The 1101646-nt window shown below is 41.0% G+C and overlaps 35 protein-coding genes and 2 long non-coding RNA genes across 76 annotated transcripts; 27 read left to right on the top strand and 10 right to left on the bottom strand.

Annotated features, from left to right (window-relative positions):
* Positions 1-50023: 50023 nt before the first annotated feature.
* LOC146561304 (uncharacterized) lies at positions 50024-90526 on the top strand. Of its 5 annotated transcripts, XR_014894864.1 has the most exons (18): positions 50024-50317; positions 64933-65033; positions 65231-65369; positions 65483-65532; positions 67600-67705; positions 68078-68236; positions 68328-68445; positions 68550-68611; positions 68769-68894; positions 68974-69089; positions 69184-69345; positions 69442-69638; positions 69870-69999; positions 72807-73000; positions 73647-73892; positions 74475-74671; positions 83174-83495; positions 86069-90526. XR_014894864.1 is itself a non-coding variant. In XM_085297284.1 (16 exons), exons 2-15 carry the CDS (start codon positions 65007-65009, stop codon positions 73879-73881), a joined length of 1821 nt encoding a protein of 606 aa, XP_085153410.1. In that variant the 5' UTR covers positions 50024-50317; positions 64933-65006; the 3' UTR covers positions 73882-73892; positions 83174-90526. The 5 variants fall into 5 exon arrangements, 2 of the variants coding, with proteins under 2 accessions (XP_085153410.1, XP_085153411.1); XR_014894863.1 differs by having other exon boundaries at positions 83174-90526; XR_014894865.1 differs by lacking the exon at positions 50024-50317 and adding an exon at positions 61523-63142 and having other exon boundaries at positions 83174-90526.
* Positions 90527-102696: 12170 nt separating this feature from the next.
* Positions 102697-109579, top strand: btbd3b (BTB (POZ) domain containing 3b). The gene is made up of 4 exons (XM_085297282.1): positions 102697-103681; positions 104598-104688; positions 106408-106526; positions 107199-109579. Exons 1-4 carry the CDS (start codon positions 103371-103373, stop codon positions 108229-108231), a joined length of 1554 nt encoding a protein of 517 aa, XP_085153408.1. The 5' UTR covers positions 102697-103370; the 3' UTR covers positions 108232-109579.
* Positions 109580-158545: 48966 nt separating this feature from the next.
* Positions 158546-240852, bottom strand: tasp1 (taspase, threonine aspartase, 1). 4 transcript variants are annotated; one of them, XM_085297281.1, is made up of 14 exons: positions 240667-240852; positions 239961-240165; positions 239700-239767; positions 238340-238408; positions 235996-236116; positions 235167-235251; positions 235011-235090; positions 234746-234852; positions 231341-231460; positions 228639-228717; positions 224240-224350; positions 221484-221591; positions 220134-220207; positions 158546-158844 (listed from the first exon to the last, which is right to left on the bottom strand). In XM_085297281.1, the coding sequence occupies exons 2-14, from the start codon at positions 240121-240123 to the stop codon at positions 158755-158757; spliced, it is 1275 nt and encodes a 424-aa protein (XP_085153407.1). In that variant the 5' UTR covers positions 240124-240165; positions 240667-240852; the 3' UTR covers positions 158546-158754. The 4 variants fall into 4 exon arrangements, with proteins under 4 accessions (XP_085153407.1, XP_085153405.1, XP_085153404.1 ...); XM_085297279.1 differs by lacking the exon at positions 158546-158844 and adding an exon at positions 211700-213192 and having other exon boundaries at positions 240663-240852; XM_085297278.1 differs by lacking the exon at positions 158546-158844 and adding an exon at positions 211700-213192.
* Positions 173135-193861, top strand: sptlc3 (serine palmitoyltransferase, long chain base subunit 3). 2 transcript variants are annotated; one of them, XM_085297275.1, is made up of 12 exons: positions 173135-173383; positions 176660-176851; positions 177581-177735; positions 179041-179189; positions 182532-182656; positions 183882-183975; positions 185874-185979; positions 187265-187484; positions 189757-189883; positions 191667-191802; positions 192862-192991; positions 193077-193861. In XM_085297275.1, the coding sequence occupies exons 1-12, from the start codon at positions 173282-173284 to the stop codon at positions 193188-193190; spliced, it is 1650 nt and encodes a 549-aa protein (XP_085153401.1). In that variant the 5' UTR covers positions 173135-173281; the 3' UTR covers positions 193191-193861. The 2 variants fall into 2 exon arrangements, with proteins under 2 accessions (XP_085153401.1, XP_085153402.1); XM_085297276.1 differs by lacking the exon at positions 173135-173383 and adding an exon at positions 173703-173858.
* On the top strand, positions 197216-207931 carry ism1 (isthmin 1). The gene is made up of 6 exons (XM_085297277.1): positions 197216-198147; positions 203160-203375; positions 204202-204466; positions 205870-206013; positions 206159-206248; positions 206554-207931. The coding sequence occupies exons 1-6, from the start codon at positions 198010-198012 to the stop codon at positions 207069-207071; spliced, it is 1371 nt and encodes a 456-aa protein (XP_085153403.1). The 5' UTR covers positions 197216-198009; the 3' UTR covers positions 207072-207931.
* An 11230-nt stretch (positions 240853-252082) lies between the features above and the next one.
* On the top strand, positions 252083-665479 carry macrod2 (mono-ADP ribosylhydrolase 2). The gene is made up of 18 exons (XM_085297273.1): positions 252083-252315; positions 259310-259411; positions 261210-261323; positions 371089-371118; positions 417276-417392; positions 537922-538043; positions 567101-567131; positions 578048-578121; positions 629827-629905; positions 636390-636428; positions 638069-638128; positions 642456-642494; positions 642922-642960; positions 645086-645328; positions 645874-645936; positions 662129-662164; positions 662582-662644; positions 664141-665479. Exons 1-18 carry the CDS (start codon positions 252279-252281, stop codon positions 664158-664160), a joined length of 1308 nt encoding a protein of 435 aa, XP_085153399.1. The 5' UTR covers positions 252083-252278; the 3' UTR covers positions 664161-665479.
* flrt3 (fibronectin leucine rich transmembrane 3) lies at positions 322862-332103 on the bottom strand. The gene is made up of 3 exons (XM_085297272.1): positions 331816-332103; positions 326110-326830; positions 322862-325132 (listed from the first exon to the last, which is right to left on the bottom strand). Exon 3 carries the CDS (start codon positions 325088-325090, stop codon positions 323138-323140), a length of 1953 nt encoding a protein of 650 aa, XP_085153398.1. The 5' UTR covers positions 325091-325132; positions 326110-326830; positions 331816-332103; the 3' UTR covers positions 322862-323137.
* Positions 665480-684058: 18579 nt separating the features above from the next.
* Positions 684059-688477, top strand: LOC146561297 (uncharacterized). Of its 2 annotated transcripts, none has more exons than XR_014894862.1 (7): positions 684059-684764; positions 686262-686393; positions 686509-686608; positions 686727-686786; positions 686876-686966; positions 687133-687290; positions 687956-688477. It is a non-coding gene; the product is annotated as an uncharacterized LOC146561297 (long non-coding RNA). The 2 variants fall into 2 exon arrangements; XR_014894861.1 differs by having other exon boundaries at positions 684059-684769.
* Positions 688478-695145: 6668 nt separating this feature from the next.
* Positions 695146-724803, bottom strand: kif16bb (kinesin family member 16Bb). The gene is made up of 19 exons (XM_085297270.1): positions 724493-724803; positions 724352-724415; positions 724152-724259; positions 723896-724012; positions 722501-722598; positions 719420-719535; positions 719192-719334; positions 718793-718961; positions 718040-718159; positions 717745-717920; positions 717583-717642; positions 717434-717502; positions 711570-711689; positions 711406-711451; positions 711186-711323; positions 708419-708498; positions 703840-703928; positions 698421-698514; positions 695146-697812 (listed from the first exon to the last, which is right to left on the bottom strand). Exons 1-19 carry the CDS (start codon positions 724537-724539, stop codon positions 695602-695604), a joined length of 4065 nt encoding a protein of 1354 aa, XP_085153396.1. The 5' UTR covers positions 724540-724803; the 3' UTR covers positions 695146-695601.
* A 487-nt stretch (positions 724804-725290) lies between these two features.
* mad2l1bp (MAD2L1 binding protein) lies at positions 725291-727463 on the top strand. Its single transcript, XM_085297265.1, has 3 exons — positions 725291-725669; positions 726456-726736; positions 726841-727463. Exons 1-3 carry the CDS (start codon positions 725321-725323, stop codon positions 727366-727368), a joined length of 1158 nt encoding a protein of 385 aa, XP_085153391.1. The 5' UTR covers positions 725291-725320; the 3' UTR covers positions 727369-727463.
* Positions 727450-730692, bottom strand: ephx5 (epoxide hydrolase 5). The gene is made up of 10 exons (XM_085297264.1): positions 730541-730692; positions 730363-730426; positions 730059-730275; positions 729798-729978; positions 729473-729682; positions 729270-729399; positions 728779-728990; positions 728529-728637; positions 728155-728280; positions 727450-728063 (listed from the first exon to the last, which is right to left on the bottom strand). The coding sequence occupies exons 2-10, from the start codon at positions 730383-730385 to the stop codon at positions 727865-727867; spliced, it is 1407 nt and encodes a 468-aa protein (XP_085153390.1). The 5' UTR covers positions 730386-730426; positions 730541-730692; the 3' UTR covers positions 727450-727864.
* A 27-nt stretch (positions 730693-730719) lies between these two features.
* Positions 730720-732436, top strand: LOC146561293 (cystatin-like). The gene is made up of 3 exons (XM_085297267.1): positions 730720-730994; positions 731598-731708; positions 732011-732436. The coding sequence occupies exons 1-3, from the start codon at positions 730797-730799 to the stop codon at positions 732089-732091; spliced, it is 390 nt and encodes a 129-aa protein (XP_085153393.1). The 5' UTR covers positions 730720-730796; the 3' UTR covers positions 732092-732436.
* A 747-nt stretch (positions 732437-733183) lies between these two features.
* LOC146561292 (cystatin-like) lies at positions 733184-739187 on the top strand. Of its 2 annotated transcripts, XM_085297269.1 has the most exons (5): positions 733184-733434; positions 733509-733830; positions 734079-734190; positions 735849-736060; positions 736669-739187. In XM_085297269.1, exons 3-5 carry the CDS (start codon positions 734184-734186, stop codon positions 736816-736818), a joined length of 369 nt encoding a protein of 122 aa, XP_085153395.1. In that variant the 5' UTR covers positions 733184-733434; positions 733509-733830; positions 734079-734183; the 3' UTR covers positions 736819-739187. The 2 variants fall into 2 exon arrangements, with proteins under 2 accessions (XP_085153395.1, XP_085153394.1); XM_085297268.1 differs by lacking the exon at positions 733509-733830.
* Positions 739188-740061: 874 nt separating this feature from the next.
* LOC146561291 (cystatin-like) lies at positions 740062-746570 on the top strand. Of its 2 annotated transcripts, XM_085297262.1 has the most exons (5): positions 740064-740314; positions 740959-741070; positions 742729-742940; positions 743549-743659; positions 746145-746570. In XM_085297262.1, the coding sequence occupies exons 2-5, from the start codon at positions 741064-741066 to the stop codon at positions 746187-746189; spliced, it is 375 nt and encodes a 124-aa protein (XP_085153388.1). In that variant the 5' UTR covers positions 740064-740314; positions 740959-741063; the 3' UTR covers positions 746190-746570. The 2 variants fall into 2 exon arrangements, with proteins under 2 accessions (XP_085153389.1, XP_085153388.1); XM_085297263.1 differs by having other exon boundaries at positions 740062-740314; positions 743549-746570.
* Positions 746571-747445: 875 nt separating this feature from the next.
* On the top strand, positions 747446-755332 carry LOC146561290 (glycine N-acyltransferase-like protein 3). 5 transcript variants are annotated; one of them, XM_085297261.1, is made up of 9 exons: positions 747446-747695; positions 747770-747877; positions 747974-748094; positions 748340-748472; positions 749695-751412; positions 752478-752562; positions 753295-753452; positions 753872-753929; positions 754864-755332. In XM_085297261.1, the coding sequence occupies exons 1-5, from the start codon at positions 747621-747623 to the stop codon at positions 750098-750100; spliced, it is 843 nt and encodes a 280-aa protein (XP_085153387.1). In that variant the 5' UTR covers positions 747446-747620; the 3' UTR covers positions 750101-751412; positions 752478-752562; positions 753295-753452; positions 753872-753929; positions 754864-755332. The 5 variants fall into 5 exon arrangements, with proteins under 5 accessions (XP_085153387.1, XP_085153385.1, XP_085153383.1 ...); XM_085297259.1 differs by having other exon boundaries at positions 752478-752569; positions 754867-755332; XM_085297257.1 differs by having other exon boundaries at positions 752478-752569.
* Positions 755333-758981: 3649 nt separating this feature from the next.
* Positions 758982-764212, bottom strand: LOC146561289 (uncharacterized). 7 transcript variants are annotated; one of them, XR_014894860.1, is made up of 7 exons: positions 763500-764212; positions 761268-761686; positions 760928-761152; positions 760316-760436; positions 759940-760064; positions 759713-759834; positions 758982-759570 (listed from the first exon to the last, which is right to left on the bottom strand). It is a non-coding gene; the product is annotated as an uncharacterized LOC146561289 (long non-coding RNA). The 7 variants fall into 7 exon arrangements; XR_014894855.1 differs by having other exon boundaries at positions 760928-761428; positions 761506-761686; XR_014894856.1 differs by having other exon boundaries at positions 760316-760441; positions 760928-761686.
* A 448-nt stretch (positions 764213-764660) lies between these two features.
* LOC146561288 (glycine N-acyltransferase-like) lies at positions 764661-767769 on the top strand. Of its 2 annotated transcripts, none has more exons than XM_085297255.1 (5): positions 764661-764960; positions 765045-765158; positions 765246-765351; positions 765772-765898; positions 765979-767769. In XM_085297255.1, the coding sequence occupies exons 1-5, from the start codon at positions 764883-764885 to the stop codon at positions 766388-766390; spliced, it is 837 nt and encodes a 278-aa protein (XP_085153381.1). In that variant the 5' UTR covers positions 764661-764882; the 3' UTR covers positions 766391-767769. The 2 variants fall into 2 exon arrangements, with proteins under 2 accessions (XP_085153381.1, XP_085153380.1); XM_085297254.1 differs by having other exon boundaries at positions 764662-764960; positions 765243-765351.
* A 3143-nt stretch (positions 767770-770912) lies between these two features.
* Positions 770913-773912, top strand: LOC146561287 (glycine N-acyltransferase-like). The gene is made up of 5 exons (XM_085243247.1): positions 770913-771079; positions 771165-771275; positions 771360-771468; positions 771889-772015; positions 772096-773912. The coding sequence occupies exons 1-5, from the start codon at positions 771002-771004 to the stop codon at positions 772505-772507; spliced, it is 837 nt and encodes a 278-aa protein (XP_085099373.1). The 5' UTR covers positions 770913-771001; the 3' UTR covers positions 772508-773912.
* Positions 773913-776640: 2728 nt separating this feature from the next.
* On the top strand, positions 776641-778691 carry LOC146561286 (glycine N-acyltransferase-like). Of its 2 annotated transcripts, none has more exons than XM_085297253.1 (5): positions 776641-776846; positions 776931-777044; positions 777132-777237; positions 777658-777784; positions 777861-778691. In XM_085297253.1, exons 1-5 carry the CDS (start codon positions 776769-776771, stop codon positions 778270-778272), a joined length of 837 nt encoding a protein of 278 aa, XP_085153379.1. In that variant the 5' UTR covers positions 776641-776768; the 3' UTR covers positions 778273-778691. The 2 variants fall into 2 exon arrangements, with proteins under 2 accessions (XP_085153379.1, XP_085153378.1); XM_085297252.1 differs by having other exon boundaries at positions 777129-777237.
* Positions 777552-780327, bottom strand: mgme1 (mitochondrial genome maintenance exonuclease 1). Its single transcript, XM_085297251.1, has 5 exons — positions 779502-780327; positions 779182-779410; positions 778944-779076; positions 778701-778831; positions 777552-778483 (listed from the first exon to the last, which is right to left on the bottom strand). The coding sequence occupies exons 1-5, from the start codon at positions 780013-780015 to the stop codon at positions 778462-778464; spliced, it is 1029 nt and encodes a 342-aa protein (XP_085153377.1). The 5' UTR covers positions 780016-780327; the 3' UTR covers positions 777552-778461.
* Positions 780328-780500: 173 nt separating this feature from the next.
* Positions 780501-787770, top strand: snx5 (sorting nexin 5). Its single transcript, XM_085297250.1, has 13 exons — positions 780501-780754; positions 782270-782374; positions 782518-782628; positions 782855-782976; positions 783131-783254; positions 784267-784362; positions 784470-784575; positions 784668-784743; positions 784836-784875; positions 784956-785042; positions 785916-786075; positions 786178-786263; positions 786465-787770. Exons 1-13 carry the CDS (start codon positions 780722-780724, stop codon positions 786513-786515), a joined length of 1197 nt encoding a protein of 398 aa, XP_085153376.1. The 5' UTR covers positions 780501-780721; the 3' UTR covers positions 786516-787770.
* A 2710-nt stretch (positions 787771-790480) lies between these two features.
* Positions 790481-803222, top strand: rrbp1a (ribosome binding protein 1a). 3 transcript variants are annotated; one of them, XM_085297246.1, is made up of 27 exons: positions 790481-790691; positions 792413-793496; positions 794778-794932; positions 795057-795179; positions 795706-795858; positions 796080-796198; positions 796405-796558; positions 797457-797595; positions 797734-797915; positions 798034-798068; positions 798157-798232; positions 798353-798390; positions 798483-798564; positions 798654-798691; positions 798834-798912; positions 799002-799091; positions 799198-799275; positions 799358-799447; positions 799531-799623; positions 799731-799781; positions 799866-799946; positions 800336-800419; positions 800653-800730; positions 801379-801462; positions 801563-801661; positions 802471-802614; positions 802702-803222. In XM_085297246.1, exons 2-27 carry the CDS (start codon positions 792431-792433, stop codon positions 802738-802740), a joined length of 3450 nt encoding a protein of 1149 aa, XP_085153372.1. In that variant the 5' UTR covers positions 790481-790691; positions 792413-792430; the 3' UTR covers positions 802741-803222. The 3 variants fall into 3 exon arrangements, with proteins under 3 accessions (XP_085153372.1, XP_085153373.1, XP_085153371.1); XM_085297245.1 differs by having other exon boundaries at positions 790482-790691; positions 798651-798691; XM_085297247.1 differs by lacking the exon at positions 800653-800730 and having other exon boundaries at positions 798651-798691.
* Positions 803223-804745: 1523 nt separating this feature from the next.
* Positions 804746-807252, bottom strand: cfl1l (cofilin 1 (non-muscle), like). The gene is made up of 4 exons (XM_085297249.1): positions 807097-807252; positions 805967-806262; positions 805646-805722; positions 804746-805494 (listed from the first exon to the last, which is right to left on the bottom strand). Exons 1-4 carry the CDS (start codon positions 807097-807099, stop codon positions 805385-805387), a joined length of 486 nt encoding a protein of 161 aa, XP_085153375.1. The 5' UTR covers positions 807100-807252; the 3' UTR covers positions 804746-805384.
* Positions 807253-812106: 4854 nt separating this feature from the next.
* On the bottom strand, positions 812107-820894 carry LOC146561281 (calpain-2 catalytic subunit-like). Its single transcript, XM_085297244.1, has 21 exons — positions 819660-820894; positions 819458-819527; positions 819164-819282; positions 817810-817943; positions 817543-817711; positions 817357-817440; positions 817164-817249; positions 816765-816839; positions 816168-816328; positions 815904-816073; positions 815798-815809; positions 815448-815659; positions 815263-815299; positions 815013-815078; positions 814880-814937; positions 814731-814795; positions 814545-814613; positions 814374-814452; positions 812650-812766; positions 812507-812565; positions 812107-812421 (listed from the first exon to the last, which is right to left on the bottom strand). Exons 1-21 carry the CDS (start codon positions 819894-819896, stop codon positions 812398-812400), a joined length of 2103 nt encoding a protein of 700 aa, XP_085153370.1. The 5' UTR covers positions 819897-820894; the 3' UTR covers positions 812107-812397.
* A 1780-nt stretch (positions 820895-822674) lies between these two features.
* capn1a (calpain 1, (mu/I) large subunit a) lies at positions 822675-832780 on the top strand. 2 transcript variants are annotated; one of them, XM_085297242.1, is made up of 23 exons: positions 822675-822831; positions 823896-823913; positions 824589-824835; positions 826525-826594; positions 826692-826810; positions 826893-827026; positions 827133-827301; positions 827399-827482; positions 827583-827668; positions 828595-828669; positions 829163-829323; positions 829444-829613; positions 829712-829723; positions 829876-830087; positions 830179-830218; positions 830324-830389; positions 830574-830631; positions 830792-830856; positions 830966-831034; positions 831111-831189; positions 831540-831653; positions 831757-831815; positions 831898-832780. In XM_085297242.1, exons 3-23 carry the CDS (start codon positions 824590-824592, stop codon positions 831922-831924), a joined length of 2115 nt encoding a protein of 704 aa, XP_085153368.1. In that variant the 5' UTR covers positions 822675-822831; positions 823896-823913; position 824589; the 3' UTR covers positions 831925-832780. The 2 variants fall into 2 exon arrangements, with proteins under 2 accessions (XP_085153368.1, XP_085153367.1); XM_085297241.1 differs by having other exon boundaries at positions 831757-832780.
* Positions 832781-832980: 200 nt separating this feature from the next.
* On the bottom strand, positions 832981-834635 carry mrpl14 (mitochondrial ribosomal protein L14). Its single transcript, XM_085297243.1, has 3 exons — positions 834515-834635; positions 834216-834318; positions 832981-833407 (listed from the first exon to the last, which is right to left on the bottom strand). The coding sequence occupies exons 2-3, from the start codon at positions 834293-834295 to the stop codon at positions 833041-833043; spliced, it is 447 nt and encodes a 148-aa protein (XP_085153369.1). The 5' UTR covers positions 834296-834318; positions 834515-834635; the 3' UTR covers positions 832981-833040.
* Positions 834636-834825: 190 nt separating this feature from the next.
* tmem63ba (transmembrane protein 63Ba) lies at positions 834826-859430 on the top strand. Of its 3 annotated transcripts, none has more exons than XM_085297237.1 (24): positions 834826-835166; positions 841493-841704; positions 841983-842062; positions 848118-848180; positions 848914-849004; positions 849110-849147; positions 849244-849386; positions 849947-849998; positions 850108-850216; positions 850308-850378; positions 850845-850922; positions 851002-851122; positions 851531-851664; positions 851770-851907; positions 852390-852543; positions 852718-852824; positions 852944-853030; positions 853119-853184; positions 853382-853544; positions 853929-854034; positions 854228-854395; positions 854508-854623; positions 854742-854813; positions 855804-859430. In XM_085297237.1, exons 2-24 carry the CDS (start codon positions 841513-841515, stop codon positions 855981-855983), a joined length of 2529 nt encoding a protein of 842 aa, XP_085153363.1. In that variant the 5' UTR covers positions 834826-835166; positions 841493-841512; the 3' UTR covers positions 855984-859430. The 3 variants fall into 3 exon arrangements, with proteins under 3 accessions (XP_085153363.1, XP_085153364.1, XP_085153366.1); XM_085297238.1 differs by lacking the exon at positions 848118-848180 and adding an exon at positions 847762-847806 and having other exon boundaries at positions 834827-835166; XM_085297240.1 differs by lacking the exon at positions 848118-848180 and having other exon boundaries at positions 834827-835166.
* Positions 859431-860041: 611 nt separating this feature from the next.
* Positions 860042-863874, top strand: LOC146561277 (zinc transporter ZIP9). The gene is made up of 7 exons (XM_085297236.1): positions 860042-860317; positions 860492-860597; positions 860820-860978; positions 861074-861142; positions 861472-861557; positions 861641-861775; positions 861890-863874. The coding sequence occupies exons 1-7, from the start codon at positions 860222-860224 to the stop codon at positions 862148-862150; spliced, it is 912 nt and encodes a 303-aa protein (XP_085153362.1). The 5' UTR covers positions 860042-860221; the 3' UTR covers positions 862151-863874.
* Positions 863875-863928: 54 nt separating this feature from the next.
* LOC146561276 (uncharacterized) lies at positions 863929-866709 on the bottom strand. Its single transcript, XM_085297235.1, has one exon. It carries the CDS (start codon positions 866614-866616, stop codon positions 864922-864924), a length of 1695 nt encoding a protein of 564 aa, XP_085153361.1. The 5' UTR covers positions 866617-866709; the 3' UTR covers positions 863929-864921.
* Positions 866710-907883: 41174 nt separating this feature from the next.
* On the top strand, positions 907884-940495 carry LOC146561275 (filamin-A-like). The gene is made up of 29 exons (XM_085243189.1): positions 907884-907985; positions 913129-913266; positions 913370-913472; positions 913555-913602; positions 914029-914144; positions 917696-917833; positions 917937-918039; positions 918122-918169; positions 918596-918711; positions 922260-922401; positions 922499-922531; positions 922618-922731; positions 922936-923051; positions 926620-926757; positions 926859-926961; positions 927044-927091; positions 927296-927411; positions 930974-931115; positions 931213-931245; positions 931332-931445; positions 931650-931765; positions 935323-935464; positions 935562-935594; positions 935681-935794; positions 935999-936114; positions 939683-939824; positions 939922-939954; positions 940041-940154; positions 940359-940495. Exons 1-29 carry the CDS (start codon positions 907884-907886, stop codon positions 940493-940495), a joined length of 2958 nt encoding a protein of 985 aa, XP_085099315.1.
* Positions 940496-952192: 11697 nt separating this feature from the next.
* Positions 952193-959047, top strand: LOC146561274 (filamin-A-like). The gene is made up of 9 exons (XM_085243188.1): positions 952193-952249; positions 953875-954016; positions 954114-954146; positions 954233-954346; positions 954551-954666; positions 958229-958370; positions 958468-958500; positions 958587-958700; positions 958905-959047. The coding sequence occupies exons 1-9, from the start codon at positions 952193-952195 to the stop codon at positions 959045-959047; spliced, it is 894 nt and encodes a 297-aa protein (XP_085099314.1).
* A 2394-nt stretch (positions 959048-961441) lies between these two features.
* Positions 961442-965241, top strand: LOC146561273 (uncharacterized). The gene has a single exon (XM_085297234.1). The coding sequence runs from the start codon at positions 963034-963036 to the stop codon at positions 965239-965241; it is 2208 nt and encodes a 735-aa protein (XP_085153360.1). The 5' UTR covers positions 961442-963033.
* A 19402-nt stretch (positions 965242-984643) lies between these two features.
* LOC146561272 (uncharacterized) lies at positions 984644-994496 on the top strand. Of its 2 annotated transcripts, XR_014894853.1 has the most exons (3): positions 984644-986673; positions 986786-993995; positions 994108-994496. XR_014894853.1 is itself a non-coding variant. In XM_085297233.1 (2 exons), exon 2 carries the CDS (start codon positions 987561-987563, stop codon positions 993414-993416), a length of 5856 nt encoding a protein of 1951 aa, XP_085153359.1. In that variant the 5' UTR covers positions 984644-986673; positions 986786-987560; the 3' UTR covers positions 993417-994496. The 2 variants fall into 2 exon arrangements, 1 of the variants encoding a protein (XP_085153359.1); XM_085297233.1 differs by having other exon boundaries at positions 986786-994496.
* Positions 994223-1022847, top strand: LOC146561271 (filamin-A-like). The gene is made up of 29 exons (XM_085243187.1): positions 994223-994279; positions 995905-996042; positions 996144-996246; positions 996329-996376; positions 996581-996696; positions 1000262-1000399; positions 1000503-1000605; positions 1000688-1000735; positions 1000940-1001055; positions 1004620-1004802; positions 1004859-1004880; positions 1004967-1005080; positions 1005285-1005400; positions 1008975-1009116; positions 1009214-1009246; positions 1009333-1009446; positions 1009651-1009766; positions 1013329-1013470; positions 1013568-1013600; positions 1013687-1013800; positions 1014005-1014120; positions 1017686-1017823; positions 1017925-1018027; positions 1018110-1018157; positions 1018362-1018477; positions 1022029-1022170; positions 1022268-1022300; positions 1022387-1022500; positions 1022705-1022847. Exons 1-29 carry the CDS (start codon positions 994223-994225, stop codon positions 1022845-1022847), a joined length of 2949 nt encoding a protein of 982 aa, XP_085099313.1.
* Positions 1022848-1029595: 6748 nt separating this feature from the next.
* nsmce4a (NSE4A component of SMC5/6 complex) lies at positions 1029596-1035563 on the top strand. 4 transcript variants are annotated; one of them, XM_085297232.1, is made up of 11 exons: positions 1029596-1029615; positions 1030563-1030814; positions 1030919-1030999; positions 1031088-1031218; positions 1032113-1032258; positions 1033633-1033732; positions 1034609-1034699; positions 1034791-1034885; positions 1034971-1035019; positions 1035117-1035202; positions 1035314-1035563. In XM_085297232.1, exons 2-11 carry the CDS (start codon positions 1030610-1030612, stop codon positions 1035377-1035379), a joined length of 1050 nt encoding a protein of 349 aa, XP_085153358.1. In that variant the 5' UTR covers positions 1029596-1029615; positions 1030563-1030609; the 3' UTR covers positions 1035380-1035563. The 4 variants fall into 4 exon arrangements, with proteins under 4 accessions (XP_085153358.1, XP_085153355.1, XP_085153357.1 ...); XM_085297229.1 differs by lacking the exon at positions 1029596-1029615 and adding an exon at positions 1029798-1029947; XM_085297231.1 differs by lacking the exon at positions 1029596-1029615 and adding an exon at positions 1029807-1029947 and having other exon boundaries at positions 1030588-1030814.
* A 1785-nt stretch (positions 1035564-1037348) lies between these two features.
* On the top strand, positions 1037349-1086109 carry tacc2 (transforming, acidic coiled-coil containing protein 2). Of its 8 annotated transcripts, XM_085297220.1 has the most exons (25): positions 1037349-1037742; positions 1046268-1046512; positions 1047835-1047942; positions 1049283-1055369; positions 1056023-1056661; positions 1060262-1060540; positions 1071671-1071777; positions 1072663-1074064; positions 1074242-1074277; positions 1075688-1075745; positions 1075851-1076058; positions 1076419-1076468; positions 1076632-1076741; positions 1077018-1077171; positions 1077590-1077736; positions 1078075-1078167; positions 1078969-1079028; positions 1080629-1080658; positions 1081291-1081431; positions 1081529-1081605; positions 1082558-1082601; positions 1083950-1084110; positions 1084207-1084313; positions 1084998-1085118; positions 1085206-1086109. In XM_085297220.1, exons 1-25 carry the CDS (start codon positions 1037632-1037634, stop codon positions 1085269-1085271), a joined length of 10641 nt encoding a protein of 3546 aa, XP_085153346.1. In that variant the 5' UTR covers positions 1037349-1037631; the 3' UTR covers positions 1085272-1086109. The 8 variants fall into 8 exon arrangements, with proteins under 8 accessions (XP_085153346.1, XP_085153347.1, XP_085153349.1 ...); XM_085297221.1 differs by lacking the exon at positions 1074242-1074277; XM_085297223.1 differs by lacking the exons at positions 1077590-1077736; positions 1078075-1078167.
* Positions 1086110-1089735: 3626 nt separating this feature from the next.
* ly6pge (lymphocyte antigen 6 family member pge) lies at positions 1089736-1093649 on the top strand. Its single transcript, XM_085243246.1, has 3 exons — positions 1089736-1090272; positions 1091685-1091801; positions 1092431-1093649. Exons 1-3 carry the CDS (start codon positions 1090212-1090214, stop codon positions 1092616-1092618), a joined length of 366 nt encoding a protein of 121 aa, XP_085099372.1. The 5' UTR covers positions 1089736-1090211; the 3' UTR covers positions 1092619-1093649.
* Positions 1093650-1101646: the final 7997 nt, after the last annotated feature.

Raw genomic sequence — 1101646 nt, 5'->3', positions numbered from 1 at the left:
TAGTTCAGACATACACCAACAACCCACTCTAAAAGCTGATATAGCGTACACTTTCAATCAACAGTCGCTGCAGTTTTTCCCAAGAGACTGTGAGTAGAAGGCTGGAAAGTCTTGACAATGACAGTAATTTTACGGGGTCAAAGGTGGTTAGGAGTTGCACTTCTCTGAAACGAAACGCTGTTCTCATGAATTCTAATGACGTTCTGAATGTTCTTTCCATGTCGCCTAGAAAACATTTCTAGACTACGACATTTCTTTGCCAAATACTTTTGGGAGGAAATATAATTGCTGCCTCGATTACTTTAACTTCCAGTGTTTCTTTTTCTGAGTTCATGGACTGCGATGCTTTCATACCATCAGATCTATTTGGAAGCGATACAGAGAGACAGGACCACATGGCAACTTCACCTGGCCACAAAAAAGTTCATTTGTAGGCAAATAAGTACTGATTTCTTTATTTACTAGTCATTTATGAACCCGACAAAAAAGGTCCTGCAATGACAGGATGACAGTTCGTCACTGTCGCTGTTATTTTGCGAAAGTCATTTAAAAACAAGTTGAAAGCGGCGACACTTTGCTCCCTCTGAAGATTTAACGCTATAGCTGATGCATTTTTTTGGCCAGTAAAGTATTTGTTTACCCAACAGTTGGATGTATGATTGATGTTTTCAATATTTTGAGGTATAAACCATGTCCTGTGGGTGTGCTTCCTATAGGTGTGGTGACCAGCAGTTCAGCTGGTTGTGGCTATTGAGTGGCCTCAGTGTTGGGAAATCATAAAGCATCAAGAAATGTAGAAAACAGTCCCAAGAAAAAGCAAAGAGTAACAGGACTGCATCTGAGTGTCACGTTGGACCCATGGAAGTTGACTGGTTATCAACAACAGGGATCATGCTGCCTCACAGTGAAAAGTTTGACATGACTTATTCTGAGCAGCCACACACAATCATGTGTTTCTTGATGAAAAATGTTCAACATCTTTATCCCTTTTCACTTGTTATTGTAGCTTTCATAAAAAGTTGTACATATTTGAAGTACTCTGCAAGTCTTGAGCAACCCCTCATTTCTTCATCTTTTGCTTGCCAGACCATCTAGTAATTTTTACGAAGGCCTTTTGAAAGTTTCTTTTTTGTTAGACATTGGCTGCTTTTTCACTCATTTTCATTCCAGTCCAGACCTGATCATTTTTAGAGGAATGTTTTTGTTTTTTCACTTAACACTGACCTATGAATCATTCAAACATAAAAAATGCGCCTAACTCAAGCGCAGAACCAGTGTTGTGTCCACACATATCAGACAATTTGGCAATGAACCCATTTTATCTTTAGCCACTTTTTTTTTAAACTAGCAAAAATAGTTTAGTTAAATCTTCAAAGCTGCCAAAGTCTGGCAGGCATAAAACAGTATTTTTGCAAGGTCATTCATGAAGAGCTTTTAGCTAGAATTTATTTTCTTTAAAACAACTGAGGAAATTGACAAGTGGAAGAAAAAAGAAGAAGTGGGAGGCCTAAAAAAAACTATACAGCAGATTAACAGGATCTGAAAGTAAAGTCATTAATAAAAAGTTGTTTTTTTTAAAAAAATCTGACACTGACCAGACACAGTACATGCAGCTTCCCCTTTGGTTCATCCAGCTAGAATTTGCTGAACTTTTATCATAAATGATCTCATTGGAAGGGTGGCTGTCAAAAAGCCACTCTTAAGTAAAGGAAACAAGGCAAAAGGCTGAGTTCTGTCAGATTACTCAAGAACTGGTCTGAAAATCAAAAGACAACAGGTCTTTTGGAGTGATGGATCCAAATTTGAAAGTTTTGGTTCAGATTGTCATCAGTAGGTACGGGAACAGTCTGGAGAGAGGCACAGCAGTGAGTGACTACAGCCATCTGTAAAACACGGTGGAGGCTCTGCCATGGTTTGGACCTGCACTTTAGTCAATGGTGTTGGAGATTTTGTCAAAATTGATGGACTTATGAACGTAGAAAAAGTGGGGTACAAAATTTTGGTCAACCACTTAGCACCATCTGGAAAGTATCTGCTTGGTAACGGCCTATTTTTCACCACGACAATGATCCTAAATACACTGACAATGCAGTAAAAGCATACCTGGATAAAAAAAACCCCACACACACAATGAAACAGTATCAGTCATGGACTGGCCTCCCCAGAGCCTGGACCGCAACATTATTGAAGCATTTTGGGATCATCTTGATAGAAAACAGAACAAAAGACAGCCAACATCCAACAGCTTTGAATTTTTTTCCTTTAGCCTGAAGGACTACTCCTGAAGACTACCTAAAGAAATAAGAAAACTAAATAAATTAAGGGTAAAGATAGTAATACCAAATATTCACTTTCAAGCCCTTAGAACTGTACAGTACAGCTGTTTTTGCCTTGCATCTTCTATTTAAGTGCAATTTTTCAATAAACTACTGCACTTATTTCTTATTTTTCTAGCAAAATATAAAGATGTATTTATCCACGACACCTTAAAGGCCGGTCCGTGAAAATATTGTCGGGCATAAACCGGTCCCTGGCGCAAAAAAGGTTGGGGACCGCTGTTATAGATGTACCAATGACCCACACTGAATCTTGATCACATCATGGATTTGTAAATTGGCATAACAAATAATAATACTCAGTTGATCTTAACTATAAGTTTTTCTTCTTTTGTTTCATGCAAAGAAAAAAAGAGAATTGGAAACATTTTCATAACAGAATGTTAAACTAATGATACTGGTACCTCTTGTAAGGTGTTTCCCTAAAAGAATTCAAAAAATGAGAATTTTACCTTTTTAGGCCGAAGCTCTTTAACATGGTTGCAGCCAGTTAATAAATCAAAAATGTTCAACATCAAATGCACAAACAAACGTGAATCTCTTTGAGGGTTAAAAAGAAAATAATTCTCCGAGCCTTTCAACTCCACTGCGTGCTTCACATCTTCAGGATGTGTGAAAGACGGAGAGAAAACACTGCATGCTAAAATGTTCCAGCTTCATGGGACGTGTTTAAAACTGCCGTTGCTCAATCAAAGCGCCGATAGCATCTCCTTCTCTTTTTATTACCCTTTGGAAACATGCTCAGAGTATTATGTTATCAAACTGGGAAAAGGGAGGGAGCGCGCAGACAGCTGAACAAAGGCAACGCAAACAGCTGTGCCAGTGCAAACAGCAGACAGATTATTTGTGAGAGAAAAGTTAGGCAGGCCTCACTATCATAACACTGTTCTAAAATCATAGCAGCCATGAAGTGCTCTTCAGCTGTGTTTATTTACACACTTTTTTTTTTGAGCAGTTTCTGGAAATGACAGTTGTGTCGGTAAAAACCAAACTGCAGCCTTTGATGTAAAACTCTAATCCCACTCAGCCTGAATGACAGCGCTTGCCTCTTGTCTGTCAGGACGGTCTCGGACTCGACGGTTTCTGTCTTGAGGTGGCTGGCTGCAGTAGGAGGACCAGTGTTGATACAGCTGATCGCTGTTATTCCAAGTGAAATATATGGTCCTGTTTGTTTTCAGAGATAGACCCAATGCTTTGCTTCAAGTTCATATTCATCTATGGAGGGAAATATCTCAGCACAGATACAGTCTCTTCTCCTCATCGTGCCGCCGAGGAGCATTTCTAGTACATTAAAAGTCTCACCAGGGTGGGATTATAAACCAGATTCTGACCAAGCTCTGACTGACTTCCTGCATTTTTCCTCACAGCAAACTACACCAATTACACGCGATTATGCCCTGTGAACGCCATACGATGAGACGGTGGGTGGATTTTATGAGCCGCGTTCCAAGAGATATGATTGCAGTTAAAAAATAAAAAAAAATTGACACGACAAACATAAGTGCCCTCAAGGTGTTGAAGGAGCGCGAGTAACAGGGGATAGCAGTAATTTTAGAGTTGCGTGCAAGAGACACTACCATGTGGAGCTGCTGCACACCCATGTGATGGATTTCCCCTCAAGAAGGTTTCATTGGTATCTATCAGGGGGGAAACATAAAAAAATGACTAAAAGCATTGTTTGATGCTCTTGGCAGGAGTCGGGGTGATGCGTTCTGCTGCAGGACTCTCACAAGCTCGTGTTACAACCAGAGGAAACTTTGTCACACAGCACTAAAATGTATTCAGCTCCAGCAACAATCCCAGTAATGTTACTGCCTTAATATTTGTCAAGACAAATTGGCCTTTGTATATGCTCTCACTTAATTTGGTCTTGGACTCTTAAGACAATATTGAGGTTAGACTGCAGCATTTGGTTTAAGTAATGATATTACCTCAGTGGTGGATGAGGCAATACAGTATTCCTCTACATCTTTGGAGGGAAGGGGAAGTCCCCGCGTCTGTGTGCTGTTTGACTGAGCCGGTTGAGTAATGCAGCCTGGGATTAGGTGGAGCAGCCTCACAGCAGCAAGCCCTCCCTCACACTGATCTGTCTGGACCCACACATGTGAACAGCTGGATCAGAACCGTAGCTGGCCTGCCTCCTTCCAAGGTGTCAGACCATTTATATATCAGTCCTAATGGAAGAACATTCTTTCTCTTTTAAAGCTGTAAAAGAGCAAATAAACCAAATTTACTGTTTTAACAAACCCTCGCTAAAAAAGCACACGGAGGAATGCATTCCTCCTCTGATTTATGGTCACTCAGTGTTTTTATGAACAAAAGGCATTGTGCTTTTCCTCAAAAGGCCATCGCCAACAAGCAGATGATGAAATTAAGAGTCTGTGCCTCTGTGTAAACTTTTAAGGTTTTTTTTTAAAGCAAAAATAAAGATTTACAAGATAAATCCTGAGTACGCTTTAACTTAAGATTTTGTTTCTGGCAGAAACAAAAAAGAAAAAACTTTCAGGGCAGCACGACCTGCTCTCTCATTCTCTGTGTCACCAGCGGCAATAAATTAGCGGTACACTTCGTCACTTATTGCAAAAGCCGCTGAATGTTTAACATAAATTGATGGATTTTTACGGCCAACGAAATATTTGTTTACCCAACCCAAGGAACATGGACAATACTTCCAATATTTTGAGGCTTCAACAATGTCCTGTTTGTGTGTTGCCTATAGGTGTGGTGACCAGGAGTCAGCTGGGCTGTGGTAACTGAGGCTAGTGGCCACAATGTTGGGAAATCATCGCATAACAACAAATGGAGAAACCAGCAAGAGACATAAGATGTTGCTGGAAGAGAGAGCGTGAGAACTCAGGATAATAATGATGACATTCTTGAGGTCTAAAACAAGTGGAAGTGAAAAAAGTAGCGTTGCCAGTAGTGTGACTTTTGTAGAATGACTTTCCAGACATGCTCCTCAAAAGAATGCTCCCCGCGCCTCACCATATCAAATCTACTACGATGTGGAGCACTAATTTGGTTAAAATGAGTTACGACTGCTTCATTGCATTAGAGCATCAGAATATATTAGCGGCAGAAAAACAACTCACTGTGTAATATGTCGACATTAAATCATTAGGCAGATATTAAGGGTGGCAGCTTAAATGCGCGACTAAAAAAATGATTAATGCCACGACATGACAGAGTGAGAAAGTATAGAACAATCCAATCATATAAGTGGTTGAAGGAACTGCCAAAGATGGAGAACACCCCTAGTTTAGAGACGACAGCAGCAAATATTTGACGCCCCCCCCCACCCTCCTTAGCTTGCGCTGCTGTATTGCAACATATTTATGGAAAATAAATTAAAATGTAATTTACACAAGCACAGTCTCGTATACAAAGAACTGTGTTTGCTTAATTAAAAAAGAAGCAATGATTAGTCTTTGAGAAAAAGTAATGGGAGCACAGCAGATGAAAGGCTTCAATTATCTGATTGTTTATAATGCAGCACCGGGGACCTGGACCCATACTGTTCATTATAAAGGAGTGTGATCCTGAATAAGGCAAGGCCAGCTCTGCACCGATCAGATATATGTAGCAGTGTGGAAATTGGCTGTATATTATGAAAGATTACAATCTAAGCAGTGTGGTGTGTGCATGTAATTCATGCCATATCCTGTGAGGGCCTGGGGTTAAACAGGCAGACTTAGTGACAAGAACGAGATTTCAATCAGCGTGAGGCCCCAGTAGGGTACGGAGAAAAATCCACCGCTGGCAGTCGATTGTGAACGACATTAGCTGGGACGGAAATTGAACAGCGATAGCTGAGAAAATGTGTTAGGTTCGACTTGTGTGGTTTCAAGTTGGAAATGTCTGTAAGGTGGTTTGAGTTACAAATCTCATGTTTATTCTGGATTTTAGCATTGCAATGGAACGAAGCGTGTGCAGATAGAGGAGATGGGTGATATGGTGTGTGTGGGGGGCTCACAGCTGGTTAGTGTGTTTCTTCCGAGGCGGCAGTGGCAGCCTCCGTGGAGTGTCTATATTTAATGTCCTTGGAGAGGCTCAGATGAACTCTCATACACAGGTCCAGGCTTTAGCGAAGCATGCAGCAGTGTGGAGAGACAGATTGAAATGCTGAGGGAAGTATTTAACCCCTACCACCTCTCCAATTAGACAACTTATGTCCCATTTCCTTAAAGATCTTGAGAACATATTTATTGAAAAGGGGCTTTATTTTGGCCACGAAACAATGGCATGTCCTTGTCCGCAGTAGGCTTCAAGTTACCGTTTTTAGCTAGATGCTACTTTTCAACCAACATCTTCTGATTTTAAAAGAAGGAATTGTGAGCCAAGGATTTTTAAGTCACTTTGTCCAATACCATTGCATTTCTGTTTGCTTTTCCTTTCATGATGTGTTGTCTTTACAAACTTTGTTCATTAATCTTAGTGCAGAAATATGCAGCGCCTCCACTCTCCAACCCTAACTCGCTCACTAGGAATAAAACGGACAAACCTCTGATCGCACTGTTCTGTTCTTCTAGGATTACCCATCAGTGATTTTAAATGATGAACAAAAAGCTTAAATGTGTAGAAACAAGCCACGACATGGGAGGAAGTATTGTGCCAGTTAAATGGAATATCCCATTAAATAAAGTGGGAAAGTATACTATCATTAAACTAGTCTCACAGGAAAAATACATCCACCAGCCACTTCATTAAGTACACATGTTCAACTGTTTACTAATGCAAATATCTAATCAGCCAATGACATGGAGTTAACTCAGTGCATTTATTCATGGTCAAGGGAACCTGTTGAATTTCAAACTGATTATCAGAATGGGGATAAAGCTGCTTTGTGGTGCTTTAAATGTGGTATGGTTGTTGGTGCCAGACGAGCTGAGTATTTCAGAAATTGCTGATCTGCTAAGATTTTCCCTCACAACCATATCTGGGCTTTGAGAAATGTTTTCTGCAACTTACTGAATCTGTTTAAGGCATTTCTGAAGGCAAAAGAGAATCCAACCCAGTACTAGCAAGGAGTACCTAATAAAGTGGCTGGTGAGTGCATATATTCCCGATTTGTATCAGAACAAGGGGGAAAGTCTAAACTCCCAAATACGCAATGATGAAAAAATGTACACAGTAAGTACCATGCAGCTTCTTTGTTCCAGGTGTTGTTGAAAGGTAGATAATAAAAGTAGAACGTCATGAATCTGTCATGATTTCAGGGCTGCCACTGAGAACAAAGTGGAGGAAATGAAGTGGTGTCCAGGGATAATGCCTCCTTTCTCCAAACTCTTAAAGGCTCCCAAGCTGCCAGTCAGCACCTGATTAACACCAAAGGTCTCCCGTTTTCCACTCCCCCTTTCATCTCTACCCTTGGAGTGAAATGGAGACCATGGACTTGTCAAAACTGAGTCTGCGGACAGTCTGTATCCCGTTATTCGCACATCAGTGGGTTTTACCGAAGCCAAAAAGGAATACAAATTAGACCTGGTCCGTCATTTAGGTGTTTTTTTCCCCTCTCAAAGCGTAAAGCTTCCGGGAAATTATCATGAGTCCAATCATGCGTCTTTTGAACAATGATCAAATCGGCTATTAAATTTCGTGATTTTTCTCCGACCTGTTTTACAAAGTGATTACTTTGAACTAGAATGTCACAAAAAACAAGAAATTTGATCTGATGGGGGGTTTAAGATCTATACACTCCAAAGTCCTGAGAGACGGACTATCTAATGGTTCGTGTGGTTAACAGATATGAAAGGACACAGATGAGCCACGGCTATATCACCATGTCTCCTAAATGTGCAATAGTAAACATTTACTATTTCAGGGTTTCAGTGACGTTATTGTGCTTTTTTCCCCTGCACTTTCACAAATACTTCTAATGATTCAAATAACCCAAGAATTACAGCCTTGACACAAGTAAGAGTTTCAGGTTAGACCTTAAAATAAAAACAAACTGTGTGCTCTGATAGTTGGGCTGCAAATTTCTATTTTTTTAGCTTAACAAGTGAAATGTAAATAAAAAATAATGGCAATGATAACAGAATTAACATACCAAATGGACTAATACTGACTTCAAGCACAGTTATACTTTGTGTTTTCTACTTTCCGAGATTTCCATACACAACATCTAGTTCTGAAAAACCTCAGCCTTCAAAGCATGCGCGAGGATGTAGTAACAGAGAAAAACACACACAATCTGGGGAAGATTTCTGATGACAAGGCAATTTCTCGGGTTTACCACATTCAGGCCTATTAGAAGCATGTTTATTTGAGTTCATCCCAGCAACACATGCATGTAGTATTTTATTACTAAAGCATCGCCATAGGACTTTCAGGGCAGATTTGGGGTGTGCGTTCAGGAAAACACAACCACTTATTAAAGTCTAGACGCAACATAAAACCATCAGAAGTCCTGAAGTAAGCACTCGCAGGCTCTCGTGGACAGAGCTGTCAGTGTCTGTTTAACCATGCTGGTTTTCTGCTGCTGTCTGCGCAGTGTTAGGAGAGATTTAGTGCAAACTTTGTGGCGGGACAATAAGAGCACAAACTAAATTTCAGTCATTGTCAGTCTTTTGGCCTACAATCGATTTCCCCGGTCACAATCAAAGTCTTTTGCAGCGTAAGAGATTTTTTTATTCTCCAACTTATGCCTTTCTTTGCAGCAGAGGAATTCCACGATATCTAGAGGTTTCCCACCTGCAGTGCATGAAAATATCCAAGTTTGATTTACAAGCTTTCTTTTGGTTGGACCTGCATGCACATGAAGAATAAACCTGCGGGTAACACTCAAAGGAGTGAAAAACATTCGCTTTTAAAACAGTATCCTGTCACATCATCTCCTACAGGTAAACCTGCACAGATCACCTCAGTTTAAGTACAGTGAAGGTGGAAAGCAGGGACATATTTCAGCGAGTTAGTCATGAGTATGTGACCTGCTTATGTAACCCAAACAGTTTCTTTCTTGGTGATCTCTGCAGAATACAAGTATTCAAACAACTTTAAATATTTTAAGGTCATCTGATGAGTCCTGTTATTTTGTAGGGTAAGCTATCACAGTGATAATCATAACTTTGTGAATTTTGACTGAAGGGTGAAGAAAGTCAGACAGCTTGCCTCAGCCTCTGTCAGTATCTTGACATTCAAAGAGAAATTATGAGCACTTTTGGAATGAAAGCATTTCTCTAATCTTTTAGCGAGACATTGAGATAGAGAACATAGCAAGGTGAAAGGAATGGTGCTGCCTATGTCTGTGAACAGGAGCGGGTCTCAGGAGTCCGGAGGTCTGGCCCACTCTTCAAATGGCACAGTGTTTGTTGGGGAATGTGCAATTATGGAGGCCAGGCCTTTGATCCAGGTTTTCCATCAGGGCTAAATTGTCCTCACATTGAGCGCTGCAGTGTATCCTTGGGCACTCCTTTATATTCTGCTGCTCTTTCATGTGCACCCCTCTGGAACTCAAAGCATCCCCTCTTGAAAGTGAGCTTTGGTTTGTCCATGCTCCAGTGCGATAGGGGAAAAAGCTGCCCGAGCTGTCCATGTGCATGTGCATTTGTGTACGTCTGTGCCAATGATCAAACAGAAAGTAGCAAGGAAGAGTTAAGAGTTGTGCAAAGTTGCACAGTAAAGTGGGATATAAAATGCCTTTGTGTATGGTTATAATTGTATGTGGAAGAAGTGTTTGTGACAGGAAGTTTGTGTTCCTGTGCTTGCGTGTGTTCGAGTCTGTGATTGTGATTCTTTCCACATGCTCCCATGTGTTATCTGTCCTCCTCATAATAACTACCACCTATGTCAGATTAACCAGAGGGACTTTCTCCCTTTCTGTTTTCTTCCAGATAGTTTGTGTAACTCCTTTTTCCCCCCAAACATCAAGGCCGAATGCTTATTATGCTTTTTCTCAAAAGGATTTCATTATAGACTCGAGGCACTGTCAGTACAAGTGAGTAATTTCAGGGGCTTATTAATAGTGGCCATTTCAGATCATTAGACTGGCTCCTGAAAAGAAGAAAAGAAAAAAGAAACAACGTATTGTCCAGTCTGTGTGCTCTTAATCATCTGTCGTGACACTATAAGCAAGCCAATATAATCAACCACAAAGTGAGACCACATGTTTTATGACAAATAAAATAACAGTGCCCTTAGTTGTGTGTCGCTGGGATGTTCTGTTTGAATTCTTCACGTGAGTTCTTAGAGAGATGAGTATTGAATGCTTTGACTTCGATCCAAATCATTTGTTATCTAAATTTGCTGTAACTGTGTGTATGTTGGATTACATTACTTTGATGTAAACATGGATCTACTGGGGAATGAAAGCATTGCATGAGTCCACCAAACCATAAATAATTGAAAGATTTATTCAAAGCATTTCTGAGAGAAACGGAGCACTGGTGTGTTTTTCTGCACAAAATTTGATTAATTTTTTATAGATGTGATTTGACCACGTTTAAAAGCTCTCCAGACTGTAAAAGTGGCCTTTCTTCAGACATTGAGCAAGATCAGAGCACAAATATACCAATAAATCAGTTTGTTTTACAGCATATCTACAGAACACTGTTGCTAAACTCTCTTGAGCACTGTATGGCTAATGTTAACATGTGTACCATGTCAAAGCCAAGTTCCTTAAATGCTGTCTTAAAACATAAAGTTCTGCATTTTAATTAACTGGGTTGCCCTAAGTAAAATATAAGGGCCTTATATAAACTCAAATCAGATATTTGCTTTCTAACTTTAATGTCTCATTTAACGTCACCGAGTTGTACCTTGCTAGACAAGCTAGCTAGTGCTAGCATTAGCACGTAACTCTCCTGGACTCTCTTGTAATCCAAATAAGTTCATACCCAGTTTAAAACCAATGAACAAACTAACGAAATATACGCCAAGTTGTTTACCTTGATGCTTCAGAACAGTAGTCCAGAAACAAAGAAATAAGACGTGTCATGTGTAGCCTGTCCACCTTTTATATACAGCCTATGACTAAATTGACAGTAGACATGGTAAGTTATTTTGTTAGTTAAGAACATTGCTGCTAGTATGACTGTACATATTTTTGTGCCAGTCATACAGGCCTAAGGACCACTTGGTCAACTCCTGGCAACCTCTGGTTGCTACCGCTACAAGTTGGCGGGTTGTTATTGGAGGTTGATGATAGTCATGAAATCAGTTGCAAACACAGTGCTGCACCAAACAACAACAACGCCCCCCCCCATAAAACAAACAAACAACCAAGCAAAAAAAGAACAAAAAAAATTCCTTGTCATTTACTTTTTTTACTAGCAGACTACTGTCATCACCCGTAGTTTGCATGGAAGACAACGAGTATTTGGCACACTCTCTAACTACTATCGAAGTGGTAGTAAAACTTAAAACTCAGTTTAAAACCTTTACCTTCAAAATAAAAGTTGTGCTTCACCACAATTCAGCTCAGCCAATGTTTTTCAAATAGCACAACTGTTATTATTGCACTTCTCAGTTTCACTACCCTTTGGAGAGCAGTTTGCAAGTGCTTGCAGACAAGTTGGCATATTTCATGGAAACTACAGGCAGCTGGAACAAAACGGTCACAAGGTTTTTTTTTGTTGTTGTTGTTGCAGCACCCTGTACTTCCTTGGCCCCAATTTCACCTTGTAATTGTCAGCAGCTTCCTACAACCATCTACCAATGTGTCTGGGGATAACATGTTTTCCCTAGTGATTTGTGGTTGCCAAGCAGTCACTGATCAATCTCTATGGCTGTGCGACAGGGTTTTAGTAATTGAGTTCACAACAACTAGTACCAATCTCTCAGCAACCAGTTGGAGAATACACATTTTTTCCTAGTTACCAGAGGTTGCCAGGCTGTTGCCAACTGGCCTCTGGTGTGACTGGAGCCTTACTCTTGTGTGCTTATGATTTTTGTATAAGAAATAACGTACACTGATTTATAATAGGTAGGTATCCAGACATGGCAAGGTCCAACCTGTCCCTGTAATATAGAAGTTCTATTCCACAATCCAAAGCTCTTACCCCTGCTGACATTATGCTCCATGGCTTCTTCGTTTGTGATCAGTTTGTCAGTTTGATCAGTTTGCTTTTTCCCACTGTTGTTGGTTACATTTTTTCCATCTGATAATTACTCTGTGATAAGAGGACAGTGACGACAAGTGCTCCCTGGAAACCTCAAGTTAGGGTTTATCAAAAGCACCTAGGCAGGAACAAATAGCTCAAGAGGCGTTTTAGGGACATTATTAGGTTTCATATTTCAGCGTTTTTCCTGTGGTTAAGGTAATAGCTTAATCCCACAGCCCCCACACTGTTTTCAGCCTTCTGCACTCGACCCCAACCAGTTCAACTGCTCTAAGAGTTTGTAAGACCTCAGCTGTTGAGCTGTGTTGAGCCGTTGCGTTAAATAGCTGCAGGAATGTGTTTTAAGTGGTCTCTGGGATTTGAATGAGGCGAGGGCAGGCTCCGCACTTAAACCCCTCCTCCCTTTCCCTCTCAGCTGGTGAGGTGCCAGGCTCTGCGGCAGGGTGGTGGGTCCCCTCTGAAGGTGATGGTGTGAGAGTGTGTGCGTGTGCATTTCAAGCATGTTGGTAGGGCAAAGTCTTCGTTAGTAGCTGTGGTGAGGAAAGTTCTGACGTGATGTCTCCTGCCTCTCAAATCTGGGCCTTGCATTGGGTTCATTGTCGCTCGCGTCCAAAATAAACATGTATCTTCTACACACCCAGAGACTAAGAGTAACCTGCACCATGTCTCAGAATATCCACTCGGTCTTTTAATACATTCTCACTGTGCTTTATTCACTGCCAGCCACTTATTACACCCTCTAGACAGTTTCTTGCAGCACAAGAAGAGAATATTTTAATATCTCAGGATAATTTTTCTAGTGTTAAGTGACATTTAAGTAAATACCCCTGTTTTCACACAAACTTCCGATGACCCCAAGACAAACCTGTCTTGCTTTAATTCACCAACAAAGCAGCACAAAACAAAGACATGCCTGGTGCCTTTGCTGTTGTACTGAAGGTTTCAGGAAGCACGAATGGAACGAGATCCTTCAATACTATGAGACACATTCCCTTCTGATAAAAAATGTACTACCACAGACAAAGGGGAGTCGCTTGGTAGAATTAGATCAGACTGGGACTGGTGCCGATGAGAGTTTGGCAGGCTGCCTTGAAAAGCCACACATGAGCGTACTTAATTGCCAGACAGACCAGAATAATTCTTCCATAATCTCAATTTATACAGTCACTTGAGTGGGGCCATAACACGCTGACAGTGTGTGTTGGATATCAAGACAGAGTGCCTGCTGCACATCGGCAGAGGCAGATAGAGACTGATAATGTGGGTATTGTCGAGCCAAAGGGCCTCTTCAGTGCACCAGACCAGTAACTGTAACAGTCGTGAACAAGCGCTGCTTCTAAGTATCTGTTGGACACAACTGAGAGATGTAAAAACATCCCTCAGCCCTCGACAACGCATGCCACTCTAGGGGCAGCTTGCAGTCCGACTATCTTTTGAAATGTGGACATGTGAGGGTTTCTCTGTGTGCAGCATTGTCAGCGGTAAAGAGTGAGAGTGGCCTTGGTTCCTCTCGAGAGTCTTCTGAGCACCACATTCATTAGAGACGTCCTGTCATGAAAAGAGGACAGATGTGTGTGTGTCTGTAGGGGGTGGGGTTGGGTTATTTCTTTGTGTATGCTGTGGCGTACATGTATGCGTGTCCGGTTAAGGTGCCAACATCTTCAGCGAATGAAAGACAACTCCAGTAAGGTCAACACCCCTCCCCCAAGCCTCCCTGTGTTTATCCTTGACCCTTCCAAGAGGTCACCTTGCCTTGTTGCATCTGTCCCACTCTAGAGACACTCAAGGAGAGCGGGTGCTTTTTAAAAGGCACGGTGCAAGGCTAGGCTTCGCTTCCAGTTGTAGATCTTTCATGCTTGCCTGGCTCTGGCCTTGAAGAGCCATTATGGATTATTGTGTGTGGTCCGAGCTTTCTCTGATGACACAGCTGTCAATGCAGCATTTCATCTGCGTTTCTTTTTAAGCGCGGTGCAACCAGATTCTTGAGTCAACTTTTCAAGGAAAAAATTTTTTTTTAAATCAATATTAGTTGAAGACATGTGTTCTTTATTTAGATTAAGATGATATTCAGTGAAACAAAAACAAAATCCCACCTGCTGGCACTTCCGAAATCCTGGAAACATTTTTATTTCCTCTTTAGCTTTTCAGTTATTTGCATGAAGGACTGCAGGAGAACATTTATATTTAATAGTGAGCACAATTATTTAATCATCGTAATGAATTTTATTTCTATTAGCGAGCTGAAAGAAAAACATTGTGCATCAAATGCTGCAAAGATTTATGTTGCTCAGCTTAAATGCGGCCATGGACTATTTTCCTATTGCCCTCGGTGGGAGTAAATTTATCATATTACTTGCCATCTTTCAAATACAATTTCACCAAAAGGCGGTCTGATTTTTATAGTGCAACTGAGAGTTTTGAATTTGCGGGTAAATCTTGTCATCTGGAAAGTACATAACAAAGGTCCATCTGCTATCTACATCTACATCCAGCCCAGGCACGACATTAGATATTATCTTCCGGATGAGGTGGATGTGTTTTTGGGCTTGGAAGCAATCTGATGATTTTTTGACTTACTGAATGTGTTCTCTCCTTGACCAGGGGGTATGTTTTCATCCATCCCTCTTTAACATGTGATGAATGGTTCGGTCCCGAGTGAGCAATAAGTAGTTTTTATAGCTGAAGGTGGTGTGCGGTGCTTGCAGCCCAACATTACGTTCAATTGAAGGTGAAGGATAAACAAGCGTGCACATGCCTCCCCCTCATGCATTTTCAGCATCAATCTCTCCCCTGAGCATCAGTCCTAATTAGAGCTCACTACCTCAGCTGGCTCATCAGTAACATAATCCCATCCTGAATCACATCTAATAGGAGGTGGGCGACCAGAGGTGACTCTGGAGCCCGGCTCCTTTTTTTATTTTCAATGGAAATTAATTTAGCAAGAAACACAACCTTGCAAGCTCAATAACAAATTGAACCTCAAGCCTTCTGTCTCCAACCGCCAATGATACAACTCTGGCCCCAGATATTCTTATTATTCTTTTATTGTGGTTAGCCATGAAACTGCACACTGCAGGAGAGAATTTTTTCCAGGGTTGTACAACTACATGATAAATATTGCTCACACATATGATAGCTTGGCTCTTGGAAAATTCCGTGCAACATGGAGTAGAAACTTGAGGCCGCAGTCATGAAGAGGTGGGCTGGATGCTGCAGAGGAACCCCCAACTTGGAAGTAATTTAAGCTGAGGGGATGCACTCTAAATCATCTGTGTGTGGCTTGCAAAAATTCAGTGCGCTGACCCCGTTGTCGCTGCAGAAATGTTACTTGCCATCTTTCTTATGCTAATATTAGTGAATATTAACATAATACTGGTGTATTTTAGCATAATATTAGTGTACTTTGGCTGCATAAGATTCTGTAAAGTCTAAGTGAGTCAGCAGAATTGTTAATACAAAATTCAAAGGCTCTGTTTGATTTGCTGAAAAAGAGAAAAGAGACTAGATCTAACAACACCAGCAGGGAGAAGTAATACATAAAGGATTGTGGAATGTTTTAATTACAGTCATTTGGGTGAGGAATTGCATGTGGCTACTGCACTCTGGGCGAAATGTATTGTATGCACTCCACGGCTAGCCTATCATTAGTGAATGTGTGGGAGGACCTTCAGAGCATGGACCTGACCTCACACTGTAATCAAGTACGGTAGATCTATAGGTTAATAAATATCCAGTGCCTAGAAGCAAAACAAAGGTGGTTTGAAAACTTCTCAATCCCTTCTTTATCATTATGGAAACTGCTCGGTTTTGTCTGCTGTGATAATTTTTGGCTGCAGCCCCGATGCGTTTGTGTGCGACAGTGTCAAAGTTTAAAAACGGACACAGGATGTCAGGCTGTGAGAATTCCGCGACTGAGAGAGTGCACAAAAGCAAACCAGGGTACTGTGGTTCACAAAACTACATATTGTGATAGGGATTGAGAGAATGAGGACACGAGCGAGGAAACATGGGAGAGAGAGAGGAGGGGAGAGTTCAACAGTGAGGGAGTTGGTGGGGAGGGCAGAGGGCGGGGTAAAAGCAGGAGGCCCAGACAGGCTAGAACAAGAAAGCAAAGAAAAATATCTAATTGGAATCAAGTGTCCTGACAGGGTGCGTGGGCGACTGAATTCTGCAAAGCGTGCTGCTTTTCCACTAGCAAAAAAAGAAAAAAGAAAAAGAAGTGCAAGATTGCGAGCGAGACAGAGGTGAAAAAAAATTGAAAATCCCCTTGCATTTGAGTAATTTTTTTTTCTGGGTGGGTTTGGTTAAGACAAATGATAGAGGGGTGTGGAGGCTGACCACAACAGCATTTCCATTTCAAACTCTTTTCTGCTAGCAGGCGTTAGATACCACATTGCCTGCGTGGCTGGCATTCAGAAAGAGGAAATGCGGTCCGATGACAATCTAAAACCACTATTAAATTTCCATTTTCTAAAGCGTCCTAATTGCTAATGAGGTGAAGTATTAGCATGTGTTCCTTTGTGCGTCTAGATGTGTGTTCCTGTGACCCTCGGAGGAAGGGGGCCTCTGACCCCTTCCATTTTCCCATTTCCATTTTTAAGGACCGGTTCCTGCAGCTTTTTTCCCCTCCTGCCTGCCTGCTGCTTACGAGCATAAAAGCTGAAGCAATCATTCTGGATTTAAATAAATACACTTTCTTCTTGTGTGTTTGATAAAAAGATTGTACTACTGTAATGGCTCGGTCACAATAGAGTGGAAAGGGGATGACAACCTCCTTGCAACTTAAAAAAAAAAATCAGTGGTTGAACAGTGACTGATTTTTTTTTTGCTTTTAGGGAGCGATTACAAGTAGTTTCAATGACCGCTTTAAAATCAAATCAAAGTTTATTTATGTAGCACATTTTAAACAGCCTTAGTTGACCAAATTGCTCTGCAAAATATACAGTATAATACGGTAAATTTTACAGGTCATCTGGTGAGAGGCAACCTGTCTCTAAATAATCAGGGACTCCATTTAACTGGTTTTTAATCCACTATAAAAGCACCTATGCAATTTTTCAGTTAAAGTGCTGTCCTACAGCAACTATGTCACATTTTGTTGACGAATGTCTGCTTTAAATCATAAGCTTCTGGCTGGACTCTGAATATAACTAGCTTCTTTTTTTAAAAAAAAGATTTATTTTTGCCTTTTTTCTTCAGCAGGACTGTAGAGCAGATAGGAAAGGAAGGAGAGAGTGCAGGGGAGAGACATGAAGGAAATAGCCTTTCAGCACATGGGTCACCTGCTGAACCCAGTGAGCTACACTGGTGCTGCTGAATGTAAACGGTTAATGTGAATTAGCACAGATAATGTAAATATGTAGCTGCACTGGATTCACAGTTTGTATTATCCTTTTATTATCACAAACAGATTGCATGTAATTGCCAACTTGACCCGATTCAGTGACTTTGTCGTATTGCTTTGTTATCAAACCAAAGTCGCATTCAAGGTGGCAGCTAATTGCAAGCAGTCCAAGACCTGGTCCCCATCTTTAAAGCAATGTTCGTTGCACATGGTTGCAATAATTTTGGTCATGCTGCGGTCTCCCACTAATGTTTTCCCTGGTGTGACTGTAACATAAGTGAAACTGTAAGTTAGGGTCAGCAGTCAGTTACCTTAGCCTATCATACTAACAGCATACATTTACCATTTTACCATATATATATATATATATATATATATATATATATATATATATATATATATATAAAAACACCCAGCACGCCCCTGCGGGCGGTTTATCCTTCAAGCTCGGGTCCTCTACCAGAGGCCTGGGAGCTTGAGGGTCCTGCGCAGTATCTTAGCTGTTCCCAGGACTGCGCTCTTCTGGACAGAGATCTCCGATGTTATTCCCGGGATCTGCTGGAGCCACTCGCCTAGCTTGGGAGTCACCGCACCTAGTGCTCCGATTACCACGGGGACCACCGTTACCTTCACCCTCCACATCCTCTCGAGCTCTTCTCTGAGCCCTTGGTATTTCTCCAGCTTCTCGTGTTCCTTCTTCCTGATATTGCTGTCATTCGGAACCGCTACATCGATCACTACGGCCGTCTTCTTCTGTTTGTCTACCACCACTATGTCCGGTTGGTTAGCCACCACCATTTTGTCCGTCTGTATCTGGAAGTCCCACAGGATCTTAGCTCGGTCATTCTCCACCACCCTTGGGGGCATCTCCCATTTTGACCTCGGGACTTCCAGGTTATACTCGGTACAGATGTTCCTGTACACTATGCCGGCCACTTGGTTATGGCGTTCCATGTATGCCTTGCCTGCTAGCATCTTGCACCCTGCTGTCATGTGCTGGATTGTCTCTGGGGCATCTTTACACAGCCTGCACCTGGGGTCTTGCCTGGTGTGATAGACCCCAGCCTCTATGGATCTTGTGCTCAGAGCTTGTTCTTGTGCTGCCATGATTAGTGCCTCTGTGCTGTCTTTCAGTCCAGCTTTGTCCAGCCACTGGTAGGATTTCTGGATATCAGCCACCTCCTCTATCTGCCGGTGGTACATACCGTGCAGGGGCCTGTCCTTCCATGATGGTTCCTCGTCTCCCTCCTCTTTCTTGGGTTTCTGCTGCCTGAGGTATTCACTGAGCACTCGGTCAGTTGGGGCCATCTTCCCAATGTATTCTTGGATGTTCCTTGTCTCATCCTGGACTGTGGTGCTGACACTCACCAGTCCCCGGCCCCCTTCCTTCCGCTTAGCGTACAGCCTCAGGGTGCTGGACTTGGGGTGAAACCCTCCATGCATGGTAAGGAGCTTTCTCGTCTTTATGTCGGTGGCTTCTATCTCCTCCTTTGGCCAGCCTATTATCCCAGCAGGGTACCTGATCACGGGCAGGGCGTACGTGTTGATGGCCCGGATCTTGTTCTTACCATTCAGCTGACTCCTCAGGACTTGCCTGACCCTCTGCAGGTACTTGGTGGTTGCAGCTTTTCTAGCGGCCTCTTCATGGTTCCCATTCGCCTGCGGGATCCCCAGGTACTTGTAACTGTCCTCTATGTCTGCAATATATATATATATATATATATATATATATATATATATATTAAAATTATAAATATATATTTTAACTCAAAAGTACAGTTTTTAAATTTAACCCTAACCCTTGTGCGTGTTTTTTATTTTGACAGCGAATGCGCACCTGCGGACCACTTATGTGCACCCCTGGTTATTTAGCTCGTCATATTGCAGCCACAGAAATTCTTTTGTCCATGAAACCATAAAGCTGCACTTTCTTTTTGCCTTATAGTCTGATTTGTCATAACTTCTCCGTTTTGTGGTAAGCTTTTCTTTGGCTGTCACTTCTTCACCCCGACCTGTCTTATTTGGCTCAGCAGAACTAAAATATATATCTGTCTGTGAAGGTTCTCAGTCATCCAGGTCATCGTAGTCAAATATATATCCTGCTACTTTTACACACGCACTCACATAAGCTCAGCGATTCTCTGCGCGATCAACCTCTCACATGTTTAAGCTTGCTGCGGGAGATTTAACTTGTCATGTTTGCATAGTAAGCCAACGATTAATAAGACAATGTCAGAGGAATTGGTGCGCAAATTATCATCACTCACAGATCAGTGCTGTCGCTCTCTATACACAGTTCGCGCAATTGCAAAGTGAAAGCAAAAAAACAAGCGCAAATTCAAACGCGATTTCAATATGTCACATATTGACAGTGGCTCACCGATGCCAATGACATAATTACCCAGCTACATTTCTGAAAGAATGCAAAAGCATTGACATATATTTTTCCTTCCTACAATAGCCCGACGGGCAGGGCAGAGATAGATTTTGGTACCCCGACTGAAAAAATCGCTAGCCCCGGGACGTTGGGCTAGCGATTTTGCGAGCCCTGTATCTGATTGAGGAATCACTCATCTTTGGAAAAGAGAGTTTATTACAGAGAAATGTCTCTTTCCAAAATAAAAGCTATACTATCCGCTTCTTCTGGGCTATATTCTCAGCAGCATATTAAACAGCTGTCTAAATGACTCGGCTAAAGTTAGTAGCATGCTTGCTTGTTTTTTTTCTGCTTCCACTTGTCTTTGCACTAGGATGATGTCGGCGTAAATGTGCAGTCATATTCGTTGTGTTCCCACTAGTGCTTTCAGGTTAATCTCGTTGAAATGACCTTAACACCACAACACGGCAAATCTCCGTTAACGAGCTACCGCCGATCGCCCCGTGCATGGGGCTAGACGGCTAACACGTTAACGAGCTAACTGCGCTAACACACTAGTTCCCACCCATGTAATTGAGCATTGCATGGCACATCCAACATACTGTTTTACTTTAGTCCATGACTCGCTTACCTTCAGGGTCATACGTCACATGAAAACCAAAATAATTCCAAACGCCAGATCTGAATGAGGGTGGGGGAGGTCCATGTTGTAAGGAGAGCTTAACTTCTGTCTCGCTAGCTTGCCCTGCACTCTTCCTTCTGACGATGCTGTCTGTGTTGAGCGCTCAGTGAATCTGCGTTCGACTACTCCGCCTAGGCTGCACTGTCGACCCTAGGCGGAGTAGTCGAACACAGATTCACTGAGCGCTCAACACAGACAGCATCGTCAGAAGGAAAGTCGATAAAATAAATTACAAATTTTGTATTGTTCGATACATATGCGTACCGAAAGCACTGTATCGAACGGTTCAATATCGATACGAATATCATTGCACCCCTAATATATATATATATATATATATATATATATATATATATATATTAGGTACGCATATGTATCGAACAATACAATTTTTTTCAATTTTTTTTTTTTCAATTTTTTTTTTCAATTTTTTTTTTTTTTTGTGTCCCGTTTGGATCTATAGCCATCAGAATTGTTGTCTTGAGGCCAAGAAAGATGCCAAGAGGATTTATTTTAAGTGGATCATCATATTGGTCCATTTGATTGACCTTTATTATAATTATGAATTTATTTTATTTTCAGTTGCAAACGGGACAGACATGACTGTGGGATAGGACAGGGGGAAAGAATGAAAGAAAGAGGGGGAGAGAAAGAAAGAAAACCAAAGGGGAGAAAAAAAAAAGAACAATACAAAATTTGTAATTTATTTTATCAACTTTCCTTCTGACGATGCTGTCTGTGTTGAGCGCTCAGTGAATATGCATTTGACTACTCCGCCTAGGCTCGAGAGTGCAGCCTAGGCGGAGTAGTCGAACGCAGATTCACTGAGCACTCAACACAGACAGCATGGTCAGAAGGAAGAGCGCAGGGCAAGCTAGCGAGACAGAAGTGGACCTCCCCACCCTCATTCAGATCTGGCGTTTGGAATTATTTTGGTTTTCATGTGACGTATGACCCTGAAGGTAAGCGAGTCATGGACTAAAGTAAAACAGTATGTTGGATGTGCCATGCAATGCTCAATTACATGGGTGGGAGCTAGTGTGTTAGCGCAGTTAGCTCGTTAACGTGTTGGCCGTCTAGCCCCTCTGTATAGGGTAGCTCGTTAACGGAGATTTGCCGTGTTGTGGCGTTAAGGTTATTTCAACGAGATTAACCTGAAAGCACTAGTGGGAACACAACGAATATGACTGCACATTTACGCCGACATCATCCTAGTGCAAAAACAAAAACAACAAGCATGCATGCTACAAACTTTAGCCGAGTCATTTAGACAGCTGTTAGCACAGGATTCTCCTTATGGAGACCTGATATGTTTAATATGCTGCTGAGAATATAGCCCAGAAGAAGCGGATAGTATAGCTTTTATTTTGGAAAGAGACATTTCTCTGTAATAAACTCTCTTTTCCAAAGATGAGTGATTCCTCAATCAGATACAGGGCTCGCAATATCGCTAGCCCGACGTCCCGGGGCTATCTCTGCCCTGCCTGTCGGGCTATTGTAGGAAGGAAAAATATATGTCAATGCTTTTGCATTCTTTCAGAAATGTAGCTGGGTAATTATGTCATTGGGTGAGCCACTGTCAATATGTGACATATTGAAATCGCGTTTGAATTTGCGCTTGTTTTTTTGCTTTCACTTTGCAATCGCGCGAACTGTGTATAGAGAGCGACAGCACTGATCTGTGAGTGATGATAATTTGTGCACCAATTCCTCTGACATCGTCTTATTAATTGTTAGCTTACTATGCAAACATGACAAGTGAAATCTCCCGCAGCTTAAACATGTGAGAGGTTGATCGCGCAGAGAATCGCTGAGCTTATGTGAGTGCGGCAGGATATATATTTCACTACGATGACCTGGATGATTGAGAACCTTCACAGACAGATATATATTTTAGTTCTGCTGAGCCAAATAAGACAGGTCAGGGCGAAGAAGTGACAGCCAAAGAAAAGCTTACCACAAAACGGAGAAGTTATGACAAATCAGACTATAAGGCAAAAAGAAAGTGCAGCTTTATGGTTTCATGGACAAAAGAATTTCTGTGGCTGCAATATGACGAGCTAAAAAACAACACGCACAAGGGTTAGGGTTAAATTTAAAAACTGTACTTTTGTGTTAAAATATATATTTACAATTTTAATAAATGACAAATTAAAAAGGCATGAACATTTTTTTTTGTATCGAAAAAATATCGAACCGTGACACCAAAGTATCGAACCGAACCGAACCGTGAATTTTGTGTATCGTTGCACCCCTAATATATATATATATATATATATATATATATATATATATATATATATATATATATATAAATGTGCTTTCCTACCCCCTGAAAATTACACATTTTTTGTGGTAAAAAAAATAAACTCTACTTGTGTATGCAGTAGATGCTCCTGTTCCTGCCTTTAAAAGTAGATTCTTTAAGCTGCGGAAATATGATCTCAGTCAGACGGGCAACCTTTCCTCTGTCTGTTGATCTTTCATTGTCCAAGGTAAAGGTTGCTGTTTTCTTCCAAGTCTTGGTGGGGGACCACCGAGCAGAACCACAGGCTATAGTTTCATACATGACATATTGCAAAGGAAGCCAGCCATGTTTAAGCATGATGTGCACGTCAGCATTTTTTTCATTTTTTTTTTCTAGCTGTCTGTTATAACTGATGGAAATCAATCCAAGCATGTTTTCCCATCAGACTGTGCTGTGCTGTAGTTCCTGCTGTGTGGGCTTCCCCTACTTTGCTCCTCTGGAGGAGAACTGTGGTTCTCTGGATCAGGAGAGGAGACACAATGCTCTCACTCTGTCTCGTACTCTTTTCCTTTCTTTTTGTCCTGAACAAAGCTCCTTAAGAGGGGAGCTTGGGCTCTACATTGGTGGCTTGACGCAAACGCCAAATAACACATGTAATGCAGATGAGTGTGGAGAGCGAGAGAGAGAGAGAAAGGTGGGTGGGATTTTACAGTGTTGTGTAGCTCAGGACCCCCCAAAAGCAATTAGGGGCCACCCGTGGAAATGCACAACATGACAAAAACTGCTGTGGAGAATTATGATGGAGATTATTAAAGAAAAATTAACTAATATGGCAGCAAAAATGATGGAAATTTGCAGAACTTTTAAACCTAATTGAAATTGGCAGCAGTACTCATCAGATTATGTTTTTATATCATAATATGTCACATATCTTAAAATGAGAGACAATTGTATTCTTTGGCTTTGCTATGTGATAATTTGCCCAACTTCTAACGATGGGTTTAGCTGCCGTAATTAGTGGGTAAGAGGAGCAGAGACATTATTAGTTTGGAGTAGCACTAGAGCAGAGAGACACACATTTAACCATAAAGCACTCTAAACACATAAGGCTCAGATTTGTTTTTCCCACATATTGCTTAAACATCCCAACACCTGAGCCAAGGGGAGCCACTGTGGACCCTTAGAGTGTAACTGAAAACCTAAAACACTCTCTCTGCGGTAGAGTCTCAGGGCACAGAGGAAAACTTCACTTCAGTTATTGTTGTGCCATAACCATGATCAAGGGAACACCCTTTCTCACTATAAAGTCAAAAATAGTCGTATGAAGTGAGAGTCTTCCACTCTCAAAATGCATTATGTGCAAAATAAAGCTATTTGTGAACCTTGTGATTTGTCTGGAAAAGAAAAGAATGGAAATCTGGTGTGTCAGAGCAGCTCTGTGGGGCCACGTCTGCTCCTGCTCCAGACTAAGAGGACATTTTTCATTAGAGACCGCGCTGTTGCTTCATTGTTCTGCAGCGTATCTACACTTGACATTGAAGTCTAGCCATGAATGCAGGGTGTACCTCTTAAAAAAACCTCTCAGCTGAACGCTCTCATCCTGACACACCCCTTAAAGCATAAACATTCAGAGATTCCAGCCTGATAGCTCGGCAGTCCTTCTCCTTCACAGGTCATTCATCATGTTCAGTCAGAGGTCGAAGTAAAGCCTCTGGAGGCCATTTGTAGGTCATGAAATTTAGACGTTTCATACAAGGTATCATTTAAATCCCTTTCGTAGAGGAGGTCAGTTTTATTTCCTTTTATCTTGTCTTTCACCGTCTTTTTTCTGCACCATTTTAAGAGCATGTTGTAAATTCTGTTTAGTCCAACACCACTTAGTCACATTTGTAGCCACTTTGTTGCATGAAAATAAAATATGTAATATTGACAAAAGATGCCAATTAGCAGTTGTTCTACACACTGGTTCCAATATGTAATCACAGCATCCGTGCGGAAAGTATACAAAGCATTGGCAGACCTGTTGCCCAGCCTAATATACTGTTTTCCTGACCATAAACACGATGATATGGTATGTTCTCACACAATAATCTAACGGGATCTAGCTTTACAGCATTTTTATGAGCACAGAGCGCTGTTTGTAGCTTTTGAAACCATCTTCTCCATTTAATGGAGCTTTGTCCAAGCTTATTAAACAATCACGTATCACCTCTTGAATGCCGTTACCCAAGCTGCGCTCATCGTGCCACAGCACATAAACAAGTATAACATTTTCTTTGTGACCTCCGAGGAGAACTTTTTCGGTGTCTCTTACTGTAACTGGCGAAGAGCTCGCGCTGCCTTACCCCTAACCCCGTCCAGATGGGCTGTCTGAACGCCGGTTTGGAAAAGTTAAAAATAGTCCAAAAAGTAACACTTCATCTATCACTCTCAGCTCTGTGGCAACCAGCTGAAAGAGAACAAAACCACGTCACTTTTTCTCAACACCGAAGGAGATGCTGGAAGAGCTCTGACATATACAGAGATGTTGTTTTCTTTTTTGGTGGAACAAAGAAAAGACATTTTTCAAATGTTTAATTCAGACCATCCTGCTTTTAAAATGTCAAATTTAAGCCTGCACCGCACAGAAGCAATTTCTCTTGCACATTACAGCGGGCTGGTGTTACTCTTGGTTAAGCGTAGCTGCTTATACTTGCAGGAATTTGCCTCATTTTTTGTCCTTAACTTTGCTTGTAATACCGATCAGACACAGTGTTTCACCGAGTCTCTGTTTCAGCTCAGGTATTATGTGCCTCGGGGTGAGAAGTATGAAATTTTAATCATGTGCATGTTGTGACTTATTTTTGGTACAGGCATGGTTGGTGATACATACAAAACAGCTGTTGCAGGTGTGCGCGTGTGTGTGTGTTTGTGGAGGGTGTGTGGGAGAAGGGGAGAAAGAGAAAAGGAAGTGAGAGGAAAAGCGAGAGTCGGCTCGAGCTCAACATGGTTCACCACAGATGGTTATTGTTTAGAATTCCAGGGTCATGATCTCATGCTGTGCTCGCTCTCGCTATCTTCATAGACCCTGTAGGCTATGAATTAATCAAACGAAACACAAGCCTTGATATTGTAAGTACTCTCCTATCAGATTACCGACTGTCAACAGAAATCGGATTACTTCAGCAATAGGCAGAGACACTTGTGATTATAGCTGTAGCCAGCAGCGCTATTGGAGAAGAACTCTGGGCTTGCCAAAGTTCAGGAACTAATCTTTTATACATCGAAAAGCATCTGTGAGTATCTCATCTCGAGTCTCTGTGACAGAGGTAGACTTCCTTTCTCTTTCTGTCTACTGTGTTTACTTTGCTCTTAACCGGGGGGATATCCTGCCGGTGCACTCTCTCTTTCTTCTGCCCTGGTCTCCTCAGCCGGTCACACCTCTCGGCTGCGTTGAGGATGTCTGTGGGAGAAGTCTCTCATAGATAACACTCCAAAAAAGGCTCTTTGTTTGCACAAGACATCCAGCAAAAAGCCTTTGATGGGATGAAGTGTCCCGTCCATCACCCACTGCCACACACCTCCTATTATCTCTGTCTGCTCCTCCTCCTCCTTGTGTATGATCCCCACGTGCAGCCACGTAGGACTGAAGCGTTTAGCCGCCGTCAGTTAGTGAGAACAGGGCTACAGAAGAAGACGTAGAGGAACTGTCTTGGCTGACTGCTGGCAAATGAGCCACAGAGGCCCCATTACTTTCCCTAGTTGTCAGGAAGGAGTTAACCCCGAGGGGGGGGACTAAACATTGGACTCAGTGGTAACTGACTGTGTAATTAATGCCGCAATGCGTCCAGTCCCAGGGACCTTCTCAACCTCAGGACCCTTTCTCAGACTCTGGAAGAGAGAGAGAGGTCAACAGGAGAAGAGGGGGGCATCCGGGGCCCCTTATGCCATTGCATCTGTCCAGAGAGGGGATCTAGTCTCCAACTGGGCCTCAGGCGAATGACCCCTCGTCAACCATGAAGTTATGGGAGACAATAGATCGGTCTCCAATGACGGATGTGTGGAAGGAGAGAGTGTTTCATAGTCTAACGAGTTACGATGACTTCTTACAATAACCACTAATGATTGATGAAATTTAAAACAAAATAACAACAAAAACATCATAGTTTAGCCATATTAACCCAAGTAAATCACTTTGACTGTATTCTTTTTCTTGCGAACAACATTCAAATGTCAGCTGCTGATTCCCCATTGTTTAATGAGTTCAATTAAAAATGCGTTCAATTCTATTAAATTCTATTTTATTTCTACAGGCACTTCATAGTGTAAGGTATTGTAAGACCTTAAAATATAAAATTACAGTTAAAAATATGTAAGTCTCATCCTGAAAATTGCTGATTGTAGCAAATAACTTGGTTTTATATTTATATAAAATATCAGGCAGAAGCTCGCACCAGGTTTCTAAAAACCTTACTGTAAATATATTTAAACACATATTGTTTTTTTCATACTTGGCCTGGTTGATGAAGTAAACACATTTTAGCATGTTAGAATCGCCACAGATGGTTATGCCTGTCAGTGGACAGCAAACTGTGTGTAACATCTATCTAGATGCTTTAACATTCCTAAAAGTTCTTACTTCACACTTTTTGGGAAAAAAAAGTCCCCATTAGGTGAGCCTAACACTGATGTAGTTAGAGACCTTCAGAGTCGCTGGGACTGTGAGAGCATTTCTTAGTTGTATGAATAAATATAGAAAGACATTCATAGAATTACACTTGATCTGGGAAATGTAGCTGTTGGTCATGTCATTCCATGTTTGTTTCAGATCCTGGTAAGTGGTGATTAAGTGCATTTTTGGCTCTGTCAGCCAGTAAACAATAGTGTGATTGGTTGCGTTGAGTATGGAGTAAACAAATAACACGCTTTAGTAAGACTTGAGCCTAAAAGGAAACTGTCATTTGCAACCACGGCCTCAACTCTTGAAGTTAAATGGCCTCCTATGCAGCTCTCCCCACCAGGAATCTTGATGACCAAAAGCCATCCAACTCTCTTGTCAATGGTGGTGAGAGCCGCTCCACCACATGTGAGCATTCCTGGGGCACCACGGCCTCACCACAAGCTCATATTTATCGTGTGTGGTTGAAACGCCACAGAAGAACCCAAAGCCAACACATGGCTCAAGGAACACACACACACACACACACACACACACACACACACACACACACAGTCTGGCCTCGTTCTGCTTTGTCTGTCCAGCTTCTCTCCTCTGTAATATAGAAAGAATCAGCAGTATTGTCAAAGTCAGCAGTTCAACTCCTGTAAAACAAGTTTGGAACGACGTCTGGCAGCTGTGAAGTCACGATATGAGCAGCCGCCCATTAAGATCAGTGTACTGCTAACTTGCTTGAAGGGTGACCTACAAGGCTGGCACAGGGTAATTACTGCTCTTCTGAGTCTTTTGTATTTTAATTAACCCAAAGTTAATGGAGTTTAATCACTAACACAGAAAAAGTTCCTTCTCTTTACAACGCACCAAGTGTGCGTTACAGGAGATATAACGACTGTCAGATAGGTTGTGTCTGATATACTCAGCCCATTAGCAGCCAGTAAGAAGTGTGGGGAGTCCTTCATTTGGGCCCTTTGATTGTGGACTTTCTTAGTAGTTTTAGTGGTGCTCAGCTATTATCATCCTCCAAGGTAACATGCAACAGCGCTTTTATGTCTTCTCTGAACTTTGGACCCAGCTGGATGTGTTTAGAACTGTTATAATGTAAAAGAGGTTCAAAAGATTTCACTACCTTCCATTTAGCTCTCCTGCTGACACTGTTGGGCCACTTTAATATGCTTCCACACAGGGTCTGGATCTCATCAAGGCCATATGAGGCAAGGGGAGAAGGTGGGTGGGTTGACAGAGGGGTTGGCTTTACAGGGGGAATCAATGTGATAAAGTACCATTAGCCGCAGTGGTGGTGAAGCCTGACAGATACAATTGGCTTGTGGGCTGATAAGCGCAAGTCGAGAGCGCGACATTACACGAGGGATATCGTGTTGTGATAACAGCAATCATATGTGATGCGTGCTGTAATTTAGCAGCTTTGTTCTGCTTTTAGGGCGTGATGTTTGACTACAGTAACACTTGGAGTAAGCTGAAAGAAAAGCAATATCGAAAAACCAAACTTTCACAGTTTTCAGATACCTCAAAGCCCCCGACTGCACCAGAGTGTCAGTCCAGGCATGACTACAGAGTATTTTCCTAGGCCATGGCGTCACTTTCCCCTGGCCTCTATGGAGAGTGTGGTGGGACGCTGTAAAACTTTACTGAGGGGAGTAGTGCAACATGGGAGTGTCTCACCTCCATTAAAGTCCTTGCCAGGGTGCTGTGGCATTTAAACACTCATAAATAACGGTGAGATCCACAAACCCCAACAACGGAGTTCCGCACTTTGAGGGGAAACAGCAAAGGGGCACAACAGAAAGTGAAGGGTGAGCGAAGGCATACTGGTCAGATACCAAACTAAATGACTCCCAAAAAAGCTTTACAGTAACCGCTAATACCCTCTGGCCCTCTGTAGTCGCACAGAACTTCAGCCAAGCCTCTGCTCCCTGGGAGAACAAGGCCACCAATATAGCCATCATAACCAGGGTGTTTTTCTTACTCTTGTTTTACAGGCGAGGGGTTAAGTCACCAGCATCTGGAAGCCCATGCTGCAGTTGAGGGAAGGTCAGTGGAGGAGCAGTCTTTTTCAATACTGCGAAATAAATAGCTGAACCAAATGGCCATGATGGAGTGGGCGAGGGCAGCTTACACAATGTAAATTTCAGTCAGGTGTGACATTAATAGGCTATATTCTTGGTCTTGGCAGCCTGAGTTTGTACATGCAGTTGAGAAAGTGATGAGTGTGCGGTGGAGAGCCACGGATTAATCCGCTGGCAGCACTGATACACAGAGTGAAAGGAGGAATTGGGAGAGAGTGGCATAAAGCTGTTAGCAGCAGAGCGGGCTGACATCACCCGAGCTGATACAATCAAAGATCTGGTTTTAAACTAGCCCTCCAGTCCAGAGCGGAGGGGCTGGCCTATGTCTGCCTCCTGAGGTAATTCACACTGCTGTGAGTCCTGCTTGCTCTGCATGAGGAGGATTTGCAGGGATTTCGGGTGGGCCTTTTGTTGTGGCACCCCTCTCGTGTCCATAGTGACAGTGCTGGTGAATTGAGATTGATCTGCGGTTGGAGCCAAGCCCCGTCTGTGTGACAGTGAGCAGAATGAAGACAAAACGAAGGTCCCCGCAGCAGCCAGTGGTCCTCGTTGGTTACGCAGAGAGACAGAGAACGAGCAGGACAAGAGCTAGATCCTAGTGTGTTTATCCAGGTGTGTGTCGTAGCTTGCCAGCTGCTGTAGTACTGGAAGCAGACTGAAAGCTTAGCTGTATGTATAAACTTGTGCAAAAAGAGTGTATCCTTTAAAGAAGTGACTCGATTTCATTATTTTCTCAAAGAGCTGAAGTGCATTTCCACACTCACGTCCTTCTTTATCTCAGTAAGGGGAATTTTCTGCAGTTAGCAGAGATCAGTACTGCAAAAAGAACAAGTCTTATTTAAGTGCACAAAACTGAGAACAGGCTGCTTTCAAAGAATTCACGAGAGAGCCATAACTAAATTTGTAATTTCAATTAATTCAAGCAGTTTGGCAGCTTATTTTAAAAATGCTCCAGCTGTGCTATACTTTTCCACAGAACATGAATTAACACTCAGTGCTGTTCAGTGAGTCTAACGGCACCAGAAAAGCAGAGGTGGTTTTGCAGAGAAGTTTCTGGCCTGCCTGTGTAGCGTATATCTGTAACACTGTGGATTCATATTCCCAACCCCAAATTTTCACTCTGCATGAGAGAAGGATTGCAACAGCCATTGGCAACAGAGATTGGCTACAAGCTCTTTTTTTCACTTCAGTGTATAAAAGTATTAGTGTGGTGGTCATGCCAGGAAAAGTAAATCCTCCAAAGCTCTGTGCATGCACATATAAGTCTATGCATGTATACTGTACATGCACAAGTGTGTACTCAAAGGTGTGTGTGTGTGAGACAAAATCAATCATCAATTCAGCGGGGTATTTCCAGCAAGCACACTGCTTGTAATTACAATAGACCTTGCAGTCATTGTCTATTTTCTCTTTCTTTCATTTGTCTGCCATCAGCTTCATATGGTTGCAGTTTGCATTAATTCATATGTGGTCCACATTTGTGTTTGTAGCCTCAGTAGTTTAATCTCAGCCCAATCACAACAGAAAGGTATGTTCCGGATGCTTCTAAGAGCGATTCCATCTCTGCCCTCCGGATACATCACACACACGCACAGACACACACACACACAAACATGCACGCACACAAACATGCACGCACACACGCACTTGCAAAAGACAACATTGCAACGTAAAATTGTATAGGACAAAAATGAAAACTCGAAACGAGAGCAGTTATGGTTTCCAACGTGAAGCATATCCATATGGCAGAGGGATAGATTCATCATGTTACAGAAAACAATGAACAGAACCGCCAGGGGGTTTCAGTGCAGCACACATGGAAACGTGGAAGGAGGTCATGGTATCTGCATCTGCCAGAGAACTTATAAATTTAAAACAAACAGTACAGAAAGAAAAAAAAAAAACAACAAAAGAAAAAAAATTAAGCGCTCTGTATATGCATACATGATACTCACTTGCGTTTTAGGGACTTTAGATCTTTACATCGTTGTGCATTGTGCAGCACTGCCAAGAACCCATCCGATTTAGTCTCAAATACACTCTGCTGCATGGCAGCGACGCCAAACATACAGCCAGTCATAAAGATCTTAAGTGACAAGAACGGGTTGTGCAACAGATGGTAGGGTCGCCACAGAGCGCCAATCTCAACATCTCTGGGTCAGGCTGGGATTACACCAAATCCTCAGAAGAAGTGCGGAAAGTTCACCACGATGCTCAACAGCAGACCTTTCAAGGAAAAACTGTGTGCAAGTATACCCGGAGCCACTAGCAGTAGAACTATTTTTATTAATTTTTTGGTTACTACTGCCCTTTGGTGTGAAGCTAATCAAAAATTAAAAACCATTGTTCTGGTTTTACTGAATGTCTGTCAGTATGTTCTGTTTCCTGTACATTTATTTGTCTTGGTAATGAACTCTGCTTTGCTTTGCCTTTTGCCATCGTTTTGAGAGTGGAAGTCATTAAAGTGCAAGCCAAAAATGAAATTAATCTTCTGGCTAAAACAGTTGAATTTGACAATGAAAACAAAATGCAATATCTTTATGATTAGTGGGAGTGCAGGCAGTCAGCTCGTTTTATTTCTCTCTAAATGGGGGCCAATCAGGGCAATAACTAAACTTGCCGGAGCTGGTGTGGTGCCACATGCTGAAAATGTGACAAATTGGCTCTCATAGTCAGTGCGGTTTTCCACAGCGATGATCTGACTTGACATTTGAGAGGGTATTCCTCCTTTGGCGGTGACTGTGGAAGATAATGACTGCCATATTACATCAACAGAGTGCCATGCCAACTGCTCAACTGATGACACATCCCATGATGCAAAGCTTTAATACGTTTCCCGTCAATGGTTGTCATACGGCTCTCAATACTAGTTATTTCTCAAGCTGTGTAGCAACAGACAGTTACACAATAACAGTTTTCAAGTACATAGAGGGAGCTCCAAAGGGATTAAAGAGTCATTCATATATTTCATGTGTACTTAACTGATATGTTAAAAAAGTAACAATATCAATATGCATCAGTGTTACAAATGACATGAAGAGTTTGTCCATCCATCCATTTTCTTCTGCTTTTCCCAGTCCAGCTCTCAGAGGGGCAGTAGTCAAAGCAGTAATAGTGTAAGTGTACCCAGGGCAGGAGTCAACCCAGCACAATGTAGCAGTTTTCCAGTTTTTAAAACTTGACGTTGCTACCTTACACTCAAAGCATCTACCAATAATCACCAATCCGAACATACTGCATTTCACCAGCATCTGGCAGAATAATCTCCTACCATCTCCAAATTGCTGCTCTGCTACTTTTTAATGCATCCATGCCCAACTGCGACTAACTGCAGGGCATCTACACACCTTGCTCTGGTAACATTTACTAATTTCTAACCACAGATGCAGTCAGTTCACTTTCACGATGAACCACGCAATCTACCAAGAGCAGAATAGGTCAAACGCAAACACACCTGATATCATAATGCGTAATCTACTAACTAAAATAACACTATATGAGCAGCACGGTAATTCAGATCAATGGGAGACAGTTCACATTATATGAAACTGAAGGGAAATAAATAAAAAAAAGTTAGTTTGTGATGTTGCAGTGCTCCGTGTGTCCCCTGTGTCGATCTTTTGTGCTCATTGTGGACTGTTGTCTGTGTAGAAATGTTAGTTAGAACTCTACACACTGCAAACTTCCCAAATCACTGTAAAAAGTACCTCTGCTCCTTTTTAATGCATCCATGGCTCGTGTCTTCTATTGGACAGCTACTCCGTGTCTTCCTTTTGTTACGCCACATTAATTTCTAAACGAGGACTCAGTGGAGAGCTTTGGGATGACCCCAAAGTTCCTGCACAACTTTGAGCCACCCCAAGTGTCAGTTACATCCAAATATGATTACATTTCCCCCATGGCATTCCAAATAAATGAACACTCCTTGCAGCAATTATAATAGAGACGTCAAGCATAAAATAGGAGATGCCATTTTGTGTAAAATAATTGCTTAATTTCCAGTAAATGGCCTCTGTTTTTAAGAAATAGCTTTTATTGTGTTTCAGTTGACAGGTTGTTAGATTGGTGCCTGTAGTTTTCATTGCCTGTCTCACTCCAGCTCTTATTTTGAAGATTAGCTTTCTCTTGTGCCTTATTTTGCTTTACTTCTTGCTTTTGTTTCTTTCCTTTGGAACTATCTGGCCCACCCTCATTGTCTTTGCCTGTTGTTGATTATTTTCACCTGTGCCTTGTTCACACCTCAGAAGCATTTGGGAGGCATGAAACCTAATTTTGAACACAACTGAAAAACAAATGAGTGAGTATGGCATTGTCAAGCGTGATGATTCCCTGTACTGTAATTAATTAATTTGCCTGTATCTACAACTATGCATGGTCTTGGGTAGATAAACCTTAAAATAAAGGGAAAAAAATCTCTGCTTTAGTTTCCATTTGTTTACTGTACAGTACCTGCCCTGCTGTAACGCTGGTACACAGAATCAGTCTAGAGAAAAGTTTATTTAAGGTCTTCTCCCATCTCAAAGGAACTGCAAGAAGAAGATTATTCTGTTTGCTTTTACCACATTAATCATCACCGTCTTTGTTGGATTCATTTTCCTGGAAACTGTCTTTTGATCGCCATTTTGCTTTCCTCATGAACCAGAACTGCTATATATTGTTAAGTATTATAAGAGCATAAATATACCTCACACCCTGCTGAACTGCTAAACAGCTGACCCGACATTTCAAAAGTGTGTAAATTATTATTATTATTTTTTTAAAACCCTGTTTGATTAATGCCTGCTTTTCCTTTCCTTTCCATTTTTTTATTTTGGATATTACCCCCGGATTGTCAGGTGTGGGTGGGCTTGGCTCTTCTTCAGCCTATTAGCTTCAAGCCACAGACTCCCATCTTGCCAGTTTATAAGTCACAGCAAGCCAAGACAAGGTGGTGGTCTAGATTTCCTGAAATCAAAGCAAATTGTTGTAAATCGTGATCATCACTTCCTTTCTGCATCCAAGGAAAGCATTTTGGAGATGGTAGGCGATTATTCTACCAGACGCTGGTGAAATGCAGTATGTTTGGCTTTACCTATGCATCTGGAACACATTAACCAACACATTGTACACACTGTCATGGCAACATAGGCAACAGGGTCGTCTGACCACAGGTCACATCATTGAACTTGACTCTCAAAGAAAACAACTAATGTCATGGTGTCAAATGAAGACATCAGGTATATTTCAGATTATGCATAAATGATCCTGTCGCTATTGTTGCACTGGATGCAGGAAAGTATTGCACAGTACTGGGGTTTGCAGCGTCTTTAAGCTAAACTACTGCGGTGAGTGGACTCCCTGCTGGGTGCTGTTGGGATGGGGCCACTCTGTGGTTAATTAGCGGGTAGTGATTTGGCCCCAAGAGGGCAAGGCCAGCCCACCAATGAGCTCACTTCCCCTTGTCTTCACACTCGCATGCACGGCCGCTCCCCGGCAATGAGTCAGCCCATGAGAGTGAGAGCACAAGAGGGAGAGCAAGAGACAGGAAGTAATTTTACCCACATTGGGCCCATCTCCAATCTTGTCGCCTGCCAACTCTAAGTAGTGTGATTACAGGCGAAACTGATTAAAACAAAACAACCCTAACCCCCCCTCCTCCCCACATGTACAGTACACATGGACTGTGACCCTCACCATCCCCTATACAGCACACACATACAAACACACACACAGTCAGCAGAAACAGGATGTTAGTAGGATCCTAGATGTGATCTTTTTAGACTCTAATGGCATCCTGATGGAACACAGGTGCCTCCTGAGAGTTGCAGCACTTAACGCTGAATACACATGAGATGACTCAGTGCCTGTTTTCCCGGTTTAATCATTTAATGATTATTATGTCTATAGGTATTTCCTCATGCTTATGCTTTGGTACTGCTTGGGAGCTTCGGTCTGGCCCTCTTTTACAGACAGAGTTAAAAGACTTGATAATAAAGTGATGAGAAAGCAGGTTTCTGTGGCAGCCACATAAACATGCGTCTGACTTTTAAAGGATTTTCCCTGAGACATCGGATGCAGGTGCTCTGCTGAGATCAAAGACTCCAAGTAAAACCTACTTAGTTTGAGAACTCCAAGAGAGCTGATTTATTCAGCCGTCCCACTGTAAAAATGCCCTGTAGTTTGGTTGAGAAGCTCCAGCTAATGATGCTGTATTCCTCCAGTTAAATAGGGTGATGCATTTTCTTTATTGGGGGAAAAAATGTTGGCACGGCTAATCTGCTTATCATCTGTGTGTGCATCAAAGTTGTGGGCATCGAGATGTGACATCTTAATGTCTACATTTTCTTTTTAACAATGTAGTGCATCATAGCACACATGGCTTTAATTGTGGGCTATGTGGTACTTAGGTACTGTAGTATTTTGATGCCTTCTCTATAACTGCCATGTGCTCAAGGCTGGCATGTAAAGTGAAAGAAATGTACTTAATTAACACAACAATGCCACACACTTGTTTTTCAGTGTGCCTCCAGTTACGCTGTCACACCAGCAACAGTTGTTTTTAATATGTAGACCAGAAAACTGGCTCACAAATGGACCAGTTCCAAAACACTGTGAACATTTACTGTTCACTCATCAAATCCACCAAACATGCAAGTCCAACCCAATGCACTGAACCATTGAGGGTGAGCAAGTCAGCCTACAAACAAATAAGGCTTTCACCCCATTGCCATGGAAACTGGGTGTTTTAGTGTGCAAGTCAAACACAATACAGTAAAAACAAGCTAGCTTAATACAAGTGAGTTGCAGCAGAGCAGAGTGTTTAATAACGGGGAGTTAAAAAGGTTCGAGACAATGACATGCGGAGCAGATTCGCTCGAACACAGGGTTCTTAACATGAAAAGCAAAGTCACAGTGAATGAGAAGTCTATCAGCAGCTAATCCCGTCCACATGTGTGGGTGCTCTGTTGAAATTCTGTATTGTGAAACTGTCCCTTTTTAAGAATGGCCAACTACAGCGATGTTGCATGAGAGTGTAACACTAAAAATATTACGTCAACACTGTAATCACGAAGAGCCTAAAGGAAATTATTCACATTATATGATCATAAGTCATTCGGTCCCAACCCTTCGGGTGATGCTGCAATGCCAAAAGTGACTTTCAATTTTGGCAATGACTGCAATTATGCTTGACCTGTCAATACATGCTTGGTTTTCCACTGAAAACCAAGCATGGCATTTACGACCGTAAATGCCATGCTTGGTTTTCAGGTTCTCAGCAAAGCTTGCTCTGCATTTACGACCGTAATGCAGAGCAAGCTTTCAGAAGAGCTTGACGGAAGACACCTGGCTATATGCTTTGTCCATTATTGCACATTTAATTAAACAAACTGTTCATTCACAGAGTTTTTGCTTGAAGCGAACATTTTGACTTCAACTACATATTACAAACTCATTCTCAGCAAAAAGAAAAATTTGCTTTGCGCTACTTTTAGGACTCTCCTCTTGGTTTGTTTTGCCAAGTACTTGAAGTCGGCTTCCGTGTGTACAGTTTCTCAATGATCATCTGTCAAAGTAGCCATAAATAACATTTATCCAGTGCTAAAGTAGCTTTTCCTCCTACGTGGTTTCAGTAGGGGATGTATGCCTTATGTAGACTTGCAACTCTGAACGTCTAGCATGCACAAACACATCTATAAATAAACACACATGCTTTACTTTTACCTGTTTGATGTCCACAAAACACTATGTAGGCAGATTTTGCTAAGAAATATGTACATGCACCTCTCATATCTGTATATTAGCATTAATGAAGCTGGACAGATTCCAGGCACTGCAACAATACTTGACATTGTACTCCACTGTACTATAGAGTGCTTCCGAGGATCACAGACCTCAACACTGCAAACACAGATCAGTCCCTATGGAGGACATGCACCCGGTCATTATGGAGCTTAAGGATCAGAGCACGGGTTTTGTTCCCTTGTCATGGCTGTTTAAGGCTGAAATCCCGTGTTTTCCCATGTGAGGTGCTCCTCACCTAAAACACCATCTAGTCCTATATCATGTCAACATACCACATGTAATGGTCACCTCAGAGATGAGTGGATTTTCTGCATGGTTTGTCCCCAATGCAGCCTCCTGTAACCGCTCGTATCCCTGCTGAGTGAATGTTTCACAGACCTCATCATAGGGAGTTGACGGAGGACAAAATAGAGCTTGTGCTACAACACCAACTACTTTGAAAGCAAGGGCAAACCAGAGGTGAAGCGCAGCTGTAAGCAATATGGGTAAATAGTATAAACAAAGCACTAAGTGCAAGTGCAAGGATTGAGTTTCTTGCTTTAACATGCATGTTACTACCTAGAAAAGAACACTGGAGACGGTGAAGGGTGGAGTGATTAAGCACCTCCATCCAGTGTGTAATCACCTGAGGAAACATGCAAAACCCTCAGCAGAGTATGCAGGGTCCCTGTATTATAATTTATTTTTTTGTTGTGTGTTCATGAACCACACAAAAATGACACGCTGCCTGTAATGATCATCTGCTACACCAAAACTCAGTATGCCAAAGTTTGCCAAACTATTTGTGAAATTTTAGCACAACTTACAGATTTATGCTCAAATTCAACACTCCACACGATGCTTTCCACACTGCCTCGCTCAGGACAATGCTGAGCGAGGCAGTGTGAGGTCAGACACACACAGAAAAGGTTAGTTTTACCATCTTTTTCCTTGTTCTTATTCCCTTTTTGTTTTCTACCGCCGTGCTTCTTTGATTTTTAATAAAAACCCCTTCAACTTATTTATCCTGACATGCATTATGTTGGGAATACGCACTCATATTTTACAAAATTTGGATACCTGTGAGTATGTGTTTCAAATGTTAGTCAAATGCTTTCATTTAATACTTGTACTAGTTGGTTGGACTTTTGTCTGGTATGATTTTGCAACTTAAACTAAAAAATGTGTACACTTTGGCAAGTGAACTACTAATTAACAATGCCCCAATAAACCATAAATAATCTAATAATACTTACCTACAGAAAACAGAAATGTAGTTATTACAGCTATATTACATTGTATAACATGGATCATTTGGGTAAAGGGCCCATTTTTTGTTATCTTTACACACCCATACATGGCTGATAAAAATCCTGCACGCAGTATTTGAATCAAGCATGTATGCACAGTGTCTCACACAGCACAATCTTGTGTACACAAATGTAACTTTCTCCCTCTCTCGAAAAGATTTAGTTTCTTTAAGAAAGCTGGAGCAATTTGATGATATTTAATTGTTATATATGAGATATACATGGGAATCTATGCAAAGCAGAACTTTAGCTCTTCTGCACCACAATAAGATCATCTTTACATGTCATTTTGTGCTGATTTCTATATAAAGCAATTAACTGCTATTATATAACTACTCAAATAGCAGCATTTAGAGTTGTATGTAAAATAAAGTGCAGTGGTGGTCACAACTATACATGCAAAATTTCATTATACATAATATTTAAGTAATTTTTGAGATGCAGTAGTTAGAACTGTTACCTCACAAGAGGAAGGTTTGGACTCCGCCTGCTGGCTGTGTCCTTGCTGTATGGAGTTTGCATGTGTGGATTCAGCTTTCCTGCCACAGTCCAAAGAAATGCATTTCAGGTTAACTGGTGATTCTGAATTGGTCAAAGCAGTGAATGTATGTGTGAATGATTGTCTGTCTCTTGTGACTTGTCCAGGGAGTAGCCCACCTGTTGCCTCATGACAGCTGGGATAGGCACCATCTAAATAAAATAAAAAACAGAGGATACCCTTAGTGATTGTTTAACAATAACTTAACCAAATTGCAGAAGCCATGTGGGAAAAAGTACACCCTTACTGCTTCCATGGTAATTAACAGAGCAAGTAGCAGCCAGGCTAATCAAATGCTAATCAGCAAGTGTGAGCGCCTCAATCAAAAGTTCTGTCAGTTTGTGGGTTTGGAGCATTCAGGTTTGTTGTAATAATGCCAAGATGGAAGTCCATCATTCTACAGTGAGAAGGCATATTCGCAAATTTACCCCAAGGTCAGACTGTGCAACACAAAAGCTAAATCACAAAGACTGAAAAGTATGCTTATTTCTTAAGGTTACCAACAGAAAGCCCCTTCTTTCTAAAATGAACATTGTTTGCACAGTTTGCAATTTGAGAAGTTATATCCGAACAAACCAGAAGACCTCTGGAATAATGTCCTTCGGACGGTGAGAAGTGGAGGTGTTTGGCGGTAATACACAGTGTCACATTTAGTGCAACCTAAACACACCACAAGCACCACATTTCAGATGTCAAGCACAGTGAGGAATGCTGATTTGGGCTTGTTTTGCAGCCACAAGACCTGGACACCTTGCATTTATTCAGTTGACCATAAACTCCTCTGTATACCAAATGTGAACCCATCTGTGTGATAGCTAGAGCTTGGCACAAACTGCAATAGGACAGTGATCCCAAGCAAAGCAGCAAGACTACAACAGAATGACTGAAAAATGTAAAGAATTAAGGTGTTGCAGTGGGCCAGTCAAAATTCAGATCACAACCCGATTGAAATGCTTTCTCGGGACCTTAAAAGTGCTCTGCATAAATGCCTGCAAACCTCAAAAAAGTGAAGCAGCATTATACCACGAGGTATAACAGATTGATACAGTCGATCAGAAAAAGCAATTAAACAATTCAAAGTTATTGCTGCTAAAAGTGGTTCTACAAGCTACTGAATCATGGGGGGCGCTTCACTTGTTTTTCACAAGAATGCATAGTCATGTCGAAACTTTGCGTTTCACATGACTCATCCATGACCAACATAAAATCACCAGTGACTCCAACATGCATGACTTTGGAATATGGGAGTAAACCTCAGCACCTGGTGGAAACCTACTCAGGCACAGAGAAAACATGCAAACTCTGCAAACTTAAAGAGGTTTTGAACCAGGAACCCACATGCTGTGAGTAGACAGTGCTAACCAATGCACCATTGTGCCACCCATACACATTTATGTCTTTGGTGATGACGTTCAATGATACCAACAAGTGACATTACTCTTGGTAAATAAAGGTGAACTTTATTGTGTTTATAACATATGTAGTTGTTTTGTAACTACATTACTGCAGTCCGGTTACACTGGCTTCTCATCTCTGAGAATAAGAAAAAAGGGGGTTTTATTGCCTGAATGACCAGTGGCCTCAAATGGGATGTAATGACAAACATTCAAGCTTATTTCTCAATTGTGAAACATATACTCAGAGTCCAGGCCTAATAGCCTAAAAGACTGGACTTGGCCACAGCCACTAATTTGTAGTATAGTGGCCATTAGTGAGAGACAGCAGCCAGCTGCGGTGAACTGCTGCTTATCTGGAGGTAATGAGAAGTAACATGGGTGTAATGCGGTTCCATGTGCACATATTTGTCTCCACATCCAGAATGTCTCTTGACTCTCCCCCTCTCTCCATTCTCCCTCTGTCAAATAAATCCTCTGTGGCTGTTTTTGAAAAATCCATCCACCTTTTTTTTCTGCCAAGCATTCTTTCTCCCTCTCTCTTTCTCCTATTCCTCATTAAAATGCTGAAAAAAAAAGAAAGCATGTTCGGTGTGAGCTAAGAGGCCCCCTCGCTCAGTTGTGGGAAGCGAACGCTTTATGTAGGGAGGTCTCACCCAGGGAGAGAAGACACCCACATTCAACGCACACATAGATCAGAGACCAACGGTGTTTTTTGTTTTTGTTTTTTCGGGTGATGCTCAAGGTGGCAGATGAACAGAGGAGCAGCGGGACTCCTGATGGGACGCTTGTGATGGAGGGGAGAAGGAGAGAGGAATAGCCCAAGGAGACACGGTGCTTGTCTGGCCTGTTTCCCGGCCTCCCGTGTTGGAGCATGAAAAGGAGCAGGTCGTTTACACCCCAGTGAAAAAGCCACCATAGCCACAGCAACACCTGGATGTTATTTAGGCTAATGGACTTGGGGCTTACTCAATAGTAATCAAGTGGAAGGGGGTGGCGGCACAGGCTTCTGGCTGCGTTTCATGAGTCACCTTTCTCCAGGAAAAACTTTTCGCAGCTATTTTCTCTCCTACCTGCGCTCCCTCCCCGTGTGTCCTTATCGCTCCTCACCCTCTCACCTCATGTGTTTATTTTATTTTGCACAGAGCTGTGTTATGACAAGGCCTTCACTCCCCGGATGTATGCAGTCAGTGCTTGTGTCATGCCCTTATGAGGTATGAGGGCCCTCACAGCTCTACCAGCCCCACCCGGCCTGCCCTTCCCAGGCAGAGAGAGCGGAGAGGAGGGGCTGGAGGAGGTTGGAGGGGGTGACTCCTGCTCATACCCTGTCCCGTTCTGCCTGGTGTTGATGGAAACTTAACACACAACCACACAAATGCTAGATTCAACTGACAAAAGCCATTTTTATAGCTTTTGTTGTCCTCACGGACAGTTGAAAATGCTTATGTGGGACTTCCTGGGTCAGTCTGTTTACCTGTCTGGCTGCCCGTCTTACCTCATTCATCCAGGCTTCAGAAGGTTTGAGGATTGCTTACCATCCATCACAGAATCCCACAAGCCTTTAGCTGAAGTCATGTAAAGCTCAATACAACCATGAAATAGTTTATCACACAGAGACTCATTTATCCTCTGCTGGCTCTTTACATTCAAACCACCAGAGGGTCATTTTTTTGTGCACTCCTCTGCTATGGAGTGTTTTCTATTAGTGAGTTTTATTCACAGTGAAAACTTTGTGTCTCTTTTTATCCTTTCTTTGTTCGCTATGAAATCCGCTTCATTTGTCATACCATGTAAGAATCTCAGGACACAAAGAGCAGATGCAAAGGGGATTTCCTTGCACACAGCATAGTCTGATGAATTTAAATGGAAGTTTTGAGGTGAAATAATCCCCCGGGACTGTGCTGAAAACATCTTTAGTTTTTCAGGTTTTCTTTCAGTTTTTCAGAGAGTTAACCGTTTGATCTCGAAAACAAAGATGCCACCCAAGACATGCCGCCTGGCATTGACTCTGCAAAGAGGAAATAACACGGGGCTGCACATGAAAAATAAACCCAGTACGATAAAACTTGTCAAATGTGTTTCCATCTGTCTCATCTTTTCTCCCTTTTTCTAACAGTTCAAACGTGAAAAAGCCCTAAGCAAAATGTTACATTTCAACATTTTTCCATTCTTTAATTTTCACCACAAAGCCTGACATGTTTTAAGAGGTGCAATCTAATATTGCCTGAACTCCAGGACCTACCACAAAGATCTCTGGGTAAATGGGAGGGAAGGAAGTGCACAGACAGGAGGACGGGTGTGGATGGAAAAGTGCGCAGTAACTTGGCTGCAGCACACCCTTAAGTAACAACACATGGCAGTGGAGGAATTCCACATTCATGGACACTCTACATGAGCGCGGATGCGACGGGCTGACCAGGCTGCTTGCAGCAAGTGGCTGCCGGGTGCCGAATGGGAAGCCGATAAGGCTCTGCCGTACCTAATTCCTTTCCATGTTCTCATCCTTGGTAGGCATCACAATGGGCATGATTCATGGGGGTAATTCCGCCTGCTACTGACTTGGCTCCTGTCTGCATTTGGGAAGAATGTGACCTCACAATATATCTCTTTCAGGCCCATCCCTGTCTGAATTCGACCAGCCTCTCCTTGAAGCCCTCTTCTGTTAGAGACTGCAGAGTGAGGACAAGGGAATGCAGCAGAAAGGCGAGGAAGAGAGGCTAAACTAAGGGGGAAAAAAATTTGCAAACATACTCCTCCTTCCCCACCTTCTCTCTTCCGACATCACTCTCCTTCCCAATGTAATACCTAAATGATGTGCAGCGAGGAGGGTAATTTAAAAGTATGAAAATGAAAGTCAGCCACTGTGACAACCACAGAGACAAGCCCTGATTGCACAGGGGAAGTTGTAGGTGTGATGCCTGTTTCATGTTTCCATATATAAACCCGCAGAAACGACCACACGTCTAGCCCGGGTAATGATCAGAAGTAGAGCATGTGATGCAACAGTGTTTTGTAACATGAGCCCTCTAGTGCTTAAGCAAACTGCAATCATCGCGGGTAATTATTTAGCTGTATTAGGTCATTTGAAGCTCAGTTAATTCCTGGTTACATTCCATCTGTCACAGACACAAAGGCTCTTGTCTTTATCTGCAGTCAGTGCTGAAATATAAATTACACTGCAGAGTGGCTCGGGCAAAAGTAAGCTTACAATGGAAGGAACATAAAAGTGTAGAATCACAGTCGTTGCCAACAGCAAGTTAAAAAACAAACATGTGGTGTGCAAATGCCTTAAAAAAAATCATAAGGATTTAAGAGTATCCTTTAATGTTCCAGCCGAGCGGGTTGTGCATTTCCAACTGGATTAATTGAGCATCCAGCAAACGAGGCACAAGTTTGTCTCCTGACTGACTCAGACAAAAAAAACACTGAAAAAAGCGTGAGCAAGAACATCTTTTAATGAGCAAATTTATCCTCTAAAGTACAATATATGGAATGTGGGAGGCATAATTTTAGTCACCAATTCCTCTGTCTGGTTGTAGCCTGCAGAAATATCAGTTATTCTACCTTTTCTTTAAAAAAAAAAGTTGAATAATGCCTCAGCGGTCCTATAAATCTCCCTTTTCTTCATACAACTTACCTCTACCCTGTTTAACTCCGCTTCAGGGGAAAATGACTTTACAGACCTGCACTGACATCAAACGGCTGTACGGTACAATCTGGCACAAGTAACGGCACGCACACACTGTCGCACGTGTAAAAAGGGCGTTGACACCTACATACACGTTCATAAGCAGAGGTGGTTTTGTCATGTCACCCTCCTTAACATCTTGCTACAGGCTGCCTCATAGGAGGAGAAAATATGGTGTGATGTCACTTCTGGCATGGCCCCGGTGTCTGAAAGCTTTTTATGCGCCGCCCCAGTGAATGAGAGGCAGACATTACTCAGAATAAGAGTGGAGACTATCTGTTCTCCACAGTTAAAGCTGCTATTTGTTAGCGTGGACCTCTGCCAGAGTCGGGCCACTGTCTGTTGACTGCTGATCAACACAATGCAGATCAGATCACCGAGACTCCATAAAACATCTTTAGCATTTAACTCTGCCATACATTCAAACGTCTTCCTTGTCGCTCTCATTGGCAGGGCCGTGCTCGCTCCACCAGCACCACTGGCACTCTCAAAGCAGCCTGGCGGCACCCCCTTAAAGCCACCAAGGGGGTTAGTCATAATAGAGTTTCATCTGGCCATCAATCTTCATTCTCTCTCCCTGTGAGCAGCACAGGACCACGTCTTGTGTTGCAGTTAAAAGCCTTGGAACCGCTGTTCCAGCCCTGCGATAAATTGATTGCTCTATACGGCCTGTGGCGAATGCTAGGAGATCCTGATCCATACTTGCAGTTTGTCACTGTGCATTAGGAACAGGCGAGGGGATTCCCAAAGCCTGACTCATAAGGCAAGCACCTTTCAAATAGAATTTAGCAAAAGACAGTCAAGTGGAAATGTAAATTGCACACTCATTTAAAACGTTTGGGATTTTTGCATTTATGTTTGAGAGGAAAAACAAAAGCCAGAGGCATTTCAAGCAAACAACGTGACAGCAGTTAAAAGAAATAGACTGCTGAAGGACCAGTGAAATAATAGATTTTGGGCAATTCATCAAACGCACGCACTCCCTGCTTTTCATCACTGTGAGCAGCAAAGGGAAACTCTCACCCAATTATACTCCTTTTTCATGTTACTTCCAACTTTTTCCCCCTCAATTATGTTTTTTTTTTTAAATATTCACAAAAATGCACTAAAGTTATTACCCATTACAACTGTCGCAATTATGATTCTTATGCACATAGGACCCTTTTTTTTGTGCTGACATGCACTTTTTCCTTGCTCAAACATTTCACTTTAAATCAGCATTACCTTATCATGCAAAATAGTGCAGCGGCCTTCAACTTTAGACCAGATATCCTTGTTGCATCTCATAGATCCTCAGCATCCCATCCCAATTGCCAGCACTACTGAAGGGCGTGCTTACTTCCACTCATGAGAAAGTGAAGAGAAGCACAGAGTTGACATTCGGCTAAATCCATTCACTGTTTCTATTTCTGTGCAACGTCTAGACATAAAAACATTTTGCTAGGAACCAAAAGCCACAGCTGGGTTATGCAAAGCTGGACTAGACTCAGATCCTTCAAAAACACTGCACTACATGTTAAATTAAAGCAAGTGTCTGTTATTGATTTTCCTGTCAAGCACCTTGCTGGGTGTATATTTTAACTCCCCAGATAAAATGTAGTTGATGAAGTCATGTGTTTACCTCCTATAATGTCTTTGTACTAGGGAAAAAGATTGTCTGCCGTCATAAAATGTTTATATTAGTGTCTTTTATTGGATGTTCCTTGTATACATAATTGTTCGCAGCATCATAAAAAACATGGCCAACAAAGTGCAAATTACAGGGTTTGTGGGGGTACTGACCACCTATTTTCCACACTCCAAGTCACAGCATCTGTAAACAAAGTAAATGTGTTGAGCCATCAACACACACCCAAAAGGGTGACCGCACATGATGTCATTCCAAGGCTAATGAACATTTGGAGCTGAGGGCCAAGCTGTGCATTCAATTAAAAATGAGGTTCTTGTTATTATTTGAATATAAAGCTGTTGTGTTTTTGGCACAATTAACAGAGTGCACGAACACAAAGAATCAAAATTAAGCGAAACAGAGCACAAAATTCCATTTCATGGAAAAAAAAAACATGTTTAATACTTGCCTATCTTTACTAATCTCGTTTGCACCTGCTCAAACCAGCTATTACCATGAAAGGAAAGCTTTCTAGTACGAAAAGCTAATGTCTCAGTCACAATGAAATAATTTGGGTTATTTTTAAAGAAGCCTGTGTGATTCATCAATGTGATGATGCATCACTTCCCTTTGGGGACTTCCTCAGCTTCCTACATCTGCTGAGTGAATCTCAAATGTCAGCATTGTCAACTCTGTGCTTCCCCATGTTTGTGTTCATGTGTAGCACAGTGGGTGCCTGATATATTTCAGGAGAGAAGGACTGTCATTGGACACGTCAGCACCTCAGTATGCTGCAAAAGGAGCGCTTGCGTGATTGACAAACGGCATCTGAAATAATCCTCCCCCGGAGCTTTTGCTGGAATTCAGGGGAGTGTGTCACAGAATGCTGGAAATCAATCGAATAACAGGACTCATACTTTATGGAGAGACTTGCAAGGTGTACCGAGGTGAGAAAAACAGCAGGACTTTAAACAGCTAGCTGTATCGGTTGCGTCAAGTGCAACATTATGAATGCTTTTGCAAGTATAAGTCGTCGAGTGTGGAATATAAAGGATGCTTTCTCCCATGGAAAAGCCATAGCTATCATGATGTCACTCACTGGATTGTGAAGTCCTGATCTGAATATGTTTTTGCTCATAAATGTCGTAACAGTTTATGAAATACTCATACGTGTTTATATGCTTACGTGTTCACAGAAAAAGTATTTCACAATTAGGGCTATGATTCAGCAGCTCCAACATTAAGACACTTAACATCAGATCTTTGAACTTAATTAAGCAGGCAGATGTTCAATAGATATTATTTACCATGGCCCCTGTTATAATGTAGGCCTGACCCGGGAATTTTATGGTGCTGTACAACCTGGGCATTAAAGGCTACTGCTATATTTTTAAACTGTATGTACATACATGTGTGTGAGAGAATGCTGTTTTACTGTAAATGTGTTTTACAGACATTTATGAGAAATGTGAAGTTGCCTGCACTGAACAAAAGAGATGGACATATATTTTGGACATGGCATGGACTTCTAAGTATTTATTGACTGAAGTCCGAGGTAAGACCACGTGCTTAGTTTGTGGAGAGCAGATTGCTGTTTAGAAGGATTACAGTATGAATCGCCATTAGGCATAAAAGATGCAGGGAAATGCAAGAACTTGACTGATGCAGAGCTGGAACGAATATCTGAACCTTTGCAATAAAAGCTTTAAAGCTTGTAAAGCTTTTTTTTTTTTTTTAAATGAAGCTTCACACATCCATGGATCAATCAAGAATAGCTTTATGAATTCCCAAAGAATGCCACCCTGATATATTTCCTTAAAAAAAAAGAAAAAGAAAATGGGCCACTCTCCTAACGAATCATAACAAGACTGATCAATGACACTGCAAATAATCTGACAATAAATTTGAACTTTTTCCTCCTTGGCTCTGGATTACCGCGTTGATGTTCGCGTCTCAGGCCAGTAGCTAATTTTTGAACGTGAGATAGCAAAAGAATTTGAGATTATTGAGGAGCTGGCAGCAATGAAAGGGACTAAGATGGGAAATGACTTGTTCGTGGATGTAAGTGCATACTTTGAGGCAGAAATAGGACTAAACTGGCAGGTGTTACAACTGATGGCTGTCTAAATCTGGCAGGGAAAAATATCTGACTTCTGAAGTGGTTGCAGTACAAAATGACTGAAATGATCCCAGAACTGAAACTGGTATTTTTGTATTGTATTATGCACCAGGTGGTCCTGTGTAAGCTAAATAGCTGCTAAATAGGGATGATGGCAGAGGTTGCTTCCTGTTAAAAGGGAATTGTTAGGGTTTCTAATATTGTAGGGTTTACCTTACAATATAAAGTACCTCGAGGCACAACTGTTGTTATGAATTGGTGCCATATAAACAAAAAGAAACTGAATCTAATTTAATTAAAGCATAATCTACTCTTTGTAGTAGCTTTTTCATGTGGCCCACCACAGCAATCCCAGCTTGTCAATTCTGTGTGCTTTGGATTAATTGCTCGCCCTTGTCTGGAAAGACAATTAGTACAGAAATGCCTAACAAATAATTTTATTATGATGGCATAAAAATAAAGGCCAAAGGATAACAAAAAACATTTAACCACTTAACTAAAAGGTTGGGGACTAGCCAATATGAAACTGCCATTGCTAACAGAAGCTTTCTGTTAAAAATATATTCCAAAATCCTAAAATAAAGAAACGTTTAAAAGGTCTGTCATTGTTTCTGTTCAAAGTCACAACTGAAAAATAAGCAAACAAATCATTTGCAGGTAAACTGCTGTATTTGACATTAAACAGATACTCTATTATGACGAATGTCTTTGCTCCAACAGAGAAAATTCTTTTTCCTCTAAAAAGGAAACATACTGATGCAAACAACCTGTTTCAGCACACCAGTAATGACTGAGAGTTTAGTCTTGATTAAAATAAGTCTAAATTGGTCCAGTCTCTGATACCACAAATGGGAACAAAATACACAAAGCGTAAGCAGGAAGAAAAAGCCTCCATTAGCCTTCGCTGCAGCCACTGATGATTGATATGATAGCAAGCCCATTCAAACTGCAAATTTTACACATGATTGAGGCTCTATTGGATGTAATGAAATGGCCTTCCTGAATATTGCACTTGAGTGACTGTGTTACCACCAGTACAATAGCTGCTATTATAGTTTTGGGTCTTCAACCCATTTTTCATTGTACCAGGTCCAGTGTGTTATTAGCGCAGAACTCAGAGTGAACCCGCGCGGCTTTGGTTTCTTGCTGTTACGGATGTGACCGTTCTCTCCACTGGGAGCAATTCATAGTGTTAATTGACCACCGCAATCACTCAGCAGATTTATGGAAAGTCTGAAGGGTCACAGGAGACTTCCAGGGGAGACTATCCAGGGAGCAGGGCTAGCCTCTGAGCTGCAGCTGGGGGAATTTCTAGGCTTTCTAAGTACATTCATAAACTCCCTGCCTTTCTTCAGTGACCCCGGAGGAAATTTACATTATATAGAAGAACTGTATTTAAACAGGCCATAAAAGAAATGAAATAATCTTGTGGGTGTCCTTGTGTGGGAATGTTGCATTATAGCAACACTTTAATAATGGCGCAGCAGCAGTTATGATGAAGAAATCTGAAAAACAAACACAAAATCTATTATCTTCAAATACAGACATGACCCAGTTTGTTTCTATTTTTCATCCGCTCATCCAGATGTGCATAATTCACTGGGGGGGAGGAGCTGTAACACTGACAGACTGGGTGTGGGCATTGGGGCCCATCTGGCCGACTATAATCAGCTTTAAAACAAAAAAACAAAAAACGGTGCTACAGACAAATGAAGGATACAAGGCGCATGTAGAAAACCAAGGTTTCAAGCTACAGTAGCCAACATCCTCTTGAATCTGGATTCAAGATCCAATGTGCAATGTTGACACGGGGCAGTGAAAGGATGGGCCCTGGTTTTGAGTACTGAAACAATAGAAATGGTTTTGTTCATTGTTTATTCTCCAGTGCAGTGTGTCAGTATGTCAGCGTATTAGTTTGAACAAATGCATCTGGACACTCTTAATACTGTTTAATCCCCTCTGTCAGCCGGCCAGGGTTGTCCTCGTGCAAACACACCATCTCCAGTGTGTCTCTTGTCTTCAAACAGAGAAAGTAAGCATCCAATAACATATTCCTCGTGTTCCACAGCTGAACTTCACACTCGTGGAATAGCTGTTTTTGTTCATATTAAGGTAAGAGTGAACCTTCCGTTTCATTTTAATGCACTCGTCTTTCGTTTCTTGACTCAGGGCTTGTGTAGAGTGTTCAGAAGGAGCGCTTCTCCTTCTAAAAGGCTACTAATGCTGGCTTAATTTTGAATTTACTGGGTTGTTTTTGTGGACTGAATGGTTAGGAAATTGCTCCTACAGTTTAACATGGAGCAGTTAAGATTAATTGCCTTAGGCGTGCCAATAATTTTACAGTTATTATGTGATAAGCTCTATCACTTCTTCTGATGAAATGTGTTACAGCTTTTTTTGGTGAGAGTTGCCCAGCCAGGATGATTTACAAGAGCTAGAAGTCTGTGTTTTGCTGTGTGGAGTCTAAATGCCATGCTCGCTTGCAGAAAAAGTACTAATGGGTTTGTGTTACATTACTAAATCAACTCGAGCTGTGAAGCGGCTCCCAGCAAACCTTTATGATCCATTAACCACCAGGGACGGTTTTGCCAGGGCCTCGGTGCCAGCTGGCAGAAACTGATGGGCCCATATCATAAGCAACCCCTGCCAGCGATAGCTTTACTGAGGTTTGCAGAACTCCCCCCACCGTTCTCTCGAGCTGATTACATACATGTTGTTTTCTCATTAGCCAAGGCTCCACGTGGTCCTGTCTCATGGAAATGTTTGATGGAACGAAGGTAAATGCGCTGTGTACAATGTGTTAGACTTGATGTCTGCAGACAGCTCGGGAAGGGAGACAAGTCTGTGGAGTGGTTTGAGTTTGGGTGGAGACAGCAGCATTTACTGTAGAACTGCAGACAAATATGCATGGACCCCACCCTAGGCTAGTGATCAACTCCTCTGTCATCAGTGTCTTTATCATGCAGACAGAGATTGATATCCAAGGATCAGATTCCCTGGGATTCCTCCTGCAAAAGAAAGTCCCATTTTTCAAACATTTGGAAACATGAAAGGTTTCTGTAGCACCGCTCGACTATTTTATTGTGTTACCCGTGAAAGCTGGCAGCGCTCTGCAATATCTACACACAAATGAACGCCTCGTTTTCCAAGTTGCTTTTTGACATTTATCAGTGCACGGCTCCTTTCTGAATATCCTTAATGAAATCTTTATGACTTTTTTTTTTTTTAAGTTATGAGGCTGTTACAGTTAAATGCTGAAATCTTTTGAATTTGCAAAGCCTTTTCTCCCGAGTACACTTGTATCTTAGGGGTTTGTGGATGACTAATCGTCTAATGTTTCATGGCTCATGTTTTTAATGGGTGAGTAAAGGCAAGAACAAAAGAGAGCAGAACTATGCAAAAAAATAAAATAAATAAACTCGACTAAAGGATGACAAAAGCGTGGGATTTTCTTTACATTGTAAAAGGTAATCATATGGATTGCATGTAATCCCACTGCATGTAATATCTCTATTTTTTTCAAAATCGTACTCTTTGCTCGGAAGTGAATGTGATCTACCTACACGCCCATGGTTTCCAAACTGCATTTGTTTTATGACTCTTCAGTCAGATGGATGCAGGGGAATTCCAGGAAACAGAACTTTTATCAGAGTTTTAAAACATTAGCAAGCCAGAGCGAAGGCTGTTAAACTAACATGCATTCATTGAGTAGACACTGTTATCTAGGTCACAGGTAAATGAGATAGGCAAATCAGAGATCCCCTCCTCCTTTAGAATGAGGCACTTTCACTGGGTTGGCTACCGAGCAAGGAGAGGTGGAGCAGAGGGTCATGGTGGGCATGAGCAATAGAGACTAACAACAATACTTCAAAGCCTCTTTGTATTTTGGTTTGTATTTGATCCATTGTCTCTGATGCTCTTTAGGGACCACCGCTAACAAGGCATCGTCTTACTCGGGTTGACAGAGTTTTGTATAGCTAAGATTCCCTGAGAGATTAGGTTCAGGTGAACCTCGGGGTTAGAACAGAGTGGGCAGAAAAGGGAGTTCATCATTGTTGTAGGCTGTGTCTGCCAGAATAGAGGACAGTTTGATACCAATGTTTAAATGGCAGCTTCAGAGTTTTATACGCATTAGAAGTTGTAATTGATGAACACTTTTGAACACTTTTGTTCAAGTACGAAAAATGTGCAACGCGGAAACCCCCCCCCCCCAATAGATAAGCAAAATGACTGTTTCTTTATCTCGTAGGGATTGTAAATCCCTTTTAGAGGATTATCACAACGGCCCATTTTATTCCTCACCAGATTTTCCCTCCTCCATAATTGCCATTTGCGTCTATCTCTCTTTCTCCCTCTCTCTCTCAGTGGCAAAATTGATGGGTGGAATATCTTGAGAAATATGCGAATAAAAGCCAAAGAAGGAAACATCTCAGAGGCACACCACAATGAATGAGAATTTGAAGGATGCTAATTAAACAATGTCATGATTTATTGTCAGTAACAAAACATTTACTGTTTCAATCCCAAAGGCTTGGCTTCCTGGAAAATGTAGCATTTGGTCACAGCTTTGTTAACTTATTCGCTTCAGTTTGGGTTGCACTGAGGGTTTCGGGAAAAAAAAACCCTCCTGACAGCCAGTATAATATGACCTAGATTATAGCCTCTGTGCCTGCTTTTGCCATTTTTACATCAATAAAGTTTTATTACGCTGTATTTGGATTTATACAAACATTCAAGGTAAGTGATTAATTAGCAACCCCCGAACACCAAACGAGTTTAATCATGCAGCGAGTTTTAGCCATTACAAGCTGTCAGAGTTTTCTTATCTTGACAACAACTCTAAACTGTTTACTGCTTGTAAAACTGTTGTGTAGCCTCACACGTTTTAATTGAAAAGGCTTCCTAGAAAGCCTCCCTACATCGACATGTGCAGCTCCCCGGGTTCAGAGCGCAGGCTTTTGGCTGGCTCGTGAATGGACAGGACAGAGATGTTATCTGGCCTTAGGGAGGATGTTTGCGGAGTGGGAGTGGAAGGGCTGTGGGGCTTCAGTGTGCTAATGCAACTAAGAGCCAGGAAGGCAGAGTGTTGACTCTGCAGATTTCAGCCAGCTACTGATGGCTACGGGGCTAAATACTGACCCCATGGACTAATAAAGAAAATCACCTCGGGCACGAGCCGCAGGGGTCAGAGGTAATGGCGTGGCTGCGAAAAACAGAGGCCGCAGCTTTCGATGACGACTCTGCCTAATTGAAATGACAGTTGAAGACCAGTGGGGGTAACAGTGTTTATTTACGTCTTTGTTACGCGGTGAGCAAGCACAAAGATATGCCGGGCCTGGCCATCGATGACATCGCTCCTGTATGCTGTCTGGCTCCGGGATCTCTGCGCTAGTACAATAAGGACTTCCTGTCTGCCATCAGATTCCCCGGCATTCGACCCAGGCCCCGGAATGAGGCGAGGCGGAGCCGTGGATGTGGTTTTGTGAAAGAATATAAGTCCTAATCAGACTGACACCATGGGCCTGTTCCATTCTTTTGACCTACCAGCTGACCCTCAATCTGATCTGCTGTCTATTTCAGAGCCACAGCGGTCTGCTATTTGCTAAAGTTGTATGGATTTTAGCTTCCTGTGCTCCAACAGCCTTAGGGAGACGTTGAGCCTGGCTGTCAAGACCCTGTTTCACACTGCTGATGTCAGCATTTCTCTTAAAGCTCTACCGCAAGTCTGGTGACAAACTAGTTGCTGTATAGCTAGAAATGTGTTCTGCTTGTCATAGAAAAAAAGGTTGGAGGCAATAAGCGCATGTTCCCAGCAGCAATATTGCTGAAACAACAAACAGTGGAATATAAGAGGCCAGAGGCTTAATCCTTTATTCCATTCAGTAACAACAAGGGGACCTAGAGAGAAAAAGACAGAAAAGGAGCCGCAGAACAACATACACTCGAAAATGTAAAGAATATAGCACGTAAAAAAACCCCCCTGATATTGCTATCTGAAGAAACAGAGGAAGGCAGCATTCATGGTCTCCTGTTTCACTGGGGTCAAGGTGAAAGAGCAACCTTCAGCAACCCGAGTACTAAAACAGCCTGCTGCTGTCTAGCATGACTAGACATTCAGCATTAATGGCCTCCTGAGAGGACCTTCAGCACAGGAGGAAAAGAACACAAATACTCCCCTCTCACACCCGAGGAGCTTATACGAGTGGCAGCGTAGAGCACTGACACCAAATTGATCCAAGTTTCCAGAGCATGCCAGGTGACTGAACAATGGACACGGTAGATGTAGTGGAAATGACAAACGTATGCATCTTGATGATATCTGAGACAAATGATAGTTTTTTTTTCCCCCTCTAAACAGTTTTTTTATAGCAGATAAACCACCACACATGTAATTTTCCAACATGTCATTTCCTGTGCAAGGATGACATAAATAACATTTTTGATAATAGGACGCTGCGAGTTCTGAAGAAAAAAAGCTGCCTTGTGTCATGTAAATTCTGATCGCCGCAACAAGTTGAGTGCGCTTGTGGTCATTTGAAAAGCAGGAAGCAGGAAATGAGCAACTATTGTGCTGCCTCCTCTTTAATTCAGCCGAAGGTTCAGGTTTCTGTCGTCACTTCAGTCCATGAAGACTAAAACGATCACAGCCCTGCTTCCTCAAATGTTGGCAAATGCCTGCCATAGGTGATTTATACGTACACAGTACATTTGATCTCATTGTGTTTCCAGGGTTTTGCTAAAGTCATTAATTCTAATATTGTGCTCTCAAAGGCGGCCTTTGTGGCGCTTTTGTAGCTTTTTTGTTAGACTGACATAGAAAAAAAAGTGTTCAAGTGCCCTTCCCTTTGCTTCCTTAACATCTTGGACAAAGATTTTGTGCAGTCTTTTGTTTGTTTTCCAGTGTTCAGTGGGCTTCTCCTCAGCCTGAGATATATCCAGCTAAATATGCACCCACATGCACACACGCAATAAAAAAACAAGTTAAAAACATGACGAACGGACTACAAGTCCTGAAGGGAAATGTGCCAGAGAAGGGAAAATAACATATCAGATGTAACAGCACATGCTTTATTGATTCTTTGTAACATAGGACATGCTGTACTAATCAGACAGGTTGGCACAGTAAAGTGGATAAACAAGCTCAAAAGTCTTCCATGACAGGCTGCATTTATTTTTAGATTTGCTCCGAGCAAAACATACATATAGAAAAATCCGCCTATAGTTCAATTTTGACCTTAAACTCAAATTACTGTTCTCTTGTACTGATGTGAACCACACCCTCCCAGACACCTATGCAAGATGAAACGGAGCAGAGACTTGCAAGTAATGGAGCTTTTTTCATTAACTGGAACTATCTATGGACATACGGCAAAAAAATGAAAACATGTAGACAATAACAATTATAATAATACACAATAAGAATTACACTGAAAACTGGCTGCTGTTTATATTTCAGCCCTTGTTAAGACAAACCAAAGACAGATATACTTCTACAGTATACAGTACGACTACACACAGTATAATAGTGTGGCGTATACACACTTGTAACGCACTTTACGGCCTTTCACATAACTTGTCTGTTAGAGCTCACTGAATCTTTCTTTACTCTTTGTTAGTCTTTAAAAGTTGCAGGATTTCTCTCTGGTCCCATTTGTTTTATTCACGGCTATTTCCAAAAAGTAAACACATTCCTGTCTCATTCATCCATGACATGAATTTAATTAGAAGTTTCGCCTGTAGCTCTCTCAGAGGGGTCAGTGCCTTTCGAAAAAAAAAGAAAGAAAAAGATCTGATTTATGTGTCCTTAAAAGGAGGAAATTTATCTGTGTGAAAAAAAACTTGATCAGCATTCAAATATCTTTCTTAATCTGCTCCGATAGCTTAAGTCAGCAGACAAATTCAGACTTGCCTTCAAGCCTTTTTGTTCAGAACTTTCTCCCATGAACTATATAAACTAGAAATTTGTCAACTCAGTCAAAACCAATAACAAATCCTTGGCTAACTAGAATTTATATTATTTTCGATGACTCATAGCATTAAGAAGGATAACTTTTCTCACTCGACCACATGCTGACAATTTGTCCCCCCCTCCGAAAAAAAAAAATCAGGCTAACAAAACGCGAACAGACAAAGCCAATCTTTCATAGAAAACGCACACGGTGTCTGAAAGGGTTATTTAAAATTATTCTGAAGCTTCGGACCTCTGTCATATCTATAATGCCATTGACCTGTTGGCAAGCTTCACCTCCTAGTGCTAACACTTCAATGAAAACCTCATGAGGCCACGGTAAATTTGTTGCAAAGAAAAGACGTCCACGAACAGCGCTGATCGGGCTGAGGCCCGTGACTATTGTTGCCATCTGCTCACCATTTCCTCCTGCAAAGAAGATAATTGAATCTGAAATTACTTCTCTCTCTTGGTTTAAGAGCGAGGGTCGTGTCTGTGACTAAAGTCTCCACCACAATAGTTCGGGCTCTTGTTTGTATTCTTTATGAAGCTATTTCACCCCGTGGTCGTCTCTTGCAACATCTGCCCCTCGCCTTCCAGATAAATATGGACCATCTAATCACCTGCCACACTTAATTAAAACCCCCATCAGTGGCTTTACGAGAGCCATCGAAGGGCACGGTGCCCGAAGGGGGTCTTCAGCGTGTGCTTTGCAAGGTCTTTGCACAATAGAGGATGCTAAAAATCTTTAAGCTGGTTTGGTGAAAATAGGTCAACGCTGGCAGCTGTGGGTAACATGTCCCTCGCCTGGCCTGTGGTCCAGCACGCCCCTCGTCGTCTTTAACACCCTTTGTGCCACCATCTCGGCACTAATCTGTCTTTTCACTGAGTGTTAAAATTAATTTGCAGTGATTTCTATGAGGGCAGAGACGTCGTTAGGAAACCTCAAAGGGAGAACAAATGGACAAGTTGCCAATAGTGGGCCTTTGTCCTCAGCCTGCCCCTTTCTAAATACCCATGACAGCAGCTTTGAAATGCCTGCCTGATGAGGCTCAGATGCTCTGGCTGGGGACATCACAGTGACCGTACTTGTCCGGCTGTGAAAAACATCTCATGACAGAGACAAAGTCAGCACAGCATACAATGAAAAGGACCAGATTCCAGAACTGCCAGTCAGAGTCCAGACTGCACTGCCCCGGTGATGTATCTCAATCTAAACTTACAGATAAAGCTTAATTTTATTTCTTGCTTTATTTCCTCCGCGCTATCTCGACAGCGTAGCTCCCGCCGGACCACATCAGTGAAAAGAGATAACTGTATTGCTTCAGAGAGCTTGGCTTCAACACAAAATGGTGTTCCCATGGGAAAATCAGAGACACAACTGTTTAGCTGAGCTTTCCAGTACTGCTCATAATGCCATTAATTGTGTGCAGGGAGAGTTGGAGAAAGAGGTTGGCCGCAGAGAGCTCCAGAGGAAGCCACATTGTGTAAAGCAGGTTTGTGTGAGACCGCTGCAATCTGCTGAGTTACAACCCCGATTCTCCTGCTCACGTCTTCTATCTTTTATCCCTTTTTTTCCTTTCTTATCTTTCCCTATTTAATCTTTCTCTGTTTATATCTCTCATCCACCCCTACTCCTGACACATAAACGCTCTCTCACTGTTTTAGATTAATGACACAAACATTTTTGCAGTTTACAGCCGTGTGAGCCAGTTTTTCTCCTTCAGCCTTACCTTCGCCCTATAAAAATGGATAAACCTATAAATGCACAGGGGAGACACGGCAGGATTAAAGTGAGAAATCGAGAGCAAATGAGTAAAAGTGTGAGGAGGGCAGTTGTGGGTGGGTATGGTGGGAGAGTTCCTCTCATCAAATTAAACTTCAATCACCGTCAAAGACACACTCAGATTCCAGACAGCCAATCAGCCAATCTAAGACAAATGATTTTGTTAAGCTTTCCTGCCACACTGGGCGTGGGAACGGCGCAGATTCTCATAAAAAAAAGGAGCCTGTAAATTATTTCCCTCCTGCTTCAAAGACCTGAACAACTGAAAAGAAAAAGATATGTGTTTACATGTGGTGTTTCTCTGTTGTTGTCTTGGGTCTGTCAGTCTCAGCTGAGTGGATGGGAGTGCAAACAATATCGGGGATCTACAACCGTCTGCTCACGTGCAACTGACTGAGACACGGGACACAAAAGGATGTCATCTTTCATTCTCGTGGATAAATAAAGCTCTTCAAGCATCATTTAAACCAGGGGGTATGCATTACGCTTTATTTGAGGCAGCATTTTGATCAAAGCTGCTCGGAGGAAGTTTTTTCTCTTCCCCCCTCCACCCACCCCCACATGCCACCCTCCCAGCCTCACACATCCCGCAATCCACTCCCCCCACCCCGCCAAACCCCGTCTGCCTTGCTGTTGCTAATCACTGGTGGTCTCCTGACTGCCAACGGTAATTGATTAGAGAGAGGAGCGCTGGTTGGCGAGGAGGGGGGAATGGAGGGGAAAGTTCAGCCCAGAAGTTCTCAAGGTCACTGCCCTTTTCTTCCCCCGTCTGAACTTCTTTTCTCATGCTATTAGGTATCAGCCACAGGGGAAACTGCAAATATTTGGCTCACTCTGTATGACTTCCAAGAGGTTTGGTGGTGGCGAGCACAAACAGGATGGTTTACGTAAGCAAAATGGATGCATCTGCTGAAGAGAAACACGATGGCGAAAAGGCTCAGAGTTTGCAATGTGTTGATTTAGGAACTCAACATCCTTGAATGAATAGGATTATTTTTGTAGACCTCCCCCAACATCGATGGTTCCCGAATGCCGCCACATTGTTTGGCCTCTGTGTGGCCACTCAGCATCCTTCACAATATAAAGACAGCTCAGTGGATGTTATTCTGATGAAATAACTCACTCCGTTCATCCTGATTTTACAGGAAGATGTGACATTCTTTGCCCCTGGAAAGTGACTCACACTGCCGTTTTGTTTAGTAAATGCAATTATGGACCGGTTGAACCGTTCTCCTTTTCTTTGAAAAAGAGTCACGAAAAATACTCTTTCACTTTCCTTTTTTTGTGCGTGTGAGTGCTCTGTATGACCAAACAGGGTCATGTTCACAGTATGGACACAGGGCCTACGTGTATGGAAACATGACTGTCACAGGAAATGTTCAACATGTTTCACAGAAACGCAGCCGAGCAAGAGGTGAGGGCGTTTTAGAGAGGCGCCCTCCCAGTGCTGCGGGCTAGTGTTGATGTTGGCTTCACGGTTGTCTCGGGGATGCCCAGAGTTTACCACTCTCTGGTTGCGAGGCCAGTAAAAAAACACTCAGAGCATGCTCAGATGCTCACAGACCTATGTCTGGACATGTAGGCTAACTCACAGAGAGCGATGAGGACTAAGTGATGTAACTTTATGAATGTAAGGAAAACGTCAAACAAACCCAAGAGGCAAAGTTAAAGACAAATAATTAGAGTAGCTCGGAATTTATATCATCACTCAGGGAGTGCAGACTGTTGGGTTTCCATATTTGTCTCAGTCATCTCTCCCACTTTTTTGCCCCAGGCTGTAGCAGCTGTAAAGCATTCATCTTTGTCTGCTCTGTCACTTACACTGTCTCTCAGCATTCATCATAAGGAACTCATTTTTCATAAATCTGCCAGTAAGGTCGCAGATTTTCAGCTAATTTCAAACACAACCCATATAAAGGAGACGGAACATTAATCCTACATATATCTTTTCGTTCCCCTACTGCTTAGGTATATTCAAACAACATGTAAAAAGGATTATGACAAAACTTGATATTCTTGCAAATACCAGATCAAGATATCATAAAAGCCAGCCGCACTAGGCTGCGAATGAAAAGCACTTGTGTGGTTTAACTTTATCCAGACTTGTGAATGCCAGTGGAGGTCCTTTTTAAGAAGTGGTGGGCTCTGTTTTCTGTCCTGTCAGCGTTGTGCATCTGCTCTCCACTGCCCCCCTTTGTTGGGCTTGAAGTATTGATAGTGATTATGTCAGAGACCCTATTTTCTAGTTCCCCTCATAAAAGCACTGCATATTTCTGATGATGCACACCAACTTGTGCCATTTTATATTGATTTTAGATTATTTTCTCGTAAATCTTTAACCCCCAAAACAGTGGAAAGTATGTCATTTTGTCTAATGTCTATAGAGCCAGTAGCTCTCAGCTTGGTTCTGTGCTGTATAGCTTTGCTGTCATATTCATGTCTGAGGAAAACTAACCATATACGTTCTCATCTGCAGCTAAAAGCAAAAGTCAGGGTGCTTATTTTAGATTACCTTTCTTCCAGTAGAAACTACCATGCAGGTCTTTGAGTGATGCAATATAAAAGCACCAGAAAGCAACAAAGAGTCTTCAACTTGGCGCTAAGCCTATCAATAGTCAACTGGCTTCACACTGAAATCATTTCAAACTTCTGTTATTTATGTTAAAAAAATAATAATTTCTGGAATATTACCAAAAGCAAAAATCCAGTTTTATTGGAGCTTTACTGGGTTGAACCTGTTATTTGAATATGGTCGACACAATTAATTTTATCACAGATAAAAAAAAAAGAATATTAAACTGGGATTTCATTAATTGTAGGTGAATAAACACCTTGAAACTTGAAAGGTGAGACGCAAACAGAAACAGCGTCAAAGAAACAAACAGCAGTGGCTTCCTTTCGCTCCAGGAAAGGTGAGAGGTGGGTACTCAGGGAGGAGTAATTATTCCCATCACTCTACCGTCACTGTATGGGCGTGAGAAAAAAAGCACGCATATCATCTTTTCATACAAGCCTTCGATGTGGGTGGTGTGGTAAAATGGTTTTAAGCTGATGCTGGATGATTTATCAAGTAGCAGAGAACAGGACTGGGCCTGTGGAATGAAGGAAATGTCATCTGATGCCATACGGGTTGTATGAGCCAAGCATCCGCAAGCCCATATTCTCACCTGTGTCCAAACACGCTGACTGATGACCTCCAGAGAAACTGAACACTGCCTCATATTAATATAACAATCTGCACTAGACACACACACACACATATACATATATATATATATACATGCATATATGTACACATACATTTACAACATATTTAAAGACATACTAAACCATTAAAAAAAAGTTATCATCTCATCACCTTGGGTCATGGCCAATGTGGATATTACTTTGATATGTTTCACTAACACCCCTATATACTGCTCTAAACATGACAAAACTGCCCCAAGATCCGATCTGATGTATCAGGTATCAAGATCACGGTGCCAGGCACCACTGGAGGTTACGAGGCTGTGACGAGCACCGCTGTAATACCGAGGTCCTCTGAAACAAGAGTGTATCTGAACTGCTTATCATATCAAAGCATGCTGATTAAGGCAAGCATTCATTTCAAGTGTTCACCTAAGCTGAGGAGCATGAATTGGTGGCTAAGCAACATATGTTGTAGCCGGGTGTTTGTGCTGAGTGCAGGCACTATGGCTTTTATCACACAGCAGCATTTTATGCCAAAGGACGGGACGGTTTCTTGTCTTATTTCAGTCCACAGAAGCTGAGCTGGTTATTGTGAAATAAGTGTGCTTAGTAGTATAATCAGCAGCCAGTCACAGGCATGGCAAAAGCAAATGCAGTAAAACAACGAGCTCGGAGGTGCCCGTGGAGAAAGAGCCCTCAATGTTTTTCGGGCAGGCTGTTCTGTTGCTCGTGTTTGCGTGGTGAAAAGGATCCTCTGAGGAAGCAGGAGAAAAAGATTAATGGGGCCCCTCTGCATGCACACTCGGATCAACGGGGATCAGGTGAGAAGGAGACTATCCAGATTACAGTGGAGGATCTGGGAATAGTTAACACTAACTTCAGCCTGTTTGATGAGGACTCTCTGACCCCGAGGAACAGCATGTCTCGCTCAGCAAGCTCTGTGTATGCCTGCTCAAGAGCTCTGAAAAAGAAAAGGCTGAAGCCTCTGTCTTCACTCTCTGTACAGCCCCAGGCTGAAGCAGCAGTCACTTCTAGCAATGGAGAAGATGATGAGCAAGAGGATGAAGTGTTGTCTGGAAGCAAGTTGGATCCTGAAAACTTTTTGACACCACCTGTCATCAATCTGATTCCACCTACGCCCTCTGACTTTGCAGAGATTGATAAATTCTTTGAAATGAATTCAGAGGAAAGTGTGACACACACAACTGGCATTGACGGAAGCGTTGCTGCTTGTGACCAGGACGAGGATAAAACAAAGAGTGTGGAGACTGAGCAGCCAAAAAAAGTATGTGTACTGGCTGAGAGTACGGCCAATAGTGAAGTCGAACCTGAGAGGGGCCTTAGGGATGAGCTTGGAGAACAAAGAGAGGCTGTGTCAATTAAAAATAAAGAGAAAACTAAGGGTGAGCTCTTCCGAACCACCTTCCAGGTGGCTCCTCTCCCTGAGCTTCAGGAAAAAAGTGAGTCTAACAGTTTTATTTAAATGTACACTACAGTTAGTCCTTTTCTGCCAGGAGCTAGTTGGATGAGAAGATAAATATCAAAGGATTTTTTTTTTTTTTTTGGTTTTCAGTGGTGAGGTAGCACAGCCCAGCCTGGCCAAAACACTGAGACCACCTAGCTTAGCTTTGAATAGTGTCCCTTCAAAAACTCCAAAGCAGTCCTGTTTCCATGTTGCATACTCCAAAGTCAAAATATCTCGTGTTTTTGCATTAAACTCTGTCCAGGTAAGACTTTCAATGCACTGCAGACTGATCTCATAAAACACATTTGATGCATCACAGAAGGAAAGGCACAGATGCAAATAATAACGTAACGAGCTGACACAGCTAAATAGAGCACAGCTAAATATAAAGTTGGCAATGAGGCAAAAGAGAAAGAAAGAACAAAAGAAAAGTATGTGTTTCCTTTATCGTGTTTTATTTCAAGCAGATTTAAGTTGTTGTTTCCTTCTCTATCACAGGGAGCTTCAACACCGGAATAAATCTGTTACCATTTACTGAGCACAACTTGGGTGAGTTTTGATGACATGAACTTGCAAGTGGTTGTGTTTAAACCTTTTTTGTAAGCTTTAGGAAAAAAAACTTAGGTGTGAGGTAAATGACACCAGATGATGATTCTCTTCATCCAACCATTAAAGCTCCTGTGCTGCCTCGTGGTTTTGATCTTAGCTCCCTGTTCACATTAAAATTGCAGGCATTATTTGACACGGTTACAGTACCTCGAAAGCCTCCTTGGGGAGTTGCAGAAGTTCCCCTTTGTTGGAATCTCTTTTTTGCCATTGTGTGTGTATTCCCAGTGTGTAACTGGTCAAGCCGTTCCCAGGTTTTGGGTTCCTGTGACTCAGCATGCTCTCCTCCCTCTCTCAAAGAGATGACTCTCTTTTCAAACCAGAGCTGGACAATAACACTGGAAACGATAAGCATCGCTTTTGCCTATCCATTACATAAATGTGCTGAAAAGTTCTGAATCTCAAGCTTTGCTTTGTCACTGACCCTGTGTGTGTGTTTAAACAGTTGCCAAACTCTGTCACGCACAAACTTGGAGCGTTTAGTGTGTCTGCAGGTGTGGGTGCAAGGATGCAATGTGTTTGTCTGTGCCAACCAGTCAAGGGTAAGACATCTTATTTGCGTTTTGACGTGTCCCGATGGAGCCGACTCAGACTAGGAATGAAGTTCATCGTTCCATTGTTGGAGTTTTCACCCTTTTAAGGCAACATCAGGCCGGGTCCCTCAGCCTGCACCAAATTCCCTGTCCTTTGTTTTGGTTGGCATTGAGGGGTACAGCTACCCTCCATTACCATTCTCAGACACATCTCCATCTTGTGCCCATTCTGCCATTCATGGTGAAAAGAAGTCATGGATTCAGACTGGAAGCGATTTTCTCAGCACTTCAAAGACACACTGTCATGTCTGAGGTCGGCTAGAGGATGGTGCTCCTACATGTCTTCGCATTAAGCCAAGATTCATCACTTTCCTTAGGTGGCTGTTCAAGTCAAGGCGGTTGTGTTTTGCACTGAGTGTTCTGAATCTGCTTTGCAGCAGACTAGACTTTTGATCCTTCCCAGAGTGACTCAAGAGCAGCCAGGTGATGAAGAGAGTGCCAGCTCGCTGCCCCCCCCCTCTATGCACTTCACTGTCTCTCCAGCTCTCAGACAAGATTCCACTGCTGACACGCATAAACCAATTACGCTGTCTTATCTGATTCTGACTCCATCTGAACCCCAATCCATGTCAAAGCAGCCTTTCAGAGACAGGCCCCTGAAATGAAAAACACGCGTTAAAGATTTTTGTGTTGTTGTAATCTATTTGAACAGACTACTGTTTTTGAGTTCTCAGAGGGGTCCTGACACTTTAGTCTCAAAACATATAGTTAAGTCAGAGTAGTCACAATCACATCACTGCCTTGTGCTGCCTGAAAAAGCCAGGCTTTGATGTCATATTCTCAGCCTCATTCATCTTGCTTGTTATGATAGCAGATAATAAACATATCTGCTCGCTGACCAAGTGACATTTGGAAAATAGAAGAATATGCGCTTTCTGTGGGAAAGAACGTGGGCTGTCAGAGAAACATGTCATCAACCAGACAGACTTTACTGTGTTGCCCAGCAACTCCATCTAGCTGCGTCCAGTATCAGCACTGCAAGTAAACCTGGTGACCTGGGCGCCAAAAAAAGGACACACTTGCTTAAAAGGAAGAAAAAGGACTTGATTGAATTGCTTCTTCCTCTTCTTTTTAAAAACAAAACAAAAACACAGCTCTAATAATGAATTTTGCATTTATTGACTGACTTTTTCTTTGCAGATGACCTGACCAACAGAGACTCAAGTTTCTCAGATATTCTCAAGCATGAACTTTGCCCGCTTCCTCACACCACCATGATGGCTACATTTGCTCACCAAAAGGTAAGGCTATCAACCAAAGTTTTTTTTTTCATGATTGCTTCATACTCTGTAGTCTATAGTCTCCATCTTTGCTTAACGAGACTCAGGTAATATACAGAGCATCTACTTTAAGATATCTGACCTTTGCTCAAGAGATGCTCTGTATGAAGTCAAAATTACAGACTGTCTGTAAAGTGAATCTGCTTTTTCCTTGACAGAGGCCGATAACTCGTTCGTGCAGTCTCGAGGACAGGCTGACTAGGAGTGCCACTTTCCACGGTTTAACTCAGACCACAGATCGACGCCATGAAGAGGAGGGGTCGCCAAGACAGCGACGAATAACTGTCGGTGATTCTGGTAATATAATATGGCCAAGCAAGCTTTGTTACTACATAATACTACTATTCCAACTAATTAGAAACACAACCTTACAAGAAGCTCATCTGTTTTTCTTTGTGTATTTTGCACAGCATCCTATATGCCTCATTCTAAGGATCAGAATGGAAACTTTTCCGAGAAGGTACTGTAAATCATCAAAGCCGAGCCTTCAGGGTGGCATCAGCACACAGCCCAGAGCTGCTGCAATTATAGAATATACTCTGTTTATATTTCCCAGCTCCCTTGATCTGTCAAAGCAATGACTCAACAAATAGTCTCAGGATTTTAGTCTTTGTGTCCAGGATTTGCCAAGCAAGATTGCTTGTATCCTTAGCAATCTACGTGTTAGCCGAAACACAAGAGAGCACAATTTTTTTTCAAGGCCAATCACTCACGTCCGGTATTTGCTATCTCCAGGCATTAACAGTCATTTAAGCAATTGTGCAACTTGTATCTTAAGCAGCCACATCTCACGCTGGAGCGCCATAAAAGTGCTGATGCTATGGATTATTTGCATGGTTTAATATGTTGTTTTTGCTGTGTCATGCAACATAATGGGGAAATCCCACAGAAGAGGCAGACTTCATATATTTAATCATAGTTACTCTGTAAAGCTTTCCTTGAAGGGGACATTGTAGGTTTTTCTTCCAGGAATGTCATAAACAAAACAAAAAAAAGACAAAAAATCTGACTAAGGGAACAATTGCACAAAACCCTGTGTTTAGGGTCCCCACTTAACTAAACATTTCATTGTCTTTGACAAAAAACATGTTTACAGTTAAACACACAAATATGTCTTTTTGGTGTAATATGTCCAAACCCTTATATCCAACGTAGTCATACTAATTTCCATTAAAGCTGTGATTCAGATGAATACACGTCTGGAATTTCATTGTTATGTCTTGATGTTTTACCACCTACTGACTTGTTGTTGGGGTTTTTTGTTGTTTTTTTTGCATCCAGATGTTTGAGTCACAATCGTCTTTGTGCGTCATTTCCTGCTCTCAGGATTTTCCAACCGCTACTACTGTTTGGACTGAAAAAAGACCCCCCAAAACCCCCAAAACAGTACAGAACAACTACTCAAACAGTAATCAGATCGTTTTAGGAAGTTAAAATAAAGTGATCTGATCTGTGCAAATAAAAAACAACAACAAGAACAACAACAAACAGATAAGATCGGTACGACTGCAATTCAGTAGAAGTGGTAACTGCACGAACAAGATTACAAAAGAATGTAAAAGTATTGTAGAGTGTTAAGTTTTGGCCTGAGCTGTGCCTGATGCATCATGGCTCCTCATGGCAAAGAACTGACTGAAGCGAAAACGAATGAGCCAAAACACAGCTGCAGCAGCACTTAGATGATATCAGAGGAGTCATACTACCAATAACGCAGCCATCCTTGCAAAATTATTTCACACAGTAATGGCTGTTTATGTGAACTTGCAGCATAGCAAGAAGCCCATATGTGTGGGCAGCGCATGCTTTAGTCAGATAATATCAAAATAAAGCCGAAAGTTATGCTTTCAGTACACACCCAAGTACACACCCCAACAGTCAACATTTTTTGGGAAAAACTATTTTTCCAAAGAAGAAGGTAAAATAATAAAACTCCTACAGCAAGGAGTTGCTAAAGAGAAGTGTGTGAAAATTATTACAAAATTTTTGCAACTTGCTGGAAAGCAGATTTGTGCAAGACTTATATCAGGGAGATTTAATATGAAATAATACAAAAATATGATTTCATTTTGGATAATTCACCATTCTAGTTGAAATACACAGAGATATACACATTTTTTAGTACACAGCTGTATGCCAAAACTCATAACCAATGGTTTATAGATGCTTGTGTGTATGGTGTAATGCTATACACTCAAAAAATATGAATGTCCAAAATGCTGACTTTAAGTAATTTGATTACACGTAAATTTCCCATGGAATTTGTTACATAGGTACAGTGTAAATCGTTAAATGTAATGGAATCAAGCATGGGTTTTTTTTCTTAATATTTAACCATTTGAATAAATAAACCTTTGCTTTGATGTACTTCAGTTGCACTTTACTTAAAATTACTGCTTCCTGTTTATGAGGGCAAAGAGTCATTTTTTTTGAGTGTATATACTTGTGTGGTGTGTTTTCACACACTTGCTCCACGCCTTTGTATAATCTGGTACAAGTTAGCAGCTGTCTAGCCTCTCCTTCTCCCCAGGATGTAGAGAGGCAAGTGGCCAAATCTTTCAGGGATCTGAACACTGAAGAGGTGTGCCAGTGGTTTACCAGTACTGGACTACAAAAGTGTATCCCTCTCATCAAAGGTAAAACACCGTCTACTGACAATGCATATTGGTTTCTTTTTAGTGTAGATGGAATAAACTGTAATTAATGAATGCTATTAAATTGAGATGGAAAAATAGATGAGGATATAAGAGTATTAAACCTCTTAAAACTGAAACATGTCAGTGTCTAATGCATAAAAAGAGGAACGTCTTCAAGAAAGTCCTGTCGATTAAATCAAACAGCCTACTATCCATAGTATCTGCCCTCTAAAATATGATGCATGTGTTTTGATTGCATTTTGAATATTACATGTCTTAACAATACCTGATTTTCAGGTCTTGATTGTTGCCGTTTACAGTTTATTGATGGCTGTTAAAATCAGCTGATACATGAATAAATGCTTGTTGCAGAGACAAATCTGTGTGGTGCAGACATGGCGTCTGTAGATGTGAACACTCTGGACACCCTCCACATTAGCACAGTGGAGGACAGGGAGAAGTTGCTGTCGGCCATTTATAATGAGCTTCACCCTCCCAGCACGGTGACTCAGAGAATCGACTCATTGCTCGGTATAGTTACTATGTCAAACTATGTCAAATAATAATTCATGCAATGAACAATGTAACAATGTAATTTATTGATGTTTTCCTTTTTAAACAGAATCATTGGGGCCTGGTGATGTGGAGACATTCACTGCAACGCTGGTGTCAATGACTAAGTCCAAGTCTTCTCCCCATGTGAGCTGTTTGAATACAAATCGGCGTTCCTTCAAGCTGAGGTGAAGCCACTCATGTAATGTGAATTCCAGAAATTTAAAAAAAGTAGCAAAACAAACACAAAAACAATTCATCGTTTTAACCTGGTAATCTAATTCTGCTACAGAAACAACAGCCTAAACAACGCAGGGCACAGGAGTGCTCAACTAATAGAGATTACTATCAACGGTGAGTACTAAAGCTCAGTTTGCTAAGATCTTCAGTGTCTGCACTCTTTGCAATGAATGGATGTGAATGTTAAATATTCAATTATGTTTGCATAGGCAACAGACACTGAGGATGAAACAGGAGTCATCTTTACCTGTGATTTACTTTTGTGTTTCAGCGTCAGAGCGAATAGTTCATCTCAGAACCCCGAAGGAAACAACAGTGGGAAAGATTATGGACTCGTGCATCAAGATGCTGGGAATGACAGAAGACAAGAGTCTCTTCACACTAAAAGACAAGCAAGGTTCACTGAGCGTTATTCAAAAACACTAAGCCATACTGTTTACGCAGTAAACGTGTTAAATATATGATTTAATTTGAAGGTTCGCCGGAGGAGCTCTCACCAGATCAACAGATTGGGACTCTACTTCCATCATCATCATCATCATCTGCAGCAGCAGCAGCGAGCAGTCAGCTGGAACTGCACTTGGTTAAAAGGGTAGATTAAAAACAATCATAATAAACAGTCCAGCATAAAACTCAAAAACACCAAAACAAAGCTTTCTGTATGATTTTTTTTTTTTCAATTGTAGGATAAACCGACTGCTTCTGCATCCCAAGACAGTCCAGAGGAGAACAGCCCTGATGAAAATCACAACATTAACAATGACATCCGAGGCAAACAGCTGGCTAAAGAAGAGCGGATCAGGGAATTAAACCAACAAGTGGCCTCACTACAAAATGTCATCCGTCAGGTCCATATCTGTGTTTAAAAAATGCGTAACACTAAAATTATTGTACTAAATTAATATTAAACATCGTGATCTGGTTGATCTTTACGTCCCCAAAAGGTCCAAGAGCTCCATCATGGCCTGGTAGCTTTTTGCTCAGAGTTGAAGAGCATGGATGGAGACACGAATGTCGATGCACTTGGCTCTGCTGAGCTGAAGCAGAGACTGGAGCTGGTTAACAGAAGACTGCAAGACAAAAGGCAGAACCTGCAGACCCTCAGAGACAACATTACCGACTTCACAGCTGACAAGCAGAAGTAGGAGGACCATCACCTTTAATTAGCAACTTATTTAACGACACAAATACTTAAAAAAAAGAAGAAGCTTTTTTCACCTTCCAGAGACAAAGTACAATTTAGAAATACAAGCACCTGTTGTAGTAGTTAATGATCTGTTGAGACTGTAGTAAATGACATTTACCTGAACCACATTTGTTTCTGTGTATGTGAGCTTGAACTTCCACGAAATGTGGTTCCTTTGCTTTTCAGGCAGTTGGAGGTTCATCTCTTGGAAAAGATGAAACTGAATTGCCACGTGTTTAAGGAGGAAATCTGCATCGTGCATCTCAATCGACAGGCGGCTCAGCTCCACAGCGCTTTGCAAGAAAGCCACGTTAAGGTACTGCTGATAAAACGAACCTTTCATCGATTTATTTTTAGTGCTGCTGTAGAGTTTAACTGGCACAGCGAAGGCCTGCAGGACTTTAATCAACAGCATGTGAACTGCAGTTACACCAATATGTGGGAAAGCTCTATGGTCTGAGTCAGAGAATGTTTTGACTGCTAAAAATAAACAATGAGAAGCTGATGTTTGCACCAAAACAACTCTAAATATTGAGAAAGGCATGCGTGGTATGGGATAATAAAATGCTACTGGAGAAAAAAAAGGTCAAATTTGGAGCTTTCGGAATTTCATGCCATTGCGCATGCTGTCCCTAACCATATCAGAGCAACTCGTGTTCCTGACCTTTGCCCTAAAAATCGAAGCCAGACTTAGAGGATAAATTTACCTGCAGAACAAGTGACAGTGACGTTCACACATTTGATCCGACTGGTGACTGAATTAGACAACACTGGGAGGGGTGGTCTTGGCCTCTTGAAGTGGAAGGCCAATATCTGAGACTCTTAACTTTGGTCCTCTGAGTGACACACAGTGTCTGCTCTGTTTCATTAAGCTGCGCACTTATCCCCGCTGTGAGAATGAGTACACAATGCAGAGTGAAATCCATTGTACGAACATGCACTTTTTTTTCCCCTGAGAAATGATGTTTAGCGCTGACATTCGAGAGCCTGTGACCATACCAACAATGGAATGCGTGTGACAAAAGCCACTTGGAGAGAGCAGTGGCGAAACGGGCCAGCGTGTGTAAAAGTATCTCCATCTATCCCCCGAGGTGCCCACTTTTTTTTTTTAATGTGGCCCTTTTATCCTGCTGGAGAAGCCCTAACGAGGTGCCATGAAAGGACACGCGCGGCTTCGGCTTTGAAAGGTGCCCCGTGTCACGTTGCCACCCCAAGGCAACGCTTTTTTAGGTGGTGAGTTTGTGGGAAAAGCAGCAGTGCTAATGTTTATCATATGACCTAATCAGAGTTAACACACAGGTCAGAGCTGAGGAGCAGCCTGGGAACTGATAGAGCTGCTGTTCAAATAAGGAACAGACCGCCTTGTGTTTGGTCTTGTAGACTGCCCCACATTACAGACAATAAGGAAATATTTCATCATCGGCAGTCTAATCTCCCGGATCTATTGCAACTGGAGAGCATCAATAAAGCAGCCGAAGGGGAAGGCGAAAGAGAAACAGAGGCGCGGAGCGAAGGGAGGAGGGGAACGACAACAAATGGAGGAAATGACTTTAAATAAGCAGTTTAGCTTGGACGACTCAAAAACTTCAGAGAGATTATTAAAGTGGGGAAGTTGGGAGAATTATGTTTCACCCAGGCTTGAGTCGCGCTTTGAGCGTGGGTCACGTTTTGAGAAGAATCTCCCACCTTTTATTTCTATTTTTTTGCAGTGACATGCACGAGTTTAGGAAACGGAGAGTGTGTTTCCGCTTTTTATGTAGACAAAGTCATCGTACAAGCTGCGGTTTATCAGTGTGGTCACAGTGTCTCCCAATTCTCTATCCCTCATTTTCTTTCCCATAAGACCTCTGCTCTGTGCACAGCCAGGGCATCTGCATTCACAGTGACAGGACTGAATGTAGATCTACTAACACCCATCATTTCAAATGAAATATAATCCATACCACTTAGCGTCTATGTTATTTAGCCTGTCAGAGAATCTTTTCTCACTCTGAAACAAAACTCTTTCACAGATGATGTTTTAAACGGTCGCATTTGTGCAATATACGGCAATATTTCTTGTCGCCGAGCAGACGTGTGAGTGATTCCCACCTGAATGACCTTTGTGATCTTTCTGTTTGTGTTTTAATTGCCTGCTTTTGGTCTGCTCATGTGTCTGGTGGGGGAGGAGATGTGCTCCATGTCTGGCTCAGGTAGGCTGGGATTTGATCAGCTTTTGTAGGTAAACAAGAAGAATATGAAGAGAAAATTCCTCGGGTTCTTGGCGTGCGTCCAAAACGGAGCAAGCCGAGAGGGAAAACGCTGGGCATTAGAGTCTGTTCCTCGAGGGGCTTCGGCTGCGTTTCCGTGGATATATCCTGTCTGGCCCACTTGTCTGAAGAAAAGAGAAGCCTTAGCTTTGACCCCTGACCCCGAAAAAGCGGCATCCATTGCTCCGAGGCATTCACACGCCATGCAGGGGGGGAGGGGAGTATGCCAAGAGGCTGGATAAGTGAACATTGGAATTCAGCGGTCGGACTCACAAGTTATTTCGGATCCCTGCAAGCTACTTGTGGTGCGATCGCTTCCCAAGCTAATCATTACATCTTGGTGGTCTCCTGGCTTTGACGCAGCCTGGGCCTTTATCTCCCGTAGATTTCCACGCATGATATCTGTAATCTTTTTAGTTTGTTTTCTAAGAAACAAAAATAATGAAGTTAAAAGTTTATCTTAAGAAAATGGTAACTGAGTTAGCTTCATGTTTCACTGGCACAGAAGCTGGTTTGGAAGTCAGTCCTTGTATAGCTGGCAACCTACACAGAGGAAGAAGAGGAAACCTGAACCCTATACTGAGAATGGTCTCTCATTATTTTGTAAAAATCTATGATGAAGCCGGAGGCCGTCTGTAAATGAGTATTACTGAGTGGTATTAATCTTCTCCGAACTTTCCTGAAAATCAGCTGTGGCTGAGACTTCACTACTCAGGGTTTGTGTATCTATTTACTGTAAGTGAGACATGGGACGCTGCAGATTTTGCAATAAATTTGTATCACTCCACTGCAAATGCCTTCAAATCTCAACCATCTGTCTCTAAGCTGTCTCTGATTGCTTGCTTTAAGGAATACGCTCTTTTTCTGCTTTCAGGAAAAGGCTCGAAAGAAGACTTCACCCATTGGTAGCTTGAGCCAGCTGGTGTCACCGCAGCGTCCGGCCATGCTGCTGGTCGTACTTGAGAACCAGAACCCTGATGGCCGTTACGGCTTCTCCTGTCGCTATGGGGAAGGCAGCGGACTTGTGGTGGTCGAGGTGGACAACTCACAGCTCCGTGTGGATGACAGGTGACTCAAACAAAAACAAAAAACGTATTCATAAATGCACGCTAGTTAGTGAGAGCGGAGCTCAGCATCTTACTCATTTCACCCATTCTTTCATTCACTCTGTCTCTGCGCGTGGTAGCGATGGCAACCCATCAGAAAACAAGCAACATAACGCAATACTTGGATGCAGAAGAGAGTGAGAGGGAACAGATAAAAGAACTTCATGCAATTAAGAAATTATAGAATTACAGCGAGTACGAACTGTGCTTAGAGACACTGCCCATCATTTAAAACAATACTGCAGGGGAAAAAGAAGTCTGTGTGACAGAATCACAGTAGCTGAAAAGAGTCTTTCAGGCTCGCTGTTTGTGTTCCTTTATCGCAGCATTCGCGCCAATGCTCTTTACACAGCTAATGAAAAAATACAAGGAGCTGCTCTAAGTTTAACCTGGGTGTCTATAAAGAAAAACTAATAGAGGGCTTTTAACGAGCTCTGTGTAAATGTGTAGCTTTTTCAGTTTTAATGCTCTGTGATTTGAAGAGCATTTTTTGTGTGTTACATAAGCCGAGGTCTTACATTTACCTGCAAAGATGTATTTTTTCTCCATACATAACTTGAAATAAAGATCTAACACGTTATCTTTGCATGTGTGTGTTTTGCTATCAGATTGGTGGAGGTGAACGGTGTGTCGGTGGTCAACTCAACACACGGAGAGCTGACCGACCTCCTGCGGCAGGGCCCCAGCATTCAAGTCGTGGTCCTTCGTCAGCCTCCGCCTGCCCTCCCCTCCCCTCCGTCCCTGCAGCACATGGTCAGCTGTGATCTGGAGCAAACATGCTGCCCAGGGGGAGACGTGGGCAGCACAGAAACCCATCCTCAGCGCAGGGTGATAGCCATATGATGTCCAGTAATGTGAGATGCCATGTCGTCTTTTGTTGTTTTTACTGTACTGATGACACTATTCATCATAAGTTGTTGACAGCTGCCTTTTAGTTCAGAATATCAAATAGCAATACGCCTGTTTTTCACCATGTGTGCACCAGCTTGTTTTTGGTATTTATTAGCATGAAATGCATTTCAATGTATGCCTGGAGGAACAGCTATTAAAAAAAAAAGCAAGACAAGAAAAGACTACATTTCCCTGTTTTATATCCTCTTTTGTTTTCAACTAAAACGAAGAAGCACAGAGTCTGACAGTTTCACTCCACTAGATATGTGATAAGCATTTCTTTTAACATCCACCAGAGTAGTTACTGAGGGTGTCACAATGTAAGACTGATTACTGTGCATGCTTCAACTTTTTAAAAACACATGTAAGGCTGGAAATAGTCTTACAAAAGTGATCTAATTTACAGGCACATCCAAAAGCATCCTGCCTGCACAGGTTTGTCTCTTAGATCGTCTGGTCAGCGTTCGGAGCAAAATATTTCTTAAAAAGATGAGTCACACCCCCCATCCCCTTTCTAACTTGTAATGTAATCCACTGTGCTGTAGGAATAAACCCTTGAGCCCGGAAATGCCTCATTTCTCAGCCTCGTTCTCCCTCGTAAAGTGGCAGTGGATCATGCAAGTCTGACAGAAAGACAGCAAAAACACTACCAAACCCTGACCCAGACCCCAAGGGTCCAAAGAGCCTGAGAGGAAGAGTGATGAGACCAGTTTGGCTTGTCAGTTGATGAGAAAGGTCACAGGTCAGTCACCGACACATTTGTGCCTTAATGGTTTTGCAATCAAAGCCAAATGAGCTCCATATAATCCAGATGATGAGAGAGATGGCATTTTCTCGTTGCCAAACAGACCCGCAGCGAGGGAGGAGCGTGATACTGGCAAGCTGGAGATTTGAAATGCTTAGTCACAGGCATGGGAAATTGAAGTCAACCGCGCCACAACATGTTCATCTACCCACTGACACATATGAACCAAAATGACATACTTTGGGAAGGATAACAATACAATGAGAAGTTATCCAAAGCCACAAAACAATGCAATAGCAGGGTGTGGACACTTATAGCTTCATAGCAAGGCTGTGGGAGACTGAAAGAACTGAGAAAGGGAGGAAGAGTGGGAGAGGAATTAAAAATCATGATCACGCTCGCTGTCAAAATAACCATGTAGCAGCAACTGAAGTCAGTCTAGCCTATTCTTCCATTCGGGGTAGAGAGACGAGGAGAGAAATTCATAGCTCAGTAAAGTTAAGCCACACAGAGACAGAAGGCAGAGGAGAGAATGTGTCATGGCTGCCTTCATGGAAATAAATTAACACTGGAGAAAATGAGGCAAAATCCTATAAACACTACTGCTGGAAAGAGAACATGGGATTCCCAGTGACCAACACACCCGAGAACACACACTCGCAGGCTTTGATACCCCGGCTATAAACTACTGCAGGCTGTCAATCTGACAAAAAAAAAAAAAATTAGGAGAAATCCATCTGGGTGAGTAACTGAAGTGACAACATGAGACCTGCTAAAGTCTTCAAAGTCAAAAAGATGAGCTGCGGGAGCTTACATTCTACTGTACACTAGTCGGGAACATCTGCAGTGAGTTTGAAATGTATACTGGCCTCTTCCTATTCTGCTGAGGCGCCTCAGGTTGACCCAGGCTGTACCTGACACATAGTGGCACAGAGCAGCTTACGCTGCATCTGGTTTGCCTTAGCAGCCTCGATAAAGCTACATCCAGCACATGCTGATAAGCTCAGAGAAGAGCCCGCTGTGGCTGGATTTCTCTCTTCCACCCAGCGAGCCCGAGCTTCCCACTCCTCAATCTCCGCTCCCTCCCACCTCCGTCAACTCTCTAACCACCTCATGACATTTAAGGGTGCCTGGCATCCGTTTGAAGTGGGAGAGGGGGCATTAGCTCTGGTTTCCTGCCCAAATCCCACACAACCCAATAAAATGCATGCAGGTCTGAAGCGAACCAAAGGAATTCCTTTTCACTGAAACGTTAAACAAACAAGTTTGGCATTTAGCCTCATATTACACTTTACAGTACAGAGCATTGTTTCCTAACGCAGAAACAACTCGGCCTCCTTGTTTTCTTTGTAATAATAATGCTCTTGTGTGTTGTGTTTGTATCCGCTCCAAAGACTCCAAATTACAGTTCACTGCAAATGTTAATTACAGTACACAATAATTGTTAATTCATGTAAAACAATTCATATTCGGGCGATTATGTAGCTTTGCGGTTAAGGATTATGTGACAATTCAGCTCTGCACCATCCCGTCTCTTATATTTCAGTAATCACTCAAGTGCAGTGGGAGCTAGGAAGGTCAGCCTCAAATCCCAGGGGCTTTTGATTTCATTTTGCTGAGGTGGAAATGGGACCTCTGCCTTTTCCTCCGGCAGATCTCACACTAAGTAGCTCCACTAGGCACTTGAGAAAGTCCCCGGTCTCCTGGTGACCACTATTTTATATTATTTGACCTTTGTCTCTGGTTTATTCTCCCCTGCGTTCATTACCACAAGGAAGATGTGAGGAAATACTGCCATCTACTGGGAATCCCACAAACATCAGTGATGCTCCCACAATTGTCTTGTTGGTGCGCATGAGAAAATGCCTCTTGGGCTTGATTATGAAGTGATTCTGATTAGATCCCATTATTCATACAGAACAGGGAATGTATAACAATTATCCTCCTCGTGTGGATGAATTCTCGAGGTTGGGAAAAACACATTTTGAACAGTAATCAGTAATGTAATCTTCTGATAGATTTATTTGAATAATGCGCAAAATAGATGCACGTCTTCCTTGTCCAGGTGCTGAGCTCAAAACAAATCGACTGCAACTTCTGCACAACGGCTCATAACGCTGATATTACACAGACTTTAATAACTTCAGTGGCCTCATGATTTTTGCATATCTAATATACATATAAAAAACAATTAAGTCAAACATTTATTATCATATTTCTGAATTCTGGCTAATTTCAGCTTCGTCTGAAAAACCCTGCATGCATCGCTTCTTAAAAATATAAATAAACCCCTGTTTACTCCATCAACAATTTCTCACTCATCCAAGAACTCAAACAATCAGCATTTGCAGTGAGATCACTGAATATATTGAAACCCTGCATTTATTCGTTTTCCCCTATGCCTGCAACACGAGCACTGCTATGTAAATGAGAGCTCGTCTCAGCTTATTTACTGTGCAACACAAGCATGATAAAGAACAACATGAGTAATTGATGGCTATACTTTGTGCTTAATGTTGGCTTAACTACCCCAAATGACCGTGTATAGGTTAGATATGACATAAGCTCCCGAGAGACATTTAACACTCACAGTGCAGCTTAATTAAAAGGGTAATGAAAAGGCCATTAGGATTAAGTCTAAGGTGTGTTTTGGATGAGATAAATATGTTGGGGAAATCGCTTTGTGTAGCTTTGCCAGCAGGCAGTGATTGAGAAAGGTCAGCATAAGGTGTTAAGTCATTTTCCCATCTATTCTCTGAAATATAGAGAACATAATGGTCCGTGTCTCCGTCCAGTGAAAGGTTTAATTAAAAGGAGATGAAGCTGGTGATAAGAAAAATCATTGTGGGATGAGTGGCAGGGATATTTTGAATTGTGTAGAAGAATTGTAGCACAGACTATAAAGGGGGGAAGGAAATCATATGAAAAAAACGAGGTGGATAATACATAAAAAGGGTTTTAAGCCTCTGATGATCCGTGGTTTCCTCTCTTCTTTTAGTCGCTGCTGTTGGGTTTACTTGTATAATAAAAAGGAAATATCTTCCCACACTCTGAACAACAAATAGTTCATTTATAAACCTCCGGGCAATTTCTGGCAGTGGGAACCGTTCTGGCATTACTTCTATGCTGTGAGTAGGCTCATCGAGGAAGGAAAGGAGAGGCAGTGAAAGAACAAATCCACAAAAAAACCAAACCAGGAATTGTCATGTGTTTGGCATAAATAATCCTACAATAAAGACAGAGTATCCAGTATTGAAACGATCGACACAGGGAAATGATGGGTGTCCATGTTATGACTTGTGATGTGCATAATTCAAGTAAGAGCTTGATTTCGTGTACTGCATTGCAATTCACTTTGGTGTTGTAAAGATGATTACAAATCCTGTCTAGCCACGCAGCTCAGTCCCTCGTGATCCTCCTCTGATTATACTCTAGGTGGCAGTAGAGGTCTCAAAATCCTCCCTGTTAGCTACAAGAAATGGCAAACACTCTGAAAGTCTCTCAGTGAAACCCAACACTTGCAAACAGGGATGTTTCACAAGCATCCACGTTTGAAAGAGTGCCAGGCAAATCCTTAGCTCGAGCTGATTATTTGCTCCTCTATGGTTTGGAAAGTAGGCCAAGGCACCACTGATTCGGATTTGCAATAAAGGTTTAACACAAGCCAGAATAAAAAAAAATAAAAAAAACACATATCAAGCTGAAGAACCGACATTCTGATATACGAATATCAGGTTAAGGTTCTTCGTCCTCAAGTAACTGATTTTAGAGACATAGTCTTTAAATAGAGTTACTACATGCTGTTTGCATCCTAGTTTCAGAATAAATTCAACTGAACTCAAAAGGCTAAAAACAGTAGATGTGAACTTTCAACAGAAGATGTCTTTGGTGCCATACTTGTTGCTTTTAACACATTATATATGAAATATAACCCCAGCTAGTTCCTTCAAACTGACATCACACACTATCTTCACAAATGCACACTTAGACAGCGTGACGAAGCAAGCTGCATGAAACAGTGTGCTTGACTATATATTATTTAATGTGATTTTATGGGCTGCACACTGAGGCACAAACACACACACACACGAACAAATCAAAGGGTTTACGTGGAGTGGTTGATGGCGAGGGAACAGGCCAGAAGAGATGGAAGAAGCACACCGGGGGGAATGATGAGAGGAAATGATGCGCATGATGAGTGCTGAATGGTTGGCCAGTGGGACAGACCCTGTCAGACTGTCTGCTAAAGGGGTGGAAGACACAGAGAGAGAGGACAAGAAGGAGAGACAGAGAGAGCACAAAACAGCAGGAGCAAAATGATGATCAGTGTCAAAATTCTATTACTCTGTGACAACCAACCAAGGTTTCCCCTGTCTCGTTCACGAGCACAGTGACTGTGCTCCATCTCTGTCGCGCGGCTACAGCAGACCGCCGGGCGATTACTAACTCGGAGGTTTCGCACATAGAAAAGCAGGCCAGTAAGATGTTTTATTTAACTCTTATTACATAAATTCTGCGTCGTAGTTCATATTCCTTTGCGCGGGTATTTCTGTAGCACAGAAATGTCTGCGGCTCCCGGTACTGTATTGAGCGTCATTTGCTGCTCTTGTCTTCAAGCTTTTCATCTGCAGAGCGGGCCCTCACACAGAAACAATGATGACCCAGTTCTGAGTTTGTCTCTGTCTTACAGCCAGTTCTCTTCTGTCCTAATCATAGTCCCTGAGCTCCAAGAGCTGCAGCGCTACCAAAACATGGGAGGGGAGGGGAGGGGAAGGGGGGCAAGGAGAGATAAAAAGAGAGGGAGTGGCAGAAAGAAAGTCAGCATAAGAAGGAGGGAAGAAAAACGTAATCTCCGAGGAGGAAGAAGAGAAAGGTTGACAAAATATAAGGCTGGATGGATAGATATGTTCACGTTTAGAAATAGAACGACAGAGAAGGTTAAACCACTGTACCTTCTCTGATTAGTTCCCTATGGAGAGCACATCTAAAGGCAGGATTGATGCCATGACAGGTTGGAGAAAAAGGCAAAAGGAGGCCTGATGCACCGTGCTCCTTCATCTGCACAGATGTCTCTGGAGATACAGGAAATCAGGTCATTCTGTTCCTCATCAGGTGTGACTATTCATTCGCTAGCAGGGTTGAGGAACCCTGTTGTGCTTATGTAATACATAACACAGGACCGCACTTCTCAGCAATCCACCTGAATGTACAATAAGCGCATCCAGCTATACGCTCAGATCATTTCTTTTCTTTAATAAGTTGATCTTTTGAAAAAGAAAACAAAGATGTTGGAGTGACATAAAAGCTGTAAGGCAGCTGTTTGTAATCAATGGATTTTCTTGGAATCAACAAGCCTGACAAACTGCAGCTTTTTTCACAGTGCCGTGTCCTGAAAATCTGCCTAAACGAGTTACATATACTGCAGTGACTTTTTCTGATGCTTTATTCAGGATGCATGTCTGAAGCACAACATAACCTTCCTGTATAAGTGAGGAGACGCACATATTCAGTTCACAGTTTGGTTCAAAATGTGTCTGCAGTTGCTTTTGAAATTGGTTTTAGATTTTCAGAAATGCTTTAACAGTTTGAGTTTTCACATATTTCCCCTCCTTACCGACAAGATCGATTCGACTCCTATTTCTGTCTTTTCCGCTAATGAGAAGCAACAGCAAGGAGGTAGGAAGCTTGGTCGGGAAACAGCAGGGAAACAGGCAGCTCAGCTCTCTCCAAAGGTTAAAAGCTAAAGCCCACTAATGTACAAGTTGTGTCTCTTTTATTTAACTGTACAATGAACCTGTTGTGTGCTAGCTTTTGGCATGGCTCTGGGATAATCACTGCAGCTTGTAAAGAAATAGTCCACTCTTTGCTCCACACTGTTTGGGTAAAATTCATACTTTAAACTCTGCTCCACTTTTTTGCTGAGAATCAATTTTTCCCCTCATCGTATTTCTCAGAACCGATCTCTTAAGATGCTCGAGGCTGTTTAGGCGTCTAGCTTACATGTGGAGTTGCATGTTGCATCATGGAAGCATCATATGCAGAATCTGGGAGATGATCTCCAAGTACGAGGAAAGCGGCACTACTCTGACAGTAGCTTCGTGTTAATGTCACTCAGATCTACTGTCAGTGATGCAAATGGACGGAAGAGTAAACAGTGGACAAATTGTGCATCCAGCATGAAACTCGCTCCCTCTCCCAGACACCCTTGTCACTGGGGTTAGTGCCAGATGGGGACTGTAGAGAGGGATTTGACCTTGCCCGTCTCCCTGTATCTGGCACAGTACTCAGCACAAGGATGATATTAGTTGACGATAAACATGTGGTTTATTGGGAAAAAAATATAGGCAATTCTATTAGAGAATACAAGGTGACCTCTTGCGTAGCATTTGAATGTAATGTGACCAGACAGGACAGCCAAAGTGGACCGTATGCTGTCTCTTTACATCCTTTGCGAGTGGGGGAGGGGAGGTGTGAATGAAATTGAGTGAGCGGTCAAGAGTGCCAAAGCTGGAGAGGCACAGAGTTGGCATGAAGCTGGCAACGAGCATTTTTTCTTTCTTTTTTTTTTGGGGGGGGGGGGGTCCCTTGCCTGGCAGTGTCTTTCTACTGGAGTAGATGGGCCACATCTCAATGACTCCTAAGCTGTCTGTATTATGCTAAGACATGTATCCTTGAGGGAGCATGGATTGGAGTTGAATGTCACACAAGGACGGAGATTTAGCAGTGCCAATAAAAGGATACCAGCTACAAGTCCTGGATGACGCACAGCCCTGCATTTACATAAATTTGTGTAAAGAGCCACGTTTACATCCGTTGATATTTCTTCAGCACACAATCACCGCTAAAATCTGCCTACTTTTTATAGCGCTGCAGTGAAAAGTTTAAAGTGGAAATTTAGAGCAATAAACATTGAATTGACACTATTTAGACGCATGGCTCCAAAGGCTAATAAATATAGACATCTGTGCTGAGTTTGTGCTGGTGCTATCTGGGAGTTTAACTGTGATATATATATCTCTGACGTGAAGAGATGAATTACACCCTCAGCTCATTTCCTTCTCCTTCCCAACCTTTACACAAGGTGACCTTGCGTGAAACATAATTTATAACTGAATGACATGTTTGCCGTTCAAACGGCTGCCAAGCTGCATCAGCAGCGCTTGTGTTGTGACATGCCGCTTAGCCGATCTGTACAACTAAATTGTACAATTCAACGACGGAGCAATTGCATCCATATGCGAGCCATCTGCTTTGCTTTCGCTGATCCTTTCTTTCCACTATGAGACTGCAAACAGCTATGGCACGTATGGTGGATAAACAAAGCGCAGATGTCATTTCAGTGTGATCAACAACTTCCAGCTTATCTTCCGGTAAATTGGGAGCTAAACTGCTGCAAAAGCAGTGGTGAATGTGGACTGGGTGCTGAACCAGAAATGACTTCATGCTAGCTGGCTTGTGATTTGCCCTACTATATTTACTGCGTGTAGTGCAACTGTAACCAAGATGCAACCACTAACTGGATTCCCTTGACTTCCCTTGCGGTCTAAATCACTGACAGTATTGGGTGCACCTTGTCACCCCTCCTCCGTGCTCCACCAGCCGGTGGCTGATGTTGTGAAATATTGATTTGCATGTCACCACACCTTGGCTTCGCTGTCAGGTTTATTTAGAAGAAGCTTCTTTACTGGCCCTTCGATGCCAGTCTTGTGGCTTAAGCCAGAGCAGAGGTGCAAAAGGCGGGGTGAAAAGTCCCTCGGAGTGAAAGCCAAAATGCACACAAGAAGGCTAAAAAGCACAATGTCGTGCAGGGATTCTCATCATCTAGCAGTGCTCATAAGATCAATACTCTACTGGCTGCCATGGTGTAGGAAGCTTCACATAGGTACTGTATTTAGGGCACAAGCCTGCAGTTATTCATGCAAAGGAAGGAAGTTGCTTGGTGCCTCAAATGAGGTTGTGCACTGTATTTCCCAATTAGTCATTTCAGCATGGATACACTTTTATGCTTCGTGTAAACAGCCCACAGCCTTGCCTAAACCTAGACATACACACACACATTAGTTGATACACACAGGCACAAACTTACTGAGAGGAAGGAGTGCTAGCTTCAGAGTTGCTTCTGAGACAGGATGGCCTTTGCCAAAAACACAAGGTAAAAGGTTATTCACTTGTCACAGAGTCAGTATAACGTCCCCGGTTCAATGGTCTATAGACAGATTTCAGGCTGAACACTAATGTCACATAAGACCATGTGAGAGATAACAAGATGACCTTTTCATCTACAGTACGCAAACGACAAATTGATGTTAATGCCTTGACTCGAAAGCCTTTTAGTCTTCTTCTTAACTGCAAGGCTTTTTTTTGGTTTCGCTTAAGAAGAGAGACACTGCTGCAACCCTGGGCTGGCAGAGAAACCCAGCAGAGAAAGTGTCACGCAGATCTTTTTTCTTTGGCTGATGGTTGATGCATTTGTTTACCACCTTTTTTTTCCCCCTACAGTGAATTTTAGAAGCTGCTTCAGTCACAAGACGACAGCCCATCATGAAGCAAGAAACCAGTGGCCTTTATTTTCCCTGCCATGGTCCTTGACATCGTCTGAATGGCAGTGAAGAAGAAATCTACCGAGACAACAGAGGCAGGCAGACAGGGCGAGGGGAGAGGAGCGAAGAAGAGAGGCAGAAAAAAGAAGACAGACAGACATGATCTGGGGACAGAATAAAGGAGAAAGGCCGCATCACCGTCAATAAGAAAAAGACTCCAACAACCACCTTGTGTCAATGTCAAGTCTGTAAAAAACACACCGCATGAAAGCCAGAGAGAGGTGAGTCACAATATGCACTTGAACCATGAGAGGCCAATTCAAACACTACCACGCTGGGATGGATATTGCAGGGTGCATTGTGGGATAGCCTGATTATGGGGGAAGCAAAAGAGAGGAGGTGAGGGAATGAGTAACACAGGATTGGTCTCCATTATGCTCTCAGTGTGAAATCCAAACTCTTTATTGTTGTCATTAGCTCATCCTGTGTCCCACTTCTGAAGATTTGCATCATCCCCTCTAAACCCTGTTTATTTATTTATTTGCATGGAAAATATAGGTCATGCATTCATACAGGGCCATACATTTTTAATAGTTTTGCAGCTTTAATTCAAATGTCTGCAAGCTTCCCCGTGAGCCAATCTGCCACAGACGAACTGAGCCCAAACAACATCAACAATGCATGGAGGGGCTGGGTGTCTTTGCGAGAACCCGGGGTATTTAGAAACACCCCTGTTAATTTGTCTGTGGTGTGATAATGAATGAATCCTCTTTTCATACTGTGTGCTGTGAAAGCGAAGAACGGACAGAAATCTCTGCTTAATGCTGAAACTAACCCAGCATTGTTGTTAATGAGCATTATTTAACACGGGACCACATCAGGCAAACAGCAATGAAAAAGGTAGATGTGAAATGTCTATGCTGTGATCATCCGAGTAACCCGATCAGTTATATACTTTTGTGAGACAGCCGCAAATAATTTCATCCTTGTTTATGTTGATCAGTCTGGCTCCATTTCTAGGAGGCATGAAGGAGCCCAGAGGCTGTATGTGGCCTTTTCCTCTCCCACAGCATGCTCCATCATTTCCACTCTTATGTCCTTAAAAAGAAAATAGAGAAAGGTCACTGTGTCTGTATCTTCAGCAGCAATCATCACTTCTGTCACTGTATGAGTCTAACATGTGTGCTCGCTCAAATTATCATCCTTAACGTGATAGTTTAAAAAAAACAAAACAGTTTAGAGAAAATGTCCTCTTTCAGTGGGACTGCACTGTTACCAGTGGTTTGTTTACCTAGTGGTTTGGATGTTTCACCAGCACTCAAGTCCTACCGCCAAAGCGACGAGTCTCTGGTATATTGATGAAAAGAAAGAGAAAGATTGATACTGTGGTTCCACTGATTCATTTTACGTCCATTAAATCTGATTAGACCGAGATCTGAAGCCCTCTGCTCGAGAACAAGGGAACGTCGGCGTCACTTTTAAACAGGGTTCCTTCTGGGTAGCAACAAAGCGGTAACTGTCTCTCGGATGACAACAGGAGATAAAATGACAATGAGGGGAAGATGTTAAGGACTATTTGATTCTTCATTTATTACCTTTCTCACATCAGCAGTTTGCCAAGTGACACCGCATTTCAATTACTATCATTTTCCCGCTATGAAAGCCCGCTGCATTAAATGTGTGCCAAATTACTGACTTCTGTTTGTTGCTTTTGATCTCAATAGAGGCGCATCTGTTTGAAACACGTTTAGTTCGGTGTCTGCTGCAATCACTAATGACAACATTTACCTGCAAATAAAGCCACGATTGTATGCGCGCTTTAAAGTGTAATCTATTAAGTAATAGGGCTGCGCACATTAACAAGTCTGCATTTTTTGTGCAGGAAAGACAGAGCCGCTTCTTTTAGACAACCGTCATCCAGCTGCGGCAACAATGATACAAATGACGGTTGTTAGTTATGCTTGATAGAACAAAAGCAGACTGTTCCTCAGCTGAGCGGAGCGGTACTGTTATATCTTGAATGCATTAGATGGAGAGAAAAAAAATCAATAAATGTCTGTTCAGCCTAGCAGAGGAAAACATATTTTTTTATTTTACGCTCTGTCTAAAAATTAATTTGCCAAGAAAACAGAATTTAACCATGGCTAAGTTGAGGCATTTTTGCATTTGTGTGGCCATCCTCCTGGCCACACAAAGCCCTATTCTAATTAATTCTACATACCATCATTGTATCGTGCAATTAAGAATTTATCTAGCTTGTCTACATATTTCTGAAAGAATAACAGTTTAATGATTAAAGTCAGGAAGTCCTCCACGCAATGTCTTAAATAACCTTCATATGAATTAATTTTGTTTGACATGAAGAAATTATATAGTTTGAGTTAGTAACCACACTTGCATTCACATCAGCAATGAAATAAACCACCTGTAGACTAATCTAAGAAGACATAAAGCTGTAACTGCTGCTTTTACAAATCAGTCTAATCAAAATCAGACTGCTGTGACCCTCTGTTCATATCGTACTACTCTTGCTTTACTGGAACACATACATAAAATATTGATTGGAGAAAATGACCATTTTTAAAAACTGTCTTCATTTTAGAATTACATACACAAGATAATAAAGTAGACAAAATCTGCATGAGTGGGAATACTTTGTGAATTCACTGTAACAAGCTAACCTGCTATTCTAAAGTTCAGGTTATGGTAAGAATTAGTTCCTTTAACGCGCTGAAGAAAACAGGGAGTGTTTACAAAAGATGGACATAGTTGCTCTGACACTGGATGCTGCTTTCTGTACTGTCCTTTTGAAGCTTTGATTTTGGCATTTTCTCTGTTGTGCTCTTGGTTTCAGTTCTTAAACCACACGCAGGAGCAAAGGGTGGACCGGACTGAGAATACTGTCACTCTCGAGGTAGCCATGTCCACAAGCACATTCTGTTTGCTGTCTATTTAACTCCAACTCTCTCTCTCTGTTAAACAGAGCCAGAGACCATAAAATCATCAGTTTTTCCCCCTTGGGTCTCAAACAAGTAAGGAGGAAGTTTGTTTTCTCATAGACTTCAGGGGTAGCTGTAGCTCAGGAGGTAGGGCACCAGTCAGAAGGCCTGTGGTCCGAACCTTGGCTCCTCCAGCCTACAAGCTCAGGCGCATCTTTGGGCTAGGATGTTAAACTCAGAGTTTTCCCTGATGCATCCACTGGATTATGAGCGTGAGTGTGTGTGTGAATGTTAGGCAAGGCGCTTAGGCATAGAAAAAAAGCTCTTGTATAAATGTGTGTGATTGGGTGAATGTGACTAACATTAAAAAGCACTTTGAATTCTCAGTTAGAGTACAAAAGTACTATACAAGTACAAGTACATTTGTAGAATCTTTAGACTTCCTTTTGCAACCAGAGGCTGGACCTCCTGACAGCAACCTCAGACAGTGCAGCTTTGTCTGTGTTAACATGAATGCTCACACTAGCACCCTGACAATTAACCAAAACTGTACCCAAACATAGTGGACATAATGACATAAAAACAATTTCAGGACCATAATTTGCACTTTTGAAAGCAGCACGTACAAAACAGGACCGATCTGTTTTGTTTTTTCCAAATAAACGACACTGTTTAATGATTTAACAACATCGTCAATTCTCAAACTCGGCTCAAACGAAGACTTATAGCTGTGCTTGGATGTTTTCTGTTGATTTTTGCGCTTTGCACCAGCAGCGCCCGGTGCATGTAGCATCCCAGCTGTTGTAAAAGCAAAACCAGATATAGCCAGCTGGGTTCGCAATTTATCAGGTTACAGTATAATGTCATTATATCACAAGTTAGTGGGAGCAGCTGGAGAGGCGGCATCAGGAAAAAGGGAAGAGAGAGAGATTGCCTAACGCTGATGCATTGTTGAGTCAGGGCTTTGATTAGGTGTGCTCTCATCCTGGAAGTAGATTGCAGCATCATTTTGTAAAATTCATTCACTTGTTCCAAGTCCCTTGACACAAGCTGCTAGCAACTATCAAGTGTAACCCACAAGAATCAAACTATGCAAGATTAAGATTCATATTAAGAAACAAGTTGTAGAATAATAAAAATAATAATAATAACGACATTATTATTATTTTTATTATTAGATGAAGAAAAATAATAAATAAAAAGACAACAAAAACAAAGCAAAGCTATTCTACAAGTGTCTGTCTGCATGATTGACTCTAGGAAAGTATCCGTGTGTGTCGACTATATATTTTTATCACAGTGAGTGCTGTGGTAATATTGCAGAGCTGCGATGAGCACCATCAGCCCTCTGTGGCACATCGGGGACAGCTGGATGTTGTCAGGCAGCTATAATGCTGATGAAAACGGGCTGATTGCAGCTCGCGGGCTCCTCCCACTTATAAATCAGCTTCACAGCACTCAGGGGTGGAATAGAGCAGCGACAAGCCGTGTCACACCTAGTGTACCGCATAGGTACTCTGCAGCAAACTGTATGTCCATATATCTGTCGTGCTGTGCTAGTGATACAGGAATATTGGCCAAAATGTAACATTTAGAATCATGACCATCACCTGCTTTTCTCACACAGTGTGCATCACTGTCATAATAAAATCAGTCACATGCATGCTTGTTATATTTTTGCTGTTTTGCAACCTTTTAAAAATCAAAAGAATGACAAGTTGATGCTGAAGGCTTTAACGCATTAAGACAAAAACGGTCTTATATCGTGTTACTCAGTGACAACGTTCAGTGATGTTCGGCCTTTTCTCTCGGCGGTGTTGAACGTGAGCTGATAGGGATTTACACCACCCACATGGGCCGCACCACCGTCACACACATTTGAAATTAGAAAGCATAGTTGTGGCATGCAGCTCCAAAAGCAGTATCATTCTAATTAGTGAGCTTTGGCTCCGCTTCAGAAACAAATTGAGATGTAAAAGGTCTCAACATTTTTTTTTCCTCATAATGGCGTTGGACTTGATTGACGTCAGCACCTTTGAGAATGTAAATTCACAAATATGACATTGCTCAGGTGTACGACGCCTGTTATCTAATGTACCTCGAATCATTTTTGCAGTCAGCGGTATAAAAAGATGTTTAAATGTGCATCAGTGAAGTTTTATAAACCCTCAGCGGAATGATACATGCAGCGTGAGCAAATTAACCTGAACTATTTATCATTCACTGGCAGGTAGCACACACAGTAAAAAGGGCTTGTATTCGAATTCATTCGTTATCTCGTTTTCAGCGGTGTTACAGAAAAAAATATAATTAAAAACAACATAATCTTTCATTCACTATTGACCTTTTAACAAAGTCTACTTGAATTAATTGTGCTGAGAAATTACCAGATGCCCAAAGGGCGAGCACACACAACAATGAAAAAAAAATATTGTTTTGAACTGTCAAGTAGAACTGGCACCTTGCCTTGTTTGAGGCCTCAGAGAGGGTATTTTTTTCATTAGCACAGCTGAAACCATAATATGATAGTTATTTTGTGGCCATTATCCAAGCCGAGCTTTGATGACATTCATTTCCACTACAGCCTCGCAGCAGGGCAGATAAGGTTTTTGGTGGCAGAGCACCAAAACAACAGTCTCTTCCTCCTCCTCCTCCTCTAACCCGAGCATCTCTCAAACCCAAGAGAAACTAAAACAACTTGAAAAGTCATTGAGCTCTCACTAGTTTTTTAACATCTACCATTTTTTTGTGGTTTGAACTTTTGTGTCGCTGCTGACTTGCTGAACACTTTAAAAAACCTTCCCACTAGAGATCCAGCGGATTGCTAACTGCTAACAGCTTTTCCCACAGTGACACCGATCCCGGTGTTGTTGGGTCAGATAACAAACAAACGTTGTCCAAATGTCTCAAAACAGTGCACACTAATTGGCCACTTCATTAGGCACACTTGAAAGAGTTGCCAACTGCTCTTTAGGAGAAATATCTAATTAGCCAATCACATGGCAGTAATTCGTGTATTTAAACACATAGACATGGCCAAGAAAACCTGCTGAAGTTCAAAGCGAGCATCACAATGAGGAAGAAAGGTGAATTAAGTGGCAGTAAACCTTGCCGTTGTTGTTAGTGTGAGTGTGTCAGAATCTGCTGCTCTGCTGAGGTTTTCCTACAAAACCATCTCTGGGGTTTATAAAAAACTGTCTGAAAAGAGAAAATATCCAGTGAGCAGCAGTTCTCTGGGTTTGGATGCCTTGTTGATGTCAGACGTCAGAGGAAAGTGGCCATACTGCTTTGGGCTGATAGGAAGGAAACCTGAACACACCACACATGTAACCTTGAAGCAGATGGGCTACAGCAGCAGAACACTTGTGTCAGCAAAGAACAGGAAACCAAGGCTTCAGTTCACAAAACATGAGCACATTACAACTGTGCTCGGCTCTTCATAATGGTTGCCTGTCCATTTCATTGTTGTTCTTGAAGTTTTATTGTTTGCTTTTAAAGACTTGTTTGCTTTTCAACACTTGAGGTCTTCAAATCACATTTAAAAATACACATTTTCTCCATGACAATTAGCTTGTAGTCAGTTTGAGTCAATATTTGGACACTTTTTAATCTTCTACTTTTAATAAAACCTTTTAAAGACTTTTTAATTGTATTTATTTTAAACTTATTGTTACTTTATTGTCTTATTTTTTATGTTTGTTTAATATGTGTTTTTTATTTTAATTCTGTCTTTTAATTGGAATTTGATCAAGTAAGCTGTTTTGTTTTAATTGGTCTATAAATAAAGCTGGATTGGATTGGATTGGATTGGATTGGAAAATTGGACAACAGAAGACTGGAAAAACATTGGCTGGTCTGATAAATCGTGATTTCTTCACATTTGGCATAAACAACATGAAAGCATGGCTCCATCCTGCCTCGTATCAGGCCGCTGCTGGTGGTATAATGACATGGGGGATATTTTCTTGGTACACTTTAGACCCCTTAGTACCAATTGAGCGTTGTTTAAACACCACTGTGTTATCCATCCCTTTATGACCACAGTGTACCCATCCTCTGATGGTTGCTTCCAGCAGGATAATGCACCATGGTACAAAGCTCATGGACGTGCAGCCAACAAATCTCCAGAAACTGTGTGATGCTGTCATGTCAATATGGACTAAAACCTATGAGGAGTGAGGAATGAGCTAATCCAAGATGTCATACAAAATCTCGCAATCAACCGTGTTTTGGAAGTCCTGACAACAGGCACACCGGATCTGAAATTCCATTTGGTTTGGTAATGGTTATATTTTCCTACCATCCATCCTGTTTCAGAAAATATGTCTGAGATTAAAAAAAAAAATATGCAAATCATGTTTTGCAAATAAAAGCCAATCAAATATTTGGTCAGCTTCATTATTACCATCTGATGCTCCAAAATGAAATGGAATGAGATGTTTTTAAAGGTGTCATCACATTATCCTTATTAGTGTCATTTTGTTTATATTGCTGATAATAAAATTAGAAAAGGTCATTTTTCCCCCCCTGCGGGCTGCGTCAAGGCTTTGGAGAAATCATGAGAAATTAGCTGTGAGAAGGTTAAACCATCCACCTCCCTCCCCAGCAGTAGGTAATTAGTATAAATGCATAAATCTAGGTGGTCGCAGCATAGGATAGATTCAAATAGCTGTGGAAAAATTTAAATGTTAATGCAGTGTCGGAGATTAAACTGAGAGAAGGAGAAGGGAGGGGGTCTGGGATAGAAGAGGATTAGGAAGCAGCTTTGAAGGGCTTTTCCCATGTGCTCCATACAACCATATCTCACTTTCTGCTTTTCTCCTGGTTTCTATAGGGACTGTTCTCACTCAGAAAACTCAATCTCCTCTCTGACCTTCTCTTGCCCAGCAATATCTGCTGTCTTCAACTTAAAATTTAATGATTTATGTTACGGGGACTTACTTTATGTCCCAATAACGATGACAAGCCTCCATAATGTGACCGTGTAAACAGATTTAGGTCCCAGTATGATAAGCACCATGTGGACCACAAACATATACACACACATAGAGTTTTATGCTGCAGTATAAAACATCGGGATTACCTGACAGCATCCATATCGCAGGAGGCTAAAATATCTGACCACACGACAACTCGATTACACTATTTTACTGTTAAGTAAATCAATTTAAAGTTTCCTCCAACCTAAAATATATCACACGGTTTAATAATCACATTGAACTGATATTAAAACACATAAATGTCTATTTTCATGTTTAGGATATGTTCACCATCCTCCCTTCGCTCTCATTCTTTTTGTATGAACATGACAGATATGATCTAGACAGCTGAGCACATCATTAATACTGTCCCACTGCTGCCTCCCTCCTGCTTTATTAAGACAGCCAGGAGACGCCCCCTTCTTCCTTAGCAAAAGGATCCTCATTACAAGCCTTCTCTTCGTCTCCTTATTCTTCCCCTCGCGCTCTCTTTGTTTTCTCCATGCCTGTATGTGCCTTGTCAGCACTCAGCTCCTTTGGTGCAGCTTGAATACATATGAAGCCTGTTTACATTAGCAAATGCACATACAGTATTTATCACCGTCTAACACAGTAGAAGTGCTAAAATAATGAGCAGTTCAAATACGTATTAGCAGACGATCCATTACGATCTGCATGATGGCTGGGCATTTTGTGTTAATACTCTGATTCCTGCATCTGCTTGGGTTGCAGACATTCTAAATCACATCACAGGATGAGCCATATGTTCAGCCTTTTCAGCGCTGATGGGACTCCCACCACCATCGTAGCAGCCTCGTCAACACATTGCTTTCCATATTTTTAGGTATCGGAGAGTCTGGTACTGTACTGCAGAAATAAGCATCTGTGTTCCACATGAGTCAGAGAGCATGCAGGCTTTACCTAAAGATCACTAAGCAGCTGATTTTATTTGACAACCACCTCCTGCCTGGTTGACATTATGCTAATCAGTGAAATCATTTGCCGATGTGAGGTTCGCTCGGAACTGCGGCCTGTTTGAGTTAAGCTGTCACTAAGTGAAATCAGAAACTGCGTGATGTGCAGGGGAGTTTGTCCAGGTGAGGTTGTGGATTAGAAATCCAATGCTGACCTACTAGAAGTCTTGGATACCGTAGTTGCCTGATAATGAGCATATGAGGTTACATTGTTTGGTAGCTTAAAATGATGAAATGAAAATACAATACAATACAATACAAATACAATACAATTCTGGGCAGTAACCTGCATGCGCGGCCATATTGGAGGCACTCGGAGGTAAACACTGCAATGGATCAATGCCCGAAACCACAGAAAAGCTCCTCAAAATGCGTTATAGATGCAAAGGCATACAGGGCAGGACTTGTTCCGCAGGAAATGGCACGATATTTGGAAAAGTTAAGGTTTATTGGTGGTGCAGATCCAAACGAGTTGGCTCCTTCATCTTGGATCAATGACGACCCGGAGAGTCTTCCGTCTATTGCGTATTCTGATATCGTCAACGACCTGGTTTTCTCGCCCAGAAGACAGCAGAAGACCTTAAATCTTATAAAGGTTTGGAGGCCTATAACCAGATGGTGTATGGATGGGTGAGGGATATGCAGTATCAAGTCATCAGCGACAGATATGTTGTGAATGCTAAAGTAAGTAATGCAATAACATCTTTAATCAACCAAACCTTAACTGTATGATATCATCCCTTATCAAAAAGTAGTGTAATTCGAGTATATTTTATTAAGTATGCTTAACTATAGAAGAGAAATGAGCAGAACAAATTCGGATGTTGTCCGAATTTTGCCTTGTAGATCCTGGTTTAGCTTCGCCAACCATAACTGCCTCCTTTCCTCTGATAACTTTCGGCATTGTTCTCCCTGATTTGTAATAACTTTTGGCAGTCTATAAAACTGCAAATGTTTTTCACGGTCTGACCGATTGGTACAGCCAAAAACACGGCAATAATTCACCATTTCCTTTTGTTCGACGTTTGGAATCTGTTTGAGTGCGCGCGCTTTGTTTACATCCAGTATCTCCAATATGCTGACTTCCGGTTTGATGACGCACGGTGAAAACCCACTATACAACTGTACTTATATAGCACATTTAAAAAAAACAGCTTTACAGTAGAAACAGGAACATTAAGACATGATTAAAGAAAAGAATATTGACAAAGTAACACATATGTCAACAGCTTGAGGGCACTAATTATACAGGAGTAAAGGGAATATAAGGATAAAGTTACTGAGAACTGATATAACTAAAAGATAAAGTACATAGATAGTTTTTAAACGAGATTTAAAAGATAAAAGGGAGTCTGACCACGGATAGTGATGGGAAGGTTATTCCACAGGTTAGGTGCAACCAGGGCAAAAGCACAGTCACCCCTAGATTTAAGTCTAGATCTAGGCTCAACCAAGAGTAATTGGGCTGAAGACCTGAGGGCTCGCCCAGGGAGATATGGACAGGAGATCAACAAGATAGCTAGGGGCTAAATTATTTATAATTTTAAAGGGGAGCAACAATATTTAAAATTCGATACGATATTTTATGGGTAACCAATGCAAATCAGCAAGAACGGGGGTGACAGAGGCATGCTTTCTAGTACCAGTGAGGAAGTATTTTAACTATTTAAAAATAACAGATATTACACTAAATGAAAGATTCATGATTTGGGAGACACCAGAAAGACAAGCAGAGGTGCGGTGAATAATTTTAATTCACCGAATCAAAAATTACATGAATAATAAACAAACAAATCCACAAACAATCATGATCATCACAGGCCAGGAATAAAATAAAAAAAATCAAAAGTCAACACTGCTTCAAGAACTACTCACAGAGATATTTTCAGAGACTGGAGGCTGCATTGCTGTCTATATAAAACTGAGTGTGGTCTGTTTGCTCTGGGCAATATCCTTCCTCCTGCCGGGTTTACCAAAACCTCTGCAGAGGTGTCCAGTGACATGAGCTGTCACTTCAGTGTTAAATTAATGCTGGGAAAAACTAAAAGTTGTGTGTGACTATCAGTGTTGGGGTAAAGATTAGATTCCTGTTAATATATTATGATTGCATCATGTAACAATTAATCACAATAAATCTTTTAAAGATATTTGCCAAGAGAAAACAGACAGCGCGTTGGGGTCTCTCCCCATCTTTGCATATTTGCGGTCAAACTGAAACAAGGTAGAAAAGGATACTTTCCAAACCGTGGCAGCGCCTGGACTTCAGCCAGTGAAAATCAATCCAAGGACCTGGCAGCTATCACTCTGAGTGTAGAAGACCTGGGTAGCTTCCTGTAGCGGCCTCAGCGCCCACACATCAGAAGCATCTCTTCATGGAGATCTTAAGGAACATCACGCTGAGAGAACATTAAGCATTTCTGCTGCAAAGCTTTCTAACAGCCTCAGTGATCTATGCAAGGCAGATAAGCTGTGTCCGGACTGGATTAGTATTGCAGGACAATCAATGTTGGTTATGTAATTTAGCACATTCCACGTCAGTGGTTTTAATGAATAATATGAGCTCATAAAGTACTGCCTTATGATTCTCATAAATTATCGAGGAAGCATATCCTTTAAGTCAGGCTCCAGAATGCTGCCAAAAGTGTTTGTAATTCAAATATTGATTTTAGGTAAACGATAGTAGAATTAGAAAGTGAATGAAAGAAATCCTGTACTTCCTGTGTGGATGTATGACCAGTGATAATCACAAATAATCTAGATCTTCACAGGACTACACTTGCTGAAAATTACCAGTGAAAGCCTTCACTGCTCCAACTGTCTGCCAGCACTAAATGCAACTGAAAGAGGGTTTTACAGAAGCGCCACACTGCAGCATCACCGACTAGACTGAGATTGCACTTTCAGGTACATTCTGCTTTTTAAAAACTTTTCCCCAGACAAATTTCAGCATGAGTAATATCCTGACTCCCACTACACTTTAACAAAAACACTTTAAGGTTTAGAAATCAGAAACTAAAAATCCTTTTCCATTACCCCCCTGAACTCTTCCTATAATGAGCTGTCACTTGTGGAACAGCCAGTCCTCTGGTTTTTGCAGCCTACCTGCTACTCTGTGTCCAATAGCTGCAAGCTTGCACTGGAAAGCCAGAATACGAGTTCCAGATGAGACATTTTGGTCAGGATGTCCCTAACTGTCGTTGCAGTCTTAAGTTAAATTGAATCGTTAGGTTTTAATTTAACACATTCATTACTATCTGAAACAACTTCTCACTGGGTCGAGTGAGAAGCGGAAAACATACCACTTGACATTCTCAGTTATTTCAGACATATTATTGTAACAAAGATATTTGCAAAGTATGTGTGAAGAGTTTTAAATCGGTGTCTCACTATGCACCTGAGTAGAGTTTTGTAAATATGTGTAAATTTGTGACTGTGTGAAGGAAAGTGCAAATGTGTTCACATTTGCAAGTACAGTGTATTAAAGAAAGTGTGAAACTGTGAAAGGGTATACAAATCTTCTGTCTTCCTGTACAGGAATATACAAATCTCCGTGTGTTGTTTTCGTTGTAGATGCTGTTTTCTTTGTGGACTGCTGACCTGTGCTGCTACTGCTGGAAAAAAATGATGCGCGTTAAGCGTGAGGATCAAACTGGGGGGTGTAATTATTTTCTGATTTATAATGTGTAAATATCTCGATGTCATCAGCTGAAAGGAACACCGGGCTGAAGCAAACAAACTCTATGTATGAATCCAATATGCTTATTAATCCAATATGCTAGATTGTTCTTTAACCTCTGTATTTACAATTATTTACATGCACTCATCACAGGCATAAATTTCATGGTAATTCGGGGCTTTTAATAGTTTCTTTGAACTGTTCTTTCTCTGGGATGGAATTATTGTACAGCATTAATTACTCTAAAAAAACAAGATTTGCACACGTTTGTATTTATTTTGGATTTTCTGTCAACCCCACAGGGTCAAACGTATAGATACGGGTGCAAATATCTACATATCATCTTTTAATAAGTGGAGCTGAAAGTTCCACAATGTATTTTAATTTGACAAGACCAAAGATTATTAACATCATGGTACTTTTTCTTTGAAAAAGATTAGTTTGACAGCACTAATTGGGTAGACTGAACTTAGTGAAGATGCACAAAGGGGAATTGTAGCTTTATATAAGTTGTGAACGTCTTGTGGCGTCATTTCTAAACAATTCTGCATGTGAATACAAGTTCAGACCTGTCACTTATTTGACTTCCATCTGCCACTGAAGGTGCTCAAGAACTTCTACTCCTGCACCATCGAGAGCGTCCTGACGGCAAACATCTGCACCTGGTTTGGGAACAGCACCAAGCAGGACAGACGAGATCTGCAAAGAGTGGTGCGCTCAGCCAAACGCATCATTCAATCAGAGCTCCCTGACCTGCTGTCCATCTACACCAAGCGGTGCAAGTCCAAAGCTAGGAAGATTATGATGGACCTCTCCCATCCCAACAATGGACTCTTCTCACTGTTGAGGTCTGGGAAGCGCTTCTGCTCCCTTAAGGCCAAAACAGAGAGAATGAGGAGGAGCTTCTTCCCCCAGGCTATTCGGGCCCTGAACCAGGTGTAGGACTGGAGTCTCCCACACACGTCACTATAAGACTGGACTCTCACACACATCACCACACGCACCACCACACATTTCCTATAATCCTATAATTTATAATCTTTATAATCTCTTCTGCTATTTGCACATTCTTTACTGTAAATTCCTAAGTTAATTTGTAAATTTTGTAGTAAACTGTAAATTGTAAATATTGTAAAACGTTTTTTCTGTCATTTAATGGTCGGGCATTGTACAGCTACAAGCATTTTACCCCCATGTCATACTGTGTATGGTTGTGTGTGTGTGACAAATAAAATTTGAATTTGAGCTATTTGGTCACATCGAAGCAGTATGTTTGATAAAAGTCAGGCTTTCAAACCGAAGAACACTATATCAGCTGTCAATTATGCGTATATAGCATCATGCACTAGGGCTGTTTAGCTGGAAGTGGTAGGGTACACTGCACAAAGTGGATGGGATAATGAAGAAGGGGGACTACCTTCAAATAATTAAATTTCACATCAGATCAACAGCCAGATAGTTGAAACTTGGACACAACTGGATGTTTGATCCCAAACACACACCAAAACTGGTTTTGGAATAGCTAAAGCAGTCTAATTCTGCAAAGACGCGTAGAAAAATATCCAACCAGAATTGTGCCAGGAGCTTGTTTATGGCTACCAAAAGGGTCCAGTCGATGCACAACTTCCTACCTATTTGACCAAATATTAGTGGGGGTGCATGGATATATTTGATCCTGTATGTATATATATTTTGACTTTGTGTGGGTTGGATAAAATCCAAAAGAGAACCACATTTCTTCATCAAATTGTCATTAAAGACCTATGCTGTACAATCTTTCCACCCTGTTCAAAGAAATAATTAAAAGATTGAAATTACTAGGACATTCATGCCCATGATTAGTTTATCTTAACTTCTGGCCACAACTGAAACTTTAAAAACAAATGTACATGTCTTTTATTATGAGTGAAAACTGAGTCACGAAAAACAGCTAATTCAAATAAACTTCAAGTACAGTAAAACAGTAGAGAAATCAGGTGGATACAACATCAGATAGTAATAAAACCCATCCTGCAGCATAGCTCGCGCACACACCAAACACCATCTATCAAGGTCTTTCAAGGTTTCCCAGTTGCTAACACAAATGTCAAGATCTTTCAGCTTAATTACCAATTTAATACATGCAGCGCCAATAAGCTGGTTTACACACACAAGCCAGTAACAGTTTCCGACAATAAGTTGCAAGGTCAATGGTCTAGACAACAAATAAAAAGTGCCGTGATTGAGCTACACTGCCAAATTACCCGAAGGGCACAATACGTAATACATCTGCGAAGACCATCTCACATCACATGCAAAACATTTAATCACAATGAAAATTATGGCTACTGGGTTTTATGTGACAGCAGCGAGAGGGTTATGAGTGAGCAATGGTGGAAAGTGTGTGGGAGTCAGCGTGTGAGCATGTGGTGGGCCAGGGTTATAAGGTCTTCTCTACACTGTCATTACTGTGTCCACGCACTCAGCAGTAGCAGCGCGTGCACATAAACACGAATAGACATGCACAGACACACAATCGCATAGCTCCGGGACAGATGCATAAGGATAGTGGAAATGTGTGGGGGAATGTATCCATGCTAAAACAGCTGTTCCTGTGCATGTGATCCAAGAGTCTTTTGGCTCCTCCAGCCCACCAACAGTTTCTGTGTATTTCTGTGCTTTCTAGGCGAGTAAAATTACCCCCATACATCTTCTGCCTGTGACATATTGATTGTGAGCCAAAGGAGAGGCTATCATCTCATCTATGGTCTTGTTGTCTTCTCTGGTGTGTTAGGCTATTTGTTAGACAGGACGTTGTTAAAAATTCCCTTTGATAATCAACGTTGATTGGTTTTTCTAAAGAAATCTTTTATGTGCCATTGTTAAAACTAATTCTGACAAGCTGATTATGCAACAGAGGCTAAATCTGGAATGACAGGCAAAATTAATCCTCTGATGCTCGATGTGAAGAAGCAGGGAAAACTGGAGAGTGCAGTATTAGAAAGAGGGTATCGATAAATGACACGTTTTAATTTCATAAACACGCATCACGTTGCGTTTTAACTTGCACGCACACACGCACACAAACTGTGTTGTGTTTGACTGCCTGCTCACTCCTGGACGCCGCCGACTAGCAGCTCTATTTTTCAGGAGCCTTAAGCCCCATCTCTGGGCAGACGCCATCATCCCCCCCCCCAATTCCACCTGTCAGGTGCCCTTGCCTGCTTTAACAGTGGCAGCAGAAGGGGGAAGGCTACTGGGAATGTGGGGGGAGGCACTGGACGAGTTGTTGGATCCTGTCCCTGCATTCGTGTGCCAGGCGTGCATCACAGTTCATTTCGCAGCCTCCTCTTTCCTCCACTGTGCTCAGCCAAGCCTCTCAGCAGGTGTCTCTCTGCAGAAGAGTTTTGCCACTACTCGGAACAGCATCTCTGTGCTCCAGCTCACAAATGGCAAGCAGCCACTTCCGCAACATAATTAATGACCCTAGTACTCAGTGAGTTTTGAAGAAATTATACTTAGATCCTCCCACAAAACTCCATTAATATCACTCATGTTCACTAATATTTTAACACCGAAAACTTACAACTCTGGTCTCTTGCATAAGTGCATGCAGTTGTCTGGCTACATTCTGAAAATGTAGCCCTGCACATCACTTCTCGTTTATTTGTTCTGTATAGGAAACTTTTTGGAAATTTAAATAAGCTAAAGAGCAACTTTCAAATACTTAGGTATCTTCCTAACAACTGCCGTATCCGTTTCTACTTTGTCCAGCTTTTCTGGCTTGTATGCATTGCACACCGGCTGCACCGGTTACTTCTTAGAAGATGAAGGTGTCCTGGTATACCTACTTTGAAGATAAAGGTGTTGCTTTGAGTACGGTCATCAAGAAGCAATCAACAAAGGCACAGCTGGACTTCTGCTGCTTATTAACTTCGCCTTTTGAAGTTGATAAACCCGAGGTTGGAGCAACGCGGGGCCTTGAAAATATGAGGGAAATGTTTAAACCGCATACCTGCATGAAGAAAATAAGACGATTTAATACTTTAAGTGCACTGCTTTCATACTACTACCTCAAAAACACGCAAGAATAACACGTTTGGCACTGGCTCTATCAGTAATTATTTTTAATTATTAAAGATTAAAATATGACTTGTAGTGTCAGCCTATTCTTGAGTAAAATCATCAACATTTAATCATCGGTGATTCAAGAACTGCTATAAATTTTTGTCCACAATGCTGATTGCTGCTCTACGTTAATGTTTTCCTTTTCTGTGAAAAAGGCTGACTGTGTGATTAGAAAGTGTGAGACAAAAAGGTGATGTTGACGCTGTGACAAACACCATCATTATTTCCTCCTCTCACTCCCAGCCTGAATGTGTGAATAACAAGATTACATTTTCTGCTGATGAATGGAGGGAAAATGTAATTAAAGAATGCAGGAAGCCATTTAAGGTGATATATAGTGACACTCTATTTATCGTGTACTGTACGGCTGCTTCACCACGATGCCAGATAAATCACAAAACTGTCAGTTTTAACATGTGTATTCTGTCACCGGTTATCCATATTGCCTCCTAAAAACACTACACAGCTTTAATGTAGCGTTTAGTGGTGACACTGGATTGCTGTGAAATATTTAAATCAAAAGATGCACAGATACATTAGACCTTTTCATTTACTGTCCCTATTGTTGGTCTGCATGTTACATTTCTGTCCTGCTGTTGCTTGTGGAAGTGGTTACCAGGGTAACATCTCTAGTGGCCTGCAATTTGAGAGTATGTTGCCCTGTAATGCTGGCTCCATGTTACCATAGCAAATTTTCTGTGTTCTACAGGGTGCACTGTAGAGGGGACTTAGTGGGCTAATGCTCCTCAGCGCAACAAACACTAAGACAGTTAATTAAGGTTTATGGAAAAATCAATACAGTGACAGTGGTTCAGGGAAGACTTTCTCTATTAAATCTATTCACCTTATCTTGTTCTTTTTGTCAGTTTTATTCTCACTCTTACAAATATAATATGTTATTTTACACCAATGAACAGCATTTAATAGCTGTGATAGCGCTGCCTAAAATAGTACTGTTATAAATGTACGTGTACACAGTAGCAGGAGTGGCAACAGCAACATGCTATGAAATAAAGGAAATTAAACGCCGGATCGCTACACAATATATGTCTGCAAGGCCATTTAAACCACCGGCAAACTACTGAATTGTCCCAGACGTTTAAACAGAATCCCTACTGTGCTCAGGATTAACTAAACAAAACCAAAAAAAGCAGGGAAAAATATGAGTCATGCATTTTAATTCATCTACTGTTTACTATTCTTTGAAGATGGCTTCTTGACAATAATTTCTGATGATGCTCCATTGGATGTCTCATGTCCTGTGTCAGGTCTTTACTGGAAGGACATGATTTTCAGGCTCTATAGATGTTGTTTTTAGGACTACCATTTCTTCTTTTGTTCTCCACTAGTCCAGTTTTGTCAGATTTTCTAAGAACACATTTCACACTGTGCCAAGATATGCCAAGTTTTCTGCTAATAGTTCTCTTTTTTGTTGCAAAAACAATCTTTTATTTCTTTTAAACTGTGTTGTCTTTGGCATTTTTCATGGATTCAACCAAAGAAATGAGAAGAAATTATGTGTTTTTGTGACAGGCTGCTGGAAATAAGTCCCTAAAGGTGCAATTTAGAATAGGATCCTTTCTAAGTTGTCTGTTCTGCTTAGACACAGCACTAGTTCATCATTTGAGTTAGGTGCTTTTTTTATGCTTGAATGATTCATAGGTCAGTATTAAGTGGTTAAACAAACAAAAGAAAGATTTCTTTGAAAATGGTCAAGTACCAGGAGTGGACTGGAAAAAAGTGAACAACCAACCAACATCCAAAGAAAATCATAAGAAAGACATTCGGAAAGCCTGGAGAACTACTGCTCAAAACCACTTAAATATAAGAAAGTCTGGCTCCTTGGAAGCAAAACATGAAGAAATGATGGTTGGCTTAAGACTTTTGTATAATACTGAATGTCAGCAAAATATTTTAAACCACCACCGCCGCCAAGCGGCTAAATCCTCCCTTCAGTTTAAACAGAATCCCCACTGTGCTCAGGTCTAACTAGCGTAAAAGAGCAGAGGGGAAAATATGCATCATGTTGTACACTGTGTAGAGAGTTCAGAGATTCATGTACTCTCCTGAAGAGATGACCTAACAAGGAAGCCTAAGTGCAAGCACATATTTGCCTTTTGAGTACTTCAAAACAAAAAAGGCTCTAAGAAAAGATCTTTGTTCTTACTAAAAAGCAAAGAAAAAAAGCTATTAATTAAAACTGAAATATTAAATGCTTTGGGGATATTTACACATTGTAACATGTTACAAGATCAAATTCTACAAACAAAAATATCCTGAGTATAACTAGGTTTTTGGCATGAATGGGCATGCTGTAAATCTTTTACTGATTGAAGTCTACTAAGGTTTTGCAGAGGTAAGAAGTCTCATCAAAGCAGCCCAGGTGAAAAATGAAGTTCAAATTCAACTGTTTGTGTAAATGTACGGAAACCTCATTTAAATAACGAGTGATTGTCAGACCACTCAAGAATTAGACAAATCCTGCCCTTAAAAAGCCCCTGTAACTTTACATTGTTCTTTTGCATTATAACATAGTCTCCATTTACTGGACTCAATGCTGCTGCTTCATGTAAAGGAACCACAGACAGTAAAGCCGGAGATAAATATATCATTCTTATGGGGCATGGCTGTCACTTTAATTGAGTTTAATTGACATTCACTATTGCATATTCAAGTATGTGCTGCTATAGGCTGCATTAGCCAATCATGAATGCTGTGTGTTGCCATTGGCTGAGCTCCGGAGAGAGCCATGTACTGTGCTGAGAGAGGGTGGGGAGTGGTGGTGGTAGTGGGGGGGTCTCCTCCGCCTCCTCTTCCTCCTCCTCTCTCTCTGCACTCTCTCATTCAACCTCTGTAGTCAGCAGAATGAGAGGCTGAGCAGAGCGGAGCAACACGGCATCCACGGCTACAGCATCCTGCAGAGGACTCTTGCTCCATGGAGGAGAGGAAGGGGAAAGAGGCCGTGTTGGAGAAAAACGAGTAGATCAACACATGAAAAGAGAGCAGAGAGGGGAGGGAAAGCACAGAAGGAGTAAGAGCGCGAAATGAAAGGAACTGATTAAACAGCGTTGTTGAGGACCACTGCAGCTATACTAAATCTGGAGCTGTCAGGCCAACCCTCAGCGAAGCAGTGAGTGAGAGAGGCGAGCAGAGGAGAGAAAAAGAAGTGATTTAGAGAGCTGATCTCATCACTCTGGACTAACAGGGATGGGACCCACAAGAGCCTCTCCGTCAGCAAATCAAACTTCACACAGGAAAAGTGCCTTTCAATCACCAGTGTGAACCTGCCTCTTTAGAGGAGAGAAGGGAGTTATTCTATTAGTTCCCTAAAGGTCATACAAACCTCGCACAGGATCTTTGACTGCTGCGCTGCTGAGTGCAGCTCAAGTCTCCGCTGTCCTCGCTCCCCCATCGCACCTGCCTGCTCCCGGTGAATGTTTTCTCTGCATGCACACTCACTGCTCGGCAGTTGAACACACTCATGGTCGATGCCAAGGGAAGGAACATGAAATGTCTGACTTTCTTCTTAATGCTTCCTGAGTCAGTGAAAAGCAAGTCAAGTAAAAGCTCCAAGAAAGGGAATGCGAGTGGCAGCTCCAAGCTGCCCCCAGTCTGTTATGAGATAATCACACTTAGGAGCAAGAAAAAGAAGAAGATGGCAGCGGATATTTTCCCCACCAAAAAGCCGGCATCCACCACCACAGTGCAACAGTACCAGCAGCAGAACCTCAACAACAACAACACAATTCAGAACTGTAACTGGCAGGGACTCTACTCCACTATAAGAGAGAGGTAAGGAAAATCTGCAAGTTTTATTAACATTTAGATCAAAAAGATGAATTGGACGATTAAATTTGAGAATGTCCCATAAAGTCTAATTGGTTTACTGAATTGCACCCGTCTTACGATTAAAAATGTACAACAAAACACTTCTACTAAAGTAGTAGGCGTGACGGGTGGTGCCTGTGTTTGTGAGTGCATGTAGGTTTGAGCAGGGGTGGGTGATATCTCTGCCCTGCCCTCCATCTGACAGGGGAACTCTGTTTACACCCTCTTTGCCTCCTGCAGACTTTGCCGCTCTGACACAACAGAGGGCGGACAGTCACAGCGAGTGCGTTTTTTTAATGCACAACAGGCAGAGGGCCGATCTGTACTAAAAGCAAAATATTTACCTTGGCCTATCAGTAAAGGATCCCAGCAGTCCAGCGCAAAATGTGTGTTTTCTGACCCGGCTTTGTTGTCTCTCCAGAACATCATGGGGCTGTTTACCCACCCCTGTGACATGTTCCACTGCTCAATAATATATGAACGCAGCTTTATTGTTGGTCCCATTCTTTCACGGTGGGGATTTTCCACTGACTTCATCATCTTCTCCCTCCGTCTTTATGTGGAAAGAATGAATAAAAGAACATAAGGATAAAAATGATGAGCTTTCATTGCTCTGTGCGAGACTTAAATTTTAATTTAAGCACCTGGCACACTTTGCACACTCATAAAACTTGTGTTTAGAGTGTTTAGAATAACAGGAAAGATCAGAGTAAATGTGATGTATGATATTTGGTTTAATTTCTGCTAAAAGCTACAATCCCTATTTGGTAAAAGGTTAAATTAAACAGAAAGAAAATCCTTAATGTGCCTTAAAATCACCTAATTTTCTGTTTGTACCCTCCTCCCGCTCCCTCCTTTTTTTTTTTCTTTCCCTTTGTAGAAATTCTGTGATGTTCAACAATGAGCTGATGGCAGATGTTCACTTTGTTGTGGGTCAGCCTGGAAGGACCCAGCGACTTCCGGGACACAGAGTAAGAATTTTAGCATCAAGTGAAGTTGCACTAAAAGGCTGGAAAATGAACAAACAAGCAGCCACGCAGGCTGGCCCATTGTTGCTCATATCATAGAAGCTTGAAAAAAAACATCTTTCCTCTTTGCCAGCTATAATGAAACTGATTCCTTTTGTGCTCCACCATCACTTCCGCACCATGTGTCTTTTCGAGACAGTCCTCAATTATTTATGTAAATGAGGCTGAAGGATGGAGGCACAGAGTGAGCGAAGGAGGAAGGGCTATCCTCTTCAGCGGTCGTTTCGCGCAGGATGGAGCGTCTTTGTCTCCGCTTTAGCTCAGCTTTTCATGAAAATGCTCTGCAATTACTCAACTTTTAATCAAACACCCCCAACAGCACACCGTAACAATGATCAGACGCAGAGTGAGGCACGTCCATGTGTGCGCCTCGCACCCTGCACAAACTTTTGTCTTTAACCGAGTATCCTTTAGGTTTGACGCGACAATGCAATTTCTAGTGTAAATACAGCTGTTGGACTGTTTAGTCCACCATCTGACCTCATTATTTTTTTATGATTAGCGCATAAATCATTTAAAAGTCATTTCTGCTGTTTGATTGTGATTAGAACAGTCGCATGAATTTGTAAGCGCACAAATTTCCACATCAACAGGCTCCGAATGGCTCTGCACGGGTCATTTTTAATGTTCTTTACATGGGACCAAAATGTGTAATCCATGAATGGTAGCTGCAATGGACTTTGTACACTTTAGAGCGCAGTTATGGAAGGACACTGACTCGACTGTGCTTTATGCTGAGGCATTATGGCAACGAGATATGACACTCAGTGCAACAATCTTTATCGTGTCCAGTAGGCAGGAGATTGAATATGCCTCATGATCTGCTTTTTGTTAACAGCTCTATCATAGTGGGATGGAGGGTGGAAGTAGAAACAGTCATTTATGTCGATATCTTTAAAAAAATAAAGAGCCGCAAGGTGAGAATAATATTATTCCAATATGCAGCGTATGGATTCTTGTCTCTAAACGCACATCAAAGAGCATCTGTCTTTCAGCTGACCTTGCTTAATGAAAATAAGCATGAATTTCAGAGTATGACAACAGCCACAAAAACAACGGCATTGTTTCCAAAAACCCTTAGATTTGCAAGGTTTATTTTCGACTAGTGCGCATGCAGTTCACTTTGGAGAAATTCTGTGTTCTTTATACCACCCACATATCCACCTACACACACTTGTGCCGCGCACACACACACGTATGCACAACACAGGCATGAACACAGAGACCTTAAACTCAGGTTTAATAACAGAATTCATAGCATTGTCTAATAAACTATTAGTCACACAGTCATATTGAGTTGCATGTGATTTCATCATACATTTAGATGACTCATTAGTTTCAGAAATTGAACTTTTGCTGCACTCGGTTCAGTAGTGTCACAAGCAAATACAAGTCTTCTTCATTAGAAAATTGCATCCGTGCCCTGAGGGGACACAGTAATTGTCTAAGCAGCGCTGAGAAAATCAACAGGTGCGATTTTGCCAACGCACAAAGGGATTTGTGTTGTTACGTGAATGCACTGAGATTCCCCACTTCAAATAATCTTCCTCCATTTTCCAGATGTTAGTACATGTCACATGAATTACACTGACGTCACAGATAAACTGTTTTCATTTTGGTTTTTCCCATCCGTCACTCTGTTTTCTTTGCTTCTTTCAACAGTATGTGTTGGCTGTGGGCAGCTCGGTGTTTCATGCCATGTTTTACGGTGAACTTGCTGAGAACAAGGATGAAATCCACATACCAGATGTGGAACCGGCAGCATTTCTGGCAATGCTGAAGTAAGGATTCTCTAAATTCTTCCTTCGACTGGGCCCGTTGACCTCGTAGTGCTTTAGTTGAACAAGAGGTGCATGGGTTAAAAAAAAGAATAATTTGATAAGACTGATCTGTATCTATTTCTCTGGCAAATCTCAGATAAAACTGTTAAGTAAGCCTTGACAGACAAATGAGATGAAGTGTTCTTTATATATCTCAGGGACAGAATCTATATCTGTCTGTTGTACTTGTTCATTTCATTATACTTTCAAATTTTCCTGTTGAATCCCAGGATATTTTTTCTACCTCCTCGTTGCCTTCCTTTCATCACTTTTATTTCTGAGTTTTGTTTCTCTGTCCTTCCAGGCAAACTGTGATAGGTGGTAGACACAGACGTAGGAGGAATACTATTATGTTGGCCAGTTTGATAAGTTTGCGTTGCGATTTTTTTTTATCTGGCGAGAATCTCGTTTCGTTCCTCTCTTAAATATTTTTGAACAGATACAGGAAAGTTTTGCTTACAGCACTTCAATGTCAATCACTTTCAGTCATAAGAAACTAAATATAAACCTCAAATGCATTATTGTTTGAATCATGTCATCTAAATTAACGATCATAGAAAACACATTTACACCGTGCCGTTTTCTTGTCATTTCTCCGGTGTTTGCTGAGAAATTCCTGTTTTATGTCAACAGGTACATTTACTGTGATGAAATTGACCTGAGTGCTGACACAGTGTTGGCCACTCTTTATGCTGCCAAGAAGTACATTGTCCCTCACCTGGCACGTGCCTGTGTCAACTTCCTGGAGACCAGCCTGAGTGCCAAGAACGCCTGCGTGTTGCTCTCTCAGAGCTGCCTGTTCGAGGAGCCAGAGCTGACGCAGCGCTGCTGGGAAGTGATTGATGCCCAGGCCGAGCTGGCGTTACGTTCAGAGGGCTTCTGCGACATTGATGCCCAAACCCTGGAGAGTATCCTACAGCGGGAAACACTCAACGCTAAAGAGATAGTGGTATTTGAGGCTGCACTTAGCTGGGCAGAGGCCGAGTGTCAGAGACAAGAGCTCACCTCATCGACTGACAACAAGCGTAAGGTTTTGGGCAAGGCCATGTACCTGATACGTATCCCTACGATGGCTCTGGATGATTTCGCCAATGGAGCAGCCCAGTCGGGCGTGCTGACGCTTAATGAGACCAATGACATCTTCCTATGGTATACAGCTGCCAAGAAGCCAGAGATGCAGTTTGTCAGTCAGCCTAGGAAGGGCCTCACCCCCCAGCGTTGCCACAGATTCCAGTCCTGTGCCTACCGAAGCAATCAGTGGCGCTATCGGGGCCGCTGTGACAGTATACAGTTTGCAGTGGATAAAAGAGTTTTCATTGCTGGGTTTGGACTGTATGGATCTAGCTGTGGCTCAGCAGAGTACAGCGCCAAGATTGAGCTGAAACGTCAAGGAGTACTGCTTGGACAAAACCTCAGCAAATACTTCTCTGACGGTTCCAGCAACACTTTCCCGGTGTGGTTTGAGTATCCGGTCCAGATTGAGCCAGATACCTTCTACACCGCCAGCGTGGTCCTCGACGGGAATGAGTTGAGCTACTTTGGACAGGAAGGAATGACAGAAGTACAGTGCGGGAAAGTAACATTTCAATTCCAGTGCTCGTCAGACAGCACTAACGGCACTGGGGTGCAAGGAGGGCAGATCCCAGAACTTATCTTCTATGCTTGACGAGACCTGGTTAACCTTCTGGCTGATTCTCAGTGCACTTTTGAAAATGGAAATGTATCACTTTGTGCATAGTGTCACCTTCTGTTATTTATTTTTGTCACTATTGTGCAGGAAAAAAAAATCAGATCTCAGACCTGTGAAAGGGTCTTATGTGTTTTGGAATTTAGCAAGTGGTCCACTTGAGTAGGACCATATATTGTATATGTTTCAAGATGTGGATTTACACAAATACACCAATGAACTGGTCTTAACCTCCCAAAAAACAACAAAAAAGCAGACATCTTGCACTAAATGTGCCTGTAGATAGTAATATATTGTACATTCTGAAATGTATATATAATTCCACAACTGTGGCCAGTGCTGCCCACAAAGAAATCATATATAATGAATACGCCACAGTATGTTTATTATTTCTATGCTTGCATAGAAGGCACATATAGAGCAGCAATACTTCACATTCTACATTGTATGATGAACATTTCATGTCACGACATCATCGGCATCACAAAGGAAGTGAAAGTGGCTGTGTGACATTCAAAACCAACACCAAATTTCAAGTCACGATTCCATCAAAAAAAAAACAACAACAACAAAAAAAAACGCACTACTGATTCCTGTTGTATGTACGAACCATTTGAGAAGTTTCAATCTGACTCTTGATTGATTCTTTGACTGTAGTAACAGGGCACTTAATGAGGGCTTAAGGGGTCTTAGATTAGGGAGCACTAGATATAAGCCACACAACCCCTCTGTAGCATGTTGCTCTACACCTACACCCAATCCACTGAGGTTCCATTATCTTTACAGTTAACATTAGGACTTCTGGCTACTTACTACTACATGGTAGACCAAGGGATTTCTTTGATTTTCTATCTAAACCTGTCTGCACTGGAGTACTTACAGCATGGGCAAAGCGGCTCCATTTCATCTGATGTGTACTACTAATTGTTCTGGCGCCTTGGTTTTGTTTACAGTGAAAAAGATCAACATTGATTCTGTGTTAGAAGCCGTTTATGGACTTTTACTTCCCTTAAAAACCCTGCGCACTCTGAACTGCTGAGCACTCCCTCCCAATGTGATCGTACAGTATCAGTATTTGCAGAAGCATACTGTACATGCTACAGAATTGCACTGATGTTGGTTTGTAAATGAATTTGTTTTGTTTTACTCCAGCGAGGGAGTTTGTTTTGATTTTATTTTCTTATTTGCTGTGCTACTGAATATTCGCCTGCTGATGACAGTGGACGGGTAAACTGGTGTTCATGTCCTGTGTTTACGTGCTACAGTGCTGGGAGACCGACGAATGTGTATGGTTGTTGATGATGGAAATAAACAAAAAGAAGTGGTGCGTGCTGGCTGTGTAGCCCATCTGTAAAAAGTGATAAAGCTACGTACTTTGCCTGAAATTAGGAGGGGCGACAGATGATGCCCATCGGCACTGCAGTGATTTACAATGCCAAGAAGAACTCTGTTGATTGATGATGCCTGTCTTCATCCAACTTTTACATCCTGTCTGTCAAACTAACTCCGTCTCCTGATTAAACACGCAATATTACACCTCACAGCTTAGCCAATATTGTATGCCATCTTGCCTGCCATTATAAAGAATGGCTCCTTAAGGCCATCACATCTCATGATTCAAAAGATAGAAAACAAATCGAAAAACAATCTCAAAGCACCAAAGTTTTTCTTTCACAGCTTGGCTGCTTGACCCAGAGTTGATCTTGAAGCATCTGTCTCCTGAGATGAACCCAAAAATTTAATAGATGATAAAACAATAAAGTAAAGGCAGATTTTTAATTCTCTCCGATTGCCTGATATGCTATAAAACTCCCAAACAAGTGTCATTGGTGGAATATATATAAGCAAATCTTTGTGAGCTGTGCATTCAAAATGATAATCCCTCCTGGGAACTCAGGGCAGGTACTTGATTACAAAGGCACTCGATAATACCGGGACTAGGTTTGACACTGGCAATGAGCATAAGGTTCTTGATGAATTGAGCTAAATCAGTTGGGGTTGCTTGGTGCTTTAGTGCAATTTTTCATGACTGTGGCACTGATGTTGTAAGCAAAATCATTAATTGTATTAAAGGAGGTCGGGGACTAAAATGTGCCAGGACTCCTGGCCTCCATTCGACACACACACACACACACACACACACACACACACACACACACACACACACACACACACACACTTTATAACTGTGACAGATCGGCTGATGAAAAAGACAATTCAAGTACACTTTCGATTTCGCAGAATGTTAATTAACATTTATAACACAAACAACCCCAGTGCAGGGATTACTGAATTCGTGTCACCTTCGATGCAAAAGCAAAACCCCCACATCACTGGAGAGAGCTCTCCTCACTTTGTTCTCCTGGAACAGCAGCTACTGAAGCCCATCAATTTTCTTTTTTTTTTTTTTTCAGAGTTATTCACAGTCAGCTCAGATGGCAGGAGATCTGCCAGAGGCTACCAGCTCACTGCCAGAGCTGCGGTGGGAACACCTCTGCTCTACGTGGCGCACATTACCAAAAACGACTACTGGATCAATAACAAGACTTCAATCAGCAATTGAATCGGGGGTTCTAATTACTCACAATTGCACGCTATATATTTCAAAACCCTCAAAGATATAAATCTATCACGCACTCCTTATGCGCTTAGGCTATGTTTAATAAAAACAATATTTTTATTTTATGGGAGGTGACAATTACTATGGGAACCCATTTTAATTATAAGAATGAAATGCAATTAAATCCTACTTGGCCAAGAATAAAATGCATGGTTAGGCCTCTAATTAGGATGACTTTGTCAATAGAGGGAAACATATCACTGATAAGCAACTCAGTACTTTCATCCAAATAAGCAAACTGCTAAAAAACAATGCTGGATAAGAACTTGCTATATATATATATATATATATATATATATATATATATATATATATATATATATATATATATATATATATATATATATATATATGTGGGGTCTATCACACCAGGCAAGACCCCAGGTGCAGGCTGTGTAAAGATGCCCCAGAGACAATCCAGCACATAACAGCAGGGTGCAAGATGCTAGCAGGCAAGGCATACATGGAACGCCATAACCAAGTGGCCGGCATAGTGTACAGGAACATCTGTGCCGAGTATAACCTGGAAGTCCCGAGGTCAAAATGGGAGATGCCCCCAAGGGTGGTGGAGAATGACCGAGCTAAGATCCTGTGGGACTTCCAGATACAGACGGACAAAATGGTGGTGGCTAACCAACCGGACATAGTGGTGGTAGACAAACAGAAGAAGACGGCCGTAGTGATCGATGTAGTGGTTCCGAATGACAGCAATATCAGGAAGAAGGAACACGGGAAGCTGGAGAAATACCAAGGGCTCAGAGAAGAGCTCGAGAGGATGTGGAGGGTGAAGGTAACGGTGGTCCCCGTGGTAATCGGAGCACTAGGTGCGGTGACTCCCAAGATAGGCGAGTGGCTCCAGCAGATCCCGGGAACAACATCGGAGATCTCTGTCCAGAAGAGTGCAGTCCTGGGAACAGCTAAGATACTGCGCAGGACCCTCAAGCTCCCAGGCCTCTGGTAGAGGACCCGAGCTTGAAGGATAAACCGCCCGCAGGGGCGTGCTGGGTGTTTTATATATATATATATATATATATATATATATATATATATATATATATATATATATATATATATACACACACACACAGTAATATAAATGCAGAACATTGACTGTAATTTTCAAAACAAAAATTTAAAAACACGGTTCAGGGTGGGAAGGCAAAAAGGGAAAACGGGGGTTGGTGGGTATTGACTCAGACTGGGCACATATTGCCCAGGAAAACCTCCCGGGGTTTAATTACTGTTCAGTACAAATTAAGGATGAAAAGATTCGGTCTGACTTGAGGGAGAACTGTGGATTACCATTGATCAACACAGATATGCCTGAGAAACGAACCAAAAGGTCATGCAGCATTTAAGAGGGATGGTGCTGTTTTCTTACTCTTCGCTCGCTTAACATGCCTCACCAAAAAGATCTCCTCATTGACTTTTGTGAACGTTAGTGCAGTTTGTAGTGTGAAACTATATAGGAAAGAAAAGCCTCCCGAACCCACGCCGCTGGGAAAAAAAAGACAAAAATAAAGAAAAACAGCAATTCAAACATACGAGAAGGAAAGAAAATAGCAAGAGAAAGCACATTGAGTTGTGGCACCGCATCAAACATTGCTCTGTTCACTGCAGGCAATCACATATCCAATCCTCGACATCCTGATAATTTCCATCCCAGCAAAATGTCAATGAATTAATAATGGAGGGAAACACAGCTGTGGGTTTAAAGAATTCATCAAAGAAAATGATTTAAAAATATGTTTTTTAATTCAACAAATCTCTCAGGAAATCCTCTTTTCCCCTACGTCCCCTTAAACCATATGTTAGACAATGTTCAAAGAGCAGGTTGTGTTTCACCACATACTGCCTGATTCTAGGTGCAAAAGCTGCCCGCTAAGTGTAATGAGAGCATTTGGCAAAGGTTACAGCGAACTGCTTGTAAACCTGACATAAAATAAGGGTATCTGAGCCCTCGACTACCCTTATTGGTCTAATCTCAAACTACTGGCAGGAAGTCAAACAAGGAGGAATGGAAAGGAGGCAACAGAGGCAAGCAGCAAACGTGGTCTGACTAGTATTCAAGTAATGTGGTCATTCCCTTGGTGATTATCACATAGATTATCAGCAAGCAGCCAAAGTCGTAATTAATCACAAGCCAGAATGGCAAAAAGTCACGAAGTTCAGATGGAGGATGCGGGTCGAGGCAGGCGTTTGACTGATGATAGTTGCTGTCACTTCGTAGCCATTCGCAACCCTGTGGTGCTGAAGACCTGCAGAAGTGTAAGGGATATCTCGCCAAATAATCTCCTGTTTCTTAGCTGTTGCTTCCCGACGCACATGGTTGGGATGCACTGCAGGGCCCCAGTGGGTTTCATTTATCTATTTATTTATTCATTGCCACCAGACAGAGCTAAATCGCTTCAACAGGCCAGGATGTGGAGAGGCCACGTTTTATGTTAGATTAGCCTGTTTATAGGGATGTTGCTCTGCTCCGGATGGATCAATACAGCTTGGATTTCTGGAGGTAAGTGCTATATGTGTATCAAGTTAATTATGATTGCTGAAAAGAGTAGAAATGTGCTTTTAGTGGACAATGGGAGACACAGAGCCTATTCAAAGTAGGCAAAAATAACAGACAACAGCGGCGAGTGTATCAGCGACACGCTGGAAGCAAATTTTATTAGTTTCCAATGGCGCGGAGGTAAATACCTGTTTATGTAATTGTGTTTCTCCTATGAAACAGGATCCCAGAAGGTATGTGAATGCTGCAGTCGGCCAAAAAAGAAAGTAGTTCTTTCACGGGCTCTGAAAGCTAAATTTGTTGGTGATGCATTATGCTAATCAAGCTATTTATTCCCTCAACTGTGGTTTCGTATACCTGTCACCCACAGCCATTACAGTAAGCCTGATCAAAACCTTGAATGTTGGCAGCTTCCCACCGAGAGAGGTGATGTGGGCTGAGCATGCTACTTTTTTGTGTGTACTCTCTAGAGCCTCTATTCACACTGAAGCATGTCCTCTAAGGCAGCTCCGTGGCTTTGATAGTATGGAGTGAGAGGGCCCTCCTCTCCCCAGGGTCTGATATAATGAGAGTAAGCTTACTAAACATGATCTGCAGCTCTCTCAAATAAGCTACTCGAAATGGCTCGAGTCTGAAACAGTACAACAAACAGCGCTGATTCATTTGTACACATGCTCTCGCTCTGTCTCCTGTGCGCCGCATGGGGGGTTGGGGGGGTTGGGGGGGTTGGAGGGCTAATGTGTTTTAATGCGTGGCAGAGAGAGAGCAATGGAGAGATGGAGAAAGAGTGCAGAGTGGCACAGTAGTCTAGCTTCATGTGCATCCATTCAGAAGTCACACAAGAAATCTGGATTTCCAGTTTAATTATTTCCTGCATGCACAAAAAAACAACAAAAAACTCCCCAGAAAATCGTGAAGCGACAGATTTTAAATGATTGCATTCGCGGTTTGCATTTGTACACACATGAATAGAAATATTCTCTGCAGTTATTGTCAGGGTAATAGTTTAACGTTGCCATTTCTCATATTCGGTGATTATCTTGTTCCAGGATCTTATCACCTGGCAGCGGGAAGCCTGGTAATCAACAGAGACATTATACTGGCAACAAGGTATTTCTTTTGTCAAACAAATCAGAACTATCAAACCATCTGGGAGTCAGCACAATTTAACAGTATCGCTCGAATACATTTTGTATCCCTGAATATCCTTTTACAGGAGTGAATTATATCCACTGAATGCCCGTTTTTCTCACTATTCAACCTTTAAGTGACCGAACATTTTCCAACAATGGCAATTTTCATCTGAATTATTGGAAAAAGTACAATAACACCTATAGAGAAGCCTAGCCTTAACAGCCTGCTTTTGTGGCCTAATTTAAGAAGTGGAGCGCTGCTCTATCTCCTGCTCCTCTGCCCTTTCTTTATGTCCTGCTTACTGCAAGAAGCACCAGTGACTGGGACTAAAAATCTGTGCGATTAGCAGTTCAAAAAGGCATAACATAGACAAATATGGTCTAATTTCAAAATCTGGTGTCATACAATCCATTTGAAACTTTGAAGCATCCAATCAAAGAGAGGATTGGGAGCAGTACACCCGCATTCCCAGCTGCTCCACATTTACGTATTGTGTCTACACGAACATCCTCGCAGCTGCACGATTCGAGCCTTATTGTCAAGCCAGTGATGAATCCGACGTTGGCGAAGCAAAGGATTGCTTCTCGTCTTAGCGTTAACGCAGATCATTAGTCGCAGCTGCCTCGATTGTCAGGAAGAAAACCCGTTTCAAAGCTGTCATAAGTTATTTCTTTGTGTCAAGTCAGATGAAAAATGATATCAGCAAGGATTAAACACACAGCGATATTCAATTATTGCACTTCACCAGATGTCTGTCAGAATGGCAGGTAATGGGGAAAATTCAGTGTTATACAACATTCCAGAGATTTAGAGCATCTGCCATCAGCGTACATCTGACCTAACTAAAAGTATTTTTTTTCCCAAGGTTTTTTTTTTTTTTGAGTAAAACTTGAAACTATTCCCGCTCTGCCCTCAATAATGGCCTCAATTTAAGCTTTGCTGTGCCTCACCTTCCTCCTATTTTCACTTCCCTTTGAGATACCAAAGCTTTTCTCTGTGTGAGCTGCTGGAAATAATCACAGGACATGAGATGAATGTGAGTGTTGTTTGTAGAAGTTTTCCTCCTTGACTATGTGTTTTGTATTCTCCTCCTGGCTGTCTACCCTTAGTTTAATGCGTTATTTATGCTTTGTACAAAAGAAAGGCAGGTGACAGCTCTGATAAATGCAGGCCTTCATACTGTAGGACCTACAAAGACAATGCAATTACACAGGAAAGACATATAAAGAGCATCAGACCCTGACTTGAAGTGTTCATCCCATGAATGTGAGTAATGCATGTTTACTGTATGCTGGCAGGCAATCATACATGTGCACAGAACAGATGAACAGATGCTTTTTCACATGGTTGTAAAGGACTGAACATACTATATGTAACTGTCAGATTGTGGGCAGATGTCACTTCAGCTGCATGTCAGCTGAACCCACGATGATGTCATGCTTGTCAAGTAAAAAGTACAAGTTGGACGAAAGAAAATAAAGCAAGGAGTAAAGTGAGATCTAAATTTATGTTATGAACGTTTTTCAAACTCTCAGGTTTACAGTATCATGGTTAAAATTACTGCAAAATGATTGTTATGCCCGTCAAACTGGCATTTATCATAGATTCAACTTGAGAAATGGCAACAAATGATGTGTTTTTGTGACAGGCTGCTAGTACCAAAGTGCCTAAAGACACAATTTAAAATTGGTTCTTTGCTAAGTTGTCTGTCATGCGTAGACAACACTTGCTCATCCCTTGAGTTAGGGGCCTTTTCAGCGATGCTTCAGTGATTCATAGGTCAGTCTTAAGTGGGTTAACAAACATTAATACAAAGCATCTCTCTGAAAATGGTCAGGAATAAGGACCGGATTGAACTTTGAAAGACCTTTAGAAAGCCTTGAGAACTACTCATGACATTTAAAAAATATAAGAAAATCTGGCTGTTTGGAAACAAAATGTAAAGAAATAAGGGTTCAAAGGTTTTTCACAGTACTGTATACAGTATAATTACTACTTGTAGATTTGCTTCTGCTTATGGCTTCAACCTAACAGAATGAATTATTTGGATTCTCAGTATTGAAGAAGATCTTGTCCACCCAAAGGCAAGACAAAGTCAATGCAGTCATGTGTAATATCTACCAAACAGCAATGCATCTTGTTCCACCATAGTATCAATTCTTGTGTTGTCACCCAAGGCAGCACTAAAGCAAGCAGAGCAAGAACAAAACATCTGCCAGCATCTGCTGCTGAAATAGAATTGCCGATTTCAGAATTAGCATTTGTGAATAAAGGTGAAAAAAAATGTGCACAGTCCAGAAATGTGCATCGGTACAAGGAAAATGTGAGCAATTAATACTAATAAAGTACTTTTTTCCCCCTTTTTAAAATATTGGGATCATTGAAAAGGCGCATCCTGGAGTTTCTTCTCTTACACATTTTCTGTATTCTCAGTTTTCCATTACACTAAATGGGTTTTAAAGCAAGGTTGCCAGCTCTGAACATCTCCCCCCCTCAGCATCTTCCCATCTATCCCTCCAGTGCACAGAAAAGCAACATGAAATATCAAAAGGCCAAAGACGTCAGAGCTCAAGAGATTGGAGTGGAGGGGATTTTCCTCCAGTGTGCAGTGCTGCACCTCCAGCAACACCGAGGAGGAGGGGCAGCTGGAATTTCATTTCTCAAAGATGAAATCCTTTTCATCATGCCTCTTTTGCATAACAAAGGTGTATAAAATTCATTATATATAAATGTAACTGTAAACCACCACAAGAAGATTACCCCAGAACACTCGTCTATTTTCGGGAATGGAATCTAACTCTGTTGCCATTGCCTTACTCAGGTTAAAAATATCACCACCCACGACCGCCACCAATGTGCATGAGTCACTAACCACACATTTAACCCTTGTGTGGTGTTCGTATTTTTGTTACTCAGCCAGTGTTCATGGGTCAGGTGGACCCGCTAGAGTTTTGGCTTTCCAAATTAACACTATCAAACAATTTTATGTTAAATTACTCAACAGATGTTTACTTCATCCCAATTACAAGACATATGAACAGCAAACATGGTTAATTTTTTCCCTTTACCTTTGTTAGATCACATTTATGAATTAATGTGCTTCTCGTTTTTCTTTTATATAAAATGTTATAAATAAATCAGTTATAATCAAGTGGAGTGAGTGGAAAGACACAACACATTTACACGTGAAAAAATAATTAACACCATACAAGGGTTAATGTGATTAGAGTGCTCATGTAATTTCAAAAGTAATTCATCCGGTGAATACAATATGTGAGGATGACAGCCTACTATTTCTTGATGTTATTCATACCTATTTGAATACATCCTTTTAACATGCTATATCATTAAAGCCTGATTAACCAGTGACTTGTTTCTTTCTGCCTCACACGGAGTTTAGTCAGGCACAGAGAAGAGGCTGTAGGTTTGCAATATTTCATCAGAGGTATATTAAGTTGATAAAAGGGATGGGATGAAAAGAAGGACCATTACTGCTGAGGATGCATGCCAGGTGTCACTCTAATTTAATCGAGGCACTAAAGACAAAGAGCGAACCTGAGGGAAGCCTCTCAATAACAGGCCTGACTGCAGATGACAAGTGGCGGGCTAACCTGTGATTGAAGGGACAGACAGTAGGATTTGGGAAAGCGTCAACCTGCAAACCATGAGAGGATTTAGGAGCGCGAAGATACGAATGTGTGTGAACAAACAGAAATTTGAAATTAATTTCTATCATTTAAAATGTAGGAAAAGAGAAGCAAGTGGACCAGTGCAGCTTCTAAAAAGAGAAGCGGCAGTTTGTTTTCATGCTAACCATTATGGTTATGAGAGGTAGAGCATATGTGCAGGCTTTGCACAGCTTTTAAGAAATGAGATATTCCAGATTCTCTGTGCCATATTGGGTTTCTTTTTTTCTCTGTTGCAGAACCAACTGTGGTCATAAGCTTTGTATGTGTAGCTGTAGCTGTGTAAAATTACTATTTAGATAAAGGTAATCCAGATAAGGTCTGAACAGTTCAGACGGCCTGGACACAATCGTCTTGACAAGCAGCAAATAAAGTCCAAAGTTTTTGTGCCACAGCCTCATTGAGTACTGCAGCTAAATCTATTCTGATGAGGTAAAGGTTGACTGAACTTGAAAAATCACCGAGAACCAGTTGGAACGAACGCAGAAACAGCAGATGTATTATATAAATTGCGTTTCGGCAATGCTATCCAAGTCACTAAGATATTCAATACACCACTTCAGGTCCTCAAGAAGATTTGCAGGATTAGAGGTTGTAAGCTGGGCCAGGTCAATATATTGATCTCCCTTCACTGAGAGCTGCATTCAATTTCCCAACAATTAGATGCACCTGAAGGTTAATATGGTGCTTTGTTAATCTCTTGCACTGTCTAAAACTAACCCTCTCTGTGGTTTTCACTATTTTTTCTTACTGCATATGCTGGCGCTGCTCTGACATAGTGGCATGTTGGAGGTTACCCACTTCTAAGGACTTAGATTCCATTTTTAATGTAGTTTTACAGTTGAGGAAACTGCTATTTTATATTTTATCACTTGTGAACAGGCAATAACTGTTAACATGTTACCACATTCACCTAAACCTTTTGTTGCTCTAAACCACCAAATATATATGAAATATATACATATGAACCTTTGCAAAGGTCAACGGTTTTGCATTCTGTTCACCTTTGCATTTTATTCTCTCCTATTTCTTAGCAGATCTGCGTAGCAGGAGATATCCAGTCCTGCGTGGAGAGTATCAGCATGCACGAGTAGCTCAGTTAGTGAGACAGTAGAAAGGACAGTCCCTTGGTCAATGAAGTATCAGTCTGCACCTCTTGAGGTGAAAAAAGAAGCCAGCGTGGAAATGCTGAACGCTTGAATGGTCACTTGAGGTTAACTAAAGAAGCAAGTCAATCCTCAAAGACTCCCATGTTAAAATGTCCAAATGTCCATCAGAACAGACTTAAAACCTGCAACAACAAAAAAACCTGTTTTGGTCTCCAGAGAGAATGTTTAATAGCAGAAGGGATTTTGTATTTTTTGTATAACATAACTGTTTAATTTGTATTAAGGCTTAACGTTAAGTCGTTTTAAGAGGATTTATTGACAGGTTGCTAACTGCAGTTAACAATAGTTATAGCTAGGCATCACCTTAGCTAATTCAAGTCCGCTGGTTTGGAGAGTCATACTTTTTCGTTGCAGTTAATCGTTAAGATGACTTGCTGTGCAGTTAACCAAGCTAAACGCTAACTCAAGAAGTCTGGGGTATAGCTCTGGTGAGTGAATTTCTAGTATTTTTGTTAGTGTTTGCATGTGTCTATAAACATGATGACTCAAAAAACGTTCAATGAATATTGATATTGAGCTGTAGAGTGGGGTCATGTTAACAATCCATTAAAATATGTCTTATGTCTAACAAGCTCTTCAAGGTCAACTGAATGATTTATAGGTTGAACTGGCAAAAGTGTGATGTGTATTGTCAACATATAGGAAATGCCGTATGAAGATTATGTCGTATAACATGTCACATTTGACCTCTGACTCCTGTTCAAGGTTAATAGATTGAGCTGAAGGTCAAAGTGATAATAATGCTACAGAGGTATTTAAAACGATGGTTCTTACTACTATTGTTTGAATTGTTAACATTTAGTAAATGATCCTGATATGTGTGAATTCTAAATATCACATCATATTTGCGTACAAATATCATGTCACATTTGACTTCTGATCTCACTTTTACATTTTAGATTTGTCTTTCTTTGATTATTTAAGTACACTTAAAAAGAAAAAGAATGAATATTTTTAAAATACAATACTATTAAAAGTAAACACTGCCCAGAGAGTGAGCTGCCTTGGCAGAGGCTTGCACTCTCGGAGTGCTTGTTTTATTCGTATTTATCCGTGCATGTGAACTGCACCACTTTAGTCTGTGGCTGTACCTTTCTAAATGATTATGTTTTATTTCAGCCCCTAATCTCATATGTGGTCACTTCTGGTTTCAAGAAACCAAGATGATGGTGATCATAAAGCTGAAATGGAAGCTGTGCGACGTATCTGTGACAACTCAAAGGGAAACAACCCAAATGCCTGACACTTGGAACCACAATTAAATAAAATAAATCCAAACCTTTATTTGGAAACAGGCAGAGGTCAAAACCACAAAGCTGCCAGCAAGGCAAACAATTTCAAAAGAGAAGCAGGCAAAGTCAAAGTCTGTAAAACAGTCCAAAAGGTCAAACAGAAACACATCAACAGTAACAGTGGGAACTCTAAAAGGAACTGTTGGGAACACACAGAGCGCTAGAAGGCTTGAAACAATTCAAGTGGACAATCGCCAAAGGACTGAAACTGACAGCAACAGACAAGGACCAAAGATCACAAAATAAAACAGGAAATACCTTCAGCCAGAAGATAACAATCCATAAACCATCACAGAAATCCAAAAAAGAAATGGGTAACATCATGGTGATTATATCTATATTATGAGAAGTGTTATTATTTCACATTTGTAGATAGACATTGTTGTGAAAAACAAACTGAATGTGTGTTGAGCTAGACATTTATTTTTTTAAGCTTTTAATTCTTGTAATGCAACATATTATTTTTAACATAAGAGCACCAAGCATTGCCACACTGTCTGGCTCAATTATTAGGTTCAAATCTGTAAAAGGGCATTATCCATACTGCTACCACAGAGGCCATTTAGCAGTTAGTAATGCCATGATATTCAGGTCTTAGTGGAGATGCTTTCTCTCACACTACTGAAAGGTAGGCACTGTGAGCCTGACCCTGCAGCTCATTCCAAATCAACCTTACTACCCAGAGTAAATGAGTTTTTCCCCACCATGACCTTGTAACCACACTAACTCCTCCCATGACCACAGTATGTTTTTAACAGGACTGCCTTGGATACCCTCCTAGTGGCAATTTTGTTTCCATCCCCGGTGCCTGATTTCATATTCTGAGGACGTTGCACGACTTATGGCTGTGTGAGAATGAGATTGCTCACCTGGGATCTGGGGGATGTTGCTCCAGTGAGGTATACATTGGGCTAGGAGAAGCAGGAATGACAGCAACATTACATGGCTGAAATGAAACTTCTATAATGTTATCCATATAATTAACATTGCCTCTCTTTGGTTTCTGTTTTTGAATGCAGAGTGGCAGAGGGGATATATGTAGCAATTCTCAGGTATAAATCATGGTCAACATGGGGTAAACCGAAATTTTATAAAATGATATGGTATCTGTGGATGTGTAGCAAGCAGAGCTGGTTAGAGGGATCACACTTGTTCATTTTATACTGGAGCCACTGAAAGAGCAGTGAATTCATGCTGTAAATCCTTATCTTTGCTGGAAATGAGCTGCACAGCAAGGAAGTGGGGGATACTGCCCAACGAGGAAGAAGTGCATTAGCTACAGAGGTTATTTTAAGGCACAAACTAAAGGGCCAAACAATGACTCCAGATTTGGAGCAAAAGAACCGGATACATGTACGAATCTGTTACAGGTGAAAATGTAAGATAATGCTTAGTGCCACAAATGCTTTATTATCATTCAGCCTAGTGCACCTCTTCCATCAAAGAACCATTTTCCATCCAAGCTGACACTTTAAACAGCTAGGGCTAATAGAGTGTAATAATTGGCTGTTAAAACAGTTTTTTAATTCCTTTTTTAGGCACATCCAGAATTTCCAGGCTGGACTTAAAGGCTGGGAAATGAGGGAAAGAATTGAAGATGTTGTAAAAAAAAAAAACAAAAAAAACGTTGTATTTTGCTGTCGTGCCTTCATCCTTAATCGTTCTATTTAAAAATGAACAAAACTTCAATTGTTAGCTTTGTTAATTCCTTGATTCATAAAGAAGTGGCAGCACTGCTTAACTAGTAAATGATAAAGATTTTACTCTGAGGCTGACCACTCCAAGCACCTTTTTCTACAATCTTCAGTCACCCAATCACATTCACATTCATACAAGCACTTTTTCTTTACCTTCACACCTTGTCTAACAGTGGCACACACACACACACTCAGGGGCAACTCGAGGTTCAGTATCTCGCCCAAGGATACTTCGACACGTAGACTTTCCCTGATTGGTACACGGCCTCCTACCTTCTGAGCCACTGCTGCTCAAAGCTGGTATTCATGAGGGGTTTTTTTTATTAGCACTTAATCCAGTAAGTGTGAAAACTACACTACACTGTCCAGGACTACATTTTCCTCTACACCATCCTCTTCTCACCACTATGATAATGTCAGCTCTACTACAGCTGATTCTGCAAAATTGAGAAATGAGACACGACGTGAGGGTGGTTCCACCTGTGTGTGTGTGTGTGTGTGTGTGTGTGTGTGTGTGTGTGTGTGTGTGTGTGTGTGTGTGTGTGTGTGTGTGTGTGTGTCTACCTGTGTAGTAATCTACTCCCTAAACATATGGTGGTGAGTGTTTGAAAACTCAAACCTTTCTACTCAGTGAATATAATTGAACTTACTGCTTTGCCATTTAATGACTGTTGTCCACACCGATAACCAATCATTTATTAGATAGTCAATGAGTGCTACATACAAATGAATTACCTGCATAAATGTATATCTACATTTACACAACACTACGCAACACTTAGCTGCACTTAAAGTGCAGTGCATTCAAGACGTTTCCCAGACAGCATCAAGCCATCAATGATAAAATATCTTCAAACTCTGTTACTAACTCTGCAAGTTGTATATAATAGATATCCTTCTCCTGCAGGTTTACTTTATCCTATAGAATTGCTAATTTCATCCATTAAATTGAACTCACACTGTTCCCAGAAACCCATCGTTTTCTCATCTCGTCACACACCCTTCTACTTTCCACCCTGGTGGCGGATGGAGAAATGGTTGGGGGTACTGCCTCAGTAATTGGAGAAGCCTTCTGAAAAATGCAGATGAAGCAGGGTGAGAAGAAGAGGAGTGAAAGTGGAAAAGGAATACGAACCAAATTCCTAATTATCCGCCCATTTCCTCCTATTCCCTTTTCTTGCTCTGACAGGGTTACAGTCATATGGTGAAGGCTCTGCTTCTGCTTCACATGCTGACCTCTGCAATAATTAGGCACAATGTACATGGTTGAACAGGGATTGATGCTCACATAAAGGCCCGACTGAGGAGGAGGGGAAGAGGTTCAGGGGAAAGATGGGGTTTGATGAGATAGTTAAGAGCACCGTCAGCACTCTCACAGTTACATATGTTATAAAGAATCACAAGGTCAGCTGCAATTAAAACCTGCATACTAATCATATAGACAGACCACTTAATATGGACTGGGACAGCACATGCATTGTTGCATTAAGATATCTCAAAGTGATCAATGTCTACTGCATTTGGTGCATTTTCAAAATGAAGGGAACAGAGGGTAGTCCAAGATAGCATATAGGCATCTCAAATAAGGGCGCTAGTTTCAGTTAGTGACATTAATTTCCTAGTGGTTGGTGATAGGAAGGTGAGATAAGCAGTCTGCTTTTTTTTAATACATCTATAGCACTGTCCCCTGTAGCACATGAGGAGGTGCAGTCCACTGTATCTTTCAGGGCTTTGACAGAAATTGATGACATTTGCACAGACGTGGTCACACGCTTTGTCTTTGCTCGACCTTTTGTCTTTGTCTCACAAATTTGCTCAAAAAATATATATAAGTTGATGTTAAATACTGTTTTTTTTTTTTAATTCTAAAATTATTTAGAAATATTTTTTAAAAAGTGAACGGATGCAACATTTAAAACAAGGAAGAAAATATTCTGCACTATTTTTGGAGCAGCAATCAAAAGCAGGCTTCTTATGGATTTCCTTCTTTTCTGTTACCATGGTAAATGTTCATGACCAAAGTTTCACATAATGAAGTCACTGCATGTAAAAAGACTCTCTGTAAGCAGTAGCTGGCATAATGTTATAGCTTATAAATAGATGTTGTTGTTGTCTAGCTGGCCCAGAGATGGCACGGTCGTTTGTCTAATCTGGTGACTGTAACAATATCGAGACTAAATAAGCAGGTTTACAGACATCATCGGTTCAGGAGATGAGGCTTGAGGCGGCGTTTTTACTTCTTTGGTTGGTTTTCTCAGGCACAAGGTTCTGGCTATGTACACAGCAGCCCCACCCAACCTTTTGTTTGCAAGTGACCCCTTATCAGAAGAAACCTGGCTTAAAGCCAGAAAAGACATTTAATGGCTTGTTCCCCCCCCCAAAAAAAATTGCTAAACTGCAGGGCTGTATAAAGGTCCATTATAAGATTATTTTTACCTGTGAGTCGCACAAAGCCACCCTAACAAAGTAGCAAGTGGTATGCATCCACGAGAAGAAGGACTAGAAGAGGTTAATGACCCCAAACACAATTCAAGGCACTGGAAGAACTAAGTGTCACTGGCTTTCCAGCGCACTCACCTGACCTAAAAATCATGGACTATTTATGGATACAGTAACGACCCCCAAAACCTAAGTACTCCCAAGATGTTAAGTAGCTCTTTATGAACTGTCAAATCACTCTAGGATAAAACTACTGTCAGCTTCTCCCTTTTTCACAAGTGGTTGCCACAGTTTTAAACAAAGGGATTTGTGTCTTCTCCTGGGATCAAATCGGGAATCTTTCACATTTTAGGCAAAAGAGGAAACTACTACACTTAAAATCATTCTAGGATATCATGGGTTATTAGGCTTTAACTTCTTATCCAGTCCAGCGAAAAGGAGAAAATAAGTACTATGTTCCCTTGAATCTGATGTATTTTTCATATGAAAAGTGGTCACATCATTTGCAATGAAAAATGAACTGTATTTCATTCTCTTGGATTTTTGTGCTCCACTGTATTCCTCAACCACAATGTTGCTCTATTTTTTGCAAACTGAAAAGCAATTCCACCAACATTGCTGATTCCCATCCTATTTTTATCTTTATGCTACAGATGTTTTGACAGCCGTATTCTAGTTAATTTTTCTCCATGCGGTTTCATATTTAACAAACATACGGACATCTTTGAAAAAGCTAATTCCCACTGAAAGCTCTGACGAGCATTCTTCTCATGGTTAAGCCACCTACCGCAGCTAAAGGAGGCTCAGCACTGCCACTCTTGCAGTGCACCGGGCCGTTCTTATCGCCCCACCACGAGGCCGCAGAGGGGTAATAGGATTGTGACTCACAGAGAAAGTGCCATGCTTACCATGCAGGGAAGGGCTGAGGCACAAGTGTGAACGCCTCTGCGGCTGTCCAGCATCATGAAAGCAGACAGGGGCAGGAGGGAAGGATGTGTTCTCCTCGCTCCATAAATAACTGTGCTAAATTGCAGGCTTTGGAGGGTCAGTGGGACACTGGTCTGCCAGTGTATATCTGAAGGCCTGGATATAACCTGTAATCCTGCAGCCCTGAAAACGAACAGCACAGCAGTTACAGCAAAATGTATTTTCTGTAAAATGGAAGCCTGAGCATTTATGAGCTTGGGGAAAGAGAGACAGGGAGAGGAAGAAGAGCGAGACAGAGATGAGGCGGGCGGAGTTGGTGGGGGGGTTGTAGTGTCTGCGTGGTAGAGTCCTTCCTTGGCTGGCTGGATCCCAGCAGCAGCACAGCATTCACTTTGTACTAGGAGGAAGAAGATGAAAGCAGCACTGGGTCAAATAGGGATGGAAGGGGAGAAAGAGGAAAGGGGGGAGGGTTGAGACCCAGAACCCTTTGGTTTCAGATTCTGGCTGGGTGTGACTCTCACCATTCAGCATGAACTCTTGTGGTTAAGCTTCAAAAGGTTCACTGATTCTCTGGGATGACTTGAAATCAGAATTATGGGGCAACAAAGTAAAATTGCACTTTTCAGTTCAACACATTACCGGAATACAGTGTCACCAGTTCCAGCGGTCTGTCATTACGGCAGTGGGTGTGTACGTCAGTTCATGAATGCCACAGTCCTCATGGGAAGGGCAGTGGAAAGCACAGCAGGTGGCGAAAGACCAAACAGGCCCATTTCGACTGTGTACTCTAAATATGCACGTTTTACTTTTTAATGCAGTTAAATGCTTGTGTTCGTGTGACACAGTCGGCGCAGCACTTTGGTTGGTGAATGCTGTGTTTTATAAATAAATTTAACTTACTTACTTTCATATTTGAAAATATAAATGCCTGAGGCAGTGAGAGCTGAATGGAGGGCTGTAGTGAAGATATAAGGTTTTGACTGAATGGCAGACACACAGGTATAGATTTTATATCAAATGTGTGAGACAGGAGACTTCCACTACAGGATTGATTGCACGGAGTTACAATCACTTTGCTGCACCAGATAAGCATGACAAGACTGAAATAATAGGCAAGGCAAGGCAAGGCAACTTTATTTGTATAGCACAATTCAACAACAAGGTGATTCAAAGTGCTTTACAGAGACATTAGAAACAAAAACAAATAAAAAGCATGATTTAAAATTGATTAAAACAAGCAAACAAACAAACTAACTAAACACACACATTTCACACCTGTTCGCGCGATCTGAACCCTTATCGTAAGGGGAGCTACCAGTCCTTCTGTGGACGAGCTACTTTCTATTTTAAATTCCCTGAATTTAAAATAGTTCAGTTACAGAGTTTATTATTGTGCGTGTGGGTTGCCAGGTTTACTGAGATCTTCAGTGCTATGAAGAGTCTGCACATTCACCTTCTGGTCTGGGGTTTCTGCTGAACCTTGTCTCCAAACATCATCTGACCCAACTAGCAGGTGTATGCTGCAAGTTTGAGCTAAATGCCTTTCCTGTCTTTCTGCACCCAGGTATGCTTTGCATTCTGGGATGGTACCATAGGTGTACAGAGTACACAAATGGTCAGTAGGACGCAGACTGTCTGATCAGAAAGACACTGAAACACTGTTCTGTATCATTTTAGCTACACACAAAAAAGGACATTTTCATGATCTTACTTAATGTCCTCTTATCTACATGCTGTTGCTAAGAAAGCTAAAATCCATGAGTGGATATTTCGGTTCCCAGACTTATTTGTTTAGCTGGACTGAATAAAACACATTTCCCTCACAGGCTGGTCAAATAAACAACATTTGGAAATGAATAGAAGGAGAAGAAATTATTATTGTGAGTGTGGGTGACCAGGTTTACAAAGCTACAGGAACAGCTGGAAGCCAGAGTGCTGTAAGGAATCTCTACATTCACCTTCTGGTTTGAGGTTTCTTATGAATTTGCCTCCAGATGAAAATATGTTTAATAAATTAATATTCACATCATGATGGTTGTCGTGACTAAATTTAAAAGCAGGTCTGCTTAGAGATCACCCAGCCTTCTAAGTCTCCAACCAAATATAGTGGAAATATAAGACATGCAGAGTCTAGGCCGTGTACACAGTTTACATAGTTAAACAATTTATATCTGCAGTAGACAGAAAAAAGTGTTCATTCAATTCATTTACACATGTGCGTACACATGTGCGAAGTGCAAAAAATGTAGACAGTTGTAAGACCATAGTTAAACTGTTAGGGTTAATTAGCTTAACATGAAAACAGATATTTATTAATTTTTTTCTATAATTCTCTGTTTAATGACGCAAATCTGCTAAAGAACGTCTCGGAATAAATTTGTTGAAATTCCAGTTTAGTGATGTTGAAGTAAAAGACAGCTGGTGCTTCTGTCTATTTACTTTGAACAGCATTAGTGCTAATATAGCTAGCCAGCAATTGTAAAAGTAGTAACGGTGTACATTTTTATACTTCTCCTTTTATGCATTTGTTAAAAAAAGACTAGATGGTAATTGTTCAGCACTATTTCTGAATGTTTTTGAGAAACATGAATATCTCTAATTCCTCATAGAAAGGCTCAAGTAAGTTAGCAAGTTGCTGAAAAAGCCAGGTAGATTTCTTTAAAGTCTTTTTTTTTTCTTTGAAATACTTTTCTTTTGCCTTATTCTGTTGCAATAAGCTGTAATGATGCTCATTACAACCCAGTGAAGCCGGAGGGCAGGAAAAATACCCATACCTGATTACTCTAACGGTGCCTAATGGGCAAAAATGAGTGAACATCACACTTGATTTGCTAAATGTACGTCTCGTTAACCAGCCACACCGCTACCTGCCAAGCTCTGTTCTTCCCGTTGGTCACATTATTTCATACTATACTTTGTGAGGAATTGGAGACATAACAATAATATGTTATTTTGAAACATCTACTGTCATAGAAGTGTATTTCTTCCTATTTATTTATTAACTTTATCTGCAAGCAGTTCAAGGTGACTTTCATAACAAGGATGTAAGTTTTTTCCCATGAAATCCGCGTCCATGTATGAAAAGTGAAATTACTCACTAGATCACATCAACATAATGGAATATCATTTTTGAATAGGCAGCACCATCTCAATATCACATCCAAAGTGTGCATCCGGCTGTCAACAATCTTAAAATGCACATGCATAAAATTATTGACTTATAGCAAAACAAGACGGTCAGCCAATAACACGCGTGTCACCGAGGACACGGCTTCTGTTTCCCCCGCATTTGGTGTGTTCCCATTTATTCCTTGTCAAGCTTGATGATGATAAAGTGACACGTGGTAAAAGGAGGTTGTCAGGAGAAGACATGTTCTTTCTTCTCTGTACCTTCTGGTGGCTATCAGGGGTTCGGATCTGGCTGAGAGCAATGCTTGTCACACTGAAAGGTTCAATAGCCCTCAAACTGCAACAAAACCGGTTTTTGTTCGGTGACTGACACTGAGTCACCACATATATAGTTCCTGCTGAGTATCAATGTCTTAATGGGAAATAGGATTTGAGGATTCTTGATAGGAAAAAAACCTTTAAGGTGAAAATTGAAAATGTATTAAATATTGGATAATCTGAAAGAAACTAATCAATGTGACAGTGGTAGAAAACATTATCGTAGCACCTTAGAGCTTTCGCTCTTATCTATTAACAAACATGTATCTGGATGACAGGACCTCAATACAGCGCTAGAGAGCAGAAAACCAGCCTTTATATAATTGTACCACTATTGGTGGAATTTACTGATTCATGCAGTCTCAAGTAAACCTGCAAAAGCAAAGTGTGTGTGTGTGTGTGTGTGTGTGTGTGTGTGTGTGTGTGTGTGTATTTTGCATATTCTTATGATAAATAAGCTGTCAAGTGGTATCTACTACTGTATCACAATGTGTACCATCAAAGTTTGGGTGGTAAAAAGATTTCCATTTGTACATTTTTTTCCATCTTGCAGCTGTTGACGGTCACTTGACAACCTGAGATAGTTTTTTGCCATCAAAGAATTCAACTTTGAAATGTTTTCTCTTTTCTAAAAATATGTAAGGATTTTTTTTCATTCATGTCTTTAAGCTTGTCACATGAAAGGCCATTATTTCTTCCTCTTTTGAGTTTTCTGGTGTCTATCTGAATGATCTGCTGGTCAGATCTGTGGGCTAAATGTGTCTCTTTGATATCCCTTGTATAATCCGATATTTTAATGTTATAGTAAGGGTTCTCTTAATATATGGGAGTTTATATTTATTCTCCTTCTCCCCTTCTGGTTTTTGTTTTAGCTCTCTCTCTCTCGCTCTCTCTTTCATGTGAAGAAGTAGACACACTGTACTTTGTCACTGGGTGAGCTTCTGCTTCAAAACACACAATCCTGTTAGAAATTGGCACAGCCTCGTCCATTTGATGCCAGTCAAAATATTACAGTCTGTTCACTGATATATTAAACAATGGATATTATGCTGTCCATAATGAGATTTGTTTATATGTTTGCCTGGTGGAGTATGAGTTGGAATAGTGCCACGTGGATTAAGCACCTGAATCTGTTTACCTTGTTTTACAGGTTTAAGAGTGTGTGTGTGTGTGTGCGTGTGTGTCTGTTTGCAGTTGTTGCTGTTTGAACCTCAGCAGCAAGACGCGGATGCTATCGTGACAAAGCGATAGGCTTTACTAATATGAGCCAAATGTCTGATCAGGATTCAGCAGGTGTTCTGCGTGAAGGAGACTGACGTTTGCTCGGGACCATCCATCAGAGCTAAATGGCAGATGGTCTTCTCTGTGGCCAGGGAGGAAGTGCACTAACACAATTGCTAGAGAAACACAGGGAGCACTCTACCTGCTGATAATCCACTTACGCACAGACAAAGCTGCTTTAATCTGCCCGCTCCTTCCCTGCAGCCCCCCCACCCCTCCCCAACCTCCACATGACAAGACCAGGCTCCGTGCTGGTGGAGAATCAGCATTGATCCACTGCACGTATGTACACAGGCTGAGCACTGACAGACCATGTTTTAATAAATCCCTAATCGGTCTCGTATGTGGCAGGAGGATCACAGACATTTAATACAAAGATCTAGAAATAATTATAACATTGCTACTTTACTTTTGCTTAATGAATGTTAAATACTGTCCTAGCATCTGGTTAAAGTGAAGCAAACACTTAAAGGTGACAAATTACATTAGTGCTGACTTCACCGTGACCTAAAAAACAGAATTAATTATCCACCTGCATTACTACCAAGGTTGTGTAATGGTGCAGAAAACTAGTCTTAAAAAGGCACCTGAACAATTTTAAGTGATTTGTTTTAAGTATTTGGAGTATATGGATAACTGTCTCACATGTTTGCTTGTTCAACAATTTTAACAGGATTTAGCTCTTGTTGTTCATTTGACTTCAGTAACAATTTTCAACTGCCATTCAAATGTTTACCTAAAAACTAAACAAAGCATACTTTGCGTGTGATTTTTGTCTGATTTAGTGCAGTTTAATGAGCACAAATTAGCGGTTCACATTTGAGTCAAGCCCTTCCTCATTAGAAAAGACAGATTTGGAGCTAGACCCATCAGGTGCATCAGGCCAGGACCTGGAAGTCCCACAGGGAGTCATTATGTAAGAAGATGAGGTTTGATTAAGATATTTTCCAGGTTTTTCCCGCTGATTGGGCTTCATTAAACAACACTGACTTATTGAGAAATCTTATGCTCATCACTCAGGCATCAGAAAGGACTGCTGCACTGAACTGCTGCCCAGATCAAAGCGGATTTATAGCAGGTTTATTTTTCTGCGTGCTAGTGTGCTGAGCTGTTTTGCCTATGAACTATTTAACAGTTTGAATAACGAGTTGTCCTCTTTTCATAAGGCGTGAGCAGTGGAGCTCTACAGGGAGGAGGTGTCAGAGCGGAATAAGTAGGAGAGAAGGAATGAACAATTAGTGTAGAGTGGTGGAACAGTTCCATGACAAGCAGAGGCGAGGGGGTAGGGAGCCCTGAAAGAGGCCAGGTGCAATATCACATCCTTCCTGTCAGTGTGCTTAAAAGGAGAGCAGAGGAAGAGCTTTTAGCTCCAAGGGACGCATGTGGAATGCTGACCATAGGCTGGAAGAATCGACTATTCAGTGTGCGTCTCATCCATGTGCCCTACTGGGTCGGGGAGGTATCTACCAAGTAAAAAGTGCTGCCAGCATCTTCTGAGGTGCTTGGAATACCGACAAGAAAAGTCAGGTCTGGAGGATGAGTACTGACCTTGATCACTGCAACTGTTATAGTCATGCATACGAGTTAAAAGAAAGAAACAACATATATTGTTCACGTTTTTTCAAATAACATTCTGAGAATGTTTACAGGGAGCATTTGTTACCTTTAGCTGTAAGAGGGGCAAAAAGAGAGTAAACTTTGTGATTTTGTAGGAATGAATTGGCATTATTTATGTCAAAATGTATTTATTCTGTCGCTTTAATCTATTCTGCTTTAATTTCATCATGCTGTGCTTAAGCCTTAAAGTCACTTACCTTCATAGCGTATCAGGAGATGCTATTTTTTGTCATGCTTTGGAGTTCTGAGGGATTTTTGAGCACGTCTTTTGTTCCCATGCATGTCTTTGCTTTAATTCATCAGCTTCTCTGAGGGAACTTTGTTCTCCTATTTTACAGATTACATAAAATGCAAATGCCAAAAAAAATGCTTTAAAAAAAGCTATAGATAACATTTAAAGTTAGAGCACATTGAGCTCAAAATGAAGGATTTAAAGAGAAATAAAATAAAATAAGAAATCATAGACAGGAGATTGTATTTTTTTTCCTGCTGTCCACATTTGTCAGGCCTGGTATTTTTGGTTGGTAATGATCAACTTTAAATTGTATCTTTAGACACTTGGGCACCAGCATCCTGTTGCAAAAAAACAAACAAAACAAAACAAAACAATCTGTTACCAAACAGTAGTTTTTCTCCAACTAAGCGATTCCCAAAGAACTATTAGTCAAAAACGGATATATCTCAGAGTAGGATGCAATGTGTCCTGAAAAACTTGTCCTGAAGCACATGAACAGTATCTGGTAGTCATGTCTATATAAAAAATTAAAAAAAAAAAACAAAGTCAAGTAATGAATCCAAATTCTAAAGTTTTCATTTAAATCATTCTCAACATGTGCAGAGAGGACCAGGAGTGCGGAGTTGCAGAGCCCGGATCTCAACATTGTTGAAGCAGTGTGGGATAATCTCTACAAGAACAGAACAAAAGGCAGTAAAGATCCAAAGAAGAGCTTCCGATGTCCTTCATGAAGCCTTAATAACTATTTCTAAAGACTACTTTCAAGAATTACAAGCTTGTCTAAGAGAGTTCATGCTGTGTTTAAGAATAAAAGTAGGTATCAAATATTCACGTTCAGGTTTCTCCGAATTTTAAAAACTCTGTTTTTGTCCTCTATGGAGGACATAAATGTTCACTCAATGTCACTAAAACACAGCGTACCCATTTTTCCCCTGTAAAGAAATGCAGGGTGGCTTTTGCACAGTACTGTATGCTTTTACTACATAGATTAAAAAGTAGATAGCGAAAAAGAAGATAAAACAGAAGAAAAAATATCCATCTTTATATAAAACTATATTCCACTGGTCAAAATTACATTTTTCTCTGATCTACTCTGTAGCAGACCGTCAGTCCATCTAAAGGCTAACATTTAATGGTTTTTTCAACTTCCAACTCCCTGTCTCTTTGATTGAGTTTAAGTGCTACCCAATCACCATTTACTGGTGATTGCTATAAAATCTTGTCAAACTAGTTAATTGGTTCTATTAGTAGAGCGTTTTTGGAAAGGGCTTCCCATTTCTCCCGAGGGTAGCAGGTGTTGAAAGAACAACAGCGCAGGCTCTTGATGCCAGGAGAACTGCTCCAAATTACATTCATTAGGGCCATTCAAATATAAGGACACTTATATAATTATGTGCTATTAAAGAATTCAAACAAGTTTGGGAATGGTTTAAAAATCAAGTCAAATTAACCATACCCCTAGAGTTTTAATTGTATTCTCGGTGTGGAGAATGATTTTAAACTGTGTTTTGAAAGGTGTCTTTTGTTTCTGTTCAGAGGGACATCACAAGATGTCTTTGCTTGGTCAAAGCCCCTGCTGGGAATTGCTGGTTTTTGTCCATCATTGATTAGGAGTGTCTGTTAACAGCATGCACTAACATCTCAATTCTCTTGTGATGAAAGTGCCAGGTTCAATAACCACCCTCTGCTCTCATGGCTAGAGTGTCTTTTTGCATGTCGCAAGCATGCAAAGCTCCTTCTTTTCATCTTGATTGACATTCTTCTTCTAAAAGTCAATATCAGCCACTTTTTCAGAGTAGACCAGAGGATAAAAAAGTAAGGCCACAGTGTTCTTTAAAAGTTTTGACTTTCAAAGCAAAAAAATAAAAGCTTTTCTTCTTCATGGGGGCTTAGAATGAAAATCAGAATCAATTTTTATTTCATGACATTAGGACATATCACAACAGACCAAAGGATTAGCAAGAAAGTATACCTACTCACACAGCTGCTCACAGAAACACAGCGAGAAAATTCTATTGATTAGTTTGCCGGCCTTTACCAGTTCACAAATGGGAGCTGACAAGGTAGAGGACTTTTTGTAAAGACACTAAGGTTGCCTGGATCTAATCCTAAAGTAGTCATTAGCCCACTATCTTGGACAAAAAATATACTGTCTGTGAAGCCTCCGGGTGCTCCTGTTTTGTCCTTGCAGGACTTTGTGCCTGCACTGTTTTGAGAGCACAACACACTGAAAACTGAATTGAGCAGGTGGGGGGAATAATAGAATAAGCAAGCCATATGAAGTGATAACAGCACTACCACAATAACAACAACAGGATAAAATCCAAAATTTCTTTTTGTTTTTCAGGTGGCGGTAATACATGATTTGGACATGATGAAAAGTAAAACACAGGAATGTATCACAATATGAAAGTCTGGCACTGATATTGATGCACACAGACAATGTTGACAACGATGTTTTTCACGTCTGCATGTGTCTGTCTTTGTATGTTTGATTGTTCCTATTTTGAAGAAGGAAAACAATGAAACCTTGATTATAAAAGTAAATTATGTTTCAAAGGCTTTCAGCCTCCTCATGCTTTTATCTTCCCACCATGAAACTTTGTTTCACCTGTTCAAAGAACGATGTTTCAGAGACAGTCTCGCTTTTTGGTTTCTTAGATGCTTTCCTGGCAGAATCTAATCCATCCTCTCTGTTCTGCATACTGGTGAATTGTTTACACCTTGTGGTCTGTTTTGGTTTGTTTGGTGTTTTTCTTTTCTCTTTTTGCTCTCATCAAGTTTTCTCTGTATGGTAAACTTTGAAAATGTTGCCTTGCTATGCAGTCTTCTTCATTCAACTGGATGTCCTGAAGCTTTGTTTGTGTTGCTCTACCATAGAAAGGATTCTGTGATCATCCACCATTGCTGTCGTTTATAGGTGCCCAGCAGTTTTACTTGCAAATGTAGCTTATGCACAAAAGAGCACTTGAAAGAGGCTTACACCACTTTGTTATGCAAAAGTTGAAAGTTTATGATAGCGATCACTACACAACTTTGCAACTGAAGAACCATTCATCACCAGCCTCACAAATCAACAAATTCTAAAGTGTAGAGGGCAGGATATAAGGCTCATTCATGTGTGCACATTTATAAATTGAACACTGCGTGCAGGTGTGTACATTCTGTGCACTCTTTTGTAGACCCCAGGCATTTTTATGATGCCAAATCTTTCTTCTTTTCCTCATAATGCACAAAACTGCACATTTGGACACTTTAACTGTTCCTGCTATTTCTCTAATTGTTTTTTTTTTGTGGGTTCTTTTTTTTTTTTGCAGGCTTTGACCTTTTCTCTAACAAATTGGCACACTTTGAATCATCCCCAGACCTTTCACAACCGTCATTTATGAAGAACAAATGAAGAGCACACCTGTCTATGAAATAGCTATTGGAGTGAGTGAATTGTGTGTGCATTACATTTGAGCCCCTGAAAATATTGGACTGGCTGCAACTCCCTGAGTGATTAAGAAAATGTTTTTGTTCAACCCATTGAATTAAAGTTTAAAGTCTGTCCTTTAAGCCCATATATATATATCACTGTATAACTTTAACCTTAATATATTTGGGAGCAGAGCTAAAATATTAAACATTGTGTAAGTGTCCAAGTATATTTGGACCTAGCTGTGTGCACGATTCACCAGCAACACGGCAGCATTCATGTACAGTACTGTTCTACTATTAAAGGTAAGTTATAAAAAGCCAGTGCTTGTCTATGCAATAGTTTCTATGTGAATTTCAAATGCATGACGTAACTTAAATACCATGTGGCAGTGGATTTAATGAGGGGCAAAACATAAGAGCCGCTTTTTCAACAACAGCAATTGAGGTGTTTTCTGGGTATTCTTTGGGGCCCTCTAATGAATAAATGGCCAAGCAAATGCCGCCCGACTTAAGAACATGCTGCTACCCAGCTCCAGAGCTAAAAGCCTAAAGTGAGATTAATCACTGCTGCTGAAGGGGATGATGTTCTTTGTATCTGGTAATTTATGGTCTCTTTACCACTGAGACCCTGAACCAACATCACGCCTCTCACATACTGTACATACTCTGCCACTAATCATGCGCGGCTCCTTAGGCGCCTCTTTAGCAAATGTTCTCAGCAACAAGAAGATGGGCTGGACATAAATAAGGCATAAGGGCTAATATAGTTGCTTTCATGACAGCAAAGCTTCTTACTGCTTTACAACACCCTACAATATCCAGGAATGTTCCAACACAGCCACAAGTCACTGCTGAAGTAAGATATAAGTATGATGCCTTCATAGCATCACAGAAAGGAAGCGATGTTTAAGGAAATAGCTTAGCATGGGAAGAGACAGCTTGTAGTCTGGAGGCCTTGCAAAGGATCAAAGTGAACAGTGACTTCTCTTAGCCAGGTCTGATGTGGGAACAGGATAGTAAGCAGAGTTCTCCCTGCGGTCAGAACCTGACTCATGGTATAGTGAATATTTCATGTCAAACGTCACAGAACTGACAGCGGTGCTGGCCACAGGGCAGCTCTGATAGACAGAAGAAAGCATGTGTAGAGTGGGGTGATAGAGTGGTGGGGGGGATTAGTATTCATACAGTAGTATGGGCAGTTTATAAACAGGCATGTGCACACCATATGAAGAGTAATAAACTATCTAATGCAGAAACAAAGTCTCTGAAAAATTGTTTGGCTTCATAAGGCGGTTTGAATGTTGACCCGTCACGTCCATTTATACAAAAAGTCCCCTGCAAAGCTTCTCTCTAAAATAGTCCTCCTTATGAAGACCGAGCATACTGCTTACTGTGACTGGATCCTGTTAAATCATTTTAAAAATACAAATATTTCTCAGTTTAATAACATTGCTTGTCACCCACACATTATATAATATTAAGCCAAGCCTTTAAAGCGCTGTTGCCCCCTAACACTTTTAGGAGGCTGCATTCAGCTTCAAAAGCTCTGATGGGCCCTCTGGAGAGGCCAAATCATGTAGTCTTATTATAGAGGAGACAAATCAAGTGTACCAAAACCCTCCCCTTCAGCCCTACTTTCTCAAGGTTATTTTCAAAGATAGCTCATGTCTTAGTACAGTATGTGGGTTGGGCTTTAAGTCAGACCTGCCACTAGAGATGCAGTGTTACCCTATGCAGTAAAAAATAAAGAGTTTCAGAGGCCAGGGGTGTAACTAATTTAAACCCTTGGGAGACTTGGCTGGGCACTGGGTTTTGTCCCAGCAGAACAAAGTCAGGCCACTTCGGTTCTGGGTGTGTTTGGCTTCACACACAGCAGAGACTGTGTCAACTTATGTCTCAGTATTACAGCACTCAAAGGTAATGAGATTTAGGCTTTCTGCATCATAAAGTATGGACACCCTTGAGGCAGTGGCGCCCTTGTTCAGCCTAGGAGCACAAATCAGGCTTACATAATATCAGAATCACCACATATTACACTGAGAAATGATTATGGACTCCAGAGAGGCATGTTCCTTCTGTCAGTGATATTTTGGCTGTCACATAGGATATCTCTCAATAGCGCACTCACTAGCTCCACTTTCCCGTGCAGGACAAAATACCACATTTGCTGCAATAATAGCTCACTGAATTCAAACAGATGAATCTCAGCAAACATCCCTTCCACGCTGATAAGCACACTGTAATTTTCTCAAGCCATATAACTTAAATTTACCTGTACCAAGTGTCACATTTTCCATTTTTTAAACGCACTGCACTGTGAACATGAAAGTGAGAGGACTGCTGCAGCATTGTATTACTCTTTGGTGGGAATCCAGGCATCACTAACATTGATTTCTTATATTTTATACTGCGGTATAATGAACTCCCTTCAGTCAAGACCCGTCACCATGCATTACTGCCTGACCACACGAAATGAAAGCTATGCTGCCTTTCAGGCACTTTAAATGAAATACAACTAGATAACTGCATGCAGGCAGCCAGGAAAACAAGAAAAATTGTGCAACAGAATTGCATATGAACATCTCCGCATTTATGTGCATGTATAAGGAACTCATTTAGAGAGGAGAATGGAGAAGAGAAAAGGAATACCAGGTGCTATGCATATAACTGTTCCATTTTTTTGAGATTGTATACAGGACTGAGTTGATTTCAGTTGTCTTGCAGCTTTATCTGAGCATAATGTCTCACCCTGAAAGAGCATCGAATGTTAAAACTTAAATTTATTAACTATTTAAGTCATTTTTAATTTGGATGCATTAATTTTTAAAGATGATCTTCTTTTTATTTGGCAAGTGAACTAATAAATCAAACCTTTGAATGGAAAAATTGCATAGATTTTCCAAGCAAAAAGTACTGCTAAATGTAAAAAACGGTGTATGTATTTGCATGTCATTAAGCTTTTTAGGAGGATGAAACATTCAAGATGTGGTTCCAAAAGTGGAATCAAGAGGACCTTGAGTAAAGGTCTTATATAACTTTTACAAACCAGAACAAAACCAAGCTAGATGGTATCTATGGCTGAGCCGCCCTTCATATCGGCAAATCTTGCCTGATCAGGACCCGCCCAGCACATTTTTCTCTATTTTGTCTTCTTCTCCATGTTTGGCTCGTCACTACTCTTCACACCAACAGAACTATACCAGTAACAATGACAGAATGCTTATGTGCAACGTACCTAATAGCAGATCTGTGGTTGTTACCAGTGCTCGTGGTACACTGCTGCTGGAGTCACACAACAGATGCGCTGGCCTCTTCACGTGCACTAAGCAGGAGTACAGAATTGTCATCCAGGCAGGTAATTGGCTGATGTTTACACCGCCCTTGGCATGCCCCTCCTCCCCCGCTTGACACATCTGTAGTGTTCATTAGAGCCGAGGAGCCCTGTGCTATCCTGTGTTAACAAATCTGACTTCCCAGGCTGCTCAGTATGCAAAGCAAGTTTCCAGAGCTCAGTGCTTAGATTCATGTTGGGACAAATCAAAAATTGAACTTGAATAGCCTTTAGACTAATTTTAGAAGAGAAAATGTAATGTAAATGCATTAAGATCCAGTTTACGCTTTGCTGAATCCTTTCATAAATAACTACTGATGTTCCCTGGAGAGCTCATGCTATTTTCTATAAATAAGTCATGCTTTCTCATTATATTAATATCATGGTTAAAACACACACAATAGGGTTAAGAACTACCAGAGAGTGCATAGGAACCAAATGAAAAAAACAAAAACAAAAACAGAGGAAGCGATAAGAAATATAAAGCATATAAAAACTGGTATCGGGGAAAAAAGCAGCGGAAGGCTTACCCCAGGTGCTCAAACGCCAGATGGAGAAACAGCTGAATCAAGTCCAGCAAAATAGACTCGTCATCAGCTCCAGCCTCAAAATCTTCATTAAACCCAAACTAAAGAGAGACAGACGAAGTAAGCGAGAAGGGGAGATGTAAACGCTAACAACAGCTTGTGTAAGGACAAATTAAAATTTAAAGTGGTTTCACGGCACAGCGATTTAACTCTGAAATCCAAGGCTTAATAGATTAAATCACAGAACTATGTGCATGCCAAACTTTCTATTAATTAATGATTTAAGAACACAGTAATTACACAACCACAGTCTATGACTAGTGATTTCAAGAGAAAGGAGCGAGTGCTCTTCTATCATGTTCATTATGTAAGTCGGGATGTTATTCACCAAATGCATCCTTCATTGAATTACTGGATGTATTTCATAAAATTAGAATCATCTGTCACACCATATTCCCTCGTCTCTTTGAGAATGGCGCTACTTGACGACACGAACTGAACATAACTGTGAGTTATGTTTTAATCGCATTAATTTGCACACTTTGGAATCCTGACTGTTTATCGTGGGTATGAGAGTCTGACTCATCACATCGCTTCCTAACACCATTTGAAATATGAAAAACAATTTCCTAAAAAGCCTTTCATACTTACAGACTGAAATCAGATTCTCAGAGTGCTCGCTGTAATTATGATTAACACAGAAGTGGTGCAAGTTACGTAAAGCAGTAAAGCATAACAGGGTTCGTATAGAGTTACGTACTGTGTGACTAAAAGAGTAGGACATGAGATGAGATGTAAAAAGTTAACTGTGCCTATAATAAGGTCTGGATGGTTAACACCGTTTGGCTTATTCTTAATAATATGCTTGGATATATTTTGTTTATATATGTTACATTACTGTGAAACTCAAAAGACTTGATAAAAGAATATTTGCATAACAAACTGGTATAGTGTCACGGCTGGCGCGGCAGGCCGTGTGGAGATAAAGTGAGGATCCAAGTGCAGGCAGAGGTTAACTAAAATAACTAAACTGGGAAAACCTAAATACATGAAGCCAAAACTCACATAGTGGCATGCAAAGGAACACAGGAAGGAACACAGGAAGGAACACAGGAAGGAACACAGGAAGGAACACAGGAAGGAACACAGGAAGGAACACAGGAAGGAACACAGGAAGGAACACAGGGAGACTCGGGGAAGATATCACAGACAAACCAGCAACCAGCAGGAGAAAACGCAGGGCTTATATATTCACAGAGGCAATCAGGGAACGGGAAACAGGAGGGAAACACAGCTGGGAGAAATCAGAACTGACGAGACAAGGAAGCGAAGCAGAATACACTAACACGAGACACAGACCTTCAAGGTAAAACAGGAAGTACACAGAGACAGCCTGGAGGGAGAAAGAGAACATGGAGGAGCACATGACGGGATGAGGAAACACAGAACACAAGTAGTGGGAACACGGCACCAGAACTAACACCACAGAGGTCAACTATACGAGAGGAAATTACTAAATACACAGAGAACTAAACAGAATACAGGAAACCTAAACTAGAACACTGGACACTATAAAATAAACTAAGATACAAAGAGAACCTTAAACATCAAACATAATATAAAAGACGCAAGGAACTCAAACGCTGCGTCGAGAGACCCAGGATCCTGACATACAGTCACTCTTTTCTAAAACATGATCCAGTGATTTCAACTACTTTATTTCATTTCCTTCTTCTACATATCAACCTACTACCAGCCTCCTGGAGGATCACAAAGAGGTTTTATTTCCTGCTCAAGGACACTTCAGCATGTGCAGGTGCTGAAAATCAAACAGTCAGTCTCATGGTTGCTGTAAAACTTGCTTTTCTTCTTACGTAAGCTGGGAGTTTTGCATATGAAGTTACTGATGAATCTTCAATTCAGTTACAACAATTTTTGTTTCTCATCTATTAAACTTCATTTATTATTATCATACACTGTTTTAAAGGTGCACCGTGTAGCTTTTATAACCAGTGTGAATATTAAGTCGGTGGACTAGAGGTATATAAAGACAATAATGGTTTGAATTTGCCTCATAAAGCACTTTCCCATATCTTTCAAGTCTTTTTGTGCCTTTCTCCATTTTAAGCGAAATTATAGGCAATTGGCCTCTGGGAAATCATTTCACTTGTGGTGGAGGGAACACAACAATGGACTGTAATAACACATGACCTTCAAGGTGTGAGGTGACAGCAAAACTCCTCTCCAAGATGGCCAGCCACAGCCAAATTAGTAGGTACAATGTGTCTTTGTGTGTGCCTCTGTGTGTGTGTGGGTGCGCGTGCATGTGTGTGTGCGCATTTGTGTTTGTGAGAGGGAGAAAGAGAGAGAGAGGAGCCTCAAGGCATTACCTGAAAGAGCTATATGTGAGAACAAAAATGTCTGACACAGTTGGATTGGAAATTAAGCATCATGTGTCCTGCCTCCTTCACGCTCTATCTAGGCAGCTCCCTCAATTAATTTCCAGAGGTGAGAGTGCTCCTGAAGCGTCTATCTCCTGTGTGCTGCATATAAAAGGGGAAACTTCAAACAATCTTTCAAGCTAAACGTTTTGTTTACATGAAAATACACCAGGCTGGCATAAAGCTTGCTACCCCGGTGTGTGATTTTAATTAAGATGCTGGCACTGTGGAATCAGAAGGGCATGATGCCCAACAAAAAGTAGTTCTTTCGCTTTATCCGCTGCTACCTTAAAAGGCACTCCAGCGAGTCTCCCTTCCGTTAAATGTCCATACCTTTATGAAGAACCACAAGCCGAAATAACACAGCAAAACTCACAAACTGAACAGATTGTGTGAAGAAGGGGCATGAAAGAGAAAAACGAGTAAATTTCACATTGTGTACTTAAACATGCGGAAAGCATTCCCACCCTCATAAAGGAGTCTTTGTTTTTTAACAGTTTTAAATTATGTATTGTTCATGCTGGCTTGTTGTCTTATTTTTTTGTTTTTTTTACTGGCGTATTGGCACTTTGCCGTGCATTATTGCCACCGTTAACACCCTGTGCAGCTGGAGGAAATTAGAGTCACATTGTCTAGTGATCACGGCCTGCGTGTGCATGTTTGCAAACACACTGATAGAAGACATGGCACCAACAATAGTCTGCCGCTCTCCATCCTCAGCAGTGGCAGAATTCAAATGCGGTGAGGTCAGAGTAGCTCCTGGCAGGCTAATGAAGCTGAACCATACATACACATGCACATTAAAGACTTTCAAAAAAGGAAAAAGTAAGCTATTTCAATACACACACACGCAATCACTGATAGCGCAAGCTTTCATTAAATGGTTTGATGAGAATGTAAATTACACAGGACTCTCTCTCAACATCATCACAATCAAGAAAATTTGCAGCATCTATGCCAAAGAGCACTGAAGCTGCTCTGCCAGCATGCAGCTTACCAGACTTTGTGTGTTTTTCCTCTAATGTGTTTTGGTGTAGCTGTAGTTGTTGCCTATCCAAGCCGGTCCAAATGATTTTAAATTAACCCTCGTAGTGTCTCCACAAAGACATTTCATCTGCATATTTCAAATGCAACTACGTGACTCTGAACAAACTTTAAATCTTGCGGCATTAAAATATTGTCCCTGAAAGTCAGTCCCAGTCTGACTTCATCATTACTGTGTCTGACTCGTTCTACTGCCTTTCTGATTGCCGTGGGAGATTAGCTGACCTCAGGACCTGAAAGGAGCTGGTATTACTTACCTTGACCATGCTCTATGTGTTTGAGGGTTTTCAATCAGAGCTGGCACCAAGCTTCTTTTCCTCAGCAACAACACTTGGAGGTCAGTGTTCTCTATAAAATATGCTTGTGACAAATAGCTTTTAGAGGTAGATGGGTCTGCATAAAGGAGACAGGGAGGTAAAGAATGGCACAGAGCAATCTTAGGACACTTTCAAGTTTTGTAATTTTTTTATGTTTCAGACTCATTTTAAATGGATTTAATTCAGGTTTGTTTTTATCCACAACCCACAACAGTCTACAACAATAAAGAGTTTTGTATTCAAGCCATTTACTTGAATACAAAGTACCTTTGACAGGAATGAGACTCTTAAATGTTCTTGGAAATGATCCTACAAGCTTGACAAACATTATGCTCACCAGAATCACTCCAATAGGTTGATCTGAAGCACCGGGTCATGGCCATTTTTATGTCTCAGAGATGTTGTCTGAGAGATGTTCTCTTAGGTTTTGTCTCTCACAGGGCTTCTCCAACATTTTTTTTTAGCTCAAATACCAGTTATAAAATGTTCTTCACACGTGGCTGCTGTACTGCTCAAGACTGAAAGAAGCATCAAGTTTTGATTTTGCTGGTGTGACTGTTAAATGGTGAGATGGTTTTTAAAAAAATTAAACATTGAAATGAAAGGGTGTAATGGGTGTAATGGGTGTAATGCATATAGGTCTATTTCGGTGGTCGATTTCTCCCCTATAATTTAGTATCATCTGAGGATATTTAATAGTTTCAGCAAAAGAAACAAAAGTTTCATATCAATTTTAAGCTTTGCTTTGAACCCACCTTTCATTTCATCACTTTTAAGCTCAAAGAAGCATTTCCACACCAGTGGTCTCAGAACACAAAAAACAACACCTCATATTAAATGTCCTGTATATGCATAAAAACTTATATTACAGTGTTGGAATATAAAACAAGCGGCACAGTGGTCGGCGCTGTTGCCTCACAGCAAGAAGACCTTGGGTTTAAATCTAACATCAGGCTCAGGCCTCTCTGTGTGGAATAATCATGTTTGCTCCATACCAGAGTTCTCCACAGAGTACTCTGGGTACAGTCCACCAAATACATGCAGTTAGTGGTGTTAGGTTCATTCTCTCTGTGTCATCCCTGCAAAACACTGGTGATCTTTCCAGAGTGTAACCCACCTCTCACCCTATGGCAGTTGGGAGAGGCTCCAGCCCTTCTGAAAAAATGGATGGCTGGGTGATCTTTAAAATCTATTTAAAACAGAAACTTGGATTGTCCCCTTATGTCCTTTTAATCTAATTTTTACCTTAATGAGACATTTGTAAATTTTGACTGCTAAAACACATGAATCTCATCTTATCCCTTTTTAGGCCTAGATGACATTCAAGTGTATTTTGACTTATCTTATTTGTATTATCTCTCCAGTATTCCAAATAGGTTTAATATGGGCCAGCAGTCTCAGCAACGATGAACAGAGAGGACTCTTTTCTCAGCTGAGCTCTTTGGGTTTGGAAAATTCTGGGACTAGATTTATGCTGATTTGACTATTTCAGAGCTCTGTTGTGAATGTTAATTATCAGTGGGTATGTGCCTACTTTATTATGTATCCATTTGTTAGCAGTTTTCTTTCTTTCAACCAAATGAAGCAGAGGGTGGGGTGATGATCAAATATTTTGAGAAATGTTCCTTATTATTACACCGTGTACTTACACCAGCTTCCTATTTGCTTTTTGTCCCCAACCGTACATGATACATTTGGAACAAGTAAAGTTGTTCTCACTGAGCACAGTTTTCGAAACTATGATAAGATAAGATAAGATAAGAGCATTACACAAAGGGTCATTTAACACTGTAATAAGTTGCTTTGTATTTTTTGTTTAATTTAACGTGTGAGAAAATGGATTAAAGAGCCAACATTGCAAGGCTGCACCTAATACAAGGATGTTAATGTTAATATTTAATGTTAAACATAGTCAGTGTACCAGGATGTAATTTGGATGAGCTGATGATCATTGCTGTAAGCAGCAATCCGCCTCTTAAGTCTAACATCATTAGCCATTACTGGGTCCAAACTCAATCAAACACTGAGAGTTAAAAACACTCCAAATGCTTTCACTTCCAAGTTAGCTGGCTATTTTCCATCTAAACGTGATATACTATGAAATTGTATGGCAGGGAAAAGAAGCTGACAAGGGACCAAACTCAGAAGAACACCTGTGATGATCCATCCACAACATGAGGTTAGTCATTAATATACTGGTTTGGAGTATTCCTGATGGATTACTCCTAATTCTTAGCTTCATGTACCCATTCAAATTTTTGTTAGCATCAGCCTGTGAACCAGCGGTCTGTAGTTACGTTGCAAGGTTTTAATTGTTTAGATTGAGCTTAAAGATGGCATGCACATGAGTATTGCTAATAAAAAGCTAGAGAGGCCTACAATGATCACAAATTATTTTTAGGAGCTTCTTTATATTAAATATAACAAGATGCACAGCAAGACATTAAAAAGACAGCAGCCTTAATGAAAGAAGCAGGAGCTTGGACAGAGCAACAGGGTTGGTATGTCATTACTTAACAAGCAGATACCAAAAGCCAAGCACGTCCCCAAAAGGCATTTTTTTATAGGTACTCTTCTAGATTTTAATACACCCGTTTTAAGAAAAATATATATTAACCTTCCTGCCTTCTTGGGACCTTTTTGTGCCACTGCTATGTGTTAAATGGCTGCCATTTCCACTGTGTTCAGTGGAATATAACCAAACTTGCCACAGGATAGTTTTTACCTGTCAATGTTAATATTCCAGTGTGAATTCCTTAAATCAGCCTAAAATGGCTGAGCAGCAGAAATCCCCACACCCATCACCCTGGGGACCATTTTCTGCCCATTGACTTCCATTATAAACGCTATTTTTCATCCCCAAATTATCATTATATGATTTTATTTTTTCTTCTTTTCTTGGATGTCAATGAAGACTCAGGGCCTTGAAGTTTTAATTTTTAAATTGCAAAAAAAATGCAAAAAAATAATGGCAGGTCAAAATGTATGTTGGTGCCAATCTTTGGTCCATCTAAAGGCCTACTTATGATGACAATCACATATTACTTCAACTGGTTTTTTGTGGAAATATTTAGTTTCGTTTTTTGTTTTTTGGGGCTTATAACACAGGGCACTCATGTAATAACACTGGGATTTGAAGGGTTAAAACAACGAAAATATAATTAAAACTTTACATGAATATTTCAGGGAGAAGTAGTTTTACAAGGTTGGCTAATTTAAAGTGGAATAAAATATGGATATATGGTCTTTTTATGGCGTGGCTGAGAATGGTCCCTAGGGTAATGGGTGTGAGTTTTTTAAAGGATGGCAGGAGGGTTAAATCCAATTGAAGTGAATTCTGAAATCTTGCAAATTGTGGAACACTTCAAAAGGTTTGCCAAATGCACTGTATAGATTAGAAGACACCTATTGGGTGGAAAGTCCCCAAGCAGGCAGGCAGAATGATTCTCCAAGCAGCTCATGTGCAAAGTGCTAAAACAGAGGATACACTGTCATAACTGCAGAGTAACACACTAAGCAGTGCTTAGGAGAGAAAAGCAAAACACAGGATGATAATAAAATTGTACTTTTTCCTCAATTGCTACAAGCATCAATAATTAATTTCATATTTGGGGAAAAACAACTGTAAGTTTTTATTCCTAGCTATTCTAAACAGGCCTATAATTTTAAAAACATCAACAAGCATTTTAATATCCTGAATCGCTTTGATCCTGCATGCATTACGATCTCACTCTTGAGAATTTCTGGTATAATCCTTTTTGATTAGCATCTCTTAGCTTGTCCTACCTTTTTGTTCACCTCAAAACTTAAACACACACACACACACGAGAGAGAGAGAGAGAGGAAGAGAGAAGGAGCGATCAAGTCCAAAGATGTTTTAAACATGAGGGGGTTTTGTTGCCTGTGTTTTGCTCTCAGCCATAATTAAATTCTTAATTAGCGAGCCCTCTGGAAGAAATACATCAAGATAGAATTCAATTTAGAGCCCTTACTCATTTGGCCAACAGTAAAAGAAGAGAGGGGGGAAGAGACAGCGCAGAGGTAAGGAGGCAAACCTAGCAGCAATAAACGAGCACGCTGTTTTAACTTTGACTTGCTCCGTGGTAATGCTGCTCCAGCAAATATAACTGTTTCTGCTGCATCTATAAGAAAAACTCAGTGAGACACTCTTTGCTACATTTTGTCCATCAACTGTGACGTACTGAGGGGATGTCATTATTAGTTTCTTTTGTTTCTCCAGCCCTTTTATTGTAAGAACTGAGAATATGACAGTCATTTCTATGTCTACTGGATGGACTACTTACCGTGTACCAGTATGCCCTGCTGCTGCATAGACACTCCTTAGACACGGTTGAGTTTTTTTGGAAAAGTAACTTGAAGCTAAAAGAAAAAGTATTGTATGTGCAAAAAGTAACGTAACCCTGTTGTACACATTTTATGATCCTGATCATCCTTCTCCTTATCCCTCAGAGTTAACCACGCCACAGTGAACCAGGAAACCTCTACCCACAGGCTGGCCTGACAACTTCAACTCATCGAAGTGGGAAATAGAGAATCCATTTTTTAATATGCCTGCTAAGGTCTTTAGTCATGCCTGGCCTCTCCCTGCGTCTGTCTGGCCTATCCAAGAACGGCTGCGACATAGCTCTGAGGTTCCGAGGAGGAGTGTGGATTTGCTGCAGCCCTTTGATGTGTCAGCAGTGCGTTGGCGGCACACCTCTGTGAAATATTGAAATGTGATGCAATGACGATAGGTAAGGGTGAAGAACTGCCAGGGGCTAACTGAATGTGCTCTTCCCTGCATGGCATTCCTTGGCTCTAGGTCCTCAATTCCTTCCTTGAAATTGGCAGATGTGTTGTGTGGTTGTGTGTGTGTGTCAGTGTGCGTGAGTTTGTGTGGAAATGCGTGACTGCATTACAAATAAGCGTGTGTCAACACAAGCACCTGTCGAAGTGTTCGGTAAGCTGGGGTGCAATGAGGAAAACAAAAAGCCCAAGTGTTCTCCGGTATTGGTTTTGTCTAAAAATAAAGTGATATACAAAAATAGACTGATTTGGGAGAAGAACGCTCAGCTCAGCTACACAAACTTGTGGTGTGCTACAGTGTCAGCTCCCAGAGGGTCCCAGTGTACACGGAGGCAAGATAATAAATTTACTCATAGTCCGACCTTCGCTTGCACTGCAGAACCCTACGGATTTGGAGTCTGACCGCAAGCGCTCTGCATCCTGGGAGAACGGAGGCCTCACTGCCGGTAGCTGTGAAGCTCAGGTAGTGGAGCTGGGAGTGAGGAAGATGATTGTGCAGTCAGATCGGCTCTGCGGAGGCGAGGGTTTAGAGGCTTTAACATGTACGCAGCACATGTAATCCCCAAGCTCCAGGATAGGACTGCGTGCCAGTAGGATTCTCAATATAACTTCCATTCTGATGGAGGACTGAAAAAAGATATTTTATTGTAACAACATTCACTTAGCACTTGCTGCAGCATAACAGATTTTTCATACGTGCCACAAAGTCCAACAGACTCAGGGTTCTGTGTTTATGTTTTAGCTACATAATTAAATAACTCTGGAGGCTTAGTTTGGTTGCTTGCATCTCAGCCTACAAGTGAGTTTGCCTTGATTCATCAAATAAAATCAGCAGGTTTAGTGAGTGCGTGGAGATCCTGGTATAACCTTAGTGTGCAGCTCTGCATGCTAAACCCCTTCATCTAATCAATGAAATAGAGATACTACTTAGAGCATGAGGGATAATGCTTCATTTCCCCTAAAAAGAACTGGAAATTCTCTGAACTAGAAGATGAGGGCACAGCGGTTATCAAAGTTTTCTGCCTGTGTGTTTTCCCCCTCCTCTTTCCCCTATCGTACCTTTCCCTTCCCTTGGTTCACACCTCCCAGAGGGAGGGTGAGGAAACAACACATCAGCACTGCTGCACTGTGCAGGAGAACAAAAGCAGGAATACAGCACTCTTCCAGAAGCACAAGTATAGCTAGAGTTAGTCACTAATTTATGCATTAACTGGGACTAAAAAGGCAAATCTTTTAATACCTTTGTCAACTTAAGAAATTCCACCAGTGGATGAATTTATGACACAGATGCCTATATCACAGATAAAAGTAATTAATTATTGCTATATGTTAAATTCCATACATATACGCTCATGCACAATAGCATTGGTCTGGGAACATATTTTTCTCACTGTAATAGCAAAACCTAGCAAATACAGCTTCACAGAAAACAGATAATAAAAGTCTTCTTATTGTAAATCTTTTAGATGTGCAGACGTCTGGGGACCTTTTCATTTGCTTGACACCTGCTGCTTTTAAAGCATCAGAACTTCCCTAACTTGGTATGTCTTGCTGGACAGGTCAGTACCTTTCATTACAATTTGCCACCTGATGACATTTACAGAGCTTTTTAATTCCTCGGACAATGTCTCTACCTCGGGCCCTTCACACATGGGTGGCTGCCACTCAATACAATCCCTGAAACCTTCTGACAAAGCAGCGAAGTTGCTGCTTCAGTTCTGCTAATGTGCTGCCCACATTATACCTTCTCTGTGAACACAGCTCTTCAAACCTTGCAGTAACACTTAGAAATTCTGGGCTCCTCAGACCTACTGACTCAGGACCTGCAGAGCATGGCTATAAAAACATATCAAAGGACTTCAAGTTGGCAGTTTCCAGTGACTGTAATGTCATTAAGAAATGGAAGTAAACAGGAAGTGGAGAATTCAAGATAAGATCAGGAAGACCAAGAAAATTTCCAATAAAACTGCGTGTTAGTTCAACACAGACAAAGGTTTAGCTGGCCAAGAATTGGGATACTCTTAATACAAAGATGGGGTCTACAAAAAATTGAATCAGTAAAGCTAATGCCTAAAATATACTAAATGGAAAACAGTACTGTTCCAGCTACACAGTACACTTTACAGGAGCTGCTGGGCCATGAAAACCCATGCCATGAAATGTGGAAGAATGCTATTTTTGTGCATTTGTTGATGCCAGAGGAGGTTTGGGATTTTAGAACTTACTGAGTCAGCAGAGCGTTGGTGACTTTCACGCACTCTGCGCCTCAGCGACCCCAATCTGTAACTTTACAGTACTTGGTCTGCCACTTGATGGTTGAGTTGCCACAGTTCCTGAAAGCTTCCACTTTACAATAAAAGAAATTGCAGTTCATCATGGAATATTTAGACTGTTGCAACAGTGGCATCCTATCCGGTCTTTAAGTCTGACATCATTAGCCGTTTCCAGGTCCAAACTCTGCTTCAGGTCCCAAAATCAAATGAACACTGCGGCATCACTGAGAGTTACAAACTGTCTGAATTCTTTCATCTTTAATAAAATGATAGGTGTGGCTGCTCTACCAGGTGTAACAATTAAGTATAAAATCCAGGCATCCATGAAAACAGGATTTGTGAAATTTAACGGAGTTAGAAGTTAGCTCGCTAGTTTCCACCATGTTCTGACTGTGAGATTTCTGAAAAAATTAAAACGCACAGCTCTGCTATCACTTCCAACATAAATGAAGACAAAAAAACTAAACAGTAATGACGTTTGTAGGGTTACTAAAGTTGGGCTAGCTGGTATATAATGATGTGTTACATGGTGGCTAGCTACTCAGCTATGGTTAGCATAATATAAACACATTAGCACAATGAAGCAGGAGGATGAATGCTAACTTTTTTCCATTCGATAAAAGTAAATGTGAGGGTTCCTGATGGTTAGTGACAAATGCAAGCGCATGGCAGGATGCTGTAAACGGACCAACCTTAAGTCAGGAGAACAACTGAGATAATCCATCCACAATACGAGGTTAGTCATTCATATACTGCTGCATGGGCTGGGCTGTAGTTACATGTAAGGTTTTAAAAACTGAGCTTTAAAATGAATAGTGGTAATAAAAACCGAGAGAGACCGACTGTGATCACTGACTATTTTTAGGGACTTGTTCAGATTAAATAGAACAAGATACAAAGCACTAAAACACGTTAAAAACACAACAGCCTTAATAAAGGAAGAGTAGTTTGGACCCAGAACCAGGGTTCATACGTCATCATTTAAAGACTGGATTGCAGAACTCAGTGAGCTCTTTAGAAAAACCTTGAATTCAAAGATTACGGGGTGTGGCCTGATACTTTCCTACATATAGTGTATATTAAATCACAGAATTCACAGTCATTTTGGAAGCAAGTTTGATAGATCAATGAATTTCAACTTGAGCTCTTTTGTTAGTCGAGCACAATCAGCAGCATTTAGTGAGTAACTTACCTACTTTTAGGGATTCACAAGTGAACAGAGGCTGGCAGGGCAATGATCTGAAACGCACCTCATAATCCAAACGAACTGCTAAAATTAAGATGACAGTTTTTGAACAGCATTTACTGTCACATAACTTCAACACCATTCAAATAAATCTTTGGATAGACCTTAAACATGCTGTGCATGCAAGACATCCTAAAAATATCTCAATGATTAGAGTGAGCTGCAGGGAAGAGTGGGTAACATTTTCTACACTGACTCTTCAAAAAAAAATTTGTCCTTTTTTTATAGGTCTGCAGAGCTCATATTGTCAGTGTGGTCAGTAAATAACTGATCCATTACCTTGATGCCATCTGTTATGAAGAGATGGCCACAATCTAGTTATTAAGTTGCTGTGCCTTATTACCCAATGTTCACAACTAATGACATAATGCCCCGCATTACCAACTGGTGTCATGCAATATCTCCCGCCATTCAATACCGTGTTTTTCAAATTACTAACAGGATCTACTTTAAGATATACTATGAGAATGTGAGCAAAAATTGATCTATTTCCTAATTTACAGAATTAGATCAATGTATAAAGAAATCAATTTCATGACAATGTGAACACTAAAATGATCTGATTGGGTTATGCCAGCTATTATCACCATCTATAATACAGTCCTGCCATTTTGAAAAAAAAATTCTTTAAACACATTTATATGCATGAACAAATGATGTTATATTATTAGGTTAAAGTGGATTGTGTGCTCATTCAGCCTAAATAATGTGGTACAAGTGGCTATCTGAGCGAGAATAAATTAGATTTTATTCCCTCAAGTGACTGCGTGTCATACTACTACAGAAGCAAGTCTTGGTTCAGGGCATCCTCCCTTTATTTTCTCTAGTCAGTAAGTGATAAAATCCCATGTTTCATTTGAAATACCTGTCAGCCGGGAGACTGCCTTTAGACAAGCTTATTCATTCCATCACATGTTTTCTCTGAGCACTTGCCCCGTGTGCTGCCATGCTGCGGGGAGTCCATAATATCACCCTCTATTAGGAACTTGACTTTAACATAGGGAGCAGCCCCATAATGACAAGCAAAGCAGATTGATGCTGGTTTGAGGGGGTTAATTATATCTAGGTCACTGTTTTTTTATGAGTTCTAAGTATGAGTAAAACACTGACACAACTGAGAAAAAAAGCTACATAGGAAGAATGCAAACACAAAGGAGAATTTGCATGTTTGTGTGCCTGTGCAGACAAGAGATATACACATGTGCACATATACACACTGCATAGTAAATCCAAAAATACTACATTTAGAAGCCTCAAGAGCAACTAAGCCACTGGATGGATGCATGCCTGGAAACTGGGTCATCTAAAGCCTTAAATGCAGACTTTTTTCAGATTCCAAGTAATTCTTTTAATCTTCAACATCTTGCATTTGCATTTGCACTACATGCTGTAGAATATGGAGAGCAATGTGACAAGCAAAGGCTGTATAAGATTACAGTCTGAGCAAAACTGGTAACCATGGCCCACAACAGCTTCTTGAGAAATGGTACTTGTGAATGGAGCAGTGTACAATCCCAGTGCATGGCGAAGGTAAGTATACATCATCCTTCAATTACTGCAAAACAAGGCAAAAACATTAAAGGGAAAAACTGTTTTTATATGTTCTTTATGCTATTAAGATATTTCTAAACACCCCTAAATGGCTCAAACAGCTCTTCTCACTTGCATACACAAGGCAAACCTGAGGTGACATTAATAGCATGACATCTCATGCTGTGGCCTAACATTTCACCCCCTCCTTGGTCAGCTAATTGGGTCATTCTCACTTGGATTTGTTAATGTAACCCTTGATGCTCTCATATGCTGTGTATTTCATATTTCCTCATTTCTGCTTGATCTGATATATCCTCTTTGGTATTCATAAGGAGCACTACGTTGCCATGAACTCTAAAACAGATTGCTAAATACATTTACATTTATACATTTGCATATCACAGCTCAGTGACCAAAAAGGCATCTAAAGACGGCCTCTGTGTTTAGGTGCTCCGCTGCTTTTCATTTTCACACTTGAGGCTTTGAGTTTGAAGATGTTAGTGTTTGCAGATTCCAATATAGTTTGATCTAATAATCATTTCATAACAGGAAGCACATCCACTGATAGCTTAAATGGGTCCAGCATCTGCCAGTAGCCACAGCTGAGACTATGGCTACATGAGGGCTGTTAATGCTACCTCTCAAAAGTTCATGCAGGGATCATGTAATTGTGGGTTAAAATAAGCGGTTTAAAGTTATCTAATATTCTGCAAATCATAGCCCGTTATCTTTATAAAGCTATTATAGTGGACAAAAGCCTTGAATAGTTTGTTGGTTCAGGCCAAAAGACTTGTCCACCACTCCAAAGGAATGAAATAGATTTTATATGACATGGTATTTCATACGAGAGATTGCCAAACAAAATGAAAAACTGAAGATTTTATGCAATACAATGTACTAGTGCCTTCGTACAAGAGTGCAAACTTGCTCTAATCAGAATAGGAAGTCAAGTGTGAGGTCCAATCACGCAACTGAGCAAGGAGCTATGGACATCAGTCGCTAGTATGAAAAACATACTTCTCACAGGTCTTGAACAGACAGCTTCATTAAATGATAGCACCAAGACACTCGTCTCAACTTCAACAATAACGAGGTGAACACAAGGATGTTGGCCTTTTGAGCAGAGTTGCAAAGAAAGCACCACTTCAGCCACTCTTCAGTGAGATTTTTTTTTCTTCCATCTTTTAACCTTTTTGTTTTATTGGTCAGTCTCAGACACTTTTCAACTGCAGCTAGAAGCCAAGCATCACGATCTTTTAATACAAAACAAGTTCAACATAGCCAGGCTTTCTATGCCTGTTACATCCTGGGTTAATAAAGCCGATGTGCACTTACATGAAAGGGACATTTGATGCATCATTTAAATCTTCTTCTGCAAAAGTGTACCCAATGTGCCAGCTAACTGAGATGGACAGGTTATGGAGCGATATGGACAACGTAGTAGAGCAAGATCCAACACTGCAAACAACAGAGCAATGCTGCAGAAAATTTTAACTCTTCTGTTGTTTAAAAAAAAAAAAGATCAGATGGAGATTTGTTAGATGTCCACTCCAAACAAACCAAACTCTTCTTGCCTGGCAACTAAAAGAAGCTTGAAAACATTGCATGGGAGACTTTGTTTAGCCTGCTGTTGGATCAGTGGAGTTTGTTAAAAGTACAGATAAAAACTAAAAAACTTTCAGAGCAAGTGAAAATGTTATGTTATGGCTTTTCTTAGACAATATACAACAATACTACAAGAGGGATTTTGAAGCACTCTGTTAATAAGCACTCACCATTTACTTTCTTAGGTACACCTGTCAGCTGCTAATTAACACAAATATCTGATCTCAGGAAGGTACACAAGTCACTATGTTTAGTAAGCGTGTAGACCTGGTGAAGACAACCTGCTTCAAATCAAGCATCAGGACGGCAAAGATAAGGAGATTTAAGTGACTTTGAATGTGGCATGATTGCTGGTCTGAGCATTTCAGAAACTGCCAACAGGGATTTTCCCACTTAGCCAACTGTGGGGTTTACAGAGAATGTTTAGAAAAAGAGAAAATATTCAATGCACTTTAGTTATCTGGATTGAAAAGTCTTGTTGATACTAGAGATCACAGGAGAATGAACAGAATGCTTTGAGCTGATAGGAAGGAAACTCAAAGTAACTTAAATTACTATTACTAGACGGGCATCTATGCACACAGAGCATGTCTAACCTTGATGCAGCTGGGCTATGGCAGCAGAAGACCATAAAGGATGCCATTCCTGTCAGCTAAGTAAAATGGTAAATGGCCTATATTTGTATAGCGCTTTACTAGTCCCTAAGGACCCCAAAGCGCTTTACACATCCACCCATTCACACACTGGTGATGGCAAGCTACATTGTGGCCACAGCCACCCTGGGGCGCACTGACAGAGGCGAGGCTGCCGGACACTGGCGCCACCGGGCCCTCTGACCACCACCAGTAGGCAATGGGTGAAGTGTCTTGCCCAAGGACACAATGACCAAGACTGTCCAAGCCGGGGCTCGAACCAGCAACCTTCCAATTACAAGGCGAACTCCCAACTCTTGGGCCACGATCGCCCCGCGATCAGGAAAGTACAGGAAACTGAGGTTAGAATTCACAATTTACATGGGCTCACCAATAATGGACAATAGAAGATTGTAAAAACTTGTCAGGTCTCATCAGTTTGAATTGCCACGATGACATTCAGAATGCAGAGTCAGAATCAAAGGTTTGCGTAAAAGGTTTGGGGTGGTGGCGGTATAATGCTGTGGGGAATATTTTCCTGGCACACTTTCACCCCTCAGTGCCGACTGAGCATAGTTTAAATGTCTCTTTCCTTACTATTGCAGCTGATCATATCCATTCCCTTATAACCACAGTGTACCCATCTTCTGATGGCCGCTATACATTTTGGTATACTACGCCTGCTATCACAGTGTACCAAAAAGCATTGGCATGAAAGCCGTCCATCCATCCATCCATTCACTTCTGCTTATCCTTTTCAAGGTCGCAGGGGGCGCTGGAGCCTATCCCAGCTGTCATAGGGCGAGAGGCGGGGTACACCCTGGACAGGTCGCCATTCTAACACACAGGGACAAACAACCGTTCGCACTCACATTCACTCGCACATTCACACCTAGTGACAATTTGGGTTATCCAATTAACCTATCCCCACAAGCTGCATGTCTTTGGACGGTGGGAGGAAGCCGGAGTACCCGGAGGGAACCCACGCAAACACGGGGAGAACATGCAAACTCCACACAGAAAGACCCCGGCCTGGTGTTGGAATCGAACTCAGGACCTTCTTGCTGAGCGGCAACAATGCTAACCACCATGCCACCGTGCCCTTCTCCGGGCATGAAAGCCGGAGATGGTAAAATGTTTGTGCATATGAATTATTTTATCCTCTCCACTCACACTTCTAAAAGTGAGAAACTAATGATAACCATGATCCAGACATTAGAGAGCTACAGCTGTAAACTCAGTCTTTTCTCTAAGAAATATCTCAGCGTATAACTTCAAAGTGGCGGTGGCCATTTTCCAAATAATCATCCAGAACTTCAACTAGAACACCATTATGCGGCTACTGTTCAAAAATTCCTATCTGCAATTTTAGCGTGCACCCCCGGAGTGCATTATTAGCTTACCGCTCTGATTTATTCTTACAGACAATGTATATCAATCTAAACGATGTCTTTCATATCTTGGTCTGTTTGGGATGATACATGTAAGCGCTGTTTAATTGAGCTGTTCAGCTCCTCCCCAGCGTCCCTTAGTGACATTTACTGGCAGTTCCGATGAAAAAGAGAATTTGCATTTCAAACACTGGTTAAACTATTCCCAAGGGAAATGCAATTTTTTATGCATATAACATTGATCTTTTCACTGTTGTTTATTATTTTTGCACCATGATTATTTGATTATTTCAAAATGAATGTGTCAGGATTGTTTACTGCACAAGGTAAGTGACACGATCTGAGTGTTGCTCTTTTGAAGTTCAGTAGACAGCGTGGAACACACGCTGGGAAAATGTCCCTACTTTAATTCTATGTTAGAGGTAGACCTAAAAAAATACATTACATAGTAGATTACTTTTCTACATTACTACATTTCACAACATATTAAAGCCTGATGTTTTAACAGCCTGATCTTATTTGGATATCACTAGAAAGAAGTGCATGTTAGATACAGCTTTACTGGACATTGACCAGTTTTCAAGTCCATGCATTTCCAGAAGTACGAATATGCCTGAAGGGCATTGCTATAGAGCAAGTTTGGAAAATATCCCAACCTAAATTCTCCTCAAATTGCTGAAATTATGTCCAGTGGGATAAAAATGACAGCTAAAGAAGTCATTCTTTTCTCTTATAGTAAAAATGCCCCATCACATGTGGCAACATCCGCCTCTCTCCTCTCATCACCACCTCCAGCCCTCATAAATAATTAAAGATTTAATCTGTGATATTTTCAAAGGTCAGATGCACAACAAAGAGAGAGAAATGCCAGTCCTTCCTCTGCAGGAGCGCGCTTGGTAATTACTCCATACTGGGTTTATGTTTTCACCTTGAAAGCTCTATCAAGTGGGCCAACAGATACGATGCATGCGGAGAGGGGAGGGAGGCATGCTATGATGAAAAGGTGGCGAGGCCAACATTACCAAACAATACTGAATCTGCCATTGTCAAAAAAATACACCTCATGAATGTTTTATTCTTTTGTTTGGAGCTGGGCGGGACCGCCATGACCATGGGGGGGAGCCGCCACGGCCATGAGAAGTGGGCAGCTGTACTCGGTGACAACCAGAGAGGACAGTCCCACTTAACCTGGCCCCTGGTTCACAGAAAGAGGCCACGGACACTTTCATGCATAAATGTCTGCTTCATACATTTAATGGATGTGGTCCTGATGGATTTTTTTCTCCTGATGCATTATCAATGAGAGCTGCTCTCCGCATCACGGCTCCAGCACCGCCAGACGGGGCTCTATCATCTATTTCCTTCTTCAGTGCTTCTCTCAACCAATGGAAATTTAAAAATACACCTTCAGGTGAAGTTTGAATCTTTAAGTAGCAGGCTGTCTTTGAGGTAGCATGGGCACTTGTATGTCTTTTATGTTGCCAGGTAAAAACATGAGCTTATTACAATATTGGCATATTATCATTGTTATTATTATTACATGCAAAATACATCCATGAAAAATACAAAAGTAGAAGTATAAAAAATCTGATTAAAAAAACATACGTTTCCATCTGACCTTTTCAAATCCCATTCTCTTTTTATGTTTCCCTTTCTTTAATAATTCTGCTAAAGCTGTCAGGCTGAATGACCACTCACTGAATATGTAGGAGTTCTAAAGTGGGGTTTTTATTGAAATCATATTCAAACGCTCTTCCACTCTGTTAGCGTAGCTGACTCATCTGCTTGTTCTCTCCCTCAGATTTCAGCTCAGAGTGGAAGGGTTATTTCGCATCGTGCCACCCTGGTAGTAAAATGTAGGAATATATGAAGCAAGTTTGCCTTCACTTGGAGGTAGCCTTAGTCTTGCTCTTTCCCTCTCTCTGGGTGACACACTTCACTAGTGCTCCCTTTGTGCTGTCTTGTCTGTAAAGCTGAAAAAGAAAGATGCTGTCAGACAGATGTGAAAAGTTGATTGTGTTTATCTTGCAAACAGAGAGTACAGGACTTTGATTTGATGTTTTTTTTGTTCCCCTACAGTCAAACACGACATCAACAAAGAATTGTAGGTTTTGTTGGGTTTTTTTTTATTTGTTTGCTTTTAAATTCACTCACTGTCATATGCGTTACTGTCCACCGCCCGTACCAGTGTCTCTCCTCCACGAATTTCATTCACTCTCGAACCTAATTATTTTTCTCATCTTTTTTCAGTATTATCATCCCTTCACGCAAATTGCTTCTTGGTATTCTTATTTTTCTTGTAGTAAATCTTTTCAGTGCTTGAGAGTATGTAGAGATATGCAGGAAATAAACCTGGAAACCCAGAAACAGGAAAAGATGGCCATGAGCTATACTGTAAAGTAGAAATCCGCACAAAAGTATTTTCACTACATCCTATTTTTTCAATTGAATGAATTCCATTTTATTTATGTATATACACACACACACACACATATATATATAAATACACACACACACATATATATATATATATATATATATATATATATATATACACATATATATATACACAAATATATAAATACATATATATATTGCACATTTTATATATACAATTTGATTAATCACGATTAAATATCATTCATTTTTAATATATGTTAATCCCATTTCATTTTGCATGAGCAAACAAAATCAAGAAAAAAGGGAAAATATACGCAATTAACTTGTTTACTGAACATCTTGAACATTCATGTTAACAAAAACATTCTGTAAACATTTATCCACTCTCTCTCTCTGTCACTCTTTGGGAGGCACTTCAAGTCCTTGAGACGAGGAACCAAAGCTATGTAAAGCGCGTGTTCTCAACGATATTAACAGGTCTGCAATGTGTCCGAGGTAGACTTACTGAGTCCCTGATGCTCCGTAAGTGATTTTTCACAAGCTGGGTGACGCATTAGCCAAAGTGCTAGCAGCATACGTATGCTTCACTTCAATGTAATATTTTAAGCCGGAAGTGCTACAGTGAAAAGAAAATTCCTCCTTGCACAAAGTGCATAAAACTTTATGTCGGTCGACTGTTCCGTCTTGTTATTTTTTTAATACTCAAATTTCCCATCGAGAGGGCCAAAGTGCTTTTATCATCATTTAGTTGATTGGCTCAGCTGCCCGTCGCTACCAGACCAATTGCCCATTTGCGTCTGCGCGAAGGTAACTCTACTTGGACAAACTGCCCAAAATGCGTTGACAGAAACATTTCAGGGATTTTAAGTCATTCTGCACTCCAGATGCGTTAATAGCGTAATTTCTTTTTTTTATGGCGTTAATCGTGATGACGGCTTAATCTGCGTTAAAGCGTTAATTTTGACAATTAATTGACAATTAATCTCGTTAAAATGACGTTAACGCCATAACACGGCAAATCTCCGTTAGTGAGTTAGCGCGGATCGCCCCATGCGTGGGTCTTCACGGCGTCAACACGTTAGCACGGTTAGCTAATTTACGCGTTTCCTACTGTTCTTAAGTAGAATTTTCAGGTATCTGTACTTTACTTGAGTCTTTATTTATCTGTAACGCCCTACATTTTTACACAAATATGTCTGCTTTCTACTCAAAATGCTCAATAATTTAGGTTTAAGACAGGACTTAGTATTTCCCATCACTACATGTCTTGAAAACATAAAACGTTTGCTAGCCAAAGGTACAGCTGCTGTATGTTCAAGGGAAAGACAACAATAAGAAATAACTTCAGTCAAAGATGGAGAAAGATGTAAGAAAGAGAGGAGAAGAAGAAGAGAGGTTAGATTATAGGGACTGCTCAGTGACATTTGATAAACTGGAAATTTTAACCCTACATGTAATGTTGTAACTGTTTTCTCACAATGTGAAATGTCCAGCAAAACAAATTAAAGTATACTAACTAACTCTGTGTTATTCAAGCGCTGCATGATCATACTGTGAAGGCTAAACTCTTTACTTTACAGTATTGTGGTCACAGTTGCAGTAATGCACTGGAGCAGAGTAGCTGCGGTGGTCATGGTCAGTGTAAGTTTAAGTTAAAACTAAATTTAAGGTGGTGCTGATTAGACTGGCTCACAGAATCCCACATTTATACAAGCTTTATAGTGCATAGGGGTTGGAAATCAGGCCTCAAAAAGCAGGACCAGCGACTGATCACGGTCTGTAGGTAGTATCTACTGGAGCTCGCAGCAGAAATGTGTTTTGTTGATCTATCTCTAATTGATTCTTTTCCCCCCACTGCATCATTACAGCTGATCTTGGGGTTCCCACATCTGTTGGATCCCACTTTAACCCCATTTTACACTCACTTTCCTGTTTTGGATATGGAGGCAAAGTCACCCATCTTCAATATAAGCAACAGCAACCAGAGTTAGTTTTTTATTAATGCTCTTTGTTTTTCTCTACTTGTGTTCCACTTAGCAGATGTTCAAGCTGAGCATCTTCATTACAGTTTGAATTTAAGTTGAAATAAAGTTTATATTCACTTCTGTTAATATTATTTTATTATGATGTTAACATCACAAGAGGTTCAGTAGCTCCAGTAGCTACTTTTTACTCATATATGTTGAGTACATTTCAGAGCCTGTACTGTTTCACTTTTGCTTGTGTAAAGAAGATAAATAAGTACTTAAGCTTTTATCGGGGCACTTTCTAACACAGGGATCTGTACCTAAATGATTGCATGTACCTTTGCCACCTCTGCCTAATGCACATCAAGGCTTTTTCACACCACTTGAGATTGTTAGATGGCTATCTATTTATCAATCTAGCCTTTCTGAGTAATCTCTAAGGATGTTAATTAATATGGAATGCCAGTCCCTGTAATCAAATGTGTGTCAAACTGTGTGCGTCTACGAGCAAAAAAGGGAGAACGGGAATATGTGTGTGAGTGTGTGTATTGGTGCATGTCTTTCTCATCCCAGACACAGCTGATTCATATGAGTCTAAGGGGTGTTTATTTGTCAGAAGTTGTGTCTGGCACCCTGCGTTTGTAGCACCCACTGTTTTTAACCTCCGCTCTGCCTTTGAGTTAGAATGTTTCTGTCAAGCAGCAAACCCAGCTTGGCAGGCCCAAAACAGCCTGCCTTTCCATTTTAAACATTCATGAACCGCAGTGCAGTGGCACCAATGCAGAAAGGTCACTCGAGAATGATCGGTTTAGTCGTATACAGCACCCTGCAACAACATGCCTACTTTTAATAAATAAATGCATTCATCACAGACCTGCACCTGGTACCCTGTTTGTTTTGTAACAGAAACAGAAGATGGTATTGCTGCACGTCTTCTTTACTGAATATTGCATTGAAGAAAATAATTTGAAACCATCCCTCACTCACTCAAATCTCACCCGTGACACTAATTGCACCGTTAAAGGGGCAGTTCACCCTAAACATAGCGGAACTTTCTCCTAAAGAATGAAGACTGCAGTCTACAACTCAGGTAGTTTCAGAGTAACTAGCTGAAGTTTTGGGGATGATAGTAGTAGTTCAAAAATGTGCATTTGTAAATATCAGTGTCAGCATGCCTTGTCAGGATAAAATGACAACAGTTATCCTCAGTAAAATACCCGACATTCAAAATGAGTAGAAAGTTACTGCTAAAGTTTCCTTGTTGAACAGCTGGCAGATGTGAATTCTCTCGGGCTTTGAGCACCAAAAAAGGCACATTAGTATAAAGTACAGTACTTCTATTAATGGGCTCTTTTGAAGTGCATAATTATGTTCAGCAAATGATGTCCAACAATGGCTTCAGGCATTTAATGAAGCAAGAGCGAGGTCTTTTATATTGTATAGAGCGCTTCCTCCAAGTATAACTTTTTGCTGTCAAGCTCCTTTTCTCGCACAAATGTACTTGCAACACCGAGCAACTTATTGGTCACATTGTTATGTAAGCACACAAATATGCATGAGCACCAGTTGCAAATGTTATCATCACCCTTTTGGTTGTTGTGTTTAAGGACAGTTCTCTTAAGTACAAACTGCAATGGTACTATAAAGATGCTGTGTAAATGGTCATAAAATGCGCACATTGTCATTTTATCTTTAGCAGTCGTGGGTTGTTTAAAGCACACAGACGTAACTGAGGCCATTAGAGAGTAATCACTGGGGATCTGATTCAATGTACTGGGAAGGGCTGCTGGAAGGGGCAGCAAAACAAATCACATTACACCTCAATTAACACCAGGGAGGCCTCTGGAGTCCAGTTTCATTCGTGGCAATAAAACTCTCTGTCTCTCACTAGCACACTTTCTGCATGCAAATGAAACACACACTGCACATCTGATGCAATAAACGCAAGCACGAAAAAGAAAAGAAGAGAGACACATTTACTGTATGTGTGTATAATTGCAATTTCAGCAGAGCTAGTTACAGTAGTGAACTGCCGCCCCTCCCTCTGACCCTTCCCGTCTCACTTGGTTAATTATGAAATGCTGCATCTGGCTCAGAGGGCGTTGAGCGGATAAGACCACCCTGTGGAGTGGCTGGTGTCACCATCAAGAGACAAGGACAGTTCCACAGTGCAGCTCAGGGCCAATTACCCACCTGCTGCATGACTGCAGTTCAGGGGTGTCATTTCATCCTAATACCAGTGCTATAATTGCTGTTGTTTTCCCAGTTAGAGGGTTATGGAAATGAGATCTTAAGTGCCACTCAAATTAGACCATGCTTTATAACTGGTCAGCTTTGTTTGAACTGTTAGATTCAAGAGCAGGAATTGCTCCGTGCCAACTATGATATTAGTATTAAATGTTCATTTAAATGAATTAGGGAATCTCGGTAACATATTAATCTAATTACACGCTCAATTAAGCTTAATTGTACCTGTTGAAACATTCTTATAGCCTATAGTGTTGCAGCTTTTTAATACATCATTTTATTTGTGGAAAAGAATTAATTAAAAAACATTTAAAATGTAACTTGAACGTGTTCTCATTAAACAAACCCTTTCCATGCTACTGCAATTGCTGAAGCAGCATCATTGTTATTCAGCTGTATTCTGGCAAGATTGAGAAACTGGAGCACATGGTAAACAAAACAGTAGCACGAGGACTTATCGCTGTCACTATCTGTTTTTCACACTGGCATTCTGGAATAACGTGTCTCCTGTTAATTTCACAGTCAATTCCAGAGGCTGAATGGCACTCTTCTTCTCTTGCCATTATTTCCCTCAGGGCACCACACGAGGGCTTCTAAAAGCAGGGGACAAATCAAGGTCAATGAAAAATTATAGACACTGAAAGGCTAAGACCTGTACTCTATTATGGCCTCTATGACAATCATTGCTGATATTAAGTTGGATGGGTTTGTTAAAACAAAAAACGGAGGGAAAAAAAGAGACAAGGCTTGGTCTCACAGGGATGCACTCTAAAATTGCCTTTCAAATTAAGTGTACAAACGTTCAGTAACTAAAGTAGAGAGCTTTCTATTCAGCGAACAGTGTAGTACAGATCTTAGCTGTATTAAATGTCCAGATAAGATGTTTTGAGTGGTAATGCAATCCTTCCCTTAGCTGCCCCTCACTCCGTAGTGACTAACCATTCAGTTCTATGCTTCAGCTGACTTTAGCCTCCAAACATATTAGTGAAGATGATGATGAGTGACAGGGACTTTTACATCTCGCCCTAATTAACCAGACACTCTTGTCCCCCCTTAACATTTACTATCGGAGAAGGGTTGACACATGCCCGTCAGTCAATCACCTCTCCTTCTGCCCCTCTTCCGAATGCACACAACCCTCCCCCATCGCCTTCACACTCGCAGGCCTGTTGCCACCAGTGTCACAGCCAGCTGGCATCAGTCTCGACGTCTCTTTTTCCCTTCTTCCAAATGCAAACTGAGAAACGGCACAGCAAAATAAAGAATATGAAAATCTCCATATGCCAGAATCAAATATGTACTTTTCAGTGCTAGTAAATCTATTTACCAGTCGGTCCAATATCGCTGGAGGAAAGCGGCTCTGAAGAGGCGCTTGTTTTTTATTTTGTCTGGCTCTTTCTAAAATGAAATTGCAAAGGTAGCCTGAAAATAGCTAGTATCTTTATATCAGCATACGATAATGATATTCATGTGACGCCTGAGCTACAACGAATGCAGTCTGGTGGCACATAGGTGGAGCACAGCGGTGCAATTTCTCCAACTCAACTCAGAGCGTTACTGACTACTACTAATACTGCAGCTTTTAGTATCAAATAAAGAGGCACGATTTTAAAAAAGCATCACCTACTGATGTAAGTTTGTTCACAGAATCTGTGACCACTGTAAAACAAGACAGAGTAGTACTGTGACATCTTTTCCCTTGGTGTAGTTGACCGAGTAGTAGATTTACTTTATGCACTAACAGTAACAGGAGCTTAGCTAGAGGACGTGCTAGACGCTTGAGAAAAACTGTGCTAAATGCATCCATTTGTTTGCATTGATCTTTATTTCATGGTGTGAAGGTGAACCATTAACGTCTTTCTTTGCTTTAGGAGTTTCCTGTATTGACTTTGGGATTCTTCCAAAGTGTGACCAGCCACTCAAATGTCCACAAACGACAAGAAGCACTGAACAACATAGAGACTGAGAATTTCATGTGTTTTTTAAGTCAACTGGCTCTTTCCTCAAGCTTCCCAGAACGCCAACCGCTGGCACATTCCTCTTCTTTCCCACAATCTAAATATTTGCATTGGTAATTGCATTTGCGCCCAGTTTTAGGTAAATGAGGGACACGAACGTCAAGCTTTCAGGGTTGCGTCACACAACCCAGGAAAGTGCAAAGCCCCACATAGCTTATAAGGCTTACTAACAGTAATTTCCAGCTGTAGTTGGAATAATAACAAACAGTGAATATAAAATGCAGTACTTTAGTTTTCCATTGAGGCAAAGTGTTGAAAATGAGTGGAACTGCAGTGTGTCATAATGTGGATTGATGCTCTCATAATAATCATGCTCCACTGTAAAAAAAAACCAAAAAAAAAAAACCTTCAGCTATCTGTCTTTCCTGCTCTTTTTATTTCTCTTTCATTTCGACTGCATGGCAACTCCAACCACAACTGGTCTCACTTATCTTGTAGCCTGACGTGATGTGCACAGCCGTGAGTGATTGCATATAATGAAATATTGCCGTTTAATATATCTGCATAGTGTGTACAGTGTCACTTTAGTGTCTTGTTTTAATCAACTTTTGTTACACACACACAATGGCGGTGTGGTTGGAACAGAGCGCTGGTTTAGTTTCACAGAGAAAGTCTGAATATTTGTCCTTTTATCTTTTCTTTGCAAAAGCCACACACTGATTTGATTTGAAAGTTGTTTAATTTACTTTTGAACAACAACATAAAAACAAATCAATATTTCAAACTGGAGAGACTGAGGCAATCAGCCCATCTCAGTCTGCAACAAAGCTCCATGAAATGTTTTACATCTTAGTCTAATTCATGCTCCTGTAAACAGACATTTTTTTAACATAAAGGAAGCAGGAAGCTTAGAAAACAACAATTGTGCTCTCAGTCAGAAAGCCATCTATATAAATACGTGCTAGTTCAAATACGTGAAAATGCAAATCGATCGTGGAGACAGTTTTCACGCTAAACTCTCTATAGGCTAGTTTGGAGTGGAAACAATGGTTACATCGCACGAGTTGTACATTCGATCAGGAGAAAAGCAGCAGAAACAAAAGTCCTGCTGGATTTCAGAACAAAATACTGTCGTCGAAGGCAAAAACACAGTTGACTGTAAATCGTTGGATGGACTAAATGAAATAATTCAGAACTAGAGTTCACTTCTTATCAGGCTACATTTCGAGGTTTTGCTCAATATGACACACAGTAAAAACAAAGTTAACAATCTAATTACCAAGCATACATTTGCAGCTGCAAAGGTGGCACTTCCAGCTGACATTGGACACAATGTGAGCAACAGTTTATACCACTCTATATAATTTATGCAAGCTTTTGGTGAATTAATAGAGCATATGGTGATATTACGTCTACAATATAAAATTTCCTTTAAACTGTGACTGAATATAGATCTACCTAACAACATAGAATCGTTGTTTGTAACAAGTTAACAGAGGACTTAATTGGAGGCACTCGTGGAGCCACAAATTTCAGACTTTGTTCATTTATTTAAGGTTAATTCAGTGTGTGGAAGCTCCATCGGTACGTAGTTTGAATTGTTCATAACAGCCAAACGTTAAAAAGGTCTACTCTCCTCTGTTCATTTCTATTGTTTTGAAATTGCTTCATTAATTTTTATTTCTAAAACAGCATGTCCTGAGTGTTGTGCTGCTGATTCAATCAGCTTTTTTTCTTGCAAAAGAATAACTGATTAAACTGTTATATAGTTGCTCTGTTTGGACACTAAAACCACAAACAGAAGTATAATGACTAACATCTGAGGCTGAGCTACCACTTCCCTCCACATATCCTCATTTACTCCTTTTTCTTGACAGCCCAGCTCCTATAAACTCCTTCCTTTTTACAGCGGGAAAATGGCTATCTGTGCCACTGTGTGTCTCATCACAGGAGACAACATTTTTTCGACGTTATCCTGAACGCAGCAAACTCCCATCTATCCTCCCGGACACGTTTTGCCGAGTTCGACAATGACTTCAGAACGGCCTAGTGTGTGAGGAGAAATCATCTGTTATTCGGCCCACGACGGTCCATACATCAGCTGCCCTGGAGTGGAGCTCGCTTCCAGGAGGCCCTCCCTTTTTTGTGCCTATCCAGCTACCTATCTGGACGGCCAACTGACAACATCAAGGAGATTTAGAGCAGAGTCTCAGTGGGCTTGGTCTGAACAATCCCAGTAGATGGGAAACCGTAATTACAGCTAGAAGGCTCACTGAGAGTCTGGAGCCTTGCAGAGATTCAGTGTCATAAGGCCAATAGATTCCTGGGTACCTGGTTGCTTCAGCTGTCAGAGCAGAAAAAGAGCTACAGATTTGAGCAAATTTGACTTCAGAGGAGGTGATTTAGTGGTTTAGCTGTCTACTTAGTCCCATAATTCTACCCAGATGGGAACATTAAGACTTTACGTTGACATTATTACTTGTGTATGAGTTATTTAAGATTAATAACACTTCAGAAGAGCCAATTTAACTTCACAAAATGCTTAGCTACCTATATTATTCTTAAAGGATATTTTAAATTCTCTCATGGTGTTAATAATCTGTGTTTAAGATCACTGCAATAAACTCGTGTGGTGTAGACCAAGATGAGACAATAGGGAAACAATAGGCACATAAATACATGACATACCCTGAGAAGATAGTTTCTCAAGCCCTTTAGTGACTCATTCGCAATATCTGCAGGATTTAATTAGGGTCAACATAGACAATAAAGTGCCACCCTGACCTACAGAGGCCCAGAAATTTACAGCAGGGTCCACACAGCCTCTGGTGGTGTCTGCAGCATTATCTATTTCTAAATCTTCCTGCTTCATATTCTCCACCATCTCCCTGTTTCACTCGACAACTCTGTCATTCTCCCTCTCTGTCATTCCGCCGCTCTCTTTTACTCTAACCTTTCAAGCCACAATCTCACTTTCTCCCACTCTCTCTATAAATATCTGTCTCTGAGACAGTCTTTTTCCCCACTTCTCCCGCTTGCTTCTGAAGAGAACAGGGGAATCTTCTATCCCCTGTGGATCTGAACACCCACTCAAGGTTAGGAGTACTACAGATGCAGGAGCTAACAGATCAGGCTTTTAACCATCACATAGAACTTAAGACATTTGTACAGGCCATTGCATTAATAGCCCTCACTGCCAAGTACTAAGTCACTTATCTACCAAAAAAACAAAAAGCCAAAAAAAACTATAGCTGGATTAAATTCTTTAATTTTTCATTCTGTTCCCGCTTTCTCCAAAATAATACAGCAGAAACACAATTAAACTTGTACATCCCATTTTGCTGAGTGAAAGCACAGTTTGTATTCTTACCCCTGCAAAGCAAAAGCAACAACATCTTCCTTTTATGCATCAAAGTTTTGTCATTTTCTCATTTCTCTTGGTGGTTTAAAAGGATTGATTTCTTTTGATCTGATGATCTGTACCTCCTAGCAAACTCAAAGAAAAACACAAAAACACTTAAGACTTATAAGGAGTCACCCTGAGAAAAGAGTGATTGCATTGTTTTCTCTAATGAATCATTCAAACTATGTAATATTCTTAATTATATTTGAAGCCATCCATCAATGCAAACTGTCACTGGGCCAGAGGAGGTACACCCTGGACAGGTCACCAGTCTGTCACAGGGATAATTTATGTGATAATTATGTAATATTTAAAACAGAGAGCATTATTTGTTTATGTCTGGTCCATATCTATAAACTACTCCAGGTTAGTTTATTCGAAGGTTCTATGTGTGAGTTTCTACTTAACTGTTGGCATCATCTAACAACGCACACTTGAAAAAGCAGCTCATTTGCACTTTTTTGATTTATATTGGGATTGTTACTAAGAGTGGTAGGATATGGCAACGCCCCAACTGGAAAAACCAGCCAAGACTGATCACACCTCTCCTACCATTCCAACATCCACATCTAAGGAATTGGAGCTTATTCTGTTTGTTAGTCTCACACGATGTGAATGTCTACAGTAGTGCATAAATTTAAAATGTAGCATAGCACATAGATACAATTTCAATATTCAACAAATAATGATTTTTCTTTCTTAATTCTCTCTGATGTGGGTAATGGGGTCAGCCAGGCCTGACGAAGAAATTACATGATTTAATGGCACCCCAGGGGAAGTTTAAATATAGCTCTGCATTCCAACTAGCCTCCGACGGCACAGCAGGACATCAGTTCATCCATAAACAAGTGTCCAAAGCCTGGATGGGCTTGGCTTTAAGTATTACTGTGAGCAAATATTGCATGATAGGGATGACGTGCTCATCTGCTATTGTAAACACATTTGCTCATTCATTTCATTATAGGGAAAACATGGGTGTGGGTGAAGGAAAGTGAAGGCTCTGTGTGTGGCTGTACATGTTATGGTGCTGTTACTGCACTGCCACAAGGTGGCAGGACAACACACATCTGCTCCACATGAAAAATCTTTATTAGTGTGTTCATCCTTGCTCCTCTTTCACAAGAGTCACACAGAAATAAATGAGAAAAAATGTAATTAGTTAAGCTAGTAACCCAGTGAATGAAGGTTTATTGAAAAACATGCAAGCAGAATAAATATGGATTAGCATTCATCATGTTATTTTGTTTTTTTAAGAAAAACCCGTCTTATTTTACATTCATATGAAATCAGTGTGTTCAAAAACCCACCAGGCAGCTTATTCCCTGTATAGTGCCTCACCAATCATCTGTATTCATGTTAGGAAAACTCATGTGCTGAGCCTCAAAAATGGTTTAACCACCAAATCTTAATTAACAAAACACCAGTAATGCAATAATGTGGAATTGAGAGAAGAGACGTCAAGGTGATGAATACAAGAAGACATGCTGTAAAAGACCTAAAACATCAATAGGGTATTTAACAGGACAGGTTTCAAGTGACGAATTTAAGTCCAATCCTCAGTCACACCGCATAGCACGAAAAATGCTCAGTGAAGTGTAACATTCAGTTCTCCCTGTGGAAATTAGTCTAATTCTGTGATCCTCCTTAAAGACTGATCACCTTTAGTTAAACTCAGAGCGACAGCACGCTCAAGTGCAAGCTGAAATATATCTAAAGGTTCAGTGCTGGAAACTTCAAACTGTAAATTGTGTTTGCCTAAAAGTGCGAACTGATTGAAAAATTAATAAATAATAATATTTGTAAACCCAAAAGGAACAGTACTTTCCAGATTGACGTAGCTAATGAAGCCTGACAGATGTAGGTTACATCTGGTCCCACTGGTAAAAAGCAATCCTCCATTTAAGACTCCAAGCTAAGCTAAGAGGAGGTGAGAGCTGCGGATACCTTTAATTTACTCAGCCTGCTGAATGCTACCCTCCATTCAATCATTCTCTCCGTAACGATTGGATGCAAGGCTGACTGGTCTGGATTCATCACGTCCTTTTCTCTACGCTTCACTCAAACTGCAATACCCACCGTCTCCCAGCACTCTTCTGTCAGCTTTCCTAGTTTACCCTCATGCAAGTGTCAGCCAAACCTCATCAGTTAGTGTCATGAAAAGGCAGCTCTGAGATGATGGTGGATGACACATGTCATCCCAAAGGGCTTTAGTGTTTTCAGCCAAAACATCACACAATGCATTCAAAGAAGATCTGATTCTAGCAGCTTTGCAATTTAAATGAAGACTTTAAGAAATCTAGACACACGTCAAACAGACAGCACAATTTCCGATTGCCCTGGGTTGGGAAAGGAAGAAATTATGTCTGTCAAATGAATGTGAAAGCTATAGTGTCATATCTATAGTTATAAGTGATTGGTGTTTAAATGACATGAAAATGAAAAGTATCAGATGGTGCAAAATGCCCCATATTGCAGTTCAAACACTGCCAGCAGAAGAGCCAGAAAGAAAGAAAGAAAGAAGCTAGTATACAAAACACTTCCTAGCATAATGTTCAGACACGCACTTGCATTCCAAACTACAAGTTCCTCTTAACACTATCACTGTTCTGGTTCACATGTTCAGCTTGTGAACACCCACTGAGACAAACTCTCCTAAAGAACACGCCAAGGAAAAAAACCCTCATTATATCTCTCATCACATTTACTGCCACAGCACCTCCGATATTCTGATTTACAATGCACAGAAAACTTAAGTCCGCCACAAGACCACTGTGTAGGTGCTGACCTTTCACCAACAAACAATCGCTTTGTGTTTGCCCAAAGGGGAAAATCTCAAAAATGCAGGCAGACACCAAACTGTCAGCAGCCCGCATGCAGCAGTACGTTTACGAGGCTGTTTTGATTTGGCTTATGTCAGAAACAGTGTGTCTGATTTATGACGCTTTGGTAGATCATCAACTACCAAGGCTAACTGCGGTGACCGATAATTGTCGCGCACTTTTCGGCTCTCTGTGCTCTGCAAACTTAATACTTGCTTAGTGACAGTCCAACAAGTTCAAGCTCGGGTATGAGGAAGAATGGCGCCTCGATGATCCTTGAGTCAGATTGAGACAGTTTATCAGCTAGAGATGAACCTGAACAGGTCTTCTAACCCGTGAATGCGCTGAGAAAAAAACCCATGTTGACTATCATATATTCTTTTTTGAGCTGTTTTATGTCAAAATAATACAGTTTGGTACTGAATTGTGCAATGTTGATAGAAAGCCTAAACGTAATAAGTAATGTGTTTAGCATGATTGTGAATTTTATTACTACTATTACACTGTGATCAGATTAATGTGGGCAATAAAGCTGCTAATGATAAAAGTTGTTAAGCAATGCTAGTACACCACACACTCAAATGTAAGATAAAGCTAGAGGAAATGACGTCTGCAAACTAGACACAAGATATAAAAATTGCTTTGCTACACTCTAATCATGTGTTATTTCATTGTCTGGTGTAGCTGAATGACTACCACCGTAAACCTCTATTAATATTTACTCTTACACAACTATCTCAGTGTCAAAATGCTATATTGCAGTAAAAGGACTGTTTTTAAAAGCTTGTTAATCTAAAAGTCTGATTAAAATTAGCAAAATATGAGTTAAGCATCAAAAGCAAAGGACAAGTACTTGATATGAATGTCAACACTGATAGCTATGCTGTATTATCAGTTATATTTCTGGATTTCATTGATGATGATGCTGCATTAAGGTGTCATAAGTAGGTGGAGTTCATTTCAAGTAGGTTATATTGTTGTAAAACAATGTTAGACAACTACTGAACAGGTTACCATATGTAGACTATTCATCTGCTAGGTAACAAATAACTAATAATGTAGTAAATGAAGAGTGCAAATATGAGAGTATATATTAAGTTGCACCTATCCATAAGAATTTATCTAACTGAGAATGGCAGTGGGTGCTGGAGCTTGTCCCAGATTACCAGTACACGTTACCAGTCCACCACAATGCTTAGCTAGTATTCTATTATTAGGCTCCATTAAATGTAAGTACTCAAATTACTAGAACTCTAATCACTAACGCAGCCTGAGTAAATGTGTTTTACTTTCCAATTATTTTTTAATAAAAATAATATTTTAAGAATTAAAGCAGTTGTATAGCGTTCATTTTGTAATGCAGCATTTTGTAATAAGCGGAAGTTTGGGGGGGGGGGGGGGTTTCAAAATAAGGGAGAAGTCGTCCTATTTAAACAAAATCGAAACAGTAAGAATCGGAAGCGTGACTTTGTTTTGGAGAAGCCGTCAGTAAAAGCTGAAGCGTTTCAAAAGAGGCTTAACCAGCGTAAGAGAGAAGGAGGAAGTCACCTTTGGAAGTTGAGCACAGCACACCGGTTATACCTGTCAGTCAGAGCTGAGCCCGTGCTTTCAAGAACATGGCAACAACTGCTGCTGACGGAAACTTAAAACCATACTTGAGAAAGAATGGAGTGAAACGCGAACATATCGGGAAAAACGGCTATCATAACCACAAGGAGGTATGTCTGTCTGCCTGTCAGCGCAGTGTATTTATGAAGATAATTTGTTTTATTTCGTGCGCTCTATGCGTGACTGCCGGCTTTACAGCAGTGGCAAGAATTTTAACACAATAAAAATAACACAGGAAGTTTGCTTTTATTTTGAGCTCTTCTTCGCTAAACAAGACAAATATGACGTCGGCATGTTTTGTAAGTGTTCACCTACTTTAAAAAAAAAGTATCACACCACTACGAAAGTTAGGCAACACCCACAACTGCAACAGCATAACTGTGTCGTTACAACTGTAATATGCCATACGAGTTTTATAATGTGCCAGTGCTTAGTTTACAATCGATTTAAACTGTAAAATATCGACAGCAGGATGATGAGTGCTGTTTAGTTCCCCTGCATATAAAAATGGACAATGTAAAGAGCAATAATAATGCAATACCCCGCCCTGAAACCTTGTGTAGGATGCTGGTTGGTGAGTCGCTGGTGAGTGAGATGTAGCTGATTTATCTGAGCCAACTACATGAAGGTTCAAGCAATGTCCATATTGTTTAATAGTTGAATAATTGAAAACGTGGACAGTCTTAACTGCCTTACAAGTTAAGTTTGTATAACCCTACATACAAACAATCTATGTCGTAGCATAGTTTGCTAAATTGACAGTATACAGTATACAAGCTATGGCTTAGCATCATTTTTGTGGTTGCTAGTTTTTTTGTAGCTATTTCCAGTACTACCTACTGTTGAGTCACTGTCTTAAGGGTTCTTCGCACTCCTGAAAATGTTTCTGTTAAAATGTCATAAAAGAATTTAAAAAATGTCTTTAGCTTGACATAACCTGCCTGAAGATAAATATCTGTGCTGGCTTGTGGTGTAGTGGGTTAGCTGTCGGCCATATTGCTTCAACAAGGCCTCCATGCTGGTTTTACAACGTAAAACAAGACTTTCTGGTTGCCTTGTGCCCTTCAAAAACCCCAATGACACACATGCAACCACTATGCTTGTTCTAGTTTGTTATTAAGAATGCTAGTTTATGCATTTAATACTTCTAGGCTGGATGACTCTAGGCTATGTTCACACTGCAGGCGAAAGCGCGTCAAATCCGATTTTTTTTTTTGACCCTATGTGACCCACATCCGATCGTGGTATGACAGTGTGAATGGTACAAATTTTCAAATCCGATCTGGGTCACTTTCGTATGTGGTACTGAATCCGATACATATCCGATGTTTTAGAAAGCGACTGCTGTTTGAACGGTCATGTCGCCTTAAATCCGTCTTTTACGTCACTGACACGAGACAGACGCCAATTATAATGTTATTTACATTATTATGTAAATAGTCTTTATATTAAGGGCCGTCAGTCAAACAATATTGTTTGCTCTGGGTCTAAACAGAGCGCGTGAGTGACGTCTTCTTTTGCGCATGCGGGCCGCTTTGAGCGTTCACACTAGCGCGCGTTTGCTGTCATATTTTGTTTGTAGTGTGAACAAGCAGACAAGAAAATCGGATTTGATCAAAAAAATCGGAATTGACCATTGAGACCTGCAGTGTGAACGTAGCCTAATTCGTTATTATGTACAGCAGGATGTCCAAAAAGCAAGATTACTGTCAGGAACTACAAAGAGAGAGCATACTTCACCTATACTGGCTTATCTTTGTTGGCTTCCTGTTAAATCCAGAATCCTTCTCATCACGTACATACATCTTGATTAATCACGTGCCATCTTATCTTAATGACCTTATTGTGTCAACCCAACAGAGCACTTAGTTCTCAGACTGCAGGTTTATTTGTGGTTCCTAGAGTATTTATTTAAAACTAGAATGGGAGGAGCAGCCTTTAGATTTCAGGCCCCTCTTCTGTGGAACCCGAGACAGGAGACAGACGACATCTCTACTTTTAAGATTAGGCTTAAAACTTTCCTTTTTGGTAAAGCTTATAGAGCTGGATCAGTTGAACCTGACTTCCCATGTAGTTACACTGCAATAGGTCTAGGATGATGGAGGATTCTCATCATGCACTGATGTGCACAGTGTTTCTTTTTCATTCACCTTTTATACCCATGCATGCATTTATTATTATTATTCTCTGGCTCTCTTCCACAGCGTGTCTTTTTCCTGTCTTCTTCCCCTCACCCTCAACTCCCCTGACCAGTTGGGGATGCGGGACAACTGGTGTTGTGAATTGGCACTATATAAATAAAATTGAATTGAATTAAATACAAACACAAAGTGAAGGAGAAGTAATCCTTCTTCTTCCAGCTGCTCCCTTTAGGGGTCTCATCAGGCCTCAGCCCTCCTCCTTCACTACATCTATAAACCTCCTTTGTGGTCTTCCTCCTTTCCTCCTGCCTGCAGCTCCATATTCAATGTGGAGCTGCCAATTCCATATTATTTGTCCAGTGTTTCTACTGTCGCTAATCTGCACAAGTCCAAACCATCTCAACCTTGCCTCTCATGTCCAAACTGCTCAGCCTGAGCTGCCTCCCGGATATACTCACTTCTAATATTGTCCATTAAAAATCAATGAAAATCCCAACATCTTCAGCGCTGCCACCTCCAGCTCGGTGTCCTGTCTTTTTGTTAATGCAACCATCTCCAAACCATACATCACAGGAGTTTTCACTACTATCTTGTAAACCTTTCCTTTAACTCATGCTGCTGTCTTCCTGCACAAAGGCAGCACAAGTACTTCAATATGCACATATCTCACTAATATGCAAATATATGTAATGAGGCATAATCAAATTTTCTACTAAATACCTCTGGTATGACGTATGTATGGCATTGCTTTCTTCTTTCACGATTTTGCTGACAAACATGTCCACAGAGTAAAGCAGCATTAAATTGGTAAACAGTACTTAGACCAAAGTTATTAAACCAAAATGTATAAACTGAATATTATCTATTTAAAATGTATTCTTCATAACAAAACATTTACAATATTTATCCTTGTGATTCCAGTTTTAGGCATAGATTCGACAGTCAGTTGCCAGAACTCTTTTTGTGAAGGAAAAACCTATTACATGTAGTATATAATATTATAACAAATTCAACATTTCCAGAAAAATGTATTTTTGTCCAGTTATCATTTCTGTGGATGATCTTGTAGGGGTTTCTTTTGTAATAATAGGCCTAGTCTACATGTTACTGAAGACTAGGCCACAGTCTCTCTATTTTTCAGGTTAATTGGCACGTTAACTACAAACCCTTTATTTGAACTCAAAGTGTGTGTCTGTGTTCTTGTGTAGAATGTAAGACAGCTTATGTGGGCTTTTTGTTGTATAGAAAAACGGCCAGGGGACCGACGTTGCCTCCAGATGCCACAAGCATGAGCCTTTTGAGCAGGCTCCCATGTATGTTGCCGTGCTAACATACCTGGGCTTTGGCATTGTCACCCTGTTTGGCTACCTCAGAGACTTCCTCAGAGCTGTGGGTTTGGAGAAGTGCAACATTGCCCAGGAAAGAGAGAAACAGAAGGTAGGTTACACATGCAAATAGTACAAACAGGCATATTGTAGGGTCTCACACAAAATGCAGACACAAATACCCATGCAGACAGTTGGAGTAGAGTAACATGCATGTGGTGTCAGTACGTTTTGTTTTCCTCTAATTATGTCAATTTTTTCCTTAAGCTCTCCCTCTGTTTTCATCCTCTGTGTTCCTCTACACTATAACGTTGCCATGAGTGAGGCAGGACACCACAGAGAATATCTGTTGAAGATCTAATTAAATCTCAGAGGATTCAAGCGCCTTCTTTGTTACTGTGCTTCAGATTTTAGATAAGGCCTTGGCATTGCCATAGTAGCCTTTGTGTTGCCACAGATTTGATTTTCCAAATCCAGAAATTAGAGTTAGGATGTTTGTTGTTGTCAGATTTGTTTTTGTCTAGGCCTTATTAAAAAGGTAAAAGCCTTTAAGAAAAATCTGAAGCAGTACCCTGTCCTTATTTCTGTGACTATTTCTTTAGTCAGAAACCTAAAAAGAAATAACCAGTGAGTTCTGCCCTGTTTTTGGACAGGAGTCACTTTATGATATGGCATATGGGCATACCGTAAAGACTAAGTCTCACATAATCTTGAAAATACTCAAACATTGGATATTGGATCAATGAAGATTTCTTGGACTAGAATGAAAACATAAAAACACAAAAATGCTAGATCTAGTACCAGTTATTAAATGAATCCTGCTTATGCTTTTCCTCCTTAGGATTTTGTCCCACTTTATCAAGATTTTGAGAACTTTTACACTCGAAACCTGTACATGAGGGTACGAGACAACTGGAACCGCCCCATATGCAGCCTACCAGGACCTGTCTTTGACCTGATGGAAAGGGTATCTGATGACTACAACTGGACATTCAGGTACTGCAATCGATTGATCTATGATAGACATACTGTAAATAGCATAAACAGTATCATGGAGGAGGTGAGTCATTACGATCACTCACAGATAAGGTGAAAAACATTGTGTCCTGTTAAAAGCACATGTCGAGGTCTGAGATACATGGACAGGTGTGAAGAACTGAGTTAGTCTAGTAAGGGCCAAATTGTTATGGCCAGTCGACTGGGTTGGAGCACCTCCAAAACGACAAGGCTTGTGAGCTGACCCCACTGGGTTTTGGGTAATTTGCTGGAAAAAATCTGAAAGGATGTGGTGCATCCTAGCTCCAGATACCACAGGGCATCCGCCAAGGTCTCGTAGAGTCCATAGCTCAGTGGGGTGGACCTTTTTTGGGCAGCACACAAAAGGCTAATAGCATGCTGGCTTAAAGTGTTTTGGCTTATCAGTGTATACCGCTCACCTTAAAAATGCTTAAAACTCACCAGACAGTCTTTTTGCACAAAATCATCTCTCTTCTGAGGATAAAGAGTGGACATCCCAGATTTAACTAGCTTGGTAACCTCTATAAGCTGTTTGCAAAGGTGGAAACATGGTTATTTGTCATCAGTAAAGATATGCCACTCCAAAGAATCTGGGTCATAGTTGATATTCCTCTTTGCTACAGAACAGGGTTGGAGAAATATAGTATGGAAAAGAGTATGAAGGGAGCCACAGGGTAGAAATATGACATTATGAGTGTGACGTAAATGTGGATTACATATTTAAACATGTTTAATGTGACTGGAAAAAGTAGAGACGTGGTACTGTGGTGCATAGTTTTGATTGGTTTCGTAGCGGTATAAAGGGGTACGTGAAGTTTGAGAAGAAGTAGGTCAGATGACAAAAAGGAAAAATTCTTTTTAGATAGTTTTAGATTCAGATTACCTCTGATAGGGATGCGCACTCTTGAACTCGTGTGATGTTTACCTGAACTTGCTTTAGTGCCTGAAATGATTACAACAGTTCCCAGTGTACACACACAATCCTACATTTTATAGTGAAGCATAATCTCTTAATTAACACTAAAATGTTCTTTGTACAATACATAACTACTACTGCTTGTGGATCCAGTCAGTGCCACTGTTGTCTTCAAAACATGTTTTATAATTCTATTTCCCATTAGCAGACTCCTATCAATAGAATAAGTGGAGTTTTTGATTAGCAAATAACATATTTAATTGAATATGCTATTTAAAAATTTGATATATAATGAATTCACTGGGCATGTGTATGAATCAGGGAAAAACAGACAAACTAATTGAGTCCTGATGTTTGTGTAATTGCAGGTTTACCGGGAAGACAATACACAATGTTATCAATATGGGCTCGTACAACTACCTTGGCTTTGCTGAGAACAATGCTGATTTCCTGAAAACTGTGGCAGACAAAGTGCGCCAGTATGGGGTTGGGGTTTGCAGCACAAGACAGGAAATAGGTGAGTTTGTGGTTAAGATTCTGTTGTAAAGATGAAAAAAAAAAAACTATTGCCACTTTGCTTTGTGTCACTTCTCTCTGTGAGCTGGTTTGTGGCAGTTGATTTGATTTAGGGAGGAAAAAAGTCCACCATACAACAAAAACATAACAGCTATATGGTAGTGTTTATTATCCTTATATATCTTATATGTGCCTCTATTTAAAAAAGCTATCTGTCAGGCCTTGTTGACGCTGAATGGTCAGAGTATCAAACTGAAAATGAAACTTGTCACCGTCATTTTTTAGGTTTCCTGCATACGGCGTGCACATTTAAATATCTGCCAGTGGCTTCAGTGTTGTATGAATTATTCACCTTTTGCTAAATTATATAGCATTTGGGCATATGTTGAGATCATTATATATCGGTCCAAAGTGAGAAGCTGGGGGGCTACAGTCTTGTGGAACCTAACATTGTAAAGCACTCTTGACATTAAAAACCTATATGTACATGCATGCAAAGGAACTGTTATAACAGCAAGGATCAGAAAGTAAATGGAATCTGTGGCTTCTGATGAAAGTCCTTTGAACTTCATTCTGGATTTGATGGTATTTAAGTGTCTATGTGGATGTAACATTCTAGAATTGCAATGGTGCGGCGAGGAAATCGAATGATTGGCCATCAATTGGGTGTTTCTTCACCAAAGCCCCGCTGATACACTTTACAGAGCTTGAGGAACAGGCGACGCAGAAAAGTGTTTCTCTCTCTCACAAAGCAAACCTCTCAGCGAGGTTTGCGTTGTGACACTTCAGAGACCAATGTGCTATTTCTGCAGAGAGCAGGCTAGCAGTAGGTTAGCTGACATGCAAGTTCAGATCAAGCGGAGTCACTGAGCGTTGCAGGATACCAGCTATTTGACAAGAGGAGAGAAAATCAGAGGAACTTAAGGACATGTGATTGTTAGTTATGCGTATGTTTGGCAGAGCAAGTATGACTACAAGCTGAAGCCCCCCCCCCCCCACACACACACACACACACACACACACATGGATGGTGTGGAGTGTGCACATGCACACTTCACACCATCTATTATTCATCTATGTGATTTATTTATATGTTTATTTCCCTTTCAAAATTCAACTGTTTTAGCCTGGGTTTCTAATGCGTGTTTTAGCTGGCTCACCGGGAAGCTTAAGAAATAACAAGCGTTCTTCCCATGAGACATTATTGTGCATAAATTATTAAAGATCCCAGCGTCTCTGTTGCACTAGTGATGCACACACAGCAGTTTTTACTGTTGACATGTGGAAAATCTTCAAAGTCAAATTGTCAGCATTGCTTTTGACTGAATTGTCAGCAATTTAGAAAAAATACAAAAAATGTAATTAAAAAAACATTTAGACATGTAATTCTTTTTTTTTCTATTTCACTCTTGTCAGTCATTGACATCATTAATTTAATTTCATCTCATCTCGCCTCTCACCTTTTCCAATATTAAATCATCTTAGAAAATGCAGTTAAACACTTAGGTCAACTTCCAGTTCCGAACATCTAAATAAAAATGACTCACAATATGGTTCGAGCCCACACAGGGAGTGTTTTTCTTTTTTTTATTATCAATAAGGCATTTTGAACTACACACAAAGTGCACTGAAAGCACACCCTGTGAATAAACACCCATGTCAAACATTCATAGAGTTACCTTAATGGGTAGCTTATTGGCACTGCTTTTCCTGTAATCATTAATAGATAATAATGTCAAACATTCAGATGCATAAAAATATACTGGGTACAGCTATCAAACACAAGGTAGTAAAATTCTGGTATTAGTATACTAGTGCAATAGGGCTGTTGTGCCTTTTTATATATTAAAACATGCTACACTAACTTTATAATGGTTCGCTGACTCAAGGTTTGTGTCAGAAATGATTAACCTTTGTTATTCTGTCTCTTTTCTTGTCCTTAAAAATTCCTCGGTCATATAGTTCCCAATAAAAGGAACAGATTTAACTATGAGAACTATCAGATTTGCATGCACAGTCTTCACTGTGGCTGCCCTTCTCATCAACCAGCCTTGATAGCACAAAGGTGACCATGGTAACTCAGAGGAACAGTGACCAATTTTTAAAAGGTGTGTAGGTTTTATTTTAAGCAAAGTGATCAGGCTCCGTCCTGACTGTCTTATCTGTAGAGTATCGGGACCTAGAGTGGCCTTCTGAGGTTAACATATCAATAAGAAGGCATGGCACGCTTAAAAAGCCACAGCTCAGTAAAATGTTGTATTAAGAGAGCAAATGTCAATGCAGCCTGATTTAAAAAAAAAAAAGAAGAAGAAGAAGACGCTGCACATGCCGGCAGGGCCTGTGAGCCTGAGCGGTCGAGGAAATGTATGAATCGATTTTGGCGTAAGGCCTGATGGAAAGCAGTGAATGGGAATCGCCATAAAGACAGAACTGCTTCTCTGCGTTATGTTTTTTTTATACACATAACTCAATAACCATTTCTCCAGTCCTTCCTGAACCATCCTGGCTGTTTGAAGCTCGCTCTCTGTGGTTACTGACTGTTATTGATTAGTGTCCCACGTGTGTGCAATTAATGCCCCGTTTTTTAAATGTTAATGCAGTAGTGATATATTGTATTATATAAGCACTCATTAGAAAGTTGCTTTACAAAGTAGCTTTAATTCAGTGTGCAATACCTGGTAACTACAATGTAGTATTACAGTAAACACAGATGCACTGAAATGTTGTAATGTTTTTGTGCCGTACAGAATACAACATCATCCCTGCAGAGATAAAATACAGTGTACGTGCACCTTTTATTGCCCACTTCTCCCCCCATAGCTCACAATTATAACAGCAATTCTTCTGTTTATCAGATAAGCACAAGGGCAGGTACCTGAAAATCCCACTTTATTGTACAAAATTGAAAAAATGCCACACCAGGTGACAGATTGCAATCTGATCAATTTTCCAAATGAATTCTGGTCTCCACCTGTCACATAGGGTTATCACCACCTGAGCTGGCTCAGTCCTAAAATGTACAACAGAACCATTTCAGTCCTCGCTAGACCTCCCTTAATATTACTGGGATGAAATACGGCAGTTGAACTAAATTACAAATTTACCCCATCTTGGATCTTTATAAATCTCCTCAGATCCCCAGACAGCAAGAGCCGCTGATGCTGATCCAGGCGTTTGCTTCTGGGTCTCTTACTTTTTTATCAGGAGACATTCATCTCTGACAAACCTTGTGATTGGGTGACAAAGACCGGCAAAGCCTAGAGACTAAAGGATTACCAGATGTGCCAACAGGTACAGTGATGTTGTCGGGGTGAGTCATCTTTTTCTGATTTCTATCATATAGGCAACCTGAGCATCCATGAAGAGCTAGAACAACTTGTGGCCAATTTCCTTGGAGTCGAGTCCGCTATGACTTATGGGATGGGTTTCGCCACCAACTCAATGAATATTCCAGCACTTGTGGGCAGGGTATGTGAGATTTTATACACTCAGCATTATACAGAACATCTTTGCAAGTGTAATTTTCACAATGCAGCAGATATCAGTCTGGATTTTTTCTCTTCTGTGGTATTGTCTCAATTAATGAACAGTCAAATAAACTTAACTGCAAACAGTCTGACCCACAGCTGCTAATTAAAATCATAATTACACAAAACAGTAGCCAGAAGGATGAGGATCTGGGCATGCATAGCTGCTTTCAGTCAGATATACAAGGAAGGGCAGTTTTTGTTAAGAGCACTCCTCAAGGGTGGGATTACCCATCCTCTGGCCTCTCGGTGCACCAGAGTGGCTGATGCAGAGGCCTGTGGGTTACCAGGGGCAACACACAGCATGAATATCTGTGATTGGACTGGACAGGAGGAAGAGGAGGTTGACTGTTTAAGTGATGAGAACAGGGTCGTTTATGCAGCTCAAGAGGTGTAGCAGCCCCTTAGGCTGCAGCCCCCCGCAGTAACCCTGCAGAGGCTGGAGGTCAACCCTCACTGCCAGCTCTATCCTACAGGGACAGGCTGTGCCAGGACAGGCCTTGCTGTGCAGGCAGAACAACATTAGAGTGACAGCTGCTGGTAGACCAGGGAGCAGGCTGGCTGGACCCGAGGCCAAACCAAGCAGATCTGTCACTGAGACAGTGTCAACATAGCCTCTACAAGACTCATTCAGACTAATGAAGTCAAATGCTTAGAGCTTGTGCCGTATATATATGCTAATGCACCAGAGAGGTTTTCAGTGGAACAACTGAATTAATTTGCATACTGATTTTTTTAAGGAACATGGAGTACTGTGCTGTCGGTTATGAAAATTGCAATGCGTCTGTGGGTCAGAACTTCAGACATCAAAGAAGTAAAAAACTGCTAACATGCAGTACATACAACTTATTTTGCACAGAGAACCAGACCTGATTATGATTGAGGCCTGGATTAAGGGGCAGGTGAAGAGGTGTGAACTACCTTTATTTAGCCACACATTCTTCAGTTAGAAAGAAAAGATCAACAGATCAAGTTTTACCTTTTTATCTGTAATGAAAAATGTATGTCATATACCCCATTTAATGTGTTTGCAAAGGCATTTTGAGCATTAGATTAGAAATTTTTGATTCAGCATTGCAGTAGCAAAACAATTGACTATTACCCCAAAAGCACAAAGCATACCTTGTGAAATTTAAATAAAGTCTTTTCTCTTTGCTGTTCTCCAGGGTTGTTTGATACTAAGCGATGAGCTCAATCACACTTCTCTCATCTTGGGAGCCAGACTGTCAGGAGCAACCATCCGAGTGTTCAAACATAACAGTGAGTCCAATCACCTAGTACATAAATAGTCCATGCATCATAGTACAAAACAACACCTTTTTTTATTATTATTATTCTTACGTTTAACCTTTTTGTGCCTTTTTGTCATCAAACTGACTCTTGAGAAAGTTTCAGTTACTGTTTGCAGCCACTTCTGCTCACAGTATCGGGTGTTTTCTTCACCTAATTGTATACTGGTGCTGCTGTGAGAAGCAAGTTCCTGTTCTTTTGTGTGGTACAGGATTTACCTTAGGAAAGACCTACATTCTGTGTTTAATGCAATAGGTTTGGTTTGAAATCATGCTTATGTTTTATTCAGCAGCAGCAGCAGCAGCCGTGAAGCAATAGTGAAGTTGGTTGGGGGGGGTTGAGGTTTTTTTTTTAAACAAAACATCATCTTTACTTAAACTTTTTGTTCTCTGGTATATTGTCAAGAGGAAAAATATCAAGCGTGGATGGTACAACATCCATTGCTCGCATTAGATACATCCCTGTCCTTTCAGCAGACAGCACAAATGAGCCAGTCCTCTGGCAGCAAATTTTTCCTGACAGGTACAAGCAGAGTCAGTTATGGGTCCTCAAAGCAGATCCCAGAGGCCTGTCTAAAGGCAAAGAGCCCTCAGGCACCTGAGCTGCTGACCCCTCCTTGCCACTAATCCTCCTGCGCTAGGCACTCAGAAACTCTTTTATTTCTAATATTTGCATAGAGGGTTATGCCACAACAAAAGATTTATGAACAACTCCAATGCTTGTATTTTTTTGTAGTGATACTTATTGGTGCAAGCACTCTCTAAAATCTCTCAAGGATTATTTTTAGCAGAGATGGAACTCATACTATGGAGCAGACAAACTGGTTTGTCCAGCAGATTTGTCATACATGTGCGTGAGAATTACCACGTTGTTTAGTTATAATGCACAGACAGTAGTCCTACTCTTTCGAATAATCAAATGTATTTATGTTTTATTTATTAAGCCAGTAGCGTGGTGTGTACCCCGAAGGTGAGAGCACAGATAAGATATCGTGGAATCATTTTATGGATCGAAGCGGAAGATAACCATCCTCAGTCATACAGTATCTCATATCACGCTGTGGCTTATCTTATATCAGTGTTTCACTGTGAAATAATCTTTTGCTCACTCTTGACTGTGCAGACAGAAAGCCACAGTGAATTCCTTTTTTTCATTTCTGCTTTCCTCAGCCGAGACATTGTTCTGCTAAGCCTCGGGAAGGAATTTTAGCAGCGGAGCATCTGTTGCCTCTTAAGTGAACCTGTTTTTGTTTTGAAGTAGGAGCATCAATCATCTATGACAGATTATTAGCCACGACAGCTTTCCTCACTCCTCAGCAGGAAATGGTTGGATTGCAGTCATACTTTGAATAACACACTTTCATAACAACTGGAGCTGTTTAATACTGCCATCTGCTGGTATGCACTAAAGGATCATTAGTATTGTCATAACTGAGTTTTAGTCACCGGGAAATGTTTTTGCCATGTAAATTTTTTGTAACAAAAACAATGCAGATATGCAGATCGCACAGGCTTAGCCACATTTTTAACCTAGTTAGATATCTCAGGTGTTTGTAAGCGTCACAGTGCAAGGGTATTTCCGGTGTGTTGTTTGTGAAAGGTGTCTTTGGCAAATAAAGTAGTGTCTTGTGAAATCCGTGAACTATCTGCCCCAGTGGAAATGATTTCTTCCCACTCTCGGGTTTGCGTTGATGTTTGGTGTTCCGCACAAGCTATAGCACTGGAGTGCTATCCTGTATGCTGTGTCATAACACATATCCAAACTAGGATTGCCGGCATACTTTTTTTTATTGTTAGGGTCTGTCTTCTTTTGCTGTGTCTCTTCCTCTTATTCTCCCTTATGTGATGTTTTGTGTGCACCTATGTCAGACATGCAGAGTCTGGAGAAGATGCTAAAAGAAGCAGTTTGCTCAGGACAGCCTCGGACCCACAGGCCCTGGAAAAAGATTCTCATCGTGGTGGAAGGCATCTACAGGTCAGCCATCATTACACCCCACACACATTATAACATAGCTACTTTCACAGACACATGTCTTGGGTCTCTTGTATCAGTCTTTCTAACTATGAGCTTCCGGGTGGTCTATCGGAGGGTTTTGCACAGCCCGATTTGAGTAGAAATTGTAATTTATAACCTGAGGTGATCCTGTGCTTAGCCGTCCCTGTTATGGTCTCTTTTTCAATCGCTTCCTTTTCTGCGCTCTTGAATAATAGATTGTCTGTGTGTATGCAAGCGTATGGCAGTGCATGGGTGTGTGTGTGTGCATGTGCATGTGGTCGGGTACCATTTGATTACCGTAGAAAGGAGAAAGGTATTGTCTGCCTCTCCTGCCAGTGAGCTATCCTGAGTCTTAGTGACCCTCTCCATCTGCTCATTAGCTCCAAATCAAGGCCAAATGGAGCCATAGAGATTGACTTGGCTACACCCCCAGCTCCAACTGTTTATCATGGCCATTTTCTGTTCTCCTTTCTTCCCTCTTTTTGCTCTCAGCTGCACTTGCATTTTAGTCCTCCTAAAGTAAAATATGATGCTGTGAAAATTACTTGTTTTATGTCAATTTTTTTTCATCAAAAAAAGAAGAAAGCCATAAACGTGGCCATCAGCTGGTCTTAATATAATGTAATTAGTCCCACAACAATCCTGGTACTTTGAAAGACAACCTAATTGCACATCCTCAGACTGTCTTTGTCAGACAGTAATGTCTAAGACATGAGAATGAAATGGCGCCTTTCAGCAAAGCACAGAAAGAACTAATGCTCCGTCTATCACCTCCCAGCAACATCAAAAGGCTTGGATAAAGAGTACGCATGCTTTAGCTATAGCCCGAGTCTGCCTTTGATGTCCACATCGGTCCTGGTGAAACCCTGTCTTATGTCATTTGGGCTGCAGACGTTCTCAGCCATAGCAACCAGAGCAGGTCTGGGATTGCTCCAGTCCCCAGCCGTATAATCACTCATGCTGTCTATTTGTAGCCTTAAAAGGTTTGCATCTGAGGGGAGGAAGAAAAGGAAGAAAGGTGGGAGTAAAGTGAAAGAGGCCAGCAGGAAAGATTCTTGGAAGACTGTGGCGTGTGAGATTATATAATATGCATTTGTAGAAGCAGAGATGCTCTGCTGTGGATATGGTTAGTTCAGGGTCAGACTCTTTCCTTTTAAAGTTAATCACTTTAACAATTTGATTTGTAATTTCTTAAAAGTGTGTGTCCATGTTGATCCCTTTTTACACGTATGCTTTGTGTGTGTGTGCGATTCTCTGCCAATAGCATGGAGGGTTCAGTGGTGCTACTGCCTGAAGTCATCGCTCTGAAGAAGAAATATAAAGCGTACCTGTACCTGGATGAAGCCCACAGCATCGGAGCAGTGGGCCAAACAGGGAGGGGTGTGACCGAGCTGTTTAATGTGAACCCGGCTGATGTGGACGTGATGATGGGGACTTTTACAAAGAGCTTCGGGGCGTCTGGAGGCTATATCGCAGGGAAAAAGGTTACTGCAAGTTTACTCTCATTTGATCAGTGCTTCTCAGTATTCGTGTATTTATGTTACATACAAGGGACCAAGTAAGCAGTCATGGTCCTCAGTGCTGCTTCCCAATGCATATAAGCTTTCCAGGACACTCCAGACTTGACACTTTTCTGACCTTTTTAGGGGTACTGGACAGATAAGACTCTATCGTCAACACGGCAGTGATGTTGTTACATTTATCAGCTTCCCCGGCTTTCTCAAAAGAATACGATCCATCATCGCTGTTTTCATTTCCCTCCACATCGCCAGTTCATAGCAATCTTGTGAAAGGGAAGAACTGCTGCAGAACTGTTGCTTTACAGAAGAATTAAAAATGGAAAGAACACTCCTTGGACAAAATAGGGTCGTGACAGAATGTTTTAAGAAAATAAGCTGATTGAATTAATCGCACTGAAACAATCCCAACAGCCTTGGGTGAATTAGCATCACAGAAAATCAAATTAATGAGCCGGCTTTTTAAATCCTGACATGGTTTAAATAACCTGACAAGCACTGTGTAACACAATTAACCCTTCTGGCTCCGGAGCAGGTTTAAACATCACACAAGAGTATTTTCAAATATTTAGATTTTGAAATGTAAATTTTTATGATGCATGTTATATTCTGCGCCACGGCTGTTTATTAAAAATGTATGGAAGTCAATTATACGCACTCCCTCTCGCTTAGCCCTCACATGTCCCACAAATGTTCCCCAGGCTGCGTCTCTGGGCACTTTTTTTTCCTTTTCTTTTTTTTTACTCCATTAAATAGTACACTTTGGTACATAACCACACCAGTTTTGTGGCAGTTGATTAGAAAGCAACAACAGAAACGACCATGTTGTTTGAATTAGGTATTCAGAGAGGGACCCTTCCTTCTTTCCCCTTCAGTTTCCCCCAGCCCTGCTCTGCCATAATAAGAAGGTAAAGCTGGCAGAGGGCCAGCCCCTTCTTGTGGCAGGCATCAGAACTGCGCTCCAGATTTAACAGGATGACTTTTAACAAGCATGATAATGTTTGAAGTATGAACACTCTTCCTGGTGTGACAGCTGGCTGCAGTAAAGTCCTAAAGGAAAAAAGGCAGGAAAAGAGAGAGAACCTTTAGATTTGACGTATTTGTTGTTGTGGTGAAATACCCCAAGTCCTACATTAACTGGATTTGGGTTGACCAACAAAAGACTGTGCAGATGTGCTCTGGAAAACAGTCATGTTATAGCTATTTTATGAGGGTACCAAAAATAAATACCCCAATAAATACACCCAGAGTTATTTCTATGTCACTGCAAACTTATATTTAGGAGTCTTTATTCATTAGGCCATCTCTGAAAATGTGGATGAGATTGAAATTAGGTTATTAAATAAATCTGTTGAAGTTCAAGTGGGCTTGCTGTTCTGGAAGCGCCTCTACTCCAGGGCTTTGTGAACACGTATTCCCACATCGGTGCTGTGGCCACCGTGCGGCTGAGGAAACCCTCTGAGCTGTCAGTCTGTGCCCCAAGCATGAGATGAATTTTGAACGTGTCCTCTTAAACGGTTTATCTTGGTTGCACCGTAATCCTGCAGGACCACAAAGCTGTGAAAATCTCCCGCCTTAAACGAAAACAGATGTCAGGTTGTTTCAGGGTTCTTATCCTACATTCAAGCACTTCCCCTGAAATCCTTTCCCCCTCGTGCGCTTGAGGAAGCCGCAGCCACCGCCCAGCAGGGACAGATGGTGGTGAGTGGAAGCGGTGGCCAGACAGCATCTCCGGCTTACGTGTCATCACCCCGCAACCCCGGCTTGCCACCGAGCAGCAGCCCGTCACAGCTCCCCAACCTCAGGCCGCTTACACACATACGCTCTAGGGACCCGTGACCAAATCGGTTTCCTGAAATCCTCCTCTTCTCTTGTCAGCCACTAGCAGAATTAATCTCCTGCTGACATTTAGGAATAATGAGCACGACAGACCTCATTCTGGCTCATTTTGACTTTGGTTCTTTCTCATATTCATGTGTTGGCTTCCCCCACCCCAGAGTGGAGAGCAGGAAAGGATCCAGGACTATTTTACAGTCAGTGCCAAGACAGTCACAGTGACAGAGAAACGACTTGAAGTATTTTAATTGCTTCTCAGGTGTTGATTATACATGAGCTCTCCCTAGTGGTGTTTGAATATACTGCAGGGTCACACAAGAGGTTCAGAACTGTTGCTTTGTTTTCTGTGAATAGTAGTGCAGTTGTGCTTTTTCAGCGTTTGACTCTGTATCCCATGTTGCAGGAACTGGTGGACTACCTGCGGACACATTCTCACAGTGCAGTATACGCCACGGCCATGTCCCCTCCTGCGACTGAGCAGATAATACGTGCAATGAAGTGCATCATGGGAAAAGATGGAAGCACAGAGGGTAAGTATAGCAGCCGTCACACGTTCTTTGCATGTCTGGTTTAAAAAAATTTCTACACCTTTATATAATTTTTATGGAAACAACAGCAAACGGAATCCAGAGGACACCACCGATGTTAACATTAGCAGTGAGACCTGCAGGGAAATGCAAACAGCTGGTCAGAAAATGTGGAAGCAATTACAGGGGTCTGCAGCGGTAAGGAGCAGGGAGACGTGCAGTCCCTGAGCACACGTGACCCTATCGTGGAGGAAATCATTTTCATGTGTGTGTTGTAGAGAACGCTGCTGCTCTGAAAAGTTGCTGCTCTAATGGCATCAGACACGAGGGCAGGGGAAGCGGTCGTTACCAGACCAGACGCGATACCACCGGGGCAATTCTCTCTTGAGTTATTGTAGCTGTGCTCCTGGTAATGGAAGGAGTGCTAACGGGAGTAGCATTAGTGCATCTAGTGCCTATTAAGTAATGACAGATTACACATTAGAGTTATACCAAATTTACAGTATTTACAGCATGCGCCATGAGGCAAAGCTAGGCAGCCGTGACAAACAAAATGAAACGCTTCTGTCATCACTTCAAGGACTAGACCCTGCTGTGTTGCGGTCGAGGTAGATGCTGCAGTTTCTTGCTGAGATGAGTAACTTTTTCATCTGACTCTGAAGCAGACATGCTTTGTATCTGACGTAGTCCAGTGAAATATCTGTTGTGGAAAAAAATTGCCTTGACCTGTCTTATAGATGAGAGGGAAGGCAGTTTTTCGAAACATCAGTCCCAGTGTCCATAGAAAAAAAAGAAACAACAACTTTAAAATCTCACTGTGACAAGAAACCTAACAGAGCCCTTGAATATCTGTGTCATAAGTCTTTATTCCTCTTCCTCCAAGTCCTCCTCTGTCTTCTTCATCTTTTCTCTTTGATGTTGAATTTCACACAAGTCCGACAGACAGCAACGTCCACACGTTCTCGCCCGCTCGTACGATTCCTGTGTCTGGCAGCAGGTTTTTGACCTTCGTGACCTCTATCTTAGCAGAGAGAAACAATTTACAAAATGGGGCCTGGGCTTTTTTGGCAGATGTCCGAATGTTATGCCCCCCCCCCCCCCCCCCCCTTTTCTCTCCCTCTCTCTCCTTCTCCCTCTTCTGAGATAAGGGGATTTAAAGTGCTCTCTTACGTCCCTTTGAAAGAACTGCCAATCTGTTCCCAGGTAATCAGAGGGAAACAGAGCTGTGTTCCAAGGCCGGCCATGCCAAACTCTGCAGCAGCTACAGAGCAAGCGGGCTCCCCAGTGATTCGCATTGTTCGGGAACACAGAGGGTCAGCAGAACAAGCCGCCTTTGCTGCCTGTGATTTATCTTCTAGTGCAGTGAATTTATAGGAAATGCGTGTGATGCTTAAGCATTATTCGTGTTCACTATATGTCACGGCTACATTCACGTGGCAGCCCACAGTCACTAATTCCACGCAAAATCCATCATATCCAATTTGCGAGACCCCCACTCTGGCAACATGCAAGCGCATATACCATGCTGTCAGGCGGACAAAACTGAACCATCTGCTGCTGCAGCTGAGCTGTAATCATGAACAACTTCATAGAGGAGGCTGGAATGGCCCAGATGGAGGTGCAGGACTCAAAATGAGATGGCACTGCACAGGACTCACAGTACATTAGCTACTACTGACAGTTAATGTCCTTCCCTACAGGGCGCGGTACAAATATAGAGGGGAAATTCAGTGAAAAAAGGTGCTTTACTCATGTACATCTGCTGGTGTCCTTGTTTTATATGGAGGATTGAGACGGATTCGCCAACTGGCAGAGAACACCAAATACTTCAGATCCAGACTGAAGGAGATGGGCTTCATCATCTACGGCAATAATGACTCACCTGTGGTTCCAGTGCTGCTCTACATGCCAGCCAAAGTGGTGTAAGCACACAGAAACACTCATGAAAACACTTTTACAGAGCCAGATGATCACGATGTTCCTTGTTCTTAGCTTCAGTATAGCATCACGTGCGTCTTCTGATCAGCTGTGTCTCCAGAGTTTCCATCAATCATTTGTGCAGTGTTATGATGTCTTTAACCTCTTAAGAGGCAACATCGGGTACTGATTTGGTATAACCCTAGACTCCCACGCTGGTATGTAATCAAGTGTCCTTGATTATATGACAGTCAACATTAATATCTGCACAAATACAAATTCTGCTCAGTTATTGCCTTAATCAGATGGCATCATCATATAGCCTGTGATTTTAGATCGCTCTGCTATCGTGAGTATCAGTGTTTATTGTAATAAAGTTGAAATTTCACAGGTCCCCAAACCTTGTTTCAAAAAAAATAATGATTTTTTTTCCAGAGCCATAATATTTATTCCTATAACAACACTGAAGTCCGTTTATTAGCATTGAACATATTTCTGTAGATACTCATCACCATGTTTATATAAAATATACCGGGTCAGATTCATCAAACCACTTTCAGAACTCGTTTGAAGGTTTTTACCTCTTCAAACTGTCCACGGTAAAGTGCGCCAGAGCAGGTTGGCTTTGTTAAAATGAACAGACTTGCTCTGAGGTCGTCAAAACAATTACTGCACCCTTTTTAATTTATGGTACTTTGCAGAAATTATCACAAGCCTCGCAAACCACACGTCCCGATTGCATATTTAAACATTTGGAAAGGCTAGAAGGAACAGCGTTCCTATGGATTTTACATTTGATGAGGCATAGCACCAAAACATTTCCCATCGTAATGTGACTTGCATGCTCATTTCGGTGAACTCAGAACTCGTAAATATGAGTTACACTGCTGTGTTATGTAGGTGCTGTAACAAATATAATGTGACAACATTATAACTGACTGCATTCAGTCGGAAAAGGAGGACTCAAAAAAAGAAGAAGTAGAAGTAGAAAAAAAGCCCTCCTGTTGCTAAAGTCATTTGTGTGCTTCGTGTTTAACCCGTTTCTCTTTTTTTATGCTGATCAGGGCGTTTGCGCGAGAAATGCTGGCGAGAAAAATCGGCGTAGTTGTGGTCGGCTTTCCAGCAACGCCGATCACAGAGGCCCGAGCTCGCTTCTGTGTATCTGCTGCACACACCCGGGATATGCTGAACCAGGTACAAACACACACGAGCGTTTCCCACTTTGATACTTTGGATATATATGAAACATACATGCTCTGAGACTTTCCATTGTCCTCAGGTGCTCGATTGTATGAATGAGGTGGGAGATCTTCTCTGCCTGAAGTTCTCGCGGCGGAAATATTCCCCTCAGCCCGACCTGTGCGATGAGACAGACTTCGAGCTGGACAGCTGATATGATCTTTGACCCTTTGACTTCACAGTGTCTAAACTGAGCAATCATAAGCACACAGTGAATTCATCAGACAGCAGGAGAAGAGCCAAATATTTGGCAGCTGTTTGGTTTTTTTTTTTGGTTTTTATGTGTGTTAAATCATAATGTTGGACTGTGTATTCGTTCTTTTTTAAAAGACAAATGTTTTGAACTCTTGAAATGCCGTTTCTTTATGAATATATGTATATGTGAAATGAATGCACGAGCATCTTTTGGATTGGTGTAAATCTCAAGATTCTTGAGTTATTTATTCGTGGAAGAAAATCATATGTTGTTTTATTCATTTTCGATGTTAACCTCCTCTGCACTGACATCTGAGGGCATTTTTAAAGATTAAAAGAGGGCTCACTTTTTTGCAGATTTTTTCTAATTACTTATGTCTATATTTAGACGTTGACGGGTTTTTATGGAAGCACTTTTTTGCTTCTCTTAAATTAATATTTGAAGTTTTTTAGAGATGCCAATGGCAGTAATAGTTAGATAGTAATACACAATCCTATTTACTTATACTTTAAGAAACTGACAAATCTCCAAACTGCTGTTTCAGTAAATTTTGAGGATTTTTATACCCATTGTTCCCAAATGCTGTGCACGAATGCCTTTCAAATAATAAATTCACCTTCCAGATGGCATGTTTTCTTTTGTTTTTTTCCCAAAGAGTCTTCCCTTTGTAACTTATATCCTGATGCATGAATGTTTACACTACTTGTGGCTGAACAGATCAAGCAAAAGGAAGATTTTGTGTTCCACGGTGAACTGTTTTTATAAAAACGTCCCCAGTGAAACACCACTTTCATCTCCACAGTAAATGATAGCCTTTCTGTAAATAATAGATCATGCAGCAATTACTTCTTTGACATGCAGTTAAATCTCAACAGCCCGCGTGCAGAATAAAAAAGGTGTTATGGCTTGTTTTGTGGCGAGACTGCTCTTATTCACCACGTCTTAACAGCTTAATTGTTGATGTTTTAAAGACCTGCTGTTCCCTTTCACGCACAACACTGCGTTACAGTCGTGAAGGTAAGCATGCCGAGCATGCGGCACCTGAGCCAACAGAAACCTTACCCAGCAATTAGCTCTGAACTCTAAATTCTCGTGGTATGTGGTAATCATTTGATTAACACAGGAAGGATTATAGATAGATGATGAATGTGTGTTCACAGTGTGTCGGATTTGGTCTTGTCTGCACTTGTTTTTCCTCGGGATGTTTCTATGTTTGTGTTTACCTCGCCATAAACAGCATAGTGATAACATTTAACAAGAGGAGATTAAAAAAAACAATATGCAGTTCTTGGGAAACATAATGAAGTACAAACATAGATAAAAGTTTCCAAAAAAAAACAGCTAACTCTTGAAATCTGTTCTCTGTACTTGATCGCTTTGTGCTGTAAGTGAATATCTCACATCTGGCTCCTATAGCCAGCAACAATGGAAAACAGTTTCTTTAATCCGCAAATCTGTGATGTCATACCAATGTGCTGTTTCATAAAGATCTGGAGGAGATGGGGAAAGGTGGCCTCACCCCAGCGGGGTGCTCTAACGTCTAACGGATGCCTGTTATTCATTTTTGTTTGCATTCACCTTAACTCTAAACGTGAGCAGTGTTAAAAATTCAGCGTGGGTTTGCAGCAGGAGGGAGACGTGTGGAGATAGAAGCTGAAAAGCTTGAATTCATCCTCTGCCCTAACGCGGTGCGTCACAGACATGGAGTCTTCAAATACTAAGCTCCAGTGTTATTATGCAGAAAGGCAAACTCTAACGTGCCGAGACTTACCGGCAATATTTTTGCATAGCTGCACAGCTGGAGAAAGGTTTACTCCAAAAATCTGATATTTGACGATGACTTTTGAGCTTAAAATTAAGCTGGGAGAGGACAGCCTATCTGTGGCTTTTTTTTCCATCTTTTTGTTGCATTATTCATTATGCAACACTAACATGTTAAGAAACTGAATGACAGTGACTGCTGCAGGATACATTTCAACGGACTCATGGCCCTAAAACATGAAAAAAGAAAAGTTCTACTTTACTTGAAGCAGATTGCATTATTTATTTTATTTATTTATTTATTTTTGTAAAATCCTACAGCTATGAGCAACAAAACTGTCATTTTTAGTTAAATGTGTCCTAATCTTTAAAAGACTGTTTAGATAAAAAAGCAATCATGCTGGCAATCGACCTACTTTTAAAGCTACAGCTGTCACTGACATATGGACTTTAAAAAAAAAAATCTACTCCAAAAAATGTCAAGTTCAAACAGGCTCCTGAGGCAAACTGACAAGAGTTCAGTAATACACACTGACTGCCAGGCAAGGTGGGGAGCGCGAGTCTTTCCGAGCTTCTTTCCAGTCACTTGTAACTGCCTTCAGCTTCAGCAAAAGTGGCAAATGGTCTGCGCTGGCATTCAAAACATCTGTGCAGCCAGACTACTGGTGGCAAGGCCCCAGAGACCTGCCTGCCTGCCTGCACCAGCCTCTTTTGAACTGCAGATCCAAATACACTGCACTTATTGGAATGGCATGTAGCTGCTATTCTGAAGAGGGATCCTCTGCTACGCCTTTGATGTCCACCACTGTGTCCAAAGCAGGCAAGCCATTCTTACCGCTCTCTGTTTTCCATTTAGACAGAGATTTTTCTAGTCTAAAAAAGAGAGCGAGAGATCTGAAGTGAAACAGGACAGAACTTGCACGCTTTGGACAGCTATGCTTCTCCTGGGCTAAGAAAGACTGAAGCCTGGAATAGAGCTGGGCTGGAAACTACTGATATAAGGGAAAATAATGAAAAAGGTCAAGGTTGGGGCAATAATGCAGAAGACAGCTGAAAGCATTTATTGTGTGTTTTAAACCCAACTCAGCCTCATCAGATATTCATGGGGTTCTATACATGATGTCAGGGGTACTCTATTAAATATTTAAGTTGTTGAACTCTTCAAGCACCTGCTCTTTATTCCCTAACGTTGGTCATTAGATTTCTTTGGAATGACCATGATGCGTTCTGGTGCAAACGGGCATCAGGAGACTCTGCAGCTACACCAGTAGAGGTAAACTCAAGGCTTCAGTTCACCAGACCTGTGGATTTTTCTAACTCATCGCTATCCTACACCAAGATCCCAGATTACGCATGCACAGAAATAAAGCGTCTTTCTCCTGCGGGTTGAATTGTGCCACGAAAACCAATGTCAGGATGATTCTTATTTTAGCTGTTACGGCGCTTACAAATCATTTATGACCGCTAGGTAATAGGATCTTGTTAGTCGTCGTCAGGTGATAGATGACACGGAAAGCGTGGTCTTTTCCGGGCCAAGTGGATCAAGCAGAGCTGTCACCCACGTTAAAGCAGCGAGCGGCCCTGCTTGGTGCATAATTTGACACAGCGGCCTGTCCTTTGAAGCGGACAATAAATAGTCTCACAACAGCTAATCACATTATGTACCATTTGTCCTGCTTAAGTGAGATGTTACAACACCTTCTCCACAATCTGAGATGTGGCTGCTGCTGCTGTTGCTGCACACACGCCAACATGTGCAGACCTCCTGCAGAGCCGCTTTGGGTGTCTACCTCTGCGCTGCGAGGCGCTTGCGTATACCACAGAGCCTCCCAGGACCACCGTGGATACTTAAAGTCTCCATTGTCCAAACATAGTGGGGGGTTTCCTGCTTGTCTGATTTGATAAGAAATTATGTCATATTAATTAATCTCACATATCAAACATGCTCCTTTAAGAAAATGTAACTTATAAAATTTACTTCTGTTTTAAATATTTTGATCAGGTGACCAGAGCGCACTTTTGGAAATCGCCTGCAGCGGAAAGCAGAGGGTACCAATATACTTTCTGGGTGTTTCAGTTTTCACCTTTCTCAGGAATGCTGTGGACGTGAAAAGCTCCACCGGATTTCAGTTTTGCGAGGACTGGTTCAGAGGGACGAAAGAGTTAACCGGGGGGAGGGCGCCTGCACGGGGGCGTTTGGTATAAAACCACCTCAAGAGCGCACAACAAGTACAGCGTGTGTCGGTAGTGTGATTCGGTTTCTCTCCACCAGCGGCCTACGACTCGTTAAGACGCACGCGAGCCTGAGTCTTCCGTTTCTGCGGGGCCCGCGGGATGGATGCGCGCTGTTTATGAAGCAGACACAACTCCGTTGAGAAGTTTGAACAGTGAAGAGCTACTTTTTAAACTACCTGCACTTTGCTTTATTCCCTCCAAAGTTAGGGCTCACCGGAGAATGCGCCGGTTAACGCGGAGCGCGCACATGACGAGAAATGCGTAAAGCGGCTGAGGTGGAAGTTGGGGAAACTGAAGCATGAGGCTCAGCGTGTGGGGGAGACACGGGGCTGCAAGTTTCCCGAGCTCGGAGAAAGGAAAGCGTTAATGCTGCACGCTGGATCGGCCCTGCAGGATTCGCTGCACCGCACTGATTGGCACATCAGCGTTGGCTCACCGCGTTTGTCTTCAGATCAAACTTTGTGAACCTTCAGTGAGAGGGACAACCTTCACGCAGGACAATACAAACATCTGCAGAGAAAAAACACTGGATCCAAACTAAAAACTCTTTCTCTCTCTCTCTCTACTATTTTTGCTGCCCCACCTCCGCTCCGTTTCCCTTCATTCTTTGTTATTTTTTTATTTTTATTTTTTTGCAATTGTGATTCCCGAAGTGGCTTCGAAGTGGTGTTGCGGCTCCTCGTCCCCGGCGGATCCGGAGATTGGAGTCTCTGCACCGGGAGGAGGCGGAGTCGGAGCTCCGACCACACCGCGGGCTCCAAAGAGCGGTCGCGTCAAGAGGATGGTGCGACTGGCGGCGGAACTGCTCTTGCTCCTGGGACTTCTTCTCCTTACCTTGCACATCACGGTGCTGCGGAGCAATCCGCTTCCCCAAGGGAATGTAACTGTGAGCCTGGATCAGAGCACAGCGCTTACAGAGGTGAGTGGGGGAAATCTGTGAGTAGCCTCGTTGCTGTTTTTTTGTTTTGTTTAGTTTAGTTTTTCCATAAGGAGACATCTTCAGGGAAATTTGACACTAAATTTGGGAAATCTGAGGGGTGTCCACTCGCAGATGGTTCTGATCAAATGTTCATATGATTATGCAGCCCAGGTAAAACAAACCTTCATTACCTGGGGGGGTTGTCCTGTGAGTGAATGGAGATTGACATACGCACGGGATGTCCCCCGGGGATCTGTGGTGAGCCAGCCGAGGGGTAGAAGATGAGGCAGGGTCAGAGATCAGTGCCCCACACCAGACACACCTCCCTGTTGTCGGGGATTTAAATGCTAGCTGCAGGCACTCCTCTGTCATCACAGGCTCATCACTGTCATCCAGGCCAACACTTGATAAGGCAGAGGGGTCAGAGCTGAAGCCCTAAAGGTGCCCACTTCCTGCCCAGGGTGTGTTTGCAGGACAAGTCATGACATTTACCCGCTTCAGGTCAAACCTTAAACTTCACTTTTTAAATCTGGTGTAATCTAGTGTAAGCAAGACTGTAAAGTTTGGAAATCTCAAGACACTATGGTCAAAAGACAGTTTTGCTAAAAGCTTATGGTCCACTTTAGAAGGCGTCCCAACAAAAGTTCACTGGAGGAGACATTTGTCAACACGACAGCACTTAAGGCAGGTTTAATGGTTTTAACTGCCCATTTTAACATAAAGCATAAAGCGCACAGTCTCCAGCAGAGCCCCAAATCCTGACCTGCGGGTTAAGACGGGTCTGGGATCAACAGGCTTTTTTAGAGAGTGTTAAGCATCCTTCAGCTGCTTTTTGATGTATATTTAGCATGCTACTGAAATACTTTGTTCTTCTCCTGGTGATAAATGGGTATTTATGCCTACTGGAATGGTATCCCTGTGTAAATGCTTTAATGGGGCTTAGGGGAAATGAATGGAAAGAATTTTTACTTCACCAGATCACTGCCATCGTTGTGACACCTGCGTATATGCCAAACAAGCCCGTGTTGTGTGGGATATAAGGCCATGCAAAGCTGAGGAAATATTCCAGGAATTTATTGAATATTTGTCACATGGCCAAATGCTGGATCGGATGAGGAGTAGCAGGGAGTTTCTCCAGCTGAATCGCAGTAAAAATAAATAAATAAACTTCATTCATGCCAACTTATATCCCAGCTTCAGGATCCCGTTTGACATTCGTCCAGATTTACAAGGGAGAAGAAGCCAGACGAGCCTTGAGGTTTCTTTTTTGTAAATTTTCTTTGCTCACGAACGCTGCGACTAACTGCAGATACGCTTCACTGACCCTCCACTGAAGACCGTGATGTCATCTTTCAGCCGTGCTTGTCACAGCCCAAGGGGTGTATTGTCATCCCGAGGTGTCATATTTAAAGTGCCATTCACAGAAGAACAATTGTCAGGATGCAGCTCCATGCACCTGAAGTGGAAAGAGAAAACTCTTTTGTCTGAGGCTTATTATCATCGCTGGAGCAGGAAGGCCTCTGTGGCTGCGGGAAATCAGTTAAATTTAAAAATGAAAATGCATGCAGTCAGATTTTATGAAATTGTGCTTTTCTTTTCAAGAGGTCCTCCATGGCTTGTATCTTCACCGTTTCTTCATGTAAGCAAACATTTGGGTACGCCATGTGACTAGGGAAAGGATGATTTTCTCTTCCACCTACAGAAGCGTAGTGTTGAAAAGCATCTGGCACAATGTGGACGGCCTTCATTTCCTGCCAGCTTCCCAGGGGGAAGGACCCCTGAGTTGCTCCCAATTGAAAATAGAGTCATGCCCCTTTAAGCAGCCCTCACAAAGTGAAAAAGGGGGAAGCGGGACAAGAAGAAGAGATACTGTGAGGATGTAAAGGGGGTGGCTTGTGTGTGCAAGTGTTCATTAATGGCTTTTTTTGGGGTGGGGTGGTGGTGGGGGCATCCTGGGAGGCCCCCCAGACGAACCAAAGACTTGTGTGTGACTTTTGATCTTCAAATTAAAGCATTTTACTTTGTCGAGGCGGATCTCAGATGAGTGATCGGGAACACTGCTGATTTTTTTAACATTCAAATGAGTTTTTTCTGTGTACTGTTACTGTATGAGAGCAAAGTTAGACGTAGAAAAAAAGCACATTCTTGGAGTGGCAAGTAGGGAAAAAAAACATAAAATCAATAATTTGGGGGTGTAACATTTCATGACTTGTCCTTCAACACTGCCGAGCTCATAACACGGAAATCTAGAGCGACAAAAAGCAGCTTATATTGGTGACCGATGATGTCAGAATGCTGTTCAATGCTCAATGGCAGTCAGAAAACCATCATCTCTGCTCGTGGAACCAAGGAAAGCGAGAAGCCGGCTGTTCAAAGGCAAAAGGAAAGCATGAAACAACATGAATTATTAAGTCAAGCTGACGGTTGCAACTTTGTGAGGACGGCCAGAAAAAGTAAATGTTTCTTTGGTCTTTGGTGGCAGAGAGAGAAACGATAAGACCAAGTGATTTGTAAATAACAGAGATGTTGAAGTGAAGTATCTACAGGCTGGGAATTCCACGTTTTTAACTTCTGTATGTGATCCTAGCTCAGTTTTTAATCTACTGCAGGTCTACCACATGTACAGAGACACAATTTGCCATCACAGCAAAGCAAAAGCTCTCCTTCCATTTTCTGTGACATTTGAGCAACAATCTTTAAATGATCTAGTCTGGAAACTATCTTTAAGATGGCTCTTACTGCAAATGGATACAGTGGAAAATTTACTGAATACAATTTGATAGTAAATGACTGCTTTTATTTTTAGTGCAGCACAATAGTTCACATTTATTTCAGTTTGAAATGGAAAAAAATGGAAAAAAGTTCTGTAATATAGTGCTCCCCCCCCCCGTTTGCAATATAATTAATGTTTAAGCCATAGATTAGGTGGAATTAGTGCTGATAAACTACCAATATTTGCCTATTAGCTGCCAAACTCTGTGTTTACAATCGAGTTGCAGCTCAGCAAGCTTCAACACTGAGCAGCAGTGACTCCAGCATAATGGAGAACATGTTAAAGCTTGACTGTAAAGTATTCATATTTGTGTCAAGACTAAATAATAAGTCTGTAGATACCCATAATATGAAACAACAGAAGATTCTGATATGACTAGATGGCATAATTGAGGAATAATCTCTTTGTAAACACTGCGACTGGGTTTTCATGGTTAAAAAAAAAGATTTCTACCTCCATGCTTTCTTTTGCAAGACAAACACGTGGGGAAAAGTCATTTTTGTGCTTTGATTAATCGTCTTAGAGTCTTTGGATAAGTTTCCATAAACGATGAGTTGTAGGGAAACAGCAAAAAAGTAACTTTTCATAGCATTTGTATAAAAAAAGAGGTGGCCTCCCAGATAAGATCAACCACACCTGTTTAATTTGTTTACAGATGTGTGCTTGCATTTACACAGTGGACTGAAGCTGTGAGTGTTGCATTCAGGGCTGCCCCCCCTCGTCCCCTCCTCCTCCTCCTCCCTCAGCGGGGCTCAATTACAGCCACTGAAATCTGAAGACTGGGAACTTGAAAGGCAGGGTTATCACATGGGCATCTCAAAGTCCAAGTACTTGTGATACATCCAAAGAGAGCCCTGTGATGTTCGCATAAAGGGTCGATAGCCGACGCTGCTGGAATGATGTTTTCCAGTACTGAGCTCTCTGCCGTAATTGGCTGGTTGTGAAGACGTCTGTGGTTTTTAGCTGGAATCTCCTTTTTCAGAATGTCAAATTTTACAATTATGGACATAAATTGTCATTAAAACCTTGTCGTCATATGTAAGTTATAACCTTTTTTGTGTGTGTGTGGTTCAAAGCAACAATTTAGATGCATCTGCTCTTCTTTCTCAAAGTTATGGCCAGCGGTATAATCGTTGTAATTAAAGCAATCGCTCAAATTAAGAGATGGGATTTGAACGTTTTAAAATTCTTTGAAATCCATTATCACATTATCTCCATCTGGTTTTGAACTAAGGAACGCAGTGCTCAGTGGATGTGGAAGTCTTTCTGTGCAGCCGCCTCGCTTGAATACAAGTTACATTTATAATCCTTCCTCCCTTGCTGTGCCGTTCCATTTACAGCGCCTATATTGCCCCGGAGTGCACCTTGGCTGGACACAAACAGCTCCACTGGGGGCTTTTATACCCACCACAATGTGGCTGAACTGACACTTTGTCTGTGACTGGCCACCGCAACCGTACAGCGCCGCTGCCATATTCTCAGGCTTCAGCCTGGCCACAAAAACACTAGGCAGGAAGAAACGGGACGTGAAAAAAGAAAACAAGGAGCGTGATTGATGGCTTTTTTTGATCTTATTTTCTGCCACCCCACAACGGGGATGATTGCCGACTGCTTACGGCTGTCCAATTGCTCCTTCTGTGCATACCTGATAGGGGACAAACGCCTCAAGTGTCCTTCTGGGATGAATTTACAACACTCCTGTCAGTGCACCAAATGTTTTTCTGCCTACAAGATGGCAGATGTAATTATTTTTGCAATGTTTGCTTAGGTTTCTCTGTGTAGCCCCAAAGCAGGAAAACCATAGGTCCTACATGGCTCTTTTCTCCCAGCCACCATCAGCACATGCTATATATGTCTACGTTATATTTCTATGGTAAAGCAGAAGTATACTCTGTCAGTTAAAAATGGAAAAATATACAGTCTAGCTGTGACATTGGCTCTGAATGCAAGTTCTTGACAGATTATATTTTGGTTTAAGCAGGCAGACACACAGAATGTTTATCCCAGTGGCTCCTTCTTTCTGGGCTCCCAGTAGTCCACTGTCTGCAGGATTTATGACAGAGGTCATGGTTGAGTGAACCTCTGTCAACACGAGAGATCAATCTTAATGTTGCTGAGTGTGCAAACCCTGGATTTCTTACATATAGGGCTACTTAGTTTTTACAGCCAAACCAAACCAATTCGATTTTTTAAAGAAGTGATGACAAATTAACATTGCCCTCCTTTCTGTCTTCAACAGAACAACATAAATGCAAAAAGCAGCTCCTCAGCCCAGCTGGCCCCTCAAGACCGACGGTCTGGTCCAGAACACCGACTGGCCCATCGGCCTGCAACCCTCCCCTGGGCACAGGGCGGCAGCGTACACAAGGACGGCCCCGGCGCTTTCCTCCTAGATCTGCACAACTTCCCCGACCTCTCCAAAGCTGACATCAACGGACAGAATCCCAACATTCAGGTAAACGCACGTGTTTCCCCATCTGCCAGCATGCTTTGCCGCTTTTTGCCGCTTAAGACAAGACTACTCAAGCACACAGGACAGGAAGATCAAACAGGAAGAAGGAGGATAGTTTGGCGCACGTCGTTAACCCCCTTCTGTCGCCTTTCCTCCTTCCTTTTGCCCCCCTTGTCCCTTTTCACACTTCCTGGCTCGCAGCAAAGCTGAAGAGACACGGTGAAGTCTCACGTCGATCATAATGACAGCTGAAAAGCAGATGCTAACCGGCAATGCTTCACTGCTAACCCGTGTGATGGGAGACAGACAGCAGCTTATGTAAATGTGCGGCAGACCCTTGCCCATAAGTCCCTCAGTGATGCAGATGGTCGAGTAACCGCTGCCATGTTTAAATCATTCTCCTGTCTAATCTAGCAAGGGGGTCTTTCCATTTCTGAGGGCATCGCTGCCAGATCTGAGCACGAACAAAGTGTATTAACATCTCAAGATGTGGGAAGAGAGCAGAGCAACCAATTGAGCAAGGGCGTGAGCTATGGGAGAAGGGGGGGTCGGGTGGGGGGGTGTCTTTGATCCTGAGATTCATCTGGCTTTCATGGTCTGGAGGAGGCTGAATCGCCCTTTGAACTTTGTGTTTAGGTGGAGAGAGCCCGAGAGGTGGGAGGGTGACTGCGGGGCAGGGGTAGAGTTCCCCCCTCATCTGGGAGGCACATGTGTGAGGACAGAAAACAGGGAGTGGGTAACTCTGTGTGTCGGGGTACCAGGAAGTGCCACCATCGATAGTTCAATTCTTCAATTCTTACTGACTTTGAGTCGACTTCTCTTAATGCAGGTGACCATTGAAGTGGTGGATGGACTAGAGGGCCATGAACCAGAGAAAGGCCTCCGAAAGGAAACCAAGCCCAACTGGGCTTCGCCAAACTGGAGGAACTGGTGGCCTCACACTTCGTCGTCGTCCTCTTCCTCCTCCTCGTCTTCTTCCACTCATCAAACAGAGGAGAATGAGCGCTCTTATGGGAGCAACACAGAGGACAGCAACTTCCTCAGGCCACCGGCAGATTGGGACAGGAGGGGAAGCAAAGCTCAAACGGAATATGGTGAGGATTACAGTGTGTGTGTGTTTACAGGGAAATTTACGCACGCTGCACAATATTTGGCCGCGTCTTATTCGAGCACCAGTCCTCGGCGTTTCAACACATGGCTGTCGTCTGACGTGGAATCTGTAATTTGCAGATTTGCTGATTTAAGCTGTCACCATAATAAGTGCAGTCATCCCAGGCGAGCCTTTGGGAGCCCTTGATTGAAGCCTTTAACACTCTTTTATGAGATGGATTCCTCTGTGTTGTGGAGCTCGCTATGTGACACGGTTTGAACGCCTCGCTACATCAAAGTTCGGGAGCAGGAGCCGGGCCAGAGGCGCCGTTAAAGTCGCCACACCGTCCTCGCAAGACTCTCCCAAAGTAACCCCACAGATAAATCTGCCGGTGAAGGATTTACGCTCGCTGTCAGGCAGTATGCGTCCGGCCCGTGTTGTAGCATGCCCAAACCAACGTGGTTGAACAGGAATGCGTGTGCTGTGGAAAATCTCATTTTATTCACTTGCACTACAGTGATTAGGCTGCCAGAGATATAATGTTTTTTGTTTTTTTGTAAAACCAAAGCCCGCGATTAATCTTTCTGGCTTATCGCTGTGGTCAGATCTCATTCGTCGGTCATTTCATACCACACAAATGGACGAGGGAATATTTTATCATCATTACTGTCTCGGCTTTAAACTTTATAAGCATAATTGTGGACAGGCAGTGAGGATCATCCACTCAATCGTCTCATCTGTGGTCTCAGCACAGGTTATTATCTATTTTTTTCCTTGATTTCTGGTTAGTGTTGGCACCCAGCTCTGTAATATGCTTTAAAAGGGGAGAAAGGGCAGCAGTAGAAGAAGCCTATCTGGCCTGTATTCATACAAAAAAAGCTCATAATGAGGGGCAGATGGCAGCGGGGGGCCTATAGGAAGGTTGGAACCAAGCCAGAAATACTTCCACCTCAAAATGCCCACATTATGTGCATAACGGTGATGGGCTCAATGATAATTGAACTTAAACAATAATTTCTTCCCATTTCACTTCCCATTTTCAAACTAATATATCACAGACAGAGCAGCTCAGTGGCATCCGGTGCTTTTGTGCCTGGGATGCTTAGGTAGCAAAGAAAACGTTGATTTTTAAATTGTCTCCTGGATGCACAGAAGCTTTTTATGGAATTTCCAAAATGCTTTAACTGGCTCACTGAAATTGCACATTGACACAATAATTTTGCATCAGCACAGAGAGCACGTGCATGTGGATAGATGAGCGTATGTTGTATGTGCTTTGAGGAGCACACTATAGAGCGAACCCCCTCACTTGCCCGTATCCAAAACTGTCCAGGCTAGACTGATGTAAGTTCAGCATATGGCCTGCAACAGGGCTGAGGATGTTTCTTTCTTTCTCTCTGATCCAAGACTACATGGATGGAGAGGGGGACTGGAGTAGCTGGTCAGCGTGCAGTGTCACTTGTGGAAACGGAAACCAGAAGAGAACGAGGTCATGCGGTTATGCCTGCACAGCCACCGAGTCCAGAACTTGCGACATGCCTAACTGCCCAGGTAAAATCTTATCAATAGCAGACAAAAACCCACATCACTAAATACATTATTCATAGTAAGGACACATGGTATGTATGTCCATGTGTTGATTTAGTGGTCTTTCATCTTTTGATCCAGCTTTCACTGTACTTTCATCTCTCTGAAGGTATTGAAGATGCCTTCAGGACGGCAGCTACTGAAGTGAGCCTGTTAGCTGGAACAGATGAGTTCAATGCCACAGAGCTCTTTGGAGTTGGTAAGATTTTTGCCTCCTCATGTGTTACTCCACACTATCCTTCATTCAGATGTTCTTACTCTATCAAAGGTATTTTCTTCCATCTGGCAGCAGTGCTCCTGCACACTCTCAGCATTCCTCATGCTCATGCTGTGCTCCATTACTGTGCAACAGGACAGGAAGAGCACAGCATGCAGCTGCCCACTCCCTCTTTGCTTTCTGTTCTTACTAAACTCAGCGAGCACACCTTGATTTTAAACATCTCACTTCTGGTTTCATCCTCTGCAGTTGGAAAGTGTTAGAAATTGTGTCCTGATTTCTTCCAGACACAGACAGTTGTGAGCGCTGGATGAACTGCAAGAGTGATTTCTTGAAGAAATACATGACCAAGGTGGCAAACGACCTTCCCAGCTGCCCTTGCTCTTACCCGACCGAGGTGGCTTACAGCACGGCGGACGTATACGACGCCCCCACGCGCAGAAATTTCCGCTGGAAAGACGCCAGCGGTCCCAAAGAGAAGCTGGAGATCTACAAGCCGACGGCTCGTTACTGCATCCGCTCCATGCTGACCCTTGAATCCACCACGCTGGCTGCGCAGCACTGCTGCTACGACGACAACATGAAGCTCATCACCCGCGGCAAAGGAGCCGGCACACCCAATCTAATCAGCACCGAGTTCTCTGCCGACCTTCACTACAAGGTGGACATCCTGCCTTGGATCATCTGCAAAGGTGACTGGAGCCGCTACAACCAGGCAAGGCCACCAAACAATGGGCAGACGTGTCCAGAAAACCCTCAGGATGAGGACTATTACAAACAGTTTGAAGAGGCAAGGGAATTCTAGCCCGCAAAAACACTGCCCATATATCCAGCTAAACCTCAGAAATGGCGCTGAAACCCTTTTTAATTCTGTTTTAGGTCAATTAACACATGAACTTTTAGGCTCTGAGGACAGACATACTGCTCTTATTGAACCACAAAGAATTCTAACAGAGTCAGAACCTGTTTTTTCTCACAAGGAACTTCTCTCAACATCATCACAACCAGGCGTGAAAGTCTTTTTTATCTGATTATTTTTTTATTTGGTTTTTACACTTTTAATAAATGAAAATGAAATTTTGTCAGTAATTATGTTGCCAATTGTAACGCGAGATTTGGTTACTAAAGGGAGGACTGACTTCATATTCTTAAAAGGGAAAACTGTCATTGTAGAACTGTTATTGTTATCGTGCCCGTGTCGATTGTGTGCGTGTGTGGCTCGTTCGGATCGGAGAGACCTGTGGTAATAGAATAACGACACCTCCCTCAGGAATGTGTTACCCAGTTTCCCTTAACTTTGTCATTCACAGTTATCCAGGTTTTTTTGTACGCTTGATTGTTTATTTAGCATGCACACGTTTTCATTTTCATTCATTTACCCCCCCGTAATTTAACTGTGTGTCTCTGAGGCAGATCTTCATTGTAAAAAAAAAAAAGCCTGCATTATTTTTGTAAAGTATTTATTAAGTCGTAGCTGAGTTTAAGTCGAGCGTCTGTGGCCAAAGTTGAGATTCCTCTCTGGCTCATGCTTCGCCATCAGGGTGCGTATCCATGTCTCAAGTTAGGGTTAAATAGAGCAGAAAGAATGTGTGAACTGTACGCGACAATGTTTCTTTTTTTGTTATTTTGAGATATAAATCTATAAATAAATTTTTTTAAAGCCAGTGAATGTGTAAGATGATAGAAAATTGAAATTTCAAGCCATATCACACAGTCCTAACAGTTCTCCCTTGGCATCAGCGGGAAAAGAAAAAGCATCTTTAGCCGATCACAAGACTTTAATTAGTTCTATCCAGTGTGGCTGTCGGGACAGGCTTTTTGATGGGATTGTGATATTTCTTCAGAGGGCGAGGAGAATGCAAATTCTTTGTCTTTGGCATGTATCCTCACATTCCTGGGTAATTTCTCAGTGTACACACGCACACAGACACACACACTCGGTGCTGCATCTCTGCAGCTGAGACCCCTGACCGTTGCCTTTCCACTGAATGCTGCAGTCATTGTCACACAGTGAAAGCCATTCATGGTGCCCTCATTCCTGCAGTTTTGTGTGCAGCACAGCTGGCTGGGTGTAGGGCTTGTCTTTATAATGCAGCAGGCCCCAGCACGTTCCACACCCCTCAGGCACAACTCGCAAACGCCTAGTTTTTTTTCTTCTCCCACTATTCGTAGAAATTTTCTCCGCACGCCTTTTTCGTCTTGTTTTTCCTCAAACACGATGCTTTATCAGCAGCCCACCTTCGAATACTCGCTGCAAATTACATTCCATTAAAATGTAGATATTCTTCCCCTGTTCTCCTGTCCTCCTCCTGAGCGGTTTAAGGCTAAGATTACAGTAACCTGCATGGATCGTTATCTTTAGCAGCAGGTCTAGTGAACAGGCCACGAAGATCAAAGCGGGGTGTTCGTCTTTATTTTGAACCATTAGTGCCAAGCTCAAATTGATGACATACCTCCAACCCCACCTTAACCCAGTATCTCTTCTCCAGACAGGCTCCACGTGTCTCCAGAGCAGGCGATTACTCGTACACCCGACTCATTTTTCATCTCTCGTTTTGTCTCCCCTCCCCCGCGAACACAAGGCACAATTTTGGCCCGCGTAGCAGATTGAGTGTTGTGAGAGTAACTGGCATGAAAATGTATAAACTGTGCTGACCGTAGGGTGTCAGCGAGGCCTCGCTTTTGTGTTACTATTTCCACGAGTCTACTCTGGTATGTTTCAAAGGACGCAAAGCACCATATTAGTGGTATATTGTCAAGGATCCGAAAGGGCTCATTAAGCATCACCAAGATATGATTGTTGGGATTTTGTCTCTATTTTTGTTATGAGAAGGAAATCACGTCCAATGTACTTAAACAATTTTAGACCAAGTTTGACAGGGTCGGCTCTGGGAGTTCTCAGCGAACTGCGGGAGTAAAAAACAAAACGAAAAAGAAAGAAAGAAGAAAGCAGTGGAAACTTGGATGTGTTCACGTAGTACATCAAGATAAGCTTTAGGTGTTCTGCTGTGGGTTTTTTCCTAGAAATGGTTCACATTAAGACAAGTTCAGGTGGTTTGTTTGCCATGCTTTGGGAGTTAAAGAGCCCGGTTATATGGTGGCAATTGGGCATCTCTTTGTTTTGTGGTGTGGTGCAGATGTGGTGGGGCCATTTTTAGCCTCTCTCTTTCTCTCTCTCACTTTCCTTCACTCGCCGCCTTAGCTCTGCTACTTTATGGGTGGTGTAGCACAATGCAGGAAGTGTCTGGGCCACAATACCGCAGGGCTCTAATTGCACGGCAAACTTAATTAAAAGGTTAGTCTTTCGTCTTCTAATCTGGAATAGCTGACCTGGATCAGGCGTTTGCTTATCTAGCAGCCACCTTCCCTCCACCTCCCAACCCCAACCTTCGCCAGCAATGCTCCGCTTGTAACACAGGACGGGCCGTTGGCACTCTGCCCGTCACAGGCTCTCATCTGTGGCACAGCGACACAGGAGGGAGTGGGTCATGGGGGCATAGGGGCGTAAGTGCCTGCTCGTACAGCTGAACAAACAGGTCGAGCAGATATGGAACTTCTGAGAACGGTGCCTTGCTCAACCCCTGCTGCGATGACATTGCTGAGAGGGCATGATCCTCGGCTATAGCATCTGAGGCAGAACGATGACAGAGCAACTTCATGAACACACATTTTGTGACACCTGCTCTTGTCTCATTCCCTCTATAGGTCAAAAGTAAATCCACATGCACGTGTCCATCCCACAGACACCTTCTACAAAACATACATGGAGTACGGTCTTCCAGTTACAGAGATGACACTGGAAGTGCCTTAAAGACATACAAGCTCTGTACTGGCAAAGTCTGGTCCACTTGAAGATCTGCTGGTTTTAACTGTGCACTGATCACAACTTTGCAGAACTGATTTTTTAAGAGATGCACAATTTAAACAAACAAAAAAAATGATATGAGACAATAAATACATTTAAAAAAAAAAACAGCAAACGTAGAGTATTTGAAAAGACAGTTCATTTTAAATCAATCGGATCTTAACAAAGAAATAATAATAATGCAAGTACCACACACAACATCTTTGAAATCAATATAGGAAACAAGGGAAATAAAAGCTGTGAGGTCTCAGTGAGTAAAACTATTGCAGAACTATTGAAACCGTGGCTCGTTTCTAAGGGAGCCACGTGCACTGCCTGGTTTCAACCCCCTCTGTGAATACGTGTTGATGTTAGACACTGGCACAAAGTAGCAAAAGCGGTGTCGACGGGATGGTGTCCCTGAGGTGGTGAAGGAGGGGAGTCAGCATGAGCACGGAAGCTGCAAGGCCATGACTCACTGTGACAGCACCGCTTGGCATGTGAGGACAGCAAGCCAGACAGGCAAGGCTGCTGCCTTTGATCTTTATTTGCTCCACCGTCTGTTTTGCATTTAAGAGCCTTGCTGAGCGCGAGGCACTGGATACACCTTGAATGGCTCAGGATCACGGTCCACTTTTTAAAGACCCAGGATCCTTTTTCAAAGCTAAGGGGATTCAGGACGAAGAGGGATGATGTTTGAAGGCGAAGGTTTGGAGCTGAATGGGGCAGAGGGTCTCCCGGCAACACAGATTAGCTTTGATGAAAAGGGGGGCGCTCTGTAATAACACATGATCGAGCTGACGGACAATGTTGGGAGGGTGGGTGAGGGGAAAGGTAACACGTGTCCATTTGGATGGACTCTCGAGATGAAACCCAGGGTGAGGCAAGTGTGGAATAAAAACAAACACGCACAGCACCTCCCAAAGCAACCTCGCCATCCAACTCCTGCATATTATTCCACTTCACCAACATCTAATGACTGTAACCTGTTCCATGTGATTGGAAAACTGGCTGGGAAGCATTCCACAAGCAGGCACGGTGCACTGACAGGGAGGCATTTCAGCCTTCAAAAAACAAATATATATTTATCTTCTTGAGCAGCTCTATTGCACATTCCTCCTAGACACTACAGTGACCACAATCCAGAGCGAGGGCTAGCACTTTGACGAACCCTGCCCCGGAGCCTGATACAAATCGCATAAATAGCTTCTCTCTCCAATCAGAGGCTCGAAATGTTTATTTATGAGGGATCAAAACAATACAACTTAAGAAGAAAACACATTTTGAGAAACATTTAAAATGGAAAATTTCAATGCCTTCACCAACACAGATTTCTTTTCTTCTTCTACTTTTTCTTTCCTCCTCCTGCAGATTTTCTGTTCCCATTTCAGTTACTTTCCAGCATGTAATTTATTCTCAGACTATACATTTTTGGGAGTCCACACTTTAGATTATATTTATTCTGTCTGCGAGGGCTTACACAAACTGCTCTCCAAATAGCAGTGAGCGTCTTATTTCGGAAAAAAGGTACGGCTGGGAGAATACGCCTCATGCCATGGAGTTTAAAAGGACTCAAAGACAGACGCGGATACGTAGCAACATACATTTTATTTTACCTTCTGAGCACTTTAGAAAGCGGTGCACGTATGATTTACATAGCTTATACCATTTTATATTAGTTGCATTTTTTCAAGTAAACAATAAACAAGCTATACCGTGGTTTCGCTGGGACTGAAAGTCTGAGCAAAGAAAAAAAGAAAAGAAGCAAAACCAGAGAAACCAAATATCCCAACAAAAGTTTCAATTCAGACAATTATTCTTTTCAAGTACAATTCTCGACAGCACCATTTCATGGGCTTGATGCATACATTAGTTTTTAACTGTACTTTGTTTTAGCAAGAAAATACACGTCTCTGTCACTGGGACTGTACAAATATAAACTGCGATTTCTATATGATGACTAACAGTCCTGTTTGGCGCTTGGGTCAAATGTTGCTGCCTGAGCACTATATATAGATATATATGTATATATAAGCATCACTCTGGAAGTGCATAGCTTCCTGCTTCTTGAGCATTTCTGCACATCAGAGAAAAGAAAGTGGCTTATTGTGGATTTTGCACATGCAGTATCTAAGTATTCACATTTAAAAAACAAAAATAAAGCAAAGCAAAGTCTATGGCTGAAACGGTTAGAAAGTTCATCAAAGATGCACATGATGCTACATTAAACAATACGCTGGAGGATTAATAAGAGCATGTGTGTACGAGTATGTGTGGAAGTTGTACGTGGAAAACTAAGTAGGCTTTGTGTCACCGTCCAACCCTTGCAGCTTTAATTCTTAATTCCTGATAACCTCGAGTCGCAGGCATTCCACTCGGTGCAATCTGACATCTTTTTAACATTGAAAAGTATTTGAAAAACGCAACAAGGTTTTGCATTTGAAATTCCTAAAAGTTTGAAAATAGTCACATCTGTTCAGTAATATAAAATAATATGAATATCCACCCTGTTTTGCCAAAAAAAACAAAATTATAGCTTATATACAAAAGGAAAGAAGCCACTTTTAGTTGAAAAACAGTAACGAAGAAAAGAACATAAAACGGCGCATCAAGGCAATGGTGCATCAAGTCTAGTCCAGGTGACACTGGAGAGCTCGGGGATAAATTGGCATAGAGTACATGCTGGAGGCAGACAGTGGCAAAGGGAAGTCCTGTAAGTGCACTAAGTAGAAGCCAACACTCCTCCCTCCTTCCTGGACACCTGTTTAAACAGCGAAACCTTATTACTTCTGGCATCACAAAGGCCATGGGGAGGTGAGGGTGGTGTGTGTGTGTGTGTGTGTGTGTGTGTGTGTGTGTGTGTGTGTGTGTGTGTGTGTGTGTGTGTGTGTGTGTGTGTGTGTGTGTGTGTGTGTGTGTATTTGAGGGTGGATGGAAGAGTTTATATTGGAGTATTGCTGAAGAAGCCCAGAAGGAAGGAAAACACGCTTCACTCCACTACACCCGTCAGCCGACACACCCCTCCCTCGATGGCCAAAGACTGTCCAGGAACTGTCCCAGGTGGCAATCTGGATATGTGTGTCTGCAGGCAGCAAAAGAAAACATTCACACAATGAGAAAAAGAAAAAGGCAGATCTATATGGAGAAAAAGAAATGCTGATAGGATTTTGATTTCTTAGATTCCTGTACAATCATCAAAGTTCAGTTCAATTGGCACCAAAGAACAACATAAGCTTTATCAGGGCACTTTACAAACTAAGGTCTTCTAATACCGATTTCAGAGAAAAGCCCAACAATTTCCTCTGAGCCAGTATTTGGTGAGAGTGGCTTAGCACCGAGCTTAACTACTGCATCCCACTCAGTGAACTCCAAATCCAACACCAGCACCCAAACCCATTACGCCTGATGCTGCACAGCTCCCAGAGATTAGCGGCACAACCAAACCACACAACCACAATGAAGTTTTAACTGCTTGGTGGGTAAACAGAAATGTTGAGAAAGTATCTACGTAAGAAGCTACTTTTGGATCATTCAAGGGGTCCCTACAGCAGATAGCTCTGCGTGTTTGATGTGACCGATCTTTACGCTGGATGCCCTTCCTGACACAATCCCACAAGGAATTCGTGTCTCCTCCTGGGATCAAACCAAGGATCTTTCCCTTTTTAGGCAAATGTGTAAACCGCTACATGAAAGGACACATCTAAGTAGAAGCTAGAAAAAATAAATACAATGCAATCAGAGGGAGCAAAAACACACACTACTACTGTGCCATCATGCATTTTTACCTTTGAAGTCCAAAGGTGCCAAGTCGGTGTTTGCAGAGACACAGAGTAAACGGAGAAAGAGAACAAACTGCTGGTGTTTTCTTTTTTGAGTTTCTTTTCTTTCGTTTGAGCAAACACTGAAAAGGAGTAAGAAGAGGAGGGAAGGGGCAAACACAGCTGTGAAGACGGGAGTGATACTTCCACTGGGGGATCAAAGGTGACCGACACTCCCTGCGCCAATAATGGCTGTCATGCTCCTTCCTCTCTTCCCACAGAGGGTAACGCTGGCTCTAGCCTTAGGGGAATAATACAGCCACTTATTTACCGGGGCACTGAACTGGCCTGACATCTCTCTTTCAGTTCCAGGACTCTACTGGTCTTTTTCTGTGTAGCCAGCGACTATGGCCCAGAGCACCCTGAGGGCAACTGTCACTTCAATGGGACAACAGCCAGACAAGGCCACGCACACATGGTAACACTCTGAGGGGCCCATTCTGCCTCCAGTACACGTTTCTGGACTCATCTTCTTCCCTTCATTTTCTGAGGACAAGGTTAAGGAAAGCCCTAATTTAAATGGTTTTGAGTGAAGGTCTGTAGTGAGTTATAATAAACTAATGTTGACAAGCTAAATGTTTTCCTTCAGATGTTTGCATGCCAAGGAGAAAAAAACACGTCTTTACCTCACTGACTATACAGCTCAAACTGTGTGCAGTTACCTGCTAGCTTTCTCAATGCATATATCCGTGCTTGTGTCTGACAATGATCTTGTGCCCTGCTCCCACTCCGATTCAAATTCGTGCCACATGTTAAGATCTTAATTTTGCTTTTAGCTGACAGAAAGGACAGCGCGACTTAGTCAGCAGGAAGAGTCAAAGGCTCAGTAAACCAAACAAGTGAGTAATGACAGCACTGCAGGGCCAAGAGCACTGCATGTGTTTTACATGAACTGGGACAAAGTAGCGAGGATGCTTCAGGCTCAGAAATCACACAACAGATGTCCCGACACTTTGGTGGCACAAGTCGGACAAATAACGCTGCAGCCTTATGTGCAAACAATAAAAAGCTCACTCATATTTAAAAGGTCTCTCTCTATCTGGAGGAATAATCAAAAACTAAAAAGGTATAAATATTCGTTTTTAAAAAGGGAGGTATGAATGAAAAAAAATACACTACAACCTGTGAAGTGTGGAGAAACAACTGCAAACAGAAATACTGTAAATAAACAACCGTTCCACCTCGATGTTTGGTTAAATGCTTAACGGTTTATGGGCTGGTACTTCAATTGCTCATTAATGCAAATACCTAATCAGCCAATCACATGGCATGCAGACATGGTCAAGGCGACCTGCCAAAATTCAAATTGAGCAGCAGAATGTTGACGAATGCAGAATGCAACGTGGTTTAAGTGACTTTGAATGTGCCATGTTTGCTGGTGCCAGACAGCCTGGCCTGCATTTCAGAAACTGCTGATGTGCTTGGATTTTCCCACATAGTTATCTCTAGGGTTGTCAGAGAATGGTCTGAAAAAGAGAAAACATCGTGTGAGCAGCAGTTCTTTGGGTAAAAAGGTCTCGTCGATGTCAGAAGCGAATAGTCAAACTGCTTCAAGCTGACCTAAGGCAACTGTAACTCAAATAACCACAACCAATGTATGCAGAAGAGCATCTTTGACTGCTGAACCTTGAAGCAGATGGGCTATAACAGCACAAGACCACACTCGATGTCAATGCAATTAGCTAGGAACAGGAAACCAGGGCTAGAGATCACATGGGCTCACAAAAATGGAACAATAGAAGACTGAAAAAATGCTCTCTGATGAAAAATGTCCGGCATCTCGTTGAATCTACGCCACGAGGCCCTTTTGCCTTCAGACTTTTCATTGGCAAAAGTAGCCAATGAAGTGGACGGTGAGTGTATACAGGCCTTTTCCAAACTTAGTGACTACCATCAGTTGAAAAAATACTCCTTATCACCTTGATAATAACTTATTTTAGTCTGCAGCAGTAATTTGACTCACAAGAACAAAAACAATACATTCTTTTAGCTATTATGCTCATTAATACAAATGCTAAGACTCAAACCTTGTCGCTGTGCTAGTCAATATCAGTGACCAATTCACTTCACAGCAACCGGTGATAACCAGTTTAATTAAAAACAGGAGCTTGTAACCGTGATTGTAACACCATCTGTTGGCGATCCCCAACATAACTTGTCTTCCAGTTTAGTTTGCAATGATTCCTTGATGCAAAACCCAGGCTTGCAAAAAGCAGCACAAGCTAAATATAAAAGCCAGACAGGTTAAAAGTAAAGCAATGAGATGTAGAATTATGTGACAGCGGGGCAGGACAGACAGAAAGAAAATGACAGCATGCAAACCTACAGTGAGCCTCTTGTCAGTTCGTTACCCTGTGACTAAAGTGACCACATGACAGGACTACGACTGAGTTAAAATATCACATGAAAAACACATTTCCATTGTATCTGTCAGAGAAAAACAACATTCTTTGGAGATATGAATGTGTTTAGGAGTGAGGAGAAGCCACTCATTAACACCACAGCATAGACCAAAGGGTAAATTTAGCTCTATGACTACGCTGTTGTTTTTCTCTTGTGGTTTCCACATTCTTTGAAAATATAAAAATAAATAACAAAAACAATCATATGCTATTTATTCTCCCTGCAAAATGGATAATAAAAGCAGCATGTAACATAAGAAAAGACGTCTGTCGTGTAATACACAAAGCAGACAATAACCATAAGGCCTGAGTTGCACGCCATTTGATTGTGTCTGGCCTTAAAAATCTTTATAGTGGTAATGATGTCCACAAGGAGGAAACCGAGCCATATTCGCTGTGTTGTGGATCCTTTACTTCTCTTTCATCTGTCCAATCATGACAATCATCATATAACAATGGTCCGTTTCAGAAGTACCGCCACTGGCTTGTCCGTGCAGTTTTGTGTGTTTCTGTAAAACACAGCTTGATGTTCTGATGTCTATCCAATGCAAACAAAGGTGAGTGTTTGAATAAAACCAGATGCTCTCACTCTTCTGCACCGCTGCCATTTCACAGTCTAACGTCTAAAAGATTAGGACGCAGACTCGACTTTCCTTAGAAACAACATCTGACTGAGAAGAAAGAAAAACCGGAGCAGAGTTTCCAGCAGTGTCAAACAATCTGGCCTGAGATTTTTTTTGACTGGCCTGCAGCAATTCAATCTAGATATTGATCGGTCATAAAAAATACATGCATGTAAATCTCACTAAAACACTGTAAAAGAATAGAAATCCAACCTGACCTCTGGCCTAAATACTCCTGCTCAGCTCTTTCATGTTCTTATCATGGAAAAGCAGCGGTAGATGGACTCTGGGTGGTTTGAAATGCCCAGCGAATAGGAATGGGAGGAATGTCTGCTGAACAGCAGCTGAGCCAGTGTATGGCTGTGACTCTTTATGCTTAGAAAACAGGCAACCAAATGCACAGAAAATTGGCTTAAACTCAGAAATGTTAGGCCAGCCGACTAAAATCAAATCAAAATATGACTCCATACAACTGATTTTCTTTATAACAGATTTACAGCAACACAGTCAGCCAAATCTTCACTAGAGGCACTCATTCCCTGTTACTTGCTCTGCTCCTGGTGCTAAAGAGCAAGATTTAGACTCTAAGACTAAGGCTTTGCATTATACTTGCTTCCCCTAGCCAATTTTATTTGAAAATGCCATTACTATGCAGATAACACCCTACTGTATTTATCTATGAAGTCAAATGCTACAAATACATTAGTTAAAGTACGGGCAACTCTTAAAGGCATAAAGACCTGAATGATGTTTAATTTTCTGCTTTCAAATTCAGACAAAAGTTATCAGACTTGGCCTTCTAACCTGGTTCTTAATTCTTGATAGCTTGACCTTAGCCTTCCATATTAGTGTGAGGCGCTTTGGAGCATTTTTGATGAGGATATATCCTATAACAGTCCCATTAAACAAATACACTGGACTGCCTTCCTCCATCTGCTCTCTACTGCTAAAATTAGAAACATCCTGTTCGGTCCGAAGGTTTAAAATTCTAAACTGGACTACTGTAATGCATTATTAAGCAAAAGTACTCAGCAGGACGTGAAAAGGAAATCATATTTCTCCCATATTAGCTTCTCTCAATTGGCTCCTTGATAAATCCAAAATACTATTAAAATTAAAAATTTTCTTCTTACAAAGTAAGACCTAAACTGAACTGAATACTCCCTCTCAAGATGACTTATGTCCCCCAAACTCATAGCCTATTCTCTTCTGCTTCCTGCCTGTTAGCCAGAATCATCACAGGTCTGCCGTAAAGACACGCAGGTGGCACTTCCTGTGCCTCCATACTCTAGAGACCACAGGAGACACGACTGGAGCCCGGCAGCATTAAAGTGCTCCTCTTTGGCTCTGTTCTCAGTAGGCATAAAGGACAGGATTGCCACATTGCTCTGGTATGCAGATGGTCAGGCACAGAGACACATCATAACTTCAGTTTCACAACAACAAGCTACTCAGTCTCTGTTAGAGCCGTGTGAGATTTGGTGGAGCAGCTGTCTTCTTGGCTGCACTCTCCAATATCACTGTATCACCAATCGCCCCACAAGAGGAAGTGGATACCCTCCCCCAAGAGACCCAGAAACCACTACTGACAGATGATATTTCTGGATCTCCACCCACTGAGCACAAGCACTTTACAAAGAACATTTTTGCATGCATATCTCAATGGAGTGATGCTTGGTGACTTCACCACAGTAGATTTTAAAGCTACTTGAGTGCTTCTTTGGGACCCAGACCCTAGACGTTTCTGCTGTTTAGATTAAAGGGTAGCCTACAAATGCTCTTCCCGAGCACACTGCACTACTTCGAACTCTGTCAACACAGCAGCTTGAGCCAAAGGGGCAAAAAGAAAATGTGTGGAACAGTAAAAGACCACCACATTTGAATCCTGCTTTCATGACGCTAGCTGTCTTGGGAATCAAATTCTTCTCTATTATCTGGTTAATATCAAAACATATTGTGCTTCAGTAGTCACGTGATGATTTAATGCCTCCTACCTGTCACTGACATTAAAAAAATAGCAGCAGATGGATTTTGATGTTGTACTTTATTTATGGCTGAATCATTCACAAATGATTATGGAACTGACATTTTGCTGTAGCAGCAGTAAACCCACCCCACATGTTAACTTTATGTGAGTGTGTGGGGCGGAGGGAGAGCGGGTGGAGGACTGCAAATTGAACATAACAAAGCAAACAAAACAGAGTTACAAACAGGGACTTTATGTTCACTGTCCTCTGCTTACCTCTCTCTATTGGCACTGCCATGACAGGACAGCGTGCAAGCTCACATTCCATCCCAGAGCCCCATGCACAGAGCACATCTGACAAATATGCAGATTGATACTGATATCCCCAGTGGCGCATGACTTTCTGTAAACTTTATGGTACTTTAAGACCAGGTAGTGGCCACAGAGAGAGGGTGATGAGAGAGGCAGACCACGAGAGAGAGAAATAAAGGGAAAGAAAGAGAGAGAGAGAGAGAGGGTGGAAAAGACGGGTGAGTGAGGTGGAGCCAGGGGACACAGGACAAACACTTTGAAATCTGAACCAGACTTCAACAACAGTGCCCTCTCTTCATACAGAGTGACAAAGATACATTAGCCAAACAAATCAGTGCGAGCTGAGACTCCACTTAGAGCCAGGAGACCAGGCCACTGGCCCCTACTGCTTAAGAAACCACAGCATTTATGTAAAACAATATCTTAAAAAGGCTCAGAGATGCCTTTTTTAAATATCATTCTATGACAGCAGACATAAAAGTGACATTTATTACCCAGTATACCATACCAATACACAATGCACCCCACCGCAAAAAAAAGAAAAGAAAAAGTTTTTTGTTTTTCATAAGAAATTAAATAAAAAGTGCTCGGCTAAAATACAAAAATATGCTTCATTTCATTCACTCAACTCATAAAGCACTGGACCCTCTTGAGGGAGGAGGGTGGACCCATGTGGCTCCTGTTTGGTGAACGTGGGCAAAAGTTCCCGTCACAATGCACAGGACCGAAGCATATTCCACAAACTACCAAAAAATCTTTGAACTGAAAGCTAAAAAAGGAGACAAGCTATTTAAAGCCAGCCTTTGGCATTGGTCAAAGATGCAACCATTGTAAGCTCACTTTAAGACTGTATTTAATTATAATATGTTTCAGTTTAGTTGGTTGGCTAATTCAAATCTCACCTTTGCTTTGCTATCTTGAGCAGACATGTAGCCAACACACATGCTTTCTGTGGTGTGACTCCACAGGAACTCCACTGTAAATAAAGACAGATACAGGTTACAAACACCAAGTCTTCATACACAAATATCCATACACAGATTTAGCAGCCGGAGCAAAGGTTTGATAGAAACAGGAAACCATACAGAACGAAAGGTTCGATTTCCTAAAGCGAACAGAAATGAGTAATCCTGCCGAAGAAGAACATCAGGCGGGTGAGCCGGTGGACTTAGCACCGAACATGCCCATTACAATGAAAATATATGACTGGCAGTTGTGACATAATTGCATAGAATAGCAGAACTTGAGAGGTGAAATGTAAACTCAATTACTGCACCAAAAGGATGTGGTCGACATGATGTTTATTCATGTAAATCAACAGCAATCTGTGGTAGGTGACACAGCACAAAAGCTGTGCTACGTACACAACATCAAAACGGGGTCTGCACATCATTCAGTGTCAACTGAAAATATTTTATTATCCATGCAGACTTAATGTTTTATGTTGCACTCCATGATTTGGAGTTAAAACAAAAGATTTATGAAAACATAAAGAGCCCAAACTTTGAACTGGACACAATGAGCACTGAGGTCAACTCCATAATAGTAGAAATCCAGAAAGTAGGATCATTCTCCTAAGCTCTGGGCAGAGAAACCAAATCTATCAATACAATCAGTTGGCAGTATTCAGAAGGCCTCCACTTCTCTGAAGATTAGTGGTTGATTCCATAGTGGGAGGTCTCTGCTTAAATCTGAGATGAAGGGTGTGAAACCAAAGCCTGATTGTGCAAGTTAAAACACAGACCACCTGCCAGGAAAGCCACAGTGCCTTCTCTTCTGTCTTAACATCTCACTAATAAATCAAGGAGTCACCCTATGTCTGTGCTTTCTTCACACTTCTCAACAACACTTCATCCTAACCACTTCACTCTTGGTGGGTGCACTACAAGGAACCCAAAGAATTGCAGTGTCGAGTTTGAAGTCTGGATCAAAGTTGTCTTTTTCTTGTTTTTGTACTTTCATAACTACTGCAGTCATGTGCGGCATTTAGGGAACAGCTGTAAATTAAATTCCAGCTGCCAATCAAAAAAATGTAACGTAAATTTCTGTAATGATGCCGTCGCAGGCACGGAGGAGATGGACTGGACACCAGTGTTACTACCGTCTGCTTGGATTTAAAGTTTTTATATATGGCTCACGAACCATCTGATGCTGGCAGCTGCCACGAAAAGAGACGACTTTTGTCTGTTTATCCATTTTATTACCAACCTGTCAATTTAACCAGCCAAGTCTTGAAATTATTAACATCTTACCCAGTATACCCTGAAAATTTTGAGACGGCTGAGCCTCCACACATCTGCAACATCGCAAGACAATTACTCCCCCCAAAACACGATCTTCACTGGCCAGAATGGGTGAACCTGGACACAGAGGAAAAACAATACATTTAAGATGATTGAAAATGGCATATGTGTTTAAAAAAAGGAAAAGAAAGGTTCTCGTTAATCAATAATGTCTCATACTTTTTTCGTTTTCCAACCCTAAAACATAAAACCAAGCATAGCATGACATAATTAGGCAATACACAACCTTTGATGTACGAGCAACAAAACTTTCCAATCCAATTCTCTCCCTTTATATCCAAATTATACAAATTGAAATAATTACATCAGTTTTATCAGGATTTAACCCAGAAATAGTGAATAACAGGTAGTGTCATTTTAACTCTACATACTGTATGTACTGTTATAACACAAGGCTTCATTTTAAGATCTAAATAATGCTCAAATATGTTTCAGCTGACTTTAATAACACATAAAGAAAGGGCCGTTCTTGCTCCCTGACTAAATTCCAGGAGAGACAAACTTCAATGAGGTGTTGTATATACAGAAAAACTTGGACGCGGCCATTAGCCTAGCGCAATAAAAGAAGAAAGGGCTCGGTTTGGAAAAAAACAATCTATAAACAGCTATAGCATGACTTGAAATGTCTCAACACAGCAATGAGCAAAGGAAAACAGGACTATTTGGTGCAACTGATATAAATATTGTTGTGTCTGCATACCATTGTTCTTTTGTTGCATTTCACTCAGATTTTGGTTCCATGTCGTAATGTTCCCTTCACTCTATAAAACACTGTGTGTGTGTGTGTGTGTGTGTCTGTGTTTGTGTAGCTTGGACAGCGTTCACACACAAGAACAGATATTTGTTCTACATTTTCAAAAAGGCAAAATATTCCATCAAAAACTCCATTATTTAGCCTGCAGCAAGAATTTAACAATAAATAAACAGAAATGAACATTTTTGAAATATCACCCCATTCGATATGTGCTTGGCAGGTGTGTCTATGGCACTACAATCTTTTATTAGCATTAAACAAAAATATTTTTTTGAAGTGTTTAAAAGTGTTTTATTCTGTAGACCAGCGGACCGGTACCGGTCCAGGGCCTGGGGGTTGGGGACCGCTGCTATAGACTGAATCACCTGACATTGCCGTGTTCTATCTACGGTTTTGTGTAAAGGTTTTGAGCCACCATCATGTTTTAAATATGGCTGTAAAACACAAAACTCACTCTCCCTTTTCTGACACTTCATACACTGAACCAGAAATGTAACATTTCATAAGACCTGTTATCACTGATTTTCAGTCCACTTCTTGCAGATTTTCAGTTTTTCTCCCCGTTTCCCTTCATTAAGAATGGCTTCTTGACAACCACCCTTCCACTGAGACGATTTCTGATGAGGCTTTGGTGAACAGTAGATGGATCAGCTGTTAGTCAGATGTATCCCTCAGGTCCTGTGTCAGGTCTGTGTTGGATTTTTTCCTGTTTCTTACTTTCAGATGCTGTTCATTTGCTATAGATACTGTTTTTTTAGACCTGCCACTTCTTTTGTCTTTCTTTTCACTTTTCTTTTGTAACCCACTTGACGAGTTTCATCAAAAATTTTAACGGCACACTGCACACAACGCTGAGATATGCCAAGGTTTGGGTATATAACTCTTTGGAAATTACCTTTTTGGTACAAAAAAAAAAAACTTTTTTATGCCTGTTAAACTATGTTAGATTTGGGATTTTGCATCTATTCAACTAAAGAAATGGGAACAAATGATGTGTTTTTGCCCAAAAATACTATTTAAAATTGCTCATCCCTTAAGAACTTCCATGGCTTAACAAACAAACAAAACATTCCTCTGAAAATGGTCACATACAAGAACAAAGAGAGTGAAAAATCAGGATCTTAACCTTAACCAGGCAACATTTAAAAACTGCAAAAAAATGCAAATCAAAATCAAACCGCAGTGTCCAGGGCGAAAGTCCTGTTTGATCCATTTATCCAACAGGAACATGCTGAGTTTGTCATTGTCCCACTGCTGCATAAATCACATTTTTGTATTTGACACAAACCTATGACATCTTAACAATGCAACGGGTAAATTGCCATGACTGTACAGAAGCAACATTAATATGATGTTGTGGCAATATTAATAACATAACAACATTCCTGTCTCATTCCTACTGTTAACATGCGTTCTGCAAAGACAGGATTTGCGCAGCTTTGTTTGAATAAATTGAGACGGACGAAGCCAAATCGAGACGGACTTCTAAAGAAGGCCGGAACAAGGCAGAAACCACCACATGTTTCCATATGTCCTTTTTCCCTCTGCTCTGAACTATCCCAGTGGTCATTCACAGGCACAGCAAACACGGTTAACAAGGCTTTCAAAAACTGACCACTTCTGAGAATAAGTCAAAAAACTAAAAAAAAGCTCTTCATATAAACCTATAAACTTTCAACAAAACAAGCATGTCTTCCAAAATTATCTGTGGCTGTCAGCTATGATGTGTGCACCATTTGAAGGCCCTTTTTAAACAGTGAAAAGGAACCATAAATCAAAAGCTGTCTCTGATTCTATAATTTCCAACGTTTCCAGTTGTTCTCTCATTTCTTATGTTATGCAACATCTGTTTGTATAATTCTCTCCACGTGTTTCTCACAAACACGTTCTTGGCTGACAAATCTGTGTGTATGGAAAAGAGCGGTAATCAGGCTACATGTGTGTGACTCACTGATGAACTTGTTTTGCATAGCCTCCAGCAGGGCTTGGTGGGCATCTTCAGACTGCATGGCAGCAGAGCATTCCCGTGCCAGCATGGTGCGAATCAGATGCTCCCCGCAGCCTGGCAAAAGACACAAAATGACACACATAATAAACAGAGTTAACTTTTAGAGACTTTTGGCACATCTAGACTAAACAACTTCCTTTCAAATCCAAAGCACGTGAAAGTCTTAAAAAAGTCTTTTAAAACTTGTAAAAAAAAAAATCTTTATTTATTATTAGATTATATTATTTATCTGGTTATTAGGTATATAATGGAAGCTATTCTAAATATCAAAGGGTTAAGTTTTGTTTATTGAGTTCAAATAAAAATAAAAATGATAATGCAATCCTTTGGCATATTCTCACAAGTGTAATTAGGCAGTTTTTATTTCAGGTAATACTGAAATCACTTCTAAAGTACAGCTGCCTTGCTCATGGGTACACTGACAGTGATTACAAAGAGAGGGTTTTTGTTTCAGTTTTCCCTGCCTTGATCCCAGCTAGTTTTGGAGCTTTAAAACTGCCAAACACCCAGTATTAATTCCCCCTCTGTAAATCCTGTGCTGTAGCTGGCTCCCGGCACAACTGCAGGGTGTGCAGAGAGCCATACTTACTTCTATCGTCATGACACATTCACGCATCATTTTTATTTAAACAGGTTTAGAATTTCTATGTTACTGTAATATGCATTTTTAGAAACAAGATTTTACAAGTTTGTCTAAGGAAAAGAAACTATTTTTGATCAGATCACTGTTTAATATTTATAAAAGCAGTGTAGTGACTGCATGTACAACTAAATAGAAATAATAATAATAATAATTTTAGAGTACACAGAAATAAAACTGCAGTATAGAGGTTGTTTGCTATAAGAAAAACCTAACCCCGCTAACCCTGCTAGCTCCAATTGATTGTGGTAGCCACCTGAATCTGTCTGATGTGCTTCCTTCATGGTGCATGCGGTAAATACTCCAAGGAGAGAAACAAAGCATTTTGTTAAGAATTCAGGGAAACCAGGAACCATAAAAGCATGGGCAGCCTGCTCAGTCTCTCACATTACCTTCAACCACTTCCAAGTCAAAACATAGCAGGTGTGCCTTTTTATATCAGAGATAATATGCTACTTATTCCTTAAAGAGCAAACATTAAATCCAACATATTGCTGTTTTTAAGGAAAAGACAGTTGCTGAATGCAAACTGCATGCTTACAATAAAGCCTTTCTCACATGTAAAGTTTGCACGTACCGGAGAACAAGACAAAAAAATCTTAAATTGTAAACAAAACACATCTGGCAAAGGCTCCTGTGAAAACCCATAAAGACTGAAGAATATGGCCTCATTGTTTCTGTAAACACAAATGAAGGCCCCATAAAAAACAGGTAACTACAACAGAACTGAATGCAGGTCAGTAACTGTGGAGAACAAACGCCCGGAGCAATTTGAAGTCCTTTTTTTAAGGCAAGTAGAAAACTGTATTGGCAATGTACTGTGCCTTTTGTGCTGTGTTTACCATAAACCCCCACGAGTCTAAAGGGAACTGGATATTATGGCAGCGCAAACACAGTTGAATTAGGACGGCAGAAAGAAACCTAAAGCAGCAACTCACCAGGAAAAGAAACACCAAAAAGACCGACAAATGTGGACACAGTATGTGACAGCCGACAGCGGCACGAGTAAACAGTAAACTTTGTGAGTTGTTGTCTCGCTGGCCGCAGCAAAGTAAAGGCCAGATGAAGCAATAAAACAAAGACACACATGAGCCGCATATTACAAAACTGACTACAGTGGAAGAGGTGGGAAGGAGAGAGGGCGGGTGCATGGACGGGCAATGTGTTGGTGTGGTGGAGGGAAGAAAGGGACATTCGGGGTGAGGATCACACTCCTTGTGTCAGAATGGAAATGATTCTTTCTGCTTCTTTTTGATGGAAACATCTTTCATGTTAGGAAATGAAAGACAGGTGTTGTACTGGAACACACGTTATGCTCTCTGAACCCATACGGCTCGCTCCTTTTTTTCACTCACTTCAAAGACAAAGCCACAATATAGGAAGACAGGGTGAGAATGCACACAGCGCAAATATCAAACATGCAGCCTACACTTGATCTTCTTGGATAATTAATGAACAACAGACCACTACCACAACAGTTGTCATATACTGCTTGTTTAATGTAAGAAATGCTGAACAGAGCTGCTGAAATGTATCCGGCCTATCACCTTTAACCTACAGACGGCAAGCAAATGACAGATCCTCACCAAACCAGACTGGATGAAAAAGCATAAAGTCCTTAGCATGTCTTAAAATTAGTTAAATACACTTTCAGATGAACAACAACACATGAAACTTGTCAAATGTCTTTATTCATTTAACAAAAATGACGCCAAAAGCATTTGTGAAAAACTAAGTAAATTGTTACTGCTTCTATAGGAATTAAGGTAGTGTGACACCTCTATAAAAGCAAAAGTTTTGGTAATTTGCTGGTCTGGAGCATTCAGGTGCATGTTAGCTCAATGCCAAGGAGGAAAGACATCAGCCATTATCTTAGAGAAGCAGCTGTTGCTCCCTATCAATCTGGGAAGGGTTATAAGGCCATTTCCAAACAATTTAAAGTCCATCAATTCTACAGTGAGAAAGTTTATTTACAAGTGGAAAACATTTGTGCCGATCTTCCCAGCAAATTTACCCCAAGGTCAAACCAAACTGCAAAAGCCCCAATGAAGCTACATCTCGGACTCTAGAGGCCTCGGTTAGTATGTTAAATGTTAAAGTTCATAGCAATAAAATTAGGAAAAAAATTGAATAAGTGTGGCTTTGCAGAAGAAAGTCTCTTCTCTCTAAAAACACTGTGGCAACACAGTTTAGATCTGAACAAAGACTTTTGGAATGATGTTCTTTGGACAGAACGAGACCAAGACGTCTGGACTTAATGCACAGCACCACATTTAGCAATAACCAAACGACGGTTATGATTCTGGCTATTTGCAGTCTTTGAGTCAACCATGAACTCTTCTATATATCAAAGTATCTGGAGTCAAAGTGAGGCCATCTGTCCAACAGCTAAAACTTAACCCAAATTGGATATTGTGAGAAAACAGTGATTCCAAACACAGCAGCAAATCTACAACAGAACGGCTGAAAAAGAAAAGAATCAAGATGTTGCAATGGACCAGTCAAAGTCTGAACCTCAACCTGAATTAAATACTGTGCAAGGACCTTAAAAAAACAGTGGGAATGTCTGAAAAGCGTAAAAAGTGGCCAAAATGATCTCTACAACGATAAGAGACACTGATAAAAACAAACAGAAAATGATTACTTATAAGTTACTAAGTTATTGCTGCTAAAGGTGGTTCTACAAGATACCAAATCATTTTGTGTGCGTGTGTTTTTCACACACTGCTTCTGCATTTTGGCTTCATTTTTGTTAAATAAAAAATGACCCTGTGTGTGTATGTCATGGTTTGCAATTTATTTGATGTTGTATTTAAATAATTTTAGACCTGATAACCTGATAAGGACCAAATGATTTTTTTAAATTATATGCTGATAGAGAAAACCTCGAAAAAGCATTCATTTTCACATGACTGTTTGCTCCAATAAAAACCACCAGACAGCTAATAATTTAAGTGATTTACTCTGATTTTTGTTATGGTGAAATGTTCTAGATAAATGCAGAACTAACCACCCAAATCTTAAATTCTAGGGCTTTTGGACAGCAGAAAGCATATTAGGCCATCCTGAACTACAATAATGATGTCAAGTAAAAGTCCTGTGGAGTGCTGCTCGACCACATAGTTTTTTGTTTGTTTGTTTGTTTTTGGGGGGGGGGGGGGGGGGGGGGCATTTGTTTTTAGTTTTATTTAGATTTTTATATTATACATGTACTGTAAGTAAAAGCTCGCAGTACATGAAATGCAAAAGTTGATACTTGATTTAACCTGCCAACTATTATACCAGTCAAGTTATGATCCAAATCTGGACAAGTACACTTTACAAATTCACCATTTTAACACTGCAATGCCCTTCCAGCAGCTCTCCTTCAATCATATCTACAACAGGTGTCCCATGTCACAAGTCACTGAAAATCCAAAGAGCTCTGCAATGCACCTGGCGTGCAGCTGACTAACACAGAGTAGAGAAAGATGACTCAATCAGTTGAGGAAGTGACTGATGAGAAATCACTCAGCGGGAACAGTTGAAGGTCATCGGAAAGTATTATCAGGCTTTTTGAAGCCTGACTCGCTCGGACTGATTCATATCATCCTCAACAACAAAAGAGAGGCTAATAGTGAACCCAGAGTGAACAGAGTGGAAACAAACACACACAAACACACACAACTGTAAAAGTGGATTACAGAGAATGTGCTGGTTTACCTGAGGTACTCACTGCTGTAGAGTAAGAGTTCATATGACAGGCATTTTCAGCCCAGCAGCCACATCCATAGTGAGCAGCCTGAGAAATGGAAAACAAAAAAGACATCTTAGATGAAAAGGATTATTGCTTTTGCCTTGAAATAAGCAGAATAATTTCTTAAAGAGTAACTTTGGTTACTGGTTGGTTATAGCAGACTTATTTATATTTGCACATCTTTAACTAAAGCAGCATGCCAGGCTTTCTAGCTCTATTGCTCTGAGCTTCAGGTTTTCCTAACACTACAAGTGATAATTAGGTTGAGGCAGTAAATCCCACTGATTCATTCATTCTGTTCAGCCTCAACTGTTACATGGCTGTTTTTTCCCGTAAAGCTGCTTTTAATAGAAAATGACAACTTCCTTTGTTTCCTAGAAGTAAAAGTTCTTCTTCAAAGAAAAGTTTTGAATTAACATTAAGTAGAGCCCAGACCACTAGTTGTTATTTTTGACTATCTCCATTAAAAAGTAAAATTTCAGCTCTGTTAATTACAGGCAGCAATGGGAGAAATAAAAGAAAGGGAACCAAACTCTGGGGGTCTTTACTGGCAACCGCTGCTTCCTGAAAAAGTCCAATCTGCTGCCCTTAACCCTTCATAAGGTGCACTGATCAGTTAGACTTATGGCCACTAGAGGGGATCAAAACTCACGTAACACACAACCCTGGCACACTGTTTTCCTCCTATGATTTTAGTGGATAGTGAGTTAACAAAGAACATACTGCAGACGCGCCACCTCTCTACTGATAACACATTTCTGGTCAAGTCTAAAAAGCCCAGGGTGATTTTTTGCACTCCAACTCTATCCTTTTTGACTTTCCTCCAAAAGCAGGTTACATTTAAAGAGCATGTCCTTAATGGTTGCTGAGCTTTCAGTTTCATTATACCCAGATTCCCCACCAACTATGGGATTGGAATCTAATGCAAAAGCTAATATACAACTCTTTTTTAGCTCTGCTTTGGTCCCCACCAAAGTCGCCCAAAAATATCTGCGTTTAACGGTTGGAATTTTTTTAACAGCTTGCAGCAAATTTGAAGCAAAAATGACACTTTTTTTCAAGCAACACTGTTCTTCAGACAAAAAAAAAAAACACATAAGCATGGAAAATTGACTGATTACAAAAAAATTAAACAAAAGCTGCAGAAACACACTGATGTCAAAAAGAGGAAAAAGTGTCTATATGTTCACTGGCAAAACTATAGTACTGCTCTGTTGTTGTTTTTGGACAACTAAGAACAGACCACTGGGAATAACGTGACCTAGGTAGAGAAAAACAAAGAGTGAGTTTTTTTTGGCCACAGTGAGAGGAGACATGTTCGGCACAGAGCAAAGACAGACTTTCAAAAAGAAGAACTACATGCCAGCTGTAAAACATCGTGGTGTGAATGTGCTTTGATGCCCTTGGGACTGGACAGCTTGCAGGCATCGGTTTTACTATAAACCAGCATCGTATCAAAGAGTGCTTGAAGATAATGTGAGACCATCTGTTCAAAAGTTGAAGTTAAAGCAAAGCTGGCTCTTCTAACAGAATAATGATCATAAGGGGTCTAACAGATTCACTGAGAAATGGGTCAAAAAGAAGAAATAGAAGGTTATGCAAACACCATCAAAGTCCAGATTTGAATCCCAATGAATTGGATGATTTTAAACAGGCACTACTTGCAAAAAAAATATTAAAAAAACAAACAAACAATAAAAACAAAATCTTTTCCAACTAAATGTTGAAAAAAAAATTGGTGGTAAAATTACTTACAACAATATCAATGACCAGTGGACATTTATGGAGAATTGAAGGAGGCACACTAGCTTTGAGACCAAGATTTACCCCTCCACGGAAGAATGTTACATTACAGCTTTTCAGCCTTTTTTTATATTAGTATATCACCTTTATTTGAAGAAAAGAAGTCTGTATTAAAGAAGAGGAAAATGTTTGCCTGTTAAAGTCAAACAGGCATACGTCCATCCATTCTCTCCTGCTTAGCCTTGTCAGGGGCGCAATGGGGGGGATGGAGCCCATCCCAGCTACCATACGGTGAGAGGCAGGTTACACCCTGCACAGGTTGCCAGTCTGTCGCAGGGCTAACACAAGAGACAGACAACCATTCACACTCACATTCACACCTATGGACAATTTAGAAATACCAATTAACCTAACCCCACTAACTACATGTCTTTGGGAGGAAGCCCGAGTGCCTGGAGAGAATCCACGCAAACACGGGGAGAACATGCAAACTAAAAACAAACATTTCCAATGGATTTACTGACTTGCCACACATGAAACTGAAATTATCCCCAAGCCAGAGGCCCATAATTTGGAGCAAAAAAAAAAAAAAATTCTCCCTCTTTTAGACGGCAATAATTTGGATACGGACAGACATCTTTTGAGCTTCAATTACAGGCAGCAGCATAACATTAGCATTAAACGCAAACAGTATGTAGGTGCACAGTGCACTTATTTTGTTCTCTAAATAGAGCCCTGTATGCACGACATAGAAACGATATCTCACAATGTTGAAATATTTCACTACAGAAGAAATGATGTCTATAGTAATAACTGCATCAAATATAATTTTAGTTATCATTTAATTGAGTTACATTAAACATTTATTTAAAGACATTATCTGGACAAAGATATTGTAATAAAAAGAAGGAAAGGGCTTCATTACCTGGCCAACCCTGCCGGGATGTTTCATAGCCAAGCCTCCACTGGACACTGCTGCAGCTACATTCCCCTCCAGGTCCACAACAACAGCTCCAACTGTGTCGAGGCACCCTGAGCCATTTCCCTATATGACAGTAAAGGAAAAGAGTCACATGAACTGCAAAAAAGGAGCTAAGAAATTCAAAAGGACATCTTCAAATGACAATTTTAAGTAACTATAACTATAAGAGGTGGCAAAATGAAAAAACAAAAAAACATCACCTTCTGAACTTGAGATGTTAACTTTTGACTAACAATCACACTAGTAGGTGAAGGAACCTCTGTATGCATCTGTTTGCTTGTACCGTCTTCACAACTATTCATTAATTCGCACCTCTTAAGTCCAGTCCTGAAGAAGTGACAGTGTCAATGAGCTGTTCTCCTATTTTTTGTTAAAAACTGTTTTCTATTAGGCTTTTTTAACCACCATTTCAGTAAATATTAGCACCTTGCAATAATGTGTTTTTAGGGCACGGCATAAAATGACCTAGGCTACACTTCCCTGCACATGTTGTGTTATCCACCAACACTCGTAAACTAACAAGCGTTTAGAAAACACATCAACAAATTTTAGCACCGCAGTAAAAGAATTTATAGGAAAAAAAATGAAAATGGAATATCACTACACTGTGCATGCTGGCAATAGTGCTAAACTCAAGTAAATGCTATCATTAGTGGGTAACAGCTGCCTACTTGTCTATTTTAAAAGGGAACTGACTCCAAAATTAAGACAGCACTGCATGAAAATATGAACCACTCTTTCTTCACATTTCATAAAGATGTGCTGCTGGAATTCCAGTCCTCTGTTTTCTTCCTTGATTGCAGTTTGCTTTGGAAGTGACTTCCTTGTGAACCATCATGAGTCAGACTGCATGACAAATGAACTTCTACAGGGCAAATGTGCAAACTGGCATTATTACACATGATCACAACCCAGCTTCTACCAGAAACTGAAGATTACACCTTGGACTAAAAAGACAACAGTTAAAAAAAAACAACAATGGATCAGCTTGTCTCCTCTGCTTTCAGCTCTCCTAAATCACCCCTGGGACCTGAGCTCCAGAGGCCAAAAAGATCCAAGGCCAGCTATTTTCAAATGCTACAGACACCATCCTGTCATACATGATCAGTGTATTTGAACCCCACAGTAAATGACAACCGTAACACTTGTGAACATCTTTGGAAAAATAACACTTAATCTCGCCATGAGGACGCAGGTACCAACCCTGGAAAGATTTTACTGGCTGGCAAAAAGACAGAGCCATAAAGAAAAGGCCTTGCATGTAAATTAAAACCAGGCTGCAATAACATTCTTTTCTGAGATCCCTCTCTCATAAGTCATTCTTGATACATAATGTTATTTCCTATTAGCTGATTTTACATGTCAGTGGCAGAGGAAACATTAAAGATGAGGTAAAGTATATTAAAATTCTCAACATGGACCGTCCCCATCAGAGTACAAGCTATTTCCAGATCAGCTTTAACTGCACCAAATGGCCACTTATTAATCTTAAGTGTTTGTCATATGTAAGTTTTAAATAAACATAGCAGACAGATGAAAACTGGGTGACTCAATCTTTTAACTCTAATTAAGCAAACTAGCTATTTGACATAAAAATCAATCACCGAATCAAACCCCATTTGATCACGGCTAAGTCAACAAACAGCTGGTCCTAGATGTTAGTCTTTCATTTAATGGATATATCATTAATAAAGACGATTGATGTAACTGAACTAAATAAACCACAATAGAATTCAAAAACAGATCCAATGAAGCAAATCAGGCTGTGTCTGTTTACACGTTTTACTCCATTTAACACAAATCACATCTGAACCAAGATAAACTTTCCCACCCTCTTCTGTGCTGCTTCCTCTGCTCGTGAGTTTGGAGCAGAGGGAGTTAGCGTTTCAGCTCATCATGAGGCCACCCTTCAGCTGTGCTCCTAGGAGCCCTGAAAGTCAGCACTAACTCTCAACAATCTTTCCTGGAAATGTCCACACAGCTGTCTCGTAATGCAATTGTCTTTGATGCCCCGGGAAGAACATGAGAACTGAGAAATGTATCTTTGTGTCAGGCATGAACAGCCCTTTTCAAAAACCGCCACAAATTCCCTATCAGACTGAAATCTGAGCTTTGACTCGGACGCCCCGCAACATTCACTTTGTCTTTAAACCACTTCCATGTAGCTTTCGCAGTGTGCTTCAAGAGACTGACTTGGTGAGAAACAGATCTTCTGCAAAGTAGCAGTTCTCTTGCAGACTGAGTCTGAATGTCCTCCAGGATTTCCCTTTTATTCTCTACCTTTAGAAGCCTTCCAGGGCCTGCTGCTGAGAAGCATCCCCACATCATGATGCTTCACAATGGGGTGGCGTGTTTGCAGACGTGTTTGGTGTTTGGTGTTTGGTGTCAGCATTGAGTCTGATGCCCGCAAAACTCTTTCTTAGACAACCCCTTCTGTTCTTCCACTTGACTTTTGAGTCTCCCACATGCCTCTGGGTAAACTTTAATTCAGACTGGCTTTGTTTGTGCTGCTGTCCCATTAGAACCTGGGCAACAGGTTCAGAGCAGTCACAGGTGTCTTAGTGGCATCTCACATTTGTCTCCTCCTTGTTAATCAGTTTATGACGACACATGCCATATATCCTCCGCTTCTTAAAGAACTCCTTCTTTAACTGCATTTTCTCAGAGCTGCTTGGAGTGTTTTATTTTCATGGTGTTATTGTAGCCAGGAATGCCAATTAACCTATGCCTGGACAGTCCAGATACAGATGTCTATATTCTACAATCACATGAGACACATTCAGTGTACTCAGGTTACCTCCATTTAACTAATTGTGAGACTGCTAGCACCAACTGGCTGGATCTCAGTTGAAATAGGTCAGTCACTTTAAAGGGGGTGAAAATTGATTAGATGTTGCCTTTATAAGTTTATTTAACAGTTCTAGCTGCTACATTTTTCAAATGTCTTATAAAATTCAGAATTATTCAGAAGGAATTTTGTGGATATGTGGCTGTTATCCCACTTTTGAAAGCTTTTATTTTGTTAAACTGCTACTTTTCTCTTACTTTTCCATCTGTCTTATTTTTTAAAGTCCCTGTTCCTTCCTGCCATCACTTTAAAACTGCTAGTGCTAAAGTCTGTATAACCTTGTTATTATAATGAATGCTACTTGTTCAGAGCATTTTGTTTGACATAAATGGTAAAACAGTCAAATCTGTGGAATGAAGAAAAGACAATTTGATTGCTGAGAGGAAAAACTACCTGAATAAAAGCAAACTATCCATGCTGACTGTTAGAATGGATATAACACAGCTGAGAAAGAATATACTTACTACTGTTAAAATTTTAACTGACAACATATCACTCACGTTTTCACTTGATTGTCGTCTTTTCTTTGTCTGATTATGTCCTGTGTCCATTTTCTCTGCCAGCTCCATCTTTCGCTTGTTCCTCTTGTATGCAGATAAACTGAACTCTGGGTGTGACAAAATAGTTTTTTTTCCTGCATCCACAGAAATTCAACCATGTTTTTCTAGATATTTTTAAATGCAAGTATTTTGGGGTCACTTTATAACTGCGGTTAATTCGCGTCTTGGATAATTTATGTTTGCGAATCAGTGCAAAAGTACTTACTGGTGGCCATTTTATCTGAAGGGCATGGCGGTATTCCATGGCTGACAGCCCAATCATGTGCTCCCCGCCCCACTAAAAAGCTGAGAAAACAACAATTAAATTAGGGGTGGACACCATCACATTAACGCAAAGTTATTCATTAACCGCAATAATCACCAGGGTGGTATTCTGCCAGCTGAAAGTTTCCCTTTCTGTGCTTCACTCAGCAGACGGTTTGCAACCATTACTGGGTTCCTTATACCTGAAAGAAGAAGAATTTTTACAGGGCTTGCAGTTCACAGTAAGTGATGGTATTACTGTGTGAATAAATCAAGACACCAAAACTATTTTTTTTTAAACATCATATATCATTGTGACCCTTGAGGCAAATCAATAAAAAGACTAAACAGATTAGAAGATGAATATATACATTTTTACTTTGTAACATATTTTTGTTTTTGCTAGTAATCGTCACACATGTAGAGCTATGAATTCTGAATCTCTTTCAGCCCATTTAAACTCATTTTTTCAGAATTCCGAGACTTTATAAAAAGCACATGTTGGCTAGCTAAGCCAAATGCTTAACATGATGCAGACCTGGCTAAAAAAAACAAAACAATCTGTTGTATTTTGGACTGCATGGTAAGTGTCAGTTTTCACACCTTATCTGTTGTTTGGAGTTCTTGCAAAAGCAGAAAAAAAGGAAGGAAAAAAAAAAGCATTTGCTGAAAGCCTTAAAGAAAAACACAGAATACAGTGATTGTATTAACATTAACATATTAAAAACACTTCCTGGTTGCCCTTCATCTAAAAAAAAATAAAAAAAGAGGTGATCCCACACTGGAATGATTAATGGTGCCAGCGGTTTTTAAATAGTAGAAAAGTCTGTCAGGAAAATATGACCTAGATTCTTGTCTTACTGTCAATATGTCCAGGTGACTGAAGTGCATGTAGCACAATAATGTATGAGTATTATGCAAGTATCACCACACATGTAGTAACTCACCACTAAGAGCTCCTACGGCGCCAAAATGCAGAGACTTTCCATCCATGATACTTGCATCACACTCAATTTCCCCTGACAAATTAAGGTTGGAGCCCATGCCAGCATTTGTGAAAGGAGAGTCCTAAGGACAATTAAAAGAACAGAGTCCAGAATAAGACAGTGCCTGTCATGAACCGTTTTGTCAGTGTGAATATGATGAAGAAAAATTTTTCTTTTTTTTTTTTAAATTTTAACCACAAAAGAAAGCTTCATTCTTTGTTTTTTTATGATCTTCAGTTGGTCATTGTAAGTCTATGTCACTTTGTCAAATCGTTCAGATTTAGCATGTTTACCACAGAGAAGGTTAGGCAACAACACTTACAAACACACGGATACTTTCAAAACAGATCTGCTAAAGGAAAACTGCTACAATGATCAACCAAAAACCAACAATCAAAGAAAGATAATTAGCACCACTTTAAGTGTTATGAACCAAAAACCACTGTTGTGAAACTTCTTTCTGTGACACAATAGCAATCAGACCCTGGGACACGCACACTGTTATTACTCTGCTGACTGTACATTTTGTGAGATTCTGGGGAAATGAGAATGATAAAGCAGACGCCTGTGTTTTTTCATACCATCCAATTATGATTTGTTTTTGAGGCCAATTCAGTGATTTCATTCTAGATTTACTTCTTAATTGCCTGCTTTCTAAGGAATTTCTTATGTATTCAGTTTCGCAAAGACAAAAAGGGTACGTCTATCTCAGCTAGCATGGAAAGCTTACAAAAAATAATTTTTTAAATCAGAAAATAACAAGTATGTAATATGAAATATGGACACATCAAGAGGAAAGTGTTTCATTAAGAGTCAGCTCATTTGGCCAAAGGACTGATGAGCTTATGCTGTGGCAAGACGGCCATTATCAATCATTCCATTCACAATTCACAAGAATCGCTACTCCTTTTACAGTATTGGTCAGAACTTGCACACAGTGGGTCTTCATCCAAACTGTACTCGAGGTTAAGTCCAGCAATTTGTAACTGCTGTTTCTGTCTTATGATGCACAGAAACTCTTCAAATAAACCATTCCTTTGCAAATGATCAGTTTGCAAAGGAAACAACTGCTCTTTCAAGATTTCTTTTAAATAAAAGGAAGGTTAGAAAGCAGCCTATAATTTGCTAAGAGAGCTAAAGTAATAACTTCAACTATTGTTGCCTTAAAAGCCTATAGTTCAGTTCATAAATACATTTATTCCAGACAGGCTGTGCTCAATTTTTAGAGGAAGTTTAACAAATAAATAATGCAAAATAAAAATACAGTTTTTAATATTTTGCCAGTTATTCAAAAACAGTCAGTACAGTTTGTGTAGCCACACTTCATTTATATAGAATAGCTGCTCTGAGCCTTAAAAGCACTCACGCTGTAAGACTGTCTTTCACTGAAGCTCCAATCAAAGGCTTTCAAATGGATTTGAGAACAGCCCAAAAGACCATTATTTGAATGCATATAATGTATATTTATTAAGCTATATATACATTCTGCTTATTTTAGCTTTTTGTTTTACTACTTTAAAAAAAGCTTTTCTTAAAGTATATCTTAACTTCATCTTAATGGAGGATTGCCACAGCCAGCAAAGATTATGGTTATCTTGAATAATGCAAACTTGTATTACTGTTTAAAGAAAGTATTATCCAGACACTGTCAGTAAGACTGGGGGTTTATTTTAGTCGCTATTCAACACAAAAAGGTCCAGTTAGCTCATCCTCAATGGTAGCACTTCATACCATCACACTTTACGCTTTAAAGTGCTGCCCTGCGGATATTAGTGATCCAAACTGGAGCCCATCCGTCTGGTCCATCAAGACTCACTTTCTTGCCATCTGACCATAAAATCTTTTAAAAGAAAATCTGTCGCTGGGTATTTCTTGGCCAGGTCTTACTAGTGTACTTCAAGTTACAAATTTTATTTAGTGGCAGTTGTGTTTCACCCTTCTTTCATTGGCCACATCTCCAAACACTTGAGACTTTGTACTTTCTCAACACTCCAGGGAGGGTATATTTCAAGAGTATGGTGGCAGTCAAATAGGTTCCCAGTGGACTTATTTAAAATTTGTCTTCTCCTGCCATTTTCTTGACACTGTTGTTAGTCTCAATAAGCATTTATTTGTGCAGTGGTCACCCCTCAATAGTCTGACTATTTCAAGAACCTGAAAGGCAAACCATTCCAGTGATCTGGGATTTCAAAGTTAACTTGTTTTTAAGGTGTATCTGGGACATAACATACTTGTAGATCTCGTGTAACTGAAAACTGTGTCAATATAAGTTAATTTTCTATCATCTGGATCGGAACCAACCAACCTCAAGTTCAACTAGTGCTGCAGCCACTGCCTCCACGGCAAGTGCCCCAGCTTTGAGCTGGTCAACAGCCTGCAAAAGAAACAAAACAGGTTTATAGTGAAAAACAGTAAATATATAACTAAACTCAGTTCATATGAACAATAATGTCAGTTATTTATATGAGCAAGACATTTTTTAATATCCCTGAAGCACCCAACTTAAAGCAATTATCAAATACACTTTGAATATAACCTAAAGAGATACAAAAAAACTCTCTACATTAACAGGTTTAGGTAAAAAGAGGCATAAAGGATGTAAACATTAGATTAAAAAGACTCACAACTTGTCTAAAAGTCACATTGCTTCAAAACTGGCAAAACTATGTTTTCACAATTCATGTTTTACTACTTAAAGAAACTATTAGGAATTTCATAATGGAACATTATAACACATCACTCTTTCTAATCTAAGTGTGTGTGACAATATCTCTGTCACATGACACATCATTTTCGTTTGATGAAGAATGCGTTTGATTAGATAAATGCTGTTTTTCACTTTGCCCCCGTAAAATCAGTCAAAAGATACACGTCTGTCTGTGTATGAGAGGAAAAGAACACAGACAGACTGCTAAAATCTTTTAACAAGGAAAGAAATTATCATTGGCATACAAGCAAAAGACTCATTTTCAAAGGGAACTGTTTCTGCATCGTGTTGAAACAAGCTTCTTATGCATCTACCGCTTTATTGTATTGCTTTGTTGTAACAGTGCTGGAAATAACCTGGGGCTCAATATTAAGGATGGAAGCACAATAAATAAAACTCAACATAAGTAAAAGAGGGTGCTTTAGAATGCAAAACAACAAAGGCTTTCCCACTGTAAAATGAAATTAACACAGGCAAATAAAAACTGGAATGATTCTGTATGAGTACTACAGTCAAAACACAGAAAAATATGCGGAGACAGGTGCTCTGAGAGACTCCCCATCTGACCAGAGAGAAACTGAGCAAACAAAAAATCCCAATAAATTGATTTTTAGGATGAAATGCTAAAAGTTTGGTAAACAATCTCAAACAGAAAACAACTAAGTCTATCTCTACATAAAGTAAATCAAGAGTAGAAAACCAGTAGTAAAAAAAATTGACTCTAAGGTGTCAACAAAATATGACTACCAACATATTTATTTACAGTTTAAAGTAAATGTACATGCAAATTAGGTCATTCAAATTATGGTCCATGTTGAGGTTATCTGTAATCAGCTAGTATTTTGCAGAATAGTGCCAAGTTATTTAGACAGAAGAAATACATTTACTAACATTGAACTGATTATGGGTAGCATAGCAAGTTTGCAGTTTGCTATAGCAGGCATAAAGGTAAACTTACTCGCTGGCAGGCTCTTTTGCATACATGCTTGTACTCCTTGGCCTTAGATTCTGAATGGTATCCTGCACCTAAAAGTAAATCGTTAAAGAAAAAGAACAAAAGAGGCTTTAAAAATACCATAGACGACCCCCTAAAACCAGGAAATACTTTTGAGAAAAGAGAAAATGTGAGCAGGTGTTTTGTGAATATCATACAACAAAAATATACTTGCATTTATATTTGTGCTTGATTCTGCCTACTAATTATGGTATATATAGTTACCTGCATGCACTAAAACAAAGCCACCAACGCCATTTGGCTTTTGACTCTTGCTTGATTCCTGTTTTTTGGCCCATGAGTTGGTCAGTGGAGAGGAGGGCTGCTTCTCTTCAGCAGAATTCATTAGACTTTCCATAACCCCCGCATAATTTGTCAAGCCTATCATTGCCTATCACACAGTGGTAAGAAAATCATTTTCATCGCATACCTGGAAGAGGAAAGGACATTGTCATTTCTGTCTAATACGACACTATGGAAAAGAGCCTCTTGTATACCAGCAAAGTAGCTCTAAACTACACAGATTTCCCATTGACTTAAAACTATAATTTCACGTGCACTGTATTCTTTTTAATGTTACTGTTTGCACATTTACAAAAAACAATAAACTTCGGGGATCATCCTGAATTGTCAGGGGCCAGAGGTGGATAAAAAAAAACACATTTCATGTACCCATTCTCACCCATGACATCACTCATCTCGTTAACGTTCACGTTATCAATAACTTTCAAAACAGTCGTTTCACTTAATGCAAAGCATGCCACTTTATGATTTACGTTGTTTTATAATAAAGAGGCGTTATTCCGTTTGTGTTACGTGCACGGTTGATAAGAAGGACACTGCAGACAAATAAGTTACTTCGAGTCAAGCTAGCAGTCTTGTGTTTTGCTTGTTAGCTCGCTAACACACCAATAAAACAATCCTTACTTACAACGTGCCCTTCTTTCCTGTAAGCGACACGACTGTCTGCTAATCACGACATTCACCTGGCATATGTCTTACAGGCAAAAACGTAGCATGAATCAAACTGAAACAAACTTTACTGTCAGACAGTTTCACTCTGTGCTATCCACGGCTAGCTAGTTAGCTAAAGGATACACAAGTGCTTCCTGGTTCAGATACACGTTGCTAAGGAAGTACGTTCAGCGCAAACATTGGTACACGTGGATGAGACTCACTTTTAGAGGAATAAAGAGTAAACGCTGGTACTGATGTTGGCAACTTTGTGACAGCTTTAAAATAAAGGTAAATAAAGTCATTGCTGAATGCTTTTTTTTTAATTAATTTGACGTCAGTATTTTTTATCATTTGAAAAGCAAGAGCAATTTCAGTTCATTTAGTCTCTCATCCAATTCAGAAACTTCTGTTAAAACTAATTATTCTAATTCTCGCATGCGTTAACGTCCGCAACCTATGGTTAAGTGCCATTCACTCAACTGATTAGTTTTTGTGTATTATTATATTGTTTTTGTTGTTATTTGCCCATGTTATGTGCTTTTTCAGAATCTACCACTTCAGCAATACATAGATGAAGGAACTCTGTTATATCTTTGAGGTACTTACTTGAAAAATCATCGGATTTCCTTTAGTTGCAGAGCGTCTGGTTAAGGAAGAAGTTCATAACAATGTTGCTGTTGTTCCCCTATGAACTGATGTCCTTATAGTTTCTGCTGATGTATAATACAGGGAGTGCAGAATTATTAGGCAAGTTGTATTTTTGAGGAATAATTTTATTATTGAACAACAACTATGTTTTCAATGAACCCAAAAAACTCATTAATATCAAAGCTGAATGTTTTTGGAAGTAGTTTTTAGTTTGTTTTTAGTTTTAGCTATTTTAGGGGGATATCTGTGTGTGCAGGTGACTATTACTGTGCATAATTATTAGGCAACTTAACAAAAAACAAATATATACCCATTTCAATTATTCATTTTTACCAGTGAAACCAATATAACATCTCCACATTCACAAATATACATTTCTGACATTCAAAAACAAAACAAAAACAAATCAGCGACCAATATAGCCACCTTTCTTTGCAAGGACACTCAAAAGCCTGCCATCCATGGATTCTGTCAGTGTTTTGATCTGCTCACCATCAACATTGCGTGCAGCAGCAACCACAGCCTCCCAGACACTGTTCAGAGAGGTGTACTGTTTTCCCTCCTTGTAAATCTCACATTTCATGATGGACCACAGGTTCTCAATGGGGTTCAGATCAGGTGAACAAGGAGGCCATGTCATTAGTTTTTCTTCTTTTATACCCTTTCTTGCCAGCCACGCTGTGGAGTACTTGGACGCGTGTGATGGAGCATTGTGCTGCATGAAAATCATGTTTTTCTTGAAGGATGCAGACTTCTTCCTGTACCACTGCTTGAAGAAGGTGTCTTCCAGAAACTGGCAGTAGGACTGGGAGTTGAGCTTGACTCCATCCTCAACCCGAAAAGGCCCCACAAGCTCATCTTTGATGATACCAGCCCAAACCAGTACTGCACCTCCACCTTGCTGGCGTCTGAGTCGGACTGGAGCTCTCTGCCCTTTACCAATCCAGCCACGGGCCCATCCATCTGGCCCATCAAGACTCACTCTCATTTCATCAGTCCATAAAACCTTAGAAAAATCAGTCTTGAGATATTTCTTGGCCCAGTCTTGACGTTTCAGCTTGTGTGTCTTGTTCAGTGGTGGTCGTCTTTCAGCCTTTCTTACCTTGGCCATGTCTCTGAGTATTGCACACCTTGTGCTTTTGGGCACTCCAGTGATGTTGCAGCTCTGAAATATGGCCAAACTGGTGGCAAGTGGCATCTTGGCAGCTGCACGCTTGACTTTTCTCAGTTCATGGGCAGTTATTTTGCACCTTGGTTTTTCCACACGCTTCTTGCGACCCTGTTGACTATTTTGAATGAAATGCTTGATTGTTCGATGATCACGCTTCAGAAGCTTCGCAATTTTGAGACTGCTGCATCCCTCTGCAAGATATCTCACTATTTTTGACTATTACTTCTACATACTTTTTAGTTTGTAAACTGAGAGAATAGGACAAACAGTTTTTTTTGACTGAGTAATAACAGCTCGGCAGTCTTGTTAATGTGTTCGTGTCACTAGCTCAGCATTTACATGTCCCTGTGGTCATCGTAATAATAATACCTTTAGACCAAGTTGTAAAGACAGTTGCCTACAAACATTAAGGAAATGAGAGTCTTACATGTTCTTCTACAATAGATTTCTCCCTTTATGGGTTAAACTCTGTGTGAAAAAATCTGAGAACATGAACAGAACTAAGCACTTTGTCTTGGATTATAATGTGGTTACACAAAAACTGCAAAATGGAATTCTTTTAAAAATAAAAAGGCACACAATTATATAACTGTGACAGGCCTTGTCTAAATGTGGTTATGGAGCATTGCTGTATGGAATCCTCTCTTTCTTTTCTTTCACTTAGCATCAAATGTCCAAGAACAGAAGGCAGATTGTAAAGCTCCATGGGACAAATTCATAATTTGTGCCATTTTGTAAAATGAAAAATGACTTGATGTGACCCGATTTCACCTCTCTTGCTGTGTTTCCTGGCCTTCAAAAGTACCAGAATTGTTACTGGCATTGTTGAGGTTCTTCAGTCTTCTTATATAACTTGAGTGTTTTGCAAGACACCAGACTGTTGAAAACTTTTAATCAACAACCCTTTTCTGCTCAAGGTTTTTACTGCAACGTTTAGTCCCACAGCATCCAAAGCCAGTTACACATGTTTTTCTAAAGAGCATTACTGGGGAGTTTCCTGGGGAGGTTGAGGAAAGAATGGGATGTCCATCTTGAACATTTTCTGCTGAGCCTGTCAGGCAGCTGATAATTAAACCACTGAGAGAAGCATTCAGTTCTTGCCTCACTGTGAAGAATGACTCAGTGTTGCTGTAGACACAGACAATTACAGCATCCGTGACTACAATTAGCTCTTTAAATTTCCAGGCCAGGAACTCTCCAGTCATTTTCCTCTTCCCTCTTTCTTCTTGGTCGACACAAGAACTGCAATGTAAATAAAATATGCTCCATGCACATGTTGAACGTTTGCAAAGATTGTTGCTGAGACAAAACTAATACTGTCTGAAGAAACGAAAAATCGTTAAAAAAATTCACCATAAATGTAGCAAAACTATTTTTATTTAAATCAAATTAGTTACACTTATTCTGTGCTTTGCCATAAGACCCATTCATTACTAACACAGACTTTTATATTTACGGCGCAGCAGAAGTTCTAGAGTTGGACCAAAATGAAGCACATTCTCTAATCATAATGTGAACTGTAATGTTATTTGCTTTGGATCACGTTAACAGAGATGAAAGAGTGCTGCTGACCAATTAATGGAAAGAGGGCTGGGGCCAGGGTGCACAGTGCCAAAGAGGGGCCATTCAGGCTTTAGAGGGTTGCTTTAGTATTGCATACCATCAAATCTCTGTGGAAACTTCTGCTAGCTGTTGTTAATGGTGTGCAGAGGGAAAATGCCAGTAAATTTCATTTTAATAGACATGATATCTGCCATGACCACACAGACTGGAGATAAGATTCATCTGATGCCTTCTCCACTTCGTTATCTTGACCCAGGTCACAAAGAACAGACTTTGTTAGTCTTTGAATCGCGTTGTACTAGGTTTATCCAGAAGAGCAAAAATGGAACAGAAAGATAGTGAATTTGAGTTGTATAAAAACAGCCCCGATGCAACAGTTCGATGAGACTTACATCATGTTTTGTATTCATTAAAGAAAAACACAAAGAAGCAAAAGTTTGAAATGCTTTGGCGCTATTGTACTGAAAGAAAAAAAGAAAATGGGGAGAAATAACTCAACTCTCTGTGACCAGCATTCTCCTGGAAAGAAAAGCTTTGATACAAAGAAGTTTGGAAGCATCTTGTGTCCTTTTTTTAAAAAAACATCTGAGCATCTCTCCACGCTAAATCTAATCAGCATGAGTTCAGCCAGCGATCAAGATGAAATCCCTGCTGCTCTGAGTAGGCAGAAAGCAGGCGGGTTCTGGTATGAAGAGACATGCTGGATATGGGTTTTATTAAATAAAGTAAAATAAACAGTCATAGTCATTGCAACATATTTTTCTAAAGTTACAACCCACAAGAATTCTGCATGAAAAGAACACTTGCAGTGTGATGCTTATTTAATCCAACCTCGAAACCACGCAAGGGATGAGGGCTGTGCACATTACCAATCAGCAAACAGCTCACATAATCATTCTAGTTACATTTTTAATCAGGACTAACTCAGGAGCAAAAGCAAGTGGGAAAAAAAAGTTAATTAGGTGATTCAAATTTATAATTCTGAGATACTTTGAGATATATTATATGTATAAAAGCTAGTGTATTGCTGCAAACGGGATAGTTTTATAAATGGGGCTTAATAAGCGATCTGCATGTTCTACATTAGGGAGAGGCAATGAGTAATAATGAAAATCTTGGCAACATTTTACAATTTTTCTATTCCTTTAATCAGCTCTCTGGAAAGTTACAAGAAAAGAATCTACAGCTACTTGAATTACTGACGTGAAATGTATGCCAGCTAGTCAAGTTGAGGTTTACATCCATGTTTGCCCAAATCTGTGTAATACACTGTATGACATGGAAGAAATTAAATAGGCAGCCTTTAAAAATTACTGTCACCTACTTAGTTTCTGAACAAATCTGATATTTAATCAGTCTCTTGCTCTGTTCCTGAGCACACTGTCCTGGTATTGAACACTGGCTAGAAAAGTGGGGCTTTTATCTTGTTCTGGGTTTTGTTTTGTTTTTTGTTGGTCTTTTTTTTTTCTTTGTATGTTTCTTTTGCATAATGATGTAATGCAAACTTTTGACATTTGGATGTGAAATGTCATTACTTTTTCATTTATTCTTTTAGACATTTATGTGGAATGTTTTCATAATTTAGTCCACAAAAACTGGATTTTATTGCCAAAAATTTGCTTTGTGAGGTCACAGCAACCTTTGGCAACCAAAATCTAATCGTATGCCACGGAGCTGAAGTTAAAGTTCGTGGAAAATTTGAAGAAACTCCCTCTGAGCAAGTGTTTTGGTGAAACCTCTAAATATTTAATGAATTACATTGAGTCAAATAATAGTCTGCATCAACTACAGTTTGATTTTCAGCCTCATTATTCCACAGAGACTGCACATGCTTTTTTACTAAACAACTTAACTCATCAGTATAAAAAGGTGATGTAGGTGCTGTCTGTCTGGACATTAAAAAGGCAACTGATACATTAAATCAGCACATTCTTATCTTCAGACTTTCTAAGGTTACATAACTTGACAAAACCTTAGAACTGCTTAAATCTTATCTTTCTTATTGGGAAATATGTGTTATTAATGAAAAATTAATCTTTTCTAATCTCTAAGGCAGGTGTTCCACAAGGACCTGTTCTCGGCACACTTCTTTTTTATACTAATCAGGCATAACATTAGAACTACTTGACTAATATTGTGTTGGTCCCCCTTTTAATGCCAAAACAGTCCCAAATGGTTGTGGGACTGACACCACTAGATCCCCAAAGTTGTGCTATAGTATCTGGAATCAAAATGTCCTTTAAGTTGTGAAGTGGGGCCTCAATGGATCAAACTTGTTTGTCCAGTGCATTCCAGAGATGCTTGGTTAAATTGAGATCTGGGGGATTTGGGGGCCAAGTCAACATCTCAAATTTATTGTGCTCTTCAAACCATTTCTGAACTACTGGACTGTTTTTACTTTGTGGCAGGGTGCATAATACTTCTAAAAGAGGCTACCGTCATCAGGAAATACCATTTCCATGAAAGGGTTCATGTGGTCTGCGACATTGCTTAGGTAGGTGATGTGTGCCAAAGTAACAGGACCCAATGTTTCCCAGCAGAACATTACCCAAAGCATCACATTGCTCCGCTACCTTGTCTTCTTCCTGTGGAGCATCCTAGTGTCAGATGTTCCCCAGTGAAGTGACGCACACACACCTGGCCCTCCATGTAGTGTAAAATAAAATGGGATTCATCAGATCATACCTCGGTAGTCCAGTTCTGATGGACAGGGTCACCCTGGGCACCCTGACTGGTCAATGTCTGTGCAGCATCATATGCCACAAAGAGCAATAGCTGTTCTGGGTCAGTTTTTATAGATACTGACCACTGCGGACAGGGAATACCCCCACAAGAGCTGCTCTCATCCAGTCATCTAGCCATCACAATTTGGTCCTTGCCAAGCTCACTCCAGTGTCACGGCTGCCTGGGCAGACGTGTGGAGTGTAGAGAAATTGTACCCAAGTGCGGACACTGTGAATGAGCTTTTATTTGCAGTGGGGACAGAAAACAAACAAAAGCGGAACATGACAAAAACTACACTAAACAAAGACCTAAACGAGGAGGCAGCTACAAAAGTAATGTAAAGGAATCGGAAACCTGAGAGAAGACGTAGAACACGGCACATGAATGGCTTGGATGAAGAACATGGAGAAAGGACATGGATGATATGCAAACAATCTGACAACAAACAGAGGAAGACAAAGGGCCTAAATACACAGGGGAATAATGAGGGAATGGGAAACAGGATGGAAACACACCTGGGAGAAATCAAACATGACTAGACAAAGGTGGAAGCAAAACTAAAAACATTAACAAAGGACACAGGACTATCAAAGTAAAGCAGGAAACATAACAAAGGCACAGAGACACGGACTTTACTCTGACACAAGGAGACAGAGGGAACATGGATCACAGGTAAAGCACAGAAATCAAGAGACTAGAAATTCTACATAATAATGAAAGCAAATCCTATTAATAATTCAAAACACAAAACACTGGGTCACTGACCCACGACCATGAGATCCAGTCTTTATGATTGCCTATTTTTCCATAATGTTATGCCTCTCGGTGTATATGAATGATTTTCCACTGTCGTGCTTTAGTAGGTTTTCAAATATATGCTGATGATAAAGTGATATATCAGGAAAAAAATGCCTTGTCTGTCTTCTTGCAACTGTTTTATCATTTGCATTGCTTGGTAGCATAGCTTGAAAAGTGTTGTCTTACACTGAACATCAAGGAAAGTGTGTCAGTTTGCTTTCCCTCCAGGGCTCACTGCTTAAAAGAGGTCTATGAGCCTACTAGCACATTGAGGCAACTGATGTGATTTGGATTCAAATAAAAAATCTTGATCTCATTTTAGAATTCAAAATTGGAAAAACATATTGAAAAGGTGACCAAAGTAGCAAAAACAAACATACATTTAAAACTTTTAGAGACAGTTTATCGTTTCATTACTCTTAAGTCTCAGCTGATGAAATATAATCCAATAAATAAAATTTTGGATAAAAAAATCTATAAGGGTGCACCATTGCAATGTGCTTAAGAAACTAAAAATGTGAAGTTTTGACAGTTTATCACATTTACTAGTCTAAAGTTAATATATAAATATTTATATAATATTTGTCACTGATTCTGTTCATAATTTGTATGAACAAAATTTCTAGCCAAGTGGTGGAAGGCTCAGAATCTTGTCTCTGCTTTTTGTAGATAATGTCGTTCTGCTGGCTTCATCAGGTAGTGGACTCCAGTTTGCAATGTTGCAGTTCCCAGCTGAGTGTAAAGTGGTGCGAATGAGAATCAGCACCTCCAAATCTGAGGCCATGGTCCTCGCAAAAGGAAAAGTCCGGAAAAGGATGGAGTACCCAATACAGGTTAGGGACGAATTGATCCCCAAGGTGGAGGAGTTTAAGTATCTCGGGGTCTTATTTACGAGTGACGGGAGAAGGGAGCGGGAGATCACGAGACAGATTGATACTGCAGCTGCAGTGATGTGGATGCTGTACTGGTCTATCATGCTGAACAGAGTGCTGAGTGTAAAAGTGAAGCTCTCAATTTACTGGTCAATCTACGTCATTCCCCTTCCCAATGGTTACGAGCTCTGGGTAGTGACTGAAAAGAACAAGATCACAGATACTAGCGCCGGTAATGATCTTTCTCTGAAGGGTCTCTTCCTTAGAGATAGGGTAACAAATTTGGCCATCCAGGAGGGCCTCAAAGTAAGGAGCCAGTTGAGATTGTTCGGGCATCTGACAGGGATCCCTCCTAGGCGCCTCCTGAGTGGGGTGTTCTGGGCACGTGCCTGGGATGAGACCCCAGGGCAGACCCAGGACATGATGGAGAGACTAAATCTCTCTGCTGAACTGGGAACGCCTTGGTGTTCCCCCAGACAAGCTAGAGGAAGTAGCTGGGGAGATGGAGGTCTGAGCTTCTCTGCTAGGCTGTTGCCCCCGCGAACCAGCCCTTGATAAGCAGGAGAAAATGGATAGATGGTTCCATAAGTGTTCAGGGACCATATGGCTCCTCTTAAAGTTCTGGGTTCAGCAACATGCAGAACAGATCTTAGATTAAGACTAAACAATCAAGGTCCTACATAAATATATACCTACAGTACATAGAGGTTTTTTGTTTCAGATGAGCAGAGACTATCATAACACATAATAGTTAATATGGTCAGACAAATGCTTGATTGATCAGGTAGGATGGAGAAGGAAAAAAAGCCAATACATGCATTATTTATGTAGTCTAGGGACACATTAAGACATTATCTAAGGCTTTCAGAGCTGTGTCCTGTAACCCTGTTAAAGTCCCTTGCAAGATATGGAAATTTATGGAAAAACACCAGATAAGGGAAGGCATCTAGAAAAAGCTTCAGTGGGCCAGCTGCACAGAGGCTTAAACCTTGTTTTCTGCCGGAGATCCCACTGAAGTTGAAATATTTTGTCTACACTGACTGATTGATCTGTGACAGTGAAAACACTAATTATTGTATTAAGTAATTATGTGTTTTATTATTAGGCATTGACTGAGAACAGATATGATTACATGATCCCTTCAGATAAAACAAATTAAAAAGTCACAAAAAACCTTCAAAGGGTATGTGGACATTGACATAAGAACACATTTAAACAATAATTACATAGTTGCATACTTATAATTACTATAGCCTTTAGGCTCACTTTAAGTCAGGTATAATTTTGTGCATTTCTCTGTAGATAATTGCATTATTTTACTGTTGTCATAAGTGGGATATGACATATATAGCCAAAAACAGATCAGACGATGCAATGTTCTTGCCAGTGACTTGTAGGTACAGCCTCCGGCTTAATCTTCTTGTGCTGTAACCATGACAATAACAATAGCCTACGCAAACTTACAAATATAGATCCTCCTCTTTTGGGAGTATACAGATTGCCCTAAAGAATCAACTCTTCACTGTGGCCAGCAAGCCAAGACTTATCTTGTTGCTCTTTGCAGAATCATGTCCTCGCTGTAGCCAAGACAGTCAACATTTATCTTTCTGCTGCTCACCAGACATGCAGACAGGTTGTCTGAATTACTGCTCCCTATTACGCAAACTATAACACATTAGTTAAGTAATACATACAGTATGTAACTAATTTAAATCGATTCCAGTTTTTAAAAAAAAGTCCAGACAATGGTATTTTTGTTGATTTCTAATTCATCACCCTATTAGAAAAAGAGAAGACATTACCATCATCGCAATCAAACTCAGAAAGCCATGCAAACAACATTAAATAACACTTTCATCTACTTTGGCTGATTAAATATCTACTTAGGCCAGAGCTCTGTTTTGAAAAATATGCTGTCACAAATTTTCAAAGGAAACAAACAACGTTAGTTATTCCAACATGACAGACACAACAATTGTAAGAGTGAAATGAAGACCAGTGAACAATAAAATAAGATCCAAACAGATAACATAAGAAGAAAATGCGGATATAGGTACTTGAATGTGAATACTAGACCTATGTTATAGTTGGTTATATTTTAGTATAATAGATATATTATATTGGGTATCGTGTAAACAGACGCTATGTTTTAAAGAGTGTATAAGAGCTTTTGAACCTGAATATTTACTCTAAAGTCCAAAATCAGTCCCGCTGGCTAAAATGTAGCAAGGTTGACACCCAGTGGTTTGATCCGAACATTACAGCTGTAAACCCGCAATCTCCGCCTTATTCAAATACAATATTTGTTCAAATACAGGTCAGAGGCAAACACTTAAGTTTGCTATTCCCAGTGTGGATGGTGTTCAACAGTTGGGTAAATCCGTAATAGGCAGTGAGATTGGAAACTAATTAAAAAATTATGAGGAAATTACGAGTTTCTGTGCCAGATGTGAGAGCTGATTACTTTGTCTTAATTTCCTAAAAGGTGCACCAGCTCAGTGTGATAAAGATCATTAATTTGACTGCATTAAGAGGCGGCTGGCGAGCACGTTTAAAATAGACTATGAGCAAATTGTAAACCGCGATGGCGTCCATTTATGCTGCCCCTTTCTTTTATATTTTTCCCTCAGTTGAAATGACTGAACTGCATTTAATCTGGATGCATTTCATCAAAAATGATGCTCAAAATGTTTGTTTGTTTTAAATATGGATAGGGATTATAGTTCAGATTGGATGAAAGAAATTTTCCACTATCGCATAATGTCAGTGGTTTTAGGAGCAGATGGGTCTGGACCAGACCATGGCTAATACAACAGATGACAGACGGTGGTCTCTGGAACCAGTCTCTCACATATGACAGCCTCACTTACTGGTTTGATCTGGTCTTTCCAGTCCTCTTCCATCTCTGTCCATTTGTATAAATATCATTTTTATCAGCCACAACTACAGCCAAATTATCACAAAAATCACCCAATGCTGTTAAGAATTACAAATAGATTGCACAATTGCATTGAGGCAACATTACTTCCTCACACACTGCAAATAGTTGCTCCATCATGGATAATGACATGTCATAAGAATACTAGCAAAGGGAAGTTTAGTTAACATGATTAGAAAGGTCAAAAAGTCAAAAAGGCTGCTACTCATAAGCAACAACCCTTTACATTACTCTCAAAGTAATAACTACAGTGTTCCTTGGTTTTTAACAAGCTGTTTACATATAAAAGACAGGAGGTTATATCAGCCTACAGCCCATATTCATTGATTATTATGTTTTAATTATACTGGCTACTCCGTTTGTTTCCGGAGTGTGTTCAGAAATTAATTTCGAACTACCGTAATTATTATTAATAATAATAAAAACAAATGCATATTTCAGGTACAAAGTTGCAGGACTGTTTGCTTGCAGTAACTGAAAGTAAACTGCACTCTTTGCAGTGTGGCTGTAACTAGACTACCGCCTCACACGCCAGGAGGGTGAACCGCCGGAAACAACCTACCCTGCCTTCTCCGTGCGTGAACCTTACGTGATTGACGGATCAGCCGGACCAATCGCACGCCTACTTCCCCTTTCCCGCGCTCCAATCACTTGCCCAGGACGAGTACACAGAAAATTTTACGGCGCAGTCACGGTAGGTTGAGCCGACTGAGGTCCATAGAAATTTGACAGCTTCACAGGTGAGACAACCGTCCAGAGGCTGTTTCACTTTAGCTTCCAGGTTTTTTTTTTCTCTCGGAACTCTATTCACTGTGAGCCTGGGGTTGCCACAGTCAAAAAACAACCATTCGAAGTCTAATCATTCCGGCAGCATGAGCAAAAAGAAAAAGGACTGGAAGACTGAAAAAGGTAAGGCTTGTTTTGGAAAGGGGGGGAGGTGGAATGAGGCTATCATCATCTCCATGGCAGACGGCGTGAATCTTTACCACGCCAGAAGACTGACAGACACTCTTTCCGTCTTGTCCGTGTGCTGCAGTAGTAGCCTACTTGTTTCCTAGACTGCTTGATAATCCCACAGGGCGGACTGTACAGATGTTGTAATGATGTTCCGCCTCCTGTTTGTGCCGCCGTAATGTGTGTTTGACATTCGCAACAACGCTGCCGACACAGTGCTTGCTTATTAGCTTACATCTAAGGTGCTCACAGATCTTTCTCGAGTCTTCACGTACCTGTCAGAGTACCCCACCACCCCCAACTAACAGTTCCCGTCTCCCACCTGTATGATGCAGCAGCAGCAGCAGTTCGCTGAGTTGCAAACAGCATTCTCTGCAACTGAATGCCCTTGTAGGTATACAGCTCTCTTAGGAATTAGCGTGCATTAATATAAACCGTGCACTTATTCTTAAAGCCGACCACAGTTTGAAGCATACAACGATAGCAGGTTATTGTGAAACTTTTCTCTTTGACATACAGGACAGACCTGTTGTCTGACAGAGGCAGAGGCAGTAAGGGAGACTTCAGCACTTTGTGAAGTTTACTTGTGAGTTGTAGCTTTGTAACTCACAGCAGAGCTTTTTCGGGGTAAACTTCTTTCTTTTGGCTTAGCAGCTGTGGTTAGTGTGGCAGTCACTGGTTGCATTGCGTTTCTGCCACCTTAAAAACGAGCAAACAGCAACTAGACTGCAGCCACAATTATGCATGTCGATTGCACATGTATTTTCCCTGCTATGACATGCTTATAGAGAGAAGCAGTGCTACATAATGTCACATTGGGGGCAAATTTCCTTATCTGATCTAGCTCATTCAGTAAATGAAACGATGTTTTTGTTTTTTGTTTTGCATTATTTTGGTTGTCAATTTGAATTATGCATTTGTTTTATGGTTCAGTCTGTGTCTAAAGGATGTTTCTATAAATGCTTCCAGTTTGAGCAGGAAGCACCACAGAATGAATATCAATGTAAGTACTATTGTTAATCTACGTCAAATCCCTTTAATAGGAGATCATGGTAAGTCAAAACATGAAAGAAAGAAAAACCCTTTAAACTTAAGGATATTAACATTCTTATTTCTTAAAATGCTCCTTGACTTGGGCGAGTCTCTAGGCTTTGGGAAATCCCGCTATGTAATAACACCAAAGATGAAATAATTTCCCTCATTTTGACACTTTTAGTTTCTCTGGAAAGATCAGCCTTATTTCTGAAGCTGTTGAAAATCTGATTTGCCACATTTACCAGAATTCTGACTGTAGTAAAACTAGGAAGATTTATGAAAAAGAATGAACAACATATAGAAACATAACCGAGAATATTCATGAATAAAAAGACAGCATATGCTGTTCAGGCTGCAGGTACTTGGATAATGCCAGTTTTTGTAGTTTTGCCTCTGTACGCCACGACACTGGAATTTAAATCAAACAGTCAATATGAATTTAAAATTCACACTTTGAACTTTAATTCAAGGGGCTTTGCATAATTTTTTGCATTAACTATTGAGGAAATACTGTTTCCAATGGCTCAAAAGTAATTGGACAACTGGCTGACAAAATGTTTCATGGTTAGATGAAGTCAGTTTGCTTATTATTCCAGATAAAAGATCTGGAGATTATTCCAAATGCTGAACTTGAATATGGTAACTTTTCACTGGAACTCTAAATGTGATGTCCAAAGTGATGTCAGCGGGAGTGAGGGAGGCCATCATTAGGCTGAAAACCCAAAAAATAAACCTATCAGAGAGACAGTAAAAACTTTTTGAGTGGCCAGATCAATCAAAAAGAATGAAAACACTAGCTCAGCCATACCAAAAGGTCTGCGAGACCACAGAAGACTAAGTAGATGAATTCTTCTCTTAGTTAAGAAAAACGCTTCACAGCATCTAGCAAAAACACTTTCAAGGAGGTTGGTGTATCATTACCATTGGTTACACTCATGAAGAGTTTGGCAGCAAATATCTAAAAGAGCCTGCACAGCTCTGATTGATTGGAAGAGAAAAGTCTGGAGAATGAAAGGATCTGCTCCAAATGCATAACCCTAACCCTGATCCAAAGCATAAAACATTATCCATTGAACATAAACGAGGCAATGTTATGTCACGGGCATGTGTGGTTGCCATTTGCCTAATGGGCCTAGTGTTGATGATGTGACGGCTGATAGAAACAGAGGGATGAATTCTGAAGCGTAGTGGGCTATACTCTCCGCTTAGGTTCAGCTAAATGCCGCAGGGCTGATCGGACAGCACTTCAGTGTGCAAAATGAACCAAAGCATACTGAAAAAGCCATGGAAGAGCTTTTCAAGGCAAATATTCTACAACTGCCAAGCCAGTCACCTGGTCTCAACTCAGTAGAGCAAGCTTTTCAGTTAGTGAAGCGCAAGGAAGGAAACACAGTATCTAGTTATGGTGATTGTCTTGAAGTATTTAAACCAGTCATTATATTTCAAATTATGTCAGTTTGTCCCATCAGTTTTGAACCTCTGAAAATGAGGCCATATGCATAAAAATGAAATATGTTAAAGGTTTTTTGTTAAACACCTTCAACAAAGTTGAAAGTTTTCAATCACACCTTTTAAAACCACTGGAGGCAAAATTAGAGAAATTGCCCAAAACTCATTGATCTACCGTACTTCCCGGACTACAAAGCGCACCTGAATATTAGCCGCACAAGCTAAAATCAGGGGAAAATCCTGTTTTGTACATACATTAGCTGCACCTGACTAAAAGCCGCAGGTGTTTCAATGTTGACTTATCATATGTAAGAGAATATGCACAAAGCGAATTGTCAGGAAAGAGATGGCTGTTTGGAGACACAGCCCTTTTATTAATATTTTGAAAAACAAGTTAAGGGTACATATTACGAAACATGTGCTGTGCTTCATAAATGAGTAACAAATGTAGTACATAACAATAACCTACAGCACACCAGAAAAATAGATTCGGCTCAGGTGCAGTGACATGGCTTTAACAAGAAGAAAAGTCAGTCATTCACCACCATCTTCCTGCGCACTAAAACCACCAAAGTCCTCTTCTCCAGTGTCGGATACGAACAGGCTCAGGATGGCTTCGTCATCCACTCTCAGCTCCTTTCCTTCGTTGTCACTTTCAAAACCAAAGAAATCCTCGTTGTCAGTGTCAGAGTCGAACACCCTCAGAAGGGCCGTGGCGGTGTCCTCCTCTCCATCATGCAGCAGTCCAGCCCTTCGAAATCCGTTGGTGATCATAGATGTTTTCACACTTTTCCACGCTGTCAGATTCCACCGGTGGAGTTGAGCATAACTTGCTTTTTGCAAGTTTATCGCCGCTCGTCATCCACGCCTCCCGCTGAACGCGTAGCGCTACTTTGAAGTTTGTTTTTCACGCTACTTGTGTGGCACTATGTTGCCTGGCGGATGGATATGTGACCACCACTCTTGAACCCCGATACTGTGTGTCTGATCACATGCCCTTCTGCCAGGCAACGTAGTGCCGTACAACAGCAGAACAAACAAAACAAATCGTCTTACGATATGACAAAAATCATGGACAATCCATAGAAAAGCCGCACCTGACTAAAAGCTGCAGGGTTCAAAGCTTGTGCAAAAAGTAGCGGCTTATAGCCCGACAATTACGGTACTTGTGATATATGTTATATGTGTGCAGCACAGGTGACTTGCCCTTTCAGCCAGGAGTTTAGAAAACTATTCAGGCCGTTTGATTGATATGATACTATGTGAAATAATCTCATGACCTCTAACCCAATCTTTGGGATTCTGCAAAGGACAGCAACAAAGTGCTTCACTGTAGTCCAGAGAGCCTTTCTGTGTTCAACTCCAGAACTGCCTTTTTATTCATCCATGTAGAATAATAGCTATTTTAGGAGTAACAGCAGTGGGCAAGAGGGAGAGAGAATACATCAGGGATACAACAGATATCCCCTATTGCTGCAAGGCCTTCAATGTAAGCCTGACCTCCTGTGATATTCTGTGTAACGATGATCCAAAGAAGCTTACATTTCTGACCAGAACATAGTCATCTCTTTTTCCCTGAATATGTAGGCTTTTATTTGTGCAACAGTCTCATAACCCATAGTGCCATTTAAAAAGAAACAATACAAGGTTGATATGACATGCATTTTATTTGATCTGTTACAGAGGTGATTTCAAAGTACACAGTGTAAACTAGGCTACTTATCTGGCAATGATTTCACAGTAGCACATAATTAGGATGATTTGCTTTTGCTTTTGCACAACAGCTCAATGCTGTCAACCAGTAGCAAGCAAAGGCTCTGTTGCAGTCAGAGCAGAAAAGCAGCAGAAGTTATTTGATATTAGACAATTATAATGTAGGTTGTTTTAAAAACAAACACATAAGCAGCACAAAGCACTGAGATTTCCTGTACAATGATTAGATAGCGCCTAGTATGAGTTTAAATGTAGTGAGATTTTAAGAAGTAAGTTCTTTGAAATAGTTTCTTGACAGACAAAGGGCAGGACAGTGTAGATATAGTTAGTATTTATTGATGGGTTCTGTATTTCACTCACTGGCTGCAAAGGATTTTCATTCAGGTATTAAAAACAATCCTTCTGCTTAAAATGGTGTTAGTTGGTCCAGTTAATTTTGAGTCTCTAAAAATGGGGGGATTGTGTAAAAAAACTGTTGTATTTCCTAAAGATTTAATGCAAAAAAATTGTGTTAAACCCTTCATATTAAAGCTGAAATCTGAACTTTGATCACATTTTGCTTGCCTGATTTAAAACGTATAATTTAATTTAAACTTTATAGATAACTGGAAAACTTCTGGTCTTATTAGAAGAGATGACTTCATCTCACTTTGGATGGAGCAGGTTGCAATTCTAGAAATCTAAATTGTATAAATTTCCTGTGAGACCAACAAAGAACAAACCAAAAATCAGCAAAAAATAATGTAAATATAAAAATTCACAAAAAAAATCATTAATATAACTCTCTCGACCACATCAAGGAGTAAATTAATTAAATGTAGACTGTTGAACATTAAGCTTTTCTCTTCTAAATCTCTGTTAGTAAATGATTTATTAATTAATTGATCGATATTATTGATTTATTTCCCCTACAGAAGCCCGGATGCAGCAGGATAAATATGTTAGTTTAAATTAATCAGCACCCTTAAGTCATACTAACTGTCAGAAGCACAGGAGGAGGAGCAATCTTTCATGCTAGCTTAGTTTAATCAAGCAGCTGATAAGCCAAAGTGCAAAGATCTAGAAAAGTTCTAATTCATTTGAAAGTGAAAAACACAAAAAAAACTGTTTTCCTTTTTGTTTCTTGCTCTTTTTCAGAGTTTCTATTGATTTCATTAATGTATTTTCTTTACAAAGAAAATGATAACCATTACAGGAAAAAGATATTCCGAGTTGACCCACAGAGCTAACATTGAAGAAAAGCAACTTTAATAAATGCTGATATATATTTAGGCTCTTTCTCTCATATTGATCTTTAAAGTTTAACTTCATGTGTTTACTAGCTCCAAACCATCAACAGTCTTGCAGGAATAGGGTCGATTAGACTCAGTTCCTACAAGACTATTGATGGGTCTAATGTACCCCATTCCAACAACACTGTTCAAAGAAGTTTAACCATTGTTTTTTTAATACGATCAGTTTATCTTTATTAACAGGCTACATATCACAGGCTTTTAAGGTGGTTGTAATTAAACCACATGAGTTGCTACTTGGCTCAGGCAGGATTTATACCTTTCATTTTATTTTGAAAAATTCTTGAATGAGTAGTTGTAAAACAGGTTGTTGATCCCCTGCAGAGGAATGGTTTGTTTGAACTTGCAGCCACTGTTGGTATAAAGAAAATGAGTTGCAGTTGTTTGAGTCGTATCTATCTGACAGATTCCATATTGTTTATGTAAATCATTTTGCTTTGTAGATGATCTCCAGCTTTATTTATCAATATAGCCAGATGAGATTTATTACTATGAGACTGATCTGTTGTACTTGATTATTATCAGGTCACTCTAAAAACACTCTGAAAAGTTGCTCCAGAACACTGCATTAGAGTACTAACAGGGGCGATAAAGAGACACCGTATTTCTCCCTCTTGCACTGAACATTTTTTCCATTTTTAGTTCCTTTTACTTTCACTTTCTTTTCTCCCTCTACTCCTTGCTTCCTCCCCTCACCGCTAACGGGTCACAGCAGAAGGCTAGCCCTCTTTGAGCCTGCTTCTGCCAGAGGTTTCTTCCTTACCACTATCACTATGAAGTGCTTGCTCACAGAGGACTGTCTGATTTTTCGGGTTTTCTCTAGAAGATCATCGGGTTCTGGGGCAATATATTAAGTTCAGTTCAATTGAAAGTTCACTGTGGTTGAGTACAGAGGCAAAATTACAAAAATTGTTTAACTTTTCAAATATTTATACACCTTGACTGTATTTTCAATGACCTGTAAGTCGTATAGGAGTTTGTGCAGAGAAAAAGCAACACAGAGCTTTGAACAGGGAGGACTAAAAGCTTGGATTCATGCACGAAGCCTGCACTAAAATAATGCTTGTCTGACAGGCGTGTGGTGTCCACAGCTGCCAGTTTAAAGCCATAAGCGATGGCTAAACAACCTCCATCACAATGCTACTGATGAAGGGTCTGTCTCATGACAGGTCCAACTAACTTGTGGAGGGGAAGTTCCACATTCGCATCAAGGCCTGAAACTATTACTGATATGGGTGGGGGCCTTCAGTAAAGCAAGAGCACTTTTCTATGACTTTGGTTAAGAGAAGAAAAAAAACTATATTAAGTTAAAGTGAAGGAAGGATGTTTGTGATTTTTAACATAAATCAGTACAGCACCTATTTGTGCAAGGACTACATTTTTGGCCTGTTTTTATCAGTTATTTTTTTTAGTAAAACTGTTTTTATTTTCTGTCACGTGTATGCAACTTGTCTTCACAGAGAGACTGCTCCATCTAAGTTTGGATGACAGGCGCAAGGAGTATCGTCGTCAAGATTTAATTTCTCTGGACAAGATACTAACCTGGAGAGAGAAAAACAGATGTAAGTGAGGGAGTGTGCCATTTGGGATGCTGAAGTGTTTGAAGTGTTTCTAAGTGTGTGGTCGTACACATTGTGGTAATTCTTACAGGTCAATCAGAAACCAGGAGTGCTGTTTGTCAGAAAAGCTGCGCCAGCATAAGTACAATTAATTTAAGCTAAAAATTTAAGCTGAACAGATGTATTTTCATAATTTCACTTATCTAAAATATATGTATTATCTATCTTTTTTATTTGTTGCCCATTTCAAAACCTAAATGAGAAACTGGTGTTGGATTATATAGCTGTAACAAAATTAACCCTAGACAATGGCTGTGGTACATGAACATTAATCAATTGAAAGAGACATTTGTAAACAACAGTATGTTACTTAGTCTTTTATCTCAAACTGTGGACTACTGCTCTTTATTGATAGCTGAAACTTTGGTGCTCTGTCACTTGCTGAACAGAGCAGAGGCAGAAAGACAACGTTGTGCAAGAACTTGTTGCAAAATAGCGATGTCACAGACCCCTTTCCTTTAAAAAAAAATTGTTGCTAAAAGGGTGTGAATGGTTTCTTAATCTGGCCAAAAAGGTAAAGTGAAATAGTGGGGTTACAGCTGTGAGTAAGAAGGATGCCAAAATGGAAATGCATTGTAGCACACCTTTATTGCTTCCATAGCAATTGAGAGAGTAAGGATCAGCCAGCGACTGCTAATCAAATGCAGTTTAGTGGGTGATCATCACATGTTTAGACAGCTCTATAAAAACAGAAGTTTTGGCTTAATTCCCTGTTCTTAGCTGACAGAAGTGGCAACCGGTGTGGTCTTCTGCTGCTGCTTAAAAATTTAAAGTGTTGCGTTGTCAAAGATACCTATCTGCATACCTTAATTACTACAATTGGTCATTTAAGGTCATTTACCTTCTGGACTGATTTTCTTTGTAAGATTCTGTTCAGAGTCTTTCCCATCCTGATGCTCAGTTTTAACTTTAGCAGGTTGTCTCAACCATCTCTACATGCAGAATTCTATCTAGTTTCTGAGTGGCTAATAAGATAGTTACATTAACAAACAGTTAAACAGGTATACCTAAAAAATTGTCCAGTGAAGTGTATTTTCCTATATTCAGTTACTTGGACAGGAATTGTATTGATTTAAAGTTGGAATTAGTGTATTTAATTAACATTACAATTCACAAAGCATATCAAAATATGATGTAAAATAGAGATGCAAGTGAAAGATTATGAGAAATATTTTTTTAATTGTGAAACAGCGTGATTACCCTGTAATAGTGTCAGAAATAATAAGCAGAACTCATTTAGATTCAGAAAGCTGAATTATATTTTCTTAATGTATGAAGCTACCTTTAAATGGCACATTTAAAAAAATAAGCCATTTGTTATGTAAAAAAAAAGTCATTTTAAAGTTGAAGATAAGAGTTAATGGAAGGCTTAATATGTTAATATTATAAATCGACCTGTCATTCAGTATGTGACTGTGTATGCTGTATGTGAAGCAAGAAGCAAAACTCATTGCTAATAAAAACCAACACAGGCTTTTAAATTGATTATGACAAAAAACTCTGCATCAAAGAAAGCTGTTGATTTTTACTATTAATAGACACTGTGGAATGGTTATAAGTGAACTTGTCTTGCTTGTCCACTGTACTTAACTGGTTCACAACAAAAATCAATACTACACACTGCATCACACAAGTATTTTTAGACAGCTTCTACAAATAGAATAAAAATGTGAGTATTGATGTATAGGACACTGGAATCATTGACAAAGTGATCCTTACAGTCTTTGTTTTCTTATTTCAGGTGATGACCAAGAAGATGGGAAGGAGGTGACAGGCGGAGGAGGGCTGAGTGATAAAGTATCTCTTTACAAAGGAGATATTACTGTCTTGGAGGTGGATGCCATAGTCAATGCTGGTAGGCACTCTGTTCTCTGACCTTTTAGAACAGGTGGATGGTGTTTGATGCCTGAAGGCTGTTAAGTTGTCCTTGGCTGCCCTCTGCTGTTAAGACTTGGGAAATACTGGTTGTTATGGCATTACACAGTGGTCAGCATGACTGAGACAAATGTTAAAGTACACATCTGCTCTCGCTGATCTGACTGTCCGAAAGTTAAAATACAGTGCTGTTTAGACTATAATTGCAGCTCATGGCCTTTCTCGTGAAAGTGACAGACAAGGGTTCACGACCAGCTGCTTTTGGTGAGGTTTATCTGGTTTGTCAGTGATGCGACACAGATCTGTCAGTGATTATTCAGTGCTGCTGTTGGGGGAAACAACATAAACATCTTTCAAAGTGAGTGAAAAACCAGGATGAAGAAAGGTTAGCAGAAGTGTGTGTTTTTTCTCATTATTGCATCACTGTTATATAATATTCTGCATTCTGTTCACAACCTACACACAGAGTTATAAGTGTGGAAGAATTGCTTTACCTGTTGCTACAGCTGATCCAGAGGAGAATGTTTCAGCTTAAAGTTGTGGTACCTCAATAACTGTGCAGGAGCAGAATATTAATATAGTATATATTGGATTTCTGTTGTTTCACAACTTTTCTTTTCTCACAAAGTGTTTGCAAATACATTCATATTCTCATTAGAGTCTACTAGGCAGTGTTCACCTTGTGTGAAATTAGTGCCCTATAATTTATGCAAGATTAATAGATGTGAAAAACAGACTGCTCCATCGGATGAGGCTAATGAACTTAATGTATTATGTAAAAAGCCATGCTGATGAGGTTGGCATGGTGTCAGCATTATGTAAAAAGAGTACAACTGACATGAACCTTAATCTCATGGCTGTTGTGTCTGTTCATCAGCATGTTGACCTACAATGTATCACATGCATTATTATAGAGGTCAAATAGATTCTTCCACTAGTTTTATTGTTGCATGTTATTTACTTTGGTGTTGTGACAGAATCAACTAATTTTGATACAATATATGAAAAATATTAATATTCAACACTATGTTTGATACTATTGTGAGGAAAATGACCACAACATTAAAGTTTGTTACTTTGAACTTTTACTAAAAGATAAAAACAATGATTATTCTTTTACATTAATGAAAGCTTATTGAGGTACTTATCTGTACAACTAGTATCTCTGTTCTGTATACATACTTTGATATAGATAATCAATTGTTGCACTCAAAAATGATTCCTTGTCCTCATGAACATGCCACAATAACGTTGCATAAAATGCCGCCAAAATATTAAAAAAATAAAGGTGCGTTTGTTTAAATTATTAATCATTAAGGAAAACGTGCCTGCTGTAAAGTGAAAGTATGTTTCATTTGAACAGATGCCATTAAATTTAACATGTAAAACAAAAAACATGTAAAATTGACATGTAAACAAATTATTTAAAATCTGCATTTTTGCATACATATTTTTTGAGTATAATGCTATAAACATACTGTATATCACATACTCGTATGAAAGTCAGGAAACTTCTCTTTGCAATTTTACCTAATTTTACTGTTTAAATTTGTTACATGTAAGTCTGTGGCCTCAAAATGAAGTATTTAGGTTATGGATAAAATGAGCAGTGCTTTGTGGCTGGATGCTTAGGGCACACGAGAAGAGAAAATAAGGTTCAGGATGCAACGTTGCAGGTTTTTGTTTTACACTGTTTAATGCTATTGCAGCAGAGGAAGGTTGTTTACTTCATCAGCTAATGCAGCCAGACATCCAGGCTGTGATTGAGCAACATGCTGGCTAGGAGGCAATTGATTCTGGTTAGCAGGCTGTCAGAGGTGCTCGAAAGGTCAAATGAATTGCTGAAGCCTTTTATAATTTTTTAGGTCTCAGCATTTGGCCCTCTGTACCTCCATTCATACTGTCAAGCCACTCGTCTTTGTACAGGTGGTAGCACTGATAAGAACACAGTGATGGACTTTACTGTCCAGTTTTGTTTATAGTGTGGGGCAGTTTTGCACAGTAGTTTGTTATGAATGGGAATTTTAATGTAAATGGAAAGTTCCAGTGCCAATGTTTTTGTCACTGGTAACAAAACATTTTACAGGATGACATTGTGCTATATAAATATTGCTGGCAAACGATTTAGTTGATTAGGCTGCACATGCTCTTGGTCGTGTGGATCTTGCCCAAATTTTTTGTGACTAACACAGTTCTGAGCAGGCATTGTGGATGTTGAGCAACATGCACTGATAAGATCTTTTGGATAGCTTGTTCAACTTCTTGCCTTTCATCTATTCAATGGTTCCAATCTCTGGCCTGCAGTACTTCCATTTTCTCATGCTGTTTTTCACTTGGGCTTGGCACCAGCAGACTGCTGTGTGTGAATTGTGGGAGTTTTTGAAAGTATTACTCACAAGCTTAATAAACAGTCCGAATGACTTTTTCTCACTACGGTCCAACGTGATTTATAAATTGAGATATTACGAGTGCAAATTGTAGGTATATGTGGAGGTTGGTGTGAAGGAATACATCTTTGTGACCCCATATTTATTTAGGCTACTAATTATGTCCTTTGGTTCATTTATTTGGCAGTTTAATATCCTGTTGTGCTGGGCTGTGATGTGATATGGAAGACACAGCTCATTATTTATTATGGCATACCTTAACTATTACTTTAAAACTGCATTAGCAATGTGTTCTCCAGGTTTGGCTCATTGGAATCACCAGTGGCAAAATTCTTGCGGTTCATTGCAGCGATCAGCTTGTTAAAGCTGACACATTTGTTTTAATTATGTTCCATTTTCATCCATTTCTTAGGGAAAAGACTTTACAACAAGATTTTGTCTCGACAGCAGCAGTATGCGGCTTATAAAATAAGAAATGTCCAGCTTGCCGTTACCTGTTATGGCTTCTGCCTATAGCTTTAAGAGGGTGTCAAGTTGCTTTATGTGCTCCATTAAAATTTAATTATTGGGCTCATTGAGTTTTTAATTCTTCTCTAATTCTGTTTAGCTGGAGGTTGCACAGGAGGCGCTTAAACTGTCACCCGTGTGCGAACCTGTGGGAGGTGGTGTCAGTTAAGTGCAGGGTTAGAGGGCAGAGCGGCTATAACATGACACGGTGAGTCAGGCTGCAGCATCTTGTCCCAGCAGATGTTGAGACTTAGCCCAGAGTATAGAATGACCCTGCTGTAAAAGTGATGTTAGACCACACTCATGCTTCTTGCAGTCCTCTCGGAAAACATAATGAAAATGATAGGAATGGGTACAGATGCAGACATACCAGTTAAAAATAAAAATCACACAGTTTTCTAAAATAAAGTGAAACAGATGAAAGTGTTTAGAGTCAGGCATCCTCTATTTAACTGAGGAAGACCTTTACTCTGTTTCTCCCTATATATTGAAATGATCACAAGTATCAAATGTTTTGATATAATTTGATCGTTCCCATAGATCTCAATCAAGGCTGAAGGTTTAGTCACTGTTCCTAATGAGCCATTTAAGCAGTCTCTGTGACGGGAAGCACCTTGTGCTTTCGAACATCGGTCGTTTTTTATTGCCTTTTAAATAAAAAGTTAGATCAATTGGGCATGCTCAGTAGTGCCACAAAGCATGATTGGATATAATTATGTCACTGTACCATGCAGTCCTCCTGTCTGGATGATATCATCGATGTTGCTTCACTTTCTGTTAGAGTTTTTCATGTTCTTATCCCAGGATGCTTTGTTAGTCCTCTAGTTTTATGCTGCCCTGATTCAAAGCACTTTGTGCCTGACTCTGGAAACCAACTGCATCACATAACTGGGCCTCCTCCGTGTATTTCATTGGGATTTTTTTGTTCATAATGTTTCTCTTTCTTCTTGTGTGAACATTTCTTTCATCTGCCCACAGCTGTCCAAAGAACATATTTCCTAAGAAGTGTTGTGGCTTGACAACATGCATTTTAGCAAACCCTAGTCTGGTTTTATCTCTCTCTCTCTCTCGATATATATATATATATATATATATATATATATATATATATATATATATATATATATATATAAAATACAATTTATTTGTATTTTTTTGCAAAGCAAAATGTGGTGTGACTGGAAGCCATACAATTTTTTTGTTGTCATCTTGTTTATGTGTGTTTTCAAGATTTATAACTAACAACTAGCAAGGCTCTTTAGACTTATTTTTGAATATGCTTGTATTTTCTTTCTTCCCAATCTCCTCAGACAACTCTTTAATCTTCTTTCTCTTGTTCATGTTGTTGTTGGTGCATGCAGTGAAACTAAGAGCACAGTGATTACTTTTCTCCTTTCAAAGAGGCTGAATGACTAATTATAAGATTGAAGACTCCTGTCAAAATAATTGAAGACAATAGCCCGCTATGTCACTACAATGCAATTGCTTATCACTACGTCTAATGGTGATAAATAAGGTTTTTCCAATAATAGCATTCAGGCTATGTTTGAAGATCTTTTAAGACTAAAAATGAATTAAGTTCTTTCACTTGTTTTATTCTCTGACAAACTGAAGGTTTGGAGGTAAACATGACAAAAGGGCGAGGGTGAGGATGGGGAGTTATGTCAGACGTGAACGGCACATTTGCTCGTGTATGACTGAGAGACACACATCCTACAATCTGGATTTGCTCAGATTTGGGCCCTGTACATTTCTAATCCTGTGTATTCCATTAGTATAAAGATTTGCTACCCAAATTTTTGTACTTAGTGCATTTTTCTTTTTTTTTTGTATAATAACTGTAGAATGATCTTTTGTTTTTTTTTAAAACATACCCAGCAATTTCTCTGATTGCTAATTCACTGACTACAGTAGACTGTGTAGACCATGGTTAAATTGATAGCAGGATGATCAATGGAAAGAGACAACTATCACAGTTAATCAAGCCTTGCTTCATAGAAAATTACAGGGTTCACTAAAAGTGGGTGTTAAATTTTATGTATATAATTTATTTTGGTTTTAAATGGCAAACACAAGAAAATATCGGCCTTCTTTTTTTTCCGCTCTTGTCTTTCTGGATGGAGTTCACACGAGTGTCACCGCCCTCTCAGTTCAGAATGAGATAGCGAAGATAGCAGTGCAAAGTAAAAAGGACCATTCTTATCATGATGACTGTGGTAATTATGCATATGGGGTTGACTCCTAATCCATTACCTGCTGTAAACCTTCCCATCTTTCTGTATTGGATCATTTTTTTACAGGAGCCAATTTAATGTGCATAGAAAATCGAGTTATGAATGCCATAAAAAACCTGAATGGTTTGAAATGAGTTCAAGAAATTCAATTGGCATTCAGTTGTATGGGGCCACTTGTACTGCAGTCATCACAGGTTTGATGAGAGCAGTGACCCTCGGAGGGCAGAATAGCATGATCCAGTAGAGATTGACTTTTATATATCTTTTTGATATGCCACCGCTTCAAACAGTGTTCGCCTATGGGATTTGCTTAGCACAAAGGCAGCGTTGTTTACTTTCACGGTCATTCATTCATAATCTGTGGTACAGAATCCTGCATGTCCTGGTGTGGTCAATAGTGAATAGAATACAATGTTGTTCTGTGGTGAGAGCAAAGTAATGTCTAGAGGTACAACACTTTCTTGTATAATGTTTTTTGAGCATATTGTGTGTGTGTGTGTGTGTGTGTGTGTGTGTGTGTGTGTGTGTGTTTTTCTTTTTTATCCTATATTTGAATTAAAATTTGGATAATCAGCAAATAAATGCATGAAAATGACAAATAGTAACATTTGCAAAATTTGAATCATCTGACATTATTGTCATGATAGGAAATTCAGCTGCCGCAGGCGAGGATATGTACGTTTGTATTTTAAAGAGTAAAGACAGTCGTGGTTCAGGCTTGTCCTTCCCCCATTTATTGAAAACCTCAGTAGCTGCAGCAGCACTGCAACAATGCGCAATAATGGTGTGTAATGTCCAGAGAATATTATGTCCTTCTCTGGGGCAGAAGCTTTAATGGAGACCACAGCCTTATTTATTGGGGAATGACTCTGAATGCTCTGATAATATTTTAGCCAACAAAGAAAGCGACTTTCCAGAATAAAATGGTGGCCTCTTTATTCTCTTGCTGAATTCTCAGTCTGTAGATAGACGATAAAATGACAGACATTTCATTGTTGCTCTTCCCAGCTAGGGTGCCTTTAAAGATCTGGTTGTAATATATGTCTACATATTCTTCTTTTCCGCTTCATGAACTCCTTCTTTTACTGCAACTAATATATTGCGGAGACTCAACATCACTTTTATCAAAGGGAGGATTTTTTCCCCTCTTATATCGAATAGTTTGTCCCAGCTTATAAACCAGTATGGATACCTGACTGTGGCATAACATGCCAAACACTGGTGTGAAATGTACTATTCACCTTTTACTTTAGCATTTTTCTGTGACTGATAAAGCCTGAGGTATCTGGTTTTGTTTCCTGCTGTTGATGGATCTTGTCAGCGTAGACTCTTCATTAGATTTGGTGTCAGGCCATGGATGTGCTGCACAGCACACTCAGCCCCTGGAGAGTCTTGCTCAATAGGCCTATCTGTCTCTCTGCAGATTCACACCCTGTGCCATAACCTCCCTGAGTGATGCAGCCATGCTCACAGCAATATGACTGCAATTGGAGGTCTCTCATTCTCTGTTTGTTGACGCACGCACATGCTTGTGCACACTCACAACCAAACACACATTTGCAGCCTGTCTTTAAGGCACTTCAGAGGCTTTTTGGCCTACATCTGTTTCCTAGGCACAAATCATAATGATAACTACTACTTGCCTGATTGAACCTCAACTTTATCTTGATGTAAATGTAATGATTTATGTTTAAGGACTAGATTTTAGACCCCAGAATGGAAGACATTCTCCACCATATGATTCTATAATGGTGCAAGTGCACACACACACATGCACAGTACATAGGAAACCATGGCAGAAGGGTGGTAACTTCTTGAACAAACTTGTGATTGTTGTGCTATCACACCAAGAATGAAAATCAATGCCTCTGGCTGAGAGAACTTGCTGCTCTGATGAACAGTGAAATGACTCTGGTGAGTGGGTTGCATCGGGCCCTGCACTAAAAGGTCCAGGTAATCGTATCACCTCTGAGTGAGGTACGGCACAAGGACAGGGTTTTCCCTCACGTCATAAATGTAAACGTAATGTCGTAAATGTGAACTGAGGCGACAAACCAGCTGACGAGCTTCCCCTTCTCCCGATTTCAGCTCGATTTCTCCCCTGCTAGCATCCAGCGATGATCCGTGCATCCCTTCTGTAGCAGTGTTTGCTCATCATCGCTGTTCACCTGATCTCTGTGTGCCAACCTGGCCAAATAGAAATCATTTTTCATGAGGTGTTGCTAATGGAAAGTAATCATGGGAATCTGTGCTGTCAGTGTGTGTCCATCTCCCACTTAGAGAAATGTCTGCAATTGCTTGGACCGCTAATGGTCTATGACCGTATTGAGCATTTGGGAGAATGAGCCTACCCTTTGTTCCCAGTCATACATTTTGTGACCCATCCACACTTGAAAACATAAAAGCCGCACATATCCGCACAAAGCGAAGACCGTGAAAGTGTGGATGGGATTTTTTGGAGACAGTTGCCAGTGCTCATGAGGAGACCTGTCATTCAGGTCAGGCCTACACTCATCTCCCCAGTGGAGAGGAAACTTCACTGAAAGTCATTGTAGGTCAGAAATGTTGCTTGCTTGTTGTTTGCTTTCTCGCCTTTCTTCCTAATCTGTCGTCTCTGTTCCTGGCTCTCATGAAACAAACCTCTCACAGTACCTTATGCCTTTTGCTGCACACATGCCAGATTTTGCCCACCAGGCCTAGGATTAATCGACAGGGGCTGATAGGACCATGAAAATTGAAGATCTTTGAAAAATAGTAATAACAGTAGAGGTCACTTACTGAGTACAGCAAGGCACTTATCTAGTAAAAAAAATAATTAATTGCCATTTTTATTTTTTGTTAAAAATAAAAAAGTACTTTAAGTGTTTTCATAAAAAACCAAATGCTGTGCTTTTTAAGTGGCTAGGTAGAACACGATGGTTACAAATGACTCATATCCTATCCTCAAGCATACACTGTGAGAAAGACTGCCTGCCTGCGTGTGTGTGTGTTTATGTGGGGTAAGGATATGAGCCTCTCAAGTGGATGAACTGACTCATTTTTAGCAGCACAAAGTTCAGTGTAACCGGTAACATTGAAACAGACCACCAGAAGAATGGATAGAGTACTCATGGAGCTTATCTGTCTATCGACCTGTAGGGGGCACTGTGGATCCATTCAAGTATCACTCACATCTTTTGATAGCAGAGTTAGTTTGAGAAGTGGGATGACTGAGCTGGTTCTGCATTTCACATAGATAAACCCCCCTTTTTTGCCTTGCTTTCACAGATGTTTCTTTAGAAATGTCTGCGGTGACAACTGGAAATTCCATCCTACACATTTTCGGCATCTGCAGCAGGAGAGAAATATGCCCATAATCGTGCTGTTTTTGGAAACAGAAGCACTATTTTAGAACAAAATAAAACCCTTTACAAAACAGATGTGGATTTTGGTGCTCGGTACAAGGTTTCAGCTGTTGGACTACGTTAACACCGAAGAAGCGAGAGTGTGTCTGTGCACGTCCGTGTGGAAGCGGTGGAGATGTGAAAAAAGCAGCATGTGTGTAGCTGAATGCACGGGAGAGAGAGTGAGTTCTTGTATCTATAAGATAATGTGGAGAGATGCTGGGTGAGACTAGCTCTTTACTGGTAGAGTGGAGCAAGGGTGAAAGGAGAGGGTTGGAGAAATCATCCTCTGATTGCTGGCTGTTTCCCTGCACAATCCCAAGGCAGTGTGCTCTGCTTTGTCATTAGCAGGCGATTCACTGGTATTCTCGCTACCTGTCTTTGAACATCAAATCATTCTCTCTTTGTTTTTATATTTTTTGTAGTTTCCTCATTTTCTTTGTTTCATTTTGTCTCAGTTAATATGTACGCCTGAAAATGCTGGAAACCTTTGCAGAAACAAACAAATGCACAGCATGTACACAGCCAGCCCAGAAAAGTGTGCACCTTAGCAGAAATACTGATGAGCTACTTGGTTACAGGCCGGCAGTGGCACGGTTTTTCTATAATGGCTTTCTATGTATAATGGCTAGGTAATGGTAATGGTCCAGGTAATGAGCAACATAATGTTACAAGTAAGTAAAGGAATATAAAGTTCCTCCAGACACTCCGTTTTATAATTTTATGCTTGGGCTTCACAGTCTCAGTTTCTTCAGAGGGGAAGCAATAAGAAAGAATCATGCTATACAGCATAATAAAATACCACAAATAAAACAATCACATGCAGCGTTACTGAGTGACTAAATCACTCTTTAGACTCCAGGAAATCACAACTTCATGTATTCGTGAAATTATATCCTCTTCACCATTTTTCTGTTTACTAAACAGAAAAAAAGGCTGGTATAGAGGACCTCTAAGCAAGTCAAATGAAAGACTGATGCTTTCCGAGCAGCTTTAAATGAGAATGCAATTCATAACCGAGGGCAGTTCATTCAATATTTGTGAGTGTTTGTGAGTTTGCATGTTTTCTCTGAGGAATCGGGGAGGGGGGCCGCATTCATAAAAGTAGCTCTCAGCTGGCCATTTTGAATGCGTTTCAAAATAACTGTTGTTTTACTCTGCCTTTAAAAAGTTTTACTTGAGAGATATCTCTCAGAGGAATATGATGCTGTTACATTTCCAGAAGCGCATTAGTAAGTTCTTCTTGCCGCTAACTAAACTGTTACAGATGGGAGTAAACACTTCCAGTTCACGGAAAAGTATATTTAAAAAAAAAAGAAGCATAATTTCTTGCACTGTAGCAATGTATGTAATAACAGTGATAATTCTCAGAATAAGCCTCTGGGTTTCTAATTCTGATGTTCACATTACTTTCTTTCGTGTTACAGGTAGTTTTTGCTCAGCTGTAACCTGCAGTTTGTTTTGTCTCATTTCCTATACGAGCAGCAGCAGCAATGGTAGTAGTAGTAGTAGTAATAGTAAACATTATTGGTTTAGCAGATTGCATTGCGACATAAGATGTCAGCCAGCCATCATCAGTCTGTTTAAATGAGAGGCCCTATTATGTTGGAGATTTTTATAGCGTGTTCTTTTTCTTTTTTTTCCCTCTTCACCAAATTATGTTTTATAGCAGCACTAATACCACTGAACCAGAAAATACTCACATTATCGTAAAAAATCACCCAAGTTATGAGAGAGACTCTTTCGATCTCCCATAATGAACCTGGTTCATAAAAACAACAGCTGAGATTGAAACAAATAAAGCATGCGCTCAGAACAACATAACTTTTATGCGCTTTGAAGCTGAAGAAGAAGAAGAATCATAAGAATAATGATAATAAGAGGAGGAAGAAGAAGAAGAACACATTAACGTCACAGCATTATGTTGTGGTTTTGGAAAGCACTTCTGATTAAATTTGTCATTGTAACGAACTGACCTGTGATGATGTTTTAATTGAGTTCGCTTCATCTTTTTGCCATTTATAATGAAACGCACTCTTTGGAAGTGCAGCGATCGGCAGACGATCAGCAGATGCTCTCAGGGGCTACACGGCTGTACGGATGTTGCCCTTGCGTATGATAATGAAGCACTGACTGGACATCCTGATGAAATGGATTTCCTCTCTGTTGACACGAGTGATTGTATGGTTACTGTAGGGCTTAGAGAATGTGGACTCATTATATACAAAGACCTTTCTTCAGTGGACTGGTACTAGACGCGAGGCGATGTTCTGTTGGTTATGATGAACGGTAAGCTTTATGTGAAATGTCCCGGAGATATGATTTTATTAGGCGTGATTGAGTTATTATTTTGAAAGGCCTTACAGCTTACAAGTCAGTGTTTGATGTAAGTAGGCTGCAAACAATAAGAACTAATGAACTGCATCAGTTTTCCCAAACTGGAACCCATTTGGGCTCACTTATGACAGAATGATCACAACCCTATTCATTCCATGCTGTTTTAGGAGGTACTCCATACTGCAAGGATTTATTTCTTCAGTTGGCCATTTAAGACAGCAGTTATTGTAACAAGCCCATGGATATTGAAATTTTTCAGTCAGATGCCTGACATGTCATGCCGTCTTACAAACTCCCCGGAGGAACAAAGTGATTTTAGATTGACCGGGTAGGCCATGAGATTGGATATTATACTCATAAAAGTGTGATGCATGAGAAAGAATTTTTGAAAAGAGGAGAAAAAGAGAGACTGGAACGAGAATACTTGTTCCTTAAGTGCCAGTAAGTGGAAAGGGGGTTAATGGAGCTGGGTTCACAGGGTTGCATATATAAAGTAGTTATAGGCAAGCTGATGATTTGTTGTGATGTACCTGGGGGAGCGGCGAGACCTGACTTGGAGGTAGTGTGACCTCAGACAAACTGCATTTGTTTAACCTCACTCAGCTGTGCAGCTATAATGGGATGATAGCTTCTGTCATTAGAATGATGAAATGGACAAATAAGTGGCTTTAGTGAAACCCACTCAAGTAAGGGGCTTCAATTTGGTTGGCCTTTGAAGCTATAGAAATAATTTTATCTCTTTTAATAGAAACTTAGTTCTCCCCCCACCCCCCCCAACCATGCACAAACAAAGCAGATTAAGGTTTCCAAAAGGCAAAGGCTATGCTGTGTGCAGCTGAATTCACAATACTGCAGATGGCACTGGGTTTTGTTTTCCACTGCATAACCCGCCAGGTCAAAAAACAGCATCTTATATAAGTTACAGACGAGTAGATGCATGTATGGAAATAAGAGACGGCATAAAACATAAAAAGATATTTTACCTTGTCTGCATAGCAGCAAGATCTCAGCTCAGTTACAGCATTATTGTGTTGTGCTACAGCTAATTATATCTCAAGTTGGTGAAACTCGGACTGTTATAAATGGTCAGCTTATAAGCAGTTTGCACATAATTCTGTGTTTGATATGACCAATAAGGAAGTGATCCTTCTTTATCTTTTCTTGCCTCCTTTTCTGCCACGAGCAGGTGTTGATTAATCTGCAAGCAGGAAATTTGATGAGGATGAATGTGGGAGATATAAAAAAATCTAGTGTTTGTCATAGTCATGAGTTTTTTTGGTTTTTTTGGTGTGTGTTTTTTTTTCATAGCTTTTCTCACTAAGACAAATGTTAAGCCGCTGTGTACTCGTAGGTATAATGAAAAGCTGAAGGCAGAGAACTGGAAATAATACATATAAGAAGAAATGAGAGGAGACCGAGAGGAGACTTTTGTCTACTCTCAGCAGATTTAATTTTTCATGCATTCTGGATAATCAGGTACCACATGGCCATCCTCCTGCCACTGCATTCCCCAAGGGGCTGCACCATGTAACAGATGAAACATGCCATGTCAATAGGGGAAACAAGTTGGATTCAAATTGTCTGACCAAAGGGCTGGAAGAAGTTTGGCTAATAGACTTGATTACTGTTTCAATTGCGCAACATCTCTTTAGAATAGAAATCCAGATGGCCTGTATGCAGCAAAACCACAGAAATCAAGCTTTTACATAAACACTGTACTTTTTGAGACGTGACTCTGATCACTCCACGTGTGGAAAATATTTCTAGCCTTACAATTTGGTATGTGGCTGCCAACAAAGATATATAAATAAGTGTCAGTGAGGGATCGCATTCAGTTACGTCTCAACAAACGTTACTGTCAAGCCTAAAAAGAAAATAACAAAACAGTGTTTCTATTTAAGCATTTAAGATCACGGTAAAGATTACTGCTTCCTCAGTAAAACATTTTTGCTGGAGCTCTGCTGTAATGAGCTTGCTTGTTTGCATCTGTTGTTTGTGACTTTGTTCCTGTCGGTTACAGAGAAATGCAGCTCTAAAGAGTTGCAGGGTTGGGAAGGTGATGCATACACTGGTGTATGAAAAAACTAAAAAATTGTTAGTTTGAATACAGTTGACATACATTTATACAAGAGTCAGCGCAGTTTTGCATGACAGGCTTCAGTGTTAGTATAATTATAATACATTTAGACAAGGACAAACATCACTACTTAGCTCTTTACACATTTATGGATAAAGCTGGGGCATTTAATTTGTAATTAAACAGCCGCTGCATAATGCATTTCTACTTTTACTGTTGTATGCCAGTTTATGTTTAGGAGAGTACTGAATGTGATAATGCTACATAATGCTGTTTTCTCACTTTCTCTCATCTCACTGGCCCTCTCTGAATAAGTGAGAAATTGCACATTTGGGGATAACAACTGAAACAATGCAAACACGGGGAAGAACATTTACCTTTCTTGTGCTTTTGGGAGCTAAATCTTTAGAGTTCGCCATCTGATGCAAGGTGGTGTAAATGGTTGCATAGCAGGTAAACATATTTAGGAAGATATTAAAGATGACTACCCTTTGAGCTCGAATGTGAAATCTGAAATCTTTCTTGTCTTTTTTTATTTTTCTTGATGTGTTTCCTACTTACTAAAAGAGAAAGTGTGTGTGTGTGTGTGTCGGTGGTAAAATGAAAGTGTCATGAATCCTTATAGCATCATTATATTTCGAGAGCTCATTTTGCTTCTCGCTGTACGCGTAGCGTCCACTCGTGTAGCACAATGTTAAAACAATAGGTGTCCGGTTGTTTGCAGATTTAAATTTGCAGATATCCAAAAGGATATCACTGCAGTGCTACTAATTTACTATTGTTTTCCATTATTTGATTGTATGTAAATGAATGTGAACACAATACAACAAACATTTCTCAGTATATCTGAATCCGATAAAACAGCACAATGGAAAAATCCTCCATTTGAATCAGCACCTCTCTGATCTCTGAAACTCACACCGTCAAATAAACCGACAATTAAAAGTCTCAGCGAGATGTTTTTCCACTGTTCTTGTATTCCACTGCAGTAGATTAGATCTGCCTATTAAAGTACTGAAATAACTCAGTGCATATACTGTACCTCAGTAATTCTAAACCTTATCTAAAACATAAATCAACCTGTATTCGGTTTCACTGTAAAACTGTATAATATTGTGAATGTGGTAATGTAAGATAAGTGCTTTGGAAAATGTGTTTCACATTACACATTAGTATGTCAACGCAATAAAGCACTGAAACGAGGTGTGCGTTAGATTTTCATTTAGAAGACACCCCAGATAACTGCTGTCCAATTAATGCTGCCTCTGTTGTTGAAATCAATGAAGAGGCATGCCAGTGCAGCATGTGTGAGGAAAGGGAAGCTCAGCTACGGAAAATGTTGCGTTCAAGAAGCTGAGGTCACAATGTCTCTGATTAAAAAAAAAAAAGTAATCCCAGCTTTGTAACAAGTGGAACTAAGTATTAAGATTTGTGCTCCTGCACATGTCATGAAAAACAAGCGTGCGTTCCACTGTAAGCAGAAATAAATGGTATACTTAAAAAATACAGCTTATAGACAGCTTAAAGCTGTGAGAAATCAGGGGTGGGGGGATTTGTAAATTGACTTCCATTCTCCTCCCTTCTTCCTATTATGTTAAAAAAATCCACTCTAAGACCTTTGGACTACTACTAGTATTACTATCACTTCCGCTTTACTCTTTTTTTGGCCAGTAATAAAAAAAAAAACCAATATTTAGCTTCAAGGTAAAGAGATTTGTAAATAATAACCATTTATTAATTTAACCTGAAAGTTATTTCAATGAGAAAACATGGTAACAGACAGACTTTCTGACTCTTCTGTGAGATGCCTTTGTGGCATTTTACAGTGTGAAAAACCAGAGATAGAGGATGGATTTTGTGTCATTGACCATAATTGTATGTATGGTGGCTTTTTAGCCTTTATTAGGACAGTGGAGAGAAAACAGGAAAGCTAGGGAGAAGGGAAGGCATGCGGTAAATTGCCTTTGGGCAGATTTGAAACCGGGTCTCTTCATTTGCCTTTCAGCAAATGGGTCACCTGTTCAACCAGTTCAGCTAAACCAGTCGATTAAATGTAACTCAAAGGCATTTTGCTATTCTTGGAAAAATAATTTGCTGTAAGAAGCTAGGTTTGACTGATTGCTAATCTATCGTCCAACTAAGGTTTGGCCTGGAATCACCTAAATCCTGTCTGCGATTAAGCTGATCTCAAATCGCCAAAACACAATTGTTGCAATTAAGAGGTTGGTTGAGTGCGTCAGCTGGCGGAAGAGTGATGTTAGTCACAGGGAGGCAGAGCTACGGGGTAATTATCCAGGGCAGGAAGGCACCACCATAATGCTTACTGTTAGCAGTAATAAGCATATTTCAATTGATTTTTATTTTAAATTCTAACATTCTTGGAACAGACTTTTTATTTTCTAGAAAAAAGCCAGCTGTCAACAAACAAGTAAAGCATGTCCAACTGAGAAAGGGCAAATTATGTTTACCCATCCTTCGACAAGTTGGCACCCCAAAATGAAGATCGTTTGTGTTGTTTTTTTTTAGACACATGCAAATTGGCTTCAACTGTTCAGTCATTTGTTTAGCGGAGCTCTTTTCAAGCTGTGCAAACACACCCAGCAACACTTTGTTGTAGCGACGATGAGGGAGATATTGTATTTGTCCCAATCTATGTGTGTACTTTTCAGGTTTGAACGCGTTAAGAAGCCAAGTAAAGCAAAATGGCGCGGGGAGTGCACTGCTTCCCTCTGAGAGCTTCATTATGGTAAACTAGATTTAGGCTTTCGCTCTAAACACCAGCTGGTGTCTCAATCACAACCGTCTGCTGCGGTATGTCAACATATTTAAATGTTAACGCTTTTTTTCCTCTTACGAGTGTTTCTTTCCATTTCTGTTGCAAAAAAAGAAAGAAATGCCTGGTTTATTGTTTTAAATGTAATCATCCTAAAAAATGGACATTGAATTTTTGGAGATGACAGTTTTGCGTACTTGCTTGATTTTAGGTTGTTGCGTTTGCCTAGAATCATTTGGGGGAAGTTTCAAAAGCCTACAGAATGTGGACACTTTGGTTATTTCTCTCCACCTTTGACTCGTGAATTAAAATTTAATTTCCTTGTATCTGCAGATAGCACGTTTGACAATATCGATAATAATATCTCCCCAATCTGCTCAATTACTCTGCACTGTGGAGGTAATTATATTGCGTGCCATCAAAAACAAGCTGTAGCACAGTCCAATATCAGTTCATATCCCTCATTCATCTATGTTTTGGTGGGTTTTTTTGTCAGTAAAGGACAGACAGACCTCTGTTTGTGCCATTCCCGCTGCAACACACTCTAGTATTAGCCTGTTCCTTTTCATTTGACCCAGAGCTGTGGAGCTGCAGGCAATCATAGTATGATTTATGGTGAAAGATGGTGGTTATTCTGCTGAGTACAATAGGCTGTTGCTGGATTCAAAACCTTCAAAACCCAACATATCACATCCTGTTTTTTTTAAAGACTCTTATCAAGCTGTGTACAATCTTGCACAATGTTGTAGTTGCTTACATCTGTGATAGTCTTAAGGTATATTATAATTAACAATCAGAGTTTCTTGTCGAGATTCTCTTTATCCGCTCTTTGTTTCCTAAAGGAAGCAGTATGGTTTCAGAGGTAAAGCAGGGTTTTATATATAGCCAGCATTGAAGTAATTGTTTCACTTGCTCTCTTTTGCTCCTCTGCTCTGTGAAGGATGAACTTAAGAGCCTTGTCCCCTGTGAGACACGCTGTTCCCTCATAGTAGGGTGTTAAGAATGAGGAGGGTACATCTGTACTCTTTGTTTTTTAGGCTTGCTGTTGGGTTCCTTCACCCAGAGAGTTGATGGAGAGGTCTTGAAAACCTGTGCGCTTGCAGATTAATCATCATAAAACACAGCGGGGTTGCGCTTTATACTGCCAAATGGTGCATGGTGGAACACACCATTCTTGCCAGCACTCTCTGGCTGCATGTGTTCATTCACTTTCTTTCCTCTCTCTTGCTAAAGCAATCAAAAATGCAGCTTTATGAGCAAAAAGTTACGTTGATAATGAAAACAAAGGGACACATTGACGTCCTACGCCAACGACCACAAAGGCCCAGGAAGTTCGGGTTCACACATGCCCGTACAGGCTTCCAAGGGGAGGCAAACATTAGGTCAAGCCTGGCCTTCATTAAGGAAATGCACTCAATTGCAATTAGTGGTAGACATATTCTTCCGCTCACTCACCGTTTGATTGCATTGTTATTGCACAAAGGCAAGATGGATAGCTGTATATTTGACGCTCTGTACTTTTTCAATTAGCTAACTTCTCTGGATCTGTGGCTATGTGTCCCAGGGGCACACAATGAGAGGCAGACAACCTGAAGAGAACAAAGTTAGGCTTGAATTCATTAACAGTTAGCTTAGCTAAGAACACATTGGATGTTACAAATGAAGATTGGATGGTACAAATGAAGATTGGATGGTACAAATGGAGGACGTTGTGGTTTCTCATCCTTTTTAGTACCGAATTCACCAATTTGCTCTGAAGTCTAAATTATTTATTATGCTTTTCTTTTTTTTCCTGAGATTTCTCAACATTACAAAACCTGAACTTAAACAAAGGTTTAAATAATGATATCAGCTTTAAACACACAGGTTGGGATGTTTTTTATATTCTAGGCTCTGGATGATGTCAGTTAGAGCAGCACAGAAATCTCCCATGCTTGTTGTTTAAATCGTTTGCTTGTGAGGTGCACCAAATTAGAGCAAAGCTGACTTAAAGACAGGAGAAATGGAGCAAAATAGCCTTGTTTCAGACAGCAGTTCAACTGAGGGGCTGCCTAGTGGAGAGTAAATAAGGATTATTTTGATCTGTGAATCTCTAGTAAAACTAATAAAAACGTGGAGCTGGAACTAAGCATAATAGGTTCCATTTTAATATACAGTGTGTTCTTGGAGCCGACTGTAGTAAAGTGGCAAAACGGGGAGTTTTTTGACAAATGTGACATGATTATGTAATCTTTCAGGGCACGGGAAGCAAAAATAATTCCCTATAAAGCATATTCGGTGGTGACAGTGCTGATAAAGCCATTTACTGGGGTAGTGGTTGGTATGACAGAGATTTTAGCCATTCATTTGTGCATTTATGACTGTGAGGCAGTGTCCTCCCAGTCAGGGCCACAGCGGAAGGAGGCGGAAGATGAATACCTGATAGCTACACTCCCCAGACATTACTAAATGAGCAAACTGGCAGTTTACAGCTGCCTCTCAACGTAACCTGCATGTTTTATAGATGAGAAGAATCTCACTAACTGTCAGAGAATGAAAGCACCTCTCAGGATGGTACCATAATGGCCTCTCAGTAAAATGAGACAGGGTTTTATGGGTGTTTATCATTGCACATTTCACCAACTTTCTTTTACAGCCCAAAAGGAGATGGCAACAAAGCTTGGGAGAATGTTGAAGCTTTTATTTCATTAGCCAATATGTCAGTTTGATCAGAGAGGACAAGAAATGTTCCGGTGCTTTATTATTCAGGCAGCAATTAAAGTGAGAGCACTACTGTAAAAAAAAAAAAACCTACTGGTGTCTGCTAACTGCTTCATTCTCCACAGGACTTTTAATGTCGTGCTATTTAGGTGCTCTTGATGAGGAGCCTTGGTGCCTTTCTGTTAATATTATGTTTATCAACCCTGTCACCCCTGGCTTGATTTTACTTCACATTTAACAATGGTGAGGCACGATACTGTGCAAGCAGCATAGATTTTAAAAGGGAGACACTTAAAGATGCACATGTTTTCAGTGGGTAATTGAAATCTTTAATTTGACTATTTGCATGTGAAATATGCAGATTTTGTCCCTGAGAAATTTTCTTGTCAGAGTGGAAAAATAGAAACTGCACTCCACCTTGGAAAAAGCTCTGAAAAGCTCTGCCATCCAAATTAGTGAAAGTCTGCTGTGGCTAGTTGCTTCTTAAGGCTTGATCTTTCCCAAAGAAGACAGCCTGCTCTTTGCACAAACATTATAAACTAATAAAAAACTGAAAAAGAGACGTCAGACAACTCCTACTTTATTTAGGCTTTGGCATAGGAAACATAATTTACAAAAATTCAACCTCATAACTGCACAGACCTAGCTTATAAAATATGCAGGAAGTCCCCCAAACTTTACAAAGCCACAAGGATACATGACCACGAGTTTCTAGCCAAGTCGCAAGGTTGTACTCTATTTTTCTCCTTACCACTGGGAGGTCATCAGGAGCTCATATGCCCGAGAACTGCTGAATTAGCTTTAAGTGGACAAAGATGGAGACTTGTAAGGAATTAGCAAGCAGGTAGAACAAAAGGGCTTACTTGGAGGCTAACAGAACTCATCAGTTTTCTCAATTAGGTGGCTGCTAGGAGACAGCGACTGAAGCGACTTTGGCAAAGACAGTTTATTACAGTAGCTTGGAATGGATGGCCATGAAGGTGGAGTCTTTATAATTCCTAAATTATCAGATTTTGGTCCAAGAAAAGTGTAATTGGAATTCAGTCTCATGATATTTGATCCAATCCAGCATGTATAGCAATCATTATGCCATTACTGGATGCATGAATTTGTAGTTTCCTGTTAGCATTTAGCTTTTTCCATATTTCACCTTTATAAAGACATTAAGCCAACCTTGTGTACCTAGGGTAGTTTTGCATGTGTAGAGTTTGATTAGCATCAGCCCTTAGCTGCTGTCCTACTTCAGGTCTAAGAGAGCATATATCACACACTTGTGATACACACCAGACACTGGAGGAAAAAAGACAAGAGCTGCTGGCCCTATTATTGTCTTATAAGTGCCTCAAGCCATCAAGCTAACTTGCACCCCACCTTGCTCCCCATATGAGTAACTTGGTAGCTCTCTCCACACCACCCTTTAATGTCTCAACACCTTTCCGAGGTTGAAAAATGCCTCGCACCAGTTAGCGCCCCAGGATGTTGACCTGGCAGTCCAGGTCATCACTTTGAGACAAAGAGATGCATATCAGCCCAGTTGCCCTCTCCTCGCCCACCTCCATTCTCTGCCCCTCACGCGGTGAGCAATGGCTTCTGTGAAACTTAATATCAGTGATATCATCAAGGTGCTTCTTTACCCCTCCCTTAGGATTCAAAGGGGTGTTGTGAAAAAATGCCATCAGGCGCTTGGCTGACAGAGGACGCCTCCAGGGAGCGTTGGTCAGTTTAGTGCCATTAAGTGGTGTGTAATACAAGACTGAGAGAGAGAGACATGTATCCAAAGAGAGAGGGAGAGAGGGATAATTGTGAATGAAGAGGTTAATGCTCCGTAACTCATTTTCCTCTCTTCTCCACCCTATAATTCAACAGCAGGGAGAAATTACAAACTGCCCTCCTGCACAATCCATTATGTTTCTCCTTTAAGCTGTTTTGCACTTTCAGTATTATGCTTAGCAGCCTCAATTTCCTTTTAAAGCAAAAACTAACTGGATTTGTTTCATATGGAGATTCCCAAAAATAAATTGTTGAATCCCTGTATAAAAACAGTGTTTTTGTGCTCGATATTGGGTTAACCAGTAAGGAATCCTCTGAAACATGCAGTACTTGTTTAAAGGAAATAACAAAGCGCTATCAGACTATTACCATGGAATATTACTGCACAAATCACATTGTGCTGGTCTTAAAACACAACAGTAATTGGACTAAAGTGTTTACACGCCTCAGCATACCAGATAATAACCCAGCTCGTATATTCGGGCTTCTAGCAACTGGGATATGATCTTAACTGGGTTATTATAAACAGGACATGATGGCTGGAATACATGAGCATCCTAAATATTGAGGAAACCCTGCCTTGCATGTAAATGAGGCTACCAAGGCTTCAATTAAATTGCATATTTACAAAGATTTTTTCCCCTGTGGTGCCACTCAGAAGAAACTGCTTCAGTTGGATTATTATTGCACATGACTAAGAAGAACGTCTACGAATATGTGAAATTTTTTGATGATGATGATGACGATGATAAAGTGATAAATAGATGGAGAAGTAGTGAGGACTTTGCACAAAGTTTTGCACACTTTGCTGTTATTTTAATAAAGACAATGTGGACATTTTTTGTCCATGCTTCACTGCTAAACTAGCTGTTTTCTTCTTGTTGAACCCATTAAAAAGTAGTTATGCACGCGTTATAATCACAATAAAAGCAGCTTAATATACAAAATATAAAGCCAACATTGCCTAATAATATTTCTTCTCAGATGAACGTCGGCTTTCACTGTGCACTAGCTCTACAGAACGTGCGCATTTATATTCAGTCCCTCAGAGTGTATTCATAAAGTTTTCATGAGGAATGAATTAATTTGATCCCTGAATGCTTAGCTATTACAACTCATATTGTGGCTGTCAACATGCATCGAAAGCTTGGACAGAGGAGAAGCCCAAGACTCAGGCAACCTCATTACAAACCTCTTTGAGCTTCTTTCAGCGCTGCCTTTGTTAGTCTCAGTGTGAGATTTTCTCCTCTTTTTTCCACGTAATGCACAAAAACAGAATTATTTGAAAATATTGTCAGATGGTGTCTCAGCTTACAAACAGAAAGGTTCTTTTTTCTATCACTGTCCACAGCGTCTAATCTAATGAATCCACTGTCCTTTAGTCAATCGGTCAGGCTTAGAGATTATGTCCAGTATCCACTCTGTTTATCAGCTTATCACCAAAGAAGGCTATAATCAATCAATAAGCCATTTGACCAGAGTCAATATCCCACCTTCCAGAGCTGCCAATTTAGCTTTCCATTTATCAGTCTGGTCTAGCACTTTGGTCAATGCAACATCCTTTTATACTATCTGGCCTAATTACATAATTACCTTAGTTTAATCAAGCTATATCTGCTAAGAGGCAGCTGTCATCATGTGACCATTTTGTTATCAAGAGAAATTAGAACATGGACAGTATGATTAAAAAAACTTTTTTTTTAGTCATTTTAGCGTTTATCCCTGATGATTAGCACTATTTATGTTAGGTGAGAGTCAGAATGAGCACCTACCTGCGTAATGCATAGTTTGCAAGCATTTGGAGGACAGGCCTATAAGAAAGCAATGGTTAAAAACACAGCCCATAAACTAGATCTAACAAATGTGTCAGTAATGCAATATTCATGCAATAGCACAGGAGGAATAAATAAGAGCCAGTCTGAAAGGTGATGTTATTTCTCTTCTTTTATCTGTAAAAGTGGCACAGTACATCAAACACATGGCTATTATGTCCCCGAGGCTCCAGACAGTTCTGAAATTGAGGAAAAAATAGCCGCCACCCCATCTTTGAGAACTAGTCTCAGCTGTCTTTTCGCATGGCAGGTCTTGACATTGGGGTGCTTAAATTCGCTTATAATGAACACGGCTGTCTCCTTTGGTCATGGGCCAGAGGTGGTGTGGCGTGGACAGGGAGCTGGTTTCATTAGCAGGGGTGAATAGCCAAATTTCAGGTCTCTGATGGACTGTGACATGGTAGGGCAAGTTTTCCTTTTGGGCAGCACAGGGTCTGAACTCTGTGGAACTAAGCCGCTGTCAGTCCAGATGGGGTCTGGCCACAACAGATTACTACTCCTTCACTCGACAGCTATTGGCTCCGAAGAATTATTCAGAGAGTAATACAGTGTAATCCTTCACTTTACCGTGACATTTGCCATTCATGGCACACAATCCCTCTGACACCTGTCAACAGTCCCTCCATACATCTCAGCAGTATACAAAATGCAGCTGTGAAGACGGATGTGTTCTGCCTGCTGTGTGGATGTTGGTAGATGATGTCAGAATAGGCAGAAAACACAAATCGCTAATTCCATTTTCATATTTTGTGACATGGAGCTATTTTTGCCAGTAGAAATTAATGCAAAGTGTGAGACTAGAAGAATTACTCTTCTTTGTTCCCTCTGTTCACCATTCTAGGATAATAATAATAATAATAATAATAATAATAATAATAATGATAATATTACTATAAAAACACACTGCTGGATTTATGAACCAGATAGGCCTCTTAATAGAAATGGCTTAAAACAGCAAGTTTAAGTTTGGACCTTATCTACTTTTTGACCTTCATGTCTGCCGTTTTTTTGATTCAAAGGCAGAGTGTACTGAACTGAAATCAGAAGCATCAGATTCAATAAATAACCCAAAGCACACACATGTGGAGCTAGCTTAGGCAGTCTAATGCTGGGTTCAAAAACCATCTTTCCAAGTGTTGCCTTTCTTTTCTAGGCTCACTGAGAGCCTACGTACACGTTCACTATCTCACCCGGGGAATTCCCACTGCTGCAGATGGCCTGAGCACCTCTATTCACTGCAAAGTGAAACAGGAATTTAGAGACATATGGCTCATGTCTCCTGAATGCTCTAAGCAAAGACTGAAGCAATAGCTGGACATGCGTCAATGTTCGCCGAGTGAGCCTGTTTGTTTGGTTTTCTTCTCACCGAATACATCGAGACAGTGAAGGACAGTCTGAGGTTAAGCCCTTCAAAACAGATGGCTAAAATCTGCTCAAATCTCTGGGTTAAATACCCTCTTTATTTCTTCAGGTATCCTAAGTGTTATATGGGTTTTACACAAAGCTAGTGACATTAGGGTCAAACTGTTGATCAGTTTGCTGTTTTTAAATGCTCTTTTTGGCTTTGAGTTAATCTTGGCATTTACTTCCACAGCTCTTTGTTCCTGCAGCCATATGGTCAGATTCCAGCATCTGAGGTAAATCCACAAAAATAGCTGTTTGGATGACATCAAGTACCACCCATAGGTTTTTGGAAATAAGAAGCACTGACCATATTTATAGCAAAGCATATTTCTTTTAAAGAAGAGGGGCGCACAGAGGATGTGAGCAGACCATGAATGAGAACTAGTTTAGGTGCACAGTGGACAGGGAGGAGGGAAGTCATAGAGGGCATGGACTTTCACACTGCCTGGCCTTAAAGAAAGGAGCCTGGAGGATTTTGAGAAAGCTCCTCCACATTCAGTGGTTCAGTGCCTCTCGCTGCATCTCCTTGTCATTTACACAGCTGAGAAACTCAATAGACAGCTGGGTTAAGCTCAACCAGTAGATGGGAAAGCGATGGACTGAGTCTGAGTCATGCTGCTGCACAGGGAAGAAAGCGAAGATGAGTAGAACAATCAGAGGATTTGTCAGAGTGGCTATAAAGCTTTATTGAACCTTTAGGTTGCCAGTAACCACGATTATTGCCTGGACGCTCAAACATTTGGAGTGATGTGGTTGTGGCCTGGTCATAGTCAAGAAAATGTGCAGCAGTGCACTTTCAGACTTCCTGCAGTAGTGGATAACGAAATATCTCGAGGTGTTATATGAAATATTAATTTTCTGCTGTGTGAACAATCTATATCACTAATTATTTAGCTTTCTCTGGTATTGACCTAAGCTAGTCTGGCCAGTGAACAACAACTAATGACCCTTGCCCACATTTATCCTTTCAGTCAAATAAAACTTACCTCTTGGCCATAAGGCTTCTTCTTTAACCAGGCCAGTGTTGATGTGTGCATTCTGATTTCAGCTGCAAATTTGACTTACGTCAGAATCAGATTGGTGCGAATAAATTCCCTGCGATTTGAGTCGGTGTGTTTGCAGGGATACCTTCGTTCGCTGGTCTCTTCATTTGTGTCTGCGGCACTCCTCTGTCACAATTCGTCCAGCACTTACGTCAGTAGCGTTCAGTGGGAAGTGTGTGTAACGTGGGTGATACTAATGCTTATTCCCCCGATCCAAGCATACCCAAGAGAGAGACGCGAACGATGCCAGAGAGTAATCTGTCATGGAACATACATCATTGTCCAACGTGGTCCTGACGAATGTCAGATTGGCAGAGCGGGAAGTGGAAGAAGTAAGAGGTTGTCAGGGAAGGTCTCTGCCCGATGAATTAAATAAATGTTTCATGAATTTTAAACAGCTTGCTGTTTGTCCGCCTGCAGTTTTAAAAGACCAAAGGTTTCCCAAAAAAAAAAAAAAAAAGCAGAGTACAGGCTGATAGAAGGAATCTGCATATATTTGCATTCATTTTGCAACACGTTAATTTGCCTCCTTCTCTTAGAAGTGTATTTACAGCGCCCGAGTCTCTTGTGCTTCTTTCTCCACGGTGCCTCTGTATTGGAACAAAATTCCTTCTCTTTGCCATTTTCCTCCTTTAATCTCAGATCTTTCAGTATGTTTAGAAAAAGAAATGTCTCTGCTCTTTCTTTTATTCAGCTGGTTTTTTTGAAAGTGCAGGGTTTCTTTCTTCTTTTTTCCTCTTTTCTTTTTAACTAAAGGTAAAATCCCAGTTTGGTCATGGAAGAGTTATGCAGTTCTAGTGCTAATTCATTTTCATTTTCTCTGGTTTCACTCTTGATAATTGCTTCATTTGTCAAGTATGTAATACCAGTTTCAGCTCTTATAAGAAATTTACTGCAATTGGTTCGAGCTGAATGCTTGTTTTCCTTCTTCTTTTTGGTCGAATCTTAATGGAGACACTGATATAATTGTTAAAGTCACAAACATTTTGTGACAGGTAGTATGCAGACTATCATAATGAGAGGTTAGACAGAGAAACAGATGTGTCTGAACTTTAAATTTGCTCCTCACCCTTCCATCTTGCTTATTTCAGCTGTTTTTTTTTATTGCATGTTGCTTTCAAGGCGCTTGCCGTCTTTTCCTGTACTGAGGAATTCGAGCTCTCTGACCCATTTACGTTTGAAACATTGCCTGTCAGTAGAAAGTTATTTCCCCTTTAATTCTGAGGCTCTATTCTTAGATACTTATTTTAGCCAGTCTTAATGGTGGGAGCTAATTAGATATTTTTTCATAGTCTTTGTAAAAAATATTGAATGATTGTGTGGGGAGTATGGAGTCCAGATTTGCTGGTGTTTGCATTAGAAATGTGATATTCTGTGCTGCAACTTTTTTAAAATTCAATTTTATTTTTGTTATTTTCTCCCATTTTTATGTTGGGGAAACAAAGAAACTTTCATTATGAATAAACATCTTTTAAAGTCTTCCAGCCCTTCATTACAGTATATGTATGAACACTCGATTCCAAATATAGGGACCACAAAATTTATGATACCCTACAGATAAAGATAGGCTTACGGTGCTCAGGAACGTGCATATTTTCTGATACAGATTTTGTCTGATGAACCGGTGCGTCCACAGTTTGCATTACTCAACTGTCCCTAAATAAGAGCTACAATGTTTGTAGAGCCATTACATCACCTGACCTTTCACTTTGGATTGGACAATCAAAAGCTGAATAAACAGTAACTGCTAGTCAGTCAATACTATAAAATTATATAATGACAGTTATATTTAATGAGAGTGTGTCTCCAAAAGTTGATTCTGTTCATCTGGACGTAGCGTTTTGTGGGAGAAACGTTTCGTCACTCATCCAAGTGGATGAGACACACTCTCATTAAAGATTTACTTTCCTGGATGATTGAGAATGCATCAAGACATAATGAGAGTGTGCTTTGGTGACACCATTGCCAGCATCTCTAAGCATCCTTTACGTGCCCTCTTGTTATTAAAATGAATGGGTATGACCAAGTGACAGCAGGGTAGGCGAGGTCAGTGAGGTTCAGATGATTGCCCCCTGATTACAAGATCTACAGCAGGTGGAGATGAGAGTGCTCATTTTCTGCTTACTTGGGTCTCCCCAGAAACTCTTTTAATCCTTAATAGCTATATTTACATGCTCAGAGGATTCTGGCCATTTATCTGTTACTTCGCTGACAGACTTTTTTTTTTTAAACATGTGTAAATGTTTCGACATGATTTAAGTCAAGAGGGAACGCTTTGTTCCCACGTAGAATAACTTTATGCTGTTAGAGTGAACAAGAGAAGAATTAAAGCTTATGTAAGGCAGGGGCAGAACATGAACCATCCCCGTAACTGCTTTGTTGTTTGCTTTGATAGTGGAAATGTTTCACAGGCGTCGAGGACATTTTGGCTACACCACTGCTGTTACTGAAGCATTTAAGATTATTGCCTTAGATTATTTTTCCCGAACATCCTGTAAAAATGACAAAGCCTGCCTTTCTTCTTCGATACATTTTCTCTGACTTTTAAACATTTTACTGCTTTGCTACTGAGATTCACAAGGGACAGTGGTGATACGGCAAAATGTAATCGTGGCATGGACATCGTTTAATGCAAGGGGAGTTTAATATTTTTAATAGTGTTAGATAATAAAACATTTTCTAGAGTAGGTTTCAGGTACAGCGTTTTTATGTTCTCAGTCACGGTCGTAATCCTTCTGAAAAATTCATTGTTCATTCTTTGGCCTCCCATTGCAAAGTTAATTCATCGGATAAAAAAGAACAGTCATTCATCTTTCAGTTGCAAAACATTTTAAGTGCCCTCACATGAGCTAATAGGCGGGTTTTTATACAGAATTTAATCTCTAATTCTTATCCAGGTCTTCCCCACTGCCCTAAGCACAAAGGATAATTCTGAGCTGGCCACACTGAACCCTGACACATCTTACTCTTATTGGGTAATGGCTCGAGACAGGCCATATTGACTCGCCTGACTGATGCAGCCCCACAAGGTTTTCATTACAAACCATCCAGCTTACTAAAAGGTCTTTTATATTAGCTGGGGCTCTATCTCTATTTGAGAGGCATTTTTGTAATAACTATTTGAGGGGAAGTAACATTGCTTTATTGAACCACGGGTTAATTCAATAGCAAAGTGCTGCTGCTGATGACCTGACACCGCAAGTATTGATATCGCAGCAGCACGGGAGGTCGACGTCATTTTTGTTACCCGTGTAGCCGTCAATGTCACAGGCATGTTGGAGTGAGCAAAGGGTCATGTTGTATCTGAACAAGTGATGTCACAAGGATAGTTGTGACATCATCTGAGAGGCCTGCTTTTTACCAAAAAATAAGATTACTGCTCATCCAAAAATCTTTACATCCAACGTCCTAGAGTCCCAAGAAATACACCCACCAAGCTGGAAGTCGATTGCATGAATGATGGACGGACATTACACGTTATTAGATTGGCTCGGTTTGTGTCTCGAGACGTATTCTCTAATAGATACCTTGAAAGGTAAACTCAATAAGATTCAATTCAGCTATTGCTCAGAGAGATGTTATGAAATATAATGCGATATATTACAGCATGATTTAATTAAAGGTGTCCCAGGCACCGCTCACAACCTGTGTGCTGTTTTTCAAGTAGTTCCAGTATCAAATTGGCTCGCTCATGTGTCAGTGCATTCGCACAGTCATCACGAAAAATAAATAAAAAGTGGTCCGTCGACCAGCAGAGTTCACTTCACCTTGCCATGTGTATGCAGCAGTGGAAATCGTACATTTCTTGGATTCTACCATACATGTTGTTTTGATTTGGACCAGCATTTTAGAATTCCTTCGTCAAAGGAACATCGCTCAATAAAATGATTGATTATGATTATGATAAGTCATGTTCTTGAAGACGAATTGTCGGTTTAGCGCTGACTTTTAATTTTCTGTGCATTGTCTCTGGTGTTGTGTTTTTGCTGTTGAACCTACACTTGAATGGTTTTGTTTTGACCTATAGAGTAAATTTAAAAAAGGAAAATATGTTCCATTGCAAAGGAGTAGGCAGTTTTTTTTAGTTCAAGTAGACATCAAAGATCAAAGTAAAATTACTTCTGGGGTTTGTAGCATAGTAGCAGAGGGAAACACGGAGACAGACCGAGATGAAGTGAAATGACGATTGCAACCAAATGCACAGTTCAGTAATGTATGTTGTACAGTTTTTAATATTTAAGTTATTAGTCATGCAATTTTTTTTAATCAACAGATAAATTGCATAATCTGCATGCAAAGAGTACAGTTTAGAAAATAGCCCGTGCGGTCGTATTATTAGTATAAGCTTTAGCTTTGTGAAACACTGTCTTTCAAGTGAGGTGTGATTATATTTGAAAGTTTTTATTTATTTATTTTTTTAGAGCAGCTCTCATCTTATTTGAGTCTCAATCTTCAGCACAGCATGAAAAGATTGGAAGTGCGGCCACAAATGTTTTTTCTTTCCTTTTTTAAATCTGAAAGAAACAGCTATGACATTTTAAAGCACGCCTGGTAATAAAGGTTATAGACTGAAAGTGTTAATGAGACAGAAATGTGTCTTGTCTCTATTCTCCCTCTCAGCACCCTAATTGTAGGAGGCCTTTTTTGTAGACAGTCCCTGGAGGAAAATTGTAGGCGCACTCTAACTCCGGGGCAGTCTGATCCTATTACCTGTCTCCATGCTAACATCAACTTCAATCAGCAGGTAGAGCACTACCACATATTCCCCTCATTCTGCTGCTCTTCTGTCTAAAAGGGCTGACATTCGGTGCAGAGAAGGTGGGATGGCTTTCGGTTAAAATAAAACCTAAAAACCCAGTAGCTTCTAGTTTTACGCCATCAGTCATTATTAGTTTCTTTCTTTTACGTTAAAGGCAACTGTAAAGTTAGTCCTCGGGGTAATAATGAATTCAACTTGGCTATTCCATTATACTGACATAAATGGCAAAAAATGTAGTAATTCTTGTAGTTGGTGCTAAGCGTGTGGGTGGGATGTATTTTAAATTACAGATTGCGCCTTTGTTTATGATGTTTTTCTAGTTTATGGCTTTTTGTGTGCCTCATATTTCCTGGATATGAAAGAAAACTTTCTCTCTTGCAGGACAAGAATAATTGTGAGTTAGATAAGAGTTTTTTTAGTGACCTGCCACCCTGAATTTGTCAGAAAGCCCATGAAAGAAAGTCTCAAAACACTCTTTTGCTCATGTTACGTAAAACCTAAATAATACAGAGTTGGAAGAGGCTTGTCTGAGGAGGTGACTCTGCTATGGTCTACAATTTATATTTCCCTCTTCATGATTTCTTCAAATCCCTCCATTAATCAGCAGCTCCCTTCCATAAAATATTAAATCTAGATATAGTTGTGGGCGCTGGAGCAGAACTACTCAGCTTTCCCTCAGTCCCTCTCCTTTGTTATCTGGTGCTTACTTGGCATAGCCATCCTGGATAGTTCAAGACAAATGGACCAAGTGGCAGGCCAAGTAATCAGCTTTGAATTTCAGGTTTGAAAGGGTGAGCTTTAATTAAATTGACTTGGTCTGATAAGAAGTTTAAGTCCAAGGTTAGCTTGAAGAATGAATGAGTAAAAATAATTTTTCCCCAAAGGCAAATTGGACTACAACTGGTGGGGGTACGAAAGAGGATTTTTCTTCTCCGCCTATTGAATATTTTTACAATGGTAATGGCAGTAATGAACCAAACTGATATTTTATGTCACAGATTGAGTATCGCACCTGAGCACGTCTCCTTTTAAGCAGATTTTTAATAAGGTTGCTTTTTTGTCGCCCGTGTGTATGCATGCGTAAACCTAGCCGGCCACGAAACAAATAACTCGGTCGCAGTTATTAGCTTGACAGTGTGCTGCATTTCATGAGAAAATGCATTTCTCAGATGGGTTGTCTTGAAAATGTATGGCTTCTTTCTCTCCGTGCAGCGATGAGTCAGTTAGAACCATAATGAAGTTATTTTTCCTCAGAGTGAGAAATGGGAGAAAGAAAGGGAAATCAATAGTGATATCTTGAAGCTAGAGTCTGCCATCTAATCTCTCAGTGGTACTGGAAGTGCTTCATTTGGCCTTTTTGATGCTTCCCCACCCACACTCTGCTCACAAAAACACCTACTCCCCAGTGTTTCTTAGAAGTAAACATGCATAAATGGACCTCATACATGCTCAAAATATCAGCTTACTCATGCAGTTGAAATTTAGAGAAGTTTCAAATGAAAGTTCAGCACAGACTGCGTGCTAAAATGTGATTTTTCTTCCCCATTAACCATATTTTGTTTAGTTACCATATCTTCACTTTATTCATATCGGTGCCCAGCTGCAAAATTGTCTATCAAAGTATCTTTTACACAGCTGTAGAGTAGTGTGTTTGTGGGGGCAAATGACCCTGCACAAACACGTAGATCCCGTTGGCTTTTATTGATTAACCCCGTCCCACACGTATCGGCTGCTGGTGATAAACAGGCATCCGTGTAGTCCCAGTTACAACTCTGTGTTAGCTAAGAAATGTAAATCAGGAGTAATGGATGAAGGCCCATAAAAGCACCTGCACATGTGATGCTAATGCTCTGTTTCACATGATCCAACATCTGAAAGGGTGAATCTAAAGGCCATGAATAAATCACACGCTTTCAGGCAGAAAGATCTTTGGCTTTTCATGTTTTGCTGGCCTTTATTTCAGCGCAAGAATGGGCAGCGTTCTCTTGGTTCTCTACTAACCATAAAGTGGAACCACGGTCTTGGTGCGCACGTCTGAGGAGCGTCTGCAGTGAGCCGAGGCTGGCAACCGGTTCCGATGTAGGCTCTAAGCAGCGTGACACAAAATACTTGCAGATTCTCTCTTAATCTTTGTGCCAGGAGTAGCTGTGCTTTTGAAAGACGGCGACGACAACGTGATAAGAAAACTTTCAGGCAGGCTGAGAAATATGGATGCAAGAGTCTGTTTTTTTCACCCAGACACTTCTACCTTTGAATTTAACTTTTAGGATGAAGACACTGCAACATTGTAGTCAAGCAGTGCATCGCTTGACACCCAGAGGATCAGTAGCAGCCATAGTGGTGTACCTATATAAAGCATGCTGAAAACTAACTTTTGACTGCCCCTTAGGATTTAAATCTTTAAATCTGGGTTGGGAAAAATTTCTTGGCCTTGTTACTGGCTGTTCTGCAAATGCAAGTCTGTTCAGATGGTGGAAAGCCTTATTGAATGGCTCGAAATCCTACAGGATTGCTATTCCAGTATTGGCAGCGACTATCTACACTGCAAAGCAACCCAAAAAAATTGAAGATGGACTGGAAGAGTCTGAAAAGAAACACAATTGTGTCTGTATTGGCAAAGGCTTACAGACATTGCATAATGAACACGTCAAGCTTCCAATATAAGACTATGGTGACTGATTCTGCTGTGTGACAGCCAGATAGCTCAGTACATTAGAGTACAGTCTTACAGTTATACGGGTTGCAGGGGTCCTTGCTTGTGTTTATATCTGGCTGTGAAAACTAAAATTATCATGCTATTGTTAAGATCTGAAAAAGGACAGATGATATCATTGCACCTACTGTTAGGTTCTCTGTGTTTTTTTTGCCTTTTCGTCCTAGTGCAGTTTTAAGTAATTTGATTAGTAACTCGATTTCTAACCCAAAGAGCTATCCTTTATGTTCCCTTTATGTGGAAACTAAATCTTATCAGCTAATGTTTGTGTTTATATTATCTTTATAATGGTTGGAGTCTGGGTTGTGGTGATATGGGTCTACATCAGGGTTTCTTTAAAATACTGATAGCTAATACTGATACTGATCCAAGGCAGCGGGAGAAGACTAACTGCCAGGAGAAGTGAAGTTATGGCAAAGTGTAGGACATCAGAAACCAAGTTTCAAAATATTCCGTCTTTCAGATACGCAGTGGTGAGGACTAGCCACCTGTTCCAATATGTGCTTTGCTGATAAATGGTTTGTGGACTAAAAGGAATAAAAGCAGTTGGATATCTGACAGGTTGTAAGTTCAATTTTTACCATCGTTCTTTCTCCGCAGCACAAAGAGAAGTGACAGAGCAGTACACAAAGATACCCTAATGTAAGCTGTTGAACATGTTTCATACAATGACCACTCTTAATCATGCTGCTGCGACTTCTGTGTAAATTAGCTGAGGAATGTTACAGTTGTTTGCCCTGTTTCAGCGTCCCACCTGTTTTTAGCAGTCACAATACATCCTGAACTCAAACCCTCTATTGCCGCAAGAGTTTTTGGAGGTACATTCCTCTCTCTGCAGGGGATGCAGGAAATGCTTCTCTTTGCAGAAATTAGAAAATGCAAACAGGAAGCACAACAGAAAAAGTTCCTTTTTGTTTGTGCAAAGTCAAGGTAAGATCATACAGCATTCATGTGAAAGCACCTTCTTTATCCACTGCATACACAGGTGTGAACACTAAACAAAAAGTGGAAACTTTGGTGCTAAGATCAAACATTTACTCCATCATTCAGTGCGATGTGCTTTCAATCATTCAGTTATTATATAAATGACATGTTCCTTCAGGTAGTTTCCTCAAATATTATCCTACATGTGTTATTTACATGACCCCCTTTTTTTTAGTTGCCCACCTCATGCATGAACGGTTAACCTAACAAGCAGAAGTCGCCTTAAGGCCACCTGGTAGTTGTCCGCGGACAAAGAAAGTTTTCTTGTATGTTGAATTGTGCGAAGAACTGTGTGACTAATTGCTTGACAAATAATTTACATTCAGACAGTGACAGCTGGTGTCCACACATTCATCAGAAGCAGAGTGACACAAATGAATGATATCAACCAAGGCAGGATTACTCAGCTCAGAAGGAGTGCTCTCCAATCAGAATAGGCAGCCTCCTCGTTACTGATTATGTCCACAAGCTGTCGGCTACATGTTGTTTTTGGGCCAGGTAATGTTCACGTCAGAGGAAGACTAATAGATTCGCTATTAAGCCCGGTGACAGTTTAATTTCTTAACTACCTTTAATGGAAATATTGCTCATTAAATTGATTATTTAGTGCAAAGTGCTATTGTTATCAAAACACAGCCAAATATATTTGTGTTGCAGGGTATTTCTGTTAAAATTACTGAAATGAAAATAGACGTGAATGAGGTAGGTGAAGCAATCAGCTTGAAGGCTTTACTCTAGCAGCCACTGCTCATATTAACTTATTTCAAGGTGGAAAGGCTGTCAGATTTTTCTGCACCTGTCCCATAAACCTGTCATATCTCTCAAGCCTTGTTTTTCAAGTCTTGATGACGTATCAGTGGCCAGGAAGCTCATACCTGCTCTGGATGTCAGGGTGATGTAGTAATGAATCAAGCAGAGGAAATGAAATGAATGAGTGTAGGGCTGAATACTGCACTTTACTGTGTGCCAGTCCTCAGTTAAAACTCCATGCCCAAGGGGAGATTTCAGACACTCAGTGAAGTTCTCTTCTCAACCTCCCTCCTCTCCCTCCCTGACTCTCTATCCTCTTCACTTTTCACCCACTCCACCTCTTCTGCTTCTGTGGATGCTTGCTCTCACAAAGTTTCTCAGATTCAGGTCAGAGGGAGCTGAAAGTCTGCCTTTGGCAGCTATTAAAGTAAGGTTCAGTGGATAAAGGCCTCCAAGGACAGGCATCCATCAGGGAGGAAAAAGTGGGAACAGCCTGTTGTGGGCTCTCATTAGAAAGGTGACGATCACCAAAAGTAGAATTGCTAAGTCTAAATGCTTTGACCCGCAGAGTTTCAATATTTTAAGCCTTAGATCTTTCATTTCTCCTCCTGCTTCCAACCCAGTGGACTATACATTTGAATGTCATTATGGTCCAATCCACTGAGTTCCACATCCCTGTCTCCTAAGAGCTATATGCCTTAACTGGGGTTCTTGAGGACTTTGCTTCTCTACCCGTGGGAAGGAGGTGACTCCTCCTTCTTTTCCCTCAGGCCACATGTTAACTCAGCTTCTCGACCTGACTAAACTCAATTTCTTCCTCCACTGCCTCGAACTGCCGCATCAGAATAAGGTGCGATAGAGCCAGAGCGTATTCCCAGTGGCCAGATTTGCATACTGTACAAAAATCCACCGCTCTTAGTCGTTTCAGAGGTCTGTACCTCTGCTTCTTTCATTGCTCTAAACGGTCTTTTTCTGCCTTTTTTCTCCCTTCACTTGTGTATAGATCTGTCTTTTTGAACAGCAGACTGTATGTATTACGTTTAGTATGCGAAGACAATCCATGACTGTATACCAGTCTTGCCACCCGAACAGGAAGGAGGCTGGCGGGCAAACAGCAAAACAGGATGTAAGCCAAAATGTGTAAACTGTTTTTGCAGGTGCTACATTGGACTGAAAATGTCTCCTGGCCACTTGCCTGGGAAAACCCCAATTAACAGCTATGCTTTGTGTCTGTCTCAAAATGGCTAAAGTCAACAGGCATTTTGTGTAGCAAGAGATGGCTAGGCCACAACAAAAAGCAGCCGTGCAGTTTACCTGATTCCCCCAGCCATACAGTGCTTGTAAGTCCAGTCTGCACGCAGCGTGGAGGTGATCAGACAGCCCGAGCCATAGAACTCAACTTAATCTTGATGGATAATTACAGTAAACTCTGTTTTAATACAATTTTAATGGACATGGGATTACTTTTTGTGTTATGTTTTCTGTTGCCTGTGCTTTGTAAAGGCATTTGTATTTGATCGATGTTTTGATGTTCTCGCCTTTTATTGTATGTGTCTAATACAATTTCAGAAGGAAGTTACCTTTCATGGAGGCAAGAGAGGCATCCTTTGAGGCAAAATAAACTTGATAGAGCAAAAAGGCTAATGTGATTTCAGCTGCGGAGCTATCAATTTTGTCAATCTGTTTTGGTTCCTGTGAAAGAAAAACACTCGCGTTTTATTTGTGGCCGAGCAAACGCTCAACAAAGAGCAGCAGAGCAGCCAAGACTGCAAGGGAGGTAACAGTTAACTTATAATAAGTATAATAGTAGTAAGTAGAAATAAAAGTAGTGTTCGAATTAAGTACTTGAAAAATTGACTACCAAATGACTTTATATTTTGTTTTTGGTGAATAAAATATACAGGCACAGCTGTTCTGCTTCCTGCTTCATTTATTTGATATGATTTTGATTGACATACTGTCATCCACAGGTAAAAAAAAAAGTGAAGATATACCTGTACTTATGCAAATTCTGTGATGAAATATCACATCATCTCTTGATTAGATAATCTGCCATGTGTAAACCAAGACAATATTGCTAGTTTTTATCTCTCGCTGAGAATCCCATGTGAAAATTACATTCATATTATACTCTATTAATGTTAATTACACTTAATTTTCATTACTTTCCTTGTTGTCTTCACTACTGTATTACATTACGATCTGGGAATAAATGACCAAAACGGATAAGCAGGGCATGTCTATTAAATCAGGAGTGTCGACTTGTTATTACAGTGTCTTTAAACACTGACAAAATTGGACAATAATAAGATTACAGAAGTGCCCAAATCATTCTAATTCTTCTGAAGATAAACCGCCATCCACATCCTTCATCAGCGTAAGGAATAGCAAACAGTCTACAAGGAGCCATATCTCTTGGCCTGCCTGATTCCTTACAGTGATCGTGCTGTGTGGATATTATTTTTACACACTCCAAACTGGAAAACAGCTTAAAAACAATAACAAAGAGATCAAGCTTTTGGTGCTGCACCCACGGGTTAACCGGTCTGATCGCGGATCTGTGCATCGTGCCAGACCAAGCTTGATCAACAAAGAGTCCACTCTGCAACCTCATACCCGAAGGATCTGCGGCTGACATCCTGTCACTAGACACCAGGGAACACCCAGATTCCATACTGTGTTGGGTCAGAGCTGTTCAAGTAGCACAATGTAGGCCTGCGCAATAACAGGCCGTTATTTTAGTGTTGTGACGTCTTCCTGAAGGCTATGCATTATAAGAATATAACGAGTCATAAACTGTGTGTAAAATAATACAAGTTTGTTTGCGTATTTGTACCGACAGAGGCTTCAAACACAATCAGACATGCTCATGGAAAATAAAAGAAGTTGCGTCGATAATTTGTGTTCTGCTTTTCCCACTGCCTTCGTCTGGCTACACGAACGATCACGGTTACTACAGTTGCCAAGATACACATTTTCAACTTTTCTCACAACACTGTGCATTGTTTTGAAGCACAACATACTGTGTGTGCATATATATATAGTCGCTTATTAGCGATAACACAGCAGACGCACTTCCTGCTCTCTGCCGGTTCAGCGTCCGTGAGTTTCTCTGATGTTGTGACCTCAGACCAGTGTTCACAGCCGGAGTTCACTGTGTTCTGTGCCGGGGTCTGTTTGAAAGCCAGACTCCAACACTGGAGAAGGGAAACAGAGATTCTTGAGTACACTCGTCTAAATCTCCCACTCTCGTTTCAGCAATTATTCTGCTGTAGCTGAGGCATAATGGAGCATGGCTGCGACTGGATAACAGTGCCATCAGACCTTGAATCAACAGACCAGTCTCAACAATGGAATGTGCATGACAGCATACAGATATATATAGACTCAAAGTAACCTGGTGCCTGAAAAGTTACCTAAGTAAAGGAGCATATGTGATATAGTGCTGCTGAACTCTGATTGTCAGTGGGAAGCTCCGAGTATCCGGATGAGCATGAATGATGACTGCAGTCTTTAGAGTTAGACCTCACAGAGTGTGTTTATATTTATATGTAGAAGAGGAGGGGGGTAGTGACACGATATGGAAATGGTAGCAACAGGAGTCTCCCAAACAGTCGCTCACAGCATGGGTGGCAGGCCCTGGCGCACTCATATTTTTACAGCTGGACTCTGGATCCCATGGCGTCCACAGATGCTTCGTAGCACCATTCGAAGCTGCCAGTTGCACGTTTCACCTAAGGATATCTTTTGCTCAAGACACAAAAATTGCCTCTGAAAGTGCAATAAAGTTACTGCAGGTTGCTGAATAATAATTCGGTCTGTTGAGTGATTCGACTTGCTCATCACTCACAAAAGTGAAACAAGCTCAAAGTGCTAGCCATAGGCCTTTTTAAAAATTAAGTTACAGTTGAAATTGCTTTGTAATGCAATTCAAAAGGACACGTTTGAGCTCGGATTTGCTCATTGATCCCCCTGAGAAATGATGCTGCATCACCTTCTTGATATCTTAGTGTGGGCGTCTATCTGGGTGCACACTTCTGTATATAACAACCTCTCATGCTGTCGCTTTCAATAAGATTTTATCGCAAGCGAGGCAGACTGAGATGAGCTCGTAAGAGATTAAAGTTTAGTATATGTGATTGTTTCTCCTCAGTGGTGGGACTTTTAAAATGGGTCTGACCAGATGAGTTCAGTCGGAATTAGCCTTAGCGGGAGGGAGAGAAGGGGCGCTGAGAGGTTCTGCAGCTAATCCCAGGATATTGAGCGGGATTCCTAGGATGAGGCTTTGCTCCTTTGCTTTCCCAAGTGTGACGGTGGGGTGTGTGTACGGGGGATGAGGGGAACAGTTTGGATTTTGGATCTCTTTCTCTTCACAGTCCCCATTGTGAGTAGAGTTTTCACAGTTTAGGGGCACAGTGTCTGGGATTCTCTGTCCACTGAAGTGAGTCTTTTTGGGGGGGAGACGGCCAGGCAGTGCTAGCCTCTGAGGATTAGACCCACTGGGATAATCAGGATCAATTCACAGTGTCCTCGAAGGGGGTCTTAGTCTATGTCCAACCGAGTAGGAGAGAGGACGCCACTGTCCCGTGTAGTCTCTGGCTCTGCCCACATCCCCCTCATATCCTAATAGCATTAGCGTCCCTCTTCTTCACTGTGTATAACCCCTCGACTATGACACCTTTTCAGATCCTGCATTAAATTATCTTGCTTGGGTTAATATAAGACTGGTTCCCTGGTGAAAAAGATAAAATTCAGCAATACAAACATGGACTACTGGGCATATTTGCTACATTTTCCCCTTGTTTAGAAAGAACATGTAGCTGTAAGTGTGCATTTAGATGGTGAGAACCTGCTACCTGTTAGTTCTCTCACGAAGGTTTTGTGTTCTGGTTGACTGGACTTAAAAAGGAAAAAAGAAAACACAAAGGATGCCATTTTGTTGGCAGCCACATCTGCTTTTCATCTTATAATTCATACCTTTTTATATCTTCTGTGACAAACTCCGCTGAAACAAAAGCTGAGGAAATGGGTGGAACTGAATGAGACAGTCTAAAAGCATGCGCGCTAAAGGTTACACTGACGCTCGTGCATTTCCAGGTGGCGTAGCTATTCTCCCTTTCTCAAAGACGCTTTGAGAAATAAAGCAGGATGTGTTCGGTTTTTGTTAGCACAATTGATTTTGCTTCCCAGTCTGAAACACACCCTTGGCACCAAAGTTGGCAAAAAATGTATTGACAATTTCATTTTCTCACAGACAGGCAGCAAGCTCTTTTCTCTCACTCAGTTTTCTATCATATCTACAGTAAGACCCTCAACCAGTGCTGCTTTCCTTGTGCTGTTACTAAGATACAAGCGCTAACAACCATAAGTATGCGGGCAAGCTGGTGTGTAACTCCAGCACGCGCGCAGACAGAGCAGTTCACTGCACAAAGGCCAACAAATAAGCGCTTTCATATCTACCCTCCCCCTTCTTTGGGACAGTTGAGGAGTTGAATGGAAAGCAGGGTTTTGGGGGGCGGGGGGGTCACAGGGTAGTATAGGGGAGCCAGTGTTAGGAACATTGTGTTGCAGAATTTCATGGCTCTGTGTTCTTGTTGTTTTCTTGGCGTGTTGTGATGAAATCAGGATGGCTTTGAAATCTTGTTTGTTCTTTCAATATCTTTGTCACTGCTTATTTGTCACAATATTCAGTGATTATCATGGTTTCCAGACCCAAAAGAGTTTACAATGCTCAAACATGTTGCTCTTTTGCGAGGGTGACGCCACTCGTGACATGTGGCATTTACTGGCTCACGTAATCACTGGTGACCCGTAATTATGGTTTCACTATATTAAAACAAAAATGATCAAAAAACTCTAAAAAGTGCAATATACTCGTAGGGATCTCTTTAACTGTGTATTTTTTATTATATATGTCATTATCTATCTATCTATCTATCTATCTATCTATCTATCTATCTATCTATCTATCTATCTATCTATCTATCTATCTATCTATCTAGCTATCTATCTGTCTGTCTGTCTGTCTGTCTGTCTGTCTGTCTGTCTGTCTGATTTTGTGATACTGATATAATCTGTGGTATTTAGTGCCTCAGCAGTTATTTAAATGTTATTTATAGTGACCAACAAAATCTCAAATTCATCAAATACATCATAAAAATTTCAGGCGTTCTGTTTGTAAGGTACCTACATCTACTACTGATGTTCCAGCTGTAGATCAACATGGGGCAGTACTTGTTGCTATCAGTTTGTGCTTCATATGGTACCAGCACGTCGCAACAGCACTTCTTGTGGTGTAATTTCGTAGCATTATAACTGCATCCTTCGGGGCAAGTGCAACAATATGAGAAGAAATGGCAGCACGCTGTTAGTCTTATGCTCTTCTGGCAGGCACTCTGTCTCAATAGAGTTCATCGCAGTCAGACGGTGCCTGTGCAGCACTGCAAAAAGGGTTGGTGCTCCCCTAACACACAACATCTTCTCTATTCCCTCAGCGCACAAGACCAGACCCACTTACTGGATGCCGTCAGCCTCCTGACGAGCACTGCAAGCATTTAAATGCCGCCCTTTTTAATACTTTTGTATAATTTTGCAATAAAGAACTCTTCCAAGGTTGTTAAGGTAAAACATTACATGTATAATATATTACTTCTCGTAATCCCGAACAGTAATAAATTTATTAACATTAACAGCTGCTCTTGGGGGAAAGTATGCTCACTCGTGTCTTTTCTAGGGCGTAAGGAAAAGTACTTATAATGCTGTTCTTCCTGCTTGTTGCAAAATCAGAATAAAGGTACAAACCTGCATCCTTCGGTTGTTATTACCACTTCGTCTTAGTCATTTCTTGTCTGCCGGGGCTCCTATGCATCCTTACACTTCGTCCTATTGTTTGTGCATGCCTGAACAGGAACACGGTGAATCAGTCGGTCTGGTTAAATAATGTATTTTTTTCAGTAAACGATTGAAACCAATAATATAGCATTTGATGGGGCCATGGTGTGAATTTTTTTTCTGTTATGCTGCTACATGCACTGACAATAGCTCACAGAAGGACTTTTTTTTTACACTCTTACAGGACTTATTCCCCACATAATAAACTTTCAATTAATCTTTAATCTCTAGCACTGTACTGCTAAGGAATGTATAGCGATGCTATATTTCACCTTGTAAAAATATTGGGTTTGCCATTCCCATCCTTTCTCCCACAGCGGAAATAACAGCGAGGGTCAGTTTCAGTGTTGGCCAGTCTGTGATGCACAGCTGCTGTACTGGCGCTTTATTAATGGGATTCAGGAGCTCATCTGAGCGTTCTGATAATGGAACAATGGAAGACCCTGCTCTGACAATCCTTCATCTCAGCGATGCTACAATTGATCACCAATTCAATTGCTAACTGCAGAAAATTGAATTTCTAGCCCTAACATTGTTCGTTAACCACGGTGCCGATGAGATGGCCATCCAGATTAATGATAATGGGAGCCTGAGATGGCTTCTGAGACGGCTTGTGAATTTGATTAGCTGTAGACGGCTGTAGAGACAAAGAGTAGCTAGTCAGACTCTTATGTGGAAGTACTTAATGAAAACCCTGCATGGACGGTAATTGGGGAAATGTTTGTCTGGCTCCACGCTTCTCAGCTTACTGTATGAAGTCTTTAAACTTGTCTCGCTTGCATTTAAACACACATGTGTGCAATATATGCAACAATTCATTTTATTTACTCTAATAACATTACCTTGTTTATTGCTTCCTCTCACTGTGTAAAGGGTGCAAAGAAATAGCTCCATAAGCAGAAAATATATATATATTCATACATGTTAGACTCACTCCATCCATACTCATGTGTTTTGGTAGTGACTGCGCTAGTGCTAGTCAAACACTGCCAATTAAGAAATGGCTTTAAAACAAGACTGACTCATTTTAGGCTATCGAATAGAAATATAGTGTTTAATATGTAAATTTTCCCACTGTGTTTGACAGGATAGCACATATATCCCCTGTGTTATGATGTAATTTTAGTTGAAGGTTATATCATAATTGTATTTGGGTGAAGCGGCAATGAACTGCTTCCCTTTTCACATAATACAAAGTATATTACATATGCAGTATATGACAGCTATGTACAATTATGCCATGCCCAGTGAAGAGTAATGACACTGAACGTACAGCAAGATAAATAAGCAAGTTTCTAACTATGGCTGTAACACGCTTCTTTGGCCCTTGATTAGAAAAGAATGGGCGCTTCAGTGGAATGGAGGGTTCATTGTCTTGTTTAATTACAACTGGTGGGATGAAGTAAAAAGTCCTCCGTTCCTCAGCCTGTTTAATATACGCGCCCTGAAATTCAAAGCACATATTTTCAAGGATACCGTCCTCCTAAATCTGTACCTACGGACACGAGAGGTCTGCATGACTGTGTTAATTTTATTGTTCTGGAGCAGCAAACGGGTGCTGCAGTGAGAGATGAAGGCGGTCGAGGAGAGATGAGCCGTTCGAGGGGAACTCCCACTGGTGATAAATATCTGTAAATAAATTGGCTTTCTCCATTGACAGAGATTCACTCAGTGCAGAAATCCCTTAAGATTTTCCAAACTGTACGTTCTCGCTGTTATCTTTATTACATCTGTGTTCGGTTTCTGTGATACAGACTACATCCCAGCTGAGGTTTGACTGTTGTGTCATTTGACACCAGTGGATCCACATATCCACGGCTTCTGACAAAAGCGTCTTGTGGTAGGAAATGTATATTTGGCTATTTCGTTATCAGCGCGCGCCTCATGTTGAGCATCGTTCTTCTCCCAGCTTAAGGACGTGTTCAGGAGCCAGCATTGATTAGAAACCTGTTACATTTTGGATGCAAAAAGGCAGCCAAGGTTAATTTACTGGATGAGGAGGCCGTTATAACTCTCCCTTTAGCGAGTCTCTCCATTGGCCTATTTTAAATCCCCCCCTGAAAACAGGAGTTAATTAGGAACACCAACAGAAGAGAAATCCAAGGCAAGACGCAGCTTTTACACTGAAAAAGCACAAAATGTGTTTGCATCCACACTCAATTACTTGCCAATGCATTTTTTCAAGTGTCTTCCTTGGACACCATTTTTTTTCCCTTTTCTTTTTTCCCCTGTTATAATTCATTTACATGGGGGCAATATTATTAAAAAGTAAACACAATAGAAGCTTTTTGTGAGGTTGAACCTGCTTCTAATTAACAAAGAGCGAATTTGAAACGGGAATTAGTCTATGAAAAGGAGCTTATTAATGAAGTGTGTGAATGGAATGAAAGAAGAAAGCACGTGGCAGTCCCTGCTGGAGAAAGGTTAATGACTGTATGGAGCAGACCAGGAGTGTCTTCTCGCTGTGCTCCGGGTCCTGATCCTCAGGGCATCGCTTCTTGTTGGTCTCCGCATGAAGCGCAGTCCTTTTTAATCACCCCAGTACTACTGAGCTATCTGTTTTTAAAGCATTTCAGTGGCTGGTGAAGCTACAAATATTACTGATATTCTTTTATGCTCACATTTTCTAGTTTTTGCAGTTAACATGCAAAAGGATGTGCATATCTCTGTTTTGATATGTTTGAAAGCTCCCTAAAAGCAAATGCCACATGCTAATCTATAAAATGAAGGATTAATAGTAATGACATTCATTAATCTTTCATTTTTTGTGTTGAACTGTAAAAAAAAAAAAAAAAATTCAAAGAAAATACATGCAAATTAACCCCACTGTGTTGCTGCACTGGGACACCTGTGATTGGCTCAGATTTTCTGCATATTGTTTGGATATAAAAAAAATTTAAATTGCTAGAAACCTCTACCTGACTCATTAAAATTCAAATAGCAGTTAGCTCTTGACATGCTCCCTTGCTTAGCATCAAATAAGCCATGCTTCATGTACTCATATTCATCTTTTGATGCCAGAATGATATGACGCAACCTCAAAGCTATCATGTTTATTAGCTCAAATAATATATCAACAGCTATACATTGGATTTACTCAAATATGTGTGCTGGTACAGTGGTTAACACTGCAAGACGGCTCCAGGTTGGTGTTGGCTGTAAGGTAGATAATGTGATTTAAGTTTGTGTGTGGTTAAAACAATAAGTATACCCTAAAGTGCTTTAAATGGTCATTTAGAGTAGAAAAGCACCATATAAATATACTACATTTATCAAAATATGAATTACTTTATTATTAGGGTCTGCTCATTACTACTGGCATCATAAATTAATTAATATTCCTTGTAGATATAAACATGCCATGTCTGTCATGATATAAAAATGTATTTCTCAAACTAGTACTGTTGCACAGTTGCTCCCCAGATGTTCCCCTTTAGTACTTTGGCTGCCTACATGAGATTGTTAATGGCAAAAAGCTCTTGAAGGAAAACAAAACCAAATCATTACAGCTAAGAATTTAAGAAGTGGAACCACAGAAATTATTGCCTTTTAAATTATGCTGATTTATTATGCCGACTTAGTGACTCAAAGGGGAAAGATGGAGCATTTTAGTGATATTTATGTTTTTTTGATGCCGTGATAGGTGCAGCAGCTTCCATGTTCTGTATATAACCTACATTAATTGTGCTGCAGTCATTATTTTTAATGAAGGCTCACTGTCTAAACTGCTCATTTGACTGCACCACACTGTCTGAAGTCATGCCAAATCATTGTAATTGTCCCAGACTTGGAGATGAAACAGAACAAAGACAGTTTTCAGTGTTCAATTTGAGCAACCACTCTGCTTTTATATTTATTAGGAGGTTGATTGATTTGAAGAGCCCATGTTATTATCATTAACACGTTTATACTTTATATTGGTTTAATATTTAGGTTTTTGTGCTTTAATGCCTAAAAAACCTAAAGCAAGTATAATTATTGTACATAGTGGCAGGACCTCTTTTCCCTCGCTGTCTTAAACACTCCACTTTAGCTCATGTCTTTTTAAGGGCCTTTGTCCAGCCTTCCCTGATTAGCCAGAAGCAAGATAAAATGTTATTACTTACTTATGGTAAGTCAGATTTAAGTATAGGTATTGGTCTCTGATAGCTGCCAGCTGGTAGCAAAAGTTGAACCACATATATATTAACTTGGGTCACAGCCTGAACATGAAAAAACTCTAGCTAGCTGTAGCTAGCATTAGCCTAGCAACATGGCTAGACACAGCTTTTCTGCTGCACTGGGGGCATAGCCATTACAAATTAAAGTAATCCTCTGGGAATGGTTGTAACAACTGGTTGTTAAAAACCAGACTGGTTTTTAACAACCAGTTGTTAAAACCATGACACACCTGATTGTGTCAAAGCAAAAGAAAAAGCTTGCTTTCATTGATATTGGAATAAGAACATCAATAAAGCTGTACAGTTAGTACAAGAACATGCTGATTGCCAAGCAGTTCAACTTGACAACAAAAGAAAAAAAGGAATTGACCTTATCTATCTATCTATCTATCTATCTATCTATCTATCTATCTATCTATCTATCTATCTATCTATCTATCTATCTATCTATCTATCTATCTATCTATCTATCTATCTGTCTGTCTGTCTGTCTGTCTGTCTGTCTGTCTGTGTTTGACCTGGGCTTTCAGAAAAAGTGGAAAAACCGTCTGAATGATCTAAAAACAAAAAAGAAAAAAAAATCATTGAACTGGAGGGGTTCTTCCCCCAAAACACATCATTATACTTCTATACATTTGCTCAATATTTGCTTTTTTTTGGTTTGGTCATTTGAATAGCAGCAGTGCCGACCAACCGATGGGTTGTAATCTGATGCAATCTGCATGTCTGGCAACAGCTTTTCAGTGAGTCGAAATAGATGTCTTGCACAGAATAGAACCCTTTCATGGCTGTTTGCTTCTGTCCCTTGATGTCAAAAAGTCTGCATGTTGTAAAGTTGAGATATGGCTTACGACACTGCTACATTAATGCAGACTGTAGAGAAACTAAGTTAGATTTTGGCTTCATGCCGGCTCCTGACTAGTCATAAGAGTTGTAGCGAGAAGAAGGCTTACAGCTAGATGATGCAACTGGCTTGACTCTAATGTCAGACTTCCCAAGAAAGCCCTCGCTTGAAGCCAACCGCCAGGTCTTTAGTTCTTCAGATGCTGGGAATGCATGTAAACTTTTACGCTCACTCTCGCAGCCAACAAAACATTTGGTATGCTTTTGTGAGCAGTGAGGTGTTTCGGGGGGTTTAAGAGCTGCTTTCTGTGGGAGAGAATAACTCCCTCTGACATAAACTTTCTGCATGCACACAAAGCTGCATAACAATTGAAAGGATAGGGGCATGCCCCCCTTTTTTGGTACATTTTTGCTTTTTTTATGTAGCTTGACACATAATGGTTTCTCAAAAAGAAAAAATCCCAAAACTTCAACTTGTTTCTCCGTTTTGTAATGCAAGGAAATGTCCATTTGCAAGAATCCCCAAATATTTAAATTTAGCTGAATGTTTGTGCTCATTCACATACTCCACTGATGGTTACAGTCACATTATTATTTTTTAGTTTTTTTGTGTTACACTTTACTGACAAAGAATTTTTTTTTTATACAAACAAAAACTTTTTGTTGAACTTGTATGTGTGAACTTGATTTACCATTATGGATATTGTATCAGAACAGTAAAACACACTTAATTAGAAGAGATGATGTATGGGATTTTTAAGCTAATCAAAGAGCACTTTAAAGACAAGGTGTACGTGCCAGAGATTTCATCTTGAGGAGCTGCTGCCATCTCGTCTTTTTTTTCTTTTTGTGAGAACAGCTTTAGCAAGGAGGTATCAACCGTCGCCAAAAATACAGGATTCATGCGTTTCCCGTACACTCACATAAGAAGACACAGTGTTAGAACAAACACCTGTAAAGCTTCCCTCTGATCCTTTTTTTCCTCCTCCCGCCAGCTGGCCTCGATACTCTCGCTGAGGCCAGGCGCACTCTCACCCTGGCTTTTCCATGTTGGCAGGGAGTTATTTGCCTCTTTCAGGAGAGCGTGCTCACAAACATCACTGACTTCTGGGGTACTGAAGCTTTTGCGGTTTCACTTGCATTTTGGCCCACCTCCTCATCAACCCTTATGCAAACCAAAATTGACTCTATAATTTATCCCAGGCAATCCAACAAGAATGTAAATAAAGAACAAAAGTTGCCTGTTCTACGCATTATCAGAGGGCCTCTTCGGGAACAGAGCTTTCGTAAAACTGATCCTGCAGCAGGCCTGACCCCGACCGTTTCTCTCCACTCCATTTTCTAAAGCAACAGTACGAGGCAGCGCGCCATAGTATGTGCACTATGCTTATCTCACATTGGCAGACACAGGGTCTCCCCATAGTCTGGATTTCCGTCTGAGCCAGAGCTCCCGTGGCTTGACTGTTTCTCTCATCTGCACTGCCATCTCCTCCTTAAGCCTTGCGCAGACTAATTGACTTTAAATTGTCTTTTTTGACCTCTTACAGTGAAGTGTACCTTTTTGAATTTGTCCGTCGTACCAAGCGTCTATTAAAAAAACATCAGCCAATAAAATGTATGAACAACTGATGTTAATTAATATCAGAGGTTTATTGTGTGTGGTACAGGTCCCGGCAAGGCTCTTAGCACTTGATAACCATTTAGCCATGCAGTTTGAGTGCCAGTTTAGAGGCTGAGACTAATGAAGCTCATCGGCTAAAAATGAAGCCAGTCCGTGAAATAGCCTCATCAAGTACATTATCTCAACACAATCGCCGCATTAACGCTTGCATTTGGACATCGCACTCGGGTTTTTTGAAGACCATCAAATAATAATAGGACAAAAATTAATTATGAAAATATAAAGAACTGCTCATAAAATCTGCATAAAACATCAGCAAACATGTAATGTGGGCTGCCTACTGAATGCACTGATTTCTTTGTGAATATAATCATTACTCCTTTGTTATTTTCTGTTTACATAACATCCTAATGGTCAGATTTCAGAAAAGCTAGACACCTCATGTATTATTTACTGGTATAAAACACAAATGTTTTTCAGCATGCACCCAAAAGTAGAAGAAAAAAACATCCAAAAAACCCCAAACCTTAATATCAACGTGCACACTGATGCCTATTACTTCAGTTTCATTATTAATGCAACATTTCATGGACACAACAATTGGGGACACTAAATGCTGCTATAAAAATAGATTTTAGAATTACTGCAGACAGTGAACGTACTCTAATATGCAACGGCCTGGTGGATAATTCATTTAGTGATTTCAACCTGCTGCATTTACTGACTAATGCAATGTTTACTCTTTGGCCTTTTCACAGTTTTATGTGATGTATTTACATGATCAGTTTAACCAAGGTGCAATACAACTGTTTCCATTTTGCAGTTTGCTTGGAGTTGCAGGTTTTGGATTAATAGTTTATATGGGTTGATGGTTTTCATTGTTATTTTCCACCAGTATCAAGCAGACACAAAATCAATCTTCCTCATAAAGTCAGTGTTTTGCTTTTTTTTTAAAAAAAAAAGAATCTGTTACATCAAGTTTTAAAACTGCATTGTTTTGAAATGCAAAAGCATTTTGACACGGGAGTTAACCTCTACTCTACCCATTTCACCAACCGGGGTTTTCCTGCATAGAAGAATTTTTGGTGCACTACTAAGCGGTTTTAACCACAAGTGGAAGAATATCACTATCATGTGAACAGCCTTTGTTTAACGGTGTTGTGAATTTGGTTAAGCATAACAGATGTTTTTGTTTAACACATGGTTTGAACAGTCCCTAGAATTACGTCAGAGTAGGTAACACAAGCTAACTGCCTTTTATGCCTTAATGCTACTGTGCTATTGTGGGTAGCCACCCCCCACCAAATGTCCGTTTTCGGCCAAGAACACACCGAGACTAACAGCTATCTGGTAACATCTGGCCACTGCGTAGTGCAGATTAGCTGATGGGATCTCATTTGTGTCACTATAAAAATTTCCAAACACCATAGTATTAACTTAATGGTCAATACTGCAACAGTAGGTTTCGATTCATTTTATTAAAATTAAATTGAGCTGTGAATTAGTCACTGAGGGCCTAATGAGTAACACCGTTCACAAAGCACAATGTCATGCTTAGACGCAAGGTCACCTGTCTCTCTGAGCTTATTCTTTGTTCATTCGTGGATGAAGTTTGAGTTTTAGCAGCTTCTTGAATAGGTCACAACATACAGTAGAAGATTAAAAGAGGTATAAAACATGAAACTCGTGGTAAGAACCTCTGTGGAGTGTAATGTATTTCCAGCTTAACATTTAGAAATGTACATGCCTGGGGGATAAGGCCAGAATGACCATCATTGGGGACATTTGGTCTGTTACCATTCATTCCTTTTCTCAATATATCACAGTTTACTTCATGCTTTCTAGGTGTGCGTTTTAAAGGTTTATGTCAAAAAGAAACCTTCATTAGTAACAATACCCACATAGTATTCTTTGTCTAAGCTTTCGGACTGCTGGCTTGACTTATGGTTCCAAGGTTTTTTAAAAGTAGACTGGGAGGGAGAGCCTTCAGATTTCAGGCCCCTCTTCTGTGGAATCAGCTCCCAGTTGGGTTGAGGAGACAGACATCCTCTTTGCTTTTACGATCAGGCTTAAAACTTTCCGGTTTTATAAAGCCCATAGGTGACCCTTGCTTAGTTATGGTGCAGTAAGGCTGCTGGAGGTTTCTTCTTCACTCACCTCTTTCCACTCTCTATGTTTAGCTTTGCATTTAATAATTATGTTATTATTAATCCCTGGCTCTTTTCCACAGTGTCTTTTTTTCCTGTCTACTTTCAGATGGCTGCCACTCCTGGTGCCTGGTTCTCCTGAATGTGTTTTCCTCTTAAAAGGGAATTTTTCTCCCCACTGTCACCAAGGACTTGCTAGTAGGGGGTCATCCGATTGTTGGGGCTTTCTCTTGATTGTTGTAAGGTCTTTGACACCTTACCTTACAAGGCAGTTGGATTTGTGCCACATTTGGGGGATATCTGTAACAGAATACTTGCCAGGCTTTATGTGTTTAACGACTAACTGAACAGCGGGTAGTTGAGACCAATCAGGGTCCCATAGGCACCTACCAGCCAATAAGGTTGGAACTGCTGATGTGTTTTGGTAGGAAGATAGACAGATGGTCTTTTCAATCACCTGCTAAGTAATTTCTTTGAAAAGGACTGCCTGCAAGTGCCTTTTATCTGCAAAATATTTCTTGCAATGATGATGACTCATCTTTAACTATCCACACTGATTGCTTGCTAGCTTTCAAAGCTCCTGAGGAGGCAGCGTCTTTTTCCTTTTCTGGCTTCTTCACGTCCCCTTCTTTTATTCTTAAGGAATATTTGAAAAGCCCTTGCTTTTTTACAGTTTTCAGACAGTTTAAGTGATACTAAGAAAATTAGTGATGCAATTGTTCAGTTAATATGTAAAAATGGTTTAACTATGGTAAAAATGGTGAGTTCACCTGTTTCTTACACTCACAAAACCTCGTAAAATCAGTCTTTTGGTGTTTAGCATACCTTGTGGGTAATACATGGTACAAATGACTCATAACTCAATTCATTATTGAGTCAAAAGTCACAAATATAGGTATGTCAACAACAGCAGGACAACTGCATTTGGGATTTTCCACCAAACGTTTTGATCTTCAACAATCGACACAGAGTAACTAAGTTGATTTTACACAGCCTCCTTTTTTGGTTGATGCTCTGTTAATTAGTTGTTTTCTTTTATCATCTTATCTCTGATTTCTTTTTTTCTCTATCCTTGTAATGGTTTTAATACCACCTTGACTGTATGTTGGTAGTATAAAAGGAGCACTCCAACTCTATTAACTACTCAAACACCAGCGCCTAGGAACAAAAGACGTCTTCGCCACAGACATTCCCTCATGTTTCTCTCACTTCACAATGGTTAAGTGAGCAACTTTGCTCTTTTTCAGCAGCCTCTGCGATCTGCTAAAAAAGCCCTGCTAATTGCTGTCTTTTAAATGACAGGCATCCAATGAGGCCCATTGTCTTGGTTGAGTGTCTGTCAATATTTCATCAGTTTGTTCTTCTGCTTGCCACGCTCTTACAGTGTTGCCCTGAGACCTCTAATAATGATGTGTCTTTCTGTTATTGCACGGGACCCACTTATATTTCAATGCAAGATTGAAAGACCAAGGCGAACTGCCGCTCGGAGGATGGAGGGATACTTGAGAATTGGATGCTCAGTGTATTTAAGCTTTCATTAAGCATTCAATCAATTTTAAATATTCTTCTGATGGACATGGAAAGCATAAAGTAGTATTGCTTTTATGTATGTCGTGGTCTTTAGCACAGCTGGTTGAATTTATATTGACCTTGCACCGTATGTGCCTGTATGTACCTTCAAACTGTGCAGTTTAATTTTCCCAACACCTTTTGCGTTTATTGCAGTGATTGATTAAGGCGATTCTCATTTGACTCTGAAATACAAATTTCTCATGAGGATACGCTCCTGCTGTTCACCTTCACCGTATTTAGTATTCTCACTCCACACCGGACAAGGTGGCCATATTGAATTTCACTACCAATGCATGCAGTCACCCACTCTGGCCCACTCCAAGGCATGAAACAATGGCAGTCACACTAAGAGTTTCAATTAATCATCTTTGGACCAGATTTGCATTTCTCAAGGATTTCTTTAGATGTGGTGAATGTATGATCGAATTTATATTCAAATCACATTTTGTGTGAAACGTGATCTCTAATGGTCATTGAAATGACAAATTTCACAATGCAAAGAACCCAATGGTGATAGTACATCTTCTACGCTCTATGAAATTCACATTAAAGATGCTTAAATTAACTGCACCTCAAGACCAGACCTGGAGTCAGGGGAAATGAGCAGACAATATATCTGCAAGTTCCCACTCGGTATATCTTAGCCTGTAAGGGAGGAGACTCAATCACAGGTAAATATTGTATTATTATTGCATTCATTAAATATTCTTAACATTTACCAAAGTCATCTGAGGCCATGTGTTTCTCTGTTTCTGCCCATACGGGTCAGATTTGTGGTGACAGACGGTGGCTTTGTGTGGTTAGGGAGTTGGCGAGTGACCCCAGAAGGAGCACCTGTCCAAGAGCGGACCTGCTGCTTTCTATGTTTTGCCTTTGGGTGGGTTTGGCATTAACCCCACTGTCATGTTTCTCTCTCCTCGCTACCCTCTCACCCGAGCCTCAAGACATACATAACCTGCCAGACCCGCTCTGTCATCGCAGGATTAATTAAAATGCTACAGAGCAAAGGAACCGGATTCCTTTGGGATTGTGCCGCGTGTGTGAACGGCACGCACATGTATGAGTGTGTGTGCCCACACACGCAGTCCTGTCTGACATATTGCCAAGTTGTTGTACCTTAGGAGACATATAACAAATGACCTCTGTTGATTGATGGACAGATTTCACCTCAGCAATCCCTTCTCGCATGTGTTGTCCTAAAATACAGCGGGTATGTTTATAATGTGAGACATTACTTATGTCTAAGTGAATTTGCCCCCAAACTATGACCATCTGGCTCATGTTGTTCACTTGCATTTGCATAGTTTCTTTCCTTTTTTTGATCAGATGACAACTATGTATGTCAGAACTTCCAAATTGCCTCCTCTCATTGTTGTGTTTAATTCATGCTTCTCTCGCAAGGCACACAATTCATCTGAAAGGATTCAAATAAATTGAGTTGAAAAGGGGAGGTGGTGCGGGGGGTTATTTATTTATCCCATACCCTGGTGATGTGCTGGCAGAGAGACAATAGAGGTGATGAAACTAAATGAATTCTGTTGTCCTCTGTGCTTTTCTTGCCTATCACAATAATTTGATTAGTGACCTGGTAACTATGAATATATGGGACCTCTTCATTCAAGTCCACTGGGGCTCCTGGGGCAAGAGCCATGTTACAGGGCCCAGCCCCCTTCCATTTGTAACCTTGCCCTCATGTCATGTATGCACAACCGGGCGACTGAGTGATTAATGACCGAGCTCGTGGTACCATTGAAATCTTCTGGTGACTCCAAACAAAAGCCATCACCGTTGTCATTAGCACCAGTCTGGGAACATTTGGCTGTTGGCCTGTATCACGGCCAATATGTTGTAGACAAATGTATGTGTACCGAGTATGTCCGCCTCAAATTAAACATAGTCATATTGGAAAGTAGTTTTTCATTATTTCAGTATTTCTTCTGTTTTCCAGCAAAGCTTAAAGCTGTTTGTTGGCCTCTGTGTCATATACAGTACAGTATCCCTTTATAATAACGTTATTTGCCCGGCGTGCATTTCCTGGCATCTTCTGATTTCATTAGTGCTTCGTTTCCATCAGTGTATGTCTTCTTTGTCAGTTGTGTCTCCAGCTAATAATAATCCAGCATAATTAGAAAATGAAGAATGGCGCTGCCAGCATTCCCAGCAGTGTTTTCTCACAGTGGAAACTTTCCTTCTTCTGCTTCAGTTTTTTTGTTTAAATGAAATATCTGCAAGGAGATGAATAATTTGTAGCCCTAAAGCTTCAGGTTACATAAAATTTTTATCTGACTCCTGAAGAGCCTTTAATTTGTGAGCTGCTCACCATCTTTAGTTTATTAGTTGGTAAAGGAAACGGTCCCACAAGTGAAAGGAAAGTGCGTATGATTTAGGCAGCGTGATTATTTTTCGCAGATAATGCAGCTGCCCAAAACTGAGATCGCGTCCATAATAAATAGGCTATTTTTTTCCTGTCAGACTTCCACTTTACATATCTGTTTGCCTTCAACAGAAACACTGAAATGTGAATTAATAAGCCCCACTGCTGCCTTCTTCATCTAGTGGATCCTGTTTTCACCGTAGCTATCACCTGTAATAAGAATATTTGTTAATGACATCTGTGGCTATGGTGTAACCTTTAGCACTTCAACCCGACTGCTGTACGTCGCTTTCTCACAGCTTAGGTGGGATGTCTTTCAAAATTTCCCAAGATATTTTTATTTTACTTTTCAACTTTGCTGCTAATTAAGTCACTGAATCTGCAATTAAGATCCTCCGAAAGTGCAGGCAGAAGTGCTGAAACAGATGTCAGCTGCCTGCTCACTCCACATGTGTTTTCTTTCTTTCCTTCCTTCTTTTTTCTTTCAGTACTGTAAACATTACCAAACAAACAAGCTTCAGTTGTATGACGATCTTGTGCTCGTATAGCTTTCTACACATTTAAGGTTTTATCGTGCATTTTTAGATTTCCTTACGTGTTCTCGTCTAAGCCACACTCGACAATTTGACAGCTAGCACAGCAGAAGCTGAAAATCCCTTTCAGTCCGTTTACATATGCTAACAGCAACCAGATGTCGCTGAGAAATCAGAGGACGGCTCGACGAAGCAAGTTTGACATAGCCCAGCTTTCTTTGTGTTTGCTGACTCGACAAAACCTAAATCCCCGTTTAGAGTTGATGGGTATCTGAACGTTGGTTACGAGTTATCTTTGCTCACCCAGGCTTTCTGCTTTAAGGCTCCGCCCACACTCACGCAAAGTTATTCTCCCGACAGAGTGCTGATGACTCCAGTGAAGAGCCACAGATCACGGAGAACGAATAAAAAGACTATTATGGCAAAAAGAAACATTATTGCTGAAAATGTATATCCATATACATTTTCTGTTCTCTTCTAATGTGACAACTGCATATTAGAGGTGGGAAAGACCTCCACTGTTGTAAAGTTTGTCAGATCATCTCATCAGAGAAAAGCCTCCACTCTGTTCAAGTACAAGTTCACTCATAGATTTGTAATGGCTTTACAGAGGAAAGTGTCTTTTCACTCATGAGCAATCTTTTAGCCGGCCACTGGGAAAGAGTGCATTAACCAACAGAGGAGAGTTTCAGTGTAGCTGTAAAGACATTAACATTAACTGGCTACAGCTGATATGCACTGCTCTCTTTGATGCTGGAAAGTAGCACAGTCTATGGAGAGCCTATAAAGGAGAGGGCGTGCTTTTGGTATTAGTCTTAAATAGTTATGATTAGAGGTTTAAAAAAAAAAAGAAGAAATATATAATTATATATGATAGTATAGTATAATTAAATGTAATTAATAATTGTTATCATTAAACATCAGATGCCAGTGATTGCATTGCTGTCTAAGGCAATTTAAATGTTCAAGAACATAGAAACAATAACTTTTAATAAACTTTTAATAAATTGTTTCCAAAACCAAAGCTATAACTTTTTTAGTGTTAGAAGGGCGGAAAACGTGTCACATGTTCAAAAAAAGTGTCTAATCGCTGCAGCACACGATTATGAGCTGTGTTAAATTGCTATGGAATTATTGTATCTTTTGATTTGATAATTGTGTCGGCATATTAGATGCGACAAAAGGATTACCGAGCATGCAGAGAAAGTCCAAAGTTGGATAAAGTACGCTTGCCAGATGTTAGTTTAAGCTGCGTGAGTGTCACAGTGTCTATAGACACACACACCACCCTGTTAACTCGAGCAGGTTTTAAGCAGTGCAAGCTTGGGATTATAGTGGCTTACATCCTTTGACCTCCCCTCCCTTCAAGCTGGGTGTATCACTTGATTGAAATAGATTCGGCAGACTTTTTATTTAAGATAAGAATTTCACTTCATTCTTCCTCTCTCTCACCCCTCGCCACCTTTCCCTTTCTCCTCAACTTTTTTGTGATGGGGGGGGCGTTGGATTTTTAAATTCTTCCAAATAAAAAACGATTCCTCCTTTGTGTTTAGTACAACAGACGGTCCCATTTTTGGCCCCTCCTTCTTCCCTCCTCAATAGGGAGGAAATGAGTTGTGGGAGCAGATTCCTCGCACACAGAGATCTCAGTAATCGCGTGGCTGCGTGTCACCAGCGCACCACAGTTACAGCAGCTTTTAATTAATCCCACCACCCTCCCTTGTCCGTTTGTGCCATTCTCCCCCAAACTTTTCACGACTTAACTTTTTTCCTCTGTGTTCGACGGTGTGAGTGTGTGTGTGAGTGTGTGTGTGTGTGTGTGTGTGTTTGGGTGTTGCGGTGGGGGGCATTTCTCTAACTTCAGTCTGTCAGCCCACTGCAGCGTTCTGTGCACAACTCGTGTAGTTACAGAATGACAGCGCTGTCACTTTTCCACACTTCTGAAAGTAGAAGATAGCCTGCTAGCTGCATTCATGCTTAAACCCTTCAGTGTCAACTCCACCGATTCTGCCTCTGAAAGTTTGTACACTTTCTGAACCCTAGGAGACCAAGTCCACATGTAAAGTTAATAACCCTTTATGGTGTTTGGCCTACACGAGGTCAGGGATGTTGGCCCTCTGCTGCGCCGCAGTGAGTCATGCTGTTCTGCTCGAGGACTGTAAAGAAATGATACCTTGAAGTGTCTGTGTTGTCTTCCTGGTCCCCCTATGAATTGTGACAAGTTGTATTTACAATCCTAAAAGGTGCTGACACTGCTGAATTCCCCGCCTCTTGGAGAAATACCAAAACACTGGTACCCTTTAGCAAATTTGTGCGCGCTGGCTGTCATTGAGGTGTGAAGGGGCTGCTGTCTCGGTGAATGCGGGGCAAGCTAGACCTCTCTGGAGAGATGGACTGAGTTCTCGCCTGAAGGTCATCTTAATAGAACAAATTCGGGCACACGTGTGGGAGAACTGAAGCCTGCAAGCATGAGATAGATATGTGTCGGCCTTCTTGTTACATCCATGTTAAATAGATGTGGTGGAGGCAGCGCTGTTTGATGGTCAGCATTGAAATGTTTCCTGTCACTGCGGATGAGCTCATTATTTTTGTTCGCTGCCTTTCTTGCGTTCCCCTTCCTGAAAGCCAAAGTGAATAAGACAGCTGCAGACGAACACTGCAGATGCAAACTTGGCCCTGCTATTCAGTATGACTTGGCTGTAGCGAGCATTAGGTTCGTAAAGTGGGCTAAACTTGCATGCGATTAGGCTGTCAACATCTGAAAATAATGAGCTGCAGACAGAGCCACATTGGCATGCAAATACTGTACTGACATTCAAAGCTGGCTTAACATGAATGAGAGACGGGAATGAATCGAAGAGGAACTTTTGCCTCCCACTGCAGAGCTGCAGACCTGCTGGGTGAAATGGACAAGCTGGACTCTCAGAACCTTTCAGAATGAAATAATTATTCCCCTGCATCAGACTTTGTGGACAAATGAGACCGAGGGTCGATTAAGTTCTAAGGGAGACGTGGTGTTGATCTCATAAAGGGCAGCAGGAGATGTATGGCTACTTACAAGATCATTTAAACCACTTAATGGAGGACAGGAATTAATGGCTGCCATAGAGCCGAGTCAATTATATGGATATTTTCATAACATATTGTGTATAATTTATAGTGTAATGGCATCAACACCAATCAGCCCCTCTGCTTTTGTTTTGGTTATAGCCTGTTTTAAATGAGTTTATTGACTTTGTATTTTTGGCCGTACAATAAGTTGCCGTCTTCAAACAGTGATATAAAAGCAGTGTCATTGTCTGCTATTGTGGGGTGGCGCAATCTTGATGGCAGTGCTTCTTGTTAATTTGTATTAATGTCAGATAATTTAGAGTTACGATGGATATATGTGCACGCCTTGTGCTCTCAGGCAAAAAATTGGATTCATTAAGAAGACGGAGGAGCTGGTTAAGTTTTTTGGCCTTGTGGTTTCAGGTCACTGAGTAATGTGAAGAGATGGAGAGGGTCCCGGCCTGAAGGCTGGGGGAAGCTGGTCAGAGACAGAGGGGAGAGGACAACACCCCCGCATAGGACCGCATCACTCACACTGACACATCTCACACCACAGACACTTTTACTGCTGGACCAGATTGTGTGTCTGTGCGCGTGCGTGTGTGTTACTGAGAAGGGTGCTGATGACTTTAGGTTAGCTTTGCCTGCATGTTAGTCTGTTTTAATTACATGTGTGAACAGTGCGCACTGGTTCACATGAGCGCACAAGCAACGCTACAGAAACTACTAAAATATTCATAATAACATATATAGACAAGAGCGTGCTCACACATGCAAGCCTTCACGTGAGCCTCTCGCTTACAAATGCAATCATGAATGAGCGATGAAGATGGCTCAAAAAAGTAAAAAAACATACTGAACCCTTTTAAGACTCTGGTCTTGTTTTGTTCATTGGAGAGTGCACAGGAATCCTCAAATGATGGAAAAAAGTTTTACAATTGCTGGGAAAAGGGGAACATTTGAACGATGTAAGAAAAGCGCTAAATTTCGACCTGATTTATGCGTATGAATCGTACACGTGGATAAAATTTAAAAAGCAAGTCCTTGATATTCCCTTTTTCCATGTTCTTCTAATCCACATACCAAATGAGCAAACATAGCACATGCAAATTTTACACACTGGCACAAGTTCAAATTTATGGGGAGACCCTGAGGCCTTGGTTTGGTTTCAGCATAGCTCGCTATTAGGAAACCATTAAATTATGGATCTGTATGATGTGCAAAGTGTATCGAACAGGAAGCAAGGGACGGGGTACCACAAGCTCCCCTTTTTATTTTTCACAAGTTTTACTTTTTCGGTGGTTTACATGCAAAAGGGTTTTTAGTCCTGGGCTGAATATTAATTTTTTATCATTTCATTACATTCAGGTTTCTGTTGGTTTATGTTGCCTGTAGTCAATCAATTACTCCCATTTTGTAGTTAATTAAGGTGCCCCAGCCTAGCATGCCTTATCAAGATGATAAAGCATCTCAGAAAAAAAACTTTTTTTAAGCCATTAGATAAAGATCTGATCTATTTCCTTAGTATATTTTTCCATAATTTCTAGGATCCCTGCTAAAAACGTCCTGTAATCAGTTCCAGAGTGTCTTTCCTGAGCAGGATGTCTGTGGACAGGTTGCCTGTCGCACTTCCTTGTGATTGGCTGTGTTTTGCGGACACTGACACATATTGGATTTTTCATCTCTCGAGATCTTTGAACTGTGCCTGACCTGACCTCACTGACCTCTAATCAGTCATAAGGTTACACGGCCTGTACTTTTTTTGATCCTAATAATGGCGACGATGGAGAAAAAACAGCTACAGGCAACGGTGAGGTCATCCAGGGGTGGTTTGATGGGAGCATCTATAGGAATGCAAATGTGACCGGCTGCCTGACCAGTACATTACAATAGGAATAACAGCAGCCTAGGGCAGACAGTGCAGCTGCCCCCATTAGTTTTAATCGCTGGGTTACATAAAAGACAAACATAATTAAGCTTTGGGTGTGTCACACAGGAGACAAATGTATGGGGCACCTTGTGTTGTTTAGCAGAGAGTTCTCTGACCTCAGCGAGCACTTGAGTGTGATTAAGGAATTGTTTAAAGGCAGAGATCAGTCAGGGGTCATGAGTGATAAGTGAGGTCACACGAGGTTGTCAGCAGTCTGGTTCATCAATTTTGTCTCATACTTGGATCAGCCGAAATGCACAAAGCAGCTCTGTTATGTATTATTTGCAGTGAAAGCCACAACAATAGCCTGAAACCCCCCCCAATCCCCCTTTTAGATAAACTGTAATTTATCACATAGCTGCGTGAATTTGTGAGAGTGGCCTGCAGCTTCAAAGCGATCATCTCACTTCAGTCACTACAAACTAATTTAATTTATTTAATCCAAGAGCTAAGATTGCTGCATCAGTTAAGGATTTGCACTGCGCTCATAGTCTTAGCGGCTCAAAAATAACACCTGAAGTGTTTTGAGAGGTTCTTGCAAGTGCTCCACATTTGGACACTCTGCTCAAGCACGAGTGATTTTCCATTTCTCAAAAAGTTTTTGAGCCACCCAAGTTATCAGTGAGAAGCTGATGGCTGTGAAGCTAGTCGAGATCCTTGCTTAAATATTTTGAGTCGTGCTCGATAAGAGAAATAAGAAAACGTATTCTTGGTTGCTTTAAAGGCAGATGGAGGCACATTATTTTTAATGTTTTAGCTGTCTTACCCTCAAATTCCTAATTCAAATGTGACAAAACTGCGACTGATCAAAGAACAAAAAAAACTATAGACGGCAGACGCATGACAGCTGTGACTATTCAGTGTACTAAAATTGAACCGTGTTTATTTTAATTTGCAGTTAATGTCATATTTTTAGCATACGGGGCAGGCTTACCGTATACTTAAGGTTTAGATCACTTCTGCAGCTTTTAGTGGCTTCCTTAGCTGTAATTAAAGCTTTCACAGTGTTAAGAGCTTGTGGGTGTGTACATTTTTTTTATTTGAACTGAATACTTTAAAACTAGTATAATCTAGATAATATGTTGTATTTTAATAGTGGGCTTACGTGTGATTTTATTGCTTTTGCATGCATAGTTTTTCATGGGAGGAGCTGCAGCCATGTCAGTAATTGTGCTGAGCACCCGAGCTGTGTATATATATTTCTGCTGTGTCCTCTGCAGAAACAGGTCTGCTTGTACCACCCTCCATATGGTGGCTTGTTATTAGTTTTCAGTTGCCCTGGTGCCAGGGAGGTTCATCTAACCCTAGAGTCCAGCGTCTGCATAGCCCAATTTCTACTCCACTGCGATATTTCTCTTTCTGGCCAATCGAATAAGTCACACATGACTTAACTGCACGAAAGAACAACAGCAGCCTCAAGCAGATGTTGCTCTGTACACTGCCCGTGGAGTGGAAAAGTGATTTCAAGAATACTATCCGAGTTTCTGTTTAAGGGCTCAGCATGTCTCTGAAGGGGAGATGCGGCTGTGAGCGAGAGCCTCAGAGTAGTGATCTTGATGAAGGATAAAAAATACAGCATGTTTTTCATCCATAAAGCATTTTTCAGATTTTGTGCCTACTCTGTAATTTGAGACATAAATCAATAAAACAGGTCCCGTGTAGCCTTCTTTGTTACCTAACTGCACTTAGATTGAGCTCTCTTGAGTGCAAAAGATAAATCAGAAATTTAATCAACGCCTTGTGCGATGGTAATAATTAAACAGAATAAAAGAAATATTATTCTTAAATGGTGTTTGTTGTACTTAAGAAGTAGGTAAGGAGGAGCAATGATATTTTTTTCACTTTTATTCTGTAATATGACCAATATTTTTCATATTCAAGTGTGTATGAAAAAAAGTCACTGGTTTCTTAAAAAGCTAAATACAATAAGCATTGGATCAAGGCACATACAAGACTGGCCAAAGGGCATACAATGCACTTTGGTTTTCAATTGTAAATAACAGTTGACTTCAAATTGTGGCAACATAAATGTGTTCATTTGAAAGAAAAAAATACTACAAAATAATACTCATAACAAGAAAGAGCTGCTGACACGGTGTAATTCTAATAAAAGCCAGCATGTTTTGTGTTTTTGGCCTGGTGACTACAATGACGTATGGTACACGGTACTGAAGAATGCCGCCATTGTCATTTAGCCATTGTTGGCTTGTACAAATAGAGATAGTGGGGGTCCTCTGTGTCAGCCTGTCCTGTCTACTTGTTTCGAGGAGCAGAGGGCTCCTTTAGGTCAGTGTGCTTTATCTGCCCTGTGCTGTGGCCTACAATCCTATCAGAGACATTTTAACCCTGCTTGGGTTGCTTTGCTGTATTTCTTCTTCCTGCAAACAGAACAAAATAACACACCGAACAAAGAGAAAAAAAAAGCATGACACCTCATCTTTAGTTTCCGTACTCCACACCTGGTGAATACTGGAGTAAGATTCTTGGTCCATAATAAATGGAGACAGCTACTGACTGCTCATTGTTTTAGATGGCAACATGCCTGCTTTGTATATTAGTTGATCAGCTGTGCCTTAGTTTACGTCATGTCATTTTTTTGCCTTTTTGTTTTTCTGACAGCCACAAAGTTAAAAGAATGACCTGTGCTTATACTACAAGGTTTTCTAAAGTCTGATTGTTCAACACAGCAATGAAAACCCACTTTCACAGTTGACAAGTCATCATATCTTAGTAGAACACAGAGTTTCTTTTGTTGGTCGATAACCTTAAGCAAAGGAAATACAGTACAAATTACTACAAATCCCTAAAATATAGAATTGCAGTTGGTTACCATACCCACTGATGGTTCAGTGATGGCCCGCAACTGGAACGTTCTCCATCTCCATAAAATGTCCTTAAATATAAATTATATGGCAAATGTACAGAACATTGCTTCCTTAGTCTTATAGATCCAGTGTTTTGTAAAAGTCTTGCCACTCTGTTTGAGTCAAGCACACCTCATGAATGTCCGTATGCAATATCATGAATGGGAATGGTCTGAATCTGGTATTCCACTGTCTCTGTAGCTCCTGTTGTTAATACTGTTGTCATTATGTGGACTTTTGTATAAACTCAGGCCATTAGGTGGGAAAATTGTGTGTATCACAAATTCCTCCTTGGACACAGGCAGGTGATTTATAGGTATCATCTGAAAAGAAGTTTCTCGTATTTCTAGGATGGAGTTGTCCTTTTTAGTGCCAGCCTCAGCATAGTCATCCTTTCTCCGACGGCCTTTGTTATAGGTGCAGTTCCTGGAAAAAAGTGAACCATTCCTATGGACGTACCAACACACCAGCGCCAACATGATTATTGCCAAAAGAGCCACAGCCCCTCCAATGATAGCAGCCAAAGGCAGACTGGAATTTTTGTAAGGCTCCTTCTCCTGTTCTCTGTTTAAAGTTGTAGTCGGGTGGTATGACTTGTGAGAGCCAGTCTCTGTCTCGATGCAAACGGGGGTCTCGTCAGACAGGTAACTGTTGCTGGTCTCCATGGGAACCATGCATATTCTATAGGAAGACTCTGGCTCCAGCGCCGTGAGCAGATACTCTGTTCTCTCCCCCTGCACGATGGTTTCAGTAATAGAGCCAAAGGCAGGGCTGTGCCCCAGCTTTAGCCAGCTGAGCCGCAGGGCAGTCATGGGTTGCGACACCCTCCATGATATGTGTATGGTATCTGCACCACTTGACTTCACACTGATGGTGATGATCTTTCTGCCTGAAGAGGTGGTAGTGCTGTGGTAATTTTTACTGATGTCAGGCCCTTTTATTATAGGCCTCCTAGTCACAAACACGGGCCACTGGGGCTGTGATGGGCGTAGAGTGTTGGAGACTGTGCTCGTCTCGTATGTGGAGAAGAGCTCTGAATCTGTGCAGTCAAACATATCTGTAGTTAGGTCTTTAATTGCCATCCCTTTGACCTTATCAGGACCCTGGCACATGAAACCCCGTACGTTCACCTTAGATGGCAATGACCGCAACCAGTCACGCACCCATTTCATCTTGCAGGTGCATTGCCAGGGGTTGTTGCGCAGCAGGAGCTGTGTGAGATTGTCCAGATCTTCAAATACGCCCTGTGGGAGGCTGCTCAGGTTGTTAAGAGAAAGGTCCAGGCGATACAGCTGTCTAAGGAAGGCAAAAGCCCCAGGTGGAACCCGATTAATATGATTTTCTTGTAGCTGCAGCTTCTCCAAACAAGTGCCTGGCAGATTGGCTGGCGGCATAGTGAGGGAATTCCTCACCAGCGAAAGCTCAGTCAAGTTGATCAAGTTGATGAAAGCCATCTCACCAATCCCACGGTTGTTGAGCAGGTTACCATCCAGGATTAGTCGCTTCAGGTTGATGAGATCTTGCAGCGATTGCTCTGAGATGGTGGAGATGCGGTTGTCGTCAAAGCGTAGCTCCTCAATGCTCATAGGCAGGCCTGAAGGGATGGTGCTAAGGTGGTTTCTGGAAAGAAAAAGCAGCCGGAGATGATTACTGTCCCTGAAGGCCCCCTCCTCTATGCTGACTGCTGATACAGAGTTATCATCCAGGTGCAGTTCTTCGATGTAGGGAATTTGAGCTAAAGAGGCATGGGTAATCATCCGAATGTTGTTCTCCTGAAGGTGGAGCTCTTTTAGCCCAAGGGGAAGGTTAGTAGGAAACTCATCCAGATTATTGCCGTACAGGTAGATCTTCTCCACCTTTATGAGCCTTCGAAGCTCTGAGGGAATGCCCGAACTCTTAATGCGATTGTTTTGCAGAAACAGCACTGTAGCGTCCTGGGGTATACCAGTAGGGATGGAAGTCAGGCCACGGTCATTACAGTAGATAAAGGTCCCATCGCAGCGGCAACTTGAGGGACATGAGGCAGAGGTCACCAAGGGGTTAGCAAGACCCAGCAGCAGCCCGATCCTGATGAGGAAGAGGATGAAGGACTTGCACTGACGCACCATCTTGAGGGTGTGTTGCCTGGCAGTCTAATCACTCAAGAGCCCCTGGGGAGAATACACAAGTGTACATTTAATGCACAATGCCTTGAAAGCGCAGCCAAATTCCTGTTTTCAGAATTGCTGGGTGTTTGAAAAGCTGCCTGCAGCACTGGCTCAATTAAATATGTGCTGAAAGAATCATTTGAATCCCTAATATTTAATTTATATGATTTGTTTATCAGGATTATCACACAGTGAAAATGTATCTTTTGTTTCACAATATACTCATTACATAAATATTCTAATCTTTGTGTAACTTTACATCTTTACTACCCTGCATTCCAAATAGTTAAATGATGCTTTGTCTTAAATAAAAAATGTTGCACCTTTGCACCTCTGTGAATTAAAACTGAGTGCATCGACTTTTTCCCCACGACTTCTGAAATGTAATGCATTCCCAAGCTTTACACATTTCTCAATCTGAAGCCTCTCTCTCATTGCCACAGATCACAGGGGTGAAAAAAGTCAGGCTGTCTCAATGAACTGTCGTGAACCTGGCATACCTTAAATGCTGACAGATTAATACCAATGTCCTTAGTCTCTTGAATAAGGCTTGATTGTAAATGTTTAACATATTAAATTTTTAGATTTAAGAAGTTATTTTTCAAATAAGGTTTTCTAAAGTCACAAGAATTTTGCACAGCAGTGTGTTAATGATTTTTGCTGTAAGTGTGTATGGCATGTTAAAAATGCTAAAAAAAAGAAGACAGCGACTGTTACATTATTATAGTAAATATATATATTATATTTAAGGGTTGTGGACTTCAAACAGACAGCCTTGACATCAACAAAATGGCAAAAGCAGAAAGCATCTGTCTCTTTTTTCGTCAGCTATGTGTACGTTGCCCTTTACTTTAGGTACTACTGAATTATTTCTTTCATTATGCATTCCTGCCATGACCTCTCTTCCTGTACATCTAATTAGAAAATGCTGATCTGGTGAGTGAAGTGGAAAGAAGCAAAGCCTTCTGTATTTGTCATACCTGATTTATACGATGTGGTAAATCCTTTCCAGCCACCTAAAAATCCAATCAAGATTTCCTCTTGAATTTGCTCTTATCCTTTCTCAAAGGAAAAAGTTTGTCCAAGGGGTTTCTTGTGATATCCTGACCTGGTCAGTGTTTGCTGAGCTGATCCTTGTTTGGACGATGACCTCCTCTGTGTGGGCAGAGGCTCATGCCTTCAATGAATTTACCATGGCAGATAAGCCTGTACAAAAAGCATCCCCTGCCACTGACAAAGCATGTACTCTCAGGTAATATTGAAAATCCTAACGATTGCTGCAGCTGTCAAGCTTAACAGCCATAACCGCAAATTAGATTTTTGGGGTGTTGTATTGTTATCCGTTTGTTGTACGTGGCGGACTTTTGCAAAGGCTCCTGTCTGCAATCACGGCCGGCAGGCATGATGAGTTCACACAAAGCTGGTCTGAGCCATGCCAATCCCCTCTGCCACAGGCTCAATCCAGGCCTGTTCACTTGTGTACTCCAAGTCTTCAGGTAACCCAGAATCCTCTGCTCCCTTGTTGAGCCTGTATACACATTAATCCAGGGCTCTGGTCCTTTTTCCTGAAGCAGATAACCAGTGTTCTCCTCTCCACTAAGGAGAGAAACAAGGCAAGTTGCTTATCCTTCTGGGCACAGCCTCTCTCACGTATCTGCAGCTTGAGTCATGCTGTGCACTCCTCACACCTGGGATGATGCTCTGAAAAATAACCAAAGAGCAATGCATTCAGTTTTTAAATGATCAGGTTTCATTGACTTCACCTTGTAAAATTGCAAAAAAATGTAATTGCATTTAGAGATGTTTGATCATGGCTTCTGCCCGGCCTTATATTGTGACTTTGTATTTAGAAGAACCCTCTAATGCAATACTAAAAATACGCCTGTTGACCTTTTACAGTGAGCCACTCCAACAGACCACATTTCTTTTCTATCCCGCTACAAGAACGTCCGTGGATAAAACGCCAGCACTGATTCAAACCCCACAGCTCAACAATGGCTACGGGTGGAGCTCCTTCCTTACTTCAGTACGTGTTTTAAAAAATAGAGCAGATCCTGTGATTTAAAAAAAACTAAACTAAAAAAAACGGTTTAGAAAGTCCAGATATTAGAGGTGGAAGAAGAAACGATCCAGTCGGCGCCTGCTGAATTACTCACATTGTTAAAAAGCTTTCATGACAAATGAAGGCTGTTCGAATTTCCTAAGAAGAGGATGTCTGGTGCGTCCATCCCTGTCAATCCCAGCACCTCTCTGTGACCTCTTACCTCCACCCCATCCTCTCTTTACATTCTGTGAACGCTCCTTCTGTTTGTAAAAATAGAATTTCCTTTGCCAAGGAAAATGTTATGGTTCCCTTTTACAACACAATAGCTTTGTGTCCTAAGCATCCATGTGACCTGTTTGCTGCCTCTATGCTGTAAAACATGTAAAGGTAAATTAGGAACAAGAGGCCCAGCCATTTAACAGTTGTAACCCATGACAAGGAGAAGATTAGGGAATTGAGAGGCTTGTAACTCGATTACAACTCCTGAGATGCTGTCTCATAATAACGCCCCCCTTCCTTCTGTTCCATCTAAACACGGGTGCTCGGTCCAGTATTACATTAGTAGTAGATTAGAGTCTGGGGAAGAGAAAAAAAAGCACCAGATGTGACCTCTACTAACTTGTAGACTAAAGGAGTCTGATGAGGGGGAAAAAAAGATTACATTTAGTAATGGAGTTCTTTAGAAAATGGTGGGATGATAGAGGAATATGTGCTGTCTGTCTGGTGGAATGAACTTTATGTGCAGCACTTAGTCAGGCTATTTCAATTTTAAATAGCCTCTTTCACCTAAAAGTTCTTCTTTCCCTAAATGTGTGCCGTCTTGATTTGAATACTGGAAATGTTGGCATTAGGTAAAAGAAAAAAACGTGCCTCTACGTTTCTGCCGAAGGAAGAGCTGTACTCCAAAATAATAGACTTTTGGGGTTTGAGAAAGGGTGATTGTCACAAAAATGATATGGCACAACATTTCCTTTCTTTAGCCAGAAAAACCCTAGCATAATAGAATGTAGCTCAGTGTCCAGTATAGGAGATGATGAGATGTGGGTATTCATTAAGAACATGTGGTAGAATAATCTGTCGGCCTCGGTGTGCTCTGTTATATCATGTGTGTGATTTATCAGAAGTGTGCTTTGAACATAGCACATCATGCTTATTTTACAAGAAAAACAGTCAGGCCTAGACGCTTGATGGTCTCCCCCACCACCCCCACCCAACCCCAATTTTTTTCCATGCTCTTCGGATTTCAGGAGAGTGGCCCCCTCTCCATTGTTCGCTACAAGGCAAGCATGTGGACCGTGTAGCCTCACAAAGGGGGGGGGGGGTCTAAGGTTTTTGGAACTTTTATTCAGACAATTTACGAAATGCCTTAACTTAAAACAGTGCATTATGCAAACCTCCTGTGTTCCCATTTACAAATGCACGCCCAGCCAAATGTATGCAGTTGCGCGCACGCAGTGCTTTGTTTCCCGTGCACACAATCATTTTGAGAGCAATAAACGGTGGGTTCAACGTTTTTAGTGATGGATGTCTTTCTCCATCGTTCTAATAAGCTCCGCTGGCAGGACAAGGGATTTCTCCAGCAGTCAGAGTGGATTCTGCTTCATTTAATCCGAACTGGCAAAGTTAAATTGAGCATCCTAGTAAAATTGCATGTTGGTGTACAGCAAGTTACCTTTCAGTGAAGAGCGTGGGAGGCTCGCACAAAGCTGGACACCGATAGCCATTGTGAGCTGAACACGCATAAATGCACATTAAGCTGCAATAACAGAGCCCAAGACTCTGTGCCCTGTAGGCATACACTGCACAAGAAAGGCTTTGGTAGAAAAAAATTCATATAGGAACAATTTCATGCCTGTCAAAAGTATTGCAGATTATAATGACTTTTAGTTCAGTAAAATACAGAATAATATTACATGGGCTGCATTGGTGGGGGTGAAGCTCAAGAAGTAGTAATGGCTGGCTGCTAAATTATTCATAAGCCCTGAAATTAATTTTGAAACCACGGTAGAGCCTTCCATTGGGAAATCATTGTTGTTTGTATCTGCTGTTGATCTTTCATTCTAATTCATAATTTAGAATTATGATAGATTGCACAGTACAGTCATTGTGGGCTATGTTTTGCTCAGATTCGCTCTCTAAGCTGTGTGCCTGCAACATCAGCTGGCACAGCGATAGCACTTAAGGAAACAGTCAAGGTGGACAAAGATTGTTTGGGGCTGTATCAAAATAAACGGACCCCTTTAAGCTGATTTTAAAGCAAAATGAATAGTTTTCCCTGCTTTTAACAGAGGTGAGATTTTGTCAGTGGGAACGCTTGCACGAAGCATTGATTAACAATTTAGGAGATTGTATGTCAAGACACCTGGCAGCGGCCTACTGTGTGCCGCTGAGACACAACAGAACATTCATGGTCACATCTGAATGCACAGGGACACAGAACACGTTTCAGCCAAATAGAAAATGGGTAGAAATCTCTTCGTTTAACGGATTTGGTATGTGGCCTCCTGGTGTTGTCTTTAGATGGGCTGAACAGATGATACTTTTGCTGGACCATTAAGAGCATATATAGGCCCGGGACAGACGGGGGTCCCTCTTTTGTAATAGCCTGAAAGGAAAGATCTGTAGCAGCGGCAATTGTTTTTCTCCACATGGGGGTGGTAGGCACTGCAAGATAAAAATGTGTGCGAATCTGTGTGTGTGTGTGTCTGTATGCGACAAGCAAACGCAGAATATTCATGTTAAGCTCCAGGAGCCTATCTCGGCACAGGCCAGACAACCACCCAAAATAGGGGGGATTTGTTCAGCCTCCCTACTGGCCCTACTACAGCTTGTTCTGAGTCATATGGCTAAGTTTCCCCCCCCCCCCCCCCTGCAGCATTTAGGCCTTGAAGCCCTGTTTACGCTTTTACTTTCAGTAACCAGTATGAAATGATGTGTCTCTTGCAGTTTAGGATTGATCATAAAAGATGCTGCCGAGTGGATAGATAAATTATGAAAAGAAGTGGATTAGGCCTCCTCAGAGCACGGTGGTGAATCAGAAATATGCCTTGGTGGTAAAGAAAGACACCCCCCTCCCCCTTTCCCCACCCCCAAACCAATTTCACTTTTTTTTAATGCTTTGATTTTTTTCAATCATGGTGACCTGGTTAGTTGTCGAATTCCCTCTCACAACAACTGACTGGGGACTTTTGCCTCGGGCAGCTATCAGTGAAGACAATTGGCTCTGTTCTCACAAGTCTGCCACGTTTTAAAAGGCTATTTATTTTTACTGTCTGTCAAACACACCGAAAAACAATGAGCTACTATTTGCATTGCATGACAAGTCGGGTCAAGTTTGGATCCACTGCCGGTGATGTGCGGAAATTAGGCTCCAGCCTACACACACATACACGTATACACATATGTTGTTCAAAGCCTGGATGAACTTATCGTCTCACGAAGATAAAAAGCTGTGTTAAATTGGATTAACCACTGTCCTTGTCCTGGTGCTGCTGCTAAGAAGGCGTCCACTTTTATTGTATTGCTGGGATGGTGATCAGTTTGCATGCACAGAGACGAACACGGCGTTTCGTTAACGTGACAGACTGATCGAGTGAAGCTATCGCTGACTGTAAAGGCGCTTTTATTTCTTGATGCTTTAATAACACGGCTGTCACGGAGTCGCAGAGAGCTGCAGCTGCAGCGAAATGCCACACGTTTCTTTTAAATACTCGTTAATGTAACATAATGTGCTTTGAGTGAGCTGCTGATTATAAGCGAATTGATGAAACTTAAGTGGATTTAACTTTGTGCATTTGAAGGGCTTCTACTTTTTTTTGACTACGCCCGTGCAGCAGGGAAAAGCTCTCACTGCCTATGATTATTATTGTTATTATTTTAGTAGCAGAGGAGGGTGGCGATGGGGCGTCCAAACCTGGGGTTGAGTTTACAGTTGCACAGCAGCCTAAAAATTTCACTCCCTAGTAGGTTGCATCAATAGTAGCGGGTCCGATCCAAGTCGTCTAGACTGTGATTGTGCAGACGCTTTCAGTGGAGTTGTTTTTTTTTTTCAGCTGCCTCTCCGTGTCTAAATCCGCGGGATCTGCGCTGCAATTCCAGCAGCACGCCGGGGTGTCTTCTCGCGCTGCGACACTGAGGCAGAAACAGACAGGAGAAGCAGACCGGGTGTTTGCTCTCAGAGACACACGCTGGAAAAAATAGAGGGACGCAGTACCCGATAGCAGCAAGTTGTTGGCACCAAGAGGGGGGGTTGAGACGAAGAGAAGAATGATTTCTGTCTGATTTCTATCTGCCAACCTGGGAAGAGTGTCTACGCTCAGTGTGTGCGTGCGCGCGCGTATGAGTGCCTAATTTGGATATTTTAGAAGAAAAGAAAGTGCACTTGAGATTTTTTTAAATAAAGATCGCCCTGAGACAATCACCTCTAAGAAACGCAGTATCTCTCGCCTGAGCCGAGTGTTAGAAATAAGGAGGGAAAGAGGGCAACTAATTAGATACAAGCAACTCCTGAGGATTCCGCATTACTTTCAATTCCTTCTGCCAGAAAGAAGATCCAAAAAAGATGAAAAGGATGCATTCCCAACAGGACTGTACCATCAAAAAATAAAAACCCAAAACAAAAAAAAAGCAACTCCGCACTTACCTCAACTTAATCAACCAAAAATGGAAAGTAACAGGTATCCTCTTATATTTAGCTTCACAGCGTGAAAAATAATAATCCAATCCACGCTTAAATTCAGATCCCGAAAAATACAAATAAAAAAAAATATAATTAAAAAAAGTCCACACTCCCTCACAAGGCTAGAGCTATTCGGAGTTTATCAGAAGCGCCACTGCTATGTTTACTGGTGACCCCATCACACGCATACACAATCTGCTGGCTGTGCGAGGACATAGGTGCACGGATAGATCTCAATACAAATGTGGAGTTGTGTTTGCCTCTAGCTTTGCTTCAATAGAGCACTGATGTCATATGGAGGCGGGGTCTCTCTCTCCCCCTCTCTCTCTCCCTCTCTCTCTCTCTTTTGGAGATGCACGATGCAGTGTTGTTTGGATACACTAGAGGGAGTGGAGGAAAGGGGAAAGCCACTCACATCCTTGTTAGATGTGTGCACTTAAGATGAGCGAGTAGTCACTGGTTGGAAAGCGATGCTGGCTGGCATCAAAAGACAAAGAGGTGGGAAAAAAACTGGAGATGTACAGTATGTGTGTGCATGCTGGTGGAAATGAGATACGCCCTAAGCACTTTGGCGGCAGTGGTTTGCTTAAGGAAGAGATATCGGCAGCTGTTATTATCATTGGGTGTTCGTTTCAGATGTGCCAGGATAGTTGATGATCAGTTTGGGTCGGATGTCAGATGTCATCATTTTTCAGTTTCTTTTTCTTCTTTTCTAAAGTAAAGAAATCCAGCATTTCAAATGCATGACCTGCTTCATGCAACAAGAGTAGGATTATATCTTTAAAACAAAAGTTGACAGGTAATGAATATTGGATGATGTTGTCGCAGTGAGCCAGAATAATTCATCACAAGAATTTAGGGCCGTGTTGCTAATTCCTAATATGTGGTTGACTCTGTTTGTGTGGCTAAGCACTAATAGAGGATCTGTAAGAGTGTGTCTGTGTGTTTATACATGAATGAGGTGTCGGTTGCTCAGAGATACCTGAACTGTTTCTTGCCGCTCGTGCCTTCTCTTTAACCCTGTTCGGTTTCATAGTTAAACGAGGCCAAACAGTTGGTTTGCTTCCTTCTGGGTCCCGAGCATCAGTGACTCATCCTGTTAGTCAAAGGACTGTACAGAAGAGTTGACCCAACCAACACTCTGTCCTGCCCTGCGTCATCTCCAGTGTTTCCCCCTCTGGCGAACTGACATGGCAGACACCACAGCCGGGCGCATTGAGCTGTAGTGGAGCAGCTCTGTTCATCTGCTGCTGAATATCAGCTTCCTGTCAGTGGCATTGGGTCAATAATCAGATCTGCGTGATGTATGCAGCTGTCGGTGCAATGTGGAGACTCCTCTCTTGCGTGTCATTCACTCTTGCCAATACCACTTTTTGTTAATTATCTCAAGCCTATTATACTATTCAGCTCTGAGTGCCTGGATGGTCTGCATCCATTTTCAGTAAACAAACAGGTTTGTTAGAGAGGTGTTATTCGCTTGTTCTAAGGAGACTAAAATATCAAGCATAAAATTTATCATGCATTCTGTTTGTCATAAGAGAGAGCAGTTGCCCTGTAATAATTAATGACAGTTTAAAGAAAAGGCAAAGAGAAAGAAAAGCAGTAAAGTAGCGTAGAGGCTCAATAATAGCACGCTCTTACAACAGCTGAAAGGAATTAAACTGACACTGTACAGACTGAGGCCGGTTGCAGAAAATTACAAAGTATGCATGCCTAGAAAAATGCTGTTAATGGATTTAGATTCCTAGCATACAATCAAGAGCAAAAGTCAATTATTATACCGTTTAAAACGCCATCTCTGCTTTTGTTATTTGGTCTCCCATCGTCTATTCATGAGCCAATGAGGACCTCTACTCCTAGTAATTGTTACGGCCTCGTTAGGATAGGGAGTGCTACAACCACAATGACTAAGTGTCTGACCACTGCTGACATTTCATGCCCAGTTATTTTGCCAGGATAGAACATGATCCAACTCCAGCCTCAACACATCAGCACACAGTTAAACCATGATTGCCATCTTAACTGGAGTGGCTGATTGAACAGACACTTAAGCCTGGAGCATCTGCCAAAACTACTTAGACCTCCAGTGGTGTTTTTCAGATTTGTTTGCTTTCCAGCTGGAGTGGCTCTCACTTTTGTTTGAAACACAAAGGGATCTCTAGACAAGTATAAACTGTCTGTCTGTATATTGTTCACTTGGAGGCAAATCTGTATGAAATACAATTTCTGTTGTGTAAAGAAGGTCCTACTGAGGCTCTCTTTTTTTTGGCTGCTTTATTAACAAAAGTAGCTATCTTTTATTAGTTCAGGTGTGGTGACGAGGACTGCGAGGTGAGAAAAGGTCAGTCTCGGACATCACGGGCTGATCCGTGTCTTCCTCCTTGATGGGCAGAGCCGCAAAACCCGAGCCTGACCTCAGTGTGGCTTCCTCTCCTAAACTGACTGCAGACACATCTGTCAGCAGCTGTTGATAGACCTTCTCTTAGATGTACAAAGAGTCCCACTGGAGGGTGATGGTGTTGGGTTTCAGTTATCTCAGAACCAGGGGAAAAATCTGTTGCCTTGTTCATCTTTTTGTTCAAGAGGATATGTGCTGTGGTTTCCCAAGGACGTGCTTCAGTCTGTCTGGCTAGTTTCACTCTGTTTAGACAACACACTTTGTTTTGCCTCTTAATTTTTGGGAATGCTAGCTAAAGTGCCTTTTGGGGTCTGATAGCAACTAACAGGTGATAAAGTGCACTTGGTCTTGTTCTTTTATTTGACTGTCCTGAGAACAGTTTTTGTCGCTCACGACAGGCGTTCGACCAGGTAATTGATTTACTTTTGTGCTCATGCTGTGGTCAATGGATTGGGTTTGCAGTTGGCAAGCTTAGGTGTCCTATTTTTCTGACTGTCTTCCAGAACACATGGACCCAGTCTGATTGGTGCTATGTAAGCTCAGTGCTATAGATATCATTATTATGTTGTTGTTTTAACTCCCTCAACTTTCCATTTATTTGTCACTTAAGCTTAGCATTCACAGAAAAGCTTATGTGTACAATAGTCCTCGAAACTGCTCAGGGGCTCGCAGGGGAAAAGGAAGACTGATTTTTATTTATTTGGGTTTTTTCCCTGTGCTCTGACCCGAATTCAGTATCGATAGACTTTGTGTTCTTAAATGATGCCAAATTAAGGGGAACACGTAAAAAGGTGCTGCCAAAACCCCCACTTTGTTTTTCATTTACCGCTTGCTTTATTTGCATATTCATCCTCTACAGGCAATCTGCAGCGATCTTTGCTGTGGGTTTTTTTATCTGCACTTTGTCATTCTGACAGGCAGCCTTTCACAGTATCACAACGGCTTACCTACGATTTGTGGATGAGAGGCGCTATTGGTTCGGTTAGAGTATGTCATTTGTGACAGACATAAAAAAGAGACTTTGTGGGTTAAAATATAATATCATTGAATGGGTTAGAGCAGACATATGTTAGGCTTCATTAGTGCTGGTTTGTATACATGTAATTGTAAAGATTATTAGCATTGCCCAAAACGGTTATGAAGAGGAAGCTTTGACTGATGGAGCTTGTGGGATCTGTATGCATATGCAGATTCCAGTGAGATGAAACGTCGCTTTGCAACAGGCATGTTTTGCTACCGTACAGTAAGATGCTGGTCTTTTCTGATGCAGATCCCACATGTCAAAGGTTAGCCTAACCCCTTAATCTCTTGGTACTGGGATGAAGGTCAGAGGGGTGGAAAAAAGAGCCAACAGCAGCTAGACTAAAGAGACTGACATCCTGCTGCTCATGCAAAGCCAGTGGCCTCGGTCAGTAGTCATCTGGGCCTTGTGTTTGTGAAAGAATGACAAGGCATGCAAATAGCCCCATCGGCTGTTTTTCCTCTCGTCTTTTGTTTTCTTTGGCTGTTTTTGTGGTTGCTGTTGTGTTTTCTGCAGACACAGAGGAACTCGGGGATGAACGAGTTCCACGAAGAAGGTAAAAGGGGGGAGGGCTAGGAGGTGACTTGTCAACCATAGGACCTCCCATAGGTTAATGACCCCAAACACAATGCTCTGTGATCAGATTAGATAGAGCACTCTCCCCCCACCGCACTAATCAGCACAATAAAGGAGATAAAAGGTAGAATTACCATACAGTGTTTTCGCAGCTCAGCGTACATCTCCAGTGCAGCTAATTGAAACCTTTTTCTTTTGCTTTGTAACTGTTTTCCTTTTTCTGCCATAAACGTGTCATTACCCCTACTCGGCATCTTTGTTTGTGGAGGCACAGACAGGGCCTCAAAGACAAACATGCAGTTTCCCAATGCTTTAACAGAGCAATGCAATTTTTCAGTATATGGGTGAATTTAGTACCTTGGACTTTGGATGGCTTATGAAAGGGTCACTCGGGGTTTAAAGCTATAAGAAGAAGAAGAGGAACTGTGAGTTAATGTTATCTAGAGAAACAAACTGAGTCTTTTCTGTTCTAGATAAGATAAGATAGATTATACAGCACCTCACAGTCTGTAATGGCCCTGTTGATTGGATCACAAACAGGAAGTGTGGCTCTATGGGAACAGCATTTTGGGTAAAGTGTGAGTGGGGGGTGGGAGGGGTGTAAGAATACAGAGGGGAACTCTTGTCACACAGAGCTGCCACCATTGAGATCAAACTCTTCACTTATCTATGCCAAACACTGGCTTAGTTTGCTTAGTGTGTGATCTGGATCACTCTGTTTACTCTCTGGAGTCATATCAAAAATTACCTTTTTTAAAAAAAATAAATCATTTCTATTTGGGTTTTTCCACTGCTGAGCACAATAGTGCTCTCAGATGGGATATGATACTTTTAAGTCATCTACTCAAAACACATTTACATTATCTACTTCACTGATTCTGCATGATTGTCTACAATGAAATAATTCAGCACTGATGAGGTTTTCTGTCAAAGCTGGGTAGATTTATGTTGACATTTTCTACAAAGGGTTTTCACTTTACTTCACTCCACTTTACTGGGGCTGCTTGACTGACATTAAACGCCACTTGAAGGTGTTTTTGGGTAACACCTCCAACCACTCCAACAAAAAGGTCGCGTCTATGCCTCAGCGTCTGACACCAGTGCTACAGCTCTCGTCTCGAGTGGCTTGCATATCAGGTATCTTATTCCTCTACAGCCAGGAGCCACATCAAAGGAAGCTCCATAGAAAGCAGTGATGAGGGGAAGAAAAGGAATGGTTGAGAAGAGGGGACATTTCTGACTTTCCTGAAAGAAATAGACGTCGAGTAGCCACCTACCTATTAGCGCAAGAGTGTAAGGTGCTTGTGGTGGAGTTGTGAATGACACGTTATATTTAAACCGGGAGTAACTGGAGTAGACCCTTTTTATGCTTTTCTGTTGCTGGGGTGTTCCTGAGGTTAACCTTCACCAAAAAGAAGTGTATATTAGCTGTGTATTGTATTAGTGGTGACGGGGATGAAGTGTTGGTGGATTTCTCTGTGGGGGGAATGAGAACCTTGATCTTGCATGGTAATATGCTTCTCGTGTACATGTGCATTAAGTTAAAGTTCAGGGTGAACTTACAGCGAGGTATGCATTTTCTTTCAATATTAAATACAGTCGGTAAGTTAATCTAGTTAATTAAAAATCAGAAAGTTTTAAAGAGAAAAGTATACCAGGAGGGTTTGCCTCCCATTTAATTGGAAAGTGTTGCACAGCACAACATAAAGTACTGACTCACTGATGTAGAAACTATGAATGTATAGATTTCTGTGCTTCTGGGTGTCATTTAGTAAAAACTTGACTGTTTGTGTTCTTTAGACTTAGAAGTGTGCACTAACAGAGACAAAAGTAAACAAAGATTTGCTGTATATGCTGCGGTAAAGGCATTGTGCACAGAAACTGTGCTTTTCCTCTTGTAATATAACCCTCTGCGTTCCAGTCTCACAAACGAACAGTAAAGACAAAGCTGTGACATTTCTCAGGCAGGTAAGAACTCCTTACAGCTGACCCATCAAAGACAACCAGTAAAAGTCAGAGGAAGTCAACCAAGCAAATCGTGGATAGAAGAGATGGGTAGGTGTGTTGGGTAAATAGAAGCGGTGTCATTATACCCAACATCAATCACACAGGCAATAACAGAGACGTGAATTTATACACAGCCATAGGAATAAACACTGGGGGCAGGAGCTGCCAGACTTTGGCAGGCGCTGATGCTGTCTCAGTGTTGGTGTGAGAATGGCTGCGATTTGAAATGGAAATGGTCCCTTTCTCTAGTGGGTGTTATTGGCGAACAGTCTTTCTCTTGATTGAATCGTAGCTGACTGCATTACGTTTCTGCATAACATTGCAAGAGGCTCTCAAAAACACACTCTTTTCTTTGTAAAGGTCACTGTTGAATATTGAAAATGCTAGCGTTTCCTATTTAGGCATCCATCGCTCTCTGGGTGTAATTTGTAGTTTATGATCCTTTTTGCTATGATCATCTAAACTTATGTTTTTTTTTTCATCTCTAGTCTTCCATATTATTTCGTATACTGTAATAATATTTAAAAAAATGCAACCAACAAAGGTATTTGTTATATTCTCTCTGTTGCAGCTTCTGATGTGCAACACAGATTCTGCATTTTTTCTCTCCTCCAGCGCTTCAGCTATGCTCTCATAATGTAGCCCAGTTGAATTATTTTGCATTGAATCTTCTTTACTTTTTATGTTTTTAACTACAACTTTCCTTTCTGCTTCACCAGTGACCCATTTTTTCCCGCCTTTGATCATTAAAATTTCATTACCATGATAAGCGGCATTCCTCTAACTCTTGCTTGTCACCTGAGTATCTGCCTTGGGAAGCCTTGAATATAAGCGGATACAAATCCAACATGAATTGTTTTACGCGCTGTTTCAGTGTCGCACTAATAACTGTAATTCTTTTGCACAGTTCGTAAAAGTTAAGCCAAATTTCTGCCAAAATCCATTAAAGTTCAGTGTGCATCACAGCAGCAGCCGCCCCCGGCTCTCCCAGGAAAGGGCAATCCCAGAGGAGGTTCCATTTAACCCCTTAGGATTAGTGCTCATGCCTACTTTAGCAATGGTAAAAGGGAAAACGTCTCAGCACATTGAGTCAATAGGGACTCAGGCTTGCTCCGCTAGCTTCCCACACAAAAATGGACCAAGGGGAAAAAAAGTGAAGCTTTAGCTCTGACTTGAATAGGACTAGATGTTTGCCCAGCCTGCTTTACCGTTTGCCCTTCCCGGCCTTCACAGTACATTACCAGACCAAAAATACGAGGCTGTAATCTCAACAATATATTTAAAGCAAGTATGTGGAGCTTGCCTTGAATATTTTGTCTGCATCAGTTAGTCCACTTAAAGTGGAAGGGAGATTATCACTTTTTTTTTTCACACCAGCAAAGCACGGATTGTAGAAAGGGATATGTTTTATTTGATTTAGCCTCAACATCCTGCCACCCTTGTCGTATTTCTTCATGGGTTTCTTTTCATCTCTGTCACTCTCTAAATCACGATTCACACTCTTTTTACATGTCTATATTTTATCAGACAGCATAGTTGTTCCTCTGTTAAGTATCTCTGTCTTGTCTTGCTTGGAGATGCTGTGGGAGAGGAGAGGCATAGAGACAGTTTGGACGTGGCCCCTCTCACAAGGGTCCCTGGTAAAGTCTGTGTGTTGACTTTAGCTGTCCACTGACATTCCCTCGTGTTTGTCAGGCTTTCATCAGGGCGCTGTTCAAACAAACGCTGGCAACTGAAAACACATTCTCTCAGTAACTCGCAGAGAAGCGCACACACACACACACACACACACACACACACACACACACACACACATGTATGGACAGACTTCAATTTGACTTCATAGCAACAGGTGACACCCCATATAGAGCCATAACTCTAGCAGCCATATTTAGTGTTTTTAGAACAGTTATCATAAAAAATATACCAGACATTTATATTTGAGTGTATTTACAGCTGTGCATAATGTGGAGATATCCGGCAATGACTAAAAAAATGTAGTTTGATGTTTCTTCTAATTTATTTGATTCTGTAGAGTAAAATGCAAGAAAACAAGTAAAGTCTTTATTTCCTTTCAAAAAGGAAACAAAAAGACACCTGTGCTTTTACATTTGGTCTCACTCTGCCTTGGACATTTTTTTCTGTCGGAGCTGACGGGTTGGAGCCGGCCAGCGGGAATGCATCTGCCAGTCAAGCAGGAGGAGCGTCTCCTCCCGGTTTAGATTGCCTGTCTGTGTGGACAGCTTTCCAGCCTGACAAATTTCGCGCCTGCATCAGGCGCGACTGAGGTGCTGTATGAGGAACAGAGGAATGTAGGGTGTTGGGTCGTTAGCAGTGGGGGTGTTGGGTTGGGAGTGACATCACAACTGCAGAAAGGGACAGTGGTAACATCCCAGTGCGGCTGCAACAGGGATAAGCGAGAGTTTTGGAAACCAGGTGCACCCCACACCTGCATGTGTTCCTTCCACCTTGCTTAATTAGAGTTCGGTGTCCTCCTAATGAATATTCTCGCTCTTGTCTGTTCTCCAGTTGCGTGTATGTAGTTGTGTGTGGGAGCCAATGGGATCAATTGGGAATTATCTTGCCCTCCCAGGAGGATGCCTCCTTTTTCTCCTGTCTGTTTATCCACAAGAGCATACTCATGTCAGTGTTAGCTGTAAAGACTCATTTCTGATCGGCCTGATCGATTGTTATGATTTCTTGTGTGTGAGTATTAGCGCATTTTTTCTTTTACGTTTATCTAAGAACACTGGTGCTGCCTGAAAGAAATATTGAGAATATTAGTAATTAGAGTCTGGACTAAGTGAGTTACAGTTGCATCAGGTGGCTTTTACTCTTGTTTGGCAAGCAGGAGGTTCTTATTCTCATGCAGTGTGGAGAGACCCAGTTCTTTTCTGTCACCAGATCTTTGAGTGGGATGGCAGGGAGCAGTCACATCATTCATGTCATCTGAAGCTGAGTGTGTCAGAAGTAATAGAGGAGTACTCAGTCCCCGTCTTACTGTAGCGTAACAGGTTTCTGTATGTTACACAGTCATCTGCTGGGTTATAATTGGGGCTAAGGCTGCTGAACCCCTGCCTGGTTCTTCTGAAGGCAGTGACACAGAATCCTCCATAGAGACTTGCTGTGTGATTTTTCTCAAAGTCTGACAGGCGTCTGAAGCTTCTCACGTATCCAGCCGTCAGTTTACCTGAGCCATTCTTCATGTCTGTTTTTGTCAGTGGGAGACTTGTGTATGACTGTGGGGATACAAGTGTCAAGCATCGGTTTACACCACATAAGGTCTGCTCGGTGCGCCGCTCACGATGGCAGTAAACTGCAACAAAAGGAAAGTTTTCTCACTGTTACTCCTCAGCGCAAATTCAGTCACAGCAACAGAAGGTTTTCTAAGTCAAAGAAGTTCTGTTGTTAGTTTCATGCAACAAGTTTGCCCCTGCACCCTCTGCATGTGATTGCTGCTGCTTCCACCCACATCACATGGCCAGCTGACCTTGCGCCCCCCGCACCCCCCCATGTTTAACAAACTGTCTTCCTTTGTTTACGAAGCCATGTTTCCATGGCAATAGAGCTGAATCAACCCAAACGGCATGGGTTTGCAGCCTCAGTAGGCCAAGCTAGCCTAGCAAAAGTCCACAACAGTTTCACAATAACCCTGGAACACAGTATTAGTGTTCTTAGGATGAGACACAATGAAGAAACACAGTCTGATCTCTTATATTTTTGATTCCTGTCTGGACACCAGTATGATGATCAAAGTGAGTCATGTTTCTACAATTTAATCTAGTAAGCAACAGCTTAGAAATACATCTCCCTCTTTATTAGCGTGTGTTTCTTTGATTATTTAAATGGTCACACACTGATGCTAGAGCGCCACTGGCTCATCTATTTACAGAAGGCTATTTTTGTCATACTGGAAGACAAAGTGGTCCTAGTTTTTCCTGAGCTCCTACTACCTAATGAGCTGAGACCTGAGACCTGTCACGAGAGCTCTGTCGCTTTCAAGTATTCAATAGCTTGAAGCGGACAGTGGCCATGCACTCGTTACTGTGCATGCCTGCTAGGGAAGTCTGCAGAAGCAGATGTGTTAACGCACACAGAGTCAAAAAGCAAAATGTGCAGTCACCGCTGCCCTGATCCCTACACAGGCACAGAAAATACTCTATGAGCTTAAATCCCTTTTAAATCTGCAGGTGGTTGTAGTGTACAAAGCTACATTAGGTTTCATGCACAAACCTTTCCACTTTAACACTGCTCATGTATGAATTACAGCATGTACAAAGAGACATAACAGAGAAAAATCTTAAAGAGGGGAAAAGTACTGCCATACTATAAAAGTTGGCAGTTTGTTTTCTTTTTCCCTCTCTTTAACCAACTCACTAACGACAGATAGGATTTTATGTAAGGCTCTACATGTGGTGGCCATGAATATAAATTAGGTAATTAATGAATAAAGCCAAGGGCACATTTTTATATTATATAAATATTAAGAAAATGATATGATATGTATCGTGTTACTAAAAGGAAGCTGGCTCAGCTTATTTATCTTCAGAAAAATAAATAAAAGTAGACCCAGATACGTGAAATCACTGAACAATTGAACACTGGTCTACTGCTTTTTGCGTATATGTCCACACATGTTGCATGTTGTGTCTAAGATATACAATTCACCTGAATTTCTCTTAAACCGTACACCTTTGATTGCACTGCTTGTCATGGAAATTGCAGAAGAGAGTTTTTCTTATTAGCCCGTCAGTGTTGTTGCGCTCCCGCAGGTGTGCGTTTCGCTTTGCTGTGTCCACGGTGAGATTGGCTGTGTGGCTGCAATTACTTATTTAGCTTAAGTGTGGGGAAAACAAACAAAGCAGGAAAAGCTGGAATGATCAGACAGTGGCTTTTTCCCAGCCTCGTCTAATTCTAATCTGCACAGGTAATTCTTCTCAAACCCACCGAGTCCATACGAGCGATTGGATTTCAATGCATCTCTGATGAGATGTGGGGTTGGGGGAGGGGGTGGGGCTCTACCTTTGCACTCAGCTGGATTGGCGAGCAGATGCTCGGTCAAAGTGACAGGTGATAAGTGCTTTGGCAAGGTGTAAGTGAAATCTTTATGCATGTCTTGCTTGTATGTAGCTGTGCTGTCACTGTCCATCCTTCGTATGGTCGCTCTTATTTGCTGTGCCTCTCAGAGCATTTTCTTAGCTATAGAGCCACAGCTCTAACAGTCTGCTAAGCACCTGTGACCTTTTAGATGGAGTGTTCTGTTTATTTCAGTGACTAGCGCACAACCGTCTGCTTCGCAAGGTGGTGTGCAAAAAAGAAATGAGAAACTCCAACAAGTTCTGGTGTTTCATTAGCCTAGACCTTACTGGCCTCGTATGGTAATTTGTTGTTGAAATGGATTTTAATTTGTGCTTGCAGAGATAATTTCACTCAAAGCCTGCTGGATGCAGTTGTTGTAAGATGAAATGTGAAAAGTAAAGCACACTTGGACTCATAGATAAGTGGTGTCAAAGATAAATACTAGCAAAAATTTCACAATGAGGTCTCACCAACTGGAATGGCTGTCAGCATGCTGAGATTCCAACCCATGAGTGCTTTACTACATTACTGCAAGAGTGCTCAGAATTAATGGGTCGGATCGCACCCGGCTTTGAAATTAGCCTTCACTTTGAGTCAGACACTTGTAGTGGTTTGTGAGTGAGTGACAGATATGGTGAAAGCAATACCAGCAATTAATACCATTCATCTAATAATGTAGTAATCCAAAAGCTTTGTGTTTTAACTTTTTAATGCACTTAATAAGTCACTTACCAACAGGCTTAAGTTATGGGCGCAACTGCCTCTGTTTATTAGAAGAGGTAAGTATTATTGAACTAATAGATTAACAGTTATGAACTATAGAAATGTCTGTTTTTTACAAGGTGTCCACTGTAAAATAAGATAAATAAAACCGGAAAATTTCTGTGAATTCATAAGAATTTTCTGCTTTAAGGTTACAGCACAGTTGGGGCAATGAGCTACCAGAACTTTTTCTGTAATTTTACATATTTATTTCTTGGAATTTAAACCCAAATAGTCATGCTGAGAGATTTCTTTCATTTATCACAGCAGCATTTCTTTATCATGTGGAAAAACAGAGATGTACTGTCACGGTCCTGGGTCGGTGACCCAGTGTTTTGAGTTTCTTGTGTCTGAGTTTTTGTATTATGATCTTAGTTCTCTTTGTTGCCCCAGTTTATTCTTTAGTCTAGTGTCTTAGTTTGGCTTTCTTGTATTCTCTTTAGTTTTCTGAGTATTTAGTTAGCCGCCCTCTGTGTCTCCCTGTTATTGTTCTGTGTTTCTTAGTCGCTCTGTCTCCCCTAGTCAAGTCTGCGTCTATGTTACATTTCCTGTTTTACTTTGAAGGTCTGTGTCCTACGTGAATGTATTGAGTTTCGCTTCCCTTGGGTCTCGTTATGTCCGATTTCTCCCAGCTGTGCTCTCCTTCTGTGCCTCGTTCCCCTCGTTATTTCACAGTGTATTTAAGCCCTGTGTTTCTCTGTGTCAGTGTCGTGATTTCACTCATGCTGTGTGTGATGCTCCCTGTGTTTCCTGGTGAGCTTTATATTTAGTTTTTCCCGGTGTAGTTTTCTATAACTTGTGATCTGTTTTTCCAGCAATAAAGCTGTGCTTTTTGAGTTTATCCCCCGTGTCCCCGTGAGTTTGCGTTTGGGTCCAATTCCTGCCTGCCACACAGCCGAATCATGACATGTACTGTTGAAATTGCACTTCTTTTTCTTACTTTGAGATCTCAAGGATTGAATGTGCAGTTAAACTACGTAAGAATGACAGAAAGGGGATTTTCGCTGATTTGACCCACTTAAGATCAAAGTGACTGTATGTGGCCCGTGATGTAAACTGAGTTTGACATCCCTGCTTCTACAGTGTGTTTCTGTTTGAGCGTTATGTGTGCAATAGGCTCTTATGGGACAGTGCGTGACAGTGAGCGCTTTCTCTGGAAAGTAAAACAAACAACCAAAAAGTTTCCTCATCATCTTTGACAGTTACTTAGTATCTGGATTTTCTCTGGTTGTGGGAATAGTGAAGGATTTTTAAATAACAACACTTTCAGAGGGTCCATTTTAGGTCAGCTTTGCTGCTATCACTCTGGGTTTGTCCCCTTTTTGAGGCATCTCCAGGCCCGATCATCCTTTCTCCCATAGCGCGCTATGAAACACAATCGTTTTGGAGAATGCCCTAAATAGAAATAACAATGTACATGACTGCATTGTCTCTCACCCCGTCGTTTTTTTATTTGTCTAACTCTGAATTGCATTTTTGTCAGTCTGAATCCAGAAGACGTTCTTGTCCCTCTCTGAGCCAGTGAGCATTACTCATCGCCACATCCTGCAGAACACACAGAGACCCTGCTCTTAGCGACAGTGCAGGCGAGATCTTAAAGTTTAGAAGTGTGGTTACACTTCACTGGAGTCAATGCTGACAGTGCTCGTTGCCACATGTGCAATGAGTCTTTTTGCACATATGGCAGAAATCGCGTGTGCACCGCAGCTCTCTCCATCACTGTTGTGGATGTGACTGAATGAATGAGGAACGATGACACAAAGCCGTCACTTCAGCCAGCAGTGCTATGCATCCCATTGAAAAGCGAGGATTTGTCATGGCACCAGCAGGCTATGCAGTACATGCGGAGCAGCTTAAGGTGATTTGGCCCATATTTTTCCCATTGTTTATAGTAATGTGAATCCCCATTTAATTAGTCCAGGGAAGAATCTCTGGGAGCGCTCTCGACATATTGCACCCCCTCCCGTTGTCTCGAGGTCAGAGGGTAACTCTGAGATTTACTTAAAGTTCTGCGGCAGAGCATTTCATTTAGAGCAGCAGTCAAAGCTTCACAAAGTGTTCTCAGACACCTTCATTCACCGTGTGCATTTATCATCTGTCTAAATCAAGAGCAGGTTCTGCTTTTAGCCGAGAACAGCGCGCCAATCACATCATGCCAAAATCACTACAATATGGGCAACTCGAGATGCAATCTTTACATATGAAATTGAAGGCAATCAGTAAATTGCTGCCTTAAGTGCAATAGCAATGCATCGGTAATGGGTGGCGAACATAACCAAAGAGCTTCAGATCAGGGAGGCTAAGCCTATTGTCTCTAAGAACAAAGCAGTGTTGGAGCAGGCATGGGTGACTATTCTAACTCCTTTTGCTTCGGGCCACAAAGTTGAATTTTCCCTGATGCAAAGGTCTAATCCCCCTTTTCTCAGTCTAGCTCTCGCTCAGTCAGCCATTAGGTCTTCTCTCACGCTTGCATCATTAGTTGAGGGTCAGTTGTATCCTGTCTTTAGCCCCCCTGTGAAGTCCCTGTTGCTCTTTTTAAGAATTGTCACAATTTCCAAAAGCATTAACTCTTTGGCTGTTGAACTGTAAAACTCTAATACCCGCATCTTAAGGAGTTTTTAATCCTCTTGAGCAAAGACCCTTAAAACATAGTGATAAAACAGCTCATGCATGAATCTACACAACTGCCAAATCTATTACTGTAGCAGCACTGTCGTTGAGAAATAATTTCAACTTTTATATTTGCAGCAAATACATTTCTTCTTATTTACTGACTCTTTTCTTCACGTTATGTTACAAAAAGGTCAAAACTATTAAGAAGCAACATAACAGTTAAATAGCCATAAAAACACAAGAAGGAACTGTCATTTTCTGTTGTGGCAAAACAAAAGGTTTTTTTACAAGTCTTCATTCACACAGTTATTTGTGGGTTTTTTGCGGTTTATTTGCTTTTATTACAACAAAATTAGAACTGATGAAAAATTTCTGATTTTGTGTTTTGCACAGAATAAACATAATGTCTTGCTCTTGGCCGTTTCTGTGGTTATAATGTTCTTTGCAGCAGAAATACAGGAGCTCTCAAAGGACATTCATGCTAAATAGAAATTGGATTTAACAGCAACACATAGACCTTCTTTCAGGACGATTAGAGCTGCAGCCAGGCATGGTGTCCTTCTACATTTGCCTGTTTAGTGCTGGATTAAGCCAGTCGGAACCTGCGCGTTCACGTTCCCTTCCTCTAACTAAGTGTTTTTGAAATATCTCCTCTTCCTCTCGGGAGTTTGCAAAGCAATACTCCTAAAAGTTCAGGTGAGGGGATTCATCACATTTCCTAAACAAAAGTAGCCACTCATCTGCTAATGGCTGCTATTATCTCTCTGGCTCTTTGAGATTTGTTTTTCTTTTCTTTTGCATTATTTACTGAGTGTTTTTCTTTTAAAATCCGTGTCACATTTGCAGCAGTTCAACAGTTTTCGAGATTTCACTCCCTCCTGTAGTTCTCATGAGGGCGAAGACTCACCATGCACTCGTAAAATTTCCAAATCTGATAAGAACTTAAACAGCAAGTGTGATGCTTTCTGCAGTGAGCTGAGCTGTAAATAGCCTGCCTCGTATTGGAGGTGGAACAAATGTCCTATTGTACTAATTTGCAATCTGGCCTAAAGCATTATTTATGTAATGCAATCATTTGGGAAACAAGAACATGGAGCTTGGGGGGGGGGGCATGACTGCAGAACTATTAGCCACACAAATAATTATATAGTAAATGTTATGTAGTCATGAGCTGATAATTATGAAATAAAATTGGCATATTTTGCAGTGCGCTTGAGATGTGGTAAGTGGATTCTCAGTAGAGAGGAAATTGGCCATTATAAAGCCTAATTAAGAAAAATGAAGGCTTTCTTTAATCATGAGAGGAATCAAAGTGATATCCGAGGTATTATCATAGCATAAGCAGGCTGAGCTGTTCTTGTTGTCCCTATAATTCCTGCCTGTCTACGCAGCACTGTCCATGTTGTCTTATCTTAAACTCTGTGCTCCCCTTCCAAACCAACCTTGATTAAAAATATATGTATTTTAAAAAAGGAGCCCTATGTAACCAGACAAGGGAAACAAAGAGAGAAAAAATAACTCTAATGTCAACCCACTTTGTCAAAATTCTGTCATGATTGTAGGAGGCAATTAATCTCACAGGAAATAATTGAGCTTGTCCTGCCAAAAATACTCCTGCACAACTTCTTGAAAGATGACACAGAGCAGGGGTAAACACGGACACTAGTGGCTTGTATAGTCATTAATTAGGCACGGCATTGTTATTTCTCAAAAGTAGAGGCCAGCTCTCTATTATTATTTAAATTTAAACCAACTGAGTGACCTGGTGTTTTGATTTTGGTGTTCAGCAGTGACCATCTCATAAATATAAGAACAGTAAGCAAAAGAATCCCTATGTTAAGGGACCCTGTTTCTTTTTGCTTGGACGTAATGATGACATGACTAACTCTTCGTTTCCAAAAGCTAGAGTGCTGTAGGCGGCAGAGGGTCCTAACTTTGCACTAAAACCATCTTTTTAGGAGCTCTCTAACTGTAATTGTGACCTTATGCTGAGACCTTATGCAAGAACTGCTAGCACAAACTGTTTGTTTGTTGGGAAATGAATGCAACTGTTAGCCTATGCCCTGCTGTATACAAGAGAGTCATTATTAGGGGCTGGAAAACGCTTTTGCAGAAATGTGATCTTAATATGTTGCACATATAGCTTTGATTCTTGATTTTCTGCCAGATGTGTTGGGGTCACATTCTAAACATTTAAGCTTTAAACTTGGCTAGTGAGAGTATGTCCTTGGTTCAGTTGTTCTATAATTACCTTTGCTACTGAGTTGGTTTCAGCTAGATTTGATAGAAAGCTATTTTCTTCTTCTCTGCAATTACAGAAATGCATAATATGTGTACATTTTCATTATTATCAAATTCACAAGACCCTAAAAAATAAATTTCAGTTGCAGCATGTTTAGAAAGTTGTTGCCATAATTCTGATCCTAGAGATGCTAAGTAGTATTTTTACAATGACTCTTTTCTAGCAGACTAAATTTGATTTTTTTATTGCATAAGTGACATGGTGCTAGTGTTGGATTTGACCCCTGCCGCCTTGATACTTCGTGGCACAGATTCAAGCTGGAGACGTTCCTATGAGATTTTATTCCATAGTGCAGTGGTTTACACATTCACCTCACAGGCAAAGGATCCCCAGGTTGATCCCAGGAGGAGACACAAATCCCTTTGGGTTTGCATCAGGAAGGGTACGGCATATAAATCTGCCACATCAAACATGTGGAGCTACCCGCTATGGTAACCTGTTGTGAATAAGGGAGAAGCCGATAGTAGCTTGACATGACAACAGCACACAGCTTCTGCAGATCTGTTGGATACACATTTATGATGGGACTCCAAAGGTGAATCTCCAAAGTCTAGTTTGAAATCTGATGACTGTGGAGGCCGTTTGAGTACAGTGAACTCACTGTGATGTTCAAGACACCAGTTTGAGATGATTTGAGCTTTGTGACATGGTTTATTATCCTGCTGAAAGCAGCCATCAAAAGATGGACACACTGTAGTCATAAAGAGATGGACGTGGTGAGCAACAATACCCAACTAGGGACAGATTTAGATTTGACATAATCGGTGTTCTCATTGTGACAGGAGTGACGAACATGCTCTGGCATACTTCCCAGTGAAAGTCCATGAACTATTGAATGATCTTTTTTTTTTTCTACTGGACCTCTTGTTTGTTTCTTGGCAGCTGATATCAAGACTCATCAGACCAGACGGCATGTTTCCAATCTTCTATTGTCCGATGTTGATGAGCCTGTGTAAACTGTGGCTCCAGTTTCCTGTTCTTAGCTGACAGGAGTGACACGTGTGGTTCTCTGCTGCTGTAGCCCATCTGCTTAAAGGGTCACTTGTTGTGCATTCAGAGATGCTCTTCTACATACCTTGGTTGAAACGAGTGGTTATTTGGGTTACTGTTTCCTTCTTATCAGCTTAAAGCAGTCTGGCCATTCCCCTTTGACCTCTGGCAGCCATAATGCTTTCCTTTTTTTTGGACGAATCCTTGTAAACTCTTGAGATGTCTACATGGGAAAATCCCATTAGATTAGCAGTTCGTCAGACCACTCCTTCTGTGTAAGCAACTGTGTCACATTTAAAGTCACAGCTTGAACTTCAGCAGGTCATCTTGATGTCTCAGTTGAGTTTTGTATTGAGTTGCTGCCACTTTAATGTTTTATTAGTTAGACGTGAGGTTAAGTAACCTGTTAAACTGTGTGTAGCTACTGCGTTTTCTTTTGATTAAGTGTTTGTATGTAGAAGTCATGGATATGGACATCTGTAAATTACAGGCTTGAGTATACAATAAAGTTGATTACCAATACTTCTTCCTTAAGCTGGGATACCAGAAAGCTGCTGAGAATGCATACTGACCAGCTGCTCTGTGCTATTGTTTTCTGATGAGTCAGAGCATCTGTACAGAGTGATAAATCAGGTACACACATTTGATTATTGGCTTTATTCACTTTTTTTTTAAAAATACAGACACCTAAGAGGGGAGCTATGTTGCTATGTTGCTATGTTGCTGGCTGCATGCATACTTGAATGACTATTTTGAGTGTTTTCATAATGCACTTACATCTTTGCTAATGAAACGTGTGTAAACAAAACACACTTAGTCAATGTGTAGTTAGTGAGCTGATGAAGGACGGATTTCTTTTAAATTTGCTTGAAATAGATTCATTTCATTTAGAGAGCTGTTCCATCTATTCAGTTTGGAGATGATATGAAAACACTTAAGCCCAGAACCACTTGTAAAAGTGCAACTAATCCCTTGGAAGAGTGCAGGTTAGGGCACTCTGGGACAATACAACTGTTTTGGTTGCTTCTTTTTGGTGCCACATGTAAAAATTAGGCTTTACACTATTATGGCTTTAAGACATACATATAGGCACAAGTGTAGAGGTTAGCAATCGGGAGTCTTTCGGCGAATGCAGACAGCACACTGCAAATTTCTAAAGCAGTAATACTTCTCGTTTCCCTTTTCTTGGCTTGAATACTCATTATGTGTTCTCAGTTGAGTTGAAACATGTGTTGGGACGCCAGGCATGAACTGTTGTTTCCACACTCCTTCAAAGTGTAGCTTGTGGGAGTGGTTGTGGAAAGCCGTTTTGGGGGAGGAAGGTGGGGAATTGGGAGTGTCTTGCAAGTGCAGATTGTAGGCAGTTTCTGTTCCCAAATAGAGAAATTTTGAAAAGTCAATAGCCTTTGCTGCTGGCAGACTTTTAATTTGGCGGTGATATTATCAGATACACAGTGTGCTAGGTTTTTTCTTTTCTTTAAAAAAAAAAAAAAAGTCTTTACCCTTTGAAAGCGTACTAGGAGTAACCCTTGAAGCTCTTTTCTGAGGGATTTCTGTGATATTTCAGGCCTGCTTATTGCACAAAATGATTGGGTTTTCATTAGAAGTTAGTGGGAAAACATTGAAACTGTTATTATGGTCGTCAAACCACGTCTTCATTGATATAGACGGAGGTGTTAGAATTCCTCATTAAGGGTAATGGGGAGGTAGTCAGTGTTTTTATGGAGGAAAGAGTTAAAATCATCTACACACAGTGCACATATGAAGCTTTAGATTGCAGCATAAGTGAAGATGTGAGGCAGCATTGCTAGATACTTGATTTGGAAAGGACCAGACTCAGATTTGACATAATCAGTGTTCTCGTTTTGACAGGAGTGATGAACATGCTCTGGCATACTTCCCATTGAAAGCCGCTGAACTATGGAATTATCTGATCAAATTTGCTGAAGTGAACATCCTGCCGCTGTCTTCCTAAACAAATAACTTTCATTTCATTTTTTTTTTTTCTGGACCTCCTGTTCCTCTTTCTTGGCAGCCCATTTCCTGGCTGCATGCACTGTTGTTTCCTGTTCCCCGAATCAGTGGAGTGTGGACTGACAATAGAGCGATCTGAGGGGATCTACAGGCTAGTTCGGAGAAATCAAACAAGGAGAATCAAATCATAGCCGAGTGCATTTTAATAACTTTGAGAATCAGACGCTCACGCACACTTAATTTGCGCTTTCTGTTTGGTCATTTCTGCACATATCAATTTGTGTAAAATTGCATACCGAGGTGACTTCGGGGTTTTTACAAACCCAGAGTTGTTTACCCGTGGAAATCAATTAATTATATACACCGCACTGTATGCTATTACTGAACAAAGCTCTGAAAAACACTGTAATCATCTAATTCAGTCAGCCTTCACTGTGATTTGAACAATGAAATGTTTCAAGCTAGACGTGTTTATTATTGCTCTTGAGCAGTACTTTGTTTTAATGTGCCAAGAACAGTGGCAGCTTCTTTTCTTTTTTTCTTTTTCACTTATTGATGTTTCCTGAGCCTTTCGCACCTCCCGCGGCTTTAGAGCTGAATGTCTTCAATTTCAGTATTCTTCTTAATATATCACATACATTTCAAGGGGGGAAACTTTTAACAGTGAGATCAATAAGATGTAACCTGTTAAATAGCCCAGTTGACCTTAAACCCTTTGGTAAACATTCGAAGGAGAGCGCCCCTAACTGCCTAAATAAAACAAGTGTCAGTAGCCTGTGTTAGTCGGGGACAGAGTGTTGCTACAATGCTCCAGATGGGCAGGGCTGTATGTGCAGTTAGCGGGCTCAGAGGCATGAGGCCTGCGTGGAGCCTAAACAGATGCTGCTCTTTAAATGAGACTTCTGACATTAACAGCGGTTAGTGCGCGCCTGTGAGGCCTCCCTTTACAGCTGTTCTGAGGCCATTTCGTCTTTTAATTGGGATGGGAGAGATCATAGATTACATTAGTCGAACAGAAGACTCTGTGGGCCAATGGGCTCCCACAGTGGGACCCCTCCCTTTTTTTTAACATCCTCTGGGCTGCTAGCTTCAACTTAGCCTCCTGCTTAATCACCCTCCCATATGGAGCACCGGCCCTCGCGGACCAACCTAACTATTATCGTGCGAGAGACAACTGTATGAGCAGGTTTTGCTGGGAGAGCCTATTATTTATGGCTCTTAGTTTTAAGTTTCTGTGTGTGTGTGCATGCTGGCAAGAGGAGAACATGTGTTTGTTTCAAAAAAACGTATTGGAATCAAATCTTTACCTCTCTCCATATTTGGGTTGCAAAATGTTAGCCCGAAAGAGAAAATACATAAATACATATCATTTTTCTCAAAGCTAGTATGCCGCCAGTCTAGACTGGTTGGCTGTAACCAATACCTGCTGTCTGGGAAGCAGTGACATATTATATATTTGCAGGAGACAATCCCTGTATTTATGTATGAGTTAAATATGCCCAGGAGACACTGCTGGAGATTACATATCTGCAACTGGAGTGCTAGAAAAGATTGACATACGACTGTTAACTCAATTCAAACTTGATTACCCCAAATTGAAAAATGAATGCTGCCTCTCTTTGAGGAAGAAGGGGGAGGAAAAGCAAAGAGAGGTATTGACAGAGAGGGTATCAGTGCTCCCCGAGCAGGCCACAGAGCTCAAAGATGATTCTTTTTATACATCAAAGCCTTCTGGGAAAGAGGTCAGCGTTTGTAACGATAATATAAAGTGTATGCACCGAGGTTGTAGATTGAATGTTTGCACACCCTGTTAGATGGATGAAAAAAAATAATGTCCAATAAATCTAGTGTGTCTTTCATGGTCCTGTTTCACATGTCACAAGAGAGAAGTATACGCACATGCTTTCCCTCCTAACGGACACGCTAACATGACAGGGAATGCCGGCCAGAGGGCAATGAATTTGGGCCGATCCATTTCATTTAAGCAGACGGTGCGTGGAGAGGTTAATCCTGCACTACTAGCATAGCTCTTGAATTTCCACCTCTCATGTCTGTGGGCTGTTTTTACTTAAGTTACTACTCTCTCACAGAGCTTTGCGCGGCGAGGCTGAGGCAGCTAACCACAAAAACGTATTTACTACAGTACTAATGGGTTTCTATATATCAGCTTATCTCACAGTGTCTCTTCCATTTCTATGTGCAGCTTTAGCGTTGTTTTAGCAGCATCCACAGGATCCTGCCTCATCCTGCACCAGATCTCATTAAAGATGGAAGCGAAGATTAAACCACATCCTCTTTAGCACTCTGCGGCACTGGTCAGGAGGCATTCTCTTCTCTTGTGTTACTCATAAATAAGATTGAACAGGCAGTTCCTGCAGTGGCAAAAATAATGCTTATTTGCCACACCGGTGATGGGTTTATTTAATCAGACAAGCTGACAGATGCTCTGGACACTATTATCAGGACTTGGATGTAGCAGGGCCTGAAGTGTGCAGTGGGTATTTGCAGAAAGACTAGTATAAACCATAGTGTGATAAAAGCTTGTGGTGGGAGTCATGAAGAATGCATTTAAGAGCTTTTCTGGATGCATCATCATGCATCACCATTCTAAATCATTCTGGTCTGTACTGAATTATTTTCTCTTTTTGCGGCTGTCTGCCACCTCATATTTTTATGGATTATTTATATAAGATAGCCTTGTTGATTAGTACAGTACGTGACTTGGCTTTGTGACACTGACTTGATTAGGGCTGTTAGATGGTGCTTCTCCAAATGTGACTGAAGCTGTGTTTCCTTTGTGCTTTGTATAGCGGAAAGAGAGATAAGCCAATTAAACGCTTTGGAGGTTTGAAACTGTAGCCCGGCTTCATAAATGATGAACGTGGCAAGAGCCAGCAGTAGCCCTTTACTGGTGGCTCCTCAGTAATTAGAACTTCCATTAATGATCACAAATTCCCTGTTCTTTGAAGTAGCTCCTTAATCCAGACAGTGTCACATTCTTTCAGTGTATTCAGGGAGAAAACTCAAAGACACTAATCTGATGCCAAATCTGAATTTAGCAGTGTAGCAGTTATTATGCTGTAAAGGGATGCCTCTGTCGATTAATTAACAAGACAGAAACTTGTCTTCTATAAAAAAAATTAGATCATTAAAATTTTGTGGTTTCACTTTGTGATCAAATTCTTCATGTGTGAAATCTGCGCACAATAATCTTTGGTTTGATCATCTGCTTGACTTTTCTTTTTCCACATTTTTAACTGATGGCAAATGGGAGGCAGATTAAAAGCCACTATTCTACACTCGTTTAGTCAGAGTCAGTCTACCTGTGAAGCTGCCGACTCCATTTAGGTCATTCATCCATCTCGCCCTCCGAACTGAACTGCATTTTGATCATGAATGCTTTAAACAATCCGTAGCTTCAGTTTTCTCTTTTCTCCTCAATGCACTCAAATTTGGAGACACAGGAGCCCTTTTGCAACACAGACTGCCCTGACTCACGACTGAGGTAACCTTGGAATACAGATAGATCTGTGCCTCTAATAGAGGTCACAGAGACATTTCCATCCTTCATGTTTCTAAAAACGCTTTTCCAAACAAATGTTTTACAATTAGATTATATTTGTCAGACATGTGTTGTGCTGACCTGTTAAATCTATCGCACAATTTGTCATATTTACCTCTTGCCCTAGGAAGTTGTAAAGATACAAAATGCACAACAAGGAGTGCTCCGTGTTTGCGTGTCAGGACTTGGGACCTGTCCCCGCTCATACTCCCTGATTGGTTGGTGACAGGAAAGACTAGCTAAGGTTAATTCTGGAAAAAAGGATATATCAGAGCACTGTGGCACCCAATGCATTTCAAATGATGTGTCCTTGGGATGCAAGGTTACTGCTGAGTCCTCACCCTAGAAACAGCCTTTGTAACTTTTTTGTGTTATTGAAAGGCCTATCTATGAAAAAGCTCTGTTGATTTGTGCAGAGTGTGTGGTTACATGAAAGGTTTGTCTGCCCTCTGACATTATATTTTTTGATGAATTCTCCAAAGCTTATTTCTTTGTTGGGATCCAATGTATTCAGTGTGCCACTGCAACAGCCTCTGTATTTCTGCAAGTTGTCTAAGGGACAGCAGGTTGATATAGTCGCCAACTCCGTCTTCGGTCATATTAGATATTGGGGAATAGTAGCGCTGTGCAGTAATTACTAGTGTGATTGAATTTGCATACCATTATGGTGTGTTGACATGCACTACTGTGCAAAAGTCTTGAGCCACCGCTCTATTCTCTATCCTTTTCCTCTGAAAATGGGAAATATGTGCAGCAATTTATTGAATTATGAAGAAATCTAAAATCTGAGTTTTTGTCATTCTAATGATCTATATTTCTAATACATAACTTACTTAGCAAAGCTTGGTTGAGTAGCCATCTTTCAGTAGTGCTTAGGAATAGTTCTCCTGGATTCTTGAAGGACATTCAAAGCTCTCTTTTGTTCCTGTCTTTGTCAAATGATCCCACATTGCTTCAATAATGTCAAAGTCCATTCTGTGTTTTTCTGTCCAGGTATAATTTTACTGCATTGGCATTGTGTTTGGGATCATGGCCATTATGAAAAACGAAATCATTGCCAATCTGATGCTTTCCAGATTGCATGGTGCATGATGGATCATAGTCTTCTGTGTTCGTTATTATACCAACATCAACAGCACTCACCCTGTTCTTGCCTGTCTAGTTCTTGCTTAAAAACCTCAGGCTTTTCTCTGTGCCTCTGTGTTCTTCTTTAAGAATGGCTTCTTGACAGCTGTTCGTCCACTAGACCATTTCTGATGAGGCTTCAGAGAACCGTAGATGGATCAACTGAAGGCCCAAATGCATCTCTCATTTCCTAAGAATTTATAAATCTTGTTCATCCAGTTGTGGCGGATTTTCATCTAATCGTTTTTGGGGAATCTCCCTGTTAGTGCAAAAATGCTGTTTTTGTTAAACTGTGTTGTCATTGGCATTTTACATGGATTCAAGTAAAGAAGTGGGAACAAATGATGGGTTTTGTGGCAGTATACGAGTAATACCTGCTGTCTGGGAAGCACTTTAGTGCCTAAAGATACCATTTAAAATTGGTCGCTTACTAAGTTTTCAGTTATGTGTAGACATAACACTGCTTCATCCCTTGAGTAAGGTGCATTTCATATTCTTGAATGATTCATAGCTTTGTGTTTAGTGGCTTAACAAACAATAAAACATTCCTTGAAAATGGTCAGGTACAAGAGCTGGGCTGAGAATGCGTGAAAAAGCAGCAACTGTCTAAAGAACACTTTGAAAGTCCTTTAGAAAGCCTGGAGAAATGTTGCTAGAAACCAGTTTAAAAGCTCACAACTCAACAAAAAAAAAGTTTTTTCCTAAATGACAAGATCTTATTGTTCATTGTCTTTCATTATTCTCCAGCTGAGTTAAAGCTTTACCTGCTCACAGTTTCCACCTTTTTCCAGTAATAAAATGAGTTTGGTGTGTTCTGTTGAATAGCAAAATTACGTGTCATAAGTTGTGGTGTTTTTTTCAACTTGTAATGCATGTGAGAAAAAGACTTGGCACAGTCTGTTTTTATTTCTCACTAGTTCTATTCAACAAAAGAGGAGAATTAATCATCTGCCTCTTTCAGTTTCTCGCCTTCAGTTTTTGGCCTCACAATCTGAATTCCAAAAAAAAATAAAATGCTGAACACCTTTCCCAGGTTTTATTTTATCACAACCTGTTTGATTCTTATGCAGAATGCTGTTACCAGCAATCTGGCGATATCACCAGCACCAAACAGCCCCCACTAATTTTCCCATTTATTAGCTGTATTTTCTTCTTCTTGAACATTCTCTTCTATAGTCATCATCTGTGAAAGAATCGCTAATCGTCTCTGTTCTGTTACAATGTAACCAGTGTGATAGTTTTATTCTGTTTACTGCCCCGCCTCCTTTTGCACTCTTAACACAGGAACACAAAAGCTAACAGACTTATGTAAAACTAGTGCGGTCTATTAGCTACATTCTTCTTTACCTGCTGACACTAAAAATCTACTCTTTAGCACCTATAGCACCTAACCCTGGCTGCAGTGGCTATGTGTTTGGGTTCAACAATGAAGTAAAGAGCTTGGAGGCAAGCCAATTAATTGCTGCAATTAAACAGTACTGCAAAGTTCAGCAGGAGGACGGCAGTATCGTTTAGAGAGATAGAACCATTGTCAATCTATTCTGCTAGTTAAGCATCCCCAAGATAACTGCTTCAGTCTCTCAGACGACAACATGTCTGTCAATTATTTAGTTTGATGTGGCTGATTATGCGTTCCCTGTCTTCTGAGTATGTTAGAGGAAGACTTTTGGATAGCAAAACGGATGCAAACATTATGCTCTGAAGTGAAGTGCAATGTGTATACAACAGGGCTGTAATAAGCTAACTTGCGTTATCAATCAAAATGATGGCTAATTAGTGAGTTCCTTGCCATGCCTTATTTATCAAACACAGAGGATTGAGTGTTCTGATGACTCCTTATGGTGGATAATAGTTTTTGTCTCTGTAGCTAATTTCCCGTGAGCCTGAAACATGATTGCAAATTTGCCAACATGGCTTGCGATGACCACAGCGCAACTTCACAGTAGATGTTTTGTTCTTGATGAAGAAGTTTTTAGGCAAGAGTACTTGATTTGAGCTGACTGATGGATTGTATCAATTCGTTTAAGAAACACAAATGAGTCTCAGCAGAAGCACACTGTTGAAAAGTGAGGTTGGTGGAAACACTCGCACAGGTTTTTTTCTGCTCTTCATGTCGCCACTTGTGTTTCTTATTCAGGCTTAGATTTATTTAGTGACCTTGCCGAGACAAAATGCTGCCTGTCTGATTGTATAATTCTTAGTCTTAGCCATGTGTTTTTACTACTTCAGAGAGTGCACTTGAATAGGCAATTGAAACCGGTTGTCTTTTTTTTTTTCTTCTGTTTTCACAAAAGGCTACTAATGGCAGAGAGAAGGAAATTAGCCACTGGGATTCTGTTTGAACGAGAAAAGAAAAACAGTCCGTATATGACTCAAAGGAAACACGCACAGAAAAATATTATATTAATGGTGTGTCTGAACATGATGTTCTCACTGTTCTTCAAAAATGTGCAGTCTGGGAGATATATACAGTTGTGTTCACAAGTTTGGGCACGCCTGGTAAAATTACATATTAGTTTTCAAGCAAAAGCCATACGAGGACATTGGCAGGTAAGAGGCGGTTACAGTGTATTTCACAAACTAGTTAGAAGCTTGCTTAAGCACAGTGCTTGACTGCACACTGCTTTCTGCCCAGCTGTAGTATGCACTGTTACATGTGCTGCAGGCAGTGCTGAGAGTGAGTAAGCAATGAGGTCAGAGCTGCTCTGCTGGACAAACTATTTGTAATGACACCAGTTCTGACATATTGGTGCATATTAGAAAACATATTCAATTCAGTTTTATATCTATATAGCACCAAATCACAACAGTCACCCCAAAGTGCTTTAAATTCTAGGGTAAGGACCCAGGCAGGCACCGACGCACTTGCCGGCTGATGGTTCGATATAATTTTTTTCCCTTGCTAATATAATTTTACAGGCCACGGGCCGGCTTAAAGTTGCTCTGCACCGGCCCTACAAGCGCTGACAGCAGCCTGTTCATTCATTTTCATTACTGACACTGGATTGCTCAATCAAATCTCTTAACGCAACAGCCCACACCCCTACCTTCCCTGTGCACTTATGTACCTTGTAGACCACAGTATAGTGTGGAAGAAGTGGTTGATACAGATGGACACACAAAAGTGAAAAAGTGGATGTGAAAAGCTAAGTAAGAGAGGAAAAGAAACTGCAAATAGATGGGAGCGATATGTGTCAAATTAACTGACATGTTAGCAGCTATACCGTCAATAGTAGTACCTGCAATAAGTAATAACAAGTCCTCGCAGTCATAGCAGGCTACTGTTACTAGCACTGGGAGTGGAGGAGTGCAGGGCGGTGGACACCAGTCCCAACAACAGATTGAGGAAGCAATGGAGGAAGGTGTAGTTAACATGGTAAGAAAATAAACGGAGGGACATTATTAAGAAGGCGGAGATTCAAAGATTCAAGTGAAATGAATGGCTACTTTGACCAATTTATTCTATTTACTCAGCTTTACCATTGCTTTGAGGAATTGCACAAATACATGCAAATATTTAACTGGGCCATCTGCAACATTTTGATCGCTCAGGGTGGGCTACTTGGGCCAAAAATACAAAGGCTGATTTTTTTTTGTCCCAGTCCAGTCCTGGTAAACAGCAACAGTCACCACTTGGTGACAGTGGGAAGAAAAACTACCTTTTAACAGGAAGAAGTCTCCAGCAGAACCAGGCTCAGGCATCTGCTGAGATGTGTGAAATGAGGAAGACAGGATAAAAGACAAGCCGTGGAAAAGAACCAGAGATTAATAATAACTAATGATTAAACCAAGAATCTTACTAGTCATAGATTAAGAAGTTACACCGAGTCTGAAACAGCAGCGAATGTGAAGTTTTTGAGGTGTCAAACGAATTATATTGACAAAATATTCTCAAAGTATTAGCTCTGTCAAAATAAATACACCCCATTATAGTCAAATCACTACAACTGCTGCTATTAATGTTAATGCAGGTTTGATTTTTATGAGATTATTTCTCATCAGAATGGGATGGCCTAGCTTTATAAGTCTTCATGATGCACTACAGCAGACTAACATGTCTTTGTTAGGTATCTGCTCAGTTCAGTTTAACTCTGTTGCTCTTTATTTCAGAGCACTAGATCCTGTATTTCGTATATTTATGCAAAAAAGACTCCTAACCTTACTGTTTGCTGTTGTGCAAAACTAAAACAGTGATGCATTACCAGCGCTCTACTCCACGGCATGAAACGTACATTCGAACTGTAAAAGGATTAAGAGCATTTTGATAAAGTGCCTTTAATTAAAGCACAATCCATTTTAGCCTTCATGCTCAATAAGCAGAAAAGAAGATGCTTCACTCTGATTGCAGTTGGCGCTCCGGGGAGATTAGTTTCTGTGACATAAACGGTGTGCCTCTGCATCCGGGGCTCGCTTCACACATCACCTCAACACTTAGATCATTGTGATCAAATAGACGCTGGTGGGAATGGATTCTCTTGAGTGCCCGTTAAGTGCATTTTGCTAAGGAAGTAAGAGAAGTTAAAATACATTTAGCTTTAAAAAAGACAATGCACTCTTCCTTAATGCAATGTTCTGCACTTAAGCTATATGGACTCTAATACTGAGTGTATATACCCTGCCCAGGCTATCGAGGTCGAGACCCTTATTTCCAGACTTCTGTTTTCCACAAAGAGAATGCAGCGATATGTAAAAAGGAAGTCGATTCTGAAACCACACTTCAGTAGCTGAGGATCTCCAATTTAATGCTGTCCTGGCTTCTGCATCTGGAGAAATCCCAGCCGTGTTTTTTTGGATATAGTAAGGGGAACTGTCTGGCTGTCTGGTGGGTTATGCACTGGGGTTAGTGGACTGTGAAGACCCAGAGGAGCCCGTGAGTCTTTACCATACCAGCAGGCCTGATCATCAGTAAAGAAGGGTCTGTATTAACATGAGGCTGATAAATCCAGAAATGTGCAGCTGCTGGCTCAAATCCTCCAGGAGCTCTCTAGTGACACTAGGTCCTGTGAAGTTTGCAGATAACCCGTTTAATCTAAACCGCAGTATAAGGGTCAACTCTTTAAACACTTGCACAGGGTGAATTGGAATATCATGCTCTCTCGTAACATTATGTCAAATGAAGAAAGTTTAATGTTGAATACCTATCCTGACTGAATTTCTTTATAGATTTCTTTCCCCGTTATGCATTAGACTTCTACTCTTGCAATATATACTAGCGTTCCCTTATGAAAGGTCTGTGAGATTTGCGGTTTCCTTAGATGCCATTAAAAAGATTTAAGTCTTTGCCTCTCTGGATGGTTAAACGTGTCAGTAAATGCACTTTAATTTGAGTATTTATGTTGGTATTTGTGGAAATTATTGCTATTGGTTTGTATCAACATTACATGAAAGCTGAATTTCAGAACACTTCATGAAGACATAGATGAATGAATAAGCCATTAAATGTCGGTGTGGATCTGAATAGCTTAAAGTAAAATTGCCAGTTAGGTCATTGGGCTTTGCAGAGGATGCACGCACCAATTGCACTTGAAGTGTACCATTAAGCTTTAAGTTGTTCATTTTTTCATTGCAGGACTCTTGACAGTCCTTCCGCATTTATATCATGTGGAAGTTTCACCTTTTTAATATTCAGCAAACTCTATCGCACCAATGCAAAAAATGGCTGGAATAATAGAACAAATGAATTCGTGAGTGTGCCACTTTTCTGAAACTGTTTGTGGTTTGTTACAAACCAAAGAGATTTTTTTGTCACTGTTGTGACTACCACTGTGCGTTTGAGATTAAAATTGTGGAAGCAGATTGAAACGACTCATCTAATGAACCCTACTCTTACGATGCCCCCCTGCATTGTGCCTTCAGAGCCCATGCAGCGAGTCTTTCTCATTCATGTTAATAGGCTGCGTCTTTAATGTTGAAAACGATTATTAACTAACACGTCAATCGTCGGGAAGTTGTTGCGCGCGTCTAACTTTGGTGGCATTGACTTTTCCCTTGGTGTCAACTTCAGAAGAAATACAAATGCGCGCTTTGCACGGCCCACCTACATCTTCATTTTCTTGTAATTTCTTCAAGCTTCCTTTTTAGGACTGGGGGTTGAGCAGATGCAGGTGGATGTATATTTATGAGGGGGATGTGTATTTCAGGGAGAAGCGGTGTTGTGAAAGGTGACCTTGTTAGATAAAAGGAGGGCTCGGAAGCCAAATGATGAAAGAGAATGGGATCATCCTGGGCTCATTAATGTGGATTTGAAGGTCAGGTAATTATAACAATAGACGTGTGGGCTGGCTTTGGCATCTGGTATTGTTGCTTTGTTATGATGGTGACAAGCCTGCGGAGGAAAGGGATTAATCACTGTGACACAAGCCTGTTGTCACATTGATACATTCAGACATCATAACACTGGTGCTGAGAGAAGCTGTAAAAACAACATAATTTCGACTATCAGCACTATATGACATGTACAATTGAGACTATGAATAGGTTTAAGAAGCGACTAACAGGGCGCTCTCATATTGTAATTTGTACTTCAAAGTCAAATACATCTTAAAGAAGGGTTCACATTAAGCTATCAGTGATTCTGAGCAGTTAAGCCTCGTTTCTTTTCATAAGCAAATTATCTTTCAAATCTGGGGATACAAGTTAAAAAGTTCTTCACATGACATCCTCGCCGCACAGCTGAGGTAGGTAGTAACATTTTAACCCATATGGGGGAAGCAAAGGGTACCACATGCGTTTTTAAGCTAGAAGAACTTTAAATTATGTGAACCAAAACCATTGTTTTACTCTTCTCAGTGGTGTGTGCACACTCACAGCTGGAGACACCACTGATGAGTAGTTGTTTTGATGTTTTTCCCTAATGTGCTCGGGGTTCACTTAGACAACGCTTGGGTAGTGGTGCTCTACAAGTGTAGCGTCTGCACAGATGAGTCAAAACAAAGAAGTTGTTCACCCTCTGACATAATTTACATCACTCGGATCTAAGTGTATATTTGCTGGTTAGTGGAGTGTCCACAGCAGTAAGTCATTTCCTTTTGGCCTGATTGGTCATACTGGCCTCCTGTGAACTTGAGTTGCCATATTAAAAAGCAGGAATGAGATGATGAAACTCTGTCACCCTTACCTATAGGTGAGGTACCTCTGATCTCAAGTCAGTCAAAAACACAAGCAAAATCAGAAATGCTAAGCGTGTTTGCGTTTTAGCTTTCAGCGAATGTGTGTATGTGTCGTTTTTTGGTACTTGATATGGAGTTGAAAGTCATTTGAAAGTATCTAATTCTCTGTTTTTAAAAGGCTATGCTAACCCTTTTATATATAAAAATCTGGCTTTAGAGTTTTATGCTTTTATATTTGTGCTATGATTGCTGTATTTTGTGGAGTTTTTGGAGATGTGCCCTTGAAAACTCAGTGTTCAGAATGGCCTCTTTGTTAGTCCTAGTATTTGGGATGCTGAACATATTTGATTCTTAGGGGTTTCACAGTATACCTGCTTGTATTGAAAATAACTACAATATTTAAGAGTTACGTACTGTATATTGTTAATAACGCATATAATATCTTAACCAGTCATTTCTTCTTGTACAGCGTTTGGGGATTTATGGATACACTCTCTTTCCGCCTCCCTTGTCTCTTATTTCTTGTGTAAAAAGACGAAACGCACAGCTGTCAGAGAGAACAGTTGCTCTTTTTTGCAGTTCTCTATTCTAGGCATCCTCCTATATTGTTAACAGTATTTTGCCACAGTAGAGAAAATGTGATATCATGACAGCCCTAAATAACAGGGTAAGGCTTTATGTGAATAGAGTGGACCTGAAATGGAGTCAAATTCTCAGTCTGAATTATTGTTTTAAATCCACCCCTGATACTCATGTAGATAGCAAATGTGTTTTTATGAGATTGAATTTGCTATAGCGAAATACTGAAACTCTAGGAGTGCTCCTTGATTTTAAATGTGGATATTCTCACAGCGTAGGCCACGGTTTTGAAACCACACTCCTGTTTTCAGATTTTTTTCATAACTAAACAAAAAACTGACGATCCAAATCAATCACGTCAGTTAACAAGGCTGTGAATATTGAACTGCCAGAAACTTCGCACTATAGATGTTAAAGCCAAATACAGCACTCAGGGCTGGGCCACTTTTCTTGTGCATCTGGCACAGTCACACAAATGCCAGAATCCTTTGAATTCATTGTGCATCGTGCTTTAATTGATGCACACACTCCATATCAATGTCCCTGTTGTCGTTCCTGGTGCTCCTTTCATCTTCATCAACGTGCCAGTGACTCGCAATTAAAATTTCAGTAAATAGTTTGACATATTGACGTCGAGATAACGATAGAGCTTTTTTTAATTTTATCCACATTTCACGCACACCTTGTTACAACCATGACTTATTTGTTTGAGACAGTCTTTTTTTCCCCACATGAAGCCATTTTGTGTGTGAACGGACTTCTGGGATTGTGCCACCTCGGCTATGAGTTTGCCTGCCTCAGTCAGGCTCCTTAGGGACCTCTGTAAGATATAAAGAACAAAAGTGCCAACCAGTATTATCAGGCGAGGCAGCATGTGTGGTGCCACATGCATTTTTAATGTGCCACAAATAAGAAATACCACTGTGTCCTCTCTCTCATTTCACAACTGGTGGCTCATTTAAATTTTATTTCTATTTGTGTGAATTTCAGCAGCTACTAAAAGCGAACAGCCTCCATCATTGACGCTTAGAGTAGTCTCGATTTAACACGGAGCTGCACAGACATGAGATGGGTTGCTCTAGATATCAAATTTGGAATGCTTCCATGTACACGCACGTATGCATTTGATGCGCACGCATGCTATCACACAGTATCAGTGCTTGTTAGGAAGGCCGGTGGCGTGGAAAAGTCGGCTGTGTATGGAGCAAACATTATTCCACTCTAAAAGAAAGTCCTTCACTCCGCTGAGTCTTTGAAGATCGACTTTCAGAGCTGACATGTTAAACATCAGAACACCAAAAAGAGGAACAGCTAATGACCGTCTAAGTGTCAGTCAAGCCTTCAAATGATTAGCTTTTATTTCCTCCAACTTTTTCATTTTTTTTCATTATTCAAGGACTTCTTTTTTTTTGCACTTCATTGTGCACAAGATGCTTATCATCTGCCTGTCAGACTAGCTGTAAGTAAGATTTCTAATTAAAGCCGAATAATAGATAATATGGCTCCTGGTAACAAAGAGCAGCTCTGTTGACCTAGTTAGTGCTTTTATTTGGGACAGTTTTTCTGTGTAACGTCACATTTGATAAAATCAGAACTCCTTCCTTGTGGACAGGTAAGGCACGCTTCAGAAGCAGCAGTGAGTGATGTGGAACAAAGCAAAGAGCGCGCTTATGACAGTTCATTTGTTCTCGGATGTATTTACTAAAAAAAACAACAACAAAAAAATCTAAGAAAATGCTGGTAAGATTTGTAGACCCAGATAGGCCCAGCAGCGTTTTATTGCTGTGGTGGCTCTGGTTGCTGTGAAAAATTGCACAAGGATTTCTTTTGACTCAGCAACAGAGCAGGCAACCTGACCCATAAAGATTTTTTATTAGTTTCTGTAGCCCACCTTTTATCCCAAAGTCACAACGGAGCACACTATTAACGTCTGAGCTTGCTGAGAAGCGTGTGCGAGGCTGCTAAGGATAAGGTGAATGTGCATTTGATGGAACATATTTAAAAGGTTCAGTTAAGGTGGCAGAGAGCAGAAGGTAGACAGTGGATCTGTTTACTGCCTTGAGGTTTTGTGGTTACGGTCTAGCACTTCCTATTTAACTGCATGATCTAGGGCTCTGCTGACGACACCAAACATGCAACCCAGATCCATGCCTCGGTGCCCTCTGCACACAAACACACACATATACACACACAGGACTCATACACTGAAGTGCACAAAAGCCATTTTTATGAATGCTCTGCAAATATCTTGACACACTGAGATGAGACAGTGGTTTTAATAGTCTTTTTTTCATTGTGTGTGTGTGTGTGCGTGTGTGCTGGCTTTTTGATACTATGCCTGTCACACTCTTTGGTGGAGATTCTGTTATCAATATTTTCTTGCCCTAAAAATACACAGCAGTGGCACCACTTTGTTTTCATTGGGTGAGGGGTATATGAGGTTGCAGTTGGGGTTAAGGGTTCAAAGGGCAGAAAGGAAGTAGGTGTTCCCACAGTGACAGTCCAGACACATGTTTGATGAGCCAGCCTAACAGCATGGACCGGCACTTCCAAATGACCTACCATCTGCAGGCAATCTGGGGAGCCTTTTCACTGAGATTTATCTCCCATGTTATGGCTACTCCTGGAATGACACACTAGCACTCCTGAAAAACTCCTAGTTGTAAGAGCTTCTGCTTCTGCTTTTTCTTCTTTCTTGTCACTGCCAACAGTCAAGGCTTACCTTCACTACAACCAGGCTGAAAACTCAAGCTGGCACTTATATTCTGCCTGCTGTGATGGGATCCTTTCCCCTGTTTAAAAGGTGAAGAAATATTCAGTTCTGCCCGCTAAAGAGAGGATCTCAAAAAAGGAAATGCATAAACATGCTTTAAAGAGACAACTCAACATGTAGGCAAAAGGTAGAAAACAAACAAAACAGATAATATGAATTGATATGTGTTGGTCCAAAAGATTGCCAGACTGAGCCGAGAGCAGGGAAAACTGCAAGGAGGTCTAGTTTATAATTAATACGCACACTGTAAAATATGCATTATGGGATGGATGTGGCCAAATATGGATTTCTGTTTTGATTTTCACTCAGAATAATTGACGCACTTCTTAGGCAAGTCATACTGAATAAAGCACCAGCTCATAGCCTTTGTTGCTAGGAGCGTTGGCTTCTCTGCCAGCTGCCTCTTATTTGTCTTATGTCGAAGACCTGTTATTAAACCAAGTCCCCGTTCATTTTCACTTTTACGTGTTTCTGTTGATATGCATGTGGGCTGAGCTTGTTGAATCTGCGTGTTACCGATACAGTATTTTGTGTAAAGAAAGACATTGTAATTATTCAATGAGAGAAAACAGGAAACGGTGATGGGGGTGGGTGGATTGGGGGCTCATAAAAGCACATAGCAACATTTTTACCTTTCCCCGCAAGCACACATTCATCGAACTGACTGCAAAGATGAGAACACGCCTCATCTCCCAGTGGGCTATTCCCATAAACACATTAAAAAAGTATCTCGCATCTCAACCCCTGGCCTACCCTGTTCACTACTACCACTGCTCTGCCTCACACACACATACACATGCAGGAGAGTTGTGTCAGACTGATTAGCAACCACATCTCCAATCTCTGATTAGGTGTGGAGTAAATGAAGCGCCCCCCTCAGGCATGCATTTCCATAATGTCAGGTAATTAAACCCCAGTGTTTTAATAGCTCAGGAATAGGAAGACTCCCCAGGAGACTAGACAATGATGATAGACTTTGCTGAAAACTAGCATAGTATTAGCTTTCTTTAAACTGGCACTGAAACTACCACTTACACTGTGCTTTTATACACGAATAACTTCAAACTTTGAAAATTTATATCATGCAGAAAGATATACACTGATGAAAATTCCTTTAGTTTAGTGTTTTTTGGCTTCTGAGCTTCTTCTGTGATCTTCAAACATGAACAGAAAAATGTCCCAACCTGGTTACGAGAGGCTGTTGTAGAAACGACGCACATTCGAGTTGCGTGCTTTCTGTTGATGGCTGTCAGATTCCTGAGCTAAACAAAGGCTGGGAGAGCACGAGTGTCTTTTTCATCACAGAAAAACCTGGAGAGGTGCTATTGTAAACATGACAGTGCATTGTCAGTACATCCCTGTTTGAGTTGCTGTTTTTTTTGTTTGTGTATGTTGGTGCTCATATTGTATGTGCACACACATACACACAACAAAGGGCCTTTGATGAAACACATTCTGCAGTGGGAGAGGTTGTGTTTTTTTTTTTTTAACAACTGAAGTTATGCCCACTCATGTTGGGTGCCCAAGTGAGAACAAAACAGTAATGCTTCCACAGAAACATCCAGAAACTGAGTGAACTCCAGAAATCACTTATACATGTAATCAGACCAACAACAACAAAAAAAAAATCATAAAAGCCACAGGACTTTGCTGTGATTGGATTACTCTCCCTGATAGCACACGTTCATTATCTATTACTTCAGCACAGAGCGTTTCTGAGAAATAATAAGCTTTTATTAGGGAAGCATTGACTGCCAATGATACCCGATGCATAGCTGGATCTGAGGATCATTAAAGGCATGGCACGGTGCATGGTTCCTCCAATATCCGCTGTATGAACATAGTCTACCTTCTTCCAGAAACTTTCAAATTAACAGATGTACTTTAAATCCCCTCTAATCTTCCTTCTCGCATGTATAAAGAATGTATCTTACGGGGCAAGAATGAAAACAGGTTCATTTTAATGATACTCTCTCAGCTGGTATATCACAGTGACAGTTAACTACCAGTAAACTACAGTAAATGGAGGGGACTCGGCCATTCGTGAACAGCACAGGTCATCGTATGAGTGGTGATGAACTAAATGGTCTGAAAGCGAACAACAGACATCAGTGAGCTACGCTTTACCTCAGGGGTCTTCTACGTATCTACAGTATGTCAGAAGCCTCGTGCTAAAGCCTTCCTCTCAGCTAATGTGCTGGAACAAATTGCTTTAGAAATGCAGCAAACCTGAGACAGGGAGTGTTGACAGCAAGCTACTGTACACTTTTATGGTACATAACACATTTTCTTTTTTGGCAAGTGCATATTGTGACGATCATGTCAGTTATTTGGTGTTTAAACTTGCTGTGGATATGTGATGGTAGTGTCCAGTATTTATGTGACCAAGAAAGGCATAACAATACGATCGCTGCTGCCAATATTCTCATCCAGCCAGAATTCACGCCAGCAGGCTGCTCTTTGTCAGTTTTTCTTTTCTAGTCTACATAACGTCAGGGAGAGAAGGTGAGAGGACAGCCCCACTCACCCACTGAGGGACTGAAGTGCACAGTGAAAAACAAGGGGATTATTTTTTAATTATTTCAAATTTGTTAATCATGAAAAGCTACAAAGTCCAGAAATAAAAATGTAAAGTTGGAAATGAACATATTAGGTTTTCTTTTAGCAATGCATTCGTGGAAAAACTGAAGCTAAAGCATAGAGTTCCACCAGCTGCAGTTTTATTGGCTGATTTTCATTCAGATTTAGGAGCTATAACTGACAGAAACAAACAAAAAGCACTTTTCCATCAATACAATTTTTTTCTTGGTCCTTCACCCTGTCAGCAGTCAGACTGTTTAATACCCACGCAGGATAAATACTGTCTAAAAAATACATGTGTATCATTATTGCTCCTACTACATTGTAGTGAATTTAACCAATGTGGAATTAAATGAAGTCTATGTCTAAGTTATTTTCATATTACACTGCAATAAATTACAGGATCTTTTTTTTTAAATACATTTATGTTATTTAATTTCTTTTTTTTAATTTAAACAACTGAAAATAGGTGCTCTGCAATTGCAAGTAGATAAAAAATAATTACATGTAAATGAGTTGCTGTACACACAACTTAACCTGACATATTTAATCATGTCAAATTAAAGTAGGTACAACAGATTTGTGTAACAAAACAAATGTCAGTTACTTACCATAATTTCCCTTGTAACTGCTTTAATCCTTTGCTCATACAGAGGCTGCTAGCTCGTGGCCGGCTCTGACCTGATGATTGGTTATCTTCGACTTTAACCACTTTCCACTCGTCAGCTTCTTTAAAATGTCCATGTTCAACTACCTTAGTGTGTTTGATTAGGGTTGTTGTTATGTTGTTGGTTCCCCTGTGGTTTACTTTGGGGAACTTCAATTGCAGTGAAAGGCTTCCACACTGATGACATGTTAGCACATAGCTGTGAGTGTACGTGACTATTTGCCTGTGCTGCTGCGTGCTTTTTTCACATGCATGAAAGGGATGGACTCGTATTTCAACTTATGGCAGGTCGGTCACTGGTCCGGTCAAAGAATGCTGGAAATGAGCTCAACCTGGTTATTGTCCGGTTGATTGTTGCATCACTATTAAAACTGATACCTTGTCCTAGTGATAGAAATTTATTTTTGTTTATTATTTTTGCAATAGTGTGAAACTCTAGGCCAAGGTTATATTTCATATACTGCACAGTTACCTACAGCATACTGTTAGTGTTGATTACAGTGGACACACATAGTAGAAACAGTTTATTGCTTGCAAATATATCTTCCAGTAGTACCATAATTTCTTACCGTGTCTCCATCAATTTGTGTGACATGTTCCCCAGAGAGATGAACAGACCCTGCAAAGCCATGACAATATCTGGATTTCACTGTTGCACAGTAGTATACAACTGTCTCAGACTGCACACTACTCTTAATTGCTTTTAATGAATCGCATGTCTTATTGAGCACAACCGCTGTGATTTTGCCAAAGAAAATCCGCCGACGAGTGTATATTGAGTAGCTGCTGACTGAATCACACATTTGTTGCCAAGTTGCTAATTTGATATTTAAAGAAAAAAAAAACTGCCTCACACATTGATCATTTTTGTCAACTGGAGATTTGATAAACAAACTGTTGGATGACATTCATGTTATATTTGCTAGACGGAGCTATTGAAATGTGTCATTATAGGCTTTTCCTTTCAAAGCCATACAAAAATCTGTAAAATAACTGTTATTATTCGAGCCAGTTTCAGGCTCGTCACGCTGTGATCTCCTGTGCTGTTGAATTATCCATATTTATGTATGTTTTTTACATTTATTTTTACTAAATGCACTTTTTTTCCTTCTCTTTTCAGCAAACTCCAGTCTTCTGGGAGGAGGCGGAGGTGAGTGAACGCTTTTGTTTTTCACTATCGCGTCCCATTGATTGCTCCTATGGTAAAGCAATTAAAGTTGCACTTATCAGATCAGGCATTCAGCCCATCTGTTTCATTGAGTTCATGGCAGATTTCAGTGTCTACTTCAAGTGTCTGTGTTAAATGCGGCTGAATGTAAGGCCAAAATATTAGAGCGTGGTACAGAGCAACCTTGCGCTGTACCACACTGAGAGATGGTCATTACTTTAGCAGCCTGCCGAAGGACATTATCATCAAGGCAATGCTGGAAATCTGAGGCAGCCGATTGTGGTGTGGGAACAATGGTTAGGGAGTGGAATGCTACCGCCCAATCACACGGTTCTTCCTTTGTAAAATTTGACTTATGCAGTGACATGATTGAAATAATCATTCTTTACTGCAGTGAGATGAGGTTTTGGGTAAAATGCACCAAGTTACACTGTTAATTTTTAGTCCCCAGGGAAATTTTTCATATGTAGGGATGGTATGACAATGAAATAAGGTCACTGCTTCAGACTTATATGTTTATCCAGCCACATTAACAGCCTTCAGTTGTATAGTCGGATCACGACTATGACAGTCTGCCTTAGCAGAACTATCTGTCTGATATAACTAATCAAAATACGTATTATAGATAAATTCTTCCCTGTGTTGTGTTTTATGAAGGTCTCTATCACAGCAAACATTTTATTTCTTACGCCACATTTTAATGCAACCATCAAACAGCATCTTCACTGTATCGTATATTGCCATTTTTCCCAATGTGTAGGTTTTTATAGCCTGTATCATTTCATTCCTGTGTTTTCTTTAGTGAGAAAAATGCAGTATTGTGGATGGTTGGTTCATCTGCTTTCTTTCTGGGCAAAACTATATAGGTTTTATAATTTTGTGTACCAAAAAGAAAGGCACATGCTGCACCTTGTGATTACGATGCTTCTGCATTTATTCAGTCATTAGGGTTTACCACCTGGCAAAGATGGCTCATCAGAAGCAAAGGACGGGCAAAAAGGAAGATCAAAGCCACTCAACGGTTATATGCTCTGTGCACATGGTGTCCATTAGAGTGTACATTGAGCTGTTGAAATCTTATTCGCATTTAATCATGCAGCTTGGAGTGGCCCTTATCTCGTCTGATACATTTTTAAGACTGCAAACTTGCCGTGTAGAATCTCAATCCATCAGCAGCATGAAGAGGCCCTCAGCGCACAGCCATCTTAGGAATTTCTGTGATTGAGATCAGAGGGTCACAAACATGCTTCTCCATAACCAAGCCAGACCCTGTAAAGCAGGTATACTGTCCGCCTGAATGGTGTCTGTCTCCGCTGCGACTCGCGCTATCGATTTGCCGTGTCCAAAGAAACACAAGAAGCAATTCTCTTTGCTATTACATTTTCATTATTGTTATTTTGTGCCAGATTACCTTTTTACAGTTCTTTAAATCCCGGCCTTGGTGATTGATCCAGTTTCTATTTCAACTAATAATAGCTCTGAGGATATTACAGATTGCTCTGTTTCATAACAGCAGCAGCGAAAAACGGAGGCGAATTGGAGGCTGTCAACATGAGAACGTGAGATCTTATGTGTCAGTTAATGTTGTACTTTGCAAGAAAACATTTTAGCTGATTGTAACCTGCAGCTGCGCTTATTAACTCCAGAGGAATTTCTAATTGTAGCAAGTGCCATTTTTTTGAGAGCAAAGCCTCTTTTCATTCCTAATTGACTTCCAGCGATGCTATTCCTAAGTTACTGGCACAGGATACGAGGTCGGTTAACTCAAAAATGACCATGAGGTGAACAACATGTATGTCATACGTCCTTTATGTGTATTTTTAAGAAGAGTAAAGGAAGAAGCCAATTTCCACTTTGCCACAATTTGCCACAGCGGGTAGTCTTTCTGTTCTTCTTTTTTTTTGGCCGTGGTAAACAACGATGACTATAACTAGAGAAAGATTACTATTATCTACCAGGGAGCTGAAATTGTTATTTTGCCCCTAAAACAAAGCACTACACCGTTTGTCTTTTATCTGCATGAGGCCAAGAGGGGTTTTATCTTCCAGTGTCTTTATCACTCGAAGGTGTCTGCTAAACCTGCAAAACTGTTCTCTCTGTTGTCACCCTGCTCTCCCTCTCCACCTCTATCTGCGGTTTGGCATGTGAAGACTTCCTGCCTGGTGGCGGCGAGGATCGATGTGGAGAGGAGATGTGCTCTCATATAGGGTCCTCCTTATCTCCCAGCTGTCTTCTCGGGGCTCTGCAGAGGGGTAGCTTCACAACAGGATGATCCATCATGCTGGCCTCACACACCTGAGCCATGTGTAACTCTTAACAGTTCGGGAAGTAGGACTCTGAACAGCTCAGGAAAACTGGACATAGGCTTTACTTTATTTAAGTTAGTTTACCACCTAGGTGTACTTTGAGCACCCCTGGCTTTGCATGGTCTCTGTTATTTGGTCTCGTTTAGACGTCTTTTCACAGAAAAAGGTTTTACTTCTCTAGAATGCATCAGTTATTCAAGCGTGGCATGTGGTCACAGCAAAACAGAAACAGAGTTTTGCTGGTGATTGTTTTGTCGCAGTCAGAGTAATGTGAAAAGATGGAAATAAATGACAACAAAGCTCTTTCTGAGCCTTTTTCAATGCACAGGAACGCTGCATTATATTTCTTGCAATAGTTATACAGAGAAACGATTCATAAGAAAAGATTCTTACGCCCTGATGCTCTATTAAATCCTTAGAAATCACTGATGGGAATTTTCTCTGGGTTATGCCTCTTCAGTATTATGTACGCAATGGGGTTAACCAAAATAGCACTGTTATCTGCTTTAGACATGTTGGTCTCACTGGGATTTCAAACATACATAGAGGGAAATAACAATGATCTCTGATAATAGCATCCCAAATAGGGCCTCTGTGAATAGAGGGTAATTATGAATGGTACCAGGTTGCTCTTGTGATGTGTGTCACAGCATGGCTGGATGCTGGATGCTGTCCCAAAAGAATAGACCTAATGTAAACATCACATTGCCTATTTTGCCTTCCCCGTCCCTTTGTCTTTTTTTTATCCACACACACACAAACACAAGCATTCAAGTGCAAACAGGGCTATGCAATGATACCATGAAGCCCTGTGTAGCTGGAGCGGGGGAGCTTCACTTGCCTTTGATGTCTCCATCCAGGAGGGGAATTTGCTCATTAGCATTCTAACCAGAACCATTGCCCTTTTAGCACTAGGCTTTAACTAGACCACCCAAACAAATCGTTCTTCTCAGGTTGGACCTCCTTTCTGTGCTCCAGTCAAGCAGTGGGTCACTGGCATGGCTTGTGTGTGTCTTGGCTTGGGCTAATTCAGCCACGACTGTGGTCACTCTCTCAACCCGTCCAGAATGACACAAAGATTCTTTAAAACAGGGCTAATAACATTAAAAAAGTCTGCATTTTAAGTGAGCCCTAAAACAAATATATATCAATGTCGACGTGGTTATCGACGATGCCTGCGCTACTCGTTACGCAAGAGCCGCGGGCCTTTAGCACTCTTCCTATCCTAAACGCTGGCATGAGTCATGGCAGGTATTAACACATTATAATAGATGAGAATAATTATGTTTGCTGTTGTGGTGGTGCTTACGTCCTTTGTCCTCTTCTGCAACTAAACATGTCATGGGATGCAGGCTCCCGAAGATATGACAAGGCAATCGCTTCTGCCTCTCCTCAGATGTGAAATGATGTGAAAACGCCTGCATGACGACCGCGCTTTACAAACACAGTTAACAGACGCAAAACAAAATGTTCCGAGCTCTGGCCTTTAAGTGAAATATGAGAAAAGATTGCTCATGGTGAAATTATCCGATCAGAAGCGCAGAGCATCATCATCAATACGGATGCACCAGCACTATGCTGTAAATGCAAGGCTGGCCATTATCGCAACACAACGGTTAAAAAAGACAAAACACGTGTTCAGTTTTAAGACATGTTTGAATAATCCTTTGCTGAGATTCCTAAGTGCTCCACTGTGCTTATCTTTATCTCCATTCTTTATGCAAAGAGCTCTGTTTTCTTTTCCTGTCACCTCCAGGTGAACCATTATCCTCTGTCTGGCTCTTACCCGGGGCTTGTTTATTGAGTCGATTGGAGGGGACCATGTAGGGCGCTGTGCGGTTGCAGGGGGAGGGGTATAGGTCGAGATATAGGGTGGTGTTGGGTGACGGTTTGGGCGAGATGACTTTCTGTCCCTTACACAGCTCCCTGGAAGCCCCCAGACTAATCGCTCAAAGATGACGTATTATTCTCATAACTCAAAGATTACACACTATGCTTGACTGATGGTCCTCAGTTCACAGATGGTAGTAACAGCCATTAGCATAACTTATGAGAGAGATAGCGTATTTCCCCATGGAGTAACCTAAATAATGTAAAATGATAAATTGAATGCAAAGATTCCTCAGTCAGTGGGGCACCCTTGGGATTTACTTATCTCCTCATATTTAGAGAAGAGTTAGTTACACTCTGATCTAGGCCTGCCCTGTATTCGTGCTGCAATATTCCATGTTCTTTTTTAAGCGTGTTCAAAACAGCAGTGATGTACTGTAACTGTATACTGTAGCACTCAGCAATTCTCTCTCTTTATCCGTGTAATTCAGTGACAGCAGCTCAGTAGGCTTGGGTCAGGACATGTGCATGCAAGTATGGGAGTGCCCTCTCACACTGGTTTTAGCCAGTCAGGCTGATTTGAATAATTGAATTAAAAAATATATTTGAATTGGCCCCATTCTTGCATAAGCAAGGAAAGTCATTTTGTAAATTGCACTTACTTAGTGAAATTATAAAGCAACTTAACTCTACAAATCTCAAGTGTAGTGAACTTTTAAGTGAGTGTATGCATTAAAACTGCACTGTGTGCTACCATTGAAGTGTTTCCTTGCCTTTATTAAATGTGTAGCACAGTGTAATGCAGGGGTTATATGCTATAAAGCCAGAACAATCTCCTCGTCTTACTGGAATCTAGATCCGTTTCCTTTTTTTTAAAATCAAAAGTGCTTTTAGTGTCTTGCAGCAAGATGATGAATTATTTGTGTTGTTTGCAACTGCATCTTCACCTAAAGCGTCTCAGCGCGTCAGTCATCATATTGAGTAATTATTGCGTGAGAAGCGTCCTCATGCCGCCAGATCATTTATGACAGAGGTGCTGTGATTTAGAGGGCGTTCCAGTGAAAGTAACAGGACAAGGTTATCTGCTGGACTGCAGTTTGCGATACCCAAATAGTGGTGAAGATAACATTGCCTTGTGAAAGCTTTCGCGTGCCATTTCTGTCTTCCCATGCCACCGCAGAGAACAGCCACGATGAACAACCCCCTCTCTTGCTCCTCATCCTCCAATCAGCAATGATGGATGGACTAATTGATGCAGAGTGATTGGGCCATTTATTTTATCCTACAACAGTGGGTTCCATATTTAGGATTAGCGCTGCATTATAATGGGAAGGGAAGAAGAAATGGCCGGCGAGCGAATGAATCCGAGGGGGGTAAAGAGGGACACTCTGAGGAACAGTTATAAAAAATGTAGAGACAAAAAGAGGAAGAGAGAAAACACTCATGCAGCTGTTACGAGCAGCGTTAACAGGACTGGTTAGTTGTGTAATGCTAAGCTTATGAGGCATAAGGGAGTGCTCCAGAGAGTTTATGGTGTGGTCAGTATCCACGAATAAGAGCGGGTGAGAGGGGCATATAGTTTCCACGTGTCCCGGTATCCCTCGCTCAGCCTATGAATCATTCATCTCTGTCCCCATGTATAAATCAAGCTGCCCGCTGTTGCCTGCGGCAGTCATGTCATTAGCTCGTTGATGGCATCGCTTGATCTCTGGCACTGCAGTGCAGGTGAGGGAAGGGGTCTAACTTTAAACAGCACACATAGCAGAAACATATCAAACTTTGTAGAGCTTTTGCTGGTGGCTGTGGTATAGTGAGCTTTATGGAGCTGTAAAGAAGCATGTTTCCTATGCATGTTTTCTTGAAACTGCTCTCACATCTGCCATCGGGGTGTAAAAATGATCTTTCAACACTGTAATTTGAATGTGCTTTTTGAGAGCACAAGGTTACTACAAGTCTGACTTTGCTGGCCTTTGAGAGTAAAGCAGAGAGAAAATTAGGTGTCTATGATGGAGACTTACACCAGAGGTTCTCTAAAACATGATCACCTATTTTCTATGTCATTTTCAGGCTGATCCAGAGTCTTACGTGGCCTTTTGCCACTAAAGAGTCATTTGAGGTGAAGAGCTTTACTTCTCTAGAATCTCGTCCATCGCCTATTGAGCGAGAAGACTGAGAAACCCCGGAGCCTTATCGGTTTTAAATGCTAGCTCTGCCAGCCACAGAGTGCTGTTACACTTTGACTTACAATCATGGCAAAGTACAAAGTGCATAAAATGCATATAAGCAGTCCTCGCTTTTTTGAACAGTTGTGGTACATACCTTTTGGCGTCCACCTTTCTTTGCTATTGCACACATTTGAATGCTCCTACCTCTGAATCATTTTGTTGCAAATAAATATATGTGATATTACAGTCAGGGCCTCTGCTTCCCTCAGGGTTGCTGTTCTAAACATATTGGAACTGCTTGTTTTACTTCATGTTTCACCCTTGCAGCGTCTCTCTCTGCGTTTTGTGCTCTCTTGCTGTCTCTGAAAGGAGAGATATTTTGCACTCCCACAACATGTAGATTTCAGCTTCTCGGTAATTCACTTGCTTTTGTACAATAATGGATATTCAACCTCGTTTAAGAATCGTCCACCTTATTCTGTCGCCCCTCATTGAACACAACGTGAGAATATCTCCACAGGGCTCAAGGAGCAGGCAAGAAAGTGTCAATTTAGTTCTCTTCCACACTGCATCACACATGACCTCCCCACGTACCCCAAACGTCCCTTTTGTTCACCAGCATTTCTGGGTCACTTGTTAAGATTTTAGACAACTCAGTGCATTGCCAACCACAGTGTCAGAGCACATTTGTATCGTGCACGGGCTTTATAGTGGCCGTTTTGGGGGTGGATCCTGCACAAAATTAAAGGTGCTGTCTGTTTTTGCATACATGTGTCTGTGTGTATTACATATATGCCTCCTATTAACTGTGCACTGTCATGACAGTGGCTGTGAGTCTAAGTGGTACTATGGAAGCATTTGCTTGCATGATGGTATGTCTGTGTGCCTGCCTGAATTTAAACGCCAGTGTGCTTGTGTGTGTGTGTGTGTGTGTGTTGTGTGTGTGTGATCCTTACTCTGGCATAACTGGATGCTGAGTTGTCTTGTCAGTTGACTCAGTGGTCAGTTTTGGTCCTGCTGCCCCCAGCAACGCACTGTGGAGTGATGAGATCTGACAGACGGGAACAGTTCTTAGCAGGGCACTACCCCATCCCATAGTCCCGCCAATCATGGCAAGGCTATTACAAGGACATCAAGAGCTTAGACACACGCTCACAAGTGATTCAGCACTGGCTGACATGCCAATATACCAATCATATGAAACCCTGTCATTTTTGAAAACATTTACCCAGGATTGCATCCTGAGAAATATTTTGTTCCAATAACACAGAAGGGACAAAAGGGAAATAGATAGTCTGAAATATACGTTCAGGTATTTAAAAAAATCAGCCAAACACTGAGGCTCACTATAATATTAAAAAAGGTAAAAAATGAATTTGTGATGACTTTCTTTTAAAGTTTAACAATTAATGTTCTTAACATGGTGGTTCAATTTATTTCCTGTACCCTTTATACTCTTTATATTGTATTTTTACTCTGCCTTTAAGCAGAGCCATTAGCTAACTCTCGAATAAGCTCACTCCTTGAGCCAGCCACAGTGAGCAGAATGATCTGTTTTAACTAAATGCTTAATTTAGCACATACTACACAGATTATTTAATAAAGTCAGCATGCTACCGGTGTGGCCCTGAAGTGGTCTGTGGTATAATTCTCCTTCAGCTTCCAGTTGCTGTTATTAACATGAGACCACACAATACTGATGGGAGGGAACCAAATAGGTGTGGTAGCTGGTACAATTACTAATCTGCATTCTGTGATGTTAATGTGCCATGTACTATTCTGCTATGTTAACTGTTGTTAGCTGCTGGACCAATTCCGTATGGGCTGATTTAGCAAAACGCACACGTGCAAACTGCACGTAGCCAAGGTTTGCATTTTGCCCCACAAATAAACATCCAAAGGCCTGACTGCTCCTGACTATAAAAGTGTACAGTTAGATTAAGGTGGTATATAGATATAAATCCATACACTGCACTGATAAAAATCGCAGCGGGAGTATTTAGGTGAGAATATCTAAATTCTGGCTGGTGGCTGATTAGTGGCACTGTTTTTTTTACGCTATCTGTGCAGAAATTGACCCGCTACAGCCTCATGCCAACTAGTAACAAACTGTCAAGCTTTCTGCATCTCTCATGGGGCAGCCTAGTTAGCTGTGTCTGACAGGCCTCTTGCCTACAAGAAAGGTTTGAGTCCAGGGAGGGCAGAGCAAGCTCCAGAGGAAAACTGTCATCTTTTTTTTCAGACCACAGGGAAGAAGAGGAGTTTCTCTCTCCCTTCTTCTCTCTGTCTCTCTCTTTTTCACCCTCCCATCCTTCCCTCTGTATCAGCCTGTTCCCCTGGTGAAGATCTTCACTTTCCCACTGCCTGTTATGCTCCTCTTAGCCTGACTGTGCAGAATAAACAGATGGGTGTCAGAGGATGAAACACCAAGCTTCCCCGAGGAGCAGGGCCCACCGTTTTTTTAACCCACTCGCAGTTTTCTCCTGCAGGGCCGCAGCAGCCATCCCAGTATGCTAGCTGAGAGTGACACCAGGACAGGCAGTTAGACTGAGGTGAAAGACGCTCCATGTGTCCTTCTTAAGGGAAAGATGAGCGTTTATACCACGGGGATGATGCCCGCCACTCCACCTAATCCTCTTTTCCCAGACACTTCATTATCACCTGCATTCTGCAGCCACAGTATGTGTGTGCTGGCAGATCTCTGAGGAAAGCTACAGAAGCTCGCGTAAAAGTGCAGTGTGAGGAAGGAGCACTGAAAAAGCGAGAGAAAGATGAGGAGGATGGCGGTATGAAGAATGACAGTGGATACGCAGAGTAAAAGGTGTGGTGGAGGTGGAGAACAGATGTCAGACATAGTGGGTGGTAGTGAGAGGTAAACAGTCGGCTTAATGTCTTCTCATTTTCTCTCCACATATATCCATATATATATGTATATGTATATATTTTTTCCCCCTCATTTCAGAAGCCGGCAGGATGCCAAACTGTCACCCCATCAAACACATCACTTTATCAATTAAAGTGAATAAACCATTAGTGGATTTAGCTAAACAGCTAATTAATAAGCATTTTTGTAGGGTTTAAAATTGACAAATTACATAAAAGTAACAAATTGAACTAAACGATCACATGTATTCTAGGAGAAGATGTTAGATAGGACTTGATTTTTCAATGTATACAGACCAATTAATACCAGTATATTTGTTGTTTTCTGTGTCGGGCATGAGCAGAGACGTCTGCTGGGAAGAAGATTAATTTCTGAGTGGGAGAGTGCAGCAAAGCTATTTGAGCCCACTGAAACATGTTGGCTCTCTACTGTGAGACTCGCATTAGCACATGCCATAATTGATGGAGGAGCATACTTAGCAGTAATAATGGGCATGGGCTTTATAGGGGGTGGTATCAAGACATTATTTTCAGAAAGCTCTAATTAAGCTTTTTTGCTGTGGCTTTGGTGCAGCAGCGACTGTCCAATGTCATCGGGAATGCTTTCTCTGATAAACACGCCGCTTGCCAATCGGTTTGTTCTGGGCCTCCAATGTGCAGGGAAAATAAACAAGTTCATCAAACAGTGCGAGACAGCGCTCCTCTCCACTGACTCTAGTCCTGGCCCTGATGAAACGGCAATCAGCTCAGTGCCATTGGGAGCCATTGTGTTTACAGTCAGTGGGTGGATAGACTGCTGCTAGCTGGGGGAGATTAGACCTTTGAGACCAGCTGGGACATTCCCACCACCGTGCAACTCCACCTGTGAAATTGCAAACGAGACCACGTCCCTCCCCTCGACCTCCGTGGCTGGTTGAGTGATCAGCACGACACTGACACTTTGCGAGGTTGGTCACTCAAATTAAAGTGAGACCCGGTGTACACGAGAGCGTGTGACTGTTTTGATGGTGGTGGCGCATGAAAGCAGACACAGCTGTAGGTCAAGATGTGGGTGGGAAGCGACACAGTTGACTTTGATGTCACTTCTCCAACCACTCACCTCCCTGGAACGTTTCTTCCCGACTCAGATTGAAGATTCACTCTTCAAAATTTCCTGCCGCCGTCTTTAAAATAATGAGCGAAAGTTATCACGGTGTCGCCGTTTTTTCGCAGGCCGCGTTCTACATAAACAGGGTAAACCTGAAGGAAATCCAGCAGGATAGAGGGTAGATGTGAGCCTCAGCTGACAGCCCCTGGAACGTGTTTCTCCCCCTTGGTGGGGCAGCGTAGAAAACCTCACCAAGCGTGACAATAACAGAATGCCAAAACACGGATTGGGCCAAATGAGCTGTGAATGCAAACAAAGTAGCGAATTTGTTCTGTGGCATTTGGGGTGGACACGTGTCCCCTCAGCATGTTAAATACTGCACCCAGTCTAACTGACAGACAGGAAGGCGGTGAAAAATGAAGAATAATTAAGGAAAGATGGAGGAAGAGACAGAAAATGAAGAAAGGCAAACAAAGCAGCAGTGATAAAGCCATGTCTCACACGGTTATTGATGTATATATATATACGTTCTTATTCTAGGATTGCTGCGTTTCTGCAGCTATGCTGTTTCTTTGGATCCCACCAGAGATTTGTCATGCCTTATGGTAAATTTACTGAAGCATAAGCTGAAGCGCTGGAGTACTTGTTCTGTTTTGTTATCCACTGAGAATTTCTTGGTCTGTATATGACTTCATATTACCTGTAATTTGTGTCTGGCTTACGTTCGGATGCTTCTTTGTGCTTTATGTGTAAAAAATACGCACACACACACACTGACTCTATAATCCTGAGTCTGGCTCAGCTGTTAAATGTTTTATTTACTGAGCCTTGATGAGATAAGAGCCGGGTGTTTTGGAATGTCTGTCTGAGGACATCTCTGTGTGTGTACGCTTCTTTTAAGTGCTGATTGGTCATTTGGCATCCGTCCCTCAACACCAAAATGGACTCTTGGAGCAACTCATGAAGGCTATAAACATAAGCAGCTGATAGCGGGGCTATCTGAAAGAGGGGGGAGAAAAATAATAATCTTGATAATACACATTTATTTTGAATCGTTCTGCGGGGATATTCAACAAATGCATTTTAGACTTTTAAGGGTGTTGCTGATTAGCGAGGAGCTTAACGGTTTGTGGGGAGAGATTGTTGCATATATTTCAGTTTTTCAATCGCTCTCTCTTTCTACATGTAATACTGAGGCAGGCCAGTTAAGGAATCAAAAGAGCCTAACTGCACGGAAAATGGATCTGTGCTGGGTGGCTTGTTAATTCCCTGGTGTGCCTCCTGAGGTGAATCGCTGTCGATGCGGACGTTGTCTTTGATCATTCACAAAGCATGTCGTAGCAAGGTCTGCACAGGCACCCAACAGATGGTCATTAAATCGTGCGTTATATTTTACTGGAGCTTTTTTTACATTCCTGCAAGATCTCTGGGCTTTTATTGCTGCTGTTTAAGATGGCCAGCATGCTGATTGTAAACAAGCTGAGACTTTTTTTTTGCGAATATGCCAATAGAGCCAACAACAATGTGCATGCAGACCTTGCATAATTCTCACTCAGAACGTCCACTGCTTACAGAGACATAACCATTAGACAGGATTAGCCTTTAAATTTTTATTGATTATAGGATGTACTTTTAAAAAAAGTGTTTAAGGTGTAAATAGTGTAAAATGGTATGCGGCCTGCTCTGAAGAAGCTCACTGTTTTTAGATGCCAACAAACCCTAACAGAACCTTGCTCACCAGCTGAGCAATAATGATGACCTCTGAACTCCAGTCAGCTGTGCTTCAGCAGCTCGCCTAAGTGTCAGTAAGCATCACGGAGACAGTAATCCCTAATTACCTCTGTATGATTGGCTACTGACCAGAAATGGAAATCCACCTTAATGATGTATGTCATCTAGCTGGCATTTAAATTGCTGACTTCCACCAGCTACCGCAGTAAAGCGAGAAACAAATGTTCAAATCTCTTCAAGGTGACTCTGGTCTGGACCTGTGCATACAGAAGCAGAAAGCTTGAGAACGAAACTGCGAAACTATAGGAGGTAATGGAAAAAGAAAATGTTGATGAAGTTGTATGTAATGCAACTTAATCTGCAAACCTAGCCAGCGGTTTTGTGGTTTAGCAAGGCTTCACCGGTTACTGGATCCAACTTGGTGCTGCCTTTGTTTTTCATCGCGTTTCTTTAACACACGATATGCTGTATGTCTCAGCATGCACTATAAGAATGTTATGCAAAAGCAGATATTAGAATTAAATAATTCGGTGTTTAAAGTATCTGTTTTTGGCTTGCTGTAACTGTGGTTTATGCCCATCTGTTTATATTTTTGCACATCCACATTCAGATCCAAGTGCAACACCCTCCTTTAACCTGCTTGAGCTTGAATATATATTCATTTGCATTAAATGCAATTCTATTTCAGTTCAAACTGTTGCAAATGAACTCTTTTGAACACCCATGCAAACTCCTACATAAGCCCACGTTCTTTATTCATTATTTTGTCATGTGAATTTTGCTGCACCATATAGCCTTTCCAGATCTTTTCATATTAGCAGGCAAAATGAGGGACAAAGGCTATGTGTTATGTTAGTATGGAGGCCAAAGTTCCTGACAGGGCAATTTGCTGTCTTTTCTTTTTGGTGAGGGGAGACAATAGACAGCTGTAGGCTCATTCGGGTTCCCTGTGTGCTGCAGTGTGAAAGCAGCTTGGCTTTTTGCCCCTAGGGTCAGTGCAGGGATCTCAAACACCACGACTGATGAGCACTAATCGGGCCTCCTCGGCAAACACAAGCCTTTCTCTGTAACCTTCAAGCCGTGAAACACAATTTCCAGAGGCAGCGGGGAGTCCGGGGGACCACGAAGTCAACAAGCAAATTGGGGGAGTGGTTGCAGAGCACACACAACACACAGTCAGTACATCTGTTTTCAATATAGCAGCCTGATAAGACCCTGCTTTCAGAAGTAATCCGAATTAAAAATGTAACAACATTTATTTGCCTATATTTCACATTTTAATATAGAAGATGTTTGTGAAAACAACCTTGTTGTAAATAACTTTTTATGTTGTTTGACAATACTGATGTAACATTTATTGATCGTACCAATTAGCAGTTTATAAAAGTGGTTGCTACATAGGATGAACGGTCTCATGAGATCCGGTGCACCAGACCTATAATGAATTATAAATCTAATTTTAGTTCCCCAATGTTTTTATATTTATAATTCATCCCTCCGGTAATGTTGAAGCTGTGCTTGTGTTCGAGCTTTATTGCGATACTTTATCTTATACATTGACACATCTGCTGGTTGTCTATGTAAATAAGAGCAGACAGACTTAAGAAACTAATAAAAAAGTCTTGTAAATAACATAAACTAAAACACCCAAAAGGATCATTACATTGTAATTTGAAAACATGCAATAATACTTGCATATTTATTGACCTTCCTTTGAAGAAGCATTAATTTGAAGTGTTTCATCTTTTACATATGAACTGTTTTGATGACAGCGTAGCGTTGACCTCCTTATTTGACAGATGTAACCACCCATACACGAGCAGCATTCCTTTCATTGCAGCAACGACTGGAGCTGATTAAAGAATTGAAATGGTCCATTTAACCCCTAACACAGGCAAGACCTACCTGTGTGATGGTACCATTACTTTGCAGTAATTCCTGCAGGCGGCAGCTTGAATTGATCCCCCCTCAGCCATCAGGAAGTTTTAGTGCTGCTATGTGTGTGCTCAAAGCCCAGTTTAATAAAGCTAGCTGGTCATGAGCAGTTAAACCAGAGGAGAACAATAAATAAACAGACTCGCTCTGTCCTCATCTACTCTACCACCACTTTCTTCTGCACCACTTCAGCCACATGGCGTAAGTGCTGCATGCAGAGAGGTCAGCATGTGGGCATGGCTGGCTTCTATCTGGGTCCGGCACTGACCCTCTTAGTGCCATTATTAGACCAGCACATCTGGGTGAGGGTTTTATTATATATTTATAATATATAATATAATATATTATGTATATATAATATAATATGTATATATATATATATGTATGTATGTATGTATATATATATGTGCGTGTATGTATGTATGTATGTGTATATATATATATATATATATATATAGTAAACTCTAAATAGTGTACTTTATGGGAAATCAGTGTTTTTATTATGTATAAACATGGTGATAGGAATGTGTTATGAGACTGCTGCCACAACACAGGCCATCGGTGGGGCAGATTGATGTTGAGGGGCCTGGCCGATGGAGATAGAGTTTATCTGCTGCAGTCTGGGATATGAAATCTAATCACATGAGTGCCAGGTGAGGAAGAGCAGCCGCAGATGAGCCACTAACGCACACCATCACACTTGTATTCAACAAATGGCAAGGAATTTCTCTCTGCTGGGTTGAGACAGGCGATAAGCTTCAGACAAGAACGCTCTCGCTCCACAGATCTGTCTCTCAGAGGAAGAGGAAGTGAATGAAAGAGGATGGCATTAGAGAGAGAAGAGGGAAAAAAGGTTAGCTATGGAAAACGTAAAAAAAAATCCCGAAAAAACTCTCAAAATACCCGGCAGCCAAAAATAACATACCACCTTGGCATATTTTTTGTTAATTGTACTCTTCACAATATGATCTGGTTTTTCTATTTTTGTTTGAGTGTAGTCAATAAAGGGCTTAAAATCAACAAGTTTACATTAATAATGGATTGTTGTTTCTCTCAATACATCCTCCAAACCCATATAAAGCCCTTTATACAAAAGCATTAAACCAAGCTTTACTCACAGCCCCAGGCTTCTGCGCCTAGGTGGTTTGTGTTGCACTCTTTACCTGCACTTCAGCTGTATTGATGCCACAGGTATGATTTCAGTGCTGTTTGAAGCTGCATCCACACAGAGAACGATTTGTTGTTCGTGCATTGCATTGAAGCTGAATCTGAGTGCCTAGGTATCCCTACAGTATATTTACTACCCTGTGACACACAGGCTTCTCGCATGACATCACGTTGCTCGAGAGTTGTCCACCATGTTGGATGTGACACAACCATTGATTCCCAGGGAAAAAGGTACATCCCCTGATTGGCTGATGAGTGGTTCCTGCAGGCTGTTGGCTATTGCTAGAGCCTGCAGCGCCAGAAACCTCTTTGGGCTTGCTTTGCTTGCTAGCAGATTGCTGTGATTGGCTGTAGTTTGCATGGAACATGCCAGCTTGTCTGCTAACAAGCAGGTTAGTGATTAGTAAAACTTGAGAAAGTGTGATACAAACCACAAACGGACAGTGTTCGCCTTCAAAGTAAAAGTTGCCTCAGCGCTGCATTTTAAAAGGTATCTTTGGTCACACTTTTTACAGTTTCATGGCCACTTGGAGAGCAGTTGGTAAGTGTTTGCAGACAAGTTGGCAATTTGCTGTTGACCAAAGCAGCTGTTTGGGGAATTTACCTTTTTATTTGTAATGATTGGTGTTTCTCAGGGGCTTACTGATTGATCTCAATGTCTGTGTGACTTGAGCTTTAGTCACCAGCAGTCCTGCACTGGGACCTACCTACTTCATGTTAACAGTGTTGATGAAGTTGATGAATGTTATTGACTTTTGATGTTGTTTGCTTGCCATGTTGCTGCTGATCTCTTCTGTTTGGATGCAGAGTAAGCTCTCCATAGTTTGAGCCACTTTTATATCATTTTTAAAAAATAGGACCCCTATTTCAACCTGTGTGTATGTTTTTTTTGTCTTGTTTTTTTTTTTTTATCTCCTGCATTCTTTCCTACATCTTTATATCAGGGCTCTTTGGTATCTTAACTTAGACACTCTTAAGTTACTGACTATAGCCCAAAGTCCCACATAAGACATAAAATATGCTTCTGTCTAAATGAATTGCTTGGATTTATGACATAAGGTGATATGAGTACCGTACATATACAAGTTTATGTTCTTCCATGAATATGCTTTCCCGTGTGTCTGCGTTTTTATGTATCCATCCATCCATTTATTTTCTACCACTTATCCAATTCATGGTTGCATTGGAGATGGAGGCTCTCCCAAGACATCACAGGGCAAGAGGTGGGGTACAGCCTGGACAGTTTGCCAGTCAACACATAGAGACAGATGACCATTTACGGTCACATTCACGCCCAAATTAGAATCACTGGTTATCTAACAAGCATTTCTTCACACTGTGGGAGGAACACAGAATAGCCTCAGCCGGTTGGTGGATTCGAACCCAGGACCTACCATTTGTTAAATTTGATAAAATGCCGTTTTCCTTTGAAGACTTCAATTCTTATTGCTACTAACTGCTATGTTGTGCAGGTAACAGACCAACACATGTCTCGAGTGGTACACATGGAGCTACCTGCTGCTCTAGTGAAGCTTCACCAGCATGTACTCAGTTTTAAACTTTGGTCTTTGTTTGGATTCTTAAATCTTTGAAACTTGGTTTATTTTTGAACATATAGTGTACCTGCACTTACAAGTTTGATAGTGAGCCCTGAAAGGAATCAGCAACTTGGTACTTTCTGTGTTTTACTTGGTGTAACAGGCAGGAAGTAAAATGCTTTTGAGTGAGGATCACACAGTGTGCTACACATGGCTATGGCACACTGCGCTGAGATTTTTACTGACTTTTATGTACCACATAATAAATACATTTTTTTTTAAATAAGACATATGTGGATATATGTGGTAAATGAAATAAACTCAATGTCAAGATCAGGAGAATCATGAGGGAAGGATTATTTTTCCATGTTATCTTTTCTCACATGTAGCACAGGGGGTGCAGATGCACTCTTCCTTGGTATTAGGAATGTATGTGAATAGTCAGCTAGATGATTAAACTCAGTGCCCTTGCTAGTCCACCTGAAACGCTCATAGGCGTAGGTTAAACAAATTATTCATATTTTAATAATGTACAACTCAAAGGATGTTATGTAGCCACCTGCCCTTGGTTGGGGCAGCAGCTCAGGCAGACGGCGGCACACACTATCTCTATCTATCTCTACGTCTCAGCAATTCTAGCCTGAAAAACAGTTTTATGCATGTTGTGTCACAGTGAATTGACATAGAAGCACTTGAACAAGGCCGTACTTAACTATATGCTATGCATTCATTCAGCTTCAGGTTAATCTGCAGGGAACCTGGTGATAGCACTGCTAACATTAGCCATTCTCTTTAGATAAATATGACGCATTTCAGCTGTATTTGAAATACGATTTGATTATTTAAAATGTGGTTCATTGTTTTCAATGGCTCCTAAATACAAATACGCTGTTTAACCTCATCCATCGGCTTGAGCTCAGTCGGGAGTCTTTTTCCCCTCCTTAATTGACTAATAAATGATGCTAGCATCAGTAATTGCTATAGTTACAAAGGGCTGAACCAAGAGAGATGATGCATTCATTGTAAATGCCGCCATCATCATTATTAATACTATGGATGTTTACACGTGGGGGAAACAGGTTTAAAAAAATGTTCAACACCAGAAACTCCACTTTGCCGTGTGGCTATTAGGGCCCCAAAAATGTTATGAAACAAACTCCTATTACTCATTGAGCGGCAGGATAATCATTTTGACAGGACTTTTAGATGGAACGGGCAAAGAGAGAAAATTACAAATCTGAGGGAGAGAATCAGCAAATGGGAGATGTCCTCTTTGCCTTTAAGTTCTCCCTCAGTCTGAGACGGGTAATGGGTGCGCAGTGTTTATCCTTTATGAAATACATGTCACAGATGTCACAAAAAGAAAAATATTTAATATTTAGATTTTTTTTAAATGCAATCTCAAGCTAAAATGGGAGTTTCACTCTCTGAGTTGCGATGTATTATCCTTTATATGCAGTCTTCTGCCCAGTTTCTCATCTCCTGGTCAGAAGAATCTTATAACGCTATTGTAAATCTCTAGAGACCAAAAGGTTCAACACTCCAAAAGTAATGAATTTGTCAGAACACGTTCAGTATGCTGTGCTGTATATTAGCCGTTAAATCCCACTTGCCCTAAGTTCATATATATAGTTTCTGCGAAATGAGTGTTGGAGGGTGTGATGGTGATGATGACCTCTTCACCCGGTCACTGATAAAGCCATCAGATGTCTTTATGAAAGGGCAGCTGGATACTTCTCTTATTTCCTTTACTCGCCCAGCATACCTACCCATCAACAACCACGTGCTCATCCTTCACGCTTCTCTCGAACTGGCGACCCCAGACTAGGATGCAGTACCATCCGTTTGCCAACACGGAGATTGTTTTTCAGCCATTGAAATTTTACCCTGCAAGATCAATGTTGCAGCTGGCCTGAGAGATCCCAGAGAGGACTAGAAGGGGGGTGAGGTCAGGGTTTTCTCCCAGACTCCCTGTGGTGTGTTTAGGGTAAGATCGGGCACTCTGAAATCAGTCTTTTTACTGACAGCTGAGGTTTAGTCTTCAACCGGGGCCTGACAAGACCAGCTGGCCTGGCTGATATTCTTAATATCATTTTACCTGCTGGCTCTCAGCTACTGATGAAACTTTCAACAACTCAGATAACATCTAACTTTGATAAGTTATTTAAAACATGTTTTTCTTTTTCACTCGGGCCGGGTAATTCCTAAACTGCAACATTTCCGTGTTCCCCTTCATATCTCATTAACTAATCTGTTTATTCAGAGGAGATGAAATTGGAGATGAAGCTGCTTTTTCTGCTCTGCGTTACAGGCCCGACCCACCCCATTGTTCTTTTATTCTCTCATTTTTTTTAATTTTTTTATTTTGCTTGTTCAAAATTAGATGGATGCAGAGTGATTTTATGCTTTCAGCTTAGTAATGGTATTATGCAAAATACCATTACCCTCAAAAGGACACTCCAAAGTGTGGAAGTGGGTCAAGCGCTTATTTTAAAAAGGGGTTATCTGTGGAGTTGTGGAAAAAAAAACAACACAAACACCCATGTCTTCCTTACTCTTAGCTTCGAGAGCCATTCAGCAGAGAGGGAGACATTTTAGCTGGAATGATGGTGAGCAAAGGTTTCCTGTAACTAATGGTCATTGTTAGTTTGGTTTAAGAAGCACACTAGACTGAGACATCCAGAGCTCCCATACAATATTTTTCTTTCTTTTTTTCTTTCACTCCCTTCCTTTTCTCAGTCTCGCACTCTCAGCTTGTAAAGGTGCTGTTGAGATTCTGGTGAATATGCCATAATGGAAGCTCTTTGTTTGCTCAGGTGCCGATCCTTCACAATGGGCGGACAATGGAAGAACACTTTAGAGACAGATGTTCCCTCTTCATCACACTCATCAGTGTGACCCTCTTTGAAAGGAAAGGGAGGGAACCGAAAGAGAAAAATCATATTAGACAGATATGCCGTCCTCTATCCTTTTGCAGTAATTTTAGCTGTTTACATGTTCAAAGCTTAATCCAACATTGCTGTTCGCATGTTCTAAAGTACCAGAGGACCTCTGTAAGACAAGCGTGCCTGCTAATCATGTTGACCCCCAATAATTTGCTTAATTCAGTTTAGCTGTGGAGCTACAAATGAAAGGTGTCCCGTCAGCTCAGTGAGCGTTCATTAAAACAAGCATAAACAGAGCAAAACAGAAAAAGCAAACAGAGGCATATTTCGGGTTGCCGCATGGCACACTTTTCCAGAGTGTTTATTAGTTATGGGTCACCTTGAAGGTTGAGGAGTGGATGGAGGGCAATCAATAGCAAAGCCAATAAGGAAGCAAGAGGCTAAGGTTAAGAGAGTAATCCTTGATGGTAAAGCAGGAAATCTATAAAAAGAATGATTTCTCCACTCCTGCAGGGTAGAAGATGCTGTTTATTAGAACAAGGTTGAGGCCAGAAACACGGGGTAACACCAAGTGGAAAAACATTGACCTACTCTATATCTATATTAGAGATGGACCGATCCGATATTACGTATCGGTATTGGTCCGATACTGACCTAAATTACTGGATCGGATATCGGAGAAAAATAAAAAATGTAATCCAATCCATTAAATATCACGAAAGCACCTCACAAAACTTGCAACACGCCGTAACTCACCTCAGAACGTTAGCACGTCGGAGCAGTATGCATCACGTGATAGAGCGGCTGTGGCATGCGGGACCTGTCGGTGGTCTGGATAGCATTTGGAGCTTCGCTAGCAACCCGGCATTTCATCTCCGACAAAGTTATCCCCGAGAGAAGTAAAGCAAGTGTGTAAGTCCATCTCTGAATGTTTGTAAAGCATTCCTGCGTTAAGCTTAACAAGCGACTGCCTCTCCGGCTGCTACTTCAATCATGAAACTGCTTAACGATCAGCTGATCGGCTTTTCTGTCGCGAGTCCGTGTCTCTAGTTTGCTTTTGGCCCACTTTGCACCAGAAAGAGGAAACCAGTGGCTGAACAACAGCAGCACGTTTAAGCTTGATCAGCTATTGTTAGAATTTATTTAATATTACTTTCTACTCCAGGATCTTTTTCTACGTAGCTGACGCTGGTAACTGTGCAGGGGCGGATCTAGCAAAGTTTAGCCAGGGGGGCCGATAGGGCATTAACAGGGAAAAGGGGGCACAAAGACATACTTTTCTTTCTTATTCTCATTTAAAATGTCTAGCTTTTAATAAATAATTATCTGACACCCAAAGTTTTAATTTGATGTAAAATGAATAGAAGTCAATTACTGTATATAGTAACTATTAAGTCTAATATATATACCCTAGTAAGCTATAGTACTTTTTCCTTTGGGAAGGTACCATCTGTGCAGTCTGCAATTTTGTTGAAGAAAGATGTTGAATCTATTTAATATTTCTTGAAAAATAATTGATTTCTGTGCATTTTTTTTCACACTGCATCAAATTAAGGTTGATTACGTCGATTAAGCATCATGAGGTGGAGCGTGAGGGGTGGTTCCCTATTTTTTATTTACTTATTTTTGTTGTTGCTGGGAGTTGGAACCCTATTAGTTAGGTTGCTTAATATTTATGCTAAGTACTCTTTAAAATACCAGAATAGGGAGGATGGTGTAGGTTTAAGTTTATTAGATTGATCAGTATTGCTGAACTATGAAATATTTTTTTTTGCATACAGGTATAACAGAATAGCTTTAGTGTAGTTGTTGTTTTAAACTTGAGTATGAACTTATACAAAATGCAGCAAGATATTTAAAAAACAGTTTTGTTGATTAAAAAACACTATATCGGATTCATATCGGTATCGGCAGATATCCAAATTTATGATATCGGTATCGGTATCGAACATAAAAAAGTGGTATCGTGCCATCTCTAATCTATATATGTATAACTCTCCATCCATCCTAATCTAATCTAATCTAATCTAATCTAATCTACAAAAACCTTTTCATCACTGACGAATGCTACTTTTAGAATTAAAGTCTTCTGTTTTTTTTCTGTTTAATCGTATTGAGATTTGTGTCTGTATATTAAATTTGAAGTAGTCTGGCCCAGTCTCCAATTATACAACTTTTCTTGCTTTCACAGAACTTCACTAAATCCAGAGTAATATATTGTGATTACAGACTTGAGGATACTGCCAGAAAAGTTGTTAGAGCTGGCAGCTGTGACCGTTTTAAGATAACTTTGCTACAATAGGTAAATAGCATAATTTGTGCTTTCATCTTACACATGAACCTATAATAATAAATGGCAGCAAACAAGTACGGGCTTTCACCAATCATTACTTAATCCCTCACATAGTTTCAGTCATAATTAAGCAAATCTGGAGAGAACAAAATGATGTCGCTTGTGTCTTTACATCAGTCAGACATGCTGACTACTCAGTTTTTCTTCCTCCCAGGGACAATGCACGGTGATCAGCAGCACTTAAGTAAAACTTAAACATCAGCTTGTGGTGCTTAGGCTACCATTTCTTTTTAAAAACTAAAAGCGGATCTGGATTCTGCTCACGGCTTGGTATTTGTTGACGTGTCTCTTGATGCAGCACTTCTCTGACACATGTCATCTTACCTGCTTTTTACCAAGTATCCCCAATTCTTTCTATTTTACAGACAAAACTAAGGCTTTCTTTGTCTCACAGCAGTAATCTATAATCAGCTACTGTGGTTTTTTAACAAATTAATAAATGATGTTAACTAATGAGTCTAGAGCTTTTTTATTAGCATTATAGTATAAATATTTCTACAAATACTTTATTTATCTAACTCTTTCCAACTGAGAATAGATAAATGATTGCTGTAAAATAATTTTTTTTCATTAATGATTCAGTTTTTGACTCACAGTTATGTTTTCATGGCAAATTTTTTTTGCAGCACTCAGCTATTGCTTATTTTTGCTGCTATTTTTCCAGCTAGTGTAACCGCTCAGACACAATGCAGCTTGTCTTACCTTGCGACATCTGCCTCCTATGCTAGAAAATGCGTACTCTACAAGTTTTAAGCCTCTAATAAATCTTGGACGCTTGAGTTTATGGGCTTGCTGTTTCGCGACAGCATAAGTACATGTTTTATTGAAATATAGCAGCTTTTGGCTTTACCTTTGTAGCTAAGTGGTGATGTGTCATACAAAAAACAACTCTGAAGTGTCTTTTCCAAAAGCAAGGTGTATTCTTTATTTATAGCAGGGTTGTTATTATACTCGGTTTAATTGAGCAGCAAGAGTGAGATGCTAATGTTTTTTTCAGCAGCATATGTTAAGTGTCTCAGTATTTGAAGCCTGACCTGTCAGTGAAAGCAACAGGGCAACATTTTCCTTGGTAAATAATTAACATTGCAATTCTGCCTTCCACTGTACTCGATGCATATTGATACAGGCAATTTGTTCCCTCATCTAAGCACCCAGGTTCCTTCTGTTGGAGAAACACATGGCATCCTCTATATTCATAATGGCCACAGCAACAGCTTGTTAGGGTAATCGCTGAGCCAGTTTTTCTTCTGTTATTATACAATATGTGCAGACTATCTGTGACAAGCACTTCCTGCAGATCTCATTATTTTAAAATATTTTTCACTGTATATTTGCTGGGCACTATTGATGTGGAAGGGCCAAAGGATGCCAACACATTCACACTAGGCGCAGGGTAGAGGTCTTCCTGTCAAAGGTGACAGGTTTCCTTTGATAGGGATGTTCACATATTTTCTTTTTTTGCTACAGTGGGACTCTGAGAATTAGCTGTGACATTGACATATTGCGTAACTGAAAGAAATCATAAGATAAAGCAAGTGTGTCGGCATCGATTTCACTTCTTAGAATGGTAATTAACAACTTTGAAATCAACTGCAGCGCAAAAGAAATTCTTTTGTCATTGTCAAAGGAGGCTGACATTTTCCAGACAAGCTTTGTCTCTCTGTCAGAAAAAAAAAAATCTGTTTTTCTCGCCAGTTGTATGTGTTTTCCATTTTACTCCCAGCGTAGTGTTTTGTTCAGTGAGTTGAGTGGCTAGCCTGTAGCCGACTGTCAGCTCGTGTCAGTCGCAGCATCAGTAAAAGGCTGGGTGTCTTTTCGTGCTCCAGTCAGCTCACTGTCTGTGATGGTTGCTTCCACTCCACAAAACCTAAGCTCTCAAACATCCCATTAGCACCTGCTAAGTCAAGCTGAAACTTTTTAAAGGCAGTCTGACTTTGTGCATGTAATTACTCTCTCACCCAAAGACCTCTCATTCCCCGTAAAGGCAATTGGCTGGGTCATAGAAGATTACTGATTTAAGTTTAACTCTCTCTTATTAGAAAAGTCATTTTGATGAAATAAGAAACCCTAAAAGACAAGATATTTTAATCATAAACTGTATGTAAAAGATGGCAAAACAGCTATAATGACAACCACTGTTTTTCAACTCAGTATGAGTGTTTTTTGGGCACTACCATGTTAGTTTTTGTAGTGAAAAATTACTGTATTTATTTGTGATGGTGAAGCTGTCAACTAATTCTGAGTTATCAGCTAATGCTTGCAACTTGGCTAACAAGATGGATCCATAAACAACTCTGTTGCAATGCACAGATACTCATATCTGCTGATTATGGTCAGATAATTCCAATAGCATGCAGCACAAACACAGTGGAAAAGTCCAAGTTAGTCACTACAAGTTAGTGGAGGCAAAAATCAGACGTCACCAGTTGGCCACAACTGCCTTTCTTGGGACTCATGGCAATCCAAGTGGCCAAAGCATGGATGCAGCAAACGTGATTACTTATTAGGCTGACTTTTTTTGAAACTGGACGTGATGAGCGAGGGATGGATCTAATTGTGAAACCACGGAAACCACAGCTGATTGACTAACATTTTGTGATTCGCTAGTTGTAAGCCAATTAGCATATCCAAAAAAGAATACTCTTTTCCGACTGTAATAAAGACCAGAACATAAAGAACAAACTTCATGTTTTATTCAATATAATTTGAAAATAGCAATTGAGCCCATGAAGTCATTAGAAAAGCATTTACTGAGCTCCCAAGTGTCATTTACCTCTATGCTTCTATACAACTGGAAGTCTTTTCGCGACTATGGAGCCTATGTCCATCTTGGAGACAGCCTCAAGTAGCCATAAGAGGAAATGCAATTTGCTATTCTGCACTGATTTTATTTTCCATGAGTTGGCACTTGCTTTTACTATTTTATCATCAGCCTGCATAGCCCATTTCAACCTGACTAGTGAGCGACGCTATTTGAGCACTTGTTCAAACTGTGCGTGCTCGTCATTGGTCAACTGGAGGAATAAGAGACGTTAGCAATTAGCATAGCAGTTTTAAATAAGGCATATGGTCATCTGAAGAACTTTGTATTAAGCACTAAGTGATAAAATCTTATTTGATGACAGGCCAGGGTGATGTTCTCTCATTATATAATAAAAAAGCAGTTAACTATTTCCGTGCTGCATTGTTAATATTCACCCTGGTTTTTCATTTGTTTATGTGAATGAAGAATTTAGTTTGTGTGAACCTGAACATTTTGCATTTAGACTACAAGCCTCTGAGTTTGTCAGGATGCCCACGAGTCTTGTTTCAATTGTTGCAGCTCATTTTTGAATCCTATTGAAAAAAAAAATGCTTGCCAGATGCTAGCGGTCTTTTGACACATGATTTCAAGTGATGTTAAATGGGCTCATAAGGATGATGTGTCCAGGGGTCAAGCAGGGTTGTCCTCATCAACCTTTGACACCAGGGTTTCTTATGAGGTTGTGCTCCAGGCACAGCTCTATTGGTAAGGGTCATTGAAAGGGTCGTCCTCGCCCTCTTTAGTTCTATCCAATTAAAGCATCAGCAGCTGAATCGGTGCCTGGTGTTCATTGGAACATTAATTGTGCTCATTGATTGGCACGTAGTTCAACTAAGTGTCCTCTGAGCGCCACACAATGACACGGTTGTTTCTCATCTCCACCGACAGTCGTTTTGTTGTTTGCAGTCACGTAAAGACTTGTAACATGGGTACTTGGAAGAAAAGCTGCACACTAAATCAGGTGGGTGTCTAAACGTATGAGAACACACTCAGCTTCACCGTGTGCCTTTACCTTACTGTTGGATCCTTTACTCTAGCTGTGATACTTTCCTCATTGCAGGTGAGGGTTGTCTGACATTACTCTGGAGTGATTGCCAATCATCCACTCAATTTACAGGCTATGTGGAAGGCACAACCTGTTATTTGTACCTTACAATGGAGACACTGTTATTTATTTATTTATTTTTACCCCAACTGGAAACAATCAGTATTTCTGTGTGTGTGATCGATCTTTGTTTTTTTTCCTTGTGAAAAATAAAAAACGCTGACTGACTGACTTCCATTTTTTTAACATACAATCATTTATCAAAAAATGGTCTATAATAATTGACTTAAACAGTTAATTAATTATTCGTAGCATGGCTGGACTAACTGGACCTTACCCAGTATGTCATAAACACTATGACGTGAGTATCTCTTGTCAGGGAGATGGGTTCCAGCTTGTTTTGATTTACACTTCTGAAGCTCATGAAAATGCACAATTATGTGTTTTAGAGTAGCCTGTGCACTCGTGCTTTTAAATGCAGAGACTTCACAGAGACTGTTCTGTCTCAGAACTGGGACAACACTCCCACCCGTTTGAAAATCTAATTAAACAAAACTAGTTTTTATCTGTTCTAAATGACTTCAGAGAACCCATTCATTATGCCTGCCCTCCAGTCGTGTCACAAATACACTCTAATATTGCAGTTATTTAATAAATAGGTTACTAAATGTCCCCTCCCCCCCTCCCTTTTTTTTCTTTGTTGTTGTCTTGCACTCAGTGAGGTGTTTCAGCCTTTAAAATCTCACAGGGAGTGAAGACCTTTCCCCCTTGGTATCACCATTTTTATTGAACTTTTTGATGTAGCTCATTGTAATGCTGCCAATCCAATAACACACTTCACCTTAACCACCAGATATAATGAAAGTATAACCAAGTGATCAATGAAGGGATTTAGACTTTGCCTTCTTTCCCCCCCAACTGCAATGCAACCATGGCAACAAGGCAAGGATAAATCTTCTATTTAGTGAAATGACACAAGAATCACCCTCAGATTTGATCATCTGCTTTGCGCCATTCCTCCATTTCCCCCTCTACCAATTTTCAGCAGAAATGATCTGAGAGAAATGAATTGCTTGCCTCATACCTGGTTTTACTAAAGCAATGTGAGTGGAAATGGAAATGATTACCATTTAGCCTGTAACCAGGATGCCTGGCTCGTCTTTGGCTCTGCTGAGATGAGGACAGATATGCTCACAATTTGCCAGGATGAAAATGCTACAGTGTAGTGTAGTGTTTTTACGTCGTTAAGATGCTTTGCATATTATTTAAGTGGCAGACGTGCAAATTGGCCAATAGTGGAATGAATGGCATGTCGAGGAGAGCTACATGGTGTAGATATCTTCTTATTTTTTTAATCTCTCTTAGCAGTCAAAATGTCCACATTTAGTCTTGAGGAGTCAAAGCTGGAGAGGTGCTTTTGGTGTTCTGGATGTAACCTGTCTGAGAGTGATTGCAGTCAGTCTGAGTTAGACCATGATTGTTGCCTCCCACCAAGCAACCTGTGCAATCTCATTGGGAAGTTTTCATCTAGAGGTTTAAGGCGTTGCATGGTCAATGACTGAGTGACCAGTTGCTCACCACAGCTACATCTAATCAGTCACCAAAACTAGATTTTTCCTAGTCATGAGAAGGTTGGGACACATAACATATGTACATGTGTACCCTTGTGAAACCTTACCTTCCACCTCATTAGAAATGTATTAAGTAATCAAAGTAAAATCTAGATAAGTGACACAAGAGTACACGAAAAATAATTCAGCTTAATATCAGTCAGTTCTGTATGCAGATGTCACACGGTCGTATAAGAAAGTGAGACTGTGAAGAAGTATACAATGGTCCAGATAATACCCCAAAATCTACCATGAGCCCTTTGAAAAGGTGCAAGCTGTAGCCTTTGGATTGACCCTCAGTATCATTAAAATCTGTGGGTAGTTTTTGGCATGTGTACACAATACAGTCATAAAGTATATATTAGATTATGCACTGATTAAAAGCACAGTGTCTTAAAATCCTAATTTAGATAATATCTACACAAATATCCAAGTCTGCAAACTCTCAAATATTTAGCTTATAGTGCAGGAAAAGAGAAACCCCTGTCCTGATTGAGATGAGTTGGTATATTGGTGTTTCTGTCCTTGATCATGCTGCCTGCTCCAGGGATTCCCATCTAATTAGAGTGACGGCGATGAGATGGCCACGGCGCCTGACAGGGACTGATGGCTACTCAGGAAAAAAGATGATTTCTAACAATGACTTCTAACAGTCAGGTTGTGCTGCAGTGCTGCTGCACAGGCCACACACTGTTGATTGATTTGCATTGCAGATTGGAGAGACTTGGAGAGGACTTGGCTAGCTTTCCACGCTGTCGCTGTCTTAAACCCAGCATAATCCCTGGCTAGCGGCCCAGTATGCTTCTCACCCTTTCATTAATATGGGAGTGCCAGTACACCTGGCCACTAGACAAACATTTGAGGCAGCCTTAAATGAAATACATCAGTCATGCCGGCTCACTGGTAAATAGACTGCTGACCACAAAGTAAAAATCATTCTGTTTTGCTTGGCTTTTAGCTTCCACAATAATCATATTACGTTGTAACTTGCACAGAGTTCTTCTTGTAAATGCATGTAATATTATTAATGCTGTTGCTGTCTTTATATAATTCTACAAAACATATACGTTTATCTAGAAACCCTTAACAAATCCCTCAAAGTTTTAGGCATAAATATTTAATAGCTCAGAGTTTGTTTATAACTAATTTCACAGACTAAAGACAACCATAGTGTGTTGCTTTTATTTTCTCTTGCTTGATCAAAGTTTTCTGGTGCTGCCACTACAACCTATTATTCACACAGACTAATTACACTTATAGCTGACTGCACATTATGTGTGGTCCAAGGTTTATTTATTCTCTGCCTAACCAGGAATCATAACTGATGTTTGAGCACAAGATGTCTTGCAGCAAGTGATTATTTTGTAGACAGTAGCTAAAAACCAAGGGTTTACAGTATTATCTTTAAGTAGCCTAATGTAGTATTTTACAGCATAGCGGGTTCAAAGTGTCTGTAGTTTGGTTATTAGCTGAATCAATAATTCAAAAGTGTAAAGAACTGTAATACATCTTTTACTTAAAATGAGATGGAGAAAAAAAAGAGCCACAGCTGTTGGTCTCTGTGTGTGTGTCAGCTCCACTGGCACTGCCAGTTTGATGGTGTTTACTAAGGCTGTGCCACATCTGTGCTCTCAACAGGCTTTTGTTTGTCCCCTTCTTGTTGACCAGATCTGCAGTTTTAATGGTGCATCAACTGACATCGCACACTGGAAAGGTTCATTTTCTTTGCAACTATATATTTATATAGTTAGAGTATATTTACAGGTGCAGAGCACATTGCATCGTTTACAGTTGCAAATGGAGAAAGAAAACAGTTTTTCACTGTTGTTCAGCATTACATATGACATACATGCGTCGGCATAAATTCAATAGGTCAAAATACACTGACTCATTGCAGTGTCCACTCAGCCATTATAGGAGTTGATCAATTCTACCCCCAGACAGTAGATAAGCTGTGTCTTCCTGCTCAGTTATTTTGCCTGAAAAGATACAGTAACAACATTAGTATCTCTTTTCAATATAAATATAATTTATTATTATTATGTACCCCGGGACCCTGAAAAGGATAAGCGGAAGCGAATGGATGGATGGATGGATATTATTATGTATATCTCAGATCATTTTGATTAATTTTGTGTACAAAAGCTCATTCTTATTCAAGGGCTGTATAGATTCATCAGAAATGAAGGTTTAAAAAAATAAACAATAAGAAGAACAGTAAGTAACTTACTTAAGGACTTTTATAAGAATGTAATATTTAGCACAGGGCTATAGACTCAGTCCTTAACAGACTGCATGTTATGCTTATCAGTCTTTATGCCGTGCTACTTGCGATGCACCTGTTTTTAAACAAGGCCAACATATGGATGTTAGCAGAGCTGTGAAGTGCAGCTTTAAACAAACTGCAACTGTGAACGTGTTCTTTTAAACTTCCGTGCACAAATCATTCTTTGATTAAAAGAAAAAAAAATGTGTTAGCCTTGAGAAACACCTTATCTTTGCGTCATCTAGTTTCCTGTTGCAGTGTGTATAGAGTCCAGCACAGAAGCATCATGATCAGAAGTGATACAAAAATGAGTTTTTCTTTTTCTCCTCCTCTGTCTATCTTTACTCTTCTTCAATTTTAGTGACAGAGCCTCTCCCAAATGCTAACAGTGTTACAGATATCTGGATGCCCCTCAAGCGTGTAATTTTGCAAATGCCTATCTATTAGTTTAGAAATAGTTTCAGTTTAATATATTATTGTGTGATATAATATCCTGGTGACGACAGGTAGTTGTGAAATTTTATGCTTCATACACACTGAGGAACATAGTGGTTAGAGACCAGAGCGCAGCCAAAATTATCACAACTGTGTGCAATGAACTAGCAATCTCATTGCTTCTGTAAGGGTTACTCCTGATGGTGATGGTGAGTAAATATGACGAGTGGAATGTGAAAACCTGTTACCATCTATATACACTGAATTTTACAATAATTTCTTGTCATGAACCGCTGTGTGTCTGGTGTGTGAGGTTACGGATCCAAATGCAGAGCAAGCAAGCAAGCCGAACACACAGCAACATGGAAAACTTGACAAGAGGTAATGGGAAATCTTGACCCTAAGGAAAGCAAACAGGAACAGAGCTAACATTAATCAGGAACAACAAGAAAAGTGAAGTAAAACTAAATAAAAAGCATCAGAGATACTTGACTTCAGATAACAGGAAGCAACTACTGAAACACACGCAAAGAAGTAAATCAAACTAATACACAAAATGTAAACAGAAACCAGAGAACAATAGTAACGAGAGCTTAAAACCTGAAGATCCAAAAATCAAGCATGCAAAAACTCAGAACACTGACTGACATTACTGGCATAAATTAATCCACAAATAGTGACATATTTGCAGCAGGACATTGATTTGACTGCAAAGTATCCCAGGTGCTCAGTAACCTTACTTTTATGTACAAATATAACCAGAACACAACCAGCTGATTGAAATCGCTATCGCAAAGAGACACTTTGTAGACGAGTTGCTCTAATGGTGTGTTTACCAGTAGAGGACTGTTTCAAAAAGTCATGTAATTTGCAAAATAACAACCCTTATACTCGGTACAGCTGCTATTCGGCCCATCACTTGGTTGTCTCTGTGTTTTAGTTAAACATTAGCAATTCAATTCCAATGAGCATTTCCAGATTTAAACTATTAGACTGGTAATGCACAGTGATTGGGAGTTGATAACTGTCCAAACAGTGCATTTGGATAAAGATTTTATATCAGTGCCAGATCTGAATAGCGCTAAACCAATCTTTCAAGTCCCTTAACTAGACATGCACAGAGTAAAATCATTGTGAGTGTTAAAGTGTAACCAAAAAACGGTTCACTCTTGGCAGTTTTCCTACCAAACATTATGACGTAAAAACCATGCAACGTGACTGTACGTCTACCCGCACTGAGATTAAGCAGCTCATCAGTAATTCTTGTTTCCAATTTGTGCGGTCTTTATTATAAAAATAATCAGATTTTAAAATATATATCTTAAGCTCTTCTTTAATGGCATCAGCAATTATGCCATAAATGGATTTAGTATATCCCATCTTTGTATAAGACATGAAAAATGGATCATAACCTGCTTAAGAGCTATAAAGAAACGATCAGATTGGCTCCAAAACAAAGAATGTGGCTCGCTGTTCTGTCTACATTCATCACTGCTGCTTCACCGCCCTGATGACATATATGCTGACCTGAGAGATTTAGAGTCAGAATTGATAACTAATATCCTCAGAGGTGACAAAGCGCACTTCATTGTAAGTCCACATATCATTTCTGGAAGGTCAATGGCTTCCATCATAGCCTTAATAACTGATATCCTGCCAGTTTGTGATACAGAAAGTGGTGTGCGACGGCATTAGTGTGTAATGTGTAAACACAGATATTACTCTTCTGCAATCCCCAAAGCATAAAATCTTGACACTAAATGTAATGTATAACGCTGGCTTTTCTCTAAAGAGAGAAAGCTCAGTGGAAAAATTGAACACTTTCTGACTTATGATGCTCAGCTTCTTTTTTTTTTTTATGCCAAATGTTTTACCAGAAAAGTATATTTTCCCCCCCAAATGACCATATTCACTACTGTTTCAGTCCCTCCTGGGGTACATCATAAAACAGTTTGGTTTCCTTTTGTGGGGGGTTTTAAAATTAATGGGCAGTGAGCCAAGCTGTGGACAAGCATCTATCTGAATGCTGTCACTGTAGAGGCCATTATATTGTTCCATTTGAATTATAAAACCTTGCTCGAGCAAGGCTGGTGCTGCATGGGTGCATGACTGCTCACCGGATGGCAGAGATAGGTCTCTTCAGTGAAATGGTTGAATGAAAGGGTGACCAGGCATCTCTCTCATTATTAGACTTGTCACTGTCACTCACAAAGGCATGAGTGACAGAAGACCCTATTACCCTCCCAAGAATCATCTCCACCCTTCAGAGATAGGGCAGCTTTTATAGTTGTCACTGAGGTGGGTGGGTGGGACGCCAGGACAACGCTTGAGCAGTCTCATTATCATTCACCCCCCCCCCCCCCCCCCCCCCCTGATTTATTTCTATCAAATGCAGTCCTGCGATAGCCCCGCATGTGATATTGTTTAGGTTTTCATGACAAAATAATAGTTTTGATTCATCAGATTTTTGCCACAGCTCTGAGAAGAGGCCACTGTCGAAATAGCCTGTAAGTATGTTAAAGCTGGTCATCCCCAGAGAGAAATTATCTACTTAATTAAAAAGACCAGCAGGAAAGGCCTGGAATCATGACAGTATAATTATAAAAGCCCAATTTCGGTTAATCCTTGGCTCTGCAGTGAGGAGCCTCACATGATGAAGCCAGGCCATGGCTGCTGGTTAAGCACTGAGACCACACAGGTCTTTTACAAGAGGCAGTTTTAGGATGACAGGCCTTAACTGAAGATCTACGGAGCTGAGCAGGCCCAGTAGTCTGCCCAAGGCTTTTCTTTTTCTTTTTTTTTTACTACACTGGAGCCTGGGGAAAAAATGACAGTGAGATCATTTATGAAGGACAGGGAGTCAAGAGGCAAAACATGTTTAAAGTTAGCTCAGTGACTAGTGTGGCAACCACTAGTCACACTTGGCGTTATATCACCTTGAATTGATCTGAATTATTGTTTAAAAATGCAACTTTTAACTGTCCCCACCAAAGCGTGTCACTGGAGATGTTTACTAAACTATAAATCGCAGCAGGACATTACTGCTGATCTTTGTGTTTGCGTTGCATGGAGGTGGGCTCCGTCTTTTGTCTGTTCGTCTCGGTGGCAAGGCCTTTGATTTGTGTCTCACAGCTGGGCCTGGGGAAGACTTTTCAGTGGGCAGCTGTGGATGCTTAATCTCCCCTGTGCTGACACAGGCTCAATTAATAGATGGCGCACTTTGGAATTCTGCAAGAAAGTTGTCAGGGCCCCGTCAGATAAATCACAGGAGAGGAATCCACTCTGGCTATCTCAAGCTTCAGCCCCAGTGGCCTTTTTCCTCTTTGTTTGCTTACTCAGAGTTACACAAGGGTAATGATTTTTATAGCATCGAGGCACACCGGGGGTCTGCTTGACAAGTGCTGTGATTGCCCTGAATTATAGGCTACAGTTAAAGGAATATCCATAATTATAATTTTGTTTTTAATGGAAAAGCAATCAGTATAATTGTTGACTAACACTTGAGAACTTTAATACAGTCATTTTAGACTTTTATACCTCTCAAGCAAACATATAATTCTGTGAAGATCTATCAAGTCTATTTGTTCTTAGAAAAACCATATCTCAGGATCATAAAATTCAAATAACAATATCTGCCAGGAGTTTTCCCTGATTTAATTCAGTTTTTGCTCTTTTTAATCATTTTGTTTCAGTTCCTTCGTGGTGATGGAAAAAAGACATTATTTTCAGTACCTGTTTTAAAAGAAAAGAACACACTTAGGTATGATTGTATTGATTTCAGCACTTTAACTTTAAGTCTGTAGCTTTTTCCTTTTCTGGCAGATATCACAAAAATGTTTATAATGAAAGAAGAAACACATTAATATAACTGCTGTACATCTTCATATCCAGCCTCTTTCCCCACTGGCCGCACATCTAAAATATATTTGAGGCTAATGTTAAGACTAAATAGATACGATGGGAACCTACATAATCCTTTCTACCACTGTTATCACCGTCTAATCTAATTTCGTACTTTTTACCATTATTTTAGTTTTTATGTGTTTTAAATTCTTAATTTTGATATTTCTGAGGTATTTGAAGCTATGCAGGAGCAGGAATCAAATTAAGTCAACTCTATACCTTAGGGTATATCACCCTACCTTTGCTGTTATCTACACAATATAATGTGTTCATTATTGTAACACAGCAGTAAGCGTTAATAGAAGAAAATGACTTACCCCCTGGCGTTATTGACATTAGTTTACATTTAGTTTTTAATGTATTTTATATTAAATATATCAGTCTCAACTTTTTTTGCAGTATTTAAAGATTTATTTTGTGTGGCCCCCTGTCGGCCCCCGTTGTTTTTACGTCATTTTCTTCTCAGTGTGATACACAGTGTACTGTATGTCTGTGGCTTGAATATTTTATTCAACAAGAGCTGATGCAGTTTAAGTGTTCCTTTGATTTTTTTTTAAGCAGTAATTTTATTTTTTCTAGTTCTTATGGAAATAAATAAGGATTCAGTTAACAGCACATGCAATGTAAACTATACTATATAAACTACATGCCACTATGGCCGCCCCTCCATGATCCTGATTCTGCTGCAGGTTTCTTCCTGCAGTTTTTCCTTTCCACTGTCGCTAAAGCGCTTGCTCATATGGGGTCATGTGATTGCTGGTGTTTTCTTTGTTTTCTTTGTATTATTGTAGGGTCGTTACCTTACAATATAAATTGCCTTGAGGCAACTGTTGTTGCGATTTGGCACTATATAAAGAAAATTGAAATGAATTAAATGCTACTATATAAACTACTGAGCTGTGGCGATTTGTGGATGGCATGGCTCTCACCATGAAAGCTGGAATAGAACTCCTCCATAGTAATATTTAGTGTTGAAAAATAAAAACTATTAATATTAGATTGACGGAAAAAATAAATATCGAATCCCAGTTCCTAGTAATATACCGAAACCATGAGCGATTATGGTGTTTTTTGACTTTTAATTAGCCGAAGCAAAGAAGAGATTCAAGCAGTGTATTTTTTGCAGGTTACAGAGCGAGGCTAAAATAAAGGAATTCAAAACTATGATGATATTTTAATTGTGTAGCTTTCTCTGGCTTTGCAAGCTTCTCATACTTGTACAAATGTAAATGTATCGTACATAGCTGTAGGCTTTGCTGAAGATGCGCTTTGCACCAGTAAACTCAAAGAACCATGCATAATAGCAACAGCTGTTCATGCATTTTAATTGAAAGCAGTGGCCTTTCATTGAACGGCTCCATCTTTCTTCATTTCCGCAATTACGAACTTGCCACAGAGTTTTGGCCTCGAGATCCAAGAGTGTGAAGCAGCAGCCATGCTTGTTTTCTCTCCTCATGAGCCGTAAAGCTTACTATTCGGATTGTCCAATAATTACATGCATTTGTCTTGTCCTGTCCTGATTGTTCTCAGAGCCCGTTTGCATTGAACAAAGCGCTTCTGTTCCAACTCTCACCTCTAGTCAGGTTGTTCCTAGAAAAGTCATCCTTTACCTTCCTACAGCCGGCTCTCTTGGGAAAATCAAAAGATGAACTTTGTGCAGGGAAGTAATTTATGATGTAATTGGCCAGGATCTGCTCGGGGGGAATTGTGTTTTCCAGCCATGTTTTCTCAACATTAGCGTGTCCCCCATTAGCCGAACTTTTCAAAGAGAGCAATTTCTCCAGGAGGCGGCATTTAATTATGTTTGGAGTGTGAATAGGTGTGTTCTATCGATTCCAGATAGTTCTTTATCCAAGGAGGGCTTGTCATGTGTTAAGCAACTGATAGAGCTTCCTATACTTAATTTATTACTAAAAAACATGAAAGGCTGATGATGTGTTAGTGGTGGAAGTGATAGATCTGCATTAATATTAAGTGAGAATAAGATGTACCTAATCAATAATTCAAATCTGGTTTTGACTCTTGATGTAGTCCATAGGGAGTCCTTAATGGTCAGTGGTGGAATTGAAATCAGGAAAAAGAATATTTTATGTTATCTTCTCTGGCAGCTGATTTGCTCTCGACCCATTGAGATACGTGGCGAGCTTATTGATAGGAGATGCTTTCGTCCTCATTGAACGACTGGCGACCTGTAGCCCTGACCCCCATCGTAAGCAAATGCTTCGAGAAGCTGGTCAGGGACTTCATCTGCTCTGCACTACCCGACTCACTGGACCCTCTACAGTTTGCATACCGCCACAACAGGTCCACTGATGATGCCATAGCCCTGACACTACACACTGCCCTGTCACACCTGGAGAAGAGAGACACGTATGTGAGGATGCTGTTTGTAGATTACAGCTCAGCATTCAATACCATCGTTCCCTCGAAGCTGGACAGGAAACTGCAGGATCTAGGACTGAGCAGCTCCCTCTGCAGCTGGATCCTTAGCTTCCTGTCTGACAGACGCCAGGTGGTCAGACTGGGCAGCATCACCTCATCCCCCATCACACTGAACACTGGTGCTCCACAGGGGTGTGTACTGAGCCCTCTCCTGTACTCACTCTACACCTACGACTGCACAGCCACTAACAGCTCCAACATCATTGTGAAGTTTGCGGACGACACTACAGTGGTGGGTCTTATCACCAACGGTGATGAGACGGCTTACAGGGAGGAGGTCAGCGCCCTGACCCACTGGTGTCAAGACAACCATCTCACCCTCAACGTCGCAAAGACAAAGGAGTTGATAGTGGACTTCCGGAGGTGCAGAGAAGTACACACCCCCATCACCATCAACGGCGCTGCTGTGGAGAGAGTGAGCAGCTTCCGGTTCCTTGGCGTACACCTGGCTGAGGATCTTACGTGGTCAGTACACACAAACAAAACAGTGAAGAAGGCGCAGCAGCGCCTCTTCTTTCTCAGGAGACTGAAAAGATTCGGCATGAGCCCCCGCATCCTCAGGACCTTCTATCACTGTGCCATTGAGAGCATCCTCACTGGATGCATCACCACCTGGTATGGCAACAGCACCGCCTACAACTGCAAAGCTCTCCAGCGAGTAGTGCGGTGCTCTGAACGGATAATTGGAGGTGAGCTTCCCTCCCTCCAAGACATCTACAGGAAGCGCTGCCTGAGGAAAGCGGGGAGGATCATCAAGGACTCCAGTCACCCCAGCCATAAACTGTTCAGACTGCTTCCATCAGGAAGGAGGTTCTGCAGCATCCGGTCCCGTACCAGCAGACTGAGAGACAGCTTTTTCCATCAGGCCATCAGACTGCTGAACACGTCATAGACACCTCAGCTTCACTACTGGAACTTCAACATTATGCACTCCACACTGTATATAAATGCCACTTGTTTTGCACATATTCAACTCTGTATATTTTATATATTTTATTATTATTATTATTATTATTTTATTTTATTTTTTTACTATTTAATTTGTAAAAATGTGTATACACACACACACACACACACACACACACACGTAGGAAAATATTTAGTATACACATCCAGAAATGCATACACTATTATATATTGTACATATATTTATTAGTTTCAGGTTGGCCATTCTTGTATTTTGCTCGTTTGTGTTGTTGTGTTTGCACATCTCTGTTGCTTGTGGGGCTCGCACACAAGAATTTCACTCGCATGTGCTGTGCCAGTGTGCCTACACATGTGATGTGACAATAAAAAGTGATTTGATTTGATTTGCTTCCTGGTGTTGGCTTAACTACCTTTATACCACAGATGTACACGTCCGAAAGCTCTTTGATGTCAGAATTACCTGTCATGTCATATTATTCTTGTTTATAATGTCTCAGATTGATCAGAAATGGGTTGATTCCTCCTGGGAGCACAAAGGAAGCATTGATAAAGTGTTTAATTTTCGAAACATCTAACATATGTGCACAGGCATGGAAGCCATGATGATTTTTTTTTTTTCATTTTAGTATGATATGATGCCACATTTATGGGAATTAATGTTACTTTGCCCACAAGAGACACCGCATGTACTTGGTTGCACAATCATACATGCACAATACACTGGCCTCCCATATGATTCAGTCTGTGGAAACTCTCTTTCCTCTCTCTAACGTTACAGTGATAGTAAAGCTTCAGGTTCCAAAGGTAATCTAACCTAGGAGAAGGGGTGATAATAGCCACACTGGCAGAGTGCTTGTTTGTAATAAGAGAGTGGGTGAGGAGTCAAAGGTGAAAAATGAGTGCGATATTGAAGGAGGGAGGAAGCTGTAAAAGGACGCTTGTGTTTATCTGTGATTATTAACGCACCTCACACCCTGAGATGAAAGAGGCTTTTCAGACCCAGGAAGTCTAATAGAACAGACACATTTTGGATTTCCTTCCGGACGGATGCCATTCTGTAAGCACAATGTGATGTGACATGCCAAGTGTGATTATAAATGACACAATCGTATCCTGAGAGATGGTGCCTTGATGATAGGCTGGCACACTTTTTGCACTTCACCTCTGCGTCCATAACTATTGAGACAGGCATTTCACTATAGGATTATATGATGTAAGAGACATCATGCATTCATGTCTGTTTGGGTGTGTATAGTCTACCTGTGCTGCGAGGGAATGCAAATCATTATAACTTTGGTATGGAAACTACAAAAGAACTCCAGAAACCACACTGGGCAGCTTGTCACAACTAATTTGAATAATCGTTTGTTGATACTCTGTGTTCTGTCCACTCCGTGCAGTTTGAGACTAAAATCCCAGCCGAGCTTTAAGTGATTCTCATTATTATGTCTGTATGTTTTCACCGTGAGCTGCTCGTTTTGGGGGTTGGATTTAGGATGCTAAAGGGATTCGCTTCATTAAATAGACTCATTGTATTAGATTCTCCAAAATAAAGTATTGCCAACCTGGCTGAAGTTAAGAAGAATCACCCCGTCATATGAAGAATGCAAATCATACATTTCACTGTGACAGAGTGACTCCACTGCTTCAGACAAGGAATGCCTCAGCATGATGGCACAACAGTTAAAACAACATCTTTATATGAGCGCCGGGGCCGTCGCAACTGTCTCGGAAAGTTCAGCACGGCTGGGGTTTGGCACCGAGTCGTCCGCAGCTGTCAGACTCTACATTTGCGACGACGACACTGTCGCATGGCCTTTGGTAACCTAACCTGGCATTCCTTTGCTGACCTCGAACAACAACATGAAGATTCTGTTCTCCTAATAAGTCAAGCTTAAGCTCTGCAAATGCACACTTAGGCTTCAGTGCAGGTTTGAGAAGTATGACTAGAGATATCAAAGAAACTACTTAAGTAACGTTATGTTCCATTATTCTCATGAATGGTTGCATCAAGTATTTTAAACCAACAAGTAGATCTATGTTATGATCCTTAGATATAAAGAGGTTTCTTAATCAATTGCAATGAACACTTACACTAAAGGAAAATCATCAGGAATGCAATTTTAAAAAAAAAACTTTGCAAAAAGAGTTATAGATGTATATCTTTTTTTTTTTTTAAGTTGGAGTTTATTTGCTTAAACCTTAAAATACAGTGACTTTTAAGGTAACAAAGGTCACATAGACAAGGAGTTATGCTTACTTGCACAGTCACCACCTAAAATCTTGTTTTGATCCATGAAAATAACTAACAACAAAAAGCAGGTTTTGGTGGAACTAGACATGTACTACACTTACATAAAGCATTACCTTTATGTACAGAGAAGACAGTATGTTCCTGTATGTAAGGGATAATGACACCTGGAGGAATATACTCATTTACAGTGATAGGCATATGCTACAGTCCTGGACTGATCGCTGTTTTGCTGCTAGCTGCTTCACTGAATCACCGATTAAACACATCATTTCCAGCCATGAGACGGAGCTTGTATCATCTGTAGGGTTTTTTTCATTAGGCACTAATAATTTATTAAGCTGTTCCTGGTGACTAATTACTTGTTGATTACGTGGAAATTAAAATTTTGGACTTATAATTAAGTCTCAGAGTAAGAAAAGAGTGTAGCTAACATTAGCAGCTATCACTGACAACCTTCTACATTTGCAGGTGTGTTTGAACACTCCTGCGCTCAGTCTGGTGACACACTGCTCTAGTTGAGTGGTTATGTATATGTCAGTTACACGGCACTTTACACACAGCTGTGTTTTAGTTTTCTAAGTCAAACTGTTGTGGTTTTACAATTTCCATCTGTCTCATTTTTACTTTTTAAATCATCCAGACAGTACTACAGGGAGAGGGGGAGTAACACTACAGAGATTCACCACCCAAGCGGCACTGTGCAAAAAAAGAGAACAAACTGATAATCAAAGTCTTAGTATTTTCCATTCTGATTACTGAGGGTAGCAACATTTGATTGTTTAATAACCCACTGACATGCTTCTCAGGTTTAGATACCAAATTACTTTGTTAGCTTCAGGAAAAAGTACATGGTTTAAATTAGAATACACTTGTGCATAATGTTAACCAGATGTTAGAAGCTTCTCCCTCATTTTCTGGTCACGAGAGAGATTAAGCCCACCCTAATTGAGTGGGGTAGGATTAAAAGGAGTGACAGTGAAGTCACCATGCCCTCTAAGGGTTGCAAATAAAGCTGCGATCCATTTTGTCCTTTTTAAGGCTAGCAGTTATACAATTGTAGTTACAGCATACTGCGTTCAGTCAGCTATTTTATAGAAAACACTTCCAGTCTTTGCAGAGATTTTCTTCAGTAAGAGTATTAACTTACAGGAACCTTCGATTGTAGCGTCACTCGTTCTGCTTCCTGCTTACATCGCAGTGCCAGTGTCAAGTAAGCCTGTGGTATTTTATATCACTTTGGAGAGTAACATCGGTGACTATATGCCTGGCACGCTATTAGCCCAAATCCCTTGTTTACCTGAGTATTACAGGTAAAATGGAGATTATTATCCCTTTCCTGGGAACTTGGTTACAGTGCAGAGTGAGATCAGGCTCCTGTTGCATCCAAAATTGCTGTGATTAGGACACATAATCCAGTATCACAAGGGAGTAACCACAATGGCTTGAATATATTCCACCTGACATTTAGTTCAGCCAGATCTCTGATTGGCACTTGATTAGCAACTAATCCATGTCATTATCTCCTTCAGTGAAATTAGTTGAGTAGAAAATGGTGTCGTAAATCACAGAGGTAGGACTAAGGAGGGGCTTTGATCAGTGTACAGCTCTAAAAGAGCTAGGAGGAGAGTTGAAATATGTTGTTGCCATGGATACTACAAAAAAATAGGTGAGAGGCAATATATGGCTCAGTGGTTTCAGGAATATGCTTGGTTTTGTGTGGAAACAGCAACTCTCGGTGTGGGAAAAAGTATTGACAAAAGTTTCGGTTCTTATCTCCTGATCTGCCCTCGCATAGAGTTGGCAGAGGCTGAAGTTTAGATCCACCTTGATATAAGTGACTATTTATCTCCGTTAGATTATGAACTGATATGCAGACCTCTCCGTTTCCTGCCAGGTAAAATACAGAAACCCTCCCCCCGTTTCCTGCCCACCCTGGCCTGCCTTCTTTGGCTCCAGTCCTGAACCTAACCCTCAGAGGAGTGGAAAATAATTAGGAGAGAAAATTGCTGCTGACACTATTTCTGAAAAGCAGGGTATTGTAATGAGAGCAGAGCAGGTATTCATTGTGTCTGAGGGAGCGATTGAAAGCCCTTGGTTTTCGGGCTGCCTGGGAGAAGCCCAGGGAGAGTAAGCAGAGCTTTGCTGAGTCCCTTAATGCATGTGGGAACGGAGCCTTGAGAGGACGAGGTAGAGGTGTCTTCAACAATGGCAGGAGCCAAGGTTACAGCTGAGTAACTAATTCAAACTGCTCTAGACTGACACACACACTCATACGCACACACTCTTGTCTCCTTTGTCTCTCTCAATATGTCTCTCCCTCTGTCTCTTGCTCTCTCCTAGTTCCCATTATGTGTTCAGAGAGATGCCGTCCAGCCACTGCTCAAAGTTATCTTCATTAGCTGTGTGGACTTGCTGGAGTGGCTGCTCTGGGAAGCTTTTTTCTGAGCAAGGCACTCAGAGAAGATGAATAAATGTTTTGTCCCACATAGGCCCAGCCTAAAGCAGTGGCAGGCTGCGAGGAGATAGATAGATGAGGTATTAACTGTTATATTTTTCAGCGGGGACTGAGGAAGCCCAGTGGTGGGGTTGATAGAAGCAGATGCTGCCGCCTGAATATTAAACCAGTTAAATGAAATGTCCTCTATAAAGAAGTCTTAATAGGAGTTAAAATATAGCACTGTGCTCCACTGGTTGTGCATAACGGAGCTGAGCACATGCTCATCTCAGGGCTGCTACTTGACATGTGATTCAGCCTAAAAGCTGGGATAAAAAGAGGTCACTTTGATCGTCTCTTAGTGCCGTGATGCAGGTGCAGCATCAGGATGATGATTTAGCATTTGAATGATTACTGCATCTAAGGATAATGAAAACAGGGACACAGAAATAATGGCGCGCACGAGTCTTTTGAGACTGCTGAAACATGTGGCTGATGACAAAACTTCATTAGACCTATAGAATTGAAATCCACTGAGCTTAGATGGCGCAGCTGCAAAATATGACAACAAATGATGTTTTACTGATGCTTAAATACGTCGATAATCAAAATAAAAAGTGATTCATTGTTTTTTCTTGTTGCTTTGATGTTTTATTGTGACGGAGAGTGAACAGACTTGTCCTTTCTCTCCAACGAATGTTAATGCCATTCTTAGTTAATGAAAATCTGAGACCGCCTTTGTAATGTTGCAGGCATCCATAATAGAAATCTGCAGGGAATAATGGTGAGATCCCACTTAAATGAGAAAATAAATTGATGGCCAAATTGCATGTGGGTCATATCTCCACTTATGGGAACTCAGATCTGCTTTTAGTTGCCTAAATAATGGACAGAGAAAACTGTACTCACATTCAGGTTTAGATTGCCTCCACTCTGCAATTTAATTTCAAATTACAAAGTACATCTGAAACCTCTCTCTGTTTCTGTGCTTCTCTGCTCCTCTCTATAGCTCTTTCTCAGACACAGAAATAAACACGCATATTACCCACAATGCATCTGCTGTATTCCATCCATTTCTGTGAAGTGGTTAAAGTAAAGCAGGTAAATTAAATCTGTGGCTTTGCCATTCGAGATTCTGGCAATCACCCAGATCAGTTTAGCATCTCCTTCTGTATTTCCAGGCACTGTGAAGAAATTTCCAGGCTTTTAGGGGCGCACGATGCACAGCGACACATTCAGTAACATCAGAAAAAGTAGCTAATGCAACTATGAACAGGGGGTGCGGTGAAATAAAATCAGAAACTATTATCTGCAATCTGACTTTTCAGGTACTGAGATAAAACACAGAATCCCATGTGCATTTGTTCACCGTGTTCCTGAGGTGCTCGTAGGTAAAAAGATCGGTTATGCTCAGTAGTGATGAGTGTAGTCAGAGTGTCTGTGGAGGGCGGACTCCCACGGGAACTCTGCACAACAGAGAAGGGCAGTATAATATTTTCCAAACCTGGATGTCTTCTTATGACCATTAGAAGATGGTAGTTTGCTTTTCACCTGTGCAAGGGAAGCATTGATATTGATATTTGCTAAACTGTGTCTCCTTCCCTATTTCAGGCTGCAAGTTTTTTTTTATTAAAGGGATAATTTGCCTTCAGAACTGCCTTAATTCTTTGTGCCACAGATTCTTTAGAGATTTTGCTCCATACCCTTACACATTTGCTGTAGATTTGTCAGCTGCACATCCATGATGTGAATCTCCCGCTCCATCACATCCATCTGTTGGACTGAGTTCACAATGTTCACTATCACTATTTGAGTACACTATGTTCAAGAAATCGGTTAGAGATTGTTTGAGCTTTGTGACACTTTGCTTTAGCCTGTTGGACGCAGCCATCAGAAGATGGGTACACTGTGAGCGTAAATAGATGGACATAGTTTGCAACAATATTCCGGTAGGCTGTGGTGTTTAAATGATGCTCGGTTGATACTAAAGGACCCAAAGTGTACAAAGAAGATATGTCCCACACCATTACACCACCAGCAGCCTGAACTAGGTGATATAAGGTAGGATAGATGGATGCAATCCTGGTCCTATCATCTGAATTTCACCACAGAAACTGAGACGCATCAGATCAGGCAACATTTTTCCAATCTTCTACTGTCCAGTTTTGGTGAAACTGTGTGAATTATAGCTTAGTTTCCTGTTCTTAGCTGACAGGAGTGGTGAGTGACGGCTGTAAGCCATCTGCTTCAAGGTGCAGAGTATTGCACGTTCTTCTTCTGCATAGCTTGGCTATTTGCGTCACTGATGTCTTTCCATCAGCCCGAAGCAGTCTGTCCATTTTCCTCTGACCTCTGACTTCAACGAGGCATTTTCACCCAGTGAACTGCTACTTACTGGATATTTTCTCTTTTTTTGGGATCATTTTCTGTAAACCCTAGAGATGACTGTGTGGGAAAAGCCCAGCAGATCAGCAGTTTCTGAAAAACTCTGGCCTATCTGGCATCAACAACCACGCCACGTTCAAAGTCGCTTTCTTCCCCATTCTGATGCTTGGTTTGAACTTCAGCAGATCAATTCGACCAGGTCTACATGCCTAAATTGCCTAAATCCATTGAGTTGCTGCCACATGATTGGCTAATTGGATATTATGCACATTAACACACCGCACATTTAAATAGGTGTACCAATTTGAATTGAACAATTCATGTTTGCAAAGATGCAACTAGACATTTGTGATCAATCTTGTTCGCACAGTGGATATTATAAAAATGCCAAGCCCACAGCCAGCGCTACATCTGCTCTTGTTGTGTTAAGTAGCTTTCATTGGCACCACAGCGATCCCTCCTCATATCCACATCACTGTCAAACTCTTGTTACTTTTTTGAAAAGCCATCAGGATTTGTCTCTGTCAAGTGCCTGTCCTTCAGTCCATTAAAGATGATTGATAGAGCTAGAAAATCTTCCACCCAGCTGTTGTTGTTGACTCATCTCTGAGAGATTGAAAGGAGCGGAGAAAAAGACCATCCCTCATCAAAAGACCTTTTGTCTGTGTTGACGATGTGAAGCAAAATAGATTTTAGAAGATAGGTTATAACTAATCTCCAGCCTTTTTTTTAAGATGTTTTTTCTAGCTTTGTATAGGAATAATTATTAGATTATAGATGAAGATGGTGATTAGTCACATTTTTCTTTAATCTGAATATTACAAAAATGTTTAATGTTATCCTGCAGGCTCTTAATTGTCTGATCTCAACTCTTTTAGTTTTGATAGATAAAGTTAGTCTGGGAGGCTTTTGCCCTCCATTGATCTCGTCTTAACGAAGAGCAACCAAAAAAATGGGTACGTGTGGTTGTCCACCTGCCACTGTTTCCTCCTACCTCTGTTTTCCTCTAATGGCCTGTGAGGATTTTTACAGGACAACTTGAAGAGGATTTTATCATGTTTCAGTGTGATTGATAACATGCTCTTGGGGGGATGTCAGGCTTTCAGAGACAGATAATGCGGATTTCTATCTCTCTGCCTTCTCCTGTAAGACGTGCCATCAATCAGATGTATCCTGGCCTTAACCTGGTAAAATTAAAACCTTAGATAGGTGGGGGGATGGGCAGGGGTCTCCGTAGAACCAGGACACACACATCAACCGGGAGCATGACAGAATCAGAACACAGATCCACATCGTGGCAGGCTCACCGCAGAGAAGACGGTGGATTCCACAACGGGCCAGAAAATACAGTTAATGATCGGACTGCATATCGCTGTTGACAGAGGAGAGAGATTACAGGAAGAACAGTCTCATTTTCACTGTGTGCGGAGGCGTTATTAGATCCTAGCCCAGCTAATTTCATTCCTAAGCTTGTCAATATTTACCAGCAATAGGCACAGCACTCTATGGCAGACGCAGCCTCCCTATAGAGAGGAGATAGAGCACCAGGGAGCTGATTTGAAAACGTAGACATTCACTAACCGGAATCAAACTCATAAACATAATTTTCAGCTTGTTGCTGGTTGTTTGTTTTCTCATGATAAAGCACGCAAAGTCCTAATTAGCCCAGCTGGCTTGGGATATGTCGAGTGCCTGGTTTTACATGCTTCTCCTCAGGTAGTCCCTTACCTCTCTTTGTATGTCTGTTTGTTTCAGTTGATGGCTGCATACACAAAGCGGCTGGGTCCTGTCTGTATGACGAGTGTCACTCGCTAAATGGCTGTGAAACCGGCAAAGCCAAGATCACCTGCGGCTATGATCTCCCTGCAAGATGTGAGTATCAGTAATTATTAGCTTTTTCTGTTTGTTTTTGTAATGTGCGCCGAGGTGCCTTCCAGGATAATTCTCTAATTAAAACTGTTGCCATTGAGAGCTACATCACCTGACAGTGAACATTAAGAATTAGCGTTAAGTGCACTTTCCAGCATTAATCTGTAAAGTTTTTAATAAAACAGCTCATTTCTTTTCCAACACAAGGCTTCTGAACCAGCTGGCAGATTGCTCTTACTTTGCAATATTGCCAAAAAAATCATTTGTAGGGATAAAAAAAAAATACTTTTTTGTCTTTTGATTGCTTTTAGACTTAAATAATTTTGTCATTTACATGTATATGTGTATTATATTTCAACCTGAGGCCATTGCTCCTGTCATTTTTGGATAAAGATGATCGCTTTTGCAAACTAAACACAAGCACACATGGCCCCACATGTCTTATATACACGCTTGTATGCTCTCATATAATGACTGAGGTCATTAGTGCCAAAAACAGAGTGGGACGCATTTGATGTTGAACAGAAGAACCTGTGAATCCAAATTACTTAGTTTTTAGAGCTCATTTGTAATAAACAGGGAATTGTTATTTGGAAGATAATTAATATGATTGGTGCTTGCTGTACTGCTGGATGAGAGTGTCGTCTGCACACAAACAAAGACATTAACGAAGCTATTAGTTGCTTAATTTGATTGATTTTTCATCCCTGATTTATTCCGTTAACAGATCACATAAATCTTGCTATCATGAAGATGAACGAATAAACGATTAGAATTTGGACTGCACAGTTTTCCTTTTCCCTCTGTAACGGACATAATGTTTTTTAATCAAGTTAAGAAAGCCAACGTGTGTTTGTCGTAGATATTTCCAAACGAAATTCTTTTCCTAATCGTCCTTAATACACGTGTCTCTTTTCAAACTTTGTCACAAGCTCCTTTCCTTGCAAACTTGAAATGGAAAACATGACAGGAGTGAAGAAATGTCACTTGGTGTAATTCGGTCGAGACAAACGTCCCAGCAGTCCTAACCTAACCCTGAAGGATTTCCGTGAGACAGCCAAGAGAAGACATTGAGGCTCAGATGAAATTAGGTTGTGTTAATACGGTATGTCGTAAAGATGTCAAACAAATGGAGCAGATAAACTGCGAGTCTATCTTGTGGGCAGCAAGTTTAAGTGTCTGCAGATCCAAAGCAGGGTGCACCGTGACAATTTAATAACCTGCAATGTCACCTGGGAGCAATCACGCTGCCATTGGGTACTGTTATTGTAATTATCTCGGGGCAAAACACCTTCTCTACGCTGATAACTCGTTATAGATTGTGTAGTTCTTTACCAGGAACAGCCGGTTCGTTTTTGAATGTGATGTTATTTTATATTAAAGCATCTTTACTCCGAGCCGGTATCATCTTCTAGCTCTGATCACTGTCATAATAGCGTCGTCTCTCGTCTGCTCTCGGGGACTGACAGTTGCTTTACTCTTCTTTGTGAGCTCAGCTTTGACAAGTCTAAAGTCTATCCACACTTTGGATTTTATTCTTTTTTTTTTTTTTTGCATTAATTTCTGTCTCTGACTTATTTGTTCCACCTCCACACACATTATGAAGCTGCCGTGACTGCAAACAACATCTTTTCACTGTACAAAATCTCAAATAATAGTCTGTCCACCCACTCACCACAGAACAAAGTAAACAAACACGACAGCAGACAATTTTCTCATTTTTGAATTTCCCTAAATTCAGGGATGTCACATGTAGGCGTATCAATAAAAGGGCAAAAGCTTGCAGTGAAATAGCAGAATATATTTTTCATTAATTGAAAGTTAATATGATGTTAATGGCCCTCTGCTGTGGCTAAAGCTGAATACATAAACTGGATAAAATGAGTTTTTAAATGTGTATAATGAACTGAACGTAGCAGATGGATCATCACCATTGATGAGAGAAGTGTCTGTTGACGATGCAAAAGTAGCCCTGTGGTCAGTCTCATGCTTAGAAGCAACTCCCCCCCCAGAGAACATCTAAGCATAGGCTGCTTCTTTTTATTTTCATTTATACTAATTATAACATATGGTAAAATCAAACTGAGGAACATGATCCCTGGATTTTAAATAACATAAGGTTGTTTGATACAGATGCCAAAGGAAGAGCAAGCACATACATGAGTGAAAATTCAAGAAATGCATTATAGACGTGTGACAAATGAAGGGAAATCCCAATGTGATGGTCCACCGTGTCTCTCCATTGATCCTACTGAGTCAGCCTATCACATTACTGCACATTACTACCCTAATGCAAGCACAGAGGCTACTTTCAAAAACACAAGGTCAGTTTTTATCAACCAAAGCTGAATAAAATAAATAACTCCATGAAAGTTCATGAAAACAAACAAGAACAGCAGCAGCAAAGGTGCAGAAAATAAAACTTTAGGAACACACAGATAGGAACACAAAAAAACACACACGCAAAACTAGGCACAGATCTGGGCCTCGTGCCAAAATCCAGGTTCAGTAAAACTCACTAGAAATACATTTAACAAAACTCTGATTCAGATTAAGGATACACACATTTAAATCCACTCCATGATTCCTACATTTGAAGCAGGTAACTAACGCACTTATATGGATGTCAACACACGTAGCGAAGCACCTTAATTTGGGTGTGCCTAATATCAAGTAAACGGTGTCTTATCTGTTTCTCCATATTTTTATCTTCAGTTCCTGCCACGTTTCGCCCCTATCACGTTACACCTGAGTAATTAGATTTAAAAATCCAATCTCTGGCCCTATGATAGATTGAGGGGCTGTCCAGGGTGTATGCCGTCTCTTGCCCTGTGACGGCCGCGGTAGTCGCCAGCCTCCCTGCCCATCCTGTTCTTTAAGATAAATTTCATGGCTCACACATGTTCATAATTTTCAGTCCTCTGGATTAAAATGGAGGCTCTGCTCTTTATTTACCCATTGATATAGTGAATCCTGGTTTTGGAGCTCCGCTGATGATGGCTTTCTTTAATTACTGATACACTTTCTTGATCCAGAGTAAAATACTCTGATTTGATCAACTCAAAAACCCAGACTCGAAGGTTTTGGTTGGACTCACACTTTTTTCCTGGAACAGTGCAGAAGTGTGCATTAGAGGCAAAGGTGTGGGAGCTGAGTTAGGGTTCATATCTCATTGTGTTGCCTCTCAAAACCAAACCAACCAAAATTGTTGTTATGTTCACAGCACATGTTGTTTGCCACATATTGATTTCTGTAGCTGCAAAGACATTTAAGCTGTCAAACAACACTGCGGTGTCTGGATTTAATTTGTGAGACAGATATCATATGAACCAACCTGTTATTGAACTAACAAGTGAACACATATTTTATTTTACATTGTTAGCATTTTCACTATGTAGTAACTCCATACTGTATCAACAAGCGAAAGATCCCCAGTTCAATCCCCGGAGGAGACATAAATCCTTTGAGGTTGCGACCCGAAGGGCATCCGGCCTACAAGCTCTGCCAAATCAAACATGCTGTGCTGCGGTGACCCCTTGTGAATGAGCGAGCAGCCAAAAGCAGCTTTAGTAATTTCAGCATAAATTAAACTTTTTCATTTTTAAATTGTCAACAACAAAATATAATTTTTGTGTTTCACTGCATGCAAAACCGCTTCTGCTGACGCATATCTGCAGATGGTGGCTCCACGGCTCTTCCAAAGTGAGAAGAACACAGACAGATGGATTATTTAGCGTTTACATCTTGGCAAAGCACAATATTTCCAGCGTGGGCATTCTCTTTCTAGTTTTTCCTGAACATTAGTCGGCTTCTCACAATTTTCTATAAACATATAAATCTCTTAGAGGATTGCAGCCTTCTTTGGGGACTCCCCTCTCTGGAATCTATTCCACTGGATGTAATTAGACAGTCTAAACATACAATGCGAAGAACCAACTGTATATTTCTTTGCTTTTAATTAGGTTTGCAGGGATTTAGGCTTGGGTTGGCATTCTGTGTCCAGAAGTCGTTTAATGACTTTGCCAACAATGCATAGAAAGCCATTCATCACGCCATGTGCTCGGCTGTTTCTCTTGAAATTATAGCATTTGCGGAGTCTTAAGTGTTATTTAAAAATATCAGCCAAGGTGTATCATTTTTCATGAGAAAAAGAAAAGAAGATTAGACTGGTCAATTTTGTTGTTTTTGTAAGAAATTGAGAAATGACAATTTAAACCTAACACTCGAAGTCACTGGTAAAGCAATAAAATGCTTCCTTGTGTCCCGGAAAACTACTTAGTGCCCATGGGGAGAAAAGAAGTAGATCTGAAATCAGAGTTGTCCTTGTTTGGAGATTTGATGTGCCGAGGCAATGGAAAATGACCGGGCTAACCTATCCCATATCAGCCTTCCCCCCCCCCCCCCCCCCCCCCCCCCCCCCAAGACAAGAAAATTGCTCTCCATTACATCCTTCTAAGCAGTTCAGACTGTGAATCCCAGTGGCAAATGAGCCTTTCCTTTAAGAAGGCCAAGCACATGTGGGACTGATTATTATGGGGCTGGCTCAAGATTATTTATCAATGACAGTAATTACCCACCTACCATAGCGGAAAGACTCCAACAAAAGAAAACTGTCTATTACATCAATCTGACAAGGAAATTGTCTGTTTGACCTCATGTTAGACAAGTTACTCATCCGTCCGCAGATTAATGATCAAACGAAAATACAATGTCAAGTGTAACCAGCTATGTCTCATATTTACGACTTTCCTACTGGAAGCTGAGTTTCAACACTGTGCAGTTATTCCATTAGTTAGCATTTACGTTAAAATGTGCACCATGCACCACTTCAGTTGCTCTTCTCTGCCCGGTTAAAGTTGTACTCGACGTACCTATCTTAAGATTTTATAGCTTCGTTTGAAATATATCCATATGCAAAGCATTTTTTTAATGTCACTGTTACAACTTTGTCTCATATCAAGATCAACTTTATTGCTAAAACTTAAACACATTTATTAGCTTTTCTTTAAATCCTTCAAGTTCTACAAATGGTCCAAGTAGTCTGGAACAACACTGTTAAATAAAGCCTTTATTGGCCTTCTACAGCCATGTGAACATGAACGTTTACACAGGACTCTGTGTAGGCTGCTGAAAATTAAGCACTCTTATTGCCTCCATAGGAATTAAGAGGTGCATCCAGGTGCTGCTTATCAAATGCAGTTGATTAAGTGATCAACAGTAAGTGGGAGCACCTCTATAAAATAGAAACTTGGGCTGTTTGTTGGTGTGGAGCATTCAGGTGTTTGTTAACACGAATGCCACAATCATCTCAGGAGTCTACACCCCAGCAAACTATGCAATGCAAAAAACAGGAGCTGCATCTCAGGCTCCTCAGGCCTCGTTTAGCATGTTCAATGCTGACATGCTAGTACAGTTAGAAAAAGACTGAACAAGTTTGGCTTTTTTGCCAGAGCACAGTCTCTTCACTCTGAAAATAACTGTCTTTGGTTTGCAAAGTTTTGAATCAGCATCCGAACAAAACACAAGATTTTTGGAACAATGTGCTTTGGACAGAATGGAGACGTCGGACCGTAATGCACTGCATCGCATTTGGTGAAAACAAGCCCAGCATAACAGCACAAACAACCTCACAGCACAAACAAACTCATAGCAACTGTCAGTACAGTGGTGGAGGGGTGATGATTTGGACATGTTTTATAGTTCCAGGACCTGGGCACATTGCAGTCACTGCGTCAACCAACAAAATAAACACCTAAATATGTAATAATAAGTAATAGCTAGCACCTAAAGTGTGCAACAGGACAATGATCCCAACATACCAGCAAATCTTTAACTGAATGGCTGAAAAGGAGAAGAGTCAAGGTCAAATGCTGAGGTGAGACCACAAAAATAGCTGTGCATGAAGAATCCCTGCAAACCCCAATGAACTGAAGTTATTTCTGCTAAAGGTGGTGCAAAACTAAGCTATTGAATCATGGCATGTACTTAATTTTTACAGGACTGCACAGAGACCTGTGAAACCTTTTTTACATGACTGTATATGTTACAAACTTAGTGTTTTACCCTTTAATGAAAAATCATCATCATTATTATAAAAAAACATAAATATAGCGCACTTATTCCAAATTACTACGACTCACAGAGCAGGCAAACGTCTGAAAAGCCAAATTGGAATAATCCTTTAAATAAAATATAACTCGCTTAATGGTAATAATCTGCATTTATCTGGTGCTGTTACGGTAATTTAAATGTGTGACAGTTTGTAGGATGATATGCAGCGGCTGAACTCGACAATGGAGATGTCTGAATCTTATCATTATTATGCTGGTCCACTAGTCCACTCTAATAACGTTTAGCAAAGACCTCGTGGGTTAATCAGCACTTGCACATTTCAGCCCTAGCTGTCACAGTAGACCTAGAAAGTATTTAGGGTTCAAACTAGAGGTCTGCTTGAGAAAGTTAATGTCCCAGAGGAACTTTTAGATAGAGGTTGGATGTTTTCATTCTCCAGTTTCATCTGAAATCTTTTACCCAGTTTTGTTTTTCTCCCTAGGGCTACTTTAGATTGACAGTTCAAAACATTTGCACTGTTTATTGTTTTGCCTCCCCCCCCCCACCCCCCGAATCCATTATTCCTTGAGCTCTAAGTATATGCTTTAAATAATAAATCATATTTGGATCCAAGAAAGATGGGCCAAGATTTAGTTTTATCGTCTTTCTGTCATAACAGTGGCCTCTTTCGACTTTAATCTTTAATTATTTGTGAACATGTTTTTATTGAGCTTCTTTGTTACATGAATGCAACAGTGCTGTATTCATTTATTTGTATATCTAAAACGTCTGTAGTCTCATTGAGCAAAGAACATGTTCAGTCCGCTATTTCACAAACTCTTTAAAAGAAACGGTGATCATTGAGATTCATATGACGTTTGTATTCACTCTACATTATCAGTGGTAAGGTTTTAGATTTCAGCCTTTGGAGTATTGCCTCTAGCCATCCCGCTCTGATAGTGTGGAGACACAACCTTATCCATGCAGCACTGAGATCCTGGCAAACCTTTGATTACCCTCTTATCTAAAACTAGATGCTAACTGTTCTTGACACACTCAGCTGACGCTCCGTGTCGGCAATGACTTTGCAGTTCTCCAGTTCGCACTCAGGCTTTGCTTGAACAACATCACTTCATTCATGTATTTTTTTTTTCATACTGCTACCACATGAGCCTCCTGGCATCCTGTGTCCACTGAAACCATACTGTGGTTTTAGCTTCTCAGTGTGTGTTACTAAGATCTAAGAGCTTTAAAAATATCAGAGCTCTCTACCCTTCTGTTTTCACATGACATTGTAGTTTGGCAGCATCTGGCAGACAGAGCGACTAGATCTAAAGGATGTTATTTCTGTATCTGTCTCACTTACCACCATGACTTAACCGCTAAGTAGAAAATCATTATATTTATAAAATAAGTGTCCATACAATCATGTATATTTTATGTGTCTACAAATTGATCATTTATATATTATTATTATGTTATTATTTTGTAGCCTTCTGAACTGTAACAGTAGCTGAAAAAGGTGGAAGGTTATCAGTGTAATCACTCTAGGTCCAGTGCGACCTGGAAATCTGAAGGAGGGCATAAATTTTGGACTTTTAACTGTATTTTTATACGTTTTACAGCTTTTCCTACTGATAAAGTCCTCGCCCATGGCTGTTCCTCCTGCAAAGTAATAAATAAACATTTAAATGACCAAAATCTCTTTCACTATCTACTAAAAAAAATTTCTGTGAATTAACAAAGAATTTGTTGTATTATTACAAAACATTTTCTGTAATTTTACACATCTCTTTTTTATAATTTAACTCCAAAGAGTCGCTCACCACATCAGCATTTCTCTATCGTCTAGAAAAAGAGACGTACTGTTGGAATTCTTTTTTTCATATATAAAGATATCTGAGTATTTTAATGTGTAGTTAAACTTATTTACACTGACAGAAAGGGGAGTTTCACTGATCGGGCCTACTTAAGGTCAAAGTGGGCTGAATGTTGCCCAGATGTAAAATGAGTTTGACATCCCTGCTCTCGGTAATTCTCGTCTACAACAAATCTCATAGCAAGTGATGTATTAAAGATTGAATATTTGCCATGTTGCTCTGGTTTATTTTCGTAAAATATTTAAATGCCAAGAACTGATTCTAGTTTCCAGTTAAAACTCTTTAGACGTAATACCTATTGAACTAAACCATCAAAGTCTTTTTTTTTGATAATCCCGTTTCTTTCCCGTTCTGTGGAAAAATCGGTCTAATGACAAAAACTGCTCACTTTAATTGGACGACAACACAAAACATGGACAAAATGACCAAACGCTGTGATGGTGGGTTCAAAAGTTTGTTTCAGCGTCAGTGTGTGGAAACGGCGCTATTGCTGCGAGCTCTGGTGGAACTTACAGGACCGCAGTTAGACGAAGCACCTTTGGGAGATGCACCCTAGTTCGTTTCACCTCCTTCTTTATCTTCTGCTCTCTCTCAGTACAAAATGGGAGTCTCTGGTGTTTACTGTAACTGCACCTGTGCTAACAATACTAATCACACGCCTGTGATAAATTTTTCTCCGTAATAGCATGAGGAATCTTTCCCATGCCCTATTTAATCTGGGAGACCAGGCCGTCTGTTTCGTCTCTTTCCACTCAGCAAACACAGATAAATCACAACAAAGTACTCGCTATTAGTAAGTGGCATATATAGCTCATTTTGACACATTCGGAGGACCATTGGACAGCCCATAATTTGCTAATCTGGATGCAACCTGTTTACAAGAAAGATTTCATCATATATAGTAGCTCTGTCGGCCAAGGTTTCGCTTCAGGTGTGATCAGCAGTGATTGAAAGGTTAAATCAACTATGTAGGAAGAGGTTGTTGTCGTTTTTTCTTGCTTGATTATTTTAGGAATGTTAAAAACATGTTAGGTTGATTGGATTTTTAACAATAACATATTATTTAGGCATTCAGTGTCCGCCCACTCTTTTGAAGCCAAAGTATAAATATAACAGATAGAGACATTTTATTGCAAAAGCAGTTAGTAAGCAATTTCCTGGCCTCCCTTTTCACAAATGAAATGGCTAATGGCTTTATCTCTTCATAATGCATCAAACAGAAGTGGTGAGACTGCTACAAGGTGTTTCTTTTTCTCATTTTGAATTCAAGTGTGGAGTTAAAGAAATCCTTTGTTGCAGCAGATAAATTAGCGGGGGTTAAATCAACCCCGGTGGCCATCGCAGTCCCAGCCACACGCACACAGTGCTAAGTCAACGTCTTCTCTGCTGCGCACTGTTAGCGCTCACATCATAAATGTCACTTCATCTCTTCACCCACACTCCATTTACCAGGCGGGGTCTGCCACGGACTTTCTCAGACAGTCTTGATTGTTTTAATGTTTTTGTCTGGTAGCTCGGTCGCTCGGCCTGCCGGTCGTTGTTTAGTTTTAAATATAAAAGCTGAACTTTTTGTTGTAATAGTGGCTGAAGTGATTACAATCTTTAGTCTGAATAAAGGAAGGCATTAAATCAAGGAAAGGTGAGAAACTCTTAAAAAAAAGTAATAAACCTTTGTAAAAGAAAGAAGAAAAGAAAAGAAAAAATGGCCAGACCTTGCTGCTGGGATGAAATTTTAAGCTGTTTGTGATTATACACTCTAGATTTCCAAGATGAATTAATGATAGAATTAACTGAGTATGAAAAGGAAAATAGTATATCAAGGAGAGGCCTTTTTTGTATTATTTATGAGACAAAAACTGCTTCTCCACACTAATCATCTCACTCTTTAGCTCAAAGAACAGAATAAAACTAAATTCACTCTATCTGTGAAGTCTCACATACTCTTCTGTGTCGCTCTCCTTTCAGATATTTGGGTTTCCTTTGTTGGCTGGCCTGTCAGTCTTCCAGGCCTCTTGAGAACCGGAGTAATTTGGTAATTTTGCCTAAACGGCGATACTGTAATTATGTGGCATCAGCTGCCTAGCTGTCAGTGAGACGGCCAACGGTCATTCATCACCGGGAAACTAGAAGTGTGTGTGTGTGTCTCTTTGTGTGTTTGGTTGGTGGTGGGCTGGTCGTGACTGATCGGGTAAACACGAGCAGTCAGAAAGTGCGGTGGTCTCTCACAAAAATGGCTGAAAATAGGAGGTGAGAGGCCTTTGGAGTAATGGGGTGCAGGAGTAGCTGCAGCCTGTGTGGTAGACTGGTTGTTTGACTGATGGGGTGGGGGTGGGAGGTGGTAGTGGCAGCGGTTGTTTTCTGGAGGAGGGGGTGAAATCAAGGCGTGCCCGAGCCCCAGGATGACAGTGATGCGTCAGGAGGGGGTGGGTTGGTGGCGGCGGGAGGGGGCTTGTGGGTGGCAGATGAAGTGGGACCAGTGGAGGGTCAGGTTTGAAGTGGAATGTGGCAGCAGTTCTAATGCAGTACTGCCGTCCTATCACACACAGCTCCCATCTGTCCGTGAGTGAGCCAGGCTTAATGAAGGCTGTCGTTACAAAGGGCTCATCACCCAGCGGTGGCACATTTACACATACAGAGAAAACCATCACTGGTGAAGTGTTGCAGCTGCCAAAATCTGTTGTATTTTTTAGCATTTTGTTTTAATGTAGAGTCTATTTTTTTCATACCACAGTAGCAGGGATGGTTCTAGCTAATACTATTTCTTTAGCAATGATAATATTAGAATTCCTATACAGGGCCGATCACATGTGTAGCACCGCCTCATATCATTCCTTATATGTTGGTAATTTAAGCAGTGGCAGTAAAAACATTGTTTTCAATAGCTCTATAGAGCATTATTAAGAATTTGGCTTTGAAGGAAAAGTCAAAGGTCAAATATCACCTATTTTAAATCTTAATACAATACTTTCAATATGTTGACAATACACACCACAGTTGTAAGAATCATAGTTTCTAAGTTTTTTGTCAATTTTCAATAAATCACAATAAATTGTTGAGCTCACCTTGAAGATCTTGGATGAAGTGAGTCAGATTTGAATGGATTGTTAACATGACCCCACTCAGAATTCATTCAAAAGTTTTCGAGCTACAGTTTTTACAGAATGACACGCAGTCATGTAAATGCTAGCAGCAACACAACCTCCCTGGTGGAGGTAATAAAAGTAATAAATGAATAAATAAAAACACATTTAGAAAGTTTTTCTTGTTTTAAACTCTACCTTTAGTCTCTCTTCTTTGAAGACTTACTTTTGGCATGGGAATGCATGAAACGGGTCTTTCTTGTTACTTCCCATACTTGCATCATCGAATAGGGGATTTTGTAGATTACTGCCGCTCCAAATAAAGCGCTCCTTTAAAATCTAAAATAATGACCAATCTGTGTACATATATTGTCAATTTATTGCAATCAGGTAGGGATGATATAAAAAAAATATTTCACCCTAAGTCAAATGACTCTTTTGTGATAAAATAGCTGAGATGTGCGTTTGGGAACTGAAAGAAACAAATGTGGTGCGTGTTTATTTCCCAGCCTGAATAAATGTGGAATACTTGCAAAATGACACATGGTGTCTGGAGTTAGTCTATTCCAGGCTGTCTTTAATAAGTCAAATGTGACAGAAGAAAAAGAGACTGCGCAATTTGACTTTCAAATATATATTTTTACGAAATTTATCAGCCTTTTTATACTCTCAAAAGACTTCCAGGTCTTTCACAAAAAGCTGCCGGAGCATGATGCGATGATACACCCGAAGTTAATATTTTTAAACACTGAAACCCCTCCGCTCCACTAGCTAGCTTGTTTTTATTCAATTTTATTTATATGCTCAGTTCTGAAGATTGACTGTCGTGCTACAACAACAGCATTGTAGTGTTAAGCGGGGCTTCGGGCTTCCTTATGCCACCACCAAGACCAATACAGAGCACTGCCAGTCATTCCTGGGGGACAACAGTGCACAGTTTCGGGTAAAACTCTGCATGTCTCCACCGTTGACAGCGTCGTTGTCACGAGAAGAAAGCAAAGTTTTAATCTGATGGCTTTGTTTACTTCTCATCCAAGACTAAGGATAAAAACTAATTAAGAACAGGGAGTAGCAGACTCCTGTAGTGCCATTTTCACAGCTAATTATGCATGAATACAGCCTGCCTAAATAGTTGCTCCCTAGTCTTTGATGTTCTTTTCACTAAATTGCTATGGTTACTTCCGCTCATTAGGCTTTTAAGATTGTAAATGTTGACAGGTTTTGCCTTCCTTTCTTCATTGTGCATCCCAGTATCTCTCTGCTCAAGATACACAGGCATGGTGACATTGGTATATGCTAAATTTCATTCCTAAATATAATCACGTGTCCTGTATGTATATCCCTGGTTGGCATTCGTGAGTTTAATGCTGTGGATCCAGAACTGCGCTGTGGCCCTTTAAAAACCATTAACCTACCCATAAAAGTACATATGGGTCTCTATAAACTCTAATGGGGACCAATACACTGGAGCCAGTGTGTTCCTTCAGGGGCACCGCTTTGAGAAATACGGAAATGAGACTCCATAAAAAAGGAAAATAAAACTTCCTTTTTGATAACATTATGGGCTGGATTCCTACCTTGGTTTAAGTGCTTTCCCAATCAATATGTTCCCAGGATAGTCAAGTTTGTATACTTGTGTGTAGATTTTATGGCCCAAGGCTGTTTGAATATCAAACTTTTTATACATACATTGTGCTAAAAGATTTTTGGGGGGCATAATTAAGAAATACTCTAATTATTTGGCCTCAGCACTGAAAAATAATCACTTATGCTGCAAGTTCACAATTGAATAAATTAATAAATGTGAGCTATCCCCAATTCCACGTTAAGCTGTTGTTTCTTTTTTAAATATTGCTTATAATAAAGTTTTTTTTAAAAAGCTCATGAGAAGAAATTATACACATAAAGATTAACAGCATTCCAGGGAAAACTCTGAATTTAGTCAAAACAGTTTCTATGTCTGCATCAATTAAGTAAGAAACCAAATACATCAAAGATTTCTTTTGTAACCATTTTAAAATGATCACAGTAGACTTTAAGTTTTTATGACACATATTGGCTCAAGGAAGTGTCGCTGTTGCATCACACTGCTTCCGTTTCCTGGGTTGTTTTAAGGGGCAACGTGAGAAATGGCTCTGTGGCAAGCAGTTTTATGGTGATCACCTTGAGCCAGTCGCTCTGGCCAGGAGACCAGTGAGTGCAATGGATCAGTTGGGAGCCCTCAGTGTGGATTTATGAAAGCGCAGAGCTGGGTAAAAGGATCGCTCACCTGCCTCTGTTTTCTGCACACCAAAAGATGTCAGTGAATAACGTCAGAGAGCTAATCCAAGGTGGCAGCGCTCTGACAGCAGTTCGCAGATGCTTTCTGCCGGTTGCTACTGATCCACAAAAGTTCACTTATCCCGGCACTTCTAGAAACTTTAACATTCCAAACACAACACGTTCAATTTTTTAATTGGGAACAAGCCACTGTCTGGGAAGTGATCTCGCCCAGAAAGTTTGCCATATCCTTTCCAAATAGTTGCACGCACACTGCCTTGCACACATACACACCCGATTCAGCATGTCGCCCAGCACGTGGCAGGGCACCGAAGGGGACCAGGACGTGCCTGTAAAGGTCCCCTCTGTGCACGTGGTGGTTAGGTTGGCAGGGCAAAGCAGGGGAGCGTCCGGATCAAGTTTCCCCCTCCTGCTGTCTAATTATTGACCCATCTGGTATTGTCTTTTCAATTGTTTCAATTATGATGGCACTGGTGTTGCTCGGCATCCTGGCGTCAAGGCATGCATAATTCATGTGTAACACCCTGGACTCCACTCAGAGCTGTGGGTTTGAGCTGAATGTCAATACCTCCTCATGCCCCCAGTGGAGCAGAGGGTTGTCTGTATTGACAGCAAGGCCGATAAGGAAAGCCAAAGCAAGTGCTGTGAAAGACACTGGATAGTGATGCTATCACAGAGCATGTAGGTGAAAAGATTTCTTCTGTGTCAGCGAGAGGTAAAGCTGTCTTCACAGCTCGTGTTTACTGTCGCCTAATATGTGGCCTCATTATTGTCACCCCCAGACCTTAGAATCAATAGTGTTCAATTACTCATGAACCAGAGGCCCGGCGTTGTTTACTGGGGAATCAGAGCCGACCAAGGGTTAACTCTCTCATCGGGGATTTGACCAATGCTTCCATCGAGGAAGGGTCCAGAGGCAGGGAAAAAGGTAAAACTCAATCAGGAGGAAAAGGTTCAGGGAGTGTGAGTGTTCATTAAGAGGTGTGAAGATGAAAGAGAGAAGGGGTCACATTTTTTGACACCCCGCTGTAATGGAGGTGCTTCTCGGAGGGCAGTATATGATATCTATAAAATGTGTCATTACTAGATGCCGGTGGCAATTGTTTGCCCACAGATTGGAACTCAGCAGATGATCAAAAGAATCTCATATTGCTCCCAGTAACAGGCTTATACACCACTGCGTTTTGACAGTACATTCTGTCGTGACACACGAGACGTAGGAAAAATTCATGTTTATGCAGTCTGCATGAGCGCTCAAGAGTACCATCACCATCTGCACTGCTTTTAAAACATTATTTAACAGCTGAGGATTTTAAGGTTATTTTTTTTTCTCCCCCGGTTGAATTGCAGGTTACTTTGCATATCCGTTTGTTATTCCCATCATCATGGTCACGGAAGACTCATTGATTCAGTACTTGTGGACCCATGCGGCTGATTCAGTATTCATACGGTGACCCCTCACAACAACACACCGTCAATTGCAGAGGTGCTCTCATGGACACTGGCCTACTGGTCTTCGGGTCCCTCTCTAGTACCCTTGCAGTCACATCGATGCGTGCGAAATAAGCTGTCAGAGCTGTAACTGGATGGAGATTTAATTCTGCATTTCTAAGGACCCGAACCTGCAAAAACTGAATGATGCCGCTGCCTGTAGGGGAAAACTCCACACTGGGAATTTTAACCTCCCGCACTTCACCAAAGGTTGTTATTTTAAGTGACAAATTAGGAAAAGATTATGCAGTGCCCTGGCTTTAACAGGCACCGGTAGCAGTGAAAATGAAAATGTGTATTTCGTCCTGCGGTTTTTGTTTTTTGTTAAAAGATGCCGCGACTGTCAAAGAAAGAAGAAAAAACTGTTTTTATGTTCATAAAAGGAGTCGACACTAATAATATGGTTATTATGGCTGTGGAATTGCACGTTATTGTGCTCTTTGTCTCAATATCCACAACAAGCAGTTTGACTGTTGAGCCTTTGTGGTTGTCGTTCTACAGTCACGTCAGGGATGAAGAATTAAACCTTTTGCGGCAGCTGTTGGATTGTTGAGGCAGCTTACAGCTCATGAGGCTCAACTTTCAGCAAAATGTTTTACAACATTATATTTCATAGTCCACAAAACACATTTGCTCAATAGATGAGAGGGCCCAGATTGAAACAGCGAAGCGATGAGATGGGTTAGGAACGTGCTTCATCCTTCTATTTTTTTTAATAACTAAAAATTCTTTGTAGGCAGGACTTCTGACTTCTTTGTAATTATTAAAAAAATGTTACAAAAGAACGGTCATCTTTGATTTGTGTTCATCATGGTTCGTTAGTCTCAAAAAGCCTTGAAAAATGATTTTTAATCATTGTAATTTTCCACATTCCCTCCCTAAAAAAGAACCTCTTTCTTTTCTTTCTATTGTTTTGTGGGAAGTTGAGATCAGAGCTTTCTTTTGGTTCAAACTCGCTTATGTGCGGAAGTTTTGATGTGAGCAAACGCTGATAGGTGTGAATTTTTCAAAATTAAACCCGGCCTGTTTATTCTCTGTCTCAAAAGGTTTGTCGTGTGTGAATTTGAGGCAGCGTGTTGAATTATTTTTTCATTTCCTTGTCTCTGAAAAATTCTGATATTCGGTCTCCAGGCAGGTATTTCGTAGGCACATCATTTCCTCTGCTGTGTGAGCCCTGAGCACATGGAAGAAATGACAGCAAAGCATGATGACGCCTCTTATGAGCAGATCTACCAGTCAAGACTCTAATAAGCTTTACCTCACTAGTTACTCATGGCAAGCCTCCGACACGCCACAGGAAAGCAGAAATAGATAAAACATCGGCACAAGACATCCATTCCTCAACCCGTTGTGCTCGCTCTAGTGGAAACATTATTTTTCTGTTGATGTAGGACACAAAGCCAGGCTGTTGTCACCCTCTCCTGGCATAGCGACACACGCACAGCTGCACACCCCACCCATCTGCTCATCTACCTCCTGCTCCGGGGGCCATCGATCGGATGCTGTCACGCTCCAGGGTGTGGGGGGGCGGGTTGGAGGGGCAGTGTGGGCTTCTTCCTTGGCACAGCATTGCCCTTCCCAGGGAGAGTCGCGGCGCAGCAGGGGGGCTAGGGGAATGGAGGTTGCAGTGGGAAGGGGAGCGTGGTGGCGGGTTGTGTGGCGAGCAGCTGCTTTCCTATGGATCACTTCATTAATATCCCAGGGCAGAAATTTGAGGGGCTGCTGCAGACTAATTAGCCTTGTCTGACCCTCACATTTCAGAGAGGTCGCTCCTTTCCAGTTTTGTGCAGAAGCAATCCACAGCCAAGTAACACCCCCACCCCACCACCCCTGCTGTCTACCCAACACCCATTCACCGTCACTGTCGGTTTTATTTTACAAATACAGAGCAGAAGTAGAGAAGTCTTGTCTGCCTTACAAGTCTTGCAACTTGTTGGAATTAAAAAAGGGATTTTTTTTTAAGCCTCCCGTCTCATGATGAATCGTCACCCAATCTTATCATGCTGTTAATCTGCCCCATGTTATTTCTTACCTGTCTTTGTCCATCACTGGGAGTATGTTTGCGTAATGAGCAGTGTCTGTGACTCCCAGTGGGCCCAGGGACAGTGTAGCACAATGGGGGCAGTGTGTGCCTTTGGTACCCTGAGACAAGAAGCCATCCCTCATTAGTATCATCTGTTTTCCCAGATGGCAGGGTCAGGGTAATAGTGAAGCCTGATGAAAGGACTCGTCCTGCAAGGGTGACACTCATTCTGCTGCACAACACTCACTGTGGTTCCCAAAGTTGCCCGCTCTCACAGGTGATGCCGGGGATTTAGTGGGATTCACAGTCAGAGAGAGCTGAAGTTCATGTTTTCAGTCTCGCTATACAAGCTTGTACCCGTGCTGCAACCTGATGAGTTTAACAAAGAGATACAAAGAAGAGGAGACATGTTATCTCAAGAAGGTGGAATTTCAACTTGTTGCTCAAAGAATGAACAACAAAAGAATGTGAAAATGGGAAAGTAATTACTTTGACACTTGCGAATCTCGAACACAACTTTACGTCTCACCTAAAATATTTCCATGTGGCGGGTTTTAATGATTTTTCAGCGACTCATTAGAGTAGAGCCCGAGTCCGAGAGAAACGCCGTAAGCCTTATGTCACGGCTCAAACACTGCGAGGGGATCGCTGCCATGGCTTGCGAGGCAGCGTCAGCTTTCGCGAGAAGGAAAAGATAATGAGTGCTTTTACTTTTACCTTGAAAACTCACCAAACGGCGCTTATACCAATTAAGAGCATGGTTTTCACTGGAGTGGCCATTATCAAATCTGACCTTCCAATTATTTTTCTCATTTTTCTCCTGATTCTGTCACCCTAGTGTGTCTGGTCAGCCCTCAGAGCCCCAGAGGATAGACAAGGAATAGATAATGGTTCTCTGAGCTCAAATCCAAAAACTTGAGATGCAGAGACACTGCTGCTAAAGTGCTACTATCCCTCTGTTTCATCTTTATTTTCTACTATTTGTAACATGTACTTTGCCCATCTTTTGGCACAGTTTGTTCTTGAATATGTTGATGTGCCTTTTTTGTCCCTTTCTATTATTTTTTTCTTGTATGTTCAACTCGAGAATTACTTTAATTAAGCTGAATTTATATGGAATAAAATATACAGCCCTACATTATATTATAAACTGATATTTATGTTCAAGGATGTAAAGAGTTTAATCTGTTTTGGACTGAAGTAGGATGTGTTGGTGGAATCAGGTGCAGATGGTTAATAGCCATGTTGTGATGTTTGCCAGTGTAGCTCTTTGTTCCCTCTTCACATTATTGTTTCATGATTGGTGGCAGTCTCCTCTTTACTACCAATTTTTTGCTTTTTGGCAATCATAGCTACTGGCCCAAGTGTTACTTTTTACTAGGACACTGGAGAATCTGTGGGAGATGATGTCTTTTTATTATATTTTCTTGATTTGCTTGGATTTATTAATTTGTTCCTCTCACTCTGGCACAGGATGTCCAGAAGAGTTTCTTTTGATATTTTGGTTTTTGTAGAGAAGGTAGACCGGAGACCGTCACAGAGTTTTACCTCCCTGTTTTCTATCTGTTGGGTTTTGATTTGTGATTGGCTGGAATCAAGATGTGCTTTGAGATCTTTCTAAATAATTGCAGGATTATTTATTTCACCAAAAACATGCTTGCACACAGTTCTCCAACAGGCTGGCGGCATGTAGATCACATGCTGATTAGCTGAGAGTTTAGGTTGAATAGAAGAAGAAACTACCACAGTAGATTTTAGCACAAAGAAGTGCAAAACAGCTAAAGGGCCAGCAACTGCATAAACATGAAAAAAAAAAGTGCCCTACTTTTTCATTTCACATATTTTTGTCCACGCAAGTAACAGGATGCAGCTATAACATGTAGACACGGGCCTGCAAAGCCATGTGTAGCATCAACACAGTAACATGCTGGAGCCTTTAGTGCGCTTATCTGATCGTGTGATGGGGACGGTTGCAGAACAGCTGTAGCACAGTCAGTAATGTGTCACTGGATACTCCTTCTGAGCCCCCTTTTCTCACCACAGAAACACACACACACTCACACACACACACGAACACAGATGGAATAATGAACATGGCTTCGGTTGCTTGTAAAGAAGATAAAGCTGTTTTGTAGTAGGCAGGTTAGGCAGGAAACAGTGTTTCTGTTACTTCCCATTATTTCTTCTGTTACTTTGTAATATGCATTTTAATTAAAGCACTGATTGTAGCAGGATGCCTGTTAAAGCACGTATTATTTTCTCCTTATCAAATCTGCCAGTCATCTAATAACGTCCACTTATTTATTCATTTATACTTTTCATTTTCAGAGATTTAATATTAATTTATTACGAAACTGTAGAATTATGTTAACGTCCGGTCTTTTTGACCAGATTGTAAAATCAGCCACTCAGATGATTACTCATTTTATAAGGCCAGGGATGGAATAGAAGCAATGCACCTTGCTTTTAATCTGTGGATGTGTGGGTTGATATATAATAACATTAATTTAGAATGAGAGGAATTAATGATTGGTGCTATGGCAGACTGACATTACATTAGAATAAATGTTATTCAGAGCACATTTCAATGCAAAAGTCTACGTGATTATATATCAAAAATGGCCGGGTTGTCGTTCAAGGGCTTCAATTAAAACCAATCACAAAGACTTTACAAGAATCTACGCGAACCACCCTGACTGAATCACAAAACTTTTTAACAGGTTTCTCACTCAGCTTCGTGAAATAAATGGTTAATTTGAACCTGGAAGAAGACGTGACCTCTGGCTGTATTTCTTTGCTTCGGAGGTCTTCTCAAATCCCGCTACAAGAGAAGACATTGTTCCATTCATCATCCCTGGAGCATTGTTTCTGTCGGACGGCAAGTAATGACTTGATTAGCATTTTCATCAGACTGGTGGAGACAACCTGGAATCAGATGCATAAAACTGAGATTATGTGAAACAATACACAGTAATTAGGAAGATGGGAAGAATGAAACAAAAACAGCTCTTGAATGGGGTTTGGAAAAAATTAAAATGTAGCTATCACTTGCAACATTGTAGACAGACAGTATGAGTAAAGCTTCTCTGAATAAATCTTCATCATGGCTTAATGTCACTGAGCATTTATAAGATCTGCAAAACAAAATGGTAAATATATGTTGCACTGTTTGATTTCTAAACTTTGAAATCGTCTGTAGTCTCACTTAAACCGTATAAAAGCAGCAAATATTGCTCAGAGTGGCTTTTTCACACGCTCTTAAAACCTATGCTTGTGTCAGTCATAATCCTTCTTTAGATATCGCCTCATATTCAGAGTGTTCTTACTCGACATAATTTATTATTATCTTTTTGAGCAATACTAGTGGTCTGTGACAGGAAACCTGAACAGAGTCGGGGATCCAGTCAATATATGTCAATACTCTCGAATAAGAAGATACTACAGCAATTACAGCACAATGGCTAAGTTCGCTGAAAAGGAATAAGGCAGCAGCTGGTGCGCCCGCGGTTCTCGTTGTGGTGTGTGGGATGAGGAGGAGATCAAATGAAAAGATCTGAGGGTGTTTCCAGACGTGTTTGCATGAAAAAGTTCCTAAAGGTATTTGTATTGATTTCCTTCAAAGTAAACAGTGGTCTCATTGTGTGTGGCTACACAGTGATTAAGGGAGAGCAGAGAAATTTAGGATGTGCTGTTTGGGTTCTTTTTTTTAATATCTGGGTATCTGATTATAGTGTCTCGTCTGCCACTTGCACTGCCATTGGACTTCACTGTTTCCTCAGCATATCTCCACTAGAACATGTAGCACACTTGTTTGTATTAAATATACCGCTTAGTGGTAAAGATCTGTTAGCAAACAAAAAAGTTGCAATGCTGTGTAAAATTGCACTCATTGAAATACATGAAAATTCAAACTTTCAGTCCTGGACTGTAGAGGTGAGAATCACCATACATCCTACGATACGATATTATCACAATACTTAACGCACGATACGATATTATTGCAATTTTTTAAAAATATTTTGCGATATTCAGATTCTGTACATAAAGGTAAACTTTATCAATATTCATTTTATCTAATATCAAAGTCTCACACTCAGTCTTTCTCTCATTTCAGTCAGTTTTATTGTTGACAAACTGAACGGTTTGTATTACAGTCTAGTCCAACTTAACTGAATGCAACCATCTGGTACAATTATTAACTATTAACTATATATAACTATATTAACTATTCTAAACTATGCAATTTGTGAAAACTATGCAGCCCCTTCAGCAACTGAAGAAAGTAAATTAAAACAAAATATAATTTTACATTAAATAAAAACGTTTTAAACTTAATTAAAATAAAACATGTCTTAAATTAAAATAAGTAAACTGTCATGTTTATTGCTGCCATAAAAAAAGTTAAACACATTTGGACAGTGAAGGAATGTCAGGATTCTTGCTCAGAAAAAGGATCAACATGCTCTGAAGTCAGAGGAAAACTTTTCCACAAAAACTTTTTTGTAACAAAATATCGATTTCTGCTGTCCCCGTATCGATGCATTATTAGCAAACAAAATATCACGATACTACACAGTATCGATTTTTTCCCCCACCCCTACTGGACTGTGACTTTGAGACGTTTTTTTAACTTGTGTGACTTTTTTCAAAATGTTTCCTTTTTGTACTGCAAATTGAAGTCAGTGAAGTTACAGTATACGCTTCATTGACCATTTAAGGTATACATGTTTCCTTAAAAATGTGTATATGCTAACCATAAGGAAAACACATGAATTTAAAGGATGGTTTATTCAGAAACATTTTTCTTGATTCACACTGTCAGTTTTCGTAAGTGTCATGACTAGCCCTGTCTAGTCAAGATGTCAAATACGGGTTATTCTGTTCTATGGCATGGCACTTGATGGGCTGGCTTTCATAAAAGAGCTGAGTAGACAGCTGCAAAAGAAAAGTGAGTACATTTTTTTAGTCAATATTGAGCCAAATGTGAAGGAAAACAGTAACAGTGAAGTGCAGATCTGCTAAAAATAAAATATATACTGAAAGACAAACTGTAAATATGTAACAAGAAGTGAAAAAACATCAATATAACTACTGGTGGTAAGGCAAGGCAAGTTTATTTGTATAGCACAATTCAACAACAAGGTGATTCAAAGTGCTTTACAGAGACATTAGAAACAAGAACAAATAAAAAGCATGATTTAAAATTGAATAAAACAAGCAAATAAACTAACTAACTAATTAACAAACAAACAAACAAACAAACAAACAACAGTATATAAAATCAAAACAGATAAAATCAGAACAGTAGATAAAATCAGTAGTTAAATGTAAGTTTTGAAATTTAAGCTTAAAGTGTGGATTTGGTGCTTTATTCAAATGCAGCTGAGAACAGGTGAGTCTTCAACCTGTAGCCTTTATTTTATTTTTTATCAAAACTAAATAAATTAAAAATATTGAATTATTAAATTCATTTTAGCAGTAACATATTTCACTATTTCTAGCCTGAAAATGGGTTACTCACTGAATCACTATATATACAACTATACGCTACTATCCAGTATACTATTTACTACTGTCCTACATTTATCACAGGTTTTTTTTTTCAGAAATAACACAAATATGGCCTATTAGATACATATGATCCATGTCTAAAATGGACTTACCATCACTTACACTAGTTTTAAGTGAATATTGTACATGATCAAATGTTTCTCACATGACCTGATCGTTGCTGTTTATCTGGAAGAGAGCCATGCAGTTCTACAGCCTCACAGTGAGTCATGGGGAGGCCAATTTAAATGTCCATTTAAGTGACTAAATATGGTTTCTTGTACAATTATATTATTCATAATTATTAATTTTTGTTCCATCGATCCAATTTTAGCTATGCACTGTAAGCTCATATTCAGCGTATACACGTAACTAATCTAACAGCTTCAATAAGAACAATGACACATATGAATCTAAATCTATGTTCATTTTGAATTTGAAGTCAACACCAGAGGTACAAAAGTCGTCTGGTGTTGCTTAAACACATTCATCTCTACCACATCCCATCGTTTATTTTTTTTTCTAAGCGGTTTGTTTGTAGCTGAACACACACATAATGCTAGAAAAGACAAATAATTTGCATCAGCTGGATGAATGACAACAGCTGAGATTGTCATCTTTAACAGGAAGCTTCTCTCCGTAAACCATCACATGTGAACCATCTGCTGTAGAATGTACCACACAATAAAGAGGCATTGACTGAACATTTGTTACAAAGATGACAGAATGATTACCCCAGTATCATACACATCACACTCAAGATTTTTCTTTCATTTTTTTTCTCTCCACTGGACAAAACATCATTATTTTTGTCATTCTTGAAATATTTAAGTCAGAGTGCCCGGATTCGGGCCGCTTTATAATTCTTTTGCATATGCAACAGGATTCGAATTCGGTGGAGTACATTATGAAACAGATGGTCCCTTAGCAACCAGACACTTTGATGTTAGATGATGTCTGGTCTCTGACTAGCTATGTCAGTTCAATGACTCTACTGATGTAAAATGCACCAGAGCCCTTTTTGCACCAAGTACCTCATTCAAACCTTCTTTTTGGCTGAGAGGAGAAACTCAGAAAGAGAATAGTTCTTCTGACTACATCTAACTGTGTGTATTTACAGTCCGAATTGCTATTTTTCAGATACCTCAATATGAAATTAACATCAATTCAATCATAAATCAGGTCATGGAGAGTTGTAGTTCTGCTGTTATCGCGACTTACTAATACATTATAATGATGCCAGTTTTTACTAAAAAGTAATTAATACTACAAAGAGAGCAGCAAACACTGCAGCAGTCTTTGCTGCTTAAGTATAGAAAAAAACATGATGTATGACATATGAAACAAATCAGTTACTGTAATGCATGAATGTTACTGTAAGGATTCATTTTTGGATTACGGTGCTGTGCAGAAGTGTTGAGCCAGCCGTCAGTAGAAATTAGGTGCAGTGATTGATTAACCCTCTGAAGGCAGGCGTTGCCGATTTGCAACAGTTAAAAACTAACAACCTGATTACCCCACGTACATATTTTATGAGGTTTTTTTTACTCAGAAGTACCACTGCAGGACTTGGTTGTGCATTAGCAACAAAAAGTTTAATTTGAGCCTGAGAGGTTTAAAACATGCGCAAGCATGAATGGAATATATGGAGGATATAAGGCAAAAATCAGAGTTTGCACAATCCCAACAAGCTTCAAAGGCAATAATTGGTTTGGCCACCTTTATTCTTCAACACAAGCTGAAGTCGCTGAGGCAAACTCTCTTTTAAGTTATTCTTCTAGTTTGAAGAACATTCAAAGCTCTTTGTTGGATGTTGGTTGTCTCTTTCTTACTTATTGGTGACAATTTCAACCAACAACTTCAAATTTGGGTTTATCACTCTATTGCCACTGGTTTTAGGTCCAGTTCTAGTAATAATTAGGAATACTTGAACCTTTTCCCCCAGTTTCCCTCCCTTGAGAATGGCTATTTGACAGTTACCCTTCCACTGAGACCATTTCTGATGAGTCTTTGGTGAACATTAGAGCTATCAAATGAACTTTAAAACGTTCAAACTTTCATCTGCTGCAGTTCTTTTGGCCCAGAGATGTCTTCTTTTGTCCTCTACTTGTCCTCAAATTTCTAAGGACAACACTGCACACAATGCGAAGATATGCCAAAAAATTTATCTATTAGCTCTTAAGGATTCACATTGTTGGTGCAAAAATCCATTTGCAGATCCAGTTAAACTCGGCTATCTTTGGAAAAATTTTGTAGATTAAACTAAAGAAAAATAAAGAGCAAAGTAAACACTAACTGACTGGCTAGTAACAGAGTGCCTAAAGATACAATTTAAAAGTGGTTCTTTGCTAAGTTGCCTGTCCACTGTGTGTGTAGAAACAACACGGGTCCATGCCTTGAAACTCCTTCAGAAAGCCTCAAGCCCAAGGCCACTTTAAAGAACTACAAAAATGAGGGTTTTTAAGATCTTTTGCAGAGTACTGTATGTTTTCAGTGTGAAACATATTTAGAGTGTCTTATCTAAAACAGGTTCAAATTCATTCTCAGCATAAATCTTTGGGGAAAGAAACCAAAAAAACAAACATTTAATTTGTGTGGTGTTTCTGGCCAGCAGCCACTGTAGAATTATCTCCAAGGTGAAATGCTCCTGGAGGCCCACAGCTTGTCACGTATTTAACACGTCTTCTTTGCCTTCTTTAGTAAACCTGGTGGATGGAGATCTGCGTTATTGCTGGTCAAAGCACTTCTCCAGAACTTTTATTTCATTTCCTCTCACTTTTATTGTGTTATTGATAGAATTATATGAAAGCAATATCTCTGTCAGACTCCTTGGGCGGTCTTTGGGAAAGATGAGATTCTGGCATTAAACCCACCTGTTTCGCCTCAAATCAGCATGTGTGCGGTGGGTGTGTGTGCGCTTTCTCCACAGAGTGCACACACATGCGTGGGGGCATATTTGTATGTGTTAGTAGACATTAGAGCAGGCACGAGTGTGAAATTGACCTCAGCCATAGTATTAACTGCCCCCAGAGTGATGGAGTGGCCACCCACATATCACACAATATCAATCCCTGCTTTTGGATATCTGTTATAAAAGTAATGCATTTGTTTAAACTTTTACTTTTCTTTTCTGTGTTTTGGGGTTGTGTGTTAATCACTGATGAGCTGGTTTTTAATTTATCGCTAATAGTGAGACAATTGTAAGCTTTAAAATTTCATCAAAAGAGCATAATTAGACTTTGAAGTCTGAATACTAATTAACTAACTAAAAATGCTTGAAGAAAAAAGATCACTGAGGCAAAATGTCAGTTATACCGTATCAAAACAAACAAAAACAGATAGGCTTATTGACCCTTCGCTATTTGCCTTCATTGGCTCATTACTTCGTCACACTGGCTCACAGCAGAGCTGCTTTTCTGTGTCGCAAACAAAAATAACATCAAGTAGATTCCTTTCATGGATTAGCAAGTAGCCTTGGACTTGATTGGCAGACGGTGGGTGGTTAAAGTGCACATTGGAAGCACGTTCTTCGTAAAGTTAGAGGAAATGCTACGTCATCCAAAACTTCTCCTTCCTGGTTAAAGGCCTTAGAAATCTCGCTGCACTGAGGTCTAATAGTCCTGTTCACTTGTGTTGCTTTTCTTCATGCCAGTTTTCCTTTTAAAGATATTAGCAGCTTGTTAAATTAAGGTAGCATTGTATCAAGGTACTCCAGAAAAGCACGGCTAATGTGTGAATTAATGTGAAAATTGTGCAGTGACGTCAGTGTGTTCATTCACAGGAAAACACTGGAGGTGTTTTCATCTGTGTTGATTGCGTTTGATATTTATCAACTGTTAATGAGATGGTGTTGACCTTTCATTAATCCCTGAAATTAAATATTTTACCTCAAGTGGTTGGTATGGCCTTAACAAAATCATTGTGGTTTAAATGTTAATTTTAAAATTCTAAGTGGAGCTTGTGTTTTAGAACAGATATGCTGTCTTTGGCACACACTCACACCTTCACCAAGTTTCACCCACACTTCTGTAAAGTTCTTCAATAATTCATCATCTGGAGTGTGCCAGTAGCAGGGTTATTATTAGTGAGATTTATTTGTGAGTTTCTGCACTCCCAAATGTGCATGCGCTCGTATATTACTCGTGTACTGGCTCGTGCGATTATAAAGAAAATTCCATTACATTATTGCGAGATTCCAATTTATGTATCTACGCATGGTTCTTGCATTTTTTATCTCTCACGTCCATGTTGCACATTTTCCAACCAGTTCAATTTGGTTGCTCGTAGCTCAGTCACACTAGAGGCTAGGAAAAATCAGTGGCTGCCCAGTGGTTGCATTGAATTTTTTTCCACTTTTGGTGTCCAATTGCAAGTAGTTGCAGCAACCAATTGAGGGTGTTGAATGCTCAGTGGTTGAGCATTCAACACCATCAACGTCTGGGTTACCACGTTTAATTTCAAGTCACAAGTCACCTTGTAGGAAGCAACCTTTCTCCAAACAATCACTCTTGAAAATAGCCACCTAATTTATAAGCGCAGACAGATCATCTGACTCAATAGTGGGCTCAACTTTAATGTTTGCCAACTGGTTAGCCAGTGTCATATGAGTGCCAATGACATTTTTCAACTATGTCAGTATGTAGAGGAATTTTTGGATTTTATTGTTTCAAATCTATGAGGTCTGGCTGGACTAGATTTTTACTTTAATTGCTGTGTTTGCATGTTATTGCCAACTTGACCCCATTTAATTGCAAACTAATAACAGACTGACTCCACCTTTTTTCATGTTTTTGTTATCTTGATACACCAAAGTTGCTTTCCAAATTTGGATTTGCTGTCTCTAAAAGAAAACTCGCAATTCCCAACTCAAGAGATATCTTCCCAGAAGAGAAAGGTATTCAGCGGGCTTTTTCTGGGGGTAGATTGCCATGAAGATTATATATTTTCATCGAAAGCTTTCACAGAGCATATTAAGGCAGCATCCCACAGGGATAGAATCGCTTATTTCTCTGATGCTATTTTGAACACAGTAGGACCGGACACGTGGCATCTTGCTGGTTAAAGTGGCGGATTACCCACGGAGGTATTTCTATGTTGATTTCTCCTCCATGAGAAGCCATTAGCCTCCGGGGGCAGTGACGAGGTCTGCCCATTATTCAGGGACAAGGTGGTGGAAATGGAGAAGGATAAGACACAATGTGCTCAGGGCCAAGCTGCTCACTCCCCTGACCTGCTTCTCAAATGGCTTTTCCACACTCTCATAAAAGCCATTGCGCTGCATTTTAAAGAATAATAGAATCGCTGCCTCCTCCCTGAGAAACTATTTTAGCTTTGTAATTCCCTGGCACTAGGGCATTTCTTTGAAGGTGACTTCACAGCAAGTTTTCTTTTAACACCTCACAAATGCCTATAAGAAAAATCAAAAGCTCCCTTAAACAAGGGCAACGTGACCAGTGCCGCTTTTGTCGCTACATCAAGTTACGAGAATGATGGCTGCGGAGAAAACAAATTGCCTCCACGTCTTCGAAACACGCAGGTCCGTGAGGGGCATGTAGAGGAGTTGTGCATCTGTGGTGCCTCCATCAATGTTACACTTGATCTTTGCCTCTCAATATACTGTGTGGCTCTGCATGTTTGATTCATGCTATTCTAACCAACTCTATGTGCAGGAAACGCCGAATTTAAATACATTTGCTAAATCTGCTGTTTTTCTAAAAGTTCGTGTTTTTCTGTACGCTCTTGGTCGGTTTAAATGAGATTAAAATTTGACATTAAATAAGGTCATATTTCTTTTGAAGCTTAAAATCTACTGCCAACTGCTGATCTGAGCCATCCCGCTCATCTAAATGTCGGCTCCTTCACTCCAGGAGTCTTTTTTTTTTATTGTCACCACAAGACTATTTGAGGGCGACGGTGTTAAAAAGCACCGACCACGCTGACCGCCAATGATTACAGGTCTGTCTGCGCAGTATAGTAGGTACAGCTATGTTGTTGAGACCTGTTACACACACACACACACAGACACAGAAAATCTGCGTATTCCAGTGTGGACATAGTCAGTAAACATGGACAAAATACCCTCAGAATATGACGACATTGTTATACTCAGGGACCGTGAAGCATCCTGCACCTGAGTGAGTGATCGCATACTCGGTTAAATTTATTGGTGCAGGTTGAACTTTAGCAGTTCTTGACCACTGCGAGTTGTTTTCATTTTTATAGAGAATTACTGTGCAAACCTTGCCCTCTTAAGCCGCAGTCACTTGGATAAGAAGCTTAGACAAATACAGTATCACCTGCTGCGTCCCCTCCTTCCCCCCCCCTACTTTAAGTAGCACACTCACTTTATGTTTATAACACAAAACACACCACTCTCCCCACCTCTTCTTCTAATGCCAGGGGACCCTGAAATTGCTCTTATTAATCAGAGCAGTGATAATGAGCAGTGAATAATAACCATGGGTGGAGGCCTACTGAATGCAATGAGATGAGGGGAAAGTACCCCTCTCCCCTAGAGAGGTGTTTATTTGAGATTTTAAGATTTGAATGTTTCTCTGGTTGTCCCCTGAGACTCAGTGTGAGTATTTCTGCTGACCTTATCTCTTACATGTAGTAGTACCAGCTGCTGTCCCCCTCTATATTTAAAACTGGATGATACTGAAGCAGAGGCTTTCCCAATGAGCCTATTATAGAAACCCTAAAGGAGCTTTTTAGTTTGTCAGAGAACTAGATTAGTTATTGTTGCCAGTATTTGACCCTCACTGTCAATAACAATGTCTCCTTATGGGATATCAGTGTAGAGCTTACTCGGCGTCAGAGTTGTTGGTTGTAGAACAGAATAAAGATGTTATGGATTTTGTTTGTTTTTTAGCTGCACTGGTTTCAAAGCAAAAACGCATTATCCTCTCTCTCTGTCGCCTTTCGCCCAGTATGAGTGGGTGAGTTGACATTTTAATTCCCTTTTTACCGTTGTCTGTTTTTGTTTTTGTTTTGTTTTTTCAATTTGTATTGTAGCATAAATCAAAATAGAGAAATGCTTGCCAAAATATGTTTTCACATGTTGGAAATAAGAGAGACAAAAATAGTTTTTCATGCACAACTCTGGTTTTCAACCATCATTCCAGACCTTTGCTCGGCTTGGCTCCAACCTACTTCAGCTTTAGCGATAATTCTTATAATAGCCACTGTTTTTCCATGTTTCCGCCCAAACCACCTGAAACTTTTGCCGCAGGTATTGTTGTGTATGACTATACAGCAAGCTGCTCCACTCTACTCCAGTATGTGGCAGTAATTTAGAAGATAATACACCAAGAGTGCAATTATACAGCGTGAATGATAACAGTGCAAAAACAGTAAGCATGGCATGATGCTATCGTTTAGGATGTCCTGCTTTGCGTATGAGTCAACACTGGAAAAAAACCTGAAGATCACAAAGTGGGATCAAGCTCTCCAAAATGTTAGATGTAAGTGGTTTTCACTCATGCATTATAGCTCTGAACTTTTCTAGACATCACCAAGCAGAGGTTAACCAGAGAACCCAAACACCTGATGCAGCTGGCGGGGAAAAAGCAGCAACAGGGGTTACTTGCACATACAAAATCAGGAAAAGCACAATAGGTCTGCTTTAATTGCCCACTAGTACCTTTAGAGTTCAGCTGCAGGAATAACGCTGCAGAATGTGGCAGAATATGTGTACATATTTGTTAAAATCAGTGGAATAATATAGAATATATATCCTACCCTGATTTCTACAGCAGGTTTAAGCATTTCAGTACATTATTTATTATGTTTTAAATATTTTTTATATATTTTATTAATTTATTTTGGCTTTATTTTGATGGAAAATGGGGAAGACGTGCAGCAAAGTATCTCGTCCTCTGCTGTTTGTTTCTTTCGTTCTCTGTATTCATTTCGGCGCTCTTAGCTCGTACTTTTAATATGGGTCAGTTTATTTTTGTTTGATTATTTTGGAATGAGCTTCTTCTTCTTCTTTTTCCCCCCCCCACCTGCACCGTATTGTGCTGCAGCACATTTTATCAGTGCGAATGCTTCTTATTGCCTTTTTTCAGCACTTTATCACTGCACAAAAAGAAAACATGAACTAAAAGGTTATATCGACATAGAAATATGTGCTTCAGGTGCTCGTTTCTTTTACAGTCGCTTTATCCAGTCTTTTGCTTTATTATCTGCTATCACCTGAACAGCTCCGCGTCAGTGATGAGGTTTGGTAAACTGTAGTTGTTCTGAGGAGCTCTGTCTTTATCCACACGACCTGTTTGTTTTTGATAGCACATGATTAAATTTAGCTCAGATTTGCTGCCTCCTTCCACCTTTCTAACCGAGCGCGTGAGGCTTTTTTAGATGCAGCTTGTGATTGATGAGCTTTTGATTGGAATTGCGAATGAGACACTTTCATTACTGTCTGTCGAAGTGCATCCTGTTAGGGGGCAGTAAAGTCTGCGGCTGTCTGCGAGTGTGTGTGCGCGTGGGTGTGCATGCTGTTTGTGTGTGTTCACATCCTCGTGCCAGCGTTAGCGTGAGAGAATGGCATGACTTGTTGATGAGACCCGCTTAATAACATTTCACAATTGGTTTCTTCCAACGCCGTGACTGCTCACAGCTCGAGAATGAAGGCCCAGTTCACTTCCATAAACAAGCCGCCTAACGACTGAGCTCTGATTGGCTTTTCCTCGTACTTATAGAAAAATCGGACCAATAATCTCCTCTTCACTCCCACCGAATAAAACCATTAGTCAAATTTGTATGCACAGCAGGTGAATAGGTGGGGAGCTTGCCGGGAGCCGGCTGTGCTGGAAAACAGAAAAGAAGATTGCCTGGAAAGTAGTAGAAAGCTGCAAAAAAGCTGCCGTTCCACGTTGCTGCCGTTAATGTGTTGCCATGTCTGTTTTACACTTTAAAGTAAACTCTTTGTGAAGATAAGGTGCCCACAGGAACACTTTAAGAAGTGTGTCTTCATTAAAAAACTTGGCTCGCTTAAAGTAAGAACATAGACATTGTAATAAGACGGGTTACTTTTTCAGGTCTAATTTGATTATGCTTTGTAATTAAATTAAGCTATAATACAAAGGTCCCATGATATACGTCTCAGTTTGTACAAAGCATTTATTATACCCCCCGCTGTGATCAATTAGGCTGTCAAGACAAGTTTTATGAGATGCGCTCACCTCATAATCACCACTACGGGAAACAGTTTACATCTGCTCGCTCATCTATTCAGCGACCAGCTCCTAGTTAGCAGTGACACAAATGCATTGTGGGAAAGCTATTGATTGTTTTCCACCTTTTTAATAGTAGTGGTGCCAGATTTATTTGGAAAATAGTTCTCATCATTTCCTCATATTGGGGAAGCGTGACAGGCCATTTTGCTCCTGGCAGTGTCCCTATTTCATGTCACATTATTTCGTGTTTTGTTCAGGTCACCTTGGCACTAAACAGGGAAGCAGTGCCTGCAGCAGCTGTGATTAGAACAATGTTTATCAGCAAATGATGTTTCCTCAACGGAAACAAACGGCACATCATGATTACTGCTCAATTAGTGGGAGCCAACTCATTTATTTTCAGGTTTAGCCCGAGGTTCTCTTCTTTGTCTAAGTTGCTTATTAAAAAAAAGGGAACAAAAGGTTACAATTCTTGCTCAAGAAGACAATAGGTGGGTCCTAACTCCTTGTTATAAACTAATACCATAAAGTACATTATTCTTTACTAGCACTGCGGTGCTTGTTGGCACATTTGCACATTTATCTTGTTATTCTCAGCGTCTCTATATTAAAACGGTTGTTTGTGACAACTTAATAACAGAATAATAAATGTATATGTTTATTTACTCTTCTTCCAAGCGCCATAATTATTGTACAAAGCAAACTAATCAAATATAGACGGTATTTGCATCACAACCGCTTCCACTGGCAGTTGTTTATTAGAATGTATTTATAAGCAACACAAACGCCATTCTGTCAGAATATCACATAGAAATGCCGATAAATATTTAATCTTTTTTATGTAGACACTTTTTTTTGGTAGGTACCCAGACAAATATAAGTAACTGTCATGTGTCGCGAAACGAGAGAGATTTGTTGGTTTTTGCACGTCTGTGGAATTATTACATTTGCAGCGAAGCACCCGACACTGCCAGGTTTCATTATCACCTTGACACAGGCGGTTGGGTTTTTACCCACAATCTGGATTTTATTCTACATTTTTGAAAACATATTTAATTACTAACAAATTCAAACCATTAGAAATGAAACAGGAAGGAGGAACTTGTAAGAAAAGGCAGAATGTCAACGGCCCCTTTCTGATCATATTACTGTCAGCTATTTACTTCTTCTTATCAATTATTCTTCTGTTATTTGTAGATGTTGATCTAACTATAAACATTAAGCCTAAATAGCTTAATTACTACTTTATTACTACTAAATAGGCTTTTGAGCAGAAACTACATGTTTACTAAAAGAGCAAAGGTCAGAAACTTTAACCCTCAGACTCACATGTTTTAACTGCGAATATAGAAATTAAGACACAAATGACTGAAAAGGCAAGGCAATACCTCAAAGGAACGACTACCTTTATTTGGCAGCCTTTTATTTGGATCATGGTTCTTTGGACATATTCCCAGAAAGATTCCCCTCTCTCTGCTATCTTGACTGTCTTTCACCCTCACTTAATGGTGCAGAGCGGTAAAGGCTCGCCAGATAGGAAAATGAAAACTTGCGAATTCTTAAAACTTAAACCCTCTGGTGACAGTTAAAACGTATGTATAATTCATATGAATATGCAGACGTTACATTTGATTTACCCTTGTGAAAACATGTCGATTTACCAGCCGGCCTCTATCACGCAGTTTCTGTATATAAACACACAGAAAAGAAACTGTACTTTGAAGTCAATATCTATATCAGTCACCATAAAGATCTTAAAAATCTTGGTGATTTGGAAGTTTATAGACACCCTAACCCAGACACATGATAATCTTCTGTTAAAGGAAAAACCCAGAATAGGTTTCTCTCTTGTAACCATTTGTGTTTTTAACTAATCGAAATCATCATTTTATTACCTTCTCTTACTTTTTAAAAATATCTTGCAGTATGATACAGCGTCTATAAACACTTTAGTGAAGAATAATCTGCCAGTTTAAATAGAAACTTTGACATTTTAGCATTTTCTGCTAACATGGAATGTAGTTTAAACCCTTTGCTACAAGTTCATTGTAGCTGCCGCTCACTGTGATGTGTTAAAATGTCTTAAAATGAAGACAACGAGTATTTTTCTCAACAGTTTCATGAGAAGCGATTAATACAGTGTCTCTTCCTTCACCGTGACTCAGTTAATAGCTGTAAGAAGGCAACTACGCTTTTCTTTTGCCTTCAGAAGTCTAAAAAACAGTCCCTGAGCGGCCGTGCCTTTTTAGGTTGAAGCTTTGTTAGGGAATGTTTGAAGATTATTTGGAAAACCGGCAACGTGGTTTTTGTAGTCGAGTCATCAGGATATTGAACATTTGAATTTTAGCAATACCTGTAGCTTGACTGGAACTGCCGATTTAGATTAGACCACTACTGTGAGTCACATTACACTGGTATAAGACAACCTCCCCCCCTAAAAAAACAAACAAACACATATGCACCCAGCTCCAGTGAGTGCCAGTTTGAGTCTGTGTGAAAATAAAACAGGACATCATGACTGATATTTTCCTGTCGACTTTTCCTCACACCGCTCTCGCCCTGTTTTGTTGTGAAGCTTCCTTTTCTTTCTGTATTTTCTACTTTGGTTCAGTGCACTTTGTATGTGCTGTGCCGTGTGCGCGCATGTGTGTGTTTGTGAGAAACAGCATGCATTGTTTACACAGAATTTGTGAACCTGAAATCAAGCCATGTTTTTCTGTGTGGGAAACAGGTGTGTTTGGGGGGGGGGTTGTGATTCGTTTTGTCAATGGGTGCGGTATCCAACCTGTATCTGTGTCTGCAAAACACAATCAGCATCGCGGTGGTTTTTCTAATCCTTGCTTGCTCTCTACGCTGCAAAATGAAAGCACATCTCATCTGCTATCGCTCCAAAATGACAGAGCACAAGGTAATCCCTGTTCTCGAATGCCATCCCCTTGCGTCAACTGCATAAAGATGATTTCTACCTTTATTCCTCTCCTTTTCTCCTCTGATGAGTTGTATGGCTGCAGGCTTCTATATCCGCCTCTTGTCATGTTGCAGTGATGCAATTAGGTTTGTATCCTCTGTGGTTTCTGTTCTTTTGCAGAAAAAGGATTGCTTATAAAATACCTGTCTGTGCAAGCAGCTCGTGCCGTAATGAGTCAGACTCCAGCGTTGGGCTCACATAGGTGACATTTTTAGCAAAGCAGCCATCTCAGCAACAGATCATTTGTGTCTCTATATCTGGAAGTATCGTGGCAGAAGGCTTCGTTTGAGTTTTCATGGATGAGAGATGCTAACAAGAACCAAAATACTTTATGCAGTTGCTTCTTTAAAACTCACATCCGCTACAGTGACTTTTACCGTTCCTGCTCTCTGCCTTAACAGTGTGTGGAGTTCTAACTAGTGTTATCAAAAGCTCTCTACCAGAGGAGGTTAGGGCCGAGGGCTGGAGTGCCAGAGGTTAACTAGCTCATGTCCTAATGGATCTTCTCTGCATATTGACCTGAGAGTCTTGGTGTGTTTAGCATTCCCTGCATGTAAGCTAACATATTCACCTCCACAGCCAAAAAGACTGCTCAGCTAACAAGGTTCCTACGCAGTATGGAAGAGTGTGCAGTTTGACTTTAGTAATTCCCAGGTTTGGATTACTGTAGGAATAAAGTGCTAGCCTGGAATAGTCTCTGCTGTTAGCTTTATTTTTGATTAATTCAGAATTTCTAAAAATAAATTCATCGAGTAAGCACCACTGAAACCACTATTAATCACATTACTAGACAATCAAACAATAATCTTATTATAATCACTGTAGCATATATAAATATGTTTGTAAGGACTCTGTCCCCTTCTTACCAGGTGGGCCAAGTAAAGCTATGCACACTTCGTCACGCATACTGCAGTTATTAACATCTACATGATAAATGTTTATTACAAATCCCAGTTCTTTTGGGTTTTTTTCTATAAATTATGTTCATACGTTAGTTAACGGTCATCCAAATCTGTGTTGCAAAGGAATTTTGTTTGAACTTCTGTTGAACTGAATACAGAATGAAGAATTTAAAAAGGCGTTAAATACTGCTGAATTGTGTATAATGTTGCAAAAACACATATAACAATGGATCAGTTTGCAGAATTTGGCTATCCTTAGCAGCGCAATCAGCAGTAGCCTTGCATTCTTCCAGGCTATTGTCCCCACCCCCCCTGCAGAACGTCACCATATTCATTATAGTCTCGTTTATTCTTATACAGCAAACATACAGTCGCTCTTTTTTTCTTTTTAAACATTAAAGTGCTGCAGAAACACTGGTACGCCGTCATCTATTTACTTCCCTCGTTTACAACTTTACTTCATACAGACAGAGAGAGAGAGATGCAGCCGTTTGTCAGGGCTGCAGCAACAGTCATTGAGTGGTGGTGTAGTAGCATCTTTAAACTGTTGCACATTAATAAAATAAGAGCCACAAAATTAGCTGTGGTTATTTGGTTGTGGATTAACATTTAGATGGTTAAGTTAGCAACTAGCACCTAGTCATTGTCCAGTATGCTTTTTTATGCATTGAATGACCTGTTCTGCCAAAAACGGGGCCTTCACTGTGTTCTGGGACCCCTGATTTTTTTCTTTCTGCTTAATAAAACACATACTTCAGCAATATGACAATACAGTTCTCCCTCTGTGGAAGCATAGACCTGTTTGCATATTCATTGACCTGTGCATACTAAATGTGACAGATGTATATAGTTACATTTTGGTTAGTTTAAGGCATGAAGTAATTCTAAAAACCTCTTATTAAAATGACATGTTGATGAACAGATATGCGTTTTCAGAGTCTTAAGCAAAAGCAGGAGAATGACTTCTAGCTTTTTTGAGTTATGAACAGGTCTTTTCATATATTTTCAAATCTTTTCTATGTGAAGAAACTTAAATTTCAATTTTTTCACCTCATTTTCTGGACTTTTATGATCACAGTGTTCTTGAAATTATTTGGCAACATTACAGTATTCATACTGAGTCATGTCATTTTGAAATAAAATGACGACATGTTAAACAGTGTTGCGGAAACACTGTTTCTCTTCTGATCTCAACAAACTTTTTCTATTTACCAAGGTAATGTGTCATAGAATGAGATCAGCACTTGTGCCCCTGCTGATATCCCCTGTGACTCACATTTTTCTGATCTACAGGAGGTTGACACCCACTGTGAACTCTCTTGCAGTATTCCTGTGGATCTCCTGTGGATCTCATATATTTCCTCTACTTCCCTTTCTCAAATTACTTTAGTCTCTCCATTTCTCTAGATTGAATTTTTTCCCCCTTAACCCTTACTAGCCCCACTACATTTGTCTAAAAAGTTTCATTTTCTCTGTAAATTACAATTAAAACGTGACCCTCATCTTCCAGCTGGCAGCACACGATCGCTTCCCAAAACTATTTAACAGAGATGATTCCCCTAACTGCTCTAAACATCCTTGCTGCCCCCTTTGCTGCCTTTTTCTTACGGTCAGCACATTGCTCTTTGCACAGAGTGGAAGAAGCCATTCTGCTTGCTGTCACCACGCAGACAGATTCTGGGCTGCTGTTGTCTAAATGATGGATCTGGAGTAGTCAAAGACTGCTGACTCCTTACTGACCACCTCTCTCTCACCACCACACGTCGGCTCCTTAGCCCACCAGCAAGGGCCGCCATGATGGATAGGGCATCCATCGCTCAGCCCAGCCCAGCCCACATCTCCCCTCCACCCTGCAGGGCCTTTGTCAGTCAAGCCTCTGGTGGTAGAGCACTGATTGACACAGCAGAAAAAAAGACAAGCAGGTAAACATAAAAGCCATATTGTTTTCTGCCGATCTGTGGGAGTGTTTTGAGGTCACTTACAGTTCATCAGCGGGCCCAGAGAGAGAACTGAAATGCCTGGTCGTGGACGCAGTTTTCCCTATTCTGTTAATGATTTCATTCGCTTTCTTAAATGAGTTGTATAACATGACTCTGTGTACTGTCACATTTACTGTAGATGCAGAATACTTATAGCATTTTAGGTTTTGTATCCCAAACTACTGAGCTAATCCCTTAAAGACACTAAACACCCAACAGCACATCCTGCAGCTTATTTTGTCAACTAACTGACTGGAGTTGTTTCACTTCCCACTAGAAAAGTTGATATTAACAGAGAGGCTTAAGTGCTATTGGTGCCCTGATACCATATTGAAGGGAGTGGTTCCCACTGGACTTGAAAAGACCAGCAGCAAAGACCAAGTAGATTCTTTGCACATTTTCTTTTAAATGCTGACCTTTCATTCATTCGATCTTTTTTGGCCTGTCAGTTTAATTTATGTGATCACTTATCCGCATGAGGGCATTATTTATTATTCATATTATATTAAATTAATCTCACTGATGTTTTGAGGTGTGCTGACTTTGCTGATTTTTTTTGTCTCCATTCCCTGTTTTCCTTCCAAGTAATACATGGATATTTATTAGTATCAGATATTAAGTATACACCACCATATTATTATCATTTGTAACCACACATGATGCACTATGTGTTATTTTAAGCCTCTTCCAGTTATTCTTGGCTGTGCGTTTATGTTGCAAGAAGTTAGTGCTGCAAAAATGACTTTACACCAGCATTGTCTTCCCATGGCTGAATGTAAACCTACCAGCATTTTAAAGAAACCTGAAATATACAGTAATATGCACTAGTCAAGTTAATAGATGCTGTATTGAATTGGTTCAGTACACAGAGTAAACAGTTTCAAAGCATTACGGCAGTGTGCGTGCAAACTATTACCCAAAATAAATATAATATATGAGTGTCTGTTTATGTGGAGATATCCTTTCGTTTCCTTTTCTTTGTATGAGCTTGGAAATGAATGAGTTTAGCTAATCTTTGCATGTTTTTGATGCATGTGCTAAACTACATTTAGAGGAATAATATCAGTCTTTTTCCAGATTAGACATTTTTGACTCTTACTGCACCGTATTTGCACTTATGTCCCATTTTAGTGATAAGATGATAACTAAAAGCAGAATACCCCCTTCGGTTTAGCTGGAGTACCCCAGGGTGTCTCACCGGGAGATGTTTTTCAGCTAAGGCGAGGTAATTTTCACTTCCAGTCTCTTGGTTTAATAGGCACAGCGTGTCACATTGGCTGTGTTCCCTCTCCAAAAGAAACAAAGAATGTAGAAGTCAAAGTGACACATAATTGCTCTGTTACCAGTTTAGTTTTTCTTTTTAAATTCAACATAAAAATTTAAAATCTTACCGGGTATTTTTATTTCTTAAATTTACATGGAACAAAATCTCAGTTCAACTGATGCCCGAGTATAAAATGTGCACTACGTTACTGCACAGCTTAGCAGCTAGAATGTTTGTTGATTGTTGTTTGGTTATCGAGTGAACTCGTCATTGTAGATCAGATAAAAAAGTATTTTAATAATCAGATTTTCCAAGTGGACTTAGAATTTTTTTTTTTTTTTTTGCACTGTTGGGTTTTACTGTATTATCAGTGTTTTGGGGATTATTGTCATGCTAAAAATTGAAGCCATTCAGATGCTTTCCAGGTGGTATTAGAAGGTGGATCAAAATATATATTTTTTCTGTGTTCTCAATTCCACCAATTTTGACAAGATCTCCAACACCACTGGCTGACGTGTAGCCCCGATCCATGGCAGAGCTCTCACTCTGTCCATACTGACAACAATTTGAACCAAAATGTTCAGATTTGGAGTCATCACTCCATAAGAGTCCAGTTCTTGTGTAATTTGGCATACCTCAGCCTTTTCTTCCCATTTCCCTTCCCTCCTTGACAGCCACCTTTCCACTGAGACCATTTCTGATGAGGCTTCGGTGAACAGTAGATGGATCACCAGAAGCGCCAGGTGCATCGCTCAGGTCCTGTGTCAGGGCTCAGGTCTAAAAGGCTGATGGGGTATTTTTGTCACCCCACCAGGCGGCATAGTCACCTCGGATTATCAAATTGAACCATAGTTGTATCTACTAGGAGGGTGAGGGGTACTGACAGGGCTGGTACTGACAGAAACCAGTATATTCGAGGACTAAGCACCGTCACTTCTTATTTCGTCCTCCCCTTGCCCATTTCCTCAGTTTTTTTTAAGGACTCACTGCACACCATGAGTTATGTCAAGTTTTTGGTTGATAGCTCTTATGGCTCAGATTTCACTGTTGAGTGGCTTATCAAACAACACATTTCTCTGAAAATGGGACTGTACAAGGATGGGACTGAAAATGGGTGAAAAATGTATCCAGTGTCCAAAATGAAACTTTGACAAACCTTCAGAAAGCCTCCAGTTCTATTGATTGAAAAATGCATGATGTCATTGGCTCTTTAAAAGCAAAATATGAAGAAATGAGGGCTGGTTCAGGACCTTTGCACAGTACCGCATCACATAATCGTAATAAACATGTTGTCAAGTTTTAATAATTTCACTGACACATGGATTGCTCAAATTATATTTTATAATTCAAAATAATCAATTTCCTTTTTGTAATAAAGGGACATTACATCCAATCCTGTTATATTTGATCTGTTATATTTGATCTTTCTTTTCTGGGTCACCAGGCAATAGCAATTCAAGCCTGAGCCCACAGTACACGAGGAGGAGGATATTGCATTCAAAGCAGTTTACAAGCTCATTACTGCCCTTTTAAATATCTACTTAACTGGTGTATATTTGATGAAATACCAATCCAAGCAGAAATCACCATGCTGCTTTTTGTAAGGCTGAAAATACAAAGCTTTCTCTCACCATTGGTCCAATTGCCCATTAGACTTGAGTTGAGTCTGATGAAAAGAGAAAAAGAATCTGTTTACCCTCTAAATAAAATCTTTTTCACCTCGTTCATTCATTGCATTGAGTAAATTAGTCCCCTTTTAAATTAGACAATTCCACCCACTGTTTTTAGTAGAAAAGGCAACCAACTTAACAGCAGAAAAAGCGAGCCCTTCAAACTGATTGTGTATGCAACGCAACCCTGTGAAAATAAAGCAGAGCTGTTTTTCATAGGGCCAGGGAAAGGTGGGAGTGATGAAGGCTCTGTTTTTTTCCAGGCTTACTGTAGACAGAACTAAGCTATAAAAAATTATCAAAGAAAACTGATGAAAAAATGATCGATGAAAGCATTCCCAACCAAACGGTAATGCACGGCAAAAAAGTAAAATCAAAAAGTGATGATTTTATATTCTTCAAGAGCAGTGTTTCGACGTTGTTTTGAGCGTGCTTTCCAATCAGAGGAGGTAACATTGGAAGTTGAAAAAGTCTGTGAAGTGTGTAATGAGGTGACACCTGATATTCTCTTGGGTCTGTGTTGCATCGGGCTGTAAGGCCTCCATCTGTCAGGGGCCACCAGTGGCTAATCTCCCCCTGCATACTAGGAACTGATCCCACTCACCTCCAACCTGAAGTATTCATTATTCACACACAGACTTTAGCCCACACTGAGCTCTATTTAGTCAGAGGAAAATGTCCTGCTCTGCAAGATAAACAGGGAGCCTTACCTAAGCGTGAGGTAGCAGTTTTGGCTGTCCCTGTCTCACTGCACTTCTTTACTTCTCTCTGATAATTCACACCTTCTGCTGCTCCTTTGTGCTGCTCAGATGACTAAGTGGGGAAATGGGCTGTGGAAAATGATCATCAATGCAGCTGGCCTGCTGACAAGAAAGGAGCATTTTCTCTTCTGTTGTCAAGAAAAGGAACATCCATTTATGCCCTGCACGATTCACAGCGCTCTTTTTTTTTTTTTATTACATGCGATTGTTTAGATTTCTAAAGATTGGATGTTTTTTATCTACATGTTGGTCAGCTTATACATGTTCTTTTTATTAGCTGGCAAGGTTTGAAAAAGTATTATGGTTCACATGTTATTCTGATAAGTGTACAAAGCATAAATAATACCACGAATCACAGCGGAAATACTAATTGTTTAGCTACTCCGTCGTATAAATCGTGGATTTTCTTTGCTCTGCTGGATTTTCCTTACAGCTCCTTAATGAGACATTTCACATGAATATACATCCCTCCATCATATTTAAAGATCGTGTATTTGGTGATTGGACGGCGAGGGTGTTACAGAACCACAGTTTGCTTTAAAGCGACGCCGTTCGTTACCAGAAACAAAAGGAGCAATTTGAAATCATAATGAAGCGTTTATTGTCTTATGGGGATGGGAAATGTGGCGTGTGGCACGCTCTGCCTCGTAAATCTCTGGATGTCACCCACGGCATGTAGATGGATCTCCTCTCCTGCGGATGTCTCCGGCCCCATAGAGCGCAGCTTCGGCAGACTAATGAACACAGAGAGCCTTGAGAATGGTAAACAAGTGCCTGATTAATTGGTCCTCTGTTTCCATTATTTTAGCGGTGGAATACAAGATGCCCTACAATGGAATATTTTTGATCAGTTTTCCTTTTTTTGTATCTTACTTCACTAGAAATGCGGGTGGCTTCTCTGTGAAGGATAGTGTGTGCCAGTACTGTCCTGCTTAAAAGAATGGAAAATACTCTCAAACTATTGCAGCTCAATTAGATTACAAGAAGAGCCTTGGCACTTGGAACTGTATGTAACTGACCCCGTTTAGAAAAACAGGCAATCTCATAAGAGAGTTAGTTGATTATGGTGCATCTATCAGGAGTCCTTTAATCAGTGCCAGTCTTTTTTGTTGTTGTTGTTGTTTTTCAAAGGCACTATTTGGCACTAAATTAAGCAATGCAAAAAAACAATATTTGAACCTTGAAAATGTCCACTGCAGTCATTTAGTATATCACTCACGCACAGCAACTTTGAAAGAGTTGACAGGATGATCAAAAGACGAACCACATTGGATGTCTCTGGCTGTCAGAAAGCACTGTGGATCATGATTTATTAAATTATCTTTTGATTTTCGTCTTATGAAATATATTATGTAACCATCTTTGTGCCAAAAACTTTCCCTTGTACTGCGTACATGCCTGATACTATGCACGCAGACAGGCTCAGCGGTTGGTAAACTCAAAGATTCCAGGCAGAGGTCCGTGTCTCGCGCACTTATGGGTAAGTTGAGTGACTCTGGAAACTGCGGCTCTTTTGGAGCGATCGGCTTGACGAGGTGAATTGTGATTGCGAGTGTCTGCAAAGGCCCTGCTGCTCCAAATCCTGCTTTAGTTTACTGAAATTTTTAAAAGGCCCAAAGAACTTGAGCTCTTGGCTGCCTCTCACCACACTGCTCTCTGAATCATTGAAGGGCCATTGGATTATCAATGCATGAGAAAGTCCTCAGTACTAGCACTTTAGAAAAAGCCTTTAAAAAAAAAAGGCATCCAAACAAGTGCGACTCATCTGAACGTGTCTCCAAAAAATACGAGTGTGCTTCTGTGAGATTTAAGTGTGCTCCTTTGTCACAGTGATCTGACAGCTCCTGTCACTGTGGAGCCTACAGCGCTCATATTATTTGACTGCTTGCAAGCAAATCTTTATTACATTGTTCCGTAAGTATTCTTTTTAGCGCCACATCCCAGTTTGTTTATTGTCACTGATTATGATGTTAACGCTTTTGCTGATAGATGACTTGAATTACCATGAACAGTCATTAGCTGCTTGCCTAGCTGTGACAGGTGGTCAGAGTTGACCTCTCCGCACTACCTTAAGCATGTTATGTCTTCATCTCTGATTGCGTGCCTCTCCAGACAGATCATTTTTCAGCTTCATAGCTGGATACACTTTCATACGGACATAACATTGCAAGTCTGTTTTCCCCTTTCAACAAGGCAGATGCACCATTGTAAATACGTACTTATCTGTGCTACAAAAGGACTGATGTTGGAAAAAGTATCAAAAAGCGAGCCTGCATATTAATGTTTGCATATTTTGGCACAGATGAGTCATTATGCTTTGAATGTGCCGCACCCCCTTAGCGAACACGCTGTTGCAAAAATCCACACAGTGTTATAAAAAACATTGATTGCACTGCTACTCTAATTTTCCATGCGTTTTGGTCCATCATTTATCTGAGCAGGCAATTGGGCTGCAAATGTCATCCTGCATGACCTCCTTTTCCCCCTCGATTAGACATGTTATAATTTGTTTGCATGCAATCAAATGCCATTGTTTTGTCCTTTTCTACTTTTTGGTTTATTTTTGCCATCTTAATCATGAGTTTGCAGCGATCAAAAGTTAGTAAAAAGAGCCCATGTGCATAAATTTGTTTCCAGGAGCTTTGATTGTCAGGCGTCTATTCGGAGGATCAGAGAATGAACGTGTGAATGTTTTCATCACAGATCTAGTGGAGCATCTCATATGATTCTCACAGCAAGAACTCTGCCACATCACAGTAGACGTGCTATATCAAATGTATCCAGTATAACCGTAATGATAAAATCGTAAACCTCCTCGGGCTTGTAGATAGCCTAGTTAGGCAGCTTGAGCTTGAGACTTCTTATACTGTAGATACCGAACAAGGATTTTTTTTTTATATGTATGGTTGCTCTGTTGGGATTGCTCTGTTCTTTGTAACTCTACAAGTTTTCCCGATGAGAACCAGCATTTAAGTGTGTGACTGAATGGAGCTGTTGCGTTTTACTGTAATGCAATGTTTTTGTGGCAGGTATCTTGCATTGCAGTACTGGGGCGGGTGCACTGCTTGAGACTGCTGAACATTTCTGATAGATGTAGAACTGAATGCTGAGTTTTTCTCATGCTTCCACTCTCTTTTTCCGAGAGTTCTGGGTAAAATGTTTGTAATGCAAATAAGGGCACTTCAAAGAACGTCTTATTAGCATTTTCAATAGGAGAAATGTTCCATTGTGTGGAAAATTCGATTATTTGAAATTTTTTTCCCTCCTTTTGTATGTTAGAACGAACTAAATGAAGCTTGTGTTATCGTTTTTCTTAAAGTTTCCAACTTTGCTAAATGTTAAATACGTGACCTTGTTGGCTCTTATCTCATTCTTTGGCTCATGTGCAAGAATTAGTCCGGCCGGGATAGTCGGACACATCTGATTTTGGAAGCACAGAGATTGATTGGGTGCTGTGTTTTTATTCAGTGTTTCGCCACCTCGGGCGATGTTTCTCCCTTTGTGCTGTGGGATTCAGCAGCCCAGGCTTAGTGTCATTGTTGAGTTCTATATTAAGACTATTGATTACACTGTAAGTGTGGCAGTGGGGCTGAAGTAAGTAACACACCGGTCCTATCACTGTTTTGGTGTTTCTGAACAGGCACACTTGTCTGGCAGGTGAGCAGATAAATAACCCTTAGTGTCATTTTTTCTTTTAAACGAATATTTGTATTTTATAATGTCAGTCAGCTGTCTGCAGCCTTTCCCTCTTAAATGCCCCTGAATGAGCCAAATAGCTTAAGCATTCAATTTAATTGGTTGAACCTGTGTGGAATTTTCTCCATTCATGGCAACGCCTTGTGCTCCTGCGCCGAACAGATGCCGATGTTCCCTGCAGCATCGTTGATTATGACTGGTATCGTAGTAATTGAGTTGCTGTCACACTGTTGCGCCTGTCCTGACTGGAGCCTGCTTCTGTCAGAGAGCCTTGGGCAGGCGGGTGGCAGTTGATGGAAAAAGACCGAGCAACCACAGCAGCCCATCAAAGAGCACCAATTACACCCTTTTGAATCATTTATGATCTCCATTGTTTTCACAAAAAAAAAAAAACTGCACAGAAACACTTCATATCCTCTCGGCTGTACTCTTTTTTAAACTTCTTCTCCAAGCTGAACCTGGTCTTTCCTGCTGCTTCCAGGAAAGACCTGGACAAAGATGTCATCCTCGGCATTTGTGCGCCTCTCTCTCTCGTGTCCCTCGAACAGGTGCCTGTGAATGAGTCACCCCTCTTGTGTGCTAGAACAAATTTTGAGGGGAAGTAATGACTGTTAAGAGCTTCACAAACATATGCAATGCAATTATGCTTAATTATGGGTGATCAACATTTGCATAATCTTTATCCCAGCTACTCCTCAAGAACCAATCAGATGTTGTTTTTTTTCCAGCACGAAAGTCACATGAATAATTTATATCAGTAAAATATATCTATTCTGTGTCTCAGTGATCTCAGTGGCTATTCAGCCTCCTCAGTCATCTATCATTTATGATGGAGAGAGTTAGGAAGGCTCCCTGATTGAGCTAATGAATGCAAATGCACTGTGCAACTAGCAGGGGTCAGTAGCTTCACTCCCCCTCCCTATACCTGTTTTCTTCACTATCAATTCGCTCCAAGCCCATAAACAAATGTGGCATGTCATTTACTATGGCTGTGAAACGATTAATTTTCATAAAGAAGGAAAGAAATGGCCATCTCTTTGGTACTTGGGGCACCTGCATGTGTTTTGACAGTGACGATAAGCATACATGGCAGCTCAATTACGTTCTCAGCCCTCGTTTTCTGTTTTATTTAGGTGATGGGAATCCTCTCTGTGAGCAACCCTTATGGTTAAATACATGGAAAGTTGCATTTATGGTACCACCTGCACTATTGCTTTTTCATTTGGCACCCCGGTGCGTCGCATGATACTCTGGTGCTCGCCCTCATGTAAAAAGAACATTTTTAATAAATGGGAGGCACATGCGTATACTCCACAGCGGGCTGCCTCATGCATAAATGCTGCGCTTTGCCTGTTTCTGTAGTCGCTGTGGTCCACAAGAGGCTCGTGAAAAAGCATTGTATTGTATCGTACAACAGCTGCGTGCCAAGTTATGCTGTTATGTGCGTCGTATATATATATTTCAATCTTTTCTGATGTATGCTGTGCATCGCACTCGCAGTTTCTGGCACGAGTTAAATGCATTTAAAGAAACCTCATAATCGATGCGAGACATCTTTACTTTGAAGTATCGTTTGGCGTCATGTATTAACAGCTTCTTTTAACTGTGAACCTTAGTTGATCTGACTTTAAGTAGTTTTTTTATAGAGCAGCTACACTGAAAGCAATAAACGATGCTCCTCTCCTTTGTTTCACACTATCCCAGTAGATTTAACCTTTGATTATTAACTATTATGTCTGTTCAGTTTAGTGGATCTTTAGCTTCTCTATTTACCGAGTCACTGATGGATGAGCGTTTTTCCTGAAATCCACCCGCTTCGGGCTTTCCGTGTCATTTTTTAACCGCCTCAATTTGGTAGCGCACAGACTGTGTCCAATTGAAATTAAATTCATAAATTGTCTCACTAGCAGATGGTTTTGACATACAAGACTTTTAAAATCCATTTTATGTATTTGGCATTTTGTTTGTTAGTTAACAGGCCTATTAAGTCAAAGAAAGACTAATGATTGGAATTGCGGATTAATCAGGCCTTAAAGTGAAATTGTTCGATGCAGGATTCAAAACTAAGTGAGACAAGCCTCTATCCTCACTATTATCTTTCCTTACAGTAATGTGGCTAACATCTCTTTAGATGTTCAGGTTTTGTATGCTGTCTGTTTAGAGTTTTTCGACCCAAAATGTAAGTTTTATTTAATAAACACATATCTAATGCACAGTGGGTTTTCACTGACACGAGTGGCTGATTTTTACAGAAAGGACACATAATGGACAGGCACTGACTCGCCGTATTCTTTCACTGCAGCACTTTTATTCACTATATTCATATATTTTAGTCAGAACTGAAACACCCGTAAATACAAAGACTGAGTGACATTATCTGCTGGCAGTACTTATATGCTGTTCTTTTTCCTCTATCCCTGGCTTCCACAGTTTTGACAGCACAAAGCACTCCTCCCTCCACACAAAAGGACACACACACACAAACAGTGTTTCCTTTTCCACATGTCCAAATGTGAAGCTCTACCAGGGTTGTCTACCATTGCCAGTGTGACCTTACTTTTTTTCCCCCTCTGTAGGCAGGCCGAGTCTGTTCTGACAGCTCTGCTTTTGATATTTATATTTCTACAGAATTTTAATTACTTTGTGCTTCATCTTTCATGCCTCTCCATTGTAAGCATGCCCATAACCACACGCAGTTGTGTTGTTTTACACCCTGGCTCCCAGATATTGACTTTTCCATTCACAAACACATGTGTCCCTCTCTGTTTTCCCCAGGGCATTAGCATGCTGTGTTCACCTGCCTAACAGGACGAAGCACGCTGTACCGTAGACATAACACACACAAAACTTCTCTTTGACGTTTTCTGTTTTTACTCACATGTAGGTAAAGCTCAGACTTTGTTGCTATTTATTTCTCTTTTCTTTTTTTTTATATCGTTGATTGTGAGCCAGGCTACGATGTACAATGCTGGTTCTGCATTGCTGGCTAAAGAAAGAAGAATAAATGCAACAAGATCCATTTAATGCACAATACAGCATTATTTAATCCGTAAACACATGCCTTGGAATGGATTATCCTGCTTACGCTCTGGTCATTCAGACAAAACCCTAGAACAGCTTCACTTCTCTACAAATCAGCTCTAAATGCTTTTTTTCATAATTATATTTTTTGCTTGCATCATAGCAATTGATGCAGCGCTATTACAGTATTGATAAAAAAGTAATAAGACGTTACAGATTTGCAGTGGTTGCACACAAAAGTTGGATATATTACACATCATCCGGTAGTATTAATGAAGATAATTTATTAATACGTAATTGGCATGTCAGCTACAGTATATCAGAGGTGGGACCAAGTCATTGTTTTGCAAGTCTCAAGTCAAGTCTCAAGTAATGTCAGGCAAGTCAGAGTCGAGTCTCAAGTCACTGGTGTAAAAGTCCGAGTCAAGTCACAAGTCTGAAACTTTGAATTTCAAGTCCTTTCGAGTCTTTTAAAAAAAAAAACGAAAAAATAATGTTGCAGTTATGCTAAATGTAAATATTAGACCATGTAATTTTAAAATCTGTGTTTTTCTCAACACATGACAAAATAGTGAACTTAGAAAATATACACAAATTGTGAAATTGCACCTCTATAAAATGCAGCTCAATTAAACCTAGCTCCAAGAATAATTTTCACCGACAGTTCTGAGATACGCTGCATGTTATTCTTGGATGCGGTTGTAGGACCAGCTTTAAAATCGCATGACAAAAATATCATACATATTAAAAAAAACTGTATCACCAACGTAGCCTGGACAACATTTGCTAGTTAGATGAAGTCAGCTATCTCATCTTAGCATATTTATATGCATATTTATAATCATACGGTTCTTGGAGTGAGCGCATACACTCATGAAGTTTAGTAACTTCAGGTCACTGCAACAAGCCCAGGTACAGTTTACCGACGGATGGGTACAGGACCTTGAAATGCACCGTGTAGAACGAAAGACCATCGTACGTATCATAAGTTTACCAGTCTCACAAATTGTCGTCATAAATACACATTCGTTAACCGTTTATTAATATAACCTTTGAGCTCAACGGTAATTAATTAGTAGTGGAAATAATTTCTGGTAGCATCACAGAAATGTAGCAGTGACAATAATATTGTATGCTGTAATCGTACTGGACAATTAGTGATACAAAAAACCTGTTTTATCCTGTGAATAAAAGTATATGTTTTTGTCAGTGTACCATAATAACAGAAGCGAAACGCAATATTGTGTCAGGACAATTCACTATTTATGCACAATAAACAAAGGAGCATAGCGCGACAATTTCTGTTCTTGCTTGTAACCTATATCACCAATTATGTTAAGAAAAATGACGCATTAACTACAACAGCAGACTGACCTTCGTGTAAATGCTTGGAGCAGACTAACCTGTGAGCTGGAGTGTTCTGGGACGTTATATTTGGTCTTTGAATGGCTGCAATCCAGTCGCGTCTTTGTTACTTCGGAAACATGGCTCGAACAATTTCTCTTCAACGACGTAATCCGATAACAACCGATTTCTTTACCCGTCGGCTTCCCGTGGCTGTCATGCGACCGGCTATTGCAGTTAATAATACAACAGCTTCTTGACATTTTTGTGTTTCTTTTTATCGCTGTATAACTGATTTTAATTGAAAGCCTGCGTGCGCTAGTACCGCTTGCCACGAGTTCCCAGAATCCTTTGCGGTTCTACCCGTGAATGACGTCACATTTTCAATCTCTATATAATATGCATGTTAAATTTTATATTTGGGGTAAAATATCAAGTCTTTTCAAGTAAACCGGTTCAAGTCCAATTCAAGTCCCAAGTCATTGGTGTAAAAGTCCAAGTCAAGTCACAAGTCTTAGAACATTTTTTCAAGTCAAGTCTAAAGTCATAAAATTAATGACTCGAGTCTGACTCGAGTCCAAGTCATGTGACTCGAGTCCACACCTCTGCAGTATATATTTGAGTTGACTGAAATGCCAACAGTTTTAAAAGTTTTAACAGCAAGTGAAATAATTAAATGAACATCTATTGTTTGCAAACAACACTTTAATCAAAAAACAAGTAAATTGTAACCCTTTAGCAAAATAACTCTGACAAACTGCCAGCGAGATATGAAAACGAGTCTCTAATTTCAGGTGGATTTTGATTCGTTAAATTCAGCTCCCGTGTTTTCAATAATTGCAGCAAACAGTAATCACAACATGACAATTTCAGGTTTTTGTCAGCAGCCTCTGTGCTGATGCGATCAATCTTTATACTTTACTAATGAGTGTAAAACAAATACCTCAACCAACGCGTTAATCCCAGCTATAAAGGACAATCTAAACCATGCCTCCAGTTAATCAGAAGAGATTTGCTTTTCCACACTCTCACCTTTCTTTTATCCTTTTTGAATTTGTTCAACTTTACTTTGCGTCTATCGTGGCTAGATTCATACCTGCTATCATTTATACTGCCTGCTAAGAATTAGGGGGGAATAAATAGCGTTATAGCCCTACTGATGCTATCAGTTTAACATAAAGAGGCTCTTTCCAGATAGAGAGCCTAACAGGCTGCCTTTCTGCATGCCAGATATTCTGTATGAGATGAAACGGGGCAGCAATAAGTAATTGTGAGTGACATTTTTCACTTGAGCACATTTACTTGCTTTTCAAAATGTCCATTATATGCAAAACAGAAGAATGTGTTTTGTCTCTGCTGGATTCATGCATGTGGTTCAAGCGGCATGAAGCCCTTTAAAGGGTGTTTATCTAATCATATGCATAGTTTAGAAATGCGATAGGTTTGTCAGCCGGTGATGATGTGACGGTTTGTTTTTAGATACTAAATTTCCCGACAGCCCAGTGTTTGTGTGGATGTAAAGGGGGACCCAGGTTAGGTGAGCATAGCATCCGTTCTGTCATGTCAAAGTACATTGTTTGTGGCAGCTCGGAGACAGAGTCTCACTCCACTTCCCCTCATGGCCGAACTTAATCTTTCCCTCGGCCCCCATTGAAGCGTTCCTCCTGCAGACCCTGCTCCCGTGAGGAAAATATCATGAGAACGTTCAGGTTTTTCTTTTGAGCTGCATTTTTCTTGAAAGCAGGCAATCTGTAGTCTAGATAGTGTTACAGCTTACTCCTACCTCCTTGTTTATCTTGCCTGTGACCTGTGAAATCATGTAAATGCTAATGGAGCTTATGCCAAGAAACTAGTTTCTTATTTTGATTTATTTAACTTAGAGCTATTTAAACTGGAATTCTATCCAGCGAACTTTCATTTTCTTCACAGCCCTGTCATCAGGTAATTATTAATAAGGACATGAGCAGCAGGAGACACCAGTTCAGCCAGAAGGCATATTCATTATGTGTTCTCTGTGTCTGCAGTGGTTTTAGGCTAGTCTGCGGTTGGTAGCTTGAGAGCTCAGAGTGAAGAGAACAAGATGGCTACCTTGGGCACCATTTCTGGCACCGTTGTTGGAGAGAAGCAGTCTGTATTACTGCTTTAGCATCATGAGTACGAGTGAAGCCATTTTCTTTTTCTCTGACAACTAAGCAGAAACATTAAAGATTCATTAACTGCTGTCAGCTCGAAGCTTATTTCAGAGTGGCACTCTGATGGCTCTCAACATAGGCTCGTCCTGAAACTAAATCTTCTTTGTACTTCACTATATCGCTCTCTCTGTATATATATGGATCACAGGAAAAGAATCCACTTTGTGGTGTGATTAAAAAGTGCAAAGTCAGTCAGCCAGATCTTTTGTGTCCATCAAGTCCATTTGCACTGTGCATGCAGATGGTGTGCACTTCAGATTCCCGTGTAAATGATAGAATCAACAATTATTCCGTTCATTTTTGCATTGATCCCTGTGATAGTTTAAATTTAATGGCTTTGTGCATTAGAGCAGTCAAACACCGGTGCGTTTCGATAAGAGGATCTGCTTGATAGGAGCTGCATCCTGAAACACTTTGTTGCATCTCCATAATCTCATGTCCTTCGAAAGATATTTAGAAATCTGAAGCATGCATAATATCCTCCTCTTAATCGCAAATGGAAATTTTGCTCTGTGATTCATGCAACAGCTACAGTCAGGATCTTGTCATTATTCAGACAAATGAGGATTTGGATTCAGAGAGCTGCTTTTTAATTTTACTGGCAGTGTTACCAATCTCCAGCCTGTTTACCTCCTGCTTTGATAAAGCTTTTTAATCCTCGTTTTCAAAGCCCTAACTTGTTTTCCCTTATGTTTTCCTCTCTCACGTGGATAATAAACAAAACTTTTTCAAATAGTTGTGTTCTAAACGAGAATCTAATTTGCTGTGTCAATTAATTAAAAATATTTGAAATACTGTGTGCGCATTTCTGATAACAATTTCTTTTCTTGTGAAGAGGTTTTACTTTTTTCCTATCCAGAGAAGGAAGAAAGGCTTTTCATTCAGTATAAAAAATACAAAACCGATGGCTGTTAGTTGCGCGTGCTGACTGCTGGCTATATAGTTAATAGCTGTGTCTTCTCAGCCGGTCTATATCTGTGGAAAGCGCAGACCAACTGAGGCCGCTAAGACACAATGTGGAAAAAGGAAACATGGAAAGACTTTTGTGGGATGGCATCTCATCAGCTGTTCCCTGTCATCCAATTCATTTTGCATCTGGAGCCTCTTGGGTCTGCAGGAGAACACACTTTGCATTATTTAGATGGGCAATCACTCAGAGATCCCTCTGTTTGGCCCTGCAGAGGAGCAGGGGTCTAAAAATATCACCTCAGCAATGTGTGATTTTCTGTGTCATATCAATGGGACCTCCAGGTATGTGCATTTGTCTCCAAAACCATATTTCAATGTGAAAGTGGCAAAGGGATGAATGCTTGTGTGCACAGGAGAGGATTCACACAGTGGGTTTCATAAATAGGTGTCCTAGATTCCTCACTCTACTGCAGCCATTTGTTTGATGGACACAAAGACAATTATGTATGAAGGAATTGTCAAAAATTGCTGACGCTGATGGACGCAATCATTTGTGCCAGGTCGGCATTATCGTACGATCGTCGTCGTCATTCATCGTCAGTCTTTTGTGCAGAACAATGAAACTGGGTGGGGGGAAAAAAACAATATCCTAAATATGTAAGCTCAAGATAATTTTGCACCGCTGCTAAATGTCAGGGCTTGCATATTCACTCGAGAATTTATTATCCTCATCAGCATCATCATCACCAAACCATTTTCCTAGCATATTTGAATACACTTGTGTGGCAAGTTTGCATAACTTGGCAGTGGTAGTCGCTCAGACTTTAAAATGTTTACCAGCGTCGTTGTCATTTGTTTCCACAGATTCATCGTACTGCAGACCTCTGTGGGATTAAAGCAGTTTGAAATAAATAGTTGCTACGATCTTACAGCAGCAGCAGCAAAATTCAAAAAATTCATGTCGTTTCATTAAAAAAGTGCTTCCATTTCAACAAAGTGATTAATTAGGTGTTTTAAGACTTAAAGAGTAGTTCGTTTCCTTTATGCTGTAGGAAAGTTTAGAAAGGCGCTACAAAAAAAGATGAATTAATGAATGGCAACTTTATCTTAATGTGAATGCATTCCCATTTTTCCAGTATAAGTGACAATAAAAGATGAAGAGAGCCCATTCAGGCAGAAGTGTGTGGGTTAAGAAAAAAGACACGTGGCCCCATCCGAGTTGTGCTTTTTTTTTTTTTCCATGGATAACAAGCTCCCTAGCCATGAGGACCACATCTCCAGACACTATGGAGGCTTTTCAAAGAGCAGCCATCTCCTTTCTCTCCCCCCCGGAGCCCAATCTGGCCTTAGTCGTTAAGGCATGTTTCAGCGGCGTACCCTCTGGCATATCCCCTGCTGCTTCAGCCCCCCTGCTATCCTGACGGAGCCGCCGCCGCCGTCTTCCACTTGAATTTTTGAAATTAAAAAAGGGGAAGAATGTAAAGGGAATGACTGTGCATACATGAAAGGCTGGGAAAGAAACATAAATGAGCAACAGGCAGAGAAAGAATTTGAAGTAAACAACATCATTATGACTCCCTCAGCTATGGCCTTGTGAACTGGTCCAAAGTGTTTGTGCAGATGGTTGTTATGGTTGTTACTGTAGTGTTTAGACAAGGTAATTATTGCACACAGCTACCAACTTAGTTGAGCAGTCTCCCACTTAGTGAGTGGCCTTGATGAAGGCAGAAGGATAAAGAGATGTTGGCATTCCCTTTCTGGTGTACAATGACCTTTAATGCCCAAGCAAAGGAAATTATTATATTTCACTTCACAGTTCCGGTCTGCATTGTTGCTGATAGCTCGGGCCGAACGAGATCCCTGACATCGACACCAAGCTGTCTGTTCGGTGTTACATGAAAAACATCATTTAACTTACTCAATTATTATAAACGATCGTACTTTCACTTTTTCTGTGCTGTACCCAAACACAGACCTGCAGAGGCCTAGCAGGATGGCCCTGCACAGCTTTCAGTTGAGCGCATATACATGCTTTAAAATTTCCTCCGACAGAAGTGGGACACAAAGAAAATGCTAACTTCACACAAAAAATGACAACAGCCTTCAGAGAGGTTAGAGTGCAGAGACAGTGACTAGCAATGTTGTCAGAGCAGGAGAGGTTATGGTATTTTTTTGTTTGTTTTTATTTTAATTTTTTCGCAGGACAGTGATACGTGACACTTTAACCGAAATGCAAACAGTATTGGTTTCGTTTCTTTATGTATTTTTACATCTGGGATAAATGAAACATACCCGACGGTTCCCCAGCATCTCACCTTTGTTCTTCGTCTAGCCCCATGGCGTGGGTGGGCCGTGTTAATAAGACTTCTTAATTAACCCCCACATTTCATGGCTCTGATTAACATTTGGGGTGCGCTGTTCGGGGTGCATCTTGTTGCCTCTTTCTTAGCCCTTGCCCACCAGGCAGATGGTCAGTTATTAACAGTAATTAAAACTCCCATCATTGATCACGGTTCGTAATTGTATTTAATTTGAAAAGTATTAATGATTAAAAGCCGCAGCTGCGTGGTTTGAATGTTAATTGGGACGGGGACCAACAGAGGGACACAGAGTGCCAGTGGAAACATCTCACAGGGCTCACCCTCGCTGTTGCTAGCAGACTATTCCAATTACACGTGCAGGTAATCCCGATCACGGCATTACTGCCGCTTCTGAGACGGCGATAATCATTAGCTGAAGCTTATTTCATCGCAAGCCATTTGTTTATTCCTGTAACTGATTTGGCGGTAAACACACTGTAAACAATGCTAATATCATTTGCAGGCGAACTCTATGCAATGACATTTTCTGGATTTTAATGAAGACAAAATGGTGTCTTTGTTGTGGAGGGGATCTTGAGGGAGCTGCAAGACCTTACAGAGAATAAAGTAGGTCAGCTGGCTGACATAGGGCGCCTGTGGACATGTTCTTTATGCTGTTACTGCTTTGCACACAGCAGCCTTGCACAGAAAGGAAGAAGCCATAGTTAACATTAGTAACAGCTTGTCATTAGAGGAAACTAGCCTGAAGGTATTTATTTGATCATCTGAGTGGTTCTTGTCCATCACGTTGTGGAGTTCGACAGATACTCAGACAATGCGCTGAATGCCTGAAACTGTAGTGTGTCATTTGGTACCATTGTCTGTGTGCTGGTGTGCTTCTCACCAAAAGACAGCACTATGCATAAAATGCTCATAATTTCAGTCTCATTTTTTCATCATATGCTATTATTTCATTCATCATTCTTAAGTCTGCAGAACATTAATTTTCTGCCTTTTTATTTTTTATAAAAATCGATCCATCAATAAATTCATCACGACTGGGTCTACACACTTAGAAGATTTTTAGCTTTTTTTAGGCTCATGATGGCTATATATATATATAACAGCCAAATGACAGTACAATGTAATGGAATAAATGATTAATAGAAACAACTGCTATAAGTAGATGCTAGATGTTTATTATTATATGCTGCGTGTCGAGTAAGTTAAAAGACACCTAATTCTACTATGAAATTGTCACCTGTGAGTGGAAAAAATGACGAAGACGGCTGATTCTGAAACGAGATGGATTGACAGCGAGATTTAATGACAGGAAGTCTTGCCTACCGCTCAAGCTTCGTCTTTATTGATTTGTTGTCAAGGATATTATAAAAGAATCTGCAAAATCCAAGTGTTACTGCTGACTGCAGCCCATGAGTGACAGACAATTAAAACAGGAATGGGATCCTTGGAGTGACACCAGATGAAGGCTCTGTGTGCCAGGGAAAGCAGTCTCTGGAGTTAATAACAGCCTCTATCGGAGACTGTTAAAAGAAACAGGCAAATTTTTCAGCTGCTGAAATGTGAGGATTTTTTATATTTGGTGGTTTTTCTTTCTTTCTGTCTTTTTTGGTTACACTAATGCCTTTGCCTAGACTAATTTTCCACTAGAGAGTTGATGATAGAACACTTATTTCATGATAATCTAATATTTTTGTGTCCTAATTAGTCAACGCTGTGCCAAAGCTGAGGTTTCGATTAAGATAAGACAACCAGTAGATTATTGTCTGTGTACTAAAGATTGTGCCGTCCTCAAATTGGGGTTAATTATCTCACGGCAGAAGTTTTGCTGTAGTTTTAATGTATTTAGGGCCGGTTTTCTGTTCGCTAACATCAGCTGTAGAGTTTGGCGAAGGAGGGAAAGTATCCTTTCACCCTTGTGGATTTCTGAAAAGAGGGAAGGCAAACGTAATGCAAGCCATTTCTCGTCTTCTGATATCTCCAACAGCCACATGTTTATATTGAAAATTATTTGGAGTTTTTTTTTTCTTTCTTTTCCCCTCCTTTCTCTTGAAACACTTGCTTCTGAAAGCAGCAATCCCCTTTACAGCCTAGTTCTCCACAGTGCAGCACAAGTGCTTTTGTGCGTCGATAAGAGTTTGTGAGAGCATGCGTCTTTGATCTGCCCTACCAGAGAAGATGTTGACGGTTTAGCGGGGAGATGCCGGTGTTTACTGTTGAGCTTAGATATCGCCCCCACCGAAACCCACCCCCGCCACCCCCGCCCGCGTACTTTACACGAATCGCCTGTGTGCCGCCGTACTGCGGTTAGCTCCTCTCAAGCGTGTCTCAAAAATTCTGTCGACTAGCTTGTTCCCTCTAAAGAAAAGGATTTACACAGAAGGCAGGCATATCACAAGAATGAAATGATTCAACGCAAAGTAATACCCCTTGTAATTGAAAAGCGATGAGCCCTCACAGCAGGAATGCTGGTCAGTGAACATTAAAACCATACACATGTACATAGAAATCCTCAGCTCCTAAAGTGAAATTGATATTTATTAATGCGCTTTTTGTAATAATTTACAAAAGACATGCATTTCTTGCTTTAGTCATCTTCACATTGTAGATGCAAAGTAATTGAAAAACAAATGTGAAATGAAGAATAAATGAGGAGCCTAAACGCACCAAAATCCCTCTTAGTGGAGAAACAGACGCATTGACAAGAACAATAACAGCTTTCCAAATAGCCAATATTCAGGGCAACGATTCAAACGACTGTTTGATCTAATTGCTGTCGAGTCCTTCGCGAATATGACAACCAGCATCTGGGATTTCATTGTTTCCTCTGCTTTGCACCAGGTGACCTTTGGACGACTCGTGCGCACACAAAGAGCACGTCACAGCAAATGAGATATAGATTCTTTGCAAATGTGCACAGCATCGCATGGATTATTGTAGCTTTCTAATCATGTCCGATATTGTGGGAAAACGACTCAACAGCGGAGAATGTCACCTTTACAGACATTACAGAATGAGGATATCAGTGCAGCTTGATGAAGTTGGTTAGCCTACGATAGGTTTCCCAAGCTTTACAAAGTGCTTCACATGAGCCGATCGGGAAAGCGAGTAAAATAAATCACGATTACTCGAGCTTTGTGTCAACGGCGAGAGATGTGAGGTCTGAAAAGCCACAGTCATATCAAGGTGCCTTTGAAAATATTAGCTAGTACATAATGGTTGATGTGATGGAGCCTCTATTTTTCACTGCGGCCCTTTAAATCCTGTCATCAGTTAATGATGGCGCTGCCAGCGTCCTCTGAACTCTGCTTCCCAACTGTTTGGATTTGTACGGACAAATGGAGTGAGAGGATGCAGCGAACTGCCTTTGCGTTCGTTTTTGCTGTGCCCATGATAATCATTGCAAAGAAGCCTCAGTAGTTAAAAAGTGTGCCCATCTGGTGAGGAAACTGGGACAAAGTGTACTTTAGAGGGAACAGTGGATAACTCTCCTGGCCTTTAGGGCTGGAGCTGGGGAGAGCCAAGCGCTCTGAAATAGTTAGGTAAAGATGCTTATTTTTTCATTCTTTATTTTTAGATATTCCTCAGGGAAGTTGCATTTGTGTGGTTGCAAAGGTCATCAATTTAAGTTCCCCTTTCATTTGTTAATGAATGCTTGTGCTGTGAGGAGAGCTTTACATATCACTGGTCAAGATGCAGAGGCCCTCATTGAGAGGCTATATAGGGTCTCGGCGGATGCCAATAGCATTCAATAGTAATGACATCCCGGCGTCAGGAGAAGAGTCCACAAATTGACTTTTCAGCTCCCAGCTAAGTCCTGAACTCACCCCCTTGCAGTGCTTTTCCTGCCCTTTAGGATTTGGGCCATACCAGCTCAAGCGTTCCAAGCATCATTATTCTCGCATCTCTTATCTGTTGACGGGATCAATAAATCTATGAATCCTGCCCTGACTGGACTCTGGTGTCCACCAGCCTCCTATTTTTTCTCTTGTCAATCCACTAGAACACTTAACTGCAGGAACACAGAGATGCATTGTGCAGTGCCTTGGTGAATGTTCATTAAGTTGTTTTTTGATGAGAAGTGGAGATCAATAGCAGACTAAGGTGATTCATGTATCTGCGCTGATCGCTCCTGTAGATTAGCATGCCAGCATGTTATTTAGACAACAGCTGAATCCGATTTTTAGAATTTTTTTCTAATTGCAATTTGAAGGATTCTCATTCAAAGGTTTTAAAAGTGCAAGTATGAATAATATATTTTCATGTTTTATGAATAGGCTAAGCTTAATCTCTTCTTGGTGTAAACTCAGAAACAATCTTCGAGTTTTTGCTGCCATCAAATGTCTACGAAGAAAAATAGTGGAAGGCTAATTTAGAGTGTTGGCAGGCTTAACAGGATTTCCTTGTTTTATGTTCCAAACACAACACAGACCCATGGGGGTTTAACCTAAATACACACATCCTGCTTTTCTCCTTTTTTTTTTTTTTTTTTTTATATTTCAGAATTACATTTGAAGCGAAGTGGACCGATCGATACTTTGACAACTCTCAAAACTAAGTTCTGTTTTGTAAAGATCCACAGTACCATCCGTGTCTGTTATTGTATCAAATAATAGCGCGCAGCCTCTCCTACTCACTCACCTGTATCTTGCATACATTGGCAGTAAGGAAAAAGTACAGTCCAGCGAAAGCCCGACTACACGAGTTTCAGCTGCACCTCGTTTAACCCGCCTCTCCACCCTCTGCAAACATAAAAAAAAAAGCATCCAGATGGAATGACTTGTTTTTCCAAACACATTTTGCAAATGTGCCATTGATGGACACGTGTGGCATTTTGAGTTTGGTTTAGTTCATAAAGTTTACAACACTCACAATTTAAATTTGCATCCCAAATAAATGGATTTTGCAGCGAGCCGGTTACATTCTTTTTCCTATTTATGTGCTTAATTGTGCTTGTAGCAGAAAATGAGCAGTTAAGTATCTAGGACTACATTGTGAATCTGCTTAATTGCTGCATTTAGGAGAAATCAGAACAATTTTTTTTCTGCACTAATAAGCCCTGATTTTATATCACTTGTGTTGTTTGCTTGTTTTATTGTTGCTGCGTCACTGTTGGGAAGAAACAAGGCAGACGTCACCTTTTTCATGCTGGGATTTGAGAGGAAATATGTTACAGTTCTTGGAAATAAAACAGTAACGTGGGCCTATTTCCAGAGTTGTCTGACATTGGCTGACGTAATTTATTATTCGGCGTATGCATGCGCGCGGTGTACACGTTTAGAAATTCCCTCATCATGGAGCAGGGTTAGGTGCACTGTGTGTGTTCTTCAGACGATGGTTTACTCCATCTGTCAAATGTTGTGAACCTGGGATGCACTGCTTGCCTCACAGCCTGAGGTGCTGTGAGGGTGAGAGTGTGAATCAGGCCATGAACCTTTGCCATCCTGGTCCCAGCGCTCTCTTTTTCTATATTTCCTGTTCCTCTCTGCTTATGTAGTAGCCAAGGCAAATTGCTGTAAGAATAATCTTCTAAAAATGTAACAAGTCTTATTGAGAATTTCTGCTTAACTTGATGCACGTACAGTTTCTTGCATTATCATTAATTTCTATATATAGAAAGGTAATGATGCTAAACTGTCGTAATTCTTTTTGATCCTACAGTGTCTTTCTTACTGTAACCATTATTTGTTTGCACTTTTATATTATGTACAATGCACATATTTTTAAAAAATCCACCTATAATAATTCAAATTTAATGACTGTACATTTGATGAATCTTATGTTGAATGTTTATTAGGCTGTAAGCTGCACATGCATCTCAGCGTGTACTGTAAACTGCTGCAACTGAGATGTGGAGGAAGACAAAGCTTTTGTTATATAAACATTTCCTTAATGGCTGCATGCCCTTATTTCTGCCAGAGAAGTTTAGTTTCATTGGCCAGAGGCATGTTTTTCTCTTGCTCCCTACTTAACCTTGGCGCTAATCTCAGTGTGATGGGCCTGGAAAGCGTTAATGTATGGCACTAGTGGAACAGATGGGCGTTCAGTACAACGTAGTGGACCACTGCAATAAAGAACCACAGATTGCTCTTTCTTGCTACATCGGCGTGGAACTTCCTAATCTAGTGCAACTGATGACAGGACATCTTCCTCAGCTGCTCTCTCCCAGGGGCTTATCAGTCTCTCCATCCTTGTATCAATCACCTGTGAGTCAAGCCGTTCCGTCATGCTACATATCCTCAGCCGTACCTCCCACGGTGTTTCCAACTGTACTCTGTTACACTGCATGTGGCCTCCTACATATTGTCCCACCTCCAGTTTAGATCTATGTGGGTTCCCAGTGAATAGGACATATGTTCGAATGACAAAACGGGAAGTAAGGGAATAACAGCTGGAAGTAAAGAAAGTTCACACTTAATATTAGTTTCACTTGTATCCTGCTAAACAATGAAGATGAGGGGTAACCTATTGTCTGATCAGCTCTGCTGTGGTCGTGTTTTCTATTCATTCACTAATTTGTACATCCCACACACCTCTAGCTCAGTTTAGCGGGAGCAGGAAATGATCGACCTCCCGTGGCTAACCCTGTGGGACCCCGCTGACCACAGCACTCAGCGCTAAACCAGCATTACAAAGACGTCATTACAAATAACATATGTGTGACTGATGGAGACCAACTGCCTTTTAGTCAAAAGAAACATCAACATGGACAACAAAGAGCATCTTTGGAGGAACATTGCATTCATGTGACGGTTGCAGAGGCCCTTTGGGACAGGCTGAAAAAGCTCTTAAATGAATGGGATGAATGGGAGTGATCGACTGCTGTCAGACAAAGGAGGATAGACTGGCCGTGTCATCCAGTGCTGTGTCAATTTATGGATTTGCTGTTAATTGAAAAGCTTGGATTTACGTCAGATTTACGAAATGCTGCTTTGAACTGTATTAATATTTACATCGCTGACATTTTTATGTATTGCAGAGCAAATGTAGAATTTCTGAGAAACTGCAATATGGAGTCTAGACTTGCAATGACAGCATTTTTTTTTTAAGAGGGTGCTCTTTAAGATTTAGGAGGCCTCTCACAAATCTTTTTCATCAGGAGTAGATATTCACTATTGCAGTGCCAGCAGAGCGAGTAGGGATTTCGAACGGGCTTTTATTTTGTTGCTAATGTTTATTAGCTGGTATTTGATGAAATATATTATTTGGCCAATTTCCATTAAAAGGAAATAGCAGAATTAGCTGTATTATCTTCCTACTATGAAATAAAACTGTTTACATGATCATATATTGATGAATTGAAACAATAGGTTTAACTTATTCACATGCGAGCTTTTTGGTTGAACCCACCAAATACACAATGCTATTATAAAAATGTATATTTTGTTTCAGCGCAGTGTCCTGGCCTCAATCAATGCGGTTCTTTTTTTTTCTGGAATCACTCAGCGTATTGGAAATGTCAAATCCATCTTAGTGGCCTCTATAATGAGTAGAGGGGCGCTGGCTTAAAGTCATTCATTTTTTTTATTGACCATTGGATTCCATAAGGAAAATCACACAGCGAGGCCTCAGTCACATGTTAATGAAAACACGGTGGACCTTGAATATATTGCTAGAGGACCTTCCAGAGTCGCAGCCATAGAGCATATTTGGACATGGCTGAGCTAAATCAAATCAACAGCGATGTCATACACCAGCCGTGAAAGTTGGTTTTGCACAGAAATAATTTGAATGTGTCCCCATGGTGATTTTCCTCTTGGATTCCTGCTCTGGCGTAACCATTTTGCTCTTGCTGGACATCTTCTGGGAGCTAAAACTCCATTCCTTCATGTATGCGTCAGCCAGCTAAAATGTTAAATATGAGAAAATTGAGTACAGTTGAGTTCTACTGCAAAATCTGTGTTATCTTTTCTTGGGAATCTGTGTGGAAATTGAAATAAGTTCTTATTACCTGGTGAAAACAGGTTAATTTTACATCTATACCTTGAAGTGTGGATATGAGTGCAGCTTGTATGATGGCCCCAGTGTTGTTAAGGGGTACCAGACTGAAGCACATATCAGCATTTCACATGTGGGATTTCTCTCCAAATAGACATGGTTAAAGGTAAATGCTGTATACTTAAGCGCCCTTGGGCCAAGGACTCCTCTGGACCAAGGGGGACACTTTGTAAAGCTCACTGTTGGACCAGCATATGGCTTAGGCATGTAGAGAAAAGAAAGGCTGTGCACACGGTGAAAGAGCTGTGTAATTACATTTCCAATTGGACACATCGCAACAAGATACAAGGAAAAGTAAGGGATTGAGTGTGTATTCAGGAATAATTCTGGGGAGAGGACGGGCACGAAGGCTCAAGCTTTGCAATTACCAGAAGAAAGAAACAACACGGGACTGCTATTTCCTAATTTCCTAATTTAGCAAAGAAACCAAGTTCAGTGCCCTGAAAGAGGCCTTTCCTTCTCGGTGGGTCATTGCTCTGTCGACTTGTCACTCTGTTGAGTTTCCTGCTGAATTTTCATCTTGTTGGCTGAGTGCGAAATGTTGTCCAAATAAGGTATACATCTGTGTTTCCATTTCAGTGACCCGTTTTCTGTATCCTGAGGTACAACCCAGGCTGTCCCTTAGATTTAAATTTGCACAAAGGAGTCCAGTCAGGGACTTGGGGCCCAAAGGCGAAGCAGGCAGCGAGCCCTAATGATGAGAGGAGGGGATTTGCGGCCAACAGTATCAACCGTACTCTGGAAGACACATGTACACAAATCTCTGTGTAGCAGCACGGTGACAGTGGAAAGGCCCTGGAGTGTCAACCCAGTTGTCTCTGAAGTCTGTCCACAGAGTCTTAGGTACCGTATACAGGTCAACATGGCGGCCACAGCCTTATGACACATGCTCTTCATCATGGAAAGGGAAATCTACGTACATGACTAATGACAATATAAGATGAAAGCTGCAGTCGAAAGCTCTCATAATTAACTAGTAGTAGCAGTGGTAGATATCTGCTTTTTAACTGTTGTGAAAATAATTAAAAAAAACATACTATTAGAGATAATTTAACACTGAAAATATGATGGCAGATATTATTAATGTAATTTACTGAGCAAGGTTACAGTGCTCTTTTTAGTGCTAATTTGTTATTTATACAACACAGTCAATCAAAAGGAGATTGATCACAGTGCAGAAATCTCAAGCTGTCCTGTTTATCATTCCAAGCAGGACATTTTATACTAAATGCTGTAAAATACAGCATAACACAGTGTTTTGTCTCATCTTGTAGAAAGAGTGAATTTAATGATTTTGTCTTCACATATCTTTTGATCAAGCAATTCAATTCAGTTTTGTTTATGTAGCACCAAATCAAAACAACAGACGCCTCAGGGCACTTTATATTGTAGGTTAAAGACCCTACAATAAGACAGAGAAAACCCCAACAATCAGGTGACCCCCTATAAACAAGCACTTCGCGACAGTGGGAAGGAAAAACCCGCGTTTTACAGGAGGAAACGTCCAGGCTCAGCGAGGGGCAGCCAAAAGACGCATCCAGTTTAATCTGATGAAATTAAATCTATATTAATAAAGAACATAGTGATTATCAGATTCTCTTCTTTTGGAACATTTTATACAGTATTTACCTGTCCCCATCTGTATATACTCTTGGCATGTGCAAGTTTATCTTTTTAGCTTAGATCTTGTGTGCTAAAATTAGAATGGCACCATGCACGTTACCTCGACACCTTAAACGAAATACTTGAGTGTATCGCAGTGTAATTATATCGATAATAATCAAATGTTTGAATAATGCACTACTGTCCTGTGCAGTGGGTTTGTACTAGTTAACAGGCAGGACCAGGTGAGAATTCTTCGTTTCACATCACTGTCACTCTCTCTCAGCAAGCAGCTTGACAGTATCTTAGTGTCAGGATTTGGAGAGTCCCTGGCTTTTAACCATCTTAGTTGACAATACCTCCATTTCTTGACAGCTAAAATTCACCCACTCTGTTGCTATGTGACAACATGAATTTCTCCTGCCTAACCCTTCCCTTGTCACTTTTCTTCCCTTTTCTTCTCTCGCCTGGTGATGCCTCTCTGTATTCAACAATCCATTATATTTAATGGCATTTCCTGGCCGAGATGAGTAAAGTCAGAAAACGTTATTTTTCCTAATTCTCACTGCAAACTGGAATGAGTTCAAGCTTTTTCTCTGAGCTAAAAGGGACAAGACGTGATTCGGAGGACGGCAGGTGTAGGAGCATAATTATGATTAGAGCTTTGCAGAAGTGTCCTGCCTGGCTTTTGGACTAGAGGCTGGATGACACTAAAGTGTTTGCACAAAATAACTTCCTTGGCAACAAAAATAAATGGCCACTGTGGGTCAAAAGCGATGGTGAGAAAATAATCTGCTGCTCCCACTTTTCACCTCAGCTGAATTCAGCCAATGACACTTTTCTGCCCTTCATTAAAAGCCTAGCTCTGCAGGTGTATAATATTCATCGGAGGTACAGGAATACTATTTTGAATATAGTCTGCAAAATGGAATGCCATGCGGTGTCAATATTGCTTTTGTGGTGCAAAGGAGAGTGTGCAAGCTTCCCCGCAGATCCGCAGCTAATTGGCTCACTCCGTAGTTTGCCAGGTCCTGTCCTATGGCTGTTCCTCAGTGCCCATTCACACCTTTCACCAACATCCCCGCAGGTGGAGTGTGAAATCCATTTGTTTCAAGGCAGGAACCAAAGCGATCTCCACCCTGCGACAGACCATTTTGTCTGCAGCTCCAGACAGTTCCTATTGAGCTAAACAGCTATAACTCAACGGTATAAGTCAGGCGGCTAATAGTGAATCCTTACCAAAGCGAGGTGTTTCGTGCTTGATGTGATGGCCACCCATTGTTCCCACATTTTTCCAGTGATAAGCAGACAATTAGTGGTTCGGCTCAACATCAGCGGGGGTCATGAATCATGTACTCGCATCATGTCGGCCTGATTCAGCTTGCTCAGTGCAAATTTAACCCCCGAAGATTGTGCTTTAAAAAGCGTCCTGGCGTTGTACACCTTACACTTTCCTCCCTGAAAGTGACATAAATGGGTCGTTACCCAACAGTGAAGAAGGGGCAGTTACGCAGTGTTCTGTTCTCATGGCATGGTTAATGACTGACCTTTTGAAAATGTGTACAGGAGTAGCCCTGAGAAATGAGTCTGCCATTGAGAACCACTGATGACCTGCAAGCTGACCTTGACTGGAGGTAAACACCACATTTGTTTGTGACCCTTTGTAGTAACTACAACCATTAGTGTGCTCCGAAGGCACTTGGGACCTGCCATTCCTCTGAGACTCTGTGGAAAGATTTAGAGACTAGTGTCACAAAGTTTGCTTCCTGACTGAGGAATAGTGCAGGCCTAATGAGAATGAGGAATTCAAAATGCTAAATTACCACAGTTAGGGCACCACCTGTCTCTGGTGTGCCCTGGTAATTATCTTGCATCACTACTTTCTCATTTCTGCCCACCGAGATGACATTAGCATAGAACAGGAAGGGCTCTGCATACACTAGATGAGGCACTTGGCTGATTGCATGCCTGTCCTGACCCCTATGTCCAACACACAGCTAGCGGAAGCTCTCCAGATCATAATGAACCCATAGGATGTTTTCTGACTCCTCACAAATAAACAAAGGGCTCAAATGTTAGACTTTGTATAAATTAGCATTAATGACTTCATTATGTTTCTGGACACTGTTCTGTTCTCACGAACAGTACTTCATTAAGTGGTGTTGGGCATTTAATTGAAGTTCCTGTTCTGTTTAAAAGGTAGTTTGACAAGTTGCACAAGTGAACACCTGGCCCCATTTAGAGCAAACATAACAGATGTATGTTTATGAGCACCATGTGTCAGTTTAATGTGCTCAAACCAAGGGAAGGTGTTTTGGTTGAAATTTAAAACACATTTTGTGATTTTTCTAATATATCTTTGATGTTGACGGCAGTCTTAAAATGTGTGTGTGTGTTTGTATTGGCCTGTGCATTCACTTGATCTTGAGTATTCTTAAATTAGCCTAAGGCACAACGAGTTGCCCGAGGACTTGCTTTAATATGTCTTCAAATATGTGTATTTAAAGTTATTTCTTTATCTGTTTGAGTTCGTGTGAAACTAATTTGCACCTTGTATTTACATTATAAAATAGTGTGATGTATGTCTAAACATTATGTATGGTAGTGATGTGTTGCTTTGACATTCCGAATGCCTTCTCCCAGCCTTAGGCTAGGAAAAAAAAAGATGAATAAAGTCCACAAAACAGATAATCTTAGTGATTGTCACTGAAGATATTTGAGTGCTGATTGCCTTATTTCCAATGCTGACAACAAGACAGCATTACAGAGTTGTCTATCGCAAACCGCAGCTAAACAAATCACCTGGTGATGACACATGGAAGAATGCAGTGCAGATGAGACAACTGATTATAGGAACACCTGTGATCAGAATACATTATTTAAAAGGATTTATAAGTAGTAGTGTTATCACAGAGTTCTGTGCCTGGAATGGAGTGAACTGAAAGGGAAAATGCATGTTGTGTTTACAAGGGAAGAAAATTAGTACATGCTGTTACCCTGTCAGACCAGGGGTGTCGCTAATGAGGCTGGGTAAGAGAAAGAGGAGAAGAAGAAAGTAGAGAGCGAGAACAAGATGGAGCTCCGCTGTAAAGCCTAAAATAAAATGTTGAACCCAGATGTCGCCTCCGCTGCCTGATTACACACCCAACAAATTGGCGACGAAGATGAGCGCTTCAGTGCCGAGCCCACCGCCCTTTTTGCAACATGCGGGTGAGCCGCCAATACCGTTTATGACGTGGCGCAAATTCTTTGAGAACTACATGCTAGTGATAAATGCTACGGGAGATGCATGGCCGGAGGCGAGACGACGAGCCGTCTTATTACATTGCTTGGGACCAGAGGGACAACGACTGTTCTACACACTGCCGAATCAAGGTACAACGTTTGCTGAAGCCATGACTGCGCTTGAAAACCACTTTGTCCCTAAAGTGAATGTAGTGGCATGCAGGCACACATTCAGACAGCGAGTTCAGCGGGCTGATGAAACGGTGACCCAGTATGTTGCCGCCCTCAGAGCATTAGCTGTGCCATGTGGTTTTGGAATAATGGAGGGTGAAATGATTCGGGATCAACTTGTTGCTAATGCTAATCTCAGTGTTGTTAAAGAAAAATTGCTGCTGGAGGAGGACCTTACATTGGACAAGGCAGTTACTATTGCATGTCAGGTGGAGGCTGCGGTCAAGAATGCTACACTCCTCTCTGCTGCGCCCACGGCCCAGACTGCGGCAGTACAAGCTGTGGAGGTGAAGGACGCACGTCTTCGGGGAAAAAGAGGAGCGCGACCGGCTCAAGCTCGGGGACCTACATCTAAAGAATGGCACAAAAAGGCAAGTGATAAAGAGCAACAGCGTCATTGTTTCAGATGTGGATCCGAGAAACACCTGGCTAATGATAAAAACTGTCCAGCAGCAACAGTAAAATGTGATAAATGCAACAAAAAAGGGCACTTCGCCAGAGTTTGTAAATCAGCTGTAGCAGTGGTCAGGGAAGTAGTTGTTCCTGAGTTTACAGTTTTATGTGTCGATGATCACAAACTGATGACTGCAGCATGTGATAAGATTACATGCAAAATGAACATTGAAACACCACAGGGAAACTCTCAGGTTCTGGAGTTAATTGTGGATACAGGAGCTTCAGTATCTATCCTCCCAGAAGCCATCTACAAAGAACATTTTGCACCCTGCGCTTTGACTGAACCGAAAGTTAAGCTTGTCACTTATGCAAAAGGTGACTTGCCTGTCATTGGCTGCCTACAGGCTTCAGTGAGGGTTGCAAACAATGACAGAAAAGTGCCAGGATCATTCTTCATAGTTAAAGATGGATCACCGTTGCTGGGGTTGGACTTAATTAAAGCACTTAACATTGATATCATTGCTGGAAAAGTCATCAACAAAGGAGAGGATCCTGCAAGAGGAGCACCAGCCAGTAAACAAACATGCATGGTGAATAACATTGATTCCTCTTCTTCCCATCATCTCGGAGCTGTTAAAGGGTTTATCCACAAAGTTCGAGTGAACAAGACAGTACAGCCGGTTCGCCAAAAACTGCGGCGTCTACCACTCAGCATACGTGAGGAGGTGTCAGCTGAATTGAAACGTCTACTCCAAGCAGGCATCATCGAACCAGTGGATGCAGCTGAATGGGTGAGTCCTCTGGTGGTTGGAAGAAAAAGTAAGGGAGACTTAAGACTTTGTGTGGATCTGCGTGAACCTAACAAGAGTGTGATCATGGACTGTTACCCTCTTCCTCACATGGAGGATTTGTTCGCACAGCTGGCTGAGGCTACACATTTTAGCCAGATTGATTTAAGTTCAGCTTATCACCAACTGCCTCTTCACCCTGATAGCCGAAGCCTCACAGCATTCATAACCCATGAAGGACTCTTCCGGTTTACCCGAGTTCCATTTGGACTTGCTTCAGCCCCTTCTGCCTTCCAAAAGATGATGCAAACAGTCCTAAAAGACCAGACAGGAGTACAGAACTACTTGGATGACATAATAGTGTATGGACATTCCAGAGAAGAGCATGATGAACGGTTACAGGCTGTCCTCCAACGCCTGAAGGATGTCGGTCTGCAGATCAACTTCAACAAAAGTTCATTTGGACAGACATCTATTCCGTTCTTGGGACACGTCATTTCCACCTGACTGCCATTGCCAAAGCCCCTGCACCACAGGACATGGCTGCTCTTCGTTCCTTCTTAGGCTTGACTTCGTGGTTCAGCAAATTCCTAGCAAACTATGCAACTGTGGTTGAACCACTCCGTGAGTTACTTCGGACAAGCCAGACGGCTGAACTTCAATGGACTGATACAGCAAATGAAAGCTTCAACAAACTGAAGGAAATGCTACTAAAAAGCCCAGCACTGGCAATCTTCAACCCAAATCTGCCAACGTTCATCACCACTGATGCGTCAGATTATGGTCTTGGAGCTGTTCTGACCCAGATCAACTCAAACAATGAGGAACGTGCTGTTGCTTTTGGTTCCCGCACCCTGTCCCCAGCCGGGAGGAAATATTCAACAATTGAAAAAGAAGCCCTCGCCTGCGTATGGGCCGTTGAAAGATGGAGGACGTACATATGGGGACGCAGATTTACTCTGAGAACTGATCACCAGGCCCTCACCACCCTGTTAAGTACTAAGGGGATGAACAGAGCTGGCATGAGGATAGCACGTTGGTCAGCCAGACTGATGTGTTTCCAGTATGACTTAGAGTACCGTCCAGGAAGCCAAAATGTTATAGCTGACTGTATGTCCCGTGTTCCCCTGCATACCACAAACACAAGTGAAGACTCTGAACAGGACTTAATTACAGAGATTGCTGAAATTTCTCCTCAGCTAACAGCGCTTCCACTGGCTGACTTCAAAGCAGAATGTGAAGACTGTCCTGAATTAACAAAACTAAGACAGATCGTTCTTTCGGGCTGGCCGAAAGTAAGAAAATCCTTACCAGATGATGTCAAACCCTACTTCCTGGTCCGACATGAACTGGCAGCAGAGTCACCGCTGATATTTAGAGGAACACGGCTGATTGTTCCTAAATCTCTGCGAGGAAAAGTAGTGCACCTAGCCCATGAAGGACATCAAGGCATGGTCCGAACCAAACAACGCCTGAGAGATCTATATTGGTGGCCAAACATGGATGAACTGGTCCACGAAATATTGTCCACATGCACAACCTGCCAATCGTGTGACAAGACTGCAGCTGTTTCACCTGCACCGTTACAACCCATCAAATTCCCAGAGGGTCCGTTTCAACATGTTGCTGTCGACATTGTTGGTCCGTTTGAACAAGGAACCTATGACTGCAGGTTTGCCATCACACTAGTTGACTATTTCAGTAAGTGGCCTGAAGTCGCATTCACACCAAACGCCTCAACTGCGACAGTGATTGCATTCCTGACTTCCATTTTCGCCCGTGAAGGAAACCCTTATGAAATTACAACTGATAATGGTCCACAGTTCACCTCAGCTGCCTTTGCTGAGTTTCTCGCTGAAAGGGGCATAAAACACATCAGGACAAGCGTCTATCATCCTCAAGCAAATGGATGTGTGGAGCGCTTTAATAGAGTACTGAAGGACTCCATACAGACAGCACAAGCTACTCAGCGACCATGGAAAACTGTGGTTACAGAACTGCTTCAAAGTTATCGAGCGACTCCCCACGCGACAACCGGTGAGTCCCCTTTCCAGCTCCTCAGAGGAAGAGCCATGCGGACTAAACTCAACATTCTGCCACCACCAAAGGATGCTGGACAATATGACCACATCAGATCCAAAGTGACATTGACACAGAAAAGAAGTGCACTTTATACAGACAGAAAGAGAGGTGCTAAACCTACTAAAGTGACTGTGGGTGCGTCAGTGAGAGTACGAAAGCCATTCCATGTGGGAAAAGGAGAGCCACAATACACCAAGCCGCTGGAGGTACAGCAGCAGACGGGTGAGAGTTCTTTCATCCTCAGCGATGGGAGAAGATGGAATGCAGCACGTCTCTCACTTGTCCCAGAGAACTCAAAACACACACAAAGAGCTGATACAGAGACAGAAAACATCAGCTCAGCACAGACTGCTACACGTCCCACACTGCAGAGGGACAGACAACCACCAAGATGGACAAAAGACTTTGTTATGAAATAGTTCAGAGGTAAAAAGAAAGAAATATGCAGATGTGAGAAATGACTGTGAAGGGAAAGTGCATTTGAGTTTCATTAGTTATCTTTAATTCCAGCTGTGACTTCTGATAAGCTGAGAAGAGGGCACATGGTTGTTCCTTTTGATTCAGGGTTGATCCGGGGCACGTTTACTTTGCCATTACAGTTCTTTTATCAGGATATATATATATAATACTATTCTGAAGTTACTAATTCCCTCAAAAGTAAAAGGCTGTCGAATGTTTCAGGTTGTGCTACAAGGGAAAGAGTATTATTTGAGAAAAGGGGGAGATGTTGTGTTTACAAGGTTCTATAATAAGGGAAGAAAATTAGTACATGCTGTTACCCTGTCAGACCAGGGGTGTCGCTAATGAGGCTGGGTAAGAGAAAGAGGAGAAGAAGAAAGTAGAGAGCGAGAACAAGATGGAGCTCCGCTGTAAAGCCTAAAATAAAATGTTGAACCCAGACGTCGCCTCCGCTGCCTGATTACACACCCAACAATGCACACATTTCTTACAAATATAAACAGTGAAGTGGGGAAAAGAAATTGTTCGCCTGAGTCTGTGCGTTCCTGTAAAAAAAAACAACAACGAGTGGCTGCAATAGTTTTCTGTATGACTGTATCAGTCTCTCACATGGTTGCGGAGGTGTTTTGGCCCACTCCTGGTTTAGTTCACTGACCTTTGCAGGAATTCATTTATGCACAGCTCTCTTAAGAGCATTAAACAATGCTAAGTCTTTGCACATTTCTATTGCACTGTTGTGCCTGCAATGTCTTGTATCTGTATCGTTCTGTTCTGTCTGGTGTTCCACTGTCTTTGTTTTGTTTTTTTGCAATTTTTGCACATTGCACTTTATGCAGTCCTCCGTTGATTGTCTATTATATGTCATATATAGCAGCATGGTCTGGGAGGAACGTTGTCTCGTAAAGCCACTTGACCTGACTCAACTTGACTAAGGTCTCGCCACAGCATTTCAGTCCGATTCAGGTCTGGGCTTTGACTCGGGCATTGCGACTCTGGACTCTTTTCCTGTTCTGTCATTTTCTTGTAGGTTTGCTGCTGTTTTTGGGATTTGTTGCATGACCCAATTTGAGCCCAGCTTTAGCTCTCAGACAGATGGCCTCACATTTAACACTAGAAGACTCTGGTATACAGAGGAGTTGCTTATCTTAACGACTTCAAAGTGCACATGTCCTGACTGCAAAACAAGCCCAAAGTCATCACCCCTCCACCACTGTGCTTAACACACTCTTTAGTCACTCCCCTTATTCGTATAGAAACAATAGGAGTCTACTAGCTCTGTGCACTATTTTATTCTATATACAAAAACAAAAAACTAACAGTACCAAAATGTTAGCTGTCAACATCACTGTGTAGAACAGTATTAAGACACTGTTACTAAGAAATAGGTAACCCTGTCTCCGTAACACTATGATTAACATATGTCTGTTATTTATTGTTCCATGTTCAATTAGTCTGAATAAATTATCTGGACATTTTTTGGCCTCTTTAGTCTTTCCTGGGCTTGAGTTCTGCCAGATGTGCCTTAGGGACTTGAACCTAATAGCCTTTATCGATTCAGGCAATAGCCGTATGAAAACCTGCTTTTCCCAGGTCTAATTTTAATGTGGCTTTTGCACCTATGCCCAAAGAGCTGTCAATTGGTTTTCTGCCTCTTTATGGACCTGTAGGGGTGAGTTAGTTAATGATATCACCACAGTGTGAAGATTAGAACTCAATTATCTGCCTATGCCACAGACCTTGGTCCTGGCCCAACATATTAATCATGTTTCTTGATAGAGCTGAGCTAACGTGGGGGAAGAAGCTCATAGCCATATGGAAACTGTGCAGGGAAGAATATATAGTAGGTAAATAAAACAACGTAACAATTGTTTTCTTATACTTTCGTTTTCTACAGTACTGTATTGTAAATGTTTTCCTTATTTTAAATGCAAATCTTTCTCAGTACACTGCATACTTCCATTCACGAGTTTTCGGTTTAGGCTCCAGGATCAAAAGCTTTCAATTATTGTAAGTATTCTGAGAAATCCATGTGAACTAATTGAGCCCTGTAGTCCACATTTAAAGTTCCGTTTTAGTATTCAAATCACTTAACTGTCCCAAGGCTTCCTATATTTTCCATTCATGTTAAAGATGTGTTTTGAAAAGAGTCTGAAAATAGAAATTCTCACTGCTTTTCAACTCAAGCTTCAAAAGCACTTGGCGAGACAAACTAAATGGCAACATTAGAGCTGTACTGAATACTAGGAGATGCAGCCAGTTTGTGGATTATAATCTTCTGCTTAATTGTAATGCGTTGTCAAACCAAAAGAGAAGGCCCTCAGTAATTCTGCGATATATATTGTTTTAGATATTGTTGTAGCATATTTTATGACCCTATTTAATTTCTGCACAGTGAAATGCACCTTTTATTCTTCGGTAAACAGGTGCGTTGCATGCATCAATTTTCCCAGTATAACTCAGGATATCTTATCTTGATCCACTGCTATTTTTCCCTACAGGTGCATTTGCATTCACCTTGCTTTTTTTCTTTAATCATGAAGGATCATGGAGGAAAAAAAAAACCTTTTTATCTTCTGAAGGTCAGTTTCAATGCTAGGCTCTAGTCAGACTCTGCCTAATAGAGGTGTGTTTCATCAGAGGACTCCTGTGCTTCCTGCAAGGCATATACAAGATGCATTTTTGATGTGGTTTTCTTCTTAGAAAAATAGAAACCCTGTGATAGTAATGACTAGAGCAGGGCGATATGGCCAAAAATATTTATCACGATATATATTTGAAAATTTGCGATAACGATATAACCGACGATATAATTGATGCGAGACAAAATACAACTCCACAACATTACTAGCGCAAAAAGACAACCTTCCATTTATTTTCACTTAAACAAGAAGCTGGTTTTTATGTACATTAAAGCTTTATAAAAATATAACAGTGCAAATGCAAATTCCTTGCTGACAGTTTAACCAAAAGGCATTTCCAGTAGAAATGGGCTGACATATCCTGAGCATAACCATGTATAATATCCACTGAAGTTAAAAAGAGGTGCTTTGCAACATTAAACTGCAGTGTGCAGTACGCATTTTTCGGACCATAAGGTGCACGGGATTATAAGGCACATTAAGCGAAACAAAGCAGTCAGATAAATCAAACTTTATTAAACTCATTCTTCTTGCTTCCTCCACTTCTGTACCATTGATTCATTAATGTTGAATTCTCTGGCAGCTGCTCTATTCCCATGTTGCTGCAGTATATTAATGACTAACCTCGTATTGTGGATGGATTATCTCAGTTGTTCTCCTGACTGAAGTTTGGTCCGTTTACAGCATCCTGCCATGCGATTGCATTTGTCTCTAACCATGAAGAACCTTCACGTTAACTTTTATAAGTGGAAAAGTGTTAGTGTTCGTCCTCCAGCTTCACTGTTTATGTTATGCTAACATAGCTGTGTCGCTAGCGATCACGTAGCACATCATTATATACCAGCTAGCCCAACTTCAGTAACCCTACAAACGTCACTGCTGTTTAGTTTACCGTCTTCATTTATGTTGGAAGTGATAGCAGAGCTGTACGTTTGATTTTTTTCAGAAATCTCTCAGTCAGAACATGCAATATCATGCTTAGGTAACTAGCGAAACTAGCGAGCTAACTTCCGCTAGCTTCCTGCTAACTTCTAACTCCGTTAAATGTAATAACTTTTGTTTTCATGGATGCCTGGAAGTTAAACTTCATAGTTACACCTGGTAAAGCAGCAATGCTGATCGTTTTATTAAAGATGAAAGAATTTAGACAGTTTTTAACTCTAAGTGATGCTGCAGTGTTGTTTGACCTGAAGAATTCAGAGTTTAGGACCCAGATTACTCCCAGATTTAAGAGCATCTTAGTCCGACAAATATGACAATAACAACGGCCGCTTGCATGTTCTGCAAAAAATGTGCTTTGTTGTGTATCTGATGGACAAACACCAAACCAGTTCCACATCACGGAAGTTGCACCATTTTTACAAACCAATTCTGGTTCATCTGTTTCACTCAACAATCGGCCATGTGCGTATGAAAACAAAGGCACTGCGCACGCGCGTTTTACTCCCATTCTATCGCGATATTTCATTTTCCTATCGTTGCCTAACATTATACCGGTATTACCGTGAACGGTATAATATGGCCCAGCCCTAGTAATGACATCACCCGCAGACTGCTACAGAAACTGATTGAAGAGTCTATTTTGGCTACAGGAGTTCTGTCAGTGGGATGCTCGCTCCTGGAGCAGGTCACTGTGATCTTTCTGGCACCCACTGGAGCTCACAAAACAGGCCCCCCTCCCAATGCTTCACCACATGTCCTGGTGGAAGGATGCGAGTCCCCAAGGGAGGCTGCATCTCAGCCAGATGCCAGCCGACGCTACCTCCAACTGCTGTAGCGCTTCCATTAACATGCTGAGAGACACGACATGCATAACAGCGCTTTATAAAGCAATCCTCCGCTCTAAACACTCACAGAATAGCTTCTGTTGAACCTCAACATTCCCAGGATTAAATTACTTTTATTTCTGATATTTTGCTTCTTATGTCTCTCCGCTTACCTCCCTTTGTTTTTGACTGTGATGAGATGAGACAGGAAAATCCATAAAGAAAACATTGTGGTTTGACAGTGACATGAAACACCCAAACTCATGCTTGTCTGTAAAAGTGCGAGTTGTCAGAAGAGTTTTGGTTGATATAGTAGCTTTGTTGACTTTTTTTGGTTTGTTTATTTGCTTGTTTTGCTTTTCAGAGGAATAAGTCCCATTTTGTTTGTTCGGCCAGACACAGCCGCTGGATCAGTCACAGATCATCAGTGACGGTTGTGTCAAATAGGGATTGATTATATTTCAGATATAATAAAAGAAATACAGTGGTGCAAGAACACTACAGCGCCGTAAGTATGATGCCTGACAAAAACAACAACACTTTGGAAGTTTCACTTTCCGGGGCGTGTTGTATCGTTCGTATAATTTTGCTTGTTATGCTTATTTACTGGTAACCGTGCTCCTGCCAGTTAAATTACCTATGACAAACTAAAATGATCTAACTCATTAGCATTATTGTCTTGTTCTAACAGGTATGCAGTGTGCTGCAGTGTTACTGACAAAGAAAGTAAAAGCTTCCCACCCACACAACAGGGTGACTTTCACCCTCTCGTTGCTTTGAAGTCGGATTCAAAGCATAAACCACAGAGGTTGGGAAAAGATAAGGGAGTGATTTTCCCCTATTTTTTCCCCCTACCATCCTTTATCTTTCTTGAGCGAGTGCAAGTTCACTGTCTTTGTGGTCAGCCCAAGTTTACGTTTCATCACAAAGCCAGTCTTGCCTCTCTCATCTGCTTGGGAAATAAAATTGTGGATTTGGACAAGCTCAATTGTTCGAGTTTTGATTTAAAATTTAGTTGCAGTTATAATAAAATGATGCTTATTTGAATAGAACTTGGCAGATGGCTTTTTGCTGGTTTATATTCAGCAGAGTGACAGCACACCTTTGTGGCAGGAGGTGAGGACAGTAAAAGGTTTGTCATGGGGCAAGCAAGCGTAAATAATTTAAGGAGTCGGGGAGTGAAGGGTCACGGTTCCTGCATACCCTGAAACATTGTGAAGGCAGCTTTGGGGCTGCAGGCAGGCTGCACACTTCGATACTTGTCTGAGATATTGTAGCCTGGTTTCAAACGATTTCTCACAGGAGCAAACTCCCTCACAGACTGACTGAAGTAAGATTTCAAACGTATACTTTTGTATTCTCATCGAAAACAGATATGCCATAACGAAAGAAAAGCTCATAGAAACTAAATGGTTTTCAGCATTTTGTATGCGGCATCAAGTTTCCTAATGATGCAAAAACACCAGTGTCTCCATTATCTGAGTAATTACTTTAGATGTTTAGATTTAATAAACACACTGCTGGTTTGTTAGAGTGTTGCAGAAAGCCTCTTGAAGGCTATTATTAGACAGCTATAGTCTACATTAGTGGCATCTGCTATTCCCATGCTCTCCTGCCACTATCTGTGCAGGCTAATAAATCACATACTGTAGCAGTCTACAGCATTGTGCTACAGGCAGGGGTATAACAACAGCAGTGTTGATACAGGAGCACCTATGTAGCAGGCTCCAGCCCCCTATGATCTCTTTCATTTCACTCCAACCCTCTACCCTGCAGCACTCAGGCTTACACAGAGGACACTATCAAAGCATCAGCCACAAAAAAGGAGACGAGCGCAAACATATATTTAGGAAATGCTGCAGTGTTCAGAGCTGTGGCAAATTGGTATTGTTACAGTTCCTCATTTTAGGCTGCTCTGCTTCACTGTGCCATTGCACTAGCCTGGTAGACTTTGATGGTGGAAAAAGAAAGGATGAGGCTAGGATTAGTTTAATGCTACTAATTAACAAAAGACAGAGGAGAGAAACATGCTATCTGGTTCTGGATGTCATGCGGCCCTTTACCACATCTTCTGCTGTTAATTACCTCTGGCGTTTCGCTATCTCTCCCAGGAATGGACAGGGCACGCATCTCTTGAGCTGCTCCATGCATGGTCATTAGAAGAAACAGATTTATCCCAATCAACTGGCAGCACTCGGCTGTCATTAAGTGACAGCACAATGGCAACCTATTTTAAAACATGTTTCCAACTATAACAAATGCATATTTTTGTGACTTGTGTTGGGATTGTGTTTTTTTTTAATCATGCTAATAGTATGCATAATGTTTCTATGTTTCCTAACATTACTATTTGAGTACCAGGCGTTATAATAGGTTCAACTCTTATCACATCCCTCACATTTATTAAATAGATGATCTATCAAGAGCTTGATATCCAATTAAGATAGCAATTGAGTATGGGATTTGCCAGATGGATAATGTGAAAGTGAGCTTTCCCACTGTAGAGTAAGTGGAAACAGCAGCAGCAGATCTCTGTATTGTCCTGCAAAGCCACGTGAAGTCCTGCCATACAGATGTTTTATGTTGTATAGTCTTGATAAGCGAAGAACAATAGGCTATTGCCTATTTCCCCATTTTTAGCAAAGCTTGTGCAGCTCGTTTATTTGGCTAATGATGTGGCAGCTATGGAGTGCATAATCATAAAGGTAGGGGTTAGGAGTTACAGTCAGTGTTTACATCAACATGTGAAAAAAGGGGGGTAATTAGATTGGACCGAGACATAATAGGTGGTGCCACACAAGCTGGTTTGAGTCTTTTTGAAACTGTGTATCATGTGAGGATTTTTATGCACATCAAGCTCTGAGCTTTATACAGAATAGTGCAAAAACAAAAGCAGTAACAGGCAGTTCTATGGACAGCATCACTGATGAGAGAGGTCAGAGGAGACTTGCCAGACTGGTTGGAGCTGACAGAGAGGCAACTTTAACTCAGATGACCACTCTCTATAGCTGTGGTGAGCAAACTCTGAATGCACAACATGTCCAAACCTGAGGTGGATGGACTACAACAGAAGACCATGTCAGCCAAAAACAGAAAATCTGTGACTGGTGGGCACATACTCACCAAAATTGGACAGCTGAAGACCTAAAATCACATGGTCTTAATGAATCTCGCTTCCTGCTGATGCACATTGATGGTGAAGTCAGAATTTGGCATCGCCTGTATGAATCCACGACTCCAACCTGCCTTGAATCAACAGTCCAAGCTGCTGTGTTGGTGTGATAGGGATAAAGTCAGTCAGTGAGCACTTGGAAGCTACAGCCTGAGTATTGTGGCTCACCATGTGCATCCAATACATGGTCACAGATTACCCATCTTTTGCTGGCCACTTCTAGCATGATAGTTCATGTTAAAATGAGTTCAGTGTACTTTAATGGCATCCACAGCTGCAGATGTGAATTCAATAGAACACCTCTGAGATGTGATAAAATGAACAATTCACACCATTAATATGCAAACCTGCAGAAATGCAACAATACTGTTCACACAGACATAGGAAGGATAAGGAAGCATAGGGAAACTGAATCTTTTTCAGCATAATAATTAATGTTACAAATATGTTTCAGTTTTCGTGTGTTGTTGTCAACTGGATGTAAATTACCAGTAGCTGTTAATAGCCACCACATTGTTCAACAAAGTCGAGACTTTAAAATAGAGTGCCTGTGTTAATTGGTTGTTGAGCCATTTGCATTTGTTTCCAAGCCACATCTGCTGAGAGCAGGATCATCTGATTTTAAATAACTGGTGCAAAACTTTATAATCACCACCTTCAGAAGTTTTCTATAAAGGTGTAAAACATCCTTAGCAGTGCAAGTGTTTCACAGTCTTGATTCATATTTCTGTGGCAATGAATTCACTGCATGCTGACCTCTAGAGAATACCTCATGGCCAGAAGGCGTAATCCAGTTACAATGTGTGCACCAACCATACTTTATCACTGGCAACTGTATCTACCTTTCCTCAGGCTGTGGGACCACACTCTGGAGAAAAGATGCCTCAAAGCTCTACTGTAGACTTGGATCACGTTGTCCTAATCCATTCCAAAGCATAACAACTACATCCTAGGAAAACAAAACTTGCCCTTGGCTAGAGCTTAGGGGTAGCTCACACCTGTCTGCTTGGTATAGTCTCTGTTCTTGTGTGTTTCCAGAAGGGAAAACTGAATAAACAAGACACGCCATTTGCCCTGTCTTCATGGAGAATTAATTAAATGCTAGATTTGTATGTGCTTCTTATGATCTATAAGTGGACTGAAAAACCAGTGACTTACCTCTAAATATTAAAGGTGCAGTTAGTACATTTTTGAGTTTATTTAATACAAAACAAGCATACTTGTTACATAGATTAATTATTTCAGTTTGAGAAAGTCACCATGTTGTCCCTCAATCTTGAATACATGAGATGGCTGCGTTGGACATTGCAGTTCTACCTATTTTGGTAGAACTGCAATGTTGGCTAGAGATCGACCACATAGAGTACACCAAAGATGGAGAAGAGACCTCATAGGCGCTTGCATGTGGTGGAGGCAAGTTGTAACTTGTGCCTGCATCTTCAGCCTCAAGATATGAAGAGTCATACCCATATTTTATCTTATGAGAAGGGTTCCCCCTCACCAAAGAAGCAAAAATGCAAAAGCAAAGACAGGTTTACCAATGCTGGCTAACAGCAGCTAATAGAGGCTAACAGTGGCAAAACCAGAATTGTTTATCAACAGAAAGGTTCACCATATTCTCAAAGACTCACCTCACTTTTGCTGTTATTTCACAAGAGTGAGTGTCACTGGCTCATTGACTGTCACTGGACTCTTTTTACAAAGTTTTACAGCCTCTGACAGAATAAATAGTTGTGGACATGTCTCATCTGAGATTAACAGGTGAGGTAAACAATGGCCAACACCCAGAAGTCAAAAAACTCACTTTGATATATGGGTACAGTCACTACAGATCAACCTTGTTCAAAGTTTTTGAGGTGACTTGGGGTGAAAACTTAAAATACTACAAAATATTTAATTGACACATATGTGGGGTTTTTTTTGTTTGTTTGTTTGTTTGTTTGTTTCCTGATTACTTGAAGTTGATATTATTCAAATATGCTAAAATATGGTGTGTACAAAAATGTGTCTCTTACACAAACAGCAGCAGAAAGAGACTACCGTTACAGTCTACAGTTAATATGTTGATCTCGCTTGGCTAACTAAAACATGTTTGTCCTGCAGTGGCCACCGTAGCTTGAATTGGTAGGTGGTAAGAAAACAGAACTCAGTTGACTGCGGTCTGCACTCTACTGACATCTAATGGTGATATTTTACTCAGTGTACCTTTAATGTGTACAAGTAAATATAGAAGGTTTTCTTATTAATCTGCTTCTGCTGTGAGATATCTGCTTAGTCTTCCGACCCCTGTAACTTTTAAGTATACTTTTAATTTGACTTTTTCTTAAATAAAATCTCACACAAAAGAAAGGGAGCCACATTATCCGGCAGATGCTTTGGTTGGGTAAATATACAGCACTTACTATTCTTTGTAATGCGATTGGTTCTCTGTCTCTGAACATTTTCACTCGCTTAAGCATCTATTTAAAACCAAGTCTATTTTCAGGTAACATAAAACTCTTGGAGACAAATGGCTAAACATCTGAGTACGCCTCCATCTTTGTTGAATTTAATCCTTATGGTAGAGAGCAGATGACAAACGGTGGAGTAGAGCGTACTTTACCAGCTAATTTTGGGATTTGTGTTTTCTGGCTTGCACATCTGATGCCAGTTTTCGTAGGGGTTGGACCAGATTGTGTCTGGAAGTTGGATCATAATTCAGAAGGCTTATCAATCTGGTCATGTACAGTAAATATTGATATGTTTAAATCCTTAGTTTGTTTAATATATTCATATAGTGCAGTAGCCATCATTCAACAGGCCATTCTTCAGTCTCCCTAATATGTGCCGTTTTCCTTCATTTTTCAATGTCATTCATTTGAACCCCTCAACTCTTTCTTGTATAACACTGTGCAGGTAAGTAATAGCTGCACTGTTTATTACTGTACTTTTTTTTTTAATTTCACATGAAAATGATGTGGACAACTCATATCCTCTAGCTGTCTAGTTGGTTGAAGCAATCACTTCTGTTGCCTCCTCGTGGCTCCTTTTTATTGATTGTCTGTATTACTCCCTGCTATGCACTCAAAATTACCTGCGCTAGATGATACAGATAAATTAAAGGCCAGGCATTTTAACGTAATGCAATTGCAGGGGGTTTGGAGGTGGAGGGTTATGCTGCTCTGAATCTCCTTTCCTCACTTCTCTTTTCTGCTCCAGTGAAGTTTTGTAATTAGATTGTCATAGCACAGACTGCTCTCGGGCCTGCTACTGTTTTATATGCAGATGGCTCAAATGATTTGTCTCATGATTTCATTGTCACTGTTTACTTGACTTTGTGTTGCAGTGACAGTTCTGTTGCTCTGGAGGTAAGAATGGCTTAGGGGAAAGCACAAATCAGAGAGAAATAAACAGTGTTTACATGAGAGTGCTCATAATTAGTCCTTTTTGTGTTCTTGGAAGATAATCCAATTAGAGTGTCCAATAATGATTAACTCACTGTATATTAATCACTTTCTAACACAATAGTGCACTAGTTGTTAGGAAGATTGCCAGTGGGACTAATGACATATCACAGTGATATGAAGGATTGTGCAACAGCTTAAACTCAAGTCCTTTTGAGAAATATTAGTCAACTTTTTTTCCATGCCCTTACTTGTAAATATGTGCTAATGCCTGTATATAAACAGGATGCGCAGTTCTCTGGAGACATGTCAAAAATACTTTATGAGTTGAGCTGTGGGGAATGACCTTTACTCAGTGTTTTAACAATCCCACTGTTCAAAGATCAGAATTCCAATTCAATTCCCATATTTAATTGTTGCCTACCGTACTTACAGAAAAGTCATGTGTAAAGTGGTTTGGCTGCTGTACAAGCATGTTTGCTAAAGCCCGGCCAGATCTGTGTTGTGCTCCAGAGGAGCGGGCCAAAACCAACAGATGGGTAGAGCAGAGGAAATGCTGCTGCAGTGTTTGTCCCAAACACCATGCCGCGCGGGTGTCCCTCCTCAGAGACTGACCACTTGGCCTTACATCCACTGTGCTGATGCCAAGAGAGAAGGAGAAAGCGGGAGGGAGAGGAATTGTGCAGCAGACAACAAGAGGAATGCCATGGGAGGGGAAACCAGAAGTCAGCTAAGCTAGATGATCTCCTTTAACCGTGCAAACCTGCAGAAATATACGGATGCTATGCACAGACACATTAAGTCGAACAACCTTCAGATTTAGCCTAGCAGGATTTGCTCACTGATGTCATGATGCAGATGCCTTCCACATGTTAGCTAGAGTGCAGGTCAGCCAGGTGCCTGCTATTCTGTGTGTGTGTGGGTGGAAGTAGTGCAAGGGGAGCACTAATGCTTAATATGAGCTGCTTCCCTTCTCCCTCCAAATAGGATATAATATCTGCTCTTCATTAATGATGCAGGGCCCAGCCCCGTGCAGCAGAATGCATTAGAGCTTTAATCAGCAGATATGATTGCTTTGTACTTCGTCTGACTGCACTAGGGGGCTTAATGGGGGTTTGGTGGCGGTTCATGACAAGGCTGATGACAGGAGAAAAGTGAAATGAAAAGAAATAAAACATTTTAATGATATTCAATCTGACAGCATCTTAGAATGATTTTAAAAGGACGTAGTCAATATAGTCGGTTTTTTTGGCTCTCAGTAGCTTTTGCATTTGGAAGCATGAGTGTAAAAAAACCCTTAGTCATAACCAGCATCTGAGTTCTTTTCAGTGGTAATTTGGCCATAGAAACCAGGATTCTTTCCAAAGGGAATAAAGAACATGGCAGAGTGAGATGATCCTTAGTGGTGACTTCAAAAACTGCCCAAGTGCCTTTCAAGCCACATCTAATCTTTCTTCTTTTTCCTTTTTCTGCCATTAATTTTCATCCCAAAATAATGAAATGCAAATATTTCTCATCAGTTCTCAGGGAAAAGACTTGTGACTAATTAGAGATCTACAATGTAAAGAATGCAACAAGGGACAGGACTTTATCCCTTTGGGACTCCTCTGGTTCCCACTGTTATTCTTGTACAGCATGCATACTGGAGGATGACTTTGATGGGGTTTTTTGTGTTTTTTTCTGGCCAAAATGTACCCCAGCTCTCTTTCCTGCATACATTAGACACTGTATCTATCCTATGTTCTCTCCAGCTTTTTGAAGCATTACTATTTCATATCATGGTACCGCTTTCTAGTTGATGGTATTACAGTCATAATTGTCTTAAGAGCTTGTGCACCCCATGATTTAATAGCTTGTAGAAGCACCCTTAGCAGCAATATCTTGAAATAATGACTTTTTTGGTAATAATGTGAGAGACTTCATCAGTCATTCACATCTTTTTGACCTACTCTTCTTTACAGCGTTTCTTCAGTGCATTGAGGTTCATTTATGTACATCTCTATTAAGGTCTTTGGAGCAGCCTTTCAGTCAGGTTTAGGTCTGGATGTTGACGCCTTGATTCTTTTTTTAATTCAGTCATTCAGTTGTAGATTGACTGCTGTGCTTGGGATCATTGTACAGGTACTGTCTTTGAAATTTAAGAAATGTAACATTTAGCATGGTAATTGAGACCTGTAGTCCTAAATGTAGCTCTTTGGTGCTCTTGTAATATCTCTGAGCAGTGCATGTTCTGACATTTAGGTACATTTACTATGGTGTCCAGTCCTGGGTAGGTTGGCAGCTGTCTAGAATTTTTGTCCCAGATTGATGGTCAACAACAACTGGTTCTTTAAGATCATCGCGGATGTCTTTCCACCTTGGCATTGTGTTAGCATGCACCTGAATGCTCCATTGTCAAAACTTCAGCTTTTCGCGAGGTTGTCACACATGCTGATGATCTGTTAGTTGAGTGTATTTGATTATCACCACCTGGCTGCTATTTACCCTCTTAATTCCTATGGCAACCGTAAAAGCGTACTTAGTTTTTCACACGTTGCTTCAGCATTTTGGCTCAGCTGTTGTTAAATGAATAATAGCACGGCGTAATATGTCATGTGTTTTTCAGCTGAGGTTGTATTGAACCAAATTTACCACCTGTTCAGGAAGAGAGGATTTTTTGATAAAGTCCGGATGTGTAAAACCTTAGAATTGAAAAAGGGTGCGCTTTCTTTATACCATGACTATGTGAAGATTCAACTATGTTAAAAAAAGAAGAAAAACAATGTGTCTTTCAAACCTAGGCCCATCCAGCACCTTGTCACATACTGTCTTTAACTTTAAACTTAAGATTTAGGTTAAGCAGATCTATTTTGAACTGAAATGTATCCTGGTTTTTGAAAGAAGTCAGAAAGTTTCCAAATAAACTATTCTCTTGAAGAAAAGTGTGTGTACAAATGTTATCTCCATTATACTTGCCAAACTGTTGTTTATAATACCTTCTTTGTCTCACAGTGGAATTTTTGGGTTGTGTGAATGAATCTGCCATCTGCTGAATGGGTTGAGATACTTTCATCAGCATCATCCTTGAATCCCACTCAAAGGACTGGTTATTCATGCATTTGGCACACACTTGTATCCTGGAATGAAAAATCCCTGAAACACTGAACTGAGTCAGGATTTATCTGACCATACTGGGGTCTGAAGCTTTGGTCCAAGGTGAAGAATCAAAGCTGCCAAGAGCTTGTGCAGCTCGTGTCTGCCAGTGCTGCCAGTACCCCTTCCCTTTTTTACACTGTTGTTACATTATGTTCTTCTTTTAAATGCGTTAATATAATATTCTTACCAATTCAAAAGAATTTGTACATTCGTGAAACAAAAATGCAAGTACTTTAAATGAATGCATCAGTGCATCTTTGTGCAGACCTGCAGTTTCGAGTAAAGCAAAGGTTTCAATTTTTAAGTGCAAAGGCAAATCATTCAGGGAGAGTCAATACTACAATATCTAAAAATATATACCAGCCTGGCAATGCTTGAAACATTTGGGATAATGAGTCTTTTCCTTGATCTCTTTTAAGATAAATTATCCAGCGTGTCTGTTTTGATTCACTGCAAAGGTTTTATTGCATTTCAAGAAGCTGTATAGGTCAAGACACTGATATAACTTTTCCTGCAGTGTAGGATATGCTTCATATTAAGATATTGCCAAAGAGGTAATACCCCCCTCAAGGTTCTCTTCCTAAACTTACCTGTTTTTCATTGGAGTCATTATTCTGCACTGACCTCACTGGGCGATAATTTTTAGGTGGGCATTTTAGATACAAGTTGCAGGGTGAAATTTAAGTACGTTAATGACTCCTGCTGTACCCGCCAAGGCAGAATTAATTTTACTCATACACTTAGTGACTCTGCTCAGAGATGTCACTTAGCCCTTAACAGAGGTGGCAATTTGCCTGGCAACATAAAACTGTGTTTGTTTAAGAGCTCATCAGGGATTATTGGCTGTTATTATGTCAGTGGAAATCAACAGCCTGCTGTGGAAATTGCCTAAATGGATTTTGTGCATCAGCCATCATGAGGGATTTATGTAGTAGATATTTGATAGGTATGGTCAACATAATTTTAACATTAACATGGAAATCCCTCACTTGTCCATGCCCTCGCCTGCCTGTCAGCATCGTTTCCTTTTTGCAAACAGAGTCAGGCTGCTACTGTTTGTTGTCATGAAAGAATCTTATTTGTTGTGACAGCTTGGGTCTGTCTCTGTATGTGATGGGGATTTGGCCTGGGGAGGTTATAGTGTCTGCTGACTACCCATGCCTTTCTTTATTCTAGCACCACTGGCCCTTTGTCAGATGTTCGTTCACCCTGAATGTGATGTGACACTTGCTTTCTAGTGAACAGTTTTGCATGACGGCATATTCCTGCTCTCATGTTGGAAAAACTAATAGATGAGCCATATATACTCAGATAATAATGCTCGCCACCCACACATTCTCCACAGTGGTGTTCGTCTGCAGGTTGAGCCCCATTGTTAAAGGTTATAATGCTGAAAATAGGACATGATCTGATGTATGTATACATGCAAATATATTCCTAATTGATTTTTGGTGTTTCATATGCACAGATCTGTAACAAGATGCTTTAATGAGTTGTGATCTACATCCTAGCAGCGCCTTGCCCTTCCTGTAATTCACCTGCAGAGTCCCAGTGGGGAACTGATTCTTCATCTATAACGTCACAACTTTGACTGACAGGGAGGTGTACTCCTTGTGGAGAGTACACAGAAGCCACTCACTGATTATCTATCCTGTCCTTGGGACATGGCTTTTTTCCACATGTAGACAAATGAATATCAGTCACGCAATTTAAAATCCTCAGTGTGTTTTTTTTAAAGACCTTTGGAAGCCCCCCCCCCCTTCTTTTTTGTGCACAGAAAAGCTATCTCTCTCTTTCTTTTAAGCACAACAAAGTATCGTACAGTGCAGGATTTTATTTATTTATGTTTACAAGACTCCTCTGTCTTCCTGAATGCTAAATGTAGATAAGCTAATTTTCCTGAGCCGATTATCAGCTTCAGAAACAAGTGGGCAGGCCACAGAGCACATTCAAACATAAATTGAAAGAGCAGCAGAGAGAGGAAGAAAACTGTTTAGTTCCCCTCCTACGTAGCTGGAAATGGATCTCAGCAGTGGCATTTCTCCTCGGCTCAGTCCTGAGATTTCCCCCCTAGCTTTAAGAGACGCTGCTGCTTGCCACACTAAATGCCCAGTAATTTATTTGTCCTGTAACTCAATAGGAGTGCAACTGATATGATGGAGTTTCACTATAAACAAAAGGAAAGACTTCTCTCTGTAATGATTTGGTGGTAACCTCATAAGATCCTCATTTGGTTCTTCTGCTCTCTGTATAAATTAGTATATTTAAATAAACTTTTACTTTATATATGGAAGTAGTAGTATTTTATATATAGGACTATATAAACCATTTGACTTTTGTTGTTGTGAAGTTAATTTTTTTTTTAATAATTTGTAAACAGTACAACTTCCAGTCTATGGAATTTGAAACCAATAAAGAAACACAAGAATATTTCCCCTGACTCAGCTTATTAGATTAGGCGTGAATGAAATATTAGACTTTGCACTGAGGGTTTCCATATTTTATAAAGAGACTTCAATAATCCTGAGCTTGGGCCGACTTCTCTGCAATTAAGCCTGTGCTTGCATGGACTTCGTTAACTTTGTGATGGAAGCGAGCACTGTAGCATGCACTGCCTTGAGGTCACCCTGACCTTCAGCTACTTTTGTGAGACTATTCAAATCTATGCAGCATGGACACAAATATGACTCAAAACGCCTGCGCTTGCCTGTTTTCCTGTCACAGCAAGGGTATGCCTGAGAATGACTTCATCCGGGGGACATTTACATTAGTAAATAGCACAAAACTGACAGGCTCTTCTATAAATGAGCGAGTATGCTGTCCTATCAAAAGGCGAGATGGCTGCTGGTGGGGAAATGGGACGTGTTAGGGGCATATGAACTGTATATGCCTGGTGACAATGATGAATGTTGGCTCCAAAATACAGTATAAGTGATTTTCTGTGCTTTATTTATTTATATACTCCATGAAATTGGGGCCATTTTGACCAATCTGATTAGGATGCTACTGTATGAGAAAGGAGGGGAGAAAGCTGCCGCAAAGGACACTCGCCAAATGGCCAAATGGATATTGGTCTCTGTCAGAGTGCCTCTAACAGCACTGGTAAAGGGTAAACAGTGACCCCCTGCACCTCCCGACATGCTCTCTAAATGCACTGTGTGGAGACAGTGTATTAAACTCCTTCAGCTCACAGTAAACAGAATCAGTGCACCGGTAACAATAAAGATTTTAGTTTGTGTTGAGATGTCCGGTCCCTTTCGTCATAAGCATCCCCATTCTCCTCCACGGACAGCAAGTGATTGAAACCTGTCTTGTGCTCGCTCTCGTTTTTCTTTCACTTCTCGGGCAAGCACCAGCGCTAGGAGTCACATTCTTTTAGGAGCCGTGGTACAAAAGCCGTAAAGTTGCCTCTTTACTTCATAAAACTGTTTTATAGGCCCTGATGTTTTAATGGTGTTTACAAGGTTTGGATGAACGCAAGCGTTCTGTCTGAGACTCGTGATCAGTGCTGCTCAGCTGTTGCAGTCTGGCACTCAGCTCTCTTCAAACCTGTTTTATGCCTTGAGAAAACATCACAATTATTCAGTTTGTACACAAGTCGGTAAGGAAGCACTGAGGAAGTTGCAGTACACTACAGCGGGAGTGTGGTGAATTCAGATACCTTTCCTACAGTCCATGCTCATGGAAGAAATGGAAAGCAAACTCTGAGCTACAGTTAATGCTACCTAGTGACACCGATCTATGCCAATAGTCTGTATACATGAGATATTATTGAATCCACCATAGTCACTCTTTATTTGTAGCTCCAAATGTATAGAATATTTGAAGCACCCCCAAATTTGTCGAGCTCTGTCAATCACAGCATAAACAAAATGTTTAAGAAATATAAGATGATTGCTCCTAATTGGACTAATCCTCTTTCAAATCGGTCTAGCACATATTTTCTATAGTCAGGGTTTGTTTCCCTTTAAGAACAGCTACAGATAGGGCTTGCAGTATCAACACACTACTGAATGACCAGTGTGTCATACTACTCAGTTCCAATGCCCTTTACACTTCTGGGGCTTTTCCTTCTTTGCATTTTCCCTCTGATTTATTTCAGCCCCGGGGGGGTGGTTAGGCAGGTTAGCAAGGTTGAAGCATCAATACATACCCTCTGTGTTTGAACAATCTAAATCATATTAATATTTATCAAGCACGGGCCACCTTCTTGCTTTTTAACTAAGTTTGAAATGTTGCACCATTGCCGTTGTCACAGTTGCTGTCTGCTTTTGGGAACAAAACAGTGTAAATGTGCATGCTGTTTGTAACCTTTCTCACCTGTCTTGATCTCTGCTCTCCCGCTGCGCTTTTTAAAAGTGTCTGTTTGTGAAGTGCGTCACCAGTGGCCTATTCATTCTTCAACAGTGGCTGACATTAGGCTCTGTGTTTACATAGATCCGTAATGCACTCAGTCAATGAGATGATGTCTTATGCTCTGTTGAAATGCTGCCATGGAACATATCCATCTCAGGTATGGGGCTGCATACCTGAGATGGATATGGTCCAAAGGCCCAGTCCATTAACACATCCACTTCTGATCCATAAATCACTGTCCAAGGCCTCCTCAGACAACACCGCCCTTTTGGAAGACTCTGGTCTCCTCCGCTATTCACATATGAGCCACCTCAGATAAATCAGATCATTCTCTTCTAGCACTTTCATTCTTCTTTCATTTCTGCTGTTTATCTTCTCTCCACATCTCTTTGGACAGATTTTTATTATCCTATGGTTTAGTATTAGCACTGAGGTTTAGTATTTATTTTTTCCTTTGCACACAGTTTAGCTAGAGGGTAATAACATACCTGAGATATTGTGCAGTGAAAGTCAACCACAGTGGTCTTTTGCAGAGACTTCTTCATTAAAACTGCTCTTATTATGGACTTATAACCTTTAATCGAGTAGTTCTAGATTTGATTAGACCTGATCTGTGATTGGCACAGATTCATTAAGGTCACAAAGGAGAAAATGTGTGACCTGGCACCTTTTCTCGATGCAAAGAGAAAGCAGGAAGCTGTAGATGCTGCACTGTGTTTACAGTCCTGTGTCTTAAAGTGCTCCACATGCAGTTCTTTGAACCCTCTTGCACTCGTGAAGTGGCATTTCTCTCCCTGTCAAAGAAATGGAGTCAATGTGGTCTGTGTGATGAAGCTTTATGCTGGACCCCTGACAAATTAACTCATTAATGATAGATTTAAATTGAACATGTATGAAGAAACCATTCATCTATTCATGGAATGCCATTTGTCCTGTTTTATGGAGTGGTGCTTTTGACAGGAAGTAACAAAATGGAAAAACCTAATCGTCCAAGAAAGATGGGCTTTTTTTTTTTTTTTTATGAAGGCCTTTCTCTCCATCTGCTTTACAATTCCCCAACACAAAGAATTAATTTGAGTTTTTCTTTTTTTCATGGTACAAAAATGATGACGGGTCCTGATTAGAACTTATTATTGTACTTAAATTGAAATGCAAGATATGCCCGTTTTTATGATTATCTGCAAATTTCTAAAGCTTTTATTCACCTCATTGTAAGGCCTGCATTTTTTTTTCTTCTTCTTCTCCTCTTGCATACCTCACACCCTTGGCATGGAATATGGGACAGTGAATCTGAGCACAAAGAATATGAAGTACTATGGCAGAAAATATTTCTTGTAGCAAAGGATGGCGGTGTTCCTCAATCCCTTCTGGGGTATTATGAATGCCAACAGGAAGAAGATTGGATGAAGAAGAAAAAGAGGAAAAGAAAAAGTGAGTGCAAGAATGAAGGAAAACCAAAGTGAAGAGGAGGGGGGGTAAACTGGAAGAAGAGATGCCAGCTCATTAAACATGTACAGTTAAGAGCCATGAAGCAAAAAAAAAAAAAGGGGGGGGGGTGAAAAGGTTTTTCTCCTGGGCTTAGAAGCAGACAAGCTGGGTATGGCCATGCTCAGTGGGCCTCATGCAGAGCAGCAACCCCCTATTCTGTCAACACACATACGCAGCATGTCATCACTGATAAACCCTCTGTGAAAATGAATACAGTCTAGTTCACAAGAAAAACAGATAATGTGGCGGAGGCAAGATCAAAAAAGAAAAGGCTCAGATTCGGAGCGATTTCATACAGTGGCACTGATTACTTTTCTCCTCTCATGTGTTTCTAAAACATACATTAACAAGAAATGCTGTAGCATGTGGATATGGTCTTTAATGGAGAGGACCCCATTATTTCTCGCTACTGAGATAATATCAGCTATTACATTTTCTCAGAAGTCATAGAGGCCTCTGCACAAAGAAAAGTGCCTCCTTTTTTGCTGGCTGAGTACGTCTGTAAGGGTGTTATTGTACAGTCTCGGTAGTAGTAATAGCTGATGGGAAAGTTTCATAAAAAGATTTGGGTTTTGCGGAAGGAATGAGATTTAAAATACTTGAGTAATTCTTTTTAGTTTGTTAGCAGTCATTTTCCAAGTCTTTCATTTAACTTCCTTCACTCTAAATGTATCAGCATAGTATTAGTGTTCTCTGGTAGTTTGCAAGGACAAGTTAATCATTATAATTTTAAGGATTTAAGCTGGATAGGTCTGACAGCCCGAAGCTTGTTTAATGACTTATTCAAATAATAGAACAGGATTTTATTTTATTTATTTTTTTGGAAGCAAAATGTGTTCTCATAAGTCTCTCAAATAACTGCCATGATCGGGCTGTCATTATATTACAGAGCCATTATCAGTTGGCGCTTTTCCTGAGCAACAGTCCAATGATGCAATACGCTGTGTTGCCCTGTATTCCACCAAGCATGACACTGTGTGGCAAACATTACATTATTGAATAAGTGGAGCCTCCTTGGCAGGCCAGATCCACCAGTTATTCTTATGAGGATCTGATGTCATTAATTATCTTTTAAGCACTTTTCTCTTTGCAGTAACAAGATTAGTGAGTTCCTCTGCATATTGGAATTAGCTATACCATGTGCAAAAACAAGAACTTGTCTGAAGTTTGTTAAACTTTGTGTGTGTGTTGGTAATTACAGCTCCAAAGCACAGGGTTTAGACCTTTTTAGTTTTTGGACCTGACATTATGCTATGGAGCTTTGTGCGTTTGTTGCATAATCCAAAAACATTTGGGTCATGTGAACTGAACCCACAACTGTGTAAAGTAGATTTGAGTAAATCATTTATGTGCCTTTTTCCGGTGAGCCTACAGCCATATGATGGACAGGGACGTTTTCTTCCCGTTCGCCTAATTCATGTTGAGGTAGGTTTCACTCTTGCTGTGACCTGTGATGAGCAATGATCTGTCATGCTGTCTATCTGCTATCATCTATATCTGCATTTCTGGCACCGCTGTCTCCCTCCTCCGGCGCCGTTTCTGTGGATATCATAATGAAGGAATGAGGAGAAGATAGGATTCCTTGTATCCTTGTTTAAGTGTGATATGCAGCACTATGGGCTGAGGAATGTGTGTTCGAATGAGTTTTGACATTCACTTTGCTGCATGTCCAAACTGGTAGCACAGTGCATTATTCACTCATAATGCACTCTTTGTGTAATGCTAATGCTTTCTCCCTGTTCCAAATGCCAATTACATTTTAGCAAACTTGTCACTGCATAACCCAATTTAATGCCAATCCACTTGCCCAATTCCAAATGGCAGTCAAAAAGTTGCCGTCTAGAAAGATAGAGATTGCCACTCATAATATTAATGTCTCTGAACAGTCTTTGTGGACACGAAAGACAAAAAAACATGAACGACTTTTGATTAAATGTTCGTTCATAGCTCTAGAAGAGTAACCCCCACCACCCCATAATCCACTATCTTCATATGAATTTCTGTGGCTCCTCTTGAGAGTCGTCCAGTATAACTTATTTTTATGTCAGAGCACTTCAGTGCTTTTCCATTTGCAGTTTTGCAGGTAAGAAATGTTAAGCGTGGGACATAAAGTTTCACTCCCGACTGATCACTAGGTCAGTGGCGATGATGCGGGGAGCAGAAAGCAGATGTTCGGGCTGGAACAAAAGTAGCCAAGGGTTTAGTGGGCAGAAAGTGCTAGGATCTCACGTTGTGAGAAAAAGACTCGCTCTCACATTATCAGCATTCACATTACAAGCTCATTAACAAGAATAATGGAGCTCAATAAAAGCAATCAGGCTCTGAAATAAACTACAATTAAACAACCTTATTTTTCCCCATTAGAGGAGAGGCACCCCTCTGGGCTAGAGCAGAGGGACATTGCTTCAGTCTTTCCCCATCTGCCACAGACAGACATTTTTACTTTGCAGTCATGACAGCCACATACTGTAAACATCAGAGGGAAGGCAAACAGGACAAAGCGGATTTTTGAGTGTTCCTGTGTTTTGAAGCCTCCAAATGCGTCTGTCATGCTAAACAAGCACATCCCAAAGCTTTTAATGTCTAGTTACATTGCACAAACACATTGTTTACTGTTGTCTTTCTGCAGAGCATCATTCCCTACATAAATCCACCCAAAGCTTGAAGTGCGGACTGTAGTGCTCGAGCACGTCACAGGGCTTCGGTTTTGGAGCTGCCGCACCAGGAGATGCCTGTCTGCTTAGGAGCTGTAATTTAATTGAGGGATTAGTATGACTGTGCAGGGTGTAATATACTACTTTCAACACCTGCCTTTTAACCTTGCTGGTGGTGAGCAGGACTTTCAGGAACAGAGAGAGGGGTTACCTTTAATCGTCAACATGCTGGAGCCCTGAATGGTGGCTGGGGGTTTTCAAGCCCCCTTATTGATTCCAACAGATGGCAGAACCAGAGAGAGTTTTTTTCCGCTGACTCCATGCCCAGACGAACAGCAGTGGAGAGCCTGCCATGGCTTCATTAAATATTCACTCACAGCAACAACACACACACAAAGACACGACACAAAAGAAGCACAATACAACTTCCAGTGTGCAGATATTTAGGCAGACCATCGAGCTATATCGAAAGAAAACAACATTCACCTCATTTCCAACTTTTTCAAAAATTGAACAGTCTGCTCCAGTGCCTTTAAAACCCCAGTGAGCCTAAAAATGCAAAGTTTGAATCATGTTAATTATTAATTCTGAGCTTTCCTCCTTCTATTATCAATCTTAGTTGGAAAAAGATTATCCATTTATAATCATATCTAACAATTATCGTGTTCTTTCGGAGAAGCCGTAATTTAGCATTTCATAAAGCACTAATGGAACAAGTTGGGATGTGTCGCAGGAGAATTTGACAGCCTGTGCTATCAGGCTGCTGTTATGCATGCGAAACACTCCCAAAGATCTTGGACCACCTGAGGATTTGTTTATGTTAGAAATTAACTGCAAGAAAGATGATTGCTGGGCAGGTCAGGAAAATAATTACAGGGCTCCGGCGATGTCAGGCATTACATTAGGCCGCATCAAGACCTGTCTCTGTTGTCCAGAATTAAATATGAAAAGATGCAAATGAGACTTCAGCGCTTTGCGAGGATGCGCTTCCTGTAGCCCTATAACAAGCTCATTGAGATGCGGCGCCACTGGTATGAGATAGCTGCTATTTATTCTTGCAAAATGCCTATTTTAATACGGGCTTCTAGACTTGCTTATGCTGAGGCGGTAAAACGATGTTACGGCATAAAAAGGTTTAAATTGCAGCAATTATTTGAAATCTTATGGGGATTCTTAGAGTTCAAAGAAAGAGAGTATTTAATTGCAAGTTTACTGCGGTTGGAGTGGCAGCATGTTTCATGTATGCTGCAGCTGAACGGGACTTACCAGTCGGATTCCTGCTGGGCCCATTCAGTTTAAGCATTTACGCACTTATACATAGTGAACTAAAGCACATACGCTAACGGCATCCACCAAACGGCCGCTGAAATTGTATGAGTATTCACTTACCGAGGATGAATACCTACCATTAAAAATATTCTTCATCTTAATGAACAGCATGTCCTTTAAGTTATGTTTATATCCAGTGATCTTACGGGGACAGGAAGACAGGAAGGTATTTCTTATAATGTTCCTTAATGGTATATGCGGTTAAACAGTCCTTGGAACTAATTCAATTGCGCATATTTGTTCATGCTCGAGTTTCAGTGTGTGTTTGAGAGAAGGAAAGAAGGAGCAGGAGAGCGAGCTGTAGGAGATGCGAGCTTTGTAAACACACACAGCTGTATCCTCTTAAAGCAGACCCCGTGGCTGTCCCCTCTTATTCTCTGTTTGTAAGCTATCATACTCTTCTGTCACGATAAGAGCCGATGAAACTCAAGGCTCAAATGACAATTATAAATTACGTTCTGCGGTTCCTTTTCTTTGTTGCTCATTCCTTGTGTCTATCTTGTCAACTGTTCCTATGGCTTAGAGGGGGCATCTTGCGTACTGTTTTGGTGTTGGTTTCCCTTAAATTCATTGTGCTGCAGGAGCAAAGAAAAGATCAAACCCCCTCGCCCAAAATCACTTTTACGGGGAAAAAAGTGTTTTTGTTTGAAGCTTGTTATTTTGACTTGTCTCTGTGTTTATTCAAAGCCATGACTTAGCCATGCTGTACTGGATTCTGTACAAGCAGTTTCAGTGTGGTGCTCCTCTCTATCTGCTTTTCTCTGTTTGGATGTCACCCTCTCCAGGATCGCCAGACTGTGCAGCATAAATCTGATTGGCAATGCATCACTGCAGCAATGTGTTTTTCTTTCACGCACACATACGATGTGTAAACTGCTAACAGAGACGCACTGAAATGGCAAACACGGGGAGGATATTGAAAAAGATGTTCGAATTTTGTGGGGATATTTGTTTGAAACAGTTACTCCTTGTTTTCAGTTGTCAGGTGTTTGATGCTAACCTTTCCCTTAAACTCTCTTTTATAGCCATTTTAAAATTTTAACCTAGGAAATGGTATATTTTACTATATAGTAACTTCATTAAGTTTTCTTGGCTAACGAGTTAAAGCAGAGGGCAGCTTCTTTTTTCTCATGGCGATACATGTAACTTTCTGCACAGGTATATTTAAAGAATCTGTTAGTAGATAATGCTTTAATCCAGATAATGCTTATGGGGATTTGCTCACAATATAAATTTAAGGATCACTATTAGACATAAGAAGATAAAGCTCTAATAATCCCTACAACATATTATACTCTGTATGCTACAGGAAACCATGCAGAGAGGTTCTCTGGAACTGCTACTCTACTGGAGATATTCTGCAGAGCAATTAGACTCATCAAAGCTATACTTTTTTCTATGGGACACCATTGTCTAACACTTCTTTTTGAAATATCCTTGCTTAAATTGCGAGCTAGTGTCCTCTTTTTCAACGCTTCATTTGTCCTAATGCTCTTTTAAATGGGCTCCAGGTGTAGAGATGGACAAGTATTCTTGTGCAACTGCAATGTGCGATAAGTAGCCTCTCATTTGACCGCCCTTGCAGGCCAATTATAAATCTGTAATAGGGCAACACCTCCTCAGTCTTTCTGTTATTGAACCTCACTGGTCCCCCCCTCACGTTCCCTTTTTGTCTTTGTCATTTTGCCACGTTTCCTTTCTCTCCCCGTCTTCCTTTCTCTCCCCCTGCGGAAAAAGGGTAGAGAGGGCAGGCGTGGTGATGGCCAGCCCTAGTGTCCTTTAGTGTCCGATAACAGAGCCTTCCCATCAGCTGCCTGCCTCAGCCAAGCAAGGCCTGGCTAATGGATTTGGCTGGCAGGCATACATCCCTTCTTCCCAATTGAGCCACCCTGCTCTCTCACACACCTCTCAATTATTCAGTCTGCACTTCTATGCAAATGCTTTTCTATTGAAGAAAAAAAAAATCTGCCGTTATTTTCATCCGGTTGTTATGTGTGCTGATGCGTGCGGCTCTTGAGACTTGTCGGGTGTGACATATGGTAAAGCTAGTGAGATGGAGGATGCTGCCTACTTGCCAATCCCTCATCTCCTTTTAGACGAAGCTCCATCAGACCTGAACCATTAGAGGCTGATCTATCGAAGTGCCGTTCACAAGTGGTAACACTCTCTAGCAGTTCCCTAGCAACCGCCGCAAGCGCTGGTCTCTTTCACTGTAATGCTCAGTTGCTTAGCTACAGACACTGACAAAACTACACACGGCTTATCTCCCCATGGAGTTAAGGACCAAAAACCGGTAGTGTCATTCCAAAACTGATAACTGAATGGGAGCACGTTATAATAGATGACACAACACAGCGTTCTCTTAGCTGTGAAACCTCAGTATGAATATTGCAACAACATTGCATTGTTTACATACTCAGTAGTTGCCACCGGTTGTCTCATATCTCCAAGATAGAGGCGTGTATCGGCTCCGAAACCAAGATCAATACCGGTCATGACCTTCCCCTGCACCATTGTCCGTGCAAACTGCTCTGGAACGTTTGTGATATAAGGAATAGAGGCGTAGACTGGACAAAGACATGTTGTAAAAGTTAGGCGAATTAATGTAAACACAGACAAACCAGGAGGAGGGTGACAGAGAATCTGAGGGATCTGTAGGCAACTGCAGGGACAGTACTGAAAAATGTTGGCCAAGCTTGCGGTGAATTGAGTTTAATTATTTCTTAGTAACAGCATGTTCGCTGTTTGCATAGCAGCATGTGCGTAAATATAGGATGAATAATGGCAGATGAGAGCTGCTAATGCCTGCCTAAAGCAGCAGTCATGATAAGGTCATTATATCTGTGTTCGTGCGTTGCTCTTTGGTGTCATAGGGTGGATGAAGGGCAGTAGGGTGCAGGGAAGATAGGATAGGGGTGATGGTTTTGGAGGACTGGGTAATTAAGGCACATAAAAACAGCTAGCCTCTCCGGTGGCAGGAAGGTATGCTGCTGATTTAGCTCTCCACCCTGCATGCTGGCCACCTGTTAAAGGATTTATTTCCCAGGCCAGTGGTGGTGCTTGACATCATCAGGCAACCTGCTTCTTCTCTTAGCACAGCGGAGGACAGTCGAAGAGAAGAGGTTACTTACTGTTTAGCAGAAGAAAAATAACCCAGAGATTTTGTTTTCGCCTTTTCTCATTTCAGGCTGTCAGTTCCCATTAGAACGGATTTAAAAACCAAAAAGTTTTGGTCTTCAGGTACATTTTCACAGGTGTCAAGAGTGTTGGGAAACATATTGTTTCCTGCTGCTCTTTTCCAAGTGTGTGGAGAGCAAGGTGCAAGGAAGAGAAACTTCCCTTCTTAAGTCACCTGGGAGACATCGTGCCCTTCCAGTAGCCTACCTCAGCAATGTCACATCCCACCTTAGCAGATGCTTAAAGAAAACACCAGCAAGTGCATTTACCCCCATTTCACACTCTCATATTTCATTTTCGTGTCCACTGAGGTTACTTTTCCATTTTCTTCTCCACTGCAGATACTGCAAGGTGAAAATTGTTTGTTGCCTGTTTATTTATGAGAACTGCAGTAAGGGGCAATGTGTTTACCTTAGCCACAAATCCGTGTGTATTTTGAAGAAGTCTCAGAGGTAATTTCATGAATCTGTAGTTAGGTTTATGCTAACAAGGCCAGAGTAGACACGCCCCCAGATGGCAGCATCTCTCTGCCCCCATGAGATGCAGGCACCGCTGGGCACCACCGGGCTGTGGAAGGACCTGCTACTGCCAAAAATAATTAAGCATGCTGTCACAGACTTTTTGCTGTATTAACACAAAATGTTCATCCAAGTCTCAACATGGGAGAAGGCCCCTGCCTCCAGTCTTTTCTTTTCCAGATATGCACACACACATACACACACAGTCGCACACAACCACTGCAGCGCTCACTGTTTACACACGATGTCACTGCCAGTGCAGAAGTAAGTTGTCTTTGATCAAGTGTCTCAAAGGAGCAGTGCTTTGTAAACAGCCAATAAGATTAGGCCCTCACAGGGCCGCAGTTCCTCATTTGTTATTGCGTACTTTACAGATGCTGTATAATATTACAAAATATACCTGTAATTGTTTTCCTGCATGCAGTACAAGTCATATCAGTGTGCAGCATACGTGATTATGGATATACAGTTGGATTGTTGCAGAGATGCGAAGTGCTAAATGAAAAATTAAGCTGAGTTTGTGTACAAACCTAAACAAGGTGTGAATCTCATTTCTAGCTATATGTTGGTACACTGTGATTTTACTGGCCGCTGTTTCTATGACAACATGGTAATCAGTGCGACACTGATCTCGCAAGTTATTGCTGCGCAGTTATACGGTGCCATGTTGTTGTGTTTACATACACTGCTAAGATGGTGAAGGGTTGCTTACAAGGGGGACTGAATATGAACATATACTCAGTTACCAGTAGGGGGCTCTGTGACTAAGGATGATGGAAGGAGAGAAGAAGTGAAGTGTATGGTGAGATGTAAAATGGCGAACTACTGCTGAATATATACGTTCCATTACAAACCAAGCCGTCTCCGTTCTTCTGTCGAAACACCACAAATTGGCGACGAGGATGAGTGCATCAGTTCCGAGTCCACCATCTTTTCTTCCACATGTGGGTGAGCCGCCGATTCCATTTACTACATGGCGGAAAATATTCGACAATTACATGCTAGTAATCAATGCCACGGGAGACGCATGGCCGGATGCTAGGAAACGCGCTGTTTTGCTACACTGCTTGGGCCCGGAGGGACAGCGGTTATTCTACACATTACCGGAGCAAGGTGATACATATGCTGACGCCATGAGCGCACTGGAGAAGCACTTTGTGCCGAAAGTGAATGTCGTGGCGTGCCGTCATACATTCAGACAGCGTATGCAATGAGCGGATGAGACTGTTTCTCAGTATGTGGTGGCTCTGAGAGCGTTAGCTTCATCTTGTAACTTTGGACAAATGGAAAGTGAAATGATAAGAGATCAGTTGATCTCCAATGCTCATCTCAGCGCTGTGAAAGACAAACTGTTACTGGAGGATGAACTCACACTGGATAAGGCTCTAACTATTGCGAGCCAGGTAGAAGCAGCAGTCAAAAACGCTACTCTACTCTCCACACCCGGCTCGTGTCCGACCGCGCCTGTTCAGACAGTCGACGCGGCAAATTCCCACTCTCACCAGAGGAGAGGACCTCGCCCCGCTAAAGGCTGCACTCCAGACCAACGCAAACGGGGAGGTTCAAAGCAGCAGCAGCGGAAGTGCTTCAGGTGTGGTTCTCACAAGCACTTAGCTAATGATAAAAACTGCCCGGCTGCTTCTTCAAAATGCAATAACTGCGGGAAAAAGGGACATTTTGCCAAGGTATGTAAGTCGTCAGTCAGTGAAGTGAGAGAAGTAGTGGTTCCAGAATTGGCAGTACTGTGCGTGCAAGATGCTAAAATGATGGCAGCTATTCAAGATAAGCTTACCTGCACTGTCGACATTGAAACTGTACAAGGTGGCTCTAAGACAGTAGAGCTGATAGTAGACACTGGAGCTTCTGTGTCTATTCTGCCAGAAACTATCTACAGACAGTATTTTGCAGACTGTTCACTGGTGCGACCTAAAGTCAAACTAGTTACTTATGCTAAAGATGAGTTGGCTGTGATGGGTTGTCTGCCTGCATCAGTTGCACTGCATGCACAGAATGAAAAAGTTCCTGCTTCCTTCTACATTGTCAAAGCTGGTTCCCCGCTATTAGGCCTCGACCTCATTAGAGCACTGAACGTCTGCATCGTCGGAGGCAAAGTGGACCGTATTCAGGATGAAACTGCAGATGAGCCGGATTCGTCTAACCAGAAGTCTGCTGTGTACAATGTTGATCCTATTCCACCAGCTCAACTTGGATGTGTTAAAGGGTTCATCCATAAAGTACAGGTAAACAACAATGTGCGGCCTGTACGCCAAAAGCTGAGACGCCTGCCATTAAGTGTACGTACAGAGGTGTCAGCAGAACTCTCTCGCTTACTCAAAGCTGGCATAATTGAAAGGATCGATGCAGCTGAGTGGGTGAGTCCTTTGGTCGTGGCCAGAAAGCGAAAAAAGGAGTTGAGACTGTGTGTTGACCTTCGTGAACCCAATAAGAGCATTATTGCTGACTGCCATCCTCTTCCTCATATGGAGGATCTGTTTTCTGACTTGGCAGGTGCCACTCACTACAGCCAGATTGACCTCAGCTCAGCATACCACCAATTACCTTTGCATCCGGAGAGCCGCAAGCTGACTGCTTTCATCACTCATGAGGGACTGTTCCAGTTCACACGTGTCCCATTTGGCCTAGCATCAGCACCTTCGGCGTTCCAGAAAATGATGCAAACGGTCCTGAAAGATCTGCCTGGTGTTCGCAACTACTTGGATGACATCATCGTCTACGGAACATCAAAGGAGGTGCATGATACACGCCTGCAAGCTGTTCTCCAACGTCTCAGAGATGTCGGCCTGCAGATTAATGCTGGGAAAAGTTCCTTCTGCCAGTCACACATCACATTCCTGGGCCATGTAATCTCAAAGGAAGGCCTACGTCCAAGCCAACATCACCTTACTGCTATTGCCGAGGCTCCTGCTCCAAAGGATATGGCTGCATTGCGCTCGTTCCTGGGTTTGTCATCCTGGTTCAGTAAATTTATTCCAGATTATGCTACACTGGTGGAACCACTGCGACAGTTGCTGAAAACAGACATGAAAGTCGAACTCCAGTGGAACGAGGCAGCACATGAGAGCTTCAGTAACCTGAAAAAACTCCTTCTGGAAAGTCCCGCACTTGCCGTCTATGACCCTGACTTACCTGCTTTTATCACCACAGACGCATCAGACTATGGGCTAGGCGCTGTGTTGACACAGTTACATCCAGATCAAGTGGAGCGGGTTGTGGCGTTCGCCTCCCGAACACTGTCTCCTGCTGAAAGAAAGTACTCCACCACAGAAAAGGAGGCGTTAGCCTGTGTCTGGGCGGTGGAAAGATGGCGTACATATGTATGGGGCCGCAGATTCACACTTCGTACTGACCACCAAGCTCTTACTACCCTTATCAGCACCAAAGGTATGAACAGAGCGGGCATGAGAATCGCACGATGGTCTGCAAGGCTGATGTGTTTTCAGTATGATGTGCAGTACCGTCCTGGTGTTCAGAATGTCATCGCAGACTGCCTCTCACGGGTTCCCCTGATGTACTCCAGCACTGACATTGATGCTGAAAAAGACCTTCTCTTGGAGATAGCTGAAGTTTCTCCTCTCTTGACAGCGACACCGTTGACGGATTTTAAAGCTGAATGTGAGGACTGCCCTGACCTTTCTCTGCTGCGACAGGTTATCCGCTCAGGCTGGCCTAAGGTGAAAAGGTCTCTCCCACCTGAGATACAGCCGTATTTCCTGGTGCGACATGAACTTGCTGTGGAATCACCGTTGGTTTTCCGGGGGACACGTCTGGTGGTCCCAAGGTCCCTGCGGGAAAAGGTGATATGCCTCGCACACGAAGGTCACCAGGGCATAGTTCGCACAAAGCAGCGGCTCAGAGAGCTTTACTGGTGGCCATGCATGGATACTCAAGTCCATGCGATTCTGTCATCGTGCTCAGTCTGTCAATTGTGTGACAAAACGGCCAAAACTGCTCCTACTCCCTTACAGCCGGTTCAGTTTCCAGATGGTCCCTTTCAGCATGTGGCCGTTGACATTGTTGGACCTTTTGACCGCGGGTCGCAGGACTGCAGGTTTGCCATCACACTGGTCGATTACTTCAGCAAATGGCCAGAAGTAGCCTTTACTTCATCAGCTACTACAGACACTGTGATTAGGTTCTTGTCTTCAGTTTTTGCACGGGAGGGAAACCCTTGTGAGCTTACCACAGATAATGGACCACAATTCACTTCATCTGCCTTTGCTGATTTCCTGAAGGAAAGGGGCATCAAGCACATCAGAACAAGTGTGTATCACCCTCAAGCGAACGGGTGTGTTGAAAGATTCAACAGAGTGCTGAAGGACTGTGTTCAGGCTGCACAGGTGTCCCAGAAGCCGTGGAAGCCCGCCGTGACAGAGATGCTACAGAATTACCGTGCTACAGCTCATGCAACGACTGGAGCAGCTCCGTTCCAGCTTCTCAGAGGGAGACCCATGAGAACAAAGCTAAATGTCCTGCCGTTTCCCAAAGACACAGGACAGTATGACCAATGCAGGGCCAGAGTCTCTCACCAGCAACGTAAGAGTAAACGCTACACTGATGCAAAGAGGGGGGCAAAACCTCCCCAGCTTGTGGTCGGTGACAGGGTGCGGATACGTAAACCTTTTCGAGTGGGGAAGGGAGAGAGACAGTTCACTGATCCACTGTCAGTGCAGCAACAGACTGGACTGAGCACCTTCATCTTGAGTGATGGAAAGAGATGGAATGCAGCCCGTCTCTCACTCTGCTGCGCAGAGAATGCTGAGCCGTTGCAGGCTGGTGACGAGGTTGAAAATAACACAAGAGAAACTCCTAAAAGACCTTCTGTTCCTAACAGACCGAGACAGTTACCAGCTTGGACCAAGGATTATGTTATGAAATGAGTTTTAAAAAAAAAAAAAAAAAAATGAAAAGAAAAGAAAAAAAAGTGAAAAAAACACGCTTGAGCTGTTGGGTGCTAATGTTAAGTTCCATACTGCTAGTTCTGAGGTCCAAGTATAATAGAGGATTGATTTACTGTGATTTATTTGTGAGTTTTGTGACTTAAGGTTGTTAAGTTACTACAGTAACCTTAACGGTACAAGTATTCATTATAAAGGACGATTTAGGCACCATAACAAGATTGGATGTTAAGATCACGGGTATAGTTCAAACACCCAGTAATGTTATAAGTGAAATAGGTATTGAAAATGCTGTCTGGTTGCAAAGTTTACTACTGATAATGTTCTGTGCAAATAGTAATGTTGCCATACTAAGTAAGTAATACTGAGGTAGTAGAATTCTGTGAGAATGAGGAGAGATGTTGTGTTTACATACACTGCTAAGATGGTGAAGGGTTGCTTACAAGGGGGACTGAATATGAACATATACTCAGTTACCAGTAGGGGGCTCTGTGACTAAGGATGATGGAAGGAGAGAAGAAGTGAAGTGTATGGTGAGATGTAAAATGGCGAACTACTGCTGAATCTATACGTTCCATTACAAACCAAGCCGTCTCCGTTCTTCTGTCGAAACACCACACATGTGTTTGTTTTTTATGTTGATTGACGTATTTGCATTATTAATTGGGATTGTAGCAGAAGTAAAAGAAACAGGGATATGTGCCGCATTCACAGCCGCTTTAGTGCTGAACTGTAACGGCTCTCTGAGGTCTTCATAATTTTTGTTATTATTCATTTTTTTATTCGTCACACATTTTTTGTTTGTCATTCAAAGTGCCTTAGGCAGTCCTCCACAGTGTTTCAGGTAGGGTCTTTTTAACAGCACGAGGCAAGGCATTAAAAAGCCAAACACTGAGCTAGCCTTTTTTATGATAGCTCCAATGCATCATCCTTCATGAAAACAAAAGTGTTTCATTTGTGTTGTTATAAAGAAATCAAACATGGTAAAGCAAAGGCTGTCAGTGAAATATATATATGTGGTTAACCATAGAAACCCAAAGTATACCCCTGTCTGCAGACAGATGTTTGGACAGCTGGTGCTTTGGGAGAAGCTTCACATATCCCACAGACAATTTTAACTGCGCGTAACTCGTAGTTTTAAGATGTTAAAAATGTCAACTTATCTTAATACTCGCATCTTTTTTATCTCACCTTACCGAGTTATATAATTGTCAGCTGTGAGGCTTTGGAGTGTAAAACTCATCTGTTTCCATCATTTATCCTGAAGTGCGCAGGCACACCGACAGCAACCTCGAATTGCTGTCCATCCTTTAGATTCTCACTGTCTCTTCACTCAGGTGTGGAGAACTATTTTCAGCTCTGCCAGAGCGGCAGCACTGATGTGTGCAATATTTTTCACCTGCTCTTCATCATTTCATTTCATATCCTGAAAGTGTTTACTTTGAAGAAGTGCTATCTGGCTGATGTGTCTGTGTTGTTTTTTTGGCTGCTTTGGGCTGGATTTAAGAGGTTGTTTTCCTTTTTTTTTGACTCTACTGAAAAAGAAAAAAATCCTTGGCTTTTACAAGCCTTCTGATCCCCACAGTCTAACTGCCCCGACGTAGCTAAATGAAAAACTGCATTTGTTTGACTTTTCTCTGATACCTGAACAAAGGTTTTCATAAGCTGGTGCTATTTGGAAGGAAACGCTTTGTTTAACATGAATGTGAATTCTTGTTTCTTTGTGGGGTTTTATTCACTACTTAGTGTTTAACTATATAACCAGCAGTGTTTGGGCGTATTCCCGTGCCTCTCTATTTTATTTATTTATTTATTTTGGTTTCCTACAGTGGGCTTAAATCTAAAATCAGATGGTGAGGCATATTTTAAAGGTCACTGTGGTAGTAGTAGACATCTGTTGGATCTGGCAGAAAGGGAGACCTGCTTGTGTGCTTAAAGGCTCTGGGCTAAATGATTTCTCTTAGTAGGGATGAAACTGATTGCTCTAATCACCGTATAAATTTTGTAAGTAAAAACAATTTTTTGTTAAAAATTTCTTTAATCCTATTGCATCTTGCATCCAGCACTAAAGTTCCATTGCAATTTCCCTCTCTCCTTCTCTCTCCCATGTATGCATCACCTAAAATAGCCAGCTTGTTCCCTTTATTGAGCGAAACTACCAAGTTCTCATAGCCCTGACCTCATCTCTGCTTTGTAGAGACCACACATCGGAACGTCTCTGCCCTGCCAATCTAGCATAGTAGCCCAAATTATTTCATTAAGCCCACATTTTTGTGAAAGTAAGATAAATGTCCATGCAGCATGTGGCTCTGATTGCCAAACTGCTCTGAAGAACAAGAGACTGTTGTGCAAAAGTCCAGGCTGCTGTGAATTATAGGGACTGGGGGGTGGAGGCGGGGATGGACCAGGGATGGTCTCCCGTCCATCAGGCTGCTGCACTCAGCACTCTGGGTACACAGTCTGTGACTCAGCCATACGGGGCCTCCCATGTTTGTTGAACATATGGAAACATCAACCGGCTGCCTGTGTCATCAAAGCTAACCCTAAAGTGCACCGTGCATTAGTAACATTAACGCAGGCCTGCTGAGAGATTGAGCTTCACTCTGTTATCTGCTGTTTGTGTTTCTTATCTAACAGCGATACATCAGCGCACACGGAAGGCCGACAGGTTGCTGCGCCAATTCTTTCAACTTTTAAACTGCATCAGCAAGTCTTTCCCCTTTTTTTAAAAAAGAAAAAAATCAGTTGCATTTATAAAGCATCAAACCACAACAGTAGTGGTGACAAAACCTCCTGCAGGAGCGAGACATCTGAGGAGGATGAGGAGACAGAAAAGAGGGGAAAGAAGAGCATAAGGAGACTGCAAATAGGACAAAGCACAAACTACAAGAAAGCAAAGACAAAATACTTGTCAACCCAACTCCATATGCTCCATATGATGACACGACCACATATCTAAGTCACTCCTACAAATGCGATAAAGACCATTAATTATCCATTGTTTAAAACAGTCACTTCAGCATTTCCGAAAGGCCTGCGCAGAGCGGCGGCAAGGTCAAACTCTGAGTTTAGTGCAGCACTCAGAAAAAGGCCCCATAAATGTATGCATTTCAGCATTTCCCATGCTACTAAAAGGCGAGAGTTTATATGTGCTCTACTAAAGGCTTCTCCCCGGTGAGACATTTCTGTTGGGGGTAACAAAGTGAGCGTATGCACAGCGTGGCACAGCCCTCGGTGCAGAAATGGCTGCATCTGTGATAAATACACACGGCAAACAGATTGCAGTAAAAGCAGGTGGGGAGCTGACTGATGCTACGCGTGACCTTGTGTTTTCCAGACATAAACCTTTCTGCAGTTCAACGTATTTCATTTACAACGCTGCTGAGAGACAGACAGAGCCATTCAGGAGGAATTGGGGGGGGGGGGGAGAAAGAGAGATTGATTTGAAGCAAGAGAAAAACGAGAAGGAAGGAGAATTGAAAAAGAGACAGAGCTTGGCCTGCTTCCAAACTGGCACCTGATGAGATTTTATTCTGCCATCTATCCAGGGTGTACTTCCAGTGGGTTTACGTCAACCGTACCCAGCGAGTCTGATCCGCATTCGAACGTGGCCGTATGTTATCCGATGAGTAATGTATTCCCATAAGAGCATGTTTCTTATAGCTTTTGGTTGCATTGCACGGGAAGTCACCGAGCACAGAGTGTATGTGTGTTCCCTGTCTTTTGATATATTATGTGGCAGGTGTACCACTGCTAGCTAGCTGCTCCCTGGAGGAGTTTGGTCACAGTTCTGCTTCTTCCACATGGGACTCTGAAACTGTCTACGTGGGTGTTTGGAAGCACAGGTGAAGCAGGGCTGAGAGAAGAGACGAGTCTGAGAGTGACCTCTATTTATTTTGATGGGGACCTCTGACAGAAATCACTGCAGAGACACACCGTCGGGCAAGTTTTGATGCTGCTGTAGATAATCCGCATGTGTGCGAGTGCATGGAAGATCCTACCTTTTGGGACCCGGGTACTGTGAGATCTCACTGGCTGGATGGGTCCTTGTTACAGCTTCTTCAGTGAAGGTACCTGAAAAAGGCACAGATAAGAGCGTGCTCTCACAGATGGAGTCGTAATGGGGCCATATTCACTCCACTGACTCACGTGTCTTGGAAAAATAGGACCGCCGTAGTCATTCTTCTGTCATTTCTACAAGGTCATACTCTGAACAAGCAAGCAATTGTACTATTGATATTGTGGTGGGTGGACATGGTGATTTAGCGGTTAGCTGCATTCTCTCCTTGTGGAAAGACACATCTTAACCACCAATTTTTGTCTTTTTGTTTTTGTAAATGATGTTGCCTGTGCTGCACTGGCTTCTTCAGACTGTTGTCATTTCTTGAGAAAAATAGTAAGGCATTGAAAATTGCTACGAAATCAGCAGCGACTGCTGCAGATTCTCTCTCTCCTACTATACGGAGAAAATGCATGAAGTGTTTCCCCTTTCTTGTGTTACGGCGTTGTTAATCAAAATTAGATAATTCGCAGAATCGAACGCTACGTAGCTGTAGTAGTAATCTCGAAGAAAAACGCGTTGTACGTTGAACTGATTAGCCGCATTCAATCCCTCAGGCCCACATTACTCAAGCAGCTGGTACACTAGTGAAGGAGATAGTTTGTTGTGATTAGTCTCGTAATTAAACCGCAAAGGCTATGAATACATGAGTAATGAGTGGCACCCTGTATGTGAAAGGAGTTGATAAGTAGGCTGTCTCTGTAGTGGAGCTTTTGACAGAGAGGAAGCTAAACCGGGAAATAAGAAAAGTGCTGACTGCTCTATTATGACTCAAAGGTAGCTCCCAAAGGTCACTGCCCACCAGTTTCCTTTTTGTTCAAGCTTACCTGTGTTGTTTTCTTGCCTTTTCCCTTCTTTTTTTCCTTTTAATGTTACTGTGGAAAGGACAGGCTTCATAAAAAAGCATGTTCTTGTGTTAGTATTTGTTTTGTAGCCTTCTTCTCCAGCTGTTTTAACTCATACGTAATAAGTGAAATGAATCTTTCAGAACCTGGAGAAATTTTAAAACACCTCTTCACATGTTCATGAAGACAGGCCTGAGTAAAGCCCCGGGGACAGAGCAGCCTTGTGAGTGTCAGCATGTTAGCCATGTCTGGCACTTTTTTTTTGATATGTAAGAACAGGATTTTCAAAGGGCTTGTGGCATTATCATATTACTTTGAACTAAAAAAATAAGAAAGAGGAAGAGGGAAAAAAATAAAAGGTGGGGGGGGGTCATACTTAGGTCTGCATTTGTCAAGTTCATCATTCATTTGAAAAAAGAAAAAAGGCAAAAGGCTCTGATTAGCAAAAATATTTATTTGCTTGAGGCTGAGATATGCAAAACAAACAACAACTCAGTTTTAAGAAGTTTTTAGAAGCAAAAACTGACAAAGTCAAAAGCACATTAAAGACCGCAGAAACTATTGGATCGTTTCAGCTCCATTTACTTTACTTTTTTTTTTTTATATCTATGAGCAAGACAAATCTGCCGGCTCATCTTAGTTGTTTCACACTGCTTAGATACACACTCTAGCCTGGCTAAATAGTACTTTTTTAAAGGTTTGTGACACTAAATGTGTGCGAATGATTCCAATTCTTGCACAGAGATTTAATAATATTTATTTATTTTAATTAGATTTGTTTTTCATTTGCATTTCTACTGAATTTTAACCATTTAAAAGTTGTGTTGCTTTCCAGCTCTTGGGCATTTGTTTGAGTTATTGCTCTGCACTTTACGCTGATAGCTGTGGGGAAAGGAGACATCAGGCAAAACCTCTTAATGACTAAAATAAAAATAGTGTGATTGTTCATCGTCTCTATCTCTATTGGTGAAATACAGCGAAGCCATTCACAATAATATTTATACCCATTTCCTAAGCCTTACTTACTAAACATAAATTTGAATATGCCTTTGTAATTACTGTCATTAGGATAATTTGGAAAGCGTGTGGCACATGTTGCTGGAACGAGAGCACGCGTAATCTCTCCACCCGCTGTTTTTTTCTCCGTCAAATCCACGTTGAGTGAACATATCTTAATTAAAATCGTCGGTAATAGCATTTTTGAAGGCCACATCACTTTCACTCTTCCTGCAGCTGTGCTTCCACAAATACATGTGTGTATGTGGAAATCTACTGCCATTTAAAGATTCATGAAGCCCAACTCAAGGACCTGTTGGTACAGACCCCCAGCAGAATTACGATGCACCGCCCGAGCGATTGGGTTGCCCTAATCAAAGTAGAAATGGGATATCGCCGAATTCAGGTAACAAGATCACAGTGTAATGTTGCAGTGCGGAGATGAAAGGCTGCACTGTGGCTGTGTGCGCTTTGTTTTTGTACATTTAATTCAAAACAAACAAAGAAGCTTTACAAGCAGGTTGCCTTTAAAGCTCTGTCTTCGCAGGGCACCTTGCTGCAAGAAAAAGCACCAAGAGAGTAATAAATATTGTAGATCCCTGCTGCATGGGTCTGTACAGATGACATCTTTTTCTCTGGAATTCAAATATCTGCAGTCTACCCGTAGTTTACCGGCCCCGTCAGATTCATCAACCGCATCCCTCAAAGGTGTGTCTGAGGGGCTCCGCGTCGTAGCGGAAAATCAAAAAATATGTGGTTGATGTGACCCGGCAGGGCTGCTTCTTACAAACTGCATTATCACTTCATGTTGGATCGAGGCTTCATCAGCCCCTTTACACAAACCGAGGCCTGTAAAAGCAGAGATGATGTATCTGATGCTGAATTTTCTCAACCAAAGCTCCAGTTATACTCTTATTCTCACACATGCAGGCATGTAGGCAACATATATGCGCTGTTGCTTTAAATATTCTTAATGAAACATCCAGATTCCCTCCTTACGGTGCAGTGAAATCAAAGTTGTTGTGATGTCATAAATGGCTGTCATGTAATGAGGATTGTAGTTTCTGTATCAGTCATTAAGGTGGCAAACATAAGTAAACAGTGCGCTTTGTGTGTTGTGATTTTGTTATGTTGTTTTACACAGGGGCGTAATTTACAGGGGGGTTAGGGGGGTTATGACCCCCCCCCCAATCAGACCCAGCCAATATTATCTTGCATAAATAGGCTGTTGGTTTTCTTTGCTCATTTCAGTTATTACCAGCAAAATAGTTGCATGTTTAATAATCTGGGAATTTACCCAGATTTATTTATTTACTTAGACAGAGAGATCTTGACCCCCCCCCCCCCCCCCCCCCCCCCCCCCCAATGTTCAGCACAAAGTTACGCCCATGGTTTTACAGAAATGTGTTCACACTGTATACATGAAGTTTTTTTGTTTGAGCTTGTGAATTGTGGCCGTACTGTTTGTTTTTTCAGCCAGTCTTGCCTCACACGTGGCAAAAATACACTCTTTTTCACATTTTATTCAAAAATGTTTTGCAAAGGGGGAAAAGGAGCGTGCAACAAGCTGTCGAGAGCAGTGTCACCTGGTAGCTCATTCAGGCTTAGGGGAATATTATAGTAAGCCCAAAGCAATGAAACTGCTCGGTGACTTTCTCCCTCCGTTTTTACTCTGGGCCCATCGTCCCTGTAGACACTACCAGGGCCATTCTTACAGCATGTGTAGAGCAAAACAATCATTGCACTCCCACTGTCCTTCAGTGTGGAGCCAGTGCATACTCACTCAGTCATGCACACACACACAGACACACACACCTCACCTTCTTTTCAGTACAGTAAAGCAGTAAAAAAAAAAGTGTGCCAGCGGGCTGAGAGTTGGCTTTCAATTAGAGTGGTCTTTGCTTTTACTCAGAGAGCTTCTTGACATTTGAAAGCAGCGCGGACTGAATTGTACTGTACTTTATGCTGGCGTGGATGTGTGTCGGTGCCGCATGTGCGTGACTCCAGAAGGATGACACATTTCTTTGTGAATTGTTATGATTGACAAGCGCTGATCGGTGCATCATAAAAATGCCACCTAAAATGTGGAAAAAGTAGAGATGGAGCCTCAGTGTCTCACGCAGACAAACCTAAAGACACACAAGATAATGAAATGAATGTATAGCTCACTTTATGCATAAAATATATCAGTAAAATGTTAGCTTAGCGTGTTTAATACTTTTTGTCACAATCATTGGAAAACATTGGTGTGATATTGCATGTGTGTATGATGGTCTGTCATCATCCTTTTGTAACTGCTCCCCCTCTTGCTCTTTACCCCCTTAGCCTATTTAAGTGTGACAGAACCTCAGTGACACTCACAATGGGAAAGCTCTTTGAAAGCCAAGTGTATGAATAATCACTAAGACACCCCTAATCCATTTTTAAAGAAGGGAATATTAATGCACTAACAACTGTATCTGCTCAGTATGCGTCAGATGATTCCAGGTCTGCAAAAAGCCCCCTCTTTCATACTGGAGCTTCAGCAAGCATTAGGGGATCGCTCTGCACTCTGTCACCATGACAACACCAGTTCCATGTCCGAGTGGGTGTACACACTTCATTTAGTAATCCTTAGCGAGCAACGTGGGACAGCTGTGTGCATGCTGAGAGGGTTTAGGCTAGCAATCATGCCAAAATACACTTAATTTCTGGAAATGTGGTCACTCTTGTGGGTATTATGGAATTAGAGTTTGAGTGGCAATGCCTGGCAACTACTGTATACATTACAGTTTTACTGGAAGGAAATTCGATCTTTATCTGAACAGGTACTCTCTTACTGCCATGGCTATTTGCCTCAGCGCTACAGTATGTTAAGAGGAGAAATACAAATACAATCACTTGATTAATGTTGAATTCTATTAACATTGAGCCGTCACAGAGGCACACTCGCCGGTCTTACTGTAAGTGGCAAGAGCTCCGTTGTGTGTTTCTACCTCAACACATGTGCACTGTGTGTACACACAGAGTGCTAGAGTTTATGTCTAAATTCAAACAAAAAAACACGTCGTTCACTCTGTTTTTTAAAGCTATGTAGTGGGTGGAGCTTCGCCTGCAAAACCCCCATGGTACACTCACACAGTGGATTAGGCTGGCTTGCTGACAGCGAGTTACTTTGAGAGACTGTGGAATAGGAAGTGTGAGATGCTACCTGCTTTTTTTTTTTTTTTTCATGGGACATTGAGCACATTGAAAAGAGCCTCATGACTGACAAAAGATGGATGAATCCTCTCTGCTCACAGTGACTGGCACGTACTTGCTATCATGTGGAAGCAGTGTTTAATTAATACAAGCATGAAAGAGCTGGAAAGAAAGTTGGAGTATCATTGCTTCGTTCTGATTGGTTTGCCAAGACCATGAAATTATAGAGCATTTGTGTAGTGTATGTTATCACAATATTACTGGGATTATTAGTATTATCTCCTATTAATGTTACAATTACTAATAAGTCATGTAATCAACAATTAAAGTAAGTGGGCTTTTTAAATGGCAAGTTTATTCAGAACAAATAAATAGAATAAAGCACATAAACAAGATACCTAGCTCCTTATATAAGAATAAAGAAAAAAGCTAAACATTATGAACAGATATGTCCACACTGATGTGACTTCTTGTGTTTTTTCATCAACCAGTAAAAAGGAAATGACCCGCTTTGATAGATTTGTCAAAGAGCGACAGATGCTAACAGATTTCTACCCCATGAAATCACTGCTGAACCTCCCTTTCAACAACTTCCTTGCTCTGTTTAGGTTTTTTGGTGGGAAATTTAAAAAAGAGAAAAATCAATGTTAATGGCAGACAGACGACATATTGCAGTTGACTGTTTCTTTACTTTATTGATCATTTTTTCTTCAATTCACCCTGAAGTATTTCTGTAAAGTTTTCACTGTCTTATAAAAGGAGACTTCCAGTTGACGCACAATACAGCTTTATTTGTGATAAATGTTGTCATAATAATAATAGATTGCATTTATATAGCGCTTTTCGGGACCCCTCAAAGCACTTTATAATTCCACTATTCATTCACTCTCACATTTACACACTGGTGAAGGCAGCTACAGTTGTAGCCACAGCTGCCCTGGGGCAGGCTGACAGAGGCAAGGTTGCCATATTGCGCCATCGGCCCCTCTGGCCATCACCAGTAGGTGGTAGGTGAAGTGTCTTGCCCAAGGACACAACGACCGACACTGTCCGAGCCGGGGCTCGAACCGGCAACCTTCCAATTACAAGGCGAACTCCCAACTCTTGAGCCACGATCGCCCGACATATTTGTAAGAAATATATAAATCAATACATTTAAATGACATAGCAATGATACTGTTATCTGCCCTAATGGAGAACAGTTAGTGAGTGAGCTACCTCTGACTTGAATTGAAGACAGCTTAGCCAGTGCAGTGAAATCATGAGTACCACACATAAAACACAGTCACTAGTTTTAGGCATCAGTCATAAACTTTATAGAGACACTTAATTCTATTAGCAAGGATCATACAAACTAATAAGACTACAATTCACTCTCCATATAACATATGACTTAGCACATAAAAATAGCGACTGCAGTTTTGGCTGAATTTCCTAATGGACTGTAAGTCATTATGTGCTTTGTTGATTCTTAAGTGTGGAAGATAATTGCCAACAGGCAACACAAAGTGGTTTGATTACTGTCTTTTGCTTGTGGATCATAATAGAGCTGCACCCCTGTTTAAAGACTTCAGGAAGCTGCAACATGTAAACAAAATGCATCGATTTGCAAGTGATTAAACCCCGTGTTTAACTACGAAATGAACAAAGACAACACAATCCCAGTGTTTACAGGGGTTTTATGTTCTTTGTGGAAAAATATGCTCGTTTTGTATTTGACTCCAGCAACATGCGTCAACAAAGCCGGGACAGTTTAGGCACGTTTACCACTGTGTTGCATCACGCTTTCTTTTAACAGCATCCTGTAATTGTCTGGGAATTTAGGGGGCAAACTGCACTCATTTTTTAATGTGATTTTTTTCAATAGCCTTGCATGATTCAGCATTTCAGCTGCTCAACAGTTCACATCCTCCTTTGTCATATGTGCCGTTTCTCGGTACACCGAGTGTTTTCAGCAGGTGACAAGTCTGGACTACAAGCTCTTACTACTAGTGAGCCATGCTGTTTCTGCTGTGTAACTGTCTTGCTGAAACATGTAACTGATCCCTGAAATCTCAAACAGCATGGCCGTTCAGTAGTAGTTGTCAACCCCACACTTGCATACATAGATTTTCTTGAATTCCTCTATTGTGGGCACATATGATGATCCCCAACTTCATACAATTTTATGTTGAAGAAAAATGATCCTGAAAATGTTAACTGTGTCTTTCAGAGCAGCAAAGCTCTGCATATCTTTAGTTCTCTATTACTCAGCATCTCTTTGATGCTCATTTTATACCCAATCCTGTTTAACCTAGTGGTGGGATTTTCTACCAGCAGTTTATCCTGCTCATTCTAAAACAGCAAACAATAACTTATTAGTCATAAGTTTTCATCTTTTCTTTGTACAATTTTAATAAAATATAAAGTGTAAATGATCTTTTGGAAATAATGGGCTATATATAAGACTGCTATGTCCTTGTGCAGTGTCAGGATGACGCACGCAGGTTTGCATCTCCCGTTCTGTTGCCAAGAATCAGATTACTCAGAAGAAGAAGAAGCCATGCTACAGTAAATGTGTTCAAATATTTTTTAGCCTTTTGGAACAGTTATTATCTGGGATGGTACGTGGCATATAAAAATGAAAGATTGATTAGGCTGTGGAGTGCTGGTCGCTCTCTGAAATAACATGGTACTTCACTTCTAAATGAAGTCTAGATTTTTCAAAAGATTTTGTAGTTGCTAAGAAAGTGGCGTCTTTGAAGTGAGCATGTCCCCTTGGTAGTTATTCCTGAGCTCTGGGAGAGCCGAGGAGCGCTTTAGTGGGCTTGTCTAACATGTTCTTACACATTCGCTACATTTGGTGTGTTCGGGGGTCATTTTGTGTCCAGTCGTTCTCCGATAACAGAAATATCTCGCCACAAGGGATGTCTTCATCTCAGGATTTATTTTTTTTTAATTCTTTTATGTTTTTGCCCCTGATCTGAGGATCTCAAATAGCTGAATTCTATGAACACTATCAATAATGCCAATACTGAGTCGACGTTTCGAGTTGCCATGTGTAACGCAGACGCACTATGCACAGAGTGCATTTCACCGGAATATGTGAAAGTACATCTGACATTTGAAGGTCTGCATGAACTAAATATAGACTGCATTACATTTACCTTCTTATGGTTTCCTATAGATTTGTGTAGTGCACTATTATCTATAATACATGATGGCCTAGAAGAGGAGAGAACAGAATGTGGACGCAGCGAGCTTTTATATGGACAGGTAACAAATTACAGAGGGGAAAGACAAAAAAGCAACAACATTGTCTTAACTGGGACATCACATGGTACAAGAACAGTAGCGTGTCTCTGCGAGTGCGCTTTGGGGGCAGAAACACCTTTCTTCTAATTCTTGGTCTTTTAAGGATGATAGTGGAGAGCGCTGTCTGACCAAATCCTCCCTTGGGTGTTCAACTGGACTGAGAGATGGCAACTGTGACGGCTGTTTTGTGATATAAAATACTTCACATCAGTTTCTTATCAAACCATTCAGTGACTCCCCCCACACCTTATAGATAAGGGCACTGTCATCCTGCCAACAGCACAGTCATTTTCTAAATTCATGATCATTTTGGTTGAAACGAGGATCATTTTCAGTCTGTCGGATGGCTAGTTTGTGTCTAGTGCATAAACATTTAACAGCATCTTCACCTTTATACTTGCTGCGATGTTCCCTGGAGTCTTTTGCTGTTGAATGAACATACGCATCTCCCTTGCAAAGGAAAATGGGAATCACAGGACAATTTCTCAGGTTATTCAGGCAGAAATTATTATTATTTTATCCAATAATGCATTTTTGTTGTAATTTTCAGTGTCGATTGGGCTTTAACGACAACAAAAAGACCAGCAGCAACTTTTTATTTTTTCTTAAGTAGAACTTTTCTTTTTCTACTCTATTGGCTTGCTGTGCGTTTTCCCATTTCACTTCTGTTTTTTATTGACTGCTAAGAACTGACTGGGGGGAAATGTATGATAATTGTGCCACATCTGCAGTACAACAAGCAACATAATGTGACATGTTTCCTTAATTTATAGTGGAGGACTTACCAGTTTCAGCAATCAAGACACCCACTTAGAATTAATGGTTAGGCATTTTGGAGTAAACCTGCCCACACTGAGTAATCATAATAGACAAGATAAACATCAAGTAAATTGTTTATGCTTGAGGAAAAACAACAAAAAATAATATAACCCAGTATTATCATCACAGAACAACAGATCAGATCTTGAGGTCCGGTTGTGGTATTTAATGCTGTCCAGCGACCGCAGGTTTAACGCATAAATATTCTTTGAGTCTCACGGGAAAAGGAACAAACCTTGGGATTGCTTTTGTTTTTCTTTGAGGAGTCTTTAGTCTCATGGGGAGAGAGTACGAAGTTTGAATGGCAGTCATCAATCTTTGCTGGTGCAATCATGTCACTGACATTATAGCCCCGAGCAACCATCAAGACCAAGATGAACAAATCCAGTCGATCAAAAATTTGCCAAAAAGAAAAAAAATAATCTTTGCTGAAAATGGAAGCTGAAGGCAAAAGCGTGTGCATGGGTTTTGTTGTTGTATGAGTGAGAAAGCTAAAGAAGACATCTGTGAAATTTCTAAAGACTTTCTGTATGCTCATAGATTAAACTCTGCTGGCTTGTCTAGTATAAAGAAAGCAACCTTTAAATGTGCTTCATGAAAACATTTAACTCTGTTTTCCATGCTTGTTATGGTAAAATGGCCTGTATTTGTATATCTCCACAATTAAGCCCAACCGGCGCAAGACAATCACCAGAAATCTTTTCAGACCTGTAAAGATAGAAATTTATTTGCCTCTTGAAGAAAGGCAGCACTGAGAGAATGGTCTACATGTGTCAGTATTCTTACAAAGGGGAAAAAGGAAAAACACTGATGCGTTTGTAAGCTAATGGGTGCAGTTGATGATAAAAGCTGAGGGTTTTACCAGGAGAGAAAAGGCAAAATGATGAAGAATGTTAATAATGACCCGTCAGAGCTTTTCAAGCTCTTATTGCGAAGAGCATCTGTGTGCAATTTAGGTTGTTGGAAAAACATCATTCAAAAGCATTAGAAAAATAACTTTTTATGCTAAGAGAGACTTCTGTCTTTTAAGCAAGGTTAAGCTGTCCATAGCTAAAACACCATACTAACAAGGTTATATTTGTTTTTGTTGTTGACATAGTTCTTTTGTACGTCAGCGAGTCTGTGCAGAAGGATTGACTTCACACCCCCACTGTGCACTCAAAAGCCTTTAAAAAAGTATGATGTTGAGTCACGAGCCTATATTTTTAGTGATATTAGCTTGACGGAGTTTATCACCTTGTTGCAAATACTTGGATTTAATTCTTGGATTTCCTTGAATTTAAAGAAATACTGGGTTTTCCTTTGAATGGAGCATTCCGGTCGTTATAAATCGGGGGTAGAAAGGTCATTTGTGTTGAAGTTTACTGAGACGGTGAAGTAGCTGCCAGAGTCTCTCTGAGCTCTACCGTAACAAACTGTCCTTCCTGTAATAACCCTCCTTAGTCACAAAGGGAAACATGTCTTTCACCTTACAGAAACACAGTTGTATAAATATTTATTTGATGTGGAAGAGTTGAGGATACAAGTGGAGGCATCCATACTGATGAAATAAGAACTGCTTAAATTTTCATGAATTCACCAGTAGTCTGGTTTTTGGCGCTTGCCCACACTATAATTGGCATGTGGCCGTTCTTGTAGTGAACTTCATGAATTATGCACGAAAAACAACTTACCACGTGTCCCATTATAACCACATTGTGCTATGCAATTTTCAGTCTGCAATTCTGGAAAAAGGGAATAGTTCAGACAGTTCTATTCTCATTACAACACAACCTCGGTTTAGCATTGGGATCAACCTGGCCCCTTGTTTCGGACCTCTCCCAAAAACTAAATATTACCCCTTAAGCAACATTAGAAAACTCTTCTTGATGATAAAGGTCCCTGCTTTTTATTATCATGAAGTATTAATGATTGTCACACTAAAATGTGTAATAGCTACTCTTTGCTTTCATCTCAACAAATTGTGACTTGAAAGTCGTGTTGTGGGCGGTGTGACTGATATGCTGCACTTTCCGTCTGGGGTTCATATCCTTTCTGGTATTTTCTGACATATTCTACTCGTTAGCCGCTGTTTACTTTCTTTTAGTTCAGTCTTTTTTCTTCAGTATTTAGTAAAAAAATAGGAGTTTGGGTTACAGTAAACCAGTGGTTCTCAAACTTGTGTGGTGTAGGCTGTGAACTTTTTCCCTGGCTTCTGCAGTGGCCCGTGCCAGAAAAATGTCTGAGAACCACTGCTGTAGATCTTTTCACAACCATAACCACACCTTTAGGGGGGAAAACCAAAACGTTTTCCTTTATGCTAACTTGCCAGGGTGATGACTCCCATCCCATGAATATGCCCCATAAATATATGCATGTCATAACTTTACAACCTTCTGTTGTAAAAATGCTCCTTTATGAGCTGTGGTTTAACAATGTGCTTTGAGAGTGAACCAAGAATCAAATTTTATCCAAAAATTATTTATGGCAGAGTAGATTAGGAATGTAGCTGATATTTATTCAGCAGGAAAATGAGGCTGAGTGTTTCATATCAAATAATTGAGGTCGCATGTAAGAAAACATAAGAAAACGCTGGCTGCACTGCGATTTATTTGCAAGTTCTTACATGAACCAGCTCTGGGTCTAAGTCCTTCGAGAGGGTTTAATATTTTAGTAATGAGAATTTGCTGCATTAAATTACAAATCCAAGGGTCAGAAATGATCTATATTTAATTTGCTTAAAAATGAAGATTTACTGGCCCGCACTGCTGGATATAGTGAAATATTAGTACTGTCTGGGTTTGAATAAACAGAAGAATGGCATCATGACTTTTGGTGAGTCATCATGTATATAATCATTTTTGTTGCAGACTTTTGTTTTTTGCATAAATTATTTTTCTTCGTAGTTAGTCTTTGTGATCTACCCGGTATGCTATGTGGGCGTTGCAGAGTAACATCCTGTATATTGATGCTGACCTGGCCTGTCCAACATTGAGAAGGCCAAGGGTAGCCACGCAGAATGCAGAAGATTATGTTTCTGTCAAGTCACCGAGTCGATTCTTTTCTGCTTTCCTGTCATCGCGCCTATGATTCATTTAAGAAGTTGCATTCTTCGGTCTGGCCAGGCCAGACAAGGAGACCAGTGATTGACAGGTAAAGACATTACTATGCGAAGGGAAAGAGAGTACAGGGAGAGATATGAATATTTGAGTGGATAGCATAAAAGAATCTTGTAATTGATTTTCTATCTAAGCTGCTGCTTCATTTACTAAATAAATGCACTCACTTAGGTAGCAGGTTCATCTTGCCTTCTTCATTGTCTCATTGTGAAGACAAACTTTCCCACGTTGTGTATTTTGCTGATGATTTTGCAGATTGTTTTTATAGCCTTCCACTTACCACCACAGAGCTTCAAACATTTATCCTTGCTAAAAGTAGGCCGTGCTTACTTACAAACGAGCTTGTGTTTGTCCTGTTCCGACAGATGTGATCCACACCGTGGGGCCGGTGGCCAGAGGTCATGTGGGCCCTACAGAGACTAATGACCTCACCTCCTGCTACCAGAACTCCCTCGACCTGATGAAGGAGCATGACTTGAAGACTGTGGTGAGTACAGTGCACTGCCAGGCTGAGGAAAAACTGGACTCTGTTCAGAGCAGTTTAAAACACACAAATTATATGCTTTTGGTGTTTTTGTTTAACAGCGAGTAAGCCTTCAGTGAGAAAAGCTGTGTTTGAAAATTTTGGAAATTTGGAAAAGGTACGGGAACAAAAGGATTTAGCATCTTTCATTTTAGATACAGTTCTGAAAAGCCTTAATCTTCTTTATTTAAACAAAAGCAACAGAGAACACAACAAAATGGTAATGTTTCATGTTTGTCAAATGAAGGCTTTTCATGTAGACTACTTTGGGTTGTGATTAAATGAAAGGCAGGCCTTTGTACCCACCTCTCTATTTTACGACTGTGAATAACCACGCTGTTATTTTTCTTTTTTTTTGTTTGGCAACCCACTTTAAGGTTAAAAAACTCTGCCCTTTCTCAAATTCCACAAAGGCTTTGGTGTAGATTTGTGATGTGTCATTTTTGTTTTCAAGAAATTAAGTCTCCCGCACCAAGAAGTAATTTGTGATGTTTCTTGGACACATCTGTGCCACCTCTTCAAGCTGAATTTTCTTCTTTAAAACAGCAGAAGAACAATGGGTACGGTGCATGCGACTGAATCATAAGGGCTTTAGATGAGACAATGCCCACACAATCCACAGCTGGCAGATGATCATTCACACACTATCTAAGCTTCTAGCCATGCGCGGACTGTATGTTTCAGGCTGGGCTGTGTGATATATGGATTTGCCCTGCCCACAGAGGGTAAACAAAACAGTGTCACACCAAATATCCACAAATCCCACTTTCTGTGTCAGTGTACTATCCTGCAGCCTCATCAGAAGTCAATCGATGGAAGAAAAATGAGACATACATGAGTGCCGGTTTCATTAAAGACGATGTTGACAAATTCCTGCTCTATAGATGACTTATTGTGAGTGCAACAGACACCTCTATGTTGCAATTAAATGGATTGTGAAGCCAAATGTCTGAAGTAGTTGGGTTTTGCTGCTTCGAGGTTGTATGAGAATGAGCGGCAAGTATTCTGCAACTTCTCAAATAGTTACATCCACTAAAGATGAGTCACAAGCGTGACATTGCATTAGCATATTACGCAATTACACTGTGTTCTGCTCAAGAACTCACTGGCAAAGGGAGCACCTCGGCAAAATCACTTGGCATCTCGGGCCTCTTCACGGGAACCCACCACCTTGCTTACGTGCTTTCATCCACAAACCACAAAATCCTTGTTTTTTTGCACATTCCAAAGATTTATTTAGATTAGGTCTATCTCTTGATTTATTTATACAATAATCCATATATTTATAAGAAACAGAGTTTCTGTTTTTACTAGGAGCAGGCAGGATTCTGTCTAATATATTTACACAGCTGTTGTGAGTTGAGCAGGCCTTCAGTGAAAACAGTGGTTTTCTGTGATTGGCTGGCCTTGTAGGATGAACATTACATTATCTTAGCCACAGTCCATTTGGTCTCTCCTTGCTGCAAGGACAATAGACAGCCTTTTTTACCAAACCGAAAAGGAAATAGCTGTTTCTTTCTTCAAGCAAGGCTGTGGCCCTGATTTAGTTTTAGTCCAGCTTGCCTTGATATGCAAGACACACTTGAAGAGAGGCTGAAAGGGTTCTCTGCTAATTCTTTGTTAACCGACTATCTCACAGGCTCTTGGTGCATAACACAATGTGTCTAAGTTTCTGGTTAGCTGTTCAGCTCTAAGCTCATTTCAGCCTCTCTGAAAGGGTCTCACTATGAGGTTTGCTGTTTGAGAGATCCCACTGACGACAGGCCCGCTGCCAAGTGGGTCTGTAAAGTGGGCAAAGGAAGGCAGGACAACAGGGAATCGTAGATGGCTGCCTCCCTAAAGGGGATTCCAGGGCATTACACAGGAATAGGAGTCAAAACAAAGCTTAACACAAGATAAACTTGAGCATGAAAGGAGAACCGATTGGTTGCTAATCCCCATTTCTTTGAGCTCAAAGCCACCCTTCGGGCTCCACAACGGTATGGCTACCACAGTCATCATATCAGAAACTTCTTGTGCATGTAGCATGTCAAGATGGGGAGTTTACAGAGAGTACCACTAAATTTCAGGACTGAAAATGCACTTCCTTTACCTTAGGGCAGCTCAGTGCGTGAGTGCGTGCTTACTAGTATTCCAGTGGTTAGAAATTAGATAGAAGAGCATTCCTTCTCCTACACTGTGCTGGGCTGATTTGCAGCTCTGCTGGAATGGAAGTGAGGAAGATCAAGGTATGACTTTTAGAAAACCTCAGGCAGTTCCTGGATGGGTTGCAGAAATGTTTCTGATTTTTTGGGGGTAAATTTTCAGCGTAATATTTGTATGGGTTAAATGTCCTGCAACACTTGTAGGATATACAGTAGAATACTTTTACCGCTTGACCGATTTTGCATTTTGTCTTGTTCTCTGGATAAATAGCAGACTGGACGATGTGCCGTTGAAGCGTGTTTTTCCAAATCATTTGACTGCAGTGCACGCAGGATAGTGATAGCATGTGTTTGTGCACACATAAACTTTGCCTTTTACGTGCGTCATCCTCAGGCATATGTGAGTGTGCCTGTGTTACTGCAGCATCTTTGCTCATTTCTTCTCTGCCTAGAGGACTCTTATGCTTCAGTGCTTTTTTTTTTTTTTTTTTGCTTTTTTTTCTGCGGCTGAAAGAGCAGCAGGCTGTCACAGCTCCCTGGGCTCTGACTGACCATAGCCCACAGCCAGGATGCCAGCGTTCCAGCAACACACAGGGGAGCTATGGGAGCTTTGCAGGAAAGTTGCAGCTCTGGACTATTGAGCAGCATGTTGTCAAACAGCCCCCTCCTCTGCTCATTGCTTGTTACACTACACTATGTTGTTGTTTCCAAAGGAGACTCAGGTGAAGACCCAAAGAGGAAATATTGGACTTGTTTAAAGATTGATTGTAGTTATGTAGTAATAAGTGATAATAACACTAACTGCCCTTTTACAGCAAGAATATTCTAGATGGCTCTGATAAAGGTTTCTGTGATATATGAAAAGGTTTTTCCTAAAGGAAATCAGACAAATAAAGATTTCCTGTAATGTGTCTGTGTGCAGAGGTCCTAACAAATCATAGGACATGCAGTTCTTTTGCAGCCAAGAAACTTGCTAATGAAGTTCATAACTCAAAGGGTATTTCTTCAAGTTAAGGTTTTCATTACTTGATAAAAGTAAAGTCATTCACCTGTGTACATGTATATTTTATTAATACACTTGGGAGTGTGTGTGCTTTACATGCATATGGGGGCTTGTCTCCAAAGAGCTGAAAAGCCTGAACTGAGGAGACGGTAATACAGGTCCCCCATTATAGTTAGTCATGGACAGCTGCTCAGATTCTTCCCTGGAAGCAAGTATAGCGTCTATCAGGCAGAAAGAGATATGGAGGGAGACGCCACCATCTGGAAGTCATTCAGATTCAAGCTCAGAAACTATATTAACCACTTATACTACAGTATGACTTTTAACATAAAAAATACCCAAGTCTTTATTTGTATTATCCTTTCGGAGAGTATCTTGTCAAGATATTAGAACTAAGATTTTATGTCATGGTACATGAGATAGAGGGAGCGTTTTACTTGTTGACTAGTGATTTTGTGGCTATTGCGTGCCTCTTTTTTGTTCACAATTTGACTTTGACGGGCCACAGTTTGATGGCTTGTGAAACTGTTTGTCATTAAGCTATTTCTGGCAGCATATTGTGGGTTGGCAGCTGCCAGTGCGGACAGTGACAGGGTCGCAGACTGTATTTAGTGGCCTCCTCTCTGACTCCCATGCGGCCTGGAAGTGTTTAGCAGTCATAACACACAGGCTTCGAGGAGATCCAGCAGGGAAGCCACAAATTGCCCGTTGAGGAAAATGCTGAAAGCCAAGTGGATTGCAGATGAATGGTGTAGAATGATAGGATTAGCTCCCCCCCTTTCTCTGTGGGCTTTTTCCAAGGCTGCTAGGAGCATTAGCTTTCATTCATTTTGCCCGAGAGCGTTCCCAAAATGCATTCCCACAAACAATATCTTATAAACATGCACACTCGGCTAGAAGATGACAGCTGATAGCTCCTACTGGATAATGTGTTTGACATGACAGTGACAAAACAAACCCTTGTATTATAGTGAACTTGCCCCCAAGGTGGCGTCAAGATAGAGACACTCTGGGATTTGTGTGAGAAGTTGAATTTAACCTTGACTTATGTTCTGTTTTGGTCTTCGAGTTTTAACAGCATCCTATCGGCTCTCAAGAATGATATAAAATATGCAGTAAATAACATTTACTGTTCCATCTTTCTTAATGTGGGTCACCCGTGATATTGAAAATGTGTTTTTTACTACTGCGTTTAAGTGCACTAGAGGGTCTTTGTTCTTATTTATGTGTCTAAATATTGCCATATCAAACTTAACGACTTTGTACTTCATCCTTTTCCATTTTGGTGTACCCACTTCCCAAGTGATTAATTAATTTTCATTTATGTACTGAGCAGGTCACGCACAAACCATTCCTCTGTGTACTTCTCTCCTCTTTCTGTTTTTTAAGATGTTTCCTGCTTATCTGCTTGCAAAATATAGTTGTTTTTGTACCTTCATCACCTGGTATTGCATTTAGTTAATGTTATTGTAGTTATAAATATAAACCCCCATATATTTCATAGAGATACATAGTAACTGTGTGACTAACAAACGGTACCTTTTTTGTTGTACAACTTTATTACTTTACTTTGCAGTAAAAATCTACTGCACTTAAATGTATTGCAGACCAGTCCACTCATATGTGTAATTGGTGGATATGTATACTGGATGTATATGATTGGTTCATATAATTTATTAGGTGTAATAAAAAGTTTGCCCTTCAAGATTATCTCCTCGCGCATTTTTAGCATTACAGATATTTTTAGATTGCTAGCCTTTCTGCAGTTTCACTATGAATGTAAAATGTGCACAACTCAAACAAAAATCTCCTTTTCAGATTGACTTTTGTATGCAGGATAATGTCTGATGATGAGACCGTGACCTCATCAGGACTCTATTGTTTTTAAATTATTAGTGCAGTCAAAGTTGCCACCAGGAGCTAGCTTGTCTTTTTTTTTTGCTTTGCTTTGTGCCGTTCCTCTGGGTGAGAGCATCCAAATGTTCATCCATGTTCCCAAAGTTAAAATTGCCACGAAGGGTTACTGTTTTGATACCATGGAAAAGATCCTTAGCACACTGCAGCAGCACAAGCGCAAAGGGCCAGATTAAGACTTCAGTGGAGTGATCCAAAAATAGCAGTCGTGCTGAAGTCCAGAGGTACATGAGAAGTGGGCCCTAAAAGGGACATTGACCAAATTGAAATAAGATGTTTTTTAATGATTTTTATGGAACAAGTCCCAGACGTTTTTAATCACATCTTGAAATAATTTTTTAATGACATGTAAATATTTTTTGGTCCACAGCGAGACATATTTGCAGTCCATTTTCATTTTCTCGATGTCAGCAGAAATTTATTTTTGTAAATTTAGCTTTCCAGTTGTGATTATTATACTCATCTGTGCAGACACTGTGCTTTATTTTTCAGCTAGGCTTTGGTTTGTTTTGTTAATATGTGAGCAATATAGCTTTTTAAAATCCGTATTAGTGCAATGAAAAATCTAGAATAAATCGAGACACCAAGGCTTTATGGAGAAACTGTAGTGCACTGAATTTATAGGGTGTTGTTCTTAAATTAGACACAGTATGTGATTATAACACAGGCCCCTTCTGTAACCAATCATTGCTAGGAGCACACTTCCACATACACTACATTACCTGCTTGCATCGACAAAAGTTAATTAGTCTGAAGCTTTCAAAAGGTCACACCGACATTTAAATTAGTCATTTCTATTTGTCTGATCCAAATCATTGGCAACACTGGGCCAATTAGATCCAATTATAGTGATAGTGGTTGCCGTGGTATGCCACCTAGTCGGAGTTAATGACCACTGGAACCCCAATTACCTGAGCAACCTAATACAGAAGGAGTCAACCACAGGGGGAAGGAGGAGCTTCAGGTGCAAGGAGAAGTCAAAGCCCCGCCGTATCACCTTCCCGTGACAGCCCTTCACTCGGGGAAAACTTCAGAACTTTATGTGAGGTGAAATGTTAGGATATGTAAAATGTGACATTTCTGCACACCTTGAGAGGGGCAATCACAGCTGATGGGTATAGAAGAGGTAATCTCCAGAGTGTCTATGTGCAGAGGGCTGATACGAACATGCTAGTGTCTTGATTACAAGCAGAGTGAGCCCACATCAATCACACTAAGCTCTGTCTTCCACTAAAGGCTACTCCATCTAGTTGTTCTATGAGGAAAATGGCAGCAATTGCATGATATGTTAATATTCCCTGACAATAATAAAAGTGCTTCCCATAATTTAAGTACTAAAGCATAGTCAAGTAGTATAAGACCCACTCAGCTCTCAGGCTAGTTTTACTTCATCTTTTTCTCTTCTGCTATACCTGACTGTGAGGAGTCTCCTGAATTTCTATGAAGCTCACATCTCTCTGTGGTACCATCTGAGAATAGAAGCGACAGCTCGCTCCCAACTGAGGGACTGTCAGAGGAAGTTGTTGATTGAACAGATGTCGTTCCCACCAGACGCCATGAGAACGAACACCACAATAAGCATGCATTAATTAAACATACCTGAAGAATGTGGGCAATGCAGGGGAACAAAAGGCATTTCTGTCTACCTTTGTCGCCGCTTCACAACAGGAATGAGAAAGTGAGTCGCTCCTTACCTGTGCTTTGACTTTCAGAGAATGCAGAGAGTTTAAACAGGCTACGAGCTTAGAGATCAACCCAACAGAATAATAGCGATAATTAGGTCTGATTAGCAGTGTCTCGTTCAGCTAAAGCGCAGTTTTGGAACGGGCCATTTGGAACAATGCTGATTTTCAAAGAAACTCACAAGTCATTTGCCTGAAGGAGGCTTCGTTTGAATCACATTGTTTGTGACAAAAGAAAAACTCTCGAACAGACGATACGTGGACGGTGGCATTTGTTTGCTTTGAAATCTCCTCAGCCTGAACCAGTACAGACAAAAATGTTCTGGTCCTTGCTCAAAGCTTGTTTTTCCACCAGTAGGCTCCCATCTGTTTCGAGTCGTGCTCGAGTCTGAAATACCTGTGTCATCAAACATTTCCGCCACCATCTGATAAATGCTTCTTCTTTGATCAAAGGAACTGAGCATGGAGGAGGGATGTGAGATACATTATTGTACATACGAAGGCTTTTCTCATAGCCTGACAGTTACGCTTCAACTGAGTAAATCCCAGCAGTCTCATGGATACTGCAACAGATTGGTGTTCATCGGCAGCAAACTGAGTGGAATGACTTCTTGTTTACATCATTATAGATAATTACCATGCCGAATCAGTCCAGCCAGCAACGCCTGTGCCGTGTGTGTGTGTGAAAACAGAGACGCCTCTAACACTCCTGGTCATCTTGTTACAGATGCAAAAGTGTCCCCTGGGTTTATTCAGTCATGGCTCGGGTGGTAGAGCGGGTACTCCACAAGTTGTGTGGCCGACAGTTTGATCCCATGGCAATTGATTGCCAGCAAATAGATAAATGAGAAATACTCAATACAATTTATGATTTCAATTTGAGACGATGCCTGTGGGCGAGTCTGTTCAAACAGAGTACACAAAGGAAGAATCACAGAAAACCTTTTGTATCATGTGCAAATCAGCAGCTAATCTTTTACCACCAATCCAGACATCCAGATGGTGCATCTGTGATCGTGATATGCATAGGAACAGTTTCAATTTAGCACTCGCAGATGGATGCACTTAAACCTAAAAGCCAAGACTTTTAACACGAGTCTGTATCAGAAAATACATTTCATGTTTTTTTTGTTTGCTTTTTCCATGTAGGGCACTGAGAATATCTAATCTTTTAAAGCACAGCATTTAAAATGCTTTTTTTTTAATTAAAAAAACACAAGATCATTGTGAACATGTGATCTATTAGCAATGTTAGTAGCTTTAGCACGGGTGTGAAAGCCAGCTTTACTCTAGTGTTGAATCTAGTTAGCCTCAAAACGCTCCCTCGAGGTGTTTTCATTTGGGGCGTTTATGAAGCCAGGTGTCGAACCCAGTTGTGACCTTGCCAGAGCCGTGTCCATGAAACTGGAATTTCCTGGTCTATCACAGGGTTCCATTTCAACAAGCTTGCACCCAATTATCCTTCAATCATAGTCTCTGGACTTACAGACGTGTTTGGTTGGACTACAAGGTCTCTCTAGCCCTGGATCGGCACATTGGGGACATTTATTTCACTACACATGGCATCTTTTCAAGGCAAAAAAAAACAGATAGCATATCAGGTTAATATGGATGTTGCAAAAGTTTATTGTTCTGTGAGTTTCTTTTATACTGGATCAGTATCTCAAGACACAGCATTATGCACTGTATGAACATCACGTTAGTAGTCTGATGAAGGGTTTTCCTGATTATTCCACCCTTCATTGTATGGTGTGCAACTGGGAAGTCCATAGCTCAAAGTTGGTTTTGCATTTTAGAAGTACTGTAAAAATATATATCACAGGAACACAGAAATTGAAATGACAAGCAGACTGTGTAGTAATTGGTTTATTAATGAGAGTAATTGGTTTGTTTAAAAATGAGAGAGAGGAGGAAGAAGAAGAAAACAAAGCCACCCCTTTGATCCTCTTAAATCCCCTTTGGAAAAAGAGATAGTGCCTTTCAATCCTCTTAAACTTCATCTTGTCGTTGATATTTCCTCCTTTCTGACTTAATTAGGCTCTGATATTTTATTTTACTTACTTTTTAGTGAGTCATGTCTTGTTGAGCACATACAGCGACTTAAATCTTAATATCATACTGCTGGCTCCTTTTCAATACATGCATTTCCCCCTCCCATAAAACATGCTTAAAATTTAGAAGCTAAAATATACTAAGCACCACTCTTTGTTTATGCATCGGTTCCCATGTGTTTTATCAAAGAGAATGCTTAACATAGAGAGCTGACAGGTACTGGAAGCCTTGGGAGTCTCTGTAGTGTTTTGTGCATTTTAGATATGAATAACTACATATCTTCATCCTGGCTATACAGTCAGAAATTTAGATTATACTGCCTATCAGCTGCGTACATATTGTGCTCATTGATGTTCGATTTGGCGAAAGCAAACTTGGAACAAAACATGATTAGATGACCATTTGTCCAGACCATATTTATTCTAGCTTATGAGAATATCAGGACGCTCTATGCAAAATCGTTGATTTATCCACAAACATACACAGGGACAAAGTCTTGCCCACTCATCATTTTGTTATCAGATCCGCAGCCTTCCACCTGCAGGCTTGAGCAGGGGAATAATTGTGCGCATAGGCAGACAAGCCAGTGTTTATGTTCTCCTGCATATTTTGTTAATTACAGTGCTATTACCCCACACATATATACCCGGTTTAGTGCCATGATTATCTCCCAAGGTCATCGCTAACGAGGGCTGATGCGCTGTGCCTGGCCTGAGCTGATTGACTCACGATGTTAAACTGGCTCAGATTGATCCTACTCAGCAATTCAGGAGGCAATGCAGCACCTTTCACAGGTTTATGAGAGAAATATATTGGGTCTCACGCTGCAGAATTGTATTGCTTTGATGCTGAAGATTTCAACGGAGATGTAAAATACCTGTTTCTGCCCCAGCAAATGTTTTCTGTTGTTGTTTTTTTAACTTCCTGTCTACTATCAGTGACATTTATGTTTGGACAGAGAATTCAGCTTTACTTCCACAAAATTATCTTACCGTTTAGTAATATTTGAAAAAAAGATAAAGGAAAATATAAGCATGGCCTTGTTGCTTGACTCCTAACATTTACCTGAATTATCTGCACTCTGCTGGAAACAGGCTATTTCTCTGTGGACAAGTGTTTTCTGATTATTTTGGTGATTCAATTTTCGATAGCGAAGGCATTTAGCAGCTGAATATTTGACACCTGATTTTCAACGTGCAGCTAGTCCGTCCACGTTCTTGCTCCAAGTTAATTAAGAATTATACAGGATGTTAGCATTAAATCATTATGAAGTAGGCCTACTGTAGTAATAATTTAAATGGGGTCATTTAAAAGATTCCTTTTATTGTCATCCAGCGACCTTAACATCATAAATGTCACAGTAGCCTTTTATGAATGATGCCACAAGTGTCTTTACCATAGGACAGTTTTAAATTTAAAACAGCCATTAGTGCACCTATACACTGATTTTCCATATAGATGTAGTTAGCTCAAAGATTTAGTCGCCGTGCCATCTCCTGAATGAATTATCTGCCAGAAAGAACACATGGGCGAATCGTGTTTCATGGTTTGACTTCTTACTCACAGCTTGGAACGCCAGATAACCTCCAAATCTTACTCGGCTTAATGTCAAATGTCACATTCATAAACCCCCGGTAACGACGACATGCAAGGAATAAAATGTTATGTGCTCTTTCTGTAGGATCTGAGCCCCGTCGTAGGAGAACAAAAACCGTAACGAGTTGAACATGGAATGACATATTAAAAATCTTTTTTAAATATGCCAGAAATTGTCGCAGAAGATTAATCAGGTGTAATAGAGCGCAGTGTTTGCGTAGCGTGACTTTGAACAACTGTCTTATTCTTGCGACAGAGTTGGATATGTGTATCCGTGCGTGTGTGCGTGCAGTATTTGTTGCACAGAGGAGGACGGCGCTTTTTGATCTGCAGAGCACTGAGCACAAAGGACACCGATCAATTGGGATATTGAGAAAGCACTTCATCTGATAATTTCCCTTACAGGAACTCTTCCCTTTATCTGGACTCAGCACAGCAAAGTCACTGAGCAATTAAAAGAATGAGCACGCTACAGTATACTAACCACACACTGATGCAGTAAAAAGGCCCTATTATGAAATTGGAAAAGAAGTGAGTTGAGATAAGGATACGCAACATATTGTTTGGGATTAATTAAGACGATCACGGCTTTAAATTCCTACTGTAAATGAGTCCAGTCTTGCAGGACGAGGTTAAGTCATGAGGAAGTACATAATAGTCTCTTATCCATGTTATGATTCACACTAAATACTAATCAGTGAGCTGTGGGGTTTTTTGTGCTTGCATCCAGTTACTGATTAAGAGAAATTATTTGAAAATAGATGCACTCTTTTAGTTTTTCAAAGAAATGATATTTCCCAAGTGGCAGGATTGTTTGGTCAAATTATTTCTTGTAGCCGAATGTGAGACTTCCTTTAGAGGGATCCAGTGCAGTTTTGCTCCAAAAACATGTGATGTATTTGGTGTGGAGAAAATGGTTTTCCACTTTTAGCAACTAATTAATTCTTTATCAATATTCATGATGAACTCCACATTTAGAAAACTGTAATTAGCTTTATTATCCTCTGGCCATTTGTGGGGGGGAAAGTTATCCATATAGTTCGAATCAAACCAGAGACACAAATCTAGTTTCTCACCAAATTGTACACGGCGTCATTAGACGTTACCTTGCATGGAAATCAGATCAGATCAGTCCAGATGCAAACTGCATGTGACAAGATCACTTCACACCAGCATTGTGTGCTATGAAGGCAGGCAGAGTTGGGAGGATAGTGTAATAATTCACACGAGCCACCTGGTGATTCCTTCAGTCACCTTCCGGTTTCCTCTCAGCCAGCTGCTCCCTGTACTCCTAATCAATCCGCAGTGCCAATGCTTCTGCAATTCACCGTGACCTTGAGTAACATGTCCCCTCTCTTTCGTTTTGGACGTTATTCCTACTCATTTTGAGGATGCACCTGTGCTCAGACCGAGACAGCAACTCTTTGTGATGCAGCTCTGAGATTTTACTGTGATCAACAAGAATCTTCATCTACATACATTAGACAGCAGGTCCTCTACTGCTCTTAATGTTAGTGTGGCAGGTTTTACCACCATTTTTAGCGTTTTGCTCTATATCTGGGGCATCAAACATAAGGCTCAGGGGCCAGAATTAGCCCTGTCAAAGACTATAATCTAGCCCACTGGATGGCTTTGGATAATATGTTTTACAGCTTTTCCTACTGATCAAGATGTCCTGCATGGCCATTTATACCACACATAAGTAATTTAGTAATAAATAAACAGTAAAATGAGAGAGTTTCCTGCCTTTTCATTATCTACTGTAAAAAGTGTTTACAATGTGTTCACGGTAAACTAAATATAAAAAGGGTAATTTTCTTCAAACAAACATTTCTATTATCAAAAGCCTTCTGTTTCATAATTACTGCGGAAAGAGCTACCACAACTTATTCTGTAGCGCATTTTCTTTCTTACAATTTAAGCCCAAAGAGTCGTTCTGGCAGATGCCTTTCATTTACTACAGCAACATTTCTTTAGCATGTAGAAAAACTGGGTTATACTATTTGAAATTCCTGTCGCTAACAAGATATCTGAGGGATTCAATGTGCAGCTAAACTTCTTTACACTGACAGAAATAAGAGTGTCTTTGACCCAGCGACCTTAAAATGAGCTCCATGCTCCACCTCTGCATAATTAAACAAGAAGATATTACCACAGTTTGGCAATTTTAGTCACTATTTGTACTAATTGTACTTCTAGTGAATAGTTACCTAGTTATCTAAAATCTATTGAGGTAAGAATTGTAGATTATAATCCATTTAGGAGACTATTTTAAGCAATATTGTTGCACATATCTGGTATAAATAATTACACGGTAAGCTTGTGCAGCAGCTGGAAGTACATTTCTGTCCAGGGCCTAAATTCTCTGCAGGTCTGTTTCTTTTTGGTTGGAATCTGAAAGAGGCGGGGGACTTGTTGTTCTGCTTGGCTGACCGTATACATGTATTGTCTGAGCCAGGCCACAGTGGCAGAGTGGCTCTCTTCACGACCCCAGTGTGACAGAGCTGTCTCTACATGAAGGTGACCCTCTCTCTGGAACCTCCACTCTGCCCAGCTTGCCTGTCAGGTCCTACAGGCGTCATGGTCTATTAAGCACTTTAATGATGACCACCGCCTCATGCAGTCACACAATAGCCCCTCACTCCTTCATATCCCTCCATAATTTGCGGTGCCGAATGTGTATATTAGTGTATATTTTCTCTGAGTCACCATGCTTGTAGAAAGCTATCTAACTTGTAACCAGCTTGTCTGTGGGCAGATTTTGATTAGGCCAGAATCCTTGGTGAAATAAATCTCCTCTGGGATTTAAAGGTAGATACTTTGAACAGGCAATCCTTCAAAAGGCTTTTACACTCAATAAATCCACTAACGCCCCAATGTTTCAAAACACTGCTTTTATAGCCTCATACTTTATATCCATATCCTGCACTGTAGTGTAAAAGTGACAGGACTACTTGAAGATGGCAACAAGCCTTCGGGAGCACTCCTACCGATTCTTTCACATCTGTTGATCCCCAATATCCCTGTACCCGTCATGAATAAAGGAAGTTTGCTACGTGACAAGTTTATTATCTTCTCCCCTCGAGGTTGGCAAGAAGACACCTCAGATGTCAGATAGGTTCAGTGTCTGTGCAGTTTTAGATGAGTAAAAATGTGGGGACAATGGATGAGACAAGGTCTGAAGGGTATCCTCAGTGCAGTTCATTCCACCGCAATCACTTTACATCTAAAACACCCGGTGTCTATCCTGCAAAGTTCTCAAAAAGCACGAGTCAGGGAGAAGGCGAGAGCAGGACGAGTCCCCCACCTAAATTGTAGTCCCACTGAAAATACTTTTCTTTTCAATATTACAATGAAATGGTAGTCATAAAACTCTCTTTACTGTGGCTTTAACAACACACAGTGATATCAGGTGGGACTTTGTGTATAATCTCACATAGAAGCTCCAAGGAAAGCTAATATTATTTAGCATTATTGGATTTTTTTATTTTGGCAGCTGGCATCAAATAAAGGAGAGCGACATTTCTTGATGCATAATGCAATATGACGCCTGCTATGCTACAATATTAATGTGATCACTTTATACTCAAACTGTGGCTTATATCTTAAAGTGTCATCAACTAAAAATGAAGAAAGGAAATTTGCAATAAATGTTATTTTAGTTTCATGTTTAACTATGAATTTGGCCTCGCACATATCACCACTGCTGACACTGTAAAAAGAAACAAAAGAAAAATGGAAAAAAAACACGTATATGAACTTGCTGTTTGTAGATCTTGTGTAAGCTCTGTGAGTTAGTGAACTGTCATTCAGCCAGTAATAACAGTAATTTCTGAGAAAGCTGTGCTTTTATGTAGCTCCATGTTCCCAGACAAGCAGAGGTGCTATAGGCTCATCAAAGAGACGCATAAAATGAAACGTGTATTATTGTTGTCACCTTTCAAGACGTATTTCATACAGAGACAATGAGATACAAGGCCCTTTGTTTTTGCCGTAGGTACGAATATCATTAGATCTACCATGAGTGCAATAAGTGTGAGTAGGTGCAGTAGCCTTTGCTCACGAGACAATAAAACACATATGGAAATGAGCCGACAGCATGACTAATAGTTTGCAGTTTCCACCACGCGCCCATCTTAGCAAAAAGCCTGTTCTCTCAAAGTGAGCCATTATACAGTTATCAATGAGCCTGCCTCGCCTTTGATCTCTCTTTTAAGGGGTTGAGGATTTGATAGCTAAAAAAAGAAACACCTCAGAGAAGCTATCGGTATGCATGCTGTCTGACGTTATGCCCAAAATAAGGGATAAAATGAATACAAAGCAAGCTGTCACTCTCCATGTCCCTCCTGTCCCTAATCCTTCTACTCCTGAGTCTGTGCCTGCCACAGCATCATCAGAGCCCAGATCAAAGTGTGAGAGAATGGCCCACAGGTCTGCACAGAGGGAGAGCTGACCTCCTCAGAGCTTACTGTGTCCTTGGACCAAAGTCCTTTTAAGGGCTAGACATATTCATTGAAAACCGATTCTGAGCTGTGTGCCTAAATTGAGCGTTAGTTTGTATCAGCAATCTGGCTTTATGGACATTCCCCGAGGTGGCTCTTGTATCTAAGGTGTCATTTCTATAAGGACAATTTAGCCACCTCATTTGAAAGCACTTATGTTCATACTGCTGGAATTAATTTACTTTAGAGACATGCACCCTTTAGTATACAGTAAAGCAAATACATTAGTGCTCATGCCCACACTACCGCAAGCTTTATTACTTAAAGCGTACCAGGCCAGCGCATATACTATAAATTGAAAAATAATGTTTTCTCACGCTAAAACGACATAGGCCTTGACCTCTCATACCGCTGCTGTTAATTAGTGTTGGTTGCTCTTACCTCTGGGCAAGCTCAGATTTATGGCTTAATGTTGTGGGAGCTTAAAACGAACGTGCGCTGCTGGGGCCTAGTCTGCCCATGAACTACATGGATAAACAGGTTTTCATACTCAAACCACAGCACTGATATGCTTCTTGTGGATTCCCTGACTGCATGTGTGATATTGAAATCTTAGATTTTAGCAAATGGATCTCAAATGAGCAAATTAATTTTGAGATTAACTGTTTAATCAAGCACAGGCTTTATACGTTTCATTTTCTGCCAATTTCATAGCTTAGTCTCTGCATACATTAAAGGAAACTTTAACATGTTGAGATTATTATTCTTATTGTTTTTTGTGGGATTTATTTGCGGATTTATCAAGCACCATGTAGGAGATCGATATCAATTTCATCCCTGCACATTCAGTGGGGAGATAGATCAGTCGCATGTTTAGCCTACCCAAGCACAATCCGTGGCAGCAGAGGGAAACGGCTAGAAAAGGAACAAAAAATCTTTCCAGTTATCCTGGGTACTGGTTATCTGTCTGCCGCTGTGCATCTTTTTCTAATGCCTATTCATCTCGCTCCGGTCTACCTTGGCTCACAAACATGCTGCCGCCTGTCTTTTATTCCTTCACAATATTGCATCACCGGAGTTCACACAGGCTATGTATCACTGGAGCAAATGAGACGAGATATCAAGTGTTGCAGAGCTGTGCACGATGAAGGCAATCACAGAGCACCCTGAGCTTCTGTTAACAAAGGGAGTTCATTAAGTCCATTAAAATCCCAGCTGAAAAAAAACAAAAAAACGCTGCTTGCTTTGAGTCTTTGAGTAATTATTCCTAAAGCACAAGGCCAAAGAAGAAATCGGAAGAAACAGACTTAACCTCGTCTTACGTCAAATGCATTGCCGTAAAGTACGCAGGAAAAAAGACAAACATTCACTCTTGTAATTGGGAAACGTGTCCCTGTGATTCAATAATAATTATGTATTTACTGTGCATCCGAGGGGTCAGTGCTACACCAGGGCGGAGTGTGCAATTCGATTTGCAGTTAATGAGGTTGGGTCTTTTAATGAATGTTAGTTTTTATTCTGTATATAGTGCTGTGGGGAATGTGGTTATGGCCTCTTTTATCATATGTTATGATTCTTTGCTTGATTCATCTGGGTAATATTTCACTGAGCTTTACTATTTTATACATTTAGAAACTTAATAGAGTAATCCAACAAAAATGAATCACAGAGCTCCTTAATTAAGCATAGAAACCTTAAATAATTCCCAAAGGTGATTTTATATAAACAAACTTATCTCATTATCTTAAGGAAAATAGATATAGAAGTGAAACCACTCTCTTTGATGCTTCTAATACGGTTGCCTTGCTGGGAAAATACTACTTAGTCATATTTTAACTGTGGGAATGGCCTAAATGCTATATTCAGTTATTATCTGGTGTAGTCACTCGTGATGTCAGCTCCTTCAGTGACAGTCCCTCCTTGATTCTGGGTGACTGCTGGTGCACAGCTATGCCTAATCTCTATTTTCACATCAACCACATTTTGCCACCCCGCTGACCACACGCTATTGTTCGTTCTGCGTGTTATCTTGTAACACTGACTCCCTTAAAAACCAGTGTACAGTTCAGCCGTAGGTGACCCTTTACTACTGTAAATAATGCAGGGCAACAAAAGGGGTTGATTTCAACCGAGCAATCATTCCTGTGTTGACGGTGGCACTTGAAAGCACTTGGGTGGGTTTGGGGCTCTTGTAACTGGACACAGCCTGAGTGTGACCGGGCCATTAGTATGCATGCTGCAGCTGACGTGATTTTAGTTTCACATCGGTCCTGCCACAAAGACAGGGGGCATACAGTCTTCATATTCGTGCCGTTCTGTCAACTCAAAATTCAGAGTGGGATTTTGACTTTGAAGCCACTTTGATATGGTGCTTTTGAAATGTTGAAGGGCGGCTTGAAAGGAAAAATGTTTAATTAGTAGCCTTACATTGGAAGGGTACCATAGGCTGGCTTTCACTCGCCATGACCAGCACCCTTCCTCCCCTTCCTTTCCCTGATTAAATGTGCTATTGAAGTTGATTTGTGAATGGAAATTAGTGTCTCTTGAAAAATGCTCGCTGATTGTTTTACTATTCGTTTAGATCAGCCACTTGGGAATCATCTGTTCTTACGGTACAAATCACGAGCTATATTTTAGGATTACTGATAATACTAACCTTCTAGCTCCATATGCTGCTAATCTCGACTGAGACAGTTTGACACGGGGTATGGATATTTGAAAATCCATGTATGCTCCCTTTTTACCTTTCATAGGATATATGGCTTGGCTTGTTCCTTTAACGCCGTTTTATCTTCAGTATTTCAGAGGCTCTCTCTCTTTGAGATACCCCATGAAACAGCAGCTTGATAGATTCAGACAGAATCCTCCTATTCATGTCTTTGATCACTTTCTTTATGACCACCTGTAATTTAACCCACCAAAATGCAAATGACTCCTAATGCTAAACACCACGCACGCATGCTCTACATATCTTAAGCTCTCGCTGAAATATTCACAGGCTTTAGAGGCCCCGAGGCATTTTGAATGATGTCTTATACTCTGCTCGGCGCTGAGGCTCAAATATTCAAATCAAACATGATGCTCAAAATTACCACAAATACATTTTCCTCTATTTATCACTTTCTTTCCTCCAATCTCAGGATTCAATCAAAATGCCTCTTTGGTTTATAATGTCATGCCTCTTGTGCTAAATACAATAAAAATTTCATAAGATCATCATAATTATGTCAGGCTAAGGATTGTAATCAAAGCAAAGTTCAAGGCTTTAAAGGAAGCGGATGTTAGATACTATAAATTGTCAAATAAAAACCTGCATTCAAACAGAAGCTGCATGTTAAAATGAAAGATTTTTGATACCCTAGTGGCCCACAGTGTAAATTTGGGGCAGTATTTGCTTTTGCACCATTATTTCTAGTAGGAGAACTAAACTGGTGTATGTTAATTTCCACTATTTATGCAGTGTTTGATTGATTGTTCGTACAGGACAACCAGACAGATACAAATGGTAAATGGCCTGCATTTGTATAGCGCTTTTCTAGTCCCTAAGGACCCCAAAGCGCTTCACACTACATTCAGTCATTCACCCATTCACACACACATTCACACACTGGCAATGGCAAGCTACATTGTAGCCACAGCTGCCCTGGGGCGCACTGACAGAGGCGAGGCTGCCGGACACTGGCGCCACCGGGCCCTCTGACCACCACCAGTAGGCAAACATGGGGTTAGTATCTTGCCCAAGGATATTTGGCATGCAGCTAGGAGGCAGCCTGGGATCGAACCACCGACTTTCTGATTAGTGGCTGACCTGCTCTGCCACCTGAGCTACAGCCATGCTTTAAAATGTGCTCTGCTCTGCCTCTAACAACAGTCTAAGTGTTAGCTTTCCAGTAAATAACATTGGTTAACAGTTTTTCAGATGTTATCTGCTTTGAAGTTAAAATATTTATGAGCTGATTCCAAGTATGATAATTAAAATAGCTTATTGGGCATTTTAAGATATTTAACTTTTTACATTTTATGGACGCTGTTTCAGTTTGTTTTAATCCTAAATTGTAACCTTCTCATCTGTTTCTGATCGCTTCATGCAGTGATTTTTTTAGCTTTCTTCATTGTGTAACATCATAAAAATCTGAAATAGTCTATTTAGCTAGAGAATACGTATTCTGAAATATTAGAAAGCATAGTAAGGTTATTCCAGCACAAACATTGCACAGATTTTATTTAGAGGCCAGACTGCCAGGTCAGATCAAGATGTTGTGTTAGGTAGGATGTCAAGAAAGTAGATCTGTTTGTGTCATCACTTGAGGTGGCTGCAAGATCAGGAAGAGCAGGTAGCGCAGGTCTTCTATTAATCAGAAGTTTGGTGGTTCAATCGCTGGCTCCTCCAGTCTGCATGGGGTACCCATAGAGTAAGTGTGAACAGTTCAGGCATTTACTTGTGCAAGTTCTGCTGAATGTGATTGACGGTACATTCAGCAGCACGTTCTTCTTTCGGCTGCTCTCTTTAGGGGGTCGCCACAGCGGATTATCTACTTCCATCTCATCCCATCCCTAAGACCCTCTTTTGTCACACCAACTCTCTGCATGTCTTCCTTCTCTACATCCATCCAAGTAAAAGAAGAAATTTGACAACCGCTTTTTACACAAGCTGCTTTTTCGATGATGCAATCAAAATTGGATGAATAGTTTAGGAAGAGTGGCGCTTCGAAAATTAGCACCTGCCCCCATTCGGGCTTTTCTTGCCAATATTCTGGGCTCAAAATGTGTTTTAGTCATTTGTAGTGTCAATGAAGAACGTTTGGCATCAGGACTGACCTAGCAGCATAACATACAAACTACAGCCAACCATCAATTTCAGTTCAGTAACCCAAAATTAGTCTTGATGTGACGAGTGGGTGAGGACTTTCATACTCACTGCTCGCTTTGTGCATGTTAATTTTACACATCACAGCATATTGCTTTTTGCACACATGCTCTGATTTGCCATTGCTAAGGTAACACCACTTCACTTACCATCCCCGGTTTGTTTGTGTTAGCATTTTGTTGCATGAAAGCAGTTTAGCAGGTTAAAACAAATGTGCAGCCATATGTTGTCAACATTTCTTTTATTATGCTTTAAACTTAAATACTGTTTGTTCCTTTGTTCTTACTTTCTGTTACTCATACTCAGGTCAAAGGTTAGGAAAGGAGCCTACCTGCCATTTCCTGACTTCTGTGGACTTGGTGATGTCATGCTTGAGGTCACTGGGCTAAACCAAGCGGAGGCGTTTTCCTTTTGTAGGACTTTTTGTTTACTTTATGGCTTGCGGAACAATTTGTTCCGAGTATTTGTCTTCGTAGGCAGTCATTAAGCTGTGTAAATGAGCAATTGATGGATCAGTGAGTGTTCTCAGATGCTCATGTTGGTTTCTGTGTTTACTGGCTTGAGCGACTGGTACTGGCTAGACTAACTGGGTGTGAATGGGCATCCTTTACAGTCAGTCAAAAATTGCTTGAGATTAGTCTGCCTGCCAACCCCTTTCTTAACGTTCAAGCCAGATTATTGTATGCTTGATATACAGTCATTTCAAATGCATTTTGACTGTAAACTAGTGTAATACCACAAGCTGCTATTTATGAATTTACTGCTCTATGAAGAACGAAGCCACAGCTCTATTCTCCGGCTGTCAATCCGAATCCGAGTCTGTCTTTCTCAGCTTTTCACAGCAGTCTTGATTTCACCCACCACAAGCATGCTAATTTAATCAATATCATATGACTTTAAAAAACTGAATATATCCAAGAAGAAGTCTGCCTGCAGCTGTACAGAGGAGGTACAGTGGAGCAGCAGGAATGCATTTTGCTTTTGAGTTTACTTGACATGGTTCTCACCTACACTCATTTGAATTCTGTCAGCCGTGTGCGGGTCATGTACAGGTCAGTTTTTCTCACAGATGTGACTTTCTTCCCTTTGTCTTTGCCTCTCTGTTGCTCAGTGGCCAGTGATATAATTTCAGCTAATCCTGAACAGGAGGCCTCATACATAAATATAAGCCGACGTCTGATTGCATGCACCTTCAGCTCAGATTCACATCATGTTCCCACTTGACACTGACGGGATCATTGTCATGAGTTGACAATTTTTTCTGTGAAAACTCACTATGAAACGAGAAATAAAAGAGAACGGTTTCCTGCTGTATTTTCGCTGCACTGGTTCAGAATACAATATGTATATTTTTAATCTTTGAAGCGTGTCAACTTATAGAGTGTAGCTGTAAATGTTTTAAAGTTGTTTTATAGTTATTAGTGCATGATCAGATTGTATTAAAAAACACTTTCTTTGTGTACCTTTGCACTGTAGGCTTCAGGGTAAACTGTGCTCGATCAACCATACAAGCTGGTCATGGATCAATGAATCAAGAAGCCATCAGTTCGGCATCTCTGTGTATTTGCCTCACCTCTCTGCACCGTCCAAAGGCTGAAGCATTTACACCTTTTTTCTGCCCAGCCATCTCAGCACTGTCATTGTTTGGCTGACAGACACGCTGCAGCCTGCCTTTCTTCCCCTGTAACACTGCATCCTTTGCACGTGCAGATGGGATCAGTGCTGTGGAAGTGAGCGCAGTGAAGGTAATCATAGAGCAGCCTGAGCTCCATTATATCCAAAGAAAGTTAATTATGTCCAGCTACTATCTACCATTGATCCAATCCCAAAGTGTGCCGTTGTTTACTTCCGAATCTGTGTTTAGTTAAGTCAATAGTAAAATGCAAATATTCAGGGTACTGAAGTATATCTGAAGTAAACTTTAAAATGATAGCCGCTGTCAGTGATTCCACTTTTTGATTATTTGCTCCTTTGGACTCACATTTGCACAAAAAAATAGATGGATCTGGATTTGAAGAAAAAACATTGTGATAACTACTCTTCTAAAGGTCTATATTTTCATTTCTGTTTTTGTTAAATGTTACCTACTATTTCTTAAGGATAGAAAATGCTTTGTGGCAGCATAATTTTGTATTTATTGCTGGCAGGACCTTCAAGGAGGAAAGAGATGTTCTGTTCTGTTTGTAACAATACGAATGCTCTACCTGAAGGCTGATTCATGGCATTTCTTCGCAGACACCGTAACAATTTGTGATCACGCAAACACGTCAAATGTCCACACAGCAGGAACATAAAACGGTCATTTTATGTTCCGAGTTTCATTATCTCCACCCTTACAGCTGCTCATCAGAGGAGCTGGAATTGCCATAGTCACTCCTGGATTTTGCACACGTGCTTTCCATCAGTGGCACCTAAAAGTGAGCGTGCCGTTCCTGAAACTCTGTGCACTTTCTGTGCACTCTACCTGGGAAGTGAAATAATCCCTTGAGTAGCAAAGATCCATCCTGGCTCGCGAGTAATTCCCTACACAGCCAATGATGCTGAGACCTTAATGGACAGATGTAATTGTGATAATAGTTGTATTTGATCTTGGCACATATGAAAACTGAGGTGGGACTCGGGCCATTAGGTGCCAGGTTTCCTAGCCTCTGCATTTCTCCATCCTCCATTTAGCATAATGACACAGAGTATTGACTGTGGTATTATGCAGAATAAAAGGGTGTTAATGTGTCATATTTAAATATCCTGATCTGTAACTGTGGCATGTTCCTTTCTGCAGTAGCAGGTAGCCAATTTGTGAAACTGAAAAACCAGGCATGACCTACATGCTTAAAGAATTACAGCAGTCAACAAAGAGGATTCTGTTGGATTCCTGTTTTTGATGCCCTGATGTAAGCCCACACTGTGGCATCACTGGTGAATAATAACATACTTGTGGTCACATTTGCGCAAGATCTCCCCATGCTGCTGTGATTTATAAGCATACCTTCCATCTGCAAACAGGCTAGGAGGCTCCTACCTACTGGGGCACCACCCCGGGTCCAGTGCTATTTACTCAGCCAGCCGAGACGAGGTGCTCCCCGGCAGGATCCTGCGGTCACTGTGCCCATGCATGCTTTTCTCTCCATTAACCTGTCTGCTCGTGGCTACTGTGAAGTGCCTGCAGCAGGTACAGTAACGCAACAGCATTTTGCCACAGGTTGAACTATCTTTATTGTGCCATTTCCTGCTGTTTAACAAATGATAAAAAGCTGCAGGCCATCAAACTTAGCGGTAACAGTGACTAAGTTTTATGAGCTCTATATTTGGTAAACTCTAGTCACAATATGCACTCAATAAATCATGCATTAATAAGCTTTGTTGTGTCAGTTTTAAAATGAAAATGCAGTCTCTGTAAAGATGCAGATATTTGTCAGTGCGTTTGAGTTATACGTAACACCAAAGGTCCAAATAAATAATTTTTTTTCTTGAAAACATTGCACACTTTATTCATTCTGTGCTGTATCTAATGCATTTTGAACCAAATAAGTGTGTAGAAATACTGAGAGGAAAGGTGCTCCACTTTAAAGTGATGTGATAGATTAGGGAGGAGCCCTGGCAACAGAGTAATTTCCCTGGTGACCAATTTCTGAACACTCTGAGCAAAGAAAATCAGCAACAAGCCTACATGTCAGCTATAGCCCCATACCAGGGTGCAGGCGTACACGCTGACTCATTTCTAATGAGCAGCCAGAGATAGAAATAATAACCTAAACAACAAATCATAGGTCATGACTGCAAATATAGTGCTGACGGCCTTAATTAACATTAGACCTTATTCAGTGTAAGCAGATATAAAAGTATGTATGCAAAAATGTCGTCAATGGTGGCCCAGGGTTGATGGGGAAAGAAGATGAGAAGTGGGTTATGCTTTACTATTCTTACATTGCTGCACTCTCTGGTTTGCCTCCGAAAACTACTGTAGCAACTTTGTTGCATTTAGTGTGATTTTGGCTTAAATTCCGCTCGTCATTTCTTTTCTGTCTTTAAAAGCACTACTGCTATATGTGATACTATAGAGTATTATGTGCAGAAGCATTTTGAGGTTGTTCTTAAAGAGTTTATATAAAATCTATGAAATATCTTTGGTTAGTGAAAAATAAAAGTAAACTGGTTTTAAATATTACACTGCACGCTTACTGCCTGATAGATCCATATAAAGTAGATTGAGCTTCAGCATGATTTTTGCTGACAAAGTCTTATAATGTGCATTAACAATGACATCATCACAGTATCGACCTTTCTCTTTATGTAACTCGGTTCCCGCTGTTGCACCTTCATATGGACGCTTAGTGTTTCCTGCTGCTCAGCGTGCTCTTCCTTATCTCTTCTACCGTTCTCCGAAATATTTTCAATCCAAAACTGCATAGGCATGGTAAAGCTACCATTATCATCTGTCTCACTGCAAAAATTGCACTACAGTAGCAAAGAGCGATCAATTTAGTGTAACTAGATGAATTTTTATGGATGTGATGCTGATGGCTATTTAAGGTATTTTGCTTGATCGCCAGGTTGTCCTGTGCTCTCTAAATTTGAGTGTTTATGGTAAAGCACTCTTTAACATTGTAACATGTTCAAAATGACTAATTCACAGAATGAGTAGAATACAGATATAATGAAATCTGTTTTGTCATTGATTTAAATGTTCAGGTTTTTGTTTGTTTGTTTGTTTGTTTGTGTTGACAAATGACAGATTTGCATTTAATTCATTTGACAGAAAATGGTTGCTTGAAATTTAAGTACTTCAACTGCTGGTCACTCCTCTTAGCATCCTCTGTCACCTGGTTTTGAAATGCATTGCCTTCTTAAATTAATGTATATTACGATCTAAAAACATTAATTAAATTATCACCTGGCTTGTATCAACTGCATCTGGTGGTTGAAAATTGATCACAACCTAAATTAAGTTTGATCAAGAACATGAGCAGCAGCTCATGTCAGGAGCTCTTCGTGTCATTGCCAATGTAATGCAGTTGTAAAAAGACAAGCCCTTCATTTTGCAGAACCATTTCTCTGTGTCCTTCAGAGGGGTGCTTAAAAATGAAACCTAACTGAAGTTTGAATGTTGTAACATTCAAACTAGAAGTCACTTTTTCGAGAATGCCAATGTTCACATTTTGAACAGAGAGGACAGATGGTTTGAAAGAGGGGTGAAAGAAGCCATCTATGTTCACTGTGAATGACCATCTTTGAACAGGGATGGTGGCTTACGACACCAAGTGTCTGCCATCTATAATCCAGTTTTGAGATCCCTTCTCAAATGCCTTAACACCCACTCACATCCTGGGCCATTTGACCTCAGTAAATCACATGATAGGGTGGGGCTAGGTTTCACAGTGAGCTGAAACTTTGGCTGATTGTGACCCACACTCGTTTTCACACCTTGGCTTGTGTGATTAAGTAGAGGATCAATAGGGGGTCCATGACCCTCTTGGGGACACTCCCATAGTGCTTAAAATCTGGGACTCTCCACCAGTTGCTCTTAGAACTGAAGAAGCTTCTCAGGTGAGAAGTGAAACGTCTTCAAGAAACCTAAAGAAGTCCAGACGCTGCTTAGACTACGATGACCTGGATGACTGAGAACGTTCACAGACATGTTGTAGCATTTCATTTTCATCTAAGGTTCTCGCCATAATCATCACTCTGCATTAATTTGACTGAATATGTTACTAAAGCAGATTAAATCTGTATACTAGTTCTTCCATTGTTTCCCTATATATTAGGTTAAAAATTGAGCCCATTTTATGATAAATAGGTTGTGTCATTGTTTTGCAAAGGGTCTTTTCTGGGCACTGGCTGCAGTGTTTCGAGGTACAATATTTGGCAGATATTTTGAATGTTTATCTCTCCATGTCATCCTCGAGATCCTTGAGAATCTGAGAAAACACTCCGGCTGCATGCTTGGGGTCATTGTCGAGCTACTGATTGATTTTTGGACCGATTAGGCAACTCCCTGACGTTGCTGAGTGATGAATATGAATCTAACCCTCGTAAAGTGCTTAAAATCTTTCCACATTACTGTGTACTACTTTTCCCTCTTGCAATCAAATGCCCTTCAAACAAATAAATGAATGTGTCACAGTGGTGTCACATTTTGACAGCATCCCATTAAGTGATTACCTGGTGCAATTTCACACCAGCGTGATCAATAGTCCTTTAATGGATCAGCCAAGGAACTAATAAAAAGGATTTTAATTGATTACGCTGATAGGCCGTCACTCCCACAGCCTGTTATATGTTAAAGGTGCAATCAGAGCAGAAGTTCAACGTCAGGTGACTGACACTTTGGCCTTTAAGCTGAGAGAGGATAACGAGGCTTCTGGCTCAGGATCACCTTGGCTGACTGACAGGAAGTAACTTTCCTTATTATGATAGTCCTTCATATCGTTTTCTTCTGCTGGGGTAATTTAGATTCCAGCTTCAATAGACTATTGCCTATATGTAAAAGTGTCATCAATTTTTATAATTGAGATACTCTGATTTTCCGTGCCTCTAATGAGTCAGTCTATTATAAGTAATCCTATTTGCACGCAGTAATTCTTTGAAATATTGTTTGTTGTGTTAGGATATACGTGACAGTTTTGCACTTTTAATCTCAGTGTGCCTCTGCGCGTGCCACGGTCTGAGCCTGGCACAGGGCTAAAAACGGCCATGCTTTTCCACGCTTCATCATCTGTGGTTTGTGTCAGACCCAGACAGTCATCTGGAAAGGTCAAAGCATCAGTAAAAGATTTAAATCAGCCCACAGAAGAAAGATTTACCTTGACAGGCGGAACCTGAAAACTGGTAAATAAGAATGCAAACAGAGTCTTTCCTCTTAAACCAAACCAAGGAAAAACAGACCATTGCATTTCAAAGCTAGAGTCACAGGTTGTGATGCTTTGAAGTAACAAAAAAAATTTTTGAATATCTTTTTTGTCCTTGTAATTAACTATTTGCTTTCTTAATGCTATACGTTGAAACGGCTCGAAGATGAATGCGTTGATTAAGGCATTTGTATAATCACTCTATGAGGAGACATGTATGGTTCGTTCTCTTTCAGATCTATTAATCGTGTTTTCATTTCTAAAACGAAGCGATCTTGGCACAGCTAATAGAAACAGCCTGTTTCTAAATGCAACTTGACAGGGTCAGTGTGAGAAAAGCAAACTGTTGGGCTTAGTTTTGGCACTGAGAGAACTTGACGTACGGGTGTTATTCTTTGATTAATCTCTGTGCTGTTCTGTTGTTCTATATTCATCCAGCTTTATAAGCTGCTAGAGGAAACATTTTCCTTTTTTTTCTTCATTTGTCATCTTATTATATTAATGTTGTAGCCACGCCTTTTGATGAATGCAAGAACTAAAGCACGTATTCAGCTTGTTTTGAGGACAAATGGGACCTTTGAAAAAAATTCTTTCTCTTTAGTGTTTATTAATATGCTTAAAAAGATGAATGTGAAATAGGGGAGCTTATAGCAAGGCCTATGTATCATAATATATTAGCTCACAGAAGTAAAGAGTAATGAAACTATTTTCAGCTATAAAGCCATGCTTGAATAATATGTCTGCTGCAAAGTGCTGCAAAGCCAGAACTATTACAAGGTGGTTACTTTTTATAATCTTTTTGGAAAAGACGTCCATAAATAAATGTGTGTTAGTTTTGGCTCTTTGGGTCATGAAGATAATTCTATTTATCCTTCTTCTCATTCTCCACATGTCTCTTTTGTTTGGTGTATGTGCTTTCCTGCAGTTTGGTGGCTGCTATATTATTGATTTGTACTATTGATCCAAATGTGGCAGCGATTACTGGGATTTTGTGTTTAGCTTTATCATCATGCACTAAAAAAACCTCCTGCTGGGATGCCCTTGTTGCTACTTTAACACAACTGAGTCACTGCTGGCAGTTTGTATTTTTACTCACAATAAAGTTTGTTTGTCTGCGAGTCACAGACTGTGTATTGACATCAAAGACACTTAAACCTTAGACACTAAAAGTAAGTGACAGACAAGGTCGATCTCATTTGGATAGTCATGATTAATAAGATGTGAAATCCACTATTCCATAATGAGCTATACTGGCCATCAAGTATACATATAATACATGCATTATAATGCAGTGATTGGTATAACAGTCAAAGATGGAACTTAAAAAACATAAAATATGTGTGTAAAGAGGGATGTTTGATAAGCTTTTATTTGGATGCTAACAAAAAGTATACTGTGTATCTATGCAGTTCTGTGGAAAATTAAGTATATCCTTAATCTTCTGTAGGAATAAAGTGGGTAAATAGCAGCAATGTGCTTTGGTAGTTTGCTGGTCTGGAGCATTCAGGTGTCTGTTAACACAATCTTCCCAGGACTGGTCGTCCTAGCAGATTCATCCCAAGGTCAGGCTGTGCAGTGCATCTAAGACTCTACAGTCCCCAGATAGCATGTTAAATATTAAAGTTCATGACAGAACAATTACAAAAAAGCTGAAGAAGTATGGTTTGTTTGGCAGGGTTGTCAGGAGGAGGGTTGTCTTTTCTCTAAAAAGAGCATTGCAGTATGATGAGGAAAATGTGGAGCTGTTGGTCATAATGCACAACATCATTTCTGGCCCAACATATCAGCACAAACACATCATACCAACGGTCAAGCACAATGATGGAGGGGTGATGATTTGGGCTTATTCTGCAGCCACAGGATTTTGGACTCTTGTGGTCTTTGAGTCAGCCATGAACTCTGGACACCAACGTTTTCACACGTGAGGATAATTATCCAACAGTTAAAGCTTGGCCAGTATTCAAAGTGTCATCCAAAGCCCAGCAACAACAGAATGGCTGATAAAGAAAAGAATCAGGGTATTGTAATGGGCCAGTCAATGCCCAAACAAATTATTGAATCTTGTTTTGTACTGTAGTTTTTCCCAGGACTTCACAGAGTCCTGTGAAAATGTTCTTTTTCACTTCAGTATTTGTATTTATGCATCTTGCATTGAAGCTGGAATATGGTTTACGACACACTTCTGCATCGTCACTGCAGGGAATTCGTCAAATGTTAGTGGAAATTGCTGCTCCTGGGAATAAACAAGTGAAGCAGTCGCGGTAAATGGCAATCATACAAGTGTACAGTAGATGCCTGACAATAGTTACAGTTTAACGCAGATGGGTGCAGTCGTGCAACATTTTATTTCAGTAGATGACGTTTGAATTCCTCTGCTACAAAATTAAACGTTTGGCTTCAAAGAGGAATTACTTTTGTCTTAATTTGTGTGATCATGCTGATTGTTTTCTCCATCTCTCTCTCTCTCTTTGCGCAGGCCTTCCCATGTATATCCACAGGCATCTACGGTAAGCTCAGTCTCCCTTCTTTTATTTCTGTTTTTATCCATTTGCTTTGTTCTTTCAGTGCAACTCAATGATAACAAGCTGCTCATATTCCCCAGTTTGTGGCTGAATATTTTAAAATGATGCACATAGGGCGGAGGTTACTTAGATATAAATACTAAATATACCAACAAGTTCACCTTAAACCATGTTGCACAAAGGCAGGACGTAGAAGAATACTGAATACTGCTTATGCACCCTCATGAGATCAAGCCAAATAAGCTGCAAGGCATTGCTGGCAGAGAGCTGATGTGCTCATTACACTTAAAGTCACACTGAAAAGAAACCAGACTTGTTGATATGAACAGAATTTTTGAGTTTTGAAGATAAAAAAAAGTTAAATGCAAGAAAACATGTTGATTCTTTGACTCTTTTGATCATTTAAATTGCCTGTTTTTACCCCACACCGTACACTGTACAGTTTATGAATTTGCATACAGCTCCAATACTTGCAGTAGGTGCCAAATGTGTAAGGATTAATTAACATGCTAATTTCTGTTGTTTGCAACTGACTATTAGCAGCAATGTAGTTCCACATAAGCAGCCACAACTGCTCTGTAAAGTTATGCGTAATTGCAGATACCTACAGTATTCTGCCAATTTAAAAAAATGCCAGTGCGAGGCAACAACTGATAAATGATTCTGGGTCTATACTTCTTTAGGCAGGGATCTCATGAGAGTCGATAAGTGCCTCTGATCATTTCACAAGACGAGGTGCTGCCAATTTTACAAACACTGTTTCCTCAAGATATGTGCATGCACTGTTCGCGCTCTCAATAGGCATACAACACAACATTTATTATGTCCACGTGCCGAGTGTAATGCGAATTCAAAAGTGACATATTGAACTCAGAAAGCAAAACTAACAAAAGTTTCAAAAGCCCTCGAAACCTTCTTCTGAAAACAGCAAAGAAAACCAGATAATTAAAATGTATGACACCAAAGGGTGGATAGTTCCTTTCACATTCCTCGGTAATTCAGATCATTTTAGATGATACTTGTTTTTTGTCCATTTTACGTCGGGGAGTTATATTTCCGGTGCTTTCTGTACTATTCTTCATGTGGTTGACCTCGCTCAGATTTATTATATACACCTATGCAGCTGTTGTTGTTCTAATAAAGCTACATAAAAGCTACCTAATTTACTAAACCTACTGCAGCTTACTTCCACAGCTGTTTCACTGTGTGAATTTAATTTAAAAGGATTTTTTAAACAACATCATTGGTGTAGATAAGCACAGACACATCTGAGCTATTTGAGTGTGCTATTAAGACCTGATGCTGGTTTTTTATTTAAAATGCAGACATTTGAAGCCGTATCTCAAACTGTAAGCGAAGCATCAACAGCCACTGACTGGATTTAATTAAAAGCTAGGGACTGGACTGTAGTGCACATGTGAGTCGGTGCAACTATCCGGTCACAGCTCATAAAGAAAATGATGAAATGTTGATAATCAGTGACAGTTGAGCACCTTATTTGTGATTTGCTGTGCATTTCAGCGGCACATGTCTCTACAGTGCTAGAGTATTTGCCATAACTTGCAAACAGAGTGCATTCAGCTGGTAAAACACACCCTGAAAATCATCTGTGCAGACGCTTGAGAGGTGCATTCAGCTGTGATTATACTCAGGCGGTTTCCAGTTGACATGCCAGAGATTTGTGCTGCCGTTTCATGTCCTGAACAAACATGTCACATGTGATGTGAAGACACAGATCAAACCGGATGAGCTAATTTTCACGACTATGGTTGGAAACTGTTTCTGTATGAAAAATGACAGTTTGGTTATTGATTAAACCTGTTAGTTATTGATGCAGTCCTAGTCCGTTAGTGAAAGCACAGAAGCCTCTACCTTTCCATATTTCTTTGGGTTTTTTTAAACGTCTAATGAAAAACAAAGTAATTAAGTTTTAGTCTGAGTTTTGTGTTTTGATTTCCAACTGTAGACAGTATGCAAAAATAAAATGATTCATCTACAGCCCCTGGGGAACATTAAAAAAAAGCCTCTGCCCACATGCTGGGTACCTTACATCTGTTTGTTTTTCTCTCCAACCAAAGCCATTACTCCTCTGCCTTTATCAAACCTGGACTATAACTAACTGCCAGCTGTTGCACTCTGAAATACTACACGCAAAGTACTGATTATAGAGCCTGATAAACTTTGGCAGTGCTCATTAAACTAGCTGAAACTGCCCGGCATAGATAAAAGATAGTCCGAGTGGCGAGCTATCCTGACACGCGCTATTGCATATGTGTGTTAATAAAGACCAGTCTTTAGTAAAGCGTGCTCATAAATCACAAGACGTTTAATTATGCTCTTGATAGAACACTTCCCATTTGGGATTTTGAATAAATTCCCCCTGTCACTTTTTTGCAGTTCACACACACACACATCTTTTCTGCGATGTTATGTTTCGTTCCACCTGCCGATGCACACATCTCACAGGGGCTTCTTCTTTTTTTAGTCCACTCTCCTTCCTCTTCCTGCAAAATATATGTTATCCGCTTAAACACGTGTTACTCCCCTCGAGTCATAATAAAGCTCAACTTGTTCCTTGTGTTTTAACTGACATTTATTTCGGACAGGAGGATTCTTCGACATGCCTTAACCTGTAATGATGTCCAACCACAGCCGATACAATGCCGTCAGAACTAAAAAGAAATACAAACTTAAATGAATATTCTTAATAAAGCCCCTAAGCATTATATATGGCGAAACATTCCAACAAAACAATCAATAAAATACACATTACACCTCACACTGCGGTAATTGCACTAGAATATCACGCAACACTAGCATATTTACATACAACGAAAATAAACAAAAGAAAACATTTACCTCATTGGCCTCACTCAAAGGGAATAAAACTTTAATCCTTACATCGTGGGGAGGTCCAAAAAAGGCACTCTTTTATTTATCTTACTATTTACTATCTTACTGTGGACGTGCAAACCTCGTGGCTCGTCTCAATTAGCTTGCTGAGTGTGCCAGCCAAAAATACCCTCTTAGCAACAACAGACGGCACTATAGAAAAGGTTCCTATCTAATTGCACAATTAGTAAAAATAACACATTTAAACATATAAATCCAATGAACAAAACATGAATTACTATTGATTTATTTCTTAATATTTCAACTACTAATTGTTTCAACCTTACATATCTAATAAAATGAACTTAAATGCGAGAGTTGCCTATGACGGCAGCTACAACACGAGTGTCTGACTTCTCGTGACGTAACAAATTACATAACAAGCTGAATTCAAGAAGTATAGTGAAGTGCATCAGCTAATGGTTATATACAGTGTTTTGTGTTATAAGCAAAAATATGGAGTAGAGTAGCTGTAGTGGCACAAAGGTAGTGCAAATACATGCAGGGGAGAGAGTGGAGTGGGGGTCATTGTTTGTACTGCGCGCCGCTGACGAGGGCACCACTTATTGCCATTCACTGTGCTACTGTGTGCTGCACTGCCAGTGGGAGCCTGTCATACCACACCACCAGGAGCCCCCTCGCATCAAAAGGATGGTCTGTGCAGAGCCAAGCATGCAGTGGAGTGGGAGGGGGGGATTAAACAGCCTGTTTAATAAATAAACAGCTTAGCGCATCCATAACTAGATCTCCACAGAACAACAGCTGATTAAGACTAAAGATCTTCACACAGCAGAGGGCAAATAGAGGAGGGACTTTCAAAGGAAGTACAGTATAGATAGCACAGAGCTGTGTTGTTGTTCTCCGAGTCCTCTGCGTGCCCCCTGAGTACTGCCATATTCTGAAAGGGCCTCTGCTCTCTTGTCAGGAGTTCTGACATTTTCTGTGCATTTTAGATAACCTTTAAGGTCAGCTTCCATTTTAGCAATATAAACAAAAGCTCTTTAGCGTGGAAGTCACATCTCCCCGATCCCGATGTTTGCCTGTGATTTTTTTCTAAAAAAAGAAATCTCTTTCTGTCTCTGTTGAATGTGCATCATTTTGAGTATGCGTTCACGGTCATGCAGGTACTATGCTTATGTACACGTGCTTGACCTATTTCTGCACTTGAACTGGAGCAAGAAAACAAATTCTGTGCCCCAAACATCGTGACACAGAGGAATCAGGAACAAGTTATCCAAGGCCATTGTGGTGAGACAAACAGATTTGTCAGGGAAAGTTAATGCTAATTGACACCCTCTCTCACGCCTCCATATTCCCGAAGACTCAGTCACCACTGACAGATGATGGCAGAACAGGGAGGTTGGGTGTAGTAGAGGTGTGCAGGGGGTACCTCAGACGCTTGGAAAGAAAAATGAGAGATCACACTGCGCTGACAGTCCAATCCCTCAGTCCGGCCCATTAGCCACAACAGAATTTCTGCACCGATAGTGTGTCGGAGGTACCACCCATAAACAAACTGGTGCCCACCGTGGGCCACGAGGTCACCCAGCATGATAGAGGTTATTAAGTGCTGCTTCTGTTTGCACATCAATCACAGCCGTGCGACCTGGGTTTAAATGGATTATTCCTTCCACGGAGGAGACACCTCTCAACGTCTCACAGGATCAGTGCCAAGAGTCCAACTACCTCGACTTAGAGAGGTCATTTTCTCTTTTGCAATCCTTTTGTTTTCTGTCCTTCCTCCTATGCATCCTCTTGTCTCTAGTTCTCCCTGACAAGTCTGTCTTATTAGCCATACAAGGAAAATCATATGAAAAAACAACTATTTTCAGATGCATTTTAGACTTTTGCACCTTGTGCAGATCAGGTCTTAGGCAGTGCTGAAAAAGCACTTTTCAACAACCCCATAATGAGGCATGCAGTTTATAAGCAAGGACACGTATATTACTTCTGCTGTTTGCTGGATAAGAAGCCATTGCACGCATGTATTTATAACGCTATCAAAAGAATCAGAGGCGCTTGATGTGGCAAAGCTGCTTCTCTTCTTTGGACAAATATCTTCCTGTTTACTGCTAACCCCTCACCTCTGGCTCATCTGTCTCTGTAACTGATCCGAGATTTGTTGACAAAGGACTTTTAGCACTGACTGGTGGCTGTGGGAGATATGTGGATGTAATCCACCAAAGCTCTACTGGTATGTCCACACTGCCATCCCGCTGTACCGTCCAGATCAAAGGTGTCAAGCAGCTAAGATTTTTTTTTCTCTAACCAGCATCATGGTCTGGCTCTCTTTATCCCTGTCTAGGATTAGGAGGGCTGGAGACATTCATGCACCTTATCTTTAAACAGTGATTGCTTGCTGCTAGCTTGCCAGAAATGGCCCAGGCAGGTTCCCCCTTCTCTCAAAATACATGAAGCCTAATCTAGCTGGGTTTTTGGTATTTCAAGGCACATACAGTAGGAGCAATATGTTGTATCAGTGGGCAGCAGAGTGTGTGCTCAAAGAAAGCAAGTTCTCCGTGGCCCAATGTGCATTTGTTCTCAGCACTTTTCACAGATGATAAGCCAAATGTAAAAACACCTCCCACCCACAGGACAATAGATTTAAGGGTTTGTGAAACTTGTTCGAGCATTAAACTTTTTCATTCCACAAACTTCTCAGAATGTTTTTACAAAGTAAAACGTCGGGTGTTAATTTTAGCATGTAGGACAAAGCATGCTATCACCTACATGGATTATTTCCAAGGAAGGTCATCAGCTGTTGTGCTCTGCCCTCTTTCTTCTCACCTCTTTCCCCCCCTCCCCTGCCTCTCTTCCTCACATTACACCCTCCCATCCCTCTTTGTCTCTGTCTCCTTCTGTGGGCTGCAAAGTCGGTCATGGTCACAGCCCTGCTGTCGTGTCCCAGTGTTAGTGTAGGAGCAGCTCCGGGCCATTTGACACCCACGCAATGGCGTCTAGAGTCCTGGGGCGCTACTCTGTCCTCCACCCCGGGTCAACTCACCTCTCCACTGGGCCCTGATGGGGTGACTACCCTGTTCCCCCGCTCACTTTTCAGATGAACGCACAGCATTGATGCCTCCAACTAGAGCAGAGCTCAGCTGTGCTACGCTTAATGATTTTCTACTGTTCAAACCACATCCACCTAATCTACATTGTTTTATACTGAGCTTAAATGATTCCAGCCTGCCTGTCTCTTATTACAGCTATCTTTAATAATAGCACTAAAGCTATCAACATTTTATTGAAAACAACAGCAATAAAAAGTCCTTTTTTTAATAAAAAATACTATTAAGATATTTCAAGGAAAGCTGTGAGGCGTTATCTTGCCAAAGACCTTTAAAACAAGTACAGATCACTGTTCCAAACATAATATAATAATAAGAAGAATCAGGAAAAAAAACTGTATTGATCCCTGCAGGGAAATTGCTTTATTACTGTTGTTAAAAATACAGCTATGAAAGGAGCAATTACATGTTACAAAAAGAGAAAAATGGAGCTGAGAAGTAATAACACTAATTAAAAAAAATACACAATACTTAACTAGAAATGTATACCTGGTGATTCAGAATATTACGCATGGTCAAACATTCGCATGTTTGTTTTGTGCTTGGTTTTTTTGCGCTATGGTAGTTTACTGTCATTCCAACACCTGTGGTGAGTTTGCCAGCCCCAGCTAACTCAGCCTCGGGCTATATACAGCTTTAAGGTAGACAGCTCATCAAAATGAATGACGAGTGTTGAGACATGAACTTGACCAGCTACAGCTGTGGAGAAGGAGAGTGGAACCAACAATACGGTTTCTGCCTCAAGGGGAGAAAACCTGCACTTTCTGTATTTCTGAGGAATTCAAACATCATACAGCCTCAGTTTATCAGACTTCACCATTTCTGTTATCTGTTGGCACCATATCCTTGCAAATAAAAATAAAAAAATCAGAAGACTAGGTGCTAAAAAGAGAGAGAGAGAGAGAGAAAGAAACACTAGAAATAATGAAGCCCTAAAATAACAGCAGGCTGTGGTATTCTCTGCACAATATAAGCCCACTCAGGAAAAGCAAAAGTGGTGTGATCTGCAGTGTGCGCCTACAAGGCTACCCATGCATTTGCAAATAAAAAATGGGAATGTAACATAGCCCGGACATGTATTCAACTTGTTGACTTTCTACTGCTCACTTTATCAGGTGATGCATCCACTTCTCACCACAGGAAAAAACACCTTAGCTGTACAAGTTTGTTGCAAAAGTTAACTCTGAAAGTTGAGTTAAAGTCAATTTAGGATGTGAAAGAGCTGCCATGCTGGCAACAGTCAGAGCAATGGGCCTGCTTGTTCTTAAAGCCAAAATTTCCCCTAAGGCAGAGTACACATTTATATATATTTTTTCCTCCCATGTTACAGTTGAGTGGATATTTTTGACCACGAACTTCTATTTTCCAACTGTTACAGAGTTGACTGCGATTGAGATGGGAGCTTTTGTTTAGCATTCTGAACAGAATATCTGAATTTTTAGCTTTAACATCAAACTCAAGGGACTTTCTTTGGTTTTTATTCATGTAAAATACACAACCTACTATATGCCTGAAAAATGACATAGGGACTTATGCAAGAAGTGCTTTTTGCATATGACCAGTGTCTCCACCCTTTCTTTGCAAAGAAAGGGTGGAGATCCTGTCGATTGGCTACATCAAAGCAAGTGTGCATACGTGCAAGATGGATGTAACTTGCTAGATGGGGATAAAAATAAAGCTTTAACTAAAAGGAAATTAAAAGGAAATTAAGCAGTCCTTCTCGAACAGTTCAATGATGCTGCTTTAAGTCAAAGGCATGAAATTACTGGATGAACACTTGGCTTGTAGCTGCTATAGTGTCAAAATTGTTGACTGCATATCCCAATGTTACGCAATAGTGTTGTTGTGTCCTTTTATTTACACGGTACATGCAAGTTTCTCTCCCCTCTCCTCTCCTCGCCCTGTGCTGGTGATGAAGTAGAGGAGCCTTCAGCAGAAATAACACTGCGCCACCTGAGCCCTCATCAGCGGCGCTGTGCTGCACATATCCCATTAGTGCACCTCACTAAGACAAATCTCCCAAAGCCGAGCATATTCCCAGCATAGGTGAGAGCCGAGCCAAGTAGAGCAGGGACCCTGGAGGGCCCACCATCACTGCGCCCGACGCCAGCTGCCCGCCACCTGACAGATTGGTTTTTCCCGAACTCTCAACACAGCAAATGGCAAAAAAAATGAGAAGGAGGTGTTGAAAGGAGAAGATGGAGAAGTAAAACACTGAACTCTGTCATTTTGTGCGTACTTGAGCATATAAAAGAGTCAGAGCTGAACATCATTCAGGAAGCGGGGTTGTCACTCCTGCTGTGACTCGCAGGTCTGAGAGAGACTCTTTTGGACGTGTGGACCGAGAGTTTTTCTGTCTCGCCGTTTCAACGTACGTGGCCAGGCTGAAATGGACAAAGAGAGGAGAGGTGGTGAAAGTTAAAAGTTGCAGAAGGAGACAAATGATGAGAGAGCTCTCGAAATGCTGCCATTGACCTTGATGTTGCAGTTGAGCAGGATCGTTCTGCCAGGCTGCCCTCAGCTGCTCTGACACCTTTTACAGGCTTTCCATCTAAATCTCTGTCCAACATAGACTACCAAGTCTATCATTTCACCTTCCTGTTACTGTTTTCATTATTTCTCCAGCTAACTGCTCTCTCTGCCCCTCTTTTCTTCTCCGCTATGATTAATAGGTATAGCTCTCGAATCAATAAAGCATTTGTAGAAACTCCACATAGAATAGATTAAATGTACTCAGTGCCATCCACACTTCTGGTGACCAGCATGTACTATTATCGAGATTTAGACCTGTTTTTAGCTCCAAATATAATGTGTGCCTGTTTATCTCTCTCTTAAGATGAATAGAGCTAGAGCACAAAGGCAGTTATTTACAATTTTAACAATTTACTTATTTGTTTCATTTGTTTGTGTTCTACTTCTCCGACACCTCTCTTTTTTCTCCTGCGGTTTCCTAAACAGCTGGTGTTTTCTTTGTGGATCTATTTTTTTAAGCTTTCTTGTCATCTACACATCTGTTGGCTTGTGTTACTTGATCTGTTGTTACTCCTTCATAGGTGTGGTAGCACTTTTCCAAAAGGTAACATTTAAACAAAAAAGAAATTATATCACTGGAAAGGTTAAGTGTGCTTGGGAGACAGGGAGAGCCAGGTGACCTGCAGACCAATTTGGCATTCTGGATTAGGTTCTGAGCACACAGCTCTCGGGGCATCTTTTGAAGGACAGGAGCTGTGAACGGGGCTGTGCACTGTCTGCAGACACTGTCTAACAGAGCCATAGAAGCAGACTGGCTGTCACTGCTGGCCGGTATGCAGCTCACATCTTGCTTCACCCAGAGCTTGAACAGGAGCTCAGCAAGGGCTCGGCAGCGAGTCAACCCCTCTTCTCTCCTCGGTGTAATTCGGCCACTCCTGTCAAGCTGTGGAAGGGGAGGGAAAGAGAAGCAGTAAGGAAAAGAGACATCAGCAGCAGTCAGATGGGTGAAGGTGGTAGGGTTAAAGCACTGCACACTATATCTTGACTGTCAAGGCAGTTGATGTGAAGCATTTAGAGAATAGTTATTGAGAAACTGTGACAGCAGGTGGTCTGAGAGAGTGCGATGAAAGAGTAGAGGAAATGTAAGGTTAGCGATTTCTGGCTTTTAATTTTTCTTTACATCTGACTTAAATGATTAAAGGTTAATAATAATAATAATAATAATAATAATAATAATAATAATAATAATAAATAAAGGTTGTTGCAGTGCTTATAAGGCTGTTTCATAGGTCATAGCGCACTACAGTCATGGCAATGACCCAGGACAGGAACAGTGTTTGAAAATGTGGCATGTTCAATACCCGGCAGGCTACAAGAATGGCTTGGCCCTTGTATCAGTTTATGTGGGTTGAAATTGAATTCCTGACCTCTTTCGTTAGACTATGACACCGTCTCCCATAACCTGTTGTGCCTTACAGAGGTCAGGGATTGTACAATAGATGAGCGACTAGTTTTTAATCTTGAAGAGGGTCACTGTGACTGAAAAAATTAAGCTGTGTTTATCTGTTAGCTTGCGGTCTTTGAATTAGACATACTGAACTGTAAAGGTTGTACTCACAGAGCAGCAAACTAACTTGTGCATTTGTGCAGAGGATCTAAAATCAATGTGCCTGAGTCAAGCAGTGTGAACGACACAGACAAACAAACTCAACTATTATTACTTTGAAATGAAGAGAGCTGAAACACTGCTCTATAGCAGATTGTCAGCTCTTTTGGTAATGGCATATACTGTCTACTCTTTAGCTCTTAGCAAGGCTGGCCCGAAGGGTTTTATAGTCAATAGCTCATTCTAATTGTTTGCACTTGGGAAGTTGTCTACAGTGGAAGCAAATGATCCTGAGATCAGCATCTAGCAAAGCCTTCCCTTATTAAAAATTAATAAAGTTACAATCTTTTTTTTCCATCGATACAATCACAACAGCTCGCACAGTTGTTGTTAATACAACCACATTGCTTGTTAGGCACGCTGCCTTTATGGTTACTCTGGCATGCGGGTAAAATAAAATCGCTTAAAAGTTCATACGTCTAAGTGTAATTGTCCCCATCAAGACAAAATCTTAATCAGTTCTGCTTGAAGTGAGGGCTTGAATAGGGCTTTATACTTCCAGATGCTTGCAGATGTGTCTTTACATGTAGCTTGTATTTGCTCTCCTCACCCTCCAAAAATAGCACTTCTTTTCACCCTGCATCTGGCAACAAACTTCTACAGCAGTTGAACGGTCAGCTGTGCTCATCTGCCAGTGCCGAGCAGATTGTGCTGCTTTCTATTGATTTAAGGAGAAATGCCATTACCTTTGGAGATATCCGTTTCTGTTTGTTTGCCTGTCTGTTTTTGTCTCCCTCTGGTATCTGCATGTTGTATACAACAGGTATTGACACTTTTTTTTTGTTTTCCTTTTTTATGTCTAGGCTTTCCCAATGAGCCTGCAGCTGACATTGCTTTGAAAACAGTAAAACGCTGGATCGAAGACAATCCTGATAAGGTAGGACACGCCTGCATGATTCATGTTGTCGATCTGAGGTCACTTCCTCATTTGTGAAGTAACCGCCTATTTCTCACGTTCGCCGATTTGCTGTGACCTGAGATGATTGGACCACAGCAGAAACACTGAACTCCAATTGTCATGCGTCTCTGTTTCAGACAGACATCTTATCCACCTGCCTTGCTTGGTCTGCATGCATATCAAATTAAAAGCCAGTCTGTGTCTAATCGGGTCTTAAATGGTCTGTTGACTGTTTAATTGGTCAGTGCTGGGACGAGCTGTCAAACCCAGAAGAACATAAACACATCAGATGGAATAATCTCAAATTGTTATTTGTTTTAGATAAATTATAATCACGCCTTCCAAGAACTGAAGGCTCAGATGCAGATCTGCTGCACTACCACATTTCTCTGGTCAAAAACACAAATTCACACGTTTATCTTAAACGAACGGTAAAATCTTGAAAGCAGACAATCATCTTCAATTTTTATCTGTTGCGTCTCTTGTCATTTGCAATGACCGTAATGCATCCATTTGCATTGTGCAGAGCTAAAATGTATGCCACATTTGCAAGAAAAATCTTTACCGCCAAGGTTATTTTACTCGCTGAGAAAAACACTGATATGCTCGCTGACAGAGCTCCTGCTTCACGCTTTCAACACACTGTGGACTTGATGTCAGATAGGAACCGATTATCAAGTTGTAATCTTGTTTTGTGAAATTTTAAGTTCTTCACCCAGGGTGCTATCGCCTTTATAAAGTACTTTATTAATTGCTAATGTGTTAGTACTAATTAACAGGGTCAAAATCCATGAGACTGTTGTAAAATAATAACTCAGGAGATAGCTGCATGTGGCTTTTATGGCGGTGGTTTACATGCATCGTGACTTTCAAGTGATATTTAACAGATTAATATATATTTAGTCCACGATGATAAAAAAATTTGTAGTTGTCAGGAGACTGTTTAAGACTTTGCAGAACATTTGCCAGCTTGTGAGTCAGTGAGTGATGCTAACCTTTGGGGGTCGTCTCTGTTTACTGTGGTACTGTTTATATCTGTCACTTTGGATTGAGGTGTTTTATAGAACTCACAGCTTGATGTGCTGCAGCATCCTTCAGCTGGTATTATGGATGTTCTCAACAAGCAGCCAAACGATACGGACTTGCTTGATTATTTTTGCCGTTGTTGTGCACTTGCGCGCTGCCTGATGATTCCTGTAGCATGTAGTTGGGGAATCCATCAAGCCTCTGGCAGAAAGAAGATTTCCACCAGGTTATTGCTGACTGTAAATAACAAGCTAATGTTCAAAGCTGACTTTCGTAGTCGTGATGTTCCACATACAAGTTTGAAATGTTTTACAAGTGATGGAGGGGGCGTGAGAGACATCTGCGGAGGCTTCCCTTAGCAGTATTTGGCAAAACTGTGAGCACAGTCTGTAGATCTTCAACTCTAACTAAACCAAAAGTGATCTTTTAATAAGATCTGGGAGAATATAGCGATATATTTTACCCAGAAGCACAGCATAACATGGACGTGCACAGGAGGGCTTCCTTGCAGATTCAGATTCATTCACGGTTGCCTGGCGTTTTGTTAATCTTCGTGTACCACAAAGAAGGATGCATGATGTGATTATGTTTTTTTTATTTTGTTTGTTTGAAGAGCTCAGGAAGAATCCAAATACATGTCTAATAGAATTCTCAATGCTCAAAGGAAAAGCATGTGAGCGTTTTGAAGTGCAGTAAATCTTAAGATGAATACCTCTTTCTATGTTTAGAAAAGCAATTTATCACTGTAACATTTACTCAATAGACACACCCAGTGTTGGCATGATTGATAATTGACATGATTCAGTTTTTAGGTGCTGTCAACTCGAAAATTGTGAATGGGCAGTTGTTTACCATGCGTAAAGACATTTTCAATCAAAGTCTTGAAAGTACAGTATTCTACAAGTTTCGCTTTCTCAGTTTCGCTTCAAAGGCAATCCAGAGGTTGTGTGCAAAGTTGCATGCGATGCCGGCTCATCTCCAGCTCTGTACGCTCAGTCTGTGTTGTAGGCGTCTACAGAATCAAGTCATCTCGGGGCCATGTTTTGTAGAAGATACCGTGTGGCTGAATTTTAGCACAGTGGGTTGGCTGAGCGTCTAACGTGGCCAGGGTAAAAGTGTAGACAGCAACCAGTTTATAGGCATTCGAATCTGGCAGGTTTTAGTCACAAGCAGCTATTGATCTGTAATTGTCCACATAGAAGTCTGAGAAGACAGTAACGTCAGGTGGCAGAAGACTTTGTGTGTGTACGGTGTGTGTGCATGTTTGGGTGTGTGCAGGGCTTGATGGGAAGATAGAATGAAAAGAAAACAAAGAACGGGACACTGTGTGATTGATTAACAGAAAGTTTATCTACCGGGCCAGCAAAGTGTAGCCCTAATGCACTCAGCCACACACAAAGGCCCCAATTCGAGATTGAAACTCACTCTTGAAAGCACCTAGACTTCCATTGTGGAGGAATAAACAGCCTCAATGTGGTCAGGGAGAACAGATCCTTTAATCTAGAGATACTTGAGTGCTGAACTGATTCTTTAGATCATAACAGATGAAAGAATAAGGGGCTCAGTCCCTGCTTCCCCGTATATTCCATGTGAATTAATGAAACAGAATTTGTATTTGTAAACAACAGACCATAAAGCTCTAATGACTTCAAAAAGTACATAAGGGGCCAAGGCAGTGACATCCTAGAGACCCACTCCTCCATATGGCCTTTGAGCGGTTTCCCCCCGGCTCACAGCAGACATGCCTCTCCACTCATCTGGCTTTGGTTTATTTCTCATTTTCAGATCTAATTTGGTTTAATTCAGGCTTACATAGGTTTAATCTGCAGATGAAAAATGCGGTCTGACACTTTATTTGGCTGCCACGGATGTGCTCTGGATAGCCAAGCTTTTTAATGAAGCGTTTCGAGGGCCCCGCAGCCCAGCATTACTGACATAGTCTGAACACTTGAGACAGATTGAGAGTCTGTAATAAGCTCTGCTGCACTGTGCTGCTCAGGACAGAATTGATGTGTAGAGATTTCACCTTTCAACATTACTCTGGTTTGGGCTTTAGTATTAAGCACTCCACTGTGCCAATGATGCTCCCAAAACAGGTGTTTACATCCTATTTCCTGTTCTGTCAATGATCTGTTTACCTTAGTAGCATTTGTCATTTAAGACACCTGATAATAAATTCCATCTCAAGCTAAGGCTGTAGACTCTGTGACAAATGTCAAGTGTCTGTTACGAATAAATGCAATATTTTGTATGCTTTGTATGGTTGTGGTTTTCTGCGTGAATGCGTATCAGCTTAGGAGCCTGTCTGGGTTTTGGCAGATGGAGCTGCAACATGTCAACTTTGAGGCTTTCATTGTCATTCGGTTGAATAAGATGGATGGTTGCTGTTACGATGGCTATATTGTGTGGTTCGTATTTAGAAAATCTAAACGTTGCGACCATTTTTATCTGGCATGCTGGGTAAGCAGACAGTATATTAAATATATGGTGCTTGCTTGTTGTCTCCTATACGTGACAGTTATGACGGTAATGAATTCCCCAAAAGAGAGACCAAAAAAATCGAGACAGAGTTTTCGTTCCATTAGCCTCATCCAGTCAGCTTTTTTTTTTTAAATATCAGAGAAGATCAATTTTATTCGACTTTCTAAAAGGCTGAAACAGGGGAACAGATTTAAAATAAATGATCGCTTTATCGGTTGTGAGAAATTTGAGCTTTTTTATAATAAGATAATACCAACTTCTTTATCAAAATCACCGATATCAATAAGCTTTCATTCAGTGTGTGAAAGACAGGCTGAATAATGATGTTAGTGTTGTTTGTGTCTACATGTATGTGTATATATTAGTCTTGTTTACATATCATATAATGAAGGAAAAAATAGGCACATTATGGGCCTCGATATCCATTTGAATAAGAGCCAAAGAAAATACAGCAGAAACAGTCATTTCAGCTTCAAGTTATGAACAAAGCCCTTTATGAGAAAATACTTTGAGACCCAAGAGCAATTGAAGCAAAAGCTGCTACTAAGTGGGGTGGTACTTGAGCTCTATGTTGCTGCATTGCCTCTTCATGGTGTTTTTTTATTGTCTGGTATCCAGTGAAAACTCTTTGCCAAATGATGCATCTGTAGTCGATGGTGATTTGCTCAAATTTGCTCCCTGCATGCCTTGAGGATGCTGATGTGCCACTAATGGGCTGTGCAACTGGCATAGTGTTCAAAGCCAGCGTGGTCTTTTGAAGTCAGCGTCTAGCCCCTTTGAATTGTTTGCTGTGACTGGGAGCATCAGGGAGACACGGCCTGATCAGAAGAACATGCCTAACCACTCAATTCTGCATCCACATGATATACTGTCTCGTGTGGATGGAGGAGCTCAGCTTGACCTCCGAGAAAAGCATTCCTCCTCTATGCGTGTCTGTCAAACACCTGCAGATTTTCCCGGGAAAATGCTTTAGAGTGAGTATATGAATGCCTTAATAGTTTTCTCTCTGAGAGAATTACTTTACTGGCACCAGTGCTAATGCATACCATGTAGTCTAATACATTAGTGGCAGCTATTTGGACCACGGCAGTAGAATGGATCTTTTATGGCTTTTATGATCTGACAATTTTATTATCTCACTCACTCTGGATAATATGGCGTGTGCCCTTTGATTCCCTTGACCTCAGGTTGGTGAAGTTATATACTCCTAGTTTCAGTGTTTAAATAGATTTAAGATGATACATTCAGTTTGTAAACCGACACTCTTCAAAGTTAATTTTTACATCTTTTGCTTTTAGCTCTGTTATCTGCAGAGCGAGCCGCAGCTTTGATAAAGTCCTCTCGCTGTCAGGGATTTTTAAAAAAAAGTTTATTATGAAGATCAAATGTTACTGTATTTTCAGTGTTTATCTAAACGGTTGCATGAAGCTCTTACCATCAGAGAGAAATCCTTTTTCTGCACGAATGAGGATTAAGCCTATCATCTTTATCTCTGCCCAAAGACCAAGGTGTTGCTTTACTCCTGGTAATTGCAGAATGATCACCTTAGTATCTGATGCAAGATGACTGAGAGTTTTCTGTACTGAGGGAGATTAATATTGAATTCTCCATTAATGTTCTGTCCCCACTTAGAGTCAAACGAATAATAAAAGAATAAATATAGCTCTACTCTACTCACAGAATTGATTGCATCTCACTCAGAAAGTAATGGATAAGCTGTTTGTGACGACTTAAGTACTTAAATCGCCGTGGCCGTTAATGCAGATTACAGAACTTATTAACAAGTAGCACCTTCTGCAATAATGCACACTTGTCTTTATGGGCTCTACCTATTTCTGAGGCTTAAAACAATGTTAACTCTTTATGCACGACTAGAAAGCCCTCAATGTTTTTGAAGTTGGAAACTGACGTCTTCCATAACCAGGTGCTCTTTTACACATGCACCGAGCCCACCAATAAACACAGCCCACTGCACTCTGACACATGGACAGTAAGATATGATGCCCTCTGAATTCAGCTCTTTCTGGTCCTGTAGATACTGTAGTGCCACTCCATGCTTACTGTGCTGGAACAAGCTATCTTAATGACATGCTAATTGATTTAGTGTAGCGCAGATAGCGGTAGGCTGGCACACCGTGATAAAGCAAGAGTGGGTCGAGCTATTGGTTCAGAGGAGGACAGGAGACTCATCAAAGTCCAAGTAGTTCATTCGCTCTATTTGAAGACAATTTTACACCACGGCGCCCCATGCTGAAGCATGGAGACCTTTACCGTGGAGGTGCTTTGTCTGTGTATGTGTGTTTGCAGTGTTAGGAGTAAGCCGGGTCGTGTACTGCAAATTCAGACGACAACAAAAACAACAACAACAAAATCGTCGGCTGTGTTGTCACAAGAATGCTCATTACAGACGATAATTACGTAGTCTATCTGTGACCTGCAGAAAAGGATGGGAAACACTGTGACTACTCCACTGTCCTCTCACTCACTAGTGCTGATACTGAGCCATGAAGTCTGGAACACACAAATAACCTTGCTTAGCATTGCTTCTGTAACGAAGTGTGCGCCGATACTGCAAAAGAAACTTGTAAACACTTGGTTATGAAGTGGATGTGGACAGTAAAGCATCCAACTTGTAAAACAGTTGCATGCATTTGCATTGTATATAGCAAGTCTGAATTCTTAAAATCAGATGTTAATGGAATACATATTATTTAAGCAGTTCATTATCTCCTGCAACTCAGTGTAAGTATATACAGTACGTTCACTATATTTGGGGGGCATCTATATATATGGAGGTGGTGCGGGCCGTCTGCCAGTTGGAAGGTTGTTGGCTTGATGTCTAACTATCCTTGGGCAAGACAAAGGACCAGTTGTCCAAAATACATTCATCACAGCATGAGTGTGGCTTGTAATTAAAAGGGCTTTGAGTGTTGGTTTAGTGTAGAAAAGCACAATTTAAATACCAGTTCATCTACCAATTATATTTGGAGGAGGAGCATGCAAATTTTAAAAGTTCTGAGATGTAGCAAGGCATAATAGTCCATAATTAAATATAGCAAACACACCTTGCTTTGATACAGTAAGCAACATCATTACCCAACTACCAGAAGAAGAGAAAGATGGCTGATTTGTACTCAGTAAGCTAATCAATTTCAGCAGCTTAACTGTTTGTAGTTATCAGGTTGGTATGCTTTCTTTTTTTCGTATTAGCATACTTATGTATTATGTTCTATAAACAAAAGCATTGTCTTAAAAACTATCATGAAAGAAATAAAAGACGCTGGACATTGGTTGCTTGCACCATGTGGCAACATGTGAGTTAATGTACTGCAGCATTTAGTCGAGGGTTCAGACGCTGAAAGGCAAGAGCTAAGCACCTAACAATGTTCAACCTTCTTGTTCAAATATTTGTAGCTGCATGAGTTCACTGCTCTTTCGCCATTCACAGCTAGTCATTATCCACCATCCCATCAACAAACACGCTCTCACTGTGAGTATTGGGGTCCAGTTCTACAGGCAGCTGTGTGTCCGTTTCTGTATGAGCATCACATAAGCAGGCCTTCCCAGTGCTACCGATGTTGTAGGATTGGGGCTCGGTTCAGGGAGGAGGGTGGAGACCACCACAGTGATTACTTTAGCTGTTGCTGTGTGATTGCACAGTCTCTGGCATGTGATTAGGGGGAATGGGCCATATCTCTCACCATCTCAAAGGGGGATCAAATCAGCCTCAAAGCCTGGCTTCAGGCGGTGGTGCATTTGAAAGTCAATGTTTTATTTCTAAGCATAAATTACTTGATCAGGGCACTTTTTAGCCCAAGGTTGTATTCTGAAATAAGGTTTGCCACATTTAGAGAGATGGCAGAAGATCTAATGATTGCATATGTCATGTCACACGCGTCCCCATCGAGTCTATAGGTACAACAGAATTTCAAACTGAATCAACTGGCCTCACAAATAGTTTGCCTGTGTCTCAGTCGCTTGTCTTTTCTGTGGATTCTGTTAAATAAACCTACATTTAAATCTTTTGCAAAGCAGGAGTATACACAAGGATATTCAAGATAAGACTAACAAGGTCATTTTTTTCAGCAATGGCCAATTGATTCGGTTAAGCGGAAAAGGGTGTCGGTGCTCTTCAAAGTTGTGTTAAAGGTTGACAGCGTGATTTAGTTCGAGTCATGCTGAGTTCGGTGGAGCTAATCCCTACAGTAAGCTTTCTTTGGGCAGCAGAAAGAAGGAAAGATGGAGAAAGCTATGGGTAGATCATGATGCGATGATGTCGTGCCTTTGAATATTGAAATTATCCAGGTGTGTGACTGTTGTTGAACATCTCCATAGTGGGGATGGACAGAGAAATCTGTTTCTGTGGGTCCTCAACCAGCAAAGCAAGAGGAGTGGTGCATGCTGTAACTCGACAGGGCTACAGAAATCAGTCTCAGCAACATGGTACAGAATGGTAAAATAGGTGATAGATAGAGCGGGAAGCTGCGTGAAGGCTCTGGGACCACAATTTGGATGGTGGAAGATTTTATGTGCTCACTGTTCTTGTCAACAAAAAAAAAAAATCCTAGATCTCAACATCCCATCTCACAGTTACCTGTTACGAAAAGTTTTACAACATTTTCTGTGAAATTTGTGATTTGTTTTGTGAATTGTGTGACTGCAGAGAAGTAAAAACAAAGGTTGATGAAGCTCCGTCACAGTGTGTTTATACAACATAAATATGCAAATGAGCAAATAATTAAGCAAAGCTGCCTATTTTTTTTATGTTTATAACAGCTTTGCATGTTAACAGTGCGACCCAAGCTTGAACCTTCTTCAGAGCTGTCTCCTCTTTGCCTTGTGCAACGTTCCTGGACCGGACACTATCCGCTGGCCTCCTGTATCCTCAGGCTGTCTAAAGTAATCAAAGGAGGGCAGCATTAATTGCTTGACCCTGGCAAGAAGCCAGGTGGTATGGGATGGGTCATCACCTGCCTAGGGAAAGGTTGCCCCTCATTTTTTTCATCGCCCATTCTTCCCCTCTTTCTTTCACTTCACCACCTGCCACAAGCAAACACCAGGAAGGTCTGGCTAGTTCTCTGTGGGGTACTGCAAAGTCACCCCAGCTAAACGCCCATCCTGTCTACCAAGCAACAGCCAACTATAAAAAGTAATAACCTTCCATCCAAAATAATAGTTAAAATTGGAATTGGGCATGCCCACTTTCCATGAACCTATTTCAGACAATGGCTCCAGTCCTATTACACAATGTCTGCCTCTGTACCCTGGCATAAACATCTTAGAGGGTGCTGTTCCAGGAAGGGTTGGGGTTTGTCTGACTTATGGCTGATGCATTCATCAAGCTCGTGCCAAGCCAATATCACACTGTCAGAAGGGAGCATGTGGCATTCTATCACCATGAGAGGCTGTGACAGAACAAGTCCTTTTCCATTACGCTCTCTCAGGGCAATCTCTGATATTGCCTTTCTGCTGCTCCATAATGCTGTTTATTTCAGTTGTTTGCACTGGTAGAATCCACTCGGCTTCTTTTCCCTTGCTCGGGCCTAATCAGTGTGAACCTCGTCGAATTTCGCTCTTGAAGAGTATAGAGCTCTCAAAATTGTTCTGTTGTGCCAACATTTTAATGTGGATTCTGAACTATATATCAGTTTTAAATAAGTAAAAAAGACTAAATTTGATCTGCAACGCCCATCTGTGCAGTTCAAGGCTGAGTATTCATTACTGTTTTTAACTGTCTAAACTCCTCTTTCTCATTTACTCGGCTGACAAAGGATCTTTTCCTTCCTCGTCACAGATGTAATAGAGAGCATTTGATGTGCCCAACCTTTTCCCATCACTGTATTCTCTATGTTTCCTATTTTTCATTCAGTGGAGGCTGTTAAGAAGCTGTCGTCCTGTAGAGTGGTCCCCAGTACACTCCTGTGTTCTCCTCGCCTGAAGCACTGAATTACTATTTATGTGCTGAACTTTGACAGTACACCAGAGTCTGTCCCTGCTCAACCAGCATAACTAAAGCGGCGTAGCTATGAGGTTTTTTTTTTTTACTTGTCTTCTGCTTTCATGACTTCCTCTTCGCTGAATAAAAGGTGGGCTGGAGTGGTTGTGGGGGGGTAGTGTGTGAAAGCATCCCATTGGACTCCTTAACAACGGATTTGGCTTGCACATGCTGCACAATCAAGACAGAAATCTCTGCTTTGATTCACCTTCAGCTTTCTCCTAATGCATTATTTATTACCGATGTCCAACACGAGCATGTTTCTGCAACAAATAAATTAGGTTTGCAGCTACTTTTTTAATCACTCCTAACAGTCTCTCCTGACTGCTGAAATGAAAATGTACCTCTTCGTGAAGTCATCGGATTAGATTTGTTCACAGTTAGGGGATGAAAAGCACACTCACTTGGTAATGTGAACACCACAGACAGAGTTTTTCATAAAAGCTTTGATGGACCTCAAATCTAATCTGGAGGATACAGAGCCAAAGTATTCTAGCAAATCTGGTACAATTTTCTGCTTTTGATGCGCAGTAATTCTACTTTCTCATCCGAAGAGGGCAAACCTCAAACTGAGCAGACGAGATTTTCTCAGAGAATGAGGTTATGCTGCAGACATTCATTCTCCAATGGGAACTCCATTGATTATCTTGCATATCTGTCTGGCTATGAGATTTCTCAGCACTTTCATGCCAGAGTTTTCTGTCAGATATCTGTCCTTCCTCGTAGAAAATTCAGTGTTATAAAAGCGTTGTAAGTTAAATGTCGAATCTCTTTTCTTCGGTGCTGAGACAGACTGCTGCTACATTGCACGGTCACTTTTTAGCTAGCTGCTGTAAAAATTGTTTGAAATGTTACAAAAATAAAAAGCCGATGATGGGTTTTTTTACACTGCAGCATTAAAGGCAGTAAAAGAATCACTGAGAAATCCAAATAGCGTATATGTGTTACATTACATCAAAGGGGCGAACCTTTAAATTATGTTTGACAATGAATTCCTTTACATACACCCAGCAGATTTTGTAAAAATGCTTCTTTTTTAACTTTTAAAGAGGTTTTTTTGTTGTTGTTTTTTTACTTTTTAAGAATGTAAGTAACATTTTGGTCCGTTGGGAAATGCTACAGGCAGTAACAAGCTTTAGATGAAACGGATTCATGGTGACAAACAATATATATATAATCTACTGAGTAACATGTAATAATGAGGTCTCTGAGTATGCTGATAATGATATCAATTATACTGAGAACTGAAATTGTTAATAATTAGAAGTGTCTGTAGTACTCATAGTCAGCCGGTAAAAAAGCCTGTTATCAAGCTGATATGTTGATACCTACATTATATTGTGACAAATATCAGTGTGGGGTGTTAAGTGTTATCAGCCGGGTGCCCGTGTCTAATATTGTTGCTTAAGTGCAGCGAAGATTCTTATCAGCACCTGTGCTGTTGTTTGGGAACTGAGGTTATATCAGAGATAGTCAGGCAAAAGGTCTGAATGGTGTAGTTCAAAGCATTACAGGCATTAAATGTGCTGTCACATTCACAGCCAAGCTCTTATACTGAGACGCTGTCCTCTCTTCCTGTATATCATTAAACAAGACTGGGCGTAATGAAGATAGGCAGACTGTCTGAGGCATGACCTTCAGAACACACAGAGCGCACTCGAACCTGCTCCGCTCTCCAAACACGCTGTTTTAGAAGTGTTCTGCTCTCCGTCTCTCACACATCCTCTTTGCATCTAATATCCTCTGATGTTTTCATAGCACACTGTTTATATAACACTGGCTCCAGACTGTAGAAAACAATTTACACAAGCCTCGTTTTAAAAAAAGAAAAACTACAAACTGCAAAATAATTACCCACTTTGTGTTTGCCGCTGTTGAGGCAAACTGAATGACATTAAAGTACGAGCACCGGGTAGCTTTAGCACAGCCACTTTTCATCCTCTTCTGACAGAGAGACTGAGGGGGATCTCTAGAAGGCTTTGAGGTTTTTTTGTGCTGTTTGAGTCCTTTCAACATGACCTGATCAGACCCCATTCATGCTCTCTCCCTTCATCAGCCAGAGGTTGGACCGTACCCAGATTGAGCCTGTCTCATAATCACAGAGACTTCAGGGATACTATTGTCTAAACATGCTGCCAACAGAGGGCTCATTGGCTGCTCGTGATTTGGTTTTAGCAGCGAGAAGTTTTTTTCTTTCTCTTTTAATGGCGCTAACAAAGACGTCATTCAGGATTAGGTGTAAGTATAGCCTTTACCTGAATGTACAGTATGTTCGTGCACATATGCATAATTATATACAATCCAGCCAGCTGTATTGCATTATACGACATTCATCGACATCGTACTGCAATACGAGCCGATTCTAAAATGGTCCAAGCATAGTGCAGCATCAATTTGAGTCATACCAACAAATCGTTTTTTGTTGTTGTGTTTTTTTCTCTTTTTTCGGGGTGATACTGAGCCTGTGCATCGTAGGCCTGCGAGGGCTGCAGCTGACAGCTTTGTGGTTTCTTCTGACAAAGGAGACTTATTTATGTCTCTCATCCTCTGTGCAGCCTCTCTGAAGGCCCATGCTACAAACCACAGAGGCTGCACAGCTCTTGACAGAGTATCTCACTACAAAGCCCTCACACTCATTTTTGACTGGCAGCAGCCAACCTTCAATTTCCCTGTCTCTATTGCCATGAAATCTGGCTCTTAGCAGGTTCTTGACATGTTTGATGTCTGGATTTTATGGTTGTGTTATGACTCTGCAACTAATCGGTGCCCTTGGATTTAGTAACGGCTCTCTGGATCATCGGGAGGGGGGGTTTCCTTTAATTTGACATTATATATTTTTCTTTATTTTTGTTCACTTCAAAGGTTTGACTTTAAAGCAAGGGCACCGCATGATTTTACTTTTGTAGAGTCAGTAAGTATTGCCAGGTTTATTCTAATATTTGATAAATTATTTCATATTCCAGTAATAAATGAGTCAAAAAGGCTCCTAGACGACACACTGAATGACTTAAGTGTAATAAAATTTGTCTCACCACCATACCTCAGTCTACCATTCATCTTGGGGTTGCAATTCCAGGAGGAGTTTTGAGAAGAAAATTAAAAAGAAAATTAAAAGAATTTCAATTAAGTGATTTGCTGAATTGGAGGGAAAACGTCAGTGATGTGGAAAAGGCTTTTAATCTTGGTGAGCCACCTCTTGTTCCATTAAGCTCATATCCCCTGCTTATCTCACTAATCATTCTTTCCAATGCCAGCAGTCTTGGCGATTTTTAATGAACCCATTATGTCCTGATTCAGTCCACCAGGACTGGCAGGCACACCGCACGCTCATGAAGTGGGCTGGAAACAATCAAAGTACAATCAGGCTCTTGGAATGATGCTATGGCCCTGTTAGAGATGGATCAACAGTAGAGCAGAGCGAGGCAGATATATCATTTGGCCTGTCACAGACATATATCAGTATCGGTGAAGTTTTATGTGCCTATAAGAGTTTGTGTTTTTTCTGCCTGCTGGAGGAAGAATGGCCTCAGAGTCGAACTGTTTACATCATTACAACGTTGCTACTTGACGACTGACACTTCCAGAGAGGCTGCGGTGAATCATCTCTGTGAGAGAAACTCCTACCACCCTTAACTATATAACAACAGTTTAATGTGTCATAGATATGAGCAGGAGATATGAGGAGTCCCGTACTGTAGATGATGATGATGATGAATAAATGGTATAAATGGACAGCCTTTGTCCAGCGTTACTGCTCTTTTTGAATTATTTTTCAATTCCAGGACTCTTTTCAGACTTTACTGTTCACAATTCTGTTTATTTATCTCGTACTGGCCTCAGTCTAAAACTAGCAGTTTTGGCCTATCTCTCTTAAAGGCCAGCAGCCAGCTTTCTTCTGCCTAACCCGCAAACAGAAGATTTGAACAGGAGGTGAGTGGGACTGCTGTGCTCACAGCCAGAGCTGTTTTCCCCGAACATATTGAGAACATTCCCTTTCTTTGACACCATTCAGATCCAAGAGTGGAAATAACTAAATAAATAATAAATCTGAGTATTTAGAGCGGGGCTTACTTAGGGATTATTTGTACATAAGCTAACCTTGTTATTTGAAACTTTGACTATGTATAGTATGAAAATCCATTATTGCAACAGTATATATCCATCCTCTCATGCAAGAGGTGGGGTATACTCTCTACAGTTTGACAATCTGTGCAGGGGACACGCAAAGAAACAAACAACCATTCACACCTTTGGCCAGTTTTAACTGGTTAATCTATCACGCATGTCTCTGGACTCTTGGAGGGAACCCATGCAGGCAGAAAGGCACCAACACACCACTCTACTTCCCTAGTAATACAGATAAGAAAGAAAATATTGAGAAACATCATATGACTACTTTAATAATGCCCTTTTCTGTGCAGTCTAAACTACTGATTTTATCTTGTGTTGTGTGCTCCCGTGTGGGACACACAATGCTTCAGCCATCCATCTGCATTACAACATCTAAAGATACATTGTGTTTAGATTTTCCAAGTCTTGTCTCACCGGACAGCTCGTGTGGTAAATGTCCTTTTTCTTTATGTTGTTTGGATGCGGATTTGACATGTTTGCTCTGATTTGTATATGTCAAACTTAAAAGGCTTTGGATGACACACACGCAGGGCCACTCAGCTGTTTGCTGTGTGTGTTGGCTTAAATCTCAATAAATATTTTCACGTTTTATTAAAATACGGTTTTATTCAGGTTTTCCAGGGGTTGGCTTACAGGAAGTCTCGTCACTTCTCACTCCTCGTTTCTCCAGAAGCTATTTTAATCACAGAGTCTGTATATAACTGCATGCATAATGTGTAGATACAGGTTTCTGACACATCTTGAACAATACCTTTATGTTGTTGCTTATGAAACAGAGTAGTCTGGGCCTTGTTTCATATTATGTAAGCTGTAAAATATTTAACCATAATTTGAAAGGCCATAAAATCTTTGCTTAAATATTAACAAGCATTGTCAATACTGTTAGAATTTTAATTCCATGAGTTTCATGCTTAATAAATAGTCAGATTTTAAGTAACAAAAAAACATCTATAGCTACACCCAAATTTGTTATTTTGCTAGTAAAGTCATGAATCAAATTGCAATTAAAAGTGTGGCGTCTGTTGTGTGCCAATAGAAAAAGTACCAAAAGTTTGGTCAAATTTTTAGGTTCCATTACTAATTGGGAAAAGCCAGACATTTGTAAAATATATATCATCATCAAGTGTCCTTCAATGTAAAATAAATGGAAATGTTAGGCTTCAGAATATATATTTTACCCTTTAGGTTTGGAGAAGTGATGCTAATTTACGGCTCCTGTTCGACACAAACACCCTCTTTTCCTTTTCGAATCAAAGGGCTCGAGACCATATTACACTGGATAATTTATTTGTTGATGCAAAAATTAGGTCTGATAAAGCCTCTAATTGCTACAAATGTTTAAAAGTAATTGCGTGTACAGTGGTGCACTGAAATCGTTATTTGCTGTACCACCGATATGGTTTCCAAGTTGATAGAGTGTGTTGCTGTGCCCTTTGTCATTATGCACGCTACCCAATCGATTCTCCACTATCCCATCCAATCGGGTAACTTGACTTTTATTCATAATTAAAGCTATCTAGATGCAAATCAGGGAAAGTCAGAGGGCATCTTGTGCTATATGCATATCAAGCCTTACTATCCAAAGATACTTGGACAATTTATTATTTTTATTTATTTATCTAAAGTAATGAAATATGCACATTTCCATGTGCATTAAAGCTCATTTACCTCATTGTTGAGAGATCAATCAATTATAAGTCATTAAGACTGACTGTAAATCGTAAATGTTAATGTGATTACTTGTTTGTGTTAATGTTATGGTTTTCCTCCCCATTTCCATATTAACTTCTGTTCTTTGTCCGTGACTTTCTCTGTGCTAATAGCGCTGTCCCCATTAATCAACCCACGGATAAATATTATAGGTGTTAACTATGTTTTGACCCCTCTCTTGTGTCTCAGAATGACAATTTACCCCATCAGCCCTACATCACTTAATATGCAGGAAAAACTTTTGAATTGGAGACAAAATATTGTTGCATTTTCCTGTGCCAACCTTAATTACGTGTGATGTGTCTGAAAAAAGGAATATACCAATACATCTCAGTAGAGGCTCCCAAAGTTTTCATTTCCCCCATGCAAGGGAAGCTGTAATATCAGCTTTAGCCATCTTTCAAAGGCTGACATATTTGAGCTCAAATAGAACAGGTCTATCGGTGAACAGATAGGTAATGTTAACATGATATGAATATGATGACATTTTTAAAAAGATACATAATGCATTTTTGCTCGCAGCAGAGCTCACATCATTCGTTTAGAGATGAAAGATTGTGCAGCGCACTGGGGGGAAAAAAAGGGAAGAAAACCCACCAAGCAGCCTAGTGTGATTGGCAAGTAATAACCCCACATGTCAAATCACACAGTTGTGTCAATCCCAAATGTGACTGATTATTTTGACGCGTGCATCTTTTTTTTTTCCCCCTCACTGTTTCAGGCTGAGAATTTTCTGCCTGTCTAATGGGTAATAAGGCATGCTATACGTTCCAGCTTTTCAAATGCCAGCTCATTTCAGTGTATTTTTCTCACATAAAATCACATGCCTTTTCGGTTACGGTACTTGACACCATGTGAAGCGACAGCCTCATTTTCAGCTTCCACGTGTGAAAATCGATGTACGCTTAACAAACATGTCGAAGACAGACAGTTTACAGCAAAGCTACACCGGTCGCATATCAGAATATCAGTTAGGAGGCTCACTTACCATATTTTTAAACTTTAATTTGATACTTTAATATTTTTATTTGAAAGTTAATCTGGTAATGAGGAGAAAATAATTGATTTTCTTGCGCAGGATCTAATAATGCTGTCAGGGGAACAGAAACCTGGAACCTTGGAAACCTTTCCACTATTCAGAGTTTATTGTGAGATCTCTATCTTGTGCCTGCGCGCGTGTGTTTTTATGCTCGTGCTTGACTTATCAAGTGTTTATTATCTGTGGTATCCATATTAATTTTCGCTAGCTGTTATTGCAGCTCATTTGAGATTGATTTTGTGGCAGGAGAGAAGGTGCAGGAGGCAGTTCGTGCACGTGTGTGTGTTTGGAAGTGTAACTAACAGCAAATTCTGTCTGCTCACAACACACACATCATTAGAAGCATCCAAACAGCGCAACACGAGCGCAATAAAGATAGTCATTAAGAGTGAGACTTGAATGGATTAATGAAGCGTTTTCGTTGCCGTTGAGGTATTCTAATTATTGTGTCGCTTTGAAACCTGTCCTCGCTCAAAACTTTTTTCACGTGCATGAGCGTGTGCACTAAACCACAGTTGACAAGGTAACAAGGAAATATGCTCAAGGAGGCAAAGAATGCAGCTCTCCTCTTTTAGTCATTTTAAAAAACAGTGTGTGCTTCTCACAAGTTGATTTCTGTCGGCGCACATCGATGTTTTCACCGCCCTGCAAAGCTAGGGTGAAGGAATGTTTTAAGAGGTCTGTGACCTGAGATGAATTGCTATGAGGGCTTGAATTAACAAGGCAAAGGTTAATGTTATTGTAATTATCAGTGTGGAGTCTTACGGGAGATGATTTCCTCATCACTGAAGAGCCCGTGTGATCACATCTAATGCATTAGACTAATAATTAGATTCGAACACCGCCTTTTTCATACTTTATTAATACCAGAGCCGCCCAGTTTGTCATTGCTATGCCTATTTCAGGGGTTAAAGATGTCAGCGACCAGCTAAATGAGAATTGAGTAATGACAGACACGTCAACACAGTTACATCAACCAATGCGTTTGGAAGCACACTGCTTACTTAACAGTGTCCCCGCAGCTTGTTGAGTCACATGCAATTATCATGCATGGTTTCTCTCATCAGGCCAAGGTGTCGAGGTGTAAAAATGGCCTTGGATGAGTCACAGCAGTGCACTGGAGCCTTTCATTTACCCCAAAGGGAGATGAGGAGGAATTAGAATGACTGTCCAACATAATACATAATCTTGCCCTTCCAGTGTGTATAGTTTAGGGACAAACCTGACTCACATTGAGGAATATATTTGGTGGTATTCAACACTGCAGAGAATGTATGGCAGAGATGTTATTTGAGAGTTAGCGGCTCTTTTGTCAGGCAGAAACTCTACTGGCACAGTTATATCAGTCTCAGGATAAGAGTGCAACTGGTCACTCAGGCACTACTCTGTCTGCTGATGACTACTCCCAGATGTGCATTATGTGTTCGACAGAGTTGCGCTGTCAGGGAGAGAAACCCCAACTGGATGGCTTGCAGTGTGTTGCAGCAGATGCCCAGACTGGTGCGTCCATCATTGCCTCTTCCCCCCATAGGCAATTTAAAATACAGAGTCTGCAGAAAAAAGAAAAAAAAAACAGCCGTGCTGTGATTCAGACAGAAACTGTGATGAATGAGGGCTGGGGGCTAAGACCTCAATAGTGACCAAGACCAGAGACATTGCTCTGGACCTGCTGCTGGGATTCAGGGAACTGTCTAAAAAATGCACGAAATGTATGCACGCACATGTGGTCCAGTGCACGCGTGTGTTCTTGTATCTGTGCTTGTAAACTCTAATCAGGATGTCATTTACATGTGATGGAGTGTCAGAAACGTGTCGTAATGTTTGCTATTAACAAGCCTATTAACAGACGTCTGCAGTGAATATATCAGTGCAGTAGCTCGGAGCAGTTTCTGTTAGGCGGAATTTATTGGTTCATGAATCAGTGGAGGTGGTACACTATAGTGAAAATAATCTCATACACTGTTTTAATTTGCATCATGCTGGGATTTGTCACTGTTACAGATGATGCCATGTGAAACCACCAGAGCCTTGTTAGGTGGAGCTGTGTGAGAGCTGACACAATTTGCATTATGCAGAGCATGCTCCATAAGTGTTTGTTAGCTCTTGTCACTCCACGAGGGTCCGAGGTGTTCTCCCACAGTGCACACAGTGTTCCCCATGAGGAGCCTCCACCAAGGCCTGCTGTGGTCTGGTAGAGGAAATAATCAAGTCCCTTACTTTTTCTGCTCCTCTACAACATCACTAAAATGCCCAACATGGTTACGCATTGGTGCCAGTCGGATATTTGGAGACTATATTGTATGTGCCGTAGCCAATCACAAGGAAGCATTGTCAGAAATCTGTGTAGAAACTGCTACTGCTAGCATCTTTATTTCAACACTTAGTCTCAGTTCACTGCAAAGATGCTGTCATCTGCAGCCATTGTCTTTGCTTGTGTTTGCTTATGTGTGCATTTCTCACTTTTGATGTTTTTTTTCCTACTTTTTTCTTGTCGGGGTGAAATGTGTTGTTGTTTGTTTCAACCAGTCTGTATTCTATAGTACTGTGCAAAATGTATTTGTATGGAAGACATGGAAAATGTGTAGTAGGTGCAGCAATTTATGGAACATACAGTATATGAGGCACAAAACCCCATTCTGATTAGTTTAGGCAAGCTTTTAGCTGCACATAAAGTCATCGTGTTTGGGTTTGGCACTGCATTTAAGTATCTCTTTGTTGCTCACCAAGGTGGGACTATAAATTCTGGTGGATGTGGACAAGTGCTCATGGGTGAATCCTGTAGTTATACTTCCCTGCTCATAAGAAGTCATTTTCACTTTCTCATTACAAGAAAACTGAAGCGAATTGCAAAAGGTAATTGTTTTTGGTCTTTTTATCGTTCTTCCTGAATGGAAAGAAAAAATGAAAAGGAAAGGCACTGCATTAACCAATCACTATTTTCTACTTGAGTCCCTGCAATAGCATGAAATTACCAGCCTTCGGTGTTCAACAGTCCTCAGCAGTGCTCAAAGACAAAGCAGTGATGGAAGATAGAGCCGATGGAGCTCAATCTGTCAGTGAAAGCTGTGTGATTAACCAATCCCTGCTTCTCATTAACATGACCCTTGAAGTCAGCAGTGGCCATGGGGCTCATTAGACCTAAGTTATTCTCAAGACTGTGACAGAAGGCGCTGCCTCTATCATGCTATGTATCTAGCCATTCACACCATCTTCTGCTCCACCTGTTCACACGGTTGCCCATAGCAGGAACATATGTCGAATCACATCCCTGCAAATTTGGTGAGAAACTGAACCAATCAGGAGGTGTGTGTGTGCGTGTGCGTGTGTGTGTGTGTGTACATCTTAGGTTGGTCCTTTTTTGTACCATGACGCTTTCCCACTCAGTTGGACTAAATTAAAACTGGGGCCAAGCTGGTGTGCCCTCCTTGTAGTGACTCACAATTGATAGTCATAATTACAACGACTAGAAATCAATTAGGGCAAGTGAAAGTGATTTGTTGCTACCTTTGCCTGGCTAATTGCATTGTTAAAAGGCAAAGATCCAGCCAATATAAGCATTAACCCGCCTTTGAGGAGAATCTATACTACTGTCAGAGGAAATAAGTTAAAGCAAACATGTTTTTCATCAGTAGCGTTGAATCAGCCTTGTGAGGACTCTCAGAGGAGTTAGGAACATCATTACTACTCATTTATTATTCGTATAACCTCGTGCTTATTGTGAAAATAATAATAATAATAATTGGTATTATTATTATTATAACATTTAGACAGCTGTTAGGACATCATTAGGATCATTCAATATTTCCACATAAGTCCAGAGATTTGTTGAAGGCCTGTACAATTTTGATGCGCTTGAAAGACGATATTTGAGACGACTACTTTTATTCTTCAACATTGCCTGAACTCTCTTAGATAAGCTTTGCTGTCATTTCTTTAAGTAGTCTTTAGGAATCATTTTCCAGGCTTCTTGAAGGAGATTCAAAGCTCTTCTTTGGAGCCCGGCTTCCTTTTGTTCTGTTCTCTGTCAAGATGATCCCACATTGTTTCAGTCATGTTGAGGTCCAGGCTCTGGGGAGGCCAGTCCATGGCTGATAGTGTTTGGCTCTGAGCTTTTCTATCCAGGCATGCTTTTGCTGCACTGGCAGTGTGTTTAGGATCATTGTAAATCTGTTACCAATCAGATACTTTGCAGATTATTAGAGAGTGGATCAAAATCCACTGATACTTTTCTGCCCTCATAACTATTAACAATGGGTTCCTCACAGCCACCCTTTAACTGAGACGTTTTCTGATGAAACATTAACAAACTGTGGATAAATACAGCTTTTGTGTTTTTACAAATGCAGTGCAAGTCTGACTCAAGTAGTGGAGATTCTCAATGACTATCCTTACGACACTTCTATTCAGTTTTTCAATTACATAAAGCAGAATAATCCTGCATGCACTTGAGCTGGCATGGTGTTTCTCATGTTTGTGTAAAACCTGTTACCCCAGAGTGTCTTGTGATGTCAGGAATGCTTAATTTTCTCAGGCATTCTCCATCTTTAAGTGGTCTATAAATTTTCACTTGTGTAGAGGTCAGGTGAGTGTGGAGGAAAGTCAGTAACAGCTAACGCTTCTTTGCTCTTAAGTAGTTCCTGCAAAGCTTGGGGGTGTATTTCGAGTTATTATCCTGCTGCTGTCTGAATCCTTCTCCACAAAGATGTCCAACTATTCCCACCACCGTGTTTCACAGTGGGTGTGATAGACCGCAGTATCATTCTTTCTTAAATGCACGTTTCTGTTACTGCAGGAAATGGGCCTTTTTTCTCATCCACTGAGAAGCAATTTTTTATCCCTCTCCAGAAATTAGGGGTTGTTTCACCTCGTGAGAAGTGGTTTTGAGACTAGTATTCATCCTGTTGAGAAGACAACCAGACAGCTTTTTATTGACCCCACTTTTTCTAATTGGGTATTGCTTTCTTCATTGAGCAAATTCTGTGTTTCTGATGAAGTTGTTTATCTATCACTCAGAGAGAAAAGCTTGATGTATCGATCTTCTGATAATGTGACCACTTTTGGTCTGCCTGATCAGGCTTTCGATATAAATTACCCAGTTTCTGTAAAGAGTTTAAGAGTGCCGTGCACTTCCCTCCTCGAAACCTTCAGTCTAGCTAAGATTTGATGCCGAATAAGCCCCTCTTTGCCTTGAATAATAATATGTCTTCTGACTCTCTAAGTTTTCACTCTCAGTTCTGAAGTCATGTCTCCTGGTATTGCAGTGCTAGTAAAGACAGCGATGTTCTCCTCTGAACCTCACACACAGCTGCAATTATAACATTTTAAAAAGGGTTTGCAAAATGTGATAAAAAACCCATCTGTCTCTTTAAAGAATCAGACCTTTTATATAAAGAACATCCCGCATTAAAGTGGCCAGTATAACAAAGATGTTCAGCTGCTGATCGGAAATTCCAAATACCTCCAGGTTCAGATTAAAATGTGATCCCACTGTATGTTCTTCCTGCTGAATTACGTCATCAACCAGCCTTGGCCTTTTTCACTAGTCTTGAACATCCTCTGTCTGCATCTTGCAGGGGAAAAAAGAAGCCTTGAAGCAATGCTGTTTCTAATTGGGCAACTAATCAAATGTCACTGTGGAAATTCACAAAGAGCTGGATTGATTAAACTGTCCGGGACACAGGTGAGACTGAGATAAAGGGAGGATGGCTAGCTTGACAGCAAAAGCTGCAGGCCTGCTCTTGTCATGTCCTTTACTGTTACTTTAACTTTCTCCAGGGCAGAATGCAGAAAAATAGTACTCAAGTGGTGAAGCCAAAACTCTCACCAAACCAGCCCTTGACATTTTTTTTTCTTGCACACCACTCAGTGGGCATTCGCGCCCACTCTATTTGCTATGTTTGCTTACTACAACGCTGTTTCCCAAAAAGTTGGGACACTGTGTCAGTTGTAAATAACAACAGACTGCAAAGATTTGCAGACCGTTTTAACCTCATGTTTAATTGTAAATAATTCAGTGGTAATGTACTGTTATTATGCTGTGATAAGAGCAACTAAAGACTGAGAAAGTGGAGCATCCTACAACTAATTAGGTTCATCACTGCTTTTCAAAAGAGACCCTCTGTGTGGTTTAGTTAGTGTACTTGGTATCGACAACTTGCGCATCTGACAAGAAACCACTAGTGCTGAAGGACAAAGATTTTGGAGCAACATATTTTTCCATCCAGGCAGCCAGCAAACACTTAGGAAACATCCAACAGCATGGCTCTACATTAGCTAAAAAATGACTTTCTGCCTTTATTAATACTGCATAATAAGCGTCTTTTCATTAGCTCCCTGTTATATTTATATTCAAATTTAAAATCCTTCTCTGCACATACAAGTTCTTAGATAATCTTGGCCCCATCTTATCTTAAAGACCTTACAGTACCATATGGCCCCAATAGAGCACCTCGCTCTCAGACTGCAGGCTTACTTGTGGTTCCTAGGATATTTAAAATCAAATGGGAGGCAGAGCCTTCAGCTTTCAGGCCTCACGTCTGTGGACCCAGCTCCCAGCTTGGATTTGGGACACAGACACTTTCTCTACTTTTAGGATTAGGCTTAAAAGTTTCCTTTTAGATAAAGCATATAGTTAGGGCTGGATCCTTCTGTTTCCAATGACAATTGAATTGAATTGATGCTAAACTGACATGAATCTAGTCCAGGCTGTAATGCACTAAATAAATTTGGTGCACTGTAGCATAAAGAAATGTGAACTGTTGAGCAGCTGAACTCTTATATCAAGAAAGAACGTAGTAACACTGGAACTACCAGACTGCAGCAGCTGGTTCCCTCAGGTCCCAAACACTTGAGTGGACGTGTTGCTGGCATTAAATATAAAATGAACAAATATTTTCCAAAAGAAACGCTGTCAACATCTGATATGTAGTATTTTCAGTACAAATATAGTTTTGAATGATCTGCAAATCAGCAGTTCTGTTTTTATTCACATATTACACAGCAGCCAAACTTTTCTGGGAACAGGCTCGTATTTGAACATCACTATCATTTTGAGGTGAGTGTGACACACAGCTAGCCATGGGTTTCTGCCAAGGGTTGATATGCTACATTATATCTTTACTCTGGTTTATCAGTTACTTCTCTTTAAAAGTGCACAGGACATCCTTGTATGCATCTATTTTTAATAGCATTTTTATACAACTGCTTTGACAAATAGTATAAGCTTGATATTTATGCCACCTTCACTGTGTATAATGAAGTGAGAAACTGGGCGAAATGGAATGCATATAAAAGTCAGTCGCTGAGTTGAATGTCAAGAGTGACAAATGTGATTTGAAATATCATTCCCTGCCTTCATCACAGTAAACGCTTTTTCCCGTGAATGTCATTTTATTCCCCAAGTCTGCCTTTCACTCAGTGTGACTTGACCACAGCGATTAATTTTGCACTGTTGTTGTTTTCCTGTTTGTTGCTCTCTGCGCCTTGGCACAGGGTGTTAATGTAATGTCAGTTCAAGTGCCTTGGGAGCCGAGCCACTCCATCAGCCGGCACTCTCATCCCTGAGCTGGAGTGTCTCTTCAGTCAGCTTCCAGCATTACTGCTGATAACTGTATCAGAGCCTCAAGAACTGCTTAATCACAGCAATATCACAGATAGAGTGACAGACAACATCTTTCACTGCCCCCCCTTCTTCATAGCGGCACAACGTCTGGTATAGACTAGACAAGTCTCATCTGCACTAGGCTGATGGAAAACCATAACTGCCAAAAAACATGCGCTAATACACAAGGCCTACGATGACATTTTAGAGGAAGGCTGCGCAGCCCTCAAAGATGCATTTCTCTGCTTTAGATGGTGACAGCAAAATGATGTTTGAGCTCACCTTGACCAGAAAATGAAATTGAGAGAGGCATTGGCAGGAAAATGACTAGTTTTTTCATAGATCTTTAAAATTTGGTAAACCCCCCCCCCCAAAAAAAAAATGTTTTATTATGTTAGAGACAATGGAAAGGGATCACATGAGTCGACAAATATGAAATCGGTTATACTTCACTACTAAATCTAGTGGAAAATGTGGCTAGTTTGAGTGGACACAATAGTATAGTGAGTTCATTCTGGTTATATAAATGATAAAAAAGAAATATCAGAAATGGTGAGAAGACTAATCTGTTTGTAACTCTAACAGTATTGCACTGTCACCCAGGGCACCCGGGGCAGTAATTCTCCTACCCTCTGCAGCTACAAGATATTTACAAGGAAACAATGTCACCAGTTCAAACCTAATACTGTAGCAAGAGCACAGAGCAAAGATGTGTGCATGTTAGGTGCTGTCTGCTTCTCTGAGCGTTTGTTTTGCTGGTCTTCAGTCCGAAGGGTCTTTGAAAATATTCATATTGTTAAATTACAGTACCATTCATCATATAAGCGACACTGTATATCAGTAATAATACGTGCTGACTCAGGTAACCTATAATGTAATAAAGTTATATGCATGAGCCCCAGCACAGATGTATAAATATTAATTTCTTTATACTGGCTAATGTCAAAGTTAATGCTATTTTTTCTGGCCTGCTTCAATGTTAGCAGTTAGGCATGAATAGTCTCTTTGGCCCCTGCATAGTTACAGATGAGTTTCTACCACAGTGATCAAGAGAACTGCCGCCGTGCTCAAGGCAACATGGCGATGATTACACCCCCTTCAGCAGCGGCAGCCCAGCTGGGAAGTACTCTGCTCGCCATTCCCTGGACAACTCGCACTAGCATTGCCCTCGCCCGCAGAAGGGAAGGAGAGAAGAGAAACAGGCTCCTCGGGCACAGAAAACTGTGGAGCATGTGATAGAAAGTGGGGCAACTTGGTCACATCTGCAAGAGTCACTCTGCCTGCTAATGTCTTATGTTTATTCTGTCCTGCGACAGTATCGGGACAATGACTCAGGCCAGATGAGTTAAATGGCACGTTTTAAATAGGAACATCGTTCTGATTTATTTTGCTTTGTGAAAATGATAATGCTCTTAACTCTGCTTCGCCGAATCAAAGGTGAGGAGGAACAGGTAGGGGTGATTTATCCCTACTGTGCTGTGTAGTTGCCGTCCTCTGGTGGGCAGTGCTGTCAGACAGTTGTAAATCGGTGACAGCGTGGAAGGTTATTTGTTTGGATTTTGTTCAGGCTGGCCAGCCAGGCCTGTGGACTGTCCTTGGGTGTTGATGTGTTCCTGAATGGTGGAAGCTGTACTGACAAAGTGCTGTGACCAGGGCAAAAAGGAGTAAATCAGGAGGAGGTCTCACACACATACACAAACACAGTGAGAAGCCAATAGACACTCTCCGCCTAGGAGAAGAAGCAAATCATGAGCAGCATTTTTTAGGGCATGTTTAATTCAACAATTTTTGTAACGTTGTCTGTTTATTTATGGTGGCAATTGTGTTTGACCTCTTCAAAGTGGAGTGAAGATAACAGCCAGCAGACAAATAGAAAATCCCAAAATCTACAATGAAACATATTATTGTGAAGTGTATACACTCAGAGCTTCACAAGAGCGTTTTGATCCTCTGTGTGGCTCTCGCACACACAGGCAAATATGTACACGCGAATGCAATCGTACAGAAACACACACACATAAAAACGCAGCCAAGCTACAGAGGGAATTGCTCGCTCTCGCAGCCACATTCCCATGAAGGTCAGGGAAAATGGCACAGATGGCCTTTTGCACTAAATCAGCAGCTTTTCCAAAGTGTGGTCAAACACACATGGAGTTGGTTCACACGCTGTTCCTCATGTAACGTACAGTCATCCACACGCATTCACTCACCATCTTAGTCAAGCTTTCCTTTATTGCTCATCATTTCAAAAGAAAAAATGTGAATTAACTGTGGCGTTACCAGCATAAAATAATGATAGTAAAAATACTACAATTCTTTCCAGCTATTCATAGTTCAGTATTTATAGTAAGGTTATGTTTTATAGGAACACCCCCCTCTTACCTGCTACTGCCAGTGACTTTTAGCTGAGCTAACATGCTGTAAAAGCTGTGGGGAACTCCTTTCTTTTCTAAAGCAACAAAGATTGTAGTTGGTGGGTCTTTAATTAATTAATAATGAAATGATATAGTCATCCACAATATTAGCACCTGTCCACTGTTTCTGCAGAACACTGACTATAGTTACCCTGAAACTAACAGCTAGTCAATAGATAGATAGCTAACTAGCATTAGCCTTTGCTTTGACAAAGATTTTTTTCACCTCAAAAACTGGAGAGAAAAAAACACAACTCTGTAGACTTTTGTTAAAAAGACGTTTTAGGGCAAAATGGGGGAATTGGAGGTAATGAAATAGGAAAGAGAACAAGGGTAAAAATTTGGTGGTCTTTCTACTTAGGTTGGCAGAAACAAAGAGGGAGCTAACAAGAAAATACAAGAAGAGAGTCCAAAAAATAGTGGACAAAAAATGACATCAAAAGACAAAAGGATATTAAAAATATGACAAATAAATTAGTTGCCAGACCAAGAGCAAGAAAAATACAACTTTCTGGCAGGTCAATACAAAAGGGGGGGGGGGGGGGGGGGGGGTTAAAGCCATTGATGTGCAACAGTTTCTGAAGCTATGAAGGGAAAGAATAAACTGTTCCCCATTTTCTGGAGCTACACCAGCACTAGTTGTCTTTCTTCATGGGCGTCTAAGCTAGCACAAACACTGTGGATACGCCATTATCATTTAGGCTCACTCAATCCTCTCTGGTCCTTTGCTACACCACCGGCATCATCAGCACCCTGCAAGGCAGTGCAGACAACTGACAGTAACCAGTCCTACACAGCAGTCTTTCATTTCCCTTGATTTTAGTCTTTCATTATTATTCAGCATTCATTGTCATTTTCAGTTTTACACCCAGTTTTCTGTCACATTTAGCCTTAAGGTTTGGCTTTCTGTTGGAATTTACCCTCTGAGTATTCCGCTTTTGCGTGATTGTCAAAGTAGTGTTTCTTGATGTTATATTTAAAAAAGTAATAATAAAGTTTATCATAACATAAAACCTGTCTATGTATCAGGAACTCAAAGCTCGTACTGCTGGACAAAATTCACCCGCTGTCGCCAAACTCTTTGACTTTTAGTTGTCTCTCTGGCTCTCCTTGCCTGTAGCACACCACAGCTGCACATTTCTTGGTGTTTTGCTCTCGACCCCACGCTGCTGGAACTGTTTCCATTGTTGCTGAATACTTAACCCCCTCAAAAATGAAAAAAACCACAAAAAAATTCATGGCTTCCAAATCAAAATTTTCATCCCCTTGGAAAGGAAAAAATGAACATAAAAAATACAAATAAGATGCTTCCACCAGGTGGAAGACTGCTTTCTTTCCTGGCTGCAGTATATGTGGACTGAATCTAAATTTTTGTGGCCTAAAACAGATGGAAACTTGACAGGCCTGTGCTGCATTTCTATAATGTCCAGAGTTGGCTGGTATAACTGTTCAGTCTAAATGAATGGCTGCACATATCTCATCTGACATTTTGGCTGAAGGATTCAAGTTAAACTAATAATAGAACAACTTAAACACGGTTTATGCAATTCTCTCTACTTATACACACAGTTGCAGGTTACATACTATATTGCGACAGTGAGAATATAATCACATGCCATGATAGCTTTAAAGACTCAAACTTCACAATGCCTCTTTAATCGTTTTTCCAGAATGTTCCGTGAAATGCAGAGGCGGTGTTTAGTGACAACAAACAGAATAAATGTACAAAGAAACTCTTCTAACAGAATGAAATATCAAAATTAAAGAAGTCAATGCAGATATACATATTTGTCTGTTTTTTTTTTTAGCTATATACTGTGGCAATGTGCCGCATGTGCATGATATTATGCAAGCAGTATCTCCACAATCATGTGTGGGGAGGGGGAAATAGATAAAATAATCCCCCTTTGATTTTGCTGTTATTGTGCCGCGTGTCATCCTTCACCCATCTGGCACACAATTAGGATTAAACAAACCAAGAAATTAGGAGCGCTAGTTTAGCCGAGCCTGACCACCAGAACCGGTTGAGCGCCAGTGTCAGAGGAGAAAGCACCGTAGCATCATGGCGGTGAAGTGAGGTGAAGAAATGGTGTGTGACTGGGCGGATATGACAGAAAGTCTAACTGTCACCTGGGGTCCCCGAGGCCCAGCTGCTCCACAGCCAGAGTTTAGAAGAGAGAAACAGTCATTAACCCTGTCACATTGATTCAGCGCTGTTAGCTTGCTTCTTGTGACCCATACTGTGAAATAAAGCTGCTGAAGGGCTGTAATGATATCCCTTTTTGCCGTTGTCGCAGTCTTTACACTCTTATTTGCTCAGTGCGCTTGTTTATTGTGTCGTCAAAAGCCCAATGTGTAGTGTTTTCTTATTTCTGTGACATATTTGATTTTCTCCTCCCTGCATGGCTGCTCAACTGCCTTTTGATTTTCTGACACCTGGGATTGTTAGGAAATGCTGATAGAACCCAATGCCGTGTGATAATGAACGAATCTGCTGTCAGTCAGTGTTAGATCTTTCCACTTTTGTTGTGTTGTCAGTCAGGAAGTGCAAACGCACACACAGAGAAACATCCATTTACTTTTCCTCTCTGACTAATGCTTTTCTTCTATAGCGAGGAAGCTCTCACTTCTTTCTGCCGCTCCGTCTCTGTCCGCATGCTGTTTGTTCATCAGACGAACCATCTGCTAAAGTTGTGTGTTTTTCTCCGCACGCCGTCCCCTCGGCACACAGCTTCACGTGGCGATGCTCTGCCAATTATCTGATGCACGCGGGGTGCCCAGCCACGAAAGCCTGTGTGTTCACACCAGGTAGCCTCTCTGCGTGCCACCGGATAATAGGGCGAGCAAGTGGGAGACCTCTCTTCAGCTCTCCTCATCATTCACTTGGCAAACTGATTAACTCCTCTCCGCGACCAACGATAATCTACAGTATTTCATGGCCCATATCAGAATTAGTACGTCTTCATTTGCTTAAGCCAGTCTTTACTTGCAGCTGTGTTTGTGCCACGCAGCGACTGTCGCCCCTTGTTTTTGTGCAGTGTACCATGTAAAACAATAAGGCTGGCGTTAGCGCTTGTAATCACACTCATTCATCGTTGTTTTAATGCGCGACACGGGTAGTTTCAGAAATATTATACAAGGAGAAATGCGGCTGAATTTGATGGGAAGTAAATTAACAGGTCACAACGTGACAAATGTGGCAGCGCTCTGATTTATAGTGAATAAAAATAGAAAAGTATAGAAATGAATGTGTGCCAGTCTAGCACCAGCCACATCCCATAGAACAATTAATTTATTCATAAATATTTCACATACGGCGTTTAGGATCTTGTGTCAGTGTGACAGGGAATCACGTGCCACAGCAGACTTTCATAGCTGCCTTTGTGCGAGAAGATGAAAAACGTCTCTCCCACATCATCTCCTGCAATACTTTCTTATGCCCTCTGTATATCAGTCACCTCTCCCCCCCTTCAACTCAATCCATATCAATACTTCATCTAAATTGATTTGGATTTTTCTTTAAAGTTGTGAGAGTGTGCCGTGTAAAGCCTGTCGTACAGCATGTCAGTATTACTCTCTGGATTGATCTTTTATTTCATAGTAATTGGGAAAATTGAACGGGGAGATAAGCAAGGCAGTGTTGTTCAGAAGCTTTATCTGTTGTGCAGTATGGCTTCAGTCAGGTCACATGTGGTAAGAGTTAAAGGAGGGGGACCCATGCAGCCTGCTGAACACTGACTGAAATGTACAAGTGTTCCTGCAGGGGATGGGGGGGTGGCTGAAATTTAGAAATGTGATATGGGGAGGGGGGCTCAGTGGAAGAAAAACAAAGTTATTTAAGCCGCAAGCCTTTCCTTTTATTAAAATTGTATGACGCTCTTATTGAATTAAACATGTTTAAGGTGAGGGCAACAAAAATGACCTGTGTGGATTCAGCTCTTTCTCTGAGATAGTCATCTTTTTTTCACATTTTCGCTCAAAACATGACCTAACCTGTGTGGGTGTGCATTTGTGACTTTCCCCTTGTCGAAATGTCTTGTTTTTTCCCCCCCTCATACAAAAGGCTTTCCGCTGCAGCTTTCCTGTTATTTGCTGGCATTTTTGAAGGTGTTATCAGCGAGCTCTTTCTTCAGCACTCCATTACATTCTCACTCTGTATCTAATAATCTTGTCATTTTCCACCACATTTCCTCTACTAAGCAGTCAATTAGTGATGCAATACTTAGCTGCCTCCAAAATCCTCTGAAAATTTGTGTCTAAAAGGTTAATGTAATTTCAAAAGCATAAAGTGGATGGAATAGCCTGGATGTAAGTGTGTCTTACTCATTAGAGTTCATCTCCACGCCCACTATCCCAGCCTGGAATGTGATGGAAAACAGGCATTTAAGCAGTCAAATTACTATGAACTAGATGACATTCACTCTATGCATAATTTATAGAGGAACAGAGATGCTGTAATTTAAAATACATCTATATGTATTTAAGGGGTGATTGTAAAATGCTTGTCGCAATATTTCATCTAACTTCCTCTGACGCGTTCTCGTTTTGTCTGGGTTTACCGTTGTTTCCGCAGAGTCAAAAGCATCTGCAGCCATTGTGTTCTTTGCAGTTTGTGACATTTATCAACATCACATCTGACAATAAAGGCGCGATGTTATGAAGATATATAATTGAAGGGTTATGAAGTAACACACTTGAGAAACCAAGCCTCATATCTGATTTGAAAGTATCCATCAGCGGTGTGATATCCCTGCTATAGCTGTTAGAGTTCTGGGTAAAAGCTTTGGGTCCCTGTAGGCAGCGTGTCTGTATTTGTTATTTTTAAAAATGGCACAGTTGCTCTAACCTGGAGAGACCGTGGATTCAGCTTCCATGAACAGAGGCATTTATTCTTTTCTGTTGCAGCACCCTTTTTGTAATGTTGGCAGATTAGGTGTGATGTCAAGATGTCTGTCAGCCTCGGTGTATTCTAGATTTGCAGATGCTAAAAGGACTTGATGCTACCTTCAGAAACCAAATATAAATTGTAATTATTCAGATGCGCCACTTACAGCGCTTCTTTAAACGTTTGATCAGATGTTGAATGCACTTTTCGAGAGGTTAATTTTCAAACGGAGGTAAAAAACAAACCCAAAGCTGTATGGTAAAGCTATTTAAATCCACGCTGTACTTCTCCACTTCTCGTCTTGCAAGTCGAGTTCAGTGAACAAAACCACATGAGCTGGCAGCTGCACTTACTTACATCAGGTTTCTTCACAATCCACTTCTAAGGACTGTGCTCGCGGCCGTTTCTCAAGACGCTGGTTTGTGATTTGTGGCATGCAGGACGGATCTGAAGGACAACCTTTCAGTTACAGACGGAGAACAGAGGCAGAGCCTGAATCTCCCCTTAATCTTTTGAAGTAACTGCTTTATGTCTGAATGTGACAGGTCACAAAGCCCGGACCCATGCTGATTCACCGGGTCCAGCTCATATTATCTTCAGTACTGATTCTTCACCAATGTGCTCTTTTGTTCTCCTCTCGCAAACCCATTGGTTCAAGGGTACAACCCATTATCCACTGCTAGCAAGAGAGTAAATATTTTCATCCTCCGGGCTCACGTTCACATTCAAACAGCAGAGATAAAGGCACAACATCTGCGATAGGTTTATAAAGCTTCAGACAAAAACTGAACAACAGAAAATTGTCTTTGGCACATTTTAAATGCATCTTGAACCTTTGACTCATTGTCACCCTTTTTATCCTGCCTCCCTCACTAGAGGATAGCGATAAGATGTCTCATATCCGTTTACTTTTCAACATTATTCATGCTCCTGGAGGTGTTTTGTAGTTTTGTTCCCAATGCAAGCTCAGTGTGCCTGCGCCAAAGGCTTTGGAGAAACACGAACTGATCCGAAAAACAACCATTTCTTTGTGAATAATGTATTTTTGATGTTGTTTTATGAATTATACAAAAGGTTAAGTCATTCGAAGAACAGGACATTACAAAAAGAAAGAGCTTTGTCAACTCATTACTTTAGATGTCGCTGCATCACACATGTGAGGTGAGAGTGTCACTAATACCAATTAACCCACTAACCTGAGTTGTTGGGCAGGGCGTGGATGGTGCTGGAGGGATAGGTATCATACAGAGACAGATGTTTTCTGAGGTTCTGTTGAGTTTTTGGAGTGAAAGACCGGCTTTCTAATGAGTTCCCTGATGTGCGAGCAGATGAAAGCGGTTGTCCTGCAGTAGCACGAAGCCAGATTTCAACTGTTACTCGCGGTTTTCTCTAAGTGCCTGTGTATATAATAAGGATTTCATCTTACTAGTATTTTCGTCAGACTGTAGCGAGCCTATTTTGATCTCGTGCCGTTGAAGCAGACACACAGGAGTTGCTCTCTCCTCAACAGAGCAATAAAGACCTGTGCAACATCCATGAGGCTGGAGCCATCCCAGATAAATTAGTTACCGAATTAGCTCCTGTAGAATTCACAGTGGATGTGTGATTGATGTGATCCCGGGTCTGACCTCTGCCCCTTTAAGCCCAAGGCTGTTGTGGGGACCGGCGCAGTAGTTATGATGTGTACCTCTCATCAGCCGGCAGCCAATCAGAGGGAGCCCCAGCCTAGCTCACCTCATGCTGAAACAGCATGATGGTGTTTTTATTAGCTTTAAAAGGATTATAATTGTGTGCTAAGTACTCGCTTGTCCGTCACACAGATGGAAGTTGAACCTTAATCCTCATTCTGGAAGATTTCCTGCAGTTTTAGGTGGAGAGGTTTTCATGCCTGTTTTTTGTCTTTTTTGTGAAACTTCAAAATCCTCTTTTCTCTCACAAACCCTCTGGGAGTCTAGTAAATGTCCCCTGGCACCTGGATAGCTGGGCATTCTTATAACACACCATAACCTGGGATGTTTAAATGACACCGTCTAAAGCACATCAACTATCAACTTTCTAAATGTGTTACAGATGTTTGGGGGGTTTTTTCCTCGACAATGTTGGCAAGCCAATCCTCTAAAGCACTAAAACCGAACAAGTCTGAAGTGTAAAACATGTGAGACGATTTATTATTCCTGCAAAACATACACAGTCCCACATATCGGCTTTAGCCTTGCGCCGATGGGACATCCACAGCTCTTTCTGCTTAATCTGAGCCGCTCGTATAAACCAGCTAATTAGAATTAGTTTGACTACACTTAAGCTCATGAAAAGCGTATCATGGACGTTTATCCAATGCTTAATTGACACCGTAAAGGAATACATATTCATAAACACACACACCGCCTGCTCAAAGCTGCCAAAAACTGAATGTCAAATTTAATTGGGGTGTGCTGAAAGATAGATGTGCCTGCTGATGTAAAATATAGTATATGTATATATATGGTAGTTTTGTTTCATTCATATTCATGCAGTTGCCACAATTACAAAAGTATGCCAATTATAACACACCACGATGAATTTCAATAGGTTAAAAAAATGTAAATTTGGGTTATCACTCTATGTTGTGACAGTTTATACTGCCTCCGTATACATTTTCTTTCTGCCTCAGTGTTCAGATTATACGGTGAACATCGTGCGTAGTACGTGGCATTATCAGTTTTTTCCTTGGGCTTCATGAAAAACCATCTCACCCGTTCATTTCCCAGCTTTGTGTTATTTATTTTGGCTGTTTTACTTGTTCTTTGTAGAGCGAATTTTTTGAATCAAGCAGCACAGATGAAGAATAAGACATTGTGATTGTAGCTGAAAGATCAATGAGCAAATAAATTCCTCTCTGAAGTCTGCACTCCTTTTTCATAAAAACCCGGCGTCGTTTTTCAATAGACTCGTGCTACAAAAACAGAAGGGCTTCACTATGTCGTGCTGAATCGTAATTTAAAAAAAAAAATCGAAAAACACAGGGATGTTATCCCCAGAAACCTATTAAAACTCAATCAAATGAAATAAGAAAGGTGCAGAAATGAAAGCACTGTCAGACTCGGCGGCTTATCTAAGTGAATGCAGGAGAGATATACCTCTCAGGTCTGCATTTCCCTTGAGCTGCTGTGATCTCTTCTCAGCTTCTTTCTCAATATGTCATAGTGATAAAAGAGTTGACCGGCTGTGTAGAGAAACACAGAGAAAAGCTGTCTGCTGACCCCGCCGACCTGCAGAAACCGCAAAGCAGGAAGTGAAGTTTGCCTTTCGGATTCTTACATCTTACCATCTGCCTCGGTTTTTAAATGTACCCAACCCTACCGAGTTCAAATCAACATTTTGGCTGTCAGCCAAAATAAAATGAGGACCCAAACGTCGAGCGCACACTTGAATTAAAGGTTTTTGTTTCAGCGCACAGCGCAAAGGATGCACAACGGACAGCGTGTTACCGCTGCGTGATCGCTATTGTCAACATGCCTCTCTGTATGTTTAAGTCGCAAAGACAGTAGGACACTGATGCACTCTGTGTCAGTACCGAGCCACAGCCATATCCCCGCGGAGAGAGACATATCAGAGCATACCACTGTCACTCTGAGCTATAAATATCTGACAAAGGACCATACTGCAATATGTACTTGTTGAAGTTCCGCCATTTATTTAACCCACTTACATTTTCTAGAAAATTCTATTTTTTAATCCTACAAATCTCCGTCTTGCAAGAATTAACAAAAAGATTGAAGTGGAGATGAACAGATGAGATAGGCCAAGCAAAACAAAACCATTCCAGGAGAGAACGGATATCAAACTGAAGATGCATTTGTGGAAATAATTCTATTTTCCCAGCGCACAAAGATAAAGCGAGCGAGTGCTTCGGAGTGCAGACGTGTCATAGTCCTCTCATTAGCTTGCCATGGTTCCAGTTAGTATCTTAATTAGATTATTGGAGGAATTATGGGGAACTGGGAGCTCTGTTTGCCTTGGGCGCCTTTACGTTTGGTTACAGACTGTTTCCAACTAAATGTTTTGTTTTGTTGCTAAATCAGAGCCGCCTGATTTAATATGACCTCTTCTGTGGTCAACTGCGGCTTCAGAACAATTTTCCTTCTCTTCTGTTTGATTTATTTATACAAATGTGTTGTTTCTGTCTGGGAGGAAGACAGATAGAGAATGTTCTGTTGCAATCAAACCAAAACTTGCAAACACATTTCACAGTACATCAGGAAATTGGCTCGGGGGTTAGAGTAGAGGTGAGATCATTCCAGCCTGCTTTGTTACCTATTCTCTCTTTGTTGTTTTGGATTTCCATCCTTTTTTTTTTTTTGAGCTCTTCATCTGTTGCAATCTTCTCAGCTTCAGTTGTCTGAAAACATAAAAGCTTTAGCCGAAAGGTCATGTTCCTAACTTGCACATGCAGGTTAATAATCCTTTATATTCAGCCAGAGTGGGAAATACAGCCTCAAAATTACATTGTGATGTTTCCAGAGAATTTGTGATAGTGATAATTATGATGCTATAGCTAAAAAATACAGAAAGACTTGCAGCAAGAAGTTTTTATTAGTGCAAACAAAATGAATGTTTGCTTGCCTAGAAAGCAAAAGTACAAAATATCTGCTTAACACTTTAGTTTAAAAGTAACTAAAGTAACAAACTAAACAATACCTAAAGTACCTTCATCTCGTAACTCTTCACATGATAAAACTGAAACTGGGATGTCGTATCTTGGATCGAGCCTTTTAACCAGATACATAAGGCCCTCCTTTACCACCATAAATCGCATCAGTCATGCTCTTACTGTGACATGGATGCAGCTAGCGAGTGCTCCAGCAATGCTAAGTCGTCATCAGAGCCTTGGGTGCTCCGGTTTCCTCCCATAGCCAAAAGACATCCATGGGATTAGGTTAACTGGGGATTTTAAATTGGCCGTAGGTTCAAATGTGAGTAAAGAACATCTTTGAAATTTGGGATTTCAACAATAAAATAGTAATATTGAGAATGAAGTGGTGTCTTAATTCTTGATATTCCAACTTTGTTCTTGAGACTTGGACTTTTTCTAAAAACGCAGAAAACAAAATAAGAAAAAGATGTTTTTGCCCTGATGGTTTCCATTTCACTGAATCTGGGTCTATGAAGATTCGAGATGAATATTAATGCATGTGTAAAGAACACTGAAAGTTCAAAGGACCTGACACAGTTCTGTTGTAATAAGCGATCAGTGTTGGCCTATACTTGCTCAGCCTTGTGTTTCATATGTCCAAGCACAGACATATCACAGACAGATTAAATTTTCAGTGGCTCCTCAATGCCATTTTCACCTCTCAGTGCAGCCAAGCGATGGGCTTCCTTTCAGAGATCCCTCTAACCAATCATGCCTAAAAAGCTTTCCAAAGTGCTGAGTGGCGGAGCACTTGAGTTTGAGGAAGGGTTATGTTCTCTGAGCAGCAGGTAGAACAGAGTGGTGTGGAGCGCGGTGATAAATATGGTTCTTTTAATACAATAGCTTTGTAGGTCAGTCAGCCAGCTTCCCCTGCAGAGCCTGCGCGGCACACAGACACAGGAGCACGCAACCTTTAAAGAGGGATTTGAAAAGGTCAAAGCACAGGCATGCAGAATGGTAATATAGAAGTACGCTTCCAGAGGTCAAGGGTCAATATGGGCTTTATTCCTCCGTGCTACTCCGACCCTACATATGGCTGTATGGAGTATGTTAGGGGTTCTTTTTAATAGTATTTTCCAATGATTTTGCACTCCGTGAAACGTAACAGCAACTTTGTAAATTGCTTTAAACTATTTATCTCAAGAGTTTATTTTCCATGTGTGGTGTTGGGTTGACCCATTTCTGAGAATGAGGTAGAAGTAAGAAAATTAGTGTCCGCCCGGACCGGGTTAGAGGTGCGGTTAAGACAGGCTTTCACACCACATTTCTTCACTCCCTCGTAGAGCCTGTCCCTGTTCATCTTTACAGCTCAGATGTTGTTTAAAGTTGCAATTATCCACGCGTTATGCATTATTTTTCCCTCCTGGTTCATGCACTGGTTGTTATTTTTCGATCTCGAGATTTATATTGGTCCATGTTTTCCTCTTGATAAAGCATGCAGGATTTCCTTAAGACTGAACCAGCTGGGTCTCTGCCACATGACAGAATGCTCTCCCTCTTTACTCCACAGTCCCATGTGATAGCACTGCATGCTTAGTGACTCTTATTCCATTGATCTAATTAGTCCCTAGACACTTCTTTAACGTTCTGTATTTATCAGAAACAGTAATTAGTAGCTCACCTAGACTGGATATATTACTTTGAGGGCTGTGGATGTCCTTGTTTATTAAAGTATTACCAATAGTGAGGTGGGGGGGGGGGGGCTCGTTCTCATCCCCTGGCATTAGCCACTTGGTGAGTCTGCTCATTCATCATATACCCTTTCTGCAGTATGCTTTCTTCTCCTACTTATCCTTGTTTGTCTTTTTCTAAGTGCACATATAAAGCAATGTTGGATTAGCATAATTAATTACAGCAGCTCACAGAGCCCATGTTACACAGTTGTCGCCAAGTGTCACCCATCTCCTGTGGGTAGTTACTGAAGTATTAGGCTGGAAGACAACTGGCTCTTGCTTTGGTTCTAGTCAAGTTTAAGGAAGATTACAGGAGACAGTGTGGAAAACAGTTTGCTGGGCAACGGGAGGTCATTGATTTTCTAAGCGACAGCTTGACCAAAAAGGACACACTATTGATTAGAGTTTTCCTTGGGATATTTGTAGAAAGCTGGAAGAGACTCAGAAAGCTTTAAAGCACAAGTCTGTATATGTGCTGTATGACTGTCCACACAGACTACCACAACATCTCGCACTAATTTGGTTGCTGTAGAGATTCCCCTTCTACTCTACAGCTCTTTTTCTTCTAATACAAACACCTCTTTTTATTTATACCCCTGAACCTGCCACCTTCAGACGCTGTCTTACAAACACATTTTTTTCCTCTCCTTCTCTTTTTTGCTTCTATTATTTAGCCATAGCATCACATAGCAGCAGGCTCCATGCTGTCTGAACTGAGCGAGGGTCTGTGTGCACAGGTGGCACAGCCTCAGTAAGTAATTATTTACATCTTCTGGCGTGCCATTGCGATCTTACCTAGCCTTATTAACCTAAACACTCTTCTGCACAGCAAACAGTGGATGTACTGCACACATTTGCAGTTGTTGCAGTGAAGGCACTGCGAGTGAAGCAGTCATCATTGCAAACTGTTATAATATATTTAGATATAATATATATAAAATACAAATCTTAATAAGCATCTCTGCCATTGCATTGTTTACAGGTATAGGCCTGTTTTGGGGTATTTAGGTATATCATCATTTTTCTTCTTCAGTTTTTTTTAAAAATATGTTTCTTCATCAAAATCTGAAAAGTTTGTGGTTGTTTCAAAAGTTAATATTGTTTCATTTCTAAAACAAACTTGACAAAGATTGGCTTCTCACAGCTGCTGTCTAGCTTTTTAGACAGATTTTATTTGAGATATCTTACTCTAGAATTTCACTGTTTTTGTTTAAGAAATTTTTAATTTAGTGCCTTTGTTTCCATGAACTATCACATTTGATCCTTGAGCCTCAAACTGACAGGACAAAGGCTGCTCCTCGTGGTAAAATCCAGTTTAACCCCCTGCGAAGTCATCATGTCTCTAGAGGTACGACCCTCTAAAGTTACCAATGAAAAAAAAACAAGAACATAACAGCACTGTCTGATATCCCTCTGTCTCGCCCTAATGTGCGTTAGCTTTTTGCTTATTTACCAGTAAACTAATCATTGGATGCCACTGCATTTTTTATGTTTTGTTTTGATCTGGCACCAAGTGACAGGTTGGATTCACATTCAGGAGTTGAGCACAGAGCTTGATTTTTCTCCTCTCCACACTAATTCGACCCACTTTATCAATTTATTATTACTTTTGAAAGTTGTTTTTGTTGTTTGGTGTGTGAAAGGCACAGCCCCGCCTATTTCAGTAACCCTCCATGAACTCTTTGATCAGTCAGGCTTCCAACTTTCTCTGTTGTCTTTTAAACTGTTATTTGCATCCACATTAGTACGTGTTTCTGCACGCTGCATGTACATTATCTGATATGTAAAAGTAAAATTTCTATTATATTTCTAAAACTATTATAATTTTTTTTACTTTTTTATTCTGAAGCACTTTGTGATATTTATCTTAAAAGTTGCTATATGTAGATAAGAGATTACCTACTTACTAACTTTAAGAAAAAAATAAACTAAATCTGCAACCAGTAAACACGTTGTCATACAGTGGTGCAGAAAAGGCTCCTTATTTTTCTTGGGTGTGAGTTTAAGTGTGTTTCTGTTCCCTGAAGTGCACAGGATGCAAATACACATAAGAAAACTGACAGTAATATGGATATATTACTGTCTGAGAGAAATCATGCAAATCACTGAGAGTAAAGAGTATTACCTCCTCCTCATGATTGTGCTAGTCTATATGCTAGCCTATATATGATGACAAAGATTACTTTTAAGAGACTTTCCTCACTCTGCATTTTGCAGGAGTGTATTCTAAATTTAAGGTCATGAAGAGTTGAACGCGATGTGCTCTCAGTGTTATCGGTGGCTTTTTGAGGTCTTTGGTTTTCTTTTATCTGTAGCTAAGTTGGATTTTAGCTTGACGGCACTCACAGCTGGATGCTTATTACGTTAACACTCAGCCATAAACGCCAGTAAAATCCCAGCCGGATGCAAACTCATTAATTCTTTCACATGTAAGCTGCAGATACTCACATCCAGAGTAAACACAAGCAGGACATAAAGTCAAAAACTAAGAAAAAGCACGTTCAGTGTTTTAGTTATTTGGCTCTCCATCTGCATTTTCAATATATTCAGTCATACGATAGAACTGAGATGTAATCTGCCTTCAGGAATTTATACCAAGACATATTAAATTTCACTGTTAATGCTTAGATAATTTTTTTTTAAATCTCAGATGCTAATGAAATCCAGATATCCAGATGTGCGTGTTGGGGCCAGCTGTAAAGGTAACCACTTTGTCATAATATAACAGCACGTAGCTGAGCCTTTGAGTGACGAGATCTTCTATTACACAGATGTTTGTCATCAAAAAGAAATATTTCAGTGGGTGACACTTATTTACACAAATCTGCATGGCTTACCTCTGCTTTGGTTGATTAACCCGCTATAAACCTCGTGAGCCACTTACATCTACAATATCTAATCAGGCTTCCATCTGTAGAGCAAACACCTTCAGGCACCTCCTATCAGTCTCCTGCTGTCAGTTACAACACAGAAAGAAGCAAAACTACAAAACTGTATTTTAATCGCTGACTGTGTTTTGTGCTTTCTGTAAAACTCATTTATCTCACGAACAGATGGATCTCCTATCATTGTTGTACTGTTCAACTAAGCTGTGTTAACTACCTTTTAGCATATTATAGTCTGCAGTCAATATTCTCCTACATTTCTTTTATTTATTCACGATTTATGCGTCTTATAATGTTTAACTATAATCTCTATTTTGGTGATTGTCCTAATCTACAAGGCTGCCGCTTTAAATAAACACACTCTCTACCGTTTGCATTAAACGGGACGTTTTAAATTTGCTTAATGCGTCCCCATTTCAGATCTTCATTCCACTTTATAAGTTATGTCAAACACCACCTCTGGTTTCAGGCTTGCTTTCATGTTTGATGTCGCCCACGCAACCATATGGTATTGCTCTCAGGATTTTTTCCCCTTTTTTGTGTTACATTTCTTGCCATTACTCACATCCTGTGTTTTCTTCATCAGTGTGTAAATCTGTCAGATCCTCTCAGTGGCTATCGCGGTATTTTAACGTGAAAACGGCCCCTTTTAACACAATTCTTTTAAATACTCAGGGTCCCCTTTTTTTGTAATGAAAATCTCTGATAACTATTCCTATGACATCACAGGATGGTTTTTAGAAATATGATGAGAATATTTAAATTCCGAGTTTGTCTCTAAATGGCAGATAGAAGAAAAATAACAGATTTTGAATTTGACATTAAATAATGAAGTATTGAGGATTACTCAGACTGTCTCGCTGTTAAGAACTGGAAGGGGGGAAAAGGGAAAAAAGGGCTTTAATGAATCTTTTCTGTGAGGTTTCAGCCAATTCTAATGCAGAGACTGGATGAAGTAACAAAAGGGAAAAAATATTCATATTTCCGCCTGAAATTGTGGCTTATTATAAACGTAACACAGGGGTAATAGCTTCACTTAGAAGAACGTGTGTGCGAAGCAGCGTACTTTTTAATGCCTGCGCCTCCTGACCTTATGGCATTAAGCGAAGGAAAAAGAAAAAACAGGTGGGTAACACCTCAGAGAAAATTATTAGCATTCCCGTGTAGCAAGAGATAGGAGAGCCCACACGCTGTCTCACTCATCGTCATGCTCAAGTATTGGCTAGTTATATACGAGTAATGCACAGGATGAATGTACAGTCTTCTAGTAGTTGTAGCACAACTCTCTTTCCCTGAAGAAGCATGGATATGTTATTTTCTTTTTCTTTTTTTTAAAGATAAATTTTAGATCACCAGTGTCCTCTGTGCCTCTCCACGGCCTGTTTGTCCTCCATTTACAGTTCATGGCAGCCGGTGTGTAGTTCAGGGAATTCTGCTTTGGGGATCTGTGATTGGATTTCCATTCATCTGGCAGCTTTTGTGTAATACTCGAAGTGGAGAGGACCTGGCTGGATCACACCACATATTTCCTCCAAGGAGAGCCCCTTCAGAACCAGTCAGGCACAGGCAATGCAAACATGCAGCTGAAAAGGAGAAGCCAGACATGCCAAAAAATCATTCAGAGACTCACACTGACTGCTGCAAAATCCTGCGCACTGCAGAGGGATAACATCCAAAGTGATTTATCTGGGAAACAGAGAGATTTTTGTTTTCAGCGGTAAACATCATTGGGTTTAGATTACACCGCAGTTTTCATAAATTTGCCGCTGCGGGACCCAAAAGTATTCACTCTTGTGTGAAACTAGTATCTGACAATAAAGAATAAATAAATAAATAAACCACTGTGTTATGACTACATCAGCCAGCAAGGTCTTATAGGTTCAGGATGTCTATACTCCACTTTCCCTCACAGGCAGCTGAGTTTACACTTATTATTTTTGGTTCTTTTTTTTTTCTACTAGCATTGAGTGTATTTATTGTTACCACTAGAGTATGGGCCTCAAAATGTGGTCATAAATATTTTGTACTTGTAAAAAAGATTTGTATGTGTAAAAAAGATTTGTGTGTGCGTAAAAAAGATTTGTATGTGTAAAAAAGATTTGTATGTGTAAAAAGAATTTGTGTGTGCGTAAAAAAGATTTGTATGTGTAAAAAAGATTTGTGTGTGCGTAAAAAAGATTTGTATGTGTAAAAAAGATTTGTGTGTGCGTAAAAAAGATTTGTATGTGTAAAAAAGATTTGTGTGTGCGTAAAAAAGATTTGTGTGTGCGTAAAAAAGATTTGTATGTGTAAAAAAGATTTGTGTGTGGACTTAGAAAAAAAACCCCTGCAAGTTACAAGTACGGATTTTTGACCCTATTTTTCTACCCTTCATCTGATTGGTCAATGTCATGTCAATCACACATGTAACAATCCAATCAGAGAACAGATGGGTTAGGCTGTCAGAGGGGCGCTTTTTTGAACTGCAGGTCCTTGAAGGGTGATACCGTTTGAAGCTGGAGGATCGCTATATAAATATCCGATAGCAGCTAGGTCCCCTAACTTTCAGTAGCTGTTGAAAGGAAAAAGTTGTGGTATATCAGTGGTTAGAAATAACATTATTACTTTAGGATTAGTTTAACACAAAGTCAGGGCTGACCCAGGACCATTGCTGTGAGTCACAGTGCGCAGCATAAAAGTCCTTTCACATCGGATGCAGGATACGCTGCTAATGCTAACTGCTAACTAAAAGCAAAGGATCCAGAATTTGTTATGCTGGCTGCTGGGCTCTGTGGGTTTTTGCAGCAGCTCTACCTGTACTAGATGCACCTGCTCCTTGTCTTTTCTATCTCTGACTTTATGTCCTCTACAAGAGTTTGTTTTTTTTGCTAGTTCTTCAAATGTTCAATAAAAACATGTATGCTAATTCATAACGAAGACTGTAATGAAGACTGTCATTTCCAAAACACTGCCCGCCCCCACCCCGCGGTCCGCAGCGCTGTTGAAAAGGCTGTGGAAGTCCCTGTATTAAACACGTAGACCTGTGACATAAAAATCACCAAACTCGGACAACCACAGACTGTTTTCCTTCGTGGTGATGAAGGAAAACGCTGGGTTGGCATGTAAAAGGGCATTTATTCCCTTCAAAGACCTGCAGTTAAAAAAAAGCGTCCCTCGACAGCCAAACCCATCTGTTCTCTGATTGGATTGTTACATTTGTGATTGACATGACATTGACCAATCAGATGAAGGGAAGAAAAATAGGGTCAAAAATCCATACTTGTAACTTGCAGGGTTTTTTTTTCTAAGTCCACACACAAATCTTTTTTACACACACACAAATCTTTTTTACACATACAAATCTTTTTTACACATACAAATCTTTTTTACGCACACGCAAATTCTTTTTACACATACAAATCTTTTTTACGCACACACAAATCTTTTTTACACATACAAATCTTTTTTACAAGTACAAAATATTTATGACCCCATTTTGAGCCCATACTAGAGGCAATGTGGGGCATTTTTGGGGGAGTAGTTTCCCAGGCTTACAACCAGTTTTATCAGCAAGTGCAATTGTGGGCATGTGGAAGCATGTTTTCATATAACAGATAATGCATATCAACAACTGATGGGCGATAAAAGCTAGCAACGATAGGGTAGGAAAACAGAAAATGAGCAGAGCGTCAGAAAATTCAAGGTTTCGTGAGGTAGGAAATGCATATGTTTCATCCAGTTGTGGAGACAAACTGTATTTTTGTAAAGAAAAGCTGGTATCATCCCTTCACACAATTTAAAGATGCGTAGAAGAAGACAGCAGCATAAATCAGGTAGTAGATATCTAGTAGTAACATCTCTTAATGAAGCCATGCCTTTTTCAATAAACTGTCTTTGGACTTTTCATAGAATATGTGTTTTTGCTCTACAGACAGCCATTAGTTGCAATGTTGAAAGATGTTACAATAGGAAAGATATTTGAAGTAAAACGCTCAAGAAGCCAAAATAAAGAAGTTAACCACATTACCTTGACTCAAAACAAAAAGAGAAATATTGTGTTTCCTTTTTAGCTACATAAAAAGGTCTGACTTTATGCATCCGTGAGCGTTTGAAGAAGTTATCACAGTACACCTCCTTCCACCTTAACACAGACACACACACCTCATCAGTATAGGTTGTTATAGGCCAGCGGCAGTCCAGAGGTCAGATCATTACCGATGCAGTCATGGATCATAGATACACCTCTTATATTCGTCCTTCCTTTATCATTCCCTCGTGACCTCATCTGCTGTTGCACTTCTCATCTTTAGGATTAGAAAACGAGCCGATCTTTCTCCTTCACACTTATGCTATTCCCTATAGAATCGACACAGGTATTCCATCATTATAATTATTTGACCATTCATATTAACTGGCAAATTTATCAGCGGTGGCTATTGCACCATTAGTCACATTCTTCTTCATTTTGCAGAAGTAAAGCAGCCACTACAGAATATTACAGCTGTTGTGTTGGATGTTCTTAACATACTGAGGAGTCCATAAAGAAGTAAAATGCACCAGATGAACTGTGACTTTTCCCTGACGAAGTCATGTCTTTTTTTTTTTTTAAATCAGATAGCACAGAGCTTGTGCTGCTGGCAGTGGGAGCTGGCAGGAACGGCTCAAAGCCTGTGAAAGTCAAATGCTGTCTCTTTCAGTCTGAGAGAACAATTTTTGAAAATGTGAGCTACAGTAAAATGCACGATGCCTGAAGCATGCTGTACTTCCAATTTTCGTCTACAGTGCCATGCAGCAATGAAGCCTGAATAATACGGTGGGAACTATTTGTTCAGCTCTAATGTGTAAAATATGTGAGGCACATGCAGCATTTGTTGAATTAACATACAAATTGCTGATATATTATCTTATGGAATTTTCCAAATCTAGCAAGGCAGCGTTTTCTTGTCAAAACGTTTTATATTCTGCACTGCGTACAGCCTTAGAAGCGGCGCAGTGATGTTTTACACTGATGAAATAACCAGGCAGCTTACCAGAATGTTATCACTTCTATTTAGTCACACTGTGCTGAGCACTCATGCATAATTGTGTACATAAGCGTCTATCAAAATCGGAGGTCTGTTTTACAATATTAAGCCAACTCCATTGACGATCCCCTTGCCCTTATCATGATACAGTGGGCATTTAACGCCGACTGGCTTTTGGAAGTAAGAATTTGAGCTCAGCACTTTCTTCCAGGCTTTGGTCGTAACCGTGCCTTCTCAAAGCCCACTGTCAAGCTCGTCCTTTGATGTATGGATGGAGGCATTTTGTTCAAAGGGATAACCTTTTCTGGGCACTTCTTTGAAATGATAATTCACCAGTCTGCTGCAGGTGAAGCCGGAGCTCTCTCGGCAGAGAGGGCAATCAAAGTCAAATGGAGGAGCCACTCACGGCTTTGCCTGCGTAACCAGTGCCAGCGTCTGGCATCTACTGTCAGTCCTGCTCCCAGCTTAATCTCTGCTTTAGATAAACGGAGCAGGCACGGGGGATGTCACAGCGACAAGGAGACTTGAAGTAGCAAAACGTGCAACGGCCCGTTGCGCCATTGTGGTCGCGAAAGACCTAGATGTTTCGGCGTGGTTGTGTGTTTACATAGACGATACATAAACGCCATATGCAAGCTGAGTTTTTCCTTCGCTGCAGGCTCCGCGCATCAGTGGTGAGGGGGACACAGCTGTGTGTAATTACGTCAGTAATAAACCTGGATATGGTCCACCTGCCTCAGAGTGAACCCTCTATCCAATCCAGCACGTTCGACAACAAAGGAGACGAGTGCGCACTGATTATGGCTTTGATGATGCAGCTAGACGGCAGCGTTTTATGGAGATATTTCTGTCTCACGAATAATTCCCTGAAATTATTCAATCAGTATCAAACAATGACATGTGCTAGTAGTGTATGATAACTGACGTAAAAGACCCATATGTCACATATCGTCACATATGTTACATATGTAACGTCAGAGATGAATAAAACCCAAAAAAAAACGAACACAATACAGTACGTATGGTATATACAGTAATATGCTCCTCTGCGCTAATGGATTGGTGACCTGCCAAGGTGTACTTCTACCCAGGGTCCATTCAGTAACAACCCTGAACATGTTTTGAATAAAGGGAATTAATTATTTCTGCTACAAATACTGTATATCAGTCTCTTGTTGCTGTCCATCTGGATGTAAGCTTTCAGGATTCTACATCCGCCAGCGCGCCTGTAACGAGGCGGCATAGGATACACAGACACGGCTCTCCCTTGGGTTCAGGCTCCAGCTGGCGGAGACATGCTAGGGCAACCTGTCCCTATTATTGTTTGTGACAGAACCAAGAAGGAAATGCAAGTAGCAAAAGTGCGTACGTGGATCCTGCATGTCAGATTCTGCTGGCAGTGCCTCCAATGTAATTATGGGCATGGGTGGCCAGCTATGACAGCTTATCTGTTAGCCAGCCAGTAGGTGTCTGCTGCACCTGGTGAGCTGCATGCCACAATGATGAACCACCGATACACAAATTAAAAATCACGTACAGATTTTCATGAAAACACGAGACGTTTGCTAATGGCAATTTCATATCGTCTCATGCTGCTCATGAACACAGCAGCACACGCGTCTGGCACCATGTCACAGAGCTAGCCACTCCCAAATCTTGTTTCTCAGCATTTCATGTGCCACGCTAATGAGTTAGAAATGCATGGGGTGAACTCATGGCATTATCATTTTAATTAGTCTCATACATAGACAGTTTGGCTGAGAACTGTTTGTTCACAATTATAATAGCGAGTTATAGGTTTTGAGTTGATTAGGCTAGATGAACAAAGTGTTTTAGAGAGCATTTTAATGAAACAACAGAAAATAGGCATACTTCGTTGTAAAAATCACAACAAATTAATACTAATTCATCAGGAATGAAATACTGAACAACCTTTGTCTCCTTTAAAGTTGAGATTTTGTGAGAAATGTAACTAAAAAGAGACCCAACTAATTTGAAAATACTTTAAACCCGATACTAAATTGAACGTAGTTCAAAGGCATCATGTCAAATTCTAAAATATTAAGATATTATTGGAAAGTGTTAATTAGTGAGAGAATCTATCAAAAGTAAAGGCAGGGAGAGGCCTCGGCAGATAATGGGAAATAGTGGAACAGTTTATAGTTTACAGTAATGTTTTCCCACTTGGGGATTTCATCATATACATAATATTTAAAGATTCTGAGAATCTGGAGAAATATCAGCAATCGCATTTGCAAAGTGAAAGGCCAAAAACAGAATCTCTATGACTGTGTTGAAAACCAATATGCAGGAAATCAATGCCTTGGCAACGCTAAATCCACAAATCATAATTAAAACTTGGCCACGCAGAGAGAGAGAGGGAGAAAAAAACAAGTTCCCGAAATATCGCCACCTGCTCTGAGCCCAAGCTTGCTTATTTAAAATGGGCAGAGGTGGAGTCCAACTTTGGGCTCAAGAGTAGAAGAACCATCCAACTTTTAGTTCACAATTCATAAGCCAGGATTTGTAATGCAATTGGGGGGTGCCTAAGAGACTTTGCCAGTCTGTGAATATACGGGTTTTAGAACCATAATAAGTCATAATAAGTCAAAGGAAGTAAACAACATAATTTCAATGATTCAAATATTTTGATTTCTATCCTTTAAATCACTCACTCTCACACTTGGTGATTTTCATCTGTGGGAAGTTTGCTAAAATAAGCATTGTGCACTATTTTTAATTAGCCCTGTTTTAAAAGTGTTGTGATTAGGATCTCAACACCTTTAAAACAGTGCTGGAATACATTAAAAGATATCTTAAATTTCACTTTAACTGCTTTTAAATTAAAGAAGGGCCTGTTTTGTTTTAATAAAGCATCCACAAGCTTACTCATGCCTAAGCAAAGACAGAAAACACATCGTTTCTCTCAATAACCTTTGCAGCATTTCTGTTAATATGACCGTCCGCACTGTGTACAGCCAGGGGACCTGGTCCTTTTGTGCTCACCCTAACAAAAATCCCTCCAATCAGCGATGAGTAATGAGTGGGCAGGTTATCATGCAGTGATCCCAGCTTTCTAATTAGTCTTCCATTAACTTTTCCAACCTTGGTAACCACAGGGTGCACACTTTACACACACACACATGCACGATTCACATCCTCAAACTGAAATATGGGATCTCCACTCCAAAGTCAAAAATCTAAAATTAAGTATTTAATAACAGTTTATTTACTCTGCAGTGTTCATTTAATCCTCACGTTCACCCTGGTTGGCCAGAAATGGCTTTTTTGTAGAACCAATTTTCACCATGTCGTCCTTCCAGAATAACAGCAGTCACATTATGTGTATCATCCCATAAAATGATTTGTGTGTTGTTCCCTGTCCATGTAAAATAATGATTAAAACATCAGGTGCACAGGAGTCTGACTGTTATTCAGGGAAACTGTTAGATGGATCATTTTCCGATGACTATGCTACAATACCTGTGCACGCAGGTGACACGCTGCCTCTGTTTTTTTAAGGTACAAACTAGTGAAATGTACTTTTTTTTTTTAAAGAAAGAGTCACAGATCAGACCTTCTCTGGCTCTTATGAATTCTTTGCAACACTTTGTTTAGATACAGGCTGAATGTCAATGTTCAGCACCGGCATTTTTGGTTTCATTTGGCATCCTGGTCTAGCTGATGTCTGTCAAAGACCATACAATGTATTTCTGATCTGCAGAATAAAAGACGCTGCCTGAGCCTTGTGCAGAATGTGGACGCGGAGCAACAGAAACTAGACAAAAAGATTGACAAGGGAGAGAGAAACAGAGAGCGTATACATGACATGGATACAAAGATTTTCTGTTTTGTTTTTTTGACTTTAGCTCATATTCCCTCAGAGCAGTATTTCCCATTTTATCGCATCTAATAGTGCATACGCAAAATGTAATCAGCACCCCTGGTATGTGTGTGTCCAAATGCACGCGCACACCAGCCTCTTTGTGCGATGCAAAGCATGAATCCATGATTCATCCTGTTTCACAGTGGGCAGTCGGTTTTAGAATGGAGCGGCACAAAAGAGTGATGGAAATTCCTGGGGAGCTGCTGTCCTGTGGCCTTCCAGCACCCAGTGGTATGCACTATCTTGCCGTATTATTGCTTTTTCTGTTTGTCAGCGAGCCCACGACTTCAAAGGAGGCTTAAAACATTCTTTCATTTTCTGTCAGGGTTGAAGGGTTGAGAGAGTGAGTCTACATTTTATGAACAAAGCCCCCCCAAGACATCTAGCAAAATAAAATGTTACCATCCAAGATGCAGCTCCTAACATTTACTCCAAAGCACTGATCATAAACTATTAATAGATGTATGTCTGTATGAGCACCAGAAGGGTGTCTCTTTGAATTGGATCCTTGTGCTGGGTTAGGTCAGGAATGGGGGTAAAGCTGGTGGGCCCCCTTTATTCCACTGGAACATAAAATCCTGCACGGAGGAGGATGGCGAGCAGATAGCTAGCATTACGGCTGTTGTGTAAAATTGCCATTATTCAGTCAAGCGATTATCTGCTGCCGTGGTGTGTAATGCGTCTCTGTGACCGTGACTGATGCCTGCACATCTAAGACTCTGCTGGAGAAGGGTGAGACTGAAAGAGGTGACCTCTTTCTTCTGAGTTCTATGAATCGTTTTTAGATACACTGTCAAAGTGTGGAAAACACAGTGCCAGTGGATCTGTCTTAAACCCAAAGCAGGCCTCTTCTTTTAGAAGGTGAAAAATTAAACTTATGTAGAGGTAAATAAAACAAAAGTTTATCTTTCTGATGCATTTATACAGATTTATTCAGATTACATGATTATTTGCTAATATTATTAAGTCTTCCAGGCAACCAGACTTCTGTGTAACCTAACATCTATCCATCCTCTCTGTGCTTTAAGGTTGAAACCATTCAGTATTCAGTGTGCTTAGAGTTCCTAAGTGAAAAACATAACAATTATGAATTTAGACTGGGCCAAAAAAACAGCAGAGGAAATAGCAGGTTAATTAATATTTAATATTTGCAACTATAACTTCTTGCCAAGTGAAGTGTAGGAGTCAGTGAGCTCATTCCGCCATTTATCTGCTGTTTGTTTAGTTTATAAAATAGAAAGGAGCCTTCATAACCCCCTGTGCTGAATTTTGTAGACCTTTTTTTCCCACTGGCATACAGTAGAATACATTTGTTTACTTTATCTTAGCAGCAAGTAGAAACCCATGGCAATAACAGAAGACAGTAGGCTGTGGCATCATCAGTCAAGTCACTTTATAGCTCTGGCTTGTTTTAGGCTCTTATGCATCACACAGTTTCAGAGGGTCTGATTGGGGCCAAATTTATTAGCATGGCAAGCATAAAGCCAGATGCATAAAGAACTAACTTCAGTGACAAAAACAACAAGGAAACTTGAAACAGATGGTATCCCCCCCTCCACCCCTGTGGAGCTCTGCTTCCACGTAGAGACAGAAGCACCTGAGACAGAACTGTGGCAAGATGCTTGGAACAACCTACTAAATAACAGTGCACTGACACAGTGCAGAAGACCTGCCTGTTTTAAAGGGAAATGGTAGCGGCTCCAGATATTTCAGGGTCTGACTGAAGTTTAATAGCTAATGAAACGATCCTTGTTGTTAGTTTGGGAAGCATTCTCAGAATACTGTTTTTTATGACATCGAAACAGGAAATAATAAGTCAAAATCTTGTTTTATATTAAGCGCTTTTGATTTCACAAAATATGTATCTGTGGCATTTAAATGAGGTTTCAGTACAAAATGTAATTACTCCGTGTTTTTCTTTTCAGCATTTTTAATTATGGCTTTATAATTAATTTGCTACTCCTCTTGTAATTTTCAAGTTTATTCCTTAACTTTTAATGTTGATTTAATGTCCGTTCCCATACAGAGGCTTATGCCCTTATCACACGCCCCATTAAATAATGCCTATTCTGATGTAATGTGCCGTACTATGTGCCAAAAGTTGTCCCAGCTTGTATTGTTTAGATGGTCTTTGGGGTAACTAATTAGATTACCGCATGGCGACCACTATTGTCAGATCTAAATTTGTCCGGTTAGTTTTTCTTCATCAGATTCACAGAGAGCCCTTTCAGCAATGAACATGCTCGTTAATTACTCTTCCGTATCTTTTCTTCTTCCCGTGCAGATCAAACGGGTCATTTTCTGCGTCTTCCTCGAGACTGATTTTGCCATCTACAAGAAGAAAATGTCTGTCATGTTTCAAGGTACGTGTAATCACTCGCATCCTTGCTGGATCATTACATTTCTTCTGCTACCTGACACTTTGTTGTTGAATTGATTAACACGCTGACTTTCTTCAAGTTTTCCAAGTTTTGGACAACCTGTGATGTCACCGCCTAAGTAACTGAACATATGCATACATGTGTTCAGTTAGTTAGGAAGTGACCTTGTGTATCCTTGGAAACATCTGCAGCGAGAATTATCCTGTTCCTGGAAGCAGTAGTGTAAGGACCTGTCAGGTTTGGGTGACACCTTCAAATGCAAACATATTCAGCGCAACCAACCGCGCAGCCTTTGGGGAGATTAGCGGTGAGAATTTATGCCGACAAGGTTGATAAAATAAGTGTCAGGTTCTCTACATATTGCCTCACGATCTACCTGACCTATAATAGCTGTCTAATGGTTCGTGTGCTTGCCGTGAATGAGCGAGCTGATATTTCACGTGATCACTGATAGTTTGATGAGAATTTAATGCCAGATTTGATTGACTGTAATAATAGTACACAACAGCAATTGTCTCCTGAAAAAAGCTAAAATATTCCGGGATGCATAGCAACCGTGACCATCCTCTTGGTTACTGCTCTCCAATTGTGTGTGTGTGTGTGAAATAAACAAACATCCATTATCTTCTACTCCCACTCTCCTTTCTGTCCCTTGCTCAATTCCCTCCCCCCTTTCATGCCATCATCTTTTTTTCCGGGGACCAGGAGCAGTCACCAGCTCTGATGGGGGTTCCACAGAGGATTGAGTTGAATAGCTGGGGAGCTGAAAGAGGCTGGCTGGCTTCACCAGCCTAGCATTACCTTCCATTTACCTCACTTTTCGCTCCTCACCTCCCCAACGGAATACCGGCTCTCAGGCCTTCATCTCGCTGCTCCCAGATGGAGAGTGTTTTGTTCTCCCTGCACTCCCGTCATCTCTCCCGCTCCCCGCCCAGACTCTTCCCTAAAAGATTACATTCCGAAGAGAGACCTTAATTATACTGCCTGCCCCCATGCACCCAGCACCCGTCTCATCATATTAGTGCTTTGAGATGAGAATCTGGAGCTGTTGTTCTCCAGTTATCACTCTCACCATTTAAAAAGTGCTGTGAGTGGATAAATGGCCTGTATCTCCCTGTGATTGGGAACAGGGAAGAAGCAAAATGACAGCTTGTGTGTATGCGTGTGCGCGCCACGTAGGGCATTCAGAAAAGTTTTGAGACTCACATTACTCTGAGCAAAATCTTTAAAAACTATTGTGTACCAAAATGTAATGAGTTGCTAATAAGGGAGGCCGAGGTCAGTCTTTGATTAAATTTGGGGTCATTTCAAAAGGTTACTACAGCACACACCGTGATGCAAGTGCTTTTGACATCAGTGTCTTACCTGTCACGTGTCCTTTGACCCCTGAGGTCAGGGCCACCTTTGCCCATCTTTCCTCTTTGTGGGCAGGAGAGGATAATTGGCTTAATAAGCATGACATTCCCACTCAGGGTCACTGTCTTAGTTAGCCAGACACCTTCACGCCGCCCTCACCCACACCTCTTTTCATCTTTCACCTCATCTGTAAGTTGAAAGAATTTAATTCTCTGTCAAAACAAAACTTCTTTCAAGTTTTACCTTAAGGAAGAAAAGAATACTAAAATAATTACTTATGCTGTGAATGTAGACACTCACAGAAGCGACAGGATTCGTGTGTTTTATCCAGCCACGCTGCACTACGTAGATGGCTTCCAACAGTAGTTGAAAGGTGTTCTTTGAAGAAAGAAGTGCTGATTGGTATGATTGCATCATGGTAGGTAATGCATAACCCCATAGTGTGAAAAGACTTGCATTTAGCCTGCGCAGAATGGCAGTAGTGAATCAGAGGCTGTGAATTAGCTCTGCAGGTGTGCTCGAGCACTTTCAGCACGTCTCATCATCCTCTCTGCTAGTGATAGACAGTCAGGTAGATCTTACGGCAACGCTGAATGCATCACACAGAGACTTGAGACCATTCTGTCTCCTGCAGCATCCTCTCGCTTTCAATAACCCTCTGTCACGTCTGCACTTCCTGTTCTCCTTACTTATTCTCACACACGTCTCCCTTTATTCCTGTGCTACATGCCCATTTCCTTAACCCTTCACACCCTTCATTCTTCCCCATTACATTGAGGAGAAGCTTCTCCATCACCTCCTTTATTTGCATACTGTTATAGAGCTCTTGTGAATGGTGGCCTTGATCTTTCTGTAATTTGTATGTGTGTGTGTGGTTATGCGAAACTCGGGATCTTCCCCGTGACATCAGTTTCAAGGATGTCTACAGTGGCAAGTACACATACAATGGATTTTTTTTTTTTTTATTGAAGTCTTACTATTCTCATTTTTCACAGTATAGCCGCTTTCCTCATATTCAAGCAATCTGTCAAGTGACAATGACTGGAGCAGGAATGTGTAAACAGGACATTTGCATACAGGAAATTGCTTTATTACAATGTGCATTTCCACAAGCTGTCAGTGTGCGAGAGCCAAAATACGGTTACTCCTTTGCAAAGGGAGGAAACTGAAAAATAGCCTGTGCTGACATGAATACTCAGACACACCTGCATGCAGGCACATAAACTGTGGCACACGTTCACAAAACAGGAAGTGGATTTTTTTAATTTGTTTTTTTAAAGATTAGAACTGCCTGGTATTTGAGCAATGGAGCAGCTGTTTGATGAGTAACGACGGAGTCCTCACAGTCACACAGAGTATTTTATGTAGCTCGTGAAGATCGGCATGCTTTTGGATCTTTTGGAGTCATGAGTTTTCCCCTCTAACATCAACAGTGAATCATGCAAATACACGAACAAGCTAAAGCACACAGCAGCACAAGCTGTTTGTTGTTGGGGGTTTTTTAGAAGGCGAAACTATCAAGTATGAACATTAATTGATTAAGTAGCAGAGCTCAATCAATGCAATTAATCATAAAACACGATTCTATTATGTATTCTGATTGGCGTGATTGACCACACGCTTCCCGTGCCACATATTATTTGCGCGTATGGAAGCAGTCAGGCATCTGTAGTTGTAGAGAGTGAAAGCATGTTGAAATTGATTCTGGGTACACTCCTCCACTAATATGATCCGGGTGGCTGCCCACAAGCTGGGCTCCATCTCGTCTTCTCCTCAATCAGCCACACTGCTGACAATATTAACACAGACCACAGGACTGCAGAGGCTGCTGCATTCTCTCCAACTGTTTCACCCACTTTCCAGTTGACATTTATTTACATAGCTTTTTAATACACACTGTATGTTCCTCGCCTCTTAACCCCTAACCCACACACACATGCACACACCCACCCGGCCATCAAATGTCCATAGTAAAAGAACCCCCTCAAACCACACCACTGCTGTTACAGCAGTAAAGCTGTGGTATGCACAGGCTTTTATCACACACATGTAATTTGTTGACGGAGCATATGAAGGGCTACAGGATCCCTGTGAGGGGTGAAAATGAAGTCTGTGTTGGTTTCACGAGGCTATCCCTCAGGGCAGGGAAATGAGGAGACCACGGTGTGTTAGTGATGTTATTGTCAGGGAGCACACTGAGTCTCTCAGTCAGCTTCGGCAGATACGAGGTTCCTGCTTTAGCCCTTCATATTTGAAAAATGTTGGGAAGCCTGTGAATAAATCAGACATGAAAATGGACAAATGTTATGAGCTGCTTATCTGTGTTTTTGGTGTTGGCTGGTCATGGTCACTCGCTGATAATTTAAACGTTCAGAATTGCTCGGTTTAGGGACACTATTTAAATTTAAATATGGCCATATCGTTTCTCACAAGGTATTCCTATTTGTGCGTGAATATGTAACCCTAAAGGAATAGTTCATTCATCATCTATTAGGAATTTAATGATAGGGTCAATACTTCTTTCCAAGAGTCAGATGAGAGGATCAATAATACTCTCATATCTATTTGTTAAAAAGCTGGAGACAGCTAAGCTTAGCATAGCATAAAACACTGGAAAAGAGCTGAGCTCCATCAAAAGTGGAGAAAAAATACTGAGGACCGTGCAAAAGCCTTGCAGCAATTCTTATTTCTTGTTTATTTTGCTTCCAAATAGCCAGACTGTCTTGTCATTTTTTAAAGTGGTCTTGCACAGTAGTTCTGATAGTCTGTGCATGTTTATCTTTTTCACTCATTTGTACACCACCATTTTCAAAGGAGTGGTTTTTAGTTTGTTAAGCCACTGGACACTGAACCATGAATCATTCAAACATAAAACAGGCACCTAACTTGAGGGATGACTCAGTGTTGTGTCTACAGACAGCTTAACAAAAAAAAACAGTTTTAAATTGTATCTTTGGGCATTTTGTTACTAGAAGCTTCTCACAAAAACGCATCATTTGTTCCAATTTCTTTGGTTGAAGCTATGAAAAATGCCAAAGATAACACAGCCCGACAGACATAAAATATTATTTTTGCACCAACAGGGTGATGCCCGAAGAGCTGTTGACCAAAACACTTGACAGATCTTGATATGGTGTCCAGTGTGTTCTTAAAAAAATCTCAGGTAACTGGACAAAACAAGTATCTGAAAATCACGACCATGGTCGTTCAGCTGATCCATCTACTGTTCACTGAAACCTCATCAGATGTGCTGTTATTGGAAGCGTGGCTTTCAAAAAGCCATTCATAAGAAGGGGAAACATGCAGAAAGGGCTAAGGTATGCTAAATTAAACAAGAACTGGACTCATAATCAGTGGCAACATGTCCGATCCACTGTGCTGACCCCTTTGGATATAAGGGGGGAGTTGCACATTAGATTGTACAGTAAAAACTGTACAATCAGTTTTCCCTATTTTTACCTTATATACTCAATTTCTATATATGTTTGCACGCTTCGATAAATCTCTGCACCGACTTCTAGTTTTCCTAGAAAATATAAAGAAATGAGTGGTAGCTCAAAACTTTTGCACAGAACTGTACCTATACATTATTATTGGTCCAGTTCGGGAACATTCCTGGAGTTTCACTGTCACTCCGATTGGATAATTATTTAATTTTGCTACGTGGTTGTAGATTTCTCTTCCCCTGCTTAGAAAGTTTATGCTAAGCTAACCATGTACCAGCTATTGTTTCGCATTTAGCATGCAGACATGAGAGCAGAATCAATCTTGTCATCTATTTCTTAGAGCGTGAATAAGCCTGTGTACTGTCAAACAGCTGATCCTTTCTCATCAGTTATCATATCACGCCATCCTGTTTAAATGTGTATGCGTTTGCGATTTCTTTGGTTTTATGGCCTAGAAAGAAAGCAAGAACCAAAAAAAGGTGTCACACGGGTCGTTCTGGACTAAAACATACTGCACCTTCCCTGTATTGAGCCGTGATCATAGCAGAATCATGTGTGGCCTGATGTTTCCATTCTTGCGCTGTTGTAGTACTGTATCAGTGGACCTTCCTTTGTTTCCCCAAGCAGGGTTAGATTAATGCACTGTACCCTTTTATTCAGTGTTATACAAAAGAAAAGCCTGTCGCTGGATCCACTGGGAGCTCTGATGGTTACACTTCTACAGAACAGATGACAACAGCCTTTCATCAAAGCTAACGCTTGCTTTTGCTTGTTAACCACAGTGCAATCATTTCACAGACTCCTGCACAGCCACACACACACACATAAAAATACACGTGCCCTCACAAATAATGTAATCCATTCATATGAACTGTGCACATGAAAAAGGCAAGTACACATGTACTGTGTATATAGTGGCCTGACACAAGGCATCTAGAGGCATGCTGAGCTGTGCAAGATCTGAGTGTCTATGAGTGCGTATCGTGTGTAGGAGCCGTGAGCAGGCATCCACAGTTCCTCTCTCGCCTCATCTCTCACTCTGCAGTTCCTCCTGAAGCATAAACATCCAAAGCATCCGTCTCATCTCGCACTGTGCAACTCAACTCATCCACCCAGAACACCTCTAGTACACTCAGTCTGTCTCACACAATAGACTTACAGACAAAAGAAGAGAAAATCAAAGGGGTTTTTTTTTGTTTTTTTTTAAAGACGCAGTTGTCCACGCCAGCCTGGAGTCCTTGTATTTTCAGGAAATGGGAGGCTTTATGTCATTTATGCTGAGCCTACCAGCATAGATATAATTGGAAAAGAATGTTTCACGAATGTGACCCCCTCTCCCCAAACATATACCCACATACTCAGTCATTTGGTGTAATAACTCTCGATATCCGAGGCCATCTGGTGGGAAATTGAAGGAGGTTGTTGAGTGTGATGAGGAACAGGAGGTGAAAGAGTTTCAGCGAAAAGCTTTTGGAACACACAAATGTGATCGTATTTCCCCGATTTACAGGGGTGGGTGCAGGTTCGAGTTTCATTGTTTGGTTTCAGCAGTCGGCATCATAACACTGTGATATTCTAATATTATAATCATGTTGCCATGAGTCGGCTCGTGCATTATAAAAGAGCCTGGTTTGACACGCTGTCGTTTTCTCCCCCTCTGCCAGACAATGACATGGAGGTTACAGAGGAGCCGCCGAAGGAAGGTGAGTGACAGAATATTTCATGGTTGCCTTTTCACCTTAACACCTCCATTAAAGCACACAGAGGGTGAGTGAGTGGTGTAGCTTCAGCTTATGACAGTGATTTGCTGGGTTTCGCGAAGCAGACGAAATTGAATGTTTATGCATTTAGCGACAAGTTGAATCCCAGGCCTGACTCATCGCTGTTAAAAATACTTCATGTCAGGTGCATTACATTACAAGAGCTTATATCAAAGCCAATTCCCAACACCATTCTCTTCATCCGGCTTACGGGCACAATGCCTTCAGACCACCTAAAGCGAGCGACAAAGAAGCAGCAGAGCTACATCCCTCCACAGCGTGCACCGGGTGATAGCACAAACACAAACTGTCAGCGCATAATGCTTTTATCAACACACCATCTTGGAACGAAGCCTGAAGGTACCAGATACTGCTTATCAGGATAAACTACTGACATTTGTCTGTGCGCTGATGTCCTGAATAAGCAATGACACAAACTGATGGCCACATAGAAGCGCGTGTGTGCGTTTGAATAGCAGAAACAATAGCCATAATAACATAATAACAATAACAGCAGTTTGGTTGTTACTTGCAGACGTACAGTATAAAATTCAGTTTTATGAGCTGTTTGATAAATGTTTGATACCGCCTGTAGCAATTCTCTCCAAGGTAGAGTGTTGCAAAGCAGTACATGAAGAGCTTTTATTTTATTTTTTTTAATTGTGATCACAGTGGGATTAGCAGTGAGGTTTTCCCACATCTAACTGCTCAAACCTCATAGTACATGTGCAGCCATCTGAGCGAAAAGCAATGTTAGTTTTACAGTCTGCAGAAGAAAGTCTTCAGATTACTGTAGATGTAGAAACGAGGGTGCTATCAAAATGTTTTCCTCCAAAAGTCACCCCCATGATCTACCAATTACACGCATGTGTGTTTTCACTTTGGGTGAACATAAAAGGGCTGTTTTATAAGCGCACTGTAAAATGTGATATTCCAAAGTGAAACAATGTGGCTGAATCGTAAAGGCTTGGTCGAGAGGAACTGTTTTCTTGTCTTGACCAAGTGTGCTGGGTTTTTATTATTGTATTCCTCACCAGCTATTTTATGCTGCATACAGTACCACACTATACTGAAACAACCCCTGATAATTCCTGGCTCTGTTGTATCATCATACTAGCCCTTTCCTGGTCCAGTTTGGCCTTGTTTGATGGGCTTCTGCACTGGTGCCAAAGACTGGCCTTTTATTCTGCTCCATCAGCCAGAGTTTGAATCAGTCAGCCTGGAAGCTATTCAAAGGCTCAAATGACTGCAATTCTCACACGGAATGACGCTTTTGTCCCAGACTGTGGTCTGGAGTTGGTGTCAAAGCCTCACATTCTTCCCCTTTTCTCCCACCAGCGTCATTTTTATCAGGCAGGTATAAAACAAAACACAAGAGCCATCATGCTCTCCCACGGGCTTTTGTCGCGTGGTCCACAGAGACAGAACGGCCAAGAATAATCACTGCTTCAAAGAGTCAGCTTTACTCACACCATCTCACTCACCTTGATGCCAGAACGACATGCTCCTTGCTTCCTGGTAGCGTTTTGGGATAAGGATGTGTCTGCTCAACTGAATCACCATTTATTTTTGTTGATTTATAGATAACACAAAACCACCTACCAAAGCAGCAACCGAGGAAGAGAGTGAGGACAACACCAGAGGTAGAGTGCGCTCGTTCTGACTGTGCACGTTTGTTCCGGCTCCTTTTTCTTAACGCGCCAGGGAAACTTTACTGGCAGAGGAAACACTGATATGTGTTTACTTTAAAAACAATTGTTGTGTGTGTATAAAGTAAAGGAGTGTTCTCTTGGTCAGTAATCTCTTGTTCTTCTGATGCCAAGTTCCTCTTTGGGGAAATGAATACAAGATGAAGCTCGGTCTTTTTAAAAGAATGTTTTCTTAGAGGCAAACTTGTTTAAGAAGCCATTATCTGGCTATTCTGCAGTTTCAGCCCCTTTGGATGTGTAATATTGAAACAATTATAGGCTTCTCCGATACGATGGACCAAAGATAATTAGATTCTTACACTGGAGGGTGTTAGTAGGCAATTAAAATCGTACACCATCCATTTGTCTTCAAGCCTTAAGGTTGCAAGGAATTTTTTGAAGATAGCAGTCATGGCTGTTGTCTTTGGGGAAACCGTTCCTCTCACTGATTGTGAGAGGCTGGTCTAGATAGTGCAGTCACTTCAAGGGCGCCACAGCATTCTGTGTTCCTCAACAAAGCACAATAAGTCTTTCTCCCTGCCTCTTCAACATACCTTTGCCATAATCCACAGTAATTCAGTATGATTCACAAATTCAATCATCAGCATTAGAAGGGCATAAGTATTTTGTAATAATCTTTATAAATCCTAATTTATCAGGCCCCGCAGCTTAATAGTAACTAATCCATTCACAAAAGGCCTTGGCACAGCTTTCTAGCATGGGAACAGTCAGTCCTTGACACAACCTCTCTCACAGGGAGGCAATGAAATGATTTTGTGCTGCCTGCACTGTAAAGGTTAGGTCTGGTTCGATGTAGCACATAGGTGGGATTAATCATCGAAAACACTCAAGATTGCACAAAGCAAAGGAAACGCTAAGTGCAAAAACAACCTGTCAGTTACATAAAACAGACATTATAAGGTGCTTGAGAGCCTCGTGCTACTTGTGTGTACCAGAGCAAGCTCTTCTAGCAACTAAAATATGTATTTCACTCTTTCATGCACTATAGTCATTGGTGTAGTGAAGGACCTTTTTGTAAAAAAAAGCATCAACTCTGCATTTACAGCTCTTTTGTCACCTCACAAGCAAAAGGCCTCTTCCGTCTCAGTGGACTCAAGGAAGGAGACAGTTAAAAGCACACAATTAACACATACACCCAGGCCAAACATAAAAGAGCAAGTAACCTGTGGTAGAACTCACCATTCAAACAACACAGCAGCTTCTGTTTTTGAACACTAGACAGCATCAAAATACAGCTTATTTTAATGCATATATTTCATTTAATTTTCAAAAAGGATATTCCACTACACAGCATAGCATACATGATGCACGATTAAGTCATATTAAAAGAACAACGCAGGTGGCTTTCAAGTTTGATCAACAGCATTTTATCTCTTCTTCAAATGAAGCTAACATGATCCAACGTCATCGGCAAACATCCCTGGGGAGTATTTGAAAGGTGGGGGTCACAGACTGACTCTGTGTGTGTGTGATGAGCTGTGCTGTGATGTAATCCACATGAAACAGAAGCACAGCATGCAGACGCCACAAGCTATAGAAAGAAAAACCAAGAGAGGTAAAAAGGTGGCTGAGACACGGAGGTGAAAGCTGGCACGGAGTTCCAAGCTGGACTCGAACCTCTTTAGAGCACACCTGAGTTGGCAAGCAGCACTACAGTGCCCATTATTTGATATCAGATTGGTATTAGTGAGATTAGTGTGTTACAGGACACAGTAAAATATGGACATTAAGCCAGAAATCAATGCCTGTTTGCCTGGAATGCTTGAGAGTAGTGGGAAAGACCGGGGATAGAGAGGGGGGGATGGTGAGAGATGGCACAAAGTGGACATGCAGATTAATAACGCTACGTGTGGACAGACAGTGAGCCTCTCTGTGGGATGCCATCTAGCTCCGTGGTACCCTATAAAGCATCTCTCACAAACGTGCTTACTCTTTACTCTGTGCACACATACCTCACGTGCAAAAGGTCTTTGAACGATTGCTATTGCTCATGTTTTTCCTTTTTCCTTTACAAATGTCTCATGAATTTTTCACATTCCCTCATTTTTTATCTTTTTTTCCTGTCCTTTGCTCCACTTTGCTTTAATAAAAGGAATAGTAGAAAGGCCTGGGGGAGGGGGAGGGGGGATTGGAGCCGAGCTAATGGTTGGATGTGAGTGTGTGTGAGTGTGCACGCATTCCAGCTAACTTGTTCCCATTTCCATTTATTCCCGTGTGAGATATTGCTTTTATTTACTAGTAAACATCAACTACAGGTGATGTTTACTTAACAGGCGTGCAAGTAGGGTACAAAAGGAAGGTTGAATATCAGCCTATAAATTGTTTATGTCCTTGTAATACTGTAGCCCTGAATGTGATGTAGACATTAATAAATCATTTAAGTGTGTGTGAGACGAACATTTTATTCGGAAAAACATTGCGCTTTTGCTCAGTCAACAGAAGTGCAGGCGAGTACCTAAAATTGCCTTTTTGTCACCATGTTTCTTGAAGTGGAATTCATCAGAATATTGACAGTAAAAGTCTCGAGGTGTTGCCCGAACCCTTCTGTGTGAAGTATGTCAGACCCTTATTTACAGTGATGACAGTATTGTATAGCGAGCACTGGGGAGGAAAGCTATGGCAATGCTGCCACCTGGTGTTTCGTATTCATGGATGAGCGATATCCTAAAGGTGTTATTTGGGTTTTTACCTTTTAAAGAGACAGCATTTAAATTGATCTTACCTCAGAGCCTTTAGAAGTCACATCTGCACAATACATTTATTTGTTTTTCCTTCATTTTTGCATGTGGTCTTTTGGTGTGTGTGTGTGTGTGTGCATTTCATCCACAATCTGTCCCACGTTTTCCTTTATCACAAATTGAATGCAGTTTCATTCAATAAGCCAAATACAAATGATCAAATAACAAAGAGGAAATTACAGTCTGCCTTTTGTCATATCTGATAAATTGTTGTTTGGGACAGATAGATACTTTGGACAGATACAAGGCCCTCGCATAATTTTAAACAAAAAAGGTGACCTCAAGGCTAGCGGAGGATTCATCTTAAGTTGTTTTTCCCCCAATGAAGTATTCTTTTCAGCCCCCTGTCTGTGGCTCTATCTCAAATGCCAGTCATGATTAATAGAAAGGCTCGCCATCTACTGTGTGTCACCAGCATTCTGCATGATGGACAGAGATACTTGAGACAAACATGCAGCACTGGTAGAACTGGCCTTTTTCCCATTTAATGGAGGCTGGCATTTTTATTGTTCTGAGTGCAGGGCAAAATTGCATAGATATGAAAAATGGTTTCTCTCTGCAGCTTGTTAAAAAAGCAATTATAGAAGCTGCACAATAGCCATTGTAAAGCATGTTCTCTTATTGGTGTCATGGCTTTCATTTACTCAATTTGTCCCAAATGTCATTGGTTTATGTGCCTGTCTGTGTGTAAGAGTGCAAGAGTGCAAGAAAGCGGTGAGGAGGGTGGGAGTAGTAACAGATAGGATTTTTATTCATATCAAATTCTGCCTTTTGTGCATCCGGTGGACATTTCTATGGAGTTCAGTTTATAGGAGGATGTAACAGGATAAAGGCTGTAATGACTTGAAATTATAGTTTGGTGATGGCAGCACCTGTGTGTAATGTACGAGTAACGTTCTTCAAATATATGTGTAGCATATATATGCTTTTATATAAAAAGCTGTAAGATGATTCATTTTTATTTGTTTATAACCAAAACTGCAAAAATATTTTTATTCAGTCTAGCTGACCAGGGTGAGTTTGGGCAACACTACAACATCGGCATGTTACCTTATGCATAAAGTAACATGCCCTGCAAATTTTCAAAGCACTACTGTGGCTTATTACTTCCCCAATGCTACAAATTTAAGAGCCTCTTTCTTATAACAAAGACCCAAAACTGCTGTCTTAAAGCTAGATATGTTAAAGACCTCCTGTGTTAGTCCCCTGTTGTGTTTATTCAAAATATAGAGTAATTAAAATGTTATTAGAAACATCAGTAGCAAGTATCTGTAAACTCAAACATGGACAGAAAATCCCAACAGTATAATGCTGTTTCAGTAATGAAAAATAACTTAGGTTGGACGTTGCTGCTTTAAAATGCGGCGTCAACACCCTCAAAATAAATCCTTTGCATTAGGAAGATAAAGAGCTAACAGTGATCATTATTATGACTGTTTCCTTTGCTTTTTAAAACGAATGACTGGTATTATTCATACCGATGCCTCTGTTTGGCTGATGATTTTTTTTCTCTCCCTTTTCAGGTACAGAGGGAGGAGGTGATGAAGATAACGGTGACAATGGTAATGTAGCTCTACGGACCATTAGCGCATGTTCTGAGCCTCTCGGCTCTACCGATGCTTCTTGATGTCATTTGTCATCAAAAATTGAATTTTTTTTCTTTGTTTCAGTACAGTCTTTCCATCCCGTGTGTCACCACTCTAACAAAAAAAAGTTCTCTTATCACAGAAGCGTGGAACAAAGAAATCCCTCAATTATGTATGGCTTTAGAAGTGACATTCTTTTTCCCTTCGTTTTTGTCACTTAATTTATGCATGTCTTTGTGGATCCATTGCTCTCATACTGTAGAACAAAGGCAAAGCTACAGAAAGAGATGGAATGAAAAGGCTGTTTGAGGTGATATCGAAAGCCAAGTCTATTCAACTCCAGACGCTGGCGCTAAACCCGTATGTTTTCTCTTTTGAATTTCTCTTGTCTTTCTAAATACAGATGAACCTCAAGATGTGGAGATGGAGAGTCAGAGTCAAGGTAAAGTACAGTTACAAATCAAGGGTCCAACGGTGGAATTACGTGTTGTCTGGGTGCAGACTTAAGCTACGTCCGGTATTTTTGAAAATGGAGATTTTCCGTTTTCGTTTTTTTTTTTTTTAAATCCCGTCCACACGTAAACGCAAAAACAAAGGAAACCGCTGCTAGGAACATGCCAAAGCAACAGGTGACGATATTCCTAACCGTGTAGAAATGTTGGCCAATCAGAAGTCTAGAAGCCTGGGTGGGAAAGAGTAAACAAAGATGGCGCATTGAAGCGGAACAGTCTGGAAGGACAGAAACTGTGTCTATATATAAGCATTTAAACACTGCAGAGAGTAGAATTAACAGTAATGGCATTTTGTCTAAGACCGCCATTGCAGAAATCCATTTCACCGAAACAATAACGTGACTCACATTGTGACGTCAAAAAAGGCGCACACCTTTGACGCTGGTTTTCTCGTCCACACGGAAATGCAAAAACGGAGTTTTCGAAAATTTCCACGCTGGCAGGAGTTATTAAAAATCCCCGTTTTCAGTGACCGAAAACGCCGTTTACGTGTGGATGAAAGGTGCAAATAGAAAAATCTGCTTTTCAAAAATATCCCGTACGTGTGGACGTAGCCACACGTACGTAGATTACTGTACCCAGCACTCACTCAAATAGAATTTTAATCATTACTTATTATTAATCTCTGGGTCTCCTCCACAGTGTGTTATTTGTTTTTTGTCCTGTCTTCCTCCCATAACCCCCAACTGGTCGCGGCAGATGGCTGCGACCAGCTTAGTTCTGCTGATGGTTTCTTCCTGTTAAAATAGGAATTTTTCCTTCCCACTGTCACCAAGCGCTTGCTAAAAGGGGGTCATTTGATTGTTGGGGTTTTCTCTGTATTATTGCAGGGTCTTTACCTTACAATATATACACCACATTGTTGATGTGATTTGGCAATATGTAAGTGAAATTGAATCGAATTGAATTTGATTGAAGCGCACAATGAGAGTTGACCAACATCCAGCTTCTCAGTCGCTCGATCTTTTTAGAGTATTTCTTCCTTTTTAAATCCAACCTGAGCCATCTTGTCAGCAGAGCAGAAATAAGTAGTACACACTGTTTTAAATGTGTATGTATAACACATCCAGAGGCTCTGATGTGTTGTATTGTGCTGACAGCAAGAGCCTCAAATGAACTGTGTGTGTGTGTGAATGTGTTTTAAAGGAGCAACTATTAACTTTGAGCCAGAACCATTTCTCTTTTCTGAATATCCTCTGTGCTGCTGGTATATAATTAAGATTCTGCATTTGCATACTGGCAGCGCCTCGTCTCTCCTCTGTTTTTGTTTTATTCAAATCCAATCCCATTGACAGCGATTTGACAGATAGAGCTTCTCTGAACATGAATTTTGTAGATATTCCATGAGCAAGTTATAGCAAATGCTACCCTGGGATGGTATCCAAGAGCTGAGATATGTAATTACTTTCTCATGAGACATAAACAGAGAGTTAGGAGCTTGGAAGAGCAAAAATATACAATTTAAAACAACACCTGCAAGATAATTCTGCAAAAAAAAAAAAAAATGCTGCTGTTACATCATTCTCAAGTGTGTGTGTACTGCAGGTGAAATCCAGCCACCACAAATCAATATGATGTTCAATCTGTGGTCTTGGTTACTTAGTAAAAAATGTAGTCTTTGTGCAAAAACCAATATTAGCCAATTTATCTACATCAGATACTGTTTTCATCCACATTTAGCTTTGTGTTATTTTTTACACTCATATTTTGTTCTTTGACTACTAATACTGTACATATTTTTGAATATAGATGACTTTTCTTTAAAAAGTTAAAAACTCTTTTTGGCTGCACGCCCCCAAAAGACACCCTTAAAACCTCCACCATTCCAACTATTTTGACGATGTTTCCTTCTTTTCTGTTACTTCCATTTAAACTGACAAAGAGCTACCTGTTGGTGTGAATATGTTTGACAGATTTCTGTCAGCAGTAATGAAGCACAGGTTGGTTTTGTGCCACATGTAGCTAGATTTAATAGTAAGAGTTTTGACTCCCAGTGTCTGAATTAATCCTTCAAAATGCACTGCCTTTTATTTATTTATTTATTTGTGCCTTTAGATGGTGATCCAGCAAACGCAGAGCAAAACCCAGAACAGTGCGACAGTAAGAATGAAGTTCAAAAGAAAGATGGCGATAAAGACACCGATGGGGATAAAGACACCGATGGGGATAAAGACACCGATGGCGATAAAGAGACCGATGGCGATGAAGAGACTGGAAATATCAATGAAGGTAGCCCCGCCCACGATGAAAACAAAGGTCAAGAAACTGGTACCAACGACAATACAGAGGGGAAGAAAGGTATGTACAAGAGAGCAGTTTGGCTGTGTGTTTTATCCATTCGCATCAAAACCTCTGAGATACTCAGTGTTGATGATAAAAATGATTTCTGATGATGATGATTTCCTTGTTTTTCTGTTGTTTCTTAAATTACAGTTTAATATCCGCAGGGTATTAGGCAGGAAGATATGAATAAATCAGTTCAGTTCATGAAACGTAGTATAGTAAAATAACTAAAAACTAAAATAACTAAATGGAAAAACAGATTTTAAGATTTTTTTTCTTTTTATCAGTAATGTAATGTTACAGTACAGAGCTGGTAATAAATGCACAAACGTCTCAGCTGTACAGACAGAAGAAACAGACCCAAGTGAGGAGGTCTTGGATCTAAACTGTATGCAGACCGAGCCTCACGGTCCACAGCACATGCATGTTTTAAGGCATATTAACAGAGCTGCTCTGACTGAAGACTAGACAGGCTGAGCTGGGTTTTTTTGCAGGCCAATGAAGACTCTTGTGTCATGTTAGAGTAGTGTAGTGTAACATCTGCTTCTTTTCCTTAACAGAGGAAGTGCAGGCTCCTCAAATGGAAGTAAATGTTGTGGAAAATCCTGACGACAATATGGAAGGTAAGATCTGATTTGTTGGATTTGATTTGTATAAATGTGCTTTTCTGGTCCAGTGTGATGCACTTGTATACTTGCATACTGAATTTGTATTTTTGTTGGTCTGTTAGTAGCACTAGTTTATACTTGGAATCAGTTTCTGCCCACCTGAAACATCAATCAGTATAGAAAGTTACGACTGCAGGGAACCACAAGTGGCCAAACACATCTCCAGCAGCCATGATGGTGATGCTGAGAACAGCCAGCATCACATTACAGCATATTCTAAAGTTATCAGTGACTATTATGACTGTGTGGAATCGGCATTGTTCTTTACTTGGCAGATTTTCCCTGAACTGATCATTTCAGTCATAAAAATGACTGTATTTAGCTGTCAGCTTGGTGAAGACGGCGACAAACCGTCTATTTCTCACTTTGATTAGCTGGTATCGCTTTGAGTAACTGCAGCCACTCCAATAATCAGGCTTGCTCTGCAGACTAATGGTATCAGCATATTTATCCCCATACCTTGCATAGCAATGATGCTGTGTATCATAATTGTAGCATGCTAAATCACAGCCTTTGGTTTTTACTACTACTAAAAACGTACTATTTAACTCGTAATGCAATAGTGCTCTTATTTTCTCCTAGCAGAGTCTGGTATGGAGTAACATTTTAAAGCTTCTGATTTGTGTAATAGATAGCTTAACGTAGCAAGAAGCTAGGATTAGAAGAGACTTTGCAGGAGAGTCTTGTGTCAACAAATCCTTTGAAAAGTGTTGAGTCTATATCCAGGGCCTTGCATGTCTTATTGCTTTGTCCTATAAACCAACACTGATGTCCCAAACAACTGAAAAACAGATCAATGGGCTAAACCATTGGGTTATTTGTACTTCATCAGTGTGAGCATGGGCACTCTAGTTTATTTGTGGTCATCCATATACCCTCCTGCTGCTAGGATGGCTAGGCTCAGGTAGAGCAGGTCATCTACTGATCAGAAGGTTGGTGCTTCAATCCCTGGCTTCTCCAGTGTGCATGCCAAAGCACCTTTGGGCTCATTAATTAAAGTGTGAATGACACAAATAAAGCATGTGTAGGAAAAAAAGTACTTGTTATAGAAAAGCGCACCATCTAACCAGACTATCTAAGAGTAAGGAGTATATACTAATCCACAGATGGAACTTTTTAAGAAAACAAATGTATATTTTATAGTACTTTAAGCTCTATATATGTGTACTTATTTAAAATATTTTCATGTGCAGTAAGAAAGTGTATTAAGGCTAGATGTAAAATAAAGGATTGTTATGTCAAGTATTCAGACATTGTTGTTGTTAACCAGAATGAAACCACTAAGTATGCTTTACTATAGAAGAAAACAATCTCTTAAAGTAATCTGCTGAAATTGTACTTTATAGTTACTTTGTTGCCATCTCTTTTTTAGCAAAGTTTCCATATATGTAGCCGTTATTTATTAAACTTCTTGAAGCCATTCACTTACGGGCTTCTCTCAGCATAGGCAGTTTGTTTCTGCACAAATAGATTATCTGTCTTTGTTACCACATTTTTCTCTGGCTTCTCACTGAGTAATTATTTTAAGAAGTTATGGCTAAAGTTTGGAACCCCAGCCACCCCACTTCTACTAACACAAAGGTCTCAGTCACTCTCTTGCCTCTATTTCACTTTCTCCTTGACTGACATTCAATTAATTTAGGGTGAGAGTGAACATTCCTGATAGATCTGTCTCAGATAGCCTTCTCCGTTCTCCCTGAAAGCCAGTGAAATATAGCCTTCAAACTCTACAGGATTTTCTTCAGTGGAAAGCTTCACTCCACCCTGTTGACTGCCTCTTGCCTGAGCCCGCTACTGTCTGTCACCGTCTAGGCTTCCATAGGCTACATACTGCGTGGTGGCACAGTCGGGCGGTAAACAGTGGTGCCACTCCTGATTGCAGGCAGATTGCATTTGGTATAGATGAGCAGCAGCCTTGGACGGAGTGCAAACCCAAATAGTCTGAGATATTGAATATCATGCAGACCAACACAGCTTGGCTTAGCCATGCGTAACCAGCTATTCACAAGACAAGACCAAATGATTCCAGAGCAAATAACCTTTTATTAAACATAAGTGTAATCAGGCTGCCTGCTCATGGCTGTAAAGGTTAAATCTGCTTCACTGAAAGAGGTAATATAATAGTTCATAATGATGGGACGAATGCATGAGAAATCAAACAATTTGAGGATATAATATGAGGTTGCTGCACATATACACACATATGTCTGTATGTGAAGCCTGTGTGTGTGCATACAGGGATCTTCTGAGCTTCCATGTGTGACCTTCTGCTGGATTTTCAACACTGACATGACATTATATATCCACTCTGTACATTAGGTTCCTCTTCATGTTACTTATTGATTGCTTCTGTCAAAACATCAGGCAGTAACTGAAAGCACAACGTACCTCGGTTAAGTTTTGTAACAGATTTGTGCATTTCTAGAGTACATAAATACCTTTGAAGATTATCTTGCCATTCAGTCAAACAGACGTTACATCTATCATATCTTATATTTGCCTCATTTCCCCAAGAAAGGATTTATGTGTCTTATTTAACTTTTAATCTTTGATAAGCTGAATTATTTTTCCTTACTTTTCAAACTGCCTATAACTAGTTAATAACTTATGCTGGTTGCCTGGCTTTCCAGTGCAGCCTTTCTTTGCAGGACTACATCTCCCAAATTATTCACAGACAACTTTTATTTTCGTATCCCTCCTTCCCTCAATGGGTTGTTGTCCTCCATAGTGTTCGTCCAGTAGCAGCATGGATTCTGGTCCGCGCCACTCTGTCGCTCTGAGTTTGACATTGTTGTGTGTTGCATTGCAAGTGCAACAAAAAGCCCTTCTAAATCTTTGAGTGGCCAGAGCGTATGGGCTGAAACTGATTGGAAATCGCTCCCAAATGTATCTTGGATCCAAACTGCAAGAATGTTGTCTGTTGTCCAGACTTTCTAAATCCATTCTGGATAAAGTCTGAACGTGCCATAAAATGGATTTGGGCTGGCAGTCTGTGCAATCCTGGGTAACTTGGCTGCATGCACTAATCTCAAATGTGTATCCGTAGGATCAAAATCATTGGAATATGGTTAATTATATATATATACATATGTTTTTTACCAGTGATCTTGCCTTGCCATTTCCCATTATGTGCCCTCTTAGTGTGAGCTAACATTACTAATTCAATCATCTCCAAAAGTCTGTTTTTACAAGAATTTGCCATATCTGACTTACCTCGCCGCCTGCCAGGAAGACAAAATACACCAAAGGCACTTGTAAACAAGCATCTGGCTTTGGGCTCGGTGCGTGTGTGTATGTGCGTTTGAGTTTGTGATTGAAAAACAAAAAGAAACAGAGAGGTAATTACCACGAATCCCATAAAAATGCATGAAAACTGATGGCCACGGAGCTACATTGTTTAATATTTCTTCCCCAAATGTATTACAAAATCTTTTTTTAAACAATTCTTAGCTCCATGTATCTGGTTGTTAATTGCGTGAATTTTTTAAACACTTTCTAACCTGCGTAGTAACCCTATAATTTCAAAACATTGACTGGATTCGTACGCCATGTTGAGCTTAACTAGTGCTTTAAAGCATTGCAAATTAAAACTCTAAACTTCAGTCTGAACATTAACGAGTTAAGATGAAACCATGGTTGCCAATTTGCTATCAGTATCCAAGATTAAAGATAACTCGGATGCCCCTAATCACAAAATCAAGGGAAAAAATCAGTTGAGAAAGGAAGACTCGTTGGCTCTTGTTGAGTAAAGCTTTCTAATTTGTTGCTGGGATAATTGTTCCGTTGTGTACATCATTTTATTGACCACAGAGCAGGATTTGCAGTAACTGTAGCAGACATCAAAGAGCTACACTGTTCCTGAGGTTGTGGATGCATCCTTATTTAAAAATTACCCACTTGGTATTTTCTAGTCTTTTAAACATTCATACCAGGAGGCCACGCTGATTAACCTCATAATGAGCAGGTTACAATATTCATATTATTATTCACATTGAAGGATTCATTACAGACAGACTGTGTATGTCTCTACAATTTTCTTAAAAGGCCATCCTGTTTTCCACTTGCACATTTATATCTGTGGTCTCCCAGTTGCCAACAACGTTGGTTGACACCCCGTAGCTCTCACGTAGCTCAATATTACACATATGGAAGTGTGTATCACAGCTAAGCATGTCAGTCCCAGAAGAATCACACTAAATATCGCAAAGCTGAATAAAACAGTTTTGTGTTGTTCGTTTTCACTGTCGTCATCTTTGTAACTTGTTAATGTAATAATTTATTCAGTGAGTCAGGTTTTATCACTTCGTATTACCAACTACGTCCATCTCGTGTTTATCTTTCTCGCCTGTTTGTATACTGTAAATATGTTGCTCGGTTCAAGTATTTAGTCCTCCTGTTCTTAACTATATATCTATATCTGTCTGACCTCAATGCAACTTTATAAGCATCTAAAAGCAATAACTGAAGTGAAGATTATATTATGGGTTTTGATCTTGAGTATCTGTGCGAGGAAGAGATATATATGGAGGAAGGCACAGTAATATATATGTATATCTACACACACACATCATCTTGCACGAGAAATACGATTCTTTGCCTGATAGGAGAAATGCTATAAAGGCTCCACATACTGAATCAAAGCCTAAGCAGCCTATATTTATGAATATTCATAACACACTTTAGAATGAAAATCGCGGGGCTAGATTGTTATTGTGTTTGGAGGATCTGTTCAGCAAGCCTTGTTCTGGTGACTTGTGAGAGTGGGCACCCGCTTCAGTGAGCTCCTGGAACACTCATAAATTAAAATAAGACTCTTTGCCTAAAGCTAGGAATAAATAAATCTGAATTGTGAGCAGAGATTGTTTTTCCTTCATGCAGCATGATTTTCCTACAGTAGTCGATAGCTATTGTCTTAGCTCCAAAGGTAAGATTTAATGGCTGCAAAGGTTCAATGTCACTGAATAAACAGCAGCTCGTCCATAATTTCTTATCAGGTTTTTAGCTGGCTTTACCTACGAGGAGCTTTTGCATGTAATAGATTGCAAATGTTTTATTTATTTTTGTGCTCTCTGATGATATTTATTGTTACGTGCTTGTCAATTTAGTATGTGAGCATTAGACTTGCTCAATATATTCCTTGAAAACAATGCTCAGGAAACCTTGCAATTAAGGAAGCCAGAATCTTCTATATGTAAGTGATCCTAAAATTTTCCTACCTTTGATTAAGCTGGCCTCTGGCAGAGGCTGAACAGGGTTGAAAGGAGCTCCTTGACTATGGAAGGAGGCTACTTTAGCGGGGTGGCTGGGTGCAGACCAGACGGACAAATAAGGGACAGACTGTAATGGGATACTAAAGCCAAGCAGAAGGAAGCTTGCAGGGGAGACAGAGAGACATACCCAGCAGGTTATCACAAACAGTTTAGCCTCAACACAGCAGAGACAAGGCCCCATTACAAAAATACAGAGCTTACATCCCCCCTGCTCCTGTCCCTTTTTTCTTTGATTCCTTTTCACTGCTCAGACTTGTTCTGTTGTTTAAAGCATCACAACAACTAAAGAAAACGCAACTTCATCATAATTATCCAAGTTTTCACTTGTTATTTGAATGCCTTCATGTCACAAACTGCAAGCACCAAATGTGTATTTTTTTTCCCGCTGCCCTGGTGGCCGGGATGTTTTGAACATGCCGTATTGATGGCCGTGACTGCTTTATTTAGCACTGTGGCTTCGCCACAACCACTCACAGCTTACTGTATGCGATGTTATGATCAAAAAGCCCAGCTGCATCCATGAGTACCATATGGTGCCCAAGAACATGCACACAATCCAGCTCTCGCCACTTCACAAACAATAACAAAAAAAGTTTCAAATAGAGGCTCAAAAAAATCCCCTTCTAACAACCGTCTGGAGAATTGGTTGCATTTTCTTGTTAGGAAGGTTTATTTGGGGGGATATTGATTTCTATGTATTTTACTTCCTTATTGTAGCAGCTTGAGTGGTAGAGACCAACAACAAGCCTAAATGGCTCTTCTGAGTCCAACGCACTCGGAGACTCGAAGTTCCAGTGAATTTATCCCACAGTTACTAGTATACTCCACTTAGAGTTTGATGTCGCTTTGCATTTATGGTCCTTTGTCTACAAAAGCAAAAAAGCTTTACTTAATTGGTTGTATTGCACCCCTTTGTCTTGGTCTTTTGTGAACAGTGGGATACTGGTGATGTAAACCTAATTTTGGAGAGCAGCGCAGCCTTTCCTGTGGCTAAGGGTTGTCAGCACACAATTAACTTTTGGCATAACATTGTATACTGTAACACTGTGTGGCTCCTAGGGGAGCAGGCTGCCACTAAATGAAGATACTAGGCTAAACTTATATTTTATAGCCTTTTATACCGACTGTGAAAGTTCAGTGTGAGCAGCTTTACCAGTCACATGCTGTGGCATTGTTTCTGAGTACCGAGTGGTCACATTAATTCAGCTTTTCTCCTTATTATTAAAATCAGTTTGACTCCTGCTTTTGATGTACTTTGGCAATTTTGGGTTACTCTGTATCAAATAAACATAACAGAGATAAAAACACAAACGTTTCTGAAGCTTCATCGTGAAATCCCCACTGAAAAAGTGTAGCATGTTCATATCCAGTTCATTTAGACCGATAATGGAACCAGCAGTTAACTTCGTCTTTAAGCTGCTCACACACAGTTCGCATCGCCAAAAATATTTATCACGATATATATTTGAAAATTTGCGATAACGATATAACTGACGATATAATTGATGCGAGACAAAATACAACTCCACAACATTACTAGCGCAAAAAGACAACCTTCCATTTATTTTCACTTAAACAAGAAGCTGGTTTTTATGTACATTAAAGCTTTATAAAAATGTAACAGTGCAAATGCAAATTCCTTGCTGAAAGTTTAACCAAAAGGCATTTCCACTAGAAATGGGCTGACATGTCCTGAGCATAACCATGTATAATATCCACTGAAGTTAAAAAGAGGTGCTTTGCAACATTAAACTGCAGTGTGCAGTACGCATTTTTCAGACCATAAGGTGCACGGGATTATAAGACACATTAAGCGAAACAAAGCAGTCAGATAAATCAAACTTTATTAAACTCATTCTTCTTGCTTCCTCCACTTCTGTACCATTGATTTATTAATGAATGAATTCTGCTCTATTCCCATGTTGTTGCAGTATATTAATGACTAACCTCGTATTGTGGAAGGATTATCTCAGTTGTTCTCCTGACTGAAGTTTGGTCCGTTTACAGCATCCTGCCATGTGATTGCATTTGTCTCTAATTATCAGGAACTTTAACGTTAACTTTTATAAGTGGAAAAGTGTTAGTGTTCGTCCTCCAGCTTCACTGTTTATGTTATGCTAACATAGCTGTGTCGCTAGCGATCAGGTAGCACATCATTATATACCAGCTAGCCCAACTTCAGTAACCCTACAAACGCTGCTGTTTAGTTTCCTGTCTTCATTTATGTTGGAAGTGATAGCAGAGCTGTACGTTTGAATTTTTTCAGAAATCTCTCAGTCAGAACATGCATTATCATGCTTAGGTAACTAGCGAAACTAGCGAGCTAACTTCCGCTAGCTTCCTGCTAACTTCTAACTCTGTTAAATGTAATAAATTTTATTTTCATGGATGCCTGGAAGTTAAACTTCATAGTTTCACCTGGTTAAGCAGCAATGCTGATCGTTTTATTAAAGATGAAAGAATTGAGACAGTTTTTAACTCTAAGTGATGCTGCAGTGTTCGTTTGGCCTGAAGATACGGAGTTTAGGACCCAGATTACTCCCAGATTTAAGAGCATCTTAGTCCGACAAATACGACAATAACAACGGCCGCTTGCATGTTCTGCAAAAAATGTGCTTTGTCGTGTATCTGACGGACAAACACCAAACCAGTTCCACATCACTGAAGTTGCACCATTTTTACAAACCAATTCTGGTTCATCTGTTTCACTCAACAATCGGCCATGTGCGTATGAAAACAAAGGCACTGCGCATGCGCGTTTTACTCATATTCTATCGCGATATATCATTTTCCTATCGTTGCCTAACATTATACCGGTATTACCGTGAACGGTATAATATGGCCCAGCCCTACGAGTTACCATGGCGATTTAGCCAGGTTAAAGAGAGCTACTGTGGCGCTTCTGACTTGAAGCTCGCTCCACGTAGCTTGTTAACTCTTTCGCGTCGTTTCATAGCACAACCCTCTAGTCAGAATCGTAATGCCAACACAGAAGCATCTTGAACCTTCTTTCTAATGACCGATAGGCAGTGACTCCTCTGGCTGCAAAAAAAAAAGTATACATATACAGGAAAACATCCCTCCTGCTCCTTTTATCCGTGACCTCAGTAAACACTTTCCTGTCAAGGCTGAGGATACAGCCGTCTTACAGTGGCACTGAGAGCTTTGAATGCACTGCAACTCCACAAACACAGAGAAATAAACGAACCATCTTCACTAATGTGACAGCCCATTGCGCATCATTTATGCTGCAAAGTGTGAAAAGCGAACCACATACTGGAACGTGCTGCAAATATACAGAAAAACTGTTAGTAGCAACCAAAAAAAGCACTGTTGTCGAGGGGCACTAAAAACTGATGAACATGGCTAGGTACAGGCTTGATGTTGCCATGGTGACACATGAAACAACTGACTCTACTACCTAGCAGTGTGCAGCTAAATATTCTGTATTTGAACACCTAAACAGTTCATATATTTCCCACATAGCAGCCTGGATCATTTTGCATTGTGGAGAAACACAGAACGCTGGTCATTTAGTTGGAGATGGAGAGCAGCACACACTGTCTACAGTGTCCATTACGTTGGCCACCTTTGGCCCAGAAGCTGGCTTCAAAGAGAGGGGGCCTCATCCAACAGGCTACACTTTTTCTCTTCTTCTTTGAAGCTCCTCTTTTGATCAGTTCTCTTATCCCGTCCCCACCCACTGTTTGGTTCACAAAAACGGCAAATGAATCAACTCTCAGCAGAGAGAGAATTTGTCAGCCAGAAGAGAGGCAACAAATGTGTTTTTGAAATGTCTGGAACATATTTTAGTCACAGTCACCGAGGCACACGTATTATAAAATACACACAGACACAAAAGACGCTGTTTGAGTGATGATGAGTGATCTCTGTATGGGTTCCCTGTCTCCTGGAGGGGGAGAGGAAGACTTGATGGGAGACTTGATGTCTACAGTTTTTATAGAATATAATGAACTGATTTACTGAAAATTTAAATATTCATTAGCTGCAGTCCAACATTATACTATATATAACATCAGCCCAATATTGTCTTCTATTGTCAAGCTCAGTTCTGATGCTCATGTGCCAATTTTTGGCGCTTTAGTTGGGCGGGCAGGGTCCACATGGGCACCCTGACTGTTCTACGGCTATGCAGTCTAACACACAACCAGCTGTGATGCACTTTATTTTTAAACTTTTCATCAGTTTGAACTACAGTAGCTCGTCTGTTTGGACCACATGGCCATTTCTGACCAATGACCATGTCGGTGGTTCACCACTGTAATTTCTTTGGACCAGTTTTGATAGATACTGATTACTGCAGTTTAGGAGACGCTCTGACCCAGTCGTCTGGCCATCACAGTCTGGCTCTAGTCAGACTCACTCATACCCTAACGCTCACCCATTTTTCCTGCTTCTACCACATCAACTCTGAGAACAAAATGTTCGCTTGCTTCATTAGTTTCAACTTCAGTACCATACAGTTTTTTGCCGTCATGCTATGTCATTAAAATGTATCACTGAAAATATATCTGCAGAGAAAGAGGGTGAACAGCTTCATCCTTTATCATGATGTCTCCGTTACGTCCACGTCCACTGCTGAAATATACGTGGTGCTTTTAATGAGGTTCGCCAATCAAGCTGCTCCTTTTCTGACCTTTCGGTGATAAACAGCTGCTCTGCCCGGGCTTCTGTTTTCTCTGCAGTCTAGACAAGCACTTTGATTATATTGACCAGTCCAATCCATAAGGAAAACCTTGAGCTGCCCAGAAGAGGCATCACTTCATAACTGCAAGTCAATGCATAACTGCAAAGACGGCAACACACACACACACCCGGGCCATCCTCTGCAAACATGCCTCTTCCACACCTCGCTCAGACGTGACGTGTCCCATTTTAATGTATCACAGGGGTTAGCCGGATCACCTAGCGCCGGATTCATCTCTCCCCCTGCAAGACCGTCTGTGTCTTGATATAGTAAACCACAATAGGTATTGAAAACAGCAGCGGGCATCTACCTGCAGCAGGCCCTTTAGCAGCACAGGGAGAGTCTAAAGATTATGTAAAGTAATTCAGTGAGTGATGAGAGAGGAGCAGGCCACCACTGACAGCAGGTTTAGCAGGTATGTAGGTCACACAGGGGGAGGCCTTTTTTGCATTTTTCCCTTCCGTGTCTATTTTTGTGTTGTCTCCCTCTCTTACTTCTTTACTTAATCAGTTATTCACTTATTCCTTTCATCTCTTTGCATCACAGTGTTCTGGCTCTTTTAAAAAAAAATCCACTCTGTTGTCTTCTGACAGACGGTGGTGACTTTCTCACACTACCTTGGACGAAATGGGTAATAGAAAAAGACTAAAAAGAGAGATTAAGGAGAGACTTTGCCAATGGAGACAACATTTTTACTGGCTTTCGTGTTTCTTTCAAACCCTTTGCATTATCAAAGGATTGCCACTGGTCATTTTTGTAGCATATCTGAACCCCCTTCTTCTCTTGCCATTGCTGGCTGCCTTTTAATCATCTTCACTTCTCCCCGAGTAGTAGCTTAACCCCAAAGCAGATGGTGTCCTGTTCTCTTTTCACTCATTCGGAGTACTTTGTGTTTTCTCATCTTGTCAAGCATGGCCCAGGCCTCTGTAATGAGTTTGGGCCTTTTCAGTCTGTTTAGAGGACCCTGACACAACTCTGAGCCGCCCCACCGCAGCCACCACTACAAGGTTACCCAAACCCGCAGGGGAGCACAATGCTACTTAGTGTCCACAACCCCTTGGCCTTTTCTTGGGGAGAAGAAAGGCAGAATATTAATGAAGACTCTTGGCTTTTCAGGAGGATAGCAGTAGAGAGGGGCGGTCAGTGTTTACTGAACAGGCTTGTTTTCATCTCCCTAGCCCGCAGGTCACAGCTCAATGCTCTTTAATTGGCTCAGATTGTCAGACAGTGTTCCATCTCGTAGAAGAGAAAACTCTAGCTATCAAATGCTGCCTCCAGCACCACCACCACCCCCTACTGCCTCCCTTTACAAAATCCCCTCCTCTTTTTACTGCTTTGAGAGTGGCAGCTCATGCAGCTAAGCTATTTCCACAAGCATGTACTACAAACTTAAAATTAACATATGAAAATGGGTTGCTTTCCACATTTACCAGCTCATTAGTTCTTTTGGTTGGGCACTTGTTGAGCTCCACCCATTCTTGTTTTGCCTGAGCAGGGATGTCTTTAATTATCTTTGCAGTAGGCATATCAGACCCAAAGCTATTAGCCCATGCAAAGTTCAATGAGGGACTCTTTGATACTTGTTAAATATACATAACCCAGGACAGACCAGTCCCGAGTCCCCCATAGACCACCCAGTTTAAATAATTTTCCTCTCATCCCCCTGAAAAGAATAGAGCACCGACAGATACTGGCATCGACCTTGACATTTTCCTTCTTTTTTCTCTCAAGATAACGTGCCATTGAACAAGCCGTGGCCCTCCAACTGCATCACAAAAGCTCCAAACAACAGACTGAACTCAGGCAAAATAGAAGTACTTAATGCACTCGGTGCAAGACGTCGCGCATTCTCTAGTGAACCGTTCATGTGCTGATGGCTTTCAGTTGTTCCTAGACTGATATCGCCATGGCTCATGTTCATTGTTAGAGTGGAAGCAGGCAGCTGGACACCTGTGTGATCTGCTTGGGATCAAAGCTCCGAGATGTTTTCAGACACAACAGACCAGCCTGCCATGCCATGCTTTAAGGATCAAATGAACAGAAGAAATTCTCCTAAGGGAACTGACACTGTAGAGCGCAGACACTTCTACACCTCGATCGATTTCTTTTCTTTTCTCTTTCATTTTTTTTTTTAACTGCTCAAGATGACGAGATTAAAAAAGACTGTGAGATGTCCTGTGGCTAAAGGACAAAGGGAACCTCCTGTTCTGCTCACGGCTCCTGTCTGGAACATTAAACAGAGACGGTTCCCATGCTGCTATGTGGGTGACCCATGGGGACTGCCTCCCTTGCGAGCCGGCTGAGTTGGAATGACAAGACCATTAAAAGTTGCGTAAAAGCAGAAATGCTGGTGGTCATGACAAACACCATTTAACAATGATGAGTACACTTATCACACAAAAGCTACAGCTAATCAAAAATCCGTCTCCTATTCAAACATTGTTTTCACATTTTAACTCGTCGCTGCTGCAGTTCAAACACACTTGCTGTCGTCACTGAATATTGTGCTGCGGTATACTAATGCTGACCAACAAAACGCTAACTACCGCTTGTCTAATAAATGAATGGAAGGTGGGGGGATGTAATTTTCTGCTTGTCTGCATGCGAGGGTGACTTATGCCCAACTCTCTTCCTTCCTCTCCCTTCTCTCATGTGTGGAAATGTGAGCGCATGCAGTTTTCCTCCTTCTTGATGGTTTTCTCTCCAGGATGTTTTTAACTGAACTTCTAAAAGGCTGAAATGACAGAAAAAAATGTTAAAGAACTTAAAAGTTAGTTAACGTTTGAAATGTTTCTGATATTCCGGGTGACCTCTGCCCATCTCTAAATTAGTCCGGCTTGATCTCCGTCTCCTTCGTCTTCACCAAAACACGATGATATCATGACCGATAATAACTGATTACAGTTCAAATATGTGGAATCAGATCAAAAACCCTTTTGGAAAATCTCATTACCAGTCACCTCATCCAAGTTTGCCGGTCTCAGTGAAGTCGAGTCTCTCTTTTGCACGCCCTCACTCATAAATTTGGGGTCGCTCATCTGTTGGGATGGCAGATTTTGCCACCTAATGTAAAGTCTTTCATGCATAATTGATCAGTAATTCCAGTTATGACAGCACATCTGAAAACTGCTGTGCTGATTAAAGAAGCAGTGCATTTGTCTAGTTCGGTGTCTGGGATTAGAGAAAAAACACAAGAGATGTCAGTGTGTTGTAATAAAAACATCATAAAACATAAAACATACTAAAATTATGGATTTCATTATCTTTACCCGTAAGATTGGAGCATAACTGGCAGAAATCTTTGGCTTCTATAAGTTGTGAAATCTTTACATTTTAAGATTTGTTCATGCGTTGTTGCAAAAATTAACTAAATTTGCTAACAAGCTGACAGACAGACAGTAAATAAGGTTATAGAAGTATTTGAATTATTCCTATGATAATGTTATCGTGAATGAGCCTCGTGGCCGTGATCGTTCGAAAGTAAAAATCTGATCTCTCGCAGCCCTGAAGTGTTCTGCTTTCTTCACAAAACAACACAAAGTGGCTTTTAGTAGAGCTGAAAGAGAATTAAGAGACCTTGTTGCGCAAGTGTACGAGAGGACAAGTACATTAGAATCTCTGTTTTACGAAACAGGTCCTCAACTGGCAATTTTAATAAATGGCAGCAGCAAAACACCAGTCTCGGTGTCAAAATTGAAAAGGTGACTCCTGCGTCCTGGCCTTCAAACCAGCGTACAAAGAAAAAGACCAATTTCCTCCTACAACAAGACAACGACCCAAAGCGCAGCTCCAAGCTATGCACGAAGAATTTCGAGTGGAAGAAGTCAGCTGATAAGCAGCAGAGAGGCCAGCACAGTCACCAGCTCTCAATTATTTTGCCCTCTTTCTGTAGACTCACATTAACCCATGTACATACAAATTCTGTAACCAGGGCTGAATGCTCATAATTTACATACCAGCATGGAGGCTAGGGGTCACCATCAAGGACCCCTCAAGTCCTTGGTATTAAAAAACATTGCTGTAAGCTGTCCACTTTCCCCGCTGAGGGAGTAGTCAATTCACTCTGTTTTTCTTCTATTTTTCTTATCTGCCCTCTGTGGACTGTGCTTCTCCTTCACCAGAGGCCCATTTTTCTTCTCCCCCCCCCAAAAAAATATCTTGTTTATGTGTTTACCACAGCACCCTCTGATGCTCCTCTAAATGATAGCCCTTTCACTGTCAGCACAAATTAGAGAACGAGAGAAACCAATGCTGCTGTTCCCTCCAAGCTTCAGTCAGAAAGAAGCTGAAGCCACAATCATCTGAAAATCTGAACTTTTTTTTCCTTCGTTTTGATCAGTGTTGGGTATCGAAAGGGGAGGAGGATGCTACCCAAGCTCCAAGACCGTGTTGTCATTACCTAGGAGAGAACAAAAAAGGAGCATCTGGAATGAGGCCGCTGCTTCAGTGAGCTCCTGCTGCTACGCGTAGACATGCTAAGCTAGTTCATACGACGGAGGCTGTATTCCAGTGTCGGGCACATTTCCCATGTCTCGCCATCAGCTTTAATGCACATAGAGATTATGTGGAAAAGCGTTAATGAACGGCATATCATTTGATGCGTATGCATAATTAATTACTTCACTATTGATGCCATACGGGTAACACATCCAAAACACATCTGGCACAATGTGCGTGTCATGCTTCCTGTCAGTTTAGTCTATTACAGCAGGAAAATCTGCTTCTTTGATTAATTTATAATAAGCCAGAAGACATTAAAGGGAAATTCTGGGTTATTTAGAGCTGCTTTCCTTTTCTGGTTATTTTTCATCTGGATGAGTCATTTTGGTTGGTTCTGATAGCGTTTTACTTAAAGTCACGTCTGGGATCTGGGGACAGGCTGGCAAAAAATTCAAATTAAGTTTTAAATAAGTTCATTTAAGCCAGATAATTTAAACCAATTACTACTTGGAGGAGACAAAAAACAGTTTGAAGCGCACTTGTCGCACTGCTGGCAAGCACAAACGAATCAAGATTTGTAGTCTACATATGGTGCGTGCGTTACTATTTTCCCACATCAATTATGCTCCTAAGTATAATTACGTTATTACTGATAGAAATCACAGGCATTGTGCCAAAGCAATAAAAAATAACATCCAAGTTATAAATAACCAGAAGATAAAAAGGACATAATATAATTCCAAGGCCGTTTCCATGCCACAGATCAAACGGTAAAAGAAAGCAGGGGGATATTGTTGTTGCTTCATCCTTCCTGCTTTTCTGCAGTCCTTGAGTCCCGGTGGTGTCTTGGAGAGGAGAAATTTATCCCAATATGTTGCAACAGATTAAATCAGTTTTATACTGAAGAAGCAGTATAATGGATTTTCTACACAGCTGACAGAGTCCTAGTGAGACAGCCAGCGAGGGAAAGCTATTGTGCAATGCACAAACTTTCATCTCGCTTTGAGGACCTTAGATACCTGCAATTACAACCGTGAGTGTATAATGACCTCAACCGCAGCCTTGTTCCTCTGAACATACAGAACACCGGAGCAGCCTTAGACTCCATGGTTGCTTCTATCATCCCGAAGCAGTTGTATTTGTTTACATCATCACCAGACTGCCTGGGGAGTGTGGTTATTTTTATGGTCTGCTTTGTTTGGTTGATTGCTGTTGCGAAAGGGGGGAGCGCGAAGGTTTGCTCTGGGAGTGACTACGAAGGAGTTGTGCGACTACAGAGGTAACGGGGAGGATAGACGGGGAGAGGGAAGCGTGTAGAGGAGGGTTGGGGGCGTCTGTGTGTGTGTGGTGGGTGGATGTTGGGGGGGTCTCAAGCTGCCTTATGGGAATGGTGGTTTGTAATTAATTTTGAATGCATCTCTCTCCCTTCTCAGATTTTGTTTTGTTCCGTTTTGAAGTGTTGCACTTCAGGAGGGCGCTGAAATTCCAGGCTTGAGAGTTGAAGCATCAGGATAAATGGAAATGTTTGCTCATGAAATCCTGGACTAGTTCCAGGATGATCGACTCTGTTGGTCATAAAGCATTTTGACAAAAGCACAAAGAGTCGCTGAATAATCCTGAATAATGGCTGCGTTTACCCAAATTTGAGTCTGTTTAACCGTATCCGCGTGCACGAATCGACTTTTAGAATAGCTAACATGTGCGTATTTGTGTGTTCTCCATGTTACAGATTCTCAGACGAACGACACTGGCACCAGCAGTGGAGGTGAGCCGAGATTATGCGTTTTCAGAGTAGAGACTCCCTAACAGCCTGACAGCCACATCCCTTCCTCAATTTCTTCCCTTTTTTCACAACACAGTACATATTAGCCTTTGATTATATAAAAGATGCATTTAAATTTTAGAGCTGGGAAGCTGCAGACAGCATCAGAAGTCGGTTTTTTAATGAATTCACATATAAAAAAATCATTATGAGATGTTCGCATAATCTTCAGTCCTGATCTGAAGCCGTCTCTCTTAGCTCCACTGTAACTACAAACCGAACTCAGGCTCACAAGCTTGGCGAGGCAGCGCTTGTTTAGGTATATTGATGCTTCTTGGCACACAAAAGTGGGAAGGGCTGCCTGATTTTCATGGCCTCTTGTAATATTTCCCCGCTCTCCTTTCTTTTACTCCCTTCTAGGAGAGACGAACGATCCTGTCGAGGACTCGGAACAAGCTGATTCAACTCTAACTCAGTCCAAAGGTAAAAGCTTGAAAGAAGCACTCACACCCGCTTACTGGCTCACACTGATGTCACACACATCTCTATAAGTGGATTCTTATTAGTGGCCACAGCTGCTGAATTAAAATTCACTTCTTTTCGAGAATCCTCCGCTGCGCACAGCCAAGTGTTACCCAGCTTCACCCTACTTGTCTCCATTCCCCCTCCCCGTCTGTCTCCATCTCCTTGTCTCTGTAGGGGCAGGCAGCCGGCAGTACGTGTTCCTTCAGGGCCAAATGCATTTGTAAATCCTCTGTACCCATTTCAGGTCTGCAACTATAACCCTGATATTTTAGTATATGCGCGTCGGCACGTCTTTGGAGATTGAGTATGATGAATTACCTGCACCCTCAACTATTGGACATTTAATAAATCAAGTGCGCAAAGCATATTGTTTTAACATGCAGCCAAAACAGACTGTAGGGGTAATAATAATGCCAATAAATCATATCTGATAAGGATACTACACTGGTCTTATCCTCAGGTCTTCGTTGAGATTTAGGCTAATAAGACAGCATATAATTTGAATGTAGTCATCTATGGAGGATGCTATTAATTTCTGTGAACACGCTTGTTCTCTGTGTGGGTCCAAAGAAGCGATGAGCCAAAAAAGAAAAAAATGGCTTTCGGATTTGGGCATCGTATAGTTTCCAGGTAGAAAAAATTCATTTAAGCAACTGCTACGAACAGATTGTTGGGGTTGAATAAATAGGACAGGGAAGCAGCATATGAAATAACTTGGCAGAGGTAGGTGGGTTGGTGTAGAAAGGAGAGAGCTTAAACAATGCCAGACAAAGCAGCCAGGAAAAGGGGAAAAAAAGCCTGTTGCTGGACAACCGAGTGCATCAGGGTGGGACTGTGTGCGAGGGAGATGGTTAGTTCATAGTGTGCCGTTAAAATTAGCCAGAGTACAACATCAAAACTTACTGTATGACATTTTTAGAGCAAAGTTGATGTGTTGTTTTATCTTCAAACACAAAAATCACGTCATTTGCGGTGAAATGGGAACAGAGGAAACGGATCTGCCTCGATGTCTCTGTCTGCCGCACACAATTTTTCGAGCATCACTGAGCTGGATTTTGACGAAGCTTTGAGTTGTTATAAAGTACGTGTCATCCCTGTTTACTGGCATTTACAGATTAGTGCTTTTGTTTCATTTGACTTGTATTTATGTACTCCTTTACAGTCTAATGCAATCCACAGCCAGAAATCTTGAACTCTTTTCACAATAAAGACAACATTTGACGACCTCCCCTTTACCCTTAATGATGATCAGTATATATCAATAAAGACGTGGTTTGATGACCAACAGTTTTTGGGTTTTTCCCACTAACCTCTGATGATGCTGATGCTGATTCTGATTACGCCAAAAAAAACCCAAAAAAACGTTCAGTTTAGAAAAGAGCTTCAAGGGTTGCTCCTAGTACGCCTCCAAGACAGAGTGTTGAGGAAATGTCTTGTCATTTGTTTCCATCCAGGCACTGAGAAGAAAGACTGACCAGCTGAAGGGAAGACAATCAGCCTCATCTGACAGCCAGCAAACTGTGCGAAGGCCACACTGGTGTCAGCCTGGCCCATGTCAGTATGGGCTCTGACACTGGCCCAGGAAAACCAGTTACTCACAAGATGCTCACATTCCCAACTTTACTTACCCTCCCCTCTCTTGGTTAAACTATTCATCCCTGAAATATGTATGTACTATATGTATATGTATGTACAAAACCTTACTTATAGGACTTGAACATATCAACCAGAAAAGATGAGCCATACCTCACTGTGTGTTAGAGTCATACATCATTCTGCCCGAAGGGTGCAATGAGATAAACCAGGTTCAAGTCTTGCTATTTGATAAACCCACTGTGAGAGCATGGCGAAGCTGTCATTGGACAACAGCCACAGCTCCTACATGTTGACACTCCCGGCTGGGTGATGCTAAACATCAACCATCCTTTTTAGTTTTTACTGACGCCACCAGTACAGTCACGATGGCGCTCGGTAGTGGGACGACAGCCTGCATTTGTAATCTGCTTTGGAGTGCGACACACTGACACCTGCCACGTCTCCTCACACACCGCCGCAGCTTCGATTTCCATTCTTTAGTCAGATCGGCCAATGCCCCGATTCGCGTTGGGGTCTGTGAGGCGACGTGCCGCTTGCCAGGCCTTTCATCTGAACATCACTAATCAAGTCTCATCTCCGCTGCTGCCGTGACTGCAGCTTTACTCATTTTAACCAGGAAACTGTTCATTAACGCCCGTGCAGATAAACGAGGATGTGAGTGTCTTTTCAACAAATCGATTTGAGTCTTCTTTTTAATTTCCCCTCCCTCCCCTTTCCTTTTTCTTTGCCATTTCCAGTGCATGCCAGGAAATTGCTTTGAACTTCACCTACATAAACAAGAATTGCAGTCTTCTTCGCTTTCGCTTGTCTTCTTACCAGATTGTCTATAATTGTATCGAATGAATCTGCCTTATTTCATATCAAATTACAAAAAAACCATCACAATCACAGACCTGAGGAGGAGATGTATGAGTTCTTGGTTGTGTATTGCTTGCAGATGATTTGTATTTTTAAGTACATGTAATGGCTAACACCTGTTTTTTTTTCCTTTCTTTAATTTTTAAAAAAGGGGTTTTGGTTTGTTTCAAATGTTGGTATGAGTCATTAATTATTTTCAGTGGTGCCATACTAAAGATCAGAGAAATTACAGTTCTTAGAAATGATGCCTTCATACTTTGATGTTTGCTTTGCTAAATTATAACACAAAAAACAACTAATAAAATTTAAGGTGGAAGCAATGGGTCAGCTTTTAATGTACCTTGTTTTGTGTCTTGATTCGTTGCCATCGTCATGACAGCAGCGTATGTTTTATTTTATTCTAATAGCGACCAGCACAGTCGGTTTCCTCTCAGCTGTGTGTGAAATTCAACAACTGTAACAGAGCAATCAGTCGTGTGTCTCTGGGCAGTCAGAAACAATTAGTCTGTCCTTTGATCTCCTGCATGCTCACTCCCTGGCCCTCAGGCTCTCCCTTGTATCAAACGAGACAAGATATCTGGCAGAACCTCTAACCCCAGAGCCCTCCCACCCTCTGAGAAACGCCTGAGACCTCACAAAAAGCTTGTTACCACAGTCTCAGTCTCAAGTTATCAAAGAAGCTCTTATCTGCAACAAAACCAGCACGTATATAAACAATTAGTCGCTGTGGCCACAATTCAAAACCTGAAAGTGGCTACACAGATGCATCTATCTGATCCTGTCTTTGGTGGATTTCTCCTGGATTTCTCCTGATTTCTTAAGGATGCGATTTTTGGATGCTGTTCATCAGCTATAGATACATTTTTAAAGGCTGTTGCTTCTTTTGTCCTCCACTTGTCCAGTTTCCTTATTTTTTATTTAGTATGCTTAGATCTGCCAGGTTTTCAGCTAATAGCGCCTTGGGAATCACCTTGCGTTACAAAAATACTATGTTATGCTTGTCAAACTGTGTTATGTTTGGCATTTTTCATGGATTCAACTAAGAAATGAGAACTAATTCATTTCTTGACAGGCTGGTGTTAAAGTGCCTAAAGATACAATTGCAAATTGGTTCTTTGCTAAGTTGTCTATTATATGTGGACACAGCACAGGTTCAGCACTTGAGTTAGGAGCCTTTTTATTCTTGAATGATTCATTTGTTAGTGTTAAGTGGATTTAAAATAAAAAAATATAAACAATTCCTGGGAAAATCGTCTGGTACAAGGACTGGAATGGAAGTGAGTGGCAAAAGCAGCCAAAAGAAAGCCTGGAGAACTATCTCTCAATACCACTTTAAACATTACAAGAAGGTCCGGCTACTTGGAAGAAGAATACAAAGCAATGAGGGGTGGCTGAAGACTTTTGCACAGTACTTTTTGTCCAATTTGAATCAAATTTGCTGACTTAATGACACCCCACATATTAAAAATTAATGTGTGACATCACCTACTGGTGTGTGTGGACCTGCATGTTGAAGCTTTTTGGACCCAGAAGTGAACACATTTAGAAGAGAAGAGGAAACTCAAAGTACTTACCTTACACTAGGTCAGGAAAGTGCACAGCACAGACATAGGTGCCTGCTAATCCGTGCTAATTAACACACTAATAAATCAGTCAACAAAATTAGAGCATAGACAAGCTATACCAAATAGTGACACAGTAAGCAATATTTTTGTTCACATTCTTTAGAAAAACACCACACTACAAACAGTCGATACAGTTCATTAACTTGTATTAGCTGAGGTGAAGTCTCAAGTCAACGCCAAATAAAACGGTCACGCCACTTACTAATGCAAAACCTTTTGCCTTAATGAAATCTAAAGGAGTGAATCATGAAAAATCTTACTCCACCTCCCTAGACACCCGTCTGATTCACCAACGCCAGGTTTCCATATAAATTCACAAGCAAGAGTACCAGTATGGCAGCTTTGTGTGGTTCAGTGTAAATAAGCAAAGGTGTTGTCTGAATACCATTAAGGCAGTGTTATAGATACATAAAAGGAGAAAATACCCAGCCACACTCAAAACCTCTAAAAACTGAACAAACCACTGTTTTGTTTTGATTACTCTTGGTACTCAGAAAGGGGGACATCTACTGTTACTACTGTGACAACAAGCATGTGAGGTATAATTACAACTACTTTGCTAGGCGGCCACCAACTCCCCAAAAGGAAACAAATTCTTGCATGTTTCATTACCCAACAGAAATGGGCATTCATCAAGATCTGTTGGCTTTGCTGATTTACGCCGTAATCCAAGCACGAAACAGAATAATAATTAGACAAGAAACAAAATTTGGAGGAGACAACACAGGCTGCTGCTGCAAAGAGCTTTAGGTGGGGAAACTTTATGAGTGCAAAGCGAAAAACTGTACTTTATAAACATAGCTGCTCTCCTGATTGCAGTATTTGCCATTAGCTCAACCCTGGTTGCAGGTTATGTATACATATCATTTCTGTACATGTGACCTCAATGCTCTTTAGTTCAGAGAACACCGAGCTCAGATGAGAATGTGACTCCAGAGAGAGGTAAGGTAAGACGACTGTGTGCTGCAGACGCCTACTGCACTAAACGTCCACCATGGCTGGCCCGGATGGCTGTCAACAGGTTTTGTTGTGTCATAATTGTGCAACAGCCACTCAAAATGATGGATACGTGTGCAGATGAGTGTTGTTAGACCACTGGGTTGCATACTCTTGTATTAGTGTAATCACTACATTACAAGTGCATGCTGGCATGGTTGGGCAGTTGAGATCCCAACTTCTTGAAATACAACACATGTTTTTAGAAAGCTGAGCTAAGTTTCACTAACTAGCTAACACAGCATTTTATATAAAGAACATCATTAAGTCAAACATGGTAGTGGTAGTATGACGATGTGGGACTGCTTCGCTGCTTCACGGCAAAACCTGTAAAAGACGCACCAGCCCACCATGTCCATTTCACATGTATGCAGAAGCAGACATACAGTAGCAGCAAAGGGAGATAATATATTTAAAGCCACTACAACTTTTGGATGTGTACACTTCCCATTTTGGAGCGGCACATTGTGAGATGGACATCCTCAGTTCACGCCCAGGAGCTTAGGATCACCTGGGTTATGCAGCAGCACAGTGATCCAGAATACACCAACAAATCCACCTCTGAAAGGTTAAAAAAACAAAACAAAAAAGATTTTGAGTGGCCTAGTCAATGTCCGGACTTAAATCTGATTAAGCTTGTTTGGTATGGCCTTAAAAAGTTTGTTCATACTTGAAAGCCCTCTAATGTGTGTTGTGGAAGTTTTCCATTTAAATAAAGCCTGCAGATGAGCGGTGAGCGGTAGCTAACATTCTTTAATCCAAACACACAAAGAACATACAACCAAGCTTGATGGAGAGCCTACATGACCACGGGGCAGGGTCAGCAGAGTCTCTCTCTGAGCCTAGCATGGCTCTCAGTTAAATACCTTCTCCAGGAACAAAAGGCAGTACACAGTTGTTTCACACCTTAAGGTTCACACTCCCTTGCTACTTCCCAGAGTCCTCGAAGAGACAAAAGACTGGTCCTGTGGAGTTCCTGTTTCCCCCAACATCCTTACTACATCCACTACCATTTGTCTTAAGTATGAGTGTCAGACATGTTAATACAATAAAATAATGTGATTAATACCCAAGTAAAAGAAATTCTATACATGTGGTTGGATTAAAACATTTCTGCAAAGAAGAGTGGGTCAAAATGTATCCACAGCTACTGTATCTGATAGGCTCATTGCCAGTTATTGCAAACACTTGATTGCAGTTCTTGCTGCCAAGGGGGGCATAACCAGTAGTATGGATGATTTTCCCTTAATAAATGAAAACATCATTTAAAAAAATGTATTTTGTATTTATTCAGGTCATCTTTCTCTAATATTAAAATTTGTTTGATGATCTGAAAACATGTAGGTGTGACAAACATGCACAACCTAAACTATAAGACTAGGAGGACACCGTCAGACTGCTAATCAACATACAAACAAAAAGTTTGTCCTAACAGTGGGAAAAAAACTCCAAAACACACATATTGTGCTGTTTCCACCAGAGAAGCATCTATCAAATATGGAAACATGATGTTTTAAATATTGTGTTGTGATCATTTATATTTGATAACTCAATCAAAAGCAAGCTTTAAGAAACAGGTTTCCCATCTGCTGGGAAAGGCAAATTTAAAACCAGAAAGTTTCACATGGTGTTAGCAGCCACCGTGTTTGTATTCCTTAACTTGTCGCATGCCAAGCAGATGTCAGCAGTGATTGTCCCCGGAATGGAGACTGTTTAAATTTTAATGTCTTCATTTAAATGTTGCATGTCGGAGCAGAGGGTTCCCTGAACCTGAGCAGTAGGTAGTGTCGGGGGAAACGGCTTCAGCACAGACTCGCTGCTGCGCGCTCGCTCCTTTGCATACAAAATATGTCAACGCTAAAATAACAAACTAGTTAGAAAAAAAACCCCCACTTCTGTCCTACTTTATAACAAACAGTGATGGATTTTCTTGCTTACATACGATTTTTGATGTTAAGCAGCTCTGCAACAACAGGTAAAGCTACTACACCTGCTTCACACTCCAATAAATCATGAACACACACGATAGGGTGGTTTGTGTGTGTTATAGTTGTGCTGATTGACATGTGTAGGAGTTAGCGTCTCGTTAAGCTGCTGTGGGCTGATGTGATTCGCTCCATTCATTCCATTTTACAAATGAAAGCTCTGAGGACCTCTTCTTATATAACCATGAATTACCATGTTCTCTCGCCTTCTTTAAGCTCTCTCCACTTCTCTTATAACTCCACCCACCTTCTCCCAACTCTCTCGCTACACTACAGCAACCCAGTGCCACAATAGCTGTTAACACACCGCAAACAAATTGGAGAGAAAAAAAAGTGTTAAAAAAACAGCTTTAAAGCTTTAAATCCCAGCGCTAGATAAGCTGTTTTTATCTGAAGTGCAGAGTTTGTCCTTCATGAAAATTCATCGTTCTCACAAGAGGCAAAGGCAACACCATAGGTGAACTAAGCCGAGATAAACACTCTAATTGGGATGAAAATTGACGCCGTTCATTATGGATGCCTGTCTTCAAAGGCGGCGAGAGCCACTGAAATGTTGAAAGGAAATTGACTTGCAGTGTTGCTAGTTTGCTTTGAACATGTGAGAATATGTCGATTAAACTCCACCAGCACAAGACGGTTATGCAGATTCCGTTTGCTGTCGGACCAAAAAAAAAAAGCATGTTTGTCTCGTGGTGATGGCCCCTCGTGACGAAAAGAACAAAACAGAAAGACGAATAATGATTTCAATCTCTTTATCTGGCTTTCTGTTGGTGCTCTAATTATCAACTTGATAATATGCTTCTTCAGGTGATGTAGCAAATTCTCAACGATACTTAAGTTATAGTAGAGAGAAGACTGAGCAGCTCATTGATTAAAGTATAGAGGTGGGTGGATAATCCTAATATCGATATCATGTTAGGTGTGGCTGTGTGCAGACAGGAATAGGACCCAAGGTGCAGACTCCGGAGACAGTCGTGAACTCAAAATGGCTTTAATGTGATACTCAGAATATAACATAACTGAAAAAACTCAAAATAAACTTAAACTGGAGGAATGACAGAACACACAGTAAGGTAAACAGTAGATCGCGACATGGACACAGAGAAACACAGGGCTTAAATACACAGAAGGAGCAATCAGGGAATGAGTAAAAGGAGGGAAACACAGCTGGGACAAATCAGGCCTAACGAGACCAGGGGAAGCAAAACCAGACACATTAACATCAGACATGGACTTCCAAAGTAAAACAGGAAACATAACACAGACTCACAGGCAGGCACTATAACAAAGGGAACAGAGACGTGGAACCAGGGCAGACACAGACACTGACTGGATGTGGGGATACAGCAGACAGGGGAGACAGCAACATGGAACACAGACAGAAAACCAGAACACTAAAACTCTAACCAAACCCCACCCAGAGAACCTAAACTAAGAATGATCCTAAAACCCATAAAGCAAAGCTAGAAAATAATGAAATAACAAAATCAAAGAACCAAAAACACAAAACACTGGGTCAACGAGCCAGGGACCCTAACATATCAACGCTGATATTGGTGTCGATCGATACTAGCATGATAGTGATTTAGTGGTCATTAAAACTGATGATGATGACTCACTACCGAAATTTGCAGAAATCACAACGCACAATTTAACCACCTCTAAGCATGATGACAATGCGCGAAGACAGCTGTTCATCCGACCTGCTGCACACACACGGGATGTCCGGCTGGGAACCGAAGAAAGCACACAGTCAGGTCTGAAGTTGTTGGTATGAGCGTCACTCATGTTTTAGCCAAAGGTTGTTTTATGTTCCACGTTAATCGCATGGGAAGCGACACCCATTAGTACCGGGTATTCAATTAAATTTCAGCAAGAAGCAGCAGGACTGGCGGGTGCAGTCCTGAGAGACTTGCAGCTCGTGAGCACACATCGAGAACACGCCCACCTCCAAGTTGAAGAATATTAAAATTTTGAGGTGGCAGCAGGGGATTTATCTTGTTTAAGCAATAAAAAATTTATACTCTCCTTCAAAGTGACAAGATAGAGGGGAAAAAAATAATTTAGGCAGTGGCGAACAACCCCGGGTACAACTCCAATGTGCAAATTAAAATTTTTGAAAAGTGTCTGAAGTGGCCTTCAAAAAAAAAACACGAGTGCTCCGAGGGGGGGAAGCAGTTGCATGTGGAACGAGATCATTGAATCCACCGTGAATGCTTTTCGCAGGAGGGTTGCCTTGTCCATTCAGCTCCACAGCAAAGCGTTGGAGGCTGCTGGTGATGGTCACGGTGCTTCAACCTGCAGCTCCAACCTTCAAATGGTAGTAACACATATCTCATGCATTTGTTTTTCTCAATACCATTCATCTCGCTTTAGCACGCGTTTGATCAGCTCTGTAAATATGGGTCAAATCAATCATCTTTTAAACACAGCCGTTCCTGTTACTATGGTGCTGCTAATTGTTGAAGAGGAGCAGGACCGGCTTGGCTTGGAAGCTGTCACTATTTAAAAAAAACAGAAGCATATGTTGCTTTTATGTAAACTTGGAAAGTAATCAGGTTAAATCATATTTCTTATGATCGGTTTATGAAAAGTTTAAATCATCGCTCGGAAACTGAATTTCTCTTGATGGAGTATTTCTGTTGTGTTTGGGCTTTTAAAATGATTATATTTGTAATATTAGATGTAAATGCGTCCAGCGAGGCGAGCATAAACCTAGTCCCTATAGGGGAGACTGCAGCTCATGCAGCAGTCTCCTATAGGAGACTGCTGCATGAGCTGGCATCTTCTGAAAAAAAGTTGCCTTGGGAAAAAGGATAAAAGCTAGGCTATTGTCTACCATTATTATTATTATTATTATTACCATAGGGATTGTGGAAAACCCATGTAACCTACCCCTGTGGATTCCGGTGAGGTTACACATAGTTATATAGATGTGCACAGCTTTTTGTGGTCAGAAATGGCTGCCACCACGGTACTCATGCTAATAACCAGTGTAGGTTTGTGTACTTGCTCATAGTTTCTATTAAACTTACAATTAGTGCTAACTTGAACTTACAGTTTAAAGTACTTTAATTTGAATGTGCTTCGTAAAAGTGAAATGAATTAAAATTCAGAGTTTAATGGATCCACTTCAGCCCCTCAGCACAAAATACTATAAAGTGTCTGCTCATCGCTGCAGCTTCTTTGTAAGACTTTCTAACCAAGCACAGAACTGGCAGGCAGTCTGAGGAGTGAGGCGCGGACTGCAGAGGGCCAGAGGGAGGCCGCTGGCGTCATCACCTTCTTATCACTTTTTGGCTGCACGATCGTGCAAGAAGGATGGGAGAACTCAGGTTGCACAGGTACAACATATACTGCAGAGGGAAAGTGAGAACCAGGACCTTCAACAGGGGTGCCAAACATACGGCCCGGGGGCCAGAATGAGCCCAGCAAAGACTCCAGTTCAGCCCACAGGATGGCATTGGCAAATGTGAAAGAAGGCATAAATTTCAACTTTAAAATATATTTTAAAAAGTTTTACAGCTTTTTCATGCTGAAAAAGACCGTGCATAGGAGATAAGATAGATAAGATACCATCAAAGTAATTAAGCAATAGATAAACATGTAAATTAAAGAAAAGTTAGTTTTTTTTAAAAAAAAAAGAGCCACCAGAATAATTTACACATTTTTCTTTAGTTTAAGCCCAAAGATTCGTGCTGACATACAAACCTTTCATGTAGAAACCTAAGAAATATTTTTTGTCATATTTAAACAGGGATTAAAGGTGTAGTCAAACTGTTTTCACTGACAGAAAAGGCAGTTTCATCCCTGACCTACAAGAAAGCCCAACAGTAACATTTCACTGCTGTGAAGCAACGGAAACACAGCAGTGAAATTTGGGCACAATAATAAAAAGATTCACTTACTTTTTTTTTTTTATTGTATTGCCATTTCCTTTGCTAAACTGTAGAAGTCTTTAGTAACTTTCACATGTCTCATTATCTGCTTTTTGTCACTATAGTGATTTTGTTATGTCACAGCACTCATCGGGCACATTTTAGAGTGAAACTGTACAAGTCTCTCTCTGTTTTCCCTGCTCCTCACTGAGCAGTAAATTAGGGCTGGGCAGAGCATGTCTCTAATGGTTTTCCCATCATCTTTATAATTCACAGGGGTGGTGTTCACACCTCACTTCATTCCACTGCCGTTTTCAAAACATTGCTTGGTTCAGTGTAAAATAAGTAATTTCACTGGGCTGTGAAACGAATGCGTGTGGCGCGGCTGTGCAGCAGTTAACTTGTTTTGCTGCTTTATGGCTCGAGCTGTTTACAGGCGAGATCAGAAAAAAGCCGTCAGGACTAATGTACAGCCTCGTGTTTAACTGGACACCCATCAGCAACGTCTGCTGATGAGCGTTAGTTAAATTGGCATCATTAGCTGCACGTTGTCGTCATTATCCTATAGGTCAAAGCTTTTATGTTGAGAACCAACCCTCTATTTGGAACACGTGAATAAATGCATGTAGCTTGTTTGAGTGCAGTATGCCCTTTGCGAGGGAGTTACACTGAAACAAGAAATTTAAATGATAATATTTCTTTATGCAGCACTAATAAACTAAGTGCTATTAGGAAAGGAATGACAAAAATGTTTCTCCCCTTTTTACAATTTCAGAAGTAATTATATTTTTTTTCCATGTTGATTTTTTTTTAAACCAGAGAATAACACCCTGAAAGCCTAATGAAAGAAAATGAAAAGCAGCAGCTCTAAAAATCCTCAGTAATTACACTGGACATTAATAAATGCATTAGCTTTATTATGCTCTAACTTTTTGAGCTGTTTGGTTATGCTGATGTTCAAATTCATTATGGCAAAAAAACCAAAAAAAAAAAACCTGCCACCTGTAACTTGAAGTTACCACGAAGTGTGGGAATGAATCATCAATGCACGGAAAGATCGAGAACTTGCAAGCCAAGCAGAGGGGAGACCGGGGTTTTCACCTTGGCCATCTAATATGAATGGACTCAAGTATACAGAGACTGAAAAGGATACATTAAGAAAACATTAGGCAAGTTGGGGTTCAATTTAAATCTCTACTTTTCATTTGCCAGTTTTTACAAAGTCAGGTGTCATTTACATGTGCAAACACTTAAACAGATAATAATATATACATTTGTGTGATGGGTTAATCTGCATGTCCCTGTCAGGTGGAAACGGTGCCAATCCTGAGACAAACAATACTGTTTTAACAGGATCCAGGTTATTTCTCAAACTTAGATTTCAAGTCTAAAATGTGGGCGTTTCCACTGGTTTTCTTATTTATTAAATATAAAAACAAAAAAATAACTAACTGCCTCTATTTGCCCTCCTGTGCTGAACCACATTATCAGGTTAATAGCTGATCTCACTACTTACCTCTGCCTACTATACTCTGATGTGTGCATGTTTATGTCAGTCAAAGCGTGGCAGAAACCCCACTTCTCATATTCAGTCAGGCACCAGCAGCTGTAGTGACACAATAGAGCAGTTTGAGGACTGGTAAAAACCTTTATTTATCCAAAAAGTGAAAATCTTCAGATTCAGGAAGTCTTTTGCAAGAGTCTCCTGGGCCACAAATGGCAACTAACATGTTTTCGTCCCATGGCAGAAGAAACCAGCTAAAAACATGCAGAAACTTGAACCATCAGCCCTCTTGCTGTGACATAACTGAGCTCTGACAGAGACACTCAGATCAGTTGCAGATGTTACAGTATTAGAACTATGAGTCCTTCTAACCCAACGCACCACCTTGTTGGTCTGGACACTTATGTCTGCATTTTGGTCTCTCGTTTGCAGAGTCAGATCAGTTGACATAAAAGTTGCTGTTTGCTCTATGAACACTCTACGAGTGAAGCAAACAGCTGGTGCCACATTCAAAATTTAAATCAGGTAAGGTCTGTTTGTTTGGGTTTATTTTTTGTGAGCAAAGTTATGACTGCACCTCCGAATTCAGGCTTTGGTCCATGCTTTTATTACTTCACGGCTAGACTACTGCAATTCCCTCTATGCTGGCCTAGATCGTTCCTGTCTACATCGCCTTCAACTGGTGCAGAACGCTGCCGCTCGCCTGTTGACCGGTTCAAAAAAAAGAGAACACATCACTCCGGTTCTCTGCTCTCTCCACTGGCTCCCAGTTGCCTTTAGGATTGATTTTAAAATCTTATTGCTGGCTTTTAAGGTTTTAAATGGCACTGCACCTTCTTACCTGTCAGAACTCCTTAGTACTTATCGCCCCAGGAGATCTTTGAGGTCAGCCGACCTGATGCTTTTAGATGTTCCCAGGTATAAATTAAAGACAAAGGGAGAGAGGGCGTTTGCTGTGGCTGCACCCAGACTGTGGAACAGTTTACCTCCTCACGTCAGACTCTCCAAAAGCCTAGAAACTTTTAAAACCGCTCTTAAAACTCACCTCTTTTCATTGGCTTTTAGAAAGGTTTAATTTATTTGTTTTATATATTTTTATTTTATTTTTATCAGCGAGGTGTTATTACGAAATTGTGTTCTATTGTATTTTTATCTGTATTTACTGTACAGCACTTTGGTCAGCCTTGGTTGTTTTTAAATGTGCTCTATAAATAAACTTGACTTGACTTGACTTGACTTTGCTCTTTCATCGGCTTCTGTGTACTTAGAGGCTGAATTTCACCGACTTTAATGTGACACCAAACAGCTCGAGCAGTGATGGTGCATTTACTATCAGTATTATCTGCTATCAGGGCATCACAGTATAAAGCAGTGGTTTCTGATATCTCTGGCCATTAAACTGTGCTGCTCATGCTAACGTTTTCAAATCTAAACCCGAGGAGGAGTCGGAGCTTCCTTCCTGAGAAATGAACAGAAATGTGCTGTAGGCATTTTATCTGAATAAATAAAAATACTGCTGCTGTAGTGACTAAATCCATTGTGGTAATTCAACACCAGGCTTTATTAGGAATACTAAATCTGTACTACAGACAAGGCCTCAATCAAACCAAGTAACATTATAGCCCACTCTGTATGAAAATGAATCTTGATTATTTTTTGTGTTTATTTGCATGGATCTGTTTTAATAATTCTCCTGAAAACCCCGAAACAAACAGTTCTCAGAGGAGTGATTCTGCTGAATTAGTTTGTCTAAAATATGGTAACTAGCGCTGCCAGTTTAACTACAAGTGTGTTAATATTACATAGTTTTTTGTTGCAAATGGGCAAATTCACAACACTAATCAACAAAACGAGTCACCATCTTAAGAGCTATTCGAATGCTGGCAGAGTCCTGTGCCTGTGTGATTAACCTAACCACTCCAGGCAGCATGTTGGCCATTGTCAGCACTCTCGGTTGCCAAAAAAGTTGCCACAAACTTGCACTGACAAATGAGTCTAAAATGTAACACCGATTCCAGCCTCTTTTTTTTTGCGTGCTTTTTCTCCTGTTGTCACAGCTGATTGTTGACAGTGCTGCGAAGAATTGCGCCTACTTAATTATTGTTTCCAACAAATTTGAGATTACATCTCGTTGAGAAGCAGATAAGCTTGATTGCTCGAGCATTTCAGCATCTCGCATCTCGCCTGTCACCGCTGATGGAACCTTCGGGGTTCTCTGGTGCCTCCGAGAACTGTTGCCGTAGCAACATGCTGTAGTCGTAGCAACAGGCTGTAGTATGCATCCAGAATCAGGTTGGTAACTTCAGGTGAATGAAGAGAGGAAAAGTGAATGGGACGCTCCAGTCATCCTGTCCAATTTTCCGCGGCACCGTATGCGGAGAAAATGCGCAAAAGGGTCAAGTTATGATAGGCTGATGTAATAATAAACTGCATGTGATGATGAAATAAATAAATGCACGGCTGGAATAGTGCACTACAACCATTTCACACTTCACAGGTGAGTAGCAGTGTGGTTATGACACCTCCAACTGATCGTGGTAACAGTACACTACTGCTGGATTTAACTTTTGACTAGGAGCTGCTTTGCTGTGAAAGGCAAATTAGATACATCAGACCATTAGGTGGTGGAGGTGACATGCTCCTCTCTGAACCCACCACCTGTAAGCCACCTTTCCCTATTACAGGGCCGCCATTGCATTCATTTCTCTCTGTGGAAAGTTAACAGTGAGAAACAGCTATCTGCTGTGGTAAGTATGTGTACGTGGTGTGACCCTTAGGTGCACACTGTATGGGTGTTTATTAATTCACAGATAAGGGTGGAGGCCGCTGTTCCTTCCCACTAGGATTCATTATTTTCTGTTCCCAACTCCTGCTGGTTATGTTAATGTATCATGAATTTCCATAACAAAATAGGCATCAAGGTAGGCAGAAAAATCACTCCAGCACAGCATGCAATTTAAATGTGCCATTTCGCAACGAGTCATTCAGCAGTGAAGTGTGGATGGTTACAGACGCGCTAGCAGTCATCATCCCGAGCTACCGCAGGGGAGGGTGGAGGGTAAAGCACAGCAAGTAAGGACATTTGTCAGTGTCCCCTTTGCTTTTTTAAGCACCGTCGTCTTTTGTCCTCTTTAACGCTTCGCTCTCGTTTATCGAATAACTCAAAATATATTCTTCACATTTCATTAAAAGTGAGACTTTTCATTTGTTTACTACGACAGTAATGGGAAAACAATTCAGGGAGCTTAACACTGCTGTTGATTTATTTTGATGATGCATAGCATTAAACTCGATTAATAAATATGATTCATTTAGCATCATTGTCAAATTGTCGAGCCTCCTGGAGAGGTGCTAACAATTCAAGCGAGCTGACTAAAATGACACCAAATGCCTCCTTTCAGGCTTTTCTGTCACAGAACGCCACAGCTTCTCTGCTAGATGCGACTCAAGAAACACCTCAGACTGCAAAATACAGGGAGATTTTCTCATTCGGTGTTAATTGGCTCATTTATTATTTAGAAATGAAAGAACGGGGATTAGAGCAACTTGCCTAACAAAGTTTGGGTCTGTCGGTGCGGAGATGTGACAATGACATTAATGGAGGGAGGCTGGAGTGTCTGCAGACAGTCCATGCAACCCATCTCTCTCTTGTCAGCAGGCTAAACGCCTCCTGCCACAGCTGACAACTTTTGCAATTGATTAAGTCAGTCTTGTTGACAGGACGACACAAGGTCACAATTATGATGAATGCTCTGCTGATTCTTTTAGTATTATGGAAACTCGGGGAAACAGTTGAATCTGCTTTTGTTGAGCGTATGATTATTAGATTGGACAGTCAACATGCGTTAATTCTGCCTGTTCATGCCAGATTTATGAAAATGAAAAAGATTTCAGAGTTTACTTGGATGAATCTTAAACACGTCCCAATGTTGCACATTTCCACACACATACACGCACAGAGGCTGAAGCAGAAGGAATGAAAATTAAATTTCTGGAGCTGAATCGGTTTATTCATCGTACCATTTCATTGTGCATGTATCAGTTCACCGATCTATTAATGTAGTCTGTCAGATAGAAGCTTGGGCCTCTTTCACCTTCAGCATCTGCGCACCTAAATATCTCCCATCGCTCCAGCTCTTCACGGCTCAATACTCTCTGCTCTAATATATATGACCGATCCTTTCAGAAGCCAATTCAGAAGCTAACCACCACATTCCGGGACTTCTATCAGGTCCTGATAACGTGAGGTTTGACCATCTGTCAGCGCTGTGACTGCTGGCTATAAACTTCACGCTCTGTCTTTTTATTCATCTGTTTCTCAGAGGAGAGATGCAGCCGGCGCCCGAGAGCCACAGGCGGAATCAGAGACGAGAGAGAAATCAATTACTGCCTTTGCCTCCGCCTAAAACAAGCCGTGTCGGAGACCATCTACAAAAGGAGGACAAAAGGGGCCAGTGGCCCCTCAAACTCTCAAACCTCAGGAGACGGGGCGGAGAGCATCCTGTCACGAGCTCTGACACACAGCCATCACTGCCACCGGTGCAAAATAGGCCCCTGTCACACCTCAAAATGGGATCCAGCCACTTCATGTGCAATCAGGCCTGTATCAGTGATTGATGACCACAAAGAAATAGGAGAGAAAACTGAAACAATTTTGAAAAGTACTCTTTACAAAATAAGAATACTACTAGCTACTACTTTTCTAGAGTTATGAAAAGAATGCGCTGCCATTAAAGAAATGAATAGCCGTGTGTCTGTTTGTGTCGTTTGTTTGACCTTTCGTTCTGACATTACCGGTTATATATTTGATAATTTAGTATACAATGGATTTACCTTCAGAATGACTATCTGCCACAGCCAAAGCCTATTTATCTGTCTGACAGCCAGAAAATAGCTCAGTTTTGAGACAGCGGTAATAATATAGTCAAAACATCCAGAGCAGGGTTTGACATTAAATTTGTCAGCATGAAAGCTCTTTTTCATGTGTTAATGTTTCTCTGTTTTGCATAAAATAAGTCCCTGAACTGCATGTAAGGAAGCTGAAATTAACTGAGAGCCATTAGAGAAAGGAAACGTCTTCAAATATCTTTTTTTTTCTTGCTGAAAGAAGCTCTCGTATTCAGAATGACCGCAGAATCTGCAATCATAAATGCTAAGTGAATGAATACAAGTCCAGAATGCAGAACTCTTTAAATAAAACAGGAAATCTGTACTGAAAAAGTGAAAGCCTTTATTCCACAGTTACTACTGAGCCCTGATTGCTCCAAACACTGAAACCTAATTCTTCCAGCACCCTTGTCCGGGAGCCAGAGAGTTAAGCAGCGTGATCCTCACTAAAGTCGAGCCACAGAGATATGGACTCGATACCATTCCTTTATTTTCTACACCCACATGTTCCAAACAGCTGGTAAGGCCAGAGACAAAACGCAGCATCTGGCAGGGGAGACTGTGGACCCCTTGCCACGGCGTGCATTTGTGTCTGTCTGTCTTGGTATGTGCAAACGGAATGGGTGTGTGCACGGCGTCCACAGAGAGGAGATGTGTCACAAATCGCTGCTTCCATCCACGCGCCAGGGACAGCGTGCCCATCAGCTTAGCATGATTACGGGCATGAGAGAGGCTCTGATTGTGGGATGCTGGAGCGTGAAGGCACTGGAGAGGAACAGAGAGGGACGTGGCAGGGCCAGAGAGGAGGGCTGGAAGAATGGAGGGGAAGCCCAGCTGGCGGCTGCTTCTAATTGGGCTGAGCAGGTTTCCATGGCTGACCAGACCCATATGCAGTGCGGATCTAAAGAGAGAGAGGCCCGCAAACAAAGTAGCAGGGCAGGCCAGGCCGTTGGGGTGGTGGAGAGGGGGGGGGGGGCGTAAAGCGGGCAGGGGGGCGAGAGGCTGGTCACACTCCAGTCGTCACAGCCTCTTTGTGACGGGGGCAGAAAGAGCCAGCTGTCACCCCCTGACAGGAGTGCACACACACACACACACACACCCTCCTCGATGTGAACTGATAACACAGGCTCAGTGAACACACAAAACAGAACAAAACAGAACACAACAAAAACAACACACTTATGAAACAACTACTTTAATCAAGGCATCCGGCACTTACCGAGGGAGTAAATGAATAGGACGAATAGGACACACACACACACAAAAACATGAAAGAAAAGGACCTGATGAGAAGAACCAGGGGGTATGAATGTTTCGCATTCTTCCTGCCGGATATTTACTGCATGCCATTGGAAACAATTAGAAGTGATTAAAACGGAGGTGAACTGACAGGGATGGTGTCGATTCCCCTGCCTCCACCAAGCTACTACCCACCATGGCTGGTAGATGAGGGTACTAGTGCATGTCCTGCTGAGGGGAGGGGGGCGAATCGATTCCCTTCACACTCTCAGCAGCATTAATTAATGATCTGTTCTCTGTATTGTACAGTGACTGGCTGTCATGCTATACCTTCTCTCCTAGCTTCGCTCCACTCTTCCTCTCCTGAGTCCTCTTCCTTCCTCGCAGGCTACGTCCTCCTTTCATTTTACAAAGACATAACACAACGCAGATGCACTTAAACACAAACGCTGACACAAACAATAAATGTTCCAATAAGGATTAAAATATTGAAACTGAATATATGTTTGCATGGAACATAAATTCTTGGAGCGTCATTCACAGGCCTTTGTTTTTATTTATTTGTTCCTTTTACAACCAAGCAGATGTCTGGAGGGCAGACCACAATCATGTTTATGAGAAGGGAGAGGGAGAAGAGGCAGCAAGTCAAGTCTAGAGACCTGCGCGGCTCACTGGTGCCCCCTACTGTATTAATAAGGGTACTTGGCACACAGTGCACTACATGCTCAGCTTTAATGGGGACCCAAAAAAAAGGGGGGGGGGGGGAACAAAAAACGCATTCTTGATATTTTCTTATAGCCTCAAGTCTGCAGATTGATTTCTCTGTTCACAAACGTGTCAGCACTTTCTGTGTGGATACAAAAAACACACATTCAGAGAATATGCATAACAAAAGTAGGCAGACATGTTTGGTGTTCTATCAACATCCTGCAGCCCTTTGACACTGGAGTCGGGTGTTTTAAGAATCCAATAAATCTGAAAGTTTTCAACTATGACTCAAGAAGCTTAATTATATGTGAAGCACCTTTATTGCATTTTATTCATACCCACTCCTACTGACGCGAGTGGTTAGGCGAGGAGCTAGAGGAATAAGAAGAAGTGACTGCAGGAGTCTCCAGGGGGCTGAGAGAGACGGTAAACTAAGCCATGAAAAAAAATCAGATCACCTTGAATTTGCATAAACAGTCTTCAAACGGCTGCACGGAGGGTATAAGTGTTAGCCATCCAAGCCTGAATAACTCCCAGTCGTGGATTAGTATTGGGTTCACCCAGGTCATTTAACACTTAAGACAGTCTCCGGGGAGCCTATTCATGTTGGACAAATTGTTTTGCCTTTACTGCAGCTCTGCGATGTACACGGGTGTTCGGAGGAGTAATTTGCCTCCTGTATTGAGGGACACTTTGCACCCTGTTCCTTCCACTGAGACAGCAGCGCCGTATCAAAAAAAAAATTAAACGGAGGCACAAGCAACACCAGCACCAATTACACAGAAATAGTAACTGCATGGGTTAAGGACACGGAGAATAACGAGTGAATGTGTTGGCTTTCCTTCTTTCGGCTTTAAGACAAGCACACGTCAGATGAAACATGGAACACAGACCTTAATGAACCTAGTGAGGACTTGGAGGTGGACATAGCTTGTCAAGTTAAAGGAGGAATGAGAAGGTTATCAAGAAACTGTGCGCGTGTGACCTGCAGAAAATTGCTTTTGTTGGCTAAGAGTCAGTTTAGTTTGGCTTTATGACACTGTAGAGAACAGGAACATACATCCCTTTAGCATCCTGCCAAGTGGGATTTACTGGGTGTAAACACACTTCCTGTTTGGCACAGTGCAATCATTTGAAAACACGAAGGACCTCCAAGATATGCTGAATGGTCAAGCATGTTATTTTGCTCCCTTTTTCTTTGGTCTCATTTGCATCAGGTGAGCCAGCAATACTTCTGCTATCCAGTAGCAATCATTATCCCTGCAGAAAAACATTTGCAACAAAATGCATCCCCAACTGAATACAGTAGGAATGTAAAATAGATTTGTTGCAAACTAATTATGCATTTCCCATGCAATTTATAACACAGCAATGCCTGCAGTAACACTTAACTTCTGGAGTATGATTAATAGCACCACGCTGGAAGCTGGAAGACTGGAAATAGTAGGTGTGGAGAAGGAGCTCACATCGCCAGCATCAGCAGTCTAGACCCACTCCTTCTGTCACCACTCTCACCCCGCTTCCCATAAAAGTAAAATGCAGCAGGTTTGGAAAACAGCCTTGTCCTGTTTGTCAGAGGGCTTGTCGTAAATATCGTGTTTGTCAGGGCCCCACAGCAGAAAGCTTTGGTGATAGCAGTCATCACCACCATGCCACTTCATCTGCTACACTGTAAAAAAAGTCAGTAAAATATACAGCAAAACACCGTCAAATTCCAACGGTAATGGAGCGTAAAACCAAAAACTTCCTTTTACTGTATTAAATAGATTGAATAACCGTTAATTGTGAGACTGGATAAAACTTTGTTTTTTACTGTAATAAAATGTTGAAATTATAAATATTTTCTGTGAAAACAAATAAATATGCATACATTTTACAATTACATATTGTAATGTTGAAAATGTCTGAAAAACTTAGATTTTACGGTATTATTTGAGTAAAACTACATCTTTTGGGGTTGTGCACATTGGAATTCACAGTATAAAGCTGTAGATTTTTAAGCAAACAAAAACATTCATTTTTACAGAAACAAGATGTTAAAAAATAGGGTCCACCATAATAATACAACCAGTACATACCATTAAAAAAAAAGCAAATATCAGCAGTGAAAGACAATAAAACTGATAGTATTTTTTTATTTTAAAATTCAGATACTGATATACAGATTAAAAGTTAGGCCTGCAGTATATCATTGTTAACCTTCTGATAAAAAAATCAACAGCAAAAGAAGATGTTAAAAATAAAGTTTATGGTTGTGAATAAAATTGATTTCAATAATCTTTTTTAATTATTATTTTAAAACAACTTTATGTTGTTGTGTTTCACGCCATATTATCAGACCACCTTAAGTGGGTCGGCCTTAAATTTTGAATTTGTGTGATCGCTGTTGATTGGTAGCTAAACTGCTGGTAAACTGTGTACAGACGTTTTACGTTCGAATTGCAGAGAAAAAAAATCTGGTAGCAACATTGTGCAGTATGAGCGAACCATTTCACCAAAAAAAGGGGAAGCAAGGTAAGACGTGGCTGCAGCGGTCTGCAGACGTGACTTCTGATCAAATTCGAACCTCCTAAAGAAACAAAGAGCGACGTTACATTGCGGGATGACGTCACCTGAAAATGACCAATAGCGCGGCGCGCTGCTGAGCTGTGTGCCAACCGCTCTTTTTTTCATGCAGGAGACTCAAGTTGGCTTCGCTAACGGACACAGTTTTGAACTCGTATATTAGCGCCATTTATTGCTGCTTGGACCACAGCATCTTCGGAATTTGTAGACATCCTGGCAGCTTACAATTAGTTCGAGGTGAGGTGAGTACATGCAACTTCAAGTTATCTCTGTTATAAAAATCCACCAGCCCAGCGTTTATAGATAATTTTAGCAGTTCGTTTTTTATGAGTGAGGTTGTGAATTTAGTTAGCATTTGTGAGTTGAGTTAGCATTACTGTTGCGAGGGAAGCATTGCTCTGGATTAGTTTCTGTATATGGCGTGCTTAATTCGCTAGGGAGGAATTACCAAAGTACATGGAGTTATGTTAACGTGTAAATTCTGTGGTAAGGTAGTTCAGTCATCAAGGGGCTACGTGCTTCATTGTAAACTGCATCGGAATGAGCCACGTTGTTTCTTTCGGTGTATTGAAGCAGGCTGCAAGCAGACATACACCAGGTATGGCGCGTTTAAGGCTCATTTTTACCGAAGACACTGCCCCCACCCATGTCACTGGTGTGGTGGTGGTTTCTTCGTTTACATGTGCAATGGCGATGTGTGAACGTCAGTGTCAGAACTCTAAAGAGTTAATAGCTCATCTGAAGAGCCATATTGTGGAAGGACACGTGGTCACTTGTCCAGTAAGAGGATGCACAAATACCTTTAGAGTTAAATCATCTTTTACTGCTCACATGTCACGTAAACACAGAGTTTTCAGACAGCAGCATTGGTGATTTATATAGAGAGTCTGCATGTCAATCATCATCTGTTCCAACCACATCAGATGACTTTGTACCCTTGATTTCCGAGCCTGCTGCACAGTCTATTACACATGAAGATAACATGGAAATGCCCCCTGAATTCTGTGATCTTTTTCTGAGAAACGTTTCACTATTCTACTTAAAATTGCAGGGTCAGTTTCTACTGCCTGCTTCAACCATACAGAACATTGTAGAGGAAATGCAGAACATGCATGAGTTGGGACAGACATACAGTTTGGGTAAACTTGCATCACTGTTAAAAGATGACACATCATTATCAGAGGAGGACATCAACAAAGTCTGTGAGTCTGTCAAAAGCTATGATCTTTTTTCTGCATGTCATACCGGGCCATTGAGGACAGTGCACTCCAGAGCTCAGATCTTTAAAAAAGCCTTCAACTATGCGGAACCAAAGAAAATATTTTTAGGGAGAGATGAAAACAGAAAAGATAGGTTTGCCTATTATGTGCCTTTAAGAGAGACTTTGAGATGTCTGCTAGAGTCTGATCTGTGGCAGAAATCAGAAGAGCCCTCTACTGAGCCTCCTGCTGATGTTCTGTGTGACATAAGTGATAGTAAGCTGTTTTAAATAAAATGATTTTTTTGGTCAAAACCCATTGACTTAATTGATTTCTATCCATTAACATCTTACATGAAGTATGGGTACCAAATGGTTCCACTGAAACACAGTGTGCTGTCACAATAATGGTGCTGTTAGTTTGGTACTTACGAAACACTGTATAAAAGTGTAGTATCAAGCAAGATCAGCTTCATATTTTAAGACCAAAGGTACCACTTGGTGTAAATTGACCTTTATTCACATTCTTTTATCAGACATCTTGGAAATGGGGGGCAGCATAAGGAGTTCCATTACTAAGGTGCTGCCGGACCTGTCTGCCTCAATCCTTGAAATTGTACTGGAGGCACTACAATCATTAGGAGTGGAGACATCTGAGAAACAAACCAGTAAGTTATGATTTCATTGCACAATAGCCATGAAGGGCTTTCTGTTTTTTCTATTATGCTTTGGCCAAGGTCCAAAAAGTACAATTAATCTATTGTTTGTGATATTGTTTTACAGCACCAAATATGGAAATTTCAAGCCAGGCCAGCATATCATCTCCATCTGTTTTAAGGTTTAAGGGTGGTGGCACAGCTAAGACCCAAGAGTCTCTTTCAAGGTTAGTAAAGTAAACAGATTCAAGAAGATATTTTACACATTTCTTTGTCGTCTGTCTCTAAATCTTATTTTGTCTTTATTATGATTAAAAAGGTTTGTTTTGTTCCTGCCCTTTTCAGACACTGAATTTGAGCAGAAACCATAAGGATACTCAAAGGACCTGTGACTCTCAGGAAATGGTGAGATTTCAGGTCATAATCTTTTTTTTTCCATTAAATTAATTTTCCTTTTTCCCTTTACAATATTGCTGTTTTGTTTTTGTAAACAGCATCAAATGAGAGAGACAGATGAAACAGTTTCAAGACAATGGCAGGAAAAAAATGCTGAAGATTGAAACAAACCTTGGCTGGAAATATTTGGTATGTGTTTTACCGTAAATCAAATTGTTGAAAAACATTCAGCTACACTGTAACACAGGGAAACTTGATTTGCACTTATTTTGTTACTTTAATTTCTTGTCTCATTATTTTTGTCAGTTATTATTGTTTATGGTGTATGCCCTTCTTGTTTTCCTTCTGAATGCAGAAGGTATCTAGCCAGTCCACAATGAAAGCTTCGTTGCACCCAATGAGTCTTCTGGCAGAAATGATGGCGGCTGTATTCTTTGGTTTCCCTAAACATCACACCCTGCCTGTTTATACGAGGCTCTTCAATTAAGTCTGCACCCAAAGATTCAATAAGAGGTAAGCAGTGGTATTATTCAAGTTTTGCTAAAGAAAGATGGACAGGAGACACTAATCTTAATCAGCCGAGCTCAGGTTCATGTCCAGGTGAGCAGTTTCATACGCTATAAAATGTAGATTGAATGATAGGTCTCATCACCATGCATTCAGCCATTAACTTCAAGTTCTATGATAAATCAATACGAAACTTAAATACGTTTTCCAACAAATTATGATTGTGATTAGGGCTGCGTTGTCTATGTATAACTTTTACATAAGTAGATTTAAAGTATAACTATTGCCAAAACGCAACCTGGGCTGTTTTTTTTTTTTTTGTTTTTTTTTACTGTATCGATTTTGATGTGCTCAAATTTATGCCCCGGCCCCCTAGTATTCCCATTCACTGGCTATTGACCACAAAACAAAATCACGGTCAATCTCAAAAACGGCTTGTTTGTCGTAATTATGCTTTTAGATATATGTTTGTCTCGTTTACAGTAAAAAAAAAAAAAAAACTGAAAAAAACAGCCCAGGTTGCATTTTGACAATAGCTATCCTTTAAGAACTGTATATTTTACACTTAAGAAATCATTTATCATTAGATCTGGTTTTGGCAGCACGTTTTGTTCATTTCTGTGCATTTTGCTCAAGCACTGATCAAACTTTGTCCATTTTTTTTGCTGCAGAGGGGATCCTGCCAGTCCAAAGTGAACTCCTGATGGACATTGAAATACTCCTGCAGAGCTTGTATCTTCAATACCATGCGCATTAGAAACTCCACCGAGTCCTTTCCTTCACCAAGGCAGGACCCAGTGACTCATTACTGTTGATAGGTCAGGGGCAGGTAATATTTTGTTTCATGTTTATTCATTCCTCCATGGATTACCAGCCATATATATGGACACATGCTGTATTCTCAAGATCTATGCTGTTTTGTAGGAATAGAGAAAATAATATGTTTAGTCTGTTTTCAAATGGTATGTCAAATTTTCTCATTGTTTATCAGTAATATTCTCTACCTTGGTTGTATATGAGCATCTTTAGATTTTTCTATATTTAGCGGTTGCAAATGTAAAATGTACGGTAAACCATTTATGTTCCTCATATTGTACTGTATTTTTAGCGGTAAAATACCGGCAGCTGTGGTTGCCAGGAATTTACCGTAAAATGTATCTGGTCAAAATAAAATGCTGTAATTTGTTATACAATTTCACTGTGTTTTTTACTGTCAAAGGTTTTAATAAGGTTTAACATATTTCTGTTATTTTTACAGTTATTTACAATAATAGGGTCTATCCTATTACTGTTAAATTAACAACAAATTACTGTAAATATTATTATATTATTACTTTTTTTTTTTACTGCAAATATCCGTAAAAAGCTATGGAAAGTTGCATTTTTTACATTAAATTGCTGTATAATTGACAAATATATTTGGTTTTTTCTATCATGATTTTGGTAAAATAATACGTTGTCTACCTTAAAAATTAGGGTTACAAAACCAGTATACCGTATTGTCTTTTACAGATTCCACATTTTTTACACGGTATATTCCTGGCAACCACAGCTGCCGGTATTTTACCGTAAATTTGACAGATTTTTTTTTACAGTGTAGTGCCAGCCTCACTTAGTGCGAACGATTGTTTCAGATAGTGCTAATTTGTGGCACTGCAAGGTGATAATCCTTTACTTACAGCCTCAATGATTTTTTTTCTCTTCCAACTCGCAGTGTGTAAATGACAACAGAGCTTTGATAAGGTTTTTGATCAATACCATTATGAACGTTTTTTTCCCCCCTTCAGTGTGTACTTACATTAAAAAAAAATCTAATTCACCTGCTCAGCAGCGGAGGACAGTTACGGTTTAATAGAAAAAAAAGCAATCATAATTTTGTCAAGCTAAATTATAAAGCACTACTATCAGCATCTCTTGCATTGGTAATGAATTAACTCAATTTCTTTTGGAAATAATTAAGTAGATCACTCATCTCTTTTGTTAATATGTGGCTTTATTATTTGTTTCAATTACCGCCCCGTAGGAGCCATGACACAGATTTATCAGTGTTGTTGCAGTTGGCTGCTTGGTGGCTCATTATTTGATGACCTGTGTTTTTCCCAGCTATACTTTAGTCATGTATATTGTTGGACCATGAAACTGAGCTATACGCCCGATTTAAAATCACGTCATTGAACAACAGTCCTCGCCACTGGCGTACGCGTGACGATAGTATTTATCACATCGTTCAGTGTCTTCCTTAATTCACATTTGTAGCTGAACCAGCTGATGTTAAGATCTTTGCGAGGCCAGGTTTGCACTCGTCAGCCACCAAGGCAGTAAGCTTTATTGCATCTTTGTACCTGGGAGAAAGAAGATGAATACAGTTATTGACCAGAACTACGATCATGCAGTACTGAAGACTGTGTTCCTAAGGGGCAGTACAGCATTTATAGTTTTACACTAGTCTACTCTATTTCCAGCAGGATAAACACAAATCTTTCGCCTTCATTTATTCTGAAATGAACAGCGAGATCCTGTCCCATCTCCACAGACACAAATGAGACTCCCGAGCAGAGACCTCAAGGTCAGGTCACCATGCTCCAGAAAGGCTCCACTGAGCACAGCATTTCAGACTTCACTAATAGAAAAATCCATAACAAACACGAATAGCAAAAAAGCGCATTCTTTATTCTTGGGTGGTTTACATGAAGCCACCGCAGAATTGCCTGGACACGCAAACAGGGCTGTTTCAACTTCGTGCTACTTCAATCAGATGCAGCGCGACACAAACAAAAATCCTGTTAAAAGGACAGGCCTGCCTCTTCTTATGGACATTATGCTAACCCACCAGTGCTCCACTGACTTCAGCCCAGATTGAATCACCATTATAATGGCAACGACACTGACGTTTGCCCGCTAATGAATCTAGAAGTCGAAATAGAAGTGTCATCTTTCCAAATGAAATATGCTGACATGACACACACATACAGACAGCTGCACCATGTGACCGTCAGCCATTCTTCTCATCATTCACTAATCCCTCAGCTTATTTACAACGAGCTGACTTTTTGACTGGAGACTCATAAACCGCAGGGATGCGATCGAGCTTTATTGAAGGGCACGCGTGTGAAATATCATTTTCCACGCACCAAACACAACAGGAAACTCCTAATAAGAGACACACATTAACACTTCAAATGTCTGTGATCATTGCAAGCCCATATAATTTACCCTCTAAAACGGTCTTTTTCATTGCCTTATATTCATTTATTTTGTCTTATATGTGCAAAGCTCTTCAGTTAACCATTACTCATGAATATCTGAAAATCTCTCTTTTTCCAACTTTTATGAGAGTCTTCAGAAACTCCTCTAAAAGTGCAGCCACTCAGAGCAGCTCCTCTTCTCTGTGACCCGCTGCACAGCACCTCCATCTCCTTTTATTAGAACATGATCAGAAACTTTCAAGGTCTCAAAAGACTTCACTGCCAGCAGCAGAAAAATATGATCTGGGCCGCCGTTTTAATATGTCAGCTTGTACACGGCACATTTAGGGGGGGAAGAGTTGCACAAAAGGTGGCCATACAAGAAAATCGTTAAGTTGAAGCTAATTAGCAGTGAGAGTAATCTTTTTATTTGTGTATTGAAAACTAAATGAGCTTACTGTATAACAAAAATGGTCCCTGGAGCAATTAAAAACACAGATGAACATCTTAAATACTCACTTGAGGAATATTTTGGCAATAAGTGTTTAATCGGTTCTTCTTGAGCTCGTATATTAACATCTACGGTGTTTGTTTTGTTATGCCATCGCAAGCACTGATAAGCTCTAAAGTCTCTCTCCTGTTACCTGTGCCAGTCATTTTGATCAGCAGGGGCTAAGCTTGGTTATTTATGTGGCCAACAGTTTAACTACACACCATAAAGTTCAACTGTACTGCCGTGATACAGAAATCAAGACTAAATTAAACGTTTTCGCTCCACTGCCAGTTAGCCTTAAATATTATCAGAGTGAGCAGTGACTGAAATGCTAGCTTTTACAAGTCAAATTTAAATGTCACATTTCATCGCAAACTTTAAAATTAACTTTGACATCTAATAAATTAAGAATGCATGTTTTATAAGCTCAATGAAAAGCTGATTTTTTTTTTTTTTAAAAAAAACCCAAAATTCATGCTTTTGCCTGGAGGTCTGGTTAAATCAAACTTTAAGTGTTTTTCCACTTCTTGTGTATAGACCAGAACTGTCACTGGACTATTAGCCATGGCGGTAAGGAAGCCTCTTATGGAAGTGCCGGGTACAGTCACAATCAACAGATGGCGAGCACTGTCTCTTCCCTCCCCCTGGGGCAACAGTAAAATTGAGCTTGTGAAATCTGTCACAATCCATGGTGGTAAATGTCTCGCAGTTCCTGCAAATGCTAATGAAGCTCATGTGAGGTCCAAAACCGAGCAGGGGTGGGCAGGGAGAAATGGAGCCCAATTTAAAAATGACACTGTGTGACAAACTCATTCTTCTAGAGGGCAGAGAGTTTTCTATGGCCCGCGGACACACAGGCACAAATGAGCGCAGTCGAAAGTTGCCAGTGACATTCAGGTCACCATTGTGTCCGTTTCCTTTGAGATCCACCCCCCTCCCAACATGTTCCATCAAAAGCCTGGATAAAACCTGCCATTACAGGCAAACACTAGACTTCATTAGATGGCAGGATGGTGACAGAGTTAAGTACATTGCCCTCCTATTGAGTGACATGAATTTAAACAAGCATGGATGCACATACTGGACACAGACCATCACTCAGCTGGATTGAACTTGAAAAACAAAATGTCACCCTTCAAAAATGGCACTGAAAGGACTTTTTGTTTTTAAATATACTAAACATATCCAGATTTCCCACTGCTTCACATGCCCACACTGAGTTAATTATAAAAAGTTCAGTGTTTTAAGCTACTTTTTCAAAGTATCAGATCAATGAGAAGTCCTCCAAGGATAAATAACATGAAAAAATGGTGAGCACTGAGGTGCAGATGAGTGATTGGGTAAATATGTTAATGTACATTATAAATGGAGCATCTTTTATTGAAAAAAAAAAAAGTTAAACAAATTTAATGATTTTCACTGAACTAAAGTCTCAAGATTTTTCTCTTAAGGGAACTTAAGCTAAGGATAAGAAACTTTACTTAAGCAGGTTCCATGAATCGCATTTTGTTACTTGTGCCCATTTAATGGATACATGTGATCTCAAAATCCGCCCACACCTGCTTCACCTTCCCTTTGATATAAAACCCAGCATAATAAAAAGCTCGAGTCCAGAACAGTCAAAGACTTAAAGTGAAAACATAACTTTTTGGAAGACTTGACAGATGATCAGAGTCAGACATTTATTATTTAGCCATTTAATAGTGAGCGTGTGCAGCACAAATTTAAATACTCCTAAGATATATACCTCATACCCATCATTAAATCATCAGCATGATAGCATGAAGGTGTATTAACAACCAAAAGACAACCAGCCCTGATATTACAAACATCATTGTGTCATTACAACTTTTGCACTGAGGTAGCTAGCAGCTAGCAGTTCAGAGTAATATCACCAGCCACAACCAATTTAAGTCAGTCAGTGCCCAGTAAGAAAGTCCCAGACTTACATACCGGAAGGTGTATAGTTAAAGTTAGAAACGTGATAGTGAAACATGGATGTGTTTTTTCTTCTTAGTTTAAGAAAATGCTTAAGTAGCCAAACAAGCAGCTTTAAAAATCACCAGAGTACACGGGTAAAGAAATGTCTGGCCTTCAAGCACCGCATGCTTGCAGTAGCACTCCTACTAGAGCCAAGGAAAGGCAAATCAAATCCTGTACTCGCCTAATTTTATGCATGTCTGCATCACTGGGTAGACATGAATACAGTTTTGATCCTCTGTGTTTAAGGTTATTGTAAATTACCTTCTTTTTTTTAAAAGCACTTTGGAAAATAACAGTTGGCACTGTATTTATTTCAAGGTTTTACAGGTTGGTTTGCAATAAAAAAAACCCCAAAAAAACCCAAAAAACACCAACTTTATCAGTATTCGATGCTGATCTGTTAGCCTGTTTTCCAAAGGCACGCTGTTAATACCAGGTTAAATCTGCAAACCAGCTTCTCCAACAGATTGTTTATTGGCTTAACAAGATGTTTTCTTATTCAAGAGTATCCTAATTTGTAAGTGGGAAACAGACTCTCCAGGCAACAGAAACTAAAGGAGATGGGGGTAGTTTGTCAGAGAGAAACAAATTTAATTATTAAAAAAATTATATAAACATCCTCAGGACCAATTTAGCACCATGCAGTAGGGTAAAAACGAGTCTCCAAAATCTGAAAAACAAAACAACTCAATCGAACTACTGGGGCTACTGTGGGGCTGGAAAGATCAAAATAGCCTTAAAGATTTAGCCCGTTACAGCTAAGCAGTGTCCAAACTGCCTATAGGTCACGTTCTCATGATTCTAAAGGAGGTGGTAAACAAATTACACTGTTATGTGCCGTCAATCGTGGTGCGTTTTAAGGCTGGAGAACCCAGTAGGACATCACACTATAATCACTAGACATTCAAAGCCTGTCAGTGGGAAAGTATCAGCTGTCAGAGTGAGTGCTTCCTTTAACCAGGCTGTGCACAACAAGCGCTCCTGTCCATTGATAGACAAACACGCAGCGATAGTAGATTAGCCGTGTTTCATGATTAACAGAAAAATACGTGATTAAAAAAAGAAAATTTATCCAGATGCAACTTGCCTCTCAACTGTCAATCCTGAAGAATTACATGAAAACCAAAAGAGGCATCCTGCACAATACAGATGCAAGGTTATTCAGATGTCAGCCAAATGCTGCGAGGAGGAAACCAGCCCACATTAAACATGGAAAAGCACAATAATGAGTACAGTTCCCCAAATTTTAATAATAAGTGTTATGTGATACTGGATGGAGAATTTATTTTAAAGCCATTATCAGATTTTGGCAGAATTTATTAACCAATCTGCAAGAGGAAAGTCTCAATTTGCAGTTTAATGTAAACTAGTCATAACCTGTGACAATATTTGCAATAAATTAGCCTTGATCTAATGTGAAAATGTGTAAATGAAAATCCTCAACACTAATCTTTGTGTGGCATGTAAGAAACAAGCCTCATTTTCAATACATGAGATTATGATCAGTCTGCCTTTTGCGTTTTATTCGCAAGAAAGTTTGATATACACTAGATCGTTTGAATGCTAATTAACTGTCAAGCAAAAAGGGAGAAAATCTTTTACATCCCCGAGCTTTCATTCTGGTCCAATCCGCTTTGCTACAAGGTGTGAGGAGTTTGAGTCGAGCCCAAATCTCCATCATTCATGCTGGAGCAGACAAGGGGATTGATTGCACTATATTGCCCCTGCAATTTTCCTTCTTGGATGGGGTCACTCAGTCAAGAAAAGGAGCACAATCTTTGGTTTTAACCCTTGAAATGTGATTTAAACTCGAGTTCTTTCCCGGAGAAACAGCATGAGCAACCCATCTGTAATTTTAGTTCTTCTAAGGCTTGTCATCAAGTGCACAGTGTTGACTGGCAGAAGTAAAACCATTGACCAATTGTACAGGTAGTACAAATACAACTTGACCTCAGAAACCGATTGCTCAGTTGCAGTGGAGACTCTTACATCCAGTGGGGGCACAGGTTTATGCAAAGTAAAGAGACTGGGCCAAAAGTGAAAATGAGTCAAAAAGAGCCAAAAAGAGATGATAGGAAGACAAAATGACAGACTTTAAAGGAAGCAATAAAATGCATCAAGCTATTTTTGCTGTCTGCATTTCAAGTCTCAACCATCAGAGCTCATCTGCATTTTAAGTGGTAAAAAAAACAAACTCCGATTTTACTTTAACATATGCAGGGATTTATTGAAAAATTTAAAATATTAGAATTTTGAAAATGAATAATAAATACACAAACAATGCAAGTCATCTTAAGAATTTGGTCACATGAGACATTTAAAAGGCTTCAAAAACATTACAATGTCTATTAAAACAAATGAAACTGCTAAGCACACTTCTTTGATCTTCAGTGCTAGACCTTCAAACTATTTTCTAAAGACATCAATGCAAGAACAAAGAAATTCAAGCGTTTTAAAGATAAAATCTTCCAAGTGCCAAAGTCACGCAACATTAATATCACAAAATTTAAAAAAGCAAACTTCAAACTTCACATTTTCATTATAATTTCATAGCGGAAAAAAATGATTCTTTGCACTATCTGCTTGGGATGCACTTTTGCTCCCTGTGAGTGAGTTTTCAAGCTGGGCTGTTCATTACTGGCCGTTCAGTCCTTGATCAGACATTTGACAAGTGATTAATCAGGCGGGCGGCCTCAGCGGAGCAACTGAAAGTTAATTTCCACACTTCTGCATGCGGAGATGAATTTAAAGCATGTGCACTCAGGGTAGCTGCCTTAGTCACGCTTTCAGGGTGACCCCTGCCCTGTGCTTTTGCAAAGATTACATCCAGCCTGACAGGCCGGTTCTCGTTTTCGTCGTGCACCAGTATGCAGCGAACATCCGAGCACCACCGAAGAGTTAAGCCGTGGAAGTGGGGACGGCAGGGAGCTGTGGTGACAGAGTGTGAAAGTGAGTGACAGACAGCATCCTCTCGTACCAGACCGAGGTGTGTATCTGTAAGTAAAAACTGAGCCACGTGCTTACTGTGGGTACTAGGACTGATATGCACTGCTACACTTGTGTAAAGTTTCAGCTGCACCTCTCCCAGAGTGGTTTCGTGATTCATATTACAATGAAGAAGGTATATCAGATCGGCAAGACTCTTCTGAAATTGACAGCAAACCCTTAAACCAGCATCCAGCAGCAGCTCAGGTACACTGACCCACCAGCCTAAAGACATCTCTGCTAAGTTTCCATGCAGCAGTGGGTGCCGAGGTACCCTGCAGTCCCCAGGGCAGATGATATTAAGTATGGCCCTACACAACAACTGAGTATGCTTTTGACTGTAGGTATAGACAACAAGGACGCTTTCTTCTGTAGCACTTATCAAACGCAGACTTTGGCCTGCTAGGCCTATCTGAATGTCCTTCAACTGACACAAAGGGAGGTGATGGAACAAAACTAAGAGACCAGATTCAGAGGTTAGTGTGTAAAGCGCAGATTCCATCAGGATCAAGAGAGCAGACTGCGGCTCTGGTTTGTTGCATTTAGCTACGTTCAGCCAGTAGAGAGTAAGAATCTTCTGAGTTGGGAGGCCTGAAGTGGAGATGACAGACTGTAGATGGTCCATCATGCTTTGGGGTGGCAGATTTTGCAGGTTTGCAAGGGAATCAGGAAATTTTATCAACATTTGAATGAAAATTTGAACTGTTTTTGAGTTTTTAAGTTCACAGGTAACCTCTTTCACACTGCTGTGCTTCAGTTGCAACCGCTTTGTAATAAGTTCATCTCCTTGTTTCACATTACCATCAACCATGTTTCGTGTTGACTCCATATCCCACATACTTTCATTCCTTTTCAAGATATCCCCTGAGACAAGCTGTACATCATTTGGCAATTCATCAGCCTTACTCAGGGTTTGTGTTGGTGTCGGGACAGGGAGTTGTGCGTTTTCAGGATTAATGCAGCCTTGAATCATCTGAGCAGCCTCCTCAGACTGAAGGAGTTGAATTATATCCATCTGGACCTGCTGTATGAGAGGCAGCTCTTTCACCAATGAAAAAATGTGACTGTCCTTTAATAGAGAGAAGATAAAGCTGCTTCTAAATGTGGAGAAGACATGGCTGTCCCTTAAAATAGACAGAACACTGCTTTCTCTTACCAGAGAGATAAAATTGTTTGACCAACGAGCCCCAACAGGTTGAAATCTGAATTCTGTGACTTGCTGCAATACAGTGGAAGAGCTCCAAAGCAGACGTCCTGCATCCTGGACAATCCAAAAAACTCTGCTGAACAAAGAGCTCAGCTTCAGATTCTGAACTGCAGCTGCTGCAGCCTTTGTCGCACACACTCCAGGGATCTTCTCTAAATTTTCAGATTCATCCATCTCTCCACAGCTACACTCCTTCGTGATGGTGGTTTCTTTGGGTGGACAAAAGCCTGTGTGACTGTCAAGAGGCTTTGTGTCAAGCTGAGAATGAGTGTTGCTCTGTGGGAGGATAGACATGGAGCTGGTTCCTCTGCTGCTCTGCAGGTGGGACATGCCACTTAATGAGCTCCCACCAGAGCGAGGTCTCCCCTTGTAGCAGTCAGTGCCATCATCTTGGATCTCATTAGCATTTCCCTCTGGCTTTGTGCCACATCCATCACCCAGGCCCAGGACACTTGTCTGCTGGAGGTTGGCATCCCCTGACCAGCCCTCTTCTCCCTTACAGCTTGCAACTTCAGTCCCACTTTGAGCTTTCCTCTCAGACCTGAGCCCAGGCCCTGATTTATGACACAAGTCCCGCTCCTGGCCATCCCTGGCGCTTACTCCATTCTGCAGGTTCTCTCCATCCGATTCAAAACTACCATGTGAGATGAAACGTCTTCTAGGTAGCCCAGTGTCCTAGTTTACATTGAGTATGTGGAAAACAAAAGGACATTTTTAAAAATGACTTTCAATAAACTCTCCTTAAAACATGTGTATTCATTTATATCTGAATCGAGACATGCATAGGAAAACAAACTGAAGAACACCGCATTAAGAAGCAAATATAGAACAAGTGTACTCTCATTGCAAAATGCTTTCACGAAATGAGTGTCATTTTCTTTGAAACCTCTAAAGGAAAGTTTAATAGGCATTAAATATGTGCATAATAAAAAAGCAAGAGAAAGTATTTCATGGCTCATAAAAACCTATATTAAGCCTGGCTGGAGAGGGGGTGGATATTGACATTTGCTCTGACACTAAAAAGGGACTAGAACTTCAGTTGTACAGCGACGATATAGCACTGCATTAAACAAAAACTGCAAATCCAAGTCTCACTATTGGCACACTGTGTTTTAGCTTTAATACATTTCCTTAAACAAACAACAAAACAACTAAGTCATATCTAATTCCATGCAGAAATCAGCAGCGGCTTTATGACTAAATCCCTCCATTATCTTAAGTTTGATTTTCTTTTTGGCAACTGCACAAAAAAAATAAATAAATATAGAAATATGCATACATACTGTAGTCTCAAACGTTCTTGCTGGGGTAGGGGCAAGACAGACGCTTGAGGCTTTGGACATTACTTCTGCATTTTTAGCCGGATGGATGTGTTGGCTGAAGAGACAGCAAGCATAAACAATATTCAAAAACTGTGTCAATGGGAGGATGTGGGAGCACAATACAGCTGCAGTTATATGCTTATATGTGTTGCTAGGGTCTTTGTTTTCAAGAAGCAATTTAATTATTTGCTGTAGTGTCACACTGGAGACATCAGCTTGCATAGAAAAGACAAGGCTGCAATACCCTCCCGACCCTATCCTCACAAAACTCATCCATTAGATTTGAAAAGCAAACAGCCCAAATGGCTGGATGAGATTAGAGCCACTCGACTAGCTGTGAAATTAAATAGAATCTGTGCATGTTGATTTGAGGATTTACATACAATACTCAGCACTCCAGAGGGAGGAGCAGAAACCAAATATACAGCTGAGAAAGACTTCTGACAGTAAACATTGGCTTTGGCTGAGATTTGTATATAAGCAGCAGGTTGATGAAGGGTGCAAGCGGGAGCAGTAAAGCATTGACAGCATCAACAAGAGGGACACAGTGCAGGTCCTGCTGATGATTAAAGGATTTTTGCAGATCCTGAGGATCAGTAGAGAGGATGTCCTGTACTCTGCGATGTTTGCTCACCAAAGGAAAGAAAAAAAGAGAAAACAGGTACTGGGATTCCCAAGCTGACCACATTTTTGCAATCAGTGTTTCCTGCTGTTCACAAATTGTAGCTCACATGCAGAGGCTCAGAGTTCTGTGACATGGCTTCATAAAATCGGTACACAGAAACTGATTCAATAACACCCCCACAAAGTACAGTTTGCCTCCCTGTTGTTTCCCTCTGTTCCTCCATGGCCTCCTAATCCTTGTGTTGATTGCGTTCCCCACTGTTTTCCTGGACCTGCTGCTATCCAACCCACAGGCTAAGCTCTGTTTCCACCCACGTAGTCATACAGACACCACCACAGATTTTATGAATTGTGATATACGAAGTCCTAGGTCAGTTGACGTGCACCCTGCATCAGATCTCATAGTATAATCTAGGTAAAAATACATTGTGCGGCCATTTTTAAAAGATGTTCATTGTTGACTTAATGACTTAAAGTGAACAGAAGAACAAAAAATAAAAAGACTGACATTCAGAGCTAGACAAGTGTTAAGTTACACAGGAGCTCCCAAAGTGAGGAACTTTAACCAGTGAAATTATACCATTTCAGGTGATGTAAGCTCGTAATAGCAGCTTGTCAGCGGTCAAAAATGGAAGAGAGAAAAACGCTGGCACTTGGCCTTCTGACCAGAGATGGAGGATACTGAGAGGGTTGTCAGATAAGGGACTTTCAGAGCATAGGGGGCCATTAAATGTTGTTTCGGGTCAAACACCAGTTGGCTGGTTCCATCGCTGGAAGCGCTCACAGTCCAGACTTTCTGGGTTTGAAATGGCTGCATTTCAACTTGGACTTCAAAATTGTGGCTCTGCTACGCAGTCCATTTAATAAAGTATGAATCAAACACAGTGGGGTCCCTTTTACAAGGGAAGAAGTGAGTCTTATGGGCATAGATTTATACACAATATGAAAGCATATGACCTGGCCTCTACAGGCAACATGGCCCTTTTCCTGCCTCTCCTAGGAATATCCATCTTATGTCTACATACTGAAAGCTCAAGTCATGACATTTATAGTGCATTTGGAAAGTTCTCAGACGCTTTGAATTTTTCTACATCTTCACATGGATACAGTCCATTTTTCTTCAATAATCCACACACAAAGCTATGAGCGTTATGCATACTGACACACCTTTAGTTTGAAAGACTCGTTCATCTCTCCCGAATCTTTCAAGTTCAGTGTGACTGGATGAGAATCACCAGTTCAGAAGCCTGTACTACAAAGGATTTGGGGTTTAGCAAGGGGGGGGGGGGGGGGGGGGGGGGGAATAAAAAATAAAATAAATAAAATAAAATAAATCACAACCACAGGTTTTCGGTACACTAAGTTACCATTGTGCTAACAGGGGTACAGCAGGGTAACTTATGCTGCAGGCCTTATCTGCTTCAGAACAAATTGGTTTTGAGAAGAGACAAACAAGAACGATATCACATATGGACCAAACTCATAACATCACCATTCCTAGTGAAACAGCTTAGCCTGCTTACAGTTATAAATTCTATTTTTGTTTTTCTCTTTAATTGCTCTTGATACTTAATACTGCCACAACTGCAGATGAAAGAATAAGGCTAAAATGGTTTTACACCCAGTCATTTAACAGAATAAGCAACCATAATTACTCCCTTCACCTCAGGTCTTAATGACATCTTAATAAGTCTATTATAGTCAGCATTTATATAGCACTTTCCCAGTCTTAGCTGACCACAATGTTAAAGTGCACACATAATCATAAAGTGCCTTAATATTCTACAGCTGTACAGACCTACCACTGATAACCATCTTTGTGTGACTACCGTATTATATCCTTCCTTTGTTGTGTGGGCTACTAGACTCCACTGACACTTGGTTTTTCTCGGCTGTATTTTGCCATTTTGTTAGATTATAAACAGTTGGCCCCATAATAGATGGTGAGTAAGGACTTTGGTTCTCGTGGCATTCGGCTGTATTTTACCTCACAACAGGCTGTTACGTTCCTTTCAGTTAGGACCAAGTTCTCCATCTCTACCATAAAGGACTGATTGGTGAAGTGATGCAATGACAGTTGTCTCCATACAAACTCTGAAACATTCACTGTGACCACCGTCTTCCTGGCTGCTTGTCTAACCAAGCACCTTTGTCCCACATTACCCCACTTGCCTGGTTGGCCAAGACAAACTAGTGGTTTTAAACTTCTTCCACTGGAGAATAATAAATACTACAGCTTGTTATAGCCTGTTCTGTGCCTTTACACAAGATTTAGGTGTATACTTTGACCTTGTATCCCAGTTTGCCCTAAAACTTAAGACCTAAACCATCAAATGTGAGATCTTTCATAAAAACCTTTCATGTCCGATGAATACAATCAGGCACAAATGGACTCTAAATTGTAAAAGCATCTCAAGGACTGCTGGTAGGAGGATGAATCAAAGCCCAAAGGATCTGAATAACCCTGTAAATTAAATATTTTCAGTATTTCTTAAATTATAAAAACACATGAACAGTTCTTGCTTTGACATTGTGCAGAATCATGTGTAGATTGATTAACAGGGAAAATTAAATTAGACCGTTTTTAAAGACAAATCTGAAATCGGAAAGAGTGTACATGCCTTCCAAATGCACATTTCATATTGTCCTCTAATATTTATTCCAAATCCCTGAAAAGGCTAGTGAAGAGAGATTTTGCATTTTTGCTGTTTTTTAAAAACCCGCGAGTAATTTTAGTCTTCAAACATCTGAACTGGCTACAAAGTCATCTAATTTTGTATCATATTCAATTAGGAATTCGATATCAATGAAAGGACTGAGTTTGAAATGTTATTATGCAGATTTGTCACAACATCTGGAGAGGTGATTTTACCTTATTCTTGGAGGCAAAGCCAGGTGAGGAAAACAAAACGATTTGTGGTGATGCATTAAGCCTCTTCCTGCCCAAATTATTAGCGCTCTCAAAAGTGTGCAACCCCACTGAACAGGCAGGTTGCTTTTGGTGCAACAGAGCACCTCCCCTAGTAGCTGCGAGTCCTTTCACTGATGGCTTTTGTCATTCCCAGACCCCAACAGATCTCCAAAGCCAGCATTTGAATTTAAATGATTTGCTCTTATTTATTGTTCAGGATCATTTCCAAAATGACTCAGTAAAGTGAGATCCATTCTGTCCTTGCTGCGAGGGAGATTCTGCTATGCAAATAAGTAGAAAAAAAGATTGAACACATATCTGAATACAAAGCGAAAAAGTCTTTCACTGAACCATTATGCTCAAACAGTGCATATGGGCACTTTGCCAGGTGAGAGGAGGCGATGTTAAATACAATGAATACATCATTTAATATTTTATGATGTGTGTTAATTGACACCCAGAGCAGAACCCAATAACCAAAGTTTATTTTGCAATGTGCCTCATATGCATTGCATGAGTTTTTCCTTCTGTCGACAGTCTCTCTCTGATCTGCTATGAACACTGACAATCTATCTCCACCACTCACCACGACTGACTTCCTTTCTCCCTTTAGCAACAGACCAAGTTTCTGATGTAGGATAATGAAGACACTATTCCGCCAACATAAGCCGTGTAGTAACCCATATACATGTGTATTCACCCTTTCATATCTAAATCAAACATCACCAGACCAGTGGATCGGGAAGCAGGTGTCAGACTGAAAGCAGTATTAATCACATGAGTAGGATGGGGATACTGCGGTGTGAAGGAAATTATGTGTCAGACAGCTCCACATGCTGTAAAACATCAGGGTTAGCAGATCATGAGACCAGGGATGTCTCTCAAAACGCTCAGAGTGTTAGTAGGTGGTGAATAAGATTTTGGACATTAATTCACTGAACACTGAGACACTGGCATCAATCAACACTCACAATTTCAAAGGAGTGGCAGGGCATGAAGATTTCACCTTACCAAACGCTGATAAACATCATGGTACGCTATTGTTTAAAAAAAATAAAATAAAAAATTTTTAAAAAGGGGGGGGGGGGGGGCTGCAGTGCAAGTACCTTATTTTTGTTGGCATATAGTCAAACCTCAAACCTGGTTAGCTATTCAAAATTAGAAAAGAGGCTGCTATTTTGCATCACTGCTGCTCATTAAAACAGTCTTTACTCTACCAAATTCACAAATCAAATACCAATAAATGCCAAAAATGTGATAGAAGACAGAACGGTTTGAAGCAAGTGAACTGTACTTTAAAAATAGATAAATCAAACACCCCTTGGATCATTCATTACTGATGATACAGAGAGGAAAGTGGGGGGGGCCTAAAAAGAGAAGAATCTGCTGCAGATGGAGTAAAACAAGGGAAACTGCATAACTACTAATGAACATTAGTAAACCCCCCCCCCACTTTTTTTATTTTTTTTATTTTTTTTAACTGTATTGTGGGAATTTTCAGGGGAGCTGAACTTTAAGTGTGTTGCAGTAATTTTGAAAATGGGACACTGGGCAGGTCACTACCTAGTGAACAAGGTGCCATTCTCGGACATGCCCTTGGTTGTAGGAGAGCTGCCTGCTCCGATTTCCATGGGCTCAGCAATAAGCACTACAGAATGGCTTTTTGTATGTTCCCACCTCTCCTCACAGAAATGGTGCCATGATTTATGGCTTTGATTTGGTCTGTGTGCCCAACGAATGCTGCTCAATAAGCAGGCACGTTGCGGAGATTGAGGTGGAATGAATGCAGATATGCTGGGCTCACAAAGTGCAGAGAGCCATTACACATCTCTGCATATGTCTTACCATCGATTTTGCACCATCGCCTTGGACAAATTCTCAGTAGAGTTGGACGAGTCGGTCACAGATGGGCTGAACACAGATGGCAATCCACTCTGCAGACAACAGAATGACACAGCACTGAAATCTGCCTCGGTATAAGAAACAAGTGACAGCTGCCTATGTTACATTTCCATTTGACCAGAGGTTTAGTTGATGCGTCTTCATTTTTAGTGTTTGCAGAAATGTCTAAACAGGTAATAGAAAAATACCGTATGAATCCATCGCACATGGCTAAAATAAAGTGGTAGTACGTAAAGTATTTCATTCTTCAATACAATTTCCATATTTAGTAAAACTGTATTAATATTCAGACAGAACACTTTAAAATATATATATATTTTTACACAACAGATACAGGCTACAGTCTAGATGTGCTAGCACATATTCAGACTAAGCGAAAGTGAAACTCTTGAGACCATCTCATTTAGAAGCGATGTTAAAAATGAATGTTAAAGAGTCTCCTTGGAACCACAGTGGGGCCTGGATGCCGGTGCTTTACTTGGCTGTAATAGCGTGCCGCTTTCAATAATGCAAAGAGCAGAGAGCTGTCAAAAGCCAGAAGTACAACTGTGTCTAAAATGGTGTGTGAATCAATTTTACAACATGAAATGCTATAAAGCACAGGGTGCTCAAAGTTGCAGGCTTGACAGTCCATTCACTGACAAAGTTCTTTTTTTTCCATCTCGTAACTTTACTGAGCACTGATACTTTAATAAAAGTTCCAATTTCTTAGTGTGATCATTTTAGCAACATTAACATTGTACTACTCATTTCATTCGAAGTGCAAAGCACCAGGGTTGATAATCAATCACGCTTATAAAATTATTCATCCCCCAGTTTATTTGGCTGAAAACACCAAGCTACAAATATAGTTTTCAATGTTAAAGAGGCTCAGTGTATGGTGCCTTAAGTGCTCCATGGACAGCCTGAGAAACTCAGCCCTCGTCCACCTTTCCACTACATTAAGGTGGACCGCATCTGACATTTCTTTAACTGTCCAAAACCAAAAATGTGACATTTAAACACAAACGTTGAGAGAGAAGTTGTGGAATACATGTATGCTTTAGTTACATTTTCAACACTTGTGTGTAGCCAAGTGCAACATTATGATCTTCTTGGAGACTAGGTCTGAAAATGTCCACTCAGTGTCATGACATGATTTCACTGTGCTATAAAGCTTTGAGTAGTGAGCAGCCAAGCAACATTACAGTCTCTCAGCGTCATCTAATGGTTTCAGAGCTCCTTTTGTTAACATGCTCCCCTAGTGTTTCTCATATAGAGGCTCACAGAGAATAGTCTTTATTTTACATAGAGAAGGTAAAACACTGTATTCGCATTTTTAAATAACTAACCTTACTTTTCCTTTTTGAGGTGGTTTGAGTAAATCTGCGACAAAGACGTTTTGTCATATCTTGAATAGATGAACCTTGGAAACCTACTCAGCAGCAGCTGCACCATACAGGATTTTAACAAGAATCTGTAACACACCGGGACTCACTCCACATTCAACTTCTAGCTACAAATGGCCACATGAGTGAAATAACTCAAGCATAATGATTCAGATTTTCAGATGTTTTTTCTGTTGATCAGCGTAAAATAAATCCCAATGCCTGCTACCATGTAAAAGACAAAAATGTCAAAAGGACTCAATGCTAATTGTACACTGTTCATTTCACAGCATAGCTCTAAATATTAGGGGTGCAACGATATTCGTATCGATATTGAACCGTTCGATACAGTGCTTTCGGTTCGGTACGCATATGTATCGAACAATACAACATTTGTAATTTATTTTATCAACTTTCCTTCTGACGATGCTGTCTGTGTTGAGCGCTCAGTGAATCTGCGTTCGACTACTCCGCCTAGGCTGCACTGTCGAGCGCAGATCCACTGAGCGCTCAACACAGACAGCATAGTCAGAAGGAAGAGCGCAGGGCACCTCCCCCACCCTCATTCAGATCTGGCGTTTGGAATTATTTTGGTTTTCATGTGACGTATGACCCCGAAGGTAAGCGAGTCATGGACTCAAGTAAAACAGTATGTTGGATGTGCCGTGCAATGCTCAATTACATGGGTGGGAACTAGTGTGTTAGCGCAGTTAGCTCGTTAACGTGTTGGCCGTCTAGCCCCATGCACGGGGCAATCGGCGGTAGCTCGTTAACGGAGATTTGCCGTGTTGTGGCGTTAAGATCATTTCAACGAGATTAACCTGAAAGCACTAGTGGGAACACAACGAATATGACTGCACATTTACGCCGACATCATCCTAGTGCAAAGACAAAAACAACAAGCATGCTACTAACTTTAGCCAAGTCATTTAGACAGCTGTTAGCACGTGATTCTCCTTATGCTGCTGAGAATATAGCCCAGAAGAAGCGGATAGTATAGCTTTTATTTTGGAAAGAGACATTTCTCTGTAATAAACTCTCTTTTCCAAAGATGAGTGATTCCTCAATCAGATACAGGGCTTGCAATATCGCTAGCCCGACATCCTGGGGCTAGCGATTTTTTTCAGTCGGGCTACCAAAATCTATCTCTGCCCTGCCCGTCGGGCTATTGTAGGAAGGAAAAATATATGTCAATGCTTTTGCATTCTTTCAGAAATGTAGCTGGGTAATTATGTCATTGGCATCGGTGAGCCACTGTCAATATGTGACATATTGAAATCGCGTTTGAATTTGCGCTTGTTTTTTTGCTTTCACTTTGCAAGCGTGCGAACTGTGTATAGAGAGCGACAGCACTGATCTGTGAGTGATGACAATTTGTGCACCAATTCCTCTGACATCGTCTTATTAATCGTTAGCTTACTATGCAAACATGACAAGTGAAATCTCCCGCAGCAAGCTTAAACATGTGAGAGGTTGATCGCGCAGAGAATCGCTGAGCTTATGTGAGTCCGTGTGTAAAAGCAGCAGGATTTATATTTGACTACGATGACCTGGATGACTGAGAACCTTCACAGACATATATATTTTAGTTCTGCTGAGCCAAATAAGACAGGTCAGGGTGAAGAAGTGACAGCCAAAGAAAAGCTTACCACAAAACGGAGAAGTTATGACAAATCAGACTATAAGGCAAAAAGAAAGTGCAGCTTTATGGTTTCATGGACAAAATAATTTCTGTGGCTGCAATATGACGAGCTAAATAACCAGGGCTGCACATAAGTGGTCCGCAGGCGCGCATTCGCTGTCAAAATAAAAAACACACACAAGGGTTAGGGTTAAATTTAAAAACTGTACTTTTGAGTTAAAATATATATTTATAATTTTAATAAATGACAAATTAAAAAGGCATGAACATGTTTTTTGTATCGAAAAAATATCGAACCGTGACACCAAAGTATCGAACCGAACCGTGAATTTTGTGTATCGTTGCACCCCTACTAAATATATATGGAAAATAAAAAGTAAATGAGAGATTGCTCTGTCATTTTAAAAGACAATTTATTTGTTGCCACAGTGTTGATGTTAGAGTTGTTTTTAATTTACTGGTATTTATTTTTCATTCAGTTTAAACTAATTTAGCATCAGTATTTGCTGACTGTAGCTATATGCAGTTTAAAAATGTTCAGAACAGTGAGGATAAGAGCTGAGCACTTGCATATTCTGCATGTTGCATTTACATTACAACATTTGGATAAATGAGACTTAAAGCCATATTGTTAAAATGTTTAGGTTTTATTTCATTAACTGAGATGTTTTTCACACCCAGTTTCAGTTTTTAGTTACAGTTGAATTAACCGTAATAAATTTGAACAGTAACAAATGCTGTGGCAGACTTGCAGTTGTCGAGTAAATCCTCGTTAACTTTTTAATTGATTAATAGCGTCAACTTTTTCTACTTTAATACTGGATGAAATGTATCCAAGTCTTCTTACATTTATTTTATCACCAACTAAAAATATGCCTTCAATAGATTTTAAATCAGGAATGCTTTACATTGATATATTACTGCAGAGAAAACAGTGCCTGCAGTATCCAAGAGTGTGAGGGAGTTTGTGCTTTCACACAATGCTTCTTTAAAAATACTAAAAGCCAAGAGGAAGCTGTTGCAAAAAGGACGAATAGCAGCCAGCTTTGAAAGGCACTGCACCTGGCCTCCTTTCAGGAACAGCAGGCGGCTTTTCTAGCGTGAGAAAGTTCTAAAGTTGGGAACATATTGTCCATGATATGAGCCAATTATTCAAAAACAAAAAGAGTTTTATATAAACAAGCAAAAACCTGCACCAACTGAAAAGCTCATAGTTAATATTCTGATCAAAACAAAGCCATATGGATCCCACTGGTGATGTGGTGGAACTTTCTCATGTAGATTTTGAACATGATATCAATATGAGTAATATTTGTCAAAGGTAGCAGGCATTACAGCAGGTAGTTATGGCAACAAAGAGCATGATGTTTACTTGCTTTTACAACATTACCAGCAGAAAATGCAGCTGAGGCACTCCCCCCCCCCCCCAGAGACACTACACTTTAGAAAAAGTCTAGTAGTAGAAGACTCGGGATCTTTTCTGCATGCGGTGGTTTTTAGTATTTTACCATACCTGGTATTTCAGTCTAAGTTGGGAAGCAGTCGGTTGGTTAAACCAGAGTGTGGCTCCTTTTCCCAACTGTATGATGGCACCTAAAAGGAGCCCAAAGAGATAATACATGAAAAGAAAATGGGAAAATACCAATTAACTAGTCATTATGAACTTCATTACTATTTGGTGTCCAAAATAAAGAAAGAAAGAAAAATAATATGATGTGATTCATAGGGAAAACTGGTACAGTCAATGACAGATGCCGGTGACAAATCTGCCAGGAAACCTTTGGAGGTGTGGCACAGTCTGCATAATTTTTCTGTTGCCATGAGAATCTTCCCTTTGTTGTGGGATAGCAGTGACCCATATCTACACTGAACACTGGAGAAACTCGACTGAAAGCACAAAAATCCCCCACACAGTTTCGTCTGGTGAGTTAATGAATTGCCATCAGGAACACAATCCCCAACATGATTGGCAGTGGACAAGACCAGGGCGATAATTTACCAGAGAAAATGGTCCAAGGAAACTTGAGAAGTCTTGTAAAGCTATAGAATTGAAGTGATATTGGGGTTTATATATATCAGACTCACGTTCATGTGGCCATATCCACAGATTTTCACGAGGTCTCTCCCGCTTTTCCTTCTCCTCTCTCAGCAGAGCGACTACTAATCTTGCTTCTACTAATGACTTCTGACGAGTGACAAAGTACCTGAGAGAGCGGCCTGTGATGGAATCCAGCTGCTGTTGGGCTGAAAATTACTATCATTTGTTCAAGAAAATAGGTTCAGATGCAGCCATTTCTGAAGGGGATATTGGATAAATTGAAATGCTTATGAAAGAGACTAGCATAGCCAGGCCCTGTGCTGCCTGGCTCTGTTTAAAGTTTTTATCTCTCAAAAGCCAAGCAACGGGGATGTGGAAGCAGGAAACAGTGAAAGCTCCCAGCCCTGGCAAGAAGTGCCGGCTCAGGGGGGCCAGAGTTCCAGCCCGGCTTGCCTCTGTCCTTTGAAAGGTTAATGTTCTGGCCCACTTCAAACCTGTCGGCCCTATCAACTCCATCTGCCAATTAAATGGAGGGCCTGGGGCTTTGTCTGGAGCTTTGTCCGGGGCCTCTCGCCCTTCAAAATGTTTAGTAAAAGAAATGGCATCTGCCCTATGGAGAGCTGTGTTCAGAATCCGCTCATGCCCCGAGTGCACGGCAGTAGGAGAACCGGGGAGATAAAGTGGATTTCATTTGAAGATGTGATGCAGCGATCATATATAACTGCATTCAAAATGGATGAAAGTCGTATTGGCTCCCACAAGCCAAAGGATTATGTATGAATGAGAGAGAGAGAAATCTTTTTTCTTATAGATTTCCAGCACCAGTGTTCATTAAAGAATGTCAAGAGTACATTAAATTAGAGATGGACCGATCCGATATTACGTATCGGTATCGGTCCGATACTGACCTAAATTACTGGATCGGATATCGGAGAAAAATAAAAAATAAAAATAAAAAAATAAAAATAAAAAATGTAATCCGATTAGCACGTCGGAGCAGTATGCATCACGTGATAGAGCGGCTGTGGCATGCGGGACCTGTCGGTGGTCTGGATAGCATTTGGAGCTTCGCTAGCAACCTGGCATTTCATCTCCGACAAAGTTATCCCGAGAGAAGTAAAGCAAGTGTGTAAGTCCATCTCTGAATGTTTGTAAAGCATTCCTGCGTTAAGCTTAACAAACGATATATGGAGCGACTGCCTCTTCTGGCTGCTACTTCAATCATGAAACTGCTTAACGATCAGCTGATCGGCTTTTCTGTTGCGAGTCCCTCTCTGTTGTTTGTTTTTGGCCCACTTTGCACCAGACAGAGGAAACCAGCGGCTGAACAACAGCAGCACGTTTAAGCTTGATCAGCTGTTGTTAGAATTTATTTATTATTACTTTCTACTCCAGGATCTTTTTCTACATAGCTGACGCTGGTAACTGTGCAGGGGTGGATCTAGCAAAGTTTAGCCAGGGGGGCTGATAGGGCATTAACAGGGAAAAGGGGGCACAAAGACATACTTTTCTTTCTTATTCTCATTTAAAATGTCTAGCTTTTAATAAATAATTATCTGACACCCAAAGTTTTAATTTGATGCAAAATAAATAGAAGTCCATTACTGTATATAGTAACTATTAAGTCTAATATATATATACCCTAGTAAGCTATAGTACTTTTTCCTTTGGGAAGGTACCATCTGTGCAGTCTGCAATTTTGTTGAAGAAAGATGTTGAATCTATTTAATATTTCTTGAAAAATAATTGATTTCTGTGCATTTTTTTTTTTTTCACACTGCATCAAATTAAGGTTGGTTACGTCGATTAAGCATCATGAGGTGGAGCGTGAGGGGTGGTTCCCTATTTTTTATTTGTTTATTTTTGTTGTTGCTGGGAGTTGGAACCCTATTAGTTAGGTTGCTTAATATTTATGCTAAGTACTCTTTAAAATACCAGAATAGGGAGGATGGTGTAGGTTTAAGTTTATTAGATTGATCAGTATTGCTGAACTATGAAATATTTTTTTTTGCATACAGGTATAACAGAATAGCTTTAGTGTAGTTGTTGTTTTAAACTTGAGTATGAACTTATACAAAATGCAGCAAGATATTTAAAAAAAACAGTTTTGTTGATTAAAAAACACTATATCGGATTCATATCGGTATCGGCAGATAGCCAAATTTATGATATCGGTATCGGTATCGGACATAAAAAAGTGGTATCGTGCCATCTCTACATTAAATATTACAGAACTGCTTACCCTGAGTCAGCTGGCAAGGATCGGTGACCACAGAGCCATTGACTAAGCACAGTGCACCATCCTGAGGGAACAGGGTTACAGTCCCAGCAATGTTCTCAAGCACACAATGCACACTGAGGAGCCCAGGCCCATGGAGCACTACAGTACAATTGTGAAAGTCAGTATAAGAAAGCAGCTGCCAATCTGAAGTAAGAAGCATGTCGTTAAAACCCCAACTCACCAATATCTTGGGTGCATGATGCTTTGCCAATTATGGTTCTGCCTTCCTATAGATTAGAAGATCATAAAAATACACAAAAAGTTATTGTGTGACAAAATAATTGAGACACTTTCCGATTAAATCAAGAGTAGTGCATAAATATGAAGCTCAAATAAACTATTCACTTTCAAGTAATAGAGGGCGATTCCAGTGCTTTGCAGATCTTCACCAACACCGATAAGGTGAGGCAAACAGCAATCCAACACCACTCCACTCCCCTCCTTCCTCAGAGTCACCGTCTCCTCCTACAGAGAACAAGAGAACATACCACAAGACAAAAAGCTTATTTAATAGCCTGTAGCTGGAGTGGCATACAATATAAAATAAAAATGCTGACAGACATTTAATGGCAACCAGCAGAAAGCTGAATTCTTTATGACTGCTCTTCCTTGCCTGAAGGCCAAGCAGAATTGCAGCATTCCAACCATGTGTCACCATGAAACAGCAGATTGGCTACCGGCAAGAGAGACACTATAAATCATTTAGATTATCATGGCGAGAGTCAAACTGTACATCGTGATCAGTGAGTGCGACAGACGCAATACGGCTCACCCAACACACACACACACACACACACACACACACACTATAACATGTGCTGTTGCCTTTAGTGGTACATGGCAATCAAAATACTATAGAGCTTGTAAAGTATGTTGCCGTTACTTGAAGATGGCAAACCTCCACTGCTTTCATTTCAATTTACAGTGTTGCCCAAAGCAGTGTTGTATGGAAGGTCGCACTAAAGTGAATGCCTGTGCTTATTTTAGATTTTTTTCCACCATAAAACATTGCATGAGTCAGCACAAATGTAAAATAAATAAATAAAAAATAAATAAAATCACAAATCAATTAGTGAACAGCATTAAAGAAATCACATTTAACTTATGGATCATTACTGCTCTGTAGTTGTAGATAAATCAGAAGTTAAATCAGAAGTCAAAAAATAAGAATTTACTTTACTGTAAAATCTGTTAAGGATACCTCTGCTAAATAATAATTTGATAGTGTTCTCTATGGAAATCCGATAGGTAGAAATATCGATTTAATCCTCAAAAGCCATTTCTAAAGCTCAGGAAAGCTACACTTAAAAGTCTGATCTGCTTCATATTCCGCTTCACTGCCTCCAGCAATTGTTGCAGCATTAGTCAGACAGCTATACTGCATACATGTCTGTATTTTACTTTGTATAATTCCATTCTTTACTTGACTAAAAAGGTATGGTTCAGTTAAAGAAAAGACCTGACAAGCTGCTGACTGAGTAAATACACAGAGCAGTTCATTTGCAAATTATAAAACAAGAAATTTAACACTTTGCTTCGGATGAACTGTAGGTTTAAATGACACAGAACTGAGCAATAAAGAGAGAAACTCAGCTCTCTAAGCGTTTAACCTTTTCCTTGCAGTGTAATGGCTGTTGCTCTTGAATAACCCAGAGTCTACCCATGTATGAGTGCCCTATGACAAGTATCCTCCTGTTAAACTGGTGGACCATTGCCTCACATTGCCACGGATTAGGAAAAGTAACTTTCAACCTCATCCTGCTGCTCTATCGAATAGATTGGACCGTGAAGCGAGAGACGCATCCACCACCAGCACCACCTCTCTCATCGGCAGTTGCGAGATGGAAGAAATCCTTTTTTTCTAATGAAGAAGGAGAGGCATCGACCACAGCCCCTGTACTTAATTAAAAGGGATTTTTCACAGACTTCATTAGGAGGTGAGGAGCAGCCTGGCAGATTAATGCACTGTGTCCACTTTCCTCAGACACCAGGAACAGATGAGATCCTCTTATTTTCCCCTCACATTCACACACTTGCTCCTCACCACACCCAGTCACTCTGTGTGTAACGCAAGGACACACTCTGTGTTCAGACTCAGGCAGCTGGTGAACATACTGTAATTAACCGTGGCCTGGACCAGCAGCCAGTCTTGGGCAGCATTTAGGATTCCATTAAAAGCCATCATTTGTGGTTGGGTAGAATTTTAATGGACTTTACAGCACTTTGACAGGTCAGGTTCCCGACTTCTTTGTCAAGTGGAGCAACTTGCCAAAACAGTCTATGAAAAAATGACATGTAAAAGAAAGGCACGTTTTCAAATGGCATAAAGCCTTTTGTTTGCAATGAATGCTAGTTAAGAATTGAATAAGAATCAAAGAGACCTGGCACCTCATTAAAAGTGATTTATTTTTAATATGCTTTGTTATCTGGGAGCATACTACATGTGAGAGCTGAATTTCAACCAACTGGTTATCAACTGTTGTTTTATTAGCCTGATATGTCTTCTAGCCATCAGCATGTGGTCATGCATTCATGCATGCAGTCAATAGCTGTCACATGCAATGCTTTACATAACATGCTGAACTTTCACCGATTCAAGGAGACTGCAGCGACATTAACTGTTATCTTGCCAATATGTCAAGTTTAACTGATTTTAGGGACAGAGCAAGAAGAGTGTAGAGGTGAAGTCAGGACCGCTGTAATAAAAACAGATTGTTATTTCCATCTGCATAATTTATATTTGGCAGTATGGCCCTCTCCTCCTTCCACGTGCATAAATGGAAAGCAAAAGGTGGGGAGAGCAGCAGCAAGACCTGGCACAGAACGGAGCAAGCAAGTGTCAGAGACAATCCTGCAGTACCTGGAGTTGAGGTAGGTTGCAAAGTGGCTTGCGTGTTCTCCAATAACTTCAAAATAAAGATAACTAAATAAAACCTAATCCTTAAGAGACAAAAACTATTATGAAGTCATCGACAGCAAAAATGAAATTAAAATATTCTGGAGAAATGAGATCCAATCAGAACTAATTAAGTTGTGTTAGAAAGGCAGGCCGGGTTAGTTCCCCCAGGCGCTATTTGTAAACTGTACAACTAACTCCCATGCTCAAAGTTTCTCACAAAAACAACAAAATATTAACACTGGGGAGGAAGAGAAGTCATATGGACACTTTGCGTTTGATGTCAAGGAAAATAAGTCTTCCTGTAAACCCTGTGGAACAACACTCACAGGTCAAAGCAGAACAAATTTAAACACTTTATATTTTAAATCAACTGAATCAACTTCATAATCAATGATCTCATGATCTCTGGTAAACTAAAAGAATTCAGATGCCTCAAGTACGACTAAAAAGGCGTTTTAACAAAAGGCTATGATCGAAACTGAATCAAAATTTGCTGACAAAATTAACACTGGTGGATTGCAGGTGTACATTAATGCAATGAGCTAGCACTGTCATCAGCTGATTTGTCAGGAGTCAGTTAAGAACACCTTTGTTTGTTTTAACTATGCTCAGTATGAAAAAGGAAAATCAGTTCAGTTTTGTGCCAAGATTTGCCCACATGTGAAGAAAGGCTTATACAGCTTGTGAAATGCTATAATAATTACATTTTGTTAACTGCTGACACTACAAATAAAATTCACATTAAACATAGCGAGGCTCAGAGCGGGGTTTAAGTTGTGCTGTTGTGCTGATTGTAGCATGTCTGGGAAATGCAGAGACTACGACGATCAAAGAAAAGCCGTGGTTCATTTTATCTTACTGAAATAGAAGTCCCTCCCACAACACTGTGTTACAAGGGGACCCAAAAGGTTGGCTGGGGGAGCAGGGTGCAATTCTGCTCATGAAGTAGGAACTACTTACAAATATCTGTGCGTGTGTGTGTATATTATAATTTTGTTTAAGGTTCCCCCCACCCCCACCAGCCTCCTTGCAGTAAAACATTTAACTTTACCCTCTTCCTGCCTTTTTTGTTCTCTCAATCTCTTGCCGCCTCCGTCTGGTAAGAGGCTGCTCCGGAATCCATCTCATATTAATTACTTTCTCTTTCCCACATGCCCTGTAACCAATCTGGGAAGCTGACGATGAATAACTTTGCATTCTAAATCTGCTTTGAATACAGAATTCAAAATTCTGTTTACACCGCTCTTGGTCAACTTGTCTCCTTAAGGCCTGAGCAGAAATTCTCATCAAGCTTTCAGCAACAGGAGGACCTGAATTAAACACAAAATATATGAAACTTGGAGATGTGGAGAAGATGGTTCTTAAATTAAAAACCCTATGCTAGATATAGAGAACAGGTAATGTACATAAAACCCATTTCCAACCCTTTTTCCTCATATGAAACGTGTTGATGCCATACTGCATCTGCATTCAACCTTATAGCTAAAGCTTTTCCCCCCTTAGGTGCTTTTGCTGAATTTTAAAATGACCATCTTCCATTTGCACTTGAGGTGCATCTCTGTACTGATCCTAGTACAGACTCCACCTCTAATATCTGCAGCATTCCATGCAGGAATCCCACTTATCATTTTGCACCCAGGCAGAATGCAAATGCACAAGAAGACAAATGTCAAATCCATAAAGTCAATCATCAAACACTTAGAGTTTCACCAACACAAATGTGCCTACCGGTCACCAGTGCACTGGCCTTTTCACCTAGGTGTCACATTGTATCATGCATTTTAAACAATGTGTCTACATGAATGAGCACAGCTGTTTAAAAAAAAGAAAAAAAGAAAAAAAATAAGATGGGTGATGTTGCCTTTGAGCATAAAGTTATCACTGCTCGAATATGGAAACAGATTTATACCATAGTAACTCTAATTAACATGCTGGACAGACAGAAATGAAAGTACCATATGTCAATAATCAAGACCTCTTAATTAGGATCCGTGACAGAAGCTAATGAGTTCCGATACATGCCCGGGAATAAAAGGGCTGTCAAACCACTAAATGTCACCTACTAACCACCATCTGAATAGAATGTTAATTATTCACCGTACACATATAGCTGACATTCATGTGTATGGTATTTAAATTCTTACACAATGTCCTCATAAAAGCAAAGTAAACCTCTTACTTTGCTGCTGCATTACTAATGGCTGACACACACACATATTCAGACATCATTCAAAATCTGAAACAACAACAAAATAGCTTAACGCCATGAAAAACCACTAAAAGGAATGCATTAATAGCATGTATAATGACAGAGACAAGAGGTCACGCCATACTTCTCATGACTGGCACGCTTCACGGTTGAATGCATAATGCAAGACGCTTCTTGGCTGAACACAAGGAGACCCAAACAAATGATATTTGGTGTTTTTTGGGAGGTCGGGCATAAACTCAGCAGAGGAACAGAGTTAAGTTTCACTTTCGGCTGGCATTGCTGCCATTTTTTGTTTCACCTTGGAGTCTTTCGAAGCTGCTGCCACCCCATTTTTGCCTCAGAAAAGTCATATTTGTTGAGGGAGAAGACATATCTGTTCTGTTTCTCTTTGTAAGGCTCCCCAAACACTGTTGCAACTTTACAACCATTATACGAGCTCCCCTTTTGGATGCCACTTGCATCCAAATAGATGTAAAAATTTTATTTAAATGCTAGACTGAGTCTACTCCCTGTGAAGCAGTTATTCACAAGACTTGCAGTGACACCAGCTGGCAGGATCTCCTCACTGCAAGCAGTAAAACCTACTAAGACTGCTTTGGGGAGCTTGCTGCTTTGCTGATTAATAGTGTTAAAAACCTTTTCTATACTCTGTGCCCTCCTGTTCTAATCACATATCTTTCTGCTCCAAACTTTAAGTGGAATCATTTTTATATCTTTCTTAACATAATTTATTATAACACAAATAATTCCAAAGAGGGACATAGAAAATTAGGCAAGCAGCAAGGGCGCTTAACATTACTCTTAAACTGCTTCACATTTTATTCTAAAGTGTTTATCCCAACTCTGTGCAAAAGAAAAGCAGGTACAGGGGTTTGGGCTGTCTGTACATCTGATTAAATGGAAGAACTACAACAAACCTATTCAATGGAACAATGCAGGGCAACAAGTACTTCTCTCCGGTCTTATCCTCTAGCTCATATCCAAGAATCAAATATAACCCGCTGGCATTTGTGAGTCAAACACACCAATGGTAAATTGGCCCCGAGGATTCTCAAGCAGACGTTCATATTTAAATGCATGAATGAATCATTTTTGTACCTGCAGAATATTCAGTGTCTCCCTCCACGTGCTGCTTCTGTTCTTGGTCAATGCTACTGCCTGGAGGGACTGCAGAAATAACAGGTTTATTATTTACAAAAGGGAACTTCAAAATGCCTTTCATTTCTATTCTGCAGAGGATGACTCACCTTTGTCTCATTCAGCTCCTCCTTTACATCCACAGAGGATAATGGCACCTCATGCCCAACCTAAAGTAACAGCAAGAAAACAATACAACCTACAAAATAAGCTTTGAACAAGAAACACTATAAGATGTTTATGCCTCCTGTGAATGTGAGCATATGCAGGACCTGAGTGGCTTCTTTTAGTAGTTGATTGAGTTTGGTAACCTCTGACTGCAGTTCCCTCATCACCTTCATACTGCCATTATCGTTCACTGTGGGAGAGTTCACTATGTTTTTAGTTTGACTGGCAAAACGCAAAGTGTTCAGGGTCTCCATGTAGTTCACATCAGCAGGAGAAATGGCTGCCGGGGGGGGGGACATGTTCATGAGGAGTGTGAAAACAGAAGATGGAAAATAAAAGAATTATGTGGTTAATAATGCTTCCAATATCAAAAACAGGTAAGAATTAAGTAATACATACTTGCTATCATAGTAGTCTTAGAGTTTCCACCCAGGCTGTCTTTTAGCAGCCATGTCAGCACAGAGTCTCTGTAAGGAATGAAGATCTGTTTTGTTGTTGACACTCCTACACCAAGGTCAGCTGAGAGTATCAAAAACAAAAGTACTCAGTCAAATACTAGAAAGGTAAAATGTTTCATCCACAAGTTGTATATAAATTCTGAGAACTAAATGCTCACTACTAAATATGTATTCTTCAGAAAAAGGCATCTAATTATCAATGGAATATGCATTTCAACCATAATTTCAAGGGTCGTTTATTTTGTGTTGTTTGTGTTTTAAATTACTTGACTACTTAAAAGATAAATTCAGCCAATGTGATATCCCTCACTGGTCAGTGAAGTTATGTCTAAGCATATCTTGCTTAATATCCTTTTTTTTAATCCTGTAATTGACTGTCATTTGCAAAACAAATATTAGTATTAATATTAGAAAGTAAAGACTGAGACATAAACCCATCTAAAGTCTTTACAAGGAAGCATCCCACAAACATCTCAACAATAAACCTCATTTTAAAAAAAATAAGCAGAGTCGCCCTCTGCTGGCCATTGTAAAAAGTATAGGTCTAAGAGCCCTTCTGCTGCACAGCTACATCCATCTTTCATATAGATTTCTATGTAAAGAGTTTGATTTGACAGCTAAGAAAAAAAAAAAAATAGGGTTGTAAATAGGTCCCAAACAGTAATTCCACAGCAAAATGACTGACTGCCTTTACCTAGAGCTGAGATCACATGTCCCAATGTGACCAGAGATTTGTTTATGTCGGCACTTTCCTTCAACCTGCCTCCTACTGTGCGTGTGGGATCAACTTTCTCGCTGCCTGCCAGGTCTACCAGGTGGATCTTACTCACCGTCTCGTATAACGGTTCTGCATCACACCACACCTGTCCCAGGAAACAAAAAAGGCAATATCACAGAAGAATATACTTCCGTATACAAGTGATATCACAAACAGAGAAAATGAAAGCTTGTGAAAAATAACACCACAACAGATCAGGTCTCATTATCTCATAAAAGTCTCAGCGGTTTTGGGGGACGGCTTTTGTTAACACCCACAGATCTCTAGCAAACATTTTACTTTGGCCAAATTCAAACATCAAGCACTGTGTTTCACCTGGGTGAACATTATGGTGAAGATGGCATGAGAGCGCTTGCTGAAGTCATTCACTCCCCTGCTGGCTGTGGTGCGCTTGGCATTGCCGAGAATGATCAGGCCCTCCACTTCACTGTAGCTTTGTACTAAATGCTTGGACAGATCTATGAGTTATATATATTTTTTGCATCAGATTTTATGCAAACACAGCTAGGATGGACATAGAATACAGGATAAAAACAGTCTTACTCTCTACATAGGGACCATGCCTAGGATGCTCCCTCACGCTCAAGCCCCCATCATCTGTAGGTGATGCTCTCTTTTTGAGAAGATCCTGCATCCGCTCATTGCAGATCTCAAGATAGCTGGTACAAAGATAAAAATACAATGTAGAACCATGATTTATTTTTAAAAAAGGTGACAAAGATGCAATGGAATATCTGTTTTCATTGTTAATCTGCATGCCAAATACCAATAAAGTTACTATTAACTCTCTAAGAAAAGAGATGCACAGTGAGGCCAAATGGTTCTTCTTATGGCGTTCTGCATGTACTGGCAAAAGAAATAATGAAAAATATGGAAAGCAGGTTTGACAGAGTGCTTTAACCTCCTAAGACCTGAACTCTTCCACGGCATGCATTTTTAATTTCTTTGATATTTGGGCTGATTGGGACCTGATAAATATCAAAACAAAGAATTACCAAATGTTTTGTTTTTTTTACCCAATTTGTTTCTGAGAAAAATGAGAGCCACGTATGAGGATATTCATTTGAAATTTTGATAGAACAGTAGCAGTATAATGTCCTCGTAAGTGGATATCAGGCCCCTGTAGAGCAAAACTGAGTATTTTGGTCTAAATAACCCAAAATGTGATGTCCACATATGTGGACGGCAGGTCCTATGAGGTTAATCAAAGTTATGGTGCATCTGTGCAAGACGCAATGGGACTAGTGTCTGATTCAAAAACAAACAATGTGGGGCATAAAGTAATTAGGCTTTAGAGAAGCATGCATGGCAGTAATAAAATGGGAGGAACCATGCCCTGCTCATGTAGCCGTGTATGTTTTTTCCCAGCACAGGGCTGAGAACTCAGACAGCAAACTTAGCATTTTGTTGTTGATGTTGTTTTATTTTGATGTATTCTGAGGGAAAAAAAAAAAAAAAAACACAAAGTCAAGCTCTGCAGCTTCTTTCGCTTATAAAAAAAAAAAAAAAAAAAAAGAAGAAGAACAAGTACAGATGTGTTAATTGTCAAATGTTGTACCTGAGTCTTTTTAAGATATTCTATAAAAATAAAAATAAAAAACACAGACATGCAAACACGATCAAATAAAATCCAATTATAGAGTTAATTTAAATGCAAATAATGTGCCAGCAGTGCACATGCAAACAGATGGCAAAACAATGATTTCAAAGTAGTTTGACTTAAAAGCAGCAATCTAATCTCCTAACATAATAATTTAGGGGGAACAGCTGGGACATAAAACACACTGTGATGAGACTAGATTTCATCTGGGATTTTGAACATTACAGGGTTATAGCAATAAAACGTTGTGCCTTTTTCTGGTTTCATTACATTTAGGCCTTTCAATTTTTCTAAATGATGTGACTGTTCCAGCAAAGTGAGAATAATGATGAACAGGAATGGGTTTTTTACCCTTTATTACTGCTGGCTCATGTATATTCTACAATCAAGAACAACTCAATAAGAATCATCACGGATACATCACTCTGACTTCTGAGTTGAGTTACCATCGGCTAAAAACAGTAGACCTTTGCACAAAGTACATAGTTTCATATAAACAACAGGAAAAAGTCTGTATCCAGATGCTCTCCAGCAACACCAGTAGTTTTATAAAACTGTTTAATGCCCAAAGTCTTTTTAATTCACTGGCCTCCATGTCTCTTGTGAAACAACAGCATTGCACACGTTTTTGCTTCATATCCTTCGTTCTCCACATTCTGCATGATAATTAACCTGCCCAGCAAAGCAGAACCACCTCTTTAAATTTGTTTCCCTTCAAACTGGATGACAATTCTCTCTGAGATTAATGCTTATATAAAGTTTCATTTCAATTCAACTCAAGCTGAATTATATAGCACCAATTGACAAGAGCCATCTCAAGGTGCTTTAAACCGTAAAGATCCTACAGTATTCTGAATAAAACCACGGCAATCAGACGACTCTTTATGAGCAGCAATTTGTGACAGTGGGAAGGAAAAAGTCCTTTTTAACAATTAAAGTTTTAAACCTAATCTTAAAAGTAGAGAGGGTGACTGTCTCCGGAACCAAACTGGGATCTGGCTCCGCAGGAGAGGGGCCTGAAAGCTAAGGTGCTACCTCCTCCCATTCCAGTTTAAGAAACTTAACAACAGCAAGTGAGCCAGTTTGAGAGCAGAATGCTCTATTGGGATAATATGATGGTGTGAAGTCTTTAAGATACGATGGGGCCTCATTATTTCAGACTTTATATGTCAGGGGAAGGATATTAAATTCACTTCTGAAGAGAACTTAATATAGAGGAAATGTGCTTTCTAGTCCCTGCCAGTAGTCTTACTGCAGCATTTTGAATTAACTGAAGTTTTTGGTGGAAATTTTTGGAACAACTTAATAATGAATTACAGCAGTACAGCCTAGAAGTAATAAATGCATGAACTAGTTTTTTTTAAGCATCACTCTGAGGCAGGATCTTTCTAATCTTAGAGATATTACACAAATGTCAGAAAGCAGTCCAACATATTTAATTTTTGCAGTGAAGGACTACAAGATTCCTTTTTAGGGCCAAATATTGCAACACTGGGTTTGTCTGAATTTAGAAGAAATTTAAATGTAACCCAGGTCTTGATGTCATTAAGCTAACCCTAATAACTGATTTTTGTTATCTGGTCTCATGGGTAAAGAAAGCTGGGTACCATCTGCATGGCAATGAAAACCTATGCTATGCCTTCTAATGATACTGCTGAAGCAATTTAATGACGCACATATAATGTAAATATAAATGGTCCCAGCACAGAACCCTGTGGAACAATGACCAAGCTACATGTGTTAAAGACTCCCAATTTACATGCACAAATTACAATCTGACAGATTTAAACCACTGGAGCACATTGTCTTTATTATCAATGCTGTGTTTTAATCTCTAATAACATTTTGTGGTCAGCGGTATCCAATGCCACACTGAAGTCTGTCAGGACAACCTGAAACAAGTCCACTGTCAGAGGCTATAAAAATAATAAGGAAAAAAAAAAACTTGAAGGTCCATCACTGACAAAAAATAAGTTTCTCTCTACTGAAATATGATTTCTGAGTTAAGTGTGATGGTTCTTTACCTGACCTCTGTGTGGAACATCACGGCATCGCTCTTGCTCCTGTGAGATATCTCCCAGAACAAGCCTTCACAGATCCGTGGGATTAAACCTTTATCGTGCTGACACATTAGAAAGGAAACAAAATGATACAGACACTTTAAAATGACAATTATGCTCCTGCTATGCTCTTTTAATTTGGGTGTCGTACTATGTAATGCTGTGCCATGACCACAACTCAGTATATGCAAAGTCTGCTGAATAACACAAACAGCTCATCCTGATATAGAATTACTGAAGCATAAAAGCAATTCCAGTCTGAGCTACATGCCCCCTTGTTTTAATTACAAAGTAACAGATAGTAAGCATTAAAAGCCATATATAATTATCTGGGATGTTGACAGCAGCTCTGGTGATGACCTTGCAAAAGTCTCCTGGTAGACAAGCTGAAACCTCACTGATAATGTGAAATTCCCATTGCTGCGCAAGGTGAGGGAAAAAAAAAAAAAAAAAAAAAAAAAAAAAAAAAAGCGGTGGGCTGCTGGCCTCATCAAATTTTCTGATTAGTAAGGAGAAACAAACACACCTGATGAGGCCGCTATCAGCCAGCCTCTAATGCGACGAGAAGTCAGTGCTGTGTGCACAGTGGGGTTAGCACTACTGCAGTGTTATCTGTAAAGAGCTGTGACATCCCATAATTCCCTGATTATGGTCGGGTTTATTTACAGGTCACATTCGGCATGCATTTTGAAACGAGGCATGAAAAATAGGCCCTGTACCTCGAATAAAAACAAAACTAAAAAGAATGAAATGCAATTTTTCACCACAAATTATTCACATTATTCTGGTAAAAAAGGACAAAAAAAAAAAACTGAATGAAAGGCATGCACCTTCAAAAAGGGCTTATCACAATTATTGATGGCATGTCAAAGAACAGACTTGAACCATTGACTCCTACAGTGAAGGGATTCAGTCCCTATCCACAGGGCACGATGACTCACAGAAACAGTGTGAAAATGAATGTGAATAGTACCGTACGCCGTGACCTTTACAGTCACCAGCTCTCAAACTAATTCTATGTGAAAGTTTGGACTGATGTGTGTGACAGAGCTCTCCATCCCTGTCATCATAATGAAAGCACCAAATAAGCATCTTTGAGATCCATGGTTTCCCTCAATTCAACTTTGAGAGACTTGAAACAATATTAAGGTACCGGGACACCACAAAGGCACTTAAGGTTGTTTTTTTTTAATTTGTCACCTGCCAGTAGATTGGAAGCTAAAAATAAATAAATAAATAAATAAATAAAAATAATAATAATAATAATACATTTTAATGAAAAAAAACCCCACACAAATCATCAATAAATTCCATTTAAACTTTTGTTACAATGTTTGCCAAGTTAATAGAAGACCTTACTGAAGGACCCATCATAGTGTAGGACTTCCCTGAGCCTGTTTGCCCATAAGCAATCACGCAGGCATTGTAACCCTCAAATGCAGCTTTCAGGACTTCAAACCCCAAGTCTCGGAAGATCTGAGGCAGCAGAGAAAAGATTATTTAAAAATGAGGAAAACAGTTCTTTCACACTAAAGTCGTGGTCGTTAACCCCCACTAAAAATTCACAAGGAATATAAAATCTCTAAACAGGTGAGATATTGAACAATCCAGATACCTTCTCCTGGGATGCAAACGTGGGACTTCTTCTGTCAAATGAGTCATATGAAAAATCATATGAAAAGGTTTTCCCTGCGCCCTTGAGCTCGTCCCCTCGAACTGTGGGCTAAAATTATAAACGCAGGTACCGCTGACTTTCAGTAATAACTTCATTTACTGCAGTATAGTGCGTTTCATTTTGTGATAATAGACCTATACCTTTTGAATGGTTGCTGTCTTCTCCTTCATATGAATTATCACCTTCGAGGATAACTGCTTTTCTCTGTGAAAAGTGTATGGGGGTGACAGACAGCCCATTTTGAAAGCTTGGTGGATAATAAAAGAAGTCATTCTCCCTACCTTTTGTTCAATGGACGGACTCGGACTGCTACTCGCACTGAAGTCATTATTAATATTTTAAAAAGAAATCTGGCAAAACAATGTCCAGCCGCTTCCCCCACCTTTCTTTGTGCTTCTTTAAAAGAAACGTTTGGATATCTGTAGAAGTTTTCACTGCTAATTATCACACCTGAGATTTGCCCTTGTTTTCTCCATGTACTGCACAAACTAACCGCTAGGGTGCACCCCAACTAAATTATTTTATTTTTGCTCACCTTTACAAATAACGTGACTGTCTGATGTTCTTTAATGAGGATCAGTCAATATTTATGCATTTAAATGAGACTTTAACTGAGTTTCAAGTAGTTTAAATATCTAATAAATAAAACAGTAAATAAATTCAATGTAAAAACACGCAGGATTTATTTGATAAAACCCAATACTTTCTAAATGGCTAGAGGTGAACCTAAGGTGATTTGAATGAGGCAGTTGTAATTGCTCCAAATGAGACTCAGGAGTTCAGTTTATTTTAGCCAATAAAATGTTTATTTAAATGGTCAGGGGAAAAAATACGTTGAGTTACTTTAACCACTTAAGGAGCTGTTACACGCTAGCACAGTTAAAGGAGTTTAATAGACGCCTTATTTGAAATTATAATCAGTAAGAATAAACGCATTTAAGGGTGTTTTGTTTGAGGAACCAATAAGAAGGCCGTCGGTAGTTTAAAGTCATCGTTTGTTTTTCTATTTTTTTATATGTGACGTGAATGTGGCTTTTTTTCCCTTTGACGAGCATTTCCCATGATGCACCGGGAAAAAAAGACGTAACCCGGCGCGGATATTCAAAACTATGGCAGAAGACTCGAGCATATTAAAAATAATATCAAACTCCGAGGACACGGAAAATGTGTCCACTGATAAAAGCAGAGACCTCGGGATAAAGAGACGCCTTTCCTTCTCCTCGGAAAAGGATATTAGCATAGCGGAGGCACCGAAGACACCGCCTGAGGTCCAAGCTGTATCCGAAGACCCAAACTCAAGCCGAGTTTCCCCGGAAATCAGCAAACAACGTTCCCCAAGTCCCGTAAACACACATTTAAAGGGTAAAAATGCTGTAAAGTTAAAAGACGACTCTTCTAGACAGCACTGCGTGAACGACACTGACGATAAGGAAAACACCGCTATACCCGCCGATCAAAGTAGGTGACATAACCGGTGTGAGTGCATGTGTTCCCCAACGAGGGAGGGGGTGATCACAGTAGACCCACTGCTGTGATCACGTTTCTTAAACTATATTAAGGTTTTGGTCTAAGGATATTAGTACTTTGTGGTTATTTTCTTGATGTAAATTTGATTTCAAGGGAGAAAACAGCTAGAGCTACTTCTGTTGTTCTACACTGTACATTTTGGTATCGACTCGGTACCGAGTAAATACAGAGTCAGTTTTGCAAATACTTTTAACCTATAGAGGCAACTTTTGTAGGGAGAGCAGTGTGTCATGATTTATCAGATGAATTATCGTCAATATGCAAATGAACACATTTAACGACCATTAAATCACTGATTTTTGTTTCTAACTTTCTGCTATAATTATTTAATACACCAAAAACACAACTTTCTGTTTTTGGTGTATTTTGAAATTGAAGCAAATAGTTTGTTATTTAAATGTGCTGTAGGTCATAAATAAAACAGACGTGACAGTCAACTCAAAGACGTTCAGGCATTTTTCATGGTGCATGTTTGAGGGTTTAAAAAATTATTTAATATAATTCAGTTTTACACACTGAACTGACGGAACTCTCACACTAGTAGTGATCCGATACTATGGATATTGGGATTGTTTAGCCCAGCTCTATCAGCTACATCAGAAATGCTGCAGACCAACACATCCTACAAGTCTACAAATATATAATCTAGTAGTATAGTAGATGGGCTTTTCAGATAAATGTTAAGCTGATTTTTTGTTTGTTTGTTGTTTTTTCCAGATAACACAGAGGAGGATAACGCTTCTTGTCAGGGAGGTTTTAAACATATTAAAGTGACTGCCAGTATACAAAGTGATGCAGAGGACAGAGATGCCGAGGTGGTGAGGAGGGCACAGGAGGAAGGCTGCGTGAACGTGGTCTTCCCGGGGACTGTAACTCAGGAAGGCTGCTGTCGTTTCGTCAGCGAGATCCTCAAGTGCATCCTCTATCAAAGACAGCAGCTGCCCATGACGTATGACCAGTTGGTATACTCCCAGAGGAAGCAGCAAGCGTCGGTGCAGGTGAACAGGAAAAGTTTATGGTAGATGCCTCCAGCTGTTCAGTTGACGAAATGTTGGTGATGTGAGATTAACACGACATGTTTGGTGTCTCTTTTGCTTTTCAGGATAAAGACGTAGTGAATCGAAGACCGGTGCATTCAGCAGACATGGACTGGCGCAAGTGTCAGCAGACCCTTCAGGAGCTGGAGGAAGTGCTGCAGCATCTGGAGGTGCTGTTCTCCCTCAGCAGGGTGCCCCGTGTGCTCCTGTTAATGGGTGGCTCGCTTGTCCTCCCCAAAGAGCTGTACGAGATAAACATGGAGTCCCTGGCATCATCCGGTGGGAATCTGTGTCTACGGGTGTCATCGTGCTTGAGGCAGATCTTCCGCACACTGTTTGTGGCTGACCTTTTGTCTGACACCAGACCTGTTCGCTTAATGCCCACCACAGTCTTGGTGCTGGCTCACAGGGACTGTGGTGTAGGCTGGTTTCGACCCAAACTCCAATTTAAAGTCCCAACTCGTGTAAAAAAACAAATCATCGTTCTGTCTAGCGATCCAAACGTCTGCAAGGAACCAAGGGCGGAAGGGTCAGACTGGGAGGATTATGTGTGGTTTCAGGCACCTGTGACTATTAAGGGCTTCAGTAACTGACCCTAAAAGTTGGACAGTAAGTCTTTAGAGTGTAGCACTTTCTTTCTGGTGCTTGTGTACTACAGTAAATGTTAACAGCAATCCAAGGGAACTTTAAACATTTGTGTTTTTTATTAAAATGTACATATTTTAATCAATTTCGACGTATTCTTTTGTTTCAGAGTATGTTCATTCAAACAATAGTGAAATAAACAGTATGGTGTGCTACCCTTTTCTTTTACAAATGATCGTTTAAAAGAATGTTTGTCCTCATTTAACACAGAGCAATACACACACTATTAGTGCAATACATTTTTAATGACCAAGACTTCTTTATGCCAGTGTCATCTGAGCATGTTTACATATATCAAAAGCTTGCAAATGATTTGAGTGTCACGAATCAAGTGATAAGATGCTGCGTGGTGTAAAAATGTTCAACTTAAGGATTTGTATGTCTCCTGCTTGAAATAATAAAGGACAGATGTGCTATAACTGGTCTGCGAGTTCACTGAGGGCTTCAGGACTTCTCCACCTTGACAAAATTGAACAGGTCGTCAGCAAGCAGCTGGGGCTCTTCAAAGGCTGCAAAGTGGCCACCCCTGGGCATGAAAGTGTAGGACTGGATGTTTCGGTACCTAATTTGTGCCCATGACTTGGGGCAGTGCATGAGCTCATTAGGAAAGGCTGCAAAGCCAGTGGGCACAAAAATCTCTGTCCTAAAACAAAAAATATATAATGTATAATTAGAGGCATCACATGACATGGTAAAACACTCATGTGTAGTGTGGAGAGTACACAGTGACGTACTTAAAATCCACTCTGTTGTTAAGATTACTCCCCAAATTCTCTTTGTAGAAGCGCATGGACGAGGTGATGGAGCCTGTGGTCCAGTAGATCATGACATTTGTCAAGAGGTCATCCAGGCTGAATTTTCTGCACAGATGACACAATTTCTTATCAGTCACAAACCAGCAGCTATCACAAATCTTGCTGAATGAAAAACAATAATCCGTAATTGTTAGAGCTGCACCGATCTAGGTCGATCCTTGCCCTGTTGACTAGTGTCGGGAAAAGGGACACCTACCAATATTTTTAAAAAACTAAAATATTTGCATAAAATCAATTATTGATCAAATTGTTAATTTAAATATCTCCACAGTCCTAGAATTTAGAAACTGTACCTCTCCAGCCCACCGTCCTCCAGATCTCTGTTCTTCAGATCAGCCCAGGAGGAGAACTTCTCCAAAATCCAGGCTGCCAAGCCTACAGGAGAGTCATTCACCCCACAGCCTGCAACGACAAAGCGGTATCAAGAGCTGAAATCACTAAATTTAAGGTCGATTCTCTTACATTAGCTTCTGTTTGACCTTTTAATCCAGTCACTGTGACTATCAGAAACACTGAGCTTACTAAACTGTGTTATGGTCACACCTGCAGTATCTGGTTTAGTGGCCTGAATGTGAAAGTAGCCCGATTCTCTCAGCATCTCAAAGACGTTCTTCTCAAAGAAAGGGAACAACCGGCGAACATCTTCCCGACTCAAACCAACCAGGAAGGGCAGATACGGGCCAATCAACAAGGACAACAGGACTTTGAAACCCCTATTTGACATACACATGTTTAGGTGGAGACCCTTCACGCACCTGCAAAAGAGAAATGGTGGGGGGAAAAAAAGACGAGAGAAAAAAACGTTACCACGGTCACAGCGAGTTAGTTAGTGCCAGTTTTCACATTAAATCAGCTTCACTCTTCAGGAATTTGCACAGCCATTTGTTTTTTTGTAAATCTGTCCGCACAGTGCAAACAATGCTTCACAGTTCCAGTAAGAACTGTCACAATGTTTCCATTAACACAAAGCGAGCGAGGGACTTTCTGTTCCAGCGAGTAACCTGTGGCATGTTTTCTGTTTTTGTTGCACTCACTGAGGCTTCATCTGTGCCATGTTGGTGGTGATGAGCGAGCCCCAGTCCCCTCCCTGCAGATAGAACTGAGAGAAGCCCAAACGCTCCATCAGCTTCAGGAAAATCCGGGCGGCGGCGAGGCTGTTGAACCCTGGAGCGGCAGTGGAGACACATTTGTGAATATCTTCCGCCAGATTTATTTAGAATTAGTAGACGTATTCTACCTTGTTTATGAGAGGCTTCTGAGAAACCGTAGCCAGGGATAGACGGGCATATGACCTCAAACACAACACCGTCGTGGCTTTGCGTGAGAAGCGGCAGAATCTTGTAGAACTCGTAGAAGGAGCCGGGCCAGCCGTGAACGATCATGATAGGCAGAACCTTCTGATTCTCGCGGTGTGGTGGACGCACATGGATAAAGTGCACGTCCAGTCCTGACACATGAAAAGCAAAACAACAACTTTAATAATAACTGCTGATTGATTATTGCGCAAATATCTGTGTGGGTTGACGTACATCCAGTATACTCACTGCTGAGCTGTTATGTACCTTCTATTTTGGTTTTGAAGTGTGGATACTTGTTGAGCACTGCCACCTGCTTTTTCCAGTCAAACTCGTGTCTCCAATAGGAAACAACTTTCTTCAGATAAGTGGAATTGAAGCCATAGTGGAACTTGCCATCTTCTAAAGGATCTGCGTAGCGTGTCCTGTCGATGCGCTCATAGAGATCCTGTTGATCAAGAAGATTGCTTTGCATAACTGTGCCCAAATATTGTTCATTCAGAAGTTGGATTACCAGCTCAAACCTACCTCGATCTCTTTGTCTGAGGTCTCCACTTGAAAAGGGTAGATTTTCTGATCTTCTGATAGTGTCTTCTCCCCCACTCCCCACCATCCGTCCCCTAAAGGAATGGTTCTTGGTTTTTTTCTTTTGTACACTATGTAGGCCATTATTCCACCTGCTGCCACGGCTGAGCCGATCAGTAGCTGCTGCTGCTGAGCAGCACTCAAGCCAAAGAAAGTGTCCCTGCAAAGTGTGGGGAAATATTAGGGGAAACTTAAAGAACAATCTATTTATTTGTCCGTATAATTGTAAAGTTAAGTGCCGCCCTACTTCAAAACCTGCAGTCTCTGCATCGTGCTGTTCCAGGAGTGGGCATCCACAGGTGACTTTAGACCTGGACAATGGGACATAGGTCAAGAAGGCTTTTTTTTTGTTCCCCTTTTTGTCACGCAGCAAAGCGCTTCAAAAGTCGCGTGTGGAAATTAAATCCGAGCGAGATTAAACATACCTTGTTTTCGATATGAGTAGTTTGATTTCTGCAGATAACCGCGGGAACCTGGGTGTTAGTCGTGCAGACGCAAAGAGTGCGAGCGAGTTCGCAACAACAGCCTGGATCAGACCCGATCTCTGATGCGAGGATTGCCGATTCGCTGCGAGATATGCCACTCCTCGCGCGCGGTGACGTCGATGTTTATATAACTGGGAGGGCACGGTGGGCGAGTGTTTCACTTCGTTTCCTGTGTTTGTTAGGCAAAAGATAGAAAATGTGGAAAGTCGCTTTGACTGTTCTTGCGGCCGCTTTGGCCGTTGGGTATGGGGCCATGGTCGGGGGCTTGACAGACGCCGATATCAACGATGAAAATGTGCAAAACGCTCTCCACTTCGCCGTCGTCCAACACAACAGAGGCAGCAACGATTTGTACCTCAGTCAAGTGGCAGAAGTGATCAAGGTTCAGTCACAGGTGAGTAACGGTCAGATTCGTGAATAACTGAATTGTTCTTTAGGGGAAAGCCATCCAGTAAACCATCGTAGTGATGTGAGCCCTTAAGAAAAGGCCTGCGAAGCGCCCTTTAAAGGTTTCACTTTTAACCACTAAACTAAAGTCCTAGTGGCCGTCCGATGGTCGTTACATACAATTTATTTGCTATATGCCTTCTTAATGGCGTTGGTACTCCCCAAAACATGGCTGGCCTCTTTAATCTTCCCTAATCCTCTCAACCTAGCTTGAGCAGTAGGTCTGCAATGTTCTGTGTACCTGTGTGGAGGCAGCCATTGACCCGCCCGAACAAAAGAGCAGTGTGGGTTTAGGAAAAAAAGGAACCCGACAAAAGCACATCTTTGCTAAAGATTGGTTAATATGCTGACGAGTCATGTATTTATTAATTTTTTTAAGTTTATTTGGCTCTCCTCTTGAACTCTGAGACAAGGCTAGCGTAGCAGCGTGTTGATGTTTGTGTTTTTTCTAGTCATTGGTGAGCTTCTTTGCTCACGGGTGGTTTAAAGAGGAAGAGGAGGAGGAGTTCATTTGCTGTAAATCTTGTATTCAATTTCTTTCCCATTACAGGTGGTCGCTGGCATCAAGTACGTCATAACTGTGAAGATGGCAAAGACCCCCTGCAGAAAGGATGGTGTAGAGGAAGTGTGTGCAATCCACACAGATCAGGCAAAGGCTAAGGTACTGATGGCATCTTCTCAAAAGAAGCAAGATATTTGATCTGTTCTTAAACATCATGCAGCAGCCTTGTAATTAAAGCTGCATTCACACTGGAAGTGATTTGCTCGATGCACATCTCTTTGCAGCTGACGACAGGTGTCCTGTTGAAAAGTGATCATGTGAAACAAATTGATTTCTGATGTTTCTATGTTTTGTTTATTTCATAATAAATCAAAAAAAAATTTTTTTGCGTACTTGACATGATTTGACAACACCACCTGAAAGATCCTAATGTTAAATGTATTGTCTGTTTTTCCTTTCAGCCCTACCAGTGCACATTCGAAGTGTGGAGCCGCCCATGGCTTAATTCCATTGAGTTACTGAAGAATGAATGCCAACACTGAGATCTACGTGGGACGCTAGAACGAGAACGCTTGGGAAATCTTACCTTTGTGTCAGAATAATCTTCTCTTAGACTGCAATGCACTTTCCTGTAGGTGGAATAAATATATTAATATTAGTATTTGCTGCCTTTACTACTGCACTGCTTAACTAATCAAACTTGTTTTAAATTTCCAAAATTAACTAACCAGTGTTACAAACTAGGTCTCCCCGATTTTTAAAGAAGCAACTTTGCCTCATCAGTAAACCAAGCAAATAACAAACTGTTGTGTAGTCAAACTGATCATGAGCTGCTTTTTTTTTTCCAGATAATTCAGTTTTGAAATAAAGTCAAACTTGCACACAAACTTTAACGTGTCCGTGTGGTAAATGCACACAAGGATGACGTTTTAGCTCAATAGAGCTTCTTTGTTGTTGTTGATGGTGATGAGTTCTCTGGATACCTACCCACTGACTAAGAGGAAGGAGAATGTGAACAAATCTGGGACAGACATGACTGACAACAGAAAATGCCATTCACATTATTTTCAACATCTATAAGGAGCTTTGTTTAACCACTCTCCCACTGCTCTCAGTCTACCTAAACGTTGGTGGATAGAGCAGTTGAAGTCAACGCAGAAGCTTGATGTCAGATCATGGGTCAAGTGCAGGTTTGGCGCCCTGTACTCAAAATTAAAAGTGACCAATAAAAGACAAACTATGCAGATTAGTGCAGAATATGATGGAACTACAGCAAATAAAGACTGCTGGTAAGAGATGGAAGTCAGTGTAGGCTAATTCAACTACAGAGGAAGAGGGAGATGTGCATTTGTCCTTCACGCACTCAACTCCAAACACACCACTTCCCAGCAGTCATCTACGTGTCCCAGATAAGCACAGTCTTTGTCCCACTTTTTAAAGTTGTTGCGATACAAGAAGTGGAAAAAATATTTCTATATTTTATATTTATTTTTCCTGAACACTCCATGAACACGCTAGCAGATTTCATTATATCTTTTCCTACGCAATAGAAAACAAACACGCATTTTTTATTTTATTTTTGAAAAAACTTCTGGCGGTGAATTAACGACGTTATTTTTTATGACAGGAAGTGGCCTGCTACGTTTATTTCACAAGTTCACAACCGGAGCAATGCGGTCATATCGTAACCCTACGGACTTTGCCTAAACTGTTAATAATTTATAAAGGTTTCTCCATTTTGGTGGATTGGGATGTTTTAAAACAGCAGGTTGTTTAAAGTACATTAGTAAGAAAACTCCGGTATCCAAACATGAAGGTCCTGAACAGAGACGAGCTGCAGGTCGCTGAAGGAGTTCTGCTCAAACACTTACCGAAGAGTTATAAGGTATCTGCGACATAAACCGCGTGTCTTTGTGCTTTACAGCCTCAGCAGCGCTTAAAGGTGTTTCGTGCTTTCAGGTGTACGGTTTCCTGTACGGAATCAACAGGAACAAACCGACTACACTAGAAGTTGTGGTCGATACGTGGCCTGATTTCAAAGTTATCTGCAGACCGGACCCCGGGGTGTGTTTAAATCCCGTCGGAAAACTGTGAATAGATTTTCTCGACGGAAATCTTTCGCTTGTCACGTGATTGTGACAGCTTTTGTTTATTTCACGGAACAAGCGTGACCTGAATTTCATGAAAAATATGGCATACTACAGCACGGATGAACAGAGTTTGAGGAAAATGCTGACAGACGAGAATGCAGTTGATTGGAGCACTTATTTCATGATAGGAGGTGAGCTCAGATCACTGCAGAAAATAAGCACGAAATAAATATGGTGGCTTTTACGTCACTACATTTGACAGCTGTTACTATTTACACAGTTTTATAGACAGAGCACACACTTTGTACAATATTCTAATAAAAAGTTTAATAATCATATGGACATGTTTCCTGCATTAAATACAAACTGCTTGGATAACCTAAATAAACCTAATAAAAAGGAGAGAAAGAAATTAATGTGAATACTTTCCATTTGACAGGGTTTGATGTTTTCCAAGGGTCTTCTGGCAGAAGAGTGAACCACAAAGTCTATACTTCGGTGCATCTGTATTTGCCAGACACCAACCATCTCCACATGTCAACGTATGACAGGTATAATCTGATCATTAAGATTCGCTTTAAGTTATATCTGTGTATAAGTCATGATTTAAAAATAAACCCAAAAAGATAGTACACCCTGTGTCTGTCATGAAACGTCTGTGTGCGGCAAGCAGGAAAGGACCCAAATTTAAGAGTCAAGATTCTTTATTTGTCACATGCCTAGTTATACGAGTACAACAAGCAGTGAAATGTGTCCTGAAACGCTCCTCGACTGTGCAAAAAATAGAACATTATATACAGTAAGTAAATTATATACAAAAAGAGGACATTATGTACAGTAAGTAAGTGAATTTTATAACAATCTGGAAATTTTCAATTGAAAATCTGAAAGTGTACATCGTGCGAGTGGGATGTTAAAGTGTCTTGTGCCTAGTGAGGGTTAGGGTTCAATTCCGACTCGTCTAAAGTGTAGAGTTAAGTGCGTCCCTACTCCAAAATCTGCAGTTTTTGCATCATGCTGTTCCAAGAGTGGGCGTCCACAGGTGACTATGGACTTGGACAATGGGACAGAGGTCAAGAATGCTTTTTTTCCCCATTTTTTTTGTTAACGCTGCCCAGCGCTTCAAAAGTTGCATGTGCAGAAATCAAATCAAATAAGTTGTTTGATTTCCGCAGCTAACCGTGGGCAGTTGAGTGCTGTTTGTGCAGACGCAAAGAGCCTGAACGAGTTCACAGCAACAGCCTGGATCATACGTGATCTCTGCTGCTGGACTTTTCCTATTATTCTCCTTCTAAATGTTATTGGCGGTTGGCAAACAACAGATGGGGCATTACTGCCATCAACTGGTCTGGAGTATGAACTGGACAAAAAAACAAACAAACTCAAATCCTCCCAAACAATTTACCCTCTTTTACACACTGGAATAATTCCTGATAACTTTCACTTCTTAAGTCCTTTTACAGTAAATCAATGAGATCTAGTTTTGTTTTTATATTACTGAGGTTTGGGGACAGTTGTCTTCTCGCCACCTGATTTTTCTGGAGTTGGAATTACAAGGACCTCGATGTGAACACAGCCATCTGTCTTCACACGAAGGATAACCCTGATCGGGTCGTACAGTTTTTGTAACCCAACAATAACAAATAATTATTATGTCTGTCTTCTTCTTCTGTTTACATCCGGTCATCCCAATCCCGTTGTTTGCTCTTTTTTCGAGGAATGGCAGAGACAGACACGAAAACACCTCCCTGCCTAGCCTTGATTATTTTATTATTATCCTACTACTGATTCTATATATCCAGTTCAGGACATTCTGTTCAAACTCCCTTTGGCGAGAGAATATCCTTCTAAACATTATCTAGTGTGACGTGTAAGCATGTAGCAAAAACCCTCAAGCGCTCTATGTTCATTCTCAATATTTCAGCCCAGACATACAACTGGACAAGTCGTTTTAACCCTCAAAACCCAGAGCGCCAATTCGTTTATGAGCACATTGCATTGTGTATATAAAAATAATAAAAACAGCTTTATTTAATCATTTTCAACCCTAACATTCCATAGTAGTCACATTTCTCTGCTGTGGGGATTGCCGATTGGCTGCAAGATCTCTGCCAGATGTGCCACTCCTCTGGCACAGTGATGTTCATGTTTATATAACTGGGAGGGCACGGTGGGGAGTGTTTCACTTCGTCTCCTGTGTGTTTGTTAGGCAACAGAAACAAGATGTGGAAGGTCGCTTTGACTGTCCTTGCGGCCGCTTTGGCCGTTGGGTATGGGACCCCGGTCGGGGGCTTGACAGACGCTGATATCAACAATGAAGACGTGCAAAACGCTCTCCACTTCGCCGTCATCCAACACAACAGAGACAGCAACGACTTGTACATCAGGCAAGTGGTAGAAGTGATCAAGGTTCAGTCACAGGTGAGTAACGGTCAGATTCGTGAATAACTGAATTGTTCTTTAGGGGAAAGCAATCCAGTAAACCATCGTAGTGATGTGAGCCCTTAAGAAAAGGCCTGCGAAGCGCCCTTCAAAGGTTTCACTTTTAACTACTAAACTAAAGTCCTAGAGGCCGTTACATACAATTTACTTGCTATATGCCTTCTTAATGGCGTTGGTACTCCCCCAAATATGGCTGGCTTCGTAATTTGTCACGTTAATATCCTCTCATCCTCTCATCCTAGCTTTAACAGTAGGTCGGAAATGTTTTTTATGCTTGTGTTGAGGCAGCCATTGGCCCACCCGAACAAAAGAGCAGTGTGGGTTTAAAAAAAAAAGGAACCCGACAAAAGCACATCTTTGCTAAAGATTGGTTAATATGCTGATGAGTCATGTTTTTTTAAAAGTTTATTTGGCTCTCCTCTTGAAACCTGAGGCAAGGCTACCGTAGCAATGTGTTGATGTTTGTGTTTTCTCTAGTCATTGGTGAGCTTCTTGGCTCACAGGGGACAGTAGGGGTGTTTAAAGAGGAGAAGGAGGAGGGGTTCATTTGCTGTAAGTCTTGTATTTAATTTTCTTTCCCATTACAGGTGGTCGCTGGCATGAAGTACGTCATAACTGTGAAGATGGCAAAGACCCCTTGCAGAAAGTATGGCGTCGATCAAGTGTGTGCAATCCACACAGATCAGGCAAAGTTTCAGGTACTGATGGCATCTTCTCAAAAGAAGCAAGATATTTGATCTGTTCTTAAACATCATGCAGCAGCCTTGTAACTAAAGCTGCATTCACAGTGGAAGTGATTTGCTCAACGCAGATCTTTTTACAGCTGAAGGCCGGTGTCCTGTTGAAAAGTGATCGTCTGAAACAAATTGATTTCTGATGTTTCTATGTTTTGTTTTTTATTTCATAATAATAAATCACAGTTTTTCTGCATACTTGACATAGTTTTATAGAACTTTTCTGCTGCCCTCTTGTCGCGATGTTGCTGTGAATCCCTTTGAGTGTGTAATGCAGAGGTGGGACCAAGTCATTGTTTTGCAAGTCTCAAGTAAGTCTCAAGTCTTTATCCTCAAGTCTCAAGTCAAGTCTCAAGTAATGTCAGGCAAGTCAGAGTCGAGTCTCAAGTCACTGGTGTAAAAGTCCGAGTCAAGTCACAAGTCTGAAATTTTGAATTTCAAGTCCTTTCGAGTCTTAAAAAAAAAAAACGAAAAAAATAATGTTGCAGTTATGCTAAATGTAAATATTAGACCATGTAATTTTTAAATCTGTGTTTTTCTCAACACATGACAAAATAGTGAACTTAGAAAATATACACAAATTGTGAAATTGCACCTCTTTAAAATGCAGCTCAATTAAACCTAGCTCCAAGAATAATTTTCACCGACAGTTCTGAGATAAGCTGCATGTTATTCTTGGATGCGGTTGTAGGACTGGCTTTAAAATCGCATGACAAAAATATCATACATAAATAAATGATATTTTTTTTAAAATATCATTAAAAAAAAAACTGCATCACCAACGTAGCCTGGAAAACATTTGCTAGTTAGATGAAGTCAGCTATGTATCATAAGTTTACCAGTCTCACAAATCGTCTTCATAAATACACATTCGTTAACCGTTTATTAATATAACCTTTGAGCTCAATGGTAATTAATTAGTAGTGGAAATAATTTCTGGTAGCATCACAGAAATGTAGCAGTGACAATAATATTGTATGCTGTAATCGTACTGGACAATTAGTGATACAAAACAACTGTTTTATCCTGTGAATAAAAGTATATGTTTTTGTCAATGTACCATAATAACAGAAGCGAAACGCAATATTGTGTCAGGACAATTCACTATTTATGCACAATAAATAAAGGAGCATAGCGCGACCATTTCTGTTCAGCGCCAGACTTGCTTGTAACCTATATCACCAATTATGTTAAGAAAAATGACGCATTAACTACAACAGCAGACTGACCTTTGTGTAAATGCTTGGAGCAGACTAACCTGTGAGCTGGAGTGTTCTGGGACGTTATATTTGGTCTTTGAATGGCTGCAATCCAGTCGCCTCTTTGTTACTTTGGAAACATGGCTCGAACAATTTCTCTTCAACAACGTAATCCGATAACAACCGATCTCTTTACCCGTCGGCTTCCCGTGGCTGTCATGCGACCGGCTATTGCAGTTAATAATACAACAGCTTCTTGACATTTTTGTGTTTCTTTTTATCGCTGTATAACTGATTTTAATTGAAAGCCTGCGTGCGCTAGTACCGCTTGCCATGGGTTCCCAGAATCCTTTGCGGTTCTACCCGTGAATGACGTCACATTTTCAATCTCTATATAATATGCATGTTAGATTTTATATTTGGGGTAAAATATCAAGTCTTTTCAAGTAAACCGGTTCAAGTCCAATTCAAGTCCCAAGTCATTGGTGTAAAAGTCCAAGTCAAGTCACAAGTCTTAGAACATTTTTTCAAGTCAAGTCTAAAGTCATAAAATTAATGACTCGAGTCCAAGTCATGTGACTCGAGTCCACACCTCTGGTGTAATGCATATTAATCTGATCGTTAAATACTCATGTTCTTAATAGACATTATGCTATTGGATAAAAAAAAAACCTAAAGCATTTATATGTGTAAATAACACCACCTGAAAGATCCTAATGTTAAATGTATTGTCTGTTTTTCCTTTCAGCCCTACCAGTGCACATTCGAAGTGTGGAGCCGCCCATGGCTTAATTCCATTGAGTTACTGAAGAATGAATGCCAACACTGAGATCTACGTGGGACGCTAGAACGAGAACGCTTGGGAAATCTTACCTTTGTGTCAGAATAATCTTCTCTTAGACTGCAATGCACTTTCCTGTAGGTGGAATAAATATATTAATATTAGTATTTGCTGCCTTTACTACTGCACTGCTTAACTAATCAAACTTGTTTTAAATTTCCAAAATCCACTATCCAGTGTTACAAACTAGGTCTCCCCGATTTTTAAAGAAGCAACTTTGCCTCATCAGTAAACCAAGCAAATAACAAACTGTTGTGTAGTCAAAGTGATCATGAGCTGCTTTTTTCCCCCAGATAATTCAGTTTTGAAATAAAGTCAAACTTGCACACAAACTTTAATGTGTCCGTGTGGTAAATGCACACAAGGATGACGTTTTAGCTCAATAGAGCTTCTTTGTTGTTGTTGATGGTGATGAGTTCTCTGGATACCTACCCACTGACTAAGAGGAAGGAGAATGTGAACAAATCTGGGACAGACATGACTGACAACAGAAAATGCCATTCACATTATTTTCAACATCTATAAGGAGTTGGTGGATAGAGCAGTTACACTTTTAATCACTTTGGAAAAGAGGGGAGTTTTTGTCTAACACTATAAAACATATTGGACTTTGGGTGACCAGGGTTCCCACTTTATGTAGGACTACACTGCATGTTTAACCCTTTTCCCACCTGCCCTGCATTCTGAGACACTATCTTACATTTTGATTAATCTCAGTTAAAGTCAATCCAGAAGCCTGTTGAAAGTCTCTTTAATCTGAGGGTTCAGATCACAGGTCAAGTGCAGGTCAAAATTAAACCATTAAAAGTGACCAATAAGATAAGCTGTGCAGAATATGATGGAACTACAACAAATAAAGACTGCTTGTAAGTGGTTGAACTCAGTGAAGAAAAGAAAACTCACTTTAGGCTTATTCAACTACAGAGGGAGAGCTGAGATGTGCATTTGTATTTCGAGTGCTAAACTCCAAACACAAAATTCACACCACCTGTCAGCACTCATCTACGTCACATTGTCCCACGCAATCACAGTCTTTGTCCCACTTTTAAGTTGTTGAGCTGGAAAAATATATTTTAGATTTCATATTTTTCCTGAACACTCCATAAACACGCTAACAGATAAAACAAACATTTTTTTTAAAAAAAAAACTTCTGGCGGTGAATTAACGTTAGAGTTCAAGTTAAAGTTATTTTTTATGACAGGAAGTGGCCTGCTACGTTTATTTCACAAGTTCAAACCGGAGCAATGCGGTCATATCGTAACCCTACGGACTTTGCCTAAACTGTTAATAATTTATAAAGGTTTCTCCATTTTGGTGGATTGGGATGTTTTAAAACAGCAGGTTGTTTAAAGTACATTAGTAAGAAAACTCCGGTATCCAAACATGAAGGTCCTGAACAGAGACGAGCTGCAGGTCGCTGAAGGAGTTCTGCTCAAACACTTACCGAAGAGTTATAAGGTATCTGCGACATAAACCGCGTGTCTTTGTGCTTTACAGCCTCAGCAGCGCTTAAAAGTGTTTCGTGCTTTCAGGTGTACGGTTTCCTGTACGGAATCAACAGGAACAAACCGACTACACTAGAAGTTGTGGTCGATACGTGGCCTGATTTCAAAGTTATCTGCAGACCGGACCCCGGGGTGTGTTTAAATCCCGTCGGAAAACTGTGAATAGATTTTCTCGACGGAAATCTTTCGCTTGTCACGTGATTGTGACAGCTTTTGTTTATTTCACGGAACAAGCGTGACCTGAATTTCATGAAAAATATGGCATACTACAGCACGGATGAACAGAGTTTGAGGAAAATGCTGACAGACGAGAATGCAGTTGATTGGAGCACTTATTTCATGATAGGAGGTGAGCTCAGATCACTGCAGAAAATAAGCACGAAATAAATATGGTGGCTTTTACGTCACTACATTTGACAGCTGTTACTATTTACACAGTTTTATAGACAGAGCACACACTTTGTACAATATTCTAATAAAAAGTTTAATAATCATATGGACATGTTTCCTGCATTAAATACAAACTGCTTGGATAACCTAAATAAACCTAATAAAAAGGAGAGAAAGAAATTAATGTGAATACTTTCCATTTGACAGGGTTTGATGTTTTCCAAGGGTCTTCTGGCAGAAGAGTGAACCACAAAGTCTATACTTCGGTGCATCTGTATTTGCCAGACACCAACCATCTCCACATGTCAACGTATGACAGGTATAATCTGATCATTAAGATTCGCTTTAAGTTATATCTGTGTATAAGTCATGATTTAAAAATAAACCCAAAAAGATAGTACACCCTGTGTCTGTCATGAAACGTCTGTGTGCGGCAAGCAGGAAAGGACCCAAATTTAAGAGTCAAGATTCTTTATTTGTCACATGCCTAGTTATACGAGTACAACAAGCAGTGAAATGTGTCCTGAAACGCTCCTCGACTGTGCAAAAAATAGAACATTATATACAGTAAGTAAATTATATACAAAAAGAGGACATTATGTACAGTAAGTAAGTGAATTTTATAACAATCTGGAAATTTTCAATTGAAAATCTGAAAGTGTACATCGTGCGAGTGGGATGTTAAAGTGTCTTGTGCCTAGTGAGGGTTAGGGTTCAATTCCGACTCGTCTAAAGTGTAGAGTTAAGTGCGTCCCTACTCCAAAATCTGCAGTTTTTGCATCATGCTGTTCCAAGAGTGGGCGTCCACAGGTGACTATGGACTTGGACAATGGGACAGAGGTCAAGAATGCTTTTTTTCCCCATTTTTTTTGTTAACGCTGCCCAGCGCTTCAAAAGTTGCATGTGCAGAAATCAAATCAAATAAGTTGTTTGATTTCCGCAGCTAACCGTGGGCAGTTGAGTGCTGTTTGTGCAGACGCAAAGAGCCTGAACGAGTTCACAGCAACAGCCTGGATCATACGTGATCTCTGCTGCTGGACTTTTCCTATTATTCTCCTTCTAAATGTTATTGGCGGTTGGCAAACAACAGATGGGGCATTACTGCCATCAACTGGTCTGGAGTATGAACTGGACAAAAAAACAAACAAACTCAAATCCTCCCAAACAATTTACCCTCTTTTACACACTGGAATAATTCCTGATAACTTTCACTTCTTAAGTCCTTTTACAGTAAATCAATGAGATCTAGTTTTGTTTTTATATTACTGAGGTTTGGGGACAGTTGTCTTCTCGCCACCTGATTTTTCTGGAGTTGGAATTACAAGGACCTCGATGTGAACACAGCCATCTGTCTTCACACGAAGGATAACCCTGATCGGGTCGTACAGTTTTTGTAACCCAACAATAACAAATAATTATTATGTCTGTCTTCTTCTTCTGTTTACATCCGGTCATCCCAATCCCGTTGTTTGCTCTTTTTTCGAGGAATGGCAGAGACAGACACGAGAACACCTCCCTGCCTAGCCTTGATTATTTTATTATTATCCTACTACTGATTCTATATATCCAGTTCAGGACATTCTGTTCAAACTCCCTTTGGCGAGAGAATATCCTTCTAAACATTATCTAGTGTGACGTGTAAGCATGTAGCAAAAACCCTCAAGCGCTCTATGTTCATTCTCAATATTTCAGCCCAGACATACAACTGGACAAGTCGTTTTAACCCTCAAAACCCAGAGCGCCAATTCGTTTATGAGCACATTGCGTTGTGTATATAAAAATAATAAAAACAGCTTTATTTAATCATTTTCAACCCTAACATTCCATAGTAGTCACATTTCTCTGCTGTGGGGATTGCCGATTGGCTGCAAGATCTCTGCCAGATGTGCCACTCCTCCGGCACAGTGATGTTCATGTTGATATAACTGGGAGGGCACGGTGAGGAGTGTTTCACTTCGTCTCCTGTGTGTTTGTTAGGCAACAGAAACAAGATGTGGAAGGTCGCTTTGACTGTCCTTGCGGCCGCTTTGGCCGTTGGGTATGGGACCCCGGTCGGGGGCTTGACAGACGCTGATATCAACAATGAAGACGTGCAAAACGCTCTCCACTTCGCCGTCATCCAACACAACAGAGACAGCAACGACTTGTACATCAGGCAAGTGGTAGAAGTGATCAAGGTTCAGTCACAGGTGAGTAACGGTCAGATTCGTGAATAACTGAATTGTTCTTTAGGGGAAAGCAATCCAGTAAACCATCGTAGTGATGTGAGCCCTTAAGAAAAGGCCTGCGAAGCGCCCTTCAAAGGTTTCACTTTTAACTACTAAACTAAAATCCTAGAGGCCGTTACATACAATTTACTTGCTATATGCCTTCTTAATGGCGTTGGTACTCCCCCAAATATGGCTGGCTTCGTAATTTGTCACGTTAATATCCTCTCATCCTCTCATCCTAGCTTTAACAGTAGGTCGGAAATGTTTTTTATGCTTGTGTTGAGGCAGCCATTGGCCCGCCCGAACAAAAGAGCAGTGTGGGTTTAAAAAAAAAAGGAACCCGACAAAAGCACATCTTTGCTAAAGATTGGTTAATATGCTGATGAGTCATGTTTTTTTAAAAGTTTATTTGGCTCTCCTCTTGAAACCTGAGGCAAGGCTACCGTAGCAATGTGTTGATGTTTGTGTTTTCTCTAGTCATTGGTGAGCTTCTTGGCTCACAGGGGACAGTAGGGGTGTTTAAAGAGGAGAAGGAGGAGGGGTTCATTTGCTGTAAGTCTTGTATTCAATTTTCTTTCCCATTACAGGTGGTCGCTGGCATGAAGTACGTCATAACTGTGAAGATGGTAAAGACCCCTTGCAGAAAGTATGGCGTCGATCAAGTGTGTGCAATCCACACAGATCAGGCAAAGTTTCAGGTACTGATGGCATCTTCTCAAAAGAAGCAAGATATTTGATCTGTTCTTAAACATCATGCAGCAGCCTTGTAACTAAAGCTGCATTCACAGTGGAAGTGATTTGCTCAACGCAGATCTTTTTACAGCTGAAGGCCGGTGTCCTGTTGAAAAGTGATCGTCTGAAACAAATTGATTTCTGATGTTTCTATGTTTTGTTTTTTATTTCATAATAATAAATCACAGTTTTTCTGCATACTTGACATAGTTTTATAGAACTTTTCTGCTGCCCTCTTGTCGCGATGTTGCTGTGAATCCCTTTGAGTGTGTAATGCAGAGGTGGGACCAAGTCATTGTTTTGCAAGTCTCAAGTAAGTCTCAAGTCTTTATCCTCAAGTCTCAAGTCAAGTCTCAAGTAATGTCAGGCAAGTCAGAGTCGAGTCTCAAGTCACTGGTGTAAAAGTCCGAGTCAAGTCACAAGTCTGAAATTTTGAATTTCAAGTCCTTTCGAGTCTTAAAAAAAAAAAACGAAAAAAATAATGTTGCAGTTATATGCTAAATGTAAATATTAGACCATGTAATTTTTAAATCTGTGTTTTTCTCAACACATGACAAAATAGTGAACTTAGAAAATATACACAAATTGTGAAATTGCACCTCTTTAAAATGCAGCTCAATTAAACCTAGCTCCAAGAATAATTTTCACCGACAGTTCTGAGATAAGCTGCATGTTATTCTTGGATGCGGTTGTAGGACTGGCTTTAAAATCGCATGACAAAAATATCATACATAAATAAATGATATTTTTTTTAAAATATCATTAAAAAAAAACTGCATCACCAACGTAGCCTGGAAAACATTTGCTAGTTAGATGAAGTCAGCTATGTATCATAAGTTTACCAGTCTCACAAATCGTCTTCATAAATACACATTCGTTAACCGTTTATTAATATAACCTTTGAGCTCAATGGTAATTAATTAGCAGTGGAAATAATTTCTGGTAGCATCACAGAAATGTAGCAGTGACAATAATATTGTATGCTGTAATCGTACTGGACAATTAGTGATACAAAACAACTGTTTTATCCTGTGAATAAAAGTATATGTTTTTGTCAATGTACCATAATAACAGAAGCGAAACGCAATATTGTGTCAGGACAATTCACTATTTATGCACAATAAATAAAGGAGCATAGCGCGACCATTTCTGTTCAGCGCCAGACTTGCTTGTAACCTATATCACCAATTATGTTAAGAAAAATGACGTATTAACTACAACAGCAGACTGACCTTTGTGTAAATGCTTGGAGCAGACTAACCTGTGAGCTGGAGTGTTCTAGGACGTTATATTTGGTCTTTGAATGGCTGCAATCCAGTCGCCTCTTTGTTACTTCGGAAACATGGCTCGAACAATTTCTCTTCAACGACGTAATCCGATAACAACCGATCTCTTTACCCGTCGGCTTCCCGTGGCTGTCATGCGACCGGCTATTGTAGTTAATAATACAACAGCTTCTTGACATTTTTGTGTTTCTTTTTATCGCTGTATAACTGATTTTAATTGAAAGCCTGCGTGCGCTAGTACCGCTTGCCATGGGTTCCCAGAATCCTTTGCGGTTCTACCCGTGAATGACGTCACATTTTCAATCTCTATATAATATGCATGTTAAATTTTATATTTGGGGTAAAATATCAAGTCTTTTCAAGTAAACCGGTTCAAGTCCAATTCAAGTCCCAAGTCATTGGTGTAAAAGTCCAAGTCAAGTCACAAGTCTTAGAACATTTTTTCAAGTCAAGTCAAAGTCAAAGTCAAAGTCAACTTTATTTGTCGATTCTGCCACATGTACAGGACATACGGAGAATAGAAATTGCGTTACTCTTCAATCCCTAGATAAATAGCAAATGAACATTTAAATATATTTAAATATAAAAGTGATTAAAAAATGCAAGTAAAATAATTAAAAAGTAAAAATTTAAATAAATACAATTTTACATATAACAAGAAAGCTATATAATATACAATATAATGGGTAAGTGACATTGAGTGTAAACCAGGCAGAGTAGTGCAAATAGGCAAATAGTGCAAATGGAGATTTAGTAGTGTACGGTAAGAGAAAGTGTAACAACAAAGTCTTATGAGGTAATGGCAGTCCAATGCTCCACAGAGTGACTGGTAACTGGTGCAGGCCAGTGAGTGAGTCAGAGAGTGTGCGTGTTTGTGTGTGTGTGACAGAGTTCAGTGAGACCGTGGAGGAGAGAGGGGAGAGGGGGCAGAATCGGGAGGGAGTCTAAAGTCATAAAATTAATGACTCGAGTCTGACTCGAGTCCAAGTCATGTGACTCGAGTCCACACCTCTGGTGTAATGCATATTAATCTGATCGTTAAATACTCATGTTCTTAATAGACATTATGCTATTGGATAAAAAAAAAACCTAAAGCATTTATATGTGTAAATAACACCACCTGAAAGATCCTAATGTTAAATGTATTGTCTGTTTTTCCTTTCAGCCCTACCAGTGCACATTCGAAGTATTGGAGCCGCCCATGGCTTAATTCCATTGAGTTACTGAAGAATGAATGCCAACACTGAGATCTACGTGGGACGCTAGAACGAGAACGCTTGGGAAATCTTACCTTTGTGTCAGAATAATCTTCTCTTAGACTGCAATGCACTTTCCTGTAGGTGGAATAAATATATTAATATTAGTATTTGCTGCCTTTACTACTGCACTGCTTAACTAATCAAACTTGTTTTAAATTTCCAAAATCCACTATCCAGTGTTACAAACTAGGTCTCCCCGATTTTTAAAGAAGCAACTTTGCCTCATCAGTAAACCAAGCAAATAACAAACTGTTGTGTAGTCAAACTGATCATGAGCTGCTTTTTTCCCCCAGATAATTCAGTTTTGAAATAAAGTCAAACTTGCACACAAACTTTAATGTGTCCGTGTGGTAAATGCACACAAGGATGACGTTTTAGCTCAATAGAGCTTCTTTGTTGTTGTTGATGGTGATGAGTTCTCTGGATACCTACCCACTGACTAAGAGGAAGGAGAATGTGAACAAATCTGGGACAGACATGACTGACAACAGAAAATGCCATTCACATTATTTTCAACATCTATAAGGAGTTGGTGGATAGAGCAGTTACACTTTTAATCACTTTGGAAAAGAGGGGAGTTTTTGTCTAACACTATAAAACATATTGGACTTTGGGTGACCAGGGTTCCCACTTTATGTAGGACTACACTGCATGTTTAACCCTTTTCCCACCTGCCCTGCATTCTGAGACACTATCTTACATTTTGATTAATCTCAGTTAAAGTCAATCCAGAAGCCTGTTGAAAGTCTCTTTAATCTGAGGGTTCAGATCACAGGTCAAGTGCAGGTCAAAATTAAACCATTAAAAGTGACCAATAAGATAAGCTGTGCAGAATATGATGGAACTACAACAAATAAAGACTGCTTGTAAGTGGTTGAACTCAGTGAAGAAAAGAAAACTCACTTTAGGCTTATTCAACTACAGAGGGAGAGCTGAGATGTGCATTTGTATTTCGAGTGCTAAACTCCAAACACAAAATTCACACCACCTGTCAGCACTCATCTACGTCACATTGTCCCACGCAAGCACAGTCTTTGTCCCACTTTTAAGTTGTTGAGCTGGAAAAATATATTTTAGATTTCATATTTTTCCTGAACACTCCATAAACACGCTAACAGATAAAACAAACATTTTTTTTAAAAAAAACTTCTGGCGGTGAATTAACGTTAGAGTTCAAGTTAAAGTTATTTTTTATGACAGGAAGTGGCCTGCTACGTTTATTTCACAAGTTCAAACCGGAGCAATGCGGTCATATCGTAACCCTACGGACTTTGCCTAAACTGTTAATAATTTATAAAGGTTTCTCCATTTTGGTGGATTGGGATGTTTTAAAACAGCAGGTTGTTTAAAGTACATTAGTAAGAAAACTCCGGTATCCAAACATGAAGGTCCTGAACAGAGACGAGCTGCAGGTCGCTGAAGGAGTTCTGCTCAAACACTTACCGAAGAGTTATAAGGTATCTGCGACATAAACCGCGTGTCTTTGTGCTTTACAGCCTCAGCAGCGCTTAAAAGTGTTTCGTGCTTTCAGGTGTACGGTTTCCTGTACGGAATCAACAGGAACAAACCGACTACACTAGAAGTTGTGGTCGATGCGTGGCCTGATTTTAAAGTTATCATCTGCAGACCGGACCCCGAGGTGTGTTTAAATCCCGTCAGAAAACTGTGGATAGCTTTTCAAGACGGAAATCTTTCGCTTGTCACGTGATTGTGACAGCTTTTGTTTATTTCACAGAACAAGCGTGACCTGAATTTCATGAAAAATATGGCATACTACAGCACGGATGAACAGAGTTTGAGGAAAATGCTGACAGACGAGAATGCAGTTGATTGGAGCACTTATTTCATGATAGGAGGTGAGCTCAGATCACTGCAGAAAATAAGCACGAAATAAATATGGTGGCTTTTACGTCACTACATTTGACAGCTGTTACTATTTACACAGTTTTATAGACAGAGCACACACTTTGTACAATATTCTAATAAAAAGTTTAATATTTATGTGGACATTTTTCCTGAATTAAATACAAAACTGCTTGGATAACCTCTTGCGAGGAAAAAGAAGAGAAAGAAATTCATGTGAATACTTTCCATTCGACAGGGCTTGATGTTTCCCATGCACCAATGCTTAAACAAGTGTCTTCTGACAGAAGAGTGAACCACAAAGTCTATACTTTGGTGCATCTTCTGTATTTGCCAGACGCCAACCATCTCCACATGCCAGTGGTTGACAGGTATAATTTGATAATTAAGATGCACTTTAAGTTATATCTGTGTATAAGTTATGATTTTAAAAACACGTTAAAAAAGACCATCCTGTGTCAGTTGTAAGGTTATACATATCGGCATTTTTTTTAATGGCTGTCTTTAGCAAGTCTTAAAATTAGGTCACACAACATATTACACTGTCATGACCTAACAGAAACTAAGCCATAAAACAGAAGCTGTGTAATAAGGTTCTGCCACAGCATTTCAGTCAGGTTGAGGTCTGGACTTTGTTCCATCTGTTCTTTTCAGTCATTCTGTGGTAGATTTATTGCTGTGCTTGGGATCATTATCATGTTGGATGACCCATTTTAGGCCAGTCTTTAGCTGTCAGCCAGATGTCGCCACATGTAACACTACAATGCTTTAATATACAGAGGAATATACAGTGGTCTACTCAAAGACTGCAAGGTGCCCCAGTCCTTTGGCTTCCCAGACTAATGGGTTTTAATAATTGCCTCTTTAATATTATTCCTACTTGGCACCTTACCAGCAAACTGCTCAAGCTTCTGCTTTTATAGAGGTTTACACACTTTCTTCTGATACTTTGATTATCAACATCTGACTGCTGCTTACCTTCCTCATTCAGTGGAAATAGTAAAACCCAGTATGAAGGCAAAAACACGCCAGTCCACTGTGGTCATTTCACACTTAGCCCTTCCAAAATTTGAAATGTATTAAGTACATTCCAGGGTCATTAATCGTCAGAAACTATTAAGGTAGTCGGCTAGTATGTATTTACATGATGTAAATGTGTTAGTACTCTCTTTTTAAACACTTACTGCAGATTACTGCAACTTACTGTAACTTCTACATACATGTACATTTCATGGCTTGGAGAGGCAAAGCGACAAATGGACACGGTGGACCGGCATGTTTATTACATGTTTTGCAGCGAGATCAGGTTCAATAGTAATAGTATAGTTAGTTTTTCACATACTGCTTCTGCATTTTGGCTCGGTATTTGTTCAATAAACAACGACACAGTGTATTATCTTATGTTTTGTTGATCTGTGGTTGTATTTACCTTATTTTAAGCTCTAATCAAGACCAAATGATGTTTATTATGTAGTTATATATAAAATATTAGACTTTAAGGAGACTGTACATTTTTTCACTATGACTGTAAATATGCTTCAGAGCAATGTAAATTATATTGCTTCTCAACAACTTTGGTTTTTCGTTCTACAGTGAGCTTGAGTCGAGGATTTCGTCTCTTAATCTTTCCCACGTTGACTTGGTGAATAAAACCTGGAAGTTCGGAGGAGACGAGAAGGGTTACAGGAAGATTGAAAACCTAATCAGTAACTTCCCATCATGCTGCATCACAGACAGCCAGGGTCAGCCCGTGTCCTGGATACTTGTGTATGATTACTGTGCTCTGGGAATGTTGTATACGCTGCCAGAGCACAGAGGGAAAGGATACGCCAAAATCGTGATCAGCACTTTGGCCAAGAAACTCCATGCTGAGGGTTACCCGGTGTTCTGCTACATAGAAGAGGACAATGTGCTGTCCTACAAGCTCTTTAAAAACATGGGCTTCATTGAGGATCCTTCTTACAGGGCTGCATGGTTGGAGTTCAGTTTTTCAGATTAGAGTCAACATCTTTTATATGTACGTCCAACATTTGTATCACGTTGCGCCTTCTTCATTTATAAAAAATAGTATTCAAATGAATGCAACCCTCTTATTTATAAAAGTGTGATCACTTCTGGTCTGTTTCTTGGAGAAGACACTGTTTCCTTGGGGCTTGCTTTTGGTTCAAGCCAACTTCTCTGAATTTCATTTTGATATATTTGTCAAAATATGGTGTGAAATGTCCACTTTTCCCCTATTTCAGAATAGTAAAGAACCTTTCCACAACTTCCTGGATCAACTCCAAAAGTAATCTTATCTAAATAGGCTCAATCCCCACTTTTGATAACTTTTTGCCTAGAAACAATCAAATCAATCACATTACCTGCACAACAGAGACAATGATGTAAACTTTTGATAACATTAAAGCATTTAAAGGAGAAGTTTAAATAAAACAGAGCTGCACTGATTTGTACTCAGTAGCTTCGTATTGTTCATTAAGGTGCTTTCTTTAAGGGGGTCACCACACCGGATCATTAACCTCAATCCGAGTTTTGGCCACTCTGTTGTGGAATTATCCCGATCTGCATAAAGACTTTCTTCCTGGGTTCCTGACACAACCCTTTGCATTTATCTGGCTAAATCAGCTGTGAATCATAAAAAACAACTAACATTATAATTAAGTACAAACATTTCAAACTGAAGCTAATATGCTTCTAAAAATGGGGACAGTTTAGTACTTCATTAAAAACTGAGGGGAGCAAATAAAGCTAACTTGTCTGTGTAACCATGAGGTAGGCAAGAATGGACAACACGTTCTCACTCCCAACTCGTCAAACGTGTGACGCATGGTCAGGCTCCCTCTGCTGCACTTATGGACGCGCAGGGTACCCCTCTCGCGTCGGGAATTGACGTGAAGGGTCCTCCGATTGAAGAGATTGCCGGGAAGTGCCTGTTGTCGGTATATTTAGACATTTTCCAAATCACATTGTAGTGACGTATACAGAACACAATAAATTATATAATGTAAACAACTACCTGAAAAACAGGTAGAACGATACTTTTGTATCGTTTATTGCATTTACGGAGGGAGTGATGTATGCTGGGTAATGGCACAGCTAGCGACTGGGTGACTTTATTCACCCGCTTCGGCTGTTATCAGTCCATACATTAGCGTTATTAGCACAAACCAGTCCCATAGATATGGGCCATCTCCTGCTAGATTGTTCAGAAGGTTGTTCTCATCCATCCAGATGGAGGATCACTAACAGGAGCGTGGGAAGACTCCAGAATCCACTCTGGCTGGAATCCGGTGGATATGCAGTGTGTACAGGTAAGACCATTTAAACGGACAGCATTTATAGAATGACTATTAAAAGTCAGCGAGTGTCAGTAATGTTAATGTGGTTATGTTAGTAATACACCGAGTGCTACTATAACAGCTTTAAGATGCATTTGTAGATATTATTACGTGTTTTACCGTCTTTATGGTGCTAGCTTAAAGTTACGGTGTAAACGTTAGCTTATATTGGAGGAAAGCTGTTACTGGTTAAACGATGTTAGCACAGAAATATTAGCTTCTGTCATGACTGATGAAGTTACTAGTTAATAAAGTTTTCAGTAAAGTGTTTAATCGCAGCCACAGATTGACAGCAAATATCTCGGTTAGCTTCAGTGCATCTATAATAAATATGTGCAAGTTTCAGTGCTTCGTTTAAACTGTATGATACTTGTACTGACCCAGGGTCAGTGTAAAATACAATCCTAGCTGTGTGAACAAAGCCTGGCTCCTTTAATCCTGCATGACAAACCTCAGGATGCAGGTTATTATTACTCTTTCCTGCTGGCACACCTGTCACACCTGAGAGTCAGCTAGAAACTTACAGTGACGTGGACATCATGCAAAGACTGCCAGACTCTGTAATACTGCAAATGATCAGTGAACACTAAACTTTAAACGGCACCTCTGTGTCTCTGTGTGCTGAACATTTAGGATTGAGTCAGGCTGCATTGACTGTGGGACTTTAATGTGTTAAAAGCAGGTTGAAGACGGCTCAGAAACATTTGAAGATTAAAATTTAGCATTATGGCTGCTGGTGGTTTGTAAAGCCTCTACTCAGCTGTATTTTTGTTACTAATTTATGTTTGTTGTTGTTTAACACAGATTTCAGAAGAGCAAATATGCTTAATAGTTTAACTAGATTTCATTTGTCAGTGTGGGACTGCTGAGTCACCTGAAGAACTCATTTCATTCATTCTCCACATGATGTTCATTTACAGAAATGTTTCACAGGAACTGATTCCTCCCAAAGGTTGAACTAGTGTGTTTCCATAGATTACCTCTGTATGAATGTACTTCTTAAATGAAGGCAAGTGTTTGTCCTGTTTTGTTCCTCAGGTACAGTACGTGATATCAAGGGCAGGCGGTCAACACTGGGGGAAGACAAGAAGCAGACGTACTTCCAAGAGGGAGCTGCAGTGAGGTCAGAGGTCAGAATCTGAAACAGCTCAGGTTTATATTTTAGAGGTTATAAAAAATCAAAATGTATTTATAAAGAAACCTTTAAATAATAGTCATAATTATGATTATTATAAGAAATATCAAACATTTAAGTGGATTTTCTGTTACACATATCGTGTTAGCCCTGCAATAAACTGGCAGCCTGTCTTTGTCCTGTATCAGCTGGGATAGGCTTCATCCTCCCGCAACCCTGAATTGGATACATTGTATTCCAATTATGTAATCTGATCATTTACAAACTCAAGGTTTATAATCAAAATGTAAGTAATAATTATAAAATGGGAAAGCAGAAATAAGTGTGACATGAATGTAAATGTGTGAGCTGACATAGAGGACAGCTACATGTAGTCTGAAAAACCTTTGTTGTCAAGTTTGCTGGTATATCAGCACGAGATCTTCTTACATAGAAGAGACATTAAAGTCTCTAACTCAGTGAAGCATTATTGGTCCCGTCTGTTTGGATAAATATAGTAAGTTGATGTATGTCCATTTATTGACACATTTCCTTAAGTGCTTATCCAGCTCAGGATCACAGTGGAGCTGCAGCTGGATATGTTCACTAAATAAACCTTACAAAAGTCAACAATAAACCTGCATCCATGTACGTTGTTGTCCACAGGATGAGAAAATCAAACTGGAAGACTGTGGAACATGTTAATAAATGTTTGTGTGTTTATGCCTGTGTCTTTCACAGGAGGCGCTGGAAGGTTTCCCTAATAGTTCCTGGTGAATCAAAGCAGAACCATAAAGGTTGCTGGATTGCATGATGGCCTTACCCCTGAGCAGTCATCCTGTTACAGGAGGAACCAGTTAGAAGCTGTTTTCAAAGTAGCTGAGCAGATTTCATCTCAAGTAAGCAATTAAGTGTTTGTTTGTTTGTTCTGCCACTTAAAGAGCATTTAAGGACGTCTTTCGAGTGTCCAGTTGAATTAATTCTACTGGCTCTCATGGTCATTTGTGATTATAGACATATTTTTCATGTTCATCCAGCTATTTAGTAAATTCTATCTATTTAGTAATATCCGTCAGCTATAAAATGTAATATAAATATAAAAATATCTAAATATCTCCTGTCCTTTATGTTTTAATGATGTAAGTCTGTTTACATTAGCATTCCTCACATATCAATGAGATGCTGTACAGTACAATCCTGCTGACACAGCAGAGGGATAACGACGGCTATTCAACATCGTTACACGACACATTCGAGCTGCATGATGCAGACAAAGTGACTAAATCATCTTTTTTGTGGTTTATTGTCTTCAAAGCAGCAGACAAAGCCGATTGCAGAAGATGTCGGAGAAGAACTTCAGGCCGTGGACTGAAAAGGTATTTTTTTCTTGTTATCAAAAGACATTTGGAGTGGCAGCTTCTACAACTGGTTGTGCTGAAGTAAAGCTTACAGTCTAAGAAATCACAGTGTTGATATTCAGCACAAAGAGAAAAGCTCACTTGTTTGAATTAATTTACAATCATAGTTTTATAAATTCTGATTGTAAACAGCTTTTACAGCTTTGATATTGTTTGACAATCGATATCAGGTGATAGGGTTTAATTTAAAGGTTTCTGTGTCCCAATGAGCTATTCACACTGATCAGTGTCAGTTTAACTGTAACACATTCATTATTTAGATTCAACAAAGAAATAACTGAATGTAAAAAATGGCAGCCCTCAGGCAGGTTTATAGAGATATATGCATGCATTATGAAATTTATGTATCCCAGATAATTGTTATACATCTAGTCATGGCAGACCCACCTCTTCCTCCCAAGTTAACTGCAACCCAAAAGAACTAGTGGGGCTATTTACACACTCACAACCAGTGTGGGGTAAAAAGAGCCACCAAAAAGCTGTCAGCCACAGATGTGCTAGAAGAGTTAGAAACTCTACTTATGGAGAAACTTTCTAAGTCTAACAGGGGACAGGTACTCCTGCCCAAATAACATGATATAACCCCACATACAGCCCAGCCATAAAATGAACCAAGTCATTTAGTTAAAGACAGCATGGGACCAAATGCATGTAACCAGCCTGCACCCACCTGACATTTCTTCCTCCTGAATTAAATGAATGAATGGATGAAAGTTAAATGACTACAAACCTAAAGCCACTAGTTCCCACACTGGAGCTCCCTGACACTGTGTGTTAACCGTATTTAGCTTGTATCAACAGTTGTAACAGGCTAAGCCACCTGAGACACTGCATTGAATGATTGTTCCTGTCTTAATGGTTTCAGCTCAGATGTTCTGCTTTTTCCTTTCAGTAGATCAAAGCAGCTCGTGCTCCTTCTGCTTCCAATTTAGAAGAAGAAGAAGGCGAAGGCTTCAGCGAAGTGGCGTTCATGGTCTCAGTGAACAGTCATGGTCACACACTGCATGTGGTTTTAAAAGCAACATGTCTGTTCACCACAACAATGGAGATGTGTAATATTAGTGCAGCTACGGTTTGTTCTTGAACATCAGTTCTGTTTTCTACTTTGATCACTTAGACCAAAAAAGTGTTGTTTTCAGATTCTTTCTTTTAAATCTATAAACCACCTGCTCATTTTTTATTACAATTAGTTTCACATGAATGTTAGTGTTTCCTTTATGATCTTTTAATGCTTACACCACACTGTACATGTCTACATTAGAGACATTTCTGTTACCTGTGTCTGTTGACTCGGAGCTGTGAAATGTTCTTTTATTTGATACACAATATGAAGCTCATAATTTTCTTACAAATAAAACTCTAATGACAAACATGAACAGCTGTGCTTATTTCTGAGACATGAGTTTTTGAATGTGTTCATATTTAGACAGTGTGCATCTGTCTGCTGAAACTGTAATGGTGAACCTGAGGTGATGGTCAACAGAAGGCAAATATATACAGTGGGGCAAAAAAGTATTTAGTCAGCCACCGATTGTGCAAGTTCCCCCACCTAAAATGATGACAGAGGTCAGTAATTTGCACCAGAGGTACACTTCAACTGTGAGAGACAGAATGTGAAAAAAAAAAAATCCATGAATCCACATGGTAGGATTTGTAAAGAATTTATTCGTAAATCAGGGTGGAAAATAAGTATTTGGTCAATAACAAAAATACAACTCAATACTTTGTAACATAACCTTTGTTGGCAATAACAGAGGTCAAACGTTTACTATAGGTCTTTACCAGGTTTGCACACACAGTAGCTGGTATTTTGGCCCATTCCTCCATGCAGATCTTCTCGAGAGCAGTGATGTTTTGGGGCTGTCGCCGAGCAACACGGACTTTCAACTCCCGCCACAGATTTTCTATGGGGTTGAGGTCTGGAGACTGGCTAGGCCACTCCAGGACTTTCAAATGCTTCTTACGGAGCCACTCCTTTGTTGCCCGGGCGGTGTGTTTTGGATCATTGTCATGTTGGAAGACCCAGCCTCGTTTCATCTTCAAAGTTCTCACTGATGGAAGGAGGTTTTGGCTCAAAATCTCACGATACATGGCCCCATTCATTCTGTCCTTAACACGGATCAGTCGTCCTGTCCCCTTGGCAGAAAAACAGCCCCATAGCATGATGTTTCCACCCCCATGCTTCACAATAGGTATGGTGTTCTTGGGATGCAACTCAGTATTCTTCTTCCTCCAAACACGACGAGTTGAGTTTATACCAAAAAGTTCTACTTTGGTTTCATCTGACCACATGACATTCTCCCAATCCTCTGCTGTATCATCCATGTGCTCTCTGGCAAACTTCAGACGGGCCTGGACATGCACTGGCTTCAGCAGCGGAACACGTCTGGCACTGCGGGATTTGATTCCCTGCCGTTGTAGTGTGTTACTGATGGTGACCTTTGTTACTTTGGTCCCAGCTCTCTGCAGGTCATTCACCAGGTCCCCCCGTGTGGTCCTGGGATCTTTGCTCACCGTTCTCATGATCATTTTGACCCCACGGGATGAGATCTTGCGTGGAGCCCCAGATCGAGGGAGATTATCAGTGGTCTTGTATGTCTTCCATTTTCTGATGATTGCTCCCACAGTTGATTTTTTCACACTAAGTTGCTTGCCTATTGTAGATTCACTCTTCCCAGTCTGGTGCAGGTCTACAATACTTTTCCTGGTGTCCTTCGAAAGCTCTTTGGTCTTGGCCATGGCGGAGTTTGGAGTCTGACTGTTTGAGGCTGTGGACAGGTGTCTTTTATACAGATGATGAGTTCAAACAGGTGCCATTCATACAGGTAACGAGTGGGGGACAGAAAAGCTTCTTACAGAAGACGTTACAGGTCTGTGAGAGCCAGAGATTTTCCTTGTTTGAGGTGACCAAATACTTATTTTCCACCCTAATTTACGAATAAATTCTTTACAAATCCTACCATGTGAATTCATGGATTTTTTTTTTCACATTCTGTCTCTCACAGTTGAAGTGTACCTCTGGTGCAAATTACTGACCTCTGTCATCATTTTAAGTGGGGGAACTTGCACAATCGGTGGCTGACTAAATACTTTTTTGCCCCACTGTATCAATATAAAACAATATTGAAGTAATGTCTTTACCCTGTGCAGCGTGTGGACGCTGTGCACGCAATCACCTTATTCACTTTAGTAAACATGCCCCGCTACCTCACGTGACTGTCTCCATGGTTACATCGTATATTATTAGCTATGTAAACAGCTTCCAAAGATACCGCCATAGCTCTCTGCAGCTGTAACACTTAAACACTTTTCAAATCGTTTCATGTTTTTGATAGTTATGAAGACAGAATATGTTTCTAAGGTCATGCTAGGTGGTTGCTATGGTGGTTGCTGTGGACTTGGCTGGACCGCGTCCGATTCCTGTTATTAGCTGTCCGCCGCAGGAAGGCTGCGTTCCATTTACAAGTAGTGACAGTCTGCCGCAACTCGAACTCAAACCCCGCTTTGTTCTTTAATTATAGGCCTTTTATAGCCGTTCATGACACGCACACACACACATAAAGCACTTTGCCTCACCATGAGAATGCAAGTTTACCTAACCTAACCTTAAAGTATCTGATATAGGATAGAAAAATGAAGCAACCAGAGATTTAATGATGAAGACTCTGGGTTCTGTAGTTCACGTTTTACAGTCCTGAATGACTCTTTGCATATGATTCATTGAAGAGGAGTTTAGAATGCACTTTACATTTAGACTGTTGCTGTTTCATTTTTTACATTGTTGCCGTGTTATGTCATGAATAAGGTTCACCTGCTGGGGGTTTGATGGATCAGCTGGACAATACAGTCAAAGACAGACTTCATTCATCATATGCAAGAATCCTAGTTGGATTTTTGTTGTCACTCATGTTTTTGAACCAAATATTGAAAACAATTCTGACAGACTGGATACCTGGTCAGGGTGTACGTTACCTTGTACTCAAGCATCCCAGAACAGAGCCCTGCCCCACCATGAGCCTGGGTGGATACGTGGTTATAATATAAAAGGACCGATACTGAATATGAATATTTCATGAAAATTGAATTATAATACAAATTAGTAATAAGGGTTTCTCTGCGCCCTTATCTACCCCATACTCAAAGAGCTGCGGGCAGAGAGGGTGACAGGCGAGGATGGCACTGAAGAGAAGATGCTGGGTTTCTGGAGTCTCCTGGTCCTGTCAGTATTAGTAGGATGCATCTGCTGTCTTCTCGTGGATGCTCAACTACCTTGACTCGTTCCAGCGTGGTATGGATTTCCCAACACTGCGGACAGTGGCCCACGTCAGAGACGTTTAATATTGATTACATATGTCTGAATTGCTAACCCTAACCCTAGCTCAACAGACCACAATGCCCTGGACTGTCAGTATTATTACATGCTGTGAACATAAGTACCTTTGATCACAGTTTATGTTGTAAAAGAGAAGGAATATTGGAAAGAAAGATCAACATTGTGATATTATTTCTTCCAAACTGACCAGAAACATGCTTGTCAGACTCTCACAGCAAAGGATCAGACTCACTGTGCATGACAGCTCGGGCCAATGATGTCTGTCAGTTGTTTAGTGCTTCTGTACAGTTAGGGTCACCGTCTCTATTTCAGAATAATTAATATGCAGAAAACACTAAAAGTTGATTGTCTTCCAATATTCTAGCATAATTAAAAAACTTTGACTTTGTGAGTACATATTATTAGTCCTAATGCCAGTATGAGTCTTCATAACTCCTGCTTTGAAATACTGAACTTTAAAATTGACCTGATGAAAGATCATTTACAGTGGCACTCTGTCAGGATCATTCTGACTGTAAGATCACTGTATTAATCTGAATCCTTCTGAAATGTGCTGTGAATGAATGCTGATGCAACTCACTGTGGGAAAGCTGTTAATAAAAGGAATCTGTGACACATGCAACACATTCACAGAGGAAGAGGACACAAAGGGAGGACACGCAGAGGCTGTGTTAAAGTCAGAAATCCAAATCTTTATTAAAAAACAGGCGGCGGTTACAAACAGGAAGACAAGCAGTCCATCAAACAGTCTACAGGGTCAAACATACAGAGAATTCAAACAGCAGTAAAAAATAACTGGACACTGAAAAACATAAAGCAATGTGTGACGCAATAGAAGGAAGCAGCGCAGTATATTCACTGAATTATCATCAATTACAAAAGAGAAAAAGGACAATTTCTAAGGATCATTTTCTTAAATGCAGTTAGAGTGTGGCTGGTAAAGATGGAAACATACAGAATGTAAACTGTGTGAGTTTGGTGAACTTTGTTAGTAACAAATGAGGTAAAAAAAACAAAACAGACAAAACACAGAAAGAGGCTCTCAGTATTCATTAATAATTAGAAAGAAAAATTCTGGTCGTGGATTTTTACAGTCTTAGTTCCGCTCGCTGTCATCATTATAATCATCATGATCAATGGCGAGGTCCTGAGGTGGGTGGGGCTGTCTCTGGTGATGTCACCATGAAGGAACAGCATCTGGCACGTGTTGGTGAAACATCCCAGTACACTGGTGTAGTTTCCTCTCCAGCTGTTTGACATGTGACACTTGAACATTAAGGGGAAGAAGAAGAAACAGTGTTAGGTCAGGTGACCACTTGGTTTCTAAAGTAACTGACAGGAAGTAACCAGGCCGTTAGAGATGGATGGCATGTGTTTAGAGTTACTGTAGTTGGGTAACTCTACTTACCAAAAGCAGCAGCACACAGATGAAGGATCAGATGCTGAATGTTGCAGGAACATGCTCATGTGTGGTGGTCATTCAGTGCTGCTCCGGCAGGTTAGACAGTCCAAGACTGATATGCTGCCCATCTGAGAGTTTGAAAACACACATGCAAAGATTTATTTTGTATTACAGTCAAAGTTGGATGTTCATTTTTGTCCTTTAAAAATGTTTGTGTATTTGAAAGCACTAACATTTAAGGATGACTCTAATCGTCTCTCTCTAAGAGTGTCTCCTTTAAAGGGGAGACAAGTGTATCCACTGATCCACGTCACTTTACCTGGATGATGACTCCTCTCTCCCTCACTCAGAAACACTCCTAATATAACCAAGCAAATAAATAATATTGAAGATTTACTTACATCATTACAAAAACAGCAAAAACATCTCCCTTTGATTCCATTTCTCCATTCCTGCTGAACATCAGGCAACAAATATCTCAATAAATCACAGTAAAATGTAAAGCACATGTTTTCTCTGCTTTGTCTAACCTCTGCAGAGCCTCTGTCAAGAAAAACATAACTGTAAGCATAAAACAAATATACATTCATAACACGTCACTGGACAAACCTCGGTCAGTTGATTTCCTCTGTGCAGTGCAGACGAGCATCAGTCAGTGAGTGACTCTGCTGGTTCTTCTGAGGAAACACCACCGTCTCTCCACACCGTCACCATCTGTGAGCACAAACTGCTGCTCTGCCAGCATGTAGGAATCACATATCACACACACAAGGGTGAAGAAACATCAGAGCTCAACTTTGGATACTTTAGATCTAAACAGATCAAAGCAACTCTTAGTTTCAACAATCAGTGAACAGACAAACAATGATACCAAACTGATTCTGTATGAATACAATATGGTATTTTCAATACAGCTGTCAAATTAATTTATTAAAACTAATACAGATATATGTATATTTCTTTTGATAAATTAGTTTGCTAAATTATAAGAATATATTTTTATTTTTTTTTCATTTAACAATTGCAACTGAAAGAAATTAAATATTGAACAAAAATATATTGTCACATTCTGAGCATGCTCAGCACGCTGACAGACTTGAAGTTGCTACAGATTTTAAGAAGTGATAATTATAGGGAAGAAACTTCTCTTTTTCATCCGTTTAATCAAACATTTGATGCCTCAGCTGTCTCAGTCTATAGCGTTCTGCAACTACAACTAACCTGAAGCTTGGATTTGGCTGCAGGTGCCCCTGTACATCCTTCTCAGCAGCACACATGTGGGTACCATTTAATCACACTTCTTCCTGAGCTTTGCTTCATCACAAGACCAAAGGTGGCATCCTGTGTCACAGTCTTATCATCATCCAGAAGAAACATTTGAAGAAACATCATGGAAAAGAAACATTTACGCGCCTCCTGGTTTTGTTTTCTGATCCTGCAAAAAGACTGAGGACAACAAAGCCCAGAGAACACGAGATACACAACATCCAACATTCAGACTCAACAGCCTCCATAAATGAAGAGCACCAGGTTGGTTCAGTTATAGTAGATATGAGCATACTTCACATTACTGGGTATGATTAATAATGAGGAGGCAAACTTTGAAGATGCAGAGCATGATGTCCCATCATCAGACTGTAAACAAACATCCACCAGGCTTCTTTGTTGGCAAAATTGATGATTCTCCGATCAGGGATCAGTAGAGTGTAGAAGCAGCAGTCACTGAAATATTACCGTTTCAGATAAGAAATCTAGCACATAAAAGCCAGGGTGGGAGGGATCTCTGCAAACTGACTTACCTCTGCAAGTGTGAAGCTCAACAAAAATCTGACTCTCCAGTCACAGACAAACAAAAAACTCCAGCTGGGAGATAGAAAACGCTGTCTGGGTCTTGCTGGATGTTGCTGGTCAGAGTCCCACATTAGCAGAGTGCTTCTTGGTCCCACTGACCCATGTGGACAGCGACTGTGGAGAACTGTTCTGGAAAACAGAGAAGAGAATTAAAATGACAAAAAGCCAAACAGGATTTCCACAAAGACTATCTTGGAATCAGCAATCAAAAAAATCACTGGTTCATATTTCAATTAAATATGAACAGGTTCCTCAAATGTACGCAGTTCAGATCTGATTTAAGTTAATTTCCTTCACACAGCACATTCGTCCAGGCTGACAGGTAAACATAGAATTAATCTCAGGTAACATGACTCATAGTAGAGATTCAGTAAGAAAGATTGCAGGCTCTAATATTATTACCACACAATCCAAGGACACACCAACAGCTCAGATTTGTAGAACTATTTAAACAAATGTCTTCTGAATATTCAATTCAGGTTCACAGTGGGAGGGGGGGGGGGGGTCGTGGAATTTTTGAAATAAAGTCTGCAACACAGAAAGAGCTGTGATCAAGCTATTTATTACTGCGCCAACACACATCAAACATCACAGTTCAGTCATGTCAGCGCTGCCACAGAAGTTGTGCTCCTGCTCCTTTATGCATTCCAAGGAAGAGGGAGGAAGTTACAAACTGATCCTACCACACTTCAACGGATCAATGGTTAAGCTGTTTTGTGCCCTTGGCCTTATCAGCACCTGTAAAGGGAGTTGTTTTCTCAAACTGCTGACGCTGAAGTAATTTCATCTAGTTTTAGAAACTTTCACTGAACAGTCTATAACAGTGTCACAACTAAGCATATGCATAAGCACTTAAATACTTAAAATGAGAATAACAGAACATTTCTATTACAGAGGCCTGTCCCAGTAGTCACAGGTAGAGCACACCTGGACAGGTCACCAGTCTGTCAGAGGACTAACACAGAGACAGACATCAGAGTAACAAATCTATTTAAAATTAATGTAAGTTTGCTGCAGCTGTATGTATGAACATGTGTTTCTGTGCTCACAGTCCACCTCTCAGGAACCTGCAGTTCACTTTTAGTCTACTTTAAACAGACCTCACAAAAGGCTGATGTGGCTGGATCAGTAGTCTGATTTAAGTACGATACCTTTGGCCAGGGATTACTCTGGTGCATCGCTTCACTGCAGTCTTACGTATTTTCCCCACACCTGAATAAAAAATACTGATATATACAAATAACAGCTTCAGCTGATGCAGCCTGACTCAATCCTAGATGTTCAGCACACAGAGACACAGAGGTGCCGTTTAAAGTTTAGTGTTAACTTGAGTCACTGATCATTTGCAGTATTACAGAGTCTGGCAGTCTTTGCATGATGTCCACGTCACTGTAAGTTTCTAGCTGACTCTCAGGTGTGACAGGTGTGCCAGCAGGAAAGAGTAATAATAACCTGCATCCTGAGGTTTGTCATGCAGGATTAAAGGAGCCAGGCTTTGTTCACACAGCTAGGATTGTATTTTACACTGACCCTGGGTCAGTATAAGTATCATACAGTTTAAACGAAGCACTGAAACTTGCACATATTTATTATAGATGCACTGAAGCTAACCGAGATATTTGCTGTCAATCTGTGGCTGCGATTAAACACTTTACTGAAAACTTTATTAACTAGTAACTTCATCAGTCATGACAGAAGCTAATATTTCTGTGCTAACATCGTTTAACCAGTAACAGCTTTCCTCCAATATAAGCTAACGTTTACACCGTAACTTTAAGCTAGCACCATAAAGACGGTAAAACACGTAATAATATCTACAAATGCATCTTAAAGCTGTTATAGTAGCACTCGGTGTATTACTAACATAACCACATTAACATTACTGACACTCGCTGACTTTTAATAGTCATTCTATAAATGCTGTCCGTTTAAATGGTCTTACCTGTAAACACTGCATATCCACCGGATTCCAGCCAGAGTGGATTCTGGAGTCTTCCCACGCTCCTGTTAGTGATCCTCCATCTGGATGGATGAGAACAACCTTCTGAACAATCTAGCAGGAGATGGCCCATATCTATGGGACTGGTTTGTGCTAATAACGCTAATGTATGGACTGATAACAGCCGAAGCGGGTGAATAAAGTCACCCAGTCGCTAGCTGTGCCATTACCCAGCATACATCACTCCCTCCGTAAATGCAATAAACGATACAAAAGTATGGTTCTACCTGTTTTTCAGGTAGTTGTTTACATTATATAATTTATTGTGTTCTGTATACGTCACTACAATGTGATTTGGAAAATGTCTAAATATACCGACAACAGGCACTTCCCGGCAATCTCTTCAATCGGAGGACCCTTCACGTCAATTCCCGACGCGAGAGGGGTACCCTGCGCGTCCATAAGTGCAGCAGAGGGAGCCTGACCATGCGTCACACGTTTGACGAGTTGGGAGTGAGAACGTGTTGGCTCACTGGATGTTTTCTTTTTTCGAGCACATGAAGACCAAAAAAAAAAAATGTTTTAACATGTTTATCAACCAAATGATCAAAATTACAAAAAAAATATCAGTTTATACTTTTTGTACCATGTCATCAGAGGGGCTCCGTAGTTTTTATACGGTAAATATGGGTAACAGTGTGGACATGTTTCCTTTAATGCATTTGTGAAATATTGTAAAACATGAAATTTTTGTTTTGATGAAACAACGACACACAAGTTTGTTCTGGTAGATGATTTTTATCTCCAAAAAACAAAAAAACTCGCTGTAAGTTGTATGACTAGATGACCAACGAGGGGAACAAATCGAAAGGAATTAGGAGGGGGGGCTCAGGCAATTCAGCAACACGACAGATTTAAAATACTTTTAAACATTTAAAAATTGTATAGAATATTATATTTATTTATTTTATTTATCCATATATTAATTTTAATATATAACTTATATTGGTAACTCAAGAAAAAACTAGATAGCTATGGACATGGCATTTTAGGCTACATTTGCTTTAAAAAAGTTTTTAAAATCTGTAATTATTATTGTCAAATTGAAAAAACAAATGATGGACAGTTTCTGTCATGGGGACTTACATGGTGGCACCAAATCTCTAAATTTCACAAATCTGAAAGTTAATCAACATCATTTACTATGTGAGCTATTCGTGGGGGCGGTGTTTTTGTGCCTCCTCTTCAACTTTAAGCCTCGAAAGTGTGAATCACAACCTCAGCGTTTAGAAACAATCCCAGCTAACGTTTCCGTCGTCGTGTAGACCCCCGACTTCCGATCACTTACCGAACTGTACGCTTCATTTTTTTCCTGAGTGGAGAAAAATGGCTTTTGAGTTGTCCGAAGATCAGTTAAAAACAGCGGAAAACGAGCTGAAGAAATATTTACCCATGTCGCAGCAGGTATGCTCGGTTAAATCTGTTATATTTTTATTTCTACAAGGAACTGAATGTACTGCAAATAACCAACTACTGAATTAATTTAAGGTTTACGGTTTCCTGGTGATCAGAAACAGAGTCAGATCCGACCCTGTACGCCGGGTTTTAGTGGACAGGTGGCCACAGTTCCGCGTCATTATGTGCAAACCACACGGTGAACAGGTACTGTCTGTGCAGGGGGGGCTTGCGTGCACACAATACATTGTTTAAATGCCAATACAGATCACGTGTCTATTTTTCTTCCAGAAGAGTGACCTCTTCAAAGATACACTGCTTTTTGCAACTGATGCTGCTGTTCTAGAAGAAATCCTCAGCAAGTCATCTGTTATTGACTGGAGCAAGTACTTTTGTGTTGGTAATGGCAACAAGCTCTCTTATTGTTTGCATTGTTACTGAATCAGTTCAAACTGTTTATTCGCTGGCTCCCACACTGCAGCCCTGCATATGGTCACTGAAGTCTATTACTGCAAGTGATTTTCAATGAAATAATTAGACCAGCCAATGAAAAGTCATCCTAATGCCTGGTGTTTATGTACTTCTACCTTCAAAGTGGAATTATATCTTTCAAAATGGTATTGTCTTTCATTGTGTTCAAAGTGTTATGGTATGTCATTTAGTGATAGAAAGATATGGCACTGCAAAACAAAAAAAGTTGGGACACATCTATGGTTAAACTTTGCACTTCCCATGTTGGGAGCAAGTTAATCTTTAATAAATCATTTTTAAAGACAAAAACAGGTTCACACATTTAAGGTTTTGATTACTTGTGTTAAAGGAACCAGTGTTTCCCACACTGAGATATTCAAAGCAGTGGCATCAGCAAAGGGTGTACCCTGTAAAAGAGTGGCAAAATGTTACTTGATGACATTGGAAGATGTGAGCAGGCTTCCTCCTGTTGACAGGTATTATTTACACATACAAATATTTAATCATAACTTTTACGTCCTGATAATAATACAAGCTTTGCTCTGTTCCATGTCAGTTCAGGGATCTCAGTCAGCTCTCTTGATGAATCGCACATTGGCTTGGTGAACCAAACTTGGAAGTTTGGAAAGGTCGATGTGGCCGTTGGGCTGATCCGCAACATGATTGCAAACTTCCCCTCCTGCTGCGTGCTGGATGCTGAAGGAAAGCCTGTATCCTGGATTCTGACCTATGCATCAGGCGCTATAGGAATGCTTTACACGCTGCCAGAGCACAGAGGGAAAGGCTATGCCAAAATCCTGGTCAGCAGCTTGGCCAAGAGGAATCATGCACTGGGCTACCCAGTTTACAGCTTCATAGAAGAGGAGAACGCTGTGTCCTACAGGCTCTTTACAAACCTGGGCTTCACTGAAGATCCCTCTTACAGGGAAGCCTGGTTTGTAGTCAATGAATTTCAAATATTTCCATGAAGCACAGAATAAAAGTTAAAAAAAAAAATGCTACAGCTTTTTCTGTTCATAAGTTAAAGTCACAAGGTGAACTCAGTCTTTTAGAAAATAGTTGGAATAAAGACGATAGCCAGAATTTTGGGTTAATAGCTCTTTATTTGGCCCTCTTATTGCCCAGGAACATTTCTCTCGTTTATAAAAGGTGTGATCACTTTCACTTCTGGTCTGTCATCTATTTTGACTGTATGGGCTCTAAGTGTACAGTAAATCTCCTGGAAAAATTGCATTAAACCTGGACTGTAAAAATCAAAGAGTAAGTGAAGTAGGCGTTGATTGACAAAAATAATACAAACGTAGCAGTCCCAGACTGCGTACCACAGATAAAGATGATAATTACATGCATGTTCTGAGTGTTTGGATCCAGTAGGATCCACATCTGGATCTGAGTGAGTATGTGATTTCTTGGAGAAGACACTAATTCCTTGGGGCTTGCTTTGGGGTCAGAAAGGGCACCTGTAAGTAGCATTATTTTCAAGCTAACTTCTCCAAATTTCATTTTGATATATTTGTCATAATATGGTGTGAAATGTCCAATTTTCCCCTATTTCAGAATAGTAAAGAACCTTTCCACAACTTCCTGGATCAACTCCAAAAATAATCTTCTCTAAGTAGAATCAGTCCCCACCATTGATAACGTTTTGCTAAGAAACAATCAAATCAATCACATTACCTGCACAACAGTTTAAGGGGTTCACTACACCGGATCATTAACCTCAATCCGAGTTTTGGCCACTCTGTTGTGGAATTATCCCGATCTGCATAAAGACTTTCTTCCTGGGTTCCTGACACAACCCTTTGCATTTATCTAGCTAAATCAGCTGTGAATCATAAAAAACAACTAACAGTATAATTAAGTACAAACATTTCAAACTGAAGCTAATATGCTTCTAAAAATGGGGACAGTTTAGTACTTCATTAAAAACTGAGGGGAGCAAATAAAGCTAACTTGTCTGTGTAACCATGAGGTAGGCAAGACTGGAAGGTTCTCTCCTGTCTGTTGACCAAGGCTTGAGGAACCAGTTAATGTTCCCATCTGAGTAAATATGAGACAGTTATGTGATCTGCTGGTGAGGACAGCTGAGCGGGGTTAATTATGTTATAAGCGGAGTAATGAGGTGGAAGAAATTTATTTTATTTGGCAGCTTTATAAGCCAAAGCAGGGTCACCAAATTCAGTAAGGTGACCCAATAAAATGATTCCCCAGGCAATGAGGCTTACAATCAAACAACACAGGAGCCATAAGATTTAACAAAAAGAACAATGAAAGTCGCTCTTGATGTTTGCTCTCTTGTATAACAATGATTAGCAAAAGTGTATCCTTCACAACTTCTCCTTTTCTTCTGCTGTTCAATAAAGAAGTGGTCTGTTGTTGGATGTCTTTCCCACGTATGATGCGCATTAATTTGCAAGTAATACTATCCATGGTTCTCCAAAGTAAAAGACATTTAATTGTTATCTTGGTGTCATTTATTACTGCTTCACGCACAAACACAAACACGCACACGCTGTACTTGCGTGTTCTCATTTATTTTCACCTGGTTAATCTAGGTTTAGGTACAGCACTTTTTAAAGTCCACTTTCTTTTTTTATCATTAAAATAAAGGGTTCAGATTCCTGAGAGAGGGTTTAGGGTCTCAGTGTTTTGGTGAAGTATTAGAGGCTACACCTGGATTTACCCGTGGTCTCCAGGAAAAACCAAACAAACTGTGACTGTATTTAAAACTTTACAAATATAAAATTAATGAGCAACAGGGACGTTGAGCGTTGGTGGTGGTGGTGACAATGATTATCGTACGTTCTCTTCAATTATACGTCTTGAAAGTGCGAATCACGACAACCTCAGCCTGGAGGAAAAGTCCAGTTAGCGTTTACGTCCACTTCACATCACTTCCGCGATTTCCAGAGTTTCACACACTGATTTGATTTACATGAGCGCACAAATGTCTTTGGAACTGTCAAAAGATCATATTTGATCATATCATATCTGAAACTGAGCAGAAGAGATATTTATCTCGGTCACAGCAGAGTCCACAGGGAGTTTCATGTGCTTTAAATAACTATTTACATTGATTCCCCACTAACAGCCTGCTATGTCTCAGTATGAACAAGAACCACAATAGATTTCAGCTTACTCAGCCTGCAGTCACGAATGTCATGCCACTGTTGCCTTCAATGTGTCTTTTGTGTCCCTTTTCTCACACATACACTCCCGGAGATGTGTCAGCAACTTCCCCTACTCCTCTGCTGTGCAAGAAGTCGTCCATTGTTTTGTTTTTTCTGTAATCTTTTTTTTCTTTTTAGGTATGCCTTGCCAGTAAAATGCTGGAATATTGAAAGGATAGCATCAAATCAGTTTCCTGTTCTCAGCTGACAGGAGTGACACCTGGTGTGGTCTTGTGCCGCACAAGCCCATCTGCTTCAAGGTTTGCGGTGCAGGATGCTTGGATGTAATGAGTAGTTATTGAGTTACCTTTCTATCAGCTTGAAGAAGTCTGGGCATTCTCATCAGTCTCATTTATTTTTAAAAAGCCTCTATTTTTTGGAAAGCATCCATTACAGCTGCAGGTTATATGGTGCAGGGCATTCTGTGTGATTGTGCAGAGAGGAGATCAGCAGGAGTCTGATCTCCTCACCTCCTCAGGATAGGAGACCAGCCTCCATTTTTATGCATCTTTTTACACTAATGACCTAATGATGGCTTAGGTCACTACTGTATATAGTAATAAGTGTTGTGTGTGTTTTCTAATGTACTAATATGAAACCTGCGTGTCGAGCTTCTGTGGTGACCTGCTGGGGTGTGTGACATAATCAGAGATCAATTAAATCCATCTAAGCCAAACTGACATAACATGTCTGGTAAATTCTGAATAACTGATAGAGGTCAGGCTTAAATGTTTAATTTTATTTTTGCTTACAATATTGTTCAAATATTTTAGAATTCAGCAGAGAAATTAGATCCAATCTCACATCACTGCTGAAAATATGATCAGCCTTTGATGGAAGGAAGCCAAAACACACTCAGAGAACAGTGAGTTACTATCGCACATACAGCACAGACCACCTAACACACACCTCAATGTCTGTTTGCAATGAGGTGTAAAGGGAGGAAAGAGTGTGTAATGAGGAAGAAGCTAAAACGCTTCTTAAACTGGTCAAACTGGAGAGCTGACACAACCTGTAGAAAGCTGTAAAGAAAAAAAAAGGTTTTAAAATCCCTGTTTGCATAAAACCTTTCAACAACACTGAATTTTATGTGTTTTTTGTTCAGCTGTGTGTAGCAAACATCAGCCAACAACATGAAAGACACGGTGTTTGAAGCCCAGATGTTCCTCCAGTTTCGTGAGGCCGTGCTGTCTAAATTTCACGGAGTTCCATTTGACGTGTAATTATCAACAGTTAAATGACAGTGTTGCAATATTTCTGTGATCCATTGAACATGTTTAAAAATTAATCCTTCTATAGTTAATCTACAGACAAGCTCAACTCCTCAGCATAGTCAAAAAGTACACTGTGGGTGTTTCCACTGTGACCTCCAGACTGCTCAGTGGACAGGCTTAGTTCCTGTTCTGAGCTGTCACATGTGGCAGCCGGTGGGGTCTTTTTGCCCATCTACTTCAAGGTTTGATGTGTTGCATGTTGCATACTGTGACTGTAATGAGTTATTTGAATCATTTTGTCTTCCAATCAAATTAAAGCATTCTGGACATTCCCCTTTAACCTTGGGCATCAACAAGAGAGCTGCTGCTCACTGGATGTTTTCTTTTTTCGAGCACATGAAGACCAAAAAAAAAAAAAAAGTTTTAACATGTTTATCAACCAAATGATCAAAATTACAAAAAAAATATCAGTTTATACTGTTTTTATACGGTAAATATGGGTAACAGTGTGGACATGTTTCCTTTAATGCATTTGTGAAATATTGTAAAACATGAAATTTTTGTTTTGATGAAACAACGACACACAAGTTTGTTCTGGTAGATGATTTTTATCTCCAAAAAAGAAAAAAACTCGCTGTAAGTTGTATGACTAGATGACCAACGAGGGGAACAAATCGAAAGGAATTAGGAGGGGGGGCTCAGGCAATTCAGCAACACGACAGATTTAAAATACTTTTAAACATTTAAAAATTGTATAGAATATTATATTTATTTATTTTATTTATCCATATATTAATTTTAATATATAACTTATATTGGTAACTCAAGAAAAAACTAGATAGCTATGGACATGGCATTTTAGGCTACATTTGCTTTAAAAAAGTTTTTAAAATCTGTAATTATTATTGTCAAATTGAAAAAACAAATGATGGACAGTTTCTGTCATGGGGACTTACATGGTGGCACCAAATCTCTAAATTTCACAAATCTGAAAGTTAATCAACATCATTTACTATGTGAGCTATTCGTGGGGGCGGTGTTTTTGTGCCTCCTCTTCAACTTTAAGCCTCGAAAGTGTGAATCACAACCTCAGCGTTTAGAAACAATCCCAGCTAACGTTTCCGTCGTCGTGTAGACCCCCGACTTCCGATCACTTACCGAACTGTACGCTTCATTTTTTCCTGAGTGGAGAAAAATGGCTTTTGAGTTGTCCGAAGATCAGTTAAAAACAGCGGAAAACGAGCTGAAGAAATATTTACCCATGTCGCAGCAGGTATGCTCGGTTAAATCTGTTATATTTTTTATTTCTACAAGGAGCTGAATGTACTGCAAATAACCAACTACTGAATTAATTTAAGGTTTACGGTTTCCTGGTGATCAGAAACAGAGTCAGATCCGACCCTGTACGGGTTTTAGTGGACAGGTGGCCACAGTTCCGCGTCATTATGTGCAAACCACACGGTGAACAGGTACTGTCTGTGCAGGGGGGGCTTGCGTGCACACAATACATTGTTTAAATGCCAATACAGATCACGTGTCTATTTTTCTTCCAGAAGAGTGACCTCTTCAAAGATGCACTGCTTTTTGCAACTGATGCTGCTGTTCTAGAAGAAATCCTCAGCAAGTCATCTGTTTTTGACTGGAGCAAGTACTTTTGTGTTGGTAATGGCAACAAGCTCTCTTATTGTTTGCATTGTTACTGAATCAGTTCAAACTGTTTATTCGCTGGCTCCCACACTGCAGCCCTGCATATGGCCACTGAAGTCTATTACTGCAAGTGATTTTCAATGATATAATTAGACCAGCCAATGAAAAGTCATCCTAATGCCTGGTGTTTATGTACTTCTACCTTCAAAGTGGAATTATATCTTTCAAAATGGTATTGTCTTTCATTGTGTTCAAAGTGTTATGGTATGTCATTTAGTGATAGAAAGATATGGCACTGCAAAACAAAAAAAGTTGGGACACATCTATGGTTAAACTTTGCACTTCCCATGTTGGGAGCAAGTTAATCTTTAATAAATCATGTTTTAAGACAAAAACAGGTTCACACATTTAAGGTTTTGATTACTTGTGTTAAAGGAACCAGTGTTTCCCACACTGAGATATTCAAAGCAGTGGCATCAGCAAAGGGTGTACCCTGTAAAAGAGTGGCAAAATGTTACTTGATGACATTGGAAGATGTCAGCAGGCTTCCTCCTGTTGACAGGTATTATTTACACATACAAATATTTAATCATAACTTTTACATCCTGATAATAATACAAGCTTTGCTCTGTTCCATGTCAGTTCAGGGATCTCAGTCAGCTCTCTTGATGAATCGCACATTGGCTTGGTGAGCCAAACGTGGAAGTTTGGAAAGGTCGATGTGGCCGTTGGGCTGATCCGCAACATGATTGCAAACTTCCCCTCCTGCTGCGTGCTGGATGCTGAAGGAAAGCCTGTATCCTGGATTCTGACCTATGCATCAGGCGCTATAGGAATGCTTTACACGCTGCCAGAGCACAGAGGGAAAGGCTATGCCAAAATCCTGGTCAGCAGCTTGGCCAAGAGGAATCATGCACTGGGCTACCCAGTTTACAGCTTCATAGAAGAGGAGAACGCTGTGTCCTACAGGCTCTTTACAAACCTGGGCTTCACTGAAGATCCCTCTTACAGGGAAGCCTGGTTTGTAGTCAATGAATTTCAAATATTTCCATGAAGCACAGAATAAAAGTAAAAAAAAAAAAATGCTACAGCTTTTTCTGTTCATAAGTTAAAGTCACAAGGTGAACTCAGTCTTTTAGAAAATAGTTGGAATAAAGACGATAGCCAGAATTTTGGGTTAATAGCTCTTTATTTGGCCCTCTTATTGCCCAGGAACATTTCTCTCGTTTATAAAAGGTGTGATCACTTTCACTTCTGGTCTGTCATCTATTTTGACTGTATGGGCTCTAAGTGTACAGTAAATCTCCTGGAAAAATTGCATTAAACCTGGACTGTAAAAATCAAAGAGTAAGTGAAGTAGGCGTTGATTGACAAAAATAATACAAACGTAGCAGTCCCAGACTGCGTACCACAGATAAAGATGATAATTACATGCATGTTCTGAGTGTTTGGATCCAGTAGGATCCACATCTGGATCTGAGTGAGTATGTGATTTCTTGGAGAAGACACTAATTCCTTGGGGCTTGCTTTGGGGTCAGAAAGGGCACCTGTAAGTAGCATTATTTTCAAGCTAACTTCTCCAAATTTCATTTTGATATATTTGTCATAATATGGTGTGAAATATCCAATTTTCCCCTATTTCAGAATAGTAAAGAACCTTTCCACAACTTCCTGGATCAACTCCAAAAATAATCTTCTCTAAGTAGAATCAGTCCCCACCATTGATAACGTTTTGCTAAGAAACAATCAAATCAATCACATTACCTGCACAACAGTTTAAGGGGTTCACTACACCGGATCATTAACCTCAATCCGAGTTTTGGCCACTCTGTTGTGGAATTATCCCGATCTGCATAAAGACTTTCTTCCTGGGTTCCTGACACAACCCTTGCATTTATCTAGCTAAATCAGCTGTGAATCATAAAAAACAACTAACAGTATAATTAAGTACAAACATTTCAAACTGAAGCTAATATGCTTCTAAAAATGGGGACAGTTTAGTACTTCATTAAAAACTGAGGGGAGCAAATAAAGCTAACTTGTCTGTGTAACCATGAGGTAGGCAAGACTGGAAGGTTCTCTCCTGTCTGTTGACCAAGGCTTGAGGAACCAGTTAATGTTCCCATCTGAGTAAATATGAGACAGTTATGTGATCTGCTGGTGAGGACAGCTGAGCGGGGTTAATTATGTTATAAGCGGAGTAATGAGGTGGAAGAAATTTATTTTATTTGGCAGCTTTATAAGCCAAAGCAGGGTCACCAAATTCAGTAAGGTGACCCAATAAAATGATTCCCCAGGCAATGAGGCTTACAATCAAACAACACAGGAGCCATAAGATTTAACAAAAAGAACAATGAAAGTCGCTCTTGATGTTTGCTGGCTTGTATAACAATGATTAGCAAAAGTGTATCCTTCACAACTTCTCCTTTTCTTCTGCTGTTCAATAAAGAAGTGGTCTGTTGTTGGATGTCTTTCCCACGTATGATGCGCATTAATTTGCAAGTAATACTATCCATGGTTCTCCAAAGTAAAAGACATTTAATTGTTATCTTGGTGTCATTTATTACTGCTTCACGCACAAACACAAACACGCACACGCTGTACTTGCGTGTTCTCATTTATTTTCACCTGGTTAATCTAGGTTTAGGTACAGCACTTTTTAAAGTCCACTTTCTTTTTTTATCATTAAAATAAAGGGTTCAGATTCCTGAGAGAGGGTTTAGGGTCTCAGTGTTTTGGTGAAGTATTAGAGGCTACACCTGGATTTACCCGTGGTCTCCAGGAAAAACCAAACAAACTGTGACTGTATTTAAAACTTTACAAATATAAAATTAATGAGCAACAGGGATGTTGAGCGTTGGTGGTGGTGGTGACAATGATTATCGTACGTTCTCTTCAATTATACGTCTTGAAAGTGCGAATCACGACAACCTCAGCCTGGAGGAAAAGTCCAGTTAGCGTTTACGTCCACTTCACATCACTTCCGCGATTTCCAGAGTTTCACACACTGATTTGATTTACATGAGCGCACAAATGTCTTTGGAACTGTCAAAAGATCATATTTGATCATATCATATCTGAAACTGAGCAGAAGAGATATTTATCTCGGTCACAGCAGAGTCCACAGAGAGTTTCATGTGCTTTAAATAACTATTTACATTGATTCCCCACTAACAGCCTGCTATGTCTCAGTATGAACAAGAACCACAATAGATTTCAGCTTACTCAGCCTGCAGTCACGAATGTCATGCCACTGTTGCCTTCAATGTGTCTTTTGTGTCCCTTTTCTCACACATACACTCCCGGAGATGTGTCAGCAACTTCCCCTACTCCTCTGCTGTGCAAGAAGTCGTCCATTGTTTTGTTTTTTCTGTAATCTTTTTTTTCTTTTTAGGTATGCCTTGCCAGTAAAATGCTGGAATATTGAAAGGATAGCATCAAATCAGTTTCCTGTTCTCAGCTGACAGGAGTGACACCTGGTGTGGTCTTGTGCCGCACAAGCCCATCTGCTTCAAGGTTTGCGGTGCAGGATGCTTGGATGTAATGAGTAGTTATTGAGTTACCTTTCTATCAGCTTGAAGAAGTCTGGGCATTCTCATCAGTCTCATTTATTTTTAAAAAGCCTCTATTTTTTGGAAAGCATCCATTACAGCTGCAGGTTATATGGTGCAGGGCATTCTGTGTGATTGTGCAGAGAGGAGATCAGCAGGAGTCTGATCTCCTCACCTCCTCAGGATAGGAGACCAGCCTCCATTTTTATGCATCTTTTTACACTAATGACCTAATGATGGCTTAGGTCACTACTGTATATAGTAATAAGTGTTGTGTGTGTTTTCTAATGTACTAATATGAAACCTGCGTGTCGAGCTTCTGTGGTGACCTGCTGGGGTGTGTGACATAATCAGAGATCAATTAAATCCATCTAAGCCAAACTGACATAACATGTCTGGTAAATTCTGAATAACTGATAGAGGTCAGGCTTAAATGTTTAATTTTATTTTTGCTTACAATATTGTTCAAATATTTTAGAATTCAGCAGAGAAATTAGATCCAATCTCACATCACTGCTGAAAATATGATCAGCCTTTGATGGAAGGAAGCCAAAACACACTCAGAGAACAGTGAGTTACTATCGCACATACAGCACAGACCACCTAACACACACCTCAATGTCTGTTTGCAATGAGGTGTAAAGGGAGGAAAGAGTGTGTAATGAGGAAGAAGCTAAAACGCTTCTTAAACTGGTCAAACTGGAGAGCTGACACAACCTGTAGAAAGCTGTAAAGAAAAAAAAAGGTTTTAAAATCCCTGTTTGCATAAAACCTTTCAACAACACTGAATTTTATGTGTTTTTTGTTCAGCTGTGTGTAGTAAACATCAGCCAACAACATGAAAGACACGGTGTTTGAAGCCCAGATGTTCCTCCAGTTTCGTGAGGCCGTGCTGTCTAAATTTCACGGAGTTCCATTTGACGTGTAATTGTTAACAGTTAAATGACAGTGTTGCAATATTTCTGTGATCCATTGAACATGTTTAAAAATTAATCCTTGTATAGTTAATCTACAGACAAGCTCAACTCCTCAGCATAGTCAAAAAGTACACTGTGGGTGTTTCCACTGTGACCTCCAGACTGCTCAGTGGACAGGCTTAGTTCCTGTTCTGAGCTGTCACATGTGGCAGCCGGTGGGGTCTTTTTGCCCATCTACTTCAAGGTTTGATGTGTTGCATGTTGCATACTGTGACTGTAATGAGTTATTTGAATCATTTCTTTCATCCAATCAAATCAAAGCAGGCTGGATATATCCCTTTAACCTCGGGCATCAACAAGATAGCTGCTGCTCACTAGATGTTGGTGGTGTAGAATATTATATTTTTTTATTTGTTTATTTTTATATATAACTTATATTGGTAATTGAAGTTAAACATAGACGGCTAGGGACATGGCATTTTAGGCTACATGTGCTTGAAAAAAAAAGTTTAAAAATCTGTGAATATTGTAAAAAATTAAATAATGGCCAGTTTCTGTCATGGTGGAACATCATGACAGAAACATCACTCGTGTACCTAATAAAGCGGTCGTGTACATTCAAAATATCTTTAAACGTCACAAATCTGAAAGTTAATCAACAAGTTTTTATGTGGGGGCGGGTTTTTTGTGCCTCCTCTTCAACTTTAAGCCTCGAAAGTGCGAATCACAACCTCAGCCTTTAGAAACAATCCCAGCTAACGTTTCCGTCGTCGTGTAGACCCCCGACTTCCGATCACTTCCGCGATTTACCGAACTGTACGCTTCATTTTTTCCTGAGTGGAGAAAAATGGCTTTTGAGTTGTCCGAAGATCAGTTAAAAACAGCGGAAAACGAGCTGAAGAAATATTTACCCATGTCGCAGCAAGTATGCTCGGTTAAATCTGTTATATGTTTATTTCTACAAGGAGCTGAATGTACTGCAAATAACCAACTACTGAATTAATTTAAGGTTTACGGTTTCCTGGTGATCAGAAACAGAGTCAGATCCGACCCTGTACGCCGGGTTTTAGTGGACAAGTGGCCACAGTTCCGCGTCATTATGTGCAAACCACAGGTTGAACAGGTACTGTCTGTGCAGGGGGGGCTTGCGTGCACACAATACATTGTTTAAATGCCAATACAGATCACGTGTCTATTTTTCTTCCAGAAGAGTGACCTCTTCAAAGATGCACTGCTTTTTGCAACTGATGCTGCTGTTCTAGAAGAAATCCTCAGCAAGTCATCTGTTATTGACTGGAGCAAGTACTTTTGTGTTGGTAATGGCAACAAGCTCTCTTATTGTTTGCATTGTTACTGAATCAGTTCAAACTGTTTATTCGCTGGCTCCCACACTGCAGCCCTGCATATGGTCACTGAAGTCTATTACTGCAAGTGATTTTCAATGATATAATTAGACCAGCCAATGAAAAGTCGTCCTAATGCCTGGTGTTTATGTACTTCTACCTTCAAAGTGGAATTATATCTTTCAAAATGGTATTGTCTTTCATTGTGTTCAAAGTGTTATGGTATGTCATTTAGTGATAGAAAGATATGGCACTGCAAAACAAAAAAAGTTGGGACACATCTATGGTTAAACTTTGCACTTCCCATGTTGGGAGCAAGTTAATCTTTAATAAATCATGTTTTAAGACAAAAACAGGTTCACATGTATAAGGTTTTGATTACTTGTGTTAAAGGAACCAGTGTTTCCCACACTGAGATATTCAAAGCAGTGGCATCAGCAAAGGGTGTACCCTGTAAAAGAGTGGCAAAATGTTACTTGATGACATTGGAAGATGTGAGCAGGCTTCCTCCTGTTGACAGGTATTATTTACACATACGCATAATTATAACTTTTACGTCCTGATAATAATACAAGCTTTGCTCTGTTCCATGTCAGTTCAGGGATCTCAGTCAGCTCTCTTGATGAATCGCACATTGGCTTGGTGAGCCAAACGTGGAAGTTTGGAAAGGACGATGTGGCCGTTGGTCTGATCCGCAACATGATTGCAAACTTCCCCTCCTGCTGCGTGCTGGATGCTGAAGGAAAGCCTGTATCCTGGATTCTGACCTATGCATCAGGCGCTATAGGAATGCTTTACACGCTGCCAGAGCACAGAGGGAAAGGCTATGCCAAAATCCTGGTCAGCAGCTTGGCCAAGAGGAATCATGCACTGGGCTACCCAGTTTACAGCTTCATAGAAGAGGAGAACGCTGTGTCCTACAGGCTCTTTGCAAACCTGGGCTTCACTGAAGATCCCTCTTACAGGGAAGCCTGGTTTAGAGTAAATGAATTTCAAATATTTCAATGAGGGACAGAGTAGAAGTAAAACAAAATTATGCTACACCTTTTTCTGTTAATAAGTTACAGTCACAACGTGAGCAAATTCTGTTAGAAAATAGTTGGAATAAATATAGTAGCTAGATTTATGGGTTAATAGCTCTTTTTTTTGGCCCTCTTATTGCTCTGGAATATGCTTGATTTTTTTTGTCTCTACAGCTTATCTCTTTTCTGCACTGGATCTGAAATGAAGAAGGAAAAAACATGAAATTATTTGCACTACAAATGAGCATAAGAATGTAATTCAGTGCTTAACGTCCAGCATCCAGACACAAACTCAATCTTTTGGTGGCATTTGTGATTTTTGTAACTGTAATTACTTCATATACATATATTGTAAAATTTATATACAATGTGACAAAATGTAGTAAAATGAGAAACTGCTCTTGACTGCTTTACCTTTGTTCTGTGAATTCTTCGAGTCGTAGCAGCCATGTTTTCCAGTACTCCAACATCAGCTCTGAGTTGAGCTGGTGAGCATGGGCAGGAGAGCCATCCTTGTATGCCACAACAATGAGTCCATTTTCAACCTGCAGCAGGAACATATCAGCAGCACACAGTAATCACAAAGATATATTTTGAACAGTGCAACCTTTGTAAAAAAAATACAAGCTAATCACATCATTTATCTTAGTAGATCACCTGGTACTTGTAGTTGGCATCACTGTTCAAAGCCCCAGCATAGGCCGCCACTTGAAGAGGGTTATCGTACGTGTTGCTTAGGAACGGTTTGGGTTTATCAGAAGTTTTCCAGTCAATAACACATAGTACACCCCTGCAGGAAAAAGTTTGAATGAGTCAAGTTAAGGAAATTAGTTTAAAAAAAGATAAATAACTCAAGCCTGGTGTGGAAAAGAGGTCTGGAAATCAGTTTTTTCACCTGTAGCGAGCAACGCAATCCACAACTCCCAGGTAGTTCAGTGTTTCATGCTGTACGGTGCTTTCTATAGCTCTCACCGCTCGGATGTCCTCCAGGATGTCAGAGACACTCTGCATGTATCCCTGTACCTCAGGTGGATACTCTGAAGGACTTCTATCCTTCCATGTTGCATGTGAAGTAAGAACATCCTCCAAGGCTGAATGGAAAAGCTTCCCTTGCCTAAATAAATCTGTTTTTAAGTACAACAAAAAGACAGAGTCACTTTTTCATTTGATCTCACCACATTCACACTAAGATAACTCAAGTCTTTCATATCTTACTTTGGCTGTATGCTTTGAAGCCTTCCTCTCCAAGCTCCGCAATCATTTTCTTCCTCCACCTCTCCAGGTAGAAGATCTGGTCTGGGGAGAGGGTCTGCTGAAGGATGCGGGTCACGCTTGGTACCAGAGACCTGCCTTGCCCTCTGTTTAACAAAATCCGAGCTGGAGGTCCTGACTCTGGCTCTTCTGTTTCTATAGGTTCTTGACAGTCTAAGAATGGATGAAGGACTTTAGGTACCCTCGTCTTTGCGATTGTAGGAGTCTGGGCTTTGACAACAGGTCCATACATTTGGTCATCTTCCGCTTGGAGGGTCTCCGGAGTTTGAGAACTGACCCTGGTCGACATGACGGACTTCACGAGAGAAGAGTAGCGCTCTGTGTCCACTGAACTGTACGGACTGCGTCTTTTTGACGATCGTAAACAATGATAAGCAGAAAAGTGGCTCACGGGGAGGGAGGTGCTTTGAGGTACAATGATGCCTCTGACGCATAAAACTCGTTTAAAAGTGAACATTCTGGAGACTTTCACACAATTGGCCAACAAGGCGATATCTTATTGGCTAAATTACTACAGGCAACTACAGCGGGCCTGAAGCTTCAAAGTATATTTAAGGATTTTGTATTTATTTTCACCACCGGTGGTACTTGCCCCAACATGTTCTCATGTGACTCCAAACAAATCGGACAGTTTCTGAACGACGCGCCTTTTCGTTACACAATATCCTGTAGCTGGGAAATGGAGTTCCGAGCGGTGCTTTCAACGAATAAACTCACGACCTTATAAACTACGTTACCCATAATGTGCGGTGTAACATCAAAATACATCCGTCGAATTATTTACTCTGCCGCACAGTTGACTGAGCTGTCCTTTTACTTTTTTTGTTCGTTAGTACGCAACTGTCCGTTACTTAAAAAGGTGTGACACTGCTGTTTATAAAAAAAATAAGTTATCACAATGCCCGTGCTTTATGAAAACTTTTTACAGGAGTGTGATGCGATTGAGTAAGCGAAGAGCCAATCGTAGCGTTTGTAAATTCCTACACTGTCCAGTCATATTCATGTGAGGCGGGATTGAATTTGTCGTCACTGGGATGTGGGCGAAAAAACGTTTTGACAGTTCGTTTTGGTAGCTAACTAGCCACCAGAGAGTTCGCTTCCTGCAAATAGTTGTGTTATTCTAGTGATCGTCTTCCTGGCATTCTTTCGATTTGAGTGCCATTATGACATCAATAGATGAAAACAGTAAAGAAAAGGTAGGTTAAACCTTTCGTAGCAATAAAAATTGCATTACTAGTCAGCACCAAGATAGCTAACGTTAACGATTGCTTTCTGGCTAAGTTATTGAGTTCTTTTCGTTCTACATAACGATAGCCTCCGGCTAACGCTAGCCAACAGTTTATTGACGAGACTGTCAGGAACGGTATTTTAAAACTCCTGGTTGGGGTGGGGATTTTGTTTTCTAATAAAATTTGTTGCAGCGAACGCGTCTAAACATGCAACACATTGCGACAGAAAAGTCGCTTAGCCGGTGCTAAATTCTGACTCCCCCACCTCCTCCGCGTAATTCAACGCTTATAATAAAAAGACGGTAATTTTCGGCTAGGCACCAATGTCATGAATGTGGCGCTTCTGCTGTTTTTTGTGTCCAACAAACTGGTGTATTCAGCTGCTGTGCAGCACAAAGCTCACTGGCATCGCAGTGTGGTCTGTATGTGAAGTTTTTTTTTCTGCTGTTTTGACAGATGCTAATTAAACCTCACAGTAACTTTGACAGATGTAGCTTGTGGTGCTGCTGAATCATACCATTTATGTCAGTCGAGTTAGACTGCTAAAAAATAAATAAAAATAAAAAATACCAAAGTAGCATTAAAACCTCATCACAAGTTGCAACAAAACCTGAGGAAATGCAGGAATTTTAGATGGCTATATCTTATAAACTGTCAGTAAAGTGTAACACGTCGCTTCGTCCAGCAAGACTGTAAATGATGAGATATGTTTACTCTTTATTTACCAAGGGTGTGGGCCTAGTTTTTAAGCTCAAGCAGGACTAGCGCATCTGGAGGCACAGTTCTGTACACTTGTCTTGAATCCCTGTGCATTTTAGATAAAATGTTTAGTTCTTTTTTAAAATTGATAATGTCTATAGATTGAGCTCAGTAGATTTCATAGTTGCTTTCATTCGGTTTGTATCTTAATTCCATGTTGGGTGTTGAATCAGGATGAATGCTTTGGGCTCAGCACTGTATCTGCTTACAATATGCCTCAGAGATGTTTGTATATTGTGAAGTTGCAGCCACTGAGGATTTGTAGAAGTGCTTTAGTGGCAAGTTTTTACTGGTACTGTTGCAGTTGGGAAATATGAAACATGAGCAAATGAGATTGTTTGTGCCCGTTGCATAAAATATTTATATCCAATACAAAGAAATAGTCAGCGAAGTGACCCTAGAGTTATTGAGGTCTGTTGATTACCAAATCGAGCTGAAAGAATGTGTATTGGTAGACACATACGATTCTCTGTGGACACTTCTCGTTTTCCAAATGCAAAATCTCAGTCTTTTGATGAGTATTATTAAGCCATCTTTTAAAAATACAGGATTCAATAAGCTCTGCCTGTCTTATTGTCGAGCTACACAAACCAAACATCAGGGGTAATAAGTCAAAAATGGCAAGAACTGTTGAATATGTCCTAAAAGCAATGTTTAAAAACCAAATGACTTCACACACAAAAGCAATGTGTTTATGTTTTTTGGTCTGTTATTTCTCCTCAGTTGCGCTCTGTGTCTGTGGACCTAAACCATGATGCCTCTCTTCTTATTGACATTCCCGATGCACTCTGTGAAAGAGACAAAGTCAAGTTTACAGTTCATACAAAGGTAAAAAGGAAAAGAATGTTTGTGTCTCAACAGTGAGAAAGAACAACGTTTAAACTTAATCCTAGCCTTTAATCCCTTCTATAATAGTGTTTGCTGATATGTTGTCAGTAATATTTACAAAGTGCTATTAACTGTTTTCCCAGACCACACTGAGCTCTTTCCAGAAGCCGGATTTCTCTGTTCCCAGGCAGCATGAAGATTTCATCTGGTTACATGACACTCTGGTGGAGACGGAGGATTATGCTGGCCTAATAGTGCGTAGAACTATTTACAGAGATGGCTCACACCCAGAGACAGAAGCTGTTGATTTCACAGTTCAACTTAACTTTTAAATCGTTTGCACTCAGAAACCAACAGAAACCATAAACGCAAACTTAAATTCCAAAAGTATAAAATAGACTTTTTTTCTCTTTTTTTGAAGCCTCACAACCATTTAACTATCAGTGAAAATTTATTTGTTTCCTGATTCATTATTCACAGATTCCACCAGCACCCCCGAAGCCTGACTTTGACAGCCCAAGAGACAAGATGCACAAGCTGGGGGAAGGTGAAGCCACTATGACCAAAGAGGAGTACACTAAAATGAAACAGGAGCTGGAGGCGTGAGTGCGACACTCAAATCAAAAAACTGGATTTTTCTTTGTATCCTTTTATCTTCATGGCATGCTAGATTTCTATTAGCAAGCTACGTATGTAAAATATTGTCCACTTCACCAAAAATGTCCATGTAATATATTCTGTTTTGTATTTTTTTAGTGAATACCTGGCCGTCTTTAAGAAAACTGTCCAAGTGCATGAAATCTTCCTGCAGAGACTGTCTTCTCACCCTGTTTTAAGCAAAGACAGAAACTTCCAGATTTTCTTGGAGTATGACCAGGATGTGAGTTCCTCTTAGTGCTGACTTCCTTTCACGGGTTATTCGTTGGAAAGAGAGGAAGTAGAGTTTATGACACATGGTTTGCATCCTGCTGTGATCAGCACACTTATCTGTGTGGTCTGTCAGTAGCAGCAGCCATAGAGTTCAGATAAGTGTTAAATATTCTGTATACAATTTTTAGAAATGTCTATGCAAAGTAATGAAATGTTGGTAGATTCACAAATAATACTAAAGTCTTGGGCTTGAACTATTGATTATTTAAGTAAACATGTAGTTTGTCCCATCAATTAATTGGATAAAAATACTTCTGTCATTATTAATGAGGAATAACAAATAATCAAAAAAGAAATATCACAATATCACTGCTCATTGGTTTTTATTTTAGAAATTGTAATTTTAATAGCACTTAATACAATTGAATTCATAAATAATTTTTTATATTTATGGTAATCTAAGTCTGTAGAATAATGTCATTTAAGCCCTGAAACAAATATTGTCTAGTACACCCCATGCTCCCCCTTAGACACACCCCTGCTTGCTGCAGGTATCGCTGTGATAGAAAGTAGGACAGCTGCCATCAGCCTTCAGCAGCTGCATAATTTAAACATCATGTCACACTAAGCTAACGGTTCACCTGCACACATACACTTTTATTTTAACTTCTGTAGCTTTACTGTAAATAAATCCTGTGTAAAACAAATGGCGGTGAATGGGGGCAGCTACAGAGTTCTCTTTTCTTTACACTGGAGCTTTGTTGAACAAGCAGTTTGATGAGGGACTCCCGCCAGCTTTTTCCTAATAAAGGTTTTAATGGGGAGTGCAGTGGTCGCTAACGATAACAGCTCCGCTTCTGTTCTTCAACGTGTGTAGACGCTCCATGTCAAACTACTTACATGGTACTCAATGAATCATTGCAGCCTTATTTCAGTCCTTATTTTTCAAAGCATCATATATAAAGTTCTCATTAATAAATTACAGAATTATTGATTACTGTGTTCAAATTCTGTCATTTTAGCTCAGTGTGAGGCGAAAAAATGCAAAGGAAATGTTTGGAGGATTCTTTAAAAACATGGTAAAGTCAGCTGATGAAGTCCTTATCTCAGGAGTAAAGGTGAGACTTATGCACAGTCTGCTTGCAGTTAATGTTGGATAGTGTCCCACGTGAAGCATTATAGCCACTTCTTTAATGACTTTTGTGTCTTTCTGTTTCGCCTGCAGGAAGTTGATGACTTTTTTGAGCAGGAAAAAACCTTCTTGCTTGACTATTACAGCAAGATCAAAGATTCCACTGCCAAAGCAGAGAAAATGACCCGTGCACACAAAAGTATGTCATGTTTATCTTAGAGCATTTACTCGGTTTGGATGATTTAATTTATGTGTGCAATTTTCTACATTTTGATATTTCTCTTGTTACAGATATTGCAGATGATTATATTCACATTTCTGCCACTCTGAACAGTCTCGCAGCTGATGATATGACAGCAAATAAGAAGTGAGTGCAACACGTGAAATATGTGTTATTACACAGATGTAGAGCATGGCTCTGTGTGACATTGTAGTGATTTCTTTTCTTTTTTCCTGCAGAAATCTTGAGAAGCTGTCAGACTTGTTTGAGAAGTTTAGAGTAAGTAGAGCTTTAACTAATAACAAGCAGTGACACTTACTCTGCTCTGGTTTAGTTTGAACATAATATTGTCTCTGCAGAAAGTGGAGGGAAGAGTGGCGTCTGACCAGGACCTAAAACTCACAGAGCTGCTGAGATACTACATGAGAGACATCCAAGCTGCTAAGGTGAGACATGTTCATCTTCTGTCTTCACACAGCTTGGACAGATTTATAACCATTGTGCCCAGTCGCTGTATCTCTCACTCTATATACATTTAATGGCCACTTTATAAGGTGCAGCTGTTCAACTGCTCATTAATATTAACAAATAACCATCTTGGCATTTACCGAAAACTGTGCTAAAAAGAGAAAATATCCCACAAGTGGGAATTCCCCCGGTGAATATGGCTTGGTAACCCAGAGAGTTACTCAAACAGTCACTCCTTACAATTAAGATGCGCAGAAGAGCATCTCTGAATGCACAGCACATCAAACCTTAAAGCAAATGGGCAACAGCAGCAGAAAGCTCCAGTGGGTGCCACTCATGTCACCTCAGAACAGGAAATTGAGGCTGCAGTTCACACAGGCTCACCGAATTGGTCAATAGATGACTGGAAAGTAGGCTGGTCTGATGAGTCACAATTTCTGCCGCGACCATCAGATGGTAGGGTCAGAATTTGGTGTAAACTACATAAAGGCAAGGATCCGTCCTGCCTTGAATCAGCGGTTCAGGCTGTTGGTGGTGTAATGGTGCGAGGGATATTTTCTTGGTACTCTTTGGGAACCCATCCTCTGATGGCCACTTTCAGCAGGAGAGCACACCATGTCACTAAGCACAAGTAATCGCAAACTACTTTCCTCAGTATGTGAAAGAGTTGAAAGAAACTATAGATGAGGAATGCACTTCCTGCTTTCTGTGAATTAAACTCAATATTGTCCATGCCTTTTTATAACAGTAACAATTTGAATATTGTAAAATGTTGCATGTTGAAGGGCTTCTTTAGGTCTACTGCCAAACTTTTATTCATCTCGTAAAACTATTTCTAACATGGTTTTTAGGACCTTCTGTACAGACGAGCCCGGGCGTTGGCTGACTACGAGAACTCTAACAAAGCTTTGGATAAGGCCCGACTGAAGAGCAAGGATATTCCCCAGGCGGAGGAACACCAGCGGCAGTGCCTGCAGAAATTTGACAAGCTCTCAGAATCTGGGAAGAAAGGTGTGTGTGTTCATGCGTAACCGATGCAGACTGCCTCTGTACTCGTTTCTTTGTGTCTAAAGTGACATTTTCTTTTTAAACTCCGCAATCTTATCCTGACAGAACTCACCAGTTTCAAGGGCAGACGAGTCGTGGCCTTCAGAAAGAACTTCATAGAGATGGCTGAGCTTGAGATAAAGCACGCCAAGGTGAGCAGCAAAGTAAAGGAAGATGCATATGTACTATCATCTTTTCCCTTCAATGCTCCAAGAGACAAATGGCAAAATTTTAATAAAGACAAATATTTAAGTAAAAAAAAAAAGTTATAAATAGCTTACATGTCATTACAAGCATGTGATACAAAGCTTTGCTCAAGCCCAATGAATGTTCTGTTGCTTTTGTGTCCACAGAACAGCGTGGCTCTATTGCAGGGTTGCATCGAGCTGCTCAAGAGCAACTGATGCGCTGAAGTATTCCTGTGCTGCCATCACAAAGTGACCAGTCAAAGAACGGAAACTGGGCGTCCCCGGGGGAGGGGGCCTTGCATGGACATGAATCTCAGCTCTGTGCCCGCTCTCGCCTGGATCTGATGCCACTTTTAAACCCTGCACAAGATTAAGTGTCTTGTATGCACAGTGTCTTCATGTTTACAGAGTCCCTGTCCTCTGGTCTGTGGTCCAACCTTTTCCATTAATTTAAGGAAGTCTAGCTCAATGTGAATGGCTCCAGAAGAGAATGTGGCGGCCCAACATCAAGGTCTTCCATATTTTTTTGCAGCATCAAATCATTTTGGGGGTTTTTTGTTTTGATTTTTTACCTTAAACACATATTATATTTCTTGCCTTTCGATCATGTTTCTGCCTTCATTTCCTCCACTCTAACCTCTTTCTTTATATATACTTTTACACAACTTTAAAATACTTAGATAATCATTTCCACATAATTGATTGATTTATGATTTATGTGTTTTCTCTTTTGGGGCTTTTATTTTTTGTTAATTAAACAGTTTTACAGAAACAAAACCGATGCCTGGAAAAAAACATCCTCATGCTCTGCATTCCTGGGCTCTGAGATTAGTGAACAGCCAAACCAACCCTCTAGTAAGAAAACTCATGACTCACATAGAAGATAAGACAGAAAATCGTAGTGTACGAAAATAGCTGAACTTCTCCTCAGGAATTGGATTGGTTTCCCGCATTCTGGTTTGTAAGACGTGGCCTGAAATCTCACAGTTATCAAAGATGTGGGATGGAGTCAAATAGTAGGCTGTTTGAGCATAGAGCATAGAAAAGTATACATTTATAGTTTTGGTTTCATTTAAAGACACTCATTGTCGCTGCACCTGCCTGTTTACTCCCGCTGTGTCCATTGCTTATTCCTTTTCAGTTTGCGGTTATTTTATCTTTATTTACTTTTTCCGATTTGTTACTGATAGTTTCACGGAGACCTCCTATATTTTCCTGATCCCCTCAACAGTTTGTTTGGAAAAAAATAAAATGGAATAATAATGAAAGATGCACTAAGCTGAAAACTACTTTACAATCACGACCAGGCTTGGTGAAGTGTTAAAAATGCATTATAGTTTTTTAAGAAATTGAATGTATTTCTAATGGATTCCAGCTGTGTGAATTCCTTCACATGATGTTTTTTCATACAGAACATTAGCATTTTATAAAATTCTTATTAAGGCTGTTTAATAAACCCTACTTTCCCAAATTTCATCTTGGTTTTTTGTTTTTATGCCACACATGCAGTCTCTTACTTCGATCCTTACTATTCTCCACTCACGTACCAAGAGCCTGAAGCTCTTCCACTACTACCTCTAGGTGGCACTGTCAGCATTTCTACGGTGTCCTTGAAGTTACACACAGCTGTATGCACGTTTGTGTTAAATCCATCGACCACAGTGGATCCTGCAATTGGACGGTATCGTGTATTAGGTAACCTTTGAGGAAATGCCAGGGGGCTTATGGGAATTACCATGACCAACGTGCTCACTGTGTGACCTACTTTAGCAGTTGCACAAAGCAACGTACAGCTCAGGTAGAACTACCAATATTTTGTGTAACAGGTCAAGGACTTATTGCTAGTATGCAATGCACTCAGTAAATATTTATTATTATTTTTTAAACCCAAAAAATTTAAAGCCATTATTATGATGAACATCCTAATGGATAATACAGATTCTTTAACGAAGCTTTTGCTGTTGGAGTTGTAGAAAAGCAGAATTGCAATGATAATGCACGTAGAGTCTACTCATACATCCGTGGGGGATCTGTCAATATTAGACAGCCCCAGTCTTTCAGTCACAGTGACCTGTAAGGTTCGCGCTAGTCACTGATTGGTTAAAACAGCTGACTGTAGCCAATGACATTATAACAAATAATCAGTACAAACAAAGGAGCCTGCCAGCTGTGGTAAGAGCAAACAGGATTTAGAAGTGCAGCATCAAAGAGTTAAAGCAAGACCTGCCTTTGGAACAAGATGAGATTAAAAAAAAAAAAAAAAAAAAGGCATAGATGTTAACCGTAGACGTGTGTTTAAGGTTGCCAAAGAAGAGACATTTGCTTATGTGGGGTTAAAGTCCCTTCACCACAGCTACAGAGCTACATGAAACAGAAAAGTATCAGTCCTAAATTTAGTCTATTCATGTTCTCTTTGTGCAGCTCCACTGATCTGATAAGTCACCTCAGAAACAAAACCGTTGGAGAAAAGGACGCACTGTGTGAAATTTGGCTGCGTAAACCGGTGTAAAAAAGATAAATGGTGTTTGCTTCAAAGATAGACTGTAGTTAGATGATTTTGTGAATTTCTGTATCTCCTCCTAGGCAAACTTAGATCATTTACAGGCTGTGATAAGAAATGGGTTTTGTGCATTCTTAGAACTTCTGGATAGATTGTTAGTGATTTGCCAGTAATAATTTATTCAGTACCATCTTTATATTCCACTTTTAATCCTCAGTGGCATGCAAAGCACTATTACATAATCAGGCCCAGGATTTTTTAAGAAAGCACAATAGAGCGCGAGAAAAAAGGGACACTGCTTCAGGTGTACGTTTGTCTGCTGTGTCATATAGTCTTTTTTCACTTTGGTTTTGTTCATGGTTGAGTGAGCCTGTGAAAGCACCTGCCTCATGGCTCAGAGCTCAGCAGTGGTCACCAGAAAATCATCATAAATGCTGATATAAGCCTTACAGTAGGACTCAGAGCCATGACGCATGAAAACCTCCCCATAAAGAGAATGTACTCTCTGAATGTTTTTTTTTTTAACCGCACCTGCAGGGCTTATTGACGTAACTGGTTCATCTGTGCTTCCTTATTGAAACGGGTTAGGATGCTTCTTCCTGGTCCTGCAAAGATTTCCGAAATTCTTCTCAGCTTCTGAGAGTAAGAAGAGAAAGCAGCACTTCGATTTTGGCCCTCAGCAATATAAATATCTAACATTGCCTCCTTGCCTGCCCCCTGACACAGAAGCACAGGGGACTGGCACATCTTGGGTGTGAAAGTGTGAAGGAATGTCTGGAGGACAGTGCATGTTCGTCCTTCAGTAATGGAATTCCATCATTAACAAAACATCAAAAGGACTCAAAGCAAGGTGCGTGTTATGACCAAACCTTTTCTGGGTTCATCCACCCTGCCCTGCTCAGGGAATCGTTTGCTTTTATGCTCGCATTAGTAACACACCGTCATCTCAAAGTCAAAACAATTGCTGAAGAATGACAAGGACAATCTGCGAGCTTACCTGAACAAACAAGTGCCACCACTTCTCAAACTGCTTTTTAAAGGACTTTGAGAAGTGGTTGTGTCAAGGATTTCGGAAAGGCTTATTATGGGATGTGAAAAGACCCTGATGTGCACTTGTGTATCTGTGTATTGGAAAAATCTGAAACTCTCTTGACACAAAATTGTGAAAGTGTAGAAAAATATAAATGGAAGTGGTGAAAAGCAGAAGTCCTGCTCACAGCAAAAATACTTTGACAAAAGAAGAGGTCAGTAGGTTACACTGTACTTTGCATTAAAGAAAAGATACCTCCCATAGACCTACTCCTTTCAAAGTTGCTGTGGCCTTACAAATAAGAGCACTTTGTTTAAATATGTGGATATTTTGAATACTTCCTTTTGCCAGAACAGGGCAGTCCTCAAAAACGAAAAAAGGCGCTTTTAAGTGTAAAAAAGTGTTTCTTCTCAACTTTACAAAGCATACCCTCCTCCAGAGTGAGCGCAGTTAAAAGACATAGTAACAGGAAACTTACTTACTTACTCTCCGTTTCAAACAAATCGCTTTTGTTTGACTGAAAAACCATCTCACTGTGCGAACTTTTTCCATGACCGCAGTAAACTACAACTCCCAGCAGCCTCATTTCCGTCTTGAGAACATTCCAGCCAATCAGAAACCTTGTGGATTTATGGTAGCTATCTGGGGCATGGGGCCAGCGCGTCTAGCCAGCTCAAAGTGCCACGACTTCACAGCAGACCGAGGATTCTCCAGCGGAGTCAGGAGGAGAGCACTGGAAAAAAAGACAAGTTAGCCAGATAGCTGGAAATATAGGTAGCTTTGCTCAAAAGCCACTTCATCTATAACTCGACCTCAGTATATTCCCTTTGAAGCGAGCAGACGTAGCGTTATCAGCGCCGGGGTAAGCGTGGGATTCTTGGAATTTTTTTATTCATTGAACCATCTTTAGCTAGCTTGGAAAGCTGTTAACTGTTAGCCCCTAAGAAAACTACTGCCATAGAAACAGACCAGACGGAAGTTATTTAAAATGATTTTAGACCTTTTTCTCGCTAACTGTTTAGTCTGCATTTTTATTACAGCTTGTGTTGTCCATTTTTGTTGCGTAAGCGACGCTTATTGTGCAGGACGTTAGCCAATTTCATTGATTCATAGTGTTAGCTGCAGTGCTAGCTGGTAAGTATTGATTAAAACCATATAAAATTTAAAATAAATAAATAAATGAAATACTTGGAGCATTTGCACATCACTGTGCTTTAATGCGCGGCACGAGAAATAGGGTGCTCATAACGGTTTGTAAACTTTGAATAATCCCTTTCACTTGTGGTTTTGGGATAATTTTAGGATTAGCTTGAATAAACTATCTTTGAAGTTATTGAAGTCGATGTGTGTGTATTAGATTATGGGGAACAAGTAAGCTGTTATTATATACATCTTTTTAAAACCTTCACGACTTATTCAATTTCACGCCTTTTATCTGAAGACAGTTTAAATATCTTCAGTACACCCTCTATGAGAACCACTATAGCCATGAATTAAAGTCAGATATCTTAGGCTCTGTCTGAGGGATGTGTTTTTCGTAACAAAGGTGCACTTCTATATAACAGTTGGGGTCGAGTTAGCTTTCTTTCAGTCCTCTTCTTCAGTTCAGCCTGAGTAAAGATGCGCTGGTGTGTGACATCACAGATAGGAGGCAGGGCCGTACCTTCCCCTTTGAGTCTAGCTTATAGACCCTGCAATGAACAGGGACTCTGGACTCTTATTCTGCACTTTTCCTTTCCGTGTCACGTTGCTTTGTTTTAAAACAATAAACCTCTACATGTGTTGGCTTCTTGTGTTTATGCATTTTCTGTTAAGATAACATATCTGTTCCAGATATAAATGATAATTCTGCTAGAATAAATCAAGGTGTTTTAGTGACCCGCAAAAAACAGTCAGCCAACATTTCACCCTGCAGGTGAAATGTTCTGGTCTGTGAGAAGAACTTTTAAGAGCCTTGAAGAAAAAGCTGAATACTCTTGAAGGCATTTACTTTAACCACAAGTCAGCTTATGGAAATCTCTGCATTTTCTGTGTGTATTACATTGGTTTGTAACCATTTTTGATATGATCGATCAATTTTTTGAGCATCTGTTTCAAAAAAGTTTTTGATTTTGCTTCAGAAGATATCGTGCCCAAAAGTATGGACCTGTTCTGTTATAAAAATGCAGTAATCAAAATGATAATTCTAATGTTAAAAAAGTGAATGGCTTTAAATGACACTTTGTCTGAGGTTATCGCTCTTGCATTCAGTGTTAAACTGACTGTATGAGATGCAAATAAATGTGAGAAAAACGCATTCAACCCGAAAGTAAGCAACTATTTGGTTTCAGAGTTCAAGATTTATTGTTCTGCTTTCTGTGGCCACAAGTTATTGGACTTGACAGTGACACCTTGAGGCCGTTTGATGTAAAAGCTAGGATTGTTTCTCCTAAGAGCATTAATGGTAATTCTGTCTGATCAGTTGCTTTGCTAAAGCAGCTAATGTTACTTACATTTTTTTCTTTGGTAATATTACAATTTTGTCTGAGTATGAATGACAAAGTGAATCCCCCCCCCCCCCCCCCTTTTATTTTTATTTTCCAGGTTTACTAAAATTTAGCCATGGATATCTATGACCCCCAGACCCTTGGGATTATGGTTTTTGGTGGATTCATGGTGATCTCTGCTGTTGGGATTGCCCTCGTCTCCACCTTCTCCATGAAGGAGACCTCTTATGAGGAGGCCCTGGCTAAACAGCGCAGAGAACTGGGTAAGACACAGTCTGTTCGCACTGAGAAAAAGAAAAAGGACAAAGTGTCTGAGAAGAAGAACCGTGGAAAGAAGAAAGATGAAAAGCCCAATGGGAAGATCCCAGAGCAGGAGAAAGCTGAAGACGTTTCTGAAGGCGATGCCGACACTGACGCTGACATAGTCAGTGAGGGTGTAACTGCGCCAACTGTAGCTCCTTCTGTTTCTGTGCCTGTCTCCACTTTTGAAGTTGCAGCAGAGATGCAGCCCAAGTCTGCTGCTGAACCAAACCCAGCTCCTGAGCCCTCACCTGCACCTTCACCTAAAGAGAAGAAGAAGAAGCAGAAAGTGGCAAAGGTTGAGCCAGCTTCAACCCAGTCATCTGTAGTTGTGTCTGAACCGATCAAGTCCTCTGCAGCTTCTGCCGTAACCCAGGCTCCAGTCTCTGCCCCAACGAAGGTAACTGCTCCATCCTCTGCACCTGCTTCAGCCAAGGCCGCTCCTCCACCTGCTTCAGCCAAGGCCGCTCCTCCACCTGCTTCAGCCAAGTGTACTCCTCCACCTGCTTCAGCCAAGGCCGCTCCTCCACCTGCTTCTGCCAAGGCCGCTCCTTCACCTGCTTCAGCCAAGGCCGCTCCTCCACCTGCTTCAACGAAGTCTGCTCCTGCTCCAACTTCTACAACAGCCAAGTCCTCTTCAACCAAATCTTCCACTTCTGCTGCTCCTGCATCAGCTAAGCCTGCCCCTGTCACATCCAAATCTGCTCCAGCACCAACCAAGTCTGTACCAGCTCCATCTAAAACTGCTCCGGTGCTGGAGGCTGTCACTAAAGATGTCCCAGTGATGGCTGTGCCCCCGGTGGGATCCCAGCAGGCTCCCTCTGTTGCAGCAAAAGCACAAGAACCCAAGAAAAAGGCATCAAAGAAGAAGACTGAGCCTGGTAAGCATTTATATTTTAGAGATCTCTGATTACTGTGTACTAGATGTTGCAAAATGTAGTATTATTAATCTTATTTTAATATTTATATAGTTTAATTTTAAAGTTATTAAAGAAAGAGGAATGGCTCCGAAACAGGCAGTCTACACACGGTAGATGACAATGCACATAGCTCTACAGAAACCGCAGCTTTAGTTTCAGATATGACCACAGTGCTGCACTGGCTGCTTTTTATTATGCTAATATGTCCCTTCATTTCCCTCACATATGTCTTTCTGGCATCTTTTACCTCTTCCAAAGAGATGTGAGGGAGAGATGAATGGGAATCCTTGGTTCCAGTGCTGGTGATTTTCTGTGTGTGCATACAGAATACTTTTTAGGATGCACGTGTTTCCTTGCTCTAAGCTCCTCTCGAAGCCTCCTCCCTGCTCTTTTTGAGGCACATTTAAGGGACTGGTCCATCTCCAGTGGTGGAGGAGGAATGAGTTCACATCAGTGTAAAACAGAAGATCTAATGTTGTACATGTTCCAAAATGAGAAGTACTCACTGTCTTTACTTCCTTGGTAACCCTTCATATGTTTTAGATATCGACATTTTTTTCTGGGAAGCTGGTTGTTTGCTCTTTGATTAACTCTACAAGCAGCTATTCTTTAATGTAAACAAGACATTGTTTGCTCAACGCAAAGGCCTGCTATTATGCTATGCAGCTATCTGCTGTTACTGTTACAGTTTCTATAATAGACCTTCTCATTTAAATCAATGGAAATGGCAGGAACTACATTAGCCATAACACTGGTTGTTGTAGTGAGAGTTTAATGTTTAAGAGTTGGCTTGCATACACATACTTACAATCTAAGTCAGGAATAACTTGTCAGTACTGATGAACTTGAGCTGTGGACTTGTGGAAATAGTGCCAATGGCAGTGGTGGGTAACGTCTGGCACTCAGCTCTGGAGGACAGAGAGCACACCAGCTTGTCCAAACACTGTTGCTCTGTTTTGTTAACTTACAAAGCCTCTCAGTGCTGCTGACAATGAGAAGAGAGGTGGGGTCGGCTTTCTCACTTGCCTGAGGCTTGTCTCCGCCTGGTGCCACAATGCCCCATTATTTTGCCATCTGAAAATGCCCAGGGCCCCAGACCCAAAGGACATGTTGTAGCATTGTCCTTTTCCTAAGGCGGTGTGAGAGAATTCAGTCACCTTTGTCTAGACCACCTTATTTTAGATATTAATTAATTCTGAGTTTATTTAATTCTTCTGCATTATTCTGTGTTTGCCTTTGCAGTTGCAGCAGTGGATTCTGCCGATGCTCCGCTGTACCTGCCTTATAAGGCCCTGGTATCAACCATCAGCAGCATGGTGTTCAGTGAGGGAGAGGCACACAGGCTCATCGAGATTCTGTCTGAGAAAGTTGGCATCATCCAGGACACCTGGCACAAGGTATGGAACAGCAGAGTCAGTGAAGGAAAAGCCTCACAAAAGAACATAGTTCACTGAATACATTTGAGAGTTGAAGAAAGATTCATTCTTTTGCATCTCTCTGTGTGTTTGTTTGTGTGTTTAGGCCACTCAGAAAGGAGACCCAGTGGCCATGCTGAAGAAGCAGCTGGACGAGCGAGAGAAACAGCTGGCAGCAGAGCAAGAGGATGCTTCTGCAGTAAAGAATCGTCTTCGAGAGCTCACCAAGGTCAGACATAGAAGAGTCTCAAAAACAGCAGGTCTGCCCAGTGAGACTATTATTACTCATAATATGGACGAGAATCATAGCTGCATTTAAATCCTTATTATAACTAAGCCTGAAAGTGTGGTTTGGCATTATGGCAGCAGATAAACTAAATTAAAAGGACTAATATCCTGTTGCCATGACTGTGCACTGACAGCTGCACTATTCTTCTTTTGTCCTGAGGGTGGCACTATTGGGAAGCTAACTTTATCAGGTTACAATAGAGAAAAAAATCTTTAAGATGCAGGGGCAGTAGTTTCACTTTGATTTGGTAGCCACTGCTCTGTTTTACACCGTATTATGATATATTTTTTAAAAACCTGATTGGTAGGTGCTAAGTGAGAGGTAAAGCCAATAATATGTTCCAAAATTTATAATCCTCTCCTCTCTCGTGAGATTGATGGACAGTTGGTGAGATTTCATTCTTAAGTGACTTGTTGTAACACAATGAACGTGAATCCTTTCTCTGATTGTGCCGTCCATTTATCAGGAGTTGTCTGCTGAGAAGGCCAAGGTGGCCAGCGTAGAGACGAGGCTGAGTTCTCAGCTGAGTAAGAGAGAGCAAGAAATGGTTGCTCTGCAGGCTCGCATGCAGGCCAGCTACCAGGACCACGTAGCCCAAACGCAGAGACTCAATGCAAAGGTCAGTTTAATACACATTACATTGAATTTAAAAATCAAACGGGTATATTTGTGTTTGCGTTGTATTATTTTATGGTTCTCTGAGTAATCTGACTCCTGTTAGAAAGGAAGATTTAGTTTACTCTTGAAACACATTAAACATTACTCTTGTGAAAGAGCAGTAGCACCAGGCTTAATGGTTTCTTTAGCAACATTAAAAAAAAATCTTAAAAATGACTGCAGATCCTAAGCCTTCAGGACCAGCTGGAAAAAGGCCCCAATGCCCAACTTGCTCGCCTACAGCAGGAGAACTCCATCCTGCGTGATGCGCTCAACCAGGCTACGAGTCAAGCCGAGAGCAAGTGAGTTTTTACCAAACGCTGACACGGTAACTGACTAGTATGGGGCATTAAGAGATTTTTACCTCTTTATAAATACATTAAGTTTTAACTTCAGTACAGTGTGTACTGATTCAGATTCTTTTTATAACAGGTCTGAAGGTTGACTCAGGCTTGAAAGGCATGTGTCTTTACTCTTGAGCTGATGTCTGTCTCCCCTCTGCCCTCAGACAAAATGCAGAGCTGGCCAAGCTGCGACAGGAATGTGCAAAGTTAACCAAGGAACTCGGAGAGAAGACGGAGAGTGTGCTTGCAGATGAGAACATAAGGAAAGGGCTGGAGGCCAAGGTCTCTGCTGCTGAGAAGGAGCTCTCACAGTTTCAGGTTGGCTGCATTATCTTTATTATCACTACATAAGACCTGATTTTTTTTTTTTTTTCCCTGTCTGTTTTGCTATGGGACCACATTTATTCTAGCTTTTTTTATATAATCTTGTTTCTGCAGCGAGTTGGTGTCTGAGCATCTACAAAATGCAAGCCTAGGCCTTTCCCCACCAATCTCTAGACTCTCTAATGTTAAGGGACGTCTAATTGCCTTGTAATCATAGAGCCTAGGGCCGAGAATGGAATGCAGCTGTAACAATGACGGGGGCTGTAGGTGCCAGCTGGAATGCGTTCATGTCCGAGCATCGCTCCTCCCCAGCCTGTTGTAATCGGCCATAAAAACGTGACACCATTTCCAGTTTTCAGGCAGGAAGTACAACAGTGTGTTTTGGTCTGTTAATTTCCTTGTTTTATGCACTATCAGCCCACACAGTCCCACTCATGGAATGCTGCTGCTCTGAGCTATTACTGGTAATGTGGAACAAGTGAGTCAGCACTTCTCACAAGTCAAGTGTGCCTTTTGTTTAATCATTTACTTACTGCCCTCCCAGCAGTCTAAAGTCTTTGTACATATTATGCAACAAATCACGCTCACATGATGAAAGAGTTATATTTTTTTGGACTGTGACTATCAACAACATGGAGACAAAGGAAATTCTGTCATTTCCAAATCAAATCTCCTCCTGTGATGCTCGTAGAAAGAACTGCTTAGCTTAGAAATAAGATGTCTGTTTAATGTAACTGTTAATATTTTTTTCTTTTTGTGACATTTTCTGTTGGCTCTTTCCTTTTGTGGAACTTTTAAGGATGCATATGACTCAATGCTGTCAGTTACAAGAAAAGTTTTAGTGATACTTTGCTGCCCTCTGCTGTTTGTAACAACTTAATTTCTTCTTCAGACCAGCCACGCAGAGAAAGAACAGGCATTGCAGAGGAAATTGGAGGAGGTGTGTGAGGAACTCAGAACAACACAGAGTAGAAATGGCAGCCTGCAGGCAACTTTGGACAAGGCCCAACAGGACAGTGGCACACTCTCAGGTCAGTGAGCAAAGGCTATCATATTTAAGTGTTGGCATTTTTTTATGTCAGTAGTTTAAATAGAAAAATTAATCTTAGACAAGTCTTAGTCAAAGTATTTAAAGCTAAAGATTAACTTGCAAGTTTTTATTTCTACAGAGTTTCAAGTACGTGTTAAGAAGTTGGAGGCTGAGCTCAAGGAGCGTTCTGCTCAGGTGGATGCCTTCACTGTCCAGCTGGAGGAGACAAAGAAAGAGAAAAGACAGCTTGAACAGCAGGTGGCGTCAATCAACTCCCTGTTGGAGGCCAGTCAGAATAAAAAGGAGGAGGATAACAAACAGGTAAAAGTATTTTAAGTTTGACCTCTATGAAAGAGATGACTAATACGTAACCACACCTAAAATTGCTGACTAGTATGTAGTCACACCTAAAGATGTTTGTTATTTTTACATTTTCCAGGTGAACTCTGAAGATGTGGAACGTCTAAAGATCAGGTAGGTGTTTACTCTTCCTCTCTCATAAATCAATATCACATCCAATGCTGGTTTATTCACTTTCTAAATATCACGCCCTTATGTACAGCTTGCAAGAGAGAGAGAGCCAGTTAAATGTGCTTCACGAGGAACTGAAGCAACTGCAGATAAAGAAGGAAGCTGCTGTAAGCACTGCATGCATTTGACATTTAATTTGTTACCAAAAAGTATCACTTCTCAGTTTCTCAGGATAAATATAGATCGCAAAAAATGGGCTAATGGCAAATAATGTTCCCTTTCAATAGGAGAACACTATTGCTGAGCTTGAGCAAAGAAATAAGAGGTAAGGTGCTTTATAATTATCTTGGGCTAATAGAAAGTGCAGGTTGGTTTTGTTATGATTTATACCTCTGTGTAAATTGTGTAACCTTTTAGTGAAGATGCCAGTCAGGTCACAGCACTTCAGGATGAACTCAAAAACCTCAAAGAAGAAATGGTGACACTGAAGAACACACAAGTAAGCGTTCCTGTCGATGTGCATGATTCTGCTTTTAGAGCTGCCCAGAAAGAAAAAAATTGATTTGCATGTTGTTCCTGTTTCAGCAGTCAGATGGCTCTGCAGAGCTTGCACTACTACAGAACAGGTAATGCACTTAAATGTTGCTGTTCTGCCTTAACAGGCAAATCGTACACACAGGTTAATAAGTCTGCCACATGTAAAGATCAGCCTCGCATAAAATTAGGTCAGTTATTTACATCTGTTTTGTCTTTTGTTTGCTTTAATAGTTTGACTGAAAAGGATGCTCTGGTCACGTCATTACAAGATGAACTGAGGGTAGCAAAAGAGAAGGTTGCCACTCACGCGGTAAGTCTTTTCACCTGCTGGTGGCTTATCAGCGGAAACCAGTTTGCTGCCAGTCACCTTACTGATAATGTCGTTCACTGCTTAAACAGAACACTGCGGCAGAACTGGCAGCTTTTCAAAATGAAACCAAAGAAGCTCTCCAGACACTTTTCCCACAGATACCTGTAGAGACAGAGCAGGTAAGAAAGGGGGATTTCACTGGGAGAGTTGCTGAATGAGCTTTTTATTCCAAAACAGGTGATAATGTGCCTGTGACTCATTTATGCCTACTTTTTCTCCTCTTAGTTAAACTGGTTAAAAGTGTTTACACAGAACGCTCAGGGAGCTCTGAGCCAGGAGTCTCAGTCAAACACAGCACATTCAGTAAGCCACTTTACACTGTTTCCACATACTGGTTTAAAGTAACCTGGCAGAAGAGGTTGTGAATGTTTGTGGTTTGTTATAGGAGTTGCTTGAGAAACTGAAGGAGGGGGAGGAAAGCCATGGTTCCCTGCAGGCTGAATGTGAACAGTACAGGACAGTACTGGCTGAAACTGTACGTTTCTAAAATCCAGTGGTGAATTACGGATTACAAAGTTGATATGGTCCATCTATAGATCTCTCCATTTTCTCCTTTAGGAAGGAATGCTGAAACATCTTCAGAAGAGTGTGGAGGAGGAAGAGCTCGTATGGAAATCCAAGATGGCTAACTCAGAGGAACAGCTGAAAGAGGTGACTAATAATACCTACTAAAAATTTTATCTTTATCTTGACTTTAAAAACAATGTCACTTTCAGGGGTTTTCAAAACTAATTTACGGTATCTTGTTACATTGCCAGGCTTTGCAGAAAGTCAGTAAGCTGGAAGCAGAAAACCAAAGTATAGAACAGGTGAGGATTTCTCCACTCTATTTAAATCACCTCCTGGGGGTAAGTTGGCATGTTTTAAGTTGTCTTTTTTTTTTTTCTCTACAGTTGAAGGAGCAGATGATGCTTCTGGAAGCCCAGCTGGAAAAGCAGACAGACAGTCATCTAATCTCAGAGGAGATGGAGCAGGTACACAAGCAGCTAAGATCTTTAGCAGGCTTACTAGAATTGTATTATATTTATATTAAATGACAGAAACTTGTATATTACTGGCATAGTTTCACCTTTATTCTTGCATTCAGGCTATACACCTGGTTTCTTGACTAGTTAAAAAACAACTTCCATGCATTTATTAAAGTGCAAATGTAACACACTGATGTAGAAGTCTCAAAAACGTACAAAAGCTTCCTTTATCAAATATGATACACAAGAGTTAAGGGGTTAAGCTGGAGAATATCTAATAATAAATTTGCTGAGTTATGTTAATATTTAAAATGATGTGTTCATTTACATATTTTGTTCCACTTAAAACAACAACACTAACATTGGCTCCTGCCTGTGCTCTGCTCTGCGTTCAGCTGAAGCTGCAGCTGTCGGAGTGTCAGAGCCAGCTGGATTTGGCCCGGAAGGAGGCCAAGGCACACAAGGAGGAGCTCGCACAGGTGACTACACCGCCGTGACTCACTTTCCCATCGTCTAGCCAATAATATGTAAAGCATTCTTATGAAAGTGTACTTGAGTTGAGAGGAGGGAATTTTCGTTAAGGAATCCATGCGACTCATGACTTCACATGCAGAACCAGCTCAGTAAGCTGTCACTGACTTATGAGTGCCAAGCGAGAGATTCATGGATGGAGGTTACGTAAACAGTGACGAGCGGCGGCTTCCTTTTTCAGGTCAGAGAGCAGCTGAGCGAGATCACGCTGCGGGCCCAGCAAGAACAGAATGGCCCGGCTGAGGCTCAACCCACTCAGGTCAGGGTGCAAATGTCACCCTTCACTTCCTGTTAGAGAGTACTGGACAGTGACATGAACGGCTTAAATAAATCTCCTTTGTTTTTTGTTTTTTTTAACATTTCCTTCACAATTGGGTTTGGTTCCATTTAATAGGACATCGAATTAAATTTGCAAGGATCCAGATGTGTGTTGTCATGTGAATTAGAAACACATTTGGTCATTTCCTTCTCCTAAATGACGGATCTTCCATGAAAAAAAAAAAAAGTCCTGATGACTCCGATATAGTAGGGCTGTAATTCCGGTCCGTCCAGTACTCCTCCAGCAGGGCAGCTGTTTATGCTAACCACTGCTTGCACTAACAGAGTGAGCCTAACTCTTAACTGCTGCTGATTCTCCACTTGCATGCTCACCTCTGTTTTGTTTCCTGATATTTGTTTATATGTTTAAAAGCCCAGAAACCTCGTGTTTGATTTTAGTCTTTCACCTAGAAACAGCGAGAGAAAGTACTAACTCGGTCCACAGGTTGAGCAGCTTTTGATTTATGTATGTTGGTGTGTGCACAGTGCTGGCAATTTAACAAAAGAATGTTTGTTTACGCATCACTGTGCTGCTTATTAGTGTGTGTGTGTATGTGTGTATTTATAGTGTGCCTCTGTCTGCCGCCAGGTCCAGAACGAGTTGAGCCAGACGGCAGAGAAGCTGCACGGGGAGGCGACCCACAGGCAGCAGCTCTCAGAAGAGTATGAGAAGGTATCAGCTACAGTCTGTGCAGTATTTATGTTCTTCTTACACCTTTACGTTTCTCTTAAGTTCGCAGTGGATAACAGAGATGTGTGCTGTCAACTTTCAGGCCCAAAAAACTGTAGCAGAACTTCAGGCTCAACTGGATCTTTTAAAGGATTCCTCAGAGTCGCCACAATCCGACACTGAAGACGTAGCTCAGCTGAAGGTGCGCAATGGCTACAATAGCGTTTTGTTAGAAAATAGCAACCACTGTTTGTTTGTTTTGTTTAAATTAAACAAAAAGTGCGACCGTGGTTCAAGGCATTGGGAAGCTCATCCTGTAACCGGAAGATTGCCGGTTCGATCTCCAGCTCTGTCTGTCTTGGTCTACCGCCTACTGGTGATGGTGCGATATAGCAGCCTCGCTTCTGTCAGTCTGCCCCAGGGCAGCTGTGGCTACAACTGTAGCTTGCCTCCACCAGTGTGTGAATGTGAGAGTGAATGAATAGTGGAATCGTAAAGTGCTTTTATTATTATTATTATTATAAAAACTACTGATATGGTTGAAACTGTGCATAAACATACAGATATAGCGAGCATAGTGTGAGCATATTACATGAATAGGGTTGTAGTATTTCATAGGTGAGTGTGTGGCAGGGTTACAGTATAGGATGGATGAGTGCTGGTCTATTATAAATCTTTAACCCTGCAAAGTATGTCAGGATGACAGTGGCCCTGCTTCTAACAAAAGAAACTTGATTGTCATGCAGTCTACACACCAAACAGTGCAGAATGAAAATACATCACCTGGCTCAGAATAGTGCAGCAAAAGAGAGTATAAAGAGGTCATGAGTCAAGTCACTTGACTTGATATAGAACATGGAATGAATAAGCAAGAACAAGATGTGCAAATATGTATAATATATAATAAAAAAAGAATACATCTGTTTATAAAAACATGTAAAGCTCTTTCAAAGTGTTTTTTTTTTTACCTTAGTTCATTGGTGTCACGTTTGCTCCTGGTTGTTTGAACAGGAGCGCTTGGCGAAGGAGAAGAAACTGTCCAAAGACCTGGGCCAGGCAGCCACTAAGCTCCAGCAGCTTCTTAAAGCTACTCGGGAGCAGCTGACCAAAGAGCGGGAGACGGTGAGAACACTACAGGAGCACCTGGAGAACAAGGTGAGTAAATGCACTCCCAGTGTGTACGCTCATAACCTTTTGTTCTTACATATCTTCATGCTACCATTTCTCATATTTCTTTTCAAGGGAGAATACGTGGAACTGAAGGAAGGAACGTCTGTGTGAGAGGAAGTTCACTGCAGACACTACAAAACTGCCAAATATGCCTTATAATTACCATAGTTATGCATTCCAAAAATTTCTTTTCTTGTACTGTAGTTGATTGCATTTATTGCAGCTGTAGGAATCAAGTATTTGATATTTTTAAAAACATTTCAAACTAAGATTAGAGGAGATAATCCTGCTGCAATCTTTATTAAAACCCACATTCCCTCAACAACTCTGGCTATGTCAGAAGTTATTTATCCCCCTGCCTTCTATTTCTGACATTCCCCCATAGTTCAGTGTTAAAAGGGAAACCGAATGTACGTCAAACGTGCATCAACCTGTGCAATTACTTTGTATGTCTTTTCTATGTGGTTGAATGATGGGAACATAATGTGGTTCATCAGTGCAGGGCCTGCTTTTCCTCTGTAGCTGGTTGCCATTAACACACATTGAATCTGAATTTGTATGAATGAATAAACTACAGTGTTGGCACTCTGTAATGGTGTTCAGTGCGTGTGTGTTGTTGCTGCAATGCAGTCAATGTTGGCAGGAAGCGAAGCATAATGGCACATTTTTAGTTCCGGTGTGATTAAAAACCACACATCTTCAGTCATGTGTCCTGCACAGTACATTTACCTTAAGGCATTCAATAGAGTTTTTATTTATGTTGCACCGATTCTCACAACAGTAGTCCCTGGCATTGCACTACTGTAAAGGACCTTATGGTTTTATAGAGGAAAACTCCAATTCTTTGTTTTTCCTCTAATTATCTTTAAGGAAAGATTGGTAAGAAAGAAGAATGTGATAAGTTTTGACATTTGGCTTAGGACCACTACACTCTAAATCATTGTGTCAGGCTTAAAAGCTGTTTGCCAAACCATTGCTATGTGGAGAAAGACTACTGCTATCTACCAGGAAGTCCTGTTAGACAGCAACATGCTCCGTGTACATTTGTCATACAACTGAATGCAGATGTGAAATCCAGCCATAGTGCTCAGACTAAAGACACCTTTAAGGGGGGAAAAAGGTGCCACTGTATTTTCTTAAAGCTTTAATTTCAATAAAACTGTTAGAATTCCCCCAAGAGTGTTTGGCTGTTTCCTTTATGACCACTTCAAGGACTTTACGGAGAGTAGAGTCTCTGAAAAAGAGACTAATTTCATTTTTAGTTCAAGTAAAGTGAGAAAGCTCAAAGTGCGACTTCTTTATAAATAAAAAAGAAAAATATAAATCTAAATGTAGTCAAAGCCTCACTAATTGCGCTTTCAATAAGAGATGTCAAAGTTCCGAGGACTGTTAAACTACTCAACTGCCGTAAATCACTTAGAGGGAAAAAAAAAAAAAGGCGTCGCTGCCGCGCGACTTTTTCTAAATCGCCGTGCGTCATTAGTTCCCTGAAAGCAAAACAGCCAATCACGAACCGACCAGAGCGCCCCTCTTGTTCATCCAGTGTCGTATCAAACCCCGCCAAATTCTAGTGCGATGGTTTCTTTTAGCCCCAATACTCGAAGAGCCACCTGCCTGTGTTTCAGGTCCACTGTGGTGCATGCATTTTTTGGTAAGTAGACAGGGAGGGGGGCAGGCGGTGCTCCCACACGGCTTTAAAAACTGCTTCCTGTTTTCACAAATCAAGTGCCGGAACTGGATTATATTTTGTAATCGAGATCCCCGAAAGTCTCATGACGTTCAGAAACATTCACATGTTGTTTCTGTGGGAAATCTCGACAATTTAAAGTCGAAGACGACTCATTTTTGAATTACGAGGACGTGACATAATATGCAAGGAGCAGTTCTTAGGGATGTGATGCTACAACTAGTAATCAGCAAATAATATCGCTCGGTTTGCTATACATCCAGGCTCCAGCTCTCTTGATTATACATTAAGTTACTCCCACCTCTTAAAAGCACCCACTTTTCTACCTGTAATATTTATAAGTCATATCCTGAACACTGAAATATGATAGTTGATACCAAATCATAATTGCACCGGTAAATCAAAACAAGAGGCAAAGAAGATCACACAAACATTGCATTGAGTTTATTTGACAACACATCAACAGTGCAGCAATTCCAGTGATTTGTTTTTCCCTGTACTATAACTCTAGGTGTCCGTCAAAGAAACACCCCTAGGAATATTTCTGTCAAACTTAAATCCCAGCCATTTTGGCACTACAATAGGTTGTTAATGTTGTTTTACAGCACACGTTTGCTTTCTTGTTGTGGAGAAATATTAAAAAAGGAAGACAAGTGGCATATACTGACAAATGCAGGGATTCATGAAGTTTGTATTTACACAGGGGGAAAAAGGAGAAATTTCAAGGTACCAAGAGTCAAAAAAAAAAAAAAAAAAAAAAAAAAAAAAAAAACCCTACAAAACCAAAAATGAGTAAAATACCATCTGAACAAGGTTGATTTCACAGTCCGACTGTGTGCCCAGATCGTTTTGTGTCCCTGTGTTAACACTATTAAAATCCCATTCAGAGCCCAAGCCTCCCCCCTACTTTAAGCTTTGTCAACCATCTCCCAACCCCACCCCCAAAAATCACCTTTGACGTACCATTTCAAATCTGTTTAATTGACCTCATTTTGAAACAAGGAAACAAAGCAAAAAATATATATTTTTCATTCATTTATTTATTCCTTATTGCTTAATTCAGTGATCTCACACAGCGTGGCCCTCAAGCTTGACTACACCTTTTCCCATTCTTTCTGCAAAACTTTCCCTGGTTCCATAATCTGAAAGGTCATTCATCTCCAGCATGTGTTTGACTCCTGTTAGAAAAGATAAATAAAACAAAAAGGGAAAGACCAGCTTGTGTTAACAATATCATAGAATTTCAAAGTAAATACACGTAAATAAGAACGTGGCATGTTAAAACATTTTCTAAAAAATTAAAACAAAACACAAAAAACCAACACAAACCTGTTTGGATCTTCTTCAGGGAATCTTTGGAGCTAGCGTATTTCATTTTTTCTTTGATTGGTGCCGTATCAGGAGCCCTAATGAAGAGAAGCCATTATCCGTGTGTCCAAAACAGACTGCTTAAACATTTTTCCTATTCGTGCAAACGTCTCCTTGGAACGACAGACTCTCAAAAGCATCAGAATCCAGACATCATGCTTAGTTCTTTTATTACTTCCTGCAGATCAGTTGGGTGCAGGCAAAAAAAATAAAATAAAAATAAAAAGAAATAAATAACATGTAAAAGTGGAGGGAACACTCAGCAGAAATTTGAGGACTTACCACATCACAGCGACCAGTTCTTCTTTTCTACTTGATTCCTTTGTTTCAAAGTGGCAGTCATACATCAAGTAGCGACAGACTTTAGAATCCAGGAGGCTGATGAAGAACTTGAAGACATCATCCTTGTCTGCCAGGTCTTTCTGACGGTAGATTTTATCGACGACGATGGCGCCCTCACTGTCATCGATTTTGAATATCACCAATCTTACGCGTTCATTCTGGTCAGCATCATTTTTCACTACTTTCATTTCATTGATGAGGTCCTTAACGGCGTCAGTGACTTTAACTCCAGATGCCTGGTAAAAAGACAAGATATTATAAAAAGGAAAAAACACCTCCCCCACACACACACACACACACACACACCTGCTCCTACTACAGACATGTAGATTTGTGACACGCCTCTCATTTAAACAATGGGATTTATAAAGTTAAGCATTGGGAGTAATTGTATTAAATACCAAGATGCAAAATGAGCACTTTAAAATAAATTGGGCTTTGGGTCGTACATCTGCAGATATTCTCAACTTCGACAGTTTGTTCCGAGAGAAAAAGCAGAAATGAAAGATGAAGAAACAGGAAGCTCTTCAAAAAGAGTTCAGCTTTGGTGAGACGTGCTGTTCAGGCAATTAAAATGTGCAAACATTTAACCAACTTTCTTTAAGCAGCAATGTGCCAAAGGGTGTTGCTATTCTTTCCCCAGTTTAAGGCCTTGAATCTGTCACATTCCAGTCATTGTGGAACAAGTTAGCACAAGAAACACCGCCCCAAGGGATTCTCTCTCAACAAGTTTGAAGCACGAACGGAGCTTCCTCCATTTTGGAGGCAAAGCCACACCATGAATGAACAAACCTTCTGCACCAAGAGCAAGCCATCTTCTTATTTCCTTCCACTCCACAGTAATCACATGTAAGCCTTACACCGTTGCTCTACCGACAACCAATTTCACACAGTTTTCACTTTTTTCCTCCTTTTTCCCTCCAAATTTGGTTTTAAAAGGAGGCTTAAAGCTGTCATCACTTCTAAGGCTGCATTGTTTAGCAGAGCGCACAAATCACACAAGAGTGGCAGCTCAAGCAAAAAAAAAAAAAAAAAAAATCCTAGCATAATTCTTTGTGAGAGGTACTCACCATTTTGCTTCTGATGTGTGACGGAAACAGGCAGCAGAGAAAAATGGCAGCAGCAGTTAAAAAGCTGAGGGGTCATAAGGAAGGAGAGCAGGTTGACTCATAGAGGAGGAGCCCTGTTGAATTGAGCACACCTCCAGAAGGCGGCCCAGCCCTCCGTTCCCAGGTGTGACACAGTTTCATCTGCAACCTCAGCATTTGCATTTAATCACAATTATAATTTGAAGCTTAAATCACAAAAAAGGTGTGCGTGTGCTTAAGTGCCTCACACAACGTGAGTGTTTTTTGTTTTCTTTGTTACTTTTACTTCTATGCGCTTTAGTCTTGTTAAGCTTGATATCTTTTATCTTTCTCAGGTGAGGCTCCCAGGTGTTATAGACGGGAGCGGCACATGACGTCCATATATGGAGAACAACCGCGTCTACACTTTTTAAGCCATCTGCAGCTCAGATGGATTTCTATGGCCTTATATGGTAATAGGTAGGATGAGCAAAGAGATGTGTCAAAAGAACTTATTTAGCTACCTGTGGAAACCAGACTGTTTCTGCACAGTGAGCTGTGAGATACACAAATGACTGTTTCAGGCCAAAACCACACTTATATCTGCATGCATATTTGCAACTCGTGAGGGCCGGTTTAGAAGAGCATGTTAGTGTAAATGTTGAGTTGCCGGCTTCGTTTCTTAAAGGTTTTTTTTTTGTGTGTGACTCGGTGATGACTCAGTTTTGTTTTTATAGCTCAGAAAAGTTGCACCGCTGCTCTTAAAGTCATAGCACCACAAGCCCTGTGTTTCTCTCTGTCGCATTGACGTACATGTAAAAGAAGTGTAATCATATGCACATGACATACAAGTGTAAAAGGAAGGAGGGGCCTGACTGGCCCCTACGAGGCCTGCGCCATGACTCTTTGAGCAAGTAATGTGCTAAAACGACAGGTCCAGGCTACAGGGTGTACTTCACTGAGTATCTCTCTACTTTTCTTTGCCCTACTGCCTTACATGCCCACTGCAATTCAGAGACAAATGTAATGTTCACATTTATTTTTTATTTTTTATACTTTTTTTTTTTTTTTAGATTAGGATAAGTAGTATTCTTGATCTAGATAGGACAATTGATTCCAGGGGGAAGTTCAAGTACACAAGCTCCTCTCCAGAGCCAGGTATTTAAGATTAATTTAGATTACAATGAATAAATTCATCCCAGTAGTGTTTAATCACAAATAACAGGACAAAATCCAAATGAGATTCATGCAAATTTGAAAAGGCTTCCAGTCCTGTCAGAATAACTTTACTGAAAGTTTTTGTTTTTGTGTACTTTAAAATCATACCCGTGCCAGAAGAAAACTGAGTCTCCAATCAATACATTCAGTAACTCATGTAGTAAATCATACTTTCTCTGTCAGCATCTTATCGTATCAGTAGATAACTTTTTCATTCTTTTCTTTTCTAATCCTTTTTAGATAAAGGGCACGGTGCTTTTGTCAGGCCTGTCCTTTTAATGGCACCTCAGACACTATTTTTAAATGCAGATACTCTGCTTCAGCAGCACAGTGGCCTCTCTTCCTCTCTGTGGATTCGTGGTTTACAGAGTCAAGAGTCCCGCCCCACATCCGGACTAACGTCTGTTCCAAAAAGCCAGGGTGTGCAATAAGTACAACGCCTAACATCAGAATTTGTGTCTCGAACAAGACTTATATTTATCCCACAGTTGGGAAGCTGTTTAGCAAAAGGTGTGATCGAACTGAGCACAGAAAACTCTTTCATCAGTGTTCCTGAGATTTTTCTTTTGGTTTTAATTTTTTTGCAAGGCCTGTCTGCCAGAGCTGAAGGCAGCCAGCAGCAGCCACTCTCAAAGTTTTAAAAGAGGAAATACAACCCTGAACCACACAGGGCAGGAAATGGCTGCTGCATAGCTCTCTGTGAGTTGAATATTTCATGCTGCTGCAAGCATATTTGGAGTTTTGCCACAACCCACGTCAGAACAGCCGGTAACCAAATCTGTGAGAACTGTGACATCTGCTGGTAAATCATGGGTACTAACATGGTTGACACTGCTGGGCTTTTCTGTTGTATGTATGGCATTTGTCAGTATCCTCTTCTTCTTTCGGCCGTTCCCTTTAGGGGTCACCACACTCGATCATCTGCCTGTTTTTCACTCTATCCTTAGCATTACATTTTATCACACCAACCTTCTGCATGTCCTCCTTCACTATATCTATGAATCTTCTCTGTGTTCTTCATCTTGTTCCTTCGGCCTGGCAGCTCCATCCTCAACCTCCACGGTCCAAATGTAGTCGAGTGGTTAAAATGTAATTTAATAATTGAGATATATAGGTTTTCTCTTGGGATGTTAGAGTGCCCGTAAACATTTTCTCTCATCATGTTCTTTTGAATCTGTTTTTGGTTTTTAAAAATGGTTTTAATTTGGGGTTTGTTAGGTACATTTACTTGATGTTACAAACCTCCGCCATGAGGTGGCAGAATTGCCAAGAACAGTAGTTTCTACGAGGGTTGGGTTTCAATAATCGATTTTCCAATTCAAATCGATTTTACAACCACCAAACAGCTAAAACAGCAAATCAGAGCAGGTAAACTGATTCCACACAAAGACGTGAACACAAAGCGCGGACCCAATGCATCAGAATCTGCGAGATGTCGGCTTTCTCTCCCAACGACACGGACAGAGTTCCTAGTAAATGTGCTTGGAATGTGTTGAGACTTTGTTGTGTCAATAAAAAAAGTTATAAAGCAACATTTTAATGAGATGGTTTATATGTTTGTAGTTGTTATTAGTGATCGGCACCTGCAGGTGCTAGAGACCGCCATGTCCTTACATGTGTAGAAAGACATAGTCTGCAATCTCCAGTGTGTCGCGTGATCGCGTGGTTTTGGTTTGGCATTAGTTTGATTATGTGTGTAGCCACAGGCATATTTTTTCATTGGATGTTTTGTGTTTTTTGTTTTCGTATCTTATCTGTATGCCATTAAATCACTTCAAGAACTCCTGCTATTGTGTCCTGTGTGGCAACTAGTTTCCCAGGCTACACACGCTATACTCTCCACGGCACATGTCCAAAACATCTCAGCCTTTCTCTCCAAACCGCTCAACTGAAGCTGTCCTTGAGATATACTCAGTTCCAGTCTTGTCCATCCTGATCGCTAGCTCTGCCACCTCTGGCTAGGCCTCTGGTCTTTTTGTCACTGCCACGGTCTCCAAACCATACTTGTAACCCAGAGATTTATTTTGTGTGCACTGACCTCGTAATTTGTGATTTTGCTCAAGTTTAATTCTAGCACCCATGGTTGTAACGGTGCTGAAAGTAAGCAAAAGTGTAACAGGTCCACTTTATATGAAAATCTATAAGTGTTATTATTTACAACATATTGAAGAACATATGATATATACAGTGACTATACAGCTCTAAAGCTGCAGTCGCAGTTGTCTGGGCCTTATTTGATGCATGTATGCAGGCCCACTGCACGGTGCGGTTTAGAATTACATTTCCAAATTTTTACATTTGTTTTTCAGGAGAGTTTGTTTTCATCTGGGTGGATTTGTTTTGATCTCTAAACAGTAATTCCACACTTGCATGGTCAAAAACCATTGTTCTTCTGACCTTGGTTTAAGTTTCTAGTCTATTCAAGTGTGCTGTACTGTTGCTGTCGGGTGTGGTCAGCACTTTTCCAAGGTGAATCCAATTTCTTTTTTTTGCAGATGAGAATGGCTTTACTTTGCGTAACGACTTTGTGAATGCTGAAAAGGAATTGGCATCAAAACCAAACTGTCAAAGTAAACGGAAAGAATGTCATATAGACCTGAGACATAATTTCCAGGCAAAAGTAACAGTGAAAGAATGATTTACATCAAAAATGAATTTGCCTAATTCTGATCAACAAAAAGCAAAAGTGTGAAATTGAAAAGTTATTTCAAGCATATTCCTCGAAACATCACATTTATTTCATGCTAGTTTTTAAAGGACAAAAAGTGGAAAAAGAAACAACTGACTGTTGTTGTTGTTTTTACCCGAATAAAGATTCTTTGAGCAAATGCACTGTGCTATGTTTGCAGATTTAAAATCTTCAGATTCTCACACAAAGTTTCCATCAACTAATTGAGTTGCATGAAACACAAACAAACAAATGTGTAGATATATATATATGACTTTTTAGCACAAGCTTGAATTCTTCAGCTGAGGTCCTCTACAACATTTATGCACTGTGGATTAAAAAACAAAAACAGGCACAAGTTACTATCTATCCATCCATTCACTTCAGTTCAGTTGAGTTTAATTCAGTTTTATTTATATGGCATCAAATTACAACGATGGTTGGTATTTTATTTTGCAGTGTAGAGACTCATGATTAAATCTGTAGCAGATGAGTTCTTACTTCTGAAAAATTCACCTCTATTTGACCTGTCCCATCCTTGTCCAAAGTTTTAAAGGAGTCTGTTGAAGTTAAGTGAACATTGAAATATTTTGTCTCATGTCAGTGAGACAAAAATATGATCATGAGGACAGAAACTCCCTGAAGAGAGACTCCAAGCGAACCAGGCAGCACAGGAAGTTGTCAAAGTCAATGGTGGGATTTGCTTCAGTGTAGTGGCCACAATTATGTAATTCAGAGGTTTTTTGATTGTGAAACCTGAGGAAAAAAACAAAGGCAAAACATACCTGACTGCTTCAGTCTTTACTCTTTCAGACCTTTCCAATCTCTGAAAGCCTCTTAAATGTTAGGGCAACGGTAGAGAAACAAAAAGGGTGAAATCTTGCACTTCTCGACAGCATTTCGCATCTCAGAGGAGCTCGTGCAGCCACTTTGTTCTGCATCTCTCTTGTTGTGAGAGAGTGTCATATGTGCAGTTCACCTGTCACCACACCCTTTATTTTGCATGCCAGAAAACTTGTTCCAGCTCAGCAGTTTCAGTCACAGACCACCTTCTGAATTTTGCTGAGTAATTTAAACATTTGACTTGTAACAAAAAAGAGTGCAGATGCCATAGTTTCTTAGTTTGTTTTATTTTTTATTTTTAACATGTTTTTATAGCTTGACAGAAGTTGTAAGAAATGAAAAGCAAAATACCCACCAAGACTACCAAGTTTTTCCCTACTGAACAGAAATATTTGCAGAAAAACCAACTAACATGGCATGTTATACATGTCAGTCATAGTATAGCCCAAAGGGACTTTAGCATTTGGAATATACTGTGTGAAAAGTAAATCAGAAATAAAGGAACTCTCTGTTGATCAGCTGATCTTTCTCTGTGCTCACATCTGAAAGGGGTCCTTGTTGTGTCGCTGTCAGGGCTAGTAGATTGCCAGGCACAGCCACTGCAATAAAAAACAACATTATGCAGCTAGCGGCCCGAATGAGAAGTGCTGAAAAACCAGCAGCCTTTGTTATATTCCTACACACCTGCTGCATGTTCAGCTCAATCTTGCCCGAGTCATCCCTTTCCAGGGTCTTAAACACTTCTGGTAAAGCAGCAAAGACAAAAATAAATTTCAGACAGCGATAAAACATGTAGAAGTGATGTTGCTGTGTTTAGTGACACTTACTAAAGAGCATTTCCAGTTTAAAGAGACAGCCTACAAAGCTGTCAAAGTGTATGGCATACTGAGCATCAGCGTAACGATTCACAACAGCTCTCAGCACAGCACTGTTGATCTGGAACCCTGGGAAACAAAAACATTTCCATCTTATCTACGGTGACCATATTTTGATTTCCAAAAAAGAGGACACTTGGCCCAGTCATGAAGAACTTTAATGATACTGTTTGCTTAAAGAAAAATTTTAAAAACATATTTAAACGATGCCTTCTGTGTGCTGTTAATGAATGGTGAAATAAAAAATGTCATATAGGCATTTACAAGTCAACAAGTGCAAAAAAATAACTTAAAAACCTCTGGAATTAAATAATGGTACAGAAATAAGGCCTTATCTGTATAAGAAAAATTACCAGTATTGGGTCGGGACAAGGGAAATTTCTTTTGCAGTTCGTCTGAAAAGCTGCACTTGCGCTTTGGCATCTTTTAAACTTTTAAAGAGGCGCGCTCTGTCCCGTCTGTGAGGCAGAACAACCACTCACAAAGCAGCAGCTCGTCGATGACGTCACACATATGGGTCCTCTGTAGGCCCATAGAAAAACCGGGACATTTTCATTAATCTCAAAAATCCACCCGGATGCCCCGGACAGAACTTTAAAAGTGGACATATCCAGGGAACCGTAATCTTATCTCCATATATTTGAGGAAGATCTGATGCTGGGGAAGTACAGTGTTGAAAAGATTTCATATATACGTAAACTCTACAATAGCTTAGGAGTCGTGTTACACAGCCTCAGCCATGCATGTTTAGTTCCTGTGGAACAGTACACCTGAATAGTACATACAAGGCGGCAGTCCCCTAACTGGCTAATATAGTTCTATCACTTCTTTTCCATGTCACACAAATTAAAACACAGATAAACATTAATATGCACACACATGCTTTTGTCTGTTTGTGTAAGTCTCAGTAGTCAAATACAATATAATCCCAGAAAAATCAACTTTTGAAATGTGAATTTCTTGGTTTTTCACAAGCGTATCAGACCTGGCAGTTTCTAATATGTATATCATCCTATAGCCACAATGCCACAAGGAGTGACAGTGTAGTCACACCCTAAAGCATTCTCTTTATGCTCTTTTTGACTGTTGGGACCATTAAATAAGACGAATCCACAAACTTCTGTAAGGTCAGACTTAATGCAGTCAAAAGGTGATGCACCTGTTGGCCACTAAAATGAATCTATGTTCATAAGTGTTAATTATTAATTATTAAACATCATGCCATTGTCAAAAGAAACCCAAGAACAGATGAGAAACAAAGTAATTGACATCTATCAGTCTGGAAAGGGTGTCAAAGCCACTGCTAAGGCTTTGGGACTCCAGTGAACCACAGTGAGAGCCATTATTCACAAATGAAGAAGACTTGGAACAGCGGTGACATTTCCCAGGAGTGACCACGGACTCATCCAGGAGGTCACAAAAGCACCCAGAACAACAAAACTACAGGTGTGACTTGTCTCAGTTAAGGTCAGCCTTCATGATCCAACAATAAGAAAGAGACTGTGCAAAAATAGCATCGATGAGAGAGTACCAAGGAGAAAACCACTGCCGACCAAAAAGAGCACAAAGGCTCGTTTCACTTTTGCCAAAAACATCTTGATGATCCCCGAGACTTTAGGAAAACATTCTGTGGACTGACGGGACAAAAGCGGGACTTTTTGGATGGTTAAAGTTACCTGCTTTACTGGCAGCATCTCTCATCTCATGGGAGCTCATGGTACCAGATTTGTCTGTGTCATGACTCTTGAAGATCTCCTGTATGAGCCAAGAAGCCATGCCTTGCGTTAACATATACACAGATGTGTTCAAGGATAAGCAGCATGGATTTGAAACTATTTAAATCTCACCAAGTATTTTTGGATTTTCTTCCAAATCAACTGGAATTCCATCAGTCCCAACTTCCCACTTTCATCTTTCTGGACAATGTCAAGGTTACTATGAAGCTCACCATCAGTTATTTATGTACTTTAACTTCCAGATTATACGATTACTTAAACCTAAAAAAAATTGCAGTCGACTCCTTAATAGGATACATCCAGCAGACTGACCATAAGGCGACCTGTCTCAAGGCTGAATCCATCAGTTTTAATGTCAGACCCTGCAGGAAAATGACAACATATTTCTCACTCCAACTATTAATTCATTAAAAAAAAAGAGTGCTTTAAACTTTTGTTGTACTCACGCTGAGAAACTGCATTGTTTAAAATTTTGATCAGTTCAAAGGCGGACACCTCCGTGTTCTGTTTGAAAAGTGGCAGTCATTAACTTCAGAGCCAAATAACAGTAATAAAAGGTTCTTATGTCCCTCAACATACATTTCCAGCCAGCTGCTTGAAGAGTTGCTTCAATTGAGGATCTACATCCTTTTCAGATACCTTGTCCTGTGAGAGAAAAACAGAGAAGATAAAAACAACGAACTGATCAATTTGGACCATGAATGTTAAGCATTTAAGTTTCAGGATGGCATATATGCTTCAGTTTCAGATGTAACGAAGAAAGAAAAGTAAGTCTCAAAAAAGCAGTTTTATTTTATGCACGAACAGCTGTCAGGTGTCACATTATTACCTCCTTTATCTTAGCATCAATTTTCTGCTCCAGTCGTCTGAGGAAAGAGAAACACACCTTTAGCACAGTCTTTCTGATTAAAAAGCTTACTTTTTTAGCTTTAGCTTTGCTTTTCAACTTCAGTGGCAGTAGAAAGTAAAGTGCTGAAATCTGAGGAATTATTCTGCTTGTCACATTACAGATACCTGGTTGCAGCCTCTTTTTCTGTGAACACCCTGAGAATGAAGCTGCCGTTCTTGTGGGGATGGAAGGTTGAGGGAATTATGGCATATTCTCCCGGTGGGAGATTGAATCGGCCACACACTTCCCGTGTGTTGATGAAATTGGGGCTCATGGCTACATGTTTCTGACGCAGCAGGACGTCAGGCCCAAGGCGGACATTTTTGCAACCTTTGTACTGAACAGATACAGAAAGTCAGGCTCCTCTCAATGCAATCAGTCGAGCTATGTTTGTGATTCTTGTGATTTCCACTTTCTTTTTCAAATTTCAGCTTAAAAGAGAAGGAAAGAGTTAAAGGAAAGTAGACATACAAACCTCATCTGGAACCTGCAAGAAAGGAAACAAATATATCTTAGAAAATTTGTCAGCTGTCAAAAAAAGTATGTGATTTTATGAGCAATATGAAATGAAGCTAAGGTACCTTATAAATGGCAAAACCGATTGTCTCGAGGTTGGGGTCAACTTTCATCAGCCGTCGTCCATCCTTTTGCATCAACCCCACCAGAAAGGTGCATCCGTGCTTCCCATCCAAAGGATTATCATCCACATCCTCTAGACGCAACAGGAACTGAGGATTGGATGGGAATGTGGCTGGACAGCAAGTCAAAATAATAATAATTTTTATAATCTGGACCATGAAAGGAGTTCTTATTCAGACATACAAGGTTTTTGATTTCATTCTAACCTGTGTGATTCCGGCAGCCGCCAGCAGTGGAGCCGACCCTCCACATCCCTTCAAACTGGCAGTAGTTCCAGTGACCCACATCATCACTAGTGAGTGTATCTGGGGTCAAATTACAGATCTCCAGCTTGGAGAAATTCCTGATGAAGTCTGAGTAGGACATCCTGAGAAGAACAATTTCTCCTTAAGATAATATTCGGATCATTTTTTAAAGCATGTGTCTTAATGTTAAAGGTACTTTTTGTCCAAAACCTCTGCACGATTTAAGGAAACCACAAGGTGGCAGCATTTTATCGGAAAGTAGTTGACCAGCTTGAACAGGATTACAGTTTTAAAATATTTTTCTTTCTATGTTGTTGTTCAAAGTGGTATTACATACAGTCCAGCTTTAACTCAACTTGAGATGATGTCTTTTGCAACATAATACCTGGATGGTTTGTCATTCTTTTGATCGTTTTGGCTTGTTTTAGAAACTTTTACACGATTCTTCAATGAAGGCTTTTTTAAAGCAGTTTTGATCATAAAGAGCTTTTTGATATTATTCTATTATCATAAAATTGTAATTTTCAGTCAGTATAATGTAGAAGCATGTAGAATTACCAGAACTCTCCATCTTCAGCCACATTGTTTAACTTCAACTTCTCATCTTCAGTGACATGGCTCCATTCACTGGATCTAATTTTGATATTAGGAAGAATCCTAGTATTAATAAATAGTAGCTAATGATCCATCCATCCATCCAACCAAGCATCCATCCATGCCACTTATCCAGCTCTAACTTATTCCTGGTGCACAGAGGTGTTCCCAGGCCAACTGAGAGATATAATATCTCAAGGTTGCCTTGTGTCTGCCAGAAACATCTCACCTAAGAAGCATCTAGGTGGGATCCAAATCACATGTCCCGAACCACCGCCACTGACTTCCATCAATGTAGAGAACCAGTGGCTATATTCTGAGCTCCTCACACAACCTTTATATGTACAAAATATAAATATTCACCCATCACTCCAAGGGCCTGTCCATTCCACCTCACCCCACGGGTTCCTGATGCGAACCAACTGCACTTGTTGCCCTTTAAAATTAGCCTTGACGAATAAAGCACATTTAATAGGAATCCAATGTAGTGCACGCTTTTTTTTTTGTTTTCTTTTTTAATTTGAATACCAGTTCACAGTCTATATAATCCGCGTACCTCCTCTGCACCGGTGAGAGAGTATGCATGTCCTTTTACAAGCTTTAGAGATGTAACTGCCTCTGACTCATAGGCACTGGTGATCTGAAAACAGCGAAATTTAAATCCAGTGTGATAATGTCTATCAGACTGATGTCATGCTTATGTGCAAACTGTAATGCAAATCATGATGCAAATAAGACTTACATCAATAGAGCAACCCATCAGTGAACCCAGGCTCAGGGCCCTCTGAATAATGTGAAAGAGATTTGCTGGAGCCTCTTTTAGGTTGTATGTTTCTGCAATTCCTCCGGTGAAATCCTCAAAACCCTCAATAGTGTTTCCTCCTGTCAAAGCCTCGTAGCTGCCATACACCCTGTCAGGCACAAAGGAATATGGGTAGTGTAAATGTATATGTGTACACATACACACCATTATGATGAAGCAAAAAAATATATGAAGAGCTATCCATACTTAGCGTAGGCCTTCTCCAGCAGTGCGCTCCAAAACTCTGAGCCCTCCGCTGAGTGAACAAACAGCAGCTTTCCATCTTTGGTGGGCAAACGATCATCAACCACCACATCCACCCACTCACCAAACTGCCAGAACTGATAGAAAACATTGATAAGTGTGAGTGCTTTTTTATTAATGAACAAGATTTTGAGATCAAGTTTGTTGAACTGTTAACTTAGCACTGTTACCCGAGCTTCTGGTCGGTTCTTAGTGACAGGTTATACATGATCTGGTGAACGGACAGGTTCTTAAAACACTTTCCTAGTCTGTTTGCACACCCAAAGCACCCTAAACCTCTGAAAACATTAAATACACACTCGTCTTGTAAAAGTGCAAGGAGACTTTTTTTCTCGGGGGTGATTATTCTATCATCTAACTAGGCAGATAATAAGTAACTTCTCTAAATGCTTTCTCATACATTTTTACTGTATATGTGTGTATGTGTGTGTGTGTGTGGGGGGGGTGTTAGCAAGCGCATCACCTGGACATGCCCTCAGGTTGTCAACACTGTCAACATTGTGACACGTAGTAAGCGCTGGGGCCTGTTAAAACTTATCCAAACACTAGTGCTGTGTGATATTGCAAAATTTGGTGCCGATCTGATAGCAAGTAAATACGGAGCCAGTATTTTTGATACTTTCAAATTAAAAAGGGAACTGTAGTGGTGATCTGCGTGCTGAGAGTTATGAGATGAATCATCATTAGTTTTCAAATTCTGAAGACATTTTAAGGACCACTAAATCTTTGTGATTTATACTAGTTAATTTTACAAATAGTAATCCACAAAACACAAACAATTTTTTTAGACACTGAATGTAAATGTGCTTGTTTCACAAGGTCTTTGGCTCAACCTCTGTTGTTTAAATAGGCTATAAATAACATATACAGTCAGCACAAAAAGGTTCAGACATGTTTAATAGTGTATGTCTAAGGTATATTTTTTTCATAGCCAAAAGTAAATCATAATTTATTTGACACCATACAGTTGGCTATAAACTGAACTAAGAGGATATAAACAGTATTGATCCTAGTATCAATCTGATACCAATACCAGCATTTGTATCGATGCAGTCACATCTGGACTGATCTTCCCTTCAGTAGTTGGCAGAGGTGGGAATAAGCACTTTGGTCAAAAAAGTTAACTGAAGTGCTTTGAATGACAGTACAAATCTGTTTGAACTGCCACAAGGTACCGCAGAGTGTAATCTAATTAGTATTATATGTATGTCACTTCTTACCAAAAGTGTAATTTTATTTAGAATTTATTAACAAAACCAGATAAGAAAATTAGCAAGTGGAGCAAAAGTTTCCTGACCTGAAAGTGAAATATCCCAGCATAACCTTCAGTAAAGCTTTGGTCAGGAGGCACCACACGAGCCAGAATGTCCTGGTTCAAAGTCAGAGAAGCTATGGCAGCTAAGAGCCAGCAGTCACCTGCACGGTAAGGACAGATATATGACTACATGCCCTGAGGTCATGGGCAGCATGTACTGGTCTCAACAGCGTAGCAGCTTTGCAACCAACAAACAACCATTGCAGAATATGTGGGTGCTACTCACAAATGTCTAAAAAACACAGCTCACCTCATTATTGAGCTGTCATCACTCACCCAGAGTTCCCTGCCGAATGTCCGTCCTTGTAGCGCCGTCATCAATGAACTGAGGGTTGGAACAAAGCTCCTGCAATGAAAGCAAAACATCCTTCAGTAATGGGAAGTACAGTATAATTAGATTAATGAATAAAATAATGAAAATCTTGTAAATATGATATGTTTGTGTTAAAAATGATTGTTTGCTTTGTTGGCCTCTTACCGTTGGCCTCTTCCAAACGATGCCCTTAGTCTTTGATGAGTATGGTCCCAGCTGGTTGTAGCCCAGTGATTTAGGCTCAGGAGGAAAGCGATCGTCCTGAAACAGGTGGCCGGTCTCCAGACACTGCTGCCGCAGAGCCTCATAATCTTGCTTGTAGAATTTCACTGCCTGTGCGTTGGTGCCAATGCCCAATTCCCTGTCTTGCTGACGGGCCAGTCGACTTGCTGTAGATGTCATCGTCACAAGAATCCGGTCGCAGTAAATGTCCTTCTTTGTCCTTTCTTTCAGGCTTCACTGATGAACAAATCTTTCGCCAGGTGAACACAATCCGAAGTACCTTTGTGTCAGCCTTCTTTATAGCTCTCTCAGGTTCTTGGAACACGGGGTCAGGTGACAAATAGGGTGGGGCTGCTAGGACAGGTGAGGCAAACAGCAGCCAACAGCAGCTCTAAGCAAATCTGCACTAATATGGCAGTGACCACAACTGAAAGACAAATACGGACTACACCCAAGGGACATTCTTATCCTACATTTTAATCTCATCTGTATGTATGGTGGAGATAGGTATGCCTCCCACTTTAAATTTGGACTTTTACACATTCTGTAATAATCTATAGAAGTACCATAACCCAAAAAATAGAGATGTTTTCTCTCCAAGCGTGATTACATGTGGTAACTATAGTTAAGAGTTGTGAAAGGGACTCTTAAAAACATATAGAATGAAGCAACCATCAAACTGAGCTTGAAAACAACTGGGATCTAAATGACACTGCAACACTAAGCCTGGTTGATGCACAGATCCAATTGCGTGTAAACATATACTCTTATTCATCACATCCTCCATGCAGAGCACAGCAAAGTTAAGCTTTAGTCAAACACTTCCTGAAGTCAGTTTGATCAGGAGTTACACTGACTGCAAGCTGTTGGCACGAGTTGTTGTTGTTGTTGTTTTTTTCTCTTTTAACAGAACACGATTCATGTGCGAAAGGCAGGAAAACAGACACCTGAATACATACGACTTCTTTTAAGAGACGATTTCCATCTTAAATCTTATCCAACACTGGAGCAAAAGCAGCTCATGAACGTTGCATCATAAACCCCTAACCGCTGTGTTTACACTGTCTTGTTTATAAACATAACATGGAAAATGAGCGTCAAAAACAAGCATAGCCTTCAGACATAATAATTCATTATTATTTACCACAGGGTGGGACTGCACTGAGCTCCCTGTTGCAGCTACTTTGAACCAAAAGTTTTGCATGAGAGACAAAAACAGGAAGAAGGCACAATACAGATTTCCAGGGGCGGACTCAAAAACAGGACATTAATCACATGATGTCTGTTACCTTTGACAAACAGACTTCACCTGCTGTCTTTGTGTCAGCAAAATGTAATGTTGATCTTACTGCAACATTGCTTTACCAGAACACAACAAACCAACACTCTTACAGCTAAATAAATCGAATCCATCTATAAGTACAACAGTTCTTGTGTGTTTATGACATGTTGTTTTAGTTCTCTGCAAAGGCCTCGGCCGATTCACAGACTTGAACTGCAATATTAGCTTTTTTGGCCACTTGGAGGCACTGTGATAGTCGCGTATTTTTAACTTCCGTTAAAAACAGGCCAGTTCAAATACCTGAACCTGAACAAAGGATGAGATCATATTTACACCAGCTATATTTGTACCTTAATCTTTGTAGTCATTTATAACACTTTATCTCCCTGGTAATAATTATTTGGTGTTATCAAGCTTATGATTAACCTTTATAGCGATGATATTAAACTCTCACAAATGTAGTTTTGCTTTCGGTCCTATAAACACCTTTTGAATATAAACACGAGAACTGAAGACAGAATCATTTATGATTGCATTTACACATTGTTTGTATTTCGGTGTTTCTTTAGCTCGCACTTAAAGAGTGCGGTTCAGCTATTATTGGGTATTTAATATTTGGTTACTATTTGGTTAATATTTGGTTACCTTTTTCAGAAAAGCATGATTGTTAGTGTTTTATTCATCTACTCTTAACCCAAGATAAGCACTGATGTAATGATCAAAATAAACTCTTCATTGTTAGAAAGACAACCTGAAGTCAGTGCAGGGCAGAGGGTTATGTACTGTAAGCATATGAGACAATGTGCCCTAAAAAATGACAACTACAGAAACTGACTAAAGAGACTTGAGAGCTCTGACTTGACTGCAGTTCATTTATCATGCTTCTCCTGCGCTGGCACTGCGTTTAGGATAATTGCCATACGAAGTCACTGTTAATCAGATGCTTTCCAGATGGTATTCCATGGTGGATCAAAATCTGATGGCACTTTTTGTGTTCATAATCTCCAACATTACTAGCAGAAAAATATCCGAAAACAATGACAGAGCCGCAGATGGCTGCAGAGGCTCTCTGTTGCAACCTCTCCTGAACCTTGTCTGTACATGTCAATCAAAAGTTGAACCAGAAACTCCAAATTTTGGATTCATCACTCCATTCTTAATGGTTTTTAGTCCGGTTCTTGTGTAATTTGTCATATCTCAGCCTCTGTCTCCGTTTCCTTTCTTTTTTCTTGACAGGAAAAACTTAATTTTCTGATAAAACTTCAACTGAAGGGCCAGATGAATCCTGCCTCAGGTCTTTGATTAACCTTTTCCTATTTCTTAAAGAGATGACTTTCAGATACTGTTCTTCTCCCAAGGATAGTTTTTAGGCCTGCCACTTCTACTTTTGCCCTCAGGTTGTCAGGACCCACCTCACACTGTGCCAATATACCAGGTTTTAGGCTAATAGCTCAAAATAGTCAGGTACAATAATCAAGAAGATTTCTATTTAGGCCTAAATTTGACGGTGTTATACAGTATTACAGAATAATGTTGCAGTCAGTTGTAATTTCAGCCTTTCATATTTTCATAGCGTGATATTGACCAATGTAAGTGTTTTGTTCATGGTTAACTGCCATCTTTAGCGCCTCCAGCGGCAGTGTGTGGTGGGTGTGAGCGGTGGCCCCTCCTCCTGTAGGGGCGTGGGCGGTGCAGCAGTGTGGACGGTGCAGAGGGGTTGGACCTTGGCCTGGACCTGCGATCCAACGGAACCAGTGTCTCCACCAGATTTATACAGTTTACTACTGTATCCAGTTCATTTGCAAGGAGCTGGAAATTAGCGTGAAAGCGGCGGTGAGTGTCGTTTTGTGCGTTTTATTTCTTTGTTATTTGGAGAGCTTGAAGTTAACGGTGCCTTGTGAAGTGCAGGCCACAGTGCGGTTTGTTTGATTTGATATAATGCATGCTTTATCTCTCGCAAGAGTCAAGACAAATAACAGCCGTCTAATTCTGAGATCACAGATTTAATTCAGCTGCGTTATCCAGGGTTAAATGAGAGTGTGAATGTGCTCTGCTGTTACCAGAAATCTTTAAAGCGGGTGCGCGTAAAGACAGGCCTGCAGCACACTTCTGAACAGGTGCTCTAAACCATTTGTGTAATGACATAATGTCACTTTTAAGTCTGGGGCCTGTGAAATCACAAATGAACTGAAGGAGCAAACGTGCATTACTCAGACACTAATACTGCTCCTCTGTTTTTTGTTTTTATTTTTTTATTGACAGACTGTTGTTTTTTGTTAGGGTGCTGCTGAAGTCCTATTGATTACTTTATTTGGAGGAAATAAAAAGATCCTTGTGATCAGCAGTCTTTGAAAGAGCAGAGAGGAATTCCCGCAGCTCAATGGGGAGTGGGGCCTCAGAGCGGGGGCACGATGGCCCTTTAAACAATGTTCCTGTCTGCGGGTTGTTTTTACCAAAAGCATAGCCTGTTTTTGCACACCAGCTCATTCTCCAACCTAACCATTTTTCTCACGAATGTCCTGGCCCCCTCACCACTGCAGCTCCAGCCCAGTTTACCCTTCCAACTTTCAGCGCCCAGATTATTTACCTAACTTGGCTCATTTGGATTCCTTTTGAGGCAAGTAGAGAGCCAAAGGATCTAGTCAGCACTGATTCATGAGGTACCAAATTCAAGTCTAAGGGAAGTTTACGTCTTTTGAACTCATGATTTCCTTGCATAGGTTTTTTTCTTTTCCTTGAAGATTTGAATATAGCCTGGAAAATAAGACACCCCCTCCCCCCCAATCAGTTTTAAACTCTGCATTTACCTTGTATTGTGTATCTGATTTAAGAAGAAAAAAAAAAGCAGCTTATGTGAATAACCTTTCTCTCTGTTTTTGTCTGATTCCCCCTCTCAGCTTGCAAATACAGACAAGGTATCACATTTCTTCTTTTGCTGCTCTGGGTTCAGGGTGGTGATTCTTATAACACAGTTACCCATAGTCACTATTCTTTGTTAATGCCATCACTTATCATTTGGTTTTCATGATAATACAAAATGAACTTGGAGCTAAACTAAGAATGAAAAAACTGAGTTATGACAGGTTTTACCAGGGAAACTCGCAGGATTTGCTTTCTGTGGGGCCGTAACCTGGAATGAGGAAATACTGAGGTCATAAATCTGGTCACTTTGCACCTCACTACACTCAGAAAAACAATTCTTAAACATTTTGAAAAATTTTGAAAAAATGCATTTTATTAAGTGAAGGAATTGTTATTTTTTTGCATATGAAATGTAAAAAAAAATCTGAAATGCCTATTTTTTTAAGTTGTTTACATTACCTATAAGGGACAATAATAATAATAATAATAAATGACTTGACAGACCTCAGTGTTCTCAGAGCCTACAGCCTTCACTTTTATGCTAGATGCAAGCTAACATCATAATGCTGAATTTCTGCGTCACAAAGGGTTCCCAGCTAGCTGAATGCAGGTTTTGATTGCTGTATTATAACTCTTAGACATGAGTGTGTCACAGATTAGCTTGCTGCTATTTATAGATGACACCGTGCATACCCAACCACCAACTCTGTATTTTTATCTTGCACCAGCATGTATTCAGTTGGAGGGATATCTGCAAGCATATATGCCAACAGGCTCCGGGCGGAAGGGATGGGTTCCAAGGACCAAGCTGTGCACTTTGCGGGCCAGGATTACGAGGCACTGAAGCAGGAATGTCTGGAGTCAGGCTGCCTGTTTGAAGACCCCTATTTCCCTGCCGAGCCTCCATCTCTGGGCTTTAAGGAACTTGCCCCCTATTCCTCTAAAACAAAGGATGTGGAGTGGATGAGGCCCACGGTGAGCTAACCGAGAGGATGCACAGGCACCGTAGTCTGTAGTCTTATATGAGAGTCTGAAATTAAAAAATAACATTTATTTTGCAGACATTTATATAAAGACAATTAAAAGTTTATTGCTTTTGGCCCATCTCATATGATATTTCACAACTTGTGTGCTGTTTTGTCTGTCGCTGGACATGACTGGACCTGCCAGCAAACATATCGATGGCAGTTTCTCATTTCATGTCTGCCAGCTCAGACAGAATAAGACAAGTAGAGACAGGGACTTCTCTGACCACAGCAGCTGTTGGCATGTAACACATTCTCTGACCGCTCCCTCCCCGGGACATTTGTTTACAGTGCAGGAAGTTGGCACATAAATGATATGATGCGTCAAACATTATAGTCATGATAACGAGAAAACACACCCTCTTTTCTAAGGTTTTACATATCAGGACATAAACATTATCTAGTCCTCTCCAGTTCTTGGAATTAAATAAATACATCCTCACATGAACAGCAACACGCAATGCGTTACACAATGTTATTCTTCAGTAAAGATGACGCCGTTACGGAGAAACAGTGTTTGAAAAACTAAGCACTGCCCATGATTCATTAGCTTGTAGTGCCACCTTTAGGAGCAATAACATTTTGCTTTCTTTATGACTTTATTAGTTTCATATCACTGAGGAGGAATTTTGTCCCACTTTCCTTTATGGCAGTGCTTCAGTTCATTGCTGGTATTTGTTTATGCACAGCTTTTTAAGGACCGACCACAGCATTTTAGTCAGGTTGAGGTCTGGACGTTTGCTGCTGTGCTTGGGATCATTGTCCTGTTGCTGGATCGAGTTTGGGCCAGGCATTAACAGTCAGACAGATAGCTTCATGTCCCGCAGCTGCAAAACAAACCCAAATCATCACTCCTCCACCACCGTGCTTGACAGTTGCTACAAAGTGTTTGTGCCGATATGCTGTGTTTGGGTTTGTGCATCAAGACCAAACATCTCCCCTTTGGTCTCATCTGTCCAAAGAATATTGTTTCAAAGTTTTGTGATTTGTTCAAATGCAACTTTGCAATTTTAAGCCATGCTGACACGTCCTTTGTTTTGTTTTTTCGGAGAAGAGACTTTCCTCTGGCCACCCTTCCAAATAAGCCACACTTTTTCAGTCTTTTGCCAATTGTGCTGTTATGAACGTTAACATTTTACATGCTAACTGAGGTCAGTAGAGTTTGTAGCTCTTGGGGTTTTTTGTTTTTGCAGTTTAACTTGCATGATTTGACATTGGGGTGAATTTGGCGAGATTTCCTCTCCTGGGAAGATTGGTGACTGCCTTGAATGTTTGCCACTTGAGAGTAATATTTCTCACTGTTGAATGATGCCCTACATTTCATTTGGAAATGGCCTTCTAACACTTCCCAGATTGACAAACAGCACCTGTATCTTTCTTGCTTAGCATTATCTTTAACACACTTGCTTCAGTGAAGCAGTAAGGGTTTTCCACAGTCAACTTCTGTGTTGTTCTCAGACATGCTAAAGGCTGTATTGTTTTTATTATGTCCCAATACATAAAAACCTCAGAATTTAAAGAGGGTGTGCTTTCTTTATACAATGACTGTAGATTAAAAAATGTTCAAATCTTTGACTGTTTGATTTTTGATTTCCAAAAATATTTCTCAGAACAACTTATTTTCTTTTTTTCTCCATAGGAACTAACACAAGACCCTCAGTTCATCGTTGGTGGTGCAACCAGAACAGACATCTGTCAGGGAGCACTGGGTGAGTCATTAATGCTGAATCTGCCATGAAAACCAGGACGCCACAGATGGATGGAGGTTCCTAAAGCTTTTTTTTTTTTTTTTTTTTTAAATTGCAGGTGACTGCTGGCTCTTAGCAGCCATTGCTTCTCTCACGCTGAATGAGAAGCTTCTTCATCGGGTTGTCCCACACGGTCAGTCCTTCCAAGACGACTATGCAGGAATCTTCCACTTTCAGGTAATTTCACATCATCTTCTACAAACTCTCTTTGCAAGCACTTCATTTGGATGGAGTTCTTGATTATTGCTCTGTGTTGCAGTTCTGGCAGTTTGGCGAATGGGTAGATGTCGTGATTGATGACAGGTTGCCAGTAAAGGATGGGGAGCTAATGTTTGTCCATTCAGCTGAGGGTAATGAATTCTGGAGTGCACTCCTGGAGAAAGCTTATGCTAAGTAGGTGTCTGCCCGCTACATCGCTTAGCATTTAACAGCAAGCCATAATCTGAAGAGCTGTTGTGTACGGCAATCAATGTGAAGTGTGTTCTTGATGTGCTATCAGGCTGAATGGCTCCTATGAGGCTTTGTCTGGAGGGAGCACCACTGAAGGGTTTGAGGACTTCACTGGTGGTGTGTCTGAGATGTATGAGCTCCGCCGAGCTCCAAGAGATCTCTACAGGATAATTGGCAAAGCGCTGGAGAGAGGCTCCCTGCTGGGCTGCTCCATCGATGTAAGTGCTGAACACATTTTATTAAAAGCACCCCTGTTTCTTTCCATGCTAAAAGGCTCATACTGAGATGCACTAATCATGTTTTATATAAATACAGATCACCAGTGCCTTTGACATGGAGGCTGTTACATTCAAGAAGCTTGTGAAAGGCCACGCCTACTCAGTCACTGGGCTGAAGGAGGTCTGTTTGCTGTTGTTTGCTGGATTGGGCATCGTTTTTAGTCTCTGCCTGACCGTGAAAGTTGTGGTTTTAATTTTTCTGTCATTCTGCTGTTATGTAGGTTAATTTCCATGGCAACACCGAACGCCTCATCCGAATACGTAACCCTTGGGGCCAGGTGGAGTGGACTGGTGCATGGAGTGACAAGTGAGTGTGTTCAAATATGAGTAATATTAATAATGATAATAATCTTGATTTCTTAGTTCTTTGTATATTTATTACACTTACATGTTTTGGATCAAACACTTTGTTGTATTAGACAAAGATAATCTGAGAAAATACAAAATCCAGTTTTAAATTATGATTTCATTTATGGAAACTGAAACTTTGTCATTCAAACTTACCTGACCTTGTGTAAAAAGGTAATTGCCCCTTAAACTGTAACTGGTTGTGCTGACCTTGGCAGCAATAATTACAATCAGGCCTTTGGGATAACTGGCAATGAGTCTTTCACATTACCGCGAAGGATTTTGGCCCACTCTACTTTGCATGACTGCTTTAATTCAGGCACGTTGGAGTGTTTTTGAGCATAAACAGCCTGTTTAAGGTCATGCCAAAGCATCTCACTCTGATTCAAAGTCCAGACATTGAATAGGCCACTCCACTTTGTTTTCTGTTAGCCATTCAGAGGTGTTTCAGATTGCTGTCCTGGTGCATAATCCAAGTATGCTTGATTTTTAGAGCATGAACTGATGGCCACACATTCTCAGTTAGAGCAGAATTCATGGTTCTATCATTTACAGCGAGTCTATTTGGTCTCTCGATTCAGCAGGTTTGGCAGCAAACAGGCCGGTGTGTGGCTAATGAAATTGAACTCAGCTTTCCAAAAAAAGTGGATAATCACAATTAATTCACGATTTAACAAGGAGGGCAATTTTTCACAAAGGACCAGGCAGCATTTTTTCTTTTAATGGACGAAATCATGATTTGAAAATGGCATTTTGTTTTAACTTAGTTTGATCTGAAACATGTAAGCATGACAGATATTTAAAAGAAATAACAAATCAGGAAGGGTCAAATACAGTGCACCATCTTCACTAATTGTTCTCGCCTGCTTTTCTTGTCATTTGTAGTTCTCCTGAATGGGATCAGATCGACCCTTCTGAACGAGAAGACTTGCATCTGCAGATGGAAGATGGCGAGTTTTGGTACTAGATGATTTTAAAGAAACAGACAGATATTTTTGCCTGGATGAGAATATTGTGTCTTTGTCTTAACAATAAGCTACAACAAGGCTTTTAGCAAAAACTCAGCATAAACAATCAAAGTTTAAGAGTAAACACTAAACTGACTCTGACCATAGATAGAAAATCTTTGCCTTTAAATCCATTTTGTAAAGATATAAATGTGATTTTATTCCATCCAAAAACAACTTAAAAGCAGTGACTTGCTGCTGGAGTGTTATCTTGTAAAAAAAACCCAGCTGGTTTGTTTGTACAGCTGTAATTACGAGTATAATGTGCTGTTAATTATTTCCTTCTGATCTATTATAGTGCTAGGCTTACTGTTTCCCAGCTTCAGGTTTATCATTAACACACAGATATGAGAGTGCTGCAAATTTGATCATCAAACTCTTATAGTGAGTGAAAAAGCACAGTGTTGAACTAGCTGTTTAAGGAAAGCTACAACTACATCTTCCAGGATGTCCTTCAGTGATTTCATCAGGCAGTTTTCTCGACTAGAGATCTGCAACTTGACTCCAGATGCTCTGAGTGACGACAGCCTGAGCCACTGGAACACCATCAAGTTCTACGGCACGTGGAGGAGAGGGAGCACCGCCGGGGGCTGCAGGAACCATCCCAGTGAGTCCTAACTGTGTATACCCCACAAACATGACTTTTACAATCAAGTGTACACAGTTTCCGCAGGTGAGTGACTGTTGGACCATGAAGCAGGCTAACATAAATGTCCCGTCTGTGCAGACACGTTTTGGATCAACCCTCAGTATAAGATCACGCTGCTGGAGGAGGACGACGACCCAGAGGACGATGAGGTGGCGTGCAGTTTTTTAGTAGCCCTCATGCAGAAAGACCGGCGCAGATATCGACGTCAAGGTCAAGACATGCACACCATTGGCTTTGCTCTGTATGAGGTGCGAACAGAGAAAATCTGTATTGTCCCTTTGCCTTGTTTGTATGTTTAAAAGGATCCTCATGCTCATTCCTTAAACTCTTTCCCCTGTTTTTGCAGATTCCAGAAGAGGTAAGCAGAGCATCACTTTACTACTTTTTAAAAAAAATTCATTACCATTACTCTTAGTGTAATGTGAACCATGTGTGTCTGTGATTACAGTAAATGGAGCTAAAAGCCTGCATATGTATTTGAACCAGTGTTCTGCTTGCTGCTGCCTTTAGTACAGAGGCTGCCAAAATGTCCATTTGAAGAAGAATTTCTTTTTGAGCCATTCCTCCTGTGCTCGCTCGGAAACCTTCATCAACCTCCGGGAGGTGAGCACACGGCTCCGTCTGCCTCCAGGAGAGTACCTCATCGTTCCCTCCACCTTTGAGGCCGGTAAAGAGGCCGACTTTGTCCTAAGGGTGTTCACTGAGAAGCAGTCAGAGACCGAGTATGTTTACGCTTGTATTTTGTTATTTATTTTCACCCATTACAATGTGTGGAAAAGGAGGCCTTGTACCAATAGAGTTTGTCTGTTGCAGAGAGCTGGATGATGAAGTCTCTGCCGATTTGGGAGAGGATGTACGTATACATCAGTTGGAAATTTTAAATTATTACACGTATTGCAAGAATGCTAAGGCTTTTTGATTTTACACCCTGTACCTACCATGGTTTGCTTTCCTACAGGAAGAAATAACTGAAGATGACATTGATGACTCTTTTAAGGCCATGTTTGCTCAACTTGCAGGAGAGGTAGGTTTTGAAAAGATCTCTCTTACTGCTTAGCATCTTTTCACCTACATACTACTTTTATATAATTATCTGATAAAACACCATATGTAGTGGTAATAGTTGCGTTTGCAGTATTCATGATAGGAACAAAGCCAGTAAAGTTGCTCTTAGTTGCAAAGTTTAGTTGTCCTTCATTGTTTTGCAGGACATGGAGATTTCTATTCATGAGCTGAGGACTATTCTAAACAGAGTCGTCGCCCGGCGTGAGTGTTCTCTTTATTTTGGGTGCAATTCACATATTACTAATACATCTCCCATTACTGTATTAGATTCCACTGTAGTGCCCATTCCCTTTAACTGTGTGTCTTTTTTTAGCCAGATGGTTTGAAGAAGGTCTTTTTTTTTTTTTTTTTGTCATTTCAGACAAAGACCTGAAGACCGATGGCTTCAGTATGGAGTCTTGTAGGACCATGGTGAACCTGATGGATGTATCCTCTGGTGTTATCACACCTAAATCTTACAAAACTGACTATTTTAGGCATTAAATTGTGCCTTTAGCATGTGATTTGTTTGGCCCCTTGACAAAATGTTTCCTAGAAAGATGGTAGTGCTCGTTTAGGACTTGTGGAGTTTCAGATCCTCTGGAACAAGATCCGAAAGTGGCTGGTAAGAGCGATTAAAACAGGAACGTTATACTTAGATTGTCTGTATTTCTATTTATGTTACCGTCTCCTTCTCTCAGGTCGTTTTCAGACAATTCGACCTCGACAAGTCAGGGGCCATGAGCTCATATGAGATGCGAATTGCTGTGGAAGCAGCAGGTATAATTTTTCATATCAAAGCATCATATTGACACAGCTACACACTGGCTTGCCTGCTTGTTAAACCAAGTATAGGTTAACAGCCAATCACATGGCGTCTCTGAGGTTTACAGAGAATGGTCAGAAACAGAAAAAAATATCCAGTGAGCAGAAGTTCTTTGACCAAAATCTCTGATGAATTGTTTCAAGCATTTTGACTCTGTGCTATTAAGAACTAAAGCAACTCTGAAGGCAAAAGCAGATCCAACCTGGCAGTAGCAAGGCATACCTAATTATGCTATAAAGTAGTCTGCAGAGGGATGTAACACTGACCACTAAGTGAATACTAACCCGTTTTAAACTCTATGTAGGTTTCAAGCTGAATAATCGACTCCACCAGATTCTGGTGGCCCGGTATGCAGAGAATGAGATGATTGACTTTGACAGCTTCATATGCTGCTTGGTTAAGCTTGAAGCCATGTTTAGTAAGTAATGTTGACAGACACATTAGAAATAAAAGCAGCATAGTGGCACCATATTTCATTATTAATGCAGTGGCAATAAATGATGAAAACTTTGAATTAATAGGGTCTTTCCGAAAATTTGACGAGGCAGGATCAGGAGAGGCAGAGATGACCCTGACAGAGGTGAGTGCTGTTTTAAAAAGAAAATGTATCCAGTATCCTTTTGTCAAACTTTTCTGTTTGTCTAACTTTGTTACCTTGCTAGTGGCTTTATCTGACCATGTGTGGTTGAAGAGAACCTTCTGTTAAGGTGTATCGAGTAAGGGCACAGTGCCTGCAGACTGCCGTGAAGCTGGAGCTATGAAGACCCTTTCGCCCTAGAAACCTTCAGATCCTTTTACACATCCCACCTCAGCTTAAATAAAAGTTGCAAAATAGCTGTGTAACAGAAAACCAAAGTCCAGCAAAGCCAACGTGGTGCATCCTGGACATATTTTAGGATCTATGCAAAGCTACAGCATGTAGCTGTCACCATATGATATAAATGTGTCATCTTTATTTACAGAGCATGGCCATGTGCATGTAGAAAATCACTAGCTGCAATGTTTACTGCGAGTTGGTTTTACATGTTTTAATTTTGATGTCACTCTCTGCTGACAATTTCACTCTTTGAAGTCTGTCTGAGAATCTGTTTCTGTGCTATTTCTAAAAGTGCTTTAGTTTCTCAGTAATTGTGCATTCATTTGTTTAAATCTTGTTTTAGTTTTAGTGTTGAGTCAGCAGTTTCACTCTTACACCTGTAGGTGTCACTACGGAGCCAATCTGATGTCAGTGACAAACTTGAAACATTTAATATGTACTGAGTTGAACCTGTTTAACATGACGTTGATGAATTGAAGCCACTCACCTCTTAGGTTTTTTGTTTTTTTTTACTAAATTGCACTTGCATTATAGTTGAAGCTGCTTGAGAAGTTGCCTCACATTAATAATGTATCCGTTCACTTTTAGTGACCTTTACAGGAATCACATGATACTGATGATTGCCTTATACACACAGAAAAAAAAAAATCATGGTACGAACAACCAGTAAAATGTGCCAGTCATGTGTTACGAATGTATTTCGTGCCGTCAATAAATATTCAAAGGCTCATGATATTTTTCCATTGTTTCCACAACACAAGTTTGCCCCACATTCTCTTTGGCTACTGGACAAGAAGTGTCTATGCTTTAAAGGTAAAGCCTGTATTTATTGTAAGCTTTGGGATGCTTCTGTAAAAAAGACATGTTTATAAAGATTTGACCTAATTGCAGTACCAAGTTAAAAACCAAAAACAATTGCAATAACATCTGTTCGTTTAAAGTTTATTGAAGACAACTTGAGCACAAAATGTTCACATATTTGACACAGTTAGACAAATGAATTAGCAATTGCCAATACTTTAGAGTAATCTCCCTCTAGTTTACGTAGATGTGTGGGTACAGGGACTTTAATCCTTGTTCCTGTGGGGTTCCCATTGTCCTCAATGAGTACAACATTGTTAGAATCAAAGCGTGGAGCCATCCGCTCTCCAGGCATTTTGTGTCCAACGATAAGCGCCTTCTTCTTTTGTCCTTTAATGGCAAGTAACACTCTGTCACCAACTTTTCCTACGCCGTTCTTGGTGTAGACATGGATCACTCTCGGAGGACGGTGATATGGAGTATTTCCAAGAGAACTGTTGTCCACTACACGTACTCTTGTCATTTTTTGAATGGCTGCAGCAACAGCAGATACACTGACAAGACAAAGAGTATATTAGTCCTGTCCAACTTAAGGAGTTAAGTTCATTACTCATTACCAAGCATCACTGACCATGACAGTCACTTAGATCTCTCAGTCAGCAGGTATGCAAGTAATCCACTTTTCTACTAAAATATAAAGCTAAATATCATGTGATATTGTAAATTGAACAAGTTGCCTCTTATACTGCTCCATAAGCACTTAATAAAGAAATGATTCAGGGCTGGCTCATGGGGGTAATTTAGGACACAAACTGCACCGGATAACTGAATTAGAAAATTCAATTGTATAATAGGACATTGAGGCTGAGGGGCACGCCACTGCTGTAAAATGAAAGTGTTCAGCCTGTCCTATGAGACCAGCTCTTGCATATATTTCAGGAAAACTGTTTACATGTGACTTTAGAAGAATAGGGAAAAATACTCACACATGGAAGGACCTTCCCTTCAAATAATAAAAAACAAAAAACAAACAAACCTCACATCCTTTTTTCCCGCATGTCTGAAAATAATCAGCTCATAAAACCCAGCACTACAGCTTGACTACTAATGACTTTGGACATTCACTATTCAAAAGTTTATTCGGGTTTCCATCCACGTCTTAAACTTAGATTTACAGTAAATGCAGTTTAAATATATAAGAGTTTAAAAACAGCACTGCGGTGTCACATACGCACATTACGCAATATATTTAAAGCTGCAATAAAAATGCTACGTTTTCTGGTCAACTGGATTATTTTTGCTGAATTGGTTTCTTTAGATGGTCTAACAATGGACACAATACAACATTTCTAAGAATTTTACCTGAAATTCCTCTGACAATTTAGGGACGCCGTCTCCATGAGTAGCCCAGAAAGGGATCTTGAGAGCCAGGGAAGAGCCATAATTACAGCAAATACTATGTCCGCTGAAAAGAGAAATAGTGTGTAGTTAGCAGCTAGTAAGCTAAAGGCATTAGCTAACAATCACATGGAAGCCAGACTAAAGCTTATAACAGAGCCGAACACTTCTTGCTTTATAGTCTTTGCAACAAATACTATATCACATATAATAATTATAGAAAGAAGCTTTAAGTTTAAAACAAATGTCTCGCTAATCGTTACCTATATTTTAATTACGCCCCATGCCAATGTCAAAAGTATGGCGTCATCAGCAGGCGACCACCAACCGACCTAGCAGATATATGCGTTATCATGTTGTTGTTAAATAATTCTTATTGCACTTAAGAAAATATGTTTTTATTTATTTAGTTTTATACGTATTACTGCGAACCATTTCATTTCCGTACAGACAGTCCTCACAAAAAGGAAAAGGTTAAACACAAAAACGGAGCTTGTTTGTCATTTGATTTACGTCATAGAGAGGCGCCAGCGGAATTGTAGAAATAAAACAGAATAGAAGCTACACGGTGAAGCGCTCCCTTATGGAGACTATGCCTATGTGATCTACTTCTGCATAAGACACGCTCCAACCCGGGCTGCCTCCAGTGTAACTGGTTGGGTTAGCGATAGTTGTTTAACCGGCTCACAGACGGTGATAGTAACTTTTGTCTTAGTACTGACACTTCGACAAACTACTTCCAGCTGGCTGTTGGTGGGCACACAGTCACTGGGTCGAAATCAGTCGACGGTCTTTAAATGCTGGACACTCTCCACCTGTTATTTGCTACGTTACGGGGCTACGTTAGCTGAATTGATTGCTAGCTCACCTTAGCAATTTGTTAAAGTTTCTGTCCCTTCTGCGTAGCATATCAAGGTAAGTTGATTTTCTTATCAGTAAACTTATACCAGCAGTTCGCAGAAATAAAAAATAAAAATATTACTTTGTCGTTTACAGTATCGAAAGCCCATCGTAAGCTCCTGTCAAACAATAAGAGGGTAAACATGCAGTTACTATTAGCGTCAGGCTAACTAGCCTCAGCTGTATTGAGAGCTGGTTGTTTACACAGTTCATGGAAGTTATGAAACAAAAATTAACCTCGTTGATAGTTATTATTTTGTTAAAAAATGTGCTTTAAGGTTGGTTTTATTTCAGTTGCCCTTCTCGCACTACACGCCCAAGACCAAGCCAGTTTCTTAATGATCTTTTTTTCTTTTTTTCCACGATCTGGTGGATCAATGGAGACATGCCAGAGTGTTCGTCATAAAAGCTTTTAAGAATATTTGGAGTTCCTTATAATTTCATGGCTACGCAGAGACTGCTTGTGCTTGGAGGCGTTGGACAATGAAGCTTTAATTTGCAGTCGTGACATTAAGCTGCGTGTTCAAAGGCAGTAGTTTGACAAGGGTTTAGCTAATCAATAGAAGATCAATAATTCCGAACATTACTCGGATGTCCATCAAGGTGGTTTTAATCGCTTTGTCTTGGGATTTGCATCATAGTAAAAAGCTAAAATCTACTGGCTCTTCTGACTTTGGCTTCTTCACGAACTGATGGCTGGTGGTAGCTTGGATATAAAACTAAATGCTATACTTGTGCGTAGCCTATACAGGGAAAGCACAGGCTGCTACCAGGCGTATTGTTTGCTCATAATGTGGTGCAATAGCATGAATAAGCATAAATGGGGAAAACCTTTGAAAAAGTATACCTCTGACATGTTGCCACTGATACCGTTTTCATATAAGCTGCAAAACAAAGGGCCCTTCCATTTTTCTTCTCCTTCTTAAATGCCTTATTTTAACTGCTTTGTGAAATACAAGCCTTTCTTTGGCCAGGCCTTGCTTCCATAAATATGAAAAATATACGTAAAAGCACCTTTCAGTCTGAATGCAAATGGATGCCTTAAATTTCATCCAGCTGCCCAGTCTTGAATTAATAATGACACTGAAATGGATAACCTTCCCTTTGCATTAAACCTCATTACAACCACTACAACTTTAAAAACAGATTTTCTGTCCTATCAGTGAATTCAGTAGATTGGAACATGTGCCTCCTTTCATTTTTATTTAAATTGGAATTAAATTACAGTAGCTGGATTACTTTTACAGGCATAATGCATTTCATTGGATTTATGTAACTCTTAAGGCTCGGTTGTACTGTGTAGTAGTCTTCTATAATATAGCATCAGCTGCAATTTGTTGTCTAGTTTTATTAGGATAGCAAATTATCTTTGTTATTGAATTTATGCATTTTCACTGTAACTTAATGCTTGAAGACATTATGAAATCAGCCTGACATTGTCAAAATCTGTGATAATCAAAGCTGAGCCTTTGTGTGTTTGTCAATGATTTACTGGCTAACAATTCAAATAGATGCAATTCTGCATTATCAGCCATCAACGTTATTGGAAAGCTCTTGTGAAGTCTGATAATTGTCTTAATGCAGAGCACAAATTCATTAAAATGTAAAGGAGGTTTTTTGATCACAAAGAGGAAAAAGTATCAGTGGATTCAAAAGTAGAGTTTGAATAAATGAGCAGTTGTGGAAATGCTGTCTCTGCCAGGTTCCCTTGGCAGTTTTCTTACAGGGTGTGCACGGATTCTTTGTTTTTCCAGTTTCACATTGCTGATAAGTTTATCACGCAGTGTTTGAAAGCTGATGGCAGAAAGTCAGTTGGAATGACATGCATAAGAAGTACTTGTTCACTGGTTGTATACATTGAGTGCTGCTGTTATGAGCGCCAGGAAATAATTTACAAGGTGACTGCTTTGAACCAACACTCGTAAAAAAATACAAATGAAATAACAGTTTTTGTTTTTTCAAGTCACATGTCATAGCAACTTATTGTGAGTTGACCAAAACCAGTTCAGCTTCCTGCAAGCGCCTCATGTGTGTCCACCATGTGTTATATTTCACTATATTTAGCTGGCAAAGTAAGCCAGTGTTACTTGACAGCTGCAAATCTGCGACCTAACCCAGTGTTTTAAAGCACAGGTAGGGAAAAAAAAGCCTGTTCAAATATTTGACTTAGGATGGTTAAAGAAGAAATGACTTGCATGCGGTAATGGCATAAATATGTGTGCTGTTGCTAATTATACATGTAAAATATGAGAGTTTTGCAACATTGTGCATTAAGATGAATGTGGCCTTTAAAAAAAAAAAAAGGGTGTGCGTATGTGTCTGTATTAAGGCATCAAATTGAATTAGGAAGTCTGTTTGTCTGTTTTCATTTCATTTGTTGCAGTAGAGATTTTCCTGTGATTATTGCTGACTAATTAAATGGCTATAGTATCTGAGAAATTGAAACAAAGAATTTTTTTCTTTCTTTTAAGCTGCGACAAATGGTCTAGAGTGAATTTTCATCGAGCTTCAGATGGAAAAGCTTTGACTATCCTCCCATTACATTCACCCTCCTCATATTTGTAGTTGGAGGAAGCAAGCCAGACTGATGGTACCATGACAACTAGCGTCAGGTGGAAAGGTTGTACAATATTTATGCAACGCTGAGTCATGCTATGATCACACAGTGATGGCGCTGTTCAAATTTTAAGTAATTCAAATGCTCTTTGGATTTGATGTTAGTTGCAATCCAAAAGCAAGAAAAATCAGCCCTTGATGAAAATTTCATTGGTTTATTGGTTAAGGAAATATTGCAAATTAAAGTTCCTTATTGTGTATTCCAAGTATAATTCGTTTTTAGTTTTTTTTACTAACAAAAATTAAACAAACCTCCAGGTTTTGGATTAAGTTTGAGGTTGTATATCATCTTCATTATAGTTTATTTATCTGTCATTCTTTCAGTCAATGTCTTCTGCTTAAATTATATCAATGTTAAATGTTTGGCTTGGAAGGACCATGTAGTGGTAACACATTGTTTGCTTATTTGACTGAAATCTATACATTATATTAATAAAACTGGTTAAAACATTATTACAATGGAGCTGATTTGCTTTGGGTCTAACAAATTGTGCCAAAAATGACTCCATGCAGGAAAAACGGAACTCTTATTATTGATTGGTGTTGCAAGTTTTGGTCTAAAAAGGCAATTTTAGGCTTCTGTTTTCTTTGAATCATTCATATGAGTAACAAATTTGAAGGAAATGTCTGCAGTAGAGCTGTCAAACAAAATATCCCTGTGAGGCAGAGCAAAAAAACCGCATATGTCTGTAAACAACACAGGATGGTCTGGAAAGAGTGCTCTATACAGATAAGTTAAAATGCTGCCCTTTGGCCACAGTTGCCAAAGGTATATTTAGAGAGAATAGGAAGCAGTACTGTACTTGTTAATCATAGGGATGGAAATTTTCTGTTTTTGCAGATGAAAATACTGTGTCATTAGGGAAGATACTGACATTAAAAGGAAGGCTGCACTCTAAAATGTATTAGTAGTTCACCCATGAACCATCAAACATAAACTGGGCCCTCACAGTGCCCAATATTTGAACTTCACTTCATGGGATATCTGAGCATAGATCCTAAACAGAATAGATGGGCTAGGTTATGACTTGAAGTGATTTGCAAGGATGAGTAAGTGCACATTCCTAATGCAGATTGTAAAATGGCTTGGGTTACTAAGTAACATGTTGGGTTTGAAACAATTGCGCCAGTTATAGTTTTGTTTTTGTTTGGGGTTTTTTGGATTTCATGAAATAAAAAGTAACCTTGCATTATCATTGTAAGAAATGTACACACTGTATGTTCTCTACAGAACACAAGCACTTTATTACTGATGCTACTGATCCTTTGAACTTTCAACCACAAGTTTCACTGTGCTAATGTGAAGAAGCTGCTGGTCGATGTACACAGACTCTATTCCTAAGCTGGTGTTAGCTAATGTTACACACTGTTTACAGTAAAGGGAAGGTGGAAAATAAAGATTAAGACGATGACCTCATGGAATACATGTGAGCGCCACATCCTTTCTCCATATCAATCACAACTGTTATAGCCAAAAATCTGTTACAATGCGTTCAGACATTAAAATCCATTTAAAAGCAATTAATACACATAAAATGCTTGATGTTTGATGATCATTTGTCGATAAGTTAATATTTCTTTTTACTTTTGACGTCTCTAGAGGCAATGTAGAAATGCACTTCAAATATGTATATCGGCGTAATCATCAGTCTTTTTTTGCTTGATAAGAAACGTAATGCAATGAAATTCCAGTGTGTAGTCAATGCATTTTTAACAAGAAATACTAAATGGAAGGGAAGTTATGTTTACAGACACCTCAGTGTGATGTGAATGCAGATAATTGGGTAAGAAAGCAGGTTTAAGGAGACAAGATGACGGTAGCGACCAAAATATTGTGTGTGTGTGTGGGGGGGGAGGCAGGCAGGCGTGAACCCCTAGTAACACCATTAAAACATTTTTTTTTTTAACCCCAAAATACCTTTTTAGTATAGTATAATCAAAAATAAGCATAAAAAGAAAATTCTTTATTGCAGTTTTACTGTATTGTTAAAAAACAACAACTTTCTACTTCAAAGCTTTTTTTAAAAACTGTCAACTTTTTGCATTTTCCAACAATATTTGATTCAACCCACAACTGGATGAGTTCAGATTATTTTAAACTACATTACATAACAAAATACATTCGGTAATTGGTTAAACTGTCAGATGTGTAAATCTATACAGTTGTGGGATTTGTATATTATGGTGGATGACATCACTCTAGAATCCAATTAATACTTGATTTGTTAGGCTTACTATCACAAATAATATATAATATAATGTGTGCATCAGGTCTTACAGTATGTTCTTCTTGATATACTTAAGTTGCTGGTGTCTGCTTTTGCAGTGGTTCAGTGTTGCTGAATGTACCGTGGGCATGTGCGTTGTGTCCTCATTGGGTTGAGACCGGTCCAGTTGAACTCTGTGGTCTCTATCGGCGTATTGTTCAGCTCCGGCTACGTCCCTCTTGAGTGAAGTCACAGCATTCCAGGGAGCGGATAAATGACTTAGTGTTATGGCAGATGAGCAGCATTGTGGTTGCTGCTGATAATAGTGGGTAGAAGGGCACAAGTATAGCAGTCCAACTATGAAAACGCCCTCTCCAGCTCTTCTCAGAACAGCTTTTTGGTTAGTATGTGTGAAATAACCAGTCTTCTAAATGTGTTGCCCTGTTTAATTAGGTTTTAAAATGATGTTTTGTGTCCTCCCTGCCAGCCAGAATGCTGTAATACTTTTACATTTATATGACGACTCTGTAGCATGGTGGGTCCAGAGCTTCTATATGTTAAAGTCTCAGAGGGTAAAAGCACTGAATGGATGGCTAGTGTTTTATTAGGATGGCCCTAATATTTGATACAGTAGTAGTAATTTACTTTTATTTCCAGACAAATGTTATCCTTTTTCTGGGTCAGCAAATATTTACCTTAAGTAGTCTGAAGTAATCCATCATTTTTCTGTGTGCTAGAGAGGAAAATTAAGCTAAACTTAAACTCACTTTGAAATGTTTGTAGTAAAATCCTTTTTGGGATTTGAAATACTTCTCCCATAATTCATTATAACGCTCAGACTTTTAAACATGTCAGTATCTTTTCATCATTATCCTTTAAATAGATTTTTAAGTCAGCTGTTTGTTTCCTTCTGAAATGGATTAGAGAAATTTTGCTACTGGTAGGCTTATCCCAGTAGGCCAGATCTTTTAAGCCTGACTGGACTCATGTTAATGACGTAAACGCTGACTTTGATGTTGTCTAGAAACAATTCTCTCGTGCGATTACAGTGTTGGTCTCTTTACTGTTGCTGGAATGAAAAGGAAATGTCTGCTAGCTGACTGCCAAGATGCGCAGAGTATAATTTGTGCTTACCACAGTTGTTTCCCATGAATTCAGTACAAAGTTAAATATGTGTCATTAACACCAAAAGTGTCTGTAAAGAGGGAACAGAAAGTGTACTATGTTTTAAAAGCAGGATTTCAGTTGTTGTGCGGTCAGAAGTTGCCTCTCCAACATGTGATTATTGACATGACGGAAACACCAGCTGGTCATTAAAATGGGAAATAAAATGACATTATCTTGTGTGACAGGGCCTTTCTGGTTGTCCCCCTTCCATTTCTGATCATTTACTGGGTATGCAGACACTGATGTCGTCTTCTGAAAGTAGCTGACATAGACGGACGGCGTGACCGATGATTTCAGTGTATGTAGTTGTGTAAAAAATAAATAAATTAAAATTAATCTTTCTTTTTACAGGTTCTTGTCATGCTGCAGTGATGTACAAGGTACTGATTTTAATACTAACCTTCTGGGGGGTGACAGTGAACTGCATTGGAACATCGCCGGCACCATCCCGCAATAAATCTACGGAAATGTGTTACTCTGCTCGAATTAGGAGTACTGTACTCCAGGGTTTGCCCTTTGGTGGGGTGCCTACTGTCCTTGCCCTTGACTTTATGTGCTTCTTGGTGAGTACTTCTGTCACTCATATGGACCATAACATTACTATTTATGAGCACCTTTTTACGTAAGGCATAATGCTATCCTCATCATCACATGTGGGCTCTTTAATATTGTGTATTGTGTTGTCATTACAATTCTAAGAACTGAAATAAAAATAGTTCCAGGAAAGTGTTTTTAAACTATAAATAGCCCGAAGCACTTATGCAACTTTAGTTCAGTAGGTCCCTGTAATGTAAATAAAGGTACTGAAGGTGTTGACCTGCTCTTTCTCTTGTGCTTTTAGGGTCTGCTGTTTGTGTTCTCTATCTTGAGAAAAGTGGCATGGGACTATGGGCGCCTCGCTCTAGTGACTGATGCCGAAAGGTAATAAGAACACACTGGTCTGCTAGACTGGACCAGTCTAGCAACAAAGCTGTTAACCTCATTTTATCGTACATTTAATGGATTAACATGATTGGTAATGGTTATTCATATCTCTGGATGACGTAACCAGGTATTACGATGGTCTTCTAAAAATATGTATTTAATAGGGGTGCAACGATATTCGTATTGATATTGAACCGTTCGATACAGTGCTTTCGGTTCGGTACGCATATGTATCGAACAATACAACATTTGTAATTTATTTTATCAATTTTCCTTCTGACGATGCTGTCTGTGTTGAGCGCTCAGTGAATCTGTGTTCGACTACTCCGCCTAGGCTGCACTGTCCAGCGCAGATCCACTGAGCGCTCAACACAGACAGCATAGTCAGAAGGAAGAGCGCAGGGCAAGCTAGCAAGACAGAAGTTAAGCTCTCCTTGCAACAGGCAAATTGAACCTCATTCAGATCTGGCGTTTGGAATTATTTTGGTTTTCATGTGAGTATGACCCTGAAGGTAAGCGAGTCATGGACTAAAGTAAAACAGTATGTTGGATGTGCCATGCAATGCTCAATTACATGGGTGGGAACTAGTGTGTTAGCGCAGTTAGCTCGTGAACGTGTTGGCCGTCTAGCCCCATGCACGGAGCGATCGGCGGTAGCTCGTTAACGGAGATTTGCCGTGTTGTGGCGTTAAGGTTATTTCAACGAGATTAACCTGAAAGCACTAGTGGGAACACAACGAATATGACTGCACATTTACGCCGACATCATCCTAGTGCAAAGACAAAAACAACAAGCATGCTACTAACTTTAGCCGAGTCATTTAGACAGCATGATTCTCCTTATGCTGCTGAGAATATAGCCCAGAAGAAGCGGATAGTATAGCTTTTATTTTGGAAAGAGACATTTCTCTGTAATAAACTCTCTTTTCCAAAGATGAGTGATTCCTCAATCAGATACAGGGCTCGCAATATCGCTAGCCCGACGTCCCGGGGCTATCTCTGCCCTGCCTGTCGGGCTATTGTAGGAAGGAAAAATATATGTCAATGCTTTTGCATTCTTTCAGAAATGTAGCTGGGTAATTATGTCATTGGCATCGGTGAGCCACTGTCAATATGTGACATATTGAAGTCGCGTTTGAATTTGCGCTTGTTTTTTTGCTTTCACTTTGCAATCGTGCGAACTGTGTATAGAGAGCGACAGCACTGATCTGTGAGTGATGATAATTTGTGCACCAATTCCTCTGACATGGTCTTATTAATCGTTAGCTTACTATGCAAACATGACAAGTGAAATCTCCCGCAGCTTAAACATGTGAGAGGTTGATCGCGCAGAGAATCGCTGAGCTTATGTGAGTGCATGTGTAAAAGCATTTCAGTTCTGCTGAGCCAAATAAGACAGGTCAGGGCGAAGAAGTGACAGCCAAAGAAAAGCTTACCACAAAACGGAGAAGTTATGACAAATCAGACTATAAGGCAAAAAGAAAGTGCAGCTTTATGGTTTCATGGACAAAAGAATTTCTGTGGCTGCAATATGATGAGCTAAATAACCAGGGCTGCACATAAGTGGTCCGCAGGTGCGCATTCGCTGTCAAAATAAAAAACACACACAAGGGTTAGGGTTAAATTTAAAAACTGTACTTTTGAGTTAAAATATATATTTATAATTTTAATAAATGACAAATTAAAAATGCATGAACATTTTTTTTGTATCGAAAAAATATCGAACCGTGACACCAAAGTATCGAACCGAACCGAACCGTGAATTTTGTGTATCGTTGCACCCCTAGTATTTAATGTAGTTGATAATGGAAAACATTCATGTATTCACATTCATGTTTTTCAGAGCTGAAAAACATATTCATTACCTTTTGGTGGATAAAACAGACTGAAAACATTGTTCACAGGGTTGAACTTTGAGTTGTTACCACGTTCTCTAAACTACAGATTTTTAAATTATTAACCTACTCATTGTGTTACACTTATTTAACTACAAAATTTTTTATACTGGTATGGTTATGCTATATTTTATGCACCAAATATTTATACTAAATTAGGTGTAACTTTACAAATGGCAAACAGCAAGCCTGATTTTTCTGCTGGGGTTTGGACCAAAGTTTCATGCAAGGCTTGTTTGTTAGCGTAGGTGTGAGCAGCTTAGGACTTTGCCAGACTTTGGTTATCCGTGTACACAGTTAGATTGTAATGTTGCCTTTTTTTAAATGGTGAAATCATGACTATGTGTGTTTGTGGGCACGGATTAACTGGATAATTTGCAAGAGATTTGACTCTGCTGTGTATCCAGCTTTCTTTATCTGCGGTTTATTTACCTTTAGACATTTGGCCCAGCTCCGAGTGTAATACTGTGTCTGGCTCACTCTATCAGTGTAAAGATATTTAACTACACATTCAATTCATGAAATGTGGTTCTATAAGGAAAAAATAGTAAAATTTCAACAGCATGTCTGTTTAAAAAAGATTTATATAGACAGAAACTTTATTGTCACATAATTGTGTATCTTAATCCCTTTGGTTTATCGTGAATAAAGGGAGGTCTCTATCAATAGGAAAAGCTGCAAAACCTTTGAAAATGGAGATAAAAGTCCAAAACCTTTTGCCATCTTTCACATTTCCAGCCTTCCATTGGGCCGTGTCAATTCTAGCACCTGGATCTTATGTTTGACACACCTGCTCCGCAGGATTGCTGATTTGATTTTTACATTTTACAACTTTTCAAACTAGTTTTCAAGCTTTTTTTTTTTTTTTTTTTTTTTTTAAACTAATTTTAATCATAATAAAATAACCTAATAGATTAGGCCTGAAAACAGAGAATTGATTTGTTTGTAAAAATATTAATTATATCATTTAGCCCTACAAGGGTCGTAATTTAAGTCCTGCCATCGTTTCCTTTTGGATGTTTTTTGACCCCGAAGAGGAGGCTAATTCCTCTGACAGAAGCAGACATCGTGAAGATTTTAGCCCAGACAGGAAGTCAGTTTCAGCACTTTTTCCTTGAAAAGCACCCTTTCAGTCTGCCATGTGATGGTTTGTACTTCAATACATAGTTTATCCACTTTGACATTATAAGGAAAAAGCCTGAAATTGACAAAGAAGCAAAAAATAATTAAACTATTGGTACTTTATGTACCCCTAGTTCATCAACATTAATGTCCACATCTAAGCCCGGAAGACTGTAGTTCATGCTATTGTATGATGATGTATTATTGCCAGATAAATTAGGATGCTTAACTAGAAAAGTTTTGGAAGCAGCCAAATAGATGCCTATTAACAAAGAATGATTTTAGGGCTACACCATAAAATTAAATGGATCGGATTAAGAGACTGAATTCAGACCTCTTTGACTGTGAACTCTGGGAACTACATGACACAGTGCTCCATTACCCATGTCCCCCCTGCTGTGTTTGTGTGATGTTGCAGCTAGACTATTTTTGCAGCTGCATGTGAGCAGAGGATGAGGTTGCAGCATGGTGGGAGGATGGGAGGGGGGTGGCAGCATGGAACACTTTTGTAACAGACAGGAAATGTAGTTTGTTGTCCCACGACACTGTGCTGACTTCAGATCATTGTCTTTTTTTCATGTTTTGAAAAGAGGCTGTTACCTCTCCAGGAAAGTTGGACAATCAAAAACGGGGATTACATATGATGAATGTTTTGTTACAGCTGCAAAAACAAAGTGGTTACTACATCCCAGGGCCCTATTTCAGGAAGCCGGTTTAGTGCAAACTCTGAGTAAGTATACCCTGAGTTAACGAAAACTCTGGGTTTTCGGTTTCACAAAGCGAGTTTAGATTAATTCTGAGTGAGTTACTATGACGACACTCCGTGAAGCTAACCTGCCCCCTAGCAGGTTTACTTCAACTAACCCTGACTTTCTCCGCCTCTTTGTCAGAAACCTGACTGTAGGAAGTGTCAGACATGGCGTGCCCCTTCCTTGAAGAGCCCGTAGATGTTGAAGCCCAAATTCTCCGCAGAGCTCTCCGGAGAGTGATTAGAGCGCATTCGGACATTTTATCATTTCCTGATGATTTTCTGTGTGAACGTTACAGTTTTTCAGCACAATCTATAAGTTATTTGAATAACATCCTCAGGCCTAATATTGCTCATGTGACACATCGCGGACATGCTCTCAGTTCATTACATATTATTTGTATCGCACTTCGGTTTTTTGCAAACGGGAGCTTTCTGTATAATATTGGTGACGCTGAGCACGTTTCCAAGGCTACCGTCTGTCGGGCAGTCAGGAATGTTACAGTTGCACTGAAACGTCTCCTGTACTCGTTTGTGGTGTTCCCCGGTCATAGACCCACAAGATTTATCAACGAGGGATTCCACAAAATTGCAGGTATCAGGATGAACAAAACTTAATTCATGATGTGGTGATACTTGAACTACTACTTAAATTTTACATTTATTTTCACGGTTCCCAGGCGTGATTGGCTGTATAGATGGCACTCACATTCCAATCATTGCTCCTTCAGTAAATGAAGGAGACTATGTGAACAGGAAGTCTTTCCACAGCATTAATGTACAGGTACATAGTTCCCTGTAGCATTTCAAACTAACAAATTATTTCATTATAGTAATGGATGCTAATTTGTGTTCTCTGCACTGTGAAGATCATATGTGATGCTGCCTACATTATCACAAATATGGAAGCCAACTCCTCAGCCTCTGTGAGTGGTGGTGGTGGAGGACCTCCACCTGTTTTTCGGGCCTCCGCTTTTTTTCTGTTGGCTATAACGGGTCACATTTGAGCATACAGAGTAAGCAAATATGTAATTGTAATGTGCTCAGATAATTTCAATAAGTGCTTACAGAAAGAAAATTAATGTAGCCTCTAACTGCAATTGATTTACATCGGACAAACAGACCAAGCACTATGGCTCATAATACAATTACACCTCACCTGTTTGGACTATATTTTTATATTTCATTTTTACTTGCTGCCAGGAACGTTTGGGGCCTGTTGGGTTGCACCTGCGCTCACATCACATCACAAAATAAAATGTATAAAATAACAAATAAAATAACATATGATAAAATAACGTGTTAAATGGGTGGAAATCCCTAGATCAATGTTTAAATTAACACTCACGCATTGACTCTGTCGGCTATGTTTTGCCATGCATGCTCCCTTTCTTTTGCAGCTGAGGCTGTGTTACTTTTTTTCCGCAAAATTTGCATGTTATCGGCATATGCTGCCATCAGAATTTCGGCCTCAAGCGCTGTAAAATACATTGACCGCGCCTTCTTTCCCTCCGTCTCCATGGTGACTCGCTTAATCTGTGCTCCACTAATCAGGGCTTTATGTATCCTCGTGCGCGCGTTTAACTTGGGGTTAAAGCAACTCCGCGTTGATTGAACTACTTGTTATCAGCCTTTCTGAAACCGAATATTCCGAGTTGGACAGTTCGGGGTTACTCAACCCTGAGTATCGTTTTTCACTCTGAGTTTTCTAAACCGGCTTCCTGAAACAGGGCCCAGGTCCTGAACACGTGTGTATGGCTGGATAATGTATCCTAGTGTGAACAGAAACCTTCATTGGTATGTTTGTGGTGTAATATGCCTACCCAGATTTTCTCTAAACCAGTTCCCTTGTTTTTTCCCCCAACAGAGTGATTTCCTCTTAACTAAACTGAATGGCTTTGATTTACTTTTTTTTTTCTTTTTTATTATAGAAGAAAAAGGGATACATTTTACAGTCGTCTGGAAGAACAGGAATTGTATGTTATCTCTCATTATCATTGAGTTTTTCTTCTTTCCTTTTGACATTCTGTAGACCGTCTTACTCATAATTACTCTCTGCTCAGGGTACACTGGTTTCTTCGTGTTTTTCCTCTTTCTTTTTTTTTTTTTTTTTTAAAACTCTTGATGGTTTGGCATTTTCCTTCTTCAGGCATTTCCTAGCACCAGGCTCCGACTCATTCTCCTCTCTTTGTCGCTCTCATGCTTTTGCCGTTGGGTGTCCCTGTCCTCTCTCACTGTCCTAATCGGATCTTTGTCTGCTAATCTGTGTATTGACCTCTTTATGAAGCACGGGCTTCTTCTGTGTGAGCACACCGCATGAGCAAGACACACAGGATGCTTGCGGGGAAAGGTAATACTTCCCTGATCTGTGGTTATTCATAGACAGGCCCTAACATGGAGCACCTACAGTGTAACCTGTGTACTAGACCTGGCATGTGCAAGAGGACTGATTTTTCCAGCGTCAGGCTCCTTACTCATTCCATCAGATTTCTTAGAATCCCGGGTGACGTCATCTTTTACAGTAGTATTGAACTCTAAGTAAAATAATAATTCCAGCAGAGTCTGAGTTCTCTTCATAATGATATATGTAAAATCAATTGCCATTTCCTCTCAGGGGCATGCATTAAATTCGTATAAAGTAAATAGATTTAGCAAGGACAACCTATGGCTCTGCTGGAAGAACTCCCCAAGTCTGTCTCTGGATTGTTGCTTTGTTTCTGTTTCTTCCTCTGTGAATGGTTTCTGCCGTGTCATTTTTATTGCACCATTTATTCTGACAGCAACGGTGCAAATAACCTGTAGCGCTTAGCTCCTAACACTGCATGAGATGTGGCTGCAGAGATTGTTTCTGAGGTTTACTGGTTTACCACCTTAAATCTGCTGTGAACCACACACAGCATTACCTTGGGTCAATCTCTTCAGATCATTTCACAGCGTGTTTGCTTTGTGTCATTACCTTTGCCATACTGAAGGTTTATCCTTTGTCCTGAAAGCTAGAGCTAATATCCTTGTATGGTATATGGTGATGTTGGGTAGTTGTGTAATGTCATGCAAATGCTGTGTGTTGTGTCTTTTTCATATAGCATGGTTTCTCCTACTACATCTGACATGCATGAACGCTATGAGCGCCTCACATCAGTCTCTAGCTCGGTGGATTTTGATCATAGAGACACAGTAAGTGTGCTATTGCTGCTGCATAATCTTGATGATAATAATAGTAACAATAATAAAACAGGAAAACTGGTACAACATTGTGAAATATGTGCTGTTCTTCTTTAGGGGTTCTGCGATTGGTTAACTTCTATATTCCGGATCAAGTGAGTCAGCCTGTTTTAAAGTCTATTTTATATAAAAGGTTGCAATTTTCTTTGTTCTGAATAATGATCAAGGTGTCCCCTGTTTTCTTTCTAAAGGGAAGACGAGATAAGGGAAAAGTGCGGTGACGATGCAGTGTATTACTTGTCCTTTCAGCGCCACATCATTGGCTTGTTAGTAGTGGTGGGCGTGCTCTCTGTTGGCATCATCTTGCCAGTGAACTTTTCTGGAAATCTGCTAGGTGAATAAGAGTAACATTTAAGAGGCTACATTTTATTTTAAATATTTACGATAGTTTTTCTCTAAATGTTTGACCAGTTTGCTGCTTTTGTTTATTTTATTTCTTTTCCTTTGGTTTTTGGTATTTTATCTTTATTCTGATTTGGGGTTCTTGTTGGGGTTTTTTTTTTGTTGGGGGGCGGGGTTGACCTTTTGACAACCTTCTCTGCTGCATAGATCTGCGCAGTTCTGTGACTGTTTTAGAAAACCTATAATGCACAGAACCAATGCAGTTGTTGGTGTTATATGTTACTGCAGACCAATGTTGTGTGTTACCAGTTATGTTCTTTCACTTGTGCGAGGATAGTCATTTGCTAAACTAACAGGTAATTGGTTACTAGGGTATAAGCACTTTTTAGATTTTTGGAAGGTCAGTAGTCAAACGATTCTTTTTCCTACAAAAAAAATGATCCTTTTACTTTTCTCCCAATTAAAACCACTTTCCACATTTCCTTGCTGTGTTCTGTGCAGAGGTTGCTTTTCAATCAAGTGATTCTCTTGCTTCGCTTTTTCTTTCCACAGAAAACAATGCCTATAGTTTTGGGCGAACCACTATAGGAAATCTCGGAGCAGAGTGAGTAACGGAGCGTCCCTTTTATACAGCATAAAATGCTATTAAAGAAGTTAATTGGGTCTTCCCTTTGTGCCACTAATCAAATCCTTTTTACATTCTGTTTTTCAAGTAACGCACTACTGTGGCTGCACACCATCTTTGCATTTCTTTACTTGTTACTCACGGTGTACAGCATGAGACGGCACACATCCAAAATGCAATACAAGGAGGATGACCTGGTGGGTGGCACGGTTTCAGAAAACCATGTTTGGATACACGTCAGTCTGTGTGGTGTTAGTGATTGTCGCTTTTTTTTTCATCTCCATGTAGGTTAAACGCACTTTATTCATAAATGGGATCTCCAAATATGCAGAAGAAAAGGAGATAAACCAGCACTTTGAGTAAGGATTTTGCCCCCAGCTCCACGGTTAATTTTAACTATAATGAGACTTTATCTGTGTATATAAATGGTACAGTACTTTGGTGTCATGGCTGCTTTGCAGTAACTCTATTAAGTTAGATGAGAACCATTCCTTTTTCTGTTAAGAGTTGCATCGTCATGGCTTTTAAGGTTAGGATCAGACAATGGCAGGACTGTATGTGTAATTCTCCGTAATAGAAGGCAGATGAGCAGAATTAAGTAAGACACGTGCCACAGTGGTTTAAGATTGAGATTGGGGTGGTTTGGCTCAGATCCTACCTGACCAAACAGTATTAACTGCAATTGTATATGTGTCCCCGGTATTTTGACTTGCAGATGCTATTGTAATATTGGAAAAGTCCCTGTGCTGATATAAGGAATGTGTTATGAATCGTTGTACTTTAAAATGGACTCATTTTGTCTCCTTCTCTGCCCTTGGTTCACAGGAAGGCATATAATTGTCGTGTACTGGAAACTCGTCTCTGTTACGATGTAGCCAATTTGATGTATCTTAGCACTGAAAGGTAACAATGTTTTAACCAAATATGTGTTTGCGTGTTTGAAGATCTTCAGTAATCCTAATTGCTGATGCGTTAATTTCAGGAAAAAGACAGAACGCAGTAAGAAATTCTTTATTGACCTGAAGACACAGGGGAAGATTACCATGGTCAACCCAAAGCCCTGTGGACACCTGTGCTGTTGTATCGTTAAAGGGTGTGAACAGGTGAGTATAACTTTACCTTAAAACAGTGCATTCTAATACTGGTGTAGCTTATGTCGAAACATAATGTATGAAGTGTGGACTCTGTAGTGAGATCAGTTGAATAGGTATGGGTATGAACTGAATCTTTTTGATCAGGTTAAAAGTTCATGGTTTTTCCACTGCTCCTTCATGAAGCTATGGGACTGTGTAACCCCTTAACACACTAAATGGCTTTTACTGGTTAAATGCAACAGTTTCACATTGGTAAATGGTAAATGGCCTGTATTTGTATAGCGCTTTACTAGTCCCTAAGGACCCCAAAGCGCTTGACACATTCAGTCATCCACCCATTCACACAGTAATCCCAGTGTATCCCAGTAAACCATTAAAAAATATCATCACTTTTTTTTTTTTTTTTGTCTTTCATAGGAAGAGGCAGTGAGCTTCTATACCCGTTTGGAGGCAAGCTTAAAAGAACAATGCAGGAAGGAGAGGGAGAAGATCAACTCGAAACCTTTAGGAATGGCTTTTGTCACCTTCGAGGATGAAGGCACAGCTGCAATGTACGTACGCTTACCCTCATGGGAAAATAAATGTATATGTGTCTGCTGCATTGTTTTTGAACTGACAAGCTCTTTGGCTCATTACCCAACGATCTCTGTTCCCAGAATTTTAAAGGACTTCAATGCCTGCAAGTGTCATGGCTGTCAGTGCCGTCGTGAGCCCAGAAGCTCTATATTCAGCGGCAAACTGCATACACAAAAATGGACCGTCGCCTATGCCCCTGATCCACAAAATGTTTACTGGTAAGAACACATTTAAGTAACAAGTGCTGCTGCTGTTCGTAACTGTTTATTCATAACGCTCTTAACTGATTAATTTGATTCAGTACCATTACTTACCCATATAAGGCGACGGGATGTGGGGAAGTAATAATAAGGTTTCTGGGTGAAATAGAAGTCACAAAGACAGGGTGGGTGGAAGGGAACTAAAACTGAGGTTTTATTTTATCAGCCGTTCTACTCTAAGAAAATCAGCCAAGGCACATCTGCTACTAAGCAACTGTGGCTTGCTTAGTGGGGTGAGATCTACACAACACCCCCACACAGCAAAACCACAGTAGGGCTGCTTGGGATGTAATGAGTCCATTTTTCAAAAAAAATACTACCTCACTCCAGATGAGCTATTGTTTTTTAAGCTGCAGTATCAGTTTACCAGCCAGCTGTGTCCGTAACTGCAGGTCATCAGACTGTGTCAGTCTAACCGCTGTATAACCTTTATCCCACAGGGATCATCTGTCACTGGGAGGATTGAAGTGGTGGCTCCGCTGCTTGTTAATCAACAGTATCCTCTTCATCCTCCTCTTCTTTCTCACCACTCCTGCCATTATCATCTCTACCATGGACAAGTTCAATGTTACCAAACCAGTGGAGTACTTAAATGTGAGCGTCCCAAAATTTGAATGCTTGATTAAATTTTAAGTTATAAGCATATTCATGTTTTTCTCTTAGCATTTGAGTTCAAGGCATAACAAGTCTGCATCCTAATACAGAAGCACATGAATTCACCTGTTTAGTTACATAAACATATCCTCGTCTGTCTGATCTGTTCCTCAGAATCCAATCATCACCCAGTTCTTCCCCACCCTCCTCCTGTGGTCTTTCTCTGCCTTACTTCCTACTGTCGTCTACTACTCTGCCTTCTTCGAAAGGCACTGGACCCGGTACGGTTTAAATTCTCTGCGGTCAACAGTATTTGAGTTATGTAGTCTTTATTTTAAGTTTAAAGTGATTTGGTGTATTGCATAAATTAATGTGTTCACCTTTTTATTTGGTTGTATAGGTCAGGAGAAAACAGGACTACGATGCATAAATGCTACACTTTCTTGATCTTTATGGTCCTGTTGTTGCCCTCTCTTGGACTCACCAGGTAAAGTATGTTTTTATTTTGCGCTGCCCAGCAGTACAAGCATCTGAAATATTTCAGATAATTAATTTCATTTCCTGTTTCTTTGCAGTTTGGATGTTTTCTTCCGGTGGCTTTTTGACAAAAGTTTCTTGCAGGAAGCTAAAATAAGATTTGAGTGAGTAGTGTACGGCACAGTGCTATGCTATTATATATAGAGCAGTATGTGATTTGAATGTATTTAATATTTATATCAGTCCTTTAGCAATACCAAAAACATCTTGAATTAATCTGTAATGAAACTGAATCCTGCAATAATTTTCAAAGCTCATTTTAGTATTTTTGATGATTGCTTCTTTTTTCTTTGCTTTTTAGGTGTGTTTTCCTTCCTGACAATGGAGCCTTCTTTGTAAACTATGTCATAGCATCTGCATTCATCGGTAATGCCATGGACTTGCTGAGGATTCCTGGTTTACTGATGTACATGATCCGCCTCTGTCTGGCTCGCTCTGCAGCTGACAGAAAGAATGTCAAAAGGGTTAGTGAGACCATATGATGGGAATAAGGGCACAGAAGGGTAGATGCACTATGTGCAGTGCTCTTAATGTGAAAAGATATTTACATAAATGTCTTGGGCTTTTGGAGTATTGCTGACATGAGATACTTGACTAGTTAGAAAAATTTTCTCTGACAATTTTCATATTGGATCAAATGTTTGAGTAATATTTTAAATCGCCTGGTGTGATTGCGGTTGTTTCACTGCCACTTTTATGTTTGTACTGTGTGCTGAAATACAATGGTGAAAACTATGTAATCCAACCTTTTTATAACAACTGTCGATTATTACTCAAAGAAAAAAAAAAAAAAGCCACATTTGGTAGTTAAAATGTTTGTTTTAAGTTGGCTTGTTGTCTCTTTATAGCACCAGGCTTATGAGTTCCAGTTTGGGGCAGCTTATGCCTGGATGATGTGTGTCTTCACTGTGGTTATGACCTACAGCATAACCTGCCCAATCATAGTCCCTTTCGGTGAGTTCTGCTGTTTAATAGCCCCGCTAGCTTGCTCCTGTTTCACTTTAACATGGTTTGCTGATTAAATTACAGCAGGATAAACATGTAGAGGACAGACAGCATGCAGTGATTCAGTTCTTTATACAGTGGCTTATCGGCAGGCCTAATTGGATTAGCTTTACTGATTGGCTTGCCTCTGTTCCCTGTGCAGGGCTGATGTACATGCTGCTAAAACACCTAGCAGACAGATACAACATGTATTATGCATATCTGCCATCTAAATTGGACAAGAAGATCCATTCTGGAGCTGTAAACCAAGTGGTGGCTGCTCCTATCCTCTGCCTGTTTTGGCTTCTCTTCTTCTCCACTGTTCGCTCGGGTAGGAAGACGACTCCACCTAGAGGCCACTCTGGTCCTTAACACATGCCTGGTGTTATTTATGAAAGACAGATCCCAGTGCAATAAATGTCTCTCCCGGTTCTTTCCTCCAGGGTTTTCAGCCGCAACATCCATGTTTACATTTGTGGTTTTGATCATCACAATCATCATTTGCCTCTGTCACGTCATCTTTGGGTATTTTAAATATTTCAGCGCTCACAACTACAAGGTTGGTAGATGGTCACTTTTTATAGCGTATTGCTGTTTAGAATCATGCTGATTAGCCATTCTAGTGTTTTACTCTAGTCTCATGCTCAACTACTTTCAATGTGTGTTTTCTCTGTCAGATTGAAACAGAGGCTGTGGACGGATCGGAAAATGGAGACTCAGCGTGTCCTTCTGCTGCCAACAAGGCAGCGGTATGTATTCAGTGGTTTATCAATGTCAACATGAACCTCAGAGCATCCTGTTAAAAAGCAGGATGCTCTGCCAAAGCCTTTAGTAGCTGAAGTCAAAAACAAAGGACAAAGATGGGTAACATATAGTTTTAATGCACAATTGTGCTTTTTCAGTGCATGTGGAGCAATGTTAGTTTACAGATGAATTATGGATGGGGTGAGATTGTGAAGAACTTCACTACAGCAGGCTGTACAACCAAAATTATCTAACTTGCTTGATTTTGAAATTGATACTGTAGCTATATCTGTTAGGAGGCTGAAGGGTGGCAGTGGCAGGTGCTAGTATTTTTAATGATGGCAAAACACATCCATATATGAAGACAAGATGCATGCATCAAACAGAATCTGTTAAGAAACCTACCTATCCAAGACCACGATTGCCAAAGAGATATACTCCCGTTGTCCCCTGCATGTCCAAAGACATGCAGTTAGTGGGGTACAGTTAATCAGTAGGCCAGCGTGTTAGCATGGTGGTTAGCACTGTTGCCTCACAGCAAGAAGGCCCTGAGTTCAATTCCACCATCAGGCAAGGGTCTTTTTTTGTTTGCGTGGGTTCTCTCTGGGTACTCTGGCTTCTTCCCACAGTCCAAAGACATGCAGTTAGTGGAGATGGGTTCATTGGAAACACTAAATTGCCAATAGTTGTCTGTGTTAGCCCTGCGACAGACTGACATCCTGTCCAGGGTGTACCCTGCCTCTCACCCTATAGTAGCTGGGATGGGCTCCAGCCCCGCCCACAACCCTGACAAGGTTAAACGGAAGAGACAAAGGGAGTATAATCAGCATGCTTCTTGTTTAACAATACATTTCAGTTAAGGATAAATTAGGAAAAACACACACATATGGTAGAACCTGTAGAACCAAGCCTTAAAAAAACAAAAAACCTTGTAGAGAAACATAAAGATGAGTACCAAACTGTAATACTCTTTTATTTCTGACTGTCCCCTACAGCAAATGTACATTGCTGAGGTACTACAAGAGCCAAATTCAGATGAGACTGGTTCTGGCAGCGGTGAGGACGACGGCCAGGGGTCCTCACAAGACGAGGAAATAATCAGTGTTGACAATGGCTTAAATGAAGCCTTTCAGTCTGGTGAGGACAGCCTAATTGATAATGAAGTGCGGCAATGATTGCACCTGGGAATAGAAAGCCAAGTCACTTTAGGAGCCCACTGAATGAGTGAATTAAATGAGGAACTGAACCAACGGTTCTCCGAAACATCTCATCCTCCTTGGGGGACCTTCCACTAACATAAGCACCCTGCCCTGTCTACTAAGAATTAAACGGACTGTCGCACAAAGACTCTCACATTTCCTTTACTGGGCCTCGCCAGGCCGCATCCTATGTGTACCTACTGGAGAAGGAATCTACTCTGGCATCGAAAGGGTAGCAACATCTTCGTGCTCCTGACGCAACTGAGGCACACCCCAGTCGCTTTCTCTGGACCAATGGAAAGAAGACATTAATGCATAAGGAAATCATTGCCTTGTCTTGTAAGGGGAGTTACCTTGGTATTGCACCCGAATGACAGGACCAGTACGCTCCACTTTCACTAAGGTACTGCAGTATGGCATGCAGCTTCAAAAACGTGGAGAGATTTCTCCCATAATTGCTAACTGCACTAGATGTTTTCAGAAAATAAGAAGATTAGGAGAGATGAGCGCATGAGATGATGGGAGCAGCCTTTATGCCAGATAGTGCTATCAGTCCAGATGAGATGGTCTCACATGATTCTTCCAGTTCCATAGAAGCCTTGAAAAACTGGGGAAAAAAATGCTACTTAACACTCCAGGAAGCTTTGACACTGTACAGCTATTAAAAAAAAAATCTCTGGATTTGTAAAATAGCCTTTTTTTCGACATGTATTTATTGGTAGGCATGGAGTTTTTAACGCTGTCATGCTTTACACACCCTTTAAGCTGTGGAAGAAGATAATTCATGTCTCAGCACACTACACTGATAATGATCTTAGTTTCTGGGTCTGAACCTTTTGTTGGGACTGCAGTTGGAATGCTGCTACTAATGCTGCCTCCAAATAAAAAGGGGGGAAACCTTTGCACGGTTGCTGCAGAAGGACCAGAGCTGAGAGCCTGTGGAAGGTCTAGCTATGAGGAAGGAGAGAAAGGCCTTTTTGGTTCCCCCTTCCCCGGGTCAGTTTTAGATGATGCTGACTGTGCTTCTGTACGCGTTGTTCTCGTTTCCTTTTTGTTTACGTTTTCCTGTAAGTTGCTTGAAATTAAGATTTAGTTCAGGTGGCTGCCATTTTTCTTCTTTTGTCCTGTCAGGCCCTCTTTAATGTCAATGTTTATGTAGACACTTTATCATGCCGATAGCTTATTTTAAGTTTCTGTAGTCAATGAGGAGAGATTAGGGGTGTAGACTGTTCTTTTTTTTTTTTTTTTTTTTTCTTCGATAACACTAAATAATGGGCAAGATTTAATTATAACAGTTACAGATTTTTTTTTTTTTGTGTCGTACTTGTCTTTAATAGGAAAGAGGGGATTGTGAAGGAATCGAGTTTGACCCAGAAGTGTCTGTGAGCATATAGACATGCTCTAAAAGACCACATTTGATCAAGAAACGCAGCAACTCTAATCAGAATACTTTAACAACATTGCAACACTACGAGCTACCCTATGAAATATTAAAAAAATGAAGAACATTTATGATAAAAGGCAAAGCACAACTGCTGTCTGTTGACTTAATGATATGGGATCATATTAAAACACGTTTTGTACCAGCTTTTGGAACCATAGACAAAATAAATGTGCGCTAACTGATCTTCCACTTGTATGACTGATGGAGAAGGGCACATCTTGGTGTATTTGTACCACGTATAGGTTCATCATCATGGTACTAACAAGACAATTGTATGACACCGCTGATTCCTGTGCTCTTTGCATCACGATTAGGTGATTTCGTTTGGTTTTTGTTTGTTTGTTTTTTAAATATACCTCTGAGCTGGCTTGAACTGTCTGAATGTGTCAGCACAGGTAACACATCTTTTCCAGTAACTCTAATCTCAGTTCAACTAACATTTCCATGTCTCCACTAAGCACTGGATGTAGTTAAATATATCGTATTTGGTGAGATAAAGGTAGGATACGAGTGGTTCTGTATTTAAGCAACTTTAATGGGACGGTTCTCTCACTAAGCCAGATGTTTTATACTGTATTCAACCTTACTGCTGTCCAGCCCAGTGCTCTTGTATTTAATTTGCTTATAGATCTACGTTTGTTAGTCTCATGGTTTCAGTGATTTCTGTAATGATGGATTTTTCTTTTGTACTATCTTTGTAAGATCTGTATAAACTTAATGCAAATAATGGGGTTGTAATTTTTTTTTAAACAGCAGGTCTCTAACGGAGGTTGTGGGCTTGTTTGTCTCTGCATCTCAAAAAGTGCACAGTCACAATGTTTTGTTTGTTCTGTTTGTGCTTTGCCTTTTTTAGGTTTAGATCATTCTAGATATTGAGAGTAACAATGGCATATCTCAACATTCGACTTACTCGTTTATCATTCTTTCCATTGGTCTGTCTGTACAGACATATTCTGTACTTCCCCTGAGTTCATTCAACAATAAATGTGTTTAATCAGCTTAGTTGATGATAAGAGTTTCTGTTCAATCGTCCAGTGGTAGAGGAATTTAAAGTAATATCTTTCTGATATTATAATTTTATTTTATTCAGTTGCACATGAAAGCTGAATTTGTGTTCAGTTCTATACAATCGGGGTTTTGCTGTTGCAGGTTTATTTGGTCAATTAGCAGCAGCTTCATTAGTTATACCTCACTGGTACTGGGTTGGACCCCCTTTTGCCTTCAGAATTGCTTTAATTCTTCGTAGCACAGATTCGGCAAGGTGCTGGAAACATTACTCAAAGGTTTTGGTCCGTGTTGACGTGATAGTGCTGTTTAAATGGATTAGTTGGTACCAGAGTGTGCCCAAAAAAATACACCACCACCACCTCTGAGCCTTTGATATGAGACTGGATGGGTCCATGCATTCACGTTGTTTATGCCAAATTCTAACTCTACCATCCAAATGTTTCAGCAGAAATCAAGACTCGCCAGCGGGCAACTTTTTTTTTTTCCTCCTTTTATTGTCCAATTTTGGTGAGTCTGTGCAAACTGTAGCCTCAGTTTCCTGTTCTTAGCCGACAGAAGTGACGCCCACTTTGGTCTTGTGCTTGCTGTAACGTGTGGTTATTTTAGCTGCTACTGCTTTCCTGTCAGCTCGAAGCAGCCTGGTCATTCTCCTTTTGAGCTCAGACATCAACAAAACATTTTCATTTAGAGAACTGCTGCTCACTTCTTGTTTTCTGACCATTTTCTGTAAACCCCAGAGATGGTTATTCAGCCATTTCTGAAACACTCAAACTAAAGCACCTTTCTGTCTCAATCTGTTTCTCATTTTTGAACTGTATGGCAGGCCAATACAGAAAATAACATATTAATTAAATGTGTAGTGAATTAATTTAAATTGAAAATGAATAAATATTTAAATAATTAAACATCTGTTCATTTCATTTATAAGAATTATTTCCAATTTCAATGAATAAATGAAATTTAATTCTTTAATTTGTGTGTAATTTAATTTATTTTGGCACTTGTGGCCCTCTATACATTTTTCTTGTGTTTTACTCTCTCTTTTGATAGCGTGTTTTAATTGTTGCACAGTGCTTTATTTTAATAGCAATTGACATAAAACTTACAAACTTTACTTACGTACTAAACTATATTAGTGGTATGCAAAAAGGAGTGTATCGACTTCTTATGTAACCTGTCCTGCCAGTGACCTACACTCCCTCTTCTTCCATCAGGAGCCTCGCGTTGTGAAGGAATTCGTCTTTAACACACTCACTGTGCTCTTTATAGTGTCCACTTAGTGTGGTCTGGGAGTACTTTGTTGAGATTGAGATTTTACTCCAAACTGAAAACGGGTGGTGAACAATTGCGCAATCGAAGCCCTAAAAGATGCAATTAACGCCTTTGTTGTCCTACAGTGTAGGATGGGCGCGTAAAACCTCTCCAGAAAATACCTTTTAACCCACCCTGTCAAAACCGGCCTGGGTTATGTTTAACTGGGGCACAGAGGAATGGAGTTTTGCTTCCACTCAGGTTGCAGTTCTCGCTGTCGGACACTTGGTGCTGCTGCTTGGGAAGCAGCTGTGTAGCAAACGAGGGGGGCGGCCACGGCGGTGCGACGTGGAAAGGCAGAACAGCATTCTGGTGTTGTCTGATGGTAGAGATTAAACTCCAGCGACCCAATGAGAACGCACACCGTCCCGGATCTCAGTAGGAGCTAACGCTGAAATGAAAGCAAAGGGGCGAACCGGGTAAATACTTGTGTTAGGAAGAAGTCGTCGCCATGGACGGAGGGCTGATTATTACATTTATATCTGTGGCGATGTTTGTAGGCTCCTTTCTCCTCGGATTCATCCCACTGTTGTTCAGACTGTCTGAGGTAAGTGATTTCCCACAGTCTTTGTTTATAGCGGACTGTCTGGATCTACTTCATCTTGTCTTATTTGTCGTGCCTTCATAATGTGCAAGGCTGTTGTTTTGGAAACTTGCTGAACAACTAGAACTTGTGAGGGGAATCTCAGTCATCTGCTGAAATCACGTGTCTTAACCCTAGAAAAGCCTGCAGTTCGTTTCCATCCTGGGGGCAGGTCTGCTGTGTGGGACAGCGCTGGCCATCACCATCCCAGAGGGAGTGGGTTTGCTGGAAGACTCGTGGAAAGGTGAGCAGGAAAGCTCAAACATGCACATGACAACGAAGCAGAATGGTTGCTGTGCAAGCTTTGTGTTTATGTGGGTGTGCTAACCCACCAAATTTGCATGTGTTTGATTGTAGCCTCCAGATGATTGATGAGGCAGGTGGCAGATGAAAAAGCTGCTCTCTGTAAAAACAACAAAAACAAGCTCATCAAAAGCTCTTTCTGTTCTTCATCTTCCGTCTCCAGCGTCATCCTCTGATGTGTCATCCGGTCTAAATTCCAGTAAAGAAAATGGGACCGTGGCAGAGAGAGGCCCACCTCGGTTCCTCATTGGGGTGGCTTTGACGCTCGGGTTCACCTTCATGTTTGTCGTCGATCAGATAGGAAGCTACCTTTCCACACGCGGCAAGTTATCAGAACTCTCACGCCAGCTTTACATTGCAGAGTGTTGCCTCCACAGATTTGTTAACCACCTCAGCGTGTGCGATGTCTAATTTCAGACCAGACGACTTGTTTGTCCAACAGCGTCCACTTCACAGCCACGTTGGGCCTGGTTATTCACGCTGCAGGTACGTGACACAGCCAAACCTCTCCTCTGCATATTTATTCTCTTGCTTTTGCTTGAGACGCACTGTTTCACTGGCTTCGAGGTCACAGGGGTGGAAAGTTTATAAGGAAACGTTCCTTATGCCCCCGTGTGACTCAGCATGTGATTCTGCAGCACAGCCTGCAGGATCTAACTTTACAGTTATTTAAACGGGGACAACCAAGCTTGACAGCAGTCACAAATCAAACAACAATCATCCATGATGCAGATCTTAAAGACCGGAGACCTATACAAATCCACATAAAAGAAGTAGCTGTACCATAGAGTAATAATCTCTTTGTTTGCTTTTAGCTGATGGATTTGCTCTGGGTGCTGCTGTGGCTACAGGTCAAGTGACAGTACAAGTTGTAGTGTTTTTTGCTGTGATTCTGCACAAGGTGAGAGAACGGCTCATTGAAATGAACAGATGTCTGGGTGACGAGCACGATGCCATTGATCGTCTTTCCCGTCTCCTGTTTAGGCGCCCGCCGCTTTTGGCTTGGTCTCCTTTCTGATGCACGGAGGCCTCGAGAAGAAGTTCATTCAGGGACACTTACTGGCCTTTTCAGCTGCAGCGCCTATAGTTGCTATTGCCACTTACTTCATATTATATGCAGTAAGAAAGCACAATCTGACTGTCGTGTCTGCTTGAAAGGAGATGCATTAAATCCCAGTGACTAGACGGTTGCTGGGTCTGAGTTATTTAACTTGATGTGTGCTGTGTCTGCAGTCTGGAAGCTCATCTGAGAATCAGCTCAGTGCAACGGGAGTGGGAATGCTCTTCTCAGCGGGGACGTTTCTCTATGTGGCCACGGTGCATGTTCTCCCTGAGATCAGCAGCAGCAGGACTGATGAGCTGCCCTTGGACTCCGAGCAGCAGTCTGGAGCCGAAGCCCACCAGCAGAGACACTTGGGGCTCCTGGAGAGCCTCACCCTCATCATCGGTGTGGGGCTTCCGATGTTGCTGGCCCTCGGACTGCACGATGACTAAAAGAAAACATGAGGGCAATTTATTTTAAAAGGGGGTGAAAGGAAAACTCTGAGCACCTGTACTGTATGCCACAATGATCAGAGGACAAAATAGGCTTTGACAGAGTCTACCTTGGTCCTCTTATTTCAGTGTAACTTGGATTTGTGTCAGGCTATTGTTTGGGTGTCAAAAAGCTTTCCGGGAGGTGATAAAGAATCGGGTAACTAATATAGTTTCATAGCTGAATTGAGTTTCCATTCAGAGGAAGCAGAAACAGTTCTCATTTGTTGCCACGGTCCGCTGAAGGTATGTTGAGGTATTAAATATCCTGAAAGGTGAATAGATTTACAGGAACAACCAAATAATTCGATACTCTCTCACCTAGAAAATAAGGTCTCTAGGGCGTACACTTTATATTATTATATTTTACGGCTAAGAGTTTGAAAATATGGCCGGATTTTCCGATTATAAATGTGCAATAATACAAACTACAAAGTTTTTTTTATAATGTTGTTTGTCTGAGTTGGTTTATGGTGGGGATCGTGTTGAGTGAGAGGCAGCCTGGACAGGTTACCGTCTGTCTGCTATCACAGAGGCGCGGGCCAACTGTTCGCACTCACAGCTGCAGCTAACGCTAATTTAGAATCATCTCTCTGACTGAGCATTCATGCTTGTGCAGTGTGGAATAAGGCTGGGACAAAACCAGGGACACGCGGAGAACATCCAAACACAGAAAAGGGGCAAAGGGTTGAACCTCTCAATGTGAAGTGATAATAACTGCAGCCAAATGAGAAGACCAACCGGTAAACTGGTCCAGCAACTCTCATGTTAGGTGATACGTTAGACGGAGACGGGTTCCTGGCAGCAGGTGAGGTACGTATCAAGAACTATCAAGCAGATTCTGGAGGTTACAGATGTTTTATTGACTCACTGCCAGTTAGAGCAATTTTTACCTTTACTTTCCTTCTTTCAGCTCCTTTAGTGTGTGCAACATGTGAAATATTGAAACACGTGAAATGTCTTCTGGTTTTATAATGGCTTATTTATTTACTTTATACTTGATTCTTTTTTGTTTTCGTCACACAACGCTGTACATTGCTACATCGACTGACCTAAAGCTTGTTTACTTATGTTTAACGTGTGGAGCAGAATTCCCCTTTTAACAGCTACACTAAATATCTTGAGATTGAATTTTAATTTCATAGTTTTTGTATTGTAAACCAAAGTTAAGATATTTTACACTTAAATTTGTCCTTTATTCATTAAGCTCTAAACACAGTTCATGTATGAACCCATATGAAAACACATGCACAGGTTAGAGACCAATTAGGTTTGCATAAATGTAACCCATCTGCTCTACAAACCTTTGGAAGTGACCACAGAAGACATGACAAAGGAGTATTAGCCAAAAGGAAGGTTTTTGGGTTTATAAATGACAGGCCACCAAATACCCTGATTCAACCGAGGACTTGGATTTTAACTACTTTAAAAAAAACTTTGTCTTCAAGAATGCCTTAAATCACTGTCTGTGGTTGATGCTGTCTAGTGTTGCTTATTAAATTTTTGTTTGTCTGATAAATATTGATGACTCCTGTTTCCTCCTACTGGTGGAAAATTCCACTCTGACCCTCGGTGGAAGCTTGCCATTGGTGGAACACCACTAGAATAAAATCCAGTGTTTTTATGAACTCCCTGATCAGGGCTCATTTGCTGGAGTTTTTTTTTTTTTTTAAGTTGAACACCATGCCATGAGAATAAAGATTTCTTTACTATTGTCTGAAAAGAGAGTTCCTTGGAGTTCTTTGATGATTTGTCCTACATGTGACCCCAATTTGAATACAGGAAGTGCTCCCGTTTACAGTTCATGTAATTATTAAAAATGTGCCACACATGATCACGCTGCTAATGGTGAAATCAAACATCTGTTATGGCCTAGCATTAAAGTGATACAGCGTTGTTCTGTTTGAATCTTGCACGTAATAAAAATCTTCAAGTGGTATAAAGATTTTATAACACACAGTAGTCAGACTAACAGGAAAACAGGCAACACCGTGGTCTAGCAAACATTAACTCTTGCCTCGTGTCCTCATAGCTCATTCAGAGCATTGCAGTAGGACTGCACTTTGATTCCTTTCCAACCTCTGCAGACTATCCCCTCCCCTCTTATTTGCAGTCTACTAACAGCTAAACGCTCTAGCCATCAATCTTTAAGTGCCGGATGGTTATATTTGTTGTCACTAGTTGAATGTGGGTTGCATATAATGTGTTGCTACACAATCAATCTCATCTCAGGCTTAAGAACTAGCCAGGGGTCAAATATAAATGAATACACTGCTGTGAAGTACTGAACACAAATGGTTGAGGAAACAATGGTGCCTGTAAAGTTTACCCTGACAGGAGGTCACTCAGAGGTCTTGCTGATCTAAGCAGTTAACCTCAACTAAATAAAATGAAATGAAACCGTTTGGAAGTCTTTGAAACTGTATCCCAGCTACTGCACTCTATCAAATAAAAAGTTGACTTTTTGGATTATTAAAATCACCAAATGTTCATGTGTCTGTCATTACAATGGCCAAAAATGATTTTTAAGAACAGCTCTGATATGATGTTCAAGGGCCCTTGCATCTCGGGGACCATTTATAATGAATTTAAATTCATTTACATTCAAAGTGCAGAGAACAGTGATGTGTCTCAGTATTTCTGCAAGTCTCTGGAGCTATTATTTGACTGCAGATCCTTTTCTAAGCAGCTCTGGGTGAGTGTACAGGTGCAAAACAGAGTCTGAATAGAGTTCACAGATTCATGCGGTTTAAAGACGCAGTCAGCTGAGCCTCAAGCGCCATCTGATCAAAGGTCCGGCTGTGCGTCTGCTGCCTCACTCTCTCCCTCATGTGAAAGGAGGCCCGAGCCAGCCTCTGTGCCTCCTCCTGTATCTGCTCTCGCTGCCTTCTCAGCTGCTCCCTCTTCTGCTCCTTTGTGGAAATGCGGCTCTCTCTGACTCTCCTCGCCGCCTCCTCCTCTCTCTGTAGTTCCTCTCTGAGCCTCTGGTGGCAGAGCTGCCTGTGTTTGTTGTTCTGCCGGGTTTTCTGAGCTCTGCGTCTGTGCTGCGCTGAGGCGTGCAGGGCGGCTCTCTCCATGCGTCTCTGGCTCAGCTGGACCAGGATCTGCTTGTGTGTGAGCTGCTGGACGCTCTGCAGCTCGGCCCTCAGCTGCACTCTTTGACTCATCTCCTCCTCCCGGGCAGCCCGCTCCCGAAGCTCTTCGAGTCGTGCCTCTACAGACTTGGCACGCCTTTGGCAGGAGCGCTGCAACTTCTTCTCCAGTGTGCTCCTCCTCTGCGCCTCCTCTTCCTCCCCCTGCAGCTCAACCTGGTGTTTCAGCAAGATGTGTCTCAGCAGCTCTTTATGGTTTTCCTCCTGCAGCCTCTTCCGCTCCTCCTTCTCCTTCAGCATCTTGCTCCTCAGGACCTTCTCCTCCTTCTCCGCTGCCACCTGTCTCTCCCTCTCTCGCTCCCTCTTCCCCGCCTCCTCCTTCTCGGTCAGCAGCTTCTCCTGGTAGCGTTTGCGCTCTTCCGCCTCCTCCTGTGTACCTTCCATCTTTGCCCTGCGGTACACTTCCACCTCCTCTTTTAGCCTTCTCCATCGGTCTTCTTGCAGCAGCACCTCCTGCTTAAGCTGTTCTGCTTTCTCTTTTTCTCGATGCTCCCTCAGCCTCCTGCGGGCCTCCAGCTCCTCGTTCCAGCGTTTCATACTCCGTTTCAGCTTCTTCCTCCTCTTTTTTTCTGCCTGAACTTGCTGGGCCTCCTCCTGCCTGCGGGCCTCCTGTCGCTCCCATTCCTCCTGCTGGCTGAGCTTCAAACGAGCCTGTTCCTCCTCATGCTTCACCAGCATCAGAGCAGCTATCTTCTGGTCTCTCTCCGATACTGTGACACACATCTTCTTTTGGATGCTCTTGGTGAGCCTCTTCAGCTTCTTCTCGGTAGCTGGGGAGTGTATGAGGTCTCCCAGGTTGAAGCTGCACAATGTGCTCCTCTCTGGATCCCTTTTACTAGGAGCAGAGCAGGAGGACCTGCTAACAGCCTTCTCTTCAGAGCAGAGATCTGCATAGGGCATTTCTGTTGAGCGCTCTTCCAGTCTGGTGTCAGGCAACACCTCCAAGCCCGAGGCTTTACTGCTGCATGGCCGCCTGTCCCCGGCCGCCTGGATAATCCTCCGCCGTTCCTGGCCGCACTTTTGTAAAGTCTTCAGCCTCTCCTTTTCATAAGATTCATGCATGACTCTCATTGTCTCAAACGGCGTGTCCTGTTGCTCAGCAGTGAAGTCGTTTAGAGATTTAATTAAAAGCTGAACCGGTTTTACACCCAGCCGAGCGCAAGACTCAAGCGAGCGAGAGTTCGTTAAGACGTGTCGGTTGCTCTCTGCTCCGGGAGAGTCGAAGTTGTTCAGGTCCAACTTAAGCACAGGGGAGCTGCACCTCAGCTCCTCCATCCTAAAACTAAAAAGCTAAATTAATGGATGCCAGATACGGAGGTCCTGAGGCTCACAGGTGCTACACCGAGCAGCGCTTCCGCACGGTCTGCAGCACAGAGAGGTCAGCAGGGGATTAGCTACTTCCTCGCGGACAAATAACAGTCGGTATTTCATTAACCGTCTTTACCTCAACTGTGAGCAATGACAGGCCGAATAATAAACAAAAAAAACCAACTTTATTTAAGCAGACGGGAACGTGTTAAATAAACGCTTGCAGTCAAGCATGGATTTAAAAAAGGGTCAGTCTGTTGAGGTTTACAGGGATTTATTTATGCACAGCTCACTTAGGATCCCACCAGAGCGTTTCATTCAGGTTTACTTTCCCTGGATCACTGCAACGTCTTGATTTTTTTTTTTCTTTTCCAGTCTCACTGTCTGCTTCAGCCAAGCTTTAGCTGCTGCCACAAACTAAAATCACCACCATGTTTATCAAAAGAGAAAGCTTTTAAAATGCTAAACTATATATAACTGGGACTCGGATGCGTGGCTCATGGGCTTTTGAATTTGCTGTTGCTGTTTGCTTTTGATGAGTTTAAATGATTATATATCCCTGCGTCGCTGTATGTATGACAATGCAGTTTATCTGCAAAATAACAAGTAAGGAAAGCTCAAATAATTAGTATGGAGTGAAAAGAACAATTTTTTCAACAAAATACAGCCAAAACTGAAAATAGCATGACCTAGACCTACTTAGATCAAGTAGAAATACATTAGAGCTATTAAAGTTACATGCCTGCTGTTCATGCGCTCATCCAGCAGTGCTGGGTTGGGTAAGATTCGATTTTGAACTTTTTATTGTCTTTATACATGTTGACTTATTTAGTTTTTAATTTTTTATTTGTGAGTTGTAACCTGGACTTTTTGATTTTGAAGAATATAGGAGATTTTTATATTCTGTGGTAAATACACCACAGTTTGAATAAACATCCCAGAAGGCATTTTGGATTGGGTGCTGTCATAAAATACTAATTTCCCCCTGAGCAAAAGGTTATCCTTAACAAGACTCATTCTTTCTAGTTTGCCAGGTAGGTGCCACTTCCTCTTTGTTCTGCGTTCACATACCAAGCTATAAATGTGTGCGCCTGTCTTATTTTATTGAATCTCTAGCAGACTACCCATTGTTATATTATTCACCTGCATTTTGGTTTTTAATAATGACATGTAATGCTGCATTAGCTAAAAGCATTTCATGGACTCTTGTGCATTAAAAAAAAAAAAAAGTAAAAACATCCCAATAATTAATTAATTACATATCTTTAAAAAAAAAACACATTTGTATGGGGTAGACTGGGGTTGGTTGTCACACTTTTTACCGTTACATGAAGTTGCAGAAGTTCCCAGGATCTTTTAAAAGACAACCAGTCTATTAGCAGATTTTCCCAACAGATAACCTGAGCAATAGTAAGCAGGTCAGTGTAAATATGTAAGAGAAAACCAAATGATGAACTCCATTTTTAAAACATAAAAAGTCCACTTAAAAACCAGAGAATCTGCAAGGACCTACCCAATCTGCAATCAATACAAGAGAGACTGATGCTTTTCCTTGAAAATTTATTCAAAAAGCAAACAACACAGGCTGGTCGGTATAAAGCGCTAATGCTACCGAGTCATGTGCAAAGTGTTAAGTCCAATCATTGAGACACATATTTTACTACAAGAGCAGTAAATGTAGGTCAGAGTAAAGAGAAACATCACAATCTTAACCATCTCCATTTTTTTAATTTTTAACTCACTTTTTATATAAATAAAATACATTTATTTAAACATGTATCTGTGCAAACTTGTAAGTAATTTCAAACAGAATTTCTATTATTACGTGACCCCACCCAGGGGGCTACAGCCGACACTTTGGGTACTTCAGCTACAATAAAAAAAAGACACAAAGCTGGAGTTATTCTGTGTCTTTGCTGCACAGCTGCCTCTTCTTCTCTCGTTCTCCCTCTCCTGCTGCTACTTCAATCATGAAACTGATCAATGATCAGCTGATCGGCGTTTCTGCCACAAGTCCCGTCTCTCTTGCTTGTTTATCTCCCGCTTTGCGCCAGAAAGAGGAAACTAGCAGAGGTCGTGTTAAACAGCAGAAGCGCCTTTAAACTTGATAAGCTGTTGTTAGAATTTATTTAATATCACTTTCTAGTATCAGCTGATGTTTGTTGGAGCCACAGCTGTAAAAGCTGCTGGTCATGATATCGGTTTGGTTATCTGGTGAGAGGGAAACATGAAGATGAAACCAGGAGATGTCCTTACTGAATCATCAGCGCTGAACAGATTATTCTCATTTAAAATTTCTAGCTTTCAACAAATAATTATTTGAATCTTACAACCAAAGTTTTCATCCGATGTCAAATTTATAGAAATCCATTATTGTACATAGTAAGTTTTTTTCAGGGTCCCAACATAATTTCTTCAGAAGAAAGTACTGTACATGATGCCAGTATTTTCCCACATTTTCTAGATACTGTACTAGTACTTTGTGTAAAATGCCATCGAAAAGTCAGTTAAGTTTTATTCTTTCTCACCTGTCTTTCTGTGTCCTTTCACTTTTAAAAGGTTGCCATGTTAGAAAAAATATTTTGCCCTGCCATGCTGTTTATTGATGTGGTAAATAAATAGTTTATGAAAATATCACTAAATCTGTCATTTATTATTTTTAATATTCAGTAATGGTCATGTCTCACCTCTAGTCTTCTCTGTCTTAATTTCAGGTTTCCACCATATGTTGTAGATAGTTCAGGAAGTTAACTCAACCAAGCAGTCTTTGGGTTTCGGCTAAGTACTGTTTAGAATACCAGAATAGGGAGGATGGTGTAGGTTTAAGTTTATTAGATTGATACATATGTACCAACAAGACAGTGTACATCACTGTCACAACGACGTTTGTTTTCATTCAAAGGCTTTATGGTTTTTCCTATAATACCTGGTGGGCCGGTCTCTAGTCAAAATGCCCGGGCTGATTTTTTGTCCCAGTCCAGCCCTGCCCATCAGTATTCTTCATTCTGCTGTGCCACATTTTACACACTGACCAAGAAAGGACGTAAGCTCTTCATGGTGACCCCAGAAATTTTAATGTATCACTTTCTAGCATACGGCTGACACTGCTCGACATCTTGCAGTGCAGTATAAGAGTCCCGCCACAAGGAGACACTAAAGGCTTTCAAACCAACAGTTTCTGCTTCCAAAGCGGCGCCAACCGTTAATAGTCGACATTGGTTGCACACAGATGTTTTGCTTTGGCACGAGCTGGAACAATTGAGTTGAATTACACGAGTTATTCATATTCAATAAACCTGTGAAATTTGTGTTGATAAAATATGATTGAAACATGTTTTGGTGAAGTAATTTGAGCTCTTGGAATATTTTAATCCTTCACAATTTTCACACTTTATTCCAACACTATTCAGTGACAAACAAACAAAACACTACATTTTCTGAAATATTTGTGGGGTTTTTCTTGTTTGTTTTTATACTACTTGAAAACTAAAGTGACCCTCCAATGTGATGACAGTGCCAGCAGTGGCCCACAGCTCATTTAACGCTTTCTCCTAATTGACTCATAACAGTCTCTCATATGTATGAACTATGTAGGCTATCTCTATTTTGAAACAATGAGTGGGCAATGACAGCATCTCCTCATTGTGTACTTTACTGACAACAGGACAACAGGGAATACAGAGAAACTGACTGAGGACTTTTTCCAACTGGTGCCAGCAGAACCACTTCCAGATCAACACTCCGAAAACCAAGGAGCAGGTAGTGGACTCCACCTACACCAGTGAACATCCAGAGAATGGGCATTAAGATAGCTGACTCATATAAGTGATCTGACCAATAAACTGATCTGGAGTAACAACAGAGAGTCCATGTACACAAAAGGATAGAGACGAGACGGTTGTATTTGCAACAGAGAAGTCTTTTGGAAGGGAGCAGGGAGAGCTCCTGAAGACCTTCTAGGACTCTTTGGTGGTATTGTCCATGTTTTATAGTGTGGTCTGCTGGGGACAGGAAGAAACTGAAAAGGTTGATCAAGAAAACTAGCTCTGTTCTGGGATGCCCTCTTGACCCAGTGGAGGTAGTTATCTCTGTCAGATAACAGCTCCCACCCCATACAGGTCACTCTGACAACACTAAGCAGTCCCTTCAGTGACAGGCTGCTGCACCCACGGTGTGCAAAGGGGACATTTTGGAGGCCTTTCCCTCTAGCTGTTGTCAAATTGTACACTGCACAACAGCAGTGAATGTACACCACATATGCACACACACTGGGCTCTTTACATATATCAGTGTGCAATACTAAATACCTGCTACTATTAACACCCAAACACTGCACTATGAAATGTTTCATTCTTCTTCTAATAGTAATCTGTATTATTGCATCATATATATGTACATGTATGTATACAGATCAATGATACAGATATATATAGATAGATGGATATAGATATATAGACTTAAATATATAAGTACATATCTATTTCTTAGTCTATATTTCTTCTATTTTTGCATAGCATTATTGATGTCAGGTATGCTGCATGTGTTCATTTGTTCCTGCCTTGTGTACTCTGCTGCAGTAATAATTTGAATTTCCCCAACTCTGGGACTAACAAAGGTTATCTTATCTGAAATGTATCTAAACCCAGCTGATATCTGGCTACATTTTCTGGTGAGCATCCAAATCACACTGGATTGAGGTTTACACACTGTATAATGCCTGATTTCTTGTAAATATTTAACGATGGCCTTGTGAAATATATATTGATAAAATGTTTACCAGGCCACAGTGAACAATGAAAAATAAAATTAAAACAATTGAAAACACTGAAAAACACTCACAAATATATTTTGTAGAGATGACGCATTTGTCTTAACCTGGTTATGCTGTACCATCCAGATGAAGACGTGAGCCAAAGAGCCTTTAAGTTTCATTTAATGAACTTACCTTTTCCTACATATGAGAAATGAGCTGGTGTGAAGTAAATTGGGTTTTGTATATCTGTAGCCTCAGATGAGCATGAAATTTCATTTCTGACTTGACCTGCTTAACAGCAGTCTCAAATATTAAAGTCTTGGTGTTAGGATGTGGAGGATGTGCCAGAAATGTTTGTTAAAACAAATAACTGGACCTTACTTGTTAAGCTCAATGTTCTCACTGTCACATGGAAAAATCTATGTTTTTTTCCCTAATAAATATACATTAATTTTAGGCAGGGCTGGACTGGGACAAAAAATCAGCCCGGGCATTTTGACTAGAGACCGGCCCACCAGGTATTATAGGAAAAACCATAAAGCCTTTGAATGAAAACAAACGTCGTTGTGACAGTGATGTACACTGTCTTGTTGGTACATATGTATCAATCTAATAAACTTAAACCTACACCATCCTCCCTATTCTGGTATTCTAAACAGTACTTAGCCGAAACCCAAAGACTGCTTGGTTGAGTTAACTTCCTGAACTATCTACAACATATGGTGGAAACCTGAAATTAAGACAGAGAAGACTAGAGGTGAGACATGACCATTACTGAATATTAAAAATAATAAATGACAGATTTAGTGATATTTTCATAAACTATTTATTTACCACATCAATAAACAGCATGGCAGGGCAAAATATTTTTTCTAACATGGCAACCTTTTAAAAGTGAAAGGAGACAGAAAGACAGGTGAGAAAGAATAAAACTTAACTGACTTTTCGATGGCATTTTACACAAAGTACTAGTACAGTATCTAGAAAATGTGGGAAAATACTGGCATCATGTACAGTACTTTCTTCTGAAGAAATTATGTTGGGACCCTGAAAAAAACTTACTATGTACAATAATGGATTTCTATAAATTTGAAATTAGATGAAAACTTTGGTTGTAAGATTCAAATAATTATTTGTTGAAAGCTAGAAATTTTAAATGAGAATAAGAAAGAAAAGTATTTCTTTGTGCCCCCTTTCCCTGTTAATGCTCTACCTGGCCGCATGGCAAATCTTTGCTAGACCTGCCCCTGCACAGTTACCAGCTGTCAGCTACATAGAAAAGGTGTAAGTTGTCTCTCAGAAACAGTTCATGGCTTTCCTTCAACCCATTCATGTCACCTAAAAGGTAAACCTGTTTCTCCATCACCTGTTCAGCGCTGATGATTCAGTAAGGACATCTCCTGGTTTCATCTTCATGTTTCCCTCTCACCAGATAACCAAACCGATATCATGGCCAGCAGCTTTTACAGCTGTGGCTCCAACAAACATCAGCTGTTACTAGAAAGTAATATTAAATAAATTCTAACAACAGCTTATCAGGTTTAAAGGCGCTTCTGCTGTTTAACACAACCTCTGCTAGTTTCCTCTTTCTGGCGCAAAGCGGGAGATAAACAAGCAAGAGAGACGGGACTTGTGGCAGAAACGCCGATCAGCTGATCATTGATCAGTTTCATGATTGAAGTAGCAGCAGGAGAGGGAGAACGAGAGAAGAAGAGGCAGCTGTGCAGCAAAGACACAGAATAACTCCAGCTTTTTGTCTTTTTTATATTGTAGCTGAAGTACGGGACAAATCGCTTTTATTTTCAGCTCAATACAAAACGCATAATATTAACTCTGAATACCAGAGGATTCCGTTTTTTATGGCACGGTTGGCTCTACTAACTAACCATATGAATAAAATAAAGTTCACCAGTAACATCATAGCACCCACCCAACTGTACAGAAACTCCATCATGCTAGCTAGTACACAGTACTAGCTAATGGAAAAGGCTGATCGCACGATGTGCGCGTAGTGCTCTTTAAATAGAACAATTTGCCCCATTCTCTTCGCCCGTCATGTGGCCACATGTGGCGGGCTAGCAGGCTAGCAACATACAGGCCCGGGTTCGAGCCCTCGGCTCACTTCCCTCTGTATGTTCACCTGCTAGGGGGAGGTCCAGGCGGGCGATCTTGGAGTGAAAATTCCAAGGGATGACCCCTCGTAGCCTGGGCTTCCCCTGACTTTTTTTCTTTGCTTTGCTTTTTTTCATTTACCTGCCAGCAACAAACACACCTCCTTGTTGTCATGGCTACCAACGACCACTCTTCTTGTGCCAACAAGTCATTGCCTGACAAAACATTATTTCCTATGTTTCCCTGGCTTTTTTGCCTTTTTTATTTCTTGTGTTTTAGACAAAAACAAAAGAAAAAGATCTACAGATTCAGGCTTTTCTTTACCTGTGGTAGTCGGGTAGAATGACGTCACTGACACTGCTTTAATATGAAAACAAACTTTCTCAAACAAAAAACAAAAACAAAAAAGGAGTGGGTCGGTGTGTCATCTTTACCGAGCACCATACATGTTTTGCTTCACATTCAAATTATTATTTTTCCTTTTCAAAAATAATTCAGAGAGAAAAAAAACAGAGAAGTCAAATATATCAAATTTGCACGAATCTTCTAGTGAAGGTGCCTCCTCCTTCTGACCTTAGGGTAACTAATTTCTCAGACAGTGACATGACAGTGCGCTGGGAAGCTGCAGCTGATGATGATGTTTCTTACCTCACTAAGTGGAGGCGACCTGAGACAGGTGGGGAAGAACTATTGGATTGTTGGGGTACATTATATGAAGTAAAAAAAATACAATATCTCAATAAACTGTTGTCCTGTGTCTTAAGGAGTATGAGATATCACTGTCTGCACTCTATGGAGATGGAGCTCAGAGTGAAGCTGTGGCCATACGCTACAGCACCTGTGAGTCACACATTTTCTGATCCTGAACGTTTGTCAAACTCAGGAGGGGAGAGCCTGAAACCATTTACCTAAGTCACATTAGCAGCAGTGTTCAGCCTAAAAAATAGACAAGTTAAAAGTCATGCATCCATATTATTTGTTTATTTATTAAATTATTTTCGAGACACTGTTAGTTGTTAGAAGCCAGTGTTTTAATGACAGGACATATATGACAGTAATGAGACAACCTAAGATATCCAAGATTAGCACAAAAACACAAATAGAATCACAGAAAGCGTGTTTCTCTCCCGTTAGTCTTTAGGCCCAGTTACCTTTTACTTTTCTGTGGTCAGTAGCCCTTCATGTCATATTCTGTCTCTATGTACAATATAGCATTACTAATACAATAACCTATATGTAAATGAACTTCATTGTGTAATTGATGGCAGTTCTCAAAGTACTAGTCACTTAAAGGTTAAATTTCACATCGAAATTCTCATATTATATTCTATTTGAATGTTTAAAAAGAAAAATATCACAGTATTTATGCTTTCACTGAGCATATACCTGCATCAATGATGAACTCTCAAGGCTGAAAAGTCCTGGCTTTGGTCAGCCACGGTCCACGCACACGCACACGTCACCAATCCCTGACTGCTTGATCATAACAGCAATTGGGCTGCTGGGAACATGACGGGCGTTCTTCTTGATGTTAACAAGGTGCTCACCAATCTCCCTGGGAACAAACGAGATTCCTAAGACAGACCGACAAAACAGATGTTAACAACGCTTATTCTTGTGTGTGCATGCAGCCCGTTTCAGTTGCTCCTGCTTCTTTCTCCACGCTTTAACTTTTATTACTTTCCCCCTCTGTCTTTTACTTAAGGGTTAATAAAGTATTTGGATTCTGATGAGTCTCATTGTTTAGCAAACTTCTCACTTATCAGATGGACACTCACCAATGTGAGCGTTACGCAGCATCTTCAGCAGGCAGGGCTCCTCTGGGCCTGAGGGTGTTGTAAGAGGGGCTGTCAGCTGGCTGAGGTCAAGCTCGCCTATGTCCAGTGGAATATCTGCAGCAGAGCCCGCCTTCAGTGAAGTATGTTGGCTGGAAGGCTTTCAGGCCCGTCTTTGCCACTCCAGGGTCAGAGACCTTCACCTTGTTTGGATGACAGCCTGCTCCGACATTCATCTGTGGGCACAAACACCAAAACTCAAGAGACTTTTCAGTGAGAAGAAAAGGCAAACCTTGCATGCCAGAGTGAAAGTGAGAGAGTGTGTGAGTGCATACTCCCCCTGAATGGACTCTCAGGGATGTTAGCGTCTCCCCAGGAGACCATCACAGTGTGCTTCACAGGCTTACGTGGGGTGCAGGTGTATGTGCTGCTGCTATTATCCTTAACCTGGACATCCACAGAATTGACTTCACCATCCTGTGCAGAAGACAAGGGATTATAGTTCAATCAGATTTAACACACTGTATTTTTCGGACCATAAGGCGCACTGTCGATGAACAGGTCTGGTTTCATACATGAGGCGCACTGGACTATAAAACGCATTAAGCGAAACAAAACAGCCAGATAAGTCAAACTTTACTCAACTCTTTCTTCTTGCTTCCTCCACTTCCGTACCATTGATTCATTCATGTTGAAATCTCTCGCAGCTGCTCTATTCTCATGTTCTACTGCGTGACTGACAGCCTTGAGTTTGAAATCCGCTTCGTCAGCATGTCTCTTAACAGGTGGCATTTTGGGGTCATGATCCACACACAATACAGTAATATTATGTTGCAGCACAGTACGTATCACTCCGCCAGGCTCCTGACTACGTAGCCGTAATGCTCCGACAATCCATCAAGCGGTGCGACTTCATAGCTTACCAAAGTCGTACTAAAACATTTTTTGACAGATTTTTAAGCGCCGTGTATTACATAAAATCGGTTCAAGGTCAATAAGCACAACCAGAATTCATACATAAGGCGCACTGTCGATTTTTGAGAGATAATTAAAGGATTTTAAGTGCGACTCATAGTCCGAAAAATACGGTACATACAATATATTTAACATATTTGTGATCATATACAAAGCCAGATATACCTGGGCTATAATTTTCAGAGGAGCTTTTCCTCCTTGCTTGGCATCAACTGTGAGTTCACTGGGTTTTCCAACAGCCAGACCACTGCTCTGTAGGCCTGGACCGTGCGCCTTAACCTAGAGAAAACTATTTTAAACAAACAATTAAAAAAGGAACAAGTCAAAGATCTACTATAGCCAAAAGATCATTTACAGACTATAGCGCTGTGAAAAAATATTTGCCTCCTTTCTCATTTCGTATCTTATTCCATATTTGTCACACTTACACGTTTCAGATCAATAAATGTTAATATTAGACAAGAATGTCTAATATTAAACGGCAGTTTTCAAGGGGAAAAAGCTATCCAAACATACTTGGTCCTATATGAAAAAGTAATTGCACCGAATTAAATAAATTCTAACAACAGCTTATCAAGTTTAAAGGCGCTTCTGCTGTTTAACACGACCTCTGCTAGTTTCCTCTTTCTGGCGCAAAGCGGGAGATAAACAAGCAAGAGAGACGGGACTTGTGGCAGAAACGCCGATCAGCTGATCATTGATCAGTTTCATGATTGAAGTAGCAGCAGGAGAGGGAGAACGAGAGAAGAAGAGGCAGCTGTGCAGCAAAGACACAGAATAACTCCAGCTTTTTGTCTTTTTTTTATTGTAGCTGAAGTACGGGACAAATCGCTTTTATTTTCAGCTCAATACAAAACGCATAATATTAACTCTGAATACCAGAGGATTCCGTTTTTTATGGCACGGTTGGCTCTACTAACTAACCATATGAATAAAATAAAGTTCACCAGTAACATCATAGCACCCACCCAACTGTACAGAAACTCCATCATGCTAGCTAGTACACAGTACGAGTTATTGTAACTGACTGTAAAAAGTTAGCACAAGGAAAATAAACTCCACCTAAACTTGGTTTGACCCAGATAGACTGCAGGTCATAACTTCTTACCTGAAGCTCATTTCACCTGACAGTCGGACTGGCGGCCGCCTTGCGTCTCTCCACCTCCAGTCCTTTCCCCCATCCACCTGCTGGCCTCCACCACTTGCTAATTTGACTGAATGTGTGAAAGCTCCACCATAGCCACTACCAAACAACTGAGTTCTTTTTACACGTCTGCCAGCATCTGTCCAATCCGCCACCTTTCACTGTTTACACAGTTAGGAAAAAAAGACAACAACAACAACAACAACAACAAAACATTGGGCCATTTAAAAGGCAAAATGAGCATCGGCCCACCGGGCAAATGGCCGGTATACCCGATGCCCCACAGACAGACTGAGGCCCCGCCGCTATTTTTGAGTGCAAAAATGTGTGGTCTCCAGCTAATGGAAAAGGCTGATCGCGTAGTGCTCTTTAAATAGAACAATTTGCCCCATTCTCTTCGCCCGTCATGTGGCCACATGTGGCGGGCTAGCAGGCTAGCAACATACAGGCCCGGGTTCGAGCCCTCGGCCCACTTCCCTCTGTATGTTCACCTGCTAGGGGGAGGTCCAGGCGGGCGATCTTGGAGTGAAAATTCCAAGGGATGACCCCTCGTAGCCTGGGCTTCCCCTGACTTTTTTTCTTTGCTTTGCTTTTTTTCATTTACCTGCCAGCAACAAACACACCTCCTTGTTGTCATGGCTACCAACGACCACTCTTCTTGTGCCAACAAGTCATTGCCTGACAAAACATTATTTCCTATGTTTCCCTGGCTTTTTTGCCTTTTTTATTTCTTGTGTTTTAGACAAAAACAAAAGAAAAAGATCTACAGATTCAGGCTTTTCTTTACCTGTGGTAGTCGGGTAGAATGACGTCACTGACACTGCTTTAATATGAAAACAAACTTTCTCAAACAAAAAACAAAAACAAAAAAGGAGTGGGTCGGTGTGTCATCTTTACCGAGCACCATACATGTTTTGCTTCACATTCAAATTATTATTTTTCCTTTTCAAAAATAATTCAGAGAGAAAAAAAACAGAGAAGTCAAATATATCAAATTTGCACGAATCTTCTAGTGAAGGTGCCTCCTCCTTCTGACCTTAGGGTAACTAATTTCTCAGACAGTGGCATGACAGTGCGCTGGGAAGCTGCAGCTGATGATGATGTTTCTTACCTCACTAAGTGGAGGCGACCTGAGACAGGTGGGGAAGAACTATTGGATTGTTGGGGTACATATTATGAAGTAAAAAAAATACAATATCTCAATAAACTGTTGTCCTGTGTCTTAAGGAGTATGAGATATCACTGTCTGCACTCTATGGAGATGGAGCTCAGAGTGAAGCTGTGGCCATACGCTACAGCACCTGTGAGTCACACATTTTCTGATCCTGAACGTTTGTCAAACTCAGGAGGGGAGAGCCTGAAACCATTTACCTAAGTCACATTAGCAGCAGTGTTCAGCCTAAAAAATAGACAAGTTAAAAGTCATGCATCCATATTATTTGTTTATTTATTAAATTATTTTCGAGACACTGTTAGTTGTTAGAAGCCAGTGTTTTAATGACAGGACATATATGACAGTAATGAGACAACCTAAGATATCCAAGATTAGCACAAAAACACAAATAGAATCACAGAAAGCGTGTTTCTCTCCCGTTAGTCTTTAGGCCCAGTTACCTTTTACTTTTCTGTGGTCAGTAGCCCTTCATGTCATATTCTGTCTCTATGTACAATATAGCATTACTAATACAATAACCTATATGTAAATGAACTTCATTGTGTAATTGATGGCAGTTCTCAAAGTACTAGTCACTTAAAGGTTAAATTTCACATCGAAATTCTCATATTATATTCTATTTGAATGTTTAAAAAGAAAAATATCACAGTATTTATGCTTTCACTGAGCATATACCTGCATCAATGATAAACTCTCAAGGCTGAAAAGTCCTGGCTTTGGTCAGCCACGGTCCACGCACACGCACACGTCACCAATCCCTGACTGCTTGATCATAACAGCAATTGGGCTGCTGGGAACATGACGGGCGTTCTTCTTGATGTTAACAAGGTGCTCACCAATCTCCCTGGGAACAAACGAGATTCCTAAGACAGACCGACAAAACAGATGTTAACAACGCTTATTCTTGTGTGTGCATGCAGCCCGTTTCAGTTGCTCCTGCTTCTTTCTCCACGCTTTAACTTTTATTACTTTCCCCCTCTGTCTTTTACTTAAGGGTTAATAAAGTATTTGGATTCTGATGAGTCTCATTGTTTAGCAAACTTCTCACTTATCAGACGGACACTCACCAATGTGAGCGTTACGCAGCATCTTCAGCAGGCAGGGCTCCTCTGGGCCTGAGGGTGTTGTAAGAGGGGCTGTCAGCTGGCTGAGGTCAAGCTCGCCTATGTCCAGTGGAATATCTGCAGCAGAGCCCGCCTTCAGTGAAGTATGTTGGCTGGAAGGCTTTCAGGCCCGTCTTTGCCACTCCAGGGTCAGAGACCTTCACCTTGTTTGGATGACAGCCTGCTCTGATATTCATCTGTGGGCACAAACACCAAAACTCAAGAGACTTTTCAGTGAGAAGAAAAGGCAAACCTTGCATGCCAGAGTGAAAGTGAGAGTGTGTGAGTGCATACTCACCCTGAATGGACTCTCAGGGATGTTAGCGTCTCCCCAGGAGACCATCACAGTGTGCTTCACAGGCTTACGTGGGGTGCAGGTGTATGTGCTGTTGCTATTATCCTTAACCTGGACATCCACAGAATTGACTTCACCATCCTGTGCAGAAGACAAGGGATTATAGTTCAATCAGATTTAACACACTGTATTTTTCGGACCATAAGGCGCACTGTCGATGAACAGGTCTGGTTTCATACATGAGGCGCACTGGACTATAAAACGCATTAAGCGAAACAAAACAGCCAGATAAGTCAAACTTTACTCAACTCTTTCTTCTTGCTTCCTCCACTTCCGTACCATTGATTCATTCATGTTGAAATCTCTCGCAGCTGCTCTATTCTCATGTTCTACTGCGTGACTGACAGCCTTGAGTTTGAAATCCGCTTCGTCAGCATGTCTCTTAACAGGTGGCATTTTGGGGTCATGATCCACACACAATACAGTAATATTATGTTGCAGCACAGTACGTATCACTCCGCCAGGCTCCTGACTACGTAGCCGTAATGCTCCGACAATCCATCAAGCGGTGCGACTTCATAGCTTACCAAAGTCGTACTAAAACATTTTTTGACAGATTTTTAAGCGCCGTGTATTACATAAAATCGGTTCAAGGTCAATAAGCACAACCAGAATTCATACATAAGGCGCACTGTCGATTTTTGAGATAATTAAAGGATTTTAAGTGCGACTCATAGTCCGAAAAATACGGTACATACAATATATTTAACATATTTGTGATCATATACAAAGCCAGATATACCTGGGCTATAATTTTCAGAGGAGCTTTTCCTCCTTGCTTGGCATCAACTGTGAGTTCACTGGGTTTTCCAACAGCCAGACCACTGCTCTGTAGGCCTGGACCGTACGCCTTAACCTAGAGAAAACTATTTTAAACAAACAATTAAAAAAGGAACAAGTCAAAGATCTACTATAGCCAAAAGATCATTTACAGACTATAGCGCTGTGAAAAAATATTTGCCTCCTTTCTCATTTCGTATCTTGTTCCATATTTGTCACACTTACACGTTTCAGATCAATAAATGTTAATATTAGACAAGAATGTCTAATATTAAACGGCAGTTTTCAAGGGGAAAAAGCTATCCAAACATACTTGGTCCTATATGAAAAAGTAATTGCACCGAATTAAATAAATTCTAACAACAGCTTATCAAGTTTAAAGGCGCTTCTGCTGTTTAACACGACCTCTGCTAGTTTCCTCTTTCTGGCGCAAAGCGGGAGATAAACAAGCAAGAGAGACGGGACTTGTGGCAGAAACGCCGATCAGCTGATCATTGATCAGTTTCATGATTGAAGTAGCAGCAGGAGAGGGAGAACGAGAGAAGAAGAGGCAGCTGTGCAGCAAAGACACAGAATAACTCCAGCTTTTTGTCTTTTTTTATTGTAGCTGAAGTACGGGACAAATCGCGTTTATTTTCAGCTCAATACAAAACGCATAATATTAACTCTGAATACCAGAGGATTCCGTTTTTTATGGCACGGTTGGCTCTACTAACTAACCATATGAATAAAATAAAGTTCACCAGTAACATCATAGCACCCACCCAACTGTACAGAAACTCCATCATGCTAGCTAGTACACAGTACGAGTTATTGTAACTGACTGTAAAAAGTTAGCACAAGGAAAATAAACTCCACCTAAACTTGGTTTGACCCAGATAGACTGCAGGTCATAACTTCTTACCTGAAGCTCATTTCACCTGACAGTCGGACTGGCGGCCGCCTTGCGTCTCTCCACCTCCAGTCCTTTCCCCCATCCACCTGCTGGCCTCCACCACTTGCTAATTTGACTGAATGTGTGAAAGCTCCACCATAGCCACTACCAAACAACTGAGTTCTTTTTACACGTCTGCCAGCATCTGTCCAATCCGCCACCTTTCACTGTTTACACAGTTAGGAAAAAAAGACAACAACAACAACAAAACATTGGGCCATTTAAAAGGCAAAATGAGCATCGGCCCACCGGGCAAATGGCCGGTATACCCGATGCCCCACAGACAGACTGAGGCCCCGCCGCTATTTTTGAGTGCAAAAATGTGTGGTCTCCAGCTAATGGAAAAGGCTGATCGCACGATGTGCGCGTAGTGCTCTTTAAATAGAACAATTTGCCCCATTCTCTTCGCCCGTCATGTGGCCACATGTGGCGGGCTAGCAGGCTAGCAACATACAGGCCCGGGTTCGAGCCCTCGGCTCACTTCCCTCTGTATGTTCACCTGCTAGGGGGAGGTCCAGGCGGGCGATCTTGGAGTGAAAATTCCAAGGGATGACCCCTCGTAGCCTGGGCTTCCCCTGACTTTTTTTCTTTGCTTTGCTTTTTTTCATTTACCTGCCAGCAACAAACACACCTCCTTGTTGTCATGGCTACCAACGACCACTCTTCTTGTGCCAACAAGTCATTGCCTGACAAAACATTATTTCCTATGTTTCCCTGGCTTTTTTGCCTTTTTTATTTCTTGTGTTTTAGACAAAAACAAAAGAAAAAGATCTACAGATTCAGGCTTTTCTTTACCTGTGGTAGTCGGGTAGAATGACGTCACTGACACTGCTTTAATATGAAAACAAACTTTCTCAAACAAAAAACAAAAACAAAAAAGGAGTGGGTCGGTGTGTCATCTTTACCGAGCACCATACATGTTTTGCTTCACATTCAAATTATTATTTTTCCTTTTCAAAAATAATTCAGAGAGAAAAAAAACAGAGAAGTCAAATATATCAAATTTGCACGAATCTTCTAGTGAAGGTGCCTCCTCCTTCTGACCTTAGGGTAACTAATTTCTCAGACAGTGACATGACAGTGCGCTGGGAAGCTGCAGCTGATGATGATGTTTCTTACCTCACTAAGTGGAGGCGACCTGAGACAGGTGGGGAAGAACTATTGGATTGTTGGGGTACATATTATGAAGTAAAAAAAATACAATATCTCAATAAACTGTTGTCCTGTGTCTTAAGGAGTATGAGATATCACTGTCTGCACTCTATGGAGATGGAGCTCAGAGTGAAGCTGTGGCCATACGCTACAGCACCTGTGAGTCACACATTTTCTGATCCTGAACGTTTGTCAAACTCAGGAGGGGAGAGCCTGAAACCATTTACCTAAGTCACATTAGCAGCAGTGTTCAGCCTAAAAAATAGACAAGTTAAAAGTCATGCATCCATATTATTTGTTTATTTATTAAATTATTTTCGAGACACTGTTAGTTGTTAGAAGCCAGTGTTTTAATGACAGGACATATATGACAGTAATGAGACAACCTAAGATATCCAAGATTAGCACAAAAACACAAATAGAATCACAGAAAGCGTGTTTCTCTCCCGTTAGTCTTTAGGCCCAGTTACCTTTTACTTTTCTGTGGTCAGTAGCCCTTCATGTCATATTCTGTCTCTATGTACAATATAGCATTACTAATACAATAACCTATATGTAAATGAACTTCATTGTGTAATTGATGGCAGTTCTCAAAGTACTAGTCACTTAAAGGTTAAATTTCACATCGAAATTCTCATATTATATTCTATTTGAATGTTTAAAAAGAAAAATATCACAGTATTTATGCTTTCACTGAGCATATACCTGCATCAATGATAAACTCTCAAGGCTGAAAAGTCCTGGCTTTGGTCAGCCACGGTCCACGCACACGTCACCAATCCCTGACTGCTTGATCATAACAGCAATTGGGCTGCTGGGAACATGACGGGCGTTCTTCTTGATGTTAACAAGGTGCTCACCAATCTCCCTGGGAACAAACGAGATTCCTAAGACAGACCGACAAAACAGATGTTAACAACGCTTATTCTTGTGTGTGCATGCAGCCCGTTTCAGTTGCTCCTGCTTCTTTCTCCACGCTTTAACTTTTATTACTTTCCCCCTCTGTCTTTTACTTAAGGGTTAATAAAGTATTTGGATTCTGATGAGTCTCATTGTTTAGCAAACTTCTCACTTATCAGACGGACACTCACCAATGTGAGCGTTACGCAGCATCTTCAGCAGGCAGGGCTCCTCTGGGCCTGAGGGTGTTGTAAGAGGGGCTGTCAGCTGGCTGAGGTCAAGCTCGCCTATGTCCAGTGGAATATCTGCAGCAGAGCCCGCCTTCAGTGAAGTATGTTGGCTGGAAGGCTTTCAGGCCCGTCTTTGCCACTCCAGGGTCAGAGACCTTCACCTTGTTTGGATGACAGCCTGCTCTGAGGGCACAAACACCAAAACTCAAGAGACTTTTCAGTGAGAAGAAAAGGCAAACCTTGCATGCCAGAGTGAAAGTGAGAGTGTGTGAGTGCATACTCCCCCTGAATGGACTCTCAGGGATGTTAGCGTCTCCCCAGGAGACCATCACAGTGTGCTTCACAGGCTTACGTGGGGTGCAGGTGTATGTGCTGTTGCTATTATCCTTAACCTGGACATCCACAGAATTGACTTCACCATCCTGTGCAGAAGACAAGGGATTATAGTTCAATCAGATTTAACACACTGTATTTTTCGGACCATAAGGCGCACTGTCGATGAACAGGTCTGGTTTCATACATGAGGCGCACTGGACTATAAAACGCATTAAGCGAAACAAAACAGCCAGATAAGTCAAACTTTACTCAACTCTTTCTTCTTGCTTCCTCCACTTCCGTACCATTGATTCATTCATGTTGAAATCTCTCGCAGCTGCTCTATTCTCATGTTCTACTGCGTGACTGACAGCCTTGAGTTTGAAATCCGCTTCGTCAGCATGTCTCTTAACAGGTGGCATTTTGGGGTCATGATCCACACACAATACAGTAATATTATGTTGCAGCACAGTACGTATCACTCCGCCAGGCTCCTGACTACGTAGCCGTAATGCTCCGACAATCCATCAAGCGGTGCGACTTCGTAGCTTACCAAAGTCGTACAAAAACATTTTTTGACAGATTTTTAAGCGCCGTGTATTACATAAAATCGGTTCAAGGTCAGTAAGCACAACCACAATTCATACATAAGGCGCACTGTCGATTTTTGAGAGATAATTAAAGGATTTTAAGTGCGACTCATAGTCCGAAAAATACGGTACATACAATATATTTAACATATTTGTGATCATATACAAAGCCAGATATACCTGGGCTATAATTTTCAGAGGAGCTTTTCCTCCTTGCTTGGCATCAACTGTGAGTTCACTGGGTTTTCCAACAGCCAGACCACTGCTCTGTAGGCCTGGACCGTACCCCTTAACCTAGAGAAAACTATTTTAAACAAACAATTAAAAAAGGAACAAGTCAAAGATCTACTATAGCCAAAAGATCATTTACAGACTATAGCGCTGTGAAAAAATATTTGCCTCCTTTCTCATTTCGTATCTTATTCCATATTTGTCACACTTACACGTTTCAGATCAATAAATGTTAATATTAGACAAGAATGTCTAATATTAAACGGCAGTTTTCAAGGGGAAAAAGCTATCCAAACATACTTGGTCCTATATGAAAAAGTAATTGCACCGAATTAAATAAATTCTAACAACAGCTTATCAAGTTTAAAGGCGCTTCTGCTGTTTAACACGACCTCTGCTAGTTTCCTCTTTCTGGCGCAAAGCGGGAGATAAACAAGCAAGAGAGACGGGACTTGTGGCAGAAACGCCGATCAGCTGATCATTGATCAGTTTCATGATTGAAGTAGCAGCAGGAGAGGGAGAACGAGAGAAGAAGAGGCAGCTGTGCAGCAAAGACACAGAATAACTCCAGCTTTTTGTCTTTTTTTTATTGTAGCTGAAGTATGGGACAAATCGCTTTTATTTTCAGCTCAATACAAAACGCATAATATTAACTGTGAATACCAGAGGATTCCGTTTTTTATGGCACGGTTGGCAACTCTACTAACTAACCATATGAATAAAATAAAGTTCACCAGTAACATCATAGCACCCACCCAACTGTACAGAAACTCCATCATGCTAGCTAGTACACAGTACGAGTTATTGTAACTGACTGTAAAAAGTTAGCACAAGGAAAATAAACTCCACCTAAACTTGGTTTGACCCAGATAGACTGCAGGTCATAACTTCTTACCTGAAGCTCATTTCACCTGACAGTCGGACTGGCGGCCGCCTTGCGTCTCTCCACCTCCAGTCCTTTCCCCCATCCACCTGCTGGCCTCCACCACTTGCTAATTTGACTGAATGTGTGAAAGCTCCACCATAGCCACTACCAAACAACTGAGTTATTTTTACACGTCTGCCAGCATCTGTCCAATCCGCCACCTTTCACTGTTTACACAGTTAGGAAAAAAAGACAACAACAACAACAAAACATTGGGCCATTTAAAAGGCAAAATGAGCATCGGCCCACCGGGCAAATGGCCGGTATACCCGATGCCCCACAGACAGACTGAGGCCCCGCCGCTATTTTTGAGTGCAAAAATGTGTGGTCTCCAGCTAATGGAAAAGGCTGATCGCGTAGTGCTCTTTAAATAGAACAATTTGCCCCATTCTCTTCGCCCGTCATGTGGCCACATGTGGCGGGCTAGCAGGCTAGCAACATACAGGCCCGGGTTCGAGCCCTCGGCTCACTTCCCTCTGTATGTTCACCTGCTAGGGGGAGGTCCAGGCGGGCGATCTTGGAGTGAAAATTCCAAGGGATGACCCCTCGTAGCCTGGGCTTCCCCTGGCTTTTTTTCTTTGCTTTGCTTTTTTTCATTTACCTGCCAGCAACAAACACACCTCCTTGTTGTCATGGCTACCAACGACCACTCTTCTTGTGCCAACAAGTCATTGCCTGACAAAACATTATTTCCTATGTTTCCCTGGCTTTTTTGCCTTTTTTATTTCTTGTGTTTTAGACAAAAACAAAAGAAAAAGATCTACAGATTCAGGCTTTTCTTTACCTGTGGTAGTCGGGTAGAATGACGTCACTGACACTGCTTTAATATGAAAACAAACTTTCTCAAACAAAAAACAAAAACAAAAAAGGAGTGGGTCGGTGTGTCATCTTTACCGAGCACCATACATGTTTTGCTTCACATTCAAATTATTATTTTTCCTTTTCAAAAATAATTCAGAGAGAAAAAAAACAGAGAAGTCAAATATATCAAATTTGCACGAATCTTCTAGTGAAGGTGCCTCCTCCTTCTGACCTTAGGGTAACTAATTTCTCAGACAGTGACATGACAGTGCGCTGGGAAGCTGCAGCTGATGATGATGTTTCTTACCTCACTAAGTGGAGGCGACCTGAGACAGGTGGGGAAGAACTATTGGATTGTTGGGGTACATATTATGAAGTAAAAAAAATACAATATCTCAATAAACTGTTGTCCTGTGTCTTAAGGAGTATGAGATATCACTGTCTGCACTCTATGGAGATGGAGCTCAGAGTGAAGCTGTGGCCATACGCTACAGCACCTGTGAGTCACACATTTTCTGATCCTGAACGTTTGTCAAACTCAGGAGGGGAGAGCCTGAAACCATTTACCTAAGTCACATTAGCAGCAGTGTTCAGCCTAAAAAATAGACAAGTTAAAAGTCATGCATCCATATTATTTGTTTATTTATTAAATTATTTTCGAGACACTGTTAGTTGTTAGAAGCCAGTGTTTTAATGACAGGACATATATGACAGTAATGAGACAACCTAAGATATCCAAGATTAGCACAAAAACACAAATAGAATCACAGAAAGCGTGTTTCTCTCCCGTTAGTCTTTAGGCCCAGTTACCTTTTACTTTTCTGTGGTCAGTAGCCCTTCATGTCATATTCTGTCTCTATGTACAATATAGCATTACTAATACAATAACCTATATGTAAATGAACTTCATTGTGTAATTGATGGCAGTTCTCAAAGTACTAGTCACTTAAAGGTTAAATTTCACATCGAAATTCTCATATTATATTCTATTTGAATGTTTAAAAAGAAAAATATCACAGTATTTATGCTTTCACTGAGCATATACCTGCATCAATGATAAACTCTCAAGGCTGAAAAGTCCTGGCTTTGGTCAGCCACGGTCCACGCACACGTCACCAATCCCTGACTGCTTGATCATAACAGCAATTGGGCTGCTGGGAACATGACGGGCGTTCTTCTTGATGTTAACAAGGTGCTCACCAATCTCCCTGGGAACAAACGAGATTCCTAAGACAGACCGACAAAACAGATGTTAACAACGCTTATTCTTGTGTGTGCATGCAGCCCGTTTCAGTTGCTCCTGCTTCTTTCTCCACGCTTTAACTTTTATTACTTTCCCCCTCTGTCTTTTACTTAAGGGTTAATAAAGTATTTGGATTCTGATGAGTCTCATTGTTTAGCAAACTTCTCACTTATCAGACGGACACTCACCAATGTGAGCGTTACGCAGCATCTTCAGCAGGCAGGGCTCCTCTGGGCCTGAGGGTGTTGTAAGAGGGGCTGTCAGCTGGCTGAGGTCAAGCTCGCCTATGTCCAGTGGAATATCTGCAGCAGAGCCCGCCTTCAGTGAAGTATGTTGGCTGGAAGGCTTTCAGGCCCGTCTTTGCCACTCCAGGGTCAGAGACCTTCACCTTGTTTGGATGACAGCCTGCTCTGAGGGCACAAACACCAAAACTCAAGAGACTTTTCAGTGAGAAGAAAAGGCAAACCTTGCATGCCAGAGTGAAAGTGAGAGTGTGTGAGTGCATACTCCCCCTGAATGGACTCTCAGGGATGTTAGCGTCTCCCCAGGAGACCATCACAGTGTGCTTCACAGGCTTACGTGGGGTGCAGGTGTATGTGCTGTTGCTATTATCCTTAACCTGGACATCCACAGAATTGACTTCACCATCCTGTGCAGAAGACAAGGGATTATAGTTCAATCAGATTTAACACACTGTATTTTTCGGACCATAAGGCGCACTGTCGATGAACAGGTCTGGTTTCATACATGAGGCGCACTGGACTATAAAACGCATTAAGCGAAACAAAACAGCCAGATAAGTCAAACTTTACTCAACTCTTTCTTCTTGCTTCCTCCACTTCCGTACCATTGATTCATTCATGTTGAAATCTCTCGCAGCTGCTCTATTCTCATGTTCTACTGCGTGACTGACAGCCTTGAGTTTGAAATCCGCTTCGTCAGCATGTCTCTTAACAGGTGGCATTTTGGGGTCATGATCCACACACAATACAGTAATATTATGTTGCAGCACAGTACGTATCACTCCGCCAGGCTCCTGACTACGTAGCCGTAATGCTCCGACAATCCATCAAGCGGTGCGACTTCGTAGCTTACCAAAGTCGTACAAAAACATTTTTTGACAGATTTTTAAGCGCCGTGTATTACATAAAATCGGTTCAAGGTCAGTAAGCACAACCACAATTCATACATAAGGCGCACTGTCGATTTTTGAGAGATAATTAAAGGATTTTAAGTGCGACTCATAGTCCGAAAAATACGGTACATACAATATATTTAACATATTTGTGATCATATACAAAGCCAGATATACCTGGGCTATAATTTTCAGAGGAGCTTTTCCTCCTTGCTTGGCATCAACTGTGAGTTCACTGGGTTTTCCAACAGCCAGACCACTGCTCTGTAGGCCTGGACCGTACGCCTTAACCTAGAGAAAACTATTTTAAACAAACAATTAAAAAAGGAACAAGTCAAAGATCTACTATAGCCAAAAGATCATTTACAGACTATAGCGCTGTGAAAAAATATTTGCCTCCTTTCTCATTTCGTATCTTATTCCATATTTGTCACACTTACACGTTTCAGATCAATAAATGTTAATATTAGACAAGAATGTCTAATATTAAACGGCAGTTTTCAAGGGGAAAAAGCTATCCAAACATACTTGGTCCTATATGAAAAAGTAATTGCACCGAATTAAATAAATTCTAACAACAGCTTATCAAGTTTAAAGGCGCTTCTGCTGTTTAACACGACCTCTGCTAGTTTCCTCTTTCTGGCGCAAAGCGGGAGATAAACAAGCAAGAGAGACGGGACTTGTGGCAGAAACGCCGATCAGCTGATCATTGATCAGTTTCATGATTGAAGTAGCAGCAGGAGAGGGAGAACGAGAGAAGAAGAGGCAGCTGTGCAGCAAAGACACAGAATAACTCCAGCTTTTTGTCTTTTTTTTATTGTAGCTGAAGTATGGGACAAATCGCTTTTATTTTCAGCTCAATACAAAACGCATAATATTAACTCTGAATACCAGAGGATTCCGTTTTTTATGGCACGGTTGGCAACTCTACTAACTAACCATATGAATAAAATAAAGTTCACCAGTAACATCATAGCACCCACCCAACTGTACAGAAACTCCATCATGCTAGCTAGTACACAGTACGAGTTATTGTAACTGACTGTAAAAAGTTAGCACAAGGAAAATAAACTCCACCTAAACTTGGTTTGACCCAGATAGACTGCAGGTCATAACTTCTTACCTGAAGCTCATTTCACCTGACAGTCGGACTGGCGGCCGCCTTGCGTCTCTCCACCTCCAGTCCTTTCCCCCATCCACCTGCTGGCCTCCACCACTTGCTAATTTGACTGAATGTGTGAAAGCTCCACCATAGCCACTACCAAACAACTGAGTTATTTTTACACGTCTGCCAGCATCTGTCCAATCCGCCACCTTTCACTGTTTACACAGTTAGGAAAAAAAGACAACAACAACAACAAAACATTGGGCCATTTAAAAGGCAAAATGAGCATCGGCCCACCGGGCAAATGGCCGGTATACCCGATGCCCCACAGACAGACTGAGGCCCCGCCGCTATTTTTGAGTGCAAAAATGTGTGGTCTCCAGCTAATGGAAAAGGCTGATCGCGTAGTGCTCTTTAAATAGAACAATTTGCCCCATTCTCTTCGCCCGTCATGTGGCCACATGTGGCGGGCTAGCAGGCTAGCAACATACAGGCCCGGGTTCGAGCCCTCGGCTCACTTCCCTCTGTATGTTCACCTGCTAGGGGGAGGTCCAGGCGGGCGATCTTGGAGTGAAAATTCCAAGGGATGACCCCTCGTAGCCTGGGCTTCCCCTGACTTTTTTTCTTTGCTTTGCTTTTTTTCATTTACCTGCCAGCAACAAACACACCTCCTTGTTGTCATGGCTACCAACGACCACTCTTCTTGTGCCAACAAGTCATTGCCTGACAAAACATTATTTCCTATGTTTCCCTGGCTTTTTTGCCTTTTTTATTTCTTGTGTTTTAGACAAAAACAAAAGAAAAAGATCTACAGATTCAGGCTTTTCTTTACCTGTGGTAGTCGGGTAGAATGACGTCACTGACACTGCTTTAATATGAAAACAAACTTTCTCAAACAAAAAACAAAAACAAAAAAGGAGTGGGTCGGTGTGTCATCTTTACCGAGCACCATACATGTTTTGCTTCACATTCAAATTATTATTTTTCCTTTTCAAAAATAATTCAGAGAGAAAAAAAACAGAGAAGTCAAATATATCAAATTTGCACGAATCTTCTAGTGAAGGTGCCTCCTCCTTCTGACCTTAGGGTAACTAATTTCTCAGACAGTGACATGACAGTGCGCTGGGAAGCTGCAGCTGATGATGATGTTTCTTACCTCACTAAGTGGAGGCGACCTGAGACAGGTGGGGAAGAACTATTGGATTGTTGGGGTACATATTATGAAGTAAAAAAAAATACAATATCTCAATAAACTGTTGTCCTGTGTCTTAAGGAGTATGAGATATCACTGTCTGCACTCTATGGAGATGGAGCTCAGAGTGAAGCTGTGGCCATACGCTACAGCACCTGTGAGTCACACATTTTCTGATCCTGAACGTTTGTCAAACTCAGGAGGGGAGAGCCTGAAACCATTTACCTAAGTCACATTAGCAGCAGTGTTCAGCCTAAAAAATAGACAAGTTAAAAGTCATGCATCCATATTATTTGTTTATTTATTAAATTATTTTCGAGACACTGTTAGTTGTTAGAAGCCAGTGTTTTAATGACAGGACATATATGACAGTAATGAGACAACCTAAGATATCCAAGATTAGCACAAAAACACAAATAGAATCACAGAAAGCGTGTTTCTCTCCCGTTAGTCTTTAGGCCCAGTTACCTTTTACTTTTCTGTGGTCAGTAGCCCTTCATGTCATATTCTGTCTCTATGTACAATATAGCATTACTAATACAATAACCTATATGTAAATGAACTTCATTGTGTAATTGATGGCAGTTCTCAAAGTACTAGTCACTTAAAGGTTAAATTTCACATCGAAATTCTCATATTATATTCTATTTGAATGTTTAAAAAGAAAAATATCACAGTATTTATGCTTTCACTGAGCATATACCTGCATCAATGATAAACTCTCAAGGCTGAAAAGTCCTGGCTTTGGTCAGCCACGGTCCACGCACACGTCACCAATCCCTGACTGCTTGATCATAACAGCAATTGGGCTGCTGGGAACATGACGGGCGTTCTTCTTGATGTTAACAAGGTGCTCACCAATCTCCCTGGGAACAAACGAGATTCCTAAGACAGACCGACAAAACAGATGTTAACAACGCTTATTCTTGTGTGTGCATGCAGCCCGTTTCAGTTGCTCCTGCTTCTTTCTCCACGCTTTAACTTTTATTACTTTCCCCCTCTGTCTTTTACTTAAGGGTTAATAAAGTATTTGGATTCTGATGAGTCTCATTGTTTAGCAAACTTCTCACTTATCAGACGGACACTCACCAATGTGAGCGTTACGCAGCATCTTCAGCAGGCAGGGCTCCTCTGGGCCTGAGGGTGTTGTAAGAGGGGCTGTCAGCTGGCTGAGGTCAAGCTCGCCTATGTCCAGTGGAATATCTGCAGCAGAGCCCGCCTTCAGTGAAGTATGTTGGCTGGAAGGCTTTCAGGCCCGTCTTTGCCACTCCAGGGTCAGAGACCTTCACCTTGTTTGGATGACAGCCTGCTCTGATATTCATCTGTGGGCACAAACACCAAAACTCAAGAGACTTTTCAGTGAGAAGAAAAGGCAAACCTTGCATGCCAGAGTGAAAGTGAGAGAGTGTGTGAGTGCATACTCCCCCTGAATGGACTCTCAGGGATGTTAGCGTCTCCCCAGGAGACCATCACAGTGTGCTTCACAGGCTTACGTGGGGTGCAGGTGTATGTGCTGTTGCTATTATCCTTAACCTGGACATCCACAGAATTGACTTCACCATCCTGTGCAGAAGACAAGGGATTATAGTTCAATCAGATTTAACACACTGTATTTTTCGGACCATAAGGCGCACTGTCGATGAACAGGTCTGGTTTCATACATGAGGCGCACTGGACTATAAAACGCATTAAGCGAAACAAAACAGCCAGATAAGTCAAACTTTACTCAACTCTTTCTTCTTGCTTCCTCCACTTCCGTACCATTGATTCATTCATGTTGAAATCTCTCGCAGCTGCTCTATTCTCATGTTCTACTGCGTGACTGACAGCCTTGAGTTTGAAATCCGCTTCGTCAGCATGTCTCTTAACAGGTGGCATTTTGGGGTCATGATCCACACACAATACAGTAATATTATGTTGCAGCACAGTACGTATCACTCCGCCAGGCTCCTGACTACGTAGCCGTAATGCTCCGACAATCCATCAAGCGGTGCGACTTCATAGCTTACCAAAGTCCTACTAAAACATTTTTTGACAGATTTTTAAGCGCCGTGTATTACATAAAATCGGTTCAAGGTCAATAAGCACAACCAGAATTCATACATAAGGCGCACTGTCGATTTTTGAGATAATTAAAGGATTTTAAGTGCGACTCATAGTCCGAAAAATACGGTACATACAATATATTTAACATATTTGTGATCATATACAAAGCCAGATATACCTGGGCTATAATTTTCAGAGGAGCTTTTCCTCCTTGCTTGGCATCAACTGTGAGTTCACTGGGTTTTCCAACAGCCAGACCACTGCTCTGTAGGCCTGGACCGTACGCCTTAACCTAGAGAAAACTATTTTAAACAAACAATTAAAAAAGGAACAAGTCAAAGATCTACTATAGCCAAAAGATCATTTACAGACTATAGCGCTGTGAAAAAATATTTGCCTCCTTTCTCATTTCGTATCTTATTCCATATTTGTCACACTTACACGTTTCAGATCAATAAATGTTAATATTAGACAAGAATGTCTAATATTAAACGGCAGTTTTCAAGGGGAAAAAGCTATCCAAACATACTTGGTCCTATATGAAAAAGTAATTGCACCGAATTAAATAAATTCTAACAACAGCTTATCAAGTTTAAAGGCGCTTCTGCTGTTTAACACGACCTCTGCTAGTTTCCTCTTTCTGGCGCAAAGCGGGAGATAAACAAGCAAGAGAGACGGGACTTGTGGCAGAAACGCCGATCAGCTGATCATTGATCAGTTTCATGATTGAAGTAGCAGCAGGAGAGGGAGAACGAGAGAAGAAGAGGCAGCTGTGCAGCAAAGACACAGAATAACTCCAGCTTTTTGTCTTTTTTTTATTGTAGCTGAAGTACAGGACAAATCGCTTTTATTTTCAGCTCAATACAAAACGCATAATATTAACTCTGAATACCAGAGGATTCCGTTTTTTATGGCACGGTTGGCTCTACTAACTAACCATATGAATAAAATAAAGTTCACCAGTAACATCATAGCACCCACCCAACTGTACAGAAACTCCATCATGCTAGCTAGTACACAGTACGAGTTATTGTAACTGACTGTAAAAAGTTAGCACAAGGAAAATAAACTCCACCTAAACTTGGTTTGACCCAGATAGACTGCAGGTCATAACTTCTTACCTGAAGCTCATTTCACCTGACAGTCGGACTGGCGGCCGCCTTGCGTCTCTCCACCTCCAGTCCTTTCCCCCATCCACCTGCTGGCCTCCACCACTTGCTAATTTGACTGAATGTGTGAAAGCTCCACCATAGCCACTACCAAACAACTGAGTTCTTTTTACACGTCTGCCAGCATCTGTCCAATCCGCCACCTTTCACTGTTTACACAGTTAGGAAAAAAAGACAACAACAAATACAACAACAAAACATTGGGCCATTTAAAAGGCAAAATGAGCATCGGCCCACCGGGCAAATGGCCGGTATACCCGATGCCCCACAGACAGACTGAGGCCCCGCCGCTATTTTTGAGTGCAAAAATGTGTGGTCTCCAGCTAATGGAAAAGGCTGATCGCACGATGTGCGCGTAGTGCTCTTTAAATAGAACAATTTGCCCCATTCTCTTCGCCCGTCATGTGGCCACATGTGGCGGGCTAGCAGGCTAGCAACATACAGGCCCGGGTTCGAGCCCTCGGCTCACTTCCCTCTGTATGTTCACCTGCTAGGGGGAGGTCCAGGCGGGCGATCTTGGAGTGAAAATTCCAAGGGATGACCCCTCGTAGCCTGGGCTTCCCCTGACTTTTTTTCTTTGCTTTGCTTTTTTTCATTTACCTGCCAGCAACAAACACACCTCCTTGTTGTCATGGCTACCAACGACCACTCTTCTTGTGCCAACAAGTCATTGCCTGACAAAACATTATTTCCTATGTTTCCCTGGCTTTTTTGCCTTTTTTATTTCTTGTGTTTTAGACAAAAACAAAAGAAAAAGATCTACAGATTCAGGCTTTTCTTTACCTGTGGTAGTCGGGTAGAATGACGTCACTGACACTGCTTTAATATGAAAACAAACTTTCTCAAACAAAAAACAAAAACAAAAAAGGAGTGGGTCGGTGTGTCATCTTTACCGAGCACCATACATGTTTTGCTTCACATTCAAATTATTATTTTTCCTTTTCAAAAATAATTCAGAGAGAAAAAAAACAGAGAAGTCAAATATATCAAATTTGCACGAATCTTCTAGTGAAGGTGCCTCCTCCTTCTGACCTTAGGGTAACTAATTTCTCAGACAGTGACATGACAGTGCGCTGGGAAGCTGCAGCTGATGATGATGTTTCTTACCTCACTAAGTGGAGGCGACCTGAGACAGGTGGGGAAGAACTATTGGATTGTTGGGGTACATATTATGAAGTAAAAAAAATACAATATCTCAATAAACTGTTGTCCTGTGTCTTAAGGAGTATGAGATATCACTGTCTGCACTCTATGGAGATGGAGCTCAGAGTGAAGCTGTGGCCATACGCTACAGCACCTGTGAGTCACACATTTTCTGATCCTGAACGTTTGTCAAACTCAGGAGGGGAGAGCCTGAAACCATTTACCTAAGTCACATTAGCAGCAGTGTTCAGCCTAAAAAATAGACAAGTTAAAAGTCATGCATCCATATTATTTGTTTATTTATTAAATTATTTTCGAGACACTGTTAGTTGTTAGAAGCCAGTGTTTTAATGACAGGACATATATGACAGTAATGAGACAACCTAAGATATCCAAGATTAGCACAAAAACACAAATAGAATCACAGAAAGCGTGTTTCTCTCCCGTTAGTCTTTAGGCCCAGTTACCTTTTACTTTTCTGTGGTCAGTAGCCCTTCATGTCATATTCTGTCTCTATGTACAATATAGCATTACTAATACAATAACCTGTATGTAAATGAACTTCATTGTGTAATTGATGGCAGTTCTCAAAGTACTAGTCACTTAAAGGTTAAATTTCACATCGAAATTCTCATATTATATTCTATTTGAATGTTTAAAAAGAAAAATATCACAGTATTTATGCTTTCACTGAGCATATACCTGCATCAATGATGAACTCTCAAGGCTGAAAAGTCCTGGCTTTGGTCAGCCACGGTCCACGCACACGCACACGTCACCAATCCCTGACTGCTTGATCATAACAGCAATTGGGCTGCTGGGAACATGACGGGCGTTCTTCTTGATGTTAACAAGGTGCTCACCAATCTCCCTGGGAACAAACGAGATTCCTAAGACAGACCGACAAAACAGATGTTAACAACGCTTATTCTTGTGTGTGCATGCAGCCCGTTTCAGTTGCTCCTGCTTCTTTCTCCACGCTTTAACTTTTATTACTTTCCCCCTCTGTCTTTTACTTAAGGGTTAATAAAGTATTTGGATTCTGATGAGTCTCATTGTTTAGCAAACTTCTCACTTATCAGACGGACACTCACCAATGTGAGCGTTACGCAGCATCTTCAGCAGGCAGGGCTCCTCTGGGCCTGAGGGTGTTGTAAGAGGGGCTGTCAGCTGGCTGAGGTCAAGCTCGCCTATGTCCAGTGGAATATCTGCAGCAGAGCCCGCCTTCAGTGAAGTATGTTGGCTGGAAGGCTTTCAGGCCCGTCTTTGCCACTCCAGGGTCAGAGACCTTCACCTTGTTTGGATGACAGCCTGCTCTGATATTCATCTGTGGGCACAAACACCAAAACTCAAGAGACTTTTCAGTGAGAAGAAAAGGCAAACCTTGCATGCCAGAGTGAAAGTGAGAGTGTGTGAGTGCATACTCACCCTGAATGGACTCTCAGGGATGTTAGCGTCTCCCCAGGAGACCATCACAGTGTGCTTCACAGGCTTACGTGGGGTGCAGGTGTATGTGCTGTTGCTATTATCCTTAACCTGGACATCCACAGAATTGACTTCACCATCCTGTGCAGAAGACAAGGGATTATAGTTCAATCAGATTTAACACACTGTATTTTTCGGACCATAAGGCGCACTGTCGATGAACAGGTCTGGTTTCATACATGAGGCGCACTGGACTATAAAACGCATTAAGCGAAACAAAACAGCCAGATAAGTCAAACTTTACTCAACTCTTTCTTCTTGCTTCCTCCACTTCCGTACCATTGATTCATTCATGTTGAAATCTCTCGCAGCTGCTCTATTCTCATGTTCTACTGCGTGACTGACAGCCTTGAGTTTGAAATCCGCTTCGTCAGCATGTCTCTTAACAGGTGGCATTTTGGGGTCATGATCCACACACAATACAGTAATATTATGTTGCAGCACAGTACGTATCACTCCGCCAGGCTCCTGACTACGTAGCCGTAATGCTCCGACAATCCATCAAGCGGTGCGACTTCATAGCTTACCAAAGTCGTACTAAAACATTTTTTGACAGATTTTTAAGCGCCGTGTATTACATAAAATCGGTTCAAGGTCAGTAAGCACAACCACAATTCATACATAAGGCGCACTGTCGATTTTTGAGAGATAATTAAAGGATTTTAAGTGCGACTCATAGTCCGAAAAATACGGTACATACAATATATTTAACATATTTGTGATCATATACAAAGCCAGATATACCTGGGCTATAATTTTCAGAGGAGCTTTTCCTCCTTGCTTGGCATCAACTGTGAGTTCACTGGGTTTTCCAACAGCCAGACCACTGCTCTGTAGGCCTGGACCGTACGCCTTAACCTAGAGAAAACTATTTTAAACAAACAATTAAAAAAGGAACAAGTCAAAGATCTACTATAGCCAAAAGATCATTTACAGACTATAGCGCTGTGAAAAAATATTTGCCTCCTTTCTCATTTCGTATCTTATTCCATATTTGTCACACTTACACGTTTCAGATCAATAAATGTTAATATTAGACAAGAATGTCTAATATTAAACGGCAGTTTTCAAGGGGAAAAAGCTATCCAAACATACTTGGTCCTATATGAAAAAGTAATTGCACCGAATTAAATAAATTCTAACAACAGCTTATCAAGTTTAAAGGCGCTTCTGCTGTTTAACACGACCTCTGCTAGTTTCCTCTTTCTGGCGCAAAGCGGGAGATAAACAAGCAAGAGAGACGGGACTTGTGGCAGAAACGCCGATCAGCTGATCATTGATCAGTTTCATGATTGAAGTAGCAGCAGGAGAGGGAGAACGAGAGAAGAAGAGGCAGCTGTGCAGCAAAGACACAGAATAACTCCAGCTTTTTGTCTTTTTTTTATTGTAGCTGAAGTATGGGACAAATCGCTTTTATTTTCAGCTCAATACAAAACGCATAATATTAACTCTGAATACCAGAGGATTCCGTTTTTTATGGCACGGTTGGCTCTACTAACTAACCATATGAATAAAATAAAGTTCACCAGTAACATCATAGCACCCACCCAACTGTACAGAAACTCCATCATGCTAGCTAGTACACAGTACGAGTTATTGTAACTGACTGTAAAAAGTTAGCACAAGGAAAATAAACTCCACCTAAACTTGGTTTGACCCAGATAGACTGCAGGTCATAACTTCTTACCTGAAGCTCATTTCACCTGACAGTCGGACTGGCGGCCGCCTTGCGTCTCTCCACCTCCAGTCCTTTCCCCCATCCACCTGCTGGCCTCCACCACTTGCTAATTTGACTGAATGTGTGAAAGCTCCACCATAGCCACTACCAAACAACTGAGTTATTTTTACACGTCTGCCAGCATCTGTCCAATCCGCCACCTTTCACTGTTTACACAGTTAGGAAAAAAAGACAACAACAACAACAAAACATTGGGCCATTTAAAAGGCAAAATGAGCATCGGCCCACCGGGCAAATGGCCGGTATACCCGATGCCCCACAGACAGACTGAGGCCCCGCCGCTATTTTTGAGTGCAAAAATGTGTGGTCTCCAGCTAATGGAAAAGGCTGATCGCACGATGTGCGCGTAGTGCTCTTTAAATAGAACAATTTGCCCCATTCTCTTCGCCCGTCATGTGGCCACATGTGGCGGGCTAGCAGGCTAGCAACATACAGGCCCGGGTTCGAGCCCTCGGCTCACTTCCCTCTGTATGTTCACCTGCTAGGGGGAGGTCCAGGCGGGCGATCTTGGAGTGAAAATTCCAAGGGATGACCCCTCGTAGCCTGGGCTTCCCCTGACTTTTTTTGCTTTGCTTTGCTTTTTTTCATTTACCTGCCAGCAACAAACACACCTCCTTGTTGTCATGGCTACCAACGACCACTCTTCTTGTGCCAACAAGTCATTGCCTGACAAAACATTATTTCCTATGTTTCCCTGGCTTTTTTGCCTTTTTTATTTCTTGTGTTTTAGACAAAAACAAAAGAAAAAGATCTACAGATTCAGGCTTTTCTTTACCTGTGGTAGTCGGGTAGAATGACGTCACTGACACTGCTTTAATATGAAAACAAACTTTCTCAAACAAAAAACAAAAACAAAAAAGGAGTGGGTCGGTGTGTCATCTTTACCGAGCACCATACATGTTTTGCTTCACATTCAAATTATTATTTTTCCTTTTCAAAAATAATTCAGAGAGAAAAAAAACAGAGAAGTCAAATATATCAAATTTGCACGAATCTTCTAGTGAAGGTGCCTCCTCCTTCTGACCTTAGGGTAACTAATTTCTCAGACAGTGACATGACAGTGCGCTGGGAAGCTGCAGCTGATGATGATGTTTCTTACCTCACTAAGTGGAGGCGACCTGAGACAGGTGGGGAAGAACTATTGGATTGTTGGGGTACATATTATGAAGTAAAAAAAATACAATATCTCAATAAACTGTTGTCCTGTGTCTTAAGGAGTATGAGATATCACTGTCTGCACTCTATGGAGATGGAGCTCAGAGTGAAGCTGTGGCCATACGCTACAGCACCTGTGAGTCACACATTTTCTGATCCTGAACGTTTGTCAAACTCAGGAGGGGAGAGCCTGAAACCATTTACCTAAGTCACATTAGCAGCAGTGTTCAGCCTAAAAAATAGACAAGTTAAAAGTCATGCATCCATATTATTTGTTTATTTATTAAATTATTTTCGAGACACTGTTAGTTGTTAGAAGCCAGTGTTTTAATGACAGGACATATATGACAGTAATGAGACAACCTAAGATATCCAAGATTAGCACAAAAACACAAATAGAATCACAGAAAGCGTGTTTCTCTCCCGTTAGTCTTTAGGCCCAGTTACCTTTTACTTTTCTGTGGTCAGTAGCCCTTCATGTCATATTCTGTCTCTATGTACAATATAGCATTACTAATACAATAACCTATATGTAAATGAACTTCATTGTGTAATTGATGGCAGTTCTCAAAGTACTAGTCACTTAAAGGTTAAATTTCACATCGAAATTCTCATATTATATTCTATTTGAATGTTTAAAAAGAAAAATATCACAGTATTTATGCTTTCACTGAGCATATACCTGCATCAATGATAAACTCTCAAGGCTGAAAAGTCCTGGCTTTGGTCAGCCACGGTCCACGCACACGCACACGTCACCAATCCCTGACTGCTTGATCATAACAGCAATTGGGCTGCTGGGAACATGACGGGCGTTCTTCTTGATGTTAACAAGGTGCTCACCAATCTCCCTGGGAACAAACGAGATTCCTAAGACAGACCGACAAAACAGCAGTGCGAGTGTGGTCAGGTCAGACCACTCCAGTATCTGTGTGTCATGGAGACCAGTATCTGCCGTTGATGGATATCCTATTGTAATCCAGGATGTAAAAGGTATTCTGTAATCACGTCTACAGTGATGTGAAAAGGTGTTTGCCCCCTTCCTAATTTCCTAGTGTTTTGCATATTTATCACACTTACATGTTTCAGATCATCAAACTAATTTTAATATTAGACACAGATAAGACAAGTTAATACAAAATGCAGTTTTTAAAATGATGATTTCATAGATTAGGGAGAAAGATTATCCAAACCTCCCTGGTCCTGTGTAAAAACAAATTGCCCCTCTTGTTAAATCAAGGGTTAACTGTGATTAACCAATTTTGGAAACCTCAGTTCAGTGTTACTAAACACACTCAGGCCTGATTAATTGCAGACTTGTGAATCAAGAAATCCGTTAAATAGAACCTGTGTGACAAAGTGAAACAGGCTAAAAGACCTCAAAAAGCAACACATCGTGCCATCCTCCTGGTCCTCAGTGTTAATGCCCACTTAACTGGGCCCTTCAGTGGAAAGGCTCAAGCAGATGAAGGCTAATATAACAAGATGAGACTGACAAATATTCTATTTGAATGTTTAAAAAGAAAAATATCACAGTATTTATGCTTTCACTGAGCATATACCTGCATCAATGATGAACTCTCAAGGCTGAAAAGTCCTGGCTTTGGTCAGCCACGGTCCACGCACACGCACACGTCACCAATCCCTGACTGCTTGATCATAACAGCAATTGGGCTGCTGGGAACATGACGGGCGTTCTTCTTGATGTTAACAAGGTGCTCACCAATCTCCCTGGGAACAAACGAGATTCCTAAGACAGACCGACAAAACAGATGTTAACAACGCTTATTCTTGTGTGTGCATGCAGCCCGTTTCAGTTGCTCCTGCTTCTTTCTCCACGCTTTAACTTTTATTACTTTCCCCCTCTGTCTTTTACTTAAGGGTTAATAAAGTATTTGGATTCTGATGAGTCTCATTGTTTAGCAAACTTCTCACTTATCAGACGGACACTCACCAATGTGAGCGTTACGCAGCATCTTCAGCAGGCAGGGCTCCTCTGGGCCTGAGGGTGTTGTAAGAGGGGCTGTCAGCTGGCTGAGGTCAAGCTCGCCTATGTCCAGTGGAATATCTGCAGCAGAGCCCGCCTTCAGTGAAGTATGTTGGCTGGAAGGCTTTCAGGCCCGTCTTTGCCACTCCAGGGTCAGAGACCTTCACCTTGTTTGGATGACAGCCTGCTCTGATATTCATCTGTGGGCACAAACACCAAAACTCAAGAGACTTTTCAGTGAGAAGAAAAGGCAAACCTTGCATGCCAGAGTGAAAGTGAGAGTGTGTGAGTGCATACTCACCCTGAATGGACTCTCAGGGATGTTAGCGTCTCCCCAGGAGACCATCACAGTGTGCTTCACAGGCTTACGTGGGGTGCAGGTGTATGTGCTGTTGCTATTATCCTTAACCTGGACATCCACAGAATTGACTTCACCATCCTGTGCAGAAGACAAGGGATTATAGTTCAATCAGATTTAACACACTGTATTTTTCGGACCATAAGGCGCACTGTCGATGAACAGGTCTGGTTTCATACATGAGGCGCACTGGACTATAAAACGCATTAAGCGAAACAAAACAGCCAGATAAGTCAAACTTTACTCAACTCTTTCTTCTTGCTTCCTCCACTTCCGTACCATTGATTCATTCATGTTGAAATCTCTCGCAGCTGCTCTATTCTCATGTTCTACTGCGTGACTGACAGCCTTGAGTTTGAAATCCGCTTCGTCAGCATGTCTCTTAACAGGTGGCATTTTGGGGTCATGATCCACACACAATACAGTAATATTATGTTGCAGCACAGTACGTATCACTCCGCCAGGCTCCTGACTACGTAGCCGTAATGCTCCGACAATCCATCAAGCGGTGCGACTTCGTAGCTTACCAAAGTCGTACTAAAACATTTTTTGACAGATTTTTAAGCGCCGTGTATTACATAAAATCGGTTCAAGGTCAGTAAGCACAACCACAATTCATACATAAGGCGCACTGTCGATTTTTGAGAGATAATTAAAGGATTTTAAGTGCGACTCATAGTCCGAAAAATACGGTACATACAATATATTTAACATATTTGTGATCATATACAAAGCCAGATATACCTGGGCTATAATTTTCAGAGGAGCTTTTCCTCCTTGCTTGGCATCAACTGTGAGTTCACTGGGTTTTCCAACAGCCAGACCACTGCTCTGTAGGCCTGGACCGTACGCCTTAACCTAGAGAAAACTATTTTAAACAAACAATTAAAAAAGGAACAAGTCAAAGATCTACTATAGCCAAAAGATCATTTACAGACTATAGCGCTGTGAAAAAATATTTGCCTCCTTTCTGATTTCGTATCTTATTCCATATTTGTCACACTTACACGTTTCAGATCAATAAATGTTAATATTAGACAAGAATGTCTAATATTAAACGGCAGTTTTCAAGGGGAAAAAGCTATCCAAACATACTTGGTCCTATATGAAAAAGTAATTGCACCGAATTAAATAAATTCTAACAACAGCTTATCAAGTTTAAAGGCGCTTCTGCTGTTTAACACGACCTCTGCTAGTTTCCTCTTTCTGGCGCAAAGCGGGAGATAAACAAGCAAGAGAGACGGGACTTGTGGCAGAAACGCCGATCAGCTGATCATTGATCAGTTTCATGATTGAAGTAGCAGCAGGAGAGGGAGAACGAGAGAAGAAGAGGCAGCTGTGCAGCAAAGACACAGAATAACTCCAGCTTTTTGTCTTTTTTTTATTGTAGCTGAAGTATGGGACAAATCGCTTTTATTTTCAGCGCAATACAAAACGCATAATATTAACTCTGAATACCAGAGGATTCCGTTTTTTATGGCACGGTTGGCTCTACTAACTAACCATATGAATAAAATAAAGTTCACCAGTAACATCATAGCACCCACCCAACTGTACAGAAACTCCATCATGCTAGCTAGTACACAGTACGAGTTACTGTAACTGACTGTAAAAAGTTAGCACAAGGAAAATAAACTCCACCTAAACTTGGTTTGACCCAGATAGACTGCAGGTCATAACTTCTTACCTGAAGCTCATTTCACCTGACAGTCGGACTGGCGGCCGCCTTGCGTCTCTCCACCTCCAGTCCTTTCCCCCATCCACCTGCTGGCCTCCACCACTTGCTAATTTGACTGAATGTGTGAAAGCTCCACCATAGCCACTACCAAACAACTGAGTTATTTTTACACGTCTGCCAGCATCTGTCCAATCCGCCACCTTTCACTGTTTACACAGTTAGGAAAAAAAGACAACAACAAATACAACAACAAAACATTGTGAAGGAAATTGCCTTCCCGGGTTTCCTCCGTGGCGTGAGCGATAAGCAGAGTTCTGTCCTTTCCTTCTAAGATTCCTAATTATTTAAAGTAACACTCAGGTATGCCATTCAGCTGGGTTAGTTACGACGTCGGGAGCAGCTTGGGAGAACAAGGAAACACAGACTGCTTCAGGTTGTCTTCCCAAATCGACTCAAAGGTTTATTTGATACACAGCAGTTTATATAGATGAAAAAAAAGGTTCGTGTGTCAGCTTTCCCAGTTCAAACCGGTACAGACCAAATAAGGAAACGTCTTCCTGCCTTGTGAACAAAGAAGTATCCTGTGTGTAGTTTATCAGCTCAGCTACAATTTATGATCATCCCAGCAAAATACACTCCTAGACATAAAATACAGAGTTCTTTCATTAGTGAATTCTGAAACAAACCACCTAGCCTTTAACGAGCCTTTTCCAGGAGATAAAGAAAAAGGGAGGATGGGAGTAAGGAAGTGGTCTCATCTCTGTGGTGTTTTCGACCTTGGGGTACCAGCTTGTGAGTCCTACACATTAATTCTTGGGTCACAGAGAAAGAGAAAAACAACTAGTAGTTGGGCCTTATTGAGTAACAGTTTTCCTGTATAAAACAATATCCTGTAAATGCTACTATGGTATCAAAATACCTAACAGTTCCCCTCTTTTATTATTTTTAAAAATAATAACTCAAATAGAAAGGAAAAATCACAAATGTAATAACATAATATAAAAAGCAAATCATAAAATGTAATAGTTCACAACCTAATGTTCAATATACACATCAGGAACATCATTGATGACATCTGACACATAATCTGGGTCAATTTGTGCCAATTGCAAATACATTGAAGTAGCTGTACTAGTAGCTATACGGGTTATCATTGAACGTACACAGGGTACCACACAACAGACAATAATCATCAAAAACATGCTGCAACGGTTACAAAGGCTACAATTAGTTCCTTCCATCTTCCAAACGTGTCCTGTAGCCACTTATGTAGCCACTGACCGTGACTTGTATTGGCAATTAGTTCTATCTGCAATGCTTCAAGTTTATTCATAGCTTGTGTGAATGAACCGTTAGGAGCGGTATTATTGGGAATGAAAGTACAGCATACATCAACGGTTACTAGACCACAGGTACCGGTCCAATTAACAGGTAAAGCTAATCTAAGGGTATTATTGCACAACCAATAAGCATGTGGGATTGGTCTGGTCAGGCGCGTGACCATGTGTGATTTAACTAACTCCCCCCAGTCAGTGTCATTTAATACACCGTCTGGGGGAACAATGATCGATTCTCTGCTCGAACTTGAACTGTGTGTGTGTTCCTCCAGATATGATACAACTTCAGCCACAGAGACAGCTAGCCATGTCTCATTACAGCGTGCACCTGGGGAGTCAGAGAAGAATGTATAGTTATCCTTTGTATAATCTATGTGTGTGTCTGGGCCAGTTAACTTTAGTCTGCGCAGACATATCATACTAGTATTAAAATGGAGAGGGATCTGTCCTAAGGGCAGTGAGGGCTTTAACCTATTCTTAGGGCGTTTCATTGGGGCGCAGGTCCCTGCGGTGTCATTAGATAACTTCAATAATTCGCCTAATGGAGTCTCAGGGTTAGTTGGTGTGTGTGTGTGTCTAAGTAGGCAGTCGAGAGGGCTCAGAGTCAACTGTAAAGCGTCTTTAAAGAGAGCATTATTTCTGCTGATTTTCTCTAGTCCCTCAGTGAGGGGGAAACCGGATATGGGGTATCCTACTATTACCTGTTCTGGATTAGCCTTTGAACAGACATAACAGTTACTGTTTCCTAAATCACGAGCGGCTGTTCTGGCATTTTCATACCAGGCGTTAGCTCCTGTTCTAGAGGGTGCATAAAATGGTTTATTAGTGGCGTCTATGTTGCTATTTACTGATTTTAGGGAACGTGAGGAGTGCATTAAGTAGGTGTCTTGCAAAATGGAGCATGAGGTATAGTCAGCAAAATATGACCTGCAGAAATGTGAACATGGTTGCAGTTTACAATACAAAATAGCAAAGAGAAATCCTAAGGTTAATGCGATAGATATGATAAATAACCTAAATATATAAGAAAGTATATAAGAAAAACAGTTCTTCAGTCGTCTCCTGGCCTGGTCCCAGGTTCGAGAGACATTGAATAAGCGTCGTATGATGACAATGGGCATTTCATTTTCTCCATTATCAGGATGGAATGAGTCTGGCTTTATCAGGTTAGACATCATGTGGTACTTTTGGCTTTCTGTTCCTGCTGGATGTTTGAGTACCTTGTCGTTGTTCTTTCAGACGTTGTGTGTTAATCAGTGATTGCGTGTGTGCACTGGATCCGGGCGCTGGCTCGCCGGAGATGTCATCTACCCGTGTGTGTTTATTTGCTCTAGTTCCGGGCGCTGGCTCGCCGGAGATGTCGTCTGCTTGATCCGACGCCTGAGATGGTCCGATTGGGCTGGTCTTAACCCTGCTGGCATGAATCCACTGAGGTTGTCCGTCTGTGAGGATGCTGGTTCTTCGTCACTGCCAGTACAGTCTGGGGCTGGAACACGCGCGGCCTCCCAGAGAGTCCTTGGTTTTAGTGGCTTCTCCAACATGCATCTCCTTGTCTCCACTGGTGGAACTGTGGAGGGGAAAGGCTGAGAGAGACAAACTTTCTGATAGTTATTATTCAGTTTTTCTATCAGGTTGTGAACATCAGTGGACAATGCAATATACATCACCTTCTACTAGCGGTGCCCCTCTGGAAGCTGACCATGGTCTTGGAAATAGTCTTATTTCAAATGGAAATAATTTGGTTACTTCAGATTGAGTCATTCTAATCTCACACAGGACTTGAGTAAGTAATTTGACCCAGGTCATTAAAGTTTTAGCACATTTTTTAATTACTTCTCATGTGAATGAAGGTCCTCTATCACTGTTAATTTGGTGAGGTATTCCGAATCTGGGTATTATTTCATTGCTCAACTTTTGACAGACTACTTCTACAGTTTCTTTTGAGGTTGGATAAGCTTCTACCCATTTACTAAATTGATCCACTATTACCAGTAAGTACTTGATGCTTCCTTGTGCTGGCATATGTGTAAAATCAATTTGTAATGTATGAAATGGAAAATCTGGTTGTGGTAAATGCTGATGTTTTGCTTTTGAGCTACCTACATTAGTTCGTGCACATGTTAGACAGGTTGCTAATATGCGTTTTACTGCGTGTGATGTTTTCTCAATTACAAATCTTGATTTTATTGCCCCTATTACCCCTCTTTGTCCGACATGACTCACACAGTGAAAATGTCGGGCAAGGACTGGCATCAGGGAATATGGGAGGGCAATCAAACCCTTAAGATTTTGTATAAGCCATCTCTGTCATCTAAGGTACAGTCATTATTCTCCCAATAGGTGTAATCACATGCAGAGGCTTGCTCTTGTATGAATTTTAAATCAACATTTGTGTCTAAATAGTCTGGGAGTGTAACAAGTGGCAGCTGTAGGGGCACAGATAATACTTCCTGCGGAGGTGGGAGCTGTGATGCAGCTGCAGCCTTGGCTGTCACGTCTGCTAAGGCATTACCTGTTGCTTCGTCTGTGTCAGCTGTACTGTGTCCTTTCGTTTTTTACAACTGCAACGGCCGATGGCAGCTGTATAGCCTGAAAAAGTCTTTGAACAAAATCACAATTTAGCAATTTATTTTCCATCAGCAGATCTAAATCCTCTCTGTCTCCACAATGTGCCAAAGTCATGCACAACGCCAAATGCATAGCGGCTGTCTGTGTAAATCGTCACATGCTTATCCAAATGTAGCTCACAGGCGCGTATTAAAGCCATGAGCTCTGCTTTTTGTGCTGAGTGAAATGGTAATGAGTGAGCCTCTAGTATGATGTCAGGCAATGTCACCACTGAATAGCCACAAAGAAATGAGTTGTCATTCGGCCTTGAACAGGACCCGTCCACATAAACCGTGGCTGAGTCTGAGATAGGTGTTTGCTCTAAATCTGGACGTGGTGCTGTGGATTCCTGTATACGTGTCATGCAGTCATGAACGTCAAGCCTGTCTGAGCCATCCTGTCGGTCAGAAGAACACAGCATAGGATCAATAAATGTGCTGGCGAATTGGGTGTGCTGCTCGCTTTTATGGTGAGATTTGCATGTGTTGTGTAGTTATGTTTGCTAGAATGGTCGTGACCTGGTGATTGGTGTGTAGAATAGTGTCATGTGAGAGTGTGAGCTTCTCGCAGTCCCTTATCATGATAGAGCAAGCTACTACTGCCCTCAGGCAGGCCGGCATTCCTGAACAATTCAGGCAGCACCTTTGAGTGGCGGAGGTCAGCACTCCCTTTAATGCATTGAAAGAGACAGTCATTTCTGTGGATCACAGTATTCGAGGAGGCTTGTCTTTTTTACAACAGTCACGCAGAATGTGGTCATGAAAAGAACAGTCTGGTATCCACTGTCTGCAATAGTTCACCATGCCTAGGAAGGACAACATTTCCTTCTGTGTAGTGGGACGAGGGACAGAGGTCACAGCTTTGACCCTGTCTGCAGTCATGGAACGTTTTCCGTGAGACAGTGTGAATCCCAAATATTGAACAGAAGTCTGACAGTACTGCATTTTCTTTGCAGATGCTTTGTGGCCAGTCTTTTGGAGGTGCTGGAGAAGCATGTGTGTAGCAGTTTGACACAGTTTTTCACTTTCAGCACAGAGGAGGAGGTCATCCACATGTGGATCAGGGTGCAGCCCTGGAGGAGTGGAGCACCATTGAGAAAGCAGCAGAGCTGTCTATCATGCCTTGGGGCAAACGAGTCCAAGTGTACTGCTTATTTCTATGTGTGAATGCAAATAACGGCTGTGTGTCACAGGTACTGAGAAAAAGGAGCGGAGCATAAATCCACCACGGTAAAATGTGTATGCAATGCATGTCAATATGCTGTGAACATCTGAAACGAGAGGTGGCAGAGGCATGTTGACTGCATTAATTTGCCTCAAGTCTTGTATGAAACGCCATACGCCAGGTTTGTTAGGCTTTGGCACAGGATTGACAGGAGTGTGGGCTTTATTGCTCCTGTAGTCAATAAATCTCCTATCATGACATCTAGGGCTGCGGCTTTTTCCGTGGAAATGGGATGCTGCTTGACATATACTGCTTGTTGTGTTTTAATAGGTGTACGTGATAAAGTGTACAGTCAATAAATCCTATATCATTCTCACTTTTTGACCATAATGTCATATTCTGGTATTCAGCTGGCAACATAAGTGCAGAAATAGTACAGTCGATAGGGTAGGTTAGATCTATGTGACGACATGGTGTAGTTATATCATAACCTATGTCTGAGTTATGTGACAAAATCACTGTTTGACCTTAGAGAAACAAAAGTGTGGCTCCCAGTCATGGGATTACCTGTTAGTGGCGTCTGTACACGTTTTTTTTTGGCACAGTGTGTGACATAGAGTACCGGACAAAAAGGATGTTGAGTTCATTCTCTGCTGAGGGTCCAGCTGACACAGAGGATGTTCCTTCTCCATCATGTCGGTACATAGGGCAGAGAAAACATAAGCTGTTATCAGTGTCAGCAAACATTTCACCCTTTATGTTAAATGAAATACACAAATTCATTTTTGCTCTGGGTGTCTGCGGCTGCTGGAAAACTGAGCTAAATTTGCACCTCTAGCTTGTCCAACAGTGCATAAAGCGTTTTATGAATACTAGGATGGATTCATCAGGCTTCTGTTTACACATAGTTACTGCATTTAAGTCAATTTTGTCTCTGGACATTGTTAGCAGGAATTTCTTTAGATTCTTAAAGAAATCGGCGACTTTGTCATTATTTACCCTCCTTTTGTCCATAGCGGTAACATTTGATGCATCACGTCGCAGCATTCTATCATATATTTTCTACAGGACTTTTTAAGCAGACTACTTTTCTTATCACAAATGATATTCAACATTTCTACTGACCTGTTTTCTGGCGATAATCGTTCGGGATAAGGCTCCGAAAATAAATTAGAATGCATTGAACTTCTTAAGTTGTAAACAAAGTCAGTCACATAAGCACTCCCGCATGTTCTGGATACGTGATCATGGACGTCTTCACCGATTCGCGGACGTAGGTTACACGTAACCGGAAATGGGAGTTATACTGAGCCGTTATTTGAGACTTTATTTTGTATTTTATTAATTTTTGGTTTTACAGGTACTTTAGATTTTTTATCGGACCTGTCTGTGGTCTTTGAATAATTCTGACCCATGTTCAGTGATTTCCAGAGGGGTTTACACGCTAGGAGGATTTATGTTAGTATTTTCGCTGCGGCACAGCTGAGGTCACTTTAAATTTATTGCTAGCAATTTTTTGTTTGTGTGAGCAACTCTCACTTAGCGAGCAACTTCTCGCTTAACGAGCAACTTCTCGTAAAACAACAGGCAACTTCCTGTGTCTTTCTGCTTTTAATTTACTGCTTTTAACCCTTGTATGGTAATCGGGTCTGTGAGACCCGTTCAACTTCTCCCTGTGTCACTCTTTGGTGAGCAACTTCTCACTTAACGAGAAGTATTTAAGACAACAGGCAACTTCCTGTGTCACTCTTTCTGAGTGAGCAACTTAAACAAAATTAAAATATTCAAGACAACAGGCAACTTCCTGTGTCCACCAACACCACACAAGGGTTAATTTACTTTATTCGGGGACTGAGGAAGTCAGTCAGTGTATCTCTCTGGATCACTAAGTGAAACTTCGTCAGCATATCCCGTTTTTTTATGGATCGATCACTGAGAGAGGTATAATAGGTCTTTATATAAATATGAAAGACGCATATTTACCTTCTGTCAGTAATCCCACTTCTGACACCAAAATTGAAGGAAATTGCCATCCCGGGTTTCCTCCGTGGCGTGAGCGATAAGCAGAGTTTTGTCCTTTCCTTCTAAGATTCCTAATTATTTAAAGTAACACTCAGGTGTGCCATTCAGCGTGTTAGTACGAGCTCGGGAGCAGCTTGGGAGAACAAGAAAACAGAGACTGCTTTAGGTTGCCTTCCCAATCGACTCAAAGGTTTATTTGATACACAGCAGTTTATATAGAGGAAAAAAGGTTCGTGTGTCAGCTTTCCCAGTTCAAACCGGTACAGACTAAATAAGGAAACGTCTTCCTGCCTTGTGAGCAAAGAAGTATCCTGTGTGTAGTTTATCAGCTCAGCTACAATTTATGATCATCCCAGCAAAATACACTCCTAGACATAAAATACAGAGTTCTTTCATTAGTGAATTCTGAAACAAACCACCTAGCCTTTAACGAGCCTTTTCCAGGAGATAAAGAAAGAGGGAGGATGGGAGTAAGGAAGTGGTCTCATCTCTGTGGTGTTTTCGACCTTGGGGTACCAGCTTGTGAGTCCTACACATTAATTCTTGGGTCAGGGAGAAAGAGAAAAACAACTAGTAGATGGGCCATATTGAGTAACAGTTTTCCTGTATAAAACAATATCCTGTAAATGCTACTATGGTATCAAAATATCATAACAGTTTGGATAGCTTTTTCCCCTTGAAAACTGCCGTTTAATATTAGACATTCTTGTCTAATATTAACATTTATTGATCTGAAACGTGTAAGTGTGACAAATATGGAATAAGATACGAAATGAGAAAGGAGGCAAATATTTTTTCACAGCGCTATAGTCTGTAAATGATCTTTTGGCTATAGTAGATCTTTGACTTGTTCCTTTTTTAATTGTTTGTTTAAAATAGTTTTCTCTAGGTTAAGGCGTACGGTCCAGGCCTACAGAGCAGTGGTCTGGCTGTTGGAAAACCCAGTGAACTCACAGTTGATGCCAAGCAAGGAGGAAAAGCTCCTCTGAAAATTATAGCCCAGGTATATCTGGCTTTGTATATGATCACAAATATGTTAAATATATTGTATGTACCGTATTTTTCGGACTATGAGTCGCACTTAAAATCCTTTAATTATCTCTCAAAAATCGACAGTGCGCCTTATGTATGAATTGTGGTTGTGCTTACTGACCTTGAACCGATTTTATGTAATACACGGCGCTTAAAAATCTGTCAAAAAATGTTTTAGTAGGACTTTGGTAAGCTACGAAGTCGCACCGCTTGATGGATTGTCGGAGCATTACGGCTACGTAGTCAGGAGCCTGGCGGAGTGATACGTACTGTGCTGCAACATAATATTACTGTATTGTGTGTGGATCATGACCCCAAAATGCCACCTGTTAAGAGACATGCTGACGAAGCGGATTTCAAACTCAAGGCTGTCAGTCACGCAGTAGAACATGAGAATAGAGCAGCTGCGAGAGATTTCAACATGAATGAATCAATGGTACGGAAGTGGAGGAAGCAAGAAGAAAGAGTTGAGTAAAGTTTGACTTATCTGGCTGTTTTGTTTCGCTTAATGCGTTTTATAGTCCAGTGCGCCTCATGTATGAAACCAGACCTGTTCATCGACAGTGCGCCTTATGGTCCGAAAAATACAGTGTGTTAAATCTGATTGAACTATAATCCCTTGTCTTCTGCACAGGATGGTGAAGTCAATTCTGTGGATGTCCAGGTTAAGGATAATAGCAACAGCACATACACCTGCACCCCACGTAAGCCTGTGAAGCACACTGTGATGGTCTCCTGGGGAGACGCTAACATCCCTGAGAGTCCATTCAGGGTGAGTATGCACTCACACACTCTCTCACTTTCACTCTGGCATGCAAGGTTTGCCTTTTCTTCTCACTGAAAAGTCTCTTGAGTTTTGGTGTTTGTGCCCACAGATGAATATCAGAGCAGGCTGTCATCCAAACAAGGTGAAGGTCTCTGACCCTGGAGTGGCAAAGACGGGCCTGAAAGCCTTCCAGCCAACATACTTCACTGAAGGCGGGCTCTGCTGCAGATATTCCACTGGACATAGGCGAGCTTGACCTCAGCCAGCTGACAGCCCCTCTTACAACACCCTCAGGCCCAGAGGAGCCCTGCCTGCTGAAGATGCTGCGTAACGCTCACATTGGTGAGTGTCCGTCTGATAAGTGAGAAGTTTGCTAAACAATGAGACTCATCAGAATCCAAATACTTTATTAACCCTTAAGTAAAAGACAGAGGGGGAAAGTAATAAAAGTTAAAGCGTGGAGAAAGAAGCAGGAGCAACTGAAACGGGCTGCATGCACACACAAGAATAAGCGTTGTTAACATCTGTTTTGTCGGTCAGTTTGATGATCTGAAACATGTAAGTGTGATAAATATGCAAAACACTAGGAAATTAGGAAGGGGGCAAACACCTTTTCACATCACTGTAGACGTGATTACAGAATACCTTTTACATCCTGGATTACAATAGGATATCCATCAACGGCAGATACTGGTCTCCATGACACACAGATACTGGAGTGGTCTGACCTGACCACACTCGCACTGCTGTTTTGTCGGTCTGTCTTAGGAATCTCGTTTGTTCCCAGGGAGATTGGTGAGCACCTTGTTAACATCAAGAAGAACGCCCGTCATGTTCCCAGCAGCCCAATTGCTGTTATGATCAAGCAGTCAGGGATTGGTGACGTGTGCGTGTGCGTGGACCGTGGCTGACCAAAGCCAGGACTTTTCAGCCTTGAGAGTTTATCATTGATGCAGGTATATGCTCAGTGAAAGCATAAATACTGTGATATTTTTCTTTTTAAACATTCAAATAGAATATAATATGAGAATTTCGATGTGAAATTTAACCTTTAAGTGACTAGTACTTTGAGAACTGCCATCAATTACACAATGAAGTTCATTTACATATAGGTTATTGTATTAGTAATGCTATATTGTACATAGAGACAGAATATGACATGAAGGGCTACTGACCACAGAAAAGTAAAAGGTAACTGGGCCTAAAGACTAACGGGAGAGAAACACGCTTTCTGTGATTCTATTTGTGTTTTTGTGCTAATCTTGGATATCTTAGGTTGTCTCATTACTGTCATATATGTCCTGTCATTAAAACACTGGCTTCTAACAACTAACAGTGTCTCGAAAATAATTTAATAAATAAACAAATAATATGGATGCATGACTTTTAACTTGTCTATTTTTTAGGCTGAACACTGCTGCTAATGTGACTTAGGTAAATGGTTTCAGGCTCTCCCCTCCTGAGTTTGACAAACGTTCAGGATCAGAAAATGTGTGACTCACAGGTGCTGTAGCGTATGGCCACAGCTTCACTCTGAGCTCCATCTCCATAGAGTGCAGACAGTGATATCTCATACTCCTTAAGACACAGGACAACAGTTTATTGAGATATTGTATTTTTTTTACTTCATAATATGTACCCCAACAATCCAATAGTTCTTCCCCACCTGTCTCAGGTCGCCTCCACTTAGTGAGGTAAGAAACATCATCATCAGCTGCAGCTTCCCAGCGCACTGTCATGTCACTGTCTGAGAAATTAGTTACCCTAAGGTCAGAAGGAGGAGGCACCTTCACTAGAAGATTCGTGCAAATTTGATATATTTGACTTCTCTGTTTTTTTTCTCTCTGAATTATTTTTGAAAAGGAAAAATAATAATTTGAATGTGAAGCAAAACATGTATGGTGCTCGGTAAAGATGACACACCGACCCACTCCTTTTTTGTTTTTGTTTTTTGTTTGAGAAAGTTTGTTTTCATATTAAATAGTGTCAGTGACGTCATTCTACCCGACTACCACAGGTAAAGAAAAGCCTGAATCTGTAGATCTTTTTCTTTTGTTTTTGTCTAAAACACAAGAAATAAAAAAGGCAAAAAAGCCAGGGAAACATAGGAAATAATGTTTTGTCAGGCAATGACTTGTTGGCACAAGAAGAGTGGTCGTTGGTAGCCATGACAACAAGGAGGTGTGTTTGTTGCTGGCAGGTAAATGAAAAAAAGCAAAGCAAAAAAGTCAGGGGAAGCCCGGGCTACGAGGGGTCATCCCTTGGAATTTTCACTCCAAGATCGCCCGCCTGGACCTCCCCCTAGCAGGTGAACATACAGAGGGAAGTGAGCCGAGGGCTCGAACCCGGGCCTGTATGTTGCTAGCCTGCTAGCCCGCCACATGTGGCCACATGACGGGCGAAGAGAATGGGGCAAATTGTTCTATTTAAAGAGCACTACGCGATCAGCCTTTTCCATTAGCTGGAGACCACACATTTTTGCACTCAAAAATAGCGGCGGGGCCTCAGTCTGTCTGTGGGGCATCGGGTATACCGGCCATTTGCCCGGTGGGCCGATGCTAATTTTGCCTTTTAAATGGCCCAATGTTTTGTTGTTGTTGTTGTCTTTTTTTCCTAACTGTGTAAACAGTGAAAGGTGGCGGATTGGACAGATGCTGGCAGACGTGTAAAAAGAACTCAGTTGTTTGGTAGTGGCTATGGTGGAGCTTTCACACATTCAGTCAAATTAGCAAGTGGTGGAGGCCAGCAGGTGGATGGGGGAAAGGACTGGAGGTGGAGAGACGCAAGGCGGCCGCCAGTCCGACTGTCAGGTGAAATGAGCTTCAGGTAAGAAGTTATGACCTGCAGTCTATCTGGGTCAAACCAAGTTTAGGTGGAGTTTATTTTCCTTGTGCTAACTTTTTACAGTCAGTTACAATAACTCGTACTGTGTACTAGCTAGCATGATGGAGTTTCTGTACAGTTGGGTGGGTGCTATGATGTTACTGGTGAACTTTATTTTATTCATATGGTTAGTTAGTAGAGTTGCCAACCGTGCCATAAAAAACGGAATCCTCTGGTATTCAGAGTTAATATTATGCGTTTTGTATTGAGCTGAAAATAAAAGCGATTTGTCCCATACTTCAGCTACAATAAAAAAAAGACAAAAAGCTGGAGTTATTCTGTGTCTTTGCTGCACAGCTGCCTCTTCTTCTCTCGTTCTCCCTCTCCTGCTGCTACTTCAATCATGAAACTGATCAATGATCAGCTGATCGGCGTTTCTGCCACAAGTCCCGTCTCTCTTGCTTGTTTATCTCCCGCTTTGCGCCAGAAAGAGGAAACTAGCAGAGGTCGTGTTAAACAGCAGAAGCGCCTTTAAACTTGATAAGCTGTTGTTAGAATTTATTTAATTCGGTGCAATTACTTTTTCATATAGGACCAAGTATGTTTGGATAGCTTTTTCCCCTTGAAAACTGCCGTTTAATATTAGACATTCTTGTCTAATATTAACATTTATTGATCTGAAACGTGTAAGTGTGACAAATATGGAATAAGATACGAAATCAGAAAGGAGGCAAATATTTTTTCACAGCGCTATAGTCTGTAAATGATCTTTTGGCTATAGTAGATCTTTGACTTGTTCCTTTTTTAATTGTTTGTTTAAAATAGTTTTCTCTAGGTTAAGGCGTACGGTCCAGGCCTACAGAGCAGTGGTCTGGCTGTTGGAAAACCCAGTGAACTCACAGTTGATGCCAAGCAAGGAGGAAAAGCTCCTCTGAAAATTATAGCCCAGGTATATCTGGCTTTGTATATGATCACAAATATGTTAAATATATTGTATGTACCGTATTTTTCGGACTATGAGTCGCACTTAAAATCCTTTAATTATCTCTCAAAAATCGACAGTGCGCCTTATGTATGAATTGTGGTTGTGCTTACTGACCTTGAACCGATTTTATGTAATACACGGCGCTTAAAAATCTGTCAAAAAATGTTTTAGTACGACTTTGGTAAGCTACGAAGTCGCACCGCTTGATGGATTGTCGGAGCATTACGGCTACGTAGTCAGGAGCCTGGCGGAGTGATACGTACTGTGCTGCAACATAATATTACTGTATTGTGTGTGGATCATGACCCCAAAATGCCACCTGTTAAGAGACATGCTGACGAAGCGGATTTCAAACTCAAGGCTGTCAGTCACGCAGTAGAACATGAGAATAGAGCAGCTGCGAGAGATTTCAACATGAATGAATCAATGGTACGGAAGTGGAAGAAGCAAGAAGAAAGAGTTGAGTAAAGTTTGACTTATCTGGCTGTTTTGTTTCGCTTAATGCGTTTTATAGTCCAGTGCGCCTCATGTATGAAACCAGACCTGTTCATCGACAGTGCGCCTTATGGTCCGAAAAATACAGTGTGTTAAATCTGATTGAACTATAATCCCTTGTCTTCTGCACAGGATGGTGAAGTCAATTCTGTGGATGTCCAGGTTAAGGATAATAGCAACAGCACATACACCTGCACCCCACGTAAGCCTGTGAAGCACACTGTGATGGTCTCCTGGGGAGACGCTAACATCCCTGAGAGTCCATTCAGGGTGAGTATGCACTCACACACTCTCTCACTTTCACTCTGGCATGCAAGGTTTGCCTTTTCTTCTCACTGAAAAGTCTCTTGAGTTTTGGTGTTTGTGCCCACAGATGAATATCAGAGCAGGCTGTCATCCAAACAAGGTGAAGGTCTCTGACCCTGGAGTGGCAAAGACGGGCCTGAAAGCCTTCCAGCCAACATACTTCACTGAAGGCGGGCTCTGCTGCAGATATTCCACTGGACATAGGCGAGCTTGACCTCAGCCAGCTGACAGCCCCTCTTACAACACCCTCAGGCCCAGAGGAGCCCTGCCTGCTGAAGATGCTGCGTAACGCTCACATTGGTGAGTGTCCGTCTGATAAGTGAGAAGTTTGCTAAACAATGAGACTCATCAGAATCCAAATACTTTATTAACCCTTAAGTAAAAGACAGAGGGGGAAAGTAATAAAAGTTAAAGCGTGGAGAAAGAAGCAGGAGCAACTGAAACGGGCTGCATGCACACACAAGAATAAGCGTTGTTAACATCTGTTTTGTCGGTCAGTTTGATGATCTGAAACATGTAAGTGTGATAAATATGCAAAACACTAGGAAATTAGGAAGGGGGCAAACACCTTTTCACATCACTGTAGACGTGATTACAGAATACCTTTTACATCCTGGATTACAATAGGATATCCATCAACGGCAGATACTGGTCTCCATGACACACAGATACTGGAGTGGTCTGACCTGACCACACTCGCACTGCTGTTTTGTCGGTCTGTCTTAGGAATCTCGTTTGTTCCCAGGGAGATTGGTGAGCACCTTGTTAACATCAAGAAGAACGCCCGTCATGTTCCCAGCAGCCCAATTGCTGTTATGATCAAGCAGTCAGGGATTGGTGACGTGTGCGTGTGCGTGGACCGTGGCTGACCAAAGCCAGGACTTTTCAGCCTTGAGAGTTTATCATTGATGCAGGTATATGCTCAGTGAAAGCATAAATACTGTGATATTTTTCTTTTTAAACATTCAAATAGAATATAATATGAGAATTTCGATGTGAAATTTAACCTTTAAGTGACTAGTACTTTGAGAACTGCCATCAATTACACAATGAAGTTCATTTACATATAGGTTATTGTATTAGTAATGCTATATTGTACATAGAGACAGAATATGACATGAAGGGCTACTGACCACAGAAAAGTAAAAGGTAACTGGGCCTAAAGACTAACGGGAGAGAAACACGCTTTCTGTGATTCTATTTGTGTTTTTGTGCTAATCTTGGATATCTTAGGTTGTCTCATTACTGTCATATATGTCCTGTCATTAAAACACTGGCTTCTAACAACTAACAGTGTCTCGAAAATAATTTAATAAATAAACAAATAATATGGATGCATGACTTTTAACTTGTCTATTTTTTAGGCTGAACACTGCTGCTAATGTGACTTAGGTAAATGGTTTCAGGCTCTCCCCTCCTGAGTTTGACAAACGTTCAGGATCAGAAAATGTGTGACTCACAGGTGCTGTAGCGTATGGCCACAGCTTCACTCTGAGCTCCATCTCCATAGAGTGCAGACAGTGATATCTCATACTCCTTAAGACACAGGACAACAGTTTATTGAGATATTGTATTTTTTTTACTTCATAATATGTACCCCAACAATCCAATAGTTCTTCCCCACCTGTCTCAGGTCGCCTCCACTTAGTGAGGTAAGAAACATCATCATCAGCTGCAGCTTCCCAGCGCACTGTCATGTCACTGTCTGAGAAATTAGTTACCCTAAGGTCAGAAGGAGGAGGCACCTTCACTAGAAGATTCGTGCAAATTTGATATATTTGACTTCTCTGTTTTTTTTCTCTCTGAATTATTTTTGAAAAGGAAAAATAATAATTTGAATGTGAAGCAAAACATGTATGGTGCTCGGTAAAGATGACACACCGACCCACTCCTTTTTTGTTTTTGTTTTTTGTTTGAGAAAGTTTGTTTTCATATTAAATAGTGTCAGTGACGTCATTCTACCCGACTACCACAGGTAAAGAAAAGCCTGAATCTGTAGATCTTTTTCTTTTGTTTTTGTCTAAAACACAAGAAATAAAAAAGGCAAAAAAGCCAGGGAAACATAGGAAATAATGTTTTGTCAGGCAATGACTTGTTGGCACAAGAAGAGTGGTCGTTGGTAGCCATGACAACAAGGAGGTGTGTTTGTTGCTGGCAGGTAAATGAAAAAAAGCAAAGCAAAAAAGTCAGGGGAAGCCCGGGCTACGAGGGGTCATCCCTTGGAATTTTCACTCCAAGATCGCCCGCCTGGACCTCCCCCTAGCAGGTGAACATACAGAGGGAAGTGAGCCGAGGGCTCGAACCCGGGCCTGTATGTTGCTAGCCTGCTAGCCCGCCACATGTGGCCACATGACGGGCGAAGAGAATGGGGCAAATTGTTCTATTTAAAGAGCACTACGCGATCAGCCTTTTCCATTAGCTGGAGACCACACATTTTTGCACTCAAAAATAGCGGCGGGGCCTCAGTCTGTCTGTGGGGCATCGGGTATACCGGCCATTTGCCCGGTGGGCCGATGCTAATTTTGCCTTTTAAATGGCCCAATGTTTTGTTGTTGTTGTTGTCTTTTTTTCCTAACTGTGTAAACAGTGAAAGGTGGCGGATTGGACAGATGCTGGCAGACGTGTAAAAAGAACTCAGTTGTTTGGTAGTGGCTATGGTGGAGCTTTCACACATTCAGTCAAATTAGCAAGTGGTGGAGGCCAGCAGGTGGATGGGGGAAAGGACTGGAGGTGGAGAGACGCAAGGCGGCCGCCAGTCCGACTGTCAGGTGAAATGAGCTTCAGGTAAGAAGTTATGACCTGCAGTCTATCTGGGTCAAACCAAGTTTAGGTGGAGTTTATTTTCCTTGTGCTAACTTTTTACAGTCAGTTACAATAACTCGTACTGTGTACTAGCTAGCATGATGGAGTTTCTGTACAGTTGGGTGGGTGCTATGATGTTACTGGTGAACTTTATTTTATTCATATGGTTAGTTAGTAGAGCCAACCGTGCCATAAAAAACGGAATCCTCTGGTATTCAGAGTTAATATTATGCGTTTTGTATTGAGCTGAAAATAAAAGCGATTTGTCCCATACTTCAGCTACAATAAAAAAAAGACAAAAAGCTGGAGTTATTCTGTGTCTTTGCTGCACAGCTGCCTCTTCTTCTCTCGTTCTCCCTCTCCTGCTGCTACTTCAATCATGAAACTGATCAATGATCAGCTGATCGGCGTTTCTGCCACAAGTCCCGTCTCTCTTGCTTGTTTATCTCCCGCTTTGCGCCAGAAAGAGGAAACTAGCAGAGGTCGTGTTAAACAGCAGAAGCGCCTTTAAACTTGATAAGCTGTTGTTAGAATTTATTTAATTCGGTGCAATTACTTTTTCATATAGGACCAAGTATGTTTGGATAGCTTTTTCCCCTTGAAAACTGCCGTTTAATATTAGACATTCTTGTCTAATATTAACATTTATTGATCTGAAACGTGTAAGTGTGACAAATATGGAATAAGATACGAAATCAGAAAGGAGGCAAATATTTTTTCACAGCGCTATAGTCTGTAAATGATCTTTTGGCTATAGTAGATCTTTGACTTGTTCCTTTTTTAATTGTTTGTTTAAAATAGTTTTCTCTAGGTTAAGGCGTACGGTCCAGGCCTACAGAGCAGTGGTCTGGCTGTTGGAAAACCCAGTGAACTCACAGTTGATGCCAAGCAAGGAGGAAAAGCTCCTCTGAAAATTATAGCCCAGGTATATCTGGCTTTGTATATGATCACAAATATGTTAAATATATTGTATGTACCGTATTTTTCGGACTATGAGTCGCACTTAAAATCCTTTAATTATCTCTCAAAAATCGACAGTGCGCCTTATGTATGAATTGTGGTTGTGCTTACTGACCTTGAACCGATTTTATGTAATACACGGCGCTTAAAAATCTGTCAAAAAATGTTTTAGTACGACTTTGGTAAGCTACGAAGTCGCACCGCTTGATGGATTGTCGGAGCATTACGGCTACGTAGTCAGGAGCCTGGCGGAGTGATACGTACTGTGCTGCAACATAATATTACTGTATTGTGTGTGGATCATGACCCCAAAATGCCACCTGTTAAGAGACATGCTGACGAAGCGGATTTCAAACTCAAGGCTGTCAGTCACGCAGTAGAACATGAGAATAGAGCAGCTGCGAGAGATTTCAACATGAATGAATCAATGGTACGGAAGTGGAAGAAGCAAGAAGAAAGAGTTGAGTAAAGTTTGACTTATCTGGCTGTTTTGTTTCGCTTAATGCGTTTTATAGTCCAGTGCGCCTCATGTATGAAACCAGACCTGTTCATCGACAGTGCGCCTTATGGTCCGAAAAATACAGTGTGTTAAATCTGATTGAACTATAATCCCTTGTCTTCTGCACAGGATGGTGAAGTCAATTCTGTGGATGTCCAGGTTAAGGATAATAGCAACAGCACATACACCTGCACCCCACGTAAGCCTGTGAAGCACACTGTGATGGTCTCCTGGGGAGACGCTAACATCCCTGAGAGTCCATTCAGGGGGAGTATGCACTCACACACTCTCACTTTCACTCTGGCATGCAAGGTTTGCCTTTTCTTCTCACTGAAAAGTCTCTTGAGTTTTGGTGTTTGTGCCCACAGATGAATATCAGAGCAGGCTGTCATCCAAACAAGGTGAAGGTCTCTGACCCTGGAGTGGCAAAGACGGGCCTGAAAGCCTTCCAGCCAACATACTTCACTGAAGGCGGGCTCTGCTGCAGATATTCCACTGGACATAGGCGAGCTTGACCTCAGCCAGCTGACAGCCCCTCTTACAACACCCTCAGGCCCAGAGGAGCCCTGCCTGCTGAAGATGCTGCGTAACGCTCACATTGGTGAGTGTCCGTCTGATAAGTGAGAAGTTTGCTAAACAATGAGACTCATCAGAATCCAAATACTTTATTAACCCTTAAGTAAAAGACAGAGGGGGAAAGTAATAAAAGTTAAAGCGTGGAGAAAGAAGCAGGAGCAACTGAAACGGGCTGCATGCACACACAAGAATAAGCGTTGTTAACATCTGTTTTGTCGGTCTGTCTTAGGAATCTCGTTTGTTCCCAGGGAGATTGGTGAGCACCTTGTTAACATCAAGAAGAACGCCCGTCATGTTCCCAGCAGCCCAATTGCTGTTATGATCAAGCAGTCAGGGATTGGTGACGTGTGCGTGTGCGTGGACCGTGGCTGACCAAAGCCAGGACTTTTCAGCCTTGAGAGTTTATCATTGATGCAGGTATATGCTCAGTGAAAGCATAAATACTGTGATATTTTTCTTTTTAAACATTCAAATAGAATATAATATGAGAATTTCGATGTGAAATTTAACCTTTAAGTGACTAGTACTTTGAGAACTGCCATCAATTACACAATGAAGTTCATTTACATATAGGTTATTGTATTAGTAATGCTATATTGTACATAGAGACAGAATATGACATGAAGGGCTACTGACCACAGAAAAGTAAAAGGTAACTGGGCCTAAAGACTAACGGGAGAGAAACACGCTTTCTGTGATTCTATTTGTGTTTTTGTGCTAATCTTGGATATCTTAGGTTGTCTCATTACTGTCATATATGTCCTGTCATTAAAACACTGGCTTCTAACAACTAACAGTGTCTCGAAAATAATTTAATAAATAAACAAATAATATGGATGCATGACTTTTAACTTGTCTATTTTTTAGGCTGAACACTGCTGCTAATGTGACTTAGGTAAATGGTTTCAGGCTCTCCCCTCCTGAGTTTGACAAACGTTCAGGATCAGAAAATGTGTGACTCACAGGTGCTGTAGCGTATGGCCACAGCTTCACTCTGAGCTCCATCTCCATAGAGTGCAGACAGTGATATCTCATACTCCTTAAGACACAGGACAACAGTTTATTGAGATATTGTATTTTTTTTACTTCATAATATGTACCCCAACAATCCAATAGTTCTTCCCCACCTGTCTCAGGTCGCCTCCACTTAGTGAGGTAAGAAACATCATCATCAGCTGCAGCTTCCCAGCGCACTGTCATGTCACTGTCTGAGAAATTAGTTACCCTAAGGTCAGAAGGAGGAGGCACCTTCACTAGAAGATTCGTGCAAATTTGATATATTTGACTTCTCTGTTTTTTTTCTCTCTGAATTATTTTTGAAAAGGAAAAATAATAATTTGAATGTGAAGCAAAACATGTATGGTGCTCGGTAAAGATGACACACCGACCCACTCCTTTTTTGTTTTTGTTTTTTGTTTGAGAAAGTTTGTTTTCATATTAAAGCAGTGTCAGTGACGTCATTCTACCCGACTACCACAGGTAAAGAAAAGCCTGAATCTGTAGATCTTTTTCTTTTGTTTTTGTCTAAAACACAAGAAATAAAAAAGGCAAAAAAGCCAGGGAAACATAGGAAATAATGTTTTGTCAGGCAATGACTTGTTGGCACAAGAAGAGTGGTCGTTGGTAGCCATGACAACAAGGAGGTGTGTTTGTTGCTGGCAGGTAAATGAAAAAAAGCAAAGCAAAGAAAAAAAGTCAGGGGAAGCCCAGGCTACGAGGGGTCATCCCTTGGAATTTTCACTCCAAGATCGCCCGCCTGGACCTCCCCCTAGCAGGTGAACATACAGAGGGAAGTGAGCCGAGGGCTCGAACCCGGGCCTGTATGTTGCTAGCCTGCTAGCCCGCCACATGTGGCCACATGACGGGCGAAGAGAATGGGGCAAATTGTTCTATTTAAAGAGCACTACGCGCACATCGTGCGATCAGCCTTTTCCATTAGCTGGAGACCACACATTTTTGCACTCAAAAATAGCGGCGGGGCCTCAGTCTGTCTGTGGGGCATCGGGTATACCGGCCATTTGCCCGGTGGGCCGATGCTAATTTTGCCTTTTAAATGGCCCAATGTTTTGTTGTTGTTGTTGTCTTTTTTTCCTAACTGTGTAAACAGTGAAAGGTGGCGGATTGGACAGATGCTGGCAGACGTGTAAAAAGAACTCAGTTGTTTGGTAGTGGCTATGGTGGAGCTTTCACACATTCAGTCAAATTAGCAAGTGGTGGAGGCCAGCAGGTGGATGGGGGAAAGGACTGGAGGTGGAGAGACGCAAGGCGGCCGCCAGTCCGACTGTCAGGTGAAATGAGCTTCAGGTAAGAAGTTATGACCTGCAGTCTATCTGGGTCAAACCAAGTTTAGGTGGAGTTTATTTTCCTTGTGCTAACTTTTTACAGTCAGTTACAATAACTCGTACTGTGTACTAGCTAGCATGATGGAGTTTCTGTACAGTTGGGTGGGTGCTATGATGTTACTGGTGAACTTTATTTTATTCATATGGTTAGTTAGTAGAGTTGCCAACCGTGCCATAAAAAACGGAATCCTCTGGTATTCAGAGTTAATATTATGCGTTTTGTATTGAGCTGAAAATAAAAGCGATTTGTCCCATACTTCAGCTACAATAAAAAAAAGACAAAAAGCTGGAGTTATTCTGTGTCTTTGCTGCACAGCTGCCTCTTCTTCTCTCGTTCTCCCTCTCCTGCTGCTACTTCAATCATGAAACTGATCAATGATCAGCTGATCGGCGTTTCTGCCACAAGTCCCGTCTCTCTTGCTTGTTTATCTCCCGCTTTGCGCCAGAAAGAGGAAACTAGCAGAGGTCGTGTTAAACAGCAGAAGCGCCTTTAAACTTGATAAGCTGTTGTTAGAATTTATTTAATTCGGTGCAATTACTTTTTCATATAGGACCAAGTATGTTTGGATAGCTTTTTCCCCTTGAAAACTGCCGTTTAATATTAGACATTCTTGTCTAATATTAACATTTATTGATCTGAAACGTGTAAGTGTGACAAATATGGAATAAGATACGAAATGAGAAAGGAGGCAAATATTTTTTCACAGCGCTATAGTCTGTAAATGATCTTTTGGCTATAGTAGATCTTTGACTTGTTCCTTTTTTAATTGTTTGTTTAAAATAGTTTTCTCTAGGTTAAGGCGTACGGTCCAGGCCTACAGAGCAGTGGTCTGGCTGTTGGAAAACCCAGTGAACTCACAGTTGATGCCAAGCAAGGAGGAAAAGCTCCTCTGAAAATTATAGCCCAGGTATATCTGGCTTTGTATATGATCACAAATATGTTAAATATATTGTATGTACCGTATTTTTCGGACTATGAGTCGCACTTAAAATCCTTTAATTATCTCTCAAAAATCGACAGTGCGCCTTATGTATGAATTGTGGTTGTGCTTACTGACCTTGAACCGATTTTATGTAATACACGGCGCTTAAAAATCTGTCAAAAAATGTTTTAGTACGACTTTGGTAAGCTACGAAGTCGCACCGCTTGATGGATTGTCGGAGCATTACGGCTACGTAGTCAGGAGCCTGGCGGAGTGATACGTACTGTGCTGCAACATAATATTACTGTATTGTGTGTGGATCATGACCCCAAAATGCCACCTGTTAAGAGATATGCTGACGAAGCGGATTTCAAACTCAAGGCTGTCAGTCACGCAGTAGAACATGAGAATAGAGCAGCTGCGAGAGATTTCAACATGAATGAATCAATGGTACGGAAGTGGAAGAAGCAAGAAGAAAGAGTTGAGTAAAGTTTGACTTATCTGGCTGTTTTGTTTCGCTTAATGCGTTTTATAGTCCAGTGCGCCTCATGTATGAAACCAGACCTGTTCATCGACAGTGCGCCTTATGGTCCGAAAAATACAGTGTGTTAAATCTGATTGAACTATAATCCCTTGTCTTCTGCACAGGATGGTGAAGTCAATTCTGTGGATGTCCAGGTTAAGGATAATAGCAACAGCACATACACCTGCACCCCACGTAAGCCTGTGAAGCACACTGTGATGGTCTCCTGGGGAGACGCTAACATCCCTGAGAGTCCATTCAGGGTGAGTATGCACTCACACACTCTCACTTTCACTCTGGCATGCAAGGTTTGCCTTTTCTTCTCACTGAAAAGTCTCTTGAGTTTTGGTGTTTGTGCCCACAGATGAATATCAGAGCAGGCTGTCATCCAAACAAGGTGAAGGTCTCTGACCCTGGAGTGGCAAAGACGGGCCTGAAAGCCTTCCAGCCAACATACTTCACTGAAGGCGGGCTCTGCTGCAGATATTCCACTGGACATAGGCGAGCTTGACCTCAGCCAGCTGACAGCCCCTCTTACAACACCCTCAGGCCCAGAGGAGCCCTGCCTGCTGAAGATGCTGCGTAACGCTCACATTGGTGAGTGTCCGTCTGATAAGTGAGAAGTTTGCTAAACAATGAGACTCATCAGAATCCAAATACTTTATTAACCCTTAAGTAAAAGACAGAGGGGGAAAGTAATAAAAGTTAAAGCGTGGAGAAAGAAGCAGGAGCAACTGAAACGGGCTGCATGCACACACAAGAATAAGCGTTGTTAACATCTGTTTTGTCGGTCTGTCTTAGGAATCTCGTTTGTTCCCAGGGAGATTGGTGAGCACCTTGTTAACATCAAGAAGAACGCCCGTCATGTTCCCAGCAGCCCAATTGCTGTTATGATCAAGCAGTCAGGGATTGGTGACGTGTGCGTGTGCGTGGACCGTGGCTGACCAAAGCCAGGACTTTTCAGCCTTGAGAGTTCATCATTGATGCAGGTATATGCTCAGTGAAAGCATAAATACTGTGACATTTTTCTTTTTAAACATTCAAATAGAATAAAATATGAGAATTTCGATGTGAAATTTAACCTTTAAGTGACTAGTACTTTGAGAACTGCCATCAATTACACAATGAAGTTCATTTACATATAGGTTATTGTATTAGTAATGCTATATTGTACATAGAGACAGAATATGACATGAAGGGCTACTGACCACAGAAAAGTAAAAGGTAACTGGGCCTAAAGACTAACGGGAGAGAAACACGCTTTCTGTGATTCTATTTGTGTTTTTGTGCTAATCTTGGATATCTTAGGTTGTCTCATTACTGTCATATATGTCCTGTCATTAAAACACTGGCTTCTAACAACTAACAGTGTCTCGAAAATAATTTAATAAATAAACAAATAATATGGATGCATGACTTTTAACTTGTCTATTTTTTAGGCTGAACACTGCTGCTAATGTGACTTAGGTAAATGGTTTCAGGCTCTCCCCTCCTGAGTTTGACAAACGTTCAGGATCAGAAAATGTGTGACTCACAGGTGCTGTAGCGTATGGCCACAGCTTCACTCTGAGCTCCATCTCCATAGAGTGCAGACAGTGATATCTCATACTCCTTAAGACACAGGACAACAGTTTATTGAGATATTGTATTTTTTTTACTTCATAATATGTACCCCAACAATCCAATAGTTCTTCCCCACCTGTCTCAGGTCGCCTCCACTTAGTGAGGTAAGAAACATCATCATCAGCTGCAGCTTCCCAGCGCACTGTCATGTCACTGTCTGAGAAATTAGTTACCCTAAGGTCAGAAGGAGGAGGCACCTTCACTAGAAGATTCGTGCAAATTTGATATATTTGACTTCTCTGTTTTTTTTCTCTCTGAATTATTTTTGAAAAGGAAAAATAATAATTTGAATGTGAAGCAAAACATGTATGGTGCTCGGTAAAGATGACACACCGACCCACTCCTTTTTTGTTTTTGTTTTTTGTTTGAGAAAGTTTGTTTTCATATTAAAGCAGTGTCAGTGACGTCATTCTACCCGACTACCACAGGTAAAGAAAAGCCTGAATCTGTAGATCTTTTTCTTTTGTTTTTGTCTAAAACACAAGAAATAAAAAAGGCAAAAAAGCCAGGGAAACATAGGAAATAATGTTTTGTCAGGCAATGACTTGTTGGCACAAGAAGAGTGGTCGTTGGTAGCCATGACAACAAGGAGGTGTGTTTGTTGCTGGCAGGTAAATGAAAAAAAGCAAAGCAAAGAAAAAAAGTGAGGGGAAGCCCAGGCTACGAGGGGTCATCCCTTGGAATTTTCACTCCAAGATCGCCCGCCTGGACCTCCCCCTAGCAGGTGAACATACAGAGGGAAGTGAGCCGAGGGCTCGAACCCGGGCCTGTATGTTGCTAGCCTGCTAGCCCGCCACATGTGGCCACATGACGGGCGAAGAGAATGGGGCAAATTGTTCTATTTAAAGAGCACTACGCGCACATCGTGCGATCAGCCTTTTCCATTAGCTGGAGACCACACATTTTTGCACTCAAAAATAGCGGCGGGGCCTCAGTCTGTCTGTGGGGCATCGGGTATACCGGCCATTTGCCCGGTGGGCCGATGCTCATTTTGCCTTTTAAATGGCCCAATGTTTTGTTGTTGTTGTTGTCTTTTTTTCCTAACTGTGTAAACAGTGAAAGGTGGCGGATTGGACAGATGCTGGCAGACGTGTAAAAAGAACTCAGTTGTTTGGTAGTGGCTATGGTGGAGCTTTCACACATTCAGTCAAATTAGCAAGTGGTGGAGGCCAGCAGGTGGATGGGGGAAAGGACTGGAGGTGGAGAGACGCAAGGCGGCCGCCAGTCCGACTGTCAGGTGAAATGAGCTTCAGGTAAGAAGTTATGACCTGCAGTCTATCTGGGTCAAACCAAGTTTAGGTGGAGTTTATTTTCCTTGTGCTAACTTTTTACAGTCAGTTACAATAACTCGTACTGTGTACTAGCTAGCATGATGGAGTTTCTGTACAGTTGGGTGGGTGCTATGATGTTACTGGTGAACTTTATTTTATTCATATGGTTAGTTAGTAGAGCCAACCGTGCCATAAAAAACGGAATCCTCTGGTATTCAGAGTTAATATTATGCGTTTTGTATTGAGCTGAAAATAAACGCGATTTGTCCCGTACTTCAGCTACAATAAAAAAAGACAAAAAGCTGGAGTTATTCTGTGTCTTTGCTGCACAGCTGCCTCTTCTTCTCTCGTTCTCCCTCTCCTGCTGCTACTTCAATCATGAAACTGATCAATGATCAGCTGATCGGCGTTTCTGCCACAAGTCCCGTCTCTCTTGCTTGTTTATCTCCCGCTTTGCGCCAGAAAGAGGAAACTAGCAGAGGTCGTGTTAAACAGCAGAAGCGCCTTTAAACTTGATAAGCTGTTGTTAGAATTTATTTAATTCGGTGCAATTACTTTTTCATATAGGACCAAGTATGTTTGGATAGCTTTTTCCCCTTGAAAACTGCCGTTTAATATTAGACATTCTTGTCTAATATTAACATTTATTGATCTGAAACGTGTAAGTGTGACAAATATGGAACAAGATACGAAATGAGAAAGGAGGCAAATATTTTTTCACAGCGCTATAGTCTGTAAATGATCTTTTGGCTATAGTAGATCTTTGACTTGTTCCTTTTTTAATTGTTTGTTTAAAATAGTTTTCTCTAGGTTAAGGCGTACGGTCCAGGCCTACAGAGCAGTGGTCTGGCTGTTGGAAAACCCAGTGAACTCACAGTTGATGCCAAGCAAGGAGGAAAAGCTCCTCTGAAAATTATAGCCCAGGTATATCTGGCTTTGTATATGATCACAAATATGTTAAATATATTGTATGTACCGTATTTTTCGGACTATGAGTCGCACTTAAAATCCTTTAATTATCTCAAAAATCGACAGTGCGCCTTATGTATGAATTCTGGTTGTGCTTATTGACCTTGAACCGATTTTATGTAATACACGGCGCTTAAAAATCTGTCAAAAAATGTTTTAGTACGACTTTGGTAAGCTATGAAGTCGCACCGCTTGATGGATTGTCGGAGCATTACGGCTACGTAGTCAGGAGCCTGGCGGAGTGATACGTACTGTGCTGCAACATAATATTACTGTATTGTGTGTGGATCATGACCCCAAAATGCCACCTGTTAAGAGACATGCTGACGAAGCGGATTTCAAACTCAAGGCTGTCAGTCACGCAGTAGAACATGAGAATAGAGCAGCTGCGAGAGATTTCAACATGAATGAATCAATGGTACGGAAGTGGAAGAAGCAAGAAGAAAGAGTTGAGTAAAGTTTGACTTATCTGGCTGTTTTGTTTCGCTTAATGCGTTTTATAGTCCAGTGCGCCTCATGTATGAAACCAGACCTGTTCATCGACAGTGCGCCTTATGGTCCGAAAAATACAGTGTGTTAAATCTGATTGAACTATAATCCCTTGTCTTCTGCACAGGATGGTGAAGTCAATTCTGTGGATGTCCAGGTTAAGGATAATAGCAACAGCACATACACCTGCACCCCACGTAAGCCTGTGAAGCACACTGTGATGGTCTCCTGGGGAGACGCTAACATCCCTGAGAGTCCATTCAGGGGGAGTATGCACTCACACACTCTCACTTTCACTCTGGCATGCAAGGTTTGCCTTTTCTTCTCACTGAAAAGTCTCTTGAGTTTTGGTGTTTGTGCCCACAGATGAATATCAGAGCAGGCTGTCATCCAAACAAGGTGAAGGTCTCTGACCCTGGAGTGGCAAAGACGGGCCTGAAAGCCTTCCAGCCAACATACTTCACTGAAGGCGGGCTCTGCTGCAGATATTCCACTGGACATAGGCGAGCTTGACCTCAGCCAGCTGACAGCCCCTCTTACAACACCCTCAGGCCCAGAGGAGCCCTGCCTGCTGAAGATGCTGCGTAACGCTCACATTGGTGAGTGTCCGTCTGATAAGTGAGAAGTTTGCTAAACAATGAGACTCATCAGAATCCAAATACTTTATTAACCCTTAAGTAAAAGACAGAGGGGGAAAGTAATAAAAGTTAAAGCGTGGAGAAAGAAGCAGGAGCAACTGAAACGGGCTGCATGCACACACAAGAATAAGCGTTGTTAACATCTGTTTTGTCGGTCTGTCTTAGGAATCTCGTTTGTTCCCAGGGAGATTGGTGAGCACCTTGTTAACATCAAGAAGAACGCCCGTCATGTTCCCAGCAGCCCAATTGCTGTTATGATCAAGCAGTCAGGGATTGGTGACGTGTGCGTGTGCGTGGACCGTGGCTGACCAAAGCCAGGACTTTTCAGCCTTGAGAGTTTATCATTGATGCAGGTATATGCTCAGTGAAAGCATAAATACTGTGATATTTTTCTTTTTAAACATTCAAATAGAATATAATATGAGAATTTCGATGTGAAATTTAACCTTTAAGTGACTAGTACTTTGAGAACTGCCATCAATTACACAATGAAGTTCATTTACATATAGGTTATTGTATTAGTAATGCTATATTGTACATAGAGACAGAATATGACATGAAGGGCTACTGACCACAGAAAAGTAAAAGGTAACTGGGCCTAAAGACTAACGGGAGAGAAACACGCTTTCTGTGATTCTATTTGTGTTTTTGTGCTAATCTTGGATATCTTAGGTTGTCTCATTACTGTCATATATGTCCTGTCATTAAAACACTGGCTTCTAACAACTAACAGTGTCTCGAAAATAATTTAATAAATAAACAAATAATATGGATGCATGACTTTTAACTTGTCTATTTTTTAGGCTGAACACTGCTGCTAATGTGACTTAGGTAAATGGTTTCAGGCTCTCCCCTCCTGAGTTTGACAAACGTTCAGGATCAGAAAATGTGTGACTCACAGGTGCTGTAGCGTATGGCCACAGCTTCACTCTGAGCTCCATCTCCATAGAGTGCAGACAGTGATATCTCATACTCCTTAAGACACAGGACAACAGTTTATTGAGATATTGTATTTTTTTTACTTCATAATATGTACCCCAACAATCCAATAGTTCTTCCCCACCTGTCTCAGGTCGCCTCCACTTAGTGAGGTAAGAAACATCATCATCAGCTGCAGCTTCCCAGCGCACTGTCATGTCACTGTCTGAGAAATTAGTTACCCTAAGGTCAGAAGGAGGAGGCACCTTCACTAGAAGATTCGTGCAAATTTGATATATTTGACTTCTCTGTTTTTTTTCTCTCTGAATTATTTTTGAAAAGGAAAAATAATAATTTGAATGTGAAGCAAAACATGTATGGTGCTCGGTAAAGATGACACACCGACCCACTCCTTTTTTGTTTTTGTTTTTTGTTTGAGAAAGTTTGTTTTCATATTAAAGCAGTGTCAGTGACGTCATTCTACCCGACTACCACAGGTAAAGAAAAGCCTGAATCTGTAGATCTTTTTCTTTTGTTTTTGTCTAAAACACAAGAAATAAAAAAGGCAAAAAAGGCAGGGAAACATAGGAAATAATGTTTTGTCAGGCAATGACTTGTTGGCACAAGAAGAGTGGTCGTTGGTAGCCATGACAACAAGGAGGTGTGTTTGTTGCTGGCAGGTAAATGAAAAAAAGCAAAGCAAAGAAAAAAAGTCAGGGGAAGCCCAGGCTACGAGGGGTCATCCCTTGGAATTTTCACTCCAAGATCGCCCGCCTGGACCTCCCCCTAGCAGGTGAACATACAGAGGGAAGTGAGCCGAGGGCTCGAACCCGGGCCTGTATGTTGCTAGCCTGCTAGCCCGCCACATGTGGCCACATGACGGGCGAAGAGAATGGGGCAAATTGTTCTATTTAAAGAGCACTACGCGATCAGCCTTTTCCATTAGCTGGAGACCACACATTTTTGCACTCAAAAATAGCGGCGGGGCCTCAGTCTGTCTGTGGGGCATCGGGTATACCGGCCATTTGCCCGGTGGGCCGATGCTAATTTTGCCTTTTAAATGGCCCAATGTTTTGTTGTTGTTGTTGTCTTTTTTTCCTAACTGTGTAAACAGTGAAAGGTGGCGGATTGGACAGATGCTGGCAGACGTGTAAAAATAACTCAGTTGTTTGGTAGTGGCTATGGTGGAGCTTTCACACATTCAGTCAAATTAGCAAGTGGTGGAGGCCAGCAGGTGGATGGGGGAAAGGACTGGAGGTGGAGAGACGCAAGGCGGCCGCCAGTCCGACTGTCAGGTGAAATGAGCTTCAGGTAAGAAGTTATGACCTGCAGTCTATCTGGGTCAAACCAAGTTTAGGTGGAGTTTATTTTCCTTGTGCTAACTTTTTACAGTCAGTTACAATAACTCGTACTGTGTACTAGCTAGCATGATGGAGTTTCTGTACAGTTGGGTGGGTGCTATGATGTTACTGGTGAACTTTATTTTATTCATATGGTTAGTTAGTAGAGTTGCCAACCGTGCCATAAAAAACGGAATCCTCTGGTATTCACAGTTAATATTATGCGTTTTGTATTGAGCTGAAAATAAAAGCGATTTGTCCCGTACTTCAGCTACAATAAAAAAAAGACAAAAAGCTGGAGTTATTCTGTGTCTTTGCTGCACAGCTGCCTCTTCTTCTCTCGTTCTCCCTCTCCTGCTGCTACTTCAATCATGAAACTGATCAATGATCAGCTGATCGGCGTTTCTGCCACAAGTCCCGTCTCTCTTGCTTGTTTATCTCCCGCTTTGCGCCAGAAAGAGGAAACTAGCAGAGGTCGTGTTAAACAGCAGAAGCGCCTTTAAACTTGATAAGCTGTTGTTAGAATTTATTTAATTCGGTGCAATTACTTTTTCATATAGGACCAAGTATGTTTGGATAGCTTTTTCCCCTTGAAAACTGCCGTTTAATATTAGACATTCTTGTCTAATATTAACATTTATTGATCTGAAACGTGTAAGTGTGACAAATATGGAATAAGATACGAAATGAGAAAGGAGGCAAATATTTTTTCACAGCGCTATAGTCTGTAAATGATCTTTTGGCTATAGTAGATCTTTGACTTGTTCCTTTTTTAATTGTTTGTTTAAAATAGTTTTCTCTAGGTTAAGGCGTACGGTCCAGGCCTACAGAGCAGTGGTCTGGCTGTTGGAAAACCCAGTGAACTCACAGTTGATGCCAAGCAAGGAGGAAAAGCTCCTCTGAAAATTATAGCCCAGGTATATCTGGCTTTGTATATGATCACAAATATGTTAAATATATTGTATGTACCGTATTTTTCGGACTATGAGTCGCACTTAAAATCCTTTAATTATCTCTCAAAAATCGACAGTGCGCCTTATGTATGAATTGTGGTTGTGCTTACTGACCTTGAACCGATTTTATGTAATACACGGCGCTTAAAAATCTGTCAAAAAATGTTTTAGTACGACTTTGGTAAGCTACGAAGTCGCACCGCTTGATGGATTGTCGGAGCATTACGGCTACGTAGTCAGGAGCCTGGCGGAGTGATACGTACTGTGCTGCAACATAATATTACTGTATTGTGTGTGGATCATGACCCCAAAATGCCACCTGTTAAGAGACATGCTGACGAAGCGGATTTCAAACTCAAGGCTGTCAGTCACGCAGTAGAACATGAGAATAGAGCAGCTGCGAGAGATTTCAACATGAATGAATCAATGGTACGGAAGTGGAGGAAGCAAGAAGAAAGAGTTGAGTAAAGTTTGACTTATCTGGCTGTTTTGTTTCGCTTAATGCGTTTTATAGTCCAGTGCGCCTCATGTATGAAACCAGACCTGTTCATCGACAGTGCGCCTTATGGTCCGAAAAATACAGTGTGTTAAATCTGATTGAACTATAATCCCTTGTCTTCTGCACAGGATGGTGAAGTCAATTCTGTGGATGTCCAGGTTAAGGATAATAGCAACAGCACATACACCTGCACCCCACGTAAGCCTGTGAAGCACACTGTGATGGTCTCCTGGGGAGACGCTAACATCCCTGAGAGTCCATTCAGGGGGAGTATGCACTCACACACTCTCACTTTCACTCTGGCATGCAAGGTTTGCCTTTTCTTCTCACTGAAAAGTCTCTTGAGTTTTGGTGTTTGTGCCCACAGATGAATATCAGAGCAGGCTGTCATCCAAACAAGGTGAAGGTCTCTGACCCTGGAGTGGCAAAGACGGGCCTGAAAGCCTTCCAGCCAACATACTTCACTGAAGGCGGGCTCTGCTGCAGATATTCCACTGGACATAGGCGAGCTTGACCTCAGCCAGCTGACAGCCCCTCTTACAACACCCTCAGGCCCAGAGGAGCCCTGCCTGCTGAAGATGCTGCGTAACGCTCACATTGGTGAGTGTCCGTCTGATAAGTGAGAAGTTTGCTAAACAATGAGACTCATCAGAATCCAAATACTTTATTAACCCTTAAGTAAAAGACAGAGGGGGAAAGTAATAAAAGTTAAAGCGTGGAGAAAGAAGCAGGAGCAACTGAAACGGGCTGCATGCACACACAAGAATAAGCGTTGTTAACATCTGTTTTGTCGGTCTGTCTTAGGAATCTCGTTTGTTCCCAGGGAGATTGGTGAGCACCTTGTTAACATCAAGAAGAACGCCCGTCATGTTCCCAGCAGCCCAATTGCTGTTATGATCAAGCAGTCAGGGATTGGTGACGTGTGCGTGTGCGTGGACCGTGGCTGACCAAAGCCAGGACTTTTCAGCCTTGAGAGTTTATCATTGATGCAGGTATATGCTCAGTGAAAGCATAAATACTGTGATATTTTTCTTTTTAAACATTCAAATAGAATATAATATGAGAATTTCGATGTGAAATTTAACCTTTAAGTGACTAGTACTTTGAGAACTGCCATCAATTACACAATGAAGTTCATTTACATATAGGTTATTGTATTAGTAATGCTATATTGTACATAGAGACAGAATATGACATGAAGGGCTACTGACCACAGAAAAGTAAAAGGTAACTGGGCCTAAAGACTAACGGGAGAGAAACACGCTTTCTGTGATTCTATTTGTGTTTTTGTGCTAATCTTGGATATCTTAGGTTGTCTCATTACTGTCATATATGTCCTGTCATTAAAACACTGGCTTCTAACAACTAACAGTGTCTCGAAAATAATTTAATAAATAAACAAATAATATGGATGCATGACTTTTAACTTGTCTATTTTTTAGGCTGAACACTGCTGCTAATGTGACTTAGGTAAATGGTTTCAGGCTCTCCCCTCCTGAGTTTGACAAACGTTCAGGATCAGAAAATGTGTGACTCACAGGTGCTGTAGCGTATGGCCACAGCTTCACTCTGAGCTCCATCTCCATAGAGTGCAGACAGTGATATCTCATACTCCTTAAGACACAGGACAACAGTTTATTGAGATATTGTATTTTTTTTACTTCATAATATGTACCCCAACAATCCAATAGTTCTTCCCCACCTGTCTCAGGTCGCCTCCACTTAGTGAGGTAAGAAACATCATCATCAGCTGCAGCTTCCCAGCGCACTGTCATGTCACTGTCTGAGAAATTAGTTACCCTAAGGTCAGAAGGAGGAGGCACCTTCACTAGAAGATTCGTGCAAATTTGATATATTTGACTTCTCTGTTTTTTTTCTCTCTGAATTATTTTTGAAAAGGAAAAATAATAATTTGAATGTGAAGCAAAACATGTATGGTGCTCGGTAAAGATGACACACCGACCCACTCCTTTTTTGTTTTTGTTTTTTGTTTGAGAAAGTTTGTTTTCATATTAAAGCAGTGTCAGTGACGTCATTCTACCCGACTACCACAGGTAAAGAAAAGCCTGAATCTGTAGATCTTTTTCTTTTCTTTTTGTCTAAAACACAAGAAATAAAAAAGGCAAAAAAGCCAGGGAAACATAGGAAATAATGTTTTGTCAGGCAATGACTTGTTGGCACAAGAAGAGTGGTCGTTGGTAGCCATGACAACAAGGAGGTGTGTTTGTTGCTGGCAGGTAAATGAAAAAAAGCAAAGCAAAGAAAAAAAGTCAGGGGAAGCCCAGGCTACGAGGGGTCATCCCTTGGAATTTTCACTCCAAGATCGCCCGCCTGGACCTCCCCCTAGCAGGTGAACATACAGAGGGAAGTGAGCCGAGGGCTCGAACCCGGGCCTGTATGTTGCTAGCCTGCTAGCCCGCCACATGTGGCCACATGACGGGCGAAGAGAATGGGGCAAATTGTTCTATTTAAAGAGCACTACGCGCACATCGTGCGATCAGCCTTTTCCATTAGCTGGAGACCACACATTTTTGCACTCAAAAATAGCGGCGGGGCCTCAGTCTGTCTGTGGGGCATCGGGTATACCGGCCATTTGCCCGGTGGGCCGATGCTAATTTTGCCTTTTAAATGGCCCAATGTTTTGTTGTTGTTGTTGTCTTTTTTTCCTAACTGTGTAAACAGTGAAAGGTGGCGGATTGGACAGATGCTGGCAGACGTGTAAAAAGAACTCAGTTGTTTGGTAGTGGCTATGGTGGAGCTTTCACACATTCAGTCAAATTAGCAAGTGGTGGAGGCCAGCAGGTGGATGGGGGAAAGGACTGGAGGTGGAGAGACGCAAGGCGGCCGCCAGTCCGACTGTCAGGTGAAATGAGCTTCAGGTAAGAAGTTATGACCTGCAGTCTATCTGGGTCAAACCAAGTTTAGGTGGAGTTTATTTTCCTTGTGCTAACTTTTTACAGTCAGTTACAATAACTCGTACTGTGTACTAGCTAGCATGATGGAGTTTCTGTACAGTTGGGTGGGTGCTATGATGTTACTGGTGAACTTTATTTTATTCATATGGTTAGTTAGTAGAGTTGCCAACCGTGCCATAAAAAACGGAATCCTCTGGTATTCAGAGTTAATATTATGCGTTTTGTATTGAGCTGAAAATAAAAGCGATTTGTCCCATACTTCAGCTACAATAAAAAAAAGACAAAAAGCTGGAGTTATTCTGTGTCTTTGCTGCACAGCTGCCTCTTCTTCTCTCGTTCTCCCTCTCCTGCTGCTACTTCAATCATGAAACTGATCAATGATCAGCTGATCGGCGTTTCTGCCACAAGTCCCGTCTCTCTTGCTTGTTTATCTCCCGCTTTGCGCCAGAAAGAGGAAACTAGCAGAGGTCGTGTTAAACAGCAGAAGCGCCTTTAAACTTGATAAGCTGTTGTTAGAATTTATTTAATTCGGTGCAATTACTTTTTCATATAGGACCAAGTATGTTTGGATAGCTTTTTCCCCTTGAAAACTGCCGTTTAATATTAGACATTCTTGTCTAATATTAACATTTATTGATCTGAAACGTGTAAGTGTGACAAATATGGAATAAGATACGAAATGAGAAAGGAGGCAAATATTTTTTCACAGCGCTATAGTCTGTAAATGATCTTTTGGCTATAGTAGATCTTTGACTTGTTCCTTTTTTAATTGTTTGTTTAAAATAGTTTTCTCTAGGTTAAGGCGTACGGTCCAGGCCTACAGAGCAGTGGTCTGGCTGTTGGAAAACCCAGTGAACTCACAGTTGATGCCAAGCAAGGAGGAAAAGCTCCTCTGAAAATTATAGCCCAGGTATATCTGGCTTTGTATATGATCACAAATATGTTAAATATATTGTATGTACCGTATTTTTCGGACTATGAGTCGCACTTAAAATCCTTTAATTATCTCTCAAAAATCGACAGTGCGCCTTATGTATGAATTGTGGTTGTGCTTACTGACCTTGAACCGATTTTATGTAATACACGGCGCTTAAAAATCTGTCAAAAAATGTTTTAGTAGGACTTTGGTAAGCTACGAAGTCGCACCGCTTGATGGATTGTCGGAGCATTACGGCTACGTAGTCAGGAGCCTGGCGGAGTGATACGTACTGTGCTGCAACATAATATTACTGTATTGTGTGTGGATCATGACCCCAAAATGCCACCTGTTAAGAGACATGCTGACGAAGCGGATTTCAAACTCAAGGCTGTCAGTCACGCAGTAGAACATGAGAATAGAGCAGCTGCGAGAGATTTCAACATGAATGAATCAATGGTACGGAAGTGGAAGAAGCAAGAAGAAAGAGTTGAGTAAAGTTTGACTTATCTGGCTGTTTTGTTTCGCTTAATGCGTTTTATAGTCCAGTGCGCCTCATGTATGAAACCAGACCTGTTCATCGACAGTGCGCCTTATGGTCCGAAAAATACAGTGTGTTAAATCTGATTGAACTATAATCCCTTGTCTTCTGCACAGGATGGTGAAGTCAATTCTGTGGATGTCCAGGTTAAGGATAATAGCAACAGCACATACACCTGCACCCCATGTAAGCCTGTGAAGCACACTGTGATGGTCTCCTGGGGAGACGCTAACATCCCTGAGAGTCCATTCAGGGGGAGTATGCACTCACACACTCTCACTTTCACTCTGGCATGCAAGGTTTGCCTTTTCTTCTCACTGAAAAGTCTCTTGAGTTTTGGTGTTTGTGCCCACAGATGAATATCAGAGCAGGCTGTCATCCAAACAAGGTGAAGGTCTCTGACCCTGGAGTGGCAAAGACGGGCCTGAAAGCCTTCCAGCCAACATACTTCACTGAAGGCGGGCTCTGCTGCAGATATTCCACTGGACATAGGCGAGCTTGACCTCAGCCAGCTGACAGCCCCTCTTACAACACCCTCAGGCCCAGAGGAGCCCTGCCTGCTGAAGATGCTGCGTAACGCTCACATTGGTGAGTGTCCGTCTGATAAGTGAGAAGTTTGCTAAACAATGAGACTCATCAGAATCCAAATACTTTATTAACCCTTAAGTAAAAGACAGAGGGGGAAAGTAATAAAAGTTAAAGCGTGGAGAAAGAAGCAGGAGCAACTGAAACGGGCTGCATGCACACACAAGAATAAGCGTTGTTAACATCTGTTTTGTCGGTCTGTCTTAGGAATCTCGTTTGTTCCCAGGGAGATTGGTGAGCACCTTGTTAACATCAAGAAGAACGCCCGTCATGTTCCCAGCAGCCCAATTGCTGTTATGATCAAGCAGTCAGGGATTGGTGACGTGTGCGTGGACCGTGGCTGACCAAAGCCAGGACTTTTCAGCCTTGAGAGTTTATCATTGATGCAGGTATATGCTCAGTGAAAGCATAAATACTGTGATATTTTTCTTTTTAAACATTCAAATAGAATATAATATGAGAATTTCGATGTGAAATTTAACCTTTAAGTGACTAGTACTTTGAGAACTGCCATCAATTACACAATGAAGTTCATTTACATATAGGTTATTGTATTAGTAATGCTATATTGTACATAGAGACAGAATATGACATGAAGGGCTACTGACCACAGAAAAGTAAAAGGTAACTGGGCCTAAAGACTAACGGGAGAGAAACACGCTTTCTGTGATTCTATTTGTGTTTTTGTGCTAATCTTGGATATCTTAGGTTGTCTCATTACTGTCATATATGTCCTGTCATTAAAACACTGGCTTCTAACAACTAACAGTGTCTCGAAAATAATTTAATAAATAAACAAATAATATGGATGCATGACTTTTAACTTGTCTATTTTTTAGGCTGAACACTGCTGCTAATGTGACTTAGGTAAATGGTTTCAGGCTCTCCCCTCCTGAGTTTGACAAACGTTCAGGATCAGAAAATGTGTGACTCACAGGTGCTGTAGCGTATGGCCACAGCTTCACTCTGAGCTCCATCTCCATAGAGTGCAGACAGTGATATCTCATACTCCTTAAGACACAGGACAACAGTTTATTGAGATATTGTATTTTTTTTACTTCATAATATGTACCCCAACAATCCAATAGTTCTTCCCCACCTGTCTCAGGTCGCCTCCACTTAGTGAGGTAAGAAACATCATCATCAGCTGCAGCTTCCCAGCGCACTGTCATGTCACTGTCTGAGAAATTAGTTACCCTAAGGTCAGAAGGAGGAGGCACCTTCACTAGAAGATTCGTGCAAATTTGATATATTTGACTTCTCTGTTTTTTTTCTCTCTGAATTATTTTTGAAAAGGAAAAATAATAATTTGAATGTGAAGCAAAACATGTATGGTGCTCGGTAAAGATGACACACCGACCCACTCCTTTTTTGTTTTTGTTTTTTGTTTGAGAAAGTTTGTTTTCATATTAAAGCAGTGTCAGTGACGTCATTCTACCCGACTACCACAGGTAAAGAAAAGCCTGAATCTGTAGATCTTTTTCTTTTGTTTTTGTCTAAAACACAAGAAATAAAAAAGGCAAAAAAGCCAGGGAAACATAGGAAATAATGTTTTGTCAGGCAATGACTTGTTGGCACAAGAAGAGTGGTCGTTGGTAGCCATGACAACAAGGAGGTGTGTTTGTTGCTGGCAGGTAAATGAAAAAAAGCAAAGCAAAGAAAAAAAGTCAGGGGAAGCCCAGGCTACGAGGGGTCATCCCTTGGAATTTTCACTCCAAGATCGCCCGCCTGGACCTCCCCCTAGCAGGTGAACATACAGAGGGAAGTGAGCCGAGGGCTCGAACCCGGGCCTGTATGTTGCTAGCCTGCTAGCCCGCCACATGTGGCCACATGACGGGCGAAGAGAATGGGGCAAATTGTTCTATTTAACACTAGGAAGGCCCAGGCTTCTACCTTTCTACCTTTAAAACCCGGAGAGCAGCCAAATGGCTGGTAGGCTTTTAGCTAAGCTTTAGCTTCAGGCAAGTGGAAGCTAAATTGGCTAGTCATTCATATGTAAATTGGGTTGTTACCTGGGAATTCTGGAGGGAGGGGAGTGGGGGTGTGTGGATGAGGGGGTGGGGGAGCTGCTAAAAGCGGTGAGCTTCCTTTTGTTTCATCTTGATGCATTCTCAATCATCCAGGGAAACAAATCTCCAAAAGTCACCAACTTGGAGTGTTTCAGTTTGCCATCTTAGGGAGAAATCAACACACATGGGTGTATGTCCTTTGTTGCTGAGATTTATTGATAAAAACAGTACAAAAAATCAACCATTTGTACACATTTTTACAAATAATTATAAAAAGTGAGTGAGTACATTTCGACATTTTCAGCAATCACTCACAATCCTGGCACTGCCATGGTATCTGTAGTCTGCATTTACCACATGTGTATCTGTTGCAGTGAACACATCGCACAGTGGCATGATTGTTCTTGCAATTGTGTTTGACCTGACACATGGCTCTTTTTCCAGGGCTAGGTGTGGAGGGTTGTGTCAAAGGCAACTGTTCTTTTCTTGCCTTCTTCGCAGCTACATGAGAGTGAGCTAACTCCCTTGCAAGCTCCACCAGGAAGTCCACCCGTCTTTCCTTCGTCCCGGAGCATGCTTGATACAGCACATGTGCATTCAGTGCTGCCATGTCAATCATGTTATAAAACACGGCAACTGGCCAGCGCCGTGTTCCTCTGCGGACAGTGTACTCCCGAACCATCTGGTCCATCACATCCACGCCACACTTTGTTTTGTTGTAAAGGGTGACAGTGTTTGGCTTCCTTTTGGTAGTGTTATCAGTCTGAACCACGCCGTGCATGCTGCTAAGAATATAGACTGTCTTCTTCCGTTTGGCCGCATACGCCGTCAGCGTGGCAGCAGATGTTGAAAACACCTAAGAAATAAGATAAATTGTTATTTCCATAGCACTTTTACACACAATGAAACACATAAACATAGAACCAGAAAAGACCTGCAACATACCTGAGTGGTGAATTCATTGCGATCTGTCTGTCTAGTGGATTGAGGAATTTCCCTGCGAATCTTGTTGACTGTGCCGAGGATGGTGGTTTTCCGTCTAAGAAGTTTTTGCGCAAGTGAAAGCGATGTGAAAAAATTGTCCGTGGTAACATTTCTGCCCTTGTCTAGGAATGGTTCCATCAGCCTCATTACTACATTTTCAGAAAGTCTCTCCCCAGTGGGACGACTGGGGTCCTTGCCAAGATATGGGAAGACATTGCAAATGTACTTGGATTTTAGGTCGCAAGCCACCCAAAACTTGATCCCAAACTTGTCCGGCTTACTTGCAATATACTGCAGGAAACTGCACCGAGTCTTTGATGGGAAAAGCTGTTCATCAACGGTGATATGTAGACCAGGGTTGTAGCACGTGATGCAGTTGGTGACAAATGATCCCCACAAACTGGAAATTGCAGCGAACTTATCAGTCTTTGCTCGATCACTGCGGGTGGACTTGTCATCAAAGCGTAGGTGTTGCATGATTTCTTTGAAGCGGTTTCGTGCCATAGTTCCAATTATCTGTGGGTTTCCCAGGTTTGCTGACCAGCAGTCATTTAGAGATGGAACCCTGGTAACCCCCCGCAAGATGACAATTGCAATAAATGCCATTAGTTCAGGGAGGTCCATGAACCAATGAACATGCTCCGTTTGCTGTGCATGTTGAACAGTCCATTCTTGAATGCTACGAAGCATGTCAAGAGTGACAAAACACAGGAAGCTCTGAAGGCGACTCGTGATATTTCTCCTGGCCTTAGCCGTTGGCTCTCCATCTGCAGCGTACGCTTCTATTGGGGTGAAAGGGAGACAGGTCCCCACCTGTTCTTCACGCCACACTGTGCCATCTTTCGCTGTCTCAGTCCCCAAACAAGCTCTCTTTTTAGGTGCAGAAGCAGTCTCCTCATCTGCAGTGTGAACAAATTCAAATTGTGAGCAATGGGAAGGTCCAGTATCTCCTCCTCTGTATCAGAATAATGTCTGAAATATCTTACTTACAAACTACATCCACTTACTTATTTGAAATGAAATAGGAAATAACATGAAATGCAACTAACCGGAAGACTGATCAGACAGCTCTGAGTCCGAATCCGGCTGAACTTGTAGGTCTTCTCCATCCGAGTCACAAGGGTCGACTTCCCTCAGGATCATTTCCAAGGCCTGCTGAGTGGTGAGTCTTCTCTGCATTTTCTTTCCTTGGAGAGGAGGTCCGTACACCACAGAATTCTTCAGGGCAATGAAGGATTAGGCTAAGTGTAGTGAGATTGTATCATATATATAGGGCTTGGCTTCCTGATCAATGCTCCACTACCAAAAGGAAGCCAAGCCCTGCCACCCTTTACAACAAAACAAGGTGTGATCACATTGATGCCACAATGGACGACTGATCAATGCTCCACTACCAAAAGGAAGCCAAGCCCTGCCACCCTTTACAACAAAACAAGGTGTGATCACAGGGCTTGGCTTCCTTTTGGTAGTGGAGCATTGATCAGTCGTCCATTGTGGCATCAATGTGATCACACCTTGTTTTGTTGTAAATGCCACAATGGACGACTGATCAATGCTCCACTACCAAAAGGAAGCCAAGCCCTGTGATCACACCTTGTTTTGTTGTAAAGGGTGGCAGGGCTTGGCTTCCTTTTGGTAGTGGAGCATTGATCAGTCGTCCATTGTGGCATCAATGTGATCACACCTTGTTTTGTTGTAAATGCCACAATGGACGACTGATCAATGCTCCACTACCTTTTTTTTTTTTTTTTTACTTTGATTTTTATTAGGTTATTTTATCATTGTGGACATACAGTAAAGAAAATAACAAACAGACATACATATAAACAAACAGAGTCTGGAGTTTACATATCTTTCTCCATTTATCACATTGCAGAAAAAAAAAGAAAACCTATTATGTTATTTCATTTGTGTCACTTCTGAATGTTTTCCACTTCCTCCATAGTCTGTCGTATTTACCTCCCATCAGTCTAATGTTGAGTGTTATTTTTTCCATCTCTGAGATATCCTCTACAATACTGATCCAATCCCGCTGGGTGGGAGGATCTGGATGTAACCACTTCTTTGTAATTGCTTTTTTTGTTGCGGCCAGAATTATTTTGACTAAATACACGTCCTCTTTTTGTATGTATTCTTTTATGTTTCCTAGATACATCACTTGGCAAGTATTTGGGAATGTATAACTCAAAATATTATCCATATTCATTTTTAAGTCTTCCCAATACTTTTTAATTTTAATGCATTTCCAGAATACATGAGAATGATCCGCTTCCATTTCTCCACACAATCTCCAACAATTTTGTAAACTTGAGGTCAGTTTGCTTTTTATTTTGGGTGTAATGAAAAAACGTGTCAAATTTTTCCAACAAAATTCCCTCCACAACGGCGAATTAGTTGTACTGTGTTGCAATTCACACATATTGAGCCATTCTTTCTCTGTTATTTTTATGGTCAGTTCAACTTCCCATTTCTTTTTAATATAGAGTGTTGAATCTTGTCTATTTTCTTCTAATGACCTATAGAAGGTGGAAATAGTTTTAAATTGTTTATGTTCATAGCAATCTTTTACTTTTCCGACAACCCCCAGTGGTTTCCCAAGCCAGTCAGATTTTATTTGTTTTGCGTAGTAGTCCCTAACTTGCAAATATCTAAAGAAATCTCTATTTTCCAATTTGTATTTGTTTTTTAGTTGTTGGAAACTCATTAGTCCTCCGTTTTTCATAAGGGTACAAACTGCTGTAATCCCTTTTAGTTCCCACTGTTTGAATGTTTGGTCCAATTGTCCTGCCTTGAAATTTTTATCATGTCTAAACCATCTGAGTATAAATAATTGTTCTTTTAACTGACATTTTTCTATTACTGTGTGCCATATGTCTAATGTAAATTTCACAATTTGATTCATTCCACTTTTATTCTTTGTCATTAAATGTTTGTCAGAGATAAAAATCTGAATGTTGTTTCCCTCGATTTCTTTCTCAATTTCCTTCCATCTTGCCTCATATTCTGGTCTACACCAACCAGCAAGTGGTCTGAGTTGGGCTGCATAGAAGTATTCCCTTAGGTTCGGCAAGGCCATCCCTCCCTTGCGCTTCGGGAGTTGCAGTGTTGTTAGTCTTATTCTGGGCTTCTTCCCACCCCAAATAAACCTTGATATCAACACACATGGGTGTATGTCCTTTGTTGCTGAGATTTATTGATAAAAACAGTACAAAAAATCAACCATTTGTACACATTTTTACAAATAATTATAAAAAGTGAGTGAGTACATTTCAACATTTTCAGCAATCACTCACAATCCTGGCACTGCCATGGTATCTGTAGTCTGCATTTACCTTGGCTTGGCTTCCTGATCAATTGTCCACTACCAAAAGGAAGCCAAGCCCTGTGATCACACCTTGTTTTGTTGTAAAGGGTGGCAGGGCTTGGCTTCCTTTTGGTAGTGGAGCATTGATCAGTCGTCCATTGTGGCATTTACAACAAAACAAGGTGTGATCACATTGATGCCACAATGGACGACTGATCAATGCTCCACTACCAAAAGGAAGCCAAGCCCTGTGATCACACCTTGTTTTGTTGTAAAGGGTGGCAGGGCTTGGCTTCCTTTTGGTAGTGGAGCATTGATCAGTCGTCCATTGTGGCATCAATGTGATCACACCTTGTTTTGTTGTAAATGCCACAATGGACGACTGATCAATGCTCCACTACCAAAAGGAAGCCAAGCCCTGTGATCACACCTTGTTTTGTTGTAAAGGGTGGCAGGGCTTGGCTTCCTTTTGGTAGTGGAGCATTGATCAGTCGTCCATTGTGGCATCAATGTGATCACACCTTGTTTTGTTGTAAATGCCACAATGGACGACTGATCAATGCTCCACTACCAAAAGGAAGCCAAGCCCTGCCACCCTTTACAACAAAACAAGGTGTGATCACAGGGCTTGGCTTCCTTTTGGTAGTGGAGCATTGATCAGTCGTCCATTGTGGCATCAATGTGATCACACCTTGTTTTGTTGTAAATGCCACAATGGACGACTGATCAATGCTCCACTACCAAAAGGAAGCCAAGCCCTGCCACCCTTTACAACAAAACAAGGTGTGATCACAGGGCTTGGCTTCCTTTTGGTAGTGGACAATTGATCAGGAAGCCAAGCCAAGGTAAATGCAGACTACAGATACCATGGCAGTGCCAGGATTGTGAGTGATTGCTGAAAATGTTGAAATGTACTCACTCACTTTTTATAATTATTTGTAAAAATGTGTACAAATGGTTGATTTTTTGTACTGTTTTTATCAATAAATCTCAGCAACAAAGGACATACACCCATGTGTGTTGATATCAAGGTTTATTTGGGGTGGGAAGAAGCCCAGAATAAGACTAACAACACTGCAACTCCCGAAGCGCAAGGGAGGGATGGCCTTGCCGAACCTAAGGGAATACTTCTATGCAGCCCAACTCAGACCACTTGCTGGTTGGTGTAGACCAGAATATGAGGCAAGATGGAAGGAAATTGAGAAAGAAATCGAGGGAAACAACATTCAGATTTTTATCTCTGACAAACATTTAATGACAAAGAATAAAAGTGGAATGAATCAAATTGTGAAATTTACATTAGACATATGGCACACAGTAATAGAAAAATGTCAGTTAAAAGAACAATTATTTATACTCAGATGGTTTAGACATGATAAAAATTTCAAGGCAGGACAATTGGACCAAACATTCAAACAGTGGGAACTAAAAGGGATTACAGCAGTTTGTACCCTTATGAAAAACGGAGGACTAATGAGTTTCCAACAACTAAAAAACAAATACAAATTGGAAAATAGAGATTTCTTTAGATATTTGCAAGTTAGGGACTACTACGCAAAACAAATAAAATCTGACTGGCTTGGGAAACCACTGGGGGTTGTCGGAAAAGTAAAAGATTGCTATGAACATAAACAATTTAAAACTATTTCCACCTTCTATAGGTCATTAGAAGAAAATAGACAAGATTCAACACTCTATATTAAAAAGAAATGGGAAGTTGAACTGACCATAAAAATAACAGAGAAAGAATGGCTCAATATGTGTGAATTGCAACACAGTACAACTAATTCGCCGTTGTGGAGGGAATTTTGTTGGAAAAATTTGACACGTTTTTTCATTACACCCAAAATAAAAAGCAAACTGACCTCAAGTTTACAAAATTGTTGGAGATTGTGTGGAGAAATGGAAGCGGATCATTCTCATGTATTCTGGAAATGCATTAAAATTAAAAAGTATTGGGAAGACTTAAAAATGAATATGGATAATATTTTGAGTTATACATTCCCAAATACTTGCCAAGTGATGTATCTAGGAAACATAAAAGAATACATACAAAAAGAGGACGTGTATTTAGTCAAAATAATTCTGGCCGCAACAAAAAAAGCAATTACAAAGAAGTGGTTACATCCAGATCCTCCCACCCAGCGGGATTGGATCAGTATTGTAGAGGATATCTCAGAGATGGAAAAAATAACACTCAACATTAGACTGATGGGAGGTAAATACGACAGACTATGGAGGAAGTGGAAAACATTCAGAAGTGACACAAATGAAATAACATAATAGGTTTTCTTTTTTTTTCTGCAATGTGATAAATGGAGAAAGATATGTAAACTCCAGACTCTGTTTGTTTATATGTATGTCTGTTTGTTATTTTCTTTACTGTATGTCCACAATGATAAAATAACCTAATAAAAATCAAAGTAAAAAAAAAAAAAAAAAGGTAGTGGAGCATTGATCAGTCGTCCATTGTGGCATTTACAACAAAACAAGGTGTGATCACATTGATGCCACAATGGACGACTGATCAATGCTCCACTACCAAAAGGAAGCCAAGCCCTGCCACCCTTTACAACAAAACAAGGTGTGATCACAGGGCTTGGCTTCCTTTTGGTAGTGGAGCATTGATCAGTCGTCCATTGTGGCATTTACAACAAAACAAGGTGTGATCACATTGATGCCACAATGGACGACTGATCAATGCTCCACTACCAAAAGGAAGCCAAGCCCTGTGATCACACCTTGTTTTGTTGTAAAGGGTGGCAGGGCTTGGCTTCCTTTTGGTAGTGGAGCATTGATCAGTCGTCCATTGTGGCATCAATGTGATCACACCTTGTTTTGTTGTAAAGGGTGGCAGGGCTTGGCTTCCTTTTGGTAGTGGAGCATTGATCAGTCGTCCATTGTGGCATCAATGTGATCACACCTTGTTTTGTTGTAAAGGGTGGCAGGGCTTGGCTTCCTTTTGGTAGTGGAGCATTGATCAGGAAGCCAAGCCCTATATATATGATACAATCTCACTACACTTAGCCTAATCCTTCATTGCCCTGAAGAATTCTGTGGTGTACGGACCTCCTCTCCAAGGAAAGAAAATGCAGAGAAGACTCACCACTCAGCAGGCCTTGGAAATGATCCTGAGGGAAGTCGACCCTTGTGACTCGGATGGAGAAGACCTACAAGTTCAGCCGGATTCGGACTCAGAGCTGTCTGATCAGTCTTCCGGTTAGTTGCATTTCATGTTATTTCCTATTTCATTTCAAATAAGTAAGTGGATGTAGTTTGTAAGTAAGATATTTCAGACATTATTCTGATACAGAGGAGGAGATACTGGACCTTCCCATTGCTCACAATTTGAATTTGTTCACACTGCAGATGAGGAGACTGCTTCTGCACCTAAAAAGAGAGCTTGTTTGGGGACTGAGACAGCGAAAGATGGCACAGTGTGGCGTGAAGAACAGGTGGGGACCTGTCTCCCTTTCACCCCAATAGAAGCGTACGCTGCAGATGGAGAGCCAACGGCTAAGGCCAGGAGAAATATCACGAGTCGCCTTCAGAGCTTCCTGTGTTTTGTCACTCTTGACATGCTTCGTAGCATTCAAGAATGGACTGTTCAACATGCACAGCAAACGGAGCATGTTCATTGGTTCATGGACCTCCCTGAACTAATGGCATTTATTGCAATTGTCATCTTGCGGGGGGTTACCAGGGTTCCATCTCTAAATGACTGCTGGTCAGCAAACCTGGGAAACCCACAGATAATTGGAACTATGGCACGAAACCGCTTCAAAGAAATCATGCAACACCTACGCTTTGATGACAAGTCCACCCGCAGTGATCGAGCAAAGACTGATAAGTTCGCTGCAATTTCCAGTTTGTGGGGATCATTTGTCACCAACTGCATCACGTGCTACAACCCTGGTCTACATATCACCGTTGATGAACAGCTTTTCCCATCAAAGACTCGGTGCAGTTTCCTGCAGTATATTGCAAGTAAGCCGGACAAGTTTGGGATCAAGTTTTGGGTGGCTTGCGACCTAAAATCCAAGTACATTTGCAATGTCTTCCCATATCTTGGCAAGGACCCCAGTCGTCCCACTGGGGAGAGACTTTCTGAAAATGTAGTAATGAGGCTGATGGAACCATTCCTAGACAAGGGCAGAAATGTTACCACGGACAATTTTTTCACATCGCTTTCACTTGCGCAAAAACTTCTTAGACGGAAAACCACCATCCTCGGCACAGTCAACAAGATTCGCAGGGAAATTCCTCAATCCACTAGACAGACAGATCGCAATGAATTCACCACTCAGGTATGTTGCAGGTCTTTTCTGGTTCTATGTTTATGTGTTTCATTGTGTGTAAAAGTGCTATGGAAATAACAATTTATCTTATTTCTTAGGTGTTTTCAACATCTGCTGCCACGCTGACGGCGTATGCGGCCAAACGGAAGAAGACAGTCTATATTCTTAGCAGCATGCACGGCGTGGTTCAGACTGATAACACTACCAAAAGGAAGCCAAACACTGTCACCCTTTACAACAAAACAAAGTGTGGCGTGGATGTGATGGACCAGATGGTTCGGGAGTACACTGTCCGCAGAGGAACACGGCGCTGGCCAGTTGCCGTGTTTTATAACATGATTGACATGGCAGCACTGAATGCACATGTGCTGTATCAAGCATGCTCCGGGACGAAGGAAAGACGGGTGGACTTCCTGGTGGAGCTTGCAAGGGAGTTAGCTCACTCTCATGTAGCTGCGAAGAAGGCAAGAAAAGAACAGTTGCCTTTGACACAACCCTCCACACCTAGCCCTGGAAAAAGAGCCATGTGTCAGGTCAAACACAATTGCAAGAACAATCATGCCACTGTGCGATGTGTTCACTGCAACAGATACACATGTGGTAAATGCAGACTACAGATACCATGGCAGTGCCAGGATTGTGAGTGATTGCTGAAAATGTCGAAATGTACTCACTCACTTTTTATAATTATTTGTAAAAATGTGTACAAATGGTTGATTTTTTGTACTGTTTTTATCAATAAATCTCAGCAACAAAGGACATACACCCATGTGTGTTGATTTCTCCCTAAGATGGCAAACTGAAACACTCCAAGTTGGTGACTTTTGGAGATTTGTTTCCCTGGATGATTGAGAATGCATCAAGATGAAACAAAAGGAAGCTCACCGCTTTTAGCAGCTCCCCCACCCCCTCATCCACACACCCCCACTCCCCTCCCTCCAGAATTCCCAGGTAACAACCCAATTTACATATGAATGACTAGCCAATTTAGCTTCCACTTGCCTGAAGCTAAAGCTTAGCTAAAAGCCTACCAGCCATTTGGCTGCTCTCCGGGTTTTAAAGGTAGAAAAGCCAAATGGCTGGGCTCTGGGCCTTCCTAGTGTTAAAGAGCACTACGCGCACATCGTGCGATCAGCCTTTTCCATTAGCTGGAGACCACACATTTTTGCACTCAAAAATAGCGGCGGGGCCTCAGTCTGTCTGTGGGGCATCGGGTATACCGGCCATTTGCCCGGTGGGCCGATGCTAATTTTGCCTTTTAAATGGCCCAATGTTTTGTTGTTGTATTTGTTGTTGTCTTTTTTTCCTAACTGTGTAAACAGTGAAAGGTGGCGGATTGGACAGATGCTGGCAGACGTGTAAAAAGAACTCAGTTGTTTGGTAGTGGCTATGGTGGAGCTTTCACACATTCAGTCAAATTAGCAAGTGGTGGAGGCCAGCAGGTGGATGGGGGAAAGGACTGGAGGTGGAGAGACACAAGGCGGCCGCCAGTCCGACTGTCAGGTGAAATGAGCTTCAGGTAAGAAGTTATGACCTGCAGTCTATCTGGGTCAAACCAAGTTTAGGTGGAGTTTATTTTCCTTGTGCTAACTTTTTACAGTCAGTTACAGTAACTCGTACTGTGTACTAGCTAGCATGATGGAGTTTCTGTACAGTTGGGTGGGTGCTATGATGTTACTGGTGAACTTTATTTTATTCATATGGTTAGTTAGTAGAGTTGCCAACCGTGCCATAAAAAACGGAATCCTCTGGTATTCAGAGTTAATATTATGCGTTTTGTATTGAGCTGAAAATAAAAGCGATTTGTCCCATACTTCAGCTACAATAAAAAAAAGACAAAAAGCTGGAGTTATTCTGTGTCTTTGCTGCACAGCTGCCTCTTCTTCTCTCGTTCTCCCTCTCCTGCTGCTACTTCAATCATGAAACTGATCAATGATCAGCTGATCGGCGTTTCTGCCACAAGTCCCGTCTCTCTTGCTTGTTTATCTCCCGCTTTGCGCCAGAAAGAGGAAACTAGCAGAGGTCGTGTTAAACAGCAGAAGCGCCTTTAAACTTGATAAGCTGTTGTTAGAATTTATTTAATTCGGTGCAATTACTTTTTCATATAGGACCAAGTATGTTTGGATAGCTTTTTCCCCTTGAAAACTGCCGTTTAATATTAGACATTCTTGTCTAATATTAACATTTATTGATCTGAAACGTGTAAGTGTGACAAATATGGAATAAGATACGAAATGAGAAAGGAGGCAAATATTTTTTCACAGCGCTATAGTCTGTAAATGATCTTTTGGCTATAGTAGATCTTTGACTTGTTCCTTTTTTAATTGTTTGTTTAAAATAGTTTTCTCTAGGTTAAGGCATACGGTCCAGGCCTACAGAGCAGTGGTCTGGCTGTTGGAAAACCCAGTGAACTCACAGTTGATGCCAAGCAAGGAGGAAAAGCTCCTCTGAAAATTATAGCCCAGGTATATCTGGCTTTGTATATGATCACAAATATGTTAAATATATTGTATGTACCGTATTTTTCGGACTATGAGTCGCACTTAAAATCCTTTAATTATCTCTCAAAAATCGACAGTGCGCCTTATGTATGAATTGTGGTTGTGCTTACTGACCTTGAACCGATTTTATGTAATACACGGCGCTTAAAAATCTGTCAAAAAATGTTTTAGTAGGACTTTGGTAAGCTACGAAGTCGCACCGCTTGATGGATTGTCGGAGCATTACGGCTACGTAGTCAGGAGCCTGGCGGAGTGATACGTACTGTGCTGCAACATAATATTACTGTATTGTGTGTGGATCATGACCCCAAAATGCCACCTGTTAAGAGACATGCTGACGAAGCGGATTTCAAACTCAAGGCTGTCAGTCACGCAGTAGAACATGAGAATAGAGCAGCTGCGAGAGATTTCAACATGAATGAATCAATGGTACGGAAGTGGAGGAAGCAAGAAGAAAGAGTTGAGTAAAGTTTGACTTATCTGGCTGTTTTGTTTCGCTTAATGCGTTTTATAGTCCAGTGCGCCTCATGTATGAAACCAGACCTGTTCATCGACAGTGCGCCTTATGGTCCGAAAAATACAGTGTGTTAAATCTGATTGAACTATAATCCCTTGTCTTCTGCACAGGATGGTGAAGTCAATTCTGTGGATGTCCAGGTTAAGGATAATAGCAACAGCACATACACCTGCACCCCACGTAAGCCTGTGAAGCACACTGTGATGGTCTCCTGGGGAGACGCTAACATCCCTGAGAGTCCATTCAGGGGGAGTATGCACTCACACACTCTCACTTTCACTCTGGCATGCAAGGTTTGCCTTTTCTTCTCACTGAAAAGTCTCTTGAGTTTTGGTGTTTGTGCCCACAGATGAATATCAGAGCAGGCTGTCATCCAAACAAGGTGAAGGTCTCTGACCCTGGAGTGGCAAAGACGGGCCTGAAAGCCTTCCAGCCAACATACTTCACTGAAGGCGGGCTCTGCTGCAGATATTCCACTGGACATAGGCGAGCTTGACCTCAGCCAGCTGACAGCCCCTCTTACAACACCCTCAGGCCCAGAGGAGCCCTGCCTGCTGAAGATGCTGCGTAACGCTCACATTGGTGAGTGTCCGTCTGATAAGTGAGAAGTTTGCTAAACAATGAGACTCATCAGAATCCAAATACTTTATTAACCCTTAAGTAAAAGACAGAGGGGGAAAGTAATAAAAGTTAAAGCGTGGAGAAAGAAGCAGGAGCAACTGAAACGGGCTGCATGCACACACAAGAATAAGCGTTGTTAACATCTGTTTTGTCGGTCTGTCTTAGGAATCTCGTTTGTTCCCAGGGAGATTGGTGAGCACCTTGTTAACATCAAGAAGAACGCCCGTCATGTTCCCAGCAGCCCAATTGCTGTTATGATCAAGCAGTCAGGGATTGGTGACGTGTGCGTGGACCGTGGCTGACCAAAGCCAGGACTTTTCAGCCTTGAGAGTTTATCATTGATGCAGGTATATGCTCAGTGAAAGCATAAATACTGTGATATTTTTCTTTTTAAACATTCAAATAGAATATAATATGAGAATTTTGATGTGAAATTTAACCTTTAAGTGACTAGTACTTTGAGAACTGCCATCAATTACACAATGAAGTTCATTTACATATAGGTTCTTGTATTAGTAATGCTATATTGTACATAGAGACAGAATATGACATGAAGGGCTACTGACCACAGAAAAGTAAAAGGTAACTGGGCCTAAAGACTAACGGGAGAGAAACACGCTTTCTGTGATTCTATTTGTGTTTTTGTGCTAATCTTGGATATCTTAGGTTGTCTCATTACTGTCATATATGTCCTGTCATTAAAACACTGGCTTCTAACAACTAACAGTGTCTCGAAAATAATTTAATAAATAAACAAATAATATGGATGCATGACTTTTAACTTGTCTATTTTTTAGGCTGAACACTGCTGCTAATGTGACTTAGGTAAATGGTTTCAGGCTCTCCCCTCCTGAGTTTGACAAACGTTCAGGATCAGAAAATGTGTGACTCACAGGTGCTGTAGCGTATGGCCACAGCTTCACTCTGAGCTCCATCTCCATAGAGTGCAGACAGTGATATCTCATACTCCTTAAGACACAGGACAACAGTTTATTGAGATATTGTATTTTTTTTACTTCATAATATGTACCCCAACAATCCAATAGTTCTTCCCCACCTGTCTCAGGTCGCCTCCACTTAGTGAGGTAAGAAACATCATCATCAGCTGCAGCTTCCCAGCGCACTGTCATGTCACTGTCTGAGAAATTAGTTACCCTAAGGTCAGAAGGAGGAGGCACCTTCACTAGAAGATTCGTGCAAATTTGATATATTTGACTTCTCTGTTTTTTTTCTCTCTGAATTATTTTTGAAAAGGAAAAATAATAATTTGAATGTGAAGCAAAACATGTATGGTGCTCGGTAAAGATGACACACCGACCCACTCCTTTTTTGTTTTTGTTTTTTGTTTGAGAAAGTTTGTTTTCATATTAAAGCAGTGTCAGTGACGTCATTCTACCCGACTACCACAGGTAAAGAAAAGCCTGAATCTGTAGATCTTTTTCTTTTGTTTTTGTCTAAAACACAAGAAATAAAAAAGGCAAAAAAGCCAGGGAAACATAGGAAATAATGTTTTGTCAGGCAATGACTTGTTGGCACAAGAAGAGTGGTCGTTGGTAGCCATGACAACAAGGAGGTGTGTTTGTTGCTGGCAGGTAAATGAAAAAAAGCAAAGCAAAGAAAAAAAGTCAGGGGAAGCCCAGGCTACGAGGGGTCATCCCTTGGAATTTTCACTCCAAGATCGCCCGCCTGGACCTCCCCCTAGCAGGTGAACATACAGAGGGAAGTGAGCCGAGGGCTCGAACCCGGGCCTGTATGTTGCTAGCCTGCTAGCCCGCCACATGTGGCCACATGACGGGCGAAGAGAATGGGGCAAATTGTTCTATTTAAAGAGCACTACGCGCACATCGTGCGATCAGCCTTTTCCATTAGCTGGAGACCACACATTTTTGCACTCAAAAATAGCGGCGGGGCCTCAGTCTGTCTGTGGGGCATCGGGTATACCGGCCATTTGCCCGGTGGGCCGATGCTAATTTTGCCTTTTAAATGGCCCAATGTTTTGTTGTTGTTGTTGTCTTTTTTTCCTAACTGTGTAAACAGTGAAAGGTGGCGGATTGGACAGATGCTGGCAGACGTGTAAAAAGAACTCAGTTGTTTGGTAGTGGCTATGGTGGAGCTTTCACACATTCAGTCAAATTAGCAAGTGGTGGAGGCCAGCAGGTGGATGGGGGAAAGGACTGGAGGTGGAGAGACGCAAGGCGGCCGCCAGTCCGACTGTCAGGTGAAATGAGCTTCAGGTAAGAAGTTATGACCTGCAGTCTATCTGGGTCAAACCAAGTTTAGGTGGAGTTTATTTTCCTTGTGCTAACTTTTTACAGTCAGTTACAATAACTCGTACTGTGTACTAGCTAGCATGATGGAGTTTCTGTACAGTTGGGTGGGTGCTATGATGTTACTGGTGAACTTTATTTTATTCATATGGTTAGTTAGTAGAGTTGCCAACCGTGCCATAAAAAACGGAATCCTCTGGTATTCAGAGTTAATATTATGCGTTTTGTATTGAGCTGAAAATAAAAGCGATTTGTCCCATACTTCAGCTACAATAAAAAAAAGACAAAAAGCTGGAGTTATTCTGTGTCTTTGCTGCACAGCTGCCTCTTCTTCTCTCGTTCTCCCTCTCCTGCTGCTACTTCAATCATGAAACTGATCAATGATCAGCTGATCGGCGTTTCTGCCACAAGTCCCGTCTCTCTTGCTTGTTTATCTCCCGCTTTGCGCCAGAAAGAGGAAACTAGCAGAGGTCGTGTTAAACAGCAGAAGCGCCTTTAAACTTGATAAGCTGTTGTTAGAATTTATTTAATTCGGTGCAATTACTTTTTCATATAGGACCAAGTATGTTTGGATAGCTTTTTCCCCTTGAAAACTGCCGTTTAATATTAGACATTCTTGTCTAATATTAACATTTATTGATCTGAAACGTGTAAGTGTGACAAATATGGAATAAGATACGAAATGAGAAAGGAGGCAAATATTTTTTCACAGCGCTATAGTCTGTAAATGATCTTTTGGCTATAGTAGATCTTTGACTTGTTCCTTTTTTAATTGTTTGTTTAAAATAGTTTTCTCTAGGTTAAGGCGTACGGTCCAGGCCTACAGAGCAGTGGTCTGGCTGTTGGAAAACCCAGTGAACTCACAGTTGATGCCAAGCAAGGAGGAAAAGCTCCTCTGAAAATTATAGCCCAGGTATATCTGGCTTTGTATATGATCACAAATATGTTAAATATATTGTATGTACCGTATTTTTCGGACTATGAGTCGCACTTAAAATCCTTTAATTATCTCTCAAAAATCGACAGTGCGCCTTATGTATGAATTGTGGTTGTGCTTACTGACCTTGAACCGATTTTATGTAATACACGGCGCTTAAAAATCTGTCAAAAAATGTTTTAGTACGACTTTGGTAAGCTACGAAGTCGCACCGCTTGATGGATTGTCGGAGCATTACGGCTACGTAGTCAGGAGCCTGGCGGAGTGATACGTACTGTGCTGCAACATAATATTACTGTATTGTGTGTGGATCATGACCCCAAAATGCCACCTGTTAAGAGACATGCTGACGAAGCGGATTTCAAACTCAAGGCTGTCAGTCACGCAGTAGAACATGAGAATAGAGCAGCTGCGAGAGATTTCAACATGAATGAATCAATGGTACGGAAGTGGAAGAAGCAAGAAGAAAGAGTTGAGTAAAGTTTGACTTATCTGGCTGTTTTGTTTCGCTTAATGCGTTTTATAGTCCAGTGCGCCTCATGTATGAAACCAGACCTGTTCATCGACAGTGCGCCTTATGGTCCGAAAAATACAGTGTGTTAAATCTGATTGAACTATAATCCCTTGTCTTCTGCACAGGATGGTGAAGTCAATTCTGTGGATGTCCAGGTTAAGGATAATAGCAACAGCACATACACCTGCACCCCACGTAAGCCTGTGAAGCACACTGTGATGGTCTCCTGGGGAGACGCTAACATCCCTGAGAGTCCATTCAGGGGGAGTATGCACTCACACACTCTCACTTTCACTCTGGCATGCAAGGTTTGCCTTTTCTTCTCACTGAAAAGTCTCTTGAGTTTTGGTGTTTGTGCCCACAGATGAATATCAGAGCAGGCTGTCATCCAAACAAGGTGAAGGTCTCTGACCCTGGAGTGGCAAAGACGGGCCTGAAAGCCTTCCAGCCAACATACTTCACTGAAGGCGGGCTCTGCTGCAGATATTCCACTGGACATAGGCGAGCTTGACCTCAGCCAGCTGACAGCCCCTCTTACAACACCCTCAGGCCCAGAGGAGCCCTGCCTGCTGAAGATGCTGCGTAACGCTCACATTGGTGAGTGTCCGTCTGATAAGTGAGAAGTTTGCTAAACAATGAGACTCATCAGAATCCAAATACTTTATTAACCCTTAAGTAAAAGACAGAGGGGGAAAGTAATAAAAGTTAAAGCGTGGAGAAAGAAGCAGGAGCAACTGAAACGGGCTGCATGCACACACAAGAATAAGCGTTGTTAACATCTGTTTTGTCGGTCTGTCTTAGGAATCTCGTTTGTTCCCAGGGAGATTGGTGAGCACCTTGTTAACATCAAGAAGAACGCCCGTCATGTTCCCAGCAGCCCAATTGCTGTTATGATCAAGCAGTCAGGGATTGGTGACGTGTGCGTGTGCGTGGACCGTGGCTGACCAAAGCCAGGACTTTTCAGCCTTGAGAGTTTATCATTGATGCAGGTATATGCTCAGTGAAAGCATAAATACTGTGATATTTTTCTTTTTAAACATTCAAATAGAATATAATATGAGAATTTCGATGTGAAATTTAACCTTTAAGTGACTAGTACTTTGAGAACTGCCATCAATTACACAATGAAGTTCATTTACATATAGGTTATTGTATTAGTAATGCTATATTGTACATAGAGACAGAATATGACATGAAGGGCTACTGACCACAGAAAAGTAAAAGGTAACTGGGCCTAAAGACTAACGGGAGAGAAACACGCTTTCTGTGATTCTATTTGTGTTTTTGTGCTAATCTTGGATATCTTAGGTTGTCTCATTACTGTCATATATGTCCTGTCATTAAAACACTGGCTTCTAACAACTAACAGTGTCTCGAAAATAATTTAATAAATAAACAAATAATATGGATGCATGACTTTTAACTTGTCTATTTTTTAGGCTGAACACTGCTGCTAATGTGACTTAGGTAAATGGTTTCAGGCTCTCCCCTCCTGAGTTTGACAAACGTTCAGGATCAGAAAATGTGTGACTCACAGGTGCTGTAGCGTATGGCCACAGCTTCACTCTGAGCTCCATCTCCATAGAGTGCAGACAGTGATATCTCATACTCCTTAAGACACAGGACAACAGTTTATTGAGATATTGTATTTTTTTTACTTCATAATATGTACCCCAACAATCCAATAGTTCTTCCCCACCTGTCTCAGGTCGCCTCCACTTAGTGAGGTAAGAAACATCATCATCAGCTGCAGCTTCCCAGCGCACTGTCATGTCACTGTCTGAGAAATTAGTTACCCTAAGGTCAGAAGGAGGAGGCACCTTCACTAGAAGATTCGTGCAAATTTGATATATTTGACTTCTCTGTTTTTTTTCTCTCTGAATTATTTTTGAAAAGGAAAAATAATAATTTGAATGTGAAGCAAAACATGTATGGTGCTCGGTAAAGATGACACACCGACCCACTCCTTTTTTGTTTTTGTTTTTTGTTTGAGAAAGTTTGTTTTCATATTAAAGCAGTGTCAGTGACGTCATTCTACCCGACTACCACAGGTAAAGAAAAGCCTGAATCTGTAGATCTTTTTCTTTTGTTTTTGTCTAAAACACAAGAAATAAAAAAGGCAAAAAAGCCAGGGAAACATAGGAAATAATGTTTTGTCAGGCAATGACTTGTTGGCACAAGAAGAGTGGTCGTTGGTAGCCATGACAACAAGGAGGTGTGTTTGTTGCTGGCAGGTAAATGAAAAAAAGCAAAGCAAAGAAAAAAAGTCAGGGGAAGCCCAGGCTACGAGGGGTCATCCCTTGGAATTTTCACTCCAAGATCGCCCGCCTGGACCTCCCCCTAGCAGGTGAACATACAGAGGGAAGTGAGCCGAGGGCTCGAACCCGGGCCTGTATGTTGCTAGCCTGCTAGCCCGCCACATGTGGCCACATGACGGGCGAAGAGAATGGGGCAAATTGTTCTATTTAAAGAGCACTACGCGATCAGCCTTTTCCATTAGCTGGAGACCACACATTTTTGCACTCAAAAATAGCGGCGGGGCCTCAGTCTGTCTGTGGGGCATCGGGTATACCGGCCATTTGCCCGGTGGGCCGATGCTAATTTTGCCTTTTAAATGGCCCAATGTTTTGTTGTTGTTGTTGTCTTTTTTTCCTAACTGTGTAAACAGTGAAAGGTGGCGGATTGGACAGATGCTGGCAGACGTGTAAAAAGAACTCAGTTGTTTGGTAGTGGCTATGGTGGAGCTTTCACACATTCAGTCAAATTAGCAAGTGGTGGAGGCCAGCAGGTGGATGGGGGAAAGGACTGGAGGTGGAGAGACGCAAGGCGGCCGCCAGTCCGACTGTCAGGTGAAATGAGCTTCAGGTAAGAAGTTATGACCTGCAGTCTATCTGGGTCAAACCAAGTTTAGGTGGAGTTTATTTTCCTTGTGCTAACTTTTTACAGTCAGTTACAATAACTCGTACTGTGTACTAGCTAGCATGATGGAGTTTCTGTACAGTTGGGTGGGTGCTATGATGTTACTGGTGAACTTTATTTTATTCATATGGTTAGTTAGTAGAGCCAACCGTGCCATAAAAAACGGAATCCTCTGGTATTCAGAGTTAATATTATGCGTTTTGTATTGAGCTGAAAATAAAAGCGATTTGTCCCATACTTCAGCTACAATAAAAAAAAGACAAAAAGCTGGAGTTATTCTGTGTCTTTGCTGCACAGCTGCCTCTTCTTCTCTCGTTCTCCCTCTCCTGCTGCTACTTCAATCATGAAACTGATCAATGATCAGCTGATCGGCGTTTCTGCCACAAGTCCCGTCTCTCTTGCTTGTTTATCTCTGAAGAAAATATAATCTGATCAAACATTATTCAGCTTTAAATATTGTTCAGCTTTAAAGTTACTGTGCAACTGTGTAATAAAAATGTGCTCACGACTTTGGCCTTGAGAGCGATAAGAAGCGATCGCCTCATCCTGCAGGTGCAAGATATCTGCAAGCGAAGAGACTAGAACACCCAAGGCCGATTTCCTTTTATGGAGTTGTTTTTCTGCTAATGCAGCACTTTCCTCACAACCCCCTCCTGTAAGTTTTAGAGAATATATACCCATCCTCACAGCAAATATTAGGAATCTCCTGATGTGAGCTGTGTTGAGAGGTTGTCTCTGTCTCAATAAAAGTTCACTGATTCCCCATCTGCCGCAGGTGTCCGGTTGTCTTCATTCTCCGCCAGCCTGGTTAAGTCAATTCCTCCTTAACATCTAAAAGAACCTATTTAATGAAGGAAGACGGGTTCACTTTGTGTTTAATATTATTCTATTGCTGTTGTTGTTTTTTTTATATCCTTCAATTGGCGTCACGAACAGGATCCGCTCCAGGTCAACTGGAACGGATGGGAGGACTTCGGCCGTGGTCTGAGTGAACGGAGTTTGGACAAAAGCTGTGTGCACACAAAAAACAAGGTAAGCAGACCTTTTATTTCTGCTATATTGAACATTATAAAAATACTTAGTGTCCAAACTCCTAGTAATTCATAACCAAAATTGTCTGGCTTACTTAAGGCTTGTTGAGAATCAGACAAGTGAATAAGAAATAAGTGAATAAGAGATAAGTGAATAAGAAATAAGTGAATAAGTGAATAAAGATAAGAGTGAACTGAGGTCTGACCACGGTTGCAGCCGACGGGTTGCTCTCCGGTGTCGGATACATACCTCAGTGCAGGTCTGGGACCTTGAAAGGGTTTATTAGTAACGCCTTTCTAAACAAATTAAAAGGTTAAAGGCCTTGAGAATATTTTTTAGTAATATTCTCTAAACTACAGAAGGGTTAGGAAGGCCCAGAGGACTTTATTATAAAAGATCCTCTAAAACTTAAAAAGGAGAAGTACTGGTTGGAGTCCAAAGGAGGGGTCCCTTTGATCAATAGGAGAAAACGGATCTCTTCTTAAAACCCCGATGATTTTAGTGTTTTAAATGTTTTGATGTTCTGTTTGATATTGGACACACATAAATACACGCTGAATGCTTGCTGTGGAACACTGGGCAGGACAGTTTGGTTCTCCGTTGTTCACAGATTACACAATTAAAGGAACTAGGTTCCTCTTTTGGTTAAAATAATACACCACACATAGAATTTTTTTTTTTTTACACATTTATTACATACATAAGGAGGGTAATGAGTGACTGCAGGTAATGTATGAAGTGTGAATGTGACGTGTGAACAAGGTGACAACCAACTAGCACCCCTATCAGGAAGCTCTAGGCAAGGTTACCCGCCAGACTCCGGTTTGGTAGAAGCCTGGTAACACCTGAAGGGATATTTCAGTGCTGACTCACCTTTAAAGCAGCGCCCCAGCTGTTAGTGCCTAACAGAGGCAGAAACCCAGCTGGCCCAAATTCTCCTTTAAAATCAATAAAAGAACACTCCTCCATTGACAGTAAAATGGATGGAGAATTAGATCGAGAAACTAATGATGATGGTTGGGGTCCCGGTGTTATTCTTAGCACATTGGGAGAACAATTAACATGTGTTGAGACAGTCATCAACTCCACACACCAGCCTAAAGAAGCAAAAAAGCAGAAAGAGTCATTGAGGAAAACAGCTGAAAGGTTAATGAAAGAAAAGGGAAAGGACGAGGGGAGTAGTGGTAACTGGGGAATAATTTGGCAGAATAAGGCTATGCAGGCAAAAGAGAAAGAGGAAGAAGCCAACTCAGCAGCAGCAGGTGCAGGTGTGATGAGCGGGGTGAGACACAGAAAGGAAGCAGATAAGCACGCAGGCCGCAAAGCTAAATTTAATCACTGGGTGTGTTTATGGGAAACTGCAAAACCACACATGAAGAAAAATAGGTCTCAGCCACCTCCCTATTCTGCCTCAACTCCTCCCTCAGCAGGCATATATCCGGTACTTAATATCTCTGGTGGAATAATGACTATTGGAGAAGAACCGCCCGTAGCTCCAACTCCCATAGATACCAAGCATTTTTGCCCAGGAAGCTCCTCTCTGTCGGCGACATCCTCAGCTAGTAGTAGAGCCCCCTCTTCTATGTCCCATTGTTTTGGAACCGGATCTGAGGGCCTAACTGACCCCTTTGCGAGCGCACCATTTGCGGTTCGAATGAACAGACAGGAACCCACTGAACAACAATTAACTGATCAAGAAGCAGCATTACGCAGCTGCTTAAATGAACATAGGTCAGTGGTCCAGGTGAATAATCGTGTTGCGTCAGCCCCTCTTTCCCGGTCCAACCCCTTTGCCAGCACTCCTGTCGCTGTTAAAGGAGATCTGACCGCTACTGCAAAAACTGAGCCTGGCACTTCACCAAATGTCACAGTTACCATGTCTTTGGTGGGCCGTCAGGATCCGGAAACACAGATGAGTTTAGCCCACGTTTTTGCTGACACTGCTACCCCACCAGGCGGGGAAGAAACTGAGGATACTGATGATGAACTCAGTGACCTTAACAATACACCCCCCTCTACCCCTCCCAGTTTAGGATATCAGACTAGATCTAAGGGCCCTGTGCCTCAGCCTCCAGGCATATTTCCCCTGGTCCAGACTAAAGCGCAACGTAGACCAGTGTATCAACCTTATTCATTCGGAGATGTCCAGGCCCTAGTGGACAAACTCCCTGACATAACGGAGGGAGGGAATGCCTGGTTGGCTGGTTTGGATAAATACACAGCTGGACAGGACCTCGCACTGGGAGATTTTAGAGCTATTATAACTAGGTGCACATCCCGATCTCAGGCAGCGGACCTGGAACAAAATGCGGGTACTACCATGCATGAGAACGAGGTGCCACTAATGCAGGCCTTGAGGTTTATTGGACCGGCCCTGCGCAAACAATTCCCACCCAAAAATCAAGGCACCTTACAGAAATTTAAATGGGAGGGAAAGCAAAATCCCACCCATTATCTAAATCAGGCTGTTGAAGACTGGGTGAACCATACAGGTCATCACCCCAGTAGGACTTGTTCACAGAGCATGTGGTTTAGAAGGGCGGTGCTGAGGGGCATTCCGGAGTCAGTAAGCCAGAAAATGGAGGATAATCCTGATTTGCAGGACTGTGACTTTGCAATCTGGAAGAAACATTTGATTTTTAATCTTAACAAAGTGCAGATTAAGTCTGATGATAAAGCGGAGAGCGTCGAAGATTTACAGTTGCAACTGTTGAAGGTTCAGCTGCAGAAAGCTAAAAACGACCTGGGTGGAAAAGGTGACAAGCCTAAAAAGCAGCTTGTGGCCGCTGCGGCTCCCCCTCCTGGTCCAGTTGCCCCTGATTTGTATCCGAACCCATGGCCAACTGATCCACAGCCCCCCCAGTATGGTGCTTATCACTCCCCGGCCCCTTATGGGCAGAGAGGTTCCCCATTTGGAGGAAACAGAGGTGGTTTCAGGGGAAGGGGTCAGATGGGAGGTGGTAGGGGAGGCCAGATGTATGTTTGTTTCCGGTGTGGACAACCTGGACACTGGGCTAAAGCGTGCCCTTTGAACCCGGATGCTGGAAGAGGCAGGGGAGCCCGTGGTGGGCCCTATCAGCATCCTGGCCACAGAGGTGGACCTCGTGGTGCTTTAGTTGAAGTGCCCCCGGCCCCACAGATGCCTGTGATGGGGTGGGAGTACTACGAGGGTGGTCCCCAGCTATAGGACACCCCACAGACTGCCCAGGACGGTGAAGGGACAACGGCGGACCCTATGCTGTCCATAACTGTAGATAGAAGAAGAAGCAGCTTTTTAGTGGACACTGGAGCTACGTACTCCACCATTAAGGATGTTGCTCGTGAAAGACTTACTGACAGAGTGATTACAGTGGTGGGCATATCTGGGGAACCTAAAACTCTGCCTTACACCGTGCCCCTCCCCACAACGGTTGGAGATCAGACCTTGTTACACAGCTATGTTTGTTCAAAACAGGCGCCTGTGAATTTACTGGGAAGAGACTTGTTGATTAAATTAGGAGCCACAATACTCTGCTCTTCACAAGGCCTAACTGTGACTCTCCCTACTGGGGTTGTACTTCCCTGCTCTGATGGGCCAGAGGGAGGTGGTCAGTTTCTGCTGCAACCCTCCTCCTGTTTGGCGGACTCTGCTGACATCTACTGGGCATTATTGGAAGTTGAAACACCTGCTGAACCAGGAGTTTGGACTGCTTTTCAGCAATGGCGGCCGTGGCTCTCACTCCTACATCCTTATGTCCCTCCCCCTGACCCACCTCATGTTACACTGTTTTATGACAGGCATGACACCACCTGGTACCAGCACATGTTCCAAAAGCAGTGTGAGGGGCGGGCTTGGTCTCTGAACATGTCGTGCATTTTTGCGGCACCGGAGGGAGTGGCAGCAGCGGTTACTTTTACAACAGATCAATTACAGTGGTACATGATGTCTGATGAGGCAGCTCCCCATGTGTCACTGGCCTTACATCCTGGACACCAGGCTAAGGAGCTGGGTGGAATGGTTAAACGTTCCCTTGCGGCCACTGACTGGACACCTACAAAACTCCCACAGGTTTTGTTTTCTCCATCTACCAAGACATACCAAATTTTAAATGATTGCTTTAATTCCTCAACACTGCAACATGAAGTGGTCAGCGGGTCACATGGAAGAGAACACACAGACCACTGTGATGCTGCGCCTTTACTCGACTCTCTTCCAGATTGTTTGTGGTCCCTTGGACCCACAGATGTAGGTTTAGTTGATGTGGAGCCAGTCTCTTTTCAACTGTCATCTGCTACCCCTTTGTGGCAGCCTCAGTACCCACACAGACCGGAGGCTGAGGCTGGGATTGCAGAAACAATTTCTGGTTTGGTCACTGCCGGTGTCTTGGAGCCCTCCTGCTCTAAGTGGAACACGCCCATCCTACCCGTTGAGAAAAAAGGCACGGGGAAGTTCAGAATGGCACATGATTTGAGAAGGATTAATGCCTTACTTGGCACTCCTACTTTGCCTGTGCCTAATCCTTATGTTGCCTTGACCAACCTCCCACCATCTCATGCCTGGTTCACCTGCATTGACTTGGCTAATGCCTTTTTCTGCCTCCCACTTCGTGAGTCACTGCGTGACATTTTCTCATTTACATTTAGAGGCCGACAATGGCGTTACACTCGCTTACCACAGGGATTTGCCCTCTCCCCAGGACTGTTTAATCAGTGTTTGAAAGAACTTTTACAAACCAGCCCACTACCATCTGACTGTATGTTAATACAATATGTGGATGACCTTTTGCTGTCTGCCCCCACGGCTGACATCTGTTTGGAGGCCACCAGAGTGGTACTTCACCACCTGGCCAACACAGGTTTTAAAGTGAGCAAAAACAAACTACAGATTGCAAGAAAACAGGTTTCTTTTCTAGGCCGCATGGTCTCACAGTCCGGTATTTCCTTGTCCCCAGAACACAGGAACTCCATTTTGCACCATCCAAAACCTCTAACTGTAAAAGACATGTTGTCATTTTTGGGCCTGACTGGTTACAGCAGGACCTATGTCCCAGACTATGTTGGCCTTACTTCCCCTTTGCGCGTTTTGGTAAATGAACAAGGCATGAGAAACCTCTCTGCTCCCCTCTCATGGACTACAGAAACAGAACAGGCGTTTATAAAGTTAAAACAACAGCTTTCTGTCGCCTCTGACCTTGCTGTGCCAGATTATGCTTTGCCTTTTCATCTTGATGTTTCTGGAACTGGAACCCATATCAATGGTATCCTGTTCCAGAAAAAAGGGGGAGAGAGAAAAGTGTTGACATATGTAAGCGTAATGCTTGACAACACTGAAAAACGCCACCCACCGTGCACACAACACGTTTCTGGACTTGCAAAAATCATTCAGAAAACAGCACACATAGTGATGAACCACCCACTAAAAATTTTGACATCACACAGTGTGGTGGCCTACGTCTCCTCACAGGCCTTCACACTCACTTCACTCAGGCAGAGACGCCTCAGTACCATTTTGGAAGCACCACACATCACCTACTCACATGAAGGCATAAACATGGCTGATCACATGGGATCAGGGGAACCACATATGTGTGAAGAGGTTGTGCAGGTACAGGAGAAAATCAGGCCAGATTTGCAGGCAGAACCTCTAATGGATGCAGAAAAAGATTGGTTCACAGATGGATGTTGTTTCAGAACTGAAAGTGGAATGTTGAAGGCTGCATGGGCAATAGTGGAACAGACAGACATGAGATGGAAAACAGTGAAAGCAGAGCAGTTGACAGGACAACAGTCTGCACAGAGAGCTGAACTGAGAGCGGTGATTGAAGCCTTAAGGATGGGAAAGGGACAGAAAGTGAATATATACAGTGATTCAGCTTATGCTGTGGGAGCAGTGCATGTGGAGCTCAAGCAGTGGCTAAGAGCTGGTTTTTTGACAGCCAGCGGAAAGCCTATTAAACATGAGATAGAAATGAGGGAATTAGCGGAAGCACTGTTGTTACCTGTTAAGGTGGCAGTGGTAAAATGCAAAGGACACAGTGCCGGATTGGACTTAGTGGCATTAGGTAACAAACAGGCCGACTTAGTAGCTAAGCAGACAGCTGGTTACTTACCCTCCCTGATTATGGTAATGGACCCAGAAGCCACACCCCCTCCAGAAAGACCACCCATACAACTAGGCCTAGCCACAATCAGAGAGTTACAGGACAAAGCCAGCCCCCAGGAAAAATCATTATGGGTAACAAGAGGGGCCACAAACACAGATGTTTGGCGTGGCCCAGATGGAAGGCCCATTCTACCGCCAGGGGTCAGACAGACAGCAATGGAAGAGGCACATGGAGTGGGGCATGTGGGACCTGCACAAATGATGAGGAACTTAGCCGCCTGGTGGCACCCTTATCTAAAAGACATGACAAAATACATGGTTAAAACCTGTAAGGAGTGCAACCAATTTGGAATCAAGCCCGCCTTCAAGCCAATAGCAGGGTACTTCCCCATCCCACTTTGCCCAGGGAAAGAAATAATCATTGATTACACAGACATGGTGGACAGAGTAGGTAGTTACAGGTACCTGCTGGTGGCTGTGGATGCATTTTCAGGTTGGCCAGAAGCCTGGCCGACAGCAAGTGAAAACAGTAGAACTGTGGTGAAGTGTCTGATTAATCATTATATACCACAGCATGGGTTTCCCGAGGTCATAAGGTCGGACAATGGTTCACATTTCAGGAACCACGATCTGCAGAGGGTTGAAGCCGCATTAGGTTTGAAACATAAGTTTGGCTCAGTTTACCACCCCCAATCCCAGGGGAAAGTGGAAAGGATGAATCAAACTCTAAAAACTAAATTGGCTAAAATCTGTGCACAGACCAAATTAGATTGGGTTAAGGCATTGCCTCTTGCATTAATGTCCATAAGATGCTCAGTAAATCAAACCTCTGGTTACACTCCATTTGAGTTGGAGCATGGCAGGCCTTTTCCTGGCCCCTCCTCTCGCCTGTTAATGTCGGATGAAGCTGATTCAGACCTCGATCCGAGGACATATTATAACATGCTCCGCAGTTTTGTTGCCCAGTATTCCTCACAGGTCGCTGAAAGAAACCAGCAAGAGCTGAAAGAGGCGGCTACACCTGGAATGGACTACGTCCTCCTGAAAGTCACAAAGAGAAAGTGGGCTGAGCCTCGCTGGACAGGCCCTTACCGCATAACAGAGCGGACCTCCCACGCTGTCAGGCTCGAAGGGAAAGGTGACACCTGGTTTCATTACACACAGTGCGCTGCTGCCACCGAACCAGGAAGAACCTTGAGAGAGGTGCAGAAGGACCTGTCAGAAGGAGCTGCAACAGCATCACCAACCACTTGAGGGAGCCAAAACTCAACCTACAAGCCGGCTGGTTACAAAAGGGGGTGTTCTTCATACTGAACTAAACATTTTTATTTTTCTATTTTTAACATCTTTTATGACTTTGCTTTTATATTGGCTTGAGTTTTTAAGATTTACATTTTACATTGCAATAGTTTTAACCGCTGAAAGCTCATTTAAAGTTGTGTCACTGATACTTTTTGTTGCTCTTTAACTCCTAGAACACGCCCTTGGCGAGGTGGGGGGAACTGGACCACCTTTCTCTGCCCCATCATCCTCTATTAGAAGACATCCAAGCTAAGTAAACATGTCTTGGCCCTTTCCCCCTGAAATGACAGGCAGGCAAAGATGTTGCGTCTTTGTTTGCTTCCTGGCCCTGGGTCTCATTCCCATTGGCATAATCCTGATCTGTGAAGGGCCCCCGACACTTCTGACACCTTCAAGTTCAAAAGCTTCGCCCCCTTCTGACAGTCCCAATCTGACAAATGTAGCCCCTAGGGTCTTGCCCATCACTTCCTCTCCAGTTTTGCCCACGCCCGATCGATTTAGAAAGAAACGAGACACGGTTACCTCCTGTACCCCAAGTACGACTAGAATGATTACTCTCTGTGTCCCCAACAATAAAAGTTGGGTAGTCGAAATAGATTTCGCTAGCTTCCCAGTCACTCCCGTCACCAAAGACCAAGGGGGGGATCTTTTTAACCTTGCAGTACATCTCTCCTCCTCAGTGTGGTATATAACCCTGGGAGGTTGGCATCAGTGGAAGTGGTCCAGTTTAGTGTCAGAAACGGACCTCGATTGGTCCAAGCACTCTAGGGGTCAGGCTTTGCACTGGAGAAACCAAAATATGCTCAGAATAGCAAAAAAACCGGATCTTTCAGGCTTAATTTTTACCCTAAAGGATCTGGCCTTGACCTCCTGTCAACAATTTATACTTGCCCCTTGGACTGATCGCACCGCCCTGTATTGGCAAATGGAAATATGCCCTAGCGTTGGTGCAGCTCCAAGCTCTGTAGTTAAAGATGATAACCCCACCTTTAATGGCCCTCCGGTGACATATACAAACGGGGGGAGAAACGGCCGAATACGCATTGTAGACACAAATAAAATGTCTAAAGATGACCTCTTCCAAATTCTAACCGGTATTTCTGGAGCAACAAACAACTGGTTACTACTAGCTGAACAAGCTGCTGACAAGACGGCTTCCGACTGCATAGTGTGTATGGGAGCCCGCCCCACTTTACGAGTGGTACCGGCGCCAGTCAATAGTGCATGCCTCCTGCATCTTATGAACAATACAAAACGAGGTCATTGCTCATATCTGGAAAACCACTTTCCTAAAACTCAACGCTCGGTCTCTAATAAACCACCTTTCTTTTCTTCAGATGTAGCTGTGAACAATTTCACTTGTATTAACCTGACTGGCAATGCAGTAAAACTAGGTAGCTTGAACTCTTCTTGGTGCACTGAGATGACGGTTATGAAACCAAACTTCCGACCTACGGCTAGGGCTGATTTGTGGTGGTGGTGTGGCAATAACAAGTTATATGATGGTTTCCCTCGGGATGCGTCAGGTCTTTGCGCTCTCATAACTCTTATTTTACCTGTTTTAGTCACTCCAGTAGATCTCTCTATAGAAGTACACGAAGTTGGCCTCCCATCCTCCTCTGAACGCCGCTCTAAACGTTCTCTAATCCCAGGTTCAGCTCATAATCCAACCTATATTGATGCTGTAGGTATACCCCGTGGGGTCCCCGATGAATATAAACTGCGAGACCAGGTTAAAGCAGGATGGGCCTCGATACTTTGGATGGTTGAAATAAATGCGAATGTAGACAGAATTAACTACATTCACTTTAATGTGCAACTGTTGGCTAATTACACTCGAGATCGTTTTGAAGCTGTGCATGCACAGTTATCTGCCACTTCCCTAATGGCTTTCCAAAACAGGGTCGCAACGGATTTTCTCCTCGCAGAAAGAGGCGGAGTCTGCAGCCTTTTTGGTCAGGAGTGCTGTACCTATATCCCCAATAACACAGCTCCTGATGGTTCCCTCACTAAAGCTATTACTGGTCTCACAGCTCTTACTGTTAAAATGAAGGAACACTCGGGCGTTGATACTGCCATGTGGGACTCTTGGCTTAACATGTTTGGCAAATATAAGGCCCTTGTAGCTTCCATCTTAGTTTCCATCTCAGTTTTTGTTGCTGTCCTAGTCACCTGCGGTTGCTGTTGTATTCCATGCATTCGATCCCTCTTCCAGAGACTGATTGTTACAGCTCTCACTCCTGAGGATAAGGATCTCGCCCGGCAGATGCCTTTATTGGCTAGTCAACTTCCCACCTCCTCGCCAACGGATGATGAAAACTCTGATCGTGAGGGTGACGAACATTATCGTCTTTCTCTTGTTTAAATGCTTCTAGAATGATTGTTTCTCTGTGGTATTTTGTATTAGGCTTGTTATTAATTGTTTCCCTCACCCACTTCCTCTTGAAGGATATATCTGGTTGAACTGTGTCTGGTCGGGTTGTGAGGGTTAAGCGATGTTCTCAGGGTCTCCGGACTTAAGCCTGAGCGAATGTGTACTCCCACCACTGGATATAAATTGTTTTTTTCCACACCCCTTCCTCACATTTTACCATATTCACTTTTGAATGTCCTTAGCAGTTACCGTTCTGGGTTTATTTTACGGTTGATTTATTCTTTCACATTTTCACGTTTATATCTCTCATTATTATAGTATACTCTGTACTCTCCACATTTTTATCATTACTTATGCTTTTTGGTTGCTGGGTTACAGGAACTGTTAATTTTGTGTCACTACCCTGGTTGCACTGACTCGTTGTATCCTTGGGTGCAGGACAGCTGTTACTGCTTTCGTCGGGAACCGAGACTGCTTGCAGCCGACCCCTGGGCAGGGTGGTGCCTGGACTCTTTTCTCCTCATCTGCAATGACAGATAAAGACAAATGATAAGACCCGAGGAGTTTTTCGAGCCAGGCTTCGACACGTCTCTGTGTTCCTTTGAATGTTACTTATTTTTGTGTGTTGACCCATTTAAGATGGGTCAAAAGGGGGATTTGAAGAAAATATAATCTGATCAAACATTATTCAGCTTTAAATATTGTTCAGCTTTAAAGTTACTGTGCAACTGTGTAATAAAAATGTGCTCACGACTTTGGCCTTGAGAGCGATAAGAAGCGATCGCCTCATCCTGCAGGTGCAAGATATCTGCAAGCGAAGAGACTAGAACACCCAAGGCCGATTTCCTTTTATGGAGTTGTTTTTCTGCTAATGCAGCACTTTCCTCACAACCCCCTCCTGTAAGTTTTAGAGAATATATACCCATCCTCACAGCAAATATTAGGAATCTCCTGATGTGAGCTGTGTTGAGAGGTTGTCTCTGTCTCAATAAAAGTTCACTGATTCCCCATCTGCCGCAGGTGTCCGGTTGTCTTCATTCTCCGCCAGCCTGGTTAAGTCAATTCCTCCTTAACATCTAAAAGAACCTATTTAATGAAGGAAGACGGGTTCACTTTGTGTTTAATATTATTCTATTGCTGTTGTTGTTTTTTTTATATCCTTCATCTCCCGCTTTGCGCCAGAAAGAGGAAACTAGCAGAGGTCGTGTTAAACAGCAGAAGCGCCTTTAAACTTGATAAGCTGTTGTTAGAATTTATTTAATTCGGTGCAATTACTTTTTCATATAGGACCAAGTATGTTTGGATAGCTTTTTCCCCTTGAAAACTGCCGTTTAATATTAGACATTCTTGTCTAATATTAACATTTATTGATCTGAAACGTGTAAGTGTGACAAATATGGAATAAGATACGAAATGAGAAAGGAGGCAAATATTTTTTCACAGCGCTATAGTCTGTAAATGATCTTTTGGCTATAGTAGATCTTTGACTTGTTCCTTTTTTAATTGTTTGTTTAAAATAGTTTTCTCTAGGTTAAGGCGTACGGTCCAGGCCTACAGAGCAGTGGTCTGGCTGTTGGAAAACCCAGTGAACTCACAGTTGATGCCAAGCAAGGAGGAAAAGCTCCTCTGAAAATTATAGCCCAGGTATATCTGGCTTTGTATATGATCACAAATATGTTAAATATATTGTATGTACCGTATTTTTCGGACTATGAGTCGCACTTAAAATCCTTTAATTATCTCTCAAAAATCGACAGTGCGCCTTATGTATGAATTGTGGTTGTGCTTACTGACCTTGAACCGATTTTATGTAATACACGGCGCTTAAAAATCTGTCAAAAAATGTTTTAGTAGGACTTTGGTAAGCTACGAAGTCGCACCGCTTGATGGATTGTCGGAGCATTACGGCTACGTAGTCAGGAGCCTGGCGGAGTGATACGTACTGTGCTGCAACATAATATTACTGTATTGTGTGTGGATCATGACCCCAAAATGCCACCTGTTAAGAGACATGCTGACGAAGCGGATTTCAAACTCAAGGCTGTCAGTCACGCAGTAGAACATGAGAATAGAGCAGCTGCGAGAGATTTCAACATGAATGAATCAATGGTACGGAAGTGGAGGAAGCAAGAAGAAAGAGTTGAGTAAAGTTTGACTTATCTGGCTGTTTTGTTTCGCTTAATGCGTTTTATAGTCCAGTGCGCCTCATGTATGAAACCAGACCTGTTCATCGACAGTGCGCCTTATGGTCCGAAAAATACAGTGTGTTAAATCTGATTGAACTATAATCCCTTGTCTTCTGCACAGGATGGTGAAGTCAATTCTGTGGATGTCCAGGTTAAGGATAATAGCAACAGCACATACACCTGCACCCCACGTAAGCCTGTGAAGCACACTGTGATGGTCTCCTGGGGAGACGCTAACATCCCTGAGAGTCCATTCAGGGTGAGTATGCACTCACACACTCTCTCACTTTCACTCTGGCATGCAAGGTTTGCCTTTTCTTCTCACTGAAAAGTCTCTTGAGTTTTGGTGTTTGTGCCCACAGATGAATATCAGAGCAGGCTGTCATCCAAACAAGGTGAAGGTCTCTGACCCTGGAGTGGCAAAGACGGGCCTGAAAGCCTTCCAGCCAACATACTTCACTGAAGGCGGGCTCTGCTGCAGATATTCCACTGGACATAGGCGAGCTTGACCTCAGCCAGCTGACAGCCCCTCTTACAACACCCTCAGGCCCAGAGGAGCCCTGCCTGCTGAAGATGCTGCGTAACGCTCACATTGGTGAGTGTCCGTCTGATAAGTGAGAAGTTTGCTAAACAATGAGACTCATCAGAATCCAAATACTTTATTAACCCTTAAGTAAAAGACAGAGGGGGAAAGTAATAAAAGTTAAAGCGTGGAGAAAGAAGCAGGAGCAACTGAAACGGGCTGCATGCACACACAAGAATAAGCGTTGTTAACATCTGTTTTGTCGGTCTGTCTTAGGAATCTCGTTTGTTCCCAGGGAGATTGGTGAGCACCTTGTTAACATCAAGAAGAACGCCCGTCATGTTCCCAGCAGCCCAATTGCTGTTATGATCAAGCAGTCAGGGATTGGTGACGTGTGCGTGGACCGTGGCTGACCAAAGCCAGGACTTTTCAGCCTTGAGAGTTTATCATTGATGCAGGTATATGCTCAGTGAAAGCATAAATACTGTGATATTTTTCTTTTTAAACATTCAAATAGAATATAATATGAGAATTTCGATGTGAAATTTAACCTTTAAGTGACTAGTACTTTGAGAACTGCCATCAATTACACAATGAAGTTCATTTACATATAGGTTATTGTATTAGTAATGCTATATTGTACATAGAGACAGAATATGACATGAAGGGCTACTGACCACAGAAAAGTAAAAGGTAACTGGGCCTAAAGACTAACGGGAGAGAAACACGCTTTCTGTGATTCTATTTGTGTTTTTGTGCTAATCTTGGATATCTTAGGTTGTCTCATTACTGTCATATATGTCCTGTCATTAAAACACTGGCTTCTAACAACTAACAGTGTCTCGAAAATAATTTAATAAATAAACAAATAATATGGATGCATGACTTTTAACTTGTCTATTTTTTAGGCTGAACACTGCTGCTAATGTGACTTAGGTAAATGGTTTCAGGCTCTCCCCTCCTGAGTTTGACAAACGTTCAGGATCAGAAAATGTGTGACTCACAGGTGCTGTAGCGTATGGCCACAGCTTCACTCTGAGCTCCATCTCCATAGAGTGCAGACAGTGATATCTCATACTCCTTAAGACACAGGACAACAGTTTATTGAGATATTGTATTTTTTTTACTTCATAATATGTACCCCAACAATCCAATAGTTCTTCCCCACCTGTCTCAGGTCGCCTCCACTTAGTGAGGTAAGAAACATCATCATCAGCTGCAGCTTCCCAGCGCACTGTCATGTCACTGTCTGAGAAATTAGTTACCCTAAGGTCAGAAGGAGGAGGCACCTTCACTAGAAGATTCGTGCAAATTTGATATATTTGACTTCTCTGTTTTTTTTCTCTCTGAATTATTTTTGAAAAGGAAAAATAATAATTTGAATGTGAAGCAAAACATGTATGGTGCTCGGTAAAGATGACACACCGACCCACTCCTTTTTTGTTTTTGTTTTTTGTTTGAGAAAGTTTGTTTTCATATTAAAGCAGTGTCAGTGACGTCATTCTACCCGACTACCACAGGTAAAGAAAAGCCTGAATCTGTAGATCTTTTTCTTTTGTTTTTGTCTAAAACACAAGAAATAAAAAAGGCAAAAAAGCCAGGGAAACATAGGAAATAATGTTTTGTCAGGCAATGACTTGTTGGCACAAGAAGAGTGGTCGTTGGTAGCCATGACAACAAGGAGGTGTGTTTGTTGCTGGCAGGTAAATGAAAAAAAGCAAAGCAAAGAAAAAAAGTGAGGGGAAGCCCAGGCTACGAGGGGTCATCCCTTGGAATTTTCACTCCAAGATCGCCCGCCTGGACCTCCCCCTAGCAGGTGAACATACAGAGGGAAGTGAGCCGAGGGCTCGAACCCGGGCCTGTATGTTGCTAGCCTGCTAGCCCGCCACATGTGGCCACATGACGGGCGAAGAGAATGGGGCAAATTGTTCTATTTAAAGAGCACTACGCGCACATCGTGCGATCAGCCTTTTCCATTAGCTGGAGACCACACATTTTTGCACTCAAAAATAGCGGCGGGGCCTCAGTCTGTCTGTGGGGCATCGGGTATACCGGCCATTTGCCCGGTGGGCCGATGCTCATTTTGCCTTTTAAATGGCCCAATGTTTTGTTGTTGTATTTGTTGTTGTCTTTTTTTCCTAACTGTGTAAACAGTGAAAGGTGGCGGATTGGACAGATGCTGGCAGACGTGTAAAAATAACTCAGTTGTTTGGTAGTGGCTATGGTGGAGCTTTCACACATTCAGTCAAATTAGCAAGTGGTGGAGGCCAGCAGGTGGATGGGGGAAAGGACTGGAGGTGGAGAGACGCAAGGCGGCCGCCAGTCCGACTGTCAGGTGAAATGAGCTTCAGGTAAGAAGTTATGACCTGCAGTCTATCTGGGTCAAACCAAGTTTAGGTGGAGTTTATTTTCCTTGTGCTAACTTTTTACAGTCAGTTACAATAACTCGTACTGTGTACTAGCTAGCATGATGGAGTTTCTGTACAGTTGGGTGGGTGCTATGATGTTACTGGTGAACTTTATTTTATTCATATGGTTAGTTAGTAGAGCCAACCGTGCCATAAAAAACGGAATCCTCTGGTATTCAGAGTTAATATTATGCGTTTTGTATTGAGCTGAAAATAAAAGCGATTTGTCCCGTACTTCAGCTACAATAAAAAAAAGACAAAAAGCTGGAGTTATTCTGTGTCTTTGCTGCACAGCTGCCTCTTCTTCTCTCGTTCTCCCTCTCCTGCTGCTACTTCAATCATGAAACTGATCAATGATCAGCTGATCGGCGTTTCTGCCACAAGTCCCGTCTCTCTTGCTTGTTTATCTCCCGCTTTGCGCCAGAAAGAGGAAACTAGCAGAGGTCGTGTTAAACAGCAGAAGCGCCTTTAAACTTGATAAGCTGTTGTTAGAATTTATTTAATTCGGTGCAATTACTTTTTCATATAGGACCAAGTATGTTTGGATAGCTTTTTCCCCTTGAAAACTGCCGTTTAATATTAGACATTCTTGTCTAATATTAACATTTATTGATCTGAAACGTGTAAGTGTGACAAATATGGAATAAGATACGAAATGAGAAAGGAGGCAAATATTTTTTCACAGCGCTATAGTCTGTAAATGATCTTTTGGCTATAGTAGATCTTTGACTTGTTCCTTTTTTAATTGTTTGTTTAAAATAGTTTTCTCTAGGTTAAGGCGCACGGTCCAGGCCTACAGAGCAGTGGTCTGGCTGTTGGAAAACCCAGTGAACTCACAGTTGATGCCAAGCAAGGAGGAAAAGCTCCTCTGAAAATTATAGCCCAGGTATATCTGGCTTTGTATATGATCACAAATATGTTAAATATATTGTATGTACCGTATTTTTCGGACTATGAGTCGCACTTAAAATCCTTTAATTATCTCTCAAAAATCGACAGTGCGCCTTATGTATGAATTGTGGTTGTGCTTACTGACCTTGAACCGATTTTATGTAATACACGGCGCTTAAAAATCTGTCAAAAAATGTTTTAGTACGACTTTGGTAAGCTACGAAGTCGCACTGCTTGATGGATTGTCGGAGCATTACGGCTACGTAGTCAGGAGCCTGGCGGAGTGATACGTACTGTGCTGCAACATAATATTACTGTATTGTGTGTGGATCATGACCCCAAAATGCCACCTGTTAAGAGACATGCTGACGAAGCGGATTTCAAACTCAAGGCTGTCAGTCACGCAGTAGAACATGAGAATAGAGCAGCTGCGAGAGATTTCAACATGAATGAATCAATGGTACGGAAGTGGAGGAAGCAAGAAGAAAGAGTTGAGTAAAGTTTGACTTATCTGGCTGTTTTGTTTCGCTTAATGCGTTTTATAGTCCAGTGCGCCTCATGTATGAAACCAGACCTGTTCATCGACAGTGCGCCTTATGGTCCGAAAAATACAGTGTGTTAAATCTGATTGAACTATAATCCCTTGTCTTCTGCACAGGATGGTGAAGTCAATTCTGTGGATGTCCAGGTTAAGGATAATAGCAACAGCACATACACCTGCACCCCACGTAAGCCTGTGAAGCACACTGTGATGGTCTCCTGGGGAGACGCTAACATCCCTGAGAGTCCATTCAGGGTGAGTATGCACTCACACACTCTCTCACTTTCACTCTGGCATGCAAGGTTTGCCTTTTCTTCTCACTGAAAAGTCTCTTGAGTTTTGGTGTTTGTGCCCACAGATGAATATCAGAGCAGGCTGTCATCCAAACAAGGTGAAGGTCTCTGACCCTGGAGTGGCAAAGACGGGCCTGAAAGCCTTCCAGCCAACATACTTCACTGAAGGCGGGCTCTGCTGCAGATATTCCACTGGACATAGGCGAGCTTGACCTCAGCCAGCTGACAGCCCCTCTTACAACACCCTCAGGCCCAGAGGAGCCCTGCCTGCTGAAGATGCTGCGTAACGCTCACATTGGTGAGTGTCCGTCTGATAAGTGAGAAGTTTGCTAAACAATGAGACTCATCAGAATCCAAATACTTTATTAACCCTTAAGTAAAAGACAGAGGGGGAAAGTAATAAAAGTTAAAGCGTGGAGAAAGAAGCAGGAGCAACTGAAACGGGCTGCATGCACACACAAGAATAAGCGTTGTTAACATCTGTTTTGTCGGTCTGTCTTAGGAATCTCGTTTGTTCCCAGGGAGATTGGTGAGCACCTTGTTAACATCAAGAAGAACGCCCGTCATGTTCCCAGCAGCCCAATTGCTGTTATGATCAAGCAGTCAGGGATTGGTGACGTGTGCGTGTGCGTGGACCGTGGCTGACCAAAGCCAGGACTTTTCAGCCTTGAGAGTTTATCATTGATGCAGGTATATGCTCAGTGAAAGCATAAATACTGTGATATTTTTCTTTTTAAACATTCAAATAGAATATAATATGAGAATTTTGATGTGAAATTTAACCTTTAAGTGACTAGTACTTTGAGAACTGCCATCAATTACACAATGAAGTTCATTTACATATAGGTTATTGTATTAGTAATGCTATATTGTACATAGAGACAGAATATGACATGAAGGGCTACTGACCACAGAAAAGTAAAAGGTAACTGGGCCTAAAGACTAACGGGAGAGAAACACGCTTTCTGTGATTCTATTTGTGTTTTTGTGCTAATCTTGGATATCTTAGGTTGTCTCATTACTGTCATATATGTCCTGTCATTAAAACACTGGCTTCTAACAACTAACAGTGTCTCGAAAATAATTTAATAAATAAACAAATAATATGGATGCATGACTTTTAACTTGTCTATTTTTTAGGCTGAACACTGCTGCTAATGTGACTTAGGTAAATGGTTTCAGGCTCTCCCCTCCTGAGTTTGACAAACGTTCAGGATCAGAAAATGTGTGACTCACAGGTGCTGTAGCGTATGGCCACAGCTTCACTCTGAGCTCCATCTCCATAGAGTGCAGACAGTGATATCTCATACTCCTTAAGACACAGGACAACAGTTTATTGAGATATTGTATTTTTTTTTACTTCATAATATGTACCCCAACAATCCAATAGTTCTTCCCCACCTGTCTCAGGTCGCCTCCACTTAGTGAGGTAAGAAACATCATCATCAGCTGCAGCTTCCCAGCGCACTGTCATGTCACTGTCTGAGAAATTAGTTACCCTAAGGTCAGAAGGAGGAGGCACCTTCACTAGAAGATTCGTGCAAATTTGATATATTTGACTTCTCTGTTTTTTTTCTCTCTGAATTATTTTTGAAAAGGAAAAATAATAATTTGAATGTGAAGCAAAACATGTATGGTGCTCGGTAAAGATGACACACCGACCCACTCCTTTTTTGTTTTTGTTTTTTGTTTGAGAAAGTTTGTTTTCATATTAAAGCAGTGTCAGTGACGTCATTCTACCCGACTACCACAGGTAAAGAAAAGCCTGAATCTGTAGATCTTTTTCTTTTGTTTTTGTCTAAAACACAAGAAATAAAAAAGGCAAAAAAGGCAGGGAAACATAGGAAATAATGTTTTGTCAGGCAATGACTTGTTGGCACAAGAAGAGTGGTCGTTGGTAGCCATGACAACAAGGAGGTGTGTTTGTTGCTGGCAGGTAAATGAAAAAAAGCAAAGCAAAAAAGTGAGGGGAAGCCCAGGCTACGAGGGGTCATCCCTTGGAATTTTCACTCCAAGATCGCCCGCCTGGACCTCCCCCTAGCAGGTGAACATACAGAGGGAAGTGAGCCGAGGGCTCGAACCCGGGCCTGTATGTTGCTAGCCTGTTAGCCCGCCACATGTGGCCACATGACGGGCGAAGAGAATGGGGCAAATTGTTCTATTTAAAGAGCACTACGCGATCAGCCTTTTCCATTAGCTGGAGACCACACATTTTTGCACTCAAAAATAGCGGCGGGGCCTCAGTCTGTCTGTGGGGCATCGGGTATACCGGCCATTTGCCCGGTGGGCCGATGCTAATTTTGCCTTTTAAATGGCCCAATGTTTTGTTGTTGTTGTTGTTGTTGTCTTTTTTTCCTAACTGTGTAAACAGTGAAAGGTGGGCGGATTGGACAGATGCTGGCAGACGTGTAAAAAGAACTCAGTTGTTTGGTAGTGGCTATGGTGGAGCTTTCACACATTCAGTCAAATTAGCAAGTGGTGGAGGCCAGCAGGTGGATGGGGGAAAGGACTGGAGGTGGAGAGACGCCAGGCGGCCGCCAGTCCGACTGTCAGGTGAAATGAGCTTCAGGTAAGAAGTTATGACCTGCAGTCTATCTGGGTCAAACCAAGTTTAGGTGGAGTTTATTTTCCTTGTGCTAACTTTTTACAGTCAGTTACAATAACTCGTACTGTGTACTAGCTAGCATGATGGAGTTTCTGTACAGTTGGGTGGGTGCTATGATGTTACTGGTGAACTTTATTTTATTCATATGGTTAGTTAGTAGAGCCAACCGTGCCATAAAAAACGGAATCCTCTGGTATTCAGAGTTAATATTATGCGTTTTGTATTGAGCTGAAAATAAAAGCGATTTGTCCCGTACTTCAGCTACAATAAAAAAAAGACAAAAAGCTGGAGTTATTCTGTGTCTTTGCTGCACAGCTGCCTCTTCTTCTCTCGTTCTCCCTCTCCTGCTGCTACTTCAATCATGAAACTGATCAATGATCAGCTGATCGGCGTTTCTGCCACAAGTCCCGTCTCTCTTGCTTGTTTATCTCCCGCTTTGCACCAGAAAGAGGAAACTAGCAGAGGTCGTGTTAAACAGCAGAAGCGCCTTTAAACTTGATAAGCTGTTGTTAGAATTTATTTAATTCGGTGCAATTACTTTTTCATATAGGACCAAGTATGTTTGGATAGCTTTTTCCCCTTGAAAACTGCCGTTTAATATTAGACATTCTTGTCTAATATTAACATTTATTGATCTGAAACGTGTAAGTGTGACAAATATGGAATAAGATACGAAATGAGAAAGGAGGCAAATATTTTTTCACAGCGCTATAGTCTGTAAATGATCTTTTGGCTATAGTAGATCTTTGACTTGTTCCTTTTTTAATTGTTTGTTTAAAATAGTTTTCTCTAGGTTAAGGCGCACGGTCCAGGCCTACAGAGCAGTGGTCTGGCTGTTGGAAAACCCAGTGAACTCACAGTTGATGCCAAGCAAGGAGGAAAAGCTCCTCTGAAAATTATAGCCCAGGTATATCTGGCTTTGTATATGATCACAAATATGTTAAATATATTGTATGTACCGTATTTTTCGGACTATGAGTCGCACTTAAAATCCTTTAATTATCTCTCAAAAATCGACAGTGCGCCTTATGTATGAATTGTGGTTGTGCTTACTGACCTTGAACCGATTTTATGTAATACACGGCGCTTAAAAATCTGTCAAAAAATGTTTTAGTACGACTTTGGTAAGCTACGAAGTCGCACTGCTTGATGGATTGTCGGAGCATTACGGCTACGTAGTCAGGAGCCTGGCGGAGTGATACGTACTGTGCTGCAACATAATATTACTGTATTGTGTGTGGATCATGACCCCAAAATGCCACCTGTTAAGAGACATGCTGACGAAGCGGATTTCAAACTCAAGGCTGTCAGTCACGCAGTAGAACATGAGAATAGAGCAGCTGCGAGAGATTTCAACATGAATGAATCAATGGTACGGAAGTGGAGGAAGCAAGAAGAAAGAGTTGAGTAAAGTTTGACTTATCTGGCTGTTTTGTTTCGCTTAATGCGTTTTATAGTCCAGTGCGCCTCATGTATGAAACCAGACCTGTTCATCGACAGTGCGCCTTATGGTCCGAAAAATACAGTGTGTTAAATCTGATTGAACTATAATCCCTTGTCTTCTGCACAGGATGGTGAAGTCAATTCTGTGGATGTCCAGGTTAAGGATAATAGCAACAGCACATACACCTGCACCCCACGTAAGCCTGTGAAGCACACTGTGATGGTCTCCTGGGGAGACGCTAACATCCCTGAGAGTCCATTCAGGGTGAGTATGCACTCACACACTCTCTCACTTTCACTCTGGCATGCAAGGTTTGCCTTTTCTTCTCACTGAAAAGTCTCTTGAGTTTTGGTGTTTGTGCCCACAGATGAATATCAGAGCAGGCTGTCATCCAAACAAGGTGAAGGTCTCTGACCCTGGAGTGGCAAAGACGGGCCTGAAAGCCTTCCAGCCAACATACTTCACTGAAGGCGGGCTCTGCTGCAGATATTCCACTGGACATAGGCGAGCTTGACCTCAGCCAGCTGACAGCCCCTCTTACAACACCCTCAGGCCCAGAGGAGCCCTGCCTGCTGAAGATGCTGCGTAACGCTCACATTGGTGAGTGTCCGTCTGATAAGTGAGAAGTTTGCTAAACAATGAGACTCATCAGAATCCAAATACTTTATTAACCCTTAAGTAAAAGACAGAGGGGGAAAGTAATAAAAGTTAAAGCGTGGAGAAAGAAGCAGGAGCAACTGAAACGGGCTGCATGCACACACAAGAATAAGCGTTGTTAACATCTGTTTTGTCGGTCTGTCTTAGGAATCTCGTTTGTTCCCAGGGAGATTGGTGAGCACCTTGTTAACATCAAGAAGAACGCCCGTCATGTTCCCAGCAGCCCAATTGCTGTTATGATCAAGCAGTCAGGGATTGGTGACGTGTGCGTGTGCGTGGACCGTGGCTGACCAAAGCCAGGACTTTTCAGCCTTGAGAGTTCATCATTGATGCAGGTATATGCTCAGTGAAAGCATAAATACTGTGATATTTTTCTTTTTAAACATTCAAATAGAATATTTGTTAGTCTCATCTTGTTATATTAGCCTTCATCTGCTTGAGCCTTTCCACTGAAGGGCCCAGTTAAGTGGGCATTAACACTGAGGACCAGGAGGATGGCACGATGTGTTGCTTTTTGAGGTCTTTTAGCCTGTTTCACTTTGTCACACAGGTTCTATTTAACGGATTTCTTGATTCACAAGTCTGCAATTAATCAGGCCTGAGTGTGTTTAGTAACACTGAACTGAGGTTTCCAAAATTGGTTAATCACAGTTAACCCTTGATTTAACAAGAGGGGCAATTTGTTTTTACACAGGACCAGGGAGGTTTGGATAATCTTTCTCCCTAATCTATGAAATCATCATTTAAAAACTGCATTTTGTATTAACTTGTCTTATCTGTGTCTAATATTAAAATTAGTTTGATGATCTGAAACATGTAAGTGTGATAAATATGCAAAACACTAGGAAATTAGGAAGGGGGCAAACACCTTTTCACATCACTGTAGACGTGATTACAGAATACCTTTTACATCCTGGATTACAATAGGATATCCATCAACGGCAGATACTGGTCTCCATGACACACAGATACTGGAGTGGTCTGACCTGACCACACTCGCACTGCTGTTTTGTCGGTCTGTCTTAGGAATCTCGTTTGTTCCCAGGGAGATTGGTGAGCACCTTGTTAACATCAAGAAGAACGCCCGTCATGTTCCCAGCAGCCCAATTGCTGTTATGATCAAGCAGTCAGGGATTGGTGACGTGTGCGTGGACCGTGGCTGACCAAAGCCAGGACTTTTCAGCCTTGAGAGTTTATCATTGATGCAGGTATATGCTCAGTGAAAGCATAAATACTGTGATATTTTTCTTTTTAAACATTCAAATAGAATATAATATGAGAATTTTGATGTGAAATTTAACCTTTAAGTGACTAGTACTTTGAGAACTGCCATCAATTACACAATGAAGTTCATTTACATATAGGTTATTGTATTAGTAATGCTATATTGTACATAGAGACAGAATATGACATGAAGGGCTACTGACCACAGAAAAGTAAAAGGTAACTGGGCCTAAAGACTAACGGGAGAGAAACACGCTTTCTGTGATTCTATTTGTGTTTTTGTGCTAATCTTGGATATCTTAGGTTGTCTCATTACTGTCATATATGTCCTGTCATTAAAACACTGGCTTCTAACAACTAACAGTGTCTCGAAAATAATTTAATAAATAAACAAATAATATGGATGCATGACTTTTAACTTGTCTATTTTTTAGGCTGAACACTGCTGCTAATGTGACTTAGGTAAATGGTTTCAGGCTCTCCCCTCCTGAGTTTGACAAACGTTCAGGATCAGAAAATGTGTGACTCACAGGTGCTGTAGCGTATGGCCACAGCTTCACTCTGAGCTCCATCTCCATAGAGTGCAGACAGTGATATCTCATACTCCTTAAGACACAGGACAACAGTTTATTGAGATATTGTATTTTTTTTACTTCATAATATGTACCCCAACAATCCAATAGTTCTTCCCCACCTGTCTCAGGTCGCCTCCACTTAGTGAGGTAAGAAACATCATCATCAGCTGCAGCTTCCCAGCGCACTGTCATGTCACTGTCTGAGAAATTAGTTACCCTAAGGTCAGAAGGAGGAGGCACCTTCACTAGAAGATTCGTGCAAATTTGATATATTTGACTTCTCTGTTTTTTTTCTCTCTGAATTATTTTTGAAAAGGAAAAATAATAATTTGAATGTGAAGCAAAACATGTATGGTGCTCGGTAAAGATGACACACCGACCCACTCCTTTTTTGTTTTTGTTTTTTGTTTGAGAAAGTTTGTTTTCATATTAAAGCAGTGTCAGTGACGTCATTCTACCCGACTACCACAGGTAAAGAAAAGCCTGAATCTGTAGATCTTTTTCTTTTGTTTTTGTCTAAAACACAAGAAATAAAAAAGGCAAAAAAGCCAGGGAAACATAGGAAATAATGTTTTGTCAGGCAATGACTTGTTGGCACAAGAAGAGTGGTCGTTGGTAGCCATGACAACAAGGAGGTGTGTTTGTTGCTGGCAGGTAAATGAAAAAAAGCAAAGCAAAGAAAAAAAGTGAGGGGAAGCCCAGGCTACGAGGGGTCATCCCTTGGAATTTTCACTCCAAGATCGCCCGCCTGGACCTCCCCCTAGCAGGTGAACATACAGAGGGAAGTGAGCCGAGGGCTCGAACCCGGGCCTGTATGTTGCTAGCCTGCTAGCCCGCCACATGTGGCCACATGACGGGCGAAGAGAATGGGGCAAATTGTTCTATTTAAAGAGCACTACGCGATCAGCCTTTTCCATTAGCTGGAGACCACACATTTTTGCACTCAAAAATAGCGGCGGGGCCTCAGTCTGTCTGTGGGGCATCGGGTATACCGGCCATTTGCCCGGTGGGCCGATGCTCATTTTGCCTTTTAAATGGCCCAATGTTTTGTTGTTGTATTTGTTGTTGTCTTTTTTTCCTAACTGTGTAAACAGTGAAAGGTGGCGGATTGGACAGATGCTGGCAGACGTGTAAAAATAACTCAGTTGTTTGGTAGTGGCTATGGTGGAGCTTTCACACATTCAGTCAAATTAGCATGTAGCTGACGCTGAAATGTTTGTTTGGGTTGCCATGACAACACCAAAGTGAATCTGAGATCGTTATTGTTTTCTATTTGTTTTCTTTATTTGCTTCTCATGCTTGCGTACATTTGCAGTAGGAAAGGTAATCTATGAATCCAGTGATATATCCTGCTTATAAGAAATGTTTCTGTTAAAATATTATTGTGAAGTAGTCACTTCCTGTGAGTTGCGGGAACCGGAAGTTGTGCGCGGGAGAGACAAGACAGAACGGTAACACGGCGGACTTTTCGGAATATACAACTTTTCTACTGCTGGTTTTACAAGGCGTACACGGTAAAAAATCATTATGCTGTTATTTGTTTAACACTTGTGCACCTTGTGAAAGGAAATAAGTGGCTGAGATGAATATCATATGTGCTATCGATATTATTTTACTTGTTTCTAGTTTTCACGGTGCTCCATGATTGTGAGAGGAATAAAAGAATTGTGGACATCAGTACGAAGCGTGGATTCTTTCGACCAGAGTAGAAACAGTGAAAACGTGTCCCAATCCATCTGGAGGCTTCGGTGTGCAAAGCTCTTCTCATCCTGCAGCAAGCTACAGGTCTCGGTTTGCAACGCGCTTCCCCTCCTGCAGCAAGCTACAGGCTTCGGTGTGCAAAGCTCTTCTCATCCTGCAGCAAGCTACAGGTCTCGGTTGCTTCTCATCCTGCAGCGAGCTACAGGCTTCAGTGGACACGTTGCTTTGCATTTTGTGACAACCAATCGGGAGCTGCAGATTCAGCGGACACTCCAAGAAGCGGTTTCAGGCTAAAGCGTGAGTCCTCAGGCTATATTGCGCAGTTATTATGCCTCATGAGTTGATGGATAGAACATGAGCTACAAATTTGCTGTAATGGACAAGGAATTAATAGTGTTCAAATTTCGGATTGTGTAAAAAAAAAAAAAAAAAAAAAAAGAAAAAAAAGAAAAAAAAAAAGAAAGAAAAAAAAAAAAAAAGGACAATCTGTTGAAGTTCTGGAAATTATTGTTGTTTTCTTACCTGTTGCTTGCAAGCTTCATGAAGGCTGAAACTGAAAATTTATTTGCTGTCATACGTAAGAATCTAAGCTAAGGTTCCTTTGTGTTAATTTTAATAATTCTCCGCCTATTACATCCATTCTTGTAATTACCTTAGTTATCTTGTCCTCTTCATAAGATACCCCCTTTAAAGTCTGAAAATGTCTAAAGATGGTCATAGTCACCCTGATGTTATGTCAGAAGTACAAGATGCAGGGGATTTGGAAGAGGAAAAAAGTGTAGTGTCTGAGAAATCTGAGACAAAAACAAGAAAATCCTCTCGTGAAAGGCGATTAACGCCAAAAATGCAGGAACTGAAAGATCAAGAGTTAACTCAAAAGGAGAAGAGGTTCAAAGCAACATACGAGAAATGGAAAAGCAACGTAAGAGACATTCGCACAAAGTTAAAGCAAGTATGCTCTGAGAGTGACATGTATGATATGATGGATGAGGCTGAGAAGCTTGAGTCTGAATTAAAGGAACAGTATGACAGAATTCGACTCCAAACCTCACCAAGTCAAGAATTTCGAAGAAAGATCGATGCATGCTCAGCCGTGACGGCCGACTTGCTGCAGCTGATGAGAGTACGTCTGACTGAAGATGAAGGTGAGTTTGACACGGTGGCGGAAAGATCAAGGTTACGCATGCTACTTGATAATGAATATGCTAGGTCCATATATGGATCCACAGCCTCCAGAGTTACTGCACCCAGCTGTCACAATTCTAACCATCTCTCAGAGTCACCTAGCATTCCAGCTATGAGAGCGGAAGTGGCTGCTCAGCTGGCTGCAAAGAAAGCCGAAATTGATATGGAAGCTGCCATCGAAGCTCAACGTCAGCAGTTGAGAAAACTTGAAAATCAGAGGGACATTGATGTAATTCAGGCAAAGCTAAATGTCTACACTGAAGAAGAGGGAAGGGATGGGACACGCAGTCCTCCATTCAGCAAAGTGAGTGATGCACACCCCTTCGCTCACCACATCCCAGATCAAGAACGGCAGGTTGTGCAAAACAAGACATCATTGGTCCAATCGCTACAAGAGTCATTAGCTCTTACTCGCTTGCCAACTCCAGAACCTTCTGTATTCTCGGGCGATCCTCTGAAGTTTACAGAATGGAGCATAAGCTTCAAAGCCCTCATAGAGAGACGATGCTCTGACCCTGCAGACAGGCTATTCTACCTGCAAAAGTACATAGCAGGTGAGGCAAAATCCTCTCTTGAAGGCAGCTTCTACAGAAAAGATGAAGAAGCCTATCAACAAGCATGGGATAGGTTAAATGCTAGATATGGCCATTCCTTTGTAGTGCAGCGGGCTTTCAGAGATAAGCTAAATGGGTGGCCGAAGATTGGTGGAAAGGAATATCTCAAGTTAAGAGATTTCAGTGATTTCCTCCAAACATGTAGTAATGCCATGCCTCACGTAAAGGGCTTACAGGTTCTTAACGACTGTGAGGAGAATCAGAAAATACTAGTCAAGCTTCCTGATTGGGTGACATCTAGATGGAACCGTTATGTCACAGAGCAGCTAGATCGGGGCAACGACTATCCAAGCTTTCATGAGTTTGCTTCCTTTATCTCTAAGGAGTCACGCATCGCATGCAATCCAGTGTCATCCTTACATGCCTTAAGGCACTCTGCAGAGGCACCAGCAAGAGAGATGAAGCGTTCAAAAGCAAACACGTTTGCCACAAATGTGAAACCCCCGATTCCATCAAGCTCCACCGCCAAATCTGACCCTGGTGAAATCAAGTTGGGAGATGCAGGGAAACCAAAGAAATGGACCACACCAACACAAAATTCCAATAATGGCCAGTGTATTTGCTGTAGTGAGAACCATTCCATACATAAATGCAAGAGGCTTATGGACATGTCTGTAGAGGATAAGAAAAAATGCATACTTGAAAATAAGTTGTGTTTTGCATGTCTAAGAAAGGGTCACAATTCTAAAGACTGTAGGAACAGGGCCATGTGTGGCATATGCAGAAAGAGTCACCCAACGCCATTGCATGAAGATCGTTCTACAGCAGCATCAACACAAGGCGCAGTTGAAGAAAGTACGTTGTCATTATCATGTTGTGTGAGTGGAGGTGAAGGTGGGAGTACATCAATGATAGTCCCAGTGTGGATCTCAACACTTAGTGCTCCGGACACTGAAACCCTAGTGTATGCACTATTGGACACTCAAAGCAGTCACACATTTGTTGATCAGGAGGTGTGCGAAAAGCTACAAGCAACAATGGAACCAGTGAAACTTAAACTTTCCACCATGATGGGGAGAGACTCAGTCGTGAAGAGTCAAAGAGTATGCAAGCTCAAAGTTAGAGGATTTTCCTCTAATGTTTCCATCAGTTTGCCTCCAGCCTACACAAGGGACTTCATTCCCCTTGACCGCACACATATTCCCACTTGCCAGACAGCCAACAAATGGAAACACCTTGTAAGCATGGCCCAGGAGATACCCCCGTTGATGGACTGTGGTGTTGGATTGTTGATTGGATACGACTGCTCCAGAGCGTTAATTCCAAGAAGGGTCGTCACTGGGGGTGACTATGAGCCTTATGCTATTGAGACGGATCTTGGTTGGAGCATTGTGGGAAGCGCACCACAGCGTGTGCAGGCTAAAGATGTGACTGGTTTTTGTCATCGAGTGTCTGTCAGAGAGGTGCCACCCATAACACCATTTGCTGTCATCAAGGCCCTGGAGTCTGATTTTGCAGACACAAAACCTGGTGACAGAAGCATATCTCAAGAAGATATTTGCTTCCTGCAGATCTTGAAAGACAGAATCCAACAAAATAAGGATGGTCACCTGGAGATGCCTCTCCCTTTCAAAGCACGTCCGCATCTCCCAGACAACAAAGGGCTGGCGTTAGTACGGCTGAAGCATCTAAAGAGGAAGCTGGACAGAGATCCCAAATTCAAAATAGACTACGTGAGATTTATGGAAGGTGTCTTCAAGGATGGAGATGCAGAGAAAGTGGAAAACCAAGCAGAGCTGGGGAAAGTCTGGTATATCCCACACCAAGGAGTTTACCACCCCAGAAAACCAGGAAAAATCAGAGTGGTTTTCGACTGCTCTGCAAGGTATGAAGGCACCTCCTTAAACGACCATCTGCTAACAGGACCTGACCTCACAAATAGCCTAACAGCCGTGCTGTGCCGCTTCCGTAAACATCCCATCGCAGTCATGTGTGATGTGGAGAAAATGTTCCACAGGTTTCATGTGAGCGAGGATGATAGAGACTACCTGCGGTTTCTCTGGTGGGAAAATGGAGACACAAACTCTGAACCCAGAGAGTACCGCATGAAGGTTCACCTGTTTGGAGCATCATCATCCCCTGGCTGCGCCAATTATGGCATGAAGCACCTTGCCAGCCAATGTGAGAAAGAGTACCCCTCCGCAGCTAACTTCATCCAGAAACATTTCTATGTCGACGATGGTCTCATAAGTGTAGAGTCGGTGGGTAAGGCAATTGAACTGGTCAAAGAAGCCCAAGCCGTGTGTGCCAAAGGAAAGCTGCACCTTCACAAATTTCTCTCCAACAGCCGAGAGGTCCTTGACTCTGTCGATGTTGCAGAGCGTGCTACGGAGGTAAAGAATGTTGATCTTAATCACGAGGATTTACCAGTTCAAAGAGTGCTAGGTATAAGGTGGAATGTTGAAAATGATAGCTTCTCCTTCAAGGTGTCACTTGAGGAGAAACCAGCAACGCGCCGAGGGATTCTCTCAATTGTGGCCTCCTTGTATGACCCTTTGGGGTTTCTAGCCCCAGTCATTCTTGAAGGGAAAAGAGTGCTGCAGGAGATGTGTCAGAGAGGCACAGGGTGGGATGAGCCACTACCCAAAGGCTTGAAGTTAAGGTGGGAGACTTGGATGAAGGATCTGGAGAACCTGGAAAGAATTGAAATTCAAAGATGCTTCACACCTGACAGCCTTGGCGAGATTCAAAGAGTCGAGCTTCATCATTTCTCTGATGCAAGCAGTCAAGGGTATGGCCAGTGCTCTTACATCAGAGTGGTAAGCAGAGAAAGGGTATGCTGCTCCTTGGTCATGGGCAAGGCGAGGGTTGCACCAACCAAAATAGTTACCATACCGAGACTTGAGTTAACTGCAGCAGTAACCTCGGCATCTGTGAGCAGCATGTTAAGAGAGGAGCTAGAACTCAAGGTTGATGACGAATATTTTTGGACAGACTCAAAGGTCGTGCTTGGTTACATCAATAATGAAGCAAGAAGGTTCCATGTGTTCGTGGCAAACCGCGTGCAGAGAATTCGAGAAACCACCGATGCACGGAAATGGTACTATGTTGACACAGGAGAAAACCCTGCTGATCATGCCTCGAGAGGCCTCAAAGTAGCTGACCTCATCAAGTCAAATTGGTTCTCTGGTCCCAGCTTTCTATGGGAAAGAGAGATAGCCACAAAACAGGCTACTTCAGATTTGCTGGTGGGAGACCCAGAGGTGAGGACTACTCAGGTGTTGAAGGTTGATGTAGCAAGGCAGTTTGACATCCAGAAGCATCTGCTGCGGTTCTCAAGATGGACTACAGCTGTCAACGTCATTGCTCGTATCCAGCGGCTGGCAAAGAGGATCAGGACCGCTGAGCCTTTAAGCGTGGAAGAGAGAAAGCAAGCTGCACAGACTCTCGTCAAGCTTGCACAACAAGATGCCTTTCAAGAGGAGTTAAACACACTCAGCCAGAAACTAGGAAGGCTGCCTTGCAACCACCAACTCTTTCAGCTTGACCCATTTCTCCAAGATGGCATAATGAGAGTAGGAGGAAGACTGAGGAAGGCATCTGTGCCTCTTGAGTTAAGACACCCAGTGATCCTTCCTAAAGATGGTGCTGTTACAAACCTCATCATTGCACACCATCATACCAAGATACAACACCAAGGCAGAGGACAAACCCTCAATGCCCTGAGAGCCAATGGTTACTGGATCACTGGTGGAAGTAAGGCTGTAGCCCAATACATCAGGCAGTGCGTACAGTGCAGGAGAGCCCGCGCGCCACCAGAGGAGCAACGGATGGCAGATCTACCTAGTGACCGTGTTGATCCCACACCACCATTCACTTATTGTGGTATGGACTGCTTTGGTCCTTTTCACACCAAACAAGGTCGCAAAGATCAAAAACGGTACGGCCTCCTCTTCACATGTTTTTGCTCAAGGGCAGTGCATATAGAGATGTTGGAGGATTTGACGACTGACGCATTCATCAATGCCTTGCGCTGCTTCATTGCCCTTCGTGGAGCTGTTAGGCACATTAGGTCCGATCAGGGAACTAACTTTATGGGGGCAAGAAACGAGATGGCAAAGGCTCTGAAAGAACTTGATAAGGAAAGAGTGACTGCATACCTAGCAGAAAATCAGTGCGACTTCCAGATGAATACGCCCCACTCTAGTCATGCTGGAGGCGCATGGGAGCGTCAAATCCGGACAGTGAGAAGCGTACTGAGCACAGTCCTTGCCTGCAGTGTGGGAAGGTTGGATGATGCTTCATTGAGGACATTCCTTTATGAAGCTATGTGCATCGTGAATAACCGCCCACTCACTGTTGATAACATCAATGACCCCAAAAGCTTGGAGCCACTCACACCGAACCACTTGATTACCATGAAATCCTCAGTCCCACTTCCACCTCCAGGTAAATTCGTCAAGGAGGACCTGTATGCTAAGAAACGGTGGAGAAGGGTACAGTATTTGACTGAGCAATTTTGGCACAGATGGAGAAAGGAATACCTGGCCAATATTGCTCTGAGACAGCGATGGCATACACCAAGACGTAATGTGGAGGTGGGTGACATTGTGATTCTCAAAGAGGAAGATGTTCCTCGCAATGAATGGAAACTTGCTAGGGTTGTGGAAGCACATGAGGATGATGATGGACTTGTACGGAAGGTGACAATCCAGACTGGTGATCGGAAGTTAGGAAAGGGAGGCGAACGCCTCGTCCAACCCTCAATCATTCAGAGACCCATTCAGAAATTAGTGGTCCTGGTGAAAAACAGCTAAATGGGAAAAATGTCATTCATTGATTAGATTTCCCTTCTAAAATAGAAGTTGTCATTATGCTGTACTTCATGCACATGTTATGGAGATGTAAAATCTACTGTTCATATTGTTGAATTCATTTGTTGAGAAAAGAATATTGTTTATGTCAATGCAAGAATGTTTAAAACAACAACATGGTGCTTGGGAATTACCATTGATATAATGAGAAATGCAAGTGTATTTACGTTCTCAATTGTAATAATCAAAGGTAATTGGTGGGAGTGTAGCTGACGCTGAAATGTTTGTGTGGGTTGCCATGACAACACCAAAGTGAATCTGAGATCGTTATTGTTTTCTATTTGTTTTCTTTATTTGCTTCTCATGCTTGTGTACATTTGCAGTAGGAAAGGTAATCTATGAATCCAGTGATATATCCTGCTTATAAGAAATGTTTCTGTTAAAATATTATTGTGAAGTAGTCACTTCCTGTGAGTTGCGGGAACCGGAAGTTGTGCGCGGGAGAGACAAGACAGAACGGTAACACGGCGGACTTTTCGGAATATACAACTTTTCTACTGCTGGTTTTACAAGGCGTACACGGTAAAAAATCATTATGCTGTTATTTGTTTAACACTTGTGCACCTTGTGAAAGGAAATAAGTGGCTGAGATGAATATCATATGTGCTATCGATATTATTTTACTTGTTTCTAGTTTTCACGGTGCTCCATGATTGTGAGAGGAATAAAAGAATTGTGGACATCAGTACGAAGCGTGGATTCTTTCGACCAGAGTAGAAACATAGCAAGTGGTGGAGGCCAGCAGGTGGATGGGGGAAAGGACTGGAGGTGGAGAGACGCAAGGCGGCCGCCAGTCCGACTGTCAGGTGAAATGAGCTTCAGGTAAGAAGTTATGACCTGCAGTCTATCTGGGTCAAACCAAGTTTAGGTGGAGTTTATTTTCCTTGTGCTAACTTTTTACAGTCAGTTACAATAACTCGTACTGTGTACTAGCTAGCATGATGGAGTTTCTGTACAGTTGGGTGGGTGCTATGATGTTACTGGTGAACTTTATTTTATTCATATGGTTAGTTAGTAGAGTTGCCAACCGTGCCATAAAAAACGGAATCCTCTGGTATTCACAGTTAATATTATGCGTTTTGTATTGAGCTGAAAATAAAAGCGATTTGTCCCGTACTTCAGCTACAATAAAAAAAAGACAAAAAGCTGGAGTTATTCTGTGTCTTTGCTGCACAGCTGCCTCTTCTTCTCTCGTTCTCCCTCTCCTGCTGCTACTTCAATCATGAAACTGATCAATGATCAGCTGATCGGCGTTTCTGCCACAAGTCCCGTCTCTCTTGCTTGTTTATCTCCCGCTTTGCGCCAGAAAGAGGAAACTAGCAGAGGTCGTGTTAAACAGCAGAAGCGCCTTTAAACTTGATAAGCTGTTGTTAGAATTTATTTAATTCGGTGCAATTACTTTTTCATATAGGACCAAGTATGTTTGGATAGCTTTTTCCCCTTGAAAACTGCCGTTTAATATTAGACATTCTTGTCTAATATTAACATTTATTGATCTGAAACGTGTAAGTGTGACAAATATGGAATAAGATACGAAATGAGAAAGGAGGCAAATATTTTTTCACAGCGCTATAGTCTGTAAATGATCTTTTGGCTATAGTAGATCTTTGACTTGTTCCTTTTTTAATTGTTTGTTTAAAATAGTTTTCTCTAGGTTAAGGCGCACGGTCCAGGCCTACAGAGCAGTGGTCTGGCTGTTGGAAAACCCAGTGAACTCACAGTTGATGCCAAGCAAGGAGGAAAAGCTCCTCTGAAAATTATAGCCCAGGTATATCTGGCTTTGTATATGATCACAAATATGTTAAATATATTGTATGTACCGTATTTTTCGGACTATGAGTCGCACTTAAAATCCTTTAATTATCTCTCAAAAATCGACAGTGCGCCTTATGTATGAATTGTGGTTGTGCTTACTGACCTTGAACCGATTTTATGTAATACACGGCGCTTAAAAATCTGTCAAAAAATGTTTTAGTAGGACTTTGGTAAGCTACGAAGTCGCACCGCTTGATGGATTGTCGGAGCATTACGGCTACGTAGTCAGGAGCCTGGCGGAGTGATACGTACTGTGCTGCAACATAATATTACTGTATTGTGTGTGGATCATGACCCCAAAATGCCACCTGTTAAGAGACATGCTGACGAAGCGGATTTCAAACTCAAGGCTGTCAGTCACGCAGTAGAACATGAGAATAGAGCAGCTGCGAGAGATTTCAACATGAATGAATCAATGGTACGGAAGTGGAGGAAGCAAGAAGAAAGAGTTGAGTAAAGTTTGACTTATCTGGCTGTTTTGTTTCGCTTAATGCGTTTTATAGTCCAGTGCGCCTCATGTATGAAACCAGACCTGTTCATCGACAGTGCGCCTTATGGTCCGAAAAATACAGTGTGTTAAATCTGATTGAACTATAATCCCTTGTCTTCTGCACAGGATGGTGAAGTCAATTCTGTGGATGTCCAGGTTAAGGATAATAGCAACAGCACATACACCTGCACCCCACGTAAGCCTGTGAAGCACACTGTGATGGTCTCCTGGGGAGACGCTAACATCCCTGAGAGTCCATTCAGGGTGAGTATGCACTCACACACTCTCACTTTCACTCTGGCATGCAAGGTTTGCCTTTTCTTCTCACTGAAAAGTCTCTTGAGTTTTGGTGTTTGTGCCCACAGATGAATATCAGAGCAGGCTGTCATCCAAACAAGGTGAAGGTCTCTGACCCTGGAGTGGCAAAGACGGGCCTGAAAGCCTTCCAGCCAACATACTTCACTGAAGGCGGGCTCTGCTGCAGATATTCCACTGGACATAGGCGAGCTTGACCTCAGCCAGCTGACAGCCCCTCTTACAACACCCTCAGGCCCAGAGGAGCCCTGCCTGCTGAAGATGCTGCGTAACGCTCACATTGGTGAGTGTCCGTCTGATAAGTGAGAAGTTTGCTAAACAATGAGACTCATCAGAATCCAAATACTTTATTAACCCTTAAGTAAAAGACAGAGGGGGAAAGTAATAAAAGTTAAAGCGTGGAGAAAGAAGCAGGAGCAACTGAAACGGGCTGCATGCACACACAAGAATAAGCGTTGTTAACATCTGTTTTGTCGGTCTGTCTTAGGAATCTCGTTTGTTCCCAGGGAGATTGGTGAGCACCTTGTTAACATCAAGAAGAACGCCCGTCATGTTCCCAGCAGCCCAATTGCTGTTATGATCAAGCAGTCAGGGATTGGTGACGTGTGCGTGTGCGTGGACCGTGGCTGACCAAAGCCAGGACTTTTCAGCCTTGAGAGTTCATCATTGATGCAGGTATATGCTCAGTGAAAGCATAAATACTGTGATATTTTTCTTTTTAAACATTCAAATAGAATATAATATGAGAATTTCGATGTGAAATTTAACCTTTAAGTGACTAGTACTTTGAGAACTGCCATCAATTACACAATGAAGTTCATTTACATACAGGTTATTGTATTAGTAATGCTATATTGTACATAGAGACAGAATATGACATGAAGGGCTACTGACCACAGAAAAGTAAAAGGTAACTGGGCCTAAAGACTAACGGGAGAGAAACACGCTTTCTGTGATTCTATTTGTGTTTTTGTGCTAATCTTGGATATCTTAGGTTGTCTCATTACTGTCATATATGTCCTGTCATTAAAACACTGGCTTCTAACAACTAACAGTGTCTCGAAAATAATTTAATAAATAAACAAATAATATGGATGCATGACTTTTAACTTGTCTATTTTTTAGGCTGAACACTGCTGCTAATGTCACTTAGGTAAATGGTTTCAGGCTCTCCCCTCCTGAGTTTGACAAACGTTCAGGATCAGAAAATGTGTGACTCACAGGTGCTGTAGCGTATGGCCACAGCTTCACTCTGAGCTCCATCTCCATAGAGTGCAGACAGTGATATCTCATACTCCTTAAGACACAGGACAACAGTTTATTGAGATATTGTATTTTTTTTACTTCATAATATGTACCCCAACAATCCAATAGTTCTTCCCCACCTGTCTCAGGTCGCCTCCACTTAGTGAGGTAAGAAACATCATCATCAGCTGCAGCTTCCCAGCGCACTGTCATGTCACTGTCTGAGAAATTAGTTACCCTAAGGTCAGAAGGAGGAGGCACCTTCACTAGAAGATTCGTGCAAATTTGATATATTTGACTTCTCTGTTTTTTTTCTCTCTGAATTATTTTTGAAAAGGAAAAATAATAATTTGAATGTGAAGCAAAACATGTATGGTGCTCGGTAAAGATGACACACCGACCCACTCCTTTTTTGTTTTTGTTTTTTGTTTGAGAAAGTTTGTTTTCATATTAAAGCAGTGTCAGTGACGTCATTCTACCCGACTACCACAGGTAAAGAAAAGCCTGAATCTGTAGATCTTTTTCTTTTGTTTTTGTCTAAAACACAAGAAATAAAAAAGGCAAAAAAGCCAGGGAAACATAGGAAATAATGTTTTGTCAGGCAATGACTTGTTGGCACAAGAAGAGTGGTCGTTGGTAGCCATGACAACAAGGAGGTGTGTTTGTTGCTGGCAGGTAAATGAAAAAAAGCAAAGCAAAGAAAAAAAGTGAGGGGAAGCCCAGGCTACGAGGGGTCATCCCTTGGAATTTTCACTCCAAGATCGCCCGCCTGGACCTCCCCCTAGCAGGTGAACATACAGAGGGAAGTGAGCCGAGGGCTCGAACCCGGGCCTGTATGTTGCTAGCCTGCTAGCCCGCCACATGTGGCCACATGACGGGCGAAGAGAATGGGGCAAATTGTTCTATTTAAAGAGCACTACGCGCACATCGTGCGATCAGCCTTTTCCATTAGCTGGAGACCACACATTTTTGCACTCAAAAATAGCGGCGGGGCCTCAGTCTGTCTGTGGGGCATCGGGTATACCGGCCATTTGCCCGGTGGGCCGATGCTCATTTTGCCTTTTAAATGGCCCAATGTTTTGTTGTTGTTGTTGTCTTTTTTTCCTAACTGTGTAAACAGTGAAAGGTGGCGGATTGGACAGATGCTGGCAGACGTGTAAAAAGAACTCAGTTGTTTGGTAGTGGCTATGGTGGAGCTTTCACACATTCAGTCAAATTAGCAAGTGGTGGAGGCCAGCAGGTGGATGGGGGAAAGGACTGGAGGTGGAGAGACGCAAGGCGGCCGCCAGTCCGACTGTCAGGTGAAATGAGCTTCAGGTAAGAAGTTATGACCTGCAGTCTATCTGGGTCAAACCAAGTTTAGGTGGAGTTTATTTTCCTTGTGCTAACTTTTTACAGTCAGTTACAGTAACTCGTACTGTGTACTAGCTAGCATGATGGAGTTTCTGTACAGTTGGGTGGGTGCTATGATGTTACTGGTGAACTTTATTTTATTCATATGGTTAGTTAGTAGAGCCAACCGTGCCATAAAAAACGGAATCCTCTGGTATTCAGAGTTAATATTATGCGTTTTGTATTGAGCTGAAAATAAAAGCGATTTGTCCCATACTTCAGCTACAATAAAAAAAAGACAAAAAGCTGGAGTTATTCTGTGTCTTTGCTGCACAGCTGCCTCTTCTTCTCTCGTTCTCCCTCTCCTGCTGCTACTTCAATCATGAAACTGATCAATGATCAGCTGATCGGCGTTTCTGCCACAAGTCCCGTCTCTCTTGCTTGTTTATCTCCCGCTTTGCGCCAGAAAGAGGAAACTAGCAGAGGTCGTGTTAAACAGCAGAAGCGCCTTTAAACTTGATAAGCTGTTGTTAGAATTTATTTAATTCGGTGCAATTACTTTTTCATATAGGACCAAGTATGTTTGGATAGCTTTTTCCCCTTGAAAACTGCCGTTTAATATTAGACATTCTTGTCTAATATTAACATTTATTGATCTGAAACGTGTAAGTGTGACAAATATGGAATAAGATACGAAATCAGAAAGGAGGCAAATATTTTTTCACAGCGCTATAGTCTGTAAATGATCTTTTGGCTATAGTAGATCTTTGACTTGTTCCTTTTTTAATTGTTTGTTTAAAATAGTTTTCTCTAGGTTAAGGCGTACGGTCCAGGCCTACAGAGCAGTGGTCTGGCTGTTGGAAAACCCAGTGAACTCACAGTTGATGCCAAGCAAGGAGGAAAAGCTCCTCTGAAAATTATAGCCCAGGTATATCTGGCTTTGTATATGATCACAAATATGTTAAATATATTGTATGTACCGTATTTTTCGGACTATGAGTCGCACTTAAAATCCTTTAATTATCTCTCAAAAATCGACAGTGCGCCTTATGTATGAATTGTGGTTGTGCTTACTGACCTTGAACCGATTTTATGTAATACACGGCGCTTAAAAATCTGTCAAAAAATGTTTTAGTAGGACTTTGGTAAGCTACGAAGTCGCACCGCTTGATGGATTGTCGGAGCATTACGGCTACGTAGTCAGGAGCCTGGCGGAGTGATACGTACTGTGCTGCAACATAATATTACTGTATTGTGTGTGGATCATGACCCCAAAATGCCACCTGTTAAGAGACATGCTGACGAAGCGGATTTCAAACTCAAGGCTGTCAGTCACGCAGTAGAACATGAGAATAGAGCAGCTGCGAGAGATTTCAACATGAATGAATCAATGGTACGGAAGTGGAGGAAGCAAGAAGAAAGAGTTGAGTAAAGTTTGACTTATCTGGCTGTTTTGTTTCGCTTAATGCGTTTTATAGTCCAGTGCGCCTCATGTATGAAACCAGACCTGTTCATCGACAGTGCGCCTTATGGTCCGAAAAATACAGTGTGTTAAATCTGATTGAACTATAATCCCTTGTCTTCTGCACAGGATGGTGAAGTCAATTCTGTGGATGTCCAGGTTAAGGATAATAGCAACAGCACATACACCTGCACCCCACGTAAGCCTGTGAAGCACACTGTGATGGTCTCCTGGGGAGACGCTAACATCCCTGAGAGTCCATTCAGGGTGAGTATGCACTCACACACTCTCTCACTTTCACTCTGGCATGCAAGGTTTGCCTTTTCTTCTCACTGAAAAGTCTCTTGAGTTTTGGTGTTTGTGCCCACAGATGAATATCAGAGCAGGCTGTCATCCAAACAAGGTGAAGGTCTCTGACCCTGGAGTGGCAAAGACGGGCCTGAAAGCCTTCCAGCCAACATACTTCACTGAAGGCGGGCTCTGCTGCAGATATTCCACTGGACATAGGCGAGCTTGACCTCAGCCAGCTGACAGCCCCTCTTACAACACCCTCAGGCCCAGAGGAGCCCTGCCTGCTGAAGATGCTGCGTAACGCTCACATTGGTGAGTGTCCGTCTGATAAGTGAGAAGTTTGCTAAACAATGAGACTCATCAGAATCCAAATACTTTATTAACCCTTAAGTAAAAGACAGAGGGGGAAAGTAATAAAAGTTAAAGCGTGGAGAAAGAAGCAGGAGCAACTGAAACGGGCTGCATGCACACACAAGAATAAGCGTTGTTAACATCTGTTTTGTCGGTCTGTCTTAGGAATCTCGTTTGTTCCCAGGGAGATTGGTGAGCACCTTGTTAACATCAAGAAGAACGCCCGTCATGTTCCCAGCAGCCCAATTGCTGTTATGATCAAGCAGTCAGGGATTGGTGACGTGTGCGTGTGCGTGGACCGTGGCTGACCAAAGCCAGGACTTTTCAGCCTTGAGAGTTCATCATTGATGCAGGTATATGCTCAGTGAAAGCATAAATACTGTGATATTTTTCTTTTTAAACATTCAAATAGAATATAATATGAGAATTTTGATGTGAAATTTAACCTTTAAGTGACTAGTACTTTGAGAACTGCCATCAATTACACAATGAAGTTCATTTACATATAGGTTCTTGTATTAGTAATGCTATATTGTACATAGAGACAGAATATGACATGAAGGGCTACTGACCACAGAAAAGTAAAAGGTAACTGGGCCTAAAGACTAACGGGAGAGAAACACGCTTTCTGTGATTCTATTTGTGTTTTTGTGCTAATCTTGGATATCTTAGGTTGTCTCATTACTGTCATATATGTCCTGTCATTAAAACACTGGCTTCTAACAACTAACAGTGTCTCGAAAATAATTTAATAAATAAACAAATAATATGGATGCATGACTTTTAACTTGTCTATTTTTTAGGCTGAACACTGCTGCTAATGTGACTTAGGTAAATGGTTTCAGGCTCTCCCCTCCTGAGTTTGACAAACGTTCAGGATCAGAAAATGTGTGACTCACAGGTGCTGTAGCGTATGGCCACAGCTTCACTCTGAGCTCCATCTCCATAGAGTGCAGACAGTGATATCTCATACTCCTTAAGACACAGGACAACAGTTTATTGAGATATTGTATTTTTTTTACTTCATAATATGTACCCCAACAATCCAATAGTTCTTCCCCACCTGTCTCAGGTCGCCTCCACTTAGTGAGGTAAGAAACATCATCATCAGCTGCAGCTTCCCAGCGCACTGTCATGTCACTGTCTGAGAAATTAGTTACCCTAAGGTCAGAAGGAGGAGGCACCTTCACTAGAAGATTCGTGCAAATTTGATATATTTGACTTCTCTGTTTTTTTTCTCTCTGAATTATTTTTGAAAAGGAAAAATAATAATTTGAATGTGAAGCAAAACATGTATGGTGCTCGGTAAAGATGACACACCGACCCACTCCTTTTTTGTTTTTGTTTTTTGTTTGAGAAAGTTTGTTTTCATATTAAAGCAGTGTCAGTGACGTCATTCTACCCGACTACCACAGGTAAAGAAAAGCCTGAATCTGTAGATCTTTTTCTTTTGTTTTTGTCTAAAACACAAGAAATAAAAAAGGCAAAAAAGCCAGGGAAACATAGGAAATAATGTTTTGTCAGGCAATGACTTGTTGGCACAAGAAGAGTGGTCGTTGGTAGCCATGACAACAAGGAGGTGTGTTTGTTGCTGGCAGGTAAATGAAAAAAAGCAAAGCAAAGAAAAAAAGTGAGGGGAAGCCCAGGCTAGAGGGGTCATCCCTTGGAATTTTCACTCCAAGATCGCCCGCCTGGACCTCCCCCTAGCAGGTGAACATACAGAGGGAAGTGAGCCGAGGGCTCGAACCCGGGCCTGTATGTTGCTAGCCTGCTAGCCCGCCACATGTGGCCACATGACGGGCGAAGAGAATGGGGCAAATTGTTCTATTTAAAGAGCACTACGCGCACATCGTGCGATCAGCCTTTTCCATTAGCTGGAGACCACACATTTTTGCACTCAAAAATAGCGGCGGGGCCTCAGTCTGTCTGTGGGGCATCGGGTATACCGGCCATTTGCCCGGTGGGCCGATGCTAATTTTGCCTTTTAAATGGCCCAATGTTTTGTTGTTGTTGTTGTCTTTTTTTCCTAACTGTGTAAACAGTGAAAGGTGGCGGATTGGACAGATGCTGGCAGACGTGTAAAAAGAACTCAGTTGTTTGGTAGTGGCTATGGTGGAGCTTTCACACATTCAGTCAAATTAGCAAGTGGTGGAGGCCAGCAGGTGGATGGGGGAAAGGACTGGAGGTGGAGAGACGCAAGGCGGCCGCCAGTCCGACTGTCAGGTGAAATGAGCTTCAGGTAAGAAGTTATGACCTGCAGTCTATCTGGGTCAAACCAAGTTTAGGTGGAGTTTATTTTCCTTGTGCTAACTTTTTACAGTCAGTTACAGTAACTCGTACTGTGTACTAGCTAGCATGATGGAGTTTCTGTACAGTTGGGTGGGTGCTATGATGTTACTGGTGAACTTTATTTTATTCATATGGTTAGTTAGTAGAGCCAACCGTGCCATAAAAAACGGAATCCTCTGGTATTCAGAGTTAATATTATGCGTTTTGTATTGAGCTGAAAATAAAAGCGATTTGTCCCATACTTCAGCTACAATAAAAAAAAGACAAAAAGCTGGAGTTATTCTGTGTCTTTGCTGCACAGCTGCCTCTTCTTCTCTCGTTCTCCCTCTCCTGCTGCTACTTCAATCATGAAACTGATCAATGATCAGCTGATCGGCGTTTCTGCCACAAGTCCCGTCTCTCTTGCTTGTTTATCTCCCGCTTTGCACCAGAAAGAGGAAACTAGCAGAGGTCGTGTTAAACAGCAGAAGCGCCTTTAAACTTGATAAGCTGTTGTTAGAATTTATTTAATTCGGTGCAATTACTTTTTCATATAGGACCAAGTATGTTTGGATAGCTTTTTCCCCTTGAAAACTGCCGTTTAATATTAGACATTCTTGTCTAATATTAACATTTATTGATCTGAAACGTGTAAGTGTGACAAATATGGAATAAGATACGAAATGAGAAAGGAGGCAAATATTTTTTCACAGCGCTATAGTCTGTAAATGATCTTTTGGCTATAGTAGATCTTTGACTTGTTCCTTTTTTAATTGTTTGTTTAAAATAGTTTTCTCTAGGTTAAGGCGTACGGTCCAGGCCTACAGAGCAGTGGTCTGGCTGTTGGAAAACCCAGTGAACTCACAGTTGATGCCAAGCAAGGAGGAAAAGCTCCTCTGAAAATTATAGCCCAGGTATATCTGGCTTTGTATATGATCACAAATATGTTAAATATATTGTATGTACCGTATTTTTCGGACTATGAGTCGCACTTAAAATCCTTTAATTATCTCTCAAAAATCGACAGTGCGCCTTATGTATGAATTGTGGTTGTGCTTACTGACCTTGAACCGATTTTATGTAATACACGGCGCTTAAAAATCTGTCAAAAAATGTTTTAGTACGACTTTGGTAAGCTACGAAGTCGCACCGCTTGATGGATTGTCGGAGCATTACGGCTACGTAGTCAGGAGCCTGGCGGAGTGATACGTACTGTGCTGCAACATAATATTACTGTATTGTGTGTGGATCATGACCCCAAAATGCCACCTGTTAAGAGACATGCTGACGAAGCGGATTTCAAACTCAAGGCTGTCAGTCACGCAGTAGAACATGAGAATAGAGCAGCTGCGAGAGATTTCAACATGAATGAATCAATGGTACGGAAGTGGAGGAAGCAAGAAGAAAGAGTTGAGTAAAGTTTGACTTATCTGGCTGTTTTGTTTCGCTTAATGCGTTTTATAGTCCAGTGCGCCTCATGTATGAAACCAGACCTGTTCATCGACAGTGCGCCTTATGGTCCGAAAAATACAGTGTGTTAAATCTGATTGAACTATAATCCCTTGTCTTCTGCACAGGATGGTGAAGTCAATTCTGTGGATGTCCAGGTTAAGGATAATAGCAACAGCACATACACCTGCACCCCACGTAAGCCTGTGAAGCACACTGTGATGGTCTCCTGGGGAGACGCTAACATCCCTGAGAGTCCATTCAGGGGGAGTATGCACTCACACACTCTCACTTTCACTCTGGCATGCAAGGTTTGCCTTTTCTTCTCACTGAAAAGTCTCTTGAGTTTTGGTGTTTGTGCCCTCAGAGCAGGCTGTCATCCAAACAAGGTGAAGGTCTCTGACCCTGGAGTGGCAAAGACGGGCCTGAAAGCCTTCCAGCCAACATACTTCACTGAAGGCGGGCTCTGCTGCAGATATTCCACTGGACATAGGCGAGCTTGACCTCAGCCAGCTGACAGCCCCTCTTACAACACCCTCAGGCCCAGAGGAGCCCTGCCTGCTGAAGATGCTGCGTAACGCTCACATTGGTGAGTGTCCGTCTGATAAGTGAGAAGTTTGCTAAACAATGAGACTCATCAGAATCCAAATACTTTATTAACCCTTAAGTAAAAGACAGAGGGGGAAAGTAATAAAAGTTAAAGCGTGGAGAAAGAAGCAGGAGCAACTGAAACGGGCTGCATGCACACACAAGAATAAGCGTTGTTAACATCTGTTTTGTCGGTCTGTCTTAGGAATCTCGTTTGTTCCCAGGGAGATTGGTGAGCACCTTGTTAACATCAAGAAGAACGCCCGTCATGTTCCCAGCAGCCCAATTGCTGTTATGATCAAGCAGTCAGGGATTGGTGACGTGTGCGTGTGCGTGGACCGTGGCTGACCAAAGCCAGGACTTTTCAGCCTTGAGAGTTCATCATTGATGCAGGTATATGCTCAGTGAAAGCATAAATACTGTGATATTTTTCTTTTTAAACATTCAAATAGAATATAATATGAGAATTTCGATGTGAAATTTAACCTTTAAGTGACTAGTACTTTGAGAACTGCCATCAATTACACAATGAAGTTCATTTACATACAGGTTATTGTATTAGTAATGCTATATTGTACATAGAGACAGAATATGACATGAAGGGCTACTGACCACAGAAAAGTAAAAGGTAACTGGGCCTAAAGACTAACGGGAGAGAAACACGCTTTCTGTGATTCTATTTGTGTTTTTGTGCTAATCTTGGATATCTTAGGTTGTCTCATTACTGTCATATATGTCCTGTCATTAAAACACTGGCTTCTAACAACTAACAGTGTCTCGAAAATAATTTAATAAATAAACAAATAATATGGATGCATGACTTTTAACTTGTCTATTTTTTAGGCTGAACACTGCTGCTAATGTGACTTAGGTAAATGGTTTCAGGCTCTCCCCTCCTGAGTTTGACAAACGTTCAGGATCAGAAAATGTGTGACTCACAGGTGCTGTAGCGTATGGCCACAGCTTCACTCTGAGCTCCATCTCCATAGAGTGCAGACAGTGATATCTCATACTCCTTAAGACACAGGACAACAGTTTATTGAGATATTGTATTTTTTTTACTTCATAATATGTACCCCAACAATCCAATAGTTCTTCCCCACCTGTCTCAGGTCGCCTCCACTTAGTGAGGTAAGAAACATCATCATCAGCTGCAGCTTCCCAGCGCACTGTCATGTCACTGTCTGAGAAATTAGTTACCCTAAGGTCAGAAGGAGGAGGCACCTTCACTAGAAGATTCGTGCAAATTTGATATATTTGACTTCTCTGTTTTTTTTCTCTCTGAATTATTTTTGAAAAGGAAAAATAATAATTTGAATGTGAAGCAAAACATGTATGGTGCTCGGTAAAGATGACACACCGACCCACTCCTTTTTTGTTTTTGTTTTTTGTTTGAGAAAGTTTGTTTTCATATTAAAGCAGTGTCAGTGACGTCATTCTACCCGACTACCACAGGTAAAGAAAAGCCTGAATCTGTAGATCTTTTTCTTTTGTTTTTGTCTAAAACACAAGAAATAAAAAAGGCAAAAAAGCCAGGGAAACATAGGAAATAATGTTTTGTCAGGCAATGACTTGTTGGCACAAGAAGAGTGGTCGTTGGTAGCCATGACAACAAGGAGGTGTGTTTGTTGCTGGCAGGTAAATGAAAAAAAGCAAAGCAAAGAAAAAAAGTGAGGGGAAGCCCAGGCTACGAGGGGTCATCCCTTGGAATTTTCACTCCAAGATCGCCCGCCTGGACCTCCCCCTAGCAGGTGAACATACAGAGGGAAGTGAGCCGAGGGCTCGAACCCGGGCCTGTATGTTGCTAGCCTGCTAGCCCGCCACATGTGGCCACATGACGGGCGAAGAGAATGGGGCAAATTGTTCTATTTAAAGAGCACTACGCGCACATCGTGCGATCAGCCTTTTCCATTAGCTGGAGACCACACATTTTTGCACTCAAAAATAGCGGCGGGGCCTCAGTCTGTCTGTGGGGCATCGGGTATACCGGCCATTTGCCCGGTGGGCCGATGCTCATTTTGCCTTTTAAATGGCCCAATGTTTTGTTGTTGTATTTGTTGTTGTCTTTTTTTCCTAACTGTGTAAACAGTGAAAGGTGGCGGATTGGACAGATGCTGGCAGACGTGTAAAAATAACTCAGTTGTTTGGTAGTGGCTATGGTGGAGCTTTCACACATTCAGTCAAATTAGCAAGTGGTGGAGGCCAGCAGGTGGATGGGGGAAAGGACTGGAGGTGGAGAGACGCAAGGCGGCCGCCAGTCCGACTGTCAGGTGAAATGAGCTTCAGGTAAGAAGTTATGACCTGCAGTCTATCTGGGTCAAACCAAGTTTAGGTGGAGTTTATTTTCCTTGTGCTAACTTTTTACAGTCAGTTACAATAACTCGTACTGTGTACTAGCTAGCATGATGGAGTTTCTGTACAGTTGGGTGGGTGCTATGATGTTACTGGTGAACTTTATTTTATTCATATGGTTAGTTAGTAGAGTTGCCAACCGTGCCATAAAAAACGGAATCCTCTGGTATTCACAGTTAATATTATGCGTTTTGTATTGAGCTGAAAATAAAAGCGATTTGTCCCGTACTTCAGCTACAATAAAAAAAAGACAAAAAGCTGGAGTTATTCTGTGTCTTTGCTGCACAGCTGCCTCTTCTTCTCTCGTTCTCCCTCTCCTGCTGCTACTTCAATCATGAAACTGATCAATGATCAGCTGATCGGCGTTTCTGCCACAAGTCCCGTCTCTCTTGCTTGTTTATCTCCCGCTTTGCGCCAGAAAGAGGAAACTAGCAGAGGTCGTGTTAAACAGCAGAAGCGCCTTTAAACTTGATAAGCTGTTGTTAGAATTTATTTAATTCGGTGCAATTACTTTTTCATATAGGACCAAGTATGTTTGGATAGCTTTTTCCCCTTGAAAACTGCCGTTTAATATTAGACATTCTTGTCTAATATTAACATTTATTGATCTGAAACGTGTAAGTGTGACAAATATGGAATAAGATACGAAATGAGAAAGGAGGCAAATATTTTTTCACAGCGCTATAGTCTGTAAATGATCTTTTGGCTATAGTAGATCTTTGACTTGTTCCTTTTTTAATTGTTTGTTTAAAATAGTTTTCTCTAGGTTAAGGCGTACGGTCCAGGCCTACAGAGCAGTGGTCTGGCTGTTGGAAAACCCAGTGAACTCACAGTTGATGCCAAGCAAGGAGGAAAAGCTCCTCTGAAAATTATAGCCCAGGTATATCTGGCTTTGTATATGATCACAAATATGTTAAATATATTGTATGTACCGTATTTTTCGGACTATGAGTCGCACTTAAAATCCTTTAATTATCTCTCAAAAATCGACAGTGCGCCTTATGTATGAATTGTGGTTGTGCTTACTGACCTTGAACCGATTTTATGTAATACACGGCGCTTAAAAATCTGTCAAAAAATGTTTTAGTAGGACTTTGGTAAGCTACGAAGTCGCACCGCTTGATGGATTGTCGGAGCATTACGGCTACGTAGTCAGGAGCCTGGCGGAGTGATACGTACTGTGCTGCAACATAATATTACTGTATTGTGTGTGGATCATGACCCCAAAATGCCACCTGTTAAGAGACATGCTGACGAAGCGGATTTCAAACTCAAGGCTGTCAGTCACGCAGTAGAACATGAGAATAGAGCAGCTGCGAGAGATTTCAACATGAATGAATCAATGGTACGGAAGTGGAGGAAGCAAGAAGAAAGAGTTGAGTAAAGTTTGACTTATCTGGCTGTTTTGTTTCGCTTAATGCGTTTTATAGTCCAGTGCGCCTCATGTATGAAACCAGACCTGTTCATCGACAGTGCGCCTTATGGTCCGAAAAATACAGTGTGTTAAATCTGATTGAACTATAATCCCTTGTCTTCTGCACAGGATGGTGAAGTCAATTCTGTGGATGTCCAGGTTAAGGATAATAGCAACAGCACATACACCTGCACCCCACGTAAGCCTGTGAAGCACACTGTGATGGTCTCCTGGGGAGACGCTAACATCCCTGAGAGTCCATTCAGGGGGAGTATGCACTCACACACTCTCACTTTCACTCTGGCATGCAAGGTTTGCCTTTTCTTCTCACTGAAAAGTCTCTTGAGTTTTGGTGTTTGTGCCCACAGATGAATATCAGAGCAGGCTGTCATCCAAACAAGGTGAAGGTCTCTGACCCTGGAGTGGCAAAGACGGGCCTGAAAGCCTTCCAGCCAACATACTTCACTGAAGGCGGGCTCTGCTGCAGATATTCCACTGGACATAGGCGAGCTTGACCTCAGCCAGCTGACAGCCCCTCTTACAACACCCTCAGGCCCAGAGGAGCCCTGCCTGCTGAAGATGCTGCGTAACGCTCACATTGGTGAGTGTCCGTCTGATAAGTGAGAAGTTTGCTAAACAATGAGACTCATCAGAATCCAAATACTTTATTAACCCTTAAGTAAAAGACAGAGGGGGAAAGTAATAAAAGTTAAAGCGTGGAGAAAGAAGCAGGAGCAACTGAAACGGGCTGCATGCACACACAAGAATAAGCGTTGTTAACATCTGTTTTGTCGGTCTGTCTTAGGAATCTCGTTTGTTCCCAGGGAGATTGGTGAGCACCTTGTTAACATCAAGAAGAACGCCCGTCATGTTCCCAGCAGCCCAATTGCTGTTATGATCAAGCAGTCAGGGATTGGTGACGTGTGCGTGTGCGTGGACCGTGGCTGACCAAAGCCAGGACTTTTCAGCCTTGAGAGTTCATCATTGATGCAGGTATATGCTCAGTGAAAGCATAAATACTGTGATATTTTTCTTTTTAAACATTCAAATAGAATATAATATGAGAATTTCGATGTGAAATTTAACCTTTAAGTGACTAGTACTTTGAGAACTGCCATCAATTACACAATGAAGTTCATTTACATATAGGTTATTGTATTAGTAATGCTATATTGTACATAGAGACAGAATATGACATGAAGGGCTACTGACCACAGAAAAGTAAAAGGTAACTGGGCCTAAAGACTAACGGGAGAGAAACACGCTTTCTGTGATTCTATTTGTGTTTTTGTGCTAATCTTGGATATCTTAGGTTGTCTCATTACTGTCATATATGTCCTGTCATTAAAACACTGGCTTCTAACAACTAACAGTGTCTCGAAAATAATTTAATAAATAAACAAATAATATGGATGCATGACTTTTAACTTGTCTATTTTTTAGGCTGAACACTGCTGCTAATGTGACTTAGGTAAATGGTTTCAGGCTCTCCCCTCCTGAGTTTGACAAACGTTCAGGATCAGAAAATGTGTGACTCACAGGTGCTGTAGCGTATGGCCACAGCTTCACTCTGAGCTCCATCTCCATAGAGTGCAGACAGTGATATCTCATACTCCTTAAGACACAGGACAACAGTTTATTGAGATATTGTATTTTTTTTACTTCATAATATGTACCCCAACAATCCAATAGTTCTTCCCCACCTGTCTCAGGTCGCCTCCACTTAGTGAGGTAAGAAACATCATCATCAGCTGCAGCTTCCCAGCGCACTGTCATGTCACTGTCTGAGAAATTAGTTACCCTAAGGTCAGAAGGAGGAGGCACCTTCACTAGAAGATTCGTGCAAATTTGATATATTTGACTTCTCTGTTTTTTTTCTCTCTGAATTATTTTTGAAAAGGAAAAATAATAATTTGAATGTGAAGCAAAACATGTATGGTGCTCGGTAAAGATGACACACCGACCCACTCCTTTTTTGTTTTTGTTTTTTGTTTGAGAAAGTTTGTTTTCATATTAAAGCAGTGTCAGTGACGTCATTCTACCCGACTACCACAGGTAAAGAAAAGCCTGAATCTGTAGATCTTTTTCTTTTGTTTTTGTCTAAAACACAAGAAATAAAAAAGGCAAAAAAGCCAGGGAAACATAGGAAATAATGTTTTGTCAGGCAATGACTTGTTGGCACAAGAAGAGTGGTCGTTGGTAGCCATGACAACAAGGAGGTGTGTTTGTTGCTGGCAGGTAAATGAAAAAAAGCAAAGCAAAGAAAAAAAGTGAGGGGAAGCCCAGGCTACGAGGGGTCATCCCTTGGAATTTTCACTCCAAGATCGCCCGCCTGGACCTCCCCCTAGCAGGTGAACATACAGAGGGAAGTGAGCCGAGGGCTCGAACCCGGGCCTGTATGTTGCTAGCCTGCTAGCCCGCCACATGTGGCCACATGACGGGCGAAGAGAATGGGGCAAATTGTTCTATTTAAAGAGCACTACGCGCACATCGTGCGATCAGCCTTTTCCATTAGCTGGAGACCACACATTTTTGCACTCAAAAATAGCGGCGGGGCCTCAGTCTGTCTGTGGGGCATCGGGTATACCGGCCATTTGCCCGGTGGGCCGATGCTCATTTTGCCTTTTAAATGGCCCAATGTTTTGTTGTTGTTGTCTTTTTTTCCTAACTGTGTAAACAGTGAAAGGTGGCGGATTGGACAGATGCTGGCAGACGTGTAAAAATAACTCAGTTGTTTGGTAGTGGCTATGGTGGAGCTTTCACACATTCAGTCAAATTAGCAAGTGGTGGAGGCCAGCAGGTGGATGGGGGAAAGGACTGGAGGTGGAGAGACGCAAGGCGGCCGCCAGTCCGACTGTCAGGTGAAATGAGCTTCAGGTAAGAAGTTATGACCTGCAGTCTATCTGGGTCAAACCAAGTTTAGGTGGAGTTTATTTTCCTTGTGCTAACTTTTTACAGTCAGTTACAATAACTCGTACTGTGTACTAGCTAGCATGATGGAGTTTCTGTACAGTTGGGTGGGTGCTATGATGTTACTGGTGAACTTTATTTTATTCATATGGTTAGTTAGTAGAGCCAACCGTGCCATAAAAAACGGAATCCTCTGGTATTCAGAGTTAATATTATGCGTTTTGTATTGAGCTGAAAATAAACGCGATTTGTCCCGTACTTCAGCTACAATAAAAAAAAGACAAAAAGCTGGAGTTATTCTGTGTCTTTGCTGCACAGCTGCCTCTTCTTCTCTCGTTCTCCCTCTCCTGCTGCTACTTCAATCATGAAACTGATCAATGATCAGCTGATCGGCGTTTCTGCCACAAGTCCCGTCTCTCTTGCTTGTTTATCTCCCGCTTTGCGCCAGAAAGAGGAAACTAGCAGAGGTCGTGTTAAACAGCAGAAGCGCCTTTAAACTTGATAAGCTGTTGTTAGAATTTATTTAATTCGGTGCAATTACTTTTTCATATAGGACCAAGTATGTTTGGATAGCTTTTTCCCCTTGAAAACTGCCGTTTAATATTAGACATTCTTGTCTAATATTAACATTTATTGATCTGAAACGTGTAAGTGTGACAAATATGGAATAAGATACGAAATGAGAAAGGAGGCAAATATTTTTTCACAGCGCTATAGTCTGTAAATGATCTTTTGGCTATAGTAGATCTTTGACTTGTTCCTTTTTTAATTGTTTGTTTAAAATAGTTTTCTCTAGGTTAAGGCGTACGGTCCAGGCCTACAGAGCAGTGGTCTGGCTGTTGGAAAACCCAGTGAACTCACAGTTGATGCCAAGCAAGGAGGAAAAGCTCCTCTGAAAATTATAGCCCAGGTATATCTGGCTTTGTATATGATCACAAATATGTTAAATATATTGTATGTACCGTATTTTTCGGACTATGAGTCGCACTTAAAATCCTTTAATTATCTCTCAAAAATCGACAGTGCGCCTTATGTATGAATTGTGGTTGTGCTTACTGACCTTGAACCGATTTTATGTAATACACGGCGCTTAAAAATCTGTCAAAAAATGTTTTAGTAGGACTTTGGTAAGCTACGAAGTCGCACCGCTTGATGGATTGTCGGAGCATTACGGCTACGTAGTCAGGAGCCTGGCGGAGTGATACGTACTGTGCTGCAACATAATATTACTGTATTGTGTGTGGATCATGACCCCAAAATGCCACCTGTTAAGAGACATGCTGACGAAGCGGATTTCAAACTCAAGGCTGTCAGTCACGCAGTAGAACATGAGAATAGAGCAGCTGCGAGAGATTTCAACATGAATGAATCAATGGTACGGAAGTGGAGGAAGCAAGAAGAAAGAGTTGAGTAAAGTTTGACTTATCTGGCTGTTTTGTTTCGCTTAATGCGTTTTATAGTCCAGTGCGCCTCATGTATGAAACCAGACCTGTTCATCGACAGTGCGCCTTATGGTCCGAAAAATACAGTGTGTTAAATCTGATTGAACTATAATCCCTTGTCTTCTGCACAGGATGGTGAAGTCAATTCTGTGGATGTCCAGGTTAAGGATAATAGCAACAGCACATACACCTGCACCCCACGTAAGCCTGTGAAGCACACTGTGATGGTCTCCTGGGGAGACGCTAACATCCCTGAGAGTCCATTCAGGGGGAGTATGCACTCACACACTCTCACTTTCACTCTGGCATGCAAGGTTTGCCTTTTCTTCTCACTGAAAAGTCTCTTGAGTTTTGGTGTTTGTGCCCACAGATGAATATCAGAGCAGGCTGTCATCCAAACAAGGTGAAGGTCTCTGACCCTGGAGTGGCAAAGACGGGCCTGAAAGCCTTCCAGCCAACATACTTCAATGAAGGCGGGCTCTGCTGCAGATATTCCACTGGACATAGGCGAGCTTGACCTCAGCCAGCTGACAGCCCCTCTTACAACACCCTCAGGCCCAGAGGAGCCCTGCCTGCTGAAGATGCTGCGTAACGCTCACATTGGTGAGTGTCCGTCTGATAAGTGAGAAGTTTGCTAAACAATGAGACTCATCAGAATCCAAATACTTTATTAACCCTTAAGTAAAAGACAGAGGGGGAAAGTAATAAAAGTTAAAGCGTGGAGAAAGAAGCAGGAGCAACTGAAACGGGCTGCATGCACACACAAGAATAAGCGTTGTTAACATCTGTTTTGTCGGTCTGTCTTAGGAATCTCGTTTGTTCCCAGGGAGATTGGTGAGCACCTTGTTAACATCAAGAAGAACGCCCGTCATGTTCCCAGCAGCCCAATTGCTGTTATGATCAAGCAGTCAGGGATTGGTGACGTGTGCGTGTGCGTGGACCGTGGCTGACCAAAGCCAGGACTTTTCAGCCTTGAGAGTTCATCATTGATGCAGGTATATGCTCAGTGAAAGCATAAATACTGTGATATTTTTCTTTTTAAACATTCAAATAGAATAAAATATGAGAATTTCGATGTGAAATTTAACCTTTAAGTGACTAGTACTTTGAGAACTGCCATCAATTACACAATGAAGTTCATTTACATATAGGTTATTGTATTAGTAATGCTATATTGTACATAGAGACAGAATATGACATGAAGGGCTACTGACCACAGAAAAGTAAAAGGTAACTGGGCCTAAAGACTAACGGGAGAGAAACACGCTTTCTGTGATTCTATTTGTGTTTTTGTGCTAATCTTGGATATCTTAGGTTGTCTCATTACTGTCATATATGTCCTGTCATTAAAACACTGGCTTCTAACAACTAACAGTGTCTCGAAAATAATTTAATAAATAAACAAATAATATGGATGCATGACTTTTAACTTGTCTATTTTTTAGGCTGAACACTGCTGCTAATGTGACTTAGGTAAATGGTTTCAGGCTCTCCCCTCCTGAGTTTGACAAACGTTCAGGATCAGAAAATGTGTGACTCACAGGTGCTGTAGCGTATGGCCACAGCTTCACTCTGAGCTCCATCTCCATAGAGTGCAGACAGTGATATCTCATACTCCTTAAGACACAGGACAACAGTTTATTGAGATATTGTATTTTTTTTACTTCATAATATGTACCCCAACAATCCAATAGTTCTTCCCCACCTGTCTCAGGTCGCTTCCACTTAGTGAGGTAAGAAACATCATCATCAGCTGCAGCTTCCCAGCGCACTGTCATGTCACTGTCTGAGAAATTAGTTACCCTAAGGTCAGAAGGAGGAGGCACCTTCACTAGAAGATTCGTGCAAATTTGATATATTTGACTTCTCTGTTTTTTTTCTCTCTGAATTATTTTTGAAAAGGAAAAATAATAATTTGAATGTGAAGCAAAACATGTATGGTGCTCGGTAAAGATGACACACCGACCCACTCCTTTTTTGTTTTTGTTTTTTGTTTGAGAAAGTTTGTTTTCATATTAAAGCAGTGTCAGTGACGTCATTCTACCCGACTACCACAGGTAAAGAAAAGCCTGAATCTGTAGATCTTTTTCTTTTGTTTTTGTCTAAAACACAAGAAATAAAAAAGGCAAAAAAGCCAGGGAAACATAGGAAATAATGTTTTGTCAGGCAATGACTTGTTGGCACAAGAAGAGTGGTCGTTGGTAGCCATGACAACAAGGAGGTGTGTTTGTTGCTGGCAGGTAAATGAAAAAAAGCAAAGCAAAGAAAAAAAGTGAGGGGAAGCCCAGGCTACGAGGGGTCATCCCTTGGAATTTTCACTCCAAGATCGCCCGCCTGGACCTCCCCCTAGCAGGTGAACATACAGAGGGAAGTGAGCCGAGGGCTCGAACCCGGGCCTGTATGTTGCTAGCCTGCTAGCCCGCCACATGTGGCCACATGACGGGCGAAGAGAATGGGGCAAATTGTTCTATTTAAAGAGCACTACGCGCACATCGTGCGATCAGCCTTTTCCATTAGCTGGAGACCACACATTTTTGCACTCAAAAATAGCGGCGGGGCCTCAGTCTGTCTGTGGGGCATCGGGTATACCGGCCATTTGCCCGGTGGGCCGATGCTAATTTTGCCTTTTAAATGGCCCAATGTTTTGTTGTTGTTGTCTTTTTTTCCTAACTGTGTAAACAGTGAAAGGTGGCGGATTGGACAGATGCTGGCAGACGTGTAAAAAGAACTCAGTTGTTTGGTAGTGGCTATGGTGGAGCTTTCACACATTCAGTCAAATTAGCAAGTGGTGGAGGCCAGCAGGTGGATGGGGGAAAGGACTGGAGGTGGAGAGACGCAAGGCGGCCGCCAGTCCGACTGTCAGGTGAAATGAGCTTCAGGTAAGAAGTTATGACCTGCAGTCTATCTGGGTCAAACCAAGTTTAGGTGGAGTTTATTTTCCTTGTGCTAACTTTTTACAGTCAGTTACAGTAACTCGTACTGTGTACTAGCTAGCATGATGGAGTTTCTGTACAGTTGGGTGGGTGCTATGATGTTACTGGTGAACTTTATTTTATTCATATGGTTAGTTAGTAGAGTTGCCAACCGTGCCATAAAAAACGGAATCCTCTGGTATTCAGAGTTAATATTATGCGTTTTGTATTGAGCTGAAAATAAAAGCGATTTGTCCCATACTTCAGCTACAATAAAAAAAAGACAAAAAGCTGGAGTTATTCTGTGTCTTTGCTGCACAGCTGCCTCTTCTTCTCTCGTTCTCCCTCTCCTGCTGCTACTTCAATCATGAAACTGATCAATGATCAGCTGATCGGCGTTTCTGCCACAAGTCCCGTCTCTCTTGCTTGTTTATCTCCCGCTTTGCGCCAGAAAGAGGAAACTAGCAGAGGTCGTGTTAAACAGCAGAAGCGCCTTTAAACTTGATAAGCTGTTGTTAGAATTTATTTAATTCGGTGCAATTACTTTTTCATATAGGACCAAGTATGTTTGGATAGCTTTTTCCCCTTGAAAACTGCCGTTTAATATTAGACATTCTTGTCTAATATTAACATTTATTGATCTGAAACGTGTAAGTGTGACAAATATGGAATAAGATACGAAATGAGAAAGGAGGCAAATATTTTTTCACAGCGCTATAGTCTGTAAATGATCTTTTGGCTATAGTAGATCTTTGACTTGTTCCTTTTTTAATTGTTTGTTTAAAATAGTTTTCTCTAGGTTAAGGCGTACGGTCCAGGCCTACAGAGCAGTGGTCTGGCTGTTGGAAAACCCAGTGAACTCACAGTTGATGCCAAGCAAGGAGGAAAAGCTCCTCTGAAAATTATAGCCCAGGTATATCTGGCTTTGTATATGATCACAAATATGTTAAATATATTGTATGTACCGTATTTTTCGGACTATGAGTCGCACTTAAAATCCTTTAATTATCTCTCAAAAATCGACAGTGCGCCTTATGTATGAATTGTGGTTGTGCTTACTGACCTTGAACCGATTTTATGTAATACACGGCGCTTAAAAATCTGTCAAAAAATGTTTTAGTAGGACTTTGGTAAGCTACGAAGTCGCACCGCTTGATGGATTGTCGGAGCATTACGGCTACGTAGTCAGGAGCCTGGCGGAGTGATACGTACTGTGCTGCAACATAATATTACTGTATTGTGTGTGGATCATGACCCCAAAATGCCACCTGTTAAGAGACATGCTGACGAAGCGGATTTCAAACTCAAGGCTGTCAGTCACGCAGTAGAACATGAGAATAGAGCAGCTGCGAGAGATTTCAACATGAATGAATCAATGGTACGGAAGTGGAGGAAGCAAGAAGAAAGAGTTGAGTAAAGTTTGACTTATCTGGCTGTTTTGTTTCGCTTAATGCGTTTTATAGTCCAGTGCGCCTCATGTATGAAACCAGACCTGTTCATCGACAGTGCGCCTTATGGTCCGAAAAATACAGTGTGTTAAATCTGATTGAACTATAATCCCTTGTCTTCTGCACAGGATGGTGAAGTCAATTCTGTGGATGTCCAGGTTAAGGATAATAGCAACAGCACATACACCTGCACCCCACGTAAGCCTGTGAAGCACACTGTGATGGTCTCCTGGGGAGACGCTAACATCCCTGAGAGTCCATTCAGGGTGAGTATGCACTCACACACTCTCACTTTCACTCTGGCATGCAAGGTTTGCCTTTTCTTCTCACTGAAAAGTCTCTTGAGTTTTGGTGTTTGTGCCCACAGATGAATATCAGAGCAGGCTGTCATCCAAACAAGGTGAAGGTCTCTGACCCTGGAGTGGCAAAGACGGGCCTGAAAGCCTTCCAGCCAACATACTTCACTGAAGGCGGGCTCTGCTGCAGATATTCCACTGGACATAGGCGAGCTTGACCTCAGCCAGCTGACAGCCCCTCTTACAACACCCTCAGGCCCAGAGGAGCCCTGCCTGCTGAAGATGCTGCGTAACGCTCACATTGGTGAGTGTCCGTCTGATAAGTGAGAAGTTTGCTAAACAATGAGACTCATCAGAATCCAAATACTTTATTAACCCTTAAGTAAAAGACAGAGGGGGAAAGTAATAAAAGTTAAAGCGTGGAGAAAGAAGCAGGAGCAACTGAAACGGGCTGCATGCACACACAAGAATAAGCGTTGTTAACATCTGTTTTGTCGGTCTGTCTTAGGAATCTCGTTTGTTCCCAGGGAGATTGGTGAGCACCTTGTTAACATCAAGAAGAACGCCCGTCATGTTCCCAGCAGCCCAATTGCTGTTATGATCAAGCAGTCAGGGATTGGTGACGTGTGCGTGTGCGTGGACCGTGGCTGACCAAAGCCAGGACTTTTCAGCCTTGAGAGTTCATCATTGATGCAGGTATATGCTCAGTGAAAGCATAAATACTGTGATATTTTTCTTTTTAAACATTCAAATAGAATATAATATGAGAATTTCGATGTGAAATTTAACCTTTAAGTGACTAGTACTTTGAGAACTGCCATCAATTACACAATGAAGTTCATTTACATACAGGTTATTGTATTAGTAATGCTATATTGTACATAGAGACAGAATATGACATGAAGGGCTACTGACCACAGAAAAGTAAAAGGTAACTGGGCCTAAAGACTAACGGGAGAGAAACACGCTTTCTGTGATTCTATTTGTGTTTTTGTGCTAATCTTGGATATCTTAGGTTGTCTCATTACTGTCATATATGTCCTGTCATTAAAACACTGGCTTCTAACAACTAACAGTGTCTCGAAAATAATTTAATAAATAAACAAATAATATGGATGCATGACTTTTAACTTGTCTATTTTTTAGGCTGAACACTGCTGCTAATGTGACTTAGGTAAATGGTTTCAGGCTCTCCCCTCCTGAGTTTGACAAACGTTCAGGATCAGAAAATGTGTGACTCACAGGTGCTGTAGCGTATGGCCACAGCTTCACTCTGAGCTCCATCTCCATAGAGTGCAGACAGTGATATCTCATACTCCTTAAGACACAGGACAACAGTTTATTGAGATATTGTATTTTTTTTACTTCATAATATGTACCCCAACAATCCAATAGTTCTTCCCCACCTGTCTCAGGTCGCCTCCACTTAGTGAGGTAAGAAACATCATCATCAGCTGCAGCTTCCCAGCGCACTGTCATGTCACTGTCTGAGAAATTAGTTACCCTAAGGTCAGAAGGAGGAGGCACCTTCACTAGAAGATTCGTGCAAATTTGATATATTTGACTTCTCTGTTTTTTTTCTCTCTGAATTATTTTTGAAAAGGAAAAATAATAATTTGAATGTGAAGCAAAACATGTATGGTGCTCGGTAAAGATGACACACCGACCCACTCCTTTTTTGTTTTTGTTTTTTGTTTGAGAAAGTTTGTTTTCATATTAAAGCAGTGTCAGTGACGTCATTCTACCCGACTACCACAGGTAAAGAAAAGCCTGAATCTGTAGATCTTTTTCTTTTGTTTTTGTCTAAAACACAAGAAATAAAAAAGGCAAAAAAGCCAGGGAAACATAGGAAATAATGTTTTGTCAGGCAATGACTTGTTGGCACAAGAAGAGTGGTCGTTGGTAGCCATGACAACAAGGAGGTGTGTTTGTTGCTGGCAGGTAAATGAAAAAAAGCAAAGCAAAGAAAAAAAGTGAGGGGAAGCCCAGGCTACGAGGGGTCATCCCTTGGAATTTTCACTCCAAGATCGCCCGCCTGGACCTCCCCCTAGCAGGTGAACATACAGAGGGAAGTGAGCCGAGGGCTCGAACCCGGGCCTGTATGTTGCTAGCCTGCTAGCCCGCCACATGTGGCCACATGACGGGCGAAGAGAATGGGGCAAATTGTTCTATTTAAAGAGCACTACGCGATCAGCCTTTTCCATTAGCTGGAGACCACACATTTTTGCACTCAAAAATAGCGGCGGGGCCTCAGTCTGTCTGTGGGGCATCGGGTATACCGGCCATTTGCCCGGTGGGCCGATGCTCATTTTGCCTTTTAAATGGCCCAATGTTTTGTTGTTGTTGTCTTTTTTTCCTAACTGTGTAAACAGTGAAAGGTGGCGGATTGGACAGATGCTGGCAGACGTGTAAAAAGAACTCAGTTGTTTGGTAGTGGCTATGGTGGAGCTTTCACACATTCAGTCAAATTAGCAAGTGGTGGAGGCCAGCAGGTGGATGGGGGAAAGGACTGGAGGTGGAGAGACGCAAGGCGGCCGCCAGTCCGACTGTCAGGTGAAATGAGCTTCAGGTAAGAAGTTATGACCTGCAGTCTATCTGGGTCAAACCAAGTTTAGGTGGAGTTTATTTTCCTTGTGCTAACTTTTTACAGTCAGTTACAATAACTCGTACTGTGTACTAGCTAGCATGATGGAGTTTCTGTACAGTTGGGTGGGTGCTATGATGTTACTGGTGAACTTTATTTTATTCATATGGTTAGTTAGTAGAGCCAACCGTGCCATAAAAAACGGAATCCTCTGGTATTCAGAGTTAATATTATGCGTTTTGTATTGAGCTGAAAATAAACGCGATTTGTCCCGTACTTCAGCTACAATAAAAAAAAGACAAAAAGCTGGAGTTATTCTGTGTCTTTGCTGCACAGCTGCCTCTTCTTCTCTCGTTCTCCCTCTCCTGCTGCTACTTCAATCATGAAACTGATCAATGATCAGCTGATCGGCGTTTCTGCCACAAGTCCCGTCTCTCTTGCTTGTTTATCTCCCGCTTTGCGCCAGAAAGAGGAAACTAGCAGAGGTCGTGTTAAACAGCAGAAGCGCCTTTAAACTTGATAAGCTGTTGTTAGAATTTATTTAATTCGGTGCAATTACTTTTTCATATAGGACCAAGTATGTTTGGATAGCTTTTTCCCCTTGAAAACTGCCGTTTAATATTAGACATTCTTGTCTAATATTAACATTTATTGATCTGAAACGTGTAAGTGTGACAAATATGGAATAAGATACGAAATGAGAAAGGAGGCAAATATTTTTTCACAGCGCTATAGTCTGTAAATGATCTTTTGGCTATAGTAGATCTTTGACTTGTTCCTTTTTTAATTGTTTGTTTAAAATAGTTTTCTCTAGGTTAAGGCGTACGGTCCAGGCCTACAGAGCAGTGGTCTGGCTGTTGGAAAACCCAGTGAACTCACAGTTGATGCCAAGCAAGGAGGAAAAGCTCCTCTGAAAATTATAGCCCAGGTATATCTGGCTTTGTATATGATCACAAATATGTTAAATATATTGTATGTACCGTATTTTTCGGACTATGAGTCGCACTTAAAATCCTTTAATTATCTCTCAAAAATCGACAGTGCGCCTTATGTATGAATTGTGGTTGTGCTTACTGACCTTGAACCGATTTTATGTAATACACGGCGCTTAAAAATCTGTCAAAAAATGTTTTAGTAGGACTTTGGTAAGCTACGAAGTCGCACCGCTTGATGGATTGTCGGAGCATTACGGCTACGTAGTCAGGAGCCTGGCGGAGTGATACGTACTGTGCTGCAACATAATATTACTGTATTGTGTGTGGATCATGACCCCAAAATGCCACCTGTTAAGAGACATGCTGACGAAGCGGATTTCAAACTCAAGGCTGTCAGTCACGCAGTAGAACATGAGAATAGAGCAGCTGCGAGAGATTTCAACATGAATGAATCAATGGTACGGAAGTGGAGGAAGCAAGAAGAAAGAGTTGAGTAAAGTTTGACTTATCTGGCTGTTTTGTTTCGCTTAATGCGTTTTATAGTCCAGTGCGCCTCATGTATGAAACCAGACCTGTTCATCGACAGTGCGCCTTATGGTCCGAAAAATACAGTGTGTTAAATCTGATTGAACTATAATCCCTTGTCTTCTGCACAGGATGGTGAAGTCAATTCTGTGGATGTCCAGGTTAAGGATAATAGCAACAGCACATACACCTGCACCCCACGTAAGCCTGTGAAGCACACTGTGATGGTCTCCTGGGGAGACGCTAACATCCCTGAGAGTCCATTCAGGGGGAGTATGCACTCACACACTCTCACTTTCACTCTGGCATGCAAGGTTTGCCTTTTCTTCTCACTGAAAAGTCTCTTGAGTTTTGGTGTTTGTGCCCACAGATGAATATCAGAGCAGGCTGTCATCCAAACAAGGTGAAGGTCTCTGACCCTGGAGTGGCAAAGACGGGCCTGAAAGCCTTCCAGCCAACATACTTCAATGAAGGCGGGCTCTGCTGCAGATATTCCACTGGACATAGGCGAGCTTGACCTCAGCCAGCTGACAGCCCCTCTTACAACACCCTCAGGCCCAGAGGAGCCCTGCCTGCTGAAGATGCTGCGTAACGCTCACATTGGTGAGTGTCCGTCTGATAAGTGAGAAGTTTGCTAAACAATGAGACTCATCAGAATCCAAATACTTTATTAACCCTTAAGTAAAAGACAGAGGGGGAAAGTAATAAAAGTTAAAGCGTGGAGAAAGAAGCAGGAGCAACTGAAACGGGCTGCATGCACACACAAGAATAAGCGTTGTTAACATCTGTTTTGTCGGTCTGTCTTAGGAATCTCGTTTGTTCCCAGGGAGATTGGTGAGCACCTTGTTAACATCAAGAAGAACGCCCGTCATGTTCCCAGCAGCCCAATTGCTGTTATGATCAAGCAGTCAGGGATTGGTGACGTGTGCGTGTGCGTGGACCGTGGCTGACCAAAGCCAGGACTTTTCAGCCTTGAGAGTTTATCATTGATGCAGGTATATGCTCAGTGAAAGCATAAATACTGTGATATTTTTCTTTTTAAACATTCAAATAGAATAAAATATGAGAATTTCGATGTGAAATTTAACCTTTAAGTGACTAGTACTTTGAGAACTGCCATCAATTACACAATGAAGTTCATTTACATATAGGTTATTGTATTAGTAATGCTATATTGTACATAGAGACAGAATATGACATGAAGGGCTACTGACCACAGAAAAGTAAAAGGTAACTGGGCCTAAAGACTAACGGGAGAGAAACACGCTTTCTGTGATTCTATTTGTGTTTTTGTGCTAATCTTGGATATCTTAGGTTGTCTCATTACTGTCATATATGTCCTGTCATTAAAACACTGGCTTCTAACAACTAACAGTGTCTCGAAAATAATTTAATAAATAAACAAATAATATGGATGCATGACTTTTAACTTGTCTATTTTTTAGGCTGAACACTGCTGCTAATGTGACTTAGGTAAATGGTTTCAGGCTCTCCCCTCCTGAGTTTGACAAACGTTCAGGATCAGAAAATGTGTGACTCACAGGTGCTGTAGCGTATGGCCACAGCTTCACTCTGAGCTCCATCTCCATAGAGTGCAGACAGTGATATCTCATACTCCTTAAGACACAGGACAACAGTTTATTGAGATATTGTATTTTTTTTACTTCATAATATGTACCCCAACAATCCAATAGTTCTTCCCCACCTGTCTCAGGTCGCCTCCACTTAGTGAGGTAAGAAACATCATCATCAGCTGCAGCTTCCCAGCGCACTGTCATGTCACTGTCTGAGAAATTAGTTACCCTAAGGTCAGAAGGAGGAGGCACCTTCACTAGAAGATTCGTGCAAATTTGATATATTTGACTTCTCTGTTTTTTTTCTCTCTGAATTATTTTTGAAAAGGAAAAATAATAATTTGAATGTGAAGCAAAACATGTATGGTGCTCGGTAAAGATGACACACCGACCCACTCCTTTTTTGTTTTTGTTTTTTGTTTGAGAAAGTTTGTTTTCATATTAAAGCAGTGTCAGTGACGTCATTCTACCCGACTACCACAGGTAAAGAAAAGCCTGAATCTGTAGATCTTTTTCTTTTGTTTTTGTCTAAAACACAAGAAATAAAAAAGGCAAAAAAGCCAGGGAAACATAGGAAATAATGTTTTGTCAGGCACAAGAAGAGTGGTCGTTGGTAGCCATGACAACAAGGAGGTGTGTTTGTTGCTGGCAGGTAAATGAAAAAAAGCAAAGCAAAGAAAAGAAAAAAAGTCAGGGGAAGCCCAGGCTACGAGGGGTCATCCCTTGGAATTTTCACTCCAAGATCGCCCGCCTGGACCTCCCCCTAGCAGGTGAACATACAGAGGGAAGTGAGCCGAGGGCTCGAACCCGGGCCTGTATGTTGCTAGCCTGCTAGCCCGCCACATGTGGCCACATGACGGGCGAAGAGAATGGGGCAAATTGTTCTATTTAAAGAGCACTACGCGATCAGCCTTTTCCATTAGCTGGAGACCACACATTTTTGCACTCAAAAATAGCGGCGGGGCCTCAGTCTGTCTGTGGGGCATCGGGTATACCGGCCATTTGCCCGGTGGGCCGATGCTCATTTTGCCTTTTAAATGGCCCAATGTTTTGTTGTTGTTGTCTTTTTTTCCTAACTGTGTAAACAGTGAAAGGTGGCGGATTGGACAGATGCTGGCAGACGTGTAAAAAGAACTCAGTTGTTTGGTAGTGGCTATGGTGGAGCTTTCACACATTCAGTCAAATTAGCAAGTGGTGGAGGCCAGCAGGTGGATGGGGGAAAGGACTGGAGGTGGAGAGACGCAAGGCGGCCGCCAGTCCGACTGTCAGGTGAAATGAGCTTCAGGTAAGAAGTTATGACCTGCAGTCTATCTGGGTCAAACCAAGTTTAGGTGGAGTTTATTTTCCTTGTGCTAACTTTTTACAGTCAGTTACAATAACTCGTACTGTGTACTAGCTAGCATGATGGAGTTTCTGTACAGTTGGGTGGGTGCTATGATGTTACTGGTGAACTTTATTTTATTCATATGGTTAGTTAGTAGAGCCAACCGTGCCATAAAAAACGGAATCCTCTGGTATTCAGAGTTAATATTATGCGTTTTGTATTGAGCTGAAAATAAAAGCGATTTGTCCCGTACTTCAGCTACAATAAAAAAAAGACAAAAAGCTGGAGTTATTCTGTGTCTTTGCTGCACAGCTGCCTCTTCTTCTCTCGTTCTCCCTCTCCTGCTGCTACTTCAATCATGAAACTGATCAATGATCAGCTGATCGGCGTTTCTGCCACAAGTCCCGTCTCTCTTGCTTGTTTATCTCCCGCTTTGCGCCAGAAAGAGGAAACTAGCAGAGGTCGTGTTAAACAGCAGAAGCGCCTTTAAACCTGATAAGCTGTTGTTAGAATTTATTTAATATCACTTTCTAGTAACAGCTGATGTTTGTTGGAGCCACAGCTTTAAAAGCTGCTGGCCATGATATCGGTTTGGTTATCTGGTGAGAGGGAAACATGAAGATGAAACCAGGAGATGTCCTTACTGAATCATCAGCGCTGAACAGGTGATGGAGAAACAGGTTTACCTTTTAGGTGACATGAATGGGTTGAAGGAAAGCCATGAACTGTTTCTGAGAGACAACTTACACCTTTTCTATGTAGCTGACAGCTGGTAACTGTGCAGGGGCGGGTCTAGCAAAGATTTGCCATGCGGCCAGGTAGAGCATTAACAGGGAAAGGGGGCACAAAGAAATACTTTTCTTTCTTATTCTCATTTAAAATTTCTAGCTTTCAACAAATAATTATTTGAATCTTACAACCAAAGTTTTCATCTAATTTCAAATTTATAGAAATCCATTATTGTACATAGTTAGTTTTTTTCAGGGTCCCAACATAATTTCTTCAGAAGAAAGTACTGTACATGATGCCAGTATTTTCCCACATTTTCTAGATACTGTACTAGTACTTTGTGTAAAATGCCATCGAAAAGTCAGTTAAGTTTTATTCTTTCTCACCTGTCTTTCTGTCTCCTTTCACTTTTAAAAGGTTGCCATGTTAGAAAAAATATTTTGCCCTGCCATGCTGTTTATTGATGTGGTAAATAAATAGTTTATGAAAATATCACTAAATCTGTCATTTATTATTTTTAATATTCAGTAATGGTCATGTCTCACCTCTAGTCTTCTCTGTCTTAATTTCAGGTTTCCACCATATGTTGTAGATAGTTCAGGAAGTTAACTCAACCAAGCAGTCTTTGGGTTTCGGCTAAGTACTGTTTAGAATACCAGAATAGGGAGGATGGTGTAGGTTTAAGTTTATTAGATTGATACATATGTACCAACAAGACAGTGTACATCACTGTCACAACGACGTTTGTTTTCATTCAAAGGCTTTATGGTTTTTCCTATAATACCTGGTGGGCCGGTCTCTAGTCAAAATGCCCGGGCTGATTTTTTGTCCCAGTCCAGCCCTGATGTCTACTCTTGTTGTTCATATTTGTTATAAGACTGTCGAATAGTAGTTAAAACAATAAAGACCTATTGTGCCAGTATCACCATGACTCTTTCTTGTTTGTTCAGAATAACGACTGAACATGGCATTTTAGCGCTACCAAAAAATGATTGTGGCCTATAACCTGTCACTGAAACAATATTTCGGCTTCAAACTTGTTGGATATATTCCAGAAGGGTTACATGTGATATATTATATCCCAAAAACTCTCCAAGAACTGCTGAATAACTTGTTCAGGAACAATAAAACTGATAATATGCAATTTCCAACCTGCCAAAAAGTGATTGCCGCCTATATCTTGTCACTGAAAAAATGTTTCTGCTTCAAAATTGTTGGATATCATCCAGAAGGGTTACACGTGACATATTATATCCCAAACACTCTCCAAGAACTGCTGAATAACTTTTAAAAGAACATTAATACCGATAATATGCCATTTTCAGCCTGCCAAAAAGTGATTGTGGACTATATCTTGTCACTGAAACAATATTTCTGCATCAAACTTGTTGGGTATCATCCAAAAGGGTTACATGTGACACATTATATCTCAAACAATCTCTAAGGACTGTTCAATAACTATTAAAGGACCATTAATACCCATAATATGCCATTTTCGACTTGCCAAAAAGTGACTGTGGACTATAACTTGTCACTGAAATACTATTTCTGCTTCAAACTTGGTGCATGTCATTCAGAAGGGTCATTGTTACGCCCCAGTCTAGGGGTACAGGGATGCAACATAGGTTTGGAAAATTGCCCCGCCCTGGTCCCCAAAACCATACACAGAGGGAAAACCAATCTCTTAGTGAATGGTGGTTTATTTTTCTACACTGCAAAAATGAAGCTCCGGGGTGAACAAAGGCCAAAATAACAAACAAAACAAGCTAAGTCAGGAGGAGGTGCTATCTAAACCCTATGTGAAATCAAACATCAAACAAAAGACAAGCGCTACACCTAACTCCCTAACTGAAATAAACAGGAGAAAACAGTGCAAGGAAAACAATAAGGCAGCTCACCCCTTCTGTTCCAGTGCTATTTACAATGTGCTATTTACAATGAAAACTAATGTACACACTATATACAGAACTCAGAAGGTCGCACAAATGTCTCAGGTTTTGGAGGCCAGGGCCAGGGCCAGGGTCAGGTCTGCTGCTGCTCCTGTCAGTGGCTGCCCCAGGACAACTGCTGGTGAGGGATTTTGAATGCGACCCATGATCGGCAGACCAATCGGCAGCCGTCTGCTCATCCACTCAGGGACCTGCAAAGACTTAAAGGCACAGACAAAGAAAACAACCACCAAAACAACCACCAAAACAGATTATGGCCAGGGCCATAACAGTCATATGTCAAATATTACATCTCAAACAGTCCCTCAGAACTGCTAAATTACCATTAAGGGAACAATAAAACTGATAATATGCAATTTTCAACCTGCCAAAAAGTGATTGTGGACTATAACTTGTCACTGAAACAATATTTCTGCTTCAAACTTGTTGGATATCATCCAGAAGGGTTACATGTGACATATTATATCCCAAACACTCTCCAAGAACTGCTGAATAACTTTTAAAAGAACATTAATACCGATAATATGTCATTTTCAACCTGTGCATAAAAAGTCAAATTTCAAAAATGTTGTAATTCAAAAATAATACAAAAAAGGATTAGGAACACCAAGTAATAGGAAAGACAAAACAACGGTAATAAAAATGTCATTCCAATACAGCACTTATTAATTGAAACGAAAACCAAAAACAAATAACAATTACATCCAATTAAAGAAGAAACCACCAGTTAAAATAAACTAACAAATAGACCAGAAACAGGGGGTACAGCGGAAGCTCAACACCAGTAAACCATGGAACAACATATATATTAATTCTTTGCATACAGTAACTATGCTAACATGTTAGGAAACACAAAATAATTGAATAATCCTACAAACAAATTGCAATCAAAGCTGAACTCTAATGTTGTGAACAACACAGAAACACACACAGCAACACGAACATAAATTAATGAATTAATAAACAAATAAACAACCAATAAATATTATAGGAGACAACGATACAAAACAAGAAACATTTCAAAAACATTGAAAAATTGACAGCGACCCTAACTTTCTGACCAGCATGCTTCACAAACAAATGGGGTTTTTTTTGGTCTTGCGGGGCTTCTTGGCACAGCCCCTGTGGTACCACCGTGGGTAAATCTTGCAGCCAGTATGAATTAGACAAAACAAGGTAACACGAGTATTTTGTTAAAAGTGTTATACAAATAAGTATGTAAATAACAATCTTGCAAAATACTAAATCCCTTTGAGGCAATAATAATTTTAGGTTACTTTACAAAAGTAAAAAGAAAAAAGTTTATTTTGTGACCCAGAAAGAGTAATATTTCAAACTCCGCCACTCTGTGTTCCTCCGCCACTGCCTCGTTTGAGTTTTTGGACGAAATGGGTTCTGGGATATTGCATTTCGTCATTTCGAGCTGATTGCAGACCAGAACAGGCAATCAGATTTGTCCTTTTTTGTGCTCCTTTATGTCATCTGCACTTGTCTGTTTGTGACGTCTGCACTGTGCCGTGTTTTTGTTATTCAATAAATGCATTCCAAAAAAACAACAACAAAAAAAAAAAAACAGGCAATCAGATTTTTTTTGCATCCAAGTCTGTGATTGGCTGGTTTTGTGGCACAAATATAACGGTGTACAGAAAGAGTTGAGCGTGCACAGGCAGAAATGTTGAGAGCGCAAGCAACACAATGTGAGCAAGCACAAGTGCAAAAACTGAGCGACAGGGGCTGCTATTGTGTGTGTGTTTAGATAATAGCAAACACTGAAATACATTTTTTGCACGCAGCAATGAATTTAGTTCACTCAAATTTACCTTTTCTTCGCTCAAAATAAATTTCTCCTCAAAATGCAACACTTGCACCTGCATTTTTTTTTTACGTGCACTCAGAATAGTGGCACAAAAATAACGCCATAGAAAGGAAGGGGCAGTGTATGTACAACATTCAAAGGAAAGGAGAAATAAGGAGGGTCATATCGAGAATAGGATTTGGACATACTGGTGTGAACACTACACTTTGATAAGGAAAGATAAAACAGGGAAATGTGACAACTGTGGAGAAGACGAAACGATAGAACATGTCATCTTACACTGTCAGAAGTGCAGGTGGAGAGATGATAACTGACCCAAAATCTCAGTAAGATAAAAATGAAACTAGATCTTATTTATTTACTGCAAAAGGACTCTAGAAGTAAAGGTTATCAGGCCTTATTCCAGTTTTTAAAAGAGGGTAAATTGTTTGGGAGGATTTTAGTTGTTGTTTTGTTGTTGTTGTTTTTTTGTTTTGTTTTGGGGGTTTTTTGGGGGGGGGGGACGTTCCAGTTCACACTTCATACCAGTTGGTGGCGGTAATGCGCCATTCAGTTGTTTACCAACCGTCAATAAAATTTAGAAGAAGAAGAAGTCTAGACTTTCATGACGATTTCGCTGACACCCAATTGGCGCGCCTTGTGTCCGTTTGCCTCACAGGTACGTTGAAGCAATTATAATAAAAAAAAAACTGCGCACGGGTGGATTTGTGACACTCACAACAGGCTGTGTATTTGCTTTTAACCAAGACGTTATTTGGCCGTGACAGTCAAACGTCCAACAGTTGAGCTAAGCTAAGCGGCTATTGCTTTTGCTAGCTAACGTCGGCTAACGTTGAACACCAAAGATGTACACGAGTAACGCGAGATATATAACTTTGCAGGACTTCCGCGTTCGCGTATGCAGGCATGAGAGGGTTCTGTTTTGTTAACTGACCTGTTAAAGCTAACATGACATAGTAGTCTTTTTCAAAAAGCAACTGTATGGTAAGATTTGCTAATCCGCATTTTATATTATATTTGGGCTGGGTTTACCACATGTAAGCACTAGCGTATGCGGATTTTTATCTTGATTTTTTATGTGTCTTTGGCTAAACTTTGAGAAAAACGGTGTGGCTACGTTAGGTATATGTACCAATAAAACATCGAGCATCTTGACAACCGAAGCCGTAAACAGACCGTTTCTGTACCCTGTCTCCAAGACTTGTTTTAGAAGGTAATAATTAGTCCTGTTCATCGATAGAAACGCGCTTTGTTTATGTTTGATTTCCGTCAGCCTGCTTCCCTTTCACAAAACACAGCCGAACTAGTGCGAGAGTGAAGATGAAGAGATCCAAAGGCGGTGGTGACGAGGAAGCTCCCCGGCATAATGGCTCAGCGGGCCGAAGGAAAGCAGACCAGCAGCAAAGTGACGGGGACGAGGGTGGCAGTGACATCGGCCCAGCCGACCTGCAAGACGACGACAATGACCAGGGCCTGAGGAGAGAAATAAGGAGCAAATACAGAGACCTCATCAGCTCAGTACAACGTGAGTGACTACAGGCCAGCAGGTTTGGGGATGGCCAAAGTTGTTGATTTGTATGTATTACAAACAAATCCTTGATGTGCTTTTCTTCTTGTTTTGTTTTTCAGAGAACAGGGAAGATATGCTGAGCCCTTCAAACAACAAACTAACAGAGGTTTTAGAGGAAGCAAACAAACTTTTTAAAGATGGTAGGTCTGATACATGTAAATGAATAACACATGCCAGCAGATCAATCCTTTATACTTTACATTTTTTTTGGTTGGGTTTTGGTGGCAGTTCGACAAGCGAGAGAAGCAGCCCTGGATGCACAGCTCCTTGTTGTGGCTACAGACCTGGGGAAGGAGAAAGCCAGCCAGCTGTTCTCCGAGGGAACCGCTTTCGATCCCACTGCTTTTGCTGAGCATCTCGTGAGTATGATTACTGTATCATGTCTGTCCTTCAGTCACCTTGCACGAGTGGTCCATACAGACCTTGCAGTTTTGTACAGTTGCAGTATTTCTGTCTGGATTTGTAACTCGAGCTGCACATGCTTTTCTTTTACCTTAAGTTATGTATGGTTAAAAAAAGGCAAGGAGGGCAAAACAAAGCTGACAGGAGTTTGTTTAGTGGACTCATATGATGGCCAGACAAACCCCAGTAATCATGAATTGTTAAATATCTGTCTGTAGGGCTGTGTGATATGATTGAAATATATCAGATGATGAAATGAAAACATCTATCGTTTCATATTATACGCTATCATTTGTTTTGTGGTATCACAAAATACACTGTTTATGGCAATATTTTCTTAATTGTTTGGATGGTCATCGTGTGGATGCAGGCACAGAGAATACCAGCAGAAAGAGTATGGAGAGAGTTTACGGATGAGAAGCAAAAAAATAAACCTTAGACTCAAACATTAGAACAGGCTTTTACCCGCCACACGGCTTGTAAGAAATACAAAGGAAATGGTGGCCGTTACAACTTGTATCTAAAAATATATAGTTTAATGTACTGCCCAAACACTTGACTCCAACTGAAAAGTGAAAACACTTCACACAAGTCGAGTTGCTTGAGATTCACAGAATTTACAGAAAATGGTGGATGAGAAATGTCTTATATTGGGATATGAGTCATATGGCACAGCCCTATGTTTCTTTATGATAACGCGGTAGCTATAGCAGCTTTGTACTAGTTTTTTTCCTGCTCATTTAAGTGAGTTATACAGACACAAATACTAATAAATGTAGGAAAATGTGCGATTTTAACACAACTTCCAAAGCATCACATACTGCAGTGGTCATGTCTATGTTTCTCTACAGTTGTCTTTCATGGGTCTGAACCGACTAGAAGATGATGAAGACGAGCAGCAGAACACCGCTAATGGCTACCTGCCACAGGACGCCTGGCACCGATTGGCCAGGAGAGCAGAGTGCTGCTTTAGGACAGCACCCTCTTTCCACTACATGTGAGTGATTTAGCAAGTCTGTTTACTAGCTGGGACTGCAGTGCCAGGGTCTTTGCCTGCCAACTAAAAATAGACTGATGTTCTGTGAAGAAGCAAATTAATAACACAGAAATTTTCTTTCGACAAGCGCACGTGGTCTTCTGCCAGTCCATAAAAGTAGAATAAGTGGTTCCAGATTTGCTGCCAGCAATCAAAGCGTCCTTGAACAGCTCTTTGTCGTTTCCTAAAAACCTTCCTTTCTCTTATTTTTTTTTTCTCTTCCACCGTTTGCTCCTCCTGTCTCATGGAGTGCAAATAACAAGTGCTTGAGTGATGCCAGGTTGTGTCGTTTGCTGTCATAGCCTGGGTATACTCAACTTTGTACTTTTGTCTCAAATGGCAAAACAAGTTTGTTGTTTCTACCTTTAACAGGAGGAGATTTCTTGCATATTTTACAAAGTATTTTGTGGTGTTGGAATTTCTTGGCTGTTGTTTATGCAGTCTGGGATTGTGTCATTGTTGTGCCTGCTGGGAAATGTAAACACATGACACTGTTGTACCACTCACATCAGGTTGCGACACTTTTATATCGCATAAAAATTTATGCTGGTATATTATGGATGGTATGATGTGGCACCAAAATTATACTGCAGCAGGGTAATGCTTACTCAGTCATACTCTGGCTTTTGCAGTCATGTGATGCTATTTTGAGAATTTGATGCTGTACGATGACGTGAATAAGGTCCCAGTCACACAGTCAGCAACCCCCTGGCAACCAGCAGTCGTGATGGAGAGAGATGTGTATTTCCTGACCAGCTGGTGAATGGTTGCTGCCCGTCACATGGTGAAATTGGACACAAAGAGGTCTGCTGTTCTGCACAAATATCCTTCTTTTAATTGTTTTTCACTGGCAGATTGCTCCAGCTGCCTGTAGATTGCATGCAGGAAGCTTTTCTGTAGACACTTGCCAGCAACTCTCCGAGTGGTCATTTTTTTACTACCGCGATGGAGTTAGTTGGTGAGTGTTTGCAGACAAGTTGGTGTCTTCCATGGAAACTACAAAGCAATCTGCAGGACTAAAATGATCACAAGGAGGCTTTTGGTGTGGCACCCTCTTTATGGCTGATTCAACCTACCACTCACCAATCAGTCAGGGAAGACACATTTTTCCCTCCCTGGTGGCGGTGTCATGTCCAATATGGTGGACAACTCTCAACAATGTGAGCAAAATGTCATCAACGCAACCTCACCTGTGGATTTTACATATGAGAAGTTCTAAACAGAAGGCGCATTGTCAAATTATGGCATAAGATGGAATAACACAGTGGTTTTATGTGGATACGTTTTCTGATTTTCGGTTTTTTTTAAATTTCTCATCCCTCTGGTTCTTTGCAGGATGGGCTCATTCTATGCAGAACCACCTCCCCCAAAACAAAGGATAGAACGGCAAAGAAAAGCACCCAGCAAAGAAGCCAAAAGGATAATGCCTACTCAGGTAACTGAAATGACACTTCCATGGCTGCTGTTACCTACATGTAGTTTAAGATAAATGTAGTAGCCACCCCGTCCCTGTTTCCATTTTCCACACATACACAAAGTTTCGCCACATTATCCACCACAATGTTGGTATTTGGACCAAATGATCCCTGTGAATCTTCTTCTGTTGATTTGGAACCCCTGGAAGTTTATTTTAAAGCTATTATTAGTGATCTTGATTTGAAGTTGGACAGTGATGTTAAATTAGACGGTAAATCAGAGCGGTCGTTAAGTCTAGTTTTCATCATTTAAGGCGATTGGCAACAGTCAATTTTTTTTCTTTCTAGGCAGCACTTTGAAACAGTGATCCATGCTTTTATTTCATCCCATCTGGATTACTGCAACTCTCTTTATGTGGGAGTCAGTGAGTCGCTACTCTTGCGCCTGCAGCTGGTTCAAAATGCGGCTGCACGAATGTTAACAGGAACTTGTAAAACAGAGCATATAACCCCTCTCCTGGCCTTACTTACTGGCTGATCGTATATTTTAAAGTTCAACTTTAATCTTTTCACAATCTTACCCCACCGTACCTCTCTGAGCTTCTTCACCCCTACACACTCTCAAGTCAGCTGACCAGCTGCTCCTGGAAGTACTGAGATCCACAAGGAATGTTAGGGGGACAGGGCCTTTTCTGTCACTGCTTTAAATTATGGAATAACTTTCCCTTACATGTTAGAGAGGCCCCTTCACTGTAATCTTCATCTTTCAGTGCATATCTTGACTTTTTATTATCTAATTGTATTTCTTACAAATGAAATCAACAGATTTTTAAATTTATTTTTTTAATTTTGTGGACCTATCCCACTTATTCGGTGTGTCATTAAATGTCTTTTAGCTGAAGAAAATGGAAGAGTCGCAACAAGAAGCGACAGAAAAAGAAGTGGAAAGGATTCTGGGGTACCTGAAGAGTTATTACCAAGATGATCGTGAGTTTGAAGTCGACCTCAGAGACATCGCATGGCTGTGTAAACTATTAGTTGCTCACGTGTACTTTTTTCCCCTCTCCTTCTATCACAGCAACCTCACCAATATCATATTACGAGTTCGTCATTGACCCCAGCTCCTTTTCCCGGACAGTGGAGAACATCTTTCACACTTCTTTTCTGATCAGAGTAAGGAATTTACTAAAGATTTAAAGTGAACTCCAGTGCCTCCTGGTGACCATAAACAGGCATGACAGTTTCATTTGTGTTTCAGGATGGACTGGCAAGAATGTATCTTGATGAAGAGAAATTGCCATGTATAGGTGAGATGATGTGACACTTGTACTGTTCTGACTGGGGGATAGCATAGAAAATCCCTTGAGGTAAATAATGAAATAAAACAATGTTTTCACGTTTCAGCTCCTGTAGAGGAGGGGGAGGTGGAAGCCGGAGGTTCCACCAGCCGTAAACAGTGTATCCTCTCTATCAGCCCAAAGATATGGAAGGTTAGCAGGTTTTGGCCTGAAGTGCACATTAATTAAAAGCACGGTAGCTACAATCAAGATTTTGTTTTGTGCCTGTGATATTAATTGTAAAGTTTGCTTTGTCCTTCTCAGGAGCTCATAGATGCCTTCGACATCAAAGATTCAATTATTCGGCCTCCAAACACACAGAATGACTGACAGACTACACCATCTTCCCCACTGAAAAACCTAAACATTGTTCTTAAACGTTTTACTTAATAAAATTCAAGTGATGTGTTACAGTTTTATCAGTTGAGGTCAATGTATAATAATCGTTCTATTGCACATTTGTTTATTTTTTACTGTGTTTTAAGTTTGAATAATAAAAAAGAAATGAATAAAAGTTTTTTAAAATTATTTTATTGCAACTCTTGAATATTGATACACAAAAGCCTTAACATAATATGCTTCTGATAATCTGAGCTTTGACATAACACATTGGTAGAAATGAAGGTTCCATGACTGGCAATGATCAAACCGGATATTAGCACAAACATCTCACACTAACTCGCCATGGTGGTGGAAGATTTTTATTTCGGCTTGGTTAGCAGACACATGGCTTGGGTACCTTGGATTTACTCAGTTGACCTTGAACTTCATTGTGAGGTCATCTGTACAACAGTTAAGATTTAACCAACATGGGTAATGTAACAGGACAATGATCCCAAGCAAGCAGCAAGTATGCAACAGAAAGGCTGTAAAAGAGAAGAATGGAAGTGTGGCAATGATCGAGTCAAAGTCCAGACCTCAAGCTGACTGAAATGCTGTGGCGAGACCTTAAAAAAAGCAGTGCAAATGCCTGCAAACCTCAATAAAGTGAAGCAACATAAAGACAAATGGGCTAAAGTTGTTCCATAACAATGTGAAAGACTGATGAAGTCACATAGATAGTGATTGCTTTAAGTTGCTGCTGACAGCAGTTCTACTTGCAGCTAATTTATTTTTCACAGAACTGTATATCGTTAGTGCAAGAAAGTTTGCAGTAAGGATTGTTTTGATATTTTGTTCATATCCCATAATTTCCTATGACGGATTAGTCTGTCCATGACATAGGAGTCTTAAGTCTTGCGCGAATCAAGGGAAAGGGAAAGTCAGGTTTCTTTTTACACTGGTTTTCTTCATGTAAACCTACTATGAAGCGTGATCACTGGAGTGCCGGTTTCTGCAGCTGGTCTGATCCCTGGACCATGTCAGAATCTTTTATCTGCCTGTATTTATGATGCATGGTTGTCTCAACTGGAAATTTTGTGAGTTGCTCATTTTTAAGGAGCCAAAATGTTATCTTAGTGATATTAGACTGCATACTGATGTTTTGGCCAACCTACCCTTACATATTTTTTAACCTTAGAGGTTCTATATCACTTCACAGTGTATTTATACACATACTCACGCACAAGCAGCCATTCAAAGCCCTGGCCTGGCACCGGGAACAATTTAGGCTTCAGTATGTCCAAGACCAGTCTGTTTTTTGCTTGTTTGTATAATTAGATTCCTTACAGTGGAAAGTCATGCTACATTAGACACAACCCAGGCCAAAACAGGCCAGACACAATGCTTTTCTATTGATCCTCCAAGTTTGGAGAGGAGGTTTTCATCACAGAAGAGACCACTCCCTTCAGGAGAAGAATGATTCATCATAGGATAAAGGTGATATCTCAAAACAACTTTGTAGAATCTGCCTTTATGCCTCTTTCTAAGGAGAAAAGGGACCCAAACAATGCCTGCAAAATACCTCCAGAAGCATAACAGGGAGCAGCCTCTGACCTCCTCTCTGTAGATGTCAGGAACTCATCAGGTATAGATATATCCCTGTTACTATGCTACAAAAATGTAACAAAAAGGTTGAGTTAAACAATAAACAGCTAAATCGATAAACAGCTAAAAGATAAAAGTTCTTTATTCTGTTTTGCTATTGGGTTTCTTTGTTATTCCATATTGGCTGAGTGAATATCAGTATGATCGAATTCATTTGGCTGAATGCACTGATACTATCAAACATACCCATCATGATGATGTACCAGCATCATCTTGGTTCTTTTAAAGAGACAGGCACACTTCGTGCTGCCTCCCATCTCTTCCTCTCTCCCACTCTGAGCTTTTTTCTCTCCAAAGCAGTGCTTCAGTCTGCTCACCCTGTGCACTGATGTAGAGTGAGGCTGCATTAAGACTGGAAAGAGTGGCTCCCTTTTTTCACTCTGATTTGATTTAGGTTGGACTCCTTATGTAATGTAGATTTTATATAACAATGGCTTGAAAATATATGTCAGAGGGACACCATGGGCAATGCAATGCAGAGCGTTTATTAGTCGTTGAGGGACACACTCACACAGACACAGAGGCGTGCACACCCTCACTCTGTAGCTCCTGCAGAGATCTTCCTGCTTTGGCAATGCTGAGTCTGACTAACAACGATGCAGTTCTGCAGAAAGGTGCTTTGCCAGCCGTGTAGTGCCAGAGTCACTTCACCAGAGGAGGACATGGAATACAAGATGGGGAGCTGCATCGGAATCCCACACGGCAAGGTAAACAGAGGAGAGGTGGAAAACTGTGGGGCTGTCAGAGACTGGCTGCAGCATTGCATCCATGTCTGTGGGACTGAGCAGGGGATAGCATGGGAGAAGAACCATAGCAGGTTTTACTGGTCAAGTGCTGAGTCTTTACTGAGGAGAAAGCGGGGAGAGGGAAGGTGCATTCAAGTGTTGGAGGAGGGGCGATGTCAGCAGTAAAAAAGGAGCTGCAGAGACAGATCAGGGAGTAGGGAAAGGAGGAGCTGAGTATAAACGTGAGAGTGTGAGGCTGATCGTAGTCGAGGAAAGATGGGAGACAGACTGACAAGAGAAGGGATTGTTTACATCTGCAGATTCATTTAGTCCATAGCCTACAAATAAAGAAAATCTATAACAAGTGTGTTTGGTGAACAATGCGTGTACTGTTATTTATAGGGATGATGCTATCAGCACACACTGGGGCGCTTGGCTGAAAATAGCCTTTGAAGATGGCAGATGAGAGGATCCAAAAAACATTTAAAGCCTCTCTGTTGTCAAATCTGTAACTGGGGCTCCTGTTTGTTATTCTTCCCATCTGTCAGGTTGCTGTGTGAGTGTGTTGGTGTTGTCCTTACACGTCAGTCACAGGGAAATCTACAGGGAGGTGTTGGACTTAAAAGAGGACCACCAGACTGAAATCGAGGGGATCAGTAGATGTTAAGGTGTAGATATTAAAGGATGCTACAGGTGGTTTGGACACTTTAACGCCATCTGCAGCCTCTTATGTGACAAGTGAGGTCTGACATGCCGTCCTCCTCTCCATAACGTGTGTCTTTGTTTACAATCCCTCGGCCCACTGACTCCCTGAGCAGACATGGCTTCCCCAGCTCCAGTTCGGTCTCCTCCCCTCCCTCCCTCCCTTGATCCTGTCCCAACTTCTGTCCCTGTCCTGCGTCCAGTGCAAAAAATAGCAACAGAGGAACCGGGGCTCCTCAGAAGACAGGACAGAAACACTGGCCTTGAGTCTGACAGTAAACACAGGTTGGAGGGGTTTGTCAAAGCTGGGGGGCACACACTGTAGCAGAAAAAAGACTTTTGTTTGGCGTGGTGAGTAGTTTTTTGGTGAGTTGCAGCTGTGTTAAAACTTTGGATTATATTACGGTGACATTGTTAAAACCTGTACTGAGATTAGTGTGACTGTATTCGATTAAGTGTGAGTGTTTACGGTTACTGGTGGTGTGATGGTGAATATGGGTTTAATCACAAATGTATCAACTTGCTTTGCAAAGTTCTGAGAAATTACGTGTTGTGTTGTTTAGTTTGGCGGTTTGTTTGCCCGCTGATGGACAAACTCATATTTGTCTGACCAAAGACATTCATGGCTCTGAGCCAAACCCGTGAACTTAAAAGATTACTCACGTTGAGTGATGGTCAGGCCGTGATGAGGTGAGAAGAGACCTGGCAACAGCCTAATCACATGATTTCCCCTCAGTGCTTTCTGGGCTGCCAAAAAGCCCCGAAACACTGCTGCCACTTAAAGTGCACACGTGTCACTATAGGGGCTGAAATTACACCCCAATCACACAAATAGCAAGCAGGCGAGCAGGGCCGATAAGCTGCCGCAGCACAGAATAGGTGTGATTTAATATGTGAGGATAGGATGTCCATTTTGTCTTTTGTTTTAATGTAAAAATGTGAGACAAAAAATGATTTCAGGCCATGCTTTGACTGCACGGATGGACTATACGGCCTCTGCGTTCTTTTGGAAATCTAGTTTGTGTGACAAAATTGTGCATAAGACTGTAATAAACGTCAACAGCAGTGAACAGGGCAAATATCTATTTATAAAGTCTTGCATATTCAGGTCAGTGCTTTCTGACTAAACAGAGCTACCACGCAGTCCCTGCAGTCATACAGGTAGAGCTGGGCGATATAAGATTTTTTCATATCACGATATGTTTTTTTCATTTCAGGCGATAACGATATATATCACGATATAAGCCAAATAACTATATTTGTAAGATTTAAATGTGCCGTTGCTCACAAGTAAAATGTGAAATAATCAGCAGCTTGTTTTTATTTAAATATTTATTTCCCATAATAAGTTCAACAGGGTAGATGTACTTAAGGAACATGAGACCTTTTCAGATAAATAAAGGCAAATATTGCAAACTACACAAAAGGCAGCCGCTAAAGTGTTTAAGTTTCAAAATAGAACAAACGAAACAGACTAAATTGTCAATTCCACTTAGAAACAAAATATTAATTCTAAAAATAAATCTTAGTTTGTTTTACAGAATAACAGACAAAACTGACTAACTTTTGTCAATATCAAATAAACTGAGAACTAAAAGGAAATTCTCAATCTCTCCTTGTTGTATAGCTTAGCTTTTCAAACAGTTTTAACAGTTACTTTAGTCTGACAAAAGCCGAATGACGAATTAGCGCTTCCAGTCAGAGACTGAGGCTACGTCCACACGTACACGGGTATTTTTGAAAACGGAGATTTTCCGTTTTCGTTTTAAAAAATAATCCCGTCCACACATAAAGGCAGAAATGAAGGAAAACGCTGCTATGAACATGCCAAAGCAGCAGGTGGCGCTAGATTCCTAACCGTGCAGAAATGTTGGCCAATCAGAAGTCTAGAAGCCTCGGTGGGAAAAAGTAAACAAAGCTGGGGCATAGAAGCAGAACCGAGTCGTATGTGTGGAGGGACAGTAACTGTGTGTATATGTAAGCATTTAAACACTGCAAGAGAGTAGAATTAACAGTAACAGTATTGTAGAAATTCATTTCACCGAAACAATAACGTGGCGCACAGTGTGACGCATGCACCAGTTTATTGTATTTCCAGACTTGCTTTCGGCACAATTTACAGTGCACGCTACTCTGTTTTTTGTCAGACTTGAAATAGCCGAAATACCTTCACACTACGGAACTTCTATGGCTCTTCCGTTCGACAATCTCTCCGGCATTGGAACCATCATCTGTTTTCTCTTCGGTCACGCTCGGTTGATTTTTCTAGTCGGCACACTCATTTCCTCCATTACCCGCTGGCTGCTTCCCAAACAAACACACGTGCGGCTTGGCACTTGTGCTGTACGTAACAAGTCACGCGACGTGACGCTGCGGCTGTGATTGGTTCGGCTCTGCGCTACTTAATTTGGATTGGCTGACCTTTTTTTTTTTTTTTTTTTTTTGAGGACAAGAGCGGCGAGGTCTATCGCGATAGCTTAATTTCTCTATCGAGTAAAAGTTATATCGCGATACATATCGTTATCGTTCTATCGCCCAGCTCTACATACAGGGAATACATTAACGGGCCTTTCCCTTTCACGGCTCAGCTGCATTACAGACAACACAAAAGTATCCTCACGAGACAGGGAGATGATTGTGAGAGAATATTTCTGCATCTGATGTATCCTCCAATGTGCTGATGCATGGATGCTCTGATGCTGGGAGTCCGTTTGTTTCATGTCTTTTAGACACGAGGTTATACAAAGTTACTGCAGCTGGAGATTAATCTAACTAATACACATTTCATGTTTAGAACAATTAAAAAAAATAATTCAACTGTCCTTCTACCAACGAAGCTCCAGCTTTCCCACATTTAAGGCCACATCAGCAGACTTGAAACCTGCACTTTGGTCTTGGTGTAAGGTTCTTGCATCAGACGTCCCTAATCTCTAAAACAACACACACTTACAATTCCCCCTCACTCCACAGAAGTTTAACCTCATACCAAAGACTTTTAATCCTGTGACGCAGGAGTCTGTGACTACTGAGGGACGGCTGTTCAGACTCCAGGTCTCCTTGTTGACCTTGCTGTACGCTGATGGTGTCTCTGTTGCTAGTTTCTTACAGCCAGCTGATGTGAGAGGCTGTTGCTCTGGGCAGTTGTGGCCCTGCAGCTGGGTAAGCCATGGGGAACGAGAGCAGCACGACTGAGACATTGGTAAGGGCAAGCTTGCAGACGTTGGATAGCTAGGATCTCTACTTGCTGCTATGCACACCTTGAGCTCTTTTAACTAACACAGTCGCATGATTACTAACTTTTTGCTTCGGTGAAATACACGGGCTTTAAATGCTGAGGCTTGTCTAATGAGCATTTAGATAAGATAACATGGCTTGTCTTATTTTGTGATTTACCCTCGTAAAGCTGCGATAACGATAAAGATCAGATGTGTTATTTAATGACTCACAGCATGTGTCTTAATCTATGCCCATTGCTACACACCCTAATAATAATTCATGCCTTTATGATGTTTAGAAGGCCGTTGCGTGTCTCATTATTGCAATGTTGCTGTTGTGCACTTCTAATAACAAAGACAAACATACCAGAAGAAGGACACCTATAGAAAAACGGGAATTTAAAATGTGACTGAAGGACTTCAGAAGTGGAATTCTGGATTAACCTAATAGGATTAATTTAAACATTTGACTCATGAGCTATATGCTCCAGCACTAAGTACTCACAGACTGACTGAGCTTAACATGCTACTCCTCTTAAAAAAAATAGTGGCGAGTTGTTTTCAGTGCACTCTGCATGCAACTGCTTCTATCTAATGTAAAGTTGTTCCTTTAAAAATCTCTCTGTGAACCATTTCATTCCCTCGTTACAGCCAGAAGAGGGCGCTGCAGAAAATGTTGTTCTGTTGCCACCTAAGGAAAGTCAAAATGACTCCGTGCAGGTACAATGTGTGTGTGTACGTGTGACTGCCACTTTGATAATATTAGCTTGTGTGTGGGTACGATATTTGTAGTGCTCACAGGAACGGATGGCTGTGGCTTTTGTTCTTGTTTTTGCTTTTTTGTTTTTTTTGTTTTGGGGTGCGGTATTACCACTCAAACTGTGCCTGTTCGTAGCAACTTTCATCATGATCAAGTCACCATAACCCATTCATGCCATGTGAAAGGTGAAAGTTGGTTTTTTTTTCATGGTAAAACCTTTAAAAACAGTGAACTGTCATATCAGTATGTTTAATCATGTGGTGATGACGCACGTGAACCTCATCGAAAGGTCATATTTAAAGCAGGAAGCTGCGGTCAATGCAGGAAGAAATTGTGGTGCACATTCATAAGTTTTTTTTAAACTACTCAACTATTATTGTGTGATGTGCAATGAACAATGTAATGAACGTTTATGCATATAAACATTATTTAACATGTTTTCAATAGAGTGTAATATTAGATGAAAAAGACAGAGAAAATGAAAAAAGAAAAGCAAGAATATCATAGCATTTATCATTTTAAAGATTTGATATAAAATTTCAATTTGTTCACGATAATTTGAGGCGTGGTTTCATAATTCTGCTTTGCATAAGAAATGTGGCTATACACAAAATAACATTACAGCACAATTAGTAATTTTTGTTTTATAAAATTAGGCCAAATCAGATTCTTCTTGGTTGTTATTTTTATATTTTCATTATTATTAAACTCTAGTCTTATGTCAGTCAGAGTTTTAAAATGAGTCTGTTGATTGAGTTTTTATTAAATTCTTGTTTTGCCTTCTGTGGAATAGTTTATCCGTGAGACGGCTTCTTATGGAGCCGTTGTTAAGTTTCTTATCCAGAAACTTAATTGATTGACAGCGGGGTGAGCTGTGGCTCTAAAGGGCATACATGCCCACGTTTACGTGTAACCACAGCTTCCTAGAGCGTAACCTGATCCTCTCTTTGGGGGTCACTGCAGGCCTGACTCTTGGCCCAATTCCCAGCATTCACCTGCAGAGGCACTGTCAATGCTACCAACCACAAGACACAGCAGCAAGAGAAAGGGGGAGGAGGTGAATAGGGAAGGAAAGAAAAGAAAAGAGGGAAAGTTCTTAGACTAGGAGGAGGAGACAGAAGGAGAGCTGAGTGGAAAGAGTTTACAGTAGAGGGGGAGGAGAATGCTCAGCACTTCCACGAGGCCAGCACAAGTCAAGTTAGTCAGTCTCAGCAGCAGCAGCAGGTTTGGTAGTGTAGTGTTTCTAGAGACCACACACACACATACACACACTGGAAGAAACAGAGGAGGCTCATGGAAATTTAAAGGGGGAGCGGCAGTGACTCTACAAAGAGGACAGGGCTGTGGAGAGGAGGAGAAGGAAGTACAGGAGAGGAGGAGCGGGAGCGTCAGCAGCATGTGTTGCAGCATGTTTGTGTTCTCGACTGCCCTCCTTCAAAACACAGAGCCCTGCAGAGCCTGCCTGCACAGTGTGAGCATAGTATAAGGGTAGCAGAGAAGCTGCACTGCACTGTAGAGTCACCTTCAGGACAGTGGAGCACACTGCTGGGTAAGTGCAAGAGAGATGAAATGAGATAAAGCTCGTAGGACGTGCAATCAAAGGTGTGTTTTATACAGGAGGGTGGATGGAGTGGATATGTTGAGTCGGTTTTGTGTGTCTGTGGGTGAAGAGGGGACCTGTTCCTTCTTCAGCACTCCTCTTTCATGTTTACAGCAGTCATGTGTGAAGCATTAAGGCTTTTTTTCAGGGCTCGAGCATTGACGTTTTGAATAGAGAGTATTTGCTGCACAGGCAGTAATAGCCAGTCAGCCTCGCTGTCTCTCACTGTGGCTTTTCGTTTAGTTCCTGTGGGTTAAATATTAACAAAAGGTGCTTTCTGCGTAGGGATCGAACAAACAAAGAGCAGGTGTGATTTTCCACCTTCTTGACCTTTTAAGAAATGTTGAATGAGTGTTTGCTGTAAACTTTGGCGTGCTTTTCCTCGTCATTCTCTCATTTGAGAAAAGGTACGGGTTGTATGTTTTCTGTCTTTTGCATGACAGGCAGGAAACAGGAAACTCGACACATGGCAACATACAGTTTTCTCATGACTGTGCTGATCCCAGCGTGCATCACTGTTAAGGAGTGAAGGAACTGTTTTAACACCTGATTATATAACATTAATCCAGAAAATAGGAGCAGCAGGGAGATCACAGACATTCAGAGTGACACTCATACCTGCAGCAGGCCTTTTTTTTTTGCATCCGGTTTCTTTTAATGTTTTATCTTCTCTTCTGCAGCCAGTTGTGTAGCTGGGTTTCTTGCTACAACGAGAAAAAAAAGAATCTAAATTAGAACATTTAAAAATAAACTAAGACGGCATGACACCATTCTTGTGCAAATGTCTTTTAAAAGTCTAGCACACAATTTTTGTGTGTGTTCATGCAAGCACATTCTGTGCTTAACATGTCCCACAAAGGAGGCTCTTTGTGGTCACACAGGTGAGGCCAGTGACTCAGAGCCTGCAGCCCAAATTTATTTGTTAATGTGTCTCCAGTTTCCACATTAAGGAAATACAGCGCTAAAGCGAAGCTCCAGCGTAAGTTGGTGTTTTTCTAGTCGGTCTTGAATATATTTTTTTGTTTCTGGCTTGAAATAGTTTGCAGCATTACTGTAATCACATCATATGAGTGAAGACGCTAAAGCAAGTGTATATAAGGTCAAACTTGCTCTCGTGTAAGTGCTGCATTGAATTGATTTAACCTTCGTTTCTGCTTGCAATGACTGCACGCCAGCTATGAGTGATTCATAAATAATCAATGTGCTTTAATACTGAATCTCAGCAGATCCTCAAAGGATATCATTACCACTGTGTGGCTGTATCCATACTCACACGTGAAATCAACTCACTGGCTAAAATCAGGATCTCTGTGTAAAAAAGGAAACACTAAATATAACAGGCAGGGCTGTGTTAGATCTCTAAATCTGGACACGCGAAACAAATGAAAAGAAATAAGAAAAATAACCTCCGACTCTCCACCTCCATCCACAGACAAGAGCACCCCAGCTCTATTGCATTGCAGCTTAGCTGAGTGTTGTGCACCGTGAGGCTGTTATTGTCCTCATAGCGAGTGCTGTGGCTGTGGCTATATCCTTTCCAACTGACTGTTGAACAATCAGGAAATAAAAAGCAGATGAGAGTTCAGATTATTTCATTTACTGTATTTCAGGTTGCTTGGAAAAATGATTGGCTCAGATAAAGACACATCTGAAGCAGAAGATATCATCCAAAATACCTGCTCTTGTCTGTGCTGCTTAATTATGCTTGTCACCATCCAGCAAAACTGGTTTGGCTTTAATGATTATTATTTCAACACCTTGGGAAAAAATACATTTGTATTTCCTCAGAGGTGTTTGTGAGGTGGAAAGTACTTCTGATGACAATATTTTTCAATTCATTAGTTGTTTTTTGTCCCATTCAGAGGACATGCTCAAATGTGGGGTGTAAACAAAGCTGCAGAGATTAAACTGCAGTGAGCCGGGATAAATGCTAGGATTTAATACTGGAAATAATCTTTTAATAGCATAAGAAAAGCACGTTGAGAGACGTATCAGATAAGACGTCTGAGTGGAAGGACGTAGTTCAGCCAGTGTGGCCTTTACATTATAACAAACAAACACATGGGTGGAGTTATCTGCTCATGTGATGTCTGGCTTTGAGCATTAATTTGTGGGTGTTCCCGTGTTTGCCCGCGACATGATCACACTTGCTTAAGTATACACGTGTGTGTGTGTGTTGTGTGGCAGACTCCCTCGTGTAGCTCACTGGTATCCTTCACCGTTCCTGCAGACTGAAGCTCGAGCCGAGAGTTCGACCCAGAGGGACGACGGAGCGCTACTGACCGAGGTTTCCACCAGCCAGCACAGCCTGCTGTCTCAGCCCGTGCTGCCAGACATCCCAGTCATCACCGGGGTGGAGGAGAGCCGAGGCACGGCCGCAGACCAGGAGGACAAGGAGGAGCTTGAGTTTCCTCACGACCTGCTGCCCAGTTTAGATTTCAGCAGCGAGCTCAACATCTGGGAGTCCTCACTGGGGTAAGTGGAGGGGTTACACACACATACACACAGACTTTTACACTTCAGAAGACATAACTTCCTGGATACTTACTCCAACTCTAACCATAATCACTACTCCTCTAACCTGAAGCCCTGCACTCACCCTAAACAAAATCTTCCCCCTTAAATTGAATCTTTTATATAATTGGTGACATCTGGTGGCGTTACATAACAGATCTGCGCCCAAACACAGACTGTACTTGTAACACCACAACCATTTTGGGATGGTTCCAAGTTATGCCGATTTACAGAGGTCCTTTTAACTACTCTGACTTAAGAATTGAGGTAATGCTCTGGCAATTTGTTTTTGGCTTTATCATGCATAATCAGATGAGGATTATCAGGTTTGATTTGCTGCTACAAGTGGCAAAAAATCATTGAGACAGAGCTGATTCTTAGTGCTGGTGGCAGAATTGATAGTGCAAGATTAAACCTGGCAGTTTTGTCAATGTCATCATAAACATCAGTGACGATCACAAAATGAAGAAAGACTCATTCTAGAAAGACTCTTTAGTACTGAGGAATGTAAACGGCTACAATTGTTTGGTTTCTTTGTCTACTTGCCGATAAAAGTAAGTATTCTTCTTTTTCCATTAGTGACAAATAGGCCTCATAAATGACTACCCACGCATTTTTTTGCTGGCTTTGTGTACCGCAGGTGATTTTAAAGGCCTGAAAAATGAATTTTCCTTTTTCTCCTTCTCACGACTTGAACAGATTCGTGTGTTTGGGATATTTTTTTGTCATAACTTTCTGGTTTTTCTCAAGTTTCTCTTTTTCTAGTTTAAAGTGAGCAATACTGAAAACATATATCTCCGAAAAAAAGGATAGAAGTTTGGGAAAAATATCAAAATAAGCTGACATGTTAACATATTTTCTTATATTGCCAGAACTGTCCGTCAGTTGTTCCTAATACTTCTCATAATAAATATTAAATGTAGATTCAGTTTGCCCTTAGAGCTTTAATTGTCTGTGTAATAATAGACAGTTAAATATATACCCGATCAGAATGCTCTGTTAGCTGGAACATCTGCAGTTTCCATGTATTTCCTTCATCGTTACATTTTTTTACATATAAAGGGAAAAGGGGTCCAACCTAGACTAGCAAGGAGTAACTAATAAAGTGGCCAGTATGTGCATACACTAATAATACTGTATAATACGTTAAATATTACTTTTTTTATGGCTGTGAGGAAACACACTTGTAACAGTTTATTTAGTCAGAGTGAAAGCAAACCTGTTGTTGATTTGCTTCATGTGTGAATATGTCTGCATATGTGTGTGTGGGTTTGTGTTAGCAGAGCTAAAACCAGCTCAGGTGACAGGAAATGTGAACAGGTGAACCCCCTGCTGGCGGGTCTGCAGCATCACATAGAAGTCAGTCAACCATTGCTGTTTCAAGATACAAGGTACCTCATAGGTTCAGCATGATGATGGCTAGACGGCTGTCCTCTGTGCTGTCAGCAGAAGGCGTGGTGATAAAGAGTGAAATTAGGGAGCATGGAGAGGAACAAGAAGTTGGCAGGGTGATCTAATGTTTCTAACTTATGTTCGAGCGTGATGGGTATGATTGCTGTGGCTCTGCAGCAATCACGCCTTAACATGGTCTGATGTGGTCAGTGTTGCCTGCTTTTATCTAAAGTTAAATGCACTAATTCTTCTGATGCTTTGATGTCTTCTGTCAACCAGAAGTATAAGTATCATTGCTTGATGTGAATTTGTAAAAATGTACAGGTAAAACAAGTGAAAAGCTTTGAATAACTAGAAATATCAAAACTTCAGAAAGGACAAATCATTTGAAAAAGCAGAGTTCCTGCTTTGTTGCGTAGTAAAACTGGACACCTGCACACAGTTTAGTCTGTTTTGCTTCTCCACCCTTTAGCAGAGACTGCCAAGTGAACATGTGAGGACAGACGCTGTGTTTACAAGGATCTGGCAGAGTCTTTATGCAGAAGTCATGTGTGACTGTGTTAACCAATCCCTCGTAGTGATCCTCGGTGATATTCCTACTCGCTTTATCGGAACTTCTTTAGAAAAGAATGCGTTAAAATAACGAAACTTGAACGGACTATGCTATGACGATTATAGCTTGATAATGATGGTTATTCTCTGTAGTCAGACAGCGTGAAAGATTAAAATGGTCCCTCATTTTCCTTTAATGCAGGTAATGTTTTAGCAGTGACTCAGCAGGTGCAGATGAATGGCATTAAAGTAGCACGAATGCTAAATTATTTAGGCTATAAAACTGTTTCCAATAACCCAGAAACTACCCATCACTGTAATCAGGATGAATGACTTGACACTATTTCTCATTATATATAATCAAACTAATGTATGATGAGACTACAGTAAATAATTTATAGTTCCAATAAGAAATTAAATCATTTTAATTAGATGATAAATTTCGCTAGGCTTTTAAGCTTTTGATACACACTGAAAATAAGAAAATCATACCAAAAAACTGAGATGCTGAAGGCGTGTTGCAGCAGGGTTTGAAATAGGTGAGTAAAACTGCACAAATGCTACTTACTGCAATGAATTTTGGAGTGCATGTCCATTAACAACCGTCTTGTATTCTTATAAACGGCTGATATTATTTCTTGTAAGAGAATCTGTATCTTAGAAAAGGCATCCCGGGTGCAGTTGTGTGTCATCTGTGCATGTCACAGAGTGCTGTGTCAGAGCATGGCCTTCTACTGGGCAGCTGTTTCTGTGTACTCCTAACTCTGTCACCCTACCCTTGCCTCAGGCCTCACGGCTGCGACCCACTTGTCGCAGATGTCCAGCTCTTAACTCAGCCTGCTGCCACACCTTACCCGGGTAACAGACCCCTGGCCCCTTCCCCATCCACATTCTTAGACCGGGAACTCCAAGAGGCCTTCCAAGAATGTGAAGAACAACTGGTGTCACTGGGCATAGTCACTCCCACTCAGCCTTGCAGCCCCGAGCCCGGGACGTGGTGCAATGAAGGGAATACAACCGGAAAAGTGATGGCTAACAAGTCCAGTGAGTCATCGTCTCCACCTCCAATCGTTGTCCAGCTAGGACATAGCAACGGGGGCCATGGAAACAGGAATGCACATGGAAACAGTGAGACAGCAGACAGTCAGAAGGATACAGTTGTGTTTAGTTTTAGGGATTACATACTAGGCACTGTGAATAATGATGGGACAGCAGAGACTGAAAACCTGAAAGCAGAAAAAGAAATTAAGACAGATGAAGAGAAGGAAGCACCCACGCAAATACAATTAGAAATGCCAACATATTCAGCTGGAGAACAACCAAAACAGGCTGTGTTTAGTGATCATACAAACGATCTAAGACAGGGAAATGCTAATTCCAGTGCATCTGTGGGGGGGAGTAGCACTGTAGACTCTGATGTAGTGATTAGGAAGAAAGACACGGAGGCAAAGACAGACAAAGAAGAAAATCTAAGTGATGATTTCAGTGCTGGTGTTTGTTTTGAAACAAAGGTAGGTAATTCAGCTATGGAAACATCAGAGCGTAGCCCTCGTTTAAGGGATAGAGACGCATTACCAGAGCTGCAATCAAAAGGACAGACAGGAGCAGGCAAGCACACTGTGGAGCAGGAATCAGACCCATACAAGCAGAGTTCAGCTGGTGATAAACAGGCCGCCCAGAACAAAGAGGCAAAGAAAAAGAGACACAGGAAAAAGAAAAAGATGGAGAAAAGCCCGGAAACTGGGCAGGAGGCACGCACAGCAGTGCAATCTGAAAATGAAGTCATAAATGCTGGAAATCCCACCGATTCACCTTCAGGTCCTGTGATTTGTGGGCAACACCCTGACAACAGGCTTGATTACAAGGAGCAGCTTGAAGGAAAACCCACATCCAGCTCCCTACTATCATCTCCTCATAGCAGTCAGGATCATCTTACTCCCTCAGCCTGTTCACCTGCACCCATGCGGGCTCTTTTGCAGAAGCCTCATCAATCAGACAACCATAATGATCCCCTAAGCAGCATAAATAAAAGCTCCAATGAAAGCCTGCAGTGGGGGCAACATGTAACCGGAGGTGAAACCAGCAACCAAAATATACCCGTGACACATGTCCAAAATACAGCGATCAATCAAGCTGCTTCTAGTGATAAGAGATCAGATACACAAACATGCCAGGCTTCAGTTACAGAAGCAAAAATACTCACACCCGAGAATCACGTCCCACTCTCCAACAGCCGAACTTGTGTGGGAGAGAGTTGCATGGAGAGCGTCCTTGAAGAGGCTTTAGCGGTGGTTACTGCGTTGCCACTGACAACACCCACACTGCCAGAAGTGATAGAAAGCGAGGGAGAGGGAGAAAGCGTGAGGTGTGATTTAGTGGAGAGAGTAGCTGCTAGAGCAGTTGCAGAGAGTGAGGAAGGAGTAGAGGAGAGAGGGACAGAGAAGTGCCTCATTTCTGCAGACGGAGAGAGGGACGAAGTCCTGGGCAGCCCTTCTCGGCTCGCGTTAATCTGTTCCCAGGCAAAATGCTCACTTGCATTGTCAGCCAAAGAGGGACCGGCTGCAGCTGAGGAAAGCTGCACCAGCAAAATGCCACACAACTCGGCCGAGAGCGAAATCAAGGCACCGAGAGAGGCGACCGCTCGGAGTTCGCGCAGAGAGCTGTCACCGGCCGAAGAGGGAGATGCAGAAAAGGAGCCACAGTGCTTAGAGGCTTTTATCAATACTTCTCCCCTTGGGCTACTTACTGGTTCTGATTGTCAGGATCACATTGCCGCGGGATCAAAGAGAGAAGGAGAGGGAGGAGGAGAGGAGGTGGTAGAGAAAGGAGGGCTGGTGAGAGAGCACAGTTCATTCAGCCAGCCAGAAGGCTCTGCTAGTGGGCTGTCATCTGCTCAGACTGAAAGGTGTCCGCCCACCGATGTTGCCGAGTCACAGCTGAAATCACAGAGCTGGAGGGAGTCGATCGCTACCATCACTGAGAGCATCTGCACCGAAGAGGAGCGTCTCTGTCGACCCCGCCGGGAGCACCGTGGCGCAACAATTTCACCTCTCCTCCTTGACGCTGAGCAGAGCTACAGTAAAACAAGCGGAGGCAGACGGGCCGATCTCGATCAGAAGTTAGTGTCAGAGGAAGGGCTGGCTCTGGGACGCACTTTCGAGGAGTCATCCGTCACAGAGACAAACTACAGTCGAGTCTTCCCGTCTTTAACCTCACGCCAGCATTTGATCACTTCAGAGCAAATCCCAGTTAAGCAACAAGCGAGCAACAATCAACAGGTTCAGCCTAGTAGCACAACAGAAGCAGAGACAGTCGAAAGTGCAGCCAAGCTTCAAGTCGAAGCCTATAGCCAGAGCAACAGTGGTAGCACCGCTATGTCTGAAGTCGGTGTGTATCTATGTGGCAGGAGTGGAGGTAACAGAGTTCACTTCATGGATGCAGAGAAGGAAATGGGCAGTTCCTCCGTGGATCTCAAGACCATGCCGGTGCCAGCCCTGGACTGTGCGTCTTTACCCCCGCTGACTGTTCACGAGCAGTTGCGTCATCCTGTTTTTGAGGCCAGCTATACTTTCACAGACTTTCTCAACTCAAAGAAGCCAGACATCCCTATGAATCCAGCTCCTACCAAGGATGAAGCAGCTGCGTTTTCAGAGGCACAGAAAGATGTCTGTTTGGCAAAAGGGGACACGAGGACTAAAGAAACAAAGGAGAACATTGCCACAGATCAATCACATAGTGACAGTTTGAAGACAAACACTGTAGATTCACAGTCGGTGAACAGCTCACAACAGCTTCCACGTCCTGCTGAGGAGACTCAGACTGGTAATAAAGGGTGCTTTGATGTTTTACAACCACCAGGAAGTGCCATCTCTGAGTCAAATCATCTGACATTTGAACTGGTCACAGCAAAGGCAGAGGCGGAGACACAGAAAGATGCTGCAATTGTGTGTTTGCCCAAGGAGGAGGAGGAGATTAAGAAGGTGGTGGCAGAGTCTAAAGGTACAGCTGACATTGACCAGCCTCAGGAATCACCTTTAAGTGCTACTCCTGTCATTCTTGAAGAAAACAAAGGGAACCAGCATAACTGTGCACCTTTAAGTGGTGTTGACACAAGTTCAACATCTGAACCTGTGACCTTGACTTGCGCAGCTCCTCTGCAGATGAAGCATTGTGACCCAGCTGATCAGCCTGTTATGCAATTAGGTGAAAAACCTCCTAACGAGCCAGTTAACCCAGATATTACGAAGGCTGGGGAAGGGCCCAAGTCCCCCACCGGCTCTGCCGACCCCACAAAGGACGCGTGGGTGACTTCAGAAGTGACGGCGTCTGACGAGTCAAGCACGTTTATCGGGCAGTGTGTCAGTAATCCTGCTTTTGAGCTGCAGCCTCCTGGCCCAATGTTGAGTCACCTAGAGTTCGTTACCGACTCTGATGCATCTGTCTCTGAAAAGGCATATAACTGCAGTGCTGATGGTGACAGCAGCAGTGACTCCAGAGAGGTGGATGCCCATAAGAGCCGAGAAGTGACACACACTTCATTAGCACAGCATGCTGAGATCGGCGATGTCTATGTTAACGCTAATGAGGTCTTGCCAAAATTGGAGAATTTAAATTTTGATACTAAAGAGTCTGCTGCTACCAGTAATGTAAATAGTCAGTTATCACAAGAGGAAAATCCGATTCCACCTCAGCCTCCCAGCGATGCAGTGACAAGAAATAAACCTGCTAATGTAATTCCTCTATCTCAAACAGTGCCAGACTCTGCTGGCATTAAACCTATTATTTGTGAAGCCTCCATTAGGGATGACATCACAAATGTCAGCTACCCATTTAACTCCGACCTGCCCGCCAACGAGGTTTATGATACAATTAAAGGGGACAATGTGAAAGAAAACCACACAATGGGAGATCAGACCGCCATGTTGTTTGAAGAGCAAAAGAAACAAGCTAAAGAGGCAGCAATGGATAATCAAAAGGAAGCAGCAGACAGCAGCAAGCAACAGACAGGAAAGACAGGCACAATGCCACAACAGAATAATGAAGCAGATAAAGAGACTATAGAAGAAATTGGAGCCCTGCAGCCACCACACGCATATATGGGACAAAAGAGTGAATTGTCATTAAAGGATGTGAAGAAGGAAAAAGAAATAAAGAACACTTTTGAATCCAAAAGCGAGACTGAAACTTGTTCCTCATCTCCCAGCAGATTTCCGGGATCATCCGAGGACGTGCTGCGTGCTGACTTAGAGTCTAGTAGCGAACCTCTGACTGTTTATGATTCCAGTTTGCGCCAAATTCCGACAGCAGCGCTGGAATGCAGCTCTGACTCTGCACCAGATTTGGGTGCAGCTCTTGGCCAATCACAGTCCACACCAGATCCAAATTGTTTTGCTCAGCAACAGGAGCACCATCAACAGTATCTGGGATCCAGACATCCCACAGAGGCAATGTCAGGTGGCTGTCTAGAGGGGGGAGAAAAGGCTAACGATCAGACCCAGACACTGGTTAAGGGAGTAAAAGGAGCCCCAGAGGAAGGAGACAGCTCTGCTGGGGATATTTGTCAGTCAGGAAGCAAGGATGAGTTAGCAGGTGATGCCAGCATGAGCAATGAAGGAGTGATAAAGTCAGTGAAAGGCGAGGATGCTTCACTAGAGGTTCATAGGTTGCCATCTTCCCTTGATTCAAATGAAATTGATGGGAGAAATGCTTCACCTGATGCAGGGATAGCAGCGGGTTACTCTCATGTAAGTGAGACAAGTCAGGAGACAGATGAGAATGAAAGCCCAGGGTTAGAGGGGTCAGGTAGAGATTTAATGCCAGACACTGGGTTTGTGAGTGATCTGAGTGATAAAGATCAGCAAAAATGTGATCTATCAGCTGTCTGTCAAGAGCAGAGTAGAAAATCCGAGCTGTCAGAGAATCTGGTTGTATCTGTTGAGCCTGTTTCACAGGAACACGAAAGCTCATCTTTTCATATTCCCATTTTAACTAAAGATAGCACAGCTAGTGATGCTATTCATGCAGATTTTTCACCAAGTACAAACCAGGCTGGTGAAATTTCTATGCACACATGCAGCTCTCTGCCAGATCCTGCCGCGCATCCAGAAACTGGAGGAGAGGATTTCAGTGCTGCTGTGGCTCTAAAAAGCACCGGTAGTGAAAGCGTTGCGTGTGAAAGTCAGGATACAGTGTCCAGGCCTCATGGGCTGCAAAGGCCCAATAAAACCTCAGCCACACAAAACAGCCCAATAGAACAAACACCCATAAAAGGGCCTGATGTTGAGGAGATGACAAAGGAAGATAAAGAAGCCTTGGATGAAGGGAATGTTAGCGAGCAGGGTGAGGAACAAAATTGGATAAAAGTCATAGATGGTGGGGCTTTGGGAAAGCAGGGGGTTGTGCATTTAGCAGGAAGTGATAAAGAAATGGGCTCGGGATCAATCACCGTTTTAGGCAACTCCCAAAGTGGGGAGGCACAGATTAGCACGGAGGTTGCTGTTTGTCACTCTGATGGCAACACCGGTCCTTGTAAGGCAAGGGAAAGTGACAGTGATGCAACAGAAAAAATGACTGCGGACGTGGACACAGGCCCATCTGTTGTTTCATCAAAATGCCTAGAAGATTTCGAAACTCTTACCCACTCAGAGAAACCACAAGATGTGGTGCCACTGTCAAAGCCCCCAGATGACACTGTGGTTAAACCCACTGCTGCTGCCTCTCGGTGCGAATCAGAATCACTCGATAGAGCTCCAGCCCGCCGCCCTCCTGCTGAACAAGTAGAAGCTGCTGAAGCAGACACAAACTGGATAAAAGCGCTCAGGGAAGCTGCATCCCATTCTCAAAGCGAACAAGTGAACCAAGTGGATGCCTTAAGGTAAACGAAAGAGCGTGTGCTTATTTAAAATGATCATATGAGCCAAATATGTTAGGAACTGCAGATCAGAGCAGCGCAGTCAGAACCTCACAGTGATACAGATGTATCATGTTGCATGTTAAAGCTCAGCGTGAAAAGGCAAAGAAAATAGAAAGAGGAAAGGAACGAATTATGAACTGGACAAACAGCTACATTTTTTTTTTGTGTCTTTTACCAAAGATTTCTGGCATTTTGTTCCCCTAACTTAGCATTCAAGTAGCACCATGTTCAAGGCTTGTTTGAAGGGATATTACAGAGAGCAGTGTGACAATAAATATGAATGAGGAGGTAAACACAGAGCTGCACTTTGTATTAACTCGAGCTCGGGTCAGATGACTGTGCCTGTTGGAGTCTAATGGAAGTAATGCAGCCCTTTATATTCAAAGAGTGACATCAGCCGTGACATCGTCCCTGGTCCCCGGGGCAAGAATGAGCCTTTCTTACACAAAACACACTGCTCAACACAATACAACAACATACCTAGAGCACTTCACCCACACACATCCTCTTGCTCACACACACATTTTTGATTTGTGAGTAATTCCTTGAGCATGTGCTATAAACTAAACAACAAACCCCCCACCTCTTCTCTTCTTCTGTTGTTTTTTTCTCAGACCCTTTCCATCTCTGGAGTCTCCTCAACAAGAGTTTCTCACTCCGACTGAGGAGATAGCAGCTCCCGTGAGACAGGAGAAGACCCCACCACCAGAACTAGCAGCGGAGGAGACAGCAGAGATCCCACCTGTGAATCTTGTGAAGAAGCCAGTAGACCTTCCCAGACCTTTAAAAAAGGCAGGAGATCTCCTAGAATCAGCACATGAGATAGCAGAGCTTTCCAAACCACCGCAGAGTATAAAAGTAGAAGAAGAAGAAACGACAAAGGCAGAGCTTCCAGAAGCAGCCAAGAAAGAAGAAGAAGAGCATCCAGATGAGGTTCAAGAACCAAAAAGGAAGCAAGTTACTTCAACAGAAGTAGTGAATGAGGAACAGGCAAGAGAAAGGACAGATGAGATCCCAGAACCAACAGCTAATGATAATGAGCTCGTAGAACCAGCAAAGTATGAAGAACAAGAAACAACAAAGCCGACTACAGAGTCCCCACAGTCAGAGGAGAAGCCGGTCAGCGAGCTGCCAGTGGAGCTAGTGGAAAAACCTTTAGACATCCAGCCCGTGGAGCCAGCTGAAGTCCTAGCTGAGGAAACTGCAGCGACAGAGGCTGTTCAGGATCCGGCTGCAGAGCTACGGGACAGTGGGTGAGTGTTTTTACTGTCTGTATCACATGCTTGTCATATTTTTGAATTGATGCCCACAGTTTCCAGTGGAAACACATTTCACCGCTTTAAGTAAAACAGCCAACTAATGTTTCCTTAGAAACTCCTTTAACCAACAGACTCGCTCTTCTTCACACCGCATTCGGGGTCTGGATTCAAGAAAAGACGTCCATTTAACCCCCAGCTGATCTGAAGTTTTTGTGGTTTAGTGATTTCCCAACTGGAGATCATTTATAATTCAAACAAAGGAGATTTTGTCATAACATTTCCTTTGTACTGATCTATCAGATGCATTTCATTGGAGCGAAGATGTGTGTAAAATAGGGAGCTTTGGGGGACATGTGCTTTACAGGTCAGCTGTGCGTGCCACACATTTAAAACTGATTTCCGTGTGCTTGGAAAACAACCTTGGTGGATTTGTTTTGGCTTTCAGACACTTCAACGGTGTCTGGGTGACTGTTCTCTCTACAGAGGTTTAACAGTGCCTACGAACTAATACGAATCTCAGATGTATACTGATTTATATGTAGTTGTTGAAATTTCCAAGTTAAATAAGCGCTGTAAAGCAGTGTATCAGTCAGTGTTAATGTAAGCATTTCAGCAGCACAAGTTGGACTGACTAATTCCTTTAGCGAAAAGCCAGATTTCTCACTAGAATTAGGTAAAAGCACAATGCTTTTCCATTTACCTCTCCGTGGGATCCATCCCTTTCGGCCTATCTTCATTAACTCAAATTCCCTTATTTGTCACTGTCTCCGACCACATGCCGTGGAGCCATCCCACATGCCAGATTAGCACTTGCTGCCTGTCAGTCTCAACACTTGTCCCATCACTGCTGTTGGATCCACACAGCATTGTTCAGAGCAGGAAAAAGGAAGAATGTTATTTCCCTGAGGTTTCATCAAAAGATACAGTTACTGTTGCGTACATGTGCCACAGAAACAAACGTGACAGCATATGGTATATGATATGATACGCGTGTGTGTGTGTGTCTGTGTGTACATTGTGTTTTTTTTCTCTCCGCCCCCGAAGGCTGTCCGAGCTGTCAGTCCTACTCAGTCTGTGCGGCTTTGTGAACTGAAGCTTGTAGTGGGAGGAATTTGGGCAGGCACTCAGCCCCACTGAAGTCATTTGCACAGACCAGACAGAGTGGAACAAAAGCCAGGGTTCAGAGAAACACTCGAGCATGTGCTGCGGTGCGAGTTTGTTTGACAGAGTTAGTCCGAGAGTCAAAGAGAGAGGAGAGGAGGACTGGGACGTGCGGTCATCGGCTCCGCTGTTTTGGAGTTCAGGTCATTTCCATCGCTTACTGTAATTACTGTAACCTCTGAAGTCGTGTGATGGCTGAAATCTGGGTGAGTTGACAAACAGTAGCTCTGGTAGTTTTATGTGTGCATGTGTGTGCGTGTTTGCGTACGTCCTTCCAGGTGGATGCAGCAGATGGTCTGTAGGTAACTAGTTCTAATTATGCTCTGCCTCTGCTGACCTCACCAGATGGGTGGAGGGGAGGGAAGAGCAGAGAGAGACGAAGGGAAGAGAAGGCTTTTCCAGAACTAAGTTGTGAAATGAAAGGTGCACCTCCTCCCATGTTAAAAGAAAAAACAGGTTAGAACACGTTATGCTTCCTTGGAAATCTCCTCAGTAATGGTAAAGATCAACACTAACAATCAAAGTTGTCCATAAATCCAGTCTAAATCATAGCTCTGTGATTTAATAAATGTTTTTGGGTCTTCCAGGAAACATTGAGGGCTCGTGACTGCATTACATAAAAGTATCATATAAATTTTTTTTTTCTAAAAAGCAGCACAGCTAGTTTTTTTCTGTTGAGGAACGCAGGAAAACAGCTGTGACTCTTTAGCCCAGAATGTGGGATATTTCTCAAAACAGAGGTAGGATGTCCTATAACCCACATTGTACTGTAAATAGATGTGTTGCCATGGTAATAGTAGGTTCATTTGCCTGTGCCGGCACAAGTGGAGTAAAAAAAAAACCCACTTTCATGCCTGCCTAATAATACTTTAAGCTCAGCATTGGCTAATGATTATGAAACGCGCATTCGTGTGTTCTTAAACAGTCATCCTTATAAACACTCATTAAACACACTCTCTGGACTTTGTGTCTTGTTATTTCTTGTTGGTCGCTTTCAACTTGTGTGCGTGTGTTTGGCGTGAATGCTGTAGTTGGCAAAGTCATGAGCATGGGCGTTAGAGGATCGGTGCTTTTTTCTGAGAATTGTCATATCTGTGCTCTCTTTGAACTGCCCGTGAGGTGCCTTTGAGTAATGCGCACAGCTGAATTACTTACAGTAAACTCTGTATTGAGCAGACTCCAGGTGTTAATGCCAACAGTAGAACTAAGCTGTTTGATGTCTGGCTGTAAATGAGCACATGTGCTCCATCTAATTTGTTCATCCCACTCTGGAAGGAGAAGCCTCTGTTACTTCATGCACGTTGGATCTGGAGGCAGAACCCGGCTGGAAATCGCCAGCTGTTAACCTGAGCGGGTCAGCTGATATTAGCTACATTTAGAAGGCAGCGAGTCAGAAAATACAAAATGTTTTTGTCTTCATGCCCCCCAGGACTGCTTTTGTCCATCTTCGGAGGCAGCAGTGAGCTTTATGACACTTTTATGCTTCTATTTTCAAACTGCATGTGCCAAGTTGGCCGCAGATGCTGGCACATGTATAGCTTTGGCCTTCTGGTGTAAGTTTCTAATTGTGGGTAAAAAAAAAGAGAGGAATGGGACCAAATTAAAAACAGAAAAAAAATCTGATTTGAACTCAGAGAACATTAAAAATCATGTATGCAGTGGCCTTGCATCAATTAGAAAATTCCCTGCTTTGTAGTGGAATGATAATAACCACATTGTTAAATGTAACCTGTAACTTGCTGCGCCCTTAAGAAAAGCACACACCCTCATTAAATGCTATTAAGTTCAGGCTTTGCTGCGGAGAGAGAGGGCGAATAACTGAGCTCTGTTTCAGTCTGACACGAGCTGGCAGGGGCATTTAAAAAGTGCAGCTCAGCAGATGGTTGAGCGTAAGCACACGATACATGTGCTTTACTTTATGGAGGCATTGTGAAGCTCTATTTTCCAGAAGCGACTACTGGGATATTTTTAGCACTAAACAGGAGGCATGCCCCAAGTGGGGAACAGCTGCAAGGGCGTCCATCGCCTTGCCTGTCAGATTAGAAGAGCCTACCACTCCTGATAAGCAGGGCCTGGATCAGTGCCAAATCCACTCCACCAGGTGGCCGATGATGACAGAGCCGCACTCCCTCAAGTGGGCTACTTCTCCGTAGGGCAAGCATGGACTATCGTGTAAGGGGAGCGATGAGAGAGGTGACAAAACGTTCTTAGGATGGTTGGAGCGAGTCTTCTGTTTTTCAAGTCGCTGCTAGGTTTAAGTGATGGCACAGAACAGAGCGATCCTCCTTACATTTACTCTGCTCTGTGGTGAGTTTACTTCATGGGCCATTTGGATGGGAATTTGGAGAAAAACTGAGTAGGAACTCCAAATTTCCAAACTTGGCTTTCTTGTTTTGGTCTGTTTGTTGATGTTTTGTGTTCCCTCCCATGCAGGCCCTCCCTCGGTGACAAAGTAGAAAGCGGTCACCTGGCCCCCGCCTCTCCTCAACCACTACCCTCCGATCACCACCTCCTTCCTACTCACTTCCGAGACACCGCAGAGTTCCCTACCTCCGTCCCCACACTTCCAGAGGGTCACACACTTGAAGCCCTACCAACCCCGCCTGCGTCCCCCTGTCCTCCTCACCCAGCCCCTGCCTCCCCTCCTGCATCTTCTGCTGACCCCTGTGAGGATGTTTACCCCACTTCTGCACCCTGCCATATCCCTTTAAGGTATGAACATGTGGCTGCTCCTGAACCTCTTCATCTTTTTGGCACTTGTAAAAAGGTGATGTGACTGTGTGTTCTCATTCAGTCCTTGACGTAGATTTGCTGACACTTGTCTCTTTAGCGTGCTTCACAAAAAGTAGTCTTCTCCTTATCCTGTTAACTGTCATTAGGTTCAGGTCAAATTACAGCATTAAACTGACATCTGGCACACTTGATTAACAAGTCTTGATTCTTAGAGGTACTAAACAGAAAACTAGTCAAAATCAATCATCTATCCTGTTCAAATATTCAAAGCTAAAGGACTATTTTAGCATTGTGGTTAATATTCTTATTATATTCTGTCTTCGCATATCTTTGTGTGCTTGAATATGTCTTTGGTGGCTGCACACTTTTTTCCAGTGAGAAGTAGACGCACATCAAAAAAGACACTATTATCCTTTGTACAAACCAAGAAAAAAAAGATAAAATGTGTTGTTTTTTCTTGTGATTGGGGAGAACTGGGTTATATTTTGTGTCTTCGGGCTAAGTTAAGCTAACTAGCTACAAGCTCCTGCTTCATATTTACTATGAAGGTGGCATCAGTCATATCTAATTGTCAGCAACAAAGCATTAGGTGTGTTTGCTTAAATATTGATTTATTCCTATATGAAAAATTGTGACATATATTTCCTGACAGTGCTGGCCATATATAGATAAATGATACACAGCATTGTTGACATTTTCTATATAAAGAACCACAGCTATGTGAACACCCAGTCTCATTACACCACTGACAAAATTACAGTATACCATTGCTATGCATGTCCACCACATGGACTCAAAGAAAATAAGATTTGCAAAATGTGAACTTAGTGGTCATGGAAAGCCAAATGCATACTGTATAATTGTGGCTTGTTAATGGTGAAAATAGCAGAAACACCAAGACAAAATGTACCTATTGATGCTTAAACATTCCGCAGTTTTTACTATTGCAGTGCAGTCTAACCAAGTAGTCCTTTAATGTGGCATAGCACATATCTTGACCTTTAACTGGCTGTTTCAACTTAAGAAACATTATTTTTCTCACTGAATTACTTGACACTGTGATTACTATTTTATTGTTTCAAGTATAGTTTATTCATTTAAACATTCCCCCGCAGCCGCTTTTGGCCTTTGCAACTGTATCATAGACTTTATTATATTAGAAGGAATGACTCAGCCACTTTCCCTGTTGCAGTGTCATTTACCACCAGCAGAGGGTTTGCAGAGTCCAGTCTTCATGTTGTGTTGCCAGACTGTCTGCACTCTGCCGTCTGGATGCTGCAGTAACCTGGAGCACACATGAATACACCTCAGCTCTCCTGTGCCGGATTATGCACATATGCTCAATTAGAGCAAATGACCAAACCTGTTTTCTGCACATTTGGTTGTGGCAGATGTAAACTGTGTGACTGTTCAGCTTTGTGAGCATACCCCTCACTAAGAGTTGATTTTGAGAATGCAAGGCGAGCATATTGATGCTACATTATTTATATCTGAGAGGCCTGTTAGATAGAACTGGAGAGGAGTGGAGCACCAGTGCGGCAACATTGACTGAATATTCTGATTGGATGCTCGAGTTTCCCATTTATCTGCACGCACAGCAACAGTGCCAGTGCGGCTGTATATATAAATTTAATCTGTAGATTGCGTTTTGAGTTATGTGCACTGCAAAAACACCTCTTAAACACAGGTTATTATAGTATTAGAGTGCATGTGCCACACCCTCTCTGCTCCTAGACATTAATTTGACTTATACACTGGGCAGTATTAAAACTATTTTTAATTGAAAATTGACCTTTATAGCTATGAGGTAATGAAAATGCCAATACGTCAAAAAACAAAAACAAACTTATATTTTGTCCCTTTTTCATAAATGACTCATTGATTTTCAAGAGTAATAATTATATCACATTGAGATGAATGCAACAGAGCCAAAACAAATATTCTGAATAATTAATCCGTTAAAGCCTCCCACACATCTTAGAGACATGCTTTTTTGTGTGAAGTAAGTTCCTGACAGCTGACGGGATTCTGGCAAAAGCCCTCAAAACAAAAGCTCCTCCCATGCTGTTACATTAATTGGCAATTCATGTATTTCAGAATATGGACAAAGCAAGATTATAGGATTTAAACAACTCACGCTCTTCTTTGAAATGTGTTTGTGGCAAATGTGTTCTCGCCGCTATTTTACGTGACCACATGACTGTAATCAGGATACTAGACTGATGGCTATCTCAGCTCCAATTTAACAGCTTCTTTTTCATTTTGAGGTGCTCCACTTACTCGCCTGCTCTCGTCTTTTACTTAAACAAAAAGAAATCCCACTGAATCTCAAGGTGTGGTGGAGGAGTGTACTGTAAGTGCCAACCCGAGGAGTCAGTCCCACAAGTGATTAATGGGAGGAATGCAGGTTTTTCTTGGCATATAAGAATTAAAGCTTGAGACTACTCTGCTCAGTCAGCAGCTCTAAGGCAGGAGGATCAGAGGAGCATGTGTCGTCATCTAAAGTCAAGATTCCTGTAAGATGTATCCTAGAACTTCTTGATTTAATGGAACGAAAGCATAGCTATTCCAGTCTCCCTGTACTTAGGAGTTACACTACAAACATGAACAAATGCGGAGTTAGTGTCCCATTTTCGATTATTGCCACAGCTTTGTCACTGGTAACATATTTGTCGGTGACCCCTCGTGCACAGTGGATGGGAGCGTTGTGACCCGGAGGTGAACACTCCAATCAGGAGGCGAACTCTCAGTACAGCTTTGATTTGCAGTGACCCAGTGACCCATGGAAGCAAAAAGCCCCCTACTGCTTACAGAGCCATGGATCGTTCTACAGCTCACTGCTGAGGGCCAAATTTTTGTGGTCTCTTATGAAGTTTTTTTTTTGGTGCCACATTATTCGATATATAATTGGTTTTGTTTGTTTTTTAACTTTGAGACTTTACTTGCTCTCAATGTGGACCCGCTACACTGAAGTTCCTTTCATAATGAAGCTTTCTACATCATAAAATTCTAGTTATGCTTTAAATGATTATTTTCCAACATGTCCTGCATTCTTCTAATCATATTTAATGCAGACAAAGCTGTATGTTGTGGATTTTTAATACACCTAAAGTTCATTTTGAAAGGACTTCAACAAGGCTATATATACATATTTATATTGTATATATGGATTGTGATGACCTGATTCTTCTTGAGTGGCGTTATGAATTTTTCAGATAAATCTGCCAGAGCTATATCTTCCAGTGCCTGAGTCTGCTGAATTTTTCATTTCTTCATTTTTTTCAGCGTGCAGTCGAAGCTCAAGTTTAAGGCCAGGCCCTTAAAGCTGCGACAAAAGGTGGATGTTTATGTCAGACATTCAATATGACAGGAACATGTACTCCACAAACAGCACTGCACTAGATACTACAGCCTGTATATGGAATCATCTAGAACTTGTATGTGCTGAAGTCTCAAAAGGAGTAGAAAAAGAATAGAAATAACATCTTCTTTTGTTTTTTTACTTAATTTCTCTGCACAGAGATTAGTTTCCATTTTCCAGATGTGCTAGGCTCTCTCCTCTTTTTTTGGTTTTACCTTGTGTGTCGACCATGTTCACCATGCTTCTGTCTTTGTGTAAAGCCTCTCCACTCTTCAGATGAAACATCACATATTATTCTAAGTGCAATAAAAGACCTAGTGAAGGTTCCACATAATGCCAGATGGGGAGACTTGTCTATACATGCTCCCACCCAGCACACCCAGTCTCCACCCACTTTCGTGTTGCCCCCCTTCCAAAGCATCCAATCTTGGGGGAACACTGGGCGATCAATATTTTTTAGAAGGGGTCTGTGTTGTGAGCTGTGGGTTTTGAGTTTGCTTGTCCCCTCGGGTCGTGGAATATCGATTGTCATGCCCATCAGAGTCTCAGATCACATCGATATTCTTTGTGAAAATCAGGGTTAATGGACTCCCATGTTTACATGCAAACACTTCCCCCTTTCAAATGCTGTGTTAGGTTTTGGGGGCGGAATTGGAGATTCCCCATTTCATTGTGTTTTTTTTGTCCTCCCAGGCAAAGATAAGATACCTGATACCTCAATACAGCAACTCACTGTGACTACCAGTCCCTCGGGCTCATGTTATTGTAGTGAGTCCTCAATTCCTCACGTTCCCATGAGTCTACAATGGATTTATTCTTCTCATATTTCCAGTGCCTCTCTTTCCTATTGCTCATTGACAGTCAGTAGGAAATATATTGTTTCTACTCTTATTTCCATTCTTTGTATGTCACACAGAAATGCATTAAAAAAAAATTTTTTTCTTTGTTTTTATAATTTGTGTTTTTTTTCATAGAGGCACTGTTCGACTGTCTTCAAGGGAAGACTATAGTGGAGCTGAAGTTGAATAACACACATTCACACTCACGCATAGTTTCTCAGAGTCTATTGTTTACCCCGTGCATCACTCTGGTTGGCTAAGCCGAGTGCTGGAAGCTTCCATTGTGTGAAAAGGAGGCACAAAAATGACATTTTCACTATGCAGCTCATTGCACGAGTCAGAGGGACCCTGGCAGGAGAGAGCCAAATTTGCAAGGTGCTGGTAATGCGGGAGTGAGGGACAAACAGAGTGAAGGGGAAAGCGTCTCTTAATCAGACTGGATTTGGGGGGAGAAACTGCTATTGTTTGGCTCCCCCATAGTTGCAGTAGCAGATGAAAAAAAGAAAAGAAAAGCTGCTTGTCTTTTTAAAGGCACAGGAGGCTGGTGTCAGGGGAGAGAGTGAAGGAAAGAGGGGGGAGGAGGCAGCGAGAGCAGCAACACCGCTCAGCGATCTCAGCAACCAAAGAGACAAGAGGCACCTCTGAGAGACTTGCATGAAAACAGGATTACACTTACATCCTTTTTGTTTTGCTTCATTCCCTCTTTTACATCCTGCTCTTGGATATTTTGTTCCCTCCTGTAGCTTTATTTAACGCCAGATGTGAAGCAGGAACATTCCCCGTCTGTAGAGGTGTAGAGGATTGGGGATGATGTGCATAAAGTGAGGAGCCCTTAATCATCCCGTGTTTTGCTCCTGATGCGAGAAGCTCGCTCATCCTCTGCACTGCAGCACTGTACGCTCAGCCAGCCTCCGGTACAGGCTCCCTGCCTGCCTGCTCTGCAAGGATCACCATCAAAAGGAGGAAGGAGTTTTGGGGGTAGCAGGTGGATGTGGAGGGTGGCCGGAGAACAGGAAGAGGCAGGGGGGGGCAGGGGTGCTGAGCTAGTTGAGGATGGGAGCCAACGAGTCCATGGAGCAAGGACAGAGTCCCTGTCCCTCTCAAGAACACATGTGAGTGAACTTAACTTTAACTCTTGCATCGCTGCTCAGTGTGGCGTCTGAAGATGTTCAGAGGTGTGATCAAACCCATTAACAAGGAGAACAACATCATAGATCCATTGAGAACTGAGGTGTACTGACATGTGGTGTGTTTGTTTTCTATGAATTCATGGCTTTGCCTTAGTCTTTCATGCCACACGAATGCTCAGTGTGCCGTCACTTGTGACTATAGGTGCATACAGGGCTGATTGTTGGTTATGTCACTGATACGGCTGAGAGATGAAGGCTGAAGACAATCCCTGTGGCTCACTTTTTTGTTTCCCTCCTCTGTTGTTGTTGTTTTTGAAACCTTCCCACTTCAGCCTATTAGCTCTTCCCTATGCATTCTGCCCACAAAACCTTTCCAGCCTGTAACGCTCCTGTGTAGCCAGCTGAGGATGCCAGTATTGTTTTGTTGTTTGCTATTGTGATGTCAACAAGGATGAGGAAATCGGAGCACGTGTGCATGCAAATGCACATCGTTTTGCCTGCGACTACAGTACGGATGAGACCTGGCTCAGCAGAGCCAGAATACAGTGCAGCAAGTACTGCTGGGAAGCTGGTGGGGTGATGTTTCGTTCTCTGGGAAGGAGGACGCGTCTGACGCGCTGGGAGTGGGACGTGGTGACTGTGTTGAAATAGAACACGCTGCATGTGTGTGTGGCTGCGTGTGTGGGGTGGGAGGGAGTTACCACGGGAATATCAGTGGATGAGAGAAAGGGAGTTAGAGGGAGCGAGACGGAGCAAGAGTGCTCCACTTTGCTTTGTTTTATTTATAACTCAGACACACTACTGCGCCCGGGGGAGCAACAGAAGAGAGAGATCAGGGAAATGGACTGAACGCTGGTGTTTGTGTGCTGTAGAAATTAAAGATTAATGGCATAATAAAGTCATTTTTCATCTTAAAGTCCTACAAAGTCTAGGCCTCGGAGGACTGGATACTTTTGTATTAATATTCACAACTCACTGCTGTGAGCTTTTATCACAGGCTAGCTGTAATAAAAGTCAGCAGCTATTTTTCTTAAAGGTGTGCAGAGCTTTCCCAACCATTAATAGTACGACTTCTACTTTACTCCATCAGTTGTGGAACACTGTTTAAGGCACTAATAAGAAGCTTTCACACATCAAAACATTATATGTTACTAATCGGAGTGTAAGAAAAAAGACCAAATTACTGACTTTTAGTTCTTTTCAGTCACATTTTATTTTAAAATGTAAAACAAGAGTCCAAGCTCTTTAATCATTAGTTATTATTAATCTCTGGTTCTCATGTCCTGTCTTTCTCCCTTCATCCTTAACTGATTATACCAGATGGCTGCTTCTTCCTGAGCCTGGTTCTGCTGGAGGTTTCTTCCTATTAAAAGGGAGTTTTTTCTTTCCACTGTCGCCAAGTACTTGCTCATAGGGTGCCGTCTGATTTTGGGGGTTTTCTGTCTATTACTGTAGTGTCGTTACCTTACAGTATAAATCATCTAGAGGTGACAGTTTTTGTGATTTGCTGCTATGTAAATAAAATTGAATTTAACTGAATGAGGACTGGGGCATTGTCTCTCGCCTACCTTTGCTTTCCAAGGTAGGAGAACGAACCAAGCATCTGATCTCATAATCCAAATGGAGAGAGATGTTGCAGCCCCCTACTTGCCGATCGCCTGCTTTACTGGCGTCAGCCTGGCCTGTTGCCTTTTAATGCGCCATCTGCTTACAGTCATTGGTCAGATTAGGCTAAGTGTGGTATTACTCATAAAGATTATCTTAGCCTGACATTCTATCTTAATGGCTTCCTTGTTCTGAGACTTTGGACAAATGACCCCAGATTACAGGTGATCGCTGATCAGAGTTGACGTCAGCCTGGATGGAGATGAGAGACGAAAACTTCAAACCATCTGCTGTTTGAGAGATTATTTTGATAGTGCAGGTTCAGTAATCATTTGCAGATGTCATAGTTGTTTGTTTTTTTTCCACTGTAAATCCTCTGCAGGCTGCTCCCTGTTAATCCCATCCTAGAAACTGTGCACGTGCTTTTGTAAAATGAAAATAGGTTGTAGCGTACAGTGGCTATGATGCAATATTTCATATTCAGACTCATTCATCAGTAGGATAAATGTGTCGGAGCTCCCTCTGTTGGCCTCTGTAGTTAAACTATCTAGGACAGGCATAGTATGCCTCTATATTTCATTATGATGCCATATTTTCCTCTTCCTTCTCTGTTCCTAGTATAGATCAAAACACAGCGTTACCTTATTAGAAAAGACACTTTGTAAAAGTTGTGCCTTTTTCATTATCCATTTTCTTTGGTGATAATTAGTTTGTCACTCATAATTGCTATGAAGCATCCAACAGATTAAGATAAAGATTATTGCTACTGCTACTTTACACTGTTCTTTCCCTTTTTGTTGGGGGGGAAGTAGGTTCTTTGTTGGCCAAAATGCTAAAAGCAAATCACAAATCTGCCCGATGCTGAAACCCGTGCAGAGCTGAGAGTGGAAAAAAAATCGCTGGATCAGGAGCAGAAAACAAAGATGTAATGAATTGTAGAGGTTTAGCTTTGGGGATGTATGACAGTCAAGATTTGATGGAGGGAGTGTGCAGCAGCTAATCCTTTAAGGCTAATCAAACAGCAGCTTGGAGACCATCAGCCTGCCCCTAGTCCTCCCTCCCTTCTTCTTTCCCCCCCCCATCTCATTCCATGTCTCCTTATTTCTCTCTTTAGTGACAATGGCAGATTTACTCTTTTTGCAAAAAACGGACGATTGCTCGTCTCAATTTACAATTTAAAATTTATTCTTTTGAGCCGGATTCTGTTTTTGTGTCGGCTTTAACCCTGCTCCCCGTTTCTCCCGGCGGCTCTCCCTCCAGCGCTCTGAAAGCTGTTTAGACAGACTGCGTTGGATTCGGTTGGAAGCAGCGACACAGCTGGCTGTCTGAAAAGCAGCATCTTCCTGCCTCACGCTGCAGAGTTTCTGTCTCCAGGCAGTCATCTCAGCCTGCGAGAGGCTGCTATTAACTGCTGCTCTCTTTGTCTCCGCTCGTCCCCATATTCCCGACTGCTCTCCCACACCCTGCTCATCTTCTTTCTACGTTTCATCAGCTGCTATGTAGCACAGGAGCTGCTGCTGATATGGTTGCATGAACACAGTGGGCATTCCCCGGTGATTATTATTCATCTTATTAATTTCCATGATATCCACATTTAATTATATAAATTCTGTCGGTGTTTGATCGAATAGATGCCAGTGGAATAAATTAGAATAATGATGGCCAATAAGGACATTTACTGGATTAAGTAATAGAGCAAAAGTAAATAGAAATTGATCATGTTTTTCCTAATGAGCTTTGAACAAAAGGATGCTGATGCAACAGCTGCTTACCTCTGTGTAGATCTACAGTGTGCATTTATGGCATTTCACGTATCATAATATACTTCACTCAGTCAGCTGTGGGGGCCTTTTTAGGTTGTGTGTGTATTTTCAACAGCGTGGATCCAGACAGCTTTTTTTCTTCCGTATTCGTGGAACATATGGCGCGAGCAACCTCTAGTTACCATAGCAACACTGTGTTTGCAGTTGCATGAAAAATGCTATCCACAAGGACATAAACAGAGCTCTGAAATGAGCCCTAATTACTTTGTTATTGCCTTTTTGCTTTATTTGCATACATCTGGAAAGTAGAAGCTTTTGAGATTTTTTTTTTAATTTATAAACATTAACTAGGCGGCTAAATTTCTTTTTTATCAATGAATTAACTGAGTGGCTTTATTTTGTACAGTAAACCTAGATCGGTGGTCTGTAAGCTTATTTGCTCTTTGCATATTACTCCCTGTAAGTGGGTCCTTGTCCTTGAAGCTGTCTGTGTCACTGCCTGCCTGACCACCTGAATGTACAAAGCAGTTACTAGTGACTGATCCAGATGGATTTGTAGGCATACCCGTCTTATCCTGCTGGGACACACTAGGCCCTCACAGAGATTACAGCTCTGTCTCACATCTAGACCATGTGCTGTCTCATCTGGCATCACAGCACCTTTGTAGAGTTAAGATAAAAAAAACAAGTATTAATTACGCCCACCTAATATTTGATATGCTGTTGGTGTATTAACATTCATGTTTTAGATGCATGCGATATTGTTACAGCAGTATCTGCTGTTGCTGTAATGTAATGCTACATTACTGCTAGCTTGCTTGGTTTCTATTATTGACCACATTGAAGGCTTAAGTGGTGTCCCATGTACCCTTCTCATTCATGGTACACATTTATTTCAGCCATTGAAAGCTTTGGAATTTGCCTGGGGGGTAAATCTCTGTGTGTCTTTGCTTGAAGAAAAGCAAAATTTGTTGAATTCAGGCAGGAATGGACAGTATGAATAGAAAAAGATTAAAGGGTGCTGTAACATATATTACATGCCAGTTGAAATGGTGTTATTGCAGTACAGTATAATATACAATCCAAGAGAATGAGGTTTAACTGGCTGGTGTGTTTTAGACCTGTGCAGTGTGGTTATAGCAAAGATTTTCAGGAAAAAAGGAGGAAGGGGTAGAGGGATGGAGGAGTGAGAGAGCGAGAGAGAGCGAGAGAGAATATAGTGTACTGCTGGAGGTGGGCTTCTGCAGGCGGTCGCATTTAGATTGGGAGACAGCATTTCCTACTGAACAGGAGTGGAGACAAACTGATATGGCTACAGATGACAAAGAAGAGCAGCATGAAAGGACTGTAGATTAGAGACAAAGAGATCTGGATACTAGACGACAGAGAGAAAGAGACAAGGCAGAGGGAAGGCTGCATCCAGGATCCTATCTGTGGGCTCCTACCTGTGTGTCAGGCAGTAGCTCTGGTGCGGAGAGGTGCAGCCCACCAGCAACCATGGCAGTGAGTGCGTGGCAGGCTCTGTCTCCACTGCAGTGGGCTCGATGGGGCTGGGACACTCTGCTGGGTGGGGCAGGAGACGGGAACAGCCCAGACGCTGATCCGGCTCTGGGGCTCCTTCGCCGTCTCTCCTGGGGCTCACGTCATGACAGCATGATCAGGGCTGCCAGGGAACCGGTCAGACAGAGGTGAGACAGGATGGGGGACCGGAATCATATACCGTCAGATAATCCATTGATCAGCATAGCATTAAGCTGGGTAGCCAGGCTATGTTTCCAGCTTCGCTGCCACTTGTGTACTTGAGTGTGTTTTGCTGAGAATGATCAGATGTACAGACTTTATTTGCACGCAGAAAGCTTTAATTTCTCATTGTTTTAATTCAGGTGTTTCCGTATTTCCTGTGTATTTCCTGTATTTTATAGCTGTCATATCTCATCAAGGCTCTTGAGGCTTTCTGGTATATTTGAGTCTTAGTGTGTGCTGTGTAAGGTAATGCTTTGTCTCAGGCGTGTCGTTATCTGTCACCTCACTGCAGATTCAGCATTCTCATTGGAGCACCTAGAAATGAAAACATAAACTCATCATAGCCTGGAGCTTTTTAAATTTTTTAAACCATCACACATGACAGGAAATACTCTTACTGCCATTCCCACATGATGTACTGCAAGCGTGTAATAAACTGTGTAGCCTCTGATTAAAAATACCTCCAACATACCGTGACATAAAGAATAACATTAGAGCTGCACGACTGGAAAATAATTCTGTCCTTCGTGATGATATTATCTTTCACCTTTTTCTTGAGATGGATGGATATTTATGTTAATGAGCCTGATATGGGTCGTTATAGTCCAGTGGGTATCGGCCTGCTTCACAGCACCTTTCACTTAATGTTTCCTCATCTTTTATTGTAGGAGCTCAGACTCAGATGGCGCTTTTGAGACCCCTGAATCTACAACTCCAGTGAAGGCTGTTTCTCCAGCTGAGCCTCAGATAAAGCAAACAACATCTGACGAGAAAGGTACAGCAGGACAATTATTTCATGACCTTTGCTTAGTTTTATACCGATTTAAGCTGTTTCACTATTGAAAAAGTGTTGTTACTGGATGGATTGTTACACCACCTAGTGGAATGAAGTTGTAATTTAAATCTGCCTTTTTTTTTTTGCCGTGTCAGCCTACAGCGCTCAGAGCTACATCTCTGGGGACACTTTATTCTCTCTTTTATGTGTTTTTTTTCATGCCTTTTTTTCCAGTTGGGACATTCATTGAATTATTTATAACACATCCATCTCTAGAGTTTAAAGTGTCACACAAAGACAATCACAGAGCAGTTAAATTCTACCATAATCTACAGTACTGTGCAAAACTTCACCCCTCATTTCTTTATATTTTTCAGAAAAGCAGGAAATAGGCCCAGCAGTTTATTAAAATATGTGCAAATACAGATGGGAATAAATAAAGCTTTTACAATTCTACTGAGCTTAGTCAATATTTGGTATGACCATCTTTATTTTTCAACACAGCCTGAACTCTTAGCAAAGGTTTCGTGCTGAAAAATGAAGCTGTTGCCATTCAGATGCTTACCAGATGGTACTGTATGGTGGATCAAAATCTGACCATATTTTTCTGTATTCATAAATCCCATCAATTTTGACAAGATTATCAAGAAAAGGCTAAAACGCCTCCCCATAAAATGATAGGGTCTTCACTGTACTTTATTCTTTGGCAATCACCTTGCAAAAATATGATTTCATGCATGTATAACTGTATCTTTGGTATTTTTCACTGATTCGAAAAAAAAAAACAAGCAAGAAAAAGCATGTTATGTTCGACTGAATGGTTGGATTAGTTAGACTCTAGAAATCTTTGTCTTATGTTCCACATCTTTCAATCTCCTTTTGCAGTAGAAGACACCTCAATCACTGATCCTACATCTGACTTCACTGCAGCCGAACTACCATGCCATTCTGCGTCAAATACTTTTGATGAAAACAAGCCCATCGCTGCCAGTGGTACATATAACATTGACTTTTTTGCTGCAGAATCAACGACTCACACTCTAACCCGTTCTCTGAGCCTCCAGGGAGGAGAACTAGATAGTTCTGCTCTGTTGGACGGATCACCTTCAGGAGGTTTCCGTCCACACTCCGAGTCTTTCAGTGTAGGCACTGAGAGTGCCCCAGGGACACTCCGCAGGCCCAAGAAAGGTCGTCCTGGGTCTGTAAAGAAAAAGCCTCTTCTCAGACAGAACTCTAACCCAGAGAGCCCAAGGCCAGACTCATCCAGCAGCACCCCAGAAATTAAGAAGCGGGTGAAACCTCGAACAGCCAGCCCTCTCCAGGCTCAGGAGGAAACTGAAGGAGGCTCTGCAACACCGAGTCCTGGAGGAACGCAGCGAAAAGCCAGAAAGACCCGTGTTGAGACTCCTCCTCCCCTGCCAGAGGAGACCAATCATACCACCCAAGAGGAGAGCCTTATTGTTCCTGCCTTACCTTTATGCCAGGAGGAGATACCCCTCCCTGAAAGTCAAGCAGACAAAGAAGAAACCCCCATCCCTCCCAGTGGCTCCTACAAATGGGATCCAGACAACTTTGAGAACATCAACCCCTTTAAAACCGGAGGTAGTAAAATTGCCAATTCCCCTGTTTTGGGTCGTAAGGAGCCTGTGTGTGCCCCCATTTCCACCCCTCTAGAGAGTCCCCCCGTCCCATCTGAGGAACCACATTACCCCAGTCCACCCGCTCCTATTAGAGAGCCAGTCACGAATCCTGAGGAGCAGCCCATTATACCCAAGCGTCAGTCACTAAGACTGGAGTTTGACTACTCCGAGGAAAGTGGTGAGGCATCACATCAGGCCTCTCCTCCACCTAAGAAGCTAGGCAAGAAGCCAGGTGCCAAGATGCCTCTGAGGAAACCAAAGCTGGGGCTGAAAAAGGCGCCTCCAGCACAGACAGAGCAGCTGGACAACATTCCTCCGGCATCTCACAACAGCAACGAGGATGAAATCCCGGCAACTAAAGCATCTTACACCTTTGAACTCGACAAGTATGAAGATCCAAACTTGAATCCATTTACTTCAAGGAAAAGTATCACCAACTCCCCCAAACTATCCAGGCCGCCTTATAACTTTGATGACTCCATAGACCCTTTCAAAAGCTCCAACAAGTTGGCCAATTCCCCTCCTAAGACTTCTGCCTCATTTGAACTGTCATCCAATGACAATGATACTGAAAATGACAACCTCGGGGAATTAGAGGACCAGAACCAGAACAAACCTGCCAAGAAGAAGAAAACTCCCATCAAATCGTAAGTTCACTCTGTATTACCAGAGGATTGTCTATTCACAGAAAAGTCTGCATCAGTCTGTGAGGATTTTAGGTTAGTCTGTGTTTGTATGTGGTTCTCTAGCCAGTTTTGCCAGTGTCCTCTGTCTGTCTGTCTGTCTGTCTGTCACCTGTGTCTGTGTATTCTCATATGTCACAGGAAGTCCAGGGGTGTGTCTTCTCTATGTTGTTTTTTGTAAGTACAGGGACAATACAGCCATCCACCCTTTTGCCCTCTAATTCAATCTGGCCCTCTTTGAACCAGCATGTTGCCCTGTTGTCCCTATTAACAGAAACATCAAAATCATTTGCGCTCGCTATTAAATCACTGAAACTCATCAGAAACGTACCCATTTTAACTGGAGTATCCATGCCAGTTTAAATCACCCATAATCCCTCCAATAGAAGATCCAGTTAGTAAATTAATGCTATATTTCTATTGACTTATGGATGGATAGTGGTGAAAAACTCTCTTGTTTTTTGTTATTTTGCTTTCCTTTTTTACACTGAAGTATCTGCAATAATTTTGTTCATTTGTATCCAGTTGTAAGTGTTTAACAAAGAAGGTGCTGGTGCCCCCTCTGGTGTTCATTGTTTGCTATTGAGGAAAGAACGAAAGCTACAGTGTATCAGCGTGTGCCAGGATCACATACAGTTTGAAACAGGCTGGACCAGAAGCTACCTTTCTTTTAATGCAGTGAACTACAACTTAGTGATAATATTTAATCAAGGACCCAGATATCATAAAAAACATGTACAATGTCAACAGTATGTTTTATTGCATGTGAATTAGAGCAAATTTGGCTCAGACCACATACTGTATCTGATACTACTGCTATTTAATATATTTTTACAGGGATACATAACCCTTTTATTAATTCAGGCATGCATTACACATTAAACACTGAGCATAAAAACAACAGGGTCTATGCAGTCCTGTGAAAAACTAAGTACATCATTACTGCTTTGATAAAAATTAAGGGGGTAAGTAGTAGCCAGGTGCTGCTAATGCACCTGATTAACTGATCATCACTGAAGCAGCACTGTAAAGAAAGGTTGGTCAAAATTCCTCCACAACAATGTGAGAGACTGATAAAGTCTGAGAAAAAAGAAAACCGCATAGAGCCGTGTGAAAACTTGTTTTTGCACGTGACTGTATGTATTTACAGTGTAAGTAAGTGTAAAATTGGATAATTCCTTCTAAAGGTTGTTGCAAAGTTCTAATAATTAAGCTACAGTATTGTTTACCTCATCATCATGATCACTAAACCTGGAAAACCAAGCTGCTCATAACATAATATTAATTTTCCATTACTCTTCACTGTCCAGTTACTAACTATAGATTCAGCCCTCTTCAGAAGCATTTACTGTTCTATCCATTTCAGCCACACACAGTAAGCAGCACTGTTGCACATGTGGAAATGAACTATGCAAATTAATGTTTTTTGCAATGATGATTTTATGCAAAATCCAGTCTTTCCAACTAGCTCATATTTTAGCATCTACGACTACACAAATGCTATATAAATGTGCAGCAAATGCAGAATTAAATACAGATAATGATTGACTCTAGAGTTTGACGGTGGATCTTTTTATATCCCCTCAGTAATACTTTCAGAGTGAAGAGGTCGCCAAAGAAATCACCCTTATCTGACCCATCACAGGTATGTATCTGATATGCAATCTCGCTTGGCTCTCCCGCTTTATCTATGTGCATTTCTCCCTCTTTCATGTGTCATCACTCTCTGCCGCCTTTTTTTGTGTCGCAGGATCTTATACCCGCAGATGAACCTTCCTCCCTTCACCAGCAGGATGACCATGCCACAGATGAGGAGAAACTAGCCTCCTCCACCAGTCATAAGTGGGCAGCCCTGCACGACATGGATGGAGATTTAAACTCTGACCAGCAAGACTTTCCTCAACCGTGCGACCTTACATCCTTTGTTAATGAGAACAGCCTTCCTAAGGAGACTCCAGGTGAGGCATAACTGTCTGACTCTCTGTAACTCTCGGTAATTCAGAGCTTATGTCTGGATAAATCCTTACATACTGTATATGAATCAGAAACTTTACCTTTTATTCATACTTCTGTGTTATTGATTTTTCTTGTGGCAGCGATATAAGTCTGCTGGCCCAATTCTGTACTACCCTCTGACCTTACGCAAGAGCCAACGCTTCCCAGAGGCTATCTGGTTCACCCCATCTGGGTCAGAGATGGGAAAACAAACAGCCCTGCTTCGTCCTCTGAACTCGTCAAACCAGAGCTCAGCACACCACTGATGCGTCTCTTCATTTTGTTTACTGTATCTAATGCTTTGTTTTGCCTTTCCCTCTCAGTACAAGACTATGAAATTGAGTACATGGAGAAGATTGGCTCCTCTTCCCCAGTGAGTATTTAATATTACAGAGAGATTGTATTTGAGCTTGTCTTATGGTCACTACTTTTAGTATTTATAGCATTTATTTTACATTGTTTGTGTGCTATATGATATTTTAGCTTTTAAAAGTAGATAGTCTTCGTTCTTGTTTTTAACCTTGTGTGTCTTTTAGCCTCCGTCTGCAAAGAAGCCATCTTTGTACTTGAAGTTGGACTCAGTATCTGACAACTTAACCAAAAATACATGTGCGCATGGATCTGAACCCAGCTCCCCCTGCACAGGGTAAAATAGTTTACTTGTTACGCTTGCAACTTTGTTTCTTTGCTGTACTACGTAATGGTTTTGTTAACGTATACTATGTGAGTTTTACACTGCATTTTTAAGTCCCTTTCTTATTCTCGTGTGTGCTAAGTGTACACCACAAATAATGTATAATGTATTCGTTTCAGCTCCTTCAGCAATATTTTCATTAATGCTGTCGTCCATCATCTGCGATGCATTACATGCCGTGCCTTTCCCCGCCTCATCTCCTGTTGGGTTTTTCCTCATTCTGTGCAGGAGTTTTGAAGAGATGGAGGCCCAGATTACAGCAGGTATGAAGACACCGGTGCTCAGCTCCCGGCCTGGCCCCGAGGGCTCTGCTGCAGACAAGGGCAGGAAGAGAGAAAGCGAGGTGCTCAGTCGAACACAGAGCACCGAGATGGAGGAGCAGGTAAGTCAAGTGCCTTTGCGGACATTTAATTACAGTTAATTTGTTGTGCATAAATGTAATTTACACTCATGTCTAGTCATTACCATTTAAGGGGAAACTGTCATGTTTTTTGATTTCGGAGCATTTGCACCATGCTGTTGTTTAGTCACAAGGGGGAGACAGTGCCACGCTGTAAATGCTTTGTCATAGGCTGTGACTCAGCCCTCCAAAGTGAACACCATCAGTCACAGGGATTCTTATTAAATCCTTGTCACTGATAATGAAAAGCCAGTCAGTCACACTAGGTTCCCAGCTCAGATTCAGCAAACCACCTCCCAATGCTGCCACTCAAAAAAAAATCTCAGCGCTTGCTTTGCCATGCTGTCCCCCTGCCCCCTCCTCCCTCCCCTTCTGCCTATACCTCCTGGTGCCCTTGAAGCCCTCTAGCCAGGGCCCCGTGGAGGCACTTGCGCCAGCCCTGGCCATGCCCCTGTTAGACAGGCTGTCTGAGTGTGACGACCCCCTGCAGTACCTGGAGCCTGACCTGGCTGAGACCAACCCCACAGCATTCGCCCAAAAACTGCAGGTGTGTTGAGAAACCACACAAGACCCTACTTGATAAATTTGCCGACCCATATTTGGGCCTTGATATTTGTCTCTGTGTGTGTTTTTGTACAAAACATTATTCCCCGTTGTGTCACTGTGTTACATCCTGCCTTTTCATTTTCCCATTTTTTCCTCCTCCTCCTCCATAAGTTGCAGGGTTTTTTTTAGCTTGCTGGGTAAAATAGATTACTGGTGCATAAAATGTAGATGGCAGATCAACTCAAATTTCATGTGTTTCCCTCTTACTCTGTCATTCTTGGGCTGCAACCTCTCCTCCCTTACCACTGAAATTCGGCCCTCCCAATGTGTGCGGCCAAGGAGGAGCTGGTGCTTGCTGCCCTGAGGATAGAGGCTCTGCAGGTAGCCAAAAACATCTCTCAGTGCCCCTCCCTCTCCACTGTAACCCCCCAGGTACTGCGCTGAGTCAGCCTGCACCTGCTGTATGCAAGTGTGTGTGTGGGTGAACAAGTGTGTTTGCAAGAGCAAAAGATGCATCTTGAATGAGGGATTAGCGAAACGCAGGTGTGTGTGAAATGCACATGTGTGTGACTGTGTGTGCGTGTGTGTGTGTGTGTGTGTGTGTGTGTGTGTGTGTGTGTGTGTGCATGAGTGTGTCTCAGCCTGCCTCTCCCTCCCCTTAAACACACCATTTTGAGTGTGACTGTGAATCCATGGCCTTATCAACATGGTGGCTGTACAGCTGCATCCACAGTCCCGCCACCTTCCGCGTCCCCACATTGGACTCTAACATGGCTTGATGCGTCCCAGCTCCCACCCTGACTACCAGCGAGCTCCATTAAGCCTTAGGAACCAAGTGCTGTGTCTTAGTCCCTTGCCTTTGTGATGCATGTTGGGCAACATGCATGTTGCCTGTTTCATGAGAAACTTACGTCAGCATGAATGTGACTGGGAATGTCTCACATTAGACTCGGCAGCTGAGGAGTTACATATTACGGTGCAGATCTGTTGACGTTTCATGATCACCTCCCCAAATCCCAGGTCACATTCTTGTTTTGTGATTTGGTCCATCTATTTGACTAACAGTACTAACAAAACAGCGTTAGGCAGGGTAAGTAGTACCTGGGAATTTGCTGGTCCAAATTCTGAGGCAGGTGCTGAACTTAAACTCTTGCAAGAGTTGGAGCAGGGCACGCACTTCCCACCTACGTCTTTCCTTCCATGTCTCATTCTGTTGTCCCACGCATTTTACAGTCTCGTCTCAAGAAACCCAGTACTCGCCGGTGGAATATCAACGGTTCACCCTTACTCAAAGTAAGCGCAACATAGTTCCCCCTGTGATGTGTTCACGTCCACCCATAGCGCAGTCCAAGTACTTCATTATAAACACATAGTTTTAATGGCTCAGTATGTCAGCAGACCAGTTTAATGTCCTGAATATAAGCTTTAAAGGTGATTAAAGGTGTTCACATCTGCACTGGTTAAGAATTATAGCTTACTTTTTTGTAAAACCAAGATAAGGGCGATAAACGCTATTATTCATAGAGTTTGAAGGTAATTGCACTCCAATTATAGCTGAAATTCAGCACTTTAGCCTCTTAGTAATGGACTGTGAAGCCAAAACTGTCATCCAAATTCTTGCAGACTCCACTAGATTGTCTAGTCTAATAGATCCATAAGTTACAGAGAGTCCATTAATTTGCTGCCTACCAAAAGCTCTTTGTGAGCTGTTATGTGCAGTTACAGCTATGTAGTATGTTTGTTGTAGCCTTTGTGCATCTAATAATCAGTCCTCTCTGTCTTTGGGGGATGTGGCTTCGACTTGTGTTTTTGGGTCTTTTTTGTTAGCATTAAATCTACAATTAAGGCATTTCGTGTAAAGAGAGGTTAGATTTCAGTGTGCTCACCTTGTCTGTGTCTGAAATTGCGTACTAATGTGTTATTTATTATGCTGATATCATGTGTGTGTTTTTTAGCCAGTCCAAAACATCTTTGCATTACCTGTAGTACATGTAGTATATTACATGTAGTACCTGACGTGCAGACTGTTTCTGGAGGATTATTAGAGCGTGCCAGCAGAAAACACATCTCACAACATAACAGACATTGCTCAGTGATGAGTAAGGCAGCAGAAATTAAACAATCCAGTTTATTTTCCTTTTTCTATTTTTTAGTCATTACTTTGTGCATCTCAGCTGAGGTTGGGTTACCATGGTAACTCATCTCCAACTTGAAACCTGGCTCTCACTTCAGTAGATAAACAACAGTGAACATTTTGAGTGTTTAGTTCATGGCATTTGGCATGGTATTTCAGGTGCATCATTGAGGCTTTATAGACGTGAGTCTTTCCTCGCAAAACAAATACAAAGCAGGTTATCGTTAAAAATCTGAATCCTGCATGTTTTGTCCCATGCAGTACAGTCAGTGCTGTTAATGAAAAGTCTGTGACATTTGCCTGAAGTACTACTAAACGAAAAAAGCTCTTTATTTAACATGTGATTCAGGATGATTTACTAAAAGGGGCTTTTTGTTAGCGGATTCTTGCTGCAGCTTTACCAAAGAACCACAGGTTTGATTTGTTTCCTTAAAGTCTCTGAACCTGAACCTTTCTGTATTGGTAGATAAAAACCTAATCAGTATCTGACTGATGTTTGTTGTTATATGTACTTGACCGTTTCTGTTCAGAGAAGTAATGCAATTAGCTGTACAGCCGGACCAAACACTTAACTCTTTCCAAAGTAGCGGTAGACCTCTCCTTGTCTCCTGTGACCCCCCATCATCAAATCCTCCTGTAATCCCTATCTACCAAGGATAGCTAAATCCTTTTCAGAGTTTTCAGGGACCCAAACGTGGTACTAGAACAACTGTATTTTAATATGATAAAGTGAGGAGGCTTTTATTTATTTTGTCATAGGTTGCAACGGACACTTGGAGATGCATTTGGGTTTGTAGTGTCTATACTTTAGATCCAAAGTCTGACTCTTTCTAATGATTAACCCTGAAGATTTTCTGATTCACCTTAGCCCTCATCACATTACAGTCTCTGTAGCTGTAAAAAAATGAGTTAAATCCTGTGATTCTAGGAACAACGGGTAAGACCTGTTAACTATGCTCTAACATGCTTTAACATTAGACTAACATATCTATCCCTTGCTGCCCAATCTGCCCCCCCCCTAACCTCCCTCTCCTGTATACTATCAGCTGCTGCCCACCTTCCCCTCTGTCTTGCTTGGACCCAATCACATTCAAGCTCTTTCAATGAGCAGTTGACCAGGACTGCTCGGCTGGGGCCAGCATCAGCCAATAACACGGCTAATACTGTGGCAATGAAGACTGTTTCATCCAATCATGTAGCAGCTGACCAAGTCTTCAAGAACATCCCTGGCTTGCCTCATTTTGTATTGTTTTTGCTGTGTGGCACATTTTGATATAGTTTGACGCTGCCTAGCAGTTTGGTTCAGTCCAGAATGTGCGAGTGACCCTGAGGGCGAGGGTGTCCTGCGGTTGCCACAGCCTCGTTGGTAACAGGTTATGTTTGCGTTCCTTTCTCTCCTCTCCTTTGCTTTCCGGAAGCAGCACAGAGACGTGTCATCTTCACTAGAGAGTGGCGTGTCCAAGAACTCGCTGTACTCCAGGACCACGGCCAGCTACATCGAAGGGGAGAGTCCCCACTTGCCCAGAGAACTGGACCACTCTTTGGGAATTGCACGAGAGGAGGTGCCCTGAAAATATTTCTTGTTCCTCCGTAAGTCATTGTTTGTTCCTTTAAGTCTGCATCTCACATTTAATGAAATGATTTTGTCTCCATCCTCAGATTGTGACAAAGGAGAAAGAAGTGCTGGAGTGGCAGAGGAAGTATGAAGACAGTCGACAGGAAGTGGTGGAGATGAGGTAAGAAGAGACACCTTGGGTTGTTATCGCTTTCATACACCAGGATCCCACACGCAGACACTGAAGCATGAATCTAACACCTAGCTGTGTTTCGGACTCTGCCCATTATCAACCGCCGAACCTCTCAAGCGGTTTATCTCGCTTAAGGTGTCAGACAAGGCCATGATTAACGGGAGACTGGATAGCCATTTAAAAAAATCAACACCTCGTCCTGTTGGCAAGGAGTAGAGATAAATAGATGGAGATCATGTGATGTAAATGTAGAGGTTTTACTGTTAAAAAGTTATATGTGAGAAAATATCCTAGGTTATGCTCAACTGAGCTCGTAACTAGCAGTAGCTACACTTGTTTCATGATGATCAGTCTAGGTTAAATTCATAGCTTCCAATTGGGGTTTTGGGAAAGATGTACAGTAAAGAAACTTTACTGTGTGTCAGCAGGTGGCGGGTGTCAGCTGTCTGCTGCTCAGTTAGTGTGGATAAGTCGGAGCTTACTTCATTTGAATGATTAGACTTTGGATAAGGAGAGGCTAAGAGGCTAAGGGGAAGGCATGGCTAATCTATCCTCTTACCTCTGGAAACTTGCTTTTAAAAAGACGAAGCTTCGTACTGGGTCCTGTTGCTTTTCTACTAGTTGTGTCGAGACACTTCAAACAACAGAAATTCAATTTGATTTTGAAAAGTTGTGCAGTAAATTTTGGAGCTAATTCAAAGCAAATTCTCCATTTCCTCTAAATACGGCGCATTTACTGTAAACCTGGACGGCGATAAGTAGCTTACAGGTGTTTGCTGGAAGGGTTCGAGCAACAGGCGGGTGGTGCAGGGCTGCACATGTCAGAGGGAGAGATGGGAATTTTTGGAAAAAATAGACTTCTTGGTATTCGATGTGAGGAGTCTTCTTTTTTGACTTTTTATGTGACATATACTGAAGATTTGCAACTTCTCATCCACAGGAGAATTGTAGCTGAGTATGAGAAGACAATTGCCCAGATGATAGGTGAGTTCACGTAACCATAAGCACGCAAATTTCATTTTAAAGCTGCTATTTTTGTTTCCCGTACTCTTCCACTTTATTTTACTCTTGTTCATTTGCAAACTGATCTGCTATAAGGTCCTTGTGAGGCCTTACCCAGTGCTACTGATCACAGATATTTGAATCTTATTTGAATTTTTTTTCTGTCCTTTGCAAAATTTCGCTTTTCTCTGTGTTTGCTTTCATATTTGAATGACGTGAACTGAATCCTCATGTCAGTGGAGGGGACAGCACTCTCCTTTGCCCGCTCTTGTTCAGCTTCTCTGGACTCATTAAATTTCACCGCAGGCTCACACTCCTGCATTATTCCTGCTCTCACCCACATCTTCCTTTCCACCTTTGAACATCCCCGAAGATTTGATTTTTTTTCTTTCACTGCGACCGGCTTTTTCTTTTTCCTACTCTCATTAAAGCACTGTCGCACACAGGAACAGTCTGCCTCTGCTAATGTCTAACACTCGGCTCTGTCACGTGTCTTGCCCTCCCAGCTTGACTTAACACAGTCCCTTCTTTTCTGTTCTGCTCCCATCTTTGCCCCCCTTACTATTTGATAACCCTGACAGGCATGCCAGGTGAGTAACGAGGAATTGTCTTTCATTTGTTTGTGTCAGCTCGCATCTCTCCATCTGTCCATCAGAGAGGGGAGCAGCTGTGCTCAATTTCTTCATCTCATTCAGAGCCATTCATTCATTTGTTTGGTTTTTGGGGGGGGTTTGGCTTTCACCCTGCAGGCTGAGACTAGTTTTTAAAAGAGAGACAGGACTGAATCTAATGAGTTTTAAAAAATGACTTTGTTGTTGTTATTGTTCATGTAAAGTACAATATTATACATATTCAGTCAGATGTAATACACACTGTAAATCTGTACATGAACACGTGCACTTCACCCATGACTGGCGATGGCTGTGAAGTCATTCATGCAGATTTGGTGAGTTAACCGAGTTGCTCATCGATGGGAAATGAAAGGGATATTTGTAGGCTGAAATAGTGTAGGCACATTGATATTTAACACTGAAAGGTCTTGAGGCCACTCTGATGTTTCTCCTCTGTTTTTCTTTTCTCATTGTTCAGCTTTTTGTGTTTTGCATGCTACACTGGTTTATCAGAAATCCTCATATAGTGCAGTAAAACATCTTGTTGAATCATACTACCACAAATACATTTAGATATATTGTGAAAAATGTCAGAGAAGTCTTTTGTGTGTGTGTGTTTGTGTGCTGATTGGGGTCTTTTAACAGTATTTTTACCCATAACAGCAGTTTCTTCACCTAGTAGACTCTTTATCTGCATCCTCTCTATGTGTGTCCATCAGAGGATGACCAGAAAGAGAAATCTCTTTCCCATCACACCATCCAGCAGCTCATCATGGAGAAGGACCAGGCACTGGCCGACCTTAACTCTGTGGAGAAGTCTCTTGCCGATCTCTTCCGTCGTTATGAGAAGATGAAAGATGTGCTGGAGGGCTTTCGCAAAGTAACACAATTTATTCCCAGGTTTTTATCAATATGAACATCTCGGTTGGTCATCTCAGATTTTTTTTACTTGCCCCCTTGTGTCACCCACATACAGAATGAAGAGGTATTGAAGAAATGCGCTCAGGAGTATCTTTCAAGGGTTCGCAAGGAGGAACAGCGATATCAAGCCCTGAAAATTCATGCAGAGGAGAAACTAGACCGGTGAGTCTGTGCATATTCTTATTATGTCACATTTTCTGCAATAACTGTGTTATTTTCGCCACCACACTATCTACACTGTAAATGCAGTAAATGTAGTACAGTAATGCAGTGTCTTATGTGAATGCAAGTAAATGCTGGTGCTTTTTAAAGCTGCTAATTTTTTCACTATGTGCATTTCAGTTTTTCTTACTTCCTGAGCACAAAAGCTCATGAACAATATAAATTTTTGACTTCAAATACTTTGGTTTAAATGCTTATTTCAGTTCTTTGTAGTCATATTTTATTTATTTATTTTTTCTCGATATGTGATGTGATTTCTAGCGTTTGTGGGACTGAGAACAGTGTTGAAGTTTAGCTAGCAGTGAGTCTCCATAACATTGGTACTTTCCTGTACCAAAAACTGTTCTTTAAGTGTACAGCATAACTTATTGTCTGAGCTGAATTATGTTTGTATATGAGTCAGTGTAATTGGAAACAAGTCTAGCTAGCTAGCTAGCAATGAGTCTAGCTAACATTGCTAGCTGAAGCTAAACCAGTATTTACAGTGGCTCGTATCGAAACATATTTCTATAGATTACATATGATCCATATTAACTCTTTGTTGACTTTTATTTGCTTTTTAGATTTTATAGGCTTTTGTGAGTTGCGAAGAGGTGATTTCTTGTATCATTTGTGTGCCTCCAGGGCCAACGCAGAGATAGCTCAGGTGCGGGCCAAGGCCAAGCAGGAGCAAGCTGCCTCTCAGGCCAGTCTGAGGAAGGAGCAGATGAAGGTGGACTCTCTGGAACGCACTTTAGAGCAGAAGGTCAGTTTTAGGATATAAGAAGATATTAAATTAAAATTTTCTAAAGTTATCCAAGTGTATAATTTTTTGTTGCTAACTGTTTTACAGAATAAAGAGATCGAGGAGTTAACAAAGATCTGTGATGAACTAATTGCTAAGATGGGGAAGAGTTAGCAGGCCACATCACAATGAAGCCAAGCAGAAAATGAAGAGAAGCACTCCTTCTCAAATTGATGGACCTCTAAGACCAAAGTGGTCTTGGGGTTGTATTTCCTACTGACCATGTGTATACATCATCCACAGGATTGGCTTCCTCCTAATTACTCTGTATATTTTTGATGTTTCAGTGTATCGTACTGTATCAGGGGGTCTGCTTTCAAGTTTTATCATATCACTAATGAGTATGCCTGTGTGCGCGAGTGCGTGTATGATAATGAGAAAGTGCAAGCATTGTTTATGGGTTAAATTATCTATTATGATGTTGCCATGACAGCCACTGAGGGAGAAGACTGTTTACCCACTCCTGTTATTGTCTCCTCTTAATAAAGAGAAAGATAGACTTTGAAGATGAGAACCAGATTGTTAGAGTTATCCATAAAATGGTGATGCACCACTAAGAGAATACAAGCGATCACTATAGATTCTTGCATGTGAGAGATAAAGAAGAACTTGTAATGTTAATGTTTGTATATACTGTAGGAAACAACAAGACTTGTGCATTTTTGATAGTTATTCTGTTGTCTTCAGCCACTCCCCTCACATAACATTGTAGATATTTGTCATACTTGTCATAGCTTTTTTGATGAAATTGTGGAACTTTATTTTTGGGATTTTATTTTGATAAAAAGCAAACTAATTGTGACTGTGTTCAGTTGTGACCAGAAGTAATTTAATTTTGGATGAACCTGTCCTAGTCCTGCAATGGTTGTTTGTCACACTGAGGAATAACTTCTCTGCACAGCTACTGTACAGCATCTGCTTACAAAGTGCAATAAAAGATGGCAATACAGCATGCTGAGTTTAATTTGGTTCTTTTTTCTCATTTCCCCCCCATTTTTACATCTTTTATATTCCTCTATGTGATATCCACCCATCTTAATAGTACCATGTTGTACCCCTTCTTTCCCTTTAGAGATTTTGGCCCATATTGACATGACAACATCACACAGTTGCCTCAGATTTGGTGGCTGCACATCCATGATGTGCTTCCAATAACACCACATCCCAAAGGTGCCCTACTGATTTAGATCTAGTGACTGGAGGCTATTTAGGGACAAATGGCACATTATCATGTTGGGAACAGGAGAAGAAGTTTACACTGTGCTCATAAACATGGTCATAAACATGATCTACATGGTAAGCGGGAAGTAGTCAGGCTTGAGTGTTTAGTAAGGTGGTAGGTAAGCAGACACAGCAGAGATTTTGGATTCCCAGTGAGCTCTGTTATACGTGAAACATAAACCAAACCTCCCCCAAATTAACTAAAAAAACAAAAAGCACATGGAATAGGACTAGCCCCCAATCATAATGTCATGCATACAGTGCCCTGCAATTAACACTATTAGAATATGCTGCATGCAAACATATCCAACTCTTTTCACTATAGTGAACTTCAATTCAAATCATGTACACTTTACAAATTTACTTTCAAATTCAAAAGAATTAGTTGAATGACTTGTTGTAATGCTTAAGAATAAATCAGATTGAATACTCACAGATTTGATAACTGTGGACCCCATAGTTATCAAATCTGAGACACAGTATCAATCATGTTGATTACAACTTTCCAGAAAGTTGAGAAAATACTTAAATTAGTAAAGCAGGGAAGAGGTGAAAGATGCACAACATTGTTTTAGCCTCTTAACCATTTAGAGGCAGTCCACCAAATTATAAAGCAATTAAGTAAGTAGTAGCATTCAGCAGACACATAACAATCACAATGCTACTCCATGCACGCTGGACAAGAAGCAAGCTGGTAAGAGAGCTGCTTTTATATCAAGCTTCTCCAGTTTATACAAACCCTCGCTTTGTGCAGGCTCATCACAGGGCATCATTTTTTTTTATTTTAATTTTGCTAAACTTTAGTTTTTCCTCCTAACTTCTGGCAATCTGCTCACTTTGTTCTTCTCTCAGTCGTCACTCTCTTCACGCTCCTCTTTTGCACCTAAAATCACATATAAACATATTATATTTATCAATAAATTGCCATAAAAATAATTTAAGTTAAATGATTCTAATTGCAGGCTGGGGATGTGTGTTTGATGACGTCACTTTGACTTATTACCTTGACTTTAACTGCATCCACTGTCCATACGTCCATTGTGTTTCATTTTGCTGTGTCTCCTTCTCTTCCTGTCTCTGTCTTTGTGTTGTAATCCAAAAGGTCAAAGTAAAAGTGAAACCGAATTTATAACCTCAATAACGTTTAGAACTACACTCAAACTGAATGTGGGGTGCTGCTGGCCATGTACAGGAACATCCATCTAAGTTGCTCTCACCTGGATCTGAAGCTGTACTGTAATCAAACACAGAAGCCTAATTCGACCAGAATAGGCAACTTTAACGAAACTAGACAGTAAATATCGGCTCCTTGCCTGGCAACTAGTGATAGTGCCAGCAGACTAAGAAAGCTAAAATTAGCTAATAATCTCTGGTGAGCTAGCTGATGTTAGCTAATGTTTTGGGTGCTATTTAGAGAGCAAATATATACAAACAGGCACTTTTTAAAGTCACATCAGTGACCCTGTGTTATCAGAAGAAGTTTCCCTTTTGCTTCCTAATGTTTCAGTAACCTGTGTTTTGAGCATACTTGTGTCAGGAAATTATCTCTTCATCTTCTTCTTTCTGCTGCAGCACCACAAATCTTCTCTAATAATGATAAGTCACTGCTAGTGAAGCACACAGATGATGTAAAAAAAAAAAAAAGAATAATAACATGTAATGCTATTGCTACTGTTATGGTTATTTTTAGTGGTGCTTGAGCACTCCTGAAATGGGTTTAAACTTACCAATGGTGGCCATTCTCATATGATCTATGGACTCAACAGGGCACTTTCAACCAAATAAGTTTCGCTCACAGGATATTTTCTCATTTTTGGACCATTCTCTGTAAACTCTGGGGACGGCCGTGTGGGTGATCTACAATTTCTGAAATGCTCAGACCCGACAAATATGGCAGGAGCAGTCATGCTCTGGTCAAAGTCACTTAAATCAACTTTCTTTTGATGCTCATTTGTAACTGCAACAGCTTTTTCCTCACATGAGAAATGCGAGTTTAGACCAGGCAAAAAAAAAAAAAAAAAAAAGTATTATGATGAAATACACTTGCACAGCACTTCTTGTTTTTGAAACTTTTAATTTTTCAAAGATGTAAAATGAGGGATACATATAACTCAGGGTTTGTTTTTGCAATCAGTAAAAGGTATGTGAAGACATGTTGATTAACTATGCTTTGATTAAAGAAAATAGACAAATTTGGGTTCTGCAATAACACGAAATCCCAAAAATAGAGAAGGGGAAAACCATTAGAACTTAAAAACAACCAACAAGAAACATCACAGGGTGGAATAACGAGCACACCAGGAAGTGATAAGAACTGCAGGGCACAACACAGGTCTGAGACTGGGGTAAGTAAACCTGAATACTAAACACACGAGACAAGTGGTTGACGACTTAAAACAGTTAGTAACTTAACAGGAACAACTAACCTAAGGATTAAGGTTAACCACAACACAAGGGAAGTGGAAATTATGACGAAACCTTAAACACTAAACTGAGTGAAACCAATGAATCTTGTTTAAAGAAAAATTATGCAAAGCTCCAAACACTGTGCGAAGGAAGAACAACTCAACAAAAGATAAATCAATCTACACCAGTAACCAGAAATAAATACAAAGGAATATATGATGGGGGAAAACTAAACTGCGGACAGAAGGCATTTGAGTTGTCCAAAATTTAGTCAAGCTTGAAGGTGCTGATTTTGGAGCAAAGGCTTTTTTTTATTGTTCAACACCCTCTTAAATCCATGGTGAAAACTCACCTAATTGTGGGCAGTGGTGCAGGTGTCCCAGCAGTTTCCACTGTATGACAGTCTCAAACCTTCGTTGTTCTTCAGTTGTTCATGAACATCCTTCTTCTTATCTGAGGGTGACAGTTTGGGGCTTCTTCCAGACTTTGACAAAGTGAAAATACATCCAAAAAAAATTTGATACAATTGTTTGAACTGATTATCTTGGAAGATTATCTTAGAAATGGCTCCAAGAGACCTTCAAAGGTTGTCTAGATCTGCAATTCTCCTTCTTAGATCTTCACTTGGACTTTGGGCTCTCCACAGCTCTTACCGGGAGGGTGGCAAGGATGCACCTCCGATGGTCCTCCTTGGGCTCTCGCACTCTGGGTCCTCTGGATGTCTGGGGCCTGGATCTCCTCCATGCGCGCTTCATGCCCTGGGGGACAGGCCTATGGCTCCCTACACCCTCTAGCAGATCATTACATGGAGAAACCTTTTGAATACAAGCACGCTCATCCACACAGGTGTGCACGCAGGTGTACACACAGGTGTTCACTGTTCTGACACAAACTACACCTTTCTTGGCTGCTACCTCAAAGCACATTGAGCGCTGTCAGTCCTGCGTGTTGCACAACAACGTTCATTATTTAGTATTTACTGTTATTTACACTTAGCTGGATTAATGCAATGGTGTTGTGTTTATTATGTCGCTTTTTTGCTTGTTTTCTCTTGATCCGGGAGATTTTTTTTTCTTTTTGTTGTTGCCCCTACCCAACACCTGCCATACGTAAGTACTTTGGCACGACAACCAGCAGGGACAAGAAAGCAAAGAGCCAAACTCAGGATGGGTGTGGCCTCAGCAAACTGTTAATGCGAGAGAGTCAGAATGAAATCCATTATGTGTCCTCTGTCCATCCAGGCTGCAGAAGCAACTGTTGTTGTTTAAGACAGAGTGGTGGGCCCCAGTTGAGGGGCTAGTAATCTCCTGGCTAGTACAGGAAGGAATATCAGCTCATCTGATAGCTCAGATTAAGCTCAGGGGGCTTTAGGAGCAAACAACCTGCTTTTCATTGTGTAGTCGGGACAAGTGAGGACCATCAGCGCCATGAGAGCTGTCCACTATTGTCTGCTGCTTCTGTTTTCCCTGGTCCTGCTAGCAACCACCTGTAAGAACTTTTTCTTCTTTATGCACCTCTGTTTGCTGGTTAACTGTTTGTCCATCTTTCATTTCATCTCGCCTCCTTTCAGATACTGTACGTTTCAACCCTTGCATTATAAATAATAGTTTGTGTTTAGCGTTTAGTGTATTTAATGTGTTCCTGAAGAGTAAGACCGTGTTAAACAAATAACTAAAATGAATGGCTCCACTGTACATTCTGACTTAAGGAGCGTAGATGCTGGACATGATGGACCTACAGTTATTTCTCGGGAAAAACCTGACATGTTTCATAACTTCAGTAGGATCATTAAACATTAAGTCTTTTTACTGACCTTATACTTTATTTATGTCATGTTCACTAATTGCTGTCTGCAGTGATTCTGATGGGTTTCGTGTCGCTTCAGTCCATCACTCTCCACTATACACCCAAGAAGCACGCACTCCCTGCAAATAATCTCTTAATAGGCCTGGAGGCTAATACTTACAGCATGTGTGTAGAGCGACAATGCCGCGGGGATAGATTGGGGCCAACTGCAAACAACAGAAAGTATTTATATACCAACTCAGTATACGTGAGAGCACATGTGCAGAAAACGGGCCGATTATGCAATTTCTTTGTTTCACACGTGCTTTTGTAGCTTCGCTGTTTATTTGTGGTTAGGTTTTGGTAAGTTATTAGATAATTTAGCTGGTTTCATTTTAAAAAAATGCCACATCTTGTTGTATATATGGAAAAAACTTCTCTTTTTAATATCTGTTTCTATCAAAACTTAATGATGACAGACCTATCCGGAGTTGAAGGAGGTTATTTTGATGGCCAGTACAGGAGATATGCTGCTGCAAAGTATGTTTGAAGCTTTTGGTGACTCCAGTTCTGATCCTCTTAGGAAGCAGCCTTAAGTTTGTCTGGAATTTAGGAGATGGATGGAGAGTTTCAAAAGGAAGCCTTTAAGTATTTCAAAGGTCAGTTAGTTTTCAAATAACAGCTCCCTCCTCGGGAGAGCTTTAGAAAGATATTTAAGTGTTTTATGTGCTGAAGTGGGCTCTGAGGCATTAGCTAAAGTTTAGAAAGATGTATTTTTTTAAATGTGTGGGCACTGGTGAAACACTTTGGTTGATTTGGGAAAATTCATATGAAGGAAGTTAATTAATTAGTGCTGTTTCTCTTCATATTCCCTCTGGACCCAGGGAAAGTCACACATTTATAAGCCCTTCATGCACTTGCCAACCTATAGATCCTGTGTAAATATGAATTAGAAATATCTAAGCTTCGGACACTTGTTGGCACTATCCCATGCAATCATCTTCAGTTATCTAAAGCAAACATTTGTGTCCTATGCTGTAGAGGTTTTTCACCCTGACAAGATATGCATGTACAGCTGACTCTTTCTTATATAGTAGCGCTCTGTTCCCTTTCAGGTGAGACTATACGATGTTATACATGCATGGGCTCCAATAACGATGACTGCAACCGACAAGGCTCCAAAGCTTGTCCTGGCTACTCTGATGCCTGTGCTGTAGTGGTGGGCCATGACAGTGAGTCCAACAGTGACAGCGTAGTAGCCTTTCTTTTTACTAGTTTAATTCCAACCTTCCACCAAAAAACTCCATTTGTTTCTCTTGTATATGTGCGTGTGTGTCTTTTTTGTGTGTTAAATAGACGACAGCCTGCTCTCTGTAGACACATCTCGGGCAGCAGGGGGTCTGAGGCTTTTAAGGGAATGAAGAGATTTGCTACTCCTACTCAATGAATGTCCTTAATTAGGACACAATGTGTTCATGGCACCAAGACAGATTTACCAAATCTCAGCCAGCAGATCTTTTTTAAAAAATTTTTTTGGCTGTAGATATGATATTTTTATTTTAATATTTTATAATCAATAAAAATCATTTGGACTAAATTCTTAAAAGGTGGTAGGTTTAGCATTAAACCTGCAACTTGTAATATTTCAGCTGGGAGTTGTTTACTCTAATGCTGTGTTTAAACCTGCATTAAGTGTTTCAATGGTCTGCTGTGATGAAAACAACAACAACAAAGAAATCGCTGAAAGCAAGACTAGCCAGGAGAGTTTCTTAAAGCAACAATTTAGCATCGACTTATATTGATTGGACGATGGCGGACAGCTTCTAAATGAGAGTAACTGGCTTCATTTTCTGTTTGTTAGGTGGCGTGATGAAGTCATGCTCTTACAAGTCCTTCTGCAGCCAGGCCAACAGTCAGGGCTACAGGGCACCAGGTGTCAGAGTTCACTGCTGCTACAGCAATGACTGCAACGTAACAAGCTTCGCCAACCAGCTGCCTGGACTTACCTACTTACTGCTGTTTTCTTCCATTTTCCCACTGCTTTTTTAAGTAGACGACTCAATCAAGCCCGCATGTATCCGACTGCCAAATAACACTGCCAAATTCCATATTCCATGCCATCCTTGTTACCATTTCACTTTGATTTACCTTATTTATCTGCTAGATATGACTGTGTGGATTATATTCACCGTGTTCCACTGAATCTATTAAAAAGTACTCAAGTGAATGTGTCTTTCAATGGATTTCACTAAGCCAATAAGTAGATCCTAAGGGAAGTGCTGAAATAACAGGCAGATATATATATATTTTTCCTGCATTGAAGGGGAAGAAATAGCATTTGAATTTTGAATTTCTCATGTTACTCATCCTGGTTCCATGCAAACCCTATAATTTTTTGAAAGTGCAGGAAAAAAAGAACTAGAGTAAGTTTTTACCAATCATCTGTCAAGATATTACTCCGTGCATCTTTCAGGCTTCACATACCAATACAACCATGAATGTCAATGTAGTGTGTCACGTACAAATGCAGCACTAAGAGTTCACGCCACTGGTGTGTTGTTATATTATTAGCCTTACCTGTCAATCTCATGGCTGAGCTGTGTGAAATATGATGAAAGAATGCTACTCACACACTGAAAAGCCATATAATCCTTTTATATGGTGGTGGCCAGATGTGTTGCTCTGATGAGGTTAATCCATGTTAGAGAAAGGAAGTCTGGCCACACTTTAACAGTGGATGGTGAACAGGTAGATGCTATATAATAACTATCTGTGCTGTCAATTGTGTCATTGCTTTTAATTTTATTACCAGCTTCTTTCCAATTTCATTGTGATGTACATTAAACTGGGCTGTTGATATCTTTATGTATTTTATTTCGATCATTTATTTTAATATAGTTCCTGTGTCTTTCTTTCTTTTTTTTACATTTAAAAAATACAATTTAATCCTCTTTGAAAAAGGGGATTCTTATCCTTTCTGTGTGGTGTATATACTATGTTGTAAATAAATATATATTCAACTACTGAGTGGTACAAATGTCAAATGTAAAGATACATTTATCTTGCAGTAATTCTATAACTACAACCATTAAAAGAAATCTTTTGTGAAAGTCGCTGGGTTAACGTCGTTTTTCTGTTCCCAAATATCAAAACAGAATGAAAACTATCTTCTTTAATCAAGTTGATTTATGTTTTTGTGTTTTTCTAAAAATCCTGCTGATTTCAGCGTCAGACTGAATAACTTAACCTGATTGCTGTGTTTTTGCCTTCATATATTTTTTAAAAGGGTTATTAACTGGCTGGCTTAAGCTCTGTTTCTGACACAACGCTGGTCAAATAATGGATTGTTTGTTGTGAAGCACCTTTTTACTCACTTGCACACTCAAAGGGCTTCCTACAGCAAGTCTCATTCATCCAATCAAACACAAACACTCACTTTCATACAGCCCTTTTATTCATGCCTGAGCACTTTCTAACATTTGTGCACACACTTGCACTCCGATGGATACATCAGAGGTAACTCTGGGTTCAGTATCATGCCCTCGGATGCTTCGGCATGCAAAATGGAAGGGTCGGGACTGAGCCACTGACCTTCTGGTTGGTACACCTGAGCCACAGCTGCCATCATTATTCTTCCATTATTATAACATCACTGACTGTCAATCTCACGCACAGTACCCGAGGAGAAATATGACTTCCTTTTTCAAAGAGCAAAAATGTATTAAACATATGACTGTGTTAATACTGAGAGATCTTTTATTTGACCAAGACTTATTTTGTACAGGAATAACACTCCAGCACTCCAAGGTTCTATGTGAATTTGGCACTAATGCACCATTTACGTGAGGTATTGCATTTAAATGTGTGCTGACACATTTAAATGCACCAAATATTTGCAAACCAAACAGTTGGACACAACAGCTGCTGTAAGATTGATGCTAACACTCTGCATTATGTTCATACGTGGAGAAGCTATAACACTGAAATCTGTTGGACTGATGATTCCCGCTGGTTATAGCAGAGCTTGTTGAAATATAAAGAAACTTCTTGTGTGTTAATATGAATGCTCGTTTATTTCCTAGCTTTGACCACACAGTGAGGGTCACTAGGAGGACAACATGATATAAATCTCTGTATTCATTTGTGTGTGTGCTCACCATAAGTTCCTGCTCTGGTACTTCTCAGTTTCTCCACTGTGGGGCAGTCTGGCCACACTTGTGACTGCAGCCGAAGCCATCGAATATTATTGCAGTTCATATTGACCAACCACGCCTCATGGGTACTGCTGAATCAATAGTGATAATAATTATACTGTTTTATTGCTGTCTGATGGGGACTGTGCTTTATTTAAATGTGAAAACACCCCAAACCCCCCTCACGCTTCCTGCTTTCAAAGACTCACTCTCTTTTTCCGTTATGTTTTTTTCTCTCGTGATGTCCTGCTGCTCTCTCCTTTGACAGGTAGGTGTGAGAGTGTGAACGGATTGCCCCGGTGGGGGATAGACACTGACCCCAAACCGTGAGTCTCCAGGACTGCTCAGCCATAGCATGTTTTGGGTATTCACGTCCACAGAAGGCTAAAAGAGCGGCCCCACGTCAGCCCCCATCAGCTTCATTTGAAAGGCCTCTTTCACCTTAATTAGGATGGGAGGTGAGGGTTTGCCTAAACATGGAGGGCCGATGGAGGGTCAAGAGGTCACGGTGCAGGCGGGCTGGGTGTCCAGTGTTTGTCTTTTCGGACTCATAGTTCACTTCAGAGTGTTCAACATTGTTAAAGTCATGCTTGCAAGTTCGTATCTCGGTTGCACGACTGCCATGACTGAAATGTCACCTGCACTTTTCTCCAACAGACATATTCTAGGACAGAGTTTCTAATTTGATGGAGGATTTGAAAGTGCAATCATGGACAAAGCCCCCGCTGAATAGGAGCGTCTCCGGACAATAACACCATGCCCTATTCCCCACATGTGTGAGTTAAAACTGAAGGTCATTGCCATGGTAACTTTGCTGTTTAAATTGGAGTATGTTTAATCCCAATCCTCTGGCACCTGAAGACATTATCACTGCAAATCCCGCCGTCAGTCATCAAAAGGATGAGCCGGCTGCCCTTTAAGGGAGGCTGTGCGAAAGTAACAAGGCTGAAGAAAAGTCGTGTCTACAGTGGTTTCTAAAGTAAACCAGACAGGTTTCACTCCTTGAGAATGCCACCAAATGTCCCACATACTGACATATCCGTGATTATTATTATATTTTTTTTGGATGTGTGGGTTTGTGTGTGTTCTGTCTTTTTGTTAGAGGTTTTATCAACGGTGTGAGTGTGTTTTGATTCGACTATGCCTTGGAAAAAACTGACATCTTCCAAGGAAACTCATCTGCTGTCACACATATCATGCTTCAGTATTTTTGCTCTAAGTCTGCCTGTTATGGTTATGGTCTTGTGATATTTATTAGGCTGTTATGCTGATTGTATGACCTGTAATGTTGGCAGAAAGTAGCAAAACTCATTAAGTTGGAGAATGCAAATCGTTTTTTATTTTTTAAAGGTATCGTTGTAGCAAAAATGTGTTTTTCAGTAATGATCTGTTTTTTTCCAGCATGCAAATAGCTTGTTGGATAAATTAGGTTGATGACATCAGGCAGATGGTCTGGTTAGAGGCTCCTCCCAATCAGTGAAATGAACTTATGAACCACTGGTGGAATCCAGGTCCTGTCCGCATAATCAAACCTGTTCATCTAGGACAGAAAAGGATTTTCTTTTTTATTATTTGTTCCAGGATAGATTAGACTGTCTTGGGAACACTGAATTTTGGATGCAAGCCACCCAAATAGCTATAACAGAGATAGCAAAACAAAGAGGTGTGTCGAGGCCAGCAATCTAGCTTTAAATCATTGATCAGTCACTGTCAGAGTAATGACGGTCAAAATCACTTACGTGGTAGACACGATGACCAGGGGTTTTGAAAAACAAGCAAACACATCCCAGATGAAAGCGTACACTCTGCTTAACATCAAATGCTTGTGCTTTTTGTGGAGAGAGCAACAAAAGCACTCAGGGGGAATGACAATGGGTGAGACGATGACTGTGTTTACAAGTGCCCAAGCCCTGGCTGGTTGGCCCGGGTTCACCCAGCGGTCACTGGTTCTGAGGTCTCTGGGTCTCTGGTCTTTTTGAAAAAGATCCGTGAAGCAGAATTAAAGTGATCTACCTCCGGACTCTGGACAGAGGACCATAAGGTCTCCTGGTCTATGAAACAGGGAGAGGAACGATACAGAGGGAGTGAAAGGGGGAGAGTGGGGTGACTGAAGAGGGAGCCAAATAAAAGAGGAGAGGAATTATGTGTAATGAGTGTGTTCCCCTGCCAAAGCTACTTTGAAATGTGACTAAATAGCCCACCTTCCGTGAGGCTGGTCTACGGCTTACGGGCAGCGAAGCCGCCCACTGAGAGAACCTGAAGCTGACACATTATTGCAAAGACTCAGGCAGTGTACAGCTTAGACGTTTGGATAATATTTTGCATTATAAAGCTTTTCAAGAAACATAAAGCCAAAACGATTTGCATGGACGTAATGTGCTTGAGATGAAAAATAGTAAGTCTTTCCATTAAAGTTAATCCCTACTGCCTAAATTTCCTCCAGACGAAAGAACTAGTTTCTCTGTTTTTGCCTTAAAGTTTCTACGGTAATTAACTTACATGCTCAAGCATTGCCTTTTATTACATCTACCATACTGGGAAGATGTGTATGATAATTGTTCCAACCTCTAAAGGAGTATTTTAATTGAAAGAAAAGCAGGCTGTTTTGAAATCATGAGCAATTTTCATGAAATATAAGCATTTTTTCTGCCTCATAAACAACAGATTTCAGATTTCACAGCTGTTCATTAGTGGATGCATCCCATTTAATATGCTTTGAGATAAAACATATACAGAATCGCCACTATATGTCCTCTGTAGTTTTTATATCCTGTCTTTGTCTTCTTATATGAGGAGACACTGTTCGCACTGCTTGTGTTTCAGCTATAGCTGCGTTACAAGCTGACTTATTTGTGTTATCCCCCACAGAATGAGCAAAGCAGCAGGATTATATGGAGCGAGGGTTCCTATGATGAGCTTTTTGTAGAATTAACACAGCTCTGCTATTTTTGTCTTTACAGGAGGAACAAGATCCAGACTCTGAGTTTTTAGTTTCTTTTCCTTTTTACTGGGAAATTTTAAAACTATGACAATTTATCATGAACAATTTACATAATGCAAAGAGTGTCAATTATATCATGGAGAGTTCTGGAGAAGGACTATATAACTGTGTTGAATGAGCAGAGAGGGAAAAGGGTAACAAAAGAGAAGACAGGAAAGCAGACCTTGGAGCCAAAACCAAATCACATCAGTAATCGGTGCGACCCGGGGTGAGGGCAGACTCAGTCAGCCGTACCATGCAACTAGGATAATTAGTTTTGGAAAGGAATATCAACTGATATAATTGAACACTCCCCACTAATGAAGATCCTCTGTGTTGTCGCTATTGAGGCGCTAATTGACGGGAGAGGAATGGATGGGATGGGTGCAGGTTGGGGGGTGAAGGGCTGTGCAGGATATGATGGTGGACGTGCTGTCAACGCTGGCAACCAGAAGTTTTTAGGTTTGCTGATCTCTATTAGACAGGTTTTATTTAGTAGTGGGTGACTCACTATCTGCTTTCGCTCACATAAAGGTCTGTTAGTGTGTGCATGGCGGGCTAACTGTTTACTGTGTCTCCTCTTAAGGCTTGCATGGGGATGAAAGAACATGCCACAGCATTTAGACTGTTTAGAGCGGTAGAGAAAAAGGTGGTTTCTTAAAAAAAAATATTCACAGGAGGCCGCCGGTTGAAGGCGGTGGGAGCATAGGGGTTGCACAGGTCGTGTTGGGAGTTTCGATTGAGGGAAGCAGAGGGTCGAGGATTTGTGGAGGGAGGGCGGCGAGGAGGGGTCGTGGCGAAATCAGTTCAGGGAGTAATAGGAAAGCAAATTGGTTTTGACAAGTTTGGGGAACTGGAAGTAATGCCGTCTTTTTAAAGGGGAGTTGAGGGAATATCCAGCAAACCTATGAGATAATCAGGGGTACTATTCAAAAAGCGGGTGAGCGGAAGGACTCAATCCAGAACACAGGGCCTGCTGATGACCCTGAAAGGACAGAGGAACCGGGTCAGGATTCATGCACGGCCAACAGGGGGCGACAGGTGGAAAGCAGAGTGATATATTTATGAAAAAGGGAAAGGTATGTCAAGACAGTCACAGTTTTTGTTTAAAATTTTCAAAACGCATAAATTTTTACTTCTTTTCAGTCACAAATAACGAAATAATTAAAAGTTTGATGACTGAGGACCCCGTTCAATGTTTTTATTGGATAGAAGACATACAGTGAATAGAATAGAATAGAATAGAATAGCCTTTATTGTCATTGTACAGAGTACAACGAAATTGGAGTGCCACTCCCTTGGTGCAAGTTTCAATAATAAATATAAATGTAAAATATAAAAAGTACAAAAAAAACAATCGTAAGTACTCAAACAATAGTATGTACAATATATACAGGATAGCAGCATTAATATAATGACAGTATGAATAGCAGCATAATATAATGACAGTGACGGTATGGAATAGGTTCAATTGTTTTTGTGCTTATTTACTACGGTGATCGCTCTGGGAAAGAAGCTATCCCTGAATCTGTTTGTCCTGGTTTTATGTGACCTGTACCGTCGGCCTGACGGTAATAGTTCAAACAGTTGGTTGCTGGGGTGAGAGTGGTCCTTGATGATATTGCCAGCTCTGCTGAGGTACCGAGAGTTTGCAGTGACCTCCAGGCTGGGCAGAGAGCAGCCAGTGATCTTCTGGGCTGTGTTGATGACCCTCTGCAGTACTTTCCTGTCTGCAGCTGAGCACCCTGCATACCATGTTGTTATGCCGTACGTTAGGATGCTCTCTATGGTGGCTCTGTAAAATGTCACCAGCAGCCTCTCCTCCAGGTTGTTCCTCCTGAGCACTCTCAGAAAGTGGAGACGCTGCTGGGCCTTTTTAACCACCGCTGTAGTATTTGCAGTCCAGGAGAGGTCATCAGATATCTGCACGCCCAGAAACCTCATGGAGTGTACCCTCTCCACACAGCTCCCGTGAATGTAAAGTGGGGCCGGGTCTGCTCTGCCCTTCCTGAAGTCCAAGATAAGTTCTTTAGTTTTCGTGGTGTTCAGTTGGAGGTTGTTAACTGAACACCACTCAGTCAGTCTGTTGACCTCATCTCTGTAGTCCGACTCATCCCCCCTTGAGATGAGTCCAACCACTGTGGTGTCATCCGCGAACTTTATGATGGTGTTTGAGAGATGGGTAGGGGAGCAGTCGGATGTGTAGAGCGTAAACAGGAGGGGACTCAAAACACATCCTTGTGGAGACCCGGTGCTGAGTGTGATGGTGCTGGACCGGTGGGGGCCGAGTCTGACAGACTGTGGTCTATTTGTCAGGAAGTCCTTGATCCAGAGGCAGATGGGGGTGGAGAGTCCCAGGTGAGACAGTTTCTGGACCAGGATCTCCGGGATGATATGATTGAATGCTGAGCTGAAGTCCAGAAAGAGCATTCTCACATAGCTTCCTCGGTGCTCCAGGTGACTCAGCGCAGTGTGGAGTGCTATGGTGATGGCGTCCTCGGTGGAACGATTTGTCCTGTAGGCAAATTGGTGGGGGTCCAGAGTGGGAGGCAGACCGGCCCTGATGTGCTGACAGACCAGTCTCTCAAAGCACTTCATCACTACAGGCGTAAGTGCAACAGGCCTGTAGTCATTTGGGCTGGCCACAGTGACTGAAAGAAGCCGTGTACCAATGACTAGATGTCCCAGAAATACAGATGCAGCCATAATAAATCAAAGGAGCCAATGAAATCAGTTTGCGGGCTGCATCTAATTTGTAAGTGATGGTGATGGGGAATAAGATTTTACCATAAAATCTACATAAAAACATACACATAACCACTGTGAACCCATTAATTTATGTTTTAAAGTCTTGATTATAGTTTTGGGTCCCCATCCCATGTTTTCCTGGAGTCAGATGTTATCAGTTTCCATTAAAGGCACTAAAACTAAATCACAAAGTAAAATATAAGAAATAACATCACTCACTGAGAAAAGGCAAAAACATCCTGTATGGAACACAGCTAACCATATCATTGGTCAGGTAACTGCATTAAGAATACTTTGAAAGGACCAACACTTTGAACATGCTCAAGAGGTTGCTCTCAGTGACTCAGATTACCTGAGGTGACACCAGCTGCCTCCTATCAAAGGTTAGCGCACATAGGACATGCGGCCACATACTCCCGGACATCCTGAGAGAGAGAAGGCCACCAAAACAACCTTTGTAAAAAGGTGACAGTTCGATTCCTACCCGGATGGCAGGTAAACCGCGCGGTGTGTGCCCAGTGGATAACCTTACCCCTGACCGCCGAGGGAACATACAATCTACCTTCTGGACCAGTTCCGGGGTCGGGCTCTTGTTGCTGAGCACCCTTTCTATCTCCCAGGTGAGGGTCCCCACAATTCACGAGGCCGGCAGAATGGGCTTCTCCTTCTCCTCAGGGTCTGTGTCTGGCGCGAACTGGCGTGACAAGGCGTCAGGTTTCGTGTTCCGGGACCCGGGCCTGTAGGTAATGGTTAGGCTAAACCGTGCAAAAAACAATGCCCACCTGGGCTGTCGGGCGTTCAGGCGCTTAGCCGCTTGGAGGTAGGCAAGGTTCTTGTGGTCCGTCCAAACGACAACAGGATGTTCGCTCCCCTCCAGCCAATGCCGCCACTCCTCCAGCGCCAACTTGATGGCAAGAAGCTCCCGGTCGCCCACGTCACAATTCCTTTCGGCCTGAGAGAGACAACGGGAGAAAAAGGCACAGGGGTGTAATTTACCTTCCTTGCACTGAGAGAGAACCGCCCCAACTCCCGAATCAGAAGCGTCCGCTTCCACCACGAATGGCAGGGCGAGGTCAGCCTGGGCCAGGATGGGGGCCGAGGCGAACAGGCGTTTGAGACGGTCGAATGCTTGTTGAGCTGCTGGAGATCACAGGAA

The sequence above is a fragment of the Mchenga conophoros genome, linkage group LG13, assembly GCF_057382185.1.
Source record: "Mchenga conophoros isolate Kocher_MC1m ecotype Shallow Benthic linkage group LG13, M_conophoros_male_GT1.1, whole genome shotgun sequence".
In the NCBI taxonomy this organism is placed as follows: domain Eukaryota; kingdom Metazoa; phylum Chordata; class Actinopteri; order Cichliformes; family Cichlidae; genus Mchenga; species Mchenga conophoros.
The sequence above is the reverse complement of the archived record's forward strand: the minus strand, read 5'-3'. Positions and strand labels throughout refer to the sequence as shown.

What these genes read in the sequence shown, in the direction of transcription:
- LOC146561304 (XM_085297284.1), top strand. Translation starts at nt 65,007, where the DNA reads ATGATGGCTACATTTGCTCACCAAAAG. An exon ending in ATGGAAACTTTTCCGAGAAG is followed by an intron (nt 65,533 to 67,599) that starts GTACTGTAAATC and finishes CCTTCTCCCCAG; the next exon opens with GATGTAGAGAGGCAAGTGGC. An exon ending in CGGCGTTCCTTCAAGCTGAG is followed by an intron (nt 68,446 to 68,549) that starts GTGAAGCCACTC and finishes ATTCTGCTACAG; the next exon opens with AAACAACAGCCTAAACAACG.
- btbd3b (XM_085297282.1), top strand. Translation starts at nt 103,371, where the DNA reads ATGGTCGATGCCAAGGGAAGGAACATGAAATGTCTGACTTTCTTCTTA. An exon ending in TACTCCACTATAAGAGAGAG is followed by an intron (nt 103,682 to 104,597) that starts GTAAGGAAAATC and finishes TTCCCTTTGTAG; the next exon opens with AAATTCTGTGATGTTCAACA. An exon ending in GCATTTCTGGCAATGCTGAA is followed by an intron (nt 106,527 to 107,198) that starts GTAAGGATTCTC and finishes TTATGTCAACAG; the next exon opens with GTACATTTACTGTGATGAAA.
- sptlc3 (XM_085297275.1), top strand. Translation starts at nt 173,282, where the DNA reads ATGGCAACAACTGCTGCTGACGGAAACTTAAAACCATACTTGAGAAAG. An exon ending in GACTACAACTGGACATTCAG is followed by an intron (nt 177,736 to 179,040) that starts GTACTGCAATCG and finishes GTGTAATTGCAG; the next exon opens with GTTTACCGGGAAGACAATAC. An exon ending in CCCGGGATATGCTGAACCAG is followed by an intron (nt 192,992 to 193,076) that starts GTACAAACACAC and finishes CATTGTCCTCAG; the next exon opens with GTGCTCGATTGTATGAATGA.
- ism1 (XM_085297277.1), top strand. Translation starts at nt 198,010, where the DNA reads ATGGTGCGACTGGCGGCGGAACTGCTCTTGCTCCTGGGACTTCTTCTC. An exon ending in AGAGCACAGCGCTTACAGAG is followed by an intron (nt 198,148 to 203,159) that starts GTGAGTGGGGGA and finishes TGTCTTCAACAG; the next exon opens with AACAACATAAATGCAAAAAG. An exon ending in GACAGAATCCCAACATTCAG is followed by an intron (nt 203,376 to 204,201) that starts GTAAACGCACGT and finishes CTCTTAATGCAG; the next exon opens with GTGACCATTGAAGTGGTGGA.
- tasp1 (XM_085297279.1), bottom strand. Translation starts at nt 240,123, where the DNA reads ATGATAGGCTTGACAAATTATGCGGGGGTTATGGAAAGTCTAATGAAT. An exon ending in CAGCACTAGTTGAACTTGAG is followed by an intron (nt 236,117 to 238,339) that starts GTTGGTTGGTTC and finishes AATTGTCCTTAG; the next exon opens with GACTCTCCTTTCACAAATGC. An exon ending in AAATTTTCAGGGTATACTGG is followed by an intron (nt 220,208 to 221,483) that starts GTAAGATGTTAA and finishes CTTTATTTACAG; the next exon opens with TGGAGTTCCTGTGGAGTCAC.
- macrod2 (XM_085297273.1), top strand. Translation starts at nt 252,279, where the DNA reads ATGAGCAAAAAGAAAAAGGACTGGAAGACTGAAAAAG. An exon ending in TCGAAGACAATCCTGATAAG is followed by an intron (nt 578,122 to 629,826) that starts GTAGGACACGCC and finishes CTTCCCGTGCAG; the next exon opens with ATCAAACGGGTCATTTTCTG. An exon ending in CAATACAGAGGGGAAGAAAG is followed by an intron (nt 645,329 to 645,873) that starts GTATGTACAAGA and finishes TTTCCTTAACAG; the next exon opens with AGGAAGTGCAGGCTCCTCAA.
- flrt3 (XM_085297272.1), bottom strand. Translation starts at nt 325,090, where the DNA reads ATGGTGCGTCAGTGCAAGTCCTTCATCCTCTTCCTCATCAGGATCGGG.
- kif16bb (XM_085297270.1), bottom strand. Translation starts at nt 724,539, where the DNA reads ATGACTTCAGTGCGAGTAGCAGTCCGAGTCCGTCCATTGAACAAAAG. An exon ending in ATGTTCCACACAGAGGTCAG is followed by an intron (nt 719,536 to 722,500) that starts GTAAAGAACCAT and finishes TCTTTGTACCAG; the next exon opens with CTATCTTGAGATCTGCAATG. An exon ending in CAAGAACGTTTGAGACTACA is followed by an intron (nt 697,813 to 698,420) that starts GTATGTATGCAT and finishes AATGTAAACTAG; the next exon opens with GACACTGGGCTACCTAGAAG.
- mad2l1bp (XM_085297265.1), top strand. Translation starts at nt 725,321, where the DNA reads ATGGCAGAAGACTCGAGCATATTAAAAATAATATCAAACTCCGAGGAC. An exon ending in CGCTATACCCGCCGATCAAA is followed by an intron (nt 725,670 to 726,455) that starts GTAGGTGACATA and finishes TGTTTTTTCCAG; the next exon opens with ATAACACAGAGGAGGATAAC. An exon ending in AGCAGCAAGCGTCGGTGCAG is followed by an intron (nt 726,737 to 726,840) that starts GTGAACAGGAAA and finishes TTTGCTTTTCAG; the next exon opens with GATAAAGACGTAGTGAATCG.
- ephx5 (XM_085297264.1), bottom strand. Translation starts at nt 730,385, where the DNA reads ATGCAGAGACTGCAGGTTTTGAA. An exon ending in CACTAAACCAGATACTGCAG is followed by an intron (nt 728,638 to 728,778) that starts GTGTGACCATAA and finishes TTGTCGTTGCAG; the next exon opens with GCTGTGGGGTGAATGACTCT. An exon ending in AACAACAGAGTGGATTTTAA is followed by an intron (nt 728,064 to 728,154) that starts GTACGTCACTGT and finishes TTTTTGTTTTAG; the next exon opens with GACAGAGATTTTTGTGCCCA.
- LOC146561293 (XM_085297267.1), top strand. Translation starts at nt 730,797, where the DNA reads ATGTGGAAAGTCGCTTTGACTGTTCTTGCGGCCGCTTTGGCCGTTGGG. An exon ending in TGATCAAGGTTCAGTCACAG is followed by an intron (nt 730,995 to 731,597) that starts GTGAGTAACGGT and finishes TTCCCATTACAG; the next exon opens with GTGGTCGCTGGCATCAAGTA. An exon ending in CAGATCAGGCAAAGGCTAAG is followed by an intron (nt 731,709 to 732,010) that starts GTACTGATGGCA and finishes TTTTCCTTTCAG; the next exon opens with CCCTACCAGTGCACATTCGA.
- LOC146561292 (XM_085297268.1), top strand. An exon ending in TGATCAAGGTTCAGTCACAG is followed by an intron (nt 736,061 to 736,668) that starts GTGAGTAACGGT and finishes TTCCCATTACAG; the next exon opens with GTGGTCGCTGGCATGAAGTA.
- LOC146561291 (XM_085297262.1), top strand. An exon ending in TGATCAAGGTTCAGTCACAG is followed by an intron (nt 742,941 to 743,548) that starts GTGAGTAACGGT and finishes TTCCCATTACAG; the next exon opens with GTGGTCGCTGGCATGAAGTA. An exon ending in CAGATCAGGCAAAGTTTCAG is followed by an intron (nt 743,660 to 746,144) that starts GTACTGATGGCA and finishes TTTTCCTTTCAG; the next exon opens with CCCTACCAGTGCACATTCGA.
- LOC146561290 (XM_085297261.1), top strand. Translation starts at nt 747,621, where the DNA reads ATGAAGGTCCTGAACAGAGACGAGCTGCAGGTCGCTGAAGGAGTTCTG. An exon ending in ACTTACCGAAGAGTTATAAG is followed by an intron (nt 747,696 to 747,769) that starts GTATCTGCGACA and finishes TCGTGCTTTCAG; the next exon opens with GTGTACGGTTTCCTGTACGG. An exon ending in CACTTATTTCATGATAGGAG is followed by an intron (nt 748,095 to 748,339) that starts GTGAGCTCAGAT and finishes TCCATTCGACAG; the next exon opens with GGCTTGATGTTTCCCATGCA.
- LOC146561288 (XM_085297254.1), top strand. Translation starts at nt 764,883, where the DNA reads ATGGCTTTTGAGTTGTCCGAAGATCAGTTAAAAACAGCGGAAAACGAG. An exon ending in GAGCAAGTACTTTTGTGTTG is followed by an intron (nt 765,352 to 765,771) that starts GTAATGGCAACA and finishes CTTGTGTTAAAG; the next exon opens with GAACCAGTGTTTCCCACACT. An exon ending in AGGCTTCCTCCTGTTGACAG is followed by an intron (nt 765,899 to 765,978) that starts GTATTATTTACA and finishes GTTCCATGTCAG; the next exon opens with TTCAGGGATCTCAGTCAGCT.
- LOC146561287 (XM_085243247.1), top strand. Translation starts at nt 771,002, where the DNA reads ATGGCTTTTGAGTTGTCCGAAGATCAGTTAAAAACAGCGGAAAACGAG. An exon ending in ATTTACCCATGTCGCAGCAG is followed by an intron (nt 771,080 to 771,164) that starts GTATGCTCGGTT and finishes AATTAATTTAAG; the next exon opens with GTTTACGGTTTCCTGGTGAT. An exon ending in GAGCAAGTACTTTTGTGTTG is followed by an intron (nt 771,469 to 771,888) that starts GTAATGGCAACA and finishes CTTGTGTTAAAG; the next exon opens with GAACCAGTGTTTCCCACACT.
- LOC146561286 (XM_085297252.1), top strand. Translation starts at nt 776,769, where the DNA reads ATGGCTTTTGAGTTGTCCGAAGATCAGTTAAAAACAGCGGAAAACGAG. An exon ending in GCAAACCACAGGTTGAACAG is followed by an intron (nt 777,045 to 777,128) that starts GTACTGTCTGTG and finishes TTTTTCTTCCAG; the next exon opens with AAGAGTGACCTCTTCAAAGA. An exon ending in GAGCAAGTACTTTTGTGTTG is followed by an intron (nt 777,238 to 777,657) that starts GTAATGGCAACA and finishes CTTGTGTTAAAG; the next exon opens with GAACCAGTGTTTCCCACACT.
- mgme1 (XM_085297251.1), bottom strand. Translation starts at nt 780,015, where the DNA reads ATGTTCACTTTTAAACGAGTTTTATGCGTCAGAGGCATCATTGTACCT. An exon ending in CTTCAAAGCATACAGCCAAA is followed by an intron (nt 779,411 to 779,501) that starts GTAAGATATGAA and finishes ACTTAAAAACAG; the next exon opens with ATTTATTTAGGCAAGGGAAG. An exon ending in ATGCCAACTACAAGTACCAG is followed by an intron (nt 778,832 to 778,943) that starts GTGATCTACTAA and finishes TTCCTGCTGCAG; the next exon opens with GTTGAAAATGGACTCATTGT.
- snx5 (XM_085297250.1), top strand. Translation starts at nt 780,722, where the DNA reads ATGACATCAATAGATGAAAACAGTAAAGAAAAG. An exon ending in AGTTTACAGTTCATACAAAG is followed by an intron (nt 782,375 to 782,517) that starts GTAAAAAGGAAA and finishes CTGTTTTCCCAG; the next exon opens with ACCACACTGAGCTCTTTCCA. An exon ending in ACTTGTTTGAGAAGTTTAGA is followed by an intron (nt 784,876 to 784,955) that starts GTAAGTAGAGCT and finishes TTGTCTCTGCAG; the next exon opens with AAAGTGGAGGGAAGAGTGGC.
- rrbp1a (XM_085297245.1), top strand. Translation starts at nt 792,431, where the DNA reads ATGGATATCTATGACCCCCAGACCCTTGGGATTATGGTTTTTGGTGGA. An exon ending in CTTGCACTACTACAGAACAG is followed by an intron (nt 798,692 to 798,833) that starts GTAATGCACTTA and finishes TTGCTTTAATAG; the next exon opens with TTTGACTGAAAAGGATGCTC. An exon ending in GGACAGTACTGGCTGAAACT is followed by an intron (nt 799,448 to 799,530) that starts GTACGTTTCTAA and finishes TTTCTCCTTTAG; the next exon opens with GAAGGAATGCTGAAACATCT.
- cfl1l (XM_085297249.1), bottom strand. An exon ending in GAACTGGTCGCTGTGATGTG is followed by an intron (nt 805,723 to 805,966) that starts GTAAGTCCTCAA and finishes TCTCTTCATTAG; the next exon opens with GGCTCCTGATACGGCACCAA. An exon ending in CCTGAAGAAGATCCAAACAG is followed by an intron (nt 805,495 to 805,645) that starts GTTTGTGTTGGT and finishes CTTTTCTAACAG; the next exon opens with GAGTCAAACACATGCTGGAG.
- LOC146561281 (XM_085297244.1), bottom strand. Translation starts at nt 819,896, where the DNA reads ATGACATCTACAGCAAGTCGACTGGCCCGTCAGCAAGACAGGGAATTG. An exon ending in TTATGGTCAGTCTGCTGGAT is followed by an intron (nt 814,614 to 814,730) that starts GTATCCTATTAA and finishes GACATTGTCCAG; the next exon opens with AAAGATGAAAGTGGGAAGTT. An exon ending in TTGAGCTGAACATGCAGCAG is followed by an intron (nt 812,422 to 812,506) that starts GTGTGTAGGAAT and finishes TTTTTATTGCAG; the next exon opens with TGGCTGTGCCTGGCAATCTA.
- capn1a (XM_085297241.1), top strand. Translation starts at nt 824,590, where the DNA reads ATGTATTCAGTTGGAGGGATATCTGCAAGCATATATGCCAACAGGCTC. An exon ending in ATGGAAGATGGCGAGTTTTG is followed by an intron (nt 828,670 to 829,162) that starts GTACTAGATGAT and finishes TACATCTTCCAG; the next exon opens with GATGTCCTTCAGTGATTTCA. An exon ending in GAGAAGCAGTCAGAGACCGA is followed by an intron (nt 830,088 to 830,178) that starts GTATGTTTACGC and finishes TGTCTGTTGCAG; the next exon opens with AGAGCTGGATGATGAAGTCT.
- mrpl14 (XM_085297243.1), bottom strand. Translation starts at nt 834,295, where the DNA reads ATGGCTCTTCCCTGGCTCTCAAGATCCCTTTCTGGGCTACTCATGGAG. An exon ending in AATTGTCAGAGGAATTTCAG is followed by an intron (nt 833,408 to 834,215) that starts GTAAAATTCTTA and finishes TTGTCTTGTCAG; the next exon opens with TGTATCTGCTGTTGCTGCAG.
- tmem63ba (XM_085297237.1), top strand. Translation starts at nt 841,513, where the DNA reads ATGTACAAGGTACTGATTTTAATACTAACCTTCTGGGGGGTGACAGTG. An exon ending in CTTTTCTGGAAATCTGCTAG is followed by an intron (nt 849,387 to 849,946) that starts GTGAATAAGAGT and finishes TTCTTTCCACAG; the next exon opens with AAAACAATGCCTATAGTTTT. An exon ending in ATGTATCTTAGCACTGAAAG is followed by an intron (nt 850,923 to 851,001) that starts GTAACAATGTTT and finishes CGTTAATTTCAG; the next exon opens with GAAAAAGACAGAACGCAGTA.
- LOC146561277 (XM_085297236.1), top strand. Translation starts at nt 860,222, where the DNA reads ATGGACGGAGGGCTGATTATTACATTTATATCTGTGGCGATGTTTGTA. An exon ending in AAGCTACCTTTCCACACGCG is followed by an intron (nt 860,979 to 861,073) that starts GCAAGTTATCAG and finishes GTCTAATTTCAG; the next exon opens with ACCAGACGACTTGTTTGTCC. An exon ending in CCTGGTTATTCACGCTGCAG is followed by an intron (nt 861,143 to 861,471) that starts GTACGTGACACA and finishes GTTTGCTTTTAG; the next exon opens with CTGATGGATTTGCTCTGGGT.
- LOC146561276 (XM_085297235.1), bottom strand. Translation starts at nt 866,616, where the DNA reads ATGGAGGAGCTGAGGTGCAGCTCCCCTGTGCTTAAGTTGGACCTGAAC.
- LOC146561275 (XM_085243189.1), top strand. Translation starts at nt 907,884, where the DNA reads ATGACTCACACAGTGAAAATGTCGGGCAAGGACTGGCATCAGGGAATA. An exon ending in TCCCTGAGAGTCCATTCAGG is followed by an intron (nt 926,758 to 926,858) that starts GTGAGTATGCAC and finishes TTGTGCCCACAG; the next exon opens with ATGAATATCAGAGCAGGCTG. An exon ending in GCCAACATACTTCACTGAAG is followed by an intron (nt 926,962 to 927,043) that starts GCGGGCTCTGCT and finishes CAACACCCTCAG; the next exon opens with GCCCAGAGGAGCCCTGCCTG.
- LOC146561274 (XM_085243188.1), top strand. Translation starts at nt 952,193, where the DNA reads ATGGGGGAAAGGACTGGAGGTGGAGAGACACAAGGCGGCCGCCAGTCC. An exon ending in TGAGAGTCCATTCAGGGGGA is followed by an intron (nt 958,371 to 958,467) that starts GTATGCACTCAC and finishes TTGTGCCCACAG; the next exon opens with ATGAATATCAGAGCAGGCTG. An exon ending in CAGGCTGTCATCCAAACAAG is followed by an intron (nt 958,501 to 958,586) that starts GTGAAGGTCTCT and finishes GCTCTGCTGCAG; the next exon opens with ATATTCCACTGGACATAGGC.
- LOC146561273 (XM_085297234.1), top strand. Translation starts at nt 963,034, where the DNA reads ATGGATGGAGAATTAGATCGAGAAACTAATGATGATGGTTGGGGTCCC.
- LOC146561272 (XM_085297233.1), top strand. Translation starts at nt 987,561, where the DNA reads ATGTCTAAAGATGGTCATAGTCACCCTGATGTTATGTCAGAAGTACAA.
- LOC146561271 (XM_085243187.1), top strand. Translation starts at nt 994,223, where the DNA reads ATGGGGGAAAGGACTGGAGGTGGAGAGACGCAAGGCGGCCGCCAGTCC. An exon ending in TGAGAGTCCATTCAGGGGGA is followed by an intron (nt 1,013,471 to 1,013,567) that starts GTATGCACTCAC and finishes TTGTGCCCACAG; the next exon opens with ATGAATATCAGAGCAGGCTG. An exon ending in AGCAGTCAGGGATTGGTGAC is followed by an intron (nt 1,014,121 to 1,017,685) that starts GTGTGCGTGTGC and finishes TCTTCTGCACAG; the next exon opens with GATGGTGAAGTCAATTCTGT.
- nsmce4a (XM_085297229.1), top strand. Translation starts at nt 1,029,830, where the DNA reads ATGCGCCATTCAGTTGTTTACCAACCGTCAATAAAATTTAGAAGAAGA. An exon ending in TGTGTCCGTTTGCCTCACAG is followed by an intron (nt 1,029,948 to 1,030,562) that starts GTACGTTGAAGC and finishes GATTTCCGTCAG; the next exon opens with CCTGCTTCCCTTTCACAAAA. An exon ending in TCAGCCCAAAGATATGGAAG is followed by an intron (nt 1,035,203 to 1,035,313) that starts GTTAGCAGGTTT and finishes TGTCCTTCTCAG; the next exon opens with GAGCTCATAGATGCCTTCGA.
- tacc2 (XM_085297220.1), top strand. Translation starts at nt 1,037,632, where the DNA reads ATGCAGTTCTGCAGAAAGGTGCTTTGCCAGCCGTGTAGTGCCAGAGTC. An exon ending in AAGAAAACTCCCATCAAATC is followed by an intron (nt 1,074,065 to 1,074,241) that starts GTAAGTTCACTC and finishes CATATGTCACAG; the next exon opens with GAAGTCCAGGGGTGTGTCTT. An exon ending in TGGGAATTGCACGAGAGGAG is followed by an intron (nt 1,081,432 to 1,081,528) that starts GTGCCCTGAAAA and finishes CTCCATCCTCAG; the next exon opens with ATTGTGACAAAGGAGAAAGA.
- ly6pge (XM_085243246.1), top strand. Translation starts at nt 1,090,212, where the DNA reads ATGAGAGCTGTCCACTATTGTCTGCTGCTTCTGTTTTCCCTGGTCCTG. An exon ending in GGTCCTGCTAGCAACCACCT is followed by an intron (nt 1,090,273 to 1,091,684) that starts GTAAGAACTTTT and finishes GTTCCCTTTCAG; the next exon opens with GTGAGACTATACGATGTTAT. An exon ending in TGTAGTGGTGGGCCATGACA is followed by an intron (nt 1,091,802 to 1,092,430) that starts GTGAGTCCAACA and finishes TCTGTTTGTTAG; the next exon opens with GTGGCGTGATGAAGTCATGC.